The following is a 1,153,433-nucleotide window of genomic DNA, read 5'->3' on the forward strand; positions in this document are numbered from 1 at the left end:
TACAATGCACCCTGCCTTAGGGCCTGCCTTAGGGGTGGCTAACATGTAGAAAAGGGAAGGTCTAGGGACTGGTAAGTGGGTGCACTTACCAAGTCTACATGGCAGTACTAGACTGCACACAGGCTCTGCAATGGCAGTACTGAGACAAACTTTATAAGCTGCTTATTTGGGTGGCACAATCAGTGCTGCAAGCCCACTAGCAGCATTTGATCTGCAAGCCCTGGGCACACATGGTGTACTGTACTAGGGTCTGACAAGTGAATCACATAAGCTAATCATGGAGTCACTAATCCATTACAATAATTTACAATAGGGAGCACTTGCACTGTGGCACTGAATAGCAGTGGCACAGTGCCCAAAGCATCTAACCAGCAAAAACATATCAAAAACAGAGCAGATAACAGCAAGAAATAGAAGGGAGACTGACGCCAATGGTGCCGGGTCTAACAAGGAGTAAAGTGATAAATATAAAGATACATTAATACATGGAATGTATGTATTTAAAAGTACAGTAATATATCTAGATTTAAGTGGTATTCAATAAACTCAGACTTTCAAGTTTGCTGTACCTCAAGCTAATGTATTTGTGTATATATATATATGTATATCAAAGCTCCAAGGTTCCCACCTGTTGGAGACGCACACTGACATCCACTGCAGCAACCTTCAGGAGGTAAAAGCCGGCTCGGTGAGCGGATCCAGTTTACAGCATGCCTGTCGATTCACGCCGGACGCGTTTCGTGCTCATTGCACTCTTCAGCGGCGCAACAGTCATTTTGGCATAGAGGCCACACCTCCCACTTAAAAATATGAGCCCTCCAATGGGCAACTCAAATGAGTCCGCGTTGGTTTGTGGGTCTTGTAGTGAGTGCCTCAGTTATGTGCCGCTGTCTGATTCAAGCCCACCAATGGGCCACCACGCGCACATCCGGCCTCATGAAAGTTGCTGCAGTGGATGTCAGTGTGCGTCTCCAACAGGTGGGAACCTTGGAGCTTTGATATATATATATATATATATATATATATATATATATATATATATATATATATATATATATATATATATATATATATATATATATATATATATATATATATATATATATGTATATATATATATATTACCTACTGGCGGTCGCCAGTAGGTATATATAGTTAGGATTTTTTCCCTATGGGATTTTTGAAAATTCTATGTCTAATAACTTTGGCGTTTGTGGACGGAATTGGATGAAATTTTCTGGAAAATGGAACATTTTGTTTCTGAGCAGCCCCTGAAAATTTGGGGGGTGTTCGTCCAGGGGGGGCCGAGAAAAAAGGGGGGTCCCAAAACGTGTTTTTAACATTGAGTTTTCCATAGGGCGGTTGGCCTCACTTTTAGCCCGAACGGCTGAATGGATTTCCATGAAACTTGGCAAAATTGTAGGGACTGGTAGCCCGATGTGCCTTTTCTAGGTCTCAATATATGTGCTCCAGTGGATTTTGAGAAATTAACGTTTAAAAAAAGATATATATCTGTAAGCGCGCTCCGGGCAGCGCTCCGGTCCGCGGACCTTAAGCGTACCGGAACTTCGCGTAGCTAAGCTGATTGGCTCTCCGGTGTCTGTCAACATTCTAAACAGTCCGGAGCGGCCGCCATCTTGTCTCTCGGTAGGATTGAGAGACAAGAGGAGGCCAAAACAAAGGCGAAAATGACCATAAGGGGGCATACTAGATCCTCCCTGACCCCCTAGGTTTAATGTGGAGGTTTTAAAAGGGACCCGCGGGGCAAAAAAAACAAAAAAAATTTGTTGTTTTTTTTGCGTGGGGAGCGCCCGGTCCGCGAACCGGGAAGCGTTCTGGGCAGCGTACTGCAATGAAAAATGAATGATAGACTTTTCAAATGCTGTATGTTAATTGATTGTTGTTTTTGTTGATTATTTTTTATTTTCTTTAATTTTTTAAGCATTTTTTTTAATGTGATTGTGTTTCATAATTTATTTAACTTTCTAACATTTCATTGTCAGAAATTTCATAATTATCATGGAATATACATTGTAGTCTCTGAGGGTGTAAAATGTCCTCATTTGCAAGGAGGTTATCTACTGCTTGTACACATTGCAGTAGTTCATTGTCCCAAGTTTCATCGAAAAATTCAATGTCAATTTGATCAATTGTATCAATCAATTCTTGGCTGCTCTCTTGCAGGTCCATTTCAAAAGAAACTTGGTTTTCGCCTTCCATTTTGCCTGAAATTTGGATTAAAAAAATATATATTAGTAGAGATAGGGCAATGTTGGGAATAATTTTAGATAGGCATTTTTTATCAGTGAATTTATCTTTGGGCAGTGTATAGTATCAGAGTGGAAGTAGGAATATAAAAAAGTGTATGTGATTTAACGTAAGTAAATTCATAATTATACAAGAGAAGCCTAACTCCATCCATAACTATAACAGAGAAGTCTCTCTAAATCTATAACTACTACAGAGGGATAGTATATATCTATCAGAAAAAGTTTACCATATTAACTTACAGTGCACAATATACTTCAGTTTTAAAAATAAAAACTTACCTTTAGAAAGAAGTTGAAGGAATTAGTGAAAATACTATTGAAATGTACAGCAAGAAGTAGTAGTCAAAATGGCTGTGTTTTCTTCTCTTCCTTTATATATATTCAGGTATATAACCAATGAAATGTCAGGTAAAAAAAATAGAAAATGAAAGTAACATTTTCATTGGTTGTCAATTCCAACACTTCAGATGTGTTTTGTGAAGTAATTTACCTCAGGGTATTTAGAGAGGTCTACAGGCTAAATGACTAAATGGAATTCCAATCAAATTTGTGAAAATGGTAGGGATTGGTATGTAGTATGAGCTAATCTATATTTGGTGAAATTGTCTCCAGTGGCTTTTCTGTGAACTACTTTCCCACCTTTTTTGATGGTGCGCTTCCCAGAGAGCGACCCGGTACGCGAACCGTTGAGCGCCCCGGTTCGCGAACCTTAAGCGTTCCGGGAGTCCACCATTTTGTGTTTCGGTCGAATTAAGATACAAGATGGAGGGCAAATAATGTTCAGAATGGGTAGAAGGGGGCACGGTAGAGTTATCTTGACCCCCTAGGTTTTCTGAGGGTGGCTGAGGAGGCTTATATGTGCGAAAAAAAAACATTTTTAAAAAAAATTTCGCGAGGTTAGCTCCCGGTTCGCGTACCGGGTAGCGCCCCAGGGAGCGTACTTTGTTGGAAATTAGTGAAAAATGTTAGAGTAAAATAATAATTGTGAGTGATCAGATGTAGGGTAGCTCTGAGAAGAGCTTTTGGGTTTATGGTACATTTAGGTACTTATAAGTAGGTACCAATGCACATTCTTAAATTCAGAGTGAAAACTCTGTTGCCCTCATCTGAGAAGTGAACTCCATCTCCTCTGTACATATCTTGCATGTAGTAACGCAAGTTATTGTTGTACAGGGAGCCCATTCCATGGTCTCTCATGTAAGCTGAAACAGATTTGTTTACATGCTTCCTCGACTTCTCAATTTGTGGACAAAATTGGTTTGACCACCTCCATTTCTGTCTTTGGCATATATTTGAATATACCAAGGCAGTCTGAGGAAAAAGTGCCATTAATTGCTCAAAGGTGTCCTTTAAAAGCATTTCCAGACCTACACCAGTCAAAGTGCCCAAGTCATTACCTCCACAGTGCACAATTAACAGGTCAGGGTTGGGCAAATGCATAAAGGTTTTCACCAATGGTATCAATTGGTGACATTTTAATCCTCTGTGGCCAAACCACTTAATTTCCACATCTTGTAAATTGAGGTTAGGTAATTTCCTGTTTTCAACGTACCTTTGAGCCCAGTGAATATAACTATGTCCAACAATCCAGACAGAAAACATGGCGAGAGAAGGTTCTCCTGCAGTCAGATGAAGTGTGGCAATGAAATGGCAGTTGAAAAAATGAGAGTTTAAAATGAAAAAAACTGTGGAGTTTCTGTGTTCATGAAGCAGTAACAGTGATTGGTGGATTTTGATGGCTGAAAACAGAAAGTTAGGGTGCACGGATGTGTTCTTTGAAAGATGTATTTTGAATGGTCAATAAAAAATCATTAAATGAAAGAATGCACTGGATATGCAGGTGCACTGAGAGTTCAGAGTTCAATTGCAACAAAGTTGTGTGAACTTGCAAACACCAGAAGTCTTCCAAGAGGTGGTTGCCATGCAGAAAAGACAGAAAGGGCAGAGGGGGGAAGGGTTTTCATTTGAAAAAAAGTGAGGGAAGAGTTTTGATTGGGTGACATGAGAAATATGTGTGAAGAATTACAGCATTTCTGTGCTTTTGATAGCTGCAGACTCTGGAGTGCATACCTTTTGCTCTGCTGAAGACAAATTGGTGTGTTTCTGAGACTGTTTTCAAACTCAAAGTATTTGCTAAGGTGAGAAAATATTTCTTTAATTTAGATAGAGAATAGTGTGCTTTAAGGAGAAAATTATGAATTATGTGGCGCAAATTGCTTGTAAATATGCTCCCACCTGTGCATGGAAAATTTAGATTTTGAATGTTTGTGTTACATAGCCATGTTAAAAGTGACCCAACCATGCAGGAAAGGCAATCAAAAAACGCTTTTATGTGTCTTAAGGACATTTTAAGTAATTTTCCCATGTGCAGTGTTTTGAAATTATGATTTGAAAATCGTTTTTGAGGTAAAGGAATTGTTTTTAAATTTATGACAAGGACATAATGGTGTATGCTTCTTTATAAGGCAATTGACTGTCCCTGATGTTATTTTTCCCATTTTAATGTAAGACTTTTCTCTGTGGCGCAAATTGCTTGTAAATATGCTCCCACCTGTGCATGGTAAATTTAGATTTTAAATGTTTGTGTTACATAGCCATGTTAAAAGTGACCCAACCATGCTGGAAAGGCAATCTAAAAACGCTTTCATGTGTCTTAAGGACATTTTAAGTCATTTTCCCATGTGCAGTGTTTTGAAATTATGATTTGAAAATCGTTTTTGGGGAAAAGGAATTGTTTTTAAATTTATGACAAGGACATAATGGTGTATGCTTCTTTATAAGGCAATTGACTGTCCCTGATGTTATTTTTCCCATTTTAGTGTAAGACCTTTGTCTGTGGCGCAAATTGCTTGTAAATATGCTCCCACCTGTGCATGGCAAATTTAGATTTTGAATGTTTGTGTTACATAGCCATGTTAAAAGTGATACAAACATGCTGCAAAGGCAATCAAAAAACGCTTTTATGTGTCTTAAGGACATTTTAAGTAATTTTCCCATGTGCAGTGTTTTGAAATTATGATTTGAAAATCGTTTTTGAGGTAAAGGAATGTTGTTAAAATTTATGTGCGCCATATGCCCCCAAATTTCTTTTTCAGGGGTGCAGCAGGGTGTTATTGAGACACCCCTGCAGCTTTGGAAAAATTCCTAATTTGCGATGAGCAAATTGTTAATCGCAAATTGCACCTTCATTTATATGAGCCTCCTAGCCCATGGAAATGAATGGGTAATTTGCAATTAGCAATTTGCTCATCGCAAATTTGGAATGGTAAAGAATCGCTATTTATTCCTTAAAATTCGCTATTTTGGAAATGCAAAATAGTTATATGATACATATGGCGGTTGATGTCTAAGAAGATAAGAAGCTTAGGGATACATTTATCATGACTGGCGCAATGAAGTTGACATCACTTACTTCATTGGTAGAGCTTTACATGTATTATGTCCTCTGTATTCTTCATCAAGCGTAACTTTAATCTGCAATCCTGAGTAGGCCTCACCTTAAACAAACCTCTGGATAGGCCACATCTTATTGTCATCCTGAATTAATCATTTAAAATGCTAGGGACAGATTTATGATAGGTGTATGCCTCTTTTGCGCCACTTAGAAAACACTGTCCATGGGGAAATGACTTAAAATGTCCTTAAGACACATGAATGTGTTTTTTTAAAACGTTTGCAATTTTTTTGGGTCACTTTTAACATGGTTATGTGACTCAAACAGTCAAAATCTAAATTCGCCATGCTCAGGTGGGAGCATATTTACAAGGAATGTGCTCCATGGGGAAAGGTCTTATAATGTAATATGGGAAAAATGACATCAGAGACACTGAAATGCCTTATAGAGAAGCATACACCATTATGTCCTTGTCATAAATTTGCAAACCATTACTTTTCCCCCAAAACGATTTTCAAATCATAATTTCAAAACACTGCACATATGGAAATGACTTAAAATGTCCTTAATTCAAAATTTGCTATTCCTTATTTTGCGATTGCACTGAAGGATTTGCAAATTTTACGATTCCTTAAATGCAATGTATCAAACAAAAAATATGTAAAAAATGATATTAAGGATTTGGAAACTACCACCAACTTCTAGTTTGTGGTAATTTGCGAATTCTTTTCAAAAAGCATTTTTTTCAAAAAAACAAAAGGTCCCATATGACGCCCATACATGTCCTTAGGGCATGTATGTGTGCCATATGCCCCCAAATTTCTTTTTCAGGGGTGCAGCAGGGTGTTCTTGAGATACCCCTGCACGCTTGAAAAAATTCCTATTTTGTGATGAGCTAATTGCTAATCGCAAATTGCAACCTTCATTCCTATGAGCCTCCTAGCCCATGGAAATGAATGGGTAATTTGCAATTAGCAATTTGCTCATTGCAAATTAGGAATGGTAAAGAATTGCTATTTATTCCTTAAAATTTGCTATTTAGGAAATGCAAAATAGTTTGATGGTACATATGGTGGTTCATCTGTAACAAGATAAGAAGCTTAGGGATACATTTATGATGACTGGTGCAATAAAGTGGACATTACTTACTTCATTGGTAGGCCTTTACATGTATTATCTCCTCTGTATTTTTCATCAAGCGTAACTTTAATCTGCAATCCTGAGTAGGCCTCAACTTAAACAAACCTTTGGATAGGCCACACCTTATTGTCATCCTGGATTAATCATTTAAAATGCTAGGGACAGATTTATGATAGGTGTATGCCTCTTTTCTGCCACTGTGCGTCACTTTTATGATGCAGCGGCGGTGGAAAAGATTTGCTATGAGGCGACAACATTACAAATTGATGCATTTAGGCAGATATGTCATGGTGTAAAAAAAACGTACCACATGAAACCGATGCAGCAGTGATGCAAAAGATGCACCATGTCGCAAGACAGGCCTCACTTGGGGCCATATGTATCAAGCTAATTAGCATTCGCAAAGATCAAAATTCTACGAATTTCGGCCTTTGCAAATGTAAATTAGACAAATGGTATGTATCAAACAAGTTTGATGCAAAATAAGGAGTAGCAAAATTTGCTATTCCTTATTTTGCAATTGCACTGAAGGATTTGCAAATTTTGTGACTACTTAAATGCAATGTATCAAACAAAAAATATGTAAAAATGACATTAAGGATTTGGAAACTATTGTGGTAAATTGGTGGTAATTTGTGAATTCTTTTCAAAAAGCTTTTTTTAAAAAAAACAAAAGGTCCCATATGACGCCAACACATGCCCTTAGGGCATGTATGTGTGCCATATGCCCCCAAATTTATTTTTCAGGGGTGCAGCAGGGTGTTATTGAGACACCCCTGCACCCTTGGAAAAATTCCTAATTTGTGATGAGCAAATTGCTAATCGCAAATTAAACCTTCATTCCTATGAGCCTCCTAGCCCATGGAAATGAATGGGTAACTTGCAATTAGCAATTTGCTCATTGCAAATTAGGAATGGTAAAGAATCGCTATTTATTCCTTAAAATTCGCTATTTAGGAAATGCAAAATATTTTGAAGATCACTGTTATTGTTTTACTGTTTGGTAATAATGGTTAATAACATTTTTTAATATATTTTACCACAGATTCAACTGCAGATTATTTCAAGATTTCACCATGCCTACAATAGAAAGACAGAGAAAGGCTGCAAAACGTCAAAGACAGCAGGTGAAAAAAAATAAGCAGCAGTCCTCTAACAAAAAGATTTGTCAAGTCACGAAGAAAGCACCGGGTAAGAGCACAAAACAATTCATAAGAAATATGTGTAGTAAAAAAAATATTACTACAGAAAATGTTTCAGTCCATAAAACGAGAAGGAAATCAAATGGAAAGGAAAGGCCAATGAAAAATGTTACTGCTAGAGCAAGAGATAACTCTGTGCATGATAGTAGAAGGAAACAACAGTTTAGGGAGATTCGTAAACGAATGTTCCGCAACAGGATAATTGGCAATTTGTTAAAAAATATTAAGAAACGTCAACAGAAACTGGTTTTTTATAAGAGAAAAAAAAAGTTGAGAAAGTTATTGATCAGGCATTTGAAATTAAACGTAAGTTATTTATTTTGATAATCAATAGAATTAGGAAGCTAAACAAGGCAATTTATGATTTCAAAAGAAATAGTAGATGGAAGAGAATAGTTAATCGTAGTAATTTTTGTGAAGTTTTTTCTGGAGAATGGATGCATAGTTCAAGCTGTGAGGCATTTTTTAATGAGGAGAGTTATTTCCAGGATAATGATTTGGTGCATGCAGTTGACACCAGTGGTCGTGCTTATGAAGTGAAAGATGGTTGTCCAGTTGAAAAAGAAAAACTTGTGACAACAGAGGCAGAAGAGGTGTTAGGTAATGAGGTTTTAGGAAGACGTGCTAAGGGTCCTGTGTACACCTGGAAGTGTAGTAGTATTTGCAGTGTGCGACAGGATTCCATCAATTTGCTTTGTGATTTTGTAAGGTCATTTAATAAGAAAAGTTTGAAGCAGAAAATAAGGTTGTTGCAAGAATTAGATCCTTGCAGAGTGAGAGAAGTGACAGGTTTGCATGGTCATTCACTGGCTTGTCTTTCCAGGAGAGTATGCCAGAGTGTTTTTCATCATTTCAGGATGCTAGCAGTGCATCATAATAAAGTGAGGAAATTAGTTAGAATGTTGTATTATGCTAAGAGTCCAGCAATTATGCTTAAAAAATTATGCGCTGCTCTTTTGCATGGTTCTGAAATAGATGTGAAGAATATATGTGAAGAAATTGAGTTTTGTTACTTTGGAAGTAAAGAGGAGAATGTTGAAATTGAGCAAGAAGAAGAGGGTCATGTGGAAGATAGTGTACAGGTTTCCAGTACAGATAATTTCCAGAGGGAAATTGCGACATTTGAGGTGAAATCAAGTGAGAGGCCTAATTTCACTTGTGTGTGTTGTCGACGCACTTATTATAAGAATCAGACTAAGTTAGTGGATTTATATGCAAAAAGTGAAAGGGAAAATAATAGTGAATGGAAGGATTTCGCAACATACTTGATGGTAGAAAATTGTTTTGATTTGGGATTGGATCAACGTGTGTGTACTTATTGTTGTTGCAAATTAAATCAAAACCAGATGCCTGCTAGAGCAGTTCATAATAATCTGGAATTGGTTGAGATTCCTTCTGAATTGAAGGATTTAAATACTTATGAATCTATTTTGATTCAAAGTATCCATCCCTTTCAGGCTATTGTAAGAATGGAGCCAAAGACAGGGAAATTGCCTCCATCAGATTTACAGAGAGGATTAAAGGGAAGAGTTGTTTATTTGCCTCTAGATTTGAAGAAAAACATTAACACAATTGGAGTAGAAAAAGTGGAAGAGGAACCTCTGGTTATCTTAGTTAATGGGGTTCCGACAAAGAATAAGAAAATATGGCAAGATTTAGTAGATGTTAGGAAAGTTAAAAAGGCAACATTGTATTTGAAAAAAAATAATAAATACTATAAGAATGTATATGTTGCAGAAGAGGAAGTAAGTGAGGAAGAGGATAGCGATTTGTGTGCTGGTCAAATTGAGAAAGTAGAACCCTCTACTAGTGAAGAAATATATGAACATTATAGTGTTCATCCTTTGCATTCCAAGGAAGTCATGGGGAATGCTATTGAGTTGTTTCAAATGAAACAAGCCAAAGGGAGTCCCATTAGTGTTTGGGAGGAAAGTTTGGAAGCTCGGTGTTTCCCACAGCTTTTTCCAACAGGTCAGGGAGGAAGATATGATGAGCGACCTCATCAAATTCCTGCTTCTGAATACCGGACTTTGCGATTGTATGCAGGAGATGCTAGGTTTCGACAATGCATTCCCTATTTGTTTCATCTCCTGTTTGAAAGCGATCTGTCTGGACTGTCATATGCAGTGAACCACATCTTGAAAAGTGGTATACACATGCAAAACATCTCGGCAAGTGACTTTATGGATAAAGTCAATGTCCAAGACAGTATTTTGGATTCTCACCTGATTAATCTCATGGCGTGTCAGCGTGGTACTAATGAGTACTGGTACCGTCGTCATGGTGATTTAAAATGTATGCTGAGGAACTTAGGTACTCCCACATGGTTCCTCACTCTGAGCTGTGCCAAGTATGGCTGGGAAGACTTACTTGAATTTCTACGAGAGGCAAATGCTAACGTAGATAACATCGAATTCAAGACACCTGGAGAACTGTGCTCTTTGGATCCAGTCAATGTATGTAGGTACTTCAATCATAGATTTGAAGCTATGATGTCTTTCATCATGAATAAGAAGAATCCACCTCTTGGAGAGGTGTTGGATTTCTTCTGGAGAAAGGAGTACCAAGCAAGAGGTGCTCCTCATATACATATGTTGCTGTGGATCAAGGATGCACCTAAATTTGGAACGGATCCAGAAGACTCAGTGATGAGTTTCATCCAACAGTATTCTACGTGTGCTGTTCCAAACGCAAAGGAGAAGAAAAGCCTAAGAGAAAAAGTTCTGCGTTTCCAAAGCCATCGATGTGGAAAGTACTGCCGTCGTAAATTCCGAAATAAGGACAAGTTCTACACTAAATGTCGTTTCGGCTTTCCACGACCGGTGATTTCTAAAGGAAGAGTAAACAGTTTGATGTCTTCGCTGCGACACAATGTCATGAAGAAATCACCTAAAAACACTTACAATTTGAAGAGGAACCAAGAGTCCAAGTACATCAACGACTACAACCCGGTGATTTTGTCCATGTGGAATGCTAACATGGATATACAGTTTGTGGCTGATAACTGTATGGCTGTGGCTCGGTATGTGACGTCTTACATCACCAAAAAAGAGAAGACAGAATTGAAGGATATGTGAGAGGACATTTCCCATGAAAAGAGCCTCAGCAAGAAGTTGTACAGTTTCAGTCTGAAGATGTTGTCGCATCGAGAAATCGGAGCGTACGAATGTTCTGACCGTTTGTCTTCAGCAAGTCTCTATGCCAAGTCCAGGAGTATCGTTTGGGCGAGTCTTGGTCTTGCAGCAACGCGTAATCGAGTTCTCAAACCTGTGCGGGAAATTGAGTATTTGGCGGAAAAGGAGCCAAACAGTACCGACATTTTGAAGACAAACATGTTGGATACATATTATCCAAATCGAAGCAGTCACCTCGAGAATGTTTGTCTGTATGAGGTTCTGCAAAATTACATATTCAAGAGGAACATCAAAGAAGATACTGAGAAAGGAGTGTATGCTGTAATAGGAAGTGAGGGATGTCTGGTCAAGCAAAGAAAATGCCACTTGGTAAACCATCGAAAATTGAGTGGCGAATCTCCTGAAAAAAAGGAGTTTTTCTATTTAGCACTTTTGCAACTTTTCAAGCCTTGGCGTGCAGAAGAGGAACTGCTTGGAGATTTCCTCTGTTACGAAGACTCTTTCAATGCCGCCAAGGAGACCATAGAATGTCCTGCTTTTCCCAAATATGTAGAAATGTTGAATGCGGAAATTGAGCAGGAAGCAACGATTGCAGCCGAGATTGCCAGAGACAGTTCTCAGGACAGTCAGAGTTCTGCTTCATTGAGTCAGGATCCACTAGGAGGACCTGTTATCGAAAATGAAGCTGCCACTGCTATGAATGAAGTGGAAAGAGCCATGGCACATGCTCAAGAGGATGCGGTTAACTTAGAAGAGTTGGAAAGACAACTCAACGTTGAGCAGAGGAAAATATATGACGAAGTTACCATGCAAATTGATCATGGATTAAGTCATGATAAGAAAGAGTGCTCATGTACGTCGTTGAAGCCTGTCCGACTGTACGTGAGTGGAGAAGCGGGAACTGGAAAAAGTTTCCTCATTAAAGCAATTTCATGCTATTTGCAGGAAAGGACAGAGTCATCGCTGTCTTGTGTTGTCACTGCTCCAACTGGACTGGCAGCACATAATATTAAAGGGATTACTTTACATCGTTTACTGATGCTGCCAGTGGAGCATGACAACAAATTACAATATCACAAGCTATCTGGAGATGCTTGTTTTGAAGTTTCAAGAATCTTGAGGAAAATGAAACTTCTTATCATTGACGAAGTAAGCATGGTTTCCAATGTCATGCTTGCCTTTGTGCATTTGAGGATGCAAGAAGTTCTCAAAACAGAGTATGATGTGTTATTTGGTGGCAAACACATCATTGTTTTCGGAGATCTTCTGCAGCTGACACCAGTGAAGGGGCAACCTGTGTTCAAAATGCTCACGCATGAAGATACCAGGAAGTGCCTAGGCAGCATTGGCAACGTCAATATATGGTTAAATTTCAATTATGCTGAACTGCATGAAAATATGCGTCAGGCGAAGGATGAAGTTTACAAGACTATTCTACAAGATGTTAGAATTGGAAAAGTGACCGAGCATGGGAAAGAAGCTTTACATGCACGATTACTGTCAAATTTATATCCAGAACAAGATGTTGTGCCTGAGAATATTTTTCAGAAAATTACTGAGAAGAAATCTGGAATATGTTTGATGCCAACTCTTGCAGAATGTGCCAAATTTAACAACAAAATGTTGCATTTAGAAAAGCAAGAGATTGTGAAACTGGAAGCTATTGATAGAGTAGAGCATATGGGATCAACAATTATTTTGTCTGAGAATCTGAAAACAAAATTGGATTCATTAGAGAAGAGTATATCTAAAACTGCAGGTTTTGAAAAGACTCTGAATGTGTGCTTGAACTGCCGTATAATTTTAAGAAGGAATTTACGTGTTGAAAGAGGTCTGGTAAATGGATCAATGGGTAATGTTGTTGATTTTGTGAAATACAGAAATAGAGATGGAATTGAATTTTTAAAAATTAAATTTGATGGCATTGAGGAAGTACAGCTAATTGCTCGTTGTTCTGCTAGATTTTTGCTTGTAAAAGACTTATATGTTCGCCGTAAGCAGTTTCCTGTTTGCTTGGCATATGCTGTGACAATTCATAAATCGCAAGGTTTAAGTGTAGACAGTGCATTGGTGAATATTGGCAGTTCTGTGTTCAAGGAGGGTATGGCATATGTGGCATTGTCACGAGTTAGAACTTTATCGGGATTGTACTTGATTGAGTGTGATGTCACAAACATTTGTGCGGATCTAGATTGTGTTAAGGAATACAATAGGTTAAGAAGAGAGTATGCGCCACATTTGCCTCAGTATCCTTTGTTTGAGAAACGTGTGGTAGGCCGGAAACGAAGAAATGAGAACAATACTGGGGAGGTTGTAGCAAAAAGACAAAAAGTCAATGAACCTAAAATTACAAGCAGAAACAAAAAGGATTCTGTTGAAGATGTTGTTGGTTTTCAGTTTGAAAATAGTTCTGGTGTCAACTGCTATGCTAATGTAGTGGTTAATGTTTTGTTTTCTCTAAAAAATGTAAAAGAAGAGATTGTGGTCAATTCTGATCAAAGATTTTGCAGTTTGTTAAATTCTGTGTTAGAGAAATGTACCACTGATAGAAGAAACATAGAAAGTGTGTCTGAAATTCTAAATCTGTTAGACAGATGTTCAGGCCAAACACAATTCTCTCAAAATATTCAGCAAGATTGTCAGGAGTTTTTAATGTATATGCTTGATGTATTGCATGCTGAAGGTGTAGATGTAGATCAGCTGTTTGGGCTTTCTTATCAATGGCAGCATGACTGCGAGAACTGTATGGTATCAAGTACTACTAGTGTAGACTCAGAAAGATTTATATATTTAACTTTGCCAGACAGTAAATCAGTCTCCTTTAATAAGCTAGTAAAAGCAGCTGATCACAACATGGAGTGTAGCCAATGTAAATCTGAAATGATGTCCACATTATTTATACGAACATATGGCCAGTATGTCATTTTAATGTTCCAACGATGTAGGCCTGATGGAACAAAATTGACAACTTTAATTAAAAATTTTGTAGCTTCGCAGTTGTCAATATCAGGAAGGACTTTTGTAACTGCAGCAATTATATATCATGACGGCCCTTCAATAACATCAGGACATTACACAGCTTATTTAAAGTCTAGAAATGGCTGGTCATTCTGCAATGATTCTGTTTTAATTTTAAAAAAAAAATTGCCGTATGACCTTAAAAACTCTTACCTGGTGTTTTTAAAACCAAAATTTTAGGGAAATAAGCTTGGGATGTGCTCTGTGGAATTTCAAGAAGTTCTAATGGCTCCTACACAATTTGGCCTTGAGGATAAGTGTAGTTCAGAGACATAACTTCTAACCATAGGACTGGACGTCATGGAGAAATACATGCACTTTCAATGAGTTCAGAAAAACTGTTTCTTTTTATAAGCTAATTGAAGCAGCCAATCAAAACATGGAGTAGAGGGAATGTAAGTCTGCAATGCTGTCTACTGTTTTACATTGCTTTGTGATTAAAAGTGATGTAGAGAATTAAATAATTGTAGTAGTCATAGAGGTAGTGTAAGTCTGCTTCATAGTAAGCAGTATCAGTGTCATAGGAAATGTAGAACATGACTGAGCAAGAAGGGGAAGATATTACTATTCCAGGATTGTGAAAATGATCTTCAACATTTTAATTCTGAAAGTTGCGGAAATGCCAAATGACGGGATTGGCTTACAAGAAATCCAAGAGTTATAAATGGCTCTGACCAGATTTGGCCTTGTGGAAAATTGTGGTAGAGAGCAAGAAGTCATTTATTGCATGTAATGTGTTTTTAAAAACGATGGAGATTTTCTTTCAGAAAGTGGCGGGCTGAAAGTAATAACAGCACAAAAGAGTGTAAGCTGTTCATAGGACATCCTTGGACGTCATGAAAAGTAAGTTAACTTTAACGAGTTCTGAATTTTGATTTCTGATGTTGTATGGGTTTTTTAAACACAATCATTTTGATTGTGGTTTTTTTTCCCCCGCTGTTACATGATGAATACCTTCAAGTCACTGTTTTTAGTGAAATTTGATACATTCTGAGAACAGCAAAAATAAACCATTTAACATGTATAATTAATTCTGTACTGTTTGCATTTATGATGTATATGTAGAACTGTGTAGGAGGCATGGAGAAGGTGAGGCTTCTGTAAGTGTCAAAGTTGTTGCATGCAGTGCTGCACTTCTGCGTATTCTTTCATATGCTAGACTACATCTGCACAATGAGATACCTAAGCAAAGGAAACACAAGTGATGTGATTGTGAAATGAGCAAAATAAATTGCACGTATTTCAATTACATCACCTGTGTTTCCTATCATTATGAATCACATTGTGCAGATCAAGTTTAGGTCTGTCCAGGGAAACATAGGAGATTTGGACTTTGTTGAAGAGTGCAGTGGACATGACTCACTTCATTGGTAGACCTTCACATGTATTATCTCCTCTGTACTCTTCAACAAGTGTAAATCTCATCTGCAACCCTGAGTAGGCCTCACCTGAAACAAACCTCTGGATAGTAGACATCTTATTGGCATCCTGAAGCAATTATTTAAAATGTTAGTGTCTTGCGACACTTTTCTGAAACAACAGCAATGCAAAAGATGCACCATGTTTTAAGATAGGCCTCACTTCATCTGCATCAAGATACTGTTAGTTTAAAATGTATATCTTTAGGACTGTGTAGGGGGCCTGGAGAAGCAGAAGCTTCTGTAAGTGTCAAAGTTGTTGAAAAACTGTTTGACCTTCAATCTTTTCCCTTGTCTTTTCTAATTTTTAAATACATTTTTTAATATTTTTCAAATGTTTGTTCTCTCTTTCACAGATTGAAAGTATAAAAACAAAAAGTGAGTAATTTAACGACAATTATAAGGTAAATATTTTGTACTGTTTTCGTTACATTTCTATCACATTTAACTACTATTAGTTCCACTGCTTCATTTCTTTAACCCTCAGTTTCCTGCCTTTGCTACTTCCCTCATTCCTTTCTCTATTACCTACTTACTCAACTCCTTCCACTCTTTTTCTCAGTCCCTCTCTTCTCATAGTTCCTCACTCTTGTTCACTCACTGCGTCTCTATTACTCTTAGTGTCTTTGACTGATCACTCTATCACTACTTGTTCATAATGCTTTCTCTGTGTAGTTGAAGCACACTAAGGGTAAAATTATGAACACAGCCAATAAAATTATTGCTCTTTTTATTGGCAGAAAACTGGTGCAAAAGTGGTTTTAGTGGCAGTTTTCTGCCACAAAAGCAGCTTTAGCGACACATTTCTGTCAATAAAAGCTGCAAAACTTTTATTGCCTATGTTGATGATATGGCTCTATGTTAATTACATTTCTTTGCTGTTTCAATTAATCTTTTTCTGTTATTTTTTGTTTTCTGTTTTCTATTTTTTCTCTCTGTTATTCCTCATGTTTTAATCTTATTTTGAACATTCACTCACATTCTCCAAGAAACTCTTCTTTGTTAATGTTATACTCTCTTTTTTTTTTCTTTCACTTCGTTATCTATTTTGTTTTTCACAATTATACCCTCTTCTGTCTTTTCTTCGGTAAATAGATCTATTAAACAGTATCTCTTCTTTACTCCCTATAGCTGTCTTTCTTTTAACATCACTCTCTGTTTCCTTTCTTTATACTTACCCTTTTTTTTTTTTTTTTTTTGGTTAGCTCCCGGTCCGCGTACCGGGAAGCTAACCCGAAAGCGAACCAAAAGAAATAGAGCTTGCCAGAGTGCTAAACATTCTAGCAATTTTTTTGGAAAGGGAAGGTAGTTCTGAAAAGAACTTTTTTTTTTATATTTTTGTTGTTTTATATTTTTTTTTTATTTTTTGAACATTTTTTGTTTTTTTTGTATTTTTTGAATCATTTTATATTTTTTTTTGTTTTTTTGGGGGGGGGGAAACAACAAAAAACAGGCGTTGAAAAGGGCTCAACAGGAGCAAAAAAAAATTACTGGGGGCGGTTAGGGCAATCATGGTGTTCATACGCCAGGTTCAGTGCATTGATGCTCATGTTGCCACAAGCTAATAATGCACGACAGTGCATACATAAGTGGATCATGTGCCCAAAATTTTGTTGAATATTTGGCACAGTTTCCCGTGCCTCTTCTGGTGATAGAGAAACCGGTATTGTTGGTCTGGCCACAGGAGTTGGTCTGGGATTGTCGTGCATATCCCTTAATTCCGCCCGGCTGTAATTTAGGGGATGTTTCCTCGTCATGTGCCTGTGCATAGTGTGATTGCCAAAGCTATATTTTTTGTCCGTCCCTCTGGACAATTGTTCCTTGCATATCAGGCAGGTGACATACCTCGCGTTGACTTTTTTTTGCCCATGAGGTATTGAAAAAAACTGCCAGATGAAACTGGCTTTCTTTCTGGAAACCCGGGGCAACTCTTCTAAAAATTGTGGTTCTTCTCCCTCCTCATCCATTTCTTCCTCTTCCTCCTCAGTGTTGGTAAGGACCTGGGGAGGTGGTCCTTTCTTCCCATGAGGAGGTGGTGGTGGTGGTGGGGGTCCACCAGCTGAAGCTACCAATGAAGCCATTTTCCAAGAAGCAAAATAGGTCTTCCTCTCACAATGATGAAAGTCAGAGTGAGGAAAGAAGGAGGGGTTTTCATCATTTGGGAAAAAACAATACTTCTCAACCAATGAAAAGTGTTATTTTTAAGTCACCTGACCTAGCCTTCCATCATTATGAAACCAAAAGTGAAATGAACCAATGAAAAGTTTTATTAACAAGTCACATGACCTCTCACGCTCATGTTACGCGCTGCGGAACGCTCCCCGGTTAGCTTCCGGGTCGCTCCGCTTCGCGCCTCGGTACGCGCCCCGGGACACTTCCGGGTGCGCTAACGCGATACGTCACAAGACGCATTTCGCGGCAACGCGATACGTCGCGCTTTCGCGCCGCGGATCGCTTCCGGGGAGCTGCGTTTCGCGCCTCGGTCCGCGCCCCGGGGCACTTCCGGGTGCGCTAACGCAGTACGTCATAAGACGCATTACGCGGCAACGCGATACCGTCACTATGTTGATTTCTTACCGGTTCGCGGACCGGGTCGCGGAATCAAAGTGAGCTAACGGGAAGCTTCCCGGTTCGCGGACCGGGAGCGAAACAAAAAAAATATTTAAAAAAAATTATTAATAAACATATAAAATATATTTTTGGATTTAAAGAAGAATACATTTTACAGCTATAGATATTAGCTTTTAAAAAACCAATGAAATTCACTGAAAAAAACATAGGTTATAGACCATATATAGTTAGGAATTAGCATTTACAAAACCTTGAAAATTCACTGAAAAAACCATAGGTTATAGACCATATATAGTTAGGAATTAGCATTTAAAAAACCTTATTTTACTCACACAAAACCATTGAAATTCCATATATAGTTAGTTGTACTAACTATATATCGCGCACCCGCAATCCACTGCTGATCATGTCACATATTACATCATTCATGACATGGTCAGTGACATCACTGATGACATCACTGATGACATCTCAAATGACATCACTGATGACATCACTGATGACATCTCAAATGACATCACTGATGACATCACTGATGACATCTCAAATGACATCACTGATGACATCACTGATAACATCTCAAATGACATCACTGATAACATCTCAAATGACATCACTGATGACATCTCATTTGAAATCAATGGTCACATCACTGATGATATCATTCATGTGACAATACAATGCATCTCCTCACACTTTAATATAACCTCTGTTACACCCAGTGTTAAATACAGAACATATTTTTTTAAACAATTGACACACCAATACTAGTTACTACATACGCACTCACTGATTCCTACGTCTACACACACATTCACTCATTCACCCATACAATCATTCATACATACAATCACTCATCTTTACAACACTATCATATGCACTCATACACCCTATACAGACACTCACACTCTGCCACTCATCCTTGGAGTTACTCACACACCTAGTCAGTCCTGTAAAGAATCAATCACACTTCCATTTTCTAATCTATACAGTTAAACATAGAGTACCTTACATTTTCAAACATATTCTAACACATACTTACTCTCTTATAAATCATTGATACAAGAATACATTGATCTGCACAGAGTCACACATCTCCCAGCCAGCCACACACACACTCAGTCTCCCATACAAATACTTGGACAATCAATCAATAACCCATATAGTTACTCATATAGCTACTGATCAACACATGCAGCAGTTTACAGAATACCAGACATAATGATGCACAAATTAAGACAGTTTAGTCACTAACCTATGCATTCAGTGAGACACATTTAATCACTCACTCATACAGTCAGTCACGCACCTACTAAAACCTTCATTCAGACACTTATACATCCACTCATTTAGTTGTGATGTGATGTCATCAGTGATGTCATTTGAGATGTCATCAGTGATGTCATCAGTGATGTCATTTGAGATGTCATCAGTGATGTCATCAGTGATGTCACTGACCATGTCATGAATGATGTAATATGTGACATGATCAGCAGTGGATTGAGGGTGCGTGATATATAGTTAGTACAACTAACTATATATGGAATTTCAATGGTTTTGTGTGAGTAAAATAAGGTTTTTTAAATGCTAATTCCTAACTATATATGGTCTATAACCTATGGTTTTTTCAGTGAATATATATATATATTCACTGAAAAAACCATAGGTTATAGACCATATATAGTTAGGAATTAGCATTTAAAAAACCTTATTTTACTCACACAAAACCATTGAAATTCCATATATATTTAGTTGCACTAACTATATATCGCGCACCCGCAATCCACTGCTGATGATGTCACATATTACATCATTCATGACATGGTCAGTGACATCACTGATGACATCACTGATGACATCTCAAATGACATCACTGATGACATCACTGATGACATCTCATTTGACATCATTCTTGTGCTAATACGATAAACCTCTTCAGACTCTAATAAAACCTTAGATACACTCAGTGTATACAGACACTCACACACTGTCACTCATCCATGGAGTTACTCACACACCTAGTCAGTCATGCAAAGAATCAATCACACCTCCATTTCCTCAACTATACAGTTATACACACCTTACTTATTCAAACATATATTAACACATATTTGCTCTCTTATACAATCCCTGATACAAGTTAACAATGATCCATACAGCCACTCACACATTCAGTGGCTCTCATGCACAGTTATTTATATATGCCAACTCTCACATGTACTGTGTTTTACATATGTACTTACTATGAAATGTAGCATTGACATATCCATTCACTCATCAATACACTCATGCACACAGTCAACCGCCCATGTAGCTGTTTCCACATGCACTCTTGAACTCATACACCTAGTGAATCAACTGCTCACACATCTATGCACAGAGTCACACACCTCCCAGCCACCCCCACACAAACTCAATCTCCCATACAAATACTTGGGCAACCAATCAATAACATATATAGCCTCTCGTATAGCTAATGATCCACACATGCAGCAGTTTACATCACAACAGATATACTGAAGCAAACATTCAGACAGTTTAGTCACTAACCCATGCATTTAGTACGACACATTTATTCACTCACTCATACAGTCAGTCACACACCTACTAAATCCTTCATCCAGACACTTATACATCCACTCATTCTTCAATATATCTAACATATTTAAACTTTACAGAAACACACAGTCACTGGATGATGTCATCAGTGATGTCATCAGTGATGTCATCAGTGATGTCATTTGAGATGTCATCAGTGATGTCATCAGTGATGTCACTGACCATGTCATGAATGATGTAATATGTGACATCATCAGCAGTGGATTGCGGGTGCGCGATATATAGTTAGTGCAACTAACTATATATGGAATTTCAATGGTTTTGTGTGAGTAAAATAAGGTTTTTTAAATGCTAATTCCTAACTATATATGGTCTATAACCTATGGTTTTTTCAGTGAATTTTCAAGGTTTTGTAAATGCTAATTCCTAACTATATATGGTCTATAACCTATGGTTTTTTCAGTGAATTTCATTGGTTTTTTAAAAGCTAATATCTGTAGCTGTAAAATGTATTCTTCTTTAAATCCAAAAATATATTTTATATGTTTATGAATAAATTTTTTTTAAATATTTTTTTTTCTTCCCTCCCGCTTCGCGAATCGGGAAGCTTCCCGTTAGCTGGCCTTGATGCCGCGAAATAGTCCGCAAACCGGTAAACGTTCCTTTAATGCAACTGCCGCGTTAGAAAACATCGTGACGCCTCGCGTCCGCATGACGTTTCACGTTGTCGCGTGATACGTCATATGACGTGCTACGTTAGCGAACTGGTACGCGAAGCGAGGCGCGAAGCGCAGGTTCCCGGAAGCAAACCGGGAGGCGGCGCAAAGCGCGTAACGTAAACACAGCAGGTCATGTGACTTGGTAATAACACTTTTCATTGGTTCATTTCACTTTTGGTTTCCTAATGATGTAACACTAGGTCATGTAATGTAAAATTAACACTTTTCATTGGTTGAGAACTATTGTTTTTCCCAAATGATGAAAACCCCTCCTTCTTTCCTCACTCTGACTTTCATCTTTGTGAGAGAAAGACCCTTTGTTACCAGTGAGCAATGGCTTCTTTAGTAGCTTCAGCTGGTGCTTCCCCACCACCTCCACCACATCCAAGGAAGAGAGGACCACCTGCTGAAGTTATAATTCAGCAAGAAGAGGAAGAAGAGGAAGAGGAGGAAGAGCAGGAAGAGAGGCATTTTTTGCCTGAGGAGCCCAGGAGGTCTCACCGGAAAGAAAACTTCATTTGGCAATTTTTTTAATTTCCCAAAGGCGAGAAAAAAGTAAATGCAAGATACGTAACTTGCCTTATATGTCAAGATAGACTGTCCAGAGGGACCGAGAAGAAATACAGTTACGGAAACTACACAATGCATCGCCATATGACTAGGTGGCATCCTAACAACTACAGTGCTGCACAGTTTCGTAACGATCTAGATAATCCCCCTATTATGGCCAGAAGATCTGTTGTACCCGAAGTGACGGGACCAGAGGGCAGGGAGATGGTGCCAAATATACAACTGAGATTTGGGGAAGTAAAACAAGTCTGCGTACTTTGCAATGGATTCATTTGCTACAGAGAAAGTAGCATCACTCCGATCAACAGAGCTATTGACAATCATCTTCCAATTTGTCCGAAACGCCGCAAACAATAAATTCTTTTTTTTTTGTTGCTCCTGTTGAGCCCTTTACAATGAATCGTTTTCGTTTCCCCCCCCAAAAAACCCAAAAAAAATATAAAACCGTTCAGAAAAATTCAAAAAAAGTAAAAAAATGTTCAGAAAAAAATAAAAAATAAATATAAAACAACAAAAACAATTAAAAAAAAAGTTCTTTTCAGAACTACCTCCCCGTTATTAAAAAATTGGTAGAATATTTGGAACTCTGCCAACCTCTATTTCTCTTAGTTCGCTTCCCAGTTCGCTCGCCGGTACGCGAACCGGGAGCGAACCAAAATTTATTTTTTTTTTTAAAAGAACAGTAAGTATAAGGGAAGGAAACAGACAGTTATGTTAAAAGAAAGACAGCTATAGGGGAGTAAACTAGAGATACTATTACCCGTAATCCACTGCTGATGATGTCACATATTACATCATTCATGACATGGTCAGTGACATCATCAGCAGAGGATTGCGGGTAACAGTATCACTAGTTTACTCCCTATAGCTGTCTTTCTTTTAACATAACTGTCTGTTTCCTTCCCTTATACTTACTGTTCTTTTTTTAAAAAAAAATTTTAGATTTTATTTTATTTTATTTTGAGAGTTTTATACAGCGCGAACAAGATCTTTGCAGATATCAGAGCGCTTTACAAGTAAAAAATACAAAGTAGAATATACAAAGTAAAAATACAATGTAAAGAAGCGAATATACAAAGTAATATATGAGGTAGTTAGGTACAAGGTGCTAGTTACATAGGTAGGTCAACGGACATGAGGTAGGTCATAGGTGTGGTAATGTAGGTACACTGAGTATAGACCAAACAGTTGTGTCAATAGCATAAAGTGCAATAGCAAGGAGCATATACTTGCTTAAGCGTCTTTAGAGTATCTAGAGTTTAAAGGTGGGCCTAGTTGAGGTGGGTGTGTGCAGGATGTAAAGACCCACAGGTGCGAGTAGAAGGGAAGTAAGGATCGTTGAGGTGGAGAGGGTAAAGTGTGCAAAGTCAGCCAGGTGCGTCAACAATATAACAATAAACATAATCAACCAGGTGCATCAAAACATTATAACAAAATACAAGGAGTGAACGTATACAATACGTAATTCGTTAATACAGGGTACAATAGGCCATGGACGGGCAGGACTTACAGCGCAGATTCATGAGTGATACGTAGAAATAGGTCATGTGTATTTTGCCATGAGGATCGCTTTAACTTTCTTCTTAAAGATAGTGTTGGAGGTGATGAGCCTTGTTTCAGGAGGGAGTGAGTTCCAGATCCTGGGCGCCATTCCTGAAAAGGAACGTTTATACGTTTTTTCCTTCCGAAATCTTCGGGGTTTCAGCAACAGATTGCTTGTGCTCCTAGTAGTTCGGGAGCCACCCGAAATTGTCAACTTTTGAGTGAGGTAGGCGGGTGAATTCAGATGCACAGCCTTGTGTGTCATGCATGCGATTTTCAGTTGGATTCTGGCCTCAAAAGGTAGCCAGTTCAGTGATTTAAAGTCCGGGGAGATATGTGAGTGTTTTTTTGAGCCTGTGACGAGTCTCGCTGCGGCGTTAAGGGATGCTCTTAGGGGTGCTGTTGTAGTTAGGGGGAGCCCGCAGAGGGCGGTGCAGCCGTATTCTATGTGCGGGATGACTATAGATTGTACTGCAGTTTGGAAGTCTTTGGCAGGAAGGAATGGTTTAAGTTTTCTCAGGGTATTGATTTGGAAGTTCGCTCCTTTGGTTGCCTTGCTGATGTGCTGCTGCATGTTGAGATTGGTGTCAAGTGTTATGCCTAAAGATTTTGCAGAGTCTACTACGATGGGCTGTACATTTAGAGCCGTTAATTGCTTAAGCCATGTTTGAGCCGTTGATATTTTAGCGGGAGGTGAGATCAGGAGAAACTCGGTCTTCAGAGCATTGAGTTTGAGGTGATTCTCTGCAAGCCAGGATTGGGTGTTACTGATCGTGGTGTTCAGCAGCATGATGTCCTTGGGAGATTGTATTTTAAGATAAAGTTGGGTGTCGTCGGCATACATGTGAAAGTGCACATTAGAAGCCTGTAGCAACGTGGTGAGAGGTTCCATAACTAGGTTGAACAGTGTTGGGGAGAGGGAGGATCCTTGAGGGACGCCTAGCGATACTGGAGCCGGAGATGACAGCAGGTTGTTGCTTTTGATTCTTTGTGTCCGGTTGTGTAGAAATGAGGTGAACCACTTTAGCACAGTCCCTGATATGCCCATTCTTGTGTTTAACAGTTCGAGTAAGTTCTCATGTTTAACTGTATCGAATGCTGAGGAGAGATCCAGAAGGATGAGGAGACAGGTATCGTTTTGGTCTAGGATTTGGAGGGCATCGTCCACTATGTGAGTCATGGCAGTTTCGGTGCTGTGCCCTGCTCGGAAGCCTGACTGATGAGCGTTTAGGAGATCAAACTTATCTATGTGTTTAGTCAGTTGTAGTTGAACGCATTTTTCCAACAGTTTAGCGAGAGTGGGAATGTTTGTAATAGGGCGGTAGTTGTTTAGATCAGTGGGGTCTGCTGTTGGTTTTTTTAGTAGCGGTGTGACTTGGCCTACTTTGAGGGCGTTGGGGATGGATCCTTGTTGCAGAGAGCTATTGATAATCTTAGACCAGAGTGGGAGAAGCCAAGGGGAGAAGTCTTTTACAGCGCTAGCAGGAAGGGGGTCAGAGAGGTGATTGGAAGGTTTCAAGGCGCTGAGCAGTCTGCCAATTTCTTCTATGGAGTAAGTGTCAAAGGAAGACCAAGTAGCATTGTTCTTTGGTTGAGGTATTGCTGAGTGTCGGGGGTTGGAGTACAGGATAGCGTCATTGAGGAGATCGCTTCTTATTCTCTCAGTTTTTTGGGTAAAGAAGGCAGAGAAGTCTTCGCCGGAAGGAGTAGCGTCCATGGAGCTGATTGTCTGGGGATGCTCTTTGGATTGAGTTCTGACTAACTCAAACAGTTTTCTTGGACGGTTTTTAGCTTGGGCGAGCTGGAGGCTGAAGAAGTCTCTTTTTGAGCGTTTTATTTTCCTGAAATAGGCGTTTCTCTGTTTCTTTAGATTTTTTAGGTGTACTGCAGAAGGGGCTGACCTCCAGGTGCGCTCTGCCATTCGCATCGCCCGTCTATCCTCATTGAGGCTTCCGTCATACCATGGGTTGGAAGTCTTCTTGGACGAGACTCTTTTCAGTTGCATGGGCGCCACCTCATCGATTATTGTGGACATAGTATTGAGATAGTGGTCAGTCAGAAGTTGAACGTCTGTAACGCCAGGAGGGGGAAGTAGCCGATTGCAGCTGTTAGGTGGTAGGGAGTTTGGGTTGAGTTTCTTCAAGTCTCTTTTCCACACTTTGTGCTTAGGGGGTTGAACTGAATTAAGTCTGTTTTTTTCCTTGATGATGAAGGAGACAATATAGTGATCTGACCAGTCACAAGGTTGGATTGACTCCAGTTGAATAGCGCCCTCTTTGGAGATGATGAGGTCAAGGGTAGAGCCTCTCTTATGGGTCGGGCTGTTGCATATTTGGTTGAGATCAAGTGCGTTGAGAAAGCTTTTGAGGCTGTTTACCACTGTGTCGCTGTTGTCATTCCAGTGGAGATTGAAGTCACCAAGGAAAATTTGGGTGTGCTGACGTCCTGAGTTGGCTGTAATTGTGTCCATGAGTTGTTGGGAGAAGGAGAGATTGTCCCCAGGAGGGTGGTATATAATGTGTAGTGAACATACCGGTTTGCTTTCGCTGATGATATCAAGGCAGAGGTATTCACAGGAAGTAAGAGAGGAGACGGTCACTTTGGAGACTGAGAGGTTGCTTCTGTGAATGCAGGCAATTCCACCGCCTATCTTTTTGTCCCTGTCAAGTCTAATGATACAGTAATTGGGGGGGACTAGGATATCCAGTATAGGTGTGGAGGTGTCAGACAGCCATGTTTCAGTCAGGATGGCTAGGTCCAATTCCAGGGACATGATGAGTTCGGCGACCTCCGTGGAATGTCTTTGGGCCGATCTGCAGTTGAGAAGTATGCATTTAAGGCTAGGGGTGCATAGGGTGGAGGAAGATTCCACAACGAGGGGTACATTAGTGAGGTTGTTGGGCACAGCGCCTCTGTTGTTATCCTTTAGGTGCCTGAGGTCGTTAGATATAATCGTTGGGATGGACATGTTGTTGGTAGCTAGTGGCTTTTGGGGAGCCGGGTCGTAAGAGTGGAGAAGGGTGTGTACGTCAAGGTCAGAGATCGTGTTGGTGGTGCGTCTGGGGCGATTGGTGGTATTGCACAAAGGGGTAGAAGTCCAAGTTGGGGAAGGATGTGTGATGAGGCGAGAAGGAGGTGTGGAGGAAGTGTTGTTAGGTGTAGAGGAAGGAGGAATATTGCGCTTGGTAGTAAAGAGATTGCAATTGTTATTGAGATTGTTGGTGTTGCGAGGGGGGATAGAAGTCCGGTGTGTGGAGAGTTGTGTGGTAGGGCGCGAAGGCGGTGAGGGGGACGTGGTGTTAGGTGTGGGAAGGGTGGTGATGGGAGGGGGGTGTCTGATGGGGTGTGTGATGAGCAACTCTTTAATGGAGTGAAATTCCTCTTTCAGTTGGAGGAGGGTGGACATAATGATGTCCAAGGTGATGATGGGCGCGGTGTTGGGGGAGGGTACTGGTGCTGAATCGGCGAATACGTTGACAGGGGGCAGTCCGGGAGGAGAGGCGGGGCTGGTGTGGGTGTTCGGGGCGTTAGCGAGAGGATAGGTGTTGTTGGGAGGCGCATCCGCGCTAGGGGGGGAGGGGAATAAGGGGGCGATGTGAAGGCTGGCCGTTGTGGGGGAGGAGGTGGAATATTGAGGAGTGAGCGAGGGGGGTGGGAGGTTGAGGGAGGGATACAGGCTAGGCGTGGCGGGAGTGCTAAGTGTGGGGGGGGCGGAAGTCGGAGAGAGAGTCATGATGTGTGGGGTGCCATTGGGGGAGGAGGGGTGCTCTGATAAAAAATGTGCGGGGGAAGGTACGGGAGTGCAGAGTGTGGGGGGGGAGACAGGAGGATGAGCGGAGGTAGGGAGGTTAGTAGGGGGGTAGGGAACGAGAGTGGTGTGTGGAGGGACCAGGTCTAAGTCTGTGTATGAGGGGCGGGGAGGGGTAGCTGGGACGGGCAGGTGATTGATTGTGGAGCAGGGTGTGAAGGTGAGGTGCGTGTCTTCTTGCTGCTGCACTGGGTTAGGAGCGTTGAGGGTGGGAGCTGTGACGTTAGGAGAGGTAGGACAGGGGGTGATATGCGTGCAAGTCCGAGGATTGGAAAGGTGCTCTTTAAGAGAGGGGAACATGTTGTCAAGTAGTTCCAGGTTTCTGTCTGTCGCTTGAATTAAGACAATCCCGTTGTTGTATATAGTGACGGTGGTTCTGCCTGGGAGGAGTTGGGACGATGTGATGGAAAGTGTTACGCCATGTGCGGATTTCCGGGAGGTGGAGACGGTGAATAGGGTGAGGAACACTTTTTTCCATTGCGCTCTGCGTGTGGTGTGGAAAATGATGTCGGTGTTCAAGGGTCCATTGACCGATGAGAAGTAGGTGTCAGCAAAGGGTATTTCTGGGTGAGACCTAAGGAAGTCGTGTTTAAAGCGTTTAGTAGCTTTTTTGGTGAGCACGGGAGGGTAGTTTATTTTATATGTGTATTTGCCGCTGAGCTCCATGTTGGTATGGTGGCAGTATAGCGCAGGGGTTAGTGGGCCCTAGTGATATGCCGGAGCAAGATGCACATGCAGACACCGCCGGTTATCAGGATCAGGGATGGCACAGCACTAGCGGGCAGAAAGATACACTAGTGAGACGACAGGCATATGTGCAGTCGGTGCATTACATGAAGGATAGGTAAAGTGAATACTTGTGGTAGTGCAGTGCGGTTGCAGAGTTGTGTAAAGTGGTAGTGCAGAGTACAATTGGAGGAATAGTTCAGGGACACTATAGACCACCAATGGGTGCAGGTTGCAGCATTATGTAAGGTAGAGCAGGGTATACTTGGAGGAGTAGTTTTGATAAAAAATATAAACCTACATTATATGAGGTAGCAGTAGTGTAAAGTAGTGCAGAGTACAGTTGGAGGAATAGTTCTGATAAAATGCAAATCTATGGATAAAATATACAGATAAAAAATAAACAGCAGAATACACATGCAAGCAGTCGGTTACAAGACACAGATGGGTGTGCGCCAGAGTAAAGTAGTTGGGCTTAGTCTGGGGTGGTAAGTTCTTAGTGACAGTTTATAAGGTGAAGTGAATCAGTTAATAGCCCAGCGATATTGACTAGTCCAAGATGGCGGCCCGAGAGGAAGAGAATCGTCAAAATGGCCGCCACATAGAGGGGGGAAGAAAACCTTAGTCCTCTGTTTATTGTGGTTGCTTTGTGAGCCGGGAGGGCAGTTTCACTTTCCTGCTCGAGGGAGCCTTATCTCGAGGAGCCTCGTGACCACAGGCGGTGATTTATTGCCTTAACTTTTTGAAACTTGGAACCCCGCCATTTTAAGCAATGTGTTTTTAAATAGGACTGATGGCAAAAGCACAAAAACAAAGTACCTTTTCTCTGCTCCTCGTTCAGGCGGAGCTTAGCTCCCTCGACTAGTCCGCCATGACTCTCCCCTCCTCTTGTGAATATACTGCTCACACAGCATGTTGAGTTTGCCAGCAGAGTGTTGCAGTTGTTGATGATCCGTTGGTAAAATCGGTCCGGCGATCCATAAGTGTGCACAGCTGCTGTTAGTGGCAAGTTGAGGTCTGTTCTGCTTGTTGCTGTGGCTTGCTTATGTTGTAGATAAACTGGTGTTTATCAGTCAGAAACAGTGAAAGTAATAGAGACAGAGTGAGTGACCAAGAGTGAAGAAGTATGAGAAGAGAGGGACTAAGAAAATTAGTGAAGGAGTAGAGTAATTAAGTAATAGACAAAGGAATGAGCGAAGTAGCAAAGGCAGGAAAGTGATTCTTAAAGAAATAAAGCAGTGGAACTAATAGAAGTTAAATGTGATAGAAATATAACAAAAAGAGTACAAAACATTTACCTTATAATTGTCGTTAAGTTACTCATTTGTTCTTTTTATACTAAAAAATCTGTGAAAGAGAGAACAAACATTTGAAAAATATTAAAATATGTTTTTAATAAATTAGAAAAAACAAGGGAAAAGATTGAAGGACAAATAGTTTTTCAAGAACTTTGACACTTACAGAAGCCTCTGCTTCTCCATGCCCCTACACAGTCCTAAAAATATACATTTTAAACTAATAGTATCTTGATGCAGATGAAGTGAGTCCTATCTTGCAACATTGTGCATCTTTTGCATGACTGCTGCATCGGTTTCATGTGGCATTGTTTTTTTACAGCATGACACATCTGCCTAGATTCATCATTTTATAATTTTGTCGCCTCATACCAAATCTTTTCAACCGCGACTGCGTCACAAAAGTGACGCACAGTGGCGCAAAAGAGGCATACACCTATCATAAATCTGTCCCTAACATGTTAAATAATTGATTCAGGATGACAATAAGGTGTGGCCTATCCAGAGGTTTGTTTAAGGTGAGGCCTACTCAGGGTTGCAGATCAAATTTACACTTATTGAAGAATACAGAGAAGAAAATACATGTGCAGGCCTACCAACCAAGTGTGTCATGTCGACTGCACTCTTGGACAAATGTTAGACCTCCTCTGTCTCCAGGAACAGGCCTAAACCTCATCTACACAATGTGATGTGTAATGTTAAGAAACACAGGTAATATAATTGAAAAACGTGCAATTTTTTTTCCTCATTCCACAATCATATCACCTGTTTGTCCTTTGCTTAGGTATCTCATTGTGGAAATGTAGTCTATCATATGAAAGACTACGTAGAATATGAGCACTGTATGCAACAACTTTGACACTTACAGAAGCCTCACCTTCTCCATGCCTCCTACACAGTTCTACATGTACATCATAAATGCAAACAGAACAGAATTAATTATACATATTAAATGGTTTATTTTTGCTGTTCTCAGAATGTATCAAATTTCACTAAAAACAGTGACTTGAAGGTATTCATCATATAACAGCGGGGAAAAAAACCACAATCAAAATGATTGTGTTTAAAAAACCCATACAACATAACAAATCAGAATTCAGAACTCCTTAAAGTTAACTTACTTTCCATGACGGCGAAGGATGTCCTATGAACAGCTTACACTCTGTTGTGCTGTTATTACTTTCAACCCGCCACTTTCTGAAAGAAAACCTCCATTGTTTTCAAAAACATGTTACATACAATAAATGACTTCTTGCTCTCTACCACACGTTTCCACAAGGCCAAATCGTGTCTGAGCCATTTATAACTCTTAGAATTCTTGTAAGCCAATCCCGTCATGTTGTATTTCCGCAACTTTCACAATTAAAATGTTCAAGATCATTTTCACAATCCTGGACTAGTAATATCTTCCCCTTCTTGCTCAATCATGTTCTACATTTCCTATGACACTGATACTGCTTACTATGAAGCAGACTTACACTACCTTTATGACTACTACAATTATTTAATTCTCTACATCACTTTTAATCACAAAGCAATGTAAAACAGTAGACAGCATTGCAGACTTACATTCCCTCTACTCCATGTTTTGATTGGCTGCTTCAATTAGCTTATAAAAAGAAACAGTTTTTCTGAACTCATTCAAAGTGCACGTATTTCTCCGTGACGTCCAGTGTTATGGTAAGAAGTTATGTCTCTGTACTACACTTATCCTCAAGGCCAAATCGTGTAGGAGCCATTAGAACTTCTTGAAATTCCTCAGAGCACATCCCGAGATTCTTTCCCTAAAATTTTGGTTTTAAAAACACCAGGTAAGAGTTTTTAAGGTCATACGGCAATTTTTGTTTTGAAAATTAAAACAGAATCATTGCAGAATGACCAGCCATTTCTAGACTTTAAATAAGCTGTGTAATGTCCTGATGTTATTGAAGGACCGTCATTATATATAATTGCTACAGTTACAAAAGTCCTTCCTGATATTGACAACTGTGAAGCCACAAAATTTTTTATTAAAGTTGTCAATTTTGTTCCATCAGGCCTACATTGTTGGAACATTAAAATGACATACTGGCCATATGTTCGTATAAATAATGTGGACATCATTTCAGATTTACATTGGCTACACTCCATGTTGTGATCAGCTCCTTTTACTAGCTTATTAAAAGAGACTGATTTACTGTCTGGCAAAGTTAAATATATAAATCTTTCTGAGTCTACACTAGTAGTACTTGATACCCTATAGTTCTCGCAGTCATGCTGCCATTGATAAGAAAGCCCAAACAGGTGATCTACATCTACACCTTCATCATGCAATACATCAAGCATATACATTAAAAACTCCTGACAATCTTGCTGACTATTTTGAGAGAATTGTGTTTGGCCTGAACATCTGTCTAACAGATTTCGAATTTCAGACACACTTTCTATGTTTGTTCTATCAGTGCTACATTTCTCTAACACAGAATTTAACAAACTGCAAAATCTTTGATCAGAATTGACCACAATCTCTTCTTTTACATTTTCTAGAGAAAACAAAACATTAACCACTACATTAGCATAGCAGTTGACACCAGAACTGTTTTCAAATTGAAAACCAACAACATCTTCAACAGAATCCTTTTTGTTTCTGCTTATAATTTCAGGTTCATCGACTTTTCGTCTTTTTGCTACAACCTCCCGAATATTGGTCACATTTCTTCGTTTCCGGCCTACCACACGTTTCTCAAACAAAGGATACTGAGGCAAATGTGGCGCATACTCTTTTCTTAACCTATTGTATTCCTTAACACAATCTAGATCGGCACAAATGTTTGTGACATCACACTCAATCAAGTACAATCCCGATAAAGTTCTAACTCGTGACAATGCCACATATGCCATACCCTCCTTGAACACAGAACTGCCAATATTCACCAATGCACTGTCTACACTTAAACCTTGCGATTTATGGATTGTCACCGCATATGCCAATCCAACAGGAAACTGCTTACGACGAACATATAAGTCTTTTACAAGCAAAAATCTAGCAGAACAACGACCAATTAGCTGTACTTCCTCAATGCCATCAAATTTAATTTTTAAAAATTCGATTCCATCTCTATTTCTGTATTTCACAAAATCAACAACATTACCCATTGATCCATTTACCAGACCTCTTTCAACATGTAAATTCCTTCTTAAAATTATACGGCAGTTCAAGCACACATTCAGAGTCTTTTCAAAACCTGCAGTTTTAGATATACTCTTCTCTAATGAATCCAATTTTGTTTTCAGATTCTCAGACAAAATAATTGTTGATCCCATATGCTCTACTCTGTCAATAGCTTCCAGTTTCACAATCTCTTGCTTTTCTAAATGCAACATTTTGTTGTTGAATTTGGCACATTCTGCAAGAGTTGGCATCAAACATATTCCAGATTTCTTCTCAGTAATTTTCTGAAAAATATTCTCAGGCACAACATCTTGGTCTGGATATAAATTTGTCAGTAATCGTGCATGTAAAGCTTCTTTCCCATGCTCGGTCACTTTTCCAATTCTAACATCTTGTAGAATAGTCTTGTAAACTTCATCCTTCGCCTGGCGCATATTTTCATGCAGTTCAGCATAATTGAAGTTTAACCATATATTGACGTTGCCAATGCTCCCTAGGCACTTCCTGGTATCATCATGCGTGAGCATTTTGAACACAGGTTGCCCTTTCACTGGTGTCAGCTGCAGAAGATCTCCGAAAACAATGATGTGTTTGCCACCAAATAACACATCATACTCTGTTTTGAGAACTTCTTGCATTCTCAAATGCACAAAGGCAAGCATGACATTGGAAACCATGCTTACTTCGTCAATGATAAGAAGTTTCATTTTCCTCAAGACTCTTGAAACTTCAAAACAAGCATCTCCCGATAGCTTGTGATATTGTAATTTGTTGTCATGCTCCACTGGCAGCATCAGTAAACGATGTAAAGTAATCCCTTTAATGTTATGTGCTGCCAGTCCAGTTGGAGCGGTGACAACACAAGACAGCGATGACTCTGTCCTTTCCTGCAAATAACATGAAATTGCTTTAATAAGGAAACTTTTTCCAGTTCCCGCTTCTCCACTCACGTACAGTCGAACAGGCTTCAATGACGTACATGAGCACTCTTTCTTGTCATGACTTAATCCATGATCAATTTGCATGGTAACTTCGTCATGTATTTTCCTCTGCTCAACGTTGAGTTGTCTTTCCAACTCTTCTAAGTTAACCGCATCCTCCTGAGCATGTGCCATTGCTCTTTCCACTTCATTCATAGCAGTGGCAGCTTCATTTTCGATAACAGGTCCTCCTAGTGGATCCTGACTCAATGAAGCAGAACTCTGACTGTCCTGAGAACTGTCTCTGGCAATCTCCGCTGCAATCGTTGCTTCCTGCTCAATTTCCACATTCAACATTTCTACATATTTGGGAAAAGCAGGACATTCTATGGTCTCCTTGGCAGCATTGAAAGAGTCTTCATAACAGAGGAAATCTCCAAGCAGTTCCTCTTCTGCACGCCAAGGCTTAAAAAGTTGCAAAAGTGCTAAATAGAAAAACTCCTTTTTTTCAGGAGATTCGCCACTCAATTTTCGATGGTTTATCAAGTGGCATTTTCTTTGCTTCACCAGACATCCCTCACTTCCTATTACAGCATACACTCCTTTCTCAGTATCTTCTTTGATGTTCCTCTTGAATATGTAATTTTGCAGAACCTCATACAGACAAACATTCTCGAGGTGACTGCTTCGATTTGGATAATATGTATCCAACATGTTGCGCTTCAAAATGTCAGTACTGTTTGGCTCCTTTTCCGCCAAATACTCAATTTCCCGCACAGGTTTGAGAACTCGATTACGCGTTGCAGCAAGACCAAGACTCACCCAAACGATACTCCTGGACTTGGCATAGAGACTTGCTGAAGACAACCGGTCAGAACATTCGTAAGCTCCGATTTCTCGATGCGACAACATCTTCAGACTGAAACTGTACAACTTCTTGCTGAGGCTCTTTTCATGGGAAATGTCCTCCCACATATCCTTCAATTCTGTCTTCTCTTTTTTGGTGATGCAAGATGTCACATACCGAGCCACAGCCATACAGTTATCAGCCACAAACTGTATATCCATGTTAGCATTCCACATGGACAAAATCACCGGGTTGTAGTCGTTGATGTACTTAGACTCTTCGTTCCTCTTCAAATTGTATGTGTTTTTAGGTGATTTCTTCATCACATTATGTCGCAGCGAAGACATCAAACTGTTCACTCTTCCTTTAGAAATCACCGGTCGTGGAAAGCCGAAACGACATTTGGTGTAGAACTTGTCTTTGTTTCGGAATTTACGACGACAGTACTTTCCACATCGATGGCTTTGGAAACGTAGAACTTTTTCTCTTAGGCTTTTTTTCTCCTTTGCGTTTGGAACAGCACACGTAGAATACTGTTCTATGAAACTCATCACTGAGTCTTCTGGATCCGTTCCAAATTTAGGTGCATCCTTGATCCACAGCAACATATGTATATGAGGAGCACCTCTTGCTTGGTACTCCTTTCTCCAGAAGAAATCCAACACCTCTCTAAGAGGTGGATTCTTCTTATTCATGATGAAAGACATCATACCTTCAAATCTATGATTGAAGTACCTACATACATTGACTGGATCCAAAGAGCACAGTTCTCCGGGTGTCTTGAATTCGATGTTTTCTACGTTAGCATTTGCCTCTCGTAGAAATTCAAGTAAGTCTTCCCAGCCATACTCAGCACAGCTCAGAGTGAGGAACCATGTGGGAGTTCCTAAGTTCCTCAGCATACATTTTAAATCACCATGACGACGGTACCAGTACTCATTAGTACCACGCTGACACGCCATGAGATTAATCAGGTGAGAATCCAAAATACTGTCTTGGACATTGACTTTATCCATAAAGTCACTTGCCGAGATGTTTTGCATGTGTATACCACTTTTCAAGATGTGGTTCACTGCATATGACAGTCCAGACAGATCGCTTTCAAACAGGAGATGAAACAAATAAGGAATGCATTGTCGAAACCTAGCATCTCCTGCATACAATCGCAAAGTCCGGTATTCAGAAGCAGGAATTTGATGAGGTCGCTCATCATATCTTCCTCCCTGACCTGTTGGAAAAAGCTGTGGGAAACACCGAGCTTCCAAACTTTCCTCCCAAACACTAATGGGACTCCCTTTGGCTTGTTTCATTTGAAACAACTCAATAGCATTCCCCATGACTTCCTTGGAATGCAAAGGATGAACACTATAATGTTCATATATTTCTTCACTAGTACAGGGTTCTACTTTCTCAATTTGACCAGCACACAAATCGCTATCCTCTTCCTCACTTACTTCCTCTTCTGCAACATATAAATTTTTATAGTATTTATTTTTTTTTTTCAAATACAATGTTGCCCTTTTGACTTTCCTAACATCTACTAAATCTTGCCATATTTTCTTATTCTTTGTCGGAACCCCATTAACTAAGATAACCAGAGGTTCCTCTTCCACTTTTTCTACTCCAATTGTGTTAATGTTTTTCTTGAAATCTAGAGGCAAATAAACAACTCTTCCCTTTAATCCTCTCTGTAAATCTGATGGAGGCAATTTCCCTGTCTTTGGCTCCATTCTTACAATAGCCTGAAAGGGATGTATACTTTGAATCAAAATAGATTCATAAGTATTTAAATCCTTCAATTCAGAAGGAATCTCAACCAATTCCAGATTATTATGAACTGCTCTAGCAGGCATCTGGTTTTGATTTAATTTGTTACAACAATAAGTACACACACGTTGATCCAATCCCAAATCAAAACAATTTTCTACCATCAAGTATGTTGTAAAATCCTTCCATTCACTATTATTTTCCCTTTCACTTTTTGCATATAAATCCACTAACTTAGTCTGATTCTTATAATAAGTGCGTCGACAACACACACAAGTGAAATTTGGCCTCTCACTTGATTTCACCTCAAACGTCGCAATTTCCCTCTGGAAATTATCTGTACTGGAAACCTGTACACTATCTTCCACATTACTCTCTTCTTCTTGGTCAATTTCAACATTCTCCTCTTTACTTCCAAAGTAACAAAACTCAATTTCTTCACATATATTCTTCACATCTATTTCAGAACCATGCAAAAGAGCAGCGCATAATTGTTTAAGCATAATTGCTGGACTCTTAGCATAATACAACATTCTAACTAATTTCCTCACTTTATTATGATGCATTGCTAGCATCCTGAAATGATGAAAAACACTCTGGCATACTCTCCTGGAAAGACAAGCCAGTGAATGACCATGCAAACCTATCACTTCTCTCACTCTGCAAGGATCTAATTCTTGCAACAACTTCATTTTCTGCTTCAAACTTTTCTTATTAAATGACCGTATAAAATCACAAAGCAAATTGATGGAATCCTGTCGTACACTGCAAATACTACTACACTTCCAGGTGTACACAGGACCCTTAGGACGTCTCCCTAAAACCTCATTACCTAACACCTCTTCTATCTCTGTTGTCACAAGTTTTTCTTTTTCAACTGGACAACCATCTTTCACTTCATAAGCTCGACCACTGGTGTCAACTGCATGCACCAAATCATTATCCTGGAAATAACTCTCCTCATTAAAAAATGCCTCACAGCTTGAACTATGCATCCATTCTCCAGAAAAAACTTCACAAAAATTACTACGATTAACTATTCTCTTCCATCTACTATTTCTTTTGAAATCATAAATTGCCTTGTTTAGCTTCCTAATTCTATTGATTGTCAAAATAAATAACTTACGTTTAATTTCAAATGCCTGATCAATAACTTTCTCAACTATTTATTTTCTCTTATAAAAAACCACTTTCTGTTGACCTTTCTTAATATTTTTTAACAAATTGCCAATTATCCTGTTGCGGAACATTCGTTTACGAATGTCCCTAAACTGTTGTTTCCTTCTACTTTCATGCATAGAGTTATCTCTTACTCTAGCAGTAACATTTTTCATTGGCCTTTCCTTTCCGTTTGAATTGCTTCTCCTTTTCTGGACTGAAACATTTTCTGTAGTAATATTTTTTTTACCACAGATATTTCTTATGAATGTTTTTGTACTCTTACCCGGTGCTTTCTTGGTGACTTGACAAATCTTTTTGTTAGAGGACTGCTGCTTTTTTTCATTCACCTGCTGTCTTTGACGTTTTGCAGCCTTTCTCACTCTTTCTTTGGTTGGCATGCTGAAATCTTGAAATGATCTGCAGTTGAATCTGTGGTAAAATATAATAAAACATGTTATTAACCACTATTACCCAACAGTAAATCAATAACAGTCATCAAAAACTTAACACATTACTTAACATTTTTACATAGAAGATTTTTTTGTGCATGGCAAATTTAGAATACAGAAATAGCAGAAAAGAAATGCTGTTTTATATGTGAATCTGATCTAATTTTATGAGCATATTTTAATATTTTATTGAAGACACTACACATAACCTGTTTTTGAAGGTGTCTTTATTTTTAAATTAAACGGTTTACATTTTTACTTTTTATTTATTATAAATTTATAAAATAAATGTTTATAGTTCCATAGGCTCAAGCACATCAGCTTCCCATCCTATGTCATACAATTCTGACAAATCTGCATCCTCATCACGTTCTTCTTCATCCTCAGGATTTAAATCATCCAAAGGATCAACATCCACTGATGTTTCAATTACGAGTTCAATGATGAGGTCGAAATCAATTAATTGCTGATTGTCGCTCATGTTGATGTTGTCTTTATCTTTAAAGAAAGATAACAACAATGAGATGTTGCAGAGTAAGAGACAAATCTCAGAGATTATAATAGTAAAATTGTTTAACAAGAGTAACATTTTGCAGCTATTATTTAACCATGTCCAGCGATGCTGAGGAGGCAGCCGCGGGCTGTGGAGGAAGTTACGGTGGGGCAGGGAGGCGGGAAGGGGGAGGGGCAGGGTGGAGGGACCTAAAAACTGGCATATGGATAATTGCAGGTAAGTACACAATTTAATTATTCAAACGAGTTTCGTAGCGCGCACTGCATCGCAAAATGCGATGCTGTGCGCGCTACGAATTTCGTTTGAATAATTAAATTGTGTACTTACCTGCAATTATCCATATGCCAGTTTTTAGGTCCCTCCACCCTGCCCCTCCCCCTCCCCGCCTCCCTGCCCCACCGTAACTTCCTCCACGGTCCGCGGCTGTGAGGAGGTGAAGCCTATGTCCAATTTTTCAGTGAACAGGACTCATCTCTTCTTAACCTTGGATAAACCTCACCGACTCTGTGTCCCCTGCACATAATTAATAATAAAAGGGGCAGATTTGTGTTAACTAGCACATCCCCAGGGATGCACCAGTTAACGTGCACCGCTGCTCTGCCACCCATGGTGTGCCGCATTTACAATCAGATAGGACAAAGCTGCGTCAAAACCCTGCGCCTGCTTGAAGCAGGCATAGATCTTGACGCAGGTAGGCTGAAAGCTAAAGCAACAACTAAGTGTCGTGTGCAGAAGTTGCAAAAAAGGAAAAATGGCGTTTAAACCGGTAATGAGCCCATGCTAACTTAACACAGTGTAAAGATATCCAGGATCTACATCAGTTTGGGGTTCACGAACCTGGCAGGTACAAGGCACTGAGGCTTTGCACCGTGCATGTCTCATCCCAAATCATATGTTGTTTGTGAATGAAACAATTTCCCAGACCAAATGCTTTGGATTGGCTACTTCTAAAAAATTAAACACCCCTACTATCCCGGAGTTAGAGGAATATGATGGTTGGAGTCATTTTACTCGGTTGTCCATTAGTGATTTACAGGCCCTACTCCGTAATTCTTCCTTTAACATTTCCAGTATAAATCCAAAAGGTTGGCTGCTTTGGCAACGTGCCTTATCCACGGTTTAATAACGCTGCCTTTTGCTTTATATAAGTTTTCAAATTGTATGAAATATATACCAATAGGTCGTTATGAACCTTTAGGTAGTGGTTTTCTTCATGAGGTCTGATCGCTTCCATACACATACAGATGTTTCAAAGATGATCAAGAAGTTTATCTGAATGGAGAGGAATGCACTGAGACGCCAGATCATTCACTAATGTGTACGCACATACAGTTACACGGTTCATGCAACAAAGACCGACCAAATATGGCTTGCGTGTTGCAAGGCACGCCAGTTCCTGCTATCATCCCCACGTTCAAGTTGTTGGAAAATGGTAGTTATTTGATGCTCAATAATGAAGATTGTTCTGGGTTAATTAAAAGTATTCCTTTTATCGTAACAGTAAGTGAACGGGTTATTTGCTGCAGAAATGTTCTATTTCCTCCCACACATGAACATAGGGAGTTTTCAATCTGGCCACAAATACCAACCTTGGGAGCAGATTTCAACAGCATGGCAAGAATAAGGGCTCTTTTGTCTCAGACAGAGGTGGCCTTGAGTTCGGCCCGTGAAACTTTCATGCTTCACATAGCGAACACCCGTACAGAGGTGCAGACCCTTTTAAATACCGATTCGCCTTTGCATTTCAGCGAGATGGTTCGGACTACCTTTAACGCGTCCTCCACAAAGGCCCTGGCGCATTTTTTTTGAAGTTGTTAGCAGTGGTCTCGTGACTTCATTTGAGAAAATCTTTGGAGTCATCCCTGCTTTCTTTCATTCTATTTTTTCCACTTTGTTTGGTGGATTGCCAGTTTTACTTGCATTAGCACCGGACGCTCGTGTGCTTTTTTACATTTTTAAATATGGATGTACCTCCTGTGCAAGGTCCCGCCCTGCAGCTGCTAACGCTGTTCCGCAATCGCATGCTTGAATATTATGGCACAATGCCGTTGGCGATATTAAGCACGGCATATGGATTATCTTTTCGATTCTCCTACTTCACCTGTGTCCAGCCTGTATTTCACTGCCTGACCTGTGATTTCGATTGGGCCATTAATTTGTGTCTCTGCGGACCGGTTTCTCCTGACGTCGACTTTAATCAGCTGATGAGTCCTATCATTGCTCACGAGTTGGTTTGTCCTGGCGAAAGGATTATGGCTGTGGCATTGATGCATGGACTAATTGGTCCCTGGAATTTACTGGCGGCAACACAGTCTTTCTTGGAACAGAGCTTTCTTGAAAACCCACCGAGCTGTCCTCTGATGGTGATAGATGATCCGGTGCTGGGAGAGCACGTATGTTCTTTTCCGCTTTTAAATTGGATGGCTGAACTCTTTTCGGAAGAAGACGGTGACTTCCTATTGGAGGCTGTGGCAGCTTATTTTGCATACACAATTATGTCATAGACCTTTTTCATGTTTGATATGCTGAGTACTAGCATTTCATTGACAATTCATTGACTTATTTGTCAAGTTTTTATTATTTAGCTTGCCTATTGGCTTAAGCCTCGATAAACTAGTTGACTGTTTTATTTTTTCTTAGCATTAAATTTTGCTAGTTTTTAATGTTTTACCTTGCGGACCGTGCACATATAAAGTTGCAATCTGCTCTCATGAGATGGCCCTTCTATTACCTTATTTTGTTCGTTTCCGGATCATGGAGGGGTGTCATGTAGATCCTGGATATCTTTACACCGTGTTAAGTTAGCATGGGCTCATTACCGGTTTAAACGCCATTTTTCCTTTTTTTGCAACTTCTGCACATGACACTTAGTTGTTGCTTTAGCTTTCAACCTAGTAGTTCATCATGGTTTACATGAGAATAATATGTTATTGCTCTACTATCTGCTTTGCTTCTTAAACTATATCTGTACAACGAGTGCTGAAGTTTCAAGAACAACACGATACAGAATTGTTATGAGGTCTGATCTCCACGACTTCATAGTCATAACATAAGTGCAGCTTCTGCCAATTCTGGGCATGAGGCGGGTTTTATATTGCTTTGCCGAACACACACATACACAACACTTGATGCGGTTCACATGAAGAGAGAGCTGGTGTATGCTGATGTGATTCCTTCAAATCTAGGACACTAAAGTATAGGCACGCCCTAAACTAACCCAAAGAGACCTTCTTAGCAAATAATATAATATGTGTATTAGGCAGGGTGAGATATAAGTGTTGCTAACTCTTATTCATTCACAGCATGTTAACATACTGTCACCATTCGCTTTTTATGTACTAGTAACTATGCTGGTAATTTTGCTACTGATAAATGTGGTAGCGTTCTAGTGTTCCTGCACAGGAACAGGATTTGGGGAAACAGAAAGCGAAAGGCGGCCATATTGTTTGTTTGGCGCCGACCGTTGAGCAACAGCTTAGCCCCGGCGCTCCGGAATAAAGATAACTAAAAAGCATTTAAAGACGTACGTTCTCACATTATTACAATGGCGACGAAGATGTGTACTTGTATTATCTAAGATACTACGCCTGAGAAGACGGCATTAGTAAATAAACATTTCAAATACACATGTGTTCTTCTTAACTCCATGTTCTGGTTTGTAATGAATATATAACGACCGAGTGTTCATGAGTTCCACGTATCCTGAGGTACTGTAAGTTCATATTCTGGATTGTCTAAACATTGAGAGTTTGTTATATCCAATGTGACACTGTAGCTAGCTTGCTAAGGGGTTTTTGGGTACTAAGGTGAGTTTTGGGGCACCCTAATTCGCCGAGGTTCCAATCCTCTGTGCACAGTTCTGTGTGAGAACAGAAACCCTGCGACAGGGGCACCCCTGAGCCTTGCTGGAGCTTCATCACACTTGCGATACAACTCCAGCAATGCGCCACCTTTACGGCACAGATGCGTCACGCATCTATGCTGTTTTTGCCCCATGATGCGCCGCATTGTAAATGCAGCACACCATGGGTGGCGGAACAGCGGCACAGGATGACTGCAGCCGCGGGCCGTGGAGGAAGTTACGGTGGGGCAGGGAGGCGGGAAGGGGGAGGGGCAGGGTGGAGGGACCTAAAAACTGGCATATGGATAATTGCAGGTAAGTACACAATTTAATTATTCAAACGAATTTCGTAGCGCGCACTGCATCGCAAAATGGGATGCTGTGCGCGCTACGAATTTCGTTTGAATAATTAAATTGTGTACTTACCTGCAATTATCCATATGCCAGTTTTTAGGTCCCTCCACCCTGCCCCTCCCCCTCCCCGCCTCCCTGCCCCACCGTAACTCCCTCCACGGCCCGCGATTGGATGACTGGCACATCCCTGATGATACGCCAGTCATCATAAATCTATCCCTAAGCTTCTTATCTTGTTAGAGATGAACCGCCATATGTATCATCAAAGTTTTTTACATTTCCTAAATAGCGAACTTTAAGGAATAAATAGCGATTCTTTACCATTCCTAGTTTGCGATGAGCTATTTGCTAATTACAAATTACCCATTCATTTCCATGGAGCAGGAGGCCCATAGGAGTGAACGTGCAATTTGCGATTAGCAATTAGCTCATCGCAAATTACGAATTTTTCCGAGGGTGCAGGGGTGTCTCAAGAACACCCTGCTGCACCCCTGAAATAGAAATTTGGGGGCATATGGCGCACATAAATTTTGAAAACATTCCTTTACCTCAAAAACGATTTTCGACTCATAATTTGAAAACACTGCCCACGGGGAAATGACTTAAAATGTCCTCAAGACAAATGAAAATGTTTTTTTAAAGCCTTTGCAACTTTTTTGGGTCACTTTTAACATGGCTAAGTAACTCAAACAGTCAAAATCTAAATTTACCATGCACAGGTGGGAGCATATTTACAAGGAATTTGCTCCACGGAGAAAGGTCTTTTAATTTAATATTGCAAAAATAACATCAGAGACACTGAAATGCCTTATAAAGAAGCATACACCATTATGTCCTTGTCATAAATTTTAAAAGCATTCATTTTCCCCAAAAACGATTTTCAAGTCATAATTTAAAAACACTCCACATGGGGAAATGACTTAAAATGTCCTTAAGACACATGAAAGCGTTTTTTGATTGCCTTTGCAGCATGTTTCGGTCACCTTTAACATGCCTATGTAACGCAAACATTCAAAATCTAAATTTGCCATGCACAGGTGGGAGCATATTTACAAGCAATTTGCTCCACAGGGAAACGTCTTACATTAAAATGGGAAAAATAACGTCAGAGACACTCAATTGCCTTATAAAGAAGCATACACCATTATGTCCTTGTCATAAATATTAAAACCATTCCTTTTCCTCAAAAACGATTTACAAGTCATAATTTGAAAACACTCCACAGCTCCTATGCACATAAAAACCCTGTCAGTACTAATACTTCACATTTTCTCCAATTACAATTTCTCAAAGAAACAAAATCTATTTGTAAAACACTTGAGACAAAGCAACATTTGAAAAACACAACTTTCTTCATAATTTTCTCCTTAAAGCACACTATTTTCTATCTAAATTAAAGAAATCTTTTCTCACCTTAGCAAATACTTTGAGTTTCAAAACAGTCTCAGAAACACACCAATTTGTCTTCAGCAGAGCAAAAGGTATGCACTCCAGAGTCTGCAGCTATCAAAAGCACAGAAATGCTGTAATTCTTCACACATATCTCTCATGTCACCCAATCAAAACTCTTCCCTCACTTTTTTTCAAATCAAAACCCTTCCCCCCTCTGCCCTCTCTGCTTTTTTGCATAGCAACCACCTCTTGCAAGACCTCTGGTGTTTGCAAGTTCACACAACAATGTTGCAATTGAACTCTGAACTCTCAGTGCACCTGCATATCCAGTGCATTCTTCAATTTAATGATTTTTTCTTCGCCACTCAAAATACATCTTTCAACGAACTCATCCATGCACCCTAACTTTCTGTTTTCAGCAATCAAAATCCACCAATCACTGTTACTGCTTCATTAACACAGAAACTCCACAGTTTTTTTCATTTTAAACTCTTATTTTTTCAACTGCCATTTCATTGCCACACTTCATCTGACTGCAGCAGAATCTTCTCTCGCCATGTTTTCTGTCTGGATTGTTGGACATAGTTACATCTATTGGGCTCAGAGGTACGCTGAAAACAGGAATTTACCTAACCTCAATTTACAAGATATGGAAATTAAGTGGTTTGGCCACAGAGGATTAAAATGTCACCAATTGATACCATTGGTGAAAACCTTTATGCATTTGCCAAAACCTGACCTGTTAATTGTGCACTGTGGAGGTAATGACTTGGGCACTTTGACTGGGGTAGGTCTGGAAATGCTTTTAAAGGACACCTTTGAGCAATTGATGGCACTTTTTCCTCAGACTGCCTTGGTATATTCAAATATATGCCAAAGACAGAAATGGAGGTGGTCGAACCAATTTTGTCCACAAATTGAGAAGTCGAGGAAGCATGTAAACAAATCTGTTTCAGCTTACATGAGAGACCATGGAATGGGCTCCTTGTACAACAATAACTTGCGTTACTACATGCAAGATATCTACAGAGGAGATGGAGTTCACTTCTCAGATGAGGGCAACAGAATTTTCATTCTGAATTTAAGACTGTGCATTGGTACCTACTTATAAGTACCTAAATGTACCATAAACCCAAAAGCTCTTCTCAGAGCTACCCTACATCTGATCACTCACAATTATTATTTTACTCTAACTTTTTTCACTAATTTTCAAGAAAGTACGCTCCCCAGAACGCTTCCCGGTTCGCGAACCGGGCGCTCCCCACGCAAAAGAACTAAAAAAACAATATTTTTTTTTTTTGCCCTGCGAGGCCCTTTTAAAGCCTCCACATCAAACCTAGGGGGTCAGGGAGGACCTACTATGCCCCCTTATGGTCATTTGCCCCTTCGCTTTGGCCTCCTCTTCTCTCTTGATCCTACCGAGAGACAAGATGGCGGCCGCTACGGACTGTTTGGAATGTTTACAGACGCCGGAGAACCAATCAGCTTCGCTTCACAAAGCTCCGTAACGCGAAAAGTCCGCGAACCGGAGCGCTGCCCGGTCCGCTGTTACAGATATATATCTTTTTTTGAACGTTAATTTCTCAAAATCCACTGGAGCACATATATTGAGACCTACAAAAGGCACATCGGGCTACCAGTCCCTACAATTTTGCCAAGTTTCGTGCAAATCCATTCAGCCGTTCGGGCTAAAAGTGAGGCCAACCGCCCTATGGAAAACTCAATGTTAAAAACACGTTTTGGGACCCCCCTTTTTTCTCGGCCCCCCCTTGACGAAACCCCTTCAAATTTTCAGGGGCTGCTCAGAAACAGAAACAAAATGTTCCATTTTCCTGAAAATTTCAGCCAATTCCGTCCACAAACGCCAAAGTTATTAGACATAGAATTTTCAAAAATCCCATAGAGAAAAAATCCTAACTATATATACCTACTGGCGACCGCCAGTAGGTAATATATATCACAACAGAAGTGCCTCTGATCATAGGAACGCCACTCCACACGGAACAGGTTAACAAACCCTTTATTCTTTGCATCTCCCATTAACAAGCCCGTAAATTCAGTCCCCAACGCGTTTCGAAGCAACATGCTTCTTCCTCATGGGGTTGGCAGCACTTGACGAAACCGGCCACAACGTCATTTCCCCTTTTATTGTATGCTATCTCCAGTGATGCATACTGGGCGCTGTAGTCACACGATTTTGCCCTTCCAATAGGGTTCGTCACACAAGCCTTTAAATTGATTTCTGCCTTCTTATTATTGTCAATAGCCCTCCAGTGGGCCTCAGACCTTCAAAAGCAGGTGCCACAATTTGTAGAGTTCACGTGTGCTGCACACAGACTGGAAAGTCACAGCTATGTAGACCCATTAGTTCTTGGGCGGTGCATTCCCCGCGGCTGAGGCCGCCGCGTCATAAATCACAACAGAAGTGCCTCTGATCATAGGAACGCCACTCCACACGGAACAGGTTAACAAACCCTTTATTCTTTGCATCTGCCATTAACAAGCCGGTAAATTCAGTCCCCAACGCGTTTCGAAGCAACATGCTTCTTCCTCATGGGGTTGGCAGCCCTTGACGAAACCGGCCACAACGTTATTTCCCCTTTTATTGTATGCTATCTCCAGTGATGCATACTGGGCGCTGTAGTCACACGATTTTGCCCTTCCAATAGGGTTCGTCACACAAGCCTTTAAATTGATTTCTGCCTTCTTATTATTGTCAATAGCCCTCCAGTGGGCCCCAGACCTTCAAAAGCAGGTGCCACAATTTTTAGAGTTCACGTGTGCTGCACACAGACTGGAAAGTCACAGCTATGTAGACCCATTAGTTCTTGGGCGGTGCATTCCCCGCGGCTGAGGCCGCCGCGTCATAAATCACAACAGAAGTGCCTCTGATCATAGGAACGCCACTCCACACGGAACAGGTTAACAAACCTTTTATTCTTTGCATCTGCCATTAACAAGCCCGTAAATTCAGTCCCCAACGCGTTTCGAAGCAACATGCTTCTTCCTCATGGGGTTGGCAGCACTTGACGAAACCGGCCACAACGTCATTTCCCCTTTTATTGTATGCTATCTCCAGTGATGCATACTGGGCGCTGTAGTCACACGATTTTGCCCTTCCAATAGGGTTCGTCACACAAGCCTTTAAATTGATTTCTGCCTTCTTATTATTGTCAATAGCCCTCCAGTGGGCCCCAGACCTTCAAAAGCAGGTGCCACAATTTTTAGAGTTCACGTGTGCTGCACACAGACTGGAAAGTCACAGCTATGTAGACCCATTAGTTCTTGGGCGGTGCATTCCCCGCGGCTGAGGCCGCCGCGTCATAAATCACAACAGAAGTGCCTCTGATCATAGGAACGCCACTCCACACGGAACAGGTTAACAAACCCTTTATTCTTTGCATCTGCCATTAACAAGCCGGTAAATTCAGTCCCCAACGCGTTTCGAAGCAACATGCTTCTTCCTCATGGGGTTGGCAGCACTTGACGAAACCGGCCACAACGTCATTTCCCCTTTTATTGTATGCTATCTCCAGTGATGCATACTGGGCGCTGTAGTCACACGATTTTTCCCTTCCAATAGGGTTCGTCACACAAGCCTTTAAATTGATTTCTGCCTTCTTATTATTGTCAATAGCCCTCCAGTGGGCCCCAGACCTTCAAAAGCAGGTGCCACAATTTTTAGAGTGTGAGTATAGCTCTATATGCAAATAAATGGATGTTCAATAGTTTATTTGCATGTGTAAGTACATGTGTGAGTAACTTTTGGATGACTGTCGGTGTGTAACAGGATGTATAGGTGTATTACTACATATGATGAGTGAGTATATGTATGAGTGAGTATATAGAACTGTTGGTGAATGAGTGGATGTGTATATAGATGGTGGAATTACTAAATTGGTTGTTGTAAGTGGTATGGGTATCGCCATTTTTTTCAAAATGTTAGTTTCTATTTTTGAATATGTGTTTCAAGGCTAACATTACAGTGAAAGGAGGTCTATCACTCTGTCACAAGGATGGTGTCATCAGTGATGTCATGAGTGATGTCACTGACCATGTCATGAGTGATGTAATATGTGACGTCATCAGCAGTGCATTGCACGCGCAAGTTATAGTGAGTCCAACTAACTATAACGTGGAAATTTCATTGGTTTTATGCGAGTGAAATTTCCAGCTAACTATAACTGATGTGAAACCTATGGTTTTTTCAGTGAATTTAATAGTTTTTTTTAATGCTAATTCCTAACTATAACTGGTGTGAAACCTATGGTTTTTTCAGTGAATTTAATAGGTTTTTTAAATGCTAATTCCTAACTATAACTGGTGTGAAACCTATGGTTTTTTCAGTGAATTTCTTAGGTTTTTTAATAGCAAATCTTTATAGTTATAAAAAATAATAAATTTTAAAGCGAATTTTATATTGTATAATTATGTCAAATTTTTTTTTTTTTTTACCCCGGAGCGCTCCCGGTGCATCGTATTAGCACAAGAATGATGTCATCAGTGATGTGATCAATGATGTCAAATGAGATGTCATCAGTGATGTCATCAGTGATGTCATTTGAGATGTCATCAGTGATGTCATCAGTGATGTCATTTGAGATGTCATCAGTGATGTCATCAGTAATGTCTCTGACCATGTCATGAATGATGTAATACGTAACATCATCAGCAGTGGATTGCGGGTGCGCGAAATATATAGTTAGTGTAACTAACTATATATGGAAATTTCATTGGTTTTGTATGATTAAAATATTCACCTAACTATGGGGCACATTAGGATGGCGGACGGACTTGCGTCCGTCCGCCACCCTAGAGTAGGAGGGACCGTCCGCATGGCCTGCGGCGGTCCCTCCGTGCAAATTAGGATGTGACCGCCACCCTGGCGGTCACATCCTGGATATTTAACATTGCGGCGGGTGCAGCTTCAAGCTGCGCCCGCCGCAATGTTAAAAAAGCATACATTGCATATGTATGCAGCAAGCAGCAGGCACCGCGCGGTGCCTGCCGCTTGCTGCATACATATGCAGGGGGGTACCATAGGTACCCCCCATGTGCACCCCCCACCCCCCCTTCACCCAGGGGGCCCGCAACGGGCCCCCGCAGTGAAGCACCGTATGCTTTTACACGGCGGAATATCCGCCGTGTAAAAGCATTTCTTTATGCGCATCCTAATATGGTGGACGGTGTCTGAGAGACACCGTCACCATATTACAGCTTTTCCGCCGCGGTTGTAAGCCAACCGCGGCGGAAAAGCTGCGGACGGAAACCAGGACCCACCAGCCATCCTAATGTGGCGGTGGGTCTTTGGTCGGTCCGCTGCAATTTTTCCGCATCCTCAGGGCCGGCAGTGGATTCCGCCGGCCCAGAGGATGCGGAAAAAACGCAATCATAATGAGCCCCTATATATGGTCTCAAACCTATGTTTTTTTCTGTGAATTGCAATGGTTTTTAATAGAAAATATCAATAGCTGTAAAATAGATACTTCATTAAAATGAATAATGTATTTTATATTTTTTTAATACAATTAAAAAAAAAAAAAATTCTTTTAATTTTTGCCCTGGTGCGCTTCCGTTACGCGCACCGGGCAGTGCACCGGTAAGAGCAACTCTATTTAGCGCCCCGGTGCGCGTAACGGTGAGCGCCCCGTCAGCGCAATTGCCGGGAACGAAAACAACATCGTTACGCGCCGCGTAAGCGTGACGTATCGCGTAACCGCGTGATGCGTTCTTTAGGCGTGCTGCGTAAACGCACCCGGAAGCGCTCCATGGCGCGACCCGGAGAGCGAAACGTAAATGGCCGGGGCGCGTAGCGTAAGCGCGTCGGGACATGTGACCTGAAAATAACACTTTTCATTGGTTCTCAACTTTTTTTTTCTCCAAATGATGAAAGACCCCTCCTTTTTTCCTCATTCTTACTTTCTTCTTTGAGAAAGCAAGAGCTATTTGTGAGCAGAGAAATGGCTTCAGTAGTAGCTGCAGCTGGTGCACCCCCATCACCACCACCACCACCCAGAAAGGAAGGTCCACCACCCCAGATCCTTCCAGGAGTTGAAGAAGAGGAGGAAGAAGATGATGAGGAGGAACAGCCTAGGAGATTCTTTCGGGAAGAAACTAGGGAATGGCATGTGAAAGTGCATTTTATATGGAAGTACTTCTCCATCCCTGCTGGGCAAAAAAAAGTGAATGCCCCACATGTCACCTGTTTGATTTGTGACAAAGTCCTCTCCAGGGGCAATCCAAATAAAAAGTATTCCTTTGGGAATTATACAATGATCTGCCACATGGAGAGGTGGCATCCTAACAATTTGGCACAGGCTGAGGTACGGGACATGCTTCAGAAGAACAGAGATCCTCAGGCCAGCACCTCCACTGGTAAATTTTCGGTTGCAGCACCAGAAGGGCGCCAAATGATGCCAAACATACAAAAAAAATTTGGTGAATTAAAGATGGTCTGCATTTTTTGTGGAAAGACCCTCTGCTATGGGCAACTAATTATTTCCCTCATTAATGATGCTGTAGACAACCACCACTGCAGCAAGAAAAGAAAGCAGCAGCTTTTTTTTTTATTTTTTGCTCCTGTCGAGCCACTGTTAATTCCGAGTTTTTTGTTTCTTCCCTAAAAAAATATAAAATAGTTCATAAAAACCAAAAAAAACAAAAAGTGTTCAGAAAAATAAAAAAAATATAAAACAACAAAAATAAAAAAGAAAGTTCTTTTCAGAACTACCTTCCAATAATAAAAATTTGCTATCATGTTTTAAACTCTTACATACTTTTTTCACTTTCGTGCGCTTCCCGGTGCGCGCACCGGGAAGGAAGCGCTCCGTTCGCTCCCCCCGCGAAATTCGAAAAAAAATAATTAATGAAGCAGTTCGCATGAGGAAAGGACACAAACAGAGTTATGTTAAGAGAAAAAAAGCTACAAGATGACCACAGAGGGATTGTTTATTACGTAGTAAAAAATAGAGAAGGTGTAATTGGATGAAAGTGAAAAAAGTAAAATGACTAAAGGAGCGAAAGAAAGGAAGAGAGAGGAAGAACACTAAAGTAGAGATAGTGCGAGACTGTGATTGGCTGTTAAAAGAAAAAGAAAAGAGAGTAAAAAATGGAGAATGAAGGGTAGTGGCTGAATCACGATAAATAAAGAACAATGAGGAAAAGTGAGAAAAGACCAGGTAGTATAACTAATGAGGGGTGAAAGAGGGAGAAAAATTGAATTACGAAAACACATGTGGAGTGACAAAGAGAAAGGACAAAGAGAGTAAAGGAAACAGTACCTGAATGGGCTTGAGTAAAACAGCAAAAAAAGATAAGTAATGCAGTGTGTGTGACTTATAGGGAGTCAGTGGGTGTAGGTCGCAGTGTGGGTGTGTAAGGTGTGTCTGTGGGTGTGGCTGTGTGGAGTGTTTCGGTGTGGGTGGAGGTGAGGATGTGTGAAATATGTGTGAGGAGTGTATGAGTGTGGGGTGTATATGTGTTCGATGTATGTGTGTGTATGGAATGTGTGTGTGTGTTTGAGGAGTGTGTGTGGGGGGATTTTTTGTGTGTATGAGGTGTGTGTGTGGTGTGTGGGGTGTATGTTACAGGTGTGTGTATGTGTTGGAAGGGGGATGAGGTGTATGTGTAGGAGTAAGGTAAATAATTAAGAAAAAGAGAATGAGTGAAGAAGCAAAGAAAGGGATTAGAGGGTAAGTAAAGTAAAGAAAAGGGATTGAAAGAAGTTGAATATGAGATGGGAAATCGGAAAAGGGGAGTAAACATGTAGAATAAGAATAAGTGAGTGAAGCAGAGTAAAGACACTGGAGTGTGGTAGATTAAGAAAATGTTAGTGAGGTTAAAGCAAAGGGTGATCACAAACTACATTTTTTTAGTCATACTTACCATATAATAAATACATTTTTTAACTACACTTTGTATCTGTGAAAGAGAGAAGAAAAAATAAGTTATAATTAGTAAAATATGTATTTTAAATTAAAAGATCCAAATGAAGAGGTTAAAAATCATAACGCTCTATTTAGAAATAAAGTTAGAGTGAAGAACACAGAAAGGGAAATAAACTAAGGTAGAAGGACAAAAAGAGGGAAAAAGAAATAGAAGGATAGCAAATTACAAAGAGTAAGGTATATAGATTCACTGAGAAAAAGAGAGAGAAGAACATAGAAATGAAATGAAGGTAAGAAAGATACTAAAACAATGTGAGTTACCAAAACTAAATCAGCAAACAGTAGTAGGTAAAAAGATAATGACTGAGACAGAAAACAGTCTAATTAAGGATGCATTTAGAAGAATGAGGAATACAAGAGAACTGAGAGTAAATGAAGAACAGTCATAGAGTGAAAGGATAAAGGGAGACAGGATAATATACAATGATTGAGGAAAATTGACTGAGAAAGTTATAAGGTAGACACACTAAGAGAAAAACTGAGTGAGGTGGAGTACAATGAGTGAGAAAAGGAAATGAGTAAGTGAGCAAAAAGAAGGAAAGAGAGGAGAAGACGACTAAAACAGTGGTACTGAGAAAAAATAATTTGGTGATGAAAGTAAAGAGAAGGACATTGAAAGAAAGGAAATGAGGGATAGTAATGGAACCAGAGTAAAAGAAATGGGATGAAGAACGATGAGAAAGGAGCAGTGAAGTTGTTGTAAAAGAAGTGATAGAAGGTAGATAAACACAAGTGAACATAACACAAGTAGAGTGCGGCACTGAGGACATAGAAGTAGTGAACGAAAAACAGAGAGAAGAGGTCAAAAGTAAGGAGCAAACAAAGATAAGCTAAGGAGAGTGGGTGATTTATAGTGATAGAGTGCAATAATACTGCTGAGTGAGTAAACAGGAATTACTAAAAGAGCAAAGGAGGAAAATACGGAAAAGAGAAGTAAAGCAGAAAGACTGAAAGCTGAAACGTTATGCAAGGGAGAGACGGGATACACACAGTTGAAATGAAAATGAGGGGTTGTCAAAGAAGTGGAGTAAGGGAACGGGGGTTACAGAGAGTGAGAGAAAGACATTATAAGTGAGTAAAAAGAGCTGAAAGAGGATGGAAAAAGGAAAGTAAATGTCAGAGAATGGGAATACAATTTAATTTACACAATCCAAAGTATAAAATAACTTGTACAACATGTTACAAAGTTTATTTTTGCTGTTCTCAGAATATATTGAATTTCACTTAAAAGAGTGAGTTCAAATTACTCATCATATGACAGCGGGGAAAAAAAACCACAATCTAAAAGATTGAGTTTAAAAAAAAACCTTATATACTGACAAATGACAAATGTACGCTAAAGTTAGATTGACTTACTTTTCCTTGAGGCCAAATACTGTATCATGGTGGTCCTTTTCTCGTTGGAAAGTACTTTGCTGTTCACTTAAAAATCCATTTCATCGACTTTCTAGAAGAAAAGCTCCAAGAACATCTGAAATATTTTCAATATTTTCATATACTCCTTTTTTCAGTCATGACTCTTTACTCATTCCTGCACCTTTCCATTTGGCCAAATAGTGTCAGATGTATGAGTATATGCTCAAATTAATTCTAAGGCACTCTGAAATGATCTTTTTCCCGACGTTCTGAAAGAAAGGCTCGACAACATTTTCACAATATTTAAATATTTGTAAAACCATCTCTGACTCACTCATGTTCATCATTTTGTATAATACTAACTTCACCTATTATGAGATCCAATTACAGTACCTATATGACAAGTCAATTTTTTATATTGCCTGGAACACTTTTACTCAGAATATGTTTTTAAACAGCAAAATAACCTTTATGAACTACTCCCGTCTTCATATGCCAATTACTTTTACCTAAATTTTGGCTGCAAAAACACTAGGTATGAATTTATAAAGCCAAAAGGCAAACGTTGTTTGAAAGTCAAATGAGTGTCGTTACATTGGGTCCAACCTTTAAAAGTTTTTAAATAGCATGTGTAATGCCCTGATGTTGTAGAAGGACCATATTGAAAAATAATAGCTACAGTTGCAAAGGTTCTTCCTGATATCGATAACTGTGAAGCCACGAAATTTTTAATAGAAGTTGTCAATTTAGTTCCATCATGTCTACATCATTGGAACATTAAAATGACATAGTGACCATAATTTTGTAGAAATAATGTGGACAGCATTGTAGACTTACATTGGGTACACACCATATTGTGATCAGCTGCTTTAACTAGATTATTAAAAGGCACTGATTTGCAGTCTGATAAAGTCAAATATATAAATCTTTCAGTGTCTATTCTAGTAGAACTTGATGAAGCACAGTTATCACAGTCATGTTGCCATTGATAAGAAAGATTAAAAAGATTTTTTATATCTACTCCTTCAATACATCAAACATATACATTAAAAATTCCTGACAATCCTGCTGAATTATCTGTGAAAATTGATTTTTACCTGAACATATGTCTACAAGAGTCCTAATTGCTGAAACACTTTCTATTTTTCCTCTATCACTACTACATTTCTCTAACACAGAATTCAATAAACAGCACAATGTTTGTTCTCGATTTTCGACAATCTGTTTTTGTAAATTTTAAAGAAAAAAAACAACATTAACTACTACATTAGCATAGCAGTTGACACCAGAACTGTTTTCAAACTGAAATCCAACAACATCTTCAACAGAATCATTTTTCTTTCTGCTTACAATTACAGTTTCATCTATTTTTTGTCTTTTTGCTACTACCTTACTGCAATTACTCTCATTTCTTCTTTTTCGGCCTACCACACGTTTTTCAATCAGAGGATATTGAGGCAAATGTGGAGCATACTCTCTTCTTAACCTATTGTATTCTTTAACACAATCTAGATCAGCACAAATCTTTGTTTCATCACACTCAATCAAGTACAATCCTGATAAAGTTCTCACTCGTGATAATGCCACATATGCCATACCCTCTTTAAACACAGAACTTCCAATGTTCACCAAAGCACTATCTACACTTAAACCTTGAGATTTATGAATTGTCACTGCATATGCCAAACAAACAGGAAACTGTTTTCGGCGAACATAGAAGTCTTTCACAAGCAAAAATCTAGCTGAACAACGACAAATTTGTTCTATTTCGTCAATGCCATCAAATTTAATTTTTAAAATTTCAATTCCATCTCTATTTTTGTAATTCACAAAACCAACAACATGACCCATTGCTCCATTTACCAGACCTCTTTCAACATTTAAATTCCTTCTCAAAATAATATGACAATTTAAACACACATTCAGAGTCTTTTCAAAACCAGCAGTTTTAGATATAGTCTTCTCCAATGAATCCAATTTTGATTTCAAATTTTCTGACAAAATAATTGTTGCTCCCATATGCTCTATTTTATCTATAGCTTCCAGTTTCACTATCTCTTCATTTTCTAACTTCAGCATTTTGTTGTTGAACATGGAACATTCTTTCAGAGTAGGCATCAAACATATGGCAGATTTCTTCTCGTTAATTTTCTTAAAAATATTCTCTGGAAGAATGTTTTCATTTGGGTACAAATTAGAAATTAACCGTCCATGCAAAGCTTTTTCCCTTGCTGACTTATTTTTCCTACTCTTACATCTTGTAAAATATTTTTATAATCTTCATCCTTTGCCTGCCGCATATTTTGAAGCAGTTCTGCATATTTGAAGTTTAACCATATATTAACGTTTCCAATGCTTCCAAGGCACTTCCTGGTATCTTCATGTGTGAGCATTTTGAACACAGGTTGTCCTTTCACTGGAGTCAACTGCAGAAGATCTCCAAAAACAATAATATGTTTTCCTCCAAATAAAACATCATAGTCTGTTCTAAGAATTTCTTGCATTCTCAAATGCACAAAAGCAAGCATTATATTTGACACCATGCTTACTTCATCAATGATAAGAAGTTTCATTTTCTTCAGGACTCTCGAAACTTCGGAACACGCATCTCCAGATAGCTTGTGATATTGCAATTTGTTATCATGCTCCACTGGAGCGGTAACAACACAAGACAGCGGTGATTCAATCCTTTTCTGCAGATAAGATGCAATTGCTTTAATCAGAAAACTTTTTCCAGTTCCCGCTTCTCCACTCACATACAGTCGGACAGGCTTAAATGATGTACATGAGCACTCTTTCTTCTCATGACTCAATCCATGTTCAACCTGTTCTGTGACTTCGTCATATATCAGTTTCTGCTCAAGGTTGAATTGTTTCACCAAATCTTCTAAATTAATTACATCCTCTGGAGCTTGCTCCATAGCTCTTTCCACTTCATCCATGGAAGTGGCAGCTTCATTTTGGATAATTGGTCCTCCTAGTGGATCTTGACTCAATGAAGCAGAACTCTGACTGCCTTGAGAACTATCTCTCGCAATCTCTGCAGCAATTGTTGATTCTTGCTTTATTTCTTCATTCAACATTTGCAGATAATTTGGAAAAACAGGACATTCTATGGTATCCTTCGTAGCGTTAAAAGAGTCTTCATAACAGAGAAAATCTCCAAGTAGTTCCTCTTCTTCTCGCCATGGTTTAAAGAGTTGCAAAAGAGCCAAATAGTAAAATTCTCTTTTGTCTGGATTTTCACAACTCAATTTTTGATGATTAATCAAATGACCTTTTTTCTGTTTCACTAGACATCCTTCACATCCAATGATTCCATATATTCCATTATTGATATCTTCTCTGATGTTCCTCTTATAAATATATCTTTGCAGAACTTCATAGAGACAAACGTTCTCATGGTGAGGACTTCTATTTGGATAGTATGTATCCAACATATTTGTCTTCAAAATATCTGTACTTTCTGGTTCTTTCTCTGCCAAATACTCTATCTCTTGTACAGATTTCAAAACTCGATTTCGTGTTGCAGCAAGACCTAGACTCACCCAAATGATGGTTCTAGATTTGGCATAGAGACTTGCTGACGACAATCGATCAGAACATTCATATGCTCCAATTTCTCGATGCGAAAACATCTTCAGACTGTAACTGTATAATTTCTTGCTTAGGCTCTTTTCATGTGAAATGTCCTCCCACATTTCCTTCAGTTCTGTCTTTTCTTTTTTTGTGATGTAAGACGTCACATATCGAGCCACAGCAATAGAGTTGTCAGCAACGAATTGAATATCCATGTTAGCATTCCACATGGACAAAATCACTGGGTTGTAGTCGTTGATGTACTTAGACTCTTCGTTTCTTTTTAAATTGTATGTATTTTTTGGTGATTTTCTCGTCACAGTATGTCGCAGAGAAGACATCAAATTATTTACTCTTCCTTTAGAAATCACTGGTCGTGGAAAGCCGAAACGACATTTTGTGTAGAACTTGTCCTTGTTTCTGAATTTTCGACGACAGTACTTTCCACAACGATGGGATTGAAAGCGTAAAACTTGTTGCCTTAAATTGTTTTCTTCGGTAGTTTTCGGAACAGCACATGTTGAATACTTTTCAATGAAGCTCATCACTGTCTCATCTGAATCTGTTCCAAATATGGGTGCATCTTTAATCCATAACAACATATGTATGTGAGGAGCACCTCTCGCTTGATACTCCTTTCTCCAAAAGAAATCCAAAACCTCTCCAAGGGGAGGATTTTTTTTGTTGGTAATAAAAGACATCATAGCTTCAAATCTATGATTGAAATATCTGCATACATTCACTGGATCCAAAGAACACAGTTCTCCAGGTGTTTTGAATTCTATATTTTGTATATTAGCATTGGCCTCTCGTAGAAATTGAAGTAAGTCCTCCCATGCATACTCGGCACAGCTAAGAGTGAGGAACCATGTAGGAGTTCCTAAGTTTCTTAGTATACATTTCAATTCCCCATGGCGACGGTACCAATACTCGTTTGTACCACGCTGACATGCCATGAGATTGATTAGATGAGATTCTAAAATATTATCTTGCAGATTCACTTTCTCCATAAAGTCCCTCGCCAAAACATTTTGCAGATGTGCTCCACTTTTCAGAATATGGTTTACTGCATAAGAAAGCCCAGACAAGTCAGTCAGTCAGTCAAAATACTCTTTATTCGATTTTTGTTAAAATCATAAAAGACATAAAACAAACACAAATACAATATTCTATTATAACATTACACGATCTGATTACAAAACAGATTTCTGCATAGTGATTACATATCCTCAGGTTATTACTCCCAAATACAAATATATTTACAAATATTAAAAGTTTTTCTTTTAAGAACAATTTTAAGTTTAAAAAAGGTCTGTCCGGGGTAGTCTTTTTTTCCTCGATCTAAATGCAGCAGTTAAAAAACTAGCAACACTAAACATAGTGTAAGTATCCGCTAGCATTTGGAGAAAGATTAAGGCTGGCCTAACTTGAGAAAAGCCCGCCGCTTTCAACACAGGGAACAGATATTTTTTCCTTTCACTACAATAAAAGTCACAAAAGAATAAAAAATGGAGGGTATCTTGGACTGAAAATTGGTCACATCCACATGGTGGGCCATCATCAGGTTTTGACCAAACCGGAAAGTTTCCTAGAGAGTACTGGATTAAGTTCATCCTAAATTTAGTCAAGAGAAGCCTATGGAGAGGATTAGTCACAATTTTTAAATAGGGTTCCATGGTGGGCGAAATTGTTAGGGCAATATGTGCCCTCACCATAGGTTTCCTCAATTCCAATTCTTCTCTATCCATACAAGCCCTCTCCAGAAACATCTGCTTAATCAATCTGACATCCTCCCTCCTGATGCTAGTTGGGTCATTAAAAAGTGCTGGCCTCCCCAGCATAAATAATGTAGATTTAATATATTTTAGCCAGGGGATTCTCATGGCGTTATCCCTTGCAATAACGTCCTTAAGGATGGCGTGGTTTAACGTTAGCTCGGGGTTCAGCCATGTTTTGGCCCAAAAAAGGAGGGGGGCTAATTTTAATTTGTCAGCGATATATGGTAAACCTAATTCCTCATGAATAAAGAAAGTGGGTGTGGAATCAGGGACAAATAAAATTTTCCTAATGAAACCATTTTCTATCCTCTGTAACTTTGCCGTCTCTACATAGCCCCAAATAGCGGATCCATACATAGCAATTGGGACGCACTTACTGTTATATATTTTGATAAGCGCCTCCATTGGTTTGGCTCCCAATCTTTTTGCAAAAGCCAACACGGCTGATGAGGATCGTGCTAGACTAAGACTTTTTGCTTTAATCTGGGGGGCCCAAGACCCTCTTTGGTCAAAAAGGACTCCCAGATAAGGAAAGACTGGAACCCTAGAAAGAATCTCCCCTTTGCAAATAAAAGATTTTTTCTGGCACATATTCACTTTGCGACCAATAATCATAGTATGGGACTTGGAGACATTAATTTTCAAATCTAGATTTTCCATGAAAGAACCAAAACGGTCCAGAAGGATCTGTAAGCTAATCCCTGTGCGGGCTATCAGGACGGCATCGTCCGCGTATAGGAGGGCTGGGATCTGCACTCCTCCTATACGGGGAACATCCGCCAATCCTGTTTCTAAGTGTTTTCCCAGGCCATTTATATAAATAGTAAAAAGAAGGGGGGCCAAGATACAACCTTGGCGCACCCCTTTTTCAGATTTAAAACTTTCCGTGCACCTTCCATCCCTGGTGACTCTTATTTTTGCCTCAAGATCTTGGTGTAACCTTGCCATAAATGCCACCAAGGACTCCTCTATGCCTAGCTCCAAAAGAATAGTCCATAGCTTACTCCTATTCACCAGGTCGAAGGCCGAGGAAAGGTCCATAAATGCCAAGTAAACTGACCCCTCCCCGGCCACCGTATACCTGGAGACTAGAAGATGGAGATTGGAGCATTGTTCCAGTGTCCCTCTGTTCTCACGAAAGCCGTATTGAATATTCGAGAGTCCCCCATTCAAATCTAAATTGTCCCTTAGTTGAACCAATAGGACTCTACCTAAGATTTTAAAAGTAGAGTCAAAAAGGGAAATTGGGCGATAACACCCAGGGTCCTCCCGATTTCCCTTTTTAAAAATGGGAACTATTATGGATGTTGCCCATGTTTGTGGTAGGAATCCTTCGGCTGCTGCTCTAAACACTCTGGACAGAACTTTACTCCAGATTACTGGGCAGAATTTAAAAAAGTCTGCCGGGACACCGTCAGGGCCAGGGGCCTTATTCTTTGTAGTGTCCATAATGGCCTTTAGGACACGCTCTTCCGTAAATGCCACTATGATTGCACCATAGGCAGTTTCAGTAGCAGTTGGGCAAGTTGGAGGTTCACCCCCATAAATATTACTAAAATGCTGTACCCATCTCTCATCGGGAATTACACAGTCTGTGTTCAGATTGTTCTCCCCTATAAAAAAGGGGTGATTAATAATTTCCCAGAAATGTTTACTATCTTTTAAAACATCTACATTGAGTAAATCATTCCAAGCATTATTCTTAATCTCATCTTTCCTTGCCCTCACGTTGGCTTTATAAGCCCGTCTCAGGTGAGAGATTAGCTCTTTATCCCTTTCTTTAGCCTTAAGAGCCAATTTCAATTCTCTGTATGACCTTGAGCATTTATTATCAAACCATTTGTGGGGCATTGTAGGGTACTTTGATTTAGGTTTTAGAAGATCCTTGACGGTTTGTGCACAAATACTGTTAAAAGCTGTAATAACCTGAAGATTCGAGGCAGTCTGATCAAGACAAGTTTCTATTGGCTGCTCAATTTTGGGGAGTAGGGTTTCCATAAACCGTTCCTCCATAGCCCTGCCCCATCTAAGCCGTCTGCCCTGGTCACTGGGCACCGCCAAGGCACAGACCCGGGGCTGATCCACCTGTCTGCGCCATAAGTCACTCCAGTGAACTACAGTTGACAGAGGGTTATGATCACTATGGGGTGAGACAGTAGCCTTATATTCACTCGTCTTAAAGATTACGCCTATGGACATAAATATGTAATCAATGATCGTCCCCTTAGTTGTTCCTTTAAAAGTGGGGACCTTCTCATTTGAAACAGTTTTGTATGGTTCATATAAATTAAAATTAGCACACAGTAAATCAAGAGACTCCCCCATTTTAGTGTGTTCGAAGTGGGGGATGCAGGCTCCAGCCGGGGTATCTGCGTCTATTGAGTGACAAAACAAATCACATTTGTGGCTATTAAAATCGCCCATTAAGAAAATTTCAAATGGAGTATTTGAATTTTGACTGTATTTATTTACGAGGTTCTCCAAGCAGTGGACATGTTCCAATTCATTTAGTCCACCCCAGGCATTGTAAAAATTAATTACTAATATAATGCAACTAGGTGAGACTAACCATTCTATCGCTAAAATGTTTGGGGAACCTGAATTTAGTAAATTAAAAGATCCTGCTAAATCTAGAGAAAAAAGTGTGATAAGCCCTCCTTTTGCTCTCCCCGCATTACTACTGCTAGCGGGTGCTGTGAAACTTAGGAAACCATCTAAGGAAAAAGAAGGTGAAGTGTCCCATGTTTCTTGCAGACCTATCACCTTGTGTTTTGAAATATATTTTATCCAGGTAGGGTCCGACCTTTTAGTTCTTATTCCTGCAACGTTCCAGGTCATAAATGAACATGGTGAAGAGTTTACCGTCTCTGGTGTAACTATTGTAGGTGCCGTCTCTGGTGTAACTATTGTAGGTGCCGTTGGGAGAATGGGTAGTCAACCGTTAGTGTTCAGATCACATAAAGGATTAAAACGTTTAACCAAATCCATAATAGGGCCTGAGTTATAGTGCGTTGGTAAATTTTGTGGATATCCCCGTCTCAAATACCCTGCGCCACCATTAGGATCATAAACCTGATTATAACCATCATGTGGACACAAAAATGGAGCAGGGAAAGAGCTAACCTCCAGCCGTGGAGGCAAAGTAGATCTCAGTGGCTCAATCCCCCCTTGGTGGTATGACTGAGTTCTTGGGTAAAAAAAGGTCAGATCCACCACGCCAATCCCACCGAAGCTAATATTCCATCCAGGTTTTGTAATTATCCCTACTACCCTTGGATCTTGAAAATTAATTATAATACACTCACCCCCCTGCTTTTTAAAAGTGTTCCCAATCCAATTGACCCTTCTAACCCCAATGATCAATCCATCCACGTCTCCTGGCAGGGGTCTATTTACCCGCAGCCAGTGCATGGCTTTATTTTTTAACATATCGTAGGTCTCCCTTTGGCCATTTGGTAGAGGAGGAACATTGGTAAGAATGGCCACGTATGGATAAGAATCGGGGGTAAGTTGAACTGGGGGAGTCCGGGTTGGAAGTCTATTAGCGTAAGTTTTTGGTGGGCAGTGCTCTGGCACAACAACACTCACAGGAGCACTATTTCCCATAGCCATACTAGCGATATTTCCACCGATTTTTTGATTACCATTTCCTACATTTCCACCCTTATTTTCTACTTGGGGGGCAGGCGGCCCTTTTAAACCATCAGCAATTGTAACGGGGTATTTATCTATATCTATCAATGTCCCCTGGGCGCAAACCATAGCAGGAGGTAAAGGGGCGCTCTTTTTCTGAACCACAGGGGCACAGTTTATCGTACTATCCTTAATACTATTTACCATTGTGCTAGTACAGTTGGTATTTGAACACTCAGGGCCACTATTCTTAACCAGTGGTCGGAGTGCTGGGGGATTTTTTTTATTATTATTATTCAAACCCTGTTTCTGCTGGGTAGAAACCCCACTTACTTTAGTGGAAGACAACTCGGCCACTATGGCACCCAAGCTTTGCTCAACTGGATTATTATGGTGCCCATTCTCAACCGATTTATTCTGAGCCTTAATTAAAGATTTTACTGAGAAAAAGTTATCCAAACTGGTTTGTTCCAGGTGATCAAGTTGTTTTGCTAACTTCTCCAGTTTGGTCTCAAGCGGACTTAAGAGGGAACGTATAAGTTTTTCCAGGTCCAATAACTGATCCGGATAACTCCTCATTTGCCCTGGGGATGCTATAGTAGGGGGGGTTATTTCTATTGTAGCTAATGCTGGAGTCTTAGGATTTTCTAAATCTATTACAATAGCCGATTCCTCCCCCCTTATTACCCCACTTATTACCCCACTCAGTTGTTCAGCTCGAACATCGGTTAAGGGAGTTTTAATTGCCAGTTTCCTAACCTTCCTTACTGGGTTAGGGACTATGGATTTTTTTAGAGTAGTAACCCTCTTCCTCTTTGTACATGCTTTGGGCTTAACAGCGTGTACTTGAACAATTGCTTTTGGTGTCACATTGTGTCCCATACACGAAATGTTAGGGCCCTTTAAATGCTCTGAAGAAGGGGCAGTAACCACTGTATCTGTAGGAGAGGCACCCAACAGCTCATTACAAACAGATATATCGTACAGTGTTTCTTGTGTCGATGGTAATACTGTAGATGATAACGGGGTGACTAATGCAGGGTAACTTTGTCCTAAGTGTTTTTCTAGGGGGTTTTTCATCAGTTCGATCGATAACCTTCGACCAGCGCGTCTTTCCGCCAAGACAATTTCCCTATCAATATCTTGGGGCAGACGCTTAAAATACGAATCTAGGGGCCCCATCACCACAGATTCAGCATCCCCCACAGAAGTCAGTAAGGTAGAGGTATTTAGGGTATTTGCCATAATTGTTAACACCCTTATAACCTCCAGTAACTAACTAAACCTGGAAGACAAATATCAACTGAATAGTAATGATGAAAATAATAGAACACAAGCCTGAAAATGGAAAAAGGGGGGCCCAGCCCGGCCTCCTTCGGCCCCGGACGGCCACAGACGGTCCCGCCCTTGTCCCGGGCTTCTCCCGGCGCTACCGCGCGCTACCGCGCAGCGGTGATGGCAGTGTTAATTTATGTACAATGTAATGGGAGGGGGAGTAGCAGACAGGGAGAGCGGCCCAGGTGGTCACAATTTGGGCAGGCAGGCGCTCCTGGGAGCTGTAGTCCCGCTCCTGCGCCTGCTCTTCACTCGCAGCCCCGCCTGACAGTCTCCTTCTCCAAACGCCGGTCCCACGTCAAAGGCACAGAATCCACCCAAAGCGAAGCGGGACCCGCGAAGCGGGTACCGCGAGAGGTAGGCTGGTGCAGATGGGCTCTAATAGTCACTCCGTCCTCGCGCTAGCTGCCACAGAAAAAGAAAGGCGTCCCAATGCGAGTCCAGGGCACAGGAGTTTTAAGATCCAAGGGAGGGGGAGGAGCAGACAGGGAGAGCGGCCCAGGTGGTCACAATTTGGGCAGGCAGGCGCTCCTGGGAGCTGTAGTCCCGCTCCTGCGCCTGCTCTTCACTCGCAGCCCCGCCTGACAGTCTCCTTCTCCAAACGCCGGTCCCACGTCAAAGGCACAGAATCCACCCAAAGCGAAGCGGGACCCGCGAAGCGGGTACCGCGAGAGGTAGGCTGGTGCAGATGGGCTCTAATAGTCACTCCGTCCTCGCGCTAGCTGCCACAGAAAAAGAAAGGCGTCCCAATGCGAGTCCAGGGCACAGGAGTTTTAAGATCCAAGGGAGGGGGAGGAGCAGACAGGGAGAGCGGCCCAGGTGGTCACAATTTGGGCAGGCAGGCGCTCCTGGGAGCTGTAGTCCCGCTCCTGCGCCTGCTCTTCACTCGCAGCCCCGCCTGACAGTCTCCTTCTCCAAACGCCGGTCCCACGTCAAAGGCACAGAATCCACCCAAAGCGAAGCGGGACCCGCGAAGCGGGTACCGCGAGAGGTAGGCTGGTGCAGATGGGCTCTAATAGTCACTCCGTCCTCGCGCTAGCTGCCACAGAAAAAGAAAGGCGTCCCAGACAAGTCACTTTCATACAGTAGATGAAACAAATAGGGAATGCATTGACTAAACCTTGCATCTTCAGCATATAATCTTACAGTTCGATATTCAGATGCAGGAATTTGAAGTGGTCGATCGTCATATCGTCCACCTCGACCTGTTGGAAATAGCTGTGGAAAACAACGAGCTTCCAAACTTTCTTCCCATACACTAATGGGACTTCCTTTTGCTGCTTTCATTTGAAACAATTCAATTGCATTCCCCATTACTTCTTTGGAATGCAAAGGATGAACAGTATAATGTTCATATATTTCTTCACTTCTAGACACATCAACTTTTTCAATTTGGCCGCCTGAACAATCACTGTCTTCATCTGCAGCTGTTTCCTCTGCTGCAACACATACATCTTTGTAGTACTCATTGTTTTTGACTAAATACAACGTTGCCTTTTTGACTTTCCTAACATCCACTAAATCTTGCCAGATTTTTTTACTCTTTGTTGGAACCCCATTAACTAGAATAACTAAAGGTTCCTCTTCTACTTTTTCTATACCAATTGTATCAATATTTTTTTTTAAATCTAGGGGCAAATAAACAACTCTTCCCTTTAATCCTCTCTGCAAATCTGTAGGAGGCAATTTCCCTATCTTAGGCTCCATGCGAACAATTGCCTGAAAAGGATGGACACATTGAATCAAAATAGACTCATATGTATTTAAATCCATCAATTCACGGGGAATGTCTACCAACTCCAGATTATTATGAACAGCTCTAGCAGGCATTCTGTTTTGATTTAATTTATCATAACAATATTTACAAATACGCTGATCAGAACTCAAATCAAAACAATTCTCCACCCACAAATAAGTTGCTAAATCTTTCCACTCATAATTATCCATCTTTTCACTTTTTGCATATAAATCAACTAACCTAGTCTGAATCTTATAATGAGTCCGTCGACAACACACACAAGTAAAATTCGGCCTTTCACTTGATTTCACCTTACACCTGGTAATTTCCTGCTCAAACTTTTCTGTATTTAAAATCTGTACATTGTCTTCCACATTACCTTGAATTTCTGTCTCAATTTCTACACTGTCCTCTTTTTCACCAAAATAACAAATCTCAATTTCTTCACAAATCTTCTTCACATCTGATTCAGTTCCATGCAAAAGAACACTGTTTAATTGTTTAAGCTTAAGTGCGGGACTTTTTGCATAATACAACATTCTCACTAATTTCCTCATTTTGGTATGATGGACTGCTAACATCCTAAAATGATGAAAAACACTCTGACAGACTTTTCTAGAAAGACAAGCCAGTGAATGGCTAACAAACCTGTGATTTCTCTCACTCTGCAAGGATCTAAGTCTTGCAACAACTTCACTTTCTGCTTTATACTTTTCTTAGTATATGTACGTAAGAAATTACAAAACAAATCAATTGATTCCTGTCGCACACTACAAATACTACTACACTTCCAAGTGTACACTGGACCCTTAGTACGTCTCCCTAAAACTTCATAATTTAACACCTCTTCCAGTTCTCTAGGCACAAGTTTCTCTTTTTCAATCGGACAACCGTCTTTCACTTCATACGCTCGACCACTGGTGTCAACTGCATGCACTAAATCATTATCCTGGAAGTAACTCTCCTCATTAAAAAATGGCTCACAACTTGAACTGTGCATCCATTCTCCCGAAAAAACTTTACAAAAATTAGTCCGATTAATTACTCTTTTCCATCTACTGTTTGATTTGAAAACATCAATTGTCTTGTTAAGTGTCCTAATTCTATTGATTACTAAAATAAATAATTTTTTCTTAACTTCAAAAGCCTGATCAAAATCTTCTCTACACTTTTCTTTTTCTTATAAAAAGCAGCTCTCTGTTTACCTTTCCTAATGTTTTTTAACAAATTTAAAACCACCCTATTAAGAAACATTCGTTTACGAATGTCTCTAAATTGATTCTGCCTTCTATTCCTATACATATTATTCTCTCCTGCTCCAGTTGTAGGATTCTTTGAGGTTCTCTCCTTCCTTTTCAAATTTACTCTGTCATTCTCTTTTTCTACATGCTGTCCATTTTTTTTTTTAAAGTACATATGTTACGTAAGAAAGACTTAGTTGTCTTACCAGGAGCTTGGATCCTGTTTTTTGAAGTATTTGTTGTGAAAGAGTGCTGTAATTCCATTGCTGTTTTTGATTTTTGGCGGTTACATCCTTTTCTTTTCCTTTCCCTAGTGGGCATGTTTGCTTACTCTTCAAATTTGGATTTCAAACTGTGTTAAATAAAAAAATAGCACATTATAGACCACTATTATCAAACAACAAAGCAATGACAAAAAGCAAACGATCTATACAGGGTAACAGATCAGGTGAGGATTCTCCAGGGGTGCACAAAAGGTGAGGCCTGTATTGAAGAGTATAGTGGAAGACAGCTCTGTCCACAAGTACAAAGAAGATGAGACCTATGTCTAAGTCCACTGCACTCTTATACACAGGCTTCACCACCTATGCTTCCCGAGAAAGGCCTCTCTCCCACTACAGTCTTGATCATAAACCTCTCCTCCTCTTTCCCTCTGGACATGTCTCACCTCATCTACACAATCTATTTCCTAATCTCAGGTAACACAGATGACACAATTGATCCTCATTTATAAAGCCATGCATCAGTTTTGCACTACTGATGCGTCACTTTTTGTGATGCATTGGCGTCATAAAACATGTGCCTTGTTGCACCATATTTAAAAAGTGACGCATGTAGGTAGATGCGTCATTTTTTAAACCTTTTGCACCACATTATACCTCTGTCAAGTGTAATGTACAGAGAGGGGTCATTTCTCCACAAAAAGCCTCATAATAATGACACAGTGAAAAATATGAGATTTCACTGCATCATTTTTAGGACTCTATTATGTCAAAATCTTGCACCTGCCTCACAACAGGGATAAGACTGAGGCAAACGCTTTCACATGAAGCTTCACAATTTTACAAAATACAATTCCTCTATGCAAACAAACTCAATATGCTTCCTACACTGACTTAACACAGGTAACATCATTGTAAAGAGTCAAATTGACACCTGTGTCTAAGAATGCAGATGGGGATAGGCTTCATGAAGCCTAGTCCACTGCACTCTTAGATACAAGCCTCACCACCTATGCTCCCCAGGAAAGCCCAAACATGTACCTTTTTGCCCCATATTTAAAAATTGACGCATGTAGGTAGATGCGTCACTTTTTAAACCTCTGCGCCACATTATACTCAAAAATGTAAAAACCATTCATTTTCTCCAAAATCGTTTTTGACATCACATTTAGGAAACACAGCACAGATCCTATGTACAATCATCTGCCTCACAGCAGGGATAAGGCGGAGACAAAATCTTGCACCTGCCTCACAACAGGGATAAGACTGAGGCAAACGCTTTCACATGGAGCTTCACAATTTTACAAAATACAATGCCTCTATTCAAACAAACTCAATATGCTTCCTACACTGAGGTAAAACACAGGTAACATCATTGTAAAGAGTCAAATTGATACCTGTGTCTAAGAATGCAGACAGGGATATGCTTCATGAAGCCTAGTCCACTGCACTCTTAGATACAAGCCTCACCACCTAGGCTCCCCAGGAAAGCCCAAACATGTACCTTTTTTCCCCATATTTAAAAAGTGACGCATGTAGGTAGATGTGTCACTTTTTAAACCTTTGCGCCACATTATACTCAAAAATCTGAAAAACATTTATTTTCCCCAAAATCGTTTTTGACATCACATTTAGGAAACACAGCACAGATCTTATTTACAATCATCTGCCTCACAGCAGGGATAAGACTGAGGCAAAATCTTGCACCTGCCTCACAACAGGGATAAGACTGAGGCAAACGCTTTCACATGGAGCTTCACAATTTTACAAAATACAATTCCTCTATGCAAACAAACTCAATATGCTTCCTACACTGATTTAAAACACAGGTAACATCATTGTAAAGAGTCAAATTGACACCTGTGTCTAAGAATGCAGACAGGGATATGCTTCATGAAGCCTAGTCCACTGCACTCTTAGATACAAGCCTCACCACCTAGGCTCCCCAGGAAAGCCCAAACATGTACCTTTTTTCCCCATATTTAAAAAGTGACGCATGTAGGTAGATGCGTCACTTTTTAAACCTTTGCGCCACATTATACTCAAAAATGTAAAAACCATTTATTTTCCCCAAAATCGTTTTTGACATCACATTTAGGAAACACAGCACAGATCCTATTTACAATAATCTGCCTCACAGCAGGGATAAGACTGAGGCAAAATCTTGCACCTGCCTCACAACAGGGATAAGACTGAGGCAAACGCTTTCACATGGAGCTTCACAATTTTACAAAATACAATTCCTCTATGCAAACAAACTCAATATGCTACCTACACTGAGTTAAAACACAGGTAACATCATTGTAAAGAGTCAAATATATTTCTTTAAACATGCACACATTCTTTATTCCTTTTAAAAAATGTAAAAGCCATTCATTTTTCCCAAAATCGTTTTTGACATCACATTTAAAAAACACAGCACAGGTCCCAAATAAAAGCATTCCATATCACTACTAAAACTTCACAATTTTACAAAATACAATTCCTCTATGCAGTAAAAACTTTTTACCAAGCATTATCAAAAAGCATGACACAAAGCAACATTAAAAAACCACAATTTGCTTCCAAATCTTCTCCATAGAGTATACAAGTATCTATGTATAGTAAATGAATCATAACTCACCTTTACAAATACTTTAGGATATTCAGAACAGTGTCAGATACACACACCAATATTTCTTTAGCAGAGCAAAAGATATGTTCTCCAGACACTGCAACCATGAATGGCACAGAAAACCTCTAATTCTACACACATATTGCTCATGGTAACCAATCAAAACTCTTCCCTCTGTATTTTCAAACCAACACCCTTCCCCCCCTCAGCCCTTTCTACCTGTTACCATAGCAACTCCCTCCTCACTGAACTCTCAGGTTCAAAAGTTTATTCTACAATGTTGCAAATCACCTCAGCAAGGATGTTTGACCTGCAACACACCAGCTTTTCTGGTGCAAGGTTTCTTTAAATGATTTTTTTAACCATTCAAATTACTTCTTACACAGAACACAACCATGCACCCTAACTTTCAGTTTTCAACTATCTCATTCTACCAATCATTGCTTCTGATTCAAAAGCACTGAAAGTCTACATTTTCTTTTTGCAAACTCCTATTGTTCCAACTGCCATTTCTTTTCCACACTTCATCTGACTGCACCAGAATCTCCTCTCACCATGTATTCTGTCTGGATTATTGGACATAGCTATATCCACTGGGCTCAAAGGTATGCTAGTACCAGAATCTTTCACAAACTTGATTTATCAAATGTGAAGATCAAATGGATTGGCCACAGAGGATTAAAATGTCACCAATTGATTCCATTGGTGAAAACCTTTTTGCATTTGCCACACCCTGACCTGTTAATTGTGCACTGTGGAGGAAATGACTTGGGCACTTTGAGTGGGGTAGGTCTGGAAATGCTTTAAAGGACACCTATGATCAATTGATGGCACTTTTTCCACAAACTGCTTTGGTATATTCCAATATATGCCAAAGACAGAAATGGAAGTGGTCCAACCAATTTTGTCCACAATTTGAAAAAGCACGGAAACATGTGAATAAATCTGTTTCTGCTTACATGAGAGACTCTGGAATGGGTTCAATATACAACAACAACTTGCGTTACAACATGCAAGATATTTACAGAGAAGATGGTGTGCGCTTCTCAGATGAAGGGAATAGAATATTCCTCCTGAATTTAAGACTGTGCATTGGTACCTACTTGTAGGTACCTAAATCTGCCACAGAACCCAAAAGCTCTTTTCAGAGCTACCCTACCTCTGATCACTCCAAATAATTATCTTTTTGTTAGTATTTTCACTATTTTTCACCAAAGTACGCTCCCCGGTACGCTCCCCGGTACGCGTACCGAGCGCTCACCAAGCGAAAATGTTTTTTTTGTTTTTTTTGCGTATATGGGCCTCCTAACACCCCCTCAGAAAACCCAGGGGGTCAGGGAGTGCCTACCGTGCCCCCTTATACCCATTCCCAACGTTGTTTGTCCTCCATTTTCTGTCTCAAATCTACCGAAACACAAAATGGAGGACTCCCGTAGCGCAGCCGGTACGCGTACCGGGGCGCGTACCGGGTAGCGCTCTAAGAAAAATTTTAAAAGTTCATTTACATTAAAACCACTGGAGACACTTTCACCAAATATAGATTAGCTCATACTACATACCAATCCCTACCATTTTCACAAATTTGGTTGGAATTCCATTGAGCCATTTAGCCTGTAGACCTCTCTAAATACCCTGAGGTAAATTACTTCACAAAAACACATCTGAAGTGTTGGAATTGACAACCAATTAAAATGTTACTTTCATTTTCTACTTTTTTTTACCTGACATTTGATTGGTTATGTACATGAATATATATAAAGAAAGAGAGGGAAACACAGCCATTTTGACTACTACTTCCTGGTGTACATTTCACAAGGATTTTCACTAATAACTTCAACTTCTTTTTAAAGGTAAGTTGTTTTTTTGAAAACTGAACTATATTGTGCACTTTAAGTTAATATGGAAAACTTTTTCTGATAGTTATATACTATCCCTCTGTAATAGTTAGAGATTTAGATAGACTTCTCTGTTATAGTTATGGATGGATTTTTACTTGTCTTGTATAATTATGAATTTATTTAGGTTTCATCACATACACTTTTGTATATTTCTACTTCCAGTCTGATACCATACACTGCCCAAAGATAAATTCACTGTTAAAAACTACCTATCTAAACTTAAACCCAACAGTGCCCTATCTCTACTGATATATTTTTTTTTTAATGCAAATTTCAGGCAAAATGGAAGGAGAACAAAAAGTGTCATTTGAAATTGTCCTTGCAGAGAACAATCAAGAAAACATTGAACCAAATGACATTGAATTCATGGATGAATCACGGGACCATGAACTTCTACAATGTGTAGAATCTGTAGATTTCCTCCTTCAAAATGAGGACATTTCGGACACTCAAATGTTGCAAGTTATGTTCACTCAAAATAAGGAAATTTCGGACACTCAAATGTTGGAAGTTATGTTCACTCAAAATGACGACATTTCGGACAGTCAAATATTAGAAGTTCTGTTAAATTTTGAAAAACAATCACAAAAATAAATGTATATTTAATAATTCGAAAATTGTTTGAGACATTATTCATTTTTATATATAATTCTTAAACTAGTACCAAATTGATTTTATTGTAAAGTCAGACTTATAGTATACTGTGCAACTTTTTTGTGTTACACAGTAATTTTGCTCATAGATACTTCCTTTCTCCCACTATATTATCTCCAATGTGTATTTGACATCTCTTTTTCATCTCCTGCCTCCATGTTCTTTCTGCTTTCCTGACAGACTATGATATGGATTCCATATAGCACAATAACTTCTGTAACAACATGCAAGATATCTACAGAGGAAATGGTCTACATTAAATTTAAGACTCAACATTGGTACCTACATGCTGGTACTTAAAACACCCAAACAACACAACAACTCTATGCAGAGCTACCCTACCTCTAATCACTTTCAATTATTATTTTACTGTTTCACTGGGTTTTCCCCGTAGTACGCTCCCCGGTACGCTCCCCGGTATGCGTACCGGGCGCTCCCCCCGCGAAAATCGAAAAAAATATGTTTTTGCTCCGCGGGACCCTTTATTGGCCCCCACATCAAACCTAGGGGGTCAGGGGGGTGTACCCTGCCCCCTTTTGCTCATTTCCCCCTTTGATTTTTGCCACCTCTTGTGTCTCAATCCTACCGAGACAAAAGATGGCGGCCGCTGCTGACTGTTTCGAATGTTTACAGACACCCGAGAACCAATCAGCTTGCCATGCGCAAGTCGTGTGGCGCGCCCGGAGCGCTCCCCGGTACGCGTACCGGGGCGCGTCTATAGATATATACATTTTTCTTAACCTAAATTACTCAAAATCCTCTGGAGCACATATCTTGAGACATAGCAAAGGCACATTGGGCTACCAGTCCCTACAATTTTGCCAAGTTTGGTGAAAATCCATTCAGCCGTTCGAGCTAAAAGTGCGACAGACCGCCCTATGGAAATTAACATGGGGAAAACATGTTTTGGGACCCCCTTTTATCTCGGCCCCCGCTTGACGAATCCCCCCAAACTTTCAGGGAAGGAGCGGAGCGCCGCGAGGCAAAGTTGCTGAAAAATTCAGGCTGATTCCTCAACCGGCGCCAAAGTTATTCCAAATAGAATGTTGCGATTTCCCTATGGAAATCGATCCTAACTATAACTACCTACTGGCGACCGCCAGTAGGTAATATATATATATATATATATATATACATATATATATATATATATATATTGCTACGTCTTTTCTCACCCCATGTGTATCGGCTGAAGTCACGGCACAGCAACAGGTCAGTTTGTAGAAAATTTCTCTTTATTTACACACCATGTGCAAAGTTAAGCGTGCATCAAATAACGGACGGCCTACGCGTTTCGGCTACTCCTAGCCTTCCACTGGACCATATATATATATAAATATATATCTTACCTACTGGCATTCACCAATAGGTAGTCATAGTTAGGAACTAGTTACCATAGGAAAATGGCAACATTCTATTCCCAATAACTTTGGCGCCCATTGACGAATCTTCGCGAAATTTTCAAAACAAATTCTTTGTCAAGATCAGCTCCTATGTTAAAGGTTTGGGGGTGATTCGTCAAGGGGGGCCGAGAAAAAAGGGGGGTCCCTAAAGGTGTTTTTTCAATGTTAATTTCCACAGGAAACTTTAGACAAGGCTACAGGTCAAACGACTGAAAGCACGATTCTGTTTATTTGGTATGAATCCATTCAGTAGTTTTTAAGAAACACTGAAATTTACAGATATTGATATTTGGGAATTCTGCCATCTGATCGGCTGAGGCGTTACGAGCACGAGCTTGCTGCTGATTGGCTGCGAGTGGAGCGAGCTGTTGCTACTAGGAAGTATTGGCCGCCATTTTGTGATTCCGTTGAAGCGAGTAAGGGGAAAAAAGGGTGAAAAAAGTGGGAAAGAGAAGGGTAGGAGCACTGTAACCTCTGTGGGGTGTTTAGGGTGTGCTATAGAGGGGGTGCGAAGCGAAGTATTCACCCCTACCTTTTTTTTTTTTTTTTTTAAATATCTTTATTCAAGAAATTTTTTCCCCCCCCATTTTTCTGTTACAACCAATGTGTTTTTATACATTTACATATTCTTTTATAACAAATACAGATTGGTACTGCTAAATAATAGTAAAGATAATATGCATATTTAGAATACTAATATTCAAAGACATAAATGTGGCACATAATACAACATCTCTATTTAACCTTCTATCTTCAACACAATTCTCAATTATTGCCGCACACCATTTTTCCTATTCTTCCACTGATCAATGGGAAACCATATCTTGCACCCCATAGCTTTTGCCTTCCTTCCTTTCCTGTCATAAATAGCCCTCTCCAGATTATACGTAGATAATAATCTTGCAACCCATGTCTGGAATGTTGGTGCAGTTTTGTCCTTCCATGCTTTTGCGACAATTATCCTATATACTGCTGCAGCCATGAATAAGAATTCTGGGTATGTTATATTATCCTCTGAGCTTACCCCCAGGATTATTAATTCCTCAGATAATTTAATTTTTATATCCAGTGTATTCTCTAGAAACTCTTCTATTGCCAGTTTTAAAGTGTATAATTGTGGACATTGTGCGAACATATGTGTTATATTAGCTTGGGCTGAATTACACCTTGGACACGTTATTCCCGTGGAACCTCCCCAACTGGCTATTCTGGCTGGTGTATAATATAATGAATAAACTGTTTTATAGTGTTGTGTTTGCAGTGTAGCAGAGCATAAGATAGTTCTACCCAAATCTAAGGAGATCTGTAAGTCTTCAGGTCCTGCATTTACCTGCTCTCTCCATTTACTACTGAATTTCTCTCTGTCATCAGTTTTATAAGCTTGTAATTCTGCATACAGCTGTCTTATTGAGCATGAGAAGTTGCTTCCCAAATAATCCATAATCTTACATCTCGCCATCCCTCCTGCACCCCCCGTTTTGGTATAGAAGTAACTCCTCGCTTGTAAGTATTTAAAGAAGCTATGTCCAGTTATCTTATACCTATACTGTATGTTTTGGAACGTTAAGATTGCTCCCCCTTCATCCATTAAATCTCCCAGTTTCTTGATCCCTTTCTCGTCCCATTCTTTCATACCTGTATCCCAAAAGATTTCTATCGGAAGGCTATCATTTCTATAAAGCCTTAAATATCGATTGTACCTTCCCAGTCCCAATTTTTTCCTTATCGCTTTCCAAACTTTATATATCGCAGTCAATGTCTTAAATCTTGTGTGCTTAAAATATACAAAATCCACCGTGGCAACCAAGGCGTTTTCTGCCGCTTTACCTAGAAGTGCTTTATATACATTCTCCGGCCCTTTCCTCCCCATCTCCTCCTCCTGATCACTTCCGCCTAATAATCCTTTGGAATATTGTAGAGCTGCCGCCCAGTAGTAAAATCTAAAATCAGGTGCTCCCCAACCTCCTCTCTCGCGCGGTAGTGTTAAAAACCGATATGCTCTGCGTGTCTTCCCCTGTGCCCAGATTAACTTATTTACAGCCGATTCTATTCTATTAAACCAAATCCCTTCGAAAAAAAGTGGGATTGCCCTGAACAAATATAAAAACTTCGGAAAAGTAACCATTTTGATAAAATTGATTCTACCCATGAGAGTCAGATGTAAGTTATTTACTCTCTCCAAGTTGCTTTTAACTTTGGCTAGCAGTGGTTCCACATTTATCTCTACTAGTTTTTCTAGGTCTGCCGTAACCCTGACACCCAAGTACTTTGTGTCTGAGACAACTCTTGCGTCTACAAATGTAGTGTATATATTCTGAACGACCTGTGTTTTCCCCCTGTTTATTGAATATCCAGAAACCTCTCCGAATTTCCTGGCCTCCTGTTCAATTTCAGCCAGTGACTCCTCTGGTGTCGGTGTTATGACAGCCACATCATCTGCGTAGGCAAATAACTTATATTCTTTCCCGTGTAATATAACTGGGGTAATCGTCCTATTTATTGACAGTCTTCTCAGATAGGGGTCCAGATATATTGCAAATAATAGTGGTGAGACTGGACAACCCTGCCTGGTCCCTCGTCTAATCTGCACTGCGTTAGAGTATGATCTATTAATACGGATCCTTGCGCTAGGATGTTTATATAATGCCTGGACTGCCTTTATGTATCCTCGACCTATACCAGCCCACTCCATAGCCTTCCAAAGGTAAACCCAAGAGACCCTGTCGAAAGCCTTCTCGGCATCCAAAAAGATAGCCGCGACAGGATCTCCTGCGGCCGCTACAGCGTCCAGAATGGTTATCAGCTGTCTAGTATGTTCCGTGGTTCCCTTCCCTGGTATAAACCCATGTTGTATAGGGGAGACCACCTTCTCTATCACCTTGCTCAATCTGTTGGCCAGTGCCTTGCAGAATATCTTCGCATCAGCATTGAGCAGTGTGATAGGCCTATAAGAACCCGGTTCAGTGGGGGGTTTATCTTTTTTCAATAATACGATTATGTCGGCCCCCGCCCAAGAGTGAGGAACCGTTCTGCCTCCTTGTGCCAAGCAACAAATTATCCAGATATCTTTAGCTAGTACATCCCAGAAAGTTTTGTAAAATTCTACTGGGATCTGATCTTGACCCGTAGCTTTCCCAGATGGTAGACTAAATGTTGCGTCTCTTATCTCCTGTAGTGTTAATTGTATATCTAGTTTATCCCTATCCTCTATGCACAGCCCCTCCTGTTGGCCTTGCCTTAGATATTCCAAGCTCTTTGCTTCCATCTCCTCATCATTTTTATCCTGCTCGTATAGTCTCTCGTAAAACCTCCTGAACTCCTCCTGCACCTCCTCCGCTTTATTAACAATTATCCCATTACAGTCCTTAATTTCTTTGATTTCTCCTGCCGCTAGGGTTTGCCTAGTTCTAATCGCAAGCAGATGTCCCACCCTCTCGTTACACTCATAACATTTCTCTTTGTGTGCTAAGTATTTTCTTGCTGTTTTTTGTGCCAGAGTAGTCCCTGTTTCTGATCTCTGCATCTCAATGGCCACTAAAATCTGTTCAATAGGTTCTTGTTTTTCTATTGCTTCTACTAGCATTTTTTCCATCTCCAGCAGCTTTCTAATATCCTCATCCATCTTGTCTTTTTCCTTTTTACTTCTTGTCAGAGAAAAACTTAATGTCTCTCCCCTTACTCCTGCTTTAAAACTGTCCCACACCATATCTGCTGAGGTTGAGTATCTATTTATGTCCCAAAATTGTGTCAACCATTCTTGCATCCTTGCGACATAGTCCTCATCCTTCAACAAACCTCTCTCAAATGTCCATGCCGGGTTTATTTTTTCCACTTTTTGTAATGTTGCTAAGCTTAACACCAACGGATTATGATCCGACATTATCCTTGGGAGACAGTCGATTCTAGCCCTATTAACTAATGAACTAGAGATAAGGAAATAGTCCAAACGGGCAACTGTTTGATGTGGAGCTGAATAATAAGTACTACCTGATCCTAATGGATTAAGCTCCAACCATATATCCACCAGCGCGTTGTGTCTAGCGAGATTTTGTATTGCTTTATGCACCTTTTTTTTTCTTCCTTGATAACCACCTCCGCTTGCGCCTATTACTCCATACAGCCCATTAATATTAAAATCCCCGCAGCAAATCACAGGCTCTGGCCACAAAGCTAGCTCACTATCCAGGAATTCTAATAAATCTGATTCGTCTTCATTTGAACCATATAGTGAGACCAGATTACATCTTCCCGCTGTTGTTTCTAGGTCTAGCATCACCCATCTCCCTTCGGGATCCTCTTTTTTCTTTTTAATTTTAACCACCCCTTTTCTGGCCAGAACTGCCACCCCCTTGTTTCGCTCTTCTTGTCCTGTATTAGCAAGGATCTCCAACCCCATTTGACCAAGCAGGAATTTATCACCAGCTGCTACGTGCGTTTCCTGTATACAGGTTATATCAATTTTCCAAAATCGCAGCAGTGCGGAGAACTTCTGTCTTTTCTCCAAATTGTTTAAACCACAGATGTTAATTGACATTATCCTAAGTGCCATGTTTCTAGTTTAGCTTTTGCCAGCGCCTCAGATATTTTTTTGCCTTTTTCTATATGCTCTTTTACTGCACTTCTACACTCTTTACAAATCTGTATTAACTTACACCAACACCTTTTCCCCGTGAATTCTTCCCTTCCCCCCCCTTTAAGCCCCCCCGCCCCGGCTGCTGCCCCTCCCCCCCTGTGACAGGCAAATAGGTCATCCCTGACCTATGTGTGTCCGCTTGACGTTGTAGAGTCGCTCCCCCTCTCCTCCCCTCTTATCAACTACTACATTGAACTATCAGGCATTTAGTCGCCATATATGTATACTTGATATTAAATTTCTTCTACTCCCTTCCTTGCCTATTTCCTTCGAGCCCCCCCTTTTTCTTTTAACTCTGTCAAAAACTCCCCCGCTTTTATTTCAGAAAAAAACATTCTGTTACGGCCCGCTACGACAACCTTCAGCTTTGCTGGGAACAATAGGTATGCCTCTGCTCCTTGGGCCTGAAATGCATTGATCAATTGTCTTAGCCGCCATCTCCTCTCCACTGTTATATGGCAAAAGTCAGGTCTTGCGAAAAAAGTTATCCCTTCCACCGTTTTTTTGGCATCAGGTCTAGCTCTCTCCATTAGCTCCTGCCTTGCGAGAAAGTTTCCAAAGAAAACTAACATAGCCCTGGGGAGTATATTTGAACCTTCCTTGTGTGATTTTTTTACAAAAAGTGGGTATCTATGGGCTCTCTGCACTTCTTGGTCCCAGATCCATGGTGCTTCTGGGAACGCACCCTTTAACAACTTGACGACGAAGCCTCTCGGATCTTGGCCTTCAATCCCTTCCTCTATTCCGAGGAGTCTGACATTGTTTCGCCTCTGGCGATTCTCCAAGTCCTCCACTTTCCACTGCAGATCTTCCATGACCTTAGTCTGCCCCTCTCTAGCTGATTGCCACTCAGTTGCATCATCTTCTAGGCGTCCGGTTCTTTCCTCGACTCCAATAATTCTTTCCTCAACTTCTTCAAACTTTTTGTTTATCTTCCTTATTGAGGCTTGGATTTTTTTCGTGTCGTGCCTGGCCCTCCGACTTTCAGCCCTGGCTTCCATTTGCATCTGTTTCAGCATAGCAAACATTAGGTCCAGTTTCCCTCCATTATTTTGTACCTCATTCTCGTCTTCCTTATATATGCTGGAGGTGGCAGAATAATCCCATGCTAGCTTTTTATCTGTTCCCTTATGGAAGTTCTGGGGGGAGCCTGCTCTTCTAGATGATATTTTACGCTTTTTTTGTGTGCCTCTGCCCCTCGAGCTGTCGCTAGCTTCTGAACTCGATAGTGAGTCAGAAAAGTCTCTTTCTTCCTCGCTGCTTGCCAATGTTGAGTCTGATCCCTCAGGGACAGAAAAAAAATCTCCATCAGCCCCATCAGCCCCATCAGCACGAACCGTTTCTGCCAAACTAGCTTGTTTTTGCTCCTCGCGTATTTCAGCTTCTACCTCAATGAGGGCCTCAAGCATTAGCCCCGTGTTCAGCGTCTCACCCCCACAGTTGGCCTCTCTCACCTCTTTGTTTGCATCTGAGTCTTGGTTTTCGTTCTGTTCTTTCTGGTGCTGCGGCTGTTCCTGCTCTGGTACAGCGTCGTCTCGCTCAGCTGCTGCTTGACTCACCACTCGGATCTCTGCGGGCAGCGTGAGCACCGTAGCCTCCGGTTGCATAGCAACGCCTCCGCTTGCGTCCTCGAGGACGCTCTGAGCAGCTCCTGCGGGCGGCCCGGTTGTTGTGCTCTGCTGGGCTCCCGATGTTCCTGAAGCCCGTGCTGCCTCTGCGTGGATTTTGGCTCCGAAGACCTCGGATACAGAAGGTTGCCGATATCCAGTATCGGGTTTCTTTATTTCCCCCGCTGCATCCCGTGTCGTTGTTGTGATACCGGTGCTTCTCACGTCTTTTGGTTGGGTCAGCGTTTTTTCCTTATCTCCGACTCTCTCCAGTTTACGTAGCTGTGCTTTCGTGAGGGAAGAGACCGTGGGGGTTATCTTCTTGTTGCTGGGTGGCACTTTTGTTTTTGGAATAGCGCCCAGTTTACCTGAGTCCTTTTGTATAAGATCTTTGTTTGTGACGCCTGGTATGGGTACTTGTTGCTGTGATTTCTCCTTTCCTCGGGTACCCATTTCTGCCAGCAAACTTTTACGGAGCCTTAAGTACCACAATTTTGCTTTTTCCAGTAAGTCTGCGAGATTAATAGTTCCTCTGTGTTGGATTATAGCGGCGAATTGCATGCTGCTTTCAAATCCCCATTAGTGCCTGAATTTTCTGCTTAACTTCAGGAGAGGGGTCTGGTTGCGACTTACTCCCACAGCGCCTCGGCGGCCATCTTGCCCCAGTATTCACCCCTACCAGTGTAAAAGTGGTGAGCTAAGGAAATTAAGTGAGGTATTGTCTAGAGTGTGTGATGCTGCTAAGGTGAGGTGGTGCAGGATTCGGGGATTAAAGCGTGAGCCCAAAGTGTATGTCTTATGCTCTGAAGTCATGTGCCGTGGCCGTTGCACTACAGTTGTGGAAGTAGTGTCAGTATGTGTTTATAACTACTAGGAAGAACTACTGACACGTACTGGTCTGAAAGTCCTGGGGTATGGAAAATATGTGAGGTATTGTCTAGAGTCTCATGCTGCTAAGCTGAGCTGCTACCGGACTCGGGGATTAAAGCGTGAGCCCAAACTGTGTCATATGCTGTGAAGTCATGTGCTCTGGCCACTGTGCCACATCTGTGCAAGTAGTGTCAGCATGTAGTTATAGCTAATTGGATGAACTTTTGTTTTGAACATTGTAGCTTGTTTATGGTGCTTAGGGGGTTTTATAGAAGGAGTGCGAAGGTAAATTTACGCTTATCAAATCAATTCGGTATTTGTGAAGTGCTAACTACTCACTCCTACGGGTGTGATGGCGCTGGGGGTGTAAGCTGAGATGCTGATGAACTCAGGGTAAAGTCGCTGAACTACTGACCCTACTGGTCTGAAAGTGCGGGGTAGGGAAAATTAAGTGAGGTATTGCCTAGAGTGTTGTGCCATTAAATTGAGCTGCTGCTGGAGTCGGGGATGAAACCGTGAGCCTAAACTGTGTGTGGTATGCTGTGAAGTCATGTGCTCTGGGTGCTGTGCCACACATGTACAACTTGTATAAGGTGCTTAGGTGGTGTTGTATAGGGAGTGCGAAGGTAAATCAATACGGTATTTGTAAAGTGCCAAGTACTGACCCTTATGGGTGAGTGGAGCTGAGGATCAAAGCGAGAGCTTTGTGCTGCAAACAGAGATGGTCTGGCCTCTGCGCCACAGCTGTGTGGAGAATATATTTTGGCAAGGGTCCGGGAGTTGCCATTATCTGGCCCTAAAATAGGAGGCCTAAGTTGTAAGTTATAGGGTGGCTCTAAAAATAGCCCTTGTGTTCATTAGTTAGAGCTACATATAAGTGCGGATGCACAGCTTCAAGTTATTCAGGAAAATTCGGTTTCCCTGATCTGTGAAGTGTACTCCATCACTTCGGTATATATCCGCCATATCAAAACGTATATTGTTGTTGTATATGGACCCTATTTTTGGTCTCTGAGGTATGCAAAGACAGCTTTGCTTACTTTTTTGTGAGCTTTTTCAATCTGATTACAAAATTGTTTGGACCATTTCCACTTCTGTCTTTGGCATATATTGGAATATACAAAGACAGTTTGAGGCAAAAGTAACACCAATTCTCCAAAGGTGTCCTTCATAAGCATTTCCAAACCTACCCCAGTCAATGTGCCTAGGTCGTTTCCACCACAGTGCACAATCATGAGGTCAGGGTGTTGGAGATGCAAACAGGTTTTAACTAAAGGCAACAATTGGTGCCACTTTAATCCTCCCTGTCCAAACCATTTAATATCCACATTTTGTAAACCTAGGTCTAAGTCAATACGTCTCTGTTCTGAATACCTCTTGCACCAGAAAACATAGCTATGTCCTAGGATCCACACTAGCATTTTGAAGGTATGGCTGGAAGGTATGGAAAGATGTCTGTAAATCACGCAGTTCATTCGTAGAATAAGAGATATGTTTAAAGATGGGCAACTAGTTTCTTACGCATACAAAATGGTACCTGATTGGGAGATGAAAAGCATTGTTTTTTAAAGGGTGCACATTTGTTTTGTGGAAAAGCATCTTTGTGATTGGTTAAGAAAAAGCAGTTTGTACGTCGAGTACATATTATAGGATGAAATTTGCTCAACTCACCAACACATGCTACTTGCATTTGGAAGGCACTGTTCGAACTTAAAACAATAGTGAACTTTTAACCTGCACATGCTGTTAAATGTTCGAGAAAATGTTGCTAAAAAATATCGTTAAGTTTAAAAAAATTGATGAACTTGTAACCTCCATGTGTTGTAGAATGTTTTAGAGTGTGTTGATAGAATATGTTGCATTTCTGACTTCTATGTGTCCTTGAATAATAATAAAATAGTTTATATGGAAAATTAGAAAGACAGTAATAGAGGGAAGTTTTGAAAGCTAAAAGAATGAAGGAACTATTCTAATTTGTTTTTTATTACCTACTGGCGGTTGCCAGTAGGTAGTTATCACTGTTACCGGTCTGAAAGTGCGGTGTTGCTCAGAGTGGCTTGGTGGTGATATTATATGGTGCTACACTCGGGTATGAAACCGAGAGCCTTAACCATGAGGTCATTGCTGTAAAGTGATGTGGTCTGGTGTTTGTAGAATACGTGTGCAAGTAGTGTTATTTGGCGTTTATACCATAGAGGGAGTGGGAAGTGAACTACTGACCGCTACTGTGTGTTGATAGTATACCGGAAGCGGGAAGCAAATTAGTTACGCCTACTGGTGTGAAGACTTGGGGATGAAATCGACGTGATTGCTGTAAAAGGATGGGCTCTGGGCACTGTAGTATAAGTAGTGTTAGTAGGTGTTCATAACATACAGGGAGTGGGAAGCAAACTACTGACTGCTACTGTGCATTTATACTATACTGGAAGTGGGAAGCGAAGGACTCACGCCTACCGGTGTGAAAACTCTGGGATCAAACCGAGCTGATTGTTGTAAAGTGATGGGCTCTGGGTGCTATAGGATACTAGCAGCTATAGTATAAGTGTGTAAGTAGTGTTAATATGCGTTTATAGTATATAGGGAGTGGGAAGCAAACTACTCCCCCCTACTGGTGTGAAGACTCTGGGATTAAACCGTGAGCCTAAATTGTGAGCTCATTGCTGTAAAGTGATGTGCTCTGGGCATTGTTGCATAGCTGTTGAAGAAGTGTTAGTTTACGTTTATACAATATAGGGAGTGGTAAGCGTAATACTTACCCCTACCGGTCTCAAGACTCGTGGGTGAAACCATGAGCTCATTGCTGTAAAGTCATGTGCTCTGTTTAGTATTCCAATGTAAGTCATAGTAAAATGTTAGTATGTAATTCTACTAGAATCTAAGTATGTAATGTTAGAATGCAGGGCTATCATGAAGGGAACCTTGCAGAGTTTGTACACACTGCTGGACAAGACCGTTGCCTTGCTATCTGCTCCTGTTGGTGGCTGTTTCCGGTGTCTCGTTTTCCTGTAATAAATCTACTTATTGGATCCACTGATGTCTGCCTCTTCACTACATACTTTTAGGCAGCACTCACCAATATTTCAAAATTGCTTGAGTTGTGCTGAAGACCCGTTTTCTGCGTGTAGCGGTTTCTACTCATGCCAGGGTCGTCGGCTCATTGAACTGTCATCCGACTTCTGGTAGGATTTATCTTTTGCATTTCCTCTGCTTCTTCACTACATTCTGATCACTGTACTACACAAGTGTAAGTAGTGTTAGCATGCGTTTATACTAACAAATGCATCATGGTCTTAGGGAGGGCGACCTGTCAGGCGCAGGGCTTACAATGTCCTGGGGTGTGCATTCGTGGGACATTTGTGTTTGCTATTAGAGGGCTGGTGCATTGCTTCCACCCTGTGATAGAAAATACTTGTTTGACTACTTGAAGCGAGAGGAGGAAAACCTTGTATCGCTTTAATGGAGGGGATGCGGATGGTAAAAATGGAGAGAAAAAAAGAAACAAAAAAAAAGAGGGCTCTCACTGGTTCTTTTAAATGAGGCCCCTGGTGGGTAATGTTCTGTGGCCAATCCAATTATTATATTGTGGGGTCTTTGTAGGATTGGGGAATCTTAATGTCACATGTAAATTAGGTGCGGAAATGCAGAGAGATGCTTTGCAGCCTACGGGACCACCATTTTCCCGGGTATTGTTTACTAATTGTTCAGGGGGTTCGAGGCCAACTGAAGTCCGGGGATCGCCACACTCCAGGGCTTTATTTAAATATGCAGGGTGGGCCTCGGCAGTCCCTAAAGCCTCGGTGGTCCTAGGCAGTGCCTTATTTGTTCGGTAATCACACAGAAGTACTTATGGTGTTATAAAGTGATACACTCATAGAACTCTTACAGTTGTACAATTGCTTCATTTCTCTAATAGTCAGTTAGATTATGTTTGGTAGGTGCACTCTAATAGTAGATACGTTTGTCTTTAAAAATCTCCTATAAACAGATGATTTTCACAATAAATAATAGACAAGTGTTGTCAGAAAAAGAAGACCTATACACTCAGTAATTTATTTGAAAAGAAAAGTAACGTTTATTAAAACACAAATAAATAGAAACGTAACTTTAACAGAAGAAACAGTATCAGAAAAAAACATAGGTTGGACTCTAGTGGAAGCAGTGTAGGAAACCTGCAAGACAAAAATGAAACATAAGTATGTGTGCTATGTGGAAGAGGTAAAGAAAGGTAGTCAGAATGAAAGGACGAAAGTGAGAATGCTACGGAGGGGGAGGGGAGGGAAAGTCAAAAGAAGAGAGGGAGGAGGAGACAGAACGTCGGTCTACTGCACCTAGCCCTTAGTGTTTACCCTCCCGTTACCCATTTGTCTTGGATACTGGGGTCCCTACTGCACCCAGCCCTTAGTCTTTACCCTCCCTTCACCTGTTTGTGTAGGACTCTGGGGTCCGCGAGAAAGAGTATAGTTCAGTCCTTAAAATGAAACACATGAGCCACAGAATATGGGCCACATTATCAAGGAATGGCAATAACATTATCGCCACTTTAGCGGCAGGAAATTGCAGCTAAAGCAGCGATAAGGGATTGATAATATGCCATTGTGAATTCCCATTTGAACCCCAGGTTCTGGTGTGAACCTGGGCTTCTATGGGAATTCACAAGGGCATATTATCAAGCCCATTATAGCCGCTTTAGCAGCAATTTCCTGCCGCTAAAGTGGTGATAATGTTATCGCCGTTCGTTGATAATATAGTCGTACATTATTAGCTACGGGAAAATTGCTTGCATGCACCTGTGCACCCAGGGTGCTGCACCCCAGCCCTTCCCCCGCACTATGCTCAATTGTAGGTCTTGCACACCGAGACTTCACTGCTCACCTGCCACCACCGGTGTGTCCCACGACATGTTGGTGCAAGCGCCGAGTCTGGGGTACATTTGTACGGTAGACCAGGTCGCAAAGTCGGGGACGGTGTCTTGATACCGCGATGGAAGGTGTCAGAATGCCCAGGCCATCATTGCGGGGTCAGCTCCCGCTCCGCCCTTCTTCAGGCAATTAATGAAATGTCTGAAAAGGAAGAAATAATTTAAAGGTGGAAATGTCTTGAGGTAAATGAAGGTTTATTTCAAGCTTTATAGAAATTAGGAGTTGAGTGCAATTTTCGTTTTTGAAGTACGATCTACCAAGTGTTAGTGGTAATCGTGGTTCAAAGAGGAGTTGGCGTGCACGAGAATACACAAGGTTAAATAATAATATGTTATACCAAGGTTCACATATGAAGGAACAGAGTGCATGCTAGAAAGCATGATGTGCGCGTGTAATGCAGTGACGGAAACCTGTGTGCATGTACACTTAGTAACGAGCTCACTACAGTGTCCTAAAAGCCAATGCCACGTGTCTGTAGGGCAGCACTGCCCGTAGGCTCAGGCCTACAGTATGGTATAGCAGGTCTTTAAAATGAGACAGAGATGTGACTGAATGAGGTCAGAGCAATATCGCTTATTCACACATGCGCACTCTGGCTGATGCATCCTACCCCTTGCGCTCAATTGGAGCCGCTGTGCACCCAGGCCTCTGTGCTTACCTGCTATCATTGTTGTGTGAGCAAACACTACGGGCAGCAGTCCTCACAATTCAGATGGAGTGTTGATTGCAGGATAGTGGACATCTCATGGATCCCTTTCATAGACGACGGGCAGTAGGGCTCACAATTTATAGCCTGGGTTGATTGCCAGGATGGTGTACACCTCATAGATCCATTTCTTTTTTTTATTGCGCATTGTGATATGCGAGGTGGATGCGGCAAATCACCTGAGGCAGTGTGGAAGAAGAGGGAATTGTGGTGTTGTGGTTATCCTATTTATTGGTACGCAAAGCGGGATGGGCTTGCGTATGCCAGGCCAGTGTAGGTGTGTGAATAATTAATCAGGGGACCTGGGCGTTGTTCAGTTCCTGTCTGGCCAGGAAGTGTACTTATGTGTTTTCTTTTGTAGTTTTGACCTCGCAGAGTGTGCAATTTAGATTAGTATAGCGTGTGTTGGAAGGGCGGAAACTATTGTTAATGAGATGGTGTTTGAAAAGATTGAATGGTGAACATTACATGTCATTGTCAAGGTTGTGGATATGCGCAGACACGCATGTTAATGGTGTGCGGTATTATTGAAAGTGTTGCTTTCACGAAGTGTACACATGTGAATGTGCTAGAATGGAGGGAGGATGACCAGTGAGGCTACGACATACACAGTGATAACACTTATTACAGTGAAGCAATGCATGTCACCTGTGAATCTGAAAGTCTTACATATAACACACTACTATATTGGTAAAGCCTGACAACAGAGTGTACAGGAAAAGGAACCTTCACATTGCTGTTTACTGTTTGTCACATGTGATCTAGGATGTGCACTCTGCCCGTGGGTCTTGATACTTGACGGTAATCTTGTTTTTAATTCACTGGCCCCCTCCCGCCTTCCTGACTCCTCCCCCACCGCGTCACTGCCTACATAGGCTCCGCCCACTTCCCCTCGCGCGTAGTCTGAAGCCCTGTGGCAGAGGGCTGAGGCATTGCGCGCTGAGCGCTGGACATTGACTTTTTTAAAAACCCTGCTTACCTTGCTCTGCTGATCGATAGCAGCCACTCGCCTTCACCGTCCCGCTGAGTACGAGCGGCGGACGGTAATCTTGTTTTTAATTCACTGGCCCCCTCCCGCCTTCCTGACTCCTCCCCCACCGCGTCACTGCCTACATAGGCTCCGCCCACTTCCCCTCGCGCGTAGTCTGAAGCCCTGTGGCAGAGGGCTGAGGCATTGCACGCTGAGCGCTGGACATTGACTTTTTTAAAAACCCTGCTTACCTTGCTCTGCTGATCGATAGCAGCCACTCGCCTTCACCGTCCCGCTGAGTACGAGCGGCGGACGGTAATCTTGTTTTTAATTCACTGGCCCCCTACCGCCTTCCTGACTCCTCCCCCACCGCGTCACTGCCTATATAGACGTCCCTCATGCGTCAGCGCAGCGGACGAGCGCAGCGGGCGCGACGTAGGCGCGCCGGAGTCGCGCCAGAGTTAAGCCCGTCTGCGCCCGTCCGCGGCAGACCGGGGCAAGGGGCCATCTCCCCTGGTCCCCTCATCCAATATTCTTCAGCTGACTTGATATTACTTCAAGGCCATTGGCCTCTCGATCCTCGCACAATTCACCGGACTACCCTTTTGGGCTGTAATTCTCCCTGCCATACCTGCCCATTCGGTTGCCCATCTCCTCCCGTGTCTCCTTTGGTTCCCGTTTCATCTATCATCTCTGACTCTTATTCTCCCCCCTTATCCATCATTTTACTTAACACTAGGTCTGCCATCAAGCACCACCAGGAACTTTTTATTCTATTAGACACCGACAAACCAGACCTTCTTCTGCTGACGGAAACCTGGTTTTCGGATGCCTCCCTTCCATCCCTATTGGCTGCCCTCCCCTCGACTTACTACGCTATTCGCGCCGACCGTCCTGGCGAGAAAGCGGGTGGAGGTGTTGCTCTCATTGCCCGCTCTGATCTTCAGTTTCAAGCCCTCCCTTCACCCTCCTGGGGAGGAATTGACTACTTGGTGGCCCGTTCTACTTCTCTTTCCCCCCACCTAGCCATCGTGCTTGTCTACCGCCCTCCCCAATCTACCCCATCCTTCCTTCCGGCCTTTCAAGATCTTCTTGGCACCCTGGCGGTCAACTATGCCTCGGCTATAGTCCTCGGGGACTTTAACTATTGGCCCTCTGACCCCAAGGAATGCGCCTTATCAAAGGAATTTTCAGAAACCCTCCTTTCTCTTAATTTCACCTCCTTTGTTCACACTCCTACGCACATTCACGGCCACATCCTAGACCAGGTTTGGTCTCTTAACTGCTCCTTGTCTGCACTGTCTGTTGTCCCATGCACATGGTCCGATCACTTTTTAATTTCGTTTTCCCTCAGCTGTTGTTTGACCAAAACCCCTAGCCTCACTAAAAACTCATGGGCCCGCAATTGGGGTAAGGTCAATCTATCTGACCTCTCAACCTCCCTCCTGGCCTCCTCTCCCCCGCTTTCGGGACTGGATTCCGCAGCCCAAGCCAAAACCATTGATTCATGGCTCTTGGAAGGAAGTGACTGCTTGGCCCCTCTCCGGCGCACCTCGATTAGACGCCCTAAAGACGCCAACCGGTGGTTTAACAACGAGCTGAAAGAACTGAAGCTCACGGTTCGAAGGGCAGAACGCAAATGGAGACGGGATTACTCTCCCAACTCCAGGACCTGTTACGTCCATCTCCTAGGGACCTATAAGAAAAACATCATTGAGGCCAAGAAAGCCTATTTCTCGGCCAAAATTTTGGCGGCCGAGAACCAACCGAAGGAGATCTTTGCCATTACCCACGATCTGGCCTTCTCCGATAGGACTTCACCTAAGCCCCCTCCTTCCCAGAACCTTTGTGATTCACTGAATCTTTATTTTGTCGACAAAATCTCGACAATCAAATCCAACATTCCCCCCCTTCCCCTTTTTTTGTTGACCCCCTGCCTCCCCCCGCTCAAGCCTCGTTCAATTCCTTTCCTCCTCTCTTGGAAGAACTTTTCCTCTCCCTCCTTCCCAAAATTAAATCCGGTTCCCCTTCTGACATATGCCCGGCACACATCCTTCGGCAGGTTTATACCGTCTGTTCCCTGCCCCCTCTGGGTTTCCTTAATGACTCACTGGCTCGAGGGGTTGTCACTCCATCGCTAAAAGCCGCGTCAATCGTCCCCATTCTGAAAAAGCCTGGGGCCGACCCCTCTGTGATGGCCAACTATCGCCCCATCTCCCTTCTCCCCTTTCTGGCGAAGGTGCTTGAGCGACATGTGACATCTGCGCTCAGCTCCTTTGCCGAGGAGAATGGGAGGTTGGCTCCATGTCAGGCTGGGTTTCGGCCCAAGCACTCGACAGAGTCAGTGGTGGTGTCAGTATTAGACACCCTCAGAGATGGTATGGACATGGGCAGATCTCAGGCGCTGGTCCTCCTTGACTTGTCCGCCGCTTTTGACACGGTGGACCATTCCATCTTGCTTTCCCGTGTCAAGGCGGCGGGCATAGGAGGCACAGCCCTTATCTGGCTTTCTTCCTTTTTGAGGGACCGGACCCAGGCGGTCCATCTCGGGGAGTTTTCAGCTACCCCCTGTCAGGTCCAGTGCGGTGTCCCTCAGGGTTCTTCCCTCTCTCCTTTACTGTTTAATCTTTATATCGCTCCTCTTATCTTTGCTCTCCAGCAGCTGGAGGTCACGGTATATAACTATGCCGATGACCTCCAGCTCATCTTCAATCTGTCTTCTACCTCTGATTCTATCTCTAATTTCCAATCTGTCTTATCTTTCATCAGGGACTGGATGAATTTCAACTACCTGAAACTCAATCCCGATAAAACGGAACTTGTGGTGACAGGTGGTTGCTCCAGTCCCTGGAACTCTCTCTTTTGGCCCCCCTCCTTTGGTTCTCCTCCCACCCCTGCTTCCTCTGTTAAGACTCTTGGCATCAAGCTTAATGATAAACTCACCTTGCACTCCCAGATTGGTTCGGTGGTTTCTTCCTGCTTTCTTACTCTCCGTACTATCCGCTCCATTTCTCGCTTCTTTTCCTTCTCTGCACTCAAACTAATTATGTCCGCACTGGTCCTGTCCCGCCTGGACTACGGGAACATTTTGTTCAATGGCATCCCTCAGTACAGCCTGCGTAAACTGCAACTGGTGCAGAACCAGGCTGCCCGCCTGGCCTTCGGTCTTCCCAAATTCCACCATACCTCCCCCCTCCTGAAAACCCTCCACTGGCTCCCTGTGCGGGAACGTGCCTTGTTTAAATTAGGCTGCATGGCGTTCCAGGCCAGGACTGGCCTGGCCCCCCATTTCATATCCTCTGCCATCAAGGCCTATGTCCCTGGCAGAGACCTCCGCTCCTCGGCACAACTTCTTTTAGCAGTACCCCGCTACCGGAAAAAAAACAGGGTGGCTCTAAATTTTCCACTCTCGCCCCAATTTTCTGGAATTCTCTACACTTCCATCTTAGGTCCCTCACCCAGTATTCCAGTTTTCGCAAAGCTCTGAAGACCTTTTTATTTTCTCAGGCTCTTCTTTCGTAAGTCCTGCCTGCCTTCTCAGCTGACGTTCTAGCGACTGTTCTTGCTCAGCGGGCTGCCTGCTATTTTAGCGCCAAGAAACCGCCCAGGTGTACGTTGCGCTGTATAAATATTTTAAACTTAAACTTTAAACTTCTTAGAGCCACGAATACCGAGGCCGAAAGGGAGCACAATAATGTGTACGCACAGACACCAGGGGTATCGTGTAACACATATTTGTTTTTAATGGAACGTTTGAGATGCATGGCAATCAAACGTGGAAGGCTAATGTGCAGAGCATGAATATTGATCAAGTTGATCATTGCATGTTGTGTGTAGCATGAGATATGTGTATACAGGAAAACACTTTTCAAAAAAGCTTTCTAAGCAGAAGAGGTGTCTCTCATCAAACGCTGCAGAGAGAATGAGTAAAATGGGTGGGGTGGTCTAACTGTTACAATGGGAAATGTTGTGAGCCAATCAAATGCTCTAATAGTCAGTTAGATTATGTTTGGTAGGTGCACTCTAATAGTAGATACGTTTGTCTTTAAAAATCTCCTATAAACAGATGATTTTCACAATAAATAATAGACAAGTGTTGTCAGAAAAAGAAGACCTATACACTCAGTAATTTATTTGAAAAGAAAAGTAACGTTTATTAAAACACAAATAAATAGAAACGTAACTTTAACAGAAGAAACAGTATCAGAAAAAAACGTAGGTTGGACTCTAGTGGAAGCAGTGTAGGAAAACTGCAAGACAAAAATGAAACATAAGTATGTGTGCTATGTGGAAGAGGTAAAGAAAGGTAGTCAGAATGAAAGGACGATAGTGAGAATGCTACGGAGGGGGAGGGGAGGGAAAGTCAAAAGAAGAGAGGGAGGAGGAGACAGAACGTCGGTCTACTGCACCTAGCCCTTAGTGTTTACCCTCCCGTTACCCATTTGTCTTGGATACTGGGGTCCCTACTGCACCCAGCCCTTAGTCTTTACCCTCCCTTCACCCGTTTGTGTAGGACTCTGGGGTCCGCGAGAAAGAGTATAGTTCAGTCCTTAAAATGAAACACATGAGCCACAGAATATGGGCCACATTATCAAGGAATGGCAATAACATTATCGCCACTTTAGCGGCAGGAAATTGCAGCTAAAGCAGCGATAAGGGATTGATAATATGCCATTGTGAATTCCCATTTGAACCCCAGGTTCTGGTGTGAACCTGGGCTTCTATGGGAATTCACAAGGGCATATTATCAAGCCCATTATAGCCGCTTTAGCAGCAATTTCCTGCCGCTAAAGTGGTGATAATGTTATCGCCGTTCGTTGATAATATAGTCGTACATTATTAGCTACGGGAAAATTGCTTGCATGCACCTGTGCACCCAGGGTGCTGCACCCCAGCCCTTCCCCCGCACTATGCTCAATTGTAGGTCTTGCACACCGAGACTTCACTGCTCACCTGCCACCACCGGTGTGTCCCACGACATGTTGGTGCAAGCTCCGAGTCTGGGGTACATTTGTACGGTAGACCAGGTCGCAAAGTCGGGGACGGTGTCTTGATACCGCGATGGAAGGTGTCAGAATGCCCAGGCCATCATTGCGGGGTCAGCTCCCGCTCCGCCCTTCTTCAGGCAATTAATGAAATGTCTGAAAAGGAAGAAATAATTTAAAGGTGGAAATGTCTTGAGGTAAATGAAGGTTTATTTCAAGCTTTATAGAAATTAGGAGTTGAGTGCAATTTTCGTTTTTGAAGTACGATCTACCAAGTGTTAGTGGTAATCGTGGTTCAAAGAGGAGTTGGCGTGCACGAGAATACACAAGGTTAAATAATAATATGTTATACCAAGGTTCACATATGAAGGAACAGAGTGCATGCTAGAAAGCATGATGTGCGCGTGTAATGCAGTGACGGAAACCTGTGTGCATGTACACTTAGTAACAAGCTCACTACAGTGTCCTAAAAGCCAATGCCACGTGTCTGTAGGGCAGCACTGCCCGTAGGCTCAGGCCTACAGTATGGTATAGCAGGTCTTTAAAATGAGACAGAGATGTGCCTGAATGAGGTCAGAGCAATATCGCTTATTCACACATGCGCACTCTGGCTGATGCATCCTACCCCTTGCGCTCAATTGGAGCCGCTGTGCACCCAGGCCTCTGTGCTTACCTGCTATCATTGTTGTGTGAGCAAACACTACGGGCAGCAGTCCTCACAATTCAGATGGAGTGTTGATTGCAGGATAGTGGACATCTCATGGATCCCTTTCATAGACGACGGGCAGTAGGGCTCACAATTTAGAGCCTGGGTTGATTGCCAGGATGGTGTACACCTCATAGATCCATTTCTTTTTTTTATTGCGCATTGTGATATGCGAGGTGGATGCGGCAAATCACCTGAGGCAGTGTGGAAGAAGAGGGAATTGTGGTGTTGTGGTTATCCTATTTATTGGTACGCAAAGTGGGATGGGCTTGCGTATGCCAGGCCAGTGTAGGTGTGTGAATAATTAATCAGGGGACCTGGGCGTTGTTCAGTTCCTGTCTGGCCAGGAAGTGTACTTATGTGTTTTCTTTTGTAGTTTTGACCTCGCAGAGTGTGCAATTTAGATTAGTATAGCGTGTGTTGGAAGGGCGGAAACTATTGTTAATGAGATGGTGTTTGAAAAGATTGAATGGTGAACATTACATGTCATTGTCAAGGTTGTGGATATGCGCAGACACGCATGTTAATGGTGTGCGGTATTATTGAAAGTGTTGCTTTCACGAAGTGTACACATGTGAATGTGCTAGAATGGAGGGAGGATGACCAGTGAGGCTACGACATACACAGTGATAACACTTATTACAGTGAAGCAATGCATGTCACCTGTGAATCTGAAAGTCTTACATATAACACACTACTATATTGATAAAGCCTGACAACAGAGTGTACAGGAAAAGAAACCTTCACATTGCTGTTTACTGTTTGTCACATGTGATCTAGGATGTGCACTCTGCCCGTGGGTCTTGATACTTCTTAGAGCCACGAATACCGAGGCCGAAAGGGAGCACAATAATGTGTACGCACAGACACCAGGGGTATCGTGTAACACATATTTGTTTTTAATGGAACGTTTGAGATGCATGGCAATCAAACGTGGAAGGCTAATGTGCAGAGCATGAATATTGATCAAGTTGATCATTGCATGTTGTGTGTAGCATGAGATATGTGTATACAGGAAAACACTTTTCAAAAAAGCTTTCTAAGCAGAAGAGGTGTCTCTCATCAAACGCTGCAGAGAGAATGAGTAAAATGGGTGGGGTGGTCTAACTGTTACAATGGGAAATGTTGTGAGCCAATCAAATGCTTTTATTAAGGTCACATGGCAATCACGCACCTAGCGCGCAAGGAGGCCGCATCCGACATGATTTTGACAAAATATATTTATCATTATATAACTTTATTACAGTCCCATATACTGTTTAAAGTTATTTACATATACTTTTTAGACAAAAAGAAAGGGAATGGCGTACCCGGCGTGATACTACACGTCTGTGACGTAACACAGTGCCTTGCAGCGTGTACTCATCGCATACACAAAGCGCAGCGGGAGCGACCCCATATGTAAATGACGTGACACGTGGCTTGGTACTGCGTACCCATCGGATACCAAAGAAGCACCTGGGGTGACTTCATGCGTATATGATGTTATGAAGGACGCAGTGACAAGAAGTCATTGGATCTGAAATGCTCATCATTTACAAGATTAGCAATATGGCGGGTAGGATTTGCGTGGTGATGGAGCTTGGTATGCTATCGGTATGGAAGTGCAGTTTTCTCCACTTACCCATATTGCTGCAATTGTGTTGGTTCTCGTCTGAACAACATGGGAACGTCTGCTCCTAATGTGCCCCGGTGGGGAGGGACAGGCCAGGCAACATCCCCCGCAGGTTGTGCAGATCAGTTCCACAGTCCAGGGTGGGCTAATATAGGGTTTATGTTAGTTGGATGGGATGGGATGGATCAGGCACAGGGAAGAGGTAGTTTATAGGTTAAGTTGGGTACAAGACACCCTCCTTCTGCTGAATCATTCATGCCTGGTGAAAGATAGCTATCATTGGTTTGGTTCAGAAAGGGCATTAGAATGGATGATAAGTAGCCATAGGCCGGATGAAAGAGGCAAAGACGTGATTGTGGCCTGCTGTGACAATCTGATCATTCCCTGTGTCAAGAAGAAAGTGCAGGTGGGTTTAGGAAAGCCACATAGACAAGCAGCGCACAGTATAAGGGTGGCTCTATTTTTCTGTTCACCAATAAGTGGTACAGAAGTGTCGAGAGAGGAGTAAATTAGTGGGTAGCTAGGGTAGTAGACGGGGGAGTGTGGGGTTAAGTAGGGCCTCTCATGTGTACGATTGTGTCGACTTTGGTTCCTTAACCTTATGGTTGGAGTTGGCATGGTGTGCAGGTCCGTTGATGAGGCTTCTTAGAAACGGGTTATCAAGCATAATGTTCAGTGTGGTTTCATTGTGGAGAACAGAACTGCCATTGGTCCCCTGGTGGCTGAGTCCGAGTGAAAGCAAAATGATTTTGTAGGTGTGAAGTGCCTGCCAGCAGGTCAGTTCAGCACACAAGCTGACAATATTCAATGTAGCAGGAAGAAGAAGGTGAAGGGAAAAGGAGCTCAAAGACAGGTGAACTCCCTTGTGAATGTCACAGAATGTTGGCGGTCAGTGAGAGAAGCTAAAGTGTTAAAGTTGAATCAATGGTAGTGTGAATCCAAACTGAGCAGCAAAAAGAAAGAGATGGTCATGAAATTGCAAGGATCTCCAGGGAGTCAGTTTATGTTATGGAGCAAGTTATATTTATGAAGGAAAGTGAGGCTGTAGTACATGCTGATGGCAACATGGATAGACTGACGAGACATAAGTTAGGGTTTGTGAGGCAAGGGCCTTGGCCCTACATCTAAAGACAGAGGAGATGGAAAGGGGCAGTCATCTAAAGACATAGGAATGAAATGAGAGTAGTTATTCTATTCTGTTCTCGTCTGAGAAACTTATTTTCTTTTTTTAAGTTTGATTGTATTCATCAAAGAGAAGTAAAACATTTGCAACAAATACAGTATATGTCAATAAAATATATAGGAAATTCTAAAGGAGAAAAAGTATAACCAATATTCAATTGATGCTGAATAACATATAGTGCATAATTTTTAAGGGATAAAGGAAAGGGAGGGGAGGAGGGAAAAAGGTGTAGGGGGCTAAAATAATAAAAAGAAAGTATCATAACTTTACATTATAGAAACAAGAGATAACTTATGAGAAATAATCACTGTAAAACACTTGAAGAATAAAATATCATAATGTGTTAAGAAAAAACATAACTGCAAGCAGTGACACTAAACAAGAACAAGATATTTGAAACTATAAAATAAGACAGTATATTCCATTATGAAGGTATCCGAACTTCATCCGAAGTATTGATTGGTGTAGCTGTAGTAGATGCTACCCAAGTTAAGTAAGTGGTTAAAGGGAGCCACAAAAGATCTCTCTTAATAGCTAAAGATACGTGCGTAACATAATTAGTGTCAAGTCTATGATGAAAACAGACAGCATTCCACCATGCTTTAAAAGTAACTTTTTCAGCTTGCTCCAAGTTAGAGGTTATTAGATGGAGGGCCACTGCTAATAGTAAATCTACTAATTTAAAAGTAGATGGTGTTTTGGGGCAACTGAGGAGCTAAGGAACCTAAGAATATGTAGGGAATGAAAAAGTATCTTGGTATTACATTTTTTTATTTATTTGGCACCAAACTAAGTGCCAACATTGGGAAATAGGGGGACACTCAAAAAGCATATATTTTAAATCTGTATGGGTGCAGGGACAAGACCAGCATGTAGCTGAGGAATTTGGGGAGAAGGACGCAAGCTTAGTAGGGGTAAATAAAAGGCATTGATAAATAAAATAAAGGGTTTGAGAGGTGTTAGCAGCTCTAGATGTTTTATGGATCTTGTACCATAGTTTATCCCAAAAGTGAGTCGACCAGCTCTCTGTTAGATCCTTTCCCATGTCATATTGAGTCTTTGTTTTAACTCTTTCTGAAGAAAGAAATGAATGTTTATATAGAGAGGATGCTGAGGAGAAGAAATGAATAAAGGAAAAAGGGTGAGACATTTTAAGGGTGGACTGGGGATAGATGAAAAAGAAAGAAGATACTGGGTAAGAGAAGGAAGCAGGAGATTATATTGCGCCTTAGAAGATGATGGTAAAGAAAATTTTGTTTGGAGTGTGGAAAAAGATAAGGGGGTACCGAAAGACAGTAGTTGTGAAATCCAGAGGAGCCCTTTGGTTCTCCAGGACTTCCAGTAAATGGTACGATTCTTTATAAGTAATAATGTATTATGCCAAATAGGCTGTTGATCTAACACAGAAGGAGAAGGGTAGGAAGAGGGTAAGAGAGGGTTACGATTTTTACATGTGTGGGAAATAACTGGGGAATGTAAGGATGCTATATTATTAGTAAATGTAAGAGATTCTGTCCTATCAAAAGGACCTACAAAAGCCTTTTCTATAGAAATCCAAACAGGAGGATGATCACATTGATCAGGGGAAAGCCAATGAGAGTATTCCTTTAAAGAGAAAGCATAATGGTAAGATTTAAAGTCAGGAAATTTAAGCCCACCAGATGATTTTTCTACCTTCAGTGAAGCTAAGGCTATGTGCGGCGACTTATTCTTCCAAAGGAATTTAGTTATTAGAGAATCAATTTTCTTTAAATAAATTCCCGGAAAATGTATAGGGTCATTGAAAGAGCATATAAAATCAGGTGGAGAGCATAATCTTGATGGAGTCCAGTCTTCCCCACCAAGAAAGAAATAATGGATGCCAACGTTCAATACTGTCGGATAGGGTTTTGATGATGTGATCAAAATTTAGTTTCAATGTATCAGAGATATTTGAAGAAAACCTTAATCCTAGATACTTTATTTTAGACGGTTTCCAAGAGAAACCGGTAAGTGAAAAATCATGTTTGAGGTATGTCACGTTAAGAGGAAGGATTTCACATACTCTTATACTTGAAAAAAAGCATTGACTTCAGAAAGAAAGGAGGGGATAGATGTGGCCGGATTGGAACAATATAAAAGAATGGCATCTGCATGAACAGACATTTTGACGTGAGAGGTGCCTAATTGAAAGCCAGTAATTTAAGTATCTTGTCTAATCTTGGTTAAAAAAAAAATTCTAATGCTACTATAAATAAAAGAGGTGATAGTGGACATCCCTGTCTTACTCCTCTAAACAGAGGAAAATAGTCTGAAGTTTTACCATTGACAAAAATAGATGCTTTGGGACCTGAATATAGTAAGGAAATGAGGGAGATTAATTTTGGAGAAAATCCTAGAGAGTAGGCTTTACTAAGGATGTTAATAAAGACTCATGAATTATCAGAGGATAGCCGACCCTTTACAAAAACCACCTGTTCGGGGCCAATAAGATTAGGTAAAATGGGATCAATACGGAGAGCGAGAATTTTTGCAAATAATTTATCATCCAAATTAACTAGAGAGATTGGACGGTAATTTTTGCACAGAGACGGATCTTTATTGTCTTTAGGTATTAAACATATCATGGCCTCTTGGAAAGTACCAGAGGATGAACCGGTTGTAATAAAATAATTAAAAAGCAGTAAGAGATGTGGAAGAAGAAGATTGGCAAAGTGAGTGTAAAATTCAATAGTAAAGCCATCTGGGACAGGAGCTTTACCTCTTTTTAATATCGGTTTCTAAGGAGTTGAAGTCAATAGGATGAGTAGGAGGGGGTGTAATAGATTGAAAGTAAGATAAAAGATCATTAGAGGTTGATTCTTTCTCAGGAGTATATACATTTTGTAGAAGGAAACAAACTCATTTAGAATATCACTTTCTTTAAAAAATTAATTACCAGCATTATTTCGTATGGACTCTATTCTAATGCGGTCACATCTTATTTTTAAATAATTAGCCAGTAATTTCCCCATTTTATTTTGACCTCCATAATAACAAGAACCAAACTTTAAGAGATAGGACGATGCAGCTTCTGTGGATATTTTAATGAAAGTAGTCTTTGCATCAATAAGATTCTTCAAAGATGATTCAGTGTTTAAATTATAGTAAGTATATTCAAGGTCCTTGATCTTAGAGAGTAGCTGGGCAGATTGGGCTTCTAAATACCTCTTTTTTGAGAAACAAAGTTCATTATAAATCCTCTGGCTGTCGCTCTAAAGGAGTCTGATACCATTACAGGAGATGAATCTGAGGTGGAGTTGAAAGAAAATAACTCAGAAGCAAAAGAGTTGAATTGACTTGAAAAATTAGGATTAGATAACAAAGCATTGTTAAAACACCATCTGCTGGCATGGGGGGTAAAAGGTAGCAAATCAAAATCAACAGAAACTGGGGCATGATCTGATATTAAAATAGAGCCAATTTCGGTATGGAGAACCTGTTGAGATAGGGATTTACTAAGGAAGAGATAATCAATTTAGGATTGTGAATGATGAGGAGGGGAATAAAAACTATATTCTCGAAGTTCTGGTTTACAAAGCCTCCAAATGTCAACTAGAGATTTGCGACATATGGTGGAAGTGAATTGTGAGTGCATCTTAGAGTTAACAAATTTAACAGAGGAATGTCTGTCTAATATGGGTTCAAGAACTTGATTACAATCTCCGCCAAAAACAATATAATCATCATCAAAAAGAATAATTTTATCAGGAATGTGGGTCCAAAAACATTATCAACAGTAACTGGTGCATAAACATTAAAAAATACTACAGGTATTTGATTAATTATAAGTTTAACAATTACCCAATGCCCTTCTGAATCTGATTCTTGATGCACAACTAATATCTGGAATTTCTTATGACAAAGAATTGAGACTCCATTTTTCTTACCTAAAGCAGGGTAGGCAAAAACAGAGAAAAAGAGCAGGACAAAGAACAGAAAGACAAAACAAAACAAACATTTGAAATAGAAAAAGAATAATCAAAAGACATACCACAAAAAGACAAAAAAAAGTGGGGTAGTTGAGGCCAAACAGGGAGGACAACATGCCGAGCAGAGGACTCCAGGACCAAGACAGCAACGGGGGACATCCTCCAGGTGGAGCCAGACGAGTTAGAAAATTAGGGACCACAATATCGCACCTAATAAATAGGAAAAAGAAGTAATTAACCAGACAGAATAATACAACAATAGGTATAACGGGGAGTAGAAAAATACAAGTAATGAGAAACATAAATGGAACAATTAAGTCATTCATGGTCGAGGAATGTCCATGGACTCATAACTGCAGGTATCCAAGAAGCATTGAAGAAGTGCAGGGTATTCATAGGTTGTTGTTTTTCTTATTATAAGTCTCCTTGAAGAGGCAAGGATCGACTAACCCATAACGAGCACTCAAATTGCGAAGCGCTGGTCTCATATCTAAGAACTGTTTCCGACAATCTGCTGTCACTTTTGCGTAATCTTGGGCGAAGAAAAGAGAAGAACCATTCCAATTTTTTTTCCCGTTTTGCTTGCCAGCTTCAAGAACTTTAAGCAGATCATTATACTCCAAAAAGTACAAAATATCTCCCCTAGGTTTCACTGAAGAAGAAGAGCGAGAGTTCTGACCCAGAAGATGAGCTCTTTGAATATTCAGTGGTGGAGAGTCAGGAAGACCAAGAAGAGTTGGTAGAAAAGTTTTGAAAAAGGAGAGAGGGTCAGAACCCTCGAGACCCTCAACAAGTCCATAAATGTGTAGGTTGTTATGCCTGTTACGATTTTCCAAATTTTCCACCTGTTGTTTGCGGAAAATTATCTCTCTATGCATGGTGGGAACCTGATCAGTGGTTAAGTGTATAGTATCAACTCGCTTCTCTAAATCTTCAACTTTTTGCTCTGTATATGACCAATAATCTTCAAGGCTCTGTAGGCGGGTATTGGCTTCCTCCATACGGGGTCCAAGGGCTTGAATTTCGTCCAGAAGTAGCTTCCTAGAAATGGAAGAGGGAAGAGACGTAGGAGAAGGTGGATCTTTCTTAACTCTTTTACCTGACGCTGAGTTGGACGCAGATGGTATTTTGGACCCTGATTTGGAATTGGATCTAGGAGTAGCAGGAGATAAGCTACTTGTAGTAGAAGAACCAGAAATTGTATCTTCCATCTTGTCCTGCAAAACACTAAAAGTATTATATTCCTCTATAGGCGTAGGGTCTGTGAGTTGAGCGCCACTACGATTAGAACGAGGTTTTGCCATGGTATGAATAAAAGAGACCTCCGAATTGATATTGCAAAAGGTTGTAATTAACGAAAGAAATAGTCAAAATATATATTCTCCCAGTGCTCAAGTTTTCAAGTTGAAAGGCGAGAATAAATAAATAATTATTGTCCAACCTTTGGTAGCAGAAACAACAATTAAATTGGATGAGCAATGAAAAAATATATGGAGGTAACGCAAGAAAACACAAGGAGTTATGTAGAAAAAATGCACCTCAGGTCATCCGGCATAAAGTTATGTAGTAGATATAGCCAAAAGCCATATATGGTGATTAGACGCACAGTACTCGCATGTCTGTCGTGAAAAGCTAGAGTAGATGAAGCAATATTGCCAAAACGCTTATTAGCAGGAAGTATAAGTAAAAATGAGAAACGCTTTAAAAAACATGGGGAGGCATTTCTGGATATTTGACAATCTAGGAGGTAAATATGCTCCTCAGTTCGTCAGAAGGTATGCTGAAAAGACAGCCAAAAATAAAAAATGGTGGCCGCGACTACGCAGATAGCCGTGACCGGCAGATAAATTCAAATAAGCATTTGTCTGGGCTCACCCAGAGCTTCGGCGATACTCGTGTCAGATGTGGCAGGTGTTCTGACGCATCTGTGCCAAAAACAGGGTCCCTGGTGGCAGTATGTAAGGCAGGAGGACGTCCGTCAGCCTACGGTACCAAGGAGCTCTTCACTCGAGTGGCCATCACCGGCGGCTCCGTAGCCACGCCCCCGTCTGAGAAACATATAAAGCGCACCGCTACCCAAATTGGGCCTCCCAGCTCTGTTATAGTATGTTTCTCTGAGGAGCTGTCAGTATAGCGTGTAGGTAGGTTGAAGTCTGGGGTGACATTTGCAATCACCAGACATGAAAAAAAACCTGGAAGGTGAAGCATGAAAGAGCGATGGTAGTGAATCCTGGCAGAGGACAGGGATGATTTCCAGGTGCTGGTGGAGTCCATAGTGCCTCATAGACATTGGTATGAAGGGAGAGAGAGAGACATCTAGTGCAGTACTCGTGGCAATGCAGGAGCAATAGATGAGACTGGCATTGTTGGCATCAAATACCAAATCATGGTGTTAGGATGTAAATCGTGGTGGGACAAGGAGGAATGATGGGTTGAAGGACAATGCTTAGTTAGGATTTTCCTGGTGGTAGATGGGTACTGCCATTTTGGATGATTTCCTTTAAGCAGGAGAGCGACGATGAACTACTTTAATTTCAAGGTTTAATGAATGAGTTGGGATTTCCATTGACCCAAGAAGATGAAAGGTCCTAGTTCTGTTTGAATTTTTTGGGCATGGAATTGGAGACAGTTCAGATAGAATTCAGGTACCAAGGAAGAAAGTAAGAACATTTTGACAGGTGAGTACCTTGCAGGAGAGAACAAATGGTTACATTTTATGGGAACAGAAGAGTTTGGGGCACACAAATAGAAATGAAGATGGAGACTATCACCCTGGCGGGATATAGAAGTAAAGGTAGTGAGATTTAGCAAAGCAAGTTGAAAGATGGCAGTTGAAAGAGAGATTAGGTGACCGGTGAACACTGCTAAGAAGATGTTATTTGCATATTTTAGTTGAAAGGAAAAAGAAGGAAGCAAAACCATTAGCTAAAAGGTGTTTGGGGTGTTAGAGTACAGTAAGGGGAGTGGGAGTAAAGAGCTGCAGTACAAGACAGGCATTGGAGCAAAGTTAGTAAGCTGAACAATGTAGTTAAAAACAGGGTAATACGAGAGGTCAGTGGTGGGGTGGATAGTGTCATGAGGTGCTTCTCTTTATACTGAATTTGGCTGTAAAAAGATGTAAAATCACTAATGAAGTGCACTAGATTTATAGTCGGCCAGAAGCGGTGACAGTACAGAATGGAACAGCAAGAAAGGTTTGAGGTGTGATGCTGGAGAGAGGTTTTATGTTTCTTTTATTCTTATAACTTTATACTACTGAGAGCAGAAAGGCATCTGTAAAAACGTCTTACAGTGATCATGGGATCAAGTTGCCGTCTAGCGGAAAAGCTGTAAGAGTATTGTAGGAGCAACTGTCTGAGACATAACTCAAGTTGCAAAGGCGCCATTTGTACCTGCAGTTGCAGATTTTTATGCATCCTATTTATTTCATTATCAGAATGATTTTCCCAAAAACATAATTAGTAAGATCTGGCTGCATATAAAGTGTTATGTAACTGTATGGGTACAGCTTTACCAGTGATAGTGTTCAGCCATAAAGGAAGGGTTAAAAAAAACAATATTTCAAGCTGATGTGGTTGCAAATCTGTATGTCAACGCATTTCTCAAGCAATTTCACTAAAGACATGATGTTGGTGATCGGACGGAAGTTATTGGGATCAGCTAAGTCTGCATTAGGCTTCTCGGGTGTTTTGCCCCATCTTAAGGCAGTCAGGAATCCTCCCCTGTATTAGAGATTGTTGAATGATCAGGGTCCAGAGAGGGAGAATGACCATGCTGAGATCTTTGAGAAACTTAGCAGGAAGTGGACCACTGAAATTGTTGGATGGTTTAAGAGACCCCAAAGAATGTGACAGCTCCTCCCCATCCGGGAGCAGGAAGGAATTCCAAGAGGCTTTGCTTTTGGGAGTCTACTCTGTGGGGAATAAAGTACCACAAACTGCTATAGGAACTGCCGAACCCAGGGTGATCATAGAGAGCAAGTTAGTGGCTGCACGTTGTAGCTCATTCATAAAAGCAGGCTTTTAGCCTATAGCCCAGCTTGCTTGTGAAGCCCTCATTTTTAATCTGAAATGTTGTAATATGAACTCCTTTCAGGGTCTTCTTATATATTTTCCTCCTGGCCTAAGGGGTAAATGTATTCAAACTGTGCGGAACTTCATGGAATCCTGCATTGATTTCCCTAATTTCATCATTATAGGTGATTTTAATTTCCATTTAGAGTTTCTTGACAATTCAGATACTGAACATCTTGCAGACAATCTTAATAGTTTTCATTTTATTCAGATCATAAATGAACCCACTCACCAGCCCACTCATACCCTAGATGGAGTATTTACTAATTTTTTTTAATATATCCACTAGGGGCAATAATAAAGTTATCTCTGCCCACTAGTAAGATATTTTTAACCCACACCACTCCACTTACACTGCACCACACATAGTCCCCACTGACAGTGCTCCTACGTATCTCGTAAGTCGTAGCACGCCTCAACCTGCAGCGGGTTGGGAGGGCCCCTATGATGAAGCATGTCACCGTGAGGCAACTCCGGTGAGTGAGGGGACTCAAGAAAAAGGGTATCCTCCCCCTTTTCTTTCCATCCTTTTTCTGTATGAGTAACGTCCAGAGTAGACAGTGACTCATCGTAAGAGCTAGGTTCTTCTATCCGTTACTTCGGATTTTTTTGATGTACACTTTAGCTGTGGAGGGCGAACCTAGCTGAAAATTCCTCTACCTCCCCCTTCATTTGTTTTGTATTACGTATTTACTAACAATCCAGGCCTAAGTCTGGAAAAGGTCCTGCCTCTAGTATGGACAATCATAAGGCCATTTTCCTTACACTTAAAATTCCCTCTTCTAATGGTTCCAGTTCCAACTTTCCCAGTATGTTTAAAATCTGCCCTTGGAAAAACTTTAATTCTGGGGTACTGAATGAACTTCTTTCAAACTCTACTCCTGTTTTAGATAATAATGTTGAAAATACAGCAGGAAGTTATGCTAATTGTTTAGACTCTGCAGTGTTGTACTAGTCCCTGAAAAAACAATAACTTGTCACAGGAAGAGTTTTTCAGCCCCTTGGTACTCAAAGTAACTAAAAGATTTAAAACAGAAGTGTAGATATCAAGAGCGCAGTTTGTGGAAAGAATGTATTTCTGAAGAAAAAATTAAGTATAAATCAATTCTTAATGAGTATAAAACGCTAATTGTTGCAGCAAAATCTAAATAGTTTACTAATAAAATAAGCGTGGCAAAGGTCTCTACTACAGAGCTATTTAAAACAGTCAAATCTCTGTCTAACTTGTGTAATGGCAGCACTTTTAATCCTGATCAATCCTTCTGCAACAAATTGGCAAAGTATTTTCAAGCCAAGGTGAATCTTATTTTTCAGGATTTCACCTACAATCATAATACCTCTTGTGCTCATGGACATAGCTCCACCTCCAATGTGGTAGGCATTCAGGCAACCAGTACTGGTACTGATTTATTTTTGGAACGCTAGCGCCAAAACACCCTCGGGTAATCGTACTTTATACATTTATTTACATTATGTTGTCACTAATAATAAAAGGGTAAATAGGATTCAAGACCATATCACTCATTGGCTTAATAACGTGAGAGTCATAGGACGGGCATCAAGATGTTTCGCTTCATAGTTACTTAATTGTTTACTAAATTTAGTACGTACATCATTTACATTTTCAGAATCACAAATGTGTGCATTACTAACAAAGCTACTTCTCAATAACAAAGCTTCTAACCTCAAGTTAAATGGGAGGTTCTGTTAAATTGATATCTACAAAACAAGTCATTAAAACATTTTTGAAGCCACCTTTCGAAATCAACGTTTGGTAGTGTATTTGTATCTACAAAAGCAAACAACAAATCTCAGATGTTTGCTTTTTTAATACAGTGCAGGACAATTACAAGTGGTCCATTGTCCGGGATTGGTAAGGTGTTGGTTTTTTAGTGCACGTGGTAATTACCAAGTGTGATGAAGTGTACATCCTTTGTTACATTTCTGCAGACCAAATATGCCAGAATTTAATAGGGAAAAGGGGTGGTAAATACATGTGTATTTTGGCGGACTAAAGTTGGAGTAGCCAGTAATTAGCACATTCAAGTGCTGTGCACTTGGGTGTCAGATCTCATCAGATGCAATAATTATTGAGCAGGCACGGAACACTTGTAATCAAGCCCTTTGCTCTTGGGCTGGCTTCACAAGAAATGTACATAAAGGTGAAGATGTCTGAAAGTAGAGCTAGGTAACTCAAGAAGGGGCAATTTACATTCTGTCATGGTGTTAGAAAGCAAATGCTATAAGCAAGGGCAAAAGAAAGGCTATACTGGAAACATTTGTGCTCTGCTCCTGCCTTCAAGTTCTGGTTAACTGTAGCAACTTTATGGTATCAAATTGAGGATCAATGCGTATTACAAATTAAGCAAGACTGCAACTAGGTAAAATGGCTTGCTAGTTTAAAATACGGTTGCTAGTTTCTATTTTCACATTGAAGTAGTCTTCAGGCATCCCCCCATTTTTCCTGATGTCTGGAAACCTGAAAAATCAGAGCTATGTATCCTGTGATCTTTTTCCTTAACTTCAATCTTGAAGCTTGATAAATCAGTTGTGTTTTCATCAAAGATGCTAAACCTATCTTTTCTTACATTCCTTTAATTTGTTTGAGGCTGTTAGCATGGTGATAATCTTTATCATCCATTCATTGCTCACTCACCTTTGCAATTGGTACAAAAAACAGTAAAGTTCTGATGTTAAAATTGCTCTAGTTCAGCAGGAAATTAATAACACTGTTGTAATGCTTCCATTCGACATGTCACACCACACTATTGGGCTCATTACGTTGGAGGGTGGCGGCACCTCTGCGGTGCTGGCAGAAAATGTAATTTTCCGCAAGCCAGTAGCGGTCCTCAAGTTTGCCATGTTACAATGGGCAATCATAGCCCATTTCCCGTCTTCCGCTGGTGCGACGTGAACCGCCACAAAAGCGGTGGTGGGAGCCAATAGAGACCCAACGGCATGCGGAATGACGTCCCGAACGCCATACAAATCAGGATGCCCCAAACAGCCCGTCACACCGCAGCGGAGAAACCACCCAACCAGAGATGGCTGAAGTACAACAGCGGAGCGCCAAACCAGACTCCTGGTCCCCTCTACCCGGTCTGGACCGCAATGGATCCAGCTTTACACGCCTTTCCGGTGCTGTACCTGTTCCACTACTGGCAAGAAATGCACCGTCACGGACAACGCCGCAGGGACGCAATCACACAACTCTACACACAAACATAACACACAACTCCTGGGCTGAGGGGTCGCTTTTTTCCTCGTTTTTCTGATGAGTTGGTGGTGGTTGTTTGTGGCGGCTCTAAAGTTGTTGTGGTCTCCTGTGGATTTTGTGTTCCTCCTGGCCTTTTCGAGGTGGCAGCAAGTGCATCTGGACTCTCGAAGTTCGGTGGTAAACCATCTAGCTTTCTTGGTGTGGTTGTTGTTTTTCTTGAGGGGACTATGGTGTTGGCGCTGTTGGAGATCCATCTGTGCAGGGCTCGGGCTGCGGTTGGTGTCGTCATTTTCCGCAATGATTGAGGTGGAGTTGCAGTGTGATGAGGTTAGCTGGTCGTCGGTGATTCTGGTCCAGTTTCTTAGTGGGAGCAGGTGTTGGAGTCTGTGGATGGTGGGTGTTCTGAAGGTGTAGTGGAAGCTTCGATGGTCAGTCATTAGAAGTTCTGTGGTGTGGCTGAAGGTGATGGAGTTTCCTGTTGTGAAGAGGGGGCCGAGGTTGTGTTCTGCTGAGTGTGTGGGTTCGGTCACGATCTGGCGGAGTCCAATGTTGTGGAGGTTGTCCAGGAGGGATGTGGTGCTGGGGTCCAGTTCGTTGTCGAGGTGGAAGCTGAGGTCTCCCAGTAGGGTGTAGTTGGTGGACGCAATGGCATGTGGGGAGATGATGTCTGTGATGGCGTTGGCGAAAAGTCAGCGGGGTCCAGGGGGTCAGTAGAGGAGAGTTCCTCAGAGGGTGGAGGTAGGGCTGGCCAGTATCTTAAAGTGAAGGTGTTCCATCAGGTCTGTGGGCTCGCCGGGGAGTGTGCTCAGGCGAAGGGTGAATTTGTGGACAATGGCGATTCCTCCTCCCAGGCGGGTGGGGTGGTCCTACCTGAAGATCTTGAATGCTTGGGGAATGGCGATGGCGATGTCCGGTCCCGAGGTGGTGTTGGTCCAGGTTTCGGTAAAGAATGCTACGTCCGGGGTAGTGCTGTCGAGGAGGTCCAGATTTGGGTGGCATGTTTGTGGAGGGATCGGACATTGAGGAGGATGCATTGGAGGGTCTTTGGTTTGGTTGTGTTCTTGCGGGTGGATTGCGCTGGGTCAGTGGTCTTGGAGGTACTGCAGGTGTGCCGGCAGCTGTGACAGCTGAAGGGTCCATGGGTGTCGGCTGGTGATGCTAGGTTGCAGTTGTTGTTGTTTCCTGGGTTGAGAGCATGGAGTGCCGCTGGGTCGTAGCGTTGGCTGTGCAGAGATCCAGGGTTCCTGCCACTGGTCGCAGTTGGGTCGCGGACAGGCGCAGACGGGCTTGCCTTTGGCACCCCGGCAGCGCGTCAGCTATTAAGTAGGGGCCGAGGAGGGCTGGACAGCTGAGAGGCGGGAGCGGGGAGGGGAGCTGGATTGGGCCGGTCGCACTAGTCATGCTGGGGGGGAGGGGCCGTGGGGGCAGCAGCGGCAGGGAAAAACTGGCTGAAAAAGGCAAAAGGAAAAAGGCAAAAAGAGAGAGAAAAGTGCAAATAAGGCAGCAAAAGTGCGCGAAAGAGTGAAGGAAAGACACAGAGGACACAGAAGAGTAAAAGGGGTGGATTGAGATGAGGGTAAAAAATGAGTGAAAAATGGAGGAAAGACACAGAAGCAGAGTGAAGGGGGAAAACGACAGAAAAAGTACAAGAAAGACTGGACGAAAGACACAGAGGACACAGGAGATTAAAAGGGGGAGATTGAGATGAGGGTAAAAAATGAGTGAAAAACAGAGGAAAGACACAGAAGGAGAGTGAAGGGGGGAGCTTGAAATGAGGGGAAAACAACAGAAAATGGAGGAAATACCCAGAAGGAGAGTGAAGGGGTGTGATAGAAGTGAGGGGTAAAAACAAGTGAAAAAGGAGAGAAAAAGAGGAGCAAGAGAATGGAGACAGAGGTCCACTGGACAACCATGGATGAGGCGCAGGTGACACCTGCGGGTGGAGGAGGGCCTCGAACACCAACGTTCGAGAGTGCAGGGGCACTACACCTACCCTCCACTCATATCAAGCAAACTGAGTGCAATCACAAAATTAACACTCACATTGAATATGAACAACCACTTAACTGTACCCACTGCTTCTCAAGTCACCCAGACACACCCCACTCTGCCACACAGCTACATACACATACCAGATGTTAACAGCAATGGAGGACAATAAATGGGACAGCCAGAAATGAGGTGGACAGTGCTGGAAAGCCATGAAGCAAACCACAAAGCATGTGTACATCACATGCAAGAAAAAGAACATATCACAACACCCTTAGGCCATCAAATCACACATTGCTGGCACAGTGTGTGTAATTAAACGACAGTGACCTCTGTGCAACAACTGAGGGAGATAGCAAGGCAAGCCATGCATAGGCACAGGGATGATAGGAAGTGGCTGAAGTCAAACAGTGATCAGCCACACATCTGTCTCAACTTACTTGACATGAGCATGTCATCAGCACAACACACATGGCTCATTGTCACACTCCATGACTGTCAAACACAAGTTGGATCCTCCACACATACCCCTCCTCCACCCACCTTACACCTGCACCACTAAACACCATAGTCAAACACACAGAATGATGCAAATAATGTCCTGTTAGTACACTGACAAATAATCACACTCTCTGGGGTGCATCCACAAACATCACATACACACTCAGGGATGCCTGAATCAATGCTGGTACAAAAATAATAGCCAAACACAAACCTCACAAACAACATACACAGAAGTACAACAAGCCCACACATGGCCAGCCAAAGAGTGGAAAGGCAATGGGAACCCAGACAGAACAGGAGCACACAACATTGTCACTCAGGACCAATACACAGAAACCATACCCCAACACAAACTAGAAGTGCAGCATCGCAAAACAATAACACAGACATACCACACCACCCATCAAGTCAACATGGTGTCATAGTGTAACACATGCATGCACATGTACAATCCTGACAAGTGACAGGTCAAAAATAGAAGGACAAACCACCAATGTGCACTCAAAACAAGCTCAGGAACAAGGATCCACCTTGCTGCATTTGACACACACACAAGTAATGCACACCACACCTGCAACACACATCTGCATGTATCACAATGCACTAACAACTCACACACAGTGTCATGCAAATAGAACATAACACACAGAGCATCTTCCATCTGAAAGAGCCAACACAGGCCAAACACTGCATACATCCACAACAAAAACACAACATATGCACATACCAATCCATCACATTGCAAACTCAGCTGGACATCAGGGGATGCACACCAGGCAAGTACAAGGCAGCATACACTCACAGCACTGCATGCACAACAAGCAGTGTGTATACAACAAGCAAATCAGTAACACACACATCTCAGTGCCACAACATGTACTCACACAATACAAATCAGCACCGCACACAGACAACATCACACTCAGGAAGGAAAGCAGTACCTCAGCAAACATACACACAGCTAACCTAACACCCACAGATGCTCAACTCAGGGACACCCAGGTGCAAACAACATGACCAGAGGACTGTGCTGCCCAAACAGTTGCATTGCACATGAGCAACCAGGACTGGAAAACAGTACAAGAAAATCATACATGACTAATTGGGAAACTGTAATGAGTGGCACATTGATCCTCTTTACAGATCAGCACCACAAAGCATAGTATAACAAATGAAGTGATGGGGAGGCACACACACTGCCAACCCAAGGGGATAGGTGACATGAGAGTGAAGGGGTGTGTACATCAGTAGTGGACAGATCAGGAGTGTACTATACACATATACATGGAGGAGTCACTCACAATGGGTAGGCATTAGAAGCAACGCTAGGGGATGAAATAACTCCGCATCCCACATACCATACTGGATCCAGAAATGGCTCAAGTGACAGCAATGCAAGAGAAAACTCCCCCACAATGTCAGTGTGGCTGAGAAGGTCTTCACAGTGAGCACAAACAGTAACAACACACATGGCTGATTAACAAAACACGTTACAGAGACAAGGGTTATACCCAAGATAGTCATTGGGACCTGGGAGCAATAGAAGTACGGGAGAGAGGGGTCCCAGAACACTTTGATATTGTCAAACAAAAAGACTTATACATTAAGAACATGTGTAATCAAAACTTCTAAGGAAACATTGTTATTTAATCACAAGGCATCCAAAATAGTGCCCCAGAGGGAAGGATGGGAAGGGTGTCAGTGTAGGGAGTAGTGTAAGGTAGAGGTTGGTGACATAGTGAAGGCCGAACAACCATAATAAACAAATATATACACCGGGCTTTGTACGCCCAATACATGAAACATGAATGTTTGTAAAGTTCAAATCAGGTACACCATGCTTCTAGAAATACATTAATTGTCACATTTAGGATGGACGCTGGTTGAAGGACAGGTTGTGGATATTTTGACCCCACGATACGGTAGGCAGTAGTGGTGCCTTACAGGGGAGGTCTTCCTCAGGACAGGGGTGGGGCGGGGTTCCGTGAATCACGTATTAGACACGGAACATGTAGTAATGAAGACTTCAATGTAGGAACAATTTCGAGGTAAGGCATCAATTGTGAATGTACGGATGTGCTGAAGAATCCACTATTTCAAAAATGTCGCTATCGGACGATCAGCAGGTTGCAATTCTTTGGGCTTTAGACAATCCAGTTCCCATACGGGGATCGGGTCCTGAATGGCATCGGTACATTCACAATTGATGCCTTACCTCGAAATTGTTTCTACATTGAAGTCTTCATTACTACATGTTCCTTGTCTAATACGTGACTATATCATAGTGTTCTGTGGCCCCTCTCAACCCGTACTGATTAACAAAACACAACACAGACTTGGCTGTCACACACTCTTCATACTCACAACTGGCAGCAACAATAAGTAGGTGTTCCACAGGAGTGCAAGGGCACATCAACACACTGCACAGTGCACAACCTACAACTACGACATGTGCACGGATGTATGACATTACAACGCATGCTTTTACATCGCATGCCTTTACAACGCGGTTTTTACAACGCAAACCTTTACAACGCATAGCGCTTTGGGGTGCTGGATAGTGAATAGTTTAATTTACTATTCCAACTCCAGACCCCGTGGACACTAGGGAAGGTGTTGGACAGTAAATTAAACGTATTCCCTATCCCAGAGCGCCCCTCAGCGCAATGCGTTGTAATGATTTGCGTTGTAAAAGTTGCGTCGTAAAGGCACTGCGTGGTAAAAGTTGCGTTGTAAAGGATGTTTCCCCATGTGCACACAATCACAAGCATAGGGCTGACAAATCGAACTAACAGGCACTCAGCTCCTGGGTGACACATGTGTGCAGTAGCCATTGCAAGGGCACACATACATCAACACCACTGACAAAGTCACCCCTTCACACTGCACACTTCATCACCACTCAAGTGCACACATTCAAATTTACCCATGTGACTAGGAAGACAGGTCATCACTGCTGTCCACACATCAAGAAAGATCACACAGATATGATGGACCCTGGCCAGCCTGCCTGCAGTCCCGTGGAGAGAATCCCCCTGGCCAGTCGACAGTTAAAAGTAGGCACATGTGTGCATGAGAGACTGCACAGGGAATGGGCAGCCAACGTGATTAACAGCAATGCCAGTGGACAGTACAAAGTAAAACAAAGTACATGTGTGCATGAGAAACTGCACATTGAATGGGCATCCATAGTAACCAACAGCAAGGCCAATGGCCAGTCCAGAGTTAAAAGTAGGCACATGAGAACCTGCACAGTGAATGGGAAGCAACAGTGATGAACAGCAAGGCCATTGGCCCGTCCACAGTTAAAAGTAGGCACATGTGTTCATGAGAGGCTGCACAGGGAGTGGGCATCCATAGTAACCAACAGCAAGGCCAGTGGCCAGCACAAACTATAACAAAATACACGTGTGCATGAGAAACTGCACAGAGATTGTGCTTCCTAAGTGATAAACAGCAAGGCCAGTGGCCAGTACAAAGTAGAACAAAGTACATGTGTGCATGAGAAACTGCACAGGGAATGGGCATCCTAAGTGATAAACAGCAATGCCAGTGGCCAGTACAAAGTAGAGCAAAGTAGGTATATGAGAACCTGCACAGGGAATGGGCAGCAACAGTGATGAACAGCACAGCCAGTGGCCAGTCCACAGTTCAAAGTAGGGACATGAGAACCTGCACAGGGAATGGGCAGCAACAGTGATGAACACCAAGGCCACTGGCCAGTCCACAGTTCAAAGTAGGTACATGAGAACCTACACAGGGAATGGGCGGCAACAGTGATGAACAGCAAGGCCATTGGGCAGTCCACAGTTAAAATTAGGTACATGTGTGCATGAGAGACTGTACAGGGAATGACTGAGACTGTACACTGCCATGGTCAGCAACACAGTTAGGGGGATAAAAATTGACATTCCAGGCACTGCTGTGGGAGAGACAGGTATGTGAGGGGGACTTTGATCCAGACTTGGCTGTCAGTCGGACTGGGAGGTGGCTGAGTGTCGGGCTAGTTGGAGGACTGGACCTGGGAGACAGAGGACCAGCTGAGTTAGAAGCATCAGTGGCTTTGGGAGCTGGAGGGCTGTTTGGACCGGGTTATGTGGTGGCACATGGAGGTGGAGTCTTGCTGCCATGAGACACAGTGTGGGAGGGAGAATGTGGAGGGGTGCTTTTCCACTTCTTGGGGACTCGATAGCCAAGAACTATCTTGGGAGGAGTCATAAGTGGGATGGGCAGAACAGACTCAATCTCCACCACCGGTGCATCAGGTGCAAGTAGTGGCCCTCCCTCTGGGGATCTGCTTGTTTGGGTGGTATGCTTGGCCTGGCCTTGCCTTTTCCCCTCTATCCCCTATTGAAAGTGAACTCCTGACAGTGCCCTCCTTTCCCTACTTCACCCGGTGTGGATGGGAGTTGAGGTTTTGGGTGAATCTGCCTTAGAGGGCTTTTTTCTTGGACTCTTAGCAGGCACCAGCTTCACAGCAGGCATGGATACTGTCTGCTTTTCTTTGGGAGATGCTTTTGGGACGGGAGTGCCCTTGGATGGGGATGCTTTTGAGGCATGTGAGCCTGAGGCCTGCTTCTTGGCTTGATGCCCCTGAGTGTCTTCTGAAGGGCTTTTGCCTTTGAGCTCTGGGGTGACTTTGGTTTGTTTGGGGGATGGTGTCTGTGCCCTGGTCCGCTTGGAGTGCTGCTGTTGTGTGCTGCATGTGATGTATCTTCAGCCTGTGGGCTGTGGTGTGTGGTCACTCGTCACATGTAGCCACTGGCAGGGGGGTGGCCAAAGGGACTGGAGCTAGACTCTGAGCCTGTGACAGTTGAATGGCTGCCGTCACAGTGGAGGACAAAGACTGGACAGTCCTGTATAGCCCACCCACATCTTAATGAATTCCCCCCATGAAGGCAACTGCCTGTGCCAACTTCTTGTCATGGTCTAGGAAGGTATTAAGGAGACTTGTCTGACCCACACAAAGCTGGCGCAAAAGGTCCACAGCCTCAACACTGAGGGCAGCAGGGGAGACAGGGACAGGGGCGCCGGTGCCTGGGGGAAGGACACTCTTCTCTTCTTAATGATGCGAGCACGTGCAGCACTAGTGGAAGTAGCTGGGAGGGTGGGCACTAGATGATGTGTGGTGGAAGAGGAGGCAGATTTCCCACTCCCTGCGCCAGTCAACATAGAGGAGTCACCGCTGTCATCAGATGACGTTGAAGTTGGTGTCTCTGGCTCTGATTCCTCAAGTAAACTGTCCCCTTCCGAGGCGCTGGTCACATGAGTGTCAGTGTGCTCATGTGTAGCAGTTGTGCCTGATGCCTCACCACTGGTGTCTGTCCCATGTCCTTCTGTTCCCTCGGTAGATGCTGTAAGAGATAGAGATGTATGTTAAGTTTAATACAATCACACAAACATCATATGCAAGTAAAGCATGAAACAAGATGATGATACTCCCATGTTGCACACCATCCTGTGCAGTCACATTTTTCAAGCTTTATTCCAAAGTCAAATATTGCATGGTATCATGCAAACTTGGCATAATTGACCCATGTGATGTCCACACACCCAAATAGCTTGCCCGTGCCTCCGTGTTACCAGACTTACAGATCCCTCTGAGCATACCTAGGTCTATGTGGCTGTAAAAGATGTACCTCCCAACATGTAGTAACAGTCACATATGGAGTCACCATAAGGGGACAACACAGATACAGACTCATAAATAAAAGTTTGCAATGGCCATGAGCTCATGCCATCCAACATGTCGTACTTTGGGGCACAACTACAGTTGCATATTGGTGTCAGATGTGTAGTTCTCACAATTTTGAAGGTCAGGCGCTGCACACATTGATGAAAGAACACTCCGATGAGGCACACTGCCTTCACTGTCATGGGATGTCCCTGACTGCCCTAATGCAGCTGATGCCATAAGGCCACAACTCGGAATGCAATGTCAAGGGCCATTACGTCAATGACATGAGAAAGTACATGTATCGAAAATGCATAACAGCTGCACCCAACACAGAGGCCACTTACAAGCCTTTGTATCACACTAGCAATGTCACAGAGCTCAGCACTGGCTCAGGCTTGAAATGCATGCAGTCACACACAGCCAAACTTTCCCTTCCCAGAATACTCACCTCCAGCTTGCTGCTGATGGTCCTTCAAACGTGCACCCAGCTCAGGCTGTGTTACAGCAAGATGCGGGCCAATAGTGGTGTCATGCTCCTGCGTTAACCTGCCAGTCCGAGGTAGCAGCCCCAGCATCATCCCTGCCACGTTTTTGCTCATCTGGCAGATGTCACCCCACCTCTTGTGACTGTGTGTGCTGTCCGTTGGTGACACCCAGAGCCCGTACCTTATGTGGAGTGGCCCCCAATACGCCCATCCGCTGATGGACTTTGAGCTGTAGGCATTGGAGACAAGAGGAGGAAAATTCAGTGACACTGGGTTATGTACCATTGTCTCTCAGAACAGAAGCATGCATGAACTCAGCACTACTTCACAGTTATGTTTAGCAGAGGCAATACAGCATGACATGTAGTATATAAGCATGCGACAATCATACCAAAATGCATGCAGGTATGAGGATAGAGGCTTAAAAAACAGTGTAAGCACAGTCTGATTAAACTTTTTGAGCGTGCTGGTCAAATTAGGAGGGTCTACATGTTTCAGCCAATCAAGATCTTGTATTGATCGTGGCCTTCCTCAGGACCTAGATATTACTATTACTGCAATCAATCTAACGTGAGTGAATGAATTCAAAATATTTTAGAATAATACAACCTGCAATCACCTGTGTAATACTTGTGGGAAGGCACTACAGGGATATTTTTGGTTGATACCCGTGACCATTTGGGAGGACTGCTTACCGCTCCTGGTAAAAACTCAGGGTGTGAGGCAACACCTTATCTGTCGCTACCTCGGACCGACATCCGATTGTTGCAAATTCATTCACTCATGTTAGATTGATTGCAGTAGTTGTAATATCTAGGTCCTGAGGAAGGCCACAATCAATATAAGATCACGATTGGCTGAAACATGTATACCAATATCGAATGTATATATATAACGATATCAAAATATATATATTTTCTTCTGGTAGCCAAATTAAAATTTTCACCTCGTACACTGCATAACGAACATTCACTCACACTTTCTTCATGCTCCATTGATCTTAGGAGATCTAGTCCCTGGATTATAACAAAACATCTGCCAGCTCCACCAAACATGAGAAAGGAGTTGTAGCTCCTTGGCTGTACTAGGTTTGTAGCTAAGAGGAGATCCCAGATGATGAAGCATGCCACTTCGGTGGGTGATGGAATTCCGTCCTCTTAAATAAGACTTTCCTAGTTTGTTTCTTTCTCCCTGTTGCTGTGCTGTGTGCACTGTTTGTGCTTTCTACTAGACCCATGGATTCTACTCTTTCATCTCACCTAGGAGGCGACCAAATGTGCAGCGTCCCTTCACAGTGCTAGCGGGACATGGAGGATGAGGACGTCATAAGGAAATTCCATCTGGATCGACCACCCTACAAGACCTATGTGCTCAGTTGGAGCCCCACCTGCGGCCTCACAGACATATCTGACTGCTTTTACACCCACGTGTAAGGTGATGGCGGCCCTGCATTTTTTGCTACTGGTTCATTCCAGTACACGGTGTCCACTGCAGGTGGGATGTCGCAACCTATGTTCAGCATGGTGATACGTGAAGTCCTGTCCAATATGATAACCTACAAGGACTGATACATCCATTTCCCCAGGAGGCATGAATTGGCGGCTGTGAAGGATGATTTTTATGCCCTTGGGCACATCCCTAATGCTGTTGGTGCCATTGACTGCACACATGTTGACCTGGTTCCACCATAGGCACGTGAGCACATCTACAGGAAAAGGAAACATTTCCAATCCATCAATATGCAAGTGGTGTGCCAGGCGGATAAGATCATCTCACACATCTGTTCCAAATTTCATGGCTCTGCCCATTACTCGTGCATTCTGCATAACAGCATAGCATTGTGCCACAGCTGATAGCTAATCTGCCTCCAGAGTGTGCATGGATTGAGGGTGAGTATGCAGAGTCAAGGAGGACATGTTGTGTGGTGGAGCGCATCTTTGATCTCCTGAAGTTACGATTTCACTGCCTGGACAAGATCAGAGGTGTACTGATGTACTCGCCCAAAAAGGTGTGTCAGATTGTAGTTGCTTGCTGCATGCTCCACAACCTGGCCTTGAGCAAGGAGTTCCCTCTGCACCTGGACGCTGATGAGCAGCCGTGGGCCCCGCCTGCAAACCCACACATGTCCAGTGACGAGGACAGTGGAGAGGAGGAAAGTGTTGACCTGCGTCAACAGCTCATCAATTGGTACTTCCCTTAAGGTGAGCACAAACGTACAACGGGGCCATTGTCTGCTGATGTTGTTGGTGAAAAGGCCTAGGGTAGCTTTGTGACTGCTGCCTTTTGTCACTGTGTGCTGTCCGCTATTGTTTCTGGGACAGGGTAGTTATGCACAGCTATAGGATGTCTATGTCTGTACTGTTGCTCATTGTAATGTGTGCAGATAGGAGCACCTTGATGACAAGTGTTGTGTAATGGCTGTGATGCTACCGCCTGACAAGTGCATATTGTTCTGTTGTGTTTTCCTAAGTCCCTTCAGCATCTTCTTGCCTACAAACAATCTGTGCTCCTGGTACATTGTAATCATGGTCAACTTGTACATCCAATGATGAACATGGAGCAGACACAAATACATAGGTGGGTAAGGAGTGTTTATTTACAATGGGTATATGTGACAGGGACGAGAATATTTACGAAAAGGTGAATAGTGAATCAATGAGTTGTCAGTGATGGAAGATGGGACAATCGAGTAGTCACCACATTGATGTGGTGACCCAGTCCAACAGACGCCTGCCAACTATGTGGCAGTGTGGATAAGGACAGTCAACAAAGTCGATGGCAAGGTGAAGAGGGGTGCCATCATGGCTAGCTCCTTGACTGGCATTTGGCAGGTGCTTTGCCACGGGATCCTCCCTAGGATTTCTTTGGACAGCCCCTTGGTCGTTTGGCATGGGGGCCGTTGCTTCGGACCCAGAGGGGTCTGAGGACTACCCCCTCTCTGTGGCTTCAGGGGAGGTTGGGGAACTGTCATCCTGCAGGCCACTGGAGGGAGGTGGAGGTGTTGTTTGGACCGCAGGCCTTTCTCTCAGAACTGCCACTAGCTGGCCCAAGAGGTCCACGATTTGGCCCATGGGGGTATCTATGGACCTCAGCAGCAGACGGAGCTCACAGGAATCTTCCTGAGCCTAGCCTGTTTATCCCTGGGCTCTTTCATAGGCCCCAAGGATTCAGGAAATGTTGGCCAGGTCTTCGGTCCCAGTGTGTGATTGTGTTTGACTCCCACTTGCCCTTCCACCTGCCCTGCTGTCACGGACCTGTTGCCTCACCCCTCTACGCACCCGCCTACTCTCACTGCCCTCCTCAGTTGGTGGGGTGGGGTGGTCATCGTCTGGGGCAGGGAGAGTGTTGCAGGGAGAACTGGTGGTGGTGGTGGTGGAGGCCCGACAGGTCGTTACAGCAGGGGTCAGCGTAGTTGTTGCTGATGTCGTGGTGGGGGGCAGTGGGGTCCTGGGTCCTGTTGCGCCCTGGCATGCCTGATGGGCTGGCTTCTTGCTCCGAATCCTCAAAATCCAGGGAGTCATCATCAGAGAGTCCCTGTTCCGGGGGTGGAGACTGGCTCTGCAGGTTGGTGTCGTCATCCTCTGCTGTCAGTTCTTGGTCACCTGTGGGACAGAGGGGAAATGGTCATTTAAGAGCACCCCACATGCTTGGTGTTAGATGTTTGGATGTTACATGTTATACACCACACAGTTTACATTGCATCACTTTGTATGGCTGCATGGTACTGAGCATCATGACATGATGTGGAGGCACATACATTACTTGTCCATGGTGTGACATGTCAATGGGTACCATGTGCCATGTGCAGATTTTGTGATTACGAGTACATGTTGTCATTTGACAACTAGCGGCACAACAACTTTATGTGAAGCATCTTTGTTGATTGCTCTGCCTGGCAGACGTTACATCTGAGCATGAACTAGCCATTGTTATCTCATGCATACCTTTGTCATGTTATGTGCATTGCTTTATTTGTTCTACAGACCATGCTTGTTTTGTTTTCATATGGTCTTCAAGCTATGCCCCATGGAACTTACAGATGGCATTCAGTGTTGTGCATGATTGTGCCCTGAGTTTATTCAACATGTGATTTTGTGAGTCACACTTAAATTGATGTGACAGTTACATACACTTTGCTGTCTGCACACTGTAAGTGGCTTTTGGATATGTGTCACTTTTTGTGGGATGTGAGGGCTGGTGTTGTCATATGACTCTATGCTTTTTGAGAGGAATATTGGGGTGCATGCACTGTCTACTTACATATTCTGTTGTCACATTTGGTAGAATTTCTAAACCATCTCTCTGGGTGCGTGGTGGAGTGCTACATCCTGCTCAGGGGTGGGACAGGGGCCCTGGTGGGACAGGGGGCCTTGGAGGAAGTTGTTGTGCAGGCCTTCCACCCACAAACATCCCTCCCTGGGAAGATGACTTCCTACCTGTAAGTTTGGTTGGGGAGGTACAATGGCTGCCACGTGCTTCTGGGTGGGGGGTGCTCCATCTTGCTGAGCTGTAACACAAGGGGGCCTGGTGTAGTACAGGCCTCCCACCCACAAACAGCCCTCCCTTGGAAGATGGCTACCTACCTGTTAGGTGAAAGTGACCAATACAATGGCTGCCACATGCTTCTGGGTGGGGGTAGTGCTCCATCTTGCTGTGCTGTGGTACAAGGGGGCCTGGTGGGAGTTGTAGTGCAGGCCTTCCACCCACAAACAGCCCTCCCTGGGAAGATGGCTATCTACCTGTTTGGTGAAGGTGACCAATACAATGGCTGCCACATGCTTCTGGGTGGGTGTAGTGCTCCATCTTGCTGTGCTGTGGTACAAGGGGGCCTGGTGGGTGTTGTAGTGCAGGCCCCCACCCACAAACAGCCCTCCCTGGGAAGATGACTACCTACCTGTTAGGTGAAGGTGAACAATGCAATAGATGCCACATGCTTCTGGGTGGGGGGGATTGCTCCATCTTGCTATGCTGTGGCACAAGGGGCCCTGGTGGGATTTGTAGTGCAGGCCTCCCATCCACAAACAGCCCTCCCTGGGAAGATGGCTACCTACCTGTTAGGTGAAGGTGAACAATACAATGGCTACCACATGCTTCTGGGTGGGGGTAGTGCTACATCCTTCTCAGGGATGGGACAGGGGGGCCTGGTGGGAGTTGTAGTGCAGGCCCCCCACCCCTAACAGCCCTCCCTGGGAAGGTGGCTACCTACCTGTAAGTTTGGTTGTGGAGATACAATGGCTGCCACATGCTTCTGGGGGGAGTGCTACATCCTGCTCAGGGGTGGGACAGGGGGGCCTGGTGGGAGTTGTAGTGCTGGAGGCCTGTATACATGCAACCATGGGAATGTTGCTGGCTACCTTTGGGGTGATTCAGATGGAGTGAATGTTACATCTGTGAGACCTGTGTTGGGTATTGTGGTGCAGATTAATGGAATTGGACCTAGGAGGTGTAGCTTTGTGTTTGTGCAAGGCAGTATATAGTAGTGTAATTGTATTCATTTGTTGGTACTTACCAGCCTCCACTGCCCCGGGTATTCCTTTGAGACTCTCTGGATGCAGTATGGCAAGCAACTTCTCCTTCCATGCAGTGAAAGTTCTTGGTGGAATGGGAGGGCCACCAGCAGTCATCTGAGCCAGCTAATGGTTCTTGTTGTTTGTCTCTTTCACCTTGCTCTTGAGGTCATGCCACCGCTTCACAATCTCCTTCTTATCGCTCGGGACAGTCCCTACTGCATTGATCTTGTTGACTCTCCTTGTCCACATTTCTTCTCTTGTAGCTAACGGTGTCTGTTGGACCAGGGTCCCAAACAATTGAGGGTCTACTCTGATCATCTCATCTGTCATGACTGACAACTCAATGTCAGGAAATTCGGGTGTTTTCTTTTGTGCCATGGTGTGTGATGTGCAAATTGTTTGAGGTGCAGGTGTGAGAATGGTGGTGGTGATGTAAGTGGTGCATGTGTGTGTGTGTGTGTTGTTATGCTGGTGGGGGTGGTGGTTTGCCTCTCCTTTGTGCTGTAGGGTTAGTTCCTTCAGGGGTGGAGTATTGCAAAGCATTCTGGTCAGGGAAGGGGCTGATTTTATACTCAGCTATGTGGGTGTGTCAAAATGGAGTATTGCTGCCAGGTGTGGTGTGTGGGTTGTCCTGGGTTTTATATTTTTTTAGTTGCCATGGGGATGTGTCAATGGGGTGTGTTAGGTGTTTTAGGGGCTAAGCTAGTTGGATGTGTACACTTGGTGGCCTTGTTGTGTGTTTTTTTTTCTGTCAACCACCATAATTGTTCTGGAGCGACTTGCTCATGGTAGAAAAAACTGGCAGTTCTCGAGAATAAAGAATAGAAAAGAAGTTCCAGGGAAAAAATTCTACCAAATTGTATGTGGTTGTGTTATCTTTTGCACTCACTAGTAGTGTACACCAATCACTGTATATGAATCACAAATGCAAGTCAAAATCCTCACCGCTGACCAGCAATGTTAGATTTGGGGCTCTCCAGTTGGCAGAGGTAGGTACCTTTGACCAAATAGGGACTGTTGCATCTAGACAGGGTAAGGGGCTACACTCCTAAATAACCCCTGCTCACCCCCTTGGTAGCTTGGCAAGAGCAGGCAGGCTTATCTCAGAGGCAATGTGTAAAGCATTTGTAAACACACAGTAATACAGTGACAACACTACAGATGCACACCACACACGGTGTATTTATAAAAATAAGTATTTTTATATAGACCTAACACAAGACCAAATGACAAAAATCCACAATACTGTGCTCAAAAATAGACTTTAGAATGGTTGGAAATAGCTCAGTTCTCTCAAATTGTAAATGCAACTCTTTTCTCTCAATGTTCCTTGGATGCGTAACGCAGAACAAACAAAAGGGTTGCATGGAAGGTGATGCGTTGGTTTCTTACACTCAAGGCAGTGGATGCATTGGTTCTTTACTGCTGCGTAGGGGAGTTGATGCTTGCTTCCTTACTGTGTGGGGAGTTGATGCGTCGGTTTCTTACACATCTCCAGTACGATGGGACATAATGGCGCCTCGATGTGATACTCTTCTCCGGTGTGATATGACAAAATGGCTTCTTGGTTACGTTGCGACAGCGTTGATGTGATGCGTGCATTCCGACGGCCGTGAGGCGACTCGATATTCTTCTGAGCCACGACAAGCCCTGCGACACGCTTTTCTGGTGATGCAACAGCGAATCTATGACAAAATATCGACTACAAAAATATCGAAGTACAAAAATATCGCAACAAAAATATCGAGGACAGTAATATGGGGATGCTATCTCTAACAAGGTAAGAACAAAAATATCGAAAAAAATATATCGATGTCAAAAATATCGTTTTTTTAAAAATATCGTTTTTTTAAATTTAAATAAAATGTAATATTAACAAAATAATACTTATAAATATAATAAACATAGTTAAAAAATATATTATAATATTTAAAATTAATAAATAATGTAATAAAAACTAATAATAATAAAAATATAATACATAGTATATACATAATTAATATTAACTCTAAAATAATTATTTTAATAACTTATAAATAAATGAAAATATAATAAATTACAAATAAATGTATATACATAAAATAATAATATAAATTACAATTAATAACAATGTAAAACTAATCAAAAAAATTAATTACATTTTGGATAGCGTACGGGTAAAAATTACTATTCCCACTCCAGAGAGCGCAACAGTAGGGAAAGTGTTGGATAGCGTAGGGGTAATAATTACTATTCCAACTCCAGAGAGCGCAACAGTATGGAAAGCGTTGGATAGCGTAGAGGTAAAAATTACTATTTCCACTCCAGAGAGTGCAACAGTAGGGAAAGGGTTGGATAGCTTTGGGGTAGAAATTACTATTCACACTCCAGAGAGCGCAACAGTAGGGAAAGTGTTGGATAGCATAGGGGTAACAATTACTATTCCCACTCCAGAGAGCGCAACAGTAGGGAAAGTGTTGGATAGCGTAGGGGTAAAAATTACTATTCCAACTCCAAAGAGCGCAACTGTAGGGTAAGTGTTGGATAGCGTAGGGGTAAAAATTAATATTCCCACTCCAGAGAGTGCAACAGTAGGGAAAGTGTTGGATAGCGTAGGGGTAAAAAATACTATTCCGACTCCAGAGAGTGCAACAGTAGGGAAAATGTTGGATAGCGTAGAAGTAAAAATTACTATTCCCACTCCAGAGAGCGCAACAGTAGGGAAAGTGTTGGATAGAGTAGGGGTAAAAATTACTATTCCCACTCCAGAGAGTGCAACAGTAGGGAAAGTGTTGGATAATGTAGGGGTAAAAATTACTATTCCCACTCCACAGAGTGCAACAGTAGGGAAAGGGTTGGATAGCGTAGGGGTAAAAATTACTATTCCCACTCCAGAGAGCGCAACTGTAGGGAAAGGGTTGGATAGCGTACGGGTAAAAATTACTATTCCCACTCCAGAGAGTGCAAAATTAGGGAAAGTGTTGGATAGCGTAGGGGTAATAATTACTATTCCAACTCCAGAGAGCGCAACAGTAGGGAAAGTGTTGGATAGCGTAGAGGTAAAAATTACTATTCCCACTCCAGAGAGTCCAACAGTAGGGAAAGGGTTGGATAGCGTAGGGGTAAAAATTACAATTCCCACTCCAGAGAGCGCAACAGTAGGGAAAGTGTTGGATAGCGTAGGGGTAACAATTACTATTCCCACTCCAGAGAGCGCAACAGTAGGGAAAGTGTTGGATAGCGTAGGGGTAAAATTACTATTCCAACTCCAAAGAGCGCAACAGTAGGGAAAGTGTTGGATAGCATTGGGGTAAAAATTAATATTCCCACTCCAGAGAGTGCAACAGTAGGGAAAGGGTTGGATAGAGTAGGGGTAAAAATTACTATTCCCACTCCAGAGAGCGCAACAGTAGGGAAAGTGTTGGATAGCATAGGGGTAACAAGTACTATTCCCACTCCAGAGAGCGCAACAGTAGGGAAAGTGTTGGATAGCGTAGGGGTAAAAATTACTATTCCAACCCCAGAGAGCGCAACAGTAGGGAAAGTGTTGGATAGCGTAGAAGTAAAAATTACTATTCCCACTCCAGAGATTACAACATTAGGGAAAGTGTTGGATAGTGTAGGGGTAAAAATTACTATTCATACTCCAGAGAGTGCAACAGTAGGGAAAATGTTGGATAGCGTAGGTGTAAGAATTACTATTCCCACTCCAGAGAGTGCAACAGTAGGGAAAGTGTTGGATAGCGTAGAGGTAAAAATTACTATTCCCACTCCAGAGAGTGCAACAGTAGAGAAAGAGTTGGATAGCGTAGGGGTAACAATTACTATTCCAACTCCAGAGAGCGCAACAGTAGGGAAAGTGTTGGATAGCATAGAGGTAAAAATTACTATTCCCACTCCAGAGAGTGCAACAGTAGAGAAAGTGTTGGACAGCGTAGGGGTAAAAATTACTATTCCCACTCCCGAGAGTGCAATAGTAGGGAAAATGTTGGATAGCGTAGGGGTAAAAATAACATACTTATAAACAAATGTTTTATTTTAAATAATAAAAATATTAACTATTAAATAGATATAAACCATGTACAAATACCAATACATAATTATTAAAAACATGTGAACAAAATATATGTAATTTCAAAAATTAATGAAAATACCATTTAATAATATTTAATTAACAATGAATATTTAATTAGCAATTAAATAATTAACCAAACAATTAATTAAAAAACATTATTACTTAATTACATTTACATTACTTTCCACCCTGTTCCCCTATAAACCCACAACCCGCTACAGAACATATTTATCAATTAATCAATTAATAAAAATTAATTACCAATTAATTAAAAATAATTACCAATTAATTGAAAATAATTACCAATTAATAAATATTAATTTGTAATTCCTACTAATTAATAATTAATTTAACATAATTAAATTACTTCCCACCCTATTCCCCTATGGACCCACAACCCGCTACAGAACATATTTATCAATTAATCAATTAATTAAAATTATTTACCAATTAATTAAAAATAATTACCAATTAATAAATATTAATTTATAATTCCTACTAATTAATAATTAATTTAACATAATTAAATTACTCCCCACCCTATTCCCCTATAAACCCACAACCCGCTACAGAACATATTTATCAATTAATCAATTAATTAAAATGAATTACCAATTAATTTAAAATAATTACCAATTAAGAAATATTAATTTACAATTCCTACTAATTAATATTTAATTTAACATAATTAAATTACTTCCCACCCTATTCCCCTATAAACCCACAACCCGCTACAGTACTAAAATAAAAAATTTAATTAAATTACATGAAAATAAATTAAAAACATAATAAATACATAATAATATACACAAAAATAATTTAAAAATCGATATTAGTAACATCGAAATTATTAACATCGATATTACTGACATCGATATTTAAAACTTCGATATTATTAATATCGATATTAAATTTATCGATATTACTTACCTTCTATATTTTGTCCCATCGATATTTAAACTTCGATATAATTGTATATCGATATTTAAATATCGATATTTTGTCTGCATACCGCGACAGCGACCTCTGCCGCGGTGGCATGCTTCTCCGTTGATGCGAACCGCTTCGGTGATGTGATGGAGGCAGCATGCTACCTTGGCGATGCGATGGCAGGTTGTATGACATTACAACGCATGCTAATACATTGCATGCCATTACATCGCGGTTTTTACAACGCAAGTCTTTACAACGACTTGCGAGGAGGGCGCTGGACGTAGGAGTAGTATAATTTACTATTCCAACTCCAGTCTACATACAGTAGGGAAGGTGTTGGATAGTAAATTATACTATTCCTTGTCCTAGAGCTCCACTCCATCCAGCGCAAGTCGTTGTAACGATTTGCGCTCTAAAAACCGCGATGTAATGGCATCGGGATGTAACGTCTGCATTGTAAACGACGTTTCCCCGATGGCAACTGCTGTGGCGGCGACACGCTTCTCGTTGTTGAGCCACACTTTCAGCTCCCAGTGACACGCTGTCTCTCAGAAGGCCCAGCACAACAGCAGGCATTTCAATTCCCAGCAAGGGAATTCAGGGGAGAGCTGGTTGGTGAAGTCTTGTATCTCAGGCAAGCTCAAGTTCAAGCCCTTGGAGATTCGTCTTCAAGTTGATGAAAAGCACACTCAGTCTCTTCTCCTTTCTTTGGCAATGAAGCAACCACTGCAGGCCAACCCCAAAAAACACACAGCACAGGGGTAGTCTCTTCCTTCAGCTTCCTGGTTCTTCTCAGAAAAGGTTTGTCTTGATTCCCAGATATGATCTAAAGTTCTGGGGACTGGGTCTCCTCTTTTATACACCAAAACCCTTTGTCTCTGAAGGCAGAGAGTGGCTGTGCCTAGTCCAAACCAGTTCTGTGCAGTCCTGGAGCACTTTGTTTACAGGACTCCTTCTCTTCCTTTGACAGTGTAGGCCAGGGACATCAGACACACCACAGGAGGTGGAGCCAGCATTGTGGAAGGCAAGCACAGCCCTATCCAGGTCCCAGGTGCTCCCCTCTCACCACTCTACATGCTGATGGGTCTATTTCGTCCTGTGCTGACTCACCCTGTCTCCTGGAGCCCCCAAGCCCCTGTCACTCAAAAACCAGACAAGGAATACACAACCTAGCAGAGGCAGGCTGGGACAGTTAGGCAAGAAAATACCTCCTTTCTAAAAGTGGTATTTTCAAACAGAATGTTAAAACCAACTTCACTAAACGATGTATTATATCATTCTGAGTTCAGGCATACTAAACTCGAGTTTCTACCTAGTTCCCTGAGTCAGATAGGATTATAGGATGTTATAATCAAACTGCCCATTCTGGCCTATGGGGAACAGGTAGCCTTACAATAGTGAAAAACGAAAATGTCTGTAATTCACTATCAGGGAATGCCACACACATCAGGGCATGTCCTACTTTTTACCTAAAAGTCACCCTGCCCTTTGGCCTACCTTAGGGGTGACTAATATGTAGAAAAGGGAAGGTTTACGGACTGGCAAGTGGGTGCACTTGCCAAGTCAACAAGGCAGTACCAGACTGCACACAGGCTCTGCAATGGCAGGCCTGAGACACACGTTACAAGCTGCTCCAGTGGGTGGCACCCTCAGTGCTGCATTTCCACCAGCAGCATTTGATTTACAAGCCCTGGGCACACACAGTGCACTGTACTAGAGTCTGACAAGTAAACCAAAAAAGCCAATCATGGAGTCACTAATCCATACATCAATTTATTTTAGGGAACACTTGCACTGTGGCACTGAATAGCAGTTGCACAGTGCCCAAAAGCATCTAAAACCTGCAAAAACATAAGAGGCAACAGCAGAAAATGGCAGGGAGACCCACACTGATGGTGCCAGGTCTAACACCCACTATTTATGTTCAATTTCTCTTTGTTCTATTGTGGCCGAGAGGCTCTGTGCTCAGTCAAAACCAGTTCTGTCCTCTCTGGTCCAGCTTCCCAGCAGGAGGTGACAACAGCATTGGAAAAGGCAGACCTGGCCCATTCAGGAGCAAGGAAATGACCTCCCCTTACTCTATATGCTCTATATGCAGCCCAGGTCTATTCAGCCCAGCCCAGACTCATCCGGGAAAGGAAGGACACGCCTCACCCCCAGTGTCAGCCTACAGCGAGTGCCCATCCCCAGCCCCTGTCACTCCAAAGCCAGTCAATCCACAAACCAGCAGAGGCACACAGGCTGGCTAAGCAAGAAAATACCCACTTTCTAAAAGTGGTATTTTGATAAAAACAATATCAAAATCATCTTCACTAAAAGAAGCTTTTCTATATTTTGAGTTCAGGCAAACTAAACTCCATCTTACCATCTTGTCCCAATGGGAAGTTATACTCATAAGATGTTAAAAATAAACTCCCATGCCATCCTATGGGACAGATAGCCTTTCAATAGTGAACAACGAAATACACTGTATTTCACTATCAGGACATGTCATACATATCAGAACATGTCCTACCTTTCACATACACTGCAGCATGCCCACAGGGGTACCTTGGGCATACCTTAGGGGTGACTCACATGCAATAAAAGGGAAGGTTAGGGCCTGGCAAGTGGGTGCACTTTCTAGTTTGACATGGCAGTAGAGGCTGCATGCAGACACTGCAGTGGCAGGCCTGAAATCCCTTTAAAAGGCTGCTTGTGTAGGTGGCATACTCAGTGCTTCAGGCACACTAGTAGCATTTGACTTACAGGCCCTCGACAGACACTGTGCATGTTACTAGAGACTTAGTAGTAATTCAAACAAGCCAATCATGAAAACACCAATCCATATTCACAATTTACAGAGGGAGCACTTGCACTTTTGCACTGATCAGCAGTGTCAAAGTACCCAAAACATCTAGAACAGCAAAAACAAAATCCAGCATACAGCAAAGATACCGGAGGCAGAGGCCAAAAGACAGGCAAAAGCCACACCAGGTATGCCAGGTCTAACATCTCCTTCCACAGGGGTTCTGGCCTGGTATGCTTTGTAATCTGGGCAACGGAGGGAGTCAAGGAGAGGGGCATAAAGGTCCTGCAATACGAATAGCACATGTCCTGCCTCTTCAGACTCCCTAATAGCGTGGTTGAGGTCAGTCAAGAAACCATCAGCTTTTTCAATTCTGGTGTTACTGTGGCCCTTGTGTCTATGACAATGATTATACAATGCCCTTGTACCACCGTTTCATTGCATCCCATTCAATGAGCTGTGTGGCAGTGGTGGTAGTATTCTCTATGTATGTTAGGGCTTCCTGAGTGGTTGCCAGATGATTTAATCCTCCAAGGCTGGGGGTTGGAATTTTTATGGGAGCACAGGAAGTCTATAACCCCCCATGTAAGTTGTAGCATCAGGGATTTATGATCTGACATTGTCTTACCTAGGTACTCAGCAGCTGTGACAAGCCAATAGGTGACTGGGGTCAGAAAAATCTATCCAACCCAGCATGCAAGTGATGTGGGGGAAGGAGTAAAATAAATATTCTTTAGTAACGTGGTGTTGGGATCTCCAACAGTGAAGTAGGGATCATTGTGTGGCCCAGTGATAAAGAGAGATAGCAGCACAGGCAATGGGGGAGTTGCGAAGAGGTGGATAGTAGCAGTCCAGTGCAGAGACAAGGACACAATTGAAATATCCCCCGACTATCCACGGTATGTGGTCCCACAATACTAATTGGATAGAAAGGGTGGCAGGAAAAGTAAATTGCCTAGCATTTGGTGCATTTACAACCCCCCCACCCCCCAACAATACAGACATGCCATCCAGTACTTCTTCCACCAGGACAGATCGCCCTTCAGGATCTGATTTGAAGGTTATAGGTCGAAAAGGAATAGACAGATTAATCCATACAAGAGCCCCCCTTTTGTACCCTGAATAGTGGTATCTAAAGCCCCAGCCACACTAACACCTCTAAAGGTGAGAGTTCTCCCCCTTACCAAGGTGTGTTTTTTGCAAAAAGGCTTCGCGGGTCCCCCTCCATTTTATATATTGGTGTATCAAGTGCTGTGTTTTGATTGTGGTCATGCCATGGATATTCCAAATTATCATATTTAGCTAACAGCAAAAACTATACAATCTGAAGAGGTCCATGGATGCCACACAGGCCTGTGAGGAAACACTTCAGGGAAGCAGGGAGGGCATGGAAGCCACAACCAGGCTTCAGCCAGTGGCATACGCATCCGGCAAAATGTCGATGGAGAGGGTTTCATGAACAAAGTATTAACGGTGGTCCACAGACCTCTAAGGACAAGGGTCATCAAGGAGAAAGAGCTCATGATGAACAAAAAGAGCGTCCTATCGAAACTGGAGCCCCACCCGCAGTCATGTGAGTACAGCCAGAAATCACAGCTTGCGTAAATAGGAGAAGGGAGGACATGAGTAGTTCCCTTCCTGATCTTCATCATGTCTGTGATGTTATACTGACCAAGTGTAATACCCCATTATGAATTACAATCAGATGACTTCTTCAGCTGTCTGTGGAGTAACTTAAGTGGAGTGGACAGAGTGCTAAGCCAAAAGGAATCATAGTCTGTTTCCGAGGATGAGTCATTCAAACTCTTAGGCTAACAGATCCTGTCAAAGTTGTGAATATGCACTGCCACTGCAAGGGCTGTAGGTCTCCCTCCTTGTGCCTGAGCTGGTGATGAACACCAGAGACGCTAGAGGCACTTATGCACAATGGTTGAGGCTTTTCCCTGCATACTACGGCAACACTGGCCTCCAGAAAGTCCTGCCTCTGACACTCTGCCATTCAACCCAGTCTCATGCATCGGGCTCAGTGAAAAGAATATGTTTTTTGCTTTCACCATCACTTTCGGTTGCGCCGGGAATAGTAGGGACTTGATGCATACATTTTGTAGTTTACGTTTCACTCCTGCAAAGAACACATGCCTGTGCTCAACCGTAATGGTGTAGTCTGGAAAAAGGTAGATCGGTGCATTTTTGTAGGTGATCTGGCTCAAGCGCCTGACAGCCTGACAGCCTGCAGCACTCTGTCTCTGTACTGGAAATTGAGTAATTTGGCCATTACTGGTCTCAGGGGAGCAAGAGGCAGGGAGCGGCACACAGACACCCTGTGTGTACATTCCACAGTGAAATGGAGCTATTGCCCCTCAAGAGCAACCCTGGTGGAGAGTCAATTAAAATAAAAGGCAGTGAGGTTACCACCCTCCACTCCCTCTGTAATAATAATAATAATAATAAACAAATTTATAAAGCTCATGGTTACACTAGACTAGTGTGTCCCCGTGCTGAGGTACACTAGAGGCACATATTCTGAACATAGAGAGCTGAAACCAGTTAGACAGGCTAGTTAATCAGAGGGAAAGAGACGAGTTTTCAACTCTTTGCGGAAAGCAGTCTCCAAAGTTTCCAGCCGGAGCCCCCGTGGGAGTCTATTCCACTGCTGTGCTGCTAGAAAGCGAAAGGAGTGACCACCCATCCTTGCTCTCCTGATAGATGGAATGCTCACCTGCCCCGTCCCGCTAGATCTTAGTTGACGGGTTGGGGAGTAGGGGGTTAGGAGTTCATGCAGGTAGGTGGGCCCCTTCCTTTGTAAGATCCGATGTCTAACACAAAGAACCTTAAACAGAATTCGCTCCCTGACCGGAAACCAATGAAGGGAGGCTAAGGCCCTGTTAGAGGGGGCTCTCTTGGGTAACATCAGAACGAGACTCGCTGCAGCATTTTGGATGCATTGGATTTTTCTGTACACATTTAACATTAGGTCCCTGATAGAGTGTGTTCCCGTAATCCAGGCGTGATGTCACCAGGGCATGGACCATGGTTTTCCTAGCTGTAATAAGCAGCACATCTAAAGTCTTCCGGAGTCCACGCAGGACTCCAAAACATGTCCCTGCCACTCGCCTAGTGTGGTTCTCAAATGAGAGCTTAATGTCCAGCCACATCCCTACGTTCCTAACCTGTTCACAGGGTGAAGGGGTAGGTTCCAGTGTCTGAGGCCACCAAGTCAACGACCAAACCGATGGTGCTTTTCCTATCAGAAACACTTCAGTTTTGTTACCATTCAATTTAAGGCAGTTGTTAGCCATTCAGGACGCCATATCTTGTAGGCATGTCACAAAATTGATGGCTGCCTTCTCTTCTGTTTGTGTTAGGGACACCACCAGTTGAGTGTCGTCAGCATAGGACATAACACTGACCCCAAATCTTTCAGTAATCTCTGCCAAAGGAGTGACATAGAGTTTAAACAGGGTCGGGCTGAGGATGGAGCCTTGTGGGACCCCCTGTTTCAGCTTAATACTTTTGGAAAGGTAAAGTCCCTGCGCCACCTACAAACTACGGTCATGCAGAAAAGACTCCATCCATTTCAGAACACTGCCAGCCACACCTCCCTTCTTGAGACACTGGAGTAGGGTATGATGGACCACAGTGTCGAATGCGGCACTTAGGTCTAATAAAATTAAGGCCGCCGTCTGTCCCTCATCTACATGTTTCCGAATGCTCTCCATGGAGAGAAGCAGAGCCGATTTCGTGGAGTAAGATGCCCTGAAACCAGATTGAGTGGGATGAAGTAAACTATGTTTACTGATGTGGGCTGTCAGTTGGATATTAACCACCTTCTCTGCAACTTTAGCAAAGTACGGTAGCAATGAAATGGGGCGCAAATTCTCCAATTGGTTCATGCTCACATTAGGTTTCTTCTTTAATGGAAGAACAATTGCCTCCTTCGATTTTTTGGTACCGTTCCTTAGATGAAAGAGAGCTCTAGGAGATATCTAATGCACGGCTTGAGAGTCTCAATGCTTCCTCTTAGCACCTTGGAAGTAGCAGGGTCTCTGGGCAAGCCTGACTTGATCCTGAGGGCTACCTTATTGAGGGTGTCATGAGGAGGAACCGTGAATTCATTGAGACATTCTGTCTCCATTATATTGGATGGCTCGTCAATGTCCGCACACCCATTTCGTGCAGAGGCCGGGAAGGTGGAAGAAATCTTCTCTACCTTTTCCACAAAGAAGTCAGCCACCAAATTGCAGGACTCCACTGAGCCTATGTTAAGCGCTCTGGTTTTAGCCAGGGAAGATATCTCTTTAAAGACAGTAACCAACTCCTTAGCCGAGTTCTCCGCTGTCTCGATCCTTTCTTTACAATAGGAGGCACAGGCCTTCCTAATAAGAGAGTGATAATTCTTGAGACTGGCTTTATACTCACTATTGATAAGAACCAAAAAGTCTCTTCTCCACTGGCTTTCAAGGCTCTGTAAAGCCAATAATACAAATGTTATTCCGCATGGAATTGTCCTCAAGATCATCAAGCTTCCCCTCCAGTAGCTTAACCTTGATGGGAGATCTTCATCCTTCTTATTAAGGGAGTGTGTTTGTGGTTGGAGGTCGGAGCTGGCTACCTCTGTGTTCTTCACTCTGTCTGTGAGCTTTTGCTGATCATTGTGTAAAAGTACCAGTTCTAATACCACTGCATTCACCCTTCTCCCAAGATCCTTCTTGGTCTCTGTTGTAGGGTGCAAGATGAAAGCCAGTTTAGCTGCTGTCAGGCTGGCTCCGATCAGGTGTAACAATGCAGGTGAGCCATCACTTACGGGCTCCATCATAGCTACAGCAGGTGTTTTCCCAGACAACGAGGAAGCAATTGATGGTCTCCCTGTCTTAGGCGGCACCATGCTGTCTCTCAACAGCACCCATGTACTCAAACTCCTCACTGACTATGGCAAAAGCGATGTGTCAGCTCCCCTGTTGCCAGGGCCGACGCCCACTGTCCCCTAGGGTCGCACTAAAGACCCATTGGTAATGACGAGGCACAAGCAGCCCCAGCTTCATAGGCAGCAATATCTCTTTGTTGGGTGCAGAACCTTCACCCAACCGGGGGGACGGGTTCAAAGGAAGTCAGTAATCAGCTGAAGAGGCCGGCTCCATACCACATATATCCAGCACTGACTGGAGGGGGAGGCAAGCATTGAACCTCCAGTTTCTGTCCCTAGAAGAATAGGAGAAACATGCAGATGAGAAGGTGGGGCCACCCCCACAGTACCAGCACATCGCACCTCGTGAATTAACCTCCCTCACCCCTATCACTCTCCAAGCCCTGGAAAGGGGAGTTCCAGTTCGCAGGCCCTGAATGCCAGGCTCTCACTTGTCTCCTCCCCTCTCAGCAAGGCCGCTCACCCTCTCAGCCCCGTTGGCTTCCTCTGGCCAACTGTATCCAGCTGCAGTAGGGCAGTGTGTGTCAGGGGAACAGGGGAGGATCACCTTCAATTCACAGGTAGGTCTCAGTGGCCGCAGTTCTGGTCCACGTACTTCTTTATTCAGTCCCAGGGCTTTGCTCAATGGAGTGGCAGTTTCAGGAGCGTGCCCCTCTGTCTCAGGAGTCACTCCTCACCGCTTGGCTGCCTGATGGCCCCAGATTACAGGCCCTTTCCCTGGAGCTCTACCCCAGTGTGTTCACCATCTTGCAGTGCTTGTCTACGCCCCCCAAATATACTGAACTTGATATCATTGTTGCCAGCACTTCTAGATCTTGGGTTACATCTTCACATCTTCACTTGTACTATTTCTATTCAGCAGTATGTCTGCTAAATCATCCTCTACAGAGTCTATAAGTAGTACTTAAACAGTATAACAACTAGCATGGTTTGGCCATTAACAAACAAATGACACACTTAAACTGTGGCATGTTTAAAAACAGCCTCCATTAGAAGTAACCATAGAAAATGAATGAGCCAGCACTTTAACAAATGTTGCCACTTTTCTTTCCAAAGAATACATTTTCATATCAGGGAAAGGCTAGAATGCACAAAGTCCCTGTACACAAGAATATAAAATCATATTAATTTCTTAAGTATCCACTCTTATTATACTGGCACGGTCTTGTGTTTGTAATAACCATGTGACTTTTGTCATAGGGTTTGCAAACATTTGAGCTATCTGATTATATATTAACTATTTTGTTGTACATCCCCATGTTACCTAGATCAGCAACTCATTTTTAATGTTGGTCAGACTGGAAAGAACAGTCTTGGCGCCATTAATCTCAAGTATGCATTAATTCGGAAGAGCCCATGTTCTAAGAACCTATCTCAGATCTGTCCCTCTATAATTCTCAAACTTATTGTTGCTTGTTTGACCTATAAATGTTTTACATCTGCGGCCAGATGTAAGCAATTTAAGGGTTGCAATCATTTGATTTTGACATTTGCACCTGATAAAATGATTTTTCTTATGTGCTAATCTCTTTTTAGGAGTCAGAAAAGAGTTTCTGACTCCTAAAATGGGATTGTGGTTTATAATATTTCGGTATCTGGAAGGGATGTGTTATATGTGGTGTCCCTTTCATTTGCTGAATTGGTATTTAATGTATCAATGTTTTTCAACCAAACTCCTATCCCAAAACTTTGATATTTTACTGATACCAAAATTGAGATGGCAATGCATTCACAAAAGGGAATATTTCAGTTTAAATGAAAAAAGCTTATTGAAGAGTAGGCAGGGGTCCACTTCACTGTTCCTTTTAATATAGAGCCATCACTGCGACGTATCTGACACCGGAGACTGGTACTTTTTGGGCTACACACCATGTAAATAGATGCAGTGTGTTACTGTTCTTAAGGAATTCAGTATACTTCAGATGTTCTATGTACCTATTTTTGTATCCTTTCCCAGCCCTGAGGAGTCGCAAAGACACTGTTCCCACGCGACGAAACACGTGTCGGCTGGTTGTGGTACCATTATACCTTCTCAAAGCACCTCTGCGTCAAATATTGTGCTTGTTGTTCTGTTGACTTTGGCTTTTCCTGAATTGTGTGTCATAACTGTACACGACTGTGAAAGATTTCTGTTTTTGTGTGCATAGGCATTACTGTAGCAGTTGTTTTGTATGTTAGCTTCTGATAACATACTTTTGAGCGGTTAAGGGGTCTTCTCCGCTCACCAGTTGCACCTTACTTACCCAGTTCACTCGACCACCGCAGCGTCCACATCTGGTAGAGCGCCCTTTGACATTCTGATACACTAAAAACCCTTTCCTCGGCATTCAGGGGTCCATAGGAGTATTTCTATTGAAATAAGATTTTTCTCCATAGCAAAGGCATTTTTCCTGTCATGTGTCAGTGTAGTGCATTTAAACTGCATAGCCAGCACAGCGGTTCTCAAGGCAGAAATATGATTTTTTTGTCACATAGTTGGGTGGTGTAGATATTCATTTCCCAGATATGACATTTAACTTTTAATGCCATGGGTGCACTTTGACACTATTTCCTACAGACATTTAGATAAATTAAACAGGCCAAACAAGCAGCTCCAGTGCATGATGTAGATGGGAAGCACAGACATTTTATTGTTGTTTTGTTGTGGAAAAGGGCAGTGATTCCATATACTAGCAAACATAGGGTCCAGAAAAAAGGTGTAAATGTGGGGTGACCAAACAGAAAAGGCTGATTTGCTACACTAAACTGTGCACTAAACTATTGTATATAGAAAACAATATTGAAACATTACAATGTTTGGTCCCTATCTTGCTTTCAATAACAAGAAACAGCTCTGAGCAGATGTGAAGCATCTTCAACAGTGGAGTCAGAATGTTAAGTCATCACAAGCCCAAGCAGTTCCTTTTGTTGGTTCATATGTTGCAATTTTGTAGACTCCGAACATCTTTAAGGGTAATACAGACTAGAGATGAAAAATCCCTGAACACAAAGGGACGTTGTATACAATTTACAAAGCCACATTTTTAAAACCATCGATCTGGATCTTTGCCCAGCCCAGTTTTACAGAACTAAAATGTTACACTTCAGCAATGCTTAATCTGTAACATAATGAGTGCTGGTGCCCCACAGCTCTGTTCAGAGACCTGCGACTAGTCAACACACTGAATTCCAAAGCTGCATAGTCTTGAATCCATTGAGGTCTCTTTAATCCACTACTATACAAGCTAAGCCCCTTTATCTCACTCTTGAAAGTTCAGGCAGTCTCCCTTTGTGATTTGTTTACTGTTTTTCTCTTTCTGCTGCTTCACTGTTAGAACTGGGAGTCTCTAGTTGGCAGGGGTAGATACCACTGTCCAAATAGGGACCCTTGCTTCTAGTCAGGGTAAGAAGGATGCACTTTTTAGATAACCCCTGGTCACCCCCTTGGGAGCTTGGCACGAGCAGACAGGCTTATCAAAGGCAATGTGCTAAGTATTTGTACCAACCCTCACAGTAACACAGAGAAAACACCACAAACTGACTCCACAACAGTTTAGAAAAATAAAGGTATTTAATCTAAACTACACAAGACCAAAACAACAAAAATCCAATATACACAGTTCAAGAATATAGTTTCAAGAGAGTTCTTAAGGTTGCGTTAAAATAATCCACAGTTGCGTCACGTTTTAGCCAACAGTACCTTTAGATGTGACAAAAGTTCCAAGTGAAAGCTGTAGCGGTGAAAAGCAAGCGATGCGTCACTCCTGAGACCCTGGGGAGGCGATGCGACAACCCCGCTGAATGTAGAGGGCGTGTTGCGGTGACTCCTGTCTGTATGGGGAGGGATGCGATACCTTGCGTGGATTCCGGTGCACAGGTTTCGGTGGAAGCGCCTCGCAAAAGGTATGATGCGATGATCTTTGGGGCGGTGATGATCTGCAGTGCAGCGACAATGTGCGGCTCAGCATCGATCTTCTCCTCTCGTGGTCCCTCGATGCGATGGCTCTGCGACGACTCTTGCAGCAACGTGATGCGGTTCGCAAGCAAGAGGTGTGACGATCTTACCCAGTGACGACAGGCTCTGCGACGATACTTGCAGCGATGGTAATCTTCCCACACCGGACTGGCGTGTTGCGCAAGTGAAGGATGCGACGACTCTGGCAGCGATAACAGGCTCTGCGATGATCTCGGCCTTCGCGGCGGCGGGAATTTCCTCGCACTGAGGGGTTTGCACTCCGCAAGCAAGCAATGCTTTAAAACTTGCGGAAAGTCTGGTTTCCCAGCTTCCCAACACAGGTACAACTTCCAGAGGCACCAGAACTGGCCCAAGCACTCTAGGAAGGACAGAACTCTCTCAGAAGAGTTCAGGGAAGCTGGGCGGGGAGTCCTTTTGTTCCTGGGACTTCTTAACAGCGAGCCAGCTCTTCTTCAGGCCCTTGGAGATTCCTTTAAGCAAGGGGACACAGCACAAAGCAAAGTCCTTCCCCTCTCCTTGGCAGCAAAGCAACTGCAGGTCAGTCAAGCAAAGCAACAGCAGGACAGTCTTCCTTCTTCAGTCTTCCAGCTTTCTCCTTGGCAGAGGTTCCTTCTTGATTCCAGGATCTAATTTTCTGTAGTCTGGAGTCCTGTACTTATACCCCTAAAAGTCTTTGTTCCCTTTGTGCAGGAGGGCTCTGATCCCTTGTCCAAACCAATTCTGAAGCACTCTGTTTACATGACTCCTTCTTTCCTTTCACAGTGCAGAGCAGAAACAGCAGACGCCCTACAGGAGGTGGAGCCAGCATTGTGGAGGGAAAGCACAGCCCTGGAGTACTTTGTTGACATGATTCCTTCTCTCCTTTCACAGTGCAGGGCAGAGACATCAGACGCACCACAGGGGGTGGAGCCAACACTGTGGGGAGCAGGCACAGTCCTATTCAGGTCCCAGGTGCAACTCCTCCCTCCCATCTAGATACTGATCTCTCTATTCACCACTGGGCGGACTCATTCTGTCTCCTGGAATCCCCCAGCCCTGTCACTCACAAACCAGACAGTCAATTCACAAACAGCCAAAGGGACACAGAAAGGCCAGACAAGACAACAGCAGCTTTCTAAAAGTGCTGTTCTCAAACACAGGATTTAAAAACCACCTTCCCAAAAATATGTGTTATTAAATTCTGAGCTCAGGGATACCAGACTTTTATGTCCTATCTTGCTCCTTTGGGAAGGTATGCAGGTCACCACTGTACACAGCATTCCCCATGATAGCTTATGGGCTAGATAGCCTTACAATAGTGAAAAACGAAAATGGCTGTAATTCACTACCAGAGCATGTAACCTGCACTAGTACATGCTCTACCTTTCACATGCACTGCACCCTGCCCATGGGGGTACCTTGGGCCTTCCATAGGGGTGACCAATGTGCACGGAAAGGGAAGGGTTAGGCCTGGTCAGTGGGGACACTGACCAGGTTGACATGGCAGTCCACAGACTGCACACAGGCACTGCGGTGGCAGGCCTGAGACACCATTTTAGGGCTACTCATGTGGGTGGCACAATCAGTGCTGCAGGCCGCCCACTAGTAGCATTTGAATCACCAGCCCTGGCACACTCAGTGCACTTTACTAGGTACTTCTTTGTGATACAAATATGCCAATCATGGTTAACCAATTACAGTAACAATTTACACAGAGAGCATATGCACTTTAGCACTGATCAGCAGTGGTAAAGTGCCCAGAGTCCTATTGCCAACAACCACAGGTCAGGAAAAACAAGGGAGGAAGAAGCAAAAAGTTTGGGGACAACCCTGCAAAAAGCGCCAATTTCCAATATTTACCGTTTGCGTGCTTTCCCTCTCTTGCTCTTGAGAAATCTTTCAAAGGAAAAATAAGTGCCTTTGCCCAAAAACGAGTGCCAGTGAACCACAAAGGCAACCACTTTCTCAAATTAAGCAATGCTCTTAAGGTTTCTGCAGATTTTGTATCTAGTAAGGATAGAGGCCTGCACATCTGATTTCTACAAAGTACTGTGTAGAAATATCTACCCTTAGGTTAGGTTTATCCTTCTTATTCTTTTCTGTGACAGACATATGTCGAAGTATTGTATACAGAAATATCATCTGGCATGAACATTGTGCACTACAAATAATGTATAAAATATCATGGTGACACTGATTTTCTGGTACCACATCCCATAAGCATTAAAAACAGAACTTTGACCAGACAACCATCAGCTCAAACAGCTGCTTTTGATATCTATCCACCTCCAAAGAGTCCAGGAACAGCATTTCAGGCACTTTGGAATTTGGGAGACCAACTACAGGCTGGCTTTCCTAACTCTGGTAATCAAATTTAAAGGCTAAGGAGGACAATTGTTTAAGTGTGACTAGGTCTGCTGCATCTTGTCTTGGAGGTCAGGGGTTCCTTCTTCAAATCTATTACTAGGTTCATGGGCAATGCAATAGGCATAGTGGTGCATGTCTTAGATGAGGCATGCTGCCAAAGTTGGAAAAACTTGATGTTGGCGTCTGAATCCTGAGGTACATCATTTTCGTTTAAATCTGTTTATTAAACATGTTATAATTGTGTTCCTTACATACAGTGATCATGGTAGTCAAATTAGGCATACATCGTCATTAACAGCCAGCAGTAAAAAAAAAAGCAAATAACAATAGAAACAGTGTAGCAATGTGTTAGCAGATGAAATCTGGGAAGAACAGGACAGTTCGTCTAAAGAAACAGTGTGGCATACAATTCTTATGTCCAGGTGCAAATCAGGAAGACCAGTTCATATTTGTGACAAAACATAGACGAATCAAAACAGATAAACAATATATCCCATACAAACAAGAAACAGACCCACACCCATCCATGTAGTACACAGAAAATGTCTAGATAACCCAGCAGGAAGTGAAAAAAACCATTACGTTTGGGATTTGGTTAGTGCTGGGCCAGCAGGGGGCTCATAATAGGCGCATAGCGAGGGAGCCAATAACCACAACAGCTATATAGGATCAGCCTGGGAAATCTACAACTAGACGCAGAGCAGCCTGGAGGTCCGCTAAGGCAGAGTCTCAATTGGTTGCCAGGGAAAATGTATGTAGTCCCTGGGTATTGTCCCTATGAAGGGCAACACTTTCCATCTGCACCCAAACCATCAAGGAGTGTTCCCAAGCAGTAAGTAGAGCAGAGGTGGGGGACTTCCATGTGTGTGTAATGATGCACTTGCCGAGTAAATGACCTACGTGAAGGAATCTCTTAGTAGCCCTGTGTTTTTGATTGTAGCGTCATTGCCCCAATATACATATTTCCCCGGTGTGTAAATAAAGTTGCTCTGTATGTGTGGTAGAGTGAGATTGAGTGAAATGTCATGGCTTGTTGTACTCCAGATAGACAGATATCGGAATATGGATCTGTCTTTCTAGCATTTTGGCTGCAGCAGGCAGAAAGAAAATAGGCCTAAACTTTGACAGGATAAAAGGATCTGCAGTGGGTTTTTTCAGCAGCAGTAACACTTTTGATTTTTTCAAAGGGAAGGCACCACAGCTGAATCCAAAGAGTTGTCAAAGAATTTTATTATAATAGAGCAATGACCAAATTTGCAGAGGGTGTGGATTGATGGGTGATCCTGATTTACAGTGTGGTTAGGACAGTCTAGTTTGCTTCAAAGAAGTATGGTTGAAGCTTAGTAAAGAGCATGAAGGCATGTGGATTGGCAAATGACGGTGTAAGACTCTAATGGCTGCTGGACCAGCAAAGCCTGATTGTATTGTTAGTATTTTTTCCTTAAAGAAAACTAAAGCTTTTTCATAGAGCTCCCCCTGATGCTGGCACATCCGGATTGCTAGGTTTAAGAATTATTTAGTATTTTTAAATATCTCACTATTCATGTTTTAGCCAATTACATCTTCTCTGCAAAATTGGTTGATCAAGCAATCTTAATTACTTTATGATAGTTTTTAAAGCCAGTTTGTGGGCTAATTTATCATCCAGAGTGCAAAAGAGTCACCATTTATGTTCTAAATATTTGTGATTCTTCTTAATATCGTGGAGTTCTGCGGAGAACCACGAAGCCGAATTTCTTTCTTTGTCTGAAGATCGTGGATTTAAAAGGGGCAAGCAAGTTTTTACGTTTTCCAGAAATTATCCATTCCTATTGAAAGCTATGAAACTGTATACACCCTCCTACAGTGTGCACTAATTCATTGACTTCCTAATGTCAGTCTTGTTAATAAGAAATACAGACTAATAAGCTGCAAGAGCTCTGCTAGCAATGGGGTTTCTGTTTGGCTAGGGTATGCACCTAAGCCAGGCAGAACCCACCACTCTAGTCAGGGCAAGGGTGTTACACACCTTCGATAACCCCTGCTCATCCCCTTGCTAGCTTGGCAGAGCAGTCAGGCTTATCCCAGAGGCAATGTGTAAAGAGGTAGCGCAACATACACACCAGTGACACACTAGGCACACAACAAAAAGAGACCACACACAAGGGTATATAAAAAAATCCTTTTTATTATTCATAAAAACACATTAGACCACAATCACATAAACCACTATGCCACTAGGCACTTGTCATAACGTCACATAGATTACACAAATCACTTTGCCACTCGACCAATTGTCATAACATCACATGGTAGTGCAATCAAGTAAATGCTTGTAGATTGTGCACATTATTTAAAAAAAAATCATCACTGTACATAATCAGCAGTTCCTACTACCATGGTACTGGTTATTCCCACATGGGACCTACCACTGGATACATTTATATTTCAGGGCATGAAATGATTCATAGAAAATGCAGTAGTCACAAATTACCAGAAACTCTCCTGGTCGTGTCAGTATTCCCCAGGTATTCCCTTACCGGTGCAGACACTAATTTCCACCCACCGTAGGAATTGCGGCCATCCACTTGACACCCAGCACAAGGCCTTCAAATCATCCCCAAACGCAGCCAGGAATGCATTAGGCCCGTGCCAACTGCGCGAATCACAATGAGGGCAGAAACCCAGAACCCGGTAGCACTAAGCGTGATACGGTCCAGCCGGCAAATCAACAACTAAAGTTCAGCAGCTAAATCTCAGCACTCCCTCTAATCCTGGCCCCCCTTCTCGGGACCGGTGAGCTCTTGGGAAGGAAGATGTCCCCAACAAAAGCACCCGCACTGTTCAGGGCATGCGAGTTCCAGAGGACGGCTCCTCTGCCTCGGAGCACCGCCGCCGACCACGGCGTCCTCGCTCAGTCTTGTTCCTAGTGCGGGAAGTGAGAACAGCCAATGGTTAAGAGCTCCGCAGGTCTGTAGGACGAGGCGCGCTGGCTCTAGGGCACACAGAAGAGTCTCAGAGTAGATGCTGACTTGTGCCCTGGGGTACTGCGAGGTGCACACCAGGATGGAAGCACTTCAGTAGGTCCCTGCTGGTACTCTGTGGGGTACTGTAGAGGAAACTCTCCACGGGATGGACAAGGACAACCCGGCTGGATTCTACAGCCCAGTGTGATATATTGGCACCTTGGCGTTACCTCGCAAAGCTGGTATGGCAGCGCAAAAAGCCCCTCTCCCTTAGCGCTGGGTTTAAGAAAAGGCAGGGAGCAGCCCACCATGCACTCTCCTGCCAGAGAACCAGTCATAGCATGCAACACACGCTTTTGTGAACCAAAGTGAAAGGGAGATAAAGTGCTTGCCATGCACTCTAGTTTACCAGGGCAAGGGACATAACAGGACCCCTGGGAGAGCACGGGGCACACTCGCAAGGTGCAGGTTGTCATGCCAGCACAGGAGTCCTCAGGGAAGAGCGGCAGACCTTCTTTCATCCCAACAGGCAGCAGGTCAGCACCCCAGAGGAGTCAAGTCCCAAGACAGTTCCTCCTGGCAATCCAGCAGCCCTCTGGTAGTATGCAGTGTCAGCAGCCTCTGGCTACAAGTCCCACACAGTGTCTAAAAACATGGGGTCACAGCCCCTGTACCTATAGTTAGGATTAATTTTGTTCTGGGGGCCCTTCAAACACTTTATAGAAGTGTACAACACCTTCATTCACATTTCAAGCCCTGGCCCCAGACACAGAACAGGGGGGCAGAGACAGCATTGTAGAAGGCAGGCATAACCCTATTCAGGTGCAGGTGCAACTCCTCCCAACACTCTACATGCAGACCAGGCCTATTCAGATGCAAGGGAAACTCCTCCCAACCATATAAATGCAGCCAAGGTCTATTCAAGTGCATGGGAAACTTCTCCCGCTACTCTAAATGCAGCCAAGGTCTAGTCAGCCTAGCACTGAGTCACCCAGGAAGCGCTGGACACACCTCAATCCTCCTTTTGACTATTTATAGCGAATGCACATCCCCTCTCTCCTGTCGGTCAAAACCAGATGTTGAATAGACATCCAGGCAGGGCAAAAAGACACATAAGCAGTGAAGCACACAGAAACTCCCACTTCTAAAAGTGGCATTTCTAAATCAGTAATGATAAATCCGCTTTCACCAATAAGCAGGATTTATCACTACTATTCCAAACATAACGAACATGGTAACACTACCCCTCTTATGTCAGAAATTCCCACTGAACCACATATCAGGGAATCCCCAATGCAAATCTATGAGAGGGCAACCTCACAGCAGTGAGAAACCAAATAAGCTGCTTGTCACTACCAGAACATGCCACACAGTAAAGACACATGTCCTACCTTTTACCTACACAGCACCCTGCCCGTTGGCCTAACATAGGGGTGACGTATATGCAGTAAAAGGGGAGTTGCAGACGTGGTGACCCCTTTACATGCCACATCACTGCGGCAGTAAACTGTGCCTACTGGCCCTGCATGGGCCTAAGACAGGTTTAAAAGGCTACTTCAGTGGGTGGCGCAATCAGTGCTGCAAGCCCACTAGTAGCATTTAATTTACAGGCCCTGGGTATATGCAATACCCCTGTACAAGAGACTTACAGGTAAATTAAATATGCCAAACAGGTGTAGACCAATCCATCCAAGTTTACAAGAGAGAGAGCACATGCCCTTTAGCACTTATCAGCAGTGATAAAGGGCCCAGAGTCATAAAACCAACAACAACAGGTCAGAAAAATACAGGAGGAGGGCAAAAAGTTCTGAGATGACTTTGCAAAACGGGCCAAGTCGAAAAAGCTCATTTTTCTAAGCCACCATATCGAAGATCATGTGCGATCTTGGTTGCACAACAAGCATGAGAAGTTGGTCTCTTTGGAAAATTAAAAGTTGAGCCTTCACACTTCCACATTGAGAAAGAAATACTGACCCTTTTTGAGCAAGAAAATGAAACTCTAACTTCAGTAATATCATTACTTTAAAATTATTAATTTTATGGATAAAAGGTCTTAGAACTATAAGGTTAAAGAGTGTGGGAATGGCAGTGGATTGATATAGTGTTGGCGGTGAGGGAAGGCACACGTTTTTTGTCTCATTGTACACGTGATTCTCGTGAGAGTTAGAGGTTTAAAGCATGCAACACGATGATGAGAATCCTCATGAAAATCGTGACTTTTTCAATGTCCTTCTTATGAGGTACCCAATGTCCACCCTCTTATCACTAGTATATATGTTCTTTCTCTCTTGGTTGCCCACTGTGCCGTTCCTGAAAAACGTTTTTTACGCGAGCTTTCCATAAAGACAAAAACTACTCACCCCACCAAAGAAGCAGGAAAACAAGGAGTCAAGTGACCCATGATTATCCCAATAATCAAAGCCTGTGCAAATTTATGGTTGTGTAATAAAATAAAAATTCGGCACAGGTAGTTCCACTGAAGGAGAATATATCATAGCTACTTTAATGTGTGTGGTAAATGAGTCTTCTGAGCAGCAGATGTGGCAGTGCCTTATGGCACCTGGTCTGTATGAAGGTATGTTCTTGTGGAATGTTGAGAAGAGAATAAATGAGGCATCTGAAAGGTGATCTTGCTTAATATTTACATTAGCATCACTACAATAAAGAATACACTTTATTTGATATTGGATGTCTTCTACCTGCTGAGTGATACTTTATTATACTAGTGACAACTTGGAAATAGGCCCTCTGCTTTATAAACACGCCTTCACAATGCCAAAGCAACATTGAATTACCACTTTGCTGAACGTTACCACTACAAACACCACAGTCGATCACCAAACAATATAGAAGCACCAACAGCATACTCAAGGAGCTTGTCCCTGCAACATCCAAGCTGGCTGGGTGACTGAATATTTGTCAGGTACTGTGCTTTTATTTCAGTTTTCTGGCTGTCTTCTCCCATATTTTATAAGATGGTTCACAGGCTTGAGTTACCAAGGACAAATTCCTAATGGCTCAGGCTCCCTCCAGTAGGCTTTCTCAGCCTCGCTCCCTTCATGGTGAATGCAAACCTTATCTGTGGGTGCACATGCCAACCATTGCAGCTCAGGAGACTCACTTTTTCTTCAGTAGATCACCTCTGTTGTGCATGTTTCATCCTTCTGCGTCATGCTGTTACACATTTAGCTCTCTGGTGATCATGCCTACTTCGCGCATGTGGGGAGGCAAATAGAAAGCTGATTGAGAATGAGACTTGAAGTAGATGTTTGAGTTCTGCGCATTGATGCATTGATGCATTGAAGGAACAGCCTATAAACTCCTAAGGAAGAGAATTATGAGTAAATGCCAAAGCTATGAAGGGAGTTTGTTCATATTAATTTCATCATTAGTTGGCAGCTACCAGATGAAGTTAAGGACTTGGATATCCATTTCGACAGTGAGGGATTAGATTCCCGAACCTTGCCTTTATTCGAAAGCACTATGATTTCAGATATTTTTTCTTACTGTTCACTCTTTTCTGGGGCAGTTGTGGAAAAAGATGTCCAGAACCTTTCTCATTTGCATTGTATTATATATGGTTGTTATTATTTTGTGCAATGGGTCTTGTGTAAACTGTTGAGATTGCTTGGTAGTTTTGGCCTGTTTCTGATGCAGTTTTAATTTTCAGCATGCAAAATGTTACTCATGTTACAACATATTTTCTCAGATCACTAGATGAACCTACCACAAAATGAGGTGAAAGTAAAAATGTTTCATACTTTACTCTAAAATTTCGGGCACGAACTTGAATGCTAAGAGAAAGATATTTCTATTGTTGCACTGTTTGGGTCTGGAAGGTCAGGAAGTTTTTAGAGAACTTGGCAGCGAAATCTGTATAATTTGCATAACGTTACTAGACATCCACTACTTCCCCAAAACAGATACCATTTCAGAAAAAGACATCAAGAAGTGGGTGGGCTATGCAAGAACAGTGCTTTCGATCTGTTGCAGAGCCTTGGTAACTATTGGTAACTGGAACTCAACACCCTCTGAGGCGGAAAGCCGGAGGAGATACTTGCACCTATTTTTAAAAATTGTATAATCTTGTTTATTGTGTTTTTTAAACTTGGTACCTGCACAAGAAGCCTTCTCTGGGCATAACCGCCAGGCAGGCTCGTCACCTTCAGCGGAATTAGCGCTGTTTGGTGTCATTGTTTCCCACGAACGCCATCGCTTCAGACGCGAGGCCACGCCCCCTGTCAGGCCACGCCCACAATCCCAGCCTTTAAAGCAGCGCTGACCAATAGCGCGTGTAACTGGAACTCAACACCCTCTGAGGCGGAAAGCCGGAGGAGAAACTTGCACCTATTTTTAAAAATTGTATAATCTTTGTTTATTGTGTTTTTTAAACTTGGTACCTGCACAAGAAGCCTTCTCTGGGCATAACCGCCAGGCAGGCTCGTCACCTCCAGCGGAATTAGCGCTGTTTGGTGTCATTGTTTTCCACGAACGCCATCGCTTCAGACGTGAGGCCACGCCCCCTGTCAGGCCACGCCCACAATCCCAGCCTTTAAAGCAGCGCTGACCAATAGCGCGTGTAACTGGAACTCAACACCCTCTGAGGCGGAAAGCCGGAGGAGATACTTGCACCTATTTTTAAAAATTGTATAATCTTGTTTATTGTGTTTTTTAAACTTGGTACCTGCACAAGAAGCCTTCTCTGGGTAAAACCGCCAGGCAGGCTCGTCACCTTCAGCGGAATTAGCGCTGTTTGGTGTCATTGTTTCCCACGAACGCCATCGCTTCAGACGCGAGGCCACGCCCCCTGTCAGGCCACGCCCACAATCCCAGCCTTTAAAGCAGCGCTGACCAATAGCGCGTGTAACTGGAACTCAACACCCTCTGAGGCGGAAAGCCGGAGGAGATACTTGCACCTATTTTTAAAAATTGTATAATCTTTGTTTATTGTGTTTTTTAAACTTGGTACCTGCACAAGAAGCCTTCTCTGGGCATAACCGCCAGGCAGGCTCGTCACCTCCAGCGGAAGTAGCGCTGTTTGGTGTCATTGTTTCCCACGAACGCCATCGCTTCAGACGCGAGGCCACGCCCCCTGTCAGGCCACGCCCACAATCCCAGCCTTTAAAGCAGCGCTGACCAATAGCGCGTGTAACTGGAACTCAACACCCTCTGAGGCGGAAAGCCGGAGGAGATACTTGCACCTATTTTTAAAAATTGTATAATCTTGTTTATTGTGTTTTTTAAACTTGGTACCTGCACAAGAAGCCTTCTCTGGGCATAACCGCCAGGCAGGCTCGTCACCTTCAGCGGAATTAGCGCTGTTTGGTGTCATTGTTTCCCACGAACGCCATCGCTTCAGACGCGAGGCCACGCCCCCTGTCAGGCCACGCCCACAATCCCAGCCTTTAAAGCAGCGCTGACCAATAGCGCGTGTAACTGGAACTCAACACCCTCTGAGGCGGAAAGCCGGAGGAGATACTTGCACCTATTTTTAAAAATTGTATAATCTTTGTTTATTGTGTTTTTTAAACTTGGTACCTGCACAAGAAGCCTTCTCTGGGCATAACGGCCAGGCAGGCTCGTCACCTCCAGCGGAATTAGCACTGTTTGGTGTCATTGTTTCCCACGAACGCCATCGCTTCAGACGCGAGGCCACGCCCCCTGTCAGGCCACGCCCACAATCCCAGCCTTTAAAGCAGCGCTGACCAATAGCGCGTGTAACTGGAACTCAACACCCTCTGAGGCGGAAAGCCGGAGGAGATACTTGCACCTATTTTTAAAAATTGTATAATCTTGTTTATTGTGTTTTTTAAACTTGGTACCTGCACAAGAAGCCTTCTCTGGGCATAACCGCCAGGCAGGCTCGTCACCTTCAGCGGAATTAGCGCTGTTTGGTGTCATTGTTTCCCACGAACGCCATCGCTTCAGACGCGAGGCCACGCCCCCTGTCAGGCCACGCCCACAATCACCCTACCTAAATGTGCCTCCAGCGCAAGCGCAGCGGACGAGCGCAGCGGGAGCGCCGTTTGCGCGCCGAAGGCGCGCCTAGGGCAAGCCCGTCTGCGCCCGTCCGCGCCAAGACCGCGACAGGCGCAGGAAACTCTGGACTCGGGCCTCCTATGATAAGTTATCAAGCCAGCTCTCTATTAAACCTAGGCAGCGATATAAACTGTGCCTGCAGAGTTGCCATCAATACCATCAAGGGGCCTTTCAGCTGCAAGTTATGCAGATGGACCTCCTCCCCCGGCATGACGCCGGCCCCTCAAATAAATTCTAGGGATGACAATTCATCTTTTATCGGAGGGTTGATTAATGCACGATCCATGGCCTGCCACAACCAAGACATTAAAGACCTTATCCAGGAATTCAATCTTGACTGTCTTCTCGTTACGGAGACCTGGCTTACGGATAACAGTAATCCTGACTTAGCCACTGCTCTTCCACAAGGATACTCCATATTCAGGCAAGACAGATTGAAGGGGAGAGGTGGAGGAGTAGCCCTGCTGCTGCGCAACTCCTTCAAATGTCACACCTTCACCATTGACTCATTAAAAGGAGCGGAATCCCTGGGATTCACTATTAAACTCAATGAGTCCACCTCCTTTTCTGGAGGACTTGTCTACCGCCCCCCAGGTACCGCTAACAAATCTCCCAACTCTTCCACAACTGGATATTACACGAAATCAAAGTACGTGCTCCACCCAAACGCATTAGGAAAACGGACACCATAGGCAAAAGGAACGCCCCCTGGTTCACGCCAGAAGTAGCCAAGGCTCATCTGCTTTGCAAAAAAGGGGAACGCAAATGGCGAAAAACATATGATAGTATGGACAGAAACTCCTATGTCCAACTAAGGAAAAGCTATCACTCCATCATAAAAAGCGCCAAAAAAGAGTTCTACACCAAAGCCATTAATGAGGCTAAGCAAAAGCAAAAAACCCTGTTTGCAATAGCGAAGTCCTTCACTCATCCTAAAGCCTTACAGGCCGAAATACCGCCCTCTCAAGATCTCTGCAATCAAATAGCAGATTTCTTTGAAGAGAAAATCAATCTTATTCAGAAAGACTTTCCTCCATACCAAACCCCCCAGTCCCCCTTCACTCAGGAACAAGAAGGAAAAACAACTGGATACCTAAAGACCTTTTCACAGGTCACTCTAGCACAAACCAGGGAAGTCATTCTAGCATGCAACTCAGGAGCCCCTTCTGATTCCTGCCCTCCCAGAATCCTTCACCAATTGATTGATACTGTTAATCCCATCATCAACACAATAGTGAATACCTCCCTCAGCACTGGCATCGTTCCGAGTGCATGGAAACAAGGCATTGTCAAGCCTTTAATGAAAAAACCTAACAAATCCCCTTCTGACTTGACCAACCTCCGTCCAATCTCCCTTCTCCCAGTTTTGGGGAAAATCACAGAGCAAATGGTCTATAGGGAGCTCAAAAACCATCTGGAAACGAACAACATCCTCCACCCCCAACAATCAGGCTTCCGCCCCCAGCACTCGACTGAAACAGCCTTGATCGAACTGACTGACTCCATAAAACTGTTACAGGACCAAAGAAAGAACGCCGTATTGATCTTGTTGGACCTCACAGCAGCGTTCGACACCATCTCCCACCTTATACTCCTGGACAGACTTAGGGACATCGGCATCTCCGACCTGGCATTGGACTGGATAACATCGTTCCTAACAGAAAGATCCCAAACCATCACACTAGGACCTTTCAGTTCTGCAGAGAAAAAGATTCGATCGGGAGTCCCACAAGGCGCCATTCTTAGCCCCTTGCTTTTCAATATCTACCTTATTCCCCTGATCTCCCTGATCGAATCATTCGGCATCACTGTTACATCATACGCCGACGATACCCAACTTATAGTCCCGCTAGAGGATAACTCTACGACTGCCGAACAAAATCTAAAAAACTGCCTGAAAGATGTCTTTCTGTGGATGGAAACAAACCACCTCAAGTGTAACTCAAGTAAGACAGAAATCCTCCCCATGGGGAAAAATGTCAACTTCAGTCCTCATCTATGGTGGCCAGAGGATTCCACAGCCCCCCCTCAGACCGTCACAACCGCACGCAACCTTGGAGTCACCTTCGATACTGATCTTTCCTTCGACCTGCACAACAGGAAGGTGGCAGGAAGCTGTTTCGGAATCATTAAATCCCTCAAAAAAAATTTCGACTTCCTACCAACGGAAGCTAGAAAGGCGGTAGCTGTGGCACTAATCCTTTCGCGCATAGACTACTGTAACAGTCTAATGGCTGGTGTGAAAAAAGCCTCACTCAAAAAACTGCAAAGCGTTCAGCATGCGGCTGCCAGGCTGGTGCTCAAACTTCCCAGGAGGTCTTCAGCCTCTACCGCTCTGAGAAACCTCCACTGGTTGCCCTTACACAAAAGAATCTTTTTTAAGATCCTAATTGTTGCATTCCGGGCATTTAACCACACTGGCCCCAAATACCTAATCAGACGCTACCCCCACTACAACCCCCAGAGGATTCTGAGATCATCCAACAATAACCTACTAAAAGTAGCTAACTTTAACTTAAAAACTAAAGGGGGGAAAACACTTACCCACCTATCCTCCAAAGCATGGAACTCTATGCCCCAGCATTTGAGATCCCTTACCAAGGAAATCCACTTCAGGAAACAACTAAAAACATGGATCTACAGCCTATCTGACGAGTATGTGCTGCATGCCATCTAATCTTGCTTACATTCGACCTCTCACTCATTTTCCAGTTAGCGCCAGGATGCTCCTTCCGGAGCGACAGTTGCGCTCTACAAATACCAAATACAAATACAAATTGTGGAAACAAATCTGAACAGCATAATGTTCATGAGGAACGTTGGGGACATATAAGATGCGGCAGTGGGAGGGTGAACCTGCCTCTTGGTGGATGGGGTGTTTCTAAAAGAATAAAGTTAAATAGATTTTAGATTATCTTTACTTCAAAATGTGTCTTCAATGTGTCTTTATTATATCTATTAATATAGGTATGTAGATTCAAATCCTTTGCCACTGGCATTTTCGACACATTCGACACATATTCTGTCAGAGAGATATTTAACACTTTATGGAGACAACACTTTTATTTAGATCAGATTCTTACCTTGATAAGATAGTGATGCGCAGACGTATCACTTTATTTGTACATTGGCGAAATATATGCAATGTTTTCCTTTTTATTGAAAATACCTCGGATGTCCTGTGTGTGTGTCTATGCATGCAGTGGTGTTTGTGTATCGCAAACGTAGCTGGTGAGTAACATAGTTTATTCAATTGTTGCTATTCAATCTATTAGTCTGTCGATCTCTTTTGGAAGGGCTCATTTGAATATTTACCTTTTCAGCCTTTACAAAAAAGTATACTATCATTATTTAGTAAAGAACAAGTGGTATCTTTTTCTTTGTTGTCGTTTTTTTCACGGTTGACACGCATTATTTTTCGACGATGTAAAATTGTAACTTTTTTTAAAATGATCGTCAAATCATAGGAAAAAAAATCTGTTTAAAATGCTGTTCCTTGGTTACTTTACCTTGAGTAGCAGCTTTTCGGGCAGGGAATTATAATTATCTGTTCGTGAACCTTTCCCATGGAAAAGCTCAGTATAAAATTATAAAATAAGTTATTGATTCAGGTCACGACGTAATCGTTTTTTTATCCCATAAAAAACATAAAGGGAAATGTAACCTTTTCATTTGCAGACTGCTGCGAAGGTTTGCAATGCTTTGACGTCAATAAGCTCAGCTCTGCCTAGGCAGCACAATGTGGTTTGAAAATAGATATTACAGTGTACTCTCCGTGCGGAACCGGAGCTGCAAGTCCTCCGTGTGCAATGAAAAAGGAGTTGACTTTAGCCCACTAACATACGCACAAAATGGGCGTGGCAGGAAGTTAGAATGGGTTGGAATGAGAGAGAGGCAGAACATACGGAGCCTTCTTGATTCATGTTGAGATGGTGAAACGGCAGCGCCAGTCCACTAATCTGCCAGGTGATTTCAGAAAGCTCTCAAAGATTGCTGACTGAAAATGTTGTGCAATTATTGTGCTGGGTCTCATTACGTCAGTGCGCACAGGAAGGACATTTAATGATGTTATGGTATCGATATGATTTGTGAAGAGCTTTAGGGTGCCCAAAGTGCAGAGGCAGCTGGCGTCCATATCCAAAGGGAAATAGAGATTAAAGGTGGAGAAAAGATGGGGACAATGAAGACAGAGCTATGTGGATGTAGTGGTTTGCCTCAAAGCACTGCTAGTGTGGCGCCTCGGGCATCTGGTCACAGCTAAGCATGGAGAAAGTGGGAAACGTAATGGGGAAATAGAAGAGCAGGGAACAGGAGAGGCCAAGAGGCATAAGTCGGGGAGTGGTGTATGGGTACATCCGCAATGTCTTTGCAAGAGTCTCATTGCTGCTCTGATGTCTTCCATGTATGCAACCTATTTCTAATGCATGAGGCCTCCTTGACCTTTGACCTGTGATGTATAACAATGATTCAAATATATGACATATTAATTTCTAATACAGTGCATGGTCCCGTCAGCCCATTATAGTAAGTTGCACAGTAGGGTAGCCAGTGTATGCAGCCTGCCTGGATAAGTCCCAATAGGGCTCTGCAGGCAGGCGACATACAGACAGGTCTCCCTACTGGGATGTTGCTTTCAAGAGCACTGTCAGGAGTCTCTGCATTGTATTAATCTTAATGCAATTATCGTTAAGACATTTATATTTCCTGGCCTCTCACAGTGCTCTTACAAGCAGCCCTTCTTCTACTCTGCAGATGAGACAAGTATGGGCAATGTCAATAGGTATGGCTTATGATCAAAGTGCCTTTGTGTCTCTGCTGGGTTTAGGCACTCAATAGGTCATCATACATGTATTCTGTCTCTCTTCTTTGCACTCATTCATCCATCCACTAACTCATTCTTACATTCACCCTCTCATACAACTGCAAAACACCCACACAAACTCTAAAACATAAGCATGATAAAAAATAAAAGAATACTATAATAGAAATGATAAAGTGCTACTGTCTAAACATGGCAGGCATAGCCTTGCAATAACACAACTAAACATAGCAGCAGGTTTCCTTCTTGCTGAGGTATTGTAAATAATGTAACATTGTTTTAAAGTTCCAGAATGGCTAACACATTTACGTGTTGGCCAACTTGGGATAGTAAAACAATGATGCACTATAGACAATAGCATTCCATTATGGTCTCTGGTTTAGAGGAAGTGGCCACGTGAGATGTGGCTTACTGCAGATTAAATGAGCAGCAAGCAAGCACCCCATGAGCACTGCCTGGACAACTCAATTATCGCCTTATGCAATATAAAATAAAAAGAGGTGTGTTAGAGCTGACATCTTTTGACACGTTTCCCCTTTCTTTTTGCTTTCTGACCTACTGGTTTTGAATCTGTTTTTGCTGGTTTAGTGTCTCTGCACAATTTCTCACTGCTGTTCAGTGTTAATAAAGTGCAAGTGCTCCTATTTTAAATTGTTTTATGGTTTGGTGTTTCCATGATTGGCATATTTGATTTACTAGTAAGTCTCTAATAAAGTGCACTGAGGGTGCCAGGGTCTGTAAATCAAATGCTGCTAGTGCACCTTCAAACAAAAACAAGACGTGGAATCCTATTTCTTTGAAAGCAGTAACCACACTATATACTTTTTGTGGTGGGGTTATTTATTTACCATATTTTTTCAGTACTTCTGTTTCTTATTTTGATAAGGAAACTCTCTTCTTTCTAGATCAACACATATATCAAACACAATTTATACAACATTTAACATTAATGGCATTGACATTATTTAACGACATACAACATTCATATCTTTTACCATCATCATTTGTAGACAATATGTCATGGACTCAAAAACAATTATGACGCCCCACAAATATATATCACATATATTACCTACTGGCGGTCGCCAGTAGGTATATATAGTTAGGATTTTTTCCCTATGGGATTTTTGAAAATTCTATGTCTAATAACTTTGGCGTTTGTGGACGGAATTGGCTGAAATTTTCAGGAAAATGGAACATTTTGTTTCTGAGCAGCCCCTGAAAATTTGGGGGGGGGTTCGTCAAGGGGGGGCCGAGAAAAAAAGGGGGTCCCAAAACATGTTTTTCCAATGTTAATTTCCATAGGGCGGTTGGCCTCACTTTTAGCCCGAACGGCTGAATGGATTTGCACGAAACTTGGCAAAATTGTAGGGACTGTTAGCCCGATGTGCCTTTGCTAGGTCTCAATATATGTGCTCCAGTGAATTTTGAGAAATTAACGTTCAAAAAAAGATATATATCTGTAAGCGCGCTCTGGGCAGCACTCCGGTTCGCGTAACGGAACTTTGCGAAGCGAAGCTGATTGGCTCTCCGGTGTCTGTCAACATTCTAAACAGTCCGGAGCGGCCGCCATCTTGTCTCTCGGTAGGATCGAGAGACAAGAGGAGGCCAAAACAAAGGGGGAAATGACCATAAGGGGGCATAGTAGATCCTCCCTGACCCCCTAGGTTTGATGTGGAGGCTTTAAAAGGGCCCCGCAGGGGTAAAAAAAAAAATATATATTTATTTTTTTTTGCGTGGGCAGCGCCCGGTCCGCGAACCGGGAAGCGTTCTGGGGAGCGTACTATAAGGAAAAAAGAATGATAGACTTTTCAAATACTGTATGTTAATTGATTGTTGGTTTTGTTGATTATTTTTTAATTTCTTTATTTTTTAAGCAATTATTTATTATTGTGATTGTGTTTCAAAATTTAATAAACTTTCTAACATTTCACTGTCTGAAATGTCATTATTTTCCTTGAACATAGTTTGTAATCTCTGAGGGTGTAAAATGTCCTCATTTTGAAGGAGGTCATCTACTGCTTGCACACATTGCAGTAGTTCTTGGTCCCAAGTTTCATCCATAAATTCTATATAATTTGGATCAATTATTTCTTGGCTGCTCTCTTGCAGGACAATTTGAAATGAAACTTTGTGTTCGCCTTCCATGTTGCCTGAAATTTGGAAAAAAAATATATATTAGTAGAGATAGGGCAGTGTTGGGATTAATTTTAGATAGGCAGTTTTTATCAGTGAATGTATCTTTGGGCAGTGTATAGTATCAGAGTGGAAGTAGGAATATAAAAAAGTGTATGTGATTTAACGTAAGTAATTTCATAATTATACAAGAGAAACCTAACTCCATCCATAACTATAACAGAGAAGTCTATCTAAATCTATAACTACTACAGAGGGATAGTATATAACTATCAGAAAAAGTTTACCATATTAACTTTTGTTGCACAATATACTTCAGTTTTAAAAATAACAACTTACCTTTACAAAGAAGTTGAAGTGATTAGTGAAAATCCAATTGAAATATACACCAGGAAGTAGTAGTCAAAATGGCTGTGTTTCCTTCTCTTCCTTTATATATATTCAGGTATATAACCAATCAAATGTCAGGTAATAAAAGTAGAAATGAAAGTAACATTTTCATTGGTTGTCAATTCCAACACTTCAGATGTGTTTTGAGAAGTAATTTACCTCACGGTATTTAGAGAGGTCTACAGGCTAAATGGCTAAATGGAATTTCAATCAAATTTGTGAAAATGATAGGGATTGGTATGTAGTATGAGCTAATCTATATATGGTGAGAGTGTCTCCAGTCGTTTTTCTGTAAATTACTTTCCCACCTTTTTTGATGGTGCGCTTCCCGGGGAGCGCCCCGGTACGCGAACTGGCGAGCGCCCCGGTACGCGAACCTGAAGCATTACGGGAGTCCACCATTTTGTGTTTCGTCGACTTAAGATACAAGATGGAGGGCAAATAATGTTCAGAATGGGTAGAAGGGGGCACGGTAGACTTATCTTGACCCCCTAGGTTTTCTGAGGGTGGCTGAGGAGGCTTATATGTGCGGAAAAAAAACATTTTTTTTAAAAATTTCGCGAGGTTAGCTTCCGGTTCGCGTACCGGGTAGCGCCCCGGGGAGCGTACTTTGTTGAAAATCAGTGAAAAAAGTTAGAGAAAAATAATAATTGTGAGTGATCAGATGTAGGGTAGCTCTGAGAAGAGCTTTTGGGTTTATGGTACATTTAGGTACTTATAAGTAGGTACCAATGCACAGTCTTAAATTCAGAATGAAAACTCTGTTGCCCTCATCTGAGAAGTGAACTCCATCTCCTCTGTAGATATCTTGCATGTAGTAACGCAAGTTATTGTTGTACATGGAGCCCATTCCATGGTCTCTCATGTAAGCTGAAACAGATTTGTTTACATGCTTCCTCGACTTCTCAATTTGTGGTCAAAATTGGTTTGACCACCTCCATTTCTGTCTTTGGCATATATTTGAATATACCAAGGCAGTTTGAGGAAAAAGTGCCATCAATTGCTCAAAGGTGTCCTTTAAAAGCATTTCCAGACCTACCCCAGTCAAAGTGCCCAAATCATTACCTCCAAAGTGCACAATTAACAGGTCAGGTTTTGGCAAATGCATAAAGGTTTTCACCAATGGTATCAATTGGTGACATGTAATCCTCTGTGGCCAAACCACTTAATTTCCACATCTTGTAAATTGAGGTTAGGTAAATTTCTGTTCTCAGCATACCTCTGAGCCCAATAGATGTAACTATGTTCAACAATCCAGACAGAAAACATGGTGAGAGGAGGTTCTGCTGCAGTCAGATGAAGTGTGGCAATGAAATGGCACTTGAAAAAATAAGAGTTTAAAATGAAAAAAACTGTGGAGTTTCTGTGTTAATGAAGCAGTAACAGTGATTGGTGGATTTTGATTGCTGAAAACAGAAAGTTAGGGTGCATGGATGAGTTCTTTGAAAGATGTATTTTGAGTGGTCAAGAAAAAATCATTAAATGAAAGAATGCACTGGATATGCAGGTGCACTGAGAGTTCAGAGTTCAATTCAAACATTGTTGTGTGAACTTGCAAACACCAGAGGTCTTCCAAGAGGTGGTTGCTATGCAAAAAAGGCAGAGAGGGCAGAGGGGGGAAGGGTTTTGATTTGAAAAAAGTGAGGGAAGAGTTTTGATTGGGTGACATGAGAGATATGTGTGAAGAATTACAGAATTTCTGTGCTTTTGATAGCTGCAGACTCTGGAGTGCATACCTTTTGCTCTGCTGAAGACAAATTGGTGTGTTTCTGAGACTGTTTTGAAACTCATAAAGTATTTGCTAAGGTGAGAAAAGATTTCTTTAATTTAGATAGAGAATAGTGTGCTTTAAGGAGAAAATTATGAAGAAAGTTGTGTTTTTCAAATGTTGCTTTGTCTCAAGTGTTTTACAAATAGATTTTGTTTCTTTGAGAAATTGTAATTGGAGAAAATGTGAAGTATTAGTACTGACAGGGTTTTTTTGTGCATAGGAGCTGTGGAGTGTTTTCAATTTATGACTTGAAAATCGTTTTTGAGGAAAAGGAATGGTTTTAAAATTTATGACAAGGACATAATGGTGTATGCTTCTTTATAAGGCAATTGAGTGTCTCTGATGTTATTTTTCCCATTTTAATGTAAGACCTTTCCCTGTGGAGCAAATTCCTTGTAAATATGCTCCCACCTGTGCATGGTAAATTTAGATTTTGACTGTTTGAGTTACATAGCCATGTTAAAAGTGACCCAAAAAAGTTGCAAAGGCTTTAAAAAAACACTTTCATGTGTCTTAAGGACATTTTAAGTCATTTCCCCGTGGGCAGTGTTTTCAAATTATGACTTGAAAATCGTTTTTGAGGTAAAGGAATGTTTTTAAAATTTATGTGCGCCATATGCCCCCAAATTTCTTTTTCAGGGGTGCAGCAGGGTGTTCTTGAGACACCCCTGCACCCTTGGAAAAATTCCTAATTTGCGATGAGCTAATTGCTAATCGCAAATTGCACCTTCATTCCTATGGGCCTCCTGGCCCATGGAAATGAATGGGTAATTTGCAATTAGCAATTTGCTCATCGCAAATTAGGAATGGTAAAGAATCGCTATTTATTCCTTAAAATTCGCTATTTAGGAAATGCAAAATAGTTTGATGATACATATGGCGGTTCATCTCTAACAAGATAAGAAGCTTAGGGATAGATTTATGATGACTGGCGCAATGAAGTGGACATCACTTACTTCATTGGTAGGCCTTTACATGTATTATCTCCTCTGTATTCTTCATCAAGCGTAACTTTGATCTGCAACCCTGAGTAGGCCTCACCTTAAACAAACCTCTGGATAGGCCACACCTTATCGTCATCCTGAATTAATCATTTAAAATGCTAGGGACAGATTTATGATAGGTGTATGCCTCTTTTGCGCCACTGTGCGTCACTTTTGTGATGCAGCGGCGGTGCAAAAGATTTGCTATGAGGCGACAAAATTACAAATTGATGCATTTAGGCAGATGTGTCATGCTGTAAAAAAAACGTGCCACATGAAACCGATGCAGCAGTGATGCAAAAGATGCACCATGTTGCAAGACAGGCCTCACTTGGGGCCATATGTATCAAGCTAATTAGCATTCGCAAAGGCCGAAATTCTGCGAATTTCGGCCTTTGCGAATGCTAATTAGACAAATGGTATGTATCAAACAAGTTTGATGCAAAATAAGGAATAGCAAAATTTGCTATTCCTTATTTTGCGATTGCACTTAAGGATTTGCAAATTTTGCGATTCCTTAAATGCAATGTATCAAACAAAAAATATGCAAAAAATGCCATTAAGGATTTGCAAATTACCACCAACTTCTAGTTGGTGGTAATTTGCGAATTCTTTTCAAAAAGCTTTTTTTCCAAAAAACAAAAGGTGCCATATGACGCCCATACATGCCCTTAGGGCATGTATGTGCGCCATATGCCCCCAAATTTCTTTTTCAGGGGTGCAGCAGGGTGTTCTTGAGACACCCCTGCACCCTTGGAAAAATTCCTAATTTGCGATGAGCTAATTGCTAATCGCAAATTGCACCTTCATTCCTATGGGCCTCCTGGCCCATGGAAATGAATGGGTAATTTGCAATTAGCAATTTGCTCATCGCAAATTAGGAATGGTAAAGAATCGCTATTTATTCCTTAAAATTCGCTATTTAGGAAATGCAAAATAGTTTGATGATACATATGGCGGTTCATCTCTAACAAGATAAGAAGCTTAGGGATAGATTTATGATGACTGGCGCAATGAGGTGGACTTCACTTACTTCATTGGTAGGCCTTTACATGTATTATCTCCTCTGTATTCTTCAACAAGCGTAACTTTGATCTGCAACCCTGAGTAGGCCTCACCTTAAACAAACCTCTGGATAGGCCACACCTTATCGTCATCCTGAATTAATCATTTAAAATGCTAGGGACAGATTTATGATAGGTGTATGCCTCTTTTGCGCCACTGTGCGTCACTTTTCTGATGCAGCGGCGGTGCAAAAGATTTGCTATGAGGCGACAAAATTACAAATTGATGCATTTAGGCAGATGTGTCATGCTGTAAAAAAAACGTGCCACATGAAACCGATGCAGCAGTGATGCAAAAGATGCACCATGTTGCAAGACAGGCCTCACTTGGGGCCATATGTATCAAGCTAATTAGCATTCGCAAAGGCTGAAATTCTGCGAATTTCGGCCTTTGCGAATGCTAATTAGACAAATGGTATGTATCAAACAAGTTTGATGCAAAATAAGGAATAGCAAAACTTGCTATTCCTTATTTTGCGATTGCACTTAAGGATTTGCAAATTTTGCGATTCCTTAAATGCAATGTATCAAACAAAAAATATGCAAAAAATGCCATTAAGGATTTGCAAATTACCACCAACTTCTAGTTGGTGGTAATTTGCGAATTCTTTTCAAAAAGCTTTTTTTCCAAAAAACAAAAGGTGCCATATGACGCCCATACATGCCCTTATGGCATGTATGTGCGCCATATGCCCCCAAATTTCTTTTTCAGGGGTGCAGCAGGGTGTTCTTGAGACACCCCTGCACCCTTGGAAAAATTCCTAATTTGCGATGAGCTAATTGCTAATCGCAAATTGCACCTTCATTCCTATGGGCCTCCTGGCCCATGGAAATGAATGGGTAATTTGCAATTAGCAATTTGCTCATCGCAAATTAGGAATGGTAAAGAATCGCTATTTATTCCTTAAAATTCGCTATTTAGGAAATGCAAAATAGTTTGATGATACATATGGCGGTTCATCTCTAACAAGATAAGAAGCTTAGGGATAGATTTATGATGACTGGCGCATCACCAGGGATGTGCCAGTCATCCTGCGCCGCTGTTCCGCCACCCATGGTGTGCTGCATTTACAATGCGGCGCACCATGGGGCAAAAACGGCACAGATGCGTGACGCATCTGTGCCGTAAAGGTGGCGCATTGCTGGGGTTGTATCGCAAGTGCGATGCAGCTCCAGCAAGGCTCAGGGGTGCCCTATCTCCACAATGCTGCGTCAAGACCTATGCCTGCTTCAAGCAGGTGCAGGGTTTTGACGCAGCTTTGTCCTATCTGATTGTAAATGCGGCACACCATGGGTGGCAGAGCAGCGGTGCACGTTAACTGGTGCATCCCTGGGGATGTGCCAGTTAACATAAATCTGCCCCTTTATATTTAAGTATGTGCAGGGGACACAGAGTCGGTGAGGCTTATCCAAGGTTAAGAAGAGATGAGTCCTGTTCACTGATAAATTGGACATAGGCTTCACCTCCTCAGCATCGCTGGACATGGCTAAATAATAGCTGCAAAATGTTACTCTTGTTAAACAATTTTACTATTATAATCTCTGAGATTTGTCTCTTACTCTGCAACATCTCATTGTTGTTATCTTTCTTTAAAGATAAAGACAACATCAACATGAGCCACAATCAGCAATCAGTTGATTTCGACCTCATCATTGAACTCGTAATTGAAACATCAGTGGATGTTGATCCCTTGGATGATTTAAATCCTGAGGATGAAGAAGAACGTGATGAGGATGCAGATTTGTCAGAATTGTATGACATAGGATGGGAAGCTGATGTGCTTGAGCCTATGGAACTATAAACATTTATTTTAAAAATTTATAATAAATAAAAAGTAAAAATGTAAACCATTTAATTTAAAAATAAAGACACCTTCAAAAACAGGTTATGTGTAGTGTCTTCAATAAAATATTAAAATATGCTCATAAAATTAGATCAGATTCACATATAAAACAGCACAGGTAAAATGAATATAAATTCCATTTCTTTTCTGCTATTTCTGTATTCTAAATTTGCCAAGCACTAAAAAATCTTCTATGTAAAAATGTCAAGTAGTGTTTTAAGTTTTTGATTACTGTTATTGATTTACTGTTGGGTAATAGTGGTTAATAAAATTTTTTATTATATTTTACCACAGATTCAACTGCAGATCATTTCAAGATTTCAGCATGCCAACCAAAGAAAGACTGAGAAAGGCTGCAAAACGTCAAAGACAGCAGGTCAATGAAAAAAAGCAGCAGTCCTCTAACAAAAAGATTTGTCAAGTCACCTAGAAAGCACCGGGTAAGAGTACAAAAACATTCATAAGAAATATCTGTAGTAAAAAAAATATTACTACAGAAAATGTTTCAGTCCAGAAAAAGAGAAGCAATTCAAACGGAAAGGAAAGGCCAATGAAAAATTTTACTGCTAGAGCAAGAGATAACTCTGTGCATGATAGTAGAAGGAAACAACAGTTTAGGGACATTCGTAAACGAATGTTCCGCAACAGGATAATTGGCAATTTGTTAAAAAATATTAAGAAAGGTCAACAGAAAGTGGTTTTTTATAAGAGAAAAAAAATAGTTGAGAAAGTTATTGATCAGGCATTTGAAATTAAACGTAAGTTATTTATTTTGATAATCAATAGAATTAGGAAGCTAAACAAGGCAATTTATGATTTCAAAAGAAATAGTAGATGGAAGAGAATAGTTAATCGTAGTAATTTTTGTGAAGTTTTTTCTGGAGAATGGATGCATAGTTCAAGCTGTGAGGCATTTTTTAATGAGGAGAGTTATTTCCAGGATAATGATTTGGTGCATGCAGTTGACACCAGTGGTCGAGCTTATGAAGTGAAAGATGGTTGTCCAGTTGAAAAAGAAAAACTTGTGACAACAGAGATAGAAGAGGTGTTAGGTAATGAGGTTTTAGGAAGACGTCCTAAGGGTCCTGTGTACACCTGGAAGTGTAGTAGTATTTGCAGTGTGCGACAGGATTCCATCAATTTGCTTTGTGATTTTGTACGGTCATTTAATAAGAAAAGTTTGAAGCAGAAAATGAAGTTGTTGCAAGAATTAGATCCTTGCAGAGTGAGAGAAGTGACAGGTTTGCATGGTCATTCACTGGCTTGTCTTTCCTGGAGAGTATGCCAGAGTGTTTTTCATCATTTCAGGATGCTAGCAGTGCATCATAATAAAGTGAGGAAATTAGTTAGAATGTTGTATTATGCTAAGAGTCCAGCAGTTATGCTTAAACAATTATGCGCTGCTCTTTTGCATGGTTCTGAAATAGATGTGAAGAATATGTGTGAAGAAATTGAGTTTTGTTACTTTGGAAGTAAAGAGGAGAATGTTGAAATTGACCAAGAAGAAGCGGGTAATGTGGAAGATAGTGTACAGGTTTCCAGTACAGATAATTTCCAGAGGGAAATTGCGACGTTTGAGGTGAAATCAAGTGAGAGGCCAAATTTCACTTGTGTGTGTTGTCGACGCACTTATTATAAGAATCAGACTAAGTTAGTGGATTTATATGCAAAAAGTGAAAGGGAAAATAATAGTGAATGGAAGGATTTCACAACATACTTGATGGTAGAAAATTGTTTTGATTTGGGATTGGATCAACGTGTGTGTACTTATTGTTGTAACAAATTAAATCAAAACCAGATGCCTGCTAGAGCAGTTCATAATAATCTGGAATTGGTTGAGATTCCTTCTGAATTGAAGGATTTAAATACTTATGAATCTATTTTGATTCAAAGTATCCATCCCTTTCAGGCTATTGTAAGAATGGAGCCAAAGACAGGAAAATTGCCTCCATCAGATTTACAGAGAGGATTAAAGGGAAGAGTTGTTTATTTGCCTCTAGATTTGAAGAAAAACATTAACACAATTGGAGTAGAAAAAGTGGAAGAGGAACCTCTGGTTATCTTAGTTAATGGGGTTCCGACAAAGAATAAGAAAATATGGCAAGATTTAGTGGATGTTAGGAAAGTTAAAAAGGCAACATTGTATTTGAAAAAAAATAATAAATACTATAAGAATGTATATGTTGCAGAAGAGGAAGTAAGTGAGGAAGAGGATAGCGATTTGTGTGCTGGTCAAATTGAGAAAGTAGAACCCTGTACTAGTGAAGAAATATATGAACATTATAGTGTTCATCCTTTGCATTCCAAGGAAGTCATGGGGAATGCTATTGAGTTGTTTCAAATGAAACAAGCCAAAGGGAGTCCCATTAGTGTTTGGGAGGAAAGTTTGGAAGCTCGGTGTTTCCCACAGCTTTTTCCAACAGGTCAGGGAGGAAGATATGATGAGCGACCTCATCAAATTCCTGCTTCTGAATACCGGACTTTGCGATTGTATGCAGGAGATGCTAGGTTTCGACAATGCATTCCCTATTTGTTTCATCTCCTGTTTGAAAGCGATCTGTCTGGACTGTCATATGCAGTGAACCACATCTTGAAAAGTGGTATACACATGCAAAACATCTCGGCAAGTGACTTTATGGATAAAGTCAATGTCCAAGACAGTATTTTGGATTCTCACCTGATTAATCTCATGGCGTGTCAGCGTGGTACTAATGAGTACTGGTACCGTCGTCATGGTGATTTAAAATGTATGCTGAGGAACTTAGGAACTCCCACATGGTTCCTCACTCTGAGCTGTGCCGAGTATGGCTGGGAAGACTTACTTGAATTTCTACGAGAGGCAAATGGAAACATCGAAAACATCGAATTCAAGACACCCGGAGAACTGTGCTCTTTGGATCCAGTCAATGTATGCAGGTACTTCAATCATAGATTTGAAGCTATGATGTCTTTCATCATGAATAAGAAGAATCCACCTCTTGGAGAGGTGTTGGATTTCTTCTGGAGAAAGGAGTACCAAGCAAGAGGTGCTCCTCATATACATATGTTGCTGTGGATCAAGGATGCACCTAAATTTGGAACGGATCCAGAAGACTCAGTGATGAGTTTCATACAACAGTATTCTACGTGTGCTGTTCCAAACGCAAAGGAGAAGAAAAGCCTAAGAGAAAAAGTTCTACGTTTCCAAAGCCATCGATGTGGAATGTACTGTCGTCGTAAATTCCGAAACAAAGACAAGTTCTACACCAAGGGAGTACTCGCCTTGTGGTGTCCCCCAGGGTTCTTCGCTTTCTCCTCTTCTTTTCAATCTCTATCTTCGCCCCCTTCTTTTTTCTCTGAGGCAGTGGGACGTTACCGTGTTTAACTACGCGGACGACCTGCAACTCATCTTTCCTCTCAATTCCCCTTCTGCTATCCCCAATTTCCAGGCAGTCATGTCCCACATTCTCCAGTGGATGGGCCACAAGCAGCTGAAGTTGAACCCCGGGAAGACGGAGCTCCTCCTTCCCGGTAGGAGCGCCACTTCCTGGGGGCCACAATTCTGGCCGGCGGAACTCGGTCCCTCTCCCACCCCTGTGGCCACGGTGAAGAGCTTAGGGGTCACCATTGACTCCGGTCTATCCCTCGGGCCACAGGTGGGGACGGTGGTCTCGTCCTGCATCTACCAGCTACGCAGGATCAGGAAAGTGGCATCTCTTTTCACCCCTGACGCCCTCCTACAGGTCATCATGGCCCTGGTCCTCTCCCGCTTAGACTTCTCTAATGCAATCTACCACGGTCTGCCTAAAACATCGGTGGCGAGACTGCAAGTGGTGCAAAATCAAGCGGCGAGACTGGCCCTGGGGATCCCGAAGTGGCAATCTGCCAGGCCCCTTCTTGTCAAACTCCATTGGCTCCCTGTTACTGCCAGGTCTGCCTTCAAGATCGGCTGTCTGGTCTTTAAATCGCGATCCGGGCTTTGTCCCGCGTTTGTGAAATCCCTGATCACACCTTATTGCCCGTCCCGGAATCTGAGATCTTCCCATCTTCACCTTCTCACTGTCCCTTCTTATAAACTCTGTAGATCTGGAGGTCGGAGATTTGCTTACCTGGCCTCCAAGCTTTGGAATTCTTTTCCCCCTACTCTTAAAGTTGCTAATTCTTTGTTTCTTTTTCGTAAACTTCTGAAAACTTGGCTTTTCCCCCAATCTGCTTAGCCTTTCTGTACTCTCCATGCCCCCCCCCCCAGCGCCAGGAAACCCATGGTGTCAGTGCGCTCTATAAGCACCCCTTACATTACATTACATTACATTACCAAATGTCGTTTCGGCTTTCCATGACCGGTGATTTCTAAAGGAAGAGTAAACAGTTTGATGTCTTCGCTGCGACATAATGTGATGAAGAAATCACCTAAAAACACATACAATTTGAAGAGGAACGAAGAGTCTAAGTACATCAACGACTACAACCCGGTGATTTTGTCCATGTGGAATGCTAACATGGATATACAGTTTGTGGCTGATAACTGTATGGCTGTGGCTCGTTATGTGACATCTTACATCACCAAAAAAGAGAAGACAGAATTGAAGGATATGTGGGAGGACATTTCCCATGAAAAGAGCCTCAGCAAGAAGTTGTACAGTTTCAGTCTGAAGATGTTGTCGCATCGAGAAATCGGAGCTTATGAATGTTCTGACCGGTTGTCTTCAGCAAGTCTCTATGCCAAGTCCAGGAGTATCGTTTGGGCGAGTCTTGGTCTTGCTGCAACGCGTAATCGAGTTCTGAAACCTGTGCGGGAAATTGAGTATTTGGCGGAAAAGGAGCCAAACAGTACCGACATTTTGAAGACCAACATGTTGGATACATATTATCCAAATCGAAGCAGTCACCTCGAGAATGTTTGTCTGTATGAGGTTCTTCAAAATTACATATTCAAGAGGAACATCAAAGAAGATACTGAGAAAGGAGTGTATGCTGTAATAGGAAGTGAGGGATGTCTGGTCAAGCAAAGAAAATGCCACTTGGTAAACCATCGAAAATTGAGTGGCGAATCTCCTGAAAAAAAGGAGTTTTTCTATTTAGCACTTTTGCAACTTTTCAAGCCTTGGCGTGCAGAAGAGGAACTGCTTGGAGATTTCCTCTGTTACGAAGACTCTTTCAATGCTGCCAAGGAGACCATAGAATGTCCTGCTTTTCCCAAATATGTAGAAATGTTGAATGCGGAAATTGAGCAGGAAGCAACGATTGCAGCCGAGATTGCCAGAGACAGTTCTCAGGACAGTCAGAGTTCTGCTTCATTGAGTCAGGATCCACTAGGAGGACCTGTTATCGAAAATGAAGCTGCCACTGCTATGAATGAAGTGGAAAGAGCCATGGCACATGCTCAGGAGGATGCGGTTAACTTAGAAGAGTTGGAAAGACAACTCAACGTTGAGCAGAGGAAAATATATGACGAAGTTACCATGCAAATTGATCATGGATTAAGTCATGAGAAGAAAGAGTGCTCATGTACATCGTTGAAGCCTGTCCGACTGTACGTGAGTGGAGAAGCGGGAACTGGAAAAAGTTTCCTTATTAAAGCAATTTCATGTTATTTGCAGGAAAGGACAGAGTCATCGCTGTCTTGTGTTGTCACCGCTCCAACTGGACTGGCAGCACATAACATTAAAGGGATTACTTTACATCGTTTACTGATGCTGCCAGTGGAGCATGACAACAAATTACAATATCACAAGCTATCTGGAGATGCTTGTTGTGAAGTTTCAAGAATCTTGAGGAAAATGAAACTTCTTATCATTGACGAAGTAAGCATGGTTTCCAATGTCATGCTTGCCTTTGTGCATTTGAGAATGCAAGAAGTTCTCAAAACAGAGTATGATGTGTTATTTGGTGGCAAACACATCATTGTTTTCGGAGATCTTCTGCAGCTGACACCAGTGAAAGGGCAACCTGTGTTCAAAATGCTCACGCATGAAGATACCAGGAAGTGCCTAGGGAGCATTGGCAACGTCAATATATGGTTAAACTTCAATTATGCTGAACTGCATGAAAATATGCGTCAGGCGAAGGATGAAGTTTACAAGACTATTCTACAAGATGTTAGAATTGGAAAAGTGACCGAGCATGGGAAAAAAGCTTTACATGCACGATTACTGTCAAATTTATATCCAGAACAAGATGTTGTGCCTGAGAATATTTTTCAGAAAATTACTGAGAAGAAATCTGGAATATGTTTGATGCCACCTCTTGCAGAATGTGCCAAATTTAACAACAAAATGTTGCATTTAGAAAAGCAAGAGATTGTGAAACTGGAAGCTATTGACAGAGTAGAGCATATGGGATCAACAATTATTTTGTCTGAGAATTTGAAAACAAAATTGGATTCATTAGAGAAGACTATATCTAAAACTGCAGGTTTTGAAAAGACTCTGAATGTGTGCTTGAACTGCCGTATAATTTTAAGAAGGAATTTACATGTTGAAAGAGGTCTGGTAAATGGATCAATGGGTAATGTTGTTGATTTTGTAAAATACAGAAATAGAGATGGAATTGAATTTTTAAAAATTAAATTTGATGGCATTGAGGAAGTACAGCTAATTGGTCGTTGTTCTGCTAGATTTTTGCTTGTAAAAGACTTATATGTTCGCCGTAAGCAGTTTCCTGTTTGCTTGGCATATGCGGTGACAATCCATAAATCGCAAGGTTTAAGTGTAGACAGTGCATTGGTGAATATTGGCAGTTCTGTGTTCAAGGAGGGTATGGCATATGTGGCATTGTCACGAGTTAGAACTTTATCGGGATTGTACTTGATTGAGTGTGATGTCACAAACATTTGTGCGGATCTAGATTGTGTTAAGGAATACAATAGGTTAAGAAGAGAGTATGCGCCACATTTGCCTCAATATCCTTTGTTTGAGAAACGTGTGGTAGGCCGGAAACGAAGAAATGTGACCAATACTGGGGAGGTTGTAGCAAAAAGACGAAAAGTCGATGAACCTGAAATTATAAGCAGAAACAAAAAGGATTCTGTTGAAGATGTTGTTGGTTTTCAATTTGAAAACAGTTCTGGTGTCAACTGCTATGCTAATGTAGTGGTTAATGTTTTGTTTTCTCTAGAAAATGTAAAAGAAGAGATTGTGGTCAATTCTGATCAAAGATTTTGCAGTTTGTTAAATTCTGTGTTAGAGAAATGTAGCACTGATAGAACAAAAATAGAAAGTGTGTCTGAAATTCGAAATCTGTTAGACAGATGTTCAGGCCAAACACAATTCTCTCAAAATATTCAGCAAGATTGTCAGGAGTTTTTAATGTATATGCTTGATGTATTGCATGCTGAAGGTGTAGATGTAGATCACCTGTTTGGGCTTTCTTATCAATGGCAGCATGACTGCGAGAACTGTAGGGTATCAAGTACTACTAGTGTAGACTCAGAAAGATTTATATATTTAATTTTGCCAGACAGTAAATCAGTCTCTTTTCATAAACTAGTAAAAGCAGCTGATCACAACATGGAGTGTGGCCAATGTAAATCTGAAATGATGTCCACATTATTTATACGAACATATGGCCAGTATGTTATTTTAATGTTCCAACGATGTAGGCCTGATGGAACAAAATTGACAACTTTAATTAAAAATTTTGTGGCTTCACAGTTGTCAATATCAGGAAGGACTTTTGTAACTGCAGCAATTATATATCATGACGGTCCTTCAATAACATCAGGACATTACACAGCTTATTTAAAGTCTAGAAATGGCTGGTCATTCTGCAATGATTCTGTTTTCATTTTCAAAAAAAAATTGCCATATGACCTTAAAAACTCTTACCTGGTGTTTTTAAAATCAAAATTTTAGGGAAAGAATCTCGGGATGTGCTCTGAGGAATTTCAAGAAGTTCTAATGGCTCCTACACGATTTGGCCTTGAGGATAAGTGTAGTACAGAGACATAACTTCTTACCATAACACTGGACGTCATGGAGAAATAACTGCACTTTGAATGAATTCAGAAAAACTGTTTCTTTTTATAAGCAAATTGAAGCAGCCAATCAAAACATGGAGTAGAGGGAATGTAAGTCTGCAATGCTGTCTACTGTTTTACATTGCTTTGTGATTAAAAGTGATGTAGAGAATTAAATAATTGTAGTAGTCATAGAGATAGTGTAAGTCTGCTTCATAGTAAGCAGTATCAGTGTCATAGGAAATGTAGAACATGACTGAGCAAGAAGGGGAAGATATTAGTAATCCAGGATTGTGAAAATGATCTTCAACATTTTAATTCTGAAAGTTGCGGAAATACAACATGACGGGATTGGCTTACAAGAATTCCAAGAGTTATAAATGGCTCTGACACGATTTGGCCTTGTGGAAACGTGTGGTAGAGAGCGAGAAGTCATTTATTGTATGTAACATATTTTTCAAAACGATGGAGGTTTTCTTTCAGAAAGTGGCGGGCTGAAAGTAATAACAGCACAACAGAGTGTAAGCTGTTCATAGGACATCCTTCGACGTCATGGAAAGTAAGTTAACTTTAAGGAGTTCTGAATTCTGATTTGTTATGTTGTATGGGTTTTTTAAACACAATCATTTTGATTGTGTTTTTTTTTCCCCGCTGTTATATGATGAATACCTTCAAGTCACTGTTTTTAGTGAAATTTGATACATTCTGAGAACAGCAAAAATAAACATTTAACATGTATAATTAATTCTGTACTGTTTGCATTTATGATGTACATGTAGAACTGTGTAGGAGGCATGGAGAAGGTGAGGCTTCTGTAAGTGTCAAAGTTGTTGCATACAGTGCTCATATTCTACGTAGTCTTTCATATGATAGACTACATTTCCACAATGAGATACCTAAGCAAAGGAAACACAGGTGATATGATTGTGGAATGAGCAAAAAAAATTGCACGTTTTTCAATTATATTACCTGTGTTTCCTAACATTACACATCACATTGTGTAGATGAGGTTTAGGCCTGTTCCTGGAGACAGAGGAGGTCTGACATTTGTTCAAGAGTGCAGTGGACATGACACACTTGGTTGGTAGGCCTGCACATGTATTTTCTCCTCTGTATTCTTCAACAAACCTAAATTTCATCTGCAACTCTGAGTAGGACTTACCTGAAACAAATCTGTGAATAGGTTACAGCTTATCAGCATCTTGAAACAATGATTTAAAATGTTAGGGTCAGATTTATGATGGCTGTGCGCCTCTTTTGCTCCGCTGTGGGTCACTTTTGTGTAAAAGATGCACCATGTTGCAAGATAGGTTTCAGTTCATCTCCAGCAAGATACCATCAGTTTAAAATATATATAATTAGCACTGTGTAGGGGGCATGCAGAAGCTGAAGCTTTTCTAAGTGTCAAAATTGTTGTATACACTGCTCAACTTCTGTGTACTGTTTGATATGCTAGACTCCATCTGCACTATGAGATACCTAAGCAAAGGCAACACAGGTGATGTGATTGTGAAATGAGGAAAATAAACTCCACATTTTTCAATTACATCACCTGTGTTTCCTAAGTTTACGAATGACATTGTGCAGATGAAGTTTAGGTCTGTCCACGGACACAGAAGAGGTCTGGCCTTTGTTCAAGAGTGAAGTGGACATGACTTACTTCATTAGTAGGCCTTCACATGTATTATCTCCTCTGTATTCTTCAACAAGTGTAAATTTGATCTGCAACCCTGAGTAGGCCTCACCTTAAACAAACCTCTGGATAGGCCACACCTTATTGTCATCCTGAATCAATCATTTAACATGTTAGGGACAGATTTATGATAGGTGTATGCCTCTTTTGCGCCACTGTGCGTCACTTTTGTGACGCAGTGGCGGTTGAAAAGATTTGCTATGAGGCGACAAAATTATAAAATGATGCATCTAGGCAGATGTGTCATGCTGTAAAAAAACAATGCCACATGAAACCGATGCAGCAGTCATGCAAGATAGGACTCACTTCATCTGCATCAAGATACTGTTGGTTTAAAATGTATATTTTTAGGACTGTGTAGAGGCATGGAGAAGCAGAGGCTTCTGTAAGTGTCAAAGTTGTTGAAAAACTGTTTGTCCTTCTATCTTTTCCCTTGTCTTTTCTAATTTATTAAAAACATGTTTTAATATTTTTCAAATGTTTGTTCTCTCTTTCACAGATTGAAAGTATAAAAATAACAAATGACTAACTTAACAACAATTATAAGGTAAATGTTTTGTACTCTTTTCGTTATATTTCTATCACATTTAACTTCTATTAGTTCCATTGCTTCATTTCTTTAAGCATCACTTTCCTGCCTTTGCTACTTCCCTCATTCCTTTCTCTATTACTTAATTACTCTACTCCTTCCATTATTTTTCTTAGTCCCTCTCTTCTCATACTTCTTCACTCTTGGTCACTCACTCTGTCTCTATTACTGTCACTGTTTCTGACTGATCAAAATTTTTTTTTTAAAAAAGAACAGTAAGTATAAGGGAAGGAAACAGACAGTTATGTTAAAAGAAAGACAGCTATAGGGAGTAAACTAGGGATACTGTTACCCGCAATCCTCTGCTGATGATGTCACTGACCATGTCATGAATGATGTAATATGTGACATCATCAGCAGTGGATTGCGGGTAACAGTATCTCTAGTTTACTCCCCTATAGCCGTCTTTCTTTTAACATAACTGTCTGTTTCCTTCCCTTATACTTACTGTTCTTTTAAAAAAAAAAAATGTTTTTGGTTCGCTCCCGGTTCGCGTACCGGCGAGCGAACCGGGAAGCGAACCAAGAGAAATAGAGGTTGGCAGAGTTCCAAATATTCTACCAATTTTGTTATAACGGTGAGGTAGTTCTGAAAATAACTTTTTTTTAATTGTTTTTGTTGTTTTATATTTTTTTTCTGAATTTTTTTTTACTTTTTTTGAATTTTTCTGAACGGTTTTATATTTTTTTGGGGGTTTTTTGGGGGGGGGAAACGAAAACGATTCATTGTAAAGGGCTCAACAGGAGCAACAAAAAAAAAGAATTTATTGTCTGGGGCGTTTCGGACAAACATGATTCTCGATAGCTCTGTTGATCAGAGTGATGCTACTTTCTCTGTAGCAAATGAACCCATTGCAAAGTACGCAGACTTGCTTTACTTCCCCGAATCTCATTTGTATATTTGGCACCATCTCCCTCCCCTCTGGTCCCGTCACTTCCGGTACAACAGATCTTCTGGCCATAATAGGGGGATTATCTTGTTCGTTACGTAACTGTGCAGCACTGTAGTTGTTAGGATGCCACCTACTAATATGGCGATGCATTATGTAGTTTCCGTAACTGTATTTCTTCTCGGTCCCTCTGGACAGTCTATCTTGACATATAAGGCAAGTTACGTACCTTGCATTTACTTTTTTCTGGCCTTTGGGAAATTTAAAAAATTGCCAAATAAAATTTTCTTTCAGGTGAGACCTCCTGGGCTCCTCAGGCAAAAAATGCCTCTCTTCCTGCTCTTCCTCCTCTTCCTCTTCTTCCTCTTCTTGCTGAATTATAACTTCAGCAGGTGGTCCTCTCTTCCTTGGATGTGGTGGAGGTGGTGGGGAAGCACCAGATGAAGCTACTAAAGAAGCCATTGCTCACTCGTAACAAAGGGTCTTTCTCTCACAAAGATGAAAGTCAGAGTGAGGAAAGAAGGAGGGGTTTTCATCATTTGGGAAAAACAATAGTTCTAAACCAATGAAAAGTGTTAATTTTAGATCACATGACCTAGTCTTACATCATTAGGAAACCAAAAGTGAAATGAACCAATGAAAAGTGTTATTACCAAGTCACATGACCTGCTGTGTTTACGTTACGCGATTTGCGCCGCGTCCCGGTTCGCTTCCGGGAAGCTGCGCTTCGCGCCTCGCTTCGCGTACCAGTTCGCTTCCGGGTACGCTATTCATATGACGTATCACGCGACAACGCGAAACGTCATGCGGACGCGACGCGTCACGATGTTGTTTTCTAACGCGGCAGTTGCGCTAACGGAACGTTTACCGGTTCGCGGACTGGGTCGCGGCATCAAGTCATCAGTCATCAGTGATGTCATCAGTGATGTCATTTGAGATGTCATCAGTGATGTCATCAGTGATGTCATTTGAGATGTCATCAGTGATGTCATCAGTGATGTCACTGACCATGTCATGAATGATGTAATATGTGACATCATCAGCAGTGGATTGCGGGTGCGCGATATATAGTTAGTGCAACTAACTATATATGGAATTTCAATGGTTTTGTGTGAGTAAAATAAGGTTTTTTAAATGCTAATTCCTAACTATATATGGTCTATAACCTATGGTTTTTTCAGTGAATATATATTTGAGATGTCATCAGTGATGTCATCAGTGATGTCACTGACCATGTCATGAATGATGTAATATGTGACATGATCAGCAGTGGATTGCGGGTGCGCGATATATAGTTAGTGCAACTAACTATATATGGAATTTCAATGGTTTTGTGTGAGTAAAATAAGGTTTTTTAAATGCTAATTCCTAACTATATATGGTCTATAACCTATGGTTTTTTCAGTGAATATATATACCATAGGTATATAGACCATATATAGTTAGGAATTAGCATTTAAAAAACCTTATTTTACTCACACAAAACCATTGAAATTCCATATATAGTTAGTTGCACTAACTATATATCGCGCACCCGCAATCCACTGCTGATCATGTCACATATTACATCATTCATGACATGGTCAGTGACATCACTGATGACATCACTGATGACATCTCAAATATATATTCACTGAAAAAACCTATGTTTTTTTCAGTGAATATATATATATATATATATATATATATATTCACTGAAAAAACCATAGGTTATAGACCATATATAGTTAGGAATTAGCATTTAAAAAACCTTATTTTACTCACACAAAACCATTGAAATTCCATATATAGTTAGTTGCACTAACTATATATCGCGCACCCGCAATCCACTGCTGATCATGTCACATATTACATCATTCATGACATGGTCAGTGACATCACTGATGACATCACTGATGACATCTCAAATATATATTCACTGAAAAAACCATAGGTTATAGACCATATATAGTTAGGAATTAGCATTTAAAAAACCTTATTTTACTCACACAAAACCATTGAAATTCCATATATAGTTAGTTGCACTAACTATATATCGCGCACCCGCAATCCACTGCTGATGATGTCACATATTACATCATTCATGACATGGTCAGTGACATCACTGATGACATCACTGATGACATCTCAAATGACATCACTGATGACATCACTGATGACATCTCAAATGACATCACTGATGACATCTCACTTGACATCAATGATCACATCACTGATGATATCATTCATGTGATAATACAATGCATCTCCTCACACTGTAATATAACCTCCGTTACACCCAGTGTTAAATAGAGAGTATCATTTTTGAAACCATTGACACACCAATACTAGTTACTACATACGCACTCACTGATTCCTATGTCTACACACACATTCACTCATACAATCATTCATACATACAATCACTCATCTTTACAACACTATCATATGCACTCATACACCTATACAGACACTCACACTCTGCCACTCATCCATGGAGTTACTCACACACCTAGTCAGTCCTGAAAAGAATCAATCACACTTCCATTTTCTCATCTATACAGTTAAACACAGAACACCTTACATTTTTGAAACATATACTAACACATAGTTACTCTCTTATAGAATCACTGATACAAGTACACATTGATCTGCACAGAGTCACACATCTCCCAGCCAGCCATACACACACTCAGTCTCCCATACAAATACTTGTGCAACCAATCAATAACCCATATAGCTACTTATATAGCTACTGATCAACACATGCAGCAGCTTGCACAACAACAGACATACTGATGCACACTTTCAGACAGTTTAGTCACTAACCCGTGCATTCAGTAAGACGCATTTAATCACTCACTCATACAGTCAATCACGCACCTACTAAAACCTTCATTCAGACACTTATACATCCACTCATTCTTCAATATGTAAAACATATTTAAACTTTACAGAAACACATAATCACTGGATGTTGTCATCAGTGATGTCATCAGTGATGTCACTGACCATGTCATGAATGATGTAATATGTGACATCATCAGCAGTGGATTGCGGGTGCGCGATATATAGTTAGTGCAACTAACTATATATGGAATTTCAATGGTTTTGTGTGAGTAAAATAAGGTTTTTTAAATGCTAATTCCTAACTATATATGGTCTATAACCTATGGTTTTTTCAGTGAATTTTCAAGGTTTTGTAAATGCTAATTCCTAACTATATATAGTCTATAACCTATGGTTTTTTCAGTGAATTTCATTGGTTTTTTAACAGCTAATATCTGTAGCTGTAAAATGTATTCTTCTTTAAATCCAAAAATATATTTTATATGTTTATTAATAACTTTTTTTTTTAATATTTTTTTTTCTTCGTTCCCGCTTCGCGAATCGGGAAGCTTCCCGTTAGCTGACCTTGATGCCGCGAAATAGACCGCGAGCCGGTAAACGTTTCTTTACCGCAACTGCCGCGTTAGAAAACAACATCGTGACGCCTCCCGTCCGCATGACGTTTCGCGTTGTCGCGTGATACGTCATATGACGTGCTACGTTAGCGAACTCGTACGCTTACCGAGTCGCAAAGCACAGGTTTCTGGAAGCAAACCGGGAGGCCCTGCAAAGCGCGTAACATACACACAGCAGGTCATGTGACTTGGTAATAACACTTTTCATTGGTTCATTTCACTTTCGGTTTCCTAATGATGTAAGACTAGGTCATATGATCTAAAATGAACACTTTTCATTGGTTGAGAACTATTTTTTTTCCCAAATGGTGAAAATCCCTCCTTCTTTCCTCACTCTGACTTTCATCATTGTGAGAGAAAGACCCTTTGTTACCAGTGAGCAATGGCTTCTTTACTAGCTTCAGCTGGTGCTTCCCCACCACCTCCACCACATCCAAGGAAGAGTGGACCACCTGCTAAAGTTATAATTCAGCAAGAAGAGGAAGAAGAGGAACAGGACGACCTAGATAATCTCCCTATTATGGCCAGAAGATCTGTTGTACCGGAAGTAACGGGACCAGAGGGCAAGGAGATGGTGCCAAATATACAAACGAGATTTCGTGAAGTAAAACAAGTCTGCGTACATTGCAGTGGATTCATTTGCTACGCAGAAAGTAGCATCACTCTGATCAACAGAGCTATTGACAATCATGCTCATGTTTGTCCGAAACTCCCCAAACAATAAATTCTTTTTTTTTGTTTTCTTGCTCCTGTTGAGCCCTTTACAATGAATCGTTTTCGTTGCCCCCTCCGAAAAAAAAAAAATATATATAAAACTGTTCAGAAAAATTCAAAAAAAGTAAAAAAATGTTCAGAAAAATAATAAAAAAAATATAAAACAACAAAAACAATTTAAAAAAAAGTTCTTTTCAGAACTACCTCCCCGTTATTAAAAAATTGGTACAATATTTGCAACTGTGCCAACCTCTATTTCTCTTAGTTCGCTTCCCAGTTCGCTCCCCGGTACGCGAACCGGAAGCGAACCCAAAATTTTTTTTTTTAAAAAAGAACAGTAAGTATAAGGGAAGGAAACAGACACTTATGTTAAAAGAAAGACAGCTATAAGGGAGTAAACTAGAGATACTATTACCCGTAATCCACTGCTGATGATGTCACATATTACATCATTCATGACATGCTCAGTGACATCATCAGCAGAGGATTGCGGGTAACAGTATCCCTAGTTTATTCCCTATAGCTGTGTTTCTTTTAACATAACTGTCTGTTTCCTTCCCTTATACTTACTGTTCTTTTTAAAAAAAAAATTTTAGATCAGTCAGAAACAGTGAAAGTAATGAAATATAAAAGACTACGTAGAATATGAGCACTGTATGCAACAACTTTGACACTTACAGAAGCCTCACCTTCTCCATGCCTCCTACACAGTTCTACATGTACATCATAAATGCAAACAGAACAGAATTAATTATACATGTTAAATGGTTTATTTTTGCTGTTCTCAGAATGTATCAAATTTCACTAAAACAGTGACTTGAAGGTATTCATCATATAACAGCGGGGAAAAAAAACACAATCAAAATGATTGTGTTTAAAAAACCCATACAACATTAGAAATCAGAATTCAGAACTCCTTAAAGTTAACTTACTTTCCATGACGGCCAAGGATGTCCTATGAACAGCTTACACTCTGTTGTGCTGTTATTACTTTCAACCCGCCACTTTCTGAAAGACAACCTCCATCGTTTTCAAAAACATGTTACATACAATAAATGACTTCTTGCTCTCTACCACAAGATTCCACAAGGCCAAATCTTGTCAGAGCCATGTATAACTCTTGGATTTCTTGTTAGCCAATCCCGTCTTTTCGCATTTCCACAACTTTCAGAATTAAAATGTTGAAGATCATTTACACAATCCTGGACTAGTAATATCTTCCCCTTCTTGCTCAATCATGTTCTACATTTCCTATCACACTGATACTGCTTACTATGAAGCAGACTTACACTACCTTTATGACTAGTACAATTATTTAATTCTCTACATCACTTTTAATCACAAAGCAATGTAAAACAGTAGACAGCATTGCAGACTTACATTCCCTCTACTCCATGTTTTGATTCGCTGCTTCAATTAGCTTATAAAAAGAAATAGTTTTTCTGAACTCATTCAAAGTGCACATATTTCTCAATAACGTCCAGTGTTATGGTAAAAAGTTATGTCTCTGTACTACACTTATCTTCAAGGCCAAATAGTGTAGGAGCCATGAGAACTTCTTGAAATTCCTCATAGCACATCCCGAGATTCTTTCCCTAAAATTTTGGTTTTAAAAACACCAGGTAAGAGTTTTTAAGGTCATATGGCAATTTTTTTTTGAAAATGAAAACAGAATCATTGCAGAATGACCAGCCATTTCTACACTTTAAATAAGCTGTATAATGTCCTGATGTTATTGAAGAACCAACATGATATATAATTGCTACAGTTACAAAAGTCCTTCCTGATATTGACAACTGTGAAGCCACAAAATTTTTAATTAAAGTTGTCAATTTTGTTCCATCAGGCCTACATCGTTGGAACATTAAAATGACATACTGGCCATATGTTCGTATAAATAATGTGGACATCATTTCAGATTTACATTGCCTACACTCCATATTGTGATCAGCTGCTTTTACTAGCTTATTAAAAGAGACTGATTTACTGTCTGGCAAAGTTAAATATATAAATCTTTCTGAGTCTACACTAGTACTACTTGATACCCTACAGTTCTCGCAGTCATGCTGCCATTGATAAGAAAGCCCAAACAGATGATCTACATCTACACCTTCAGCATACAATACATCAAGCATATACATTAAAAACTCCTGACAATCTTGCTGACTATTTTGAGAGAATTGTGTTTGGCCTGAACATCTGTCTAACAGATTTCGAATTTCAGACACACTTTCTATGTTTGTTCTATCAGTGCTATATTTCTCTAACACAGAATTTAACAAACTGCAAAATCTTTGATCAGAATTGACCACAATCTCTTCTTTTACATTTTGTAGAGAAAACAAAACATTAATCACTACATTAGCATAGCAGTTGACACCAGAACTGTTTTCAAATTGAAAACCAACAACATCTTCAACAGAATCCTTTTTGTTTCTGCTTATAATTTCAGGTTCATCGACTTTTCGTCTTTTTGCTACAACCTCCCCAGTATTGGTCACATTTCTTCGTTTCCGGCCTACCACACGTTTCTCAAACAAAGGATACTGAGGCAAATGTGGCGCATACTCTCTTCTCAACCTATTGTATTCCTTAACACAATCTAGATCCGCACAAATGTTTGTGACATCACACTCAATCAAGTACAATCCCGATAAAGTCCTAACTCGTGACAATGCCACATATGCCATACCCTCCTTGAACACAGAACTGCCAATATTCACCAATGCACAGTCTACACTTAAACCTTGCGATTTATGGATTGTCACCGCATATGCCAAGCAAACAGGAAACTGCTTACGACGAACATATAAGTCTTTTACAAGCAAAAATCTAGCAGAACAACGAGCAATTAGCTGTACTTCCTCAATGCCATCAAATTTAATTTTTAAAAATTCAATTCCATCTCTATTTCTGTATTTCACAAAATCAACAACATTACCCATTGATCCATTTACCAGACCTCTTTCAACATGTAAATTCCTTCTTAAAATTATACGGCAGTTCAAGCACACATTCAGAGTCTTTTCAAAACCTGCAGTTTTAGATATACTCTTCTCTAATGAATCCAATTTTGTTTTCAGATTCTCAGACAAAATAATTGTTGATCCCATATGCTCTACTCTGTCAATAGCTTCCAATTTCACAATCTCTTGCTTTTCTAAATGCAACATTTTGTTGTTGAATTTGGCACATTCTGCAAGAGTTGGCATCAAACATATTCCAGATTTTTTCTCAGTAACTTTCTGAAAAATATTCTCAGGCACAACATCTTTGTCTGGATATAAATTTGTCAGTAATCGTGCATGTAAAGCTTCTTTCCCATGCTCGGTCACTTTTCCAATTCTAACATCTTGTAGAATAGTCTTGTAAACTTCATCCTTTGCCTGACGCATATTTTCATGCAGTTCAGCATAATTGAAGTTTAACCATATATTGACGTTGCCAATACTCCCTAAGCACTTCCTGGTATCTTCATGCGTGAGCATTTTGAACACAGGTTGCCCTTTCACTGGTGTCAGCTGCAGAAGATCTCCGAAAACAATGATGTGTTTGCCACCAAATAACACATCATACTCTGTTTTGAGAACTTCTTGCATTCTCAAATGCACAAAGGCAAGCATGACATTGGAAACCATGCTTACTTCGTCAATGATAAGAAGTTTCATTTTCCTCAAGACTCTTGAAACTTCAAAACAAGCATCTCCAGATAGCTTGTGATATTCTAATTTGTTGTCATGCTCCACTGGCAGCATCAGTAAACAATGTAAAGTAATCCCTTTAATGTTATGTGCTGCCAGTCCAGTTGGAGCGGTGACAACACAAGACAGCGATGACTCTGTCCTTTCCTGCAAATAACATGAAATTGCTTTAATAAGGAAACTTTTTCCAGTTCCCGCTTCTCCACTCACGTACAGTCGGACAGGCTTCAACGACGTACATGAGCACTCTTTCTTGTCATGACTTAATCCATGATCAATTTGCATGGTAAGTTCGTCATATATTTTCCTCTGCTCAACGTTGAGTTGTCTTTCCAACTCTTCTAAGTTAACCGCATCCTCCTGAGCATGTGCCATGGCTCTTTCCACTTCATTCATAGCAGTGGCAGCTTCATTTTCGATAAGAGGTCCTCCTAGTGGATCCTGACTCAATGAAGCAGAACTCTGACTGTCCTGAGAACTGTCTCTGGCAATCTCGGCTGCAATCGTTGCTTCCTGCTCAATTTCCACATTCAACATTTCTACATATTTGGGAAAAGCAGGACATTCTATGGTCTCCTTGGCAGCATTGAATGAGTCTTCGTAACAAAGGAAATCTCCAAGCAGTTCCTCTTCTGCACGCCAAGGCTTAAAAAGTTGCAAAAGTGCTAAATAGAAAAACTCCTTTTTTTCAGGAGATTCGCCACTCAATTTTCGATGGTTTATCAAGTGGCATTTTCTTTGCTTGACCAGACATCCCTCACTTCCTATTACAGCATACACTCCTTTCTCAGTATCTTCTTTGATGTTCCTCTTGAATATGTAATTTTGCAGAACCTCATACAGACAAACATTCTCGAGGTGACTGCTTCGATTTGGATAATATGTATCCAACATGTTGCTCTTCAAAATGTCGGTACTGTTTGGCTCCTTTTCCGCCAAATACTCAATTTCCCGCACAGGTTTCAGAACTCGATTACGCGTTGCAGCAAGACCAACACTCGCCCAAACGATACTCCTGGACTTGGCATAGAGACTTGCTGAAGACAACCGGTCAGAACATTCGTAAGCTCCGATTTCTCGATGCGACAACATCTTCAGACTGAAACTGTACAACTTCTTGCTGAGGCTCTTTTCATGGGAAATGTCCTCCCACATATCCTTCAATTCTGTCTTCTCTTTTTTGGTGATGTAAGATGTCACATACCGAGCCACAGCCATACAGTTATCAGCCACAAACTGTATATCCATGTTAGCATTCCACATGGACAAAATCACCGGGTTGTAGTCGTTAATGTACTTAGACTCTTCGTTCCTCTTCAAATTGTATGTGTTTTTAGGTGATTTCTTCATCACATTATGTCGCAGCGAAGACATCAAACTGTTCACTCTTCCTTTAGAAATCACCGGTCGTGGAAAGCCGAAACGGCATTTGGTGTAGAACTTGTCTTTGTTCCGGAATTTACGACGACAGTACTTTCCACATCGATGGCTTTGGAAACGTAGAACTTTTTCTCGTAGGCTTTTTTTCTCCTTTGCGTTTGGAACAGCACACGTAGAATACTGTTCTATGAAACTCATCACTGAGTCTTCTGCATCCGTTCCAAATTTAGGTGCATCCTTGATCCACAGCAACATATGTATATGAGGAGCACCTCTTGCTTGGTACTCCTTCCTCCAGAAGAAATCCAACACCTCTCCAAGAGGTGGATTCTTCTTATTCATGATGAAAGACATCATACCTTCAAATCTATGATTGAAGTACCTACATACATTGACTGGATCCAAAGAGCACAGTTCTCCGGGTGTCTTGAATTCGATGTTTTCTACGTTAGCATTTGCCTCTCGTAGAAATTCAAGTAAGTCTTCCCAGCCATACTCAGCACAGCTCAAAGTGAGGAACCATGTGGGAGTTCCTAAGTTCCTTAGCATACATTTTAAATCACCATGACGACGGTACCAGTACTCATTAGTACCACGCTGACACGCCATGAGATTAATCAGGTGAGAATCCAAAATACTGTCTTGGACATTGACTTTATCCATAAAGTCACTTGCCGAGATGTTTTGCATGTGTATACCACTTTTCAAGATGTGGTTCACTGCATATGACAGTCCAGACAGATCGCTTTCAAACAGGAGATGAAACAAATAAGGAATGCATTGTCGAAACCTAGGATCTCCTGCATACAATCGCAAAGTCCGGTATTCAGAAGCAGGAATTTGATGAGGTCGCTCATCATATCTTCCTCCCTGACCTGTTGGAAAAAGCTGTGGGAAACACCGAGCTTCCAAACTTTCCTCCCAAACACTAATGGGACTCCCTTTCGCTTGTTTCATTTGAAACAACTCAATAGCATTCCCCATGACTTCCTTGGAATGCAAAGGATGAACACTATAATGTTCATATATTTCTTCACTAGTACAGGGTTCTACTTTCTCAATTTGACCAGCACACAAATCGTTATCCTCTTCCTCACTTACTTCCTCTTCTGCAACATATACATTTTTATAGTACTTATTATATTTTTTCAAATACAATGTTGCCCTTTTGACTTTCCTAACATCTACTAAATCTTGCCATATTTTCTTATTCTTTGTCGGAACCCCATTAACTAAGATAACAAGAGGTTCCTCTTCCACTTTTTCTACTCCAATTGTGTTAATGTTTTTCTTCAAATCTAGAGGCAAATAAACAACTCTTCCCTTTAATCCTCTCTGTAAATCTGATGGAGGCAATTTCCCTGTCTTTGGCTCCATTCTTACAATAGCCTGAAAGGGATGGATACTTTGAATCAAAATAGATTCATAAGTATTTAAATCCTTCAATTCAGAAGGAATCTCAACCAATTCCAGATTATTATGAACTGCTCTAGCAGGCATCTGGTTTTGATTTAATTTGTTACAACAATAAGTACACACACGTTGATCCAATCCCAAATCAAAACAATTTTCTACCATCAAGTATGTTGTAAAATCCTTCCATTCACTATTATTTTCCCTTTCACTTTTTCCATATAAATCCACTAACTTAGTCTGATTCTTATAATAAGTGCGTCGACAACACACACAAGTGAAATTTGGCCTCTCACTTGATTTCACCTCAAACGTCGCAATTTCCCTCTGGAAATTATCTGTACTGGAAACCTGTACACTATCTTCCACATTACTCTCTTCTTCTTGGTCAATTTCAACATTCTCCTCTTTACTTCCATGGTAACAAAACTCAATTTCTTCACATATATTCTTCACATCTATTTCAGAACCATGCAAAAGAGCAGCGCATAATTGTTTAAGCATAATTGCTGGACTCTTAGCATAATACAACATTCTAACTAATTTCCTCACTTTATTATGATGCACTGCTAGCATCCTGAAATGATGAAAAACACTCTGGCATACTCTCCTGGAAAGACAAGCCAGTGAATGACCATGCAAACCTATCACTTCTCTCACTCTGCAAGGATCTAATTCTTGCAACAACTTCATTTTCTGCTTCAAACTGTTCTTACTAAATGACCGTATAAAATCACAAAGCAAATTGATGGAATCCTGTCGTACACTGCAAATACTACTACACTTCCAGGTGTACACAGGACCCTTAGGACGTCTCCCTAAAACCTCATTACCTAACACCTCTTCTATCTCTGTTGTCACAAGTTTTTCTTTTTCAACTGGACAACCATCTTTCACTTCATAAGCTCGACCACTGGTGTCAACTGCATGCACCAAATCATTATCCTGGAAATAACTCTCCTCATTAAAAAATGCCTCAGAGCTTGAACTATGCATCCATTCTCCAGAAAAAACTTCACAAAAATTACTACGATTAACTATTCTCTTCCATCTACTATTTCTTTTGAAATCATAAATTACCTTGTTTAGCTTCCGAATTCTATTGATTGTCAAAATAAATAACTTACGTTTAATTTCAAATGCCTGATCAATAACTTTCTCAACAATTTTTTTTCTCTTATAAAAAACCACTTTCTGCTGACCTTTCCTAATATTTTTTAACAAATTCCCAATTATCCTGTTGCGGAACATTCGTTTACGAATATCCCTAAACTCTTGTTTCCTTCTACTTTCATGCATAGAGTTATCTCTTACTCTAGCAGTAACATTTCTCATTGGCCTTTCCTTACCATTTGAATTCTGTCTCCTTTTCTGGACTGATACATTTTCTGTAGTAATATTTTTTTTACTACACATATTTCTTATGACTGTTTTTCCACTCTTACCCGGTGCTTTCTTGGTGACTTGACAAATCTTTTTGTTAGAGGACTGCTGCATTCTTCCATGGTCCTGCTGTCTTTGACGTTTTGCAGCCTTTCTTACTCTTTCTTTGCTAGGCATCCTAAAATCTTGAAATAATCTGCAGTTGAATCTGTGGTAAAATATAATAAAAAATGTTATTAACCACTATTACCCAACAGTAAATTAATAACAGTCATCAAAAACTTAACACACTACTTAAGTATATAATATACTGAAGCCTATCTCCAATTTTTCACTGAACAGGACTCATCTCTTCTTAACCTTGGATAAACCTCACCTACTCTGTGTCCCCTGCACATAATTAAATGTAAAGGGGCAGATTTATATTAACTAGCACATCCCCAGGGATGCACCAGTTAACGTGCACCGCTGCTCTGCCACCCACGGTGTGCCGCATTTACAATCAGATAGGACAAAGCTACATCAAAACCCTGCGCCTGCTTGAAGCAGGCATAGATCTTGACGCAGGTAGGCTGAAAGCTAAAGCAACAACTAAGTATCGTGTGCAGAAGTTACAAAAAAGGAAAAATGGCGTTTAAACCAGTAATGACCCATGCTAACGTAACACAGTGTAAAAATATCCAGGATCTACATCAGTTTGGGGTTCACGAACCTGGCAGGTACAAGGCACTGAGGCTTTCCACCGTGCATGTCTCATCCCAAATCATATGTTGTTTGTGAATGAAACAATTTCCCAGACCAAATGCTTTGGATTGGCTACTTCTAAAAAATTAAACACCCCTACTATCCCGGAGTTAGAGGAATATGATGGTTGGAGTAATTTTACTCGTTGTCCATTAAAGATTTACAGGCCCTACTCCGTAATTCTTCCTTTAACATTTCCAGTATAAATCCAAAAGGTTCACTGCTTTGGCAACGTGCCTTATCCACGGTTTAATAACGCTGCCTTTTGCTTTATATAAGTTTTCAAATTGTATGAAATATATACCAATAGGTCGTTATTAACCTTTAGGTAGTGGTTTTCTTCATGAGGTCTGGTCGCTTCCATACACATACAGATTTTCAAAGATGATCAAGACCTTTATCTGAATGGAGAGGAATGCACTGAGACGCCAGATCATTCACTAATGTGTAGGCACATACAGTTACACGGTTCATGCAACAAACACCGACCAAATATGGCTTGCGTGTTGCAAGGCACGCCAGTTCCTGCTATCATCCCCACGTTCAAGTTCTTGGAAAATGGTAGTTATTTGATGCTCAATAATGAAGATTGTTCTGGGTTAATTAAAAGTATTCATTTTATCGTAACAGTAAATGAACGGGTTATTTGCTGCAGAAATGTTCTATTTCCTCCCACACATGAACATAGGGAGTTTTCAATCTGGCCACAAATACCAACCTTGGGAGCACATTTCAACGGCATGGCAAGAATAAGAGCTCTTTTGTCTCAGAGAGAGGTGGCCTTGAGTTCGGCCCGTGAAACTTTCGTGCTTCACATAGCGAACACCCGTACAGAGGTGCAGACCCTTTTAAATACAGATTCGACTTTGCATTTCAGCAAGATTACCCATTCATTTCCATGCAGCAGGAGGCCCATAGGAATGAAGGTGCAATTTGCGATTAGCAATTACCTCATCGCAAATTACGAATTTTTCCGACGGTGCAGGGGTGTCTCAAGAACACCCTGCTGCACCCCTGAAAAAAAAATTTGGGGTCATATGGCGCACATAAATTTTGAAAACATTCCTTTACCTCAAAAACGATTTTCAACTCATAATTTGAAAACACTGCACATGGGGAAATGACTTAAAATGTCCTTAAGACACATAAAAGCATTTTTTGATTGCCTTTGCAGCATGTTTCAGTCACCTTTAACATGCCTATGTAACGGAAACATTCAAAATCTAAATTTGCCATGCACAGGTGGGAGCATATTTACAAGCAATTTGCTCCACAGACAAACTTCTTACATTGAAATGGGAAAAATAACATCAGAGACTCTCAATTACCTTATAAAGAAGCAGACACCATTATGTCCTTCTCATCAATATTAAAACCATTGCTTTTTCTCAAAAACGATTTACAAGTCATAATTTGAAAACACTCCACAGCTCCTATGCACATAAAAGCCCTGTCAGTACTAATACTTCACATTTTCTCCAATTACAATTTCTCAAAGAAACAAAATCTATTTGTGAAACACTTGAGACAAAGCAACATTTGAAAAACACAACTTTCTTCATAATTTTCTCCTTAAAGCACACTATTTTCTATCTAAATTAAAGACATTTTTTCTCACCTTAGCAAATACTTTGAGTTTCAAAACAGTCTCAGAAACACACCAATTTGTCTTCAGCAGAGCAAAAGGTATGCACTCCAGAGTCTGCAGCTATCAAAAGCACAGAAATGCTGTAATTCCTCACACAGATCTCTCATGTCACCCAATCAAAACTCTTCCCTCACTTTTTTTCAAAGCAAAACCCTTCCCCCCTCTGCCCCCTCTCTGCTTTTTCTGCATAGCAACCACCTCTTGCAAGACCTCTCACACAACAATGTTGCAATTGAACTCTGAACTCTCAGTGCACCTGCATATCCAGAGCATTCTTTCATTTAATGATTTTTTCTTCGCCACTCAAAATACATCTTTCAACGAACTCATCCATGCACACTAACTTTCTGTTTTCAGCAATCAAAATCCACCAATCACTCTTACTGCTTCATTAACACAGAAACTCCTCAGTTTTTTTCATTTTACACTCTCATTTTTTCAACTGCCATTTCATTGCCACACTTCATCTGACTGCAGGAGAACCTTCTCTCGCCATGTTTTCTGTCTGGATTGTTGGACATAGCTACATCTATTGGGCTCAAAGGTACGCTGAAAACAGGAATTTACCTAACCTCAATTTACAAAATGTGGAAATTAAGTGGTTTGGCCACAGAGGATTAAAATGTCACCAATTGATACCATTGGTGAAAACCTTTATGCATTTGCCAAAACCTGACCTGTTAATTGTGCACTGTGGAGGTAATGATTTGGGCACTTTGACTGGGGTAGGTCTGGAAATGCTTTTAAAGGACACCTTTGAGCAATTGATGGCACTTTTTCCTCAGACTGCCTTGGTATATTCAAATATATGCCAAAGACAGAAATGGAGGTGGTCGAACCAATTTTGTCTACAAATTGAGAAATCGAGGAAGCATGTAAACAAATCTGTTTCAGCTTACATGAGAGACCATGGAATGGGCTCCCTGTACAACAATAACTTGCGTTACTACATGCAAGATATCTACAGAGCAGATGGAGTTCACTTCTCAGATGAGGGCAACAGAGTTTTCACTCTGAATTTAAGAATGTGCATTGGTACCTACTTATAAGTACCTAAATGTACCATAAACCCAAAAGCTCTTCTCAGAGCTAACCTACATCTGATCACTCACAATTATTATTTTACTCTAACTTTTTTCACTAATTTTCAAGAAAGTACGCTCCCCAGACCGCTTCCCGGTTCGCGAACCGGGCGCACTCCACGCAAAAAAACTAAAAAAACGGTATATTTTTTTTTTGCCCTGCGAGACCCTTTCAAAGCCTCCACATCAAACCTAGGGGGTCAGGGAGGATCTACTATGCCCCCTTATGGTCATTTGCCCCTTCGCTTTGGCCTCCTCTTGTCTCTCGATCCTACCGAGAGACAAGATGGCGGCCGCTACGGACTGTTTGGAATGTTTACAGACGCCGAAAAACCAATCAGCTTCGCAAACCTCCGTAACGCGAAAAGTACGAGAAGCGGAGCGCTGTTACAGATATATATCTTTTTTTGAACGTTAATTTCTCAAAATCCACTAGAGCACATATATTGAGACCTAGCAAAGGCACATCGGGCTACCAGTCCCTACAATTTTGCCAAGTTTCGTGCAAATCCATTCAGCCGTTCGATTATTATTATTATTATTTTTTTTGCCCCGCGGGGCCTTTTTAAAACCTCCACATCAAACGTAGGGGGTCACCGACGATCTACTATTCCCCCTTATGGTCATTTGCCCCTTCGCTTTGGCCTCCTCTTGTCTCTTGATCCTACCGAGAGACAAGATGGCGGCCGCTACGGACTGTTTGGAATGTTTACAGACGCCGGAGAGCCAATCAGCTTCGCTTCGCAAAGCTCCGTAACGCGAAAAGTACGCGAAGCGGTGCGCTGTTACAGATATATATCTTTTTTTGAACGTTAATTTCTCAAAATCCACTGGAGCACATATATTGAGATCTAGCAAAGGCACATCGGGCTACCAGTCCCTACAATTTTGCCAACTTTCGTGCAAATCCATTCAGCTGTTCGATTATTATTATTTTTATTTTTTTTGCCCCGCGGGGCCCTTTTAAAACCTCCACATCAAACCTAGGGGGTGAGCGACAATGTACTATGCCCCCTTATGGTCATTTGCCCCTTCGCTTCGGCCTCCTCTTGTCTCTCGATCCTACCGAGAGACAAGATGGCGGCCGCTACGGACTGTTTGGAATGTTGACAGACGCCGGAGAACCAATCAGCTTCGCTTCACAAAGCTCCGTTGCGCGACAAGTACGCGTCCTGGGCCGCTGCCCGGTCCGCTGTTACAGATATATATCTTTTTTTAAACGTTAATTTCTCAAAATCCACTGGAGCACATATATTGAGACCTACAAAAGGCACATCGGGCTACCAGTCCCTACAATTTTGCCAAGTTTCGTGCAAATCCATTCAGCCGTTCGGGCTAAAAGTGAGGCCAACCGCCCTATGGAAATTAACATGGGAAAAACGCGTTTTGGGACCCCCCTTTTTTCTCGGCCCCCCCTTGACGAACCCCCCCCCAAATTTTCAGGGGCTGCTCAGAAACAAAATGTGCCATTTTCCTGAAATTTTCAGCCAATTCCGCCCACAAACGCCAAAGTTATTAGACATAGAATTTTCAAAAAACCCATAGAGAAAAAATCCTAACTATATATACCTACTGGCGACCGCCAGTAGGTAATATATATATATATATATATATACAAACATACGCCTCAACCTACTATGGCATATATGTATGTACAAAAAGTTTCTACTATCCTGGTTTAATCAATTCACTTATCCTGATTTGCATTTCAACTATTAAACATCACATGATAATGCCGACGCGTTTCTAGCCCCACTGTTTTCTTTACGGACATTCATCAGGGCTCCTTAGTGAAAACATATTGGACATATCTTATGTTTTTGTCTTTTGGGCAATCCTGTGTGACCTCACTTTCTGTGGGCTGAAACTTATGCTGCAGAGATTTTCTTGCCACGGGCGCGCTCTAACCTTAACAGTCGAATCTGAAACACTCTTTTGATAGTGGAGATTTACTGTTCTGTACTATTCGTTTCCTCTTTTAGTCCATACTGTTTGACACTGGAATTATGCAGTAATGGGGGCCAAATTATGCCAGTATTGACTAAATTATGCAGCAAAAAAAGGCTGCAGCGTAATGCAGCATATTTTCTGATACTTTATTATTTTGACATTTCTTCACATGCTAACCGTCTCTGCAAAGATTTTGCCTTATTAGTACAAGTGTAACATACAAATGCAGTAGTGGGAAAGATGACCAGTCAACCTTTGCAAAGGGCCCTCCACTTCTCAGAAACACAAGTCACATTTTTTAGCAACTTTTGATCCGTTTGAGCTACAAACAAATTATTGGTTAAAATCGTCAAATTATGAAGCAGATGATGCATTATGTGGCAAATATTGCATAGCCATAATTATATAGTAAACATTTGCAAACTAGGATATTTTGCCATTCATGTTTGAACTGCTCTTGTAGAAAAAGGGAGAAGTGCTGAAGACAGAAACTCCATGCACGGAGACAAATGGCTTGTGATTCCACTTTAAAGCGTTTTTGGGGCATTTTGTGAATGGAAACATTTTCCACTCCCTGAATGTCAATAACTCATATTATACCTTAAATAGACGTGTACTCATTGGTTGAATTAAATAGCGTAATAAGCTGTAACTGGGTAGTGAAATGCCAAACAAATACAAAAAATTAGAATGATTTGCTCTTTCTGGAAACACCTCTGACTCAGCCCACTGATCCAATCCTTGGGTTATTCCCGCCCTCTACTTCTCCGCCCACAGTTCCCCTACTTTTTTTCCTCCACTTCGACCACTGCACAGGGTGGCTGAGCAAGAAAATACCTACTTTCTAAAAGTGGTATTTTCAAAAACAGAACATAAAAATCATCATTATTTGTATACTCTGAGTTCAGGCATACTAAACCCCATTCCCTATCTTGTTCCATAATATATATATATATACAGCCTTTCTATAGTGAAAAACTAAATACAATGTAATTCACTTCTAGGACATGTCACAAACACCAGTACATGTCCTACCTTTAATATACATGGCACCCTACCCACAGGGGTTTCTTGCGGGTGACTTACATGTAAGAAAACCGGAGGTTGGGGCCTGGCAAGTGGGTGCACTTACCAGATCGACATGGCAGCTATAAACTGCTTGCAGACACTGCAGTGGCAGGTTTAGAACCCTTTACAGGGATGCTTGGGTGGGTGGCACAAACAGTGCTGCAGGTCCACTAGCTAAACCAAGATAGGGGTCAGGCACAACGGACAGGACCCAGGAATCGTATTTCTTTGAAAGCAGTAACCACACTATATACTTTTTGTGGTGGGGTTATTTATTTACCCTATTTTTTCAGTACTTTTGTTTCTTATTTATTATTTTATTATTATTAAAGGGGCTTATAAAGCGCATGGTGACGCCAGCAGGCGTGTCCCCGCGCTGTGGAGAAGAATCAGGGTGACTGAGGAAGAGAACTACAGGGTGAATAGATGGGTTTTTAGAAGTTTTCTGAAGGTGAGCTCATTACTCGATAGCCTATTGTTGGCGGGGAGAGAGTTCCATTTGTTGGCTGCCAACGAGCGGAACGAACGGCCTCCCATTCGCGCTTTTTTTATACGAGGGATCTTGAGCAAACCCATACCCATGGAGCGAAGGGATCCGTTAGGCTCATAGGGAACGGCGAGGTCAGCCAGGTAGGACGGTGCTTTATCAGAGATGATTCTATAGCACCAGAGAAGAGCTTTAAATAAGATTCTTTTCCTAATAGGCAGCCAATGCAGGGTTGCTAAGGTAGGTTTGGAGGGCACCCTTCTAGGAAGTCTCAGCACTAGTCGTGCAGCTGAGTTTTGTAGCACCTGCAGCCTCCTGATGTTATTTTCCGAGGTACCTAGAAGGAGCACGTTACCATATTCCATACGGGAGGTTACAAGGGCCTGAATCATGGTGCGCCTGGACTCCAGGGGAAGGAGATCCAGGGTACGTTTGAGGGTTTTCATGACCCCAAAACATTTCCCTACCATTTTATGTACATGGCTGTCAAACGAAAGTTTCGTATCTACCCAGACACGGGTAGATACGGATAAGGAATCTCTCTTCTTTCTAGAACAACACATATATCAAACACAATTTATACAACATTTAACATTAATGACTTTAACATTATTTAACGACATACAACATTTATAACTTTTACCATCATCATTTGTAGACAATATGTCTTGGACTCAACAACAATTAGGACGCCCCACAAATATATATCACACATATATATATATATATATATATATATATATATTACCTACTGGCGGTCGCCAGTAGGTATATATAGTTAGGATTCTTTCTCTATGGGATTTTTGAAAATTCTATGTCTAATAACTTTGGCGTTTGTGGACGGAATTGGCTGAAATGTTCAGGAAAATGGCACATTTTGTTTCTGAGCAGCCCCTGAAAATTTTGGGGGGGTTCGTCAAGGGGGGGCCGAGAAAAAAGGGGGGTCCCAAAACGCGTTTTTCCCATGTTAATTTCCATAGGGCGGTTGGCCTCACTTTTAGCCCGAACGGCTGAATGGATTTGCACGAAACTTGGCAAAATTGTAGGGACTGGTAGCCCGATGTGCCTTTTGTAGGTCTCAATATATGTGCTCCAGTGGATTTTGAGAAATTAACGTTTAAAAAAAGATATATATCTGTAACAGCGGACCGGGCAGCGTCCCAGGACGCGTACTTTTCGCGCAACGGAGCTTTGTGAAGCGAAGCTGATTGGTTCTCCGGCGTCTGTCAACATTCCAAACAGTCCGTAGCGGCCGCCATCTTGTCTCTCGGTAGGATCGAGAGACAAGAGGAGGCCAAAGCGAAGGGGCAAATGACCATAAGGGGGAATAGTAGATCCTCGCTGACCCCCTACGTTTGATGTGGAGGTTTTAAAAGGGCCCCGCGGGGCAAAAAAAAATAAAATAATAATAATCGAACGGCTGAATGGATTTGCACGAAACTTGGCAAAATTGTAGGGACTGGTAGCCCGATGTGCCTTTGCTAGGTCTCAATATATGTGCTCCAGTGGATTTTGAGAAATTAACGTTCAAAAAAAGATATATATCTGTAACAGCGCTCCGCTTCGCGTACTTTTCGCGTTACGGAGGTTTGCGAAGCTGATTGGTTTTTCGGCGTCTGTAAACATTCCAAACAGTCCGTAGCGGCCGCCATCTTGTCTCTCGGTAGGATCGAGAGACAAGAGGAGGCCAAAGCGAAGGGGCAAATGACCATAAGGGGGCATAGTAGATCGTCCCTGACCCCCTAGGTTTGATGTGGAGGCTTTGAAAGGGTCTCGCAGGGCAAAAAAAAAAATACAGTTTTTTTAGTTTTTTTGCGTGGAGTGCGCCCGGTTCGCGAACCGGGAAGCGTTCTGGGGAGCGTACTTTCTTGAAAATTAGTGAAAAAAGTTAGAGTAAAATAATAATTGTGAGTGATCAGATGTAGGGTAGCTCTGAGAAGAGCTTTTGGGTTTATGGTACATTTAGGTACTTATAAGTAGGTACCAATGCACAGTCTTAAATTCAGAGTGAAAACTCTGTTGCCCTCATCTGAGAAGTGAACTCCATCTCCTCTGTAGATATCTTGCATGTAGTAACGCAAGTTATTGTTGTACAGGGAGCCCATTCCATGGTCTCTCATGTAAGCTGAAACAGATTTGTTTACATGCTTCCTCGATTTCTCAATTTGTGGACAAAATTGGTTCGACCACCTCCATTTCTGTCTTTGGCATATATTTGAATATACCAAGGCAGTCTGAGGAAAAAGTGCCATCAATTGCTCAAAGGTGTCCTTTAAAAGCATTTCCAGACCTACCCCAGTCAAAGTGCCCAAATCATTACCTCCACAGTGCACAATTAACAGGTCAGGTTTTGGCAAATGCATAAAGGTTTTCACCAATGGTATCAATTGGTGACATTTTAATCCTCTGTGGCCAAACCACTTAATTTCCACATCTTGTAAATTGAGGTTAGGTAAATTCCTGTTTTCAGCGTACCTTTGAGCCCAATATATGTAACTATGTCCAACAATCCAGACAGAAAACATGGTGAGAGAAGGTTCTGCTGCAGTCAGATGAAGTGTGGCAATGAAATGGCAGTTGAAAAAATGAGAGTGTAAAATGAAAAAAACTGAGGAGTTTCTGTGTTAATGAAGCAGTAAGAGTGATTGGTGGATTTTGATTGCTGAAAACAGAAAGTTAGTGTGCATGGATGAGTTCGTTGAAAGATGTATTTTGAGTGGCGAAGAAAAAATCATTAAATGAAAGAATGCTCTGGATATGCAGGTGCACTGAGAGTTCAGAGTTCAATTGCAACATTGTTGTGTGAGAGGTCTTGCAAGAGGTGGTTGCTATGCAGAAAAAGCAGAGAGGGGGCAGAGGGGGAAGGGTTTTGCTTTGAAAAAAAGTGAGGGAAGAGTTTTGATTGGGTGACATGAGAGATATGTGTGAGGAATTACAGCATTTCTGTGCTTTTGATAGCTGCAGACTCTGGAGTGCATACCTTTTGCTCTGCTGAAGACAAATTGGTGTGTTTCTGAGACTGTTTTGAAACTCAAAGTATTTGCTAAGGTGAGAAAAGATTTCTTTAATTTAGATAGAAAATAGTGTGCTTTAAGGAGAAAATTATGAAGAAAGTTGTGTTTTTCAAATGTTGCTTTGTCTCAAGTGTTTCACAAATAGATTTTGTTTCTTTGAGAAATTGTAATTGGAGAAAATGTGAAGTATTAGTACTGACAGGGCTTTTATGTGCATAGGAGCTGTGGAGTGTTTTCAAATTATGACTTGTAAATCGTTTTTGAGAAAAAGCAATGGTTTTAATATTGATGAGAAGGACATAATGGTGTCTGCTTCTTTATAAGGTAATTGAGAGTCTCTGATGTTATTTTTCCCATTTCAATGTAAGAAGTTTGTCTGTGGAGCAAATTGCTTGTAAATATGCTCCCACCTGTGCATGGCAAATTTAGATTTTGAATGTTTCCGTTACATAGGCATGTTAAAGGTGACTGAAACATGCTGCAAAGGCAATAAAAAATTGCTTTTATGTGTCTTAAGGACATTTTAAGTCATTTCCCCATGTGCAGTGTTTTCAAATTATGAGTTGAAAATCGTTTTTGAGGTAAAGGAATGTTTTCAAAATTTATGTGCGCCATATGACCCCAAATTTCTTTTTCAGGGGTGCAGCAGGGTGTTCTTGAGACACCCCTGCACCGTCGGAAAAATTCGTAATTTGCGATGAGGTAATTGCTAATCGCAAATTGCACCTTCATTCCTATGGGCCTCCTGCTGCATGGAAATGAATGGGTAATTTGTAATTAGCAAATAGGTCATCGCAAACTAGGAATGGTAAAGAATCGCTATTTATTCCTTAAAGTTCGCTATTTAGGAAATGCAAAAAACTTTGATGATACATATGGCGGTTTATCTCTAACAAGATAAGAAGCATAGGGATAGATTTATGATGACTGGCGCATCACCAGGGATGTGTTAGTCATTCTGTGCCGCTGTTCCGACACCCATGGTGTGCTGCATTTACAATGCGGCGCATCATGGGGCAAAAACAGCACAGATGCGTGACGTATTTGTGCCGTAAAGTTGGCGCATTGCTGGAGTTGTATCGCAAGTGTGATGAAGCTCCAGTAAGGTTGAGGGGTGCCCCTGTCGCAGGGTTTCTGTTCTGACACAGAACTGTGGACAGAGGATTGGAACCTCGGCGAATTAGGGTGTCCCAAAACTCACCTTAGTAATCAAAACCCCTTAGCAAGCTAGGTACAGTGTCACATTGGATATAACAAACTCTCAATGTTTAGACAATCCAGAATATGAACTTATAGTACCTCAGGATACGTGGAACTCATGAACAGTCGGTCGTTATATATTTCTTAGAAACGAGAACATGGAGTTAAGAAGAACACATGTGTATTTGAAATGTTTATTTACTAATGCCGTCTTCTCAGGCGTAGTATCTTAGATTATACAAGTACACATATTATCAGTAGCAAAATTACCAGCATAGTCAATAGTACATAAAAAGCGAATGGTGACAGTATGTTAACATGCTGTAAATGAATAAGAGTTAGCAACACTTATAAGCAGCCGCGGGCCGTGGAGGGAGTTACGGTGGGGCAGGGAGGCGGGGAGGGGGAGGGGCAGGGTGGAGAGGGCTCCACCCTGCCCCTCCCCCTCCCCGCATCCCTGCCCCACCGTAACTCCCTCCACGGCCCGCGGCTGCTTATATCTCACCCTCCCTAATACACATAATATATTATTTGCTAAGAAGGTCTCTTTGTGTTGGTTTAGGGCGTGCCGATACTTTAGTGTCTTAGATTTGAAGGAATCACATCAGCATAGAAAAGATAATCCATATGCCGTGCTTAATATCGCCAACGGCATTGTGCCATAATATTCTAGCATGCGATTGCGGAACAGTGTCAGCAGCTGCAGGGCGGGAGCTTGCACAGGAGGGACATCCATATTTAAAAATGTAAAAAAGCACAAGAGCGTCCGCTGGTAATGCAAGTAAAAATGGGAATCCACGAAGCAGAGTGGAAAAAATAGAATGTAAGAAAGCAGGGATGACTCCAAAGATTTTCTCAAATGAAGTCACGAGACCACTGGTAACAACTTTAAAAAAGTGCGCCAGGCCCTTTGTGGAGGACGCGTTAGAGATAGTCCGAACCATCTTGCTGAAATGGAAAGGCGAATCTGTATTTAAAAGGGTCTGCACCTCTGTACGGGTGTTCGCTGTGTGAAGCACGAAAGTTTCACGGGCCGAACTCAAGGCCACCTCTCTCTGAGACAAAAGAGCTCTTATTCTTGCCATGCCGTTGAAATGTGCTCCCAAGGTTGGTATTTGTGGCCAGATTGAAAACTCCCTATGTTCATGTGTGGGAGGAAATAGAACATTTCTGCAGCAAATAACCCGTTCATTTACTGTTACGATAAAATGAATACTTTTAATTAACCCAGAACAATCTTCATTATTGAGCATCAAATAACTACCATTTTCCAAGAACTTGAACGTGGGGATGATAGCAGGAACTGGCGTGCCTTGCAACACGCAAGCCATATTTGGTCGGTGTTTGTTGCATGAACCGTGTAACTGTATGTGCCTACACATTAGTGAATGATCTGGCGTCTCAGTGCATTCCTCTCCATTCAGATAAAGTTCTTGATCATCTTTGAAAATCTGTATGTGTATGGAAGCGACCAGACTTCATGAAGAAAACCACTACCTAAAGGTTAATAACGACCTATTGGTATATATTTCATACAATTTGAAAACTTATATAAAGCAAAAGGCAGCGTTATTAAACCGTGGATAAGGCACGTTGCCAAAGCAGTCAACCTTTTGGATTTATACTGGAAATGTTAAAGGAAGAATTACGGAGTAGGGCCTGTAAATCTTTAATAGACAACGAGTAAAATTACTCCAACCATCATATTCCTCTAACTCCGGGATAGTAGGGGTGTTTAATTTTTTAGAAGTAGCCAATCCAAAGCATTTGGTCTGGGAAATTGTTTCATTCACAAACAACATATGTTTCGGGATGAGACATGCACGGTGGAAAGCCTCAGTGCCTTGTACCTGCCAGGTTCGTGAACCCCAAACTGATGTAGATCCTGGATATTTTTACTCTGTATTACGTTAGCATGGTCTCATTACTGGTTTAAACGCCATTTTTCCTTTTTTGTAACTTCTGCACACGACACTTAGTTGTTGCTTTAGCTTTCAGCCTACCTGCGTCAAGATCTATGCCTGCTTCAAGCAGGCGCAGGGTTTTGATGTAGCTTTGTCCTATCTGATTGTAAATGCGGCACACCGTGGGTGGCAGAGCAGCGGTGCACGTTAACTGGTGCATCCCTGGGGATGTGCTAGTTAATATAAATCTGCCCCTTTACATTTAATTATGTGCAGGGGACACAGAGTAGGTGAGGTTTATCCAAGGTTAAGAAGAGATGAGTCCTGTTCAGTGAAAAATTGGAGATAGGCTTCAGTATATTATATACTTAAGTAGTGTGTTAAGTTTTTGATGACTGTTATTAATTTACTGTTGGGTAATAGTGGTTAATAACATTTTTTATTATATTTTACCACAGATTCAACTGCAGATTATTTCAAGATTTTAGGATGCCTAGCAAAGAAAGAGTAAGAAAGGCTGCAAAACGTCAAAGACAGCAGGACCATGGAATAATGCAGCAGTCCTCTAACAAAAAGATTTGTCAAGTCACCAAGAAAGCACCGGGTAAGAGTCGAAAAACAGTCATAAGAAATATGTGTAGTAAAAAAAATATTACTACAGAAAATGTTTCAGTCCAGAAAAGGAGAAAGAATTCAAATGGTAAGGAAAGGCCAATGAGAAATGTTACTGCTAGAGTAAGAGATAACTCTATGCATGAAAGTAGAAGGAAACAACAGTTTAGGGATATTCGTAAACGAATGTTCCGCAACAGGATAATTGGGAATTTGTTAAAAAATATTAAGAAAGGTCAGCAGAAAGTGGTTTTTTATAAGAGAAAAAAAATAGTTGAGAAAGTTATTGATCAGGCATTTGAAATTAAACGTAAGTTATTTATTTTGACAATCAATAGAATTAGGAAGCTAAACAAGGTAATTTATGATTTCAAAAGAAATAGTAGATGGAAGAGAATAGTTAATCGTAGTAATTTTTGTGAAGTTTTTTCTGGAGAATGGATGCATAGTTCAAGCTCTGAGGCATTTTTTAATGAGGAGAGTTATTTCCAGGATAATGATTTGGTGCATGCAGTTGACACCAGTGGTCGAGCTTATGAAGTGAAAGATGGTTGTCCAGTTGAAAAAGAAAAACTTGTGAGAACAGAGATAGAAGAGGTGTTAGGTAATGAGGTTTTAGGGAGACGTCCTAAGGGTCCTGTGTACACCTGGAAGTGTAGTAGTATTTGCAGTATACGACAGGATTCCATCAATTTGCTTTGTGATTTTATACGGTCATTTAGTAAGAAAAGTTTGAAGCAGAAAATGAAGTTGTTGCAAGAATTAGATCCTTGCAGAGTGAGAGAAGTGATAGGTTTGCATGGTCATTCACTGGCTTGTCTTTCCAGGAGAGTATGCCAGAGTGTTTTTCATCATTTCAGGATGCTAGCAGTGCATCATAATAAAGTGAGGAAATTAGTTAGAATGTTGTATTATGCTAAGAGTCCAGCAATTATGCTTAAACAATTATGCGCTGCTCTTTTGCATGGTTCTGAAATAGATGTGAAGAATATATGTGAAGAAATTGAGTTTTGTTACTTTGGAAGTAAAGAGGAGAATGTTGAAATTGACCAAGAAGAAGAGAGTAATGTGGAAGATAGTGTACAGGTTTCCAGTACAGATAATTTCCAGAGGGAAATTGCGACGTTTGAGGTGAAATCAAGTGAGAGGCCAAATTTCACTTGTGTGTGTTGTCGACGCACTTATTATAAGAATCAGACTAAGTTAGTGGATTTATATGGAAAAAGTGAAAGGGAAAATAATAGTGAATGGAAGGATTTTACAACATACTTGATGGTAGAAAATTGTTTTGATTTGGGATTGGATCAACGTGTGTGTACTTATTGTTGTAACAAATTAAATCAAAACCAGATGCCTGCTAGAGCAGTTCATAATAATCTGGAATTGGTTGAGATTCCTTCTGAATTGAAGGATTTAAATACTTATGAATCTATTTTGATTCAAAGTATCCATCCCTTTCAGGCTATTGTAAGAATGGAGCCAAAGACAGGGAAATTGCCTCCATCAGATTTACAGAGAGGATTAAAGGGAAGAGTTGTTTATTTGCCTCTAGATTTGAAGAAAAACATTAACACAATTGGAGTAGAAAAAGTGGAAGAGGAACCTCTTGTTATCTTAGTTAATGGGGTTCCGACAAAGAATAAGAAAATATGGCAAGATTTAGTAGATGTTAGGAAAGTCAAAAGGGCAACATTGTATTTGAAAAAATATAATAAATACTATAAAAATGTATATGTTGCAGAAGAGGAAGTAAGTGAGGAAGAGGATAGCGATTTGTGTGCTGGTCAAATTGAGAAAGTAGAACCCTGTACTAGTGAAGAAATATATGAACATTATAGTGTTCATCCTTTGCATTCCAAGGAAGTCATGGGGAATGCTATTGAGTTGTTTCAAATGAAACAAGCGAAAGGGAGTCCCATTAGTGTTTGGGAGGAAAGTTTGGAAGCTCGGTGTTTCCCACAGCTTTTTACAACAGGTCAGGGAGGAAGATATGATGAGCGACCTCATCAAATTCCTGCTTCTGAATACCGGACTTTGCGATTGTATGCAGGAGATCCTAGGTTTCGACAATGCATTCCTTATTTGTTTCATCTCCTGTTTGAAAGCGATCTGTCTGGACTGTCATATGCAGTGAACCACATCTTGAAAAGTGGTATACACATGCAAAACATCTCGGCAAGTGACTTTATGGATAAAGTCAATGTCCAAGACAGTATTTTGGATTCTCACCTGATTAATCTCATGGCGTGTCAGCGTGGTACTAATGAGTACTGGTACCGTCGTCATGGTGATTTAAAATGTATGCTGAGGAACTTAGGAACTCCCACATGGTTCGTCACTTTGAGCTGTGCTGAGTATGGCTGGGAAGACTTACTTGAATTTCTACGAGAGGCAAATGCTAACGTAGAAAACATCGAATTCAAGACACCCGGAGAACTGTGCTCTTTGGATCCAGTCAATGTATGTAGGTACTTCAATCATAGATTTGAAGGTATGATGTCCTTCATCATGAATAAGAAGAATCCACCTCTTGGAGAGGTGTTGGATTTCTTCTGGAGGAAGGAGTACCAAGCAAGAGGTGCTCCTCATATACATATGTTGCTGTGGATCAAGGATGCACCTAAATTTGGAACGGATGCAGACGACTCAGTGATGAGTTTCATAGAACAGTATTCTACGTGTGCTGTTCCAAACGCAAAGGAGAAAAAAAGCCTAAGAGAAAAAGTTCTACGTTTCCAAAGCCATCGATGTGGAAAGTACTGTCGTCGTAAATTCCGGAACAAAGACAAGTTCTACACCAAATGTCGTTTCGGCTTTCCACGATCGGTGATTTCTAAAGGAAGAGTGAACAGTTTGATGTCTTCGCTGCGACATAATGTGATGAAGAAATCACCTAAAAACACATACAATTTGAAGAGGAACGAAGAGTCTAAGTACATCAACGACTACAACCCGGTGATTTTGTCCATGTGGAATGCTAACATGGATATACAGTTTGTGGCTGATAACTGTATGGCTGTGGCTCGGTATGTGACATCTTACATCACCAAAAAAGAGAAGACAGAATTGAAGGATATGTGGGAGGACATTTCCCATGAAAAGAGCCTCAGCAAGAAGTTGTACAGTTTCAGTCTGAAGATGTTGTCGCATCGAGAAATCGGAGCTTACGAATGTTCTGACCGGTTGTCTTCAGCAAGTCTCTATGCCAAGTCCAGGAGTATCGTTTGGGCGAGTGTTGGTCTTGCTGCAACGCGTAATCGAGTTCTGAAACCTGTGCGGGAAATTGAGTATTTGGCGGAAAAGGAGCCAAACAGTACCGACATTTTGAAGAGCAACATGTTGGATACATATTATCCAAATCGAAGCAGTCACCTCGAGAATGTTTGTCTGTATGAGGTTCTGCAAAATTACATATTCAAGAGGAACATCAAAGAAGATACTGAGAAAGGAGTGTATGCTGTAATAGGAAGTGAGGGATGTCTGGTCAAGCAAAGAAAATGCCACTTGATAAACCATCGAAAATTGAGTGGCGAATCTCCTGCAAAAAAGGAGTTTTTCTATTTAGCACTTTTGCAACTTTTTAAGCCTTGGCGTGCAGAAGAGGAACTGCTTGGAGATTTCCTTTGTTACGAAGACTCATTCAATGCTGCCAAGGAGACCATAGAATGTCCTGCTTTTCCCAAATATGTAGAAATGTTGAATGTGGAAATTGAGCAGGAAGCAACGATTGCAGCCGAGATTGCCAGAGACAGTTCTCAGGACAGTCAGAGTTCTGCTTCATTGAGTCAGGATCCACTAGGAGGACCTCTTATCGAAAATGAAGCTGCCACTGCTATGAATGAAGTGGAAAGAGCCATGGCACATGCTCAGGAGGATGCGGTTAACTTAGAAGAGTTGGAAAGACAACTCAACGTTGAGCAGAGGAAAATATATGACGAACTTACCATGCAAATTGATCATGGATTAAGTCATGACAAGAAAGAGTGCTCATGTACGTCGTTGAAGCCTGTCCGACTGTACGTGAGTGGAGAAGCGGGAACTGGAAAAAGTTTCCTTATTAAAGCAATTTCATGTTATTTGCTGGAAAGGACAGAGTCATCGCTGTCTTGTGTTGTCACCGCTCCAACTGGACTGGCAGCACATAACATTAAAGGAATTACTTTACATCGTTTACTGATGCTGCCAGTGGAGCATGACAACAAATTAGAATATCACAAGCTATCTGGAGATGCTTGTTTTGAAGTTTCAAGAGTCTTGAGGAAAATGAAACTTCTTATCATTGACGAAGTAAGCATGGTTTCCAATGTCATGCTTGCCTTTGTGCATTTGAGAATGCAAGAAGTTCTCAAAACAGAGTATGATGTGTTATTTGGTGGCAAACACATCATTGTTTTCGGAGATCTTCTGCAGCTGACACCAGTGAAAGGGCAACCTGTGTTCAAAATGCTCACGCATGAAGATACCAGGAAGTGCTTAGGGAGTATTGGCAACGTCAATATATGGTTAAACTTCAATTATGCTGAACTGCATGAAAATATGCGTCAGGCAAAGGATGAAGTTTACAAGACTATTCTACAAGATGTTAGAATTGGAAAAGTGACCGAGCATGGGAAAGAAGCTTTACATGCACGATTACTGACAAATTTATATCCAGACGAAGATGTTGTGCCTGAGAATATTTTTCAGAAAGTTACTGAGAAAAAATCTGGAATATGTTTGATGCCAACTCTTGCAGAATGTGCCAAATTCAACGACAAAATGTTGCATTTAGAAAAGCAAGAGATTGTGAAATTGGAAGCTATTGACAGAGTAGAGCATATGGGATCAACAATTATTTTGTCTGAGAATCTGAAAACAAAATTGGATTCATTAGAGAAGAGTATATCTAAAACTGCGGGTTTTGAAAAGACTCTGAATGTGTGCTTGAACTGCCGTATAATTTTAAGAAGGAATTTACATGTTGAAAGAGGTCTGGTAAATGGATCAATGGGTAATGTTGTTGATTTTGTGAAATACAGAAATAGAGATGGAATTGAATTTTTAAAAATTAAATTTGATGGCATTGAGGAAGTACAGCTAATTGCTCGTTGTTCTGCTAGATTTTTGCTTGTAAAAGACTTATATGTTCGTCGTAAGCAGTTTCCTGTTTGCTTGGCATATGCGGTGACAATCCATAAATCGCAAGGTTTAAGTGTAGACTGTGCATTGGTGAATATTGGCAGTTCTGTGTTCAAGGAGGGTATGGCATATGTGGCATTGTCACGAGTTAGGACTTTATCGGGATTGTACTTGATTGAGTGTGATGTCACAAACATTTGTGCGGATCTAGATTGTGTTAAGGAATACAATAGGTTGAGAAGAGAGTATGCGCCACATTTGCCTCAGTATCCTTTGTTTGAGAAACGTGTGGTAGGCCGGAAACGAAGAAATGTGACCAATACTGGGGAGGTTGTAGCAAAAAGACGAAAAGTCGATGAACCTGAAATTATAAGCAGAAACAAAAAGGATTCTGTTGAAGATGTTGTTGGTTTTCAATTTGAAAACAGTTCTGGTGTCAACTGCTATGCTAATGTAGTGGTTAATGTTTTGTTTTCTCTACAAAATGTAAAAGAAGAGATTGTGGTCAATTCTGATCAAAGATTTTGCAGTTTGTTAAATTCTGTGTTAGAGAAATGTAGCACTGATAGAACAAACATAGAAAGTGTGTCTGAAATTCGAAATCTGTTAGACAGATGTTCAGGCCAAACACAATTCTCTCAAAATAGTCAGCAAGATTGTCAGGAGTTTTTAATGTATATGCTTGATGTATTTCATGCTGAAGGTGTAGATGTAGATCACCTGTTTGGGCTTTCTTATCAATGGCAGCATGACTGCGAGAACTGTAGGGTATCAAGTAGTACTAGTGTAGACTCAGAAAGATTTATATATTTAACTTTGCCAGACAGTAAATCAGTCTCTTTTAATAAGCTAGTAAAAGCAGCTGATCACAATATGGAGTGTAGGCAATGTAAATCTGAAAGGATGTCCACATTATTTATACGAACATATGGCCAGTATGTCATTTTAATGTTCCAACGATGTAGGCCTGATGGAACAAAATTGACAACTTTAATTAAAAATGTTGTGGCTTCACAGTTGTCAATATCAGGAAGGACTTTTGTAACTGTAGCAATTATATATCATGATGGTCCTTCAATAACATCAGGACATTATACAGCTTATTTAAAGTGTAGAAATGGCTGGTCATTCTGCAATGATTCTGTTTTAATTTTTTTTTAAAAATTGCCATATGACCTTAAAAACTCTTACCTGGTGTTTTTAAAACCAAAATTTTAGGGAAAGAATCTCGGGATGTGCTCTGAGGAATTTCAAGAAGTTCTCATGGCTCCTACACTATTTGGCCTTGAGGATAAGTGTAGTACAGAGACATAACTTTTTACCATAACACTGGACGTTATTGAGAAATACGTGCACTTTGAATGAGTTCAGAAAAACTATTTCTTTTTATAAGCTAATTGAAGCAGCCAATCAAAACATGGAGTAGAGGGAATGTAAGTCTGCAATGCTGTCTACTGTTTTACATTGCTTTGTGATTAAAAGTGATGTAGAGAATTAAATAATTGTACTAGTCATAAAGGTAGTGTAAGTCTGCTTCATAGTAAGCAGTATCAGTGTGATAGGAAATGTAGAACATGATTGAGCAAGAAGGGGAAGATATTACTAGTCCAGGATTGTGTAAATGATCTTCAACATTTTAATTCTGAAAGTTGCGGAAATGCGAAAAGACGGGATTGGCTAACAAGAAATCCAAGAGTTATACATGGCTCTGACAAGATTTGGCCTTGTTGAAACTTGTGGTAGAGAGCAAGAAGTCATTTATTGTATGTAACATGTTTTTGAAAACGATGGAGGTTTTCTTTCAGAAAGTGGCGGGTTGAAAGTAATAACAGCACAACAGAGTGTAAGCTGTTCATAGGACATCCTTGGCCGTCATGGAAAGTAAGTTAACTTTAAGGAGTTCTGAATTCTGATTTGTAATGTTGTATGGGTTTTTTAAACACAATCATTTTGATTGTGTTTTTTTTTCCCCGCTGTTATATGATGAATACCTTCAAGTCACTGTTTTAGTGAAATTTGATACATTCTGAGAACAGCAAAAATAAACCATTTAACATGTATAATTAATTCTGTTCTGTTTGCATTTATGATGTACATGTAGAACTGTGTAGGAGGCATGGAGAAGGTGAGGCTTCTGTAAGTGTCAAAGTTGTTGCATACAGTGCTCATATTCTACGTAGTCTTTTATATTTCATTACTTTCACTGTTTCTGACTGATCTAAAAAAAAATTTTAAAAACAACAGTAAGTATAAGGGAAGGAAACAGACAGTTATGTTAAAAGAAACACAGCTATAGGGAATAAACTAGGGATACTGTTACCCGCAATCCTCTGCTGATGATGTCACTGAGCATGTCATGAATGATGTAATATGTGACATCATCAGCAGTGGATTACGGGTAATAGTATCTCTAGTTTACTCCCCTATAGCTGTCTTTCTTTTAACATAACTGTCTGTTTCCTTCCCTTATACTTACTGTTCTTTTTAAAAAAAAAAAATTTTTGGTTCGCTTCCGGTTCGCGTACCGGGGAGCGAACTGGGAAGCGAACTAAGAGAAATAGAGGTTGGCACAGTTGCAAATATTGTACCAATTTTTTAATAACGGGGAGGTAGTTCTGAAAAGAACTTTTTTTTAAATTGTTTTTGTTGTTTTATATTTTTTTTATTATTTTTCTGAACATTTTTTTACTTTTTTTGAATTTTTCTGAACAGTTTTATATATTTTTTGTTTTTTTTTCGGAGGGGGCAACGAAAACGATTCATTGTAAGGGGCTCAACAGGAGCAAGAAAACAAAAAAAAAGAATTTATTGTTTGGGGAGTTTCGGACAAACATGAGCATGATTGTCAATAGCTCTGTTGATCAGAGTGATGCTACTTTCTCCGTAGCAAATGAATCCACTGCAATGTACGCAGACTTGTTTTACTTCACGAAATCTCGTTTGTATATTTGGCACCATCTCCCTGCCCTCTGGTCCCGTTACTTCCGGTACAACAGATCTTCTGGCCATAATAGGGAGATTATCTAGGTCGTCCTGTTCCTCTTCTTCCTCTTCTTGCTGAATTATAACTTTAGCAGGTGGTCCACTCTTCCTTGGATGTGGTGGAGGTGGTGGGGAAGCACCAGCTGAAGCTAGTAAAGAAGCCATTGCTCACTGGTAACAAAGGGTCTTTCTCTCACAATGATGAAAGTCAGAGTGAGGAAAGAAGGAGGGATTTTCACCATTTGGGAAAAAAAATAGTTCTCAACCAATGAAAAGTGTTCATTTTAGATCATATGACCTAGTCTTACATCATTAGGAAACCGAAAGTGAAATGAACCAATGAAAAGTGTTATTACCAAGTCACATGACCTGCTGTGTTTACGTTACGTGCTTTGCAGGGCCTCCCGGTTTGCTTCCAGAAACCTGTGCTTTGCGACTCGGTAAGCGTACGAGTTCGCTAACGTAACACGTCATATGACGTATCACGCGACAACGCGAAACGTCATGCGGACGGGAGGCGTCACGATGTTGTTTTCTAACGCGGCAGTTGCGGTAAAGAAACGTTTACCGGCTCGGGGTCTATTTCGCGGCATCAAGGTCAGCTAACGGGAAGCTTCCCGATTCGCGAAGCGGGAACGAAGAAAAAAAAATATTTAAAAAAAAAATTATTCATAAACATATAAAATATATTTTTGGATTTAAAGAAGAATACATTTTACAGCTACAGATATTAGCTGTTAAAAAACCAATGAAATTCACTGAAAAAACCATAGGTTATAGACCATATATAGTTAGGAATTAGCATTTACAAAACCTTGAAAATTCACTGAAAAAACCATAGGTTATAGACCATATATAGTTAGGAATTAGCATTTACAAAACCTTATTTTACTCACACAAAACCATTGAAATTCCATATATAGTTAGTTGCACTAACTATATATCGCGCACCCGCAATCCACTGCTGATGATGTCACATATTACATCATTCATGACATGGTCAGTGACATCACTGATGACATCACTGATGACAACATCCAGTGATTATGTGTTTCTGTAAAGTTTAAATATGTTTTACATATTGAAGAATGAGTGGATGTATAAGTGTCTGAATGAAGGTTTTAGTAGGTGCGAGATTGACTGTATGAGTGAGTGATTAAATGCGTCTTACTGAATGCACGGGTTAGTGACTAAACTGTCTGAAAGTGTGCATCAGTATGTCTGTTGTTGTGCAAGCTGCTGCATGTGTTGATCAGTAGCTATATAAGTAGCTATATGGGTTATTGATTGGTTGCACAAGTATTTGTATGGGAGACTGAGTGTGTGTATGGCTGGCTGGGAGGTGTGTGACTCTGTGCAGATCAATGTGTACTTGTATCAGTGATTCTATAAGAGAGTAAGTATGTGTTAGTATATGTTTCAAAAATGTAAGGTGTTCTGTGTTTAACTGTATAGATGAGAAAATGGAAGTGTGATTGATTCTTTTCAGGACTGACTAGGTGTGTGAGTAACTCCATGGATGAGTGGCAGAGTGTGAGTGTCTGTATAGGTGTATGAGTGCATATGATACTGTTGTAAAGATGAGTGATTGTATGTATGAATGATTGTATGAGTGAATGTGTGTGTAGACATAGGAATCAGTGAGTGCGTATGTAGTAACTAGTATTGGTGTGTCAATGGTTTCAAAAATTATACTCTCTATTTAACACTGGGTGTAATAGAGGTTATATTAGAGTGTGAGGAGATGCATTGTATTATCACATGAATGATATCATCAGTGATGTGATCATTGATGTCAAGTGAGATGTCATCAGTGATGTCATTTGAGATGTCATCAGTGATGTCATCAGTGATGTCACTGACCATGTCATGAATGATGTAATATGTGACATCATCAGCAGTGGATTGCGGGTGCGCGATATATAGTTAGTGCAACTAACTATATATGGAATTTCAATGGTTTTGTGTGAGTAAAATAAGGTTTTGTAAATGCTAATTCCTAACTATATATGGTCTATAACCTATGGTTTTTTCAGTGAATTTTCAAGGTTTTGTAAATGCTAATTCCTAACTATATATGGTCTATAACCTATGGTTTTTTCAGTGAATATATATATATATATATATATATATATATATATATATATATATATATTCACTTAAAAAACCATAGGTTATAGACCATATATAGTTAGGAATTTGCATTTACAAAACCTTGAAAATTCACTGAAAAAACCATAGGTTAGAGACCATATATAGTTAGCTGGACATTTTATTGATATAAAACCAATGAAATTCCATATATAGTTAGTTGCACTAACTATATATCGCGCACCTGCAATCCACTGCTGATGATGTCACATATTACATCATTCATGACATGGTCAGTGACATCACTGATGACATCACTGATGACATCTCAAATGACATCACTGATGACATCACTGATGACATCTCAAATGACATCACTGATGACATCATCCAGTGACTGTGTGTTTCTGTAAAGTTTAAATATGTTTTACATATTGAAGAATGAGTGGATGTATAAGTGTCTGAATGAAGGTTTTAGTAGGTGCGTGATTGACTGTATGAGTGAGTGATTAATTGCGTCTTACTGAATGCATGGGTTAGTGACTAAACTTTCTGAAAGTGTGCATCAGTATGTCTGTTGTTGTGCAAGCTGCTGCATGTGTTGATCAGTAGCTATATGAGTGGCTATATGGGTTATTGATTGGTTGCCCAAGTATTTGTATGGGATTCCTAACTATATATGGTCTATAACCTATGGTTATTTAAGTGAATTTCATTGGTTTTTTAAAAGCTAATATCTATACCTGTAAAATATATTCTTTATTACGTGACGTATCACGTAGCCACGTGAGACGCCTCATGACGCGTGGCATAACCGTGACGTATCGGCTCTGCAGCGCAAACAAAACCCGTAACGTAAGCGCGCCGGAGCACGCTTACAGATATATATATTTATTTTAACCTTAATTAGACAAAATCCACACGAGGCCTTGCAAAGGCACATCAAACAAACAGTCCCTACAATTTTGCCAAGTTTGCTGGAAATCTATTCCCTTAATTTTTTTTTTACTGTTTCTCTTGGTTTCCCCTTGTTACGCTTACCGGGACGCTACCCGGTACGCAAACCGGACGCTCCAAAAAAACAAGATGGCGGACTCCCGTTACGCTGCCGGTTAGCTGCCCGGTTCGCGTACCAGGAAGCGCCTCTACCGCGAAAAATCGCAAAAAAAAATTTTTTTTTTGCCCCGCGGTGGCTTTAATATCCCCCTCATCAATCCTAGGGGGTTAGGAGGGGTTTACCTTGCCCCCTTTCCTTCATTTCCAACTTCGTTTTTCACCACATCTTGTCTCTCGAACCTACCGAGAGACAAGATGGCGGCCGCTCCAGACTGTTTACAATGTTGACAGCCAATCAGCTTCTCCTCAAACTCCTGTTACGCTGCCGGTTAGCTGCCCGGTTAGCTGCCCGGTGATCTGCCCGGTTCGCGTACCGGGACGCGTCTCTACGGAGAAAGATGGCGGCCGCTCCGGACTGTTTAGAATGTTGACAGACACCGGAGAGCCAATCAGCTTCGCTTCGCGAAGTTCCGTTACGCGCCAGGTACGCGAACCGGGGCGCTAACCGGAGCGCTGTTACAGATATATATATTTTTTTAAACGTTAATTTCTCAAAATCCACTGGAGCACATATATTGAGACATAGCAAAGGCACGTCGGGCAAACCATATCTACAATTTTGCCAAGTTTCATGTAAATCCATTCAGCCGTTCGAGCTAAAAGTGAGTCCAACCTCCCTATGGAAAAATGAATGAGTAAAACGCGTTTTGGGACCCCCTTTTTTCTCGGCCCCCCCTTGATGAAACCCCCCCAAATTTTCAGGGCCTGCTGAGAAACAATATGTGCCATTTTCCTGAAAATTTCAGCCAATTCCGTCCACAAACGCCAAAGTTATTAGACATAGAATTTTCAGAAATCCCATAGAGAAAAAATCCTAACTATATATACCTACTGGCTATCGCCAGTAGGTATATATATATATATATATATATATATATATATATATATATATATATATATATATATATATATTCACTGAAAAAACCATAGGTTATAGACCATATATAGTTAGGAATTAGCATTTACAAAACCTTGAAAATTCACTGAAAAAACCATAGGTTATAGACCATATATAGTTAGGAATTAGCATTTAAAAAACCTTATTTTACTCACACAAAACCATTGAAATTCCAGTTTTCAGAACAACAGACATAATGATGCACAAATTAAGACAGTTTAGTCACTAACCCATGCATTCAGTGAGACACATTTAATCACTCACTCATACAGTCAGTCATGCACCTACTAAATCCTTCATCCAGACACTTATACATCCACTCAAGACATATTTTAACTTTACAGAATAATACAGTCACTGGATGTTGTCATCAGTGATGTCATTTGAGATGTCATCAGTGATGTCATCAGTGATGTCATTTGAGATGTCATCAGTGATGTCACTGACCATGTCATGAATGATGTAATATGTGACATGATCAGCAGTGGATTGCGGGTGCGCGATATATAGTTAGTACAACTAACTATATATGGAATTTCAATGGTTTTGTGTGAGTAAAATAAGGTTTTTTAAATGCTAATTCCTAACTATATATGGTCTATAACCTATGGTTTTTTCAGTGAATTTTCAAGGTTTTGTAAATGCTAATTCCTAACTATATATGGTCTATAACCTATGGTTTTTTCAGTGAATTTCAATGGTTTTTTAATAGCAAATATCATAAGCTGTCGAATGTCAAGTACGTGGTAAGAAAAAACATTTTCGTGTTTATGCACACTGATCTGCTTTGAATGCTGCCCCCCCCCCTCATTTCTATTAGGAGTACTCTCTCTTTGCAGATAGTGAAAGGTAGTTAACGCAGGCCTTTGCCCCCGTTGTAATCCGTCGTGCCTGCTTCTCTCTCCATTTGATTGATTGTTATGCAAGCATTTACTGTTTTAGAATTGGTTCTCTTTGGTTCATTCTCTATTTACAAACAAGCACAGAGTCGCAATACTCTGTTTAGTCTTTGCAGATAGCGAAAAATCGTGTAAAAAAACAAAAGGAATCGAGCAAAATCAGTAGGCCACTAATGGGATCTCTTTTTGATCTCGCTAAAATAGAAACATTAGGAACAACCCCTCATGACAAACACGAAACTAGTGAGATGAACTGAACTCCACACCATGATGGCTGCAATACAGCTCGGCTCCGCCACCCACCCCGCCCAAAATAGCGATAAACTCTATTCAAATATTACAAATATATACAACACACCAGCAAAGTAACAGGGTAAAACATTTTATTAAACAACTATTTACATAACTATTTTATACTTTTTGTTGCGCGATCCGGCTAGCTCAATCGATCGAGCATGAAACTCATGCACTCTGATGGTTCAAAGTTTTGAGGAGTGCTTGTAACACTGTCTGAAGCCTATTTGCACTTGCTTCAGCTTCACTATTCTCAAAGTAAAGTGGGGGCTGTTTGAGGACGTGACTGCATTTGTGAACAATGTGATGCGGTGCCACCCTGAACCGCTTGACGGAGGCCCCCGAGGGACGGTGTGATGGCGCGGACTCGGAGGGGGCGCTTGGCTCCGGCTCCCTCCCCAAGTCGTGTTCTCCTGGTGTAGCCTGAGATCGCCCCCGACATAGGTGGCCGGCTCCCGGGATCAAGCGGAACTTTTTGCCTTTTGGTAACTCTTCCATTCTTGACCTTGTCCCACAATCCGTTCCACCTAAAGACACGCTGTAGTGGGGCGCCCCTTTACCATTTCAGTTGCCATTCCGCCCGCTTTTGCTACACTGTGCCTCTTCCGCTATTCAGCTGTTTACCGCCCGCTCTTTCGACTACAGCGTCTCGCTCACCATGTAGTTGAGTTGCTCCCGCTCTTGCGGTGCAGCGATAGGCGGCTGCCACAGTACTCTCAAAATGGCGGCCGGCTCTTCAGATTTGGGCGTGGTCCACTAAAATTGCCCTGCGACACCTTGGAACTCGGACGCTTGTCTGCTAGAGATTGGGCTCCATTCTCAAAAGCGTCCCCTCAGCCTTGAAGATTCTACAAAAGTCTCGGGGGCCCCCGACTCCCGCAGGCTTCTGGTGGGGAGCGGCTAGCATTATTGCTCGTGGAATGGCCACGACGGAGCTACGAAATGGTGGTGCTCTCATGCTAACGCCAGCTTCAGTCTGAAACATCCAGAAACACTGTAGACTACCAATTCGATCAGTTCCGGTAGCGCCCCAACGTGACCCGGTAGAGAAGAACTAGCCCTCCCCTCTTTGACTGATGGTTCTTGTTGCCTGTCCCTTCTGTTGTCATTTAACAGAACTATTTAGCCTGCTGAAAGGGGTTGTGTTCCGACCGCTGGTTGGTGGAGACATTTTGACTATATTCTGGACCTGCGTTGTCGCGTAATGCGTCATATGACGTGCCGCGTTAGCGCATCCGGAAGTGATCCGGGGCGCGACGCGCAGCGCGTAACGTAAGCATAACAGGTCATGTGACTTGTTAATAAAACTTTTCATTGGTTCATTTTACTTTTCTTATTCTAATGATGAAAGGCTTGGTCATATGACCTAAAAATTACGCTTTTTATTACTTTCGAACATTATTTTTTCTTAAATATATGTTATAATGTTCCAGGCTAATGTACTTTCCCGGAAAATTTACAACTGTCCTGCAAGTAAAATATATTCCTTTTTCGAGAAAAAGGGCGTTTCTTCGTCCCATGACGGAGCCGTTGAGCAAAAGAGGGTCGGCCTGCTGTCTTAGTCGCCGATACGCCTGAATATGAGATTCTTATCGATCACTTTATGTTGCAGGAGTAGAAAATACAACAGCCCTTGACCATTTATCTTTACTGCGTTCCTGCGTATTATACCTTTTACCCTTCATGTAATTGGTCTGCTTTATTTCACTTGCCTTTTACTGATTCTAAAACAGTGACTATTATTAAAAACTTTACCAATGTATATACTACTACCATGTTTTCTTTTAAAAACCTTTATTGTGAAAATGTCATTATACAAATACGGGCCTATAACCACGTGGGCCGGCCACGGAGCAAACTGTAATCTTATATGATGAGTAGACATTTACAATGTAGAGGAACGTAACGGGCGGGCCATTAGGTTGCAAGAACTAAGGTGTCTAACAGTTGCGGAATCGGTGGACGTACATTTTATAATTAAAATACGACAGGCCCAGTTACAATAAAATTATCTAGATATACATTTGCGGGCAAGTACCATGGGTGACGTTAATTCGAACTTTCAATAGTACAGTAATCAATAACACATCAGAACTTAATATCAATAGGGATATCGAAATATTCAATCTATTCTCGTCCCCGCCCGCCATGTGCTTCAAAACTGCATACGTATCTCGTGATATCAAGGTTGTGCAACCAGTACACAACAAGGAGTTACGAGTCCCATTTATTCCGGCGCCATTTTGGGCGAGGACGGGCAGGTCCAGGATATAGTCAAAATGTCTCCACCAACCATCGACTATGATGATGTTCATATGCTGTATTTATTAGAGTAACACTCATCTGTCCACATGAAATTAATTTGCCACAATCTAAACATGTCATTTTAATCTTTCCAAAGTTCTTCTAAATATTTGGGACCGTTTTCCTTGCCTCTGATGCTGTCAGTGCCACTTCTTTGATGAATGTACTGGCAGGTCGGGGGTTCTCCTCCAAATCTCTCTTTTATGCAGCACTATAATTAATCGGTGCCACCTCTCCATATGACGATGCATGGTATAGTTACCATAACTATATTTTTTTTCGGTTCCTCTGGAGAGTACATCGTGGCAGATGAAGCGTGTAACGTACCGGGCATTTACCTTTTTTTGCATGTAGAGGAAAGGAAAAAAAATTCGAGCGTCCGAGTTCTAAGGTGTCCCAGGGCCATTTTAGTGGACCAGGCCCAAATCCAAAGAACAGGCCGCCATTTTGAGAGTCCTGTTGCAGCCGCCTGTCGCTGTAGCATCAAGAGCGGCCGAAACTCAGCTGAATGGCAACTGAAACGGTAAAGGGGCGCCCCACTACAGCAGACGAGCCTCCACCTAGGAAGGCCCGTTCACGCCGCCTCCCCCCCCCCCTTCGGGCACCCCACGTCGTTATTCGGAGCAGGATTGTAGGATGGCCACACCAGTACGGCAACTTGCTAGACACCACCTCGGTGCCTACCGAATCTCAGCGCCTTGTGGTGTCTTCTATTCAGAAAACATTGTTGTGCTGCCTTCGACCTATTCGCCGCAAGTGCGCACGCAACTCAGCTGCATAGCTTGCTAGACACCACCTCGGTGCTAACCGAATCTCAGCGCCTTGTGGTGTCTTCTATTCAGAAAATATTGTTGCGCTGCCTTTGGCCCCATTCGCACATCGGTCCGCTACTGCCGCCATCTCACAGGCCAACGGGGCGCCCCACGCCGACTTTCAGTATTGTAGGATGGCCACACCAGTGCGACAACTTGCTGGACACCACCTCGGTGCCATCCGGATCTTGGCATCTCAGCGCCTTGTGGTGTCTTCTATTCAGAAAATATTGTTGCTCTGCCTTTGGCCCCATTCGCACATCGGTCCGCTACTGACGCCATCTCACAGGCCAACGGGGCGCCCCACGCCGACTTTCAGCATTGTAGGATGGCCACACCAGTGCGACAACTTGCTGGACACCACCTTGGTGCCATCCGGATCTTGGCATCTCAGCGCCTTGTGGTGTCTTCTATTCAGAAAATATTGTTGCGCTGCCTTTGGCCCCATTCGCACATCGGTCCGCTACTGCCGCCATCTCACAGGCCAACGGGGCGCCCCACGCCGACTTTCAGCATTGTAGGATGGCCACACCAGTGCGACAACTTGCTGGACACCACCTCGGTGCCATCCGGATCTTGGCGCGTTGTGCTGCCTTCGGCCTATTCGCACATCGGTCCGCTACTGACGCCGCCTCACGTGCCAACGGATTTTCTACGCTTTTTATACCCTATGCCGCATAACAGGTCATGTGACTTGTTTATAAAACTTTTCATTGGTTCATTTTACTTTTGGTTTCCTAATGATGGAAGGCTTGATCATATGACCTAAAAATAACACTTTTCATTGGATGAAAACTTTTTTTTTTTCCCAAACGATGAAAGCCCCACCTTGTTTCTGGATGTTTCAGACTGAAGCTGGCATCAGCATGAAAGCACCACCATCTCGTGGCTCCGTCGTGGTCATTCCGCGAGCAATCATGGCAGCCGCTCCCCACCGGAAGCCTGCAGGAGTCGGGGGCCCCCAAGACTTTTGTAGAATCCTCAAGGCGGAGGGGACGCTTTCGAGAATGGGGTCCAAGACCTAGCAGACAAGCGTCCAATTTCCAAGGTGTCCCAGGGCCATTTCAGTGGACCAGGCCCAAAAAGGAAAGAGCCTGCCGCCATTTTGAGAGTCCTGTGACAGCCGCCTATCGCTGTACCGCAAGAGTGGGCGCAACTCAGCTGAATTGCGGATTTTTACACAGTGGACCAAAAGCGGACGGAATGGCAACTGAAACGGTAAAGGGGCGCCGCACTACAGCAGACGAGGCTCCACCTGGGGAGGCCCGTTCACGCCGCCTCCCCCCCCCCGGGGCGCCCCACGCCGTTATTCGGAGGGCGGCAACTTACTGGACATCACCTTGGTGCCATCCACATTTCAGCGCGTTCTGCTGCCTTGGAACTATTCGCACAACAGACCGCTACTGACGACCCACCCCCCGGGACACCCCACGCCGGATACCCAAATCAGTGCGGCACCCAGGCAACATCACCTGGGTGCCGTCCAGAAATCTGGACGTTGTGCTGCCTTGGGACTATTCGCACAACCGACCGCTACTGACCATTGTTCCTTCTTTTTCCCTAAAAATGTTTAAATGTTTTTACTGTTTTTGTTTTGTTGTATATATTTATAAGTTATTAAAGTTTTATAATCCTACTACTTTGTTGGAGTGCTATATATTTTTAATGTGACACATAATTGTAAAAACTTTGATGTACAAAGAGTCATCCCTGGAATCTTCCGCTTCAGGCTCGGTCCCCTCCCCAATCACAATACAGGATGGTTTTCAGATAGTAGGAACGCGTGTGGTGTGACGGATCTCATCGGGTGTGGGCCTTGATCTACTATAACTCCTTTGAAGAGGGGTGATTCTTTACAGCTGGGGCCATAAACTACATCTGCAAGGCTAGCTGATAGCCTGGGACCGGCCTGGACAATCGGACACAGAGGAAGAGGAGTGTCAGAGGGTGCGGTAGTGAATAGGGCGAAAGGGAGGTGTCGGGCGGGCACAGGGTGTGATTCTCAGGGAAGAGCAGCGCAGATGGGGGGAGGTTTATTGCCCATGCATAAGACAGAGAGCGGGGGTGACCAGTGCCTGGGGGAGATGCTTGCGTGCGTGGGGAGCCATGCTAAGGATCGACAGCGTGCAGAGAGTGGGTCTGGTCAAGGCATCTAAAATGGCTGCCGTGCACGACAAAAGTGTGGCATTTGAAAAAAGGCAAGATGGCGCAGACAATGTTTTTCAACACTTCCTGATTTCCTTCGAATCGAACGTTAACAGACGTTGGGGCATATTACCAAAGTTAAGCGATATTTATCCCTAACGATGCTTAGCAACGAATTTTTTACCGCTAAGCATCGTCAGAAATTATCGCAGATAAACCTTGCTATTATCAAGGTTTATCGCAAATGCGATAAAAAACGGCCGCAATGCATTAATATCGCTGAAAAGTCAGCGATATTCATGCATTACCGACCTAATGCTCTTAGCCATGTTATCCACCTCCCATTGGATAACATGGCTAAGAACTGCTCAGGGCAGGTGTTACTTTTTGGAGATATTCGCGCTTAGCGCGAATATCTCCAAAAGTTGGTAATAGGAGATAGCGATGTTAGCGACTGTTTCCAGTCGCTAACATCTTGGCATGCCCACTTTGCATGTCATTAGTGATAAATATCACTGACATGCAAAGTGGGGCCCAAGATGGTCGCTATCTCCTACTAGCGGTCGCTAACTGGTGTTAGCGACAGCTAGGTAATACGGAGATAATTTTATCTCCGCTTTCTTGGCTTTTAAAGCCAAAAAAGCGGAGATAAACCCCCTTGATAATATGCCCCGTTATCTCTCCCACACTATCGGTCCCCCCGGGGTTAAACGCCGAGATGGTAGGGACTGCATCCCGTGGAGATAGGCCGAGACGTCACTCAGCAGAAAAAAAAGTAAAAAAAAGTCTATAAACATACAATAAGTTAAAAGTCAATAATTCTTCTTTCCTTGTAGTACGCTCCCCAGTCCGCTTCCCGTTACGCTAACCGGGCGCACCCCACCAAAAAAACAATTTTTTTTTTTTTTTTTTTTGCCCCGCGGAGCCCTTTTAAAGCCTCCACATCAAACCTATGGGGTCAGGGAGGATCTACTATGCCCCCTTATGGTCATTTGCCCCTTCGCTTTGGCCTCCTCTTGTCTCTCGATCCTACCGAGAGACAAGATGGCGGCCGCTACGGACTGTTTGGAATGTTTACAGACGCCGGAGAACCAATCAGCTTCGCTTCACAAAGCTCCGTAACGCGAAAAGTACGCGAAGTGGAGCGCTGCCCGGAGCTCTGTTACAGATATATATCTTTTTTTGAACGTTAATTTCTCAAAATCCACTGGAGCACATATATTGAGACCTAGCAAAGGCACATCGGGCTACCAGTCCCTACAATTTTGCCAAGTTTCGTGCAAATCCATTCAGCCGTTCGATTATTATTATTTTTATTTTTTTTGCCCCGCGGGGCCCTTTTAAAACCTCCACATCAAACCTAGGGGGTCAGGGAGGATCTACTATGCCCCCTTATGGTCATTTGCCCCTTCGCTTTGGCCTCCTCTTGTCTCTCGATCCTACCGAGAGACAAGATGGCGGCCGCTACGGACTGTTTGGAATGTTTACAGATGCCGGAGAACCAATCAGCTTCGCTTCACAAAGCTCCGTAACGCGAAAAGTACGCAAACTGGAGCGCTGCCCGGTCCGCTGTTACAGATATATATCTTTTTTTGAACGTTAATTTCTCAAAATCCACTGGAGCACATATATTGAGACCTAGCAAAGGCACATCGGGCTACCAGTCCCTACAATTTTGCCAAGTTTCGTGCAAATCCATTCAGCCGTTCGGGCTAAAAGTGAGGCCAACCGCCCTATGGAAATTAACATTGGAAAAACGCGTTTTGGGACCCCCCTTTTTTCTCGGCCCCCCCTTGACGAACCCCCCCCAAATTTTCAGGGGCTGCTCAGAAACAGATATAGAGAAAAAATCCCATAGAGAAAAAATCCTAACTATATATACCTACTGGCGACCGCCAGTAGGTAATATATATATTAGGTATATATAGTTAGGATTTTTTCTCTATGGGATTTTTGAAAATTCTATGTCGAATAACTTTGGCGTTTGTGGACGGAATTGGCTGAAATTTTCAGGAAAATGGAAGTTTTGTTTCTGAGCAGCCCCTGAAAATTTGGGGGGGGGTCGTCAAGGGGGGGCCGAGAAAAAAGGGGGGTCCATAAACGTGTTTTTGCCATGCAATTTTCCATAGGGCGGTTGGCCTCACTTTTAGCTCGAACGGCTGAATGGATTTCCACAAAACTTGGCAAAATTGTAGATATTGTTTGCCCGATGTGCCTTTGCTAGGTCTCAAGATATGTGGTCCTGTGAATTTTGAGTAAATTAGGTTTAAAAAAAGATATATATCTAGAGCCGCGCCCGGTACGCGTACCGGGGAGCGCTTCGGGCGCGCCACGCGACTTGCGCACGGCAAGCTGATTGGTTCTCGGGTGTCTGTAAACATTCGAAACAGTCCGCAGCGCCCGTCATCTTGTGTCTCGGTAGGATTGAGACACAAGAGGTGGCAAAAATCAAAGGGGGGAAATGAGCAAAAGGGGGCAGGGTACACCCCCCTGACCCCCTAGTTTTGATGTGGGGGCCATTAAAGGTTTCCGCGGGTAAAAAAAAATTTTTTTAAAAAATCGATTTTCGCGGGGGGGAGCGCCCGGTACGCGCACCGGGGAGCTTACGGGGGAGCGTACCAGGAGATAAAAAATGACAGACTTTTTTTAAAAAAAAATAAGCTTTTTTTATAAATTGAAGGTAGTTCTGAAAAGAACTTTTTTTTGATTTTGTTGTTTTATATATATTTTGTTTTTGTTTTTGTTGTTTTATATTTTTTTAGACTTTTTAAAACAATTTTATATTTTTTTTGGATTTTTGTCAAGGGAAAATCAAAAACAGGGATTCCAAAACTGCTCAACAGGACTGGCAGAGCAGCGGTGTTGCTGTTTCTTTAGGGCAATGAGTTCAACACTCTGCTCCCCATAGCAGAGCAGTTCGTCACACTCCGTGCACAGGAATTTGATGCCTGCAAACACCGGCTGAATGTTAGGGACCATTCTTCCACGGGGTGGTCCCGAAGGTGTTGCTCCACCAGTGGAGGTGCTGTCGCCATCTGTGGGTAAATTCCGTGCCAGCTCTCTGACACTCTCCCTGGCAAAGTTGTTAGGGTGTCTTCTTTTCACATGCCTGATTAAATTAGCATTTCCAAAACTATATTTTTTCAGAGGATTGCCTCTGGATAAACTACTACCACATATTTTGCAGGTTACTTTTGGAGCGTTGACTTTTTTTTGTCCTTCAGGGATGTCATAAAATTTCCAGATGAAATGGGTTTTTTTCTTCTGCTGAGGAGGGTCCTCATCTAAAAATCCGTCTGAATCACTGCTGGATGACTCTCTTGCAGCCATTGCTGTAGATCAGAGAAGTAGGAGATAAACACAGTACACAGAACAGCTCTTGCTCTCTCCAAGTACAAAGCAATAGTGAGAGAAATGGGTGGGTTTCACACAATTTGGAAAAAAAAAAGTTCTGAACCAATGAAAAGTGTTATTTTAAAGTCACATGGTTTGACGCGCTTACGCTACGCGCCCCGGGGCGCGTCCCGAGGCGTGTTTCGTAAGCGCATCAGGGCGTTTACGTTGCGCGATCGTATGCGCTTCCGGGTGCGCTTACGCGGTGCGTCGTAAGACGCATCTCGCGGCTACGCGATACGTGTCTTATGCGCAAGGCGTGGCGGCTACGCAATACGTCACAATGTTGTTTTCGTTCGCGGCAAAAGCGCTATCGGGACGCTCATCAGTACGCGCCCCGGGGCGCGCCGCAAGATTGCGCTTACCCGTGCGTTCACCTGTCCGCGCCCCGGGAGCGCACCAAAAAGAATTAAAAAAAAAAAATGACAGAATTATAAAATATAAAATTCGATTTAAAATGTATTATTTTTTAAAACTATAAAGATTTGCTATTAAAAAACCTATGAAATTCACTGAAAAAACCATAGGTTATAGACCATATATAGTTAGGAATTAGCATTTACAAAACCTTGAAAATTCACTGAAAAAACCATAGGTTATAGACCATATATAGTTAGGAATTTGCATTTACAAAACCTTATTTTACTCACACAAAACCATTGAAATTCCATATATAGTTAGTTGCACTAACTATATATCGCGCCCCGGCAATCCACTGCTGATGATGTCACATATTACATCATTCATGACATGGTCAGTGACATCACTGATGACATCACTGATGACATCTCAAATGACATCACTGATGACATCACTGATGACATCTCAAATGACATCACTGATCACATCACTGATGACATCATTCATGTGATGATACGATGAACCTCTTCAGACTCTAATATAACCTTAGATACACTCAGTGTAAACAGACACTCACAGACTGTCACTCATCCATGGAGTTACTCACACACCTAGCCAGTCTTGCAAAGAATCAATCACACCTCCATTTCCTCAACTATATAGTTATACACACCTTACTTATTGAAACATATAATAACACATTTACTCTGTTATACAATCCCTGATACAAGTTCACAATAATCCATACAGCCAGTCACACATTCACTGGCTCTTATGCACAGTTATTTATATATGTCAACTATCACATGTACTGTGTTTTACATATGTACTTACTTTCACATGTAGCACTGAGATATCCATTCACTCACCAATACACTCATGCACACAGTCAACCGCCCATACAGCTGTTTCCACATGCACTTTTGAACCCATACATCTAGTGAATCAACTGCTCACACATCTATGCACAGAGTCATACACCTCCCAGCCACCCACACACACACTCAGTCTCCCATACAAATACTTGGGCAACCAATCAATAACCCATATAGTTACTCATATAGCTACTGATCAACACATGCATCAGATTACAGAACAACAGACACAATAATGCACAATTTAAAACAGTTTAGTCACTGTTTGGTCACTCATTGGTTTTTTAAAAGCTAATATCTATAGCTGTAAAATATATTCTTTATTACGTGACGTATCACGTAGCCACGTGAGACGCCTCATGACGCGTCGCATAACCGTGACGTATCGGTTCTGCAGCGCAAACAAAACCCGTAACGTAAGCGTGCCGGAGCACGCTTACAGATATATATATTTTTTTTAACCTTAATTAGACAAAATCCACACGTGCACATATCTTGAGGCCTTGCAAAGGCACATCAAACAAACAGTCCCTACAATTTTGCCAAGTTTGCTGGAAATCTATTCCCTTAATTTTTTTTTTACTGTTTCTCTTGGTTTTCCCCTTGTTACGCTTACCAGGACGCTACCCGGTACGCGAACCGGACGCTCCAAAAACACAAGATGGCGGACTCCCGTTACGCTGCCGGTTAGCTGCCCGGTTCGCGTACCGGGAAGCGCCTCTACCGCGAAAAATCGCGGGGGACTTTAATATCCCCCTCATCAATCCTAGGGGGTCAGGAGGGGTTTACCTTGCCCCCTTTCCTTCATTTCCCCCTTCTTTTTTCACCACATTTTGTCTCTCGAACCTACCGAGAGACAAGATGGCGGCCGCTCCGGACTGTTTACAATGTTGACAGCTACGCTGCCGGTTAGCTGCCCGGTTAGCTGCCCGGTGAGCTGCCCGGTGAGCTGCCCGGTTCGCGTACCGGGACGCGCCTCTACGGCGTAAAATCGCAACAAAATTTTTTTTTTGATTTTTTGCCCCGCGGGGCACTTTAATATCCCCCTCATCAATCCTAGGGGGTCAGGAGTGGTCTACCTTGCCCCCTTTCCTTCATTTCCCCCTTCATTTTTCACCACATCTTGTCTCTCGATCGTACCGAGAGACAATCGTACCGAGAGACAAGATGGCGGCCGCTCCGGACTGTTTAGAATGTTGACAGACACCGGAGAGCCAATCAGCTTCGCTTCGCGAAGTTCCGTTACGCGTCAGGTACGCGAACCGGGGCGCTAACCGGAGCGCTGTCACAGATATATATATTTTTTGAAACGTTAATTTCTCAAAATCCACTGGAGCACATATATTGAGACATAGCAAAGGCACGTCGGGCAAACCATATCTACAATTTTGCCAAGTTTCATGTAAATCTATTCAGCCGTTCGAGCTAAAAGTGAGTCCAACCGCCCTATGGAAAAATGAATGGGAAAAACACGTTTTGGGACCCCCCTTTTTTCTCGGCCCCCCTTGACGAAATCCCCCCAAATTTTCAGGGGCTGCTCAGAAACAAACTGTGCCATTTTCCTGAAAATTTCAGCCAATTCCGTCCACAAACGCCAAAGTTATTAGACATAGAATTTTCAGAAATCCCATAGAGAAAAAATCCTAACTATATATACCCACTGGCTATCGCCAGTAGGTAATATACATATATAAACATATATAATCTGCATATCTATATAAATATAAATGCATGCATACATATGCATATATGCATACATATGCATGTTATTTACATGAAAGTTTTAAAAACACTAATAAAAGCAAAGCTAAAAAGACACCTCATTACAAACAGAATGGCTTTAACTTAAACGAGGGCAAGATCTATTGCATTTTCAATGCTTGTTTACTTTGGTTCTATCAAGAAGGCATTCAGATGTGTCACACATTTGCCATAAATTCTGAATGTTAGCACTCTAGTTGCTCATTAGATCACTGTAGTAAAGCTAGTGCTCACCAGGGAAGTCTGCTGCTAATCATGGTTTGCAGCCATTTTCCCGCATTTTTTATCCCGCAGACTTTCAGTCCGCATACCATTATCCCGCAAGGTCATTGACCTCGCATACCATTATCCCGCATTTTTTCAAAACGCATGTGCATTTATCGCGCATGCCTTTACAAAGAATTACGTTTTAAAGGCATGTATGGTAAATGCATTTGCGTTGTGAAAACCACGATGACGAGAGAGGTAAGTGGGTTTGTGTTAATTTTTTCGTGGGTTAGTGATTGTGTAGTGTAGTGTAGTGTTGTGTAGTGTAGTGTTGTGTTAGTGTAGTGTAGAGTTGTGGTGGTTGTTTAGTGTAGGGTCATGCTGGGGGTAGTGTTTTAGGGTTTAGGGTTGTGTTGTAGTGTTTGCGTAGTGTAGGGTCATGCTGGGGGTAGTGTTTTAGGGTTTAGGGTAGTGTTGTAGTGTTTGCGTAGTGTAGGGTCATGCTGGGGGTAGTGTTTTAGGGTTTAGGGTTGTGTTGTAGTGTTTGTGTAGTGTAGGGTCATGCTGGGGCTAGTGTTTTAGGGTTTAGGGTAGTGTTGTAGTGTTTGCGTAGTGTAGGGTCATGCTGGGCGTAGTGTTTTAGGGTTTAGGATAGTGTTGTAGTGTTTGCGTAGTGTAGGGTCATGCTGGGGGTAGTGTTTTAGGGTTTTGGGTAGTGTTGTAGTGTTTGCGTAGTGTAGGATCATGCTGGGGTGTATTATTTTAGGGTTTAGGGTAGTGTTGTAGTGTTTGCGTAGTGTAGGGTCATGCTGGGGGTAGTGTTTTAGGGTTTTGGGTAGTGTTGTAGTGTTTGCGTAGTGTAGGGTCATGCTGGGGGTAGTGTTTTAGGGTTTTGGGTAGTGTTGTAGTGTTTGCGTAGTGTAGGGTCATGCTGGGGTGTAGTGTTTTAGGGTTTTGGGTAGTGTTGTAGTGTTTGCGTAGTGTAGGGTCATGCTGGGGTGTAGTGTTTTAGGGTTTTGGGTAGTGTTGTAGTGTTTGCGTAGTGTAGGGTCATGCTGGGGGTAGTGTTTTAGGGTTTTGGGTAGTGTTGTAGTGTTTGCGTAGTGTAGGGTCATGCTGGGGGTAGTGTTTTAGGGTTTTGGGTAGTGTTGTAGTGTTTGCGTAGTGTAGGGTCATGCTGGGGGGTAGTGTTTTAGGGTTTTGGGTAGTGTTGTAGTGTTTGCGTAGTGTAGGGTCATGCTGGGGGTAGTGTTTTAGGGTTTTGGGTAGTGTTGTAGTGTTTGCGTAGTGTAGGGTCATGCTGGGGGTAGTGTTTTAGGGTTTAGGGTAGTGTTGTAGTGTTTGCGTAGTGTAGGGTCATGCTGGGGGCAGTGTTTTAGGGTTTAGGGTAGTGTTGTAGTGTTTGCGTAGTGTAGGGTCATGCTGGGGGTAGTGTTTTAGGGTTTAGGGTAGTGTTAGGTGTTTGCGTAGTGTAGGGTCATGCTGGGGGTAGTGTTTTAGGGTTTAGGGTAGTGTTGTAGTGTTTGCGTAGTGTAGGGTCATGCTGGGGGTAGTGTTTTAGGGTTTAGGGTAGTGTTGTAGTGTTTGCGTAGTGTAGGGTCATGCTGGGGTGTAGTGTTTTAGGGTTTTGGGTAGTGTTGTAGTGTTTGCGTAGTGTAGGGTCATGCTGGGGGTAGTGTTTTAGGGTTTAGGGTAGTGTTGTAGTGTTTGCGGAGTGTAGGGTCATGCTGGGGTGTAGTGTTTTAGGGTTTTGGGTAGTGTTGTAGTGTTTGCGTAGTGTAGGGTCATGCTGGGGGTAGTGTTTTAGGGTTTAGGGTAGTGTTGTAGTGTTTGCGTAGTGTAGGGTCATGCTGGGGGTAGTGTTTTAGGGTTTAGGGTTGTGTTGTAGTGTTTGCGTAGTGTAGGGTCATGCTGGGGGTAGTGTTTTAGGGTTTAGGGTTGTGTTGTAGTGTTTGTGTAGTGTAGGGTCATGCTGGGGGTAGTGTTTTAGGGTTTAGGGTAGTGTTGTAGTGTTTGCGTAGTGTAGGGTCATGCTGGGGTGTAGTGTTTTAGGGTTTTGAGTAGTGTTGTAGTGTTTGCGTAGTGTAGGGTCATGCTTGGGGTAGTGTTTTAGGGTTTAGGGTAGTGTTGTAGTGTTTGGGTAGTGTAGGGTCATGCTGGGGGTAGTGTTTTAGGGTTTAGGGTAGTGTTGTACTGTTTGTGTAGTGTAGGGTCATGCTGGGGGTAGTGTTTTAGGGTTTAGGGTAGCTTAGTTGTTTAGTGTATGCTAAAGGCATATTCGTTCTAAAAGTTTTCGTTATTTTAATTTGCGGCCTAATAGTACATGCGGGATTTTTTTTGCGGACTGATGGTATGTGGGATTTCGTCATATATTCGCTAATCATACTTTCTATGGCAAAATGAACCCCCTCATTTTGTTCCTTTTTAAATTAAATGTTTTAAGAGTTACCACTTTATTCCAATCAAGATGGCTTCAGGTGTGCCATACCTTTGTAATAAGCAGGACTGTTAGCACTCTAGTTGTTCTTTAGAACACTCTGGGACATTCTGTCATTGGGCTATAGTTGGGCTACATCTGGCTGATATTTGGGCTACATTTGTTTTTTTTTGTCTCTGGTGGCCATCTTTGGGCTACATTGGGCTACATTGGACTACATTGGGCTACATTTGGGCTCCAACATATATATAGCCCAATGTAGCCCAATATATATTTTTCAAAGTTAATTTTCGTAAAAACCACTGGAGCCTATATCTTGAGACATAGCAAAGGCACATCGGGCTACCAGTCCCTACAATTTTGCCAAGTTTGGTGTAAATCCATTCAGCCGTTCAGGCTAAAAGTGAGGCCAACCGCCCTATGGAAAATTGCATGGGAAAAAAACGTTTTGGGACCCCCCTTTTTTCTCGGCCCCCCCTTGACGAAACCCCCCCACATTTTCAGGGGCTGCTCAGAAACAAAATGTTCCATTTTCCTGAAAATTTCAGCCAATTCTGTCCTCAAACGCCAAAGTTATTCGACATAGAATTTTCAAAAATCCCATAGGAAAAAAATCCTAACTATATATACCTACTGGCTATCGCCAGTAGGTAATATATATATATATATATATATATATATATATATATATATATATATATATATATATATATATATATATATATATATATATATTACCTACTGGCGGTCGCCAGTAGGTATATATAGTTAGGATTTTTTCTCTATGGGTTTTTTGAAAATTCTATGTCTAATAACTTTGGCGTTTGTGGACGGAATCGGCTGAAATTTTCAGGAAAATGGCACATTTTGTTTCTGAGCAGCCCTTGAAAATTTGGGGGGGGTTCGTCCAGTGGGGGCCGAGAAAAAAGGGGGGTCCCAAAACGTGTTTTTAACATTGAGTTTTCCATAGGGCGGTTGGCCTCACTTTTAGCCCGAACGGCTGAATGGATTTGCACGAAACTTGGCAAAATTGTAGGGACTGGTAGCCCGATGTGCCTTTTGTAGGTCTCAATATATGTGCTCCAGTGGATTTTGAGAAATTAACGTTTAAAAAAAGATATATATCTGTAACAGCGGACCGGTTAGCGCTCTGGTTCGCGGACTTTTCGCGCAACGGAGCTTTGTGAAGCGAAGCTGATTGGTTCTCCGGCGTCTGTCAACATTCCAAACAGTCCGTAGCGGCCGCCATCTTGTCTCTCGGTAGGATCGAGAGACAAGAGGAGGTCAAAACAAAGGGGGAAATAACTATAAGGGGGCATAGTAGATCCTCGCTGACCCCCTAGGTTTGATGTGGAGGTTTTAAAAGGGCCCCGCGGGGCAAAAAAAAATAATAATAATAATAATCGAACGGCTGAATGGATTTGCACGAAACTTGGCAAAATTGTAGGGACTGGTAGCCCGATGTGCCTTTGCTAGGTCTCAATATATGTGCTTCAGTGGATTTTGAGAAATTAATGTTCAAAAAAAGATATATATCTGTAACAGCGCACCGCTTCGCGTACTTTTCGCGTTACGGAGCTTTGCGAAGCGAAGCTGATTGGCTCTCCGGTGTCTGTAAACATTCCAAACAGTACGTAGCGGCCGCCATCTTGTCTCTCGGTAGGATCGAGAGACAAGAGGAGGCCAAAGCGAAGGGGCAAATGACCATAAGGGGGCATAGTAGATCCTCGCTGACCCCCTAGGTTTGATGTGGAGGTTTTAAAAGGGCCCCGCGGGGCAAAAAAAAAAATAATAATAATAATCGAACGGCTGATGACCATAAGGGGGCATAGTAGATCCTCGCTGACCCCCTAGGTTTGATGTGGAGGTTTTAAAAGGGCCCCGCGGGGCAAAAAATAATAATAATAATAATAATCGAACGGCTGAATGGATTTGCACGAAACTTGGTAAAATATTAGGGACTGGTAGCCCGATGTGCCTTTGCTATGTCTCAATATATGTGCTTCAGTGCATTTTGAGAAATTAACGTTCAAAAACAAGATATATATCTGTAACAGCGCTCCGCTTCGCGGAGATAAAATTATATGTGTATTACCTAGCTGTTGCTAACACCAGTTAGCGACGGCTAGTAGGAGATAGCGACCATCTTGGGTCCCACTTTGCATGTGAGTGATATTTATCACTAATGACATGCAAAGTGGGCATGCCAAGATGTTAGCGACTGGAAACAGTCGCTAACATCGCTATCTCCTATTATCAACTTTTGGAAATATTCGAGATAAGCGCGAATATCTCCAAAAAGTAACAGCTGCCCTGAGCAGTTCTTATCCAATGGGAGGTGGATAACATGGCTAAGAGCATTAGCTCGGTAATGCATGAATATCGCGGAGTTTTCAGCGACATTAATGCATTGCGCTCGTTTTTTATCGTATTTGCGATAAACCTTGATAATAGCAAGGTTTATCTGCGATAATTTCTGACGGTAAAAAAATCTTTGCAATGCATCGTTAGGGATAAATATCGCTTAACTTTGGTAATATGCCCCAACGTCTGTTAACGTTCGATTCGAAGGAAATCAGGAATTGTTGAAAAACATTGTGTGCGCCATCTTGTCTTTTTTCAAATGCCACACTTTTGTCGTGCACGGCAGCCATTTTAGATGCCTTGACCAGATCCACTCTGTGAACGCTGTCGATCCTTAGCATGGCTCCCCACCCTCGCAAGCATCTCCCCCAGGCAGTGGTCACCCCCGCTCTCTGTTTTATGCATGGGTAATAAACCTCCCCCCATCTGCGCTGTTCTTCCCTGAGAATCACACCCTGTGCCCGCCCGACACCTCCCTTTCGCCTTATTCACTACCGCACCCTCTGACACTCCTTTTCCTCTGTGTCCGATTGTCCAGGCCGGTCCTAGGCTATCAGCTAGCCCTGCAGATGTAGTTTATGGCCACAGCTGTAAAGAATCACCCGTCTTCAAAGGAGTTATAGTAGATCAAGGCCCACACTCGATGAGATCCGTTACAGCAGAAGCGTTGCTATTATCTGAAAACCATTCTGTATTGTGATTGGGGAGGGGACCGAGCGTGAAGCGGAAGATTCCAGGGATGACTCTTTGTACATCAAAGTTTTTACAATTATGTGTCACATTAAAAATATATAGCACTCCGACAAAGTAGTAAGATTATAAAACTTTAATAATTTATAAATATATACAAGAAAACAAAAATAGTAATAACATATAAACATTTTTAGAGAAAAACAACGAAGTAGCGGTCGGCTGTGCGAATAGTCCCAACGCAGCACAACGTCCAGATTTCCGGCGTGGGGCGTCGCGGGGGGTGGGTGATCAGTAGCAAACTGTTGTGCGAATAGTTCCAAGGCAGCAGAACGCGCCGAAATCTAGATGACACAAAAGTGATGTCTAGTAAGTTGCCACCCAGCAAATAACGGCGTGGGGCGTCGCGGGGGGTGGGTCATCAGTAGCAAACTGTTGTGCGAATAGTTCCAAGGCAGCAGAACGATGGCACCAAGGTGATGTCCAGTAAGTTGCCGCACTGGTTTTGGTATCCTACAATGCTGCTCCGAATAACGGCGTGGAGCGCCCCGGGGGAGGCGGCGTGAACGGGCCTCTCCAGGTGGAGTCTCGTCTGTTGTAGTGGGGCGCCCCTTTACCGTTTCAGTTGCCATTCCGTCCGCTTTTGGTCCACTGTGTCAAAATCCGCCATTCAGCTGAGTTGCGCCCACTCTTGCGGTGCAGCGATAGGCGGCTGTCACAGGACTCTCAAAATGGCGGCAGGCTGTTTCCTTTTTGGGCCTGGTCCACTGAAATGGCCCTGGGACACCTTGGAAATCGGACGCTTGTCTGCTAGGTCTTGGACCCCATTCTCGAAAGCGTCCCCTCCGCCTTGAGAATTCATCAAAAGTTTTGGGGGCCCCGACTCCTGCAGGCTTCTGGTGGGGAGCGGCTGCCATGATTGCTCGCGGAATGACCACGACGGAGCTACGAGATGGTGGTGCTCTCATGGTGACGCCAGCTTCAGTCTGAAACATCCAGAAACAAGGTGGGGCTTTCATCGTTTGGGGGAAAAAAAAAGTTTTCATCCAATGAAAAGTGTTGTTTTTAGGTCATATGATCAAGCCTTCCATCATTAGGAAACCAAAAGTAAAATGAACCAATGAAAAGTTTTATAAACAAGTCACATGACCTGTTATGCGGCATAGGGTATAAAATGCGGAGAAAATACGTTGGCACGTGAGGCGGCGTCAGTAGCGGACCGATGTGCGAATAGGCCGAAGGCAATACAACGCGCCAAGATCCGGATGGCATCGAGGTGGTGTCATAGTTGAGAGTTCTGAGCAGCGGTTGTAACACTGTCTGAAGCTTATTTGCAGCTGCTGCAGCTTCACTACGCGCCAAGATCCGGATGGCACCGAGGTGGTGTGTAGGAAGTTGCCGCACTGGTGTGGCCATCCTACAATGCTGAAAGTCGGCGTGGGGCGCCCCGTTGGCCTGTGAGTTTGCGTCAGTAGCGGACCGATGTGCGAATAGGCCGAAGGCAGCACAACGCGCCAAGATCCGGATGGCACCGAGGTGGTGTCTAGTAAGTTGTCGCACTTCTGTGGCCATCCTACAATGTTGAAAGTCGGCGTGGGGCGCCCCGTTGGCCTGTGAGATGGTGTCAGTAGCGGACTGATGTGTGAATGGGGCCAAAGGCAGCGCAACAATATTTTCTACTATATTTCCGGTGTAGAAGAGACCACAAGGCGCTGAGATGCCAAGATCCGGATGGCACCGAGGTGGTGTGTAGCAAGTTGCCGCACTGGTGTGGCCATCCTACAATGCTGAAAGTCGGCGTGGGGCGCCCCGTTGGCCTGTGAGATGGCGTCAGTAGCGGACCGATGTGCGAATAGGCCGAAGGCAGCACAACAATATTTTCTGACTGACACCACAAGGCGCTGAGATGCCAAGATCCGGATGGCACCGAGGTGATGTCTAAGTTGCGGACTGATGTGCGAATGGGGCCAAAGGCAGCGTAACAATATTTTTTGTATGGAAGATACCACTAGGCGTTGAGATGCCAAGATTCGGATGGCACTGAGGTGATGTCTAGCAAGTTGGTGTGGTCATCCTACAATGCTGAAACTCGGCGTGGGTCACCCCATTAGCCTGTGAGATGGCGTCAGTAGCGGACCGATGTGCGAATAGGCCGAAGGCAGCACAACGCGCCAAGATCCGGATGTCACCGTGGTGGTTTCATAGTTGAGAGGCACTTCATCTGCAGTGGGGCGCCGAGATCCGGATGGCACCGAGGTGATGTCTAGCAAGTTGCTGTACTGGTGTGGTCATCCTACAATGCTGAAACTCGGCGTGGGTCGCCCCATTAGCCTGTGAGATGGCGTCAGTAGCGGACCGATGTGCGAATAGGCCGAAGGCAGCACAACGCGCCAAGATCCGGATGTCACCGTGGTGGTTTCATAGTTGAGAGGCACTTCATCTGCAGTGGGGCGCCGAGATCCGGATGGCACCGAGGTGATGTCTAGCAAGTTGCTGTACTGGTGTGGTCATCCTACAATGCTGAAACTCGGCGTGGGTCGCCCCATTAGCCTGTGAGATGGCGTCAGTAGCGGACCGATGTGCGAATAGGCCGAAGGCAGCACAACGCGCCAAGATCCGGATGTCACCGTGGTGGTTTCATAGTTGAGAGGCACTTCATCTGCAGTGGGGCGCCGAGATCCGGATGGCACCGAGGTGATGTCTAGCAAGTTGCTGTACTTGTGTGGTCATCCTACAATGCTGAAACTCGGCGTGGGTCGCCCCATTAGCCTGTGAGATAGCAGTTCTTTGGATTTGGGCCTGGCTCGTCTGCTGTAGTGGGGCGCCCCTTTACCGTTTCAGTTGCCATTCAGCTGAGTTTCGGCTGCTCTTGATGCTACAGCGACAGGCGGCTGCAACAGGACTCTCAAAATGGCGGCCTGTTCTTTGGATTTGGGCCTGGTCCACTAAAATGGCCCTGGGACACCTTAGAACTCGGACGCTCGATTTTTTTTTCCTTTCCTGTACATGCAAAAAAAGGTAAATGCCCGGTACGTTACACGCTTCATCTGCCACGATGAACTCTCTAGAGGAACCGAAAAAAAATATAGTTGTGGTAACTATACCATGCATCGTCATATGGAGAGGTGGCACCAATTAATTATAGTGCTGCATAAAAGAGAGATTTGGAGGAGAACCCCTGACCTGCTAGTACATTCATCAAAGAAGTGGCACTGAGAGCTTCAGAGGCAAGGGAAACGGTCCCAAATATTTAGAAGAACTTTGGAAAGATTAAAATGACATGTTTAGATTGTGGCAAATTTATTTCATGTGGACATCTGAGTGTTACTCTAATAAATACAGCATATGAACATCATCATAGTCGATGGTTGGTAGAGACATTTTGACTATATCCTGGACCTGCCCGTCCTCGCCCAAAATGGCGCCAGAATAAATGGGACTCGTAACTCCTTGTTGTGTACTGGTTGCAGAACCTTGAAATCACGAGATACGTATGCAGTTTTGAAGCACATGGCGGGCGGGGACGAGAATTGATTGAATATTTCGACATCCCTATTGATATTAAGTTCTGATGTGTTATTGATTACTGTACTGTTGAAAGTTCGAATTAACGTCACCCATGGTACTTGCCCGCAAATGTATATCTAGATAATTTTATTGTAACTGGCCCTGTCGTATTTTAATTATAAAATGTACGTCCACCGATTCCGTAACTGTTAGACACCTTAGTTCTTGCAACCTAATGGCCCGCCCGTTACGTTCCTCTACAGTGTAAATGTCTATTCATCATATACGATTACAGTTTGCTCCGTGGCCGGCCCACGTGGTTATAGGCTCGTATTTGTATAATGAAATTTTCACAATAAAGGTTTTTAAAAGAAAACATGGTAGTAGTATATACATTGGTAAAGTTTTTAATAATAGTCACTGTTTTAGAATCATTAAAAGGCAAGTGAAATAAAGCAGACCAATTACATGAAGGGTAAAAGGTATAATACGAAGGAACGCAGTAAAGATAAATGGTCAAGGGCTGTTGTGTTTTCTATTCCTGCAACATAAAGTGATCGATAAGAATCTCATATTCAGGCGTATCGGCGACTAAGACAGCAGGTCGACCCTCTTTTGCTCAACGGCTCCGTCATGGGACGAAGAAACGCTCTTTTTCTCGAAAAAAGAATATATTTTACTTGCAGGACAGTTGTAAAATTTCCGGGAAAGTACATTAGCCTGGAACATTATAACATATATTTAAGAAAAAATAATGTTCGGAAGTAATGAAAAGCGTAATTTTTAGGTCATATGACCAAGCCTTTCATCATTACAATAAGAAAAGTAAAATGAACCAATGAAAAGTTTTATTAACAAGTCACATGACTTGTTATGCTTACGTTACGCGCTGCGCGCCCCGGATGACTTCCGGATGCGCTAACGCGGCGCGTCATATGACGCATTACGCGACAACGCAGGTACAGAATATAGTCAAAATGTCTCCACCAACCAGCGGTCGGAACACAACCCCTTTCAGCAGGCTAAATAGTTCTGTTAAATGACAACAGAAGGGACAGGCAACAAGAACCATCAGTCAAAGAGGGGAGGGCTAGTTCTTCTCTACCGGGTTACATTGGGGCGCTACCGGAACTGATCGAATTGGTAGTCTACAGTGTTTCTGGATGTTTCAGACTGAAGCTGGGGTTAGCATGAGAGCAGCACCATTTCGTAGCTCCGTCGTGGTCATTCCGCAACCAATCATGGCAGCCGTTCTTTATCGTTATTTTGGGCGGGGTGGGTGGCGGAGCAGAGCTGTTTTGCAGCCATCATTGTGTGGAGTTCAGTTCATCTCACTAGTTTTGTATTTGTCATGAGGGGTTGTTCCTAATGTTTCTATTTTAGCGAGGTCAAAAAGAGATCCCATTAGTGGCCTACTGATTTTGCTCGATTCCTTTTCTTTTTTTTTACACGATTTTTCGTTATCTGCAAAGACTAAACAGAGTATTGCGACTCTGTGTTTGTTTGTAAATAGAGAATGAACCAAAGAGAACTAATTCTAAAACAGTAAATACTTGGATAACAATGAATCAAATGGAGAGAGAAGCAGGCACGACGGATTACAATGGGGGCAAAGACCTGCGTTAACTACCTTTCACTATCTGCAAAGAGAGAGTACTCCTAATAGAAATGAGGGGGGGGGGCACCATTCAAAGCAGATCAGTGTGCATAAACACGAAAATGTTTTCACTTACCACGTACTTGACATTCGACAGCTTATGATATTTGCTATTAAAAAACCATTGAAATTCACTGAAAAAACCATAGGTTATAGACCATATATAGTTAGGAATTAGCATTTACAAAACCTTGAAAATTCACTGAAAAAACCATAGGTTATAGACCATATATAGTTAGGAATTAGCATTTAAAAAACCTTATTTTACTCACACAAAACCATTGAAATTCCATATATAGTTAGTTGCACTAACTATATATTGCGCACCCGCAATCCACTGCTGATCATGTCACATATTACATCATTCATGACATGGTCAGTGACATCACTGATGACATCACTGATGACAACATCCAGTGATTATGTGTTTCTGTAAAGTTTAAATATGTTTTACATATTGAAGAATGAGTGGATGTATAAGTGTCTGAATGAAGGTTTTAGTAGGTGCGTGATTGACTGTATGAGTGAGTGATTAAATGCGTCTTACTGAATGCACGGGTTAGTGACTAAACTGTCTGAAAGTGTGCATCAGTATGTCTGTTGTTGTGCAAGCTGCTTCATGTGTTGATCAGTAGCTATATAAGTAGCTATATGGGTTATTGATTGGTTGCACAAGTATTTGTATGGGAGACTGAGTGTGTGTATGGCTGGCTGGGAGGTGTGTGACTCTGTGCAGATCAATGTGTACTTGTATCAGTGATTCTATAAGAGAGTAAGTATGTGTTAGTATATGTTTAAAAAATGTAAGGTGTTCTGTGTTTAACTGTATAGATGAGAAAATGGAAGTGTGATTGATTCTTTTCAGGACTGACTAGGTGTGTGAGTAACTCCATGGATGAGTGGCAGAGTGTGAGTGTCTGTATAGGTGTATGAGTGCATATGATAGTGTTGTCAAGATGAGTGATTGTATGTATGAATGATTGTATGAGTGAATGTGTGTGTAGACATAGGAATCAGTGAGTGCGTATGTAGTAACTAGTATTGGTGTGTCAATGGTTTCAAAAATTATACTCTGTATTTAACACTGGGTGTAACGGAGGTTATATTAGAGTGTGAGGAGATGCATTGTATTATCACATGAATGATATCATCAGTGATGTGATCATTGATGTCAAGTGAGATGTCATCAGTGATGTCATTTGAGATGTCATCAGTGATGTCATCAGTGATGTCACTGACCATGTCATGAATGATGTAATATGTGACATGATCAGCAGTGGATTGCGGGTGCGCAATATATAGTTAGTGCAACTAACTATATATGGAATTTCAATGGTTTTGTGTGAGTAAAATAAGGTTTTTTAAATGCTAATTCCTAACTATATATGGTCTATAACCTATGGTTTTTTCAGTGAATTTTCAAGGTTTTGTAAATGCTAATTCCTAACTATATATGGTCTATAACCTATGGTTTTTTCAGTGAATATATATATATATATATTTATTCAACAATAGGATATCCACAATCGTAAAAATGGAAATCATCCGGCACTCGAAGAAGGGTATTATTATTTCAGGCTTCTTTATTCAGAGTTACATCAACGCGTTTTGGGAGTCAAGCTCCCTTGATCGCGATGTTTTTGCCACCATTACGGTCTGATTAAAATACAAAAAAGTGGTAGTAAACAGTGTAGACGGACATTCAAATCATTGTCAAGCTGTCTCACAGTGCGGTGGCCATTTTAACACTTGTAAAAGAATACATCATTCAGCATTAAAAGGACGTTTCATATCACGGTAAATGCCAATAATTATGTGTTGAAACCTAATATATATATATATGCGTTCTTGTTGCTGAGGGGCACGAGGAGCTTTCATTTATACACGGCGGTCCCTGCCGTGAAGAGCGCACCATCCCTCGATCACTGGGGGCCATGCGACTGGATATTCATAGAGCCGTGATTATGGGACATCAGCTTAAGGGATCATGGGCGGGCAGACTCAGCGAGGCCCATCCAGGGTTTGTATCTCCAAACTTTGCAGCAGCCTACGCACTACATAACCCAAGAATCAATGCGGCCCTATACAGGGCGGACCTTCGAGTGGAATTTAAGTGCGTGGCAATATGGACATTCAACTTTGTCGAGCCTCTGAGGAAGCGCATCTAGCGCTGAAACGCGTCAGGCTATATCGACTTGCTGAAAACTGCAAAGAACATTGCTTTGCCTGTTCTCGCCCTTACCCATTAAAGACCTGGTTGTCAGCTGGTGCGGAGTGCGTTCTTGTTGCTGAGGGGCACGAGGAGCTTTCATATATATATATATATGGATATATATATATTACCTACTGGCGGTCGCCAGTAGGTATATATAGTTAGGATTTTTTCCCTATGGGTTTTTTGAAAATTCTATGTCTAATAACTTTGGCGTTTGTGGACGGAATTGGCTGAAATTTTCAGGAAAATGGAACATTATGTTTCTGAGCAGCCCCTGAAAATTTGGGGGGGTTTCGTCAAGGGGGGGCCGAGAAAAAAGGGGGGTCCCAAAACGTGTTTTTAACATTGATTTTTCCATAGGGCGGTTAGCCTCACTTTTAGCCCGAACGGCTGAATAGATTTGCACGAAACTTGGCAAAATTGTAGGGACTGGTAGCCCGATGTGCCTTTTGTAGGTCTCAATATATGTGCTCCAGTGGATTTTGAGAAATTAACGTTTAAAAAAAGATATATATCTGTAACAGCGGACCGGGCAGCGGCCCAGGACGCGTACTTTTCGCGCAACGGAGCTTTGTGAAGCGAAGCTGATTGGTTCTCTGGCGTCTGTCAACATTCCAAACAGTCCGTAGCGGCCGCCATCTTGTCTCTCGGTAGGATCGAGAGACAAGAGGAGGCCAAAGCGAAGGGGCAAATGACCATAAGGGGGCATAGTAGATCCTCGCTGACCCCCTAGGTTTGATGTGGAGGTTTTAAAAGGGCCCCGCGGGGCAAAAAAAAAAATAATAATAATAATCGAACGGCTGATGACCATAAGGGGGCATAGTAGATCCTCGCTGACCCCCTAGGTTTGATGTGGAGGTTTTAAAAGGGCCCCGCGGGGCAAAAAAAAATAATAATAATAATAATCGAACGGCTGAATGGATTTGCACGAAACTTGGTAAAATATTAGGGACTGGTAGCCCGATGTGCCTTTGCTATGTCTCAATATATGTGCTTCAGTGCATTTTGAGAAATTAACGTTCAAAAACAAGATATATATCTGTAACAGCGCTCCGCTTCGCGGAGATAAAATTATATGTGTATTACCTAGCTGTTGCTAACACCAGTTAGCGACGGCTAGTAGGAGATAGCGACCATCTTGGGTCCCACTTTGCATGTGAGTGATATTTATCACTAATGACATGCAAAGTGGGCATGCCAAGATGTTAGCGACTGGAAACAGTCGCTAACATCGCTATCTCCTATTATCAACTTTTGGAAATATTCGAGATAAGCGCGAATATCTCCAAAAAGTAACAGCTGCCCTGAGCAGTTCTTAGCCATGTTATCCAATGGGAGGTGGATAACATGGCTAAGAGCATTAGCTCGGTAATGCATGAATATCGCGGAGTTTTCAGCGACATTAATGCATTGCGCTCGTTTTTTATCGTATTTGCGATAAACCTTGATAATAGCAAGGTTTATCTGCGATAATTTCTGACGGTAAAAAAATCTTTGCAATGCATCGTTAGGGATAAATATCACTTAACTTTGGTAATATGCCCCAACGTCTGTTAACGTTCGATTAGAAGGAAATCAGGAATTGTTGAAAAACATTGTGTGCGCCATCTTGTCTTTTTTCAAATGCCACACTTTTGTCGTGCACGGCAGCCATTTTAGATGCCTTGACCAGATCCACTCTGTGAACGCTGTCGATCCTTAGCATGGCTCCCCACCCTCGCAAGCATCTCCCCCAGGCAGTGGTCACCCCCGCTCTCTGTTTTATGCATGGGTAATAAACCTCCCCCCATCTGCGCTGTTCTTCCCTGAGAATCACACCCTGTGCCCGCCCGACACCTCCCTTTCGCCCTATTCACTACCGCACCCTCTGACACTCCTTTTCCTCTGTGTCCGATTGTCCAGGCCGGTCCTAGGCTATCAGCTAGCCCTGCAGATGTAGTTTATGGCCACAGCTGTAAAGAATCACCCGTCTTCAAAGGAGTTATAGTAGATCAAGGCCCACACTCGATGAGATCCGTCACAGCAGAAGCGTTGCTATTATCTGAAAACCATTCTGTATTGTGATTGGGGAGGGGACCGAGCGTGAAGCGGAAGATTCCAGGGATGACTCTTTGTACATCAAAGTTTTTACAATTATGTGTCACATTAAAAATATATAGCACTCCGACAAAGTAGTAAGATTATAAAACTTTAATAATTTATAAATATATACAAGAAAACAAAAATAGTAATAACATATAAACATTTTTAGAGAAAAACAACGAAGTAGCGGTCGGCTGTGCGAATAGTCCCAACGCAGCACAACGTCCAGATTTCCGGCGTGGGGCGTGGCGGGGGGTGGGTGATCAGTAGCAAACTGTTGTGCGAATAGTTCCAAGGCAGCAGAACGCGCCGAAATCTAGATGACACAAAAGTGATGTCTAGTAAGTTGCCACCCAGCAAATAACGGCGTGGGGCGTCGCGGGGGGTGGGTCATCAGTAGCAAACTGTTGTGCGAATAGTTCCAAGGCAGCAGAACGATGGCACCAAGGTGATGTCCAGTAAGTTGCCGCACTGGTTTTGGTATCCTACAATGCTGCTCCGAATAACGGCGTGGAGCGCCCCGGGGGAGGCGGCGTGAACGGGCCTCTCCAGGTGGAGTCTCGTCTGTTGTAGTGGGGCGCCCCTTTACCGTTTCAGTTGCCATTCCGTCCGCTTTTGGTCCACTGTGTCAAAATCCGCCATTCAGCTGAGTTGCGCCCACTCTTGCGGTGCAGCGATAGGCGGCTGTCACAGGACTCTCAAAATGGCGGCAGGCTGTTTCCTTTTTGGGCCTGGTCCACTGAAATGGCCCTGGGACACCTTGGAAATCGGACGCTTGTCTGCTAGGTCTTGGACCCCATTCTCGAAAGCGTCCCCTCCGCCTTGAGAATTCATCAAAAGTTTTGGGGGCCCCGACTCCTGCAGGCTTCTGGTGGGGAGCGGCTGCCATGATTGCTCGCGGAATGACCACGACGGAGCTACGAGATGGTGGTGCTCTCATGGTGACGCCAGCTTCAGTCTGAAACATCCAGAAACAAGGTGGGGCTTTCATCGTTTGGGGGAAAAAAAAAGTTTTCATCCAATGAAAAGTGTTGTTTTTAGGTCATATGATCAAGCCTTCCATCATTAGGAAACCAAAAGTAAAATGAACCAATGAAAAGTTTTATAAACAAGTCACATGACCTGTTATGCGGCATAGGGTATAAAATGCGGAGAAAATACGTTGGCACGTGAGGCGGCGTCAGTAGCGGACCGATGTGCGAATAGGCCCAAGGCAATACAACGCGCCAAGATCCGGATGGCATCGAGGTGGTGTCATAGTTGAGAGTTCTGAGCAGCGGTTGTAACACTGTCTGAAGCTTATTTGCAGCTGCTGCAGCTTCACTACGCGCCAAGATCCGGATGGCACCGAGGTGATGTCTAGCAAGTTGCTGTACTGGTGTGGTCATCCTACAATGCTGAAACTCGGCGTGGGTCGCCCCATTAGCCTGTGAGATGGCGTCAGTAGCGGACCGATGTGCGAATAGGCCGAAGGCAGCACAACGCGCCAAGATCCGGATGTCACCGTGGTGGTTTCATAGTTGAGAGGCACTTCATCTGCAGTGGGGCGCCGAGATCCGGATGGCACCGAGGTGATGTCTAGCAAGTTGCTGTACTGGTGTGGTCATCCTACAATGCTGAAACTCGGCGTGGGTCGCCCCATTAGCCTGTGAGATGGCGTCAGTAGCGGACCGATGTGCGAATAGGCCGAAGGCAGCACAACGCGCCAAGATCCGGATGTCACCGTGGTGGTTTCATAGTTGAGAGGCACTTCATCTGCAGTGGGGCGCCGAGATCCGGATGGCACCGAGGTGATGTCTAGCAAGTTGCTGTACTGGTGTGGTCATCCTACAATGCTGAAACTCGGCGTGGGTCGCCCCATTAGCCTGTGAGATGGCGTCAGTAGCGGACCGATGTGCGAATAGGCCGAAGGCAGCACAACGCGCCAAGATCCGGATGTCACCGTGGTGGTTTCATAGTTGAGAGGCACTTCATCTGCAGTGGGGCGCCGAGATCCGGATGGCACCGAGGTGATGTCTAGCAAGTTGATGTACTTGTGTGGTCATCCTACAATGCTGAAACTCGGCGTGGGTCGCCCCATTAGCCTGTGAGATAGCTGTTCTTTGGATTTGGGCCTGGCTCGTCTGCTGTAGTGGGGCGCCCCTTTACCGTTTCAGTTGCCATTCAGCTGAGTTTCGGCTGCTCTTGATGCTACAGCGACAGGCGGCTGCAACAGGACTCTCAAAATGGCGGCCTGTTCTTTGGATTTGGGCCTGGTCCACTAAAATGGCCCTGGGACACCTTAGAACTCGGACGCTCGATTTTTTTTTCCTTTCCTGTACATGCAAAAAAAGGTAAATGCCCGGTACGTTACACGCTTCATCTGCCACGATGAACTCTCTAGAGGAACCGAAAAAAAATATAGTTGTGGTAACTATACCATGCATCGTCATATGGAGAGGTGGCACCAATTAATTATAGTGCTGCATAAAAGAGAGATTTGGAGGAGAACCCCTGACCTGCTAGTACATTCATCAAAGAAGTGGCACTGAGAGCTTCAGAGGCAAGGGAAACGGTCCCAAATATTTAGAAGAACTTTGGAAAGATTAAAATGACATGTTTAGATTGTGGCAAATTTATTTCATGTGGACATCTGAGTGTTACTCTAATAAATACAGCATATGAACATCATCATAGTCGATGGTTGGTAGAGACATTTTGACTATATCCTGGACCTGCCCGTCCTCGCCCAAAATGGCGCCAGAATAAATGGGACTCGTAACTCCTTGTTGTGTACTGGTTGCAGAACCTTGAAATCACGAGATACGTATGCAGTTTTGAAGCACATGGCGGGCGGGGACGAGAATTGATTGAATATTTCGACATCCCTATTGATATTAAGTTCTGATGTGTTATTGATTACTGTACTGTTGAAAGTTCGAATTAACGTCACCCATGGTACTTGCCCGCAAATGTATATCTAGATAATTTTATTGTAACTGGCCCTGTCGTATTTTAATTATAAAATGTACGTCCACCGATTCCGTAACTGTTAGACACCTTAGTTCTTGCAACCTAATGGCCCGCCCGTTACGTTCCTCTACAGTGTAAATGTCTATTCATCATATACGATTATAGTTTGCTCCGTGGCCGGCCCACGTGGTTATAGGCTCGTATTTCTATAATGAAATTTTCACAATAAAGGTTTTTAAAAGAAAACATGGTAGTAGTATATACATTGGTAAAGTTTTTAATAATAGTCACTGTTTTAGAATCATTAAAAGGCAAGTGAAATAAAGCAGACCAATTACATGAAGGGTAAAAGGTATAATACGAAGGAACGCAGTAAAGATAAATGGTCAAGGGCTGTTGTGTTTTCTATTCCTGCAACATAAAGTGATCGATAAGAATCTCATATTCAGGCGTATCGGCGACTAAGACAGCAGGTCGACCCTCTTTTGCTCAACGGCTCCGTCATGGGACGAAGAAACGCTCTTTTTCTCGAAAAAAGAATATATTTTACTTGCAGGACAGTTGTAAAATTTCCGGGAAAGTACATTAGCCTGGAACATTATAATATATTTAAGAAAAAATAATGTTCGGAAGTAATGAAAAGCGTAATTTTTAGGTCATATGACCAAGCCTTTCATCATTACAATAAGAAAAGTAAAATGAACCAATGAAAAGTTTTATTAACAAGTCACATGACTTGTTATGCTTACGTTACGCGCTGCGCGCCCCGGATGACTTCCGGATGCGCTAACGCGGCGCGTCATATGACGCATTACGCGACAACGCAGGTACAGAATATAGTCAAAATGTCTCCACCAACCAGCGGTCGGAACACAACCCCTTTCAGCAGGCTAAATAGTTCTGTTAAATGACAACAGAAGGGACAGGCAACAAGAACCATCAGTCAAAGAGGGGAGGGCTAGTTCTTCTCTACCGGGTTACATTGGGGCGCTACCGGAACTGATCGAATTGGTAGTCTACAGTGTTTCTGGATGTTTCAGACTGAAGCTGGGGTTAGCATGAGAGCAGCACCATTTCGTAGCTCCGTCGTGGTCATTCCGCAACCAATCATGGCAGCCGTTCTTTATCGTTATTTTGGGCGGGGTGGGTGGCGGAGCAGAGCTGTTTTGCAGCCATCATTGTGTGGAGTTCAGTTCATCTCACTAGTTTTGTATTTGTCATGAGGGGTTGTTCCTAATGTTTCTATTTTAGCGAGGTCAAAAAGAGATCCCATTAGTGGCCTACTGATTTTGCTCGATTCCTTTTCTTTTTTTTTACACGATTTTTCGTTATCTGCAAAGACTAAACAGAGTATTGCGACTCTGTGTTTGTTTGTAAATAGAGAATGAACCAAAGAGAACTAATTCTAAAACAGTAAATACTTGGATAACAATGAATCAAATGGAGAGAGAAGCAGGCACGACGGATTACAATGGGGGCAAAGACCTGCGTTAACTACCTTTCACTATCTGCAAAGAGAGAGTACTCCTAATAGAAATGAGGGGGGGGGGCACCATTCAAAGCAGATCAGTGTGCATATACACGAAAATGTTTTCACTTACCACGTACTTGACATTCGACAGCTTATGATATTTGCTATTAAAAAACCATTGAAATTCACTGAAAAAACCATAGGTTATAGACCATATATAGTTAGGAATTAGCATTTACAAAACCTTGAAAATTCACTGAAAAAACCATAGGTTATAGACCATATATAGTTAGGAATTAGCATTTAAAAAACCTTATTTTACTCACACAAAACCATTGAAATTCCATATATAGTTAGTTGCACTAACTATATATCGCGCACCTGCAATCCACTGCTGATGATGTCACATATTACATCATTCATGACATGGTCAGTGACATCACTGATGACATCACTGATGACATCTCAAATGACATCACTGATGACAACATCCAGTGACTGTATGTTTCTGTAAAGTTAAAATGTGTCTTACATATTGAAGAATGAGTGGAAGTATAAGTGTCTGGACAAAGGATTTAGTAGGTGCATGACTGAATGCATGAGTGAGTGATTAAATGTGTCTCACTGAGTGCATGGGTTAGTGACTAAAGTGTCTTAATTTGTGCATCATTATGTCTGTTGTTCTGTAAACTGCTGCATGTTTTGATCAGTAGCTATATGATTAACTATATGGGTTACTGATTGATTGTCCAAGTATTTGTATGGGAGACTGAGTGTGTGTGTGGCTGGCTGGGAGGTGTGTGACTCTGTGCAGATCAATGTGTACTTGTATCAATGATTGTATAACAAGGTAAGTATGTGTTAGTATATGTTTGAAAATGTAAGGTGCTCTATGTTTAACTGTATAGACAAGAAAATGGAAGTGTCATTGATTCTTTACAGGACTGACTAGGTGTGTGAGTAACTCCATGGATGAGTGGCAGACTGTGAGTGTCTGTATAGGTGTATGAGTGCATATGATAGTGTTGTAAAGATGAGTGATTGTATGTATGAATGATAGTATGGGTGAATGAGTGAAGGTGTGTGTAGACGTAGGAATCAGTGAGTGCGTATGTAGTAACTAGTATTGGTGTGTCAATGGTTTCAAAAATTATATTCTGTATTTAACACTGGGTGAAACAGAGGTTATATTAAAATGTGAGGAGATGCATTGTATTGTCACATGAATGATATCATCAGTGATGTGGTCATTGATGTCAAATGAGATGTCATCAGTGATGTCATCAGTGATGTCATTTGAGATGTCATCAGTGATGTCATCAGTGATGTCACTGACCATGTCATGAATGATGTAATATGTGACATCATCAGCAGTGGATTGCAGGTGCGCGATATATAGTTAGTGCAACTAACTATATATGGAATTTCAATGGTTTTGTGTGAGTAAAATAAGGTTTTTTAAATGCTAATTCCTAACTATATATGGTCTATAACCTATGGTTTTTTCAGTGAATATATATATATATATATAGTAGAGCAAATTGCGCAAGCGCTTCGGGAGGGCTCACCGCTTCATCCGACCCTCTGGTCTGTATTTGGCTCCTCTGTAATGTTCACAGGTTCCCTTGAATTAAAATTGGGTCCGACGTGTTTCGGGGCCACAAACGCCCCTTCCTCATGGACTATGCGCAGTTCAACATCAAGTTCTCTTCACGCTGGTCAAAAGCGTTTTAGTTTGAACAGCTGGCGTCGTCCTCCCTGAGTGGGTGGAGTCTGGCAACACCGGGACTCTTGGTCAACGTAGTCCTGTGAAGTGAAATAAAATAGTAACCTTAAGTAGGCTGGCGTGTCTGCACTTTTATTACTGTCATTTAAGATCCTTAAGTAGGATGGGAGGGAAGCTGCAGGCATCACGTTTTATTCAAATGGATGTTGCGCTGACAGGCGAGTGTGCTCGGTCTCGCCTCAGTCTCTTAGGACAGGATACATGTTCCGCCATCAGAGTCGAGCTCCTTCCGGGACCAAGGCTGGCCGCCTGAATATAGTAGAGCAAATTACGCAAGCGCTTCGGGAGGGCTCACCGCTTCATCCGACCCTCCAGTCTGTATTTGGCTCCTCTGTAATGTTCACATGTTCCCTTGAATTAAAATTGGGTCCGACGCGTTTCGGGGCCACAAACGCCCCTTCCTCATGGACTATGCGCAGTTCAACACCATGTTCTCTTCATGCTGGTCAAACGTGTTTTAGTTTGAACAGCTGGCTTCGTCCTCCCTGAGTGGGTGGAGTCTGGCAACACCGGGACTCTTGGTCAACGTAGTCCTGTGAAGTGAAATAAAATAGTAACCTTAAGTAGGCTGGCGTGTCTGCACTTTTATTACTGTCATTTAAGATCCTTAAGTAGGATGGGAGGGAAGCTGCGGGCATCACGTTTTATTCAAATGGATGTTGCGCTGACAGGCGAGGGTGCTCGGTCTCGCCTCAGTCTCCTAGGACAGGATACATGTTCCGCCATCAGAGTGGAGCTCCTTCCGCGACCAAGGCTGGCCGCCTGAATATAGTAGAGCAAATTGCGCAAGCGCTTCGGGAGGGCTCACCGCTTCATCCGACCCTTCGGTCTGTATTTGGCTCCTCTGTAATGTTCACAGGTTCCCTTGAATTAAAATTGGGTCCGACGGGTTTCGGGGCTACAAACGCCCCTTCCTCATGGACTATGCGCAGTTCAACATCAAGTTCTCTTCACGCTGGTCAAACGCGTTTTAGTTTGAACAGCTGGCGTCGTCCTCCCTGAGTGGGTGGAGTCTGGCAACACCGGGACTCTTGGTCAACGTAGTCCAGTGAAGTGAAATAAAATAGTAACCTTAAGTAGGCTGGCGTGTCTGCACTTTTATTACTGTCATTTAAGATCCTTAAGTAGGATGGGAGGGAAGCTGCGGGCATCACGTTTTATTCAAATGGATGTTGCGCTGACAGGCGAGTGTGCTCGGTCTCGTCTCAGTCTCTTAGGACAGGATACATGTTCCGCCATCAGAGTGGAGCTCCTTCCGCGACCAAGGCTTGCCGCCTGAATATAGTAGAGCAAATTGCGCAAGCGCTTCGGGAGGGCTCACCGCTTCATCCGACCCTCCGGTCTGTATTTGGCTCCTCTTTAATTTTCACAGGTTCCCTTGAATTAAAATTGGGTCCGACGCGTTTCGGGGCCACAAACGCCCCTTCCTCATGGACTATGCGCAGTTCAACATCAAGTTCTCTTCACGCTGGTCAAACGTGTTTTAGTTTGAACAGCTGGCGTCGTCCTCCCTGAGAGCAACATCCATCTGAATAAAACTTCCGGAGAAGCCGCGGCCTCGCGTAGTGTAGAATCCGGCCGCGCCGCAGGCAGGCCGGCCACAACGTCGCCGTCGGTCGCGGTGCGGAGCTCCGCCGCCGAGTTCCGCCAAACTCCGCCCACTGAAAAAACCATAGGTTATAGATCATATATAGTTAGGAATTAGCATTTACAAAACCTTGAAAATTCACTGAAAAAACCATAGGTTATAGACCATATATAGTTAGGAATTAGCATTTAAAAAACCTTATTTTACTCACACAAAACCATTGAAATTCCATATATAGTTAGTTGCACTAACTATATATCGCGCACCCGCAATCCACTGCTGATGATGTCACATATTACATCTTTCATGACATGGTCAGTGACATCACTGATGACATCACTGATGACATCTCAAATGACATCACTGATGACATCACTGATGACATCTCAAATGACATCACTGATGACATCATGACACACCAATACCAGTTACTACATACGCACTCACTGATTCCTACGTCTACACACACATTCACTCATTCACCCATACAATCACTCATACATACAGTCACTCATTATTACAACACTATCATATGCACTCATACACCTAGTCAGTCCTGTGAAGAATCAATCACACTTCGATTTCCTCATCTATACAGTTAAACACAGAACACCATACTTTTCACACATATACTAACACATACTTACTCTCTTATACAATCACTGATACAAGTACACATTGATATGCACAGAGTCACACACCTCCCAGCCAGCCACACACACACTCAGTCTTCCATACATCCACTCATTCTTCAATATGTAAAACATATTTAAAATTTACAAAAACACACAGACACTAGATGATGTCATTAGTGATGTCATTTGAGATGTCATCAGTGATGTCATCAGTGATGTCATTTGAGATGTCATCAGTGATGTCATCAGTGATGTCACTGACCATGTCATGAATGATGTAATATGTGACATCATCAGCAGTGGATTACGGGTGCGCGATATATAGTTAGTGCAACTAACTATATATGGAATTTCATTGGTTTTATGTCAATAAAATGTCCAGCTAACTATATATGGTCTCTAACCTATGGTTTTTTCAGTGAATATATATATATATATATATATATATATTCACTGAAAAAACCATAGGTTAGAGACCATATATAGTTAGGAATTAGCATTTAAAAAACCTTATTTTACTCACACAAAACCATTGAAATTCCATATATAGTTAGTTGCACTAACTATATATCGCGCACCCGCAATCCACTGCTGATGATGTCACATATTACATCTTTCATGACATGGTCAGTGACATCACTGATGACATCACTGATGACATCTCAAATGACATCACTGATGACATCATCCAGTGACTGTGTGTTTCTGTAAAGTTTAAATATGTTTTACATATTGAAGAATGAGTAGATGTAGAAGTGTCTGGATGAAGGATTTAGTAGGTGCGTGACTGACTGTATGAGTGAGTGATTAAATGGGTCTCACTGAGTGCATGGGTTAGTGACTAAACTGTCTTAATTTGTGCATCATTATGTCTGTTGTTCTGTAAACTGCTGCATGTGTTGGTCAGTAGCTATATGAGTAACTATATGGGTTATTGATTGATTGCCCAAGTATTTGTATGGGAGACTGAGTGTGTGTGTGGCTGGCTGGGAGGTGTGTGACTCTGTGCAGATCAATGTGTACTTGTATCAATGATTGTATAAGAGAGTAAGTATGTGTTAGTATATGTTTCAAAATGTAAGGTGCTCTATGTTTAACTGTATAGATTAGAAAATGGAAGTGTGATTGATTATTTACAGGACTGACTAGGTGTGTGAGTAACTCCATGGATGAGTGACAGAGTGTGAGAGTCTGTATAGGTGTATGAGTGCATATGATAGTGTTGTAAAGATGAGTGATTGTATGTATGAATGATTGTATGGGTAAATGAGTGAATGTGTGTGTAAACATAGGAATCACTGAGTGCGTATGTAGTAACTAGTATTGGTGTGTCAATGGTTTCAAAAATTATACTCTGTATTTAACACTGCGTGTAACAGAGGTTATATTAAAGTGTGAGGATATGCATTGTATTGTCACATGAATGATATCATCAGTGATGTGGTCATTGATGTCAAATGAGATGTCATCAGTGATGTCATCAGTGATGTCATTTGAGATGTCATCAGTGATGTCATTTGAGATGTTATCAGTGATGTCATTTCAGATGTCATCAGTGATGTCATCAGTGATGTCATTTGAGATGTCATCAGTGATGTCATCAGTGATGTCACTGACCATGTCATGAAAGATGTAATATGTGACATCATCAGCAGTGGATTGCGGGTGCGCGATATATAGTTAGTGCAACTAACTATATATGGAATTTCAATGGTTTTGTGTGAGTAAAATAAGGTTTTTTAAATGCTAATTCCTAACTATATATGGTCTATAACCTATGGTTTTTTCAGTGAATTTTCAAGGTTTTGTAAATGCTAATTCCTAACTATATATGATCTATAACCTATGGTTTTTTCAGTGAATATATATATATATATATATATATATATATATATATATTACGCTAAAAGTTTCCCTTTCGTTCCTCAGGGAAAAATATATATATATATATATACAAACATACGCCTCAACCTACCATGGCTTATATGTATGGACACAAAGTTTCTACTAACCTGGTTTTAACATCATAGATTGATAATGCCGACGCGTTTCTAGCCCCGCTGTTTTCTTTACGGGCTTTCATCAGGGCTCCTTAGTGAAAACATATTGGACATATCTTATGTTTTTGTCTTTTTGGCAATCCTGTGTGACCTCACAGCTCACAAATATAGGCAGCAAGATGAGCAGTGTGCACCCTCAATTCTGTGGGCTGAAACTTATGCTGCAGAGATTTTCGTGCCACGGGCAGGTGATGTATTGGTTTCCTACTGCGTCCCGAGCGATGCAACAGACTTGGAGCCTCGATGCGTTACGATGATCCAGTGAAGATGCATGAACTCGTGCAGCCGCACAGCAGGTCTTGCGTCGAACTCGGTGCGGTGATCTTGGATGTCAGAGATCGGTGCACTCGATGCGGCGTGCAATGATTTCTCGAGCCGCTGCAGACGCTGGGATGGTTTCTTTGGCGATGTATCAAAACAGGTGCAGATGCTTCTCACTTCTTCAAAGTTGCATCGATTCTTCAGCTCCCAGCGGAAAACAGTCTCTAGAGGTCCAGAACAGAAGCAGGCATCTCTTTGCAGATTAGAATTCCCAGCAAGTAAATTCAGGGGGAGTCTTTGTGTCCCTGAGACTTCAGAACAGTAGGAAAGCTCAGTTTCCAGCCCTTGAGATCTTTTCCTCAAGCAGGTGACAAGGCAAACAACAAAGTCCTTTTCTCCTTTCTTTGGCAGCAAGTAGCCACTGCAGGCCAACCCAGAACCCAAACAGCACAGGGGCTGTATTTCTCCTAAGGTTCCCCGGGTCTTCTACTTTGCAAAGGGTCCTCTTGATTCCCAGAAGTGATCTAAAAGTCTGGGGTCTGGGCCCCTCTTTTTATATTGCTCTCTGAAAGCAGAGAGTGTCTGTACCCAGCCAAAACTAGATCTGTCCTCACTGGTGCAGTTTCCTGGCAGGAGGTGGAGACAGCATTGTAGAAGGCATACCAGGCCCATTCAGATGAAAGAAAATCTCCTCCCCCTACTCTAAATGCAGCTCAGGTTTATTCAGCCCAGGACTGACTCATCAGACTTCTGGAGCCTCTGCCCCTATCCAGCTCCTGTCATCCAAAACCAGACATGCAATACACAAACTTAGCAGAGGCACACTGGATGGTTAGGCAAGAAAATACCTTTCTGAAAGTGGCATTTTCAAACACAGAACGTAAAAATCACCCTCACTAAAAGATGCCTTTTAACATTCTGAGTTCAGGCATTCTAAACTTTAATTTTTCGTCTTGGTTCCCAGGGCTAGTTATGTTTATGAGATGTTATAAACAAGCTCCCCATTCTGTCCTATGGATACAGGTAGCCTTGCAATGGTGAAAAACAAAATTGGCAGTATTTCATTATTAGGACATGCCACACCATTAGGGCATATCCTACTTTTCACATACAATGCACCCTGCTCACAGGGGTACCTTGGGCCTACCTTAGAGTGACTGATATGTAGTGAAGGGAAGGTTTAGGGACTGTCAAGTGTGTGCACTTGCCAAGTCGACATGGCAGTCCCAGACTGCACACAGACTCTGCAATGACAGGCCAGAGTTACATTTTACAGGCTGCTTCTGTGGGTGGCACAATCAGTGCTACAGCCTACTAGCAGTATTTGATTTACAGGCCCTGGGTACACACTCACTATACTAGTGCCTGACAAGTAAATCAAATATGCCAATCATGGAATCACTAATCCATACCAACAATTTCCAAAGGGAGCACTTGCACTTTGGCACAGAACAGCAGTGGCAAAGTGCCCAAAGCATCTAGATCAACAAAACGGAGTCCAGCACACAGCAAATACACAGGAGGCAAAGACAGAAAATACAGGGGAGACCCACGCCAATGGTGCCAGGTCTAACACATAGGGATAGGCTGGCCCCATGCATTGTTGGAGTTGCGTTATGCTTGTGACACAACTAAAGCAATGCGTGACTTCAGCGCTGACAGATACGTCAAGATTCCAGACACATCTGTCATTATTTGCCACATGGAGTGCTGTACAGTGAATACGGCGCATCCATGGTTTCGCAAGAAGGGGCAGAGAACAGAGTTGCATTGTGTTTTGTCTCAGCGATGCAACACTGTTCATCAATGAGGCCCAGGAATGTGCCCTATCTTATTGATACTGTACATTCCTGCCCTTTTGTTTTGTCTCAGGGCAGCACAGTAACGTTCCTTGCAGGGCTGTCCATCACCAAAACCTCTGAAATGGGACCCTAAGTGTTTGCACCAATTTTAAGACCCGCTATTTTCTGGTCGTAAACAACTGCCTCTAATTGGACTTAGCAGCAGTTTTGGGGGGTTATCGCAGACAGAAATTTCATTGTAAATATCGTAATGTGGGGTTAGCTGCACTTTTTGCATGGGAACACTCACCTTGCATCTTGTTTTTGTTAAGTCCTAGTAACAGAAGTGGTGAGCTTGAAAATTCATGTTTACACTGGAAAAGTGCAGCAAACTGCAGTTATCGGCAAATTGCTAATAAGGAGATAAAATAAGCAGTTGTAATATCAAAAAAATGACACTAGGGCAGTGTTGACTTCTTGTAAATATGCCCGTGAGTGTGGCCTTCAACTGTGCACACTATGTGATGGCCGCAGGGCCTCGCCCATACGTAGCAAGGCACTGTACACAAATCACCACTGGGAGTTAATGCCTGCTGTGCAGCTATGGTTAAACATACTGCAGGTTTCCAAGCATAGGTTTATGACACTGAGTTGGGACCTTGCTGGGCCTCCCATGTCCCAGTAGAAAAAGCTTGTGAACCGTGGAGCTTTCTGCCAACAAACGTGGCAAGGGGTCCTCAAACCCTTTTTGCAAAATGTCCTTTTAAAAAAAAAATCAATAACATTCCCATGAGCTAGAGATGCTGTGAGACCTCTGTGGCTCTTCTCATTTATTTACAGGACACAGGGACTGAGTACCACGTTCTCTAATGGCAGCCTAAATAGTATTTTGTGTTCAGCCAATTAGGGCCTTTGGGTCTACAGACCCAATCTTGAGGCCGCAAATCCAAAGTTAGTGACAGAAGCAAAAATATCCTTCATCCAATTCCACGTTTTATTTTTTTAAGTTGGGTCCTAAGACAAGCAGCAACGGTGGGTTGAAAGACTGTCCACAAATATTCACAGGTCAAAATATGAGTAATTTCTAACCCTTTCAAGAACACCCATCATATTTTCTTTTTTCTTTTTAAAATATTTTTATTAATCCTTGAAGCCACATCAAAAAACCATAAATACATTTCAATTATACAATCAATGGTATAAAAAAAAAACACCCACCTGGTCCTTAGAGAAAAGAAAAGAGTAAGAAAAAAAGGAAAAAAGATCCGACATTTAGTAAAAGCAGAGAAAGAAAATCAATAATATGTCCAACTCTCACATTTTATCCCCTCTATACCACAGTACTAAAGTGCATGGTGCAGATATTTCTTTTGGTCCAGAGGAAACAAAAGTGCATAGAGCAATATAAGCAGCATGTCATAGTTCCATAAAGTACAGGTGCCTATTTCCTGGCATATCATTCATCAATATAAGAGAGCACCGGCCCCCAGATGTCTCTACCTAGTTTCCTCTTCCGAGCCCCCTTTAATGCCTACAAGCTATATTCAAGATTAAAGATGGAAAAAAATCTTGCCCTCCATAGCTCGAAAGTCGGGGCATCTTTATGAAGCCACATTGACACAACACACAGTCAGGCTATAGCTGTGGCTACAAAATTCAAATATCGGTGTTTATATGCCAGCTGGTCGCAGTGCTGTGCGCTGAGGTTAGCGGACATAAGTAATCTCCCCGCCAATTCAATCGAATCTTCTACCCGTGTACCTTGACATCCAAGTCTGTTATCCCAATTGATATTTTGTCTGTCTAAATCCCCTTCCTTAGTATCTAGTAATAGTTTATATAACAAGCTGATTCGTGCCGCTTTTCTTACACCTTCAACTACGGGATTTATATCACTCTTCCATTGGCTCTTAAATAGGTAATCCCGGATCTGCAGGAATTAAAAAAATTCAGTTCGGGGGAGGTGATACTTCTCAACCAACATCTCAAACGACATCATTTCCCCGTTATCATATAGGTCCCCAATGCATTGAATACCTCTTGTCCACCATCTCTCTATAATCTGGTCCCAGAATATTGGGGACAAAAGCATAGTGGCAGAAAACGGGGTACACTTGGAGGCCCTCTCAAATCTGTACCATTTTTGCACCACTTTCCACACCTTATATGCAGCATTCAAAACCTTGAATCTGTTTTTTTTTATAGTAGCTGGTTTCCACATTAACAAACAACCGATTTTTTGCATCGTTGCCCAATAACATTTGATGTATCAAAGGTGATTCGGAAATATCAAGCGATTCTGTCCCCGTTATCAGAATATTCATACGCTGCAGCATACAAACCAGATAATGTAAAGTATAATCAGGTACTGACCATCCACCCTTTTCCCGTGGTAAAACCATATAGCGTATTGCTCTTTGTGGTTTCCTTGTGCCCATAAAAACCTAGTACACATTGACTGTAGTATAGCCAATTGGGCACAAGGAATTTCTAATGGAACAGATATAAAAAATATAAAACCTTGGGTAAAATAAGCATTTTAAGACTGTTGCACTGCCCAACAAGTGTCAGGTGTAAACATTCACAGCAGTCTAACTGCTTTCGTACCGATGTTAGAATATTGCCCCAGTTGACCTCAACTAATGATTTCAAACATGTTCTGATTGTAACCCCTAAATATGATGCTTCACTTGAAACCCGTTGATCATTAAAACAATCTTGGTATAAGCATAGTATTTTTGTTTTGGACACATTTAACTTATAACCTGGCATGGCTCTCAACTCTGCTGCTAGTTCCATCTTGGAGATAGCCCCCCTAGGATTAGGGCTGACCAGCGCCACGTCATCAGCATATGCAAGCAAACAATTGTGCTCTTGGTTTCAAATTACTGGTTCTATTCCTGCACTCTGCTCCAGCATCATTAAGAAGGGGTTAATATATAAAGAGAACAGCAAGGGAGAACAGGGGCACCCCTGCCTTGTCTCCTGTGTTATATTTACTGAATCTGACTCAAGACCCATGATACATATCTTAGCAGTAGGCAGTCTATATAAAACTTGAATAGCTTTAAGGAAATGTTGGTTGTCCCCCTCATCGGTATAAATCCATGTTGCCGTGTTGACACTAACAGGGTAATAACTTCAGCAAGCCAGGTCGAGGATTTTGGCATCAATTTTGCATTCAATTCCAATTGGCCGATACGAGCCTGGCTGCTCGGGGGGTTTATCTTTTTTTTTTAAACGGTTATGCTAGATTCATCCCAAGACAACGGGGGGCTCCTATCTGTGCATGAAGAACGGTGGTTTGCATATCCGTTTTAAGTTCCTTAAAGAATATGTTATATACTTCTAATGGTAGCTTATCGGGCCCTGCTGCTTTACCAGAGGCTAGGCTGTTAATAGCTCCTTCTAGTTCTTCCATAGTAATGGGCTCCTCAAGTCTTTCTGCATCTTATATATCTACTTTTTTACAATCAAGGCCCTGTAGCAGCTTTTCCGCGTCCTGCATATCAGAAGGCTCGCCCGTATAAAGTGCCTCATAATATCCGTGAAATACCTTTAATATCCCTTCATCCGTATCAGCCATTTTCCATCCAGCATCAATTACTGGTCCAATTCTTTGGGCCACTTCCCTTGATCGCACCTTTTGTGCCAAACAGCGGCTGGTTGCCTCCCCATATTCATAGCTTTGACTCCTATTAATAACGTGCTTCTTAGCTATTTCTAAATTCCCATTTAGGTTTATTTTAGCCTTGCACCTAGCTACATGCATCTGTAGATCAGAGATCTTAAGTCCACCCTGTGTCCCCTGCATAATTCTTTGTTCCGCTGCTGACAAATTGCCACATAATTCCTGTACAGCTGCCAGTAGCTGCTTCCGTTTATGTAGCCCAAGGCTCAGGGTTTCACCCCTGAAGCCTGCTTTTAGGGCATCTCACACTGTCCCAATCCGAGCCATGTTTCGATTTATAGCCAAGAATTGCTCAACCCACACTTTCAAATGTGCCACATATTCGCTATCTAGAAGCAACTTCTTATCAAATGAAAACATTCTAGGTCTTGTTCCAGTTTTAAACATGTTAATGGCTCAACACAATAGGGCCATGGTCCGAGGAAATCCGCAGGTGAACCTTAATGTTAGCACCTGACAATAACAGCCTGGATAAGAAAAAAGAATCCAGCCATACCAATTTCTGGTGTGGATGTGAAAAGAAGGTATACCCGAGCTTCGACCCCCTCAGTGTTGCCCATGCATCCACCAGACCATGGTCTGCTACCAGAGACTGCAGTGCCTTAAAAACTTTTGGTTTTCTCCCTTTATAAGACTTGTTACTATCATGTAGCAGCTCTGCCTCCAAATTATTATTTAAATCTCCGCATAAAATCAGAGGGGTGGGCCATGATGCAAGTTTCACATTTAACCCTTCTAGTACTACAGTCTCATCCAAGTTCGATCTATATATTGAACAGACAGTGAACATTTGATTACCCATCATCTGCCAATACTCTTCCAGTCCCCTGTATATGATTTTTAGCCAAAATAGCTACCCCCCTTATGGTAGTGTATTGCTCTGTGCATGCCAGCATATTAAACCCTAATTCCGCCAACAATTTTCGTTTGCTCCATGGGATGTGAGTTTCTTGAATGCATACAAGATCTAATTGAAGCAACCTCAACTCTGCCAAGACCCGTTGTCTCTTGTTGTGGTTATTCAATCCGCAAACATTCAGGGAGCCAAGCCGAATGCCTGCACTTTTACGCCTATCCCCCATTCCTATTCATCACAATCTTATACCTTAGGACCATACGTCTAAAACCATTGAATTTCTTGATTGATCTCATTAACTTCATTGATTCTTATTCCCCTTACCCAACCCCCCTCCCTTCCCCCGCACGGTTTCAGACGAAGCCATGCCCTCCCCCCACCTTCCCCCAAAAAAGAGACTAGGAGACCCAGGGTCTCCGCGATGGAACAAGCTTTTATCCCCCCGGAGCCCCCTGTCCCACTGCATGCAAAGCCACACTTTTTCCTTTAGCGCCTATTTTACCTAGATCATAGGAAAAATTCACCAAAACACACATAAAAAAAGAAGTGCTGATCTAGTCCATACATATCTCTGCTATTTAATAAAGTGCCACATCTAATGACCCATACCACTTTGCCTGGGTTTCTCCCATTCTCAGTTCTTCAATGAGTGAAGATACTCCTTAGCTGCTGTTTCTGTGGTAAAAAACCGCACTTGCTCATTATATATGATCTTAAGCTTGGCGGGATTCAGTAGAAAGGCTTGCAACTGTTTTTCCCTGAATGGAGTAATGAGCAGCCCTAATTGCCATCTTTTCTCTACGGTAAGGGGACAGTAATCAGGGCGCACAAAAAATTCTATCCCCCTTCCCCCTTTTCTTCCGATCTGGTCGCACCAGGCCATATACTGCCTCTCTTGCCAAGAAGTTGTTGACTGATATTAAGATAGCCCTTGGTCTACTTGCATTCTGACCTGTTCTGTTGCGCACTGTAAAGGAGAACCTATGTGCTCGAAGGATTTCCCGATCCCAATCCCATTGGGTCAGCCTAGGAAAGGCCTCAGAAAACAATTCCCTAACAAACTTTTGTACATCCTGCCCCTTCGCACCCTCTGGAATGTCCAACATGCGAAGGTTAATACGCCGTAAGCGATTCTCCAAGTCTGTAATCTTCCAAAGTGTGTCATCCTTTGCAGTGCAAAGTGCCTCAATTACTGCTTTCTGTGCAGTTAGCTCATCCTCTAGGTTCGAAATGCGTGCCTCTGCCTCATTGAACCTCCCAGCGAACTCAGAGCAGGATTTTGCCATCCTCCACACTGAATTCTGGAGCTTGCGGCACTCTCCCTGAATGCGCAAGTGCTCAGAGCGGGTCTCCTCCCTATGGGCCATGATGCTCTTATAAACGAGAGCCAGGGAGATGTCTTCAGGGTTCTCTGTCTCATTCAAATTGAATTGTGTCCCCAAGGCTGCCCCATTAACCTTAGTGTCACCCATAAATGAATAATCCCACTGGAAGGAATCTGTACTTTCCGTCATCGGAGGGCCTGCACTCTCCTCTGCAACAACCTTTTTGCAGACTGTATTTTGAAAGTCCTCCCTCTGTTTGGACTGAGTGCTCACGTCTGTCTCATCCCCCGATGTATCAGATGGCTCAGACATTGAGAAAAAGGGATAATCTCCTGAGTCACTATGCCTTACGTTGTCCTGGTTGCCAGCCTTGTTTCCACTTGCCCCGAGCCCTATGCTTTCCTCGAGTGCTTTGGCTCCTTTTCCACTTCTTTCCCTCTTTTTCCCCATTCCTCCGGGCTTGTCACCTTACTATGTTGTCCTTATCCAATATTAACTCCGGTGTTAGGTCCTCAGGGGGCTTCCCCCCAATGTGTCATTCTGTGTTTTCGTGCTCATTTTAGGTGTAGGGGTATAGCTTTCTTCATCTTTCCAGAAAGAAACAGAGCGGGAACGGATTTCTTACCACTCTCCATGTGAATTTTCTCAGTAGTAGAGTCCGATTTCTTTTTCTTGGGTTCTTGTCCTGGCCTGCTATTGGCTGACTCCACAATATTCCTCGCCTTTCTCCGTCCCACTTTCGGGGGCATTACAGCATTGCGCGGTCTAGCTTCCCAGGCGCCTTCTGATATCGTCAGCAGTCCACACGCACCTTACGCGGAAGACCGCCCAGCGAGAACCAGCAGCCTCCACATCTTCACTCGGGGAGCCCCGCAGAGGCTCCACAGCATTGCCGACATCGCGCACCAGGCCAGCAGCTGAGGTCTGCAGACTCCGTCAAAAAGGCATCGACGTCCTTGGCACAATCGGCGGGGTAAGTCGAACAGCGGGGGAAAGCTCCTGGAGCTGCGAGCTCACAAGGCTGCACTCATGGCCGCCATCTTGCCCCGGTACCCCCCATCATATTTTCATAATGTAAATTTATCAATAAATTCTGAATGGGTGTACACCAAATTAAGTAAATGCATTTGCTTGAGTACGTTCAGAGTAACTTCAGTCAAGTTTGATATAATTCCATTCACCCTTTTTTTGTACCGAAGAGTAAAAATTCCCATTAAATTTGGAAAGCTGTTATTTTTAGCTCCACCCCATACAAGTGGCTCGAAATATTTAAGAGGGAGTCATACATGGCCTGTGTCTGCCAAGAATAACGCAAATCTGTTAAATTGCCCCAGACCTATAAGCAAATTGTGATTATTTTTTCCTCTTTAACTTACCACCTTCCTTGTCAGATTTGTATAAACATGAGATTGTAATATTTGGCTTAACCTGACAACTGCCTGATGAATTTCATGCAGATTCATTAATCAACATGAAAGCTATTAGCACATGAAAATACCCCTTCCATTTTCAGCTTTGAATTCCGTTGATGGATCTGCTTGAAAATTCCAATACCCACAGAAGACTAAACAAAGCTAAAAGTCTGTCAAATTGCATGTGGATTCGCCAGATGTCACCTAAGGTATTAGCAAACTAAATTTTTTTCAATCCCTATTTTAAGGCAAACAAACATTTTTTCAATCCCTATTTTAAGGCGCGCAGACTTTACAGATCCGCATGAATATAAAAATAACAATAATAAGTGAAGTATTATAACTAGACCTCCTTTATTCTTTTAATTCTTATTTATTCCTACTCCTAAATAAGCCTAATAGTGCTGCTCTTACGCATACTGTTTACTTTCATATTTACTCCTACATATAGCAACACTTACTTCTACTTATGCCTCTTGTTACTCCTAACTAAATCTGCTCTTACCTCTATTATTCTACTTACTCCTACTCTTACTCTTGATCCTACTTGGTCCTAGTGTTTCCCTTACAATTACTCATCATCATCATCTTCATTCGATCATGTTAAGAATGACCATAAAAGCACATATAAATACATCAATAAAAAGATGTTATTACAAAATGTTATCCATTAAAATTACAAATATTTCTTCACAGTCCTGGAATAAGATGAAAATGCTTAAAAAAATATAATAAGTAAAACATTTCTTATCGCGGGTCTAGTTACAATTTGATTATTCATCATACTCAGTGGGCCACATGTCATCCCCTTCCTTTTCCTCATGCAATCCCAAAAGAATGTTGCTACAGAGTAGCAAACCAAAGGGTAGGGTAACGTTTTTATAAAAAACAGTGCTACACAGCAATGCTTAAAGCCCATTTTTAAAAAAATTGGTTTCAGATAGGCGTTCCTTCTGCTCTCATAGAGCCCACAGAATAAATTAAAGTGCAGTTCAGTTTGGGGTGATAGATTATCACACAGCCACATGCTTAGATTGAAGTGGTTATAGGTTTTTCCAGGATAGCCAAGCATTAGAGGAATCAAATTAGTGCAGAATCTTAACAGTATAAATCTATTTTGTGCACGGTTTATGTTGGCTAGGTAGGAGAAATATCCCTCCATTAGTGGTGGATTAAGGTAATAAACCTTTACTGTTTTTTTCCCTTTATAATCTTCCCTACTCTCATATTCAGCCATCAACATAAACATGGCAATAACTTTCTGCTTGGACACCTTTTTACAAACCAGAGGATCTTTAAAAGGTTTGTGGAGGCCTATCTCTTTTAAAACTGTCTCCACGTGGCTTAGCCACTTAGATCTTTTCCAATTATCCATCCCTAGGCCACTCTCAATTACCATTTGTGTCAGAGGTAGTGTGTCTCTCCTCCAAATAGAGTGCCATAGCAAGAGTGGGGCTAATTGTATATAATCTGATATGTAAGGAAGGGCAAATTCCATGTGTAAGATCCCATATGTGAAGGAAAAAGGGAGGCCCACTACAGATTTTAAAAAATAATTTTCGATAGTTTGTAGTGGTGTTGATGTGACCGTGCCGCAGACCACGGCTCCATAGGTCATGGCTGCCTTTACTCTGGCCTGGTATATGTTTTTTATTGGCAATAGGGGTTTGGCACCCAATTTCTTTGCAAAAGATTTTACGGCAGTAATACCCCTCTCCATCACCAGCTTCCTTCCTTCCATCAGTTTTGCACATGACAGATCTTTGACAAAAAGAATACCTAAATAGGGGAAAGAATCTACAACCTCAATTTTTCCTGCGTCCGCGCTAAAGGGTGGAACTTTGTCTCTTTTAGAACCCCCAGCTATAATTATAAAGGGCTTGGATTAATTTACTTTTAGCTCTAATGAGTCCATAAAAGTGACATGTGCTGTTATAAGCCTTTGTAGCCCGATCCCCGTTCTTGCAATGAAAACCACGTCATCTGCATAGGACAGTATCTGTAACATTTGGTTTTCATATAGGGGAACGTCCCTTGTAACCACTGTGAGCGCCTTCTCCACTCGTATATAGGGAGAAGAGAAATGGGGCTAATACACAGCCCTGTCTTACACCTTTGGAGATTTTAAAAAGTCGCGTGCAATCTCCCGATTTAGTGTAACGCACTGAAGCCGTGGCATTTACGTACGATTACCTAATATAACTTAAAATAGCAGGTTCAACCCCCATCATCTCCATTATGTTCCATAATTTGTCATGGACGACGCAGTCGAATGCCGCGCTCAGGTTCATGAACACCATGTATAATTTGCCATCTTTCACACTGGTATATTTATCAATGGTCCGAGCTAAATTCAAGCATTGATCCACAGTACTCCTCCCCTGCTGGAAGCCATACTGGGCCTGAATCAAGATCTTATTTCCTGTGGTCCAGCTTTCTAATCTAGAAAGGAGGAGGTGCCCTATAAGCTTTGATGTTGTATCCAGCAGGGATATTGGTCTGTAATTTTTAGGGACTGCCCTGTCCTCTTTTTTATGAATGGGTACAATGACCCCGGAAGACTAATAAGGGGGCGGGCCTATCAAAGCTATGCTATTTAGGACGTTGGTTAAGAATGGGATCCACAAGTCAGGGTTAGTTTGGAAAAAATCAATAGGTACCCCATCCGGTCCTGGGGCCTTTCCTGAACTACATGAGTTCAGCGCCACCTCTACTCCATTGAGTCTGAATGATATTGCAACATAAGACGTTTCCTAGGTAATCACATGGTGGTTATTAGTTTCAGTATTTGAAGAGAAGATGTTCTCATAATGTGGGACCCAAGACTCTTCGTCTATGTCTACATCCGTTGTGGGGTCAGTAGGAGTTTTAAAATATAGTGCATTGACTCTTTTCCAAAATTCAAAGCTATTTCCAGAACAGTCTGCCTTTTCCAAATCAGCCCATAGATCATCCCTGATTTCTTTTTCTCTTATTTTCCTTGCCAAATGATATGAAGCTCGAAGCGTTCTTATCTGATCATGATTCCTAGGCTTAACATTTAAGGAAGACAGCAGTGCCTTTCTAGCTTTTGTGCATGGGGAATTGAACCAGCCCCTATCTTTCCCACTGTTTGAGGTTTTTGTTTTAGTTAAGGCTAATTTTACTTTTTGTAAGATAAAGATATTACAAAAAGCTGGGACCACTATCCCTGCCTCTGCTTCTGGGTCTAGACATAATTGGATGTCATCCTGTGTGTTTAATATAGGTTCAGGGACAAGCTTCATTACATCAATGTGGGCCCATTTAAGCTGTATCCCATTTTTCCTTGACACGATTGATGTTTCAGCATTTCTACGAGGTTGTCTCTCAGATGTTAATACCAAGAACTCTATGGAAACCATAGCATGATCACTATATATCGTGAAGGAGTTATATATCCTTATAGCCCTCTCAGCTAGAAGAGGAGTCATAAGTATATAATCTATTGTGGACTCCACCCCATTTCATAGAAAGGAACTCAGGAGGCTATCTGTTTTAGGGTACAATTACTCATACTCTTGCTCTTACTGCTACTCCTACCTTACATCAATTTAAACCTACTGCTACTCCTATGCACACCTACTCATACTCCAACTCTTACTTTTAATTACTTTTCCTTAGTCGTACGTCTCTTTCTCCATCTTACTCCTATTCTTATTTCTGCATATATATATTTATCCCTACTCCTACCTATTCCTCATGCCATTTGCAATGCTTTTGACATCTACTCTTACACCTACTTACTCCTACATTTACTTATTCTTAGGCTTACTATTTTAGTTACGTGTTAACTTCTGCTTACTTCTAATCCTCCCCTTATTTATGCATGCTCCTACTCACCCTATTCTTGTTTCTACGTACTTCTATACCCACGCACTCCTATACCCACGCACTCCTTATCTTAAACTTATGTAAGCCTACTTTTACTCATCCTTACTTCTCCTCTAGTTACTTTTTTCTACTTATGCGTACCCACTCCTACTCCCACTTACTTACTTACTATTACTTACATCCCCATTCAGCCATCATTCACCCTCATCCAAGCATGTATTCAGCGACCCATACTCAAGTATTCATCCATGAACCACCAATCAGACATTCATCATCCAACCTCATTTGTATCCATCCAGCTATTAAGCCACACCAAATTACTGCCAAAAGGCACAGTTCTAATATTGCACAAAACCTCCTACCTGGTCCTGGGACAGGCATGTACTTTTGTCCCTCCTTTAGCATTCACGAGGGTAGGTGTAGAATATTGCACAACAGCCCATCTGACTTGCCGAAATAGTAAGGTGGGTTCATTTTACTACCCTCCAACCTTGACCTTTCCAAAGGAATTGGAGATGCTTCTGTCTGTCTCGGCCTTCCAAAGGTCAGGAGGACTTTCATTTTCGTTATTTCTCCTGATGTTTGTCAACATTAGGAGCATTTTCTAAAACAATGTGCATAGGGGGATTACATACTTCCTGTCTTGCTGATTGACAGTTGTGGCATTAAGTGCAGTAACCCCTCAGCCTTGTCTAAGGGTAGAAGGTGAAATATAAAGTGAAAACTCTGAATTTGCTCAGGGACAGATGGTTGTGTAAATGTCCTCAAACCCGCCTTCCCCAAAGCTGGAGTAGGCAATTTACACCAACGAGCTCACCTTTCGGTAGGAATGTCGGTCTAACAAGCGTGAAGCTGGACTCATATCAGAAGTGTGAAGTGGGACTCGCACAAGTGTGAGTCATATAACAGGCACCAGCTAGTATTGTGCAGTTGCTAACAGATCAGCGGAATAGCAGTGCGCTGTCACTGCTCTCCTGCACCCTCATTTTTAGGTCGAGCGTGGGTGTGGCAGCAAAGCTGCCCTGCCCTGGGTGAGATTTTGTAAGCAACAAAGGGACTCTAAGCCCCACCCCTCCTTTCCATTGGGTAGTGTCAGCGTTTATAGTAAACGCTGGTTTCCCATTAGAAAGGAGGGTTTTCCGTTGCCGCCCTGTCCACTTTTGGAGCGGCTCCTCCAGACACGGTCGTCTGCATTACGGCTGTCGTGACAAGAAACTTTGTCACACAGCCTTGCACACGCCAGTCCGGCAGTGTGTGTTAACGGGCGTCTTTTGGTAGGACTCCCACATTTTTGGGCGTCTTCCCAAGCTGTGCATTACCTAGAGCCCATCTGGTCCCACCCTCCGCCTTCGTCCTGCACTGAGAGGCACCGGGGCTGACTTCATGGCCGGTCGGGGATCAGCGCTGCCTCTCGGAAGCAAGAGGCTGAAGGCGAAAAACAAACTTTTGCGGTCTTGTTTTTCTTCTTTTGGTCGATGGTGCACAGAATATGCAAACAGATTTGGCAAAGTCAGTGGGTCTAAACGGCGTGACTTATTGCGATGAATAACCACAGGAGTGTAAATGAAGCGCAGTCAATGATGGGCTTCTTGGGGGAAGAGGCGCAAAGGAGGTGCAGTTACATGGGGGAGTTCACGAGCAACGAGGCCATGAAGTAATGGGGGGATGGATACCCCTCGCAGAGAGGGTGAGAAATGGGAAGTAAGAGCCAGTATAAATAAAGAACTGCGAAGAGTGAGATACAAGAGCAAAGACTGCAGCTTTGAATTGATCAAGTGAGATAGCTCAGTGAGCACATGTGCCTGCTCGCTGAAGGTCACATTCGGAAACACTGCAGATATCAGTTCGAGCTTTCATCCATCCTGGTTTGGTGAAGTGAGTACCATGGGGCTGTGAAATAACACCCATGTTTATAGCGCTTCATTAGTACCTATATGTCGCTGCGGTATTTATAGAGTGAATCACTTATTATTGGATACTGGTTTTGAGGAAATGGTGGTAAACGCGTCATTTGGCCGCTTCCTGAGATCAGATATCACTTGAGACTACGCCGTTGATAATAATCGGTGTGGGGCGCCCCTGCTACCACAGCTGAGGTAAAGTCTGACCGGGTCGTTGCGTACATGGCTTCAAACTTGCATTCACTATCTTTAGACAACTGACGTCTTCTGTGGTAAGATAACCTCACACACCGAAGCCGGGTTTCGAGGCACATCGTGACTAGTCTCACACAGGAGTTTTATTATTTTAAGGGAGGATGTGTTTGCGTCGAGTCAGACCAGAAGGAAATGGTGATAGAACTAAGTGGACTGACTCTCAGAGGGGTGAGGGCTTTTATCCAGGAGCAGAATTATCAATAGTGCAGCAGGTGCAGTGGCACATGGGCCGAGTGGCCATGATTGGATTGGCTTACATGCAATAGGGACACTGCCTTTCAGGGGGGGTAGGGCTGGACATTGTACATCCCCATATGGTTGCACGAGGCATTGGGCAAACATTAGCTGTTATTAGTGCAGCAGGTGCAATGACACCAGGGCCCTGGAGTTTGAACACCACACTGCTTCCAAATTATGTCTGTTTTTTATTACCCAACTGGGAGTCTGAAGGCCACATTTTCGATGCTAAACGTTAGGAACCATATGACACTGCTACATCACTGAACATGTAGCTGCTCATTCTTACTAAACTGCTTCTTAGAAGCTCTATCCTGACTGGAGACTTACTATGCCCCAGGCATCATGTCTTTCAGCATCCTCTGTCTGATAAGTAACTGACTCCAAGTTTCACTTTGTAGTTCTATCTATTTTAGGCATTCACAGACCTTTGTCATGGATACTCCTGAAACCCTATCATCGAAAGTAATTCAGGAAATGTTTTGTAATTTTTTTTTCACTTTTGTGGAGTTATTTCAACAATACTTAATTGTACGTAGTGTAAAATTAGGCATTGTGAAACGTCAACGTAATTGAGTAATTGCACCATTTTAATACTTTTTTTCACTAGTGGGGAAAATATTGTTCTTCGTGGAGAAAACCCCTTCTCCCACACATGCATGAGGTTCGGGGTGCTCTCAAATGGATTTCCTCCTGCCTTTAATATGAGTTGTACCCTGGCCATGTCGATAGTGGGAAGGGGTTGGAGTCGAGTTTGGTAACAAACTTTAAAGGCTGACAATGCCTTGGAATGAGAGGCCCCCCCGTGCCTAGGGGAGGGGGGCCTTTAGTGGCATTACGGGGAAGAGGCAGGGAGAAAGAGACTGGGCGTACCTAGGCAAGGGGAGTGGGAGGGGTTAGCAGGAAAGGCGAGAAGGTAGGAAGAGCTCGCAGGCGACCCCTCCCCAGGGAAAGGGATAAGAACATGGACCACGAGGGAGAAGCCCTCTTTGTCCTCTTGCCTCGGGTGCCGCGGGTCACAGTTAGAAGGAAGTTGCCCACCCACCCATCCCTGTTGTTAAAGGTAGAACTGGTGGGGTGGCGGGGTCCCGGCCAAGAAAAATGTTGGGGGCTCCTTTCTGGGCGAGACTGGCTCATCCTGAACAAGGAAGGCAGTCAATGAGGCTCCGTCCTGCTGGTGGTCCTGGACTCTCCGACCCTACCTGAGATGCCGGTGCTTAGAAGAAGCAATTTGGGGAAAGCTGGGGCGCAAGGAAAGGAGCAATGCAGTACCAGTCTAGGGGGTAGACGACGGGTAGTTACCTGGAATGGATTTGAAGCAATGGAGGTTGGTTGTGGCCTGCTGGTACAATCCACATCCAGGGTGGATCTGGAGATCCTGAATTGTAAATACAATTGTAACCTGTGGTGCAAACGAAAACTGCACAACCATATGTTTATCAATGTGTGTTGGATTGTTTAATAAAGTTGGTCTAATGTTGACAATGTATCAACAAATAAAGAGGGCGTTATCTGAGAGAATTAATAAAGACTACGCAGTGAAGACCAGCCACTTTGTTTGGTACCTTTTGTGGGGACAAAAGGGGGGGTAAAGTCAAAGTATGGTGAGACGAATTGCACGTTATATACCTACTATGGCCCGTCCCTGCCATAGGAGTGGAATATCTACAGCCACAGTACTGTGCTATCATGCCACAGGACTGCACATGAGTCAAGGTCACCTTTCTTGAATTCCTTTCGGTTGCACATCGAACCGTTTGCACATGTAACACATTTGGTCAAAACCTCTTGTAGAATATGATGATATTTGTGAGACACGCTGTGTTTGTTCTGCTTTGAAAAAGCCTCCTGCAGTTTGAGGAGATCTCCTTTTGGTGATGCAATGTTTATTCTAGTATGAGAACACCCTTGCTTTGAAAATGATCTTTTGTAAGGTAGGATATGTTTGATATGGGATAGGTTCGTCTTTTGTGGGCTGGTGGAAGTTGCTTGTGATGTGTGAGACTTGTGAGCAAAGTATTCTCTTTTGTTGGAGGCAAAATCTCTCTTACAGGGTTCTGCACTCTGTAATGTGAAGGACGCCTTATACCCTTGTCCTTCCCCTCCGAGGATAGCTCGCCTTACACAGTGCATGCATGGTGGGTGGTAGAGATCTGTCTTGCCTGCAAGCAGAGGATTAGTGCCACCTTTTTAGCCTCCTGTAGGTTCAAATGATTTAGGTAAAGCCAATTGCGACCAGGGTTTTTTGAGCATGGAGGGAAATACTGGGCGCACTGCTCACGGTAGTGAAAATGGAAAAAATAGGTAAGGGTGCATGCAGGTGAGGGGATACAAGGCCCTAAACCCCTCCAAGAGTGTGTGTCGAGACACACACCGTACACGACAAGCAAAACCTGTTGCACACCAATAAAGAGAGTACAGAAATGTTGTCTCAATGGACATATAAAAGTTCAGGTATCCACATTTGTAGACAAAGGAAGATGAAGGGTAGTACGACTCCTCTTTTATTACTATGGATGGCCAGCCGACACGTGTTTCGTCGCAAAGCAAATACAATACTTTGACGACTCCTCAGGGCTGTAGTAGAAGGGTACTGAACCACAGTTCGCTTAGCCGGTGATAATTCCGACCCGGCCCCGCTCGAGACCAGGTAAAGTAATTTCCAATCGTCGTAGTAACTTGTCCAATCACAGTGTATGTTCTATACGATTGGAAGGCTTGCAAGTGGAATATCTGGTGCTCTTGGTTGACTTCTCTGAAAAGGTAGTGTGAGAGGGTAAGGGTATCCACTTGTTCAAATATGTAAATGTGGAGGTTCATCGGCGAGATCCCCGAGTTGCCGGAAAAAAAGGCCGGCAGGACGGGTGCTCCTGCACAGTGGTTCCGGCAACTCGGGGATCTCGCCGATGAACCTTGGACAAGTTACTACGACGATTGGAAATTACTTTACCTGGACGAAACACGTGTCGGCTGGCCATCCATAGTTATAAAAAAGGAGTCGTACTACCCTTCATCTTCCTTTGTCTATAAATGTGGATACCTGAACTTTTATATGTCCATTGAGACATCATTTCTGTACTCTCTTTATTGGTGTGCAACAGGTTTTGCTTGTCAAATGATTTAGGTGTTTACATTTCTGTGTTAAAAAAACTCTGTTATATATCAGGGTATTGGTTTTCAGCTAAAGATAAGGCATGAATACCCAGATAGCATCAAGCTGTGTCGGTGCATTGGCATCAGTGAAGGCTTAGGCCTTCTTCAGGGTGAGAGCTGAACAGGAAGGCTGAGAGTTGGCTACTGTGGTAAGCACAAAGAAGGAACAAGCATTTGCAATGCAATAGGTCTCGCAGTTGTTAGAGTTTGAGCTATTGGCATTGTAAATGGCAATGCCTTCTATTTATGTGTTGGTTTTTAAAACATAAATCAAAGGCATTGTCATTTACAATGCCAATAGGTTAAACTCTCCCAAATGTGAGACCTATTGCATTGCAAATGCTTGTTAATGTGAAGCGACAGAGGGACTGCTGTCAGCTGCACAGTGGACATGGGGTACAGAATCATGACTGTTGGAAAGGCGGGGCTTGGAATAAAATGTACATGACTTTCCTTTGGGCATTGCCTAGGTTGGTAGGATTCAGCTCCTAAAATTCAGTGTGAGTAATACAAAATGAGTAATCGTGTCCCTCCCTTAGGCAACTTGCAAAAGCGTGTACATTTCCAATCCTCACCTTTCTGACCGGCTGGGGAAGTTAAACAGAAAGCACATTTGGACATGATGGTGGGAGTTAAAGGTAAAAAGGCAGCTGTGAGATGCCCACGCATTGTTTTGTAATCCTCTTTCCGATAGGCAAGAAGAGTACAGGTTACAAATTTTAGCCTCCTCTGCACAATGCATTGCCCGGTGGAAGTTGGGGGTGAGGGGATGGGGGGAGGTAAAATGGTCCATTTTCACCAAAATTCCAAATGCATTTTCAAAATGGACTTAGTGGTGTCCCATGCCATCTTCGATTGTGCGTACGGGCCATAATAGGGTTATGAATATTTTGGGAAATATTTGCAAGAACCAGGAAAGTACAATAAAAAAGATGGAGTTATTTTAAGTTTCATCCTCTACTGTGGCAAATGGAGAAGGCATTAAAAGCTTTTGTCCACACCACTTCTGAATATTAAAACATCTATCTTTCCCACTGTCCTGCTTTATTTTTGTACTTACTTTTTTGGTTACCCCTTAGGGAGCGCAGAGAGTACACATTTTTGTAAAATGTGCTGCTCATAGTGAATTTTCTAATTTGTACCCAGATATTGCAAGGAAAAAATGTAATATACACTCCGCTCAACCCCTACTAGATTTAAAATCACCTGGAGAATGCTGCACTAAAATACCCTGGCAATGTATTGAGGGTTGTTTCTCATGTATGAAGTGTCGGTTCCAATCATCTTTAGTCAGGGCGATTACGAAGGAAAATAAACCTAAAATTGCACCTCCAGAGGGACTGAAGAGCTTTCTTTTAAATGTTCGCTCTTTTCCAAAGCATCAACATCAGGTATGGGATCTAGTTCACACCATACAGCCTGATATTTGCTTCCTAACCGAGACTTGGATGAAACCTCTCACGGTTACAGCTATAACATTAGGGGTTCCATCAGGTTACAAGTCTCTACATTTTGATCGAGCCAATAAAACAGGTGGTGGCCTAGCCATCATATATAAAGATGCACTTAAAGTCACAATTCTAGAACAAAGGCACAGTTCACAACTTGAAATAATGGTTTTTAAAATTGCCTCGGCAGGCCACATCTCTTGGAAAGGTGCTTTAGTTTACCGTCCACCAGGATCCAATCCGGAATTTGCTCTCTCCCTTTTGGAGCTACTAGCCCCTCATTTTAAATCCAAGGAGGACTTTATCCTCCTAGGAGATTTCAATGTGCACATGGACAACCTGGTACACCCTGAAACAATCTCATTAATCGCAGATCTTTTCACTTTGGGACTAAAAGCACAAAATAGCGGTGCTACCCATATAGGTGGCCACACTCTAGACTCACTTTTTTCTAACTGCACTAAAGTAAGATGCTCACCTGCTAAAGAAATTCAATGGTCAGATCACTTTCTGATAGAGTTCATTTTAACGGGCCCGACAAAATTATTAAATAAAGTGCCACTCCCGCCAATTTGGCGTCGACAGTGGCATAAAGTATCGGTGGAGAAGCTGCTGGAAAGCTGGAAACAACCAACTTTCACAGATGAGGATTCAGCGGATACTGCACTAGCTAGATTCAATGATTCCCTTAAGCAAGCCATTGACACTCTGGCCCCACTAAAGCTACATAAGCAATATCCCTCTTCCAAGCAAAAAACCTGATATACACAGGAACTCAGAACAGAGAAGCAGAAATGCAGACGAGCGGAAAAAGTATGGAGGAAATTGAGAACTGAGGTGAACAAGAAAATATATCAAGAGGCCCTGTCAACCTACTATAAAAATATAAAACAAGCCAAGAAAAACAGTCTCACCCAACAACTCGCGGAGGCGGGTAATTGCCCAAGGGAGCTGTTTAAAATATTACAGAGCTTTGTGAAACCAACAGCCTGTGAGAGTTCTGATGAATTCTCTCAGACCCTCTGTGATGAGATCTCGGTGTTCTTTGAAAATAAAATCAATCTCATTTATGATAAAATAATGGCCTCTAGTAGCGCTGGGAATAAGAATTTTCTCCCACACAACTCATCCAAACAAAACAAAAATCAAATATTATCCTTCCCACCAATCTGCGACATAGATCTTCCCCCTCTTATCAGCCACATAAAATCTGGGTCCCCCAATGACTTCCTTCCTGCCAAAACGGTCGCCCCTCTGATCATCCTCTTAGGACCTTCCATTCAGTCTGTGATGAGCATCTCACTGACAGAAGGACAGGTCCCAATGGAATGGAAGAAAGCGGTGGTGAACCCAATAAGGAAAAAAGCGGCATCCCCATGGACAGATCTTTCGAATCTCCGGCCCATCTCCCTCCTGCCGTACATCAGTAAGATGACCGAGAAGCACGTGAACACCCATTTATCCAAACATATCGAAGCAACGGAGGGCCTGGACTACTCACAATCTGGGTTCAGGCCCAACCACAGCACCGAATCAGCCCTCCTAACAGTGACCAATAACATCAGGATGATGTTGGACGGAGGGGGGTCTATGATTCTGGTGCTGTTGGACTATCTGCTGCTTTCGATACGGTGTCACACGAGGTGCTTCTCGGTTGTCTGAGGGATATGGGACTAGGGGGTGTGGCTCTGTCCTGGATGGAGAGTTTTCCTTCAGGCCGCTCTCAAGAAGTCAGGTTGGGCTCCCACAAATCCATCTCTAGGGAGCTCACCAAGGTAGTGCCACAGGGCTCATGCCTAAGCCCCACATTATTTCATGTGTACGTGGCCCCCTTGGCTGACTTAGTGAGATCCTTTGGGTTCACCCCGGTGTCGTATGCCGACGATACCCAACTTCTGTTCCCTTTTAAGACCTTCACGCCTGCACTAAAAAATCGTTTTCAAATGGAATGAGGGCAGTGTCAGAGTGGATGGCTAAGAACTGCCTACAATGTAATGTAGGAAAAACAGAAGTAATGTTGTTCGGGGAGGCAGCGGCACTATGGTCCCCCGAGTGGTGGCCCTTGGAACTGGGACCTGTCCCCAGTCCTAAACAGACCGTTAAAAACTTGGGGGTGCTATTAGATCAAGCACTAACATTGAAAGATCATGTAAACCAAGTGGCTGGCACCTGTTTTCGTGCCATTGGACTGCTGAAAAGGGTTTTTCCATACATACCTCACAGTCATAGGAAGACACTGGTCCAGGCGTTAGTCATCAGCAGATTGGACTATTGCAATGGTCTTCTCTTATCAGCTAATAAAGAACAGCTCAACAAATTGTAAATAGTCCAAAATACTGCGGCGCGGCTTGTCCTTAACGTTCCACCTAGGACTCCCTCCCGCCCTCTGCTGACTAAACTCCACTGGCTCCCAGTGCGGCAACGCATTAAGTTCAAAATCTTATGCACTATTCACAAATGTCTGTCAGGTACCGGTCCCAAGTATCTGACAAGAGCTTTCTTACCTTATGTTCCTGGACGCTCCTTACGTTCCAGCAATCTGCAGTTAATACAGGTACCCAGAATTAAAAAATCCAGGCAGGGAGGCCGCGCCCTGGCCCACACTGGACCTGTCCTCTGGAACTCACTGCCTCGTATACTGAGACAAATCACTAACCACCTAACCTTCCGAAAGTCCCTCAAAACTCATTTATTCATAAACATCTAAACCACATAATCAAAGTCTAACTATCTCTCTGACCATGGATCAGCACGAGTTATATTCTTCCACTGGCAAAAGCGCGGAGATACCCCTTCGGGGGTCGAATCAGGCGCTATATAAGAATATAAATAAATAAATTGCTAAATTAAATAATGTCAAGTTTTAAAACCCTCCTCAAAATGTTTGACATGTTTAACCAATTTGGAGCAAGTTCGGAACCATTTAGGGTGAAATTTAATCCCTATTCTATCCAGTTATTAGTTGCAAATTCGTCATGGGTAGAAAAGATGTTAACAGAACAAAAAAGAGCATTGCTTCTGGAGAGAGGTCTCAACCTTAACCTCATTGGTACTGCTGTGGCTATGTAATACATACACATGTACTTATTTGTGCTTTCTTTCATGCATCATTACATTAGCTGCTGAGTGAATAAGTTCCTGTATAGTGTGAGCGAGGGCTTTAAATGAGATGAAAAAGTGTGTGTGTGTGGGGTGTCTCTAAACAGGGTGAGGGCTATGTAATTAACGGCATGCTTTATCACATAAACTTAATTTCTGTGATTCCCATGGTGGGTTGGCCAACCAGTATTTTGGTTTGTCTGTGCTTTGTTATTGCATCCAGAACTATAACAGCTGACATACATCTAAATCCATTACCACAGCGGAGGTGCGAGGGACAATTCAACCAGTTGCACTCTCCCGTTGACAATACTCACACACAAGAGCAACTGATATTCTTAGAGAATTTCAAAAAGGGGGGGAGAGGAAGATCCACCTCTACTTCAGGATATGAGAGTCACCCCTCGCGAGTAGGGGAGGGGTGCCTTTAGTCGGATTTAGTGCCAGAGGGAACAGTTTTGTTTCCCTGGAAGTGGGCAAGGGGAGGATCGCAAAGGAATGCGAGGAATGAGGGAGGCGCGTTGCGGTACCTCCCCGTAGGCGATAAAACTCCTGGACTCGAGGGTGTAGCCCTCTTTGTCCTCTTGCCTCTGGGGATTGCTGAAAGGCGCAGGTAGCAGTTGCCCACCCACCCATCCCTAAGTTTGAAGTAGAGTTGGCGGGGTCCCGGACAAGAGGAAAAGGCCGGGGATTTCTTTTGGCGGAATCTGGCTGACTCTGGAACAGGGAGGCAGTCATTGGGGCTCTGGGCTGGCGGGAGAGGGGGGCTGTCCTGCTGGTGGCCCTGGCCTCTCCGACCCTACCCTAGTAGCCGGTGCTTGGATGAAGCAACATGATTCCTCATATGGAAGTAATGGTAAGGGTATAGGTTGTGTCCTGCTGGTACAACACCCCTCAAGAGTGATCTAGAGATGACGAATTGTAAATACATGGTAAACGGGGGGCGCATATGTACTGCAACTCCTTATGAGGAAGTAATAGTAAGGGGTTGGGTTGTGTCCTGCTGGTACAACACCCCTCAAGAATGGATATAGAGATGACGAATTGTAACTACATGGTAACCAGGGGGTGCAAATGTATACTGCGACTCCTTATGTTCAGTAATGGGAGTATGTTACGGTTAATTAAACTGGTCAAAATGGAAGGTCTATCAACAAATAAAAGTGGTGTTATTTGACAAGTAATAAAAGCTACACAGTGAACGGCAACCACTTGTAAAGTGTCTTTTTGGTGGGGTGGTGGACGAATGGCACGTGATATCCCCACTATTAGTTTGCACCTCTGCAACAACCAAAGATATTGGAGTAGTTGCCTCACTCACTTATCGTGACATGCTTCATCACATATTTTTGTAAAGAAGCATATGTGAGAAACTATATAGGTTTCCTGAATTAGTCATCACACATAGCACAAGAAACCTATTTGTTTTGGACCCACATCCAAACACCTGGGTAACAACCAAGTCTTATAGGACACTAGAATAAAAACAAATATAACAAGCATTAGAAATGCAATCGGGCTCGGATTTATTTGAGTTTGAGCTAATGGCATTGTAAATGCCAATGTATTGTTGCTATGTGTTATGGAGTATGTTCATGTGGTGTGTACTGCCAGTGATCTCCTTGTGAGTGTAAAAAGCTTGCACAGCTGCTGCCTGTGATGTCCTTCTTGTGAGAGTGAGAAGCTTGCACCGCTGCTGCCTGTGGTCTCCTTGTGAGTGTAAGAAGCTTGCACTGCGGCTGCCTGTGATGTTGTTCTTGTGAGTGTGAGAAGCTTGCACCGCTGCTGTTTGTGATGTCCTTCTTGTGAGTGTGAGAAGCTTGCACCGCTGCTGTTTGTGATGTCCTTCTTGTGAGTGGGAGAAGCTTGCAACTCAGCTGCCTGTGGTCTCCTTGTGATTGTAAGAAGCTTGTACAGCTGCTGCCTGTGATGTCCTAATCACTACTCTACTCTACTCACTACTCACTACTCTGCACTCACTACTCACTACTCTACTCACTACTCTACTCACTATACTCACTACTCTGCACTCACTACTCACTACTCTACTCACTACTCTACTCACTACTCACTACTCTACTCACTACTCACTACTCACCACTCACTACTCACTACTCTGCACTCTCTAATCACTACTCTACTCACTACTCACTACTCTACTCACTACTCACTACTCTACTCACTACTCTACTCACTACTCACTACTCTACTCACTACTCACAACTCTACTACTCTACTCACTACTCTACTACTCTACTCACTACTCTACTCACTACTCTACTACTCTACTCACTACTCACTACTCTACTCACTACTCACTACTCTACTCACTACTCACTACTCTGCACTCACTTCTCTACTCACTACTCTACTCTACTCACTACTCTACTCACTACTCTACTCACTACTCACTACTCTACTCACTACTCAACACACTACTCACTACTCTACTCACTACTCACTACTCTACTCACTCTACTCACTACTCTACTCACTACTCACTACTCTACTCACTACTCTACTCACTACTCTACTCACTACTCACTACACTCACTACTCACTACTCACTACTCTACTCACTACTCTACTCACTATACTCACTACTCTGCACTCACTACTCACTACTCTACTCACTACTCTACTCACTACTCACTACTCACTACTCTACTCACTACTCACTACTCACTACTCACTACTCTGCACTTTCTACTCACTACTCTACTCACTACTCACTACTCTACTCACTACTCACTACTCTACTCACTACTCTGCACTCACTACTCACCACTCTACTCACTACTCTACTCACTACTCACTACTCTACTCACTACTCTGCACTCAGTACTCTACTCACTACTCTACTAACTACTCTACTACTCTACTCACTACTCTACTCACTACTCTACTCACTACTCTACTCACTACTCTACTACTCTACTCACTACTCTACTCACTACTCTACTCACTACTCTACTCACTACTCACTACTCTGCACTCACTACTCTACTCACTACTCTACTCACTACTCTACTCTACTCACTACTCTACTCACTACTCTACTCACTACTCACTACTCTACTCACTATTCAACTCACTACTCACTACTCTACTCACTACTCTACTCATTACTCACTACTCTACTCACTACTCTACTCACTACTCACTACTCTACTCACTACTCTACTCACTACTCACTACTACACTCACTACTCACTACTACACTCACTACTCTACTCACTATACTCACTACTCTGCACTCACTACTCACTACTCTACTCACTACTCTACTCACTACTCACTACTCTACTCACTACTCACTACTCACTACTCACTACTCACTACTCTGCACTCTCTACTCACTACTCTACTCACTACTCTACTCACTACTCACTACTCTACTCACTACTCTACTCACTACTCTACTCACTACTCACTACTCTACTCACTATTCAATACTCTACTCACTATACTCACTACTCTGCACTCACTACTCACTACTCTACTCACTACTCTACTCACTACTCACTGCTCACTACTAACTACTCTACTCACTACTCTACTCACTACTCTACTCACTACTCTACTCACTACTCTACTCATTACTCTACCCACTACTCACTACTCTACTCACTACTCACTATTACACTCACTACTCACTACTCTACTCACTACTCTACTCACTACTCACTACTCTACTCACTACTCACTACTCTACTCACTACTCTACTCACTACTCTACTCACTACTCTGCACTCACTATTCACCACTCTACTCACTACTCTACTCACTACTCACTACTCTGCACTCACTACTCTACTCACTACTCTACTCACTACTCTACTCACTACTCTACAATCACCACTCACTACTCACTACTCTACTCACTACTCTGCACTCACTACTCTGGGTTAAGGGAGACCCTCGAGGCCCTGGTGTCACTGCACCTGCTGCACCCCTGGACACCCACAGCCACTGGTAGTAAAATACAGCACTGTCTGGGTTAAGGGAGACCCTCGAGGCCCCGGTGTCACTGCACCTGCTGCACCCCTGGACACCCACAGCCACTGGTAGTAAAATACAGCACTGTCGGCGTTAAGGGAGACCCTCGAGGCCCCGGTGTCACTGCACCTGCTGCACCCTCACAGCCACTGGTAGTAAAATACAGCACTGTCTCGATTAAGTGAGACCCTCAAGGCCCCCGTGTCACTGCACCTGCTGCACCCTCACAGCCACTGGTAGCAAAATACAGCACTGTCAGGGTAAAGTGAGACCTGCTGCACCCCTGGACTTCCACCGCCACTCGTAGTAAAAAAACAGCACTGTCTGGGTTAAGGGAGACCCTCGAGGCCCCGGTGTCACTGCACCTGCTGCACCCCTGGACACCTAGAGCCACTGGTAGTAAAATACAGCACTGTCAGGGTTCAGTGAGGCCCTCGAGGCCCCGGTGTCACTGCACCTGCTGCACCCCTGGACACCCACAGCCACTGGTAGTAAAATACAGCACTGTCAGGGTTAAGGGAGACCCTCGAGGCCCTGGTGTCACTGCACCTGCTGCACCCTCACAGCCACTGGTAGTAAAATACAGCACTGTCTGGGTTAAGGGAGACCCTCGAGGCCCTGGTGTCACTGCACCTGCTGCACCTTCACAGCCACTGGTAGCAAAATACAGCACTGTCAGGGTAAAGTGAGGCCATGGATGCCCCGGTGTCACTGCACCTGCTGCACCCCTGGACACCCACAGCCACTGCTAGTAAAATACAGCACTGTCAGGGTTAAGGGAGACCCTCGAGGCCCCGGTGTCACTTTACCTGCTGCACCCTCACAGCCACTGGTAGTAAAATACAGCACTGTCTGGGTTAAGGGAGACCCTCGAGGCCCTGGTGTCACTGCACCTGCTGCACCCTCACAGCCACTGGTAGTAAAATACAGCACTGTCTGGGTTAAAGGAGACACTCGAGGCCCCGGTGTCACTGCACCTGCTGCACCCTCACAGCCACTGGTAGTAAAATACAGCACTGTCAGGGTTAAGTGAGGCCCTCGAGGCCCCGGTGTCACTGCACCTGCTGCACCCCTGGACACCCACAGCCACTGGTAGTAAAATACAGCACTGTCAGGGTTAAGGGAGACCCTCGAGGCCCCGGTGTCACTGCACCTGCTGCACCCTCACAGCCACTGGTAGTAAAATACAGCACTGTCTGGGTTAAGGGAGACCCTCGAGGCCCTGGTGTCACTGCACCTGCTGCACCCTCACAGCCACTGGTAGCAAAATACAGCATTGTCAGGGTAAAGTGAGGCCATGGATGCCCCGGTGTCACTGCACCTGCTGCACCCCTGGACACCCACAGCCATTGCTAGTAAAATACAGCACTGTCAGGGTTAAGGGAGACCCTCGAGGCCCCGGTGTCACTTTACCTGCTGCACCCTCACAGCCACTGGTAGTAAAATACAGCACTGTCTGGGTTAAGGGAGACCCTCAAGGCCCTGGTGTCACTGCACCTGCTGCACCCTCACAGCCACTGGTCGTAAAATACAGCACTGTCAGGGTTAAGTGAGGCCCTCGAGGCCCCGGTGTCACTGCACCTGCTGCACCCCTGGACACCCACAGCCACTGGTAGTAAAATACAGCACTGTCAGGGTTAAGGGAGACCCTTGAGGCCCCGGTGTCACTGCACCTGCTGCACCCCTGGACACCCACAGCCACTGGTAGTAAAATACAGCACTGTCAGGGTTAAGGGAGACGCTCGAGGCCCCGGTGTCACTGCACCTGCTGCACCCTCACAGCCACTGGTAGCAAAATACAGCACTGTCAGGGTAAAGTGAGGCCTGCTGCACCCCTGGACTTCCACCGCCACTCGTAGTAAAATACAGCACGGTCTGGGTTAAGGGAGACCCTCGAGGCCCCGGTGTCACTGCACCTGCTGCACCCCTGGACACCCACAGCCACTGCCAGTAAAATACAGCACTGTCAGGGTTAAGGGAGACCCTCGAGGCCCTGGTGTCACTGCACCTGCTGCACCCTCACAGCCACTGGTAGTAAAATACAGCACTGTCTGGGTTAAGGGAGACCCTCGAGGCCCTGGTGTCACTGCACCTGCTGCACCCTCACAGCCACTGGTAGTAAAATACAGGACTGTCTGGGTTAAGGGAGACCCTCGAGGCCCCGGTGTCACTGCACCTGCTGCACCCCTGGACACCCACAGCCACTGGTAGTAAAATACAGCACTGTCGGGGTTAAGGGAGACCCTCGAGGCCCCGGTGTCACTGCACCTGCTGCACCATCACAGCCACTGGTAGTAAAATACAGCACTGTCTGGATTAAGTGAGACCCTCGAGGCCCCGGTGTCACTGCACCTGCTGCACCCCTGGACATCTCTGTTAAACTCTAACATATTGAAGGGAGGAGAAAACAGCAACGGAAATCACTCCTCGCAGAGAAGAGGCAAATGCGCACTTTTATTTTAGAAGACACGCGGATTGGCGAGGCAAGGGTGCTTGTCTTAGCTTGAAGAATATGCGAGGTATCTTAAAAAGTACTGTGACTGCCCTTGAAGCTACAGGAAACTTCTTTCAATTATCTCCGCCGTGAACGCGGCACTCTGACAGCTCCTAATTAAAATGAATGGACTGCCGTGCGCGAAAGGTACATGTTACACGCGCGCATGATACATGCAATGCAATGGTGAACGCGCCCCCACCATCTGGATTGCATTACACGGGCACTCTGACAGCTCCTAATTAAGATTAATAAGTCTGCCGTGCACGTAACCACACACAATATGCCATGCAACTGAAATAAATGACGGACGAAAAGTAAATATAGCCTATCACGTCAAGGCTACTAAATATACAGCACAGCGAAGACGAATCACTAGGCAGATGCCATAAAAAACGCGGCGCGCACTAAGGAATGTGGCAGCCCGGACCCCTAAAGAATTATTATTTTTTCTAATACATAAGTAAGCATGGGCGGATTTTGCGGATTGGCAATCCGCGAACTTGCGTATTTACGTATTCGCAATCCGCGAAGATCCGCGAACTCTAGCGGACTTGCGGATTTTTCCGTTTTTTGTGTTGGCGCGTGTTCGCGCCGATTTTGGGACAAGTTCGCAATTGCGAACTTACTTTTCGGCTTGCAACGGCCGCGACTATGTTGTTTCTACGTCTGGTTTATCATCACAGGTTCACAGCACCCTCTGTTTCACCACTGCCACCCTCTGGGACACCCATGCCACCCTCTAGTACATCCTCACAGGCACCTATTAGGTTTATTTATTACTGTAGATTATGGTGGTTGAAAAAAGCTAGCACACCTGCCCTTCTTCAACTGCCATCAATTAATTTGTGTTTCATTAATGTGTCAGTAATTTTGAAAGTTCCAGTCTGGCTGGCACCTGCTTCCTTCCTTATCTGTAATTTGCTTTTTGTTGCAGTGAATTTTTTTTTTTACAGGACCTTTATGGTGCTATTCTATGAGCCTGCTGTTTGGGTCATAGCAGGGTCATAGAATTGTTGCAAACTCTGGAGGGGCCCATCAGGAAGCACTACCTTGAATGTTACTAATGTTAAGTTTGAACTTTTGCACCTGCTCATTGCTTTCATTTTAGCTAAAATCGTTTTTTTTGCAATTTCGCGCGTTATTTGGGGCGCGAATCCGTGCGAGATCGATTTCGGAAGCCGCGAATACGTGCGAATACAAAATTGTTTTTGTTGCGACGTGTATGTTCGCGTGATCTTGCGCGTGTTCGCGAGGCGCTTCTAGCTATTCGTTTGCCAAGTTACCCTATCGGTCGTACACGGGCGCGGCCATCTTGTTGGCGTGACGTAATTCCGTTTCCGCCCGCTATGTGTAATCTCGCAAAGTGTGCTGCTCGCGAGTACAATTTCGCGCGTACTCGCAAGGAAAATCTCGCGCGAACTTACCCACGCGGTCGTGAACTGGCGCGGCCATCTTGTTTCTCATTCATTGCTATGGTTCTGGGCATGCTTTCTGTATCCTCTCTCAATCTCTGCCATCCTTTGCTTGTTTGAAGTTTTTTTGATCTAATTTTACTTATTATCTAACCCTCTATTTTTCTAGCTCTATATTTTTGTGTTTTCTGCAGCTTTTATTTACTTTTAAACTACTTTTTTAAACTCTTTTCTTTTCTTTTTCACTATTCTATTTCTTCTTCATCATTTAAGTTTATTTCTGCCCAGACCATGGTAAAGGGAGCCGGGAAGCACCCTGAGAAGGGGAAGGGTCCCGCACCCCGTGCCCGGCTCCCGTGCGGGCGTTTAAGGGGGGAGCAAGTGGTCCCGAGGGAGATCTTCAGCGCGGAGGAAGTGGCGGCACTGATCTTCCATGTCCAGCGCCGCCTCCCCAAGACGATCCTGGGAGGCGGCAAGATCGCGACCGGCTATGGCATCCGGGAGCGCCGCCAGCGGTGGGAGAAGGTGTGCCGGGCCATGTACAAGATCTCTGGGGTCCGGCGCACATATAACCAGGCCACCCACCGCTGGACCGATGTCATGGACCGGGAGCGGGACTTGCTGGACGCGCTCGGCGTAGAGGTCCCCGGGCTTGGTGAGTAGTTGTAGTAGTACATTTACTACTCTGTTTTATCCTGCTCTGTTATTTGCAAATCTTTGTTCTTTACCAAGAGCAATAATGCTGCCGATTACATTGAGGTAAATTATATTTCAAAATCTTCTATGCATTTCATTTTCAGGTGCACTGCTCTCCTTCTCAGTAGCCTTGCTTGCTACTATGCTTCTTTGTTTTGTATGTTGTGTTCAGAAGCATTTCATTGGCCTGAGAAATTATGTATCAGTGTACTGTAAAGAAAAGAACTGCGTAATGCTAGACAGTAAGGGTCATATTTTCAATTACCGGCGCAGATTCCCTGCAAAGTAGCAGGGATGCGGCAGTAATTGTGTGCCATGCCACCACCACCCATTGGCCCAAAACGTCACAGAAGCCTTACGCATCTGTGCCGTAAAGGCAGCGCATTGCTGGAGTTGCGTGCCAACGATGGCGCAGCTCCAGCAATGCTCTGGGGTACCCTATCTCCCCAATGCTGCATCAAGCCGTACGTCGGCTTCAAGCGCGCAGGGTTTGAGTCATGCATCATTGTCCTAAAAATGACTGATTGACATCTTGTAGATTTCCCTCAGCCACTTTTAGGATTCGTTCCTGCGCAGGTACGCCCTCCCTTGCGCCGGAACGCCCCCTGATGGCGCAGGGCTTTACAACGTGATGCATCGCCCATATGCCCATATGTGTTTTTTTTTTTAATATATACGCCGCACCAACACCATGGCGAGTCTTTTGTTCTGCCGCTGCGTCAGAAAAGGCACGCAACAATGGAGGAAAATCAGCCGCAACTTCCGCAAGGGACTTATAAATCAGCCCCAACAGACTGAAGTCCAGTGTCCTTCCTTTAGACAGTCACATGGCTATCAGAAGAAATAGTGGCGGTGGTGGCGGGTGGATTGATAGTTTGAGTATTCACTGATCTGCAAGCAGGATGGACTTTGTCTGTCACGTGTTGCGCACTACTGCCTGCAGTGCCAGGCCTAGGCAAACCTCTTTAGTAGTCTGTTTATTGAGTTACATAGGAACTTTCTAAGTCAACGTTCCGCAAATCAGGCAATACGAATAACGTAGTATACCACATGAGATAGATCCCGTGGAATAGTTGTCTATCTATTTGCTATTTTTCCAAAATATGTTGTTATTGTTCTTTTGAAATGTTTGATTTGGTTGAAAAATCTCATCCATGTTTTATGGTTTTTCTTTCTTTCATGTTGTACATCAGCTCCCCCCAAGGGCAAGAGGACACAGGAGGAGGGTGCTGAGGATGCAGGCCAGGATCGGGCAGGCGAGGGCTCCTTTGCTGGCCCCAGTAAGTTTACATTTTACTAAACAGTACCTATTTTTTCCTAGCGTTCCTCATTCGATTTTTTCTAAATCGTCTTTGATCTTCTTGTAGACTGGATATAAATTCTTATCCTGCCTCGAATATGACTCCCTGTGGTATTACTAGACTATTCTTATTAGTCTGTCTGTGTAGCTAACTAAGATTGGACATTTGGCAATTCCATTGGACTCCCATTATATTCAGCAATACCTCTATGCACTGTCTCCTTACTGACTAGATAGTGTGGCAGAGTCGTTCAGCTCCCGAAGTCACCGATTATAGATCCCCAATGATCTCTAGATTATCGTACGCAGGACAAGAGAGTAGTACGGAGTCACAGCACAGTCAAGAAGTGTCAGAGGCACTCATGCTTGCAAAAATTCCAAAACCTTTAGCTCATCCACTCTAGTCTAGAGGAACAAAAACCACAGAGTCTATTTAAGTGTAAAAGCTTTATTAAAAGTAAACACATTTATTAAAATCTACTTTGTCATAAAACTATTTAACTGTAAACGGAAAAGTGGTTAGTGCTGACGATTAATTGGACACATTTCTTGTGGTCGAGCCGAACTCTCACCTACTTTGAACTTGATCCTGGTCGTGTTCTTAGGACTCAGGAGTCAAGCTTCTGTCTGTTAGGAGAAAAAGTGGTGCGTGTTAAAAATCAAAAGCAAGCATTCATCAGTTGTGCATAAAAGTGCAGCAAGACAACAGCCTTCCCTGGAAAATGGGACATTTTTACTATGGAGTAGACAGTCACAAATTATTACATTGTATTCTGTTTTTTTAACATTTCTCCTAGACCAAATATTATATAGTAGTGAGTGGTGTATTCTAACTTTCTTAAATGTACTTTGTAGGTGTAACATCTGGTGACGGGGCCAGCGCGGAGGTGGCTGTGTTGGACTTGGACTCGGAGGCCTCTGGGGAGGATGCGGCGTTAGAAGAGCTGGTGGCCGTTCCTGTGGGGGATCAAACGGTGGTGGCGGAAACAGGTAAGCTATATATTCCTTACTTATTGAGATTGAAGACTGCATAGTGTGCTTTCTGCACGGGTGTATTACAATTACAAATCAACCAGGTAGTAGCCTCCTCGAAATGTACTTCGACTTAGCTGTGAAGTTTTTGGTGAGAAGAATCCCAATAAGTTCTTAGACGAACGTGATGGTGGGATGAACGAAAAGCGAAAGAAGGGTGTAAGTAAGTGGGACGCGAACTTGTATGATGGCTGGCAAAGAAGAACGATATGTGTTTGCTTGGACCCAGAGGTGGCTGGGAAGGAAAGAATATGGTATGGTGCATGGCTGGGTCAATGATGAAGCAAGGATGGGTGGAAGGACAGCAGCCTGGGTGGGTGAAACAGAAACTCTATGTGTGCGTATACTTTGAATGAATGGATGCCTGGAGCATGGTATTCTCTGACTCTTACATAGCAAATGTGTATCTAGAGAGAGTAGATGGTCGCCAGGTGAAGTAAGTGTTACCTTGAAGAGCATGTACCACCGCACCCGCACGTCCGTCCCAGTGCAGGGAAGGCAAGGAAAAGAAATTGTAAATGTGTCCAATACTACCATGAATAGTAGCAGTACTTTGTATTGCGTTTGCATTCACAGCATATATCTGGTTATTACGGTGGACACTCCGTACCTCTCTTAATAACTTTAGTTTACTTGTAGTACGTCATTCATGTGTGGGTGTATCACTGTGTTCACTCAATATTAAGCAAAGCACCTAAAGTCATCTCATCTGTCATTAAATACGTCCCATGTGAAGTGATAGATAATCAAATTAGTTAGCTTCTTCAGTTTCCTTTTCTAGTACTCATTTGCACTGTAGGGTGAAAGGTAAATTAATTAAGCAGTAGCCCTTGTAACAGAGTATTCTCAGTGCCACCCGTAATAGAAAAGTAATAGCTTCACCACCTGCATGTACTGGACCGGTACAGTAACGCAAGTCTGTCTCCATCATCATGGTGTGCAACTTATTTTCTCGGGTGCAACTTCACTGTGCTGTGTCCATGTCATTCTGCCGGCTTGCATAAGATAACGTACCCATTTCCCTAAACAAGAGAGAAGAAGAAGAATAAGACTGGTGTACTGTCATAGTCGACTGTAATGGAAGTCCATAGTGGTCGTAGAATTAGTTCATTAAACTACCACTACTGTTAGAGCAAGGATGCAGAAGTGGGAGGTTACATAGATACTGTCCTCAATAGTTATGTACTGTGCTTTCAATTTGCTACTTGTACTCTGTGACCCAACTTTCGGCTCAATCACTTTGTGTTATTAATAAGGAGCATTGGTTACAGACTATGTCTTTCTTTCTTCATATAGTTGCTCCTTCCAAATCAACAACAAGGAGGGAGCAGGCTAGATTGGCCCGGCAACGGAGGCTGGAGGCCACAGTCGCCGAGTATCGGCGGCTGGTGGCCCTGGAGGAGGAGGAGGACACGCAGTCGAGCGGGGCAACATCTTCGACTGTGACCACTGCATCCTCCTCCGTGACTAAACCAGCGGGACCGAGCCGGGCTAAGAAAGCCGACCGCCACCGCCAAGCACCCGAAATACCAGCTGCCCCCCACAGGAGCTGCAAGGAACGCCAACGCCGCCTACGAGTCCGCATGTCCAACCTGGAGCAGGAGGTCCTGAGGTATAAGACCTTGGTTAAGGGCCTCCGCTCCGAGCTTGCCACCCTCCGCAAGGAGTATGATGCCCATGCCGCATCATGCACCAGCACCAGCACCCTCCAGTAGTGGAGTGTCCCTTGCCCTTTTTTTATAGACTTTTGGGGGGTGGGATTTGGGAGTTGGGATCGTTTTGGGACGTTTCAGAGACAATCGTTGGGGTTAGGGTGGGTGAGGGAGATTATTTTGTTAGGGATAAATAAATATATTTTTCAACTTTATCTGACCATACCTGTTTTTTACTGCTTTTCAGTCTGGTGGGTGGGGGGCGGGAGTGTAACAGTAACTTTGTTTTCCTGAACAGTCGTAGGACTTTAGTAGTACAACCGTCAATCTCTTGTCTACTCCGAAATAATACTCCATTATACTACCTCCCACCAAACGCTTATCTTACCTGTAATTTGTGTTAGAAATTAGGGCTAGGCCCAGGGCTGGCTCCAGGTGAAATGGGGATTAACGTTGTCATTCCTGGGCGGGTGACATTTCCTCATTGCGGTGTTACTAGTGGTGTGACACAGTGGCAGTTGCATGCCTATGGAAAAAAAGAAAACGAAACCTTGTTTGTACTCCTTACTGTAGCATTACAACGGTTACGGTACGATCGAGAAAATAGCAGGTGACAGTACACTAGAACAGTGCCATAATGTAGCCTAACAAATGGTAAAGTATTGCAAGTATAACTAGTACTTGCGTTGAATTTATTTGACATTGGCTACTACTACTAGAAGATATAGTACTGAAGCTGAGTAAGTCTAGAAGATATCCTCGTATTCCTTCACCAGCCTGTTGCTGCTATCACCTTATCCTCCCCAGCAAGTGTGTGGAATTATTGATGTCATTTTAGTCAGACATCAAGCAAAACAACACAGCCCGGGGGAAGAGGGTTAGGGTTTGTAAAATGGATGGGAATGGGGGTTTCTTTTTGGGTAGGTTTTGTTGAGAGAAGAAAAAAAAAGCAGAGCATGGACAAACAATAATTGAAGATACAGAGTTTACAGACAATCTTTGGTTACAAAGTAAAGGTAAGCACATGCAGTCACACTCATAGAATAAAAGACAACAATGGATACTGTATCTGTATTGCGTATGTTGTTGGAGTTGTCCTGTTGAAATTGGTAAGTAAGTTGCATGCAGCAAACAATTCCTCTTATTGGCGGCACTCCTCCATTCCAGCTGACGCTTCGTCCATCAATGTGGTGGTGACCACTGACAGAAGAGACACCCTGTCCACTGCCTGCCTGGCGGATGTTGACTGAAACCCGGCCTGTAATTATTGAACGGAAAACAGGAAGTGCTATTACAATACCACTGATAAATAAATAAAAGGTATGTACGCTGTGTGGTTCAAAAAGTGACACTTTGATTTCCCTAATAGACAGTACAATATTTTTGAAATTGCGTGCTCTGTCTGAGTCACCTTTTTAAGGATCAATAAGTATGGCCAAAATATTATAGCGGATCTTTCCCCTCAAGGTGGGTGTACTACTGTGTTTTAGAACAAAATTTGACCTTCCCAGCAATGCTCCCACCAAGACCCTTACTAAAGCCAGTCGCAAAAATGTAGAAGAACCCAATCATATCTCCAAAAACGATGCCTAGCAGAAAAATGGTTACAAAACGTACTTTGAAAGTAACAGTAGACCCAAATACAGACCGTGGATTGTATTCAAACCACTTGCCTGCAAGCAAAAGTATCCATAGCCAGCATCGCTCCAACAGTGCTCTACAACAACAGAACCGCGTTGCAATAGAACCCCCCTAAACACATGCAATCCTGCTGCTAGGGCTAACCCTAACGAACCCTAACTTACAAAAAGTGCAAAAACTGGTGTTTCCTTATGGATTTTGTCCAACAAACTTCTAGCCGGTATTAGACCTTCCCAGGAATGCCCCAGGCAAGACCCGCCAACCCACCCGCAAAAAAACACGCGACACAACACCACCAAACAGCGAAAAAGCTAAATCTCATACTTACAATGTCTCTCGGCCTTCGGTCCAAACGCGGCGCTGTGCAGCTAGGTCGTCATCATCATCAATCATCATAACTCCTGTTTTCCACCACGGATTTCCTGAAAAGCAAATGCAATCAAGATTAGACTGTCGCAGCAGTGCTTCGACAGAGACCCCGGCCGCAACCCACCCACGAACAGCAGGAAGCCCCCCAAAACGCTACATTGAGCAAGATGTCTGAAGAAATGGCAAAAAAAAGGCTTTTCCTTAAGGATTTTGTCCAAAACACTTCTATCCGGCATTAGACCTTCCCAGGAATGCCCCAGCCAAGACCCGCCAACCCACCCGCAAAAAAACACGCGACAACACCCCCAAACAGCGAAAAAGCTAAATCTCATACTTACAATATCTCTCGGCCTTCGGTCCAAAGTAACGCGCTGTGCAGCTAGGTCATCATCAATCATCATAACTCCTGTTTTCCACCACGGATTTCCTGAAAAGCAAATGCAATCAAGATTAGACTGTCGCAGCAGTGCTTCGACAGAGACCCCGGCCGCAACCCACCCACGAACAGCAGGAAGCCCCCCAAAACGCTACATTGAGCAAGATGTCTGAAGAAATGGCAAAAAAAAGGCTGTTCCTTATGGATTTTGTCCAAAACACTTGTATCCGGTATTAGACCTTCCCAGGAATGCCCCAGGCAAGACCCGCCGGCGCCAACCCACCCGCAAAAAAACACCCGACAACACCCCCAAACAGCGAAAAAGCTAAATCTCATACTTACAATATCTCTCGGCCTTCGTTCCAAATGCCGCGCTGTTCAGCTAGGTCATCATCATCAATCATCATAACTCCTGTTTTCCACCACGGATTTCCTGAAAAGCAAATGCAATCAAGATTAGACTGTCGCAGCAGTGCTTCGACAGACACCAAAAATTACACACAAACCCCCGGAACCCCGCCAAAGAGCACCTCAAAGGCAAGCAAGTCAGCAAAAACGGCAAGAAATTTCCACCTCATATTTGGTCCAAAACACTTTTGTCCATTATTAGAGCTTCACAGCAATGGGCCCAAAACCGTCAACTCACCCGCAAAGAAGTACAACACCCCCACAAGTGCTGAGTCTTTCTTCATTGTGCGTAATCCAGCACTCTGCTTGGAGGGAAATCGCAGTCTGGAGGAGGAGGATAGAGGAGCATGTTCTTCAGAACTTGTGAACCTGAGGAATGTAGACTGCGGCACCTTCAAATCAATAAGCAAACAAGTGAAGACAGTTCTGATGATGGTCTTGTTTTTGGGATTAGGTGATTAAAGTTTGAATTAAATTAACTGTGCAAAACAAAGAAAGAGAGACACAAAGCACACAGGAATAAAAGTGAATAAGGACGAAAAAGAAAGTTCTTGATTGATTGTCTCATTTTCAGGGCTCGGTGTCAGGGAATAAGAACAAGATTTCGTCATCATACTCTGCGAATTCAGGCTGGATGAGGTCAGTGGCACCGAACAGAGAAAAAATCCCCTCATCTACGTTGCTGTCCTCATCGTCTTCATGTGGCGTGCTTTCTCGCACTTTGTAATCTGGTGGTATGAGGTGCTGATTCATCTTGATCATTGTCAGCCGCTCCACATTTTTGGGCGATAGGCGGCTCCGTTTGGCAGTTACAATGCCACCAGCAGCACTGAAAACACGTTCAGAAGACACACTTGCGAGTGGGCAAGACAAATAGTTTATAGCCAGGTTGTAGAGCTGTGGCCACAATTGTTTTTTGCCATGCCAATACTGCAATGGCTCCTCATTAAGAAAGACCACTGTTGAGTCATTCAGATAGTCCTGCACCATCGACTCAAGGTCATCAACTGTTCCTCCACTTTGCTTACTTTTAGCTGTGCCTGTGACATTTTTTCGAGAACCATACCCCATCAAACTTAGCCAATCCTCCTCCCCAGCCACTGTTAGTGTTGTCATTGTGTGTGGTGCAGATGATCCAGTTGCCGGTGTCTTTAACGGCTGAGAGGTCACTTGTGCCCCAGCCACAGGTGCAGAAGTGGATTCTTGTGACTGCGGATGGCCTGCTGATGCTGATGCTGATGTACTGGCTTCTCCTTCAATAACCTGCCGTTCTTTTTCAAACCTCTTGGCTGACCAGGCTAACCAATGTTTGTACTTTTGAACATCTGCATCAGCGAAAGGAAAGAATGCGTTGTCTGCCAGCGCCTTTTTGTAGCGTGGATCCAGAATAGTAGCACAAATGTAATGCTGATCTGAGTTGATGTTTTTAAGACGTTCATCACCACGTAGGCGATGTAATAATTTCTCAGACAAAATGAAATGTTTTTTTTTTTTTCATCTTTTTCAAACTCAGAAGAAACCGCCATCAGTTGGTGCTCCAGTATGCACAACAATGGGATAGCTTTTCCCAAATTACAGTCCTCCTGGCTGACTGCACGCGTGAAGAACTCAAAAGGACGAAGCATGTCTGTCAGGCTTTTAACTATGGCCCATTGCGCCTTACTCATCCGCAGGTCCTCCTTCTGAGATGTAGCCTCTGTCAAGAAATAGTGATCGAGTACCGTATACTGCTCATGCAGACGCTCAAGCATGTAGAAGGTTGAGTTCCAACGTGTTGCCACCTCCTGGATGAGTGCTTTCACTGGCATTCCACGTTGAAGTAGCAGTCTCCGCAGATGCTTCCGGGCCTTAAAAGAATGGCTGAAATGGTTGCACATTTTGCGGCAGGTGGCCATTACCTCGAACGCTGGACTCTCTTTATCACTCAAGAATTTTTGAACTACCAGGTTGATACAGTGCGCCAAACACGGCACTCTAACATGGTCACCCATGAACATGGCCTTAACTACATTGGCGCCATTATCCGTGGAAACATAACCAATCTTGCGTTTTAGGGGGGATAGCATTGTCAAGACCTTTTTGTTAAACTCTTCCAAAAGGTTTTCTGCTGTGTGACTTTTCTCCAAGGCAAACATGGCTAGTGTTGCATGTTTCCGAGCAGCTTTGAAAACTTGGTCCGGGTCAACACCTGCGTTTAGCTTTGCTATAACACCTGAAAAAGAGACCCAGTGTGCAGTGATGCACATGTAATCATCGCCTGGGCCACTGGTCCACATGTCTGTTGTCAGATGTATTGTGTGAACAGCACTCTTCTGCAAAGCTGCCCCAATCGCCTGCAGCACATCTTCATGTAGTGCTGGAACCGCAACTCTGGCAAAATAGAACCGGCTCGGAACCTTCCATTTAGGGCAGAGCGTTGCAACTAATTCAAGAAAACCTACCGCTTCTACAAAAGAAAAAGGTAGAAGGTCCACAGCTAGCATTTTAGCCAGCTTAGTGTTATACAGACGCGTCAGTGGGTGGTTGCGTTCATATGGCACGTCTGAAGTAAGCATTGTTCTAATGTTGGCCTGGACCAAGCATTTACGGGCTGATAATGACTTCGTTGACCCAATTTTGCTCGCTGGTGAACTTTTGTGCGTTGGTGTCTCACTCGCTCCAACACTCTTAGTGTGCCTCACATTGGGTGTGCTGCTGACAGGGGTACTGGGTGTAAGGGAAGTGTTTGACACGTCTTCTTCCTGCTCGTCAACATCAGATGAAACATCAACGTTTCCTTGATTTTGGCCTTTCTTGATCGCAGCTAGGTGCGCAAACCATTGGACAGCGTGCTTTCTCTCAAGATGACCACTCTGGCCGCCGGTACCATAGTTGGTACCTGACTTACCACGACTAACTGCAAGCTTACAAAGGGTACAAATGGCAAACTTTGGATTTTTGGGACAAACAGTAAAGAAGTCCCAAACTGGGGACTTGAAGTGTCTGTGGGACCTGGAGGAGGCGGCGATACTGGTGGTGGTGGTCATGAAGCTAATGCCAGATGAAGTGGAGGATCTGGATTGCCCAACTTTTGTACGTTTTCCACTTTCACCGCCACTAATTAAGGTCGAGGTTGACGCAGGTCTCTTCTTGCCAGAAAGAAATATGGAAGCGGGACGAGTTGGTGTACTACTTAACTCCAATGATTGTGGTGTTTCCACTGCCTCCTCATCGACAACATCATCATCATCATCATCACGCGCAGCAGCTCTTCGGGCTAGGGTCAAAATGTCTGTTTGCTGCATGCCCGCTGGGGCTGCAGTGACCTTTATGATGACTGGGTCGTCGTTGGCAGAGTCTTCATCAGCAGCAGTATCCGCCACTTCTTGTTGAGCCTCATCACACTCCATAAGTCTGAGACTTTGGACGAGCTTCCTTTTACGCTTAAGTACCTTTGTTGGATCATGGTGTGCCTCACTCTCAGACGGCTGTGGTGCTGGTTCCCAAGTTTGATCCGTATCATCAGAAGGAGGTGTGCTTGAAGAGGATGTAGACACCACCCTTGATCTCTTCCTTGCTAGGGTTGTGGAAGACAATGAAGGATCAGCAGGAGGAGTGGCTTCCTCAAATGATACCTCGCCTTGATTGTCGATTTCCTGATGTGCCCCTACTTCGGGAGGAACAACTATTGTGGGCACTTGTGACCCTCCATGCACCTCTGCTTGCGCATCTCCTTGCGCTGCCTCTCCTTCCACATGTACTTGGGCTTGTACTTGCACATGTGATTGTTGTTGCGGCTGTGGTTGTTCAACACTCGTCAGATGAGCTACAACAACCTGTGTTGATTGAGGGACATTGCTGCTGCTTTCTTGCGATGAGCCAACATCACTGGTCGATGGTGATTGAACAACTATACTGGCTGCCTCTGCAGCACTCAAGGGCTTGGACTTAAGTTGGCGTGGTGGTGGTGGTGGCACTGAGCCCAATGGAGCGGGGGTGCTGCTGCCAGCTTGGTCCCCAGCAGATCCCGCTGCTGCTGCTGCAGGCATACTTTTTTTTTTACTCCCAAAAAAAGGGGCGGGCGGCACACCAGTCTCCTTGGTAACTTGCTTCTTCTGCTCCTTACTGGCACCTTTCTTGCTAGAGGAGCTACGGGTTACTTTTTTTGGGGCCATCCTCTTCAGAGCAGGTCAGCAGGCAGCAGTTGCACGAGTTGCAGAGGGTTCTGTGTCCAGACGTGACGTCGCGTGACGTTATGCTGCACACACCGCTGCAGGACTTCTTCCTGGCACTGGTGGTTCTCTTGAGTCTTCTTGTGCACCTAAAAGCAATGGAAGACAGAGGAACATCAGTTCAGTTATACACCCCAAAAAATCGACAAAACACAGAAAAATGAGCACAATCCCATGCCCTCCTTGATGTTTACATTGAAGACACCCCACAGAAAGACTACGGACATGCAAGTATGCAACACTCACTACCCCTGGGCATAATGGATGAAAAGTAGGCAAAATAAGTGCAGGCCTCAGACACTGCCTCTCCTCAAAATGGCCCACTTACACCCCAAGCACATGTTGCCTGTACCAGCCAGCACTCAAGATGGCCACCACCACCACCCACATGGCCAGTCCACATCAACAGTACACCCCCAAAAAACAGAAAAACAGCCAGAAATCACCACAATCCAATGCCATCCATGATGTTTACATCAAAGAGAGTGAGACCACACCACAGGCACACTCAGTCCATGCACCACCACCACCCCTGGGCAAGCAAAAGGCCACACCAGCAGCCCCCCAAAAACGACAAAAAACAATAAAATAAGCACAATCCCAGCCCATCCATGGCCTCAATTATGTTTAAATTCAAGAAGACACCACACAGAAAGACTAGGCCCATGCAACTCTCACCACCACCCCTGGGCAAAGGGCCACACCAGCAGGCCCAAAAAAACGACAAAAAACAATAAAATCTGCACAATCCCAGCCCATCCATGGCCTCAATAGAGTTTAAATTCAAGAAGACACCCCTCAGAAACACTAGGCCCATGCAACACTCACTACCCCTGGGCATAAGGGATGAAAAATAGGCAAAATAAGTGCAGGCCTCAGACACTGCCTCTCCTCAAAATGGCCCCCTTACACCCCAAGCACATGTTGCCTGTACCAGCCAGCACTCAAGATGGCCACCACCACCACCCACATGGCCAGTCCACATCAACAGTACACCCCCAAAAAACAGAAAAACAGCCAGAAATCACCACAATCCAATGCCATCCATGATGTTTACATCAAAGAGAGTGAGACCACGCCACAGGCACACTCAGTCCATGCACCACCACCACCCCTGGGCAAGCAAAAGGCCACACCAGCAGCCCCCCAAAAACGACAAAAAACAATAAAATAAGCACAATCCCAGCCCATCCATGGCCTCAATTATGTTTAAATTCAAGAAGACACCCCACAGAAAGACTAGGCCCATGCAACACTCACCACCCCTGGGCAAAGGGCCACACCAGCAGGCCCAAAAAAACGATAAAAAACAATAAAATCTGCACAATCCCAGCCCATCCATGGCCTCAATAGAGTTTAAATTCAAGAAGACACCCCTCAGAAACACTAGGCCCATGCAACACTCACTACCCCTGGGCATAAGGGATGAAAAGTAGGCAAAATAAGTGCAGGCCTCAGACACTGCCTCTCCTCAAAATGGCCCCCTTACACCCCAAGCACATGTTGCCTGTACCAGCCAGCACTCAAGATGGCCACCACCACCACCCACATGGCCAGTCCACATCAACAGTACACCCCCAAAAAACAGAAAAACAGCCAGAAATCACCACAATCCAATGCCATCCATGATGTTTACATCAAAGAGAGTGAGACCACACCACAGGCACACTCAGTCCATGCACCACCACCACCCCTGGGCAAGCAAAAGGCCACACCAGCAGCCCCCCAAAAACGACAAAAAACAATAAAATAAGCACAATCCCAGCCCATCCATGGCCTCAATTATGTTTAAATTCAAGAAGACACCCCACAGAAAGACTAGGCCCATGCAACACTCACCACCCCTGGGCAAAGGGCCACACCAGCAGGCCCAAAAAAACGACAAAAAACAATAAAATCTGCACAATCCCAGCCCATCCATGGCCTCAATGGTGTTTAAATTCAACAAAACAGTTGTATCATGCACCCATAACCAACCCTGGTCCTACTGGATACTGTGGCTACCCACAATATAATTTATTTAATTTTCTGAAAAAGTTCAAAAATTGTACTTGCAGCAACTGTAATGCCCCAAACAAACTTACTTGTGAAAGTTGATTTCTAATCCAAAAGTGATCCAAAGACAGTCAAAAAGGCCTCAAATCCAAATATCCAGCAGCACCCACAAAAAGTAATCCTTCCAGCTCCAGATCCAAATGAAAGTGACCAGGAGATGGACAAAGCACTGGGAGGAGCCTGCTGGACAGGAACAGGAAGTTGGAGACTGTGGGGCACTTCCTTACTCCCCCCCCCCAAAATGGACTCCTTGCAAAAAAAAAGGCCATGCAAATGTCAACCTGAGGAGTGATTCTGATAAAAATCATAATTTTCTGAAGGTTTATCCTGTTTGCTGGTGATTTTCTTGTGCGAAATTGCAAAATCTCTATTTCGCAAGTGCGAGATTGTTCCTTTCCGCCGCAACTACGTGTTCGCAATTGCGAACTCTCGCGAGGTGTGCTGTGCAAGGTGGCAAGCCGCGAGTACGTATTCGCGGGCGACAAACTCCCGCGGGAACACGCAGCAAGATCTAAAATGGCGCGTCACTCGCAAAGAAAAACAACTCGGCAAACGCTAATATGACGGAAAGTGAACGCCGTGCACCACGCCGCGCGCCGCAACCAAGCAAAAAATCCGCCGCGAGCGGATTCACGGATTTTCGACAAATTCGCGAGCGTTCGCGGATTGCGGATTTGCCGAAAATCCGAAAAATCCGCGAGCGGAGCGGATTTTACGCCCATGCTTAAGCTCGGAAGCTCCGCCCCACTTCGTGGTGACGTAGGCCCGAGCCCTAAAAACCACTCCACACTTCACTTGGGAGCATCACACTCACCGTTTTATAAGGATATGGTTAGTGTAAAAAGTGTTATATATAAACAGATGGGTTTTACAGTGTAACAGGAATTTCAACAAATAGATATGTTGTAGACCTTGAACGTAATTCAGGATATTCACCCAGTTAAAATTGCACATCGTGTTTGTCTTTTGAATGACCTTTCTGTCTTGCAGGAAACAACTCTGGACAAAAGACCAAGACAGATGAGAGCTGTAGGCCTATTGAGTGTGCATGGTGTGCATGCAAATAGGAGCAGGGTTACAAATAAAACACAGCCTTGACGAAGTCCCCGGACCTGATTAGGCTCTCGGAGTGGGCCGAAACATGTTGGCACAGAGGGTACAATTGAAAGATTATATTTAATAATACCCCACAACCTTTTATTCATACCCCGGGTACCCTAGAGGTATTATTAAACCACCCTTCTGGATTCCTGCTTATCCAGTTTGACTTTATCTAAGAAGTCCCATTCCCTCTATGGTTGAGTCTGCCCCGGTGGTACCATCTTACCCTGGTGTGGATAGGCACCAAGGGTGAAGAATGTCAAGATAAGTGAGTGAGGCGTCTACTCCAATATCTTTGGATACTGCAGAGGAGCAAACTAATATCCTGTAGTAGAGGTGGATCTTCATCTCCTGTCTTTTTTTAAATTCTCTAAGATTACCAGTTGCTCTTGTGTGTGAATACATATAATACCACCCAGGACTACGAGCTTTTTCAATGGGTGTTAGCTGTTTAAGATAAGTGAGTAACAAAAACAGTTTTGTCGTAAATAATATTGAAATTGTTTCAATTCTGAAATTGGGAGACTGTGAATAAAACATTACTGAGGCCTGTAGCAGGGGTCGTGGTCTTCAAAGTGTCTCAGTCACTCCCATTATGCTCACTCTGTTAGACACCTATGCCCTTGTTCTCTCCACATTGCCTTCATCTGCATATCTTACACTGCATATCTTTCCTATTCTGAAACCTCTTTCTACTCTCTCCATAAAACCTCTTTCTACTCTCTCCATAATACACTTCCTTGCATCTCTTTCATTTCACCACCCTCCAAACACACAACAAACCCACTCACCTGGAAGTACTGCATTTTCTTTTCCTTTTGCCTAGTCAATATTTTGCCAACTGTGTACCTCCTTCATCACATTTGCACAGAATCACAATTGCAACCGGATTTCAGGACTATTGTCCTGTATGCTTTTCAGAGAGGACAAGGATTGATGACCATGAATTCTGAACCCTTTCTGAACCACTGACAGGCACTGAGAGAAACTTTTCATCTTCAGCCTCAATTCAAAGGCTCTCAATTGTGGACTGTGATAAACACCTGGAGGTGACTTCGTTCAAAGTGTAGGAGCCGGGTTCCACATTCTAGATCCACTCTGGAACTCCTGGTCGATGGCTCTTTTTATCAGCATAGAAGCATGGAGGGGAGAGAAATTGTTAGCCAATCAATCATTGCACTTCCTATGAACTATGGCTTTGAAGAATCAAAGACTCCCAATTAAGTTTAGCTAGTTTATTGCAAAGACAAGAACAGTTGGATTTTCAAACACGTCAAGATGAGGGTGTAGAAATACATTGGAACTAATACAAAGCCAAACCTATGAGTGAAGCTAAGGCGGTGCAACATGCACAGAATAATCAGTTTGAGTGCCAGAATAAAGAAAATGACAGTGCAGACATTGAGATTCCCCTTCATTGGTGGTTTGTGGGTATAAAGCATTAGTCTGTCCTTACAATACAACTAGCATAACAACTCTACATAGCATTTCCCAAGGCAAGATCCATTACGATGACAGTATGTGAAGTCTTCCTAAGAAGTCTCTTCACGTTTGGATGGGTCAAGTAGCATAAAGCTACAGAGCTCGTTCTAAGATGCTGTCTCTCTCTCTCTCTCAAGGCTAGGCATAAGTCCCTGGATGCTGTCCCTAACTTCGATAATCAATCTAAGGTAGTATCCCAAGATGCATTGCACCATCACACCATCCAGTCAAGCCACCACCTTGTAAGTGATTTTCCATAAGGCAGAGGTGCTCCCTGGCCTTGGCAAGATGACCTTGATTCTCAGGCTTACTCCTTTGAGAAAGTACAACAGTTCTTTATTATCAGTATCAGCGTTCAATGTATCCTCTTCTCCCTAAACCTAACTCCTAAAACAAAGACATTATTTGAGCTAACAATGATGAATTTTTCACCTGCAACAGAAACGTGAGAAAGAGCAAATGCAATTCAGGCATACAGAAGTTTGCCAGCATAAGAAATGGCACAAAGACCTCAAGAAATTACACATAAAGTGGAGGTTATTTGCTGAGCATATCTAAGTGCTTGTCAGCAAATGTTTTCAGCTAAATAGACATAGTTGCAATGTTAATTTCTTCACGTCTATATTGAAATGATCCCTAACACGTCACCTTTCATGTTATTTAGTCCACATTCTTGTGTCCTAAGTTAATACAACAAATGATTATTTTTATGCGCGGACTACCCATGATTATAATGCACCCCTACAACTGAAAGAGCAGCATTTGCGCTACAACAAAAGTATGTACTATACACGATTAGTATGCTTCACAAAAAACATACAGAAACCAACCTTCCTGGAAATAGCTATCATTCTTATAGAAAGCAAGGTTAAGTGAAACATAAAATAAAGATAGGAATTTAATTGCAGATGTTGATTACCTTTATGTTTATGTTTCATACATTCATTGTTCAGAAATGGATCAGTGCTTTTGTCTGCAATAAAGTTATGGACATGAACAAAGAGGCCCATAGGGACCTTTTTAATGTTCATTATTAATTACGCCAGGTCTCAGACCCGGAGGGATCCGGCCCACTTGAAGCACTGAATTGAGAAAGATTAACCAAAATCACATTCATCTGCAGCTGCACATATACTCCCATATATGGGTGTAGATTTCCAAGTTTTGGGAATTTGCATACATTCCAAATAGTGTGCCTGGAAAACCTCGGCTAGTCACAGGTTTTTTATGTAAAAAATGTTCAAGATGCTCTTTCCCTAATGCAATGCGAAGTTGAACACACATCAAAACTTCTCACTGGCGGAGAACAGTCTGCAGAAGAGGAACACTTTTTCTTCCTCCAACCATTAAAAAATCTTCACCTTCCAACTCAAAAGGGGATTTAGTCCAGTCCCTTGCTGAATCAATTCTCCAACCATTTCCAATGTAGAATATGGCTGAGGGGGTGTGGCTAACCACCAAACATGACAGGAGCAGTGTGAGAGAGTTTGTGCAGCCAGCGTTTCACAGGAACGCCCAGAAATGGTGATCTTTCAAAATTCACATTTTAGTTGGAAAAGTGCCGCTAACTCCAGTTAGCGGAAACTTGTAAACACAGCAATAAAAGAAAGCTGCTGTAACGTCAATAAATTGATACAACAGCGGGGTTTAGTTCTTGTAAATATACCCCCAAGAGCTCTTAACCAAACTTTCACGCAACGCAGGGCAGAAAACAACAAATGTGCTGTGCTGCGTTGTTTGAAAGGGAGAGAGCAGAAATGCTCCATATTTGCAAAGATATGGAGCTTGGCTGCTCTCTCCTTGCCTACCGCCAAGACAGGCATCCTTGCACTTTAATGCAAGGGTGCCTACATTAACCCCTTCCATGCTGGCCAGTTTCCGCCGCTGTGCGGTAAACAAATGAACAGGGCGGGGCCGTGACGAACCCCAGCCGTCATCAGCACACGAGCGCCGCGGAGCGTGACGGCTGGGGTTCGTCACCAGCATGGAAGGGGTTAAAGGCAAGATTGTTTTCCTCCTGTTCCTGCACAAAATTAATCCTTACAGGCTTTTTCCTCTTTCGAGGAAATAATGAGGAGAAATAAAGATTTTTCTCCTTGTTACTCCTCATTTGGGAAAATATAGCATTTTGACACATTCCCAGATTTACAAGTCTTTGTAAATTGCGAATGCACCAAAAACATGGGTGGATGCTTGGGAACACCAGTGCTCCACCCATGGAACACCTTGCTTGTTAAAATATAACTTACCATAACGCAGCTGCCTTGCATTACAATTCTTTACAAGTCAGGCTTTGTGTGGCTTTGTAAATATTACTGAAGCTTTTGCGTTGTCCTTGTGTCACCTTGCATGAGGCAAGAGTAATGCAAAGGCTTCATAAATATGGGCCCTCGAGTACGGTAGCATTGATCCTGTTATCGGCGCCAAGTAATAAGTATCGCCTGGTCTCATAAGTGATTTGAATCCCATCACCGCATGATGTGACCCTTGCACCGCATCACTTCCTGCACCATTTGAGAAGGGGGGGACTCTTGGCCCCCCCGCCCGCATGGCGGTGCGGCGACCGCCCCCTCCTCCGTGCCTCTCGGTGGTGGGGCGTGTCTTCTGGGGCGCGCCCTACCACCGATTGGCTGGCGCCCTCCCTGACCCGGATGGCATTGAATGACATCCGGGTCGGGGGGGCGGGCCGCAGGAGGGGCTGGGTGGGTGGCATAGCCACCCCCCTCCGGGCCCCTCGCGAATAAAGAAGCGGGGAGCGCCCAGGTGGCCCTCTTGTGCCCTGGACGCTCCCCCACACCGGTCGTGCCCCGCGCTCGGGGCTTCTTGTTTTTTTTTCGTAATCTCCTCTGTTTCTCTCCCTGTGCAGCTCTGATGTCCGGTTTCTCGTGCTCGGACGGGGGCCTGGAGGCCGCGAGGAGGATGGAAGACCAGCTGTGCGCCGCACGGGGAGGAATGACCAGAGGCCCGAGGTTCTGCCTGGGAGAAGCGCCGGACCGCATGACGGATCGGGCCAGCCGTTGCTGGAAGGACGAAGTTAAGTGGGGGTGTCTAACCATGCTACTGTCTGCGTAGAACATCAGGGCAGGAACATAGACAATGCAGTTATTTTACAAATACCTGTTCGTATTCAGTAAATGCACCGTCACGAATGTGTGTTGACTTTCAGCTGTAAGGGAGTTTAGTTTTCCTCACGAAGTTTTTTGTCGAGGCTGGCTACGTTAAAGAAGGTGTGGGTTGACGGAAATGCTGCACAGTATGGGTAATGGAAAAATACTAATTGAACGAATGCATCCCGCGCAACCGGTTGATCTGAGGGGACGTAGCTCAGTGGTCGAGTGCCTGCCGTGCATGTATGAAGCCCCGGGTTCGCTTCCCGGTATCTTTGCTTCTTTGTTTGTCTTCTGTTCAAGGCGGGCCCAGTCGACTTTTGTATTCGCTGTAGGCAACGATGGTTTTGGGATATGGAAAGAGTCATGTTGTTAGTGTTTTTACTTAAGAAAGTTTCCGTGAGTAATGCATCCCAGCGCATTTGATGTTTCTTATAAAATTGTTCCTGAAAATGTGTCATGGGTCTTTGGATTACGTTTGTTTTACTCATACACAAGCCTAATGCTGGTGAATCTTTGCAGCAGGAGCACGAGTCCTCTAAGCTAGCCTATTGTTTATCGACTCTTACTTTGGCCGTTTTCTAATTATAAGAGGGTTTGTTTAAACTCTGGTTTCTTGAAAGGGTTTTTGGTGGATGTTGTTAAGTGGTGAGCATAACGCCTCTTTTGCAGTGTGGTTGAAGCACAAAAATCTAGTTCAATTTAAGGAAAACTGTAAAGTATTCTAATTTACACATGGATGTTTGGCATGATGCACGCCTCTGCGGGAAACTGTTAATGAGACGAACGGGGTCTGCGAAGTCATAAAAGTGGCAATCGGACTGTTCTCCTACCTAAGCGGCATCTTCCAGCACAAATGCATCGGCGTGTCCTTAATGGAGTTCCCCCTTGTCACGTGGTTTCGGTAATGCTATAATCCAGGTTGGTGATGAGAGCTGTGTGAGCACAGCCGCCACCAGCCCTACATTTGCGTGCAGGCTGAGAGGAAGCACTTCTGCTTGCCAGTTAAAAAATAGACAAAGCTGAAATTGGTAGCCAAACAAGGCATAGGATCGGCTGCCAGTCTACTTCCTACGTGTCACAGCACAGCCTGCTTCACTGTCACACACTGCTATCTGGTATTCAGTCCCAAACGAAACTTTCTCGTCGACAGCCACACATACAATCTGCTACTCTTCAGGAGACCGCCAAACAATATCGGCCCTCTGTTCTACTGTCATCGGGCTGCCTGTCCTGATGATACTATGCACCATAAAGCATGATCACTCATGCATGACCTTAGGCTGCGAAACTGACCTTCCCAGGGGGAGGAGGCCATTGGCCCCTCCTAGAACTTCAGGGGCAAGGTAATTGGTGCTTCAAAGGGGCGCGGGTTGGAGGAGTCACGCTTTCCTTAGGCTGGTAGCCACCCCGCGCGCGCATACTTATGACGTCACCGGATGACGCAGAGTAAGGGCCCTACTTAAGTGAGTAAATGGAGTTCACGGCGTGGACCGGGTAATTACCGGGCCCGGCTGCGCATGCGCACATCTCTAGGTGAGGCGCAGCTAGTAGGACCTGGCACCGGTTAGCGACCTTGCCATATGGCCAGAAATGTTAGATACAAAAATCAAGATGAGGATGTTAGATTCGGTTAGGAAACAATCTGTATTAGAGTTTCTGTTAAGGATAGTCTCTCACACCTGTCGACAATATTGTATCTAATGTCCTGCTGATTTTTGTATAAACTGATTCTCATGCAATTAACAATTTTATTATTTTTATACCTTAATAAATACGGCCGGGGGGTCTTGTGACCTCCCGCCTTCCAAAGATAACCAGGTCTCATGTTCATGTGTCCGGGGGTGGTGTGGACATAGGGAGGGGGCGGCAGCCAGTCACTGACCATGTGACGCCATCTACAGTTGCCACTGAATGGAAGCCACGGCACGCACGCGCTCGGTTTGACCTCGCACACCCTTTGATGCAGTTGTTAGAACACTGGGCACAACTCTCTCGGATCTGCTCAGTCTCTCTTGGTTCCTGTGTGATTTTTGGACAGAACTGAATGAAAACTGTGCTCGGCATGACGAAGGCCTGCTTGCAAGTACAAAGGGCAGCGCACCAAATCTAGAGGGCTGTCTGAGTCTTCTGCTGACCGGGCAGGATGAATAGTAACGGTTTTTTCCTTAAATCCGAATGTCTGACCTTGCCCAAAACCACAATTATTTGCTGACAAAAGCTTCATGTTGTAAACTTTGATTATTTTGCCTTCCACCGGAACATGTGATTTTTATTTCCTTACTTTTCCATTCTTCCTGCCACCTGTTCAAAGATCAGAGGATCCTATATGCAGAGTTTGATGACCTTTTCAGAAACACACATGCAGACCCGTGGATATTTGCACTTCGCGGTGACAATATTAACAGCCTTGGGAGACACATTTGAAAGACACTGCGCAGTCGCATTGCCCACTGCATAAAAACTTTAATTTGTCACATTTAATAATACCAGTATGAATGTGACTAGACGTTAATAATCCTTAAGGCTATTTAACAAATCACCGTCTGACCGGCACAGTTCACATTACACTGACAGACTCATTCTGAGCCCCGCAGTGAAATCGCACTCACTAACCTTCTTTTCAAATACCATCTGAGTTCCTATTGTACAGAATTGGCACTCAAAATGGTCTGCTTTGGTCTGTAAAATGGTGATTAAAATGCATCAATGAGCATGTCCCAAAGTCTGATTGGCAGTTAGATGAAAGGGGTGTTTATTTATTTTGTATATTTATTTGTTGAGTTTTATATAGCGTGAACTTGACCCGAAGGGGCTCTGCTTCATAACATTTGCATGCTGGTAAATTCTGCGGTTTACTTATGGGGCAGACATAAAGGCAAAGTGGCAGTATGAGAGAGAAATATATGAAGACATAAGGCTCAGAATCCTATACATTTGTTGGTAGATGCAGCATATACAATATAGATATTATTTTAACAGTGCATAGTAGCAGTACATATTGAGATAGGCATAAATATATAATGGCAGATGAAATATATGAAGTATAGGATTAGTAGCTGATACATTTCTGAGGTAAAAACAGCACATATCTATAAATATAGTTTTAGCAGCGGATAATTACATTTGCACATGGCTGACACGTGGAATATGTAAACATACATAGCACCCAATAATAACAGAAGGCTGCGGCATGCAGTTGACAATACGACATAGTCCTAGGGTAGCTAGTGAAGGACCTGTTGGAGGTGGGGGAGGGGTAGGGCGTAGAAGTTTACACCTTACATTGGAATTTGTGGGTGGCAGCATATGCCAGTCGTCTTGAAGTGGCAGAAGGATTGATTGTCACATACGTCTTGAAGTAGATCATTCCAGTATGGATGGGCATTTCCAAAGAAGGAGCAGGCACTGGATTTCTCTCTCTTGAATTTTGGTGGGATCAGGAGAAGGCTGTAAAGGTCTTTTTTGTACAGCCTTGTGAGTTATGTATTCAGTTTTGAATATGGCTCTTGCGTCTATTGGAAGCCATTTGAGCTGCTTGCGAGTGGGAGTGATTTGGTCATGTCGCCTCTCTCCTGATACAAGCCTGGCCGCCACGTCGAGTGATGCTTTCAGCGGGGCTAAGTATGCTTTCGAGGGCGCCCGTGATTGTAGTGTTACCATAGTCCTGCTTGGGGAGAACAACGGCTTTACCTCAGTCTTTAGGTCATTACTGGGTATGAAAGGTTTAACTTTTTTTAGGTCCTTCTGTAAGTAGAGGGTACATTTTGCAAAGGCGTTAATATGCTCCTTCATGCTTAGGTGACGGTCAAGTGTGATTTCCAGGGATTTAAACAGAGCCAGAGATGACAAGGTTGCAGTTTAGTGCAGTGATGTTGTTGAGCTAGTTAGCTACGGGAAAGGATTTTTCTTTGGTTAGGATGAGGAGGAGTCCTGTTTTGTTGGGGTTGAGTTTGAGGTGGTTGCTTGTTAGCAGAGATTAAACTTTGTATAGAGTGCTATTTAGGTGCTGGATGTCACTGACCGACACCATTTTCATGTAGAGTTGAGTGTCATCCATATAGAAGTGGAGATTCCAGATAGAGGTTGAATAAGTCATGAGACAGAATTGACCCTTCCATGACACCTTGTGAGACTGGCATTGCATTTTAGATTTCATTGTTGAATTTGATTAACTGAGTGCACGTGCTTAGGAAGGAGGCCAAACACTGACAGTTTCTTTGATGCCTGCTCTCTTCAAGACAGTGTTTCAGAGGATGTCGTGGTTCACAGTGTCGAAAGTGGCTGATATGTCCAGGAGGACAAGGAGGCATGCCTGTCCTTCATCAAGAGATTGGAGAAGATGATCAACGGCGTTCAATATGGCAGTTTCTAATGCTGCAGCCTTTCCTGAAACCCAACTGATAGGTTTCATGTAAGTTGTATTTTTCAGTGTGTTGAGTAGAGCAAGCACAATTTTTCAATCGTTTTGGCGAGGAGAGGAAGCTTAGTTATGTGCCTGTAGTTATTTAGGTCATTAGGATCCGGGTCCAATTTTTTGATGAGTGGGTTACTAGCCCGAGTTTGAGGGGAGCCCACATAGTGCCACTCGATAGGGAAGTATTGATGATTGTGAGCCATATGGGAGAGATGATGTGACTGATGATGTGCTGCCGGGAGAGGGTCTGAGACATGTGATGTTGGCTTTATGTTCACAAGTATTTTGCAGACTTCCTCACAGACAAGTTTGAGTTCAGACCAGGTTGCATTGTTTTTTATTTCGGATACAGGGAGTTGAGGTTAGTGGGCTGTTTTGATGATGAGGGGAGCTGTATAGATTGGGGGGCAGGATGCATTAGGATGAGGTGTGTCAGGAGGGTGTTTTTCACTGGGGGTATCCTTGATTTAATGTGGATGGGTGGTAGGCTCAAGAGAGAGTTTGATACTAGATGCTTTGTCACAGAAGTTGGTCGAGCTATTCATTGCGTGTTGAGGAAAGGAGGATGTTTGCTGCTTGATGATGAATAATTCTTTGGGTCTGTTCATCGACCAGTTCAGTTCTTCTCGGAAAAAGGAGGATTTTTCGCTAAAGATAATTTTTTTGCATTTTAGGCATTTGGCCCTGAGGATTGAGAGATTAGATTCAGATGGTTGATGTCTACAGGTTCTTTCTGCTAATCACAGTTGACACCTTTCATTATTAAGGTTCTTATTAAACCAGGATCTGGAGAGGATACTTCTTGGCTTCTTGAATTTTAAAGATGCAACTGCTTCAATGAGTTCTGTCATTTTTGTGTTTTAGTTGTTGGTGAGGTCGTTAGTGGAGGATAGGCCAGTCGAAGGTAGGATTTGAGAGTTGACTAGTATTTCTAACTCAGTTTGGGGGACTTGGTGGATATTCCTCACCCAGTGCTTTGGATGGCTGGGTTTGGGGCACATCTTTGGATGGAAGGTATTGAGTTGGGCAAGTATTAGATGGTGATCGGTCCAGCTGGATGGAAGGATGGAGTGCAGGGATAGTATGTTGTACTTGGAGATGAGTGCATCAAGGGTAGAGCCCTTGTTGTTAGTTTGTTCCTTGCAGTGCTATGTAACATCATTCGCTTCAAAGAGTGTGGTCAGTGTTTGCACTGGGGGATCCTAATATAATGTCAGTGCTGTCCTTTAGGGAGGCTAGCGCAATTAAGTCAGCTAGGTCTTTGAATAATCCTGTGTTATCACCTGGATGGTGGTGGATGAGATGACATTTGATGGGGATGGGGCCTTTTGAGGAGAGTTGAACTCCTAGATATTCAAAGGAGCAGTAGTTGGTTGCGTGGAAGTGTGCAAGGCAAAGATCATTTTTGTGTATAACTGCTGCTCCGCCCACCCAGCGAACCTGGCGATCGCTGCAAATGATTGAGAAGCCCTGTGGGATGAGGAGGTCGTTCTAAAGGGATTAACGATTTGTTAGCCATGTTTCAGTGAGAAAGCATGTTGTGTTGTACAATAAAGTCTGCTATATCATTGGAGTGTCTGACTGCTTATTGGCAGTTCAGGAGCAGGCCATGGGGTGCATGTGACAAATTCCACATAGGTTGACTAAGTTGGATAGTAGTTAGATGTTTGGGTGGCCTGGATGGCCAAGTGGGGTACAGGGTCCTGTTTGAGGTGAGGAGAACCGGGATCTTACCATGGCCTGGCTGGTTAGGCGCACTGTCAGAGGTGTTGCTCTGCAATTCCACAACTAGTTGCGGCAATCCCACTGTGCTGTACCCGGTGTTAGGGAGTTCAAGCATGTAGGGGTAGATTCATTGGAGTGAGCTATGGGATCAGGACAAGTGCGAGATAAATGCCGGTCATCGGCCTAGAGGCCAAGGGTAGAGGCATGGAGTGATTAGTCCAAGCATCAATGCAAACAATTACATTTCTTCTAGGATATCATGGATTTTAATTTCTATGCGGACTAGTATGGCGAGCAGTTAAGATATAGCTAAAGTTTCTGTAGGAAAGAGGGGTGTTGGTGCTCATTGGAGTCTGGGGTGGGGGCTGTGGAAAGACACGGTCAGTTGGGATTAGTAGGCTGTGGGTGGGTGTAGGGGATAGGTCTGTATGGGCAGTAGATGACCATCATGGGGAGGTTATTCTGTTGGTGGAGTCACAGCATCAGGGCCTCCGGGGATGTGGGGAGCTGTAGGGGCCAGGTCAAGGTTGCCAGTGTGATGGATAGAGGGAGTAGAGGGTTGCTCGTGCAGTGTGGGTGCATGGATCCTGTCTCTGGCTAAGGGGAGGGGTGTTGGTTCTCTATAGGAGGGGGGGTGGGGGTGGGACCAGTTGGTGATGTGGGGGTTGGTGTTCTTGAGTACTTTACAGGTAATGCACATAGATGATGATTTGAAGGATAGTTGTAGTGTCAGGCAGTCGAAGTCAGCGACCGCAAGACTTCAATTCTGCTATGATTTCTTTTTTCTTATTTTAAGGACAAATAAATTAACCATGGTGTAACCATTTACGTACCATTTAAAACAGCCATGTCAGTGTTAAACACTGTCCTTGTGGTGGTTAAGTAGCTGGTTTGGGATCACGAGGTCCAAGGATACTAATACACGTTATGTTTTTTGCCCTTAGATTTTATCGGAAGGTGAATACCGGTAAAAGTGAGTTCAGATTAATTGAAGATCTATGGAAGAGTCTTGATATTGTAGTTGTCTTTACAAGTTGTATGTTTAATCTAATGACGACTATGACTGTTTTACGTGCTGCTGAAGTAATTAGCCTAAACATCTGGCATGCGTGTGAGTACAAATTTGGTACTAATTTTGTGAATTGTTAACTGTCCTATTTCTTAGGCATTAGTGATATGAACTGGTGGAGGTTTTCCGATGTTTGAATTTTATTGTAATTAAAGCTGTACACAAGATGTGGATAAGATGTCACTCGAGGTGTGGAGTGCTATAGACTTGGTACTTGCTAATTTTGCACGAAGGTAGCACTTGGTTTGTTTATTTGGGTATAAGCAGAGGATACATATTTGGAACTCATTAGTGTTTATAAAGTTTTGAATAGTGTATATATATTCCATTATTAAATTCATGGTGCAACTTTTGTCCTGAGGATGGTCTTGTGGATTTGAGTAACCGGATGTGAGACCGAAATGTCGACGCTACGACACTACTTTTGTATATATGTTTTACAATGGATGTTTACTGAAAGGAATGAAAATTGAAGAATGTAATATTATATATGGCTGATGCTATATATGGTCCATATTTGAACAAAAGGTGTCTGTAACCACTGTACATATGAGAAGAAATTAAACAGTGGTTATTTTGGTGCCATGTATGATGATGTTTGATTAATATTGTTCTATGTTCTTTGGAAAATGATTGGATTGTGATAATTGATTAATTCTATCACATAAAGAAGTTGCCCATGCCATACCAGCATATCTCAAGATCCTTTCTGCTCTCCATTTCTTTGCCACTGGGTCACTTCAAAGGGTCTCCAGTGACCATGTGGGCATTTCCCAGGCAAGCCAGTCAAGGTACCTGCATCAGGTACTGAGATGCATCACTGCTAGAGCCCACAACCACATACAAATGCCCCATACACTGGCCAGGAGACAAAGGGCAGCACGAGAATTCTGTCTCATTGCTCACTTCCCACGTGGGCTTGGTGCAATTGATTGTACCCATGTGGTCCTTCAGCCACCCCGCCACATTGCGCACATCTTCTGCAACAGACACCAATGGTATTCCATCAATGTGCAAGCTGTCTGTGATGCCAGTGGAGATTCATTGATGTGCATGCAGTGTTCTCAGGCAGTACCCATGACAGCTCCGCATTCTGCATGTCTCCTCTTGCCCAGCGAATGGCTGTGGAAGAATTTGGCAACATGTGGCTACTGGGTAAGTACCAAGCACTAAAAATGAGGTATATGTGTTATTGAAATGTCTGAATGCCACCTAACATTAACCATTGTACAATAAGAATCATTAAGCTATATACATGGGCTCAACAGACACTGCATATACTAAAGTATAGATCGTGTCCTGTGCAAATCAGAGAGGGAAATGTAACCAACTGCCCTTTCTTCCCTCCTCAGGCGATGCTGGGTAAAGACTCTCTCCATAACTCCTCAGCCCTTAGAGGCGTGCAAACACGTTACCTCATCTTAGGTACAATAGGGCACACATATGGACTAGAGCCATCATAGAGCGCAATTTTGGTCTGTTGAAGTCGCGATTCAGATGTCTTGACCGTACAGGTGGTATGCTGCTGTACTCCCCTGAAGTCGTGTGCAAGATCATATTAGCCTGTTTTATTTTGCACATCATTGCTTTAATGCATGGCTTACACATACCTCTGGAACCTCGGCTAGCTCTGAATCTGGGAAACCGGGCCATTGCACCTAACCGAGGTCAGAGTATGCAAATCTGTGATCAGCTCGTTGCCACATTTTTCACATGCGCAACCTGTAGTGTCATGGACAAAATGTGGATTGCAGTCTGTTTTCAATGATAAAACTTGTATATACACAACTATGTCAATAACTTCCATCCTGAGACTACTTTGCAAGCCACACTAACTGCATGTATATCACAGTTATTGACAGTAGTCAAAAGGTTGAGCGTGCCTCAGGTCATGTGCCCATGTCGGCGATCCTATGTAGTAGATTTCTGTAAACAATCTATTTACTCAGATGAAAAATGATACATGCTCTGAGAAACCTACCTGGACCTTATGAGGATGGGTCACTTAATCACAAAAGGGCATATCCATTGCATTCTTGATTAGTGATTGTGGATGGATCAGCATGAATACAAAATGGCTGCCAACAATTTCCTGTGTTGTATTTCCTGTCTCCCACTTCCTGTATAACATTTCCTGTAAGAAATAATATGTTCCGGGTAAATTTCAGAGGTTATGGTCCGAAAACGTAATTTCCGATTTCGGACTGTAATGCGCGGATGTGGACCCGCCGCTGTGGAACCGGAAACTACGTTTTCAGGCCGCACTCTCCGAAAATGAACCGGAACGCATTATTCCATATAGGAAATGATATACAGGAAGTGGGAGATAGGAAATACATCACAGGAAGTTGTTGACAGCCATTTTGTGTTCATTCTGAGTCATGCTCTATCACAGATCAGAGCCTACTGCCATCCTGCTGCTCTTATTAAACGTATGTGCCCCAAGATGGCTGAGGGTTATGAGGAGAAAGCACCCCCTTTTACAGAAAGGGAATTAGACATCTTGGTACAGGGGGTGCTGTCCAAATATCCTCAGTATATGGGGGCCCTGAATACCAACTGAGCAATGCAGACCGGACCAGGCTATGGGCCAACATCAGCGAGCGCTGCAGTGCACTGGGAGTCCACACCAGGAGTGCTAGGGCATACCACACGCTCTGGGAGTACGCTGGTCCCGGCACAAGGCTGAGGAACTGGTGGGCCAGTCTTCCCAGCACCATGTGCATCGTCTTTGCTGCTCCCCACTAAAAAAGGAGGGTCCTGCGAGCAGCTTGGCCGACCCTTCATGCTCAGCTGGAGTAGCATGAGCAGCAGAGACCCGGTAAGTGCATTATATGCAAAGTGTGTCTGGGAGTATGATGTGAGTGAAGACAGTGCTGTACCATTTTGTGTTTCATGCCTCCATTCACCCATTCCGTGTCCATGCAGCAGTCATCAAGAATAAAAAGGCACACTGTGGCATATGAACTGCACAGGACAGAGTGCATTTGGGAGTTGTAGATTCTTCACGACAACTGGGTAAATGAGCCACACTTGTGCATTTGTGTTGTAATTTGCTCTACCAGCAGCACTACCAGTGAACCACGGGAATCATAACTGATGTGTGCATTGGATTCGCAATGGTACAGACTGTGTCCAGTGTGCGTATGGCAGGCCAAAGGATATTGCATTTAATGAGTTTGGGTTCTAATTGAGACAGATCATCATGTGTCATTGACTCAAAACAGACTTTGAGATCCTTGCCTCACTCTTAAGTGTTTCTAAATTCACAAAGTGTGTCCACTGACACACGTCTTACCCTCAGTGGCTTGTATGCCATTTCACATGTACAGGTAGCTGTCACAATGACCCACCAATGGTCACCGGTGTACTGCACTACCTTATCAGTCACCAAAGCCAATATGTGGCACTAGATTGCCAAATTTTGTGAGGGGATATCAAAAGGCTAGACTCACAATTTAGCAAAACAAATAGCCCAGACCCTATGTGCATGTGTGACCCACATCTGGCATTTCTCTTGTCCTATACAATGATACACAGCAGTTGACATTTGTCCAGACATGAAAGAGCTGCGACTCCATATCACTGGCCAATTTCAATTAAATCTGGACTCTCTCTTATCTCCTTTGTTGAATTGGTTTTGGAACCTGCACATGTAGCAATGACAGGACACATAGATTACAAGAATGCCAAAGTTGAGGGTTGGCCAATACAGTTGTGTAAGCCACAAATATTCATGTGAGATATCCATGTCAGACTCAATTCAGGAGATGACAGTAAACATAAACGTAATGTAAGATCATAAACTCTGTCAACTGTATAGTGTGATCAGAGGAAAACAAAGTCTGACTTTGGTACATCTATGTATGTGTCTTGTCCTGAAGCATACAACCACTACATCATGATTTTGTTTACATTTCAGCGGGCTCAGCTGGCCAAATGGCAGTAAAGCAGGATCAGGTTCGCGGCAGAACAACATCAGTGCGCCAGCAGCTAGGACCTCTTTCAACCAGTGAGGAAGAAGAGGATGAGGAGGGATCTCAACATCTGGAGGCAAGGGGATTGCTCCCACCCACGACTGACCACGAACACAACTCTGGTGCTGTGGTCCGGGCGGAGGCTGTGGATATTGAAGTGGAGGGGGGGAACCTGACACCTCTGGCCAGGGCGTAGTGGAGAGCTACTCTCCCCTACACTATTCACCTGTGGGTTCTGTCGAGGTTTCCCCGGGGCAGGCCAATGCCCAACCTGGGCCTGCCATCAGCCCCCCCCTACCTCTAGTAGCCCCCATTCTATCAGAGACTCTAGCTGCATCCCCTGCAACCAGTCCCCCTCATCGTAGCTACCAGCTCGACTACACCATTGGCTCCGGACCTGAGGCACCACATCCCTCCTGTCCCCCTTTGGCCCCTCTCTGTATTGTTCCTCCTGTGGCTGTCCCAGGGGACTTAATGTGGGTATGTGTGGGTCAGCCAGACATGACCTCTCACATCATGCTGCAGTTGTGTCCAGAGATACACTTGATGCAAGAGGTCTGACCACCATCACTACCAGTGTCAATTCCCTGGTCACAGCCATGTCGTCTGTTGTTTCCCAACTTCTTTCCCATACCATTATCAATGTCTCCCCCTGTCTGTTGGCCCACACTGTTTCCTCCCTTACTCCTCCTTTGTCCCGACCCCGTGTGGTGTCTGTTCCTGCATCGGCCAGCCGTTTGCCTGCATTGGACTCCTGTGGCTGTCCCAGAGGACTTAATATGGGTATGTGTGGGTCAGCCAGACATGTCCTCTCACATCATGCTGCAGTTGTGTCCAGAGATACACTTAATGCGAGAGGTCTGACCACCCTCACTACCAGTGTCAATTCCCTGGTCACAGCCATGTCGTCTGTTGTTTCCCAACTTCTTTCCCATACCAACATCAATGTCTCCTCCTGTCTGTTGGCCCACACTGTTTCCTCCCTTATTCCTCCTGTGTCCCGACCCCGTGTGGTGTCTGTTCCTGCATCGGCCAGCCGTTTGTCTGCATCGGACTCAGAGGATCTGGACATTGTGGTAGTAGAGGATGACCAGAAGGACTCTTGACTTTTTGACTGAATCATCTTTGTGGACAAATATTTTCTTTCCCCCTAGTAAATAGACAGGTTTCCCTGACACTCCCAGACGTGATACATTTTTGTTGCCCCACCCCAATCCAAGTTCCCTTCTCCATCTGCATTAAGATCATCATTTGCTTTCCTTTCTCCCTTCCAAAAGGATGGTTGTTTTTTTAATCATTCATAAATATCTTTAAAGAATCCTACCTACTTTAACTTGTTTGATTTCATTGTGAATGTCAGGTACAGAAAATGGACACGTATTTGGTGAGTCATCTGCTAAGCACATTATGGCTTGTTGCAATGATGGGTTACACTTGTAACTATGTCACACACACGCCTACCTCCTCACATCTCTAGTCCACCTACATCTTTATACAGGACATAATACAAAACAGCATCTTACTTTGGAAGATCTTTATGTTTTTTTTTACACATATTCACAGTGGTCAATTTGCTTTTGGGATGTTGTCAATGGCGATCGTGCTTGCGACATTGCAATTTTGGAGATGATGATCGCTGTGAGGGATCTGGTCGGGCTTGTCACCTATGTGTAGGTGTTTGTTGTCCATGTGCCTGTACAGGGTGATCTACATGTGCAGAGGCAGGGCAGATAGTGTATGTACATTTGGTGTTTGTGAAAGTACAAGGGCTGGTTGTGCAGTTTGTGGGAGTGCCTGTTCAGGGCTTGGTGGTGGTTGTGCAGGTGGTGGGAGTGCCTGTACAGGGGTTAGTGGTGGTTGTGCAGGTGGTGGGAGTGCCTGTTCAGGGCGCCGGTGTGGATGTGTACCTTTGCTTTGGTCCTGTGCAGTTGGTGGTACAGGTGTGTGGATGTGCTGTTCTGCAGGCAGATATGATGGCTCACCTCCCTGCATTGACTGTGAAGGGTGACTTTGTATCACATTTAGCATGCCCTCTATCATCTTCATGGCCAAGGCATGATGTATTGCACTCTCTTCCCTTTGAATGGATATCATGTCTCTCATATTCCTGGACATTTCCTGCCAAGTTCTATCCATCCTATTTAAAACATGGCTCAGTCTGTCCACCACCTGAGGGAATTGGACCATGTCCTTCAGGGACATGTCTGACAGGGTGCCCCTATGGCATAAATGTCCTGCCTTACATCTGTCTGCTGTTGGAAGAAGTCTGGCTCCCACTGGCTACCATAATCAGGTGTAGGCCCTCTCTGCAGGTGTCGGCCGTGGATGGGACCAGCAGGTCCAACAGCAGGGGGGTGGCAGGTGGAAGCCTGTGGGTAGGAGAATGGTGCCCAGGGGATACCTGCACCACAACAGGGTTGGTACTTCCCCCAGATGGTGGAGAGGATGCCGGGGATACACTGTATAAGGAAGAGCCTGTAGGGGAACCACCATGTCGGTCCTGGACGTGAGGGCTGTGAGGGAGTGATATCTGTGTTGGGATGCGTGAGAGCTGTGGCTGGCTAGCTCTATGCTGGGGACAGGCAATTGTTTGTTTTGGAGGAGGCTGATGAATGTTGCTGGGTGGAGGATGTGATGCCGTGAATGATTTTGGAAATGTGGTAAGATTGCTGTCAATGGCATCCGAATCATCATCCCCTGAGTGGATGGACATATAGTCACCATCGTCTTCCAAATCTTTGTCCACGGGAACTTCCTCCTCCTCTTGCACATTACTTGCTGCTGACATAACTGCCTGGAGGATGAGTGGATTTTAGCCACTGATTACCCATCGGCCCACACTGGTTGTAGGTCTGTCATCCACATTCTCATCATCCCCTGGAACACAGAGGTTGCAACTGAATTAGTAATTGACCTGGTATTACATGTGGTGCAACACAAGGGTTGGATCAACTGTACTTAGCATCAACAGATGAGGATCATGTGACCTGTTTAGGGTACCACCACAAATGACAGCTCACACCATAGCACTGAGGTGTTAAACGGAGATATACACTATACAAGAACTCACCAGCTCTAGCCACAACTTTCTGTCCCTTTGCGATCCACCCTGATGTCAACTGCTGAACCTAGCTCCTCATAGATGTCGTTGACATAGCTGACCCCAATCCAGAAGCTGTAGAGGGAAGTGACAACATTGTCAATGATCTTCTGCATTACTAATTGACAAACAGGCACATGTGACACTCATAATATGTATATCACTTTGTAAACAACAATTGCTGATTCCATACAGAAGGGGATCTTGCTTGCTGTCATATCTTAGTAATCTATGCTAGTGACACATTTGATGCCACAATAACCCGATGGACAGGTGCAAGAGGGTTTCACTGCTGAAGGCAGGATGTTATGCATTCCCCAGGATGGTGTACACTGCACTGGTGTCATCCTGTCAGCAGCTGTGATGAGACATACATGTCCATATTTCAGTACAACAGATGGTAGCTATATGCTAACATGTCATTCTCAATAACCATTGACCGGATAATCCAGGACAATGTGCGGCCTGTTTACCTCAAGGACTTTATAAGTGGGCCCCTGCTCACATGCAGCATTTGCAAGCTGTTACCTCCACACAGCACTGACATCAATAAGATGACACATCAACAGACAAACTTGTCTGTGAAGGTTACTGATATTTCAAGGAAGGGGATAAATGACCCGGACTCCTCCGCATTACACTGATTTCACCTTCGCCATTAAGACTAATAGGTTTCATGAGTGTAATGTTGTCTGTTGACAAGTCAAAAGGAGTTCATGTTTGAGATGAGCAATAGTCAGGACATAATGTTGGTCATTTGTGCTTCCCTACCCATGAAGTCACAAAGCTCATTTTTGAATGAGAGAACACAGATTTCTTATGTCCATCCTTTGCATGTCCTCTGTTTGCATACCCTATTTCCAACATCATGGTAGTACTTAGCTGACAACGGATGGTATCTTGCACAGTAGACATCCTAACATTGGATGTCAACCACTCATTTATATGTGAACACAGTAGAAGAGGAGGCAAGCAGAATGTAACATTTAGTTGTGATCCCACATTGCAGCTAAGTTGAGAAGCTTTGATGCATTCCGCCTGCACTGGATGAGTGTGTTGCTTTTCAGCCAAGTGATTTGAAAATGTAACTGCATGAAGATTCACCTTAGCAGCCCATATACCCATCTCAAAGGTACAAAACTGGCATCAGTGTGAGCCTCATCCATACAATTTCAATATGATTTTACCATAGATATTTTGCTAGGGAGTTTTCATATCATTTAATTGCAAGCCAGTTGTGTTTTGAACCCTTCATGTGACACATTGTACTGTTTCATGTCCATTCTGCACTCACTTGGCATACATTTTGTGTCATCCTTTTATTGGCCACCAAGGTCTGATCTGGTATGCGGTTAAATGCCATGTGTGAGCATATTGGGATACAGGATAACAGTGTTGTACAACACATACAACATACAGTGAAGATTAAAGGCACATTTAATGAGCATTCATGTACATTATTCTTGGGTTTACTTACCACGGCCCAGTGTCTGGTCCCTGACCAGATGTCACAGCCAATCTTGTAGCAGAAGTCAGTGTGTGTCTTTGATCCTGGGAGGATCTCATTGTACCTACAATGATAAGCGTGTTTGCAACTTTACATTTCTGCTGCCACGTGTGATGCACTCAATTTCAGGCCCAAAGGATAAGGACAAGCAGTTGTGGGCACCACAGTTGCAGAAGTGTTCAGCACTTAATATCATGAGTGATCCCACATATAACTTATTATGGGCCCACTACCTAGAAGCGACGTATATAAAAATGACATGACTACGAATCCTGAAGTAAGGTCCACTATCGTATTTTGTTCATGGCCAACAAACAAGACATCCAATGTTAGAAGTACATGACCAGCTGGGTGGACTAGGTGATTTCATGTATAGTGAAAACATTCTAAGTTGGAAAGTGGATGCATTGTCAATACTACTGACAATGGTATCTCACTTCTTGTTCATCATTGCCATATTTGGTAACATTGGATTTCTTGATTAGGTCTACAGAAACGAGTACAATATAGTGGGGACACCCTTATGACTTGTTGTGGCACTCGATTGCAGGATTGAGTTCCCAGGTCTGGGACTACATGTTATATTCCCCAATTACAAAGGTATGATGAGCCAAGACATATTATATTTTGTCTTTCACTATTCACATATGTCCTTTGCTAAAGGTGAATGTCCATTGACAACTCCAATAGTTATTAAGCTAGTTTTTCATCTCTGGTTACCTTTCATATTCGGGCACTATATGTCCCTTTGTTGTCTCCAGACAATGTATGCATTTTGACCATCTCCTGACCAATTTGACTTACCAGTTTGTAAGGGTGGTATGCCTTGCCCTGGATGATGTTGTTTCGTCAGAGAAGATACAGGGACTTCTCCTACTGCGTTGTCTGTGCTCTGGTTGAATGTGTCAATAGGTGAGAAGAGAGAAAAGTAACCAAATGGGAAATGTACATGTGGAACTTGTCAGGCATTTCTCCATATCGTCTGCATGCTAACAGTGTTGTGAAGTACTGCCGCAGACGGGGCAGGTAGGAGCAGTGGAGCATTGGGGATGTAACGGCGTGGCAGGGTGGGAAATGAACAACAGGATTTTGTGAATAACATAATTTGATCTGAGGATTCTCTCACCTTCTGCTTTGTGATTTTGGCTGGCACAGGATGAGTTACTTCTTGGTTAATCAGTGTCAGATTTGCAGGACCCTTGCAAAACCATTTACGCCGCCATTGCATCACTTCTGTGACACAGCGGTGGCGTAAACCATGTGCCACGTTGCGACTTTTGTACAATGTGACGCATCTAGGGAGATGCGTCACATTGTAAAGCCCTGCGCAACACTAAACCCGTGTCAGGTTTAATGTAAGCAGGATGGGCATTCGTTTGGGAAATGCCTCGTAAAAGTGACGCAGTGAAAACTACATGATTTCACTGAGTGACTTTTCAGAGGCCGCTGCGACAAAACCTTATGCCTGCTTGAAGCAGACGTAAGGAATGGCGCAGCACGTTAGGTATGGGCGGCCCATGAACATTGTTGGAGTTGCGTCGCACTTGCAACACAACTCCAGCAAAGCAATGCCCTTACGACATCAGATGCAACAAACATTGTAAATGTGACACACCCGTGGTGGCGCAAGGGTAGAATTGCGTGTCACATCGGTACTGGCACATCCCTGCTAATATGCAGGGATGTGCCGGTCCTTGTAAATCTGTCCCCTTGTATTTTCACAATTCATTTGTCAGTTGATTTTCATATGCTTCGCAACCCTTTACATTTTGAACGGACTCAGCCACATCTGGATGAGTGGAAAGGGCACTGTCAATTGCCAAACAAAACCAAAAATTCTTTATTTCGGCCATTTGAGACCATAAAAGATCAGTTAAAAAAACATTTAAAACACATCAGCATAGAATAAAAAAACAGGCAGGGTACATTACACAACTAGATCAATTCCCTATAGGAACTAGGCGTGAGGAGGCAATTAACTCTATTACGTTACAATTCATAACATATTTAACAGAAGATCAATCTTTTAATATTTTTCCCCTTATCTGCCACATGGCCATTAAAAACTTGGCAACTGCAAAAACTATATAGTGCAGGGTACTTGTCTTCAGAATTCTGTATGAGTGTAAATAGTTTCTAATGCCCAAATTCCTACACAATGGCACTAGTCAGTACTTCCTCAGTCTAGTGTAGGCAGGGCAAAAAAAAACACGTGTTTTTCATCCTCCTCATCTTTACTGCACCCAGGACAGATTTTATCGTCCAACGCTGTCCATTTACAAGAACAAGTTTTAAGGGGCAGGGTGCCTAGCCTCCATTGAATGAAAAGTTTCCTTGCCAGAATAGGAGATATAATATCCATAAAACCTTCAAAATAAAAATAATTTTTGGTGTCCAAAAATTGTTCAGTTAAGGTGCCGACTTTGGATGCACACACCAGGTAAACTAGACTTTTCTCCATGAATATTTCAGCGATACTTTTGCGTGGCACCCCTTGGCAACCTCTTTCAGGAGCCTCCCACAGCTCTGGAAGTCCCAAGCGATAGAATTCTCGTTTAATGTATGCCAACCACGGAATTCTGTCACAATGGTTCAGGTTCAGGACATGCTTGAGATCTTCTCTGTACTGTCAATTGCTACTTAGTAGGGTTAGGTATATACGCCAGCAGTACTGTGCCCATGTTTTCAATAGTGGGAGAGGGATTTGCAATTTCTAATACAAAGGATTCTGGGACTTGTGGTGCAACATACTTAGGGTAACACATGAGTCTCTGACTGACTATATATTTATATACACTTTAGACAACTTCCTTACTCACAACGGCTGTGCAGCACAGACAATCTTTTCATACACTTTTTCTTGTCTTCCCATTTACCTGATACCACGTTGCGGACATCACTCACAGGCAGGCCATGGACCATGTGGGGGTGGATTGTGGTGAGGAAATCCTTCAAACGTGGGGTGAGACGGAGGCGGGGTCAAGAGTGTGGGGCAGGGAGGATCCTGTTCAATTCGATCCTGGAGTACTTTTCCTTCATCCTCTTCTTTTCATCCTGCAACTTCTTCTTGATGTTCTGAACTGTGCACCTCTCCTCCCCCAATGCTATGACAGCAGTGTCTAATTGCTGCCATGGAGCTGCCTCTGTGTGCCACTGGTGCAGTAAGGTTGGAGACCATATATGCGTTTGTGGTGCCTCACTATGTACTCCATAAGCATGGTGGTCTCCTCAGTAGCAAAGTTCTTCTTCCTCCTCATCTCATATGTTCCATTTTCCGCTGACGATGTACAGCGATTGTGAACACAAACTCTCTGTGGCCAAACCTGTTCCTTCAATGTGTGCTGCTTTTATATGTTTTGTGGTGCTGGTCTTGCAGTTAGTGGTAATTGACTTCGGCTGGAGCATGGTGGGGGATGGTAGGCACTTGAAACGTTCATCAGGCCAAAATGGAGGTATTGCGGCATATAACTGGGAGTTCCGGCCCGGAAGTGGAGATTTCGGCCCGGAAGCGGAGATTCCGGCCTAGAAGTGGAGATTCCTGCTCGGGAGTGGAATTATCGTTCCGGGTGCGGGAATTCTGACCCGAGTGCAGACCTAAGGTTAGTGGTCGTAAATCCATTCTGTGAATACCATAAGTATTAAGTGCATTCTGTGAATACCAAAAGTAGTAAGTGCATTCTGTGAATACCAAAAGTAGTAAGAGCCTTCTGTAAATACCAAAAGTAGTAAGTACTTTCTGTGAATACCAAAATGGTAGTAAGTTTAGGATTTTGTCTAAAGTTAGTTCTGTGACTCGGGCCCCCTGTTATCCTTCTTGGCTTAACAACACGCTTCATCACTTTATCGTAAATATACCCCTAGGTTTCAAACCTTTGACAAGCATAAATATCCCGCTGTTCAATATTTTCAGTCAGTGTTTACCTAAGATGTAACAGGCAGCATGTATTGTCAGCGAGTGCACTTGTGGCCCAAGCGTCCCCAACCAAAGCATATAGAAATGGCAGGCCAACTACAGCAACACCTACCTTCCTTAATGGAGACTGTAGGAAGCGCTTCAACCTAGTACCACAAGAGAGACACAGTCAGTAAAATAAATATTCAGCCATGAGGGCCCAATAGCAGTTTTTAAAGAGCTAATTGGCCCTTGCAATACATTTAAAAAGAAAAGGATCCTTTGGCCTATGAGCGCCCGATACATTGTGCGAAGGCACAATGCAGACCCTCACACTGAAGAGACCCAATGGCTTAAATGGACTGCCTTGTTGTTCTATAGTGTATGCTGTGGTGGGCAGAAGCAAAATGTGAATACCACCTGAATAGACCAATAGATAAAGAGGACTGATTGAAAGCTCTTTTATGCATGTAGGATGTATTTTTTGTTAGTTTTTGAGAAAGACAAAAGGTCTTGGCTAATGCCAGACCTAAAAATAGCTTTTTAATGGAAACGCTGGTCTAGCTGTAACTAGAGTCGCTATCAGTGACTCATATATATATTAAGGCATTTGCACGGCACATACTAATAATGTTGTAATCTGCACGACAAACTTAAGTGTTTAAGCATAGTGAAATTTCTAATGTTGTATGCATGCCATGGAGTAGTGTGCTACCTGTACGCAGTGCACTTCAGCACCTCACTACAGTCGAAAACAATATATAAATACTAATACAATGCAACTAATTTATGACTTACCACCTTCAAATGTATGGAAATTTTTAGGGACAACTTTACAAAAAAGTGACCCACTTTCCCTGTGTTGCATCAAAGTGAGAGAGCAGAATAGAGTCATATCTGCTAAGGTATGCAAGGCGCTAATTCTTTCTTTCCCCGCATTGGCACACTTTTGCCATCACACACATCATTATACCATGCACCATAGAGCAGGGATGTGTGTGTGTGTGATACAAGCATGCGTTTTGTACTGGAAGTACAACTTTCCAGTGACAAAGTACTATGCTTAGACATGGGTTAGAATTTTCTATCTTTGTATGTGGACTATACTGAACAGCACACATGCAAAATTGGAAAAGTTTGTGGAAAATAAAACTTTACTACAAAGCTACTCCTGCCTCTAGCAGATGTAATTTTTGTATGCAAATTCCTGTCTACTAATGTTAGAAAATGGGAATTTGCATCACAACCCATAGGTGCTTGCACAGGTGGTATGCCCCGTTGACATAAAGTACTACAGAGAAGCCAATACCTCAAGTTTTAATTGCTTTAGGACTACTATAGAATACAAAACAAGTGTTACGCTTTAAAGCAAATCCCAATTCAACATTTTGTGCCATGATTATGTCAGTTTTGTGTTTCAAATTAAGTGCAAAGTGTTAGTAAATCTGGACCAGCGTCTGTCTCCAGCCGATTAATTCAGCAACATTGACCTGCATTAAACATAACTGGAATGAGGCGATTGTCCGGCCACTGCATTTTCACATAATTATGCATTTGCCACATTTACCACATAATCCATCATCTGTTACATACTCTGCTGATTTTAACAAAATTAAATTGTTCTAGCTCAAATGGTTAAGGCGCAGCAACGGCTGTTGCCGTGCAGTAAAAGGCCCTCTGCATAGGTTGACTTGTCACCTTTCTGTTGCTTTTTTGCATAATTTGAGTGTGAAACTACTACTAATGAGGTTCAACTTATGCCAAGTGTTAACTAGTGTCACAGGCCTTGGCAAAGCCATTAGGTATGGTGCTGGCCATCAGCTTTTTGACAATTCTTATCTTTTCTCTCATGGCTTTTGCAAAACTTTATTGTTATTGTTTGGAAAGCTGCGGAGCCCTTATTAAATCTTTTTAAAAAATGGCTAAAGGCAAAAGTGTTTTTCTTGTCTAACAAAGTGCCCATTACCCTAGTACACCCAGCAGTTAAGGGAACAACCTTGTGTGTTGATGTGATCCTTTTGAAAGGGCAGCATGCTGTAACTTATAGCGAAGTCAGTCAATGGTTTAAGTGGGCTAACATTGTCCCTTGATAAATGCCGGTGTGGGTGGATGTAAAAGGTGAACAATACAATCACAGGCTAATGGATAATGTCTGGCTGACAAACACTATAAAATACTATGGTATACATACTTTTAGTAAAAGCAAAAAGTCTTGGCTAACACAGACATAAAAAATCCATTCGTCTGGCATTGTCTGATAGCCTCGACTTTGAGAAAGAAGGCAAAAATGAAGGGAAGAAAGGAAGGAAACAAGTCAGCCAAAAAAAGACCAAATTCAGACAAAAAAGCAAGGAAGAAGGCTCAAAAAGGGAGGCAAAATGGATGGATGGAAGGAAGGGAGGGAAATAGAAAAGGAAGCAGGCAAGAAGGCAAAGAGGAAGAAAAGATGAAAGAAGGAAGAAGGAAAGAAATAAGTAAATAAATCAAGAAAGAAGGCAAGGAAAAATAAAGAAAACAGAAAAGAAGAAAAGAGGGCAAAACGAAAGCAAAAACAAAAGAAGGAAAAAAGGGAAATAAGGCAAAATAAAGAAAAAAGAAGAAAGAAAGCAGAAAAGAAAGAAGGAAAGAAAATGTAAAGAAGGTAAGAAAGAACGAATTAAACAAAGAAGGCAAAACAGAAAGAAAGAAGGGAAGAAAGAAAGAATGCAAAAAGAAAGCACAAAGGAAAATGAAGCTAAAAGGAAAAGAAGAAAAGAAAGAGGAATGAAAGAAGAAAGGAATGCAAAAAAAGACAGAAGGAAAGAAAGAAAGAAAGAAAGAAAGATAGAAGACACAAAAGTAAGATGGAAAGAAGGCAAGAACGAAAGAAGGAAAGACAAAGGGGAAAAGTTAAGAAGGCAATAAAAAATGTGCAAAAAAGGAAAGCGAAGAAGGAAAAAAAGGAATGAAATCAAAAAAGAAAGAAAAGGGGGCAAAGAGTAAGAAAAGAGAAAAGGAAAGTAGGGAACAAAGAAAGAAGGAAAGTAAAAATAAAAGAAGGCAAACATGAAAGAAAGAAGGAATAGGAAAAAGGAGGAAAAAAGAAGTAAAGAAGTAGGAAAAGAAGGAATGAAGAAAAGAAAAAAAGGAAAGAAAAGAGAAAAGAAAAGGGACAGAAGGCAAATAGAAAGCAAAATTACGAAATAAGGAAAGAAGGTAAAAAAGAAAGAAGACAAGAAAGGAAAGAAAAAAGGAAAACAGAATGAATGCAAAACAGAATGAAGACCAAGTATTGTCATAGCCAATATTTCTCGCCTTTGGGACCTTATAAGTGTTTAGTTATCCAGCGCAATATCCTTGGTGCAACAACATCAAGGGGCCGATTCTGATTCGGTAAAATCCCATACGCATAGCCGTACGAAGCATTTTTCCCATACAAATCGTATCCTCGAACATCCCCGTACGTACGATGTAGTACGATGCGTACCCAAAGCAGTTCTCCGTACGAATCGCATTCGGAACACGCAGTACGCGATAACCGTACGGATTGAAGCATCATTTTCCGACCCAGCAAGTACGATTCCTCCACTCAACACTCTGTCCGACTCTTTTTTTATGAGAGCTCAAAACATCCGGAAAAGCAAAATTCGACTCGAAATGCGTGGGAAACGGACCCCCGGTACGGTGCGTACACCCCATGATCATAGGGGTACGGTTCGTACACCCCATGATCATAGGGGTACGGTTCATACACCCCATGATCGACGGGGTACAGTTCGTACACCCCATGATCGTAGGGGTACAGTTCGTACACCTACGATCATGAGGTGTACGAACCATACACCTATGATCATGGGTTGTACGAACCGTACCCCTACGGTGGACGAACCGTACCCTATGTGATTGTGTGCTCTCTGTACGAATTGCTCTTACGTGACGTTTACCGTACGAATCGCGTACTCATTACTCGGTCCGGATCGTACTTGTCGGGTCGTACGGCATGTTTATGATTCGTACGGTTCACTTTCAGGTTCCGTATCGTACGGATTTTCCCTTGCTTTTCGTACGGTTTGTAACAATTCAGACTTATTTTTTACTACGGATTGTACTACGCGATTCGGACGGATTTGTATGATTCATACAGAAAAGGCTACGAATTAGAATCGTCATACAGATTTGTTTCCCGAATCGGAATCAACCCCCAAGTGTTGCATGGCTAAACACATAGGGTTCCAAAGGCGAGACCTATTGGCTATGCCAATGCTTATTTGATATTTCTGAACAATTGATCTCACCCACAGACAAATAAAAGATATGTTTCTTTGTGAACTGAATTGAACAGAAGGGCTACCACTCCACAAAATATGAAGTCTACTAATACATAATATGTAGCTTCTATTTTAAAATGTAAAAAACAATGCTGTTTGTACTATAGAGTTCCTTATGTGTCATACAGAAAAATAAAAAGAAAGGCAAAAAATAAAAAAAGAAGTAAAGTAGGGACAAAAGATGGAAAGAGGGCAAAAAGAAAGAAAGAATGAAAAGAAAGCAAAGAAAAAGAAGAGGGAAAGAGGGAAGGAAAGAGGGTTTGCAGTATAAAATATTGGATTATAAAACCCAGATTACACCCCATCTATGTTTAAATAATAATGTTAGAAGTGTGCTGCAAATTAAACACCATAAAGTAATTTTTTTCCTTGGAATGACAAAACATCAGACCAAAGTGTGAGGAGAGGTGGCTGAAAGCCCCTTTAACTAAGTATATTATGCATAATATTTTAGTAAAATCAAAAGGTTTTGGCTGCGCCAGACCTACAAAAGACAATTTAATGAAGTAATATTATCAAAAAAGGTGGTGCATTTTGCCGCATAAGTAGCTTTTTTGTTCTGTATAATTTTGTCAAACCTGTAGCATAATTTGGCCTAACCCTGCAGCGTGCTTCCAGTCGCCCTGAATATAAGTTGGCTCTGTGAATCTCATACCACTCCTTTTAAAGGCTGTAGCTAAAAATTTGCTTAGTAGCTTCTATTTTCAGCATTTATTTCTGATATCATGCCATGTTCCGCCTGTAGCATCCGCCTTCACCACCCATCCCTTGTCATGAGGATAATAGACAAGCATCGTCTTTATATGCATATTTTAAACTGTATTACTTTTCAAACTGACTTCTCAGAAAGTCTACAACTTGACTCAATTTTTAGGTCTCGGCTCAAGATAGTGCGAATGCCCTGTCTCGAACCGAGTCATGCTCTATCTGCTTGTGAGCTTACAGCACAGCCCATAGGTTTTCCAATTGGGTGGCATCATCATTGCTCCATTTTGCCTTCTCGCCATTTGTCAAGGGGCACTACTCTTTAATTCCATCATGAGCCAACCTCATACCATCTAGATTTTCTTATGTGCTTTCTAAATATTAGTTAATGGCCTTATTGGGCAGATAGAGGAAGGCTTTGTGCTTTCCTTCATTCTGTGACCTCATCTTGGGTTATGCCCATCATTAAGGAGAGAGTAATTAACAGTGATAACTCTTTCAACAGAGGCATGAACATCTGCTCATGTCATCTGCCAGTCAAGGGCAATATCAGTTTTTTGTTATCGTTACTATCACTAGACAACTGGGCTGCTCCTATGAGCTGCAGACAGCACTGCAAATCTCGCCTGCTGCAGGTGTGTGTGCACATACCTTCTTCAGGTATTTTGGCAGTTCTACCGCTCTGCAGAAACTTGAAAAAACCTCTCTCCATCTCGAAAAGATATGAACAGACTGCAGCTGAAGGAGCTTTCGCAGTCTGGAGGAGGAGGCTGGACAGCCCCAACAGCCTGGAACTCAACGGACGTTCTGAGGAGAGGCTGCGGTGAGTGTACACCTGGTGGACAGGTGACAGCGTCTCATGTTTCTGGCTATCCATTTTTAGGTCGAGCCTATAGTGGCAGTGCGAGGCATGCAGTAATGGAGTATGGAGTGGAAGCTCCAGCCAGTACCCCGCCCATCTTTTTCATTGGCTTGTGACTTTTTCCTTTCTAAATGCTGCTTTCCAATTGGTTTATAGGCTGTTAGTCACTCCTTATGACGGCCATGTCGTCATTTGTATCCTTCCATGGCACTGGCCCCTTTACTTCGAGTGTTGCATGGTATGTGTTATGTAGATCTTGAGCACTATTTTCTTCCTATGGCTTCACGACCCCCTACTTGCCCACACTTCCCTTATTGGTGCCTTCTCGCCCTCCCACCTGCCTGCACTCCCATTTGCAATGCAATAGGTCTCACGTTAAATGCGAGTCCCATTGCATTGCATATGCTTGTTTAAGAGTCCTGTACTTTGTAGTTCGTTTGTTAATATCGAGAACAAGACAGGGCAGTCAGACAACCCTATCACATGCATACTCTCGGTTTTCTTAAGATTCAGAATCGGACGGTATATTGTCGCTTCGGCTTCAAAAATCAAACTTGTGAATGCAGGACTTTAAGCCAATCATGGCGACTGGAGCTGGTGACTCTAACCAATCAGTGGCAGGCATGGTGGGAGGCATCGTGCTAACCAGTAACGCAACAATCTTGTAGCTAGTACTAAGCATAAATGAAGTTGTCATGTGGAAAGAAAGTTGCCCTGTTTGGAAAGCAGTGTATCTTCCCTGGGATTTGGTGTAGCAGCGCCTCCTCTCCCCAGGAGATGTCTACAGTGTTGAGAGGTTGAAAGGGGGCGAGTCCCTGGGCCCAGGGCTCCATGGCTACTGCTCTCAGCACAGATTCCCAGAGGCTGGTGCCCCTCGAACTGCCGGAAGGCACAGAGAGGCTACCTCGCTCCTACCTGCACTGCCCGCGGACGCTCTTCCATCTCCTGCATGATGTGCGGCAGGCGCAGTGCCACATACAGGAGATTAAGTCACACTGCAGGGGAAACACACTCTGGAGCTGCCTTGTGGGCTGTTGGAGGGCCTGCGCTGAGGAGTGCCCCCAGCAACCTGCTCACCTTCCAGTGCTCTGTGCATGGATTTTGAAACTCCCTTTCCAAAGCCGAGCTGGGTCAAGTCTGTGCTTCTAACCCCGGGGCGGTGATGAGAATAAAGGGAGGCTAAAGACCAGGCATGGCTTGGCAGTTCCCATGAGGCACAGGGTCAGACTGATTTGCATATGGCCATGTCTGAACTGGGGTGGCAGAGTGGGCTAAGGAACGTGATGGATTAAACCCAGAACTTTTGACTGGGTGTGAGTGTTTGATTGGTTCAGATTCTCCGTCCATCACCACCCCCTTTTGTACCGCTTTGTTCGCCATAAGTAGGCAGGGTATGCTCAGACGTGAGTCCCTTGCTCACTTTGCCACTGGATTCAAGCAAGCCTGGCTGAAGATGGCTGAAATGCCAGAAACCGGTCCTTGGAAGCTTGTTTCAGGTCCAGGGAAGGCATGGCTTGGCAGTTTGGGCTGGACTGTTCCCATGAGGCATAGGGTCAGACTGATTTGCATATGGCCATGTCTGAACTGGGGTGTCAGTGTGGGCTAAAGACCGTGATGGATTGAACCCAGATCTTTTGACTGGGTGTGAGTGTTTTATTGGTTCAGATGCTCCGTCCATCACCACCCCCTTTTGTACCGCTTTCTACCGCTGATAGGCAAAGCAAACAGTTTTTTTGTTGTTTTTTTCTCTCTGTCTTTCCTCTTTTTTTATTCCATATTCTCTGCTATAACTCCTTTATCTTTTCCCCTTACTTTTCTTTCTGATTCTTTCACTGGTCTACCTTATACTCCCCACCTCCTTCTACTCTTCCCTCTTTCTCCACCATGACATCGTTCGCAATGTCCCAAACTTTTTCATTTTTTAACGACGCAGGAGAACCACTTATCCCCTGGACAAGAAGGTTGAACCTCTTTGAATCCTACGTTATTGCAATAGGGGGTGACAGATTTTCATCCATACATAAACAACATATTTTATTGCATCATTTGGGGAAACATGCTAGAGAAACATTTGATGGTCTTCCTGATCTTATAATTGAAGGTGAAAATGTTGATGATGATGCACATGGTGAGCCACAACTGGATGTATATCAAAACACTCTTAAGAAATTAGAATTACAATTTGGAGAAAAATGTATGTGGTTCTTTAAAGACAGAAATTATTTTCGAGATCTCAAAGAAAAGATGAAAAAATATGTAATTACATTGCTGTTTTAAGCGGACGTGCATCTACTTGTGATTTTGGTATCTTAACTGAATCCCTTATCAGGAATCAATTAGTTAGATGCACCAGTGACAAGAAAATTCAAGAAAATCTCTTACCTGATGCACCTGATTTAAAACAAGCAATAGACATAGTGAAAAGCATTGAACACACTGTTTTTCGTATGAATGAGATAAAAGATGCAGTTGAGATAAAGCAAGTAATAGATAAAGGAGTGTACAAAAGGTCTACATAAGAGGCAAAAAATCGATCACTCCCTACTGAGCCCTTTAAACAAAAATCAGAGAGTAGCAAACTAAAATGCTTTAGGTGTGGTAACCCCAATCACCTAGAAAATAACATCAAATATCCTGCCAGAAATGTAACATGCAGAAAATGTAACAAAGGAAGGCATTTCGCAAAAGTTTGCAGAGATATAAGAGGTAATGTTACTCATATGGTAAGTGATGAAGTTGGTCCTAATAAAGATATTATCTTCCAAATTGCAGATATTAAGGAGCTTTCTATTAACAACTACATCAAGTGCAAAATTTTGTTGAATGATGTTCCGTATACAGTGTTTTCAGGCTCTTGCTCACAGTATACCCATATTAGTGAGTCTTCATTTAAGGAAAAATCAGGAAACAAATATTATGCAATATCGCCTCCTGATGTCAACCCTGGGGTGTTACAACCATGATACAATACCTCTGGTGGGCATGCTTCTCATGCATATTAATTTCAAAAATAGGACCTCTTTGGGAAAAGTTTATATTACATAAAATGGCTCAAACTTGTTGGGGTGGAAACACCAAAAGATTTGGGAATTAAGCTGGACCCCAATGCTCCTGAACCTCTGTATTTAGTTGAAAGATCTGTGTTTGGTAAAGAAGTATGCGAAAAGTTTCCAGAGCTATTTTCTGACAAATTAGGTTTGTTAAAAGGTATCCCGCACAAAATAAAACTAAAGAAACAACACAAACCTGCAGTTCACAAAGCCAGATCTATTCCCCTGTTTTTACAAGACCCACTCAGAAGGGAATCATACAAATTGGAAGCTAATGGTATAATTAAGAAAATTGAGAGCTTAGAATAGTTAGCCCCCATTGGGGTGGAAATGGTATTAGGCTCTGTGTTGACCTTAGAGACCTAAATGCCAACATTTGGGTCGACAGGTACCCTCTCCCGAATATCAACAAGATGATCATTGTCATACAGGGAGCAAAGTATTTTAGTGTTCTAGACTTCTCCTCAGCTTACCAGCAGATAGCTCTCCACCCTGATTCCAAAACCCTTACCTCTTTCATTACGCCTTTTTGGGTATACCAATTTTGTACAATGCCGTTTGGGTTGGCATCTGCTGCGGCAGTGTTCCAGCACATCATGCAACACATTCTTCAGGTAACCAACAAGGTGCTGTGTTTCTAAGATGACATCCTAATGTTTGTGGAGTCAAAGAAGGAACATAACAACGTTTTGGAGGAAGTTCTTGGAAAATTAAGCAAGGCTGGGTTCACTACTCAGAAAGACAAGTGCAACATAGGCTTTAAATCCGTGGTGTATCTATGTCATACCATCTCTGGCAAAGGAATTAAACCAAAACCAGTTTAGTGGTTTCTGTCAAGTTGGCTCCTGCACCTAATAAAGAGGAATTAAAATAATTCCTAGGGTTAGTAGAGTACATGTTCAAGTATCTTGAGAATGTTGCAGAGCAAGTGCATTCTCTCAGGAATTTACTAAATAAAAAGTACTCCTTTTGATTGGAACACCCAATGTCAAAAGGAATTAACACACATAAAACAGCCAATCATGGAAGCTCCCATCTTAGGTATGTTTGATCCCAATGCTAAAACCACTTTGACTACTGACGCCAGCATGAAAGGTTTGGGAGCCTCACTCACCCATAGTATGGGCAAGAAAGAGAAATTGCTTTTGCGTCTAGAACATTAAAAGGCCCAGAATGCAATTATTCTACCATAGAAAGAGAGGCTCTGGCATGCTACTAGGCTGTAAACCATTTTAAATTATTTCCGTGGGGAATTCCATGCACCCTGAGAACTGGCCGTAAACCTTTACTGCCCATATTCTCCACCAACTGTATTGAAAAGGCCATGCCACACATTTCCAAATGGGTTTTAGCTTTACAAGGCTTAAATTACACAATGTGTTATGTACCTGGTAACAAGAACCAAATTGCTGATTGCCTGTCCAGACTGCCTATAGACAATGTGAACTCCCAGTGTAACCTTCTTGATGAAACCATACTGTCTATAAATATTCCTGCCATTAGTAAGGATGAAGGGGAGGAATGGAAGAAAGATGATACCAGTTTAACTGATCTTAAAAAGTACACTTGCAATGGGTGGCCCACAAATTGTAAAGACTTACCTGAAAACCTTAGATCTTTCTGGATTGTGAAAGATGAATTGTCCATCATTAATGATCACATTTATAGAGGGAACAGAATAATTTCCCCCCAAGAACATGTATGAGCGCATCATTGATATAGCTCATGAAGGCCATCCTGGTAGGAGCATGACGAAAAGCAAGATTAGACAAGATTTTTGGTTTCCCAATATGGACTCCATGGTGGAGAGTATTGTGAACGATTGTTTAACTTGCGGATCCAGTGACAAGGCTAAAATTATTAGCAATGCCCCACTTATTCCTGTATCACTTCCTTCTAAAACATGGGACAAGTTGGGTCTCAACATTATTGGTCCTTTGAATCTACTAAACTACTCCCAAAGATTCATGTTTGTACTTATTGATTGCCATTCCCATTGGATTTTGACAAGATTTGGCTCATCCATTACCACCTATTCCCTCATTGAATTCCTTTAAGACATTTTTCTAAAGAAGGCATACAGAGTAGTTTGATTACGGATAATGGGATTCCATTTACCTCAGATGAGATGACACTATTTTTGAGTAAATTGTCCATTTTCCATCTCAAATCCCCTCTTTACTGTCCCAAAGCCAATGGGTTGGTAGAGAGAGCAAACAGGATGATAAAAACACCAATCAATTGGTCCTATCTTCTCATGGACCTGTAGAGGAGGCTATAAGGACAATGCTATGGTCATACCACATCACACCCAACACTATTTCGGGGGTCTCGCTCTTTGCTTCCCTCAAAGGAAGAAACCATGGTTCCAAACTCACTCCCAATGGGCTTAATGGGTGGGGTCCACTGTTTGGGTAGACAGGGATACAGTCATGGAAAAGGTTGGGCATCATCAACAAGATTACAAATCCAGATACGGCCAGAAATGGGGTACTGTCAATAAAGATTGTTGGGAAGGTCAATGGGTAGTTATCAAAAAACCCAACATATGTCGTTCTAAAGTTTCCTCATTCTCAAAACCCTTAAGAATTAAACGTGTAAACAATTACTCTGTTGTGCTCAAAGATGGCTGTGCCTGGAGCATGGACAATTTGGCCCACTGTCCTAAAGTGTGTCTTCCCAGGTCTTCCAGTGAGGACAATCTGGATGCATCCACCTTAAGCCCTCAGAGCATCAGGAATCGTCGACCACCATTGTGGTAAGCAGACTATGATATGTAATCCTTTTCTGTTATTCTCCCGATGTTTTGCAATCCTTCCACCTTGTTACCAGGTTATCCTCCTACTTTGTTTCTTTTGCCTCATGCAAAGGTAGATGTGTTGTAATGTTCTTGTCACATGCATAATGTTTATCACACACATATACACCCCTTTTCTTCCCTTCTTTTTTCCCTCCTTTCTTCCAGTTCACCCTTTCTTTACCTCCCCCTCCTTCCTTCTATTGGTACTTATCCATCTGTAGTATCTTCAGGTGTAGCTCACTGTAGAATGTTGAGATGCTTCATTCGTTAGCTGGTTTTTGAGGATCATGGATGAATAAACAACTTCTCCACTTCATGCTGTGTGATTCTTCTACTTTCAACAGAATGCACAAACCAGATGTTAATTCTACAGGCAGGCACAGGATGGTTGAACGTGTTTTTAAATTCTGAGCTCAGAGACCCCAAACCCCAAATCTCTAGCTGTTCCTAATTGAAAGTTACACTTATAACATGTTACAAGGAAGCTCCAATGATAGCCTATGGGAGGGCTAGAAATGACAATAGTGAAAAACGAAATTGGCAGTATTTCACTATCATGATATATAAACCATAATAGCACATGTCCTACAGTTCACATACACGTCACCCTGCCAATGGGGGTACCTTTGGCCTACCTTAGGGGAGCCTTACATGTAGTAAGAGGGATGGTCGTCCAGTTGCCAGGTCGACATGGCAGTTTAAAACTTCACTCACAGACACTGCAATGTCAGGTCTGAGACAGGTTTACAGGGCTATTCATGTCGGTGGTACAACCAGGGCTGCAGGCCCATTAGTAGCATTTGATTTACAGGCCCTGGGCACACGGTGCACTTTAGTAGGGACTTACCAGTAAATCAAATATGCCAATCATGGGGAATTAATAAGAATTACAATTTATACTGGGAGCACTTGCACTTTAGGAGGCAGAGGGAAAAAGACAAGAAAACACACCAAGGATGCCAGGTCTAACATATACTATCCAACACCATTTCATTCTTGGTCTCCGAGAGGCTCACAGTGGACACAGGCTCTCCTGGGATATAAAGCCCTATATACATTTCATAGTACACCACTACTGTGGGTTAGACTATTTCTAGTCTCTTGAGATTGTTGTACATAAATAAACTTAGTAAAATGGTGATACTGGTTTGCAGGGGATCACTCAGCTTGGTCAACAGATTATGGGAGTGGAGACTTACAGATTTGTTTCCCTGGTCTTGTTGTTCCTTAATTGACAACTATGTACATCCTAATGCAGGAGAAATGCTGGCCACAGGCGAGACCTTCCAGTGACAGACACAACGCTTGTCTGCAGTGAGTCTATGTAGGGGATTGCACAGAGATTTTTGTCTCTTAAAATCGAGTGTGTTTAGTTCAGGTGTCCATGATGCACCAGATGGTGTTCTGAAGGGTGCCCCACCACTGCAGAGCCCAGGGCAGTTAAACATGTTGCGCCGCTCTTTACACACGCCATGCATTGATACAATGAGTTGAGCAAGTTTTTTTAAAGTGCCTTGAACCCTCAGGGCTCTCACTGTGAGATCAGTCGCTGCCAAAACGTTTGCTTTTGCTGGTGACAATCACTGTCTTATTCACAAGTAATTGGATTGCACGTTTATTTTACAGTCAGTTGAGGAGCGCAAGTTTATTTTTCCAGTCCGGTGAGGCACGAAGTGCGTGAGTTTTCAACTGTTATTTAAGTCTGGCACAACCAGTGGTCGAAGTGGGTGGGATCGGCAGGGCATGGCGTGCCCCTACTTTTTTAATTTAATACAGTCCGTTCCCTTACTTTATTATTTTAGATTTGTGTCCCAGGGAGGCCGAAATAGCCTGGCCGTTCGTAGCTGTTCAAGGACGGGCGTGCACAGAAGGAAAAGGGCTGTCACTTCCTTCTTGCTCAGAGAAGTCAAGGACAGTGTCTCTTATTCTCTACCTTTTTGTCGTGCTCCAGATCACTTGTTGAAAACTTTGACTTTTCTTTCCTCTGCTTTCCTTCATTCATTCCCCTGCGAAATGGATCCAAATAAAGAGGAAACACTTTTGCTGCAAATGTCTTTTTCTGACATTTTTTCATGCAGCCTTGGTAGGAGAGAAAAAAAGGTTTACAATTTGAACAATAAATACATAACTAAATAAAGCAAGAGAGAGTGGCCGCAAATTGGCCTGATTGATTTTATTCACCCCAAGTACATTAGCAGCACTTTACAGCGTTTTCCAATGAAGCGCTACTTTTCTTTTATCATCTTTCTTTGAACAGATTGGAAAAAGTTTAATGTGATCCTTATCAGTTGTTTTCCCTATTTTAGTTCATAAAATGTGTACTGCAGCTCTGTGTTAAGGGATGTGGTCTTTTTAAACCATGCTACCTATGTTTTGTAAGGGTATCTGCAATGTACACTGAAACAGGTCCCTTCCGAGCTCTGTAGTCATGTGCTTAACTTTTCAGGCAAAAACGCTCATTGATTTCTGAATAATGAGTGTAAAAGTGTTAAGTTGTATTCCCTATGAGTGTTTGCTTTTTCTAGAATGTTGTTACTTTTTTCAGCCAGCATATTACTCTTGTCTAGTGTATAATTTGAATTGGATCTCATCTAGGTGCCTATAGAGGGGCGCAATTGGGTTGTAGCTGAAGGCAGTGCGATTTTCTCTAAGTGTGGTGGTGTGGTGTCCAGTGGGGGAGAGGATGCGGCAATTTGGCCAGAGATGCCGTATTTGGAACTGGGGAACCAGGGGCAGCCTTTATGACTAGTCCACCAGACCACTCTTCTGAGCGAGCACATACCCGTGCTAGACCTTAAAAGGCCCCGCTAGACCTTAAAAGCCCTGGTGTCTTAGCATCAGCAGGTGGACCCTAGGGGTGGCAATCTCCATGACAATCCATACTTAAGTGCACCTCCAGTCTTGTCGGCAGGCATACGAAGAAGCACATCCTAGAGCAACAGTGACTCTGTCCCTGAGGTCCCAGGATCCTTGATGCAGGTCCGCCTCACCTATTGTTACCTCCATTGGCCTTTTTTACAGCAGTAGTAGCTGCAACTCATCAGGGCTTGGCAATTCAGGATTTGCACACACACCAAAATAAGTTTACAAACATAACAGTCTCTTTGCTTCATGCACAAGCACTTTTAACATGTTCTGCCTGCTTGGAAGTCGCTGGAATTATGCAGCAATTGAGGACAAAATTACGCTACAGTGGTAACTAAATTATGCAGCAAGAAAAAGGTTGCAGCGTAATGCAGTATATTTCCTGATACTTTATTATTTTTACACATACTAACAGTCTCTGCAAATATTTTGACTCTTAGTACCAGTTCAACCTACAAATGTAGCAGTGATAAAGGTAACCACTCAACCTTTGCAAAGGGACCTTCACTTCGCAGCAACACAAGTCACATTTTTAGTAACTTTTCATCCGTTAGAGCTACAAACAATTTCTTAGTTAAAAGCGTCAGATAATGCAGCAGATGATGTATTATGTAGCAAAAAAGGCAGAGCCATATTTATGTGGAAAATGTTTGCAACATAAGGTACTTTGCCATTCATGTTTGAACTGCTTTTGTGAAAAAGGGGAGGAAAAGAGCTGATGACAGAAACTACACGACTGAGAGACAAATAGCTTCTGTTAGCACTTTGAAGTGTCTTTGAGACATTCTGTGATTGGATTAGTATCCCAATTTGTGAATGTATTTTAATGTCAATTTGAATTAAATAACATAATGAGCTGTAACTGGTCAGTGAAATGCAAAACAAATACTAATAATTGGTATTTTTTGCTCCTTCTGGCCACACGTCTGACTCCACCCACTGCCCCAATCCTCGGGTTATATTCGCCCTCTGATTCTCCGCCCACAGTTACCCTACTTTTTCCCCCCCACTTCGACCACTGGGGACAGCCGTTCTTGCTCTGTTATAGGCACACACTTGACCCGAGGTTTCATCTGTGGCTTTCTTGCAGCGCAGTGAAAGCTATAGAAAAGCTTGTATGGAACGCATGGGGCAGGTGTTAAATAGGATTTTATTTACTATTTTATCAGCCTGTTGCGTGTGGTTTACATGAGGATGAAGTCTGCGGGCTCCTCTGACAGATTGTAATCTCTTTGGGTGCGATGGACACTTGAGGGGCTGAGGGGGAGGGGGGAGTTGGAAGTGATGCACGTTTTTTTGTAGTTCTGAAGTCTGATGGAGACAGTGATTTTAAAAGTATCGAGACAGGGGGCATTGGCAATGTTAGTGCTTTTGTGTATATCAAATCAAACAACCCCAAAGCAGTACACATATGCATTTATATTGTCAACGGCTACTGCTCAGGATTGCCGAGACCTATTGGCTTTGCCAATGCTTGTTAAATCCCTGTCACTCCACGGCTCCCGCCACTTAAAAGACCCTCAATCTAGGCATGACGCAGAGGAGCTGTAGGAAGCCACAGGCTGCTTAAAGTTAACAAGCAATGTTAAGCTCTTCGCGCTCTCTCCCTGGCATTGTTTAATGAAACTCAAGTGCTGCATTACATGTGCTGGACATAATCCTATTTCCATGTGTAACAAAGACCCTCGATGACAGCTGGATACCGGGTGGAAGGAGTGACAGACAGCAGGCATACTATTCAAAATGGAAAATGTTTGTGCTGTCGAGGGGAGGGGGAAGGGGGTAGGCCGTCAGCTTACAGACGGTGCCAAATGTATTCTTACTTTCAACAATCACGTTATTTTCTCAGGTCGCTAAGCAGAGGCTTCAGAGATTTGAGTGCAAACTGCTATTTACGGGATAAAATCCCACTATGTGTACCCAGCCTTCCATCTTTCTGAAGTCGATTAATAAAAGTCCAAGTATGAGTTCCTCTATGAGGATTATGCAGCGCTGAGACACGGTGGCTCCGATTTACGCAGAAGTGGCAACTAACTGTAAAAATGTTTACTCAGTCTATTAAAAAAGAGAGTATATGGTTTGTAATTATTTCGCCTGAAAATCAAAAATATTTATGACAAACACATTCTACGTACATAACTGACAACAGCTGAACAGTTTTTCAATAATAAAATGCAGCTGTGAGTGCACATGAGTACTATCTGCACCACGGGTACCATGAAAGAACTTAAACATATCAGCTAGATGTCTATATACATTTCATTGTGTAATAGATGTTTCACAACAAAAACACAACCACTTCCACTCACAAGCACAACATCACACTTACTACAAATCACTTTTCAACGATATGCCCCAAGTGGGACGTACACGTGCAGCTGACAAGGGTAATAAACGATAAATTATTTTTTATTGTTTGATAAAGGATAGCCTAAACTGTTTTCTCGGGCACCAAGTGACATTCTATAATGCCAGTGGGCACAAATTAACTATTCTAACCATGCATTTCATATGGAAGCTTGCATCTGTTCTGGTCAACGAAACGATCTGAGAGGACCCCTGTGGCTGAGATCATGAAATGAGACTGGTGAAGAACATGCACTAAACGATACTGCTGCCACATATGTCATGGAAGTAAACAAAAAGAACTATGCAAAGTGCCCCAGTCGGATGGACACCTTAGGCCTGATTCTCGTCAAAATGTATATCCGCGCCCTCAATGTTATTTCGACCCATGGAATAAATGTATGCTTTGTTGAATTCCAAGAATTCACATTTTTGAACTAGGGCAGTCACACCTTTCCTAGAGTACTCACAAGCATGAGCATTCACCCATTCATGAAATTCAGATGTATATGGTATTAATTTTCAAATGTGTAAATGTATACAACAAGTGTATTTCTATTACAATTGCGCAATTTGCATTTCATTTTTTTCCACAGGAAAAAAAAACCTGTGAATATACCACATTTCTCTGTAACCTCGTCAATTTTAGAGGAGTTCCCTCCTCATTTCCATCCTGAATAGATTTGCTCCTGTATTTGGCAGTACATCTCTGAGATGCTCTAAGGTGGGAAGGGCCAGGGGACATGGGCAAGTTTGTGAATATTTACAACTATCTACAACTATCTCTAAATTCTCCATGAGAGGATATCTATTCCCACATATACTGCACCTGTTGTTGAATTTATGACTGCATTCTCCATATATTAATTATTGTGCGTGTAAAGTATGCCCAACAGTAACATTTGGCATGTTTGAAGACCTATTCTCACCTATCTACAACCGCAACATAATTAAAATCTACAAAAGTATCAATGTCTAAGGATACTTATCAGAGTCAGACATTCCTAGAAGGAAAGAGAAATACAGACCACCCGAGGACCACTGCTCTGTAAGGTACTCATACCATTTCCCACAATTTTCTTGAAAAATTGCCTCAGCTTTATTTTATCAAGACTTGACTTACCTGGGGAGTCATCAAAGCGCACCCTTGTACTTTATGAATTATCTCAGGAAATACAGCTTTCTTCACTTAAAACAACTGGTGAAACCATATTACACATTTTCTGTGCATTAAATCAAACTACCCCGCTAACTGCAAAACATTAATCTTCAAACAGATATACATTTCTCTCCAAATTTCACCAACATTTAACTATCATAGAAGAAGACTTATGCATGTCTGGTCATAGCTTACAACCTTTCTGCGAGGGTAAAACGTGCCTGATAGATTAATTATGTTTTCTGACCATTTTTGTGTTTGTAAATACCAACTTCTATTAGCTCATTTTGGTCTGCGTTAGATGATCTAACTTGGCCTATCTGTATTACGAGACAGGGAGAAGGCAATTGCTATATACGGTCTGAATTAAATTAAAACAAGCATACCTTCATCAATGTTCACCCAAAGTAACATATTAGCCGCTCAAAAAAGACAAACTCGTGAAAACCGTGACAGCTGGCCAAGAACGTCAATCCACATTCTCACAATTAATACTTATCACATTTCAATGTGTCAACACACCATCCAGTTATTTTCTTGCCTGAACAATTGGATGTACTAGTTGCCAGAAAGACTCTAAAGTCTTTCTATAGGGACTAGTCTCGGCAGCACTTCACATTAAAATGAGTCCTGAGCAGAGTGGGCAGAAAATGCCCATCATGCAGATAATTAGCATTGGTAGTGCGTTCCGAGCAGCAAAATCATTGCGAACCGCACGACACAGTGTGCAAGGGCACAGCCATTTTGGTTTATCTAGCTTACTATTTTCTCCTAACTCTGTCCTCCTCCAATCCCATCCAATCCACCCCATCTGATCACTTTTCTTAAATATTTCCACCCCTTCTTCACTTTATTTATTACTTTATATTTTTGCCTTTGTGCATTTACTTTTCTGTCTGTGTTTTTTGTGACCTTTAAATATTTTTTCTACTCTCCTTTCCTTTCCTGACCTATCCTCTCTGTCCTCTTGTTTCCCTTACCACTCCAGTCTGACACCCTCTCAGTCCCAAATGCAAGAAGCAGGCAGCTCCACTAACACCCCCTTTGGGCGACACCAGTGGGCCGGGATGCAGCACCACCCTGTTTTTGGCGAGGCAAAGGTGGATGTATTTCCCCTTTGGGTCTAGCGTCACATACTCTGCATGATGGCAGCAAGCAGCAGGCACAGGAAGGGTTAAGCCCTGCGGAAGCATTGGGTGGTCTGGGGGCGAGTGTGTCGCTGTATGCACTGCCCTACCAGCATCCTGCACACCCAGCAGCAACTAACACACTGTTTGACATCCTGGACTGGGAACATGACCTGCTCGGCGTCAACATTGAGGGGCTCAGAGAGTAATATTTTTGTTTTCTTAGTACTGTAATATTGATTAATTACTTTTTTTAAGCAGCATGATCACAGGTAAGATAAGTTAATACAATATATATATATATATACATATATACATATATATATATATCTATATACACACATACATACATTACCTACTGGCGGTCGCCAGTAGGTATATATAGTTAGGATTTTTTCTCTATGGGTTTTTTGAAAATTCTATGTCTAATAACTTTTGCGTTTGTGGACGGAATTGGCTGAAATTTTCAGGAAAATGGCACATTTTGTTTCTGAGCAGCCCCTGAACATTGGGGGGGGTTCGTCCAGGGGGGGTCGAGAAAAAAGGGGGGTCCCAAAACGTATTTTTAACATTGAGTTTTCCATAGGGCGGTTGGCCTCACTTTTAGCCCGAACGGCTGAATGGATTTGCACGAAACTTGGCAAAATTGTAGGGACTGGTAGCCCGATGTGCCTTTTGTAGGTCTCAATATATGTGCTACAGTGGATTTTGAGAAATTAACGTTTAAAAAAAGATATATATCTGTAACAGCGGACCGGGCAGCGCTCCAGGACGCGTACTTTTCGCGCAACGGAGCTTTGTGAAGCGAAGCTGATTGGTTCTCCGGCGTCTGTCAACATTCCAAACAGTCCGTAGCGGCCGCCATCTTGTCTCTCGGTAGGATCGAGAGACAAGAGGAGGCCAAAGCGAAGGGGCAAATGACCATAAGGGGGAATAGTAGATCCTCGCTGACCCCCTAGGTTTGATGTGGAGGTTTTAAAAGGGCCCCGCGGGAAAAAAAAAAAAAATAATAATAATAATCGAACGGCTGAATGGATTTGCACGAAACTTGGCAAAATATTAGGGACTGGTAGCCCGATGTGCCTTTGCTAGGTCTCAATATATGTGCTCCAGTGGATTTTGAGAAATTAACGTTCAAAAAAAGATATATATCTGTAACAGCGCTCCGCTTCGCGTACTTTTCGCGTTACGGAGCTTTGCGAAGCGAAGCTGATTGGCTCTCCGGTGTCTGTAAACATTCCAAACAGTACGTAGCGGCCGCCATCTTGTCTGTCGGTAGGATCGAGAGACAAGAGGAGGCCAAAGCAAAGGGGCAAATGACCATAGGGGGCATAGTAGATCCTCGCTGACCCCCTAGGTTTGATGTGGAGGTTTTAAAAGGGCCCCGCGGGGCAAAAAAAAAAAATAATAATAATAATCGAACGGCTGAATGGATTTGCACGAAACTTGGTAAAATATTAGGGACTGGTAGCCCGATGTGCCTTTGCTAGGTCTCAATATATGTGCTTCAGTGCATTTTGAGAAATTAACGTTCAAAAACAAGATATATATCTGTAACAGCGCTCCGCTTCGCGGAGATAAAATTATATCTGTATTACCTAGCTGTTGCTAACACCAGTTAGCGACGGCTAGTAGGAGATAGCGACCATCTTGGGCGCCACTTTGCATGTGAGTGATATTTATCACTAATGACATGCAAAGTGGGCATGCCAAGATGTTAGCGACTGGAAACAGTCGCTAACATCGCTATCTCCTATTATCAACTTTTGGAAATATTCGAGATAAGCGCGAATATCTCCAAAAAGTAACAGCTGCCCTGAGCAGTTCTTAGCCATGTTATCCAATGGGAGGTGGATAACATGGCTAAGAGCATTAGCTCGGTAATGCATGAATATCGCTGAGTTTTCAGCGATATTAATGCATTGCGGTCGTTTTTTATCGTATTTGCGATAAACCTTGATAATAGCAAGGTTTATCTGCGATAATTTCTGACGGTAAAAAAATCTTTGCAATGCATCGTTAGGGATAAATATCGCTTAACTTTGGTAATATGCCCCAACGTCTGTTAACGTTCGATTCGAAGGAAATCAGGAAGTGTTGAAAAACATTGTCTGCGCCATCTTGTCTTTTTTCAAATGCCACACTTTTGTCGTGCACGGCAGCCATTTTAGATGCCTTGACCAGACCCACTCTGTGCACGCTGTCGATCCTTAGCATGGCTCCCCACCCTCGCAAGCATCTCACCCAGGCAGTGGTCACCCCCGCTCTCTGTCTTATGCATGGGTAATAAACCTCCCCCCATCTGCGCTGCTCTTCCCTGAGAATCACACCCTGTGCCCGCCCGACACCTCCCTTTCGCCCTATTCACTACCGCACCCTCTGACACTCCTTTTCCTCTGTGTCCGATTGTCCAGGCCGGTCCTAGGCTATCAGCTAGCCCTGCAGATGTAGTTTATGGCCACAGCTGTAAAGAATCACCCCTCTTCAAAGGAGTTATAGTAGATCAAGGCCCACACTCGATGAGATCCGTCACAGCAGAAGCGTTGCTATTATCTGAAAACCATCCTGTATTGTGATTGGGGAGGGGACCGAGCGTGAAGCGGAAGATTCCAGGGATGACTCTTTGTACATCAAAGTTTTTACAATTATGTGTCACATTAAAAATATATAGCACTCCGACAAAGTAGTAAGATTATAAAACTTTAATAATTTATAAATATATACAAGAAAACAAAAATAGTAATAACATATAAACATTTTTAGGGAAAAACAACGAAGTAGCGGTCGGCTGTGCGAATAGTCCCAACGCAGCACAACGTCCAGATTTCCGGCGTGGGGCGTCGCGGGGGGTGGGTCATCAGTAGCAAACTGTTGTGCGAATAGTTCCAAGGCAGCAGAACGCGCCGAAATCTAGATGACACGAAAGTGATGTCTAGTAAGTTGCCACCCAGCAAATAACGGCGTGGGGCGTCGCGGGGGGTGGGTCATCAGTAGCAAACTGTTGTGCGAATAGTTCCAAGGCAGCAGAACGATGGCACCAAGGTGATGTCCAGTAAGTTGCCGCACTGGTTTTGGTATCCTACAATGCTGCTCCGAATAACGGCGTGGGGCGCCCCGGGGGAGGCGGCGTGAACGGGCCTCTCCAGGTGGAGTGTCATCTGTTGTAGTGGGGCGCCCCTTTACCGTTTCAGTTGCCATTCCGTCCGTTTTTGGTCCACTGTGTCAAAAGCCGCAATTCAGCTGAGTTGCGCCCACTCTTGCGGTGCAGCGATAGGCGGCTGTCACAGGACTCTCAAAATGGCGGCAGGCTCTTTCCTTTTTGGGCCTGGTCCACTGAAATGGCCCTGGGACACCTTGGAAATCGGACGCTTGTCTGCTAGGTCTTGGACCCCATTCTCGAAAGCGTCCCCTCCGCCTTGAGAATTCATCAAAAGTTTTGGGGGCCCCGACTCCTGCAGGCTTCTGGTGGGGAGCGGCTGCCATGATTGCTCGCGGAATGACCACGATGGAGCTACGAGATGGTGGTGCTCTCATGCTGACGCCAGTTTAGTCTGAAACATCCAGAAACAAGGTGGGGCTTTCATCGTTTGGGAAAAAAAAAAAGTTTTCATCCAATGAAAAGTGTTGTTTTTAGGTCATATGATCAAGCCTTCCATCATTAGGAAACCAAAAGTAAAATGAACCAATGAAAAGTTTTATAAACAAGTCACATGGCCTGTTATGCGGCATAGGGTATAAAATGCGGAGAAAATACGTTGGCACGTGAGGCGGCGTCAGTAGCGGACCGATGTGCGAATAGGCCGAAGGCAATACAACGCGCCAAGATCCGGATGGCACCGAGGTGGTGTCCAGCAAGTTGCAGCACTGGTGTGGCCATCCTACAATGCTGAAAGTCGGCGTGGGGCGCCCCGTTGGCCTGTGAATTTGCGTCAGTAGCGGACCGATGTGCGAATAGGCCGAAGGCAGCACAACGCGCCAAGATCCGGATGGCACTGAGGTGGTGTCTAGTAAGTTGCCGCACTGGTGTGGCCATCCAACAATGCTGAAAGTCGGCGTGGGGCGCCCCGTTGGCCTGTGAGATGGCGTCAGTAGCGGACCGATGTGCGAATAGGCCGAAGGCAGCACAACGCGCCAAGATCCGGATGGCACCGAGGTGGTGTCATAGTTGAGAGTTCTGAGCAGCGGTTGTAACACTGTCTGAAGCTTATTTGCAGCTGCTGCAGCTTCACTACGCGCCAAGATCCGGATGGCACCGAGGTGGTGTCTAGTAAGTTGCCGCACTGGTGTGGCCATCCAACAATGCTGAAAGTCGGCGTGGGGCGCCCTGTTGGCCTGTGAGATGGCGTCAGTAGCGGACCGATGTGCGAATAGGCCGAAGGCAGCACAACGCGCCAAGATCCGGATGGCACCGAGGTGGTGTCTAGTAAGTTGTCGCACTTCTGTGGCCATCCTACAATGTTGAAAGTCGGCGTGGGGCGCCCCGTTGGCCTGTGAGATGGCGTCAGTAGCGGACCGATGTGCGAATGGGGCCAAAGGCAGCGCAACAATATTTTCTGACTGACACCACAAGGCGCTGAGATGCCAAGATCCGGATGGCACCGAGGTGATGTCTAAGTTGCGGACTGATGTGCGAATGGGGCCAAAGGCAGCGTAACAATATTTTTTGTATGGAAGATACCACTAGGCGTTGAGATGCCAAGATTCGGATGGCACCGAGGTGATGTCTAGCAAGTTGCTGTACTGGTGTGGTCATCCTACAATGCTGAAACTCGGCGTGGGTCGCCCCATTAGCCTGTGAGATGGCGTCAGTAGCGGACCGATGTGCGAATAGGCCGAAGGCAGCACAACGCGCCAAGATCCGGATGTCACCGTGGTGGTTTCATAGTTGAGAGACACTTCATCTGCAGTGGGGCGCCGAGATCCGGATGGCACCGAGGTGATGTCTAGCAAGTTGCTGTACTGGTGTGGTCATTCTACAATGCTGAAAGTCGGCGTGGGTAGCCCCATTAGCCTGTGAGATGGCTGTTCTTTGGATTTGGGCCTGGTCCACTAAAATGTCCCTGGGACACCTTAGAACTCGGACGCTCGATTTTTTTTTCCTTTCCTGTCCATGCAAAAAAAGGTAAATGCCCGGTACGTTACACGCTTCATCTGCCACGATGAACTCTCCAGAGGAACCGAAAAAAAATATAGTTGTGGTAACTATACCATGCATCGTCATATGGAGAGGTGGCACCAATTAATTATAGTGCTGCATAAAAGAGAGATTTGGAGGAGAACCCCTGACCTGCTAGTACATTCATCAAAGAAGTGGCACTGAGAGCTTCAGAGGCAAGGGAAACGGTCCCAAATATTTAGAAGAACTTTGGAAAGATTAAAATGACATGTTTAGATTGTGGCAAATTAATTTCATGTGGACAGATGAGTGTTACTCTAATAAATACAGCATATGAACATCATCATAGTCGATGGTTGGTAGAGACATTTTGGCTATATCCTGGACCTGCCCGTCCTCGCCCAAAATGGCGCCGGAATAAATGGGACTCGTAACTCCTTGTTGTGTACTGGTTGCAGAACCTTGAAATCACGAGATACGTATGCAGTTTTGAAGCACATGGCGGGCGGGGACGAGAATTGATTGAATATTTCGACATCCCTATTGATATTAAGTTCTGATGTGTTATTGATTACTGTACTATTGAAAGTTCGAATTAACGTCACCCATGGTACTTGCCCGCAAATGTATATCTAGATAATTTTATTGTAACTGGCCCTGTCGTATTTTAATTATAAAATGTACGTCCACCGATTCCGTAACTGTTAGACACCTTAGTTCTTGCAACCTAATGGCCCGCCCGTTACGTTCCTCTACAGTGTAAATGTCTACTCATCATATACGATTACAGTTTGCTCTGTGGCAGGCCCACGTGGTTATAGGCTCGTATTTGTATAATGAAATTTTCACAATAAAGGTTTTTAAAAGAAAACATGGTAGTAGTATATACATTGGTAAAGTTTTTAATAATAGTGACTGTTTTAGAATCATTAAAAGGCAAGTGAAATAAAGCAGACCAATTACATGAAGGGTAAAAGGTATAATACGAAGGAACGCAGTAAAGATAAATGGTCAAGGGCTGTTGTGTTTTCTATTCCTGCAACATAAAGTGATCGATAAGAATCTCATATTCAGGCGTATCGGCGACTAAGACAGCAGGTCGACCCTCTTTTGCTCAACGGCTCCGTCATGGGACGAAGAAACGCTCTTTTTCTCGAAAAAAGAATATATTTTACTTGCAGGACAGTTGTAAAATTTCCGGGAAAGTACATTAGCCTGGAACATTATAACATATATTTAAGAAAAAATAATGTTCGGAAGTAATGAAAAGCGTAATTTTTAGGTCATATGACCAAGCCTTTCATCATTACAATAAGAAAAGTAAAATGAACCAATGAAAAGTTTTATTAACAAGTCACATGACTTGTTATGCTTACGTTACGCGCTGCGCGCCCCGGATGACTTCCGGATGCGCTAACGCGGCGCGTCATATGACGCATTACGCGACAACGCAGGTACAGAATATAGTCAAAATGTCTGCACCAACCAGCGGTCGGAACACAACCCCTTTCAGCAGGCTAAATAGTTCTGTTAAATGACAACAGAAGGGACAGGCAACAAGAACCATCAGTCAAAGAGGGGAGGGCTAGTTCTTCTCCACCGGGTTACATTGGGGCGCTACCGGAACTGATCGAATTGGTAGTCTACAGTGTTTCTGGATGTTTCAGACTGAAGCTTGGGTTAGCATGAGAGCAGCACCATTTCGTAGCTCCGTCGTGGTCATTCCGCAACCAATCATGGCAGCCGTTCTTTATCGTTATTTTGGGCGGGGTGGGTGGCGGAGCCGAGCTGTTTTGCAGCCATCATTGTGTGGAGTTCAGTTCATCTCACTAGTTTTGTATTTGTAATGAGGGGTTGTTCCTAATGTTTCTATTTTAGCGAGGTCAAAAAGAGATCCCATTAGTGGCCTACTGATTTTGCTCGATTCCTTTTCTTTTTTTTTACACGATTTTTCGTTATCTGCAAAGACTAAACAGAGTATTGCGACTCTGTGTTTGTTTGTAAATAGAGAATGAACCAAAGAGAACTAATTCTAAAACAGTAAATACTTGGATAACAATCAATCAAATGGAGAGAGAAGCAGGCGCGACGGATTACAACGGGGGCAAAGGCCTGCGTTAACTACCTTTCACTATCTGCAAAGAGAGAGTACTCCTAATAGAAATGAGGGGGGGGGCACCATTCAAAGCAGATCAGTGTGCATAAACACGAAAATGTTTTCACTTACCACGTACTTGACATTCGACAGCTTATGATATTTGCTATTAAAAAACCATTGAAATTCACTGAAAAAACCATAGGTTATAGACCATATATAGTTAGGAATTAGCATTTACAAAACCTTGAAAATTCACTGAAAAAACCATAGGTTATAGACCATATATAGTTAGGAATTAGCATTTAAAAAACCTTATTTTACTCACACAAAACCATTGAAATTCCATATATAGTTAGTTGCACTAACTATATATCGCGCACCCGCAATCCACTGCTGATCATGTCACATATTACATAATTCATGACATGGTCAGTGACATCACTGATGACATCACTGATGACATCTCAAATGACATCACTGATGACATCACTGATGACATCTCATTTGACATCATTCTTGTGCTAATACGATAAATCTCTTCAGACTCTAATATAACCTTAGATACACTCAGTGTATACAGACACTCACACACTGCCACTCATCCATGGAGTTACTCACACACCCAGTCAGTCATGCAAAGAAACAATCTCACCTCCATTTCTTCAACTATACAGTTAAACACACCTTACTTATTGAAACATATACTAACACATATTTACTCTCTTATACAATCCCTGATACAAGTTCACAATGATCGATACAACCACTCACTCATTCAGTGGCTCTCATGCACAGTTATTTATATATGCCAACTCTCACATGTACTGTGTTTTACATATGTACTTACTATGACATGTAGCATTGAGATATCCATTCACTCATCAATACACTCATGCACACAGTCAACTGCCCATGTAGCTGTTTCCACATGCACTCTTGAACTCATACACCTAGTGAATAAACTGCTCACACATCTATGCATAGAGTCACACACCTTCCAGCCACCCCCACACAAACTCAATCTCCCATAGAAATACTTGGGCAACCAATTAATAACACATATAGCCTCTCGTATAGCTAATGATCAACACATGCAGCAGTTTACAGAACAACAGACATAATGATGCACAAATTAAGACAGTTTAGTCACTAACCCATGCATTCAGTGAGACACATTTAATCACTCACTCATACAGTCAGTCACGCACCTACTAAATCCTTCATCCAGACACTTATACATCCACTCATTCTTCAATATGTAAGACATATTTTAACTTTACAGAAACATACAGTCACTGGATGTTGTCATCAGTGATGTCATCAGTGATGTCATTTGAGATGTCATCAGTGATGTCATCAGTGATGTCACTGACCATGTCATGAATGATGTAATATGTGACATGATCAGCAGTGGATTGCGGGTGCGCGATATATAGTTAGTGCAACTAACTATATATGGAATTTCAATGGTTTTGTGTGAGTAAAATAAGGTTTTTTAAATGCTAATTCCTAACTATATATGGTCTATAACCTATGGTTTTTTCAGTGAATTTTCAAGGTTTTGTAAATGCTAATTCCTAACTATATATGGTCTATAACCTATGGTTTTTTCAGTGAATATATAGTATATCTATACACACAAACATATTGTATATATTTTGCATAATAAGTTTTGTGCATTTATAAAAATAAATATATTTTATGTTTATTAAGCATGCATATTCCTTATTCATCACAATGTAAATATATATATTTAATATATAATATAAGAATAATTTTTATATATAATATGAATGTGTTCATATATTATAATATGTAATTTACATGCGTGCATTTAACTTAGTTTGTTTATGCTCGCATAAATATATGAAACTACTTCCAAACACAGCAGCCTTTAAAATGACGCACTCAGGTGCTATAATAAATCTAATGCAATCATTGTATATTTAAAACAGGTTTTTATCCAGTGCAGACATGCAGACAGTCAAACCCAATGCGTTTGGCATCTGACAAGCCTTGGTCAGGGGTGAATGAGTCTTGTTACTTGCACCAATGAAAGCATTCACATACATCGAAATAGTAAAAGGGTGAGGTGCTCACTGTTTATATCTGTAATGAGTCGGCCATATTGGAACATGTTACATTACTTATAACCATTACAAATGGATGGGGTAACCCAGTGTACCTCAGTGCCCTGGTAACAATTGATACAAACAAGCATTTGCAATGCAATCGGTCTCGCCTTTGGGACCTTATATGTATTTAACTATGCAGCGCATTAGCCTGGGTGCTAAAACATCTACTGTTCTTTAACATGAGGGAAAGTAAGAACCAAACTGGGGAACACACCAGGTATGGGAACACATGGAGAGAAATACTACCTATCAGCGGGACATTGTATTGTCCAAAGCTCCGTTTTTAATATAAAATCAGCCCCTTCCGTAGTCATATCACTGAAAATACAATATTTTAAAAAATGTTATTGTCTACGGGTGCTTGTTGAATATAAGTTTCTAGGTCCTGGAATCTAGAAAATGCTGAAGTGATTCTGGTATTTTACTGACCTCTGCTGATCGTTTTCTATCATGAAAGTTAATTAGCGGCCGTTGCCATAAAAATAAAAATAAATTCTCTAAGTAGAAAGCAATTTTGGAATTTTACTAACCTCACAGGTCGTTTTCTATCAAGACAGTTAAATAAAGGCAGTCCAACAGAAAAAAAGTCCCTAAGCAAAGACGGAAGTAGACAAGTCCTATGGCTGATCTCCATATCCCACAAACTACTTACAACAGATCTTCCAGACCGCGCAAGCGCTGTCTAAGCTGCCTAAGCTCGACCTAAAAAAAGGAGGCACTTTCGTAGACCTACATTTTTTTAAGGAACCCAAAGAGCACAGTTCAGTAACTTGTCAAACAGACAAAAACAAATAAAAAAGACACATAACTCTGATAAACGTTACTGATCACTGCATGTATTCAGTTCAAAGTACATGGAACAATCTATGAACATGTCAATGATTGGTTGCTCCAATATGTGCAAAGGTGGGACAAAAGTGCTCATGCAAGTGACTTGTGAAACAAGGAAGGTGACTGAAGGTAATAATATGGAGAACATCTAACACAGTGAGCAAGCCGCCTGTTAGCTTTCTGCCAATAAAAATATGATTCAATTCACCTGGAGCAACAAAAAGAGTTCCTACGAAGTCCCAGGGGGAAATAAGCTAATGTCCACTCCAGACCGCTTAAAGAGTGGAGACATTTCGATTCTGTGGATAGTGTGGTTGCTTAAAACCATCAAGGAGTGTCTTCACCAGGACATGGGGGAGGGAGAGATGAACTGTATGGTGAAGTAGAAGTAGATTAAAACTGTCTTTTGTAGAAGTAAAAACAAGGCGTGCTGAGAATCATGCAAATGCTCACCTTGATTTGCATGAGATTACACATTCCGATCGAGAATTAGGGGAGAGGAAAGGATGGCAGACCTGCTCGTCGTATTAATATATGCGTGTGAAATAATTGGCCTTATTAGATAATTTGTAAAAGGTTGGTGGGCCAAAGGCAAGGTGAGAGTGATAGAATCAACTCACCTATGTTGGTCACACACAATTGATAAGAGCCTTTCAGAAAGATAGAGCTGGAGGAATTGACTAAAAAGGAACAAAAATAAAATTATACTATAACCCCCATGACACCGGTGGATTCATTGTCAACAACATAATTGTCCATTTGAATCAGGTAGTGGAAACTTACCGAATAAATCATAAAAATGCCCGTCCTGATAATCCTGCCTGGCATAAACTGCAAAAACAATAAAGGACAATGGTGACTATATGTGTAAAGCAACTATTTGCTTCTGATCTCTATTCCCTAATGGATTACTTGAAGCAGTAAGGGAAATTCACCAAAAACGACTGAGGTCCGCAACTTGAATGTGGCCGATGCACACTAGAGTTCAGATGACAGCAGAGTGCGCACCGGCCCTTCTATTTATTGAAAGGCACGCTGTTGTGTTTTAGAACAGTGGCATACTCCAATATGCTGAGCTGTCAAGTGTTACAGAGCGGCGACCGCCAGCCTCAGATCGCACAACCCTTGTTAGCAACAGAAAGCTAAATGAAATACAGTACCAACAATCAAAATCAATGGATTTGCTTAACGCCTTGTTTCTGAAGGCTGTGGCTGGCCTACAAATAATGAAAAGGATTTGAAGGTTCCAATGAATGAAATACTGAGCCCGGCAAACATCAATACCAATAAAATGTCTATTGAATTAGTCATAGTCAGCGCCTTATATGTAGAGCCCTTTTCAGACCTGCAAAATATGGAAAGGCTTATAAGGATCAAATATAGGCCTGGGTGAAGCTCGTGAGTTACTGGAAAACTCTGCCAAATTCCATGGAGTTCTGCAAGTGGGCGGAGTTAGCAATACGCCTAACTATCGTTTTTGGTTAGAAAGCTGTAAAGTTTCTTCGTTGAAAATAATAGCGCTATGCTGGTTTGGGGTGTAATTTATTTGTTAGGCAAAACAACAGATTGCAGAGGAGCGCCGGCCGGCGCTTCCGATACTCTCGGGGCTTGGCGCGCACTGCGAGCTGCGCGCGCAGCTTCTGATATGGCCGTCGCACGTCACGGCTGCGTGACGTGCAACAACTAGACTGCGTACGCTACATATCTCCCCCTTTTTATTAAAAGAAAGAGTCACTTACAGTTCATTGTCCAATTCAAAATCTCGAAATCTGGAAGGTCTTACCACCTGCCTTCCACTCCTTGTGACCCTGACTGGGTCCTCCATAGTCCCTTGACTCTGCGTCTCAGGGTTCACTGTCCCTTCATTCTCAACTCTTCCTTCATGCGTGCTTCTCTCCAGCCTGTCCCATTCCACTCCTTGACTTCCATTTTCTCCTTCTTCTTCACTTTCCGTTCCAACTCTCACTCCAACTTGCTGATCCGCAGCTGCTTGATTCCTCTCCACTTCCGAGCCTTCCTTGTCTTCCCAATCGGCGCACTGTGGCTCCCAGTCCAAAACTTTATTACACCTGGCCATGCGGTCTTGGGACCACACGTTCCCGTCGCTTAGTAAGGCGGCCCGATCATACACTTCTACCACTTGCAACGGCTTGCTGTATTTGCTGTCTCCCTTCTTCTGCAGGGTGGCCAATCTTACTCTTACCCACTCTCCTTGCTCCAGGCCTGTGCCTTGGACATTCCTTCGTTTGTTGTAGTGGTTGCTGTAAATTGTTCGTGCTTTTTCCAGGTTGGCCCGCACCACTGCAGGGGACCATTCACTGGTGATGAGCTTTTCCTTCCAAATCCTGTTGTCGTGGGTAAAAGGTTCACGTCCTCTCAGTATTTGAAATGGACTATACCCCGTACCAGTGGGGGTTATTCTGTAGGCCCATACCATGTTCTCTAGTGCCTTCTCCCAGTTCTGTCCACTTGATATGGCCGCTTGTATGGCTCCCATCACTACCCTGTTAAATCTCTCCACCAAACCGTTTCCGGCCGGATGGTAGATTGCGGTGTGCTTGACAGTGATGCCATTTCTGTGCATGAACTTAGTCCATTTTTCCGACGTGAACTGGGGTCCATTATCACTCAAGATCGATTTAGGTATTCCTTCCCTCGTGAAAGTCTCAGACAGAAACTTAAGGATGTTCTCCGTGTCCATGGATTCATCTACTCTTAATTCTGGCCACTTTGAATAGCGGTCCATAAGCACATACACATATTTCTGTGTGCCTTGGTCGTCTAGGACCGGTCCCAAAATGTCTATGGAGAGTTCTTCCCACGGATTTGAAGGAGGATCAAACTTTCCTATCGCTGGTCTCAATGGTCTTAATGTCTTGTCCGCCCGTTGACATTGGGGACACTCTCTGACGTGCCTTTCAGCCCTTATGTCCATGCCTGGCCACCAGTAATTTTGTTTGGCACGTGCCTTGAGTTTCCCTATGCCCAGGTGTCCCTCGTGTAGCAAGTCCATCAGTTTTGAGGTGAGGGTCCTTGGGGGAATCACCTTATCTCCTCGGTATATGAAGATCCCTCTGTCTCCTACGACAATTCTTCCCGCACTTCGAAGTACGGCTTGAGGCCTGCTCTCATGCTTCTTTTGTCCGGCCATCCTTGTACGATGTACCCCTTCACTTCCTCTAGGTCGGTGTCCTCTTCATATGACTTTGTCCATTCTTGCAGACTAATCAGTTTCTTTTGGTCCTCTATTAGAGCTACCAATTCCCCACTGCCAACTGGATCTTCCTCTCCTGGCTCCATGGCAGCTGCCCTGCTCAGATAGTCCGCTACTCGGTTCTGGCTTCCGGGAATGTACTCAACATCATACCTGAACTCGAGCAACTTTAGAGACATCTTGGATATCTGAGGGGTGGCACTGGCATGTCCACTCGACGTTAGCACCTTCACCAACGGTTTGTGGTCTGTTCTGAGTAGGAAACGTGTTCCCCACAGAAATTGCCGGAATCTCATCATGGCCCACACGACCACCAGCATTTCTTTCTCGATCACACTGTATTTGCTCTCCGTATCTGTCAATGCTCTGGACGCAAAGCTGATGGTCTCCATTTCCCCTCTGCCTCTGTCTTGCATGAGTACCGCGCCCAGGCCCTTGTCGCTGGCATCTGTCGTCAGTACCGTGGTGCCTTGTGGGTCATACCCCTTGAGGGGAACAGCTCCAATAACATCCCTTTTGATCAATTCGAACTCTGCTTGGGCTTCTGGTGTCCACTGGAACACCGTGCTGTCTCTGGTCAGTAGCCTCAAATTGTGGGTTTTGGAAGCGAAGTGTACTACAAACTTGCTGTAGTACTCCGCCATCCCCAGGAACGACCTGACCTCTTCCTTGTTCCTGGGCGGCGGTGCTTCAGCGATGGCTTTGACATTCTCCAATTTGGGGGTAACACCCTGTCGTCCGATCTCGTGACCTAGGTACGTCACTGACTGCAGTCCCAATCTACACTTCGACCACTCCGCCGTGAGGCCTTTGTTCTCTAGTGTTTTCAACACTTTTCCCAGCTTCTGATCGTGATCCTGCTGGTCTCGCCCCATCACCAAGATGTCATCCTGAAAATACTGGACATCCTTGCAGTCTCTGAACAGTTGATGCATCATTTTCTGGAAAACAGCAGCCGCTGAGGCCAACCCAAAAGGCATCCGACAAAATTGGTAACATCCAAACGGGGTGATGAAGGATGTGAGCCGTTTGCTATCCGGGTGCAGTGCAATTTGGTGATAGGCCGAGGTCAAGTCGATAGTGGAGTACCACTGTACCCCTCTGGTCTTGGTCAACATTTCCTCAATTCTGGGGAGGGGAAATTTCTCCACAACGATATTCTTATTCAGTTCTCTCAGGTCCACGCAGAGCCGGACCTTCCCATTTGGCTTCATTACGACCACCAGGGGCGCCAACCATTCTGCACAGGTTATCGGCTCGATTATTCCTTTCTTTTCCAGCTCTTGGAGTTCCATTTGGACTGCCTCTCTCACCGCAATCGGCACATTCCTCACCTTGTGGGCTACCGGAATGGCCCCTTCCTTGAGCACAATCCTGTGTTGGAAGTTTTCCATCCGTCCCACTGTTCCACCAAATACTTTCGGGTAGTTCTCCTTCCATTTGTTCAGATCCGGCCATTCTTCTTGCTCAGTCAGTAATATTTGCTCTTTTCCTCCTGGATCCAGTTTGATCCCTAGGTCCCCCTGGTCTAGCCATCCCAGGACCGAGGGTCCCTTTTCTGCAATGTACAGCTTGCACCATGCTGACCGGCCCCTGAATTCGAACAGTAGGCGGCGGAACCCCAACATTGGGATGCGGTCTCCGTTATAAGTGACCGGTCTGATGTCTAGCTTTTCCAACTCCGGTCCCAACTTGGGTCTGAATGTTTCTTCCCATACTGCCTGTTGGATGATGGTGAAGGGGGATCCTGTGTCCGCCACTACGGTGATGGTGATTCCTCCCATTGCCATGTCCAGGATGGGTTTTGTGGATTTCTTCCCCTCTATGCTCATCACCTGGTCGTATATGCACAGGACAGTGATCACCTCTTCTTCTGCTACTTCTTCCAGATCTTCTTCACCCTGCTCAACGCATTTCACCGTTTCCTTCGATTGTTTCTTCCTACACACCTTTTCATAATGGCCCAGGATACCGCAGTGTAGGCACTTGGCTCTGAACGCGGGGCATCTTCTGTCACGGGCATCGTGGGACCAACTGCCACATCTGTAGCACGATTTCTTGCTGTCGCTCCCTGGTTGTTTCCCTTGCCACCTGCTAGTGCCTTTGGCTGCTGAGTCTTTTCCTCTCTGGTCCTTACGGTGGTCTCCTTCTTGTATCCTGTTCACCATTGTAGGGGTACCCACATCATTCTTGGTTGCTGCCGCACATCTCCTAGCCAGCTCGGCCCTTTTTACGATGACCATTACTTCTTTGAGCGTGGTGTCGCCACTCGCCCACAACTTGTCTTGTACCTGTGTACTCGTGGTGTGCATCACGATCTGGTCCTTTATGAATTCATCCTCCCACAGTGCATATTTACACGGGGCCGCTAGTTTCCTCAAGGCCCCTACATATTCCTCTATGGTTTCTCCAGCCCTTTGTTTCCTTTGCTGGAAGTTGAACCTATCCACAGACACACATATGGTGGGGCGGTACCTCTCATCTAGATCTTCTACTGCATGGGCATAGACATCCGTATCCGTGTCCTCTCTCTTCTTGGGCACCAGACTCTTGTAAATCCTGAGACCTTCCGGTCCCAGGTTCAGCAGCAGGATACTTTTTTTTCTTTGGGGGGTGAACTTCTCTTCATTTTCGTCCTCTAGGACCCCTATGAAATTATCGATATATTCCTTCCAATCCTCCCACTTCATCAGGGGTTCGCCAGGTTTAGGTAGGAACTGCACCGGCGCTATTGCATATCCTGCCGGTGTGCTCATCCTCACCTCCTTAACCTCCGTCGCCTTGCTGGTGGGGCTCCCTGGGGTACTGTCCTTCACTTCTGTAGGGGCGTCCTCCCGGGGACTCCTAGTTCTGGTCCCCTCTTCCTCCCCTTTAGTAGCCAGCGCTGTTCCTACCTTCCACGGTGTGCTGGGAAGGTATTTGTGGCAATGCGTCTCTTGTTGTGTGCAGAGCCGCCTCTCTGGCCGCTGCGCCGCCCCTCCGGTTGCTGTGGCACTGCCACGCTCCTCTGCCTGTCTTACTTGGTGGGCTCAGCTTTGCCCCCTTGTGCTCTCCACTCTCTCAGGTCCAGTAGTGCCGCTCTGCGCTATGTCTCGTGGTCAGGGTCGCCTGCTTTGCTGCAGCCCACGTGGTGGTGGGTTCGATTTTTTTCCTCTTTTTTTTCCTGGATTCTGGTTGGGTCTTCCCGTCCTCGTCGCCACTGTAAAGTTTCTTTGTTGAAAATAATAGCGCTATGCTGGTTTGGGGTGTAATTTATTTATTAGGCAAAACAACAGATTGCAGAGGAGCGCCGGCCGGCGCTTCCGATACTCTCGGGGCTCTGCGCGCACTGCGAGCTGCGCGCGCAGCTTCTGATATGGCCGTCGCACGTCACGGCTGCGTGACGTGCAACAACTAGACTGCGTACGCTACAAAAGCCACACGTGGCTATTTCTGGCAGAGTCTCAGCACTTCAGTTTGCTTAACCCTGGAGCTGCTAAAAATATTTTGGAAGTTCTGTTTGTCACATCATTGCAGCTGTTGTGGCGTGCAGTGAGGCCGGAGCTTGACTGTAAAACGATAACAGCATTCGGTTTGCAGGCTAAGGTATGAATATCTAGTCATGGTAATTAACTACGTCACCCATATGTAGCATTCTGCACCCCCCACGCTGCTCATCAGGCACGCAACACCCATTGGGCTCACGGGGCTTCAGCCCCCCCTCCCCCGTTCCCCCCGTCGTGTGTGTCAGCCCGGAAGGAGACAGCTTTGTGGGCTAACGAGCATCTAATTGCAGCCGCACCCGAGTACTTAACAGGTCTTTCAAAGATAATTTACTTGTAAATGAGGCTTTTGTTTTGTGTTCACCCCATCTTAAAGCCACTCTGTCTATGGTTGGAAGAATTAGCCCCTCCCGAAATATTTTTAAGCCCGCCCCGAAATTTGGCTCTAGTTGCCCGCCTGCTGCTCATGCGCAATAAGCTAAGAATCCACAAAGGATGACTTAGAAGGATTAGACACCATTCATTTAATTGTTCTAAACTTAACTTTAATAAAGAACGACTTGCATAAATACCTATTTGGTTAATGGACAGCACAGGCTTATCAAGTACCACCTTACAGCGAGACAATAGGAAAGGAAGGTCATTTTGTACTACTTTGATTTTAAAAGGCACTCATATTACCATGTTGACACTCTTTCTTGGCACAGTTCAATCCAGTGTTTGTCATTCACCTCCGGCTTCATTACAGTGGCCAGTGCCCGACCCGTCCATTGTAGCAGCCTCTGAGGAAAGCTCACACAAAGCTGCAATCGAACTACAAAAACAAGCAACACGGGAACTATCTATGACACAAGTAGGTTGACCTGAGGTGCCATTAATGCAAGGCTACTTTAAATTTTAGCAGTGCTTCGTACTCACAGAATCCCCCAGAACATTATAGCATGATAAACCATGGGGTTGATTGTTGTCATACAACCTGGTAGTGCTAACATGGTGGCCAAATTACATCCTTTGAAAGATCAACAACAGACGACGGACTTTAGGCTGAATGCATGAACAGATAGCAGGTACTACAGATTAACTCAGCTAGTGGATCAGTGACCTGCATTAGTAATTCACCGTTACAAGATGTTAGAAATGGAATCTCTGGTTGGCTAGGGCTTGTGCCAAAGACAGGCAGAGATCACCACTCTAGTCAGGGCAAGGGAGTTATACACCAAAGATAACCTCTGCTCACTCCCTTGGTAGCTTGGCCCGAGCAGTCAGGCTTATCCCCGAGGCAATGTGTAAAGCATTTGCGCAACACACACACACAGCAGCAACACACTAGGTGCACCACAAAAGGAACTCCACAAAAGGTATTATAAAAAATAGCCTTTGTATTATATAAACACATTAGAAAGCAATCACATACATATATACACTGTGCCCACTGGCACGGGCAATATTCACAGGGGATTATATACAGGGCCGGGCCAATCGGGCCATGGTCCGAACCATCAGAATGCAGGTAAGTAAATGCAAAACACAACAAGTAACTACTGGTACCATAATGACCTAAGCATTATACCACATTAGACATAAACCCACAGTAGGCCCAAACCGTATCAGCTTAAACACATCACGCAACTAGGTACTACCACTAATCATTATAACATGACATTAGGCATCACAAGCATAAATACATTATGCAATAATCACATTAGGCCTTACCATCATAGGCAGGTACCATACTAGGAATGAACCTATTAGGCCTAAACCCAGGACTGACCCCCAGGCCACCGGGCCTTTCACTTTGGGCGTCAATGCCCTATGTCCAGAAATGTTAGGGCTTCTACAGGGCTATCCTATTAGCCCTCTGGCTGCCAATGCAGCAACCAACAGTGTGCAATCGCTCCAGCCTAAACGTAGTGGCTCCCCACTACTTGCTGGGCAGCTGTGAACACAACTTGGAGGTACTCGCACCTCGGTGGCCTCTGGACCTCCAGTGGGGTTTTCTCACAGATGTGGCCAGAATGTTACAGCTGCCGCCTTCCTCGTGGGGCAGCTGGAAGCACCACTTAACAGACACTGGCACCAATGTGCCTCTCCATCCCACGCCTGGACTCCTAAAACAGCATTTGCCCCCTCAGTGCAGTGGCCGGCTACGGCAGCGCCACTGAGGAAATTGGCCTGACCCCAGGACACCCCCACGCCGCACGGCCCTCCAGCTGTAGGCGCGTTCTCTGCCCCAGCGCCACAGGTCCGTCCCTGACCTCGGTGCCCCCTCGCTGCCGCTCGCTCTACCTCCTCCGTTGTTCTCCGCATTTTCGTCGCAATTCCGTCATTTTGTTTTAATTGTACTTTTCTCTCTGTAAATTCTCAGTTTTGTGCCTATTTCTTTAGGATTGTACCCACTGGTGTGCCTCCCCCGCTCCTCGCTTCCCGCTTCCCGCCGCTGCTCCCTAACGGCCCCGCCGCCTTTTTCCTTCTGTTACCCCATTGGCCGCCCAGCTCCCGCCTCCTAGCTGCTCCTCCCTCCCACTTCGCCTCATATGGAGCCCGCACGTACGCGCAGGGGGCGCGCCGATTGTGCGCCGAAGGCACGTGTTAGAAACGGGACCCCCGGCCGGCCAACGCTCACGCCAAAGTCAGTCAGGGATCGCCATTTCTAAGTCAGGGCAAGGGAGTCACACACCAAGACAACCCCTGCTCACCCTCTAGGTAACGTGACGCGAGCAGCAAGGCTAATCTCGGAGGCGATGTGTAAAGCGTTTGCGCGCGCACCCCAGCGACAACACCCTAGGCCCACCACAAAGGAAACTCCACACAAGGTTATATCAAAAATAGCCTTTGTATTATAATAAAAACACATTAGATAAGACACACACTTTACAATGTGCCAACAGGCACGGGCAAGATTTACAAGGAATTATGTACAGGACAGGGCCACCTGGACCACTGTCAGGGGTATGCACTTTTTAGAAATAATACTTGTAGGTATAACACTTAGCACATAAACATATAATGAATGTAGCACACAAAATAGTTACATGTAGCACACAACCAGGACTTCCTGGTAAAGGGTAAATACCTCCTACGCCACCCTAAACACTGTAGGGAAATCACGCAGGGAACTAGGACCTTATCATCAGGACCTATGGAAGGAAAACCTATCACCTAAGCAAGTCACATTTAGCAAAGGGAAGGAAACCTAAAATAATCACCTAAGCAAGTCACATTTAGCAAAGGCAATAAAACATCAACATTCCTCTAAGCAGGTCACTTTTAGCAAAGGGAAATAAAAGCATAAGGAATCACCTAAGCAGGTCACTTTTAGCAAAGGTAACAACAAACGTTCCTCTTATCAGGTCACTTTTAGCAAAGGGGAATAACATAAAGAATCACCTGAGCAGGTCATTTTTAGCAAAGGTAATAACATAAACAATCCTCTAAGCAGGTCACTTTTAGCAAAGGGGATAAAACATAAACAATTACCTATGCAGGTCACTTTTAGCAAAGGTAACAACAAACATTCCTCTAAGCAGGTCACTTTTAGCAAAGGGGAATAAAACATAAAGAATCACCTAAGCAGGTCACTTTTAGCAAAGGTAATAACAAACAATTGCACATGAAACATTAAAACACATTCAGAGGTGCAGGTAGAACATTTGCGCAGAAATCACATAAGCAGTAAATCATAAATTGCGCAGGGTGCACGTAGCACAACACTAGAATTGTCCCCCAGGCCAACTGGCCTCGCAAGGGCTGGAAATGCCCTGAGTCTCAAAGTCAGGGGAGGCTGCGCAGGCAGCACAGAACAAAAGCCTAAACGTAGCAACTGTCCACTAAGTGCTGGACAGTTGTAAATCAAAGATGGCCAACGTTGGAGCCTCGTGGGCTCAAGAACACAGGTGAGGGCAAGTACTGCGTGGGAGCCTCGGGGCTCTGTACCAAGAACTGCCCCCTCGAGCCTCGTGTGGGCTCTAAATCAACTATGGCACTCAAAGAGCCTCTCTAGGCTCTAAAACAAATGGGGGCTGGGAGCCCTCTCTATCAATGCCCAGGGCGGTGGAGTCCCTCTCGGGGGACTCGAGAAATGAATATTGCCCAAGAGCCTCTCGTGGCTCTAAACAAATATGGCCCCGCGTTGGAGTCCTTCGTGGACTCGGAAGACTTGGCACGTGGGAGCGGCCCGCTGCCAACCGGGGCCGCTCTAAAACAACAAAAGACCCTGTCCCCGCACTCACCGGTACCTCACGGGTGCTGCGGGGGCAGGAACACTGCCGGCTCCTCTCGCGCTGCTCCTCTCTGGCCGGCGCTGCAGGGGCCGCGGGCGGGGCTCCCCTTCACTCGGGAGCCTCGCAGAGACACTGCAGGCCGCTTCCTGCGTCTCCCGCCTGACTTCGTCTCGCTGCCCTCCGCCTGACTTCCGCTGGGGCCGCCAATGGCAGCGCGGCCCTGGGGGTCAGGAGGCGGGACTTCCGGGTCGCAGTAGGCAGCGGCCCGGCAACCGTTTTCACGGCTCCGGGGCATGCGGCGGTGATCACGGGGCAATGCCGGGTGGGCACCGGCTCGTAAATATCAAAACACCACGGGGCAATGCCGGGTAGGCACCGGCCTTTAAATTAAATATAAAGCGAGGTAGGCACTCGCTATGCCGAAAATCGGCAAAAAAAACGGGCAGATGCCGGGTGGGCACCGGCTGCACAAAAAGCGCTCCCAGCGCTTCAGGGACAAAATAAAGCGCTCACAGCGCTAGAAATATAAGCAAAGCGCTCCCAGCGCTGAGGGGAGGAATAAAGCGCTTCTAGGCGCTCTGGTCAAAAGCAAAGCTTCAGCAGGGTCTGGAGGCAGGCAGGGGGGCAAGGCTGGGCCAGAGCCAGCACACTGGGTCTCCAGGCAGGGAGACAGTCCAAGTGGCGGTCATCCTGGCCCCAGCAGCAGCAACAGCCCCCTCTGGCAAGGATCCAAAAGTAGAACAACCTCTGTGGGGGCACAGCCCCATTTTTATACAGAGAAATCCTTTGTTTCAGGGTGCAGGGTGGGGGGAAACCAGTTGCAGCTGGCTTGGGAGTACTCTTGATGGCCCAACCACCCCTTTCATTCACTGGGGAGGCTTGGGTCGTTAGACAAACCTTCGCAGAAGGAAAGGAAGGGACCCTCTGCCTGGCGACGGACACTTCTTACACAGGTTCCCTACCCTTTTCTTCCCCGTATCTGGGCACAACGTAATCAGATAAGCTTTTCCATTTGACTTTTTTCATTTGCTTCAAACCAAAGTATATATGTTCCTTGTATATATAAAATAATTGTCTCATGTTCTAAGTTAGCCAGATAATATTTGCATCAGACTACACCAGATGCACACAAGGCTGTATATATATAGTCATTTTGCTGCTTATCATTCTCATTAGGCATTATGTTGTGTTATATAAAAAATCTGGGGTGTAATTCATCCTTTTTTTATATAAATTTTTCCAGGTGACCCCCTTTGTCATTATCAGTATACACTGTAATATCAATTTATGCACATACACCCGGGTATCATGAGTGGGTAACCCCTTCCATTATGGCTGCCAAATGTTTTCATATAACTGTGGAGTACCCATGTAATGTTTATGTGAAACAAAACTTTTTTATGCTTGCTAGGCACTAATATTTTGCTACACAGTAATTACCATTACATTATGAGTATAATATTATTATGGTGCAGATATCTTGAAACATTTATGTTTTATAGTTATGTTTGTATTACAATTGAAGTACTCTAAAATGGCCGCCACAGTAACACTGTGTTATTTAACACGTGTCTTTGTCTGTTTTTTGTGTGGTAATATTGTCGAGTGGCTCCCCTGACTTTTCCGCGCCACCTACCTAGGGCCAGGGATCCTAGTTGGAGCGTCTTTGTGTGCAAATATATATATCACATTGACGGAGCAACACAGAGGTAATTGAGGGTGAGGAACTACCGGAAAACATTGACCAGTATAAAGGGAGTCCTTCCCGCCGTTGTTACGCTCATGAAGCTTGATCATCAAGCGTAAAATATAGCGACTTGGTTATTTTTCTATTGAGGGGTCATTAAACCCTAATTTAACAGACTTGCCAATTTTTGCAGTCTGTATTGAGAAGAATAGGCATATCATATATATATATATATATTCACTGAAAAAACCATAGGTTATAGACCATATATAGTTAGGAACTAGCATTTAAAAAACCTTATTTTACTCACACAAAACCATTGAAATTCCATATATAGTTAGTTGCACTAACTATATATCGCGCACCCGCAATCCACTGCTGATCATGTCACATATTACATCATTCATGACATGGTCAGTGACATCACTGATGACATCACTGATGACATCTCAAATTACATCACTGATGAGATCACTGATGACATCATCCAGTGACTGTGTGTTTCTGTAAAGTTTAAATATGTTTTACATATTGAAGAATGAGTAGATGTATAAGTGTCTGGACGAAGGATTTAGTAGGTGCATGACTGAATGTATGAGTGAGTGATTAAATGTGTCTCACTGAGTGCATGGGTTAGTGACTAAACTGTCTTAATTTGTGCATCATTATGTCTGTTGTTCTGTAAACTGCTGCATGTGTTGATCAGTAGCTATATGATTAACTATATGGGTTATTGATTGATTGTCCAAGTATTTGTATAGGAGACTGAGTGTGTGTGTGGCTGGCTGGGAGGTGTGTGACTCTGTGCAGATCAATGTGTACTTGTATCAATGATTGTATAAGAAAGTAAGTATGTGTTAGTATATGTTTGAAAATGTAAGGTGCTCTATGTTTAACTGTATAGACAAGAAAATGGAAGTGTGATTGATTCTTTACAGGACTGACTAGGTGTGTGAGTAACTCCATGGATGAGTGGCAGAGTGTAAGTGTCTGTATAGGTGTATGAGTGCATATGATAGTGTTGTAAAGATGAGTGATTGTATGTATGAATGATTGTATGGGTGAATGAGTGAATGTGTGTGTAGACGTAGGAATCAGTGAGTACGTATGTAGTAACTAGTATTGGTGTGTCAATGGTTTCAAAAATTATACTCTGTATTTAACACTGGGTGAAACAGAGGTTATATTAAAACGTGAGGAGATGCATTGTATTGTCACATGAATGATATCATCAGTGATGTGGTCATTGATGTCAAATGAGATGTCATCAGTGATGTCATCAGTGATGTCACTGACCATGTCATGAATGATGTAATATGTGACATGATCAGCAGTGGATTGCGGGTGCGCGATATATAGTTAGTGCTACTAACTATATATGGAATTTCAATGGTTTTGTGTGAGTAAAATAAGGTTTTTTAAATGCTAGTTCCTAACTATATATGGTCTATAACCTATGGTTTTTTCAGTGAATTTTCAAGGTTTTGTAAATGCTAATTCCTAACTATATATGGTCTATAACCTATGGTTTTTTCAGTGAATTTCATTGGTTTTTTAACAGCTAATATCTGTAGCTGTAAAATGTATTCTTCTTTAAATCCAAAAATATATTTTATATGTTTATGAATAATTTTTTTTTAAAATATTTTTTTTTCTTCGTTCCCGCTTCGCGAATCGGGAAGCTTCCCGTTAGCTGACCTTGATGCCGCGAAATAGACCGCGAGCCGGTAAACGTTTCTTTACCGCAACTGCCGCGTTAGAAAACAACATCGTGACGCCTCCCGTCCGCATGACGTTTCGCGTTGTCGCGTGATACGTCATATGACGTGCTACGTTAGCGAACTCGTACGCTTACCGAGTCGCAAAGCACAGGTTTCTGGAAGCAAACCGGGAGGCCCTGCAAAGCGCGTAACGTAAACACAGCAGGTCATGTGACTTGGTAATAACACTTTTCATTGGTTCATTTCACTTTCGGTTTCCTAATGATGTAAGACTAGGTCATATGATCTAAAATGAACACTTTTCATTGGTTGAGAACTATTTTTTTTCCCAAATGGTGAAAATCCCTCCTTCTTTCCTCACTCTGACTTTCATCATTGTGAGAGAAAGACCCTTTGTTACCAGTGAGCAATGGCTTCTTTACTAGCTTCAGCTGGTGCTTCCCCACCACCTCCACCACATCCAAGGAAGAGTGGACCACCTGCTAAAGGTATAATTCAGCAAGAAGAGGAAGAAGAGGAACAGGACAACCTAGATAATCTCCCTATTATGGCCAGAAGATCTGTTGTACCGGAAGTAACGGGACCAGAGGGCAGGGAGATGGTGCCAAATATACAAACGAGATTTCGTGAAGTAAAACAAGTCTGCGTACATTGCAGTGGAATCATTTGCTACGCAGAAAGTAGCATCACTCTGATCAACAGAGCTATTAACAATCATGCTCATGTTTGTCCGAAACTCCCCAAACAATAAATTCTTTTTTTTGTTTTCTTCCTCCTGTTGAGCCCTTTACAATGAATCGTTTTCGTTGCCCCCTCCGAAAAAAAAACAAAAAAAATATAAAACTGTTCAGAAAAATTCAAAAAAAGTAAAAAAATGTTCAGAAAAATAATAAAAAAAATATAAAACAACAAAAACAATTTAAAAAAAAGTTCTTTTCAGAACTACCTCCCCGTTATAAAAAAATTGGTACAATATTTGCAACTGTGCCAACCTCTATTTCTCTTAGTTCGCTTCCCAGTTCGCTCCCCGGTACGCGAACCGGAAGCGAACCAAAACATTTTTTTTTTAAAAAAGAACAGTAAGTATAAGGGAAGGAAACAGACAGTTATGTTAAAAGAAAGACAGCTATAGGGGAGTAAACTAGAGATACTATTACCCGTAATCCACTGCTGATGATGTCACATATTACATCATTCATGACATGCTCAGTGACATCATCAGCAGAGGATTGCGGGTAACAGTATCCCTAGTTTATTCCCTATAGCTGTGTTTCTTTTAACATAACTGTCTGTTTCCTTCCCTTATACTTACTGTTCTTTTAAAAAAAATTTTTTTAGATCTGTCAGAAACAGTGAAAGTAATGAAATATAAAAGACTACGTAGAATATGAGCACTGTATGCAACAACTTTGACACTGACAGAAGCCTCACCTTCTCCATGCCTCCTACACAGTTCTACATGTACATCATAAATGAAAACAGAACAGAATTAATTATACATGTTAAATGGTTTATTTTTGCTGTTCTCAGAATGTATCAAATTTCACTAAAACAGTGACTTGAAGGTATTCATCATATAACAGCGGGGAAAAAAAAACACAATCAAAATGATTGTGTTTAAAAAACCCATACATTACAAATCAGAATTCAGAACTCCTTAAAGTTAACTTACTTTCCATGACGGCCAAGGATGTCCTATGAACAGCTTACACTCTGTTGTGCTGTTATTACTTTCAACCCGCCACTTTCTGAAAGAAAACCTCCATCGTTTTCAAAAACATGTTACATACAATAAATGACTTCTCGCTCTCTACCACACGATTCCACAAGGCCAAATCGTGTCAGAGCCATGTATAACTCTTGGATTTCTTGTAAGCCAATCCCGTCTTTTTTGCATTTCCGCAACTTTCAGAATTAAAATGTTGAAGATCATTTACACAATCCTGGACTAGTAATATCTTCCCCTTCTTGCTCAATCATGTTCTACATTTCCTATCACACTGATACTGCTTACTATGAAGCAGACTTACACTACCTTTATGACTAGTACAATTATTTAATTCTCTACATCACTTTTAATCACAAAGCAATGTAAAACAGTAGACAGCATTGCAGACTTACATTCCCTCTACTCCATGTTTTGATTCGCTGCTTCAATTAGCTTATAAAAAGAAATAGTTTTTCTGAACTCATTCAAAGTGCACGTATTTCTCAATAACGTCCAGTGTTATGGTAAAAAGTTATGTCTCTGTACTACACTTATCGTCAAGGCCAAATAGTGTAGGAGCCATGAGAACTTCTTGAAATTCCTCAGAGCACATCCCGAGATTCTTTCCCTAAAATTTTGGTTTTAAAAACACCAGGTAAGAGTTTTTAAGGTCATATGGCAATTTTTTTTTGAAAATTAAAACAGAATCATTGCAGAATGACCAGCCATTTCTACACTTTAAATAAGCTGTATAATGTCCTGATGTTATTGAAGGACCATCATGATATATAATTGCTACAGTTACAAAAGTCCTTCCTGATATTGACAACTGTGAAGCCACAAACTTTTTAATTAAAGTTGTCAATTTTGTTCCATCAGGCCTACATCGTTGGAACATTAAAATGACATACTGGCCATATGTTCGTATAAATAATGTGGACATCATTTCAGATTTACATTGGCTACACTCCATGTTGTGATCAGCTGCTTTTACTAGCTTATTAAAAGAGACTGATTTACTGTCTGGCAAAGTTAAATATATAAATCTTTCTGAGTCTACACTAGTAGTAGCTGATACCCTACAGTTCTCGCAGTCATGCTGCCATTGATAAGAAAGCCCAAACAGGTGATCTACATCTACACCTTCATCATGCAATACATCAAGCATATACATTAAAAACTCCTGACAATCTTGCTGACTATTTTGAGAGAATTGTGTTTGGCCTGAACATCTGTCTAACAGATTTCGAATTTCAGACACACTTTCTATGTTTGTTCTATCAGTGCTACATTTCTCTAACACAGAATTTAACAAACTGCAAAATCTTTGATCCGAATTGACCACAATCTGTTCTTTTAAAGTTTCTAGAGAAAAGACAACATTAACCACTACATTAGCATAGCAGTTGACACCAGAACTGTTTTCAAATTGAAAACCAACAACATCTTCAACAGAATCCTTTTTGTTTCTGCTTATAATTTCAGGTTCATCAACTTTTCGTCTTTTTGCTACAACCTCCCCAGTATTGGTCACATTTCTTCGTTTCCGGCCTACCACACGTTTCTCAAACAAAGGATACTGAGGCAAATGTGGCGCATACTCTCTTCTCAACCTATTGTATTCCTTAACACAATCTAGATCCGCACAAATGTTTGTGACATCACACTCAATCAAGTACAATCCCGATAAAGTCCTAACTCGTGACAATGCCACATATGCCATACCCTCCTTGAACACAGAACTGCCAATATTCACCAATGCACAGTCTACACTTAAACCTTGCGATTTATGGATTGTCACCGCATATGCCAAGCAAACAGGAAACTGCTTACGACGAACATATAAGTCTTTTACAAGCAAAAATCTAGCAGAACAACGAGCAATTAGCTGTACTTCCTCAATGCCATCAAATTTAATTTTTAAAAATTCAATTCCATCTCTATTTCTGTATTTCACAAAATCAACAACATTACCCATTGATCCATTTACCAGACCTCTTTCAACATGTAAATTCCTTCTTAAAATTATACGGCAGTTCAAGCACACATTCAGAGTCTTTTCAAAACCCGCAGTTTTAGATATACTCTTCTCTAATGAATCCAATTTTGTTTTCAGATTCTCAGACAAAATAATTGTTGATCCCATATGCTCTACTCTGTCAATAGCTTCCAATTTCACAATCTCTTGCTTTTCTAAATGCAACATTTTGTTGTTGAATTTGGCACATTCTGCAAGAGTTGGCATCAAACATATTCCAGATTTTTTCTCAGTAACTTTCTGAAAAATATTCTCAGGCACAACATCTTCGTCTGGATATAAATTTGTCAGTAATCGTGCATGTAAAGCTTCTTTCCCATGCTCGGTCACTTTTCCAATTCTAACATCTTGTAGAATAGTCTTGTAAACTTCATCCTTTGCCTGACGCATATTTTCATGCAGTTCAGCATAATTGAAGTTTAACCATATATTGACGTTGCCAATACTCCCTAAGCACTTCCTGGTATCTTCATGCGTGAGCATTTTGAACACAGGTTGCCCTTTCACTGGTGTCAGCTGCAGAAGATCTCCAAAAACAATGATGTGTTTGCCACCAAATAACACATCATACTCTGTTTTGAGAACTTCTTGCATTCTCAAATGCACAAAGGCAAGCATGACATTGGAAACCATGCTTACTTCGTCAATGATAAGAAGTTTCATTTTCCTCAAGACTCTTGAAACTTCAAAACAAGCATCTCCAGATAGCTTGTGATATTCTAATTTGTTGTCATGCTCCACTGGCAGCATCAGTAAACGATGTAAAGTAATCCCTTTAATGTTATGTGCTGCCAGTCCAGTTGGAGCGGTGACAACACAAGACAGCGATGACTCTGTCCTTTCCTGCAAATAACATGAAATTGCTTTAATAAGGAAACTTTTTCCAGTTCCCGCTTCTCCACTCACGTACAGTCGGACAGGCTTCAACGACGTACATGAGCACTCTTTCTTGTCATGACTTAATCCATGATCAATTTGCATGGTAAGTTCGTCATATATTTTCCTCTGCTCAACGTTGAGTTGTCTTTCCAACTCTTCTAAGTTAACCGCATCCTCCTGAGCATGTGCCATGGCTCTTTCCACTTCATTCATAGCAGTGGCAGCTTCATTTTCGATAAGAGGTCCTCCTAGTGGATCCTGACTCAATGAAGCAGAACTCTGACTGTCCTGAGAACTGTCTCTGGCAATCTCGGCTGCAATCGTTGCTTCCTGCTCAATTTCCACATTCAACATTTCTACATATTTGGGAAAAGCAGGACATTCTATGGTCTCCTTGGCAGCATTGAAAGAGTCTTCGTAACAGAGGAAATCTCCAAGCAGTTCCTCTTCTGCACGCCAAGGCTTAAAAAGTTGCAAAAGTGCTAAATAGAAAAACTCCTTTTTTTCAGGAGATTCGCCACTCAATTTTCGATGGTTTATCAAGTGGCATTTTCTTTGCTTGACCAGACATCCCTCACTTCCTATTACAGCATACACTCCTTTCTCAGTATCTTCTTTGATGTTCCTCTTGAATATGTAATTTTGCAGAACCTCATACAGACAAACATTCTCGAGGTGACTGCTTCGATTTGGATAATATGTATCCAACATGTTGCTCTTCAAAATGTCGGTACTGTTTGGCTCCTTTTCCGCCAAATACTCAATTTCCCGCACAGGTTTCAGAACTCGATTACGCGTTGCAGCAAGACCAACACTCGCCCAAACGATACTCCTGGACTTGGCATAGAGACTTGCTGAAGACAACCGGTCAGAACATTCGTAAGCTCCGATTTCTCGATGCGACAACATCTTCAGACTGAAACTGTACAACTTCTTGCTGAGGCTCTTTTCATGGGAAATGTCCTCCCACATATCCTTCAATTCTGTCTTCTCTTTTTTGGTGATGTAAGATGTCACATACCTAGCCACAGCCATACAGTTATCAGCCACAAACTGTATATCCATGTTAGCATTCCACATGGACAAAATCACCGGGTTGTAGTCGTTGATGTACTTAGACTCTTCGTTCCTCTTCAAATTGTATGTGTTTTTAGGTGATTTCTTCATCACATTATGTCGCAGCGAAGACATCAAACTGTTCACTCTTCCTTTAGAAATCACCGATCGTGGAAAGCCGAAACGACATTTGGTGTAGAACTTGTCTTTGTTCCGGAATTTACGACGACAGTACTTTCCACATCGATGGCTTTGGAAACGTAGAACTTTTTCTCTTAGGCTTTTTTTCTCCTTTGCGTTTGGAACAGCACACGTAGAATACTGTTCTATGAAACTCATCACTGAGTCGTCTGCATCCGTTCCAAATTTAGGTGCATCCTTGATCCACAGCAACATATGTATATGAGGAGCACCTCTTGCTTGGTACTCCTTCCTCCAGAAGAAATCCAACACCTCTCCAAGAGGTGGATTCTTCTTATTCATGATGAAAGACATCATACCTTCAAATCTATGATTGAAGTACCTACATACATTGACTGGATCCAAAGAGCACAGTTCTCCGGGTGTCTTGAATTCGATGTTTTCTACGTTAGCATTTGCCTCTCGTAGAAATTCAAGTAAGTCTTCCCAGCCATACTCAGCACAGCTCAAAGTGAGGAACCATGTGGGAGTTCCTAAGTTCCTCAGCATACATTTTAAATCACCATGACGACGGTACCAGTACTCATTAGTACCACGCTGACACGCCATGAGATTAATCAGGTGAGAATCCAAAATACTGTCTTGGACATTGACTTTATCCATAAAGTCACTTGCCGAGATGTTTTGCATGTGTATACCACTTTTCAAGATGTGGTTCACTGCATATGACAGTCCAGACAGATCGCTTTCAAACAGGAGATGAAACAAATAAGGAATGCATTGTCGAAACCTAGGATCTCCTGCATACAATCGCAAAGTCCGGTATTCAGAAGCAGGAATTTGATGAGGTCGCTCATCATATCTTCCTCCCTGACCTGTTGGAAAAAGCTGTGGGAAACACCGAGCTTCCAAACTTTCCTCCCAAACACTAATGGGACTCCCTTTCGCTTGTTTCATTTGAAACAACTCAATAGCATTCCCCATGACTTCCTTGGAATGCAAAGGATGAACACTATAATGTTCATATATTTCTTCACTAGTAGAGGGTTCTACTTTCTCAATTTGACCACCACACAAATCGCTATCCTCTTCCTCACTTACTTCCTCTTCTGCAACATATACATTTTTATAGTATTTATTATATTTTTTCAAATACAATGTTGCCCTTTTGACTTTCCTAACATCTACTAAATCTTGCCATATTTTCTTATTCTTTGTCGGAACCCCATTAACTAAGATAACCAGAGGTTCCTCTTCCACTTTTTCTACTCCAATTGTGTTAATGTTTTTCTTCAAATCTAGAGGCAAATAAACAACTCTTCCCTTTAATCCTCTCTGTAAATCTGATGGAGGCAATTTCCCTGTCTTTGGCTCCATTCTTACAATAGCCTGAAAGGGATGGATACTTTGAATCAAAATAGATTCATAAGTATTTAAATCCTTCAATTCAGAAGGAATTTCAACCAATTCCAGATTATTATGAACTGCTCTAGCAGGCATCTGGTTTTGATTTAATTTGTTACAACAATAAGTACACACACGTTGATCCAATCCCAAATCAAAACAATTTTCTACCATCAAGTATGTTGTAAAATCCTTCCATTCACTATTATTTTCCCTTTCACTTTTTCCATATAAATCCACTAACTTAGTCTGATTCTTATAATAAGTGCGTCGACAACACACACAAGTGAAATTTGGCCTCTCACTTGATTTCACCTCAAACGTCGCAATTTCCCTCTGGAAATTATCTGTACTGGAAACCTGTACACTATCTTCCACATTACTCTCTTCTTCTTGGTCAATTTCAACATTCTCCTCTTTACTTCCAAAGTAACAAAACTCAATTTCTTCACATATATTCTTCACATCTATTTCAGAACCATGCAAAAGAGCAGCGCATAATTGTTTAAGCATAATTGCTGGACTCTTAGCATAATACAACATTCTAACTAATTTCCTCACTTTATTATGATGCACTGCTAGCATCCTGAAATGATGAAAAACACTCTGGCATACTCTCCTGGAAAGACAAGCCAGTGAATGACCATGCAAACCTATCACTTTTCTCACTCTGCAAGGATCTAATTCTTGCAACAACTTCATTTTCTGCTTCAAACTTTTCTTACTAAATGACCGTATAAAATCACGAAGCAAATTGATGGAATCCTGTCGTACACTGCAAATACTACTACACTTCCAGGTGTACACAGGACCCTTAGGACGTCTCCCTAAAACCTCATTACCTAACACCTCTTCTATCTCTGTTCTCACAAGTTTTTCTTTTTCAACTGGACAACCATCTTTCACTTCATAAGCTCGACCACTGGTGTCAACTGCATGCACCAAATCATTATCCTGGAAATAACTCTCCTCATTAAAAAATGCCTCAGAGCTTGAACTATGCATCCATTCTCCAGAAAAAACTTCACAAAAATTACTACGATTAACTATTCTCTTCCATCTACTATTTCTTTTGAAATCATAAATTACCTTGTTTAGCTTCCTAATTCTATTGATTGTCAAAATAAATAACTTACGTTTAATTTCAAATGCCTGATCAATAACTTTCTCAACTATTTTTTTTCTCTTATAAAAAACCACTTTCTGCTGACCTTTCTTAATATTTTTTAACAAATTCCCAATTATCCTGTTGCGGAACATTCGTTTACGAATATCCCTAAACTGTTGTTTCCTTCTACTTTCATGCATAGAGTTATCTCTTACTCTAGCAGTAACATTTCTCATTGGCCTTTCCTTACCATTTGAATTCATTCTCCTTTTCTGGAGTGAAACATTTTCTGTAGTAATATTTTTTTTACTACACATATTTCTTATGACTGTTTTTCGACTCTTACCCGGTGCTTTCTTGGTGACTTGACAAATCTTTTTGTTAGAGGACTGCTGCAATATTCCATGCTCCTGCTGTCTTTGACGTTTTCCAGCCTTTCTTACTCTTTCTTTGCTAGGCATCCTAAAATCTTGAAATAATCTGCAGTTGAATCTGTGGTAAAATATAATAAAAAATGTTATTAACCACTATTACCCAACAGTAAATTAATAACAGTCATCAAAAACTTAACACACTACTTAAGTATATAATATACTGAAGCCTATCTCCAATTTTTCACTGAACAGGACTCATCTCTTCTTAACCTTGGATAAACCTCACCTACTCTGTGTCCCCTGCACATAATTAAATGTAAAGGGGCAGATTTATATTAACTAGCACATCCCCAGGGATGCACCAGTTAACGTGCACCGCTGCTCTGCCACCCACGGTGTGCCGCATTTACAATCAGATAGGACAAAGCTACATCAAAACCCTGCGCCTGCTTGAAGCAGGCATAGATCTTGACGCAGGTATGCTGAAAGCTAAAGCAACAACTAAGTGTCGTGTGCAGAAGTTACAAAAAAGGAAAAATGGCGTTTAAACCAGTAATGAGACCATGCTAACGTAATACAGAGTAAAAATATCCAGGATCTACATCAGTTTGGGGTTCACGAACCTGGCAGGTACAAGGCACTGAGGCTTTCCACCGTGCATGTCTCATCCCAAAACATATGTTGTTAGTGAATGAAACAATTTCCCAGACCAAATGCTTTGGATTGGCTACTTCTAAAAAATTAAACACCCCTACTATCCCAGAGTTAGAGGAATACGATGGTTGGAGTAATTTTACTCGTTGTCTATTAAAGATTTACAGGCCCTACTCCGTAATTCTTCCTTTAACATTTCCAGTATAAATCCAAAAGGTTGACTGCTTTGGCAACGTGCCTTATCCACGGTTTAATAACGCTGCCTTTTGCTTTATATAAGTTTTCAAATTGTATGAAATATATACCAATAGGTCGTTATTAACCTTTAGGTAGTGGTTTTCTTCATCAAGTCTGGTCGCTTCCATACACATACAGATTTTCAAAGATGATCAAGAACTTTATCTGAATGGAGAGGAATGCACTGAGACGCCAGATCATTCACTAATGTGTAGGCACATACAGTTACACGGTTCATGCAACAAACACCGACCAAATATGGCTTGCGTGTTGCAAGGCACACCAGTTCCTGCTATCATCCCCACGTTCAAGTTCTTGGAAAATGGTAGTTATTTGATGCTCAATAATGAAGATTGTTCTGGGTTAATTAAAAGTATTCATTTTATCGTAACAGTAAATGAACGGGTTATTTGCTGCAGAAATGTTCTATTTCCTCCCACACATGAACATAGGGAGTTTTCAATCTGGCCACAAATACCAACCTTGGCAGCACATTTCAACGGCATGGCAAGAATAAGAGCTATTTTGTCTCAGAGAGAGGTGGCCTTGAGTTCGGCCCGTGAAACTTTCGTCCTTCACACAGCGAACACCCGTACAGAGCTGCAGACCCTTTTAAATACAGATTCGCCTTTCCATTTCAGCAAGATGGTTCGGACTATCTCTAACGCATCCTCCACAAAGAGCCTGGCGCACTTTTTTAAAGTTGTTACCAGTGGTCTCGTGACTTCATTTGAGAAAATCTTTGGAGTCATCCCTGCTTTCTTACATTCTATTTTTTCCACTCTGCTTCGTGGATTCCCATTTTTACTTGCATTACCAGCGGACGCTCTTGTGCTTTTTTACATTTTTAAATATGGATGTCCCTCCTGTGCAAGCTCCCGCCCTGCAGCTGCTGACACTGTTCCGCAATCGCATGCTAGAATATTATGGCACAATGCCGTTGGCGATATTAAGCACGGCATATGGATTATCTTTTCTATGCTGATGTGATTCCTTCAAATCTAAGACACTAAAGTATCGGCACGCCCTAAACCAACACAAAGAGACCTTCTTAGCAAATAATATATTATGTGTATTAGGGAGGGTGAGATATAAGCAGCCGCGGGCCGTGGAGGGAGTTACGGTGGGGCAGGGAGGCGGGGAGGGGGAGGGGCAGGGTGAAGCCCTCTCCACCCTGCCCCTCCCCCTCCCCGCCTCCCTGCCCACCGTAACTCCCTCCACGGCCCGCGGCTGCTTATAAGTGTTGCTAACTCTTATTCATTTACAGCATGTTAACATACTGTCACCATTCGCTTTTTATGTACTATTAACTATGCTGGTAATTTTGCTACTGATAATATGTGTACTTGTATAATCTAAGATACTACGCCTGAGAAGACGGCATTAGTAAATAAACATTTCAAATACACATGTGTTCTTCTTAACTCCATGTTCTCGTTTCTAAGAAATATATAACGACCAACTGTTCATGAGTTCCACGTATCCTGAGGTACTATAAGTTCATATTCTGGATTGTCTAAACATTGAGAGTTTGTTATATCCAATGTGTCACTGTACCTAGCTTGCTAAGGGGTTTTGATTACTAAGGTGAGTTTTGGGACACCCTAATTCGCCGAGGTTCCAATCCTCTGTCCACAGTTCTGTGTCAGAACAGAAACCCTGCGACAGGGGCACCCCTCAACCTTACTGGAGCTTCATCACACTTGCGATACAACTCCAGCAATGCGCCAACTTTACGGCACAAATACGTCACGCATCTGTGCTGTTTTTGCCCCATGATGCGCCGCATTGTAAATGCAGCACACCATAGGTGACGGAACAGCGGCACAGAATGACTAACACATCCCTAATGATGCGCCAGTCATCATAAATCTATCCCTATGCTTCTTATCTTGTTAGAGATAAACCGCCATATGTATCATCAAAGTTTTTTGCATTTCCTAAATAGCGAACTTTAAGAAATAAATAGCGATTCTTTACCATTCCTAGTTTGCGATGACCTATTTGCTAATTACAAATTACCCATTCATTTCCATGCAGCAGGAGGCCCATAGGAATGAAGGTACAATTTGCGATTAGCAATTACCTCATCGCAAATTACGAATTTTTCCGACGGTGCAGGGGTGTCTCAAGAACACCCTGCTGCACCCCTGAAAAAGAAATTTGGGGTCATATGGCGCACATAAATTTTGAAAACATTCCTTTACCTCAAAAACGATTTTCAACTCATAATTTGAAAACACTGCACATGGGGAAATGACTTAAAATGTCCTTAAAACACATAAAAGCATTTTTTGATTGCCTTTGCAGCATTTTCCGTCACCTTTAACATGCCTATGTAACGGAAACATTCAAAATCTAAATTTGCCATGCACAGGTGGGAGCATATTTACAAGCAATTTGCTCCACAGACAAACTTCTTACATTGAAATGGGAAAAATAACATCACAGACTCTCAATTACCTTATAAAGAAGCAGACACCATTATGTCCTTCTCATCAATATTAAAACCATTGCTTTTTCTCAAAAACGATTTACAAGTCATAATTTGAAAACACTCCACAGCTCCTATGCACATAAAAGCCCTGTCAGTACTAATACTTCACATTTTCTCCAATTACAATTTCTCAAAGAAACAAAATCTATTTGTGAAACACTTGAGACAAAGCAACATTTGAAAAACACAACTTTCTTCATAATTTTCTCCTTAAAGCACACTATTTTCTATCTAAATTAAAGAAATCTTTTCTCACCTTAGCAAATACTTTGAGTTTCAAAACAGTCTCAGAAACACACCAATTTGTCTTCAGCAGAGCAAAAGGTATTCACTCCAGAGTCTGCAGCTATCAAAAGCACAGAAATGCTGTAATTCCTCACACATATCTCTCATGTCACCCAATCAAAACTCTTCCCTCACTTTTTTTCAAAGCAAAACCCTTCCCCCCTCTGCCCCCTCTCTGCTTTTTCTGCATAGCAACCACCACTTGCAAGACCTCTCACACAACAATGTTGCAATTGAACTCTGAACTCTCAATGCACCTGCATATCCAGAGCATTCTTTCATTTAATGATTTTTTCTTCGCCACTCAAAATACATCTTTCAACGAACTCATCCATTCACACTAACTTTCTGTTTTCAGCAATCAAAATCCACCAATCACTCTTACTGCTTCATTAACACAGAAACTCCTCAGTTTTTTTCATTTTACACTCTCATTTTTTCAACTGCCATTTCATTGCCACACTTCATCTGACTGCAGCAGAACCTTCTCTCGCCATGTTTTCTGTCTGGATTGTTGGACATAGTTACATATATTGGGCTCAAAGGTACGCTGAAAACAGGAATTTACCTAACCTCAATTTACAAGATGTGGAAATTAAGTGGTTTGGCCACAGAGGATTAAAATGTCACCAATTGATACCATTGGTGAAAACCTTTATGCATTTGCCCAAACCTGACCTGTTAATTGTGCACTGTGGAGGTAATGATTTGGGCACTTTGACTGGGGTAGGTCTGGAAATGCTTTTAAAGGACACCTTTGAGCAATTGATGGCACTTTTTCCTCAGACTGCCTTGGTATATTCAAATATATGCCAAAGACAGAAATGGAGGTGGTCAAACCAATTTTGTCCACAAATTGAGAAGTCGAGGAAGCATGTAAACAAATCTGTTTCAGCTTACATGAGAGACCATGGAATGGGCTCCCTCTACAACAATAACTTGCGTTACTACATGCAAGATATCTACAGAGGAGATGGAGTTCACTTCTCAGATGAGGGCAACAGAGTTTTCACTCTGAATTTAAGAATGTGCATTGGTACCTACTTATAAGTACCTAAATGTACCATAAACCCAAAAGCTCTTCTCAGAGCTACCCTACATCTGATCACTCACAATTATTATTGTACTCTAACTTTTTTCACTAATTTTCAAGAAAGTACGCTCCCCAGAACGCTTCCCGGTTCGCGAACCGAGCGCACTCCACGCAAAAAAACTAAAAAAACGGTATATATTTTTTTGCCCTGCGAGAACCTTTCAAAGCCTCCACATCAAACCTAGGGGGTCAGGGACGATCTACTATGCCCCCTTATGGTCATTTGCCCATTCGCTTTGGCCTCCTCTTGTCTCTCGATCCTACCGAGAGACAAGATGGCGGCCGCTACGGACTGTTTGGAATGTTTACAGACGCCGAAAAACCAATCAGCTTCGCAAACCTCCGTAACGCGAAAAGTACGCGAAGCGGAGCGCTGTTACAGATATATATCTTTTTTTGAACGTTAATTTCTCAAAATCCACTGGAGCACATATATTGAGACCTAGCAAAGGCACATCGGGCTACCAGTCCCTACAATTTTGCCAAGTTTCGTGCAAATCCATTCAGCCGTTCGATTATTATTATTATTTTTTTTTTGCCCCGCGGGGCCCTTTTAAAACCTCCACATCAAACCTAGGGGGTCAGCGAGGATCTACTATTCCCCCTTATGGTCATTTGCCCCTTCGCTTTCGCCTCCTCTTGTCTCTCGATCCTACCGAGAGACAAGATGGCGGCCGCTACGGACTGTTTGGAATGTTGACAGACGCCGGAGAACCAATCAGCTTCGCTTCACAAAGCTCCGTTGCGCGAAAAGTACGCGTCCTGGGCCGCTGCCCGGTCCGCTGTTACAGATATATATCTTTTTTTAAACGTTAATTTCTCAAAATCCACTGGAGCACATATATTGAGACCTACAAAAGGCACATCGGGCTACCAGTCCCTACAATTTTGCCAAGTTTCGTGCAAATCCATTCAGCCGTTCGGGCTAAAAGTGAGGCCAACCGCCCTATGGAAATTAACATGGGAAAAACGCGTTTTGGGACCCCCCTTTTTTCTCGGCCCCCCCTTGACGAACCCCCCCCAAATTTTCAAAGGCTGCTCAGAAACAAAATGTGCCATTTTCCTGAAAATTTCAGCCAATTCCGTCCACAAACGGCAAAGTTATTAGACATAGAATTTTCAAAAAACCCATAGAGAAAAAATCCTAACTATATATACCTACTGGCGACCGCCAGTAGGTAATATATATATTTAAAAAGAATTGATTTCAGTGTAGTAGGGATCATATTAGGTCCTGATGAGTTAAGCAGCAGGGACTGCTAACGAAACATGTCGACCAAGTAGGGAGGAATTTCTTACTCCCTACAATCATTTCCCCATTTTAACTTTTCCAGCTAGGGAAGCAGATAAAATATATTTTTTCTACTAGCCAGGAAATGTTTAAACAACCCATACTCTTATTTATTTCACACACTCCCTACCACTCCCATCACCCACACCACACATAGCCTATTCACACAATACGAAAGTGCTCCCGCGTATTCGTTGGTCGAAGTACGCCCCGCCCCGTAGAGGGACGGGAAGACCCCTATGATGAAGCATGACACTATGGGATTCGTAGTGTGTGAGGGTTATTTTAAAAACACTTAGTGCTTCTCTCTGACATTTCAAGGGACTAGCGTTATGCACTTAAACATCAGAAATAAAAATAAAAAACTTACAAATTAGATAGAATCCTTTTGTTTATACATATATACTTTGGAGGAAGATTCTACACTCCCCCTTCATTGTTATTTTTTAATATATATAAAAGACTTGGATCTATGTTACACCTTGTAGATAATTTATTAACAGCAGTTTCACAATGTTATTTAACTGAATATGACACTATGTCTATGATTTTGCCTCTGGATATTTACTATTAGAGTTGAATCTCCCTTGTGCCCCATGTTGGAAGGCTCTGCATATGTTTCTCTGCAATATACCACTTACTACGGCATATTGCATGCTCCAAGATGGCTGCCAAAGTCAGTTACACTGAAGATCTACGTGTGTAGTCCTCTTTTCACTTTTCATCATGTTAAATATTGCATTGTTTGTTGATGGAATTTGTGTGAACAAGGCAGTAGGACTGCCAAAATGCGGCACGTTAGATTTATGGAGTAATACATCTTTCTTGGTCGAATATCTGCCTGGCCATCATTCCTGAGTGTGCGTTTATGTGGTATGGTTGGATTTACATGACGGGCACTTTGCTGGCTGAATGCGCCACCCCCACGGGTCCTAGCCTCCTGGAAGGAGGTCTTGTTTCTGGTGTTTTTGACGGAGGGAAACAACTTGGTATTTCCAAGGTGGACCGTCCGCCCGCTCTTCAGAACGGATCCAGTGCGTGCATACGGGGTTAGAGACGTATTTCGACAGGTAAGCATTTATGGGGAAAGCAGGAGACAGTATCACAGGCATCAGAGGACACCAGTGGTCATACAACCGGCAGCCTTTACGGGACGCTCGAATTGTTGTTTAGACGCTCACCCGCACCTTGGAGCATACTATGTGAGCACAGAGAATTGACGGAGTCTCTACATGCAATAACACGCACAAGGCAGCAGCGATTTAGGACTTTGGCTTTTCATGTTACACAGACATTTGGCGACAGGAGGAACTTGGTATTGAACTAAGGGGAACACAAGGCAGTATTTGTACATATGGGTCTGGTTTGAGACAAAGTACAAGCCACAATATGGAGGATGATGCAGATAAGCGTGTGTTGGCACAGACATTATTCGCTAGGGCCCCAGGAAAGAGCAAATTACCAGATGTACCAGTTACACCTACATCCACTATACTGGAACTATTAAGGAAATTAGAAAAACTCCACAGAAATGTAATTTCCATATGGTGGGAGGCTACCTCCCTCCAAGATTACATCGCTAAAGAAATGGTCCCAAGGGGTTTACAAATTTATATCACCCCGTCCTACGAATCACCAAATCCGGGCATGCTGGCAGAGTGGGCAGCAAACTCAGGCCACAGTTCAAAAACAATGCTGGAAATACTGGTCAAATATGCTAAACTGGATAGGGAGATAGCCATCAATGAAATCAAATGCCAGAAGAGTTATGAACATGATTCCATCAGTAAATTTAAGACAGAATTTAAAATTAGACTAAAGAATTATGAAGAGGACATACAACGAGGGAAACAAATTTATATCACCCCGTCCTACGAATCACCAAATCCGGGCATGCTGGCAGAGTGGGCAGCAAACTCAGGTCACAGTTCAAAAACAATGCTGGAAATACTGGTCAAATATGCTAAACTGGATAGGGAGATAGCCATCAATTAAATCAAATGCCAGAAGAGTTATGAACATGATTCCATCAGTAAATTTAAGACAGAATTTAAAATTAGACTAAAGAATTATGAAGAGGACATACAACGAGGGAAACAACGTAAATTGCATCGTGACTGTATTGATTATGAGACTGGGAGAATACTGACCTACAGCAAGAAGTATGATCATATGCACGAGGATAACAGTACAGCAAGGCAGGGTGGCACTGACCATTCCCTGCAAACAAACAGGGATACCTCAAGTGAAATATAATCGACATCCCCATCACCTACCAGGCATCAGGAAACTCGACATCAGAAAGTGAAACTGATTCCAGTCCGAAGACTTTTTTTGATGAACATCGGCTCCTATATCAGGGCCAACACACAACGAGAGCAACCCCCAAACCGAAACAGAAAGCAAATTATCTCAACCAATGAGGAAGAAGAAGGGGAAGAAGACAGGGCACCAATGCAAGAGGAGGAACCGTAACAAGCAAAGGAGAAGGAAGTGGCTACAATCAGGAGCACATAGGAGATTGGCTAGCTTGCTCCAGAGAGGCTCTAAAATGGATATCAAACAGGTAAATCAGACAATTATAAACCTGACTAATAGACCCCTAAATGACCTGGAGAAAAGAACTTTATGTTTGGGTCTATCATGTTGCCCAACCTTTCCCATGGATTATGTGAATACATGTATTGACCTTTTTAAAATCTGCCGAGAATTAAATTTGCAGACTTGGCATAAACACAAACTTTGCAATAGAGTCAATTCCATGAGATCTCAAAGACCTGAAGTGATGGAAGATCTTAACATCAGTGATATTATCACTCTTATCACTATGTATGACTTACAGGGCGGGGGTGGCAATGAGAATCATAATGTACATGCTATGCTAGATGATCTAAGTATCACATATGACAAAGCAGCGACATCCACGTTTAAACCCAAATCCATGTTTCTCCCCACAATGCCACATGATAACATAGACACATTTCAGGATATGGTATCTAGCCAATTGCTTAGATTTCACCAACATAGATGGTTTAAAAAATCAGGACCACCGAAATGTAATCTGACATTAGTACAGAAAGAGATTATTAAGAATCTAGCAAGTGATGAATCTATTGTTATCCGGCCTGTGGACAAAGGTGTAAATGTGGTGCATCTCAGTCGAACCAGTAGGGACGAATATATTAACAGTGTAACCAACATCTGGAAATTGCTTGTGGATTTGAGGGACGGGGGGTTGCTAGAATTGGAGGAATATTGTTTTCTCAAACGTGATTTTCCCCAACTCCCAGTCCTGTATCTTCACCCTAAGGTACACAATGATGCCCTCAATCCACCTGGCAGACCTATAGTATCATCTAGGGACAGTGCTTTGGAGAATTTGTCTAGATATGTTGATCATTTTCTGAGAAATAAAGTGACTTCACTCCCTTCTCATGTCAGGGACACCAAGGATTTTCTTACAAAGATCGAGAACATTAAATGGCAACCAGATTATCCGCTGGCTACCTTGGATGTGAAGTCTTTGTACATGATTATTGATCATGACGGTGGTATAAGGGCCTGCGAAAAGTACTTATCGCAATGTCCTATACATTTTCGAGGGCACACCAATATGCTCCTAACTATGATTAAGTATTGTCTCACTAACAACTACTTTTTATTTGATGGTAACATCTACAGGCAAACAATTGGCACTGCCATGGGCACGTGTTTTGCCCCCAATTTTGCAAATTAATTCCTGGGGGCATGGGAGGCTGATACCAGAGAGGATCCTACCCTTAGACAAGACTTTGAGAAAGTCGTCACATGGTTATGTCTCATTGATGACTTATTCATTGTTTGGTGAGGTACCAGAGTGGAAGTTGAATCCTTCATTGACAGGCTTAGTTGCAATAACCTTAATCTTACGCTCACCAGTCATATCAGCAAAACTTGCATGGAATTTCTTGACACCAAGGTGGAGATACTTAATAGAAAAATACATACTAGACCATATAAAAAGAGAACCACTCGCAACAGTTTGTTGCACGCCATGAGTTGCCACCCCAATAACTTGAAATGGAGCATCCTTTGTGGGGAATTCTTCTGGGCTAACCGTATCTGTAGCTCAGAGCAGCACTTTCTTGCAGTGCAGAAGGTTATGTTGAGTCGGTTTATTGAAAGAGGTTACCATATGTAGGTTCTGCATAAGGCAATGGAGAAGGTTAAAGTGGTGACCAGAAAAGAGATGTTGTAAATAGGTATACATAAGACTCAATGATTGTGTGAGTGACTGTATGGATAACTGTATACTTGTAATAATGAATTTATAATTCACTAAGTATGACTTACTATCTAAATGAATAGATGAAGTGGTGTTTGTATAAGTGTGTAGCTAAGTAAATATGTAAGTATGATCCATTGTTTGTATAAGTGAGTAGGATGACTTCATATGTGAATAGGATGTGTGCTGGTGTGTAATGTCGATATAGGTGTATAAGTATTTTTGATAGTGTTCTATTGTTCATTGACAGCATGTATGAGTAAATCTACAGGTAAGGGATTAGATGTCTGTATACATCTATGAATCACTGAGTGGGTTTGTAGATACTTGTATTGCTGTGACAATGGATTCAAATATGATACTCTGTATTTTAGAAAGAGTGATGAAAGATTTTACTAGTGAATGAAAAGGTGTATGTGATTGTCACGTGGATGATGTCATCAGTGATGTCATCAGTGATGTCATTAGAGATGTCATCAGTGATGTCACTGACCATGTCATGAATGATCTAATATGTGACATCATCAGCAGTGAATTGCGGGTGCGCGAAACATAGTTAGTACAACTAACTATATAGGAGCAATTTCAATGGTTTTGTATGAGTGAAATGTCCAGCTAACTATAACACCCCTAAAACTTATAGCTTTTTGAGTGAATTTCAACGGTTTTTTAAATGCTAATTCCTAACTATATAAGGCCTGAAACCTATGGTTTTTTCAGTGAATTTCAAATGTTTTTTAAATGCTAATTCCTAACTATATAAGGCCTGAAACCTATGTTTTTTTCAGTGAATTTGCAAGGTTTTTTAAATGCTAATTCCTAACTATATAAGGCCTGAAACCTATGGTTTTTTCTGTGAATTTGCAAGGTTTTTTAAATGCTAATTCCTAACTATATAACGCCTGAAACCTATGGTTTTTTCAGTGAATTTCAAAGTTTTTTTTTAATGCTAATTCCTAACTATATAAGGCCTGAAACCTATGGTTTTTTCATTGAATTTCAATGGTTTTTTAAATGCTAATTCCTAACTATATCAGGCCTGAAACCTATGTTTTTTTTTCTTTAATATCGAAGGTTTTTTAAATGACAATTTTTAAATGTATTAATTGTTATTTTTTTCATAATGATTTACTACATGTTTGCAGGCAGGTGTTCAGAGGGCACGCCCCCTTTTTACAACACTCTGCAGCGTAGCTCCATGGCGCTTACTGGAGATACCTGTTGGACTAGTTCCCTCTAGGGGACCTCTGGATTGAACAAGAATTAATTCCCAAACTTAAACTGTGCAAACGCGCCCTGTAGAGTGTTGGTCTTGGGGGTCCTTGTGGGACCACCTGGGCAGGCCTAGGGGTCAGGGTGTTTCTACCCAGCCCCTTTTTCTGTTCTACAAGTTTGTTTTTCTGCTTTCTTGTGCCTCAATCTTGAGATGTCATCAGTCATGTCATGAGTGATGTCACTGACCATGTCATGAGTGATGTAATATGTGACGTCATCAGCAGTGCATTGCGGCCACGCAAGTTATACTTAGCTGAACTAACTATAACGGGGAATTTCAAAGGTTTTGTAATAGTGAAATATCCAGCTAACTATAACGTGTGTGAAACCTATGATTTTTTCAGTGAATTTCTAAGGTTTTTTAAATGCTAATTCCTAACTATAACGTGTGTGAAACCTATGGTTTTTTCAGTGAATTTCAAAGGTTTTTTGAAAGCTAATTCTTAACTATAACGTGTGTCAAATCTATGGTTTTTTCAGTGAATTTTTAAGATTTTTTAAATGCTAATCCCTAAATATAATGTGTGTGAAATCTTTGGTTTTTTACAAGATTATAAATACAATAGCTAAACAACACTCAAAGTTGTTTTTTGTTGTTGTTTGTTTTTTGACGTGCGCGCACCTTGAACTTTTTTTTAAAATGTTTTTTATCTCTTCGTGATCCCTCATGGACCCCCTGAGAAAGGCTAAGGGGTCAGGAAGTCTCTACCCTGCCCCCTTTTCATGTTTTCCACTTTTGTTTTTCAATCTCTTCTGCCTCGGAGGTGCGCGCACCTCGCAATTTTATTTGTAAAAAAAATTTTTTGCGGCCATCGGAGGTCCTTCACGGACCCCCTGAGAAGGCCTAGGGGGTCAGGGAGACTCTACCCTTCCAACTTTACCACGTTCTCGGCTCTCGTTTTTCACTCTCTCCTGAAACTACACAAAATAGCGGCTATAGGGTCAGAGCACCGTGCGGGCACCTCGTTATTTTAAAAAAATATATATATTTTTCTTTTGGCCTTCAGGGATCCTTCAGGGACCCCCCGAGAAGGCCTAGGGGGTCAGGGAGTCTCATAACTGCCTCCTTTACCACATTCTCCACTATTGTTTTCTTCTCACTTTTACCCCGGGTGCGAGCACCGTGCGCGCACCTCGTGATTTAAAAAAAAAAAAGTTTTTTTTGCCCTTCGGGGTCTTTCAGGGACCCCCTCAGAAGGCCTAGGGGGTCAGGGAGACTCTACCCTGACCCCCTTTTCACACTTTCCACTTTTGGCCTCTGCCTCGGACAAAAAATGGCGGCCAACACTTCCTGATTTCGTCTGAATGGAATGTTGACAGACGTCTAACAACAAATCAGAATTCTGCTCGCGCACACCTGGTGCGCGCACTAGTGCGCGCACGGGTGCATGCACGGTGCGCACTTATAGATATATAACTTTTTTTAACTTGAATATCTCAACAACTACTGGAGGGATTTACACCATTTAAACAAAAGGGCGATCTGCGAATCAGAGTCTACCATTTTGCCAAATTTCATGTAATTCCATTTAGCCGTTCGGACTGTGGCCGTGTCTAATCGTCCTATGGAAAATTGCATGGGGAAAACACGTTTTGGGACCCCCTTTTTTCTCAGCCCCCACTTCACGAATCCCCCCAAAACTTTCAGGGAAGGAGCGGAGCGGGCCATCTTCTTTGAGAAATTCGAAAAGATTACTCAACCGGCGCCAAAGTTATTCCCAATAGAATGTTGCGGATTTCCTATGGAAACTAGGAACTAACTATATATACCTACTGGCGACCGCCAGTAGGTAATATATATATATATATACATCAGAACTTTGCTTTTAACCCGCAGGGTGTACTGTCACTTCTGCAAGGGCGGAGCTGGTGAATTCAATTTTGGCATTTGGAGTCTCTCCCTGAGCCCACTGGAGGGCTAACATTGGTCCCATATTGCGTGCTACAAACAGACCCACTGGAGGGTTCAAACTGGTTGAAAAAGACTACATTTCCCAAAATGCAATGCAGACATCAAATCAATTATGCAGGCGCACCGGAAGCCTTTGAAACACATAAATGCATGGATTGGGGGTGTGGCAAACCGTAATTAACTATCTGGATGCACGGCCTCTGAAGATAAGCGCTAATGCTTTGAAACGCGTCAGGCCAGGGACAAGACACGGGGGAGAGAAGCCAAATGCTGTTTTCTAATAAAGGCTGTTACCTGCCTGCTTTGGAGTGCGGTCTCAACTCTGGGGAAACTTGTGGAATGATATTTATATATACATATAATTTTTTTTACTGTAAAATATATATATATATATATATATATATATATATATATATATATATATATATATATATATATATATATATATCCGTTTCACATTCCGTCTCTAGAGAACATAACTTAAAATCTCAAGAAAGAAGAGCTCTTATTTCTCTCATGGAGGATAAATCAATTGTTATCCGCCCTGCCGATAAGGGTGGGAACATAGTGATTCTGGACCGTGATATGTACACTAGTGAGGCTTTAAGACAATTAGGTGATACTAAATATTATACCACCACCACCTATGACCTCTATAACAACAGCATACTGACACTTTGGGAAAAACTCATTGAATGGAAAGATCGAGGTATCTTGGAATGGGAGGAATTTAGGTATCTAAAAAATGATCACCCCATACTCCCTGTGATGTATCTACTTCCCAAGCTTCATAAAAATGCAGTCAATCCACCAGGGAGACCCATAGTGTCCTCAAGAGGATGTGTATCCGAACACTTATCTAAGTATGTAGATTTTTTTCTTAGAGACTGGGTACAGGACCTTCCCAGTTATATAAAAGACACGAAAGACTTTTTGAAAAAATTTTCAGATGTACAAAGGGAAGAGAACAATCTCCTTATTACCATGGATGTACAATCATTGTATACTATTATAGATCATCAACAAGGAATGAAAGCCTGTGCGAGTTTTCTGGCAGGACGTCCTCTTCGCTTCAGAGAACACAGCAAAATGTTAGTGGACATGATGGCATATTGTCTTTGTAACAACTATTTTGTCTTTGATGGGGTTCTATATAGACAAACCACTGGGACGGCGATGGGTTCATGCTTTGCTCCCAGCTTTGCGAACCTTTTTTTGGGGCACTGGGAGCAAAGCATCCGCTCAGACCCTTGTCTCACACAATACTGGCAATATGTCAAAACTTGGTGGCGTTACATCGATGACCTTTTTCTGATCTGGAGGGGGTCTTTCGAGATGGCGCAAGAATTTGTCAAAAGACTTAATGTGAACGATTTAAATATCATACTGACCAGCAGCATCAGCAAAACCTCTGCAGAGTACTTAGACGTGAAAATTGAGGTGATTGATGGTAAAATACAGACCTGTCTTTTCAGAAAAGCTACTGCAGGCAACAGTGTGTTGCATGCCCTGAGCAGTCATCCTGAGACTCTTAAGTGGAGTATCCCCTTTGGAGAACTGCTCAGGGCCAAAAGAAATTGTAGCACCACCGCAGCATACGAACAAGCTAGCCTAGAAATGACAGCCAGATTCAGGGAAAGAGGCTATCCGGCATGGGTGATAAAGAAGGCCAAAACCAGGGCGGATGGCATCCCTAGGTCTGATACTCTTGAAGATAAGGAGATGGAGACGAGCAGTGAGGATGAACAGACACGCCTCATCCTCACGTTCAATACTGAATCCAAGCAGATTCACAAAATTGTATCTCAGAATTGGAATATCCTGACCAGTGATAATGTGATAGGCGAGGACATTTCCAGCAGGCCCCTTATAACATATAGGAAAGGGAGGTCTATACGTGACATGGTGGTGAAAAGTGACATCACCATTTATCAACCGGCACAAAATCTTGGATTGGCCAGTTTCTTTCCTTGCGGTCACTGCAAAGCATGCAGATTCAGCACACATAAGAAAACCGTAGAATACAATGGAATAAGAAAAGAACTAACTCAATTCCTTACGTGTAGTACAACTTTTGTTATCTATGTCATTGTGTGCCCATGTGGCCTGTGGTATATAGGCAGCAGTACTAAACAGGCCAAAAATCGTGTATTAGAACACTATCGGGCCATCTCCAACAATAACGAAAAATACCCGGTAGCCAGACATTTTGCTGTTAAACATTTTTCCAACCCAGCACAGATGAGTTACCATGTTCTGGAACAAATAGAAAGAAATCCCCGGCTCCTATATCAGGGCCAACACACAACGAGAGCAACCCCCAAACCGAAACAGAAAGCAAATTATCTCAACCAATGAGGAAGAAGAAGGGGAAGAGGACAGGGCACCAATGCAAGAGGAGGAACCGTAACAAGCAAAGGAGAAGGAAGTGGCTACAATCAGGAGCACATAGGAGATTGGCTAGCTTGCTCCAGAGAGGCTCTAAAATGGATATCAAACAGGTAAATCAGACAATTATAAACCTGCCTAATAGACCCCTAAATGACCTGGAGAAAAGAACTTTATGTTTGGGTCTATCATGTTGCCCAACCTTTCCCATGGATTATGTGAATACATGTATTGACCTTTTTAAAATCTGCCGAGAATTAAATTTGCAGACTTGGCACAAACACAAACTTTGCAATAGAGTCAATTCCATGAGATCTCAAAGACCTGAAGTGATGGAAGATCTTAACATCAGTGATATTATCACTCTTATCACTATGTATGACTTACAGGGCGGGGGTGGCAATGAGAATCATAATGTAAATGCTATGCTAGATGATCTAAGTATCACATATGACAAAGCAGCGACATCCACGTTTAAACCCAAATCCATGTTTCTCCCCACAATGCCACATGATAACATAGACACATTTCAGGATATGGTATCTAGCCAATTGCTTAGATTTCACCAACATAGATGGTTTAAAAAATCAGGACCACCAAAATGTAATCTGACATTAGTACAGAAAGAGATTATTAAGAATCTAGCAAGTGATGAATCTATTGTTATCCGGCCTGTGGACAAAGGTGTAAATGTGGTGCATCTCAGTCGAACCAGTAGGGACATATATATTAACAGTGTAACCAACATCTGGAAATTGCTTGTGGATTTGAGGGACGGGGGGTTGCTAGAATTGGAGGAATATTGTTTTCTCAAACGTGATTTTCCCCAACTCCCAGTCCTGTATCTTCACCCTAAGGTACACAATGATGCCCTCAATCCACCTGGCAGACCTATAGTATCATCTAGGGACAGTGCTTTGGAGAATTTCTCTAGATATGTTGATCATTTTCTGAGAAATAAAGTGACTTCACTCCCTTCTCATGTCAGGGACACCAAGGATTTTCTTACAAAGATCGAGAACATTAAATGGCAACCAGATTATCCGCTGGCTACCTTGGATGTGAAGTCTTTGTACATGATTATTGATCATGACGGTGGTATAAGGGCCTGCGAAAAGTACTTATCGCAATGTCCTATACATTTTCGAGGGCACACCAATATGCTCCTAACTATGATTAAGTATTGCCTCACTAACAACTACTTTTTATTTGATGGTAACATCTACAGGCAAACAATTGGCACTGCCATGGGCACGTGTTTTGCCCCCAATTTTGCAAATTAATTCCTGGGGGCATGGGAGGCTGATACCAGAGAGGATCCTACCCTTAGACAAGACTTTGAGAAAGTCGTCACATGGTTATGTCTCATTGATGACTTATTCATTGTTTGGTGAGGTACCAGAGTGGAAGTTGAATCCTTCATTGACAGGCTTAGTTGCAATAACCTTAATCTTACGCTCACCAGTCATATCAGCAAAACTTGCATGGAATTTCTTGACACCAAGGTGGAGATACTTAATAGAAAAATACATACTAGACCATATAAAAAGAGAACCACTCGCAACAGTTTGTTGCACGCCATGAGTTGCCACCCCAATAACTTGAAATGGAGCATCCTTTGTGGGGAATTCTTCTGGGCTAACCGTATCTGTAGCTCAGAGCAGCACTTTCTTGCAGTGCAGAAGGTTATGTTGAGTCGGTTTATTGAAAGAGGTTACCATATGTAGGTTCTGCATAAGGCAATGGAGAAGGTTAAAGTGGTGACCAGAAAAGAGATGTTGTAAATAGGTATACATAAGACTCAATGATTGTGTGAGTGACTGTATGGATAACTGTATACTTGTAATAATGAATTTATAATTCACTAAGTATGACTTACTATCTAAATGAATAGATGAAGTGGTGTTTGTATAAGTGTGTAGCTAAGTAAATATGTAAGTATGATCCATTGTTTGTATAAGTGAGTAGGATGACTTCATATGTGAATAGGATGTGTGCTGGTGTGTAATGTCGATATAGGTGTATAAGTATTTTTGATAGTGTTCTATTGTTCATTGACAGCATGTATGAGTAAATCTACAGGTAAGGGATTAGATGTCTGTATACATCTATGAATCACTGAGTGAGTTTGTAGATACTTGTATTGCTGTGACAATGGATTCAAATATGATACTCTGTATTTTAGAAAGAGTGATGAAAGATTTTACTAGTGAATGAAAAGGTGTATGTGATTGTCACGTGGATGATGTCATCAGTGATGTCATCAGTGATGTCATTAGAGATGTCATCAGTGATGTCACTGACCATGTCATGAATGATCTAATATGTGACATCATCAGCAGTGAATTGCGGGTGCGCGAAACATAGTTAGTACAACTAACTATATAGGAGCAATTTCAATGGTTTTGTATGAGTGAAATGTCCAGCTAACTATAACACCCCTAAAACTTATAGCTTTTTGAGTGAATTTCAACGGTTTTTTAAATGCTAATTCCTAACTATATAAGGCCTGAAACCTATGGTTTTTTCAGTGAATTTCAAATGTTTTTTAAATGCTAATTCCTAACTATATAAGGCCTGAAACCTATGTTTTTTTCAGTGAATTTGCAAGGTTTTTTAAATGCTAATTCCTAACTATATAAGGCCTGAAACCTATGGTTTTTTCTGTGAATTTGCAAGGTTTTTTAAATGCTAATTCCTAACTATATAACGCCTGAAACCTATGGTTTTTTCAGTGAATTTCAAAGTTTTTTTTTAATGCTAATTCCTAACTATATAAGGCCTGAAACCTATGGTTTTTTCATTGAATTTCAATGGTTTTTTAAATGCTAATTCCTAACTATATCAGGCCTGAAACCTATGGTTTTTTTTCTTTAATATCGAAGGTTTTTTAAATGACAATTTTTAAATGTATTAATTGTTATTTTTTTCATAATGATTTACTACATGTTTGCAGGCAGGTGTTCAGAGGGCACGCCCCCTTTTTACAACACTCTGCAGCGTAGCTCCATGGCGCTTACTGGAGATACCTGTTGGACTAGTTCCCTCTAGGGGACCTCTGCATTGAACAAGAATTAATTCCCAAACTTAAACTGTGCAAACGCGCCCTGTAGAGTGTTGGTCTTGGGGGTCCTTGTGGGACCACCTGGGCAGGCCTAGGGGTCAGGGTGTTTCTACCCAGCCCCTTTTTCTGTTCTACAAGTTTGTTTTTCTGCTTTCTTGTGCCTCAATCTTGAGATGTCATCAGTCATGTCATGAGTGATGTCACTGACCATGTCATGAGTGATGTAATATGTGACGTCATCAGCAGTGCATTGCGGCCACGCAAGTTATACTTAGCTGAACTAACTATAACGGGGAATTTCAAAGGTTTTGTAATAGTGAAATATCCAGCTAACTATAACGTGTGTGAAACCTATGATTTTTTCAGTGAATTTCTAAGGTTTTTTAAATGCTAATTCCTAACTATAACGTGTGTGAAACCTATGGTTTTTTCAGTGAATTTCAAAGGTTTTTTGAAAGCTAATTCTTAACTATAACGTGTGTCAAATCTATGGTTTTTTCAGTGAATTTTTAAGATTTTTTAAATGCTAATCCCTAAATATAATGTGTGTGAAATCTTTGTTTTTTTACAAGATTATAAATACAATAGCTAAACAACACTCAAAGTTGTTTTTTGTTGTTGTTTGTTTTTTGACGTGCGCGCACCTTGAACTTTTTTTTTAAATGTTTTTTATCTCTTCGTGATCCCTCATGGACCCCCTGAGAAGGGCTAAGGGGTCAGGAAGTCTCTACCCTGCCCCCTTTTCATGTTTTCCACTTTTGTTTTTCAATCTCTTCTGCCTCGGAGGTGGGCGCACCTCGCAATTTTATTTGTAAAAAAATTTTTTGCGGCCATCGGAGGTCCTTCACGGACCCCCTGAGAAGGCCTAGGGGGTCAGGGAGACTCTACCCTTCCAACTTTACCACGTTCTCGGCTCTCGTTTTTCACTCTCTCCTGAAACTACACAAAATGGCGGCTATAGGGTCAGAGCACCGTGCGGGCACCTCGTTATTTTAAAAAAATATATATATTTTTCTTTTGGCCTTCAGGGATCCTTCAGGGACCCCCCGAGAAGGCCTAGGGGGTCAGGGAGTCTCATAACTGCCTCCTTTACCACGTTCTCCACTATTGTTTTCTTCTCACTTTTACCCCGGGTGCGAGCACCGTGCGCGCACCTCGTGATTTAAAAAAAAAAGTTTTTTTTGCCCTTCGGGGTCTTTCAGGGACCCCCTCAGAAGGCCTTGGGGGGTCAGGGAGACTCTACCCTGACCCCCTTTTCACACTTTCCACTTTTGGCCTCTGCCTCGGACAAAAAATGGCGGCCAACACTTCCTGATTTCGTCTGAATGGAATGTTGACAGACGTCTAACAACAAATCAGAATTCTGCTCGCGCACACCTGGTGCGCGCACTAGTGCGCGCACGGGTGCATGCACGGTGCGCACTTATAGATATATAGCTTTTTTTAACTTGAATATCTCAACAACTACTGGAGGGATTTACACCATTTAAACAAAAGGGCGATCTGCGAATCAGAGTCTACCATTTTGCCAAATTTCATGTAATTCCATTCAGCCTTTCGGACTGTGGCCGTGTCTAATCGTCCTATGGAAAATTGCATGGGGAAAACACGTTTTGGGACCCCCTTTTTTCTCAGCCCCCACTTCACGAATCCCCCCAAAACTTTCAGGGAAGGAGCGGAGCGGGCCATCTTCTTTGAGAAATTCGAAAAGATTACTCAACCGGCGCCAAAGTTATTCCCAATAGAATGTTGCGGATTTCCTATGGAAACTAGGAACTAACTATATATACCTACTGGCGACCGCCAGTAGGTAATATATATATATATATATATACATCAGAACTTTGCTTTGAACCCGCAGGGTGTACTGTCACTTCTGCAAGGGCGGAGCTGGTGAATTCAATTTTGGCATTTGGAGTCTCTCCCTGAGCCCACTGGAGGGCTAACATTGGTCCCATATTGCGTGCTACAAACAGACCCATGGAGGGTTCAAACTGGTTGAAAAAGACTACATTTCCCAAAATGCAATGCAGACATCAAATCAATTATGCAGGCGCACCGGAAGCCTTTGAAACACATAAATGCATGGATTGGGGGTGTGGCTAACCGTAATTAACTATCTGGATGCACGGCCTCTGAAGATAAGCGCTAATGCTTTGAAACGCGTCAGGCCAGGGACAAGACACGGGGGAGAGAAGCCAAATGCTGTTTTCTAATAAAGGCTGTTACCTACCTGCTTTGGAGTGCGGTCTCAACTCTGGGGAAACTTGTGGAATGATATTTATATATACATATAATTTTTTTTACAGTAAAAAAAAAAAAAAAAATATATATATATATATATATATATATATATATATATATATCCGTTTCACATTCCGTCTCTAGAGAACATAACTTAAAATCTCAAGAAAGAAGAGCTCTTATTTCTCTCATGGAGGATAAATCAATTGTTATCCGCCCTGCCGATAAGGGTGGGAACATAGTGATTCTGGACCGTGATATGTACACTAGTGAGGCTTTAAGACAATTAGGTGATATTAAATATTATACCACCACCACCTATGACCTCTATAACAACAGCATACTGACACTTTGGGAAAAACTCATTGAATGGAAAGATCGAGGTATCTTGGAATGGGAGGAATTTAGGTATCTAAAAAATGATCACCCCATACTCCCTGTGATGTATCTACTTCCCAAGCTTCATAAAAATGCAGTCAATCCACCAGGGAGACCCATAGTGTCCTCAAGAGGATGTGTATCCGAACACTTATCTAAGTATGTAGATTTTTTTCTTAGAGACTGGGTACAGGACCTCTCAGTTATATAAAAGACACGAAAGACTTTTTGAAAAAATTTTCAGATGTACAAAGGGAAGAGAACAATCTCCTTATTACCATGGATGTACAATCATTGTATACTATTATAGATCATCAACAAGGAATGAAAGCCTGTGCGAGTTTTCTGGCAGGACGTCCTCTTCACTTCAGAGAACACAGCAAAATGTTAGTGGACATGATGGCATATTGTCTTTGTAACAACTATTTTGTCTTTGATGGGGTTCTATATAGACAAACCACTGGGACGGCGATGGGTTCATGCTTTGCTCCCAGCTTTGCGAACCTTTTTTTGGGGCACTGGGAGCAAAGCATCCGCTCAGACCCTTGTCTCACACAATACTGGCAATATGTCAAAACTTGGTGGCGTTACATCGATGACCTTTTTCTGATCTGGAGGGGGTCTTTCGAGATGGCGCAAGAATTTGTCAAAAGACTTAATGTGAACGATTTAAATATCATACTGACCAGCAGCATCAGCAAAACCTCTGCAGAGTACTTAGACGTGAAAATTGAGGTGATTGATGGTAAAATACAGACCTGTCTTTTCAGAAAAGCTACTGCAGGCAACAGTGTGTTGCATGCCCTGAGCAGTCATCCTGAGACTCTTAAGTGGAGTATCCCCTTTGGAGAACTGCTCAGGGCCAAAAGAAATTGTAGCACCACCGCAGCATACGAACAAGCTAGCCTAGAAATGACAGCCAGATTCAGGGAAAGAGGCTATCCGGCATGGGTGATAAAGAAGGCCAAAACCAGGGCGGATGGCATCCCTAGGTCTGATACTCTTGAAGATAAGGAGATGGAGACGAGCAGTGAGGATGAACAGACACGCCTCATCCTCACGTTCAATACTGAATCCAAGCAGATTCACAAAATTGTATCTCAGAAATGGAATATCCTGACCAGTGATAATGTGATAGGTGAGGACATTTCCAGCAGGCCCCTTATAACATATAGGAAAGGGAGGTCTATACGTGACATGGTGGTGAAAAGTGACATCACCATTTATCAACCGGCACAAAATCTTGGATTGGCCAGTTTCTTTCCTTGCGGTCACTGCAAAGCATGCAGATTCAGCACACATAAGAAAACCGTAGAATACAATGGAATAAGAAAAGAACTAACTCAATTCCTTACGTGTAGTACAACTTTTGTTATCTATGTCATTGTGTGCCCATGTGGCCTGTGGTATATAGGCAGCAGTACTAAACAGGCCAAAAATCGTGTATTAGAACACTATCGGGCCATCTCCAACAATAACGAAAAATACCCGGTAGCCAGACATTTTGCTGTTAAACATTTTTCCAACCCAGCACAGATGAGTTACCATGTTCTGGAACAAATAGAAAGAAATCCCTGGGGAGGAGACAGGACTTTAAAACTGAGACAATACATAATAGAGTTTCAAAGTAAGACCCCGGGTGGACTTAACCAGGATGAGGATCTAGCAATCCATCTTAGGGACTAAATTTAGTGAGTCACATGTATATACTGTCTTGCTTAACCTCAGGGCTTATTCACTTATAACTCTGAATGAACTACATGCTCTTCTCCTTTCCCTCTCTCATGCATGTGTGCACTGTTTATTTGTAATATGATGCTCTTAGTGAGTTTTTAATTTAACATGTAGAGTTTAAAAGATGTTGTTCTCTCATGTTTTTTATAGATTGGTACCCAGGATGGAATCTCATTCATCACCATAATCACTCGTCGTTGCTGACATCTGGAAATTACTTTTCACTCTTTTCACGAGCACATCACCACTTCACTTTGACATCTCGGCAGTTTTCCTTTAGTACGGTAGGCCCTGAAGTGGGGGGCAACCTTCCAATTATACATTTGGTGCTTCATAACTAGAATTTTTACAGAACTCTTGTGTACCTGGTCTTTGGCAGCATCATGGTGGTATTTTACCAACATAGGGAATTTGCTTGGGTCTACTGTGGAACAAACGGAACTTTGACCCCCCTTTCTTTTTCCTTTAATTTGATGGTTTATTAATATCATCCATAAGGAAAAGCTTTTGTGCACTTATGTCTTATTGGCTGCAATCGTACATATGCAGATAGGTTTTTCTTTCTGTATAGTGACTTAGTCTTCATATATATATGTGCACTTATGTACTCCCACTTTGTCTCTAAAATGAAACGAGCTTACTATGTGGAGTGTTTAGTAGTTCTGTTCCGTCTGTGAAACTACAAACATGGCGGGACCGTACATTTATGTATTCAGTTTTTTGCCTGCCAGACCGTAATACTTTATTCATATTCGGAACAATCACGAACAGATTTCTGTTTAGTGACTTAGGTAATTATGTTATAATTCTGACATTTGCGAATCCGGAGCCACAATGTTTATTTTATAATTTATTTATTCTTGCTTAGATTGTAATTACAATTATGCAACGAGCTGCGGTTTACATCATTGAATGTGAGAAACTAATTTGTTTTTTAAGTATTGTTTCTCCGTTGAGTTCTGTTCAAAGTAATGTGGTCATTAGTCCTGTTTCTTTGTTTATTGCACCTTTACTTCATATACTGTGGAAACATGCCGACAAACTAACGTGATCAAGGCTGTCCGCAGCCGAAACATGTTGTTAGTTCAATAAACAACCTTGGAGCAGCAGCAGCTTTGTGTTTGATTTTGCGGACTGAGAGCACTGTTAATTTTGAAACTTTGCAAAAAAAAAAATATATATATATATATGTATATATATTTTACTGTCAAAAATTGCATATAAATAAAAATACATATTAATCTATTATAAAATATTTTAAAACCTTTAAAAAACATTTATATAACTTTATTTATTAAACTTTTAGTAATTCATATCTATAATAAAAAGTAGAAACATTTTGTTACAGTTGTGATTTTTTAATATAACTCCTTTAAAAATAATCTTAATTGAATTTACATCTTTAAATAAATACATTTTTTGTTCAAAATTAAGTAAATAGTGCTACAGAATCTTCTTTGTTATGTTTCACACATAAAAGAGCTATATTGAATAACATTATATTAATATTTAACAAACAAATGTAAAATATTTTTTAAAGTTTAATAAACTTTTTAAAATGCCTTGTATTTTGCCATACAGAGACTTCTAGCACAGTGGCAGAGATCTCCACCACCGCATTGGTGATCTCCACCAAGGTGGCTGAAATTTCTCTATGCGTCAAAGTGACTAGTGGTAACTTTATATTTTTAGATTTGATTCCACCTCTGGCTTCATGGGATGGAGATATGTAAGCCTACTCTTTATTGTACATTTATGCTCACAAATGGCCAACATCTAAAAGAATTACATTTGTTGCAAAGTGTAAGAGGAAATGTACACATATATTAGCTCATGTGTAAAGTTAGCTTCAAGAATATGTCTCACAGTATCTTTTTGCTTACCAGAAAGTACGGACTGTTTGTTCTTTACTAATACATTTTTATATTAACTACACTCTGTTAACTAGTGCCTCATGATGGGCTCCCAAGATTTTGCCTCATTAAATCTCTCCACTAGAGGTATCAATGCCAGGGGCAACCGCACATCTGGAGAGCAAAGTTAGCAGACGTTATAGTGAGTGTCTTCGATTGAACTGGCCGGCATGACAAAAATTGGTGCTATGGTGTGCGAGGCATACCTTTGTTTTATAAGTGTTTTCCTCCTATCCCTGCAGTGGGATCTCCTATTTGAATTTGGGTCACCAATTATTTCCCCAAATATTTTGGATCACTTTGAAGTAGGCGTGGTGGGCCCTTAATTACCCTATGAACCCACTCTGCATATGGATGTAGTCACAGATGTCTTCCCATTGTGGAGATTTTGCTGCTGTTTCTTTAAAGACAGACCCGTCTCAGCTTCCTGGGAAACACACAGCATCAGTACATGAACTGTCTAAAGAGTATTTTTTTGGGTGCAATTGGATTCACTAGTCTGATCTGACTGGCCCAATCAGAAAAGTGTTTGTACTGACTTAAATGAGGACCTAGCTCGGCGTTTATCACATTCGGTAAATACTGAAATGTCCTACCACTATACATGGAAGGATTCTGCTTTACTTTCTCATGTGTTATTAACACAAGCCACAATTGCCCAACATATGGAAAAGATTTCCACAACCATTATGTCAACAGTAGGCACCATCATGCCATGGAGGTACAGGTTCACTATATTGCATTACATATCACCAGTATGTCATGGTCAGAATTATGCCCAGAGTGGGCACCATTCCTGCAATCAATGCTCCCAAATTGCCAAAAATGACCACCAGGTTGCCAGGTATGGGTATCAAGCTGCAGATGGAACTATAAAGTTTTGGGTACAAGAACGCCATGGATGGCCAGATATATGGTGTCAGTTCACCGTTTCTGCTGACAGAAATAATGCCAGCAAAGGAACACAAACACACTCACGCATTCCTCTCTCCCTCTTTCTCTCTCTCTCGTTCTCTCTCATACACATGCGCACACACTCACACACTTACACACTCAGGCACGATCACCTCAGACCACACCACAGCATCCATTCCTTTCTTTTTTTAACCTTTCTCTTTAGCTTTGTCCCTATCCCACACTAGTGGTGTATTACATTTCACGTTTCGCTAGATTTTCCAGGCTCAATGGGAGAGTGTGACCTGTACTCACACACCATGTTATTGGCAGTGTCAAGCATACAGAAGAGCCAAATGCCACATCACTTTTACAATGTAAAATTCGGCCTGCAATTGAGCATTCTCTGGCGTTGTCTGCCCCAGAAAAGGGGGAGTGTGGGGTTGTTCTCAAGGTGGCTGCTATGGAGCCATGGCTGTAACTCACTTTTCTTATCTGCCAAAGCAGGAAACACCCTCAAACACCTTAAAGAGACAGGACATTTTCGTACTTTCCGTAGGCATAGAGAAGCAATGTTCAGTGTATCCTACAAAGGTTCAGCATCCTGAGTGACCCGACTAGCAGGAAGGACATTACTTTGTTATGTTATGTTATGTTAAAAGTGCTTGTACCGCGCACGCTCACCAATTGGTTTCATGGCGCTCAAGACAAGTCAGGTGGGGGAAAGCACTGGGGTGAAAGGGGCTAGTCATAGGCAAGACGAAAGAGGTGAGTTTTCAAAAGTTTGCGAAAGGTGATGTAGTCCGGAGCAAGGCGGATGGGGAGAGGGAGGGAGTTCCAAGTAGAGGGGGCAAGAAAGGAAAAACAGGCGCCGCCATGTTTCTTGCGTTTAAACCTGGGGGTGATCAGAAGGTTTTGGGCAGATGACCTGAGGAGTCGTGACGGAACATAGGGGTGAAGACTGAGAGAGATGAAAGCAGGAGCTGGAGTGGACAAAGATTTGAAGACAGTGCAGCCCATTTTGAAAATGCAACGGTACGCTACCGGGAGCCAGTGAAGTCTTTCCAGCAGAGGTGTAACATGTTCGTATTTCGGCTGCTGGAAGACTAGTCTGGCAGCCTGGTTTTGTACCAGTTGGAGCCGATGAAGGTGGTATGCAGGGATCCCCACGTACAGACAGTTGGCATAATCGATACGTGAGGTGACCAGGGCCATAATGACTAGAATGAGAGCCTCCGGTGAGAGGTACCTTCGGATTTTCCCAATTCTGCGGAGATGATAAAAGCAGGCCGAGGTGACCGCGTTAATTTGGGGCCTCATTGAGAGGTCGCGGGAGATGATAACACCCAGACTTTTCACAGTATTAACGGGACAAGGGGATTTTTTGAGAGTAGTAGACAGATTTAGCCGAAATAATTGATTTCTTATAGGATTTTAATAAGTCAGTAAAGATGATTCTAAATGCAGGGTCGTAGTTTCGCCTCCAACGGCACTCAGCTTGTCTGAGAGATAGCTTATCTGCCTTGAGTTGTTCGGTGAACCAACGCTGGGCGTCGTGTGGGCGTTTGGTTTTAATGGTTTTCACCGGGGCAACCACATCGCTGGCTTGAGACAGCCATTGGTCCACTATGGTGGTTTGAAGATTTAGGTCAGAGTGGTCATTGGGGAGAGTGGTAGCTAGGGTGGAATGAAAGAGGGGGATATCAGCGCGTTTCCAGTTACGTGCCGAAAAGTTAGAAACTAGTGGAGGGCGAGGGGGTAGCGACAATTGCAACGAAAAAGAGATAAAAAAATGGTCCGACCAAGTGCACGGGTAGACCAGAGGGGGAGAGATATCCAAGTTAGTTGTCCATAACTGATCGAGGGTATGACCCTTGTTATGGGTAGCAGTGGAGATATGTTGGGAAAAATTAAGACCAAGAAGTAGATTTGTGAATTCAATAGATAAAGCAGTTTCCTGGGGGTCTAGTGGCCAATAGTTAAAATCGCCTATGATCTGGCGGAGTTAATGGCCAACTGGGAAATAATATCACCAAATAAGGAGGGAAAAGAAGGCATATTAGAGGGGGGACGGTAAACTAAGACACAAGTAAAAGAAATTTTAGGAGACATGAATTTTAAAATTAATAAATCAGAATCTAATATGGGAGTAGTAGTGAAGGAGGTGAAATGTAGTTTGGAGCGAAGAATGGCTGCAACACCACCACCTGGTCTACCAGAGGCCCTGTTAGATTGAAGTATATAGAATCCTGTGGGGATGGAAGCCAGGATATCTGGAAAGGAGTCCTCATGGAGCCAAGTTTCTGAAAGGAGCAGGATGTCAATATTGTCGTTGTCTAGTAGTTGAAATACTTCAAGCTGATGTTTAGGGAGTGAGCGGGTGTTAAGGTAGACAATCGACAGAGAACGGGCAGCTGGAGAGCTAGACCTGGTGGCAGTGGGGACAGGGCTGCAATGGGGAAGGGGAGCAGGGATAAAAGCTGAGGGAGTGTGAGAAGGATGGGAAGTCAATATACCACAAGTCTGGGCGATAGTAGCCACGTGAGGGGCGAGAGGGGCAAAGCAATGTAAAGAGTGAAGATCCTGAGAGGAGTAAATAATGCGGCGGGCAGCATGCATGGCCCCGGGCCTCGATCGGCCGCGGACGGGCGCAGACGGGCTTGACTTGTGCGCGACTTCGGCGCGAAGTCGGCGCGCCCGCTGCGCTCGTCCGCTGCGCTTACTCCAGGTCGCCATTTATGCCATACGCCGTGAGCCACTGGACCGCTCACCTGCACGGTGGAGAGGCAGGGCGGAAGTGGTGCAGAGCCAAGCAGGAAGTGTCGCTCCTAAGGAAGACCCTCCGCACAAACGGCACACAGCCGGGGCGGACCGGGGTCGAGAGCGAGATTGAGGAGGTAAGTAGGCTAATTAGTTAGCAGGTTTAATAAACGGGCGCATTAACAAAAGTAACATTACATTTTTTTTAAATACACGAAGTGCACAAAATGCGCAACACAGCTCGTAGTCAGCTGGGTTGGTGGTTTAAAAGTAACAGCGGCGCTGGAACACGACTGTAGCCTGCCCGCAACAGTTGTCTGCCAGCGATGCCAAATAGGAAGCAAGATATAGAGAAGCTTCTGCAACCACTGGACCGCTCACCTGCACGGTGGAGAGGCAGGGCGGAAGTGGTGCAGAGCCAAGCAGGAAGTGTCGCTCCTAAGGAAGACCCTCCGCACAAACGGCACACAGCCGGGGCGGACCGGGGTCGAGAGCGAGATTGAGGAGGTAAGTAGGCTAATTAGTTAGCAGGTTTAATAAACGGGCGCATTAACAAAAGTAACATTACATTTTTTTTAAATACATGAAGTGCACAAAATGCGCAACACAGCTCGTAGTCAGCTGGGTTGCTGGTTTAAAAGTAACAGCGGCGCTGGAACTTTGGAGCTTACTTTCCTGAGATACATCCCTGCTTAGCGCCACTCATCAGGTGTTAGACTTAAGTCAATGTAGGAATTTTCCTACATCCCTGTACTTGACAGAATTACGATTCATATTAATGTCTTCCTTAAAAGGACCAGCTGATTTATAAAGACAATTATGAGTGGATGCAGGCCAGCACTGGCTCCTCAAGGGTTAACTTAATCTTGTGCTAAACTTGATTATCACCTAGCTGCTGCCTGGAAGGCGGAGAGGTGGTTGCCATGGTTGCAAATTGGGACTGGGACTTGCTCAGAAGCACTCTCGAATTGAAAGCATAAGGAAAGGGGAGAGCCTGGCTGACTAGGAATTGCTCAAGTAGGAAATAACTGTTAATTTGTGTGCTTCTTTATACCATGGAGGTCTAGAGACAGTGAATGGATTAGGCCCTTGCTGCCTGCTATGTCTGTCTAACTACAGGAATTAAACTTTCACCGTCAGTTCTACTAACCTGCACGACAAATTATCAGGTTGTTAGATAGATACATTTCTTTATTCGGTTAAATAATTAATCATAAAAGATATAAAACATGATAGTCCTGCAATAAAAAACAGATGCAAAAAAATATGATACATTGCACAAAATACACAAAAACGTGTCACACCATCCTCAAATTAAATTTTACTATGTAAAATGAATAAAAACTGTTCTGATTGTCCACACATAGCAGTTAATCCGGAACAAAAAGAAATATCAGTAAAAACAAAAACATGCTTCCAGAAAGACCCTTACATCACGACCAAGCACCTTGTATCTTTACCACACAGCTTTAAAAGTGCGCTATGCATACACATGCACGGAATCTTCCAACATAGCAAGGAAGAGCATGGCCGGCCTCACTTGCCTAAATTTGGCCTCTTTAAGCATTGGAGTCAGATACTATGGGGCAGATTTACAATAGGGGATGCGCCAGTTATTGTGCGCCGCAGCTCCACCACCCATTGAGCGCCGCATTTATAATGCGGCGCACCATGGGAAAAAACGGCACAGATGCGTCACGCATCTGTGCCGTAAAGGTGGCGCATTGCTGGAGTTGCGTCGCAAGCGCGACGCAGCTCCAGCAAGGCTCGGGAGTGCCCTATCTGTCCAATGCTACGTCAAGCCTTACGCCTGCTTCAAGCAGGCGCAAGGTTTTGATGCAGCATTGGCCTAAAAGTGACTGAGTGAAATCTTGTAGATTTCACTCAGCCACTTTTAGGAGGCGTTCCTGCGCAGGAACGCCCCCCCCCTGTGCCGGAACGCCTCCTTATGGCGCAGGGCTTTACAACGTGACACATCTCCTAGATGCGTCACGTTGTAAATAGGGCGCATTGTTTGCGCCGCCGTTGCGTCAAAAAAAGTGACGCATTGCAGCGCAAAGAGGCGCAAGGGGCTCGAAAATCTGCCCCTTTTTCCTTGGTGGAGAATATTGACTTCAAAACATAACAACACGCAACAGAGTCTGCTCTGAGGAACCATCACACCCACTAGGGCCAAACAGCCACCTGTCGCCCATCCTTTGGGAAAACTAACCAATGGAAGAAATACATTCATCCTAAATCTAGACAAGAGATGTTGATGATAAATGCTATTCACACAGGTTAAATATGGTTCCAAAGAGCTAACTGTCTGTGTCAGGAAATAGGCCTGCACTGATGGTTTACGAGATTCGCTTTCCTCACGATTGGCCACTATCTGCATGAACATTTTTTGTTTAACCAATTGATGGTACTTTTTTGTAATTTCTTCTGGGTATATAAATCGACTGAGATGATCCATTATTAAAAATGCAGACTTTATATAATTTAGCGATGGGATGGCCTTGTTATGTTATGTTATGTTATGTTAATTTATTTCTTCTATAGCGCTCGGCGACTCCGAGGAGCATCCCGGCGCTTTGGTGAAGAAAGAGCAGCTAGTAAACAACAACACAACAACTTAAAAAGCAGACACAGGAGAAGGATCACATTTATTTCGTGAAAAGCCACGTTTTTAGCTCTCTTCTAAAAGTAAGGAGATTGGGAGTCTGTCTAACCTTGTGGTTATAAAGGGAAGGACAGTCATGAATAATCAACCTATTTAGGGTAAGCTGGTTCTTAAGCCAGAGGAAAATCCAGCTTAATAAAGGTCTGAGTTTGAGCAGGTCTGAGATGTAACAGAAGCCCGGTTCCTCATGTACCACAAATGTGGATGTACCCAGTGGAACGTAAGAGCCTTCTGAGGAACTTGATCTCTTCCCGCTGGATCAGGTCAAATCCTGGTACTCCAGAGCTCACTACCATAACTAACCAATGAGACACACTTGCCCTTTATATACCTTAATCAAGGCTTTGACGGGATTCCAGTCCACCTGCAAGTTAAAATCCATCACTTCTCTACACAGAAGAATTTATCGCCAAATAAAACACCCACATAATTGCTCAAGTAACTAGTGGTTCAATTTCCTGCCTGTTCTCTTACAGCCTTGGGTTAAATGGGGATGAAAGCGCTCTGTCTTCCTGCCACTCCTTCTTGTGCCAGGAAATATCACCTGGGGCCTGAATGGGCTGGGGCAGGAGCAAGTGGTTCCTGTTTGAGGCTGCTGCTGTGTCACACTGTTGTGAAGAGACAACAGAGCTTTAAAATGCTCCTGTGCTATATACCATTTTCTTCATAACTCCCTAATGGGGAGAGTGTAATTAATTCCACATATTCTCATGTAATAGTGTGTTTATGTCTTGTTAACGGTCATTACAACGTTGTTGGTAATTTATTTAGTTTACTGTGGCATTTTCTGATGTCTCGCTTAAGGCTGCTTTCACTTTTCGTTTCTCCCGGGTCTTGTCAGTAGGCACTATGTGACATGGTGAGCTCATCAGAAACCATAACGTGGCATGCTTTGCAAGGGTGCTCCAGCCCTTCAAGGTGTATGGATAAGGGAATGTGTTAGTATCCTATCCAGAAAGTGTCCCTGAACACATATTGTGGCGTTGCACGCAGGGTGTTAGCAGCATGTACAAATGGGTTTTCTGATGAGTGCACAACGTCATCCTGTTTCAACAGCAAAATAAATTCAATGTCTTCTTGTTTTTAAAGTAACTTTTATTTATCATTGCCCAATCTGTTATATCAAACATCTTCAGTGAGGTCTGGTTCTTTAGTTAACAGTAAACAGAAAGTTACACTTCAAGTCCCAGAATGCAACTTTATGTTCTTAATATTTGAAAAGAAATGTCACTACTGGTTGAAAATGTCACACATTTTAGGATTACTTTTGTAAAGCTGTTCACCTGTCTTGGTAAGATATAATGCTGCTCTAAAGCCATCAGCTCTTAGCAATTGAAGGGAGTCCTGCATGTTCTATTTGTGGGTCCAATAATGCGAAAAGTAGAAAATGACTTTGAAACGAGGAGCATGATGCATTTTGTCTGCAGGTCCAACTGTTGGTTAACATATTTTACATAAATACAAAAAGTTGTATTTGTTACATTACTTTATGCTAAGGACAGGGATATCTTTCAACGTTGATACTTTCTTTGCTTTGTGTGTGAATGGGACCTGTGATAAGCCATTGCAATGGCTGTAATGTTTCTGTGTCTTGACACCTGTGGCCACTCATGGCTTTTTAACCGAAACCAATTTGTTTTCTGCGACTCATAATTCCATTTTTGTCAAGAAAAGACTGGCCACTAAACTTCAATCAGCTGAATGAAGGCTTTAAGGAATTGTGTCTGCTGATTTCGGCCCATATCACTACACGTCATCAGATTCATGCTCATTATCATCATTAAAAGTAAACGTGTTTCTTCTCCATACCTGTATCGCTGCCGGTCCCTACCAAAAACAAGCATGGTCAATCACAAACAACTCTTCACTGTCCTGTAAAAAAAAATGTCTCCTGATGCTTTTCATTATAAGATGAAGAATAAGCTCCAATGTCCCATAGGGCAGGAGGAACGCTAATTATGTTAGAAAAGAAACGTAAGTAAGTGACTTTGTGTAACTAGTTCCAGCACCTAGCGCTATTTTAAGGACATATCTAAAACACAAGATTTCCCTTTAAGTAGCAATAGCTGAAATTAACCTAATTTTGTGGACATAACTGCCCGGGTTAAGGCATCACACATAAGGCACGGAAATGTGGAAACATCAGAACCCTAAAATATTAAAACATCACTGTTGGAAAACAAGGCAGTATCTGTGAGGCCTGCACAAATAACATGACTACATTTGTCCTTCACTGGGAACCAAACACCCCATTGTAGTACTTGAGTGAAGCGTTGCAGAGCAGTCCAAGGTTTACTCAAGGGAGGTGGTGTGGGCTAGTAATCGCCATTTGCCAGTACGCAGAAATAAAACTCAATAATTGATTGTTCAGTCTATACTTTTCTGTATAAAAAGGAAGAGTATATTACACACACTACTCAATACTATGCATCAATTTACAAATGTACATAAGAGGTTGGACTTGCTTCGTGACATTGCATAACATACCCACCCCTCCCGCAGGTGGTGGGGTCTAGTACCACCATTCCCATGTGTGCATCTTGCCCCCTAATGCAGTAGGTTGACCATAACCTGGAGTGAGGGCCTTCCCTGCTGGCACCATCCCAGTGGCGACCCAATCCATTATCTCAACAAGCATTTGAAATGGGCACACCTGCCATGGTGACACATAACCCTGACTGAGCATCTCATACTGACCATACAGTATACACCTCTACATCTTAGTGGCTAACAGTCAGGGGTTTTCTTCACCTAATGCAGTAGCAAGAATACATGTTTAGGCATCCCTTAAAAAGACAGTACTTATAGCTGATAACAGTTATAATGATTTGCAATTAAAGGCCCTAAAAAGCATTACTATTACAATCACAGCCACTATATCACTGGGTGATAGTTGCGCTCTATAAATACTACATACATACATACATAAATTAAGCATGTACAGCCAGACACCATAGCAGGAATGTCTAGCAACATAACCCCACTTTGCTTATCACTTCACATTAAACATGTGACTTTCAGTCCCTCAAAAGAAACAACATCAGGTAAATGCACCTCTCTTGCAATTGCACCTCTTCACCTCTAGGGGATGCCCTTCTCTAGACATCACCAAATCAACAAGGAAGGGAGGTAAAGTAGTAGAAGTAGGATCCTTACTCCACAAGATAATATGTATAAACAACAGGAATCCTACCAGAGGAAAAGTGCTACCCAAGGAAGGTATGGGAGCACTCAAGGTTTTGTAAAATACCCCTCACACACCAAAAGGCCCCCTGGTGTCATGCTTCATCATCGGGGTCTTCGCACCCCTCTAACGGGATGCGGCGTGCTGCGACCTACGACTACGCGGGAGCACTTGTCAAATGACTATGTGTGGTGTGTGCGGTGCAAGTGAGTGATAATGTGAGTGATGGTGGGTAGTGAAGAGTTAAAAAGTACCTGGCTTGTAGGTGAAACATTTTTTTTATTCAGAACCTCAAGCTGGCACTATTAAAAGAAGTGATGTGCGAGGTGATTCTGTCGTGATAATGAACAGCACCTCATGTGTGCGTCGACATGTTTCAGGGCTGGCGCCCCTTCTTCAGGACGGGAGCACAACTTCCCCACCTTACTCACATTTTACTATTTGTAACTTTAAAAATATGGTTAGTTAAATAAAAGTGACACATAATTTACAAGTGGTATATAGGCTATAATGTGCCTACAGCGGAATTTGGCTCAGGATACATGCATTTGCATGACCTGAAAAAGAAAAAGAAAACAAAAAGAAGGTTACCCAGAGTCTGGGAGGTTCTACAGGTGCAGTCACCTGGAACAACCTTATAAAACAGTTGCCCTGTAAAGGAAATAACTCACAAAACATACAACATAGAAAACACATAAGGTACCAAAGAAAATGTAGGTCATACTCAATAGAAAAGAGTTGGTTGCTTCATGAGCTCATAGAAGCGTCTGGGGGTTGATTGCTACTTTGTGCAATCTGAGTGGAGAAATAAAAGTAATAGGGATGAGATTTAGTTGTTAGTTCTTACTTGATATGGAAGTGAAGTCTTGTTAGCTCTGTTGAAATACTCACAAAGTAGGGACGAAATTGCCACTTCTTACCCCTCGCGCTGCTCCGCTCGTATGATTTTCAGAGCCTTAGACTCGAGGTATATATACCAGATGGAATTGGTTAATTAGCCCAGACACTAATTGCCGGATTGGGTGTGGTGTCTAAATATGGGCTTTCCGCCGGATTGATTGCCGTTTGGGGGCTGATTGTAATGCCCAAGATTGATTGGTTTGTACGGAGGTTGCAGGGACGCACCTATCTGAGCGAGCGCCACTGGCCAAAGTATGGGCACACCTGCCATGGTGACACATAACCCTGACTGAGCATCTCATACTGACCATACAGTATACACCTCTACATCTTAGTGGCTAACAGTCAGGGGTTTTCTTCACCTAATGCAGTAGCAAGAATACATGTTTAGGCATCACTTAAAAAGACAGTACTTATAGCTGATAACAGTTATAATGATTTGCAATTAAAGGCCCTAAAAAGCATTACTATTACAATCACAGCCACTATATCACTGGGTGTGTAGTGTAGCTCCTATTTTCCCAATAGGCTCTGCGCATTGGAATAGTACCTACAGCAGTAAAGGCCTAGGCCAGACGTTAACTAGGTCTACTACTGTCGATACTAGACTTAATTTTTGGGTTTGCCAGCTAAGCTCAGAGTTCGCTAGAAACTTTCTCGAATGTTCAAGGAAGGAATTAACTCCCCTGATTAGACAAGAAGGGATTTAGTTTCTGACAACCATAGAACATGACAACTTTGCTCTCCCCTAATCAAGAGTCAATCTCGAGAGTCGTGTGAGCACAAGGCAATTATTTTACTCAGTCAGTACGTGCATTCTTAGTCTCATCAGAATGTAGAGAAAAGGAAGAGACGGGCGTGTTCAATAAAAAGGTGTTATTTATTGATCAGTCTCTTTTCTCATACATGAGAAATGGATCGATATTATTGCAATACTTATAGTTAAGTAAAGTGCATACATTAAAAGCAATAGTATAAAATAATACTGTAAAAACATTGATATGGTTTCTGAGCCATATGATGTTTCAAATGATTAAAATATATTTACATACACATATACATTTTGACTAAACGTGCTCAACTGGTGTTTCTAAATACGCCTACCCCGTGTACCTGACCTAAGTCTAATGCGTGGGCGGGAATAGAAAGTTACAGTTTAAGTTAAGTTTGTTTTTGCCAAGTGAATAACTAAAGAATTCTCTGTGAGGGGTTATTCAGTTCTGTACCTGGAAGTTAGGATGAATGAGGAATGGTATCTCTTTCTCTGCTCTCGATATTCCAGGCTGCCTGCGAGGGCTGCCCAGAAGCGCCGGTGCTGGGTCTCTCGGCTTGAGATAGCAGCGCGTCTCTCAGCGCGTCAGGAAGGCGGGGCTGCGCCAGCAGGGTCTGCTTCTGCTCTCGGCTTCGGCAAGTATGGCTGCTCCGTCTTGTCACCACGCGTGTGTTTGCATAGGGCAAGATCGGCAATATTTATACCTTAAAGGTGCCGAGATTGACGTAAGGATGGACATAGATACGTCAATAAAGATGTCATACGACTTGCTCGTTAGCACATTCTTTACTAAAGTTCTCTGTGAAATCAAAACAATGGCCGCACGGATTTTCCAGGTTGTCATAGGTTTGATTTGTTATGAGAACGTCGTATGCCTTATCAGGGGCTGGAGGAATGTCGCTTGTCTAATTAGATCTCAAGCGTTATGACCTAATCAGATAACACGTTCCTGTGTCGTAGTGTGACTGCGTCAGATAACGGTATCTGCATCATGGGGGCTTGTCTTGCCTCATGGGCTGACTGTTAGTTAACTTGATAGTTAGTTTAACCAGAATAGGGTCAGGAATAGGGGGACTGATTCAGAACCTATAGGAATACACGACACCCACTCCACGCTAACTATGGTCATATCTACTAATCTATGCATAGTATAACATAGTACAACATACTATAGAGTATAGTGTATACCTTACCACCCCAAAATACATAAATGCATTTTGAAATTTTCAAATATACTGAAAAATTGCAGTCATATATATTGTATGCACTTAAGCTATGGTTTAAATGCAAAAGTAAACACGCAATAGTATGCATTATTGCTTATTGGTATATGAGAAATACACATGAAATGGCTCTTAATATGGCTATACAGAAAGGAAGTTCGAGACCATTTCATCACATAATAAAATATTTGTGAACATTCCAGCGAGCAGCTAAAGTCTATAAAAAAAATAGAAATTTTAGTTCTCTAGGAATAGTTTCTTACTTTAAGCAGAAGATCAGTGTCCCGGGGAAAAATATGTAGAAAAATATTTTAAGGGGCTTGCTGAAAAATATTGCTGTCCGTGAGCTGGAGTGAAATTGTTCATGTGACTTTATTTTTAAAGTTGAAGGCCGAATTCAGGGAACGCCGTGTGCGAGTTTACTCAAAAGTCTCTATTTCTGTTCTGGAGAGAACATCATATCATTCAGGCTTTCGAAAAAACTGTCAACAGCTTCATGGGAAAGTTCCACTAAGTCGGAAATAGGGGTAACCATGCATTCGTGCGCATGATTGTCTCCATTGACATTCTGATTCGCATTGCTGACAGAAGGTCGTACCTGTTCGATGCTGCTTTCATCTTGAACTTCACTACTCTTCAATCGCAGTGGTGAAGATTCCAGGAATGCCGTCATCAGGATTGGCAGCCTTTGAGGGCAGCACAAAGCGTGAACCTTGGTAGGAACCAACAGTGTATCTGCATCCACTGGCGCATCCGATTGTAGCGTCAGACAGGTGTCAAACACGCATTCTTCTCCGCATAGCAGACACCTTAGTACAGGTAAAACACACCTTTGTCACATTGGTCGAAATGATAGAAACCAAGTCATGTTTAGGTCTCTAAGCCGGGAGAGTCCCAGGATTTTTGATATCCGGTCCCGGTATCCAATGGCTAGGATCGTATCTTCCATTGTTGCGAGAGTTTGATCTGTGACATGGGTTGCCATAACGAAAAATAAGGACTAGGAATAGGATTCCGGCAATTAGTCCTAGGATCAGGGGAAGTCCGCCAAAAATCGAATGGACGAAATCTGGAAAAATACCCAGTATGGCTTTGAATGGTGTTAATGCCATCGAAAATACTGTCTTAAATACCCCTGAGATCCCATTGGTGTCAGAAATATTTAGGATTTCGCTCAGGATTTCCGCGAAATGTACGGGGGAATTAGTTGATAATAATGTATGTATCTCTGCAGTCGTCCTTGCGACTTGTAGATCATACGCTTCTTTTGATGACGTGAGCCTTGTAGGCGTCTGAAGAAGCACTGTTTTCATTCTGCTTAAAGTATCTATTCGAATAGAAGTAATTTTCAAACTGGGCCATGCCCTTGCCTCCCTGTCTGGAAAGGAGCTGGGGAATAAAGAACGTCCACAGCACTTGACCTTCGCCGTTGTAGTTACTAGATAAGGAGTCCCGGGCATAAGACTGCAACATCTGCGGTCTACAATAAGAATGTAACTCCCATTATAGAGTCTTTGAAAGAATGGTTCTATTTCAGTTGCAGGTGCGCCTTGCTGGTGACATGAAAGGTTGTATGAATTCCCTTCACAGGCTCCATGCAAACTAATTCCGTTACACAGAAGCGTGCCGCTTAGTGACATAGCACAATTGTTGCCACTAAGAAACACTTTCTGTCCTTTATTACTGACACATGCATGTGAATAGGGCAGATTCCAAGTTGTTTTAAGGTACCCCTTTCCCAATTTCTCGTACATGCCAGCCTGTATATATTTTTGGCAGTATTGAAACCTGAAGGTTGAGATTGGAATATTTATGATTCCGTGGATTATCCATTCACTGACAGGTCGTTCTGACATTGTCATTGGTAATCTTTCTAGTTTTTCAATGCTCAAGATTGTATAATCAGCACCCTTTTGCGCCATACCGATTTGTCTATCAGTAAGGTTAAAGATTTGGAATAGTGACGTTGTGTTGATTAAACGCCAAGGCACATAGCCTGAACGCAGATTTTGTAACGTCCAGCCAAGCTGTACAATGGAACGCAATTGTGACTGACCATGTTGTAATAACAGTAAGTCTTGCGATAATATATCGATTGCTGAAGACACAATGCTGTCCAATGAAAAAATTCTGGAGGACAGAGTCATTAACCCATTGTCCACTACAGATAGTGATTTTTCCAAATTAATACGGTCAATTTCCCGTATTCTTTCTGCTGTCTCAATTTGAGTAACCTTCCAGGCCTCATTGTATGCTGCATATACAGAGGCTGCTATGAAACGCTTTTGACGCTGTTTGCGTGGTCCCAGTATGAAATCACGCAAGTCAGCACCATCAGTAAGTAAAGTTAGGTGTTGCTTAATTTCAGGCAGTGTGGAAGTCTGTAGCCATTGAAGGCATAATTTGCCCACACTGTAGGTTGTTATTATCCCTGGGTGATGTCTTTGGGGATATCTAGGGTCTGGCCTGGTCATTTTGAAACCCTGTGTTTTATTCAGGAATCTATCTTGACAGTAATTTGTATCTGTGGGCCAGATCAACCATTGTTTCCAATCAGGATGTGTTCTGTTTTGGTTTAATATATGGTTTACGTCTATTTCTTCATCTGTATCAGAGCTATTGCTAAACATTGTTGGCTTTGGAATAGACGGTTTAATTAAATCTTTGATTTTGGCTAAGCCAAGACAGGTGGTTTGTTGAACAGTGTCATTTAAAAATATCATTTGTTCTGGGATCATGCAGGCTCTAAACAAAGCTTCTATACCCTGTACTTGCCATTCTTTTGTACCCCAAACACTTTTCAGATCAACATTTTTGTCCCAATAATCAAATCCAAAAGTATTCATTTTTTCAAAGAATGAATCTGAATATATCAATTTTGTGTTGGTTATCATGGTTTTCATCCCTGTCTTGTTTGATAATTTAAAATAAAATGTTTCAGCATTACTTATGTTAAAACCTGAAAAATATGAATATTTGTCATATACGGTTCTAGAGCTTCCTTTTGGAGGTGTAGCACAATGTTCCCATTGATTATAACTTAAAACATTTCTAGGTTGTGCAGATTTATGTAAAAAATGGTTACCATAATGGTTATAGCAATACATACTATCATAATTTGTAGAACCTTGCAAATAATCATGTTTTGTAAATTTAGCAGACATTACTAAGTCAGACATCATGTTGTTAATACTTTCGAAGTCCCAATCATCAGCAAATGAGTTTGGTTTTGCAAAGTCACTCAAGGAGATCTTGATTTGGTGTGGATATTTCAGGATCTCGACCGGACCATAAATTTCATAGTCAGTGTTGTCCCAGGCTACCCCACCAGGTATAGGATTGGCTGTGAAGTTGGCTGAAGAAAGTTCTGAAGAAAGTTCTCTTTTCTCGACGTGTGAAGATGTGTGTGGTTTGAGGACCAAGTTGATGTTCTGACTTGCTGTGTCCATTTTAGCATATTTTCCCTCAATGAAGCGTCCCAAAGTAAATACCATGATGAGCCAAAGTATGAGGATAAATGCACCAAAACCCACCCAAAATTCAATCCATGGAGAAACCAGATATGTTTCTTTCAGATGTTTCAAAAGTTCCTTAGCTTTGTCTTTAAAGGATTTTGATGATGGCTGTGTCTTTGATTCACTGAAGCCGTCAGAGGAATCATCGAAGTTGATGAAGTAACCGGATGCAGTTCTGTCAATTGTTCCAATTGGTTCAGGATTTCTGTTTTTTGCATTTTCACTTGGTACTTCAGTATAGATTGGTGTGTCTCTGCTAAATGTCTTTATTTGGGTTTTCAGAGGTCTGAGTTCTATTGCATTGTTGCATAGTCCTTCTTGTTCTTCTGTAGGCGTTTCGAATGTGATGAGCCTTTTTGTTAGGACCTCTGTGCTGGTAGCAAACCTTGGTGTTCTGCTACTTATTGGGAGTCCACTTGGCCTACTGTTTGTTATCGGCCACATGTTGTGGTTTTACCAGGTCGATGGATACAACTCGGTTCTCCTTTTTTCCAGCAAGTGGCGGTAGTACAACTGATCTTGTCCCGTTGACAGACAAGACAGGAACTGCTTTTCTGTAAGAAGGCCCAAATTCCTTCTTTACCGCGATCTTCTCCCTGACTAGATCCCCGACTTTTGGAATCCAGACAGGTCTTGCTGGGACAGGTGGTGATTCTTCAGTGGTCGTTGGCTGTTGTTTCAACTGTATGTTGCTCAGGTCTTTTCTTGTTTTGTTTAAGTCCTGCAAAATAGCCAAACGGTCTTTGACATCAAAGGTTTTTTCTATTACCACTGAAGTCTGACTATCAAGGTCAGAGATCAACATCCTAGTTCCGAATAATAATTCGTACGGACTGAATCCCTTCAGAGAATTTCTTGGCAAGTTATTTAGACTAGGTTGGACACTTATTAGATGTTTGACCCACCCAGCTCCCGAACCTAATATCCTTTCTATTATAGATTGCTTTCTGCCTTGGTTTTTTCTTTACACCATCCCGTACCCTCAGGAAGGAAGTGAGAAGATTCCCGCTGGGCTGTGCTCATTTGGCCATGTTTCCCCCCCAGGCTGGATTGCCTGAGTGAAAACAATGGTCAAACGTAACATGCTCTTAGCGTATATGCCATTTAGACTCGCAAATCTTTGTATAACAGTCCGGACGTCAGCCGAGTGCTGAGGATCTACATTATAAGTGGAAACTAGCCTGTATATGTTAATCGCAAGCCATTCTTTTTGCTGGTAATATTATCTGCCTTGATACGACGAGGTATTAAACTGTTTCTCTCCCCACTGCGATCTCTGTTGCAGTTTGGGCAGTTTTTTACAAACATGGTGTAGTGCAGGCTCATGCCTGGCCACCAGTACCGTGATTGTAATTCTTCCAGAGAATCTTTCAGTTTGAGGTGTCTGAGACCCTCGCCCATGTGTGCGTCTGCGATTAACAAGCTTCTCCTGTCCATGTTTGGAATCACTCTATCCCCCACTCCAGGGATTCGAGCAAAAGGGACGGAGTTTGCATTGATTATGTATGTATAATTGAGTGGATAGTTGATCGGTAACGCTGAGCAGTCGCCTCTTGATGACGTTTTCACCGCCAGCATTGTTTCACCGTCAATGTATTTTAATGTACGCTTTTTTCGATCTACGGGAGCCGGTTTAGTGGCTGCCGCTGCGGCTGTTTCAGCCAATGAATTCCCCACAACGTGAACGCCATCACGCTGATGACTCAGTGAGTGTGTCACGTGAGTCTTTGGTAGTTCTTTTTTCAAAAGAGCTACTTGTTCCCAGAGCAGTTTCTGCTTTATTGGTGCATCTGTGTCATCTTTGTAACCGTTCTGAATCCATGTCTGCAAATCCTTGTTATATGCTTTGACGCAGTAATATGAATCTGACACTATAAGTGTCGGGAATTCGCGATCCGCATTATCTAGCGCCATTTTCAAAGCTATTATTTCAGTTTGTAATTCTGAATTAGTTTCTACTGAGTGTGATTTTGTTAATAGAGGTCTTAGTTTACCTCCGCGCCACACTTCTTTTGTAATCTCACATGTGGGGTTGTATGCTTGTTCTCCCCAAACGGAGGGTTGAGCATGTCCGTCTGTATAGCGCCAAGACACCCTCGGGTATAAGCCGCGCTTTATAAATGCTAAACATAAACATAAACATAAACATATAGATTACACAGGCGTAATGTCGTAGAGGCAGAATGTCGATTGGCAGAGGATACGTCTTTTCATATTTTAGATTTTTTTAATTCTTCTAGTTCTTAGAAAATTGTCAACCAGGCTATACTTGATAATTCATATCCTACGTACAAGACTGTCAGATGGGCAATTCTGGATTTTTTAAAGTTGAATTTGTAACCCTCTGCGGCGAACCCAAGTATTATGGTGTTCACCCTTTTCAAGTGAGTCTCCAAGTCATCATCTGTTAAGTAAATGTCATCGACATAAGATAATGCTTCATCATCATATAGTTGTAGTAATTCTGTTACTCTCGCTGAGAATACCCCCGGGCTGTTCTTGTACCCCTGGGCTAACCGACAGAATTGTTTTTGAGTGCCATTTACTGAGAATGCAGTTAAATATCTGCTCTCTGGTGCTATGTTTTGACAAAAGAATCCATTGGAGATGTCCAAGGTTGTTTTGTATTTTTTGCGCACTATGTTATTCATTAGTGCAGCACTGTGTGAGTTTTGCACTGCAAAGGTTTTGCAACATGTGTTAAGGTGTCGGTAATCCAAAACTAGACGATATGAATTGTCTGGTTTGGAGACCGGAAACAAAGGATTGTTCATTTGTGAGGTGCAAGTTTCAATCACCCCCTGGTATTCTAGCTGATCTAGTATTTCATTTACTTGTTTTTTAGCTTCTTGCTTAATTGGGTACTGCCTTTGTGCAGTAGGTTGTGATTTTAACTGGATTTTGTGAGGAGGAGAATCCTCATCCCATCCTACATGATTTTTATATAAAGCAGGTGCTAAGGCCACTGCCCACTTTCTAGCAAGTGTGTATTTTTTATGAATCGGGATTTGATTCGAGAAGGCAGGCATAATTACTTCTTCGCCATGAGGGCACTCCCTGACAAACTCTGGTGGCCAGTCTTTTTCAGCTAGAAGGATGTCATAACCCTTTGAGAGGTTATCCCAAAATAGTCCCCTTATTTTCCTAGTCTTATCTCCCTCTATACGTAATGTTATCTCGTATATCTTGTGGGGCTTGCTAACTCTGGTGTCTGCAGTTTCCACTTGAAGGTATTCATTCGTGTCCACTGTCTCCAGATGATTCATAAGGACTTTGCGAGCTATGCTCACCTCTGCTGCGCTGTCTAGCATTGTCTGAGCCCATTCTCCGTTTTTCAGTTGTGTCCTCAGTATTCTCGGCATTTTTAACTACCTTGATACTGGCTACCTTCTTTTTTGGAAATTGTAATTTCTTTTTTAGCTGAGCAGGTTCCTTGTCTTTGGACTTGGCGTGCTCTTCTGATCGTCCTCTTCTTTCCGATTTCTGCGAGGAAGTCTGAAAAGATTGAGAGGGACGTGTATCAATGTCTTGATATCTATCAGGTTTTTTAATATTATCCCTATTTCTAAGGTTATATCTATTCCCAGAGGGGTCACTCTGCGGTGACCTCTGTCTTTGGTTTGGAGATTTCTCTCTTCGCCTGGGAGACCTCCCTCGGGACTGGAATTTCTTTTCCTTAGGATTGGATTGTTTGTTTCCATCCCAGTTCTTTTTTGGTGAATTATTATTAAAAAATATTTTTTCTGGACTTGTAGTCAGTTGCGGTTTTACTGGTATTCCACCTAGACTATCTCTGCCTAGTTCTTCATAGGATTTTTCTATGATTCTGGCAATTTCAGCTGGTTGGTCTGCTATATCTGTCTCTTTTAACCTCTGGCGGATCGCCACGTTTGCTGCTTCACCTTTTATGTTGGCTAATAATATAGCCGAGACCTGCTTGAAGTCTTTCAGTAATTTCATACCAAGAGTTAAAGCAGGTTCTGGACCGTATTCATCTTGAATTTGTTTTAGCACATCTGGTATTACCGAAATGGATGGAACACCGTGCGTTTTTGTGTAGATGGAAGCAAAGACTGTACCCCAAGTGTCACAGTCCTCAATGTGTGGTGCGATTCCCATTGGGAGACATATAGTCAGAATCCTGTGTTTTTCTAATGGGGTGGTGTCAGGAAACACCGCCTCTATTTGGGTAATTTTCTGTGCCAACCAGAATGGTATCTGTTCCCGTTTAGCTGGAACTTTACCTAGGCAGGATTGGATGTTCTGTGGTGTAATTTTATTTGTGTTCCCCTGATGAGGGGTCAGCTGTGGAAGTTTAATCGCTGGCTGAATTGTTGAAGTCCGCATTACATACTGAACTAATTGTCTATGAATTTTTAGTAGTTGTTTTAGCTGTATTAACAGCTCTGCTGCAGGCATTCTTTCGATGTCTGGATGTGGTGTGTATCCGGCTAAGACCGGCCACGTTGCTCCTGGTCTACCTAAAGGACCGAGCCTGGTAATGTGATTGTTATGTTTTAGGGCGCCATCAAATAAGAGCAAATGCTCTTGGAATTTGAGTGGTACTTCCACCTCCTCGAAAGGAGTGTACGTTTCAGGAGGTTCCTCTACTTTGTAATAGTGGAAGTACTTTGTTACAGCATTTGCTGCTGGAAAATGTATCCATGAATAGTATACCTCTGTCTGCCGATATTCGTGTGCCTCGATTACGAATATGACTGTGCCACCTCTAGGTGTCAGTCCATTTTCTATAAGTTTTAAGGTTATAGATCTCCTTTTAATGACCGGAATGAGTGTTATATTCGGGTCTGCTGCTTGCATGGTAGCATCAGCATCTGCGAGTTCAGTTGCTAATCTAACTGCCTCTCTTTCATCATCACTCTCTGCCATTTTACAGACAGGATGGTATTATGTCTATTTGCAGATCAGGTTTCTTTATGGAACAAAGATTAGATGCACAATATTTTGGAACTGTTTATCCTTCAACGTTGACTTGACCAAGAACCATACATAGGAGTTCCCTCCTGCGAGGTTTTGGAGGATATTGCCTTTCACCCACTCCAGACGTCTTTGGAGTATTTGGGAAAAGGGGTCTGAGTGAGAAAGCACGACTGAGTTACTCTAAATGTCTTACGTTAGTTTTATCGCCCTTTCCAAACGCGTTGGGCGCCATGTAGTGTAGCTCCTATTTTCCCAATAGGCTCTGCGCATTGGAATAGTACCTACAGCAGTAAAGGCCTAGGCCAGACGTTAACTAGGTCTACTACTGTCGATACTAGACTTAATTTTTGGGTTTGCCAGCTAAGCTCAGAGTTCGCTAGAAACTTTCTCGAATGTTCAAGGAAGGAATTAACTCCCCTGATTAGACAAGAAGGGATTTAGTTTCTGACAACCATAGAACATGACAACTTTGCTCTCCCCTAATCAAGAGTCAATCTCGAGAGTCGTGTGAGCACAAGGCAATTATTTTACTCAGTCAGTACGTGCATTCTTAGTCTCATCAGAATGTAGAGAAAAGGAAGAGACGGGCGTGTTCAATAAAAAGGTGTTATTTATTGATCAGTCTCTTTTCTCATACATGAGAAATGGATCGATATTATTGCAATACTTATAGTTAAGTAAAGTGCATACATTAAAAGCAATAGTATAAAATAATACTGTAAAAACATTGATATGGTTTCTGAGCCATATGATGTTTCAAATGATTAAAATATATTTACATACACATATACATTTTGACTAAACGTGCTCAACTGGTGTTTCTAAATACGCCTACCCCGTGTACCTGACCTAAGTCTAATGCGTGGGCGGGAATAGAAAGTTACAGTTTAAGTTAAGTTTGTTTTTGCCAAGTGAATAACTAAAGAATTCTCTGTGAGGGGTTATTCAGTTCTGTACCTGGAAGTTAGGATGAATGAGGAATGGTATCTCTTTCTCCTCTCGATATTCCAGGCTGCCTGCGAGGGCTGCCCAGAAGCGCCGGTGCTGGGTCTCTCGGCTTGAGATAGCAGCGCGTCTCTCAGCGCGTCAGGAAGGCGGGGCTGCGCCAGCGGGGTCTGCTTCTGCTCTCGGCTTCGGCAAGTATGGCTGCTCCGTCTTGTCACCACGCGTGTGTTTGCATAGGGCAAGATCGGCAATATTTATACCTTAAAGGTGCCGAGATTGACGTAAGGATGGACATAGATACGTCAATAAAGATGTCATACGACTTGCTCGTTAGCACATTCTTTACTAAAGTTCTCTGTGAAATCAAAACAATGGCCGCACGGATTTTCCAGGTTGTCATAGGTTTGATTTGTTATGAGAACGTCGTATGCCTTATCAGGGGCTGGAGGAATGTCGCTTGTCTAATTAGATCTCAAGCGTTATGACCTAATCAGATAACACGTTCCTGTGCCGTAGTGTGACTGCGTCAGATAACGGTATCTGCATCATGGGGGCTTGTCTTGCCTCATGGGCTGACTGTTAGTTAACTTGATAGTTAGTTTAACCAGAATAGGGTCAGGAATAGGGGGACTGATTCAGAACCTATAGGAATACACGACAGGTGATAGTTGCGCTCTATAAATACTACATACATACATACATAAATTAAGCATGTACAGCCAGACACCATAGCAGGAATGTCTAGCAACATAACCCCACTTTGCTTATCACTTCACATTAAACATGTGACTTTCAGTCCCTCAAAAGAAACAACATCAGGTAAATGCACCTCTCTTGCAATTGCACCTCTTCACCTCTAGGGGATGCCCTTCTCTAGACATCCCCAGTTCAGCCCATCACACCTTGTTGCAGTCCCAAACGCACACCCAGCCAGCTGAAAAACAAAATTTCCAGCCACAGGTTGCTGTTGAAGCATGGCTGAGCCCTAGAGGGGTCGTTTCTTGCAAATCCCCCAGAGACTTAGGGAGGGACTTTCCTCACTTCGTGCTGGGGGAGTCTGGGTGGTCCTGCAGCTCCCCCTGCAACATTTTATGCCTTTTGCGGTCACCCTGTCCTCCTGGGGCCACCACCAAGCCGGTTTCTTCTGAATGCCTCCTGGGTCCTGCAAGGCATTATGGGGCACCTTCCTTCCAGCCCATGCATATTAGCGCACCGGCCCCCTTGCTGCTTTGGGGAGAGACGCACTGCCCTGCTGTTGCCTCCTGCCACATCATGACCTCATTGGGGGCCCAGTCCCACCCGGACTCTTTATTCCTCAAGTGACCTTGTAGCAGTTTGGGGAGCCCATTCCCGGCTGCTCCTGTTTCTTCTCCTTTTATCGGGGACCCGGTTCCACCCGGGCACCCCGCATTTCTGGCTCATGGGTGAGGAATGCAGCTTGGGGAGCCCACCCCCAGCTGCTCTGGCTGGCTCCCGGCCCACACACTTGTGTGCGGCTGCGGGAGCCGCCACTTCAATTCTGGTCTGTCCACTCCTGCGGGCAGACCTGGAGACTGCTCCTCGTTAGGCAGAGCTGTGGAGGAGTGCGATGGCACTCCCCCCTTCTTCCTCCAGCCACCGGGGAGTGCGGGGGCACTCCCGCTTCCTTGAGGTCCACATCGGGGCCTAGAGTTGGGACCACGGGGAATCTTTGCGGGCAGCACAACCGCGCTCCCCAGCTTGGCTTCTTGGCTTTGGGGCCCGGAGTTGAGATCCCGGGCCCGAGGGAATTCTTCACGGGGAGCACGACTGCGCTCCCTGACTTCCTTCTTCACGGGGTGTGCAACGCCACTCTCTGACTTGTGCGGTCCCGGAGTTGAGGGTCCCGGGCCCCTCCTGCCATTCCCAGGGTGGTACGATCTTGCTCCCCTGCCTCCCTTTGGGGTGGTCTCCTGGCAGCCCTCTTGGGCAATTTTGCAGGGAGCGTGACGGCGCTCCCCGACTTTACTTCTTCTGTGGATAGCCCCAAGAGCCTGACCTACCCAAGGGGCCCATCTAAGCCCAGCAGCGGAGCCCCACATGCTTCATCGTCAGTCAGCCCAGAGGTCAAATGTCACCTACCTTCTGCAGGGCCTATCTCAGCCCCAAGGTGGCTGATTTTCACTACACTATTTTGGCCTCTACTTGCTCCTGATGGCCGGCCCGAGCCATCTGGAGCACTTTCCGCCACCCTCCTCGCCTCCAAGAGGGTGAACTCAGCAGGGGGCTGTCCTCACTGGCTCCCTGCACCAGCCCTTCACCTGACTCTCCTCCAGGGCCTCTCCTCTCCTTGAGCAGAGGCCCAGGCCTATCCTCATTTGTCCTGGACTCCCCCACAGGCTAAGTCCAGGGTCCTGGGACAGTCAGGGGGTTCCTCCTTCCAACTGCCCATGGCGTCTAGGTCCAGCACCAGCCTTTCTCAGCAGACCACACCCCAGAGAGAGCTCCTCTTACTGTGCAAAACATTTTTAAAGAATTTGGAGGGGGATGGCAGGAAGGCTCTTCTGCCCTATCCTGCAGCGGCACATCACCTCACTGCCCCTGCTCCTTCCTTCCTGCACGTGCCTCTGGGATAGTTCAAAATGGTGTCGTCCAGGGTTCTCATGCCACATGGGCTCTGAAAAGCCCCCTTCCCACCTTGCTGCTTTCATGGTCCTGAGCAGACCGGGTACCTAGCACCTGGTGACAGCTGCTGATGGATAACTGGCAGCTCTACCCCCCCCCCCCTCCCTCCTGGAGAGGAAACCCTCACCCTTGGAATGCTTGCAGCGAAGGTCTAGGCCTCTGATGCTACAGCTTGGGAAGGGAGGTCATTAATCCCGCCTGGCAGGGCCACACCCAGCCAGGCTCTGGTTATGAGCTGAGTCAGAGGAATATGACATTTCTGGATGACCCATAAGCAGTACAGATATGGCTTTGAACTCAGCTGAATACTTCTTTGTATACACCTTACAGTGTACTTTGGTGCGTGTCTGGAATCTGTAGGCCCCAGGTAAGTGAAATTACCCCATGTGGTCTCCATCTTGATAGGAGAGTACTGGAGTGTTCCTATAGTGAAAACAGTAAAGCTCACTGACTTTCCCTCACTTGTGTCTCCCCTCATTATAAAGCCTATTCCATGTCACCACCCAACTCTGCATAATTCCTGTCACACCATTTTATCTGTACCTGCTCCTGGGCTGCACACAACAGGAATCTACCCCTACACCTGTGCACAAGCATGTAAACACTTGCCTACATGTAGCCAGTCCGGTGCACCTTACCCCGGCTGCAGCTCAGCAGCCTTCTCTCAGAAGGGAGACACCGGTAACATCCACATGCAGTCTCTTTCATCATGAGTTCACGGTGGGTGCGTTTCAGCTTATGAGGATCTCCCAAAGTAAAAGCTCAGAAATTAGGTGCTCAAAAAGCGAAAAATCTGTGTGGCTCAGATGCGCAGAACCACCCTCTAACAGTCACACATAATCAGACCTAAAATTTGGCAGCTATATGATATTTATTTGTTTCCATGGACATCAGTGCTTAATTTTTCTCCCAAGAAAGTGTCATGGTAAGTGTCACATATTTGGTGTTGAATGTCACTCATAAGTACACTGAAACTGTGACAGTGTCATAAATAAGCAATATGAAACCTTGGCTGCTATGGAGATAAGGGTAATGTGCATTCCCCTTTCATAACCCCAGAGGCTTCCAAACATCCAGATTCTGTATGGAGGACTGTTTTATGGTTATACTGCTCTCACTAATGAGAGAAGGAGCTCGAGCCCTCTGAGGATATAGAAAGCCCTGACCAGCTTGTTTCTTTAGATTCCAGCTGAAAGCTGCATTGGTGTGGTTGCATCATTATGATATACCTTTGTACATAATGTGTTCTGTAGAACAGTAGAGCCACACGCCTGACGTGCTATACACGCAGTAATGTATCAGAATCCAGAACTCACTTTTCATGAATTCAGGACAGAAATTCACTGATAAACATTTGCAGTTACATGGTGAGTAAAAGCGTGCCACGTGACTGCTATTATTATTAAGTTTTTAATGAGCATGGCCCAGAGCTTGCCTTTGGAAAGTACCTTACACGGAGGAGTACCAGCGAATAATTAACTCTTCTTTGAAAAGTATTTAAGGTAAAGGTGAAAAACATGTTTGGATTCCATTCTGAAAAAAATATGACTGCTTTAGTCTCTACTTGTGTCATTACATGGGGAAAATCTTCACGTTTTACTTTCTCTGAGGCCATTTTGAGCGCAAGAATGTACTCTAGTACGTGTATATTGAATACTTGTTACCACACTTGAGAGTGACACATCATCTATTGCTTTCTCTTTTGATGCAAAAATGCCCGGAGCGTGCGGAGAAATATCTCACCTTACATCTTCTCATAATATGACATATGCCTTGAGGTGGTATCTGTTCACTTCATTTATACTTTTTGACCTGGAAACAACAGATAATAGTCTCTACTAGCTTCTTTTGTTATCGCCTGCCATTTTACACGTTCCCCTATGTGGCTCTCAGTTTACTTTTACCGTGAGAACTAGGACCACGGGCACCAATTAGTCGCCTGGCAAGATAACCTCAGGTTTACATTAGTAGCTATTATACTTAGTTATTTGATAGCCGCTGCTAGCGATTTTCTTCAAGCTTAGGACCTAAGCGTTTCAAGAAACTGCCACTTTATTTAAGCCACGTGTCACTTTAGTTTTAGCAAAAATCTAACTTTAATGAAAAATGAACATAAATGCTCAGGGTTTCGCTTTATTTTTCCATGCAGAGCCAGGCGCCAAACAAAACCATCCTATGCAGCAGGATATTAGAAATAAGGAAAGTTCAAATCGAATATGTCTTCTTAAGATAATGAGCAATCAGATGATCAATTTTGTCAGTTCAACTACCGGAGAGGAAACCACCATGTTCAACAAAGACAACTACTTCATGCTGAAATAAAAGAGAATTCATGCCTTATAAAGGGATGATTCACATCAGCCACTCCTAGCCAAGCAACTCAACTTTCCTCAGACAAAGGAGTGATGGAAATGTTGGTGTTTAGCATGCTTGACTGTGCAGAGCTTTGATCAGTAAACATCAGGCCTCGGAAAGTCCAAGTATCAGACACTATTTGGGCCAAACATCTGTCACGGCACACAGTCTTCTAATTAGGTGCCTGAACTGAGATCTTTTAAGAGCATTATATAATGGCGACTAGAAAAAATATCAGACAACAGCTTGCGAACACTGGGCAAGATTCATTCATGACCATTTAAAGGAGCGTTAATATGGTACGCCTCTGTCTCAACCCTTCAGGGAATATAAATGTATATATCAATTTTTAGTAGGCATATAACGTGCGATTCGTCCACCATACTGTGCCCCCCTTTTTGCCCACCACAAAAGGCATCATACAAAGTGTCTGGTCTTCACTGCGTATTCTATATTAATTCTCAGATAACGCCCTCTTTATTTGTTGATGCATTGTCAACATTAGACCGACTTTATTAAACCAATCCAACACACATTGATAAACATTCGGTTGTGCAGTATTCGATTGCACCACAGGTTACAAGTGTATTTAACATCCAGGATCTCCAGAGCCACCTTGGATGTGGGTTGTACCAGCAGGCCACAACCCATCTCCATTGCTTCACTTCCATTCCAGGTAACTACCCATCGTCTACCCCCTAGACGTGGCCACCTGGTACTGTTTTGCTCCTTTCCTTGCTCACCAGTTTTCAACCCGCTTTCAGCAAATTGCTTCTTCCAAGCACCGGCATCTCGGGTAGGGCCGGAGAGTCCAGGACCACCAGCAGGACGGCCCCCTCTTCCGCCAGCCCGGAGCTTTATTGACTGCCCTCCCTGTTCCAGGATGAGACAGTCCCTGCCAAAAAAGGAGTCCCCGCCATTTTCTTGCCCGCGACCCCGCCAGTTCTACCTTTAACAACAGGGATGGGTGGGTGGGCAACTTGCTTCTAGCTGTGACCCGCGGCACCCGAGGCAAGGAGACAAAGAGGGCTTCTCCCTCGTGTTCAGGGCTCTTATCCCTTTCCCTGGGGGGGCCGCCTGCGCACCTAGGTGACGCACTAAGAGCCTGCCATACTTCCTCATATTTCCTGTAGGCCCCTCCCACTACCCTGTGCATTGGCCCAGCCTCTCTTTTGCGGCCTCTCACACGAAAATGCCACTAAAGGCCCCCCTCCCCTAGACGCGGGGGGGAGGCTCTCATTTGCCGGAAGTATCGTGAGTGGAGACTAAATAGACATTCGTATTTACTAAATTAGAGTGAAACAGTATATTGAGTGGAGAATTAATGTGTGATAACAACTATGTCAGTTTTCAGCAGAGTTGGCTAGGAACGAATACCATGATTATTATAAGACTTGATTTCCTTTTTAAACTTAAAACATTGATAGATGCTCTTTGACAGGACCATATAAATATATGTTCAAAACCTTTAGAAAAAAGACATGAGGAGTCAGTAATATGCTATCAAATATTTCGAATGACTTTACTGAAAGCCATTGTGCATAGAAACATCCTGTCCCCCTCCGAGTAGACCTTTATATGCAACCACCTTCCCGATATCTTGACACATTTCTGTGGTTAACCTTCCGCAGTTTATACCATATATTTTTAGGATAAAACACTTGGTTGGCTTCAGCATAGCCCGTAATGTGAAGAAAAGGAAAAATCCTGATGTTTTTGGGCTCTTCACGACCATAAACAGGACAGCTTTCTCCAAGATCTTGCAACCCATGACAATCGCCAGCACAAAGCTCTGAAGGGCCCAACTCTTCCATTACAGCGACCAGCGAAAACTGACTATGCAAAGTCTTCACTTTGCTCTAAAGCATTGAAAGCCCACAATAGCCATCAACATGAAGCTCCAGCAGCGACTGTCTGACGCCGGATCAGATACTCCACACTCCTCACGGCCACCTCTAGAGTGAACTGGACTCTTCAACCAGACTTTGAGAAGGTAACTTTTACAGTTGGACTAACCTGGCTCCTGTATCTGGCCCATACTCTATCGTGGTCAGTCTGAACTTGTGACGTTCACTTGAATTTACACGACCACATAACTGCGAGTGGCGCTTTGTACTTTTAGGTGCTAAACCTACCTTAAATCTTTGAAAGTACACATCTCCGTTTCTACAGAATAGATTTTTTTCGATTTGGTGTCATATGATTGATTAAATATTGCCCTATTTTCTAAATTGGTATGGGATTTTGCTTATGCTGTGTTTTTACTTTATTACTGTTTGTGTCCTGCATAAATACTTCACACATTTCCACTAAGTTAAGCATGACTGTGTTATGTTCCCCAACTTAGGCCTAAGTAGCAAAGCGATCTTTTACCTACATTTGTTCTAGCTTGTTCTGTATAATGGTTCTAACATTGACCTTTTTCCCAGTTATGTGCTGAATAAATGTTGATTGGTCGCCTTGAAACTAACCTTATTTATTATGTATGAGGATTCTTAGTAAAATCCCCTGCACATGATGTACATAACAAGATTAACGTACTATGTACAAAAATCATCGCTATCTTCATCCTAGGAGGACAAGCCTACTTTGCATAATTGCAATTATTGATTTAGGCTCATTTACATAATTGTACTCACAACATACGAGTGGAGAAGTGTGGCTCAATGGTTAGAGCGGCAGATCCTGATGCAGAGGTCTAGCTTGGGACCAGGGTTCAATTCCCCGCCTCGACGGGTCTTGGGCTAAAAAATTCCACGGACCTGATAATTCTCGCCTCGGTGCCTATTCCAATCATGGAGTCCCACTCTGCAACTATGGGCAATAGCTTGCTTAATCTCCACAACAGCCCCCACAACGCTAAGGATGCCTGCCTCCACCTTGGGGGTGCCCAGGAGTGAACACCTCACAGGGAAAGCCAGGATGGGTTCCACAGCGGTATTCGTACAAACGCCTTAAGACCCTTGCGGGTGAGTAGTGCGCTATACAAGTATCAATTTACTTTTACTTAACATATTGATTGTGGTAGAAATCCTGAGGCTAACTCTTGGGTATACAAAAACCCCACCTTTACTAGGTAGCTAGAGGAGATGTTTACATGCTGACACAAGACACTGAGGTCCCTGCACGCTGAAGCGTCAACAGGCAGTGGTCTGACATCCCTTGCGGGGTGTCCAACTTGTGACCAAGATGGGGTCCTTCATTCTATCCCATCAGGTAATGGGGTTGGCTATTTCCTTGGGGATTCTTAACTTTACACCTACATACATGCTAGGTACACTTAGGTAGGGTCTGCATTGTAGGAGTACGCTTGATTACTGTCATGTTTATATGCCTGCATATATTCACTGTTTTAGCACCATGATATTATTATTATTAGGAAGATTTATAGAGCTCATGGTTACGCGCCCCGGCGTGTCCCCGCGCTATGGTAAGTGGAGTGATCAGTCCAAACAGCCATCACAATAGTTTACCTCACGTATAGATAGGTCTTAAGTTTTTTTCTGAAAATGGACTCTGAAGGCTCCAAACGTAACTCTGTAGGCAGGGTATTCCACTGCCTGGCGGCCAGATATTTAAAGGACCTGCCCCCCATGCGGGCCTTCTTTATTTTTGGAACTTTCAATAGCCCTGTACGGGAGGATCGCAGGTCCCGTAAAGGCTCATAACAAGTGACCATATTCCGCATCGGAGCAGGAGCTTTACCGCTCAAAATACGATGACACGTAGAGAGAGCCTTAAACTCCACCATTTTTCTGACAGGAAGCCAGTGTAGGGCCTGGAGCGCTGCTTTAGAGGGAGATCTCTTAGGGAGCCTCAGAACTAAACGTGCAGCTGCATTTTGCAGCACCTGAAGGCGATTAATGACCTTTCCCGTGGCCCCCAGATACAGAAAATTGCCATAATCTAGGCGCGAGGTGACGAGGGCATGCACAAGAGTCCGACGAGCTGTAATAGGTAGGAGGTCCAAGACCTTCTTCAAGGTTTTCAGAACTCCAAAGCATACCCCCACCACCCGGCTGACCTGGGGGCCAAAGGCCAGGTCAACATCAAGCCACACTCCAAGATTCTTTGCTTCCTGGCAGGGGACAGGGGTTTCTCCCAGACAGGGTGGCCATCATGCCGACGACCAGACAGATGGTCCTCCCCCCACCACGAGTACCTCGGTCTTGCTACCGTTAAGCCTCAGACAGTTGGCGGACATCCAGGTTGCTAGTTCTTGCATGCAAGCTCTGAAACTGCCCGCCGAAAGACCAGGCCTACGTGAGAGGGAGATGACCAACTGCGTGTCGTCGGCATAGGATACTAGGCACATACCGTGAGTTTCAACTATCGCCGCCAACGGGGAGACATAAAGATTATAGAAAGTTGGGCTCAGGGACGAGCCCTGTGGCACGCCCTGGCCCAAAATAATCTCCCTGGAATAGCAATCTCCTAGGCGGACTTGATAGCATCTACTTGTCAGGAAGGACTGAATCCATCCAACCAAGCACTGCCCCTGATACTCCTCTATCATTCAGACACTGTAGCAAGATGGAATGTGCTACAGTGTTGAATGCTTTACTTAGATCCAGACGTATCATGGCCATAGTCTGGCCCTCATCCACACCTTGTCGTACAGCCTCTACTGCCGTAAGAAGTGCTGACTCCGTCGAGTGTCGGGGACGGAAGCCAAACTGAGAGTCGTGAAGCAGAGAGGCCTCTTCCACAAAACTCATCAGTTGAAGGTTCACAGTTTTCTCCGCAACCGTCGCCCAATATGGCAGGAGAGAGATGGGACAGAGATTTTCTAATCTCTCATAACTAATATTCGTTTTTTTTTGCAGAGGAAGGACCACCGCCTGTTTCCAGGCACTAGGTACAGTATGGGTCTCAAAGGAGGTGTCCAGGAGATAACGGATGTACGGCTCTAATATGCACAAACTGCCCACCAAACGTTTAGGCGTGGTGGGATCCCTAGGAGAACCTGACTTGATAGACCCACAAAGTTGGATAAGTGCCTCAGTAGGCGGGGTGGTGAATGTAGTCAACATCCGTTGATCCCCCCTCATCATAGCTTTCTCCTTGAACTCAGAGCCTTTGCTAGCTTGGCCAGCTTTAGCTTGAGTGGCAAAGGCTATCCTCCACTGTCTTTCTGCGCGTTTACACGCGACCTTGGCCGCCCGCACCTCCGCGCTATACCAAGGTGCCGTTCTCTGGGCGCGTCCCCCTGTTCTAGCAAGGACGAGCGGGGCAACATGGTCCGGGGCCTCAGTGATACGATGATCTAAATTCAAGTTTGCTTCCTCCACATTCCTCCCCCCAGGGTTGCCCCCCCAAAAAAGCGCCTCATTGAACCTGGTTTGGGAAAAGGCAGCCCATCTGCGCCTTGGATATTTTGGTGCAGACTGCTCCACTGGCCTAGCTCCCTGAATGTGGATTAAAAAGGGAACCAGGTGATGGTCTGACCAAGGGATAGGTACGGGGGTCAGGGCCTCCAACTGTTCCCAGTTGGCGAATATAGGGTCCAATAAATGGCCCCGTTGGTGGGTGGGATCGTTAACTTTCTGCTCAAGCTGAAGAGCCTTCATCTCTTGACGGAAGTCCCCGGCCGTCTTGTCAGCAGAATCATCTAGGTGTAGGTTGAGGTCGCCCAACAGTAGAAACTTATCTGCGCGCAATGCGGCCTCTGTGATACCTTCTACCAAGCTTTCGCTAAATCTCGCAGCCGGGCCAGGCGGCCTGTATATTAAAAGGCCCTTTACTGTGCAGCCTCCATTCACCAAAATGGAGAAGGCGCCCGCCTCACTATCCTTAATCGTGGTCTGCTCCATCTGGCAGCAGAGCCCTTGTTTAGCTACAATAGCTATCCCACCACCTCTCCCTATCAATCTGTCTTGCCTTAGTAGAGAATAGCCTTCTGGAATGGCTTCAGTGACCTCTGGTGTACAGTCCGAGTCCAGCCATGTTTCCGTAAGGAAGACTAAATCCCATTGCTTCTCACTAAGGAGATCATATATATCTAGTTTGTGTTTGCGTAAAGACCGGACATTCAATAAGCCACAAACCAAATCACGGGACTCATTAGTTTCAGTATTCGCCCAATTAAAGGAATAGTGGCAGTGCCTACAGTCAATGTTCTCCTCAACCCTCATACTATGTAAACAAGCACGGCTGCGGCATGGATTACGGACGCACAGCAAGTCATCTCTGCTCCAGCATATATGTCCTTTCGGAGGAGCAGGGGGCAGGGCCCTGGCCGCGCCCGGCCGCGGACGGGCGCAGACGGGCTTAACTTAGGCGCAACTTCAGCGCGCCTTTGTCGCGCCCGCTGCGCTGCCGATAGCACATCCGCCTTATATCCCCCCCAGCGTGCAAACAACTAGAGCGCTGCACGTCGCTACCGGAAGTAGCTGGCTCGGACCTTCCACGCCCACTGCTCGAACGGTGCTAGTCACCGGCGTCAGAACGAGGCGGGAAGGAGAATTATACCTTCTATTTACTCTGTTTGGGCTTGTAATCTTTTACATTTGCTGCTGTCTAATGATTGTCACAGCAAACATATTTTATACTAGAATGGCACTCGTTCAATAAATGCTTATTGAAAACGTCCCCAACTTTTATTCAGTGTATCTCACTGAGACTAAATGAGCATGATTGACTGAGCAAAAAGTACTGTACTATTTCCAAGACCCCTGAAGGGTCAAGGGTTGTCGTTTTCAATGGTAGCCAGAAACTATTCGCTATTTGGAAAGATTAGGGGGCTTATGGTGGCATTGTGAGTTGGTTGGTCTATAGGCTGACATATCCTGTGGGGATGTCCGGAATCAGTCTAGACATCAATCCCTTAGTTTAAGTTACCTACAAACACACAGATCCTATGTATTTTTAGGAACTACACCACAATGGCTTTTGTGCCACGCTACAGAGGGTTAGGTACAGGTTAATATAGTGACTTTTGTGGTTCACCCTGGCAAGTATTGTGGCTGTTGCTTCAGAAGGGCTCACACTCACCTCAACCAACAGCCCAATTTCTCGAAGGAGGTTTTGAGGTTATTTATTAGTGTGAGTTGGTTGACCCTGTTGAAGACCACTGTTAGGTCAAGTTGGAGAAGTGAGCATTCTCCATTGTCTGTGATTTTGACTACATCCATGATGACTTTGAGGATAGTTGTTTCAATGCTATTTGTGCTATATTTTGCTCTGAAGTCTGATTGGTAATTGTCAAGTAGTTTGTGTTCATTGAGGTAAGTTTTAGGTTGCTCATCCACACAGTTTTCTAGAGCTTTGGCTTGGAAGCGGAGACGGTGAAGATAGGGTAGACGTTATTGATATTCTCCAGCTCTCAAACATTTTTAGTTAGGGGAAGTTACTTGCCCAATTTTGAGCAAGTCTGGGGTGTGCCTCATTCTAGTGATGCGTTTCAGGATGTAGGCAGGGATGGGATCAGAAAAGTGACGTCAAGGTTTTGTTTTGGCTATGATTTTAGTCAGGTTGTCTTTCTTGATGGATTTAAAGGCAGATCAGCTAAACTTGGAATTGGGTAGTAGTGTGGATTTGAGGGTGAGATAGTGAAGGATAGCTCAATTTTCTTAATTTTGTAAGTGAAGAAGGAGAACTCTTTTTTATGTTTCCCCAGAGCAGTCAGGTATTATATGTGCGGTGCAGAGTGGGTTATTTCACCATTTTCAATAGTGTTTTGGGTAGGTTCCTTGCTAGATTGATTTTATTTCTCATTTGTTTCCATCCGTCCTCATAAACTTTAGGGAATGGGCTGGGGAGCAGATACTGGTGCCGCATTTGTTCTGCTTCTCTGAGAGATTTCCTTTAATCACTGAGCTCTTTGGAGTGCCAGCAGGCAGACATAGATTTCATTAATCAGCATTTGGAGGACTTCAGTGCCATAGTGTCTGTGACCATGGTTAATGGATCACTATACAGATTCATGTGAATGTTGAGCTCTAAGGAAGGGAGATACTTTGGAGTGCATTCTGGTGTTTGAACCACGTTTTGATGTGTAGCTTGTGGAGTAAGGCTGAATCGGCTGCTAGGGTGTTGACGGATCTGTTAATGTAGTCTGGTTTTGCACTGGTGTTGTTGGCTTTGAGTTGGAATTGTAGTGTTCTAGCACTGGATTTACAGTGTTAAGGAGTTGACATTGTGTTGGGTATGAGATGTTCTGGTGGTGCAGCATAGGGAAGTGTGTTTTTGAGAGGGGGATCAAGAGGAGAGGGGAGGAGTGACATTGAAATAGGGAAGAAGGTAGGTGTTGGATGGGTGGTTGTGGAAATAGGGGCTCTAGGGCATGGGGGTTGGAGGGTGAGGAGTGAAGTGGTTACAAGGAGGGCGGGTATTGGGCCTGCCGGAGAATTGAGGTGATGAGAGATGGGGGATAGGGAGTTCCAAAAATGTGGTACGAATTCTTGCAGCTGGGGGTGCTGAGTATGGGCGGTCAGGTTTACCGGGAATTGGTAGGTGTGGTTGGGTGTGGATGGGTTGGTTATTGAGTGAGGACGGGTATGCCCAGATGTGGGTCCTGTGCTCCTCATGCCACTGGAGTCAAGTTATCCTGGCTGATGAGTGCTGAAAGCCCAAAACCAGTCCTAGGATGCTTGTTTCTAGTCCACGGAGGACCTGGCCTGGCAGTTCGGGCTGGACTGTTCCGATTGGGCGCAGGGTCAAGAATGATTTGCATATGACTGGGCCCAAACTGTAATGTCATGGGCAGCCAAAAAACTATGGATGTTGGCCCAGATCTCTGTACTAGGGTGAATGTATGACATTGTTCTGTATTCTGTCCATCAATTGTTCTTTATGCATTTAGGAATGCTGTTGGTTTCTGAAGGAACACAATGATTTGGGATAGCGGGTGGTGGTAATATGTTGGGATTTGTCGAGCGATTGAGGTATGTCCCTGGTGTTTGTGTAAAGTAAGACTGGGCGGTGAACTCCGCTCCGCTCGAGGAGTTTGCAGGGTTTTCTGCACTCTGCATTTCGCAGAGCTTCTATAGTTCCGAAAAACTGCTCCACGGAGCGGAGTTCTTTCCCACGCTTGCGTTCATAAACTTCAAGTTGGGGAGCGCGAGCAAGGAAAATCCACCTGCCAGTGAGATTTTTTCTTGTTCGGGATATTCAACAACAATCTGGCAAGCGCGAGCTTTAAAAATCAACCTCCTGGCGAGATTTCTCAAAGCGGGTGGGCAGATTTCTCATTGCAAGTGGTCGCCTAGGCTCGTGATAAAAAAACATCCATTGATGGTGCAAAAGCTGCAGCTCGTATAAAAATCTACTCGAGCAGCACAAAGGTAGCAGCTCCCACTTGCGCTGTGCATGGTGCAGTACGTGATGTTTGCACAGTGCGGACGAGCACCTGGCACTGAAAATCATTGCAAACAACATTTTTCTAAAGAAACTCCACTGCTTGCGGAGCTCCGCGGAGCCCGGCAGAGATTTTTTGCACTTCGTGGAATTCCACATAGCGGAACTCCGTGAAGTCCGCCCAGGCTTAGTGTAAAGGTTAATTCGGCCTGGAGTGGGGGTGGCCTGTTGAGGGATTATCCCAGGGATTTTACTTTTAGAACTGGGTTGATTGTTCCCTGGAGCCAAAGGGGTGTTGTCATGGTACTCATGGTATAAACCTGTTTCTTTTTTATTCCTTTTTATTCCTGATACTTAGCTGGAAAATAATATAGTGAATGACTTGAAATATTTGAAGTGAAGGTCATTTTCTAAATGGGTTATAACTCCATTGTATTTTACTATAAGACAATATCCTTGTTTATTTCTTTTTGTTTTATTTCCTTACTTGTTTGTTGCACAGTTATCATGCCCTTGTTCTAATAATGTTTATATTTTCATGTGTCAGCAGTTTTAGCCACGGTATGGTGGAATAGTCTGGAAGAAAACAGGTAAACGGCTCTCAGTTTGAGTGTGGTCTCAGCTTAATAAGACTGTTACAGCTGCCACTGGTCGCTCGTTATTGAAGTGATCCCGCTTTGAGTCAGCCTTGCGAAACAAGTAAATCGCATCGGTCCTGAATATTTCTAGTTCAGGTAAAAAGAGAGCGTGCAGCATTTCGCTCCGTACTCAATCTTGCTGCAGAGATTATTCGGTGGTCCGTTTATTTCGGTTATCACGCTTCAGCTCAAGCTGAGTTCCTGAGTCATCGAAGCAGGTATGAGATTTTAAAAGCTGATAAAATGGCCATTCGGAGTAATCAGAGTGCGCATAAGGAAAATACAAAATACTTCAATGCAGGAAAGCTGACTAAAGTGTATGATTTATGTTTTCCTAAGCATATCTGAGTGCGAGTTGTTAAAAGAGCCAATATTATTGATAGTCATAACAATCCAGTTGACAATTACCAAAGATCTAATCTGCGATAATCATAGCAAAAGTGGTGGACAATAGCAGGAACAGTTTCTTTGTTTTTTCTATTCAATATCAGCATTCACAATTTTCAACGTGATTAATCCTGCGCCCTAAAGTATATGACATTTGGCCAGTATATATGGATACTAATCACTGTATTACCAATCGACAGTTAATCATGTGTGATTATAATTTTCTTCACAGGTAAGGAATAGTGCTATAAATTATAAGGTGCATAAAAGTCAAAGAGAAGTTGCTGCTCACTTTAGTTAAATGTTAATCACTATCTTGTTCGAGGTCTCCCCCTCCCCCTCCCGCAGTACCCTCCCTAACACCCTTCTTGCCCATCTGGCCACTCCGACCTTCTGTTTTAGGTGCAGAAATGGTGCTGCCAGAAGGTGGGCATACTGGGGGTACTGCTCCTGAGGAATTTGTCCGTGACAGAATAACGAGCCTTTAAATTTGTATTCCTCCTGAGCAGTGCTTCCAATATGTCCTCAATGGATGATGTAAAGGACATTGTAGCAGCGCGACAGGAAATGGCTGCATTGGCAAATCAAGTAGCCACTCTTCAAGAAATACATGACGGGAGGTCATCCGCATCCTACGTTTTCTGCTACAACCCCGCCAGACAGCAACGCTTCAGCCCCCACAGTCATAGTGACTGTACCAAAGGCAGTACCTTCAGCTGCTCTCTTAAGATTTACAGTTTATCCATCTAAAGTGCAAACTTTTCTTACACAAGTGCAATTATATTTATGGTACGTCCAACTGTGTTTTCTGATGCAGAGTCTAGATTTGCGTTTCTAGTTTCATATCTTAGAGGAGATTCTGCCATGTGGGCAGGTCCCTCAGTAAATTCAGATAGTATGTTGTTATATAACTGGTAACCAAACAGAGGCAGAGGCAGTGAGAGCTGTGGATGGTACCATGTTTTAAAAAAAATAATTATATATCTTTATTGGCATTTTCAAAGGTATACATATATATATATATATTTACTCTGTACAAGCAGTTGTAAGGTATCCATATTTCACTTGGTTATACATATTCTACATCAGTTTCGTATTGTAGTACAAAGGCATCAATTCTGTAGATTTTCTTTCACACATGAAACAATACACATATCATTCCTGTATTCTTTACTTCGACTTATGTGTACTTGAGGGAGTTACTCATGCCCAGAGCTAAAGATGCATTTCTATTTTTCTCATGTACTATTAATGTTTAAAAAACGATAATAAACTTTTTGTGGTGTGTCTCCAGGTGTCTCCTCTGCCACAGGGAGTTTTCTCTTGTGTGCTTCTCAAATTAAGTGGGGCTGTCTAGGACAGTATTTTGTGCCCATTAATAATCTCTGTAATGTGTGCAGAGGGGGATTGGGGTTCCTGCGAGTGGGAGAGCCACTGACCTAGGCCCGTCTCTCCAGCTATGTAATTTTTATCACTGTACCTATTCTGAATCCTCTGGCTCTTCTGTTGTAGCTTTCCCGCTTTCCTTGTTAGTTTCATGTCTCGTTTCCCATCCTCTTAACATCTCTGTCCATAATTTTGTTAAGGGTCTTCTATAAATTCTCTGAGCATCTTATTTCTGTAGTGACCTTAGCTCTGCTGTGGTCCATATGTCCAATTTCTTTCCCATGTGGTTATCGAGGGAGTGATATGTGATTTTCAACGTTGGGCTCGCTGTCGTCTCACTCCTGGACTTAACACATGTCCCCTAAAGGAAAATAAGACCTAAATGGTGCAGCTGCCCACTACTTTCTGGCCAGCTGGGAAGTAGGGAAAATTTGGCATGGGCTCTCAATGGCCCTTTAAACAAATGTGCCCCCTTTGTTGGAGCCACGGGGCTCTGGTAAACAATCAGCAAAATGTTGAAGCCATCTAGACTCTGAAGATAAACATGTCCCCTGGAGCACACTGTCTCCTGAAATAACTATGTGCCACTAGAGCAAAGAACTTGCCCCCGAAACATGGAGCACACTGGTGCTGTTAAAATGCATTTGCTAGTTCTGGAGCCATCTAGGATCTGAAATCAAATATGCCCCCTAATAAAGCATGGGCCCCTCTGGGCCTGGGCAAAGAATTATTGCCAAATATTTGGAGCCATCTAGGCTCTCTGAAATACTTTAGGCAACGTTGGAGCCATCTGGCTCTAAAAAATAAACATGCCATCCATGGAGCCATGGGGAGCTGAAAGTAATGATGTCCCCAAGTACCGGCAATGTGCCTCAAAGGCACCGGCAACACTGGTGAAGCCCCTATTCACCGGGCTGCTCTCTCTCCGCAGGTGCCGTCTCCTCTCTGGGGATTGCAGGGGAGACTCAGCCTCCGGGGCTCCCCTCACTCATGGGAGTCCCGATATACAAAGCCTCGCTCCAGGATGGGGTGCATCTTCACCCGGTCCCCGTCTCAGGACCGGGACTTGGAATAGAGCCCGCGGGGCTCTGCTTGGCTTCTCCCCGGCCGGCAGAAAGCGGAAGTGGAGCCCACAAGGCTCCGGCTTGCATCGTCGGCCCCGCCAACAACCATGCGGCTGGCCTGACGTCTGCTTCCGGAGCTCCTCCCGGGCCGTGGCGGTAATTTTCCTTCATGTAGATGAGGGGTAGGCTCCCTCTTAATTAAAACCACCAAATAAGCGGGGTAGGCACCCGCGCATCAAAATGGAGGCAAAGTCGAGGGGTGGGCCCTCGCGCAATTTAAAAAAGGACAATCACGGCGGCCATGCGGGGTTGGTACATGCAATGGTCACAAATAAACTGCCATAATGCAGGGTGGGCACCTGCAAGTAAAGACAAATTTAAGCGGGGTGGGCACCCACAATGCGCACAAGGAGGGGGAATCCCCAGGCAGGGGGAATCCCTTCTCAGTAGCGGCGAACAGTCCAGCGCTGCAAGCAGAGGGCAAAGCCCTCCCAGGGTGGCCAAAGTAGCATAAGAAGTCCTGGAATCAAAGCAGGGTAGAAGGGTCCCAGGAGAAAAAGTCCTCCATGCATCCAGGGGCAGGGCAGAGCCCAGGGAGGCAAGCCTTCCCCAGAGCCCCAGCAGCAGCACGCCCCTGGTAGTTTCAAGTCCAAAAACAAGAACATTTACTTAGGGTCACAGCCCCTATACTTATACAGCTAAATCCTTTGTCTCAAAGGTGCAGGCAAGGGGATAACTAGATACAATAGGTTCAGGAGCTCTTTGTTTTGCCCAGCTTCTCTCTCCCTTTCACAAGACAGGCCAGGGACATCAGAGGCATCACAGGAGGTGGAGCCAGCATTGTGGAGGGAAGGCACAGCCCTATTCAGGTCCCAGGTGCAACTCCTCCCTCCCATCTACAGGCAGATCTCCCTATTCACCACTGGGCAGACTCATCCTGGCTCCTAGAGCCAACCGCACCAGCCAGCCCCTGTCACTTACAAGCCAGACAGGCAATCCACATCTCACAGAACACAGAAATGCCAACTTCTAAAAGTGGCACTTCTCCACTAGACACAATAAATATGCGCACACCATTGCGCAGTATTTATTCTCATGAGTTTGCACATACTAAACTCGACCCTGCACTCCCCACATATCAGGAACTACCATTGACACACATATCTCCCATGCAATCCTATGGGAGGGCAGGCCACTCACCACACACACTCAGAGTGTGCACGCACGTTATACTGGGCCACAGTTCTAAAGTGCGCAGAGGCCTAATATCACTACCACCATGCCAGAGGCTAAAGGCAAAAAGTCTAGGGGTGAACCTGCCAAAAAGGCCCAAGTCCAGCACGTGTCACGTACACCATGTGTATATAATTAAACTGAATCGCTTTTAAGTTAGAATTCCTCGACACTCTTTTCAAGCTCCTTAATACTCAATTCTATTCTTTATCTGTAAACCGTCCCCATACTATTGTGTGCCATTTCCCTGTGGTGTGGCCTAGCTGCTTTATAACTGCTTCATGTGGTGCCTTATGTAACCATTTGATTAGGTGCCTGGCTGCTCCCAAAGTTATCAGCACTTGCAGCACTCTGTGTCCTTTGGCTCCGCCAAACCAGTTTGCCAGAGATCACAAAATGATTGTGTCAGTAAGTGATAGGTCAGAAATTGCCCGTGTTGTAGGTTATACTGGGGCATGAGGTAATCTCTGGGTATTAATATTCCCATCTGGAAGCAGCCTCTGGCTTTTTTGATCTCGGCTGTAGTCCATTCTGCTAATTGGAGCCTTGTGCATGGAGCCAAGGGATCCCCAAAAGGGCCTCCAGTGAGGGGTATTTCAGGAGCACAAGGACAATCCTCACCTGTACATTGGAGGCATCTCCTCCAGCAGTATAAGGCTGCATGTAATTATAAATTTAATTTTGGTATAGCTACTGCCGGATGGTACAGTTTAGCCATTACCCATCTTTGACTGTATCGCAATCTCTCCTCGTCTGTCAAATCCAAATTTTGACCATCCAAGCATTGGACCATCCATTGAAGTTGGGCTGCTAAATAATACAGTTTAAAGTTGGGAAACCCTAGACTTCCCTACTCAGGTGCTCATTGCACCACTTCCAGGGATACCTTATTTCACCCCTGTCCCTAACTAACTCCTGGAGTAAACGATTTAATTCTGAGAACCAGGAAAAAGTTATTACCACTGGCAAATTCATGAAAAATATAGTAGTCTGGGTAGCATGATCATTTTTGAGAGTGCTATATGTGCCATCAAAGGTAGCTTGAGTTAGCGCCAGAACTACATTTATTTCTTTAATGACATAGTGATTGGGGTCAGGTTGTCTTCATGTAGGTCTTTTAGTTTATGGACTATTTGTATAACCAGGTATTTGAAGGTACAGGGGGACCAATGCAGTCCCACAGGGAAATCTACTTGTTGTGTGTGATCATTTCTTAGTGGGAGGGCATAGGTCTTGGCCTTATTTAGCTTTAGCCTGACTAGTGTTGCATACTCATCCCCCATACTGAGGGCTTGTTATGCACCCCTGCCTCCATCTTTTAAATGCAGTAACACATTATTGGCACAGCGAGATATTACATGCAATTGTTTTCCCATTTGTATGCCAAGAAGGTGTCCTTGTTGCCAAAAGGCTGTCATGAGTGGCTCTATTGCAATTACAAAAAACTGTGGTTGTATTGTATTGTAATTGCATTTATATAAGGCTTACCACCCCTGACGAGACGTCGAAGCACTTTTTCAGCGGGTAGCATGCTACTCCGGAACCCATAGAGGACTAGTGTTGAATTAGTATAGTGAAACATGCAAGTACATTTTAAGTGGTGGATAGGTTAGTCAGTTGGATATGGAATGATAGCAGAGGATAGAGGAGGGCAAAGGTTTGTATTTATTTATCGCTCGTTGACGCACGCTATTCAGGAAGCCTATAAAGGAATAGTGGTGAATTAATATGGTGAAATATGAGGTAATTTCAGTGGTGGATATTCGTCTGTTACTTGGAGTGAGAAGGATAGCAGAGGGATAAAAGGGGAAGAAAGATTAGCATTCATATAGCACATGTTACCCCTGATGGGTGTTGAAGCGCTTTTCTGGCAAGTAGCACGCCACTCCGGAACCCATAAAGGATTATTGTTGAAAATGAGTATAGAATAAATATAAAGTAATTTGAGTAGTAAATATGTTATTCAGTCATTTGGGCAGTATATTAGTATAGTTGAATATGGAATTTGAGAAGAGAACATGTTAGTCTGTTAATTTTGATTGAAAAGGATAGTGGAGGGATAAAAGAGTGAAGGATTTTTTTTTAGGTCTTAGCAGTAGGAAGAGGCTTTTGGATGAGTAAAAAGGAGTTTTGGAGGGGAGGAGTCAGACGGGAGAGGTTAGAAAGGTTTGTTTTAGGGGATCGTGTAGTAAAAAGAGGTGTCAGATAATGCAAGGAGGGGTAGAGCAGGAGAAAGTCTAGAAAGGGTTATTTTGGCAATCATAGTAGTGGTATGGGTTTGGGATAAATCAGAGAGTGGATGTAGAGGATATATTGATAGATGTATAGGATGAGAGATAGGGTAGTGCATTGGAAGGAGTAGTAGGAAGAAGTTTGAGATGAGTCAGAAGTTTGGGCTAGAAGATATATTGAGCAAAGTATAGGCTGAGAAATAGGCTAGTGCAGTGGAAATGCTAATTAGAAGAAAGTGATAAATATATAGATCCATAAGTACCTTGAAAGTATATAGATACATAAAGGAAGTAAGTATATTTAGATTAAATATATTGATAGAGGCACAGGATGAGAAATAGGGTAGTACATTGGATATGCTTTTTTCAGAAGAAAAGTAACAGACACACAGATCCAAGTACATGCAAGGTACATAGATGCACAATGGAAGTATGTACATGTAGACCAAAGATGATTTTTATTTATTGATTAATATTATTTTATAATATTTTTTTCTCTTAACAACATAATTATTTTACATGTTTTATAAAGTGATACATAAAGATAGGTACATATCTATAGTGAAAACAAATGCTTATATACAGAGGGATATGCTGTAAATTTCTGTTTCCATATGGTGCTTATGTGGGGAAGAGCCAAATCTTCAGTAGTTTTCTGAAGATAAGGTGGCTGTCGGTGGAGCTTATGTTGGAGGGTAAAGAGTTCTATAGTTTGGCTGCTTGAACAGAGAAGGATGTGCCACCCATGGTTTTTTCATGTATGGTGGGATTTTGAGGCGAGATGATCCTTTAGAGAGGAGGTTCCTTTGTTGAATGTATTTGGTGATTTTATTCATGATGAAGAGTGGTCCTATTCCATGTATTGCTTTGTGGGTAATACAAAGCAGCTTGAACGTGGATCTTCTGGCAACCGGTAACCATTGCAGGGCTTTCAAGGAAGTGGAGATGCGGTCTCGCAGTTTGATATGCAAGAGTAGTCTGGCAGCCGAGTTCTGAATCTGTTGTAGTCTTTTCATGGTCGTTAAAGGTGATCCGTGGTAGAGGCTATTGGCGTAATCAAGTTGGATAGAACAAAGGAGATGGTAGCTTGGACCTTGTGTGGAAATCCCAAATGAGGGAAAATTCGTTGCAGCATTTTTATAGTAGCAAAGCGTGATCTTGCTAGTTTATCCACTTGGGCATTCATCGACAGCTTGGAGTCCATGGTCATTCCGAGGTTTCTTACACCCTTCGAAACTTTAGGCAGTGATCCCAATTCATCAGGCCATGTGGCATGCGGGTTGTAATTTTTCCAATCGCCACACATGAGTATTTCAGTTTTTGAAGCAATCAATTTGAGATGGCTCCAAGTCATCCACTGATTTACGGCTCTGAGACAGCTGAAAATTGGTGATTTTTCAATGTCTTTGGGGCATTCCAGTTGAAGGAGTATTTGCGTGTCATCTGCATAGTTGTAGCACATGAGGTGAAATTTATTGATCAGTACTGGTAAAGACTTCATGTAGATGTTGAAAAGCATGGGCAAGATGATAGAACCTTGAGGGACCCCTGCTTTTGTGGAGTACGGTTTGGATGAGAAAGGTGGGGTATGGATGACATTAGTTCTGTTTCGAAGGTAGGACGCGATCCAGTCTAGAGCAGTTCCCTCTATGCCGGCTTCATAAAGTCTGTGTTTCAGAGTGTCATGGTCAACCGTGTCAAAGGCAGCTGGGAGGTCCAAGAGGAGTAGCGCAGCAACCCCGTTGCGGTCAACTGTATTCTTTATGTCATCCCAGATGGCTGGGTATTTCTAAATGAGAAAAAGGGCAGAATTTCTGGCCCTAGTCCCGACCTGTCTCGAACAGGCTCAAACAGGCAACTACCCTAGTCCTCTCCACCCTTAGCCTCTCCGCCTGGGCTGAGACGCCCTAAGCCTGGCCTTTTTTATAGCCCTAGTAATCAGGTGACCCCTTAAGCCAATGGGAACCCTAGCCCTAACACTATCCAATCACAACACTAGCCCTGAAATCTAGAACCAATAGGAGACCAGGACCTTACTGCCAATCTTAGCCCTAGTCCAAGCACTCAATCATTTGAAAAACCCTGAACTCTACGTCCAATAAAGGCCTTAGCCCTACCAGTAGTCCCAACCAAGAGTCCAAGCAGCCAATGGTACAGGTAGCCCTAGTCCCTACTTCCAATAGAAAGCCTAACCCTACTCTTAATCCCACAACTAGTCCAACAACCAATCGCACCAGAAGCCCTAAATAGCTACTTCCAATTAAAGGTCTAACCCTAGCCCTAGTCCCACCCTACTCCCAACAACCAATAACATAAGAAGCCCTAGTCCCTACTTCCAATAGAAATCCTAACCCTAGCCCTCACTGGCTTGTGAACACCAAATGGAGGCTGGGGGTGCACAGTTTTAACACACAGGTCTTAGCACAGAGCAAAGGAGAAATTTGGAGGGAAAACAGATTTGTCACCAAGGAATGAGAGGGACAAACTACAGAGGTTGGACTGCAAATCCCACAATTCAACATGTTAAATGCAAGCAATCATGGGCAGGGAAAACCACAAGTTTAAAACACTAAACAGGTGATACAGTATGCAATCACAGGCAGGTCAAAACTGAAATTTTAAACTGTAACAACCATATGCAAAGACAGTAATCACAGAAAGGGAAAATCGTTTTTTAAACAACTTTTGTTTTGGGAAGAGACAGCACTAGTCTGTCTCCTTACCACATCTTGGACTCTGCTCACTGCAATCTGGGGCACAGGTAGGCTGCAATTCACAAGATGGAGGAGAATGATTTGGGGTGCACCTGCCCAGGCCTTAAGTGGCCTGGGCAGGTGTGAGAGGAGGGCTCAGACTTGCCTGGTAGCTGAATGGCCAATGGTCTACTGGCCTGGGGGTGGGGGCTGGGGAGCTGCTTCTCCTGTTCAGAATCACCTAGGAGACAGACAGGCTCAATCCACACTTTGGACTTCTGCAGGTAAAGGCTTCACTAACTCGAAATCTAACAATACTGTTTGAATACAACTTTACTCTCCCAGCTGGCCAAAAAATAAAGTGCACATGCCCCAGTAAATACAGTTTAATCAGCTCACAGAAGCACTCTCTGATGTAGAATATCCCTGTTGCTGGGGGAGGGAGGCAGGGGGGCTGGCACGACCAGGGCATCCGTGGTCGAGGGACGTAACTCCCCCTTGTCCCAAGCTTCTTTGTATATCGTTTCTAACTTCGGTACAAGTGTGTGAGTGTTAGTAGAGTATAATTCTACTGGCATAAAAATCTAGACCATGTGTCCTCCCCAGGCCATTTCCTTAGTTGCTGCAGAGATTTCCTGCATGGTCACCGGACCCACCAGGCCCTCATGCCTGCCATGTGCTAGGGTTTCTAGGGGAAGGGGTGCTAGATATCTCATGAGGTCCTCCCGCTTCTGTGGTCTCGGTCTATTGTACAGTTCTACATAGTAGTCCATAAGTGCTTGTCAGGTCCCAGGTGTCCTCAGGATTGTACGATGCTATATGGGTTCCACCTCTCGACAACTCCTGGGTCTGAATACTAACAGACACGCAGAAGCGGTCAAGCGAGGGATAACAGGAACGGCAGGAAGGGAACGGCAGGGCGAGGAAGCTGAAACGAGAACAAGACACTATGAGCCAAGCCCACGCTGTAGAAACCATGTACACATAGCACCTTGTAATTCCACTAGAAATATGTATTCAAGCACTTTTTACCTGGAGGGAAGAAAGAGATAGGCTTTGCCTGGCAATCAGAGTGTAGAACATAAATCACAACCCTAGAATGCAAGAAACTATATGTTATCGGTTTGATACACTGTATGATATCTGTGAACACTTCAGGGTGACATACACGTACCAGTTGTGCAAAATACAGGGCTTCAACAGAGGGCAGAATGGTAAATAGCCAGCCAGGCGAAGCTCATTATACCCCTGTTGTTAGAAAGGTCAAAACAAATACGAGATATCCGTTATTTCCAAACAACCACAATGTCCAGACTTCTAGGTTAACGTCACCAGAAGAGCATGCAGTTATCTGGTGCATCTGGGATATCCCGCTGTAGAAACACTGGACCAAGCATAGACCAGCATGCAAAAATACTCAGCGTACCGAATGCTTCTTCAGTACAATTGCTAAAGACCTGTAGCATGACCTGGGATCTTCCCCGGCCGGTGTAAGCAGATCCGAAGATTCAAACAATAGGAAAACATAAATGATGCCACAGCCCGTAGCAATAACGAAAAGCAGTCAAATATGAAGGTTCAGGAATAGAACATCCCCAAACTCAGTGCGCTCCAATACGGGAGTCCAAATTGTAAACATGAAAATGTCTCCGACCAGGAACCCTTCAGGTCCGTCAAGACGAAGCCACAGAAAAAGGCTCCGCCACACACAAGGAGATCGTTCCGCTAAGGACGAGCAGGGCTCTCAGCGGGACACACAAGGAGTCACAACAGAAGCTAGGCCAAATCTCGCTAGAAAGGATACACTGGATACACGCAGGGAAATCTGTATCCTACCGTGTCTTCATTCCAGAACCAGAATAAACGGCAAGGCGTTGTTTTCACCACTCCGTCTTGAAGCTTCCGCGATGTGACGTCATCGGCCTGATGCGTCGCTCTCCTTGCAGGAATCATGGGAACTGTAGTTTCTTCCCTGTAATACAAGTCTCGAGGCAGTGTTCAAGACTCCCCACCGCCGTGGGTCGTGACAGTGCTTTAGGATTATACACTATTGTCTCATCTGCCAGTCAAATCTGAAAAATGGGGATCTCCCATTTTTGGGATGCACCAACCAAGCGAGCAATCTACCTGCCTTACCCTCCTCCATATCTACCCGACCCTTATATTCCTGCACGTCCTAACATCTTAATCTCTCTAATGCCTCATCGTATTTCTGTTTAGTATCACTTAGTCTTTTCCGAGTATTTGCATCTGAAATTAGCCTAGTCTCCTTTTTGTGTAATTGGGTTTCAAGAATTGTAAGTTCCTCTAAGATTGTCATCTTCATTCCAACCTTTCTGCCCATACGCTGCCCTCGTACTACTACCTTGATGGCTTCCTACTCCACCACCCTGGACTTGGTTGAGCCTTGGTTGATCTAAAAGTACTTTTTAATTGCTGTGTGTAGCGGTGAGCGGAAGGTAATGTCCTCTAGTAGTGCCGGAACTAGTCTCCAAGTGGGGGTCAGAGTGGGGTCCAACAGGGGACGGATATGAAGTAGCAATGTGTTGTGGTCAGATAGAGTATGCCTCAGATATTCTGTATGGGTGATAGCGGGTCCCAGTCGGGACGAGCAGGTAAACCTATCTAGTCTGGTAATCCCACTTGGTGCCATGTTGCATTCCTTAAATGTCCCCCGTATTCCATCCCTCTAATCAGGCCCCGAATCCCTTAGTTACCTTAGTTATAGAGTTACCATTCAGTGAGGAAGGCAATCTGTCTAGTTCTATGTCTGCTACACAGTAGGTAAAATCCCCTCCCAGTAGGATGGTATCCAGTGTGACAAGCTGTGTTGACATTTGTGTAAGAATTGCATCCTGGTCTTGATTTGGTGCATTAATGCTCCCTAATGAAATCACTTTACCTAGCATTTTTCCCTGTAACAAGACATACCAGCCCTCTGGGTCTATGATGGATGTGTCTATCCCTATAGGAGTACCCGCCCTGATCCACACCAAAGCCCCCCCTTGAGAATGCAGAGTATGTGGTGGCATATATATGGCGCCTATTTACAATCAAAAAGAGAGAGAGGAACTAGAGAGGCTAGTCCGTTTCCCCTGTTTATATGTTATCGATCAGTGAGAACTAGCTCTGAATTGGAGTGTTTGTATGTCTGTGTGTGTGGGGGAACCATTAGGTTTTTTAAGGCACTCACCCACCAACCTAGTTGGTGGCATGCTTCATCATTGGGCCCCACCCGAGGCACCGAGTGTACCTCAGGTGTGCTTCGACGCCAGATTACTGCAGAGCGGGATATTTTTGATTCGTGAGGGTGCTATGAGTGTGCTCTGAGTGAGGTTTAAAAAACTGTCCTTGGGGTCCCAAAGATTGCTTTAATGTTGGGCCCCAGGCAGTCAATGAAAATAAAGGCTTTCGGACGTGCACGGTAGGCTTATGGCCTCCGACGTCCTATGTGGTCAACTAGTTTCAGCCAGGCCTTTTTTCTACTGGCTTTCGTCAGGACCTTGTATGTGTAAGGGTGTTACAGGGGTTTCAAGAGTTTGTCAGTGCCTTGTGTGTGAAGCACACGCTAAGGTGCTTATATATGCAAGAGGTGTTTCCTCTCGGGTTGTACACCAAATTATGGCGAACAACTCAACATGGATCTCAGCCGGGGGCCAGGACTATATGCACTTGCGCTAGGTCGCTTGGCCCACAAAGAACATGTTGTCCCCGCCATTTACATCTCAACCGTTTGCTCTCTTCTAATGTGATATGTGTCTCTTGCAACATCGCAATGTGGATTCATCTGCATATGAGGTAACTGAATTTTATGTTGTTTGGACATCAATCCCATCCCTCTCACATTCCAGGTTATCATTTTTACTTCTTGGTGTAATAGTGACATAGGTGACATTGTCACATTTTAGAACTTTCTCCCCCCACCCTCACAGTCAGCATGTAAAATTATCAACCACCTGGAGTCCAGCAAACTTCCCCAATAAGTAACTCCCTCTCCCCAGGCAGCCTTGCAATGGCTGACAGCCCACACCAGTCAAAACCTAAAGCCATTAGTGAAAGACTGTCCCCTATATCTGTGCAGTGAAGACTATCTGGTGGGGCGAGTGCAATGTGTCAGTCCCTGCATGTATCTCCACTCCTGGCCCCAATAGTCTCTGACAGGGACATAGGTCTTCCCTGCTGTCAATGTCTTCAAAGTCTCTAACACCAGGTTCCCTGTATGTCTGTGTGTATATCTCACTTTAGATATGAAGGGGCGGAGCTGCCACTTTATTCTTACTCTTAGTAGGTCTCCACCATTTTCCAAGGTGTTGTTAAATCATCCTATCAGCTGTTTGTGGAGTTACATCTGGAAGTATTAGCTCGCTTCTGACCGAGTTTCCTGACTCTGATTCCTCTGCTTTATGCTCAGAAGTTTTCCCGGTTCTTCTATGTCTGCTGTGTCAACACCTCTGCCACCGCTGTAACGCTGCCTTTCGTTCCTGTGCCCTTTGGGATGAGGAGGGTTTCCGTAGTTGGATTCTTCTAGATGAATGCCTTGGTTGTTTCCGTTGAGGTTTTGGTATTCCTAGAGTCCCCCCATGAGACAAAGGATTACCCTTTAGATAGGTTTCTAACCTTATGTCTTCCTGTGAGTCGTATAAGTGTGTTGTCCCATCTAGTGTGACCCACAGTTTCACTGGGCACAACAGGGAGTATGTTATGCCTTCCACTCTTAATGCTTTCTTGACTTCCAGGAAGAAGGCATGTTGGCTGTATTTTTGCGGTAAAGTCTGGGAAGATTGACACTTTGCTGTTTTAGTCACTCAAGGTCCATTGTTACAAGCCTTTTGCATGAGGCTGTCTCAGTCTTTGTAGTGCAAGATGCATGCTACCATTGGGCTGGGGGGTCGCCTCAGAGCCAGTTGGTATGATGGCACACTATGCACTCCTTACATTGCAAAAAGGTTCGTGAGGAGACCTGGGGCTACCATGTTTGGCAGCCATCCCTTCAACAAAGTTACTATGTCAGTGCCTTCCTTACCCTCCGGAATTCTCACTACACCTATCTTATTGTGTCTATTACGTCCTTATGTGTCTTTGGCTCACCTTTCTAGAGTGGTTACCCTGGAGGTCAGGTCTTCCAGTTTACGGGACATAATTGTCTGTTCTGGTTGTATAACCTCTACTGTTCGTTCAGCTGTTTTCATCCTGTACACCAAACTATCGTGTTCTGCCTTTAGTAGTCCCAGGCCAATGGATACTGACCCAATATCTTTTTGCAGTGTTGTTTTCATATCTGTGATGGCTGCCAATATCTTATCTCGGTGTTTCTGTAGGGCCTGATCTGTGGGCTCTGGCTCTGGGCCCTCCATGTTTGGGTCATTGGGCGTGCTACAAGCCTTCCCCTCCTCAGAGGGTACGCCTCCCTGTTTCTGCCATGGCTTGCCCATGTTTCACTGCTTTCTAACCTCTCTGCTTCTAGTGGAACAATTCTCCTTGTCAGCGCTGGTGTCTCAGTTTCCAGGTGGCCGGGTTTTCAATGTCCACTTTGTGCACTTATGTGGAGTTATTTCTCAACTTTTACTCCACTTTTCTTATGTATTCAACCTGTTTTCCCTTGTTCTTACCGGCCAGTTGGGGCAGTCATGATCTTAGCATCACAGGCGCGTAGCTTCTTCTATCTAGCAGAACCTCTGATTGTCTCTGTGTCTTCCACACTCTTCTGGGCTTGGTTCTGCTGCGGCACTTTCAACCCTGGAGAGTGTTCGATATTTCCTTGTGGTCTTTACTAGGATCCTACCCTCTATTTTCACCTCCTCTGTACCATGTTTTGGGGTCTCTGATTTCAATTGCAGGTCACAGCCCCAGATCAAGCCTTTCTGCAGCACTAGCTGGTTACACCTTCCACTGCGAAGTTTCCCATCTTAGGCACGTTACGTTTGGTGCGCATTCACTGCCAGCTAGCGGCTTCCGGCTCGCTTTGTATCTCGGGGTGTTCTGGGGTGTTTGGTTACCCCGCCACCTTTCCACCATTGCTCCACCACCTTCCTTACATTGGGAGGTGGTTTGGGGTTATCTGGGCCTCGTTAGGAAGCTGGTATCTCAGGATTTTTAGTGGGTTGCTGCGGAGCTACACGCTCACATGGCCACCATTGTCTGCATCCTAGCCATGCCCCCGTGGATGGAGCCATGTTAATTTTAGGGCCGAATACACATGCTACAGAATCAGTGAAATTGAGCATAGATCAAAACTTAAGAACACATCAAGAACTAATAAGTTTTGATATTATCAATGCTCCTCAATTCCGCATAATATTAGGGATTCCCTGGTTAATGGAGCATAATTTGAGGATTGATTGGCTGAAAAAGGTGTTCATTTTGCAAACACCCAAACTCAATTGATGGCAAACTATAGCAACTCATACCATTGCAACAGCTGCAGAACAGAATTCAATATTACCAAAACACTATGAAGCATTTTGCAGTGTTTTTAAAGCTAGTATGGCAGGGACCTTGCTGCCACATGGAGTACATGACTGCCAGATAGACCTTATTCCAAGCTCAAAAATCAGTGAAGTCGATTTTACACTCTAACGGAGCAGAAAAAAACAGCATTTATGGAACTAATTGGACTAACACCATCTAAATCAACCATGGATTCACCGTTGTTTTTCATGCCAAAGAGTAATGGCGAACTATGCATGTGCAACGATTATAGAGCATTGAATGCCATCACTATAAAAAACAGCTACCCATTACCTCTCATCCATATAGTACTCCACCAAGTGAGATCTGCTAACATATGCACCAAATTAGATCTCCAAGGTGCTTATCACCTGGTACATGTACGTGCGGGCGATGAGTGTAAAATTGCGCTTCACACAAGATGTGGGTTGTTTGAATACAACGTCATGTTATTCGGGCTTTGTAATGCCCCCTCAGCTTTTCAATTTTTTGTAAATGATGTCCTCCAAGAATACTTGGACAGATTTGTTATTGTTTACATTAGATATATCTTATTTTTTTCTAATCCTATGGACGATCATATGAAACATGTCAAGGTCTTTTTGACTCTTCTGCGTGACAATGGATTGTATTGTAAACTCTCTAAGTGTGTCTTCCATTCAACAGAAATGTAATTTTTGGGATTTACCTTGACACCACATGGTATTACCATGGTGGAACGCAAAATTCAAGCCATCACAGAATGGCCCAGACCACAAAATATGAAAGATACACAACTATTTCTGTGCTTTGCACATTTTAATAGGAGATTTATAGATCATTTCTCAGCTACAATTAAGCCTCTTACCATAATACTCAAAAGAGTTGTATCCTTTCATTGGTCCCAAGATGCTGAAAATGCAATTTGTTGTTAAAAAAGGCATTCACATAGGCTTCAGTTTTGGAACATCCAAACACAGAGCAATGGTTTATTGTAGAATCAGAAGCCTCAGAAAGTGCTATTGGAGCTGTTTTATCTCAGAGAGATTATACTACCAACCAGTTACACCCAGTAGTCTTATTTTCAAAAACATTACAACTAGCTGAATGCAATTATACGATAGTTGAAAGAGAACTTTTGGCTATTCAGTTAGCCTTTAAAGAATGGCGTAATTATTTGTTAGGTGCAAAATATCCAGTGGTAGTATATACTGACTATACTTACAATTTTTACACTGCGTTAAATTGCTAACACCTAGGCAGTTACGTTGGACATTGTTTTTTGCGGAATTTAATTTTCAAATAGTTTTCAGACCTGGTAGTGCTAATAATAAAGCAGATGCAAATCAGATGCAGAGTCTCGCACTGATGCTAGCGTGCTTGAAAATAAAAAGGCGCCCACCCCCATGATTCCTTGTGAACAAATTGCCTAAAGAACTATTAGCTTATCCACTGAGTTTTTTTAACAAGTTTATCAAGCATTACCACTGTCCAAATCAATACAATGGTGTCAATCAGACCAAAAACATCAAATATTGGACAATCTACCATTTCAAGGAAAATCTTTGTATGTTCCTACCAAGAAATTGCAAAAACAAACCCTTCAATGATTTCATGATTATCCATTGGCTGTTCATTCTGGACATATAAAAACAGAAGAATTAGTTAGCCGCCATTTCTGTTGGCCAACGTGGAAAAGAGATGTGAAAACGTATATATACACAACAGTGTGAAACCTGCAGTAGAACAAAAACTGATAGATCTAAAAACAGAGGTATGTTACAACCTCTTCCCAATCCTATAAACGCTTAGGAAGACATTTCATTGGATTTTATGACAACATTACCAAATGATCAAAGAATAGACACAATCAAGATGGTAGTTGATAGTCTATACAAAATGTATCATTTTATTGCTTTTACTGGTCTCCCAGCAGCAGCTGAAGTAGTTAATCATTTGTTAACACAAGTCATACTTTTGCATGGTTTACCAAAACAATTGTGTCAGATCGAGATTCTCAATTTACCTCACCATTCCAGAAAGCATGGTGTGCAGCACTTAATATTAAAAGTCATACATCCTGAAAGTAATGGACAAACTGAAACAGTTAATCAAGTGTTAAAACAATATATACGCTGTTATTTAGCATCCAAGTCTGATTCATGGGTAAATCTTCTTTGTGAATTTCCTTATAATAACTTACATCAACCACGCAAATGTTTCCATTTTTTGTGAACTATGATCAGCATCCTCATTTTTTACCTTTGCCTCATCCATTACCTAGTGACCAAGTTCCGAATTTGGTACAAAAGGGGGTGGTAATGGACGGAGCATCTGAACCAATCAAACACTCACACCCAGTCAAAAGATCTGAGTTTAATCCATCACCATTCTTTAGCCCACTCTGCCACCCCAGTTGAGACATGGCTATATGCAAATCAGTCTGACCCTCTGCCTCATAGGAACAGTCCAGCCCTAACTGCCAAGCCATGCCTTCCCTGGACCGGAAACAAGCTTCCGAGAACCGGTTTCTGGCATTACAGCCGTCTTCAGCCCAGCTTGCTTGAATCCAGTGGCAAAGTGAGCAAGGGACTCACGTCTGAGCATACCCTGCCACACTCATGGCGGCCAAAAGCGGTACAAAAGGGGGTGGTAATGGACGGAGCATCTGAACCAATCAAACACTCACACCCAGTCAAAAGATCTGGGTTTAATCCATCACCGTTCTTTAGCCCACTCTGCCACCCCAGTTCAGACATGGCTATATGCTAATCAGTCTGACCCTGTGCCTCATGGGAACAGTCCAGGCCGAACTGCCAAGCCATGCCTTCCCTGGACAGGAAACAAGCTTCCGAGGACCGGTTTCTGGCATTACAGCCGTCTTCAGCCCGGCTTGCTTGAATCCAGTGGGTATACTCACGTCTGAGCATACCCTGCCACACTCATGGCGGCCAAAAGCGGTACAAAAGGGGGTGGTAATGGACGGAGCATCTGATGGATTAAACCCAGATCTTTTGACTGGGTGTGAGTGTTTGATTGGTTCAGATGCTCCGTCCATCACCACCCCCTTTTGTACCCCTTTGGCCGCCATAAGAGTGGCAGGGTATGCTCAGACGTGAGTCCCTTGCTCACTTTGCCACTGGATTCAAGCAAGCTGGGCTGAAGAAGGCTGTAATGCCAGAAACCGGTCCTCGGAAGCTTGTTTCCGGTCCAGGGAAGGCATGGTTTGGCAGTTCGGGCTGGACTGTTCCCATGAGGGACAGGGTCAGACTGATTTGCATATAGCCATGTCTGAACTGGGGTGGCAGAGTGGGCTAAACAACGGTGATGGATTAAACCCAGATCTTTTGACTGGGTGTGAGTGTTTGATTGGTTCAGATGCTCCGTCCATCACCACCCCCTTTTGTACCGCTTTGTCCGCCATAAGTGTGGCAGGGTATGCTCAGACGTGAGTCCCTTGCTCACTTTGCCACTGGATTCAAGCAAGCTGGGCTGAAGAAGGCTGTAATGCCAGAAACCGGTCCTCGGAAGCTTGTTTCCGGTCCAGGGAAGGCATGGTTTGGCAGTTCGGGCTGGACTGTTCCCATGAGGCAGAGGGTCAGACTGATTTGCATATAGCCATGTTTGAACTGGGGTGGCAGAGTGGGCTAAAGAATGGTGATGGATTAAACCCAGATCTTTTGACTGGGTGTGAGTGTTTGATTGGTTCAGATGCTCCGTCCATCACCGCCCCCTTTTGTACCAAGTTCCGAATTTGACACACTAATTGAAGAAATTGTCTGTCATGGCTCTACGCCTTTGTCGTAATATTATATGAACCAAAGTGTTGTATAAATAGTATGAAGATAAAAAACAACAAGTACGACCATTTTATCAACCTGTTGATCGTCTGTGGTTATCAACAAAGAATCTACGATTTAAACATCACAACCAATTTTAACTCAATTATATTGGACCGTTCTCAGTATCAAAACAAATCAATCCTGTTACTTTTAAGTTAGATTTACCTCTCACAATAAAAATACACCCTGTATTTCATACTTCTTTGTTAAAACCTGAAAATGCTTAATTTCGTACAAAACCAACAGCACCTCTCATGGTGAATAACAATGTGGAGTTTGAAGTTCAGGCCATTAAAGATGTCAAAAGACGTAAAGGAACACTATTGTATCGAGTGTCATGGAAAGGTTATGGTCTAGAAGAAGACTCATGGGAACCTCATCATGCCATTCATGCACCACGTCTATTTTTTGTTTTCATACAATGCACCCTCTTCTTCCTCGATGCTCAAAATTAAAAAGATGGACTTTAGGAGGGGTATGCTGTCATGGTCCCTATGGTAAACACCTGTTTATTTTTTTGTGTTTATTCCTGATACATCTGTCAAAAAGGAAAGTGTTTGACCCCTTCTTTAGGTACAAACAATCAGCTGTTAGGGTACCTATCATCCCACTATTAGAACCAACCTTAAAATAAGGTTTTTTAATCTGACGGGGAATCCAGTTATTAAAGGTTTCAGTGATACCCCCATTCAGTTGTAACTTTTTCGTCATAACACACACTTCACCTCCCCACCTAGACCTTACTTGCATTCATCATACAGCAACAAAAACAAAAGATCTCTGCCAAAATGACCCTTTGAGGTACCTGTAGGCCATTTTAGCCATCCCAACGAAAAGTATCACCCTATGATGAAGCATGACATCCCGCGGATGTGTGAGGGCAACGTGGAAAATTTCTGTTGTCATTCCATGAGTATGTCTTACCTTGATACATCTCTTTCTAATCTCCCTCTCCTTACTAGAAACAGTTACCATTAGTTTTTGCGTATTCTTGATACATAGCTGGAAAATACTATAATGACTGATTTGAACTATGTGAAGAGGATATCCTTTTGTATTTATTTGTGTTTCATTTCCTTGCTTTTATTTCCTTACGTTTTTTTTAGCACTGTTATTATGCCATTGTTCTCACCATGTTTATATTTTCATGTGCCAGCAGTTTTAGCCATGTGCAGGGGAATAGTCTTGAAGAACACAGGTAAATGGTGATCAGTTTGGGTATGGTCTCAGCTATACAAGACTGTTACAGCTGCCACCTGTCATTCGTTATTGAAGTGAACCCGCTTTGAATCAGCATCGCGAAATGAGTGATTCGCATAGGTTCAGAGGATTTCCAGTTCAGGTAAAGAGAGAGAGACTTCAGTGTTTCGCTTTGTACTCAATATCACTGCAGCGATTATTCAGCGTTTAGCCTATTTCGGTTCCCACACTGCAGCTCATGCTGAGTTACTGGGTAATAGGAGCAGGTAGGAGATTTTAAAAAGTGATAAGACGGCCATTCGGAGTAATGACTCTGCTCATTGGGGAAATACAAACTACTCCATTGCAGGAAAGCTGACTAAAGTGTAATTGTTTATGTTTTCCCAAGCATATTTCAGTGCGAGTTGTTAACAGAGACAATATTATTGATAGTCATAACAATCCAGTTGACAATTACCAGAGATCTAATCTGCGATAAACATACCAAAACTGGTTTATAATAGCAGGAACAGTTTCTTCAATGTTCTTTAAATTTATGATATTTGAAAAGTCTATTCAATATCAGGCTTCACAAATTGCAACGTGAATAATCCTGTGTGCTGAAGTATATGACTTTTGGCCATTATATATGGATACTAATCACAGTATTACCAATTGACACTTAATCACAGGTGATTATAATTTTCTTAACTGGTAAAGAATAGTGCTACAAATTATAAGGTGCCTAGGAGTAAAAGAGAAGTTGTTGATCACTTTAGTTAAGTGTTAATCACAGACTGTCTCAATCCAGGTCTTCCTACCCACAGTACCCTCCCTAACACCCTTCCCCCCTTCTGGCAACTCTAACTTTCTGTTTTATATGCAGAATTGGTGCTGCCAGAAGGTAGGCATATAAGAGGTACTGCTCCTGAGGAATTGGTCCGTGACAGAATAATGAGACCTTACATTTGCATTCCTCCTGAGCAGTGCTTCTAATATGTCTTCAATGGAGAATCTATGTGCCATGTTGGAAGCCATGCAAAAGTACATGGTAGCAGTGCAACAGGAAACCGCCTCATTGGCAAATTAAGTTGCCACTCTTCAAACACACATGACGGGAGGTCATCGGCACCCTAGGTTAACAACTACAACACTGTCAGACAGCAACGCTTCAGTCTCCACAGTGGTAGTGACTGTACCAATGCCAGTACCTTTAGCTGCTCCTGAAAGGTTTACAGGTGATCCATCTAAAGCGCAAACCTTTCTTACACAAGTGCAATTATATTTTATGGTACGTCCAATGGCGTTTCCTGTTGCGCAGTCTAAAATTGCGTTTCTAGTTTTATATCTTAGTGGAGATGTGCCCTGCGGGCAGTTCCCTTGGTGAATTTAGATGGAAAGTTTTTATATAATTGGCAATAGTTCAAAGAAGAATTTGTAAAAATATTGGATCAAAGTACCCTTACCAGATCAGCAGGCGATGAATTAATACAACTTAAACAAGGAAATAAAGATTTAGTACAATTTCACAGATTAATCTGGGAAACAAATGGGCAAGAAGGAAAGCGGGCACACTATATTACCAAGGCTTAAAAGATGAGATCAAAGGTCTGGTAGCACACATTTGATCTTCAACCTAATACTTGTGATGCCTTGATTGCTCTTATATTACGACTAGACCATAGACTCATAGATAGAGAACATAATCAAATAAATGTTGATTTTCATCAGACTATTTGTATAAGAGAAAAAACAAATTCTATTCCTACAGACTATGGAGATAGGTAGAATTTGACAGCCGGTAACACAAGAGGGAAACAAAATAAGATGTAAAAATGGTCAATGACTTTATTGTGGAAAAAAGGGGCATTTTGTATGAGAATGCTCAACTCGCCCTAAAACAGCTGCTCAAAAGACCTCTTCTCCAAGTAATCTGCAGGAAAACTAAATAGCACAAATGGCGATCAGGAGAACCTCTTGTGCAAGCCCTACATGGCTCCTGATCAGTCCATCACTAATACATTAAAGATTTTCTCTGCACATCTGACTCTTCATGCTGCTATTACTAACTATACTATTCCGCATGATGTAATAGTCATGATAGATTCTGGCGCAGGCAGTGAGAGCTGTGGATGGAACCATGTTAACTTCAGGGCCGGTTACACATCCTATAGAATCAGTGAAATGGACCATAGATCAAAACTTAAGAACACATCAAGAACTGATGGCTTTTTATATTATGAATGCTCCTCAGTACGGCATTATATTAAGGATTCCCTAGTTAATGGAGCATAATCCGAGGGTTGATTTGGCTCAAAAATCCTGCGTGCTGAAGTATATGACTTTTGGACATTATATATGGATATTAATCACAGTATAACCAATCGACACTTAATCACGTGTGAGTATAATTTTCTTCACAGGTAAGGAACAGTGCTATAAATTATACGGTGCCTAAAAGTCAAAGAGAAGTTTTTGCTCACTTTAGTTAAGTGTTAATTACAGACAGACTTGTTCCAGGTCTCCCTCGCTGCAGTACACTCCCTAACACCTTTCCCCCCATCTGGTCACTCCAACCTTCTGTTTTATGTCCAGAATCAGTGCTGCCAGAATGTGGGCATATTGGAGGTACTGCTCCTGAGGAATTGGTTTGTGACAGAGGTATTGGTGGGGGTTGCAGTGGTGGTAAGTGGGGGTTGTTGTGTGATGTGTGGAAAGAAAAGGGTGCGGGTGAGTTGTGGGGATTGAGTTCATCAATTGTGGAGGTTGGGTTTAGGAGTTCACTATATGAGATTGCTGGTTCTTTCCTTTGACATTGTTTTTGAGGAGCATCCTAAAGTAGGAAAAGAGGAGACTGAGGTTGGTGTCTGATGCTGGGATAATAATTGTATATGTTCATTTCAGCTTTAATGCATGGAAATACCGTGATAGTGAGTTACCTTCCATACGGGATGTGTATAATTTTCAATATCTTGAAATTACAGGTCTATGAACCACATCTGTGTGACATGAGTGAAGAAGATGAGATTGGTTATTAGTTTACCATTATTTGTAGGAGTGGAAATGGTCAGCTATAAGTGTCTCTGTGGTTTCTTTAAGGGCTTTGTTCCATCCATTGTGTGAGAGATTAAAGGGTTAGGAGAGTTTGTAGGAGTAATGGTCTACTATAGAGAGACAGGGGTGCATTGTGGGGATGCTGGACCTGGTCCCCTCTTGGAAAAGTAAACAGCAATCAAAGACATGTAGTCTATGTGGGTACCATACAGAAACTTTATGCCACCTAATGTGTGTCTGTGAGTCCGTAAGAGAAGAAAGAAGGAAATTGTTGAAAACAGCCTTAAATGACTAAAATATCCGTACTTGCAGACATGCAGTAACAAGTTTGATGGGTGCCTCATCAAACATTTTAATATGCTGTGGGGTAAAATTTATGACACTAGTAGATAACCTACTTGCTAAAGCGGAAAAAGATGAAATGCTTGGGGCTAGTAAGGGAATTTTATAGAAACTGTAAATATTTTAAAGTATGACTGAGAATATGTTTTTCTTTTAATTTTGTCTGTTACAAATTTCACTTTTATTGTATGCTTTACGGTTGTGACAAACTAAATAAAGTTATCTTTTGATTGATTGATTGATTGACTGCCTTGCTGACCCTTGAATTGAACAAAGAGAGGCTGCACCGTCTACTGGACTGCACCTGCTTCACCTTCGGCTAGCAAAGAGAGCATTGTGCCTATGGTTCCTGATTTGGGGAAAGGTCATGCCCCAGACCAAAGGAGTGACTCAAACTAACCGTGGACTTACCGCCCTGGAAGCCACACAGGTTCATATTAGATTTGATTTATTTGATTTGATTTATATTTGTAAAGCACAGCGAATACCCTTAGGTGGCTGGTGCTGTGTCTGCACTTCTTATTAACTGGAAAAGATCACAAAGCAATACAGGAATAGTTAAAAATACAATGCAAAAAGCCAAGTTTTTAAATCCTTTCTAAAAATCATCAGATTTGCCTGTGATCTGAAGTCAAAAGGCATTTGGTTCCAAAAAATGGAAGTAAAGTGACCAAAACTTCTTCCTCCCTTGAAGGCTTTACCAATCTTGGAAATTGCCATAGTTTTAGAGTAAGTGGAGTGCAGGTTCCTTCTAGGGGTATGCCAAGAAAGTCTTTCCCTCAGGTAGGCTGTGCTCCTACTATGCAGTGCTTTGTGCGCCATACAGAATGTTTTAAAAGCCACCCTACTCTTGATTGACAACCTGTGTTGCTCCTTGAGCATCTTAGCCACCGATACATTTTTGTTCAAATTTTTCAAGAGCTGATCAGCTGCATTTTGCAGTTTCTGAATCTTTATTATCATCCCTCGTCGCATACCTAAATAAATGGCATTTCAATAGTCTAAATGTGGGAGAATAATGGAAACCACCACTGTTGTCTAAAGGTTAGGGGGATAAAAGGTAACACCTTTTTAACAATTTCTTCAGCTAATAGAAGAAAGAAGAAATTAGCTGGTTTGTCTGCTCCTTTCAAGTGAGTTTTGAATTGAAAATCACTCCAAGTTTTCTTACTTTGGAGACAGGAGAAGGTAACGGGCCAAGATTAGCAGGCCACCATGAAGAATTCCAAAAATATGCATCAGCACAGCACAAGTAACCCACACTGGCAAGCTGCTAGCTACCACAGAAGATATGCTGCTAACTGCCGTTGGGCGCTCTAAGAGACCAATCCTCAATGGGCAAACATTGCATCCAAGTATGCTGGATTCAGAAGTGTTGACGTAGTCCAGATAGGTTGCCCAAGAGGAACACCAGTCTGCACTAAGTGATTTTGCAATGACCACTATGTACGGAGACTGGTAGTCCAGCCTCAGCTGGCCAAATCAGACTCCTCAATCCCTGTGGACTGAGGAATCACCACAAGGGTACCTCCGTCGACCGCACTGGAACCAGAGCATCGTTGAGCAACTTTTCATCCTGTATACTCAGCATCAGAACCACTCCATTGTGGTCCATGGCAATTGTGCTGCAAAGTTTAAAACTGGACAGGAAAATGCTTTTGTTGCCAGGTAACTGTTCAAATCCTCCCCATTGGCCCCAGACCTTCTCCACACAGGATATGTTTTTCAAAGTTTGCAAATATTGGTTAACCAGTGCTAGCTTGCAGTTGAAGTAAAAATTGAAAAAACGTTTAAAAATCAGTGTCACTGGAACTCTCTTGTGGATTTTGCTCATCAAGGCTCTAAAAAGCCATTAAAATATAATCTATTTTTATGAATTGTAGTTGTGTTTCTGTTGTGTTGTGTGGCTTTCTAATTTCGTTTTTTGGTACTGTTGCTTTACACTAAGTTCCTTTGCTCAAGTCTTGCTGGTCGAAGCCATAACTACCAAGTGTTGAGCTTAAGATTGTTCAGATGAGTCTGAGGGTACCCAAGACTGTTTTTGATAGTGTATTCTATGGTAAGGCTGGACATCCATACCATGTAATACATCAAAATACTCACGACAGGCTTTAAAATGGCTGATGAGAGGATGATTATTCGTCTGGAGAGAATGTGAACTTGTGTGCCAAGTTTCTTGATTTCGTTGTAGTAAATCTTGATGGCAAGCTTTGTAAATTGAGGTGGTTCATAGTGTACCCTGTAAGTGATCGTGCAGGAATAGGGTTTGTCACTGTTTCCCTGCTGTTCTGGAGCTGGAGGCCACATGTTGAAGTCAGGTCTGCTTAGCATTCACGTTTGTGGCCCGGGACTGGGTGTTAAGTGGGGAGGCGGCGTGTGGTAGGAATGTTCTTGGGTGGATGTGCATGCTCAGGAGACTGAATGTAGAATTATCTCCGGGGTATCAAACCTTGCATGATAGAACAGCATTAACCCTCACCTCTGAAAAGAATACTTTTATCTGCCATTTAGGACACTCCTCAAAACTAAACCGTTCAAACATGCCATACCTCGACATGGTAATGACTGAAAAATGTCTGAACTAGGTTGAGCCTATGCATCTCCAATTACACTACCTCTCATGTTTTCATTCTTCTCATTGACCTTGTTGACCTATCTGTTCTGTGGTCAGAAGTGGCCTAGGTGATATGTATCACTTGAGAAAACATCTAAATAAATACGCAAATACATCTGCTGTCTTTAATATCGTAAATTGTAGTCGTTCTTGTGTCACTAAGTTTAGAGGCTTGTCAATCTTTCAGTAAGCTTACTTCTTTCTATCCTACTCAGTGCATAGAGTTGCACTGTGAGTTTTTGGGTCAACGTTCCACCACACCAAGTGGGGTTTTGTAGTTCTTCCAATTATAGTCTACTTTACTTTGTTTACTTCTTGGGAAATTAATTTGTTTGAGTCAACAAATCACTGAGAGATGTAAACACAAAGAGATTAGAGACTAGTCTAAAGCAAAGTCCAGGACCTCCTTTTGTATGTGTTTTTTTTGTTCTTCATGATTATTTATCCTTATGTGCAGTAAGGCAAGGAGAGATACTTTGCACTCCAAATAGCTTTTATGGAGCATTCAAAATGCTGTATCCTGGATCATTAGAGTCTTATATATATTGTTGGCTTCACCTGTCATCTATTTGCAGTTGGCATGATAATGACTCTGTTTTAACTACAAAAAACTAGCACGTCAAGTGGCAAGGGAAATGTAAATATATTGCATGAATCCTACATGTGTGATTATACGTAAGCATCGTGTAGCTAATAGACCCTAGCGCATCTTAAGATATTCAGTGCATAACCTGCGGGGGAGGAAAGTGGAGTACATTGAAATATGCTCCTTTATGAAGCTATGGGTAATGCCAGTGCTCTACTACACAAAGAGCCCTTACCAAGCCTCCCATCATATTCCTAGTTGCTCAAGGACCTCATTCTGCAGCTTCTCGGCTGCCAACTAAAGCTGGCTCAGAACATGTATTATTCACGAAACTCAGTACTAGTAGTCTGAGTCCGCTTAAAGGGGTACCCTAATCAGTTTGTTACGAGTCCACCTGTGTGCATCTGACATCTGCGCAATGGTGGACGGAGGGTGTCACAAACCCTGCTGGAAGGAGACAGCACAAATTAAGGCTGCTTTTCTTATTCTGGAATAGTCCCCCGTGCTACACCTGAGTTCCTAGCCTTTTAGTAATATACTGCACAGTAGAGTCCAGCCTATTATTCAAATAAAGGAGTAAGTCCTATTTTGTAAAAAAATGTAATTACTTAAATAAATACATGCGTATAGATAGGATACTTGTGAGTCAACATGTATTGAAAACCAACATTTAATTGCTGTAAGCATTTTTGCAGTTCCGCACTTTGATAAAGGGTAGGTAGCTGAGCCTTTATGACTAACATCTCCTTAAAACACTTCTATTTGTAACTGCTTCATAAAATAGCAGTTTCATGACAGTCAAGATCGCAACCCAAGTGTGATCTATAGTTGAAGAGGACCACTCTTTTGCATTCAGACTGGCTGTCAGAGACGTTCTAAGGCATGGTTAGGCTTTCCTGTTTTCAGTTTCTATTTTTGATCAATTGTGGTGGTTATTTTTCAGTGATTTCAATACCTTAAAAAAACAGTGCTTAACAGTGGTTATACATTTTAGCGCCATTAAAAACAACTGATACAGTGTTTTTCCGGTGTTTATGTAATGTTTTGCTTTTATTACTGCTTGCTTTCTGCACTATTATATAGATAGTGTACGCACAGTGTATATGAGGTTCAAATACATTGTTACAAATCAAACTTATTATAGTACACCAAACAATACTTCTTCAATTAGTCTTTGGTCAAGTGCACTCGCTCTTTCCTTCCCCTGCAAACGTTTATCTGTGAAAAGGCCCTCTCAATGTTGGCACTTGAGACTGACAAAGTCAAAACAGCCAGGACACAATTTGCTAACTCTGGCCACTGACGTAGCTTTCTACGCAAATACTGGTGCACCTGAAGATTGCGATTCTCTGGGACAGGTTCTGCAGAATATGCATTGAACTGGGCGCATATACCCTCAGATTTATTAAAGCGGTGAAAAATAAAGCAATACAATTCAAAGTTTTGGGAAAATTCCCTTTTATGGAAGGGATCTAGGACTTATGTAAAGTACCACAGTGAGGCTTCATTGACTTCAAATGCCATGGTTGGTGAAGGGACATTTAAATGCATCATTGCAAGCCATTTCTCATGCATTGTAAAATAAAACTTCCTGAATTGCTCCTCAACATTTCTTTGCTTACCAAGTGGCAAACATTCTAACATGGAACATGTTGCAGTGCCAACGTCACTAAAAGTGTCACCCAGCCTACTTTGAAGGAGATGCTTCACATATACACCAATTATGCTGTACACCTGGTAGACAAGAGTGTTTTCAGATTCTAGTTTTTTCAATTATCTCAACTACAGCAGTCAAGTTGTCCTGTAAATATATAAGATTGCAGTAGTGTGTACTTTTATTCACATCACTATCAATATGCAACCGAAGATCCTCACATTACTTGCCTCTTGCATCATCACTAAGCAAACATTTTCGGCCACCACATGGATAATATAGCATTCACGGGCTATAAAATTAAGAACCACCAGCTAATGATACAGTTGGGATAACTCTTTCTTTGATGCCACACAAAATGAGAAATATTTGTGTTCCTGCGCATAACAAAACAGTGCAGCAGAATGGACTACAAAGTCAATCTCATTCTTCATTAACTCTTAAGATTGTAAAAATGCTTTCAGCATACCATCTAGCAAGTGTCAAAGATCTCTAACAGGGAAGCACTTCAGGTCAGCAATCTATTTTAACAAGTTATCACACAGCATTTTTCTATACGTAGCTGAATCACTGCAAATATAAACAATCTCACTCCAATCTTTGTTGAAATTGGTAAGTACTTTTTGCAGCAGCATTCCAAGTGACACTGAGTTCTGTTTTACAAAAGTCTGGTGTCATGTTTTCACCACTGTCCCAGATGCTTGGTGACAGCACTTTTTTCACACATACCTGTCACTACACCTTGCATTGAATGTTTAAAGTCGGGGGGTTTGGCAACTCACCAGGGGACGCTACCTGCATTTACTATTGGTCACGCTCACAGGTCAGAGGGATACCCTTGAAGCATGCTACAATGCATCAATTTGGAGAACACTCTTAAACTTGCTGTGGGTGTTCTACTGCACAATGTGAACTTTCTTCTGATCCCAGAACTGCACACAGTCCCTCACACAATAGATCTCACATCTCACCATTATAACATGATGCCCACGCTAGTGTGGCGTATTTACCACGTTACACAGTCCTATTTCTAGGCGCACCACCACCCGATATTAATCAGCGCCGAACTCCGAGTTTCACACTTGGGTTTACAACATTCGTAGACACTTGCACACGCCGTAAGAATTAAGTGCCTCTTACTAACGTTGTACCTTTTTTTGGCTCTATGATTACTGACGATAACCCCTTAGTCCACTGGTGCACAGTTACCCCTCACTTCTGTGTTATTGGACCTCTCAAGTTCACCACCGCATTTTAAATTACGGCGTACATAGCTTCTGCATGCAGCACACTCCACTCTAACACTTGGCTCGTAACCCTTTATCAAACACACAGCTTGTGACACCTCAAATGTTTTTTTTAAAACACCAGCAGACTTTGTTCGCCACTTCTGTTTTTCTTCAACTAACCGCGTTTATTTGTTTCTTTCATCTATACACGAGTGTACAGACTTGGTCTGTCATACTTTGTCATCCGATGTATTTGCATGTTTCAGATTTTGCACCTCTATTTAAATTCACAGGTTTATTGCTCTTAAACTTTTGGTTAATTGAAGCTATTCATTCAGCCATTGTAAAACATGCGCTTGTACTTTTACTTAGAAATGGACGCCAAACTAGTCTATGCTTCACATTTTTTCTTATCAGCGTTCACCATTTTGATATCTAAGTGACTGCATTTTAAATTTGGAGCTCCAACCTCCTATGCACTTCAATTTCTTACTTTTATTGTTGCACAGCTTGTCATTAAACTTTATTCATACACGTGGTGGCAGCCATTTTCATCTGTTCCCTTTCACGTATATCTTCCAGTCAGCACAACACAAGTGGAACTCGGGACAAGTCTTCAGCTATTCTTTTCACTCAGGATCATAATCTCTCACCCTGGATTGACCTTTCTTTATCAATTCATTTCATCTGTGTTGCATCACCAAGGTTCATAGGATCTTTTCTACCTTTTCCGTCTTAGATACACAGTCCATCATAGTGGCGGTTTTACCTCTTGATTGTCTCCAAAAGAGTGGTTTCTTCATGTTTTTCTTGATATGTTCATTTTCGCAGACATTTTCAACCGACGAAGGGCCTTGTTGATGCCCAAAATGCATTGGGAGACTTGTTTCAAATTATGAGAAATTTAATCATCCATCTTCTATGCATCTGTATTTGATATGAAGGATGAAATATCAATACAAGAATAAAAATCACATCATGATATAAACTCACAGAAGATTCTGTATTATTTGTTACTACAAACCAACACATTTTTTAGATGCCTCACTCAGCTAACTGAGGGTCCTTAGCTGTGCTCAAGGGGACGCCCCCTACTCCAGTACACGCTACCTGCATTTATCATCACTATGCAAACATTTTTTGAACTGTCACCACATGGATAATATAGCATTCACGGCCTATAAAACTAAGAACCACCAGCTAAGGATACAGTTGGGATAACTCTTTTTTTGATGCGACACAAAATGAGAAATATTTGTGTTTTAGTTCACGCACACAATGAAAGAATGCAGCAGAATAGACTACAAAGTCAATTGCATTCTTCATTAACTCTTAAGATTGTAAAAATGCTTTCAGCATACCATCTAGCAAGTGTCAAGGATCTCTAACAGGGAAGCACTTCAGCTCAGCTATCGATTTTAACAAGTCAACACACAACATTTTTATATACGTAACTGAATCACTGCAAATATAAACAATATCACTCCAATCTTTGTTGAAATTGGTAAGGACTTTTTGCAGCAGCATTCCAGGTGACACTGAGTTCTATGTTTTCCTAAACTCTGGTGTCATGTTTTCACCACTGTCCCAGATGCTTGGTGACAGCACTTTTTTCACATATACCTGTCACCACACCTTGCATTGCATTGAAAGTCGGGGTATTTGGCAACTCACCAGGGGACGCTACCTGCATTTACTATTGGTCACACTCACAGGTCAGAAAGTGATACCCTTGAAGCACGCTACAATGCATCAAAAACTTGCTGTGGGTGTTCTACTGCACAATGTGAACTTTCTTCTGATCCCAGAACACAGCACGCCACACACCCATGACCGCCCTCAAACACGCCACCCGCAAGCACCACCAGCTTATGCGCACCACCAAGAAGAAATCCCTGAAGGAACGACTGGACAACAACGCCCACGACAGCAAGGAACTCTTCACCATCGTCAAGGAGTTCTCCAACCCCAGCACCGGCACCGGCAACAACAACATCACTCCCTCACAAGATCTCTGCGACTCTCTCGCCTCGTTCTTCCATCGCAAGATTGACGACATCCACAACAGTTTCGGCGCACCATCCACGCACCCAACCGTCGAACCAACGCCCCCCACCACCACCCTCCGCACCTGGACCACGGTGACCACCGAAGACACAGCCCGCACGATGAACACCATCCACTCCGGATCTCCGACCGACCCCTGCCCCCACCACTTCTTCAACAAGGCCCACTCCACCATCGCACCCCAACTCCGGGACGTCATCAACACCTCCCTCAACACCGCCACCTTCCCGGAGAGCTGGAAGCATGCCGAGCTCAGCGCGCTACTGAACAAACCAACAGCGGACCCCACCGACCTCAAAAACTTCCGCCCCATCTCGCTCCTCCCTTTTCCCACCAAAGTCATTGAGAAGATCGTCAGCAGACAGCTTGCCGCCTTCCTCAAGACGAATGGATCCCTCGACCCCTCGCAGTCCGGTTTCAGAGCCAACCACAGCACAGAGACCGCCCTCATCGCAGCCACCGACGACATCCAAGCCCTGCTCGACAACGGGGAAACAGCGGCACTCATCCTCCTAGACCTCTCTGCAGCGATCGACACTGTCTGCCACCGCACCCTAGTTCAACGCCTCAGCAACATCGGCATCCAAGAGAAGGCACTGGAGTGGATCATCTCGTTCCTCGCCGGTAGAACACAAAGAGTCCGCCTCCCCCCGTTTGATCCGAGGCCACCGAAGTCATCTGCGGTGTTCCGCAAGGATCATCTCTCAGCCCCACCCTCTTCAACGTCTACATGAGACCTCTCGCTGCCATCGCACCTCAACATCATCTCCTACGCCGACGACACCCAGCTGATCCTCTCCCTCACCAGAGACCCCGACACCGCCAGAACCAGCCTGCACGAAGGGATGAAAGACGTCGCCAAATGGATGAAGAACAGCCGCCTGAAACTGAACTCAGACAAGACGGAAGTTCTCATCCTGGGACCATCGCCCTCTGCCTGGGACGACTCCTGGAGGCCCCCAGCCCTGGGCACCGCTCCCAAGCCAACAGACCATGCACGCAACCTAGGCTTCATCCTGGACTCCTCCCTCTCGATGACCAGACAAGTCAACGCCGTCTCCTCATCATGCTTTCACACCCTACTCATGCTTCGCAAGATCTTCTGATGGATCCCAGCCGAAACCAGGAAGACGGTCACCCAGGCCCTCGTCACCAGCTGATTGGACTACGGAAACACCCTCTACGCCGGAACCACAGCCAAGCTACAGAAAAGACTCCAACGCATCCAGAACGCCTCCGCCCGACTCATCCTGGACATCCCCCGACGCAGCCACATCTCTGGCCACCTGAGGGACCTGCACTGGCTCCCTGTCAACAAGAGGATCACGTTCAGGCTCCTCACCCACGCACACAAGTCTCTCCACGACCTGGGCCCCAAGTACCTCAACGACCGCCTGACCTTCTACATGCCCACCCGCCAGCTATGGTCTACTAGCCTCGCCTTCGCCGCCGTACCACGCATCCGAAGAGCCACCGCCGGAGGCAGATCCTTCTCCTACCTGGCGGCCAAGACATGGAACTCCCTCCCCATCCACCTTTGGCTGACCCAGGACCACCTCGCCTTCAGGAGACAACTCAAGACCTGGCTGTTCGAGCAGTAGCGGACCCCTTCCCCCAAGCGCCTTGAGACCCTTCCGGGTGAGTAGTGCGCTATACAAGTGTTTTGATTGATTGATTGATTGACCCTTTGCTTAAACATGGCTTACGATGAAATTTCTAATCTCACCGAACTCAGAGCGGACACCATCTTATTTGCTGAAGAGGATGCTGTTACAATTTATGCTCTGATACAAGAAGACACCACTCCATTCAGAGGACGGAGAACTTGGTGCCCGAAAGCTGAGCGGTTGCTTGCCTCTGGAGGCACTCACATCCCATTCGTTGATGAGGCAAGACTGAGACCCATAGCACCGATCTTTGAGCTCTCCTCTGCTGCCGATTTCTGCCTGAAAAGCATAAACTATGGACTGCTTTTTTCTATATCCTATCTTTTTCCCCTTTTCATGGGATGTGTTTTGGAGTCTCTCCAGACTCACCGTGCTGGTTCGCCGCCACCCTGGAGCTGAGGAAGGGCCCCAGAGCAGCCGCTCGCGGTCTCCTCCGGGCAGACATGGGTAGAGTCAGCACAAGTCAACTTTCACCAGCATTGCAAGGAAGCAAACTGTCGAAGTGGTTGAGCGCGTCTTTACTGCTGGAGGAGAAAGGACCCCTGCCAGCACTGCCAAATCCACAGCCTCAACTGCCAGGACAACGTCAGGCACTGCAGCAAAATCAGGTGCTGAGGGAGCAAGCAGGGGGGATTCTGCGTCGATTAGCACCACGTTGTATACAGAGGGGGGAAGCTTGTACTTACACCCGAATATCAGCAGCAACAGCCGCAAAGAGAACCCAACCAGGCAGAACAGGAGGCACCGAAGGGGGGGAGAAAGCTGCACTATCACTTCTAGTAAAAAGTCATCCCACACAGGGCTTCCAAATCTAAATACAGGCAGTAGGAGAGGTAGGAGGAGAGGCGGTGGGTCAATAAAGACAACGTTTTCAAGCAGAAGCAGAAGCAACAAACATCCTCCCGAAGGTGAATTGACCTTAGGTAATAGCCCAAATCAGGGAGAGGAACTAAGGGCTTGTGTAACCTCACCTAACGCTGTTGTTGAGGCGGTTGGTGGCCATTCTACTTTCGAGCACTGTGAGGTCAAAGGCAGGAGTATCAAGGCAGTTAAGTCTGCTAGGGCCAATTTCTCCTCAAATTAACTCCATCCCTGCGGTCCTATTTTAGAGTTCAGCCATTTGGGTTGGACGTGGACAAACAAGGAGAGGCTTTAAGAAAGTGCATAAAGGGGCAGGTTGAGTTGGCACCCTCCCAAAGTAGCATAGAAGAACGGAACAGTCCTTCTCCTGCACTACAGTCTTCTCTCAAAAAGGCATCTGCAGTCTCTAGTTCAGCTCAAAATAGGAACTTAGGCTTAAATAGCGATGATTTGCAAGAGAAAAATTCAGTTTGTCAAGCTAGGGAGGACAAGGACAGCGCAGAGCTGGCCTTGGTCTCTGAGGAGCAGGAAATTGCTGGGTCACCAGCAGCCTTTATGAAGGCTCTCCTTTCTTCTTTGTCTGTAGATATCAGGAAGGGGTTCTCCATCTCAGAAGCAAATCAAGGGGAGATTCGAGTGTTCTGTGAATCATTGAAGAAGAAAATCGATCTTCTACATTTCAGGACAGTGGCCTTAGAAAGTTCAGTAGGAGAAATAAGGAATGATTTGGGAGTCGCTAGAACAGAAATTACACAATTGAAGAAGGATGAAGCATCACTTCGGGACAGGCTTTAGACGCTTGAAAACAATTCACGGAGAAATAACCTACGCTTCTGAATGTCCCAGAGGGGAGAGAGGGAGATGAAATTAGAAGAAGGAACTGTCGGAAATCTTTGGAAAAATGAAGTGGGTTGAACACCTTATTTGTTCCAATCAGAGCGATAACATTAAAGGTGTATCCATACTAGTTGAAAAGCAAGCGAAGGCTCGGATATTAAATTGTATGGTAGACCCAGGAGGCAGATGGGTCTCAGATGACATTGGTAGGCTATTATGGTCTGAATCAAGATGATCCTTCTGTGTTGAAAACCATATTTTCAAATCTCTTGGAGTTTCCAGAGCCCATTATAATGGCAGGTGATTTTAATAGACAGCTAGATTCATGAAGCCAAATTGCGATCGCAATAGCTGCGAATTCGCAATTGCGCTCGCAATTGGACGGAAAGGAATTCAAGAAACAGAAAAAAACAAAAATGCGAATTTGCTAAAACAAATACGGGAATTCGCAAATAAGTTCGCAGAATCCTGGAGGATGAGCATTAGCGATTCGGAAATAGCGAAAACCCATCGATTCTGTGAATTAAATTGCGAAGTCGCAAAACAGTCGCAATCGGCATTCGTGAAAACTCGCTAATAGCGAAAAACGGGAAAATCGCTAATAGCGACGCGCAAATTATGGAGAACTCAAATCAGGTGGTAACCAGTAAGGAAAAAAAGAAATATTTTCAAAAAACGGTTACCCAACTCCCAATTGGTGCAGGGCTGGCCAAACACATTTAAGGACATGCAGCTGGAGCCTGGGGATTCCCACAATGCCTGGACTCTACATGCTGGTGAGGTGGCGAAGGCTACAGCGAGCTGCACGGAACAGACGGAGGATACAGGAGCGGATATTCCGCCAGCGGGCCACCCTTCTGGGTCAAACCAGGGAGCAAATCTATGCTAAGTACCACCTGAGTGGGGCTATGATAATCAAGCTCATCCAGGACCTAGACCTCCTGATGCAGCACCCAACAAGGAGGACCAATGCCGTGCCCACACATGTGCAGGTATTGTGCTGCCTGCACCTCCTGGCCTCCGGAAGCTTCCAGGGGATGGCCGCTGTTGCAGGGTGGATATCTCAGCCCACCATGTGTCGCTGCCTAAGGAGTTTCCTGGAGGCTATGCTGACCCAGCTACACCACTATATTTCATTCCCCACCAGCCAACAGGACCTCAATGAGACCAAGCTGCAATTTTACAATGTAGCTCAATTCCCCCACGTCATTGGATGTATTGACTGCACGCACATCCACATTTGCCCACCGGCAACAACGGAGTACATGTACCGCAACCGAAAAAGCTACCACTCCCTCAACATCCAGATGGTGTGCAATGCAAAAACAATAATCACGGACATTGTGGCACAGTACCCGGGGAGCACACATGACTCCTTCATCTTCAGGCACAGCGGCATCCACACACGACTGGCCAGGGGAGACTTTGGGGAAGGACACCTACTAGGTAAGTACAAACGCCCCAAAATTGTACACTGTGAACATGTAGTTGCGCACAACAGGCACTCAACCTCTGCTCCTTTCATTCAGGGACAGCGGCTACGCTCTCCGTGAGTACCTCCTCACCCCATACCTCAACCCTGCAACACCACAGCAACGGCGATATAATGCATCACACATTCGCACAAGGAATTGTATTGAGAGGACATTTGGCCTCTTGAAAAGCAGGTTCCGCATACTGCACAAGACAGGTGGGGCCATGAAATACAATCCTGAGGTCTGCTGCCGCATCGTGGCCGTGTGTGCAATCCTTCACAACATTGCTACCAAGCGCAGGATCCCTGTTGACATCTCTGGCAGTGAGTCTGAAGGGGACCAACGCCCACCTGCATATGCGCAGGCATTGTGGGAATCCCCAGGCTCCAGCTGCATGCCATATTATTGTTGGTTGCACAATAATATGGCATGTTTTCAAACTGTAACATTAGAGGAGTATTGCTTCATACTACTCGACGTTTTGTATTGGGAATGCTTATGTCAGCAGCATGTCCCTGCCCTATGCAGATCAATGTCATTGGCGCCTCCGGCGCGCGGCTCCCAGGCGCCTCTCTGGCTCTTCCTCTGGCTGAGCACGTGATGCCGCAGTGTGCCTGCTGCTGCGCCGTGGAACACTACCCTGTGACGAAGCCAGGCTGCTGTGAGTAGATGTCCCCTCACTTGTGTCATCCCCTCCTGCATGGCCATGGCCAGTTGGCTGCAGCGCCTGAACAGCAGTGGTTACCTGCTCCAGTACACGTGCCACGTCCTGATTGCATTGGACCATCTGGAGTTGCATGGTCAGAGACCTACGGGCCAGCTGGGAAGTGGCGTTGCCAATTACATAATTGGAGCGCGTGTACGCTGTGAGGCGTGTGAGGAGCTGGCGGTGGCGGCAGAGGTTTCGCTGCCTAACCATGGCCGCAGTGTTTTCCACCATAGCTGTGGTCATCCGGTCCATCCGGTCAGACAGATGGGCAATATTCCTGCCTGTATTGTGTAGCTGCAGGTGTATAGTTGCAAGGTGTCGTGCCTGTAATTGGTGCGTGCGCAGCATGCGGTACTCTATTGAGAGCCCTGGCACACGCTTAGTCATCCCCTCCTGGAGGTGCGAGATGTATTTTGACGCCGCTCCCTGACCTGCCTGCTGGACTGGGTGGGCACAGTAGGTGTGCGTCATGTCGCTGGTGTTGCGGCTGCTGGGATTGCCGATGCCACTGGCATGGGTATCACTGCTGACGAAGGTGGTGCGCCTGTTGTAGCTGGCCTTGCAGGTGGTGGTACGCCTGCTGGCACTGGTGCTTTGGCAGATGGAGCTGGTTGTGTGGATGTATCTTCCTCACCCTCAGGATCCTCTTGTGTCTCATCAATTTGCAGCACATCACTTTCGCTGCTGGTGTTATGAGCGCCACCTGTGATGGAAAGTGGACGTTAATTAATTACATGTATCTTTGACATGTGAGTTTGCTACATGCATGCTGGCTAACATTCCCTGACTGGCTGTTGCATTGAGTACATTAGGACATGTCTGGCTGCATGGGAATTTTTGTACATTGTGGTCAGACTACATGTCCCACAATGCTATAGGGATATTCTGGTGTGTATGTGCTGCATGACTGGGGTTTATTGTGAGTAGCTATAGGGTCATGGCCATTGTTAGGGGACAGGGCTGCAGTCGCATTGGCACTTACCTTGGCTGTCTTGGGTGGGTCGGGATGAGTCCAGGCGTGTTACCCCCACGCATGCCTCAGGTTGCAATGTGTCCTCCACACGATCCTCCAATGGGGTGTTGGGAGGGACTGTAGGCTCTCCCCCTCCTGTAGCAAGGCGCTCACCCAGCCTCTCAGCCACCCTCTCCTTGGCACGACCTCGGAGGTCGTACCACCGCTTTTTCAGATCGTCTATTGATCTCTGTGTTACTCCAACAGAGTTCATTTTTGCGCGGATGCGCAACCACAGTCGCCGTTTCTCGGCCTCTGGCACCCTACTGGAGTTCGTGCCAAAAAGTTTGTTATGGTCTTTACAGACTCCATCGATTAGATATTCCAGCTCCTGTTCAGAGAATTTCAATTTGCGCTTTCTCCCTGTGTCACTGGGCCCTGGTACTTCCTGTGACATAGCTGCAGCCTGCAGTATCCAAAAGCAAAAACTGGAGGTGGTTGGAGTGGAGCTCTGAGCTGTGCTGCTTCCAAATCTGCCTCACTATTCAGAATGTGGGTGGGAACAGCCTGCTTCCTGGTTGTGATGTCATCACAGTGCTCGAAATGCGACTTCCCGTTTTTGCGATCTCGCTGTTAGCGAGATCGTAATTTGCGATCTCACTAATAGCGAGATCGCAATTTCAACACGGAATTTGACCGTATTTGCGACTTTTCTGAGATTTCTGGATTATCGCTATCGGCTTTTGCGGCCGATTGCGAATCGCTATATTTTTACACATTTTTACATGAATCTCATTATGCGACTTCTATATTGCAATTCGGTAATAATAGCAATTTGGAATTCGCAAAATAGGGTTTTCATGAATCTGACAGAGAGTCTTTAATCCCTCACTAGACAAGTCTCCAAGTAGTTGGGCAATTACAACGCCGAAGTCCCGTGCATATTTACAAACAATGATGGCACAAACAGGACTGTGTGATGTCTGGAGAGAGAGATCGGGCTCTAGACTGGGCGTTTCTTATTATAATAATAAGTATCGCCATAAGTCAAGAATAGATTATATCCTGGTTAGCCATGATTTGAGAGGAAAAATCAAGGATGTGGGTTATTTAACTCCACATCTGTCCGACCATGCTGCTGTATGGTTAGATCTGATGGTGGAAGGCATAGAACATTTAAGAGTATGGACATTTGACCGTTCACTCTTACTTGATGAACCAGAAGTCAAGTATCCATTTCAAGAATCAGAGTTCTTCTTTAATACAAATGCGGGCTCTACTGAGATCTCAATGGTATGGGATGCCTGGAAGGCCTTTATAAGAGGTATGGTCACTATAGTAGGGTTTGTTAAAAGAATAGGAAGTATAGGGAGGAGGTGGCGCTAATAGAGTCTGAGATGAAGACAGTGGCGTTGAGTTTAAACAAGGAAACGATCCCTGCAAACTCCCAAGACAATTTGGTGAAACTAGCTAGCCTGAAGGATCGGTTAGACAGTCAAGGATTACCAAAAAATGTGAGGCAAGTAAGCTCGCCCATTTTGAATATGGAGAGGGGGCCAGCAAAGTCCTGGTATGGAAGTTCAAGGCTGACAGGACTCGAAATATAAACAGGCAAATAGACAAAGAGGATCACAGCAGCTCGGTGTCGACCAATGAAGAGATTGGTGATGCCTTTTTTAGCTTCTTCCAAGATCTCTTTGAAGAAGATACTTTAGTCGATAAAACTAGTGTGAGTGAGTGGTTAACCGGAAGCAGGCTTTCCTCCCTAGACTCGTCTCAGCAAGAAAAATTGGAGCTAGACAATTCCCAGGAAGAGGTCAGGAAGTCGATTTAAGCCTGTAAGGGAGGTAAGGCTGCGGGGCCTGATGGGCTCCCAGTCGAACTAAACCGGTCCTGGGGAGGCAGTAATTCCAATAATGATTGCACCCTTTAACAAGATTCTGTCTGAAGGTATCAAGTTGCCCGTTTCATGGGGAGAAGCTACCATCTCGCTGATCGTGAATCCAGGGAAAAATCGGGCGGAATGTGGATCTTAAAGACCCATTTCACTTTTAAACACGGACTATAAAGTCTTTGCTAGGATCCTAGCAGACAGACTGGGAGCAGTAGCCGGAGGACTACTTCATACTGATCAGAAGGGCTTTGTGAAGGGGAGGAATCTGTCTAGTCTCACTTATGACTTTGTTAGGGCCATTGATATAGCCACAACATTTTCACTACCTCTTGCAGCAATGACACTCGATGCTACCAAAGCCTTTGATAGGGCGAATTGGGTCTATCTAGTGGCAGTAATGGATAGGTTTGGCCTCGGACCAAAGTTCCGTCAAGTCATTCAACTCATTTACCACGATCCCTCGGCGAGACTACTAGTCAATGGCAAACTAACCAACTCTTTTAAAAACACTAGGGGAATTAGACAGAGCTGCCCCCTTTCCCCGCTTCTTTTCGATGTGTATAATGAGCCCTTCGTTTAGCGACTGAGGGACGAACCGAGCATTTCATCTTTTAGGTTCGGGGCATGGGACAGGAAGGTAGCTCTCTACGTAGATGATGTCCTGATCCTTTATTTCGATTTCGAGACATCTTTTCCTCAGGTTATTAAGATGGCACAAGATTTCGGGCAGGTCTCAGGTTATGAGGTCCAAGCTGGGAAGACCGAGATTATGGCATGGAATCTACCGGACAGCCAGCATCAAACAAAGAGCGAGATAAGATATTTGGGGGTCAGGATCGCACAGAACATCGACAAGATCTCAGGGATTAATTTGGCTAACGTATCCAGAGAATTCCAGAAGCTCATGAAATCTTGGGCTCATCTCCCACTGACCATCTTGGGCAGGATCAATTTGATAAAAATGGATATATTGCCGAAAATCACCTTCCTCTTTCACACTATTCCACTACACTTTGATAAACAGGGGACAGATAAGCTTCAGCAATCAATTAATTAATTTGTATGGGCTTACAAGGCTACCAGAATTGCATGGAAGAAGCTTAGGCGCAGGAGGGAATAAAGGGGACCTTACGCTCCCAGACATTCGGTATTATGCTTGGGCTTTCCAGCTATCTCATGCAAGGATGCTGTTGAAAACTCCAGATCAGTCAGGGACAGGGGCTATGTTTGCTGCTATGCTGAAAGGAGGTAATCTTCTCAACGTGGGCTTCCTGTTCAAGTATGGTGAACAGAAATGATTCAAAAAGACCAGGCTGAAAGTCTTGCTGGGGATGGCCCGTATATGGGCTAAAATCAAGCATTGTACTGGCCTAAATTACTTTTCAAGCATGGCTCCTCTTTGGGACTCTCCAGGGGCTCCAGACTGTTTGAAAGATAAATTAGCTTTACCACTCATGGCAGCGGGGATGAATGTGTAGAGGGACCTGGCTTTTGATGGCTGTTTAAAAGCATGGGTATCACTTCAAAATACAACAGAGGGAGGCATGTCCAAGTTTAAATACCTACACCTTCAGAGTTGGTCCCCGAACCTCAAGAAACATATAGGCGTAGGAAATATCCTGGAGGAGCAACTTGTAACCAGGCCAGTTGCGAAGAAGGAGGTATCCTTCTTTTACTGGTCTATAGAAGAAGCTATAGATGGAAATTTTAAACTTGCTAAAGGACTCTGGGGTACCCTTGTGCCAAATGAACAGTGGGAAGACCTGTGGCAAAACTCTTTCAATGCCTTATACGCTCCTATGTCAAACCTGCTGGCTTAAAAGAATCACTATTTTACTACCCACAGGGCTTATCTGTCTCCGGCAAAGTTGTCCAAAATATCAAAGGGTCCCTCTGTCAGTTGTAAGAAGTGCAGTTTAGCAAATGCTTCGGACATTCATATGTTTAAAGACTGCCCTGCAATAACTGAATATTGGGGGTAAATAGGGACAACTATATCGGACATTATGGGATTCCCTGTACATATACCTGTCAGAGCCCGTCCTCTCCGCCCGATCCCGCCTCCCTGCTGACCCTCCCTCGCCCCTCCCCCCCACTATCCTTTTATGATAGATGCTCTCGCACGTGCAGCGTCCACGCGCTGCGGCCGCGCCGAAGGTGCGCCAAAGGTAAGCCTGTCTGCGCCCGTCCGCGCCTGGACCGCACCCAGCGCCCGTCCCCCTGCTCTATGCCGCTCCCAACCCCCCAGAGTAACTTATGATGCCGCTACTCTCCTCGCCCTCAACGCCGGACGCTCCCCACTTTGCTGCGAAGCTACCCCAGGACGTACCCACGGCCCATTCTCCTGCCTCTCCTGTAAGTTCAACTGCTTCAGGACCCTCACCAAACACACCTCCTCCACACACAGCTCCGAACCCAACGACTTGAAATGCATCCTACTGAACACCCGCTCGGTCCACAGACATGCAACCGAACTCTGGGACCTAATCGACACTGCGTCACCTGACATCGCCTTCCTTACTGAAACATGGATGAATGCATCTTCTGCCCCCGACATCGCCATAGCCATACCGGACACTTACAAGATCATTTGAAAAGACCGCACCGATCAAACTGGAGGAGGCATCGCCATCGTCCACAGAAACACCATCAAAATTACAACCAGCTCTGACGTCAATCTTGCAACCGCCGAACACCTCCACTTTCAGATCCACACCGACCCCAGGACCACACTTAGAGGAACCCTCATTTACAGGCCCCCAGGCACCCGATCTCAATTCAGCGACGACATCACTGACTTCGTCAGCCCGCACGCCCTCGCCTCCGAGAACTACATTCTTCTAGGAGACCTCAACTACCACCTTGACAACATTCTCGACAACAACACCACCACCCTTCTGGACAACCTGTCCAATCTCGGACTCAAACAACTTGTTGACACCCCCACTCACATAGCCGGACACACGCTCGACCCTATCTTCACCTCCAGCAAGCACATCTCCTTCGATCACACTACAGCTCTCCACTGGACGGATCACAGCTGTGTTCACTTCAGCTACAAAACAACCCTGACCCACAACCGTCCACAACCCATTCCCCGAAGAAAATGGAACAAAATCACCACCGACCAACTCCTCACATCACTCAGCCAAAACACTCCCACCCTAGCAACGGACCCAGACCTAGCGGCCATCAACCTCAGGCAATGGATTACCCACAGTGCGGACGAACTAGCACCCCTGAAAAAACACCAGTCGAAATCATCCAACAAAAAAGCTCCCTGGTTCAATGATGACCTTAAAAAATCCAAGAAGACATGCCGCACCCTGGAGAAGAACTGGAGAAAAGAACCAACCTCAGACAACATGGCCTCCCTCAAGACAGCCACCCGCAAACACCACCAACTGATTCGATCCGCCAAGAAATCAGCATTTAAGGACCGTCTCGACAACAACTCTCATAACAGCAAGGAACTCTTCAATATCGTCAAAGAATTCACCAACCCTACCGCAGCATCCAACGACATCACTAACTCCCAAAACCTCTGCGATGCGCTATCCTCCTTCTTCTACAACAAAATTGCCGACATCCATAACAGCTTCAAGAATACTCCCAATGACCAACTCACCCCACCCCCTTCAGATCCCACCCCTCCAACTAACTACCTCAACTCCTGGAACCCAATCACCATTGAAGACACCATTCGCCTCATGAACTCAATCCACTCTGGCTCACCTTCTGACCCCTGTCCCCACTACATCTTCAACAAAGCTGACTCCATCATCGCTCCCCAACTCCGCGTTGTCATCAACTGCTCCTTCAACTCCGCCACCTTTCCAGAAATATGGAAACACGCCGAACTCAGCGCCCTTCTGAAAAAACCAACAGCAGACCCCTCAGATCTGAAAAACTACCGACCCATTTCCCTCCTCCCTTTCCCGGCCAAAGTCATCGAGAAAGCCGTCAATAGCCAACTTGCAGCCTTCCTTGAATCCAACAACTCCCTGGATCCCTCACAGAACGGCTTTCGAGCCAAACACAGCACCGAAACCGCCCTCATTGCGGCGACCGACGACATCCGAGCACTCCTGGATAACGGTGAAACAGTGTCCCTCATCCTACTCGACCTCTCCGCCCCCTTCGACACTGTCTGTCACAACACCCTCATACAACGCCTCAACAACATCGGCATACAAGGAAAAGCCTTGGACTGGATCATCTCGTTCCTTGCCGGGAGAACCCAGAGAGTCCGACTCCCCCCTTTCTACTCAGAGCCCACCGAAGTCATCTGCGGCGTACCTCAAGGCTCCTCACTCAGTCCCACCCTCTTCAACGTCTACATGAGTCCCCTCGCCTCCATCGCACGTCAACACAACCTCAACATCATCTCCTATGCCGACGACACCCAGCTAATCCTTTCCCTCACCAAAGACCCCAACACCGCCAAAAACAACCTTCACGAAGGTATGAAAGAAGTAGCCGAATGGATGAAACAGAGCCGCTTAAAACTCAACTCAGACAAAACGGAGGTGCTCATCCTAGGATCCTCCCCCTCAGCTTGGGACGACTCCTGGTGGCCTTCCGCTTTGGGATCTGCGCCCACACCCACAGACCATGCTCGTAACCCTGGCTTCATCCTAGACTCCTCCCTCTCAATGTCCAGACAAGTCAACGCCGTATCGTCCTCCTGCTTCAACGTCCTTCACATTCTCAAAAAGATCTTCGCGCTGGATCCCCCTCGAAACAAGAAAGACTGTCACCCATGCACTGGTCACGAGTCGACTGGACTATGGCAACACACTCTACGCCGGAATTACAACAAAATTGCAGAAAAAGCTCCAGCGCATCCAAAACGCATCAGCGAGACTCATCTTAGACATCCCGCGCCAAGAGCACATCACCGGTCACTTAAAAAACCTCCACTGGCTTCCCGTCAACAAAAGAATTACTTTCCGCCTTCTTACCCACGCACACAAGGCCCTCTATAATCTAGGACCCGAATGCCTCAACACCCGACTGTCCTTCTACTATCCCACCCGCCAACTAAGATCATCCAACCAAGCCCTCGCCGCAGTCCCGCGCATCCGAAAAACCACCATGGGTGGCAGATCTTTCTCCTTCCTGGCTGCCAAGACCTGGAACTCACTCCCCACCCACCTCCGCCTTACTCAGAATCACATCTCCTTCAGAAAAGAACTGAAAACATGGCTATTCGATAAACAATAAACCCCTCCCTCCAGCGCCTTGAGACCCTCTGGGTGAGTGGTGCGCTTTATAAATGAATGAACTTGAACTTGAACTTCCCATTGGTCATTTTTGGTATAGCCGATGAAGTAATAAGGCTGCTAGGGGGTGCCTTTTCCATGCTATATTGCTCGCTAGGAAAGAAATTAGCAGGAAATGGGTAGATGTTACATCCCCTCACACACGGACTGGCTGACTTCCCTGTATAAGACTTCCAAGACTGATCTGGTCAGACTGCAGAGTAGCAGGAAAAAAGCAATTTGGGATTGTTTATTAAAGTGGTCCTAGCTAAATTTATGGTTAATTGTCTGAAAACAACCTTCTTGGATCCTATGATTAAGCCTCTTGGATGCTCTCTGGCTGCATTGGGCCCCTCCCCCTCGAAGCTTTGAACCAAGCAGGCCAGGACAAACAGCCTTCGGTCACAGGGTACCAGAGGAGAGTGAGACCAACCCCCTAATTTATAAAGGGGTACAGCGACATCATGGGGAATTGTTGTTTACCGGTAGCCAGGTGTTTGTCCCCCGTTTCCATTCTTGATGCCTACCTATCCTTAAAACCGAGCAACGGTAGCAGACATCCTACTTTTTGTCAACTGAGGTCTGAGGCAAATGAGGATTAAAAAAATAATAAAATAAAAATAAAAATGAAAAAAAGAAGACACCACTCCATCATCTACTTCCTGCAATAAAATCAGTTGCATCAGACAAATCTTATATTTAACAAAGAGGGAAATAAATCAACGATTCCCAGAGGTTTACGTATCTCCTTAAAACCGTTGTTGTGGAAAAATAATTCCAAATTAGTGGAAAAGTGGTACGACATTTTAAATAAATGTTCTCTTGACCTCATACTTTTAATTATCGAAGAATTGTCCAAGATTTTAGAAGACTTATCAAAAGAAATTACTCACATGAAAACGGAAGTGACAAACTTCATGACAACCAACGAACTGACAAACACTCTAGAGGATATGTACATTCAACTTGAAAAATACACCCCAGAGATTAAAGACAGAAAAGTATGCAAATATAAACGGAACACAATCGATTACAAATTAGGGGTAGCGTACTCATGGGTGGAGGTATAAACCAAGTGAAGACAGAATAAACCGTACAGTCAAAACACGAAAACAGACATGTCCTCATCTGAGAGTGATACCAGATGAAAACCACTTACACCTAATTTGGAACAGCATCAATAAGCACAGATCCCTTGTAAACATCCAATGTTTCTTTTTTAGAAGAGTGCACCACAGAAAAGGAAGCCCAAGGAGGGGCAAAGGAAAAAGAAGGGGAAAAAGAAACCCGGAACCCGCCAACCTTTAGCAAACAACTCAAGAGGAAGAAGACACCAACAACTTAGTCATAAACATCTCGTCCATGCAATTAAATGCTACTGAAATCAAAACTCTTCAAAAAAGGGACCTCTTTCGTACCCACAAGTAACACCAATAGCCTAGAGTTGGAAGTCAGCCTTTTTAAACTGATGAGAAACTAACGACTCAGCCATTTCTTTGATAACATTTTGACAGTACGGCCTCTTGATGAACCAGACCAATTACGGGGCCTATGCTCTAACAGCACGTACTTGGCTCCAGGGAGCCACAAGAATCAGGACATCTTTGAAAATCTGGTCTAACTGGACATTCAAAAATTCAATTTTAAACACCGTTCTAAACATCGAAATCGAACACACAATGAATACAACATCTTAAACCGCTTGTCAGAGAACCCAGATATAATTTGTCACAATGCAGACAAGGGCGGCGCCCTAGTAATAATGGATTCTAACTTCTACCGGGAAGAATTAGAGAAACATGTTACTGACAAGGACACATACTGTGTGCTGGAATACAACCCTACAGAGCAATTTGCCATCCTACTTAAAGAGTTGATCGAAAAAGTAATGGAAGATGGAGTTATCAATGATAAGGCTTACAAGTTTCTTATGCCCAACAATCCTAAAACTCTGGTCCTATACATCATCCGTTTCGACCAATAGTATCAACAAGAGGAAGCATACATGAACATGTCGGAAAACTCCTGGACACATATATACAACCTTCTGTCATCAGCATGAATACATACATCAGAGACACCGCAGATTTTCTTTTTAAAACCAACAACATTACATTTAACAAATATGATGAAATATGGCTTTGCACGGCTGACATTAATTCTTTATACACCTCCATTCCGCACAACATCGGCATTGAAGCTATAGAAGAAGCACTATTACAAACTGATTTAGCCTCTGACTTTCAAGTATTTTTAATGGAATTAAAATTATTACAATTCACACTATATCAGAGCTATTTCAGATGGAACGATCAGTATTACCTACAGCTCTCTGGTACATCAATGGGCAATTGTGCCGCCCCCTCGTTTGCTAACATCTTTATGAATAAATTTGAGGAGAATCATATACTAAATACCACCATCTGGAAAAAACATGCCATTACATTCTACAGATGTATTGATGACATTTTCATCATTTGGAAGGGCTCACATAACAGCTTAATAAATTCATTAAAAGCACTCAACAAAATCAATGGCAGGATCCAATTCACCTATGAACTCAACCCCAAATCCATAGCTTTTTTAGATGTACTTGTAAGCAAAGTTGATAACGCTCTGGAAACCAACTTGTACAGAAAAAATACTGACAGAAATAACATCATACATTATCAAAGTTTTCATAACAACGCCCTGAATAATCATCTCCCTTACTCTCAACTCTTGAGACCTAAAAGAATCGTATCCAACCCATTTAAGTATGAACAACGAGCTGAAGACAACCATACGGCCTTAATGACCGGATGGAATTCTCCTGTTACTTATAACGTGATATAAACTGACTTGTTATCCCACTTGCAGTACACCCTTCATTTCCCTCTTTGTTATCCAACCTATATTCGTTGGAACATTATTATTTTGTACTTGTGCCATTGTTTTTTCTTTTTTTAATCACTCAGGTTATCTTCTCTCACTCACTGCATGATTAAACAATTTTTTCAGGAACTTCTTTTTCCTACATTTGTATCCCTAATATACTCTTTTTTATTCTCCAGATCACCTGGCTACAATTTAGATCATTTTTGCATTTTGTTGATAACATCCTTTACACATTGTATGTCCATTTTCCGTCTTTCTCCACCCTTTTTCTATGCTTGTTTCCATCCTTTCTTGATGTGTTCTCTTTGTAATCACACATTCAATACTTAACAGTCCCTCACACAATAGATCTCACCATTATAACAGGGTGCCCACGCTAGATTGGTGTATTTACCACTTACACAGTCCTATTTCTAGGCCACCACCACCCGATCTTAATCAGCGCCGAACTCCGAGTTTCACACTTGGGTTTACAACATTCTTAGACACCTGCACACGGCGTAAGAATTAAGTGCCTCTTACTAATGTTGTCCCTTTATTGCTGCTATGATTACTGCTGATGACCCCTGAGTCTTCACTGGTGCACCGTTATGCCTTACTTCTGTGTTATTGGACCGCTCACATTAACCACCGCATTTTAAACTATGGCATACATAACTTCTGCATGCAGCACACTCCACTCTAACACTTGGCTCGTAACCCTTCATTAAACACACAGCTTGTGACACCTCAAAAGTTTTTTTAAAAACACCGGCAGACTTTGTTCGCCACTTCTGTTTTTCTTCAACTAACCGCGTTTATTCGTTTCTTTCATCTATACACGAGTGTACAGACTTGGTCTGTCATACTTTGACATCTGATGAATTTGCATGTTTCAGATTTTGCACCTCTATTTAAATTCACAGGTTTATTGCTCTTAAACTTTTGGTTAATTGAAGCTATTCATTCAGCCATTGTAAAACACGCACTTGTACTCAATGGACGCTAAACCAGTTTATGCTTCACTTTTTTCTTATCAGCGTTCACCATTTTGATATATTGTGACTGCATTTTAACTTTGGAGCTCCAACCTCCTATGCACTTCAATTTCTTACTTTTATTGTTGCACAGCTTGTCATTAAACTTTATTCATACACGTGGTGGCAGCCATTTTCATCTGTTCACTTTCACGTATATCTTCCAGTCAGCACAACACAAATGGAACTCGGGAAAACTCTTCACTATTCTTTTCACTCAGGATCATAATCTCTCACCCTGGATTAACCTTTCTTTATCAATCCATTTGTTCATCTGTGTAGCATCACCGAGGTTCATAGGATCTTTTCTACCTTTTCGGTCTTAGAGACAGACACAGTCCATCATGGTTGCGGTTTTACCTCTTCATTTTCTCCAAAGGAGTGGTTTCTTCATGTTTTTCTTGATATGTTCATTTTCGCAGACATTTTCCACTGACGAAGGGCCTTGTTGATGTCCAAAAATGCATTGGGAGACTTGTTTCAAGTGATGAGAAATATAATCATCCATCTTCTATGCATCTGTATTTGATATGAAGGATGAAATATCAATACAAGAATAAAAATCACATCATGATATAAACTCACAGAAGATTCTGTATTATTTTTTACTACAAACCAAAACTGAAAAAAAGCAAAAGGAAGAAACAATATTTTAGTGACATCCCAAAACAACAAAACTCAAGACCCGTCTTTCTTGCTGCTAGCTTATGTAACAAGGTTACATGATCTTGGCCCCTTCAGAAAGAAATACAAAAAAAACTCTCACTCTCCTTATCCTTTCTTTGAATGGCATTTATTTTTTACTACAAACCAACACGTTTTTTAGACGCCTCCCTCAGCTAACTGAGCGTTCTTAGCTGTGCTCAAGGGGGCGCCCCCTAATCCATTAGACCTACCTGCATTTGTCATCACTAAGCAAACATTTTTTGAACGGTCAATACATGAATATTATAGCATTCACGGCCTATAAAACTAAGAACCACCAGCTACTGATACAGTTGGGATAACTCTTTCTTTGATGCCACACAAAATGAGAAATATTTGCGTTTTAGTTCCTGTGCATAACAAAACAGTGCAGCAGAATGGACTACAAAGTCAATCGCATTCGTCATTAACTCCTAAGATTGTAAAAATGCTTTCAGCATACCATCTAGCAAGTGTCAAGGATCTCTAACAGGGAAGCACTTCAGCTCAGCTATCGATTTTAACAAGTCATCACACAACATTTTTATATAAGTAGCTGAATCACTGCAAATATAAACAATATCACTCCAATCTTTGTTGAAATTGGTAAGGACTTTTTTGCTGCAACATTCCAGATGACACTGAGTTCTATGTTTTCTAAAAGTCTGGTGTAATATTTTCACCACTGTTCCAAATGCTTGGTGACAGTACTTTTTTCACATATACCTGTCAGTACTCCTTGCATTGAATGTTTAAAGTCTGGGGTGTTTGGCAATTTACCTGCTATCAATGCTGACTCGCTAGAAAGGGTGGCTAATGTATCCAAGGGTTTCACCCATTCTCTGTCTGTGGGTAAATGTGATGGTGCATAATGGGATAGATTCTTATGAAACCAGCCATTTTACCTATCAGTGAAAGAATTAAACATAGCCAAAATCTCAAAAATGATTTTGATATTTGCTGATTCTCTACAGTTTATAAAATAATTAAATAAAACCTAAAACATGCTTCTAAACCCTGCATCTTTAGACCAAAGACCACAAAACTGAAAAAAGCAAAAGGAAGAAACAATATTTTAGTGACATCCCAAAACAACAAAACTCAAGACCCATCTTTCTTGCTGCTAGCTTATGTAACAAGGTTACATGATCTTGGCCCCTTCAGAAAGAAATACAAAAAAAACTCTCACTCTCCTTATCCTTTCTTTGAATGGCATTTATTTTTTACTACAAACCAACACGTTTTTTAGACGCCTCCCTCAGCTAACTGAGCGTTCTTAGCTGTGCTCAAGGGGACGCCCCCTAATCCATTAGACCTACCTGCATTTGTCATCACTAAGCAAACATTTTTTGAACGGTCAATACATGAATATTATAGCATTCACGGCCTATAAAACTAAGAACCACCAGCTACTGATACAGTTGGGATAACTCTTTCTTTGATGCCACACAAAATGAGAAATATTTGCGTTTTAGTTCCTGTGCATAACAAAACAGTGCAGCAGAATGGACTACAAAGTCAATCGCATTCGTCATTAACTCCTAAGATTGTAAAAATGCTTTCAGCATACCATCTAGCAAGTGTCAAGGATCTCTAACAGGGAAGCACTTCAGCTCACCTATCGATTTTAACAAGTCATCACACAACATTTTTATATAAGTAGCTGAATCACTGCAAATATAAACAATATCACTCCAATCTTTGTTGAAATTGGTAAGGACTTTTTTGCTGCAACATTCCAGATGACACTGAGTTCTATGTTTTCTAAAAGTCTGGTGTAATGTTTTCACCACTGTTCCAAATGCTTGGTGACAGTACTTTTTTCACATATACCTGTCAGTACTCCTTGCATTGAATGTATAAAGTCTGGGGTGTTTGGCAATTCACCTGCTATCAATGCTGACTCGCTACAAAAGGCGGCTAATGTATCCAAGGGTTTCACCCATTCTCTGTCTGTGGGTAAATGTGATGGTGCATAATGGGATAGATTCTTATGAAACCAGCCATTTTACCTATCAGTGAAAGAATTAAACATAGCCAAAATCTCAAAAATTATTTTGATATTTGCTGATTCTCTACAGTTTATAAAATAATTAAATAAAACCTAAAACATGCTTCTAAACCCTGCATCTTTAGACCAAAGACCACAAAACTGAAAAAAGCAAAAGGAAGAAACAATATTTTAGTGACATCCCAAAACAACAAAACTCAAGACCCGTCTTTCTTGCTGCTAGCTTATGTAACAAGGTTACATGATCTTGGCCCCTTCAGAAAGAAATACAAAAAAAACTCTCACTCTCCTTATCCTTTCTTTGAATGGCATTTATTTTTTACTACAAACCAACACGTTTTTTAGACGCCTCCCTCAGCTAACTGAGCGTTCTTAGCTGTGCTCAAGGGGACGCCCCCTAATCCATTAGACCTACCTGCATTTGTCATCACTAAGCAAACATTTTTTGAACGGTCAATACATGAATATTATAGCATTCACGGCCTATAAAACTAAGAACCACCAGCTACTGATACAGTTGGGATAACTCTTTCTTTGATGCCACACAAAATGAGAAATATTTGCGTTTTAGTTCCTGTGCATAACAAAACAGTGCAGCAGAATGGACTACAAAGTCAATCGCATTCGTCATTAACTCCTAAGATTGTAAAAATGCTTTCAGCATACCATCTAGCAAGTGTCAAGGATCTCTAACAGGGAAGCACTTCAGCTCACCTATCGATTTTAACAAGTCATCACACAACATTTTTATATAAGTAGCTGAATCACTGCAAATATAAACAATATCACTCCAATCTTTGTTGAAATTGGTAAGGACTTTTTTGCTGCAACATTCCAGATGACACTGAGTTCTATGTTTTCTAAAAGTCTGGTGTAATGTTTTCACCACTGTTCCAAATGCTTGGTGACAGTACTTTTTTCACATATACCTGTCAGTACTCCTTGCATTGAATGTATAAAGTCTGGGGTGTTTGGCAATTCACCTGCTATCAATGCTGACTCGCTACAAAAGGCGGCTAATGTATCCAAGGGTTTCACCCATTCTCTGTCTGTGGGTAAATGTGATGGTGCATAATGGGATAGATTCTTATGAAACCAGCCATTTTACCTATCAGTGAAAGAATTAAACATAGCCAAAATCTCAAAAATTATTTTGATATTTGCTGATTCTCTACAGTTTATAAAATAATTAAATAAAACCTAAAACATGCTTCTAAACCCTGCATCTTTAGACCAAAGACCACAAAACTGAAAAAAGCAAAAGGAAGAAACAATATTTTAGTGACATCCCAAAACAACAAAACTCAAGACCCGTCTTTCTTGCTGCTAGCTTATGTAACAAGGTTACATGATCTTGGCCCCTTCAGAAAGAAATACAAAAAAAACTCTCACTCTCCTTATCCTTTCTTTGAATGGCATTTATTTTTTACTACAAACCAACACGTTTTTTAGACGCCTCCCTCAGCTAACTGAGCGTTCTTAGCTGTGCTCAAGGGGACGCCCCCTAATCCATTAGACCTACCTGCATTTGTCATCACTAAGCAAACATTTTTTGAACGGTCAATACATGAATATTATAGCATTCACGGCCTATAAAACTAAGAACCACCAGCTACTGATACAGTTGGGATAACTCTTTCTTTGATGCCACACAAAATGAGAAATATTTGCGTTTTAGTTCCTGTGCATAACAAAACAGTGCAGCAGAATGGACTACAAAGTCAATCGCATTCGTCATTAACTCCTAAGATTGTAAAAATGCTTTCAGCATACCATCTAGCAAGTGTCAAGGATCTCTAACAGGGAAGCACTTCAGCTCACCTATCGATTTTAACAAGTCATCACACAACATTTTTATATAAGTAGCTGAATCACTGCAAATATAAACAATATCACTCCAATCTTTGTTGAAATTGGTAAGGACTTTTTTGCTGCAACATTCCAGATGACACTGAGTTCTATGTTTTCTAAAAGTCTGGTGTAATGTTTTCACCACTGTTCCAAATGCTTGGTGACAGTACTTTTTTCACATATACCTGTCAGTACTCCTTGCATTGAATGTATAAAGTCTGGGGTGTTTGGCAATTCACCTGCTATCAATGCTGACTCGCTACAAAAGGCGGCTAATGTATCCAAGGGTTTCACCCATTCTCTGTCTGTGGGTAAATGTGATGGTGCATAATGGGATAGATTCTTATGAAACCAGCCATTTTACCTATCAGTGAAAGAATTAAACATAGCCAAAATCTCAAATATGATTTTGATATTTGCTGATTCTCTACAGTTTATAAAATAATTAAATAAAACCTAAAACATGCTTCTAAACCCTGCATCTTTAGACCAAAGACCACAAAACTGAAAAAAGCAAAAGGAAGAAACAATATTTTAGTGACATCCCAAAACAACAAACCTCAAGGCCCGTCTTTCTTGCTGCTAGCTTATGTAACAAGGTTACATGATCTTGGCCCCTTCAGAAAGAAATACAAAAAAAACTCTCACTCTCCTTATCCTTTCTTTGAATGGCATTTAGTTTGAGGTGTGCAGGTGTTTATCAGAGTTTATATGTGTACACTGATGAGGGCTATTTCTATTTTGGTGGGGTTTTATTAGTTATCAATCAATCAATCAATCAAGGGTTTATATAGCACAGTACTCACCGTGAGTGTTTCAAGGCGCTGGGGGGGGGAGCTCCGGACCAATCAAGAGCCAGGTCTTGAGTTCCTTCCCGAATGTGTGCAGGGTTGGGGAGCATCTGATGTTCATGGGGAGCTCGTTCCAGGTCTTGGCTGCGATGTGGGAGAAAGCTCTACCGCCTGTTTTATTCCTGCGGTTTCTTTTGAGTATGTGGAAGGATAGTCTCTCATTGAGGTATTTGGGTCCAATGTTTTTGAGGGATTTTTAGGTGTGGGTGAAGAGTTTGAAGGTCTTCTCGACAGTGAGCCAGTGGAGGTCTCATAGGTGTTGGGTCATGTGTTCATGGCGTGGATACCAGAGGACGATTCTGGCGGCGGCATTCTGGATGGTCTGGATCCTGTGTAGGAGATTCCAGCATATAGGGCGTTGCCGTAGTATAGTCCGCTGGTTATGAGCGCGTGGGTGACTGTCTATCTGCAGTCAGGGGGATCCATTTGAAGGTCTTGCGGAGGACGTGCAGGCAGTTGAAGATAGTGGAAGCGACTGCTTTTTCCTGGTGGTTCATGGAGAGGGAAGAGTCGAGGATGATGCTGACGTTACGTGCATGGCCTGTAGGAGTGGGTGGGTTCCCGAGGGCAGAGGGCCACCAAGAGTTGTCCCAGGCAGAGTTGCAGGGTCTGAGGATGAGGACCTCGGTTTTCTCCAAGATGAGCATAAGGCAGCTGTCTTTCTTCCAGGTTGCCACGTTCTTCATTCCTCCTGGAAGCAGAGTCTGGTGTCTTCGGGATTGTTCGTGAGTGAGAGCATGAGCTGGGTGTCATCTAGGTAGGGCACGATGCTGAGCCCATGCTGTCTGACAATGGTGGCGAGGGGGGCCATGAAGATGTTGAAAAACGTGGGGCTGAGTGATGAGCCCTGCGACACTTCGCACTTGATGTTGGAGGGTTTGTAGAGGAAGGTAGGGAGTCTGATCCTCTGGGTTCTGCCGGAGAGAAAGGATCAGATCTAGTCAAGGGCAGCTCCTTGTGTCTCAGCATCGTGAAGTCTGGCTGCAAGGGTGCGATGAGAGACGGTGTCATAGGCTTCGGAGAGGTCAAGAAGGAAGAGGGCCTCTGTGTGTCCCTGGTTGAGTAGCAGGCGGATGTCATCTGTGGCGGAGAGGAGAGCAGTCTCGGTGCTGTGGTTACTGTGGTATCCAGACTGGGAGGCGAGTTATGATAGTGTTGTGTAGTTCCTATGAATCTATATAGGATCTGCAAGTCTAGACAACTTAAACTGTGGGATTGGTGCCCAGACTGTTTCCAGACAATCGTGTATGTCTGCCTATGTACCAGTGAGCACACAGTGCCACTGTAAACCCCTCCTACCAAGGAGAGAATAGTTACTGGCAACTATTGAACATGACAACCCTGTCCCATCAGGGCTCGTGGAAATAGTACAGTACTTATCGCTTAGTCACCCGTGCTCACTTTGACTCAGAAAGATACAGAGAATAAACGGTGAGAACATTTGCAATAAGCATTTATGGAACCAGCTTCATTCTAGAGTAAAATAGGTATGCTGAAACAACCATAAGACAGAAAAAGATATAAATGATTATAAGCACCAACAGAGTAATTGGATGGTAGATTTTTACCATAGTGCTAAAACAATGAATGTCGTCAGGTATATAAAGACATGACGATAATAATGCGTACTCCTGCGATGCAACTCTAACTAGATTACCTAAGAGTACCTAGCATGTATGTAGGCATAGACCCAAGAATCCCCCTAGGATGAAGCCAACCCCATTACCTGGTGTGAGAGAATAAAGTACCCTGTCTTGGTTTTGAGATGGACGTCTCGCGAGGGATGTCAGACCACTGCATGCTGGAGTGTCTGCATGCAGAAACTTCAGACTCTCGCGTCAGTGGGTCAGCATGGAAGTCCATTTCTCCTCTGCGTGCCCCAGCAAAGATATTGTTTTTATATACCCAAAAAGGTACCCTCAGGGGTTCTACCTTGCTGTGGCATGTCGGCCGAGGATGACGAAAGGGATGACCCTTATAAATAGTTACTATGCAGAAGATGGTAATCCTCCTGTGATTCTGAGAATCTTCTTGCATAATAAATTAAGCTAGTTTTCTAGGAAAACCACACAATATTTTATGCAGCACCTAAATAGGTAAGAGGTCAATACCAAAAATCGTTATGTAGGACAATGGCAGGGAAAAGGTTTGTGAAGGATTTAGGTGACTACCCAGGAATGTATTGGGCTATATTACAAAACAAAGCAATAGGTTTTCGGGGAGGGGGGGCTGATACAGCATGATAGGTTCTGCAGATTCTTGCCCTGATGACATTGTATAATTCTTAAACAGATGGGTTTCAGTACTATTTTCCTCTAATTTATTTTTAATGTGGGCGATGTGTAAGAGTCTATTACAGATATTTTGCAGAAATGTGTTTCTGTTTCATGTAAAATTCATAAAAAGTTTTTTTAGATCAAAATAGAACCTCACATATGAGAAATGGAAGGGTGTTGTAGAGACTATTTGCAGTAAAATTAGTTAGCTGCTGCTGTGTTACAGTATTAAAAATGAATGTAACTATCCGTGAATACTAGATGTGAACACATTTAGAATTAGGACCAGTGTGCCTTTGCACTGTCAGTGACTTTGGCCAAAGAAGGCATAAAGTGCTGAAACTGGATAATAAATTCCAAGCTGTTCTGAACAGGTGCCCCCGAAATATGTTTGGCTCAAGGCCCCCAAAATCCTTAAGATGTCTCTTCTGGCTGTACGCCAAGGGGCATATTTACAAGCCCCGTTGCATCACTCTTGCACCAATCAACGTGGTGCAAGAATGAAGCAACACAAAAAACAGATTTATGAAGCAACGCAAGGCCACCACGCGTGGCCCTGAGGGGCTTCACAAATCTCAACTAAAGCAATGCACCAAAAATGGTTGCATTGCCTTACTCTGCACCAGGGAGGCATTCCATGGGCATTGCGTGGGTGTTCCAAAGCAACACCCATGACTTTTGACTCAATCCAAGATTTACCTGCACTGGTCAACCTGGGAATGCGCCAATAGGATATGCTTCCCTAGGCGAGTCATAACGAGGAAAAATATCTTTATTTCTCTTCATTCTTCCTCTTTCTATGTGTTAGGCACTATGCAGCACACTTAGAAAGAGGAATTTGCCTCTCAGGATTTGTTTTTTACAGGAAGGTGTCCCCTCAAGCGCAAAAACAATCCTGTTTATAATGCAGTTACCCTTGCACGATGGTGCAAGGGTGCCTGCGTTGGCACAGGCAGCCAAAATGGCGACAACACAGGGACAAGGACAGAAATACGTTGTAGTCTTTTAATACGCCGCATTCCTTCCATTTCCTTGTAAAGCAGCACAGCGCAGCAAGGTGTCTTGCTATGCTGCCTTGCGTTACTTTGTCATAAATCAACCCCCATATGTCTAGCTTTGGTTTGGTGTTGTGCAAGACATTCTAGGAGTCCATATTCCGTGCATATGATATTGAGATTTTTATATCTATTGCTTGACTCCATTGGACGAAAGAGCAGCAAGTTCAATTCTGCTGTCTAGTGGTTTTTGATTTTATACCTATGGTACTATATTGCTTTTTTAATTACGGAGTGTTGTAAAGTGGTTGTTTATATTTTCTGTGTGGGTTTTTCTGATAATAAATATTTGTATTCTCTGAGTCTCACATTCTTAATCCATTTGTATTTTTTGTTCCAGTATTATAATTCAGATCATTATTAATAAATAAGAAATAACATTTTATGCCAAATTAGACTTCAGCTTTTTTGACACTGGCTCCTCATCAATTCCCTTGGCATACAATTGCTCTGCCTCCAGCCACAAGAAAGCTCAAGATAATTTATTTTATTTATAAAACCTTCATCATGAGGTTTTTTCTTAAACTCTAGCATCGTATTTTCACAGACCCTTTCTTTAAATCAGAAACAAGACTAGATATCACTAGCACTGTAATTACTGCACTGGTTTCCAGCGAAGCCAGTGGTGTTTTTCACCCACCCCCTGTAACTGTTGCAAAAATATGCTTAAGGAAGCTAACAACAACAATTTACAAATCTTCGAAATAAATATTATGGATCTAATGAAAATTATTGATTTGATTGCCACAGCATTCATCCTCACCTTCCACTTCCAAAAGATTGATGATGACCTGATTGATATTTCTGCAAACAATGTTACTCTTTGAGATAACAACAGAATAATGAATTCTTCTCAACTACTGGACCACACCGGCACGAATATCTTTTCAAAAAACCTTCCACAGGTTTTCTTTGCTCACAGGGCCCTGCAGAAATCAAACTCATTAGAATTAAACAAACAGTATTCCCGCGCCCTTCATCTAATGGCTGGTCAGCATCCCCTCTTTCAGTCGAAGATTCTCAGAAAATAAAAATCCAGGAGTTACTGACCCTTCAGAAAAACACCAGAACAGACTAGTAGACATAGGCCGACAATAAACTGATCTCAAGTCTTCCGTTTGTTGCTGAGGTACTTTAAATATTTGTGAATTCACTCTACTCCTACATGATTCAAAGCATTATGAAACGCAGACAATCACTACCCAAGCACCCAGGATCCTCACCAAGAATTTGCCTCTACACAGCCGACCAGACGCTTAAGGTCAGCCCTTCCGTAAAAAACTGTCTATCAATCTGCCCTAGACAAACCTGTCTCAAATTGCAAACATCCACATTTGTTAATTTTCGCACTGTACGTGTAAATACATCGAAGCAGACAGAAGCCTCATATTGTACTGCAAATGGTTTAATGGTGGTAAACAACGAAGGTTTTACTTACCTCAAAAATTATTGTATATAATGCTAGCATTAGCACAAATTGCTTCGTATTAAGAGTAAGAACGCAAATACATTACTCCGAAGGGGATGATATTATTTTCAGAATTTTGGAATTTCATAAAGACAATGAAGGTATACAGATATTCAAAGGCAAAACTTTAGTGGTTAGTGTATTGCGGCAGGCCGCATGGGGGAAGGCCATTGCAGCTCTAAAATAAGGTACGCCACAATGTTGAATGGTTAATCGCTGGAAGACCCCGAGTGGTCTTCTGGCTGTTTATTTATTTCCTCGGGTCGATCCCGCCCCAAGCGGGTGTGGATGCGTGTATGGGCGATACATTGTTGTGGAGAGCCTGGGTCGCTCTCTAAATCCCTCCTTTCTTTAGTGACTTGCGCCCAAGCCCCTCAAGTTCACAGAGAGATGCACACAAAGTCTTTCAGTCTTTAACTCGGAGCAGGAGACCATACTTCTGGCTCAGAGAGCTGGAACTGACCACTGCGCTGGATGGGGTGTTCGGGGGTGGCTCGGTCACCTCGTCCTGGTGGGTCTGACCAGCCACGGGGGCAGCCTTTTCGCTCTCCACTTGCGAGCCCCTCAGCGACGGACTCAGCATTCTGGTGAGACAGGTGGGGAGAGACTTGGGGTGTTCTCTGGATATTCCGACATTTCTTGACCGGAATCGTTCTTGCGAATCTTTTTGAAGCTTGACACATTTCTCGTGATGGACTATTGCCCACGCTGGGCAGAGACCATGGTCCCTTGAATGCCCACCACAGTCCACCCTTCTGGCTTGTAGGGTGTCCTAAACTTCCAGACTGGATGTCTGTCCTTGACCACCACACAATCCCCTACTTTTAGCTGTGGCTCTTGTGCCCAGCGGGCCGCACTGGCCTTGATGTCGGTCATTGTCCTCCTTGCCTGGACTGCTTCATTGTCTCATTCCGGGAGTTCCCACGTTGGGTCTGTCGGGATGCTATCTCACAGAGGCAGCTTGAAGAGTAGGTGGGACAGGGCGCATTTGGTGGTGCTATGGGGTGTCTGTCGATAGGCGCCGAGGAACTCGTCCAGTGCCACTTCGGCATCTTCTCCTTGGTCTACAGCAAGGCACAGTGCTCAGTTGAGCGTTCGCATCAGACGCTCCACCTCCCCGTTGGTTTGAGGCCACAACGGGGTGATCTTTTAGTGATGAATCGCTTTATTTTCCAGGTATTCTTGGAACTCCCGGCCCTGAAATTGACGCCCATTGTCTGACCTGATTTCCCCGGGCAGACCCATCAGTAAAATAGTCTTGTCCAAGACTCTCTTCATGTGTGTGAACGCTGTTGATGCCACCACCTCCACAAAGGGAACTTCGAGAAGGAGGTGACCATTATGAGCATGTTGCGCCCATCGGGGAAACTTCTGAAGTCAAGGCTGACTTAGGCCCAGGGGCTTTAGCTGGGCTCTTTGGTGATCACCAAAGCTGGCGCTGGATCTCCCCCTGTGATGGTGCAGGCATGGCATGTCTCATAATTTCTTCCACTATGGAATCCATTGCCGGAAACCAGACTTTGTTCCTCAGCCTGGTCTTTGTCTTGGCCATCCCCTGGTGTCCAACATGTTGCAGCAGGAGGATCAGTCTTTGCAGATTTTCCGAAATCACAATTACGTGTCCTCTCAGGATGACTCCCTGCTCACCTACGCTCAGTTTGTGACACACTTTCCAGAGTTGTTGTCAAGCGTGTCTGACTTCTGCCCTGAGAGCTTGAGTCCCATCCATGAAATGTGCCCAGCCGTTGCTCACCATTGTGGTTTTCTCCCGGGACAGTGTCTCATCTTCAGCAGTGGCACTGCCGATTTCTTCAAGTGTCATGGCAGTGGGGCACGCCTCTTGTGAGATCATCCTCACAAATGCCTCTTTGTAGGATGCACAACTGAGGATCCTTGAGGCGGCATGGATTATGAGTGGCGCGATAGGTAGTCTGCCCCAGGATGAAAAATTACCTTGAAATTGTAGGACTGCAGCTGCACCGCCCATCGCTCTATCCTCGGGGGTGCCAGCCTGGACGATCCTGCAAAGAGCGGAAGCAGGGGTTTGTGGTCGGTTACAACTTGGAACTCTTGGCCGCACAGGTATAAGTGAAAATGTTGACATGCCCATTTTATCACTAGGGCCTCCCTCTCGATTTGGGCATACCTTGTTTCAGTGTCTGTAAACGCCTTACTGCTGTACGCTACCGGCATCCAGGCTTCCGGGCTGTGCGCTGGAGAAGGACCACTCCCAGGCCAACTGGGCTGGCATCGACGATTAGTTTCGTCCTCCGCCCCGGATAGAAATAAGCCATTACCGTCTTGTTCAGCAGTGCTGCCTTGATGTTGTTGAACGCTGTATTGGCGGCCACAGTCCACTCCCACTTGTGGTCATTGCGTGTGAGAGTGCAGAGCGGTTCTGACAGGGCAGCGAGGTTCGGAATGAATCTTCCACAGTATGTGGCCATGCCAAGCAAGCTTCTCACTTCTGTGGGGTTCTTCAGGGTGCTGGCTGCTCTGATGGCTGCGGCCTTCTTGGGGTCCACTTGTAGTCCCTCTCTGGTGAAAGTGTAGCCGGAGAAATTGACGGATTCCTGGAAGAATGAGCACTTCGACTTGTTAAGGATTAGCCCACGGTCTTCCAGTCTCTGCAGGGTGGCTTAAAGGTGAGTATGGTGATCTTCTAGGGTGTATTAGAATACCAGGTTGTCGTCATTGAGGTTAATCACTCCCTGCAGACCTGATAGTGCTTCCCTGATGGTGTTTTGGAAGACTTCGGCTGCCGACGACACCCCAAAGCTGAGTCTCTTGGACCTCCGAAGGCCTACGTGCCTCGACAATGTAGTGATGTACCTACTCTCACGCTCAAGCTCGAACTGGTGGTATCCTGTGTTTATATCCAGTTTTGAGAACGACTTGGCTCCGTTCAGGTCTGCCATTATGTCATCCATGGTGGGCGTAATATGGCGTTCTGTATTGACTGCCATGTTGGGCAGCCTCATGTTCACACAGAGCCGGGTGGCTCCAGGATGCTTGGGTATGGGAGCCACGACCAGCGGGGACACCCACGGGGTGGGGCCAAAGACCTTCTCAATTACGTTGAGATCCTCAAGCTCCTTCAGCTCTTCCTTCACCTGCCGGCAGAGATTGAACAGTACTCTCCGACAGCCCTAGGGCGACCGGTCTCACTGTGGGGTCGATGTGGAGTTGGAATCTCTTCTCCGTTAGTTTGCCCAGTCCAGTGAACAGCGTTGAAAACTCCTTCAGAATGGTTTCAGCATGGGAGTTATGGATCTGGTGGGCAAAGAAGACTAGCCCCAGGTCTTCTGCTGTATGGTAGCTGAGCAGTGTACCCTTTCTTCCGTCTGTGATGTGGAACCTGGTCTCTGTGGTATACTTTCCGCTGAGAACTTTGGCTTGGATGACTCCTCGGAGGGTGATTGGATCCGTCCCTCCGTATGTGTAAATCCGAGCCTTTGAGGGCGTGGCAACAGGCAGTCTTATTGCTCCAAGTCCATCACGTTGACGGAGGCACCTGTGTTGATGAGGGCCCGGACAGCCGTCCCTTCCACTGAGATGGAGCACATCGGCGGTGGCCTTTGGCGATTGTCAGCCCTGCCGACGTACTACACAACAAACACTTCGTCTCCATCATCCTCGAGAGCAAGGCAACGTTCCTGCTGCTGAATCTGCCTCAGTGAAGGCGGGTTGTCTATGGAAACCTGGCAAAAGTGTTGCGACATGCCCCATGACATTGAAGGAGCCTGCCTGGACCGACAACTGCAGCACACCTTGGCAAAGTGGTTGATCTTGCCGCTGCGGGAGCACATCTTCCCTCTCTCTCAGGTGGCCGTCACTGAGTGATCCTCACCACATTAACCACATTTCACTCTGGGCTGCATTCTCGGTGCTTGGTGAGCCGTGTTGGGGCGCCGCTGGATTGCCTTCACCCTCTCCTGCTTGATGAGCACGTGCCTGGACGCATGTGGTGCTGCGATGCACGTGTGTAGAGCTGCTTCCATTTCTTCAGCCCGGACACTCGACAGCTTGTGCGACCAGGCCAAGACGAGGATCTCGTCCAGCGAGATCCCGGGTTGATGAAGGATCAGTTTCCTCAGAAGTTTGGAACGGCATCCTAGGATGATTTGGTCTAGTATCTCTTCTCCATGATACGGGAATGTGCACGTGCTGGCCAGTCGGTGCAGCCGAGCATAAAACATGTCAACGGACTCCATGTCCGACTGCGACGCTCGTCTGAACTTGAACCTCTCAAAGTTGGGGTTAAGCTGGGGGTCAAAGTGCCTGTTAAGCCCGGCGACCACTGCTTCATAGTCATCATTACCTGTGTTGGGGAGCGTTTCAAAGAGGTCATACATTTCTGAGCCTCTGTAGTAGATGAGTAGAGACCTCTTCCCTGTTCCATTGATCTCCCTGGTGCCTTTGAAATAATGGTTGAGCCGTCTGACCCATGCTTTCCATCGTTGCTGTGGCGCAGCTGTGGCGGGGTCAGCGGTTTTGCTGAAAGGCTGCAGTGGTGCCACGGCCGTGTGACTGCACCCTGGGGGTGGTGCGTTGACACCCCCGCCTGGGTTTCCTCCCACAGCCTGCTGGCCAGCAGCGCCATTCGGAGGTGGGTCACCCATGGTGACTGTGTGGCTGCGCACAGGGGTGGTGTCGCAGTCGTGGCGCTGGTGGACCGTAAATGTACTGGCTGACTGGACTGTAGGCCTCGACATTGTGAGTGAGGCAACTTTGCACCTTTCCGTCAGACAGATGAGGTCTCCTTGGTGTGTTAGTGTCCGAGTCTGGGTGACGAAGGACCCCAGTGGGAGCAGATATGTGGCACTATTCTTTCTGTAAGCCTGTCCCCTCTGATGTACTTTCTTGGTTGTGGCTTTTCTTTATTTCCCCTTTTCTAATGATTGTGGATGCAGGCTGCAGGCAGCACACAGGGCAGCTGTGGGAAGTGGTGCCTGGTGCAAGACGAGGAGCAGATCCGAAGCAGAGACCTGCAGGAAGTTGTCCCCCTTCAAGGTTGCCGGTGTGTGGAGAAGGAGGCTGCAATACCACAATTGGCCACCGTGCTGACGACTTGAGCGAGTCGAGACACTAACCACAGAAGGCAGAGGGAGCCCGTACCGCCGGCTGAACACGCTCCCGATGCACAGGGAGACGCGTGGGCGGGCGCATAAGGAAGCGGCAGAGAGTGCTGGCTGGTCCACCTGTGCCCCAGTGGCAGCGACGGCAGCGGCGGTGAGGGGGGATACGGGGAGAATCCCCCACCTGCACAGGAACGGAGCATCAGGGAGGTGGGGTCCGCAAGCTCCCTGCAGATCTGAGGACAGGAGGCGGTGCACGCGTGCAGTGCGACATGCTTTGTCGCCAATGTAGCGCGGCAGGCCGAGTGGTTGAAGGCCGCTGCAGGGCTAAAATAAGGTACGCCACAATGCTGAATGGTTAATGGCTGGAAGACCCCAAGTGGTCTTCTGGCCGTTTATTTATCCCCTCGGGTCGAGCCCGCCCGGGGGGTATATGGATGCGTGTATGGGCGATACATTGTTTGGGAGAGCCCGGTGGCCCAGTCCTTCGTTGATGGTAAAAACAGCCCGATCCGCCCAATCCCAATGCCGCTCTCATGCTGGGTAATAGTATTACCAGCATGAGAGCGGTACCTGGATTGGGGAAGGGGAGTCTGGGAGCCTGCGATCAGCAAGATAGCAAGCGGCAAGGGGTGGGATAGTTTTAATTTAAATTGATATTTTATTGCTCAACACTTTTCCCTCCTGCCAGCCACTACTGTATGCCACCTCAGTTTGCACCCAGCAATATGATATTCAGTCTTGACACTGCTCCTCATGGGAACAGTCCAGCTCAAACTGTCAGACCAGGTCCTACCTGACCCAAAACACAAGCAACCCAGGATCGGTTTTGTCCTTGTTATGGGCTCTTCAGCCAGGTATGGCTTGGTTCTAGCCCAATCCATAATTTTTTGTCTACCATGCCACCTCAGTTTGGATACAGCAATAGGCATATCAGTCTTGACACTACTGACTGGGTCCAACCTAGGGTGACGCGGTGAGCAAAATAACAATGGATTAAACTCAGATCAGTGTTTGAAAGGTTTCAACACTCTGACCATCATGTTATTTTGTGATGTTGCTGTCTGCTGCCATAATTGGCTAATGGAATCCTCCGATGTGGGTCCTTTGCTCGCTGCGCCACTGGATTCAAACTAGCCTGGATGATGGGGGGGGGTTATACCCCTAAACCAGTCCCAGGATGCTTGTTTCTGACTATATTTAAGTTATACCCCGAGAAGGTGGTGATCCCTGGGGCTGCATGCCCCCGCACATTATAGTTAAAGCCCGGACAGGTGGCGGTGGGGAGGTGCGGGTCCCCACTATATATTTATACATTGCCCCTGGGAACTGGCCCACCTGGGGGCTTATGGATATGGTGCTTTGTTTTTTGTTTGTTTTTTGGCTGGATTTGTCAAACAGCGCAAATTCATCAGTTTAAAAAAAATGCTTTTTTGGGCCCAAGGGGTCCTTGTGGGACCCCTTGAGCATGCCTAGGAGGTCAGGGTGTTTCTACCCTGCCCCCTTTTCTTGTTTTTTATCTTTGTTTTTCTGTTTTCTTGTGACATGGTTACCAAATCACATGATGGCTACCAACACACTCTGGTTTAGAGTGTTGGCAGACAATAAGAATCAAGCTTGTGCTCTGGAGGTTTCGAGGCTCCTCCTCGGTGCTCAGATATCAATATATTTTTTTTAACTTCCTTAGGAACTACTGAACGGATTTACACCATTTAAAAATAAGAGTGCTTCCTGAACCAAGAGCTAACTTTTTGCAGAGTGGTGTAAAAAGGGGCGTGGTCTCACACCACCTCTCTGCAACGCAACTCTGTGGCGCAAACTGGAGGTACCTGGTGTGCTAGTGGGGCCCTCAGTATTCAAGGGGAATTAATTATCTAACTAACAACTCGCCAGGTGGCGCGTTTTCAGTGTGGTGGAGAAAGGGGTGTGGCCTCCAGCTAGATGCCAGCTTTTTAAAAATATTTTTTCTTACAATGGGGCTCTGTGGCCCCCCTTCTTTTACAGTTTTGTGGCCCTGGGGACCCCATCCACCAGCGCCTCACCCCTTTTTATTCTTTTTTTTAATCTGGAAGATTTAACAAAAAGAGTTCTTTCTGAAACAAGGGCTACCTTTTTACCAAATTTGGTGTAATTCCGTTCAGCAGTTCTGGCTGTGGCCTGTTCCAATTTTTCCAATGGAAATTAACAGGGGAAAACGTTTTTCGGGACACCCCTTTTTTCTTGGCCCTGCTTGACAAATCATCCCGTAACTTTCAGGACAGTAGCTGACTGGATCACCCCACTAGTTTTCCAAATTTTGGGAAGATTCGTCAAACAATGCCAAAGATATTGGCAAAAGAAAAAACGCTATTTGAATAGAAACGAGGTCCTAACTATAACTACCTACTGGCAACCGAAAGTAGGTAAGTAGGTTACCCCAGCTCCTGTGAGCATGCCCTGGTGTCACTCGCTTTCCTGGCTTTCTTCAAATTCATTCATGGTCAGACGTGTTTCAGGGCTGGCACTCCCCTTCCTCATGGACAGGCACAAGGGGAGATGACAACTCACCTCTGACTTCATTCAACTATTTATTTGATGAGGAAACGCCCTGAGTGGGTGTGGCACAATCTGACACCCAGCGGCATGCTGGTAATTGTGGTCCCAGAGAGGTGAGTTTATATCTCCTTGAGTAGGCCCAGTCCCCCCATATAAGCCTTCGTTATAGTCCTTAAGTAGGTGTAGTGACATGTTGTTGAGTATAATCACCCACTGGAAAGTGTGCTTGAAGGATAGGAGCAGTTCCCTTCTAAAAAGCCTTCTGGCCTTTATATAACCTTCGCGCTTTCAGTCTAAGTCAAGAATGGTGCTCCACTCCACGGCCAAGGGTAGCCGTGCACTTAACAGGAATTAACTAAACCCCTCGAGTTTAGAGAGGGCACACAATGCTCACCCCAACTCCTGTGATCATGCCCTGTTGTCACTCGCTTTCCTGGCACTCTTCAAATTCATTCATGGTCCGACGCTTTTCAGGGCTGGCATGCCCCTTCCACATGGACAGGCACAGGGGGAAATGACGACTCGCCTCGGACTTCATCCAACTATTTATTTGATGAGGAAATGCCCTGAGTGGGTGTGGCACAATCTGACACCCAGCGGCATGCTGGTAATTGTGGTCCCAGAGAGGTGAGTTAATATTTCCTTAAGTAGGTTCAGTCCCCCCGTAGATTAGCCTTCATTTTAGTCCTTAATTAGGGCAAGGAGTGTCATGGTGAGCCTTTCCAAAAGCGCAAGGGCACATTGTTTGATCACATTAGTTGCACGGCTGGCCTAGTTCCTGGGAAGGAGCTCCACTTCATGAAGCATTCAGGAAGGCCGCGCTTGTGAAGGCTGAGGCGAGGGCACTGTTTCTTGCCTATGTAGCGCGACACTCCGATGGAAGTTGCGACTTCGAAATCTGCCCCCAGTCCTACTTAAGGATGTAATAAAGGAAGAAAAATACGCACAACGGATGCCATCTACTCAAGGATATTAATTTACTCTCCTTCAGGACTTAAGTTACCAGCATACCTGGCGACTTGACTTTGGAAGCCCCGAAACGCGTCGGACTGTGTAATTCATTTGGATGGAGACTGTGAAGTTGATCTGGACCCGCACAGAGCCGGAAGGCAAGGAATGCCGTGGTGAGCCTTTGCATAAGCTCAAGAGCGCATTGTTTGATCACGTTAGTTGCACGGCTGGCCTAGTTCGTGGGAAGGAGCTCCACTTTATGAAGCGTTCAGGTAGGCTGCACTCGTGAAGGCTGAGGCGAGGGCACTGTTTCTTGCCTGTGCAGCGCACCACTCCGAAGGAAGTTGCGACTTCGGAGTCTGCCCCTAGTCCTACTTAAGGATGTAATAAAGGAAAAAAAATACGCACGCAGCATGCCACCTACTCAAGGATATTAATTTACTCACCTTCAGGATTTCAGTTACCTGCATCTCTGGCGACTTGACTTTGAAAGCCATACCCACTTAGGGTGGTCTAATTCAAAATAAAAAGCCTTTGAATTATGAAGGTGAGCCGTGTATGCTTACGTGCATGTGTCCATGAGGAAGGGGTTTTTTGACCCTGAAATGTGTCGGACTGTGTAATTCATTTGGAGGGAGACTGTGAAGTTGCTCGGGAGCCGCACAGAGCCGGAAGGCAAGGGGTGCCATGGTGAGCCTTTCCAAAAGCGCAAGGGCGCATTGTTTGATCATATATATATATATATATATTTTTTTTTTTCACTGAAAAAACCATAGGTTTCACACACGTTATAGTTAGGAATTAGCATTTAAAAAAACCTTAGAAATTCACTGAAAAAACCATAGGTTTCGCACATGTTATAGTTAGCTGGACATTACACTCATACAAAACCATTGAAATTCCCCCGTTATAGTTAGTTCAGCTAACTATAACTTGCGTGCATGCAATGCACTGCTGATGACGTCACATATAATAACATCACTCATGACATGGTCCGTGACATCACTGATGACATCACTGATGACATCATCCAGTGAATGTTTTTTTCTGAAATTTAAATGTTTTCTATATGTGTATCCAAGGTCGATGGAAGAATAAATGGATAAATAAATGTCTCAATGGATGTTTTTTGGAAAAATTATTGCATAACTGACCTATTAAGTGTATCTTAGTGAATACATGTATTAGCAAGTAATGTTTAAAAATATAAATATCTGTATCAGTGTCTCACTCTGTCTATAATTGGCTGCATGGGTTGGTGAGTAGCTACATGAGTGTCTATATGAGTTATTAGTTGGCTTTTTGAGTATCAGTATGAGTGTCTGTATGGTTTGGTGGGGAGTATTAATTAGCGCATAGATGCATGAATGAGTGACTCACTGTTTGTATGTGTTTTGAAGACAGCATATATGCAGGACTGTATGGGTGCATGAGTGTGTGTATGGGTGTGTTAGTGAGAGACTGACTGTCTCAATAGTATATTTATGAGTAACTACATATGTTTTAATCTAGTATATATGAGTATTGATGTATATAAGTGATTATATGTGAGAGTGAGCGATTGGAAGAGTTCCTGTATAAATAAATATGGGTTTCCGTAAGTGATTGTTTAAGAGAGTAAGTATATGTATGTTTCTGTAAAAGTCAGTGTAGTGCTGTGTGTATATCCTGTATATGCAAATAAATGGTTGTTTGATAGTTTATTTGCATGTGTGAGTATGTGTGTGAGTAAGTCTATGGATCAGTGTTGGTCTGTAACAGGATGTATAAGTGTATGAGTACATATGATCCCGTGAGTACATGTATAAGTGACTATATAGAACTGTTGGTGAATGAGTGGATGCGTATGTAGATGGTGGAATTACTGTATAGCTTGTTGGTAAGTGGTATCGGTATCTCCAATTTTTTTTAATTTTAGTTTCTATTTTTGTAGGTGTGTATCAAAGGTTATATTACGCTGAGAGGAGGTCTGCCACTCTTTCACAAGGATGATATCATCAGTGATGTCATTTGAGATGTCATCAGTGATGTCATGAGTGATGTCACTGACCATGTCATGAGTGATGTTATATGTGATGTCATCAGGAGTGCATTGCGGGCACACGCGTTATAGTTAGCTGAACTAACCATAACAGGGGAATTTCAATGGGTTTGTATGAGTGTAATGTCCAGCTAAATATAACATGTGTGAAAACTATGGTTTTTTCAATGAATTTCAAAGGTTTTTTAAATGCTAATTCCTAACTATAACGTGTGTGAAACCTATGGTTTTTCAGTCAATGTCTGAGGTTTTTTAAATGCTAATTCCTAACTATAGCGTGTGTGAAACCTATGGTTGTTTCAGTGAATTTATATATATATATATATATATATATTACCTACTGGCGGTCGCCAGTAGGTATATATAGTTAGGATTTTTTCCCTATGGGATTTTTGAAAATTCTATGTCTAATAACTTTGGCGTTTGTGGACGGAATTGGCTGAAATTTTCTGGAAAATGGAACATTTTGTTTCTGAGCAGCCCCTGAAAATTTGGGGGGGGTTCGTCCAGGGCGGGGCCGAGAAAAAAGGGGGGTCCCAAAACGTGTTTTTAACATTGAGTTTTCCATAGGGCGGTTGGCCTCACTTTTAGCCCGAACGGCTGAATGGATTTGCACGAAACTTGGCAAAATTGTAGGGACTGGTAGCCCGATGTGCCTTTTGTAGGTCTCAATATATGTGCTTCAGTGGATTTTGAGAAATTAACGTTTAAAAAAAGATATATATCTGTAACAGAGGACCGGTTAGCGCCCCGGTTCGCGTACTTTTCGCGTAACGGAACTTCGCGTAGCGAAGCTGATTGGCTCTCCGGTCTCTGTCAACATTCTAAACAGTCCGGAGCGGCCGCCATCTTGTCTCTCGGTAGGATTGAGAGACAAGAGGAGGCCAAAACAAAGGTGGAAATAACCATAAGGGGGCATAGTAGATCCTCCCTGACCCCCTAGGTTTAATGTGGAGGTTTTAAAAGGGCCCAGCGGGGCAAAAAAAACAAAAACATTTTTTTCGTTTTTTTGCGTGGGGAGCGCCCGGTCCGCGAACCGGGAAGCGTTCTGGGCAGCGTACTGCAATGAAAAATGAATGATAGACTTTTCAAATGCTGTATGTTAATTGATTGTTGGTTTTGTTGATTATTTTTTATTTTCTTTATTTTTTAAGCATTTTTTTTATTGTGATTGTGTTTCATAATTTATTAAACTTTCTAACATTTCATTGTCAGAAATTTCATAATTATCATGGAATATACATTGTAGTCTCTGAGGGTGTAAAATGTCCTCATTTGCAAGGAGGTTATCTACTGCTTGTACACATTGAAGTAGTTCATTGTCCCAAGTTTCATCGAAAAATTCAATGTCAATTTGATCAATTGTATCAATCAATTCTTGGCTGCTCTCTTGCAGGTCCATTTCAAAAGAAACTTGGTTTTCGCCTTCCATTTTGCCTGAAATTTGGATTAAAAAAATATATATTAGTAGAGATAGGGCAATGTTGGGAATAATTTTAGATAGGCATTTTTTATCAGTGAATTTATCTTTGGGCAGTGTATAGTATCAGAGTGGAAGTAGGAATATAAAAAAGTGTATGTGATTTAACGTAAGTAAATTCATAATTATACAAGAGAAGCCTAACTCCATCCATAACTATAACAGAGAAGTCTCTCTAAATCTATAACTACTACAGATGGATAGTATATATCTATCAGAAAAAGTTTACCATATTAACTTATAGTGTACAATATACTTCAGTTTTAAAAATAAAAACTTACCTTTAGAAAGAAGTTGAAGGAATTAGTGAAAATACTATTGAAATGTACAGCAAGAAGTAGTAGTCAAAATGGCTGTGTTTTCTTCTCTTCCTTTATATATATTCAGGTATATAACCAATGAAATGTCAGGTAAAAAAAGTAGAAAATGAAAGTAACATTTTCATTGGTTGTCAATTCCAACACTTCAGATGTGTTTTGTGAAGTAATTTACCTCAGGGTATTTAGAGAGGTCTACAGGCTAAATGACTAAATGGAATTACAATCAATTTTGTGAAAATGGTAGGGATTGGTATGTAGTATGAGCTAATCTATATTTGGTGAAATTGTCTCCAGTAGCTTTTCTGTGAACTACTTTCCCACCTTTTTTGATGGTGCGCTTCCCAGGGAGCGACCCGGTACGCGAACCGTTGAGCGCCTCGGTTTGCGGACCTTAAGCGTTCCGGGAGTCCACCATTTTGTGTTTCGGTCGAATTAAGATACAAGATGGAGGGCAAATAATGTTCAGAATGGGTAGAAGGGGGCACGGTAGAGTTATCTTGACCCCCTAGGTTTTGTGAGGGTGGCTGAGGAGGCTTATATGTGCGAAAAAAAAACATTTTTTTTAAAAATTTCGCGAGGTTAGCTCCCGGTACGCGTACCGGGTAGCGCCCCAGGGAGCGTACTTTGTTGAAAATTAGTGAAAAATGTTAGAGTAAAATAATAATTGTGAGTGATTAGATGTAGGGTAGCTCTGAGAAGAGCTTTTGGGTGTATGGTACATTTAGGTACTTATAAGTAGGTACCAATGCACATTCTTAAATTCAGAGTGAAAATTCTGTTGCCCTCATCTGAGAAGTGAACTCCATCTCCTCTGTAGATATCTTGCATGTAGTAACGCAAGTTATTGTTGTACAGGGAGCCCATTCCATGGTCTCTCATGTAAGCTGAAACAGATTTGTTTACATGCTTCCTCGACTTCTCAATTTGTGGACAAAATTGGTTTGACCACCTCCATTTCTGTCTTTGGCATATATTTGAATATAACAAGGCAGTCTGAGGAAAAAGTGCCATTAATTGCTCAAAGGTGTCCTTTAAAAGCATTTCCAGACCTACACCAGTCAAAGTGCCCAAGTCATTACCTCCACAGTGCACAATTAACAGGTCAGGTTTGGGCAAATGCATAAAGGTTTTCACCAATGGTATCAATTGGTGACATTTTAATCCTCTGTGGCCAAACCACTTAATTTCCACATCTTGTAAATTGAGGTTAGGTAAATTCCTGTTTTCAACGTACCTTTGAGCCCAGTGAATATAACTATGTCCAACAATCCAGACAGAAAACATGGTGAGAGAAGGTTCTCCTGCAGTCAGATGAAGTGTGGCAATGAAATGGCAGTTGAAAAAATGAGAGTGTAAAATGAAAAAAAACTGTGGAGTTTCTGTGTTCATGAAGCAGTAACAGTGATTGGTGGATTTTGATTGCTGAAAACAGAAAGTTAGGGTGCACGGATGTGTTCTTTGAAAGATGTATTTTGAGTGGTCAATAAAAAATCATTAAATGAAAGAATGCACTGGATATGCAGGTGCACTGAGAGTTCAGAGTTCAATTGCAACATTGTTGTGTGAACTTGCAAACAACAGAGGTCTTCCAAGAGGTGGTTGCCATGCAGAAAAGGCAGAAAGGGGAGAGGGGGGATGGGTTTTCATTTTAAAAAAAATGAGGGAAGAGTTTTGATTGGGTGACATGAGAGATATGTGTGAAGAATTACAGCATTTCTGTGCTTTTGATAGCTGCAGACTCTGGAGTGCATACCTTTTGCTCTGCTGAAGACAAATTGGTGTGTTTCTGAGACTGTTTTCAAACTCAAAGTATTTGCTAAGGTGAGAAAATATTTCTTTAATTTAGATAGAGAATAGTGTGCTTTAAGGAGAAAATTATGAATTATGTGGCGCAAATTGCTTGTAAATATGCTCCCACCTGTGCATGGAAAATTTAGATTTTGAATGTTTGTGTTACATAGCCATGTTAAAAGTGATACAAACATGCTGCAAAGGCAATCAAAAAACGCTTTTATGTGTCTTAAGGACATTTTAAGTAATTTTCCCATGTGCAGTGTTTTGAAATTATGATTTGAAAATCGTTTTTGGGGAAAAGGAATTGTTTTTAAATTTATGACAAGGACATAATGGTGTATGCTTCTTTATAAGGCAATTGACTGTCCCTGATGTTATTTTTCCCATTTTAATGTAAGACCTTTCTCTGTGGCGCAAATTGCTTGTAAATATTCTCCCACTTGTGCATGGTAAATTTAGATTTTAAATGTTTGTGTTACATAGCCATGTTAAAAGTGACCCAACCATGCTGGAAAGGCAATCAAAAAACGCTTTCATGTGTCTTAAGGACATTTTAAGTCATTTTCCCATGTGCAGTGTTTTGAAATTATGATTTGAAAATCGTTTTTGGGGAAAAGGAATTGTTTTTAAATTTATGACAAGGACATAATGGTGTATTCTTCTTTATAAGGCAATTGACTGTCCCTGATGTTATTTTTCCCATTTTAATGTAAGACCTTTCTCTGTGGTGCAAATTGCTTGTAAATATGCTCCCACCTGTGCATGGCAAATTTAGATTTTGAATGTTTGTGTTACATAGCCATGTTAAAAGTGATACAAACATGCTGCAAAGGCAATTAAAACACGCTTTTATGTGTCTTAAGGATATTTTAAGTAATTTTCCCATGTGCAGTGTTTTGAAATTATGATTTGAAAATCGTTTTTGAGGTAAATGAATGTTGTTAAAATTTATGTGCGCCATATGCCCCCAAATTTCTTTTTCAGGGGTGCAGCAGGGTGTTATTGAGACACCCCTGCACCTTTGGAAAAATTCCTAATTTGCGATGAGCAAATTGTTAATCGCAAATTGCACCTTCATTTATATGAGCCTCCTAGCCCATGGAAATGAATGGGTAATTTGCAATTAGCAATTTGCTCATCGCAAATTTGGAATGGTAAAGAATCGCTATTTATTCCTTAAAATTCGCTATTTTGGAAATGCAAAATAGTTATATGATACATATGGCGGTTGATGTCTAACAAGATAAGAAGCTTAGGGATACATTCATGATGACTGGCGCAATGAAGTGGACATCACTTACTTCATTGGTAGAGCTTTACATGTATTATGTCCTCTGTATTCTTCATCAAGCGTAACTTTAATCTGCAATCCTGAGTAGGCCTCACCTTAAACAAACCTCTGGATAGGCCACATCTTATTGTCATCCTGAATTAATCATTTAAAATGCTAGGGACAGATTTATGATAGGTGTATGCCTCTTTTGCGCCACTTAGAAAACACTGTCCATGGGGAAATGACTTAAAATGTCCTTAAGACACATGAATGTGTTTTTTTAAAACGTTTGCAATTTTTTTGGGTCACTTTTAACATGGCTATGTGACTCAAACAGTCAAAATCTAAATTCGCCATGCACAGGTGGGAGCATATTTACAAGGAATGTGCTCCATGGGGAAAGGTCTTATAATGTAATATGGAAAAAATGACATCAGAGACACTGAAATGCCTTATAGAGAAGCATACACCATTATGTCCTTGTCATAAATTTGCAAACCATTACTTTTCCCCAAAAACGATTTTCAAATCATAATTTGAAAACACTGCACATGTGGAAATGACTTAAAATGTCCTTAATTCAAAATTTGCTATTCCTTATTTTGCGATTGCACTGAAGGATTTGCAAATTTTGCGATTCCTTAAATGCAATGTATCAAACAAAAAATATGTAAAAAATGATATTAAGGATTTGGAAACTACCACCAACTTCTAGTTTGTGGTAATTTGCGAATTCTTTTCAAAAAGCTTTTTTTTCCAAAAAACAAAAGGTCCCATATGACGCCCATACATGCCCTTAGGGCATGTATTTGTGCCATATGCCCCCAAATTTCTTTTTCAGGGGTGCAGCAGGGTGTTCTTGAGATACCCCTGCACGCTTGAAAAAATTCCTGTTTTGTGATGAGCTAATTGCTAATCGCAAATTGCAACCTTCATTCCTATGAGCCTCCTAGCCCATGGAAATGAATGGGTAATTTGCAATTAGCAGTTTGCTCATTGCAAATTAGGAATGGTAAAGAATTGCTATTTATTCCTTAAAATTTGCTATTTAGGAAATGCAAAATAGTTTGATGGTACATATGGTGGTTCATCTGTAACAAGATAAGAAGCTTAGGGATACATTTATGATGACTGGTGCAATAAAGTGGACATTACTTACTTCATTGGTAGGCCTTTACATGTATTATCTCCTCTGTATTCTTCATCAAGCGTAACTTTAATCTGCAATCCTGAGTAGGCCTCACCTTAAACAAACCTTTGGATAGGCCACACCTTATTGTCATCCTGGATTAATCATTTAAAATGCTAGGGACAGATTTATGATAGGTGTATGCCTCTTTTGTGCCACTGTGCGTCACTTTTATGATGCAGTGGCGGTGCTAATTTGCAATTAGCAATTTGCTCATTGCAAATTAGGAATGGTAAAGAATTGCTATTTATTCCTTAAAATTTGCTATTTAGGAAATGCAAAATAGTTTGATGGTACATATGGTGGTTCATCTGTAACAAGATAAGAAGCTTAGGGATACATTTATGATGACTGGCGCAATAAAGTGCACATTACTTACTTCATTGGTAGGCCTTTACATGTATTATCTCCTCTGTATTCTTCATCAAGCGTAACTTTAATCTGCAATCCTGAGTAGGCCTCACCTTAAACAAACCTCTGGATAGGCCACACTTTATCATCATCCTGGATTAATCATTTAAAATGCTAGGGACAGATTTATGATAGGTGTATGCCTCTTTTGTGCCACTGTGCGTCACTTTTATGATGCAGCGGCGGTGCAAAAGATTTGCTATGAGGCGACAACATTACAAATTGATGCATTTAGGCAGATATGTCATGGTGTAAAAAAAACGTACCACATGAAACCGATGCAGCAGTGATGCAAAAGATGCACCATGTCGCAAGACAGGCCTCACTTGGGGCCATATGTATCAAGCTAATTAGCATTCGCAAAGATCAAAATTCTACGAATTTCGGCCTTTGCGAATGTTAATTAGACAAATGGTATGTATCAAACAAGTTTGATGCAAAATAAGGAGTAGCAAAATTTGCTATTCCTTATTTTGCAATTGCACTGAAGGATTTGCAAATTTTGTGACTACTTAAATGCAATGTATCAAACAAAAAATATGTAAAAAATGACATTAAGGATTTGGAAACTATTGTGGTAAATTGGTGGTAATTTGTGAATTCTTTTCAAAAAGCTTTTTTTCAAAAAAACAAAAGGTCCCATATGACGCCAACACATGCCCTTAGGGCATGTATGTGTGCCATATGCCCCCAAATTTCTTTTTCAGGGGTGCAGCAGGGTGTTCTTGAGACACCCCTGCACCCTTGGAAAAATTCCTAATTTGTGATGAGCAAATTGCTAATCGCAAATTAAACCTTCATTCCTATGAGCCTCCTAGCCCATGGAAATGAATGGGTAACTTGCAATTAGCAATTTGCTCATTGCAAATTAGGAATGGTAAAGAATTGCTATTTATTCCTTAAAATTCGCTATTTAGGAAATGCAAAATAATTTCATGCTACATATGGCGGTTCATCTGTAACAAGATAAGAAGCTTAGGGATAGATTTATGATGACTGGTGCATCACCAGGGATGTGTCAGTCATCCTGCGCCGCTGTTCCGCCACCCATGGTGTGCTGCATTTAGAATGCGGGGCATCATGGGGCAAAAATGGCACAGATGCGTGACGTATCTGTGCTGTAAAGGTAGTGATTGCTGGAGTTGTATCGCAAGTGCGATGCAGCTCAAGCAAGGCTCAGGGGTGCCCCATCTCCACAATGTTGCGTCAAGACCTATGCCTGCTTAAAGCAGGCGCAGGGTTTTGACGAAGCTTTCTCCTATCTGATTGTAAATACGGCACACCATGGGTGGCAGAGTAGTGGTGCACGTTAACTGGTGCATGCCTGGGGATGTGCCATTTAACATAAATCTGCCCCTTTACATTTAAGTATGTGCAGGACACACAGAGTCGGTGAGGCTTATCCAAGGTTAAGAAGAGATGAGTCCTGTTCACTGAAAATTTAGACATAGTCTTCACCTGCTCAGCATTGTTGGACATGGCTAAATAATAGCTGCAAAATATTACTCTTGTTAAACAATTTTACTATTATAATCTCTGAGATTTGTCTCTTACTCTGCAACATCTCATTGTTGTTATCTTTCTTTAAAGATAAAGACAACCTCAACATGAGCGACAATCTGCAATCAGTTGATTTAGACCTCATCATTGAACTTGTAATTGAAACATCAGTGGATGTTGATCCCTTGGATGATTTAAATCCTGAGGATGAAGAAGAGCGTGATGAGGATGCAGATTTGTCCGAATTATATGACATAGGATGGGAAGCTGACCTGCTTGAGCCTATGGAAATATAAACATTTATTTTTAAAATTTATAATTAATAAAAAGTAAAAAGGTAAACCGTTTAATTTAAAAATAAAGACACCTTCAAAAGCAGGTTATGTGTAGTGTCTTCAATAAAATATTAAAATATGCTCATAAAATTAGATCAGATTCACATATAAAATAGCATAGGTAACATAAATATAAATGTCATTTCTTTTCTGCTATTTCTGTATTGTAAATTTGCAAGGACTAAAAAATCTTCTATTAAAAATGTCAAGTAGTGTGTTAAGTTTTTGATCACTGTTATTGTTTTACTGTTTGGTAATAATGGTTAATAACATTTTTTATTATATTTTACCACAGATTCAACTGCAGATCATTTCAAGATTTCACCATGCCAACAATAGAAAGACAGAGAAAGGCTGCAAAACGTCAAAGACAGCAGGTGAAAGAAAATAAGCAGCAGTCCTCTAACAAAAAGATTTGTCAAGTCACGAAGAAAGCACCGGGTAAGAGCACAAAATATTTCATAAGAAATATGTGTAGTAAAAAAAATATTACTACAGAAAATGTTTCAGTCCATAAAACGAGAAGGAATTCAAATGGAAAGGAAAGGCCAATCAAAAATGTTACTGCTAGAGCAAGAGATAACTCTGTGCATGATAGTAGAAGGAAACAACAGTTTAGGGAGATTCGTAAACGAATGTTCCGCAACAGGATAATTGGCAATTTGTTATATTAAGAAAGGTCAACAGAAATTGGTTTTTTATAAGAGAAATAAAAAAGTTGAGAAAGTTATTGATCAGGCATTTGAAATTAAACGTAAGTTATTTATTTTGATAATCAATAGAATTAGGAAGCTAAACAAGGCAATTTATGATTTCAAAAGAAATAGTAGATGGAAGAGAATAGTTAATCGTAGTAATTTTTGTGAAGTTTTTTCTGGAGAATGGATGCATAGTTCAAGCTGTGAGGCATTTTTTAATGAGGAGAGTTATTTCCAGGATAATGATTTGGTGCATGCAGTTGACACCAGTGGTCATGCTTATGAAGTGAAAGATGGTTGTCCAGTTGAAAAAGAAAAACTTGTGACAACAGAGGCAGAAGAGGTGTTAGGTAATGAGGTTTTAGGAAGACGTGCTAAGGGTCCTGTGTACACCTGGAAGTGTAGTAGTATTTGCAGTGTGCGACAGGATTCCATCAATTTGCTTTGTGATTTTGTACGGTCATTTAATAAGAAAAGTTTGAAGCAGAAAATAAGGTTGTTGCAAGAATTAGATCCTTGCAGAGTAAGAGAAGTGACAGGTTTGCATGGTCATTCACTGGCTTGTCTTTCCAGTAGAGTATGCCAGAGTGTTTTTCATCATTTCAGGATGCTAGCAGTGCATCATAATAAAGTGAGGAAATTAGTTAGAATGTTGTATTATGCTAAGAGTCCAGCAATTATGCTTAAACAATTATGCGCTGCTCTTTTGCATGGTTCTGAAATAGATGTGAAGAATATATGTGAAGAAATTGAGTTTTGTTACTTTGGAAGTAAAGAGGAGAATGTTGAAATTGAGCAAGAAGAAGAGGGTCATGTGGAAGATAGTTTACAGGTTTCCAGTACAGATAATTTCCAGAGGGAAATTGCGACGTTTGAGGTGAAATCAAGTGAGAGGCCTAATTTCACTTGTGTGTGTTGTCGACGCACTTATTATAAGAATCAGACTAAGTTAGTGGATTTATATGCAAAAAGTGAAAGGGAAAATAATAGTGAATGGAAGGATTTCGCAACATACTTGATGGTAGAAAATTGTTTTGATTTGGGATTGGATCAACGTGTGTGTAGTTATTGTTGTTGCAAATTAAATCAAAACCAGATGCCTGCTGGAGCAGTTGATAATAATCTGGAATTGATTGAGATTCCTTCTGAATTGAATGATTTAAATACTTATGAATCTATTTTGATTCAAAGTATCCATCCTTTTCAGGCTATTGTAAGAATGGAGCCAAAGACAGGGAAATTGCCTCCATCAGATTTACAGAGAGGATTAAAGGGAAGAGTTGTTTATTTGCCTCTAGATTTGAAGAAAAACATTAACACAATTGGAGTAGAAAAAGTGGAAGAGGAACCTCTGGTTATCTTAGTTAATGGGGTTCCGACAAAGAATAAGAAAATATGGCAAGATTTAGTAGATGTTAGGAAAGTTAAAAAGGCAACATTGTATTTGAAAAAAAATAATAAATACTATAAGAATGTATATGTTGCAGAAGAGGAAGTAAGTGAGGAAGAGGATAGCGATTTGTGTGCTGGTCAAATTGAGAAAGTAGAACCCTCTACTAGTGAAGAAATATATGAACATTATAGTGTTCATCCTTTGCATTCCAAGGAAGTCATGGGGAATGCTATTGAGTTGTTTCAAATGAAACAAGCCAAAGGGAGTCCCATTAGTGTTTGGGAGGAAAGTTTGGAAGCTCGGTGTTTCCCACAGCTTTTTCCAACAGGTCAGGGAGGAAGATATGATGAGCGACCTCATCAAATTCCTGCTTCTGAATACCGGACTTTGCGATTGTATGCAGGAGATGCTAGGTTTCGACAATGCATTCCTTATTTGTTTCATCTCCTGTTTGAAAGCGATCTGTCTGGACTGTCATATGCAGTGAACCACATCTTGAAAAGTGGTATACACATGCAAAACATCTCGACAAGTGACTTTATGGATAAAGTCAATGTCCAAGACAGTATTTTGGATTCTCACCTGATTAATCTCATGGCGTGTCAGCGTGGTACTAATGAGTACTGGTACCGTCGTCATGGTGATTTAAAATGTATGCTGAGGAACTTAGGTACTCCCACATGGTTCCTCACTCTGAGCTGTGCCGAGTATGGCTGGAAAGACTTACTTGAATTTCTACGAGAGGCAAATGCTAACGTAGATAACATCGAATTCAAGACACCCGGAGAACTGTGCTCTTTGGATCCAGTCAATGTATGTAGGTACTTCAATCATAGATTTGAAGCTATGATGTCTTTCATCATGAATAAGAAGAATCCACCTCTTGGAGAGGTGTTGGATTTCTTCTGGAGAAAGGAGTACCAAGCAAGAGGTGCTCCTCATATACATATGTTGCTGTGGATCAAGGATGCACCTAAATTTGGAACGGATCCAGAAGACTCAGTGATGAGTTTCATCCAACAGTATTCTACGTGTGCTGTTCCAAACGCAAAGGAGAAGAAAAGTCTAAGAGAAAAAGTTCTGCGTTTCCAAAGCCATCGATGTGGAAAGTACTGCCGTCGTAAATTCCGAAACAAGGACAAGTTCTACACTAAATGTCGTTTCGGCTTTCCACGACCGGTGATTTCTAAAGGAAGAGTAAACAGTTTGATGTCTTCGCTGCGACACAATGTCATGAAGAAATCACCTAAAAACACTTACAATTTGAAGAGGAACGAAGAGTCCAAGTACATCAACGACTACAACCCGGTGATTTTGTCCATGTGGAATGCTAACATGGATATACAGTTTGTGGCTGATAACTGTATGGCTGTGGCTCGGTATGTGACGTCTTACATCACCAAAAAAGAGAAGACAGAATTGAAGGATATGTGGGAGGACATTTCCCATGAAAAGAGCCTCAGCAAGAAGTTGTACAGTTTCAGTCTGAAGATGTTGTCGCATCGAGAAATCGGAGCGTACGAATGTTCTGACCGGTTGTCTTCAGCAAGTCTCTATGCCAAGTCCAGGAGTATCGTTTGGGCGAGTCTTGGTCTTGCTGCAACGCGTAATCGAGTTCTCAAACCTGTGCGGGAAATTGAGTATTTGGCGGAAAAGGAGCCAAACAGTACCGACATTTTGAAGACCAACATGTTGGATACATATTATCCAAATCGAAGCATTCACCTCGAGAATGTTTGTCTGTATGAGGTTCTTCAAAATTACATATTCAAGAGGAACATCAAAGAAGATACTGAGAAAGGAGTGTATGCTGTAATAGGAAGTGAGGGATGTCTGGTCAAGCAAAGAAAATGCCACTTGGTAAACCATCGAAAATTGAGTGGCGAATCTCCTGAAAAAAAGGAGTTTTTCTATTTAGCACTTTTGCAACTTTTCAAGCCTTGGCGTGCAGAAGAGGAACTGCTTGGAGATTTCCTCTGTTACGAAGACTCTTTCAATGCCGCCAAGGAGACCATAGAATGTCCTGCTTTTCCCAAATATGTAGAAATGTTGAATGCGGAAATTGAGCAGGAAGCAACGATTGCAGCCAAGATTGCCAGAGACAGTTCTCAGGACAGTCAGAGTTCTGCTTCATTGAGTCAGGATCCACTAGGAGGACCTGTTATTGAAAATGAAGCTGCCACTGCTATGAATGAAGTGGAAAGAGCCATGGCACATGCTCAAGAGGATGCGGTTAACTTAGAAGAGTTGGAAAGACAACTCAACGTTGAGCAGAGGAAAATATATGACGAAGTTACCATGCAAATTGATCATGGATTAAGTCATGATAAGAAAGAGTGCTCATGTACGTCGTTGAAGCCTGTCCGACTGTACGTGAGTGGAGAAGCGGGAACTGGAAAAAGTTTCCTCATTAAAGCAATTTCATGCTATTTGCAGGAAAGGACAGAGTCATCGCTGTCTTGTGTTGTCACTGCTCCAACTGGGCTGGCAGCACATAATATTAAAGGGATTACTTTACATCGTTTACTGATGCTGCCAGTGGAGCATGACAACAAATTACAATATCACAAGCTATCTGGAGATGCTTGTTTTGAAGTTTCAAGAATCTTGAGGAAAATGAAACTTCTTATCATTGACGAAGTAAGCATGGTTTCCAATGTCATGCTTGCCTTTGTGCATTTGAGGATGCAAGAAGTTCTCAAAACAGAGTATGATGTGTTATTTGGTGGCAAACACATCATTGTTTTCGGAGATCTTCTGCAGCTGACACCAGTGAAAGGGCAACCTGTGTTCAAAATGCTCACGCATGAAGATACCAGGAAGTGCCTAGGCAGCATTGGCAACGTCAATATATGGTTAAACTTCAATTATGCTGAACTGCATGAAAATATGCGTCAGGCGAAGGATGAAGTTTACAAGACTATTCTACAAGATGTTAGAATTGGAAAAGTGACCGAGCATGGGAAAGAAGCTTTACATGCACGATTACTGTCAAATTTATATCCAGAACAAGATGTTGTGCCTGAGAATATTTTTCAGAAAATTACTGAGAAGAAATCTGGAATATGTTTGATGCCAACTCTTGCAGAATGTGCCAAATTTAACAACAAAATGTTGCATTTAGAAAAGCAAGGGATTGTGAAACTGGAAGCTATTGATAGAGTAGAGCATATGGGATCAACAATTATTTTGTCTGAGAATCTGAAAACAAAATTGGATTCATTAGAGAAGAGTATATCTAAAACTGAAGGTTTTGAAAAGACTCTGAATGTGTGCTTGAACTGCCGTATAATTTTAAGAAGGAATTTACATGTTGAAAGAGGTCTGGTAAATGGATCAATGGCTAATGTTGTTGATTTTGTGAAATACAGAAATAGAGATGGAATTGAATTTTTAAAAATTAAATTTGATGGCATTGAGGAAGTACAGCTAATTGGTCGTTGTTCTGCTAGATTTTTGCTTGTAAAAGACTTATATGTTCGCCGTAAGCAGTTTCCTGTTTGCTTGGCATATGCGGTGACAATTCATAAATCGCAAGGTTTAAGTGTAGACAGTGCATTGGTGAATATTGGCAGTTCTGTGTTCAAGGAGGGTATGGCATATGTGGCATTGTCACGAGTTAGAACTTTATCGGGATTGTACTTGATTGAGTGTGATGTCACAAACATTTGTGCGGATCTAGATTGTGTTAAGGAATACAATAGGTTAAGAAGAGAGTATGCGCCACATTTGCCTCAGTATCCTTTGTTTGAGAAACGTGTGGTAGGCCGGAAACGAAGAAATGAGAACAATACTGGGGAGGTTGTAGCAAAAAGACAAAAAGTCAATGAACCTAAAATTACAAGCAGAAACAAAAAGGATTCTGTTGAAGATGTTGTTGGTTTTCAGTTTGAAAACAGTTCTGGTGTCAACTGCTATGCTAATGTAGTGGTTAATGTTTTGTTTTCTCTAAAAAATGTAAAAGAAGAGATTGTGGTCAATTCTGATCAAAGATTTTGCAGTTTGTTAAATTCTGTGTTAGAGAAATGTAGCACTGATAGAAGAAACATAGAAAGTGTGTCTGAAATTCGAAATCTGTTAGACAGATGTTCAGGTCAAGCACAATTCTCTCAAAATATTCAGCAAGATTGTCAGGAGTTTTTAATGTATATGCTTGATGTATTACATGCTGAAGGTGTAGATGTAGATCAGCTGTTTGGGCTTTCTTATCAATGGCAGCATGACTGCGAGAACTGTATGGTATCAAGTACTACTAGTGTAGACTCAGAAAGATTTATATATTTAACTTTGCCAGACAGTAAATCAGTCTCCTTTAATAAGCTAGTAAAAGCAGCTGATCACAACATGGAGTGTAGCCAATGTAAATCTGAAATGATGTCCACATTATTTATACGAACATATGGCCAGTATGTCATTTTAATGTTCCAACGATGTAGGCCTGATGGAACAAAATTGACAACTTTAATTAAAAATTTTGTAGCTTCGCAGTTGTCAATATCAGGAAGGACTTTTGTAACTGCAGCAATTATATATCATGACGGCCCTTCAATAACATCAGGACATTACACAGCTTACTTAAAGTGTAGAAATGGCTGGTCATTCTGTAATGATTCTGTTTTAATTTTCAAAAAAAAATTGCCGTATGACCTTAAAAACTCTTACCTGGTGTTTTTAAAACCAAAATTTTAGGGAAATAATCTCGGGATGTGCTCTGTGGAATTTCAAGACGTTCTAATGGCTCCTACACAATTTGGCCTTGAGGATAAGTGTAGTTCAGAGACATAACTTCTAACCATAGGACTGGACGTCATGGAGAAATACGTGCACTTTGAATGAGTTCAGAAAAACTGTTTCTTTTTATAAGCTAATTGAAGCAGCCAATCAAAACATGGAGTAGAGGGAATGTAAGTCTGCAATGCTGTCTACTGTTTTACATTGCTTTGTGATTAAAAGTGATGTAGAGAATTAAATAATTGTAGTAGTCATAGAGGTAGTGTAAGTCTGCTTCATAGTAAGCAGTATCAGTGTCATAGGAAATGTAGAACATGACTGTGCAAGAAGGGGAAGATATTACTATTCCAGGATTGTGAAAATGATCTTCAACATTTTAATTCTGAAAGTTGCGGAAATGCCAAATGACGGGATTGGCTTACAAGAAATCCAAGAGTTATAAATGGCTCTGACCAGATTTGGCCTTGTGGAAAATTGTGGTAGAGAGGAAGAAGTCATTTATTGCATGTAACGTGTTTTTAAAAACGATGGAGATTTTCTTTCAGAAAGTGGCGGGCTGAAAGTAATAAGAGCACAAAAGAGTGTAAGTTGTTCATAGGACATCCTTGGACGTCATGGAAAGTAAGTTAACTTTAAGGAGTTCTGAATTTTGATTTCTGATGTTGTATGGGTTTTTTAAACACAATCATTTTGATTGTGTTTTTTTTTCCCCGCTGTTACATGATGAATACCTTCAAGTCACTGTTTTTAGTGAAATTTGATACATTCTGAGAACAGCAAAAATAAACCATTTAACATGTATAATTAATGTTCTACTTTTTGTACTTATGATATACATTTAGAAATGTGAGGTAGATATGGAGAAACTGAGGCTTCTGTAAGTGTCAAAGTTAATGCTTACAGTGCTGCACTTCTGGGTACTGTTTTTTTTTGAAAACTGAATAGGCTTCACCTTAAAGAAACCTCTTGAAAGGACACATCTTATTTGTATCCTGAAAGAATCATTTAAAATGTTAGACACAATTTTATGATGGCTTTACATCTTTTTTGCGCTGCTATTGCATCACTATTGTGAGACATCAGCAGTGCAAAAGATGCACCATGTTCCAAAATAGGCCTCACTTCATCAGCATCAAGATACTGTTTGTTTAAAATATATATCTTTAGGATTGTGTAGGGGACGTATAGCAGCAGAGGCTTCTGTAAATCTCAAAGTTTTTGAAAAACTGTTTCTTCTTGAACCTTTTCCCTTGTCTTTTCAAATTTTTAAATACATGTTTTAATATTTTTGAAATGTTTCTTCTCTCTTTTACAGATTGAAAGTATGAAAAAATATTTGAAAAAGTTAACAAGAATTATAAGGTAAATGTTTTCTACTCTTTTAACCCGCAATCCACTGCTGATGATGTCATTGACTATGTCATGAATGATGTAATAAGTGGACATGACTTACTTCATTGGTAGGCCTTCACATGTATTAATGCATACACTGCTGCACTTCTGCGTACTGTTTCATATGCTGAACTACATCTGCACTATGAGATACCTAAGCAAAGGCAACACAGGTGATGTGATTTTGAAATGAGCAAAAGAAACTCCACGTTTTTCAATTACATTACTTGTGTTTTCTAAGTTTACGGATGACATTGTGCAGATGAACTTTAGGTCTGTCTATGGACACAGAAGAGGTCTGGCCGTTGTTCAAGAGTGAAGTGGACATGTTTTACTTCAATGGTAGGCCTTCACATGTATTATCTCCTCTGTATTCTTCAACAAGCATAAATTTGATATGCAACCCTGAGTAGGCCTCATCTTAAACAAACTTTTGGAGAGGACACACCTTATCGTCATCCTGAATCAATCATTTAATCTATGACATTTAACATCTATTAGTTCTACTGCTTCATTTCTTTAATCCTTACTTTCCTGCGTTTGCTACTTCTCTCATTCCTTTCTCTATTACTTAATTATTCTACTCCTTCCAGTATTTTTCTCAGTCCCTCTCTTCTCATACTTCTTCATTATTATTCACTCATTCTGTCTCTATTAATGCTACTGTTTCTGAATGATCTCAAAAATTTTAAAAAATAAGAACAGTAAGTATAAGGATAGGAAACAGACATTTATGTTACAAGAAAGACAGCTATAGGAAGTAAACAAAAGATACTGTTACTCGCAATCCACTGCTGATGATGTCACTGACCATGTCAAGAATGATATAATATGTGACATGATCAGAAGTGGATTGCGGGTAACAGTATGTTTTCTTTACTCCCTGTAGCTGTCTTTCTTGTAACATAACTGTCTGTTTCCTTCCCTTATACTTACTGTTCTTTTTTTAAAAATTTTTTTTTGGTTCGCTCCTGATCGCGTACGGGAGTGCGAACTGGAAGCGAACTAAAAGAAATAGAGGTTGGCAGAATTTCAAAAATTCTACCAATTTTTTTTATAATGGGGAGGTAGTTCTGAAAAGAACTTTTTTTTTTGGTTTTTGTTGTTTTAAATTTTTTTTATTATTTTTCTGAACATTTTTTATATTTTTTTTGTTTTTTCTGAACATTTTGTAATTTTTTTGTTTTTTGGGGGGAGGGGGGAAACAAAAATGATTCATTGAGAAGGGCTCAACAGGAGCAACGAAAAAAAGAAGAATTTATTTTTTGGGGCGTTTCGGGCAAACATGATTTTTGATAGCTCTCATTATAAGAGTAATGCTACTTTCTCGGTAGCAAAGTGTTTGGCTGCACCACACGCACACTTGCTTTACTTCCCCCATGTCCATTTGAATGTTCGGGATCACCTCCCTCGCCTCTGGTCCCGATACTTCTTTGACAGCAGATCTTCTCACCATTGCCAGGGGATTTTGCTGTTCATCACGAAGCTGGGCAGCACTATAATTATTTGGGTGCCACCTACTCATATGCCTGTGCATCGTATAATTTCCGAAGCTGTATTTCTTGTCAGTGCCCCTTGAAAGTCGATCGTTGCAAATACGACAAAACACATATCTGGCATTGACTTTTTTTTGCCCTGCTGGAAATTTAAAAAATTGCCAGATGTAGTTTTCTTTTCTATTGTACCTCCTGGGCTCCTCTGGCAAAAACTCAGGCTCTTCCTCCTCTTCTTGATCTTCCTCTTCTTCAAATATTGGTTGAGCAGGTGGTCCTCTCTTCCCTTGAGGAGGTGGGGTTGGTGGTGGGGGAACACTAGCTGAAGCAACAATGGAAGCCATTTCTCTATAATGTAAAAGGGTCTTTCTCTCACCAAGATGAAAGTCAGAGTGAGGAAAGAAGGAGGGGTTTTCATCATTTGGGAAAAGCAAAAGTTCTCAACCAATGAAAAGTGTTATTTTTAGGTCACCTGACCTAGCCTTCCATCATTATGAAACCAAAAGTGAAATGAACCAATGAAAAGTTTTATTACCAAGTCACATGACCTCTCACGCTCATGTTACGCGCTGCGGAACGCTCCCCGGTTAGCTTCCGGGTCGCTCAGCTTCGCGCCTCGGTCCGCGCCCCGGGACACTTCCGGGTGCGCTAATGCGATACGTCACAAGACGCATTACGCGGCAACGCGGATCGCTTCCGGGTCGCTGTGCTTCGCGCCTCGGTCCGCGCCCCGGGACACTTCCGGGTGCGCTAACGCGATACGTCACAAGACGTCACTGTTGATTTCTTATCGGTTCGCGGACCGGGTCGCGGCATCTATTTGAGCTAACGGAAAGCTTTCCGGTTCGCGGACCGGGAGCGAAAACAAAAAAAATATTTAGAAAAAATTATTAATAAACATATAAAATATATTTTTGTATTTAAAGAAGAATACATTTTACAGCTATAGATATTAGCTTTTAAAAAACCAATGAAATTCATTGAAAAAACCATAGGTTATAGACCATATATAGTTAGGAATTTGCATTTACAAAACCTTGAAAATTCACTGAAAAAACCATAGGTTATACACCATATATAGTTAGGAATTAGCATTTAAAAAACCTTATTTTACTCACACAAAACCAATGAAATTCCATATATAGTTAGTTGTACTAACTATATATCACGCACCCGCAATCCACTGCTGATCATGTCACATATGACATCATTCATGACATGGTCAGTGACATCACTGATGACATCACTGATGACATCTCAAATGACATCACTGATGACATCACTGATGACATCTCAAATGACATCACTGATGACAACATCCAGTGACTGTATTTTTCTGTAAAGTTAAAATATGTCTTGCGGTGGATTGCGGGTGCGTGATATATAGTTAGTACAACTAACTATATATGGAATTTCATTGGTTTTGTGTGAGTAAAATAAGGTTTTTTAAATGCTAATTCCTAACTATATATGGTGTATAACCTATGGTTTTTTCAGTGAATTTTCAAGGTTTTGTAAATGCAAATTCCTAACTATATATGGTCTATAACCTATGGTTTTTTCAATGAATATATATATATATATATATATATATATATATATATATATATATATATATATATATATATTTTGTAGAACAAATGAGGCGGCTCAACCTGGTGATTTTTAAGCTTTTAATTCAGTGTTTCTTCACCCCACCAACGCGTTTCAGCCAAACACGGCTTTGGTCACGTGACCAAAGCCGTGTTTGGCTGAAACGCGTTGGTGGGGTGAAGAAACGCTGAATTAAAAGCTTAAAATCACCCGGTTGTGCCGCCTCATTTATTCTACAAAAATTAATACTGGGCCTGGATCCGACCCCTGGGCAGAGCACACGCTGTCGAGCGCTCTCATGAAGCAAAGGATCACATTGTGAAAAAGAAAAAAAAACATATATATATATATATATATACATATATATATATATGTATATATATATGTATATATATATATATATATATATATATATATATATATACACTGGAAAACTAAACAGCCACTTCCCTTACAAAGAAGTACAAAGTTTGCATGTCTGCAGCCTTTCTTATTTTTCACCTTATTCATCTTCCGCTCAATCAACACATCATCCACACATACACACACACCTACTTGCTGCCTTTCTTGGCTGGGTTATCCATTATTCTTCTTTAATTCAAATTCAAAGTGCAGGCCCTTTATCAAGGCTTTTTATTATAACAACTACCACGGCTGAAGGCACTATGAAATTTGCACACTTTCTCCCTTTCTTAGCTGCACTTATCAATTATTCTTCAATTTCATATTTTGATTCAAACTCAAGGCCCTTTATCAAGCTTTTTGTTGTAACTACTGTTGCAGTGATTCTGCTCCTACACACAACTGTGCATGAAGACTTACGACCTCAGTGAAATACAGTGTTCCAAACCCCACCTTAGTATCCAAACCCCCTAACAGACTAGCAATCAGTGACTCATTGGTTCTTCGTCCTATAGAAAAAACACCAATTATTAGTCAACCCAGAGCATGCGACTTAGGTTACCTCAGGTAAGGTGGATAACAAGAGCACTCTTTCGTTACAGTCTTACACCAGTCAAAAACAAGCACTAAATAAAGACACCGGCAACTTTGAAATGTTTATTTCTAACACCGTAATCTCATGCCCAGTACCTTAGATAATAAAAGCAAACATATTATCAGAAACAAAGTTGTCAGCATTGTTACTATTCCATAAAATACAAAGGGAGAAAGCATCCTATAATGCAAAAGGGAAGCAGATTTAAAATATACCTAGATTTCACCCTTCCTACCCAGCACGTTAGTTTATAACTACAGAAGATCTAATACGACTACATAGGCAGACCCATACCTCTGGTACTCAGCAGTAGTGGATCACATTGAGTTCTACACAAACTGTCAGGATACGAACGTTCTGTCTGCACAGTGCATTATTAAACGCGCCACTATCAGAGGTCCCACAGCTGCTAATGTCTTATGGCTCGAACATGCGAGGATCATTCCGAATAACAGACACAGTATCCAAGATAACCTTGATGTTTCATGCTCTCACTATACACACTAAAGTAGCGAGGCAGTCTACAAATGTAGTATAACAAATTATTCTCATATGAAGCAAAATACTTAGCCTTCTGTAAACAATATTGCAAGTGCGTGTTGTGTGCAAAGCGGAGCAGGAAAACAAAAATGGCGTTTAAGCTTCTAATAAACCCATGCTAACTTAACATGGTGTGAGTGCAAGGCACAGCCCATGACACCTTTCCTTGACCAAAGCACATAATATAAACGTGGGCAAATTACGAACGCAGAGTCCAAGCCTAAAAAGCAGAGTCAAGTTCAATTTTGCAAAAAAAATTATTCGATCTTTGATAGAAAGCAGTAACTAAATAATAAAGAATAGGTAGAAAAATCTTATTCCACCAGTGTATAAGCACAGTATGTATCAACAGCCTCCAAGAGGAAGTCATTGTTCTCATCTGAAAACATTTCAGCCATCCAGTTCAATAGTGGGAATGAACATACATGTTCCTCAACGACCGGAGCCTCTATCACCATCGGAGGAAAACTTGGGTCATCTTCAATGTAACTGCGTGCCAAGAAGTCATGCGCCGCTGCAAAAACATTCCAACGTCCCATTATTCCATGTATCTCTGCTAAGGCCATAATCCTGCCGCCAGAACAGAGAAAGTCATGAAACACTAAGGGGCTCATCAGCTGGTCATAATCCGCGTTGGGAGACACCGTACTGCAGAGGCACAAATCCAGGGCCCATTCGAAATCGCAGCTCAGGCAATGGAAGACAGGTTGAACGCATGTGAAAAAGGAGAATCGAAACGATAATCCATAAGCTGCGCTCAATGTAGCCAGAGGCAGCGCTCCGTGATAACTAAGCATTCGGTTGCGCAGCAGCAACAGCCGGGACTTATTGTTGGGTGCTGCAGGATGTGCATCCATTTTTAAGTAGACAAATTAATAGAAGCACACCGGCAACTAATGCGAGCATTAAGGAGAATCCACCAAAGATGCTGGAAATAATCAAATGAAAAAACGGCGACAAGACCCCAAATATAGTTTCTACAGAAGTCACAAGGCCACTGCTTATAACTTTAAAAAAGTAGGCTAACCCCCTACTCGAGGACGCATTAAAGATAGTCTAAATTAACTCCCTAAAATCCAGGGGCACGTCTGTATTTAATAAAGCATGCATTTCTGTGCGGGTGTTTGCTACATGAAGGACAAATGTTTCTCTAGCAGATGTAAGAGCAATCCATTTTGAGACAATAGCGCTCTTTTATGGCTCATTTGGTTGACTCTGATTTCAAGGTCGGAAACGACGGCCAGAGGGAAACATCCAGCTTCCCATGCAGAGGAGTAAACACAACTTTTTTATAGCAAACCAAACGCTCAGTAACCGTAAACATGTAAGCGATGCCTGCTAACATCGCACAACAATCTGCATGATTTCAAAGTAAATAACTCCCGTTTGCCAGTAAACTGAACATTGGTATGATAGCAGGTGTTGGAGTGCCTTTAAAAACTCAGGCCAAATTAGCCGCATCTTGATTACAAGAGCCATACAATTGTATGTGTCTACAAATTAGGGAGTGATCTGGTACTATTGTGCAATCCTCGCCATTCTGATAAACTTCTTTCCCTGCCTCAGGCACCTATATATAAATGGTAATAACCAAGCTTCATGGAGATAAGCGCTCCCTAAAGATCCTTATCTGCCTATAGCATAGTATTTCATACAAACCTCAAACTTAAACAGTCTTAAAAAGTAACATTATGATACCGTGGATAAGCCACACAGCTGAATCGGATCTTCAATGAGTGACCACTTGTAACAATACTCATAGCGCACCTTGTGCTCTGATTTGACAGTGAGAGAGTGATCGCACCATAGTTTGTCTGATAATCATTCTCAGCATACACAACGAATACGCTTTCACGTTACGCATTGCATCAAAGCTTACGTATGACGTCACGTACTGCGCCCCTTACGCGAAAGACGCAAATGTTTTTAATTGTTTAAAAACATATATTTATTTAATGAACATACTAATAGAATACATTATGTAGGATACTTATGAAAATAGTTTTTTAAAACTTTGAACAATCGTATATTACTTTTAAAAGCAATTACACAAATCGTAGTGGAACGTCATACGAACTCACATCATAAGCATACGCAAAGCCATGTGACTTTAAAAGAAGAGATTTCATTGGTTCATAACACTTCCTATTCCAACTGTTGAAAGTTCCGTCCCATTTTAATCATTCTACTTTCACTTTCTAAGAAGAAGCGTCTCTTCTGAGAATATTGTCAAATAGAAGGAAAATTACCATAATAACACCAATGGACTCATCTTCCACCCATTCTTCAGAGGAATATTTCATTCCTGAAGAACCTCCAAAGAAGAGGAAAGAAGCTCTAATTTGCATGTTTTTTACTTTCCCAGAAGGGCAAAAAAAGGTTAATGCTCCATTAGTAACCTGTAAAATTTGCCAAACAACTCTTTCAAGGGGTGATCCATCTAAAAAATACTCCTTTGGCACAGCAGACGACACCCAGCTCATTCTCTCCTGGGAAGGAGAAGACTCTATCTCTCTGACCTCCTTCCATGAGTGTCTTAGAGAAACGGCTGGATGGCTCCATAGGAACTCCCTTCAATTTAACGCCTCCAAAACAGAGGTTCTGTTTTGTGCTGGCACTACTTTACCTCGCCAGTTCCCGAATGACTTCTGGCCTCCTGAGACAAGGGAGAAACCTAAACCTGTCTCCTCGGTCCGCAACCTGGGGGTCATGCTCAACAACAAACTGAGTATGGAAACCCAGGTGGCAAAAACAGTGGGGATCTGCACGGTTTTGCTACGCTCCTTGCGAAAAATTATGCCACTTCTCCCTGCACAAGCCCGGGCCTTGGTAGTCAGGTGTACGATTCTGAGTCGCCTTGACTACTGCAACGCCCTGCTCCTTGAGTCCCCTGCTACGTTACTGGACCGGCTGCAACGAATTCAATCAGCCGCGGCCAAGCTGGCTCTGGGCTGGTCGAGAAGGTCCTCGGCCACAGTGGCACTGGCCGAACTGCACTGGCTACCCCTAAAGCAGCGGGTGGCTTTCAAGTCCCTTTGCATTGTATTCAAGGCTCTGCATGGACTCGGGCCCAGGCCCCTGCAAGCCCTGTTTCTGTGGTATACTCCTACCAGAGATCTGCGATCATCCTCTGCCTATCTGGTAAGGGTGCCCAGATACAACAAAGCCAGAATTGGGGGTAGATCCTTTAGGGTCGCAGCTGCCAAATTGTGGAACAGCCTGCCCATTGACATACGCCAGATCCCTCACCTGCTTCCATTTAGGAAGCGCATTAAGACCTGGCTTTTCCCCTAGACCTCCCCGCCTTTACATACTTCGGTCTCTTCTTCAGTAAAGTATTCTCCAGCGCCAGGAAGCCTGCAAGGTATCAGCTGCGCTATATAAATAATTAAAATAAATAAAATAAATAAATAACATGGAGCGACACGTCAAGAACTTGCACCCCAAAAACTTTCCTCGAGTTGCAACAAGGAGGTTGTAGGACAACCCACCTGCTTCTACATCAAGCACATCAACTGCTGTACCAGCATTTTCAGCAAGCAGTCCACACCCACAAATTGATCCTGATTTTGCTAAAGTTAAAATTCTATGAATTTATTGCAATAAACTTTTGTGTTATGGGGAACAGTCTATTGACCTGATAAAACGCAGGAAGCAGAAGCATCACTTTCCTCGACATTAGTTTTTTTTTTCATTCTTATGTTCCTGTTGGACATTTTTTGAGTTCAGGTTCAATTTTTTTGCTTTAAAAAAAAACTTGTTCACAAAACACACAAAAAAAAATAGAAAACTAAAAACACAAAAAAAAAACCACACGGACACAGAGATAAGAACGTGAGGATTTAATGTCCCGAGCCCCGGTAATGCTACTTCCCATTGCTAGACTCGCGGCAACTCCCGTGGCCGCCTACGTTCTCAGAATGCACTGGGCCTACGCTCTGGTAAACTAGAGCGCGTCGCCACACAAATGTTTAAGGAGCTGCAAAGAGACCCCATCCCCCGGGACTCAAAAAATAACATTTGGGACCATGTGGGGAACCCCAATACCCCCACGGTCCCATCCAGCTCCCCGCGTCATTCGAATGCTGGCATTGCTTTGTCAGAGAGATCAGTTTATATGCTCCTCTCTCTAACAAAAAGCAATCTGCTTTCCTACTTAAAAAAGACAGCATATTAATTTGCTCTCTCTTTCAAATAGGAAAGCGGTGTGCTGTACTAAAGTGGAAGCCGCGACCCTCCCGCCCTACCAAGGCAAACAGCAGGGTCCCAGGGGAAGGCACCCCGGGACACTGCACGAGCCGGCCCTGGGAGGTGTCGGACCCATCAAGTACTCCAGGAGGGAGGCCGCGCGACCCCCTCCCAACATTAAAAAGCCCCGAAAGGTGGTGGTCCCTGTGGCTGGGGGGTCCGTGCTGTCACGGACCCCCCAATTTTAAATATTACTGCCCCAGGAAGGTGGCGGTCCCCGGAGCATGTGGCAGAGCCGCGAACCCCCCCACATACTTCAAAATAAAACCCGTGGGTGGCGATCCCAGGGTCTCGGGGGACCTTTCATCAACCCCCCATTATAGAAAAAAATTGCCCCTGGGATTTGGCCCCCCCGGGGGAGCTAAATAAGAATAAAACGGACTTCTAGTTTTTTTTTTTCTTTTCCACCGCGTACGAGTACGATACGCGTACCCCGCGGTTTTTGAATTTTGAAAAAAAAAAAATTGGGGGGGGCCTAAAGATCCATGTGGGACCCCCTCATCAGGCCTAGTGGGTCAACATTTTTCTACCCTGCCCCCTTTCCTTATTTTTTTATTTTTATTTATTTTTTAAAATTTTTATTGAAAGAAACAGCCATACAAATAAACAATCAAACTTCACAAGGCAGGGACATAATAATACAGTGTCATGGGTTCGTGTGGGTGGAGCCCAAGGGTTAGACAAAGATAGTACAGTCGAATAAAACGGGGGTAGGGGCGGGCAAGGAAACAAGCGACCTCAATACAGTAGATGACGAGTGAATGCCAATTAGGGGGACAAAGACACATCAATGGTCACATCATGTGGGGGAGTACATATATTACCACGGTAAGCATTCCACTGGGACCAAATTCTACCCCATTTCTTGGGCCGTCCCCGGGAAAGGTACACAGTCCTCTCCCGGAACATGCACCAGTCTATGTTGTCTTTCCACGTGGACAGGGTAGGTGGTCTATGCGAACCCCAAAGCTGGGCAATGTCCCTCTTCGCGACCATATTACCAAGGGTCGCCCATGTAATCTGAGCTGAGCTATAGTCATTAGGCTCCCAGACATTCAACAAACAACACCTGGCCTCGAGCAGCAGGGACACACCCGTGACACTTTTCATGACATTGTGCACTCGAGACCAGAAACTGACCACCTCCGGGCATTCCCACAATATGTGGAGAAAAGAACCAGACATCCCACAGCCACGCTTACATAACCCATCCAAAGAAAAACCCATTCGAACCAGGCAAGGCCCAGTAACATACACTCGGTGAAATATCTTTAGTTGGACGAACCGCAAGCGAGCAGGAATGGCGACCTCCTTGGGAGAGGACAATGCAGATTGCCAGTCCTCATCGTCCAATTCAAGGCCGTCCGCACTCCACGCAGCCCGGAGGCGGACCAGCAAGTCAGCTCTGTTATTAATGAGTTTCTTGTAAATGAAGGAGATCGTGCTGTCGGGAACGTGACCATCCAAAATGCGGTCCTCCAGAGGGGAAGACTCAGGAATATCGGCACCCGCTGCAAACACAGACAACAGAGCATGATGGATCTGGGCATACCTAAAGAATTCAGTATCACCAAGCTCATACTCCACTCGCAGCACATCAAAGGACTTAACAGTACCCTTCGCCCACAAGTCGCCCACTCTGCTAATACCAATCATATCCCATTTATCAAAGCCTTTCGTTCTCCACAGATGGCCCAAGCATTCCGAATCATACAAAGGGGTGGCCTGAGTAAACCTGCCCCGCCAGCCCAAAGCCGCATTTGCATCACACCACACTCTCACAGCAATCTTGGTGGGACCGGTCAGTGCTCCGCGGAGACCACCAGAGTACAACGCTCTGCTAAAGGTCCCCCCTGGCAAAATAAATGTATCCATGGAAAATGCCGGGGCAGGGCCCGGTGCGTAAGTCGCATGATTAATTGCACTTAATTGAGATGCCCAATAGTAACGCCTGATGTCCGGGAGGGCTATACCGCCATCGTACCATGGAAGAGTGAGTTTAGAAAGGGCGATACGGGCACGCCCATCCCAGACCAGTTGTCTCTGTAGGTTCTCCACTTCACGAAAATAGCCCGAAGCAATCGGGTCAAAAGAATTCTGAAGAGCATACAAAAAACGGGGCAGAGACATCATTTTGAAAAGCGCCGCTCTACCGAGGGGCGACAGCAGCAACCTACGCCAGCGAGCCACATCAAGCTTGAGCTGCTGAAGGGGGGGCAATAAATTAAGCTCATAACGCCTGGGGGGGTCCAAGGAAACATAAATCCTCAAGTACTTGAAACCAGTCTCCGTCACTTGAATCGAAAATCTACGCGGCAGTGGAGGGAGATCTCCAGCCAAAACGTAGACGCAGGATTTAGTCCAATTAAGAACAAGACCGGAGTTCTTACCGAAGGAAGTAAGAACATCAAAAAGCACATTAAGGGACTTTTTAGGGGAGGTGAGATATAGGAGGATGTCGTCCGCACATAGCGAGACTCTATCCTCAAAATCAGGGGACCATCGGATGCCCCGCATAGAAGGTTCAATCACATACAAAATGGGTATATAGAGTCCACCAACATTATAACGGGAAATTCCCAAATTAGAAAAAACTGCCCTCACTCACATACCGAAGTAGAAGGTTCCCAGCGGAGCCACTCCGCCAACGGTTTGAGAGCAAAAAGCAAAGGGGACAGCGGACAGCCCTGTCGGGTGCCCCGTCCAAGTGCAGAAACGCAAGACACTCGTCCGTTAACAACTACCTGGGCCAGGGGACTCTCATAAAGAAGTTGCACCCAGGCTATAAAGCCCGGCCTAAACCCGAATTTCGAGAGGGCCGCCCAAAGGTAGGGCCACTCGATAGTATCAAAGGCCAAGGTAGCGTCAAGAGAAGCCAAGATGGCCGGTTCGGTAAGCGTCTCAGCTCTCGCGAGAACCCCGTGGAGTCTACGCAGATTCAAAGCTGTGTTGCGGTGTGGGATAAAACCAGATTGATCTGGATGGATCAGGTCCCCGATCACAGCTACTAAGCGATTAGCTAGTAATTTAGCCAAAATTTTGGGCTCGGCGTTGAGCAAAGAGATTGGTCTATACGAAGTACAACGGTCCCGAGGCTTACCCTCCTTGGGATTGACAACAATGGTAGCGAGTCGTTGGTCGAGGGGGAGGGAGCAAGATTCCAGGGCCTTGGGAAACATGTCTCGTAAATAGGGCGCCATTTTGTCGGGTCGCAGCTTGTACAATTCAATGGGCAAACCATTGGGGCCCAACACCTTGCCCGAACGGAGGGAACGGATAGCCACCGCGATTTCATCGACTGTAAGCGGAGCATCCAAGAGGTCTCTGTCAGAGTCAGAGAGGCAAGGCAAAGCAATATCCTGCAACAGTAAATGGGAGTCTTCCTCATCCCTGTCACAAACAGAGGTGTACAGTGTCTCGAAGTGATCCGCAAAACACTGAACGATCCCCACAGGGTCAGTGACACACTCACCATCAAGCTTCTCAATCACGGGTACCACACGATTCACTCTCTCCTTCTTATCCAACCACGCTAGCAATTTACCCGCCTTATCACCCACATCATACAGTCGTCCCTGCTGCTCCCTGTACATCACTTTCGCAGCATCCGTTACAAGAGCCTTGTAGTCAGCTTGTTTCAAAGCAAGGGAGTGCAACTTAGTGCTGGATACGCCCAGCCGGAGATCGTCTTCCAGAACGGATATCTCAGATTCCAAGTGCGCAACCTCCACATTTGCAGCCTTTTTAGCAGCGACAATCAGGGATAAGGACTGACCACGCACAACAGTTTTAAATGCTTCCCACAACAAAACAGCAGAAGAAACAGACCCCACATTGTCATCAAAATAATGATCGATGGTTTTAACAAGGTCTGAGCGGGTCCTGGGGTTCTGAAAGTACCACGGGTTAATAGGAGCTACTCTACCCTCATCGCCCGCCGCTACCACATACCGGAGCCACAAGGGGGAGTGATCGGAAATACCCCTAGGGAGCTGACGAATTTCTCTGATGGAGGAGGACTGGACCGCCGGCATTAAGAAATAGTCCAATCTAGAAAGACTACCGTGAACCCCAGAGTGAAAGGTGTACTGCAACTGTGTAGGGTGTAGCAGCCCCCAGGCGTCGACAAGCCCGAAGGTCTCTAACAAATCGCTCAACCACCTTTGCGCCCTGGGTAGATCTCTGGGAGGATAACGATCAGAGGTGCCGGAGACAACCGAATTCAGATCGCCACCCAAGATCAGAAGCCCCTCAGGAAGATCCAATAGGATTCTACACAGATCAGCATAGGTTGAAGCCTGCAGACCCGGGGGGACATAGACTGAAAGTATGGACACGGTCTTCCCCTCCCACCTACCAGTGAGCACCACATAGCGCCCCCTGTCGTCAAGTCGCACCTCGTCAACTGTGAAAGGGAGAGAGGACCGAATAAGAATACCAGCCCCCCTAGACCCAGAAGTAAACCCTGCGTGGGCCACCAACCGATAACCGCGTCTATTCATCGCCTGGCAAGGGTTGCCTATTAAATGCGTCTCCTGTAGGAGGACGATATCGGGGGAATTACGCCTAAGGAACCGCAAAACAATACTACGCTTAATCCTGTCCCCTAATCCATTGACATTCCAGGATAACAGTCTCAACTCGCCGCCCCCATCCCCGAAAGGTAGAAAGAGCAGGACCCACATAGAACACCACGATCAGTACAAAAAGGAAAAACAATACGATGCTTCGTGAATTAACAAAAACACACACACACACACACCCCACCCCCAAACTCGACCATGTTACTCCCCCCACCCTGCACCCCTGCATAAGACTAATAAGCCACCCCAACTTGCAGTGTGCCTGTTGCCCCATTACAAAACTAGCTACGCAAAGAACCCAGGAGGAGGAAGAGTCCCCATTCACCCCCCGCCACCCCCATGCTGATCTAGGCCTAACAAAGACCCAAGTCCAGACTCAGCTGATACAGCATGAAAGTGCAGACACTGGGATCCACAGGTGAAGTCCTCATTCAGCCACACCTCCGTCGGCTCCTCCAGGGTGCCCAGTATGTTCATTTCTCATAGGCAGGGAGTCGAGCCAGTCACTGACATTCTCAGGGCGATCAAAAAAGAAAACACGCTCCCGATATTCAATCCGAAGCCTGGTAGGGAACAGCATGGAGTACTTAAGACCCAAGTCTCGCAATCGCCTCTTAACTCCCTGAAATCCAAGTCTTTGCTTCTGGACAAGCGGCGAAAAGTCAGGATAAAAGGAAACGGAGGCATTTTCAAAGTTGACTGGGCCCTTGTCCCGTGAGACCTGTAGAACAGCGTCCCGGTCTCTAAAATGAAACAACCTGGCAATAATGGGCCTCGGGGGGGGGCGCCCGGTTTAGCCTTCCCGCCGGGAACATGATGAGCGCGCTCAACCGCAAAGAACTTGCTGAGTCCAGCGGGAGACAAATGGTTAGCAATCAAATCCTCAACCAAGAGGTCGACCCCCATAGCCTCGGAATTCTCCGGGACACCAATAAGGCGCACATTGTTGCAACGGGCCCTATTTTCGTAGTCCTCGAGGCGACGAGCCAGTAGGGCATGCGAGGAACGCAGATTGACGATCTCAGTCTGGGCCTCTGTGACATCCGCGACAAGACTAGAAGTCTTCAAGCCCAATGACTCAACCCTTTCATTAGTCTTCGACAGATCCGCTCTAATCAGCGTAATGTCGACGGCCACAGTGTCAATCTTAGAGGCCAAGGCCTCGTACTGCTGTCCCATAGAGGCCTGCATGTTGGCTATGGCTCCCATGACGTCCTGCAATTATGGGTCTGAGGACGCCGGAAAGAGGGTCTTAGAGGTATCCGAGGCACGGCCAGCAGCGCCGGGCGACCCCTTGACCTGCGAGTAGTGGTCCATGATATTAGTCTGGTTTTGGCCACCACGGAGAGGTGCCTTAGTCTTGCGTTTCTCAAGAGGCTGCCTGGTGGCCATTTTGGAAAAGGGACCCCGAAGGGGCCCTCGCAACCTGGTGAAAATGGCCGGGCGCAAAGTGTCCAGACAGTCAACAAGACCAAATCCGAGTATCGTAGGCACAAAAGAGCCAAGTCGTGGGCAAGTAGTTGGGCCAGCACCAGACGAAGAGGAGACAGCAGGCCCGCCGAAGGTGGCGAGAGGCTACACCCCTGCCAATCAGAGCCGGGAGCAGAAATCAAAACCGAAAGTCAAGAGGGGTCGGCCAGAAGGGGACCCTAGCAGCCGCTGTTGATCAACTACTCCACGGCCTTTGCAGCAACCGAGCCCCCGGTCCGCATCGGGGTGGGCCTCAAAAAGTAGAGTCGATGCAAAAGTGGACCCCAGTGTCCAAATTCGATTTTTCAAAGTGTTCGAAGATTAGCGAGGATATGCGAACAAAAGCCCGTCCTCGAAATCAGGATGTTGCCAGGATAATCGTGAGGGGCGGCATGGGTCCGGGGAGCTCTGTGCTCACGCGACCATCTTGGATGCCCGCGAAGCTCCTCCTCCCCCTTTCCTTATTTTTGAACTTTGTTTTACTGTTTTCTTGTGACTTGGTGCTACCGAGGAACAAGATGGCAGCCAACACTTCCTGGTTTCGAGTGTTGACAGACAGTTGGCAGCCAATCAGCATGCAGCTCGTGCTCGTAATTGAACGGATCTCCGTCCACATGTAGAACTCGGTCTTTAGATATCGCTATGAATTTACTTGTAATTTTCTCAGAAACTACTGAACGGATTTAGACCATTTAACAAAAAGCACAATCTGAGAGCCAAACTCTACCTCTCTGCCAAATTTGGTGTAATTCCGCTCAGCCGTTCGGGCTGTAGCCCTGGCTAAAGGTCCCTATGGAAAATTGCATAGGGAAAACACATTTTGGGACCCCCCTTTTTTCTCGGCCCCCACTTGACGAATCACCCTCAAACTTTCAGGCCTTTTTCTTGGAGAAATTTGCAAAAATTCGTCCACCGGCGCCAACGTTATTCCAAATACAATGTTGTTGATTTCCTGTGGAAACTAGGTCCTAAAGATAACTACGTACTGCCAGTAGGTAATATATATATATATATATATTCACTGAAAAAACCATAGGTTATAGACCATATATAGTTAGGAATTAGCATTTACAAAACCTTAAAAATTCACTGAAAAAACCATAGGTTATAGACCATATATAGTTAGGGATTAGAATTTAAAAAACCTTATTTTACTCACACAAAACCATTGAAATTCCATATATAGTTAGTTGTACTAACTATATATCACGCACCCGCAATCCACTGCTGATGATGTCACATATTACATCATTCATGACATGGTCAGTGACATCACTGATGACATCACTGATGACATCTCAAATGACATCACTGATGACATCACTGATGACAACATCCAGTGACTGTATTTTTCTGTAAAGTTAAAATATGTCTTACATATTTATGAATGAGTCGATGTATAAGTGTCTGGACGAAGGATTTAGTAGGTGCATGACTGAATGTATGAGTGAGTGATTAAATGTGTCTCACTGAGTGCATGGGTTAGTGACTAAACTGTCTTAATTTGTGCATCATTATGTCTGTTGTTCTGTAAAGTGCTGCATGTGTTGATCAGTAGCTATATGAGTAACTATATAGGTTATTGATTGGTTGCACAAGCATTTGTATGGGAGACTGAGTGTGTGTGTGGGTGGCTGGGAAGTGTATGACTCTGTGCATAGATGTATGGATTCAAAAGTGCATGTTGGAAACAGCTGTATGGGCGGTTGACTGTGTGCATGACTGTATTGGTGAGTGAATAGATATCTCAGTGCTACATGTCAAATTAAGTACATATGTAAAATACAGTACATGTGAGAGTTGACATATATAAATAACTGTGCATAAGAGCCAGTGAATGTGTGAGTGGCTGTATGGATCATTGTGAACTTGTATCCAGGATTGTATAAGTGAGTAAATATGTTTTAGTATATGTTTGAATAAGTAAGGTGTGTTTAACTGTATAGTTAAGGAAACGGAGGTGTGATTGATTGTTTGCATGACTGTCTAGGTGTGTGTGTAACTTCATGGATGAGTGACAATCTGTGAGTCTGTGTTTACACTGAGTGTATCTAAGGTTATATTAGAGTCTGAAGAGGTTCATCGTATTATCACATGAATGATTTTATCAGTGATGTCATCAGTAATGTCATTTGAGATGTCATCAGTGATGTCATCAGTGATGTCATTTGAGATGTCATCAGTGATGTCATCAGTGATGTCACTGACCATGTCATGAATGATGTAATATGTGACATCATCAGCAGTGGATTGCGGGTGCGTGATATATAGTTAGTACAACTAACTATATATGGAATTTCAATGGTTTTGTGTGAGTAAAATAAGGTTTTTTAAATGCTAATCCCTAACTATATATGGTCTATAACCTATGGTTTTTTCAGTGAATTTTTAAGGTTTTGTAAATGCTAATTCCTAACTATATATGGTCTATAACCTATGGTTTTTTCAGTGAATTTCATTGGTTTTTTAATAGCTAATATCAAAACCTTTACAATGTATTATTCTTTAAAAAGAAAAATATTTTTTACATGTTTTTTATACAATTTTTTTGTTTATTTTTTTTTGTTTCGCTCCCAGTACGCGTACCGGTTAGCTTCCCGTTAGCTCAATCCGGAGGCGCGACCCGGTACGCGAACTGGTAAACGTTCCTTTAGCGCACCTCTCGCGTTACAAAACAACATCGCGACGCTTCGCGTCAGCATGACGTTTCGCGTTCTCGCGTAATACGTCATATTACGTGCTACGTTCGCGTACCCGGAAGCGCAGCGGTACGCGAACCGGAAGCGATCCGCGGCGCGGCGCCGACCGCGTAATGTAAACATAGCAGGTCATGTGACTCGATAATAACACTTTTCATTGGTTCATTTCACTTTTGGTTTCCTAATGATGTAATACAAGGTCATGTGATCTAAAATGGACACTTTTCATTGGTTTAGAACTTTTGTTTTTCCCAAATGATGAAAACCCCTCCTTCTTTCATCACTCTGACTTTCATCTTGGTGAGAGAAAGACCCTTTATTGAGACTTTGTGATGGCTTCATTAGTAGCTTCAGCTGGTGCTAGCCCACCACCTCCACCAAATCCAAGAAAGAGAGGACCACCTGCAGAAGTAATTCTGCAAGAAGAGGAAGAACAGGAAGAGGAGGAAGAGGAGGAAGAGCATGAGTTTTTGCCAGAGGAGCCCAGGAGGTACAATCGACAGGAGAATTATATCTGGCAATTCTACAGAATTCCTGAGGGGCAAAAGAAAGTGAATGCTCGTTACGTGTTTTGCCGCATATGCGGTGACAGATTGTCAAGGGGCACCGATAAAAAATATAGTTATGGGAATCATACTATGCATCGGCATATGAGTAGGTGGCACCCAAATAACTATAGTGCTGCCCAGCTACGTGACCAACAACAACATCCCCTCCAAATGGCAAGAAGATCGGTGGTTCCAGAGGTGTCGGGACCAGAGGCGAGGGAGATGATTGCAAACATCCAAATGTTGTTTGGTCACGTAAAACAAGTGTGCGTGGAATGTGGCGCTTTCATCTGCTACAGAGAAAGTAGCATCACTTTGATTTTGCGAGCAATTCAAAATCATATTAATGTTTGCACAAAACGCACCAAAAAATACATTCTTTTTTTTTTTTTGCTCCTGTTGAGCCCTTTATAATGGATCGTTTTTGTTTCCCCCCCCCCAAAAAAACCAAAAAAATTTTGAAAACGTTCAGAAAATACAAAAAAAGTAAAAAAATGTTCAAAAAATACTAAAAAAAATATAAAACAACAAAAACATAAAAAAAAAGTTCTTTTCAGAACTAACTCCCCATTATAAAAAAATTGGTAGAAAATTTGGAACTCTGCCAACCTGTATTTCTCTTAGTTCGCTCCCGGAGCGCTACCCGGTACGCGTACCGGAAGCTAACCAAAAAAATATTTTTTAAAAAAGAACAGTAACTATAAGGGAAGGAAATACACAGTTATGTTAAAAGAAAGACAGCTCTAGGGAGTAAAATAAGGATACTGTTACCTACAATCCACTGTTGATGATTTCACATATTACATCATTCATGACATGGTCAGTAACATCAACAGCAGTGGATTAAAGGTAACAGTATCGTTAGTTTACTCCCTATAGCTGTCTTTCTTTTAACATAACTGTCTATTTCCTTCCCTTATAGTTACTGTTCTTTTTTAAAAAACATTTTTTTGATCAGTCATAAACAGTGACATTAATAGAAACAGAGAGAGTGAACAAGAGTGAAGAACTATGGTCCTCCTGAGCCACCCTCAGAAAACCAAGGGGGTCAAGATACATCTACCGTGCCCCCTTCTACCTATTCTGAACATTATTTGCCCTCCATCTTGTATCTTGATTCGAACGAAACACAAAATGGTGGACTGCCATAACGCTGCTGGTTTGCGAACCGGGCAACTTCCCAGGAAGCGGTCCCCAAAAAAAAAAAGTTGGGAAAGTAATTCACAGACACTAAGAGTAATAGAGATGGAGTGAGTGAACAAGACTGAGGAACTATGAGAACAGAGGGACTGAGAAAAAGAGTGGAAGGAGTTGAGTAAATAAGTAATAGAGAAAGGAATGAGGAAAGTAGCAAAGGCAGGAAACTGAGGATTAAAGAAGTGAAGCAGTGGATCTAATAGTAGGTGAATGTGATAGAAATGTAACGAAAAGAGTACAACTATTTACCTTGTAATTGCCGTTAAATTAATCACATTTTATTTCTATACTTTCAATCTGTGAAAGAGAGAACCAACATTTGAAAAAAAATTAAAATATGTATTTAAAAATTACAAAAGACAAGGGAAAATATTGAAGGACAAATAGTTTTTCAACAACTTTGACACTGACAGAAGCTTCTGCTTCTCCAGGTCCTCTACACAATGCTAAAGATATACATTTTAAAGTAACAGTATCTTGATGCAGATGAAGTGAGGCCTATCTTAAAACATGGTGCATCTTTTGCATTGCTCTTGTTTCAGAAAAGTGTCGCTTCAGTATGCCAATAACATGTCTCCTATCCAGAGATTTGTTTGAGGTGAGGCCTACTCAGAGTTCAAGATGAGATTTACACTTGTTGAAGTGTACAGAGGAGATAATATCTGTGAAAGTCTACTAATGAAGTGAGTCATGTCCACTGCACTCTTCAACAAAGTAGAAACCTCCTATGTTTCCCTGGACAGACCTAAACTTGATCTGCACAATGTGATTCGTAATGATAGGAAACTCAAGTGATGTAATTGAAATATGTGCAATTTATTTTGCTCATTTCACAATCACATCACTTGTGTTTCCTTTGCTTAGGTATCTCATTGTGCAGATGTAGTCCAGCATATGAAAGAATACGTAGAAGTGCAGCACTGCATACAATAAATTTAACACTTACAGAAAACTCACCTTCTCCATGCCTCCTACACAGTTCTACATATACATCATAAATGCAAACAGTACAGAATTAATTATACATGTTAAATGGTTTATTTTTGCTGTTCTCAGAATGTATCAAAATTCACTAAAAACAGTGACTTGAAGGTATTCATCATGTAACAGCGGGGAAAAAAAAACACAATCAAAATGATTGTGTTTAAAAAACCCATACAACATCAGAAAATAAAATTCAGAACTCCTTAAAGTTAACTTACTTTCCATGACGTCCAAGGATGTCCTATGAACAGCTTACACTCTTTTGTGCTGTTATTACTTTCAGCCCGCCACTTTCTGAAAGAAAACCTCCATCGTTTTTAAAAACACGTTACATGCAATAAATGACTTCTTGCTCTCTACCACTATTTTCCACAAGGCCAAATCTAGTCAGAGATATTTATAACTCTTGGATTTCTTGTAAGCCAATCCCATCATTTGGCATTTCCGCAACTTTCAGAATTAAAATGTTGAAGATCATTTTCACAATCCTGGAATAGTAATATCTTCCCCTTCTTGGTCAGTCATGTTCTACATTTCCTATGACACTGATACTGCTTAATATGAAGCAGACTTACACTACCTCTATGAGTACTACAATTATTTAATTCTCTACATCACTTTTAATCACAAAGCAATGTAAAACAGTAGACAGCATTGCAGACTTACATTCCCTCTACTCCATATTTTGATTGGCTGCTTCAATTAGCTTATGAAAAGAAACAATTTTTCTGAACTCATTTAAAGTGCACATACATCTCCATGATGTCCAATCCTTTGATTAGAAGTTATGTCTCTGAACTACACTTATCCTCAAGGCCAAATTGTGTAGGAGCCATTAGAACTTCTTGAAATTCCACAGATCATATCCCGAGATTATTTTCCTAAAATTTTGGTTTTAAAAACACCAGGTAAGAGTTTTTAAGGTCATACGGCAATTTTTTTTTGAAAATTACAACAGAATCATTACAGAATGACCAGCCATTTCTAGACTTTAAATAAGCTGTGTAATGTCCTGATGATATTGAAGGGCCGTCATGATATATAATTGCTGTAGTTACAAAAGTCCTTCCTGATATTGACAACTGCGAAGCTACAAATTTTTTTATTAAAGTTGTCAATTTTGTTCCATCAGGCCTACATCGTTGGAACATTAAAATGACGTACTTGCCATATGTTCGTATAAATAATGTGGACATCATTTCAGATTTACATTGGCTACACTCCATGCTGTGATTAGCAGCTTTTACTAGCTTATTAAAGGAGACTGATTTACTGTCTGGCAAAGTTAAATATATAAATCTTTCTGAGTCTACACTAGTAGTACTTGATACCATACAGTTCTCGCAGTCATGCTGCCATTGATAAGAAAGCCCAAACAGCTGATCTACATCTACACCTTCAGCATGTAATACATCAAGCATATACATTAAAAACTCCTGACAATCTTGCTGAATATTTTGAGAGAATTGTGTTTGCCCTGAACATCTGTCTAACAGGTTTCGAATTTCAGACACACTTTCTATTTTTGTTCTATCTGTGCTACATTTCTCTAACACAGAATTCAACAAACTGCAAAATCTTTGATCAGAATTGACCACAATCTCTTCTTTTACATTTTTTAGAGAAAACAAAACATTCATTACTACATTAGCATAGCAGTTGACACCAGAACTGTTTTCAAACTGAAAACCAACAACATCTTCAACAGAATCCTCTTTGTTTCTGCTTGTAATTTTAGGTTCATTCACTTTTTGTCTTTTTGCTACAACCTCCCCAGTATTGTTCTCATTTCTTCGTTTCCGGCCTACCAGACGTTTCTCAAACAAAGGAAACTGAGGCAAATGTGGCGCATACTCTCTTCTTAACCTATTGTATTCCTTAACACAATCTAGATCAGCACAAATGTTTGTGACATCACACTCAATCAAGTACAATCCCGATAAAGTCCTAACTCGTGACAATGCCACATATGCCATACCCTCCTTGAACACAGAACTGCCAATATTCACCAATGCACAGTCTACACTTAAACCTTGCGATTTATGGATTGTCACCGCATATGCCAAGCAAACAGGAAACTGCTTACGGCGAACATATAAGTCTTTTACAAGCAAAAATCTAGCAGAACAACGAGCAATTAGCTGTACTTCCTCAATGCCATCAAATTTAATTTTTAAAAATTCAATTCCATCTCTATTTCTGTATTTCACAAAATCAACAACATTACCCATTGATCCATTTACCAGACCTCTTTCAACATGTAAATTCCTTCTTAAAATTATACGGCAGTTCAAGCACACATTCAGAGTCTTTTCAAAACCTGCAGTTTTAGATATAGTCTTCTCTAATGAATCCAATTTTGATTTCAGATTCTCAGACAAAATAATTGTTGATCCCATATGCTCTACTCTATCAATAGCTTCCACTTTCACAATCTCTTGCTTTTCTAAATGCAACATTTTGTTGTTAAATTTGGCACATTCTGCAAGAGTTGGCATCAAACATATTCCAGATTTCTTATCAGTAATTTTCTGAAAAATATTCTCAGGCACAACATCTTGTTCTGGATATAAATTTGACAGTAATCGTGCATGTAAAGCTTCTTTCCCATGCTCGGTCACTTTTCCAATTCTAACATCTTGTAGAATAGTCTTGTAAACTTCATCCTTTGCCTGACGCATATTTTCATGCAGTTCAGCATAATTGAAGTTTAACCATATATTGACGTTGCCAATGCTGCCTAGGCACTTCCTGGTATCTTCATGCGTGAGCATTTTGAACACAGGTTGCCCTTTCACTGGTGTCAGCTGCAGAAGATCTCCGAAAACAATGATGTGTTTGCCACCAAATAACACATCATACTCTGTTTTGAGAACTTCTTGCATCCTCAAATGCACAAAGGCAAGCATGACATTGGAAACCATGCTTACTTCGTCAATGATAAGAAGTTTCATTTTCCTCAAGATTCTTGAAACTTCAAAACAAGCATCTCCAGATAGCTTGTGATATTCTAATTTGTTGTCATGCTCCACTGGCAGCATCAGTAAACGATGTAAAGTAATCCCTTTAATATTATGTGCTGCCAGTCCAGTTGGAGCAGTGACAACACAAGACAGCGATGACTCTGTCCTTTCCTGCAAATAGCATGAAATTGCTTTAATGAGGAAACTTTTTCCAGTTCCCGCTTCTCCACTCACGTACAGTCGGACAGGCTTCAACGACGTACATGAGCACTCTTTCTTATCATGACTTAATCCATGATCAATTTGCATGGTAACTTCGTCATATATTTTCCTCTGCTCAACGTTGAGTTGCCTTTCCAACTCTTCTAAGTTAACCGCATCCTCTTGAGCATGTGCCATGGCTCTTTCCACCTCATTCATAGCAGTGGCAGCTTCATTTTCAATAAGAGGTCCTCCTAGTGGATCCTGACTCAATGAAGCAGAACTCTGACTGTCCTGAGAACTGTCTCTGGCAATCTCGGCTGCAATCGTTGCTTCCTGCTCAATTTCCGCATTCAACATTTCTACATATTTCGGAAAAGCAGGACATTCTATGGTCTCCTTGGCGGCATTGAAAGAGTCTTCATAACAGAGGAAATCTCCAAGCAGTTCCTCTTCTGCACGCCAAGGCTTGAAAAGTTGCAAAAGTGCTAAATAGAAAAACTCCTTTTTTTCAGGAGATTCGCCACTCAATTTTCGATGGTTTATCAAGTGGCATTTTCTTTGCTTCACCAGACATCCCTCACTTCCTATTACAGCATACACTCCTTTCTCAGTATCTTCTTTGATGTTCCTCTTGAACATGTAATTTTGCAGAACCTCATACAGACAAACATTCTCTAGGTGACTGCTTCGATTTGGATAATATGTATCCAACATGTTTGTCTTCAAAATGTCGGTACTGTTTGGCTCCTTTTCCGCCAAATACTCAATTTCCCGCACAGGTTTGAGAACTCGATTACGCGTTGCAGCAAGACCAAGACTCGCCCAAACGATACTCCTGGACTTGGCATAGAGACTTGCTGAAGACAACCGGTCAGAACATTCGTACGCTCCGATTTCTCGATGCGACAACATCTTCAGACTGAAACTGTACAACTTCTTGCTGAGGCTCTTTTCATGGGAAATGTCCTCCCACATATCCTTCAATTCTGTCTTCTCTTTTTTGGTGATGTAAGACGTCACATACCGAGCCACAGCCATACAGTTATCAGCCACAAACTGTATATCCATGTTAGCATTCCACATGGACAAAATCACCGGGTTGTAGTCGTTGATGTACTTGGACTCTTCGTTCCTCTTCAAATTGTAAGTGTTTTTAGGTGATTTCTTCATGACATTGTGTCGCAGCGAAGACATCAAACTGTTTACTCTTCCTTTAGAAATCACCGGTCGTGGAAAGCCGAAACGACATTTAGTGTAGAACTTGTCCTTGTTTCGGAATTTACGACGGCAGTACTTTCCACATCGATGGCTTTGGAAACGCAGAACTTTTTCTCTTAGGCTTTTCTTCTCCTTTGCGTTTGGAACAGCACACGTAGAATACTGTTGGATGAAACTCATCACTGAGTCATCTGGATCCGTTCCAAATTTAGGTGCATCCTTGATCCACAGCAACATATGTATATGAGGAGCACCTCTTGCTTGGTACTCCTTTCTCCAGAAGAAATCCAACACCTCTCCAAGAGGTGGATTCTTCTTATTCATGATGAAAGACATCATAGCTTCAAATCTATGATTGAAGTACCTACATACATTGACTGGATCCAAAGAGCACAGTTCTCCGGGTGTCTTGAATTCGATGTTTTCTACGTTAGCATTTGCCTCTCGTAGAAATTCAAGTAAGTCTTCCCAGCCATACTCGGCACAGCTCAGAGTGAGGAACCATGTGGGAGTACCTAAGTTCCTCAGCATACATTTTAAATCACCATGACGACGGTACCAGTACTCATTAGTACCACGCTGACACGCCATGAGATTAATCAGGTGAGAATCCAAAATACTATCTTGGACATTCACTTTATCCATAAAATCACTTGCCGAGATGTTTTGCATGTGTATACCACTTTTCAAGATGTGGTTCACTGCATATGACAGTCCAGACAGATCGCTTTCAAACAGGAGATGAAACAAATATGGAATGCATTGTCGAAACCTAGCATCTCCTGCATACAATCGCAAAGTCCGGTATTCAGAAGCAGGAATTTGATGAGGTCGCTCATCATATCTTCCTCCCTGACCTGTTGGAAAAAGCTGTGGGAAACACCGAGCTTCCAAACTTTCCTCCCAAACACTAATGGGACTCCCTTTGGCTTGTTTCATTTGAAACAACTCAATAGCATTCCCCATGACTTCCTTTGAATGCAAAGGATGAACACTATAATGTTCATATATTTCCTCACTAGTAGAGGGTTCTACTTTCTCAATTTGACCAGCACACAAATCGCTATCCTCTTCCTCACTTACTTCCTCTTCTTCAACATATACATTCTTATAGTATTTATTATTTTTTTTCAAATACAATGTTGCCTTTTTAACTTTCCTAACATCTACTAAATCTTGCCATATTTTCTTATTCTTTGTCGGAACCCCATTAACTAAGATAACCAGAGGTTCCTCTTCCACTTTTTCTACTCCAATTGTGTTAATGTTTTTCTTCAAATCTAGAGGCAAATAAACAACTCTTCCCTTTAATCCTCTCTGTAAATCTGATGGAGGCAATTTCCCTGTCTTTGGCTCCATTCTTACAATAGCCTGAAAGGGATGGATACTTTGAATCAAAATAGATTCATAAGTATTTAAATCCTTCAATTCAGAAGGAATCTCAACCAATTCCAGATTATTATGAACTGCTCTAGCAGGCATCTGGTTTTGTTTTAATTTGTTACAACAATAAGTACACACACGTTGATCCAATCCCAAATCAAAACAATTTTCTACCATCAAGTATGTTGCAAAATCCTTCCATTCACTATTATTTTCCCTTTCACTTTTTGCATATAAATCCACTAACTTAGTCTGATTCTTATAATAAGTGCGTCGACAACACACACAAGTGAAATTAGGCCTCTCACTTGATTTCATGTCAAACGTCGCAATTTCCCTCTGGAAATTATCTGTACTGGAAACATGTACAGTATCTTCCAAATGACCCTCTATTTCTTGCTCAATTTCAACATTGTCCTCTTTACTTCCAAAGTAACAAAACTCAATTTCTTCACATATATTCTTCACATCTATTTCAGAACCATGCAAAAGAGCAGCACATAATTTTTTAAGCATAATTGCTGGACTCTTAGCATAATACAACATTCTAACTAATTTCCTCACTTTATTATGATGCACTGCTAGCATCCTGAAATGATGAAAAACACTCTGGCATACTCTCCTGGAAAGACAAGCCAGTGAATGACCATGCAAACCTGTCACTTCTCTCACTCTGCAAGGATCTAATTTTTGCAACAACCTCATTTTCTGCTTCAAACTTTTCTTGTTAAATGACCGTACAAAATCACAAAGCAAATTGATGGAATCCTGTCGCACACTGCAAATACTACTACACTTCCAGGTGTACACAGGACCCTTAGCACGTCTTCCTAAAACCTCATTACCTAACAACTCTTCTGCCTCTGTTGTCACAAGTTTTTCTTTTTCAACTGGACAACCATCTTTCACTTCATAAGCACGACCACTGATGTCAACTGCATGCACCAAATCATTATCCTGGAAATAACTCTCTTCATTAAAAAATGCCTCACAGCTTGAACTATGTATCCATTCTCCAGAAAAAACTTCACAAAAATTACTACGATTAACTATTCTCTTCCATCTACTATTTCTTTTGAAATCAAAAATTGCCTTGTTTAGCTTCCTAATTCTATTGATTATCAAAATAAATAACTTACGTTTAATTTCAAAAGCCTGATCAATAACTTTCTCAACTTTTTTTTTTCTCCTATAAAAAACTAATTTCTGTTGACCTTTCTTAATATTTTTTAACAAATTGCCAATTATCCTGTTACGGAACATTCGTTTACGAATCTCCGTAAACTGTTGTTTCCTTCTACTATCATGCACAGATTTATCTCTTGCTCTAGCAGTAACATTTTCATTTGTCCTTTTCTTTCCATTTGATTTACTTGTGTTGTTATGGATTGAAACATTTTCTGTACTAATATTTTTTTTATTAGAAATATTTTTTATGAAATATTTAGAGCTCTTACCCGGTGCTTTCTTCATCGCTTGAGAAATCTTTTTGTTAGAGGACTGCTGCATTTTTTTTTTCTCCTGCTGTCTTTGACGTTTTGCAGCCTTCATCTCTCTTATTTTTGTAGGCATAGTTGAATCTGAGGAAAAATATAATAAAAATGTTAATAAAAAAATATTATCAAACAGTAAATCAGTAATAGTGATCAAAAACATAACACACTACTTGACATTTTAAATAGAAGATTTTTTAGTCCTTGCAAATTTACAATACAGAAGTAGCAGAAAAGAAATGAGATTTATATTTATGTTACCTATGCTATTTTATATGTGAATCTGATCTAATTTTATGAGCATATTTTAATATTTTATTGAAGACACTACACATAACCTGTTTTTGAAGGTGTCTTTATTTTTAAATTAAACGGTTTACCTTTTTACTTTTTATTGATTATAAATTTTAAAAATAAATGTTTATAATTCCAAAGGCTCAAGCAGGTCAGCTTCCCATCCTATATCATATAATTCGGACAAATCTGCATCCTCATCACGCTCTTCTTCATCCTCAGGATTTAAATCATCCAATGGATCAACATCCACTGATGTTTCAATTACAAGTTCAATGATGAGGTCAAAATCAACTGATTGCAGATTGTCGCTCATGTTGAGGTTGTCTTTATCTTTAAAGAAAGACAACAACAATGAGATGTTGCAGAGTAAGAGACAAATCTCACAGATTATAATAGTAAAATTATTTAACAAGAGTAACATTTTGCAGCTATTATTTAGCCATGTCCAGCGATGCTGAGCAGGTGAAGCCTATGTCTAATTTTTCACTGAACAGGACTCATCTGTTCTTAACCTTGGATAAGCCTCAACGACTCTGTGTCCCCTGCACATACTCAAATGTTAAAGTGCAGATTTATATTAAATGGCACATCCCCAGGCATGCACCAGTTAATGTGCACCACTGCTTTACCACCCATGGTGTGCCGCATTTACAATCAGATAGGAGAAAGCTGCTTCAAAACCCTGCACCTGCTTGAAGCTGGCATAGGTCTTGACGCAGCATTGTATAGATGGGGCACCCCTGATCCTTGCTGGAGCTGCATCGCACTTACGATACAACTCCAGCAATGCGCCACCTTTACAGCACAGATGCGTCACGCATCTGTGCCTTTTTTGCCCCATGCTGCGCCGCATTGTAAATGCAGCACACCATGGGTGGCGGAACAGTGGCGCAGGATGACTGTCACATCCCTGGGGATGCGCCACTCATCATAAATCTATCCCTACGCTTCTTATCTTGTTACAGATGAACTGCCATATGTATCATCAAAATATTTTACATATTATAAATAGCAAATTTTAAGGAATAAATAGCGATTCTTTACTATTCCTAATTTGCAATGAGCAAATTGCTAATTGCAAATTACCCATTCATTTCCATAGGCTAGGAGGCTCATAGGAATTAATGTTGCAAGTTGTGATTAGCAATTAGCTCATCACAAAATAGGATTTTTTTCAAGCGTGCAGGGGTATCTCAAGAACAACCTGCTGCACCCCTGAAAAAGAAATTTGGGAGCACATGGCACACCTACATGCCCTAATGGCATGTATGGGCGTCATATGGGACCTTTTTTTTTTTAAAAAAAAAATTCTTTTTGAAAAGAATTCGCAAATTACCACAAACTACAAGTTGGTGGTAGTTTCCAAATCCTTAATATCATTTTTTACATATTTTTTTTTTATACATTGCATTTAAGGAATCACAATTTTTGAATTATTGACATTTTAAGTAATTTCCACATGTGCACTGTTTTCTAAATATAATTTGAAAATCGTTTTTGGGGAAAAGTAATGGTTTGCAAATTTATGACAAGGACATAATGGTGTATGCTTCTCTATAAGGCATTTCAGTATCTCTAATGTCATTTTTCCCATATTACATTATAAGACCTTTCCCCATGAAGCACATTCCTTGTAAATATGCTCCCACCAGTGCATTGCAAATTTAGATTTTGACTGTTTCAGACACATAGCCATGTTGAAAGTGACCCAAAAAAATTGCAAACGTTATTTAGCCATGTCCAGCGATGCTGAGCAGGTGAAGCCTATGTCTAATTTTTCACTGAACAGGACTCATCTGTTCTTAACCTTGGATAAGCCTCAACGACTCTGTGTCCCCTGCACATACTCAAATGTTAAAGTGCAGATTTATATTAAATGGCACATCCCCAGGCATGCACCAGTTAATGTGCACCACTGCTTTACCACCCATGGTGTGCCGCATTTACAATCAGATAGGAGAAAGCTGCTTCAAAACCCTGCACCTGCTTGAAGCTGGCATAGGTCTTGACGCAGCATTGTATAGATGGGGCACCCCTGATCCTTGCTGAAGCTGCATCGCACTTACGATACAACTCCAGCAATGCGCCACCTTTACAGCACAGATGCGTCACGCATCTGTGCCTTTTTTGCCCCATGCTGCGCCGCATTGTAAATGCAGCACACCATGGGTGGCGGAACAGTGGCGCAGGATGACTGTCACATCCCTGGGGATGCGCCACTCATCATAAATCTATCCCTACGCTTCTTATCTTGTTACAGATGAACTGCCATATGTATCATCAAAATATTTTACATATTATAAATAGCAAATTTTAAGGAATAAATAGCGATTCTTTACTATTCCTAATTTGCAATGAGCAAATTGCTAATTGCAAATTACCCATTCATTTCCATAGGCTAGGAGGCTCATAGGAATTAATGTTGCAAGTTGTGATTAGCAATTAGCTCATCACAAAATAGGATTTTTTTCAAGCGTGCAGGGGTATCTCAAGAACAACCTGCTGCACCCCTGAAAAAGAAATTTGGGAGCACATGGCACACCTACATGCCCTAATGGCATGTATGGGCGTCATATGGGACCTTTTTTTTTTTTAAAAAAAAATTCTTTTTGAAAAGAATTCGCAAATTACCACAAACTACAAGTTGGTGGTAGTTTCCAAATCCTTAATATCATTTTTTACATATTTTTTTTTTATACATTGCATTTAAGGAATCACAATTTTTGAATTATTGACATTTTAAGTAATTTCCACATGTGCACTGTTTTCTAAATATAATTTGAAAATCGTTTTTGGGGAAAAGTAATGGTTTGCAAATTTATGACAAGGACATAATGGTGTATGCTTCTCTATAAGGCATTTCAGTATCTCTAATGTCATTTTTCCCATATTACATTATAAGACCTTTCCCCATGAAGCACATTCCTTGTAAATATGCTCCCACCAGTGCATTGCAAATTTAGATTTTGACTGTTTCAGACACATAGCCATGTTGAAAGTGACCCAAAAAAATTGCAAACGTTATTTAGCCATGTCCAGCGATGCTGAGCAGGTGAAGCCTATGTCTAATTTTTCACTGAACAGGACTCATCTGTTCTTAACCTTGGATAAGCCTCAACGACTCTGTGTCCCCTGCACATACTCAAATGTTAAAGTGCAGATTTATATTAAATGGCACATCCCCAGGCATGCACCAGTTAATGTGCACCACTGCTTTACCACCCATGGTGTGCCGCATTTACAATCAGATAGGAGAAAGCTGCTTCAAAACCCTGCACCTGCTTGAAGCTGGCATAGGTCTTGACGCAGCATTGTATAGATGGGGCACCCCTGATCCTTGCTGAAGCTGCATCGCACTTACGATACAACTCCAGCAATGCGCCACCTTTACAGCACAGATGCGTCACGCATCTGTGCCTTTTTTGCCCCATGCTGCGCCGCATTGTAAATGCAGCACACCATGGGTGGCGGAACAGTGGCGCAGGATGACTGTCACATCCCTGGGGATGCGCCACTCATCATAAATCTATCCCTACGCTTCTTATCTTGTTACAGATGAACTGCCATATGTATCATCAAAATATTTTACATATTATAAATAGCAAATTTTAAGGAATAAATAGCGATTCTTTACTATTCCTAATTTGCAATGAGCAAATTGCTAATTGCAAATTACCCATTCATTTCCATAGGCTAGGAGGCTCATAGGAATTAATGTTGCAAGTTGTGATTAGCAATTAGCTCATCACAAAATAGGATTTTTTTCAAGCGTGCAGGGGTATCTCAAGAACAACCTGCTGCACCCCTGAAAAAGAAATTTGGGAGCACATGGCACACCTACATGCCCTAATGGCATGTATGGGCGTCATATGGGACCTTTTTTTTTTTTAAAAAAAAATTCTTTTTGAAAAGAATTCGCAAATTACCACAAACTACAAGTTGGTGGTAGTTTCCAAATCCTTAATATCATTTTTTACATATTTTTTTTTTATACATTGCATTTAAGGAATCACAATTTTTGAATTATTGACATTTTAAGTAATTTCCACATGTGCACTGTTTTCTAAATATAATTTGAAAATCGTTTTTGGGGAAAAGTAATGGTTTGCAAATTTATGACAAGGACATAATGGTGTATGCTTCTCTATAAGGCATTTCAGTATCTCTAATGTCATTTTTCCCATATTACATTATAAGACCTTTCCCCATGAAGCACATTCCTTGTAAATATGCTCCCACCAGTGCATTGCAAATTTAGATTTTGACTGTTTCAGACACATAGCCATGTTGAAAGTGACCCAAAAAAATTGCAAACGTTTAAAAAAAACACATTCATGTGTCTTAATGACATTTTAATTCATTTCCCCATGGACAATGTTTTCTAAGTGGCACAAAAGAGGTATACACCTATCATAAATCTGTCCCTAGAATTATAAATGATTAAATCAGGATGACAATAAGATGTGGCCTATCCAGAAGTTTGTTTAAGGTGAGGCCTACTCAGGATTGCAGATTAAAGTTATGCTTGATGAAGAATACAGAGGAGATAATTTATTGTAAAGGCCTACCAATGAAGTAAGTGATTTCTACTTCATTGCACCAGTCATCATAAATGTATCCATAAGCTTCTTATCTTGTTAGACATCAACCGCCATATGTATCATATAACTATTTTGCATTTCCAAAAAAGCGAATTTTAAGGAATAAATAGCGATTCTTTACCATTCCAAATTTGCGATGAGAAAATTGCTAATTGCAAATTACCCATTCATTTCCATGGGCTAGGAGGCTCATATAAATGAAGGTGCAATTTGCGATTAACAATTTGCTCATCACAAATTAGGAATTTATTCCAAAAGTGCAGGGGTGTCTCAAGAACACCCTGCTGCAACCCTGAGAAAGAAATTTGGGGGCATATGGCGAACATAAATTTTAACAACATTCCTTTACCTCAAAAACGATTTTCAAATCATAACTTCAAAACACTACACATGGGAAAATTACTTAAATTGTCCTTAAGACACATAAAAGCGTATTTTGATTGGCTTTCCTGCATGGTAGGGTCACTTTAAACATGGCTATGTAACATAAACATTCAAAATCAAAATTTTCAATGTACAGGTGGGAGCATATTTACAAGCAATTTGCGCCACAAAGAAAGGTCTGACATTAAAATGGGAAAAATAACATCAGGGACAGTCAATTGCCTTATAAAGAACCATACACCATTATGTCCTTCTCATGAATTTAAAAACAATTCCTTTTTCCCAAAAACGATTTTCAGATCATAATTTCAAAAAACTGCACATGAGAAAATGACTTAAAATGTCATTGAAACACATGAAAGCGTTTTTTTATTGGCTTTCCTGCATGGTTGGTTCACTTTTATCATGGCTATGTAACACAAACATTGATAATTAAAATTTTCATGCACATGTAAGAGCATATTTACAAGCAATTTGAGCCACAGAGAAAGGTCTTACAATAAAATGAGAAAAATAACATCAAGGACAGTCAATTGCCTTATAAATAACCATACACCATTATTTCCTTGTCATGATTTTAAAAACAATTCCTTTTCCACAAAAACGATTTTCAAATCATAATTTCTAAACACTGCACATCAGAAAATGACTTAAAATGTCATTAAAATACATGAAATCATTTTTTGATTGACTTTCCAGCATGGTTGAGTCACTTTTAACATGGCTATATAACAGAAACATTCAAAATCAAAAATTTCCATGCACATGTGAGAGCATATTTACTAGCAAATTGCGCCACATAAATCATAATTTTCTCCTTAAAGCACACTATTCTCTATCTAAAGTAAAGAAATATTTTCTCACCTTAGCAAATACTTTGAGTTTGAAAACAGTCTCAGAAACACACCAATTTGTCTTCAGCAGAGCAAAAGGTATGCACTCCAGAGTCTGCAGCTATCAAAAGCACAGAAATGGTGTAATTCTTCACACATATTTCTCATGTCACCCAATCAAAACTCTTCCCTCACTTTTTTTCAAATGAAAACCCTTCCCCCTCTGCCCTTTCTGCCTATTTTCCATAGCAACCACCTCTTGGAGAAACTCTGGTGTTTGCAAATTCACACAACAATGTTGCAATTGAACTCTGAACTCTCAGTGCACCTGCATATCCAGTGCTTTCTTTCATTTAATGATTTTTTATTGACCACTCAAAATACATCTTTCAAAGAACACATCTCTACACCCTAACTTTCTGTTTTCATCAATCAAAATCCACCAATCACTGTTACTACTTCATGAACACAGAAACTCCACAGTTTTTTTCATTTTAAACTCACATTTTTTCAACTGCCATTTCATTGCCACACTTCATCTGACTGCAGGAGAACCTTCTCTCACCATGTTTTCTGTCTGGATTGTTGGTCATAGTTATATTCACTGGGCTCAAAGGTACGTTGAAAGCAGGAATTTACCTAACCTCAATTTACAAGATGTGGAAATTAAGTGGTTTGGCCAGAGAGGATTAAAATGTCACCAATTGATACCATTGGTGAAAACCTTTATGCATTTGCCAAAACCTGACCTGTTAATTGTGCACTGTGGAGGTAATGACTTGGGCACTTTGACTGGTGTAGGTCTGGAAATGCTTTTAAAGGACACCTTTGAGCAATTAATGGCACTTTTTCCTCAGACTGCCTTGGTATATTCAAATATATGCCAAAGACAGAAATGGAGGTGGTCAAACCAATTTTGTCCACAAATTGAGAAGTCGAGGAAGCATGTAAACAAATCTGTTTCAGCTTACATGAGAGACCATGGAATGGGCTCCCTGTACAACAATAACTTGCGTTACTACATGCAAGATATCTACAGAGGAGATGGAGTTCACTTCTCAGATGAGGGCAACAGAGTTTTCACTCTGAATTTAAAAATGTGCATTGGTACCTACTTATAAGTACCTAAATGTACCATAAACCCAAAAGCTCTTCTCAGAGCTACCCTACATCTAATCACTCACAATTATTTTTTTACTCTAACTATTTTCACTAATTTTCAACAAAATACGCTCCCTGGTGCGCTACCCGGTACGCGTACCGGGAGCTAACCTCGCGAAATTTTTAAAAAAAATGTTTCTTTTTCCGCACATATGGGCCTCCTCAGCCACCCTCACAAAACCTAGGGGGTCAAGATAAGTCTACCGTGCCCCCTTCTACCCATTCTGAACATCATTTGCCCTCCATCTTGTATCATAATTCGACCGAAACACAAAATGGTGAACTCCCGTTACGCTTAAGGTTCGCGTACCAGGGCGCTCACCGGTTCGCGTACCGGGTCGCTTCCTGGGAAGCGCACCATCAAAAAAGGTGGGAAAGTAGTTCACAGAAAAGCCACTGGAGACAATTTCACCAAATATAGAATAACTCATACTACATACCAATCCCTACCATTTTCACAAATTTGATTGGAATTCCATTTAGCCATTTAGCCTGTAGTCCTCTCTAAATACCGTGAGGTAAATTACTTCACAAAACACATCTGAAGTGTTGGAATTGACAACCAATTAAAATGTTACTTTCATTTTCTACTTTTTTTACATGATATTTGATTGGTTATGTACCCGAATATATATAAAGGAAGAGAAGGAAACACAGCCATTTTGACTACTACTTCCTGGTGTACATTTCATTTGGATTTTCATTAATAACTTCAACTTCTTTTTAAAGGTAAGTTGTTATTTTTAAAACTGAAGTATATTGTGCACTTTAAGTTAATATGGCAAACTTTTTCTGTTAGTTATATACTATCCCTCTGTAGTACTTATAAATTTAGATACACTTTTTTATATTCCTACTTCCACTCTGATACTATACACTGCCCAAAGATAAATTCTCTGATAAAAACTGCCTATCTAAAATTAATCCCAACAGTGCCCTACCTCTACTAATATATATTTTTTTTATGCAAATTTCAGGAAAAATGGAAAGTGAACAAAACATTTCATTTGAAATTGTCCTTCCAGAGTCCAACACAGAAATCATTGATCCAAATGAGATTGAATTTATGGATGAAACATGGGACCAAGAACTACTGCAATGTGTGCAAGCAGTAGATAACCTCCTTGCAAATGAGGACATTTTACAACCTCAGAGACTACAATCTATATTCCATGATTATGAAATTTCTGACAATGAAATGTTAGAAAGTTTAATAAATTATGAAACACAATAAAAAAAATTTAAAAAAAAAAAAATAATCAACAAAACCAACAATCAATTAACATACAGCATTTGAAAAGTCTATCATTCATTTTTTATTGTGATACGCTCCCCAGTACGCTTCCCGGTTCGCGTACCGGGCGCTAACCACGAAAAAAAACAAAAATTTTTTTTTATTTTTTTTGCTTAGCGGGGCCCCTTTAAAGCCTCCACATCAAACCTAGGGGGTCAGGGAGTATCTACTATGCCCCCTTAAGGTCATTTGCCCCTTCGCTTTTGACCTCCTCTTGTCTCTCGATCCTACCGAGAGACAAGATGGCGGCCGCTCCGGACTGTTTAGAATGTTGACAGACACCACAGAGCCAATCAACTTCGCTACGCGAAGTTCCGTTACGCGTCAAGTACGCGTACCGGGGCGCTGCCTGGTCCGCGCTTACAGATATATATCTTTTTTTGAACGTTATTTTCTCAAAATCCACTGCAGCACATATATTGAGACCTACAAAAGGCACATCGGGCTACCAGTCCCTACAAATTTGCCAAGTTTCGTGCAAATCCATTCAGCCGTTCGGGCTAAAAGTGAGGCTAACCGCCCTATGGAAAACTCAATGTTAAAAACACGTTTTGGGACCCCCCTTTTTTCTCGGCCCCCCCTGGACCAACTCCCCCCAAATTTCCAGTGGCTGCTCAGAAACAAAATGTTCCATTTTCCAGAAAATTTCAGCCAATTCCGTCCACAAACGCCAAAGTTATTAGACATAGAATTTTCAAAAAACCCATAGAGAAAAAATCCTAACTATATATACCTACTGGCGACCGCCAGTAGGTAATATATATATTACCTACTGGCGGTCGCCAGTAGGTATATATAGTTAGGATTTTTTCCCTATGGGATTTTTGAAAATTCTATGTCTAATAACTTTGGCGTTTGTGGACGGAATTGGCTGAAATTTTCTGGAAAATGGAACATTTTGTTTCTGAGCAGCCCCTGAAAATTTGGGGAGGGTTCGTCCAGGGGGGGCCGAGAAAAAAGGGGGGTCCCAAAACGTGTTTTTAACATTGAGTTTTCCATAGGGCGGTTGGCCTCACTTTTAGCCCGAACGGCTGAATGGATTTGCACGAAACTTGGCAAAATTGTAGGGACTGGTAGCCCGATGTGCCTTTTGTAGGTCTCAATATATGTGCTCCAGTGGATTTTGAGAAATTAACGTTTAAAAAAAGATATATATCTGTAACAGCGGACCGGGCAGCTCCCCGGTTCGCGGACCGGGGCGTGTACCAGAACTTCGCGTAGCGAAGCTGATTGGCTCTCCGGCGTCTGTCAACATTCCAAACAGTCCGGAGCGGCCGCCATCTTGTCTCTCGGTAGGATTGAGAGACAAGAGGAGGCCAAAACAAAGGGGGAAATAACCATAAGGGGGCATAGTAGATCCTCCCTGACCCCCTAGGTTTAATGTGGAGGCTTTAAAAGGGCCCCGCGGGGCAAAAAAAACAAATTTTTTTTTTGTTTTTTTTGCGTGGGTAGCGCCCGGTCCGCGAACCGGGAAGCGTTCTGGGCAGCGTAACGTAGCACGTCATATGACGTATCACGCGACAACGCGAAACGTCATGCTGACGCGACGCGTCACGATGTTGTTTTCTAACGCGACAGTTGCGCAAACGGAACGTTTACCGGTTCGCGGACCGGGTCGCGGCTCCGAATTGAGCTAACGGGAAGCTAACCGGTTCGCGTACCGGGAGCGAAACAATAAAAATAATTTAAAAAAAATTGTATTAAAAACATGTAAAAATTTTTTTTCGATTTAAAGAAGAATAAATTGTAAAGGTTTTGATATTTGCTATTAAAAAACCATTGAAATTCACTGAAAAAACCATAGGTTATAGACCATATATAGTTAGGAATTAGCATTTACAAAACCTTGAAAATTCACTGAAAAAACCATAGGTTATAGACCATATATAGTTAGGAATTAGCATTTAAAAAACCTTATTTTATTCACACAAAACCATTGAAATTCCATATATAGTTAGTTGCACTAACTATATATCGCGCACCCGCAATCCACTGCTGATCATATCACATATTACATCATTCATGACATGGTCAGTGACATCACTGATGACATCACTGATGACATCTCAAATGACATCACTGATGAGATCACTGATGACATCTCATTTGACATCAATGACCACATCACTGATGATATCATTCATGTGACAATACAATGCATCTCCTCACATTTTAATATAACCTCTGTTTCACCCAGTGTTAAATACAGAGTATAATTTTTGAAACCATTGACACACCAATACTAGTTACTACATACGTACTCACTGATTCCTACGTCTACACACACATTCACTCATTCACCCATACAATCATTCATACATACAATCACTCATCTTTACAACACTATCATATGCACTCATACACCTATACAGACACTCACACTCTGCCACTCATCCATGGAGTTACTCACACACCTAGTCAGTCCTGTAAAGAATCAATCACACTTCCATTTTCTTGTCTATACAGTTAAACATAGAGCACCTTACATTTTCAAACATATACTAACACATACTTACTTTCTTATACAATCATTGATACAAGTACACATTGATCTGCACAGAGTCACACACCTCCCAGCCAGCCACACACACACTCAGTCTCCCATACAAATACTTAGACAATCAATCAATAACCCATATAGTTAATCATATAGCTACTGATCAACACATGCAGCAGTTTACAGAACAACAGACATAATGATGCACAAATTAAGACAGTTTAGTCACTAACCCATGCACTCAGTGAGACACATTTAATCACTCACTCATACATTCAGTCATGCACCTACTAAATCCTTCGTCCAGACACTTATACATCTACTCATTCTTCAATATGTAAAACATATTTAAACTTTACAGAAACACACAGTCACTGGATGATGTCATCAGTGATCTCATCAGTGATGTCAAATGAGATGTCATCAGTGATCTCATCAGTGATGTCATTTGAGATGTCATCAGTGATGTCATCAGTGATGTCACTGACCATGTCATGAATGATGTAATATATGACATGATCAGCAGTGGATTGCGGGTGCGCGATATATAGTTAGTGCAACTAACTATATATGGAATTTCAATGGTTTTGTGTGAATAAAATAAGGTTTTTTAAATGCTAATTCCTAACTATATATGGTCTATAACCTATGGTTTTTTCAGTGAATATATATATATATATATATATATATATATATATATATATATATATATTACCTACTGGCGGTCGCCAGTAGGTATATATAGTTAGGATTTTTTCCCTATGGGATTTTTGAAAATTCTATGTCTAATAACTTTGGCGTTTGTGGACGGAATTGGCTGAAATTTTCAGGAAAATGGAACATTTTGTTTCTGAGCAGCCCCTGAAAATTGGGCGGGGGTTCGTCCAGGGGGGGTCGAGAAAAAAGGGGGGGCCCAAAACGTGTTTTTAACATTGAGTTTTCCATAGGGCGGTTGGCCTCACTTTTAGCCCGAACGGCTGAATGGATTTGCACGAAACTTTGCAAAATTGTAGGGACTGGTAGCCCGATGTGCCTTTTGTAGGTCTCAATATATGTGCTCCAGTGGATTTTGAGAAATTAACGTTTAAAAAAAGATATATATCTGTAACAGCGGACCGGGCAGCGCCCCGGTTCGCGGACCTTACGCGTACCTGAACTTCGCGTAGCGAAGCTGATTGGCTCTCCGGTGTCTGTCAACATTCTAAACAGTCCGGAGCGGCCGCCATCTTGTCTCTCGGTAGGATTGAGAGACAAGAGGAGGCCAAAACAAAGGGGGAAATAACCATAAGGGGGCATAGTAGATCCTCCCTGACCCCCTAGGTTTAAAGTGGAGGCTTTAAAAGGGCCCCGCGGGGCAAAAAAAAATAATTATTTTTTTGTTTTTTTGCGTGGGTAGCGCCCGGTCCGCGAACCGGGAAGCGTTCTGGGCAGCGTAATGCAATGAAAAATGAATGATAGACTTTTCAAATACTGTATGTTAATTGATTGTTGGTTTTGTTGATTATTTTGTAATTTTAATTTTTTCTGTAAACTACTTTCCCACCTTTTTTGATGGTGCGCTTCCCAGGGAGCGACCCGGTACGCAAACTGGTGAGCGCCCCGGTTCGCGGACCTTAAGCGTTACGGGAGTCCACCATTTTGTGTTTCGGTCGAATTAAGATACAAGATGGAGGGCAAATAATGTTCAGAATGGGTAGAAGGGGGCACGGTAGACTTATCTTGACCCCCTAAGTTTTCTGAGGGTGGCTGAGGAGGCCCATATGTGCGAGAAAAAAAACCATTTTTTTAAAAATTTAGCGAGGTTAGCTCCCGGTTCGCGTACCGGGAAGCGCCCCGGGGAGCGTATTTTGTTGAAAATTAGTGAAAAAAGTTAGAGTAAAATAATAATTGTGAGTGAACAGATGTAGGGTAGCTCTGAGAAGAGCTTTTGGGTTTATGGTACATTTAGGTACTTATAAGTAGGTACCAATGCACAGTCTTAAATTCAGAGTGAAAATTCTGTTGCCCTCATCTGAGAAGTGAACTCCATCTCCTCTGTAGATATCTTGCATGTAGTAACGCAAGTTATTGTTGTACATGGAGCCCATTCCATGGTCTCTCATGTAAGCTGAAACAGATTTGTTTACATGCTTCCTCGACTTCTCAATTTGTGGACAAAATTGGTTTGACCACCTCCATTTCTGTCTTTGGCATATATTTGAATATACCAAGGCAGTCTGAGGAAAAAGTGCCATCAATTGCTCAAAGGTGTCCTTTAAAAGCATTTCCAGACCTACCCCAGTCAAAGTACCCAAATCATTACCTCCACAGTGCACAATTAACAGGTCAGGTTTGGGCAAATGCATAAAGGTTTTCACCAATGGTATCAATTGGTGACATTTTAATCCTCTGTGGCCAAACCATTTAATTTCCACATCTTGTAATTGAGGTTAGGTAAATTTCTGTTCTCAGCATACCTGTGAGCCCAGTGGATATAACTATGTCCAACAATCCAGACAGAAAACATAGTGAGAGAAGGTTCTGCTGCAGTCAGATGAAGTGTGGCAATGAAATGGCAGTTGAAAAAATGAGAGTTTAAAATGAAAAAAACTGTGGAGTTTCTGTGTTAATGAAGCAGTAACAGTGATTGCTGAAAACAGAAAGTTAGGGTGCATGGATGAGTTATTTGAAAGATGTATTTTGAATGGTCAATAAATAATAATTAAATGAAAGATTGCAGTGGATACGCAGGTGCACTGAGAGTTCAGAGTTCAATTGCAACATTGTTGTGTGAACTTGCAAACACCAGAGGTCTTGCAAGAGGTGGTTGCTATGCAGAAAAGGCATGAAATGGCAGAGGGGGGAAGGGTTTTCATTTGAAAAAAAGTGAGGGAAGAGTTTTGATTGGGTGACATGAGAGATATGTGTGAAGAATTACAGCATTTCTGTGCTTTTGATAGCTGCAGACTCTGGAGTGCATACCTTTTGCTCTGCTGAAGACAAATTGGTGTGTTTCTGAGACTGTTTTCAAACTCAAAGTATTTGCTAAGGTGAGAAAATATTTCTTTAATTTAGATAGAGAATAGTGTGCTTTAAGGAGAAAATTATGAAGAAAGTTGTGTTTTTCAAATGTTGCTTTGTCTCAAGTGTTTTACAAATAGATTTTGTTTCTTTGAGAAAATGTAATTGGAGAAAATGTGAAGTATTAGTACTGACAGGGTGTTTTTCTGCATAGGAGCTGTGGAGTCTTTTCAAATTATGACTTGAGAATCGTTTTTGAGGAAGATGAATGGTTATAATATTTCTGACAAGGACATAATGGTGTATGCTTCTTTATAATGCAATTGAATGTCTCTGATGTTATTTTTCCCATTTTAATGTAAGACCTTTCTCTGTGGCGCAAATTGCTTGTAAATATGCTCCCACCTGTGCATGGTAAATTTAGATTTTGAATGTTTGTGTTACATAGCCATGTTAAAAGTGATACAAACATGCTGCAAAGGCAATCAAAAAACGCTTTTATGTGTCTTAAGGACATTTTAAGTAATTTTCCCATGTGCAGTGTTTTGAAATTATGATTTGAAAATCGTTTTTGGGGAAAAGGAATTGTTTTTAAATTTATGACAAGGACATAATGGTGTATGCTTTTTTATAAGGCAATTGACTGTCTCTGATGTTATTTTTCCCATTTTAATGTAAGACCTTTCTCTTTGGCGCAAATTGCTTGTAAATATGCTCCCACCTGTGCATGGCAAATTTAGATTTTGAATGTTTGTGTTAAATAGCCATGTTAAAAGTGACCCAACCATGCTGGAAAGGCAATCAAAAAACACTTTCATGTGTCTTAAGGACATTTTAAGTCATTTCCTCATGTGCAGTGTTTTCAAATTATGATTTGAAAATCGTTTTTGGGGAAAAGGAATGGTTTGTAAATTTATGACAAGGATATAATGGTGTATGCTTCTTTATAAGGCATTTCTGTGTCTCTGATGTCATTTTTCCCATATTATATTAAAAGACCTTTCTCCGTGGAGCACATTCATTGTAAATATGGTCACACTTGTGCATGTTAATTTTGGTTTTTACTGTTTGAGTTACATAACCATGTTAAAAGTGACCCAAAAAAATTGCAAAGGCTTTCAAAAAACACTTTCATGTGTCTTAAGACCATTTTAAGTAATTTCCCTGTGGGCAGTGTTTTCAAATTATGAATTGAAAATCGTTATTGAGGTAATGGAATGTTGTTAAAATTTATGTGCGCCATATGCCCCCAAATTTCTTTTTCAGGGGTGCAGCAGGGTGTTCTTGAGACACACATGCACCCTTGGAAAAATTCCTAATTTGCGATGAGCTAATTGCTAATCGCAAATTGCACCTTCATTCCTATGAGCCTCCTAGCCCATGGAAATGAATGGGTAATTTGCAATTAGCAATTTGCTCATTGCAAATTAGGAATGGTAAAGAATTGCTATTTATTCCTTAAAATTTGCTATTTTGGAAATGCAAAATAGTTATATGATACATATGCCGGTTGATGTCTCACAAGATAAGAAGCTTAGGGATACATTTATGATGACTGGCGCAATGAAGTGGACATTACTTACTTCATTGGTAGAGCTTTACATGTATTATGTCCTCTGTATTCTTCATCAAGCGTAACTTTAATCTGCAATCCTGAGTAGGCCTCACCTTAAACAAACCTCTGGATAGGCCACACCTTATCGTCATCATGAATTAATCATTTAAAATGCTAGGGACAGATTTATGATAGGTGTATGCCTCTTTTGCGCCACTTACAAAACACTGTCCACGGGGAAATGACTTAAAATTTGCTTAAGACACATGAATGTGTTTTTTTAAAGCGTTTGCAATTTTTTTGGGTCACTTTTAACATGGCTATGTGACTCAAACAGTCAAAATCTAAATTCACCATGCACAGGTGGGAGCATATTTACAGAGAATGTGCTCCATGGGGAAAGGTCTTATAATGTAATATGGGAAAAATGACATCAGAGACAGTGAAATGCCTTATAGAGAAGCATACACCATTATGTCCTTGTCATAAATTTGCAAACCATTCCTTTTCCCCAAAAACGATTTTCAAATCATAATTTGAAAACACTGCACATGTGGAAATGACTTAAAATGTCCTTAATTCAAAATTTGCTATTCCTTATTTTGCGATTGCACTGAAGGATTTGCAAATTTTGCGATTTCTTAAATGCAATGTATCAAACAAAAAATATGTAAAAAATGACATTAAGGATTTGGAAACTACCACCAACTTCTAGTTTGTGGTAATTTGCAAATTCTTTTCAAAAAACATTTTTTTCCAAAAAACAAAAGGTGCCATATGACGCCAATACATGTCCTTAGGGCATGTATGTGCGCCATATGCCCCCAAATTTCTTTTTCAGGGGTGCAGCAGTGTGTTCTTGAGATACCCCTGCACCCTTGAAAAAATTCCTAATTTGTGATGAGCTAATTGCTAATCGCAAATTGCACCTTCATTCCTATGAGCCTCCTAGCCCATGGAAATGAATGGGTAATTTGCAATTAGCAATTTGCTCATTGCAAATTAGGAATGGTAAAGAATTGCTATTTATTCCTTAAAATTCGCTATTTAGGAAATGCAAAATAGTTTGATGGTACATATGGTGGTTCAACTGTAACAAGATAAGAAGGTTAGGGATACATTTATGATGACTGGCGCAATAAAGTGGACATTACTTACTTCATTGGTAGGCCTTTACATGTATTATCTCCTCTGTATTCTTTATCAAGCGTAACTTTAATCTGCAATCCTGAGTAGGCCTCACCATAAACAAACCTCTGGATAGGCCACACCTTATCGTCATCCTGGATTAATCATTTAAAATGGTAGAGACAGATTTATGATAGGTGTATGTCTCTTTTGCGCCACTGTGCGTCACTTTTATGATGCAGTGGCGGTGCAAAAGATTTGCTATGAGGCGAGAAAATTACAAATTGATGCATTTAGGCAGATGTGTCATGGTGTAAAAAAAACGTGCCACATGAAACCGATGCAGCAGTGATGCAAAAGATGCACCATGTTGCAAGACAGGCCTCACTTGGGGTCATATGTATCAAGCTAATTACCATTCGCAAAGATCAAAATTCTGCAAATTTCAGCCTTTGCGAATGCTAATTAGACAAATGGTATGTATCAAACAAGTTTGATGCAAAATAAGGAATAGCAAAATTTGCTATTCCTTATTTTGCGATTGCACTGAAGGATTTGCAAATTTTGCGATTCCTTAAATGCAATGTATCAAACTAAAAATATGTAAAAAATGACATTAAGGATTTGGAAACTACCACCAACTTCTAGTTGGTGGTAATTTGCGAATTCTTTTCAAAAAGAATTTTTAAAAAAAAAACAAAGGGTGCCACATGACGCCAATACATGCCCTTAGGGCATGTATGTGCGCCATATGCCCCCAAATTTCTTTTTCAGGGGTGCAGCAGGGTGTTCTTGAGACACCCATGCACCCTTGGAAAAATTCCTAATTTGCGATGAGCTAATTGCTAATCGCAAATTGCACCTTCTTTCCTATGAGCCTCCTAGCCCATGGAAATGAATGGGTAATTTGCAATTAGCAATTTGCTCATTGCAAATTAGGAATGGTAAAGAATTGCTATTTATTCCTTAAAATTCGCAATTTAGGAAATGCAAAATAGTTTGATGGTACATATGGCGGTTCATCTGTAACAAGATAAGAAGCTTAGGGATAGATTTATGATGACTGGCGCATCACCAGGGATGTGCCAGTCATCTTGCGCCGCTGTTCCGCCACCCATGGTGTGCTGCATTTACAATGCGGCGCAGCATGGGGCAAAAATGGCACAGATGCGTGACGTATCTGTGCCGTAAAGGTGGCGCATTGCTGGAATTGTATCGCAAGTGCGATGCAGCTCAAGCAAGGCTCAGGGGTGCCCCATCTCCACAATGTTGCGTCAAGACCTATGCCTGCTTAAAGCAGGCGCAGGGTTTTGACGCAGCTTTCTCCTATCTGATTGTAAATACGGCACACCATGCGTGGCAGAGCAGCGGTGCACGTTAACTGGTGCATGCCTGGGGATGTGCCATTTAACATAAATCTGCCCCTTTACATTTAAGTATGTGCAGGGGACACAGAGTCGGTGAGGCTTATCCAAGGTTAAGAAGAAATGAGTCCTGTTCACTGAAAAATTAGACATAGGCTTCACCTGCTCAGCATCGCTGGACATGGCTAAATAATAGCTACAAAATGTTACTCTTGTTAAACAATTTTACTATTATAATCTCTGAGATTTGTCTCTTACTCTGCAACATCTCATTGAACTTGTAATTGAAACATCAGTGGATGTTGATCCCTTGGATGATTTAAATCCTGAGGATGAAGAAGAGCGTGATGAGGATGCAGATTTGTCCGAATTATATGACATAGGGTGGGAAGCTGACCTGCTTGAGCCTATGGAACTATAAACATTTATTTTTAAAATTTATAATAAATAAAAAGTAAAAGTGTAAACCGTTTAATTTAAAAATAAAGACACCTTCAAAAACAGGTTATGTGTAGTGTCTTCAATAAAATATTAAAATATGCTCATAAAATTAGATCAGATTCACATATAAAATAGCACAGGTAACATGAATATAAATTCCATTTCTTTTGTGCTATTTCTGTATTGTAAATTTGCCAAGGACTAAAAAATCTTCTATTTAAAATGTCAAGTAGTGTGTTAAGTTTTTGATCACTGTTATTGATTTACTGTTTGGTAATAGTGGTTAATAAAATTTTTTAATATATTTTACCACAGATTCAACTGCAGATCATTTCAACATTTCACCATGCCAACGAAAGAAAGAGAGAGAAAGGCTGCAAAACGTCAAAGACAGCAGGCCAATCAAAAGAAGCAGCAGTCCTCTAACAAAAAGATTTGTCAAGTCACGAAGAAAGCACCGGGTAAGAGTACAAAAACATTCATAAGAAATATGTGTAGTAAAAAAAATATTACTACAGAAAATGTTTCAGTCCATAAAAAGAGAAGCAATTCAAATGGAAAGGAAAGGCCAATCAAAAATGTTACTGCTAGAGCAAGAGATAACTCTGTGCATGATAGTAGAAGGAAACAACAGTTTAGGGACATTCGTAAACGAATGTTCCGCAACAGGATAATTGGCAATTTGTTAAAAAATATTAAGAAAGGTCAACAGAAAGTGTTTTTTTATAAGAGAAAAAAAAAAGTTGAGAAAGTTATTGATCAGGCATTTGAAATTAAACGTAAGTTATTTATTTTGATAATCAATAGAATTAGGAAGCTAAACAAGGCAATTTATGATTTCAAAAGAAATAGTAGATGGAAGAGAATAGTTAATCGTAGTAATTTTTGTGAAGTTTTTTCTGGAGAATGGATGCATAGTTCAAGCTGTGAGGCATTTTTTAATGAGGAGAGTTATTTCCAGGATAATGATTTGGTGCATGCAGTTGACACCAGTGGTCGTGCTTATGAAGTGAAAGATGGTTGTCCAGTTGAAAAAGAAAAACTTGTGACAACAGAGGCAGAAGAGGTGTTAGGTAATGAGGTTTTAGGAAGACGTGCTAAGGGTCCTGTGTACACCTGGAAGTGTAGTAGTATTTGTAGTGTGCGACAGGATTCCATCAATTTGCTTTGTGATTTTGTACGGTCATTTAATAAGAAAAGTTTGAAGCAGAAAATAAGGTTGTTGCAAGAATTAGATCCTTGCAGAGTGAGAGAAGTGACAGGTTTGCATGGTCATTCACTGGCTTGTCTTTCCAGGAGAGTTTGCCAGAGTGTTTTTCATCATTTCAGGATGCTAGCAGTGCATCATAATAAAGTGAGGAAATTAGTTAGAATGTTGTATTATGCTAAGAGTCCAGCAATTATGCTTAAACAATTATGCGCTGCTCTTTTGCATGGTTCTGAAATAGATGTGAAGAATATGTGTGAAGAAATTGAGTTTTGTTACTTTGGAAGTAAAGAGGAGAATGTTGAAATTGACCAAGAAGAAGCGGGTAATGTGGAAGATAGTGTACAGGTTTCCAGTACAGATAAATTCCAGAGGGAAATTGCGACGTTTCAGGTCAAATCAAGTGAGAGGCCAAATTTCACTTGTGTGTGTTGTCGACGCACTTATTATAAGAATCAGACTAAGTTAGTGGATTTATATGCAAAAAGTGAAAGGGAAAATAATAGTGAATGGAAGGATTTCACAACATACTTGATGGTAGAAAATTGTTTTGATTTGGGATTGGATCAACGTGTGTGTACTTATTGTTGTAACAAATTAAATCAAAACCAGATGCCTGCTAGAGCAGTTCATAATAATCTGGAATTGATTGAGATTCCTTCTGAATTGAAGGATTTAAATACTTATGAATCTATTTTGATTCAAAGTATCCATCCCTTTCAGGCTATTGTAAGAATGGAGCCAAAGACAGGGAAATTGCCTCCATCAGATTTACAGAGAGGATTAAAGGGAAGAGTTGTTTATTTGCCTCTAGATTTGAAGAAAAACATTAACACAATTGGAGTAGAAAAAGTGGAAGAGGAACCTCTGGTTATCTTAGTTAATGGGGTTCCGACAAAGAATAAGAAAATATGGCAAGATTTAGTAGATGTTAGGAAAGTTAAAAAGGCAACATTGTATTTGAAAAAAAAAAAAAATACTATAAGAATGTATATGTTGCAGAAGAGGAAGTAAGTGAGGAAGAGGATAGCGATTTGTGTGCTGGTCAAATTGAGAAAGTAGAACCCTCTACTAGTGAAGAAATATATGAACATTATAGTGTTCATCCTTTGCATTCCAAGGAAGTCATGGGGAATGCTATTGAGTTGTTTCAAATGAAACAAGCCAAAGGGAGTCCCATTAGTGTTTGGGAGGAAAGTTTGGAAGCTCGGTGTTTCCCACAGCTTTTTCCAACAGGTCAGGGAGGAAGATATGATGAGCGACCTCATCAAATTCCTGCTTCTGAATACCGGACTTTGCGATTGTATGCAGTAGATGCTAGGTTTCGACAATGCATTCCTTATTTGTTTCATCTCCTGTTTGAAAGCAATCTGTCTGGACTGTCATATGCAGTGAACCACATCTTGAAAAGTGGTATACACATGCAAAACATCTCGGCAAGTGACTTTATGGATAAAGTCAATGTCCAAGACAGTATTTTGGATTCTCACCTGATTAATCTCATGGCGTGTCAGCGTGGTACTAATGAGTACTGGTACCGTCGTCATGGTGATTTAAAATGTATGCTGAGGAACTTAGGTACTCCCACATGGTTCCTCACTCTGAGCTGTGCCGAGTATGGCTGGGAAGACTTACTTGAATTTCTACGAGAGGCAAATGCTAACGTAGATAACATTGAATTCAAGACACCCGGAGAACTGTGCTCTTTGGATCCAGTCAATGTATGTAGGTACTTCAATCATAGATTTGAAGCTATGATGTCTTTCATCATGAATAAGAAGAATCCACCTCTTGGAGAGGTGTTGGATTTCTTCTGGAGAAAGGAGTACCAAGCAAGAGGTGCTCCTCATATACATATGTTGCTGTGGATCAAGGATGCACCTAAATTTGGAACGGATCCAGAAGACTCAGTGATGAGTTTCATCCAACAGTATTCTACGTGTGCTGTTCCAAACGCAAAGGAGAAGAAAAGCCTAAGAGAAAAAGTTCTGCGTTTCCAAAGCCATCGATGTGGAAAGTACTGCCGTCGTAAATTCCGAAACAAGGACAAGTTCTACACCAAATGTCGTTTCGGCTTTCCACGACCGGTGATTTCTAAAGGAAGAGTAAACAGTTTGATGTCTTCGCTGCGACATAATGTGATGAAGAAATCACCTAAAAACACATACAATTTGAAGAGGAACGAAGAGTCCAAGTACATCAACGACTACAACCCGGTGATTTTGTCCATGTGGAATGCTAACATGGATATACAGTTTGTGGCTGATAACTGTATGGCTGTGGCTCGGTATGTGACATCTTACATCACCAAAAAAGAGAAGACAGAATTGAAGGATATGTGGGAGGACATTTCCCATGAAAAGAGCCTCAGCAAGAAGTTGTACAGTTTCAGTCTGAAGATGTTGTCGCATCGAGAAATTGGAGCTTACGAATGCTCTGACCGGTTGTCTTCAGCAAGTCTCTATGCCAAGTCCAGGAGTATCGTTTGGGCGAGTCTTGGTCTTGCTGCAACGCGTAATCGAGTTCTGAAACCTGTGCGGGAAATTGAGTATTTGGCGGAAAAGGAGCCAAACAGTACCGACATTTTGAAGACCAACATGTTGGATACATATTATCCAAATAGAAGCAGTCACCTCGACAATGTTTGTCTGTATGAGGTTCTTCAAAATTACATATTCAAGAGGAACATCAAAGAAGATACTGAGAAAGGAGTGTATGCTATAATAGGAAGTTAGGGATGTCTGGTCAAGCAAAGAAAATGCCACTTGGTAAACCATCGAAAATTGAGTGGCGAATCTCCTGAAAAAAAGGAGTTTTTCTATTTAGCACTTTTGCAACTTTTCAAGCCTTGGCGTGCAGAAGAGGAACTGCTTGGAGATTTCCTCTGTTATGAAGACTCTTTCAATGCTGCAAAGGAGACCATAGAATGTCCTGCTTTTCCCAAATATGTAGAAATGTTGAATGCGGAAATTGAGCAGGAAGCAACGATTGCAGCCGAGATTGCCAGAGACAGTTCTCAGGACAGTCAGAGTTCTGCTTCATTGAGTCAGGATCCACTAGGAGGACCTGTTATCGAAAATGAAGCTGCCACTGCTATGAATGAAGTGGAAAAAGCCATGGCACATGCTCAGGAGGATGCGGTTAACTTAGAAGAGTTGGAAAGACAACTCAACGTTGAGCAGAGGAAAATATATGACGAAGTTACCATGCAAATTGATCATGGATTAAGTCATGACAAGAAAGAGTGCTCATGTACGTCGTTGAAGCCTGTCCGACTGTACGTGAGTGGAGAAGCGGGAACTGGAAAAAGTTTCCTCATTAAAGCAATTTCATGCTATTTGCAGGAAAGGACAGAGTCATCGCTGTCTTGTGTTGTCACCGCTCCAACTGGACTGGCAGCACATAACATTAAAGGGATTACTTTACATCGTTTACTGATGCTGCCAGTGGAGCATGACAACAAATTACAATATCACAAGCTATCTGGAGATGCTTGTTTTGAAGTTTCAAGAATCTTGAGGAAAATGAAACTTCTTATCATTGACGAAGTAAGCATGGTTTCCAATGTCATGCTTGCCTTTGTGCATTTGAGAATGCAAGAAGTTCTCAAAACAGAGTATGATGTGTTATTTGGTGGCAAACACATCATTGTTTTCGGAGATCTTTTGCAGCTGACACCAGTGAAAGGGCAACCTGTGTTCAAAATGCTCACGCATGAAGATACCAGGAAGTGCCTAGGCAGCATTGGCAACGTCAATATATGATTAAACTTCAATTATGCTGAACTGCATGAAAATATGCGTCAGGCGAAGGATGAAGTTTACAAGACTATTCTACAAGATGTTAGAATTGGAAAAGTGACCGAGCATGGGAAAGAAGCTTTACATGCACGATTACTGTCAAATTTATATCCAGAACAAGATGTTGTGCCTGAGAATATTTTTCAGAAAATTACTGATAAGAAATCTGGAATATGTTTGATGCCAACTCTTGCAGAATGTGCCAAATTCAACAACAAAATGTTGCATTTAGAAAAGCAAGAGATTGTGAAACTGGAAGCTATTGACAGAGTAGAGCATATGGGATCAACAATTATTTTGTCTGAGAATCTGAAAACAAAATTGGATTCATTAGAGAAGAGTATATCTAAAACTGCAGGTTTTGAAAAGACTCTGAATGTGTGCTTGAACTGCCGTATAATTTTAAGAAGGAATTTACATGTTGAAAGAGGTCTGGTAAATGGATCAATGGGTAATGTTGTTGATTTTGTAAAATACAGAAATAGAGATGGAATTGAATTTTTAAAAATTACATTTGATGGCATTGAGGAAGTACAGCTAATTGGTCGTTGCTCTGCTAGATTTTTGCTTGTAAAAGACTTATATGTTCGCCGTAAGCAGTTTCCTGTTTGCTTGGCATATGCGGTGACAATCCATAAATCGCAAGGTTTAAGTGTAGACTGTGCATTGGTGAATATTGGCAGTTCTGTGTTCAAGGAGGGTATGGCATATGTGGCATTGTCACGAGTTAGAACTTTATCGGGATTGTACTTGATTGAGTGTGATGTCACAAACATTTGTGCGGATCTAGATTGTGTTAAGGAATACAATAAGTTAAGAAGAGAGTATGCTCCACATTTGCCTCAGTATCCTTTGTTTGAGAAACGTGTGGTAGGCCGGAAACGAAGAAATGTGACCAATAATGGGGAGGTTGTAGCAAAAAGACGAAAAGTCGATGAACCTAAAATTACAAGCAGAAACAAAAAGGATTCTGTTGAAGATGTTGTTGGTTTTCAATTTGAAAACAGTTCTGGTGTCAACTGCTATGCTAATGTAGTGGTTAATGTTTTGTTTTCTCTAGAAAATGTAAAAGAAGAGATTGTGGTCAATTCTGATCAAAGATTTTGCAGTTTGTTAAATTCTGTGTTAGAGAAATGTAGCACTGATAGAACAAACATAGAAAGTGTGTCTGAAATTCGAAATCTGTTAGACAGATGTTCAGGCCAAACACAATTCTCTCAAAATATTCAGCAAGATTGTCAGGAGTTTTTAATGTATATGCTTGATGTATTGCATGCTGAAGGTGTAGATGTAGATCAGCTGTTTGGGCTTTCTTATCAATGGCAGCATGACTGCGAGAACTGTATGGTATCAAGTACTACTAGTGTAGACTCAGAAAGATTTATATATTTAACTTTGCCAGACAGTAAATCAGTCTCCTTTAATAAGCTAGTAAAAGGAGCTGATCACAACATGGAGTGTAGCCAATGTAAATCTGAAATGATTTCCACATTATTTATACGAACATATGGCCAGTATGTCATTTTAATGTTCCAACGATGTAGGCCTGATAGAACAAAATTGACAACTTTAATTAAAAATGTTGTAGCTTCGCAGTTGTCAATATCAGGAAGGACTTTTGTAACTGCAGCAATTATATATCATGACGGCCCTTCAATAACATCAGGACATTACACAGCTTATTTAAAGTCTAGAAATGGCTGGTCATTCTGCAATGATTCTGTTTTAATTTTCAAAAAAAAATTGCCGTATGACCTTAAAAACTCTTACCTGGTGTTTTTAAAACCAAAATTTTAGGGAAATAATCTCGGCATGTGCTCTGTGGAATTTCAAGAAGTTCTAATGGCTCCTACACAATTTGGCCTTGAGGATAAGTGTAGTTCAGAGACATAACTTCTAACCATAAGACTGGACGTCATGGAGAAATAAGTGCACTTTGAATGAGTTCAGAAAAACTATTTCTTTTTATAAGCTAATTGAAGCAGCCAATCAAAACATAGAGTAGAGGGAATGTAAGTCTGCAATGCTGTCTACTGTTTTACATTGCTTTGTGATTAAAAGTGATGTAGAGAATTAAATAATTGTAGTACTCATAGAGGTGGTGTAAGTCTGCTTCATAGTAAGCAGTATCAGTGTCATAGGAAATGTAGAACATGACTGAGCAAGAAGGGGAAGATATTACTATTCCAGGATTGTGAAAATGATCTTCAACATTTTAATTCTGAAAGTTGCAGAAATGCCAAATGACGGGATTGGCTTACAAGAAATCCAAGAGTTATAAATGGCTCTGACAAGATTTGGCCTTGTGGAAACTTGTGGTAGAGAGCAAGAAGTCATTTATCGCATGTAACATGTTTTTAAAAACGATGGAGATTTTCTTTCAGAAAGTGGCGGGCTGAAAGTAATAACAGCACAACAGAGTATAAGCTGTTCATAGGACATCCTTTGACGTCATGGAAAGTAAGTTAACTTTAAGGAGTTCTGAATTCTGATTTGTTATGTTGTATGGGTTTTTTAAACACAATCATTTTGATTGTGTTTTTTTTCCCCGCTGTTATATGATGAATACCTTCAAGTCACTGTTTTTAGTGAAATTTGATACATTCTGAGAACAGCAAAAATAAACCATTTAACATGTATAATTAATTCTGTACTGTTTGCATTTATGATGTATATGTAGAACTGTGTAGGAGGCATGGAGAAGGTGAGGCTTCTGTAAGTGTCAAAGTTGTTGCATGCAGTGCTGCACTTCTGCGTATTCTTTCATATGCTGGACTACATCTGCACAATGAGATACCTAAGCAAAGGAAACACAAGTGATGTGATTTTGAAATGAGCAAAATAAATTGTACGTATTTCATTTACATCACCTGTGTTTCCTATCATTACGAATCACATTGTGCAGATCAAGTTTAGGTCTGTCCAGGGAAACATAGGAGGTTTGGACTTTGTTCAAGAGTGCAGTGGACATGACTCACTTCATTGGTAGACCTTCACATGTATTATGTCCTCTATTCTCTTCAACAACTCGAAATTTCATCTGCAACCCTGAGTAGGCCTCACCTCAAACAAACCTCTGGATAGGACACATCTTATTGGCATCCTGAAGCAATTATTTAAATTTTTAGTGTCTTGCAACACTTTTCTGAGACAACAGCAATGCAAAAGATGCACCATGTTTTAAGATAGGCCTCACTTCATCTGCATCAAGATACTGTTAGTTTAAAATGTATATCTTTAGGACTGTGTAGGGGGCCTGGAGAAGCAGAAGCTTCTGTAAGTGTCAAAGTTGTTGAAAAACTGTTTGTCCTTCAATTTTTTCTCTTGTCTTTTGTAATTTTTAAATACATGTTTTAATATTTTTCAAATGTTTGTTCTCTCTTTCACAGATTGAAAGTATAAAAACAAAAAGTGAGTAATTTAACGACAATTATAAAGTAAATGTTTTGTACTCTTTTTGTTACATTTCTATCACATTTAACTTCTATTAGTTCCACTGCTTCATTTCTTTAACCCTTAGTTTCCTGCCTTTGCTACTTCCCTCATTCCTTTCTCTATTACCTACTTACTCAACTCCTTCCACTCTTTTTCTCAGTCCCTCTCTTCTCATAGTTCCTCACTCTTGTTCACTCACTCCGTCTCTATTACTCTTAGTGTCTTTGACTGATCACTGTATCACTATTTGTTCATAATGCTTTCTCTGTGTAGTTGAAGCACACTAAGGGGCATATTATGAACACAGCCAATAAAATTATTGCTCTTTTTATTGGCAGAAAACTGGTGCAAAAGTGGTTTTAGCGGCAGTTTTCTGCCGCAAAAGCGGCTTTAGCGACACATTTCTGACGATAAAAGCTGCAAAACTTTTATTGCCTATGTTGATGATATGGCTCTATGTTACTTACATTTCTTTGCTGTTTCAATTAATCTTTTTCTGTTATTTTTTGTTTTCTGTTTTCTATTGTTTCTCTCTGTTATTCCTCATGTTTTAATCTTATTTTGAACATTCACTCACATTCTCCAAGAAACTCTTCTTTGTTAATGTTATACTCTCTTTTTTTTTCTTTCACTTCGTTATCTATTTTGTTTTTCACAATTATACCCTCTTCCATCTTTTCTTCGGTAAATAGATCTATTAAACAGTATCTCTTCTTTACTCCCTATAGCTGTCTTTCTTTTAACATCACTGTCTGTTTACTTTCCTTATACTTACTCTTTTTTTTTTTTTTGGTTAGCTCCCGGTCCGCGTACCGGGAAGCTAACCGGGAAGCGAACCAAAAGAAATAGAGCTTGCCAGAGTGCTAAACATTCTAGCAATTTTTTTTGAAAGGGAAGGTAGTTCTGAAAAGAACTTTTTTTAAAAAATATTTTTGTTGTTTTATATATTTTTTTTTTTTTTGAACATTTTTTTTTTTTTTTTTTTTTGAACGATTTTATATTTTTTTTGGTTTTTTTGGGGGGGAAACAACAAAAAACAGGCATTGAAAAGGGCTCAACAGGAGCAAAAAAAAAATTACTGGGGGCGGTTAGGGCAATTATGATGTTCATAAGCCAGGTTGATAGCATTTATACTCATATTGCCACATGCTATCAACGCACCACAGTGCATACAAGTGTGTTTCATGTGGCCAAAATTCTCTTGTATGTTTGGCACAGTTTCCCGTGCCTCTGCTGGTGTCAATGAAATTGTTGATCTTGATCTGGCCACAGGAGTTGATGTTGGATTTTCCTGCAAATCCCGTATTTCCGCCCGGCTGTAATTGAGTGGATGCTTCCTGGTCATATGCCTATGCATAGTATAGTTCCCATAACTATATTTCTTATCCGTCCCTCTGGATAATTTTTCTTTACAGATGAGGCAGGTGACATACCTCGCATTCACTTTTTTTTGGCCAGGAGGGATTGAATAAAACTGCCAGATGAAACTGGCTTTCTTATGGGAAACCCGGGGCACCTCTTCTAAGAACTGTGGTTCTTCTCCCTCCTCTTCCTCCATTTCTTCCTCTTCCTCCTCTGTGTTGGTTATGACCTGGGGAGGTGGTCCTCTCTTCCCATGAGGAGGTGGAGGTGGTGGTGGGGGTGCACCAGCTGAAGCAACTACTGAAGCCATTTCTGAAGTAGTAGTAATAAAGGTCTTCCTCTCACAATGATGAAAGTCAGAGTGAGGAAAGAAGGAGGGGTTTTCATCATTTGGGAAAAACAATAGTTCTCAACCAATGAAAAGTGTTATTTTTAGGTCACCTGACCTAGCCTTACATCATTATGAAACCAAAAGTGAAATGAACCAATGAAAAGTTTTATTAACAAGTCACATGACCTCTCACGCTCATGTTACGCGCTGCGGAACGCGCCCCGGTTAGCTTCCGGGTCGCTGCGCTTCGCGCCTCGGTCCGCGCCCCGGGGCACTTCCGGGTGCGCTAACGCGGTACGTCACAAGACGCATTACGCGGCAACGCGATACGTTGCGCTTTCGCGACACGTCGCGGATCGCTTCCGGGGAGCTTCGTTTCGCGCCTCGGTCCGCGCCCCGGAGCACTTCCGGGTGCGCTAACGCGGTACGTCATAAGACGCATTACGCGGCAACGCGATACCGTCACGATGTTGATTTCTTACCGGTTCGCGGACCGGGTCGCGGCATCAATTTGAGCTAACGGAAAGCTTTCCGGTTCGCGGACCGGGAGCGAAACAAAAAAAATATTAAAAAAAAATATTAATAAACATATAAAATATATTTTTGGATTTAAAGAAGAATACATTTTACAGCTATAGATATTAGCTTTTAAAAAACCAATGAAATTCACTGAAAAAACCATAGGTTATAGACCATATATAGTTAGGAATTAGCATTTACAAAACCTTGAAAATTCACTGAAAAAACCATAGGTTATACACCATATATAGTTAGGAATTAGCATTTAAAAAACCTTATTTTACTCACACAAAACCAATGAAATTCCATATATAGTTAGTTGTACTAACTATATATCGCGCACCCGCAATCCACTGCTGATCATGTCACATATTACATCATTCATGACATGGTCAGTGACATCACTGATGACATCACTGATGACATCTCAAATGACATCACTGATGACATCACTGATGACATCTCAAATGACATCACTGATGACATCACTGATGACATCTCATTTGACATTACTGATCACATCACTGATGACATCATTCATGTGATAATACGATGAACCTCTTCAGACTCTAATAGAACCTTAGATACACTCAGTGTAAACAGACACTCACAGACTGTCACTCATCCATGGAGTTACTTACACACTTAGTCAGTCATGCAAAGAATCAATCACACCTCCATTTTCACAACTATACAGTTATACACACCTTACTTATTCAAACATATACTAAAACATATTTACTCACTTATACAATCCTGGATACAAGTTCACAATGATCCATACAGCCACTCACACATTCACTGGCTCTTATGCACAGTTATTTATATATGTCAACTCTCACATGTACTGTATTTTACATATGTACTTACTTTGACATGTAGCACTGAGATATCTATTCACTCACCAATACAGTCATGCACACAGTCAACCGCCCATACAGCTGTTTCCACATGCACTTTTGAACCCATACATCTATGCACAGAGTCATATACCTCCCAGCCACCCACACACACACTCAGTGTCCCATACAAATGCTTGGGCAACCAATCAATAACCCATATAGTTACTCATATAGCTACTGATCAACACATGCAGCAGTTTACAGAAGAACAGACATAATGATGCACAAATTAAGACAGTTTAGTCACTAACCCATGCACTCAGTGAGACTCATTTAACCACTCACTCATACAGTCAGTCATGCACCTACTAAATTCTTCATCCAGACACTTATACATCCACTCATTCTTAAATATGTAAGACATATTTTAACTTTACAGAAAAATACAGTCACTGGATGTTGTCATCAGTGATGTCATCAGTGATGTCATTTGAGATGTCATCAGTGATGTCATCAGTGATGTCATTTGAGATGTCATCAGTGATGTCACTGACCATGTCATGAATGATGTAATATGTGACATGATCAGCAGTGGATTGCGGGTGCGCGATATATAGTTAGTACAACTAACTATATATGGAATTTCATTGGTTTTGTGTGAGTAAAATAAGGTTTTTTAAATGCTAATTCCTAACTATATATGGTGTATAACCTATGGTTTTTTCAGTGAATTTTCAAGGTTTTGTAAATGCTAATTCCTAACTATATATGGCCTATAACCTATGGTTTTTTCAGTGAATATATATATATATATATATATTCACTGAAAAAACCATAGGTTATAGACCATATATAGTTAGGAATTAGCATTTACAAAACCTTGAAAATTCACTGAAAAAACCATAGGTTATAGACCATATATAGTTAGGAATTAGCATTTAAAAAACCTTATTTTACTCACACAAAACCATTGAAATTCCATATATAGTTAGTTGCACTAACTATATATCGCGCACCTGCAATCCACTGCTGATGATGTCACATATTACATCATTCATGACATGGTCAGTGACATCACTGATGACATCACTGATGACATCTCAAATGACATCACTGATGACATCACTGATGACATCTCATTTGACATCAATGACCACATCACTGATGATATCATTCATGTGACAATACAATGCATCTCCTCACATTTTAATATAACCTCTGTTTCACCCAGTGTTAAATACAGAATATAATTTTTGAAACCATTGACACACCAATACTAGTTACTACATACGCATTCACTGATTCCTACGTCTACACACACCTTCACTCATTCACCCATACTATCATTCATACATACAATCACTCATCTTTACAACACTATCATATGCACTCATACACCTATACAGACACTCACAGTCTGCCACTCATCCATGGAGTTACTCACACACCTAGTCAGTCCTGTAAAGAATCAATGACACTTCCATTTTCTTGTCTATACAGTTAAACATAGAGCACCTTACATTTTCAAACATATACTAACACATACTTACCTTGTTATACAATCATTGATACAAGTACACATTGATCTGCACAGAGTCACACACCTCCCAGCCAGCCACACACACACTCAGTCTCCCATACAAATACTTGGACAATCAATCAGTAACCCATATAGTTAATCATATAGCTACTGATCAAAACATGCAGCAGTTTACAGAACAACAGACATAATGATGCACAAATTAAGACACTTTAGTCACTAACCCATGCACTCAGTGAGACACATTTAATCACTCACTCATGCATTCAGTCATGCACCTACTAAATCCTTTGTCCAGACACTTATACTTCCACTCATTCTTCAATATGTAAGACACATTTTAACTTTACAGAAACATACAGTCACTGGATGTTGTCATCAGTGATGTCATCAGTGATGTCATTTGAGATGTCATCAGTGATGTCATCAGTGATGTCACTGACCATGTCATGAATGATGTAATATGTGACATCATCAGCAGTGGATTGCAGGTGCGCGATATATAGTTAGTGCAACTAACTATATATGGAATTTCAATGGTTTTGTGTGAGTAAAATAAGGTTTTTTAAATGCTAATTCCTAACTATATATGGTCTATAACCTATGGTTTTTTCAGTGAATTTTCAAGGTTTTGTAAATGCTAATTCCTAACTATATATGGTCTATAACCTATGGTTTTTTCAGTGAATTTCAATGGTTTTTTAATAGCAAATATCATAAGCTGTCGAATGTCAAGTACGTGGTAAGTGAAAACATTTTCGTGTTTATGCACACTGATCTGCTTTGAATGGTGCCCCCCCCCCTCATTTCTATTAGGAGTACTCTCTCTTTGCAGATAGTGAAAGGTAGTTAACGCAGGTCTTTGCCCCCATTGTAATCCGTCGTGCCTGCTTCTCTCTCCATTTGATTCATTGTTATCCAAGTATTTACTGTTTTAGAATTAGTTCTCTTTGGTTCATTCTCTATTTACAAACAAACACAGAGTCGCAATACTCTGTTTAGTCTTTGCAGATAACGAAAAATCGTGTAAAAAAAAAGAAAAGGAATCGAGCAAAATCAGTAGGCCACTAATGGGATCTCTTTTTGACCTCGCTAAAATAGAAACATTAGGAACAACCCCTCATGACAAATACAAAACTAGTGAGATGAACTGAACTCCACACAATGATGGCTGCAAAACAGCTCGGCTCCGCCACCCACCCCGCCCAAAATAACGATAAAGAACGGCTGCCATGATTGGTTGCGGAATGACCACGACGGAGCTACGAAATGGTGCTGCTCTCATGCTAACCCCAGCTTCAGTCTGAAACATCCAGAAACACTGTAGACTACCAATTCGATCAGTTCCGGTAGCGCCCCAATGTAACCCGGTAGAGAAGAACTAGCCCTCCCCTCTTTGACTGATGGTTCTTGTTGCCTGTCCCTTCTGTTGTCATTTAACAGAACTATTTAGCCTGCTGAAAGGGGTTGTGTTCCGACCGCTGGTTGGTGGAGACATTTTGACTATATTCTGTACCTGCGTTGTCGCGTAATGCGTCATATGACGCGCCGCGTTAGCGCATCCGGAAGTCATCCGGGGCGCGCAGCGCGTAACGTAAGCATAACAAGTCATGTGACTTGTTAATAAAACTTTTCATTGGTTCATTTTACTTTTCTTATTGTAATGATGAAAGGCTTGGTCATATGACCTAAAAATTACGCTTTTCATTACTTCCGAACATTATTTTTTCTTAAATATATGTTATAATGTTCCAGGCTAATGTACTTTCCCGGAAATTTTACAACTGTCCTGCAAGTAAAATATATTCTTTTTTCGAGAAAAAGAGCGTTTCTTCGTCCCATGACGGAGCCGTTGAGCAAAAGAGGGTCGACCTGCTGTCTTAGTCGCCGATACGCCTGAATATGAGATTCTTATCGATCACTTTATGTTGCAGGAATAGAAAACACAACAGCCCTTGACCATTTATCTTTACTGCGTTCCTTCGTATTATACCTTTTACCCTTCATGTAATTGGTCTGCTTTATTTCACTTGCCTTTTAATGATTCTAAAACAGTGACTATTATTAAAAACTTTACCAATGTATATACTACTACCATGTTTTCTTTTAAAAACCTTTATTGTGAAAATTTCATTATACAAATACAAGCCTATAACCACGTGGGCCGGCCACGGAGCAAACTGTAATCGTATATGATGAATAGACATTTACACTGTAGAGGAACGTAACGGGCGGGCCATTAGGTTGCAAGAACTAAGGTGTCTAACAGTTACGGAATCGGTGGACGTACATTTTATAATTAAAATACGACCGGGCCAGTTACAATAAAATTATCTAGATATACATTTGCGGGCAAGTACCATGGGTGACGTTAATTCGAACTTTCAACAGTACAGTAATCAATAACACATCAGAACTTAATATCAATAGGGATGTCGAAATATTCAATCAATTCTCGTCCCCGCCCGCCATGTGCTTCAAAACTGCATACGTATCTCGTGATTTCAAGGTTCTGCAACCAGTACACAACAAGGAGTTACGAGTCCCATTTATTCTGGCGCCATTTTGGGCGAGGACGGGCAGGTCCAGGATATAGTCAAAATGTCTCTACCAACCATCGACTATGATGATGTTCATATGCTGTATTTATTAGAGTAACACTCATCTGTCCACATGAAATTAATTTGCCACAATCTAAACATGTCATTTTAATCTTTCCAAAGTTCTTCTAAATATTTGGGACCGTTTCCCTTGCCTCTGAAGCTCTCAGTGCCACTTCTTTGATGAATGTACTAGCAGGTCAGGGGTTCTCCTCCAAATCTCTCTTTTATGCAGCACTATAATTAATTGGTGCCACCTCTCCATATGACGATGCATGGTATAGTTACCACAACTATATTTTTTTTCGGTTCCTCTGGAGAGTTCATCGTGGCAGATGAAGCGTGTAACGTACCGGGCATTTACCTTTTTTTGCATGTACAGGAAAGGAAAAAAAAATCGAGCGTCCGAGTTCTAAGGTGTCCCAGGGCCATTTTAGTGGACCAGGCCCAAATCCAAAGAACAGGCCGCCATTTTGAGAGTCCTGTTGCAGCCGCCTGTCGCTGTAGCATCAAGAGCAGCCGAAACTCAGCTGAATGGCAACTGAAACGGTAAAGGGGCGCCCCACTACAGCAGACGAGCCAGGCCCAAATCCAAAGAACAGCTATCTCACAGGCTAATGGGGCGACCCACGCCGAGTTTCAGCATTGTAGGATTACCACACAAGTACAGCAACTTGCTAGACATCACCTCGGTGCCATCCGGATCTCGGCGCCCCACTGCAGATGAAGTGCCTCTCAACTATGAAACCACCACGGTGACATCCGGATCTTGGCGCGTTGTGCTGCCTTCGGCCTATTCGCACATCGGTCCGCTACTGACGCCATCTCACAGGCTAATGGGGCGACCCACGCCGAGTTTCAGCATTGTAGGATGACCACACCAGTACAGCAACTTGCTAGACATCACCTCGGTGCCATCCGGATCTCGGCGCCCCACTGCGGATGAAGTGCCTCTCAACTATGAAACCACCACGGTGACATCCGGATCTTGGCGCGTTGTGCTGCCTTCGGCCTATTCGCACATCGGTCCGCTACTGACGCCATCTCACAGGCTAATGGGGCGACCCACGCCGAGTTTCAGCATTGTAGGATGACCACACCAGTACAGCAACTTGCTAGACATCACCTCGGTGCCATCCGGATCTCGGCGCCCCACTGCAGATGAAGTGCCTCTCAACTATGAAACCACCACGGTGACATCCGGATCTTGGCGCGTTGTGCTGCCTTCGGCCTATTCGCACATCGGTCCGCTACTGACGCCATCTCACAGGCTAATGGGGTGACCCACGCCGAGTTTCAGCATTGTAGGATGACCACACCAACTTGCTAGACATCACCTCAGTGCCATCCGAATCTTGGCATCTCAACGCCTAGTGGTATCTTCCATACAAAAAATATTGTTACGCTGCCTTTGGCCCCATTCGCACATCAGTCCGCAACTTAGACATCACCTCGGTGCCATCCGGATCTTGGCATCTCAGCGCCTTGTGGTGTCAGTCAGAAAATATTGTTGTGCTGCCTTCGGCCTATTCGCACATCGGTCCGCTACTGACGCCATCTCACAGGCCAACGGGGCGCCCCACGCCGACTTTCAGCATTGTAGGATGGCCACACCAGTGCGGCAACTTGCTACACACCACCTCGGTGCCATCCGGATCTTGGCATCTCAGCGCCTTGTGGTGTCTTCTACACCGGAAATATAGTAGAAAATATTGTTGCGCTGCCTTTGGCCCCATTCACACATCAGTCCGCTACTGACACCATCTCACAGGCCAACGGGGCGCCCCACGCCGACTTTCAACATTGTAGGATGGCCACAGAAGTGCGACAACTTACTAGACACCACCTCGGTGCCATCCGGATCTTGGCGCGTTGTGCTGCCTTCGGCCTATTCGCACATCGGTCCGCTACTGACGCAAACTCACAGGCCAACGGGGCGCCCCACGCCGACTTTCAGCATTGTAGGATGGCCACACCAGTGCGGCAACTTCCTACACACCACCTCGGTGCCATCCGGATCTTGGCGCGTAGTGAAGCTGCAGCAGCTGCAAATAAGCTTCAGACAGTGTTACAACCGCTGCTCAGAACTCTCAACTATGACACCACCTCGGTGCCATCCGGATCTTGGCGCGTTGTATTGCCTTCGGCCTATTCGCACATCGGTCCGCTACTGACGCCGCCTCACGTGCCAACGTATTTTCTCCGCATTTTATACCCTATGCCGCATAACAGGTCATGTGACTTGTTTATAAAACTTTTCATTGGTTCATTTTACTTTTGGTTTCCTAATGTTGGAAGGCTTGATCATATGACCTAAAAACAACACTTTTCATTGGATGAAAACTTTTTTTTTCCCCCAAACGATGAAAGCCCCACCTTGTTTCTGGATGTTTCAGACTGAAGCTGGCGTCAGCATGAAAGCACCACCATCTCGTAGCTCAGTCGTGGTCATTCCGCGAGCAATCATGGCAGCCGCTCCCCACCAGAAGCCTGCAGGAGTCGGAGCCCCCAAAACTTTTGATGAATTCTCAAGGCGGAGGGGACGCTTTCGAGAATGGGGTCCAAGACCTAGCAGACAAGCGTCCGATTTCCAAGGTGTCCCAGGGCCATTTCAGTGGACCAGGCCCAAAAAGGAAACAGCCTGCCGCCATTTTGAGAGTCCTGTGACAGCCGCCTATCGCTGCACCGCAAGAGTGGGCGCAACTCAGCTGAATGGCGGATTTTGACACAGTGGACCAAAAGCGGACGGAATGGCAACTGAAACGGTAAAGGGGCGCCCCACTAAAACAGATGAGACTCCACCTGGAGAGGCCCGTTCACGCCGCCTCCCCCGGGGCGCTCCACGCCGTTATTCGGAGCAGCATTGTAGGATACCAAAACCAGTGCGGCAACTTACTGGACATCACCTTGGTGCCATCGTTCTGCTGCCTTGGAACTATTCGCACAACAGTTTGCTACTGATGACCCACCCCCCGCGACGCCCCACGCCGTTATTTGCTGGGTGGCAACTTACTAGACATCACTTTCGTGTCATCTAGATTTCGGCGCGTTCTGCTGCCTTGGAACTATTCGCACAACAGTTTGCTACTGATCACCCACCCCCCGCGACGCCCCACGCCGGAAATCTGGACGTTGTGCTGCGTTGGGACTATTCGCACAGCCGACCGCTACTTCGTTGTTTTTCTCTAAAAATGTTTATATGTTATTACTATTTTTGTTTTCTTGTATATATTTATAAATTATTAAAGTTTTATAATCTTACTACTTTGTCGGAGTGCTATATATTTTTAATGTGACACATAATTGTAAAAACTTTGATGTACAAAGAGTCATCCCTGGAATCTTCCGCTTCACGCTCGGTCCCCTCCCCAATCACAATACAGGATGGTTTTCAGATAATAGCAACGCTTCTGCTGTGACGGATCTCATCGAGTGTGGGCCTTGATCTACTATAACTCCTTTGAAGACGGGTGATTCTTTACAGCTGTGGCCATAAACTACATCTGCAGGGCTAGCTGATAGCCTAGGACCGGCCTGGACAATCGGACACAGAGGAAAAGGAGTGTCAGAGGGTGCGGTAGTGAATAGGGCGAAAGGGAGGTGTCGGGCGGGCACAGGGTGTGATTCTCAGGGAAGAACAGCGCAGATGGGGGGAGGTTTATTACCCATGCATAAAACAGAGAGCGGGGGTGACCACTGCCTGGGGGAGATGCTTGCGAGGGTGGGGAGCCATGCTAAGGATCGACAGCGTGCACAGAGTGGATCTGGTCAAGGCATCTAAAATGGCTGCCGTGCACGACAAAAGTGTGGCATTTGAAAAAAGACAAGATGGCGCACACAATGTTTTTCAACAATTCCTGATTTCCTTCGAATCGAACGTTAACAGACGTTGGGGCATATTACCAAAGTTAAGCGATATTTATCCCTAACGATGCATTGCAAAGATTTTTTTACCGTCAGAAATTATCGCAGATAAACCTTGCTATTATCAAGGTTTATCGCAAATACGATAAAAAACGAGCGCAATGCATTAATATCGCTGAAAACTCCGCGATATTCATGCATTACCGAGCTAATGCTCTTAGCCATGTTATCCACCTCCCATTGGATAACATGGCTAAGAACTGCTCAGGGCAGCTGTTACTTTTTGGAGATATTCGCGCTTATCTCGAATATTTCCAAAAGTTGATAATAGGAGATAGCGATGTTAGCGACTGTTTCCAGTCGCTAACATCTTGGCATGCCCACTTTGCATGTCATTAGTGATAAATATCACTCACATGCAAAGTGGGACCCAAGATGGTCGCTATCTCCTACTAGCCGTCGCTAACTGGTGTTAGCAACAGCTAGGTAATACACATATAATTTTATTTCCGCGAAGCGGAGCGCTGTTACAGATATATATCTTGTTTTTGAACGTTAATTTCTCAAAATGCACTGAAGCACATATATTGAGACATAGCAAAGGCACATCGGGCTACCAGTCCCTAATATTTTACCAAGTTTCGTGCAAATCCATTCAGCCGTTCGATTATTATTATTATTTTTTTTTTTTGCCCCGCGGGGCCCTTTTAAAACCTCCACATCAAACCTAGGGGGTCAGCGAGGATCTACTATGCCCCCTTATGGTCATCAGCCGTTCGATTATTATTATTATTTATTTTTTTTGCCCCGCGGGGCCCTTTTAAAACCTCCACATCAAACCTAGGGGGTCAGCGAGGATCTACTATGCCCCCTTATGGTCATTTGCCCCTTCGCTTTGGCCTCCTCTTGTCTCTCGATCCTACCGAGAGACAAGATGGCGGCCGCTACGTACTGTTTGGAATGTTTACAGACACCGGAGAGCCAATCAGCTTCGCTTCGCAAAGCTCCGTAACGCGAAAAGTACGCGAAGCGGTGCGCTGTTACAGATATATATCTTTTTTTGAACGTTAATTTCTCAAAATCCACTGAAGCACATATATTGAGACCTAGCAAAGGCACATCGGGCTACCAGTCCCTACAATTTTGCCAAGTTTCGTGCAAATCCATTCAGCCGTTCGATTATTATTATTATTATTTTTTTTTGCCCCGCGGGGCCCTTTTAAAACCTCCACATCAAACCTAGGGGGTCAGCGAGGATCTACTATGCCCCCTTATAGTTATTTCCCCCTTTGTTTTGACCTCCTCTTGTCTCTCGATCCTACCGAGAGACAAGATGGCGGCCGCTACGGACTGTTTGGAATGTTGACAGACGCCGGAGAACCAATCAGCTTCGCTTCACAAAGCTCCGTTGCGCGAAAAGTCCGCGAACCAGAGCGCTAACCGGTCCGCTGTTACAGATATATATCTTTTTTTAAACGTTAATTTCTCAAAATCCACTGGAGCACATATATTGAGACCTACAAAAGGCACATCGGGCTACCAGTCCCTACAATTTTGCCAAGTTTCGTGCAAATCCATTCAGCCGTTCGGGCTAAAAGTGAGGCCAACCGCCCTATGGAAAACTCAATGATAAAAACACGTTTTGGGACACCCCTTTTTTCTCGGCCCCCACTGGACGAACCCCCCCCAAATTTTCAAGGGCTGCTCAGAAACAAAATGTGCCATTTTCCTGAAAATTTCAGCCGATTCCGTCCACAAACGCCAAAGTTATTAGACATAGAATTTTCAAAAAACCCATAGAGAAAAAATCCTAACTATATATACCTACTGGCGACCGCCAGTAGGTAATATATATATATATATATATATATATATATATATATATATATATAAACAAGCGTGACCCCTCCGGAGAAATAGAGGTCAGAGGACACCATGGGGCTTCGGAAGAGTCTTTAATACAAATTTGCTGGGCATAATGCATTTCAGCGTAAGTGTGCCTTCGTCAGATGCCCTTAACAAAAACAGGAAAACACCACGCCTCCCTTTAAAATGTTCCGGTCCTCCCCTAAGTGGGGAGTCAGCTGACTCAAAGTAAATGCAAAGCAGCTGTAGTTGAGCAATGGAAACTACAGCTACCATAATGCAGTGTTCGGTAAGTACCGTTTGATGAGCGCTGTGATACCAATGAAAGGGATCTTTGATGAAGCCAGTAAATAAAGATGAGAGCCTTCCTAGGGTCCCCACACGTTCTCCCTCATGTAGCAGGATGAAAGCGAGCAATGCAGCACAAATGCAGTGATTCTGCTGCCGAGTGAAGTCACATGCCGCTCCTGGCGGTGGCCGTTTGCTTGCCCTGGTTGATGAGGCGGGACTGCGACATCCAATATCTCGGAGAAAGAAAGCGTAGTGTTGCCACTGGATCCGGCAAGAACACAGTCCTCTTGTAGAGCGGGTCCTCTGAACGCGGCTTGCCAGCTGCCGCGGAGATGAATAAACAAGCACGACCCCTCCGGAGAAGAAGAGGTCAGAGGACACCATGGGGCTTCGGAAGAGTTTTAATACAAATTTGCTGGGCATAATGCATTTCGGCGTAAGTGTGCCTTCGTCAGACGCCCTTAACAAAAACAGGAAAACACCACGCCTCCCTTTAAAATGTTCAGGTCCTCCCCTAAGTGGGGAGTCAGCTGACTCAAAGTAAATGCAAAGCAGCTGTAGTTGAGCAATGGAAACTACAGCTACCATAATGCAGTGTTCGGTAAGTACCGTTTGATGAGCGCTGTGATACCAATGAAAGGGATCTTTGATGAAGCCAGTAAATAAAGATGAGAGCCTTCCTAGGGTCCCCACACGTTCTCCCTCATGTAGCAGGATGAATATATATATATATATATTACCTACTGCCAGTATATCTATATATATATATATATATATATATATATATATATATATATTACCTACTGGCGGTCGCCAGTAGGTATATATAGTTAGGATTTTTTCTCTATGGGATTTTTGAAAATTCTATGTCTAATAACTTTGGCGTTTGTGGACGGAATTGGCTGAAATTTTCAGGAAAATGGAACATTTTGTTTCTGAGCAGCCCCTGACAATTTGGGGGGGTTTCATCAAGGGAGGGCCGAGAAAAAAGGGGGGTCCCAAAACGCGTTTTTCCCATGTTAATTTCCATAGGGCGGTTGGCCTCACTTTTAGCTCGAACGGCTGAATGGATTTACACGAAACTTGGCAAAATTGTAGGGACTGTTAGCCCGATGTGCCTTTGCTAGGTCTCAATATATGTGCTCCAGTGGATTTTGAGTAATTTAGGTTCAAAAAAAGATATATATCTGGGCGGAGCCTAACCACACATCTGATCTGATTGGCTGTCAGCACTTCATCCAAGAAGTGTTGGCAGCCATCTTGGGACCAATATACATGATAGCACCTCATTAAAAAGCATTGTAGTTAATAGAGGGTTTTAGGACTTTAGTTACATTATAAATCATTTGTTGATGGTACCATACTCGTTTTAGGAATTGTGGTGGGTTCTAAGGTGATTTTACCATGTGAAAAAACCTTCTGCTGTGATATCATGAATATTGTTTGAAAGAAAACTAATATCTCATGATTTTCCCACAGTGGTTTGGAAGGGGATCTATAAGCTAAACTGAAAGCATATTTTCTGTAAATTCACATTATCTTTCTCAGTCATGTGAAAATGAAGTCTGACATTCTCAGTAAAACATGTACATCCAACAAGGACAGAGACTGTCAGTTGATTCCTTTGTGTTCTACTGCAGCCTCCTAGAGTGTTCTAAAGAACAACTAGAGCGCTAACAGTCCTACTTATTACAAAGGTATGGCACACCTGAAGCCATCTTGATTGGAATAAAGTGGTAACTCTTAAAACATTTAATTTAAAAAGAAACAACATGAGGGGGTATATTTTGCCATAGAAAGTAGGATTAGTGCTGCAGAATGAAAAATTAGGGCACATTTTGAGTGACTTCTCAAATCCTTTTCTATTTCATTAAAACATTCTAACATGCAGTCTCCCAAAATGGCCACCAGAGACAAAAGAGCCCAAATGTAGCCCAAATATCACCCAGATGTAGCCCAAGTATAGCCCAATGACAGAATGTCCCAGAGTGTTCTAAAGAACAACTAGAGCGCTAACAGTCCTACTTATTACAAAGGTATGGCACACCTGAAGCCATCTTGATTGGAATAAAGTGGTAACTCTTAAAACATTTAATTTAAAAAGAAACAACATGAGGGGGTATATTTTGCCATAGAAAGTATGATTAGTGCTGCAGAATGAAAAATTAGGGCACATTTTGAGTGACTTCTCAAATCCTTTTCTATTTCATTAAAACATTCTGACATGCAGTTTCCCAAAATGGCCACCAGAGACAAAAGAGCCCAAATGTAGCCCAAATATCACCCAGATGTAGCCCAAGTATAGCCCAATGACAGAATGTCCCAGAGTGTTCTAAAGAACAACTAGAGCGCTAACAGTCCTACTTATTACAAAGGTATGGCACACCTGAAGCCATCTTGATTGGAATAAAGTGGTAACTCTTAAAACATTTAATTTAAAAAGGAACAAAATGAGGGGGTATATTTTGCCATATGAATTATGATTAGTGCTGCAGAAAGAAAAATTAGGGCACATTTTGAGTGACTTCTCAAACCCTCTTCAATTTCATTAAAATAATTCTGACATGCAGACTGAAACATGCACTTTGAATACCAGCAGCAGACGTCCCTGGTGAGCAGTAGCTTTACTACAGTGATCTAATGTGCAACTAGAGTGCTAACATTCAGAATTGATGGCAAATGTGTGACACATCTGAATGCCTTCTTGATGGAACCAAAGTAAACAAGCATTGAAAATGCAATAGATCTCGCCCTCGTTTCAGTTAAAGCCATTCTGTTTGTAATGAGGTGGCTTTTTAGCTTTGCTTTTATTAGTGTTTTTTCAACTTTCATGTAAATAACATGCATCTGTATGCATATAAGTATATGTATGCATGCATTTATGTTTGTATTTATATAGATATACAGATGATATATGTTTATATATGTATGTATATATATATATATTCACTGAAAAAACCATAGGTTATAGACCATATATAGTTAGGAATTAGCATTTACAAAACCTTGAAAATTCACTGAAAAAACCATAGGTTATAGACCATATATAGTTAGGAATTAGCATCTACAAAACCTTGAAAATTCACTGAAAAAACCATAGGTTATAGACCATATATAGTTAGGAATTCGCATTTACAAAACCTTATTTTACTCACACAAAACCATTGAAATTCCATATATAGTTAGTTGCACTAACTATATATCGCGCACCCGCAATCCACTGCTGATGATGTCACATATTACATCATTCATGACATGGTCAGTGACATCACTGATGACATCACTGATGACATCTCAAATGACATCACTGATGACAACATCCAGTGACTGTATGTTTCTGTAAAGTTAAAATATGTCTTACATATTGAAGAATGAGTGGATGTATAAGTGTCTGGATGAAGGATTTAGTAGGTGCATGACTGACTGTATGAGTGAGTGATTAAATGTGTCTCACTGAGTGCATGGGTTAGTGACTAAACTGTCTTAATTTGTGCATCATTATGTCTGTTGTTCTGTAAACTGTTGCATGTGTTGATAAGTAGCTATATGAGTAACTATATGGGTTATTGATTGGTTGCACAAGTATTTGTATGGGAGACTGAGTGTGTGTGTGGGTGGCTGGGAGGTGTATGACTCTGTGCATAGATGTGTGAGCAGTTGATTCACTAGATGTATGGTTTCAAAAGTGCATGTGGAAACAGCTGTATGGGCGGTTGACTGTGTGCATGAGTGTATTGGTGAGTGAATGGATATCTCAGTGCTACATGTCAAAGTAAGTACATATGTAAAACACAGTACATGTGAGAGTTGACATATATAAATAACTGTGCATAAGAGCCAGTGAATGTGTGAGTGAGGGTATGGATCATTGTGAACTTGTATCAGGGATTGTATAAGAGAGTAAATATGTGTTAGTATATGTTTGAATAAGTAAAGTTTGTATAACTGTATAGTTGAGGAAATGGAGGTGTGATTGATTCTTTGCATGACTGACTAGGTGTGTGAGTAACTCCATGGATGAGTGACAGTCTGTGAGTGTCTGTTTACACTGATTGGGCCCGATTCACAGAACTAACTTAAGACAAAATCCTAAACTTACTACCATTTACGTATTCACAGAAGGCACTTACGCATTTTGGTATTCACAGAAGACACTTACTCATTTCGATATTCACAGAAGTTAGGACTCCTAACTTTAGGACTCCTAAATGCATTCTGTGAATACCGTAAGTCTTAAAATTAGGATTTTTCTCAATTTAGTAGTAGTAAAGTTAGGACTCCTAACTTTAGGACTCCTAAATGCCTTCTGTGAATACCGAAAGTCTTAAAATTAGGATTTTTCTCAATTTAGTAGTAGTAAAGTTAAGACTCCTAACTTTAGGACTCCTAAATGCATTCTGTGAATACCGAAAGTCTTAAAATTAGGATTTTTCTCAATTTAGTAGTAGTAAAGGTAGGACTCCTAACTTTAGGACTCCTAAATGCCTTCTGTGAATACCGAAAGTCTTAAAATTAGGATTTTTCTCAGTTTAGGAGTCCTAAAGTTAGGAGTCCTAACTTTACTACTATTAAACTGAGAAAAATCCTAATTTTAAGACTTACGGTATTCACAGAATGCATTTAGGAGTCCTAAAGTTAAGAGTCCTAACTTTACTACTACTAAATTGAGAAAAATCCTAATTTTAAGACTTTCGGTATTCGCAGAAGGCATTTAGGAGTCCTAAAGTTAGGAGTCCTAACTTCTGTGAATACCGAAATGAGTAAGTGTCTTCTGTGAATACCAAAATGAGTAAGTGCCTTCTGTGAATACGAAAATGGTAGTAAGTTTAAGATTTTGTCTTAAGTTAGTTCTGTGAATCGGGCCCATTGTATCTAAGGTTATATTAGAGTCTGAAGAGGTTCATCGTATTATCACATGAATGATATCATCAGTGATGTGATCAGTAATGTCAAATGAGATGTCATCAGTGATGTCATTTGAGATGTCATCAGTGATGTCATTTGAGATGTCATCAGTGATGTCATCAGTGATGTCACTGACCATGTCATGAATGATGTAATATGTGACATCATCAGCAGTGGATTGCGGGTGCGCGACATATAGTTAGTGCAACTAACTATATATGGAATTTCAATGGTTTTGTGTGAGTAAAATAAGGTTTTGTAAATGCGAATTCCTAACTATATATGGTCTATAACCTATGGTTTTTTCAGTGAATATATATATATATATATATTCACTGAAAAAAACATAGGTTTCACACCAGTTATAGTTAGCTGGAAATTTTACTCGCATAAAACCATTGAAATTCCCACGTTATAGTTAGTTGGACTCACTATAACTTGCGCGTGCAATGCACTGCTGATGACGTCACATATTACATCACTCATGACATGGTCAGTGACATCACTCATAACATCACTGATGACACCATCCAGTGAATGTGTGTCTTTCCGAAAAATAAATATGTGTTATATATGTGTATGTAAAAGTTGATGGAAGAATAAATGTTTAAATAGGTGTCTACATGGATGTTTTTTTAAAAAAAATTGATTGGTTAACTGGCTTATTAAGTGTATCTTAGTCAATACATATATTAGTGAGTAATGTTTAAATATTTAAATATATGGATTAGTGTTTCACTTTGTGTATAAGTGGCTGAATGGGTTGATGAGTAGCCACATGTGTATGTATATGGGTTATTAGATTTTTTTTAGTATCAGTATGAGTGTCTGTATGGTTTGTTTGGGTGTATTACTTAGCACATAGATGCATGAATGACTGACTCTCACTTTGTATGTGTTTTGAAGACAGCATATGTGCAGGACTGTATGGGTGGATGAGTGTGTATATGTGTGTGTTAGTGAGTGAATAACTGTCTCACTAGTGTCTTTATCAGTAACTACATATGTTTTAATCTAGTATATGTGAATATTGATGTATATAAGTGAGTATATGTGAGAGTAAGTGATTGTAAGAGTTCCTGTTTAAATAAGTATTTGTTTCTATAAGTGATTGTTTAAGAGAGTAAGTATGTGTAAGTTTCCTTAGAAGTAAGGTGGTAGTGTGTGCATAGCTGTATATGCAAATAAATGGATGTTCAATAGTTTATTTGCATGTGTGAGTATGTGTGTGAGTAACCTTTGGATGACTGTCGGTGTGTAACAAGATTTATAGGTGTATCACTACATATGATGAGTGAGTATATGTATGAGTGACTATGTAGAACTGTTGGTGAATGAGTGGATGTGTATATAGATGGTGGAATTACTGAATTGGTTGTTGTAACTGGTATGGTATCTCCATTTTTTTTAAAATGTTAGATTTGTATTTTTGAATATGTGTTTCAAGGGTTACATTACAGTGAAAGGAGGTCTGTCACTCTGTCACAAGGATGGTGTCATCAGTGATGTCATGAGTGATGTCACTGACCATGTCATGAGTGATGTAATATGTAACGTCATCAGCAGTGCATTGCAAGCACAAGTTATAGTGAGTCCAACTAATTATAACGTGGGAATTTCAATGGTTTTATGCGAGTAAAATTTCCAGCTAACTATAACTGGTGTCAAACCTATGTTTTTTTCAGTGAATTTAATAGGTTTTTTAAATGCTAATTCCCAACTATAACTGGTGTGAAACCTATGTTTTTTTCAGTGCATTTCCAAGGTTTTTTAATAGCAAATCTCTATAGGTATGAAATGTAATATTTTTCATAATGAATTTTATATTGTATATTTATGTAATACTATTTTTTTATGTATATATATATATATTTTTTTTGCCTCGGAGCGCTCCCGGGGCGCGTACCGATGCGCTTACCGGTAAGCGCAGTGTTACGGCGCGCCCCGATGCGCGTACCGGTGGGCGTCACGTTAGCGGTATTGCCTCGAACGAAAACATCATCGTGACGTATCGCGTAGCCGCGTGATGCATCTTATGACGCACGGAGTAAGCGCACACGGAAGCGCCCGAGCGCATACGATCGCGCAACGTAAGCACCCCCGGGCGCGCACTGGGGCGTGTAGCGTAAGCGCGTCGGGTCATGTGACTTGAAAATAACACTTTTCATTGGTTCAGAACACTTTTGGTTTCCAAATTATGAAAGCCCAGGTCATGTGACCTGAAAATAACACTTTTCATTGGTTCAGAACAGTTTTGTTTTCCAGATGATGAAAGCCCCCACCTTTTTTCCTCATTCTCACTTTGTTGTTTGAGTGAGGAAGACCTGCTTGTATTACCAGAGAAATGGCTACAGTAGCAGCAGCAGCTGGAGCATCTGCACCACCACCACCACCACCACCACAAGGACCACCACAACATCACATTGGTGGTCAAGAAGAAGAGGAGGAGGAGGAGGAGGAGGAGGAGAGAAGGCAGTTCCTGCCTGAAGACAATCCCCCATACAAACCTAGGGAGCACTTTATATGGGAGTTTTTTAAAATCCCAAGGGGTGCAAAGAAAGTGAACGCTGCAAAGGTGACCTGTCTCATCTGTGGCACTGTACTATCCAGGGGGAACCCTGCAAAAAAATATTCTTTTGGGAATCACACAATGATTCGCCACATGCAACGATTGCATCCTAATAACTATTCTGCAGCAGAGGTGAGAGAACTGTGCAGAAACCTTCCCCCATCGTCTTCCAGAACCTCAACAAGCAATGAACCCACTCCATCGGGTCCAGAGGCAAGGCAATTGGTTCCAAACATACAAACCAAGTTTGGTGGATACAAAATCGTTTGTATATTGTGTGGAAAAACAATTACATATGGTGAGCAAAGTATTACACTCATCAACCTTGCTGGTGATAACCACAAGTGCCCGAAGAAACTTTAATTTTTTCCTGATTTTTTTTTTGCTCCAGTTGAGCCATTTACAATTCCCTGTTTTTTGTTTCTCCCCATAACAAATACAAAAAATATATAAAACTGTTCAGAAAAGCAAAAAAAAGTAAAAAATGTTAAAAAAAATAAAAAAAATAAAACAACAAAAAGAATTTTAAAAAGTTATTTTTAGAACTACCTCCAATTTATAAAAAAAAAGCTACATTTAAAAAAAAACACTGTCATTCTTTTTTCTCCAGGGTACGTGTACCGGTACGTGCACCGGGCACCGAGGCGCGCACCAAAAAAAAAGAAAAAAAAAATAATGAAGGAGTGAGCATGAGGGAAGGGGACAGAGAGAGTGATGTTAAGAGAAAGAGAGCTAGAGGGAGCAACACAGAGGGACTGTTTATTACATAGTAGGACAGAGAAAAGGTGTAATAGGGTGTAAGTGAGAAAAGGAAAATGAATAAGGGAGCGAAAGAAGGGAAGAGAGAGGAAGAAGACTAAAGCAGAGGTACTGGGAGAATGTGAGTGGGTGTTGAAAGTGAAAGGAAGGACAGTAAAGGATGGGGAATGAGGGGTAGTGACGGAACCGGAGTAAATGAACAACGTGAGGGAGGGTGAGAAAAGAGCAGTGAGTGTAAGTAAAGAGGGGTGAAAGAGGGTGGATGAAAGTGAATAAGGGTAGGACATGGGGAGTGACAGAGAGAAAGGACAGAGAGAGTAAAGGAAGGAGTGACTGAAAGGGTATGAGTGAAGCAGGAAAGAAAGGTAAGTAAGGGAGTGTGGGTGAGTTGTAGGGAGTGAGTATGACGAAAGAGTAGTGACAGAGTGAGGGGACAGACACAGGGACGGTGAGAGAGACAGAGTGAGGGAACGGAAGTGAGGAACTGTGAGGACAGACGGACTGAGAGAAGGAGTGAGAGGAGTGAAGTAAATGAGTAAGGGAATAAGTGAGGGAGCGAGGGAAGGGAACAGAGGGTAAGGGAAGTAAAGCAGGGGTACTGAAAGAAGTTGATTGTGATAGGAGAGTAAGGGAAAGAAGAGTAAACATGGAGGATAAGAATAAGTGAGGGAAGCAGAGTAAGGAAACAGGAGTGAGGTAGGGTGAGAGAATAGTAGTGAGGTTAAAGCAAAGGGTGATGACAAACTACATTTTTTTAGTCACACTTACCATATATTTAAATGTAATTACATGTTTTTACTACACGTTGTATCTGTGAAAGAGAGAAAAAAAATAAGTTGTAATTAGTAAAATATATATTTTAAAATAGAAGAGACAAGTCAAGAGGTTAAAAATCATAAAAGAGTACTAAGAAATAAAGTAAGAGTGGAAGACACAGAAAGGGAAATAAAGTAATGTAGAAGGACAAAAAGAGGGAAAAAGAAATAGAAGGAAAGCAAATTACTAAGAGTAAGGCAGATACGTTCAGTGACAGAGAGGAAGAGAAGAAGAGAGAAATGAACTGAAGGTAAGAAAGATACTAAAAGAATGTGAGTTAGCAAAACTAAATCAAGAAACAGGAGTAAGTAAAAAGGGAATGACTGAGAGAGAAAGGAGTCTGATTGAGGATGCATTTAAAAGAATGACGAATGGAAGATGACTGAGAGTGAGTGAAAGGGAGTCACAGAGTGAAGGGATGAAGGGAGAGAGGATAATATAGAAGGATTGAGGGAAAAACAGTGAGGATGTTAGTAGACATAGGGACTTAGGGAAGGACTGAGTGAAGTGGAATACAATGAGTGAGGAAAGGAAAATGAGTAAGGGAGCAAAAGAAGGAAAGAGAGGGGAAGAGGAGTAAAGCAGTGGAACAGAGAGAATGTGATTCAGTGATGAAAGTAAAGAGAAGGGCACTGAATAATAGGAAATGAGAAGTAGTAATGGAACCGGAGTAAAAGAAAAGGGGATGAAGAATGATTAGAGAGGAGCAGTGAAGTTGTTGTAAGAGAAATGATAGAAGGTAGATAAACACAAGTGAGCATAACACAAGAAGAGTGAGGGACTGAGGACATAGAGGTAGTGAACGAAAAACAGAGAGAAGAGGACAAAAGAAAGGAGCAAAGAAAGATAAGTCAGGGAGAGTGGGTGAGTTATAGTAACAGACTGCAACAAAAGACGTGAGTGAGTAAAGAGGAATTACTAAAAGAGCAATGAAGGAAAAGATGGAAAAGGGAAATAAAGCTGAGAGACTGAAAGCTGAAAAGTGATGCAAGGGAGAGAGGGGATGCAGACACTTGAAATGAGAATGAGGGGTTGTGAAAGAAGTGGAGTAAAGGAACGTGGGTGAAAGAGAGTGAGAGAAAGACATTATGAGTGAGTAAAGAGAGCTGAAAGAGGGTGGAAAAAAGAAAGTGAGTGTGAGACAATGGGAATACAATTTAAATTACACAATATAAACTATAGAATAACTTGTACAACATGTTACATAGTTTATTTTTGCTGTTCTCAGAATATATTGAATTTCACTAAAAACAGTGAGTTCAAACTACTCATCATATGACAGCGGGAAAAAAAACACAATCTAAAAGATTGTGTTTTAAAAAAAAAACATATAAACTTAAAAATCACAAATGTACACTAATCTTTGATTCACTTACTTTTCTTTTAAGCCAAATAGTACATCATGAAGATCCTTTTCATTGGAAAATACTCTGCTGTTCTCTAAAACTTCAATTTCATCGACTTTCTATAAGAAAAGCTCCAAGAACACCTGAAATATTTTTCAATGTTTTCATTTCCTCCTTGTGTTCAGTCATGACTCTTTGCTCAATCCTTCACTTTTCCTTAAGGCCAAATAGTGTCAGATGCATCAGTATGTTTTTAAATTACTGTAAACAAACTCTGAAATTACCGTTTTCCCGACGTTCTGAAAGAAAAGCTCATAGAAAATGTTCACAATGTTTAAATATTCATATTTCCATCTCTGGCTTACTCATATTCAACATTTTCTATAATACTGATATCACTTACTATGAGATCCACTTACAGTACCTATATGATAACTCAATTTTTTATATTATCTTGATCACTTTTACCCAGAATATAATTTTAAACAGTAAACTAACTTTTATTAACTGCTCCCGTCTTCATAGGCCAATTACCTTTACTTAAATTTTGGTTCTAAAAACACTAGGTGTGAGTTTTTTAAGTCAAAAGGCAAACATTGTTTGAAAGTCAAATGGGTATCATTACACAGCTTCCACCCTTTTTGACATTTTAAATAGCATGTGTAATGCCCTGATGTTGTCGATGGCCCGTCATGATAAATAATAGCTACAGTTGCAAAGGTTCTTCCTGAAATTGATAACTGAGACGCCACTAAATTTTTAATAGAAGTTGTCAATTTAGTTCCATCAGGTCTACATCGTTGGAACATTAAAATGACATACTGACCATAAGTTTGTATAAATAATGTGGACAGCATTACAGACTTACATTGGGTACACACCATATTGTGATCAGCTGCTTTAACTAGATTATTGAAAGACACTGATTTGCAGTCTGGTAAATTTAAATATATAAATCTTTCAGTGTCTATTCTAGTACTACTTGATAAACTACAATTGTCACAGTCATGCTGCCATTGATAAGAAAGGCCAAATAGATTTTCTACATCTACACCTTCATCTTCTAATACACCAAACATATACATTAAAAATTCCTGACAATCCTGCTGAATATTCTGTGAAAATTGATTTTGACCAGAACTTATGTCTAAAATATTTCGAATTTCTGAAACACTTTCTATTTTTGCTCTATCACTGCTACATTTCTCAAACACAGAATTCAATAAACAGCAGAATGTTTGATCCAGATTTTCAACAATCTGTTCTTGTAAATTTTGAAGGAAAAAAACAACATTAACCACTACATTAGCATAGCAGTTGACACCAGAACTATTTTCAAACTGAAATCCAACCACATCTTCAACAGAATCCTTTTTCTTTCTGCTTACAATTACAGTTTCATCTACTTTTTGTCTTTTTGCTAGTACCTCACTGCAATTATTCTCATTTCTTCTTTTTCGGCCTACCACACGTTTTTCAAACAGAGGATATTGAGGCAAATGTGGAGCATACTCTCTTCTTAACCTATTGTATTCTTTAACACAATCTAGATCTGCACAAATCTTTGTCTCATCACACTCAATCAAGTACAATCCTGATAAAGTTCTGACTCATGATAATGCCACATATGCCATACCCTCTTTAAACACATAAGTTCCAATGTTCACCAGAGCACTATCTACACTTAAACCTTGAGATTTATGAATTGTCACCGCATATGCCAGACAAATAGGAAACTGTTTTCGGCGAACATATAAGTCTTTCACAAGCAAAAATTGAGCTGAACAACAACTGATTTGTTGTATTTCATCAATGCCATCAAATTTAATTTTTAAAAATTCAATTCCATCCCTATTTCTGTAATTCACAAAATCAACAACATGACCCATTGCTCCATTTACTAGACCTCTTTCAACATTTAAATTCCTTCTCAAAATGATACGACAATTTAAACACACATTCAGAGTCTTTTCAAAACCAGCAGTTTTAGATATACTCTTCTCTAATGAATCCAATTTTGATTTAAAATTTTCAGACAAAATAATTGTTGCTCCCATATGCTCTATTTTATCTATAGCTTCCAGTTTCACAATCTCTTCATTTTCTAACTTTAACATTTTGTTGTTGAAGATGGAACATTCTTTCACAGTTGGCATCAAACATATCCCAGATTTGTTCTCAGTAATTTTCTTAAAAATATTCTCTGGAAGAATGTTTTCATTTGGATACAAGTTTGAAATTAATCGTGCATGTAAAGCTTCCTTCCCATGCTCACTTAGTTTTCCGATTCTTACATCTTGTAGAATATTTTTATAATCTTCATCCTTTGCCTGTCGCATATTTTGAAGCAGTTCTGCATATTTGAAGTTTAACCATATATTAACGTTTCCAATGCTTCCTAGGCACTTCCTGGTATCTTCATGCGTGAGCATTTTAAACACTGGCTGTCCTTTCACTGGAGTCAACTGCAGTAGATCTCCAAAAACAATAATGTGTTTTCCTCCGAATAAGATATCATAGTCTGTTCTAAGAATTTCTTGCATTCTCAAATGCACAAAAGCAAGCATTAGATTTGAGACCATGCTTACTTCATCAATGATAAGAAGTTTCATTTTCTTCAGGACTCTCGAAACTTCAGAACACGCATCTCCAGATAGCTTGCGGTATTGCAATTTATTATCATGCTCAACTGGTAGCATCAGTAAACAATGTAAAGTAATCCCTGTAATGTTATGTTCTTTCAGCCCAGTTGGAGCGGTTACAACACAAGACAGCGGTGATTCAGTCTTTTTCTGCAAATAAGTTGCAATTGCTTTAATCAGAAAACTTTTTCCGGTTCCCGCTTCTCCACTCACGTACAGTTGGACAAGCTTAAATGATGTACATGAGCACTCTTTTTTCTCATGACTGAATCCATGTTGAATCTGTTCTGTGACTTTGTCATATATCTGTTTCTGCTCAATGTTTAGTTGTTTCACCAAATCTTCTAAGTTAATTACATCCTCTTCAGCTTGTTCTATGGCTCTTTCCACCTCATCCATGGCAGTGGTAGCTTCATTTTGAATAATTGGTCCTCCTAGTGGATCCTGACTCAATGAAGTAGAACTCTGACTGTCTTGAGAACTGTCTCTAGCAATCTCTGCAGCAATTGTGGCTTCTTGCTCTATTTCTTCGTGCAACATTTGCAGATAATTTGGAAAAACAGGACATTCTATGGTATCCTTGGTTGCATTAAAAGAATCTTCGTAACAGAGAAAATCTCCAAGTAGTTCCTCTTCTGTATGCCATGGCTTAAAGAGTTGCAAAAGAGCTAAATAGTAAAATTTCCTTTTCTCTGGATTTTCGCAACTCAATTTTCGATGATTAATCAAATGACCTTTTCTCTGTTTCACTAGACATCCTTCACACCCAATGACAGCATATATTCCAATATAGATATCTTCTCTGATGTTCCTCTTATAAATATAGTTTTGCAGAACTTCATACAAACAAGTGTTCTCAAGATGACTACTTCTATTTGGATAGTATGTATCCAACATGTTTGTCTTCAAAATATCTGTACTGTTTGGTTCTTTCTCCGCCAAATACTCAATTTCTTGTACAAATTTCAATACTCGGTTTTGTGTTGCAGCAAGACCTAGAGTCGCCCAAATTATGGTTCTCGATTTGGCATTGAGACTTGCTGATGATAACCGATCAGATCATTCATATGCTCCAATTTCTCGATGCGACAACATCTTCAGACTGTAACTGTATAATTTCTTGCTTATACTCTTTTCATGTGAAATGTCCTCCCACATTTCCTTCAGTTCTGTCTTTTCTTTTTTTGTGATGTAAGACGTCACATATCGAGCCACAGCAATAGAATTGTCAGCAACGAACTGAATATCCATGTTAGCATTCCACATGGACAAAATCACTGGGTTGTAGTCGTTGATGTACTTGGACTCTTCGTTTCTTTTTAAATTGTATGTATTTTTTGGTGATTTCCTCGTCACAGTATGTCGTAGAGAAGACATCAAATTATTTACTCTTCCTTTAGAAATCACTGGTCGTGGAAACCCGAAATGACATTTTGTGTAGAACTTTTCCTTGTTTCTGAATTTTCGACGACAGTACTTTCCACAACGATGGGATTGAAAACGTAAAACTTGTTGCCTTAAACTGTTTTCTTCGGTAGTTTTCGGAACAGCACATGTTGAAAACTCATCACTGTTTCATCCGAATCTGTTCCAAATTTGGGTGCATCTTTAATCCATAACAACATATGTCTGTGAGGAGCACCTCTCGCTTGATACTCCTTTCTCCAAAAGAAATCCAAAACCTCTCCAAGGGGAGGATTTTTTTTGTTGGTAATAAAAGACATCATAGCTTCAAATCTATGATTGAAATATCTGCATACATTCACTGGATCCAAAGAACACAGTTCTCCAGGTGTTTTGAATTCTATATTTTGTATATTTGCATTTGCCTCTCGTAGAAATTGAAGTAAGTCGTCCCATGCATACTCGGCACAGCTAAGAGTGAGGAACCATGTAGGAGTTCCTAAGTTTCTTGTAGACAAAAAATATTCCCTTGAAGAATGTGCAATAGAACGATTTAAAACTCAAAGCAAATAGCACAATACATGAAATCAACAACAGTTTTGCAAAAAATGTTTTACAATTTATTAAAATTACACAATGTATTTAAAATACCAAGTGGACAAAAGCACCACTTTACACAAATATAACCAGTTAAAAAAGTGAGACAATTAATCAAAATACATGGGGTTCAAGATTGACCAGCAAAATTGATACAAATAAAAGGGACAGACAACAGTGAGACATCCAATTGTGCAATACTGGGTGTATATTCAAGCTCTATCTAACCCCCATATGTTATGCACAGTCTGTTAATGTGTCAACACAGGTGTCCGAGTTGAAGAATTATACTTTGAAATGCGTCAACGCGTTTCGGTGGTACATGTGATTTTGGGCCACCTTTGTCAAGACACTACGTTCTGTCTGTCGAGTTTCTGGGGTCAGTGAGATCACCCTTAAAACTATCCGTTGAGTACGATCAAATGAGGGTCTATTCTGACGTTGTATTTTTCTCAAATATATGAGATTGGCTTTGTTTTTCGTTTTTCTCTCCTAATTATAAGCAGTCCGTTTCATTAGTTTGTTGGGTGTCCTGTAAGATAGGCGTGCTTTGTCTCAAACATCATTCCTTGTCTAATCACGTCTTTTCTCTTTAAAAACCTTTTAAGGAACCAGGGGCACTTTCGTCATGTCCTCCCGGTGGAAACAGTTGTTTCACTATTTTGCCGTGGAGAACTGCCTGCTTCTCTGGTTCTGTTCCTAAGTTTCTTAGCATACATTTCAATTCCCCTTGACGACGGTACCAATACTTGTTTGTACCACGCTGACATGCCATGAGATTGATTAGATGAGATTCCAAAATATTGTCTTGCAGATTGACTTTCTCCATAAAATCCCTTGCCGAAACATGTTGCAGATGTGCTCCGCTTTTCAGTATATGGTTTACTGCATAAGAAAGCCGAGACAAGTCACTTTCATACACTAGATGAAACAAATATGGAATGCATTGACGAAACCTTGGATCTTCAGCATATAATCTTAAAGTCCGGTATTCAGATGCAGGAATTTGAACTGGTCGATCGTCATATCGTCCACCTCAACCTGTTGGAAATAGCTGTGGAAAACAACGAGCTTCCAAACTTTCTTCCCATACACTAATGGGACTTCCTTTTGCTGCTTTCATTTGAAACAAGTCAATTGCATTCCCCATTACTTCTTTGGAATGCAAAGGATGAACAGTATAATGTTCATATATTTCTTCACTACTAGACACATCAACTTTTTCAATTTGGCCGGCTGAACAATCACTGTCTTCTTCTGCAGCTGTTTCCTCTGCTCCAACACATACATGTTTTTAGTACTCATTGTTTTTGACCAAATACAACGTTGCCTTTTTGACTTTCCTAACATCCACTAAATCTTGCCAGATTTTTTTACTCTTTGTCGGAACCCCATTAACTAGAATAAGCAGAGGTTCCTCTTCCACTTTCTCTACACCAATTGTATCAATATTTTTCTTGAAATCTAGAGGCATATAAACAACTCTTCCCTTTAATCCTCTCTGTAAATCTGAAGGAGGCAATTTCCCTATCTTAGGCTCCATGCGAACAATAGCCTGAAAAGGATGGACACATTGAATCAAAATAGATTCATATGTATTTAAATCCATCAATTCAGGAGGAATGTCTACCAACTCAAGATTATTATGAACAGCTCTAGCAGGCATTCTGTTTTCATTTAATTTATTATAACAATATTTACAAATACGCTGATCAGAACTCAAATCAAAAGAATTCTCCACCAACAAATAAGTTCCAAAATTCTTCCATTCACTATTATTTTCCATTTCACTTTTTGCATATAAATCAACTAACCTAGTCTGAATCCTATAATGAGTCCGTCGACAACACACACAAGTAAAATTAGGCCTTTCACTTGATTTCACCTTAAACTTGATAATTTCCTGGTCAAACTTTTCTGTACTTGAAATCTGTACATTGTCTTCCACATTACCTTCTATTACTGTGTCAATTTCTACACTGTCCTCTTTTTCACAAAAATAACAAATCTCAATTTCTTCACAAATCTTCTTCACATCTAATTCAGTTCCATGCAAAAGAGCACTGTTTAACTGTTTAAGCTTAAGTGCTGGACTTTTTGCATAATACAACCTTCTCACTAATTTCCTCATTTTGTTATGATGCACTGCTCATATCCTAAAATGATGAAAAACACTCTGACATACTTTTCTAGAAAGACAAGCCAGTGAATGCCCATGCAAAACTGTGTTTTCTCTCACTCTGCAAGGATCTAAGTCTTGCAACATCTTCATTTTCTGTTTTAGACTTTTCTTACTATATGTCCGTAAGAAATTATGAAGCAAATCGATTGAATCCTGTCGCACACTACAAATACTACTACACTTCCAAGTGTACACAGGACCCTTAGTACGTCTCCCTAAAACTTCATCAGCTAACACCTCCTCTGCATCTCTAGACACAAGTTTCTCTTTTTCAATCGGACAACCGTCTTTCACCTCATATGCTCGACCACTGGTATCAACTGCATGCACCAAATCATTGTCCTGGAAGTAACTCTCCTCATAAAAAAATGGCTCACAACTTGAACTATGCATCCATTCTCTAGAAAAAACTTTACAAAAATTTGTTCGATTAATTACTCTTTTGCATCTACTGTTTGATTTGAAAACAGCAATTGTCTTGTTAAGTGTCCTAATTCTATTGATTACTAAAATAAATAATTTTTTCTTAACTTCAAAAGCCTGATCAACAATCTTCTCTACACTTTTCTTTTTCTTGTAAAAAGCAGCTCTCTGTTTACCTTTCTTAGTATTTTTAACAAATTTAAAACCACCCTATTGCGAAACATTCGTTTACGAATGTCCCTAAATTTGTTTTGCCTTCTATTCCTATACATATTATTCTCTCCTGCTCCAGTAGTAACATTTTTTGGGGGCCTCTCCTTCCTTTTCAAATTTGCTCTCTCCTTCTGCATATTCACATTCTCATCAACATTATTTTTTTTTTTAAAAGACCTTTATTTTACTACAGAACTCTTACACAGCATCAGGCCTACAACCCGTGGGGCCGGCCGCGTCAGTTTCAGGTATGCGTATACGTTCAGAATCACACAGCCCATACGCCGACATCCCGGGGGTACGGCGGCGCCATAGATCAATACGTGTAATCAGTTATTTTTTCTTATACTAGGTTGCAGAGGTCTGTTTTGTATTTTACAACGTAACCAAGTTTAACAAGAAGATACCACATTAGGTCATAGGTCCTAGAAATGACAGGTGTAATTCCCCCAATCCAATTCACCTTGTTCGAGCGACTAACCTAAGGGAGAAGTACCTAGGCCCACTAGTTCGTCGTCATCATACTCTGTCACAATCGTGCAGGTTAGTGTGGCAGTCAGGAGTCAGAAATCATGAGTCACCCCGCCCACCCTTCTCCCCCCTTCTCATTTTACCCTTGATAAGCCCTGGTTACTTCCACTTTCCCCTTCCTGTCATGGTCCTACTTCTTCGTCCCCCTCTTCATCTGATGTCAATGCATCATCCTCCTCTAGTGGTTCGCATATGTCTCCCCTGTATACGTTCCAGTGGGTCCATAACTTATTCCATTTCCGTGGGCATGCTCTGGTGGTGTAGACTGTCCTCTCTATTATCATGACCCTGTCGATATTTGTGCACCAATGCGACAGTGTGGGGGTATCTACCGCTCCCCATTTTTGTGCTATATCGCGTTTTGCTATTATCATGCCTATCGTGGCCCACTGCTGATCGTACCTGGAAAGATCGTTGAGTCCCCAGATATTTAGCAAGCACATCCGAGGTTCAGGGACCAAGGATACCTCCAATGCTTGTGATATAGTACGCATTACTTGCCTCCAAAATTCCTGCATGTGAGGGCACTCCCAGATCGTGTGAAATAGTGGTCCCACCTCTCCGCAGCCACAAAGGCAGTACGGATGTTGCACCCTCTGTATTGTATGAAGCATCTTCCTCGTGTAATACACCCTGTGTAAAATTTTAAGCTGGACAAGCCTCAATTTAGATGATATGCCCACCTCCTTAGGGGATGCCAGTGCTGCATTCCAGTCGGACTCGTCCAGTTCTCCTATGTCCTCCCCCCACTTGTCTCTCAGTGTTACTGTCGGGTCTGGTAGATTATTCAGTAATTTACGATAAGTGAGTGATGTTGCCCTGTCCGGCATGTAATCTGTGAGGAGACGATCTTCCAGGGGAGATGCTTCTGGAAGTTTTGTGTCACGTGGAATGGCCATTAACAGAGCGTGTCGCACTTGTACATAGCGGTACAATTCCGTTTGTCGCAACTCATACCGTTGTCTCAGCTGTTCAAAGGGAATTACCGTGTCTCTTTCCCACAGATCTCCTATTGTGGATATTCCAATGGTATCCCAGAGTGCGAACCCTGTACTGTGTCTTAGATTGCCTAGCGCCCTCGCTTCCCACAATGGGGTGAGTCTAGTGAGTTTCCCCCTCCAGTCTAGTTTTGATTGTGCCGTGTGCCGTATTGATACGGTAAGTTTCGTTGGTCCAGTGAGCGTGCGTATTTTCCGCCTATTGTAAAGGGGCGCTAGCATGTTGTTTGTACCCAGTTGCGCCCTGTCCGCCCTGTAAGCCGGGTCGTCCTGCGGTACATGAAGCCATTGATTAATGGGCTTCAGTTGGGCGGCCCAGTAATACAACTGCAGGTTCGGTAGTGCTATTCCACCATCGTACCATCCCCTGTGCAGTTTCGCTTGTGCAGTGCGTGCCGGTCGATTGTTCCACATAAGGCCAGCCATCAGCGCAGCTACTCGCTTAAAATATCCCGGCGCTACAGGGTACGGCGCATTTTCTAGGATATACAAAAACCGGGGCAAGGACATCATCTTATAAAGTGCTGCCCTTCCTAACAGAGTCAGCGGCAACGCTGCCCAAAATTTAACATCCTGTTTCAGGCGTTCCAGTGGTTGTGTCAGGTTCTTCTGGAAAAACTCATTGGCATCTTTAGTGACATGGACCCCCAGGTATCGAAATGAGGACCCTGCCATCCTGAGGGGGCAGTCCTCGCATAGTGTGGGGGGCGGGCCGTGTAAGACATATATCTCCGATTTTGCCCAGTTGAGAGTGTATCCTGATATTCTACCCTGGTCATCACACAGCGCCAACAGCGCTGGTATGCTGCTCTCTGGTTCCGACAGGTACACCAGCATATCGTCCGCGTATAGAGACAGGCGGTCTTCCCATCCGTCTTTCCAGGTGATCCCTTTCAGTAATGGAGTGGAGCGTATTAGAGTCGCCAACGGTTCCAATGCGATCGCAAAGAGCAGCGGCGACAGCGGACAACCCTGTCGGGTCCCTCGCTTTAGCTGGAATGGTCGAGAAAGATGTCCATTTGCCACCACCTGCGCTACGGGTTTAGTGTACAGAAGCTGGACCCATGCGATGAATTTTGGGCCAAATCCCATGTGTGTCAGGACCTCGAATAGGTCCTACGTAGGTTGAGGGCAGTATTCCTGTGCAGCATAAAACCCGATTGATCGGGGTGTATAAGGTGCGGAAGGTGTGCTATCAGCCGGGTGGCAAGAAGCTTAGCCAAGATTTTAACCTAGGCGTTCAGCAGTGAGATAGGGCGATACGACGTGCACTCCTCCGGTGGTTTTCCGGGCTTAGGGATCGCAGCAATAGTTGCCGTTCGTTGATCTAACTGGAGTTCAGTCCTTTCCAGACTGTCAGCATACATGGCTAGTAAGGGTCCACTAAGTCTCTCCGACGCGGCCTGGTACCATTCTATCGGGATACCATTTGGTCCAGATGCCTTACCCGGTTTTAAGGCGTGTATTGCTCTTTGTATTTCCTCCCCCGTGAGGTCCACTTCCAGTTCCGCGGTCGCTTCCGGTGTAAGCGTCTGAATGGGGATGTGACCCAGGGATGCACGTGCCATCTCTGCCGACACTTCAGTAGTAGGAGTGTACACCCCCTGGAAATATTCTGCTAAGATTTCGACTATCTCCTCGGGGCTTGTGTGTTCTGTCCCTCGCCCGTCACAGATCCGCTGTATACCCTTGGTGCTACCTCCCCTCTTGTCCAGCCAGGCCAACATTTTTCCTGCCTTGTCGCCAATGTCGTAGATTCTGTGTGTCGTCTCTGTTATCTGATTGACTGACTGCACCCGCATGTGTTCCCTATACTGTTGTTGCCGCAGGGCCATGTCGTGGGCGGTATCAGGTGAAGGGTTTGTCTCGTGTGCCTCCGTTGCATCATGCAGTACCAATACTAACTCTGCCAGTTCGCTCTGTCGCTCCCTTTTGTGTCCCGTTATGGATGCTATCGCCTGTCCCCGCAACACCGTCTTATATGCCTCCCACAAGAGAGCAGAGGATTGCACTGACTCAGAGTCCTCCACAAACTAATGTGTAGTTGCCATTTTAAATGCTTTTCTCACCTTAGGAATTTTAAGGTATGTGGCGTGTATTGGGTAAATTCTTTTGCGTGACTTTCCTTGCGTGGAGAGCACAAGCGTGACTGGTGAGTGATCTGATATTCCCCTGGGGTGTATGTCGATGTTGTCTACGTGTTGCAGCCCTCCACCTAGCGCCAGGAAGTTGTCTATCCGCGATAAGCTGCTGTGCACCGTGGAGTGATATTTGTATTGCCTCGTGGAAGGATGTGTATGTCTCCAAATGTCAAGTAAGCCCATCGCATTCAGGAATTTCTGAAGTCGGGAGGGACCCCCCTTCTGAGGCCTCTCCGGGAACCTATCCAACCGGGTGTCTACTGCAGCATTGAAATCTCCACTCAATATTATGTCCCCTTCGGGTAGTTCCAATAAAAACTCTCCAAGCGCCGGCAACATTACCGAGTGCAGCGCCGGGGGAATGTATACTGACACTACATTCAGGAGCCTCCCTTCCCATTGTCCCTGAAGAGCTGCAAAGCAACCTCGTGCATCTATTTTAGTGCTAAGTATAATAAACTGTGCAGACTTCTTGACTAATATTCCCGTGCCCCTTGAACCTGTGTTAAACTCCGAATGTACCGCCATTTTGTATCCTTTTCTGTCTAAGGCCTTTGTCCCCCCCCGTGAGGTGTGTCTCCTGGAGAAGCACCAAGGTCGGTCCCTGCCTTTTTACTGCGTGCAATACCAATCCCCTCTTTATCTTATCTCCCAAGCCCCTTACATTCCACGTCATCAGCCGGAGAGAGCCCACCCGCGAGCTCCCAAATCTCCCTTCAGGTGTACTGGTAGTACAGTTGTGTATCGTCGAACCGGCGTTGAGAGTAGTGAAAACTGGGTCCTAATCTCGGGGTGTACCTGCCTTCAGTGTGGTCCATGTAGTACAATGTCAACAGTTCAAAATTCGACCTCACATGTGTATCTTCAAAAACTTTCAAACAAACTCCCCTCTCCCTGCCTCCCTGCTGATCGGGCTTTTAACCGCCCGCCTCCCCAACATAGCAGAGTGCTTGACCCAACCCCTCAACAGTTTACTTGCACGCTGGGGTGGAGTGTCCTCCAGAGTGGGCGGCCACCCTGCACTCCTCCATGCTTCCCAGGCCAGTGTCCAAGAGTGCCCAACCAGTGGTGGTTCTGCAGTGGATAAATCTTCTAATGACACCGGGAACTTAGGATTCTACACCCCCTTCCGCTCCCATGGAGCCCTGCGTTGGTGACCTAGGCAGTCCGCTTCTTTCTGACCTCTGCGATCTCGCCTGGCTGTCCTCCCGGTGATCTCGTGTGTTGTCGCGTGGGCGGCGGGAGTGACCTGTAGTTCTCCAGCCCTCCAGACAGTCTTGTGTCGCCTTCGATGTGTCAAAGAACCGGACCTTGTTTTCCGCCACCACCCGAAGTCGCGCCGGGAATAGCATAGAATAGGACAGTTCCTTGGTTCGCAGCGCCCTCTTAACTTCCAGGAAAGTTCTCCTACGTCGTGCTACATCTGCCGTGTAGTCCGGGAAGAAGGCAAGCGTAGAATTTTGGATTTGGACGGCAGGAGACACCCTCGCCGCCTGCAGAATTGCGTCACGATCGCGGAAATTTAAGGGTCTCGCAAGGATCGGTCTCAGTGGGGCTCCTGGTTTTGGTTGTCCTCCGGGCACTCTGTGGGCCCTTGGGTTTGAGGTGCGTCTTCTACATAGAGGTCCATGGCACCTTTACCTTCTGACTCCGGAACCCCCAATATTCGAACGTTGTTCCTCCTCGAGCGTCCTTCCTGATCGTCCATCTTTTCTCTTAGGGACTTGTTTTCAGCTACCATCTTCTCCATCGCCACCTGCAGATGCGATACGTCTTCCACCAGGGACTTCGTTACCACCTCCACTTGCTTCTCTCGTTCATTCATTTTCTGAAAGTCTGCTCTAATCAGCGTGCCCTCTGTGGCTGTGGTCCCCACCGTAGCTTGAACTTGAGCCAGATCACGCATAACGTCTTCCAGCGTCGCTCTTTTCGATCCTTCCCCCTCTGGCATTTTCCCCGGTGTAGTTTGAGTTTCTGTTCGGGGAGGATTGTGTCTGTCGTAAGCAAACTTGTCGAGCTTGGCCTGCGTTGAGTTATGTTTAGAGCCTCTGCCCATCATGGATCCCCCTGGGCCTGCCTCACTCTTGTGCTGTGTGTTCACCGTTTCCCGAGGGCTCTCTCGCGGCCCACCTATTCTCCTCTCTGACCGCAACCTCCGGGTCGTCTGATGTTCCCTGTATCCAGCGCTAGACTTGGAGCGTTCAAGCTCTGTGCGATGTTGTCAGTCTATACAGGGAATTGTCCGCAGGATGAGGTGTGTGCGTGCGGCTGTGACTCGCAGTCCACGTTGTCCCCCTGTCGGAGTCTCGTGCGGGGAGGAGATTCAGGGGTGAGGGGGGAGGGATGTGGCACCAGGGTCCTCAAAGTCTCGCAGTGTGAGGGGACCAGGCTTAGTCTCCCGTTTCGGCGTTGTCTACGGCCTCGGGTGTCCCGCTCAATGCCCTCCTCTACCTTTGGCGTACCTCTCACCTCCTCACAGCTTCGGCGCAGGTGTGGACGGGTGTTCGCCGGGCCGGAAGTCTACTGTGTTGGCCCTCGATAGTTCCGAGTTAACGCCACCCCAGTTGCCACTCCGTTGTCAGGGTGCGAATGCGTGCCTCCTCAGCCGTCTCTCCCCAGGGGACAGGGGTTGGTGGTAGAATTTACCCCCCCCCTGCGTTGGCAAGTTGGGTGCGGGACGCCCCCTTGGATGTCGCCGGTACCTTGTGGGCCGCCGTTTCCCTCTGTCCACTGCTGCCAGGGCGCCGCCGGCCTCCTCGTGTTCCTCCTCACGGCCGGCTTCTAGGGGGTTCAGGCGGGGGAGGGAGCCTCGGCTTCACCGCTCTCCCTTACTGTTGTTCGGACGCGTCCGGCACTCGTTGCGCAGCTCCTCTTCCGCGACCCTTGTGCCTCTTCACCGCTTCGCCGTCTCTGACCCAGCAATTGGACCCCCGCCTGTGTCTGCCACCACCTGCGCGATATTTTTACTGCCTTCTGAGACTGGGGCATCAAGCGGTTTCACTTTCGGCGCCAACTTCCGGCACCGTCGGTCCGCCGTGCCGCTACTTCCGCCCGGTCTGTCCCTGTACTAGAGTCCGGTGTCTGCGGCTTCAGGTTGGCCTTTTCTCGCCGAGCTCCACTTTTGCTGTTCCCGATGTCGTATGGCTCCCAGACTTTCACCGTTGAGCAACGCTCGGTCCTCGACCCGGGTCGCCCGGTCGGAGTTGATTTTTGCCGGATAGTTTTGCAGGATTTATGTGGGACGCCGCCTCACTACTGGAGCTCCTCCGTTAAGCGGCCGCCATGCTCGGCTGCTAGCCACGCCCCCCAAGACTTAGTTGTCTTACCAGGAGCTTTTTTCCTGTTTTTTTAAGTATTTGTTGTAGAGGAGTGCTTTAATTCCGTTGCTGTTTTTGATTTTTTCCGCTTGGCATCTTTTCTTCTCCTCTGCCTTGAGGGCATATTTCCTTACTATTGAAATCTTGATGTGTTAAAAAAAATAACACATTATAGACCACTATTACCAAACAACAAAGCAATGACAATAAGCAAACGATATAAACACTAGTTTACAACATATCTAAGTTTATATCACAACAACTATGTAACTAGGAGTAAGACAGAGAAAAAGAGCTAGAGGAACTAACACAAAAAAAGAGAGAGTCAGACAAAGAAACAGATAAGGGGAGTAAAACAAAGAGAAGGAGTAAGACAGAAAGAGTGTATAATATGTTGTAAGACAGAAAAAGGATGTAATAGGGAGAGGGAGTCAGTCAAAGAAAGGGAGAAAGGGAGTAAGTCAGAAAAAGGATGTAACAGGGTGGAAGACAGAGAGAGGGTGTAAAACAATGTAAGACAGAGAGAGGGTGTTAGAAGATGAGAGGATGTAAAATAGACTAAAACAGAGAGAGGCTGTAAAAGGTAGAGAGAGAGTAAGTTTGAGAGAGGGTGTAAGAGGAAGTAAATCAGAGAGAGGATGTAACAAGGAGTAATGAGAGAGAGGGAACAGCGTGTAAGAGAAAGTAAGTCAAACAGAAAGTGTAAGAGAGTGTAACACAGAGTCAGGATGTAAAAAGGAATATGTCAGAGAGAGGGTGTTAGAAGGGGACTGGTGGAAAAATAGAGAAAGTCAGGAAAAGAATATAAGAGAGACTTATACATTCTTGATAATACTTGGTAAAGAAATGTTGGTGCATAAAGGAATTGTATTTTGTAAATGAGCGAGGTTTCAGTACTGTAATGAAATGCTTATATTTATTACCTTTTCTCTGTTTTTTAAATGTTATTCTAAAAGAAGATTTCAGGCACATGAATTGGTTTTACATTATTGACAAGGATTAGATAATATCTACATGATTTAAAAAATATATTAGCACATTTCACAATCATGTCACGTGTGCTTTCTCAGATTAGTAAGTATATTGTGCGCATGAGGTGAAGCCTGTCCAGGGGTGCAGAGGAGGTGAGGCCTGTGTCCAACAGTGCAATGGACAGGACTCACCTCCTCTGACCTTTGGACAAGTGTCACCTCCTCCGTGCGCCTTGGACAGGCCTCAATGTATTGGGTATAATTGATGGTAACAGGATGCAGATAAAGTGAGGCCTAATCAGGAGTGCAGATGAAGTGAGGCCTGTCAAGGGGAGCAGAGGAGCTGAGGCCTGTGTCCAAGAGTGCAGTGGATAGGACTTCATAAAGCCCCCCCCCCACTGCACTCTTAGACACAGGCCTCACCTCCTCAGCAAATTTCACAATCATGAAAGCCATTTCGACTTTCCTCACCTCCTCTGTACCTTTTGCAATCATGTCAGATGTGTTTCCTCATATTAGGAATCACATTGTGTTTTTTTATTGTTGCTTTCTGTTATTTTTTTTCTTAATGCTTGGTATAAAATTTCTGATGCATAGAGGAATTGTATTTTTAAATATTATTTAAAAATCGATTTAGGGCACATGAATTGGACCCCTGGACAGGCCTCACCTCATTTACACCCCCTGGACAGGCCACACCTCATCTGCACCCTGTTAACATCAATTATACCCAATACATTTAGGCCTGTTTAAAAAATGATTTAGGGTTGCAGATGAGGTGAGGATTGTCCAGAGGTACAGAGGAGGTGAGGCCTGTGTTCAAGACTGTAGTGGGAGAGAGGCCTCTCCTGGGGAGCATAAGTGGTGAGGCCTGTGTCTAAGAGTGCAGTGGACTGGACTTCATGAAATCTATCGCCCACAGCAATCTTAGACACATGCCTCACCTCCTTTGCACCCCTGGACAGACCTCTCTTCCACTACACTCTTCAACACAGGCATCACCTCCTCTGCACCCCTGGACAATCCTCACCTCATCTGCAACCCTGAATAGACCTCAACTCATCTGCATCCCTAGACAGGCCTCAGTTCATCTACACCCCTGGACACGCCTCACCTCATCTGCACCCTGTTACCATCAATTATACCCAATACATTGAGGCCTGTCCAGGGGGCACAGAGGAGGTGAGGCTTGTCCAAGGGTCAGAGGAGGTGAGTCCTCTCCACTGCACTCATGGACACAGGCCTCCCCTCCTTTGCACCCCTGGACATGCCTCACCTCATCTACACAATCTACTGCCTAATCTGAGGAAACACAGGCGACATGATTGTAAAAGGTTCAAATATATTAATTTAATCTTGCAGACACTATTTATTCCTTCTCAAAATTGTAAAAGCCATTCATTTGCTGCAAAATCGTGTTTCCAATAACATTTATGAAACAGAGCGCAGGTCCTATGTACAAGCATTCCATTTCACTACTGAAACCTCACTATTTTTCAAAATACAATTCTTCTATCTAGGAAATGTTGATACCAAACATTATCATTAAACTTAACAAAAAGCAACAAGAAAAAAGCTCAATCTGCTCCCTAATGTAGAGTAACACAAGTGACATGATTGTGAAAACTGCAAATATATTTATTTAATCATGCACACACTATTTATTCCTAGTCAAAAATGTAAAAGCTATTCATTTGCCCAAAAATCGTTTTTCAAATAAGATTTTAGAAACAGAGCGCAGGTCCTATGTACAAGCATTCCGTTTCACTACTGAAACCATACTATTTTACAAAATAAATTTCCTCTCTCTTGCAAACATTGCTACCAAGAATTATCGAAAACCATGACACAATTCAACAAGAAAAATGCTCAATCTGCTTCCTAATTTGAGATAACAGAGGTGGCATCATTGTGAAAGGTTCAAATATATTTATTTAATCATGCAGACACTATTTATTCCTTCTGAAAAATGTAAAAGCCATTCATTTGCCCCAAAATCGTTTTTTAAATAACATTTTAGAAACAGAGCACAGGTCCTATGTACAAGCATTCAATTTCACTACTGAAACCTCACTATTTCACAAAATACAAATCCTCTAACTTGCATATGTAGATACCAAGCATTATCAAAAAACATAACACAAACCAACAAAAAAGAATTTCAATCTGCTTCCTAATCTGAGGTAACACAGGTGACATTGTGAAAGGTTCAAAATTATGTATTTAATCATACATACACTATTTATTCCTTCTCAAAAATGTAAAAGCCATTCATTTGCCCAAAAATCGTTTTTTAAATAACATTTTAGAAGCAGACCGCAGGTCCTATGTACAAGCATTCAATTTCACTACTGAAACCTCACTATTTCACAAAATACAATTCCTCTATCTTGCAAATGTTAATACCAAGCATTATCAAAAAACATGACACAAACCAACAAGAAACAAGCTCAATCTGCTTCAGAATCTGAGGTAACACAGGTGACATCATTGTGAAAGGTTCAAAAATATTTTTTTAATCATGCAGTCACTATTTATTCCTTCTCAAAAATGTAAAAGCCATTGATTTGCCCCAAAATCGTTTTTTAAATAACATTTTAGAAACAGAGCACAGGTCCTATGTACAAGCATTCAATTTCACTACTAAACCATTACTATTTTACAAAATACAATTCCTCTTTCCAGCAACAACTTTTTACCAAACATTATCAAAAAACATGACACAAAGCAACATTAAAATACCACAATTTGCTTCCAAATCTTCTCCATAGAGTATACAAGTCTCTATCTATATTAAATGAATCATTACTCACCTTTACAAATGCTTTGGGAGATTGAGAACAGTGTCAGACACACACACCAATATTTCTTTAGCAGAGCAAAAGGTATGCACTCCAGGCACTGCAACCATGAATGGCACAGAAAACCTCTAATTCTACACACATATCCCTCATGTTAACCAATCAAGACTCTTCCCTCTCTATTTTCAAACCAACACCTTTCCCCCCTCAGCCCTTTTTACCTGTTACCATAGCAACTCCCTCCTCACTGAGCTCTCAGGTTTATAAGTTTATTCTACAATGTTGAAAATGAACTCAGCAAGGATGTTTGACCTCTCAATACACCAGCTTATCCGGTGCAATGTTTCTTTAAATGACTTTTTCTTAACCATTCAAATTACTTCTTTCACAGAACAGAACCATGCACCCTAACTTTCAGTTTTCAACTATCTGAATCCACCAATCATTGCTTGTGATTCAAGAGCACTGAAACTCTACAGTTTTTTTTGTTGCAAACACCTACTCATTCCTACACTTCATCTGACTGCACCAGAACCTCCTCTCACCATGTATTCTGTCTGGATTATTGGACATAGCTACATCCACTGGGCTCAAAGGTATGCAGCTCTCAGAAATGTTCACAACCTTGATTTACCAAATGTGGACATCAAGTGGATTGGCCAAAGAGGATTGAGATGTCATCAATTGATACCATTGGTGAAAACCTTTTACCATCTGCCACACCCTGACCTCATAATTTTGCACTGTGGTGGAAATGACCTAGGCACTTTGACTGGGGTAGGCCTGGAAATGCTTTTAAAGGACACCTTTGTGCAATTGATGACTCTTTTTCCACAAACTGCCTTAGTATATTCCAATATATGCCAAAGACAGAAATGGAAGTGGTCCAACCAGATTTGTCCACAATTTGAGAAAGCACGGAAACATGTGAATAAATCTGTTTCTGCTTACATGAGAGACTATGGAGTGGGTTCAATATACAACAATAACTTGCGTTACAACATGCAAGATATCTACAGAGGAGATGGTGTGCACTTCACAGATGAGGGGAATAGAATTCCTCCTGAATTTAAGACTGTGCATTGGAACCTACTTGTAGGTACCTAAATCAGCCACAGAACCCAAAAGCTCTTTTCAGGGCTACCCTACCTCTGATCACTCAAAATGATTACTTTACTTTAACTTTTTTCACTGTTTTTCACCAAAGTACGCTCCCCGGTACGCTTCCCGGTGCGCGTACCGGGCGCTCCCCCCGCAAAAATATATTTTTTTTCTTTTTTTTACCTAGGGGTTCAGGGGGTGTCTACGGTGCCCCCTTTTACCCATTCCCAATGTTGTTTGTCCTCCATCTTGTGTCTCAATTCTTCCAAAACACAAGATGGGGGACTCCCGTTGCGCTGCCGGAAGTCAATTTACTTAAAAACCACTGGAGAGACTTTCACCAAATATAGAATAGGCCCTACTACATATCAGTCCCTACCATTTTCCCAAATTCGATGGAATTCCATTAAGCCATTTGGGCTGTAGCCCTGTCTAAATATCCTGAGGTAAATTACATGACTAAAACACATATGAAAGTGTTAACATTTGCAACCAATGAAAATGTTACTTTCATTTTCTACTTTTATTTCCTGACATTTGATTGGTTATGTACATGAATATACATGAAAAATGAGAGGGAAACACGGCCATTTTGACTACAACAACCTGAGGTACATCTTTAAAGGATTTTCTCATTTATCTTCATCATCTTTCTGTAAGGTAAGTTGTTAATTTGTAAGGGACACTTTAAGTTAATTTGTAAAAACGTTTTCTGATAGTTATTTAATGTCCCTCTGTTATAGTTATAGATTGAGATAGGCTTCTCTGTTATAGTTATGGATTGAGGTAGGCTTCTCTGGTATAATTATGAATTTACTTAGGCTTCATCACATGCACTTTTTTATATTTCTACTTCCTGCCTGATACCATACACTGCCCAAAGATAACTTGACTGTTAAAAACTCAGAAGTACCTCTCTGAACTAAAACCGAACAGTGCCCTAACTCTACTGATATAGTTATTTTTTATGCAATTTACAGCAAGAAAATGGAAGGTACACAACAGACCATCAATATTTCTTTCAAAATTACCGATGAGGAGATTCTTCAAGAAGATTTTCTTGACTTCATGGATGAGTCTCTTGACCAACAATTCATTGACTGTTTAGATAATATGGAATCATGCAATACAAATTTGGAGGAGATTCCAGATGATGTAATGTTGGAAGTTCTTTTAAATTTTGAAAAATCAGAACAATACATTTATATTTAATATTTAAAAATTGTTCGAGACATTATTAATTTTTATATGTAATTCATGAAATAGTACCAAAATTATTATAATATAAAGTGAGACTTATAGTATACTGTGCAACTTTTTTGCGTTACATAGTAATTTTGCTCATAGTTACTTCCTTTCTCCCACTATATTATCTCCAATGAGTATTTGACATCTCTTTTTCATCTCCTGCCTCCATGTTGTTTCTGCTTTCCTGACAGACTATGGTATGGATTCCATATACCACAATAACTTCTGTAACAACATGCAAATTATCTACAGTGGAGACGGTGTACATTGAATTTAAGACTCTGTTTTGGTACCTACATGCTGGTACTTAAATCACCCACACAACACAAGAACTCTATTCAAAGCTACCCTACCTCTAAGCACTTTAAATTATTATTTTACTGTTTCACTGGGTTTTCCTCATGGTACGCTCCCCGGTACGCTCCCGGTGCGAGTACCGGGCGCTCCCCCCGCGAAAATCAATTTTTTTTTTAACTTGCGAAGCCCTTTTATGGCCCCCACATCAAACCTATGGGGTCAGAGGGGGTCTACCCTGCCCCCTTTTGGTCATTTCCCCCTTTGTTTTTCCCACCTCTTGTGTCTCTATCCTACCGAGACACAAGATGGCGGCCGCTCAGGACTGTTTGGAATAGTGACAGACACCCGAGAGCCAATCAGCTTTCCTCTCGCAAATTCGCGTAGCTTATAGATATATATATTTTTTTTAACCTAAATTACTCAAAATCCACTGGAGCACATATCTTGAGACATAGCAAAGGCACATCGGGCTACCAGTCCCTACAATTTTGCCAAGTTTGGTGGAAATCCATTCAGCCGTTCGGGCTAAAAGTGAGTCCAACCGCCCTATGGAAATTAACATGGGGAAAACACGTTTTGGGACCCCCCTTTTATCTCGGCCCTCGCTTGACGAATCCCCCCCAAACTTTCAGGGAAGGAGCAGAGCGGAGCGAGCCATCTTCTTTGAGAAATTTGCGAAGATTCATCCACCCACGCCAAAGTTATTCCCAATAGAATGTTGCGGATTTCCTATGGAAAGTAGATCCTAACTATAACTACCTACTGGCGACCGCCAGTAGGTAATATATATGCATATATATATATATATATATATATATATATATATATATATATATATATATATATATATATATATATATATATTCAAAAAACAATCCTTCTTCCGAAAGAAAAATGGGGCGCACACCATTAGTTATCCACAGCATGCATGATTTATTCTTGGATCATATCAATAATACATGGTGAAAAGCGAGTGATCTACGCATTTTGGTGTCCCAGACACCTTGGTCACGATCAGGGAAAACTGCTCTTGCTTCAATGAAGCAAAACAGAATTGCTTTTCCGAAAGGGGTGCTGCATATCAGCAGCTCCCCTTGAGGAAAAGCAATGCTGGCTCCCGCTGGACGCGGGGTGCTGGCAGGAACGTGGGTTGTTGGGGACCCCCCACAGTCTCCAACAGATAGGGCTGGCCCTGGGTGTTGGGTTCCCCGGGGCCAGAAGGGGCCCGGGAGAGGGGCCATGCAGCCCTCCCTCCCCATCAAAATAAAAATAAAAAGGCAGGACGGCCCGGAGGATGGGGTCCCTGGGGCCAGAAGTGGCCCGGGAGGGGGACCAGGCGGCACGCTCCCAAAGAATACAAAAAAATATTAATAAAGGCAGTCTCCGGGGGATGGGGTCCCCGGGGCCAATAGAGGCCTTAGGAGGGGGCCACACAGCTCCCTCCATAATAAATATGGGGTCCCTGGGGCGGAATCGTCCATGGGAGGGTGGCGCACACGTCCCTCTTCCTGTTAACATTTATATTTTTAAATGGGGGTCAGGCCCTTGGGGATGCGGTCCCCAGGGCCTCAAAATGTAAAAAAAGGGGGGCCACAAAGCCCCTTCCAAAAAAAAGAAAAAACACGCGATCGTGCCAGAGGCCCCGCCCCCACCAAGCAACACTCTGCAATCGCGCCCTGTGGCGCGTTTTAAGTTGGAGTATTAATTCCCCTTTATTATTGAGGGTCCCTGGAGGCCAACTAGCCCACCAGGTACTTCCAGTAAGTGCTACAGGGCTGCGTTGCAGAGAGGTGGTCAAGGTCACGCCCCTTTTTACACCTCTCTGCATTGCAGCCCTGTGGCACCTACTGGAGGTACCTGGTGGGCTAATTGGACCCCAGGGACCCCCAGGATTCAAGGGGACTTTATCCCCCAACTTAAAATGCGCCACAGGGCATGTTTGCACAGTGGTGAAGGCAGGGGGCGGGGCCTGAGGTGACTTGTGCAAACACGCCCTGTGGTGCGTTTTAGGTTGGGGAATTAATTCCCCTTCAATCCCGAGGGCCTCTGGAGGCCAACTAGCCCACCAGGTATCTCCAGTAAGCGCCACAGGCCTGCATTGTAGAGAGGTGGTCCAAACCACACCCCTTTTTACACCTCTCTGCAACGCAGCTCTGTGGCACTTACTAGAGGTACCTGGTTCGGTAGTTGGACCCCAAAGACCCTCAGGATTCAAGGGGACTTCATCCCCCAACTTAAAACGTGCCACGGGCGCGTTTTCACAGTAGCGAAGTGAGGGCGCTGGCCTGAGGTCACATGTGTGCAAACACAACCTGTAGCATGTTTAAAGTTGGGAAATTCATTCCCTTTCAATCCTGAGGGCCCCTGGTGGCCAACTAGCCCACCAGGAGCTTCCAGTAAGCGCCACTGCGCTGCGATGCTGAGAGATAGTCCAGGCCATGCCCCTTTTTACACCTCTCTGCAACGCAGCTCTGTGGCACTTACTGGAGTTACCTCATGGGCTAGTTGGAGCCCAGGGACCCTCAGGATTCAAGGGGACTTTATCCCCCAACTTAAAATGCGCCACAGGGCATGTTTGCACAGTGGTGAAGGCAGGGGGCGGGGCCTGAGGTGACTTGTGCAAACACGCCCTGTGGTGCGTTTTAGGTTGGGGAATTAATTCCCCTTCAATCCCGAGGGCCTCTGGAGGCCAACTAGCCCACCAGGTATCTCCAGTAAGCGCCACAGGCCTGCATTGTAGAGAGGTGGTCCAAACCACACCCCTTTTTACACCTCTCTGCAACGCAGCTCTGTGGCACTTACTAGAGGTACCTGGTTCGGTAGTTGGACCCCAAAGACCCTCAGGATTCAAGGGGACTTCATCCCCCAACTTAAAACGTGCCACGGGCGCGTTTTCACAGTAGCGAAGTGAGGGCGCTGGCCTGAGGTCACATGTGTGCAAACACAACCTGTAGCATGTTTAAAGTTGGGAAATTCATTCCCTTTCAATCCTGAGGGCCCCTGGTGGCCAACTAGCCCACCAGGAGCTTCCAGTAAGCGCCACTGCGCTGCGATGCTGAGAGATAGTCCAGGCCATGCCCCTTTTTACACCTCTCTGCAACGCAGCTCTGTGGCACTTACTGGAGTTACCTCATGGGCTAGTTGGAGCCCAGGGACCCTCAGGATTCAAGTGGACTTCATTCCCCCAACTTAAAACATGCCACGGGGCACGTTTGCACAGTGGTGAAGTGAGGGAGGTGACATGTGTGCAAACTCGCTCTGTGGTGCGTTTAAAGTTGGAGAATTAATTCCCTTTTCAATCCTGAGGGCCCCTGGGAGTCAACTTGCCTACCAGGCTATATTGCGGCCGATGCCAGGTCGCAAGATGCCCCGCTGTGGAAGTTCAGCTCTTAAGCGCTGATGACCGAGCGCGCATTAGGAACGTCATGACCATTGTGGAAAAGAGAACACTGGCAGAGATTTAACATCATCCAGTTCAGTTACCTACTTTAGCAATGTAAGCCGGGATGAAGTCACAGCGGCATTGTCACATGGACTAATATGTCGCATTCCCATCTGAGGGCTATGAATGAAGTCAGCAGCAGAAACGAGTGCACCCATTCAGAGTAATATTATTGGGACATACTACGTGAACCAGAATTCCTTGCCTATTGAGGGCGTGGTATAATGCAAATTAATAGGTGCGTCCCACATCGCACACAGAATGTCGAGCCTTTGAGAAAGGAGCTACAGGCTTTGAAACGCGTCAGGCGTAATCGACTGTGAAGCTGCAAGACATCTGCACATGGAATGCGAGTGTGCCAATAAAGGATTTCCTGCCAGTTCATGTCCGAGTGCATTCCTAACTGAAGGGGCAGTTTGGAGCTGGATTTATAACGCGGCAGCCCTTGCCGCGAAGAACGCAACACCTCAATATCCTCGGGGGCCATGGGGCTCGGTATACAACCCTGTCCTGCTTATGGGACATGGACTTTAGATTTATCTTGCACCCATGTGCGGAGGCCCATCTGAGGGCTTTGAATTAAGTCAGCAGCAGAAATGAGTGCACTCATTCAGAGTAATATTATTGGGACATACTACGTGAACCAGAATTCCTTGCTAATTGAGGGCGTGGTATAATGCAAATTAATAGGTGCGTGCCACATCGCATACAGAATGTCGAGCCTTTGAGAAAGGAGCTACAGACTTTGAAACGCATCAGGCGTAATCGACTGTGAAGCTGCAAGACATCTGCACATGGAATGCGAGTGTGCCAATAAAGGATTTCCTGCCAGTTCATGTCCGAGTGCGTTCTTAATTGAAGGGGCAGTTTGGAGCTGGATTTATAACGCGGCAGCCCTTGCCGCGAAGAACGCAACACCCCATTAGCCTCGGGGGCAATGGCGCTCGGTATACAACCCTGCCCTGCTTATGGGACATGGACTTTTGATATATCATGCACCCATGTGCGGAGGCCCATCTGAGGGCTTTGAATGTAGTCAGCAGCAGAAACGAGTGCACCCATTCAGAGTAATATTATTGGGACATACTACGTGAACCAGAATTCCTTGCCTATTGAGGGCGTGGTATAATGTAAATTAATAGGTGCATCCCATATCGCACACAGAATGTCGAGCCTTTGAGAAAGGAGCTACTGGCTTTGAAACTCGTCAGGCGCAATTGACTGTGAATCTAGAAGAGATCTGCACATGGAATGCGAGTGTGCCAATAAAGAATTTCCTGCCAGTTCATGTCCCTGTGTGTTCCTAACTGAAGGGGCAGTTTGGAGCTGGATTTATAACGCGGCAGCCCTTGCCGCGAAGAACGCAACACCCCATTATCCTCGGGGGCCATGGGGCTTGGTATACAACCCTGCCCTGCTTATGGGACATGGACTTTGGATTTATCATGCACCCATGTGCGGAGGCCCATCTGAGGGCTTTGAATGAAGTCAGCAGCAGAAACGAGTGCACCCATTCAGAGTAATATTATTGGGACATACTACGTGAACCAGAATTCCTTGCCTATTGAGAGCGTGGTATAACTCAAATTAATAGGTGCGTCCCTAATCGCACACAGAATGTCGAGCCTTTGAGAAAGGAGCTACAGGCTTTGAAACGCGTCAGGCGTAATCGACCGTGAAGCTGCAAGACATCTGCACATGGAATGCGAGTCTGCCAATAAAGGATTTCCTCCCAGTTCATGTCCCCGTATATATATATATTCACTGAAAAAAACATAGGTTTCACACCAGTTATAGTTAGCTGAACATTTTACACATACAAAACCATTGAAATTCCCACATTATAGTTAGTTGGACTCACTATAACTCCCTCGCCCGCAATCACTGCTGATGATGTCACATATTGCATCATTCATGACATGGTCAGTGACATCACTGATGACATCACTGATGACATCTCAAATGACATCACTGATGACATCACTGATGACATCTCAAATGATATCACTGATGACATCACTGATGACATCATCCAATGACTGCGTGTTTCTGTAAAGTTTAAATATGTTTTACATATTCAAGAATGAGTGGGTGTATAAGTGTCTGGATGAAGGATTTAGTTGGTGCGTGATTGACTGTATGAGTGAGTGTTTACATGTTTCTTACTGAATGCATGGGTTAGTGACTAAACTGTCTGAATGTGTGCATCAGTATGTCTGTTGTTGTGTAAGCTGCTGCATGTGTTGATCAATAGCTATATAAATGGCTATATGGGTTATTGATTGGTTGCCCGGGTATTTGTATGTGAGGCTGAGTGTGTGTGGGGGTGGCTGGGAGGTGTGTGACTCTGTGCATAGATGTGTGAGCAGTTGATTCATTAGGTGTATGGGTTCAAGAGTGCTTGAGGAAACAGCTGTAAGGGCGGTTGACTTTGTGCATGGCTGTGTGGGTGAGTGATTGGATATCTCAGTGCTACATGTCCAATTAAATACATATGTAAAACACAGTGCATGTGAGAGTTGGCATATATAAATGACTATACATGAGAGCCAGTTATTGTGTGAGTGGCTGTATGGGTCAATGTGTACTTGTATCAGTGATTGTATAAGAGAGTAAGTATGTGTTAGTATATGTTTGTATATTTGAGGTGTTGTCTGTATAACTGTATAGATGAGGAAATGGGAGTGTGATTGATTCTTTGCATGACTGACTAGGCGTGTGAGTAACTCCATGGATGAGTGGCAGTGTGTGAGTGGCTGTATAGGTGTTTGAGTGCATATGATAGTGTTGTATTGATGAGTGACTGTATGTATGAGTGATTGTATGGGTAAATGAGTGGATGTGTGTGTAGACCTAAAAATCAGTGAGTGCGTATGTAGTAACTGGTAATGGTGTGTCAATGGTTTCAGGAATGGTAGTTTGCATTTAACACTGGGTGTATCAAAGGTTAGATTAGAGTTTGAGGAGGTGCATCGTATTATCACATGGATGATGTCATCAGTGATGTCATTTGAGATGTCATCAGTGATGTCATCAGTGATGTCATTTGAGATGTCATCAGTGATGTCATCAGTGATGTCACTGACCATGTCATGAATGATGTAATATGTGACATCATCAGCAGTGGATTGCGGGCGCGCGAGTTATAGTGAGTCCAACTAACTATAACGTGGGAATTTCAATGGTTTTGTATGAGTAAAATGTTCAGCTAACTATAACTGGTGTGAAACCTATAGTTTTTTCAGTGAATTTCAAAGGTTTTTCAAATGCTAATTCCTAACTATAACGATTGTGAAACCTATGTTTTTTTTAGTGAATTTCAAAGGTTTTTTAAATGCTAATTCCTAACTATAACGATTGTGAAACCTATGGTTTTTTTCAGTGAATTTCAGAAGGTTTTTTAAAGCTAATTCCTTGCTATATCGAGTTTGTAACCTACGATTTTTAAAGTGAAATATTAAGTTTTTTTAGTAGCTGTTTTTTATAACTATTAATTATTCATTTTTTTCTAAAATTAATTTTTCAACGTATTTTTCATGTGTTTTTTTTTATATCATTTTGTCTTGGAGCGCTCAGGGTGCGCGCTCCGGTAAGCGCACCCGAGAGCGCAGCGAGAACGCTATTCCTGCGTGCGGAAAAAAAACTGTAGGTATTTAAAGTAAATAATAATGCAAGACATTCAGGGGCATACTTATAAAAGTAGTATTTTTGATTTTAAATAACCGTATTTTAACTTTAAACGCATTTCCGAAAAGCTAGCAAAACGTCATTCAGGCGCGCCGCATAAGCGCCCCCGGAAGCGCCTACGTTCGTGCCGCGTAAGCGCCCCCGGAAGCGATACGGTGCGCGCAGCGTAAGCGCGTCAAGTCATGTGACCTTAAAATAACACTTTTCATTGGTTGTTAACAGTTTTTTTTACAACTAATGAAAACCCCACCCATTTCCTTCACTACCTCTTTCAATTTGGAGACAGCAAGACCTATTCCCTTCTGCTCTTCAATTCAGTGGAAAGAATGGCTGCAAGACCACCAAGCAGCAGTGATGACTCTGATGAGTTTATCCAGGAGGACCCTCCTCAGCCAAAAGTGAAGGAGCACTTCATATGGAAATTTTTTACATTTCCACCAGGGGACAAGAAGGTAAATGCTCCTAAGGTGGAGTGTAAGATTTGCCACACTGTTCTTTCTTGTGGTGACCGCACAAAAAATATAGTTTTGGCATTTCAACAATGATCAGACATGTGCAAAGGAGGCACCCCCAGAACTATGCCCGGGAGAGTGTCAGGGACCTGGCACGTAATCCCCCGAGAGATGGCGCCTCAACTTCCACCAGAGGAGCAACATCATCGGGGAGAGGAAGAGCAGTGGAGCTGATACCCAACATTCAGCCTGTTTTTACTGACATCACCATTAAATGTAAGCAGTGTGACGAACTGCTTTGTTACGGATAGCAGAGTATTCTGCTAATTGTACGTAAAAGGGAAGAACATCGCTGCCCTCCTCAGCCCTAATGTTTCCCCTTTTTTTGCTCCTGTTGAGCAGTTTGGCATTCCCTATTTTTGTTTTTGTTAAGAAAAATACCAAAAAAATGTAAAAACGTCCGGAAAAAGTAAAAAAATTAATAAAACCTAAAAAAGAAGAAAAAAAACAGTTCTTTCTAGAACTACCTCCAATTCTCCAAAAAGAGCTGTATTCTTTACAAATTCAAAAGGAGGGAGTGAAGTGGAGTACAGTGAGAGAGGAAACGAAAATGAGTGAGGGAGCAAAGAAAGTGATGAGAGGGGAAGGGAAGTGAAGTAGGGGGATTGAAAGAAGGTGAGTGTGGCAGGTGAGTGAGGGGAAGGGGAGTGAGCAAGGGGAATGAGGATAAGTGAGGAAAGCGGAGTAAGGGAACGGGGGTGAGGAAGGATAACAGAAGGGCAGTGAGGTTGAGGAAAGAGTGGATAAAGGCAAGTGAGCGTGAGACAAGGGGAGTGAGGGAGTGAGGAGACAGAGAAAGTAAAGAAAAGAGTGAGAGAAGAGGACTGAGTGTGGGAGCAAAAAAAGATAAGTGAGGGAATGTGGCTGAGTTATAGGGAGTGAGCATAACAGAAGAGGAGTGAGAGACTAAGAGGACGGAGAGAATGGGGGTAACAGAGAGAGAGTTAGGGAAGGGGAGTGAGTAAGTAAGAGGACAGAGGGATTGAGAGATGGAGTTACTGAAGTGGAGTAAGGAGAGTAACAGAAGGGAAAAGAGTGAAGGAGCGAAGGAAGGAAAGAGACAGGAAGGGAAGCAAAACAGGAGAGCTGAAAGAAAGTGAGTGTGGGCGTGTGGCTGAGTTATAGGGAGTGAGCGTGACAGAAGAGGAGTGAGAGACTAAGAGGAAAGAGAGAATGAGGCTAACAGAGAGAGAATGAGGGAAGGGAAGTGTAGAAGTAAGAGGACAGAGAGAGTAAGAGAAGGAGTTAGTGAAGTGGAGTAAGGAGAGTAAGGGAAGGGAAAAGAGTGAAGGAGAGAAGGAAGGGAAGAGAGAGGAAGGGAAGTAAAATGAGATCTGAAAGAAAGTGAGTGAGGGAGTGTGGCTGACTTATAGGGAGTGAGCGTGACAGAAGAGGAGTGAGAGACTAAGAGGACGGAGAGAATGAGGCTAACAGAGAGAAAATTAGAGAAGGGGAGTGTAGAAGTAAGAGGACAGAGGGAGTAAGAGAAGGAGTTAGTGAAGTGGAGTAAAGAGAGCAAGAGAAGGGAAAAGAGTGAAGGAGCGAAGGAAGGGAAGAGAGAGGAAGGAAAGTAAAGGAGAAGGTGAGTGTTGGAGAGAAGTGAGGAAAAGGGAAGTTAACATGGGGATTGAGAATAAGACATCAACTAAGCAAATTATTCATCCAGATACATTTAAATGTCTGTTTCTGCATGCAATATGTGTGTTTGTGCTAATACTATCTCACTGTCTCTACTGGCAAAAAACAAACCACATAACACATTACATATATAAGTTAGTTAGGCTTTAGCATATGTACTAGTAGGGAATCTTAGGCATATATGTAAGCAAGACATAACATAACACATAACATTCCTTTTTCATTTCAAAGGCACACCCTGGATCTTGATTGCACAGATTAGTACCTATTTCTGAAGTAAGAGGCCTAACACACATGCTGCCTAAGATTCCCTACTAGTACATATGCTAAAGCCTAACTGACTATTAAAAAACATGTACTTCCATATTTTTAAACACATCAAGTAAGCAAATTATTCACCCAGATCCATTTAAAATCAAGCTTGACTCACAGTGTGATCTTAGGCACATGACCAGGATGTTACATATAATCTACCATGTCTGTCTCTGCATGCAATATGTGTGTTTGTGCTAATACTATCTCACTGTCTCTACTGGCAAAAAACAGACCACATATATATATATATAAGCAAGACATAACATTCCTTTTTCATTTCAAAGGCACACCCTGGTCCTTGATTGCACAGCTTAGTACCTATTTCTGAAGTAAGAGGCCTAACACACATGCTGCCTAAGATTCCCTACTAGTACATATGCTAAAGCCTAACTGACTTTTAAAAAACATGTACTTCCATATTTTTAAACACATCAAGTAAGCAAATTATTCACCCAGATCCATTTAAAATCAAGCTTGACTCACAGCGTGATCTTAGGCACATGACCAGGATGTTACATGTAAACTACCATGTCTGTCTCTGCATGCAATATGTGTGTTTGTGCTAATACTATCTCACTACCTCTACTGGCAAAAAACAGACCACATATATATATATATATATATATATATATATATATATATATATATATATATATATGTTCTGCCATATTTTTAAACACATCAACTAAGCAAATTATTCACCCAAATCCATTTAAAATCAAGCTTGACTCACAGTGTGATCTTAGGCACATGAGACACATGTCATGACACACACACAAAGAGAGAAATGACACACAGAAAAAGAGAGATTATGCACGTGCAAAGTGACATGAGACGCAGGCACAGAGTACCTTTTAAGCTAAGAGAGGCAAACTGTTAGAAGGCACAGGTGACATTATTGAAAAATGTGAAAATATAATTCCTTATTTCACACAGACACTCAATGTGATCCTTGACCAAAATTTAAAAGCCAGACATTTTAGCAGAAAACATTTTCCATAGTAAATCGTTTTTGACACAAAGCACAGCCCATTTAAATGACCACTACAAAAACAAAGCAGAAACCTAACTCATTTCCAAAATACATTTCCAATATGCACCATTCAATTTTTAAACAGCATTACAAAAAAAATGACACACAATGCAAGAATAAAGAAGCACAATATGCTTCTTAATCTTCCCCATAGTGCATACAGCAGTCTATCTTTATTAAAAGAATCATTACTCACCTTTAAAAATGCTTTGGAAGATGTAGAACAGTGTCAGTCACACACACCAGATTTTGTTAAGCAGAATCTCTGAATAATGCGTCTGTCACTGCAGCCTCAGAACAATCGCACAGATTCCCTCTCATTTCAGACCCATATTCTTGTACATAACCAATCAAAATTATTCCCACACAAATTCAAAACCAAACTGCACATTTTAATTGGTTGTACATTTCAACACTTTGAAACCCACATTATATTCACCCATCCCCCCAGTGCTCATTCACCCTGTTACCATGGTAGCTCGCACCTAACCCAGCACACAGTTGAAAAGGTCATCATACTATGTTGCAAAAGAATCCAGCAAGGGTGTTTGACCTCTCAATGTACTAGCTAATCATGTGCAATGTTTCTTTAAATGACTTTTTCTCAACCATTAAAATAACTTTTTTTTTTTTAAAAGCATGCACCCTAATTTTCAGTGGTGAATTTTAAGAAAGCACCAATCATTTCTTGTTTTTCAAGTGCACTGAATCACAACCACTTTTTTTCATAATTCCTACTTTCAAACTGCCATTCCATTTCCACAACTCATCTGAAAAGAAGCACATCTACCTTTAAGATGCCAAAAGTCTGGTTTGTGGGTCATAGCTTTGTCTACTGGAGTGAAAAATTTGCAAGTAACAGAGGTATTTACAACCTTGATTTACCAAATGTGGACATTGTGTGGATTGGACAGAGAGGATTAAGAAGTCATCAATTGATACCATTGATAAAATCCTTTATGCATCTACCACACCCTGACCTCATAATTGTGCACTGTGGTGGAAATGACCTGGGCACTTTGACTGGGGTAGGTCTGGAAATGCTTTTAAAGGACATCTTTGGGCAATTGATGTCACTTTTTCAAAAAACTGCCTTGGTATTTTCTAATATATGCCAAAGGCAAAAATGGAACTGGTCCAACCAATTTTGTCCACAGATTGAGAAAGCAAGGAAACATGTAAATAAATCTGTTTCTGCTTTCCTGAGAGACTGCGGTATGGGTTCCATTTACCACAACAACTTGCGTTACAACATGCAAGGCATCTATAGGAGAGATGGTGTACATTTTACGGATGAGGGAATAGAGTCTTCCTCTTGAATTTGAGACTCTGCATTGGTACCTACTTGTAGGTACAAAAAACACCCATATAACACAACAGCTCTTTTCAGAGCTACCCTACCTCCAAGCACTCTAAATTATTTTTTTACTCTAATTTTTTACACTGTTTTTCCCCGTGGTGCGCTCAGGGTGCGTGTACTGGTGAGCGTACATGGGAACGCACCCATCGCTTACCCGCGAAAATGAAAAAAAAAATGTTTTGCCTTTCAGGGTCTTTCTAGGCCTCCCTCAGAAAACCTAGGGGGTCAGAGGGTGTCTACCCTGCCCCCTTTTAATCATTTCCCCCTTTTTATTTTCACCTCTTGTGTCTCGATTCTACCGAGACACAAGATGGCGGACTCTCCGGACTGTTTAGAATGTTGACAGACATCCGACAGACAATCAGCTTTCCGCTCTCGCACTCCCGTAGCGCGCCGGGTGCGCTCCCCGGTACGCGTACCGGAGAGCGCTCGGAGCGCGCCTATAGATATATATGTGTTTTTGAAGTTAATTTTCAAAAAAACCACTGGAGCAATTTTCACCGAATATAGCAAAGGCACTTCTGCGTACCAGTCCCTACAATTTTGCAAAGTTTGGCGTAATTCCGTTCAGCGGTTCAGGCTGTAGCCTTGTCAGAACGTCCTATGGAAATTAACATGGGGAAAACATGTTTTCGGACCCCCCCTTTTTTCTCGGCCCCCACTTCACGAATCCCCCCTAAACTTACAGGGAAGGATCGGAGCTGAGCTGGCCAAAACGTTGGAAAATTACACGCACATTCCTCAACCGGCGCCAAAGTTATTCCCAATAGAATGTTGCAGATTTCCTATGGTAGCTAGGTCCTAACTATAACTACCTACTGGCGACCGCCAGTAGGTAATATATATATATATATATATATATATATATATATATATATTTATATACATAACCTAATGGCGGTTGCCAGTAGGTAGTTATAGTTAGGACCTATTTTCCATAGGAACTCCGCAACATTTTATTTAGAATAACTTTGGGGCCGGTTAACGAATCTTCGCAAAATTTTCAAAACTGGTGAGGCGCTCCAGTCCGCTCCCATCCTGAAAGTTTTGGGGTGATTCGTGAAGCGGGGGCTGAGAAAAAATACATATATATGGCCCTGGTGGATTATAAGTGCACCGTCCCAATCATGCGCAGAATGCTGATTGGCCGTTAAGTGGTTGTCAACATTCAAAACCAGGAAGTGGTGGCAGCCATTTTGAGCCTTGGTAGAAGCGAGGATCTAGAAATTAGTGGAACAAGTGTTTACAACGTATGAAGGGGGCAGGTAAGACTTATTTTTACCCTGTAGACCTGCTTAGGGGGTCCCACATGGACCCCTAGGGCCAAAATAAGATGTTTTTTTTTTTTAAAAGGAGAAATGTGCAGTCGATGCATGGATCCGCCATGGAAGCTCCTGTGCTTGTTAAAAAATTAGCTACGTGGGAAGGAGAAATCTCGGGGTCTAAAATATTGCATTAGAAGCTGAGGCCGAGAAAAAAGGGGGTCCCAAAACTTATTTTCCCCATGCAATTTTCATAGGTAGCGTTCATTGCGGCTACAGCCCGATCGGCTGAATTGAATTACACCAAATTTGGCAAAGTTGTACTCCTTGGTTCAGACTCGTGCCTTTTGCTTATATGGTGTAAATCTGTTCAGTAGTTCCTGAGAAAATTACAATTAAAAGTACATGTATATCTATCGATGGATGCGTAATTGGCTGTCAAGTGGTTGTTAACATTCAAAACCAGGAATTGTTGGTAGCCATTTTGTGCCATTTTGCGAGGATCTAGAAAATAGTGGGACAAGTGTTTAAAAGGTATAAAGGGGGCATGTAATAAATATTCTGATCATCTAGACCTGCTTATGTGGTCCCACAAGGACCCATAGGGTCCCAATTCTTTTTTTGAGGGGGGGGAACGGAGAAATGTGTGTTGGGTTCTTGTTCTTGGATCCGCCGTAATAAAAATAAAAAGGAAGCAGGGTTCCTGTACTTGTTTAAGCATTAGTTACGTAGGAGGGCCAAATCCTGGGGTCTAAAAAATTACATTTGATGGGGGTCCAGAGGGGCCCTGTAGCCCGGGGACCACCATTCCTCGGTGCTACAAAATAAATGGGTGAGGTAGCTCCAAGGTCCGTCTAAGCCCCGGGGATTACCACCCTCTGGGGATTTTTATATTTTGGCAGGGGGGCCGCGTGGTCTGATTTCTGGAGCAGTCGAAAGCCTCGGGGAACACCATACCCCAGGAGCGGCTCCTGCTGTGTCTCAGGGTGTCTACCCCCGGGACACCGCTGTTTGCTATGGCAGGGCGGGAGTCAAGGTTCCTACTCTATCATAGGAAACTTGAAGGCATATTAACAAGTGCCATTTAGCCGCATTTTTTTTTTAAATGCCAAAAATGCGGTGAAAATTATATCACCCTATTTACTAGGCGACGCTAAGATGCATTCATGGATGTTAGCAGCCGGTTTCCTAAGGGCTCGCCTCGTATCTCCAATGAGTTGCAATGTAGGTGTTGTCAGTAGGAAGGTAGGTGTTTCTATGAGAATATAACAAGGAAGAGGGAGGTATGACAATAGCGTTGTATTTACAAGGCGGCCCTGGATTTGAGGACCGATAGGAAAACTATCGCTAATTGCGGTTTATGTCAGCTCTGTTCTGAAGTAGACTTAAGCATGTTTAATATTTTGCGGATTCGCAATCCGCGAATTTGCGGATTTGCGTATTCGCGGATTGCGAAAATCCACGAAATCCGCGAATTCTCGCGGATTTGCGTATTTTTTGAGGGTGTGTGTGTTCGCACGGGTTTCTGCAAGTTCGCGAGGGTTTTGTACAATTTCGCAAATTGCAAACTTACTTGTCGGGTCGCCAGTTTTGCGAACTTGTTATTTCTACGTGCCCAGCCTGTTTGCTAAGATTTCTTCATCACTGCCACCCTCTGTCACCACTGGCACTCTCTTTGGTCACCCATGCCACCCTCTGGCTCACCCATGTCACCCTCTGTGTCATCACATCACCCTCTAGTTCACCAGTGTACATTATTGGGGCAAAGCAAAGCACTGCCATCCTCTGTCAACACTGGCACTCTGGTTCACCCATGCCACCCTCTGGCTGGCACACCCATGCCACACTCAATGTCATCACAACACCCTCTGATTGACCACTGAGTGAACAAACACCTGCTAAGTGCTTTAAGTTTTGCAAACAACAATACCTGCCCTGCCCCAACTGACATTAATGAAGGCTGGCACCTGCTTGTCTGCTCCCTTTCCTTTTTGTTGCAAATGCAATGTAAATAATTTTTTTTAACAGGATGCAATGGCATACTTGTAACTATTCTGTGACTGTCAGAGCAGGGTCACACAATAGTTGCAAGTAGGCAACCGGATTCTGGAGGGCCCCTTCAGGAAGCACTACAGGTAAATGGTTACAAATGATGAGCTCGAACTTTTGCACCTGCTCGTTCGTTTTGCTTTTGCAAAACTCGTTTTTCGGTAATTTCGCCCTATTCGCGGGGCGCGTCGTAGTGCGAACTGGCCCGTGGAGGCCGCGAACTCGTGCGAGTTACCTCAAGGTTGAGTATGGGTGCCGCCATTTTGTTTGCGTGACGTATTTCCGTTTCCGCCCGCTATGTGTAATCTCGCGCGACTCGCGCCTTGCGAATACAAGTTCGCACGAGTTCGCGAGAGAAATCGCGTGCGAACTTACTTACGCGCACGTGGTCGGGCCGCCATCTTGTTTTTCATTCATTCTATGTGTCTGGGTATGGTGTTTCTATCCTCTGTATATCTCTGCCATCCTTTGCTTGTTTTAATATTTTGTTGATCTATTTAACTTATTTTCTATCCCTCTATTTTTCTAGATCTATATTTTTGTGTTTTAGGCTACTTTTGTTTACTTTTGAACTACTTTTTTAAACTTTTATTTCCTTCTTCCCTACTCTTATTCTTTTTCATTTTTTCTCTTCTCTTTACTGCTAACACCTGCCCAGAACATGGTGAAGACAGCTGTCAAGCTGCCCAAGACGGGCACCGCAGCCCGTGCCCGGCTCCCGTGTGGTCGCTTGAGGGCGGAAATGGTGGTGCCCCGGGAGATCTTCAGCCCTGAGGAGGTGGGCGCACTTGTTTTTTATGTGCAGCGCCGTCTCCCCAGGACCATCGCGGCAGGTGGCAGGATCGCTGCTGGTTACACCAACAGCCAGGAGCGACGGAAGCGGTGGGGGCAGGTGTGCCGGGCCCTTTTTAAGATCACGGGGGTCCAGCGCACCTACAATCAAGTCACCCACCGACATCCTGGACCGAGAGCGTGACCTGCTAGACGTGCTGGGAGTGGAGGTCCCCGGGCTTGGTGAGTAGTAGTAGCAATTTTTTCATTACTCACTACTCTGTTTTTTCTCCTGCTCTATGTGGCTGTGTTATATTGCAAATGTTTGCTTTAACTTTTTTACAAAGAGCAATATGCTGCTGGTGATTACATTGATAGGAGAGGTAAATTACTATTTCAAAATCTTCTGTGCATTTCAGGTGCACTGTTCTCCTTCTCTGTGCCGGTGCCACTGCTTATTTGTTTTCTATTTTGTGTTCATTTAATTGGGCTGAGTAATGTATGAGTGTATTTTACAGAACTGCGTAATGCTAGACACAAAGGGGCAGATTTACAAGCCCCTTGTTCCACGTTTACAGTGCCTTACCTGACGCACAGCGACGTAAACGTGGCGCATCCCTGCGAGTCATGTACAACGTGATGCATCTAAGGAGATGTGCCAAGTGAAGGCCTGGGCCTGCGCCACAATGGGTGCGTTCCCACGCAGGGGGGGGTGGGGGGTGGGGGGTGCCGGTCAGGCAGATGTGTGCCTCGCAAAAGTGCCTGCGTGAAATCTACAAGATTTAACGCAGGCACTTCTGCGACGCTGCTATGTCAATTCTTTATGCCTGCTTGCTTGAAGCAGGCGTAAGGACTGATGCGGTATGTTGAGTATTATTGGGCAGCCCTGAGCACTGCTATAGTTGCATCGCGCCCGCGACGCGACTCTAGAGATGCGCCCCTATTTCGTCACGAGATGCGTCACGCATCTGCCTACCCTTGCGCCAGGGTTTGCCGCATTGTAATAGCGGCGCATCTGCCGTGACGCAAGGTTAGTTTTGCGTTACGCATTTGTTCTGGTGCACATCTGGAGGTGTCCAGCTCAGAACTCGTAAGTATGCCCCTAAGTGTCAGATTAGCAATTACCTGCGCATCCCTGCAGAGGGTGCGGCACGCCAGCACCACCCATGATGCGCCGTATTTACAATGCGGCACACCATGGTCCCAAAACGTCACCGAAGCGTTACGCATCGGTGCCGTAAAGGCGGTTCATTGATGGAGTTGCGTTGCAACGATGGCGCAGCTCCAGCAATGCTGCGTCAAGCCGTAAGTCTGCTTCATGCAGGCGCAGGGTTTCAGTGACGCATCATTGTCCTAAATGACTGATTGAAATTTGATATATTCCCCATAACCACTTTTAGCATGCGTTCCTGCGCAGGAACGCCCTCCCTTGCGATGGAATGCTCCCTAATGGCGCAGGGTTTTAGAATGGGATGCATCTCCCATATGCGTCATGTTGTTAATATACGCCACACCATGGCGCCTCTCTTGTTGTGGCGCTGCGTCACAAAATTGACGCAAGAATGGAGCAAAAGAGCTGCAAGGGGCTTGTAAATCTGCCCCTAGAGTAGAGGCTCAGGTGCAGTCCTTCCTTTGTAGCCCTCTTTTTGGATGAAATAGTAGGTTCTTGTTCTTTCTAAATGTTTGATTTGGTTGACAAGGACATCGGCAAGCAGCAATCATCAATGTTTTCTGTTATTTCTTTCATGTTGTACGTCAGGTCCGCCCAGGGGCAAGCGGACCGAAAAATCTGATGCAGCAGTGGCTCCAAAGGAGGAGGATGCAGGCCAGGGCGGCAGGTGCTCCTTTGCTGGCCCCAGTAAGTTTTCATTTAAATATAGAGGACCTATTGTTGTCCAAGCATTCCTAATTTAATTGTTTCGAAATAGTGTTTAGATAGGAGCAAAATCAATAATCCTACTGTTGCAGGGACAAATCTCCACAAACCGAACTATGGACACCAAAGACCAGAGTAATAATATTTCAGAGTGGCGTGTTTGGCACACTGTATAAATAAACCTGGTAGTGTCAGCAACACAGACTCCTCCTTGCAAAAATTGCAAAACTTTTCGCTCAGTCACTCTAGTCTGGACTCTCTGGAGGACTAAAAACCACAGAGTCAATTCAAGTTTAAAAGCTTTATTAAAAGTTTAAGTAAACACATATATTAAAATAAAGTTAGTTGGAAATGGAAAAGTGCTTGGTGCTGAGTTGATGAGTACTGGATTGGTACACATTTCTTGTGGTCGAGCCGAGCTTTCACCTGGTTTGAAGTTGATGTTCCTCTTGTCCTTAGAAGTCCAGTTTCTGTCTGTTCAGAGAAAAATAGTGTGTGTTAAAATTAAGCAAGCATTCAACAATTGTGACAAAAAAATGAAGCAAGACAACAGCTTTCCCTAGAAGGAGGGACATTTTTACTTTAGACTAGAGTAGACAGTCAATTAATTTTTCTGTTGTTTTCACATTTTTTCATTCATAGACCAAATACTAGTGGAGTGGTGTAATCTAACATTCTTAAATCTACTTTGTAGGTGGAACATCTGGTGGCGGGGCCAGCTCGGATGTGGTGGTCATCAGTGACTCGGAGTCCGAGGGTCAATCTGGGGAGGAGGCGGCGCTAGAGGAGTCGGAGCAAGAGCAAGAAGTACAGACTGTGAGGAAGGAGACGGTGGCGGTGGCGAGTACAGGTAAGCTGGATCATGGAGGTACTATCTGACTCTTAGATAGGATATGATGTGTATTCAGTGGTGGCCCAGTGACAAATTACAATATGGTAATTACAGCAGGCTGGGACCGACAGACAGATAGAGGCAGAGACAGAGAGAGAGGAAGACAGAAGGAGAGAGAGAGAGGGAGGGAGCCAGAGGGAGGGTGAGGGAGGGAGACAGAGAGAGAGAGACAGCGAGGTAGAGGGAGACAAAGGGAGACAGAAAGAGGGAGACAGAGAGAGAGAGAGAGAGAGAGAGAGAGGGAGGGAAACAGACATATCGCCTGGGCCTGGTGCAGATGATACGGTTGCTGGTGTGGTTAACGGCTCAGAGGAAAAATCACTCACTTCTGCCAGATCTCTTTCATATGAAAGAGCACCAAACCAAGGATACAAGTGAGTTGTGGGAAGGGAAATGGTGATTCAAGCGCCCCTCCCTGCGGACGCCCATGATACTGGCCTGAATAGTTTTGTACTGCCCTGGCTAGTTGCTAGTTGTACTGTGACACAACTTCCTGCTGAATCATTTTGTGTTAATCATATTCTTAAAGAGCATTGGTTACAGATTATGTCTTTCTTTCTTCATATAGTTGGCAATACTAAAACCTCCAAACCAACGAGGAGTATGCTGGCTGTACTGGCCCGGCAACGGAGGCTGGAAGCAACTGTTGCGGAATATCGGCGACTGGTGGAACTGGAGGGGGACGACACGCACTCCAGTGCATCAAACCTAACAACATCTACATCCTCCTCTGTTACCCCACGTTCTGCCGGTAAGCACAGTGCTCCAGCGAACCGGAGCCGTGCCGGAAGACGCCACCGCCGAGCAGCAAAAGCTGCACCTCGCAGCACTGTTAAAGGTCGCTTGCGCCGCGCACTCCGCAGAGTGTCCGACCTAGAGGCGGAGGTCCAGAAATGGCACAAATATCAGAATGTGGTGGAGGGCCTCCGCCTAGATCAAGCCATCCTCCAAGAAAAATATGATGCCCTGGCCCTAAAGCATGATGCCCTGGAGGCCAAACTTAACAGCTTGCATCCCTAGAGTGTCCCTTGTCCCTTTTTTTGAGACTTTTGGGGGGTGGGAATTGGGAGTTGGGTTTTTTGGGGACTTTTGAGGACTATTTATTTGTTGGGGTTAGGGAGGGTCTTGCGGGAGATTATTTTGTTAGGGATATAAATATACTTTTTCAAACTTTATCTGAGCATACCTGTTTTTTTACTACTTTTGAGCTGGGTGGGTGGTGGTTTTGCAGTAATTTCATTTAACTGAACACTGTCATTGTGTTGGTTCACGTGCAATAGGCCAAATGTTTTCCAAAGTAAATGACTGTCACAGAGTTTGATAATTCTTGAGGCCTAGGACTTTGCTGCTAGTACCACTGTCACTCTCTCGCCTCTCCGAATACTCCATTATACTACCTCCCATCCAAACGCTTATCTTACCTGTAATTTGTGTTTGAGGGCTGGCTCCACCTGGAATTCACAGAGTCCCACTCCTAAAGTGTTCTGCAGCAGGGCCACAACTGGAGTTTCCCGGCGTGGATTTTCTGCAAATCAAAAGCAATCAACATTAGAAATGTGGCAGCAGTGCTCACACAACCCTAAAACCTAGAAGCCCCACAGACAGCACCCCTGAGACAGGCAAGCGAGCAATAATAACGCCTACACGTTCACGTGCAATAGGCCAAATGTTTTCCAAAGTAAATGACTGTCACAGAGTTTGATAATTCTTGAGGCCTAGGACTTTGCTGCTAGTACCACTGTCACTCTCTCGCCTCTCCGAATACTCCATTATACTACCTCCCATCCAAACGCTTATCTTACCTGTAATTTGTGTTTGAGGGCTGGCTCCACCTGGAATTCACAGAGTCCCACTCCTAAAGTGTTCTGCAGCAGGGCCACAACTGGAGTTTCCCGGCGTGGATTTTCTGCAAATCAAAAGCAATCAACATTAGAAATGTGGCAGCGGTGCTCACACAACCCTAAAACCTAGAAGCCCCACAGACAGCACCCCTGAGACAGGCAAGCGAGCAATAATAACGCCTACACGTTCACGTGCAATAGGCCAAATGTTTTCCAAAGTAAATGACTGTCACAGAGTTTGATAATTCTTGAGGCCTAGGACTTTGCTGCTAGTACCACTGTCACTCTCTTGCCTCTCCGAATACTCCATTATACTACCTCCCATCCAAACGCTTATCTTACCTGTAATTTGTGTTTGAGGGCTGGCTCCACCTGGAATTCACAGTGGGGGACTCATCAACGTTAAGTAAGTTTCTTCATTGTGCAGAATCCAGGCATCAGCATTATGGGTAATGGATAGGGTGAGTCTGGAGGAGGAGGAGGACTTAGGATAGACGACCAGGACTGAGTTCTTGTCAACTAACTGTTGTGAACCTGAGGAATGCTGCGGCATCAAAATCAAGACAGTTCTGTTGCTGGGCTTGTTGTTTTATTGGTTGATTACAGTTTTGTTGGAAAAGTGATGAAGCACTTGCTAAAGAAAGACAGACACACAGGAATAAAAGTGAATAAGGAGGACTATTTACAATTAATGAATGATTGAGTCATTTTCAGAACTCGCTGTCAGGGAAGCAGAACTTGTCCTCATACTCTGCTAAATCATCAGTCGGGGTTACTTCTGGTAACTGAGGAGAACTTTCCTCAGGTAGGGCGGTGTCCTCTTCTTCCTGCGTGCATTCTCGTACTCTGTAATCTGGTGGTATGAAGTGCTGGTTCATCTTTATCAAGGTGAGCCGCTCCACATTTGCGGGCAAGAGGCGGGACCTTTTGGAAGTCACAATGCCACCAGCAGAACTAAAAACACGTTCTGAGGACACGCTTGCGAGTGGGCAAGACAAGTAATTGATAGCCAGGTTGGTGAGCTCTCGCCATATTTTTCTTTTCCCATGCCAATACGCCAATGGGTCCTCAGTAATATTGACCTCTGTTGAGTCATCCAGATAGGCCTGCACCATTGAAAGAATGTCCTCCCGGATTCCTGTACTTTGCACTTCTGTGTCTTTTCTAGGACCAGGAAACCCTAGCTGAGTTAGCCAACTCGCTTCTGACATATCGCATGCGCCTGGTGCAGATGATACTGTTGCTGGTGTGGTTAACGGCTCAGAGGGAAAGTCACTCACTTCTGCCACAGGCACAGATGCAGAAGGGCTTTTTTGGGACGCCTGATGGCCTGCTGATTCACTAGTAGTACTGTCTTCTCCTACAGTTTCCTTCCGCTCTCTTTCAAAACGAATGGCTGACTGAGCTAGCCAACCTTTGTACTCTGTAACATCCGATGTTTCAAAAGGAATTATTACTTTGCCAAACAATGGCTTTTTGTAACGTGGATCCAGAATAGTAGCACAAATGTAGTGCTGTTGTTTCTTGATATTTACAAGCCGTTCATTGCTAACTAGGTGTTGTAATAATCTCTGCGCCAACTCATGTGCTTCGTTCTTTCCAGCATCTTTTAATTGTGAAGACACCACCTTGACTTGGTGCTCGAGCTTCAGCAACAGTGGGATAGCTTTGCTCAAAGAACAGTCCTCCCTGCTGACGTCACGCGTGAAGACCTCAAAAGGACGAAGCATGTCTGTCAGGCTTTTAACTAGCTGCCATTGCTCCACCGCTAGCATCATTTCTGTCGTATCACCACCCAGGTTGTAGAAATACTCATTGACTACTGGAAACAGCTCATGCAGACGCTCAAGCATGTAGAAGGTTGAGTTCCAACGTGTTGCCACCTCCTGGATAAGTGCTTTCACTGGCATTCTACGTTCATTTTGCTTGCGCCTCAGCTCCTTCCGGGCCTTAAAAGAATGGTTGAAATGTGTGCATATTCTTCTGCAGATTGTCAGTGTTTTGTCGACTGCAAGTTCTTTTTTCAAAAAATTTTGCACAACAAGGTTGATACAGTGCGCCAAACACGGCACTCTGAAATAGAAACCGTCTGCCATGGCCCTAACTACATTACTGCCATTATCTGTAGAAACATAACCAACCTTGCAATGTCTTGGGCGCAGCCATTGCAAGACCTTTTTGTTAAAGTCAGCCAAAATGTTGACTGCAGTATGACTTTTCTCCATGCCAAACATGGCTAATGTTGCATGTTTACGAGCACCCTTAAAAATCTCGATCAAGTCACCACCTGCATTTATCTGTTTTGTAACCCCTGAAAAAGAGACCCAGTGTGCAGTGATGCACATGTAATCAAGGGCTTGGCAACTGGTCCACATGTCTGTTGTCAGGTGTATAGTGTGAACAGCACTCTTCTGCAAAGCTGCCCCCACCAACTCAAGCACCTCTTTGTGTAGTGCTGGAACAGCAACCCTGGCAAAATAGTACCGGCTAGGAACCTTCCATTTAGGGGCCAATGTTGCCACGAGTTCAAGGAAACCCACACCTTCGACAAACGAAAAAGGGAGAAGGTCCACCGCTAGCATTTTTGCCAGCTTAGTGTTATAGAGGCGTACAGTTGGGTGGTTGCGTTGAAATTGCGCATCTGAGGAGAACATGGCTGAAATGGTGCGCTGGACAAATTTACGGGATGATGCTGATGCCTTCTTCGACCCACTTCTGATCAGTGTTGACATTTTCCGCATTGGTGTGTCTCCCAGACTCTCAGTGTGCCTGCTATGTGTTACGGAGGGTGTGGTGCTGCCAGGGGTACTGGGTGCAACCGGACACATGTCTGACGCTTCTTCTACCTCCCCATCATCTTCAGATGAAACACCTACTATGGGTATATTTTGGCCACTTGCCCTTTGGGATCGCTTTCCCTTGACGTTTGCTAGGTGCGGAAACCATTCGACAGCGTGCTTTCTTTCAAGATGACCTATCTGGCCTCCGGTTCCATAGTTGGTACCAGTCTTACAAATGCAACAAACGGCTATGTTATCATATTTTTCATGGACACTAAAAAAGTTCCAAACTGGGGACTGGAAACTTCTGGTTTTGCCGCACGAGGTGATACTGCTGCCAATGCCAGATGAAGCAGTGGTGGATGAGCCTTGCAGACATCTACTGGGTTGTGCAATTATTGCAGCAACCTTACTTGAGGGAGTCGAGCTGGATGGAGTCCCCCTCTGGGGAGAAAATATGGGAGCTGTAGGTTTTGTTGAACTTGTGGTACTACTTGACTGCGTTGGTGGTGCTACCAGTGGCACGTCGCCAGGGTCACGCTCAGCATGACGTCGGGATAGGGTGTAAATGTCTGTCTGCTGCATGGCCGGTGTGGCTGGACTGACATGTGTGATGAATAGATCATTGCTGTCATCCTCTTCAACAACATCAGAATGCACCACTTCATCAAGTCGGACGTTCGGATCCATAAGTATGAGCTTTCCGGGGCCCTTCCTTTTAACATGTGATACCTTTCGCAGCTCATGGTGTGCCTCCCTCTCAGACGTCAGAGATGGTTGCCAATCTAGATCCAGATCATCATCTGATGGAGCGGGGCTTGAAGAGGAACTTCTACACACCCTCCTTGATCTTTTCCTTGCTGGGGAGCTGGGAGAAAATGAATCATCAGGAGGAGTGGCTTCGTCTTCCTGACATGATACCCCGGCTCCAAAGTCAATTTCCTCCTGTGCCCCTACTTCTGGAAGAACAACCATTGTGGGCACTTGCACCGCTCCATGCGCCGCTACATGGGCATCTTCTCTGACCTCTACTTGCAAGTCTCCATGGACCTCTCCTTCTCGGCCTTCTCCTTCTCGGCCTTCTCCTTCTCGGCCTTCTCTTTCTCGGCCTTCTCCTTCTCGGCCTTCTCCTTCTCGGCCAGCTCCTTCTCGGCCTTCTCCTTCTCGGCCTTCTCCTTCTCGGCCTTCTCCTTCTCGGACAGCTCCTTCTCGGACAGCTCCTTCTCGGACAGCTCCTTCTCAGTTGTCTCATGCAGTTGTTGTTGCGGCTTTGGTTGTTGAATAGTACTTGTGAGATGAGTTACAACCTGTGTTGATGGTGTGCTGCTACTTTCTTGCGAGGAACCAACATCACTGGTCGTTGGTGATTCAACAACTAAACAGGCTACCTGTGCAGCACTCATGGTGGGCCTTTGTTTTTTTTGTTGTTGTTGCCCAAAAAATGTATTGGTTGAGCCACCAGTCTCCTTGGTAAGTGGTGCCACTTGCTTCTTCTTCTCCTTAGTAGAGACATCTTTATTGCAAGAGGACCTACGGGCACCTCTTTTTGGAGCCATCTTCTTCAGATGTCGGAACAACAGGCCACAGCAGCACTTCTTCCTGGCACTGATGCTCAACGATGATGCGGAGTTTTGTGCACCTAAATGCAAACGAAGACAGAGGAACATCAGTAAATATAAATGTTGCATATGTAGCGCTTGAATAAACAGTTTGCAAGTAGGCATTTATGAATACACACGTGCACACTGCACACCACCACACAATATGGAAATTTCAAAATTAGGATTTGCAAAATTTTTGGGAAACAGGAATTTAACATTGATCCAAGAGAGCAAACACACAGAGGGTTGTACTTTCATGTACCCCTGACTCCGCCTGGGCACAATGGGTGAAAGCAAGGCACAATGGGTGCAGGCCTATGTCTCAAAGCTCACTGCCTGCCTTCAAAATGGCCGCTTGACCCCCCCCCATCCACATGGCCAGGACCATGCCTCAAAATGGCCACCACCAACATAGCCAGCACCCAACCCCTACTCCAAAAAGTCAAAAAACACAACACAAATCAAATCACCACAATCCAATGCCATCCATCCATTTTCAGAAGGCTTATGCTGCCTGCTGGTGGTTTTCCGGTGCAAAATTGCAATTTTTACAATTTCGCGAGTGCGAGATTGTTGCTTCACGGTGCGAACGTGGCAAAAACCCGCAAAAACCGCGAACAGACCGATTCTGGGCCCCCCTGGGCATAATGGATGACATCAGAGCACAGTGGGTGCAGGCCTATGGCACAAAGCACACAAACTGGCTTACAAATGGCCCCTAGACCCCCACCCACACGGGACCAGACAATAAAATGGCCCCCACCCACATAGCAAGCCCCCAACACCACCCCAAAAAGTCCTAAAACACTCAAAAATCAGCACAATCCAATGCCATCCATGCCCTGGCCAGAATCATGTTAAAAAAAAATCAACAAAACAGTTGTATCATGCATGCACCCATAAATAAGCCTGGTGGTTTTCTATTCATGTGCAGCAGAATTGTAATTTTTACAATTTCGCGAGTGCGAGATTGTTGCTGCGCGGGACACGAGCAGTGCGAACACAAGCAAAAACACCCTCAGCTCGCGAACTTGCAGATTTTCCCCCCAAAAAGTCGAAAAAAGCAACACACACAAAAATCACCACAAACAAACAACATCAACTTACTTCTTTGTGAAATCAAATTTCGAATCCAAAAGTAATCCAAAAGGCCTCAAATCCAAATATCCAGCAGCAACCACAAAAAGTAATCCTTCCCAGTCAAGATCGAAATCAAAGTGGCCAGGAAATGGAGGAGCTTACTGGACAGGAACAGGAAGTTGGAGACTGGGGCACTTCCTTCACCCCACCCCTATGGGAGGAGCTTGCTGGACAGGAACAGGAAGTTGGAGACTGGGCCACTTCCTTTACTAATTTTTGTACTTTCGTTAGTGCGAGATTGTTCCTGCCCGCGCCGCGGACCGCGAGCAGCGCGAGCAGTGCGAACACAAACAAAAAATCCGCTTCGCGCGGATTTTGCGTATTCTCGCCGCATCCGCGAGAGTTCGCGGATTGCGGATTCTCCGAAAATACGAAAAATCCGCGAGCGTAACGGATTTTACGCCCATGCTTATTTAATATGCGATGTGGCAGATTCACAAGTACCTTGCATCACTACTGCATCACTTTTAACATGAGAAAAGTGACGCAAAAGTGGTGCAAGTGGCTTGTAAATCTGCTACACAGTGTTCTGTCTTAGTTTGCTTTCCTTTCTGTCATGTAGAGGATCCTGGTAAATATAACGGTTTCGGTACAGTACCTTTCAACCCTACCTCCAAACTGCTTTTAGTAACAGTTCATGGAATACTTAAGTGAGCACACAGGTTACAAGTTCACCACACAATGTTGCTAACAATTACTGTGCTGGAGTTTTTTTTTAAATTTTCCATAGGAACTGTTAATCCCAGGTACAGACTTTGTAAAGAACTGGTAAAGAGTTAGCCTCAGTATTATACTTCTAGTTATAAACATCATTTCTATTTTAATTGTTAATTGTTTTGTAAGCATATGATTATCACAATAAATAATAGTGAAATGTTGTCAGAAAAAGAAGACTTATATATATATATTTTTATTTACTTTTATTAAAGCAACAATAAATAACTAGAAATGTAACTTTAAAATAACAATATAATAAATAACTAGAAACATAACTTTAACATAACAATATGATAAACAAAATGTTCGATGGACTCCAATGCAAGGAGGGTAGGTAATCTCCAAAACAAAAATGAAAATACGTGTTTAAAATTAGATCGCTGTGACTGAATGAGGTCAACGATCACAAATTAAGGTAACACTTGACAATATTTGTTAATTTCCACGTCTGTAGTGTGCCTGATACATTCCACCTCTCTTATAGCCCAAGTTGAAGAGGTGTCTGTACGAAGTGCCTACTGCGTCAGATTTACAGAATGGACCAATAGGTCTTTAAAATGATTCAGAGATGAGACAGAATTAGCTGAGAGATCACGTCATTATGCAGGACAATATTCTTTATTTGGATCGCATTTAATCGGAGGCATTTATATCTAGGCCGCTCTGCTTACCTTGTGTAAACACTGTGGCGAACAGAGTTCACAACTTGAACTCAGCTTTGGTTCTACACTGCAGACTGTATTAAATTCAGCCTTGATTTTTTTTATCGGCAGAGTGGACAGCAGCATCCATAACTTTAAAAGAGAATGAGAAACAATGTGAGAGAGAGTGAGAGAGAGAAAAAGAGAAAAAACAACATTAAAAGTGTGAGAGAGAGAAAGTAATAGATGGAGCAGTTAATACTGGAGAAAATCTTTATAGCTCACCCTTTTTTTCTTTGTTGTGTGTTCAAACACGTGCCAGTTCACAGTGCACCCTCCAGTTTAGTGATCTGAAAGATAGTATAGCGTTAGCAATAGCATAGTACATACAACTGCATAAGTATATTTTTGCTTTATGTTTTTGTACACTCAGGATATTGTATTTCATCAACTTCCACTGCAAGAAGGTGTTTGTGCTATGTTTTTCTTCCAAAGTACTATACCACATGCACTCCCACTGCATAGCGGTGAGTTCTCATTACTGCGTACCCAGACTGTTGCATCCCATTGACTCCCAGATTACGGAGGTGAGTGCCTTTTCTAGCACACTCAGTGGCAGATTTACAAGCTCCTTGCACCACTTTTGTGTCACTTTTCCCAAGTTAAAAGTGATGGAAAAGTGGTGCAAGGGGCTTCTAAATCTGTCCCTCGGACTGTTGCAACCTATCTATTCTCACTGCTCGGAGATAATTGTACATTCCTACGCAGTCAAGCTGCACACTACCCACTCTCGCTGTCCACTGGTGACTTCTCGTTGCTTCGGAAACAAGCTTCTTTGCTCACCTTTGTGCCACTGGCGTGATTCAAAGAGGGTGTACCACATGTCGAAGCAGGCTTCACAGACGTTGTTACGATGGCCATGCATCATCGCAGAATCTTCGAACGTTGAGCTTTGGAGGTGTTGGGGGGACGCCAATTTGTGAAACACAACCTGCAAGATAAAAAGAAAGTTAATATTGTGCATCATTTCTTTATCAAATGAGAGAAGAAGTGAAAGAGTGATTGAAAAGAATATTTTTTCTGTCACAGGTGTGTCTTTCATAATGTGCCGGGACACAATGCAACCTGAAGCTTTACATCTAAAAGATAGTAAAAGAAAGATGTTATGTTTGGTAATTGTTGCTATCTTAATGTGGAGTTGAATTACATCGCCCTTTCACACACCTTCCCTCCCACATTGAAAAAACAACTATTTGTACAGTTCCAACTTGTTTAATAGGCTTCGATTTTTGTAAAATTACTATAGTAGTAATGTTTTTTATCTGGTTGAGAAAGCAAGTGGTGCGCAGTGATACACGTGCTTTCAATCATCACAAGTGACGGACATTTGACCAATCATAAAAGATTTCCTGCTATTGAAAATAAAATACAAATGCAATAAGATACGGTATATACGACTGTGTACACCTAAAACGCTGCGTCGCCTTTTTGTATCCAGTCTGCTGCACCCCATCTACTCCCTCCACTGCGCACTCAGGCTTGACTGCTTACCTTTTTGTGGACAGGGCACCTACTAAATCATGCAGTCCCACTCTGCAACCAAGAAGTGTAACATATGGTGTTGAGTCTTGAGCTATAGCTAACAACATACTTGTGCTCCCATCATCATCGCAGGTTCCTTACCCGCTCAGTCCTTGCGTTACCACTAAGTCAGTGACCAAAGAGGCCACGGACGCAGTGGTGGGCCCCCAAGCTCTGTGGTTTCGGCCTACATGAGGCTTCGGAACCACTAGGTCGGGCCATCACAATGCTTGCGATGGGAGCAACTCTAAAATGGCGAAGAGCACGTGCACCCCGTCTTTTTTATTGGTAGGGTCACGTGTGTAGTGACTCATGTGCTGGATGGGTGTGGTGTCGTTGTGTACCAGCCATGAGGGAGTGTGTGTGTGCCCTTCTGACAACTAGACCTGGAAGTAAGGAATCACTACAATGGAAATCTGGGCCATGTAGCATTGTTGTGTGGGCTGGACTGACGTATGCCAGTGCTGCGTGAGGCTGTGAACGATAACTCCGGAGCTATGGGCGTGGTTCCGTCATGAGCTATAAGAAAAATCTACTGATTTGGGTGTCCGTGTTGTAGTGCTGCCGTCACCTGGGTCTTACACGCAAATGTGTCATTATGTCGGTAAAGTTCCACAATATGGCTAACATGGAAGGTACGGGGTATCACTGACCCTATATTCATCCATAGATGCACACAGGTGGACATGACACATTTCTGTGAATATGAATGTTTGTTGTAGATCCAGTGGAGTGTTGTAGCTGTAGTAATACAGGGCTGTGAGAAGTTTAGGTTGCAGTTTTTAGCACATGAAGGACAGATAATATATATACGTATGTGGTCATTCAGGTATACTATCGAACTTGGTGCTGGAAATCATTGTTAGAGGCTCAGAGTCGCGTCCACATTCTGTTATTGTAGAGTAATGATGTAATCAACACATGCCTGAAAATGTACTGTAAATACGGTGCTCATGTAAATTGTTGATATAGTTTTAGGTCAACTTCGCTCTATATAAATATGCTAAAAAAATGAAAGAGTACACATTTATAAATTGACAATACAGATTCTTTGCAGTATTGTAATGGTCCACTTTGTATATTCGTATTTGTAGAATGTGCAAGAGAAAGTTATATAATTTAAGTTTTTGTTATTGGCAGAGGTAAGATGGTTGCATACGCTATTTACCGCACAATATAATGTGTTAGGGCACAGGAGCAGCATTTTCCAAATAAAATAAGTATACAGACACAGATAGATGGTTCAAGTGGGTACGGGCACGTGTGCTCAGCTACATTTAAACAGTTTATGACTTCTGCTGTACAAATGTAGGAGCACTGTGTGTGAAATTATACACAGAAGATTCTATTGTAAAGGGTTTATGAGTTGTGGTAGACTGAGGTAGGGGCAGTTTATGTAGAGCCTGTGATAATGCATGTCTTTTGGCAACTGAATTTTGCCTTAAGAAGGCCACGTGGCGATTATTTATGGTGCACTGAGTTAGTGGTACGTCTGGTGCTCAGTGTGTGCTCACCCTGCGTTGATGCCTGGTTCTAGCGGTCTGTACTCAAAGCATTAGCTGTTGTATACTAGACTGCATGATCTTTGTGGTGAAAAAAACTACTATCAATAGTTATCAATTACTCTGCAAACTAGGTCTAGTGATTGCTCCCCATAACAAATTAAATGATTGCATTTCACACAGTGCATTCTAACTTTCTCAAAATGGGGACGTATGTCTGGTGGTGATATTGAAGGTGATGCAATAGAGGTACTTGGTATTGCCGGTGGTGGAAGTACATTTAGGCGCAGTCTTCTACTTTCTTTGTAAGCATAGTTCACAAGATGCAGCGATTAAAGGTGCTTGTGCATACTAGCAGTGCCAGAGGAGTATTTTTTGTTTGCGCCTTAAATAAATCAAGGCTAAATTCCCTACTGTCTGTAGTGTAGATAGAAAGCTGAATTCAAGTTGTGAATTCTACTGTCCGCAGTGTACATCGAAACCACTAGTCAGCACAGTTATAGAAGAATGCTTTTTTCACTTATTTAAACAAACTCTGAATACATACAGTATAATTGTCTCTGCATCAAGTAAATCAAGGCTGAATTCTCTACTGTCTATAGTGTAGTTCCAAAGCTGAATTCAAGTTGTAAACCCTCCTGTCCGCAATGTAGATGTTAGAGTGGACTGCATCCTCTGCAATCTTGATTGAAATGACAGATAAAACATGTATACAATACATTATTAAAATATGTATGTTTCAGGGACATTTAAAAAGCACAGTAAGTCTCACCATGACATAAAACTGTTTACTCTTCTTTGCGATGATTTATGGTGCACTGAGTTAGTACTATCTTTGGCGCTGAGCTTGTACATATCCTGCGATAATGCGTAGTGCAGGGAGGCTGCACAGGGAACAATGTTTTTTGCCTAGTGAATTCTGCCTTAAGGCTACGGGGATATGTCTAAGTATGGGTGAATTTTGCAGATCTGCAATCCGCGAATTTGTGCAAAATCTCAAAAAAGTCCGCGAATTTGTGAATTTTCCAGCGAAATCGCTGTTTTTTTTAGAAATTTCCATCTACCCACCTGGAGTACTTTCAACTGGCTAATCAGTTAGTGCTACCTCGTTGGGTAAATGTATAGTGCTTTTCCTACACTGCAGCTGTGTAAAGGGCCAGAAGATTTGTGTCCACTGACCATGTGTGCCTGTAACTTTGCCACCGCGCCAAAAGGCGCCGAGGTCCCTTGAGTGAGCTGTCCATCATAGTTGGGAAAGGGCGGGAAGAAGTTTGATACCGCTAGTGTGTGGTGCGGGGCTTTTATGCGTGTTCACATGCCTCTTGTGTATAAAGGGTCAGAGAGCGAGTAGGGCAGCAGGTGAGGAGAAAGCAGCCTCCTGGTCACAGGAACGGGGATTGTGCTCGAGAAACTCAGGGATGCAAAGGCCTCCCTCGGGTATTACAGCTAATTTTCAACAGCAGATATGGGGTTAAAGCACACTTGCCCAGCCTCGACCGTGCTCACTAATGCTTTTGGGCTGATTAAAATGTTACTGAATTTGAGCTTCAACTCGGGCACCTGCTTTATTTATATCTGTAAGTGCTTCCTGTTGAGGTTTAATTTTTGAGACAGGAGCCTCGTGCCAGAATGAATCCTGCCCTGCATAGTTATCCACGAAGATGCCACCGTTTTGTGCAATACGTCTACTCAACTGGAGTACTACTGGCTAATCCAGTAAGTGCTACCTCGTTGGGTAAATGATAGTGCTTTTCCTACACTGCAGCTGCGTGGGGCCAGAAGATTTGTCTCCACTGACCATGTGTGCCTGTAACTTTGCCACCGCGCCAAAAGGCGCCGAGGTCCCTTGAGTGAGCTGTCCATCATAGTTGGGAAAGGGCGGGAAGAAGTTTGATACCGCTAGTGTGTGGTGCGGGGCTTTTATGCGTGTTCACATGCCTCTTGTGTATAAAGGGTCAGAGAGCGAGTAGGGCAGCAGGTGAGGAGAAAGCAGCCTCCTGGTCACAGGAACGGGGATTGTGCTCGAGAAACTCAGGGATGCAAAGGCCTCCCTCGGGTATTACAGCTAATTTTCAACAGCAGATATGGGGTTAAAGCACACTTGCCCAGCCTCGACCGTGCTCACTAATGCTTTTGGGCTGATTAAAATGTTACTGAATTTGAGCTTCAACTCGGGCACCTGCTTTATTTATATCTGTAAGTGCTTCCTGTTGAGGTTTAATTTTTGAGACAGGAGCCTCGTGCCAGAATGAATCCTGCCCTGCATAGTTATCCACGAAGATGCCACCGTTTTGTGCAATACGTCTACTCAACTGGAGTACTACTGTCTAATCCTGTAAGTGCTACCTCATTGGGTAAATGATAGTGCTTTTCCTACACTGCAGCTGCATAGGAGCAGAAGATTTGTCTCCACTGACCATGTGTGCCTGTAACTTTGCCACAGTGCCAAAAGGCGCCGAGGTCCCTTGAGTGAGCTGTACATTATAGTTGGGAAAGGGCGGGAAGACGTTTGATACCGCTAGTGTGTGGTGCGGGGCTTCTATGCGTGTCAACATGCCTTGTGTATAAAGGGTCAGAGAGCGAGCAGGGCAGCAGGTGAGGTGAAAGCAGCCTCCTGGTCACAGGAACGGGGATTGCGCTCGAGAAACTCAGGGATGCAAAGACCTCCCTCGGGTATTACAGCTAATTTTTGATGGCAGATATGGGGTTAAAGCACACTTGCCCAGCCTCGACCGTGCTCACTAATGTTTTGGGCTTCTTAAAATGTTACTGAATTTGAGCTTCAACTCAGGCAGCTGCTTTATTTATATCTGTAAGTGCTTCCTGTTGAGGTTTAATTTTTGGCCCACAGGAATCACTTACAGAGTTAAGGCAGGTGCCCGAGTTGAAGCTAACTTTGTAACCATTTTAGAATGGTGCCAGCAAGCACTCTGGCAGCTTGCCGAAGCCATTCTAAAATGGTTACAAAGTTAGTTTCAACTCGAGCACCTGCCTTAACTGTGCTTCTTGGGGCCCCAAAAATAAATCCACCCGCTCACAAATTCGCAAATTGTTCAGCAATTTCGCGAGATTCGCGGATCACGAAATTGCCGAAAATGTGCAAATTTCGCGAGCGGAGCGGATTTTGCGCCCATACTTAGATGCTTGTGGTACAGTGAGTTAGTGGTACCGGAAGAACTCAGCGTGTGCGCATTCTGCGATGATTCGTGGTTCGGGGGGGCGCAGTGGTATAATGTCTCTTGTCTACTGGAATGCGTCATGTACAATCACCATTCTACCTGAATCGTGAGCCCTCACAAGGTAGATCAAAGGCAGTAGTGATCACTGACATCAAGAAGTTCTTTTTGTCGTATCTTTTAACAAAATCTGAGGACATAAAGTACAGTTATCCCTACCTTAAAAAAATCAAGGCTAAATTTCATGCTGTTCATAGTATAGGTTCAAAGCTGAATTCAAGATGTGAACCCTGCTGTCCGCACTGTAGATGGAAGGCAGCAGTCAGCAGAGATATCAACGAATAATTTTTGTCACTTATTTTAACAAAATCAGAACACATACAGTAACTTTTTGTCTTTATTAAATAAATCAAGCTTGAATTCCCTACTGTCCGTAGTGTACATGCAAAGTTGACTTCAAGTTGTGAACCCTACTGTCCGCAGTGTAGATCGAAGGCAGTAGTTTGACACAGACATCGAGGAATGCTTTTATTGTCACATACTTTAACAAAATCTGAGGACACAGTGTTAAGGGTACACGTGCTCATGCAATCATAAGTACAATGTTGGTCTAATGGGAATACAAGTATTTGCTTAAAATGGTTTCTAGCCTGTACTTCCTTATTTTGTCATTTGTTGGTGCCAATGCTTGTTGGCTGGTATCAATGCTTGTTGTAAACTATGTTCCATGAAGCGAGTTTTCGGGAAGTTTAACACATGTTTGGAGAGCAGGTTGAACTCCGCGTGTGTATTATGCAAATTACTAACTGTAGCCTCTGAAACCCATAAAAGGAGCGCTTGCCGCTTTAACGATGCTTCGTGTCTTTGCATCGCGTTACGACGAACACTCCAGCCTCATTCAGTCAGCCTTCAATTCCTGAGACCCGGACTTCACCTGACCCCCTTTCTTTTCCTACCCTCCTTTTCCCTCGCTGTCTTCAGTCCGCCACCCTCGTCGTTACCTGCACTAATCTCCCGCTCCAGCCTGCCGATTCGGTGCCTCCTTTCCTTTGGGATCTTCAGATTTTCGACGGCCATTTCCACCGGAAGCCTTCTCCGTTGGCCCAACCTCCAGAAAGCGAACACTGTAAAAGAAGAAGGATAGTAAGAATTAGAGGTTGCTTAGCAACAAAGGACATATTCATTTAATACGAGTGTTATTAAAACAAACAAGCCTAAGACAGTTCCGCGCTAAAACTCATGTTGTAAATGTTACTGCTGATATTTCTGTAGCTCGGAAAGCGCTTCTGAAACAAACAAGTCTAAGACAATTCCGCGCAATATTTCTATGTTCTATGTTATTTAAAGATATTGTTGTAAAGTATTTTGGGGCACAATTTGTTTACAGAAAACTAAGAGTCTGAATAACTTATGAAACCAATGGGCTAAAATTGAACATAATGTGCTAAAGATTTCTGAACTATTATCATAAAAAAAAAACATTTTACTGCTGATAGAATCACAGTGCATTTGTAGGGCTTTTGTGCTTTTTCTCTTAATTTCTTGCAGACTCCATCTGCAGATATCAATCTGGGTCTCCAGGTATGTTCATGGAGTGATGAGTGTTTTCTGTGTCAACTAACCTGCGCTAACCTCGTTTCACTTGATCATTTATGAACATCATTTATTAAGTTTTTTCTATTGTTGTTTAAAGGAGATAGTCTAAGTGAAGGTTAATCTCCGGACCCAGTGAAGTGTGTACAAGGGCCGGTCTCTTACATGGTTGGTAATGTTTATTTCATATGTAAAGAAAGTTAAAGGCAATTTTTGAACTTCATTCAAGAGACTTAGGATTTATTATTTTTTGTGTAAACACAGAAAAGGTCGCACAAGCAATCAAGACAAGACAAGGAGTCGGCCCAGAACACTTCTGTGAGAAACAACACCTGGACGAAGACCAGTGTTTTGTTTGTTTGTTTCTCTCTCCACTCCCTTTTCCCTTGCGGACAAGTTAACTTAGCAAGAGGTTTCAATCCTTGTTGAGTTGACTGGTTCTTGAGGGAGTTGGGACCTTGCGACATCAAGAAGGAAACGACTGGAGTGCTCAGCGTGATTGCGCAACACACAGTACATTGGTCTTAGCTTAAATAAATCAACACTGAATTCAATGTTGTCTGTAGTGCTGATGCGCCACAGGTATCAAGTGGTAAACTCTGTTGATCGCAATGTACATTTGAAGGCAGTAGTTAGTATAGCTATTGAGCAATGTTTTTTGTGGCATCCTTTAACAAAATGGTCTCTGCCTTACATTAATCAAGGATAATTTGAATGCTGTCCGTAGTGTAGATGGAAAGCTGAATTTAAGTTGTGAACCCTGCTGTTCGCAGTGTAGATCTTAGGCTGCACTGCATTTTCTGTAATGTACTCCATACATTGATTGTTGCATATGGAACTCATGAACTGGTATCAAGTGGTGAACTCTGTTGATCTCAGTGTACATTTGAAGGCACTACTCAGTACAGACATTGAGGAATGTTTTTTGTCACATCATTTAACAAAATTGTCTCTGCCTTACATAAATGAAACGTAACTTGAATGCTGTCCGTAGTGTAGATGGAACGCTGAATTGAAGTTGTGAACCCTGCTGTCCGCAGTGTAGATCGAAGGCAGTAGTTGATACAGACATGGAGGAATGCTTTTTGTCACTTATTTAAACTAAATCTGAAGACATATAGTAGAATTGTTTCTGCATTAAATAAATGAAGGCTGAATTTCCTACTGTTTATACGAAATCTGAGGACATAGTACAATTGTCTCTGTTTTAAATAAATCGAGACTGAATTCAATGTTCTGTGTTGTGCTCATGCGCCACTGGTATCAAGTTGTAAACTTTACTGACCGCACTGTAGATCGAAGGCAGTAATCAGCACAGATACCGACGAAGAATTTGTATCACTTATTTTAACAAAGTCTGAGGACATAGTGTAGAATTGTCTCTGCCTTACATAAATAAAGGATAACTTCAATGCTGTGCGTAGTGTAGATCCAAAGCTGAATTCAAGTTGTGAACCCTGCTGTCCGCAGTGTAGATCGAAGGCAGTAGTCGATATAGACATAAGTCTGCGGTGCTGTGGTGCTGAGTTCACCATCAGCCTGTATCAAGGAGGCAAGTGTTCATAGCGCAGCCATGTGGCAGGGTGAGCACCTTCGCTGTGGCAGAGTCTTTTCTCTTTGCAGAAGTGAACCACGCCCAAGTCGTAGGCTAATTATTTATAGTCTTACATTGGAGTTGCGCACGTTGGATCAGCCCACTCCACTTCTGCTTCAAGGGGGGGAGACAATACAGCAATATGACTGAGATATTCCCCAGAGTCTGAGATAATATGGTTGCATCCACTGTGCAGTACACACGTATCAATGGTATATCTACACACTGAAAAGCTTTTGGTTTCTATAGTGAGTTGTGTATAGCATTTCACCGGTAGTCTTGGCAATGTGTAAATTATTGTTGATGTGCGAGTTCCTTCCCTTATACATAGTTGGTTGCCACATCTCTGAACATTGAGCTAGTGTGCTTTTGAGGGGATATATTATTTTGGGAAGGTCTGTTGTCCTGTTTTGCGCTGCCTCTGAGGTAGTAGAGAGGGAGGGGCCAGGAGGGGTGGTTGTAGTAGTGGTGGCGCTGGGTATTGTGATTTTGTTGGGTGTCGGAAGTGTATAATTAGTACCTCTATCACATATTGCTCTTTATATATGGGTGTGAGTTGGATGTAACTCACGCAGTACATATTCGACGTCCTTACACTAGTTAAATGTTGATGTTAATTTGTTAGTGGTAAGTGGAACTATTGCCTGTTTTTTTAGGTAGCATTGCAGATTTGGTTTCTTGTTGAAAATATGGGGAAGTCGTCAACATTATGATTAGGAATAGTCATTAAAAAAACCTTTGAAATTCAATGAAAAAGTCATAGGTTTCAGGCAGGTTATAGTTAGGAATTATCATTTAAAAAAAACATTTGACATTCACTGAAAAAATATTTTGGGGCAAGATGGCAGCCACTTGTACCGAGTGAGTGTCACTCCCTGTCTGGTTTGGCAGTATCGGATGGGTTTTGGATCGAGAAGGAAAAGTTTCCCGCAGTGAAGGATCAGTAATCCGCGACGCTGTAGCAGGAGTTCAAGGAAGCTGCTGAGGAGTTTTTTTTCGGAGTAAGAGGATCTATGTTGGTGGACCGGGAAGCACAGAGGCTTTGGCAGCTGTCCGTGCGGCTTGCAACAACCGCTCTCCGGAGCCAAGCATACCTGTGGACCTGGCGGGTGTGGCAAGCAGAGAGAGCGCAGAGAGTTGGCAGCAAGCCTGCCGCGCTCGGTGGTCAGCAAAGCTCTATGCCCCCCCCCGCAAGAACGGGAATGTTCCCGCAGTAATTACCAAAGCTGCGGGAGAATTGCCAGCCGTCGGTATGAAGAAAATACCGCCTGCACCGGAGAAACCAGAGAAAGCGGGGAAGCAGGACAAGCTGGAAAAACCCATACTCAGGGCAATGGCGGTGATTGTCAAAAAAGCGGGGCTGATTAAAGGGAAACTCGTGGAGAAACTTCCATCCAGCGTTAATGATAATATTAGGACAAAGGATTTTGGAAAATCGGGGACAATGGCAGTAGCTGCTGAAGGCACGGGACAGGGGAAAGTAGTAATCATCCCGGGGATGTTTTCAGGGAAAGTAACTGCAACTAGAAATCCTATACAAATTTCATCAGTTTCGCAAACCTCTCTCACCGGCATTTCTGCTATTGGTAAAAATGGGATGACCCCGGACTCGCAGAAAGACAGTGGCAGGGCAAAAAAGACTCCGGGGGTGGAAAAAGCTGAGATAGATGAAGGAGCAAAAAGCGGGACCACGCTTATGACACCACCTGAGGCCTCATGGACTATGTGCCATGAACCCAGCGGGGTTGAGGGGTTAAAGGGGTCCAACAACGTTGTGGCCAAAAAATCCCCTCAGAGTTTGCTACTGGAGCAGGAGGACAGCTTTACATTCACAACCCCTGTGGGAGAGAAACCAGAAACGGGAGCTGGCAGTATACCGGATGTCCAAGATGGTGATATCTTCTTCTCTCTTGCTGAGGAGTCTAATATTGAATCTACTGAGGACTCCATTAACGAAAACCTTACTTTAGGCAAAGAGAGTGGAAGCCCCCCAAATACAGCTGACACTCTGAAAAAGGCCACACCCCGCCATAGCAAATCCAGGTTGAGGTCCATACAGGGGCCAAGGAACGGTGATAGTGATGGCTCTGAGACTAGCAATAATCATCAGTGGGACTGTGCACAGGCCGATATTAGGCTTGCTGGCTCAGGAGGATCAAGGACCCAAGAAGAAGAGCAGAAAGGTTCCAGGGGTGAATCCAATTCACCCCCTTCTAACACTTTGATCTATGCCATGTTAAAATCCATTCTAAGCGATGCACAGCAGGAACATAAGAGAGCTCAGCTAGCGACAATGAAGATACAAGGGGCTATCCGGAAGAACACAGAGGCATGCTCAGAAGTTATAGCCAGGACCGCGGCCCTTGAGGAAAGGATCATCGAGCTTGAGACTGGGCTACAGAATACCGAAATAAAAACTACGGCTAATGATGAGAAACTTGCTGATATAATGTGGAAGCTAGAGGATTCAGAAAATAGGCTCCGCAGGAACAACCTCCGACTCTTAGGGATTGAGGAGAAGGCTGAGGGTCAAGATATCAGAGGATTTGTTCTGAAGTTATTCCAAGCTGCTTTTCCCGAGCTCTCTCATTGGTCTTGGCAAACTAAGATACAGAGAGTGCATCGATTTCCTCTCATGCTGTAAAATAACTCCGATCCTGAAGAAAAGCTAAGGGCTATTTTGATATTCTTCGGCAATTTCTTATTGAGGCAAGCCATTTTTGAAAAATCCCGTCCGGATGCTAAAAGATCTGTAGAGGGTCATACATTCTTTGTGCGCCCGGATTTTTGCCATGCAACAGTGGAACGGAGGTGGCGACTCCGTCTACTGATTACTCCTTTTCAAAAGAAGGGATGCGAGGTGTTCTTAATGAATCCTGCACGTTTAAAGGTTATTTGTCGGGGCAAGATACAGGTTTTTTCTTCAGAAATACAGGCCGAGGAGTACCTGAAAGAACTTCCTGATGGCTAATTGCTTATGGACTCTTAGTTTAAAACCTAGTTTTAATTATTGCTTGGGATCCGATTTTCTAAAATAGCTAAGATGTCTTATATATTTGCTCTGTTTTTTCACTGATTCTTCTTGGAATTTTTTTTTGTTTTGGCTTTCTTTCTCGCTCCTTCGTAAGGAGGATATATAGACAGGGAGTGACCAGGGGACACTCGGGAAGTGGGAGGCATCACTTGGGAATATAGACCTGTTTTGCCTGCTTTTGGGGTTGAGGGTTGAGGGGGGGAGGGGGAGTCAGGGTGGGGGATGCACTACGGGAGGAGGGAAGGTTAGGACCGGAGTCTGTTTTTGGAAATAAGCTAAATTAATCAGGATTGATACAAAGGGCCGGCTGTGTTTTTTTTCTTAGGAATATTTTGTTAGAGGTATGGCTAATATCCGAATAGCCTCCATAAATATTTGCGGGCTTAATGTCCCGGCTAAACGGCGTCGGATAAGAGAAGATCTGCGATTCTTGCGGGCAGATATCATCTGCCTTCAAGAAACGCACATCGAAGCTATTCGGCAAAAACTTCTGGATTTTGAGGGTTTTCAGTCGGTATCATGGACTAAATTGGAGACTAAGACCAAAGGAGTTGCTATTTTAGCACGACGGGGGAAGGTTAACATAATTCGTTCTTTTGTTGATAGCTTGGCCCGCTGGGTCATTGTGCATGGCAAATTTCAGAATAAAAATATCACACTATGTTCTATATATGGCCCAGTACTTGATGATCCAGAATTATATAAGTGGTTGAACCTGGAGCTGGTGGGTTGGCCGGCGCCGTTTATAGTCTGTGGTGATTTCAATATAAATATGGATTGTGAACTTATCAATCAACCAGGGACGGCATATGTAGGGAGAAAGCCAAAAGTCTATAGGGCCTTACGACATATGATAGATCTTCATGGTTTGATTGATGCCTGGGCTTTTTTTAACCGAAATGACCCTGGATTTACATTTTTTTCAGCACCTCACAAAATGTGTTTAAGGCTTGATTATTTTTTTATTTCACCAGTTCTCGCTCAAGGCTCTAGTATTACTAGATTCCCAAGAGTAATGTCGGATCATAATCCGCTTTTGCTTGAGGTTAATATACAATCTTTTGGTGCTAAACCAGACGTTTGGATGTTTAATTGTGGTCTGCTTAGGGTTAGCAAGTATATTGAATCTATGACCAAATGGATCATAAGATTTCTAGATGAAAATATAGACAATACCGGTATTCAAAATGTCTGGGATACACCGAAAGCCGGGATAAGGGGGTAAACAACTCGTTATGGTTGGGAAAGTCAGAAGGAAGAAAAGACAAAACTACAGAGATTGTATAAAGATCTAGAAGAGGCTGAGATGAAGCTGGCCCAGGTGATACTGCGGGGCGGGGATAGTGATGCAGCCCAAACACAGACCATTATAGCTAAGTCAGCTATAACAGAACTGTCTCAAGCTAAAGCGGCAAGCAAATTTGTAGCATGGCGATCTAAAATGTTTGAGAACAGTGAAAGAGCAGGACATATGTTAGCCGCAAGAATTAAAGAAAGAGAGTCTGCCACACGTATTAAAAGTATCTTGGCCCCGGATGTTGGCTTAGTGACTGAGGAGGGGGCCATAGCTTTAGCTTTCCAAAAATGTTATAAAAAATTATACAACGAGGGTATTAGCGATAATGAGGCACTGCAGGTCGAAATTCAGGAATATCTTAAGGAAATCAAGGTTGACGCATTATCCCCAGAAGAGCCTGATATATTAGATGCAGAAATTAGAATTGACGAGCTCTGGCAAGCTTTAGACTCTCTCCCTGCCGGTAAAGCTGTTGGCCCAGACTATCTACCGGGCGAATTTTATAAGGCTCTCAGACCTCAGCTTACTCCTGTCATGTTGGAGATGTTCCGTAGAGTTCAAAATGGGGATCTGCCTCCTGAATCATGGCGAAGAGCTAGAATTGTTACATTTTTAAAGAAAGGCAAGAGTCCATCTGATACAGGGTCTTATCGCCCAATCACGCTTATTAATAGTGACATAAAAATATATGCTAAGATTCTTGCAAACCAGCTATCTGTGGTGATTAAGAAGCTTGTGTCCTCTCAACAACATGGTTTTGTGCCTGGTCGAGAAACGATTGACCATATACGCCGCACAATCGCGTTATTTGACTTTACCAAGGTTTCAGGAGACCCTTTGGCTTTAATTCTGCTGGATGCGGAGAAAGCCTTTGATAGGGTCTCCTGGCTTTTTTTTTATGGGCTGTATTGAGGCATTATGGTCTGGGGGAAAGATTCATCCGTGCCATTCAGAGCATTTATAAACAACCTATGGCTCAAATTTCGGTTATGGGAATTCAGACAGGCACAATTAATATTTTAAGAGGTATACGGCCGGGGTGTCCCTGTTCCCCTTTATTATTTGCTATTTACATCGATCCCTTAATTAAAAACTTTCTTTCTAATGTTTTGATTCATCCGGTTAGATCCAAAGATGGAGACACTAAAATTCTCAGTTATGCCGATGACCTTGCTATCTTGACAGATTCCCCGCAGACCGCATTGCCAGAAATCCAGATTATGACATCACAGTTTGGTAGGATGTCAGGGTATCATCTAAATGACGCCAAAACTCAAATAATTTGCAATGATAAAATCACGCTGGTGGATTCACAGGTTATTGGCAAGGCAAAATATCTGGGGATAGAGATACACTCTAAACCTGAGGAGATTTTGGAGATCAATCTAAACCCTCTGTTAGGCAAAATCGAAACCAATGCGCGTTGGATTAACAATCTGCAGTTAACATTGATGGGTAGATACAATGTTGTAAAAATGATTTTTTTACCAAAGATTTTGTATTTCTTTAGCGCTATTCCTTTATTGTTTGATCAAATTTGGTTTAAAAAATAGGAACGAATAATCTCTTGATTTGTATGGGCCAGTAAACGACCTAGGCGAGCTATGAAATACATGACGCTATCCAGAGAGAGGGGGGTCTTGTCCATACCAAACTTCCAGATTTACTAGTGGGCAATAACATTGAGACATATTGCTGAATTACTAGATGGTGAGGATCTGAATGGTTCTGATATATCAATGTATCGTATAATTTATAGGGAAGTGGCTAGGGGGCTTTTATTCAGAGATATTGATTTCGCTTAGTTCAAAAGGGTGAGGGTTTACGTTTTGTTGGCGGCTTTCAAAATCTGGACGCCTGTACGGAAATTATACAATATCGGGAGTATACACTTATATATCCCTGTTACAGGAAATACTCTCCTACCGGAAATTTTTGGGGATGGATATTTTAGAGAATGGACAGTACAAGGAGTTACCGTAATAGGAGATATTGTCTCGGAAACAGGGGTACTGACCTTTGAATGTATAAGACAGAAATTTGGTATTAGTAATCAGAATTCTTTCAAATTTTTACAGATTAGAGATTTTTTTCCAAAAAAACTGTTAGCTGGACCTGTATTCCGCTAGTTGAAGCAATTAAGTGGGGCCAATCGACTATTTCCATGATTTATAAATTTGTTAATGAAAGAAGGAGTGATGATCTAGCTAAACACTTTAGCCGTTGGCAGATTGGATTACATGCTGGACAGGATGTGTGCGAAGATTCATTAAGCTTTGGTCGAACTGCTACTATATCCGCAAACCTCCAGGTTCAATGCTTTAAGACATGGCTCAATCTGTATATAACCCCACATCGTATTCAACAATGGGGCGGGGTGGTGGGAGTTAATTGCCCCAGATGTGGGGAGTTTGCGGTAGATAGTATCCACATGTTCTCATCCTGCCCTTGTTTGATTCCATCACTTAATACAATTGAACAACGGCTAGAACAAGTTTTTGGATATAGGATACAATTATCACCACAGGCTATAATGTTGGGGGTAGTGGCTTTGAATATGACCGAACTAGAGCTGAAGTTATTTTTTGTAGCTATGGCCACTTTGAGATTGTGTTTAGCAACGGCTTGGTTAGACCCTGTTCCCCCGAAAGTACATGAATGGTTCAGCAAATATATAAATGTCTGTAAGTGGGAGTTACTGGTTTTTAAGAGGAGAGGTCGAGGGCTCGTAGAGAGGGGGAATTGATATGGGAGCCTTTAACTAATTGGCTGAATCTTGAAAATTAAGGATGTGGGAAGTCTGACGAAACCCCTGATGAAATGGTTGTTCTCTTCTGACTCATGCCCTGGTCAATCTTTATTTTGTTCTTTAAAATTTCTCTTTCTTTTTCTCTTCTTTTTTCATTTTCTGTACTTTCCGATCCTCCTGTAGCAATCCCTTGGGGGGAGGGAATGGGTGGGGGAGGTAGAAAATAGTAAATTTGAGTAATGCCATAGATATTATGTACTGTGGCATTCTTTTTTTATACTTACTTTTGTTATTATGTCATTTCTCTAATAAAAAAATAAAAAAATGAAATTCACTTAAAAACCATAGGTTTCCGGGGTGTTATAGTTAGCTGGACATTTCCCTCATACAAAAACATTTAAATTCCTCCGTTATAGTTAGATGTACTAACTGTAACTCTTGCGCCCCCAATCCACTGATGATGATGTCACATATTACATCATTCATGACATGGTCAGTGACATCACTGATGACATCACTGATGACATCTCAAATGACATCATTGTTGACATAACTGATGACAACATCCAGTGAATGTGGTTTGGTTTGTTATTTAAATATATCAATGGTTTTGTATGAGTGAAATGTCGAGCTAACTATAACACCCCTGAAACCTATGCTTTTTTCAGTGAATCTCTAATATATATATCCACACAGCAAACTTGCTCCTTCCGAACCTCTGATGACCCGTGAAGGGTGGCGTGCACGCTGGCGGAGTCAACCGGCAAACAAATCCTCGATTAATGTCCAGTGGATTAAACAACACCTTGGTTGTACACTGGAGACTCTGTCCTTTTTGTCCTGAGAGCGTGCGTTATTTTGGACATTAATCGAGGATATATATATATATATATATATATATATATATATATATATATATATACATGCCATCACCTTCTTTCATCAAGAAGAAATTAGCACGCACTCACGACATCCAATATTTTCCAGGTTTTCTTTATTTGCGCCAGAGTCTCTGTTTCAGAAAATACCGGCGCGTTTCGTTACTAACAACTAACTTGATCACGGTTGGTGTGTGTTACAAATTAGCCTATAAACAGTGTCTGTTGGGGGCATGTGACTCTTTAACACATTGTTGCACAATGATGCATGGCATGTAGGTATATGTGGGTAACAAAGTGTAATATTTAAACAAATAACACATTCCGTGTTTTTGCAAAATGCTCTTCGTTTTTTTCTTTTACATCTCTTGTGAATCATTCATTTTATTACACCTATGGTTTAAATTATTCCACTCGGGCCTCAAGAGAGATGTATAATTGTTCTCGTTTTTAAATTACCCTTGTTCTCTTAACATCACCTCTGATTGATTTACCTGTCCGCTTCTTGGTTTTTTGTAAGACAAGTTTCACGGATTTTAACGTCCTGAGCAGTTAGTAATTAAATAACCGATCAATCCGGCAACTATATCCCTTGATATTGTCTCCTTGGATCGTATTATTTTTTAACTGTTTATTTGTTTATTGGAGCTCCGCTGTCATTTAATTATTTGAGACTGTCTCAATTATGATCGGTGGTTTTATATATGTATTCAGAAGAAAAGAGGCGCAGCACACTCACTGGACACCTAGAAGATTTATTCAGAGTAAATGCATTTCGGCACACTTTGCCTTCTTCAGTGCTCATTAGTTAGCACATTTGTTTGTGTGTGTTTTTAAATAACATGAGAATTGTTTCCATTGGAGAACACAAAAATGTAACCAGCAAAAAAGGACTGCCATTTAAAGTCCAAATACCAGTGTTGTTGGCCGCCATGCAGGCGTGTTAACTCTAGACTTTCTAGCCAGATAAAGAACACTTCGTTTTCATTATTTTAAAGTTCTCATAATCTCAAATGACCAAATGCAGCATTTTTTCTTGCATAGAATAAAATAAGAAAATGTTTGTTGTACCGTGCATGCAGGTAGGGTGACCAACTGGCATTGGTGCAAATTCAGGACGGTGAGTGTAAAAATTCAGGACAAAGGGTCAAAATTCAGGACACAAATTCAGGACAGGAGGTCAAAATTCAGGACAAAACTTCAGGACAATAGGTAAATTTTACAGACACGTCAGATGTCGCGCAATAGTATATAATTAAGCCCAGCCATTTCCAAACATATTCAACTATTTGCAAACCTATCCATCATGTATCCTTCCATCTATCATTTCACTCATCCATCCCTTCATCCATACCTTCATCCATCCTTTCACTCATCCATCCATTATCCATCCATCCACCCTTTCACCCTATCCATCTGTACACTTATCCATCCACTCTTCATCCCATCCCTCAATTCATTCATCCATCCAGCCATTTACCCTTTCACTAATCCAGCCATCCTTTCACTTACTAATCCTTCCACCCATCCACTCTTTTAGTCATCCATCCATCCTCCCTTTCTCTCTCCATCAACCCTTTCACTTAGCCATCCTTCCTTCCATCCATCCACCCACCCATCCATCTACTCATCCACTCATGAATCCATCCATTGACCCTATCACTCATCCATCTATCATTTCACTCCTTCACACATCTATTCATTCTTTTGTCCATCTACCCTCCCTTTCACTCACTCATCCATCCATCCTTACATCCACCCTTACATCCACCCTTTCACTCATACGTACATTCATTCGCCCTTGCACTTATCAATCCATCAATCCATCCATCATTTCACTCATCCACCCAACCACCCCTTATCCACCCAACCATCCACCCACCATCCACCCACCCACTCATCCATTTTTTCAAAAACCCACCCACCATCCAATCCACTCATCCATCCTTTCACCCACCCACCATCCACCCACCCACTCGTTCATCCTTTCACCCACCCACCCACCATCCAATCCACCCATCCATCCTTTCATCCACCCACCCACTCATCCATCCTTTCACCCACCCACTCATCATCCATCCATCCATCCATCCCTTCACCCATCCACTCATCATCCATCCATCCATCCTTTCACCCACCCACTCTCCACCCATCCTATCACCCACCCACTCATCATCCATCCATTCTTCCCCTCATCATCCATCCATCCTTCCCCTCATCATCCATCCATCCTTCCCCTCATCATCCATCCTTCCCCCTTATCATCCATCCATCCTTCCCATCATCATCCATCCATCCTTCCCCTCATCATCCATCCATTCATCCTTTCACCCACCCCCTCATCATCCATCCATCCATCCTTCCCCTCATCCATCCATCCATCCTTCCACTCATCCATCCATCCTTCCCCTCACCCATCCATCCCCTCATCCATCCATCCCCTCATCCATCCATCCCCTCATCCATCCATCCTTCCCCTCATCCATCCATCCCCTCATCCATCCATCCCCTCATCCATCCATCCTTCCCCTCATCCATCCTTCCCCACATCCATCCATCCATCCTTCCCCTCATCCATCCATCCTTCCTTCCACTCATCCATCCATCCTTCCCCTCACCCATCCATCCCCCCATCCATCCATCCTTCCCCTCATCCATCCATCCTTCCCCTCACCCATCCATCCCCTCATCCATCCATCCTTCCCCTCATCCATCCTTCCCCTCATCAATCCATCCATCCTTCCACTCATCCATCCATCCTTCCACTCATCCATCCATCCTTCCCCTCATCCATCATCCAGCTACCCTTCCACCCATACATCCAGCTATTTACATTTTCTCTCTACCCTCCTTCCCCTCACTCATCAATACATCCATCCTCTCTCATTATCCATTTATTCAATCTTTCATTCATCCATTCACCCTTTCACTAATTCATCCAGCCATCCCTTCACTTACTCACTCGCCCACCTTTCCATATTAATATTGAGCTGAGCCATTTTGAGAAGAGGCCCATCAGGAACTTCATCCTCGCTGCAGGAGCAGTTCCAGGAGTGGGACAGAAGCCACCCAGGGCGGAGACTGGATCCACCACAGGGGGGGACAAGAGCCATCACAGGTGGGGGTGGACTGGAGCCACAACATGGGGGGACAGGAGCTATCACAGGCGGGGGGGGTGGACTGGAGCCACCACATGGGGGGGACAGGAGCCATCACTGAGGGGAGGGCAGGAGCCATCACAGGAGAGGGAACAGGATCCACCAGGGTGGGCACAGGGGTGGGCATGCAGTATTCTAGTATCATCTTGGGCTCCTCACCCCCTCCTGCACAAGACAACAAGAAGACAGGCTCTCTTTCCAAAATGCCATCCCCCACTGTGATGTACAGTACTTATAGGAGATACTCTAAGAGAACTGGTTTAACTGATTGTCCTCCATACTTTGTTAATCAGGGTGGGTGCGATTGTGCCATTTCTTAATTTTATTACATTATAGACTGCATGTTTGAAGAACCGAGGTAGGTGTAATCTGGCAGAGTCTAGGATGTTTGGTGCCCTGGGTAGAAATGAATGTGTGAGGCCCCTCTAAATAGCAGAGACATGATGCATTCAGGGCTGTTTGCATGTGAATAGATGTCGCTGCTCCTGAACCTGCAGCCCCTCCCTCTCAGTCACCGTCAAGCACCTCTTAACAGCTCATCACGGGCTGAAGGTGTGAGGGTTGCCATCCCGCTGTGCCTCCAATGCTGCGGGGTGTCTGAGCTTTGGAACAGCCTCGGAGTCAAAGAGGGAGGTGGGGGCAAGCTGGGCCCGGTTAAAATTATGGACAAATGGCGTCCGTTAAAGAATCCTTCACGGACAACAGACAGATGGCCAAAATTACGGACTGTCCGTGAAATTTACGGACGGTTGGTCACCCTACATGCAGGCCAAATCACTGCAGTCCTTTTGATGATGAAAGGCCACTATTCTCACACACGGGAAGTGCCACAATATTACTGTCCCTCACCACTACTACTGTATAAATGTAGTACATCCCAGTTGGTTTTAGTCTATATGACTTCAATCCATTAATTCAATAATTTACAGCCCATCTGGTTGACAGGTTTGTATTTTCATTTCCAAGTGCACCTGTTCTGGCAGTACCTAAATTGCATGCTCAAAGGTCACACTAAACTGCCAAACTCAGGACTGGTGCTATCTCCACAGAAGTGAGGGTGAATTCACTTAAAAGTTATTCAGAAGAAAAGAGGTATGGAGCACTCACAGGACATATTCAGAGCAAATACACTTCGGCACAGTTTGCCTTCTTCAGTGCTCATTAGTTAGCACGATGGTTTGTGTGTAGTTTTGAATAACATGAGAATTGTTTTATCGGAGAACACTAAAATATAACCAGCAAAAAAGGACTGCCATTTGAAGTCCAAATACCAGCGATGTTGGCCGCCGTGCCGGTGTGTTAGTTCTTGACTTTCTAGCCAAATAAAGAACACTTCGTTTTCATTATTTTAAAGTTCTCATAGTCTCAAATGACCAAATGACACATTTTATCTTGCATAGGATAATGCAAGGAGTGTATCAACATGGAGTGCCTGTGATGCAAGGTGGTAATGGGTTTTAATAAAAAGTTAGGGGTCATGGTTAAGCCTGGGCAGAGTCGCCAGAGTTCCACTAAGCGGAAACCCTGCAGAGTCGCAAATAAACTATGCCGAGCTACGCAGATTTCAATGAGCGGAAGAGTGTGCCGTGTGCATTGATTTTTAGTGCCTGGTGTTTGTCACACACTGTGCAATCAGCGCGAACCTCATCTCACACAGTGCAAGAGGGTGTTGCTTCTTTCTGCCTCTTGAGTAGAAGCTCTACTTGAGCGGTAGCAACCATCCCTGTCCGCCCGCTTTGAGATTTCTCAAATGGAAGAGGTCTAGCATTGGATTTTTCTCACTCGTGCTCACCAACTTACCATTGGTGAGAGCAAGCAAGGTAAAAACTCTGCTCTGCATTATAGAGCACAATAGATAAAATAAATATTTTGAACTATAACAGTTACTCTGACAATTCTTCATGTCTTGCTACCGCGATTCCTAAGGGAGTCAGGAGTGTTGTGTTCTGGGTTATCTAATCATTGTAGCTTTGTGATTATGTATAAGAACGAATGAGACTCTATAGCTAGTCGGTTTTAAAATTTTGGGTACTAAGGTGGTAGGAATGTGCAAACCCTATACCCCGAGGTCCTGTTTCCTGCGCTTAGTTCTGTGTATGTGCAGAATCCCTGCAACATGGCACCGCAAACGTTTGGTCTGGTTCTTATCTGCGAGAATCTTGAGTAGTGCTTGTGCTTGTCCATAAACACCTCACTTCTGTTTCCGGAGACGGTTGTGGCAGTGTAGCCTCCAATATTGCAATATTTTATAGGTTTTTCAACCTTGAATTTTAAAAGGACTTTCTCTTTCTTATTAACCCGTTATTGCGCTGCCACGCATAGGTTGTTATTCTCTACTAATATCTATGGCGGTTGTCATTGCCCCGCCTAACCAAGCACCAGTCACAGCTTATTTGTCTCAATATGGTTCAGTGACTAAATATCGAGGGACATAATATAGAATGCCCAAAATATCGTCTCCAAAATATCGAAGTACAGAATCCCTATCTACAAACAGGTAAGTACTAAAATATCAAATCCAAAATATAGATAGTTAAAATATAGTTACCTAAAATATCATATTTTTTAAATGTATTAAAAATAATATAAGAGCAATTAAATATTAAAAACAATTAAATAAAACATACATAATATATGTAATGTAAAAAAAGTAGAGATTTTGTTGGATAGTGAGAGGGTAAAAATTACTATTCCCACTCCAGTGAGTGCAACAGTAGAGAAAACGTTGGATAGTGTAGGGGTAAAAATTACTATTCCCATTCCAAAGAGTGCAACGGTAGGGAAAGTGTTGGATAGCGGGAGGGTAAAAATTACTATTCCCACTCCAGAGAGTGCAACAGTAGGGAAAGTGTTGGATAGTGGGAGGGTAAAAATTACTATTCACACTCCAGTGAGTGCAAAACTAGGGAAAGCATTGGATAGCGTGGGGGTAAAAATTACTATTCCCACTCCAAATAGTGCAACAGTAGGGAAAGTTTTGGATAGCGGGTGGGTAAAAATTACTATTCCCACTCCAGAGAGTGCAACAGTAGGGAAAGCGTTGGATAGCGTAGGGGTAAAAATTACTATTCCCACTCCAGTGGGTGCAACAGTAGGGAAAGCGTTGGTTAGCGTAGGGGTTAAAATTACTATTCCTCTTCCAGTGAGTGCAACAGTAGGGAAAACGTTGGATAGCGTCGGGGTAAAAATTACTATTCCAACACCAAAGAGTGCAACAGTAGGGAAAGCATTGGATAGCGGGAGGTTAAAAATGAATATTCCCACTCTAGTGGGTGCAACAGTAGGGAAAGCATTGGATAGCGTAGGGGTAAAAATTACTATTCCCACTCCAGTGAGTGCAACAGTAGGGAAAACGTTGGATAGCGTAGGGGTAAAAATTACTATTCCAACTCCAAAGAGTGCAACAGTAGGGTCAGCGTTGGATAGCGGGAGGGTAAAAATTACTATTCCCACTCCAGAGAGTGCAACAGTAGGGAAAGCGTTGGATAGCTGGAGGGTAAAAATGACTCTTCCCACTCCAGAGAGTGTAACAGTAGGGAAAGCGTTGGATAGCATAGGGGTAAACATTACTATTCCCACTCCTGAGAGAGCAACAGTAGGGAAAGTAATGATTGAATATTACAATAAGATTACATTAATTATCAATACCAATAAAAAATGAATGAAAAATAATTACCAATTGATAAAAATTAATTACCAATTAAAAATGTATTACTAATTAATAAAAATTAATTACCAATTAATAATTAATTATCAATGAACTTATTATCAATATATGTAATTAAAAATTAATATTTAATTTACAATAAATAAATTACTTCCCACCCTATTTCCCTATACATCCACAACCCGCTACTGAATTAAATTACGAAAAAATTAAATTACATAACATTCATTACTTAAAAAAAATTAAACATACATTACAAAAATAATACATCATTTTAACACATATACTACCATATATAACACAAAAAAAATGGATATTATGGAAATCGATATTTTAAATTCGATATTATGGAAATCGATATTTCCTACCCCAATTTCGATATTCTGACTAACTATATTTTGGTGATTTGCTATTCTGTCCTATTTACATTTTGGAGTCAATATTCTTGCCTGTCTATATTTTGGATTCTATATTTTGGGCATTCACCGCTCAATATGGAGTCCCTAATGCTGGTGTTGCACTCGATTTTGTTGTTGAAGCGGATGCAGCTCACCGCTTCGAGGTATTTTATTTTTGTGTCACCTTTCCCCCAGTTGATGGGACAAATAATTTGTTTCATGAACATACTGCCACAGCCCTTCCTCAGAATTATCGACCTTACAGGTCTATTGAAGTTCCGCTAATGGCTTAGCAACATGCAAAATGGTTTGATGGCATCCTTCCTCACCCTATTCCACCGGTCGGTTTAGGCTCCTTATGAACAGAAAAGGCCACGTGGCCCTTTTTGACTGGGTATACCCCGCACCCAAATTAACTCAATGCTACGATTGCTACACGTATTGCCTACATTGCTGATACGTGTACATAGAGTTGTTATTCAGTTTATGTCACGCAACTTCAAGGTGGGAACACCTGGCGTTACTGCACAACCACCTGCACCTAATGGTGTAATCATTAGTCCATTAATGATTAATTCAGTGATAAGCAAGCGTCCGCCAAATAAGGATGAACAACTCGAGCCTGTTCTTCCTAATACCACGCCTGTGGAGAAACACAGGATCCTGACCATGAGATTACCTAAAGGCCTTGTTCCCGAATTGGCTGATTGTAACACTAGGGGTAGAGTGTTTGCAAGGGTATATTCTATGTGCTTTGGCACTCCCTCGAAGAACGTTCTCCCTTCCATGATAAAACGTGTTCAGGATGAACTTGGGGCCAAAGCGGCCCTGGAATTTGGAATGAGATTGGTGGGTGTGTTCGACATTGTCTGCGATATGATCCTTGCTAAAGTTAATGGTGATGCTGCGAGCTTACAAGTGGTGCAAGGCTTGGAGACTGTGGATCATCCAGACAAACAGCGCAAATTGCCATAGATTATTGCTAACGTTTATAAAACCTTAGGGCTCAATAGTCTGGGAATTAAGCTTTTGACTCAACCGCAAACTCAAGCTCAAATTCAACAAAAAGACCATGCTGATAAAGATGGGTGTCGGTTCTTTCCTAAAAAGAACTGGAGAAATAAAAAACAGGGGCAGCAACAACAGAAGCAGGGTTCACATGCTGGTTTACCGACCCCTGAGACTTCTGAGTGTACTTATGACTTGCGCGACCTCGCAAAAATTAAGACTCCTGATAAATTTCAATTCCCTGATCAGCGCTCTCCTCGTTCTTTACAGGACACATCTGACTCTCAAGTCAGTGGTGGGGAACGCCAGGATCGTGGCAAAGGCCCAACCACACAGCAAGGACGCAATCAACCTTGACAGTTTGATGTTAAAGCCAAACAAGAGGATATGCCTCATTTTAGACCACTGTATCAGAAGAAAAAAGTTGCCTCTTTAACAGCGAAGTATGCCTCAGATGGTGAGAATGCAGCTTCTAGATTGGACAAGGGCGGTGACTCAGCTCAACAGCGCAGCAGAGGTTACCATAGTGCTGGAGGCACTGCGTCCCTGTCTGGAGGCCAGAGCAACTGATACATTTATTACAGTAGAAACAGCAGATACATAAGTTGCCCTCCCAGATGGACTCTATGAAATTGACTTCCAAATTGAAGGGGATATACAGTCGTTTTCTGGGAAAATTTCACCTCTTCATATGACATTTTGTTGTCAGGGGCAGATTGACCTCCACCATTTGTGCTAGCCGCTTCTAGAGGGGGGACGTGATAGTTTTTTGTGTTACGTCCCTGAGGAACATGCAAAGGCTTACACATCTGACTGGGCCATGGCACTTGCCCACCAGTGTACCGTAATCAGGTGGGCTGGGATAGAGATTCACTGGAACTTGAGATACAGTTACGGTCTATGCCACAGCCACAGCCACAATATCCAATCAGACAAAAGGCTAAGGCTCCCGTTTGTGACGTTCTAACTCAGTTGGAGTATCAAGCAGTGATTGAATCGTGTGTATCACTGATGAATAATCCTCTTTTTCCAGTATTTAAACTTGATGGTTCGTATTTCTTTGTTATAGATTATCGAAATGTGAATAGTCATTGTCGTACATTTGCGGTACAGAACATACACAGCCCTGCGCTGGTGAGAAATACAAAACTACACTGGATATATCAGTCAGTCAATCAGTCAAATTTGCTTTATTCGAGGTAAAAAACTCATAAAAGCATGAAACATTTAAAACCATTACATTCACAATAGCAAGTTTTTAAAACATATTTACAAGCTCAAGAATTTTTTTTAAAAAAAAGATAAAGCATCATGACATCAGTTATATTAAAATTCATCAATAAAACCTCAAAATTCATACAATTATTTAACCAGTATAAGCACAAAAAGACCGGGTTCTCATTAGCTGGTTGGGAGAACAGGCAATGGCCTAGGTTCATCTCATCAGGCCTACTATTGTACAAGAGATTTCCTTCTGATAGCCCATGCCCAACCCAGGAATTTGGCAACTGCCACAGCAATAATTGGCAAAGAACTGGTGCAGATAATCCTTAGGGCCACGTCACTCTCTCTCGTGCCTAGATGTTTGCACATAGCCCTCAGCCAAACATGTCGAGGGGCTGAGTAAGCCCGGCACACAAAGAGCAAGTGGGCAATGGTCTCGGTACTGGTTTTACAGACTGGGCAAACATGAGAATTACCCTCTACCCATCTTCCGGTTAGCGATCTAATTGGGAGAGACCCCACTCTAAGCTGGAAGTATAACTTCCTGTCCTGGGGTTTGGTTATAATGTCCCAATAGGGCTCAAGGGAAGGGGAAGCTTTTACTGCCAAAAATAGTCCCTCCAAGGAAGATGGATCTGCATCATTCCAGTTCCGGCGATCTACCATTTCCCAATACTTTGATTTTATAGTTGCTTTTGTCGGGAACTGGGCATCCTCTGGTTTCTCCCATAGCTCATGCATGCCTAAAATCCCTAGTGTTCTACAAAAGTCCCCTAACCAGCCTATCTTATGGAACTTGTCGCAGTTAATTACATCCAGGAAGCCCCTTGCGTAATGAGCGAGTTCGGGGGTAACCCAGATACGCCGCCAATATAAAATGGGTCTTAATCTAGCCATGTCTGAAATGGCTTTCCTGCCTAACTCGCAACACAGAGGCTTCATGGGTGTACTTTTAGGGAGGCCAATGAGGTTTCGAAGAAATATGTTCTTAGCGAGCGTTAGTGGTGCTAAATTGCCATAGCCCCAAAGCTCTGCGCCGTAAAGCGCTGAGCTAATGGCTTTGGCCTCATATACTTGAAGTGCTGGCGCAATAGGTTTGGTCAAAGACCTTTTGTGTTCGGCACTTATAACACCAGTGTTTTGACGGAATTTAAGAGCCGCCATTTCTGTGTGTTTCCCCCACTTTGCGCCCTTAGCTATGTGGATTCCCAAATAGACAAAGTCCGAAACCATTTCTACCTTTTGGCCATCCATGAAAAAATTCCCTCTGAAGCTGGAATGGGGATTAAATGTCATGAGCTTCGTTTTGGCTACATTCACTTCAAGCCCATGATCAGTGCAAAACCCTCAAAGATATTCAAGGCATGCTGCAGGCCGCTGGGGTTTTTGGATAGTATGAGCGTGTCGTCTGCAAATAATAGGATTGGCGTTTTCACACCATCCAAAATTGGAGCATCTACAGAAGCAGTCAACATACGCTCCACTACTCCATTAATGTAAAGGGAGAAAAGCATCGGGGTCATGGCACAGCCTTGGCGTACCCCCCGTTCTACTGGGAATTCGTCAGTTACTTGCCCATGCCTCCCCCACTGAATCTTTGCAGAGTTTGACTTGTGCAGTCTCATCACTAGCGATAGAGTTTCAAGTGGCATACCCATCTCAGCTAGGACTTTCCATAGCAGGGAGCGAGGGACTAGGTCAAAAGCTGCACGTAAATCTATAAAGGCAGCATAAAGACTGCCCTTCTCCAACTGCACTGTCTTCCAATGCAGCAGTGTGAACCGAAAAATCTGGTCTATCGTGCTGGTCAGTTTGCGAAAACCTGCTTGATAAGAAGATAGAACATTATTTTCCTCCTTCCAGGTCATGATTTTTGCCAGGGTCATTTTGCCTATGACCTTCTGTACAGTGTATATGAGGCTGATGGGCCTATAGTTCCCTGGTGAGGTTTTCGCCCCTTTTTTATATACAGGGATTATTACCGCCCCCAGCCAAGATTTTGGTACCGGAGCCCCTAGCGCTACTGCATTAGCCAGATTTAAGATGTACTTGCCCCAGCATGATTTCTCATGGAGAAAGACATCTGCAGGCACCCCGTCTGGGCCCGGAGCCTTGCCCCGTGTAACTGAGTCCAAGGCCGCCGCTACATCCGCGTTATTGAAAGGAGGAGCTTGAAATGCGGCAGTGGCCATAGACTCCCTGGTCGTGTCTTCCGGGTGGCGCCTGTATTGGGGCCTAAAGTAGTCCAACCAGCTACTCTGGGAAACATGGTTGGAGGGTGGTTCTGGGAGACCCCCTTTCCCCCACTTGACAATATTCCAGAATAATCTGTAGTCTTTGGCAAAACTGGCAGCTTTAAGATCTTGCCAGTGCTGCTCGTCCCATTGCTTCTTGGCTATGGATACACTGTGCTTGTACTTCCGCCTTGCTTCCCTGATGGCGACTGGATCTTTGCTCTTAATGGCCATCCCCAGAGAAGTTCTAGCTGCCCTGCATGTCGCGTTATACCACCCCGCTACATGTGGTCGACTTTTCTTGCCCGGCTGCGAGCGTACTACCCTGTAGAAATGGCCCTTTATCGAGGTAAAAAATTTGCAGTGCAAATTAGTAATCTCTTCCACGTCTGTTCTGCTCTCCAATCCCGACTTCAAAATTACTTCCATAGCAGAAGTGATAAGATCCAGATCTTTGCTAATACTTTGTAGCGCATCATGGTTTGCCACAATTTGGGACCACTTAACCCGCCTCATATCGTTCGTTGGAACGATCTCCGCTATTGGTTCTCTTGTAATGTTTTGGCCCTCAAGGTCCCCCCCCCCACAACAGGTGAGTGATACAAAGGGGGTTGTGATCACTCTCTTGCCTACTGACCACCCTCATGTCTTTCATCAGATTCCAGATCGCCAAGCTGCAAATAACATAGTCGATCCGGCTTTGCCAACGGCCATTATCAAAGGTATTTGCCCCTTGTCCATCACTCACTGTCCTTCCATTCAAAGCTCTGAGCCCCATTTCACTACATAAGGCGTTCATCTGTATTACTTCTGTTGACCATCTACTCACAGGTTTTAGAGCCAGCGTGGGAATCCCCCATTCAGTGTCTGCGTCTTCTCCAAGTTGCCAGTCTTCTACGGAAAGGGGCTCAAAGGTCATGTTTATGTCCCCGGCAAGTAATATGTTGTTCTCGCTTGGCTGGGCACAGATCAGTTGGTCAAGTGCGGTCAAGACCTGGGATTTCCCCCCATCAGGACCTCTTCTATACAGGTTATAAATGTCTAAGCGTTCCCCCGAAGACAAACTAAGCCTAATGAGCTGGATGTCATTATTGCCTGTAGGGAGCTCTACTATATTATCAAAGAGTGCCTGCCGAGCCCAGATGGTTAGACCCCCTTTCGGTCTTCCCTTAGGGCCCTTAATGGCCGGGACAAAAAAATTAAGGAAACCCAAGAGATACAAAGGCTCGCAGGCCCACGTCTCTTGGAAGATACAGACGTCAAAGCCATTTATAAACGACGCCCGTTCTGTAGAGTGCATTCTGGAGCCCAATCCTGCAACATTCCACAAGACTATTCTTCCCCCAACCCCACTAGAATCTCCCCCCAATGGTGCGGTGGCTAGCGGCTGGACCCCTGGGCCACACACACTTCGCGAATCACAACCTCCTGCTGACTCCTTGTTAGCTACACCAAATTCATTCCCCCATCTAGGCTGGCCACATCGACTTCTGCCAAGAGAGAGCCTACCGAGCCTAGATGTTCAGCCCCCTCTACCCTACTACATATCTTTAGGTGGTTCCTACCCTTGGGCCCCTGATGGATAATTGACAGCTCTCCTGTCCCTCTGTGGGATAGTCAATCACTGGAGTTAAGTCTGGATCTATGTAGCCCATTCCCAGTCTCTCTTCGAGACATAGCTGTTACTAATGAGAAAGGTAGTGGGGGGATTTTCCTCAACTGGATGCCCGAATTGGCTGGGGGACTTGATCTATACTCCATCTTGAATAAGTTCTCTGCTAGATTGTCAGACACCAGGGTTAGTTCGATTACATCATGCGTAGCCCCGGGGTGGCTAACTCTCCTAGCTCTGGCAATGTCTTCCCTGATTATTGACCGGCACCGTCTAACATGCCTTAGCCAATGAATGGCCTTATTCGTCAAGGAATCTACCCCCTCCCTCATTCCATTAATTTTCATTTGGCACTTGGGCACATTAGTCATGTATATAGTGTTCGTTGCAAAAGTACCCGTTGCGTGCAATTGGTGCTCAGGTGGTTCAATGCTGTGACTTGTTGGTCTTTTGAAGGATGTTAAAGTGTCATTGAGCAGAGCCCCAGATGGCATTCCTGGTCCATTCCGTGGTTGCAGTCCTGAGGGGCCTCTCCTCCCTATAGGTCCCCCCTGGGTCCTCTGGGTGTTATCGTTGTACTAGCTTACCACCTTGGGTTCCCTCATGGGGAACTTCAAGGTGTTAGCAGTCAAAATCGAAGTAGGGGCAGTACCTATAATAATAGCTCCCCCTTCGATGTCAGCGGGCCGGGGCAACTTGGTGATTGTAATGCCATTTTTCCTAGTTGCTTGTTTAATACCCTGGGCTTTGGTTGGATATGCAGTAAGTATCACGGGAGAGGGCGAGTGTTGTTGACAAGTGGCACATAAATTGCCACTTGGAATGGTGGTTAAATTTAAAATTCGTTTTTTCATACCCTCTATCTCATCTCTTAATAGGGAGACCAAGTTGGCCAGGTCACTAATGGTACCGGAGTTTACAGCTTGTAGCTGAGGACCCTCAATTCCATTATTAGTGGTTTCTCCTTCTGGCTCCTACTGGATTTCAGCCAAAACTGCAAACCTATTGGCACATACTATTGGATCATTGGAAGTAGCGGATACAACCTGTGGGTTAACCACACTCCCCTCACTCCCTTCACTTAGGAGCGAGTCTACCCTTCGCCCTTTTGGCCGGCTGTCTTGGCCATTCTGATCAAGGGCAGCCGCCCTTTGCTTAACACTCGCTCTAAACATTTCAGGGATTATGATAGCTGGACCAACCACCTCTTGTGTAATAGAATTTATATCCCCTGCCACCCTTGCCACCTCATCAGTTTGTGGGAGCCCTACATCAGCAGTTAAAATGTCTTGGCAGTCCTCAATGATAGTATCAATATTATCCATAATGCAATTCAACCCCGCATGGTTGGGCGCTCTCTTTGCTTTCTTCTTTTTAATCTGTTTTTGACGTTTAGCAGCCTCTGTGGCCCCCCTCCCTCCATGGATTTACGCTTGCCCATTTCCACTTCACAACAGGCGAATGAGTCCCAAACAGCTAGGTGGTAGACAATGGTAAGACGCGCTATACCTTTAGTGTTGGGGCGCCACAACCGGGTTCTTTGTAAATTGCGGAGCAAAGGGGGCAATAGGGGTGTAAGAGTAGCGACCCGTCCCGTCCTCTTTCATCCACGGACGGCCACAGACGGCCCGCCCATTGCCTGGGCTTAGCCCGGCGCAGATCCGCGCATGGTCCCGCGCCACGGGAGGCTGGAGATTTCAAATAGTGGCAGGGGGTTGAGTGGGCGGTCCTCCGCTCAGGTGTGCAACGCACGGACTCCTGGGCAATGGAGTCCCGTGCAGTTGCCAACGAGCGCGTTCCCTTGGCTGGAGACCCCTCCTGGGGCGGCAGAGAGCTTAGATGGCAGAGAGCTCGGGGCGCCTATCTCGCGCCGGAATCGCAAAAATTGCCTGCAATGTGTCTAGAAGTGCCTTATAGACGCTCAGAGGGGAAAGCGGATGAACGAGTGTAAAGTCCCAAAGCCCTCTGGACACTGTGATCCCCCCGCTCGGCGGCTGCCTGGTGACTGTGTAGGCGGCGGCGGGGGGGACCAATTCAGCACCGGGGGTACACTGTGTAACTGGAGGGCAGTCCCGTAATATAAAACACCAGATAGTGTCCAGATAATGTCCCGATTGATAATAATAATTTGGAGTAGCAGGCAAACAGGCAAACAAAATCTCTGGCTCCTGGGTGCTCACCTCAGCTCCACAGCACTGCAGCTCCAAACTCTGCAAAGGGGGGCCAGACCAGAGTGGAGCACCAGCGTCAAAATCGCCATAGACGTGGGCGTGACACAGAAAAACAAACGGCAGTTGGCAAACAGCAGTCGGAAATCGGTGTTCCTCCATCGTCGCCGTCAGGAAAACGGAATTACTCACTCACTCTGCATAATGGGCTAAAGCGAAGCGAGTAAAAAGCCAGATTTCAGCGAGGGTTTTCAGAGAGCTCCGAGGCTCCAAGACCGACATCGAACACCGCAGCCGCGGCCGTGGTCATGGGCGGGGCTTATCAGTAAAATATATCCAATAGTTTCTATAGTCACAACCTATATGACTTGACAGCATTTACAGCTGTTGGAAATCAGAAGAAATTTACGTGTTTGCCTATGGGGGTATAAGAATAGGACCGGGGCTTTCGCTGCACGTGTTGGGTCTTTGTTACACAGCATAGACCCTTATGCATTCACGTACATTGATGATAACTATCTGACGGACGATGAACTGTTGCCGCATCTTGTCCGAGTCAACCAAATTATTCTGTTGTTTGCTGACTATGGATATCAATTCAATTTTGAAAAGTCACACATCTCATGTTTTGCACTGCTCTTTTTCTGGCTAAGAGCTCAATAATGAAGGTAGGGGCTTAGGCCCCCACTTTCTGGAGAAGTATGGACAATTGTAACCTCCGTCTACTCTGAAGAAACTTTAGTCTTTGCTGAGATTTTTGAATTTTGGGAGGACTTACATCCCCGATTATGCCCAGCATATCAAACCTCTCTATGCGCTGATACAACCAACATATTCTTCTGCCAGCTGGCTTCCGGAGCATACCACCATTCTGCAATTTTTGCAATCAGAACTGCTTGCGACTAACTTCTTGTTGGTGCGTGATAATACCACAAAACTGGTGATATGTATAGTACCAGAAACGGTGGGTTTCACTTACTTGACGTTCAATGAAGTAGACACAGTACCTATACACTGCGGCTGAAATGCAATTTTAGAATGTTAAAAAAGTTTTGAAAGTGGTCCAAAAGGGGATTCTGAAAGAACGCTCGCTGGCACAAGGAAAATGCATTCATATGGTCACGCCTCTCCCTGCTTTAGAAGCAGTAACTAAGGCAAATGTACCCAACTCTAAGGCACTACATCACCGCTGGCTACAATGGGCTACTTCATTGACATCGGCTGCAGTCCCGTTTATCTTTGAACTTGCACTTCAGACACAGGAGTTTTTACATTATGAACATGTTCATTCTCCCCCGTTGTCGTTGCTTCTTTTGGATGAGTACAAATGTATAATTTATACCGATGGCTCAGCTCAACCGGTCATCTGTTCCAAACATGCTTAGTCAGCGGCTTTCGCTATTGTGGCTAGTACAATTGTAAATGGAGAATTTAGTTCTTCCATATTGTATATGCAGGCACTTGGGGACTGTACAGAGCAATTGGCGGAACTGCGTGCTCTTGTTCTAGCTCTCGAGTTTGCTGATCCTAATTTGAATCCTCCTATTGTATGAGACTCTTACTACTGTGTCCAGTCTTATAATGACAACTTGTTCTTTTGGTCTCAGAATGACTATCAAGACTCTAAAGGCAGTGCAATAAAGCATAACATTCTTTGGGTTCAAGTGGCTGAACTTATGAACGTCTGCCACTCACACACGTTATGTATACTCTTGGCCATCAGCTTGTGGGAGCACATGCTGTTGGTAATTCATTGGTTGAAGAGGCAGGCAAATCTGCAGTAGCCACATGTTCTGTTGCAGCAGTTATGTCCCACAGCGCCTGTGTGAACTGCAACAGCTCTATCTTGGCTGTTATTTTCCTGCCTTATTGGGTTGCAACTATTAAGGTGTTTACATTGGGACATCCTTTATGCCCTGATACATTATAGGTGCAGCGGTCTTATATACTGCATGGCTCTATCCCTTATCGGGGGTGTCACTCGCCTTACCTCTAGGACATAGTGTGATAATTTGAAAGATAACTTCCCACAGGATTTACATTGAGCATCATTACTATATAAACTGGCGGAGCTGGACATCATTACAGTGGGATGTGCCTTTTTAGCTACGAATTGATTGTTGCCTCTATATAGGCGGTGCTAATTTTTGATACAATATTCGACTGGACGTGGAACAGTTCTCCTTAGGGAATCCTAGAACCAAAAAATGTATGGAGGTGTTTGACTCCACCTTCATTCAGTGCCCTGAAGAAGTTCTGCACTAGGACGAAACGTGTTGGCTGTTCTGTGTGTTGAGTCATTAAAACTGCACACTGTGTTTTATCTACAGGAAATGAAAATGAAACAATAAAAGAGAAAGAAAAATGAAAAAATTGAAGAACTCCCTTTACTGGATATGGACGCTATAAATGTCCTTCTTGATAAAGTTCTGATGTGTGGTACACCTGTGCTTTTGTTTTGAATTGTTAGGTTCCTAATGGGAACACGCACTGTGACAGTGGGTGCTATCCAGTGTGCACACAGATCCCACTTAGTATAGAAGGGACAATACTCAAGGAGTGGAAAACAGGTTAGATGCTGGAAATCAGAAGGTTCCCCTGTCAGGTCTTTTTGTTTATGCCTTCTTTTCCATCCCGTTGCATGAGGATAGTCAGTTTCTTGTTGTGGGTCATCCTTTAATTGTTTTTGTTCCCCATTCTGTAGAGGTATTGTTAACCCACACGAGAACATAGTATCTCACAAATAGCCACCTTACCAAGTATGAGCAGGTCATACTTGCTGTGGAAAATATTATGTTGAAACACTGAACTACTTTTAAACTTGGTATATTGTTGCCTGTATCTGGGAATTAAATAATTGAAGGTGAAGTTAAACATGACTGTCTTGATGTTACTGAACTATGCATCAAGCCGAGACTTGACATACAAGATGTGCCTCTACCTGGATTAGATTATGTCCTGTTTGTTGATGGCTCCTGCTTATGAACCTTGAAGGGAACCTGAGAGCTGCCTATGCACCATGTACTGTCTCAGGTGTAGTCAAAGCTTCAAGGAGTATTTTCTGTACAATTGCAAAATTGATTTCTCTAACTAGAGCATACTGGGTTTCAGACCAGCTAAGAGTGACCATTTTTACTGATAATCTATATGTTTCTGGTGCTGTTCATGACAGATATGGTCACAACATGGATTTATAACCACTTTGTAATTACCTATCCAGTTCAGTTCAATTATTCTTAATTCGATAATTCCAATCATGAAAGACACAATACAACATAAAAGTGTCATGTAAAAATATATCATCCTAAAAACGTGCAATACTCGCAAAATTTAATATCAACATTATCGAAAGTTCCTAACAATTATGAAATGAATGAATGAAATGGCATTTATCATGCGCAGCTATGCCCAGTGGGCGTCAAGGCGCCTAAATCAAATAACTAGCTGTCAGTAGTCAGGAACAGAGCTTACTGGTATGATTCAATAAAAAGCCAAGTTTTCAATGACTTCCTGAAAAGGTCAAGAGAAGGCAATGACTTGATCTCAAGGGGGAGTGAATTCCACATCTGGGGTGCCAGAATGGAAAAGGCTTTGCTCCCCCATCTAGCCTTCTTGGCTCGAGGGATTACCAGTTGATTGAGTTCACTAGAGCGAAGGCATCTATTCGGGACATATCTAGTAAGTAGGGATCCAAGGGCATCAGCCGAACCTGCACTTAACGCCTTATATGTTAGACAGAGAAGTTTGAACGTGATCCTTGAGGGAATAGGGAGCCAGTGGAGATTCTTCCTCGCCAACTATAGAAATAAATATATTATACACCCTTAAAACCATTCCATAAAATTCGACCATGGGAGCCTTCTTGCCAGGGGCATAATCAAGCAACTCATGCAATTCCCGAACCAGCCTCCAGGTTTTTCCTTCTCAGTGCCCAGGACCAGCTAAGAAATTTCACTATAGCAATAACAATGTCTGTACGGGTGTTCAATACCAGAATACGCAAGGCTGTCATACATGATCTGGTACCAAGATTGGAACACAGTGGCTTAAGCCACCTGCGATGAGGGCCCTTGTAAGCTGGGCACACAAAGAATATATGTGTTACTGACTCTTCCTTTAATGGGCACGAAGGGCAATTGATATCTAAAGCCTTATTCCGTTTTGCAGTAAAAGGTCTTAACGGAAGAGTACCTACTCTAAATTGGTGGTATAGTTTCCTATCACCACGTTTTGTAATCAAATTCCAGTAGGCTTCTACTTCCGTCACAAGCTTGTGATCCAGGAAGATGCCTGTCAGCGAACTGCTGCTCACCGTCGACAGGGTCTTTTTAGTAATCATAACCCAGTAGAGTTCTTTATACTAATTTTTACTGGGAAATAAATTCCCTATTGGATCTTCCCACAAGTGGCGGAGCACAATATCAAACAAATTACTCTTGATCTTCTGCAACCATTTAATCTTTGAGGACGGGTCAGCTTGTCTAATATGCCTAAGAGCATTGGCGTAAGACGTCAATTCAGGTGTGGTCCAAATCCTCTTCCAGTAGGCTAAGGGTCTGAATCCCGTAACCTCATCTATAGAAAGAGAGCCTAAATCTGACAAGAGGGGCTTGATGGGGGTTGATTGGGGCAGGGCGGTAAGCGATCTCAGAAACTTGTTTTGTGCAAGAAATAGGGGTGATAAATTTTCAGACCCCCATAGTTCTGCACCATATATTATAGAAGCTCTGATCTACCCGTTATAGATCGATAAAGCCGGCCCCACCGGTTTAGTATTTGAAAGTTTATATTCTTTAAGTAGGGCTCCTGCTAGCTGGTTGTGCCTGAGAACTAGAACATCTAACTGTGGGGTCCAGTTCATCTTCCTACCCATAGTCACTCCTAGATAGGTAAAGGTGTCAGTTTGTTCCAAAAGCACTTCATTCATTACTACTCTGCCTTTGATAAGTTTGTATTTATGCAGCACCATGAAATTGGTTTTGTTAACATTTACTACAAGTTCATGGTCGTTGAAAAACTCTGTAAATCTGTCAAGGCCACGTTGCAGACCGGATTGAGTTTTAGATAAAATTAGAGTGTTGTCTGCAAACATTAAAAGAGGAACCCGTGAACGGGCAAGAGTTGGAGCATCTGTTGGAAAGTTGGTATAATATGAAATAACCTTATTTATAAACAAGGAGAATAGGGTAGGGACAAGGACACACCTTTGCCGCACACCCTTATTTACTAGGAAACAATCTGTCAGTTCACCCTGCTGTCCCCACCTAACTTGGGCATAATTTGCCTCATGCAGTCTAATGACAAAGCTTAATATTTCAGGGGGCATCCCAGCCTCCTTTAGTGCGTTTCATAGCTTATGGCAGGGGACCAAGTCAAATGCTGATTTTAGGTCAACAAATGCTGTGTAAAGAGTTCCCCAGCGAGGATGACTGTACTCCAATATATCACCATAAATCTGAAGACTTCGTCATTGGTACTGACGTGGTTCTGGAAAACCTGCTTGGTATGTAGATAGTACATCCTGGTTCACTATCCATTCGTTAATTCTACCTAGCACAAGTCGAGCAACTATTTTCTGTAAGGTGTCAATTAGGCTTATTGGCCTATAGTTGCTAGGATTGGCACGGTCACCCTTTTTATATATGGGAATAATTTCAGCCCCACGCCAGATATCTGGTAACTGCGCGCCCCTGGCAATAGCATTTATAATGATAAGAATATACTCGGTCCAGTTCCTCTTGTCTTCTTTAAAGATATCAGCCGGAATACAGTCCGGGCCCGGAGCCCTCCCAGCTGAATCCCCTTCCAGGACCCTTTCTATCTCCCCTTTGTCAAATATTGAAACAACCTCAGTAGTGACCTCAGGATAAACAATTACACCCTATGCGAGGAAGCAAATTGGGCGTGGTAGTATTCCACCCAAAGTTCAGGAGGTACGTTGTTCACTGGAGTGGACCCAATCGTACCACTGCACCACTTAACTAATTGTCAAAATTTGTTCCAGTTTTTCCAGTTGCTAGCAATAGTTAAGGACACCCATCTATCCTCATCAAAATCCTTCTTTGCCTTTAGTTGTACTTTTTTATAGTTTGCCCTTGCTAGTTCGACCTCTTGGGAAGTCCCATCCCTGATTGCCATCGAAAGTTCCTTTAATGCAGCTCTACAAGCCTCATTATACCATTTGGCCACATTTTTTATGATGTGCCTAAATGGTCTCTTGTTTTTTGTGAACAGGTTTTTCAGTTTTACAAATAGCTCTTCATGCGCCTTCTTTAAGCAATAAAAAAAAATAACAGAATGATCTAATGAGCCAAATAGTAATATTGTTTCTTCCACCATTGCCTTAAACTGTGCTACGGTGGCTTCATCTTCTGAAACCACTGCCCATTTCAGCCGTCGGCAATCTTGAGACATGATCATTTCTCCTACTGCTATTTCCATGTCTGCCATTGTAGGGTCCAATCCCTTCCTAACCAAACTTAGTACCAGGAAATCGTGATCACTCTCGGGTCTTTGGTGTACCAGCATATCCACAAGTGTAGGCCAAAGCTCTAAGCTAATGAGAATGTAGTCTATTCTGCGCTTCTAGTCCCATTAGAAAAAGTATCAATGCCTTCCATATCTGAGGGGGATCTTCCGTTTACAGCCCTTAACCCCCTCCCAAGGGACATGCTTTTTAATTGTAACACCGCCCCACTCCATTTGTTAATTGGTGGCAGCGATAGGGAGGGTATCCCCCAGCTCTGATCTTCCTCCATAGTAAGGCTATAGTCATCTAAACCTAGGGGCTTGAATGTGCAATTGAGATCACCTGCAATCCCCAGGACATTTGGGCCATCTAAATCGTTAATAATTGTATCCAGGTGGACAATGGTTGGTGACGCTTTTCCTCCCACAATCCCTCTCGCATATATGTTGAAAAATATTAAATTAGGCTCTCCCTCAACACAAACTTTGATGGCAAGAATATCTGGGCTATCTATTGGCAATTCCTCTACTTGTAACAATGTCTGTTGCTTGGCCCATATAATCAGTCCCCCAATAGGTCTCCTCTTTCTATTTGCAATTGCCGCTTTGCCAAAAGCCAGATAACCTATCCACAATGGAGAGAGTGTATACAATTTATTGAAGACATTACAGCTACCTACCCAGATTTATGTTGTGTAGTGTGCTGCACACCACAATGGAACTGACTATGTGACAGTGGGCAATAAGAAAACGGATGAAACTACAAGATATTGTACTTTGAATGCTTGTACCTTCAATGGGGAGTACCTAAATGAAAGAATGGATGAGACAAATTGCAATCTGTTAATTAACCACAGTTGATACTTAGGAAGAAGTTAAAAGGTTGCAGGAGGAAATGTCAGAAGCAGAACAGCAAGTTTGATTTCATGCTGGTTGTGTCAAATGAGATGAGGACAGCATTTGGGTTTCAGGAGATGGAAGACCTGTGTTGCCAGATTCTTTATTGCCTCCAATGGTGAGACATTATCATGGACCTGCACATGTAGGTAGAGATGCCATGGTGCGGTTGTTCAGGCAAACCTTCTTCAATGCCAGGTTCAGATTGATGGCTGAAGCATTGTGTCACATTTGTGTTGTGTGCCAGCATCAGAATGTGGGCAGGAGTAACAGCCATACCACTGAGTCACATAGGGAGATCAGGAGGTCCCTTCAAGAGGATGCAAATGGACTTTATTGCGATGACTGTGTGCATTGGGCTGAGGTATCACCTAGTGACTGTGTGAACCTTCTTGCTTTGGGTTTAAGCATACCAAAACAGGAGAAATGATAGTCTCACAGTGGCTAAGTTGTTGTTGAGGGGATTAATACCATGTTTCAGGTTCTCAACTTCTCTGGAGTCAAACTATGGAACTCATTTTAATATTAAGGTCCTGAAAATGTTGTGCATAGCATTACCAGTCGAACAGAGGCTACGTTGCAGCTATCGACTGGAGGCTTCCTGGAACTGTGGAACAGATCAATGGGACTTTAAAAACCAGGTTGGCTAAAGTGTGTGCCTGTAAATCCTTGCAATGGCCTAATGCTTTGCCTCTGGTGTTGATGACCCTACACAGTACTCCAGATAGGAGTACAGGAATGCCTCCCCATGAGTTAATCATAGGCAGAGTCATGAGACTGCTAGCTGGGCCTGCACCTGTGAACATTGCAAATGATGTGACTCTTGATTGCTGCAAAGAACTGTCTGATGTGGTGTTTCTGTCTCTTATCAGGTTGGAGAGGCTACAGCCCGCCTCAACAGAAGCATTGCCATGACCTCAGTCCCGGCAACTGGGTTATGGCGAAGAAGCACATGTGCAAATCGTGCATGGAACCTCAGTGGCAAGGCCCCTCCCAAGTCATCTTGGTCACCACAAAATATGTAAAATGGGAGTATACGACCCATATTTGCAGAGTTTCTTGTCCTCTTAATTATATAACAGCACCTGCCCCTGAAGTGCTGGTGGTTACAGTAAGATGAAGGGAGCAGGTTAGTCAAGCTGTCAGGGACCTGCAAGGAGCTGGGACAGCACTTGATCAGCCTGAGGGGAGTATGTAGGGTTGACTGTGCTAAGAATCAGACCCCGACGAAGGGTCTAGTGCAGCAGTCACGTGAGTTGTGCATGGAGAATGGTGGCCTAGAAGGCAGGAGAGAGGGAGATGCAGTTTACCTGAAATGCATGTGCCAGACACTGTCTCAGACGATATTGAAGGATTTGGTCCAGTTGACGATGATGATGGAGGGGCAGAAGTAAGGAGATCAAAGAGAGCTAGAGTACCCTGTTGGAGGTACTCCTCACCTGAATGGGCATACTTGGCTGCCCATGACTGGGTGAGAGCATTTTGGGGATTTTGCTATAGCAATTTGCATTAAACTGCTCATCCTTGAACTGAGTCAATTTATCCTGGATGTGATCATTAGTGAATTTGAAATGCACGTTTATTAGAAAGGACTTAATATATTTTGCCCAGACTATTAAGAAGAGTACAGAGGCCCAAGTCTGCAGAAGGGCGTAAGGTTGCCATTTAGAAGAACATGTAGCTGGGAAACAGGAAGCCTCACGAAGATCCTTTGTACATACTATCCAGAAAAGACACTGAACTTTGTTGTTTGCGCAAGTGGAAAACTACCAAGATGACTGTGCTGCTATCTTTCACCTAAACAATCATGGAATCTAGTCCTAATACTAGTAGACATAAATGCTTGTGTGCAGCAGAATTTGTTGTTGTGTCATCAGTATTGATTGCTTGGTTGTAATCAGGGCTCCCAGTTGTATGGTATGTTCTTTTTGCCATTTCCGTCTGTCTTTATGCATATTTATTTTTTGCTAATTTAATCTGTATTTATCCATATTTATTTTGGGTTTCGTGAAAAGATTAAGCTGAAATTAGGATATTTCCACATTCATTTAACCGATAAATATGCACTCATGAACGCATGCTTGGATGTCTGCCAGGTTTCAGTGCCGTTAACACCTGCAGAAAGATAAATCCGTGCACTTATATGAAAATATGCACGTTTTAGTGTCAACCTTGTGCATATTTACTGCTGTCAAAGCCTCTTTACTAAAATCCCTTTCTTTTTTAACCGCCTTACACATCAATCCACACATCTACTGGCCTGGCAGAGATGGCAGACAGTATTTAGAATTACTCAAAAAGCTACACAATTTCCATTTTTATCCATATTTAAAAATAGATACAGACAAGAAAATTAATGTTTTGTGTCTGTATTTATCTGTAAAAATCAGTCAAAACAGAAAACAGGGAGCCTTAGTTGTAATGTTGTGCTAACCTACACTACCTCATGTATGTAAAGGAGATTAGGTCTACAAGTGCCCCTCAAATCCCATTCCCTACTGACAGTAGGTTATTACCTTCAATATATGAGAAAGATTTACATTTGATCCATCTAGATGAGACTATTCATTAAAGGTTTATTCCAAATTGCTTTATGAATAATTTGACACTATGAATGCTAGGATTGTTATGTGTTAGGAAACAACTTCCTACCTCTACATCAGAGGGTGTTACCTATCACCATATTGCCTTGACTTATGGTGTCCTGCAGTTTGTTGATGAGTCTTTTCTGTGGAAAGGGGAATCTCCAATATTGTTATTCGAATTAAGACTTTGGGGTCAATTTCAATGTTGTCCAGAAAGGCATCCGAGAGTCTTCTGGAGTCAGACCTTCTGACCGACTAGTACTGGGATTCGGTTTTCCCGAACGATGCATTACGATACCCAGAACCCATTACTTACCAAACAACTCAGTCATTCCGAATCCAACTGGATTTTCCTAATGAGAAGCCTCCAGATACGCAGAATGGAGTAGTTTGGAGGCACTTTTGAGTCTGAATCCGACCAGCCAAGTATGATGCATACTTCCGATGCGCCGAATCGGTCGGACCAACCAAAATGTTTGAGCAACCGGAAGGGGACGTTTTTCAGATCAGAATCGTGCACAACATGATTTCTTTGACCGAGACTGTCCAGCTATGCATCCCATGACACACGTCATCCCTCTACTGTACATCTATGATGAATACTACAACCCCAAACGATGCTGTCGTCACAGACGGTAAGTTAGACACCTACCCTTACATAATAACGCAATTACCCCGCGAAAGACAATACAAGAGAAAGCAGGGGTGAAACTAAAACCAGATTAAGGGGAGAAATTACTTTCAGCAATGTAGTGTCAAATTGGGGGTTGGGGGCAAATACTCACAGCAATGTTGAGCCAATTTGGAGGTTGGGAATCAAATACCCCCACCTATGTTGAGCCAACTTGGAAGTTAGGGGGAAAATACCCCCAGCAATGTTGAGCCAATTTGGGGGTTAGGGGGCAAATACCCCCTGCAATGTTGAGACAATTTGGGGGTTAGGGGCAAATACCCCCAGCAATGTTGAGCCAATTAGGGTGTTGGGGGAAATACCCCTAGCATTGTTGACCAATTTGGAGGTTGGGGGTAAATACCCCCAGCTATGTTGAGCCAACTGGGAGGTTAGGGGGCAAATACCCCCAGCAATGTTGAGCCAATTTGGGGGTTGATGGGTAAAATACCCCCAGCAGTGTTGAGACAATTTGGGGGTTGGGGGCAAATACCCCCTGCAATGTTGAGACAGTTTTGGTGTTGGGTGAAATATCCCAGCAATGTTAAACTAATTAAGGGGGAAATTACTTCCAGCAATGTAGTGTCAAATGGGGAGTTGGGGGAAATACCCCAGCAATTTTGAGCCAATTTGGGGGTTGGGGGACAAATACCCCCAGCAATGGTGAGCCAATTTGGAGTTTGGGAGGCAAATACCCCCAGCTATTTTGAGCCAACTGGGAAGTTAGGGGGCTCATACCCCCAGCAATATTGAGCCAATTTAGGGATTGGGGGGGCAAATAGCCCCTGCAATGTTGAGACAATTTGGGGGTTAGGGGCATTCAACTGCTCATTCTTGAACTGAGTCAATTTATCCTGGATGTGATCACTAGGGAATTTGAACTGCACATTTATTAGAAAGGACTTAATGTATTTTGCCCAGACTATTAAGAAAAGTACAGAGGCCCGAGTCTGCTGAAGGGCGTAAGGTTGCCATTTAGAAGGAACATGAAGCTGAGAAACAGGAAGCCTCATGAAGAACCTTTGTACATACTTTCCTGAAAAGACACTTGAACTTTGGTTTGTTGTTTGCGCAGGTGGAAAACTACCAAGATGACTGTACTGCTATCTTCCACCTAAACAAACTGCACTCAGAGAAACCATGGAATCTAGACCTAATACTAGTAGACATAAATGCTTGTGTACAGGAGTATTTGTTGTTGTGTAATCAGTATTGATTGCTTGGTTGTAATCAGGGCTCCCAGTTGTATGGTATTTTCTTTTTGCCATTTCCGTCTGTATTTATCCATATTTTTTTTTGCTGATTTTATCTGTATTTATCCATATTTATTTTGGGTTTCGTGAAAAATTAACATGAAATTAGGATATTTCCACATTCATTTAACCAATAAATATGCATTCATGCACTCATACTTGGATGTCTGCCAGGTTTCAGTGCCACTGACACCTGCAGAAAGATAAATCAGTGCACTTATATGAAAATATGCCCATTTTAGTGTCAACCTTGTGCATATTTACTGCTGTCAAAGCCTCTTTACTAAAACCCCTTTCTTTTTTTAACCCCCTTTACACATCAATCAACACATCTATTGGTCTGGCAGTCATGGCAGACAGTATTTAGAATTACTCAAAAAGCAACACAATTTCCATTTTTATCCATATTTAAAAATAGATACAGACAAGAAAATGAATGTTTTGTGTCTGTATTTATCTGTAAAAATCAGTCAAAACGGAAAACAAGGAGCCTTAGTTATAATTAACCCTGGGATAAGTACTTCGCTATGCCCACGGAGTGGGCGTAGTGTTGCCTACTTCGCCCTTTGCGCGGTAGGCGTAGCAGGCAACACTACGCCCATTTCGTAGGCGTAGCAAAGTTGCCGCCACCCGCCTCCCTCCCGCCCTCCCTAAATACTTAAATTAACTTTTAAAAATGAATAAAAACCACTTACTTTGTCCGCTGCGTCCCCGGGTATCCCTCTTGTAATCGCGCCGCCGTCTCAGATACGAATGCGCATGCGCGGCCGCCCGCGCATGCGCATTTCTCGTGACAGGTGCAGGCAGGTCGCATTGCAAGTAGGGTCCTCACAAGGAGGCAAGTTTCATTTGGCCATTCTATCCTACCCCACACCCCCTTAATCAGAAGCAGTATGCTATTTTTAAACATCCCTTGCCAGGGATATGCACAGTGGCTACAATTAAAGGGATGATCACGGAATGTGTGCCAATGACTTTGAGAGTGCCCGAGCATCATTGGGATCCCAATCCGACCCTGGTTCCATAGCATGTTGTGCCTGTCTGTCGAATCAGGAAATGTCATCATGAGGTAGGTACAGTCAAACCACTAAATACTAGGAGAAATACACATTTGACGGAACAGGAATTCCCATAGTCAAAGTTATGTATGTATCACAAAGTGAGTGCATTAGCCCACCACAACACACAACAAAACTTTGTAGGGCAACAGAACTCCAATGTACTAACAAAAGTATGTCCACAGAGACATATTCCCTGGCACTATGCCTGCAACTACATGCATCAGTTGCACAGGCAAAATCCTAAGATCTGCAATGCATACAAAGTCCACTACATCTCAGGTCATAGGAAGTCACATTGAAGGAAGTTACATCATTCATCCATGTTACCTTGCCATTTCCCAAGCACATTAGAATAAGTTAATGGTTTACTCTGGATAGCTGGCAAAGAAAGAAAACATGTGTAAATCACACAGGAAAGTGAAGTCAAAAGCAATAGCTGAACTACCAAGTAGCAGGACAATACATCCACACAATCAGATGAATAACCTAGGCCTAGCTTACTTACTATCTCACACCAAATGTTACCCAATGCACAAATTGTTGACAGATCAATACATGTCTACAAATATCAAATTGACTACTACAGTGCAACCTGGACCTCCATTCCCCATCAGACCAATCACACAGCATCACATTCTATGTCGTTGTGAGTACACCAGTGTCAGAATAGGTCATCATAGGGAGAAACTACCAAAATGGGAGAACAACATGGGAAGGACCCAGCACAGATCCAGAGCAGGGCTCAGATAGATTAATCACTTACATACAATCACAAACATGCACACAAGTCAGATAGCATGCACACCGCACTCAAGTACATAAAGAACACAACTATCATGGTGCACACTATGCTTTGCCAGGCTAGGTTGGCACACCCCTGGTGGACCCGTGCCATTCAACCACCACTATTCACTCAGGCCAACCAGCAGGGCACTGTTGTGTTTTAGCAATGTACAGTGAAGCAATTGTTACATGGATTGCGGGTGTCTCCAATCACTCAAGGTGGCCCAAGAGAGATACAGTCACCTGTGTCCAAGTAAAAGCTCATAGGCATCATCTGGACTGTGTGGGAGGCTTACCAAGGCATGAGCCGTCAAATTGGCAGTGCGCAGAATCACTCTGAGTATCTCTTTTACCAGCCAACAGGGTTTTGATGACTGCAAACGCTGTCAGATCAAGATTTGGTAGATTCTTTCCAGTCATGAATCAGGGAACATCTACCATGCATTCAGATTACGGCTGAATGCATAGGCCACAACAATACACTGGGAACAATTCATGGATGGTTGTCTGACAACCGTGCATCTGTGGAAGGTGAGCCATAATCAGCAACATCTGCTGGATTGTTATTAAGCAACAGAGGAGGCAGGACACGAGTTGCCCTGACTTATCCCACTCTGTGGTCATCTGGCAAAGTAAAATCAACCCACTTGCTTAATCAGATTGGTGTAGTTTGTTTGAGCATCTGTCAGCATGATTAACATCGCAGCCTGCAAATGAACCCCAGCCTATTGATGACATAGTAATGCCATTGTCTACAGCAAAGACCTGAGGAAATTGGCTCAGACAACATACAAATCCACAGACCCAGCCACTCAGTAATGATTTCAGTGATTACCACTCAAACAAGATAGACGTTGTTGTGTCCCAGTCGTCATTGAATTATTTGGAGACAAAATTCAGCAGGAATGTGAAATATGCATGGGCCAACAACAATATAGGCTACAGTCACCATGTGTGGACTTGGGGTGCTGCACACAACACCACATCTCTATGTGTCTAAGGTCATCTAAGAATGTCATTCACACCAATTCTGCATCTAGCTCCTCAGGCTGCAGTGTGTACTGCTAACAAATATTATATGAAAATAAACAAGGACCCCCTGATTTGGATCAATTTCCTGGGTCAGGGCAAAACAGTATATGTGAGTAAAATACCCAGGCAAATCCTCAATCGAACACTAGGACATGAGCAGTGACATTAACTCAAAAAAAAAAAATTTTGAGAAAATAATCAGAAAAACGTTTTTGCACATTAAGTAGATTTTAATTTCTATTATAAAACATGATTAAATGATAAAAAAAGATTTTAAGTACATTTGTATCGATACATGATAAAATATTCCAGCATTATACCATATGCGTGAATTTAGACATGAGTAGGTACATATATATTACAATAAAAAGATGGTTTCCTGTCTACGCGTTTCGACACAACTGTGTCTTCCTCAGGACTGTACCATCATATTTCTATAAATACCAACACTTGGTACCGGAATAAAAGCCAATATGAGGCAGATTACACCGGAATGGATCCCAGGGTAAAGTGAGAGTTGATAGGTTCTCCAAAGATGATATTCTGAGATCAGCAGCTTGTCACGTTTAAAAACAAATATTTCCTCCTGTTTTGGTGACAGTTATTGTGAGCCGGCTGCGTATGGTTCCCGGCGTCCTTAATTCATGCCGAATTTCAAGAAACCGCCGGGATCCATTTGCCACCGGTCCGTGCTCAGCCCTGCAATTCACGCACCAAAGACGCTGGAAACTACATGCAGCAAGGCTACGTAGATTAACTTCTGAAGCCGAGCCAAGCTGGCCGACTGAGAGAGAGGGTGCTAACTACGATATACAAATAAGGACGCCGGGAACCATACGCAGCCGGCTCACAATAACTGTCACCAAAACAGGAGGAAATATTTGTTTTTAAACGTGACAAGCTGCTGATCTCAGAATATCATCTTTGGAGAACCTATCAACTCTCACTTTACCCTGGGATCCATTCCGGTGTAATCTGCCTCATATTGGCTTTTATTCCGGTACCAAGTGTTGGTATTTATAGAAATATGATGGTACAGTCCTGAGGAAGACACAGCTGTGTCGAAACGCGTAGACAGGAAACCATCTTTTTATTGTAATATATATGTACCTACTCATGTCTAAATTCACGCATATGGTATAATGCTGGAATATTTTATCATGTATCGATACAAATGTACTTAAAATCTTTTTTTATCATTTAATCATGTTTTATAATAGAAATTAAAATCTACTTAATGTGCAAAAACGTTTTTCTGATTATTTTCTCAAAATTTTTTTTTGGGAGTTAATGTCACTGCTCATGTCCTAGTGTTCGATTGAGGATTTGCCTGGGTATTTTACTCACATATACTGCTAACAAATATTTACATTCTGAATGTTCAGATTGTGTACTGCAGAGTAGTAGGAGTACTCATGAGTCTCAGGACATACAGCCTGATTCATCAACGGGCCGTTTTGCGAGCCCCTAATAGCGAATCATAGCGAATCGCTATTAAGGACTCGCAAAACGGTATTCATGTAGGAATTGCTAAATAAATAGCGATTCCTACACATTCCTTATTTGCGAGTAGCAAATTGCTAATCGCAAATAAGGAATAACTCCCCATTCATTCCCTTGGGCCAAAAGGTCCATAGGAATGAATGGGGAGTATTCCTTATTTGCGAGTAGCAATTTGCTACTCGCAAATAAGATAGCGATTGAAAGGGTGCCAGGGGTGTCCAAAGGACACCCTGTAGCACCCCTGAAATGCAAATTGAAACAGGTGTTGGGCACACACATGTCCAAAGGACATGTGTGTGTGCAACATGCAACTTAGAAAAATGCTTTTAAAAGCATTTTTCTAAGTTTTTGCTATTTACCGAGAGGTCTGACCTCTCGGTAAATAGCAGCCCAAAATTGCAAATTCGCAATTTTTAAATGTGTCATGAATAGCATTTAAGGAATCTCTAATAGAGATTCCTTAAATGCTAATCCTCGCATATTTGCTAATTCTTTATTAGCGATTTTTGCATTTGGGATGATGAATCCCAAATGCAAAAATTGCACTCGCAAAGGGCCAGATTCTGAGAATCTGGCCCTTTTGCGAGCGCATTTAGCTTCATGAATCAGGCTGATAGGTTCCACTGACAGTATTTGACGGACAAGTGCACAGCACATTGTGTGCTGAGCTGACACCATTGTTGAGGATGCCCGGGGTCTCTTGTGGGGTGGGGTTTAACCTGTGACTTTCTGACACAATTGACATAGCCATCCTCAAGCCAGGGGATATGGTTACACCTTGTGAGGATGAAGGATATGTGCAGAATGTAGCTTGCTCTGTCCACATTTGGTAATGAAACAAGCACCCTAATATTTAAAAACATCAAGGAGACCCTCTACAAAGACATATTGCCCTCAGCCTCTGTGGCACTTTTCAATGTGGTAAATGTGACCTAGTATGGACCCACACAAGGGCTAGACTTGCAAAACCAGAATACAGATGGAAAAATACATTGACAATGCAAACACTTATGGAACTGGCAGTAATGTTCCGGTGTCAAATGTGTATTTTGTTACAGTGCACTGTATTCTCATCCGCACAACCAGAGATATCATTACAATGTGTCCATCTCCCTAGGTGTCCCCATACCTCTGACATTCAAAGTCTGAATGACATTAGTACCCATGTGTCTCCTGAGGAGTCTGGGGATGCGTTTCAGGAGTAGTCTGACCCCAGGTGGCCCATCAACACACATCCTTGACTTCTCACTGGGGGGGCTATAGCCCTCTAAGCAATGGACTGCCATCTAAAGTTTATGCATCATGACAGTATAATATAAGCAATCTCCACCTCCATCCCAGGGCTCTATCCAAGATGAAGATTGATCAATTGGTGATAACATCTACCTATAGAGGGTAACTCACCACTCATGTACACACACAACTCAGACAAGGCAAGGCTAGTTGGAGGCAAATTGTTTTGTGAGGACAATAGGTTTTGCATATGCCAATGTACTCAAACCGGCCATTCCAACAATCAGTCATGAACATTCATTGGCAGACAGAAAGCTGCAGCAAACACATACTACATCCTCAGATTTCATCTGCCAATTTGTTTTGCCTAGTTACATACACATATATTCTACACAAATGTACATTTCAACATACTCTCTTGGCATAATCTCTACTTGTGCGGGTATGACCCCTCTCACGTCCACCTCAAAGTACAGGCTCATCTCTCTAAACTATCAGACATACAGAAGCATGTCAAAAGCCCCCTCTGGTGCATTTCTCTGAAAACGCTTGTCTGTCCTACAAGCTCCTGCTTTGTACTCAAACTCTTCCAAACTGAATCTCAATATCTCACACTGGTGCTGCCCATCTTACATCCACATCTACATTCACAGCAACACTCTTCATCACTATGTATACAACACCTCTTACATAAATGACATATGGATCACTCTCATCACCAGTTGCACCCTCAGTAATGTCTTGGAATGCACTCATATCACAAAGTGTACCATCACAGCCCACTCTGATATGCACAGTTAACACATCACCACATGTCTCGACAAGACACTTACATTGCTCAATGAATATGTCCCCAGTCATTTGCATATCAACTTTCACACACCCTACTCTGATCAGGTTCTACAGATAGTAATTTTAAAAAGAAATGCATGCACAGATTTAAACACGGCATACATCAACTGGTTAACACCTCACATTTCACCATACAGCACCCTAAATTTCACAAATGTTGGGTACCCTTGGCATACTAATGGTAAGTGTAACCTTGTCTCACTGTGACCCTGTCACATCCACGTCTGAGTCCCATGCTCCATACCTTCATTGACTTCTGCACATCAACAACTATCCTTAGCCAATTACACTAACCTGTTTTAGTCATCTCTCACTGTAGTGCCACAAACTACAGCTCTCATCTCATGCCAGACTCCAACCTTGTCTAGCTGGTTCTACCCCATTCCATCTACCTATTCCTAGCATACCTACACCGGATTTAACCAGTCTTAGAAGCTCCCACACTCTGACTCACCTCCCAGCATTTCGAACCAAAAACCTTTCAACAATGAGTAAACTTCATATTTCCAACACAAGAACTGCCTCTGAACTATACTCCTACCTTACACTCTCTGAAAAACGCAATATTTTTCCTGCCCCCCTTACATATGAGTTTCCACTCCATTCACAAAAAGAGAACAAAAGTCTCTGTCACCTCTACCCTTGCTCAAGCTAGCTTAGCACATGCAACATGAACATTGCTAAACACATCAGCAGCTAAGCCTCACATCCCAAAATCCAGCTCCTCCCCTGTGTGGCAACTAAGAGCATGGGTGTGACATTGGCTCCTTTAGCATCTGCACAGCAGGCGGGCCAACAACACTTCTGTGAACTCACTGTCCACTCAGCTTACAACATGTACCACAGGCCAATACAATAGACATAACAGCACTCATAGTTCTGCTCAGTGTGATCTGGAACATCATCTAGCATAGCTCAAAAGGACTACATTATCAGTCATTCACAAATGACACCCTACACACAAATCATATGTTCAACTATGAATGATGTGTGTTTGAAACAAAAAAATTCCAAGCTTGGACAGACAAATCACTTGTCAGTCGAAGATTGTACAAAATACCTCACTACAACCATTCACAAATATCCACAATTGGCACTCACACCTGTCGAGCAATGCCCGAAAATCTACCACTACATCATGCATGTTAGACTTCAGTTGTGGGGTCGTAACATAGGATTTACCAAAGTCCATCCAGGCAGGTTGCAGTCACATACATAGGACTTATAGGTGATGTGGCCACATGCTGTGATGATGACAATGCATTGTGTACGCTGTGTGTGGAGTGACCACAAGTAAAGTGTGTATTTAGGAACAAGGGAACCCTATTTTAATGGTCAGGGACCTTGGGTATCTATAAGTTACAAACACAGTAGTCTTCGACAAGGAGAGTACAAGGAAGGGGAATGAATATAGACCAAAAATCAGTGCTATATTAAAGTTGTACAGCCGAACAGGGTTAGTTTAATGTTGTATAAACGTAAACACAAATACAGTGGGACACAGTCCTGCGTCCAGCAAGGTGCATATAACACAAAAACAAAACAAAGGCTCAGGCAGAACAGTTGCTTGCACAGTGTCATGAAGATGAGTCAGAATGTTTGTGCACATTGGATACAGCTCACCAGTTTAGGATGTGAACAATGGTCAACACACTTCCAAGTCCGATGACTGCATCTCCACAATGTTTCAGGTGGAACACTATGCCACTGGGCCGCCTGAGTGCATTGTGATTACAGACTATTCTTAATAAACCTCTGGGGGTAGATTTACAAGGAACTGACATATCTGCATAGATGCGTCAGTTTCCTTGCATCATTGCCGAAGGTCCTTGCTTCACTATGGATGCGATGTATTTATAATGGATGTATGACATTACAACGCATGCTTTTACCACGCATGCTTTTACATCGCAAGTTTTACAACGCATGCCTTTACAACGCATATCGCTTTGGGGTGCTGGATAGTGAATAGTTTAATTTACTATTCCAACTCCAGTCCCCGTGGATAGTAGGGAAGGTGTTGGATAGTAAATTAAATCTATTCCCTATCCTAGAGCGCCCCCCAGCGCAATGCGTTGTAATGGTTTGCGTTGTAAAAGTTGCGATGTAAAAGCATTGCGTGGTAAAAGTTGCGTTGTAAATGATGTTTCCCATTTATAATCAGTGCTCCATGGTGCAAGGATTCACGGATGTGTCAGAAATTCTGACGCATTTGTTGGCGCAAAAGTGATGCATTGCTGGAGTTGCTCATGAAAGTGATGCAACTCCAGCAATGCGCCACAATAGATGGGTGAGTCCCATTCAAAAAGCCCTGCGTCAGGATTAACAGATCTGTCAGAAATTCTGACGCATTTGTTGGCGCAAAAGTGATGCATTGCTGGAGTTGCTCATGAAAGTGATGCAGCTCCAGCAATGCACCACAATAGATGGGTGAGTCCCATTCAAAAAGCCCTGCGTCATTCCTTTCGCCTGGTCTAAGCAGGCATAGGGATTTTGATGCAGTGAAGGCGTAGAGTGACGCAGTGAAATCTTGCAGATTTCCCTGTGTCAGTTCTGCAAGGCTTTTTGCTGGGGAACGCCCACCCTGCATACATTATAACTGACGCAGGTATAATATGACGCAGGTCATTACAACATGACGCATCTCCCTAGATGCGTCACATTGTAAATGAAATGCGCTGCAACATTTACGCCGCAGCTGTGTCACAAAAGTCACACAAGGTGCTTGTAAATCTACCCCCTAGTCTTTAGGAGTCCAGTCAACACTGTGAACCAATCCTGTCTAAACTGTAGAAGTCCCCATTTGTTGGAGCCAAGTTTGAATGTCTGTCACTCCTTTTAGACATAGTGCACCCTTTGAACTGTATACATTGCTCTGGTTTACCATCTCATTTTGTAAACTTACACCAAAATGATGCACATTTCCATCTCTGAATCTGAAAGTGATGCATCAAAAACATGTTTTTCAAAGCCATTAAGTATGAAGAGTCAGGAGCTTTTATACACATGTCAACCTTTGTGACTGAATATCTAACATCATATCTTACAATTGCAGCCAGTTTTCCACCAGTGATCACCTGTGTTTGACACTGAATGGCATGTGTATTCACCGTTAAAGAGTCAGACACATGGACTCACTATTTGAATGGATAGAATAGAATCTTAGACACCACCACGTGAAAGGCCAGTGTGACAGGTGACCCAATATAGCAAACCTGTAATTGCCCCATGGGATACATTTGAATTCACTGAGCACCACGGTTGGAACCTACCATTGGCACACTGACCAAACAAAACTCACCACTGCCTCAACATAGATAACACCTGATGCTGGGAAGCATAGCATGGGCTTTACACACTTGAGTGCTCCAATGACAACATACTTCACAGATGTGTTGAAACCACACAGAGAACATGTCATACATTAGTCAATGTGCTGACACATGTCAAGCAATCACATTACTCCTGAAGGTTATCACCATGTATATGTTGTTGTTATCACCATGTATATGTTGTTGTCATGTGTGCATATCAAATTAGCATGGCACTACTGTCACTAACCTGAACATAACATCCTCAAATGTCCCTGATGCAAGGGGATTAGCCAGGTATCTCGTGTTGCCTGGGCATATGAATCGTTTGTTGTGGTTTTTGGGTGTCTTACAACCTGTAAAAGGGCCAGCAGGCTAAGATACTACAACATGCATGGTTAAAAAAGGTGTGTGACAAGGCACATACTTACCACCTCCTTGCTTTTATGTGGCTTACAGCATTCCAGCCTTGTCAGGGAAGATCATTGCTAGGATGTGAAGCATGTGAGGGGTCAGGGTTTGGCACCTGCCCCTCTTGCCAGGATCTGAGAGGCCTGGCTGGACTTCTGAGATCTTCTTAGTCCAGCCACGAAGGTCCTGCCAGCATTTGCGGCAGTGACGGACGCACCGAATTGCGGCCCCCACAGTGTGCTCCTTCTGGGCGATGGTCCTACACATCTCGACCTTCTGAAGGGAGTTGACCTGTATGGATGACATTATGACAGACCCTTAGTTTGCATGCAATATGTTTTTGTGTCAAATACTTGTACACATAGGTCATGGTCAGATTGGCAACAATGTCTAAGGGTTAGGCAAGTGGCATTATGTGCCTTTGTCCAGTATTCAATGATGACTCCATCACATGAGAACAGTGATATGATGTTTACCCCAGTACACCGACTTCTACAGCAGTGTACCTGCCCAGAACAGTTATCTACACACTATAATATTTACAAAAAACACAGTTTACATGCTTGCCTATGATATTACTAATGCTAGTAGTGCATGGTAATTGCACATGTCCAATGAAAATGCAGTATAATCATCACTCACCTGCTCCTCCGGTTTGCCATAGAGCTGGCTGTACAGTGGCAGGAGGGTGTCCAGCAGGCATGCTTCTCCTCCTCTGTGAAAGCTGGGGCCCTGCTAACTATACATGCCATAGTAGCTCACAGAGGATGTGGACAGAGCAGCAGAGAGATGGGGAGAAGCAGGAATGATGCAGGTAGTGCAGGCAAGTGAAATCTGTATGAATCAGACATATCTAATTTGCAGAGGCGGTCTTCATTCAATGCGGCCAAAGTTATTGGTTTGCGTTCGTCGCATTTTCCAAATTGGTCAAATGCATTACATTGCTTTCAGATGACACGCCTACTGCGACATTCAAAAACTCATCATCGGACAGTGATTGACTATAATACATTGGTAATGGGAGGTTACCGAGTTGGTTTCCAAGTGATGAGAACACAATCCTAAACCCATGTCTGTCACCATAACAACCAACAGCCTATAACTGTGTTCCAATCCATTAGGTTGCGGCTACTGCGTCCTTTCAATAATCAGTAGGCAAGGCAGACACTTCTGTAATTGAAGTATTTTTGTGCATCATGGGTGGATGAAGTTCTTTAATTATGAAATGGACCTTTAAATACATTGCTCACATTCCCAGGAGGAGCTCACCTTGAGGGGCACATTACACACTGATTTTGAGGCTAATACCAACATGAATCCAAACTACTCCATTTACCTTCCTAAGATTGGTCATAGTGCCAATGAGTTTTTGGGGATGTAAAAGTGAATTATTGACATATTCACTGCATTTGGGGAGTGTGTGACCCAGTGTGAAATCCGTGTGGTTTCTGACTGTAAATGTTTTGTGTCTAAGTCATGGCTAATGCATTTACCTTTGAATGAGTAGACCGTGACATTATACAGCCACATCAGCTTTTGTTTGTAATGCCATTGACTAGTGTATCTTGGTATCCAAGACTTAAGTGGATGATGACAACATATATTCAACTCCTACATAGTTAATGGTTTGAGTATGTGATGTTTGTGTATTGCAGACATGACTACTTGACAGTGTCCACCTTGTCACAGTAGTGTGCATAATTTACATTGTGAGACACTGTGTGTATTTGGGGTCCCACATATCTGGCATTGCATGATCCTATTGTGGGTACATTTGAAACATGTAATTTTACTCACAAACCTATAAATTGGCTTATTTGTTGAGGAGTTGTTTATTATGTGATACTTGATTAACATGAAATGTGACAGATACTAGTGATTTTTTCTCAATGACACTCTAATTGATGTGTCACCATACCTTGGTAACAGATCTGGCAAGAGTCATAATGCTGTGATATGCATCTAAGATCAACCGTATTAATTGAAACATGTATTTCCAATATTCCCTATTATTAGTTGTGTTCATATTTCATGTTCAGTTTGTCAAAATAAATGTTGCTTTGTACATTGTGAACTAACAACAGCAGTGTTTACACTCTACACATAGGTATCACAGGCAACCTCCAGTGTACAGGCCCTTTCCAGATATACAGACCATGGAAGAACGTGCCAACATAAGGAAATACCGTTTCACGAGGCCAATGATTGAACAGTTGTCTGAGCATTTCTCACTTCATTTACAGCCTGGTCGCAAGTATCCAACTGCACTGACCCCCAAGGTGAAGGTTATGGCAGCATTCCATTTCTTTGCCAAGGTCTTCTCCCAGTATACAGTGTCAACATCTGATTGAATGTCCCAAACAATGTTGAACCATGCTCTTCGTGATGTTTTGAAGGCATTGCTCCATTACCTGGACCAGTACATAGGGTTCCCAACACCTGAAAAGTTGTCAGACATTAAGGGGGAATTCTACACCTTGGGATAGATACTCCATGTCATTGGGTCCATTGATGGCACCCAGGTTGCATTGATCCCACCACATGCAAATGAGCAAGTCTATCAGAACAGAAAACATTACCACTCAATCAATGTCCAAGTGGTATGTTTGGCTGACATGTTCATTTCCTACGTCTGTGCATGTTTTCCTGGCTCGGCACATGATGTATATATTGTGAGAAACAGCGTCATCTCCATTTGATGTCTTACCTGCAACGTGACCGGGCTTGGCTTGTTGGTAGGCTATGTTTTATGTGTATGTTGTGATGTGTGTTGATTGCATGTCAGATAGAGCTCTGTTGTCAGACAACTGAAGTCTTTTCTGAGTTCTTTGTAGGACACTCTGGATACCCCAACCAACCCTGGTTGCTGACACCACTATGCAACCATACCCCCCCGTAGGAGTGTGGTTTAATAATGCCCATGGTAGGACCAGGCGAGTCAGGGAGCGGACTTTTGGGCTCCTGAATACCAGATTCCGGTGTCCGGATCGCACAAGAGTAGCCCTCCAATATGCCCCATTGAAGGTGTACCTGATCATCACAGCTTGCTGCATGCTCCACAACCTCACAATATGGAACGTAATAGCACTCCTACTGGACGACGGAGATCAGCAGCCACCAGCGAGGGAGGATCCAGGCTTGGGACATGATGCCAGTGGTGATAAGGATGATGGCCAGGATTTGAGACAACAACTTATCCACAACTTTTTCACATGATTGTAAGTATGCAATGAGAGGAGGTGACAAAGTCAAATTGTTTGTTAGTGTGTTTGCTGTTGTACAATGTGTATGATTGCCAGTGACTTTAGGATAAAAGTCCTGAGGTTTATGCCGAGATAGTTAAATTAAATTTGCAGGCCCACATCTACAGTGCTACCCTGAATACTAGCTTGAGTTCACACTGCGATTTGTGTGATTTAGCTGACATAGTTTTCAAAATTTAGCTACATTATTCCTGAGTTCCTGACCCTGTTCTATGTTTCTCCTTACAAGGTTACTATGCCATTTCATCTGCAGAGTTGTGACCTCACCAGACCCATGATGCTGTAACATACTGCAACAAAGAACTGTTGCGGAAACCCCTGGCACACACTTCCTTCAGACCTGATGGTCTTTTTTTTTAGCTGTGGGCATTTTGTTACTGTATGATGTGATTTGGGTTTGTGTTAATGCTCCAGGTTGGATCTGGAAAATAAACATGTGTTTCACATTGAGGTGTGCCTTGTCTGTTATCCCACATTCAAACATTGTTTGTAACCAAAATGGACCATAATGAGCTGGTTTGTTAACAATGATTGTTGATCGTGCCGGCAAATGGTGATAGTTTTGTAGACATAAGACTTCCATTGAATCAATACCATGTACTAAGGTTTGTGCGATAACCTGGTTGTGTCTATCTATCATGCTGTGACAAGGTACATTTACTTACAAGACATTACTTGACATTTTTGAAGTGATTTGCTAGCAATGTTGTTGACACTTTTTTATTTGTTATTTTGTTTATCATTTCAATCTGTACATTTGGGATGCACAGTCATGACATGAGCGATTATTTTGTGAAAAGTGATTTATTTTAGTGCATGATTTTAGGAGATCCTTCCACACAATAGTAGAGTGCTCAATAATTTTTTTTAGAAAAGGACAGGTAATAGTTGGAAGTGTTTATAGAGGAAGTCTTCAAAAGTAAATTTACAGTTATTTGAGTCCAAAGTCCAACTAAGACCAGTCAACAAAGTGAACGCTTGGCACACAATGGAGGATATTAGGGGCAGATTGTCACTTCCTAGGGGTGATGCATTGCCATCTGTCTCTCAGGAATTCTTCCTCTGATGACCTTTCCCAAGTTTTGTGGGGGGACCTTCAGGTGCAGGCAACTGGGGTGCTGGAGTCTCTTCGCCAGACTCCATGTCCCTCCGTGTGCCTGGTGCAGATGTGGAGGCACCAAATTTTGTGGACACACAAGGAGGTGTGGACATGTTGTTAGCAATCTGGCGGAGGCAGGTGACAATGTCCCGGTGCACTGCAGTCATTTCATCAGTTTTCGACATGAAAGTGTCCAGGCATTGGTTTTGACCTGCCTGCAGCTGTTCAATGTTCCTGTGGATCCCAACGACCTGGCCAAATTCTCCCTGGTATACCTCATAAGCATTGCTGATCTGGGAGAGGTTTGGGTACTCCTTATGAGCAGCACCAGCTGCTTGACGCCCCCCCTCCCCACCAGAGCAGGTCCAGCTGGTGTTGGCACAGTCAACACTGAGCCTCCTTCCTCGCTGACAGTGGTGTTGTTGTCTGCCAACTCCAGAGTGCCCTGTGTTGCTGTGCTGTCGGTGGTGCCTCAGGCTGCTGTGACTGTCAGGGTAGGGGTCAGCTGGGTGTTGTCAGCTGACATGGATGTGGTCACAGAGGAGCCTACTGTACCAGCTGCTGGTGCTGTCGGCCGACCCAAACCTGATGGGCCAGGTCAATCATCATCATCCGAGGATTGTTGAGAGACATCAATGCCAGAGAGCTCCTGGTCGACCAGAGTCTGGGGCAAGCTCTCTTGGTTGGTTCCAGGAGTGTTCCCAGCTCGCCCTGTGGGTACATAAATGACATAACGATTCATGTGAATATCCAAAGCCCCTCAAATTATACCCATTACATTGATGACTGAACATAATAATGAGTTAATGTACATAGATGGGCCTCCTTCATCCATGATGCTGGCCTACGTTTTTGGAGAACAATGCAATTCTAGCAAGATGGGGATTAATGAACATGCCCAGCTATGTGCATAGATGCGCATGTTGAGTTTAGTTGACATTATATGTCCTAAGACATTGACCGGGTTGTGACACAGGTGGGTTGGTGTTGTCCCCATCTGTACTTTCAAGGTGACATACCTACACTTTAGCTCCCAATCTTGGCATTTGTCAGGCCTGTGTACCGGGCTTAGTCCATGTCTCAGCAGTCACATAGATGTGGCTGCCTACACAATCATGGTCTATTTCTTTTCCCTGAATATTGTGGTCATGGTGTGAGTGTGGTGCTTATTGTTCTCATCTCATGACACTCAAGTGAATGCCTATATGGAGCCAAATTTGTGACTGCTTATCTTTGTGCCTGGGAAATGTACTTGCAAGGTGGTTGTCACTGGTGACTGGTGTTTGTTGCACAAAAGCACATTTGTTAGTTGTGATAGGTTTAGACAGCAGTTCCCAGTTTCAGCCATCTTGCTAGTACACATCAACTCACTTTCAGGTAGACATATGCCCGATGAAGTGGTTGTGCTGTGTGTGTGGAGGAGTGTTTGCTGTTATTCCAACTCTCATCAGTCACCGTCCAACATACACCTTCCCACCAAGCCCAACCAGCCAACCTGGAAATAGGCATTACTAACATTGAGTGTCAATGTACTTGTACATGTCTGACACTGGGGATAGGTGTCTGCCTTGAGACCACCTCACATCAGGGCCTTGTTCTCAAAAACCATGCACCAGTGTCGGACACCTTGCTGGCACATTTCCACTCACTCTCATTCACACAGGATCCCAGGGCTGGTGTTTGGGATTGGTGGGACAAATGTGTGCATGGCAATGCCTGATGGGATTTGGATTAATGGCAACCACACCTCCCCCCATGGCACAACAACTTAATTTGTGCCTATGGCTAAATGATAGTGAGTGTAGAATGGATTAGCAAGAGGTCTGACACTGGGGACTGTTCTTTGGAGCATGAAGCCATGTGGGTCCGCATTGTAGAGAGCGGTGGAATACCGCCTGGTTTCTCCCCTACATATGAGATTGATCGAGTCGTGATTGCTTATTGAAATGTTCATATAAAAAATTGTATCACGCTGGCTCCGTGATGTTAGAAGAGGCTGCTCTTGGCAGAGTGCTTCCCAGCCCGTTTACAGTATGGCAGAAGTTTGCCGTGTTATTTGTCCTTGTGTCGTACAATAATTTTGCCCAGAACAAGTTCCATATTTTTGTTTGATTTTCACTTTTCTCCACCTTCAGACGTCTTTGCACCTCCCTCACACTGCTTATTATTTCTGGGTCCATCTGGGACCTTTTGAAGCTTATCCACAGCTGGTTGATCCTTTTTTTTAGCACTTCTTATTATGTGGCAGGATCCTGGTCCTTGTGTGTCATGCAGCTCTGTCTTTACCAGTACCTGCTATGCATGCCGGTCTGCCAGTTTTTTAGTTAACATTGCCCAGCTAGTGACTGGATCTCACTTTAAGTTCTTTGATGTTGGTTTGTATTAGATTGGCTTCTGCAACCAAAGTTGGAAGAATGCTAATGGAGCATTTGATGCATTTGAGATTGATTGTATAGCTTTCAAAGCCTTGGTCCACTACAGCATCATACTCATCAAGCCTGATGTTAAAAGTAGGCTCTTGTGGGCAGTGGTCACACTCCATTTTTTCCCTGAACCCAAATGAAGTGATTTTGTTCAGTAAGGGAAGTCTGGCAAATGTGTAGTCAATTAGGGAGGCCCCAGTGTTTGTTAGATATGAGAGGGCAGGTGGCTGTCAGGGAGGAATCAACAGCAAATCTAATTTAGATACTTAATTTGTAGGTAGACGTAAAGGTGTCATACTTTCAAAACACGTGGAAATTGGGGATTATATTTGGATAGAGTAGATCCTATTGTTCTAGAAGTCTACTATATTTGTGGGATGAATATATAATGTTGGCATTTTGATGACCCAACAGTGGAAGAACATGGGAAAACTAAGGGGCAGATTTACAAGAACTGACACATCTTTGCGTATTAGCAGAGATGCATCAGTTCAAGTGCGTCACCCAAAAAAACCTTGTGCCACCATGGATGTGGTGCATTCACAATGCAGCGCACAGTGGCGCAAGGATCGATAGATGCATCACGCATCTGTTGTCGTAAAGGTAACGCATTGCTGAAGTAATGTCAAAAGCACAACCCAACTCCAGCAATGCTTAGGGATGCCTATTCCTACTGTGCTGAGTCACTCCTTACGCCTGCTTGAAGCAGGCATAAGGTTTTGACGCAGCGGCGTCATAGAAGTGACTCAGTGAAATCTTGTAAATTCCTTCCTAGATGCGTCACGTTGTTAAAATGTCGCAACAAGGCGCATTGTTTACGACACCGCTGCGTCACAAAAGTGATGCAACGACAGCGAAAAAGAGTCGCAAGGGGCTTGTAAATCTGCCCCTAAGAGAGGTGCCAGTGTTAGTAAAATTGTAGGAGATATCATTGGTGTTATAATACCATTAGTAGGAGTGATAATGAATTTGCATAAGAGCAGAAAGATTTCCACGATAGCTGATAAGTTGGCTACTAGAACAGCTGGAGGATTTTTAGTTAAAGATACTGAGATAATAGTGATTAGATCCATGGTTTTGAAGAATAGACTTGCATTGGATATCAGGGGTCTGTTGGATGTTAAAAGTTCAACAAAGCTGTTAAAATACATTAAGAACACAACTGACTTGAAGAGTGATTTGAAAGGGTTAGAAGCAACAGGTGCATGGTAAGCAATAGGGAATGGAATTTGTAGTATGAGCAGATGGTTTGAAACTTTGGGAGTGGCATTGTTGGAAGCATCTTGAACCCCCTAATGATGGCTGCTCTTATAGATTATTCTTGCTTGTAATCTTTAAGGGATAGAAACGTGCACAAGTGAGAAGGGGAATGAAGAGAAAGAAATAATATAGAGAACTAGAAAATAAATAGAGCAAGTACCATGAAGACGTGATGTTTTTGGAGGAATCTAGAAGAAACATGATGAAAACAATCAGATTGTCATTTGTCCATCTGATAAGAGATGCTTATCTTGATGGGATGGCGTGATTCACCATCAGAGGGGGGATTGGAGCAGTGTAATTTTGACTGCACCCTTAGACATCACAAATGTGCAATATATATACATTCACTGAGCACCTGATTTCTATGATTAGTACTTTTGTTTATTAGCATTTCAAATATTACAACAGTACATTATAATATTAACACTGAATCAGTTTCCTGGGTTTACAATTATTAATCCACGCTATGGAAGCAAGAGCTAGTGAACAGCCACATGAGATGGGGATATGGTCGCTCTTACTTCAGCATTAGATGCCATAGGATAATAATAATACACATTCAAAATATAAACTATAGCCATGCCCAGTCTTACCTGAAGCTCATCATAGAATGGATGATCAACATCAATTACAGAGAAGTAGGGGGTGGGGGGGGGGCAAAGGGTGCTCAATAAAAGCAAACCACTCTGCCTACAGCAGTTCCAGGACCTTTACACCCCGGGGCAATCAGGCCTCGGCTCAATTTTGCTGCCAAGACTGGAACCCACATTCGGCCCCTTCTCAGAATCAACTGCTGCGCAAGTCCCAGGGGATTCCCATTCATCAACCACTTCCCCCCAAAGCAGTTTGATGGGTCTGTGATGGACACCCCTTGCTAGCTCCCTCTGAAGCACTTTTTCCCCATCTCGTGCACAGTGTGTGACAGCAGACACACACATTTCCTTATTGGGTCTCCTGTGCGATTTCAGGCCATGGTCACTCTTTGCTTGGCCAGATCCAAGGCCAAGTCCACTAATCTGTTCTCCACCTTCTTGGGGGCCTGGCCTATGGAAGAGGTCCAGTAAATAAACAGCAGGTGTATGAGCAAGTGACTTGGACAGGGTCTTATTAAGATGCAAAATTACCTTTCCCCAGAACCCTGCAAAAACCCTGCAAGCCCACAACAAACCCAAGTCATGTGGCCAACATCAGCATCCAGTGTCAGGCAGCAAGGGCAACCTCTAGGCTCTCCGCCATAGATAGTCTGAATCATATGAGGAGTAAGGTACATTCTGTGGGTGTAATTAAATTGCATCTATTGAAGACGTGTGTTGCGAGAGGCTTTCTGTGGATATACAAGCACTCTCCCCCATTCAGTGTCTGTCATGTCCCGGCCCAACTCAGTAGTCGAGCGAGCCCAAACACCATCCAAAGGTTTCACTATCAGCCCATTTAGAGCCCTGTAGAGCCACAAGGCTAGTTGAGAGCTTGATCCTTGTGTCAGGAATAGTTAAAGGACCGCGTGCGTGGGAGGCTCTGCTCTCACATCCTCCCACAGGTCCCAAATGCCATAAGTAAGTGCTTTATATGTAAGAATATTGTCCCACTGGTAGACCTGTTTATTCCACCAGTTCTCCAAAGGAAATTAAGCCATTCGTCTGGAAGCAGACTCCCATGGTCACCAACCCCGCCACCATCCAGGAGTCCTATGCCTTGCCCTAAGAATGGTCAATGGGTCGCCATGGGGGAGGCTCACCAACGGGAGCTCAGGTGTATAAGTGGTCACCATACCAGTATGCCACAACCCACATCACCAGCAGCCCAGGGTAGTAGAAAAATGGATACCCATGCGGGGAATCCGAAATGCCGGGTGCAACAGCTTTGCCAATAGGAGTCCCTGATTGCGTTCAGTGCCCAACAGACTGAATTACGATAAGCCCACTCCATCAAGCCATTTCGTGATCCATTGAAGCTGAGCTGCAAGAAAGTACAATTCAAAATCTGATACTCCCAGGCCACACCCATGTGGGGGGCAGAGGAGGGTGGCTCTATGGTGCCCGCTATCCCAAATCAATTCCCACAGGAGTGCATCAAGCTTCTGAAATCAGAACACTGGGATTTTCATAGGGAGATTTACAAAAAAGTAAAGAAGCATTACCATTTTAGGGAATGCAATAAGTGCAATTGTTGGTAGCTTGAGGGTGTGGTGAAAAGAGACACAGGACTCCAGACACCGGATGCCCCCTCCCAGGTTCCTCTCACAGAGGTAATCCAGATTGTGGTAGACGTGGAAGCCCTAATATTTAAAGGTTTGTAGAACCCAAATTATACCAGGTAGACAAAAAATAGGGTGACTTACTCCAGCGACCACTGGAAGGACACATGTTTTACTCCAGTTTACCTAGATGACCAGGCACTTTCCAAATTCCTCAATGAGCAGCAGAGCACAGGCAATATCATTCACATCATACCGGAGGTAAATAGGTTGTTCACCTCCAAATAGTGAAATAACAGGGATCAAACCATCTAGCTTAATGCCTAAATTCATTCCCTCAGTTTGAAACCTTTCTGACAGCGGCTCCACGGCCAGAGCGAACAAGGGAGATGACAAGCAGAAATCCTGTCTAGTACCCCTAAATATATGGTAGGCTTCCAAAATCATTTGCCCTGTTTTAACCCTAGCCCTTGGGTGAGTGGAGAGCAGAGTGACCAATGGAATGGAATGGAAGTAGTTTTTATATAGCGCGATAGCTACCCGAAGGCATCCTAGCGCTTAACCAGATGCAAGTGTGTGGCCGGGTCAATGTTATTTGTTAAAGAAAAAAGTTTTTAATTTTTTCCGGAAGTGCAGAAGGTTGGGTTCTGAACGAATAGAGATTGGGAGGGAGTTCCATAGCCTTGCCGCATTTGTTGAGAACATTCTTCCTCCACTCCTTTCTCTTTTGAACCTGGGTCTGATGACTTGAAAGGTATGAGTCGACCTGAGTAATCTATTGGGTAGGGAGTAATCAAGGTATGGTTCAGGATTGCTCCTTTCCTCCAGTAGGCACGGTGAGCAATGCACATGCTTTTAAAGTTAATCCTGTCTTTTACTGGCAACCAGTGGAGGGCTTTTAGTTCATATTTCACTGATTGGCGCCGGGGAATGCGCAGGAGTGTGCGGGCAGCACAGTTTTCAATCACCTGGCGTCTTTTCAAGGTTGATTCAGGGGCGCCTAGATAGAGGGCATTTCCGAAATCCAGCCGGGAAAGGATTAGGCCCTGGACCATGATCTGTCTAGCCTTATAGGGGAGTAGCTGCAGGATTTTTCGGATGAGTCTTATGATGCCCGTGCATTTGGCGGATAATTTGGTTGCCTGGTGTCCGAAGGATAGACTGCTGTCAAGCCAAATTCCTAGACTCTTGATGGTGTTCCTGGCTGATGGAGCTGGACCTAGATCTGGTGGCCATGAAGACTCAATTGATTTTTGGGGGGAGTTACCCATTACCATTAGCTCTGTTTTGTCGCCGTTTAGTTTCAAGTACGATTGGCTCTTCCAGGTCCTTACTGCTTCCATGCAGCCTCTGAGATCGTTAGGACATGAAGAGGGATGATTTAGGGTAACCACCAGTTGCGTGTCATCCGCGTAGGACACAACTTGGACACCGAAAGGGCGGATTATTTCTGCGAGGGGGTGCATGTATATGTTGAACAGTGTGGGGCTCAGGGACGAACCCTGCGGCACCCCACAACTGAGTGGTTTACTGGGCGAGGTGGTGTCGCCCTCGCAGACTCGAAAGGAGCGTTCTGACAAAAATTATCGTAGCCAGGCCGCCGCTGTGGATGTTATCCCTAATTCTGATATTCTGTGAAGTAGTATGTCGTGATTCACAGTGTCGAAGGTGGCACTGAGGTCCAATAAAATAATGGCCGCAGTGCCGCCCTGATCCACGATCATTCTTGCTCCTTCTGTCACAGCCAGTAAAGCAGTTTCTGTTCCGTGCATGGGGCGGAACCCAGTTTGAGATGGGTCCAGTAGTTTATTTGTTTCCAGGAATTCTGTGAGGGATTGGTTGACGTGCTTTTCCGCCATTTTGGATATCCAAGGTAGCAGGGAGATTGGGCGGTAATTTCCTGGGTTCATCTGATCTAGATTTGATTTTTTTAGGAGGGCTTTGACTGTAGCCTGCTTCCATTTTGGGGGAACGACTCCTGAGGAAAGTGAGTTGTTGATTAGGCTCAGAATAGTGGGCAGGATGGTAGGGGTGATTGTTCTAAGAAACTGAGCTGGAGCAGGGTCACTGGGGGATCCGGATTTTACCTGGAGAAATAAGGTTTCCAGGCTAGTGCACTCCAGTAATGGAAAGTTTTCTAGGATGGTAAGTGGAGGTGGGCTGATGTCCTTCTGTTCTATTTTAGGATGAGGGGGCAGAGGGAAGGATGAGTAGATGGTGGCTATTTTATTGAAGAAGTAGTCTGCCTGTTCATTGCAGCGGGTTTTGAGCAGTGAGTGGATCAAGTGGTTTATCGGGAAGTTTGAGCAGGCTCTTCGCAATTTGATAGATTTCCTTGGGTTTTCATGCTGCTTCGTTAATTTTGTTTTCGTAGAAGGTGGCTTGAGCTTTTTTTATGTCATTTTTATAGATTGTTATGGCGGCCCGATATTCCTTTTTACTGATTTGTGAGTAATCAATGCGCCATTTCCGTTCCAATCTTTTGCATTCTTTTTTAAAAGTGCGCAGGTACTGTGAGTACCAAGGGGCGTTTTTGGATCCCTGTTTGGATTTGATATCGTTCAATGGGATAGTGAGATCTAAGGAAGTGATGATCCAGTTGTTGAAGTTGTCATTATCAACAATCGGATCAGGGTTGTTTACAGGGACAGAGGCTTTTAGCGTGGATGTCCACAGGTTGATGTTAAGTTGTGACCATTTGCGGTCCCTGTGGGAGGCAGTGAAGGGTTTGGGGCTTGGTCCGGACGGTGCCCAGATAAATGGGATCAGGAAATGGTCCGTCCATGGTAGGGGGATGGATGGACTAACTGTGAGATGGGTACAGTTAGTGAAGATTGGGTCCAGGAGGTGACCTTTATCGTGGGTGGGTTGCAGCACTCACTGGGAGAGTTCAAGAGCCTCCAGATTGTTGCATAGTTCGGCGGCTGCCGAATCTAAGGGGTCATCTAGGTGCACATTCAGGTCACCTAATAGGGTGTAGTTAGGTGAGGAGCAGACACGATTGGCTACTTCCAGTGCGAGTTGGTTTATGAAGGTAGTCTGAGTGCCCGGTGGCCGATAGATGAGAGTCCCTGAGAATGTGCATGTAGGGGAAAAGTCCAGCGAGAAGGAGAGGTGTTCACAGCTGGATAGAGTGGTTGGAGAAGAACGGCAGGTGTAGTAATTTTTGTAAATAATGGCTACACCGCCGCCTTTCCCAGATGGGTGGTCGACTCGAAGTATTTGGTATCCTACAGGAAGAGCTTGAATGACATCGGGGTCAGATTCCGGTTGTAGCCAAGTTTCCGTGAGATAAATGGCATCTGGATCTTTATCAGAGATTAACAGAGATATTTCTGCAGCATGTTTGGGGAGAGACCTGCAATTCAGCAGGAGCATGAGGTATGAGGGAGGAGTTATTTTTGGGCTACTTTGGTACGAACACTTAGGGCAGCAGAAAGATTTAGAGGTGGGGTTCCAGGACGCGATGCATTGATCGTGAATGGGGCCTCGTAGGTGATGTAGAGTGCTGGATGAATATTGGATAGATTTGATTTGGCCAGCGGTTGTGGCCCCTGGTCCTGGTCGGGCGCGGACGGGCGCAGACGGGCTTGCCTTTGGCGCGCCTTCGGCGCCGCGCCGGCGCGCCGCTGAGCCCGTCCGCTGCGCCTCCTGAGTAGAGTGATCATTTTATGGGGGTGAGGGCGTGAGGGTGGGAGGGGCCTAGCCCTGTTCAATGATCTGGTGTTCCTCACCCAAGATGGCGGGCCCGGAAATGCAATCTCACCCAATTAGCACTGTGTCCCATTCGATACTTAATGAAAAGCAGTGTGTCAAAGCCTTTTCAAGATCCACTGACACAATCACTATGGTAGGGTAAGATGGCTGGACATGAGCGTACAGAATTAAATAAAGTCAACTGACTTTGTGAGAGGTATTACAGGCTAATATAAAACCATTTTGGTCTCCACAAATCAGGGCCTGCATATGGGATAACAGTCGGGACGCTAATACCTTTCCTCACTGGAAAAACTGGTCATCAAGTGGGTCCGGTTGTTGTCTGTGCCAACACCACACAGAATCTGTCGAACATATCATTTGCTGCTGCCCAGCTTTGCTGTCCCCAAGGTGCATGTATTTAAGAACCGTGTTCATACATCACGGCGTAAGAACATGCGAGGCCTTAAGGCACATTTACACCACCATAGTCCCAATAGAGCTGGCACTAATTGGAAAGTTGTATGCGACTGCTGGAATGTGCTTATGATCGGCCAGAGAAGGGACAGTTGAATAAATCATGTTTCAAGGACTACTGGATCTTGCAACTACTGAGCATAGCACTTGTAATACTACTTACGTTTATACTAACTCTTACTAGGAACAGGATGCTCTCCGCAACGTACGTACCCCCGCATGTCATTTTCTAAATGAGTTGTTTCTAAACTGACCTTTTGTGGTACAAAGTTACTTATGTACAGTTACTTTATAGTACCTTTGCATTTTAACCTCTTCTTGTTTTATTTAGATTTTATGTATCTTATTTTTAACCTTTTCTAACTTGCACTTTCTCCCGCTTTTGTAAAGGATTTTTATTAATCATACAATAAAGTTGTTGTTGTTGTCGTAATACCTTACTAAGAATTTTGAAATCAGAGTTCAACATAGAAAACGGTGGAAGTCCGAGGGCGACACATCCCAGAATTTAGATTTGGGTGGGGGTACCACCAGTGCTTCCGTCGTTATTGCAGGGAGGATACCCCTAGAGGCCTCGGCATACTTTCCCTACAATTTAGGCACCAGTTCACACGCGAACACCTTGTAAAACTCCAAGTGGAGCCCTTCTGTACCAGGCATCTTGCCTATCGCCATATCTTTGATGGTGTTTCTCACCTCCACAACTGACGCTGGAGAGCCTAGTGGTTCTTGTTCTGTTTTTAAGAGAGATCGAAGTTGGAGTCTCTCCAAAGAGGATCCCAGTGATGTTGGAGGGCCTAAGTCTGGCAGAAAATAAGAGAGGGACACAAAGTAAGACCTGGATATTTCATTTAAATGTTTTGGCAGGAAGATGAGTATTCGCCGTGACAACACTAGGCAAGTGAAAGGGGCACCTCGATCTCCACTCGTTGTCATGTACTTGATTTATATAGTTTTTATAAACATAGCATCACAGCCATTTCAGAGCCAATTTATAAAATTTGCGTTTCTCCAGCAAAAGCAGAAGGTATCCTGAGCTCTCACCCAGCTCATGGAAATCAGCCTCCAACCTTAGCACCTGTTTTCTGTGTGGCCTAAATATATAAATGTAAAGTTTTGCACTTGACATCACTATTAAAGTACATTCACTGTAGAATTAGAGAATTCATATATACTGTGTGCCTTAAATCATTAAATGACATTTACTGTTTAGGTAATTGAATAAATCATCCTCACACTATTAAAAAGTATTTACTTTAGATTTTTTTTATGTATAGTGTGCACTATTTATATACGTGTATTCAAAGTTATTTTACCTTTATGAACCTTAACATTGATCTAATATACTTAGGGCCTCTTTACATGTTTTTGACGCAGGGCAGCACAGTAAGTCACTTTGCTGCACTGCCCTACATCAAAAGGAAAGGGCAGGAATGTGTTGTTTTTATGATATGCAGCACATTCCTGTCCTTTCCCACTGCGCAAGTGCTATTTTTGCTGCCGTGCAAGTGTATCTGTGTTGTAGCAATGATTGTTTTTGTGCAGGAAGGGACACCTTCCTGCACAAAAACAATCAATGGAGGAGTGTTCCTTTTTCTATGTGTACTCACATAGAAAAAGGAAACAAGCATTTGCGATGCAATAGTTCTTGCATTTGCTAGAGTTTAAGCTAGTGGCCCTGTAAATGACAATGCCTTTTATTTATCTGTTTTGATAATTTAGGAAATGAATATGCAATGTCAATAGCTCAAACTCTTGTAAATGCAAGACGTATTTCATTTCAAAGAAGCTTCCACCATTTTTCTACGCTGCTTGGAAAATGAAAGTGTGCATCACGAGCTGAATGTTGCAGGAAAGCATGTTGTGCCTGCAGTAGGAGAAACTCAGTAAAGAAAATAGTGCTTACATACTAAATAAGACATACTGTGTAACAACAAAAGTAAAAGGGCCAGTCCTCATGGGAGGTTACAAATAAAGACAAGGCGGTACTAAGGAGGGACTAACAAGCCTACTACTGAATCAGGAGCCATCATTTACAAAGGACAATGACACAAGCCAATGAGAAATAAGGGCGGAGAGTGGGCGGAGCTTCAAGTCCATACTCAAACACAGCATTCCTTGCAGAAACTGCATGCTCTTCCCAGACTCAACCAAAAAAGAAGGAGAAATAAAGTTATTTCTCCTAGTTAGGCTTTTGACACATTCCTAGGTTTACAAGTCCTTATAAATCTGGGAAAGCATCAACACCCATGTGTGTTGTGTGGCAACATCCACCCCATGACCATGGAATGCCTCTTTGATGCAGAGTAAGGCATTGCTGGGACTTATGCTCATTTGCCTTACTCCACATTAACAAGGCCATGAAAAATCACACAAAGGGGCTGTGCGGGGCCTCGTAGATATAGGTCTGCAATCTGCATCATCGCTGCATCAAAGAAATTGATGCATCGGTGGAGTAATGAGCTTGTAAATGAGCCCCCGAGTTGTCTTCATTTGAGCACACACATATTAAATAGGCACCACTGATTAAATACGCTAATTTGACATTACTAGATCTGCATTTCGTTCTGTATAGAATGCTGTTTTCTATTATCTACTTGTATGTCTTTTCCTTGCAGGTGCTATTCTCATGGTTTGTCAGGTTGAGATTAGATACAACTCTGTTCTAGTGATAGAGAGAGAGCCTGAGAAGTCGACCTTGATCAGGAACATGGAGAGCCAGACCATCAACTGAAAGCATCCTTTCATTATTGTTGCAAAGGCTCATTGGTGACAATGGACAAAACCGTTCCCATGTCTGGACTAGGAGAAAATGTTGATGTTTCAGCTTACAAGGTGAGAATGGAAAGTACAATGGAGACACTGATGATGTGAACAGACGTGTGTTATCCGGGAGATACTGATCGAAATAACTGGGGTTCACATTGTCTAAGGTTAAGCCACTTTCAATTGGACTTTGGGAGGTTTAGACCTCTATGCTTATTTATTTGATTCCTGCAGAGTGTGGCTAAGGCTAACACTCATCACCTTGAACCACAACGATTGTTGACGGAGCATCTGAAAATCTGACCCTTCTTATACCTTCCCACACTTTTATGCATTTTACTGTTCTTCTTCATTTTCATGATTTTTTAGATACTTTTAGGTGTTATAACCAATGTTCCCTCTAATCTTTTTCCTCTGTGTGCGGCAGTGTAAAGTCTCTGTGCGCTGCAGCCAAAGCTATGTTTGCCAACAACCAGACTGCCCGTGTGGGTACAGCAACAAATATCCGTGCAAAAATCACTGCAAGCGTTTGCTTAAAAAGTGAAAAGACGGTGCATTTGCACACATACAATGCAACATGATGGGTCTTATTTATATAGCGCTTGTTACCCCTGATGGGATGTTAAAGCACTTTTTTGGGCGAGTAGCACTCAACTGCAGAACCCATAAAGGATTAGTGGTGAATCTATATAGTGAAATATGAAAGTAATTTGAGTGGTGAATGATGAAGTTGGCCTTAAAAATTACACGGTCTTAGATAGGAAGCTTGTGTAGTTGGTTTCTTGACCATTATTTTACCCTCAAAAACGGAATGTGGCACAGTAATTCAGGTCAGAATGTTCCTTTGGGAGTGAGGTCACGGCTGATTTGCAAATTGTTCTTTACACGCACAGAAGAGCTAAACAGCCTTGTAAAGAAAAGCTAATTTGTATAAAGTGTTGATATATGTATTACATCCCTCTCTCTGCTTTTCTCAGCCAATATTCATAAATATGACAAAGAGAACAACTCACTTCAATATGTGAAACAAACAGGAATGACTAAGGCAGGGCCAGGCCAGCCAGTCACTCACTGGGCACCACAACATTTCAGTTCATGAGAGAATTAGCCTGATAATTCAGAGCTGCTTTAACTTTCTACCAGCAACTTCCATACTACCTTCTACCAGCAAGACAAAATCTCCATTCACGAATTGATCAGACAATTCTGATCATCTAGAGCAGTTTACATTCAGGATCGAAGACGCCACTGAATCTATGCAAACCACACATTGCCAAAGAACAATGGCTGTAGTGGAATTTTTTAAAACATTTCTCACACTCCATTACTCTCCACTCACTGGCTTGTGAAAATCATGGATTGCTCAGTACCTACCTAATCATAGGTTTTAGGAACCACAGAGTGGCTGTGAGGTTAAAGCTCTGGAATAGGCTTGTCGTTATGGAAGCCCTTTATGCAGGGTTCGGGCATGTCCCATCCACAGGAGTGAGAGGTGTAGTTTGTTAAGGGATATAACACCAGAATGTTGTCAAAAGTATGGTGAAGGTATAGATAAGGCAATTTTAGTTTGATGTCTACTTTTAGGGAAGCATATCAAATATGTCAAACTCATTTAGATAGGAGCAATCATAGCACGAGGTAAGGCTGCTGCCTTAAGATGACAGCACTAGGGCACGTGAAATTACTAGATCTGAAAACGGTCATCTCATCTCCTTTCATCTTGATGGCAGATCTCAGTGGTGTCAAATAACAAGAAAAGACCTCAAAGCGGATATTTCATCTCATCGTAGATGTCAGCACTAGATGGTGTTAAATTAGGCCAGAAAACAGCTCCTTCATCTCAACATAAGATTTTAATATTAAGTGCCAAATTACAGGCAAGAGCATGAACATGTCTATCTCATCTCATCATAGCTTAAAATGTCAGCAGTAACTGGTGTCAGATTACAAATTGTAACACATCAGCAGTTCACTAATATTAATCTCAAATTCACAGTAACGCACAAAAATACTAGTTACTGCTTTGATGTACTTGTATCAAAATGTCACTCGTTTGGCAGTAGAACGCCACTTATATTCACACTGAAACCAACAAAATTCCACACATATGTAGTATCACTCATAGTCCTGAAATGTCACTCAAACGTGCACAGAAATTATCCATAGGTTACACATAGCAATCTGAAACCTTGCCAGCTATGCCTGAAAGGCTGGGGCCCTGGCCCACTTTGGCCCTGCCTTAAAAGTCATCTTCCAACAGTAGTCTTTCAGTAACAAACCAATCACCAACCCGCACGCTCACATCCAAACAGCGAAGGAAGATGAAGAGAAAGGGGCGAAACAAAAGTTAATTCAATCAACATCTCCTTGCAGGGCCATGGTCCACCAACTGGAGAAAGACCATAAAGAGTATCTCCCTGAAATCACAACCCAGGTGGGCAATGGGACTAAGAGTCAACACCAACTTCCACAGCAGTTGCCCCAGGAAGAGGGGAAAAACGCAGAAGGAAGCAATTCCCCTAAAACAATCATAAGCGGGGGAGACGCCTCTAAGAGCGAACTCTGCAAGAAAAGAGGAATTATTTATGAGGGTACAATTGACTGTGAGCTGACAACCACATCAAGAGAATTCCCTGAGGCCGCTGATATATCTAAATTCAAACAGGCACCGCCTGTAGAAAGAAAACTACGCAACCTGACTCCACAATAATCATGTTTCACCCCGAATACAAATCAAAGGGACGGATCGACATATTGAATAGAGAAAACATCCTACGCTTGATAAACTCCATCTATAGGTTGAAGAATATTAGATCTAATGATTTAGAGTCAATAGAATTTGTGGAGTGTTCAGAACACCCGGGTGTGGAAGCAACTAAAGCAGTTTGGGCCACACCTGCGATAGCAGACAAAGTTCTAAAGGAATACACTAAGTTTAACACCTGGGGCATTAAGCTACACCCCTTTGCCAGACAAAGGTACCCTGAACCCCTAATCACAACCCCGGGAAATCAAAAAGTGCCTGGAGGGAGCCAACGAGGCAACTGAGCACACACTTGTACTCTGTGCTGCGCAGAGCCCACATCAAAACTCCAGAGGGTTCAGAAGCTAGAGAGCAGCGGCTCCACTGGTCCACTGTAACAAAAAGCATCCCCCCACAAGAGTGGAGCTGGATATTAAGGACCATAAAGACAAAAAAAATCAAAATCTTTGACGCTCCTGGTCCGCCGACTCTACACTGGTACCAAAAACTCCCTCAAACTTTGTTTGTGGAACATCAACGGGGTAGGAGACAAAACACTGGATCAGGAATTGAAACTTTACCTACAAAGCTTTGATATATTCTCATTCCAGGAAACTTGGAGCAATTCGCCACCCGCCCTGGATGGATTCAACCTGCTCTTCCTTCCTGCCATAAATAGCGCCAAATTTGGCCACAGCAAGGGAGGACTGGCCACATACTGCTCCATAAAGAGCATCTACGCTATTGAGTCAATGAAGTACAGCATAGCATCCCCAAACACAATGCAGGTGCTCAGACTAACCCTACAGGGGGAGGGAAAAGAAGAGCAGCTAATCCTCATAAACCTTTACCTACACCCCAGCGATAAAACAAAAGGCATTCCGCAGCTGAAAGAGAAGCTAGAGGAAATCCTTACGGAAGAGCAGACCAACAATCTAATCATAACTGGAGGCTTCAACACAAACATGTTCAGAAGAGGCCCTGAAGACACCAATAGAGGAGGATCCTTTCGTGTGAACTGCAACAACACAAGATAATAATGCAGGCGGTAGACACACAAAAACAGAACAGAGGCTCTTAGCAATCTTGGAGCAATTAGGCTTCCGATCTTTAAACTGAAGATTTCCAGGAGACCACCCACAGACCGCAACCTTTCATAATATAGTAGCAAGCACTACAATAGACTATACATTTGTCTCTCTCTGTATGTTCCCAAGAGTAAGGGACTATCACATCGAAAACTCTGAACACAGGGATCATTTACCACAGGACATCACAATAGGCTCAATCATCATCTCACAGACTGTGCCCGCAAACACTCATAATTCGAATTTTGAGTTAAATGAAAAACTAATAAAATGCAAAATGGATGATCAGGAAGGCCTCCTCATTCTTGCTAAAGAACTTGTGGAGGAAGCACAATCTGTAGACCCCGATAGCCTGAGAAGCTGGGACAGTTCACACTAAAACTTGGAAATCAACATGGAGTAAAAAAGGGAACCACCCTAAACAGGAACTCAGGACCCACTTGAATTAAACGCCCATGCCCCCACATTGGAAACAACGCGCAACTGAAAATCTATAAAAAGCTGATAAACCGTGCTCCTTGGAGATTCAAGAAAGATAACTCCGATTTTACAACCTTACGAGATCTGAGGGCACTGAAAGCAAAGCGGGGAAAATTAATTAAGAACCTCAAAAAAGAAGCTGAGGAACCTTTATGGGCCAAACTTTTGCATGATATTAAAAACAACAACAGTGCCCAATTCTGGCAAAAGGTGAATACTCTTGCCAGCCCATTACATCAAGGCATAAATTCTCACATATCAGAAGAGGCCTGGACAACCCACCTGCAAACTCACTTCAACAATGATTGTGCAATTGAACCGCACAAGGAAAATTACCTGTTCGAAGGTGATGTTCAAACACTTCAAATACCCTCTAATACAAATTCAGAACAGCCTCTTATCATTGCAAGGGAACAAATTTGCAAAAGAATTTCAAAGGAAAGGCGTGAAGGAGCCGCGGGACCAAATAGGATTCCCCCATACTATTTAAACAAGACCCAAATGACTAGGCATCTGTATTGAAACCAACCTTCGAATCAATCTTGCGCTCATCGACAATACCATATTCATGGAGGGGTTCAATCATCTCCCCCATCCACAAAAAAGGCAACGGGGACAACCCAAAAAACTACCCGTTGGTAGCTCTAATTGACAATGAAGCGAAATACTACACCAGATTGCTTTCACAAGAACTAACATCATGGGCGAAGGGAATCTCTGCAATCCCGATAAATCAAACAGGCTTCTGTAAGAAAATGGGGACTACCACCAATATCATGGCCCTCTCACTGCTTAATTTGTGCCGGAGCTTTCCGGGGCTCAGCACCGGTACTTTATTGTCAGGGCCGGGGCTATACATGTCTTTCAGGAGGCAGTGTTGGTGAAGGTAATTTTTCAAAAATACAGACAGAGAGTGAGACAGCTTAACTTTTTCCACGTCGTCTGTGCTGTTCAGCCTCTCGCTGTCTCCCATTCATCAAGGCATGCACTGACTCCAGGCTGGCTGGCGGCTGGATTTCAACTTTCGTGCTTTCACTAATAAAAAAAATAAACGGGCTCCCCACGAGCTGTCTTTATTTCCGTGGTTAATCTTCCCCTTCCCTTACAGCAAGTTGGAGAGCCCCTTCCCCCTCCCTTCGAGGAAGTTATAGAGCCTCTACCCTCCTCCCTTCGAGCAAGTTAGAGAGCCCCTTGAGGAGCGGAAGAAGGCTGGACTCTTACAGCCTGATTCATGAAGCGAAATAGCGCCCGCAATCGCAGCGAAAATGCAATTGCGGGTGCAATTTACGTAATTGGCATTCAAGAACTAAATAGCGAATTCGCTAACACATAATAGCGAATACGCTAACACATAATAGCGATTACGCTATAATAGTCGCAGATTCCCGGTAGTCGAGCATTAGCGATACGGAAAGAGCGACCAACCACGGAATCTGCGAAATAAATAGCGAAACGCAATATATTCTCAATCGGCATTCATGAAAAATCTACAATTGCGAAAAACCCCAAAATCGCAGTTTGCGCGGCGCAAATTAAGGACAACTCAAAGCAGGTGGTAACCATAAAAGCCATGAATAAGTAAAATTTGAAAAACCGTTGGCCAATCACCAACAGGTTCAGGCCTGACCAATCACACATAAGGACATTCAGCAGCAGCATTAGGCGTTCCACAATGCCAGGAATGTACATGGTGGTGAGGCGGCGAAGGCTACAGCGAGCAGCACGGAGGAGACGCATGAGGCAGGAAAGGATTTACCGCCAGCGGGTCACCTTGCTGGGCCAAACCAGAGAACAGATATTTGCTAAATACAGGCTGAATGGGGAAATGATCATCTGGCTGATACATGAACTTGACCCCCTCATGCAGCACCCAACAAGGCGAAACAATTCGGTGCCTACACATGTGCAGGTATTGTGTAGTCTGCACCTCCTGGCCTCCGGGAGTTTCCAGGGCATAGTAGCGGCTGCTGGGGGGATATCCCAGCCCACCATGTCACGCTGCCTCCACACTTTCATTGACGCCATGCTCACCCAGCTCCACCGTCACATCACATTTCCCACGAGCCAACAGGAATTGGACTTGACAAAACTACAATTTTACAATGTAGCCCATTTTCCCCATGTCCTCGGCTGCATAGACTGTACCCACGTCGCCATCTGCCCACCAGCTGCCACGGAGTATATGTTCCGCAACAGAAAGTCCTACCACTCCCTCAACATACAGATGGTCTGCAATGCCAAGACCATCATCACTGACATTGTCGCCCAGTACCCAGGGAGTACCCATGACTCCTTTATCTTCAGGCACAGCGGACTCCACACACGACTGCTCAGGGGAGAGTTTGGGGAAGGACACCTACTTGGTAAGTACACTTTGTCGACAATGTCACATTGCTATGAAGTAACTGCGCTGCATAGGCAATCAACATCTGCTCCTCTCATTCAGGTGACAGTGGCTACGCCCTACGGGAATACCTCCTGACCCCTTACCTCAACCCTGCCACACCTCAGCAACGCCGCTACAATGTTGCGCACATCCAGACAAGGAACTGTATAGAAAGGACATTTGGCCTGCTCAAGAGCAGGTTCCGTATACTGCACAAGACAGGTGGGGCCATGTATTACAGTCCTGCTGTGTGCTGTCGCATTGTGGCTGTCTGTGCAATGCTTCATAACATTGCAACCAAGCGCCGGATACCTGTTGACATCTCAGGCAGTGAATCAGAAGGGGACGACCGGCCACCAGCACATGCGCACCATGCACGCGGGGAGAACCCAGCTGAAGGCCACAGACGTCGCAACCACATCACAGAGAACAATTTCTAGCCCACCCTCTTCCCTCACCCCACAAATCACAATTGCATGCAAAATGTAATGATTACACAACGCTAATGTGTGCTGCAAAATAAATATATTTGTTTCATTCACAAAAAATGTAATCAGTACAACTATTTACTACTAACAGTATTCCTTCATACTGCAGTGTCAAATGACAGGGCAGGCTTATAGTCAGCCTGTGCCAGTGATTGTCTGAAAGAGTCAATTGCGCCTCCTGTGCGTTATGCCCAAGCGCCTCTGAGGCTCTTCCTCTTCCGGGGCACCTGTACCTGGCGTTGCCCTGGTGCTGCGCCTAAGTGGCGGGACTAGTGTGGCAGATTGGCTGCTGATGCTGGATGCCCCCTCACTGCCATTGTCACCCCCTACAGTGGCAGGTAGAGCAGGAGGGTGTAGTGCCGTAACCGCCGTGGTGAGGTGCTCCAGGACCCTGGTGATGTCCTCACAACACTGTACAAGTTGGTGCTGCTGTGTTAGTGACCGCCGCGACAACTGTGAAGTGGCATTTGCAGCCACATAATTGGACCTGCTGTAGGAGGCCAGCCGGCTCATGAGCTGGTGGTGGCGCCGGCTTGCTGCACTGCGCTGCTTAATCATCGCAGCAGTGTTGGCCTCCATGGCTGCAGTCATGCGGCCCATGGCCGCCGTCATGCGGTCCATGCGGTCTCCCACTCTGGCCACATTGCGCCCAATCTTGTGTAGCTGGAGCTGAATGGCACCTTGCTGCTGTGACTGGCGCTGATGAATCCTCAACATGCGTCTTTCGACGCTCAAACAGGCATGTCTCTGTCCATTGCCCCTCCTGCTGATTGCAGCAGTGGTGTGATGGCGAGACCTCCCACGCCTGCTCTGCTGGCCTGTCACTGTGGCTGGCCGCTGTGTTGGCGCTGTCGCAGGCCCAGATGTTGTAGCACCAGCTGCAGGTGGTGTCACAGCAGGCGTTGCTGGTGCGGCAGGGACTGGAGGCACATTAGTGGCGTGCCTGGCTTTGGCTGTGGGCGGTCCGCCAGATGCAGGGGGCACAACGGTGGGGGTCCTGGCTTTGGCTGTGGGTGGTCCGCCAGATGCAGGGGGCACAACGGTGGGGGTCCTGGCTTTGGCTGTGGGTGGTCCGCCAGATGCAGGGGGCACAACGGTGGGGGTCCTGGCTTTGGCTGTGGGCGGTCCGCCAGATGCAGGGGGCACAACGGTGGGGGGCCTGGCTGCTGGTGTTGTTGCAGCGGCAGGGGCTGGTGCCTGGGTTAGCGGTGGATAATCCTCCTCCTGGTCCTCCTCATCTATTTGCAGCCTTTCACTGTCGCTGCTTTCTGCGCCACCTGTGAGGGTAAGTGGATACTCATTAGTTGCATGTGACTGTCAGACGTGCTGATGTTTCATGCATGCTGGGTGACATTCCCTGGATGGCTGTGGATTTGCGTACTTTGGAACCTGTCTGGCTGCATTGTGGTACTACTACATTGTGGACAAACTACATCTCCCACAATGCTTCAGGGCATTTCCTGATGCGCAACAAAGGCATGACTAAGGGACATTATGTGAGCCTATTTGGTCAGGGACGGTCATAGGGGACAGGGTCGCAGTCGCATGCCACTTACCTTGGGTGTCTTGGGTGGGGCGGGAGGAGTCCAGAAGTGTGACGCCAACGCACGCCTCCCTCTCCAGGGTGTTCTCCACCTGGTCCTTCAAGGGTGTGTTCGGAGGGACTGTAGGTCCGCCACCTCCAGTGCCCGATGACTCTCCAAGGCGCTCCGCCACCCTCTCCTTGGCACAACCTCGGAGGTCATACCATCGTTTCTTGAGCTCCTCCAGTGACCTATCGGCCACACCCACGGAGTTCACACTGGAGGCTATTCCCAGCCAGATCCTCCTTTTGTCTTGCTCCGGGACCTTCCGGGAGTCTTTCCCAAAGAGTTTGTCGTGGTTGGCCACCACCCCTTCTATCAAATTTTCGAGCTCCTGCTCTGAAAACTTTAGCTTCCTCTTCCGCCCTGTGCTGTTGCTGGGGCCAGGAACAGGTTCCTCTGACATGGCAGCAGAGTAGTAGGAATTTCGCAATCACCAGAATAGCTGCTGCTTTCCAACTTGCTCCCTCGAGGTCTGCCTCACTGTGGTGAATGGGGGTGGGAACTGCCTGCTTCCTGGTTGTGATGTCATCACTGAGCTCGAAAAGCGACTTCCCGTTTTCCCGATCGCGCGAGATTGCGATTCGCATTCCCGATCGCACGAGATTGCGATTCGCATTCCCGATCGCACGAGATTGCGATTCGCATTCCCGACGCAGGTAGCCGGAAATAGCGATTATTCTGCGATTATCGTTAGTCGCTAACGGATTTTGCGCCCGCGTGCGAGTCGCTTTTTTTTCCCGGTAATCTTCATGATTTCTGATTTGCGAGTTCTCAATAGCGGTTCGCATTTTATCGCTATTTGAGACTCGCAAATCCCGTTTTTCATGAATCAGGCTGTATATGCCTGTTACCTGTCACGTAGGCATTCAGCAGCTCCCTATTGGTTAATGAAGGTCTAGGGAGTTGCTCAAGTTAAACAGACACTGAAATCTCAGGCCGAGATCCTTCCAGCCACGCACACATGACAATTTCTTCCAGGATGCAGAGGAGCTTGTTTATGATAATTGAACCCGCCCGGGCAGTCGAGTCAGACTCCAGCCAGGAGAAATGTGTTATGAATGGCTCTGCTCACCCCAGGTACCGATTGTTTTAAAGTGAGGCATGATGCAGGCAGTGATCCATTACCGCTTGTATTACATAGGATGCATAGCTTTATGGAGCTAACACTCAGAAAATCACAGTGCCGAGAGTATGCACATGGATTATAAGAACTCTAATTTTACCTCTTAAACACTGTGCTTGCGGGGCTAAACCTCTAAGTTATTTTTTTACCCCTTCTGATCCTCCTGCCCTTTCTTTGCTCCACCCTTGGGCCTCTCGTGCTCAACCGAGGTTGCTCCGCTCCTCTCCCCTTCCTTCACATCCGAGACTTGCAGTGAAGCGCCTTGATTCCTCTTGTCATGCAATTCTTGGGCCCTCCCTTCACAAGTTGCTTACCGTCTGTTTCATCCGGTGCCTCTCACCGCTATTCTCGGCCATTAATGTTTCATCCAGGTCTTCATTTAAGCACATTACTTTTTCTGTGGGACTCACATGCAGCCTACAGGCCCACCCCCATCACTCTCCTTTTCATGAGCCCCTATCACTTTGATTTATTCCTTCACCAGCACCTGGGAATCAGAGGCCAGAAACAGAAAACAAAACGTGCAAAACAGAGTTTGCTTTTGCAGGCAGGGTTGCAGTGATACATTTACCACAAACTTAAAGCCTAAGCCTTACTGTCATTGATACAATGTCACCAAAACCTTGCACTTAAAACTATGAGGGATTTATAAGCTGTTATGTGCAGCACCAATTGTGACTTTAAAGCAGCACTGGGGCGCTAGACTGAGGGTGATTTCTTTAAGTCAGGACAAAGGCCATCCATTGACATCTGCTATGTGATGCAACCTCAGGCTCTCAAGAGACTATTGCCAGGGCCACTGGAATTATGTGACTGAGCCACTACGGGCGATTTTCACATGATTATAGATTTGCCTCACAGTGGAAATCTTTTTGTAAAGCTGGAATAGTCAACCCTCAGGTGCTTATTGCTGTGTTTGGATGCTAAACTAGTAGTGAGTTGCAAGTAATGCCCACAGAGTGTTAGCACGTTTAAAAATTATAAAACAATAAACTAATTCTATTACAAAATGTGCTGCATTGTGACGCATAATTTTCCTTTTACTTGCCATGTAATTTACTCAACCCTGCCACATAATTTGGCTCTCTCCTGCCGCAGAGTTCCAGTGGCCCTAACTATAGCTCTGGTCTCACAACATGCATGCCCACAGGTGTTCCAAAATCCCACATTTTATCTAATTTACCACAACAGGCGAGTCTCTGAAAGCTCTTTTTGTCCCTTCTATTCCCTGCAAACACTATAAAAGTTCGGGTTAAACACAGTGCTCCTGTGTTGTTTTGCAACTTGAAGGTCAGAGGATAACTACATATCAGTTTATCATAATTTGTCTACTTTTCCTTTGGAAAAAACAGTCATTAAAAGGTGCCCTTGCGAAATCATCCACCCCTGATTTACCTCGAGTCAGCAACAGCATTCCCCCTAGAAATGCTACCCCTTCCACTTCACACAGCCCTGAATGCAGTGCTCATTGTAACCGTGTGTGGTGAGATTTTTTCGTTTACTTTACACACATCTTAATAGTTGGAATAGCCACGAATACAAAATGCTGTATTTTACTTTAGTAATAGCACTTAAGGTGCTGCATCCCTCCCTCGCCCCCAAATACATGTAAGCTGATTTGGCCATAAAGAATTTTTTTAAGTTCTGCTTTGACACTGCACTGTTTCATTCTATTTTCAAGAACAACACAGCCAGAATGCACTTAGGCCACATGTGCTGTGAGTTTCATTAATTTTCTTAAGTGTAAGACACATTTGTGTGTTTTTTAAATTCCATTCGATTTTTTTTAAGACAAATTCCAATGTATGGGTTTAGTGTGATTTTTCCTTCATTTTTCAGTTGAAAGGTTACTGTTTGGTTATTGCAAAATATATTGATTCATTAAACGTTTTAAGTGGTAAAATGACAGAATGAAAAACTAGTACTGAAATCTAGCAGAATGTATTTTGCTGTTTCAAGTGTTTTGTGCATGTGTAATATGTGTAGTGCATTTTGTACAGTTACGTTTGCTAACCTTCAAATGTTGCGTATACATGAAAACAAAACAGGATGGTATCAACATTCAAATGATTTTGGTCCATTGTCTCTTCATCTATGCACCCTGTCAAACATAGACCTCTTGATAGTCTGTTGTCAATTGTGTTCTGTGATGGTTGGGGTTTAACAGCTACATCATTGTGTATTACCTTCATGTTAGGGAGCAAAAGGTCCTGTTGTATGTTGGGAACAATATTTTAAGGGCTAAGGGGTGCCAATTGGGGTAAGATGTGTTCGGTTTATTCCCATTTACAATGCACTTGTGAGAGTAAATCCCTTTCTAGAGACTTGTCCCTCCTCCATCTCTCCTTTTACTCCACCCAAGCCTCATCTTACTACTTTGATCTCCCTAATAACCCTTTCTAGATTCTTCCCTCCTCTATCCCTCCCTCCACCCATCCCAGACCTTGTTTTACTGCTATGATCTCCTAAATAACACTTTCTAGCTGCTTCCCTTGTCCATCCACCCATTATACCATTCAATGAAACTAACAGACTCATATGTCCATCGCTCAAATTAGCATACATTTCCCTATATTTACTCACCACTAATACTTTTTGGGTTCCGGAGTAGCGTACTACTCACTGAAAAGTGCTGTGACGCCTCGTCAGGAGTGGAAGCGCTATATAAACGCTAGTTGGCCTAGGGACAGTCACAGGTGGTGACTTATGTGAGTTTGGCACAATTGTTCATTTTCTGCACCTCTGAATGTGTTTTTATGCGTCATGTGCCTTGTTCTTACACCTCTGAATGTATTGTTGATGCATCATGTGTTTTCCTTCCTTACACCTCTGAATGTATGTTATGCATTGCATCATGTGTTATGATCTTACACCCCTACAGGTATTGTAATACTTAGGTGGTTGTTTTTCTCCTAGTGCAGGTGGTGCTAGTGAGGTCCTGGTTACCAGTAGTTACTGGTTGTGTGCTACAGTGATTTTACATTCTATGTGCTAAAGTGATATTCAAAGTGTTACTTCTAAAAAGTGCTGATTCCTGACAGTGGTCCAGGTGGCCCTGTCTTGTACATATCCCCTGTAAATTCTGCCCGTGCCTCTGGCACATTGTAAAGTGTGTGTTTTATCTAATATGTTTTGGTGTAATACAAAGGCTATTTTTGCATATAACCTTGTGTGGAGTTTCCTTTGTGGTGGGCCTTTGGGTGTTGTTGCTGCGGTGCGTGCGCAAGTCCTTAACTCACATCGCCTCTGAGTTTAGCCTTGCTGCTCGCGCCACGTTACCTAGAGGGTGAGCAGGGGTTATCTTGGCGTGTAACTCCCTTGCCCTGACTTAGGAGTGGTGGTCTCTGACTGACTTTGGCGAAAGCCCTAGCCAGCCAGGGATCCCATTTCTAACATTGACTGCATTGGATCCCTCTGAAGCGGTCGCTCCCCAAGCTCCCTGACCATCCTGCTACCTGTAACGTTGTCTGGTATCGTAGCGCTTGCTGGCTGCTGTTGTAGCGCTTGATGCCATATCATTGCCTGTAACTCGGTCTGTTATCGTAGCGCTTGCTGCCTGACATCGTAGCGCTTGCCTAATTGTTGTGCCTTTCCTCTTGGGCTAATTGCCACTGTCGCACTGCTCGCATCGCCTGCTGCATTTATTGTGCCTCTTTGTGCCGATACCACTGCCCAGACCGTAGGATTGCTCCGGTGGTGCCCCAATATCGCTGTTTGTTTGTGCAGCCATTTTGTTGTTGACTTCTGGCCCGTCCCTCCTCCCCGCTCCCGCCTCCCAGCTGATCCCCCCTCCCACTGAGATATTAGGCTTGCCCCTTCTTGACTAGCGCTGTGACTGCCTTGGATCCCTCTGAAGCGGTCGCTCCCCAAGCTCCCTGACCATCCTGCTACCTGTAACGTTGTCTGGTATCGTAGCGCTTGCTGGCTGCTGTTGTAGCGCTTGATGCCATATCATTGCCTGTAACCCGGTCTGTTATCGTAGTGCTTGCTGCCTGACATCGTAGCGCTTGCCTAATTGTTGTGCCTTTCCTCTTGGGCTAATTGCCACTGTCGCACTGCTCGCATTGCCTGCTGCATTTATTGTGCCTCTCTGTGCCGCTTCCACTGCCCAGATCGTAGGATTGCTCCGGTGGTGCCCCAATATCGCTGTTTGTTTGTGCAGCCATTTTGTTGTTGACTCCTGGTCCGTCCCTCCTCCCCGCTCCCGCCTTCCAGCTGATCCCCCCTCCCACTCAGATATTAGGCTGGCCCCTTCTTGACTAGCGCTGTGACTGCCTTGGATCCCTCTGAAGCGGTCGCTCCCCAAGCTCCCTGATCATCCTGCTACCTGTAACGTTGTCTGGTATCGTAGCGCTTGCTGGCTGCTGTTGTAGCGCTTGATGCCATATCATTGCCTGTAACTCGGTCTGTTATCGTAGCGCTTGCTGCCTGACATCATAGCGCTTGCCTAATTGTTGTGCCTTTCCTCTTGGGCTAATTGCCACTGTTGCACTGCTCGCATCGCCTGCTGCATTTATTGTGCCTCTTTGTGCCGCTTCCACTGCCCAGATCGTAGGATTGCTCCGGTGGTGCCCCAATATCGCTGTTTGTTTGTGCAGCCATTTTGTTGTTGACTCCTGGCCCGTCCCTCCTCCCCGCTCCCGCCTCCCAGCTGATCCCCCCTCCCACTGAGATATTAGGCTTGCCCCTTCTTGACTAGCGCTGTGACTGCCTTGGATCCCTCTGAAGCGGTCGCTCCCCAAGCTCCCTGACCATCCTGCTACCTGTAACGTTGTCTGGTATCGTAGCGCTTGCTGGCTGCTGTTGTAGCGCTTGTTGCCATATCATTGCCTGTAACTCGGTCTGTTATCGTAGCGCTTGCTGCCTGACATCGTAGCGCTTGCCTAATTGTTGTGCCTTTCCTCTTGGGCTATTTGCCACTGTCGCACTGCTCGCATTACCTGCTGCATTTATTGTGCCTCTTTGTGCCGCTTCCACTGCCCAGATCGTAGGATTGCTCCGGTGGTGCCCCAATATCGCTGTTTGTTTGTGCAGCCATTTTGTTGTTGACTCCTGGCCCGTCCCTCCTCCCCGCTCCCGCCTCCCAGCTGATCCCCCCTCCCACTGAGATATTAGGCTTGCCCCTTCTTGACTAGCGCTGTGACTGCCTTGGATCCCTCTGAAGCGGTCGCTCCCCAAGCTCCCTGACCATCCTGCTACCTGTAACGTTGTCTGGTATCGTAGCGCTTGCTGGCTGCTGTTGTAGCGCTTGTTGCCATATCATTGCCTGTAACTCGGTCTGTTATCGTAGCGCTTGCTGCCTGACATCGTAGCGCTTGCCTAATTGTTGTGCCTTTCCTCTTGGGCTAATTGCCACTGTCGCACTGCTCGCATTACCTGCTGCATTTATTGTGCCTCTTTGTGCCGCTTCCACTGCCCAGATCGTAGGATTGCTCCGGTGGTGCCCCAATATCGCTGTTTGTTTGTGCAGCCATTTTGTTGTTGACTCCTGGCCCGTCCCTCCTCCCCGCTCCCGCCTCCCAGCTGATCCCCCCTCCCACTGAGATATTAGGCTGGCCCCTTCTTGACTAGCGCTGTGACTGCCTTGGATCCCTCTGAAGCGGTCGCTCCCCAAGCTCCCTGACCATCCTGCTACCTGTAACGTTGTCTGGTATCGTAGCGCTTGCTGGCTGCTGTTGTAGCGCTTGATGCCATATCATTGCCTGTAACTCGGTCTGTTATCGTAGCGCTTGCTGCCTGACATCGTAGCGCTTGCCTAATTGTTGTGCCTTTCCTCTTGGGCTAATTGCCACTGTCGCACTGCTCGCATCGCCTGCTGCATTTATTGTGCCTCTTTGTGCCGCTTCCACTGCCCAGATCGTAGGATTGCTCCGGTGGTGCCCCAATATCGCTGTTTGTTTGTGCAGCCATTTTGTTGTTGACTCCTGGCCCGTCCCTCCTCCCCGCTCCCGCCTCCCAGCTGATCCCCCCTCGCCCCTCCCACCCACTATCCACATATGACAGATGCTTCTGCGTGCAGCGTTCACGCGCAGCAGTCGCGCCCCATGCGCGCCGAAGGCGCGCCAAAGCTAAGCCCGTCTACGCCCGTCCACGCCAGGACCGCGCCCAGCACCAGACCCCCTGGCCCCCACATTAGCCACCCCGCCCGCATAACGTATGACGCCGATACCCTCCTTGCCCTTAACCCCGGACGCACCTCACAATGCTGCGTAGCTGCCCCAGGACGCACCCACGGACCATTCTCCTGCAACTTCTGCAAGTTCGCCTGCATCAGGACCCACACCAAATCTCCCTCCAAACACAGCTCCGACTCTAACCACCTGAAGTGCATCCTGCTGAACACCCGCTCGGTCCACAAACACGCCACTGAACTCTGGGACCTACTCGACACTACATCGCCGGACGTCGCCTTCCTTACAGAAACCTGGACATCGCCATAGCCATCCCGGACGCTTACAAGATCATCCGAAAAGACCGCTCCAACCAAACCGGAGGGGGCATCGCCATCGCCCATAAGAACTCCATCCGATTCACGACCAACTCCGACAATAACCTCGCGACCGCCGAACACCTTCACTTCAAGATCCACACCGACCCCAGGACCACTCTTAGAGGCACCCTCATCTACAGACCACCAGGAACCCGCACACAATTCATCGAAGAGATCACCGACTTCATCAGCCCACATGCCCTCACCTCCGAGAACTACATCCTACTGGGAGACCTCAACTTCCACCTGGAAAAGAATAACGACAGCAACACCACCACCCTTCTGGACAACCTGGCCAATCTCAGACTCAAACAACTTGTCGACACCCCCACCCACTTGGCAGGACACACGCTCGACCCTATCTTCACCTCCAGCAAACACATCTCCTTCAATCACACCACAGCTCTCCATTGGACGGACCACAGCTGCGTTCACTTCAACTACAAAAAGACCACGACCCACATCCCACCACAACCTATTCCCCGAGGAAACTGGAACAAAATCACCACCGACCAACTCTTCACATCGCTTCACCAAAAGCCTCCTGCAACATCATCGGACCCAAACCAAGCTGCCACCAAACTCACACAATGGATCACCCACTGCGCTGACGAATTAGCACCCCTGAAAAACCACCAGATCAAACAAGGTAACAAAAAGGCCCCCTGGTTCAACGATGACCTTAAGAAATCCAAGAAGTTATGTCGCACCCTCGAGAAAACCTGGAGAAAAAACCCAACCACTAACAACCTGACCACCTTCAAGGACGCCACCCGCAAACACCACCAACTGATCCGATCCATCAAGAAATCAGCGTTCAAGTATCGGCTCGACAACAACACCCACAACAGCAAGGAATTATTCAACATCGTCAAAGAATTCACCAACCCCACCGCCGGCACCAACGACATAACTCCCTCCCAAGAACTCTGCGACTCTCTATCGTCTTTTTTCCACAACAAAATCGCCGACATTCATAACAGCTTTGAGAACCTTTCCAAAGAAGGACACACTCCACCCACCTCCGAACCAAAACAGCACTCTCACAACCTTTGCGCCTGGAACCCAATCACGACTGAAGACACCATCCGTCTGATGAACTCCATCCACTCAGGTTCACCAACTGACCTATGCCCCCACCACATCTTCAACAAAGCAGACTCCATCATCGCACCCCATTACCGCGATGTCATTAACTGCTCCTTCAACTCCGCTACCTTCCCAGAAAGCTGGAAACATGCCGAACTCAGCGCACTTCTGAAGAAACCCACAGCAGACCCCTCTGAACTTAAGAACTACCGCCCCATCTCGCTCCTCCCCTTCCCGGCCAAAGTCATCGAGAAAGCCGTCAATAATCAGCTCGCCGCCTTCCTTGAATCCAACAATTCACTTGACCCTTCACAGTCCGGCTTTCGAACCAAACACAGCACAGAAACCGCCCTCATCGCCGCTACAGACGACATCCGAACGCTACTAGACAACGGAGAAACAGTTGCCCTCATCCTACTTGACCTCTCCGCCGCCTTCGACACAGTCTGTCATAACACCCTCATACAACGCCTCAACAACGTTGGAATACAAGGAAAAGCATTGGACTGGATCATCTCGTTCCTCACCGGAAGAACCCAGAGAGTCCACCTCCCCCCTTCAAATCAGAGGCCACCGAGGTCACCTGCGGCGTACCACAAGGATCTTCACTCAGCCCCACCCTCTTCAACGTGTACATGAGTCCCCTCGCATCCATCGCACACCAACGCAACCTCAACATCATCTCCTATGCTGACGATACCCAGCTAATCCTCTCCCTCACCAAAGACACTAACACCGCCAAAACCAACCTACACGAAGGAATGAAAAAAGTAGCCGAATGGATGAAGAACAGTGTCTTAAAAGTAAACTCGGACAAAACGGAAGTCCTCATCTTAGGATCATCCCCCTCTGCATGGGACGACTCATGGTGGCCACCAGCTCTGGGCACAGCTCCCACACCCACGGACCATGCACGTAACCTGGGCTTCATCCTGGACTCCTCCCTATCGATGACCAGACAATTCAACGCCGTCTCATCATCTTGCTTCAACATCCTACGCATGCTCAAAAAAATCTTCCGCTGGATCCCCACCGAAACAAGAAAGACAGTCACCCACGCACTAGTCACTAGCCGACTAGATTATGGAAGCACCCTTTACGCCGAAACCACAGCCAAACTACAGAAAAAACTCCAACGCATTCAAAACGCCTCAGCCAGACTCATACTCGACATACCCCGTCAAGCTCATATTTCCGGTCACCTGAAAGACTCCCCGTCACTTCCAGTCACCTGAATGGCTCCCCGTCAATAAGAGAATAACGTTCCGTCTCCTCACCCACGCACACAAGGCCCTCTACGACCTTGGACCCGAACGCCTCAACAAACGACTGTCCTTCTACACACCCACCCGCCAACTTCGCTCATCCAATCAAGCCCTCGCCGTAACTCCGCGCATCAATAGATCCACCATGGGAGGAAGATCTTTTTCCTACTTAGCGGCCAAAACCTGGAACTCTCTCCCCTCTCACCTCCGCCTCACACAGAACCACCTCTCCTTCAAAAAGCAGCTGAAAACCTGGCTATTCGATAAGTAATGCACCCACCCTCCCTCAAGCGCCTTGAGACCCTCTGGGTGAGTAGTGCGCTATACAAATTTTTGAACTTGAACTTGAACTTGAACTATAAATACAATTACAATATTGGGCTTATTACAAGACTGAATGACCTGCCACCATCATTACAAGTTGTGCATATACCAGGGGGGTGCATATTGTGCCTCTAGCAGAGTAAATATATTCTTTATGTGATAGATGCCTTCATAGTGGGCTTGTACCTCTGAGCTCTGTAATGTCATGTATGCTTTGACTAAAAAATTTACATATATCAGTGGGAAATTCCCCAAATTCTCAGAGCAAAAGAATTGAGAATTGTGTAAGGAGTGGTTCTGTCTTTTAGTAAAAGTTTGGTTCGGAGCAATTTAGTGTCATGCCTGGGGAGGCACAAAATACAACAGAAGATCATAGTCATATCAGCATTACTTTAGAGTCAGGTCTCTAAAGGTCAGAAAAAATACATTATCTGTGGTTCCAAAAGTCATGACATTCAGTTTATTTTGCTGTTTTGCCTTGATTTTATTAAGATATCCTTTCCAAGGAGCTCGAGACCAGCACGTTTAAAGTCAACGATCATATTACTAAGGTAGGAATTCAAATCGGGTATTACATGTGGCTTTCAGCCGAGCCAATTGAGGAGGTGGGTGGAGCCAGTGAAGGAAGTGGGTGGAGCCAGGAGAAGTGGGTGGGGCTTCCCACAAAAATGTGAGCACCTGCACTTCATATTTTACAAATTAAGCACTGCTCTCACTAATAATATACGCCACACTTATCACAAAACATCCCTTGTATCTATGTTTCATTGACTACTGCTCAGCATTCGAACACATAATTAGGAACCTATTGTGGCAAAAACTAAAAAAACGGAACATTCCACCACTACTACTAAAACAACTAGTGCTCTTGCACAGCAACACCTGGGTGCAAGTCTCTGTGTGAACTGGCGCAAGGAAAAGACCCAGCCTCGCTGGCATCTGGCTTCATGTAAACTGGAAGCTGCCCAAAATTACAAGTACCTGGGAATCATCATCGATGTTAAAGGAAAGTACACAGCCCAACTGGAGGCCATAAAAAAGGGGACTAACAATTGTGGTTCTCTTAAGAATCTTAAGAATAACATCTCTGGCCCAAATTTACTTCCCTTGATCAGAGTGATGCAGGCAAAGCTCATACCATAAATCAGCTATGGAAGCGAAGCCATGAGAGGGAAAGATGCTGAAACTCTGGATCGTACAATAACAAGAGCAATTCAAATTAGTTCTAGGCTCTCAGGAAATACATCTCCTGCACAACTAAGGCTTGAGCTTAGGATTTAAAGGCAAGGGATCGCCCAAAAAGGGGCATTTATTAAAAGCTGGTTCAAAATCAAAAGGGGTCCACCTGACTCATTAAACATGCATCTGTGGAAAGAACTAAACATCAAGTGGGCACACCCAGCCCGACGCTACCTGGACGACTCACTCAACCAGTTGGGTTTGCAGGAACTTTGGGGGTTCTAGAGACCATTGCCAGCTTAAAAAAAATTTAAATGATGTGATTAAGAAGGAATCACTTATACTGCACAAAGCCACCCTGAGTGAACGCGCTCACTGCTGGTTTACCCTGCAGATCTACAGAAAGGCATCACCACAAGCCTACCTCCTGACTAGCTTCTCTAGAGCCACCAAAGAGAAATTTCTGAAACACTGCCTGGGCATACTACCATCTGCATATCATATGCCACCTTGGCTCGGTCCCCCAAAATCCAGCGATTTGCCGACTCTGTGGGGGTTGAGGTTCTGAAAAACTGGATTTCGTATAATTACTCGAGAATTAAAACTTCGTCGAAACATGACGAAGTTGGTATCAAAAGACCGAGAATGACGAGTACATCATGTACATATATTTTCAGCATATTTGAGTGGCGATTTCACCTCAAAATCGTCATTTTTGTTCTGAACCTTGGCTCCATTTATATGTTGCCCTTTACATAGGCCTTAATCCAGTTGATTTCAATTCCACAAGGACACGTACTCCTTAATCGACTTTTCCATGACCTCAGTACAAGTTGGAACCATTGCCCCAGGCCGAACTCGTTAGGTCAGTTCCCTCCCAGTGGCCGAAGCAAGATAGCATCTAGGCTCAACAAACCATAAAACCATTTCAGTGCGCACACCTGCCATATCTCGCTCACATCTATCTTCACTCTTTTGCTTCACTTACTTTATGGTGGGGAGGTGCCCGGTTTTATTAGGGGTCCAGTGATATCTGATGAAATGTTGGGCCTTGCCAAATGATTTGTTGTAGGCAGCACGAAGTGAAATATGGACATGTCATCATGACTCTGCTTTCTCTTTGTACTAAAAGTATGTTAACGATTTACTTTACAACCAAGAATGTTTTGCCTGGAGCCCAAAACTGTGTATAAGAAGAGAAGCCTGACTTTGCAAAAGTGTGCAGTCTCCTGAGAATATACCTGTGTTGTACTTCTAGGACACTTGTTACCTTGGTTGCAGCCAATAAACTAATCTTTGACTTCACCTAGAAGACTCCGAGTTTCTGTAGGTCTGGATCAGGAAGAACCCGAGGTCTCTGGGTGTTGATTCCCTGGCACCGCTGGGTGACCGGTTCTGTGCCGGTTCTTAAAAACCCAGTACCTCAGTTGGCGCCCAACGTTTGGGGCGATTCCAGTGGTACAAGTCAGCCAGAAGATCGTGAGGAGCTTCGTGTGGAAATTCCGGAGGACGGCCAACCACCTCATCGACCCCTGCATGTCGACGTGGTCCGAAGGTCTTTGCTGCGAGGTTCCCCGCTTCCCGACGGCTACAATGACTGCTGCCCTGGCTATCGCCCTGATTTGGACCCTTGAAGTTTTTGGTAGAGCGAAACACTCAGACGAGTCTTCTGGTGACGTCATCGATATTTCAGTTAAGTATAAGTGGAGCGTCTCCCAGTCCTTAGTTGGACTTAGTTTTGGGTATCCTTGGGATACAAAGGTTTGTGTTGGTACTTGCAAGCACCAAAACCGAAGGACTCGTGTATTCACGAGAAATATCGTAATCGATAATCCTTTGAAGTTTGGAACTAGACTAGAGAGCGAGGATGCCTAGTCTTAGACTTGGGAATTTGTTTTGTCTTGGTAGTTATAATAGGGACTCCCGATTGGAGGACTCATGTCCGGTTCCTCCAGTTGGAACTCCGACTTACGAGCTATATGTGAAACATGGTGTAGGCCCCATCACTTACAACGAAGTATGGATTAAATACACCAGGAAAGCTGGTGTTCTAAAATGGCCCCAATATGGTAGCTTTGATTCCGAAATCTTAGACAACCTTGAAGTAAAGCTCTTTAAAAAGAAAGCCCGGCCGGCGATGTTTGACTCTTTCCGCCTATGGCGCAAAGAAGCCAAACAAAAAGAAATTAAATTAGCGAAGAAAAATAAAAGAGAAGGGGGACTTTCAGTAATGCAAGCTGCTGTGCAGTTTAAAGACAATGAAGAAGAGCAGATGAATGAGCAGTTGCACAGGCAACGTAAAATGGCAATAGATAAGTGTTATCCAGTTTTACCGTCTCTTCAGCAAGAGGCAGCAAAAGAGCGTGAAAAAGACTCATTAATGTTGCAGTTACTAAATTCACCACCCCCCTATGCGCAGAATGCCACAGCACCCCAGCAACCTTTAGTTGCACAAACTGCGCCTCCTGCTCCTCCACAGCACCCACCAGCTGTTCTTCAGCTGGCTCCTACTTCTTCGGTGCAGCCTCCTCCAGGCCCACCGACCACCTCTGTTTCACCTGTGTTTTCTACGGTTTTACCTACTGTATTCTTTTCGGCTCATAATGCTCCCTCTGCGATTTTGCCTAGTGCCCCCTCTATTTCCCCTGACGTCCCTTCTGCTATCTCAGCCCCTGCCTTATCTCACCCCGTTTTTCCATCTGTTTGTCCTTCAGTTTCACCTTCCATTCGGCAGAAAATGGCCAACACTGTTACTAACCTTCTTTTACCTCTTTTCGGGTCGCCTACTACGACCCCTAACACTGGAAGAAGACAGTTGCGAAGTCAACTGCCTGATTATCAAGAGAGAGATTCACTGAATAGTTTAGCACGGAAATGGGTCATGGACACTGTAAAATATGATGTACAGTCTGTCATGGAAGTTTTCCACCAATGGGAAACAGCTACACAGAGATATGTTTTCGAGCAGATGTGTGTTTTCCTTTGCGAGGATTTAGAAGACAATTATCAGGATTGCCTCCCACAAGAGATGTGTCGTGTGCGGTTTAAGTTTGGACAGGGTATGATTGTAGGTCCAGATGTGGAGAAAGCAGTTGAAATGTTGTTATCATATCGAAGTAAGGGAAGCAGTTCTGGGTCACCATCTGAATCTAATACATCCAGTAGGAAAAAGGCGCGACAATACCCTATGAGAGAAGTTCCCCCACAATGGAGAGAGGGTGACACGACTGCTGTCCCTCCTATTCTGCCACACTTCCAGCGTGTATGGGTACATGTCCCATGGAAGCGAGCTGAAGTTTTAGCACTCAAACAAACATTACCAGATCCGCGTAAAAATCCTGCAGGGTACTATAAAGAGTTGTCGCAAACCACTGGGTCATGTATAATGAATTTAGCCGATATCGATATGTTATTTGGGAATGTTGTTCCACAGCCTTTATGGGGAAAAATTTGTCATATAGATCATGACCAGGAATTAGGTGACACATGGGCTAATATTACTGCTGCAGATGCCCTACAAGTTGGTGGTGCCAAGCCTGAGCCTTTGATAGCAGAACTCCCTGGTAAAATAGTAGATTACATGAAAACGATAATGCCTGCAATACGCGTAAATTGGGATAAGTTGTCTGCATGCAAGCAGAAGGAAGAAGAAACAGTCTCAGATTTCTTCACCAGATTTGAAGAAACATTCGTTGACCACAGCGGTCAAGATATGACCACAGAAGGTGGTCAGAGATTGTTTGTCGATAAATTTGTGCACAATCCGCTTCCAGAATTGTGTAAAAAGTTAAAAGATTCAGAAAGTTCTTGGGCAGTCTCATCTTCAGCCCAGATATTGGCTACCGCACAATATTACGAAAATAGAGACAAAGATGAGAAAGATAAGGTAGAAAAGAAAACTAGAGAATTAAAAACGAAGGTTTTGCTACAGCAAGCCTATCCGCCACGTGGTGGTGGTAATAAAAATAATGGTCAGAATCACTACCAAAATACTTTTCAGCAGCCTCAACAGTATCAGAGAGACTCGCAAAGATTCGAGTATAATCAACCCCGTGTATTTGTGGGCCCCAACCAGTGTTTATATTGCAAACAAGAGGGTCATTACAAGTATAATTGTCCTGTCTTATCACAACGTGCAAATTGAATTTCTGGTGTTAGAGGTCGTGGCAGTCAGCAAGCACCTAGAGGTAGAGGGCGTGGAAACGCCCCACAGGACACACGCCCCCTTCCACCACAAAACTCTATGAACAGGTTTGATCAGCAAACTAACGTATCTGACAGGACAGCTCAATACTACGTTGATGATTATTACACAGAAGGTGAGCAGTGGGAGAATAATGATTGCTAGGACAGCCATAGACAAAGAGAGGGAGTTGTTTCAGTTCCAGTAGATCAGAGTGGACCTTACGTTGAGGTGATTACATCAGGTATGGCAGAACCTTTTCTGTTGGATACTGGTGCTACAAAGAGTTCTATTAGGCACTCCAAAGTCCCTGGCGCACCTTTGTCTGGCGAAATGAACGTTTCTGTAGGTTTTTCTGGCGCCCCAGTTAGAAATCCGATTTCTGACCCTTTATCTCTTTCTGTTGGTCCCTGCGAATTCGAAGCACCCCTTATTCTGACAACAGGTTGTGGTGAAAATTTGCTAGGTTTGGATTTGCTAAAAAGATTATATGCGACCTTGTACTGTTCTCCTTCAGGAGTACAACTCACTTTAGGTAAGAAAGTGGTTTCTCCAATGTATTTGTCTAGAGATGCACTTCCAGCAGAATTGTCGGTTCTCCCAGATATTCTTTGGGCTACTGGTCCTAATGATGTAGGTCTTTTAGAAATTCCACCATATGTTGTAACATTGAAATCCAATGTCAAAATGCCACGAATTCCCCAATACAAAATATCTAATGAGGGTGAAAAAGCTTTGCTAGCGATCGTTTACGAATTGATTGAGAAGGATGTGATTGAAGAAACGCGAGGCAATGTTTGCAATAGTCCTATTCTGCCTGTTTTAAAACGAACTGACCCTTCTCAGCCACCTGTGTACAGATTCGTGATTGATCTTAGAGATGTAAATAAGATAGTTGTACCACAATTCCCAGTTGTCCCCGACATTACCACATTATTGACCATGATTCCAGTTTCTGCTTCATGGTTTTCGGTGATCGACCTAAAGAATGCTTTCTTCAGCATTCCAATTGCTGAGGAGAGCAGGGATATTTTTTCCTTCAGTTTAGGAGGCCGAAGCTTCCGCTTCAAACGCGCTCCTCAAGGCTACTGTGAAAGCCCCTCAATATACAGTCAAGCCCTGAAAACACAGCTTGACACGATTGTTTTACCGAAAGGTGCCACTCCTGTACAGTATGTGGACGATTTACTCATTGCTGCAGATACTGAGAAAATCTGTAAAGAGGCCACATTGACATTATTGCGTCATCTGTGTGATCTGCATCACAAGGTGTCACTTTCCAAGCTCCAATATTGCCGACAAGAAGTGACCTACTTAGGTCACCTCTTATCGAAGGAGGGAAGGAAACTGACCCCAGAAAGAATCCAGGCAATAGCGAAATTGAATGTGCCAAGAACACAGAGAGAAGTGCGTGCTTTCTTGGGCATTACATCGTACTGTAGACAGTGGATTCCAAATTTTTCGTTATTGGCCAAACCCTTGGTGGCATTAACGTGTAAAAATACACCCAATCCCATTCCTTGGTCTGAAGAGTGTCAGAAAAGTTTTCTCGAATTACGCACAGCATTATGTTCAGCTCCAGTGTTAGGTACCCCCAACTACAGTAAACCTTTCACATTGTATGTCCACGAGAAGGAGGGCTGTGCATTGTCTGTGCTGACTCAATTATTTGGAGGTAGACAGCGGCCATGCGCCTATTTTTCGTCGACTTTGGATCCGGTAGCTAAGGCATTGCCAAGTTGTTTGAGGGCCACAGCAGCAGCAGCTGTTTCTATTCGACAGTCTGCTGGTCTAGTAATGAATAATACACTAATTGTGATGGTTCCGCATGCGTTGGACACATTGTTAAATAGGACCAAGACACAGCACTTAACTAGTGCTCGACTGTCAAGCTACGAATTGACACTGCTAGCGAGCCATGTGCACATAAAAAGGTGCAGTACCTTAAATCTAGCCACATTGTTACCAATTGCAGAGGAATCAGACGCTTTAGAACAGCACGATTGTTTTCTCACAACAGAGGAAGAAACAAAAGGGAGAATAGATTTACTTGACACTCCTCTTACTGAATGTGATGGTACATTATGGGTGGGTGGTTCATGCTTCAAGCTCCCAAATGGCAACGTGACCGCAGCATATGCTGTCACGACTTTGCACACAGTTGTTGAAACTGCACGAATACCACATGGTTCAGCTGCAGAACTAATTGCGCTCACGAGAGCATGTGTGTTGTCTAAAGGAATGAAAGTGACTGTCTATACCGACAGCCAGTATGCATTTGGAGTGGCTCACAGTTTCGGACGATTGTGGAGAGAACGTGGATTCATGACTTAGCATGGAGCTAAGATTCAGCATGGTCAGTTGGTGAATGAGCTTCTTGAATCACTGACCTTACCCCTGCAAATGGCGATTGTGAAATGTAGTGCTCACAAGAAGGTGACTGATGATGTTGGTCGTGGGAATGCATTTGCTGATGAGACCGCTAAAGAAACGGCAAAGAATGTGATGAGCCGAATGTATGTTGCAGGCCCTGAAAGATGGACTGGTGATGTTGGAATATGTGAGGACACGACAGAAAGTGTGAAGTCCATCCAAGCTGAGGCCACAGAGAAAGAGTTGAACACGTGGAGAGAGAGTACAGGAAGAATGGATGCAAATGGTTGTTGGATTGAATTGGCAGAGCATCAGAGATGGTTGTTACCCGATGCACATGTGCTTGCAGTGGTTACAATGGCTCATGGAATGGCTCATATCAGCGTGAAAGGGATTTGCGAGTGGTTGGCCCCAGTGTGGAAGAATTCAGGGATTCCCAAGTGTGCAGAGAATGTTGTCAAGAATTGCATGGTATGTCTGAAGCACAATCCTGGTAGGGGAACCCCAACTCCAGCTGGTCATTTTGCACCTCCTACGTATCCGTTCGAGGTTTTGCAGCTAGATTTCATACACATGGAGAGGTGCAACAACTTAAAATACGTGTTCGTGGTTGTTTGTGCTTTCTCAAGATGGGTAGAAGCCTATCCCCTTAAAGACAATACTGCCTTGTCCACAGCAAAAGCCCTTGTGAAAGAATACTTCCCCAGGTTCGGAATGCCTAGAATGGTCTGGTATGACAACGGAAGTGAATTTGTGGGTCGTGTGATGAAAAGTGTGTGTGAAGGGCTAGGCATTAGGCAGAAGTTCCACGCTGCAAATCACCCCCAATCAGCTGGATTAGTAGAATGTTACAATGGCACACTTAAACTTAAATTGGCCAAAATCCAAGCGAGCACAGGTCTTAAATGGCCTGACGCTCTACCCTTAGCACTCCTATCCACCAGAATGACTGTGCATTCGCGAGTGAAACTCAGCCCTTATGTCTTTGGCCGGCCAGCCAACATATGGGGAGTGCCTAGGCCCACAAAGTTCAGCGAGCTGCAACACCCTATTTTGCTTGATTACCTGTATGAATTGACGGCTAAATTGCGTGTTTTGCATCAACAGGTCCACAACACCTTGCCTCCGGTCTCTGAGACTCCGGGTCACGCCATTGACCCCGGTTCCTGGGTTCTCGTCCGCAACTTTCAAAGAACAAAGAACGACCAGCCCAGGTGGACCGGGCCTCACCTCGTCCTTCTGTCTACAAGGTCAGCCGTTCGGGTGGAGGGGAAGGCCAACTCGGTCCACGGGATCCATTGTAAAAAAATACCTTTCCCTCTGCCGTATGACCAGTGGGTCCAGAAGGGTGTCACTGACTCAGAGCTTACAACTGTGCCACGTATCATCTCCGTCAGCGATGACCATGTAAAAGGAACTAACCCTGGATGTGAAGGAGAGAACATTTTACAAAAGACTGTGCCACCATCGGAACAATTGAACTCTTTTGAACCTGAACTGCTGTTTCAGGACCAGACAATAACAGGAAAAAGACGTTACAATTTGCGACCGAGAAAAACAGACTAATAAAAGTGATTCCCTTTTACGATTTGAGATCGAGACCTATGGACAAATAAAATATTTTTTTTTCCCCCACGTACTATTTTTGAAAGTGCAGATCTCCCATCTAGGTAACTTGCTTATTTTTGTTTTTCGAACCGCCATCCGGGTTCCGCTGCTAGGGCCGCGGTTGATTAAAGTCTTTTGGGTGCAGCTGACGACGTTAGGTCGGTAGTTCTGGTCAGTCCAAGGGAGTTGCCCTAGACTGACGGAAGCATCCTTTAGCAGAGGCAACCTACCACCGCGGGCAGCACCTTAGAGAGGATGGAGCTTCCTGATGGGGAGATACCTGCCAAACAAATGAACTTTAAGCAGAGACTGTGTAACACGATGACCAAGAAAAGTTTTATAATATTGTGTATTTTTATGCTATCTAGCGTAATGATTTTTTTTATAAGTTATGTTTTATTGTCCTTCCATATAACATTTGTGCCCACTGCATCGCCCATACCTCCTCCTACTGTTTCCTCTCATTCTTTCCACCCTCTGCCTGGCCACGAATCGAATAGGAGACTAGAGTTCATTAATAACTCCTTTGTTCAGCTATTACACCAACACCAGCTTGTAATGAACACGACTAACTGTTGGGTGTGCGGTCTCATGCCTCACACAACGGATAAAGGTATCCCCTATTTGGTCCTGCCATTTAGTCACAATGGTTCAGTATGGGCATATAGGACAATGTTCATATATGCACGAGAAATCCAACCCCTACGTTCTGTAAAAGACAACCTCAAAACTAGCGCCCTAGTCAAAGGTATAGTTGACATGATCAAGGAAGTAACTTCTTATGAAGATACTCGGGATGATGAGATACTTGCATATGTAGGTTGGAACGTGACCGGGTATGGCACTACTTTAAGTGAGAAACAGCAAGCCAAAAGATCATCCCCTATCTGGATGTTACCCCATCAAGGTCACCTGTGTCTGCAAGGTATTGGCAAGAATCCCAGAGCTCAGCTAGGGAAGAGTATCTGTACAGAAACATATGTTTTTGGATCTCAGACTTCCCCTGCGTTTTTAGCCGCTAAGGGTACTTATTTCATCTGCCATGATAGAGCCTATACATGGTTGCCCCCTGACTTCTCGGGCTCATGTTTTGTTTCATTCCTGTTACCTCCCACCTACACAGCAGCGGCGGATTACCACCGGGCAAGGGTAGTTAGAGGTGTGTTGAGTAAAGAAGACACTGCAGGTCAAGAATTTGGGGACTTTGCAAAGGGTTTTCTGCCGTTCTGGGGATCCATGGCTAACAGTAGAAACATAAGGCAATTAACAAGGGTAGTTGAGTCCACCGTGACTGAAACTGCGGGTGCCCTTAGTAACTTGACTGCTGAGCTCCAGTCGGATCGACTTATGACCCTTCAGAACCGGGTCGCTTTGGATATAATACTTGCAGACCGAGGTGGAGTATGCAAATTGATCCAATCTAGTTGTTGCATTTTCATCCCAGATAATGCTCCAACCGTGTACAAGGCCATCTCCAAACTACATAAGATTTCCGAATCTATTCATGTGGATAAAGGAGATTGGTCGTTAATGGGATGGTTCTGGGAACTGATATCTGCCTGGGGATGGAAAATTCTAATGGTCATTGGGATGGTCTTAGCCATTCTTTTCCTGTTCTGTCTGTGCATACAGTGCGCTCCTGCAATATGTGGCCTCTGTGCTACATCATGTGTGAGGAAGCCTGTGTCAAGAGATGAACTTAGCACTAGAATGATGTTACAGCAACATCTCAATGACTTCACGAATATCGATCTGGACTCAGACTAACATGAGGATAGATTAATTGCCTATGTAAGGGCAAAAGGAGGGTTTGAGGTTCTGAAAAACTGGATTTCGTATAATTACTCGAGAATTAAAACTTCGTCGAAACATGACGAAGTTGGTATCAAAAGACCGAGAATGACGAGTACATCATGTACATATATTCGAGTGGCGAATTCACCTTCGAAATCGTCATTTTCGTTCTGAACCTTGGCTCCATTTATATGTTGCCCTTTACATAGGCCTTAATCCAGTTGATTTCAATTCCACAAGGACACGTACTCCTTAATCGACTTTTCCATGACCTCAGTACAAGTTGGAACCATTGCCCCAGGCCGAACTCGTTAGGTCAGTTCCCTCCCAGTGGCCGAAGCAAGATAGCATCTAGGCTAAACAAACCATAAAACCATTTCAGTGCGCACACCTGCCATATCTCGCTCACATCTATCTTCACTCTTTTGCTTCACTTACTTTATGGTGGGGAGGTGCCCGGTTTTATTAGGGGTCCAGTGATATCTGATGAAATGTTGGGCCTTGCCAAATGATTTGTTGTAGGCAGCACAAAGTGAAATATGGACATGTCATCATGACTCTGCTTTCTCTTTGTACTAAAAGTATGTTAACGATTTACTTTACAACCAAGAATGTTTTGCCTGGAGCCCAAAACTGTGTATAAGAAGAGAAGCCTGACTTTGCAAAAGTGTGCAGTCTCCTGAGAATATACCCGTGTTGTACTTCTAGGACACTTGTTACCTTGGTTGCAGCCAATAAACTAATCTTTGACTTCACCTAGAAGACTCCGAGTTTCTGTAGGTCTGGATCAGGAAGAACCCGGGGTCTCTGGTTGTTGATTCCCTGGCACCGCTGGGTTACCGGTTCTGTGCCGGTTCTTAAAAACCCAGTACCTCAGGGGGCGAGGAGGATATAGTGCACCTACTAACTATATGTGAGGCCCTAAAGCAGGAACGACAGACCCTGTTAAGCCCGTTCTTCAATAAGAAATCCATTCGAACCTGCAGGCAAGCAGTGTTAACATCATCTTCTGGTGAGGACATCCAACTGAGTTGTCACCCATCTCGCAGACTGCATTATAACGGAACGGACTACGGGGTCTGCACCGCTTTCCTAAATGAGAGCTTCAGTAGCGTTAAGACTGGTACACCATACACTTTAAGGACTGTGCAGCTGCTTCAAATGGGGAACTCAGTCACGTGAAACATGTAAACAATGCACTTTAAAAGCTTTGCACTAGGTGTTACCCTTTTCAAACTTTTTTTTTCTAAGTTAACCTTTTTTTAAATTTTTAAATTTTTTCTTTTCTCTTTTCTTTCACACATTATTGAATTTTATTGTGTTTTAACAACAATCTATTTTAAGTCACAAAAACAGTTAGAGAGAAATTTTAATGCATGAGTTTAAAGGTTTTAATTAACTGTGCAATAAATTCAACTTAACTAAACTATCTGGCTTTCTTAGTAGATCAGACTTTGCCTTAAAGCCTACGGGTGTTTGCCCTTACGCGCCCAAATAACGCCTGTGCAATCCCCACTTGGAGCAAAGCTCCATAAAAAGCTGCACAAAGCACTTTTGCGCTGAGAAAAGTTCAGCTTCCCAGCGCAAAATACATTTTGTGCTGGAAAGACAATACCAGAGTCATAGTGCGACACTTTGTAACAGCGTGACATAGTGTCACTTATCCCTGCGTTACTGTATGAGAGGCATGAGCATGCAGAAAAGAACATTTAAATTTGTTTGCTTCTTTGTTGGAAGAGAGATGCCATTAACTGCCTAGAATTTATACGTCCATTTATGACTTGACATCCAAGCATCTCTTTCTATGAACTACAGATAAAGTCAATAAAATGTATGAATACCCACTTCGATTTTAAGATACCAAAACAAGGGAAAATGTTACAAGAAATACAGTAGGTTCCCGCGGAGCACATCGGACGAGTCCTGGAAATTAATTTCCGCTCACTTCAGTGTGCACTTTAGGATCGAGGTCTGCTGGCCCTGCCAACAAAGCAAGACGCCGAGTCTTTTACTCAGAATAGGAAACTGTTAAATGCTGATGATTTTCCAACCTTGTTTCCCAGAGACGTCTTTTGCCTTGCCATTGACCCCACATGGGAGCTATTGGGATATTAAGTTTACAGGGTGAAAGAGAATGTGAATATAGCACGTGCACCTTGCCAGACTCCGACAGCCAGCCATGCGCGGCTCCAGTACGCTGGCCAGACTGAAGCAGACGCCTTCTATCAATAGTCCTTGCCTGGCAGCACACTAGCAATATACACGGATGCTAATATGAAGTGATGTTTTTTCGCAATGCTGTCTGCCTTTCCAAGTTCTAACGAAGCACTGTTCAGAAAAATGTAAGTTTTAAATGTAAGCGTTGGCTGTGGTCTGCATTGTTTCCTTCGTCTTACTTGCTGGCTATGTGTATTTGCTGGTTCTAGGCTATGCACCGAAAATAGACTACAGGGAACTGCCATTGCCACAATCAAATATGTTGATTGGTTCATGACATCATCAAAGGACTAGTGCTCGGAAAGGATGCAACAACAGTCTGAGAACCCAGCAGAAGCTGTTTGGCATTCAGCAGAAATGATTGTTTTGTAAAATACACTATTAATGTACTGATTATAGGGCAGATTTACATTAAACTAATGCAGAACGGTGCAGTAAGTCATTTTGCTGTGCCGCGCTGAGATAGTTTGGAAGCTCAGGGATGCAACATATTTACAACAATATGTCACATCTCTGTGCTCCCCCCTGCGCTGGTGCACAAACTGCTGCCATACGCAAGCACAGGCACCCTTGCAACATGATGCAAGATGTAACAGTTAGCAGTCCTGTGCTCCAGCTAGTTAGCCGGAACACTGACCACGTCATCCGCAGGCCACGCCTAGTCTGCAGATGACGTGGTCAGTGTTCCGGGATGAAATAAAAGGGAAGGGCCCGCATGTGGGTCATCTCCCGATACCACTAGCCATGAGTGTGTGTGTACACTTATTTCATAGTAGTTTAGTTTAGGCCTCACCTGGCTGTTGTTACTGCTGGATGCCACATTGGCAACGAGGGTGGTTGTGACCCTCGCTCTTCCCTGCCACCCTGTCTTGCCCTTCCAGGGCGAGTGAAGCTGCGGCTGTGCGATAAGTCCGCGACCTGCTACGCTGCATTGGGGACGCCGGAAGTAGCGTCAGTGCCCCGCGGAGGTGCGTTACCCTGCCATGGTGCCCCACACGTCCAGCTGCCCCACCGCTGTGCCTGGCGGCAGCCCAGTACTGTCCCAACCTGCGTGTGTGTCTCCCTGCAGGAATCTACTGCCACGCCTCCTACCCGCTTCAGGTGAGCGCCACAGATTAAGTGCTGATCGGCATCTGGATTACCAAGCCGGGGGGGGTGGGGGTGTCAGCAGCCCCGATCATAGCACGCGCATGAGGTGCGTGCTGCAGTGCCTCTGCGAGACACGGTGTGAGCCTGCATTCCCCAGAGGTAAGGATGAGGACCAGCCAGGGTGCCTGCATCTGTGGAAATAGGCCTGTGGGGGAGTCAGCTGCGCGTTGCAGGCGGCCGCAACCTGTATGATTAATATTGCTGGATCGGAGGTGAAAGCAATTCTCGACACTGGGGCGTCCGTCAACATTATTGGTCTTCAGCAATACCGATGCCTCCAACCTTGCCCACTCCTCACCCTTTCCTGAACCAGGATATTTGCCTCTGGGAGGCAATCCCCCCTGTTGTTGAGTGGAAAGATATCTGTCCCAGCCAAATCCGACGACCATGAAGTCACAACCATCATTCACATCATAGACCATGAAGCGGACACACTAATAAGCAGCTGTACAGAGGAGGACCTGGGCTTTGTAGTCCTTCACCAGGAGTGTCCAAGCACACCAGGTTGACAAGATATTAGATCAGTTCCTGAAACTATTCCAAGGGCTCGGACAATCAAGTGGGATCCCATCAAGCTACACATTGATAGGTCCATCACCCTGGTCGCATTTTGACACAGGCAAATGCCTTTTTACCTTAGGCCATTGGTGGAGAAGGAACTGGAAAACCTGGAAAGACTAGGAGTGTTTGAAGAAGACTCTGGACCAACACCCTGGTTGTCCTCGATGGCTATAGCGGAAAATCCGAAACAGCCAGGTGGCATCCGCCTTCGCATTGATATGAGGCTGTCCAACCGAGTGATCAAAAGGGAGCGCTACATCATGCCAACTATGGATGACATAATTGCGGATGTTAATGGCTCGAGGTGGTTTTCGAAGATTGACCTGAATGCGTCGCTACAAACGACTGAACTTCGGAATATCCTCAGCCTCAGAGGTGTTCCAAAATGCCATTCGGGAAATGTTGTCCGGGCAGCCAGGGGTGATAAACGTCAGCGGTGATATTTTGATCCAATCCGCTATGGCCGCTGACCATCACCGACACCTGAGGAATACTCTGCGCCACCTTAGTGAACACGGTGCGACACTCCACAGAGAGAAGTGTCTATTTTTCCAGCCCTCGCTGGAATTCTTTGGGTACGTGTTCAATCAGCAAGCTATCCAGGTGGACCCGAAGAAATCGCAGGCAATCCGAAACGCTACAGCCCCAACCACCCACACTGAAATTTGGAGTTTCCTTGGCATGGCTACTGACTGTGGGAGGTTCATCCCTGATCTCGCAACCCGTGCAGAGCCGCTGGTTGCGAGGGACACCTTCCTGCACATAAAAATCACCAGAGGTGATTTCCTCTTTCTATGTGTGCTGCAGAATGCAGCACGCATAGAAAGAGAAAAAACGGAGGATAAATGAATACATTTGTCCTCAGTGCACCTCCCTGCGCCTCCTCTGGGAGGCGTAGCATTCTCACGCATTTCCGCATTTTCAATTTCTTATAAATCTGGTAGTGTGTCTGGTTCCATGGGTGTTGTGTGGGAGCACCCACAGCAACACCCGTGGAACGCCTCTTTCATGCAAAGTGCTGCGTATAAAGGGGCTGCTTTTACAATGACAGGAAAAGCCACTTAGGTCGCTAGGAACTTGTAAATGTGCCCCATAGAGTGTGTGGGTCATATGGGTGATTTATCACACTCAAAGTCAGACTCCCCAGGGTTCGGAATTCATCCACTGCAATAAATAGCACCTATTCCACATTCTCTTTTTTGGGGGAGGGGTGGGAGGGTAAAATTCAGAATTTAAGGCTTGCTGCAAACAAAATCTGCATGCTATTTACATACGGTTTTCTATTCATAAATTCTAGCAAGTTTGACCTGATAAAATGTAATGAAGGGTGAGGTATTAAAGGCACACAGTAATTATCGGGTGCAGAAAATACCACATAATTGCAGAAGTTCAATGTACTCATAATCAGGGCTATTGTCACGGTGGGGGGGGGGGGTATTTTTGCTATAAGAAGCACAGTTCTTGAGATAAAACTGATGGAATTTTTTTTAACTGATCTAATTGTAAAGTCTTTAACAAGTGACACGTAGAAATAAATGAGTCCACATTAGAGAAATGTTCAGATGTTCCAGATTGATAAGCAAGTACAGCACACCCCACTAGAACAGTTGCATAGTAAACAAAAATGAAGGCAGTAAACTAAATCAACGAAATAAATCAAAACATTTTCCTTGTTGATTTCAACAATATACACAGCGCTTAATTTGTAAAATAAAACAAAAAGTGCAGGAGTGTACAGGTTTTTCTACGGACGAGCTGCTGGAGCAGCCGAATACTGGGTTTGAGGAATACAAAGGCTACCTACTTTTAATTCCACCTCTTTCTTACACTTCCAGTCTCATTATCTTACAGTTATAGGTTACTTTTCATTCTTCCTTTTTCCCTTCCTCACCAATTTTGTCCTATCTTTCTCTTCCTTCTTTTTTGTCCCTTATCTGCCGTCCTCTTTCCAGCTGTGAGTCAAAATCTGACGATAAAAATGAAGCATCAATCCAAACTAATTAGGCACTTAATAAATATGCACACATTACTCAAAGGACTTATTGAATCTCTCAATTCCGGGAAGCCCTCTCTTAAAGAGGTATGCACTAATGGGTGGTATAGTTGTGTCTGTACAAATTACATACGTACCTGTTGAAGGGTGTATTTATTTATCATTTCACAATCATCCAACATATTTTACTTGTGCAAACCAAAATATGCCTCAAATTGTGCACAATTTTACATAGGAGCACACACTTGACGGTGTCAATTAAGGAAAGTTTGACCTTCTGGTGCACCAAATACATAAATATTATTAGATGCACAAATGCTGTATATCTACTGTGTGAAGTGTATGAAATAAAAGTAGGGCTAGATGTGCTGCTACACCAATTGCAAAAAATGGTTGCACATTGCACAGTGCCTTTTCATAACCACTCTTTCATTTTGCATGCAGAATTAACTCTCTAATGAATATTACTTAGGCTGGTCTCTACTTGGGAATCTCTGTCATTGGCTACAAAGAGAGGTCAGGTGGCCTCATAGGGAACAGTCGACCAGCATCCCAGGGTTTGTGTACCCAAACGAAGTGTTTTTTAAAAGCTCTTTTAAACATTCTGACATGTACAAGGACTTACTCTATTTTAAAAGTCACTTTTGGGGTGGCAAATGTAATGTTGTGGACGGCAGGGCGAGGCCGCGCCACTTGACCCAGCAGGGGTGACTGCTGTTGTGTTGCCTTTGGTTCCCCCCCACCTCTATGTGTAAGCATAATGGGCTGGACTGGCGTTAGTCCAGCATAGGCAAGCCAATAAAGAGCCCGGGCACCCTGGAAGCCCAGGCATGCTTAGTCATGTGACCACCACCGTAACTAAGCAGGTGTCCTTCCGTGTGAGCATTCACCAGCACTGGGCCTGTCACCACGTGGCCGGGCCCCCTTACGCCCAACACAACACTGGCGACGAGGTGGTTATGTCCTGTGCCCACCTCCGCACACCCTCACCTGCAGTGACTCCTCGGTTGCCTGGAGCGTCGCCCGTCCAGCCACGGGGCCGCCACTGGGCCAAGCGCGAGTTAGAACCTCCTGTTTGCCTGCCACCCGCTCACTGCACCCGCCAATGGCTGCCACCACCGGCACGGCGGTGAGTGCCGCCTTCCTCTTGCACGCTGCAGATGCCAACGATGGCCACCACAAATACAGCAGTGAGTGCTGTCCCTGCTGCCAGTCCTGTGCTGCATACATGTGACCTGTCCATGATCCCGCGTGCACTGGTAGCATCCAGCCGCTACGCCCCCACTGGACCGTGCAAGCACCACATGCTGTAGTCAAAGCTTTCCTCCTGAGGCCTCCACGTGGCCACCACATGGCCAAGGCCCAACGCTGCCTGCAGCACCACGGCCTACACCCAGGCCCCAGCAGCATACCAGACCCACTGTCTACAGCAAAACAGCCACAACCGAGGCCCCAGCAGCATATCAGGCCTCACCCTCTGCCACACTCTGGGCCCACGGCGGACTCGTGCTGCCCCACCTCCTGGCTCATTCACCATTCCAACACACAGGCATTGCTTGGAGTCTGACACTTCTGCAGGCCCACAGGACCCCCACCTGCGATAACCCACCCCAATGGGGCATCACTTACTGCCTCAGTACTGCCTCTGTAAAATTTCACGATCACTGGCCCTCCCCATCCCAAGCTGCATGCTGGAAAGCGTGAGTGGAGCACTTCGAATCCTACTTCGACGCAGTAGACATCCCGTTGCTGTGGAGAAGGCCCATACTCCTTCATCTGGGAGGTCCGGACATACACAAAATCTCGAAAAGGGTACACGAAGCTAGGCCCCAAGGAAATGACACCTCTATGCGTGATGCCATCACAGCACACTTCGAGCCTTACGCTAACCCTGACTACAAGTGGTTCCTCCTTTGCCAAGCCCATCAGCAACCAGACAAATCAGTTGACGTCTTCTATGGTTGCCTCAAAGAACTGGCAAGCACAAGTACCCTCCCGGACAAGGACGACGAAGTCCGGGCACAGTGCATTCAGGGGTGCGCCTCCTCCAAGCTTGGCGAGCGCATCCTGCAGGAGCACAACATGCCCATGAAAGACATTCTGACATTGGGGCGCTCAAAAGAACCATCCAAGGCACGAGCCACCCACATGGACCTTACTTCATTGACGACAGTCAAGGAAGAACCAGTGAATGCACTATGCACAGACTCGCGGGACACCCGCCCTAAGCCCCCCAAGGAGGCCCCTACTCCAACCACGCACTATCCACAAGGTCACCAATGAGGATGGTGCGGCAGCCCGTACCAGCATACTGGAGTTTGCCACACCAACGGCAAGACCTGCAGTACATGCGGAAAACGGAATCATTTTTCCGCCGCCTGCCGCTCATCACAAAGGCACCGGCCCAAAAGCTCACAGAAGCAGGTGCGTGCGGTCAGGCCACACCCGGGTGACACCACAGACAGCGACATGGATGAGGACGATGCTGCCATCATCCAAGTGGTACACATGCTGAACACACTCACAGACGTCCGTCAGTCTGCACCTAAGTGCAACATAACAGTGCAGTACCGCGCCGTAGCTGTGCTTATTGTCACTGGGGCCACCATCGACCTTATGGCCTAACACGTCTACCGTGGCCTGCCAAATCCTCCGAGGCTACACAACACCAGCGTTCAAGTGTATGCTTTTGGCAACCAATCCCTGCTCATGCTGTGTGGCGTCTTCCAAGCACAACTAACTCACGATGGCACCAGGCAACGCGCGAAAGTCTACATGTCACGTGAAGGGTCAGGATTCCTCTTCAGCTGCCGGACAGCCCAAGACCTCAATTTGATCCACTACGCATTCAACGTGCATGCCCAAGGCCTCAATTATCTTCTCCATGACTTCTCACCACTGTTTGATGGAATTGGATGCTTAAAAGGACCTGCCATCAAACTGCACATCGACAAGTCAGTAGACCCGATCGCCCTCTGAGACGGGAGAGTAGCCTTTTATCGACAGCCGAAAGTGGAGGCCGAGCCTCCGTTCCTGGAGAAAGCAGGCATCATTGAATGGGTGAGAGGACCAAGGCCATGGGTATCACCCATCGTCGTAGCCAAAAAGCCAAAGCAACCCGACGCAGTGCACATCTGCGAGGACATGAGGATTCCCAACATGACTATCAAGCGGGAACGCCACTTCACACCGACGGTGGATGACATCATCGGCGAGCTAGCAGGGTCGAAGTGGTTCTCAAAGATGGACCTCTGATCTGGCTACCACCAGATACTGCCACACCCAGACTCCCAACCCATCACCGCATTCTCGACCCACGCTGGCCTCTAGAGGTATACCAGGCTCAACTTTGGCATCTCCAGGGCAGCCGAGATGTTCCAGAACATCACCAAGAACATCCTTCATGGCCTCGAAGGGGTCCTCAATGTGAGTGATGAAATCTTAGTGCATGCCCCCACACTGGAAGACCACCTCATCTGCCTCCAAGCCGTCTTCTTGCGCCTCCAAGACCGTGGGCTCACAATGCACCGTGAAAAGTGTGACTTCCTGCGGCAGAACATCAGTTTCTTTGCCTACAAGTTTTCAGATGAAGGCATCAGCCCAGACCAGGGAAAAGTGAAGGCCTTCCAGGAAGCGGCAGCTCCAACCTCTGTCTCTGGAGTCTACAGTTTTCTGGGTATGGTGGCATGCTGCAGCAGTTTCATCAAGAACCTAGCAGACCTCATAGGCTAACTCCGTGACCTGATGCAAACCACCACCTCGTGGACGTGGGAGTCAGAGCAAGAAGAAGCGTTCCAGCAGACAAAAGCAGCCCTATCCAAAACAACCACCCTTGTGTACTTCGACCCCAAACAGGAATCGGAGGGGTGCTGGCCAGTGTCAAGACTGCGAAGAATAGGCCCCAGTGGCGTATGCCAGCCGCAAACTCACACCCACGGAACAGCGGTACTCGCAAATCGAAAAAGAATCGATCACCATCTTGTGGGGCTGCCAACACTTCCATATCCACCTGTACTGCTACCCATTCACAGTCGTCACTGATCATAAGCCCCTGATTACCCTCTTCCAAGGATCATCAGCTCGTCCTCCTGCCGAGGATTGAAAAGTGGGTCCTACAGCTACAAGAATTGCAATACACAGTGGTGTACCAACCTGGCAGCAGAAACCCAGCTGATATTCTGTCCAGACATGCCCATCCTGCCACAGCACCAGAAGCAGCTGGTGCAGCCACCAAGGATGATTACAGGTGGCCGGTCATTGATCAAGCCAGACCTCTCCCAATCTCTCTCGGAGATGTAGTAGCAGCCACCAAGGATGACGGCTGCCTCCAAATGGCTATCAAAGCGGTTGCCTCAGGTAACTGGAGCCCCCTGCAGCACCCAACACCACAATGTACGGAGACCGCCCAATCAGAGCTGAAAGCCCACTATGCGGTTCGCCATGAACTGTCTGTCACCTCAGACGGCTGTCTGTTGAGAGGCCCCCGCCTTGTCCTACTGGAAACCCGGACCCACAAATCAGCCTTCCTTGCGCAGTGGCGCACCAAGGAATTGTCAAATTGAAAAGCCGACTACGAAGTAAAGTCTGATTCCCAGGCCTCGACCTGAAAGTGGAAGCAGTGGTAAGGCAATGCTCCACCTGCTCGGCAACCAGCCTGCAAGACTTGCCGGCGCCAATCATCACAGAAACAGCTCTCTGCACCCCATGGAAAAGGGTGAGCGTGGACTTTGGAAGCCTTCCAGGTGGCCTACACATGCTGGTAGTGGTGGACGACTTCTCCAGGGTACTCAGAAGTGGAGATCGTTCCCACGACATCCGCCGCCGCAGTGATCCCCAAACTAGAGAAGATCATAGGAACGCATGGACTGTTCAAAGAAATTTGCACCAACAATGGGCCCCTGTTCACCAGCACTGAACTGACTAACTACCTGTCGTGCCACAACATTAAGCACTGCCGAATAACCCCGAGATGGCCCCAAGCAAACGGCAAGGTGGAGCGCCTGATGAGGACCCTCAACAAGACAATACAAATCGCCGTCGCCAAGAACCGCAACTTGGAACAATCCCTCTACCATTTCCTCAGGGAGTACCAGCTCACCCCACATCGCTCCAAGTAAGTTGTGCTTTGGTTGAATCATGGTGGATGATATTCCACATCACCCAAAGTGGGAAGAGGCTCCAAACCCACCAAACCTATCTGACTCAAGAAGAGCATGCGCAAATGACAAACCTTCCTAGAGAAGACGTGCCCGAGAACCCTCGCTCCGAGAGGGAGACCGTGTACTGGTTGAGAGTCGCCATACCGGTGGGAAGTTCCGGCTACTGTTTGAGTTAGCTCCATGGGTGGTAGTGAACGTCAGAGTCACCCAGGTGACGGCTCAACAGGGTCAGGAGATTGTAACGTGTCAGAATTCAAGAAGGTTCCCATTGACAGCGGGGAAGACTTCCCAGAGAGTGTACCGGCGGGAGACCCCTGCTGCCCCTTCCCGCCACAAATGAGGAACAGCTGAATGCTACAGCAGAATAATCCAATTTGGTGCCGCCCCGGTCGTCAGCCCTGGTCCATGTCCCAAAAATCCAGCGGGCAGGCAGGAGAACGACGAGTCAAGCACAGGCAGCAGTTCACCGATGTTGTCACCGAGACTGCCGCTGCGAAGTAACCAGAGCCGATATGAACTGAAACCGCACCCCATGCCATCAAAAAGGTACAGAGACTTTGTGCCCGAGTAACCTGACCTGGCAAAAGCACCAGTTTGCCATGAACAAACACTGCCATCAACATGCTGCAGAAGAGCTCCTGCCCCCAGCGACCAAGTAAGACTGTTCCATATGTACTCTATCTTGCAGAATGTAAACGCCCACTCAGGCTAATGCCTCTTGTGTTCATTTTGTTTTGCATTTGTTGTTACCTGGTATATGAGGAATGTAATGTTGTGGACTGCCAGGCGAGGCCATGCCACTTGACCCAGCAGGGGTGACTGCTGTTGTGTCACCTTTGATTCCCCTCCCTCTATGCGTAAGCATAATGGGCTCGACTGGTGTACGCCAGTCCAGTGTAGGCAAGCCAATAAAGAGCCCGGGAGCCCGGGCGCGGTTAGTCATGTGACCACCACCGTAACTAATCGTGTGTCCTTGTGTGTGCGCATTCTCCAGCACTGGGCCTATCACCACGTGGCCGGGCCCCCTTAGACCCAACACAACAGCAAACTCTGTGATTTTGTGAACTGTAGCATTTATGTCTACAAACCACTCCTGTGCATCTGCCCCCTAGCTTTTTTGCTAACATTTTGCTCTATTTCTTAGCACTGGCAGTAAGGTAAAGAAAGGAAAGCAAAGCACTGCGAGATAAAGTGACAGGCTCAGGATCACAAGATTTGGTGAAGTGGGGGCAATTCTGTTACTACTTAGGTCCCCAATTTGAGAAGCTGTAAACATGACTAATGAATCAGTTTCTGCTCTCTTACCTGTTGATATTCACTGAGACTGATCACGGCTACATGGGTAGGAGTAGCTGATTTCAAAATGGTGACTGTAGCAGCACATTTATGCTTAAAAAATGTGATAGCAAGGTGAAAGCAAAATCAATCACCTTGCTCCCTACGATAAGGAAAACAACAGAACAATCATATCTCCATACCTTGCAGGACACAGACCACAGAGAAAGGACTGTGCAACTCAGTTTGTCACAAGGAAAGTGATGCCTACTTAAATTTCAGGCTGTTTCACGAACACCAAGATATTCAACATTTGGAGAAGAAGGGCAGTGTTAAAAGAATGAATTCCAGCAGTGGAGGCGGAACTGCAGATTCACTATGATCACCAGACATAATCAGAGATTCAGAAGACGTGACGCAAACTGTGGAATACAGCAGACTCTGGGGCAGGTAGATTTATAAGCTAGTCAGTGAGCGATGGAGATGGGATTTGTTGGAGGACATAGCTTTGCACCAAATAAGAGGACCACTTCCTATTGAGCTCTGCAAATTACCTTCTAAATGATGGCAGAATCATGCTAAAGTTTGCATTTAACCCCACATTAATAGGCTACCATATGCACCGCATCATAGCCAAAGGAGGTGAGATACTAAGTCAACTGGTGACAACCAAGGCACTTAGTACATTGCCAGAGCGGCCCAATAAGACTACATGAAACCATGTGGAGCAATGCAAAAGACAATCTGAGCTATCTATCTCTTGCTGATTACCGGTTAAGCATGGCGGCTATGTGAAGCATTGTGAGAGGTGTTGTGCTGCCACTCGTAATGCCCGGAGGGTATCCACCTCTCTACCTCTGAATGAGGTATCGCCCTAATTGAGCGCCACAGACTGATCAGGAGCAGGAGATGTAGACCTTCAGAGATGCAACACACTCAGGGCAAGTTTTCCCCATTCAACAACCCACAAAGTAGTCACCCTCTGGGATTGGCAGAGAATTCCCGCCCGGGACAAATTTAGCACAGAATGAGAGACAACAGATGAGAAGGTAAATATCTGCTTTAGGGCAGCCATTTTTTTTTTTACTATTTTGTTTCATAATGCAGCTTTTTTATGGAGTGTAAAATTAACTTTGGCCCAATGGTTGTATGACATTGAACAGACACCATCACAAATGGGCAACACTTTCCTGAAAAAGAAAACAGTATTTTAGCCAGTTCTCTGGAACACCTGAGCAAATGCCTGGGAATAAATCCGTTAAACAACTCCTTTTTTCAGAGGTACTGATTGGTGGGCATAAGAAACCATGCTATGACACTCCAGATTAAATAATGACGTCAATAACACAAAGGAAAAGACAAAGAAACTGAAATCTGCATTCCAATCCCCCGTGTTTTCAACTCCGAGCAAAGTCTGGATGCCCTTGAGAAGATAGTACAAGAGTTACCCAAATCAAACTCTTACCACAGCCATGGCACCTACAGAAAAAGATCACTGACCATGATGACATAACCTGAAGGGACAAAGTATGGTACGGTGTTTCAGAAATGGAAATAAGGAGGACAAAACATGATTCCAGTCTACAATTATACTGAATCTGATAACCATAGATTTCCAGCCTCCTCTTTCATTTTAGAGGGCAGAAACATTCAGCCAGAGGAGACACACTGAGGCCTATAAATGCACTTTCTTCACCACGGACATTCCAGGATAATCTTGCAGAAATCAGAAAAATAAAACAATATACATATAAGGGCAATAACATTTAGCTTGCTGCACATTTCTCACACACAGTGTCCTTAGACGAGAATTACTTGCTATACCTCTCTTGTTAAAACATAAATACATCCTCTAGGGAATTCTGGGCCCGGCCATTATGATAATTATGATACCAGGAACAACAAGAGAATTCCACACCCCAAAGAGCTTGAAACCTTTCTGGAATTGCTTAAAAACTCCTTAATCAATACTTTTACCATAGATCCAGTTGGCAATGTCCAACAGCCCGTTTCATCGTCCAACACACACCCCTCAAATTGAGACCACCATTAGATCTCCTCTGTAGAATTACCAGTGAACGGCAAAGACAAGTCCAGATTGATGCTAAAGGTGTAGCTCACACCCTTAATGCTCAAATATTGATATTAGACAACAATAAAACTACATATGACTACACTAAAATGACAGAGTAATAGCAGAAGCCCAATGTAGGAATACGCCCCCATAAAAACTTAAACACACAATAGCCTGACTCTACATCAATCTACCTACAGAAACACACTTCTTCCTACGACCTACTCACAATCAACCTATACGTTATAACCCTGCCTCTCCTATAACTAAAAGTAAAACTCTTTAGAATTTAACCCACCGTTGTTACCTCTACACCCACCCTTAACAAGATACACAAAAATAGTACTCTCTCGATGTGGTCACTGAATGTAAACAGTTTAACACTCTATATATAGGAAAAAAAAGTTCTGAATCTACTCGCTATTAAGAATGAGGCTATTGATCTCCAGCAACAGGCACACCTATCCTGATATGATCCAAGAGACTAGGTAAAGAGGGTGATCTCAGAATCAGGCTCCTTTACATGAGGTGGGGGGCTTCCCAACCAAACACTTTCCAGAAAGGTGGTGTAGCTATTCTTGTACTCAAGAACCTACTGATCAAAGTGCAAACATGTCAATTTACTTTTACCAAGATGCTAATTTAAGGCAGCCCTATCATCAATGGGCCAGTCTATGCTACCAATGTCAGAAAAACACTACTTTTTTTTCTCACAACTTCGTAGGTTATACACGGACTTTGACCTCTATAAAGGGGAGATAGGGAATGTCTGGGATCTCACAACAGACCCAGTGCTGAACCATCCAGAAACCCTAGACTTCCTTAATTCCAATGATAGCAGCATGGTTAGAGATTGTATGACAAATTACTTTCTCATCGAACCATGGAAGCTTATCGATTATACAGCTAGAGGATACATCTTCTTGTCATTCTTGTTCTGTACTGAGACATGATTAGACTATTTCCTAATGCACAGTAATGTGCTTCTGAGAATAAACAGTTGTAACATAGGTGTAAGAGGTATCTCGGATCATGGCCCAACTGTTCTCTATCTTGACCAAATCCCAGTCCATAAGACCAAAATGTGGAAGATAGCTTTCTTGCAATATCATAATCAGACACGTTAGGAAAAAATAAAACTCTTGACTCAATTCGAGGAGTACCCGGATTTGAAGTCAGTTTGTCACAAAATCTTTGTGCCGCTAGAAACGCATAACTAAGAGGTCTCAGGATGAAAGATTCTGCAACCAAATGAAAAACCACAGCAGACAAACATCTAATATTAAACTGGAAATCCAGCAAAGGATGCTATCTCAAATTAAAGATAAAAGACACACTGAGGCTCCTTGTCTCTAAGAAACTTCATAATTTTGACCGTAGCGGAAAAGGCATTATACTGTATTAAATAAAAGGAATTTGAGCATGGTAAACAGGCAAGCATGGCCCTAGCATTTAGCAATGATTCTGGCTCTATGCAATCAACATAATGAAACATTTATCTGCCCACTTGCAATTGCTAAAGAATTTTTCACCTGCTATTCTACTATACACCCATTGGAAGAGGTGTGGCGCAGCGGCCATGGTGTCTGACTCCGGAACACAGGGTTCACGGTGGGATCCCTGGTGCCAGCGGCAGGTCAGCCCAGCACCTTGTGACTCTGGGCAATAGCTTGCTTAATCTTCTAGAGGGCCCCCAGCGCTGGGAAACCACTTCGGAGGTAGCTGAGTGCTTTACAAATTCAGGGTTTTTAATTATTAAGTGCTGTGTGACGACACCCATTAAAAGATCTTTATGGACCAACTCCCTAGTCCTCAACTACTGATGTATCCAGAAGAAGAACTGAGGAAAGAGATCTCAGATGGCAAGATAGCTGAGGAATTTAGACAACATCCACGGTGCAGTCACCATGCAAAGATGGATTAACCTCAGACTTTTATAAAGTAACCAATACTATATCCGTTCAACTATTGGGTAAAGGTTTAAGAGAAGCTGAAAATACAGGAAGCTTAGACTCTGATTTCAACAAAGGCACCATCACACTAATCCTCAAACCAGGGAAAGACCCACTACAGACCTATTTATTTGATTAACAACAATATAAAGATTCAAGGCAGTGTCCTGCCAAGTAGGTTGAAAAGAGTCTTCCTATTGCTGGTGCATATAAATCAAGTAGGATTTGTGCCAGGGTGCTCCTCATAACACCTCATGTGTACCCTCCTCTGTCTGCTATGGCAAACTTAAACATGCCAAAAATGGATCCCTTTCTCTCTATACCCAAAAGGCATTTGACAGGGTTGATTGGAGCTATCTTTTTTGCAATGGCTAGAATGGAACACTTTCCAAATTCATCACCATGACAAAATGTATTTATCAAAATTCAAATGTAGTGATGAATTGCAATATGGTTTTATTAGATACATGGTAGATATACCCTTTATTGTCCCTGCCCTTTCTGTTGGAAGTAGAACTCCTTGCAATTGCCATGGGCAGCTCAAAACATTAACCATGCAATACATACATCTACTGGCATTCACAAATTAATGCTATATGCAGAAGTTATACTTCTCACCGTAGCTTCACCATGTAGGTCCATCCCATCTGTTATGAAGATCCTCTCCCAAATTGCATCCTTTTCCAGGTAAGATTAACTTGACAAAAAGTGAATGCCTTCAAACGGCGAAGCTGACAACAGTCTACTCCCAGAGGAGATGAACCATCATGTGGCTACATTCCAAAAGGAAACAGCTAGGGTTCTTCCTAAGTGGTAATATTCATGCAATGGCCCGAGAAGCATATCAGTCATAATTGGCCAAATGCAGAGGGATTTTGCAAATTGGGTGAAACTACAGTCATCCCTCTAAGCAAGGGTAAAGACAATCAAAACAGTAGTGACATGCCGGTTACTTAATTTATTCAGTCTGCTACCAGTCATGGTTCCCCAGCCTCTCTTAGGAGAAATTGACTATCAGATAAAAAAAATCATATGACATGGAAGCAGACTAAAACTGGTGTTAAAAGTAAAACGCAACACATCAGGAAGCTTAAGACCAACTGGCGTTTAAAGCAAATTAGCAAGCAGCAGAGCAAAGCAGCTAAGAAAATTGTATTTTCAACTGACCAGTGCTCTAGAAAACGATCAGCTTGAGCTAAAAACGAAAAACACAATAACTAACCTAGTATATACAGGTTTTCTTTTAATTCAAGTAGATGTCACATGACACAAACTTGTTATTCTCAGGATAAACGTATCTATTTGCAGGTGACAGGATCTTCCCCCTCAAGGAAACAAAAAACTGCCTTGGAGAGAAAATACCGTTCATATACACAATACCAGCCTTATTATTCTGACAAAATCTTGACCCGCTTCTACTGGCCAGGTTTGAAAATAAAGTTACACTGTTGGGAAATGTGCAACGTACAGCCCTGAGCCCTATGACTCCTGGGCCTACCTGAACCATGAACATTTGCCAGAATATTCAGTGTCACAGGAAACTTTGAACTAATATGAAACAAGATTCATATTTAATTAAATGGTGGGTACATTCAGGATTATATATAGGATTACTAAAACTGCCATACAATATACCATGAGACAGACAGATTGTAAGTGTTTTCACTGGCCACCTTCTTCTGTCAATTTTAGATTTACAACAGTTCAGTGGAATTCTGTCTCACCATTTCTATGTTGACATCATCATTATTACTTTCCTCACCAACCTGAGAATTAGCAATTATAAAAGTATTGTCAGGGTCTTTTTTTGCATGCATGCAAATGCCACAAGAGCAATCAATAATTCCAAACAGACAAGTGTAGTATGTTTGTTATCAACAGTGTCCATAGGTGAATGGAATAAAATATATAAAATCTAGTTTTTTAAATACAGTCAGTGTATTTGTAATAAAAATGTATGTAGAAGAAAAGAGAAAGGAGGAGATATGACAAAGAAATGACAACTATGAAAGGATTGGTTTTATGTAAATAATTGTTTATAAACAAAACATCAGTATTTGCTTGATAGTCAATAATGACAAAAAACAATGCTGATGGTGAAAGTGGCCCGAAAACAGTGATCAAACAAGGAGAGTACAACAAAAACAATGAAAGACCATATAAAATTCAGTATAGAGAGTGCTCGTCATTTATAAAGTACCCAAGAAGTATATATAGTGCTCAGCAGATAAGTATCAAATGTCTTTAATGCAGTGCTACTGGTGACAGTGTTTCAATGTTACATGAGGGAACAGGTCATCAACAGGTCTGAAGAATATTTTTCTGAGCACAGGTAGTTTATATCACTAAATGAGTAATAATCAAAAATATAATAAAATAAAAATTCTGAAAAATATATATTTTACGTGCATGGTCATGTCATTAGGTTGTACCTAAAATTCATAACAGGTAGCAAATTCCTGAAAGAATTGAGAAAGAGAAAGGAATCAAGGATGTAGAGCAAGAAGTATTAAAACATGAATGGTAATCGCACCTGGTGAATAAGCGCAAACAGTTGTACACTAAAAGGAACTCACATAGCGCGAACTTGACACGAAACGGGTATCAGAGCGATTTACATAGCACTAGTTACGTTACATGAGGACACACATTGTTATGTTATGTTATGTTAAACACTCTTGTATAGCGCTCGAATCACCCTGGGGCATCTCGGCGCTGCCTACAGAGACATCACTGGTAGCGACACCTGAGCTGGAATGGAATTTAGTACAGAAAGTCTTTTAGTTGTTTCCTGAAGGTTGTGTACAGCGTAGTGTCCCTCAGGGGTTTGGGCAGACTGTTCCAGTACTTGGGGGCAAGATAGGAGAAAGCCAACCCTCCAGTGCGTTTGAGATGGATGCGAGGAATATGAAGCAACCTCGCCGATCCAGATCTCAGCAGATGACCAGGGGTGTATCTGTTCAGTTTCTTTTGAAAGTATTGAGGGCCTCAGCCGTTTAAGGCATTAAAAGACAGACAGCAGATTTTAAAGATGGATCTTTTTTTTATCGGTAGCCAGTGTAGGGTTTTTAACAAAGGCAGTGACGGGGTGCCTGCAGGCATATTTAAGATCATTCTAGCAGCGGTGTTTTGAATGACTTGAAGTTTGTTTAGAAGTTTTACCCCTACCTCAGCCGGTAGGGCGTTCCCATAGTCCAAACAGCTGATCACCATCGCTTGGACCAATGTTCTACGGTGGTCTGTTGGTATGCATGGGAGAATCTTTCGAAGTAGTCGAAGGCTATAGTAGCAAGATCCTGTGGTGGCTGCTACATGATCCTGCATTGACAGTGAGCGGTCTAATTTTACACCCAGTTTTTTGACACACTGTTTTGGGACAGGGGGGACACCCAGCTGTGAAGGCCACCATTCATTTGACCAAACGGTAGCGGCCTTTCCCAGAAGCATTACTTCAGTTTTTCCGGGATTCAACTGGAGGCAGTTGTTAGTCATCCAGTTGGATATTGCTAGAATACCTTTGGCAAAACAGAGCCTGTCTGCCTCTGGGTTTTGGCCGATGGTAAACAGTACCTTGGTGTCATCAGCGTAGGAGATTGTTTCAAAACCTAATGCTTCTACTGCCTCCGCCAATGGCGCCATATAAATGTTAAAGAGGGTAGGGCTGAGGCAGGAGCCTTGTGGGACACCCTTATCCAGCGTTATTTTATCCGAATGGAAATGACCCATGATAACAGTTTGGGATCTGTCCGTTAGGAAGTTTTTGAGCCATTTGAGGGCTGGGCCCTGAATGCCATAGGATGTTAACCTCTCCGCGAGCCTAGTATGAGAGATGGTATCAAAGGCCGCGGAGAGGTCAAGAAGAATCAGTATGGCTGATCCTCCAGCATCTACAGTCAACCTCAGGGAGTCCGTTACGGGCAGAACCCTGATTGCGAGGGATCCAAGATGTTATTGGTTTCGAGGTAACTGCTTAATTGTCTATTGACAATGCTTTCCAGCACTTTGCCAGCAGTGGGAGCAAGGAAATGGGGCGGTAATTGCCGAGCTCTTGTGGATTTGCCAGTTTTTTTTTAGGATAGGACGGACAAACGCTTCCTTCCAAGAAGTAGGGATTATTCCCGATTGAATGGAGCGGTTGGAAAAATTTTGAATAGCCGGAGCACAGCTGTAGGTCAGGAGAGTCATAATTTTAGTAGGGCAAAGGTCAGCAGAGGAGCCTGATTTGGCCACATTTAGTGCTTTGGTTATTTCTTCAAGTGAGGCAGGGGTAAAACAATCCAGTGAGCAGGTTAACCTGTTTGTAGGGCTTTCAGGGCAGAGCAGGGCTTGCGGATGAGTCATGTCCGGTGGAGGGAAGTTGGAGTAGATAGTTGAGATTTTCTCCTGAAAGAAAGCGGCTAGGGAATCACAAAGTTCCTGGGTTTCTACGGCCATTTGTTTGCATACTTCAGGTGATACAAAGTCCCTAACAATGTCGAAGAGTGCTTTAGAGGAGTTACTAGCATTTTCAATTTGATTCAAAATATAAAGGCGACTTTAGATTCCGGTGGTAGCTGGTTAGAGCTAGTTTGAATTTCAGTCTATTTTGAGAGGACTTAGTGGCTCACCACATTCATTTTGGTTAGGCACGGGGAGATTCAGTGATTTGCCCAGGATCACAGGATGTTTGGCTCGTTACCGAGACTCAAACCCAGATCCCCAGGTCTGAGGTCGAGGGCCCTAGCCGTTAGGCCAACTCCTGTGTAGAAAAGGGTAATGATTAGTTAAATCCCTGGAAGGAGGAATTATGTATATGCATAAGGAGACAAAGGACAATACTCACAAGTGTGCCCAAGGTAGGTTGAAGCTACAAATTAAGGAAGTGTCAACAAAGATTGTCTTCTTTTTTAAACCACCAGTCAGAAAGGAATCTAAGCAGATCAAAGTGCAATCACTTTTATGATCATCCAGGTAAGAGACACATTTGTCTTAAATACACAAAGAAAATAATACAGACATTACACCATCAATTTCAATGGACCAAACAAGTCTAGACATTACAAGTTAATCTGAATTTTAGGGTAAACACCATCCCCAACTTTAACTTGTCCAATCATGTTGTGTCCACCCAATTAATTGGTCAACTTAGCAAAAGCCTCTCTTCTATTCACACTGATTGCAGTGATTTATTTGCTCTACAGGAAGATATCCATACATTTTCCAGATGCATAAGACTTCAGATCTTCTTCTCTGATGAACAGGAGGAGTAACATTTTAATACATCATCCTCAAGTAGGCCTTCAGAGATTGGTTTTGAAACAAAATAATGAATGTAAAAAAAACATATGGATATGCTCAATCTATCAAAAGTGGAAAGTGAAATAATAAACTAATTTACACACACATCTCTAATGGTTATTACATCGTCAGATAAAGGGGGATTAAATAATATTATGAATAAACCATATTATCATAACAACATTTGTGACAGATGTCAGACATTGATTATTTACATCCCCTTACATATAACCCCCTCAAACAGATCCAGACTGACATTTCAAGGATTACTAAACAAGCTCAAACTCTGGGTATACTTAGAAGAAATTTCGGTTTCTAAATAATAACATGCCACGTGCACCAATAATTTACTAACTTCCTAGGATTCCTGAAAAAACCTCAATAATCCTCCCAGAGGGAAACATCCATTACAATGCAGTCATTACATTGCATTGCTTTTACAATGCAACTGTTACAACGCAACTGCCTTTACATCGCATGCCATTACAACACATGCCATTACAACGCATGTTACTACAACGCATGCCATTACAACGCATACTGTTACAAACCATGCCATTACAACACATTATAAGGTAAGTAATGGATATTTTTTAGTTTTAAGGTGGGTATGGGTTTTGGGGTAGATGGGAATAGTAATGTTTACCCCTACACTATCCAACACTTACCCTACTGTTGCACTCGCTGGAGTGGGAATAGTATTTTTTACCCCTAGACTATCCAACACTTACCCTACTGTTGCCCTAAAAGTAGTATGCATTGTAATGGTATGCATTGTAATAGTATATGTTGTAATGGAATGTGATGTAATGGTAGTTGCGATGTAAAAACCACATTGTAAAAACATGCATTGTAATTGTTTGCATTATAATGTCATATATTCCTTCCAGGTGCTCTTCTGTTTTCGGATGTGGCTCTGTTGGGAACCTCCAGGAAAATATCTAGCCACATTCATTAAAGGGCTCATACCACTCACATATACCTATATTAGGGACAGTATGGATTTGATTCTACTGATAGAAGATCTAGGGCCAAATGTAGGTAATCTACATTTACCGATTCTAAAATACCGAATTTTACCGATTCGGTATTTTAGAATCGGTAAATGCTATGTAGGAAAAAATTCGGTACATTTTACCGAATCGGTAAAATTCGGTAATTACCGATTCGGTAATTCCCATTCATTCCTTTGTGCCTGGAGACCCATAGGAATGAATGAGAATTACTGATTCAGTAAATACAGAATCGGTAATAGGGGGAAGACTTACAAGGGTGGCAGGGTGGCACATTGACACCCTGTTGCACCCCTGAATAGTGCATGGGTGCACATGTGGCACTGTTAAAAATTGCTTTTTTAACGGTTTTCGATATTTACCACCAACATGTAGTTGGTGGTAAATAACGAATCCTGCAATGAGAAAATCACTCATTTGAGTGCTCCCTACATTAAGGATTCAGTAATTTACCGAATCGGTATTTTAAGAATTCGGTAATTTACCGATTCCTTAAATTACCGATTCGGTAAATTACTGAATCCTTCAATTTGGCCTCCTACATCTGAAAAGCCTAATACCGTTCTGTAACTTCGGTAATTTCGGCTGTTACCGACCGGTATTAGGCTGCCTACATCTGGCCCCTAGACTTTGATATCTCTGTCAACCTATTAGATGGGTTGGACAAAAAATGTGCATATACTAGCATTCTCCAAAGACAAGGCCTATTTATATTTACTCAGCTCTAGGCCATGTCCTACTAAAGAACCTATATCTTTCTTATTCATTATTTGGAATTAGCAGTTACAAAAAACTACTCATTTGATAATGCCTTTTATCTACCAAAGAAGGGAGTTTTCATCAGGGCTTGTTTTGGCTTCAATTTCAATATCCTTTATGTGACAAATTTAATTTGAAAACTAACCAGATACTTACAACCTGCAATCCATTTTATCAACATTTTTGTGTATGGAAATGGTACATAGATGCTGTTTTTCTAAACTGGGAGGGCAGTACCAAGTCCATTACTTGTTTTATCACATGCCTTAACAGTGCTCATAAACTCATGTGTATATACATATATATATATATATATATATATATATATATATATATATATATATATATACAGACAGACAGACAGACAGACAGACAGACAGACAGACAGACAGACAGATAGATAGATAGATAGATAGATAGATAGATAGATAGATAGATAGATAGATAGATAGATAGATAGATAGATAGATAGATAGATAGATAGATTGATATAGATAGATTGATATAGATATAATCTACTGGCAGTCACCAATAGGCAGTCATAGTTTAAACCAATGTTTCTATAGGAGAAGCGTTTTTTGTTTTGTGAATGAAGTTGGCGCTGCTTGACGAATCGTCACAACATTTTAAAAAAACTTCCCCTTTTTGGTTCAGCTGCTGTGTTGAAAGTTTCAGGGTGATCCGTCAAGTGGGGGCCAGGATAAAAAGGCCGATCCCCCTTTTTATGTCCATGGGGATTTTCCATTTTTTGAACACGACTACAGCCCGACCCGCTGAATGGAATTACACCAAATTTGGCAGAAAGCTAGATGTTGGTCCAGAAAGAGTACGTTTTGTGATTTGTTGAAAATATATTTAGTAGTTTCAGTGATATTTAGGTTTAAAAAAATATAGATATCTGGGAGCCCAACAGCATACTGAAATGTGATTGGCTGCTTCTCTTCAACCAGGAAATGTTGGCAGCCATCCTGGGACTCGGTTGAAGTGAATCTCACAAAAAATGTAAATAAAAAAGAAAAGGGGGCAGGGTAGAAATGCCCTGGAACCCCCAGGCCGAACAAAATCTTTTTCAAAAATATTTCTGACGGATCCTCGGATCCAGCTAAACAAAAAGAAAAAAAAATTAAGCTCGGGCTCCCATGCTTTGATTATTGTCAGCCCCGTGGTGGACCAGGTCCCTGGGTATTGTTTTAAGAAGGGAGGCGGAGTGAACGGCCCCTCCTCCTGGGGCTTACTATGCCCCAGGACCACTCCTATGTGGGGGTTCTAATCTTCTTAATGAGGGGAAGACCCCTATGGTCTCCTCGATTATTTCATTTTAAATGGGGGGGCCTCTCTGCCCGCCAGCACCAGGGACTGCAAACTCCCCAGGGCTTTTTGAAATTTTATGCGGTGCGCATGGACCTCCTCCACAGCCCGATGGCCCCCATTTCCCCGGGGCTTTAATTTATAAAAATGCGGCGGGCTGCCACCTCCCCAGGGCTCTTATTAGGGCGTGGCCTCCAAACACCTTTCAGCAATCCAGCTGTATGGGGCTTACTAGAGGTAACACAAGGGGTAGTTAGCCCCCATGGACCCTCAAGAGCCAAGGGGAATTCATCCCCCAACTATTAGAGCATCAGGATGCGCACCTGCAGAGAGGTGGAGAAAGGGGACGTGACCACTGAAAACCTCTCAGCAATACCACTGTTTGGGACTTACTGGAGGTGATAGGAGGGGTAGTTGGCCACCACACCAAGGATGTCCTTGGGGATCAACTACCCCTTCCGGTAACCCAAGTAAGTCCCATACAGTGGGATTACTAAGAGGTCTTCAAACACAACACCCACTCTCTCCACCAATCTGCAGACACAGCTCATGGTGCTCTACTGGTTGGGGAATGAAGTCCACTTTACTCCTGAGGGGCCAAGAAGCCAAGAAGTGTTGTGGAATGGAGGGGGACTGCACTGCCCCTCTCTCGAAGCCACAGGTGGCTCTGGGAACCACCACCCCCTAAGGCCAGCCCCTTCTATGTCCTGGGGTGCCCACCCCCAGGACATAGCTGTTTGCATAGCTGTTTGCTATGGCTTGGCGGGAGCTTTACCAATGCTGCAAAAGCAATAACAAACTGTGCTCGCTTTCAGTAAGCAAGAGCATTGAAATGTTAAATGATTAAGTACGATTAATAATTAATTAAAAAATTATATCATTTCAATAACATCATACCTTATTTCCCTACAAAAGCAACAACCTGTACTAAATTATAAATTACTAACAAAAATATAAAAATAAAATATACATTATAATTTACAAATTACACCTAAATAAATTAAAGAATTAAGCAATGTAAAAAAGTCAATTAAATATTTACTTTACAATAAAGAAAATTTACCATATAATTTACAACAATTTTAATGTAATTAACTTGCCACAATATTCTCCTAAAAACTCTGCAACCCACTACTAACATATACCATGTATTGCCAACATAAATTAAAAAACTAAAATATACATTATAAATAACAAATACAACTTAAATAAATAAACAAAACTGTAACTAATAAACTATTTATATAATTAATAATGAATAACTAATAGATGAACAATAACAAATAATTAACATTAAAATTAAATGCATTTTAACCTAATTTACTTACAAGCCTATTCTCTATTACTTGTTTAAAATTACAAACTATATTTTAGAATGAATACAAATTACAAATAATAACACATAAAACTGATATATTAAATATGTCATAAATGAATAAAACAAAACTAAATGTTTATTACAGCTATATTGAAGTATATTTTATTAAATACAACAGTATTCAGATTTTTTAAAAATTTTATACCAAAAACTCATATTCGTACTGTAAACTGTTTGTGTTCTGCAATATTTTGATAGTCACAATATTTTTGATACAATATTCATGACATATTGGGTCATATTTACAAGGAAATGATGCAGCGCTGCAAGCAATTTAGCAGTGCTATGCTGCATCATTTACAAAATGTAGGGATGTGCCATATTCGCATGAATACTGAGTACCCCAGTGTTTTCCCTTGCACCGGCACAAAAAAGGCTGTCTAGTGCCAATGCAGGCGCCCTTGCACCATGGTGCAAGCGTACCTGCATTGCAGGGATGATTGTTTATGTGCAGGAAGGCAAACCTTCCTACACATAAACAACCATTAAAGGTCGATTTGCTCCTGCTAGGTGTGCGGAGGAAAGCAACACACATAGAAAGAGCAAAACCCATGGAGAAATAAAAGTATTTCTCCGCGTTGCTCTACCCTAACTCCTGCTTTTCAATGGGATTAGTTTTTGACACTGCCTCAGAAATACAGATTTTTTAAATCTGAGACAGTGTCAAAAAGCAATGGGTGTTGCGCTGGAACACCAACAGCTGCACCCATTGCATTACCCTTTCACGCAAAGTGATGTGTGAAAAGGGGCCGTATTTACAAGGCAATGAAAAGCAACGCAGGGTGGCTTTGCACGGCCTTGTAAATATGGGTTAGCACATATCATTTATTAGATTTTGATTTTTTCCTGCTTCTCACAGAGTCCCCATGGGCCCTTAGTCTGGTGGGTCACTCACCAGCAATTATTTAATACATTTGCTTTATTTTTGTCTGCCTCTCATAGAGTTCCCATGGGCCCTAGGGGCTTGTGGGTCACCAGCAATTATTTAACATATTTTCTTCTATATTTCCCTGCCCCCCTCCACCTCCCATAAAGTCCCCCCAGCCCCTGGTTGGTCACTAGCATTACTTAGTGATTTTTATTTTTTTATTTTTGCCTGCCTCCTAATTCCTCCTATAGAGGCACTGGCGAGGCACTCACCAGCAACTATTCTTTGCATTTTTCCTTGCATGTCAAGGCTTCTTTAGGGTTCCACTGCCCATCATGGCTCTGGATGGACACTCACATTTCTGTGTAATGTGTTGTCTTGTGAAAACATTGTTTATGCATGTTTATGGGTAAACTACTGTTAAGCATTTGGGATGTCGATAATGACTTCCCTTGTGTTATAATAGCTAGATTTTCTTATTACCCATGTTTCACTGATTTGTTGTGTTGATTTTCTTGCAGGTGCCGTAGAAGACATCACACACAGTAATAAAGTTCCTGAAGGTATCAACTGACAGTGACACTAGAGTCCTCCAATGTTAAGTGCTTCTGCTACTGGTACTAAGTGATAATGCTAGTGAAAATCAGATGGTCACAAAGAAGGAGGATTCGTATCAAGAAAGTGTCCAGTGGCGAGGCGAAGAAGCAGAGCCCCTACTGGCATCAAGACCTCCTCCTTTTCCAAGGCAGAAAGAGGCTGAGATGCCTGCATCAATGGCACTACTACCACCAAAACCTAAGGCCATGTCTCTCAGTGCTACAGTGACTGCAGCTATGGTCAGCAATTAATCTGAATTGGAATGTTCTCAGCCACAAACTACATCATTGAAAGAAAGTGGACAACAGGAGCCACAATCAGCAACAGATCTTCTTGATGTAGCAGAAGAACAGGAGGTTGAGGTTCTTGCTGAACAAGATATTGTTCAGAAGACTGCTCTTTACCATCACCTTCACAATCTCTAGCAAGGAGAAGAAGTACTACTCCATCTTCTCCAAACCCCCCTCTGAAGATATGGCTATGGATTGGACCCGGGCCAAGTTTGAGAGGAAAGGAAAAAGGCAGCATCCTGAAAGTCTTGCAAGGGAATAAGATGGTAATGATGCAGATGAGCCAGTGATCATCAATATGGAGAGTGGTACAGAAAATGTACAGATCACCTCTATTCAACCTTCTCAGATTCATGGGGATCCAGCAACAGTATTGGTTCACATATTTGCAATAACCCAGAAACCTGCAGCCACAACTACCACCCGTATGCAGCACCCCAAACAACAACAAAAGCATAAATACCAAGCGTTACCTCCAATTCTTCAGGCTTTGGCACAATCAGAAAGCTCTCCTCCCCTGTTTGGGACTTCTTTACGTTTAGCCCACATGGGGATAATGAATGTATGAAGATGTTCTGCATGCGTTTAGCACGCATGCCATCAGAACGCCTTCATTTGAAAGAATGCGTCTTCAGTTCGAATTCGTTAAGCACGCAAGTTGTTTTAACAAGTTGCATTTGGGGGGCTCTGGATTTCAGAATAGTTTAATTTACTATTCCAACTCCAGTCTGAGCAACAGTAGGGAAGGTGTTCGACTTTAAATCCAACACCATTGCTCTTTAAATCCAACACCATTCCAATAATGTGCCCCCTCTAGAGGAAGTTGTTGTTACGACTTGCGTGCTGAAGGAATGTATGCTAAAGACATGCTTGTTATATTGACGGCACTGTGAAGGCACAGCGTGATTCTGTCTTTATCCTAAAGGGCATTTCCTGAGGATAAATTGCAATATGCTCTGTTTGCCACAAGAATGTTTGTTGTGGTAAGCCAGTTGGGCACTATGGCACCAGAGGCCAACTGTCCCATTTGAAAGAGCAGCGCACAATCATGTGGGAAGAGTACCTTGAAAGAGTAGCTGGTTGTGGTGAGCGAGAACCAGCAGCTGAAGTGATAGTTGAAAGCAGTCAGGAGGAGGAGGAAGAAAACAATGGCAGCAGCAGCATCATGCAGCATAGCCTGGGCGGAGTTCGCTGAGTATGCTATGCAGAACTCCAAGAAGAGACCAACAAACTCTGCAGCGCTAAGCAGATTTCCTCAAGCGGTGGAGTGCATTTGGTCACGTTGTTCGCTCTGATTTTTACCACCGGGTGTTTGTCCCGCGCTGGAAACTCAATCTGAACAACACCATGTCCTGTGCAAAAGGGCGCTACTTCTTTCTGCCGCTCGAGTAGATGTTCTACTTGAGCACTAGCTTCCTCAACGCGAACAGAAGGTTTCTCAACTGATTGAGAAATCTTGCTGGGAGGTGGTCTAGAATTGGATTTTCCTCACTCACGCTCGACAACTTAACGCTGGCGAGCAAGGAAAAACTGTGTGAGCTCGGAGAAGCACGAAGTGCAGAAAACTCCGCAAACTCCATGAACAGAGCAGAGTTCATTGCTAAGGCCTACATGCATCCCCCCAAGCCCGCTTATAGTATAAAATCCTCATCTGCATCAACCTCTTCCTGGCACAGGGCACAGTGGGTTACAGCAACTCCCACCCCAAAGCGCATGGGAAGTCTACCTGCTGTTGGTGTGCGTAGGACGCTTGTGGCAGTAGAAAGCTATGTTTTCCCAGAGAAGTGCCGTACCACCGGAACCATGAAAAAAACATATTTCTATAAAAAGAAGCTGGCTAAAATGTTAGCGGTTGATCTCCTACCTAAACTGAAATAGAGTGGTCCAGTGTGCTTGGCACAGATAGTCAATCAAGGAAGACTCACTAATTACTTTGCCCTTTCTTCATGAGTAGTGAGATCTGGGTAAAACCTTTGGTACAACTGTTGACTTTGAAATTAGCAAATAGCAACAGTATGTGGAAATAGAAAGTCTCAATTTCCTATCCTTCCTTTCAATACCTTACTGGACAGCTAGTAAAGATGTTTAAAACTGAGGTTGCCCTATTTGTTTATTGCTTCCATGGAGAATGCAGAGACATAAGGGTGCCACACGCTTAGAAAAGGTACCTTATTTGCACTTATACCAAATAAAATATTGATCATGCTGTTGTGGAGGGGGGGATTTGGTATAATACATTAGATAAAGTATTGTCTGAGGCATTATAATGCATCATTGCTTGCCTTTCACATAATAGGCTGTGTACTTTCATTTTCCTTTTGTTAACTTAAGGCTGTCCCTTATCTCTGAGTTCTTCTGAGACCAGCCAGTTTATTTATCAAGAAGAGTAAACAAAAGGGGCACCTTCCTGCACAAAAACAATTTTTTTGAGGCATTATCCTCTAGTTTCTATGTGTGCTGTAGAAGGCTGAACAGATAGAAAGAAAAAGCAACAAGGAGAAATGAGCAAATGTCTCCTTGTTACACCTCACTGGTGAAGGCATAGATTTTTGACTCACTCCCATGTTCATAAGGTTTGGTAAATTTGGGAATGCACCAAAATCCGTGGATGGATGCATGGGAACGCTTACGCTCCCCCCATGGATTGTTTTCCCAACAAAGAGTAACGCAAGGCAACAATTTACACTGCCGAGCATTACTCTGGATTTACTAAACAATGCAGAGCCACACAAGGTGTGTTTGCATGGCTTGGTAAATATCACTTAAGCCCTTATGACGCCAATGCAAGGCCTTTGTAAATCTTTATAAATAAGCCCATGGTGCCACCACTCACATAAATAAATGGCATTTTTGTACCTGAAAATGATAGAAAAAAGGTGCGAAAGAGGCGACACCAGCTGCTGCACTGCTAAAATTTGGACAACAGTCCTTCTCATTTAAACTGTTTTTTAACATTAACCAGAGTAATCCAATTGTATTTCCATCTTTTTAACTTGTTGAGTAATCCATGTTTTCTATTCTTCTAAAATCACTAGGGAGACAGATAAGTTGAACTGGAATGCTTTATTCCTCATTTTCAGATGCCATATGCTGTTTATCCAAACTTAAACATAGACACGTGATGCCAACTATCCTTTGAGCCAGTACAATAAAAGACCCCATGCATTTCGAATGTGATAAGTTCTTCGTCAGGGGTACTGAAATAAATCAGAAACAGCTGTTTAAACAATTTCACAGAGAAATATGCACTAAATGATGGTGAAAAATGCGTTTTGTCAATGATCCCCCCACCCTGGCAACCCTCGTTCACCTCCCCCTTCCTGACAATGTCATACTAACGAAAATAGGTAAAACAGTGCGCTCCAAACCACTCGTAATTTATAACAACCACAGAAAACAATCAGTGTTCTTTTACCTTAGGAGGCCATAGCTCACAGGATAATGTGTGCGTGTCTCCCTTCATTTTCAAAACCGAATCAACTTCTCACTTTACCGCCATGATTATATTTTAAACTTGCTCTCGCACGTTTCCCCAATCAGTTCCTAATTAATGCAACCCCGTGACCTCTTCCACCATACCTGCCCACAAAAAGAATTCTTGCCTACTAAACCCATAATATACCAACCCAGTTACCATACCTGAAGGCATGTCTGACCCATATCCTTTGCTGCAATGGAGTAGTCAAATAAATTCCTATTTAAAAAAAAAATATATATATATATATTTTTTTTTTTAAACAATGAGGAAGAGCTCTGGGTCCATATTGAATAGGAATAATAGGAACTACATGAAGACAGTATCTCCTAATTGATAGAAAGCTTGCTTAGGTGATTTTCCCTTTCATTTGCAACAGTTGAATGAATTATGAGAAAAAGATATACAAAGGATTCGGACCCACCGGAAAAAAATGTCATTCTTCATACGAATCCATGGTGATAACAGAAAACAATCCATGATAGCCCATTCAGGCTGGAATTATTGGAATATTATTAATTGTATATCTGATAATTTTCTACTATTTTAGGGGGAATTGGATACAATGGTGAGCGCGATAATTATGACTTTGCCATAAGCCCATTCAGGGCAGGGTTGATAAATTGTCATATATTTTTTAATAACAATCAATGATGTATGTATTCATTGCTACATGGAACAGGGCATATGAAATGCTCATGCATAACCGTTCACCCAGCATTGTATCATTCCCAGTAGGAAAATGGATATAACTGTATATAAAGCACTGTTTTGCACTATGCATAGTAAATGAGAATGAATTAATTCAGACATTCCATCATGGCTGCTGAAGGAACACGAATAATTATTAGTGCTGGTCCTCTTCTTTATTAATGAACTAATGAATTGCCAGTTCTCTCTCTTGGTTTATTGTTTGTTTTATGCTTTAAAATTTAAACTGTTTATTAACTGAAATGTGACATTGAGGAAGGCGTGCAGCTGAAACACGTGTGTCCATCTTTGTATGTGTGGCGATTAAAATTTACTTACTTACTTTGCCAGTGGGCGCCTCATTTCGTGACCATGGAAGAAAGGAAGGTCACTCGCTGGAATATATATCTATATATATATATATATATATATTACCTACTGGCGGTCGCCAGTAGGTATATATAGTTAGGATTTTTTCTCTATGGGATTTTTGAAAATTCTATGTCTAATAACTTTGGCGTTTGTGGACGGAATTGGCTGAAATTTTCAGGAAAATGGCACATTTTGTTTTTGAGCAGCCCTTGAAAATTTGGGGGGGGTTCGTCAAGGGGGGGCCGAGAAAAAAGGGGGGTCCCAAAACGTGTTTTTAACATTGAGTTTTCCATAGGGCGGTTGGCCTCACTTTTAGCCCGAACGGCTGAATGGATTTGCACGAAACTTGGCGAAATTGTAGGGACTGGTAGCCCGATGTGCCTTTGCTAGGTCTCAATATATGTGCTTCAGTGGATTTTGAGAAATTAACGTTCAAAAAAAGATATATATCTGTAACAGCGGACCGGGCAGCGCTCCGGTTCGCGGACTTTTCGCGGTATGGAGCTTTGCGAAGCTCGGTAGGATCGAGAGACAAGAGGAGGCCAAAACGAAGGGGCAAATGACCATAAGGGGGCATAGTAGATCCTTGGCAAAATATTAGGGACTGGTAGCCCGATGTGCCTTTGCTAGGTCTCAATATATGTGCTCCTGTGGATTTTGAGAAATTAACGTTCAAAAAAAGATATATATCTGTAACAGCGCTCCGCTTCGCGTAACGGAGGTTTGCGAAGCTGATTGGTTCTCCGGCGTCTGTAAACATTCCAAACAGTCCGTAGCGGCCGCCATCTTGTCTCTCGGTAGGATCGAGAGACAAGAGGAGGCCGAAGCGAAGGGGCAAATGACCATAAGGGGGCATAGTAGATCCTCGCTGACCCCCTAGGTTTGATGTGGAGGTTTTAAAAGGGCCCCGCGGGGCAAAAAAAAAAAAAAATAATAATAATCGAACGGCTGAATGGATTTGCACGAAACTTGGTAAAATATTAGGGACTGGTAGCCCGATGTGCCTTTGCTAGGTCTCAATATATGTGCTTCAGTGGATTTTGAGAAATTAACGTTCAAAAAAAGATATATATCTGTAACAGCGCTCCGCTTCGCGTAACGGAGGTTTGCGAAGCTGATTGGTTCTCCGGCGTCTGTAAACATTGCAAACAGTCCGTAGCGGCCGCCATCTTGTCTCTCGGTAGAATCGAGAGACAAGAGGAGGCCAAAGCGAAGGGGCAAATGACGATAAGGGGGCATAGTAGATCCTCCTTGACCTCTTAGGTTTGATGTGGAGGTTTTAAAAGGGCCCCGCGGGGCAAAAAAAAAAATAATAATAATAATCGAACGGCTGAATGGATTTGCACGAAACTTGGGAAAATTGTAGGGACTGGTAGCTCGATGTGCCTTTGCTAGGTGTCAATATATGTGCTTCAGTGGATTTTGAGAAATTAACGTTCAAAAACAAGATATATATCTGTAACAGCGCTCCGCTTCGCGGAGATAAAATTATATCTGTATTACCTAGCTGTTGCTAACACCAGTTAGCGACGGCTAGTAGGAGATAGCGACCATCTTGGGCCCCACTTTGCATGTGAGTGATATTTATCACTAATGACATGCAAAGTGGGGATGCCAAGATGTTAGCGACTGGAAACAGTCGCTAACATCGCTATCTCCTATTATCAACTTTTGGAAATATTCGCGATAAGCGCGAATATCTCCAAAAGCTAGCACCTGCCCTGAGCAGTTCTTAGCCATGTCATCCAATGGGAGGTGGATAACATGGCTAAGAGCATTAGCTCGGTAATGCATGAATATCGCTGAGTTTTCAGCGATATTAATGCATTGCGGTCGTTTTTTATCGTATTTGCGATAAACCTTGATAATAGCAAGGTTTATCTGCGATAATTTCTGACGATGCTTAGCGGTAAAAAAATCGTTGCTAAGCATCGTTAGGGATAAATATCGCTTAACTTTGGTAATATGCCCCAACGTCTGTTAACGTTCGATTCGAAGGAAATCAGGAAGTGTTGAAAAACATTGTCTGCGCCATCTTGCTTTTTTTCAAATGCCACACTTTTGTCGTGCACGGCAGTCATTTTAGATGCCTTGACCAGACCCACTCTGTGCACGCTGTCGATCCTTAGCATGGCTCCCCACCCTCGCAAGCATCTCCCCCAGGCAGTGGTCACCCCCGCTCTCTGTCTTATGCATGGGTAATAAACCACCCCCCATCTGCGCTGCTCTTCCCTGAGAATCACACCCTGTGCCCGCCCGACACCTCCCTTTCGCCCTATTCACTACCGCACCCTCTGACACTCCTTTTCCTCTGTGTCCGATTGTCCAGGCCGGTCCTAGGGTATCAGCTAGCCCTGCAGATGTAGTTTATGGTCCCAGCTGTAAAGAATCACCCCTCTTCAAAGGAGTTATAGTAGATCAAGGCCCACACTCGATGAGATCCGTCACAGCAGACGCGTTCCTATTATCTGAAAACCATCCTGTATTGTGATTGGGGAGGGGACCGAGCCTGAAGCGGAAGATTCCAGGGATGACTCTTTGTACATCAAAGTTTTTACAATTATGTGTCACATTAAAAATATATAGCACTCCAACAAAGTAGTAAGATTATAAAACTTTAATAACTTATAAATATATACAAGAAAACAAAAACAGTAATAACATATAAACATTTTTAGGGAAAAACAACGAAGTAGCGGTCGGCTGTGCGAATAGTCCCAACGCAGCACAACGTCCAGATTTCTGGCGTGGGGCGTCGCGGGGGGTGGGTCATCAGTAGCAAACTGTTGTGCGAATAGTTCCAAGGCAGCAGAACGATGGCACCAAGGTGATGTCCAGTAAGTTGCCGCACTGGTTTTGGTATCCTACAATGCTGCTCCGAATAACGGCGTGGGGCGCCCCGGGGGAGGCGGCGTGAACGGGCCTCTCCAGGTGGAGTCTCATCTGTTGTAGTGGGGCGCCCCTTTACCGTTTCAGTTGCCATTCCGTCCGCTTTTGGTCCACTGTGTCAAAAGCCGCAATTCAGCTGAGTTGCGCCCACTCTTGCGGTGCAGCGATAGGCGGCTGTGCCCACTCTTGCGGTGCAGCGATAGGCGGCTGTCACAGGACTCTCAAAATGGCGGCAGGCTGTTTCCTTTTTGGGCCTGGTCCACTGAAATGGCCCTGGGACACCTTGGAAATCGGACGCTAGTCTGCTAGGTCTTGGACCCCATTCTCGAAAGCGTCCCCTCCGCCTTGAGGATTCATCAAAAGTTTTGGGGGCCCCCGACTCCTGTAGGCTTCTGATGGGGAGCGGCTGCCATGATTGCTCGCGGAATGACCACGACGGAGCTACGAGATGGTGGTGCTCTCATGCTGACGCCAGCTTCAGTCTGAAACATCCAGAAACAAGGTGGGGCTTTCATCGTTTGGGAAAAAAAAAAAGTTTTCATCCAATGAAAAGTGTTGTTTTTAGGTCATATGATCAAGCCTTCCATCATTAGGAAACCAAAAGTAAAATGAACCAATGAAAAGTTTTATAAACAAGTCACATGACCTGTTATGCGGCATAGGGTATAAAATGCGGAGAAAATACGTTGGCACGTGAGGTGGCGTCAGTAGCGGACCGATGTGCGATTAGGCCGAAGGCAACACAACGCGCCAAGATCCGGATGGCACCGAGGTGGTGTCCAGCAAGTTGCAGCACTGGTGTGGCCATCTTACAATGCTGAAAGTCGGCGTGGGGCGCCCCGTTGGCCTGTGAGTTTGCGTCAGTAGCGGACCGATGTGCGAATAGGCCGAAGGCAGCACAACGCACCAGGATCCGGATGGCACCGAGGTGATGTCTAGCAAGTTGCAGCACTGGTGTGGCCATCTTACAATGCTGAAAGTCGGCGTGGGGCGCCCCGTTGGCCTGTGAGTTTGCGTCAGTAGCGGACCGATGTGCGAATAGGCCGAAGGCAGCACAACGCGCCAAGATCCGGATGGCTCCGAGGTGGTGTCTAGTAAGTTGCCGCACTGGTGTGGCCATCCTACAATGTTGAAAGTCGGCGTGGGGCGCCCTGTTGGCCTGTGAGATGGTGTCAGTAGCGGACCGATGTGCGAATAGGCCGAAGGCAGCGCAACAATATTTCCTGAATAGAAGACACCACAAGGCGCTGAGATGCCAAGATCCGGATGGCACCGAGGTGGTGTCTAGTAAGTTGCCGCACTGGTGGGGCAATCCTACAATGGTAAAAGTCGGCGTGGGGCGCCCCGTTGGCCTGTGAGATGGCGTCAGTAGCTGACCGATGTGCGAATGGGGCCAAAGGCAGCGCAACAATATTTTCGGAATAGAAGACACCACAAGGCGCTGAGATGCCAAGATCCGGATGGCACCGAGGTGGTGTCTAGCAAGTTGCTGTACTGGTGTGGCCATCCTACAATGTTGAAAGTCAGCGTGGGGCGCCCCGTTGGCCTGTGAGATGGCGTCAGTAGCGGACCGATGTGCGAATGGGGCCAAAGGCAGCGCAACAATAGTTTCTGACTGACACCACAAGGCGCTGAGATGCCAAGATCCGGATGGCAACGAGGTGATGTCTAGCAAGTTGCTGTACTGGTGTGGCTATCCTACAATGGTAAAAGTCGGCGTGGGGCGCCCTGTTGGCCTGTGAGATGGTGTCAGTTGCGGACCGATGTGCGAATGGGGCCAAAGGCAGCGCAACAATATTTTGTGTATGGAAGATACCACTAGGCGTTGAGATGCCAAGATCCGGATGGCACCGAGGTGATGTCTAGCAAGTTGCTGTACTGGTGTGGTCATCCTACAATGCTGAAACTCGGCGTGGGGCGCCCCATTAGCCTGTGAGATGGCGTCAGTAGCGGACCGATGTGCGAATGGGGCCAAAAGGCAGCGCAACAACATTTTCTGACTGACACCACAAGGCGCTGAGATGCCAAGATCCGGATGGCACCGAGGTGATGTCTAGCAAGTTGCAGCACTGGTGTGGCCATCCTACAATGCTGAAAGTTGGCGTGGGGCGCCCCGTTGGCCTGTGAGTTTGCGTCAGTAGCGGACCGATGTGCGAATGGGGCCAAAGGCAGCGCAACAATATTTTCTGAATAGAAGACACCAAAAGGCGCTGAGATGCCAAGATTCGGATGGCACCGAGGTGGTGTCTTGCAAGTTGTGGTACTGGTGTGGCCATCCTACAATGGTAAAAGTCGGCGTGGGGCGCCCTGTTGGCCTGTGAGATGGTGTCAGTAGCGGACCGATGTAGGCAGCGCAACAATATTTTCTGACTAGAAGACACCACAAGGCGCTGAGATGCCAAGATCCGGATGGCACCGAGGTGATGTCTAGCAAGTTGCAGCACTGGTGTGGTCATCCTACAATGCTGAAACTCGGCGTGGGGTGCCCCATTAGCCTGTGAGATGGCGTCAGTAGCGGACCGATGTGTGAATAGGCCTTAACCAGCACAAGGCGCCAAGATCCGGATGTCACCGTGGTGGTTTCATAGTTGAGAGGCACTTCATCTGCAGTGGGGCGCCGAGATCCGGATGGCACCGAGGGGATGTCTAGCAAGTTGCTGTACTGGTGTGGTCATCCTACAATGCTGAAACTCGGCGTGGGGCGCTCATTAGCCTGTGAGATGGCGTCAGTAGCGGACCGATGTGTGAATGGGGAAAGGTAGCGCAAGAATATTTTCTGAAGAGGAGATACCACAAGGCGCTGAGATTCGGTTAGCACCGAGGTGGTGTCTAGCAAGCTATGCAGCTGAGTTGCGTGCGCACTTGCAGCGAATAGGTCGAAGGCAGCAAAACAATGTTTTCTGAATAGAAGACACCACAAGGCGCTGAGATTCGGTTACCACCGAGGTGATGTCTAGCAAGTTGCCGCACTGGTGTGGCCATCCTACAATACTGCTCCGAATAACGGCGTGGGGTGCCCGAAGGGGGGGGGGGGGAGGCGGCGTGAACGGGCCTTCCTAGGTGGAGGCTCGTCTGCTGTAGTGGGGCACCCCTTTACCGTTTCAGTTGCCATTCAGCTGAGTTTCGGCTGCTCTTGATGCTACAGCGACAGGCGGCTGCAACAGGACTCTCAAAATGGCGGCTTGTTCTTTGGATTTGGGCCTGGTCTACTAAAATGGCCCTGGGACACTTTAGAACTCGGACGCTCGATTTTTTTTTTTCCTTTCCTGTACATGCAAAAAAAGGTAAATGCCCGGTACGTTACACGCTTCATCTGCCACGATGTACTCTCCAGAGGAACCGAAAAAAAATATAGTTATGGTAACTATACCATGCATCGTCATATGGAGAGGTGGCACCAATTAATTATAGTGCTGCATAAAAGAGAGATTTGGAGGAGAACCCCCGACCTGCCAGTACATTCATCAAAGAAGTGGCACTGACAGCATCAGAGGCAAGGGAAATGGTCCCAAATATTTAGAACTTTGGAAAGATTAAAATGACATGTTTAGATTGTGGCAAATTAATTTCATGTGGACAGATGAGTGTTACTCTAATAAATACAGCATATGAACATCATCATAGTCGATGGTTGGTAGAGACATTTTGACTATATCCTGGACCTGCCCGTCCTCGCCCAAAATGGCGCCGGAATAATTGGGACTCGTAACTCCTTCTTGTGTACTGGTTGCAGAACCTTGAAATCACGAGATACGTATGCAGTTTTGAAGCATATGGCGGGCGGGGACGAGAATTGATTGAATATTTCGACATCCCTATTGATATTAAGTTCTGATGTGTTATTGATTACTGTACTATTGAAAGTTCGAATTAACGTCACCCATGGTACTTGCCCGCAAATGTATATCTAGATAATTTTATTGTAACTGGCCCTGTCGTATTTTAATTATAAAATGTACGTCCACCGATTCCGCAACTGTTAGACACCTTAGTTCTTGCAACCTAATGGCCCGCCTGTTACGTTCCTCTACAGTGTAAATGTCTACTCATCATATACGATTACAGTTTGCTCCGTGGCCGGCCCACGTGGTTATAGGCTCGTATTTGTATAATGAAATTTTCACAATAAAGGTTTTTAAAAGAAAACATGGTAGTAGTATATACATTGGTAAAGTTTTTAATAATAGTCACTGTTTTAGAATCATTAAAAGGCAAGTGAAATAAAGCAGACCAATTACATGAAGGGTAAAAGGTATAATACGCAGGAACGCAGTAAAGATAAATGGTCAAGGGCTGTTGTGTTTTCTACTCCTGCAACATAAAGTGATCGATAAGAATCTCATATTCAGGCGTATCGGCGACTAAGACAGCAGGTCGACCCTCTTTTGCTCAACGGCTCCGTCATGGGACGAAGAAACGCTCTTTTTCTCGAAAAAAGAATATATTTTACTTGCAGGACAGTTGTAAATTTTCCGGGAAAGTACATTAGCCTGGAACATTATAACATATATTTAAGAAAAAATAATGTTCGGAAGTAATAAAAAGCGTAATTTTTAGGTCATATGACCAAGCCTTTCATCATTAGAATAAGAAAAGTAAAATTAACCAATGAAAAGTTTTATTAACAAGTCACATGACTTGTTATGCTTACGTTACGCGCTGCGCGTCGCGCCCCGGATGACTTCCGGATGCGCTAACGCGGCGCGTCATATGACGCATTACGCGACAACGCAGGTCCAGAATATAGTCAAAATGTCTCCACCAACCAGCGGTCGGAACACAACCCCTTTCAGCAGGCTAAATAGTTCTGTTAAATGACAACAGAAGGGACAGGCAACAAGAACCATCAGTCAAAGAGGGGAGGGCTAGTTCTTCTCTACCGGGTTACATTGGGGCGCTACCGGAACTGATCGAATTGGTAGTCTACAGTGTTTCTGGATGTTTCAGACTGAAGCTGGGGTTAGCATGAGAGCACCACCATTTCGTAGCTCCGTCGTGGCCATTCCGCAACCAATCATGGCAGCCGCTCTTTATCGTTATTTTGGGCGGGGTGGGTGGCGGAGCCGAGCTGTTTTGCAGCCATCATTGTGTGGAGTTCAGTTCATCTCACTAGTTTTGTATTTGTCATGAGGGGTTGTTCCTAATATTTCTATTTTAGCGAGGTCAAAAAGAGATCCTATTAGTGGCCTACCGATTTTGCTCGATTCCTTTTCTTTTTTTTTACTTGATTTTTCGTTATCTGCAAAGACTAAACAGAGTATTGCTACTCTGTGTCTGTTTGTAAATAGAGAATGAACCAAAGAGAACCAATTCTAAAACAGTAAATGCTTGGATAACAATCAATCAAATGGAGAGAGAAGCAGGCACGACGTATTACAACGGGGGCAAAGGCCTGCGTTAACTACCTTTCACTATCTGCAAAGAGAGAGTACTCCTAATAGAAATGAGGGGGGGGGGCACCATTCAAAGCAGATCAGTGTGCATAAACACGAAAATGTTTTCACTTACCACGTACTTGACATTCGACAGCTTATGATATTTGCTATTAAAAAACCATTGAAATTCACTGAAAAAACCATAGGTTATAGACCATATATAGTTAGGAATTAGCATTTACAAAACCTTGAAAATTCACTGAAAAAACCATAGGTTATAGACCATATATAGTTAGGAATTAGCATTTAAAAAACCTTATTTTACTCACACAAAACCATTGAAATTCCATATATAGTTAGTTGCACTAACTATATATCGCGCACCCGCAATCCACTGCTGATGATGTCACATATTACATCATTCATGACATGGTCAGTGACATCACTGATGACATCACTGATGACATCTCAAATGACATCACTGATGACATCACTGATGACATCTCATTTGACATCAATGACCACATCACTGATGATATCATTCATGTGACAATACAATGCATCTCCTCACATTTTAAATACAACCTCTGTTTCACCCAGTGTTAAATACAGAGTATAATTTTTGAAACCATTGACACACCAATACTAGTTACTACATACGCACTCACTGATTCCTACGTCTACACACACATTCACTCATTCGCCCATACAATCATTCATACATACAATCACTCATCTTTACAACACTATCATATGCACTCATACACCTATACAGACACTCACACTCTGCCACTCATCCATGGAGTTACTCACACACCTAGTCAGTCCTGTAAAGAATCAATCACACTTCCATTTTCTTGTCTATACAGTTAAACATAGAGCACCTTACATTTTCAAACATATACTAACACATACTTACTTTCTTATACAATCATTGATACAAGTACACATTGATCTGCAGAGAGTCACACACCTCCCAGCCAGCCACACACACACTCAGTCTCCCATACAAATACTTGGACAATCAATCAATAACCCATATAGTTAATCATATAGCTACTGATCAACACATGCAGCAGTTTACAGAACAACAGACATAATGATGCACAAATTAAGACAGTTTAGTCACTAACCCATGCACTCAGTGAGACACATTTAATCACTCACTCATACATTCAGTCATGCACCTACTAAATCCTTCGTCCAGACACTTATACATCTACTCATTCTTCAATATGTAAAACATATTTAAACTTTACAGAAACACACAGTCACTGGATGATGTCATTAGTGATGTAATCAGTGATGTCATTTGAGATGTCATCAGTGATGTCATCAGTGATGTCACTGACCATGTCATGAATGATGTAATATGTGACATCATCAGCAGTGGATTGCGGGTGCGCGATATATAGTTAGTGCAACTAACTATATATGGAATTTCAATGGTTTTGTGTGAGTAAAATAAGGTTTTTTAAATGCTAATTCCTAACTATATATGGTCTATAACCTATGGTTTTTTCAGTGAATTTTCAAGGTTTTGTAAATGCTAATTCCTAACTATATATGGTCTATAACCTATGGTTTTTTCAGTGAATATATATATATATATATATATATATATATATATATATTCACTCAAAAAACTAAACGTTTTAGGGGTGTTATAGTTAGCTGGACATTTCACTCATACAAAACCATTGATATTGCTCCTATATAGTTAGTTGTACTAACTATATTTTGCGCACCCGCAATCCACTGCTGATGATGTCACGTATTACATCATTCATGACATGGTCAGTGACATCACTGATGACATCTCAAATGACATCACTGATGACATCACTGATGACATCATCCACATGACAATCACATACACCTTTTCATACACTAGTACAATCTTTCATCACTCTTTGTAAAGTACAGAGTATCATATTTTAATCCATTGTTACTGCAATACATGTATCTAAAAACCCACTCAGTGATTCATAGATGTATACACACATCCAATCACTTACCTGTAGATTCACTCATACATGCTGTCAATGAACAATAGAACACTATCAAAAATACTTATACACCTAAATCGACATTACACACCAGCACAATCCTATTCACATATGAAGTCATTCTACTCACTTATGCAAACAATGGATCATACTTACATATTTACTTAGCTACACACTTATACAAACACAAGTTCATCTATTCATTTAGATAGTAAGTCATACTTAGTGAATTATAAAATCATTATTACAAGTATAAAGTTATCCATACAGTCACTCACACAATCATTGAGTCTTATGTATACTTATTTATATACAACAACTGACACATACACTGCCTTTTATTTTTCTAGTTTGTTGGACATGTACCATTGAGAAATATATTTGCTCATCACCACACCCATAAAGATATTCACTCACCCAAACAACTGTTAGAACATGTAGTTTTAACTTCATATATCTAGTGAATCAACTATTCACACATCTGTGGGCAGTCACACACCCCCACCGAACCACACATTCACTCTCCCATACAAATACTCAGTTAACTAATCAATAACTAATATAGACTTTCACATAGCTGGTAACCAACTGGAGAACCAGTTTACACAACAACTGACAACTGACAAAGTGATACAGATATTCAAACAGTTTAGTCACTATCCACTATATTTAGTGAGACACTATAAATTGGTCAAGTAAACAGTCAATTACACAGCTACTAAATCCTCCATCCAAATATTTATTTTTATATATCCACTCATTCTTCAATGCAAATTGCTATATATATTATGCATATTTAAATAACAAAGCAAACCACATTCACTGGATGATGTCATCAGTGATGTCATCAGTGATGTCATTTGAGATGTCATCAGTGATGTCACTGACCATGTCATGAATGATGTAATATGTGACATCATCAGCAGTGGATTGCGGGTGCGCAAAATATAGTTAGTACAACTAACTATATAGGAGCAATTTCAATGGTTTTGTATGAGTGAAATGTCCAGCTAACTATAACACCACTAAAACTTATAGTTTTTGAGTGAATTTTAAAGGTTTTTTAAATGCTAATTCCTAACTATATAAGGCCTGAAACCTATGGTTTTTTCAGTGAAAAAAAAAAAAAATATATATATATATATATATATAAAATACATATCTATGTATATTTCTTGCTTTATTAACCCATATATCCCTAACCAGCGGCCACCCTAAAACCTAAAGGTACCCATGCCACCCAAAAACCCATACCCACTCTAAACCCTAAAAAATACCAAGGCTATCCATAAACCCACACCCTAAACCCTAAGAATACCCTTGCCAACCAAAAACCCATACCCATCCTAGACACTATAACTACCTTTACCACCCATAAAGCCACACCCACCCTAAACCCTAAAATACACTTGCTACCCAAAAACCTTTACCCACCCTAAACCCTAAAAATACCCTTGCCACCCAAAAACCTACACCCACTCTAAACCCTAAAAAAGCCTTCCCACCCAAAAACCCACAGCCACCCCAAACCCTAAAAATGCCCTTGTCACCCAAAAACCTACACCCATCCTAAAACCTAAAAACCCCTCCCCACCCAAAATCCCACACCCTCCCTGCCACTCAAATCCCATACTCAACCTAAAAACACCCTTGTCCTTAATGAACATAAACACTCTCCAAATTAACAAAAGTGTTACTTTTGTTAATTTGGAGAGTGTTTATGTTCATTAAGCACCCAAAAGCATTTGTGTTTATGTTCATTAAGCACCCAAAAGCATTTGTGCTTATAACGATTGTGAAATTAGATCAGGGTTTAAGCATATGCTTTATAATAAGACTTACTCTCCTTTTGTGGTGCAAACTTAAATCAGTCTTTATTTGTATCGAGTATGTCAGTAGGATTGCTTTTGCCCATACAGGGCTATATCATGTCTGGATTTTTTATATATGGGATCCATGAGCGAGTAATGGCACAGTTGTAAACTGCTATTGTACAGCAACACAAGCGCATCTATTTGAATGTATATACGTTCCAAGATGGCTGCCGTTTTCGTCTTAAAATTATGCAGTCCTTCTTTGCTCTTTATGGCATTCTGGAAACTATTAAGTTCTTGTGCGTCTCTGCTTTTCTCATAACTTGACAAAGCCCTACGGCGAAACGCGTTGTTGCTGTTTGTTCCGCCACGAATAAATTGGCTTGGAACAACCCCCTGCGAGTGCTGCTTTCCTTTATGGATGTACGATCCTTGGATGTGTGTAATGAACATATATATATATATATATATATATATATATATATATATATATTCACTGAAAAAACCATAGGTTATAGACCATATATAGTTAGGAATTAGCATTTACAAAACCTTGAAAATTCACTGAAAAAACCATAGGTTATAGACCATATATAGTTAGGAATTAGCATTTAAAAAACCTTATTTTACTCACACAAAACCATTGAAATTCCATATATAGTTAGTTGTACTAACTATATATCGCGCACCCGCAATCCACTGCTGATCATGTCACATATTACATCATTCATGACATGGTCAGTGACATCACTGATGACATCACTGATGACATCTCAAATGACATCACTGATGACATCACTGATGACATCTCAAATGACATCACTGATGACATCACTGATGACATCTCAAATGACATTACTGATCACATCACTGATGACATCATTCATGTGATAATACGATGAACCTCTTCAGACTCTAATATAACCTTAGATACACTCAGTGTAAACACAGACTCACAGATTGTCACTCATCCATGAAGTTACACACACACCTAGTCAGTCATGCAAACAATCAATCACACCTCCATTTCCTCAACTATACAGTTATACACACCTTACTTATTCAAACATATACTAAAACATATTTACTCTCTTATACAATCCTGGATATAAGTTCACAATGATGCATACAGCCACTCACACATTCACTGGCTCTTATGCACAGTTATTTATATATGTCAAGTCTCACATGTACTGTGTTTTACATATGTATTTACTTTGACATGTAGCACTGAGATATCCATTCACTCACCAATACACTGATGCACACAGTCAACCGCCCATACAGCTGTTTCCACATGCACTTTTGAACCCATACATCTAGTGAATCAACTGCTCACACATCTATGCACAGAGTCATACACCTCCCAGCCACCCACACATACACTCAGTCTCCCATACAAATACTTGGGCAACCAATCAATAACCCATATAGTTACTCATATAGCTACTGAACAACACATGCAGCAGTTTTCAGAACAGACATAATGATGCACAAATTAAGACAGTTTAGTCACTAACCCATGCATTCAGTGAGACACATTTAATCACTCACTCATACAGTCAGTCATGCACCTACTAAATCCTTCATCCAGACACTTATACATCCACTCAAGACATATTTTAACTTTACAGAAAAATACAGTCACTGGATGTTGTCATCAGTGATGTCATCAGTGATGTCATTTGAGATGTCATCAGTGATGTCATCAGTGATGTCATTTGAGATGTCATCAGTGATGTCATCAGTGATGTCACTGACCATGTCATGAATGATGTAATATGTGACATGATCAGCAGTGGATTGCGGGTGCGCGATATATAGTTAGTACAACTAACCATATATGGAATTTCAATGGTTTTGTGTGAGTAAAATAAGGTTTTTTAAATGCTAATTCCTAACTATATATGGTCTATAACCTATGGTTTTTTCAGTGAATTTTCAAGGTTTTGTAAATGCTAATTCCTAACTATATATGGTCTATAACCTATGGTTTTTTCAGTGAATTTCAATGGTTTTTTAATAGCAAATATCATAAGCTGTCGATTGTCAAGTACGTGGTAAGAAAAAACATTTTCGTGTTTATGCACACTGATCTGCTTTCAATGCTGCCCCCCCCCTAATTTCTATTAGGAGTACTCTCTCTTTGCAGATAGTGAAGGGTAGTTAACGCAGGCCTTTGCCCCCGTTGTAATCCGTCGTGCCTGCTTCTCTCTCCATTTGATTGATTGTTATCCAAGCATTTACTGTTTTAGAATTGGTTCTCTTTGGTTCATTCTCTATTTACAAACAAGCACAGAGTCGCAATACTCTGTTTAGTCTTTGCAGATAGCGAAAAATCGTGTAAAAAAACAAAAGAAATCGAGCAAAATCAGTAGGCCACTAATGGGATCTCTTTTTGACCTCGCTAAAATAGAAACATTAGGAACAACCTGTTGAAAATAGCAATGTGTATGTACATAAGCGGCGTTCATTTGTGTTCACAGTACCCCTTGTTGATTGTTTGAATCGAGCATTGAATTGTTCGAAGTTGGTTCTCTTAAGGATCTTCTCTGCCTGCAAATGGGGAAGAATAGGAATATTCTCTCTCCCTTTGCAGATAGTGAAGGGTAGGTAACGCAAACCTTTAACACGTCGTGCCTATTTCATTCTTCACTGATTGATTGTTTGCCCGAACATTGACTGTTTGGGAATTGGTTCTTTTTGGAGGTATTCCCTGTTTGCAAATAAACGTAGGAAAATCTTTGCAAGTAGTGAAAGGGTAGGTAATGCGGACCTTTCTCCCCCGTTGTAATCTGTCATGCCTATCTACTCCCCACTGATTGATGCACCTGTTTCATCCGGACCATTTACTAGAGATAGGTCATCTGGCCCGACCAGAGAGCACCCCTAGTGAAAAGGACATATGCAATAATAACGAAGTGATCACTGTATCCTGTTAACAGAAACTTTAGCATGAAACAACCTGGAAAGAAAGGAAGAGGAAAACGAAAATCAGTAGGCCACTGATGAACTTTTTATTAAATAACAAACAAAGAAACGATAACAATACGTAATGATAAAACCTATTATTGTCCTAGAAACAAGAAACGTTAGAAGTAAGCCCGTAATAAGAAACCTGAAAACAGTAAGAGAAACCAAGTGTGACATAGCAACGGCCACAAGGCAACGAGGCTTCATCGCCCCTCACTGCCCCAAAACGTGTCTGTCCCACCGCCTGCCACGGCCAAATAACGGCAAACTGGGAAAGATACAAGTCAGCAGACATCTGCCCCATTCTGGAAACTTCCAAAGTGCAACAGGTTTGCGGCTACGCCCAGCCGGAAGCAACACATATAAGGCGGGTCCTGCTGCCAACCGTCGGCAGAAGATCATCACGTAGGGTGTAGCCGGAGGAAAGGCCGAGGCCAATGGGACCCGGCCACGGGGATTGCTACAACAACCCTGGAGAGTTGCAAGGGGGGGAATGTCTGTGTCCTCGACCCTCCCCTCTCTCTCCCAGTCCGGCCACCATCAACCAGAGGCCGAGGCCGACGGGATCCGGCCGCGGTGGCGGTAACCCTGGAGAATTGCAGGTTAGACCCTCTCTCTCCCAGTCTGGGCCAGCATCCATGGAGGGCCTGGGAGTGGAGAGGCCACTGCACGAAAGGCCCAGGAGAGGCACCACACGCCAAGGCCTGCCCCACCGGATGAGCCAAGGAACCCGTTCATGGGGCCAGAGCAAAGGGCGTCCGGCCGCCATCCACCGGAGGTCCGGCCCAAAGACGGACGGGACATTTCTTCTTTCTTTTATAATGGCTGCGACAACACTGGGGGGGATGTCTTGCACATGCCTCCGACCCCCCCCCTCGTCCTCATCGCCTGGTCCGGCCATAACAAATGTCAAGCGAGACGCCGTGGGGTGCACTGGGTGGGAAAGACGGTGCGAACAGGCCTCTCCCGCCTCCCCAGGTGGAGGCTTCCCAGCTGCACCCTCAGCGCTCCAGGCGCCCGGAAAAAGGTTCTTCCACTGTGGCGATGCTGCAACGTCTCGCCCGGCAGGGTGGAGCCCGTCCGCTCATTTGACCCCGCGATCGCCGGTAGCTACCGAACTCTCAAAATGGCAGTCGACCTGGCAAGAGCGGACCCAACATAAAGAAATGGCCCGGTCACTGGTTGACTCCACCACCGTAGTCCTCCACGACCTTGAAGATTCTAGAGGAGCCGCGGAAGTCCCCGACCCCCGCAGACACCCCCGATGGGGAATGACTGCCATGATCGCCCGTGGAGTGACGAAACTGTAGACGCGGGACGTCGGCGCTCCCATGCTGGCGCCAGCCTCAATTTGAATGACTAGAATCCTGCAGACCACAGTTCGGATCAGTTCCGGTGAAAGCACAGTGTGACCCGGTAGGAAAAATTGTTGCACCCCCTCCCCTTTTTGACTGATGGTTCAAACCACCGATCCTTTCCTTTGCCCTTTTAACGGAACTTTGGACTGCCTCCCCCCCCCCCCGGGGCGCCCCACGCCGTTATTCGGAGGGAGGCAACTTACTGGACATCACCTTGGTGCCATCGTTCTGCTGCCTTGGAACTATTCGCACAACAGACCGCTACTGATGACCCACCCCCCGGGACGCCCCACGCCGGATACCCAAATCAGTGCGGCACCCAGGCAACATCACCTGGGTGCCGTCCAGAAATCTGGACGTTGTGCTGCCTTGGGACTATTCGCACAACCGACCGCTAATGACCATTGTTCCTTCTTTTTCCCTAAAAATGTTTAAATGTTTTTACTGTTTTTGTTTTGTTGTATATATTTATAAGTTTTAAAGTTTTATATTCCTACTACTTTGTTGGAGTGCTATATATTTTTAATGTGACACATAATTGTAAAAACTTTGATGTACAAAGAGTCATCCCTGGAATCTTCCGCTTCAGGCTCGGTCCCCTCCCCAATCACAATACAGGATGGTTTTCAGATAGTAGGAACGCGTGTGGTGTGACGGATCTCATCGGGTGTGGGCCTTGATCTACTATAACTCCTTTGAAGAGGGGTGATTCTTTACAGCTGGGGCCATAAACTACATCTGCAGGGCTAACTGATAGCCTGGGACCGGCCTGGACAATCGGACACAGAGGAAGAGGAGTGTCAGAGGGTGCGGTAGTGAATAGGGCGAAAGGGAGGTGTCGGGCGGGCACAGGGTGTGATTCTCAGGGAAGAGCAGCGCAGATGGGGGGAGGTTTATTGCCCATGCATAAGACAGAGAGCGGGGGTGACCAGTGCCTGGGGGAGATGCTTGCGAGGGTGGGGAGCCATGCTAAGGATCGACAGCGTGCAGAGAGTGGGTCTGGTCAAGGCATCTAAAATGGCTGCCGTGCACGACAAAAGTGTGGCATTTGAAAAAAGGCAATCTTTTTCAACACTTCCTGATTTCCTCCGAATCGAACGTTAACAGACGTTGGGGCATATTACCAAAGTTAAGCGATATTTATCGCTAACGATGCTTAGCAACGAATTTTTTACCGCTAAGCATCGTCAGAAATTATCGCAGATAAACCTTGCTATTATCAAGGTTTATCGCAAATGCGATAAAAAACGGCCGCAATGCATGAATATCGCTGAAAAGTCAGCGATATTCATGCATTACCGAGCTAATGCTCTTAGCCATGTTATCCAGCTCCCATTGGATAACATGGCTAAGAACTGCTCAGGGCAGGTGTTAGTTTTTGGAGATATTCGCGCTTAGCGCGAATATCTCCAAAAGTTGGTAATAGGAGATAGATATCTTGCATGTTGTAATGCAAGTTATTGTGGTATATGGAACTCATACCATAATCTCCCAGGAAAGCAGGAACTGATCCTTTTGGGACCGCCTGAGAAGGCCTAGGGGGTGAGGGGTACTCTACTTTGCCCCCTTTTCACGATCTGAACTATTTTATTTTACTCTCTTCTGTAATTACACAAAATGGCAGCGATAGGATGCATCAGAAACAGACAGTGAGAGAAAGGAGGCCGGAGATGAAGAAGAGATGTCAAATACACATTGGAGATAATATAGTGGGAGAAGGGAAGTAAATATGAGTAAACTTACTATGTAACATAAAAATGTTGCACTCTATACTATAAGTCTAATTTTATACTACAATCACTTCGCTACAACCTCATAAATTAAAAATAAAAATGAATAATGTCTCAAACAATTTTTGATTTCTAAATATAAATTTATTCTTCTGAATTTTCATAATTTGAAAGAACTAGTAACATGTCCTCATCAGGAATTTCCTCTTCAATCATCTCATCAGGAATCTCCTCATGAAAAGTCTGCAATGATGATTCTTGTAACTCTATGGTCTCCAAACATTCGATAAATTCGCCGTCAAGAGATTGATCAAAAAAATCATTCAAGTCATCTCCTCCTTGTGAGAATATTTCATTATTGGTGCTGTCAATTTCAATAAATGTAGTGGATAATTCAAAAGAAATTGCCACGGTCTCTTCATTGTGATCCATTTTATTTCGAAATTTCTTGCTGTAAATTGCAGAAAAAAATAATCACTTTCATTTATCGTTTTTAGTAATACATAATATAAAACTAACTTTATCAAGTATTTAGTATAACAGAAGGACTGTAAATAAATAACAGAAAACATTTTTCAAATTATCTTAAAGTGTACAACATAGTTCCCCTTACAAATTAACAACTCACCTTTTTGAAAGTAGGAGAAGCGTTAGTACTGTGTAAATCAAACACCAGAAATTGAGCACCAAAAATTCCTCACAAATGTACCTCAGACAGTAGTATCACAAAATGGCTGTGGTTTCCTCTCATTTTAGATATATACATAACCAATTAACTTTCATCACACACAAATACAAAACCAAAGCAACATTTTAATTGGTTCTAAATTTGAACACTTTCAAATGTGTTTTCCCCATGCAATTTTCCATAGGACATTTAGATACGTCTACAGCCTGAATGGCTGAACGGAATTACACCAAACTTGGCAAAATGGTACATCAAACCTAAGGGGTCAGGGAGGATCTACTATGCCCCCTCATGGTCATTTGCCCCTTCGCTTTGGCCTCCTCTTGTCTCTCGATCCTACCGAGAGACAAGATGGCGGCTGCTACGGACTGTTTGGAATGTTTACAGACGCCGGAGAACCAATCAGCTTCGCTTCACAAAGCTCCGTAACGCGAAAAGTACGCGAAGTGGAGCGCTGCCCGGAGCGCTGTTACAGATATATATCTTTTTTTGAACGTTAATTTCTCAAAATCCACTGGAGCATATATATTGAGACCTAGCAAAGGCACATCGGGCTACCAGTCCCTACAATTTTGCCAAGTTTCGTGCAAATCCATTCAGCCGTTCGATTATTATTATTTTTTATTTTTTTTGCCCCGCGGGGCCCTTTTAAAACCTCCACATCAAACCTAGGGCGTCAGGGAGGATCTACTATGACCCCTTATGGTCATTTGCCCCTTCGCTTTGGCCTCCTCTTGTCTCTCGATCCTACCGAGAGACAAGATGGCGGCCGCTACGGACTGTTTGGAATGTTTACAGACGCCGGAGAACCAATCAGCTTCGCTTCACAAAGCTCCGTAACGCGAAAAGTACGCGAACTGGAGCGCTGCCCGGTCCGCTGTTACAGATATATATCTTTTATTGAACGTTAATTTCTCAAAATCCACTGGAACACATATATTGAGACCTAGCAAAGGCACATTGGGCTACCAGTCCCTACAATTTTGCCAAGTTTCGTGCAAATCCATTCAGCCGTTCGGGCTAAAAGTGAGGCCAACCGCCCTATGGAAATTAACATTGGAAAAACGCGTTTTGGGACCCCCTTTTTTCTCGGCCCCCCTTGACGAACCCCCCCAAATTTTCAGGGGCTGCTCAGAAACAAAATGTGCCATTTTCCTGAAAATTTCAGCCAATTCCGTCCACAAACGCCAAAGTTATTAGACAAAGAATTTTCAAAAATCCCATAGAGAAAAAATCCTAACTATATATACCTACTGGCGACCGCCAGTAGGTAATATATATATATATATATATATATATATTACCTACTGGCGGTCGCCAGTAGGTATATATAGTTAGGATTGGCGACCGCCAGTAGGTAATATATATATATATATATATATATATTACCTACTGGCAGTCGCCAGTAGGTATATATAGTTAGGATTTTTTCTCTATGGGTTTTTTGAAAATTCTATGTCTAATAACTTTGGCGTTTGTGGACGGAATTGGCTGAAATTTTCAGGAAAATGGCACATTTTGTTTCTGAGCAGCCCCTGAAAATTTGGGGGGGTTCGTCAAGGGGGGCCGAGAAAAAAGGGGGTCCCAAAACGCAAAGAATTTTCAAAAATCCCATAGAGAAAAAATCCTAACTATATATACCTACTGGCGACCGCCAGTAGGTAATATATATATATATATATTACCTACTGGCGGTTGCCAGTAGGTATATATAGTTAGGATTTTTTCTCTATGGGTTTTTTGAAAATTCTATGTCTAATAACTTTGGCGTTTGTGGACGGAATTGGCTGAAATTTTCAGGAAAATGGCACATTTTGTTTCTGAGCAGCCCCTGAAAATTTTGGGGGGGTTCGTCCAGTGGGGGCCGAGAAAAAAGGGGGGTCCCAAAACGTGTTTTTAACATTGAGTTTTCCATAGGGCGGTTGGCCTCACTTTTAGCCCGAACGGCTGAATGGATTTGCACGAAACTTGGCAAAATTGTAGGGACTGGTAGCCCGATGTGCCTTTTGTAGGTCTCAATATATGTGCTCCAGTGGATTTTGAGAAATTAACGTTTAAAAAAAGATATATATCTGTAACAGCGGACCGGGCAGCGCACTGGTTCGCGGACTTTTCGCGCAACGGAGCTTTGTGAAGCGAAGCTGATTGGTTCTCCGGCGTCTGTCAACATTCCAAACAGTCCGTAGCGGCCGCCATCTTGTCTCTCGGTAGGATCGAGAGACAAGAGGAGGTCAAAACAAAGGGGGAAATAACTATAAGGGGGCATAGTAGATCCTCGCTGACCCCCTAGGTTTGATGTGGAGGTTTTAAAAGGGCCCCGCGGGGCAAAAAAAAATAATAATAATAATAATTGAACGGCTGAATGGATTTGCACGAAACTTGGCAAAATATTAGGGACTGGTAGCCCGATGTGCCTTTGCTAGGTCTCAATATATGTGCTCCAGTGGATTTTGAGAAATTAACGTTCAAAAAAAGATATATATCTGTAACAGCGCTCCGCTTCGCGTAACGGAGGTTTGCGAAGCTGATTGGTCATTCTGTCACTGGGCTATAGTTGGGCTACATCTGGCTGATATTTGGGCTACATTTGTTTTTTTGTGTGTCTGGCGGCCATCTTTGGGCTACATTGGGCTACATTGGGCTTCATTGGGCTACATTCGGCTAATTAGCAAATAGCTCATCGCAAACTAGGAATGGTAAAGAATCGCTATTTATTCCTTAAAGTTCGCTATTTAGGAAATGCAAATAACTTTGATGATACATATGGCGGTTCATCTCTAACAAGATAAGAAGCATAGGGATACATTTATGATGACTGGCGCATCACCAGGGATGTGTTAGTCATTCTGTGCCGCTGTTCCGTCACCTATGGTGTGCTGCATTTACAATGCGGCGCATCATGGGGCAAAAACAGCACAGATGCGTGATGTATCTGTGCCGTAAAGGTGGCGCATTGCTGGAGTTGTATCGCAAGTGTGATGAAGCTCCAGCAAGGGTCGGGGGTGCCCCTGTCGCAGGGTTTCTGTTCTCACACAGAACTGTGGACAGAGGATTGGAACCTCGGCGAATGCATTGCTGGAGTTGTATCGCAAGTGTGATGAAGCTCCAGCAAGGGTCGGGGGTGCCCCTGTCGCAGGGTTTCTGTTCTCACACAGAACTGTGGACAGAGGATTGGAACCTCGGCGAATTAGGGTGTCCCAAAACTCACGTTAGTAATCAAAAACTCCTTAGCAAGCTAGGTACAGTGTCACATTGGATATAACAAACTCTCAATGTTTAGACAATCCAGAATATGAACTTATAGTACCTCAGGATACGTGGAACTCATGAACAGTCGGTCGTTATAGATTTCTTAGAAACCAGAACATGGAGTTAAGAAGAACAGATGTGTATTTGAAATGTTTATTTACTAATGCCGTCTTCTCAGGCGTAGTACCTTAGATAATAAAAGTACACATATTATCAGTAGCAAAATTACCAGCATAGTTACTAGTACATAAAAAGTGAATGGTGATAGTATGTTAACATGCTGTAAATGAATAAGAGTTAGCAACACTTATAAGCAGCCGCGGGCCGTGGAGGGAGTTACGGTGAGGCAGGGAGGCGGGGAGGGGGAGAAGCAGGGTGGAGAATACAAGTACACATATTATCAGTAGCAAAATTACCAGCATAGTTACTAGTACATAAAAAGCGAATGGTGACAGTATGTTAACATGCTGTAAATGAATAAGAGTTAGCAACACTTATAAGCAGCCGCGGGCCGTGGAGGGAGTTACGGTGGGGCAGGGAGGCGGGGAGGGGGAGGGGCAAGGTAGAGAGGGCTCCACCCTGCTTCTCCCCCTCCCCGCCTCCCTGCCCCATCGTAACTCCCTCCACGGCCCGCGGCTGCTTATATCTCACCCTCCCTAATACACATATTATATTATTTGCTAAGAAGGTCTCTTTGTGTTGGTTTAGGGCGTGCCCATACTTTAGTGTCTTAGATTTGAAGGAATCACATCAGCATACACCAGCTCTCTCTTCATGTGAACCGCATCAACTGTTGTGTATGTGTGTTCGGCAAAGCAATATAAAACCCGCCTCATGCCCAGAATTGGCAGAAGTTGCACTTATGTTATGAGTATGAAGTCGTGGACATCAGACCTCATAACAATTCTGTATCGTGTTGTTCTTGAAACTTTAGCACTCGCTGTACAGATATAGTTTAACAAGTAAAGCAGATAGTAGACCAATAACATATTATTCTCATGTAAACCACGATGAACTACTAGGTGGAAAGCTAAAGCAACAACTAAGTGTCGTGTGCAGAAGTTGCAAAAAAGGAAAAATGGCGTTTAAACCGGTAATGAGCCCATGCTAACTTAACACGGTGTAAAGATATCCAGGACCTAGATGACACCTCCTCATGATCCGGAAACGAACTGAATAAGATAATAGAAGTGCCATCTCATGAGAGCAGATTGCAAGTTTATATGTGGACGGTCCGCAAGGTAAAGCATTAAAAACTAGGAAAATTTAATGCTAAAGAAAAATAAAACAGCCAAGTACTTTATCGAGTCTTAAGCCAATAGGCAAGGTAAATAATAAAAACTTGACAAATAAGTCAATGAATTGTCAATGAAATGCTAGTACTCAGCATATCAAACATGAAAAAGGTCTATGACATAACTGTGTATGCAAAATAAGCTGCAACAGCCTCCAATAGGAAGTCACCGTCTTCATCCGAAAACAGTTCAGCCATCCAATTTAAAAGCGGAAAAGAACATACGTGCTCTCCCAGCACCGGATCCTCTATCACCATCAGAGGACAGCTCGGTGGGTTTTCAAGAAAGCTCTGTTCCAAGAAAGACTGTGCTGCCGCCAGTAAATTCCAGGGACCAAGTAGTCCATGCATCAATGCCACAGCCATAATCCTTTCGCCAGGACAAACCAACTCGTGAGTAATGATAGGAGTCATCAGCTGATTAAAGTCGACGTCAGGAGAAACCGGTCCGCAGAGACACAAATCAATGGCCCAATCGAAATCACAGGTCAGGCAGTGAAATACAGGCTGGACACAGGTGAAGTAGGAGAACCGAAAAGATAATCCATATGCCGTGCTTAATATCGCCAACGGCATTGTGCCATAATATTCTAGCATGCGATTGCGGAACAGTGTCAGCAGCTGCAGGGTCGGAGGTTGCATAGGAGGGACATCCATATTTAAAAATGTAAAAAAGCACAAGAGCGTCCGCTGGTAATGCAAGTAAAAATGCCAATCTACGAACCAGAGTGCAGAAAATACAATGAAAGGAAGCAGGGATGACTCCAAAGATTTTCTCAAATGAAGTCACGAGACCACTGGTAACAACTTTAAAAAAGTGTGCCAGGGACTTTGTGGAGGATGCGTTAAAGATAGTCGGAAACATGTTGCTGAAATTGAAAGGCAAATCTTAATTGAAAAGGGTGTGCACCTCTGTATGGGTGTTCGCTATGTGAAGTACGAAAGTTTCACGGGCCGAACTCAAGGCCACCTCTCTCTGAGACAAAAGAGCTCTTATTCTTGCCATGCCGTTGAAACGTGTCCCAAGGTTGGTATTTGTGGCCAGATTGAAAACTCCCTATGTTCATGTGTGGGAGGAAATAGAACATTTCTGCAGCAAATAACCCGTTCACTTACTGTTACGATAAAAGGAATACTTTTAATTAACTCAGAACAATCTTCATTATTGAGCATCAAATAACTACCATTTTCCAACAACTTGAACGTGGGGATGATAGCAGGAACTGGCGTGCCTTGCAACACGCAAGCCATATTTGGTCGGTGTTTGTTGCATGAACCGTGTAACTGTATGTGCCTACACATTAGTGAATGATCTGGCGTCTCAGTGCATTCCTCTCCATTCAGATAAACTTCTTGATCATCTTTGAAACATCTGTATGTGTATGGAAGCGACCAGACCTCATGAAGAAAAGCACTACCTAAAGGTTCATAACGACCTATTGGTATATATTTCATACAATTTGAAAACTTATATAAAGCAAAAGGCAGCGTTATTAAACCGTGGATAAGGCATGTTGCCAAAAAACCCGCAATCCTCTGCTGATGATGTCACTGAGCATGTCATGAATGATGTAATATGTGACATCATCAGCAGTGGATTACGGGTAATGGTATCTCTAGTTTACTCCCTTATAGCTGTGTTTCTTTTAACATAAGTGTCTGTTTCCTTCCCTTATACTTACTGTTTTTGGTTCGCTTCCGGTTCGCGTACCGGCGAGCGAACTAGGAAGCGAACTAAGAGAAATAGAGGTTGGCACAGTTCCAAATATTGTACCAATTTTTTAATAACGGGGAGGTAGTTCTGAAAAGAACTTTTTTTTTATTTTTCTGAACATTTTTTTACTGTTTTTGAATTTTTCGGAACAGTTTTATATTTTTTTGGGTTTTTCTTGGAGGGGGCAATGAAAACGATTCATTGTAAAGGGCTCAACAGGAGCAACAAAACAAAAAAAAGAAGTATTTATTATTTTGGGCGTTTCGGACAAACTTGCATATGATAGTCAATAGCTCTGTTGATCAGAGTGATGCTTTTTTCTCCGTAGGAAATGAATCCATCGCAAAATGCGCAGATGTGTTTTACATCACCAAATCTCATTTGTATATTTGGCACCATCTCCCTGCCCTCTGGTCCCGTTACTTCCGGTACAACAGATCTTCTGGCCATAATAGGGAGATTATCTAGGTCGTTCCGAAACTGTGCAGCACTGTAGTTGTTAGGATGCCACCTAGTCATATGGCGATGCATTGTGTAGTTTCCGAAACTGTATTTTTTGTCGGTCCCTCTGGACAGTCTATCTTGACATATAAGGCAAGTTACGTATCTTGCATTTACTTTTTTCTGACCTTTGGGAATTTTAAAAAATTGCCAAATGAAGTTTTCTTTCCGGTGAGACGTCTTGGGCTGCTCAGGCAAAAACTGCCTCTCTTCGTGCTCGTCCTCCTGTTCCTCTTCTTCTTCTTCTTGTTGAATTACAACTTGAGCAGGTGGTCCACTCTTCCTTGGATGTGGTGGAGGTGGTGGGGAAGCACCAGCTGAAGCTACTAAAGAAGCCATTGCTCAGTGATCACAAAGGGTCTTTCTCTCACAATGATGAAAGTCAGAGTGAGGAAAGAAGGAGGGATTTTCATCATTTGGGAAAAACAAGAGTTCTCAACCAATCAAAAGTGTTCATTTTAGATTATATGACCTAGTCTTACATCATTAGGAAACCAAAAGTGAAATGAACCAATGAAAAGTGTTATTACCAAGTCACATGACTTGCTGTGTTTACGTTAAGCGCTTTGCAGGGCCTCCCGGTTTGCTTCCAGAAACCTGCGCTTTGCGACTCGCTTCGCGTACCAGTTCGCTAACGTAGCACGTCATATGACGTATCACGCGACAACGTGAAACGTCATGCGGACGGGAGGCGTCACGATGTTGTTTTCTAACGCGGCACTTGCGGTAAAGAAACGTTTACCGGCTCGCGGTCTATTTCGCGGCATCAAGGTCAGCTAACGGGAAGCTTCCCGATTCGCGAAGCGGGAACGAAGAAAAAAAAATATTTAAAAAAATTTTTTTTCATAAACATATAAAATATATTTTTGGATTTAAAGAAGAATACATTTTACAGCTACAGATATTAGCTGTTAAAAAACCAATGAAATTCACAGAAAAAACCATAGGTTATAGACCATATATAGTTAGGAATTAGCATTTACAAAACCTTGAAAATTCACTGAAAAAACCATAGGTTATAGACCATATATAGTTAGGAATTAGCATTTAGAAAACCTTATTTTACTCACACAAAACCATTGAAATTCCATATATAGTTAGTTGCACTAACTATATATCGCGCACCCGCAATCCACTGCTGATGATGTCACATATTACATCATTCATGACATGGTCAGTGACATCACTGATGACATCACTGATGACATCTCAAATTACATCACGGATGACATCACTGATGACAACATCCAGTGACTGTGTGTTTCTGTAAAGTTAAAATATGTCTTACATATTGAAGAATGAGTGGAAGTATAAGTGTCTGGACGAAGGATTTAGTAGGTGCATGACTGAATGTATGAGTGAGTGATTAAATGTGTCTCACTGAGTGCATGGGTTAGTGACTAAACTGTCTTAATTTGTGCATCATTATGTCTGTTGTTCTGTAAACTGCAGCATGTGTTGATCAGTAGCTATATGAGTAACTATATGGGTTATTGATTGATTGCCCAAGTATTTGCATGGGAGACTGAGTGTGTGTGTGGCTGGCTGGGAGGTGTGTGACTCTGTGCAGATCAATGTGTACTTGTATCAATGATTGTATAAGAGACTAAGTATGTGTTAGTATATGGTTGAAAACGTAAGGTGCTCTATGTTTAACTGTATAGATTAGAAAATGGAAGTGTGATTGATTCTTTACAGGACTGACTAGGTGTGTGAGTAACTCCATGGATGAGTGGCAGAGTGTGAGTGTCTGTATAGGTGTATGAGTGCATATGATAGTGTTGTAAAGATGAGTGATTGTATGTATGAATGATTGTATGGGTGAATGAGTGAATGTGTGTGTAGACGAAGGAATCAGTGAGTGCGTATGTAGTAACTAGTATTGGTGTGTCAATGGTTTCAAAAATTATACTCTGTATTTAACACTGGGTGTAACAGAGGTTATATTAAAGTGTGAGGAGATGCATTGTATTGTCACATTAATGATATCATCATTGATGTGACCATTGATGTCAAATGAGATATCATCAGTGATGTCATTTGAGATGTCATCAGTGATGTCATCAGTGATTACACTGACCATGTCATGAATGATGTAATATGTGACATCATCAGCAGTGGATTGCGGGTGCGCGATATATAGTTAGTGCAACTAACTATATATGGAATTTCAATGGTTTTGTGTGAGTAAAATAAGGTTTTCTAAATGCTAATTCCTAACTATATATGGTCTATAACCTATGGTTTTTTTCAGTGAATATATATATATATAAAAATATATATATATATATTCACTGAAAAAAACATAGGTTTCACACCAGTTATAGTTAGCTGAACATTGTACTCATACAAAACCATTGTAATTCCCACGTTATAGTTAGTTGGACTCACTATAACTCGCGCACCCGCAATCCACTGCTGATGATGTCACATATTACATCATTCATGACATGGTCAGTGACATTACTGATGACATCACTGATGACATCTCAAATGACATCACTGATGGCATCATTGATGACATCATCCAGTGTCTGTGTGTTTCTGTAAAGTTAAAATATGTTTAACATATTGAAGAATGAGTGTATGTATGAGTGTCTGGATAAAGGACTTAGTAGGTGCGTGACTGACTGTATGAGTGGGTGATTACATGTGTCTTACTGAATGCATGGGTTAGTGAGTAAACTGTTTGAATTTGTGCATCATTATGTCTGTTGTTGTGTTAGCTACTCCATGTATTGATTAGTAGCTATATGATTGGCTATATGGGTTATTGATTGGTTGCCCAAGTATTTGTAATTGAGGCTGAGGGTGTGGGTGGGTGGCAGGGAGGTGTGTGACTCTGTGCATAGATGTGTGAGCAGGTGATTCACTTGGTGTATGGGTTCAAGAGTGCATGTGAAAACAACTGTATGGGCAGTTTATTGTGTGCATGGGTGTGTTGGTGAGTGAATGGATATCTCAGTACTACATGTCCAATTAAGAACATATGTAAAACACAGTGCATGTGAGAGTTGGCATATATCAATGACTATACATGAGACCCTGTGATTGCGTAAGTGACTGTATGGATCAATGTGTACTTGTATCAGTGATTGTAAAAGATAGTAAGTATGTGTTTGTATATGTTTGAATAAGTAAGGTTATGTATGTATAACTGTATAGATAAGGAAATGGGAGTGTGATTGATTCTTTGCATGACTGACTAGGTGTGTGAGTAACTCCATGGATGAGTGGCAGTGTGTGAGTGTCTGTATAGGTGTATGAGTGCATATGATAGTGTTGTATTCATGAGTGAATGTATGTATGAGTGATTGTATGGGTGAATGAGTGGATGTGTGTGTAGACTTAAGAAACAGTGAGTGTGTATGTAGTAACTGGTATTGCTGTGTCAATGGTTTCAGGAATGGTAGTCTGTATTCAACACTGGATGTATCAAAGGTTAGATTAGAGTGTGATGAGGTGCATTATATTATCACATGGATGATGTCATCAGTGATGTCATTTGAGTTGTCATCAGTGATGTCATTAGTGATGTCACTGACCATGTCATGAATGATGTAATATGTGACATCATCAGCAGTGGATTGCAGGCGCGCGAGTTATAGTGAGTCCAACTAACTATAACATGGGAATTTCAATGGTTTTGTATGAGTAAAATGTTCAGCTAACTATAACTGGTGTGAAACCTATGGTTTTTTCAGTGAATTTCAAAGGTTTTTTAAATGCTAATTCCTAACTATAACGATTGTGAAACCTACGGTTTTTTCAGTGAATGTCAAAGGTTTTTTAAAAGCGAATTCCTTTGTATATCGAGTTTGTAACCTACGATTTTTAAAGTTTTTTTTTTATTAGCTGTTTTTTATAACTATTAATTATTATAATTTTTTTCCAAAAATTATTTTTTCAATGTATTTTTCATGTTTTTTATCATTTTGTCCAGGGGCGCTCATGGTGTGCGCCCCGGTAAGCTTACCCGTATCATTTTGTCTTGGAGCGCTCAGGGTGCGCGCACCGGTAAGCTCTAAAGAGAGCGCAGCGAGAGCGCTATTTCTGCGTTCGTAAAAAAACATATGTATGAAAACTAAATATTAATGCAAGACATTCAGTACCATACTTATAAAAGTAGTATTTTTGATTTTCCGAATTAAAATGATTTTGCATTTCCGTAAAGCTAGCAAAACGTCATTTAGGCGCGCCGCGTAAGCGCCCACGGAAGCGCCTATGTTCGTGCTGTGTAAGCGCCCCCGGAAGCGCTCCGGTGCATGTAGCGTAAGCTCGTCAAGTCATATGACGTTAAAATAACTCTTTTCATTGGTTGTTAACAGTTTTTTTTACAAATAATGAAAACCCCACCCTTTTCCTTCACTCCTTCTTTCACTTTGGAGACAGCAAGACCTGTTTTTAGGAAGGTGGATATCTGACTATGGTTACCCCCAAACTTTTAGCCTGGTGTTTAGCTGGTTTTTGACTTTAGTTGGCCTGGGATCCTGCTATTCAGGGCCCCAGGCTAATTGCTCTCTCCTTAAAATGGACTCCATGTACCTTAGGTACATACACAATTGGAATTGGTTCACCTTATTGGTCCCTGTAACAGTGTACCCAGGTACCCAGGGCATAGGTGCTTCCAAGGCCTACCAGGGGCTGCAGCACGTATTGTGCCACCCCTGGCCTGGCCTCCATATTTGACACAACTGGCTGATCACTCAGCTGGGGTAAGTCGGTGTAACCACCCCTTACTTAGGTGTAGTATGCCTATACCTAACCTAAAATGGACACATATGTTCCTATCAGCCACTCCTATGGAAGGCCTCATCAATCCTGGAGGCAGAGTGCTTGGAAATATGTGAGATGGTGCTCTGGCATGAGCTGAGCCTGTCTGCAGCTTTCGGAACCATGTCCTTTAGCTGTTTCATGATACTGCCATACCATATACTCTTAAGTGCATTATAATCCTCGCGGTTAAATGCTATCTTGGGTTTGGCTTTATCAAAACATGTCGAGTAAGGTGTCATACGAATTGGAATACTACCCCCTCGCCAGTTCTGGTGACGGGGGTAGCATTCCACCCTTCTAGAGGGACACGACATGTACCTAACCTGAACCCCGGTTAAAGTTAAACAGAGCCTCAGCATCACAAAATGGATGCTGCCACCACAGACACAAGTCTGACCTCCTGTTGCTGGGAGTCCTTCCAGCGAGGGCAGCTTGGACAAAGGGTTTCCTGCCTTGGGAGGTGCTAGCACCACCCCAGACAGGATTTTGTGTATTGGGTAGGACAGGGCTGAATAGAATCAGACATGCCTGGGGCACACAAGGTGTCCCCGTGCATAGGCCAGTTCAAACCGGTGCTGGGGCTTTCCAGCCCCAGTCCTGGCACGAACTGGACAAAGGAAAGGGGGTGTAACGACTCCCCTTCCTGGTCCCACCCAGAGGAGGTACCTAGTAGGTGATCCGGCCCCCCAGATTCGAATAAGAGTGGGAGCTGTGTCCTGAGACTTCAGATCATCCTGAATCAACTTGAAACTAAGAAGACGACTGGACTTCGACATTCTGCTGCACAGAAGACTGAAGAGCATCTCCCTTGTGGCCTAGGAGTGGCCACCCTGTGAACACAATTGGTTCATTAGGAAACACAAAATTTCTTTTCTTATCTCATAAAATATGTAGATATTTAAGACACACAAAGCAGAATCCAAATACCATCTGAGTATTTATGCACTATTTTATCAATTTTAGTCAATCATAAACACTTGTTTCATAGGTAAATTGCAAAGAAGGCTGTACAAAAAACGTGAGTATTGCAAAGGTGACTTAAAGTGCTCGGTGCTTACGGCGCAAAAGTGGTTAAACCAGAGGAGTGAAGATATACAGTTTACAATCTCAAGTAGCTCTGTTTCATTAAATTTCCTGGATTTAACATTCAAAGTCCATGAAGGGAAGTTGTACTGTGACTTATATGGCAAACCATCAGAACGAAATACCTTGCTGATGTATAAGTCCCACCATCCACGCAATCTACGGGATAATCTCCCCCTGGGTCAATACCTCCCCATACGGAGAAATTGTAGCCAGAGAAAGGACTTCTTTCGGGAAGCAGACGAATTGACAACTCGCTTAAAAGAAAGAGGATATCCGATTAACTTATTGAAGCGTGCAAAGAAAAGGGCATGGTACAGTCCCAGATCTATCTTACTTGAAGTGAAAGAGAAAAAAGAAAACCCCAACAATATTGTGTGCGTTACGACCTATAACATCAAAAGTAATGAGCACCGTGCCACTCGATGCGCCATCCCGGCCCCTTGCCACACGGCTAGCGCCCATCTTGGCGACGAAATCTACAATCTACACTGCTGGTCTGGTTGCTCCAGACTGGCCCTTGCTCCCCTAAAAAGGATCACCCGCTCTGACCTTGCTGGTCCGAGTGAGAAGCTTGAATCACTTCCTGCTTGGCTTGCTTTAGCCAAGGCCTGTTTGCTCCAATCAAGTTGCCGACACCGCCATCAGCGAGGGCCTACGTGGAACAGCTCGTGACCAACGCCTGGATGTCCTTGACCTCTTCGTGTCCACGTGGCTGCAGAGACAATCTTCACGACATCACCTGTTTGCACCCGACATCGCCTGGTTCCTTCCTGGTTCCACGGTAGTCACTGGCTAGTGACTTTGAACATTGTCCCCTCTGCTTTCAGGTCTTCACCTCTTCAGATCCACCCTTGGATCCACCGGAACTCTTTACATCGAGCCGCCTGCAGCCTCTTCAGCTCCAAGCACCATCGACCTGCGTGACGAAACCCGACACTACTTCGACCCTGTGCACCCGCTTCCTGTGGGTGAGGTAACTCAGCAACGCCAGTGTTCCCACACTGGTACACACCTCTAGTGTCTGTGTCTAAAGTTTCATCCTCCTAGGTCACTCGGAAGGTTCCTTAATAACTAACTTTGTAACTTTTACGCACCATTGACATTGCATTGGTATTGCGTGCACTGTCCGCACTGCACCCGAGTTCCGCGGGCCTTTCCCGACTTCTTCACTGCTTGTCCCGAACAGCTCCAGCGATTCCGCAGGCCCTAGGCCTCTTCACTTTCCCCATAGTGGTTCTTATACCACTATTTTAGTATATGGTTTAGGTGGCCCCTAGGGCTCATCCATAATTGTGTAACTTTTGTATATTTAAACTGTGTTTTGTTTTAACGCATTTGCTTCTGTGCTTATAAAGAGTATCAGGGATAATTGTAGAAATAAATCTATTTATATTTTCAATATATATCTGTGTGGTGTCCTTTCATTTGGTATTCAAGGGGATTGTGTATGGTAAAACAGCTTGCTTCACATGCCTTTACAGAGTTTAGCCTAAGACTGCTTAGTCCATGCTACCCCTAGGATAGCTTGTCTATAAGGTTGACTTTACAACCTGCACCATAAGGGTTGCTTGGCATGGTACAAGGTGATCACTAGAACTAGTGAGCATCATATACCAGGCCAACTTCTCACATTGGTGAGCAGCGGATTGGGATTTGAGCTTGCTGTTGTTTTACCATTACAATCTTTGAGAGTATCATTTGAAAGATCATACAGGTACCTGATAGGTACACTAAAACAAGACTAGTATACTTAAGTTCTACTGAACTTAGTTGTTGTAGAGGATAGGGAGTAGCACACCCTGACTCAACTACTAGATAGGTTTGGTAGGAAAACACCAGTGTAGGTAGATTGCAACACATCCACCACACTAGAGCAATGTCTGGAGCAGAGGGATCCACTGTACCTATCTCTGTTGAGAGTGACCCTCCAAGGGCACCATCCAAATTTGCTATCTTTCCTTTTAAGGAACTGAGGCAGCTGTGTTCCATGAGAGGAATCAAAACAGGTCCTACTCCTACAGCAGGACACCTCAGAGAGCTGTTAGACCAGTCTGAAGCTCTAAAGAACTCCAAACCAGGCCCCTCAGAGACTGGTGAGGAAGGTTCTCCTTCTGAAGAAGAAAACACTAATGCCCCTGCCCCTGTTATCCACATAGATGAGGAAGACCAGGTCACTGGAGATACTCAGCCAGAGGATGAGGAAGAAGAGGAGGAGGAGGAGGAAAGTGGATCTGATGATGAGAGAAATAGCCAGGTGTTAGTCAGCAGGCTTAACCAGGCTAACTTAAGCTTATTTGGGACTGAAGGTGGGTCCAACCCATTCAGACCCCCAAATGCACTTAACCAGGAGCATAGGAGGAGGAGGAATCACTCAAGTGAATCCAATACTTCCCATGTTTCTAGAGGTTCTCATGGCAACTCCAGAAGGGAGTTGACTAGCCCTCAGAGAAGGGAACATGAGGCCAAAATGAGAGAGGCTGAACTTAGGATCCAGAAGCAAGAATTAGAAGTTGCCCTGGCCAAAGAGAAACTTGCTAGAGCAAGGCAGCCTAGAGAGAGTGGATTAGGATCCACTGGTGGCAGCACTATCCCTAAGGATAAAGACAGGTCCTATGACAATAGAAACCTGAGTAAGATTGTTCCCCCCTACAAAGTTGGGGATGATATCCACAAGTGGATGACTGCACCTGAGAGAGCTTGCAAAGTACAGCAGGTCCCCCAGGAGCAGTGGGCAGCAATCTTGTGGCTCTCCTTTGAAGGTAGAGGCCGAGACAGACTCCTCACAGTTAGTGATGGGGATTCTAGAAACTACCTAGTCCTGAAGAGTGCTCTGATTGATGGGTTAGGCTTAACCACTGAACAGTACAGGTTAATGTTCAGAGATACCCAGAAGACACATACTCAGGACTGGTCTGAATTTGTTGAATGTGCCACTAAGGCTCTGGAGGGCTGGTCGCTGGGAAGTAAGGTTACAGACTATATAGGATTGTATAATTTAATTATGAGAGAGCAAATCTTAAGTAATTGTCAACATCAGCTTCTACATCAGCACCTGGTGGACTCTGATCTGACCTCTCCACAAGAATTGGGTAAGAGGGCAGACAAATGGGTCAGAACCAGGATCAGGCCTAAGAACCAGGGTGGTGACCAAAAGAAAAGACTACCAAGCCTCAAGAGAAAGGTGGGGATAAAACCAAAGAGAAAACTTCCCCAGGGCCCCAAAACTCCAAGGATGGGGGTGGGTCCCAAGGCACTTCCTCTACACAGAAAAAAGCCTTACTGCCATAACTGTGAACAGGTTGGCCATTGGAAAACAGACAGCTGTTGTCCAATGAATGGTAATAAGGACAACATACCTCCAGGTAAAGCTCCAAACCCTCCTGTCACTGTTAGCAGTGGTCCCCCAGTTGGTGGGAGCACCCCCAAGAATTTGGGTGGGTTTACCTTTGGAACAGAGGTGGACTCTGGCCTAACCAGGTCCCCAACTGATCTTGTCTATGAGACTGGCAGGGGGTTTGCCAATTTCACTGATTGCCCAAATACTTTGAGCAAGTATAGACAAGAACCCCTCATCAATGGTTTGAAAGTTGAGGCCTTTAGAGACACAGGGGCTAGCATCACCATGGTGGCTGAATGTCTTGTCCCCTCAAGGCAACTTTTACCTGATGCCAGATATCAGGTGACAAACATTGATGGAGTTCAGAAACATCATCCCATAGCAGTGGTAAATCTCAGCTGGGGAGGAGTCACTGGCCCAAAGAGAGTGGCAGTGTCCCAAAAACATGCCTGTAGATTGTCTACTGGGGAATGATTTGGAAATCTCTGCCTGGGCTGAGGTTGAACAACAAACCTATTCTAGAATGGTAAATCTCCATGGAAAAGTTAGTGGGGCTGTGATGGCTACAGCCCCAATCCAAGATGTCCTTCCTGAAAAGGTTGGTAGGGCTGAGCAAACCTCAGCCCCATCTTCAGCTAACTTCCCTCCTGAAAAGATTAGCAGGGCTGTGATGGTAACAGCCCATACCCAAACTGAGTCTCCTCCTGAAAAGGTTGGTGGGGCTGTGATGGCCACAGCCCAAACTCAAACTGATACATGTGTTGTGAAGCCTGAAAAGATGGATCACTCCACACAAACAGAGAGCATTGAGGAGGAAGAGCAATCTCCCTCCCACCAGACTTTAGGAAAGGATCAGCCTCCTCAGGGAACTGATCTTACCCCTGATGAAGGAACTGCCCCAGAGGTAGTAAGGCCTAGCCTGACAGAGCCTCTGATGTCAGTGGACCCTTCTCAGGTGGGACCCAGTCTGGAGCAGGTATCCTGCCCCTCTCTACCTTGCCTTAGTCAGCCCAGGGCTGCAGAGGACAAGAAGGACAGTGAGCCCCAAAGGGCCCCCTGTCAAATAAAGCACCCACATCAACAGATTAGGGGCACCAAAGCTAGCAGCCCTAGCCAGGTGAAAACTTTAAAAACTCCTGAGGGATCCCCCTTAAAATTAGTTAGGGACCTCCCACAGATGGATTCTGTTGGGCACAGCCAAACCTGGGACCCCAAGGGCCCAAACCTGACCTGTCCCTCCAGTAAGCCAACAGAAGGGACCCAGCCTCCAGCTTTAGGTAGCCAGAGGTTGACCCTGAGAGCACAGTGCAACTCAGTCAAAGAAAGAAAGGCCTACATGGTGGAAAGTGATTGGAGGAAGCTGAGTCCTACAGAGGAATCTCACTTCAGTACTCCATCTCAACATCAGCCTTTAACTTTGCCAAGACACACCACAGGTAGAGATTCCCTATGGTGGAGACCCTCAGATACCCTTAGGGTGAGGGATTGCTTAGTGGACTATGAGACAGGGGGTAACCAAGCCAGAGCTGGTACTTCCTTAAATGGCCACTTAGGCAATATAGGCTTACCTGGTCAAGGATAGCCTTATCTCCTTTCGTTTGGGGGGGGGGTTGTGTAGGAAGGTGGATATCTGACTATGGTTACCCCCAAACTTTTTGCCTGGTGTTTAGCTGGTTTTTGACTTTAGTTGGCCTGGGATCCTGCTATTCAGGGCCCCAGGCTAATTGCTCTCTCCTTAAAATGGACTCCATGTACCTTAGGTACATACACAATTGGAATTGGTTCACCTTATTGGTCCCTGTAACAGTGTACCCAGGTACCCAGGGCATAGGTGCTTCCAAGGCCTACAAGGGGCTGCAGCACGTATTGTGCCACCCCTGGCCTGGCCTCCATATTTGACACAACTGGCTGATCACTCAGCTGGGGTAAGTCGGTGTAACCACCCCTTACTTAGGTGTAGTATGCCTATACCTAACCTAAAATGGACACATATGTTCCTATCAGCCACTCCTATGGAAAGCCTCATCAATCCTGGAGGCAGAGTGCTTGGAAATATGTGAGATGGTGCTCTGGCATGAGCTGAGCCTGTCTGCAGCTTTCGGAACCATGTCCTTTAGCTGTTTCATGATACTGCCATACCATATACTCTTAAGTGCATTATAATCCTCGCGGTTAAATGCTATCTTGGGTTTGGCTTTATCAAAACATGTCGAGTAAGGTGTCATACGAATTGGAATACTACCCCCTCGCCAGTTCTGGCGACGGGGGTAGCATTCCACCCTTCTAGAGGGACACGACATGTACCTAACCTGAACCCCGGTTAAAGTTAAACAGAGCCTCAGCATCACAAAATGGATGCTGCCACCACAGACACAAGTCTGACCTCCTGTTGCTGGGAGTCCTTCCAGCGAGGGCAGCTTGGACAAAGGGTTTCCTGCCTTGGGAGGTGCTAGCACCACCCCAGACAGGATTTTGTGTATTGGGTAGGACAGGGCTGAATAGAATCAGACATGCCTGGGGCACACAAGGTGTCCCCGTGCATAGGCCAGTTCAAACCGGTGCTGGGGCTTTCCAGCCCCAGTCCTGGCGCGAACTGGACAAAGGAAAGGGGGTGTAACCACTCCCCTTCCTGGTCCCACCCAGAGGAGGGACCTAGTAGGTGATCCGGCCCCCCAGATTCGAATAAGAGTGGGAGCTGTGTCCTGAGACTTCAGATCATCCTGAATCAACTTGAAACTAAGAAGACGACTGGACTTCGACATTCTGCTGCACAGAAGACTGAAGAGCATCTCCCTTGTGGCCTAGGAGTGGCCACCCTGTGAACACAGGCACCATCCAGCAACTCGACGTCTGCTTTGCCGCCGCCTCCCACCGGAGCCCGAGCCCAGAACCCGACAAGACCCAGACTCCCAGACATCTCACAGCCCGATCCACAGTCCCTGCAAAGAAGGGACCCGTGGAGGCACCGAGAGACGTGGGACCGGACCTCTTAGAAGACCCCTGAGAAGCTGACTGCGCAGCATCAGAGGCACCCTCGATGCTGTGCTCTGGAGTTTGAGAAGCCCCAACCTCGAGCAGCCCTTGCACCGAAGACCAGCCCCCCATCATCTCCACGATCTGCGTGGGGCCCTTTTGCACCGTGCCACTCGACGCACCATCCCGGCCCCTTGCCACGCGGCTAGCGGCCATCTTGGTGACGTAATCTACAATCTACACTGCTGGTCTGGTTGCTCCAGACTGGCCCTTGCTTCCCTAAAGAGAAGCACCCGCTCTGACCTTGCTGGTCCGAGTGAGAAGCTTGAATCACTTCCTGCGTGGCTTGCTTTAGCCAAGGCCTGTTTGCTCCAATCAAGTTGCCGACACCGCCATCAGCGAGGGCTTACGTGGGACAGCTCGTGACCAACGCCTGGACATCCTTGACCTCTTCGTGTCCACGTGGCTGCAGAGACAATCTTCACAACATCACCTGTTTGCACCCGACATCGCCTGGTTCCTTCCTGGTTCCACGTAGTCACTGGCTAGTGACTTTGAACATTGTCCCCTCTGCTTTCAGGTCTTCACCTCTTCAGATCCACCCTTGGATCCACCGGAACTCTTCACATCGAGCCGCCTGCAGCCTCTTCAGCTCCAAGCACCATCGACCTGCGTGACGAAACCCGACACTACTTCGACCCTGTGCACCCGCTTCCTGTGGGTGAGGTAACTCAGCAACGCCGGTGTTCCCACACTGGTACACACCTCTAGTGTCTGTGTCTAAAGTTTCATCCTCCTAGGTCACTCGGAAGGTTCCTTAATAACTAACTTTGTAACTTTTACGCACCATTGACATTGCATTGGTATTGCGTGCACTTTCCGCACTGCACCCGAGTCCGGCTGGCCTTTCCCGACTTCTTCACTGCTAGTCCCGAACAGCTCCAGCCATTCCCAAGGCCCTAGGCCTCTTCACTTTCCCCATAGTGGTTCTTATACCACTATTTTAGTATATGGTTTAGGTGGCCCCTAGGGCTCATCCATAATTGTGCAACTTTTGTATATTTAAACTGTGTTTTCTTTTAACGCATTTGCTTCTGTGCTCATAAAGAGTATCAGGGATAATTGTAGAAATAAATCTATATATATTTTCAATATATATCTGTGTGGTGTTCTTTCATTTGGTATTCAAGGGGATTGTGTATGGTAAAACAGCTTGCTTCACATGCCTTTACAGAGTTTAGCTTAAGACTGCTTAGTCCATGCTACCCCTAGAATAGCTCGTCTATAAGGTTGACTTTACAACCTGCACCATAAGGGTTGCTTGGCATGGTACAAGGTGATCACTAGAATTAGTGAGCATCATATACCAGGCCAACTTCTCACACTGTTCTTTTCTGTTCATTTTTGTGAAAAGAATGGCTACTAGACCACCCAGCAGCAGTGAGGACTCGGATGAGTTCATCCAGGAAGAGGCTCATCAACCCAAGGTGAAGGAGCACTTTATTTGGAAAAAAATTTCAATACCACCTGGAGAGAAGAAGGTTAATGCTCCAAAAGTGGAGTGTAGAATTTGCAAAACTGTGCTTTCACGGGGTGACCCTACAAGGAAGTATAGTTTTGGGAACTCGACGATGATTCATCATGTTCAGAGGAGGCACCCTCAGAACTATGCCCGGGAGAGTGTCAGGGCCCTGGCACGAAATACCCCAAGGGATGGTGCTTCAACTACTACTGGAGGACCAACTACATCAAACGTGAGAGGGAGACCTGAACAGCTGATTCCTAACATTCAGCCTGTTTTTGATGGCATCACTATAAAATGTAAATACCCGTGATGAACTACTTTGTTACTGTGAACAAAGTATCATGAACATTGTCCGAACAAGGGAAAACCACAGCTGCCGTCCCCAGCCCTAATTTTTACTTGTTTTTGCTCCTGTTGAGCAGTTTGACATTCCCTGTTTTTGTTTTTGTTCACAAAGAAAACCTAAAAAAGAAGAAAAAAAAGTTCTTTTGAGAACTACCTCCAATTCTCCAAAAAGAGCTGTATTCTTAACAAATTCAAAAGGAGTGAGTGAAGTGGAGTGCAGTGAGAGAGTAAAGGAAAATGAGTGAGGGAGCAACAAAAGGGACGAGAGGAGAAGGGAAGTGAAGTAGGGGGATTGAAAGAAGGTAAGTGTGGGAGTATGGCTGAGTTATAGGGTGTGAGCGTGACAGAAGAGGAGTGAGAGACTAAGGGGACGGAGAGATTGAGGCTAATAGAGAGAGAATGAGGGAAGGGGAGTGTAGAAGTAAGAAGACAGAGGGAGTAAGAGAAGGAGTTAGTGAAGTGGAGTAAAGAGAGTAAGGGAAGGGAAAACAGTGAAGGAGTGAAAGAAGGGAAGAGAGAGGAAGGAAAGTAAAGGAGAAGGTCTGAAAGAAGGTGAGTGTGGGAGTGTGGCTAAGTTATAGGGAGTGAGCGTGACAGAAGAGGAGTGAGAGACGAAGGGGACGGAGAGAATGAGGCTAACAGAGAGAGAATGAGGGAAGGGGAGTGTAGAACTAAGAGGACAGAGGGAGTAAGAGAAACAGTTAGTGTAGTGGAGTAAGGAGAGTAATAGAAGGGAAAAGAGTGAAGGAGTGAAAGAAGGGAAGAGAGAGGAAGGAAAGTAAAGGAGAATGTCTTAAAGAAATTGAGTGTGGGAGTATGGCTGAGTTATAGGGAGTGAGCGTGACAGAAGAGGAGTGAGAGATAAAGGGGACAGAGAGAATGAGGCTAACAGAGAGAGAATGAGGGAAGGGGAGTGTAGAAGTAAGAGGACAGAGGGAGTAAGAGGAGGAATTAGTGAAGTGGAGTAAGGAGAGTAAGGGAAGGGTAAACAGTGAAGGAGTGAAAGAAGGGAAGAGAGAGGAGGGAAAGTAAAGGAGAAGGTCTGAAACAAGGTGAGTGTGGGAGTATGGCTGAGTTATAGGGAGTGAGAAATGTCCAGCTAACTATAACTCCCCTGAATCCTATGTTTTTTTCTTAATTCAAAACCAAACTGCACATTTTATTTGGTTGTACATTTCAACACTTTGAAACTCACATAACATTCACCCATCCCCCCAGTGCTCATTCCCCTGTAACCATGGTAACTCCCTACTAACCCAGCACACAGTTCAGAAGTTCATCATACTATGTTGCAAAAGAATCCATCAAGGGTGTTTGACCTCTCAGTGTACTAGCTAATCAAATGCAATGTTTCTTTAAATGACTTTTTCTCAAACATTGAAATGACTTCTTTCAAAAACAAAAGCATGCACCCTAATTTTCAGTGGAGATTTTTAAGAAAGCACCAATCATTTCTGGTTTTTCAAGTGCATTGAATCTCAACCACTTTTTATCATAATCAAACTGCCATTTCATTTTCACAACTCATCTGAATACAAGCACATCTACCTTCAAGATGCCAAAAGTCTGGTTTGTGGGTCATAGCTTTGTCTTCTGGGGTGAAAAATTTGCAAGCAACAGAGGAATTTACAACCTTGATTTACCAAATGTGGACATTGTGTGGATTGGACAGAGAGGATTAAGATGCCACCAATTGATACCATTGATAAAATCCTTTATGCATCTTCCACACCCTGACCTTATAATTGTGCACTGTGGTGGAAATTACCTAGGCACTTTGACTGGGGTAGGTCTGGAAATGATTTTAAAGGACATCTTTGGGCAATTGATGTCACTTTTTCCAAAAACTGCCTTGGTATTTTCTAATATATGCCAAAGGCAAAAATGGAATTGGTCCAACCAATTTTGTCCACAGATTGAGAAAGCAAGGAAACATGTAAATAAATCTGTTTCTGCTTTCCTCAGAGACTATGGTTTGGGTTCCATTTACCACAACAACTTGCGTTACAACATGCAAGGAATCTATAGGAGAGATGGTGTACATTTTACAGATGAGGGGAATAGAGTTTTCCTCTTGAATATGAGACTCTGCATTGGTACCTACTTGTAGGTACAAAAAACACCCACATAACACAACAGCTCTTTTCAGAGCTACCCTACTTCTAAGCACTCAAAATAATTAGTTTACTCTATTTTCTCGCACTATTTTTCCCCGTGGTGCGCTCAGGGTGCGCGTACTGGAGAGCGAACCTGGGAACGCACCCAGCGCTTAACCCGCAAAAATAAAAAATAAAAAAACAACGCCGCCTCCGGGAGAGGGAACAGTTAATTTCCGATACTATGGCCAAATATACCACCATCACAAATTTATCAAAGACACCCCTCACCGAAAAGGAAGAACAGATTTTAAAACTCGGACTATCATTCTGCCCTCCTGCAGAATTTAATTACGTGGACACATATAAATTTGTAAGGGCTCTGAAATTGAAAAAAATCTTCGCAACGAACAAAAATATTAAACAAAAGTCAGCTGCACAATCAGTCCTGGGTAATCCCAATTTGATCGAGAATTTATCAGTAGCAGACATGGATTTGATGTTAGAACTCAGAGACATAGACTGTCTGCAAACAGGTGACTTTGTTGAGTTGTCCCAAGCAGTACCCGGGTCAAAGGAGTCAGAAGTGCCAATGACCAGTAGCCAAGCACGACAGATGGCAGCTGAACAGGATGTAGACATTGGGAGCAGTGTACCTACGGACTTTAAACCAAGGTCCAAATGTATCCCTGTCACTGCCCGGGACTCAGTGGATGTGTTTCATGAACTGATTACTAATGACCTAAAAAATCTAGAAAAATGCACGAGTGTACAGCATAAAATTTTCACCAAGCAAGAGAAAGAGTTAGATGCTTTGATTTCTTAATTGAAAATGGATACAAATTGTATAGTGCGTGATGCAGATAAGGGGGGCAACATCGTGTTATGGGATAGAGAGAAGTATTTGAACGAGGCACACAAACAACTGAACAATTGAACCAATTATACCAAGAGCTCAGACAAGGAGATGAAAGATAGCTTTGATGTGTATAATAGACAATTGCAGGATTGGTACAGTCAAAATCTACTATCCAGAAAAGAATTGCAATTTCTCAAAATCTCAAACCCAGTGACCCCAGTATTCTACCTTATCCCAAAGGTACATAAAAACGCAGAGAATCCACCAGGGTGCCCCATTATTTCAGCTATAGGGGGAGCACTAGAAAATGCATCCAAATATATCAACTCTTTTCTTTGCCCTTTGGTACAACATTTACCATCTTACATATAAGATTCAAGAGATTTTTTAAGGAAAATCTATGACCTCCCATGGGAGGATGATCTCTTAATGGTGACTATTGATTTCACCACATTGTACACCAGCATAAAACATGAAGATGGCCTACGAGTTATCAAACATTTCCTGAGAGGTCGTTCAATCAAGTTATGGGCACAAACACAGATGATAATAACCATGGCATCAGTGTGCTTGAAAAACAACTTTTTTTTGTTTGACAATATTCAGTACAAGCAAATATGTGGGACCGCGATGGGCACCTGCTTCGCCCCGTTATGCTAATCTGCATATGGGCTGGTCGGAGGAGCAGGTGGTCCTAGCGGATTTCCAGCAAGAGTGGGAACACAATGTGTTACACTGGAGTCGATACATAGATGATCTTTTTATTGTGTGGAGAGGAACCGAAGAATCAGCTAGAGGCTTCATTAGTAGCCTCCAACACAATGATTTAATTCTAAAGTTCACAAGCACTATAAGTCGTACATCACTGAACTTCTTAGATCTCACGATATTTGTGAAAAACTCCAAACTTCACTCCAACATGTACAGAAAGCCCACGGCAGGGAATACGCTGCTTCATGCAGCAAGTTTCCATCCGAAAAGTCTTATAAAGAGCATTCCCTATGGCGAGAGCCTTCGGGCAATAAGAAACTGCAGCGATGTAGCAGATTTGGAGTTAGAACTCGAAACCTTTAGCTCTAGATTTAGAGAGAGAGGATACTCATCAAACAACATGCGCAGTTCAATTGTAAATGCCAAGAAAAGAAGCAGGGAAGATATTTTATTCAATGACAGTAAGGCACGAAAGAAACGTAATACCCCAGACAACCAAGTCAGGATGATTACCACCTATAATCGAAGACACAAAGAGGTGAGGAATATCTTAAATAGGCATTGGCACTTGATCTACAATGACCCTATATTACAACCTCTGGTATCTAAGAAACCAGCAATAACCTACAGAAAAGCTAGATCTTTTAAACAAATGGTAGTCTCAAACACACTTACCCAGAAAACAAAGGCAGGTGGGACAGACTGGCTGAAGAGAAAATCAGGGTTTGTAAAATGTAACAAATGTAAAGCGTGCAAACAGGGCAAAAATACACAGACCTATACTCCAGGTCTCTCGAAAAGAGTAAAAAAGATCAAGGGATGCTTTATGTGCAAAACTGAATATGCTGTCTACGTGCTTCAGTGCCCATGTGGCCTGAGGTGTGTAGGCAGCACAATCAACCCTGCCTACATGAGGATCTTACAACATTTAAGGGCCATTAGGAATGCAGACCAGACATACCCTGTCGCCCGCCATTTTGAGATAGAACACAACAAGGATGACTCAGGACTGAGTTATTTTGTAATAGATCAGGTATAACAGAGTGTACGAGGTGGAGACAGGGAGAAAAAGCTGAGGTGCCTTGAATCACGCTATATTGTAGAGCTAAACAGTAAGGCACCAATGGGGTTGAATGTTGAAGAAGACCTTCTGACTCACTTGTAATACGCTGTAAGAAAATTGAGATTTAAAAAAAAAAGAATGATGGAATATCAGTAAAATGAAGGGCAGGTTCGCATAAGTTCGGTTTTTAGAGTTTTATGTAAGATATGTTTATTTTTGGTACATTGTAGCACTACACGATAAGGGTTATAGGGGATTTTTTTCACTTGAATAAGTAGACCTACTTGACAGGATAAAACTTATTGAGCCCACTGGGGCAGGATTGAAGGAACAGTAACAAGACACACAGCTCTGCATAAAATGGGGAGGAACTAATTTGGGTCTCCTGAGTAGGAGTGGACTAGGGTATAAGCGCACTATGCGCAGTATTAAGTACCACCTAGGGCACCTGGACCACACCACAAGTGAGGTATACAAGTAGTCAATGCGAGCCTAGGATTGTCTCAATAAAGTTTTTAAAAAAACACGTAATACTGCAAAATGTTCGCGATGTGAAATATCAAACCTGTATTTTAATTGTAATGCAGTTTTTCAGTTTTTTGTTGAGACCCCAAAGAAGTCCTCACTTGACAAGAATTACAATGTTCACATTGACCGTTAATGCGATGGGCTGTGGTAATGCACTGTGAACTACGAGTATTTTATCTATGTCCACTATTTTGTAGTTCTTGTGTCACGTGATGAGGTGTATGTTGCACTGCATTTATAATGGCCGCGAACAAGCATAAAACTTCGGTGAGCAAGCCTGCGGGTCAGGCGAAACGCGTCCGAGGGGCTGAATTGAAATAAAATGTTTTGGCCAGCACACGTATCGTCATTGCGTGGTAATTTACTGCGGAAGTGAGCTACATATATATATATCAAGTTGGCGCAACAAGAAATTGATCAGTGAGGATGAACATAACTACTTGAAAAATGACAATCCGGTTGTACCCACGATTTATTTCATTCCAAAAATCCATAAGGACAACAAAATACTTACCGGACGTCCTATTATTAGTGCCAGGAATAGCATTTTGGAAAAGACATCTGTATATGTTGATTATTTCCTGCAAGACTATGTTAAATCTTTGCCCTCATACGTAAGGGACACAAGTGACTTTATAAATACATTATTTACTGTTGGCATTGGATGTGTCATCATTATACACAAGTATATCTCATGTTGATGGTATCCAGGCGGTGAAGTACTATTTAATGACAAGAGAAACAATTTATAAACAACACAACAAAATGCTTTTGGCTATGATAGAATTTTGCCTCTACAATAACATCTTTATGTTTAATCATTTGCTGTACTGCCAAATTCAGGGTGTGAGCAAAAAAATTTGGAGGTACCCCTGATTTTGTGCAACAGGGAGGGGGGTTCAAACAGTAGAAATATGAAGGAAACCCTGTCTGAAAAGACAGCCAATAGCTGGTGTAAGAACTACTGGGGGTGGTCTGGGTAAGGGGGGGATCTATTATCCACCAATCCGTATATGGTACAGGCGTACCTACTAGGTAGCACAGTTACAAACCATTTAGATGAACTTGTGAACACACTCGAATATACCAAACAGAAAAGTTTTGTGTCTTTAAAAAATTAATCAAGAATGATTTATTTACCTCCCAATGGGGTTACAATCTAACATATTATCACAGTATTAAAAAGAAATAAAAACATTTAAGTATTTATCTTTTTACAAGTTCATCCTTTTGACCTAGTCATATTACTATCTATTGTTATACACCACTAGATATACCCTTAGATATACCAGACCACTTTGTTCAAGTAACAGAGAATTTGTTCTCTTTGCATATTTGGAACTTAGATTCAAGATCCTTTGGGTAACTGAACCTCGTAGATGGGACCGCGTCCCTCTACCGATTGTATCTAATTTGCTGCATCGCTGTTTTTAACATTAGGATGCTTTTTTTGTATAAAATTATATTATTTATTGTTAAACTTTTATTGAAGATGTTCGTCATACCTGTATTTTATTAAGAAATTAAGCATTTCGAAATAATCCCACATGAATTTGCAAGATGCTCAGGTTTTTCAATTTCCTTGAGCTGAACTGGTAATAAATAACAAAAGTTCGATTAAGTAATGGATATCCGGAAATCACAGTTTAGACTAAGTTACTAAACAGTTGTCAATATTACCTCTAGGTCTGAGCAACTCTGTGTTGTGTGTGCACGGAGGAGCCACCATCAATCAGGGCGGTACTTCTTATGGTATTTGTTACAAAACCTAGAAATGCATAGATAACAAGACTAAAGTATCTTTTCCACGATTATTTAACGGTTGTTCTTACTTTATGTTCAATAATCACCCGTGTTTGTGATCTTTACGATTAGAGCGCAAAATTACTAACCTTATCGTATTTTTAGCTGATTCAAAATGGGCTTCGGCGGCAAATGGATAGTGCGCGGCCTCACTGTCAGGATTTCTTTCATCAAGGATCCAAGTCTCTAAGGATATTTTTTTTTAAAAACATCCATTTGTCAAATAGATTTCACTAGGGGTTACAGATTTGCACACGGTCATACAATATTACTGATTATTTTTATTTTTATGTACCCTCTTTTTATAAACGTTAAACGTTTGTGTCTATATTATAAGCCATAAGTTTTTTGAGAGAGGGAGCAGCCACCGTATTGTTACTCAAGGGCTTATTCTATTTATCTATATATACCCTGAGTCAAAATCTTGTGCTCAAAGTGGAAACTTCTAATCCTGCTCATTCTCTTCCAGACTTCCTATTAAAAAAGTAATTTAAATAAATAACCTACCCAGAGCGTATGGGGCTAGTTCTAACCAACTGGATTAGTGCCCATGTCTCACCTTGTGTTTCGTAAGTGGCCTCCCTGCTCCTCCGTAGCGGCGTCTTCCTGAAGATTAGAAGAGTGGCGCCCATGTTTTGAAACGTCCTTTTTATATCCGGTTTCTCTAATTCGACCCGGAAGTGCTCTGATTATCAAAAGAACGCCGTTTTATCTAGAATTTTAATAGTCATAATAACGCACAAGTATACTCCACTTTCAAAGCGTTTTGACCTAAATACTAAATCGGACCTCGTATTTCTGTACCCGCCCGGGAATAGAAACTATTTTGAAAAGAAAAACGGACTTTTCGTGTTCCACTTATTTAAATAATAAAGCACTACGATGTCCCTTGCACCGATCTTTTAATTATAATTCAAGACTCACTTATGTGTCGTGACATGGTAGCAACCTACTTGGACAATATTTAATGATTTCGACGTATTTTTGACGGCCGCCATATTGGAACGGGTAGAGAGCCCATGGCGCTTAGATTATAGAACGTCCATAACGTCACTCACAATACAGAAAACACCTCTTTGTTATGTTTTTGCATTTAGATCTCTAGAATTATGCTATGACAATATCAATCATCAATCATCCTTCCCATTTTTCAGCACAATATATGTCTTAACAATGATATTATTATGTTAAGTTTTCCATACCATTATTTGCTCGTTCCACATTCTATTACATTAGCTACCGCATTGCTCTGTATGTATTAGCAAGACAACATCTTTACACCGCTATCCCAATGTCATATTTCTCAAATGCTGACAGTACATGAAATGACAATAGAATGAAAAATTATAATAGAATCAAAAAATCACATAACTATTAATCACAATGTGTGCAGCACTATCTTTCTCTGTGGAAGACATGTTACTTGAAAGAACATTTCGCTGAGAAAACTGAAAAACATTTTTACATGTTTCACTAGTAATATTGTCTATGCAGTTTTTTGGATTCGTTAACCCTATAAAACCATTTTATATATATGTCATGGTGATATTGTCTATGAAGTTTTTCTATGTGGATCCTATCTTATTTTCCCACAATGGCTTTTCTACATCTCATAGTGCCACACCTTTATTGCTATACAGTAAAAGGACAGTATGACTGAACCGTTGTCTCATGGGTATTCTGATTATCGTTATAACACCAGTCTTTCCCATTCCTCCCTGTTATTTAATCCAGTCAGTACGGAAGGTATCAAAGAGAGACATGTAGAACTGCTCTCTCTTCTTTCGTTTATTATCCATACTGCCTCCCCTAGTGTTATGAGAGATGGCTTCTATCACACACCACTTGAGATCTTCTACTTTATGGTTGTGTGTTGTCCAGTGTTCGACAAGAGGGGCAGATTTTTTGTTGGTTCTAATGGCGGATTTGTGCTCTGTTATTCTGGTCTTGATTTCTCTTGCGGTTTCCCCGATATATGCTTTGTCGCAAGGACATTTGATCATATAAATCAGGTTTTTTGTTCTACAATTTACAAAGTTTTTCATGTTGTGCTCTACATCGTTATATATTATTGATTTGCCTTTCATTAACGATGTGCAATTCGAACACATATTGCAGGTAAAATTCCCCACTGGCAATGGTGCATTATTGATGGTATTACGATTAGGTCGTGCTTTTTCTTTGAAAGTATGGACCAAACAGTTCCTAATTGTTCTGTTGCGCCGAAAACTGAACATGGGTTTCGGAATATTCTCACCTGGTTTTGTGTTCAGTAGTGACCAGTTACGATATATAATATTCTTAATTTTATTACTGGCTGCACTGTAGTTAGTTACAAAGATTAATCTATTTTTTGTGTTATCCCCTTTCATCTCGTTGTTCTCAGTGTTCTTTTTCTCAAAGATAGTCTCTCTATTGTAGTACTTTGCTCGTTTATAGGCCCGTCTGATTAAACTTTTTGGGTATCCTCTCTCTTTTAATTTATCAGATAAAACATCTGCATGTTTATTAAAATCTTGAATGTCGGTACAGTTCCTTCTTATGCGTAGATATTGTCCAAACGGTATATTGTTTTTCTGGCTGTTAGGGTGGTTACTCTTGTAGTGCAACAGAGTATTTCTGTCCGTTGGTTTAGTGTAAAGGTCCACACCTAAGATACCATTGCTTGCTCTAATCCTAATATCTAGGAATTCTATTGTATCTTTATTGATGTTAGAGGTAAATTTCAAATTACTGTCCCCCAGATTAAGCCAGAGGATAAATTTGTTAAGTAATTCTAAGGATCCGGACCAAATGAAAAAAATGTCGTCGATATATCTCGACCAGTTTGTGATGTTTTCACTGAAAGGAGCTATGTCATTAAAAATATGTGCTTCCTCGAAGGCCGCTACATATAGGCATGCTAGACTAGGGGCACAGGTGGCCCCCATGCTGGTCCCCTTGGTTTGTTTAAAAAAACTGTTGTTAAACCGAAAAATATTATTTTTTAGTATGATTTCCGCACACTCTACAATGAAAATTGCGTGTTCAGTTAGATCATCCGAACCCACTTTTAAGAGGCCCTCTAACATTCTGATGGTATCATCCTGTGGGATGTTAGTATAGAGGGCCTCTATGTCTAAGGTCACCAACCATTGTGAAGTGATGTCATATGGCATACCTTCTACTTTTTCAATCATGCATGTGGTGTCCTTTATGTAAGCTTTCTGCTTGCATACAATCGGTTGAAGAAATTTGTCGATATATTTACTTAAAGGTTCTGTAACAGAGTCAATCGGCGAAACAATAGGTCTCATAGGGGGGTCAGTGATGCTTTTGTGGACTTTGGGAAGTCCATAGAGTGCAGGAATGATGGGTGCCTCATTCTTTAAAAACTTATATTCCTCTGTACAGATTATCTCATCTTCTTTGGCATGGTCTAGAAGTGTGTTTACTTTGAGGATCAATGCATTCCACTCGGATCTGCTAGAGGAACAATAGTGTTCCTTGTTGTTGAGGAGGGACATCATCCTTTTATCATAGTCCTCAGAGTTCATTAAAACAATACTACCTCCCTTGTCACCAGGTTTAATTGTTAAGAGGTCGTTCTTTTCTAGGTTTTTTAGAGCCATTCTTTCAGTAGGGCTTAAATTATTAATGCCTCTGAGAGGGTGTGTCAGGAGTTCAGAGATGTTGTTTTCCACCACTTTTTCAAAGAGGTCAACTTGTTTATTTACCATACCAATATTGGGTGTCCATGTCGATTTGGGTTTAAGACCCGATTTATTGATAATGTTTTCTCTAGGAGGTTTATCTCTAAAAAAGTCTTGTAGCCTAATCTTTCTAAAGAAACTTTGTAGGTCTCTTTCTAAGTTATATTTATTGATTTTAGAGCTAATAGCGAAGCCTAAGCCTTTTCTCTAGGACTGCCTGTTCCGTTTCTGTTAAAGTTAAATCAGACAGATTAATAATAGCTGCTTTTCTATTTAGTCCCATTTTGGTTGGCTTCTGGTATAATACCTCCTTTGCTGTTGAGGTTGAGGGAAGAACTTCCCCCTCCCGTTTCCTCTCGATTGATGGTTGTTTTGGTAGTTCCCTCTTCCACGTTGGCCTAAAAAAGGTAGCGAATCTCTATTGGGGGTAGATGTTGATTCACCTGTCCTGTTTTTATCCACTGTTTTCTCTTGTTCGGAATCCGTACTGGTGTACGAAGAGTCCGAAAAAGTAACTCTTTTTTTGGGGTATGTGCGCCGGGGTTGTTGCCAATGATTCCTATTCTGAAAGCTTTCTTTTGGACGGTCAAAGAAGTCTTTCTGGGTATAGGGATAAACCACTTCGGTGTTATAATTGGCCACATCTTTGTTGAATTTATTTGCTTTTTTACCAAACAGATAGTCTCTATACCCTGAAACATCTCTTTGAATTTCGTCTAATTTTTTCTTGGCATCCTCCAAGATTGAGGTGTCTAGTTTGGCTTCTAATTCAGCTATTTCTTTTCTTTCTATTATTAAAATAGAGTTGGCAGTTTCGATTATCAACAGCATCCAATCCCTACTACATCTATTTGCAATTAGGGTCCAGTTTTCTATGAAACCCTCGTGTCGGATGAAGACACCGGGTTCATTTTTGACTTGAAGGCCACTGGGAATGATGCCCTTTTTCAAATAGTCAACTAAGAAATCGGCGTGTAGTTCTGTGCGGACTAGTTTCTTTTTATTGTTCCATAGTTCGCGCCATTTCTCCTCGTCATTGTTGCTACTTGTTGTTGCGGTATAGTTTTTTGAAGTGCCGTTTACAATCTTATTAAATTCTTCTTCAGAAAACCCTTTAGTTTTTAATGTATCCATTTTTGATAATTTTTGGATACTGAAGATAGGTCAATGCCTTGAACTGATATGTTCGAGAAAGCCTCCCAGCTAACAAGCTGTACAGTCAATAAGCAAAAAAAATTGGAGGTACCCATGATTTTGTGCAACAGGGAGGGGGTTCAAACAGTAGAAATATGAAGTAAACCCTGTCTGAAAAGACAGCCAATAGCTGGTGTACGAACTACTGGGGGTGGTCTGGGTAAGGGGGGGATCTATTATCCACCAATCTGTATATGGTACAGGTGTACCTACTAGGTAGCACAGTTACAAACCATTTAGATGAACTTGTGAACACACTTGAATATACCAAACAGAAAAGTTTTGTGTCTTTAAAAAATTAATCAAGAATGATTTATTCACCTCCCAATGGGGTTACAATCTAACATATTATCACAGTATTAAAAAGAAATTTTAAAAAACTCATAACATTGTTATACAGTCATGTATAAAAAGTCAAAATTTAATCAAAAACAGTCGACGCAGCGTTTCGGTGCTTTTTTCTTTTTTCACACCTTCTTCAGGACTTTACAACATTTTGACTCCATTGATTCTAAAAATAAATAAAAACATTTAAGTATTTATCTTTTTACAAGTTCATCCTTTTGACCTAGTCATATTACTATCTATTGTTATACACCACTAGATATACCCTTAGATATACCAGACCACTTTGTTCAAGTAACAGAGAATTTGTTCTCTTTGCATATTTGGAACTTAGATTCAAGATCCTTTGGGTAACTGAACCTCGTAGATGGGACCGCGTCCCTCTACCAATTGTATCTAATTTGCTGCATCGCTGTTTTTAACATTAGGATGCTTTTTTGTATAAAATTATATTATTTATTGTTAAACTTTTATTGAAGATGTTCGTCATACCTGTATTTTATTAAGAAATGAAGCATTTCGAAATAATCCCACATGAATTTGCAAGATGCTCAGGTTTTTCAATTTCCTTGAGCTGAACTGGTAATAAATAACAAAAGTTCGATTAAGTAATGGATATCCGGAAATCACAGTTTAGACTAAGTTACTAAACAGTTGTCAATATTACCTCTAGGTCTGAGCAACTCTGTGTTGTGTGTGCACGGAGGAGCCACCATCAATCAGGGCGGTACTTCTTATGGTATTTGTTACACAACCTAGAAATGCATAGATAACAAGACTAAAGTATCTTTTCCACGATTATTTAACGGTTGTTCTTACTTTATGTTCAATAATCACCCGTGTTTGTGGTCTTTACGATTAGAGCGCAAAATTACTAACCTTATCGTATTTTTAGCTGATTCAAAATGGGCTTCGGCGGCAAATGGATAGTGCGCGGCCTCACTGTCAGGATTTCTTTCATCAAGGATCCAAGTCTCTAAGGATATCTTTTTTTAAAAACATCCATTTGTCAAATAGATTTCACTAGGGGTTACAGATTTGCACACGGTCATACAATATTACTGATTATTTTTATTTTTATGTACCCTCTTTTTATAAACGTTAAACGTTTGTGTCTATATTATAAGCCATACGTTTTTTGAGAGAGGGAGCAGCCACCTTATTGTTACTCAAGGGCTTATTCTATTTATCTATATATACCCTGAGTCAAAATCTTGTGCTCAAAGTGGAAACTTCTAATCCTGCTCATTCTCTTCCAGACTTCCTATTAAAAAAGTAATTTAAAGAAATAACCTACCCAGAGCGTTAGGGGCTAGTTCTAACCAACTGGATTAGTGCCCATGTCTCACATTGTGTTTCGTAAGTGGCCTCCCTGCTCCTCCGTAGCGGCGTCTTCCTGAAGATTAGAAGAGTGGCGCCCATGTTTTGAAACGTCCTTTTTATATCCGGTTTCTCTAATTCGACCCGGAAGTGCTCTGATTATCAAAAGAACGCCGTTTTATCTAGAATTTTTAATAGTCATAATAACGCACAAGTATACTCCACTTTCAAAGCGTTTTGACCTAAATACCAAATCGGACCTCGTATTTCTGTACCCGCCCGGGAATAGAAACTATTTTGAAAAGAAAAACGGACTTTTCGTGTTCCACTTATTTAAATAATAAAGCACTACGATGTCCCTTGCACCGATCTTTTAATTATAATTCAAGACTCATTTATGTGTCGTGACATGGTAGCAACCTACTTGGACAATATTTAATGATTTCGCCGTATTTTTGACGGCCGCCATATTGGAACGGGTAGAGAGCCCATGGCGCTTAGATTATAGAACGTCCATAACGTCACTCATGGTATGGAAAACTTAACATAATAATATCATTGTTAAGACATATATTGTGCTGAAAAACGGGAAGGATGATTGATGATTGATATTGTCATAGCATAATTCTAGAGATCTAAATGCAAAAACATAACAAAGAGGTGTTTTCTGTATTGTCAGTGACGTTATGGACGTTCTATAATCTAAGCGCCATGGGCTCTCTACCCGTTCCAATATGGCGGCCGTCAAAAATACGGCGAAATCATTAAATATTGTCCAAGTAGGTTGCTACCATGTCACGACACATAAATGAGTCTTGAATTATAATTAAAAGATCGGTGCAAGGGACATTGTAGTGCTTTATTATTTAAATAAGTGGAACACGAAAAGTCCGTTTTTCTTTTCAAAATAGTTTCTATTCCCGGGCGGGTACAGAAATACGAGGTCCGATTTAGTATTTAGGTCAAAACGCTTTGAAAGTGGAGTATACTTGTGCGTTATTATGACTATTAAAAATTCTAGATAAAACGGCGTTCTTTTGATAATCAGAGCACTTCCGGGTCGAATTAGAGAAACCGGATATAAAAAGGACGTTTCAAAACATGGGCGCCACTCTTCTAATCTTCAGGAAGACGCCGCTACGGAGGAGCTGGGAGGCCACTTACGAAACACAAGGTGAGACATGGGCACTAATCCAGTTGGTTAGAACTAGCCCCTAACGCTCTGGGTAGGTTATTTCTTTAAATTACTTTTTTAATAGGAAGTCTGGAAGAGAATGAGCAGGATTAGAAGTTTCCACTTTGAGCACAAGATTTTGACTCAGGGTATATATAGATAAATAGAATAAGCCCCTGAGTAACAATACGGTGGCTGCTCCCTCTCTCAAAAAACTTATGGCTTATAATATAGACACAAATGTTTAACGTTTATAAAAAGAGGGTACATAAAAATAAAAATAATCAGTAATATTGTATGACCGTATGCAAATCTGTAACCCCTAGTGAAATCTATTTGACAAATGGATGTTTTAAAAAAAAAATATCTTTAGAGACTTGGATCCTTGATGAAAGAAATCCTGACAGTGAGGCCGCGCACTATCCATTTGCCGCCGAAGCCCATTTTGAATCAGCTAAAAATACGATAAGGTTAGTAATTTTGCGCTCTAATCGTAAAGACCACAAACACGGGTGATTATTGAACATAAAGTAAGAACAACCGTTAAATAATCGTGGAAAAGATACTTTAGTCTTGTTATCTATGCATTTCTAGGTTTTGTAACAAATACCATAAGAAGTACCGCCCTGATTGATGGTGGCTCCTCCGTGCACACACAACACAGAGTTGCTCAGACCTAGAGGTAATATTGACAACTGTTTAGTAACTTAGTCTAAACTGTGATTTCCGGATATCCATTACTTAATCGAACTTTTGTTATTTATTACCAGTTCAGCTCAAGGAAATTGAAAAACCTGAGCATCTTGCAAATTCATGTGGGATTATTTCGAAATGCTTCATTTCTTAATAAAATACAGGTATGACGAACATCTTCAATAAAAGTTTAACAATAAATAATATAATTTTATACAAAAAAAGCATCCTAATGTTAAAAACAGCGATGCAGCAAATTAGATACAATCGGTAGAGGGACGCGGTCCCATCTACGAGGTTCAGTTACCCAAAGGATCTTGAATCTAAGTTCCAAATATGCAAAGAGAACAAATTCTCTGTTACTTGAACAAAGTGGTCTGGTATATCTAAGGGTATATCTAGTGGTGTATAACAATAGATAGTAATATGACTAGGTCAAAAGGATGAACTTGTAAAAAGATAAATACTTAAATGTTTTTATTTATTTTTAGAAACAATGGAGTCAAAATGTTGTAAAGTCCTGAAGAAGGTGTGAAAAAAGAAAAAAGCACCGAAACGCTGCGTCGACTGTTTTTGATTAAATTTTGACTTTTTATACATGACTGTATAACAATGTTATGAGTTTTTTTTTAATTTCTTTTTAATACTGTGATAATATGTTAGATTGTAACCCCATTGGGAGGTAAATAAATCATTCTTGATTAATTTTTTAAAGACACAAAACTTTTCTGTTTGGTATATTCGAGTGTGTTCACAAGTTCATCTAAATGGTTTGTAACTGTGCTACCTAGTAGGTACGCCTGTACCATATACAGATTGGTGGATAATAGATCCCCCCCTTACCCAGACCACCCCCAGTAGTTCTTACACCAGCTATTGGCTGTCTTTTCAGACAGGGTTTCCTTCATATTTCTACTGTTTGAACCCCCCTCCCTGTTGCACAAAATCAGGGGTACCTCCAATTTTTTTTGCTTATTGACTGTACAGCTTGTTAGCTGGGAGGCTTTCTCGAACATATCAGTTCAAGGCATTGACCTATCTTCAGTATCCAAAAATTATCAAAAATGGATACATTAAAAACTAAAGGGTTTTCTGAAGAAGAATTTAATAAGATTGTAAACGGCACTTCAAAAAACTATACCGCAACAACAAGTAGCAACAATGACGAGGAGAAATGGCGCGAACTATGGAACAATAAAAAGAAACTAGTCCGCACAGAACTACACGCCGATTTCTTAGTTGACTATTTGAAAAAGGGCATCATTCCCAGTGGCCTTCAAGTCAAAAATGAACCCGGTGTCTTCATCCGACACGAGGGTTTCATAGAAAACTGGACCATAATTGCAAATAGATGTAGTAGGGATTGGATGCTGTTGATAATCGAAACTGCCAACTCTATTTTAATAATAGAAAGAAAAGAAATAGCTGAATTAGAAGCCAAACTAGACACCTCAATCTTGGAGGATGCCAAGAAAAAATTTGACGAAATTCAAAGAGATGTTTCAGGGTATAGAGACTATCTGTTTGGTAAAAAAGCAAATAAATTCAACAAAGATGTGGCCAATTATAACACCGAAGTGGTTTATCCCTATACCCAGAAAGACTTCTTTGACCGTCCAAAAGAAAGCTTTCAGAATAGGAATCATTGGCAACAACCCCGGCGCACATACCCCAAAAAAAGAGTTACTTTTTCGGACTCTTCGTACACCAGTACGGATTCCGAACAAGAGAAAACAGTGGATAAAAACAGGACAGGTGAATCAACATCTACCCCCAATAGAGATTCGCTACCTTTTTTAGGCCAACGTGGAAGAGGGAACTACCAAAACAACCATCAATCGAGAGGAAACGGGAGGGGGAAGTTCTTCCCTCAACCTCAACAGCAAAGGAGGTATTATACCAGAGGCCAACCAAAATGGGACTAAATAGAAAAGCAGCTATTATTAATCTGTCTGATTTAACTTTAACAGAAACGGAACAGGCAGTCCTAGAGAAAGGCTTAGGCTTCGCTATTAGCTCTAAAATCAATAAATATAACTTAGAAAGAGACCTACAAAGTTTCTTTAGAAAGATTAGGCTACAAGACTTTTTTAGAGATAAACCTCCTAGAGAAAACATTATCAATAAATCGGGTCTTAAACCCAAATCGACATGGACACCCAATATTGGTATGGTAAATAAACAAGTTGACCTCTTTGAAAAAGTGGTGGAAAACAACATCTCTGAACTCCTGACACACCCTCTCAGAGGCATTAATAATTTAAGCCCTACTGAAAGAATGGCTCTAAAAAACCTAGAAAAGAACGACCTCTTAACAATTAAACCTGGTGACAAGGGAGGTAGTATTGTTTTAATGAACTCTGAGGACTATGATAAAAGGATGATGTCCCTCCTCAACAACAAGGAACACTATTGTTCCTCTAGCAGATCCGAGTGGAATGCATTGATCCTCAAAGTAAACACACTTCTAGACCATGCCAAAGAAGATGAGATAATCTGTACAGAGGAATATAAGTTTTTAAAGAATGAGGCACCCATCATTCCTGCACTCTATGGACTTCCCAAAGTCCACAAAAGCATCACTGACCCCCCTATGAGACCTATTGTTTCGTCGATTGACTCTGTTACAGAACCTTTAAGTAAATATATCGACAAATTTCTTCAGCCGATTGTATGCAAGCAGAAAGCTTACATAAAGGACACCACATGCATGATTGAAAAAGTAGAAGGTATGCCATATGACATCACTTCACAATGGTTGGTGACCTTAGACATAGAGGCCCTCTATACTAACATCCCACAGGATGATACCATCAGAATGTTAGAGGGCCTCTTAAAAGTGGGTTCGGATGATCTAACTGAACACGCAATTTTCATTGTAGAGTGTGCGGAAATCATACTAAAAAATAATATTTTTCTGTTTATCAACAGTTTTTTTAAACAAACCAAGGGGACCAGCATGGGGGCCACCTGTGCCCCTAGTCTAGCATGCCTATATGTAGCGGCCTTCGAGGAAGCACATATTTTTAATGACATAGCTCCTTTCAGTGAAAACATCACAAACTGGTCGAGATATATCGACGACATTTTTTTCATTTGGTCCGGATCCTTAGAATTACTTAACGAATTTATCCTCTGGCTTAATCTGGGGGACAGTAATTTGAAATTTACCTCTAACATCAATAAAGATACAATAGAATTCCTAGATATTAGGATTAGAGCAAGCAATGGTATCTTAGGTGTGGACCTTTACACTAAACCAACGGACAGAAATACTCTGTTGCACTACAAGAGTAACCACCCTAACAGCCAGAAAAACAATATACCGTTTGGACAATATCTACGCATAAGAAGGAACTGTACCGACATTCAAGATTTTAATAAACATGCAGATGTTTTATCTGATAAATTAAAAGAGAGAGGATACCCAACAAGTTTAATCAGACGGGCCTATAAACGAGCAAAGTACTACAATAGAGAGACTATCTTTGAGAAAAAGAACACTGAGAACAACGAGATGAAAGGGGATAACACAAAAAATAGATTAATCTTTGTAACTAACTACAGTGCAGCCAGTAATAAAATTAAGAATATTATATATCGTAACTGGTCACTACTGAACACAAAACCAAGTGAGAATATTCCTAAACCCATGTTCAGTTTTCGGCGCAACAGAACAATTAGGAACTGTTTGGTCCATACTTTCAAAGAAAAAGCACGACCTAATCCTAATACCATCAATAATGCACCATTGCCATTGGGGAATTTTACCTGCAATATGTGTTCGAATTGCACATCGTTAATGAAAGGCAAATCAATAATATATAACGATGTAGAGCACAACATGAAAAACTTTGTAAATTGTAGAACAAAAAACCTGATTTATATGATCAAATGTCCTTGCGACAAAGCATATATCGGGGAAACCGCAAGAGAAATCAAGACCAGAATAACAGAGCACAAATCCGCCATTAGAACCAACAAAAAATCTGCCCCTCTTGTCGAACACTGGAGAACACACAACCATAAAGTAGAAGATCTCAAGTGGTGTGTGATAGAAGCCATCTCCCATAACACTAGGGGAGGCAGTATGGATAATAAACGAAAGAAGAGAGAGCAGTTCTACATGTCTCTCTTTGATACCTTCCGTACTGGATTAAATAACAGGGAGGAATGGGAAAGACTGGTGTTATAACGATAATCAGAATACCCATGAGACAACGGTTCAGTCATACTGTCCTTTTACTGTATAGCAATAAAGGTGTGGCACTATGAGATGTAGAAAAACCATTGTGGGAAAATAAGATAGGATCCACATAGAAAAACTCATAGACAATATCACCATGACATATATACAAAATGGTTTTATAGGGTTAACGAATCCAAAAAACTGCATAGACAATATTACTAGTGAAACATGTAAAAATGTTTTTCAGTTTTCTCAGCAAAATGTTCTTTCAAGTAACATGTCTTCCACAGAGAAAGATAGTGCTGCACACATTGTGATTAATAGTTATGTGATTTTTTGATTCTATTATAATTTTTCATTCTATTGTCATTTCATGTACTGTCAGCATTTGAGAAATATGACATTGGGATAGCGGTGTAAAGATGTTGTCTTGCTAATACATACAGAGCAATGCGGTAGCTAATGTAATAGAATGTGGAACGAGCAAATAATGGTATGGAAAACTTAACATAATAATATCATTGTTAAGACATATATTGTGCTGAAAAACGGGAAGGATGATTGATGATTGATATTGTCATAGCATAATTCTAGAGATCTAAATGCAAAAACATAACAAAGAGGTGTTTTCTGTATTGTGAGTGACGTTATGGATGTTCTATAATCTAAGCGCCATGGGCTCTCTACCCGTTCCAATATGGCGGCCGTCAAAAATACGGCGAAATCATTAAATATTGTCCAAGTAGGTTGTTACCATGTCACGACACATAAATGAGTCTTAAATTATAATTAAAAGATCGGTGCAAGGGACATCGTAGTGCTTTATTATTTAAATAAGTGGAACACGAAAAGTCCGTTTTTCTTTTCAAAATAGTTTCTATTCCCGGGCGGGTACAGAAATACGAGGTCCGATTTAGTATTTAGGTCAAAACGCTTTGAAAGTGGAGTATACTTGTGCGTTATTATGACTATTAAAAATTCTAGATAAAACGGCGTTCTTTTGATAATCAGAGCACTTCCGGGTCGAATTAGAGAAACCGGATATAAAAAGGACGTTTCAAAACATGGGCGCCACTCTTCTAATCTTCAGGAAGACGCCGCTACGGAGGAGCAGGGAGGCCACTTACGAAACACAAGGTGAGACATGGGCACTAATCCAGTTGGTTAGAACTAGCCCCTAACGCTCTGGGTAGGTTATTTCTTTAAATTACTTTTTTAATAGGAAGTCTGGAAGAGAATGAGCAGGATTAGAAGTTTCCACTTTGAGCACAAGATTTTGACTCAGGGTATATATAGATAAATAGAATAAGCCCTTGAGTAACAATACGGTGGCTGCTCCCTCTCTCAAAAAACTTATGGCTTATAATATAGACACAAACGTTTAACGTTTATAAAAAGAGGGTACATAAAAATAAAAATAATCAGTAATATTGTATGACCGTGTGCAAATCTGTAACCCCTAGTGAAATCTATTTGACAAATGGATGTTTTTAAAAAAAAATATCCTTAGAGACTTGGATCCTTGATGAAAGAAATCCTGACAGTGAGGCCGCGCACTATCCATTTGCCGCCGAAGCCCATTTTGAATCAGCTAAAAATACGATAAGGTTAGTAATTTTGCGCTCTAATCGTGAAGACCACAAACACGGGTGATTATTGAACATAAAGTAAGAACAACCGTTAAATAATCGTGGAAAAGATACTTTAGTCTTGTTATCTATGCATTTCTAGGTTTTGTAACAAATACCATAAGAAGTACCGCCCTGATTGATGGTGGCTCCTCCGTGCACACACAACACAGAGTTGCTCAGACCTAGAGGTAATATTGACAACTGTTTAGTAACTTAGTCTAAACTGTGATTTCCAGATATCCATTACTTAATCGAACTTTTGTTATTTATTACCAGTTCAGCTCAAGGAAATTGAAAAACCTGAGCATCTTGCAAATTCATGTGGGATTATTTCGAAATGCTTCATTTCTTAATAAAATACAGGTATGACGAACATCTTCAATAAAAGTTTAACAATAAATAATATAATTTTATACAAAAAAAGCATCCTAATGTTAAAAACAACGATGCAGCAAATTAGATACAATCGGTAGAGGGACGCGGTCCCATCTACGAGGTTCAGTTACCCAAAGGATCTTGAATCTAAGTTCCAAATATGCAAAGAGAACAAATTCTCTGTTACTTGAACAAAGTGGTCTGGTATATCTAAGGGTATATCTAGTGGTGTATAACAATAGATAGTAATATGACTAGGTCAAAAGGATGAACTTGTAAAAAGACAAATACTTAAATGTTTTTATTTATTTTTAGAAACAATGGAGTCAAAATGTTGTAAAGTCCTGAAGAAGGTGTGAAAAAAGAAAAAAGCACTGAAACGCTGCGTCGACTGTTTTTGATTAAATTTTGACTTTTTATACATGACTGTATAACAATGTTATGAGTTTTTTAAAATTTCTTTTTAATACTGTGATAATATGTTAGATTGTAACCCCATTGGGAGGTAAATAAATCATTCTTGATTAATTTTTTAAAGACACAAAACTTTTCTGTTTGGTATATTCGAGTGTGTTCACAAGTTCATCTAAATGGTTTGTAACTGTGCTACCTAGTAGGTACGCCTGTACCATATACGGATTGGTGGATAATAGATCCCCCCCTTACCCAGACCACCCCCAGTAGTTCTTACACCAGCTATTGGCTGTCTTTTCAGACAGGGTTTCCTTCATAAATTCAGGGTGTGGCCATGGGGGCTAGCTTCTCCCCAAGTTATGCTTGCCTTCATATGGGCAAATGGGAGAAGCTAGTCCTTATGGAGAAACACAGAGATATAATGTCAGCCAAGGTGAAGCTTTGGCTCAGGGTTATCAACGACCTCTTTATAATATGGCAGGGAACCAGGGAAGAAGCTGAAATGTTTGTGGCACAAATTAATATAAATGATTTAAACTTAAGGTTCACTGCAGAAATAAGTGAAACAAGTGTGAATTTACTGGATACTAAAGTGTATATATGCAATAACAAACTGGAAACCACTTTGTACCGTAAGAAAACAGCAGGAAATTCGGTGCTACATGCATCAAGTGCTCACCCTCGCCACCTGGTAAATAGCATACCATATGGCGAAATGCTTAGAATAAGGAGGGTATGCAGTATACCAGAGGAACTAAAAATGGCACAACAACAAAGCAAAGAGAGATTTTTAGAAAGAGGCTACTCTCAACAAATAGTAGATCAGGCCATTGCCAAAACAGAGATTTTAGTCAGAAATGACTTACTGGCCAAAATCAACAAAAAGTATCAGGCCATTAATCCTAGTGAAGGAGTAAAGATTGAGGACGATTGGAGTTTTCGCCTTATAATAGGTTATAGTAAACAGCACAAGGCACTTCAAAAGATCATCCAAGGAAGCTGGCCTATACTCCTCAACGACCCAGTATTAGGACCCCTGCTACCGCAGAGGGCGTCCATTACCTATAGCAGGGCTCCCTCAATGAGAGATTGCCTTGTGGTATCCGATCCAGAAATTATATCTAATCCTGTTTGGTAGCAGAATTTAAAAGGGTTCAGAAAATGCAAAACTTGTAAGGCCTGTACCCATGGGACTAACACCACGACCTATTTTAGCCCATTTAGCTCTAAACCTTACAAAATAACGAAAATGTTAACATGCAAGACTGAGTACACAGTGTACGTCTTAACTTGCCCGTGTGGGCTCACATACGTGGGCAGTACAAAGGTACAAGCACACGTTAGAATACTCCAACACCTCCGCGCAATAACTAACATGGACAACACCTATCCGGTGGCGAGACATTTTAAGGAACGCCATGGATCCAACAACAAAGGGTTGTCCTATTATTTAATTGACGCAATTTCCCCAAATAGACGCGGAGGAGACAGAGAAAGTAAATTACGCAAGTTGGAGACCAGATATATTTTATTACTTGATTCTAAACACCCACAGGGCTTGAATATAACTGAGGACATGTACATGTGCTTAGAGTAACAGCGAGCAAAATTCACAATTATAATCATACTTGTATGTCCTAGAGAGAAGAATTGAGAAGAATAAGAATTATTGTCTAAAACATCAGTTTTTCTTAAAAAATAGATATCTTGTAAATATAATGAATTTTAATATCAAGATATTAAGGATTTTTTTAATTATGTTTAACTTTGTATAATATTTATTTGAGACATAGATATATTTGAATGGGATATAAAGTATCAATGTCAACAATGTATATAGTAAACAAATGTTTAAGGCGAAGACAATAGATTATTATGAAGTCCTGTCGGAACAGGACTAGTCTCTCATTAAAGGAATTGTGGAATTGACCTAGAGTGGTCAGTTGGGAAGTAACTTTGAAAAACTTGTTACGTGAACTAAACTATGAATACACATAAAATCATATGATGAGAATGTGATTTATGAAAAGAATTGTACAAGTCAAAGCAGGCAACAATATACAGAAAGGCTAGACTGCACAATAGGTTCGTAAGAATTTATAAATGTAACGTATTGGTTTTAATTTTTCACTAGCACTTTAGGCACTTTTATAGACTACCTCAAAGATTTAAACTCACAACAAGAAAATTGTTTATGTATTTTTCTAAGATATCGATAAGTGTAATTAGCAAAATGGCTGTGACCCAACCAAATATGCCATTGCTTAAACCCGCGTTTCACTATTTAAGCATAAGAAACAGGCGGGCCAAATTAGGACGATCATGCACGTAAAGAGGTTTAATAGACATGTTATATTATATTTTGGTAAATGCACAAAATATTGTGGTTTGTAAATATTTGGCATTTCAGATGGGCTAGGAATTAGTGTTTCACTGAGTGGAATATTGATTTTGGTTTGGAAGTAGAGTAATTCCAAAACGGACTCATTCTTGGCAAAAGGCATTATGTGTTTTAGGGTCAAATGTTATATAGTATTTTACTTATATACATACATTTATTTATTGCGATTTTGCACATGAATAATGTAAAGTTTTGCACATAACATTGTGAAGGAATTACGCGATAGTATTCTTTCCATTGCGATTGAGAATGGTAATCACGTGACACACTTTAATTATGCACTGCCACTTTAAAAATGTTTCCCAAATCCACAACATTTGTCGAGTGAACAAGTGGCGTCAAGCTGCGAAACGCGTATCTGACCTTTGGGGAATAAACAATTGAAGCACCGATATTGGGTCTGTGTCCTGTTTGCTGGCGGCAGTGCGTGAGTGAAAACGTGGCGGCTGATTTGACAGGATTGTTGGATATATATATATATATATATATATATATATATATATATATATATATATATATATATATATATAAGTCGAAATGTCTTCGTTTCTGTAACAGAAGAAAGCACACAAACACCGTAATCTCCAAGTGGCCTTTTAATGAAGCAGATCAAAGGCAATCATCACTCTAATCTATATTATTACCTTGCCAGTAGGTAGTTATAGTTAGGACCTAGTTTCCATAGGAAGAACAATTTTTGTTTTGCTTATAACTTTGGCGTTGTTTATTGAATCTTCGTGACATTTTCAAAACAAATTCTTTGTTCATATCAGCTCTTATGTTGAATGTTTGGGGGTGATTTGTCAAGGGGGGCCGAGAAAAAAGGGGGGTCCCAAAAGTGTTTTCTCCATGTTAATTTCCATAGTAAACTTTAGACAAGGCTACAGGTCGAACGGGTGAACGGAATTAACCCAAATTTGGCAGGGAGAAGGGTCTTGGTCTAGAAAGCACACTTTTGTTTATTTGTTGTAAATCCGCTCAGTAGTTTTTGTGGAATATCTAAATTTACAGATATCGATATTTGGGAATTCTGCCATCTGATTGGCTGAGGCGTTACGAGCATAAGCTTGCTGTTGATTGGCTGCGAGCGGTGCAAGCGGTTGCAACTAGGAAGTGTTGGCCGCCATTTTGTGAATTCGGTCAAGCGAGTAAGGGGAGAAATGGGCAAAAAAAATGGGAAAGAGGAGGGTAGGACACTGTAACCTCTGTGGGGTGTTTAGTGTGTGCTATAGAGGGGGTGCGATGGGAAGTATTCACCCCTACCAGTGTGAAAGTGCTGTTTTGCCCACTCTGAGATGTGCTGAGGTGAGGTGCCGGTACACTCGCGGATGAAAGCGTGCGTGTAAACCGTTAGCTGAGTGCTGTAAACTGATGTGCTCTGGACGCTGTAGCATACTAGCACAAGCAAAGTATTTACCCTTACCGGTGTGAAAGTGCTGTTTTGCCTAGAGTCAGATGGTGTTGAGGTGAGGTACCTGTAAAGTCGGGGATGAAAGCTTGTGCTTAAACTGTGAGCTGAGTGCTGTAAACTGATGTGCTCTGGGCACTGTAGCATACTGGCGGAAGCGAAGTATTTACCCCTATCGGTGTGTGAGTGCTGTTTTGCCCACTGTGAGATGGAGCGGAAGTGAGGTAATGGTACACTCGGGGTTGAAAGCGTATGCCTAAACTGTGAGCTGAGTGCTCTGTAGTATACTGGCAGAAGCGAAGTATTTACCCTTACCAGTGTGAAAGTGCTGTTTTGCCTAGAGTGAGATGGTGCAGAGGTGAGATACCGGTAAACTCAGGGATGAAACTGTGCGCCTAAACTATGAGATGAGTGCTGTAACCTGATGTGCTCTGGGCACTGTAGCATACTGGCTGCTATAGCATATCTGTGCAGGTGGTGTTAGTATGCGTTTAGAGTATAGCGGGAGTGGGAAGCAAACTACTCAGTGGTATTGGTCTGAAGACTCGGGATGAAACTGTGAGTGTAAGTCGTGAGTTTATTGCTGTGAAGTGATGTGCTGTGGGCGCTGTAGGAGATTGGCCGTTGCAGTATACTTGAGTAAGTAGTGTTAGTATGCGTTTATACTATACAGGGAGTGGGAAGCGCACTACTCACCCATACCCGTCTGAAGACTGGAATGAAGTGTTTCTAGCAAGCAGGAATAAATAAATAATCGGGAAGAATATGATGCAGAATGTTGCAATGCCACAGAAGACAAATGGTGAAATCAGGTGTGTCTAAGAAAGTGGCTGTGTGTAGTAAAGGGATGGAGTTTGAAAAATATATAGAAAGTGCCTTTATTAAGTGCCATAATTGAACCCACTGGTGCAAGAGCTAAGGCATCCAGCTGATGCAAAGTTGAACCACTTCTGCTGTATTCAAACATAAGGTCCCACATCAGTGAATTCCATATTACATGTTACAGTTCCATGTGACATAAATAATAGCTATTACACTTGAATGACTAAATTCTATAAGGAAAATAAAGGTAGGATACGATTACTGCATGCATCCTTTAAGAAAAAGAAAGAAAAAAAAAGAAATTGCAAAATGTAATCATCAAACTTTGTAGGTACCCTGGCAGTGCTTTTTTGTAACACAAAATTATCAACAGTAGAACAGTCAGCAATCTTTTGTACAGTAAATTCAATGTGGTGCGTGTCAAAATTGGTACTAGTTCTACCCACATTGGAACTTTGAGGATGAATACAAACATTGCGCGTTTGATTAGCACATTCGGTATCTTTCTAGTCAAACCATACATTATTGTCTTCAGCTGTTTCAAAAAAACATTCTTGTGTAAAGAGCTAAGGCATCGAGCTGAGAAAAAAGTCATACCACTTCTGCTGTAGTCAAATCGAAGCTCCTGCATCAGTGAATTCCACATTATATGTTGCAGTTCTATGTGACATACAGAATAGCTATTAAACATGAATGACTAATTGTATAATGAAAATAAAGGTAGAATACGATTACCACACTGTGCCAAACAGTTCCTACACAAATTCATCATTTTTCATTTTTATCGGTAGGCTGTGAGCAGAGGCTGAGTATGAGTACATTTTTGTGAAAGGACTTCGTGAATAACAGGCAGGCAGAGAGGCATGTGCACAAAGAATAGACGTGGTTTCTAAATGGGTGTCAGGTTTAGGCTAATTTAGCAAGTAAATAGCGTATTTGCATAGGCCATACATCACCGATCCCTGGTTTGAGTAGAAACGTAAGGGGTAATGATAAAGATAGAGTTCAAATGTCTGAGTATACTTAGAAAGTTATTATATCAAAGTAGTAGGATTGAAGTGTATTATAAAAAATTTAACGGAAAAAATAAAACAAGATGGAATAAATCCATCCAAGAATAACATGAGCTTCTTACAAGTCTTGGAGATTGCAGTCTAGGATTTCTTCAGCGGCTTGAGATGCGTAATGTTGCAAGAGGCCATCGTTTGAGAAAAGCGAAGCGATCCAATTCATATCCTCGAAGGGACAGTAATGTTCCTCGAATGTTGGAGCGGCAATTTGAATAGGGAGGCAATCTGCGATGTTGTGAAAGGTCGCACATTGCAGGAGATCTTTAGCGGCCGCGCAGAAGACCCATTCCACCACAATACCTTTTTGCATTGCATTCGCCATTGCTCCACTGCCAGAACAATCACGTTCATGGTTTTCAATATACTGCATTACCTGCAGGATATCGGGAGCGATTGTTGGAATGTTGGCAAGGCATAGATCCATTTGCCAGTCGAATGGGCAAGTTTTGCAATCATACGATGGTTGTACGCATATTGCATAGGTGTAGATAAATGTTATATTGTAGTTGGCTTCGATAATAGATAGAGGCAGGTAGCCGAAAAGTTTTTCAATTTTTTTACAGTATTGATGTAGCTTGGAGTAGAGGTGTATTCTTTTGGACATAGTTGTTACCACAGAGAGCGTAGCCATTCCTTACAAACAGAATTAGTAGTAGTATGGCCGCAAAGAGAGCGAGAATTATGGGCACTGTTCCTGTTATTCCAGAGATGGTCGGATGAGTAAAGTGTGGTATTAAAAGAAGAACAGTGTGAAAGCGTGTTAGAAGGCCATTAGAGACCTTGTTAAAAAAGTGTGCCACACCCTGAGTGTGACATGTGTTGAAAATTGTGTAACCATTCACAAACTGTAATTGGCTGTTCGTATTTAAAAGGGAGTGTATTTTACTTGAAGTTCGTGGTATCTGCAGTCGATACATTACTTTTGCTGAAGTGAGGGAGATTTCTGTTCTGAACAAAAATGCTTTTAGTTTGGTTTGTTTCATTAAATCTGTTTTGAAACTAGGGATTGAAGCCCAAATTGAAGTTTGGGAGTTAGTTTGTGTGGGTGGGAATAGACATTGCCACGGGAAGTTACTCGGTTTGAAACAGTAAAGACATGCGGTATGCCAGCTCACATTCGGTAGGAGTGCATGTTATTGAGAAGCAGATAACTGCCGTTAGAAAGCTGTGTGAATGTTGGTCTGATTGTTGGAGTTGGCATCCTTTTAAGAAAGGATGCAAGATTGGGGGCTGTAAGCTTTGAAGCGCCGTGTAGTTGGACATTCTTTGATAGTAATGAATGACTGCCAATGTGGTCTCAGTTTTCACCTGTGAGAAAAACTTCTGAATGCTCTTTAAGACAGCGATCTGTAAATGGGAGAAACCACTGCTTGTGAATAAACATGCTACCTTATATAATCATATTCAACATGACAAACAACATGTACACCTAGCAGACACAACAACACTACATTCTGTGGGAACTGCGGCTAGCCTTGAACACAAACCAAACATGGTATGGCACCTTTGCCACACAATGCAGAATGCAGGGAGAGATGGGAGAAAAGTATGTGCAAAGGTGGCAAGTAATTCTCGATTCTAAAAGTATACAATGCAAAGTCTTGAGGGGATGTGCCAGACAGACTTGAGTATGCAGAGCACAGACATGTACATGTCAACATGCATTGATGGTCTATTGAGTGATGTGGACAGTGGGCGCAACCATTATAGTATAGTCAGTAGGGAAGATTACGGAATGGTAGTGCGTACGTGCCTCCCCCCACAAATGTTTAGGAAAGTGGGCTGGCTCGGCATACGCAAGGGTAGCATAGGGGTATGAAGAAGAGGCACATTTCTCTGGGTGTGGTTCTCTTCCGGATTGGCGAACGTGTCTGCCAGGTCTGCGCAGTTTATACCGCCACGAGGCTGACTCTGTGAACGAAGGTGGCTGCGTAAAGCGTGCTAGTACCCAGAAACTGTTATATAGGCCCCACAGTTCACCTTACGACACAGTCGTATGTGAAAGAGGGCCCACCATGTGCAGGCAGAAGCTCCTGGGCCTCGGAAGGCTCCTGAGATTAACGCTGGCTACCGCGAAACAGGCACACAGCGCCCAGCCTGAGGCCCAGGAGCGTGGAGTGCTCTGTATACTACTAACACAGTAGTCCAGCAGGTACCAACAGTGAAACGGTGTTTTGATACCATAGTGGGCGATGTTAGAACTGTATCTGAGAGTGGAGAGGAAGGTACTCCCTTCGACCAGGTGCAAACAAACTCTAGGTCCCAACAGTGGAACGGTGTCTTGATCCCACAATGGATGATGTTAGAACTGCATCTGAGAGTGGAGATGGAGGTACTCCCTTCGACAAGGTGTTACCAACTGTAGGTCCTAACAGTGGAATGCTGTCTTGATCCCACAATGGACGATGTCCAATATTACCTGCTTGTTGCTTTTCACAGAGCTTCCTCTGTTGAGGTGCATTAGGCTTTGTGCATCCGTAGTTAACTGTTGCCAATGATTAATGGACACAGGTTACTACAGTCGCTGGACTACACAGAGGTACTGCAGGTCCGAACAGTGAAACAAGATCTTAATTCTATGATTGAGGATGTCAGAAGTGTGTGATGCATTTTGTGTACCACCTCTGATGAGGCGCAACCAACTCTAGGTCCTAACAGTGGAACGGTGTCTTGATCCCACAATGGTCAATGTCCGATATTACTTGTTGCTTGGTTTTCACAGAACTCCCTTTGTTGAGGTGCATAAAACTCTGTGCTTCCGTAGTTAACTACTGCACATGATTGTTGGGCTTAGTTGACTGCTATCGCTGGAATACACCGCTGTACAGCAGGTCCAAATAGTGAAACCGGGTCTTAATTCTATGATTGAGGATGTCAGAAGTTAAAGTTTGTGATTATTTTTGTGTACCCCCTCCAATGAGGTGCAAGCAAATCTAGGTCCCAACAGTGGAACAGTGTCTTGATCCCACAATGGACAATGTCCGATATTACCTGCTGCTTGCTTTTCTCAGAATTGTGTCTGTTGAGGTGCATCACACTCTGTGCTTCCATAGCTAACTGCTGCACATGATTATTGGGCTTGATTGACACTAGTCGATGGAGTATACTGTGGTACAGCAGGTCCGAACAGTGAAATGGGGGTCTTGATTCTATTATTGAGGATGTCAAGTTAAAGTCTGTGATTATTTCTGTGTACCCGCTCCTCTGGCCTACACTCTGGTTAGCAGGGTTCACAATTCAGATCGAGTGGTGATTGTTTAATTGCAGAATCCAGTAGTTAAGTAACTACAACGTCTATTCAAATATACACAATATTGTTTTATTAGAACATTGGAATGGTGGGAGCTCGATTGAAAACAATGTAGTACCCCCGGGCTTATAATGGCTGGTATGAGCCTGGAGCTCCAACATTGCAATGTTTCTTTGTTCACAGCTCAGGCTGTGAACAAAGGCTTCAGGGAGCCTGAGGGGATTCCAATCCCCTTGCGCTCCCTTAAGGCTTTGCTTTATTTGTTAGAACATTCTACCCTCTAGTGGCAGAATGTTCTAATAGCCCTTCGTAGCTGGGCTATACCGGCTATTAAAGTCCCTCTCCCTTGTTAAAGGCCCTCGGCTTCGGTTCGGGCCTTTAATGCTGGGGAGGGCCTTTAATAGCCGGTATAGCCTGCTTTTTTTAGATGAGTTATAGGTTTAGTAAAATGACCAAATTCATCTTGCAAGTCCAAAAGAACAGTGAATAGTGTAGACTGTGGACAAATGAAATCCCAAATCGAAATGTTTTGATTTATTTATTGTAGCGTTTTCTGTGATTTATGTTGTTGTATTTTGTGAAGCGGCAGTGAGAAAAGTATTCATGGTTGTGTGTGAGAGTACTGCCTTCAATTAACAATGCAGACAGTAGTGTTCACAATTCAGAACAAGTCTCTATTGTGGATGACGCAGTCCTGTAAGAGAAGAGATTGCTGTAGTGCACTCTGTCTGCACCACTCATACGCATCATTGCAGGCTCTCCACACGGTCTTTGTGGCTTCGCGCATTGAAAAATGTGGAGCACAAGTCAATACTACGTGACTGTGGGCCATTGCTGAACGCTCTCTCTGGCCTATACTGCAGACTTCAGTGTTCACATGTGACATTGAGTCGGTATTGTAGATGATGCAGTCCTGTAGGAAAAGACATTGCTCCAGTGTGCTCTGTCTGCACCAATCATATGCATCATTGCAGGCTCCGCACACGTTGTGGTTCTTTTACGATAGAATTGTTTCTGTATTATTTCACATCTACTGTCCCTACCTTACTGTAGCACAAATTATTGATTCTGTTAATATTGAATCTCTGTGTGTAATCCAATGATTACTGTTGTAGTTGATGCTTGCAGCAACCATTCCCTGCGGGCTGGTTTACACTCACCCCACATGCATCCATCACAGACGTCACTGGATATGTGACACAGGTAATAAAAAGGAGTCGGGCGCACATACCCATACCCACTTTCACTATCTATCTGTGTTCCTGTGTTCATTATCTATGCATGATACTGTCTTTGGCTGTACTATATTTTGTTGTGCTGTGGACAGCGTCTGCAACCATGTTACCTCCGGTATTGGAGAACATTTTGGTAATGTAACTTTTAGGTGTATGGCTATCACAGGTGAAAGGCTACTTTACAGCGCAGGAATATTGATGAAGATGATGGTTGCATGTTGTGTGTAGTGTAGGATATGTGAATATCGCAAAAAGTTTAGAACAAAGCTCTAAAAGCAGAAGAGTTGTGTCTCATGAAATGCAGTACAGATATTGACTAAAGTGAGTGGCGTTTTTGAACTGATACAATGGGAAATGTTATGAACTAATGAAATGCTTTTTTAATGGTCACATGGTAATTGCGCACCCAGTGCGCAATGAGACCGCACCCAATGTGATTTTGAGAAAATATATTTGCTATAAGTTTATTACAGTTAGAAATATATGAATGTTTAAAATATTTTTAATTATCGCTTGCTCTAATATACACTACAAAGTTATTTAGATATAGTTTTGAGACAAAAAAATGAGGGAATGGCATATGCGGCGCGGCAGCGCGCATTCGTCGCATTCGGAACGCGCAGCGGGTGCCTCCCCATACGTACATGACGTAACGTACCGCTTGGTAGTGCGTACCGGTCGCATGCCACTGTAGCAGCTGGCAAGACCTCATACATACATGTTGTTACGCGGGAAGCAGAGCAACAAACCCGTCAGATATGAAATGCGCATTATTAAAATGTGGTGGATAGGATTCGCATGCTGATGGAGCTTGGTAGGCTACCGGTACGGGACTGTAGATTTCTCCCCCCCCCAAAAAAAAGATATACATTTTGTGGGGAAGATATAAAAGATTACATAATTTCTTTAAGTTTAAAAAAAGGATAATAGAGTTGCAAAAAATAAAAAACTATTTGAAAAAATATAGGTTTTATAAATATTAAAATATGAAATTAACATTTAAAAAGCCTTTGAAATTCACTGAAAAAAACATAGGTTTTCCAGATGTTATAGTTAGGAATTAGCATTTAAAAAACCTTAAAAATCCACTGAAAAAACCGTAGGTTTAAGGGACATTATAGTTAGTTGGACATTTGACTCATATAAAACCATAGAAATTCGCAAGTTATAGTTATTTGAGCTAACTATAACTCGCGTGCCCGCAATGCACTGTTGATGACATCACATACTACATCACTCATGACATGGCATGGTCAGTGACATCACTGATAACATCACTGATGACATCTCAAATGACATAACTGATGACATCAACCACGTGATAATCTGATGCACATACTGATGCTCTAATATAAACTTTGATACACCCACTCTAAAATACAGACTACTATTTTTGAAACCATACATACAACATACAACAATGCCAGATACGACATACCACCGAATATTTCCTAGGCCTATACACACATGCAGTGTCTTATACATACAGTTACTCATCAATACAGTACTATAATATGTACTCATACACCTATACATACAGTCACACTCTACCACTCATCCGTAGAGTAACTCACACACCTAGTCAGTCATGCAAAGAATGAATTACATACTCATTTACTCATGTATACAGTTATATACACCAACTGAGTTATTTATACACACACCACATCACTTATTTATGAAGATACTAACACATACTTAGTGTCTTATACAATCACTGATACAAGCAGATAGTCATTTATACACCCACTCTTCAAATAGCTTACTCTCCAGTATAGTCATTTATATACTCCAAAACTGACAGATACTGCCTTAAAACATATGTAGATACTTATACATATTCCACTGAGAAATTCATTCATTAACCAACAGACCCATACACATACTATCTCACCCATACAGCCCTTTACAGATGTACTTTTGTACTTTTGAATCCATAGAACTAGTGAATCACCCACTCAGACATCTATGCACAGAGTCACACACCCACCCACACAGACACTCAGGCACCTATACAGATACTCAGACAACAAATCAATAACCCATATAGACACTCATGTAGCTAGTTACACACAAACTGAGAGACTAATGCAGACTTTCACACAGTTTAGTCACTAACCCATGCATTCAGTAAGACATGTTCAAATACTCACTTATACAGTCAGTCACACACCTACTAAATATTACATTCAGGCAGTTGTAAATCCACTCATTCTTCAATACACCCTGGCATAGATATATATGAAAAATATTTAAACTTTACAGAAACATACATTCACTGATTGATGTCATCAGTGACGTCATTTGAGATGTCATCAGTGATGTCACTGACCATGTCATGAGTGATTTAAGATGTGATGTCATCAGCAGTGCATTTCAGGCGAATGTCTCTGGTTTTATATGAGTCAAATTTCCAACTAACTTTAAAGTCCCTTAAACCTATGGTTTTTTCAGTGAATTTTTAAGATTTTTTAAATGCTAATTCCTAACTATAATGTCTGTAAAACCTATGGTTTTTTCAGTGAATATATATATATATACGTTTCTCCAAACCACCAATGTCGCCTGCACTAATGGGCGGATGCTCGATCTCATGAGGGTGAACTCATGTAAATGAATGCCAGCTCAAAAAAGAAACAACCTGCACTTGCGGGATATCTCAAAGTACTTTAATTAAGAGCTCACAAACAACACAAGCAGATGTGTGTAAGCTTGAGGGCCTTTGTCAATGTTGGTGAGTTTAGTTTAAGGCAATCAATTATGCATATTTCCGGCAACATTTCATTGAGTAATGTAATCTTAGATGAAATCAAAAATGGACTTCGAAAACATAGTGAACTCTCTTCTTTATTTCACATGGTCATCTTAGTACTATTATAATATATTGTACAATGGTCCTATGTCTGTACTTAATTCATCATTACATTTATTGCATAACACTGCCGGCTTTGCAATAGAATCTAGTGAAATATAGTCCATGCATTTCTCAATATCTTCGAATGAATAGGTGAGGAGTATCCTTGTCTAAATGGATAATCACTAACCCATGTTCCTTCCTCCTTTGGGTTATACATCGACATGAACATTCACATTTAAATTACATATTGCATCATACACTGGATCTGCTCACCCAAATAACGCTCCGAATGGGCTAACAAAAGTAACCTCAACACATATTCTACTGTTTTTCATATTTTCTTTGCATTTGTAATTCACTCTAATGAAACATCTTCATGTACTCCATCAAATAATTCTGAAGCAAATTGCAAACAATGGTACTCTTGCCCGAAGGTAACTATAACTGGCCTCCTTGCAATGCACTGCTAATTACCTCACATATTACATCACTCATGACATGTTCTATGACATCAGTGCAACATTTACAATCAAATTATTCATGAGAAAACTGTGCATGGCAGGGGTGCGAGATCTAGTTACCTTGGGGCACGATTTATAATTACTTGAGATAACTCTACCTATAACTGCTCAATATCTCGGATTTTTTGTTTGTAAAATCTGAACCTAACTTTAGCATCCCTGAAAGATTTGTTTTTAGTGAATATATATATATTTATAGATGTATTATTTGTGTCTGTGACACTTGCTGTCTAGCACCTAGTTATGCTTATGAGTGGCAACTGTCTGGACTCCCTTTAGGTGGCCTTTATTCAACTTCACAACACTGGATAGGCACTATGCCGTCATATGTTAGGACCACTGTGCCACGTGTAATAATGTCCAGTCACTATACTCCTTTGTGTTCACTGCCTTTGGATTTCCAATATGCTCTGTAGCATGTTTGGGATGCACTATGTTAGCCTAATACCTGTTCTGACATTGTTTTTTCACCATTCCAATATGGCTGAAATGTTAGATCCTCAATGTTGCCCTTTCTCTATGTTTATCATACATTTCTAAGACACCTTAGTGGTGGTGATTTCACATGTGACCAAGGCTGCTTGGCAGCCGAAACGCTTTATGTGAATGAACAGTTTCCTGCTCATATAGTGGTGTGGATTTTGCTGTTCTGAGAGTGAGCCTAGTGAACTTTGTGGATTGATTTACAGCTGGTATGCTCTGCCGGCATGCACGCCACCTCCCACGGATCCGGGAGTTCCAAAAGGAGCAAAGTGGATATATATATATATATATTTATATATGTTTATATATGTATATATAGATATAGATAGGTAGATGTATATAGTAAGTAGCACATCATATTTATATTATATATAAAATATGTTATGAATGTAGTTATTGAGAATAACAGATACATTTGTCATATAAAATATTTTTAGAAAGAATAAATTAAATAATTATAAATGTATTTATACACACAGAAACTTAGCTGTGAACTAAAGTTACCTGAGAAGGTATACATTTAATATTAAAACATTTTGTTTGCAGAGCATCACTTACCTTGCCCTGCCACTCCCAGGTGATGCAGCAGGTAATGCTCCTGGTCCATTATGTCGGGCCCAGTGGTGCATCACTTGCTGCAGGATGCGAGAGGCCCCGTCTTATGGTGCATGCATTACAGCACTCTTCTCCCACCTAAGTCGAGGCTCCGCAGGCCATAGTCCCGACCGGGACTGCTGCCAGCATAAGGGGGAGGTGACACTGTGCAAAAAAAACTAGTGCTGCCCCATCTGCCTCACTAAAGACGTGGTGAGACATCACCTTTATCTTGCCACCAACTGCCACAGGGGTGCTGGACTCAGCAGCGCTGCCTGTCTGCTATAGCTAGGGGTTGGGCGGACGGGTACAAAAAAAGCTAACCTGGGGAAAAAATTGAAATAAACACAAAGGGGGTGAGGGTAGGAAATGAATGCAAAAGTGAAAATACATTAAAACAAAGTGTGATAGGTGGAGCAGAATGGGTTGAATTGAGTTGGGGCCGAGGGAAGCAGTAATTTGAGGGGATGGCTAGGCAGGATTTGGCATTAAAAAACAAAATGGGTGCATGCTTGTGCTGCGCGATACACTGTTCATGCTGTTTTTTTAGCGAGAAGTCATCAGCATAATTATTCTGATGCAACATGTGCATCTCGTGCAATTCTTTGTAATGTCACAGAAGTCTTGGGGAGTTACGCCCATCCCTACATTTATCCTTATTTAACTTTCAGTTCCTGCTTCTAACTTCATGCATATGAGGCTAAAGGTTGAATGTCCAGGTCCAGGGGTACCAAAGGGCAAACCTCCTGATTGGCAACCATGTCAGGAAGTGTTCAGTGGAGTAGCACAAACCCTCTGCGGAAAAGGTATAGGGGAATCGGACGTTTCTCCATCCTGAGAAGGTTGTCTACCTCACAGTTCCACTGTGTAGATGTCTGTACGTTGAAACATGTAATGGAAAAATGTAGTCTAATGTCTAACTTCACAGAGTGTAATGATATATTCATGCAAACTAATACTTTAACTAACAAATAATATCAATGCAGTTTACAATGTTTTCAAAAAGCCAAATCAAATATGTAGTTCAAAGTCCTTAGAAGGAGGAAGAGGTCATCACTTTAGGTCAAGAATAATTTTAGTACTCATTAAAGTCCATCACAAACAATACCACCTTAAAGGAAGAATTCAAAGTCCAAATGAAAGTTGATGGCAAAATTCCAACAAATAAAAAGAATCCACAGGATAGTAGAAGCATGGATCAATCTTCCCACTAAGCAAGATGCGAGCAGACAATGGTTCAGGCTTTTAGGAAGCAAGGTTCCTGATATACTGGAGTAGAGATAGGGCGGCCACACTTTGTTTCTCATTTGTTCTCATTTGTCCTCAGACATTCATTATGTGAGTGCTATCTTGGTTTGGGAAAGATGTATCAAATACTCACCATTTAGGCTTCCATATTAAAGTATAGAATATGACTAAAACCTGAATTTAATATTAACTACATGAAATCATAATTCAAGGTAATGGGCCTTATTGTGAGTTTGGCTGTCTGACCGATGAAGGACCATGACCACAAGGAGATCGCTGGGTCTATGGCCTTCCAACCGCCATATCATGAGTTTCCAGAGGTGCTGGCGGTATGGCTGTCTTGTGGTTGTGGGCAATGCATTTCTATATGTATCAGTGCCTGTGTGTATATTCTGACTGCATGTGTGTCGAATGCACACATATGCATGATATATGTGGAAAAATACCACCTACTCATTGCCGGAGTCTGACCTATTTGTGGGCAGTCCTGGTAATGGGTACCATTACCAGGACTGTATTTGGTGACTATATTTTGGCAAAGACCGGGTCGTATTCTTCGGGGTAAAGATGCTCCTGTTTAGAGGGAACCTGGAGAAAGGGATCCTCATCAAAAACTGCTGGGAAGAACTGGAAAGGGGAGACTATGCCCCAAAACCTTAGTTTCCGCTGACCATTTTGCAATGGTCCAACCATCACAGTTGGCTCGTCGGCAAGTAAACTCATAATACGGATGGCTTGTTTGCGCCTCTGTACCACCCAAAGGAGGCTGCCTTCCCCTCACATCGACCTTGGTGGTGTGCTGGTGGTGACCATGGTTCAGCCGTGGTCTTCACAAAGCCAATATGCCCAACTCATAATAATTTGGAATAATGCCCATAATGTTCTGAATAACTAAGATATGAGAAACCATAAGTGTATCTAATGTCTAGGACCATATATCTCTATTGGCCTCTGTGACAAATACTTGTCAACTCTGACCACAAATGATGCATACTATGGTGATATTCCTGGCAGGGGCTCACCTAGCCACCTCCATAGCCTGGATTCAATGTCACTGAAAACATCAAAGCATGCCACTTTATGTTTACAATCTGTAGTGCTCTTTTCCCAGATCAAAATGTAATGCATGTATGAAATAATTAACTCATTGCTGGTGGAGTGGATACCAGCAAAAGGGCACCTCCCTGCCTCTCACTATCAATAAGCATATAAACGAGGTCAGAAGTACAGCTATGGTAGTAGCAGGATATAGACAGATCAAGGATAGAAGAAAAAAAAGTGGAGAGAAAGTGGGCAGTACAGCAATACAGGTGAGAGACAGAGGGAAGAACTGAAAGAAAGATAGATATGTGTGTGAGAGAGAGTGTGGAGGTGATAAAGAGGTAGTTGAGATGAGAGAGAGTTCATAAAGGCACAGGAGGGTGAAATACACAAATAGAAAAGACAGAGGAAGGGGTGAAAGACAGAGGGTGTTACAGTGATAAATAGAGGTTAGAAAGAAACAGCTCAGTGAGAGGCAAAGAAGAGATGGGTGAGAGACAGAAAATGATAGAGAAACAGGCATGAAAGAGAAATGTGGAGACCAGTAAGAGAGCAAATAAAGAAGAATCTGAAAAAGAGGCAACTGAGAGAGAGCGTTGGAAAGGTAAACGAGAAAGGTGATAGAAAGACTAATAACTGATATTGGAATACCTGGGAGAGATAATATAACAGGACTGAGACAGGTGAGAAAGAGACACCTGATTTAGAGAAAACATGTGACAGAAAGACAAAGGGGTAATAATGACAATGGCTAGTGAGAATGAGAGAAAGTCAGAAAAAAATAACTAGAGTAGGGCCTTTTGTGAATTACCGGGTAATAAAGAAGTGCATGTTCAACAGTGAGAGGTGAGGTAGATTAGAAAGAAAGATGACAAATAAAGAAAAGAGATCTAAGAGAAAAATAGGGATACAGTTGTGAGATTTGATAAAGAGACAGACACATGTAAAAATAGAAGTTAGAGAAGAGTGGGGCATGTGAGAGTGAGAGGTGCGCAGTACGGGGGCAGCTGAGAGAGAGACGGGGTGATAACGAAATAGTAAGGTGATAAAAAAGAGAGAGGAACAAAAGTGACATAAAAAGGTGTGATTAAGAGTCAGAGACAGGTGGGAAACATATAGCTGAGTTAGAAAAGTGGAAACTGAAGAGCGAGGTAAGATAGAGACAAGCAAGTGAATATATTACCATTTAGTTGCAACCATTTATCATAACAAATGGCATAGAGTTAAGACTACACAATGATCATTGGTTAACTGGTGTGGTTTATGAAACCTCCTCAAGAAATGGAAGACAAATATTAAATATACAACCCAGCAGTCAACTGAGCACTCATGGTCATGGTCACTAGTCCCCCAAAGCAGGGTCAATCGATCTAGCGGACTCTTTCCTCTAGGTTTGCATGATCTAGCGGGTGTGGCAGGGGAACTCGGCCCATTTCAGATGCATTAGTTTGCGCACGTACACCAACAGGTTTCCTTGGCGCTGGGGAGTCTCAGGGGGGAACAGTTAAGCAGGGTAGCAGCTAATTGTAGGCCAAAGTGAACAACCAGTTCTTGAGTTGTTTCCTGAACCGTAGATAATTGTCCTCAAGCCTGAGGAAGGAGGGAGTGCGTTCCAGAGCTTAGGCCCCAAAAAAGAGAACTGGGTCCCATCAATGTGTTTAAGTCTAATTCTAGGCACCGTCAGAAGATTCTGATGCATAGATCCAGAGTGTGCTTGGGTTAGTGCTTGCTGATTAGCAAGACAATAAATCTAGGGTCGGTATCTTGTATAGCTTTTAAAAGAATACAGCCAGTTTTAAACATAGCTCGCTGCTCCACTGGGAGCCAGTGGAGATCTTTAAGCAAAGGGGTGACAAGGCATTGCCTATCTTTAAGGTAGATGATTATTGCTGCTTGATTCTAGACCATCTGAAGAAGATGTCTCTGGAATTGTGGGAGGCATACGTAAAAGGCATTACTGTAGTCAATTGTGGATAGAATAAGAGTTATTGCAATTTGGGTAATAGCCTCTTTACTAAAAAAGCGTCTGATCTTGCTGAATTTGCGAAGTTGGACAAAGCAAGCAGATGTAACTGAGCCAATTTGGGCACTCATAGAGAGATCCGCATCAATATGAAGTACCAGACTCTTTATCACTGGTAGTGCAAGAGCAACAAGGGTAACCAGAACCCTCTAAACTCAACTTATCGAAATAAGCTGCTGGAGTGTATCTGCCCCAAATGTCTCCTACGTTTCCCGTGCAACTCAACTTGTTCAACCACATCCACCCACAACCGCACCCACTAGTCATACACCAACCATGGGCCTGTGGCTTTCCTCTAGTAGTATGAGGTGAATCAGTGACCAATGAAGTGGAAGCCTAGGTTAGAGCTCAACACTACAACCTCCAGCTATGATGGGTCAAAGGGTAGGATCAGCAGCCAGCAATGAAAAGCAGCAGTTGAGAGGGGGCACAAGCACATTAGGCTGCTTCTGAAGAAGGATCAGTTTTCTTCAAGGCACTACACCAATCACGGTGCTTAACTGTGCCAGCACCTGACACGTTGATATTTTTAAAAACTGTGTTCAACTTTTAAACTGCGCACACCTCCTCTAAAATGACAGGTATTATAACTAAAAGAGCTTCTAGTTCTGCACCATTAAAGACATCAGATACAAGCTTTACAGTATATCATAAAATGCCCGTTAGGTCCCAATCCACTCGCACTCAGATAGCATTGACTCATGAATGCAACTGTGGAGGTGGCAACACCCAACACTAGTTGCCGTATAAAATAACTCTTGGCTTACTTATGTCATATGTACTCATTAGCTCTAAAATTACTAACGGAACGATGCTGAGACACTCAAGGTGTGCATCATGATTGGAATTGATCAAATGAGACAAGCAAAAACATAAAATGCCTTTTGACTTTAAATCCATTCACAAATAAGACATGGTCAGGTGGTGGTCACTTGTGGGGGTGAGTGCAGCAACTTGCTTGTTGTGCTTGGCTGAAGGCTATGGGAAGTGGTGTAGCCCGCTCAAAGAGGATTTTAAGAAATGACAGGCCTGGTCCCAGCCCCTTCAGTACATTACCATATTGACTGCTTCAGACACAACCTGCCCTTCATTGAGTAAACTGAGGAAAGGGAAGGTTTCTTAGTGGCAAAGTAAACTTCTCAGTGGACCTGACCTTAACTGTACACTACAAAAGGCCCACTTCAAACAGCCCTCGTCTGTATGCTGCCAAAAGACAATATAACACTTTTGTATTGAATATTTTCTTTTATCATAGGTTCCTTCGGTGACTAGAGGTCATTTATCATGGGCCTATAACCTAATTTGCTATTTCACTGTTAAGCTTAGTTTGTCTTTGTAGACCGTAGATATTTCTCATATCACTAGTTTTGTTGTTGAGTTCAATATTGTATGAGAAGCTTGCATATTCCTCATCATTGGTCACTCTGCTGCTGCCAACCCTGCCTACTATGAGCTGCCATAATTCCCACAAACGCCCAACACTTGGGTTCTGGAAGGAACCTCTTCTCTTGATCGGAATCTTCCTGTTTTCTTGCAGGCAAGAGACGACCACGTGGTTCACTCTACTCCACAGCAACCTTTGAACTTATCTCTGAATAATAAATAACAAGACGCCTTCTGGAGTTCAACAGCTGCCCTGAAGAGCGACATAAGGAACCAACTGCACGCACGATGTCTACGGCATCCTTCAAACAACCTGTTGAATGCCTAAGGTCATGTGGATACACATTCCATCTGTCTACACTGTGCTATTTTTGGAACTGTGTGATGCTATGCCAGCTTAGTGGAAAATGAGGGAGTGGCACATTCAACTCAGATCGAGAAGCCCGCAGTGTTCACCGCATTTTGAACTTCGGCTCTGACAGGAAATCTGGGATTTAGCAAAGTATGACATTGATTGAGAGAGTGTAGCAATTTCACTTCCTCTTCAGGGCAGGCTATTCATCATGTTAAAGCATTCTAAGAAACGAGTAAAGAATAATACTTATTACCAAAAAGATTTATTAGCCGATTTCTGAAATTCAGAACTAAACATGAATTAATATAGTTAAGAGAGTGCTGAACAATATGACATTCCAAACACATCACAGTAATCATACTACAAATGTATCTCTTGCGCAATGCTGGCATTTGAAGTAATTTAATTATGTTATTATTTTTTTAATATATTTTTCCAAGCTGTGAGGAAATAGGCTTTTCAGACATAGAAGCTGATAAAAGAATCCTTGCCCCAGGCTCGGTCAAGATCAAGAGTAAAAACCTACAGGAGCTTGTGGTGTATGGAAGACACATCATGCTTAAATCAAGACAATTACAAAACAAATCATGAAACAATGAAATGGAAGGGAATCTCCAAGGAGAATGAATGTATCGGTAACTACGGACATGTCAGGTAAGTAAAAACAAATGAAAAGCATTGCAGTAGCAGTAGGAGCTCTGTGGCAGTTGAGTGGGGAAGTACAGATTTGCACTGTACTATGATTGGCTGTGTCACTGCCTGATATAAATCTAGGGGTCTTGTCTGACCAGTGGCAAGTTGGGGGCAGGCGGACTTGGACTTACCGACTTAGAGATACATGGTTCCCGGATGTAATAGGCATGTTTTGGTTGCCTACATTGCCAGTGTGTGAGTTTTGTAAGTAGAAGAGCAGGACGTTTTATGTGTTGCAATGTTTTTCTGCCACATGTGTCGCTTGGAACAAATAGACAGTGGCAACTAACACTTTCACTCTCCACCAAATTCACCTCCACTCCCAGTCCCCCATTTTTGTACAGGAATACATATATGGATCTTGATTCATTGTTATCTAGTTGGTCCATGAAAGTCATATCGTTTTCGATTATTTGGTTCCTCTTGATTGTGGAAGTCACAACATCTTTCATTTCTTCCCGGTAGCAAGGTATCCCCTGGTGGTGTTCAAGGCAATTACCTGCAGTTAATTATTTGTGGAACTACCATCTCTGGTGCTATCCTCTGTGGCAGTCATTGACAAATATAAATGTCTCCAAGGTCTGTATGGCATGTAAAAGATAGCTTGAAATAAGTGTATATGCTGTGAGTCAGCATTCGGGGAGAAAGGTCTAGGGATATATGTTGCTTGGATTTATGCCATGCCGACCTTTAGTTGGATGTGCAGTCAAACTGGCATGGATTTTAAGTTCATCAGTCCATGCTTAGCTGTGGAAAGGCAGGAGGCGCATTGCCTGTTTCTCTTGGCATCGGGCTTCGACCAGGCTACCGGTGGCCAATATAGGTTTAGAAGGGCAATGTCCTGTTTTCCGAATATCCGTAAAATCAAAGGGGCAGATTTACAAGCCCCTTGCGACACATTCACGCCGCTGTTGCGTCACTTCTATGACATATCAGCATCGTAACAATGCGCCGTGTTGTGAAAAATTTAAGATCTTACGCATCTAGGGAGTTGCGCCACATAGTAAAGCCCTGCGCTACATTATACCTGCGTCAGGTATAATATATGCAGGGTGGGCGTTCCATCTAAAGGAAACCGCTGCGTCAAAACCTCACGCCTGCTTGTAGCAGGCGTAAGGAGTGATACATCACAGCACGTATAGGCCACCCCCGAGCAGTGCTGGAGTGGCTTCATGCTTGCGACACTACACCAGCACTGTGTCACCTTTACGCTGACAGATGCTTCCTGCATCTGTCTATCCTTGCACCACGGTGCACCACGTTGTAAATGCAACGCATCCATGGTGGTGCAAGGGTTTTTTGACGTGTTGCATTTTAACTGGCACATCCCTGCTAATATACAGGGATGCGCCAGTTCTTGTAAATCTGCCCCCAAATGTACATACAATCAATTCAAAGGGAACTCATTTGCACAGTCAAGGGTTATCCTAAACATTTACAATGGATTTAGTACGTATGGATCTACATTTTACACACCTGATCTAGGCAATTGTGTTGGATCATTTAGTGGTTGAGTGTATTGTTATAAAATTATGTTTTGGGTACTAATTTATCATGTAAATAGTAATTTGCTGTAGATCGTATTGTGGTATGATTGATAGAGCAGTTCATTGGGTACTGCTGTGATGTCCACAACGTTCCACCTGCAACCCATTTATAGGGGTGTTATGTTATGTTATGTGGTTTTATAGAGCACCCGTGTACCAGAAGGTGTCCTGGCACTGTTCTGACTGACTGGTCAGGCCTGGTTGAGGTGCTGTATGGTTATTATAGCCTAAAAAGGCATGTTTTCAGTGCTTTTCTAAAATATAGGAGGTTCTGGGATTTTTTCAGTTCAAATGGAAGGGAATTCCACAATTTGGCTCTGCATGTTGCAATGCTTTTCCCACCCCAACAGACCAGTCTAAATTTTGGTACTTCAATATTTTTCCCGCCCGAAGATCGCAGCTGTATTGAAGGCAAATACCAGCGTAAATGCTGCCTAAGGTCTGATGGTCCAATGTTGTGTAGTGCCTTAAAGGCCGTGCACAGAGCTTTAAAATCAATTCTTTTTTTTATTGGCAGCCAATGCAGTTGGCTCAAAGCCATGGAGGCTGTTTGGGTTTTGGGGAGGTCAAAAATAAGCTGGGCTGCACCATTTTGTAAGGTCTGAAGTTTGGAAAGCATTCTTTGCTGCATTCGGATATATAGTCCATTGCGTTAGTCCAGTTTAGACAAGACTAGTGCTGACATGATTATTTTTTGTAGAGTTAAAAGGTAAGATTTTTCTCAAAATCTTCAAAAGAAAGAACACTGCAGAAGCTATTTGATTGATTTGGTTCTCAAAAGAGAGTTTTCTATCAAATATGACCCCCAAAGGTCTTACTTTTTCTACTGGAGATGGGACTGGGTCCATGTCTAAAGGCTACCAGTCAGGGGACCAGAAATTAGTGTTGTTTCCAAAAAGTAAACCTCTGCTTTACCTGAGTTTAATCTCAGGCAGTTTTCAGGCATCCAGCTTCCAATTTTTTCTATGCAAATGAGGAATTAGGAGGATATATGGGTCGGATTTCTTGCGATTGACGCCACAATTTGTGTGTAGTTTGCATTGGAAACAACTGAAAAGCCAATGGCCTGATATACAAATTGAACAAGGTGGGGCTTAAAGATGCTCCCTGAGGAACACCGCATGGAAGATTCCATGTTGTAGAGGCACGATTTGTAATATGATGTATCGCTTGAAACGAGGTCAGTAAGAATAGGGCTTTGTCTTTAATACCTAACTCATGAAGACAGTTGATAAGTATACCATGATCAACCGTATCAAACGCCGTTGAGAAATCTAATAGTATCAGGGCAGCATTATCACCAAGGGTGGGCGGACTTATTAGAGTTGGACTACGTGGAATTCTGTGCAGTTGAAAAAGAACTCCCTGGAATTCCACTGAGTTCCTCTCCGCCCTGCACTCACTCACCTCGCATCCTTTTGCATGGCTCCTCCTGTCATGGTGACTCGTCGTTGTGATGATCTCGGGACAGTTTGTTAGCAGTGGCACCTGAGGGCTCTGGACATTTAATTCCCGCTCTGCACAGGAGGACGTGAAGCACACTGCTTGTCTGCTTCCTGCTGCTTTCCTGGTGCCCCAGCCGTGATGTCCTCACTTTCGCCGTCCCTGTAAACTAAGGTCACGCTGGGTTCACTTCCTTTATGCAAGCCAGAGAGCCGGAGTCTTTGGAGTAGTGCGACCCAGAGGATTTTTCTATGCGGGCAGAAATGTTTTTTACATGGCGGGCGCTCGAGCCTGGACGACAGCATTGGGGAACTTCAAAACCGCATACTAGGTTAGCGTTGGTGTCTTATATAGTGTGTTGTGGTTGTGGGCGGTCGGGTGGTGAGTGACACAGTGAGGGATCAGAGAAGCAAGGGTGCATTGGAGGTGGCAGAGCCGGGCTGCCTTCAATGGTTTGAAGGCCACACTTGGCTAGACACACCACACTACTGTCCTGCTGGAGGCCCTCCAATGCTGTTGATGGAGTGTAGGGCGGTGAGGCCGGGCCCTAAGCTTGTTAAACTCTGCTCCGCTGGCAGTAGACGGAGTTGGCTTAACTTCGTTCTCCAAGCAGAGCAAGGGAGTGGCAAAACTTTGTGAACTCTGCCAGCAGAGTGGAGTATACCGCCCATGGTTAATTATCACCTATGTCAATGATAGACCTAATGCTCTCTGTGGCGACTATGAGGGCTGATTCAGTGCTATGATGGCTCCGAAAACCAAACTGTGAGCCGTTCAGCAAACTGGTTTCATTTATAAAAGCCGAACGTTGAAGGTTAAGTGCTTTGTCTACTATTGTGGCTGGCAAAGGCAAATGAGATATAGAACAATAGTCTGTTGGGTCCGTTGTAGAAAGAGTGTCCTTTTTTATAAGAGGGAGAAAGGCTGCTTCTTTCAATGATTTGGAAAGATACCTATGCAGATAATATCATTAAAAATTAATGTGAGTTGTGCTGCAATGGTCTTGATTGCAAGCTGTAATTCTTTAGGGGGGCATGGGTCGTCTGGGGAACCTGATTTAATACTGGCCAATAGATTTATAGCTTGCTCTTGGTTCAACACAGTGAACTTAAAAAAGCAACTGGAGGTATCATTTTTTGATTTGGTGATGTCATTGTCTTTCAATTCAGCCGATTTTGAGATAGTTGTATATACATAGAGTATTTTTTATTGGGAAGTTTTGGTTAAGGTGTTACAGACATTTTTACTAACATTACTCTTTTTATTTTGAGGTTTATTAGATAAAATATTGACTATTTTAAACAATTCTTTGGTCGAATTATTTGCAGAATCTATTTTTGCTACATAATAGTACGAGTTATTTGCAAAGATCATCTTTTTGTATGTTTTAAGGGCTTGCTTATATATTATTTTGTCCTCCTAGTCATAGTTTAGTCTCCACTTCTGCTCCAACCTCCAGTAAGTCTTTTTATTCTTCTTTAAGCCTTGATGAATACCAAGGTTCCTAAGAACTTTTGCATTGTCGTGATGTAGTGGTCGCTGGGGCAAGAGTGATCATGGCTTTAGTTAGCCATGAATTATATTTTGCACCATTATATCAGGGTCTGCCCATAGGGTGGGATCGTAAGTCAATAGAGTTTTTATTAGGCTGTCAGAGTCAATTTTGTGCCAAGGGCGCGTAAAACTCAATGATGTTTTTGTGCTGCAGTTTGTGTAGCTTGCACACTGAGTGCCATTCCATGCCCTAGATGTCAGTTGTGAATGCTAGGAGGAATCTTTATCTATTCAGTAAATTCAGTTAATCATTTGATAATGTAAGTTTTGTGTGAAATGCTGTGGCTGATCTGCAATGTGTGGAAAGAGACTGACAGCTTGCAGTGAATTTCAGGACTGCAGTGTTAGTTGGAAAACTTAGGGGCATATTCGCAAGTACGTATGATAACCAACACAAAAGTTACTTAATGCAACTTCCAACATTGCAGTATATCACGGGAAAATTACGCCGTGTTAACCAAGCATTCTCAACACTGTGGTACCATGCGATAGTCTCTAGGTAATGTGTCAACTGACGCGTTAAAATCAACGCCACAGCACAAAAATGCAATACGCAAACACAAAAAAAGCTGCAATGAGGTCAATTGTGATATTAAAATCAGTGAAAACCAGCTACAGGCCTGCAATTGACACGCGTAAGGTGGGAAAAATCACCATAAAAGTAGAAGAAAAACTGACATACAAATGCCAAACAACAGCGAAGCACACTCGACGCTGCCGGAGCAAGTACGGAGGAGAACCAGAACCCCACAAGCCCCTCGGAGCACCTGCCTGGGACCTCGGGTTCATGGAAGGCCAAGGAGAAGAAGAGTAGGAAGAAGTGCTTCAGTACGCAGGACAAAAGGTTCCTGATAACGGAGGTGGTCGAACACCATCCACAACTGTTCGTCACCTCCACTGTGTCATTGGCAATCAAAAATGGACTATGGCAGTCCATCGTGGACAAGGTGAATGCAGTGGGAGTGCTACAGAGGACAATGGAAGAGGTCAAGAGGCGCTGTAATGACGTCAAGCGCAAAACCAAGCTTAAACTCACCAACAACCAGAAGGCAGCAATGCAGGCTGGAGGTGGGAGTCCTGCGCCACAGAAGGAGCTGGACAACATGGAGGAAATGGTGTCCACAGTCATCAGTGGGAAGACGGTGACTGGAGTCGGGGGACCTGACACTGCTCAACATGACCAGACACAACAGCACTAGGGTGAGTAACGACCAGGAATTCGGGGGACGGAGGAAGATGGCCACAATGGCACACATGTACAATTGAGCAGAACACATCAGTGGATAAACCATGCCCCAGACCCCAACTCCCACCAAGAGACCAATGTACCCAAGTATGCAACATCTCAGCACTGTATAAGCACAGAAGACAAAGGCACATTGCGCAAAAGGGAAAAGGGGCAGCAAAACAGAGCATCAGGGTCCACACTCCCGAAATGCAGCACATGCACATAACATGCAGAGCACAGCAACACTGACAACAATATGGCACAAACTGCAACACATTCACAACAGAACACAGGACACAACTGGTGCCGACTGGGTGTAGACATGGCCAATCACAAGTGGCATTGCAGGGAAATGTGAAGTGACTATGTACAAGTACAAAAACACACATGTCTTTTGTCAAAATGTCCACTGTCCGCCATCAAATAGGCACCTCCTTCCAAACAGCCACGATATACACAGTCATGCAGTCTGTATGTAAACATGTACAATGCGCCAACACACATGTGAACACATTGTTAAACTGCATCTCCCCTTCACCTTGCAGAGGGGGAATCAACATCTCCTGCTGAGCAGCCCAACCACACAGTGCGGCAGACATTCCACCTCTGGCCCCTGAGGTGTCACTGCCACACAGTGCTGGAGAAAGGCCAGCACCACCCACACGTAAGGAACATGGAACAGCAGAGGACGAAGATGTGGATGAAAGCGACATCATGGTAAGAAGGATGCAGTAGCATTCATCTCTGCCATATGGGCAGTTTCAGCTTGGTTCTGCCCTCTGCATCATCACCTTCCACTGTCCCTCGATGCACTCTGCGACACTCACCTTGGACCTCGCAATGGACTGCCATATTCTGTTTGATCGCCAATGACACAGCATACAGACTGGGGACTGAACTCTTCATCTTCATTTGGACTGAAGGACTCTGGATGGCCCTCCAAGGGCCAACATTGTAAAGTGGGGTTTGCATAGTCCTGTAGTGCTCCAGATGCAACACTCCACTGAATGTGCATTAAACATTCTGAATCACATTCTGAATCACACCGATGTGTCGTGTCTATAGTCTTTCATGGGTGGTAGTATTGATGAATGTAGGGTCAGTGAATTCCCCCTACGTCCATGTGGCTCATGCCGTTGTACTTGGGTCACAGGGTGACACATTGCCGATTGTTGTCTGGGTGGCGTTGACGCAACAACGGGGACACACGCATTAGTTACTTCCTTGTCCAGCCCTGTATGGAACCACGACCCGAGCCCCGGGGTCATTGTTCAAACCCTTATGCTGGACTGGCATATGCCGATCGACTTCTCGCCGATCTGGCTGGTCGTTGAGAATGTTGCGGAGTGGTGTTGTTGCGGCTCTTAGCTCGGGAATGCCTACTCTGCATCTCATTAGCGATAGTTGTGGGGATCATCTGTGGCGATGTTTTTTGCGGCTGCTATCGCAGGTAAACTGGTGCTATGGGCTGTTAGCACCAGCTTGTGAATGGGGCGATAATTTATTGTGACTTTGGCTTCAATAAAGGGCCGTTAACTCGGCGATAGCTCATTGTGAATATGCCCCCCGGAATTTTAACTTGTACGGTAACAGCAGGCCTTGTGTCTTATTTAGCACTTCTTTGGGTATGTGTGCATGCCTATGAAAGTAGTAAACATTGCATGAACGACAGTTCAGTGTGTGCAGGTATGACAGGGGGAGGGAACTCATTTTAGAATCACATTATAGCATGCATAGTGGTGATGTGTTAGTGCACTGAAGGTTGCCCTTCATAGCTGGCTGTTCCTTTTTGACAGCAATAGGTGTTGTGTGTATTCAGAGGGGTGTGTTTGGGGGTATTGGACAAGATCCTTCTGTCAGGATGCATTGCCTTTGCTCTATGGCTGTGCCCTGCAGCATCCATAAAGTAGTGGTGGTCTTTAAGAGGTTTTTTTATGATGGCGTCTTTGTTTATGATATGATATTATACGATATATGATATGATATATGCAATTTTAAACAAAAATTCCACGTAACATTTACACGTCTCCACTGACTGCTAAAACAGTGGAAATATTAAAGGTAATAGCAACTCTTCGCTCATCACTTTATCAACCCACAGTTCCTGGAATTTTACCTAGACATGTCCTAGAGAGGTAATGTGTATTGAGTGATAAATGAACAGTACACGGACAAAATAAATACAAGAATTTATCTTAAATGACGTTTATGTATGAAACGAAACTAAATGTATTCATTTCAAGGCAACAAGTACCCCTTCTGTTCCACTGCTCTAGGTTCAGTTAAAAGGCCTTCTCAGGTCGTTAGTCTTTTATTCAAAGCTGGCATGAAATGGAGTGTCCTCGGATTACCATTTGTTTTTTTTCTGAAGTGCACCTGCATGGGATCCAAATGGAGGTTTGGAACAGTAACAAATCACAGAGTCTAAACAAAAATGTTAGCCAGTAATTCTGACCAATGCATTAATATATATATATATATATATATATATATATATAGATATATATATATATATATATATATATATATATATATATATATCTATATATATATATATATATATATTACCTACTGGCGGTCGCCAGTAGGTATATATAGTTAGGATTTTTTCTCTATGGGTTTTTTGAAAATTCTATGTCTAATAACTTTGGCGTTTGTGGACGGAATTGGCTGAAATTTTCAGGAAAATTGCACATTTTGTTTCTGAGCAGCCCTTGAAAATTTGGGGGGGGTTCGTCCAGTGGGGGCCGAGAAAAAAGGGGGGTCCCAAAACGTGTTTTTAACATTGAGTTTTCCATAGGGCGGTTGGCCTCACTTTTAGCCCGAACGGCTGAATGGATTTGCACGAAACTTGGCAAAATTGTAGGGACTGGTAGCCCGATGTGCCTTTTGTAGGTCTCAATATATGTGCTCCAGTGGATTTTGAGAAATTAACGTTTAAAAAAAGATATATATCTGTAACAGCGGACCGGTTAGCGCTCTGGTTCGCGGACTTTTCGCGCAACGGAGCTTTGTGAAGCGAAGCTGATTGGTTCTCCGGCGTCTGTCAACATTCCAAACAGTCCGTAGCGGCCGCCATCTTGTCTCTCGGTAGGATCGAGAGACAAGAGGAGGTCAAAACAAAGGGGGAAATAACTATAAGGGGGCATAGTAGATCCTCGCTGACCCCCTAGGTTTGATGTGGAGGTTTTAAAAGGGCCCCGCGGGGCAAAAAAAAATAATAAAAATAATAATTGAACGGCTGAATGGATTTGCACGAAACTTGGCAAAATATTAGGGACTGGTAGCCCGATGTGCCTTTGCTAGGTCTCAATATATGTGCTCCAGTGGATTTTGAGAAATTAACGTTCAAAAAAAGATATATATCTGTAACAGCGCTCCGCTTCGCGTAACGGAGGTTTGCGAAGCTGATTGGTCATTCTGTCACTGGGCTATAGTTGGGCTACATCTGGCTGATATTTGGGCTACATTTGTTTTTTTGTGTGTCTGGCGGCCATCTTTGGGCTACATTGGGCTACATTGGGCTTCATTGGGCTACATTCGGCTAATTAGCAAATAGCTCATCGCAAACTAGGAATGGTAAAGAATCGCTATTTATTCCTTAAAGTTCGCTATTTAGGAAATGCAAATAACTTTGATGATACATATGGCGGTTCATCTCTAACAAGATAAGAAGCATAGGGATAGATTTATGATGACTGGCGCATCACCAGGGATGTGTTAGTCATTCTGTGCCGCTGTTCCGTCACCTATGGTGTGCTGCATTTACAATGCGGCGCATCATGGGGCAAAAACAGCACAGATGCGTGATGTATCTGTGCCGTAAAGGTGGCGCATTGCTGGAGTTATATCGCAAGTGTGATGAAGCTCCAGCAAGGGTCGGGGGTGCCCCTGTCGTAGGGTTTCTGTTCTCACACAGAACTGTGGACAGAGGATTGGAACCTCGGCGAATTAGGGTGTCCCAAAACTCACGTTAGTAATCAAAAACTATTTAGCAAGCTAGGTACAGTGTCACATTGGATATAACAAACTCTCAATGTTTAGACAATCCAGAATATGAACTTATAGTACCTCAGGATACGTGGAACTCATGAACAGTCGGTCGTTATAGATTTCTTAGAAACCAGAACATGGAGTTAAGAAGAACAGATGTGTATTTGAAATGTTTATTTACTAATGCCGTCTTCTCAGGCGTAGTACCTTAGATAATAAAAGTACACATATTATCAGTAGCAAAATTACCAGCATAGTTACTAGTACATAAAAAGCGAATGGTGACAGTATGTTAACATGCTGTAAATGAATAAGAGTTAGCAACACTTATAAGCAGCCGCGGGCCGTGGAGGGAGTTACGGTGGGGCAGGGAGGCGGGGAGGGGGAGGGGCAAGGTAGAGAGGGCTCCACCCTGCTTCTCCCCCTCCCCGCCTCCCTGCCCCATCGTAACTCCCTCCACGGCCCGCGGCTGCTTATATCTCACCCTCCCTAATACACATATTATATTATTTGCTAAGAAGGTCTCTTTGTGTTGGTTTAGGGCATGTCCATACTTTAGTGTCTTAGATTTGAAGAAATCACATCAGCATACACCAGCTCTCTCTTCATGTGAACCGCATCAACTGTTGTGTATGTGTGTTCGGCAAAGCAATATAAAACCCGCCTCATGCCCAGAATTGGCAGAAGTTGCACTTATGTTATGAGTATGAAGTCGTGGAGATCAGACCTCATAAAAATTCTGTATCGTGTTGTTCTTGAAACTTTAGCACTCGCTGTACAGATATAGTTTAACAAGTAAAGCAGATAGTAGACCAATAACATATTATTCTCATGTAAACCACGATGAACTACTAGGTGGAAAGCTAAAGCAACAACTAAGTGTCGTGTGCAGAAGTTGCAAAAAAGGAAAAATGGCGTTTAAACCGGTAATGAGCCCATGCTAACTTAACACGGTGTAAAGATATCCAGGACCTAGATGACACCTCCTCATGATCCGGAAACGAACTGAATAAGATAATAGAAGTGCCATCTCATGAGAGCAGATTGCAAGTTTATATGTGGACGGTCCGCAAGGTAAAGCATTAAAAACTAGGAAAATTCAATGCTAAAGAAAAATAAAACAGCCAAGTACTTTATCGAGTCTTAAGCCAATAGGCAAGGTAAATAATAAAAACTTGACAAATAAGTCAATGAATTGTCAATGAAATGCTAGTACTCAGCATATCAAACATGAAAAAGGTCTATGACATAACTGTGTATGCAAAATAAGCTGCAACAGCCTCCAATAGGAAGTCACCGTCTTCATCCGAAAACAGTTCAGCCATCCAATTTAAAAGCGGAAAAGAACATACGTGCTCTCCCAGCACCGGATCCTCTATCACCATCAGAGGACAGCTCGGTGGGTTTTCAAGAAAGCTGTGTTCCAAGAAAGACTGTGCTGCCGCCAGTAAATTCCAGGGACCAAGTAGTCCATGCATCAATGCCACAGCCATAATCCTTTCGCCAGGACAAATCAACTCGTGAGTAATGATAGGAGTCATCAGCTGATTAAAGTCGACGTCAGGAGAAACCGGTCCGCAGAGACACAAATCAATGGCCCAATCGAAATCACAGGTCAGGCAGTGAAATACAGGCTGGACACAGGTGAAGTAGGAGAACCGAAAAGATAATCCATATGCCGTGCTTAATATCGCCAACGGCATTGTGCCATAATATTCTAGCATGCGATTGCGGAACAGTGTCAGCAGCTGCAGGGTCGGAGGTTGCATAGGAGGGACATCCATATTTAAAAATGTAAAAAAGCACAAGAGCGTCCGCTGGTAATGCAAGTAAAAATGCCAATCCACGAACCAGAGTGCAGAAAATACAATGAAAGGGAGCAGGGATGACTCCAAAGATTTTCTCAAATGAAGTCACGAGACCACTGGTAACAACTTTAAAAAAGTGTGCCAGGGATTTTGTGGAGGATGCGTTAAAGATAGTCGGAAACATGTTGCTGAAATTGAAAGGCAAACCTGTGTACGGGTGTTCGCTATGTGAAGTACGAAAGTTTCACGGGCCGAACTCAAGGCCACCTCTCTCTGAGACAAAAGAGCTCTTATTCTTGTCATGCCGTTGAAACGTGTCCCAAGGTTGGTATTTTTGGCCAGATTGAAAACTCCCTATGTTCATGTGTGGGAGGAAATAGAACATTTCTGCAGCAAATAACCCGTTCACTTACTGTTACGATAAAAGGAATACTTTTAATTAACTCAGAACAATCTTCATTATTGAGCATCAAATAACTACCATTTTCCAACAACTTGAACGTGGGGATGATAGCAGGAACTGGCGTGCCTTGCAACACGCAAGCCATATTTGGTCGGTGTTTGTTGCATGAATCGTGTAACTGTATGTGCCTACACATTAGTGAATGATCTGGCGTCTCAGTGCATTCCTCTCCATTCAGATAAACTTCTTGATCATCTTTGAAGCATCTGTATGTGTATGGAAGCGACCAGACCTCATGAACAAAAGCACTACCTAAAGGTTCATAAAGACCTATTGGTATATATTTCATACAATTTGAAAACTTATATAAAGCAAAAGGCAGCGTTATTAAACCGTGGATAAGGCATGTTGCCAAAAAACCCGCAATCCTCTGCTGATGATGTCACTGAGCATGTCATGAATGATGTAATATGTGACATCATCAGTAGTGGATTATGGGTAATAGTATCTCTAGTTTACTCCCCTATAGCTGTCTTTCTTTTAACATAAGTGTGTGTTTCCTTCCCTTATACTTACTGTTTTTGGTTCGCTTCCAGTTCGCGTACCAGCGAGCGAACTAGGAAGCGAACTAAGAGAAATAGAGGTTGGCACAGTTCCAAATATTGTACCAATTTTTTATTAACGGGGAGGTAGTTCTGAAAAGAACTTTTTTTTTTATTTTTCTGAACATTTTTTTACTGTTTTTGAATTTTTCGGAACAGTTTTATATTTTTTTGGGTTTTTCTTGGAGGGGGCAATGAAAACGATTCATTGTAAAGGGCTCAACAGGAGCAACAAAACAAAAAAAAGAAGTATTTATTATTTTGGGCGTTTCGGACAAACTTGCATATGATAGTCAATAGCTCTGTTGATCAGAGTGATGCTTCTTTCTCCGTAGGAAATGAATCCATCGCAAAATACGCAGGTGTGTTTTACTTCACCAAATCTCATTTGTATATTTGGCACCATCTCCCTGCCCTCTGGTCCCGTTACTTCCGGTACAACAGATCTTCTGGCCATAATAGGGAGATTATCTAGGTCGTTCCGAAACTGTGCAGCACTGTAGTTGTTAGGATGCCACCTAGTCATATGGCGATGCATTGTGTAGTTTCCGAAACTGTATTTTTTGTCGGTCCCTCTGGACAGTCTATCTTGACATATAAGGCAAGTTACGTATCTTGCATTTACTTTTTTCTGACCTTTGGGAATTTTAAAAAATTGCCAAATGAAGTTTTCTTTCCGGTGAGACGTCTTGGGCTGCTCAGGCAAAAACTGCCTCTCTTCGTGCTCGTCCTCCTGTTCCTCTTCTTCTTCTTCTTGTTGAATTACAACTTGAGCAGGTGGTCCACTCTTCCTTGGATGTGGTGGAGGTGGTGGGGAAGCACCAGCTGAAGCTACTAAAGAAGCCATTGCTCAGTGATCACAAAGGGTCTTTCTCTCACAATGATGAAAGTCAGAGTGAGGAAAGAAGGAGGGATTTTCATCATTTGGGAAAAACAAGAGTTCTCAACCAATCAAAAGTGTTCATTTTAGATTATATGACCTAGTCTTACATCATTAGGAAACCAAAAGTGAAATGAACCAATGAAAAGTGTTATTACCAAGTCACATGACTTGCTGTGTTTACGTTAAGCGCTTTGCAGGGCCTCCCGGTTTGCTTCCAGAAACCTGCGCTTTGGCACTCGCTTCGCGTACCAGTTCGCTAACGTAGCACGTCATATGACGTATCACGCGACAACGTGGAACGTCATGCGGACGGGAGGCGTCACGATGTTGTTTTCTAACGCGGCACTTGCGGTAAAGAAACGTTTACCGGCTCGCGGTCTATTTCGCGGCATCAAGGTCAGCTAACGGGAAGCTTCCCGATTCGCGAAGCGGGAACGAAGAAAAAAAAATATTTTAAAAAAAAATTATTCATAAACATATAAAATATATTTTTGGATTTAAAGAAGAATACATTTTACAGCTACAGATATTAGCTGTTAAAAAACCAATGAAATTCACAGAAAAAACCATAGGTTATAGACCATATATAGTTAGGAATTAGCATTTACAAAACCTTGAAAATTCACTGAAAAAACCATAGGTTATAGACCATATATAGTTAGGAATTAGCATTTAGAAAACCTTATTTTACTCACACAAAACCATTGAAATTCCATATATAGTTAGTTGCACTAACTATATATCGCGCACCCGCAATCCACTGCTGATGATGTCACATATTACATCATTCATGACATGGTCAGTGACATCACTGATGACATCACTGATGACATCTCAAATGACATCACTGATGACATCACTGATGACAACATCCAGTGACTGTATGCTTCTGTAAAGTTAAAATATGTCTTACATATTGAAGAATGAGTGGATGTATAAGTGTCTGCATGAAGGATTTAGTAGGTGCATGACTGACTGTATAAGTGAGTGATTAAATGTGTCTCACTGAGTGCATGGGTTAGTGACTAAACTGTTTTAAATTGTGCATCATTGTGTCTGTTGTTTTGTAATCTGATGCATGTGTTGATCATTAGCTATATGACTAACTATATGGGTTATTGATTAGTTGCCCAAGTATTTGTATGGGAGACTGAGTGTGTGTGTGGGTGTCTGGGAGGTGTATGACTCTGTGCATAGATGTGTGAGCAGTTGATTCACTAGATGTATGGGTTCAAAAGTGCATGTGGAAACATCTGTATGGGCGGTTGACTGTGTGCATGAGTGTATTGGTGAGTGAATGGATATCTCAGTGCTACATGTCAAAGTAAGTACATATGTAAAACACAGTACATGTGATAGTTGACATATATAAATAACTGTGCATAAGAGCCAGTGAATGTGTGAGTGGCTGTATGGATTATTGTGAACTTGTATCAGGGATTGTATAACCGTGTAAATATGTGTTATTATATGTTCCAATAAGTAAGGTGTGTATAACTATATAGTTGAGGAAATCGAGGTGTGATTGATTCTTTGCAAGACTGACTAGGTGTGTGAGTAACTCCATGGATGAGTGACAGTCTGTGAGTGTCTGTTTACACTGAGTGTATCTAAGGTTATATTAGAGTCTGAAGAGGTTCATTGTATCATCACATGAATGATGTCATCAGTGATGTGATCAGTAATGTCAAATGAGATGTCATCAGTGATGTCATCAGTGATGTCATTTGAGATGTCATCAGTGATGTCATCAGTGATGTCACTGACCATGTCATGAATGATGTAATATGTGACATCATCAGCAGTGGATTGCGGGTGCGCGATATATAGTTAGTGCAACTAACTATATATGGAATTTCAATGGTTTTGTGTGAGTAAAATAAGGTTTTCTAAATGCTAATTCCTAACTATATATGGTCTATAACCTATGGTTTTTTCAGTGAATTTTCAAGGTTTTGTAAATGCTAATTCCTAACTATATATGGTCTATAACCTATGGTTTTTTCTGTGAATATATATATATATTTATATATATATATATATATATATATATGCATATATATATATGCATATATATATATATATATATTCACTGAAAAAACCATAGGTTTCAGGAGTTATATAGTTAGGAATTAGTTTTTAAAAAACCTTTGAAATTCACTCAAAAAACTATAAGTTTTAGTGGTGTTATAGTTAGCTGGACATTTTACTCATACAAAACCAATGAAATTGCTCCTATATAGTTAGTTGAACTAACTATATTTCGCGCACCCGCGATCCACTGCTGATGATGTCACATATTAGATCATTCATGACATGGTCAGTGACATCACTGATGACATCTCAAATGACATCACTGATGACATCACTGATGACATCATCCAGTGAATGTGGTTTGCTTCGTTATTTAAATATGCATTATATATATAGCAATTTACATTGAAGAATGAGTGGATATATATAAATAAATATTTGGATGGAGGATTTAGTAGCAGTGTAATTGACTGTTTACTTGACCAATTTATAATGTCTCACTAAATATAGTCGATAGTGACTAAACTGTGTGAATATCTGGATCACTTTGTCAGTTGTTGTGTAAACTGATTCTACAGTTGGTTACTAGCTATGTGAAAGTCTATATTAGTTATTGATTAGTTAACTGAGTATTTGTATGGGAGTGTGAAAGTGTGTGTGGTTCGGTGGGGGGTGTGTGACTGTCCAAAGATGTGTGAATAGTTGATTCAGTAGATATATGAAGTTAAAACTACATGTTCTAACAGATGTTTGGGTGAGTGAATCTCTTTATGGGTGTGGTTATGAGCAAATATATTTCTCAATGGTACATGTCCAACAAACTAGAAAAATAAAAGGCAGTGTATGTGTCAGTTGTTGTATATAAATAAGTATACATAAGACACAATGATTGTGTGAGTGACTGTATGGATAACTGTATACTTGTATAATGATTTTATAATTCACTAAGTATGACTTACTATCTAAATGAATAGAAGAAGTGGTGTTTGTATAAGTGTTTTGCTAAGTACATATGTAAGTATGATCCATTGTTTGCATAAGTGAGTAGGATGACTTCATATGTGAATAGGATGCGTGCTATTGTTTAATGTCGATATAGATGTATAAGTATTTTTGATAGTGTTCTATTGTTCATTGACAGCATGTATGAGTGAATCCATAGGTAAGTGATTAGATGTGTGTATACATCTATGAATCACTGAGTGGATTTTTAGATACTTGTATTGCTGTGACAATGGATTTAAATATGATACTCTGTATTTTACAAAGAGTGATGAAAAATTTTAATAGTGTATGAAAAGGTATATGTGATTGTCACGTGGATGATGTCATCAGTGATGTCATCAGTGATGTCATTTGAGATGTCATCAGTGATGTCACTGACCATGTCATGAATGATCTATTATGTGACATCATCAGCAGTGGATTGCGGGTGCGCAAAATATAGTTAGTACAACTAACTATATAGGAGCAATTTAATTGGTTTTGTATGAGTAAAATGTCCAGCTAACTTTAACACCACTAAAACTTATAGTTTTTTGAGTGAATTTCAGAGGTTTTTTAAAAACTAATTCCTAACTATATAACTCCTGAAACCTATGGTTTTTTCAGTGAATTTCAAAGGTTTTTTTAAATGCTAATTCCTAACTATATAAGGCCTGAAACCTATGGTTTTTTCAGTGAATTTCAAAGGTTTTTTAAATGCTAATTCCTAACTATATAAGGCCTGAAACCTATGGTTTTTTCAGTGAATTTCTAAGGTTTTTTAAATGCTAATTCCTAACTATATAAGGCCTGAAACCTATGGTTTTTTCAGTGTTTTAAAAAAAAAATTGATTGGTTAACTGGCTTATTAAGTGTATCTTAGTGAATACATATATTAGCGAGTAATGTTTAAATATTTAAATATATGCATGAGTGATGTAATATGTGACGTCATCAGCAGTGCATTGCAGACGTGCAAGTTATAGTGAGTCCAACTAACTATAACGTGGGAATTTCAATGGTTTTATGTGAGTAAAATTTCCAGCTAACTATAACTGGTGTGAAACCTATGGTTTTTTCAGTGAATTTCAAAGGTTTTTTAAATGCTAATTCCTAACTATAACTGGTGTGTAACCTATGTTTTTTTCAGTGAATATATATATATATATATATATAAAATTTCCATGGCAAAATGAACCCCCTCATTTTGTTCTTTTTCAAATTAAATGTATTAAGTGTTACCACTTTATTCCAATCAAGATGACTTCAGGTGTACCATACTTTTGTCATAAGTAAGACTGTTAGCGTTCTAGTTGTTCTTTAGAACACTCTGGGACATTCTGTCATTGGGCTATAGTTGGGCTACATCTGGCTGATATTTGGGCTACATTTGGGCTCTTTTGTCTCTGGTGGCCATCTTGGGAGACTGCATATCAGAATTTTTTTTAATGAAATATAAGAGGATTTGAGAAGTCACTCAAAATGTGCCCTAATTTATCTTTCTTCAGCACTAATCATAATTTCAATGGCAAAATGAACCCCCTCATTTTGTTCCTTTGCAAATTAAATGTTTTAAGTGTTAACACTTTATTCCAATCAAGATGACTTCAGGTGTGCCATACTTTTGGCATAAGTAAAACTGTTAGCGCTCTAGTTGTTCTTTAGAACACTCTGGGACATTCTGTCATTGGGCTATAGTTGAGCTACATCTGGCTGATATTTGGGCTACATTTGTTTTTTTTGTCTCTGGTGGCCATCTTTGGGCTACATTGGGCTACATTGGGCTACATTGGGCTACATTTGGGCTCTAACATATATATAGCCCAATGTAGCCCAATATATATTTTTTCAAAGTTAATTTTCGTAAAAACCACTGGAGCACATATCTTGAGACATAGCAAAGGCACATCGGGCTACCAGTCCCTACAATTTTGCCAAGTTTAGTGGAAAACCATTCTGCCGTTTGGGCTAAAAGTGAGTCCAACCGCCCTATGGAAATTAACATGGGGAAAAACACGTTTTGGGACTCCCCTTTTATCTCGGCCCCCGCTTGACGAATCCCCCCCACACTTTCAGGGAAGGAGCGGAGCGCCGCGAGGCAATGTTAAGGAAAATTTCAGGAAGATTCCTCAACCGGCGCCAAAGTTATTCCCAATAGAATGTTGCGATTTCCCTATGGAAAACAATCCTAACTATATATATCTACTGGCTATCGCCAGTAGGTAATATATATATTGTTTCAGCAAATGTCCCAATACGAGAGGAGCAACTTAATGGCTGGTGCTGGCGGCGAGGTCCGGGACGCCCTCGCAATCAATGTTTTGAGCAAAAACCTTCCAAAGGAAGACGCCGCACACCACTTCGTTTCTCAATCCTTATTTAATTTTCTGTAGGTTCCCCACCTACACGTTTCGGACAGAACCTGTCCCTGATCACGGTACAAACAATTGTCCTTCATGTCTGTTTACTATTTAACTGATGACACCACATAACGTGTTAGGATGCTTGGTGGGCTCAGTAGTTTATGTATGCGTTTAACACATTCTGGCACTTTGTATCTGCGGACTGTTGCAGTTTTTAACACAAACGAATATATGATTGTCCATGTTAGTCATGTAAAATGATTGCGCATGATGAAGACAGGTATGTATCATTTAAATGGCGCTTTATTCATACAATAGAGGACTAAGTGTCCAAGTTATAGTTACGGCTAAGTGCCTAATTTTCGAGTGTGTCGTCAGTGCCCCAATCACAGTATCAACAATGCCAAAAGGGAATTATTAGTCAATTTACATATTAGTCGCATAAGTTTCATTATTCTATTTTTCACCACTCATATCTAAACCAGTTGGCATGAATACATTACATTTCAATTGTCATTGGATTCAGTAAAAAGTTCAGAGTTAATTAATTTGACCAGAGTTTCATAAGTGAACATATAGCTCTTCGTCCGCATTTAATCCCCATGGGCTTCTTGTTTTAAATCGTATTATAAGCTTGGATTCCAAACGTCTCAAATTTCTAATTCGATCCCCTCCTCTTTCATTCTCCCTCACCATAGCAATCCCAGCATACTTCATGTCATTCCAAGTTTTGCCTGGTTGGGTTTTCAGGTGTTTAGCAGTCGCATAGCTGAAATCATTGTTCTGGATAGCTCTTATATGCTCAAGTATTCCCTTCTTGAGCGGGCAGACTGTTGAGCCTATATACCTTTTTCCACAAAAGCATTGTATCTGGTATACCACAAATTGTGAATCACAGGTTATTTTATCTTTAATTTAAAAAATCCTGCCCTTAGGATCTTTGATGGTCTTGATGTTTTGGCCGATCTTGCATGCTTTGCATGTTAAGCCTTTGGTAAATCCTCTTTGACGTTTCTCTAGCCATGTCAAAGTTCTCACTTGTTTAAAGTGACTATTTACTAGAGTATCCTGAATCGAGGGTGCTTTTCGATATGATATTAATGGTCCATCACCAATTAGTGTGCCTATTTCTGTGTCTTTTTTTAGCACATTCCAGTATTTTATCAGGATTTGTCGTATTTTATGACTTTCTTTTAAATAAGTCAAAATCAATCGTGGTTTGTCATCATCCATTTTTATTGAAGATCTATTTTTTGATATCAGAGTTTCTGCTCTTGATTTGGCTCTTGCTTTTTGTTCACCTCTTATTATGTCTGCACGTTTGTATCCTCGTTTGGAGAAACGATCTCTAGTTTCTTTAAATTTGTTTTCCATTTCATTTACTTCAGAACAATTGCGTTTCATGCGTATACATTCTCCGTATGGGATGCTTTGTTTTAATGAGACAGGATGAAAGCTTGTCCCGTGAAGTACACTGTTGGTTGATGTTTTTTTTCTAAATTCTGTAGTTTCCAATTTATTGTTCATTGTGTAGATTTTTGTATCAAGAAATTCTATCTCTTGTTTCTGAATGTTGGAGGTAAATTTCAGTCCTACCTCATTATCATTTAAGATGGGAATGTATTCGCTCAGTTTTTGTCTAGAACCCTTCCGCAAAAGGAATAGGTCATCAATAAATCTCAGCCATAACACCACGTCCGTGGTGTATGGCTCGTTTTCATCTCTCCAAGCTATGTTTTTCTCCCACCTCCCCATGGTGAGATTGGCATAGCTTGGAGAGAATGAAACACCCATAGCGCAGCCGCATGTTTGAGTATAAATAGACTTGTCAAAGGTAAAGACATTATTTTCAAGACAAAAGGTTACCATGTCCAATAGCATATTCGTATGCCGTAATGCTGATAGAGGTCTTTGACTCAAAAAGTATTTGATTGCAGTTAGACCTATATTGTGTTGAATCTAAGTATACAAAGATGCAACATCTATGGTGACTAGCCAATATTCAGGTTGCCAATCTACTCCCATGATTATTCTTAAAAAGTCGCCAGTATCTTTTATGAATGAGCTAAGGGTCGGTACTATCGGGGCCAGAAAATGGTCTACATACGAAGCGACATTCTCACACAAAGATCAGCAGCTGGATATGATTGGACGTGCGGGTGGTTTGACTAGAGTCTTATGTATTTTCGGCAGAAAATATATAGTTGGCATGATAGGATGTAATACTGTCAGATAATTTTTCTCTTCCTTGCTGAGTAATCCATTTTCATGCCATATTTCAATGCGCTTGTGTAGAATTCTGGTCATTTCTGGAGTTAGGTTTAGTTGTAACAGTTTATAATTGGTTCAGCTAACTATAACTGGTGTGAAACCTATGGTTTTTTCAGTGAATTTCAAAGGTTTTTTAAATGCTAATTCCTAACTATAACGAGTGTTAAACCCATGGTTTTTTCAGTAAGTTTCAAAGGTGTTTTAAAAGCTAATTTCTTACTATAACGAGGTTGTAACCTACAGTTGTTAAAGTGAATTATTACGTTTTTTAACAGCTATTTTTTTATATTTATTAATTATTATAATTTTTATAAAATTATTTAAATGTATATTTTTCTAAAATAATTTTTTTAATGTATTTTTCCTGTGTTTAAAAAAAAAATCATTTTACCCTGGAGCGCTCAGGGTACGCGCACCCGTAAATGCACCCGTAAACGTAGTGAGAGCGCTATTCCCGCGTGAGAAAAAAAATATAATTATGTATTTAAAGTAAATATTAATGCAAGGCATTCAGTGGCATACTCATAAAAGTAAAAATTTTCATTTTTAATATTCGTATTTCATCGATAAAATCTAGCGAAACGTCATTCTGACGCGCCGCGTAGGAGCCCCCGGAAGCGTTCCCGGAAGCGCCTACGTACGTGATGCGTAAGCGCCCCGGGACGCGTAACGTAAGGGCGCGTCAAGCCATGTGACCTTTAAACAACACTTTTGATTGGTTAATAACAGTTTTTTTTCACAAGTGGGGAAACACCCCACCCATTTCCATCACAACCTCTTTGCTTTTGCTGAGACAACACCTCTGGTCTGTTCTTGAAAAAACAAAACTTCTACTATCATGTCTGGTTCCCAGAACCCTTCACAGGACCAGTCCTCAGACTCTTCTGATGGATTCCTGCCTGAGGTCCCCCACCGAGAAAAGTGAAGGATCACTTCATTTGGAAATTTTTCTCTTTTCCAGAGGGGGAGAAGAAATGCAATGCAGCAAAAGTCACGTGTAAAATTTGTGACACTGTACTCTCTCGTGGAGATCCCACCCGGAAATATAGTTTTGGAAATGCAACATTAATAAGGCATGTGGAGAGGAGGCACCCGATTAATTTTGCACGGGAGAGCACCAGAGCCCTGGCTTGCAATCCACCACAAGAAGGCCCCTCCACTTCCACCGGAGCATCCACATCATCAGTGAGAGGAAGACCAGAACTGATGATTCCAAATATTCAACCTGTTTTTAGTGACATTACAATTGGGTGTAAGCAGTGTGACCAACTGCTCTGTTATGGGGAGCAGAGCATTCAAATAATTGTGAGAACCAGGGAACATCACCGCTGCACCCCTCGCCCCTAATTTTTCCCCTTTGTTTGCTCCTGTTGAGCAGTTTGGCATTCCCTAGCTTTATTTTTGTTCTAAAAAAAAACACAAATAAATTTAAAAATGTTCGGAAAAACTAGAAAAACTAAAAAACTAAAAAAGAAGAAAAAAAACAGTTCTTTTTAGAAGGACTCTGGATGGCCCTCAACAGGCCAACATTGTAAAGTGGGGTTTGCATAGTCCTGTAATGCTCCAGATGCAACTCCACTGAATGTGCATTAAACATTCTGAATCACACCGATGTGTCGTGTCTATAGTCTTTCATGGGTGGTAGTATTGATGAATGTAGGGTCAGTGAATTCCCCCTACGTCCATGTGGCTCATGCAGTTGGACTTGGGTCATAGGGTGACACATTGCCGATTGTTGTCTGGGTGGCGTCGACGCAACAACGGGGACACACGCATTAGTTACTTCCTTGTCCAGCCCTGTACGGAACCACGACCAGAGCCCCGGGGTCATTGTTCAAACCCTTATGCTGGACTGGCATATGCCGATCGACTTATCAGCGATCTGGCTGGTCATTGAGAATGTTGCGGAGTGGTGTTGTCGCGGCTCTTAGCTCGGGAATGCCTACTCTGCATCTCATTAGCGATAGTTGTGGAGATCATCTGTGGCGATGTTTTTTGCGGCTGCTATCGCAGGTAAACTGGTGCTATGGGCTGTTAGCACCAGCTTGTGAATGGGGCGATAATTTATTGCGACTTTGGCTACAATAAAGGGCCGTTAACTCGGCGATAGCTCATTGTGAATATGCCCCCAGGAATTTTAACTTGTACGGTAACAGCAGGCCTCGTGTCTTATTTAGCACTACTTTCGGTATGTGTGCATGCCTATGAAAGTACTAAACGTTGCATGAATGACAGATCAGTGTGTGCAGGTATGACAGGAGGAGGGAAATCATTTTAGAATCACATTATAGCATGCATAGTGGTGATGTGTTAGTGCACTGCAGGTTGCCCTTCATAGCTGGCTGTTCTTTTTTGACAGCAATAGGTGTCGTGTGTATTCAGAGGGGTGTGTTTGGGGGTATTGGACAAGATCCTTCTGTCAGGATGCATTGCCTTTGCTCTATGGCTGTGCCCTGCAGCATCCATAAAGTAGTGGTGGTCTTTAATAGGTTTTTTATGATGGCGTCTTTGTTTATGATATGATATTATACAATATATGATATGATATATGCAATTTTAAACAAAAATTCCATGTAACATTTAAAAGTCTCCACTGACTGCTAAAACAGTGGAAATATTAAAGGTAATAGCAACTCTTCGCTCATCACTTTATCAACCCACAGTTCCTGGAATTTTACCTAGAAATGTCCTAGAGAGGTAATGTGTTTTGAGTGATAAATGAACAGTACACGGACAAAATAAACACAAGAATTTATCTTAAATGACGTTTATGTATGAAACGAGACTAAATGTATTCATTTCAAGGCAACGAGTACTCCTTCTGTTCCGCTGCTCTAGGTTCAGTCAAAAGGCCTTCTCAGGTCGTTAGTCTTTTATTCAAAGCTCTCATGAAATGTAGTGTCCTCGGATGACCATTTGTTTTTTTCTGAAGTGCCCCTGCATGGGATCCAAATGGAGGTTTGGAACAGCAACAAATCACAGAGTATAAAGAAAAATGTTTGCCAGTAATTCCGACCAATGCATTAATATATATATATATATATATATATATATATATATATATATATTATATATATATATATATATATATATATATATATATATATACATATATATATTACCTACTGGCGGTCGCCAGTAGGTATATATAGTTAGGATTTTTTCTCTATGGGATTTTTGAAAATTCTATGTCTAATAACTTTGGCGTTTGTGGACGGAATTGGCTGAAATTTTCAGGAAAATTGAACATTTTGTTTCTGAGCAGCCCCTGAAAATTTGGGGGGGGTTCGTCAAGGGGGGGCCGAGAAAAAAGGGGGTCCCAAAACGCGTTTTTCCCATGTTAATTTCCATAGGGCGGTTGGCCTCACTTTTAGCCCGAACGGCTGAATGGATTTGCACGAAACTTGGCAAAATTGTAGGGACTGGTAGCCCGATGTGCCTTTGCTAGGTCTCAATATATGTGCTCCAGTGGATTTTGAGAAATTAACGTTCAAAAAAAGATATATATCTGTAACAGCGCTCCGGGCAGCGCTCCGCTTCGCGTACTTTTCGCGTTACGGAGCTTTGCGAAGCGAAGCTGATTGGTTCTCCGGCGTCTGTAAACATTCCAAACAGTCCGTAGCGGCCGCCATCTTGTCTCTCGGTAGGATCGAGAGACAAGAGGAGGCCAAAGCGAAGGGGCAAATGACCATAAGTGGGCATAGTAGATCCTCCCTGACCCCCTAGGTTTGATGTGGAGGTTTTAAAAGGGCCCCGCGGGGCAAAATAAAAAAAAAAAATCGAACGGCTGAATGGATTTGCATGAAACTTGGCAAAATTGTAGGGACCGGTAGCCCGATGTGCCTTTGCTGGGTCTCAATATATGTGCTCCAGTGGATTTTGAGAAATTAACGTTCAAAAAAAGATATATATCTGTGACAGCATCCCGGGTAGCGCTCCGTTTCGCGTACTTTTCGCGTTACGGAGCTTTGCGAAGCGAAGCTGATTGGCTCTCCGGTGTCTGTAAACATTCCAAACAGTACGGAGCGGCCGCCATCTTGTCTCTCGGTAGGATCGAGAGACAAGAGGAGGCCAAAGCGAAGGGGAAAATGACCATAAGGGGGCATAGTAGATCCTCCCTGACCCCCTAGGTTTGATGTGGAGGCTTTAAAAGGGCTCCGCGGGGCAAAAAAAAAAAAAAAAAATCGTTTTTTTTCTGGTGGGGTGCGCCCGGTTCGCGTAACGGGAAGCGGACTGGGGAGCGAACTACAAGGAAACAAGAATGATTGACTTTTAACTTATTGTATGTTTATAGACTTTTTTTTTCTTTTTTTTCTGCTGAGTGACGTCTCGGCCTATCTCCACGGGATGCAGTCCCTACCATCTCGGCGTTTAAGCCCAGGGGGACCGGTAGTGTGGGAGAGATAACGTCTGTTAACGTTCGATTCGAAGGAAATCAGGAAGTGTTGATAAACATTGTCTGCGCCATCTTGCCTTTTTTCAAATGCCACACTTTTGTCGTGCACGGCCGCCATTTTAGATGCCTTGACCAGACCCACTCTCTGCATGCTGTCGATCCTTAGCATGGCTCCCCACCCTCGCAAGCATCTCCCCCAGGCACTGGTCACCCCCGCTCTCTGTCTTATGCATGGGCAATAAACCTCCCCCCATCTGCGCTGCTCTTCCCTGAGAATCACACCCTGTGCCCGCCCGACACCTCCCTTTCGCCCTATTCACTACCGCACCCTCTGACACTCCTCTTCCTCTGTGTCCGATTGTCCAGGCCGGTCCCAGGCTATCAGCTAGCCCTGCAGATGTAGTTTATGGCCCCAGCTGTAAAGAATCACCCCTCTTCAAAGGAGTTACAGTAGATCAAGGCCCCCATCCGATGAGATCCGTCACACCACACGCGTTCCTACTATCTGAAAACCATCCTGTATTGTGATTGGTGAGGGGACCGAGCCTGAAGCGGAAGATTCCAGGGATGCCTCTTTGTACATCAAAGTTTTTACAATTATGTGTCACATTAAAAATATATAGCACTCCAACAAAGTAGTAGGATTATAAAACTTTAATAACTTATAAATATATACAACGCAACAAAAACAGTAAAAACATTTAAACATTTTTAGGAAAAAAGAAGCAACAATGGTCAGTAGCTGTGTTTTGTGCGAATAGTCCCAAGGCAGCACAACGTGCTGAGTTCTGGACGGCACCCAGGTGATGTTGCCTGGGTGCCGCACTGGTGTGGCCATCCTACAATGCTGCGCCGAAAGTCGGCGTGGGGCGCCCCGTTGGCCTGTGAGTTCGCGTCAGTAGCGGACCGATGTGCAAATAGGCCGAAGGCAGCACAACGCGCCAAGATCCGGATGGCACCGAGGTGGGGTCCAGGAAGTTGCCGCACTGGTGTGGCCATCCTACAATGCTGCGCCGAAAGTCGGCGTGGGGTGCCCCGTTGGCCTGTGAGGCGGCGTCAGTAGCGGACCGATGTGCGAATAGGCCGAAGGCAGCACAACGCGCCAAGATCCGGATGGCACCGAGGTGGGGTCCAGCAAGTTGCCGCACTGGTGTGGCCATCCTACACTGCTGCGCCGAAAGTCGGCGTGGGGCGCCCCGTTGGCCTGTGAGTTCGCGTCACTAGCGGACCGATGTGCGAATAGGCCGAAGGCAGCACAACGCGCCAAGATCCGGATGGCACCGAGGTGGTGTCCACCAAGTTGCCGCACTGGTGTGGCCATCCTACAATGCTGCGCGGAAAGTCGGCGTGGGGTGCCCCGTTGGCCTGTGAGGCGGCGTCAGTAGCGGACCGATGTGCGAATAGGCCGAAAGGCAGCACAACGCGCCAAGATCCGGATGGCACCGAGGTGGGGTCCAGCAAGTTGCCGCACTGGTGTGGCCATCCTACAATGCTGCGCCGAAAGTCGGCGTGGGGTGCCCCGTTGGCCTGTGAGGCGGCGTCAGTAGCGGACCGATGTGCAAATAGGCCGAAGGCAGCACAACGCGCCAAGATCCGGATGGCACCGAGGTGGTGTCCAGCAAGTTGCCGCACTGGTGTGGCCATCCTACAATGCTGCGCCGAAAGTCGGCGTGGGGCGCCCCGTTGGCCTGTGAGGTGGCGTCAGTAGCGGACCGATGTGCGAATAGGGCCAAAGGCAGCGCAACGCGCCAAGATCCGGATGGCACTGAGGTGGGGTCCAGCAAGTTGCCGCACTGGTGTGGCCATCCTACAATGCTGCGCCGAAAGTCGGCGTGGGGCGCTCCGTTGGCCTGTGAGTTTGCGTCAGTCAGTGGGGGTTGTGTGAGGATCTGACTGCATTGGAAAGCAATGTGATGCTGTGCGTCGCCCCCAAGATGAAGGTTCCTCGGCTGCAGTGGGGCGCCCCTTGGTGTTTCACTCGCTATGCAGCTGAGTTGCGTGCGCACTTGCGGCGAATAGGCCGAAGGCAGCACAACAATATTTTCGGAATGGAAGACACCACAAGGCGCTGAGATTCGGTTGGCACCGAGGTGGTGTCTAGCAAGTTGCCGCACTGGTGTGGCCATCCTACAATGCTGCTCCGAATAACGGCGTGGGGTGCCAGAAGGGGGGGGGAGGCGGCGTGAACGGGCCCCCCCAGGTGGAGGCTCGTCTGCTGTAGTGGGGCACCCCTTTACCGTTTCAGTTGCCATTCAGCTGAGTTTCGGCCGCTCTTGATGCTACAGCGACAGGTGGCTGCAACAGGACTCTCAAAATGGCGGCCTGTTCTTTGGATTTGGGCCTGGTCCACTAAAATGGCCCTGGGACACCTTAGAACTCGGACGCTCTAATTTTTTTTCCTTTCCTCTACATGCAAAAAAGGTAAATGCCCGGTACGTTACCTGCCTCATCTGCCACGATGTACTCTCCAGAGGAACCGAAAAAAAATATAGTTATGGTAACTATACCATGCATCGTCATATGGAGAGGTGGCACCGATTAATTATAGTGCTGCACAAAAGAGAGATTTGGAGGAGAACCCCCGACTTGCCAGTACATTCACCAAAGAAGTGGCACTGACAGCATCAGAGGCAAGGGAAACGGTCCCAAATATTTAGAAGAACTTTGGAAAGATTAAAATGACATGTTTAGATTGTGGCAAATTAATTTCATGTGGACAGATGAGTGTTACTCTAATAAATACAGCATATGAACATCATCATAGTCGATGGTTGGTGGAGACATTTTGACTATATCCGGGACCTGCCCGTCCTCGCCCAAAATGGCGCCGGAATAAATGGGACTCGTAACTCCTTGTTGTGTACTGGTTGCACAACCTTGATATCACGAGATACGTATGCAGTTTTGAAGCACATGGCGGGCGGGGACGAGAATTGATTAAATATTTCGACATCCCTATTGATATTAAGTTCTGATGTGTTATTGATTACTGTACTATTGAAAGTTCGAATTAACGTCACCCATGGTACTTGCCCGCAAATGTATATCTAGATAATTTTATTGTAACTGGCCCTGTCGTATTTTAATTATAAAATGTACGTCCACCGATTCCGCAACTGTTAGACACCTTAGTTCTTGCAACCTAATGGCCCGCCCGTTACGTTCCTCTACAGTGTAAATGTCTACTCATCATATACGATTACAGTTTGCTCCGTGGCCGGCCCACGTGGTTATAGGCCCGTATTTGTATACTGACATTTTCACAATAAAGGTTTTTAAAGAAAACATGGTAGTAGTATTTACATTGGTAAAGTTTTTAATAATAGTCACTGTTTTAGAATCAGTAAAAGGCAAGTGAAATAAAGCAGTCCAATTACATGAAGGGTAAAAGGTGTAATACGCAGGAACGCAGTAAAGATAAATGGTCAAGGGCTGTTGTGTTTTCTACTCCTGCAACATAAAGTGATCGATAAGAATCTGATATTCAGGCGTATCGGCGACTAAGACAGCAGGCCGAGCCTCTTTTGCTCAACGGCTCCGTCATGGGACGAAGAAACGCCCTTTTTCTCGAAAAAGGAATATATTTTACTTGCAGGACAGTTGTAAATTTTCCGGGAAAGTAAATTAGCCTGGAACATTATAACATATGTTCAAGAAAAAATAATGTTCGAAAGTAATAAAAAGCGTAATTTTTAGGTCATATGACCAAGCCTTTCATCATTAGAATAAGAAAAGTAAAATTAACCAGTGAAAAGTTTTATTAACAAGTCACATGACCTGTTATGCTTACGTTACGCGCTGCGCGCCGCGCCCCGGATCGCTTCCGGGGAGCTGCGCGCCGCGCACCGGAGCACTTCCGGATGCGCTAACGCGGCGCGTCATATGACGCATTACGCGACAACGCAGGTCCAGAATATAGTCAAAATGTCTCCACCAACCAGCGGTCGGAACACAACCCCTTTCAGCAGGCTAAATAGTTCTGTTAAATGACAACAGAAGGGACAGGCAACAAGAACCATCAGTCAAAGAGGGGAGGGCAAGTTCTTCTCTACCGGGTCACGTTGGGGCGCTACCGGAACTGATCGAATTGGTAGTCTACAGTGTTTCTGGATGTTTCAGACTGAAGCTGGCGTCAGCATGAGAGCACCACCATCTCGTAGCTCCGTCGTGGCCATTCCACGAGCAATCATGGCAGCCGCTCCCCACCAGAAGCCTGCGGGAGTCGGGCGCCCCCAAGACTTTTGTAGAATCTTCAAGGCTGAGGGGACGCTTTCGAGAATGGAGCCCAAGCTCTAGCAGACAAGCGTCTGAGTTCCAAGGTGTCGCAGGGCCATTTAAGTGGACCACGCCCAAATCTGAAGAGCCGGCCGCCATTTTGAGAGTCCTGTGGCAGCCGCCTATCGCTGCACCGCAAGAGCGGGAGCAACTCAACTACATGGTGAGCGAGACGCTGTAGTCGAAAGAGCGGGCGGTAAACAGCTGAATAGCGGAAGAGGCACAGTGTAGCAAAAGCGGGCGGAATGGCAACTGAAACGGTAAAGGGGTGCCCCACTACAGCGTGTCTTTAGGTGAAACGGATTGTGGGACAAGGTCAAGAATGGAAGAGTCACCAAAAGGCAAAAAGTTCCGCTTGACCCCGGGAGCCGGCCACCTATGTCGGGGGTGATCTCAGGCCACACCAGGGCAACACGACTTGGGGAGGGGGCCGTAGCCAAGCGCCCCCTCCGAGTCCGTGCCATCACACCGTCCCTCGGGGGCCTCCGTCAAGCGGTTCAGGGTGGCACCGCATCACATTGTTTTCAAATGCAGTCACGTCCTCAAACAGCCCCCACTTACATTGAGAATAGTGAAGCTGTAGCAAGTGCAAATAAGCTTCAGACAGTGTTACAAGCACTCCTCAAAACTTTGAACTATCAGAGTGCATGAGTTTCATGCTCGATCGATTGAGCTAGCCAGATCGGGCAACAAAAAGTATAAAATAGTTATGTAAATAGTTATTTAATAAAATGTTTTACCCTGTTACTTTGCTGGTGTGTTGTATATATTTGTAATATTTGCATAGAGTTTATCGTTATTTTGGGCGGGGTGGGTGGCGGAGCCGAGCTGTCTTGCAGCCATCATGGTGTGGAGCTCAGTTCATCTCACTAGTTTCGTATTTCTCATGAGGGGTTGTTCCTAATGTTTCTATTTTAGCGAGGTCAAAAAGAGATCCCATTAGTGGCCTACTGATTTTGCTCGATTCCTTTTGTTTTTTTACACGATTATTCACTATCTGCGAAGACTAAACAGAGTATTGCGACTCTGTGCTTGTTTGTAAATAGAGAATGAACCAAAGAGAACCAATTCTAAAACAGTAAATGCTTGGATAACAATCAATCAAATGGAGAGAGAAGCAGGCACGACGGATTACAACGAGGGCAAAGGCCTGCGTTAACTACCCTTCACTATCTGCAAAGAGAGAGTACTCCTAATAGAAATGAGGGGGAGGGGGGGGCAGCATTCAAAACAGATCAGTGTGCATAAACACGAAAATGTTTTTACTTACCATGTACTTGACATTCGACAGCTTATGATATTTGCTATTAAAAAAACATTGAAATTCACTGAAAAAACCATAGGTTAGAGACCATATATAGTTAGGAATTAGCATTTAAAAAACCTTGAAAATTCACTGAAAAAACCATAGGTTATAGACCATATATAGTTAGGAATTAGCATTTAAAAAACCTTATTTTACTCACACAAAACCATTGAAATTCCATATATAGTTAGTTGCACTAACTATATATCGCGCACCCGCAATCCACTGCTGATGATGTCACATATTACATCATTCATGACATGGTCAGTGACATCACTGATGACATCACTGATGACATCTCAAATGACATCACTGATGACATCACTGATGACATCTCATTTGACATCATTCTTGTGCTAATACGATAAACCTCTTCAGACTCTAATATAACCTTAGATACACTCAGTGTATACAGTATACTATAAGTCTGACTTTACATTATCATCAATTTGGTACTAGTTTATGAATTACATATAAAAATGATTAAAGACTCAAACAATTTTTTAATATTAAATATAATTTTATTTTTCAGATTCTTTTTCAAAATTTAATAGAACTTCTAACATTTGACTGTCCGATATGTCCTCTTGTTGAGTGAACATAACTTCCCACATTTGACCGTCATCATAATGAAGTAAATAATCCACAGATTCTACACATTGTAGAAGTTCATGGTCTCGTGATTCATCCATGAGTTCCAAGTCAATGGGTTCAATTATTTCCTCATTATTCATGTCTAGGACAATTTCAAAGGAAACGTTCTGTTCTCCTTGCATTTTTGTGCTGAAATTTGAATAAAAAATAAATATATCAGTAGAGATAGGGCACTGTTGGGTTTAAGTTCAGACAGGTACTTTTGAGGCATGAAGTAGTACTATTAAAAAGTGCCTGTGAGAAAGCCTATGTAAATTCATAATTATACCACAGAAACCTAAATCAATCCATAATTATAATAAACAAGCCTTTCTCAATGTCTAACTCTTACAGAGGGATAGTATATAACTATCTGAAAATGTTTTCAAATTTATGAAATAATATCTTACCTTTTAAAAACAAGTTTAAGTTGTGAGTGAAAATGATCTTGCAATGTAGTTCAGGAAGTAGTAGTCAAAATGGCTGTGTTTCTCTCTCTTATTTTATATATATTCAGGTACATAACCAATCAAATGTCAGGTAAAAAAAGTAGAATTTGAAAGTAACATTTTAATTGGTTGTCAATTCCAACACTTCAGATGTGTTTTGTGAAGTAATTTACCTCAGGGTATTTAGAGAGGTCTACAGGCTAAATGGCTAAATGGAAATACAACCAAATTTGTGAAAATGGTAGGGATTGGTATGTAGTATGAGCAAATCTATATTTGGTGAAAGTGTCTCCAGGGTTTCTTCTGTAAATTACTTTCCCACCTTTTTTAATGGAGCGCTTCCCGGTGAGCGCCCCGGTACGCGAACCGGCAGCGTTACGGGAGTCCATCATTTTGTGTTTCGGTCGAATTAAGATACAAGATGGAGGGCAAATAATGTTCAGAATGGGTAGAAGGGGGCACGGTAGACGTATTTTGACCCCCTAGGTTTTCTGAGGGTGGCTGAGGAGGCCCATATGTGCGAAAAAAAACATTTTTTTTTTTAATTTCGCGCGGTTAGCTTCCGGTTCGCGTACCGGGTAGCGCTCCGGGGAGCGTACTTTGTTGAAAATTAGGGAAAAAAGTTAGAGTAAAATAATAATTGTGAGTGATCAGATGTAGGGTAGCTCTGAGAAGAGCTTTTGGGTTTATGGTACATTTAGGTACTTATAAGTAGGTACCAATGCACAGTCTTAAATTCAGAATGAAAACTCTGTTCCCTTCATCTGAGAAGTGAACTCCATCTCCTCTGTAGATATCTTGCATGTAGTAACGTAAGTTATTGTTGTACATGGAGCCCATTCCATGGTCTCTCATGTAAGCTGAAATAGATTTGTTTACATGCTTCCTCGATTTCTCAATTTGTGGACAAAATTGGTTCGACCACCTGCATTTCTGTCTTTGGCATATATTTGAATATACCAAGGCAGTTTGAGGAAAAAGTGCCATCAATTGCTCAAAGGTGTCCTTTAAAAGCATTTCCAGACCTACCCCAGTCAAAGTGCCCAAGTCATTTCCTCCACAGTGCACAATTAACAGGTCAGGTTTAGGCAAATGCATAAAGGTTTTCACCAATGGTATCAATTGGTGACATTTTAATCCTCTGTGGCCAACCCACTTAATTTCCACATCTTGTAAATTGAGGTTAGGTAAATTTCTGTTATCAGCATACCTCTGAGCCCAGTAGATGTAACTATGTCCAACAATCCAGACAGAAAACATGGTGAGAGAAGGTTCTGCTGCAGTCAGATGAAGTGTGGCAATGAAATGGCAGTTGAAAAAATAAGAGTTTAAAATGAAAAAAACTGTGGAGTTTCTGTGTTAATGAAGCAGTAGCAGTGATTGGTGGATTTTGATTGCTGAAAACAGAAAGTTAGGGTGCATGGATGAGTTCTTTGAAAGATGTAATTGGAATGGTCAAGAAAAAATCATTTTATGAAAGATTGCACTGGATATGCAGGTGTACTGAGAGTTCAGAGTTCAATTGAAACATTGTTGTGTGAACTTGCAAACATCAGAGGTCTTTCAGGAGGTGGTTGCTATGCAAAAAAGGCAGAAAGGGCAGAGGGGGGAAGGGTGTTGATTTGAAAAAAGTGAGGGAAGAGTTTTGATTGGGTGACATGAGAGATATGTGTGATGAATTACAGCATTTCTGTGCTTTTTATGGCTGCAGACTCTGGAGTGCATACCTTTTGCTCTGCTACAGACAAATTGGTGTGTTTCTGAGACTGTTTTGAAACTCATAACTTATTTGCTAAGGTGAGAAAAGATTCATTTAATTTAGATAGAGAATAGTACGGTTTAGGGAGAAAATTTTGAAGAAAGTTGTGTATTTAAAATGTTCCTTTGTGTCAAGTGTTTTACAAATAGATTTTGTTTCTTTGTGATACATAGCCATGTTAAAAGTGACGCAAAAATAGTGCAAGGGTCTTACAAAAATGCTTTCATGTGTCTTAGGGTATTTTAACTCACTTCCCCATGAATGTATGAATATAATTGCTTTACAAGATGTGTTTAAAAACGTTTTTTCAAATCAATTAGGTTTCTTGATATGTACTGCTAGAGTTTCATAGGTTGCTTGGGGCATATTTTCAAGGCTTTTGAGTTCCTTTGATGTAATTTTTCCCATTTTAATTTAAGACCTTTCCCCGTGGTGCAAGCTCCTTGTAAATATGCCCCCATCTGTGCTTGGCAAATTTAGATTTGAATTCTTTGACTAACATAGCCATGTTAAAAGTGACCCAAAAATGTTGCAAGGGCCTTAAAAAAAACGCTTTCATGTGTCTTAGGCCATTTTAAGTCATTTCCCCTTGAATGTAGGTATATAATTGATTTAGATGATGTGTTTAAAAACGATTTATGAAAACAATTAGGTTTCTTGATATGTACTGCTAGAGCTTCATAGGTTGCTTGGGGCATATTTATAAGGCCTTTGAGTCTCTCTGATGTTATTTTTCCCATTTTAATTTAAGACCTTTCCCTGTGGTGCAAGGTCCTTGTAAATACGCCCCCATCTGTGCTTGGCAAATTTAGATCTTGATTATTTGACTTACATAGCCATGTTAAAAGTGATCTAAAAATGGAGCAAGGGCTTAAAAAAAACGCTTTCATGTGTCTTAGGGCATTTTAAGTCACTTCCCGATGAATGTAGGTATATAATTGATTTAGATGATGTGTTTAAAAACGATTTTTGAAATCAATTAGGTTTCTTGATATGTACTGCTAGAGCTTCATAGGTTGCTTGGGGCATATTTATAAGGCCTTTGAGTCTCTCTGATGTTATTTTTCCCATTTTAATTTAAGACCTTTCCCTGTGGTGCAAGGTCCTTGTAAATACGCCCCCATCTGTGCTTGGCAAATTTAGATCTTGATTATTTGACTTACATAGCCATGTTAAAAGTGATCTAAATATGGAGCAAGGGCTTAAAAAAAACGCTTTCATGTGTCTTAGGGCATTTTAAGTCACTTCCCGATGAATGTAGGTATATAATTGATTTAGATGATGTGTTTAAAAACGATTTTTGAAATCAATTAGGTTTCTTGATATGTACTGCTAGAGCTTCATAGGTTTCTTGGGGCATATTTATAAGGCCTTTGAGTCTCTCTGATGTTATTTTTCCCATTTTAATTTAAGACATTTCCCTGTGGTGCAAGGTCCTTGTAAATACGCCCCCATGTGTGCTTGGCAAATTTAGATTTAGATTATTTGACTTACATAGCCATGTTCCATACAGTTCTAACTTTCTGCGTAGTCTTTGATATGCTAGACTCCATCTGCACTATGAGATACCTAAGCAAAGGAAACACAGGTGATGTGATTGTGAAATGAGGAAAAGAAACTCCACATTTTTTAATTACATCACCTGTGTTTCCTAAGTTTACGAATGACATTGTGCAGATGAGGTTTAGGCCTGTCCACGGACACAGAAGAGGTCTGGCCTTTGTTCAAGAGTGAAGTGGACATGACTTACTTCATTGGTAGGCCTTCACATGTATTATCTCCTCTGTACTCTTCAACAAGCGTAAATTTCATCTGCAACCCTGAGTAGGCCTCACCTTAAACAAACCTCTGGATAGGCCACACCTTATCGTCATCCTGAATCAATCATTTAAAATGTTAGGGACAGATTTATGATAGGTGTATGCCTCTTTTGCGTCACTGTGCGTCATTTTTGTGACGCAGCGGCGTTGCAAAAGATTTGCTATGTGGCGACATATTTACAACTTGATGCATCTAGGCAGATGTGTCATGCTGTAAAGTCCCGTGCCACATGAAACCGATGCAGCAGTGATGCAAAAGATGCACCATGTTGCAAGACAGGCCTCACTTCATCTCCAACCAGATAAGAAGCTGAATCTTCTGTAAATGTCAAAATTGTTGTATACACTGCTGAACATATATGTACTCTTTGATATGCTAGAGTCCATCTGCACTATGAGATACCTAAGCAAAGGAAACACAGGTGATGTGATTGTGAAATGAGGAAAAGAAACTCCACATTTTTCAATTACATCACCTGTGTTTCCTACGTTTACGAATGACATTGTGCAGATGAGGTTTAGGTCTGTCCACGGACACAGAAGAGGTCTGGCCTTTGTTCAAGAGTGAAGTGGATATGACTTACTTCATTGGTAGGCCTTCACATATATTATCTCCTCTGTACTCTTCAACCAGCGTAAATCTCATCTGCAACCCTGAGTAGGCCTCACCTTAAACAAACCTCTGGATAGGCCACACCTTATCGTCATCCTGAATCAATCATTTAAAATGTTAGGGACAGATTTATGATAGGTGTGTGCCTCTTTTGTGCCGCTGTGCGTCACTTTTGTGATGCTGCGGCGGTGCAAAAGATTTGCTATGTTGTGACATATTTACAACTTGATGCATCTAGGCAGATGTGTTATGCTGTAAAGTCCTGTGCTACATGAAACCTGCGTCAGGTTTCATATAGGTGTTTTGTTGCAGGGTGGGCATTCATTTGCATGAAAGCCCTGTATAACTAACACAGTGAAATTTAGAAGATTTCACTGAGTCAGCTTTATAGCATTGCTGAATGAAATCCTTATGCCTGTTTGAAACAGGCATAAGGAGTGAAGCACCATGCAATGTGTGGCTTCCTCCTGTGCATTGAAGTAGACATGTCGTGCTTACGACGTGATTCCTGCAATGTGCTGCTTTTGTGGCACAGATGCGTGACGCATCTGTGCTGTTTTTACTCAATGGTGCTCCACATTGTAAATGCGGCACACCATGGGTGGCAGAGCAGTGGTGCATGTTAACTGGTGCATCCCTGGGGATGTGCCAGTTAACATAAATCTGCCCCTTTACATTTAAGTATGTGCAGGGGACACAGAGTCGGTGAGGCTTATCCAAGGTTAAGAAGAGATGAGTCCTGTTTACTGAAAACTTGGACATAGGCCTCACCTCTTCAGCATCGCTGGACATGGCTAAATAATAGCTGCAAAATGATACTCTTGTTAAACAATTTTACTATTATAGTCTCTGAGATTTGTGTCTTACTCTGCAACATCTCATTGTTGTTCTCTTTTTTTAAAGATAACGACAACATCAAGCATGAGTGATAATGAGCAATCAGTTGATCTCGATGTTATCATTGAATTTGTCATTGAAACGTCAGTGGAAGTAGATCCCTTGGATGATTTAAATCCTGAGGATGATGAAGAATATGATGAGGATGCCGATTTGTCAGAATTGTATGACATAGGGTGGGAAGCTGACCTGCTTGAGCCTATGGAACTATAAACATTTATTTTTAAAAATAACAAGAAATGAAAAGTAAAAATGTAAACCGTTTAATTTAAAATTAAACACACCTTCAAAAAAAGGTTACGTGTAGTGTCTTCAATAAAATATTAAAATATGCTCATAAAATTAGATCAGATTCACATATAAAACAGCACAGGTAAAATGTAGAAGCATTCCATTTCTTTGCTACTATTTGTGAATACTAAATTTGCCAATGCACTAAAAATTATTCTATGTAAAAATGACAAGTAGTGTGTTAAGTTTTTGACGACTGTTATTGATTTACTGTTTGGTAACAGTGGTTAATAACATTTTTTATTATATTTTACCACAGATTCAACTGCAGATCATTTCAAAATTTGAATATGCCATCTAAGGATAGAATCAGAAAGGCTACAAAACGTCAAAGACAGCAGGTTCATCAATTATTGCAGCAGTCCTCTACAATAAAAAATCGTCAATTCACCAAGAAAGCACCGGGTAAGAGAACAAAATCATTCATAAGAAACATTTGTAAAAAAAAAAGTAGTACTACAGAAAATGTTTCAATCCAGAAAAAGAGAAGCAATTTAAACGGAAAGGAAAGGCCAATCAAAAATGTTACTGCTAGAGCAAGAGATAACTCTGTGCATGATAGTAGAAGGAAACAACAGTTTAGGGACATTCGTAAACGAATGTTCCGCAACAGGATAATTGGCAATTTGTTAAAAAATATTAAGAAAGGTCAACAGAAAGTGTTTTTTTATAAGAGAAAAAAAAAATTGAGAAAGTTATTGATCAGGCATTTGAAATTAAATGAAAGTTATTTATTTTGATAATCAATAGAATTAGGAAGCTAAACAAGGCAATTTATGATTTCAAAAGAAATAGTAGATGGAAGAGAATAGTTAATCGTAGTAATTTTTGTGAAGTTTTTTCCGGAGAATGGATGCATAGTTCAAGTTGTGAGGCATTTTTTAATGAGGAGAGTTATTCCCAGGATAATGATTTGGTGCATGCAGTTGACACCAGTGGTCGAGCTTATGAGGTGAAAGATGGTTGTCCAGTTGAAAAAGAAAAACTTGAGACAACAGAGACAGAAGAGGTGTTACGTAATGAGGTTTTAGGAAGACGTCCTAAGGATCCTGTGTACACCTGGAAGTGTAGTAGTATTTGCAGTGTACGACAGGATTCCATCAATTTGCTTTGTGATTTTGTACGGAAATTTAATAAGAAAAGTTTGAAGCAGAAAATGATGTTGTTGCAAGAATTAGATCCTTGCAGAGTGAGAGAAGTGACAGGTTTGCATGGTCATTCACTGGCTTGTCTTTCCAGGAGAGTATGCCAGAGTGTTTTTCATCATTTCAGGATGCTAGCAGTGCATCATAATAAAGTGAGGAAATTAGTTAGAATGTTGTATTATGCTAAGAGTCCAGCAATTATGCTTAAACAATTATGCGCTGCTCTTTTGCATGGTTCTGAAATAGATGTGAAGAATATTTGTGAAGAAATTGAGTTTTGTTACTTTGGAAGTAAAGAGGAGAATGTTGAAATTGACCCAGAAGAAGAGGGTAATGTGGAAGATAGTGTACAGGTTTCCAGTACAGATAATTTTCAGAAGGAAATTGCCACGTTTCAGGTGAAATCAAGTGAGAGGCCTAATTTCACTTGTGTGTGTTGTCGACGCACTTATTATAAGAATCAGACTAAGTTAGTGGATTTATATGCAAAAAGTGAAAGGGAAAATAATAGTGAATGTAAGGATTTCGCAACATACTTGATGGTAGAAAATTGTTTTGATTTGGGATCGGATCAACGTGTGTGTACTTATTGTTGTAACAAATTAAATCAAAACCAGATGCCTGCTAGAGCGGTTCATAATAATCTGGAATTGATTGAGATTCCTTCTGAATTGAAGGATTTAAATACTTATGAATCTATTTTGATTCAAAGTATCCATCCCTTTCAGGCTATTGTAAGAATGGAGCCAAAGACAGGGAAATTGCCTCCATCAGATTTACAGAGAGGATTAAAGGGAAGAGTTGTTTATTTGCCTCTAGATTTGAAGAAAAATATTAACACAATTGGAGTAGAAAACGTGGAAGAGGAACCTCTGGTTATCTTAGTTAATGGGGTTCCGACAAAGAGTAAGAAAATATGGCAAGATTTAGTGGATGTTAGGAAAGTCAAAAAGGCAACATTGTATTTGAAAAAAAATAATAAGTACTATAAGAATGTATATGTTGCAGAAGAGGAAGTAAGTGAGGAAGAGGATAGTGATTTGTGTGCTGGTCAAATTGAGAAAGTAGAACCCTCTAAAAGTGAAGAAATATATGAACATTATAGTGTTCATCCTTTGCATTCCAAGGAAGTCATGGGGAATGCTATTGAGTTGTTTCAAATGAAACAAGCCAAAGGGAGTCCCATTAGTGTTTGGGAGGAAAGTTTGGAAGCTCGGTGTTTCCCACAGCTATTTCCAACAGGTCAAGGAGGAAGATATGATGAGCGACCTCATCAAATTCCTGCTTCTGAATACCGGACTTTACGATTGTATGCAGAAGATGCTAGGTTTCGACAATGCATTCCCTATTTGTTTCATCTCCTGTTTGAAAGCGATCTGTCTGGACTGTCATATGCAGTGAACCACATCTTGAAAAGTGGTATACAGATGCAAAACATCTCGGCAAGTGACTTTATGGATAAAGTCAATGTCCAAGACAGTATTTTGGATTGTCACCTGATTAATCTCATGGCGTGTCAGCGTGGTACTAATGAGTACTGGTACCGTCGTCATGGTGATTTAAAATGTATGCTGAGGAACTTAGGAACTCCCACATGGTTCCTCACTCTGAGCTGTGCCGAGTATGGCTGGGAAGACTTACTTGAATTTCTACGAGAGGCAAATGGAAACATTGAAAATATCGAATTCAAGACACCCGGAGAACTGTGCTCTTTGGATCCAGTGAATGTATGCAGGTACTTCAATCATAGATTTGAAGCTATGATGTCTTTCATCATGAATAAGAAGAATCCACCTCTTGGAGAGGTGGTGGATTTCTTCTGGAGAAAGGAGTACCAAGCAAGAGGTGCTCCTCATATACATATGCTGCTGTGGATCAAGGATGCACCTAAATTTGGAACAGATCCAGAAGACTTAGTGATGAGTTTCATACAACAGTATTCTACGTGTGCTGTTCCAAACGCAAAGGAGAAGAAAAGCCTAAGAGAACAAGTTCTACGTTTCCAAAGCCATCGTTGTGGAAAGTACTGTCGTCGTAAATTCAGAAACAAGGACAAGTTCTACACCAAATGTCGTTTCGGTTTTCCACGACCGGTGATTTCTAAAGGAAGAGTAAACAGTTTGATGTCTTCGCTGCGACATAATGTGATGAAGAAATCACCTAAAAACACATACAATTTAAAAAGGAACGAAGAGTCCAAGTACATCAACGACTACAACCCAGTGATTTTGAAAGTATAAAAATAACAAGTGACTAAGTTAACGACAATTATAAGGTAAATGTTTTGTACTCTTTTCATTACATTTCTATCACATTTAACTACTATTAGTTTCACTGCTTCATTTCTTTAACCCTCACTTTCCTGCCTTTGCTACTTCCCTCATTCCTTTCTCTATTACTTACTTACTCTACTCCTTCCACTATTTTTCTCAGTCCCTCTCTTCTCATACTTCCTCACTCTTGTTCACTCACTCTGTCTCTATTACTCTCACTGTTTCTGACTGATCACTCTTTCACTACTTGTTCATTATGCTTTTTCTCTGTAGTTCAAGCACAGTAAGGGGCATATTATCAACACAGGCAATAAAATTATCGGTGCTTTTATCGGCAGAAAACTGCCGCAAAAGTGGCTTTAGCAGCAGTTTTCTTCCGGAACAGCAGCTTTAGCAGCAGTTTTCTGCCGATAAAAGCAGTAATTATCGCCAGAAAACTGCCGCAAAAGCGTCTTTAGCATCAGATTTCTGCTGATAAAAGCAGCAAAATTTTTATCGCCTATGTTGATAATATGCCCCTATGTTATTTACATTTCTTTGCTGTTTCAATCATTCCTTTTCTGTTACTTCTTCTTTTCTGCATTGTGTTTTTTCTCTCTGTTATTCCAATGTTTTAATCTTAATTTGATCATTCAGTCACATTCTCTAAGAAACTCTTGTTTGTTATTCTTCTACTCTCCTTTTTTTTCTCACTTCCTTATCTATTTTGTTTTTCACAATTATACCCTCTTAAATCTTTTCTTCAGTAAATAGATCTATTAAACAGTATCTCTAGTTTACTCCCTATAGCTGTCTTTCTTTTAACATAACTGTCTGTTTCCTTCCCTTATACTTACTCTTCTTTTTTATTTTTTATTTTTTTTGGTTCGCTCCCGGTTCGCGTACCGGAGAGCGAACCGGGAAGCGAACTAAAAGAAATAGAGGTTGGCAGAGTTCCAAATATTCTACCAATTTTTTTATAACGGGGAGGTAGTTCTGAAAAGAACTTTTTTTTATTGTTTTTGTTGTTTTATATTTTTTTTATTATTTTTCTGAACATTTTTTTACTTTTTTTGTATTTTCTGAACGGTTTTATATTTTTTTGGGTTTTTTTGGGGGGGGGAACGAAAACGATTCATTGTAAAGGGCTCAACAGGAGCAACAAAAAAAAAAGAATTTATTCTCTGGGGCGTTTCGGACAAACATGATTGTCGATAGCTCTGTTGATTAGATTGATGCTACTTTCTCTGTAGCAAATGAACTGATTACAACGCACGCACACTTGTTTCACTTCCCTGAATCTCATCTGTATATTTGGGACCATCTCCCTCGCCACTGGTCCCGTCACTTCCTGTACAACTGATCTTCTGGCCATAGAAGGGGGATTATCTTGCTGGTCACGTAACTGCGCAGCACTGTAGTTGATAGGATGCCACCTCTCCATATGGCGATGCATTGTGTAATTGCCGTAACTGTACTTCTTGTCTGTCCCTCTGAACAGTCTATCTTTACATATAAGGCAAGTTACGTACCGGGCATTGACTTTTTTTTGGCCCCGGGGATATTTAAAAAATTGCCAAATATAATTTTCTTTGACATGAGACCTCCTGGGCTCCTCTCGCAAAAACTGCCTCTCTTCCTGCTCTTCCTCTTCTTCCTCTTCTTCCTCTTCTTGCTGAATGATAACTTCAGCAGGTGGTCCTCTCTTCCTTGGATGTGGTGGAGGTGGTGGGGAAGCACCAGCTGAAGCTACTAATGAAGCCATTGCTCAGTGATCACAAAGGGTCTTTCTCTCACAAAGATGAAAGTCAGAGTGAGGAAAGAAGGAGGGGTTTTCATCATTTGGGAAAAACAATAGTTCTAAACCAATGAAAAGTGTTAATTTTAGATCACATGACCTAGTCTTACATCATTAGGAAACCAAAAGTGAAATGAACCAATGAAAAGTGTTATTACCAAGTCACATGACCTGTTGTGTTTACGTTACGCGCTTTGCGCCACGTCCCGGATCGCTTCTGGGAAGCTGCGCTTCGCGCCTCGCTTCACGTACTGGTTCGCTTCCGGGTACGCTAACGTGGCGCGTCATATGACGTATTACGCGACAACGCGATACGTCACGCTGACGCGACGCGTCACGATGTTGTTTTCTAACGCGGCAGTTGCGGAAACGGAACGTTTACCGGTTCGCGGACCGGGTCGCGGCACCAAATTGAGCTAACGGGAAGCTAATCGGTTCGCGGACCGGGAGCGAAACAAAAAAAATAATAAAAAAAAAAAATTGTATTAAAAACATGTAAAATATATTTTTTGATTTAAAGAAAAATACATTTTAAAGCTTTTGTTATTTGCTATTAAAAAATCATTGAAATTCACTGAAAAAACCATAGGTTATAGACCATATATAGTTAGGAATTAGCATTTACAAAACCTTATTTTACTCACACAAAACCATTGAAATTCCATATATAGTTAGTTGTACATCTCAAATGACATCACTGATGACATCACTGATGACATCCCAAATGACATCACTGATGACATCACTGATGACAACATCCAGTGACTGTATGTTTCTGTAAAGTTAAAATATGTCTTACATATTGAAGAATGAGTGGATGTATAAGTGTCTGGACGTAGGATTTAGTAGGTGCATGACTGACTGTATGAGTGAGTGATTAAATGTGTCTCACAGAGTGCATGGGTTAGTGACTAAACTGTCTTAATTTGTGCATCATTATGTCTGTTGTTCTGTAAACTGCTGCATGTGTTGATCAGTAGCTATATGATTAACTATATGGGTTATTGATTGGTTGCCCAAGTATTTGTATGGGAGACTGAGAGTGTGTATGGGTGGCTGGGAGGTGTATGACTCTCTGCATAGATGTGTGAGCAGTTGATTCACTAGGTGTATGGGTTCAAAAGTGCATGTGGAAACATCTGTATGGGCGGTTGACTGTATGCATGAGTGCATTGGTGAGTGAATGGATATCTCAGTGCTACATGTCAAAGTAAGTACATATGTAAAACACAGTACATGTGAGAGTTGACATATATAAATAACTGTGCATAAGAGCCAGTGAATGTGTGAGTGGCTGTATGAATCATTGTGAACGTGTATCAGGGATTGTATAAGAGAGTAAATATGTGTTAGTATATGTTTGAATAAGTAAGGTGTGTATAACTGTATAGTTGAGGAAATGGAGGTGTGATTGATTCTTTGCATGACTGACTAGGTGTGTGAGTAACTCCATGGATGAGTGACAGTCTGTGAGTGTCTGTTTACACTGAGTGTATCTAAGGTTATATTAGAGTCTGAAGAGGTTCATCGTATTATCACATGAATGATGTCATCAGTAATGTGATCAGTAATGTCAAATGAGATGTCATCAGTGATGTCATCAGTGATGTCATTTGAGATGTCATCAGTGATGTCATTTGAGATGTCATCAGTGATGTCATCAGTGATGTCATCAGTGATGTCATTTGAGATGTCATCAGTGATGTCATCAGTGATGTCACTGACCATGTCATGAATGATGTAATATGTGACATGATCAGCAGTGGATTGCGGGTGCGCGATATATAGTTAGTACAACTAACTATATATGGAATTTCAATGGTTTTGTGTGAGTAAAATAAGGTTTTGTAAATGCTAATTCCTAACTATATATGGTCTATAACCTATGGGTTTTTCAGTGAATATATATATATATATATATATATATATATATATATATATATTCACTGAAAAAACCATAGGTTTCAGGAGATATATAGTTAGGAATTCGTTTTTAAAAAACCTTTGAAATTCACTCAAAAAACGTTTTAGTGGTGTTATAGTTAGCTGGACATTTTACTCATACAAAACCAATGAAATTGCTCCTATATAGTTAGTTGTACTAACTATATTTCGCGCACCCGCAATCCACTGCTGATGATGTCACATATTAGATCATTCATGACATGGTCAGTGACATCACTGATGACATCTCAAATGACATCACTGATGACATCATCCCGTGAATGTGGTTTACTTCGTTATTTAAATATGCATTATTTGTATGGGAGTGTGAAAGTGTGTGTGGTTCGGTGGGGGGTGTGTGACTGTCCAAAGATGTGTGAATAGTTGATTCAGTAGATATATGATGTTAAAAATACATGTTCTAACAGTTTGGGTGAGGGTGTTGGATTTCCCCCCCAACTCAACCCACACCACAGGAGCGAGGATGGCCCCAATCCTCTGCCCCTATTCGGAACGCAACACGCCCTTATTACCACAGCGTGACAGCGGACCGAACAAAGGGAGAAGGTGGGAAAAAACAAAAGAAAGAGAAAAGCCAAGACTCCTTCTATGTTTCAGCTTCAGCTAGACAACCCTGTCCTGGTTGCAAATATAGATCTTCTAACCTGCATCAGGGAAAGAGAAGAAACAAAGAAAACAGACTCATAACACAATTCTCAGTGTCCTCTCACCTGAAATCACCACAGTACCCACATAATTATTGCCCAACACAACCCAATTGCCCTCCTTACTTGAGTGACACAGAAGGTTCTTCGGAAAGGAGACTTGACGTAATTCCAAAGAAAAGCAAAATAAAGGGTAACAAAACACCCTCACTTCCTGGCGTTTTGTAATACAGGGGAAAAAGTCAGAAGACTGACAAAAAACCCTCTGTTTGCTATTATCAGCGAAATCGCTGTGTATACTTAGCATTTACCTCACTTGTGGCCACAAACTAAAGCGCGTTCCTCATTAAACGCGAGAAGCTTAATGCTTCGTGAAAACGTCCAAAGTTTCACACAATGATGTGAAACGGGTTATACAAAACCCGGAAATCGGCTCGTCAAAGTGTAATAAACTCCACACTCCGATTCAGCACTACGTCTCAAACGGCAAATGTCCCATTCTTCTCTTTGCACGATTCCTCCACCACTCAGCTCCCAACTCCTTACGAGCAAAGAGGAAGTAAACGTCTTCTGACGAGTCCCAAAACTCCAGGAAGCAGAACGAAGCCTCGTTCTGCTCGGCAAAGCTCCAACGCGTTTTCGTTACTCAGCCACAGGGAAACACGAACATAGGGAGAAATGCGAACTCCCAAAACATGACCTGGATAGAAACCCAACCAGGCTAGAAACCAAGCCTCGAGTACTGGTGCTGGCTCTCAGATAAAGCAAAGAGGAAAAGGAGGGGCTAGGGCAAAAGGGGAGGAGGCTACCACTGCAGGGAAACAGAGAGAGGACAGCGAGAATACAATAAACAGAGAAGGCAGAAAAGAGAGCTAAACCCGGCTACTTCCTAACCTTACCTCCCCTCAAAGGCCTCCCAACTGGATGGGGCTTCGTCAGGTGTCGCAAATGAAACAATCTAACCAGACGAGGAGCATTCACCCCAGAGGCTGGCTCCCACGTTCGTTCCTCCGGAGGATACCCCTTCCAATCAACCAGATACAATAGTCTCCCCCTTCTCATCTTTGAGTCAAGGATGGCATTGACCTCGAATTCTTCCACTCCATCAATTAAAAGGGAAGGAGGAGGGGGCAAGGTCTGATCGGTATCCTTATAGGGCTTCAATAATGAGGTATGAAACACCGGATGGATGCGATATTCATCAGGCAATTCTAACCTCATTGCCACAGGGTTTATCACCTTTTCTATAGGAAATGGACCCACGAAACGAGGCTGCAGTTTCCTTGAACCCTCCATCCTTAGATTTTTTGTAGACAACCAGACACGCTCCCCAACAACATACTGTGGAGCTGGAACCCTATGTCTATCAGCATACTTTTTCATGTCTTCTTTAGCCTTCACCAGATGTTCCTGAGCTATACCCCAAACCTTTCCCAAGACTACTCCCAACGAATCGACAGCTTGTACATGCCCCAAGGGTTGAATAGGAATGGCCTTTGGATGAAATCCCATGGAACAGTAAAAGGGGGACATTCCAACAGCGGAATGCACGCTGTTATTATATGCGAATGCGCAAGAGGAAGAGCTAACACCCAATTACAAGTCAAGGAAGTCAACAAACATCGTAGATATTGCTCCATCGTTTGGTTAATCCTCTCAGTTTGACCGTCGGACTGAGGATGATAAGCAGACCTCACACAACTCAGTTCAGAAATGGGAAACAAACTGAGCCCCCCTATCGGTTACAATGGCAGATGGTAAACCATGAAGTCTCACTATAGATGTTACAAAAGTTAAGGCCATTTCTTTAGCAGTTGGCAATTTAGATAAGGGGATAAAATGGGCCATTTTCGTGAAAGAATCAACTACTACAAGGATCACTGTACATCCTGACTCTAACGGTAAATCCGTAACAAAGTCCATGCTGATCGTGTGCCATGGAGCAGGAGGTATAGGTAAAGGCTGCAACAGACCAGACGGACTGGAATGAGATGGCTTACTCACAGCACATACTGGACAGGAAGCCACAAACTGTTGAACATCATGGGACAAGGACTCCCACCAGAACCAACGTAAACAAAATTCCCTGGTCTTATTCATTCCCGGATGACCGACTAAGGCTGATGAATGACACCACTTCAACACTGTTTCTCTCAAAGCAGGAGGAATGAACAATTGGGATTCATGATACAATAATCCATCTGTCACAGAGAACAAAGGCTGGGATTCCCAAGGTTTCAGATCTATGTCCCTCAACTTTTCCTTCACTAGTGCCAAAAAACCATCCACAGAATACTACCTACAATCTTATCTGGAGATATGAAAGACCCCAAATCCTTTTCATCCCCCCACTCAATCTGTTTCACATGGATTCGGGACAAGGCATCTGATTTCAATTGCTGTGCAGCAGGCCTGTAAGTAATTATGAAATCGTATTCATTGAAGAAAGAGACCCACCTCATCTGTCTAGGGGTCAAGGCACGAGCGGACCTAAAGAATTCAAGATTCCTATGATCAGTAAAGATGCTAATAGAATGGCGGGCTCCCCACAAATGATGTCTCCATTCTTCGAAAGACAACTTAATAGCCAATAATTCCCGTTCTGCTACCGTATAGTTTCTTTCAGCTGGCAACAATGTTTTCGAAAAGAAAGCTACTGGATGCATGAATCCAGTTTCTACATCTCTCTGAGACAATACTCCCCCCACAGCCCCCAAAGAAGCGTCCGCTTCGACAAAAAAGGGCAAGGCAGGGTTAGGATGAACAAGAACAGGGGCCGAGGTGAACCGTTCTATCAATTGATCTAACGACATTTGTGCCAGATCTGACCATACAAAAGGAACTCCTTTTCTTAACAGGACAGTCATAGGGGCAACAATCTCCGAGAAATGTGAGATAAACCGCCGATAGAAATTAGCGAATCCAAGTAATACCTGCACCTCCTTTACACATTTGGGTGAGGGCCAAGATGTTATAGCCTCGATCTTACGAGGATCCATTCTAATGCCCTCAGCAGAAACAAGGAATCCCAAAAACTCCACTCTGTCAGTATGGAAATTACATTTCTCCAGTCTTACGAATAGCTGATGGTCTTTCAATTTCTGTAAGACTTGGCAAATGTGTACTTTATGTTCAGCCACAGAATCGGAGAAAATCAAGATATCGTCTATGTACACGATGACACTCAGATCCAAATATTCCCTTAATACTTCGTTAATGAAGAACTGAAAAGCAGCCGGAGCATTACATAGTCCGAAGGGCATAACGCAATACTCATACAGACCGACCTTAGTCCGGAAGGCGGTTTTCCATTCATCGCCTTCACGGACTCGTATGAGATGGTATGCCCCTCGGAGATCCAATTTGGTAAAAACCGTCGCATGCTTCAGTTGATCAAGCAACACAGGTATTAAGGGAAGAGGATACTTGTTCTTAATAGTACCCTTATTGAGCGCCCTATAATCCACACAGGCGCGGAGGCCTCCTTCCCTTTTAGGAATGAAAAAAATAGCTGCGGAAGCAGGAGAGGAAGAAGGACGAATAAACCCCTTTGCCAACATCTCTTCTACATACTCTTTCAAATATATTTCTTCAGGCCCAGATAAGGCATAGATACGACAACAAGGCAATGGTGCCAAATCAATTCTACAATCGAAAGATCGATGGGGAGGCAAGTCCTTCGCTCTCCCTTTGTCAAACACCTCGGCAAACTCTACATAGGAATCAGGAACCTTCTCCACTGTACTACTTAACCCCTCACCTACTGCACAAGTCAACGGGGTGATCCAATCCGTGGCAACCTTATAACAACTCTGCAGACAATAGACTGAATCAAGAGTCACAGTCCGTCTGATCCAATCGATCTTGGGATTGTGTGATTGCAACCAGGGCACCCCTAACACAATACCAAAAGAGGGTGCATCAATCAAATCAAACCCGAGGTATTCTGAGTGCCCATTATCACAGATCATACACAATGGTTCTGTTTGTTTAGTAATAGTACCAGAAGACAACTCCGTACCATCTATGGCTCTCACTGGTTCGGGCTGGTCTTTCATAATCCATGGCACCTTTAATTGTTCTGCCAACTTGATATCCATGAAATTACCAGTGGCACCAGAATCTAGTAATGCAGACACAGGGGCCCGTTGACTATTGGAAATAACCAAACACACGGTAATCATGAAATGTTTAGGAACTCTCTTGACTATACCAGATATTTGGTAGGAGGGATTTTGCTTATCTCCCACTATCAAATCCTCAGATGGCTGCACACAGGCTGCCACTTTCTTAATAGGAATCGAAGACGGCTTTATGGAACATTCTCTGGCATAATGACCCCCTTTCCCGCAATAGAGACACAAATTCTGGGTACGTCTTCTACTCTTTTCTTCAGCAGACAGGGGACCCCTCACACCACCTATCTCCATGGGTTCTGGAGCTGTTCGTCCTTCTCCAGTATTCCGTACTTCACTTCTAACAGGGACCCCTCGGGATACTTGGAATCGGGTTTTCTCACCTCTCCTTTCCATTAATCTGTGATTTAACTTTACCACTAAGTCGATGAATTCTACACAATCCTCAGGCGGATTCACCACCTGTGAGACAACATCCTTCAAGTCTTCGGACAACCCTTGGTAGAATAAAGAGGTTCTCTTATCGGTGGGCCCATGAGTTTCCGAGACTAAACGATTAAAAGTGGACACATAGGTTAACAAATCCTGTTTCCCCTGTCTCAACTTTATTAGTTCGGCATCGCTGGCTTGCATAAAGGCATGCTTTGCGAAGAGACAACGCATCTGTTCTTTAAATGCCCTGTAATTATACAAGACAGGGTCATCATTGTCCACCAAAGGTACCGCCCAAGAAGCAGCTGTCCCAGCCAAGTAGGAGATGACAAACGCCACTTTAGCTGAATCGTCAGGAAACGAAGTGGGACGACACATAAAGTGGAGATGGCACTGGTTCATAAACACACTGTATTTACTTGAATCCCCAGTGAACCTTTCTGGAACTGCCAATGGAACAGGGGTAGGGGTAGTAACATTCACCGTTAAAGGGGGATTGCTTGCGCCTGAGCTCCTATCATACTGGAAAGTGGCGGGCTGGACCAAAGGCGTTTTACCGATACCCCAGCCGGGATCCTTAGTCTTTGCTGCACTCATCTCCTGTCTTAACCCTAGATTCTCTTGTTGTAATTTGTGGACTTGTGTCTGAAGGGAATTAATCGCCCCCATTAGTTCCTGCATAGTAGGGACCCTGTCTACCAAACTATTCCCATCCTCATCCATTCTCGCTCGGGTAGTGTAAATTTCGTGGGCTTTCGTGAGGAAAATTGAATTTTGCCCTGTTATGTGTCCCTACGTGTTCCCCAACATGTAATATATGTGCATGATCGCTATGCATTTCCCCTCTATGGCCGATAATCAAGACGCATTTGCAGTTGCGTCCAACGTTAATATGTTAGTTATCCAGTTCTCCGTGAAAGCAACGTGAATTAGGCTTTTAGGCCTATGTTGCCAACGTATTTACATGGTGCACGTTAAATCATCGAGATGCACCCGTTTCTAGGCCCCACAGGGCCCGGACACCAGATTCAGGCCTCAAGTCTCCTGAAATGCTCCGAGAGATACAGCCCCGCCCGCATCCCTGACCCTTCACTTACTTCCTGCCAAGCAACGCGGTGCCCGGCTCGGCCTGGCCTGCCTGCCAAGAATATGTTATGCCTACAGTTATCTGTTCAGCTCCCCGGCTTCACATTCCTAGCTAACGAACAGCATAACCATATCCATCTACAGTCTAGTCTTTCTGTCTCCATGCAAGTAATTTACTGAATTAGTATCCATAGACGATCCATAGCTCACGCATACATGAAGAAATATATGCACACACTAGCCTTTAGTGACAAGTAGCCTTTGCCCTGATGACTTTTAGAATCAAGCAACATGTACTCTAAACACAAGATATCAGATACGCTATAGGTACAGGTCGTTCTGACATCCCAGACTTCAGTCTCCTCTACTAGTGCTAGGAGTCAGCGCCCCCAGCTCTCCCCAGTTACACGTCATGACTCATTTTGCGCGCACCAGTAGGTTAAAGGTTCCAGCTGCCCATGAAACCGCCTCCATGTGTCCACCCACTTATGACACTTCCGTGACGTCTACATCACACACCTCCGTGCACGCCCTGTGCACGCCTTCTTTTCACGCCCATATGTTTTTATCTTTCGTTTGTCACTTGTTACGCCTACTGTATTCAATGCAACTGTATGGTTCTACTATATATATTGTATGATGTTAAAGAAATGTCGAATGTCCCTTCCTGAACCTTAGTAGGTGATGGAACCCGATATCCATTGGCTCGAGCCACTTAATTAAAGCCCGTATGACTCAGACACCACGGACTCTGCCTCTTATTTATTGAGCTATCCTTTTCATTTAATGCATAGAAAAATAGTACCGGTAATTTATTTATTTACCACATAAGGGCGCCCGAACAGGGACGAGCCCCTTCCCCACGCGCCGGCGATGTAACGCAGGCCCCCTGACCCTTCTACAGCCGTGACGGACCCCTTTCAGCGCACCTGCAGGTTTTCCTGCTTAAACTCCCTCAGGCCCACGGAGGAGATGGAGACTGCGGTCCGGCATCCAGACGAGGCGGTGAGGAATGCGGCGAGTCCCGACCAGAGCCCAAGCCGAGAGAGCGAGGTCCGAGGTATCCTGAGGCCCACCTGTTTCCGAAGCCCGAAGCGCATGCGTAGTGCGTAGCAGTAACCAGACGTCGTAGCAGTCCGGTCCAGTCCAGTCCAGTCCGAGGCTTTCAGTTTTGCTTCCCGGTGAGTACCGTTGCTGGGGACGCATCTAGACGGGTTCATTAATTTGTGCCCGGTCCAGACGGGTTTGGGTACACAGATCCGGTCCGACGTGTTCACCTAGGTGGATACGGTATGACGTGTCTCTTTATGAGACCGGTATGTTCTGTACTGTTTTAGCAGTGCATCCAGTAATCCTGTTTTTTAGTATAGTCTCTCGAGATTTCCAGTATTATGTTTTCGATGTATTATGTTTTCGATGTACTAGGTAGTATCTGTTCGAACTGTTTTTAATGTGTTTTGATGTCGTGGTATGAATGATTTGTTTTGCTATTCATTACTGTGTTTATTGTGTTCAAGTCCAAGTACGTTCAAATATGCCTCTGCTTTCAAAGTTACGTCAGATAAGAACCAGAAAAGGGATACTCGAAGAATCAGTTCCTGTCCCACCTAGGGACAGTCCTGGACATTTCATGTATTATAAACATGGCTTAGATGCCATACTGTACTTAGACTTATGGGTAGATTATACCAAAAATCTGGAAGAGAAATATAGATGGCCTGTTTCAGGAACCTGGGATGCCGAGTGCATCATGAGAGTAGAGGAAGCATTATGGAAAAAGAAAGCCAGACAGTCCCAGAAAGATGCCATAGAATTGTGGCGTAAAGAATCGCATAAAAGAACAGAAAAAGAATTCAGGAAAGCAGAACTAAGTAGGGAATCATCAGAAAAAGCCCAAGAACGGGAACTACTAGAAGAAGGTGAACGAGTTAAAGCAGAACAGTTAGACAGACAAAGAAATGCCCTTATTAAAGGCATGTATCCCCTTCTCGCCGAGGGCCTGCCTAAGGCGACCCCGGAAGCACCCTGTAATTTACCGCCACCATTGGTCCCGACTAAGCTACGTCATAAACCGACCGCAGCTGAAATTTTCCTTTCTTCCTATTTAGACGACACTGTCCCAGAATATGCTAATACGCGTCCTCCTCCGCCTGCTCAACCTCACAACCCTGTTATTAACGCAATTACTGTTCCTCCAGCCACTGGTCCCGGAAATCCTTTTAATCAGCCAGTAACTCAGGACCAACCCACATTACGTATACCTACTGTACCAGTCACATTACCAGCAACGTCACACACAGTATTAGTTGCCGATTCTAGTTCAGGAGGAGCAGGGGGTGGTATCCCTATCACCCCGCCTCAAGTAAAACGAATGACGCTGAGAGACGCAGCATTACAACGTACGCCAAAAATGGCTACATACGCAGCTCTCAAACAATACCTTACTGATTGTAGATATGACCCAGTGCCAGGCGAAGATCACATGATATTATATTCCGTACGTCTACGTCGAGTTGCAAGTTATTTGGCTATCATGCCAGAAATGAGGGAACATTTAGACAGAATATATAAAGTAAAGTCCACATTTGTAAAGCGCACAATCACCCGTAAGGGTCTCTAGGCGCTGGGGGGCCGTCGGGAAGATTATTGCCCAGAGTCACATGGTGCTGGGCTAACCTGCCGCCGGAGCCGGGGATCGAACCGTGGTCCCCAGATTCCAGCGTCAGTCGCCCTGGCCGCGGCGCCACACCTCTTCCACAAATCATTCCATATATCATTTCATCAGAACAGGACAAGGACCAGAAAGTATTCACGAGGCTATGGCACACAGGAAAGTCGAGACTCAAAATATGATCCTGCAGTTTTTGATAAACTGTTTAATAAGAGAACAAGACCAGCCTGGTAAAAATAAAGACGAGATGAAGGCCCTGATAAAATGGAGTGACAATATAGCAGACGGAAAACACAGTAAACAAGGTAGTATAGAAACCATGTATAGAAAGATTCGTAAAGAAATTCTAGGCATACACGAAAGGGAGAAAGCAGCAAGAGGAACCGAGAAAGAGAATGACACTTCAGACGAAGATGTAGACATAGAGAACCCAGACAGAATAGCGTATGTCGGTAGGACGAGACCTTTTGACAGACACACACGCCTAGAATGCAAGAAAACTTTTCTTCCTCCCGTACCAGAACAGTGTTCTCTTGAGCATTTATTCCAAGCTACCGACAGAGTTCTGAAACTACGAATAGGTTACAGTGAGCTTAGTACCATGCATGAACAGGAACTAGCCCGATCAGCAGTGCAATGGACTAGTGATTCTAGCATATTTTCAGACGAAGTAGTGGCCCAAACATTTCTGAAACTATCCCCAGACGAACAGCGACTGGTGGGTATGTACATGATCCAGCACCTCATTACACTGTACGAAAGTCAGCATTCTGATCCAGGTCCCCTATATAATGTATTGGACGAGTTACTCCTAAACAGATGGAAAGGTCTAGGTACCGATTTGATTAAACAACGCCACAAATACAGAACGTTCCTGACTCCACATTTTGTTCCTGTTCCACCCCCAGTAAGGAAGACATTTTACATAGACAGACAGAATCCCTTGCGAGAAGTCCACCCTGTTAAGGGAACGGGAGGTACGCTCGAACGAGTATTTGTTTACACCCCTTTAACGAAAATAGAACTACTGGAAATGAAAAAGTTAGTGCCCTGTCACGATAAAGATCCAGCAGGGTTCCATCGTGAATTAAAAGACATGCTCCGCATGGGAGAATACACGTATCCCGATATCATTAAAATGTTAAAGGTCCTGTTGCCTGCGGGCATATACGAAAAACTTAAAGAAAAGGAATGGGAGGTGGGAGAGAAAAAGATTGACTGGGCAGAATTAGAGAACGAAGATAACACACGAGTTCCTGGTACTGGTCTCGGGGAAAAAGCCAAAGCATTGCCCGAGTTGTTAATACAAGTCTTGCCAAGATTATTAACCACGAAAAAGGAAGACTGGGATGCCATCTCAGCCTGTAAGCAGAAACAAGACGAAGACACTAGTGATTTTTATTCTAGATTTGAGAAATGTTTCATTATTAACAGCGGCTTGAAAACAAGTAGTGAGTCGTGTCCACATCTTTTTGTTACCAAATTAGTAGAGAATTCTTTACCACAAGTTAAAAATCGAGTACTGAAAGTCGAGAGTACATGGCAAGCTAATACCCCGTCCCAAATGTTACAAATGTTACAGTACCACCAGAACCGAATCAGAGAAGAGCAAGAACACGAAAGGAGACGTATGAAAGACACGAAAATGAATGTACTGGTGGCACAGTCTGTTCCAGTTGATAGTCAGAAGAGGGGTACGACTCAGACCAGTCATTCTGCAGCTCCCGTTAAAGGGACATGCAATTACTGTAAACAGCCAGGTCACTATATAAACGAATGTGCAGTTCTGAAACACAACATAGCCACTGGTAAGACGAAAGAAAGACCGCGTCCTCCTAGACAGGAACATGTTCCACAAAACACGCAACCACCGCAGAACGCACAACAGACAGTAACAGTACCGCAGCCTATAGCTGCCACACAACACGTTACACAGCAGATGTACCAGTACGCACAGTCAGATTATCCAGAATATCAGCAGTATTCATGAAACAGCCTAGAGAGAGAGGTTGGCTTGCCTCTCATCGAGGTTCCTGTAGATCAAGAAGGTCCCTATGTACACAGCCAAGTATTAGGGAAAGACAGAAAGTTTCTGATTGATACAGGGGCAAGTAGGACTACCATCAGTCATGACGAGGTTCCAGGGGCCCCTCTCTCAGGCTCAAGAAATGTTTCCCTGGGATTTTCAGGAAAGCCTATTGTAAATGAAATATCGAAACCAGTTTCCCTAGAAGTCGGTCCATTGTCCCGAACTACAGACTTGTTACTTACGAAATCATGTCCAGAAAACTTACTTGGTATTAAAACATTGAAAGAACTAGGTGCCGTGATTTGTTGTTCTCCGGAAGGAGTGAGATTGTTTTTACGTGATTTTAAAGGACATTATGTGTTAAGAGATTTTGATCCAAGATTATTGAATGTACCACAGCATTTATGGGCGCAAGGTCCAACTGATGTAGGTTGTATGCACATTACACCATACCGCGTCACTCTGAAACAAGGAGTTGTACTACCACGAATCCGACAATACAAGTTGCCACCTGAGGCTGTAACAGCCTTATCAAAAATCATTGACGAGCTCATCGCTCAAGGAGTGGTTATAGAAACTGACTCCAATGTATGTAATTCTCCTATCATTCCGATTCTTAAACGCACTGACCCAAATGCACCTCCAGTTTATCGACTAGTGATTGACCTTCGAGAACTTAATAAATGTATTATACCCCAGTACCCAGTGGTTCCAGATATCTCTTCCCTATTGACTGCCATTGATTCTGAAGCAGCGTTCTTTACTGTTATCGATCTCAAGAACGCCTTCTTTAGTGTACCCATCCATCCAGACAGCCAGTTCCTTTTCGGATTCTGTTTAAATGGAAGAAGCTATAAATTTACACGTGCACCTCAAGGGTTCACAGAAAGTCCCAGTATTTACAGTCAAGCACTGAAACGACAACTAGATAGTATTCACATGCCAACTGACACTGCCCTGCTCCAGTATGTCGATGATCTATTGATCACTGCCCGTACAGAACGTGACTGCGAACGTGCGTCACTGACAGTCTTGTATTTTCTGGCAGAAATGGGGCACAAGGTGTCCCCTTCGAAACTGCAATTCTGTGTCCAGCAAGTGGTATACCTTGGACACTTGCTGTCCAAGAGGGGTAGACAGTTGACACCTGACCGCATCCAGTTAATTACACATCTTCCACAGCCCAAGACACACAAGGAGGTACGAGCTTTTATCGGCCTCACTTCTTACTGTAGACAATGGATCCCTCAGTACGCATATCTAGCCAAGCCACTGATACAGTTGACAACACAGGAGGCAGCGACATCGACTGTCCTCCCTTGGACCCAGGAACATACACTTGTTTTCGAAGAATTAAAGAAAGCTTTATGTCAAGCACCTGTTTTAGCGACACCAAACTACAGTAAACCTTTTACACTTTTTATCACTGAACGCGATGGTACAGCATTATCTGTTCTCACACAAGACCAAGCAGGACAACACAAGCCTTGTGCTTATTTTTCTAGCACATTGGATCCAGTAGCCCAGGCTTTGCCTGCGTGCCTCAAATCAGTTGCCGCCACAGCGTTAGCTATCAGACAAAGTGATTCCATAGTGTTAGGACACCCCCTGACAGAACAGGTTCCACACTCCGTGGAAGTTCTTTTAAACCGAACACAGACTCAGCACTTGACAATAGCACGATTGACAGGATATGAACTGACACTGTTTCAGCCACACATAGAGATCAGACGTTGTAACATATTAAACCCTGCTACACTGTTACCCTCGATTACCTCAAACCCTGCAACACATGACTGTGTGGAAGTTATTAACACCATGACGAAGCCAAGACAAGACTTGACCGACATTGCATTACCAGACCCAGACCTGACACTTTATGTGGACGGTTCATGTATGAGAACAAGTACAGGAGAGTTAGTAGCAGCATATGCAGTGACTACTGAAACTGAAGTTATAGAAACACATCGTGTTGACACTTTGTCTGCTCAAGCAGCAGAGCTCATCGCTCTGACCCAAGCCTGCATACGAGCCAAGAACCTGAAAGTAAACATATATACAGATTCACGTTATGCATTCGGAGTCGTTCACGACTTTGGAGTCCTGTGGCAAGAAAGAGGGTTTATGACCTCTCATGGAGCCAGGATTCAGCATGGCCCCCTCATTCAAGCTCTGTTAGAAGCAATACATTTACCTACAGCTATAGCGATTATGAAGTGCAAAGCACATACGAGAGTCACTGACACCATTTCCCAGGGTAACGACCTGGCAGATCGAACAGCCAAGCTTACAGCTCAGACTCCAGACATTCCAGCTGACACGACGAAGACAGACGTTTCAGTCCTGACGACTTGCATGACAGTCAAGGACCCTATACAAGATGTACTAGACATACAGACACATGCTACTCCAGACGAAATCAGGAAATGGACTGAACAAGGAGGGGTCCTGACAGATCAGGGATGGTTGACGAAGGGAAAAGCCACATGGTTTCTCCCCGACTCTAGGGTTCAAGTCATTATTAATACAGCACACAGTCCAGCACACTTAGGAGAAAAAGCCATGTTAGACAGCATCCAGAACCTCTGGTTTAACAAGCATTTACGAGCAGCAGCGAAGCAGAAAGTGCCTACCTGCATGATCTGTTGTCAGTTTAATCCAGGTAAAGGTGTTCCCGTGGAGCAAGGTGGATTTCATCCTCCTGACCATCCTTTTGAAGTCCTCCAGATGGATTATATCCAGATGGATCGATGTCGAGGATTCAAGTATGTCCTCGTAGTTGCATGCGCTCTGTCCAGATGGACAGAAGCATATCCAGTCCCAGATTATACTGCCGTGACCACTGCCAAGCAGTTGGTACGTGAGTTTTTCCCTCGATACGGTTTACCCCGTGTCGTGTATTCAGATAATGGACAGCCATTCTCGTCCGAACTCATGAAACAGGTATCACTTCTGTTAGGGTACCAGTGGAAATTCCACTGCGTACGACACCGCGAGGCAGCTGGCCTCGTCGAGCGACACAATCAAACTCTGAAAATACGAATAGGTAAGGTCTGTGCAGAAAAAGGTGTAGATTGGATGGTAGCCCTGCCGGTTGCCCTCTTCTATATGCGAATGGTCGCTCACTCCAGATCTGGTTTGTCACCCTATGAAGTAGTTTTCGGTCGTCCCCCAAACATGTGGGGTACACCTATGCCTCGTAAAATCACCGATGTTGACAGTAACATGCTGACAGATTACCTAGCTTCCTTGATGTCTGCACTACTCTCTTGTCGTTCACAGGTCGCGGCTGCCTTTCCAGACAACACCCAGGTGAAACCGCAGGAGATCTTGTTCTGGTTAGAAATTTTGATCGCTCAAGTCCTCTGGAGCCCCGCTGGAAGGAGCCAAAACTCGTTCTGATGACCACAAGGACCGCCGTAAAGCTAGAAGGAAGAAAAGGCTGGCTCCATTCCAGCCACATCAAGCGTTTCCATGGACTGTGTCCAAAGACTTTTTTCAAGGACTGCCCCGATACTGACTCTAAACTTCCCCTGTTAGAGAAAACTCCGCAGCAGGAGTATAAACTGAAACTAAGGTCTAGTAAGTCAGACAGCGTTTAATTGTTTAAGTCCCCCTCGGGTGAAGCGGTTAGACAGGTTTCTGACATGTATGAGATAGACCCACATAGTGAGAGAGATAGACGAAACGTCAAGAAAACGAAATATTGTAAAAGTCTACGAAGCAGATGTATCGTTACATTATTGTTTATGTTTATTCTGAGTCTTACGATCACATGTATAAGTTATATGCTACATGTATTTTTTCCTCCTCTTGGTTCACATTCACACCTTTCCTCTAATGATACTGTAGAACACACATTTAGTGAACTACCCCCTCACGAGTTGTCCTATCGACTTGCAATGCGCAACAATACTTTTATTCGTATGTTACACTATTCACATCAGACCAGCAATGCCACTAATTGCTGGGTATGTGGTCGACTTCCCCCTTTCCAGACAATGAAGGGAGTTTTGCCACTCTTTCCCTATCCGTTTTCGCACAATGGTTCGTGTGGAGCATGGTTTACATTGACGTCATCTTTAGACGACAAGTCTACAGTTTCCCTTCTGAATACAGTTATGAATGAAACCTGTTTCCCAGACAAGGACGGTCTTCCCCATAGGACAGGGATAGATCTAGAAAATGAAGTATATGATCTAGGCAATTTTTCCTCTAACCTCATGGTTTTGAATGTTCAGTCCGAGACCAATTCAGACTTGCCTTCTATAACAGTTCTACCAGTGAAAGGCGAATTATGTGTTAGAAAGAATGGTTCAGTACATCTAGGACACAGTGATTGTACTACTATGGTCGAGTACAGTGACAGTGGGAAGTCTACTTTCAAAGCTTCACGTCATTCCTATTTTATATGTGGTCAGACCGCTTATGTACGTTTGCCCCTAGATTGGGATGGAACCTGTTACATTGCATTCCTACTGCCACCAGTTTTCCTAGCCCCATCTGATTATCACCGAAATACCCATCTAGTACACGTCAGACATAGAAGGGAGATCGAGTCCCCAATTGTCGATCAGACTGAAACTGCATTGGAACAGTATACGGATTTCAATAAAGGTTTCTTTTTCTTCATAGGTCCTGTCCAGAATAGTAAATTAATACGCAGGTTAACCAGAACCCTTGAAGCAGTAGTGAATGAGACTACTTCCGCCCTAGGTAACTTAACAGAAGAGCAGTCTGCTATGAGATTTGTTGTTCTTCAGAACCGCCTTGTCCTTGACGTCATCCTGGCCGATAGGGGCGGAGCTTGTAGAGTCATCGGATCTAGTTGTTGCGTTTTCATTCCTAATAACGCACCGTCTGTGTATTCAGCAATAACTAAACTTCATAAAATAGCTCATCAGCTACACCAGAATCCAGGCACCTGGACTTGGTACGGCTGGCTCTGGAGTGTAATTTCTGCATGGGGATGGAAAGTACTGTCATTCCTGGGATTAGTAGTAATGATCATATTCAGTTGTTGTCTCTGTTTACAATGTGGCCCATCGATTTGCGGCTTGTGCGCTACAGCTTGTATTCCACGTCCACAGTCCCATGCCCAAATGAGAAAAGACGAGCAAATGATGCTGTATGAACAGATAGATGGTCTCATGAATATTGATGTTTCCTGAAGGGAACGTAGGGAACAAGGAGGGAATGAGGAAAATTGAATTTTGCCCTGTTATGTGTCCCTACGTGTTCCCCAACATGTAATATATGTGCATGATCGCTATGCATTTCCCCTCTATGGCCGATAATCAAGACGCATTTGCAGTTGCGTCCAACGTTAATATGTCAGTTATCCAGTTCTCCGTGAAAGCAACGTGAATTAGGCTTTTAGGCCTATGTTGCCAACGTATTTACATGGTGCACGTTAAATCATCGAGATGCACCCGTTTCTAGGCCCCACAGGGCCCGGACACCAGATTCAGGCCTCAAGTCTCCTGAAATGCTCTGAGAGATACAGCCCCGCCCGCATCCCTGACCCTTCACTTACTTCCTGCCAAGCAACGCGGTGCTCGGCTCGGCCTGGCCTGCCTGCCAAGAATATGTTATGCCTACAGTTATCTGTTCAGCTCCCCGGCTTCACATTCCTAGCTAACGAACAGCATAACCATATCCATCTACAGTCTAGTCTTTCTGTCTCCATGCAAGTAATTTACTGAATTAGTATCCATAGACGATCCATAGCTCACGCATACATGAAGAAATATATGCACACACTAGCCTTTAGTGACAAGTAGCCTTTGCCCTGATGACTTTTAGAATCAAGCAACATGTACTCTAAACACAAGATATCAGATACGCTATAGGTATAGGTCGTTCTGACATCCCAGACTTCAGTCTCCTCTATTAGTGCTAGGAGTCAGCGCCCCCAGCTCTCCCCAGTTACACGTCATGACTCATTTTGCGCGCACCAGTAGGTTAAAGGTTCCAGCTGCCCATGAAACCCCCTCCATGTGTCCACCCACTTATGACACTTCCGTGACGTCTACATCACACACCTCCGTGCACGCCCTGTGCACGCCTTCTTTTCACGCCCATATGTTTTTATCTTTCGTTTGTCACTTGTTACGCCTACTGTATTCAATGCAACTGTATGGTTCTACTATATATATTGTATGATGTTAAAGAAATGTCGAATGTCCCTTCCTGAACCTTAGTAGGTGATGGAACCCGATATCCATTGGCTCGAGCCACTTAATTAAAGCCCGTATGACTCAGACACCACGGACTCTGCCTCTTATTTATTGAGCTATCCTTTTCATTTAATGCATAGAAAAATAGTACCGGTAATTTATTTATTTACCACATAAGGGCGCCCGAACAGGGAAGAGCCCCTTCCCCACGCGCCGGCGATGTAACGCAGGCCCCCTGACCCTTCTACAGCCGTGACGGACCCCTTTCAGCGCACCTGCAGGTTTTCCTGCTTAAACTCCCTCAGGCCCACGGAGGAGATGGAGACTGCGGTCCGGCATCCAGACGAGGCGGTGAGGAATGCGGCGAGTCCCGACCAGAGCCCAAGCCGAGAGAGCGAGGTCCGAGGTATCCTGAGGCCCACCTGTTTCCGAAGCCCGAAGCGCATGCGTAGTGCGTAGCAGTAACCAGACGTCGTAGCAGTCCGGTCCAGTCCAGTCCAGTCCGAGGCTTTCAGTTTTGCTTCCCGGTGAGTACCGTTGCTGGGGACGCATCTAGACGGGTTCATTAATTTGTGCCCGGTCCAGACGGGTTTGGGTACACAGATCCGGTCAGACGTGTTCACCTAGGTGGATACGGTATGACGTGTCTCTTTATGAGACCGGTATGTTCTGTACTGTTTTAGCAGTGCATCCAGTAATCCTGTTTTTTAGTATAGTCTCTCGAGATTTCCAGTATTATGTTTTCGATGTATTATGTTTTCGATGTACTAGGTAGTATCTGTTCGAACTGTTTTTAATGTGTTTTGATGTCGTGGTATGAATGATTTGTTTTGCTATTCATTACTGTGTTTATTGTGTTCAAGTCCAAGTACGTTCAAATATGCCTCTGCTTTCAAAGTTACGTCAGATAAGAACCAGAAAAGGGATACTCGAAGAATCAGTTCCTGTCCCACCTAGGGACAGTCCTGGACATTTCATGTATTATAAACATGGCTTAGATGCCATACTGTACTTAGACTTATGGGTAGATTATACCAAAAATCTGGAAGAGAAATATAGATGGCCTGTTTCAGGAACCTGGGATGCCGAGTGCATCATGAGAGTAGAGGAAGCATTATGGAAAAAGAAAGCCAGACAGTCCCAGAAAGATGCCATAGAATTGTGGCGTAAAGAATCGCATAAAAGAACAGAAAAAGAATTCAGGAAAGCAGAACTAAGTAGGGAATCATCAGAAAAAGCCCAAGAACGGGAACTACTAGAAGAAGGTGAACGAGTTAAAGCAGAACAGTTAGACAGACAAAGAAATGCCCTTATTAAAGGCATGTATCCCCTTCTCGCCGAGGGCCTGCCTAAGGCGACCCTGGAAGCACCCTGTAATTTACCGCCACCATTGGTCCCGACTAAGCTACGTCATAAACCGACCGCAGCTGAAATTTTCCTTTCTTCCTATTTAGACGACACTGTCCCAGAATATGCTAATACGCGTCCTCCTCCGCCTGCTCAACCTCACAACCCTGTTATTAACGCAATTACTGTTCCTCCAGCCACTGGTCCCGGAAATCCTTTTAATCAGCCAGTAACTCAGGACCAACCCACATTACGTATACCTACTGTACCAGTCACATTACCAGCAACGTCACACACAGTATTAGTTGCCGATTCTAGTTCAGGAGGAGCAGGGGGTGGTATCCCTATCACCCCGCCTCAAGTAAAACGAATGACGCTGAGAGACGCAGCATTACAACGTACGCCAAAAATGGCTACATACGCAGCTCTCAAACAATACCTTACTGATTGTAGATATGACCCAGTGCCAGGCGAAGATCACATGATATTATATTCCGTACGTCTACGTCGAGTTGCAAGTTATTTGGCTATCATGCCAGAAATGAGGGAACATTTAGACAGAATATATCATTTCATCAGAACAGGACAAGGACCAGAAAGTATTCACGAGGCTATGGCACACAGGAAAGTCGAGACTCAAAATATGATCCTGCAGTTTTTGATAAACTGTTTAATAAGAGAACAAGACCAGCCTGGTAAAAATAAAGACGAGATGAAGGCCCTGATAAAATTGAGTGACAATATAGCAGACGGAAAACACAGTAAACAAGGTAGTATAGAAACCATGTATAGAAAGATTCGTAAAGAAATTCTAGGCATACACGAAAGGGAGAAAGCAGCAAGAGGAACCGAGAAAGAGAATGACACTTCAGACGAAGATGTAGACATAGAGAACCCAGACAGAATAGCGTATGTCGGGAGGACGAGACCTTTTGACAGACACACACGCCTAGAATGCAAGAAAACTTTTCTTCCTCCCGTACCAGAACAGTGTTCTCTTGAGCATTTATTCCAAGCTACCGACAGAGTTCTGAAACTACGAATAGGTTACAGTGAGCTTAGTACCATGCATGAACAGGAACTAGCCCGATCAGCAGTGCAATGGACTAGTGATTCTAGCACATTTTCAGACGAAGTAGTGGCCCAAACATTTCTGAAACTATCCCCAGACGAACAGCGACTGGTGGGTATGTACATGATCCAGCACCTCATTACACTGTACGAAAGTCAGCATTCTGATCCAGGTCCCCTATATAATGTATTGGACGAGTTACTCCTAAACAGATGGAAAGGTCTAGGTACCGATTTGATTAAACAACGCCACAAATACAGAACGTTCCTGACTCCACATTTTGTTCCTGTTCCACCCCCAGTAAGGAAGACATTTTACATAGACAGACAGAATCCCTTGCGAGAAGTCCACCCTGTTAAGGGAACGGGAGGTACGCTCGAACGAGTATTTGTTTACACCCCTTTAACGAAAATAGAACTACTGGAAATGAAAAAGTTAGTGCCCTGTCACGATAAAGATCCAGCAGGGTTCCATCGTGAATTAAAAGACATGCTCCGCATGGGAGAATACACGTATCCCGATATCATTAAAATGTTAAAGGTCCTGTTGCCTGCGGGCATATACGAAAAACTTAAAGAAAAGGAATGGGAGGTGGGAGAGAAAAAGATTGACTGGGCAGAATTAGAGAACGAAGATAACACACGAGTTCCTGGTACTGGTCTCGGGGAAAAAGCCAAAGCATTGCCCGAGTTGTTAATACAAGTCTTGCCAAGATTATTAACCACGAAAAAGGAAGACTGGGATGCCATCTCAGCCTGTAAGCAGAAACAAGACGAAGACACTAGTGATTTTTATTCTAGATTTGAGAAATGTTTCATTATTAACAGCGGCTTGAAAACAAGTAGTGAGTCGTGTCCACATCTTTTTGTTACCAAATTAGTAGAGAATTCTTTACCACAAGTTAAAAATCGAGTACTGAAAGTCGAGAGTACATGGCAAGCTAATACCCCGTCCCAAATGTTACAAATGTTACAGTACCACCAGAACCGAATCAGAGAAGAGCAAGAACACGAAAGGAGACGTATGAAAGACACGAAAATGAAAGTACTGGTGGCACAGTCTGTTCCAGTTGATAGTCAGAAGAGGGGTACGACTCAGACCAGTCATTCTGCAGCTCCCGTTAAAGGGACATGCAATTACTGTAAACAGCCAGGTCACTATATAAACGAATGTGCAGTTCTGAAACACAACATAGCCACTGGTAAGACGAAAGAAAGACCGCGTCCTCCTAGACAGGAACATGTTCCACAAAACACGCAACCACCGCAGAACGCACAACAGACAGTAACAGTACCGCAGCCTATAGCTGCCACACAACACGTTACACAGCAGATGTACCAGTACGCACAGTCAGATTATCCAGAATATCAGCAGTATTCATGAAACAGCCTAGAGAGAGAGGTTGGCTTGCCTCTCATCGAGGTTCCTGTAGATCAAGAAGGTCCCTATGTACACAGCCAAGTATTAGGGAAAGACAGAAAGTTTCTGATTGATACAGGGGCAAGTAGGACTACCATCAGTCATGACGAGGTTCCAGGGGCCCCTCTCTCAGGCTCAAGAAATGTTTCCCTGGGATTTTCAGGAAAGCCTATTGTAAATGAAATATCGAAACCAGTTTCCCTAGAAGTCGGTCCATTGTCCCGAACTACAGACTTGTTACTTACGAAATCATGTCCAGAAAACTTACTTGGTATTAAAACATTGAAAGAACTAGGTGCCGTGATTTGTTGTTCTCCGGAAGGAGTGAGATTGTTTTTACGTGATTTTAAAGGACATTATGTGTTAAGAGATTTTGATCCAAGATTATTGAATGTACCACAGCATTTATGGGCGCAAGGTCCAACTGATGTAGGTTGTATGCACATTACACCATACCGCGTCACTCTGAAACAAGGAGTTGTACTACCACGAATCCGACAATACAAGTTGCCACCTGAGGCTGTAACAGCCTTATCAAAAATCATTGACGAGCTCATCGCTCAAGGAGTGGTTATAGAAACTGACTCCAATGTATGTAATTCTCCTATCATTCCGATTCTTAAACGCACTGACCCAAATGCACCTCCAGTTTATCGACTAGTGATTGACCTTCGAGAACTTAATAAATGTATTATTCCCCAGTACCCAGTGGTTCCAGATATCTCTTCCCTATTGACTGCCATTGATTCCGAAGCAGCGTTCTTTACTGTTATCGATCTCAAGAACGCCTTCTTTAGTGTACCCATCCATCCAGACAGCCAGTTCCTTTTCGGATTCTGTTTAAATGGAAGAAGCTATAAATTTACACGTGCACCTCAAGGGTTCACAGAAAGTCCCAGTATTTACAGTCAAGCACTGAAACGACAACTAGATAGTATTCACATGCCAACTGACACTGCCCTGCTCCAGTATGTCGATGATCTATTGATCACTGCCCGTACAGAACGTGACTGCGAACGTGCGTCACTGACAGTCTTGTATTTTCTGGCAGAAATGGGGCACAAGGTGTCCCCTTCGAAACTGCAATTCTGTGTCCAGCAAGTGGTATACCTTGGACACTTGCTGTCCAAGAGGGGTAGACAGTTGACACCTGACCGCATCCAGTTAATTACACATCTTCCACAGCCCAAGACACACAAGGAGGTACGAGCTTTTATCGGCCTCACTTCTTACTGTAGACAATGGATCCCTCAGTACGCATATCTAGCCAAGCCACTGATACAGTTGACAACACAGGAGGCAGCGACATCGACTGTCCTCCCTTGGACCCAGGAACATACACTTGTTTTCGAAGAATTAAAGAAAGCTTTATGTCAAGCACCTGTTTTAGCGACACCAAACTACAGTAAACCTTTTACACTTTTTATCACTGAACGCGATGGTACAGCATTATCTGTTCTCACACAAGACCAAGCAGGACAACACAAGCCTTGTGCTTATTTTTCTAGCACATTGGATCCAGTAGCCCAGGCTTTGCCTGCGTGCCTCAAATCAGTTGCCGCCACAGCGTTAGCTATCAGACAAAGTGATTCCATAGTGTTAGGACACCCCCTGACAGTACAGGTTCCACACTCCGTGGAAGTTCTTTTAAACCGAACACAGACTCAGCACTTGACAATAGCACGATTGACAGGATATGAACTGACACTGTTTCAGCCACACATAGAGATCAGACGTTGTAACATATTAAACCCTGCTACACTGTTACCCTCGATTACCTCAAACCCTGCAACACATGACTGTGTGGAAGTTATTAACACCATGACGAAGCCAAGACAAGACTTGACCGACATTGCATTACCAGACCCAGACCTGACACTTTATGTGGACGGTTCATGTATGAGAACAAGTACAGGAGAGTTAGTAGCAGCATATGCAGTGACTACTGAAACTGAAGTTATAGAAACACATCGTGTTGACACTTTGTCTGCTCAAGCAGCAGAGCTCATCGCTCTGACCCAAGCCTGCATACGAGCCAAGAACCTGAAAGTAAACATATATACAGATTCACGTTATGCATTCGGAGTCGTTCACGACTTTGGAGTCCTGTGGCAAGAAAGAGGGTTTATGACCTCTCATGGAGCCAGGATTCAGCATGGCCCCCTCATTCAAGCTCTGTTAGAAGCAATACATTTACCTACAGCTATAGCGATTATGAAGTGCAAAGCACATACGAGAGTCACTGACACCATTTCCCAGGGTAACGACCTGGCAGATCGAACAGCCAAGCTTACAGCTCAGACTCCAGACATTCCAGCTGACACGACGAAGACAGACGTTTCAGTCCTGACGACTTGCATGACAGTCAAGGACCCTATACAAGATGTACTAGACATACAGACACATGCTACTCCAGACGAAATCAGGAAATGGACTGAACAAGGAGGGGTCCTGACAGATCAGGGATGGTTGACGAAGGGAAAAGCCACATGGTTTCTCCCCGACTCTAGGGTTCAAGTCATTATTAATACAGCACACAGTCCAGCACACTTAGGAGAAAAAGCCATGTTAGACAGCATCCAGAACCTCTGGTTTAACAAGCATTTACGAGCAGCAGCGAAGCAGAAAGTGCGTACCTGCATGATCTGTTGTCAGTTTAATCCAGGTAAAGGTGTTCCCGTGGAGCAAGGTGGATTTCATCCTCCTGACCATCCTTTTGAAGTCCTCCAGATGGATTATATCCAGATGGATCGATGTCGAGGATTCAAGTATGTCCTCGTAGTTGCATGCGCTCTGTCCAGATGGACAGAAGCATATCCAGTCCCAGATTATACTGCCGTGACCACTGCCAAGCAGTTGGTACGTGAGTTTTTCCCTCAATACGGTTTACCCCGTGTCGTGTATTCAGATAATGGACAGCCATTCTCGTCCGAACTCATGAAACAGGTATCACTTCTGTTAGGGTACCAGTGGAAATTCCACTGCGTACGACACCGCGAGGCAGCTGGCCTCGTCGAGCGACACAATCAAACTCTGAAAATACGAATAGCTAAGGTCTGTGCAGAAAAAGGTGTAGATTGGATGGTAGCCCTGCCGGTTGCCCTCTTCTATATGCGAATGGTCGCTCACTCCAGATCTGGTTTGTCACCCTATGAAGTAGATTTCGGTCGTCCCCCAAACATGTGGGGTACACCTATGCCTCGTAAAATCACCGATGTTGACAGTAACATGCTGACAGATTACCTAGCTTCCTTGATGTCTGCACTACTCTCTTGTCGTTCACAGGTCGCGGCTGCCTTTCCAGACAACACCCAGGTGAAACTGCACGAGGTCGTTCCAGGAGATCTTGTTCTGGTTAGAAATTTTGATCGCTCAAGTCCTCTGGAGCCCCGCTGGAAAGAGCCAAAACTCGTTCTGATGACCACAAGGACCGCCGTAAAGCTAGAAGGAAGAAAAGGCTGGCTCCATTCCAGCCACATCAAGCGTTTCCATGGACTGTGTCCAAAGACTTTTTTCAAGGACTGCCCCGATACTGACTCTAAACTTCCCCTGTTAGAGAAAACTCCGCAGCAGGAGTATAAACTGAAACTAAGGTCTAGTAAGTCAGACAGCGTTTAATTGTTTAAGTCCCCCTCGGGTGAAGCGGTTAGACAGGTTTCTGACATGTATGAGATAGACCCACATAGTGAGAGAGATAGACGAAACGTCAAGAAAACGAAATATTGTAAAAGTCTACGAAGCAGATGTATCGTTACATTATTGTTTATGTTTATTCTGAGTCTTACGATCACATGTATAAGTTATATGCTACATGTATTTTTTCCTCCTCTTGGTTCACATTCACACCTTTCCTCTAATGATACTGTAGAACACACATTTAGTGAACTACCCCCTCACGAGTTGTCCTATCGACTTGCAATGCGCAACAATACTTTTATTCGTATGTTACACTATTCACATCAGACCAGCAATGCCACTAATTGCTGGGTATGTGGTCGACTTCCCCCTTTCCAGACAATGAAGGGAGTTTTGCCACTCTTTCCCTATCCGTTTTCGCACAATGGTTCGTGTGGAGCATGGTTTACATTGACGTCATCTTTAGACGACAAGTCTACAGTTTCCCTTCTGAATACAGTTATGAATGAAACCTGTTTCCCAGACAAGGACGGTCTTCCCCATAGGACAGGGATAGATCTAGAAAATGAAGTATATGATCTAGGCAATTTTTCCTCTAACCTCATGGTTTTGAATGTTCAGTCCGAGACCAATTCAGACTTGCCTTCTATAACAGTTCTACCAGTGAAAGGCGAATTATGTGTTAGAAAGAATGGTTCAGTACATCTAGGACACAGTGATTGTACTACTATGGTCGAGTACAGTGACAGTGGGAAGTCTACTTTCAAAGCTTCACGTCATTCCTATTTTATATGTGGTCAGACCGCTTATGTACGTTTGCCCCTAGATTGGGATGGAACCTGTTACATTGCATTCCTACTGCCACCAGTTTTCCTAGCCCCATCTGATTATCACCGAAATACCCATCTAGTACACGTCAGACATAGAAGGGAGATCGAGTCCCCAATTGTCGATCAGACTGAAACTGCATTGGAACAGTATACGGATTTCAATAAAGGTTTCTTTTTCTTCATAGGTCCTGTCCAGAATAGTAAATTAATACGCAGGTTAACCAGAACCCTTGAAGCAGTAGTGAATGAGACTACTTCCGCCCTAGGTAACTTAACAGAAGAGCAGTCTGCTATGAGATTTGTTGTTCTTCAGAACCGCCTTGTCCTTGACGTCATCCTGGCCGATAGGGGCGGAGCTTGTAGAGTCATCGGATCTAGTTGTTGCGTTTTCATTCCTAATAACGCACCGTCTGTGTATTCAGCAATAACTAAACTTCATAAAATAGCTCATCAGCTACACCAGAATCCAGGCACCTGGACTTGGTACGGCTGGCTCTGGAGTGTAATTTCTGCATGGGGATGGAAAGTACTGTCATTCCTGGGATTAGTAGTAATGATCATATTCAGTTGTTGTCTCTGTTTACAATGTGGCCCATCGATTTGCGGCTTGTGCGCTACAGCTTGTATTCCACGTCCACAGTCCCATGCCCAAATGAGAAAAGACGAGCAAATGATGCTGTATGAACAGATAGATGGTCTCATGAATATTGATGTTTCCTGAAGGGAACGTAGGGAACAAGGAGGGAATGAGGAAAATTGAATTTTGCCCTGTTATGTGTCCCTACGTGTTCCCCAACATGTAATATATGTGCATGATCGCTATGCATTTCCCCTCTATGGCCGATAATCAAGACGCATTTGCAGTTGCGTCCAACGTTAATATGTCAGTTATCCAGTTCTCCGTGAAAGCAACGTGAATTAGGCTTTTAGGCCTATGTTGCCAACGTATTTACATGGTGCACGTTAAATCATCGAGATGCACCCGTTTCTAGGCCCCACAGGGCCCGGACACCAGATTCAGGCCTCAAGTCTCCTGAAATGCTCCGAGAGATACAGCCCCGCCCGCATCCCTGACCCTTCACTTACTTCCTGCCAAGCAACGCGGTGCCCGGCTCGGCCTGGCCTGCCTGCCAAGAATATGTTATGCCTACAGTTATCTGTTCAGCTCCCCTGCTTCACATTCCTAGCTAACGAACAGCATAACCATATCCATCTACAGTCTAGTCTTTCTGTCTCCATGCAAGTAATTTACTGAATTAGTATCCATAGACGATCCATAGCTCACGCATACATGAAGAAATATATGCACACACTAGCCTTTAGTGACAAGTAGCCTTTGCCCTGATGACTTTTAGAATCAAGCAACATGTACTCTAAACACAAGATATCAGATACGCTATAGGTACAGGTCGTTCTGACATCCCAGACTTCAGTCTCCTCTACTAGTGCTAGGAGTCAGCGCCCCCAGCTCTCCCCAGTTACACGTCATGACTCATTTTGCGCGCACCAGTAGGTTAAAGGTTCCAGCTGCCCATGAAACCCCCTCCATGTGTCCACCCACTTATGACACTTCCGTGACGTCTACATCACACACCTCCGTGCACGCCCTGTGCACGCCTTCTTTTCACGCCCATATGTTTTTATCTTTCGTTTGTCACTTGTTACGCCTACTGTATTCAATGCAACTGTATGGTTCTACTTTATATATTGTATGATGTTAAAGAAATGTCGAATGTCCCTTCCTGAACCTTAGTAGGTGATGGAACCCGATATCCATTGGCTCGAGCCACTTAATTAAAGCCCGTATGACTCAGACACCACGGACTCTGCCTCTTATTTATTGAGCTATCCTTTTCATTTAATGCATAGAAAAATAGTACCGGTAATTTATTTATTTACCACACTAAGTCGATGAATTCTACACAATCCTCAGGCGGATTCACCACCTGTGAGACAACATCCTTCAAGTCTTCGGACAACCCTTGGTAGAATAAAGAGGTTCTCTTATCGGTGGGCCAATGAGTTTCCGAGACTAAACGATTAAAAGTGGACACATAGGTAAACAAATCCTGTTTCCCCTGTCTCAACTTTATTAGTTCGGCATCGCTGGCTTGCATAAAGGCATGCTTTGCGAAGAGACAACGCATCTGTTCTTTAAATGCCCTGTAATTATACAAGACAGGGTCATCATTGTCCACCAAAGGTACCGCCCAAGAAGCAGCTGTCCCAGCCAAGTAGGAGATGACAAACGCCACTTTAGCTGAATCGTCAGGAAACGAAGTGGGACGACACATAAAGTGGAGATGGCACTGGTTCATAAACACACTGTATTTACTTGAATCCCCAGTGAACCTTTCTGGAACTGCCAATGGAACAGGGGTAGGGGTAGTAACATTCACCGTTAAAGGGGGATTGCTTGCGCCTGAGCTCCTATCATACTGGAAAGTGGCGGGCTGGACCAAAGGCGTTTTACCGATACCCCAGCCGGGATCCTTAGTCTTTGCTGCACTCATCTCCTGTCTTAACCCTAGATTCTCTTGTTGTAATTTGTGGACTTGTGTCTGAAGGGAATTAATCGCCCCCATTAGTTCCTGCATAGTAGGGACCCTGTCTACCAAACTATTCCCATCCTCATCCATTCTCGCTCGGGTAGTGTAAATTTCGTGGGCTTGGTTTTCTGTTGGATTTCCCCCCCAACTCAACCCACACCACAGGAGCGAGGATGGCCCCAATCCTCTGCCCCTATTCGGAACGCAACACGCCCTTATTACCACAGGGTGACAGCGGACCGAACAAAGGGAGAAGGTGGGAAAAAACAAAAGAAAGAGAAAAGCCAAGACTCCTTCTATGTTTCAGCTTCAGCTAGACAACCCTGTCCTGGTTGCAAATATAGGCCTTCTAACCTGGATCAGGGAAAGAGAAGAAACAAGGAAAACAGACTCATAACACAATTCTCAGTGTCCTCTCACCTGAAATCACCACAGTACCCACATAATTATTGCCCAACACAACCCAATTGCCCTCCTTACTTGAGTGACACAGAAGGTTCTTCGGAAAGGAGACTTGACGTAATTCCAAAGAAAAGCAAAATAAAGGGTAACAAAACACCCTCACTTCCTGGCGTTCTGTAATACAGGGGAAAAAGTCAGAAGACTGACAAAAAACCATCTGTTTGCTATTATCAGCGAAATCGCTGTGTATACATAGCATTTACCTCACTTGTGGCCACAAACTAAAGCGCGTTCCTCATTAAACGCGAGAAGCTTAATGCTTCGTGAAAACGTCCAAAGTTTCACACAATGATGTGAAACGGGTTATACAAAACCTGGAAATCGGCTCGTCAAAGTGTAATAAACTCCACACTCCGATTCAGCACTACGTCTCAAATGGCAAATGTCCCATTCTTCTCTTTGCACGATTCCTCCACCACTCAGCTCCCAACTCCGTACGAGCAAAGAGGAAGTAAACGTCTTCTGACGAGTCCCAAAACTCCAGGAAGCAGAACGAAGCCTCGTTCTGCTCGGCAAAGCTCCAACGCGTTTTCGTTACTCAACCACAGGGAAACACGAACATAGGGAGAAATGCGAACTCCCAAAACATGACCTGGATAGAAACCCAACCAGGCTAGAAACCAAGCATCGAGTACTGGTGCTGGCTCTCAGATAAAGCAAAGAGGAAAAGGAGGGGCTAGGGCAAAAGGGGAGGAGGCTACCACTGCAGGGAAACAGAGAGAGGACAGCGAGAATACAATAAACAGAGAAGGCAGAAAAGAGAGCTAAACCCGGCTACTTCCTAACAGAGGGAATCTCTTTATGGGTGTGATGATGAGCAATTATATTTCTCAAAGGTACAGGTCCAACAAACTAGAAAAATAAAAGGCAGTGTATGTGTCAATGTTGTATATAAATAAGTATACATAAGACACAATGATTGTGTGAGTGACTGTATGGATAACTGTATACTTGTAATAATGATTTTATAATTCACTAAGTATGACTTACTATCTAAATGAATAGAAGAAGTGGTGTTTGTATAAGTGTTTGCTAAGTAAATATGTAAGTATGATCCATTGTTTGCATAAGTGAGTAGGATGACTTCATATGTGAATAGGATGTGTGCTGTTGTTTAATGTCGATATAGATGTATAAGTATTTTTGATAGTGTTCTATTGTTCATTGACAGCATGGATGAGTGAATCCATAGGTAAGTAATTAGATGTGTGTATACATCTATGAATCACTGAGTGGATTTTTAGATACTTGTATTGCTGTGACAATGGATTTAAATATGATACTCTGTATTTTACAAAGAGTGATGAAAAATTGTAATAGTGTATGAAAAGGTGTATGTGATTGCCACGTGGATGATTTCATCAGTGATGTCATCAGTGATGTCATTTGAGATGTCATCAGGGATGTCACTGACCATGTCATGAATGATCTAATATGTGACATCATCAGCAGTGGATTGCAGGTGCGCTAAATATAGTTAGTACAACTAACTATATAGGAGCAATTGCATTGGTTTTGTATGAGTAAAATGTCCAGCTAACTATAACACCACTAAAACTTATAGTTTTTTGAGTTAATTTCAAAGGTTTTTTAAAAACGAATTCCTAACTATATAACTCCTGAAACCTATGGTTTTTTCAGTGAATTCGCAAGGTTTTTTAAATGCTAATTCCTAACTATATAAGGCCTGAAACCTATGGTTTTTTCAGTGAATTTCAAAGGTTTTTTAAATGCTAATTCCTAACTATATAAGGCCTGAAACCTATGGTTTTTTCAGTGAATTTCAAAGGTTTTTTAAATGCTAATTCTATTAGCGGATAACGTTTAAATACATTAATATCCTAGAGGAACCACCTGAGCATTCCTAACTATATAAGGCCTGAAACATATGTTTTTTTCAGTGAATTTCAAAGGTTTTTTAAATGCTAATTCCTAACTATATAAGGCCTGAAACCTATGGTTTTTTCAGTGAATTTCAAAGGTTTTTTAAATGCTAATTCCTAACTATATAAGGCCTGAAACCTATGGTTTTCTCAGTGAATTTCAAAGGTTTTTTAAATGCTAATTCTATTAGCGGATAAAGTTTAAATATATTAATATCCTAGTGGGACCACCTGAGCAGCCCTAAGGGGTCAGGGTGTTTCTACCCTGCCCCCTTTTTGTGTTCTACATGTTTGTTTTTCTGCTTTCTTGTGCCTCAGTCTACTAAGACCCAAGATGGATGCCAACACTTCCTGGTTAGAAGTGTTGACAGCCAATGAGCATGCAGCTTTCTCGGGAAGGCATGCTGATTGGCTTCCACTGTCTGTCAACACTCAAAACCAGGAAGTGTTGGCAGCCATCTTGTGCCTTGTTAGAACCAAGCGATACAAAAGGGGATGATGGACGGAGCGTTTGAACAAATCAAACACTCACCCCCAGTCAACTGATCTGGGTTTAATCCATCACCATTCTTTAGTTCACTCAGCCACCCCAGTTTAGACATGGCTATATGCAAATCAGTCTGACCCTGTGCCTTATGGGAACAGTCCAGCCCGAACTGCCAAGCCATGTCTTCCCTGGACCGGAAACAAGCATCCTGGGACCGGTTTCGGATTCATAATCCTCATCAGCCAGGCTATCTTGAATCCAGTGGCCAAGTGAACAAGGGACTCACGTCTGAGAATACCCTGCCACACTTAGGGCGAACAAAGCGATACAAAAGGGGATGATGGACGGAGCGTTTGAACAAATCAAACACTCACCCCCAGTCAACTGATCTGGGTTTAATCATCACCATTGTTTAGTTCACTCAGCCACCCCAGTTCAGACATGGCTATATGCAAATCAGTCTGACCCTGTGCCTTATGGGAACAGTCCAGCCCGAACTGCCAAGCCATGTCTTCCCTGGACCAGAAACAAGCATCCTGGGACCGGTTTCGGATTCATAATCCTCATCAGCCAAGCTATCTTGAATCCAGTGGCCAAGTGAACAAGGGACTTACGTCTGAGCATACCCTGCCACACTTAGGGCGAACAAAGCGATACAAAAGGGGATGATGGACGGAGCGTTTGAACAAATCAAACACTCGCCCCCAGTCAACTGATCTGGGTTTAATCCATCACCATTCTTTAGTTCACTCAGCCACCCCAGTTCAGACATGGCTATATGCAAATCAGTCTGACCCTGTGCCTTATGGGAACTGTCCAGCCCGAACTGCCAAGCCATGTCTTCCCTGGACCGGAAACAAGCATCCTGGGACCGGTTTCGGATTCATAATCCTCATCAGCCAGGCTATCTTGAATCCAGTGGCCAAGTGAACAAGGGACTCACGTCTGAGCATACCCTGCCACACTTAGGGCGAACAAAGCGATACAAAAGGGGATGATGGACGGAGCTTTGAACAAATCAAACACTCACCCCCAGTCAACTGATCTGGGTTTAATCCATCGCCATTCTTTAGTTCACTCAGCCACCCCAGTTCAGACATGGCTATATGCAAATCAGTCTGACCCTGTGCCTTATGGGAACAGTCCAGCCCGAACTGCATAGCCATGTCTTCCCTGGACCGGAAACAAGCATCCTGGGACCGGTTTCGGATTCATAATCCTCATCAGCCAGGCTATCTTGAATCCAGTGGCCAAGTGAACAAGGGAATAACGTCTGAGCATACCCTGCCACACTTAGGGCGAACAAAGCGATACAAAAGGGGATGATGGACGGAGCTTTGAACAAATCAAACACTCACCCCCAGTCAACTGATCTGGGTTTAATCCATCACCATTCTTTAGTTCACTCAGCCACCCCAGTTCAGACATGGCTATATGCAAATCAGTCTGACCCTGTGCCTTATGGGAACAGTCCAGCCCGAACTGCCAAGCCATGTCTTCCCTGGACCGGAAACAAGCATCCTGGGACCGGTTTCGGATTCATAATCCTCATCAGCCAGGCTATCTTGAATACAGTGGCCAAGTGAACAAGGGACTCACGTCTGAGCATACCCTGCCACACTTAGGGCGAACAAAGCGATACAAAAGGGGATGATGGACGGAGCGTTTGAACAAATCAAACACTCACCCCCAGTCAACTGATCTAGGTTTAATCATCACCATTCTTTAGTTCACTCAGCCACCCCAGTTCAGACATGGCTATATGTAAATCTGTCTGACCCTGTGCCTTATGGGAACAGTCCAGCCCGAACTGCCAAGCCATGTCTTCCCTGGACCGGAAACAAGCATCCTGGGACCGGTTTCGGATTCATAATCCTCATCAGCCAGGCTATCTTGAATCCAGTGGCCAAGTGAACAAGGGACTCACGTCTGAGCATACCCTGCCACACTTAGGGTGAACAAAGGGATACAAAAGGGGATGATGGACGGAGCGTTTGAACAAATCAAACACTCCCCCCCAGACAACTGATCTGGGTTTAATCCATCACCATTCTTTAGTTCACTCAGCCACCCCAGTTCAGACATGGCTATATGCAAATCAGTCTGACCCTGTGCCTTATGGGAACAGTCCAGCCCGAACTGCCAAGCCATGTCTTCCCTGGACCGGAAACAAGCATCCTGGGACCGGTTTCGGATTCATAATCCTCATCAGCCAGGCTATCTTGAATCCAGTGGCCAAGTGAACAAGGGACTCACGTCTGAGCATACCCTGCCACACTTAGGGCGAACAAAGCGATACAAAAGGGGATGATGGACGGAGCTTTGAACAAATCAAACACTCACCCCCAATCAACTGATCTGGGTTTAATCCATCGCCATTCTTTAGTTCACTCGGCCACCCCAGTTCAGACATGGCTATATGCAAATCAGTCTGACCCTGTGCCTTATGGGAACAGTCCAGCCCGAACTGCCAAGCCATGTCTTCCCTGGACCGGAAACAAGCATCCTGGGACCGGTTTCAGATTCATAATCCTCATCAGCCAGGCTATCTTGAATCCAGTGACCAAGTGAACAAGGGACTCACGTCTGAGCATACCCTGCCACACTTAGGGCGAACAAAGCGATACAAAAGGGGGTGATGGACGGAGCGTTTGAACAAATCAAACACTCACCCCCAGTCAACTGATCTGGGTTTAATCCATCACCATTCTTTAGTTCACTCAGCCACCCCAGTTCAGACATGGCTATATGCAAATCAGTCTGACCCTGTGCCTTATGGGAACAGTCCAGCCCGAACTGCCAAGCCATGTCTTCCCTGGACCAGAAACAAGCATCCTGGGACCGGTTTCGGATTCATAATCCTCATCAGCCAGGCTATCTTGAATCCAGTGGCCAAGTGAACAAGGGACTCACGTCTGAGCATACCCTGCCACACTTAGGGCGAACAAAGCGATACAAAAGGGGATGATGGACGGAGCGTTTGAACAAATCAAACACTCGCCCCCAGTCAACTGATCTGGGTTTAATCCATCACCATTCTTTAGTTCACTCAGCCACCCCAGTTCAGACATGGCTATATGCAAATCAGTCTGACCCTGTGCCTTATGGGAACTGTCCAGCCCGAACTGCCAAGCCATGTCTTCCCTGGACCGGAAACAAGCATCCTGGGACCGGTTTCGGATTCATAATCCTCATCAGCCAGGCTATCTTGAATCCAGTGGCCAAGTGAACAAGGGACTCACGTCTGAGCATACCCTGCCACACTTAGGGCGAACAAAGCGATACAAAAGGGGATGATGGACGGAGCTTTGAACAAATCAAACACTCACCCCCAGTCAACTGATCTGGGTTTAATCCATCGCCATTCTTTAGTTCACTCAGCCACCCCAGTTCAGACATGGCTATATGCAAATCAGTCTGACCCTGTGCCTTATGGGAACAGTCCAGCCCGAACTGCCAAGCCATGTCTTCCCTGGACCGGAAACAAGCATCCTGGGACCGGTTTCGGATTCATAATCCTCATCAGCCAGGCTATCTTGAATCCAGTGGCCAAGTGAACAAGGGAATAACGTCTGAGCATACCCTGCCACACTTAGGGCGAACAAAGCGATACAAAAGGGGATGATGGACGGAGCTTTGAACAAATCAAACACTCACCCCCAGTCAACTGATCTGGGTTTAATCCATCACCATTCTTTAGTTCACTCAGCCACCCCAGTTCAGACATGGCTATATGCAAATCAGTCTGACCCTGTGCCTTATGGGAACAGTCCAGCCCGAACTGCCAAGCCATGTCTTCCCTGGACCGGAAACAAGCATCCTGGGACCGGTTTCGGATTCATAATCCTCATCAGCCAGGCTATCTTGAATACAGTGGCCAAGTGAACAAGGGACTCACGTCTGAGCATACCCTGCCACACTTAGGGCGAACAAAGCGATACAAAAGGGGATGATGGACGGAGCGTTTGAACAAATCAAACACTCACCCCCAGTCAACTGATCTAGGTTTAATCATCACCATTCTTTAGTTCACTCAGCCACCCCAGTTCAGACATGGCTATATGTAAATCTGTCTGACCCTGTGCCTTATGGGAACAGTCCAGCCCGAACTGCCAAGCCATGTCTTCCCTGGACCGGAAACAAGCATCCTGGGACCGGTTTCGGATTCATAATCCTCATCAGCCAGGCTATCTTGAATCCAGTGGCCAAGTGAACAAGGGACTCACGTCTGAGCATACCCTGCCACACTTAGGGCGAACAAAGCGATACAAAAGGGGATGATGGACGGAGCTTTGAACAAATCAAACACTCCCCCCCAGACAACTGATCTGGGTTTAATCCATCACCATTCTTTAGTTCACTCAGCCACCCCAGTTCAGACATGGCTATATGCAAATCAGTCTGACCCTGTGCCTTATGGGAACAGTCCAGCCCGAACTGCCAAGCCATGTCTTCCCTGGACCGGAAACAAGCATCCTGGGACCGGTTTCGGATTCATAATCCTCATCAGCCAGGCTATCTTGAATCCAGTGGCCAAGTGAACAAGGGACTCACGTCTGAGCATACCCTGCCACACTTAGGGCGAACAAAGCGATACAAAAGGGGATGATGGACGGAGCTTTGAACAAATCAAACACTCACCCCCAATCAACTGATCTGGGTTTAATCCATCGCCATTCTTTAGTTCACTCGGCCACCCCAGTTCAGACATGGCTATATGCAAATCAGTCTGACCCTGTGCCTTATGGGAACAGTCCAGCCCGAACTGCCAAGCCATGTCTTCCCTGGACCGGAAACAAGCATCCTGGGACCGGTTTCAGATTCATAATCCTCATCAGCCAGGCTATCTTGAATCCAGTGGCCAAGTGAACAAGGGACTCACGTCTGAGCATACCCTGCCACACTTAGGGCGAACAAAGCGATACAAAAGGGGGTGATGGACGGAGCTTTGAACAAATCAAACACTCACCCCCAGTCAACTGATCTGGGTTTAATCCATCACCATTCTTTAGTTCACTCAGCCACCCCAGTTCAGACATGGCTATATGCAAATCAGTCTGACCCTGTGCCTTATGGGAACAGTCCAGCCCGAACTGCCAAGCCATGTCTTACCTGGACCGGAAACAAGAATCCTAGGACCGGTTTCGGATTCATAATCCTCATCAGCCAGGCTATCTTGAATCCAGTGGCCAAGTGAACAAGGGGCTCACGTCTGAGCATACCCTGCCACACTTAGGGCGAACAAAGCGATACAAAAGGGGATGATGGACGGAGCGCTTGAACAAATCAAACACTCACCCCCAGTCAACTGATCTGGGTTTAATCCATCACCATTCTTTAGTTCACTCAGCCACCCCAGTTCAGACATGGCTATATGCAAATCAGTCTGACCCTGTGCCTTATGGGAACAGTCCAGCCCGAACTGCCAAGCCATGTCTTCCCTGGACCAGAAACAAGCATCCTGGGACCGGTTTCGGATTCATAATCCTCATCAGCCAGGCTATCTTGAATCCAGTGGCCAAGTGAACAAGGGACTCACGTCTGAGCATACCCTGCCACACTTAGGGCGAACAAAGCGATACAAAAGGGGATGATGGACGGAGCGTTTGAACAAATCAAACACTCGCCCCCAGTCAACTGATCTGGGTTTAATCCATCACCATTCTTTAGTTCACTCAGCCACCCCAGTTCAGACATGGCTATATGCAAATCAGTCTGACCCTGTGCCTTATGGGAACTGTCCAGCCCGAACTGCCAAGCCATGTCTTCCCTGGACCGGAAACAAGCATCCTGGGACCGGTTTCGGATTCATAATCCTCATCAGCCAGGCTATCTTGAATCCAGTGGCCAAGTGAACAAGGGACTCACGTCTGAGCATACCCTGCCACACTTAGGGCGAACAAAGCGATACAAAAGGGGATGATGGACGGAGCTTTGAACAAATCAAACACTCACCCCCAGTCAACTGATCTGGGTTTAATCCATCGCCATTCTTTAGTTCACTCAGCCACCCCAGTTCAGACATGGCTATATGCAAATCAGTCTGACCCTGTGCCTTATGGGAACAGTCCAGCCCGAACTGCCAAGCCATGTCTTCCCTGGACCGGAAACAAGCATCCTGGGACCGGTTTCGGATTCATAATCCTCATCAGCCAGGCTATCTTGAATCCAGTGGCCAAGTGAACAAGGGAATAACGTCTGAGCATACCCTGCCACACTTAGGGCGAACAAAGCGATACAAAAGGGGATGATGGACGGAGCTTTGAACAAATCAAACACTCACCCCCAGTCAACTGATCTGGGTTTAATCCATCACCATTCTTTAGTTCACTCAGCCACCCCAGTTCAGACATGGCTATATGCAAATCAGTCTGACCCTGTGCCTTATGGGAACAGTCCAGCCCGAACTGCCAAGCCATGTCTTCCCTGGACCGGAAACAAGCATCCTGGGACCGGTTTCGGATTCATAATCCTCATCAGCCAGGCTATCTTGAATACAGTGGCCAAGTGAACAAGGGACTCACGTCTGAGCATACCCTGCCACACTTAGGGCGAACAAAGCGATACAAAAGGGGATGATGGACGGAGCGTTTGAACAAATCAAACACTCACCCCCAGTCAACTGATCTAGGTTTAATCATCACCATTCTTTAGTTCACTCAGCCACCCCAGTTCAGACATGGCTATATGTAAATCTGTCTGACCCTGTGCCTTATGGGAACAGTCCAGCCCGAACTGCCAAGCCATGTCTTCCCTGGACCGGAAACAAGCATCCTGGGACCGGTTTCGGATTCATAATCCTCATCAGCCAGGCTATCTTGAATCCAGTGGCCAAGTGAACAAGGGACTCACGTCTGAGCATACCCTGCCACACTTAGGGTGAACAAAGGGATACAAAAGGGGATGATGGACGGAGCGTTTGAACAAATCAAACACTCCCCCCCAGACAACTGATCTGGGTTTAATCCATCACCATTCTTTAGTTCACTCAGCCACCCCAGTTCAGACATGGCTATATGCAAATCAGTCTGACCCTGTGCCTTATGGGAACAGTCCAGCCCGAACTGCCAAGCCATGTCTTCCCTGGACCGGAAACAAGCATCCTGGGACCGGTTTCGGATTCATAATCCTCATCAGCCAGGCTATCTTGAATCCAGTGGCCAAGTGAACAAGGGACTCACGTCTGAGCATACCCTGCCACACTTAGGGCGAACAAAGCGATACAAAAGGGGATGATGGACGGAGCTTTGAACAAATCAAACACTCACCCCCAATCAACTGATCTGGGTTTAATCCATCGCCATTCTTTAGTTCACTCGGCCACCCCAGTTCAGACATGGCTATATGCAAATCAGTCTGACCCTGTGCCTTATGGGAACAGTCCAGCCCGAACTGCCAAGCCATGTCTTCCCTGGACCGGAAACAAGCATCCTGGGACCGGTTTCAGATTCATAATCCTCATCAGCCAGGCTATCTTGAATCCAGTGGCCAAGTGAACAAGGGACTCACGTCTGAGCATACCCTGCCACACTTAGGGCGAACAAAGCGATACAAAAGGGGGTGATGGACGGAGCTTTGAACAAATCAAACACTCACCCCCAGTCAACTGATCTGGGTTTAATCCATCACCATTCTTTAGTTCACTCAGCCACCCCAGTTCAGACATGGCTATATGCAAATCAGTCTGACCCTGTGCCTTATGGGAACAGTCCAGCCCGAACTGCCAAGCCATGTCTTACCTGGACCGGAAACAAGAATCCTAGGACCGGTTTCGGATTCATAATCCTCATCAGCCAGGCTATCTTGAATCCAGTGGCCAAGTGAACAAGGGGCTCACGTCTGAGCATACCCTGCCACACTTAGGGCGAACAAAGCGATACAAAAGGGGATGATGGACGGAGCGCTTGAACAAATCAAACACTCACCCCCAGTCAACTGATCTGGGTTTAATCCATCACCATTCTTTAGTTCACTCAGCCACCCCAGTTCAGACATGGCTATATGCAAATCAGTCTGACCCTGTGCCTTATGGGAACAGTCCAGCCCGAACTGCCAAGCCATGTCTTCCCTGGACCGGAAACAAGCATCCTGGGACCGGTTTCGGATTCATAATCCTCATCAGCCAGGCTATCTTGAATCCAGTGGCCAAGTGAACAAGGGACTCACGTCTGAGCATACCCTGCCACACTTAGGGCGAACAAAGCGATACAAAAGGGGATGATGGACGGAGCGTTTGAACAAATCAAACACTCACCCCCAGTCAACTGATCTAGGTTTAATCATCACCATTCTTTAGTTCACTCAGCCACCCCAGTTCAGACATGGCTATATGTAAATCTGTCTGACCCTGTGCCTTATGGGAACAGTCCAGCCCGAACTGCCAAGCCATGTCTTCCCTGGACCGGAAACAAGCATCCTGGGACCGGTTTCGGATTCATAATCCTCATCAGCCAGGCTATCTTGAATCCAGTGGCCAAGTGAACAAGGGACTCACGTCTGAGCATACCCTGCCACACTTAGGGTGAACAAAGGGATACAAAAGGGGATGATGGACGGAGCGTTTGAACAAATCAAACACTCCCCCCCAGACAACTGATCTGGGTTTAATCCATCACCATTCTTTAGTTCACTCAGCCACCCCAGTTCAGACATGGCTATATGCAAATCAGTCTGACCCTGTGCCTTATGGGAACAGTCCAGCCCGAACTGCCAAGCCATGTCTTCCCTGGACCGGAAACAAGCATCCTGGGACCGGTTTCGGATTCATAATCCTCATCAGCCAGGCTATCTTGAATCCAGTGGCCAAGTGAACAAGGGACTCACGTCTGAGCATACCCTGCCACACTTAGGGCGAACAAAGCGATACAAAAGGGGATGATGGACGGAGCTTTGAACAAATCAAACACTCACCCCCAATCAACTGATCTGGGTTTAATCCATCGCCATTCTTTAGTTCACTCGGCCACCCCAGTTCAGACATGGCTATATGCAAATCAGTCTGACCCTGTGCCTTATGGGAACAGTCCAGCCCGAACTGCCAAGCCATGTCTTCCCTGGACCGGAAACAAGCATCCTGGGACCGGTTTCAGATTCATAATCCTCATCAGCCAGGCTATCTTGAATCCAGTGGCCAAGTGAACAAGGGACTCACGTCTGAGCATACCCTGCCACACTTAGGGCGAACAAAGCGATACAAAAGGGGGTGATGGACGGAGCGTTTGAACAAATCAAACACTCACCCCCAGTCAACTGATCTGGGTTTAATCCATCACCATTCTTTAGTTCACTCAGCCACCCCAGTTCAGACATGGCTATATGCAAATCAGTCTGACCCTGTGCCTTATGGGAACAGTCCAGCCCGAACTGCCAAGCCATGTCTTACCTGGACCGGAAACAAGAATCCTAGGACCGGTTTCGGATTCATAATCCTCATCAGCCAGGCTATCTTGAATCCAGTGGCCAAGTGAACAAGGGGCTCACGTCTGAGCATACCCTGCCACACTTAGGGCGAACAAAGCGATACAAAAGGGGATGATGGACGGAGCGCTTGAACAAATCAAACACTCACCCCCAGTCAACTGATCTGGGTTTAATCCATCACCATTCTTTAGTTCACTCAGCCACCCCAGTTCAGACATGGCTATATGCAAATCAGTCTGACCCTGTGCCTTATGGGAACAGTCCAGCCCGAACTGCCAAGCCATGTCTTCCCTGGACCGGAAACAAGCATCCTGGGACCGGTTTCGGATTCATAATCCTCATCAGCCAGGCTATCTTGAATCCAGTGGCCAAGTGAACAAGGGACTCAGGTCTAAGCATACCCTGCCACACTTAGGGCGAACAAAGCGATACAAAAGGGGATGATGGACGGAGCGTTTGAACAAATCAAACACTCACCCCCAGTCAACTGATCTGGGTTTAATCCATCACCATTCTTTAGTTCACTCAGCCACCCCAGTTCAGACATGGCTATATGCAAATCAGTCTGACCCTGTGCCTTATGGGAACAGTCCAGCCCGAACTGCCAAGCCATGTCTTCCCTGGACCGGAAACAAGCATCCTGGGACCGGTTTCGGATTCATTATCCTCATCAGCCAGGCTATCTTGAATCCAGTGGCCAAGTGAACAAGGGACTCACGTCTGAGCATACCCTGCCACACTTAGGGCGAACAAAGCGATACAAAAGGGGATGATGGACGGAGCGTTGGAACAAATCAAACACTCACCCCCAGTCAACTGATCTGGGTTTAATCCATCACCATTCTTTAGTTAACTCAGCCACCCCAGTTCAGACATGGCTACATGCAAATCAGTCTGCTGTCCCTGTGCCTTATGGAAACAGTCCAGCCCGAACTGCCAAGCCAAGTCTTCCCTGGACCGGAAACAAGCATCCTGGGACCGGTTTCGGATTCATAATCCTCATCAGCCAGGCTATCTTGAATCCAGTGGACTGTTCCCATGAGGCACAGGGTCAGACTGATTTGCATATGGTCTTGTCTGAAATGGGGTGGCTGAGTGGGCTAAAGAATGGTGATGGATTAAACCCAGATCAGTTGACTGGGGGTGAGTGTTTGATTTGCTCAAACGCTCCGTCCATCATCCCCTTTTGTATCACTTTGTTAGAACCAAGGCACAAGAAAGCAGTGAAACAAATGTGTGAAACTCGCAAAGAGGCCAGAGTAGAAGCACCCTGACCCCCTAGGCCTGCTCAGGGGGTCCCACAAAGACCCCGAAGGCAAAAAAATATTTTTTTTTTTTTTTTTTTAAAGTCGGGGTACGCGTACCGCGATTTAAAAAAAATAAAAACTTTTTTTTTTGCCTTTGGGGTCTTTGTGGGACCCCCTGAGCAGACCTATGGGGTCAGGGCGCTTCTACTTTGGCCCATTTGCGAGTTTCACACATTTGTTTTTCTGCTTTCCTGTACCTCACTCTACCGAGGCACAAGATGGCTGCCCACAATTTCTGTTTTAGAGTGTTGACAGACATTGGCAGCCAATCAGAATGCAGCTCGTGCACTAGAGGTAAGCGTACGGTACGCGTACGTGCGTGTACCGTAAGCGCACGGGTAAGCTCACGGGTAAGCTGCTATAGATATATATATTTTTGAACCTAAATTACTCAAAATCCACTGGAGCACATATCTTGAGACATAGCAAAGGCACATCGGGCTACCAGTCCCTACAATTTTGCTAAGTTTGGTGGAAAACCATTCAGCCGTTCGGGCTAAAAGTGAGTCCAACCGCCCTATGGAAATTAACATGGGGAAAACACGTTTTGGGACCCCCCTTTTATCTCGGCCCCCGCTAGACGAATCCCCCCAAAACTTTTAGGGAAGGACCGGAGCTCCGCGAGGCAAAATTAAGGAAAATTTCAGGAAGATTCCTCAACCGGAGCCAAAGTTATTCCCAATAGAATGTTGCGATTTCCCTATGGAGAACAATCCTAACTATATATACCTACTGGCGACCGCGAGTAGGTAATTTATATATTCACTGAAAAAACCATAGGTTTCACACCAGTTATAGTTAACTGAACATTTTACTCATACAAAACCATTGAAATTCCCACGTTAGTTAGTTGGACTCACTATAACTCGCGCGCCTGCAATCCACTGCTGATGATGTCACATATTACATCATTCATGACATGGTCAGTGACATCACTGATGACATCACTGATGACATCTCAAATGACATCACTGATGACATCACTGATGACATCATCCAGTGACTGTTTGTTTCTGTAAAGTTTAAATATGTTTTACATATTCAAGAATGAGTGGGTGTATAAGTGTCTGGATGAAGGATTTATTTGGTGCGTAACTGACTGTATGAGTGAGTGATTAAATGTGTCTTACTGAATGCATGGGTTAGTGACTAAACTGTGTGAATGTGTGCATCAGTATGTCTGTTGTTGTGTAAGCTGCTGCATGTGTTGATCAATAGCTATATGAGTGGCTATATGGGTTATTGATTGGTTGCCAAAGTATTTGTATGTGAGTCTGAGTGTGTGTGTGTGGGTGGCTGGGAGGTGTGTGTCTCTCTGCATAGATGTGTGAGCAGTTAATTCACCAGGTGCCTGGATTCAAGAGTGCATGTGGAAACAGCTGTATGGGCGGTTGACTGTGTGCATGGCTGTGTTGGTGAGTGAATGGATATCTTAGTGCTACATGTCCAAGTAAGTACATATGTAAAACACAGTGCACATGAGAGTTGTCATATATAAATGATTATACATGAGAGCCAGTGATTGTGTGAGTGGCTGTATGGATCAATGTGTACTTGTATCAGTGATTGTATAAGAGAGTGAGTATGTGTTAGTATATGTTTGTATATTTGAGGTGTTGTCTGTATAACTGTATAGATGAGGAAATGGGAGTGTGATTGATTCTTTGCATGACTGACAAGGTATGTGAGTAACTGCATGGATGAGTGGCAGTGTGTGAGTGTCTGTATAGGTGTATGAGTGCATATGATAGTGTTGTATTGATGAGTGTCTGTATGTATGACTGATTGTATGGGTGAATGAGTGGATGTGTGTGTAGACCTAGGAATCAGTGAGTGCGTATGTAGGTACTGGTATTGGTGTGTCAATAATTTCAGGAATGGTAGTTTGTATTTAACACTGGGTGTATCAAAGGTTAGATTAGAGTGTGAGGAGGTGCATCGTATCATCACATGGATGATGTCATCAGTGATGTCATTTGAGATGTCATCAGTGATGTCATCAATGATGTCATTTGAGATGTCATCAGTGATGTCATCAGTGATGTCACTGACCATGTCATGAATGATGTAATATGTGACATCATCAGCAGTGGATTGCGGGCGCGCGAGTTATAGTGAGTCCAACTAACTATAACGTGGGAATTTCAATGGTTTTGTATGAGTAAAATGTTCAGCTAACTATAACTGGTCTGAAACCTATGGTTTTTTCAGTGAATTTCAAAGGTTTTTTAAATGCTAATTCCTAACTATAACGAGTGTTAAACCTATGGTTTTTTCAGTGAGTTTCAAAGGTTTTTTAAAAGCTAATTCCTTACTATAACGAGGTTGTAACCTACAGTTGTTAAAGTGAATTATTACGTTTTTTCAATAGCTATTTTTTATAGCTATTAATTATTATAATTTTTATAAAATTATTTAAATAATGTATATTTTTCTAAAATTAATTTTTTAATGTATTTTTCCTGTGTAATTTTTTAAAAATCATTTTACCCCGGAGCGCTCAGGGTACGCGCACCCGTAAACGTAGCGAGAGCGCTATTCCCGCGTGAGAAAAAATATCTAATTATGTAGTTAAAGTAAATAATAATGCAAGACATTCAGTGGCATACTCATAAAAGTACTAATTTTCATTTTTAATATTCTTATTTCACCTTTAAACGCATTTAATAAAATCTAGCAAAACGTAATTCTGACGCGCCGCGTAAGCGCCCCCGGAAGCGTTCCCGGAAGCGCCTATGTACGTGCCGCGTAAGTGCCCCGGGACGCTTAGCGTAAGCGCGCGTCAAGCCATGTGACCTTTAAACAACACTTTTGATTGGTTAATAACAGTTTTTTCACAAGTAGGGAAACACCCCACCCATTTCCATCACAACCTCTTTGCTTTTGCTGAGACAACACCTCTGGTCTGTTCTTGCAAAAACAAAACTTCTACTATAATGTCTGGTTCCCAGAACCCTTCACAGGACCAGTCCTCAGACTCTTCCGATGGATTCCTACCTGAGGTCCCCCCACAGAGAAAAGTGAAGGACCACTTCATTTGGAAATTTTTATCTTTTCCAGAGGGGGAGAAGAAATGCAATGCAGCAAAAGTCACGTGTAAAATTTGTGACACTGTACTCTCTCATGGAGATCCCACTCGGAAATATAGTTTTGGAAATGCAACATTAATAAGGCATGTGGAGAGGAGGCACCCGATTAATTTTGCACGGAAGAGCACCAGAGCTCTGGCTTGCAATCTACCACAAGAAGGCCCCTCCACTTCCACCGGAGCATCCACATCATCAGTGAGAGGAAGACCAGAACTGATGATTCCAAATATTCAACCTGTTTTTAGTGACATTACAATTGGGTGTAAGCAGTGTGACCAACTGCTCTGTTATGGGGAGCAGAGCATTCAAATAATTGTGAGAACCAGGGAAGATCACTGCTGGTCCCCTCGGCCCTAATTTTTCCCCTTTTTCTGCTCCTGTTGAGCAGTTTAGCATTCCCTAGTAAGAGCACTTTTAAAATGTATAGAGTTTTGATATTTCTTTCCATCAGACTTTCCTTGCGGATAGTTCATCTGCACAATGGAGTGTCATTAGACATTTCGCCAGGCCTCGATCAGTCTTCAATGGGTTGAGAGGGATAATTATGTATCTTGGAAAAGATCAGGTGTTACTGCAGGGAAAACCATTTTTGAGAAGCCTTGTTCTTAGTCCTTCCCGCTTACTGACGAGTACAGCTTGAGGGAGTGGTGACGGTGGTGGGGGAGGTGGGGTGGTTATCTGCTGCTCACTTACCCCTGTAGATTTTCTGAAAGTGGGCAAAGGGAGGTGGTAGTTTCAGTGGCAGCTACTTCGGAACAGGGGTGGTGGGGTGTATCCAGGGTTGGGCGATGGGTATTAAACAAAAGTAAAAAATGAAAAACATACGCCTCTCCTCTGCTGGAAAAATGGGAAGCAATCTGGTTTCTGGGCTCTCCTGTTGGATGCTCAGTCAGAGCCTGGGGAGACTGGGCATGTTCTCCACGTGGTAGTTTTCTTAATTTGAGCAGGTGCTTAGAACCTGCACTTCTTTCACAGGGCCAGGGCTGCAATTTCTGAACCTGCAGGTGGTGTTTCTCAATATTAATTGTTCAATTCAAAATAAAAATGACATACATTGCATGGTGACTCGCTCGTAGATGTTCATAGGCAGACTGGCATATGCCTGTCCAGGCAGGCATGATTGTGTATCACCACGTTAGTGATGATGTCATCACGCTGATCACAGTGAGGGCTCTTGAGGAAGAATACATTAAAGTAAGTGTGGACTTTTCCACTTGTTGCGTAGCCGGAGTAGCATATCCATCAGCCCTGCATTGCTGCTATCCTCAATGTGCTTGAGGCGGCTGTGGCCCAACACAACTTTTCTGCGCCATGGCGTCATCTGTAGAATCTGTGCGCAGCACCCCAGCATGGTAATTGCTGAGCGTGAGTGAGTCCAGTAGGCACCAGAGCCATAATTACGGCATTGGCAGCATTAGTGTTGGGGACAATGCCTGTGCTGCAGGAGGCAGGGTCAAAGCAAGCTGAGCAGTGGATGCCGATGCCGTTCCCATACCTGGATCTACTAATTACAGGCAGCACTAGCAGTGACATGACCTGCTGTGCTCAAGCAGTCGCCTGCTCCGCAATAAACCCAGTCATACAACACTGATTAAAATATGCAAAAAAACATTTTCATTTGGTGTACATTTTGTTTTTGCACTCGGTGTAGGTAAAAGTAAAACACGTAATCTTCGCCTTCTTTAGGAATGACAACAAGAAAACGCATAATTCAAAATATCAGGGACATGTACAGGCTGACGACAGGGGTCATAGGCAGCAGCAGTGTTAGAGATGAGAGACAGCAAAAGAAAAGAGGAGAAGAAACAACAAGAGAGGAGAGAGATAAAACTGAGCAAAGTAGAAGAAAAGGAGCAGAGCAAATCAGATACAAAGAGAAAGCAGCCATGATGTGAAGAAGAGAGCATTAAGAAGAGAGAAGAGAGAATGAAACGATGTGGAGGGCAGAACAGAGGAAAAAAAGCAGAAAAATGATAAAATGGAGATATAGCTAATCACTGCTGGAGAGTGATAGTATAGAGCCAAGATCGAAGGGAGAGAGAGCAGAGCATGGATAAAAGAGAAGAGAAAAAAGGACAGGGCAACAATTAATAGAGGTCAAATCAGAAATACAGGGTGTGACAAAGATGATAGAAAACAGAGAAGTTAGAGGATAGACTCTTAGAACAAAGACTTAGGGGACAGACAACAGATCAAGGTTAGAAGATAAAGACTGAGGCAGTGAGAGTGTTGAGAGTGGGGCTCACTGGAGGAAGACGTGAGCGGTGGCCTCTTTGGCAACATTTTCAGCACCTGCACTTCTTTTTTTACAATTTAAACACTGCCACAGGGCTGTGCAACACAGCCCAATGGAGAACATGCCAAATGTGCATGACGGTTTGGCCGACCCTAGAGGGCCAATCAAATTGTAATGTGCACTTAGAGGAGTGCAAACCACTCCTCCCCTGCTCTGGCATCAGGGACAGGCACGGCCCGTGCCGGGTGTTATACTGGGGCGGTGACGTCAGGCAGGGGAGGGTCAGAGTGGGGGGTTGTAAAATGCGGGATATGGACCGTTAGAGGTAAGTACCGATAAAAATAAATAAAACAAATTTCGTTGCCCACGCTGCATCGCCAATTTTGAAAAAGCATACAAAATTGTGCTACATTTTGACTATTTTCTCAGTTTCTCTAGTGGAATACACAAACCTTGGATACATTTAAAAATCCTTGCATATGATAAAAAAGGAAACATTTGAGGAACAAAGTTATGAAGAGTGAAGTGAGAAGTGTCCCAAACACCAAAAAAGGGACACCAGCTGAAGAATGTGCAACCATTTCAGCCATTCTTTTAAGGCCTGGAAGCATCTGAGGAGCCTGCTACATGAACGTCGAATGCCAGTGAAAGCACTCATCCAGGAGGTGCCAACACGTTGGAACTCAACCTTCTACATGCTTGAGCGTCTGTATGAGCAGTTTACGGTACTTGATCAGTATTTCTTAACACTGGGTACAGCTCAGAAGGACCTGAGGCTAGATGCTGCAGAATGGAAGTTAGTTAAAAGCCTGACAGACATGCTTCGTCCTTTTGAGGTCTTCACGCGTGCAGTCAGCAGGGAGGACTGTAATTTGGGAAAAGCTATCCCATTGTTGCGCATGCTGGAGCACAAACTGAAGGCGGTGTCTTCTAAGTTTCAAAAAGATGAAGAAAAGCAAGAAGCTTTTGTTTTGGCGGAGAAATTATTAGAGCTCCTACTTGGCGATGTACGTCTTCAAAAGATCCACTCAGAACAGCATTACATTTGTGCTACTATTCTGCAACCACGCTACAAAAAGGTGCTGGCAGGCAGAGCAATATTTCCTCTTGGTGATGAAGATGTTACAAAGTACAAACGTTGGCTAGTCTTGTCAGCCATGAGGTTTGAAAGAGAACGGCAGAAAATTGAAGGAAAAAGCCTTACATCAGCAGGCCATCCCCAGTCAAAAGAATCCACTTCTGCACCTGTGGCTGTGGCAGAAGTGACCTCTCAGCCGTTAAAGACACCGGCAACCGGATCATCTGCACCAGACACAACAGAAACATTGGGTGATGATGGTGAAGAGGATTGGCTAACTGAGCTTGGGTTTGGTTATCAAAAGGTCCCAGCAAAAAGTAAGCAAAGTGGAGGAACCGCGGAGATCCTTCAGTCGATGGTGCAGGACTATCTGAATGACTCAACAGAGGTCTATGTTAATGCTGACCCATTGGCGTATTGGCATGGGAAAAAAGAATTGTGGACAGAGATCACCAAGCTGGCTATAAATTACTTGTCTTGCCCACTCGCAAGCGTGTCTTCTGAACGTGTTTTCAGTGCTGCTGGTGGCATTGTAACTTGCAAACGGACCCGCCTCTCGCCCAAAAATGTGGAGAGGTTAACAATGATCAAGATGAATCAGCACCTCATACCACCAGATTACAAAGTACGAGAATACACGCCGGAAGAAGACGAGGAGGACAGCAACTTAGATGAGGGAATTTCTTCTCAGTCAGGTGACACTGACCTACTCGTGCCTGAATTCGCAGAGTATGAGGACATACTCTTATTCCCTGACACCGAGCCCTGAAAATTAGCCAATGAATCAATAACTTTCGTTTTCGTCCTTATTCACTTTTATTCCTGTGTGTCTGTCTTTCTTTGTTTTGCACAGTTAATATAATTAAAACTTTAACCATCTAATCACAAAAACAAGCCCATCAGCAGAACTGTCTTCACTTATTTGCTTATTGATTTGAAGGTGCCGCAGTCTGCATTCCTCAGGTTCACAAGTTCACAAGAACTTGACCCTCTATCCTCCTCCTCCAGACTCCTATTTCCCTCAAAGCAGAGGGCTGGATTACGCCCAATGAAGAAAGACTCTGCACTTGTGGGGGTGTTCTACCTCTTTGCGGGTGAGTTGGCGGGTCTTGGGACATTGCTGGGAAGGTCTAATACCGGAAAAAACTGGTTTTGACCAAATCAGACTTGAAAACGTTTTTGACTTTTTGCTCTCTAATACTATCATGTTTTCAGGGGCCTGTTTGGGGGGCTTCCTGGTGTTTGTGGGTGGGTTTTGGGGTCTGGGAGCACTGCTGGAACAGTCTAGTTTTGATTGCATTTGCTTTTCAGGAAATCCATGGTGGAAAACGGAAGTTATGACCTAGCTGCACAGCGCGTTTGGACAGAAGGCCGAAAAATATTGTAAGTAATATGAGATTTTCCATGTTGGCTTTTTGGCTGTTTGGGGGTCTTCTACTTGTTTTCGCCTGGGTTGACGGCTCTGGGGCCATTGCTGGGAAGCTCTAATACCGGATAAAACTGGTTTGGACAAAATCCATGAGGAAAAAGTTTTTGCATTTTCCGACATTTCGCTCAATGTAGCGTTTTCGGTGGCCTGTTTGGGGGGCTTCCTGGTGTTTGTGGGTGGGTTCCGGGGTCTGGGAGCACTGCTGGGTATGGATAGTTTTGATAGCAAGAGATTTGAAGGAAATCCATTGAGGCAGAGGGGAGTTAGGGCCTAGCTGCAGAGCGCGCGCTGAGTGATTTTGGAAATTTCACCAAAAGTGACAAAGTCCCCATTTTTGTACTTTTGCTTTTTGGCTGTTTGGGGGTCTTCTACTTGTTTTCGCCTGGGGTGACGGCTCTGGGGCCATTGCTGGGAAGCTCTAATACCGGATAAAAGTGGTTTGGACCAAACCGGAGACGAAATATTTTTGGGTGTTTTTGCTGACTTGCTTGTATTTGAGGTGCTCTTTGGGGGGGTTCCGGGTGTTTGTGGGTGGGTTTTGGGGTCTGGGAGCACTGCTGGCACCATCTAGTTTTGATTGCATTTGCTTTTCAGGAAATCCATGGTGGAAAACGGGAGTTATGACCTAGCTGCACAGCGCGTTTGGACAGAAGGCCGAAAAATATTGTAAGTAATATGAGATTTTCCATTTTGGCTTTTTGGCTGTTTGGAGGTGCTGTGCTTTTTTGCGGGTGGCTTGGCGGGTCTTGGGGCATTGCTGGGAAGGTCTAATACCGGATTAAACTGGTTTGGAGAAAATCCATGCGGAAAAGCCTTTTGGTACTTTTTGTAACTTAGGGTTCGTTAGGGTTAGCCCTAGCAGCAGGATTGCATGTGTTTCGGGGTGTTCTAGATTTTTGCAACTGAGTTCTGGGGTCTTAGAGCACTCGTGGGAATGTGTAATTTTGGTTGCAAGTGATTTGAAGAAAATCCATGGTGGGAAAGGGGGGATTTGGCATAGTTAAAGAAAGCGTTTGCCACTATTCTTAACTTAGGGCTCGTTAGGGTTAGCAGTATTTGTATTGCATCTGTTTGGGTGGAGGGCTGTTTGTGGGGGGGTTTGCGAGTCTTGGAGCGATGCTGGGTATGGATACTTTTGCTTGCTTGCAAGTGCTTTGAATACAATCCACAGTGGGTAAGGGGGGATTTGGGCCTACTTTTACTTTCTTTTTAAAAAAATTTTTTTTAATTTATTTAATATCATCGTTGGGTCATATGACAATACAGATAATACATTCACAGGTTTGAAGAAAAATTTACTAAACCATCTTTTACATTAATATATGATTGTAGCAGGTAGGTGGGTAAAAATGGGTTCCTGATAATACAAAAAAGTGACAAGAAAGAAAGAAAAAAGGCGATTATTGATCTAGATACTCTTTAAGTATATACCTATTAGTTTTTATCTAATTCCCTTCAAAGCATACAAATTCCATTCTAACTCGTATATATTAAACATTTTCCTTCTCCAAAATTCAAACGATGGTGCTTCATATTGTAACCATTCTGTGGCTATACATAATCTAGCGATTGACATAGCCATAAACAAAAAGTTCTTATATTTACATAGATTCTGGTTATCGTTGACAATTTTTCCTCCCCCCATTAACATAAGTGCTGGGGATATTTTAAGCGGATAGTGGATGACCATAGATATAAATTTTTCCACATTTGATATGAAGGGTGATAATTTCGAACAGTTATAAAAAACATGAATGTCATCTGCATCTTCCCCCCCACATCAAAAACATTTTCCATCATACTTAGGCCCCCATGATGCCATACATTTGGGAGTATAGTATAACCTGAATATTGTCTTGTATACCTGAGCTTTCAAATTAGCAGACAAACATATATCCTTCGCCATCAAAATATAATCCACAATATTTAAATCAGTTTCCTCTAGTTGATTCTGCCAATTAGCATTATTTTTATTCAAATCATCAGGCTTGTAATTCATCAGCAATCGATAAAGCGTACCAATCTTTTTTTTTGATTGAACAGCCTCTATTAACTTATTAGGGCTGAGTCTGTTTAGCTTCTTTAAACAAAAATCTCTGATTTGGAGATATTTATAAAACGATGACTGAGGTGTATGGAATTTGCTGGATATATTAGAGAAAGAATTAAAATTTCCATCAGTATCATATAAATCTCCAATTTTACTTATACCTTTCCTGCCCCATTCCTTTATTACATTATCCCAAAATATTGATGGTAGTAATTTATCCGCAGAAAAGGGAGTATAATATATGATTCTTTCTATCTTCAGTATCCTAGCAACCCTTCTCCACACTTTAAATCCAGATTCCAGATATAAGCACCTTGAATCGAGTATGTTTGTAGTAATGCCCCTCCAGTTCTTTTAACAAACATCCCTTCGCGTGTTCCCCTAATAGTAAATAAAATATCGATGGGGATTCTGCCGGATCCTCAATTTGTTCTCCCGTCAACAAAATTCTCATTCTCTGTAAAAAGCAGACATAATAATAGAACACAAAATCCGGAATCCCACGCCCTCCTCTCTCTATAGGCAAAGTTAGCCATTTTATTGCTCGTCTTGTTTTACCAGGTGCCCAAAAGAATTTTGTACATAGACATCGTAATTTATATATGTGGCTTAAGGGTATCTCTAGAGGAATACAGCGATAAAGATATAAAATCTTTGCTAATATGTTCATTTTAATGATGTTACCTCTCCCTATAATAGATAGTTGGAGTCTCTCCCACCTGTCTAAAGATTGCTTAATTTGTAACATTGTTTTATCCCAGTTGACCATAACTATCTCTTGTGTGTGAGATTTTATTATTATACCTAAGTATGCCACTTCATGGGTGACCCTGTGGTCGTTGAACTGGACAGAATCCGAACAGAGCACCTGTGTTTTCACAGCATTTAATTTATAACCGGAACTTTTTCCAAAATCCACTGCCAAACGTTCAATCTCTATCAAAGCGAGTCTTGGGTCTGTTGTGATAATGGCGATGTCATCCGCATATTCGAATACTGAGTGGGGTATAAATGAAACTATAAAAGGTTTAATATATGGTGATTGTGATAGTTTTAATAAGAATGGATTAATAAATAACGCGAAAAGAAGTGGGGAGCAAGGGCACCCCTGACGAGTACCTCTTGTAATGTTTATCTTTTCCGATTTTCTACCAATAGCTACGACTCTTGCGTTAGGTGAATGATATAGTATTTTTATTGCTTTTAAAAAGTGTTTGCCAAATTCCATTCTTTGCATCACTGCCCATAAGTATGCCCACTCTACTCGGTCAAACGCTTTCTCAGCGTCTAATAGTATCAACGCTAGGTCTCTTTTCTCGGTTTCTGCAATGTCTATCAAAGTTATCACTTTATTAATGTGCGATATAGTCCCTCTGTTAGGTATAAACCCATGCTGGCTCAATGATACTAGTGGTGTTATAACCTTAGAAATTCGGTTTGCTAACATCTTTGAATAGATTTTGCTGTCACAGTTTAACAGCGATATAGGTCTATACGAGGCCGGCTGGTCCGGTGGTTTCCCTTTTTTGGGAAATATTACAATTAAAGCATCCTCCCAAGACTGTGGAGCTCTCCCTAATTGTGCCTTTCTAAAAATCTCCAACAAAAAGTGTTTTAAGGGTTCAAAAAAACATTTATATACTTCCCCTGGAATATAGTCGGGTCCGGCAGCTTTCCCTTTCGGAATATTTTTTACCGCTCTTTCCAATTCCTCCATCGAGAAAGGTTGGTCTAAAAATTCTTTCTCGACATCAGTTAATTTATTAACTATAGCCTCCTGCAGAAAAGTTTCAGAAGAGGGGTTGGATTGACTTGTATATAGTTCAGTATAGAATTGGTATAGTATTTCCCAAATTTTCTCTGGATTTTCAGTTAATACCCCATTTTCAATTTGCATTTTCCTAATTTGACGGGCGGAATCCTTCATTTTTAATTTTAAAGCCAATGCCCTTCCTATAGATTCTCCATATTCATGAATATGTCTTCTATATGTTAAGTATTTCTTAGCTATTGCCTCACACCAAACTCCTGTGATATTAGCACGACATTTAGCTATAATCCCTTCACATTCCTGAATTTTAATCATATTGTCTCTCTTCTCTATTTCTTTAATCAAGTTTTCTTCCGCTTTACTCAGTTGATCATACATTTCCAACATCTTCCCCTTTTGTAGATTTTGATTACAAAGTCCGAAGCTTACCGCCTCTCCTCTAAAACCTGCTTTCCAAGTATCCCATATTATTTCAGTTTTTGCAGAACCGATATTATTCTGTAAAAACTCTGCTATCCATTTATTAATGTGTTCTCTATATTGTACATCCAAGCATAATTTTCTATCAAACGAAAAGCTCCAATTTGGTCGTATTTCCCCCGTTTTAGAGATCTTAATTATTAATGGGGAATGATCCGATGTTACCCTGGGGTATAGTTGAATCTTGGTGAATGATTGAATACTGACTGAAGTGAAGAAATAATCGAGACGGACAAACTTTCTATGTGGTGAGGAATAGTAAGTATACCCGGGTGATGTTGGATAATTTTTACTCCAGATATCAACCAGCGCGTGATCTTTAACTAAGTTATATAATGCTTTGAATACCCTGGGTTTACGCCCTTTATATTTCTCAGGGCCCGCCTCTAATTCTCCCCCTGCTAAATTAATGTTTAAGTCACCACATACGACTAGGGGAGAGCCCCAGTTAGCCAACTCAGAGTTTAAGTATTTAAATACTTCCTCCTCATCTATATTAGATCCATATATAGAACATATCGTGATCAATGTACCTCCTAAGTTTAATGTTGCTATCACCCATCTACCCCATTTATCACATAAACTACGTACAAGTGAACCGAGATTCGGTTTTATCAGCATCATAACCCCTCTTGTCAATCCTGTTTGTTTAGACGCCACTAAGACTATATATCCTAGCTCAGTAGCTAACCCCCTTTTCTCCCAGGGGAGATGAGTCTCCTGTAGACACAGGATATCTTTTTTCAGAAAACGAATTTCAGATGCAATCCTTTTCCTTTTATTTATGTTTTTGAGTCCAGAGACATTAAAAGAACATATTTTGATATTGCTACCCATTAGAGTGATTTACTACCCTCTATACTATCTACAAGGTCAACAATTGCTGTGGTACATCCCATCCCTATCTTGCATCCCCACCTACCATTTTCTAGAAATCTCTTGTTACAGCTAAGTTTCTTCATCTTCTCCATGTAATCATCTGACTCCAACGTGAATTTTTCCCCCTTTAACCCAGTGCCCCCCTCCACCAATACCCCCCGGACCCCTTCTCCCCCGCCCTCCTTAACCGAGGCTCTCGGACTCCTGGTCCTGGTGATGGAGTGAGCCACCCACCCCCCCCCCTGTACCCCACAGTTTTTTTCCTTCCTTTTTTCCTCTTTTCTTTCTTCTTTTTTCTAAATCTTACTCCAAAACTTTGAAACAGTTAAATTATACAATATTCCTAACGTATTAAACTGTTAAACAGTTCCTTATCTTTAAAAAAAAAAAAGATATACGGCATTCTGTATTGGGATTTTGATTTCATACAAAATGCTCTGTCCATTCATTAACAGATTAATGCCAGCTTAATACCAGTTTAGAACGTTCCATAATGGTCAGTTTATAATCTGTGTTCTAAGATGTTCTGTAGATATTCCTTTGCCGCAGAGACACTTGTAAAGAAGCAGGTATTCTCCTTGTGTATCACTTTAATATAAGCTTGGGCTCCCTTTGCTTGGTATTGGCTCACTAATTGTCGAAGCTGCCAGCGAGTGTCCATAGTAAATTTACTGTAGTCCGAAGTTGCAAAAAAAGTAAACCCATCGCCCTGGCCTTTACTGTTTGGACGTGTGTGCGTATATACTTCTTCTCTAGCACGGAAGTTGTTAAATGCAACTAAAAAAGGTCTCGGTTTAGTAACATTCTGTCCTGATCTTAGTTGAATATTAAAAGGATATCTATGGGCTCGCTCAATCTCTCGGTCCCAGTCCCATTTATTCAAGTCCGGAAATGCTTTTTGAAATAGTTCGACTATGAATTTACGAGGATCTTGTCCTTCTTTTCCCTCGGGAATTTGCATCAGTCTTAAATTGTTGCGCCGTGCCCGATTTTCATAATCAGCCATTTTCCATAACATATCCTCTTTATTAGCACTTAATGTTTCCGTAGTAGTTTTCTGTTTTTGCAATTCATCCTCAATATTAGATATCCTCGTTTCGACCTCCGTGAATCTTTCCCCGAAGTCCGCCTGTGACTTTGCTAATCTACTAATAGAGTTCTGGAGCTTCCGGCAGGAATTTTGTATTTTTAAGCTTTCTTGTTCAGTTTTGTCCATGTGGTTCAAGATCGTTTGATATATCATATCTAAGGTAATATCGCCACTTGGACCTTCTTGAACCCCTCCTGCAGCCCCCTCCATCGTGGATGCGTCCCCTCTCACAGTTATAGGGCTCTCCTCTGAGAAATCATCAATTTCTTCTTCATCAACCTCGCTCTCTACTTCCTCCATACGAAGTTGTTTGGAGTACTGCACCGCTAAGTCCTCACAGGAAGAGGTTGAATTTTCTGAAACTGAGTAGAAATCCAAAGAATCTGCCTGGTTGGATGCCACCACTTTTTACTTTCAAAGTACGTTTTGTCACCAGTTTTCTACTAGGCCTCGTTTTTTGAAATCTGATTGGTGGTCTTCTACATTTTTGCGACTGGCTTTAGTAAGGGTCTGGGTGGGAGCACTGCTGGGAAGGTCTAATTTTGTTCTAAAACACAGTTTACAGTACACCTAGCTTGAGGGGAAAGATCCGCTAAATTAATTTGCCCATACCTATTTATCCTTCAAAAGGAGACTCAGACAGAGTACGCACTTTCAAAAATATTGTACTGTCTATCTAAGTGTGACTTTTTGCACTACACAGCTTACATACCTTATATTTATTTGTCAGTGGTGTTCTAATATCACTTCCTGTTTTTCCATCAATAATTACAGGCCGGGTTTCAGTCTGTGCAATGGGAAAAAAAGGATGGAGTCAGGCTTCACATTAGCGAGCCGCAATTCAGCATCCGCCAGGCAGGCAGTGGACAGTGTGTCTTCTGGTCACCAACATTGATGGACGGAGCGTCAGCTGGAATGGAGGAGTCCCGCTAATAAGAGGAATGGTTTGATGCATGCAACTTACCAAATTCAACAGGACAACTACAACAACATACAGATACAGTATCAGTTCTTTTCTAATTATCTTTAAAGTAATGTTATTGCTGTGAACTTCTATGAGAGTGACTCTGCATTTCTTGGATCTCCATTCTCTGCTTCTAAATTCATCCCTACAGCCATTCTATAGGTTTTACTTCTGCTATTTTTTAAACCTAATTTAATGTAAGAAGTGTTTCTCTGAGTGCAGAGATAGGCAAGTGAAAACGCTGCAGCCCTGTACTGTCGCATTCTGTCATTCACGGTTGTGGAAAATAGTACTTACTTTTCAGTAACCATGCATGCAGTCGTGCATGCACTTCCTTTATGTCACTTAAAAGATTTATTGTTAGCTTTGTACCCAAAAATTTCTTTGTCTTCAAATATTGTATGTACATGCTGTGCTTTTTTTTCTTCTCCCAACAAAACTTACCCCAAAAAAAAAACATTCCCATCCATTTTCCAAACCCTAACCCTCTTCCACCGGGATGTGTGGTTTTGATTGATGTGTGACTAAATGACAGCAATAATTCCACACACTTGCTGGGGAGGATAAGGTCATAGCAACAGGCTGGTGAAGGAATCCGAGGATATATTCTAGACTTACTCAGCTTCAGTACTATTTCTTGTATTAGTAGGCAATGTCAAAGAAATTCAACGCAAGTACTATTTATACTTTCAATACTTTACCATTTGTTAGGCTACATTGTGGCACTGTTCAAGTGTACTGTCACCTGCTATATTCTTTATCGTACCGTTGTAATGCTCCAGTAAGGACAAAGCAGGTTTCATTTTCTTTTTTTCCATAGGCATGCAACTGCCACTGTGTCACACCACTAGTACCACCGCAATGAGGACATTTCATCTGCCCAGGATTGCCAACCTTAATCGCCATTTCCCGTGGAGCCAGCCCTGGGCCTAGCCCTACTTTCAAACACAAAATACAGGTAAGATAAGCGTTTGGTGGGAGGTAGTAAAATGGAGTATTAGGAGAGACGAGAGATTGACGGTAGTACTACTAAAGTCCTAGGACTCTTGAATTCACTTACTCTGTGAGAGGCACTTAGTGTTGAAAACATTTAGCCATTTAAACTTAAAGGAAGAAAATGACACAGACTTAAGTTTCAGGAAAACAAACTTACTGTTAAACCCCCACCCACCAGACTCAAAAGCAGTAAAAAACAGGTATGCTCAGATAAAGCTTCAAAAAGTATATTTGTGTAGCCCTAACAAAATAATCTCCCGCAAGACCCTCCCTAACCCCAACGATTGTCCTTCAAAAGTCCCAAAAACAACCCAAGTCCCAATTCCCACCCTCCAAAAGTCTCTAAAAAAGGGGCAAGGGACACTACGGCAGGATGCTGTTCACTTTAGCGGCCAGGGCATCATACTCCTTGCGGAGGGTGGCATGGTCGGAGCGGAGGCCCTCCACCAAGGTCTTATATGTTAGGACCTCCTGCTCCAGGTAGGACACTCTGAGGCATAAGCGGCGCTGGCGTGCCTTGCAACTCCTGTGGGGGGCAGCTGCTGTCGTTGCTGCTCGGCGGTGGCGGTTGGCTTTGGTAGCCCAGCTCCGTACCGCTGGAGCACTGCGCTGGGGGCACGGAGGAGGATGCAGCTGTCCCAGTGGATGTACCAGTAGACTGCATGTCCTCCTCCTCCAGGGCCAGCAGCCGCCGATATTCGGCGACAGTGGCATCCAGCCTCCGTTGCCGGGCCATTCGAGCCAGCTCCTTCCTTGTTGGTTTTTTGGATTTGGAAGGAGCAACTATATGAAGAAAGAAAGACATAGTCTGTAACCAATGCTCCTTAAGATTAACACAAAATGATTGAGCAGAAAGTTGTGTCACAGTACAACTAGCAACTTGAAAGCACAGTACATAACTATTGAGGCCAGTGTCTATCTAACCTCCCACTTCTTCATCCTTGCTCTAACATTAGTGGGAGTTTAAGGAACAAATTCTACGAGCACTATGGACTTCCATTACAGTCGACTATGACAGTACACCAGTCTTATTCTTCTTCTTCTCTCTTGTTTAGGAAAATTGGTACGTTATCTTATGCAAGCCGGCATAATGCCAGCGCAGTGAACTTGCACCTGAGAAAAACAGAAGCACACCATGATGAGTGAGACAGACTTGAGTTACTGTACCTGTCCAGTACATGCAGGTGGTGAAGCTCTTACTTTTCTATTACGGGTGGCACTGCGAATACTCTGTTAAAAGGGCTACTGCTTAATTAATTTAACTTTCACCCTACAGTGCAAATGAGTCCTAGAAAAGGAAAATGAAGAAGCTAAATAATCTGATTATCTATCACTTCACATGGGATGTATTTGATTACATATGGGATGACTTTAGGTGCTTTGCTTTTTATTGAGTGAACAGTGATACACCCACACATGAATGACGTACTACTACTAAACTAAACTTATTAAGAGAGGTAGGGAGTGTCCACCGTAATAACCGGATATATGCTGTGCTTGCAGTTGCAATACAAACTACTGCTACTGTTCATGGTAGTATTTGGACAAAATTACAACTTCTTTTCCTTGCCTTTCCTATACTGGAACGGACGTGCGGGTGCGGTGTTACATGCTCTTCAAAGTAACACTTAGTTCATCCAGTGACCGTTTACTCTCTCTAGATACACATATGCTATCTAAGAGTCAGATAGTACCATGATCCAGGCATCCATCCATTCAAAGTATATGCAGACATACAGTTTCTGTTTCACCCACCCAGGCTGTTCTCCTTCCACCCATCCTTGCTTCATCATTCACCCAGCCATGCACCATACCATATTCTTTCCTTCCCAGCCACCTCGGGGACCAAGCAAACACATATCATTCTTCTTTGCCAGTCATCATTAAATTTCTCGTCCTTCCACACTTACTTACACCCTTCTTTCGCTTTTCGTTCATCCCATCCATCAAGTTCATCTCAGACCTGATTGGGATTCTTCTCGCAAAAATCTTCACAGCTAAGTCGAAGTACATTTAGAGGAGGCTACTACCTGGTTGATTTATAATACACCCGTGCAGAAAGCACACTCTGCAGTCTTCAATCTCAATAAGTAAGGAATATATAGCTTACCTCTGCCCGCCACCACCGTGTGAACCCTCACAGGCACATTGGTGTTGTCCGGCACTTGCACCGCCTCCTCCCCAGAAGTGTTCTCCTCATCCAGCACCACCACCTCCGCGCTGGCCCCGCCACCAGATGTTCCACCTACAAAGTACATTTAATAATGTTAGAATACACCACTCACTACTATATAATATTTGATCTAGGAATAAAGAAATGTGAAAAAAACAGAAAACAATGCAATAATTTGTGACTGTCTACTCTAAAGTAAAAATGTCCCTTTTTCCAGGGAAGGCTGTTGTCTTGCTGCACTTTTTGGCACAACTGATGAATGCTTGCTTTTTATTTTTAACACGCACCACTTTTTCTCCTAACAGACCGAAGCTTGACTTCTAAGAACACGAGCAAGATCAAGTTCAAACCAGGTGAGAGCTCGGCTCGACCACAAGAAATGTGTTCAATTAATCGTCAGCACTAAGCACTTTTCCATTTTCAGTTAAACGTTTAGTTTTATGACAAACTTGATTTTAATAAATGTGTTTACTTTTAATAAAGCTTTTAAACTTAAATAGACTCTGTGGTTTTTGGTCCTCCAGACTAGAGTGGCTGAGCTAAAGGTTTTGCAATTTTTGCAAGCATGAGTCCGTGCCTCTGACACTTCTTGACTCTGACTCCGTACTCTTGTCCTGCGTTGGATAATCATCATTGGGGATCAATCATCAGTGACTTTGGGAGCTAAATGACTCTGCCACACTATCTAGTCAGTAAGATGATTGGGGGTTCAACTACAAAGTCTGTTATCACTGAGGTATGTGGAAAGTCTAACAGTGCCTATTATAATCGATAAGCTGAGCAATGCATTATTTAGTGTCCATAGTTCTGTTTGTGCAGATTTGTCCCTGCAACAGTTGCAACAGTAGTAGAATGGATTGTCCTCCTATCCAAACCAAAAGTAAAGTAGTATCTTATTCTTTCTTGGTGGTCATTCACCTTTTTATTGTTGTGTCAAAGCATAAAAATTTAGAAGACTTGAAAAGACATTATGGACAATCCCAGTGGACTGCACTCAGTGCATCGAGCTATTGCTGACTAAAAAGGGAGTCCAATGGTTTTGCCAAATGTGCAATCTTAGTTAGCTACACAGACAGACTAATAAGAATAATCTAGTAATACCACAGGGAGTCATAGTCGAGGCAGGATAAAAATATAGATACAGTCTACAAGAAGATCAAAGACGATTTAGAAAAAATCAAACGAGGAACGCTAGGAAAAAATAGATACTCTATATTAAAATTAAAACTTACCGGGGCCAGCAAAGGAGCCCTCGCCTGACCGATCCTGTTCAGCAGCAGCAGCAGCCTCCTCCAATGCCCTATAGCCCCTGGGGGGAGCTGATGTACAACATGAAAGAAAGAAAGACCAGAAAACATGGATGATATTTGTCAACCTAATCAAACATTTCAAATGAACAAAAATTAAATATTTTGGCGAAATAGCAAATAGACAACTATTCCACGGGATATATTGACCGATCTCATGTGGTCTACTACGTTATTAGTATTGCTTGATTTGCGGACCGTCAACTTGGAAAGTTCTTATGTAACTCACTAAACAAACTACTAAAAAGGTTCGCCTAGGACTGGCAGGCAGCAGTCCGCAGCACGCGAAGTGACAGACAAAGTCCATCGTGATTGCAGATCAGCGACAACACTAAAAAGTTTCCTGCTACATTAACCAGTCATTAAAATACTCAAACTATCAATCCACCACCACTATTTCTTCTTATCGCCATGTGTACAAAGAAAGGACTGGACTTGAGTCTGTAGGGGCTGATTTAGAAGCCCATTGCGGCTCTTTTGCTCCATTGTTGCGTGACTTTTGTGACGCAGGGGCAGAACAAAAGAGGCGCCATGGTGCGGCGTATATTAACAACGTGACGCATATGGGAGATGCATCACGTTGTAAAGCCCTGCGCCATCAGGGGGCGTTCCGGTGCAAGGGAGGGCGTTCCTGCGCAGGAACGCATCCTAAAAGTGGCTGAGGGACATCTACAAGATTTCAATCAGTCACTTTGAGGACAATGATGCGTGACTCAAACCCTGCGCCTGCTTGAAGCAGACGTACGGCTTGACGCAGCATTGGGGAGATAGGGCACCCCAGAGCATTGCTGGAGCTGCACCATCGTTGCGACGCAACTCCAGCAATGCGCCGCCTTTACGGCACAGAAGCGTAACGCTTCGGCAACGATTTGGGCACATGGTGCGCCGCATTGTAAATACGGCACACCATGGGTGGTGGTGGCGTGGCGCACAATTACTGACGCATCCCTGCTACTTTGCAGGGACGCGCCGGTAATTAGAAATCTGACCCTTAGTGTCTAGCATTACGCAGTTCTTTAAACTACACTCATGCATAATTTCACAGGCCAATGAAATGAACACAAAATCGAAAACAAATAAGCATAGTAGCAGCGCTACTGAGAAGGAGAGCTGTGCACCTGAAATGCACAGAAGATTTTGAAATATAATTTACCTACAATGTAATCAGCAGCATTATTGCTCTTGGTAAAAAACTAAAATTTGCAAGATAATAACACACAGAGCAGGAGAAAACAGAGTAGTAAAGAAATAGCTACTACTACTCACCAAGCCCGGGGATCTCAAGGCCGAGCAGGTCCAGCAGATCGCGTTCCCGGTCCAGGATATCCGTCCAACGGTGGGTGACCTGGTTGTAGGTGCGCCGGACCCGAGAGTGTTGGTACATGGCCCGGCACACCTTCTCCCACCGCTTCCGGCGCTCCCGGATCCCGTACCCGCTAGCGATCCTGCCGCCTGCCATGATGGTCCTGGGGAGGCGGCGCTGAACATAAAAAACTAGTGCGCCCACCTCCTCCGCCCCGGGCGTGGACATCCTCCCCCCTCAAATGCCCGCATGGGAGCCGGGCACGGGGTGCGGGACTCTTCCCCTTCTCAGGATGCTTCCCGGTTCCCTTTACCATGGTCTGGGCAGAAAGGAAGCTAAATAATAAAGAAGAAATAGAATAGGGAAGAAGAAAAGAAAGAGTTTAAAAAAGTAGTTTAAAATTAAACAAAAGTAGCAGAAAACACAAAAATATAGAGCTAGAAAAATAGAGGGATAGATAATAAGTAAAATAGATTACAAAAACTTCAAACAAGCAAAGGATGGCAGAGATTCAGAGAGGATACAGAAAGCATGCCCAGAACCATAGCAATGAATGAGAAACAAGATGGCCGCTCCCATTCACGACCGCGTGGGTAAGTTCGCGCGAGATTTTCATCGCGATCACATGCGAAATTGTACTAGCGAGCCACACACTTTGCGAGATTACACATAGCGCCCGGAAAGGGAATTACGTCATGCAAACAAGATGGCCGCGCCCATGTACGACCGCTAGGGTAACTTGGCAAACGTTGCGCTACAAGCGGCTTGCGAACACGCAAAAAATCACGCGAACAAACACGCCGCAAAAAAACTAATCGTGTATTCGCACGAATTCGCGGCTTCCGAAATCGATCTCGCACGAATTCGCGCCCCGCGAATCTCGCGAAATTGCATAAAAACGATTTTTGCAAAACTGAAAGCACTCAGCAGGTGCAAAAGTTCAATCTTAACATTAGTAACCATTCACTCTAGTGCTTCCTGAGGGGCCCCTCCAGAGTTCAGTTGCCTATTTGCAACTATTCTATGACCCTGCTCTGACCCTCACAGCAGGCTCATAGAATAGCTACAAGTAGGCCACAAAGGTCCTGTGAAAAAAAATTGCACTGCAACAGAAAGCAAATTACAGATAAGGAAGCAGGTGCCAGCCAGACTGGAAGTTTAAATTCAGTGACACATTAATCAACCCCAAATTACTTCATGTCAGTTGAAGCAGGGCAGGTGTGCTTTCTTTTTTTCACCCCCATAATCTACAGTAATGTACCAGAGGGTGGCATGGGTGTACCAGAGGGTGGCAGTGGTGAAACAGAGGGTGCTGTGAACCTGTGATGATGAACCAGACGTAGAAACAACATAGTCGCGGCCGTTGCGAGCCGACAAGTAAGTTCGCAATTGCGAACTGGTACACAAACCTCGCGAACTGGCAGAAACCCTTGCGAACACAAAAAAAAACCCGCGGATTTTGCGGATTGCGAATCCGTAAATACGCAAGTTCGCGGATTGCCAATTCGCAAAATCCGCCCATCCTTTAATTAGAAAACTTTTTTCAGTTCCTGCTTCTCCACTCACATACAGTTGGACAGGTTTAAATGACGTACATGAGCACTCTTTTTTCTCGTGATATAAACCATGCTCAATCTATTCTGTCGTATATTTGTTTTTGCTCAACATTTAGTTGTTTTTCCAATTCTTCTAAGTTTATTACATCCTCTTGAGCTTGTTGCATTGCTGTTTCCACCTCATCCATGGCAGTTGCAGCTTCATTTTGAATAATTGGATCTCCTAGTGGATCCTGACTCAATGAAGGAGAACTTTGACTGTCTTGAGAACTGTCTCTAGCAATCTCTGCTGCAATTGTAGCTTCTTGCTGTATTTCGTCGTTCAACATTTTCAGATAATTAGTAAAAACAGGACATTCTATAGTATTTTTAGTTGCGTTGAATGATTCTTCATAACTGTCAAAATCTCCAAGTAGTTCCAGTTCTGTTCGCCATGGCTTAAAGAGTTGCAAAAGAGCTAAACAGTAAAATTCCCTTTTGTCAGCAGATTCGCAACTCAATTTTCCGTGAGTAATCAAATGTCCTTTTCTTTCTTTCACTAAACATCCTTCAGATCCAATCACAGCATATACTCCTTTATTGATATCTTCTGTAATATTCCTCTTAAAAGTATAGCTTTGCAGTACTTCATAGAGACAAACGTTCTCAAGATGATTACTTCTCTTTGGATAGTATTTATCCAACATATTTGTCTTCAAAATATCTGTACTTTCTGGTTCTCTCTCTGCTAAATACTCAATTTTCTTGTACAGATTTCAAAACTTGGTTTGTGTTCTTGCAAGGCCTAAACTCACCCAAATGATTGTTCTAAATTTGGAGTATAGACTTGCAGATGATAAACGATCTGAACATTCATATGCTCTGATTTCTCAATGAGACAACATCTTCAAACTGTAGCTGTACAATTTCTTACTTAGGCTCTTTTCATGAGAAATTTCTTCCCACATTTCCTTTAGTTCCGTCTTTTCAGATTTAGTAATGTAAGATGTTACATATCGAGCCACAGCAATGGAGTTGTCTGCAACATATTGAATATCCAAGTTAGCATTCCACATGGACAAAATGACTGGGTTATAGTCATTTATGTATTGACTCTTCATTCCTTCTTAAGTTGAAGGTATTTTCTGGTGATTTTCTTGTGACAGTATGTCGCAAAGATGACATAAAATTGTTCACTCTTCCTTTTGATAATACTGGACATGGAAATGCAAATTGACATTTTGTGTAGAACTTATCCTTAGATTTGTTCTTTAGACAACAGTATTTTCCACAATGATGGGTTTGAAACCGTAAGACTTGATGTCTTCAATTCTTTTCTACTGCACTTTTGGGTACAGCACATGTAGAATATTGTTCAATGAAACTCATCACTGTGTCATCTGAATCTGTTCCAAATTTGGAGGCATCTTTGATCCATAGCAGCATATGTATGTGAGGAGCACCTCTTGCTTGATATTCCTTTCTCCAAAAGAAATCCAGAACCTCTCCAAGAGGAAGATTTTTTTTGATTGTGATAAAAGACATCATAGCCTCAAATCTATGATTGAAATACCTGCATACATTAACTGGATCCAAAGAGCACAGTTCTCCAGGTGTCTTGTATTCTATATTTTCTATGTTAGCATTTGCCTCTCGAAGAAATTGAAGTAAATCTTCCCAAGCATACTCTGCACAGCTTAGAGTAAGGAGCCATGTAGGAGTTCCTAAGTTTATTAGCATACATTTCAATTCCCCATGACGACGGTACCGATACTCATTAGTACCACGCTGACATGCCGGGAGATTAATTAGCTGAGATTCCAAAACAGTATCTTTCTGTTGGACTTATCCATAAAGTCCTTTGCCGAAACATTTTGCAAATGTACTCCACTTTTATTTATTTATTTATTTTCAACATTTATAAAAGCGCACTGTTACCAAACGGTGTCCTGGCGCTTAAGTATATGGTTCACTGCATAAGAAAGTCCAGACAAGTCACTCTCAAACAGAAGATGAAACAAATATGGAATACATTGGCAAAACCTTGGATCTTCTGCATATAATCTTGAAGTCCGGTATTCAGATGCAGGAATCTGCCTAGGTCGTTCATCATATCGTCCACCTTTGCCTGTTGGAAATAACTGAGGGAAGCAACAAGCTTCCAAGCTTTCTTCCCATACACTAATGGGACTTCCTTTTGCTTCTTTCATTTGAAATAACTCAATAGTATTTCCCATCACTTCTTCAGAGTGAAGTGGATGCACACTATAATGTTCATAAATTTCTTCAGTTCTGGACATATCCATTTTTTCAACTTGTGCAGTTGGCAAATCACTCTCCTCTTCTATAGTTGTTTCCTCTTCTCCTACATAAGCATTTTTATAGTATTGATTATTTTTTACCAAATACAACGTTGCCTTTTTCACTTTCCTAACATCCACTAATTGTTGCCAGATTTTCTTACTCTTCGTAGGAACGCCATTAACTAGAATAACTAGAGGCTCCTCTTCCACATTTTCTACACCAATTGTTTCAATATTTTTCTTTAAATTTAGAGGCAAATATACAATTCTTCTCTTTAATCCTCTCTGTAAATCTGAAGGAGGCAATTTCCCTGTCTTAGGCTCCATGCAAACAATAGCCTGAAATGGATCCACACATTGAATGAGAATAGACTCATAAGTATTTAAATCCATCAGTTCAGAAGGAATATTTACCAACTCAAGAATAGTATGAACAGCTCTAGCAGGCATCTTATTCTCATCTAATTTATTATAACAATATTTACAAATATGTTGATCAGAACCCACATCAAAACAATTCTCTACCAACAAATTAGTTGCAAATTCCTTCCACTCATTATTATTCTCCTTTTCACTTTTTCAATATAGATCAACTAACCTGGTCTGATTTTTATAATGAATTCGTCTACAACAAATACAAGAAAAGTTTGGCTTTTCACCTGAAATGACCTTAAACCTTGTAATTTCTTGCTCAAAATTTTCTATACTAAAATTCTGTACATTTTCTTCCACGTTTCCTTCTATTAATGCATCTGTTTCTGCACTGTCTTCTTCAGGACCAAAGTAACTAACCTCAATTTCTTCAGAAATGTTGATCACATCTAACACAGATCCATGCTAAAGAGCACTGTTTAACTTTTTTAACATTAGTGCTGGACTTTTGGCATAATACAACCTTCTCACTAATTTCCTCACTTCAGTATGATGCACTGCTAACATCCTAAAATGGTGAAAAACACTCTAACATACTTGTTTAGAAAGACAAGCCAAAGAATGACCTTGCAAACCCGTTTTTTCTCTCACTCTGCAGGGGTCTAATTCTTGCAACAACTTAATCTTCTGTTTAACACTTTTCTTAGTATGCTTACGTAAAGAATTGCGGAAAAACTCTATTGAATCCTGTCGTACACTACAAATACTACTACAATTCCAGTGTACACTGGAGCCTTAGGACGTCTCCCTAAAACTTCATCAGCTAACACCTCTTCTGTATTTCTAGGGACAATTTTCTTTTTTTCAATCGGAAATTATTCTGCCACATTTTTCTGAAATGAATTCTGACTCACACTGTGATCTTAGACGCATGACAGCATCCCTTGCAATTCAATAAAATGATTACTACAGTGGAAGGGGGTCTTGCTGGGAGTGCTTTTTCAGGGTTTAGAGCAGTGCAGTAGTGTTGAAAGAGTTTAGCAAATTTTGTTACATATGGTGTTTCAGATTTTAGGACAGTGCTGTGGTGTTCAGGCAGTGTAGAGGGTCAAGGTGAGACTGAGAATGTAGAAATGAGAATTCACTGAAATGATTACTACATCATACAGAGGCAGTTGCTATTCAATTTCTACAGCACACCCAGGATCTTTATTACACAGCATGGACACTATTTGGGAATTCTAAGGCCTGGCACACATGCTGCATTGGACTTTATAGCACTAAATGTCCTAAGGCCTGACTCACTTCATGACTACATGTATTGCCATATTTTTAAACACATCAACTCAGCAAATTATTCTGCCACAATTTTGTGAAATGAAGTCTGACTCACATCGTGATCTTAGACACATGACAGTATGCCTTGCAATTCCGTAAAATGATTACTACAGTGAAAGAGACCGTAAGACTTGATGTCTTAAATTCTTTTCTACTGCACTTTTGGGTACAGCACATATAGAATATTGTTCAATGAAACTTGCTGGGGGTGCTGTTTCAGATTTTAGGACAGTGCAGTGGTGTTCAGGCAGTGTAGGGGCTCAAGGTGGGACTGAGAATTTAGAAATGAGAATTCACTGAAATGATTACTACATCATACAAAGGCAGTTGCTATGCAATTTCTACAGCACACCCAGGATCTTTATTACACAGCATGGACACTATTTGGGAATTCTAAAGCCTGGCACACATGCTTCATTGGACTTCATAGCACGAAATGTCCTAAGGCCTGACTCACTCCATGACTACATGTATTGCCATATTTTTAAACACATCAACTAAGGAAATTATTCTGCCACATTTTTTTTAAATGAAGTCTGACTCACACTGTGATCTTAGACACATGACAGTATGCCTTGCAATTCAGTAAAATGATTACTACAGTGAAAGAGAGTCTTGCTGCGAGTTCTGTTTCAGATTTTAGGACAGTGCAATGATGTTCAGGCACTATAAGGGGTCAAAGTGAGACTGAGAATGTAGAAATGAGAATTCACTGAAATGATTACTACTTGCTACAGAGACAGTTGCTATGCAATTTCTACAGCACACCCAGGATCTTTATTACATAGCATGGAGACTATTTGGGAATTAAGAGGCCTGACACACATGCTTCTTTGGACTTTATAGCACTAAATGTCCTAAGGCCTGACTCACTCCATGACTATATATATTGCCATATTTTTAAACACATCAACTAAGCAAATTATTCTGCCACATTTTTCAGAAATGAATTCTGACTCACACCACACTGTGACTCACACTGTGATCTTAGACACATGACAATATGCCTTGCAATTCAGTAAAATGATTACTACAGTGAAAGAGAGTCTTGCTGGGAGTGCTGTTTCAGATTTTAGGACAGTGCAGTGATGTTCAGGCACTATAAGGAGTCAAAGTGAGACTGAGAATGTAGAAATGAGAATTCACTGAAATGATTACTACATACTACAGAGACAGTTGCTATGCAATTTCTACAGCACACCCAGGATCTTTATTACACAGCATGGAGACCATTTGGGAATTAAGAGGCCTGACACACATGCTTCTTTGGACTTTATAGCACTAAATGTCCTAAGGCCTGACTCACTCCATGACTATATATATTGCCATATTTTTAAACACATCAACTAAGCAAATTATTCTGTCACATTTTTCTGAAATGAATTCTGACTCACACTGTGATCTTAGACACATGACAGTATGCCTTGCAATTCAGTAAAATGATTACTATCTGCTACTGAAAGATTTTCTATGGCATTTGTGCAGCACACTCAGCATGTTTACAAGACTGCAAGCAGACTATCTGAGAATTCTAACCCTGATATACAAGTGTCTAAGTGGTTAGACCACTTCATGTACAAACTCTACATTTTTAACCACAGCACTGTACTGCAAAGAAATATCTCCTCAAACACGTCAGCATACCAAATGCTCCTTTCACAATGTTTTCCCCAAAGCAGACAAATTCAAAATCAGACTCTATAGAAATAAACTCCTACTTCCACTTTAGAATACATTTTTCAATTTAACTAAAACTGCACACTATAGATCCCCTTACAAATTAACAACTCACCTTTAAAAATGTTTTTGTAGTTTTAGAACAGTGTCAATCACACACCAGATTTTCTTAAGCAGAATCTCTGAATAGTGCACCAGTAACTGCAACCACACAATGGCATGGCTTCCCTCTCATTTTACACTCATATTCTTGTAGATAACCAATCAAATATCTTCCCACACAAATTCAAAACCAAACTAACATTTTAATTGGTTCTACATTGAAACACTTTCAATCTCACATAATATTCAACCTTCCCCCACTGCTCTCTCTGCCTGTTACCATGGTAACACTCCCTAGAACACCTAACTGAATACACAGGTGAAAAGTTCATCTGCAAAACAAACCATCAAGGGTGTTTGACTTTTCAATACAGCAGCGAATCCTGTGCAATGTTCCTTTCAATCACTTTCTCTCTACAATTAGCATTTCTCCTTAAAAAAACAACAGTAGCATGCACCCTAGTTTTCAATGTTGAATTTTCAGAAACCACCAATCATTTCTTTTTTTTCAAGTGCACTGAATCTCATCCACATTTTTTTCTAAACACCTAGGGGTCCATTAGGATAGCGGGCGGTGGCACCACCGCGGTGGTGGCGGGCGGTAAAACTGCTTTTTCCGCCCGCGAGCTGCGGAACTCACGTCCGCTACATTAGGATAGGTAAACACAGGTCATTTCCCGTCCGCCGCAGAGCGCCGTGCCCCGCCATCAAGGTGCGCCCGCCACTGCGGCGGCGGGAACCAATCGAGACACTCTGCCGCGCCCGATGACGTCTGCCCCGCTCAACAAATTAGGATGGCCCAAACAAGCAGACGCACCGCAGCGGAGACACCGCACAGCTGAAGCAGGCGAAAAGTCGACAGCGGAGCACGAACGCCGAAACCCGACATGAACCCCCATGGACCCAGCCCTCCACATGCATCCGGTCATGTACCTGCTGCAACACTATCGCCAGATGGGCCGGCGCGGACGCCGCCGCTGGTACGCCACTACACATATGCACCACACAACACACATGCCGACACAGGGCCCAAGCACAACACTGGCATCCTGCTGGGGGGCAAAACACATCCACATGGGCACCCACACATCACCCACCTCACAACAAGGCACCCCACGCCATCCGGAACACACAACATCCGCCAACCTGCAGCAACGTCACGGTCACGGTCACGGACACGTCACCGCGGCGGTCAACACATGCGCACTATGCAGAAGGCAGGACCACACCAAGGCATGGGCAGGGCACAAAGATCACAGGGACACACAACCCCAAACAACACTGCACGCCACCCAAGCTAGTCACAGGCCCAGTGCCTATCCCGTGCACCCCCATGCACACCAACAAGCACTGTAACAACAAGCACACTACACACACACACACTGCAACACACAACACACAACCAGGGACACAGGCACTGCAGGATTGGCTGACAAGGAACACACAACACCAGTGCACTCCCCACAGCCCACACAATAGCATACAATCATCCACACAGGGCAAGACAAAACAAACAACAGGCATACAACTCCTGGCTGACACATGTGTGTCTCACACCATACAGGGGCACACATACATACACTACAAACTAACACCCTTCACACTGCACACCTCTGCCACACCCAACACCACACATGCCATGTAAGCCATGCCACCAGGACTAAGGGCCAACACAAGATGACCATACACATACATGCCTGGGCACACAGAAAGGAAAACACACACATACCTCATGACATCACAGACAGCTACAAAACCACTGAACAGCTGCACACCCTGTGCTGCCAGTGTCCCCCAAGGTGACCTGTGAACAGTGTATGCAGCACTACCAAAACACCATCAAGAAAACTGCATGGCCTGTAAAATAGCCATCACAGAGTATAACATCAGCAGGGCCAGAATGGACTGAAGACCCTGTCACCCCTGTATATAAATCAGATGGCCACAAAGAGCCATGCAATGGTGAACTTAAAATTGGAGCATGGTACTCAGTCAAGCAAATGCATACAAGAAAAGGACTTTAATCAGCAAGGAGAGTGATAAAACACACATCAGAAGTGTCTGTATTATTCATATATTGCACAGATGTAGCAATACAACATTAGTAGACAACAGCAAGCTACAAAATCATGTACAAATGGTTGGGACTATGCACAGGTCAAACACAAACAGGAAGTGCAGAGTCCATGGCAGGGGAGATTACAGCATATCAGAGCAACAGGCCCAGAGTCCTTGGCAGGGGTGAGAACAGCACATCAGAGCAACAGGCCCAGAGTCCTTGGCAGGGCAGGGGAGAGAACAGCACATCAGAGCAACAGGCCCAGAGTCCTTGGCAGGGTTGAGAACAGCACATCAGAGCAAGAGGCCCAGAGTCCTTGGCAGGGGTGAGAACAGCACATCAGAGCAACAGGCCCAGAGTCCTTGACAGGGCAGGGGAGAGAACAGCACATCAGAGCAACAGGCCCAGAGTCCTTGGCAGGGGTGAGAACAGCACATCAGAGCAACAGGCCCAGAGTCTTTGGCAGGGCAGGGGAGAGAACAGCACATCAGAGCAACAGGCCCAGAGTCCTTGGCAGGGGTGAGAACAGCACATCAGAGCAACAGGCCCAGAGTCTTTGGCAGGGCAGGGGAGAGAACAGCACATCAGAGCAACAGGCCCCGAGTATTTGGCAGGGGTGAGTACAGCACATCAGAGCAACAGGCCCAGAGTCCTTGGCAGGGGTGAGAACAGCACATCAGAGCAACAGGCCCAGAGTCCTTGGCAGGGCAGGGGAGAGAACAGCACATCAGAGCAACAGGCCCAGAGTCCTTGGCAGGGGTGAGAACAGCACATCAGAGCAACAGGCCCAGAGTCTTTGGCAGGGCAGGGGAGAGAACAGCACATCAGAGCAACAGGCCCAGAGTCCTTGGCAGGGGTGAGAACAGCACATCAGAGCAACAGGCCCAGAGTCTTTGGCAGGGCAGGGGAGAGAACAGCACATCAGAGCAACAGGCCCCGAGTATTTGGCAGGGGTGAGTACAGCACATCAGAGCAACAGGCCCAGAGTCCTTGGCAGGGGTGAGAACAGCACATCAGAGCAACAGGCCCAGAGTCCTTGGCAGGGCAGGGGAGAGAACAGCACATCAGAGCAACAGGCCCAGAGTCCTTGGCAGGGGTGAGAACAACACATCAGAGCAACAGGCCCAGAGTCTTTGGCAGGGCATGGGAGAGAACAGCACATCAGAGCAACAGGCCCAGAGTCCTTGGCAGGGGTGAGAACAGCACATCAGAGCAACAGGCCCAGAGTCTTTGGCAGGGCAGGGGAGAGAACAGCACATCAGAGCAACAGGCCCAGAGTCTTTGGCAGGGGTGAGTACAGCACATCAGAGCAACAGGCCCAGAGTCCTTGGCAGGGGTGAGAACAGCACATCAGAGCAACAGGCCCAGAGTCCTTGGCAGGGGTGAGAACAGCACATCAGAGCAACAGGCCCAGAGTCCTTGGCAGGGCAGGGGAGAGAACAGCACATCAGAGCAACAGGCCCAGAGTCCTTGGCAGGGGTGAGAACAGCACATCAGAGCAACAGGCCCAGAGTCCTTGGCAAGGGTGAGAACAGCACATCAGAGCAACAGGCCCAGAGTCTTTGGCAGGGCAGGGAAGAGTACATCACATCAGAGCAACAGGGCCAGCAACACACCCAGATCGCAAACAATGGTCTTGACTAGCACACCTCTCTGTGGTACAGGCGTATGAGGGTGTTGGCAACTCACTCCTGGCTGTCATGTGGAGTGGGACCTGGCTGTGTGTCAGGGACAGCAGATCCACTTGACTGGTGTGACAGAGGGCCATGTGATGTGGTAATAACAGAGGGCCTGCAAGGTGGAGGGCTGTGCGGACCAGGTGGCACCGTGGCACGTGGAGGTGGAGTCATGCTCACCCTTGACACAGTGTGGGTGGGAGAGGTTGGAGGGGTGCCCTTCCACTTTTTCGGAATATGAAATTGCTTCCCTGTCGTAGGGTTGATGGGAAGTGGCGTTGACACCACCGGCACACACCCCAACTGTCCCACATCAGGGGCAGACACTGGCACTCCCTCTGGAGAAGTGCTTGATCCTGCAGAACGCTTGGGCTGGCTACGCCTCCGGACCACCTTACCCCCTCTGGAAGGTGTACCCCCTATAGTAACCACCTTCCCACTTCCCCCAGGGGTGGTGTCTACAGTGCCCCCCTCTCCCTTCTTGCCAGGGATGCTCACAACACTACCCTCCTCTACCTGAGTCACTGGCCTGGACACAACACTGCCCTCCCTTTCCTTAATCACTGGTCTGCTCACAACAGGGCTCTCCTCTGCCACAATGACTGGTCTGCTCACAATAGGGCTCTCCTCTGCCACAATGACTGGTCTTCTCACAACAGGGCTCTCCTCTGCCACAATGACTGGGCTGGTCACAACAGGGCTCTCCTCCACCTGCCTCGATGTACTTTTTTCTGGGGTTGATGTGGTGGGTGGTTGTGTCCCTGTGCTCTCCCCAGGTGTAGCCATGACATCCCACACATCCTCTGTGGGCATAGCTGAGTCAATTTCTGGTGATGCCTCTGCAGCATGTGAGCCTGATGTCTGCCACAATGATCTTCTGGCCTTGCTCTTCTGTGACTTCACCTTGTCTGTGCATATTGGGGGGCCCTGCTCTTCTTTGGGGATGGAGTCTGTGGACGGGATTGTTTACTTTGGGTCTGACCTGTGCTCCTAGTGTTTTATCGTTTAGTTGATGTAGGTCCCAAGTGGTCACTGTCATCTGATGTGGCCACGGAATGGGTGGACGTCACAGGCACCTGAGCTGCAATGGGAGCATGTGCCTGTTGGAGGGCTGACGTGACTGTTGCTGACAATGACTGGAGTGTACGGTGTAGCCCACCCACGTCAGAGTGTATGCCCTCCATGAATGCCAGAACCTGGCCTAATTGGTTATCGTGGGCACTGAAGGCATTGAGCAGGGCGGTCTGGCCCACGCAAAGTTGGCGCAGGAGCTCTACGAACTCTGCACTGAGGGCAGCAGGGGGGACAGGTGCAGGGGCAGCGGTTCCATGTGTGAATGATTATGTTACACGTCCCCTCTTAGTGACGTGGATGGGAGGCTGGACAGTGACCGCTGGTTGTCAGATGCTGCAGCAGACTCCCCATCCCCTGTGGCTGCTAACAGGGACGCATCCCCCCTGCCATCAGATGAATTGGTACTCTGTGTCTCAGCCACAGATTCCTCGTGCATACTCCAGTCACCCTCAGTAGCGCTGGTGTGGTCAGTGTCACTTGGCCCAGTCTCACTTTGCTCCGCTGCCGCTGTCGTGCTGGTCTCGCCACCACTTTCAGGATCATGTACCGCCGTGGTGTCTTGCGAATCTGCATTTGTGAGAAAAACAGGGTTGTGTAAGTGTCATCATCTGGTCACACGATATCAGATCAATGCAGCACATGAGAGGCCTAGAGCTACATGGTAACCACCACACCCTCCAATCACTGTGCAGCTACACACTATATAGACCACAACAGTGCCTGTCATGCAGACAAACAGCCATGAGTGGAGCAATGTCGATGCCACACAGCACTACACCCTACCCATGGATGGTGTTCCCCCAGCCCACATTGACCTTCCCCATGGACATGATGTAGCCACAACACACATCACCACTTACAGCCCAAAAGGGAACCAGAGGGGACCACACACACCTGTATTTACTACACATGCCACATTGCAAAATCGGCCATTCCAATCACCATGTGCCAATCAGGGTTCACATTGTCGTCAGATGTGTGGGCCTCTACCATCATGGTGCATGCAAAGTAGACAGACATAGTGTCACACTCATTAAGTGGACACAGCTGTACGGCAGAATATCGACTCCACCCACCATCCCAAAGAAGAGTGACCATGTGGAGACCACAAATCTGTCAAGGACTGAAAACTGCAGGCAGGAGCAGCACAGTAAGGCCATGGTGGCCCAATGCCTCATACAGACACACATCACAGTTGCCACTCACATCACATATCACAGCATGGCAGCACACGCACATCACATGTGTCACCGCTGCCACAGGCACTGTACACATGCATCCACTCCCAGACAAACTCTCCCTCCCCGGATACTCACCATCTCTGTCTTGCTGCTGATGCCCCTTCAGACATGCATCCAGGTCTGGATTGGTCACTGCCAGTATGCGTCCCATCAGCGGAGTCATGGTGCGCCGTCCCACACGCCCTGTGCGTGGTACCATCCCCAAGGGCATCTCTGCCACTTGCTTAGCCAGCCGGCTGATGTCGTCCCACCTCTTGTGACAGTGTGTGTGTCGTCTGTTTGATACCCCCAGGGCTCGCACCTTTGCTGCTATGGCCCTCCAGACAGCCTTACGTTGGTGTACCTTGAGCTGCAGGTATGAGAGTAAAGAAGGCCAAATGAACAATTACACAATGTCATATGTCAGCATCTATCAATACAGCAGCCAGACACTGACTCGGGACTCACAGTAACCTCCCTCCCTCCAGAACTGGGGGTACCCTCACAAGGCCACTCTGCATGGCATTAACATTAGTGAATGCATGCACACATTGAGGTTCCTAGCCTCCATGATAATCACACTAAAGCATGATGCTTCAACACTAATGCATCGACAGCACTGTGTAATTCTGAAATTGTACAGGGCACTGATGGGGCATATCCACTAATCAGTGTGAAGCAACTGTAGCATGTAAGTTGGCTGATGTCCAACGTTTGGCTGTGCAGCCACTGAACCTACTCTGTGGGTCACACTGACTATGACTACATGGGCACCCTGAAATGTCATCACAAGCGTACACTGTCCTGGCATCTACAAGGCTAACAACCGTTGGTTATGTCTGCCCCAAAAAGTAGCACAATCCACTCACACATACAAGTACAGGCCTAGGAAAGAGTCACAGTGCAACACACACACTCCCACGACCTGGAAACAGCTTGTCTGTCAGTGTTTGTCAGCACCCCACCTCCCAAAGCACATACTGCAGTATCATGACTACACGTCTGGCACCACCCTGCCCTACTGCTCCCTTCATGGTGACTTACCACGACATTGGGGCCACCAAACAGGCGTGGGTACTGTGCCAGCACCTCGTTCACAAGGACATCCAGCTCCTCACTCGTGAATGGACTGGCACGGATCTTATCTGTTCTTGACATCCCTGTGGATATGGCAGACCTGTGGCTGAGGTGAGTTGTGAGGGGTCCCAGGCAGCAGGCTCTTGAAGCAGCAGCAGGACAGGGTCCCAGGCAGCAGGCTCTTGAAGCAGCAGCAGGACAGGGTCCCAGGCAGCAGGCTCTTGAAGCAGCAGCAGGACAGGGTCCCAGGCAGCAGGCACTTGAAGCAGCAGCAGGACAGGGTCCCAGGCAGCAGGCACTTGAAGCAGCAGCAGGACAAGGTCCCAGGCAGCAGGCACTTGAAGCAGCAGCAGGACAGGGTCCCAGGCAGCAGGCTCTTGAAGCAGCAGCAGGACAGGGTCCCAGGCAGCAGGTTCTGTGAGCAGTGAAAATGTGAGGCTCACTCCCACAGATTTATAGCCCCCTGGGGTCGTCCAGAAGCTGAAAAGATGCAACAATTGGTTGTCCGGGTCTGCCTTATTCAAAAGCACCCAATGACCGCCTCCGCGGTAGCAGAGCACAGCTTCCGCGATTTTCAAATCTGCATCATGCCACCGCGATCATCGATGCCATTGGCTGTATGCAATGCTCCACGGCGGTGACGCACCGCGGGTGCCCGGGGTACGCTACCACGATGGTGCATCATTCAAAAGCCCCCAATGACCGCCACCACGGTGGCGGAGCACACGTTCCATGATTTTCAAATCTGCATCATGCCACCGCGATCATCGATGTCATTGGCTGTATGCAATGCTCCACGGCGGTGACGCACCGCCGGGGCCAGGCAGTAGGTACTGCGACTCATGCGGCGGAGCATACCCACCGGCATGTACACAAGTCCATGGGCCAATGGCTACCTTGGCTGGGTAGATGGTGGTGCTGGGCTCACACCGCCGGGGACCCGTGGTAGGTACCGCGACTCATGCGGCGGAGCATACCCACCGGCATGTACACAAGTCCATGGGCCAATGGCTACCTTGGCTGGGTAGATGGTGGTGCTGGGCTCACACCGCCGGGGACCCGCGGTAGGTACTGCCATTTTCATACACATTGCTGTGTATGTCAATCCTGGACAATGTATCAGCAACCTGCAGCTACATGGTGTAGGGCACATCATTGTACACACGATGCCACACAGCCATGTCATCCACAGGAGGACGCACGTTCAGTGTGAGCCACTTTTGCCTGTGTTTCTGCCATTTTAGTAAGGGTTTTGATGGCTGATGATGATTGACAGACGTCAGGTGCTCTACATTGATGTCGTGACGTTTAATGTGTTGTTGGTCAGTGCAGACCTTGACCGGGCTGGTGTCACTGCATTGTATCGTACCTGACTTGTGCATTCACAACTGATCATGCACACAACCGGAAGTGTCCCTGCTACTGTGATGATTGTGTTAATGAATGTGTGCCGAATGTACATGATGCATTGAGGTGTGGCAGGTACATCAGATGGGTATGACAGACATGTTAAGTCACATTACATTGGCGGGTCTTGTTGCACCATGTCTGCACATGTCAAATGTTCTACCATTATATCCGCATTCACATTCCCCGATGTGTTACTGTCACTTGGGTATTGTCACTGGAGAGGCCTGCCCTCTGTGTGTAGCTATTGGCCAGCCATGTAGCCAGATGTGCCATGCATCTCTCTGGCCCTTGTTTTTTTCCCATTACATCATTGATGCTTTGTGCTATGGCCATCTCATGATGCTTGTCACTGACATATTCATTTTACTCCTCAACTAGGAGGAGGCCGAATCTCCTACGTCACTTGACTGTGCTTGAGGACATGGAGAATGAGGCAATCATCAGGAAATTCAGGCTGGACAGACCAACATTGAAGATCGTGTGTGATCTATTGGAGCCCCACCTGCAGCCTCGCCGTCACTATCCTACTGCATTCACACCCACCTACAAGGTGTTGGCAGCACTCCACTTCTTTGCGACTGGTTCCTTCCAAGAGACCGTGGCTAACGCTGGGGGGATGTCGCAGCCCATGTTCAGCATGGTGCTGAGGGATGTACTTGAGGCCATGATGATATATCGCAATCACTACATACATTTCCCCAGGGGACGTGAATTGGCTGCCGTTAAGGGGGACTTCTATCCACTTGGGCGCATCCCACATGTAGTCGGTGCCATAGATTGCACCCATGTAGCTCTGGTGGCACCCCAGGCGACGGAGCACATTTATCGGAACCGCAAACACTACCACTCCATGAATGTACAGGTGGTGTGCCTTGCGGACATGACAATATCACATGTGTGTGCAAAGTATCCCGGTTCCGCCCATGATTCGTACATTATGAGGAACAGCATGGTGCCACGGATGATGGAGAATCTGCATCCCGAACGTGCCTGGATTGTGGGTGAGTATCACTACTGCTATCACGTGCTATGTGTCACTGGCTTTACTGTGGCCGTACAACATTGCAATGGGTGTTTATCATTCACAGGTGACTCTGCATATCCCAGTAGGCCATGGCTGTTGAGCCCACTCCGGAATCCCCGGACACCAGCAGACATCCGCTACAATGAGGCCCATGGCAGGACACGACGGGTAATCGAACGGACTTTCGGCCTGCTGAAGTCAAGGTTCCGGTGCCTTGACAGGACCGGAGGCGCACTGGCATACTCGCCTGGGAAGGTGTGCAAGATCGTTGTGGCATGCTGTATGCTGCACAACCTGGCCATCCACAAGGGGGTCCCCCTGCTCCTGGACGATGGTGAGGAACCAAGGCCACAACCTGCTCAGGGACCAGAATCCAGTGATGAGGACAGTGGAGAGGAGGAAGGAGTTGACCTACGCCAGCAGCTAATCCAACGCTACTTCACTTGAAGGTGGGTGACGAGTCACAACGTGTACATAGTCTGGTGTGGTTGCATTTGTAGTAAATGTATATGCGCAGATGTTCCCGACAGGCACATGTTCTGTCATCTATGTATGGTATAGGTGGAATTGACGATACGTACGGAGATGTATGCTGCACCGTATTTGTGCGTATCTGCTAGACATTGTGTAGTATGCCTGTGATATTTTGGATATTTTTGGAGCAGTGATCTGTGTGTGTTGCCACAATGAGGCCAGTGACTGTAGTTCTGTTGTGTCTCCCTAGGTGCTACAGAGTGTTCCTACCCTGCATACTGTACATCATGTTTACACATCATGGACATTATCAACAATGTCAATATTGCACTAAAGAATTCACTACACAAAATCTGGAGTGTCAGGTATTTTATTTTGGGAGTGAACATGTGAATTGTGCGGGAATATTTACAGGAAGGTGGGGAATGAGCAGTGAGTTGACAGTCATGGTCGCAGAGATGCGAGAGTAGACACCACATGGATGTGGTGACCCAGTCCAACAGAGAGAGGTGCCATTGCCAAGGCAATGTGGGGAAAGACAGTCCAAACAGTGAATGCAGTTGGGGAGAGGGTTGTCTTCACGGCTGGCTCCGTGACTGGCGTGTGGCAGATGCTTTGCCTCCAGAGACTCCCAGGCTCTTCTTTGGGCGCCCCCTAGATCTTTTTGGCAGTGGGGGGCCTGCTGAATGGCCAGCGGCATCAGAGGACTCGCCCCTCTCTGTTGGCGCAGGGGAGGATGGTGGACTGTCATCCTGCTGCACAACAGGAGGGGACGGTGGTGATGGTTGGGACACAGGCCTGTCCCTCTGCAACGCCACTTGCTGGCCCATGAGGTCCACCATCTGTCCCAGGCGGTTATCGATGGACCTCATCAGCAGGATGAGCTCCCTTAATAGTTCATCCGACCGGCCACTTTGTCCCTGGACCTCTTGGTAGGCCTCCACGACTCTGGTGAAGTGGTCCAGGGATGGTGTCCACTCCTCCCGAGGTCTAGTGTTTACCCTGGCCCTCCCACCTGCTCTGCTGCCACAGACCTCTTTCCTCGCCACTGGTGCGCCACGCACTCTCTCCCTGCCCTCCACAGGTGTTGCTGTGGGCTGGTCATCCCTAAGGACAGGAAGGGTGCTGCAGGTGGTACTGGTGGTAGTGGTGGTGTCGGTGGCAGTGGCGGGGGTGGTGGTGGTGGTTGCGGTGGAGGCAGAGGCCGGGACAGCAGGGGTCTGCTGTGTTGTTGTTGCAGCAGAGGTGGTGTTGGCGAGGATGGGGGCCTGGGACCTCTGGGTCTGTGGCACACCAGATGGGCCGGGCTGGAGCTCATCATCCAAACTGTCCTGGGAGTCCGCATCTGTGAGGCCATGTGCCGGAGGTGGAGACTGGCTCTGCTGGTCGTTGGTGTGGTCCTCAGCAGTGAGTTCTTCATCACCTGTGGAGTAGATGGGGAGTGGTCAGTGTTTCCGTCATCTACGTATCATCATCTGTCTGTACACTAGTTATATATGCTGTCATCAGTTGGACAATTAATAGGAACACCGTGTAACATTTCATAGTGCTGAGTGACATCATGGAGTCATACATGTTGGATGTCAATGCATTGCGTCCAATAGTTATCTATTTTCTACACACACATTTCATCAACAATTACGGTTGGTACGTACCTGTAAGGTGAGTGTGCAGGGTGCAATGTCTGACACTTGCTCCTGGGAGGGGGTGGCCTCCATGCTGCTGGGCTGTGGGCCAGGGGGCATGCTGGGAGTAGTGGTACAGGCCTCCCTCCCTGCCTCCCATCACACACCCTCCAAGTGAAGATGGCTACCTACCTGTAAGTTTGTTTGTTAAACAGTGCACTGGCTGACACTTGCTCCTGGGTGGGGGAGGCCTCCATGCTGCTGGGCTGTGGGCCAGGGGGCATGCTGGGAGTAGTGGTACAGGCCTCCCTCCCTGCCTCCCATCACACACCTCCAAGTGAAGATGGCTACTAAGCATGGGCGTATTTTGCGGATCCACGATTCGCGGATTTGCGTATTCACGGATCGTGGATCCGCAAAATCCGCGGATTTTGCGGATTGGCGGATTTGGGGCGGGGCTTCCATGCGAGTGCACATGCCTCTTGTGTGTAGAAAAGGTCAGAGACCGATCAGTGTCAGAAAGTACCCTGCCCTTGATATTTATTCAAGAAGACGCCACCGTTTTGTGCCATACCTCTACTCAACTGGAGTACTTTCTACTGGATAATCAGTAAGTGCTACCTCGTTGGGTAAATGTATAGTGCTTTTACTACACTACAGCTGCCTAAAGTGCCAGAGAGTTGTCTACAGCGACCAGGTGTGTGTTACTATGCAATCGAGCCGAAGGGCGCAGGGGTCCCTTGAGTGAGCTATTATAGTGGGTAAATGGCGGGAAGACGGTGCACACCACGAGTGTGTGGGCGGGGCCAAACGGACGAGGCTTCCATGCGAGTGCACATGCCTCTTGTGTGTAGAAAAGGTCAGAGACCGATCAGTGCCAGAAAGTACCCTGCCCTTGATATTTATTCAAGAAGACGCCACCGTTTTGTGCCATACCTCTACTCAACTGGAGTACTTTCTACTGGATAATCAGTAAGTTCTACCTCGTTGGGTAAATGTATAGTGCTTTTACTACACTACAGCTGCCTAAAGTGCCAGAGAGTTGTCTACAGCGACCAGGTGTGTGTTACTATGCAATCGAGCCGAAGGGCGCAGGGGTCCCTTGAGTGAGCTATTATAGTGGGTAAATGGCGGGAAGACGGTGCACACCACGAGTGTGTGGGCGGGGCCAAACGGACGAGGCTTCCATGCGAGTGCACATGCCTCTTGTGTGTAGAAAAGGTCAGAGACCGATCAGTGCCAGAATGAACCCTGCCCTTCATATTTATTCAAGAAGACGGGGATAATCTCCTTTGCCTGATTTTCGATGGTATATTTGGGAAGAGGGCACAGCTGCCTGGCCTGTGAACTATTTTACGATGGCGCCGGCAAGCTGCCAGCGCCATCCTAAAATAGTAACTAAATTAGCTTCAACAGGAAGCTCGAATAGATAAAATAAAGCAGATGCACGAGTGCCTGCTTGATTTTATCTATTAGTGCTTCCTGTTGAAGCTAATTTAGTTACTATTTTACGATGGCGCTGGCAGCTTGCCGGCGCCATCGTAAATCACTTACAACAACAGGCCAGGAAGGCTTGAACTTTTGGCCTCGAAATCCGCCGCTCGCGGATTGCGAATTTTCGGTAAATTCGCGAGAGTTCGCGGATCGCGGATTTACCGAAAATTCGCAAAATCCGCGAGCGTAGCGGATTTTGCGCTCATGCTCAATTGATACCTACCTGTAAGTTTGTTTGTTAAACAGTGCAATGGCTGACACTTGCTCCTGGGTGGGGGAGGCCTCCATGCTTCTGGGCTGTGGGCGAGGGGGCATGCTGGGAGTAGTGGTACAGGTCTCCCTCCCATCACACACCCTCCAAGTGAAGATGGCTACCTACCTGTAAGTTTGCTTGTTAAACAGTGCAATGGCTGACACTTGCTCCTGGGTGGGGGAGGTCTCCATGCTGCTGGGCTGTGGGCCAGGGGATATGCTGGGAGTTGTTGTACTGACCTTCCTCCCCCATACAGGCCTCCTCAGCAAAATGGCTGGCTACATTTTGGCTGGGGATGGACAGTGTATTGGTGGTTGGGTATTGCAAGGAGGTTAATCTCAATGTGATGTTCAACATTTGTGTGTACTTACCAGCCTCCGCTCCCCCGGCTACTTCTGTGAGACTCTCAGGTAGCAGGATGGCAAGCACCTTCTCCTCCCATGGTGTGAATGTCTTCTGTGGAATGGGAGGGCCACTGCCAGTCACGTTTGCCAGAGTCCAGTTCTTGCTCCTCTTCTCCTTGACAACCCCTTGAGATCATTCCACCGCTTCTGGATCTCCTTCTTGGATCTTGAGGTGGCCCCAACTGCATTCACCCTTTGGACTATCCTTTCCCACATTTGTGTCCTGGTGGCTAATGGTGTCTGTTGGACCAGGTTACCAAATAGTTGTGGCTCTACTCTCACAATCTCGTTGACCATGACTGTCAACTCACTCTCGGTGAATTTTGGCATTTTATGTGAGGTCATGGTGTGTGGGGGTTGAGGTGTTTGTGGGTGCAGGGGTGTGGTAATGAGGTGTGTTGTGTGCTGGGGGGTTGTTTGTGATGGTGTGATGGTGGTGTTGATGGTGGTGGTGGGTGGGTGGGTGTGGTGTGCTCTTTTGCCTCTCCTGTCAGATGTGGTGTATGGCCTTCTGTTCTGGAAAGATGCAAAGGATTGTGGTGAGTGGAGGGGGTGGCTTTGTACTCAGCTGTGTGGGTGTGTCCAATTGGATTGTGAGTGTCAGGTGTGTTGTGGGTGTGGTTCTGTGGTTTAGTATATTTGTTTTGTTAATTTATGTATCTGTGTATGTGTGTTGTATATTTTGGGGGCAGGGCTACTTTGTTTATGCAATGTTAGGCATCACTGCATTGCTTTCACATCGACCGCCATGTATTTAATGTTCGTCCGCTGCGGTGGCTTTGCAGCTGCTTGACCGCCATTTCTCCCATTCAATCCTGGCTGCGACCGCGGCGGTCGTTGTCGGCGGTTCCGCCCGCGACGCCCTCGGGATATTGTAATTTTCTGTGCGGTGTCTCCGCTTTCCCTGTGGACGGTTTTGTCATTTCCGCTGCTTTTCCGACCGCCGCGGTCGGAGTTTTGGCATCACCGCACACGTCGGGCGGTTTCATTTTCACCGCTACCGCCGCGGTCGGTCTGTAGTGGCGGTGGATCCTGATTTGAACGCCGGTTTATCCGCAGTCATGGCGGGCGGTTGTTTTCCGCCTCCATGGCGGGCGGGGTGATTTTCCGCCCGCTATCCTAATGGACCCCCTACTTTTGAAACTGCCATTTAATTTCCAGAGCCCATCTGAGTACAACCAGATCTCCCTTCAAGATGCTTAGAGTGTAGATTGTAGGACACAGCTATATTTTCTGGAGTGAACCGTATGCAGCAAATAGATCCTTTCTCAACCTTGCTTTACCAAATGTGGATATTATGTGGATTGGCCAGAGAGGATTGAGATGTCACCAATTGATGCCATTGGTAAAATCCTTTTTGCATCTCCCACACCCTGACCTCATAATTGTGCACTGTGGTGGCAATGACCTAGGCACTTTAACTGGGGTAGGTCTGCAAAATGCTTTTAAAGAACACCTTTGGGCAATGGATGACACTTTTTCCACAAACTGCCTTTGTATATTCTTATATATGCCAAAGGCAAACATGGAACTGGTCCAACCAATATTTTCCACAGATTGAGAAAGCAAGGAAACATGTGAATAAGTCTGTTTCTGCTTTCCTCAGAGACTATGGTAAAGGTTCTATATACCACAACAACTTGCGTTACAACATGCAAGGCATTTATAGAAGAGACGGTGTACATTTCACAGATGAGGGAAACAGAGTCTTCCTCTTGAATTTTAGAATCTGCATCGGTACTTACTTGTAGGTACAAAAAACACTCAATAAACACAACGGCTCTTTTTAGAGCCAACCGATCTAAACACTCAAACTTGTTATTTAACTGTATTTTTTTTGTTTTTTGTTTTTCTGACGTGCGCGCAAAGTGCACGCACCTCGCGATTTTTGCCTCAAGGGTGCGTGCAACGTGCGCACACCTCGTGATTTTTTTTCTCCAAAAAAAAGGTTATTTTGACCTTCGGGGTCCTTCAGGGACCCCCTGGGACAACTTAGAGGGTCAGGGAGCCTCTACCCTGCCCCCTTTTCACGTTCTCCACTTTTGTTTTTGACTCACTTCTGCCTCGTGGTGCGTGCAATGTGCGCGCAACGCTCGATTTAAAAAAATATATATATTTTTTGGGGGGGCCTTCAGGGTCCTTCAGGGACCCCCTGAGAAGACCTAGGGGGTCAGGGAGTCTCTACCCTGCCCCCTTTTCACGTTCTCCACTTTTGTTTTTGACTCACTTCTGCCTCCGGGTGCGTGCAACTTGCGTGCACCCCGCGATTTTTTCTAAAATAAAAAATATTTTTGGGGGCCTTCGGGGTCCTTCAGGGACCCCCTGAGAATACCTAGGGGGTCAGGGAGTCTCTACCCTGCCCCCTTTTCACGTTCTCCACTTTTGTATGGGCTCTATTCTGCCTCGGAGTGACAAAATGGCGGCCAGCACTTTCTGGTTTCCACCGATTAGAATGTTGACAGATGTCAAACAGCAAATCAGAATTCCGCTCGCGCACACCCGATTCGCGCACCGTGCGCTCACGGGTGCGCGCTTATAGATATATATATTTTTTTCTTTTGATTTTCTCAGAAACTACTGAAAGGATTTACACCATTTCAGCAAAAGCGTGATCTGCGAATCAAACTCCACTATTTTGCCAAATTTCTTGTAATTCCGTTCAGCAGTTCGGGCTGTAGCCGTGTCTAATCATCCTATGGAAAATAACATGGGGAAAACACATTTTGGGACCCCCCTTTTTTCTCAGCCCCCACTTGACGAATCCCCCCAAAACTTTCAGAGAAGGAGCGGAGCAGAGCGGGCCATCTTCTTTGAGAAATTCGCGAAGATTCATCAACCGGCGCCAAAGGTATTCCCAATAGAATGTTGCGGATTTCCTATGGAAACTAGGTCCTAACTATAAAAATAAATATATAATATATGTGCAACAATAGGGAAAGTGTTGGATAGCAGAGGGGTAAAAATTACTATTCCCACTCCAGTGAGTGTAACCGTAGGAAAAGGGATGGATAGTGGAAGGGTAAACATTAGTAGTCCCACTCCAGTGAGTGCAACATCAGGGAAAATGTTGGATAGCGTACGGGTAAAAATTACTATTCCCTCCCCAATGAGTGCAACGGTAGGGAAAGTGTTGGATAGCGGACGGGTAAAAATTACTATTCCCACTCCAGTGAGGAAAACAGTAGGGAAAGTGTTTGATAGCGGAGGGATAAAATGTACTTTTCCCACTCCAGTCAGGGCAACAGTAGGGAAAGTGTTGTATAGCGGAGGGGTAAAAATTACTATTCCCACCCCAGTGAGTTTAACAATAGGGAAAGTGTTGTATAGGGGAGAGGAAAAAATTACTATTCCCATTCAAATAAGTGTAACAGTAGGGAAAGTGTTGGAGAGCGATGGAGTAAAATTACGATTCCCGCTCTAGTGAGTGCAACAGTAGGAAAAGTGTTTGATAGTGGCGGGATAAAATGTACTATTCCCACTCCAATCAGTGCAACAGTAGGGAATCTGTTGGATTGCGGAAGGGTAACAATTACTATTCTCACTACAATCAGTTCGAAATAAAAACAAATTAATAACAACAACCAAAATATTTTAAAACAAAATAAATAAAAAATATATATTAATATGTTAAATATTAAAAATACAAATAAATTTAACATTAACGATTAAACATATTATAATGTTAAATACAAATGAAAAACACCTATAAATATTATATTAAATAAAATAAGAAATAATTTTCAAATAAATACTTATTTTTAATTACAAATTATTTATAAACAAACATTAATTAGTACATAGATTTACTTTTTTATATTTCCTACCCTATAACACCACAGAATTCACAACCCACATCTCACATATACATTTTTTTTAAATGTACTTCCATAATTAACATAATTAATTACCAGTAAAGAAATATTATTAATTAAAAAACAAATAAAACTCCTAAAAATGTATAAGCATCTCACAGGTTACCCCTATAATCCTCACAGCCCACAACTAAAATTAAACTGTGTTAAAATGAATTACACAATTAAAACTTTTTTTCAATAAAAAAACTTATAATATTTAACAACTAATTATAAAGTAAAATTAATTTACTCCCCACCCTTTACCCCCATAAAAGTAAAACCCACACACAAAAATATAAACAATTACCCTAATTAAATATCAATCAACTAAATATGATTAATGAGCAACTGTGTATTAATTAATTAAACATAAATTACTTCACAGCCTTTATCACTATAAACCCCAATACCTGCACCTAAAATTAATTACACAATTTCCATAATTAAATTACAATCAATTAATTAGTATAAATTAACAACTAATTTATAATGAATCAAAAATATTAGTCCCCACCCTTTACCCATGTAAATCCCACAACACATCTAAAAAAAGACACAATCACCATAATAAATTATCAATAAATTAACAACCAATTAATAATTAATTACACATAAATTACTTCCCACAATTAACACTATAAAATCTCAATAAAATAAAAATAATAAATAAAAAATAGTCAGTAATTTATTATAATTACATTACTTCCCACCCTATTCCCCTATAAACCCCCAACCCGCTACAGAACTAATGAATGCAAAGTTTAATTAAAATAAAATTGATAACTACTAAAACATATATTAAAAAACATAAACAATACTTATACAAAAAAATACATCACATATATTTAAAAAATAAACTAAAATACATAACATTAATTAAAAATCAATGTTTTAGACAACTATATTTTTGTAAACAATATCAACAACTTCTATATTTTTAAAAAAGATATTTCTTCACTTAAATTCTATATTCTTGACCACAGTATTCTTGCTGTCGATATGTCTGTGTCATGATATTTCTAACTTGATATTTGTTTAAGCCGACATTTCCAACTGTCTGAATCCCCTCCATGTAATGAAACATCTTTGCATAGTAGAGATCCACTCAAAGTGTTCTCGCAGTTAGTACCGGTGAGAAAAACTTCAGTGTCCTTATTCTGACATCGGAACTTTAAAGGAAGCTCCAAATGTTCATGTACATACCCTTCACCTAATGCTTCTTATCTGCCCACTTGATGTTGTTACCAACAGTACTGAAAGTGGAAAGTCAAAATTGGTAGTGTGATATAACCATGGCCTATCCAATCGGAGGATGCTATTACATCAACTGTGAAAGGTGTTTTCTCCAGCTTCTATATATGTAGCATAATGTATTTTGCATTGTTATGTGCCATAATTATCTGTTATTCTGTAAAAACAGATTTGTGAAGTTAATGAGTCGCCAGAACGTAGTGTCTGTAATGTCCAGCTCAAAAGTAGATTAGACTTAAGTTGCCACTGTCCTTGCCTCACTAGGCAAATAGAGGCAGAAGAATGGAGTGCCATATTGAAAGAGATAAACAACAAACTTGACAGATATGGAAAAGATACCCAAGATCGCAAACTCAGGAAGTACAAAAGAGACACCATTGATTATAAATTAAATGAGGTGTACACTTGGGCAGAGGTCTACGCCCAGCGTAGACCTCCACCGAGAATGGCAACATCTTTACAAGAAAGTGTCGTCTCTGATCAAGAGTTAACTACTGCTAGACAACCACCAAAGTTGGTAATTTCATCTGTGCCTAATGAAGGAGATGAAACACAAGCTTCAGGTAGTGCAACCAACACACAACAACAGCCTGTTTTTTTAGCCAAGGGACCAGCTACAGGCAAACCTCCAGAAACATTGGACACAAGAAATCTCGCCGTGGGAAAAGAACCAGTGAGCTCAAACTTGCGGAGCAAGAACAGACATTAGTGATTAACATTTTGTCAAAAACTTTAAGTAAACAACAACTTCAGGTCTTGGAAAGAGGCATGAGTTGTGTACCCACAAGCAAAAGTACTTGTTTTGACACAGAAATTAGTTTATTTAGATTTATGCGACACTATGTCTTAGACATTTTTTCAGCAACATAGTACCAACCATGCCGGAGCTTGCACAAAAGGAGATTTCTGAATACAAGGAATTTAAACTTCCAAGCACCTTTATGCCGCCAGTATCACACAAACTACCTGATACTTTTGAAATATTGGTTAAGCAAGATTTACAAAAAATCAAATGGAACAAAAACATCAGAAAAAACATCAATAAACATGATGAGCATATCATTAAGGAATTAGCCAATGACACATCAATTACAATGCAAACGGCGGATAAGGGCGGAGCCCTAGTTATCATGGACACATAATTTTATGATGCAAAAGTCACAGAACACATCAGAGATGAAACAGCATATCTCAAACTAACACATGATCCTACAAAGGAAATTAAGGACACACTAACACTACTTTTGGACAAAGCAGTGGAAATGGGATGGATCAATACCAAAACAAAAAAATTTTTAACCACAGTTTTTTCAAGATGCCCACACATTTACATGCTGCCAAAAATTCACAAAAGACTTCAAAACCCACCTTTCAGACCTATTGTCAATGGCTGTGGATCAGTCTTGGAGCCTTTGGGGAAGTACATAGATGAATTTTTACCACCTTTTGTCCAAAACTGGACGACATACCTGAAAGATACAACTCATTACCTACAGCTCTTACAAGAAGTAACATTAGGTTCTTTGCAGGTTATCTTATGTACCATCGATGTAACTTCTTTATATACATCTATACCTGTAAACAAAGGACTTGAAGCATGTGAATGGGCGTTACTACAAACAACAGACATAGGAGCACACAAGGTTGTTGTACTTGAATTATTACAGTTCTGTCTACGGCACTCATACTTTTGCTGGAAAGAGGAGTACTTTTACAAACCAGTGGAACGTCCATGGGATTTGCAGGAGCTCCTGTATTTGCAAATACATACATGGCCAAGTTCGAAAATTACTTCATTTTAGTAGACAGAACCTGACAAAGGCACACAATTTTTTTCAAAAGGTTTATCGATGATATTTTCTTACTATGGAATGGACCGGAGTCAATACTGAGAGATTTAATTGAACAATTAAACACAAAAAACAGTAGAATCAAGTTCACTTTTCATATCGACCATTTGAAAATTCCATTCTTGAATGTAATGGTAGCCATAGTAGATCAAAAATTGGAAACTGAAGTATATCATAAACCTACCGACCGAAATAACACTTTGATCTTCACCAGTTTTCATCCAAGGGCGCTACTCCAAAATTTACCATACTCGCAATTGCTACGGGCCAGACGCATTTCATCTACTGAATCAGCATCTCGCAATAAAGTGAACAACCAGAAACAGAGGTTCACCAAACAAGGATACCCCTTAAACATCATTGAACGGGCTGAGACCAGGATGCCAGCAATACCCAGAAAAGAGCTGTTACGCACCAAAACACATGCCAAACAAAACAGAATGGTCTTCGTAACAAAATATTCAACTGCGTCTACACAAATTAAAGCCATTGTGAATACATGCTGGGAATTACTTCAATCAGAAGAAGACTTTAAAGGTCTGTTCAATGATCGACCATTGTTTGCATAAACTAGAAGCAGAAACCTTAAAGAGATGGTGAAATAAAAAAAAAACATAGGTGATTCAGCAAGCAAACACCCTGGGATGAGGAGGTGCATGAATTGCATCCATTGCAATAAAGTGATTATTGGAGCTTCTGTCTTACATCCGCAAACAGGCAAAACAATTAAAATTCGAGATCAAGCAGATTGTAATTCTACCTGTGTAGTCTACAGCATCAAATGCCCATGTGGAAAACTGTACATAGGTGAAACAGAGAGAAAAATAAAAGTGCGTATTTCTGAACACAAGAGCCTCATTCGTAACAAATCCACCACGTCCAGCTTAGCTACTCATAGGATTGAACTCAACCATACCATACCACAATTACGTTTTCAAATATTGGAGATAGTTAAGCAAACACCAGATCGAGATAATGCCAAATGGCTCTCGCAACAAGAGATTTGGTGGATCAAATTCCTGGATACTTTGATTCCGAAAGGTCTTAATGACAAATTGGATATGATTTGCTTTCTTTAATCAGCTATGAATTCCAGTTTCCAGTTAACCTATTCTCGAATAGGATAATCAATCACACTTATCAGCTAGCTGCCTATAACAAGATCTAAAACTAACATGGAACATATTAGCATCAATAAGACAATTATAGTCATCAGGTTAAACATGTTTGGTAACAATGGTTCTTTCAATTTATTTTTTCAATTTTGATTGTGTATATAACCATGCATAGTTATAATTATTTTATATGTCTGGTGGACACTATCTTTTCTTTCTTTTCATCTTTTTATCACCCCTTATTATATTCTGAATTGGATTACTAGGGCAATTACCAGGTTGTGGCAGGACTTTATTCATTAGGACTCATTTGAACAACGCTAACATTCCCCTCGATTTGTTGGGGCACAACGATCCACAATTGGTTGTGGCCATGGTTGATAGAATTGAGTTTTGGTGAATAACATGTTTTATACACTTTGATAATATGGCTGCCACCACTACAGAGTATTAGTACAGACGCCGCTAGTCCTACGTTTATGTTTTGATTTTTCAACAGGGAAGAAGTAGTATTTGGCAGTACAGGCACCGCCAGTCCTTTGTTTATGTTTGGTTCTTGTACGCTGAAGTATTTCTAGCAGGAATCGTTTTACAGAGTTGCGTGGTACGGCAACCAGCGTGAGGCATAGTCGTCGCATTTAACCCGAAACCAAGGTAAAAAGAGTGAATTAGCCCATACTTCTAAATATTTTGATATTCCACTGATGGTACTATTGTTTAAAGGACTTTTTTTGACAGGACGGTTTGAACGTGATTAGCGGCTTGGATTAAGGTCACGACATTGCGAGCATTGTATCGTGACCCCAGGTATTTGTTCAAGGCACGGATCAGTGTTATCTACTTAAACGTTTACATAGATGATCTTGGTTTGAATACAAATGATATCTCTTTTCAGAAATTACACATGAGCCTACGATTGTCACAGAATAACTTGCTTCGACGGAGGTTATCCAGTTACAGTGAAGGTAACAATCACAAGGTGCTAGACACAGGTTTTTTTTCACCGCGCTACCATCCGCATTGCAGGTTTTTTATTGCATGTTCTCGTAGGTGTTGTCAGCTATTTCTGTTGGATTATCCTTGCATACCAGTTGCAACGCCTCAGTTTGCAGGTAACAAAGTGATATTTTTAAGGAACTACCTGTCTGTTCATACGCTCACAGCGTTAGTATTTAGCAGACACAAACTTATAGTGACCTGCATTTGTATTCATAGGCCTTGCAGATCGTATCCTTTAACTGTGTGACTTTAGGGGGTCGATTCCGATTCGGGAAAAAAAACGTCCGTACGGTTTGTATCCGGAGCCCTCTCTGTACGAATCGTACCCGTCCTTCTGAGTCGCGAAGTACGATCCGTATTCCGTGAATTTGTCCGAATCGTCGCGATCCGTACGTATGCAAGGCTGAAACCGTGAACTGTACGACTCGTACACATACCGTACGACTCATACACATGCCGTACGACCCGACGAGTACGATCCGGACCGGGGTATGAGGACGCGATTTGTACAATCCATGTCAGGTAAGGGCGAGTCGTACGGAAAAGCACACAAACACATACACACCGTACGGTCCGTACACCCCATGATCGCAGGGGTACACACCGTACCCCTGCGATCATGGAGTGTACGAGCCGCACCCCCATTGTACGATGGGTGTACGAGCCGTACCCCCATTTCACGATGGGTGTACGAGCCGTACCCCTATGGGGTACGGCTAGTACACCCATCGTACATGGGGTACGGCTCATACACCCATTGTACAATGGGGGTACGGCTCATACACCCATCGAACAATGGGGGTACGGCTCGTACACCCATCATACATGGGGTACGGCTCGTACACCCATCGCGCAATGGGGGTATGGCTCGTACACCCATCGTACATGGGGTACGGCTCGTACACCCATTGTACAATGGGGCTATGGCTCATACACCCATCGTACATGGGGTACGGCTCGTGGGGTACGGCTCGTACACCCATTGTACAATAGGGGTACGGCTCGTACACCCGTCGTACAATGGGGTACGGCTCGTACACCCCATGATCGCAGGTGTACGGTGCGTACCCCTGCGATCATGGGGGTACGCACCGTACCCGGGGGGCCGTTCCGTACCTGTTTCTGCGCGAACTCTGCTTTTACGGCTGTTTTCAGCTCCCGTAGAAAAAGGGTCGTACGGTGCGTACTAGACACGTATCGTACTTGCTGGGTCGTAAAAACCAGCCGCGAACCGTACAGATGTCGCGTACAGCGGGTTCCGAGGGAGAATCGTACGGAGATCAGAGTCATTCGGTCTCAGTACGACTCGTACGGAGTACGGCTCCTGGTACGAATCGTACTTCGTTGTACGTACGGGGACGTTGCAGGGTACGATTCGTACAGGAAAAACGCTCCGAACGGCTATTCGGAGCGGTTTTTCCCGAATCGGAATCGACCCCCTGATGTTCTTAGTCAATCAACAAGATTAGTTTGTTGGTAAGCTATTTCCAGTGTTTTTGTTCCTCTATGCTTATCTCATAATTTCACATTCGCATATCATTCAGGTGGAGGTTTACTCATAACACATAATATTGTGATTATAATTGACATTATTTCTAACCATGGTTTTCCCAAAAATGGCAATTTGTCATTTTCTTGAACCACTTTGTGCACATTAGGCAATATTGACAAAGATTTTGTATTAATTCTTTTTAGTTCCCCTGAAGAAGGGATCTTTTCGATCCCGAAATGCATTGGGAGTCTCAACAAATTCAATATGTAAAAAATATATATTTGTAATGTATGTTTTGTATACTTTTGTTTTGAACTGAATTTTGATTATTCATGAACCACTGTATTCATGAAGAATTGAATGAGCACAAAGATATATAGCAATAAATATGGTCAACTCCAAAGAAATATAATTTTCTTTTGATAAAGTATGGTTTAAACACTGTTAATTAATTGTCAAAGCGTAAGAAAATGTTTTAAAAAAAGCTGAGCAAACCAAGAGTTTGCAACCGCAGTGCAGGAAGGGCCAGGTGATCAGTTTGGCACTTGTTTCCAATTTATTCATTTCAGGAGGGTAGCTTCCTCCTTCCAACCTAGCATGCCCCGTTCAAAAATTGGTCAAGAATTGAAATAGAATATTGAACTTTCTTTAAAATAAATAAGCTAAGAGTGCTGAGGATACAATGTTACCCAAGGAGTAGATTATAGATAACAGGGTAGTCATACCATTGTCGACTACTTCAAAAGCCTGTTCTAAATTGGCCTCATCCATTTTGCACAATCTTTCCATATTTCATTATAGATGGCATACAATAAGCGTTTTTAATGCGATTTTTGAGGACCAAATAAGGTCTTTAATCAATCAAGGATCAACTTCCCAACACTGTAAGTTGTCACCAGCCCCAAATGTTCAGACTGCACGTACTAAATGGCTGGCATGTTTTCTCAAATTGTGCAGGCATGGGAACTTGTGATGTGTTCAACTCTTTTATCTTGGCGAAGCAAAGACACAATATTTGCTGCAAAGGAAAATCATTTGTTGGTGTATTAAGCAAGCTCTAAATAAAGCGTTGGTACCCTGAACCTGCCAATCTTTAGTCTGCCAAATAGACTTCACATCAATTGTGTCCCTCCAGAGGTCTATATCTTGTACAGAGAGTTGGGAAAGAAAAGAAACAGAGCAAATCAGCTTAGTGTCTGTTGAAATATTTTTCTTTGCAGGTGACGGTGCAAGCTATAATAGAAAGAGGTCCGGTCAGCGATGTCATATACAGAAAAATAATCAAACTTCTGTGCAAATGCCTTTTAACTTCCCCGTGACGTAGGGCAATGTGTCCATTGTGTGCAGTTAAACACTGTATGAGGAATACTATCTTTGTATAGGAAATGATGTCCTCACATCCCATCATAGTTAGCTGTACCATCATATAACTCATCAGAAGAGAATACTGGAGAATGCTCTAGATTGTCTAGAAATGCATGCACTGTATCAATGTCCCAATAATCAGAAACAGTACTAGGGGTGATCATTTGATTTAAGGAAACTTTAAACAAATGTTGAATTTGTCAAAGTTCGATAGGACCATACTCATCAAATGATACCCTATTCCATACAATCCCATTCAGAACTGGAGCAGTTGAACTGTTTGCCAGTGTAGTGATGCATGTGGTTTCAGAACCAAGTATACTATTTGTACTGCAGAGTGTTCTAGGATAAAATGCCCATTCAGAAGCATAAAGAACACTGTCACAAAACCAATCCAAAGGACCAGGAAAACGAATGCAATTGTAATCCAAATGTGTAGCCATGGAGAAAAAACCTATGTTCTTTTCAGCCAAAAATAGAAAACACACACCTTCAGTCCGAGAGGGAGAGGCAGTGGAGGCAGATGTTGCTCTGATGTATCAGAGGAGAAGTCATCAAAATTGATGAAGTACCCAGAAGCCATCCGGTCCATCCTTCGTAGCTCAGTAGGTTGTGTTGAACTTGATGAAGGCCCGATCTGTGGTACGTTGACATAGACCTTGTTCTTTTCAGGATTTCAAATTCATATTTGTGCTGCTGTACTCATTGACTGTACAGTTGTTGTAGTTTTTGCAACATGTAGAAGACATACTTTGTTGTTGTTTAGTATTGTCTCTTACTGAAGAGACCATGCTTCATTTAAAATTAAAGTTTCCATCTGAACTTCCTGTATGGTAGCGAGAGGAGAATGGTAGCCATCCAGAAGTCCACATGGCTTACAGTTGGGAATCAGCCACATAGTGTGGGTTTATCAGATCAATGGAGGCAAATGTTTTACAGGTCTCTTACTTTCAACAGCCATGACAGGTACAGGTACTCTGTAGGATGGCCCAAACGCTTTGTTGTCCACAATTTTCTCTCTGACCAGATCCCCAACCTTGGGTATCCAGCCAGGCCTTGCTGGATCTACCTTCACTTCTCCAGTGGCATTGCGTTTTACTTGGACATTACTTTGCTCGTCCCAAAATGTGTTCATTTCCTAAAAATAGCGAAACGCTCATTGATGTCACATGGTGTTTCTGCCACCACAGTGCTGGGGTCTGGGATCCCCAAAAGATTTCAGAGGGGGTCCAAATACCCAGAGATTTTCTAGGCATGTTATTCACAGCACTCTGGATCCCATATAGGTGATGTACCCAACTGCGACCTGAGCCTAGGACCCTTGCTGCCAAAGACTGCTTTAAGTCATAGATTTTCCTCTCCATAACCACATTTGCCTCAGGATGTCATGTATGCTCTAGAGCTAAACGCCAGACCTTGGCCGGAATGTAATGTGCCAACTGCATATGTCCAGATAAAGACTTGCAAATCCTTTATGACAGTTTGGGCCTCGGCTGATCGCTGTGGCTGCACCCACAGGAATCAAAAGCAGGAATCCACTGTCACCGAGATATACTTGCAAGTCCCGTCTGACAATGGGGGTTGCAATGGTCCAAGTAAATACAAGCCAATGGCTTGTTTGAAATCAGTAGAGGCATCTGTGGTGGACGCACAATGGTGGAACCCTTAGCTGCTGGCAGATGTTGCATCTAAGGACAAAGTCATTGGTCTGTTTGTAAAGACCTGGCCACTAGTAGCCTTGCTGCAATAATGAAATTGTAGCAGCCACCCCTACATGTGCAGTAACCAGACCCTCATAGGCAGCTAGAATTAACCCCAGTATAAGATCACTGTTTGGTATTACTCTATGCCCCACTTCTGGAATCTGAGCATACAGTATGTTTTGTGCAATTAGTATTTGTGTAAAAATCAATTCAGCAGGTGTGTGTCAGTGTGAGATGCATTGACGGCCACAATGATGTCTCTGTCTATCCTCATACTAGAATGAGTGATTGCAACAACCACAGCAGTGCAAACTGCTGCTTTTGCAGCTTCATCAACAATGGAATTCCCTGCAAGTGAATGTCAACACTTTGATGGCTCAGTGTATGTATGACATGAGCCCGTTGTGCAAAATAACTTTCGGGGCATTCTTGACTTCACCTGTGGGTCCTGCTGGTTCCTGGAGGGTCTCGACCCGACGCTGCTGCCCGGCTCTGTCTTTGTCCTCCCGCCGCCGCACATGCCATTGCGGCCACAGTGAGGAGGACTACGGTATCCAGACTCCTCCGCGACTGACGCCGCCCTTGCCAATTACCGCGCCCGGAGGCGCTTTAAATTCCGCTTGCCTCCGGTGGAGCGGGTTGTGCAAAATAACTTTCGGGGCATTCTTGACTTCACTTGTGGGTCCTGCTGGTTCCTGGAGGGTCTCGACCCGATGCTGCTTCCCGGCACTGTCTTTGTCCTCCCACCGCCGCACATGCCATCGCGGCCACAGTGAGGAGGACTACGGTATCCAGACTCCTCAGCGGCTGACGCCGCCCTTGCCAATTACCGCGCCCGGAGGTGCTTTAAATTCCGCTTGCCTCCGGTGGAGCGGGTTGTGCAAAATAACTTTCGGGGCATTCTTGACTTCACCTGTGGGTCCTGCTGGTTCCTGGAGGGTCTCGACCCGATTCTGCTGCCCTGCTCTGTCTTTGTCCTCCCGCCACCGCACATGCCATCGCACCCGCAGTGAGGAGGACTACGGAATCCAGACTCATCAGCGGCTGACGCCGCCCTTGCCAATTACCGCGCCTGGAGGCACTTTAAATTCCGCTTGCCTCCGGTGGAGCGGGTTGTGCAAAATAACTTTCGGGGCATTCTTGACTTCACCTGTGGGTCCTGCTGGTTCCTGGAGGGTCTCGACCCGACGCTGCTGCCTGGCACTGTCTTTGTCCTCCCGCCGCCGCACATGCCATCGCGGCCGCAGTGAGGAGGACTACGGCATTCAGACTCCTCAGTGGCTGACGCTGCCCTTGCCAATTACCGCGCCTGGAGGGCCTTTAAATTCCGCTCGCCTCCCGCGTCACGGGAACGCGCGCGGGATGAGCCGGGCGAAGCCCGGACAAAGGGCGGGCAGCCTGTGGCCGTCCGTGGACAATCGAGGCCGGGCAGGGCCACCCCCCTTTGAGTTGGGTCCTGCATATCGTCGTAAATATTATTATCATTGTACCTTTTATGTATATTGATTTGTGTTAGCAGCTGTTTTAGGCATAATGGCTCAACGCCTTAGGAAGGGCCGTAATGTCACCATATCTACAACGGGGGGGTGGTCACAGGTACTATTGACCAATTTATCACACGGGCTACAGTGGTTTTAGAAAAAAAGATAGTCCTTGCTGAGAAACGTTTGTCAATAGACCTCCTAACAGGGAAACGTTCCTCTCTGGGTAAAATTGGGTCAGCTGTTACCCTGAACGTCCCAAACAAAAAGATACATCAGCCACTTTGAGCCCAAAATCTAGTCTTATGGGGCTTGTTCTATTCTAAGTTCAACACCAATTAGCATGGTTTCTAGTACATCACGGGGTAGTGTTTCACTACCCCTCTCGCCACTTACACCGCCACCGCCATCGAAATCTGCTAACCCTGTGCCACAAATACTAAAATTACTGGCTTACCTGGCAAAAGAAAAAGATGGGGTAGTCCACAAAAGGGTGCTGAGGCTAAAATTATGAAAAAACCCAAGTTACATCAGGCACCCCAGCAGTCTGTGCAGTCCCCCTGTCCACACTTGGCCATTATAGACAAATCTCAACCAGTCGCCCAATGTAGCATTAATGAGGGGTTCCTAGAGAGAATGGAAACGTTAATTAAATCATTGATCCTGCCGTTAATCGAGAGAACGAAAATTATTAATTTTATATAGGACCATTTAGAAAAACTAGTTATTGGAAATATGAGATCATTGGATAGTATAACAAAATTATGAAGAATATAAAGGCTTCACCCTCTGCCCCTGTTTCTCAAGTCACTGGCTTTAGTAGTAGCAGTGGGGCGACGCAAACAAATACCACTGCATATCCAGTCACCCAGCCTGCTCAAATCTGTGCGGAAAATTGCCCAGTAGAGAGTAATATATCAGGATCTGCTGGGGACAAGGTTGTGGGGACAGGTGCGACGGCTAGAAAGCAACCCGCACTGTGTGCACAAACAGTAGAAAGTCAGCCTAATGGGCATGTTTCCACGGGTAACAAGTGTACTCCCCAACGACTCCCTTGTATAAATCTTCCCCCTGAAGCAGTACCTTATACGATCATTTTGGTGGGAGTCCGAGGGATTGGGACTGAGAAAGTTGAAACACACAGGGAACTGAAAAATAAAGTCACCTTCTGGCTTAACAAGAATAGAAAGCTCCCCCCCTTTTCTAATACAGAGATATTAAATGTTAGGAGGGTGTTGGGTGGGGAGTAGTGTCAAGGACTTAGAAGGTGAGTGCGTTATCGTGAATTTCAAAGATCCTTGGGTAGTTGATTTTATTCGCAGGGGACCAAGTTTTGGGAGAGAGGGAGATATACAAACACTAGATTTAAACTAATTCTATCCTGGTGCAAAATGTCGTCCATCATTCCCCCCGCACTATGCATATAGAAGGAAACCATGTGGTGTAAGTCCTTTTGATAGGGTGGTGTACCATCTTCCCCTGTCTAATCGATTTGAGCCTTTTACAGATTTAGAGGGGGTAGACTGACTTCTACATCCCATTGGCGATACTATCAAGCCTCAGATGATAGGCAGTGATGAAAATGGAAACATATCTGATAGGAAACGGGACTTTTTTGTGGTTGGTATACCGGTAGGTGATGAAATTGCTGAAAAGGGCATGATGCTTGGTGTCCCTTTAGAGGTGGACACAGTAGATCATGTTCTGAATGTTTTGGATAAGGCAAGGGTTAGTCAGTAGGACGGCCAGGAGGATGGGCATGATGTGGATATGCCACACTTCGGCGCCTTGGTCGAAATAATAAAAAAGGGAAGAAATAATACAAAAGACATCGTTCGGAATGCAGACCCCTGTAATAAACTGGGCTGTAAACAATCTGGGACGGCCACAGATAATGATACTTTAGAGGCTGAAACTTTGATACAATATAATAATATACCAATAACTGACATTAATCTAATACCACCACCCTCATACCAAACAATGCATGACATGGGAGATGGACTGAATATCACTACCAGGAACATAGCGGATATAAATGGTAAACTTACTACCCCTTTTTGGAAGGATTTTACTACACAAGGGTACGATATAATATGTCTTCAAGAGACATGGTATAGAGACCAAATACATGTTGAAGGTTATACGTCCTTTTGTGTAGATGCCGTAAATTCTGTTGCAGGTGGGGCTAAGGGTGGTCTGTTGACCCTGATATCCACTGGGCTAACAGAAATTAAAATAGGAAAATGTCTTGAGGTTGGGCCTTATGCACAAATAATATGCCTGGAGCATCATAAAGTCAATGATTTAGTCATTGTTAATTTTTATAATAACATCTTTGATGCTAGCTGAGGATCTGTGGTACAAGATATAGGAAGAGCAATAGATGAAATTCTTGTAGAACATTAAGATTCCCCGGTTATCCTCTGGGCAGGAGATTTTAGCTTACAAGTTTGTAAAGATGCCCAGAAGGGGATCTGCGGCACTACATATGATCATGATGATAGAGGTAATATTATATATAACCACTTCCCCCACAATACATATGGACTGGCGTTGAACAGTTTAGCCGCCAAATTAGATCTAGAATTATTGGATTGCTCAAAAAAAAGGGGTAACATTAGGTGCCCAACCTTTAAAGGTAGGGACTCTAATTCTAATATTGATCACATATTAGTTTCCTGTGGCACGGTCTATTGTGATTTATGGATAGTTGAGCAAGCAGTGAGTGATCATAATAGTATTATTTTGACATTATTAGGTTGGGGCTGTAAAACTCATGTTTATAGTAAACCAACCCAGGATATCACGGCTGTAAGACCAAATGGACCAAGAATAAAGTGGGCCAAAATTAATCCCAATAAGCTCCTAGCGGACGTTAATGCTAAATGTGGAGTAGAAATAAGTTATTGTTTAAGAGATGAGATTAGCCCGGAAACTGTGCTATCTATGATTAGCAAGATAAATATAACAATAGAGGGATTATTGACTGGTAAGACTCGTAAGCAGAGGGCAACACAAATTGGATGGTTCAATAAAGACTGTATACAAGCCTTGTCCTCACTAAAACTTGCTCTGGCAACAAAACCAAGAGATGTGGAACATATCAGGGAAAAGCGCCATATATAAAATTACTCTAGGGGTACGAAAAAACAGCTACAAGATGAGGCATGGTATAGTCTAGACATGGCTGTAATTACAAAAAATAGTAAACTTCTGTGGGAGACCATTAACTGCCCTTTTTTAAAGAATGACAACACACCTGTAATATCTTCCAACGTTAACTGCAATGCATGGATAGACCATTTTTCTAAGGCTTTTAACTCAGATGGGCTGATTTTAGATTGTGAAATAGACACTCATGGTAAATGGCCGACTATCCCGTTATCTATTAGTTTGGATGAGGTCCAGGCAGGACTTGAGAAGAGTAATGGCGGCAAGGCCCCGGGGCCGGATGGTGTGCCGGTGGATCTATATAAACATGAGATGGACTTATGGGCACCCATCTTAACACGTTTTTTTAATGCTGCAATTGAATATGACCTTACACAGACTTGGGGCCAATCAATTATCGTCCCCTCTTGAAAAAGGGTTCAAGGTCAGAGGCATGCAACTATCATCCCATCTCCCTTCTGGACTCATCGATTAAAGTACTAAGTAGAGTCCTCCTAGATAGATTAGAAACATGGGCGGAGGAGGAATCTATTTTATCACCAGTACAGTGCAGATTCAGGAGGGGGATGGGTACGATGGAGCAATGCATAAACCTTGACCTTATTATTAACAAATTTACAACAGTTAAGGAAGGAAATCTTTTTTTATGTTTTGCCGATTTAAGCTCTGCTTTTGATTTGGTTGAACACTCACTTTTATGGCCTGTCTTATTAGAAATGGGTGCACCAAAAGAGGTCATATATTTCCTGGCCAGACTGTATGAAAGATTGACATGTAAGGTGCGCTTCGGGCTTGCCGGCGAGTGCACGCCGTTTTTTAAAGTCAATAGAGGCATAAGGCAAGGCTGCGTTTTAGCACCACTTTTGTTTTCTTTATTTATTAATCAGATAGATTCAATACTTAGAATGACCGCTGTGGATGCCCCCCTAATTGATGGTAAGCATATTCCAATTCTGCTATATGCAGATGATGCGGTTCTTTTATCACACACTCAAAATGGCCTTCAATGCCTCATTGACAAATTTCAGACATTCATAGCCAAACGGAAATTGTTAATTAATAAAGATAAAACTTTTATAATGACATTTGTGCCATGTATACAAAATGAAATACAGAGTAGGTATTCACAGTAAGAATTAGATACTTTCAAGCTTGAACCAGCAACACCAATACATAGGATACACCTACACAGCTGAGGAGGATATTCCCTACCACTGCAGGTGTTTAGGGGTGTCTGAGAAGGCACGAATAAACTACTCAAATGATTCATACAAAATAAGAACCCAATCAATGTTGGCTGCGCAATGTCATGAAGTTTCCACTAATCAGTAAGAACTGTGCGTTTCTGGACAGCCTAAACGTTGGGATAGTGCCAGACTGATTCTGTGCACCCATCAGGATATGTTGACCCATAGACCAGCTAGCTCACAGTGCCACCATAAGCACCCCTAAAACAGACAGGGAATAAATAGTTCTGGCAACCATTAAACGTGACAACCCTGGTCCCTCATGAATCATGGTGATGGCTCTAGAACCTATTGCTCAGGCACTCGTGCTCTCTTTTGCACTGAGAAATTTACTCAGAATACACAGAGGGACATTTTAAATGTTTACTGAACCAACGTGATTCTTGTATAGAATATGTGTGCTTCAATAATCAATAGACATGGCATGAATAAAATAAAAAGTTCCACCATCTTGCTGAAACAACGTATATATGCAAGCATATGAAACAATATAACAATCTGGCATACTCCTGCCATGACTCCCTCAACGTACATGTCTAGGGTGTATGTTCTGCCAAGATTCCCCGTGCTGGATGATCCAACCCCATTACCTGTAGGAAAAGAGTGTAGGACCCCATCTTGGTCACAAGCTGGACACCTCTCATGGAGCCATCAGTCAGTTGCTGGGCGAAAGCATCAGAATGTAGAGACCTCTCGATGGCAGCTGACTTGCTCCTCCGCCAACACACAGAAACAGATGTTTATTTAAAGAAAAAGGCACCTTTGCCTTTGCTGATATTGGTATCAGGCTGTCATTGTTTGTGTGCTATAGATAGCTGTGTCACCATTTGGATGAAAATAGCAAGCAAATTTGTTTAGTGTATGTGTAGGCCTTGTATATAGTGTCAAGGCAATACAATAGTATTCTTGCAAAGCTGACTCACGTGAGCAATGTTATTGTTTCTAGGAAACTAACCCAAAGTGTCACGAATGCAAATGGGTGTCAAAGGTTGATGTGAAAAAGTGAAGGCAACTTTGGAAAAGACCTGTGTTTATGTAAAATGGCAATATTTCCTTCTAGGCTTAATTGGGACACATGACACTCTGTAGTCTGAGTCTATGCACCTGCCCCCTCCCTCCTGCCTTGCATGGTCCGATGTGATGCCAATGCCCTCTAATTAGCTTGCTGTCTCTGCCCACTCCTCCTGCCCTTTATTGCCCAAGTCTATGCCCCTATCACTGCCTTGCTGCTTAGCCTATGTGCTTAGCTTGCTGCCCTTGCCCTGCTTCCCCCGCCCTCTGATGTCTGTGTGTATGCCCCTTCACCCTAGCTTTTGCCCACCATGTTCCATGTAGATGCAACTGCCCCTCTTATCTACTATGAGTATTCTGTACTCTACGTATTCTGTACGCTGCCATTTCCCCTCTTGCCTGCCCAGCATGATCAGATGGCTTGTGCTTGTCCCTGCCCCCGCTCCTCTCCCTTTCATGGTCTGAGATCCAAGCTCCTATATCCTCCCTCCTAACCTACCGGGTCCATTTTGCTTCCACATTCCTCTGCCCTCCATGCTCTGTTGTCTTGCAACTGCTCCTCCTGCCCCCCTTGCATGGTCTGTTCTGAAGCCCTTCCTGAGCCAGCATGATCAGATGGCTCGTGCTTGTCCCTGCCTCCGCTCCTCTCCCTTTCATGGTCTGAGATCCAAGCTCCTATATCCTCCCTCCTAACCTACCGGTTCCATTTTGCTTCCACATTCCTCTGCCCTCCATGCTCTGTTGTCTTGCAACTGCTCCTCCTGCCCCCCTTGCATGGTCTGTTCTGAAGCCCTTCCTAATTCCCCTACCCGCTTTTGTCTGGGTCCAGCACCTACCCCTTCATGCCATCCATGGTCATTTGTGCCTGCCCCTGCCCCCTCCCTCTTTTCCTCCATGGCCGTTGGCCTGCCATTAACCCTCTCCCCTGCCATGCATGCTCTTTTGTTCTGCTACTGCCCCTCCCACCTGCCCTCTATGGACAGCTTGCTGCCCCTGACACGTCCCACCTTCCCTCTGTTGCCCATTTGTATTCCTTTATAGGCTCTCTGTTGTCCTCCATGGTGTGTTGCACTTCCAGTGCCCATCGTGCCTGCCTTGCATGGTCAACATGCCTCTCCCGACCTACTCTCTTGCCTTTTACCCTCTATTGTCCATGTGCGTGGCCCTTTTTCCTCCCCCTACTTTCTATGGTCCCTTGGCTTGCCCCTGCCCCTCTCCTCTTACCCTCTATGCATTTTTCACAGGATAAAATCTCCTTAGAACACACCACAATTCCTCTGTAGCGCCCTTTCCTCAGCCCAAGCCCAGCCCAGTCAGTCACCCATGTTTCCACACGAGGTCTCTTGTGTGATTTCCAGGACATGGCCACTCGTCGCCTGTCGAGAGCCAGGGTCAAGTTCACAAATCTGTTCCCAACCTTCTTGGGGCCACGCCTATGGAAGATGCCTAATAAACAACATGCAGACATATTAGCCAGTGTCCAAGGGGTCTTATTGAGATGCAAAATTACCCTCCCCCCGAAACCTGTGAGCCCAGGGCAACCCCAAGTCATGTAACCAGAATCAGCATCAAGTGTCGCCCAGTTAGGGCAACCTCTAGTCTTCCCGCAAAAGATACTTTGAATCCTATGAGGAGTAAGGTACGTCCTGTGAATGTAATTGAATTGTATGTATTTAAGATGATGCAAATTGCGAAAAGACTTTATGTGGATATGCGAGCACTCTCCCCCAATCAGAGTCAGTCATGTCCCAGCCACTGAGCCTGAAAGATGTCCAATGGTTTCTTACCCAGCCCATTTAGTGCCTTATAGAACCATGAGACTAAGCGAGGGCCCAATTCCAACATCAGGAGTAGCTGAAGGACCGCATGTGAGGGAGGTTCTGTTCTCACAACATCCCACAGGTCCAGTAGGGCATGGGTAAATGCTTCATAGGTAAGAAATTGTCCCACTGGCAGGTCTGTATGCTCCACCAGGTCTCCAAAGGACATTAAGACATTTAACTGAAAGCAGACACCAAGGGTCATCAACCCACCCTCCTTCCAGGAGTCAATTTGCCCTCCAGTAAAGAAAGTCAATGGGTCGCCGTGAGTGAATGGAAGTTCAGGGGCTTTGGGGATCACTATACCAGTAAATCTCAGCCCACATCTCTAGCAGGCCAGGGCAGTGGACAAAGATGCCCAGGTGGGGAATCGGAAGAGCCGGCCGCAACAGCTTTGCCAGCAGGAGTCAATGGTTGGGCTCAGCACCCAACTGACCATGTTCCTGTAAGCCTGCGTATCTAGCCATTTTGTGATCCACTGAAGCTGAGCTGCGAGAAAATATAATTCAAAGTCTTGTACTCCTTATATTATCCTTTATACCTGCACATTTTTGTGACCCTCAAAGTCAAACCATTCACTACAGTGTATTTCAATGGGGACCATGTCCAAGAGGCCTGTAAGTTAATCCACATCAAGCTGTCCATGTTGTGGCAAGAAATATGCCTACATGCCCTTTAAGGTCAGAGTGTGCCCCCCACACCCTAACATATTTTTTTAATTCGTTTCTAGGACACAAGGACCAAGTCCCTGAGTCTTGTAATGGCTGCCAAAACATATCATTGAGTGCCATCAACCAATCAGGATAGAATAGGCCCCTTTAATATGGCTAATCAGATCATATCTCAACATCAACTGCCCAGATATACAATTAATTTTTAACCTTATTGTCAAAAAACTGCAGAACGGATTGACACCAAATCAGAAAAATCTCAATCTGTGGACCAAGATTTAGCTTCCTGCTAAATTTGGTGCAATTCCATTTGGCAGTTTTTGTTGTAATGCTTCTTAAAAAAGTCTTGGAAAATTACAAGGGAATTTTTTGCTTTGGGACACCCACAACCCTTTTCTCGGCTTCTTCTTGACAGATCACCCCAAAACATTCCATGCACAAACTAGGCAAAAAAATTGACTTTATGGAAAGCTTCATGAAGATTCATCAAATGGCGCAAATGTTATCAGCCAAACAAAAAAGGCTTTTCCTATGGAAACGCTGACCTAACTATAACTGCACACTGGTGACTATACACACACACACATATATATATTCACTGAAAAAACAAACTTTAAAGTAATGTTATAGGTAGGTGTGATAAAAAGATCCTTTTTTGTTGTTTAAAACACCTTAGAAAGCCACTGCAAAACACAAAGGTTACGGTAATATTATCATTAGGAAACTATATCAGCGATAAATTAACGTTTTGAACAAAAACAAACACAGAAATTCACCAGTTATAGTTAGCTGAGCTAACTTAAATGTGCACCCCAGCCATGCAGTTCTTATGACCTCACATATTACATCACTCATGACATGTTCTATTGCATCATTTATGACATCACTGAAGACATAGCAAATTAGATCATAGATGATATCACTGATGACAATTTCCAAGCTTCATTTTTGCACATATTGCTTGATAAATTAGCATTGCTTTATAAATTAGCATGGCATTAGAGGCCTCAAAGTAAGTACGAAATAGCTCTGAAGAATATGAGGCTTCATTAATGTCATCACATATACAACTCCCTTAGGTGTAGAAAGAATGGTTTTTGTGAAACATTGACCCTAAACCATACGCTTCAGAGGTAGCTTTGTTCACAGTAACAATCAGCCACAGATACATGGGAAACCATCATTGCATACCGTGTTCAACTCCATCCCCCTGGCCCTATTGTTTTTTAAAGGGGAGGGGGACTTAGAGGGCACCCCGCAAGGACATATTAGTGCCTTATTAGGCCCAGGGCTGTTTTTGTTTAAAGGGAGGAGGGCTGCTCTGCCCCACCCAAGCCTTTAAAAGGTCCTGGGGATCTCATCCCCCAGGGTCATATTTTTTTAAGTGGATTGAAGCGACGCAGCCTCCCTCCCTGGGCCATTAAAAGGCACTGGGGACCCCATTTCCCAGGGCCATATCTCTTTTAAAGGGAAGGGAGCCACATCCCCCCCCCTCTCTAAGACTCATTAGGGCCTGGGGACCCATCCCAAACGACCCTAAGTATTTTCAAGGGGAGGGGGTCAAGTGGCTCCTGTACTCGAGCATTATTAGGCATTGGGGACCTCCACCCTGTGGGCCATTTTTATATTTAAAGGGACGGGCCACATGGCCATCCTCCCTGAGCCTTTTCAAGCCCTGGGGATCTTATCCACAAGACCCGCACCATACACTGATTGGGGGCCACAGAGGGAGCCCCAGTGCCCTCACGCCTCACCGGCTTCCCGCACGCAAGTCTAGCATTGTTCCCACCCACAGGGAGCAGCTAATTATGCCGCTCCTTCCAGGTCAGTGAGGGCAGGGAAACAGATCAAAGTCTGATACCAACTGGTGGAAGCACTTTCACAACTCCCCACTAGGAGCAGACTGTAGGAGAGTAGGGTCTGCTATCCTATGGTCACCCCAAATTTTTGCTTTTTGCTTCACTGGTTTCTGACTTAATGTGGCTGTGGGCCTGCTAATCAGACCCACAGCCTGCTGTTCTCTCTCTAAATTGTAACCCATGCACTTTAGGTGCATAACGACATTGGAACTGGTTCACCTTATTGGCCCCTGTAACAGTGTACCCAGGTACCCAGGGCATAGGTGCTTCCAAGACCTACCAGGGGCTGCAGCACGTATTGTGCCACCCCTGGCCTGGCCTCCATATTTGACACAACTGGCTGATCACTCAGCTGGGGTAAGTCGGTGTAACCACCCCTTACTTAGGTGTAGTATGCCTATACCTAACCCAAAATGGACACATATATTCCTATCAGTCACTCCTATGGAAGGCCTCATCAATCCTGGAGGCAGAGTGCTTGGAAATATGTGAGATGGTGCTCTGGCATGAGCTGAGCCCGTCTGCAGCTTTCGGAACCATGTCCTTTAGCTGTTTCATGATACTGCCATACCATATACTCTTAAGTGCATTATAATCCTCGCGGTTAAATGCTATCTTAGGTTTGGCTTTATCAAAACATGTCGAGTAAGGTGTCATACGAATTGGAATACTACCCCCTCGCCAGTTCTGGCGACGGGGGTAGCATTCCACCCTTCTAGAGGGACACGACATGTACCTAGCCTGAACCCCGGTTAAAGTTAAACAGAGCCTTAGCATCTCAAAATGGATGCTGCCACCACAGACACAAGTCTGACCTCCTGCTGCTGGGAGTCCTTCCAGCGAGGGCAGCTTGGACAAAGGGTTTCCTGCCTTGGGAGGTGCTAGCACCACCCCAGACAGGATTTTGTGTATTGGGTAGGACAGGGCTGAATAGAATCAGACATGCCTGGGGCACACAAGGTGTCCCTGTGCATAGGCCAGTTCAAACCGGTGCTGGGGCTTTCCTGCCCCAGTCCTGGCGCGAAACTGGACAAAGGAAAGGGGGTGTAACCACTCCCCTTCCTTGTTCCACCCAGAGGAGGGACCTAGTAGGTGATCCAGCCCCCCAGATTCGAATAAGAGTGGGAGCTGTGTCCTGAGACTTCAGATCATCCTGAATCAACTTGAAATAAAGAAGAAGACTGGACTTCGACATTCTGCTGCTCAGAAGACGGAAGAGAATCTCCCTTGTGGCCAAGGAGTGACCACCCTGTGAACACAGGCACCAACCAGCAACTCGACGTCTGCTTTGCCGCCGCCTCCCGCCGGAGCCCGAGCCCAGAGCCTGACAAGACCCAGACTCCCAGACTTCTCACCGCCTGATCCACAGTCCCTGCAAAGAAGGGACCCGTGGAGGCACCGAGAGACGTGGGACCGGACATCTTGGAAGACCCCCGAAAAGCTGACTGCGCAGCACCAGAGGCACCCTCGACCCTGTGCTTTGGGGTTTGAGAAGCCCCAACCTCAAGCAGCCCTTGCACCGAAGATCAGCCCCCCAGCATCTCCACGATCTGCGTGGGGCCCTTTTGCACTGTGCCACTTGACGCGCCATCCCGTCCACTTGCCACGCGGCTAGTGGCCATCTTGGTGACGAAATCTACAACTTTCACTTCAGGTCTGGTTGCTCCAGATTTGCCCTTGCTCCTGTGAAAAGGAGCACCCGCTCTGACCTTGCTGGTCTGAGTGACAAGCCTTTCTTGAATCCTGCGTGGCTTGCATTAGCCAAGGCCTGTTTGCTTCCATCCAGTTGCCGACACCGCCAACAGAGAGAAGCCTGCGTGGGACAGCTCGTGACCGACTCCTGGACGTCTTCGACCCCTTGTGTCCACGTGGCTGCAGAGAGAAGCTACACCTCGACGCCTGTTTGCACCCGACATCGCCTGGTTCCACTCTGGTTCCACGGTAGTCACTGGCTAGTGACTTTGAACATTGTCCCCTCTGCTTTCGGGTCTTCACGACTTCAGATCCACCCTTGGATCCACCGGAACTCTTCACCTCGAGTCGCCTGCAGCATCTTCAGCTCCAAGCACCATCGACCAGCGTGACGAAACCCGACACTACTTCGACCCTGTGCACCCGCTTCCTGTGGGTGAGGTAACTCAGCTCCGCCGGTGTTCCCACACTGGTACACACCTTTAGGGCCTGTGTCTTAAGTTTCATCCTTCTAGGTCACTCGGAAGGTTCCTTTTTAACTAACTTTGTACTTTTTACGCACCATTGACACTGCATTGGTATTGCGTGCACTTTCCGCACTGCACCCGAGTCCTGCGGGCCTTTCCCGACTTCATCACTGTTAGTCCTGAACAGCTCCAGCGATTCCCCAGGCCCTAGGCCTCTTCACTTTCCTCATAGTGGTTCTTATACCACTATTTTAGTATATGGTTTAGGTGGCCCCTAGGGCTCATCCATATTCGTGCAACTTTTGTGTATTTAAACTGTGTTTTGTTTTAACGCTTGTGCTTCTGTGCTCATAAAGAGTATAGGGTATCTTTTGAGAAATAAATCTATATATATTTTCAATATATATCTGTGTGGTGTCCTTTCATTTGGTATTCAAGGGATTGTGTATTGTAAAACAGCTTGCTTCACATGCCTTTACAGAGTTTAGCCTAAGACTGCTTAGTCCATGCTACCCCTAGGATAGCTTGTCTATAAGGTTGACTTTACAACCTGTACCATAAGGGTTGCTTGGCATGGTACAAGGTGATCACTAGAACTAGTGAGCATCATATACCAGGCCAACTTCTCACATTGGTGGCAGCGGTGGGATTTGAGCGTGCTGTTGTTTTACCATTACAATCTTTGAAAATATCATTTGAAAGATCATACAGGTACCTGATAGGTACACTAAAACAAGACTAGAAATACTTAAGTTCTACTGAACTTAGTTGTTGTAGAGGATAGGGAGTAGCACACCCTGACTACAACTACTAGATAGGTTTAGTAGGAAAACACAAGTGTAGGTAGATTGCAACACATCCACCACACTAGAGCAATGTCTGGAGCAGAGGGATCCACTGGACCCATCTCTGTTGAGAGTGACCCTCCGAAGGCACCATCCAAATTTGCTATCTTTCCATTTAAGGAACTGAGGCAACTGTGTTCCATGAGAGGAATCAAAACAGGTCCTACTCCTACAGCAGGACACCTCAGAGAGCTATTAGACCAGTCTGAAGCTCTAAAGAACCCCAAACCAGGCACCTCAGGGACTGGTGAGGAAGTTTCTCCTTCTGAAGATGATGCCCCTGATGCCCCTGTCCCTGTCATCCAGATAGATGAGGAAGACCAGACCCCTGGGAATTCTCAGCCTGAGGAAGAAGAGGGAGAGGAGGTAGAAGAATGTGATTCTGATGATGATAGAGATAGCCAGGTGTTAGTCAGCAGGCTTAACCAGGCTAACTTAAGCTTATTTGGGACTGAAGGTGGGTCCAACCCATTCAGACCCCCAAATGGACTTAACCAGGAGCATAGGAGGAGGAGGAATCACTCAGGTGAATCCAATACCTCCCATGTTTCTAGAGGCTCTCATGGCAACTCCAGAAGGGAGTTGACTAGCCCTCAGAGAAGGGAACATGAGGCCAAAATGAGAGAGGCTGAACTTAGGATCCAGAGACAAGAATTAGAAGTTGCCCTGGCCAAAGAGAAACTTGCTAGAGCAAGGCAGCCTAGAGAGAGTGGGTTAGAACCCACTGGTGGCAGCAATATCCTTAAGGATAAAGACAGGTCCTATGACAATAGAAACCTGAGTAAGATTGTGCCCCCCTACAAAGTTGGGGATGATATCCACAAGTGGATGACTGCACTTGAGAGAGCTTGCAAAGTACAGCAGGTTCCTCAGGAGCAGTGGGCAGCAATCTTGTGGCTCTCCTTTGAAGGTAGAGGCCGAGACAGACTCCTCACAGTTAGTGATGGGGATTCTAGAAACTACCTAGTCCTGAAGAATGCTCTGATTGATGGGTTAGGCTTAACCACTGAACAGTACAGGTTAATGTTCAGAGATACCCAGAAGACACAGACTCAGGACTGGTCTGAATTTGTTGAATGTGCCACTAAGGCTCTGGAGGGCTGGTTGCTGGGAAGTAAGGTTACAGACTATGAAGGATTGTACAATTTGCTTATGAGAGAACAGATTTTAAATAACTGTCAGAACCAGCAGTTGCATCAACATTTGGTTGACTCAGATCTAACCTCTTCCCAAGAATTGGGAAAGAGGGCAGACAAATGGGTTAGAACCAGAGTTAAGCAAAAGAACCAGAACTAGAACCAGGGTGGTGACCAAAAGAAAACAGACCAGAAGGGTGGGGAGCAGAAAGCTAAAGACCAGAAGTCTTCAACAGGGCCCCAAACTAATACTGAGGGTGGGTCCCAAACTTCCAAGAAGAAGAAGAAAGAAGGTCAAAGAAAACCCTGGTGTAGCTTTTGCAAAAACACCACTCACTGGACAAGTGATTGTAAAAAGGGTGGAGCCCCCAACACTGCAGCCCCTAAGGCACCTGCACCCACTAGTACAGCTGGCAGTGTTGGACCACAGACTAAGGGGGTAGTGGGTATCACCTTGGGAACTGATGGAGATTCTGACCTAGTCAGAGTCCCCACACAGGCTGTTCTGATCTGTGATGGGGAGATTGATTTCTCCCCTACTGTCAGTCTCAATAATTTGGGCAAGTACAGGCAGACGCCTTTAATTAATGAAAAAGTGGCTCAAGCATACAGGGACACATGTGCCAGTGTCACCATGGTGACGCCTAGCTTTGTGGACCCTGGACAATACATACCAGGTGATAATTACCTGGTGACCAACGCCAGCAATGTCACTACTACCCATAGTGTGGCAATTGTTAACTTTTCCTGGGGAGGGGTAACTGGCCTAAAAAGAGTTGTGGTTAGTGCTGATCTCCCAGTAGAGTGTTTGTTGGGCAATGACCTGGAGAGCTCTCTATGGTCAGAAGTTGAGTACAGGACTCATGCAGAGATGTTAGGGATATCATCACATGTCCTTGCTGTGACCAGAATAATTTCAAAAAGGGGGTGGTGATGGACAGAGTATCTGAGTTAATCAGAACACTCCTACCCAGTCAACAGATCAGGGCTTGATCCATCACCGTTTTTTAGCTCACTGCACCATCCCAGTTCAGAACCTGGCTCTATGCAAATTAGTCTGTCCCTGGCCCAGTGCATCATGGGAACAGGGCAGACCAAACTACCAAGCCAATTCTTCACTGCAAAGGAAACAAGCTTCCGGGGACCGGTTTCTGGCATTACAGCCGTCTTCGGCCCGGCTTGCTTGAATCCTGATGGTGCAGTGAGCAAGGGACTCATGTCTGAGCATACCCTTCCTCACTCATGGTGGCCAAAATAATTTCAAAAAGGGGGTGGTGATGGACAGAGTATCTGAGTTAATCAGAACACTCCTACCCAGTCAACAGATCAGGGCTTGATCCATCACCGTTTTTTAGCTCACTGCACCATCCCAGTTCAGAACCTGGCTCTATGCAAATTAGTCTGTCCCTGGCCCAGTGCATCATGGGAACAGGGCAGACCAAACTACCAAGCCAATTCTTCACTGGAAAGGAAACAAGCTTCCGGGGACCGGTTTCTGGCATTACAGCCGTCTTCGGCCCGGCTTGCTTGAATCCTGATGGTGCAGTGAGCAAGGGACTCATGTCTGAGCATACCCTTCCTCACTCATGGTGGCCAAAATAATTTCAAAAAGGGGGTGGTGATGGACAGAGTATCTGAGTTAATCAGAACACTCCTACCCAGTCAACAGATCAGGGCTTGATCCATCACCGTTTTTTAGCTCACTGCACCATCCCAGTTCAGAACCTGGCTCTATGCAAATTAGTCTGTCCCTGGCCCAGTGCATCATGGGAACAGGGCAGACCAAACTACCAAGCCAATTCTTCACTGGAAAGGAAACAAGCTTCCGGGGACCGGTTTCTGGCATTACAGCCGTCTTCGGCCCGGCTTGCTTGAATCCTGATGGTGCAGTGAGCAAGGGACTCATGTCTGAGCATACCCTTCCTCACTCATGGTGGCCAAAATAATTTCAAAAAGGGGGTGGTGATGGACAGAGTATCTGAGTTAATCAGAACACTCCTACCCAGTCAACAGATCAGGGCTTGATCCATCACCGTTTTTTAGCTCACTGCACCATCCCAGTTCAGAACCTGGCTCTATGCAAATTAGTCTGTCCCTGGCCCAGTGCATCATGGGAACAGGGCAGACCAAACTACCAAGCCAATTCTTCACTGGAAAGGAAACAAGCTTCCGGGGACCGGTTTCTGGCATTACAGACGTCTTCGGCCCGGCTTGCTTGAATCCTGATGGTGCAGTGAGCAAGGGACTCATGTCTGAGCATACCCTTCCTCACTCATGGTGGCCAAAATAATTTCAAAAAGGGGGTGGTGATGGACAGAGTATCTGAGTTAATCAGAACACTCCTACCCAGTCAACTGATCAGGGCTTGATCCATCACCGTTTTTTAGCTCACTGCACCATCCCAGTTCAGAACCTGGCTCTATGCAAATAAGTCTGTCCCTGGCCCAGTGCATCATGGGAACAGGGCAGACCAAACTACCAAGCCAATTCTTCACTGGAAAGGAAACAAGCTTCCGGGGACCGGTTTCTGGCATTACAGCCGTCTTCGGCCCGGCTTGCTTGAATCCTGATGGTGCAGTGAGCAAGGGACTCATGTCTGAGCATACCCTTCCTCACTCATGGTGGCCAAAATAATTTCAAAAAGGGGGTGGTGATGGACAGAGTATCTGAGTTAATCAGAACACTCCTACCCAGTCAACAGATCAGGGCTTGATCCATCACCGTTTTTTAGCTCACTGCACCATCCCAGTTCAGAACCTGGCTCTATGCAAATTAGTCTGTCCCTGGCCCAGTGCATCATGGGAACAGGGCAGACCATACTACCAAGCCAATTCTTCACTGGAAAGGAAACAAGCTTCCGGGGACCGGTTTCTGGCATTACAGCCGTCTTCGGCCCGGCTTGCTTGAATCCTGATGGTGCAGTGAGCAAGGGACTCATGTCTGAGCATACCCTTCCTCACTCATGGTGGTCAAAATAATTTCAAAAAGGGGGTGGTGATGGACAGAGTATCTGAGTTAATCAGAACACTCCTACCCAGTCAACAGATCAGGGCTTGATCATCACCGTTTTTTAGCTCACTGCACCATCCCAGTTCAGAACCTGGCTCTATGCAAATTAGTCTGTCCCTGGCCCAGTGCATCATGGGAACAGGGCAGACCAAACTACCAAGCCAATTCTTCACTGGAAAGGAAACAAGCTTCCGGGGACCGGTTTCTGGTATTACAGCCGTCTTCGGCCCGGCTTGCTTGAATCCTGATGGTGCAGTGAGCAAGGGACTCATGTCTGAGCATACCCTTCCTCACTCATAGTGGCCAAAATAATTTCAAAAAGGGGGTGGTGATGGACAGAGTATCTGAGTTAATCAGAACACTCCTACCCAGTCAACAGATCAGGGCTTGATCCATCCCAGTTCAGAACCTGGCTCTGCAAATTAGTCTGTCCCTGGCCCAGTGCATCATGGGAACAGGGCAGACCAAACTACCAAGCCAATTCTTCACTGGAAAGGAAACAAGCTTCCGGGGACCGGTTTCTGGCATTACAGCCGTCTTCGGCCCGGCTTGCTTGAATCCTGATGGTGCAGTGAGCAAGGGACTCATGTCTGAGCATACCCTTCCTCACTCATGGTGGCCAAAATAATTTCAAAAAGGGGGTGGTGATGGACAGAGTATCTGAGTTAATCAGAACACTCCTACCCAGTCAACAGATCAGGGCTTGATCCATCACCGTTTTTAGCTCACTGCACCATCCCAGTTCAGAACCTGGCTCTATGCAAATTAGTCTGTCCCTGGCCCAGTGCATCATGGGAACAGGACAGACCAAACTACCAAGACAATTCTTCACTGGAAAGGAAACAAGCTTCCGGGGACCGGTTTCTGGCATTACAGCCGTCTTCGGCCCGGCTTGCTTGAATCCTGATGGTGCAGTGAGCAAGGGACTCATGTCTGAGCATACCCTTCCTCACTCATGGTGGCCAAAATAATTTCAAAAAGGGGGTGGTGATGGACAGAGTATCTGAGTTAATCAGAACACTCCTACCCAGTCAACAGATCAGGGCTTGATCCTTCACCGTTTTTTAGCTCACTGCACCATCCCAGTTCAGAACCTGGCTCTATGCAAATTAGTCTGTCCCTGGCCCAGTGCATCATGGGAACAGGGCAGACCAAACTACCAAGCCAATTCTTCACTGGAAAGGAAACAAGCTTCCGGGGACCGGTTTCTGGCATTACAGCCGTCTTCGGCCCGGCTTGCTTGAATCCTGATGGTGCAGTGAGCAAGGGACTCATGTCTGAGCATACCCTTCCTCACTCATGGTGGCCAAAATAATTTCAAAAAGGGGGTGGTGATGGACAGAGTATCTGAGTTAATCAGAACACTCCTACCCAGTCAACAGATCAGGGCTTGATCCATCACCGTTTTTTAGCTCACTGCACCATCCCAGTTCAGAACCTGGCTCTATGCAAATTAGTCTGTCCCTGGCCCAGTGCATCATGGGAACAGGGCAGACCAAACTACCAAGCCAATTCTTCACTGGAAAGGAAACAAGCTTCCGGGGACCGGTTTCTGGCATTACAGCCGTCTTCGGCCCGGCTTGCTTGAATCCTGATGGTGCAGTGAGCAAGGGACTCATGTCTGAGCATACCCTTCCTCACTCATGGTGGCCAAAATAATTTCAAAAAGGGGGTGGTGATGGACAGAGTATCTGAGTTAATCAGAACACTCCTACCCAGTCAACAGATCAGGGCTTGATCCATCACCGTTTTTTAGCTCACTGCACCATCCCAGTTCAGAACCTGGCTCTATGCAAATTAGTCTGTCCCTGGCCCAGTGCATCATGGGAACAGGGCAGACCAAACTACCAAGCCAATTCTTCACTGGAAAGGAAACAAGCTTCCGGGGACCGGTTTCTGGCATTACAGCCGTCTTCGGCCCGGCTTGCTTGAATCCTGATGGTGCAGTGAGCAAGGGACTCATGTCTGAGCATACCAGGTCACAGGCCAAAAAGTGCCTCTCTGAACCTCAGGTCTTGGATCCTGGAACAATGGACCAAGTACCTTCCAAGACAAGGAACAGGAGGGTAAAGGCTGTGCCTTCCCAACTGCCTACAAGTGAGGATCAGCCTTCACAGGAAGATGATTCTGAGACCCCTGAAGGAACTGTCCCTATAGAGCTTGAACCTGATCAGGTTGAGTTTCTGGGGACAGGGGGACCTTCTAGGGCAGACTTGGGGCAGGCTCAGTTATCCTGTCCTTCGCTTGAACCCCTCAGACAGCAGGCTGCTGCTGAGGCTGCTGGGAATGCTCAAGGTACCTATAAGGTCTATTGGGATGATGGGCTCCTTTATTCAGAGGGTCGAGACCCCAAGCCTGGTGCAACCAGGAGGTTGGTCATACCTCTGCAATTTAGGGGCTTCCTTCTTACCTTGACACACGATATTCCCTTAGCAGGACACCTAGGCCAGGACAAAACATGGGACAGACTTGTCTGTCACTTTCACTGGCCTCACATGTCAGAAGATACAAAGGAGTTTTGTCGCTCCTGTGTAACCTGCCAAGCAAGTGGCAAAGCAGGTGGTTCCACAAAGGCCCCCCTGATACCACTACCTGTGGTGGGGGTGCCCTTTGAGAGGGTAGGGATTGACATTGTTGGACCAATGGATCCTCCCACAGCATCTGGGCACAGATTCATACTGGTGGTTGTGGACCATGCCACCAGGTACCCAGAGGCAATTCCACTTAGGACCACAACAGCTCCTGTTGTGGCCAGGGCCTTACTTGGAGTTTTCTCCAGAGTGGGGTTCCCTAAGGAGGTAGTATCTGACCGAGGTGCAAACTTCATGTCAGGATACTTGACAGCAATGTGGAAGGAGTGTGGTGTCAACTATAAATTCACCACTCCCTACCATCCGCAGTGCAATGGGCTTGTTGAGAGATTTAACAAGACCCTAAAGGGCATGATCAAAGGATTACCTGAAAAGCTCAGGCGAAGATGGGATATCCTTCTGCCCTGCCTTCTGTTTGCTTACAGAGAGGTCCCACAAAAAGGGGTTGGCTTCAGCCCCTTTGAATTGTTGTTTGGGCACCCTGTAAGAGGACCCCTATGTCTGGTGAGGGAAGGATGGGAGTTACCTCTCAAAAAGCCCAAGCAAGACATAGTGGACTATGTACTTGGTCTCCGCTCCAGGATGGCTGAATACATGGAGAAGGCCTCCAAAAACCTTGAGGCTAGCCAGGCCTTACAGAAAGCCTGGCATGACCAAAAGGCTGTCCTGACTGAGTACCAGCCTGGACAGAAGGTATGGGTGCTGGAGCCAGTGGCCCCAGCAGCACTCCAAGACAGATGGTCTGGACCCCATACAATCATGGAGAAAAAGGGAGAGGTTACCTACTTGGTGGACCTTGGTACTCCCAGAAGCCCCCACAGGGTGCTCCATGTTAACAGGCTGAAAGCATATGTTGACAGGGCAGACATGTGCTTGCTCATGGCTACAGATGAGGGGCAGGAGGAAGAGAGTGACCCTCTCCCAGACCTGCTGACTCAGAACCCTGAGGATGGCTCAGTTGATGGTGTGGCCTTAGATGGCAGCCTCACTGAACATCAGCAACATGACTGTAGACAGGTTTTGCAGTCATTTCGACATATGTTCTCCCTGACACCCAGCCAGACTAACTGGTGTACCCATGTGGTGGACGCTGGTGATAGTCTTCCTGTGAAGAACAAAATTTACAGGCAGCCTGACCATGTCAGAGACTGTATCAAGGCTGAGGTACAAAAGATGCTGGAATTAGGTGTCATTGAGCCATCAGAGAGCCCCTGGGCTAGCCCAGTGGTTCTGGTCCCCAAACCTCACACCAAAGATGGGAAGAGAGAGATGAGGTTCTGTGTGGATTACAGAGGACTCAATGCTGTCACTAGGACAGATGCACACCCTATTCCAAGGGCGGATGAGCTCATAGACAAATTGGCTTCTGCCAAGTATTTGAGCACATTTGACTTGACAGCTGGCTACTGGCAAATCAGGTTAGCTGAGGAGTCTAAGGCCAAGACAGCATTTTCTACCCCCAGTGGGCATTATCAGTTTGTGGTGATGCCCTTTGGTTTGAAAAATGCACCTGCCACCTTCCAAAGGTTGGTGAATCAAGTCCTTACTGGGTTGGATAACTTTTGTGCAGCATATCTGGACGATATTGCTGTCTTTAGTTCCACCTGGGAGGATCACCTGGTCCACCTGAAGGAAGTGCTAGAGGCTCTGCAAAAGGCAGGCCTCACTATCAAGGCAACCAAGTGCCAGATAGGGCAGAGTAAGGTTGTGTACTTGGGCCACCTTGTGGGTGGAGGCCAAGTTCAACCTCTGGAGAGTAAGATTCAGACGATAAAGGACTGGACTCCTCCAACTACCCAGACTCAGGTCAGAGCTTTCTTGGGCCTGACTGGGTACTACAGGAAGTTTGTTAAGAACTATGGGTCCATTGTGACTCCTCTTAATGATCTGACATCCAAGAAGATGCCCAAAAAGGTTCAGTGGACAGAATACTGTCAAAAGGCATTTGATGACCTGAAGAAGGCCATGTGCTCTGCACCTATCCTGAAGAGTCCTGACTACTCAAGAGAGTTTATTGTCCAAACAGATGCTTCTGTGTTGGGAGTGGGAGCTGTGCTTTCACAACTTAATGTAGATGGTCAAGACCAGCCCATTGCTTTCATTAGCAGAAGGCTGACCCCCAGAGAGAAACGTTGGTCAGCCATTGAGAGGGAGGCCTTTGCTGTGGTGTGGGCCCTGAAGAAGTTGAGACCATACTTGTTTGGCACTCACTTCAAGATTCAGACCGACCATAAGCCCCTCTTATGGCTTAATCAGATGAAGGGTGAAAACCCCAAACTGCTCAGGTGGTCCATTTCCCTACAGGGGATGGACTTTACAGTGGAGCACCGCCCAGGGACTGACCATGGCAACGCAGATGGTCTCTCCAGGTACTTCCACTTAGAACATGAAGACACAACTGGTCAAGGTTAGTCTAATGTCCCTGCGTTTGGGGGGGGTTGTGTAGGAGAGTAGGGTCTGCTATCCTATGGTCACCCCAAATTTTTGCTTTTTGCTTCACTGGTTTCTGACTTAATGTGGCTGTGGGCCTGCTAATCAGACCCACAGCCTGCTGTTCTCTCTCTAAATTGTAACCCATGCACTTTAGGTGCATAACGACATTGGAACTGGTTCACCTTATTGGCCCCTGTAACACTGTACCCAGGTACCCAGGGCATAGGTGCTTCCAAGGCCTACCAGGGGCTGCAGCACGTATTGTGCCACCCCTGGCCTGGCCTCCATATTTGACACAACTGGTTGATCACTCAGCTGGGGTAAGTCGGTGTAACCACCCCTTACTTAGGTGTAGTATACCTATACCTAACCCAAAATGGACACATATATTCCTATCAGTCACTCCTATGGAAGGCCTCATCAATCCTGGAGGCAGAGTGCTTGGAAATATGTGAGATGGTGCTCTGGCATGAGCTGAGCCCGTCTGCAGCTTTCGGAACCATGTCCTTTAGCTGTTTCATGATACTGCCATACCATATACTCTTAAGTGCATAATAATCCTCGCGGTTAAATGCTATCTTAGGTTTGGCTTTATCAAAACATGTCGAGTAAGGTGTCATACGAATTGGAATACTACCCCCTCGCCAGTTCTGGCGACGGGGGTAGCATTCCACCCTTCTAGAGGGACACGACATGTACCTAGCCTGAACCCCGGTTAAAGTTAAACAGAGCCTTAGCATCTCAAAATGGATGCTGCCACCACAGACACAAGTCTGACCTCCTGCTGCTGGGAGTCCTTCCAGCGAGGGCAGCTTGGACAAAGGGTTTCCTGCCTTGGGAGGTGCTAGCACCACCCCAGACAGGATTTTGTGTATTGGGTAGGACAGGGCTGAATAGAATCAGACATGCCTGGGGCACACAAGGTGTCCCTGTGCATAGGCCAGTTCAAACCGGTGCTGGGGCTTTCCTGCCCCAGTCCTGGCGCAAAACTGGACAAAGGAAAGGGGGTGTAACCACTCCCCTTCCTGGTTCCACCCAGAGGAGGGACCTAGTAGGTGATCCGGCCCCCCAGATTCGAATAAGAGTGGGAGCTGTGTCCTGAGACTTCAGATCATCCTGAATCAACTTGAAATAAAGAAGAAGACTGGACTTCGACATTCTGCTGCTCAGAAGACGAAAGAGAATCTCCCTTGTGGCCAAGGAGTGACCACCCTGTGAACACAGGCACCAACCAGCAACTCGACTTCTGCTTTGCCGCCGCCTCCCGCCGGAGTCCGAGCCCAGAGCCTGACAAGACCCAGACTCCCAGACTTCTCACCGCCCGATTCACAGTCCCTGCAAAGAAGGGACCCGTGGAGGAACCGAGAGACGTGGGACCGGACATCTTGGAAGACCTCTGAAAAGCTGACTGCGCAGCGCCAGAGGCACCCTCGACGCTGTGCTTTGGGGTTTGAGAAGCCCCAACCTCGAGCAGCCCTTGCACCGAAGATCAGCCCCCCAGCATCTCCACGATCTGCGTGGGGCCCTTTTGCACTGTGCCACTCGATGCGCCATCCCGTCCACTTGCCACGCGGCTAGTGGCCATCTTGGCGACGAAATCTACAACTTTCACTGCAGGTCTGGTTGCTCCAGACTTGCCCTTGCTCCTGTGAAAAGGAGCACCCGCTCTGACCTTGCTGGTCTGAGTGACAAGCCTTTCTTGATTCCTGCGTGGCTTGCATTAGCCAAGGCCTGTTTGCTTTCATCCGGTTGCCGACACTGCCAACAGCGAGAAGCCTGCGTGGGACAGCTCGTGACCGACTCCTGGACGTCTTCGACCCCTTGTGTCCACGTGGCTGCGGAGAGAAGCTACACCTCGACGCCTGTTTGCACCCGACATCGCCTGGTTCCACTCTGGTTCCACGGTAGTCACTGGCTAGTGACTTTGAACATTGTCCCCTCTGCTTTCAGGTCTTCACGACTTCAGATCCACCCTTGGATCCACCGGAATTCTTCACCTCGAGTCGCCTGCAGCATCTTCAGCTCCAAGCACCATCGACCAGCGTGACGAAACCCGACACTACTTCGACCCTGTGCACCCGCTTCCTGTGGGTGAGGTAACTCAGCTCCGCCGGTGTTCCCACACTGGTACACACCTCTAGGGCCTGTGTCTTAAGTTTCATCCTTCTAGGTCACTCGGAAGGTTCCTTTTTAACTAACTTTGTACTTTTTACGCACCATTGACACTGCATTGGTATTGCGTGCACTTTCCGCACTGCACCCGAGTCCTGCGGGCCTTTCCCGACTTCATCACTGTTAGTCCTGAACAGCTCCAGCGATTCCCCAGGCCCTAGGCCTCTTCACTTTCCTCATAGTGGTTCTTATACCACTATTTTAGTATATGGTTTAGGTGGCCCCTAGGGCTCATCCATATTCGTGCAACTTTTGTGTATTTAAACTGTGTTTTGTTTTAACGCTTGTGCTTCTGTGCTCATAAAGAGTATAGGGTATCTTTTGAGAAATAAATCTATATATATTTTCAATATATATCTGTGTGGTGTCCTTTCATTTGGTATTCAAGGGATTGTGTATGGTAAAACAGCTTGCTTCACATGCCTTTACAGAGTTTAGCCTAAGACTGCTTAGTCCATGCTACCCCTAGGATAGCTTGTCTATAAGGTTGACTTTACAACCTGCACCATAAGGGTTGCTTGGCATGGCACAAGGTGATCACTAGAACTAGTGAGCATCATATACCAGGCCAACTTCTCACACAGACTTTGTGTTGGCTTCCCCATGGAGGGAGATTAAAAAATGCTCCCGCCAAGAGGAAGCAAACACAGGTTTCTGTGACAGCGACAGTACGGGCAAGGAAACCTCTATGTCTGAGAGTGGGCTCCTTGGGACATAAATAGTGAGCCGGCCCCGGGAGATGGGGTCTCTGGGGCCATTAATGGTAATTAATATATAATTTAAAAGTATAAAACATAAAGTTAAACAAAATGCACTACATATTAAATATATATATACCATTAAGATGAAATAAAAATTTTAGCAAGAGTTTGACTTTAAATTTTTGTATAAAGATTCTTATTTATTCTTATTTATCAATTGCATTAATACATTTAATCAGTTACTTAATAAATATATAAATGCACATGAATTAATATTTATTGATCACGATTGATGAATATTATTTAATAGTAATAGATATTTAAGTTATTGAAACAAATTTGATGGGGTGAGATAATGGGCCAGAAGTACAAAGGGTTTTAGTGTTTGCAAGATCAGAGGTTTTGTGAATAGTAAAACCCTTTTCTCTATGTAAGAAATTCAGAGAAGAGTTTCTGAGTAGCTAAATATGCTCAGGATTTAGAATGGGTGTGATGTAGGTGTCTCTTCCAAATACCAATCAATATCATACGTATCAATATTTTGGATCGAGATTATTTCGCAAAGAGATAAATATTTTACCGACACCTCAAGGGAGATGGGAAGCCTTTCACAAAACAAAAGAGGGAGGCAATTTGCTAAATGAATGCAATTTTTTTCAAGGGACAGTGATGAACCAGCAAACCTCTGCCTTGTTTTAAGCAAACAAAAAAAGTGCGTTTTTTCTTTTTTTGTTTTTTAAAGCAGTCCTGCTCCTGTTAAGGAAAAGCCGCTGCATTAAAAAAAAATTGAAATGCAATCCCATACATTGAGGTCTACATATCCCAGCAGCCCATCATCACTGTGACGGCTGCAAATCATAGAGGGTCTTGATTTGCAGCTTACCTTATTAATATTTCTGAGGTAGGTCAAGTTGCTATCCACCACATTTCGGTTTTTTTATGAACTGACCTATTAGTACATAGGTCGTTTAAAAAAATACAATAGTGGTCCCAAACATATTGGTTGCAAATTGTGATGCATATTCGCAACCAGTGTTCAGCACATCTGGCCCATTATGTACCATTTCATTATGTTATTTCTAAGGTATAATTACATATTTTACATAACATTTTAAATATTCTTTAATGAATAATAAACTTAGATAATTTTCTGTATGTTTTACCTTAAGAGAGACGGCCCCCTTTGGTGGTTGAAATTTCCACCTACAGGTACAAAGTTATAAGTAGTAACTTTGTACTTGTAAACAGTAAATAGGATGCTCCACTCCCTGATTTGAGGGGTGGATAATTCTAAGTCTACACCTAAATGTACATCTGCATATAGAAAAGAAGAGCAGCAAAAAAAATAGATATACACCTAGTTATAATAGTAATTATTATTGTGAACAGCCCCCAGTATGTCTTCATAAAAGGACCAATGTATAAGCATCAAAAGCAGTGGCAAAATGCGTACTGGAGAAACGTTCACAAAAAAACAGGCGAGCTTTGATTGCAGGCCTATTCAAAGTATTATTTCATCAATTTCTCAAAGAGACTGTGCTTAGTAAATCTTTCATCCATTCAGGAAACTAGTATATTTAAATATATTTAAACTGGGGAAAAAAGGACAGGCTGATAACTCTGAAAGCTTAGTGTGACAGGACTGGTATCTGTTTCTCCTGACACATGACTGACAGCTGTTGTGAGGCACAATTTAACCGTAGATTCTGAGAGAAGTTGCCCTATACAAAAAAACTACTTAAAGTGAAAGCAGTTACATAACCTGTCTCAACACCCAACTGCCCTATAGTCCCTCCTTGGCCCTCTTGCCCTCCCTCCCCTCGTTGCTCTGCTTCCCTCATGCCCCTTGAGAGCTTCTTGCCTCTGCTCCACATCCCTACCAGAAAGGACATCAATTAGGTGTAGCCAGGATTAGCAATTGTTACTCTTGACCTGCCTTTGGTACCCCTGGCACTGCCCTTTGTAACCTCAGTGTCAGCCAGTAACAATAACAGAAAGTAAATATAGAACTAGTCTATTGTTTCCATGTATGCCCTTTCTGTAGCCCATCAGCAGTAAATAGTAAACTACAGGTGTTCCAAGGGGTCCCTTCTGCGTCATCATAGAGCTACAATGGGCGTGTTTTCACTTCTACTACCTTTGTCAATATTGTGAATCGACAGCCAACATCACCTGCGTTATGTTCTCTCCACTTGTTGATATGTACCTTATAAGTCTCAGGTCTCTGATGCTATCGAGCTAGGCATGCACTTTATAAATCCACTACATACACTGAGCAGTTTTGGCACCTGTCCATTTATATGCATACGATAAGAAATGATGACATCGTGGAAAATTTTGAGCATCAGTAAGAAAATAGCGCCACATCATAGCAGGGTGCAATTAGTGCAAGACAACATGCAGTGTCAATGTGGGGGCGTCTATTTCTCTAAAATGCCAGGACTACAGAAAATCAGATTGTACCTCCATTGATGAAAACACAGGGTTCATTTAAGTTTTTGTCTAAAACAGGATTACAATGTCTGTACAAATCATACTTGTTTGTTCCTGTGATTTGCAGCAGTGAAAACTTGTGCAAATATCTGCAGCAAATAGGACATAACAGCTGTTTGTCCACATTAGAATGGGGAATAATGTATTCTAATAGGCCCTCTTACAAATTAAGAGCTAAATTCTGATGCCGCAAGAGTTTCAACAGGGATCAGAACGAAGGGATGAGGGATAATTATCACATCTTCAGAGTTTTTCCATGATACGTTCAGTCACTTCAAACCTGACAAAATGTATGTGGGTGGAGGGTGAACACCTGGACAAAAGGCAAACTATGTGGAATATGTTGTGTTAACAATTGTCAAATGTGTAATTTGGTGCTGCTTTGTGAAACCTGTGCAATTGCAAAATGGCAGGTACTCAATTCGCACCTGGCTTTTGCTTGCCAGTCATGGGGGGTTTATCGTGTCTTGTTTACTTTCTCTGTTGCCAGCAGTAAGAAGTTAAAGGTTAAGCAAGGTGTAATCAGGTGTACAAGCACTAATTTAAGTCCATTGTTGTATGCGGCTCATTTCTTCTGTTTTCATATATTTGAAAAGCGGCACATTTGATCACTTCTCGATGCAAGGAAGTATTTCAAGCGGTTGACAACACAAGTCGGTGGTAAACCGCTTCTAACACTGCTGCAAGGTACACAAATCATGCCTCTGTAATGACTTCTTGATGTGTGTGAAACATAAACACATATATTCCACAATAAAGGCAAATTCAATCTACATTTGCAGAGCGAGTAGTGGGCAGATGCCACCTGCCTAAAATGCCCACCTGTGTTCAAAGAAAATGCCACAAGGGATTTACATTTTTTTTGCCCCTTAAAAAATATCAGGAATGCAGCATTTCAACTGAATATACCACAAAAGAGCAATAGTTCCAACGGAAATGTAACAAAGAGTAGGTTGCCAGTGGAAATACCACAAGAGAAGTGTTTCCATTGAATAGAAACCCACACGAACAGTGTGTTTCCATTGAAGGCAACCCAAAGCGTCAGTTCTGTGGTAAGCGAAAAAGGGAAAAAAATTACAAAACTCTGGCGTGACCTCGGAGTGCTCAGCTCGAATTAATTATACAGTAAAACGAGACAATACAAAAGCAGCAACTCACAGCGACAAGATATTGTTAACTTCATTGAAACAATAGGCGAATTAACACAACCTAGCACCCCGACGCACCCAGGGTTGGACTGGAACAGAAAAGAGGCATGGGCACCAAAACAACAGTTACACCTATTTGTGAATTAGATAGATAAAAATGCGGCACACATTTGTAAATTGGTGCACAATGGCAAGTAAATAAAACAATAAGGCCTGAGGTACATACAATCAGGTCTCCTCAAATAACTAATGCACATTGTACAGTGTCTTTTTGTGACCTGACAGTCATTTTGTAATAGGACCAATGTCCTAAAGGTCTAGTCACAAAGGGTCACACACTGACCTTCCAAATGAATATTAATTAGGAATGTCAGTATTTGCAACTGTTTGTAAACGGCTGCAACTTTAGAGTGGGGTGCCCACAAGGGTTTGCAGACCTATGTCCATGCATTTGCATTCCCAAATTGTACATTTTTTAAAAATAACGTCTGTCAATTAAAGGAGCCTGTGCTACTTTAAAATACGTTTCATGTTTGGAAAGACACTTCAGGGAGCAGGCAGTGGTCCCTAAGTAATTGTCCACTCCTTCGAGGCCACTGGACACAATTATCAAAGTGGAAGCTGTCCCTCAAAAGAGAATGACCCTTGATTTATAGTAGTGGTTATTTAGCTGGACTCTTGGTAAATAGGAACTTTTCTCTGCTATTTACTTGCCAGCTTTCTGAATAGTACAACCTATTTACTAGTAATACGTAATAGTAAGTAATAATTCCTTTATTTAGATATAAAACATATCTTTAAAAGATTACCCAAATCACATTATATACAATTTTGTGAATAAAAAAATAATTTAAAGAGTAGAAAGATAAAATATGACCGTGAGCATGCTTGTTAAAACATTTCGATTTGTAGATTGGCCCTCCCGGTCGTTACAAGTTCTATTAAAATACATGTTCAATCTAGACAGTGAGCAATGAGGCCTTAGCAGTGTCCATTTTATTTAAATTGCGGTATGCTTGCTGAATGAATTTGGCCAAATTTATATTTAGGACAATGTTATCTAGAGACAAAGCAGCAATAATGGCATGCCTACAAGTCCGAACTCCCAACCTGTTCCATTCTGGCTTAAGCAAACACCTGCGTTGAGAATTGAATGAAGGACAGATACAGAGCACATGCAAAATTGTTTCTGTTGCTAACCCGCATCCTCTACATGTTGTGTCCTCCTTCTTGCGACGCCAGGTGGGTTTGTTTTGAAGAAAGCGCCAATCTCCCATTCTTAGGGCAATCAGGCAGCGCTTTAGATAAAGTGAAAATGTCGTGGACAGGTAGGCGGCAGGGGTTAAACGTTTGTAGGAGTTAACTACTGCCCAGGAATGACTACGTTTCATGACAAGAGCTTTATCTGAAGCCAGAGATTACAGTCTTACACATTTTTTAATTGTATTTTTAAAAACAGTCTGACTGGAGTTAAGAGCCCAAAGGTCGGCAGCTGACATTTGATGGATATAGTCATTCAAAAGGCAGCCGAATGTTCCCCCTTGATTAATCTCGTTGATTTCTTTCCAGCCTAGAGATTCTAGTGTACCTGGCTCAGCCTGTCTTAATTTATGACAGAGCTTGAGATAGGTACCAACATTAGAGGCTTCATAGTTGGTTAATCCCAGCTCTAATCTAATCTGGGCCGGGGAAGCGGTGCTCGGCAAATGAAGTGCCTTTCTATAGATTTTAGTTGTGTATTTATTTAGGACTGTGTTCATTTTGCCTTTAAAGATCTCTATGCCATATGAAAGTGTAGGCCCGATCTTTGCTCTAAGGACTTCTAATAGAGGAAAAAAGGTTGGACCTGAAAGTTTCTTCGATAGCTTGGCCAAGGATACCACTAGGGCCGTGGTTTTAGCTGCGATCACATTACTTTGCTTTGAGAAGCTGCCCCTCGAGTCCAAGTGGACACATAAATATTTGTGCGATTGGCCAATCGAAAGACTTATTTTATTAATTGACCAGCCTCCGCTACTGTAAGTTTCTTACCGAATGGAACTATCAGGGTTTTTTCCATATTAATTTCTAGTTGATTACCAATCGTATATTGCGATAGTGCATCAAGGAGCCTTTGTAACCCTACACTAGTAAGGCTAAACAGGGCCAGGTCATCGGCATATAAAAGATTACATAATGCCATACCTCCTATTTTGGGTGGATGACTATTTACCTTGTCTAGAGTGCTTGACAGGTCGGCTACAAATAGGTTAAAGAGAAGAGGGGCCAGCACGCATCCCTGCTTGACACCACGTGAGGTCATGATTTTTCGCGAGAGATGCGAGCCGGACCTAAGCTTCACTCGAACCCATGTGTCAGAATAGAGTTGAAGGATTTTATCTGGAATTCCCCACTGGGTCAGTTTTTTCCAGAGAGCCGCCCTAGGCACTCTATCAAACGCTGCTTTGAAATCGACAAAGCAGCAAAAGGCCATCCTGCGTGCTGATAAAGCTTTGTCGATGATGGTGGAAACTGCTAATAAGTTTGTCGAAGTTCCTGAATTGGCAACAAACCCTGTTTGATTCAGAGGAATCAGATCATGGTCCTTTGCCCATTGCCTGAGGTCTTCCAAAATGAGTCCTGCATAATGTTTCGCCTCTATGTCTAGTAGGGCGATTAATCTGTAGTTATTCGGCATGGCTCGTGATCCAGCTTTGTGAATGGGATGAATTATTGTACCCCGCCATGAGTCTGGGATTGTCAGTGTCCTCAAGGTGTAGTTAAAGAGATTTAGTAACACCGTGGACCAGAAAGGGATGTCCTCTGTGGCAGGCCATTTGGGCCTGGAGTTCCATCTTGTCTTCCTTTTGTCACTGCTTTGACAACTCGTTCTTCAGTTAATACATATGCTGAGGTGAGCCCCCGAATTATGTCGAGGGAAGTATTCAATGATACGTCAGCGCCAATCCCATATGCCCTGGATGATCTGGTGCAGTCATGGTGATCTTGTGCCTGAAAATGATCTGTTAGGTATGATACCCATTCTGCTTCCTGGATATTTGCTGAGCCAGAGATTGTTAGGTTCAGGTTGGTGCGGTTGACAAGGGACCCGAATTTCCTTGAGTTTTTTTGCTTGCTTTCCCACACCAATTTTACCCAATATTGGTTTTCCTGAACCTGTTTCTCTTGGGAGACTGCCCTCCTGAATGCTTTTTGGGCATGGTGATATGTGGCAAAAAAGGCACTGTTGCCCGGAAATTTTGAGAGCAATTTCAATGCATTGTTCCTCGCTCTCTTTAATAGTTTTATAACGGTAGAAGTTGCGGCCCCCGCTGGTGGTAAGCTGTTTGATCTCTGCGCAGTCGCTGGATATGAGCTGATCAGGTGAAGGCACAACTGCGACCATTTCCATATTGGGTTGACATCTTTATCAAGACTGCCTGTTGTAAAGTCCTTGCTGGCTTTTAACACACTCTGACTGTTGGATTCATTCCATTTGAGGTGCTTTAGGTTTTCAGTGTGAATTCCCTTATAGGTTATAGGAGCCATTTTATGGAATTCAGGGTTTGTAATGAAGGTGATGACCTGGGGCCTGTGATCGCTTTCAGACCGTGGGTGGATGCAAAAATTGTTCAAATTAAACAGTAGTTCTGAATTGCAGATAGTAAAATCTAAGTAAGACTTTTTTCTTCCGTTCGACCAGGTCCAGTTTGGAGGTGAATCGTTGGTTGACCTTCCGTTCACTACCAGGTAGCCTGCGTTATAGAATCTCATCACAGAGAGCTCGCCTAATATATTTGGGGCTTGCCTCAGGGGTTTAGATTGAGTCATAGCCTCGATGATGTTAGTCAGGTCGGGCCCTTCCATGTCTGCTGCATTCCCCTGGAATAGATTTGTGTTGAAATCACCCGTAATAATACGGTCCGAATTGGGATATTCAGTGGCGATGTCATTCATGATTTCACAGAGTCGGACCAGGTGGTCTTTTTTTGTACGGGTGCTGGGGTTGATGTACACGTTTACGAGGAGGAGCAAACCCTGCCTCCTCCGGGGGTTGATTTTGACCCCTAGTAACCAATCTTCTTTGAAATGAAATTAGTTAAATGCACCTTTTAGATTATTTGAGATGCATATGGACAGACCACCTTTGGGATGGCCAAATCTGCTGTCCCTGAGTGCTGGTTTCCGAAATTCAATGTATCCTTCTATGGGGCGGCCCTCTGTCGCCCAGGTTTCCTGTAGGGCGATTGCTGCATGTTTGCACAAGAAAGCCATAGTGTCATTGTTTGAAGTTTTTTGATGAAGTCCACTGATATTCCTTGAACACAATGAAAAGGGCAACCGCCCTTGCTTGTTGTCTCTTTTGTGCTGTGTGTCCGCCGCTGAGAGAGGTTTTCTGGAAGGATTATGTGTTTCTACAAGTGTTTCACCCACAGGCGGTCAATTTGAGTGTTTTGAAAACAGGATTGCTGGCAGCCACCCCCAGCTGTGGTTAAGTTCTGCATTGTCTCTGGCTTTTTTGGGGCCTTTTGATTCGACGTCAGACCCTGAGGCATTTTTTAAGACCGAGTAGGGTCTTGCGCGTCCTGTTGTTTTGATTGTTGCCAGATGACTGGGTGAAGTCGATCTTGTTAACAGGGAAGTAGGATACCCAGGGGTGGAATAAGGGTACACTCTAATTCCCCAATTCCGCTGAGTAGACTTCTGTTCAAGAAAAGCTCCTACCCAGCTGGCCGATGAAAAAGTCGCCACAGTGACCTCAGAGGGTTGGTTTCCTCGAGGGGAGAGGAATTCGATGGACTCTATGTTGTTCGAAGCCAGTCCAGCTAGTCCCGGAATTCCTTCTGCTAGTTTTAACAGATTGGATCTGTTGAGAATGTCGTGCCGCTCTTTAGATTTATATTCGGGGGCCAGTAAAATCTGATGACACGATGGGTCATTGTTAATTGCCTCCGGTACACTTGTGGGCTTAATGTTGGAATTTTCGACTATCCTGTCTGGTTTGATTTCGTATAACTGTTGTGACAGTCGTTGCGAAGCCCTCTTTGAATATAGACTGTGACTGGTCGGGTCTATAGGATCGTTACAGATAGTTTTGGAGTCTTAACAATGCGTTTTATTTTTCCAGGAGAAATAAGAGCCATCGGTGGCCGGGGTTTTTCTGGTGTCGTCTTAGGCCCGGATTCGCTTGCCGTCTCTGAGCTCACCCTAATGTTTTCTGTGTGGGCACTGCCCTCAGCTGTTTCTGGGGCCATAGTTTGTTTGCTTTGGTCCTGTGGGCTCCTCACTGGTTCTTAGGTGAGTTTTTCCAGGATAACTCCGTTGAGGTTTGTCCTTTGCTCTGCAGCACTGTTTTTGACAGGGGATTTTTTATTTTCAGCTTTTTTGAAAATAGGAAAAAGTTCCTGATGAACCATGTTGGAGTTTGCCCTAAGTTTATTTCTGGCTTTGCGCTAACGTGTACGCTCTCTCTTACTGCGTGGCAAAAGAGGCCCTGGGAGGGCCGCCACTGTTGATTCGTTCTGAGGGACAGGGCTATTTATTCACACAGGCTCAAGTTGATCATGCCTGGTTGTAAGTCCAGTTGGTAACAATGGGGGACCGTTTTTAACCATCAGATTTGGTTGTGGTCGAGCGCTCTGGGAATGAGCGTTCATCTTCGTTAAGCCAGTGATTATTCCTGTGATTGGCGCCTCTCCTTCATTTGTGTTTGTGTTCTGAATAACAGGAACCTCAGTAGGTATTGGATGTTCTTGCTGTGTGGGGGGTGGCGGTTTACTAAAAACGTTTCCTCCCCTCAGCAACTTAACTTCCCTTATGACAGTGGTTAGGCATTCTGGGAGCAGAGAAAGAGAATCTATAATTGGGGAACAACAGCAAGTTGATTGGGCAAGCTTCGTGGAGGCTTGCGCCCTTAAAATTAAGGAATTGAGTTTGTCTAGTTTGTTGTCGATCCCAGACGTAAATAGTGCCAGGGTGTTTACTAGGTCAACCTGGACCTCCAGTTTCATCGAATGATAATTAAGTGCATTAACTGTTTGCTGAAGGGTCTGTAGAAGTTGTGGCCAAGCACTGGTCCCAGTGTTTTCTTCAATGTTTAGTTTTTCGTTTGGAGTAGGGCTGGACCTAGGGGAACTTTGAGTCGTCTTGAAAAAAAGAGACAGGTCCGTCATAAGCTGATCATTCTGGGCAGGCAGAACTGGCTGGATTTGCGATATGTCCTTTGTATGACCAGATGGTGAAAATAACATGTACGGGGGACTCAAAGCTGGTGGTGCTGTTGAGGAGATTATTGATTGTGGGGATGAGGATTGTTGACTGCTATTGGAGTGCTCGAGGTTGGCTTGCCCATGAATTTGCGCCATCGTTGTTTGATGGAAAGAGGCCACAGGAGGCTTGGTCGGGGTCGCTACACAAATAACAGTAGGTTGTGACAGCATTGAATGGACCTCTGTTGAGCATGTAGTGTTCTCCAACTGGGTTTGCGGTGCTTGACAAGACCCGTGGTCCTCTGCTTGAGACACAAGAAACTTGTCCGATTGGAGGTGGACAAATTGAGAATTTTTACTCTTATGGTTTGTGCCGGAAGACCCAAAAATGTAGACCTCTGATGGCTCAATTGCCCTCGTGGTTTCAGGTGCCCAATATTGCATCAGGGCCAGGTTAATCGACCCTGATTGCGCCAGGGTAGTAATGGTGGTTGCCTCCGAAGATTGTGCTCGTGGTTGTGGCGATTCCATGGACTGATGACGTTTTTCTAAAGAAATCCCGTATGCTTAAGGGTTTTTGGAGTTTTAAACTGTGATTGGCGTTGGCATTAGCTGAGACCTCAGTGACGTCAAGTTGTTTGGCTTTCCTTCTTTTGGGCGCTGTGTACTTCCTTTCTTTTCCGGATCTCATTATTCCACAGGGCTTGGGCTTGGGCTCTTCTGGTTGCTCTCGAGTCCAACACCGATGGTACTTTGTTGCACCTTTTTACAGCAGCGAGTTGTTGAGATTTTGTTAAGATTTTGGCTTCTGGGACTGTGTGCAGGCTGTGCGTTGCATGGCTATATTGTTATATAGCAAGTGGCACCCCCCTGCTCACCCCGTCCCTCCCGCACTGGGCCCCCCAACCCTAACCTCTCCCGCTGACACCACCTCACCACCTCACCACCTCACCTCTCCAGGTCGGACCGAAGTCCGAGGGCAACTGGGGCTACGTGCTACGCAAACTCTGAGAGGCGCGTGCAAGCACCTCACGACCTGGGGGGTGAAATGGAGCCAGCAGGATCTGGGTGGGCTAGTCAGGACCCGGGCAGGCTCTGGGATGGAGAGCAAGGGGAGCAGCCCCAGAGCTGGTGAGTTCCCGTGACCAGCCAGGCGACGAGCAGCGAGTGAGGGGTGACTAAGGGCCGCAGGCGCTAGGAGGCTAAGGCACCCGCCAAGAGCCCTAACGTGAGCAGCAGGAGCACAGCGAGCCGCGAGGGCTACAGGAGCTTAGCCGATAGGGAGAACTCGGGGAGGAGCTTAAGAACTCAGTAGCTCTGGACGTGTAGGGCTGCAAGCGCAAATGCCAAGAAATCAACACGTCAAGGGGGGGGGCGGGACAAGGGAGGAAGTGAACGGCGGTGGTGGTACGAGAGATTGCCTCTCAGATTGCCTCTCAGTCAACCCCAGTCGATCCCTGTACCCCCCTCGCGTGTGGTAAATGCTGCCTTACCGCGAGTCTCCCGGTCTCAGCCGTTCTCAGCCACGGCTACAGGGGCGTCCGTCCGTCCGTCTCACTGTGCCCTCGCCTAGCTCACAGCCCGCTCCCCGCTCGTTTCTGGCTCTCAGCGCGGCAGCCCCCGCGCACCGCGCACCCACTGCCGGCAGCCTCTCCACTCCCTACGTTGCCACGCCTACCTGACTGGCCTCGGTAGTCACGCTTGTGGGACGCGGCCAATCTCAGAGCAGCACCTTATTTACTAATTTGCAGAGAGCCTTGAAAATAGTTAGAAACTTTGCTATTTACACGGCCGCTGGCTATGTTATAGAGATTCTGCACTGTAAAGATGGCAGTCATGCAAGTAACAGAAAAACATCACTGTTCACCCGGCCCCTGGTTAAATAGTAGAGATTCTGCACTGTTTGGCTGGCAGTTGAGCAAATAACAAGAAATCTTCACTATTTACCTGGCCCCTGGTTAAACAGCAGACGTTATGTACTATTTAGCCAGCAGTCAAGAAAACTGCAAAGAAACTTCACTTGTTACCTGACAACTGGCAAAACTTCGGACATTATTTATGTTTTGGCCAGCAACATGGCAAAAAGTAATAATATTTACCCAGCTGTTGGGTAAATAGCAGATATAATGCACTGTTTGGCCTTTCAAATAGAAAAGAAACGTCACTAGTCACATGGTGGCTCTCTAAATAGCAGTCTACAAAGGTACTGCATCTTAACTATATGAAATAAGTGTTTTTTTTGGTGAAACTGTCCTCATATTCCTCTGCATTAGAACACATCACCAAACATATTGGGAGACATGCTTGGGGGGGCACTTTTGGTAAGCTGTTCCTAAAAATGGGAAGAGGCTGGAAGACCTTTGCCTATTACTGGGGTGGACGGTGCAGGGTCATTAGCAATTTGGCCAGAAGCCATGCAAAAAAATAGCAGAGGAACTTCACTATTTATCCTGCTGCTGTCTAATTCAGGGGTAGGGAACATATTTTTGGCCCTGAAGAAACGCTAGGGATCTGCATTGGACCAACATAGCATGAAACATGTCGACCAGAATAGTGAACCCACAATAGGTCACTACAACATACTCACTGAGAAGTGGCTTATCATAACCTTGCGCACACGACCGCATCTTAGTTTTTAAACTTACCAAAGGGTCCCTAAATAAAATTTGATCTCCTTTCAGTAATTTTAAGATCTATACTGTCGACTCAAGAATATGGCCTCGTTGCAAGCTCCCGTCATGCTTTGTGGTTGACACGACTGGCGGCACTCGTCGGTGTTCGAGCACAACCTCTGCAGTTTCTCGGCGTCTGACCAATGCCTGGGAGACCAGCAGACCGGCAATGAGCACAGTAATCGGATGGCAGCTGCCCTTTATGTTGGCCTGTTGAGACAGATCGAGGAGTTTGGGCGGCATGGAGGATTAATCCCTGCAGGTTGTGGATACTGGATGGAGCAGCTGAGCTGGCTTGCCTGGATGGGGGTTGGATTGACTTCTCTCTAAATGACAGGGACTCACCTTGCCTCTTTTCTATTTTCCCACGTCGGGTAAAGGTGAGTGAGTGACATATAAGGGGCCCTGGGAGAAGCTTTTTATGAGTACAGCAGGAGGTGAATAGTACACTAAAAATGTGGTGGACTGCTTTCAATTACTTTGAATCGCCTTAACAGCACTGAGGGGGAGCTCTGATCAACTGAAAACCGTGTGAAAACGTTTTGGGCCCTTATTTCTTTTTTTTTTTAAGAAAGAAAGGATTGTTGGGACTGCGGATGCGCCCCATGTAGCTATGGGTGTGGCTTGTGGCCATTAAATGTACTACCAGTGACTGATTGGTAGGTGAACATGGATAATGAAATCTATTTCTAGGGACTCCACAAGTAAGCCTCCCTTTGTTAAAGCTTCAGCAAAAACAACTCGCAAGCAGCTTTAAGGTTCAAGAGAAAATGACAGCCGGATCCCCTTATGTTTGTGAGCCCTGAGCAGACTGTAGGAGAGCGTTCAAGTACTCCACAAGGATTTGTAAACGATAAGGATACGGCACCCCTCTTGTCAGCTTCTAAACTGTTTAGCTCGATTCTGGACTCTGCAGTTAAAGCTGCAGGTGCGGATTCATCAATAGAGGCAAGGGGAAAGAAAGTTTCGGATAGAGCACAGGGGAGCATGAAATCACAGACCTATCCTCTATTTGCGGTATCCAGACTGAAAGAACCCCATAATGATAATACCTCCCACATTGCTGTCCAGGAGTTGGATCAGAGTAAAGATAATTTCACACCCTGGGTATCAGATAGTGCCACTAATTCAATGTCTTCTAGCTTTGCTTCATCTATACCGACTTTCAAAGCAGGAGAGCTACTGCAAGGGGCAATAAATAAGACATGCCCTCTGTCTGAATGCGCTGGTCTACAGCTAACTGAAGATTCTGATATCGTAGGTATTGGAGACGAGAACCTTTCCACCACCGAGTTACTGCTACACTGACTCTTGAATAAACTCAAATGAACAAAAATTTCCCAGGGTGAAGCGAGCAAAAAAGACAGATCTACACCTAAATTCAATAAATCAGAACATGCTGAATTTAACCACAAGACTTTGAGAGATTGAACAGTGGGTTTCTGATATAGAAGATGCAAGACCTGGACAGGATTCTTTAATTTCTAAATTTCAGACCTAGTTTGAAGACTTACAAGTAAAAATTGATGACGCTTTAAATCGGTCACGTTGGAAAGACCTGAGGTTCACTGGGATTCCTGAGGGTCAGTAAAATGGCCAACCTATGGCCAGCTTCATTTCTGAACTTACAAGAAAATATGTGTATTCAGAGACAGCGCCTCGTGATCAGGATTTAACCCTTACAAGAACTCATTGTGTACCAACGTTTGTATGACGTTACAACGCATACTTTTACAATGCATGCCTTTACAATGCATTTTTTACAACGCAACATCCTTTACAACGCATTCCATTACAACGCATGCCATTACAAGGAATTGCCTAAAAACTACCTTTACAGCGCATTTCATTACAACGCATACTACCTTTACAACGCATACCATTACAACGCATACCATTATATTGCATGTATGGTAAGTATTGGATAGTATAGGGGTAAAATTTACTATTCTAACTCCAGGGGGTGCAACAGTAGGGTAAGTGTTGGATAGTGTTGGGGTTAACATTACTATTCTAACTCCAGGGGGTGCAACAGTAGGGTAAGTGTTGGATAGTGTAGGGGTAAAAATTACTATTCTAACGCCAGGGGGTGCAACAGTAGGGTAAGTGTTGGATAGTGTAAGGGTACTGTGTGTTGTAATGGTATGCGTTGTAATGGTATGCATTGTAATGACTGCGTTGTAATGATATGCGTTGTAATTGTATGCGTTGTAGTGTCATGCGTTGTAATGGTTGCGTTGTGATGGCATGCGATGTAAGGGATGTTGTGTTGTAATGACTGCGTTGTAATGGTAGTGCGTTGTAAAAGTTGCATTGTAAAGGTTGTTTCCCGTACCGAACATTCAATCTTTGGGTGCCAAGTATCCCTGGACAGTAATCGTGAACTTTGGAGACTATCAGATTAAAGAGGAGATACTTACAAATGCAATTAAGAATAAGGCTTTCCAGGTACCAGGATATTACACTTTTAGGATTTTGTCCGATATCTCTGCTATGTCAGCCCATCGTAGAAAAGAATTTAAGAATTTAATCAGTAATTTCCAGAAAGCTGGGGCCCCTGCAGGCATTATACAGCAATCAAAACTAAAAGTTATTTTTATGGGTCCGGTTCAAATCTTCCATTCTATAGAACAAGCGCGTGATTTTTTGCAGTCAATCCTGAGGGCAGCTGTGAAACTTCTTTTGTTTTGTTTTGAATTTATTTAGCACTCTCGAAGCATAGAGTCGCCTCAGTCATTCTTCAGGTGCCATGTCAAGGCGCCACCTTAAGGTTAAAGATGGAGGGGGGTAGATGGGAAGGTAAACATGGAGATAAAAGCAATTGATGAGATGTAAGAAATATAATGTCACACATGTGAAAATTATTTCATGCCGTGTGAATGGGCTTAATAATAGATTAAAGACCCAGGCAATGCCAGCCTGGTTTAGATCATTACTGTCAGATATAATAATGTTACAGGAGACACATTTAAAGAATCAGGGCATACAACCTCGGCTTCACTCACTGATTAAATATGCATTTTCTGCTTCAACACAGGCATCAATTAGGGGGTGGCTATATTGATAATGCAATCAGTTCAAGCAGATGTTTTGAAAATAGTTCGAGATCCACTCGCTAGGTGGATTTTTGTTAAATTACAAATTAAAAGGTAGATTTATAATTTAATAAGCTACTACGGCGCTATTGAGATTCTCCGGCAGTCCTACAGGAATTACATTTAGTTTTGCAAAATGAGACAGGATATATTATAATGGGTGGGGATTTTAATTTAGTTAAACATTTAGCAATGGATACAACACACCTGAATAATCTACAAAACAAACCTGAATCTATAAGGGCTTTGCAGATTTTAACCCAAGGTTTCGCACTTATAGATCCCTGGTGGACGCAGAAGGATGCCATATGAGATTATACCTGTTATTCGAAATGCTATGGTACCGCATCCCGCATTGATTATTTTCTGACATCATACATTTTAGGGTGCGAGGGGGCAAGCGTTGTTAATAAAGTATTTTCAGATCATGCGTTGATTAGTCTATTTATTCCATTAAAACCATCTGGATCTCTCAGCGTCAGATGGAGTTTTAATACGGCATTATTATTAGAAGATTGCTGGGTTAAACGGATGAAACTTTATCTGGAGGAAATTTTAAAGCACAATATAGTCTCAGCAACAGACTTTACGGTTTGGTAAGCACTTAAAGCATTTTTAGGGGGCTAGCAATTCCATTTTCTGCCGCTATTAAACAGAAGGAGAAAATGCAACAGGATATTTTGAGCAAAGTCATAGATAAGGCCATAATGGCATATACTATCTCTCAATCTGAAAGAACCATGTAATTAATGAAAGAAGCAAAGTAGAATCTTTAGGAATTATTTTATTTGAAGCTCACATTGAATCATGCTTCATACCTACAGCAAAGAAACAAAGAAAGTGCATTTGTGGGTAGGTTTCTCATTTGGTCTGCAATATCGAAGCACATTAATAGCTTAAGCAATATTGCAGGTTGTAGCACTGGAAAGCCATATTTGGGTTATTATAATTGTTTTAGTAAAACAGCTATTCGAGCAGCCAATTTAAGCGTATGAGCTTTTATTGTAAAAATTAAAAACATGTAACCATACTGTAGATCCCTCTTGTTTTAGATGTAGATCTCAGTCTGGTGATTTTCTTCATATGATATTTATCTGTATTAAATTGAATGAGTTATGGACGGGGATATTTCTGAAATAAGTAATTGGGTGGGAAGAGTGATTCTACCAGATGGGAGCCCTTTTGGCGTCCTGTCAACTGCTCATAATTTGACCACCAAATTAAGGCAGCTTTGTTTTATAGCATTTTTGATAGCCAAATAATTCGTCTTGGCGGATTGGAAGTCTATTAAAATATGAATCACGAATCATTGGCGCAACAAGATGGACAAAGTGTTTTGCCACGAGTTTCTCTATGCAAAGTGAGTAGGTGCTATTCAGCGTTTTAACAAAATATGGTCAAGTTGGCAGAGGGTATTGGGCTTAGAGTAAGGAATTAAGTCTCCCTGTAGATAATATTTTAGCAATCCATTAGCTTAGCTTATATAGCATGGCCAATCGGTTATATTGGGATATCTTATGAATATTATTTGTGATTATTTGACAGTCGGTTATGCTTTAGTATGAAGTATTTTATTATCTTTTTAATTATTCAGAAGAAAATTTAGCATGGATTATTTATGGTATGATGTTCGAGAGAAAGTAATTAATTAAGATGTTTTAGGAATAATTTGTATGAACCAGAAATATGAGTTTGATTTTGAGATTCAATTGATTTTTTTTTTTTTAAAGACCTTTATTGTCCAACATGTACGTTACACAGCATTCAGCTTACAACCCAGCCGGGCCAGCTGCGAGTAATGAGTATTGCATCAAGCGTAGCAATGGAACACAGCTTTAAGGCCGACAACCCTGGGGTTCGGCAGCGTATATCGACGTGTCACGATATTTCACAATCATACAATCATTCGGTGTTATAAAAGTATGGGTCTGTGGGGTTTTTCTCATTCTATCTGCGAACTCAGAGTTATAGCGTTAGGTTGGCACTCATCAGCATCTTCAGATTAGGCAGAGCTCACTATGACACCTGTGCATCGTTAGAAAGGGTATCAGTTGAGTCCGTCCTTCAAGCGGGCATGGTGCTACATAAATGAGGGATGAGGCTGCTCAGTATCCAAGTGTGTTGGTGAGCGTGTATCTACATAGCTCACCCACCTTGACGAGAGTGTCTGATATTTGTGTTGGCACTCAGGTGAAATGCCTAGGCCATGGCTGCCATTCCCGAATGCCTCGTAGTGTATGAAGTGCAATGTTCTATCTGCAAGGGCTTGGTCCAAAAGGAGATAAGATCAGAATATCAATAAACCATAAAACAGTAACACAAGTAATACAAAAGATAGGTAGGGGTGGATGGGGGCAGAGATAGCCACGTGTTCGGGGTGGGTAGTGCGGTGCTAGTGTGTTGGTTGCAGTCCAGTGGGTGGGTAGGTAGGAGACCGGAGGAGGGCAGTTTGCCCGTATGTCAAGTGCACCAGGGGGGGACCCCACTATAAGGGCTCGTCGGGTGTAGCGTTTCAATGCCTTGTGGGAAGCATTCGGTGGCTGGACCCATTGTTACAGCGCTGTGCGCGGGGATGTAGGCGTGGGAGGGGCAAAGCACCCGCTATTGTGGAACAGTCAAGTATGTAATACACGGCGGGCAAGGCATGGTGGCCGTGTAGGCAACGATCGGTGCATTGTATCTATCTCGTAGTAACCATTACAGGGATGGGAAGAGGGGGCAGCATACAGTTCTTCACGTAATCCCCTGTTCCACACATTTCTGCTGAAAGGAGTCATCCCAGTGTTGTGCGATAGGAAATTTCCTGAGTCCCGCTGTCTCTTCTCGCCGCAGGACAGTGCCCTCCGCCCGCGCCCAGTTCACTAGCGACAGGCTCCAGTGTCAGATGTGTGGGGGTGTGTCAGCCTTCCACCGCTTGGTAAGCAGTCTCTTGGCCGTGATCAGTCCGAGATCCCAGTAACGGGCCTGGACTTTGTTTAGTCGTGTACGTTTGTACAATCCCAGTACGCAGGCCTCCCATGTTTTCGGCACGTGTTCCTTTGTGCAATGTCGGAGTAACGTAGTCACCCCATCCCAATACTGCTGGAGGGCAGGACAGAGCCAGAGCATGTGGAGGAGGTCCGCTCCCAGTAGGGAACAGCGACCGCAGGCAGTATCAGTGACTGAAAAATATCTGTTTATCTTGTCCGGGGTGAGATATGCGCGATGTAGTATGTAAAGTTGTATGATTTTGAAGCGAGGGTTGTGGGGGATGTTCACTGGGCCAGCCAGGATCATAGCCCACTCTTTGTCCGTCCAGTCCCTTCCCCTGTCTGTCGCCCACTTCTCCCTTAGTTGCATGGTTGTGGGATGAGTATGGAGAAGGAGTGCTTGTGCTATCCAATGAATTATGTGTGTGCCATTGCTCATGACATGAAGGTATTGTATAAAGTGATGTGTGGGTAGCTCACCAGACATGTCCCCCCAAGCGGCAGTCAGCGTATGGATGAGGGATGCGTGTGATAGGAACTGTCCAGCCGGAAGAGATGTGTCTCTCACGAGATCCGCAAAGGGTAGGAGGGCGCCATCAGAGTATAGATCTCCCAGTGTTTCCACCCCCGCGGTGGTCCAGTTGTCCAGCTTTACAGCTGTCAAGGTCCCCGCCGTGGTCGGGGTGCCCAGTAGTGGTAATATCGGGGCATATGGTACTGTCGCCCGGGTCAGACGCAAACAACGGAGGAAGCATCTGCGCGCCACCGCGAGCAGTAGTTGCGGTGGTCGGGGAGTCCGGGTCAGTGGATGAAACAACACGTGGATCTGCAACAGGGACCAGACAGCGGTGTCTGTGGCTGTGTCTCCCAGGTTCTTGCCACCTAGCCTACCTGACACCCACTGCATTTGCACCGCTAGATAATATAACTCCATGTTGGGAACAGCTAGTCCGCCCGCCTCAGTGGGCATATATAGTTTTGTCAATGCAACTCGTGGCCGGCCCTTATTCCAAATCACGTCACGTAGCAGGACTCGAAACACCCGAGTAGGAACATAGGATGGAATATTTGCAAAGTAGTACAGTAGCCTCGGTAGGACTATCATCTTTGTTAGGGCTATGTGGCTAGGAACGTTCAGTGGTAGCGTCTTCCAGAACCCAGCCTGTGCTCGGGTAGATGCGATCGCTCGCATCAGGTTCCCTTCCAAAAAATCGGTAGGGTCTCGGTAGATGTGTATCCCAAGGTACGTGAACGTCGTGGGGCACCACTGTAATCTCTCACCCCCGATGCGTATCTCGCTCTTGGGAACGTTCAGGTTAAAGGAGTAGGCCCCTGATTTGGCCCAGTTCACCTTCAATCCCGACATTTCCTCGAAAGTGCTGAAGATACCAGTTAGGGACGCCGGAACATTACTTAGGTCGTTGACATACAAAAGGAGGTCATCAGCATACAATGACACCACATGTAGTCCATCCGCCATCGGTATACCCCAATCCGCCCCTTGGGACCGGAGTTTCGCAGCCAGGGGTTCCACAGCTAAGGAGAACAACAAGGGCGATAGGGGGCAGCCTTGCCTGGTGCCTCTCCGCACACAGATAGGGTCAGAGAGCAGTGCTCCAGTACGGACGTGGACTGTGGGTCTACGGTATAAGAGTCCAACCATAGTCTGATAGTCGTCCCCAGCTCGAATTTGTCCATGACCGCTCGCAGGTAAGGCCATTCCACCGAGTCAAACGCCTTCTCTAGGTCTAGCACCAGGCACCCGGCTATTGGCCACTGTCGTGTGGCGTATTCTTGTAAGCGGAATAGGCGGCGGATGTTGTGGGACGTGTGTCGTGTCGGTACAAACCCGTTTTGGTCGTGATGTACCAGCGCGGGAACCATAGGGGCTAATCTGCGAGCAAGTGCGGAGGCAAGGATTTTGTGATCCGTGTTGAGGAGTGCTAAAGGGCGGTAGGATCCCATCTGCTCGCTATCCCTGCCAGGTTTGAATAGAGATACGAGAGTGGCCTCATTAAGTGTCGGGGGCAAACAGAAGTCATCTGTAGCCGCAGAGTACAACCTCACCAGATGAGGAATTAGGACGTCCGAGGCGGCCATATAGAATTCAGCTGGCAAGCCATCCGGTCCCAGAGACTTGCCATTCAAGAGGTTAAAGATGGTATCACGAAGTTCCTCGGAGTCCAGCGGTGCTCCGAGGTCATTCTGCTGTGCCGCCGTTAGGGCGGGCAATTGTATGGCAGAGAGATATTCAGTGATGGCAGCCAGTGGGACACGCAGTCGGGAACAGTACACTCCCGAGTAGTGACCCGTGAATGCCTCGTGTATTTGGTGTTGGGAGTAGAGTAATCCACCGTCTTCCGCCTGTATTGCCGAAATGGGGGTCGAGCGATCCTCCCGCGCGATCAGCCAGGTTAACAGTTTGCCAGGTCTATCACCCTGTCTGTGGACTCGGGCGGAGTGTGCTGCGAAGTTGACGTTACTCAAACGGTCTAGTAGGCGGACATGTTCCGCCTTGGCTTCCGTCAGCCGAGTGATCGCATCCCCCCCCCACAGCACGCTCAAGGTCCAGTAGTTCGGTCTCTAGTCGCGTCAGGTCTTGCTCAAGTTGTCGTCACATGTGCCCCTGTGCAACGCTACATGAAATTTGTGACGCCGTAAATAAGAATAGATTTGGTAACGTCTCGACGGTGTGTGCATGCCTCTTACATTCCACGTGCATATCCTGATCTCAGCCATACTCGCTGTCGTGGTAAGAAATACCCGCTTCACCCACCACCCATCCCTCAGGCGAGTGCCTCCACAAGACCCTCGGCCCCCCCCTCCCACTCATATCAGACACAGAAATCCGCACAGAAATAAAGGGTATAGGCATTTCTCTGAGGTTGAGGGTGGGAAAAGGAACAGGGTGTGCAAACAGTGCTAAACAGTAATAGATACCAAAAGGTCGGCTACGCAACATGTCGCCGTCCAAACACACCAAAGAGGCAATAGAACAGTATTCAAGTCTAGGGGGTAACGTGTGCTAGTTACAGTTCTGGCAGTTCACCAATTCAAATCAAGAAAGGGGGTCATTGGCCCTTCCCCGGGCCATATGTCATGTGCACCATGTAGCCAAAATCAGTGTTCAGGAAGGCAGTGCCGTCTCACGTCGTGGGGTTGCTATTTTGACTAAGCACGCACAGGGGAGAGAGGTAAGTTCCACTCCCCAAGTTACCGGAGTAGGAAGGTCCCCAGGCGATATGGGCAGCTGGCATGGGGGAGAGAAGGGGAAGCACTGCAGTGTGGCCCCACCACTGTATCACCCTCTCAGTGTCTATATGTCTGGGTGGGTACTCACTGCGTCAAGGTCTCTCCCTCTGTCTCCAGGGCGGCAGGGGACATCTCAGGCAACAGCCCATAGTCACGGCATCCCAGCAACTGTCTGGTCTCTGGTTCCGTCCCCACCGCCCCGGCAGGGTCTGTTAGGTTGGCATGAGTGGTTTCAATGGAGCATGTCAGCCATTTGCGGCGTAACATCCGGCAGATCTACGGACAGTTGGGAGTCTGGTATCCCGTAAATAGCATCGTCATCGCTCGGAACCATCCGTGGGCTGGCGACGTGAATGACATCCGAAGTTGGTGAGGCGCTCAGTTGGGAGACTCTTCGGAGTGCATCTCGTTGCTCCTGGATCATTTGGTCCGTCGGCGGGGAGTGGCGCGTCGCTTCCTCCGGTCGGCCGGCCCTTCGGTCCCTGTTCCTGCGGCGACGTCATGGCCCACGGGCCCGAGGTCTTGTCTCAGAGCTCTGTGGCTGCCTGGGTGCTGTGTCTGTACCGCTATCAAGCCATTCGCTTACCTCTTCAGGAGTGCTAGAGAAGTAGGTCTTGTCTTGCGCCACCACTCTTAGTTTTGCAGGAAAGAGTAGGGAGTATTTAAGGCCTGCTGTGCGGAGACGTCGCTTCACGTCCAAGAAGTCGTGTCTCTGACGTTGCACCTGAATGGTGTAGTCCGGGAAGGACATCACGGTAGCATTGTCAATGCGAACTTCCCCGAGCCGTCTAGTTTCTCTCAGTATAGTGTCCCTGTCCCGATAGTTCAGGACCTTGAACAGTAGCGGCCTCGGGTTGGAGCCAGTGGTGTGAGGTCTCGTGGGTATGCGATGTGCCCGTTCCACCCCAAAATGGGGCGATAGCGTGTCTTCAGGTAACATATCTCTTAGCCAGTCTTCCACTCGTTGAGCAGGACGATTGCCCTCCCATTTTTCCGGGACCCCCACGAGTCTGATGTTGTTGCGTCTCGCCCTCCCTTCCGCATCCTCAGCACGGTCTTCGAGGAACTCCACTCTGTTCAGAAGGTTTGGGACTTGTTTATCAGTTTGTGTGACCTTGGGGCCAAGCTCCGCCACCGTCCCCTCCAGTGTTTTGGTCCGGTCAGCCAGTTTCCTGTGGTCGTCTCGTAGGTGGGTGAGATCTACGGCAACACTGTCTATTTTGGATTCTAAGGATGTCCTGGTCAGTTGGAGCGACTGTTCCATGCGTTCCATGGCGGCGAGCACGCTGTCCAACATCGCGGTTACCTGATCAGCAGCCATCTTGTGTAGTGACTTATCGGTTTTTCCCTTCGGCGGGGCCTCTCCGGTTCCAGTGCGAGTTCTCACCCCTCCGGACATGTGCAAGGCGACCCGGCCAACAGTGTAGTCCAATTTAGCCGGGGGATGAGGCGTTGCCTGGTGCGCAGCTCCGGCAGTGCTCGTGGTCCGCGGCGCGTTGCCACTTGTGCCGGGTGTTGTGTAGTTGTTTAGCCGGCCCCTCGCGTGTCCTCCGTGCCGGTTCGCGGGGTAGGCCTGCGTAGTAGTGCGCCGGAGCAGGCGTCTGACAACAGTATCGAGGGCGTTGCGCTCACCGCAGACAGCCCACCGCGTGGCAGCAAAGTGTCTTGTGTTTGTGAGAGCCGCAGATTTCCCCTAGGCAGACGGGGTAGGCTGAGTGTCGCCATGTGCTTGCTGGAGAGTCTAGAGGCACTGGATCACAGCCTCAATGCACCTCCATGCGTTGTAGGGAAGTCAGGCCCATGCGATGGTGGGCGTCTGTGTCACAGTGTCTCTCAATGCATGCGTGGCCCTTCCCTCCACACTGGGCCGAGAGCCCCTGCACCGCGCCTCCTGCGTCCCCGATGGGGTCGGATTTTCGGTGGAGGCGCTGTCAGTCAGCCGCCACCAGGGCCCTGCAGGCCTGCCAATCTCAGGGAGCCCAGGGGGGGGAGTCCGTAGTACACAGAACCAGGTATCGTCTCTACCAGCAGAGAGTGTCTCTGAATGGGCGAGGGACGTCGATGTGGTCTCAGCGTCGCTGACGCATGGGCTATGGTGTTTAATTCAGGCCTCTGTTCGCATCCGCCCCCCACAGAATCGCCGCACCTGCGTGGGGAGGGGGCCTCTTCAGGTGGCCACGGCCGTCCAGCAATGTCCAGAGCATAGGGCCCTCCCACTTGGCTCTCCGGTTCCGCTTGTGTGTTGCTAGCCGTATCTCCGGGGTCGCGTCACCCTCGGGCGCACAAACAGGCAGTCGGGCAGCCGCGCCCCTGGTATGGCCCGCCGTCAGCGCAACGGCCGTGCCACACCAGCCAGGCCTCCGCACCTCCCCGGCGTGGGCCTCCCGTAGTCTCCCAGGAGCAGGGGGGGGCAGGGGTCAGAGTGTTGAGATGGCCCCCAAATCACGGTCCCGATGCGTGGGGAGGTCGCGGAGGCCAGGCCGCGGGCCGCGCGGTGGGGCCCAGATGTTAGGCCCAAGCCGCGGTCTCCCGTAGTCTCCCTCGCCGTCGGGGTGGTGGCGAGTCCCGCCAGAAGCTCTCAGGAAAGGCCGGTGCTGCTGGGTCGGGTCTCCGATTCGAAAATCGGCCAGAATGCTGAGTATGGCCCTATGATGGTCCACCTGCAATTTCAGGCGGCTCCGAGGATAATTGGCAGAGAATCGGCCCGGGGAAGGGGAGCTCGGCTTGGAGCTCTACCCGGTTGCGACCTCCGCCATTGCGCGCCTAGCCACGCCCCCTTGAGATTCAATTGATGATGCTGTTAATTTATAACACTATAGCGCATAGTCAATGGATTGTGAGAAGCTAGCCTGTCAGTGATAGCAGGACTTCCCAATTAGGTATGCCTGTCTGGAAAAGAAAATTCTTTTCTTTAGTCCCCTCACTCACCAGAGGTTGCCCTTAGGTGACATGCTTCATCATTGGGGCTTCCAAGCATCTACTGCTTGGGGCGTGCTGCTACTTGCGAAGGATACGTAGGAGGTCTTTTGTTTGAAACTATGTATGGTGCAGTGTATGGTGGAGTAGTGATTAGTGTGAGTTAAAAATACCTAGCTAGTAAGCCAACACATTTATTCTTGCCTCTAGTTGGTATGCTAAAAAGGGGTTAGATATAGGATTTAGATCATTAATGTGGTCAAAAACCTAGTTATCATGTTTCAAGGTGTCCCCTACACCTTTTCTTCAGGACCACATGGGGAACATCCCCATGTATGCCACTCCGGTTGTGAACCTCGAAATGAGGTTAACAAATTAATGGAAGGACACACCTAATGTGTGTATCTATCTTGTATACATACGGTTTAGTGATGATTCCGTAGTATCTGTATTTAGGAAAGAAAAATTAAATTAGTACAAGGAGCCTGCCCACATGGGCAGGCCAAATCCGAATACAATAGCTGATCCTCATGGACTGTGCCTATGGAGTGAAATATTACATTAGGTGATCAGTATGGTGCCCCTAAAAAAGAAAGAAAGAAAGGAATATAGAACAAATGGTGGTGGTCCTCCATTAACATCTATGCATAGTATTCCTGTTCAGAAAAAGTAAAATATATCTGTATTCCTATTGGAACGGACATCTATATATGTAGACTATTTCCTCCAAACTTTTGTACAAGGATTGAAATCCTATGTCAAGGATACGGGGGATTTCCTGTCGAAAATCAGCAACATACAGGTACGAGAGGGTGATTGGCTAATTGCCCTCGATGTTACATCCCTCTACACGAGTATTCACCACTCGGATGGTGTGGCGGCTGCACAGCACTACTTGGGGAGGAGGGATGACAGGTTTCATCAACATAATGTTATGCTGATTTTAATGTTGAACTTTTGCCTCAAACATAACATATTTATGTACAACAGTCTGATTTACAGGCAACTGCAGGGTGTAGCTATGGGGGCCAGTTTCTCCCCAAGCTTCGCGTGTCTTCACATGGGAGCTTGGGAGGAACTGGTCCTCCATTCTCGTTACCAACATGAAATGGAGAACCATGTCATTAGTTGGCATAGGTTCATAGATGATTTGTTTGTTGTATGGAGGGGGGAAAAGGAGAAGGCATTAGAATGTATTGATTGCCTGAATGATAATGAATTCAATATTCATTTTACTGCTGAATTAAGTCAACAACAAGTACCCTTCTTAGACACACTGGTGTACATACGAAACAACAATCTAGAAACTAAGATGTACAGAAGAAGTACTGCGGGTAACACTACACTCTATGCAGGCAGCACACACCGAGGTCATCTTATCATGAGTATTACGTATGGAGGGATGCTGCGTTTAGGTAGATTGTGCAGCAATGATGATGATTTAATGGTAGCTCAAGCAGTAAGCGCTATGAGATTCAGAGAAAGGGGATATAGTCAGAAAATCATTGACGAGGCTATAAACAAATCCAAAAATCTTGATCGCCAATCCCTACTGACTAAAAGCAATACATCCACCAGCATTACTACTAAGAAAACAACTACTGAGTCTAGTACCAATTCAGGCGATGGTACATTTAGGATTATAACTGGCTACAGTTCCCACCACAAGGAGGTGAGGAAAATCATTAATAAAAGCTGGCCTATAGTCTTACAAGACCCCATAATTGGACATAACCTTCCCAAACGGGTTAATATCACTTACAGTAGGGCTCCCAATATGAGAGACAGACTAGTGGATACTGGACCGGAGGTCATTGCCAAAACAGTAAGGTTTCAGAACAAGGGAAGATTCCATAAGTGCAAATCTTGCAAAGCTTGCACACATGGTATCAACCGTACAGGCTATCATGACCGCTTTTGTAATAATTTACAACAAGGGGTGGTGAGGGACAGAGCCTCTGAATTAAGCAGAATACTCTCACCCAGTCAAGAGATCAGGGCTAGATCCAACACCGTTTTTTAGCTCACTGCACCATCCCAGTTTCAGAACCTGGCTGTATGCAAATTAGTCTGTTCCTGTCCCAGTGCATGATGGGAACAGGGCAAACAAAACTACAAAAGCCAATTCTTACACTGGGAAGGAAACAAGCTTCCGGGGACCGGTTTCTGGCATTACAGCCGTCTTCGGCCCGGCTTGCTTGAATCCTGATGGTGCAATGAGCAAGGGACTCATGTCTGAGTATACCCTTCCACGCTTAGGGTGGACAAAATTATTTACAACAAGGGGTGGTGAGGGACAGAGTCTCTGAATTAAGCAGAATACTCTCACCCAGTCAAGAGATCAGGGCTAGATCCAACACCGTTTTTTAGCTCACTGCACCATCCCAGTTTCAGAACCTGGCTGTATGCAAATTAGTCTGTTCCTGTCCCAGTGCATGATGGGAACAGGGCAAACCAAACTACAAAAGCCAATTCTTACACTGGGAAGGATACAAGCTTCCGGGGACCGGTTTCTGGCATTACAGCCGTCTTCGGCCCGGCTTGCTTGAATCCTGATGGTGCAATGAGCAAGGGACTCATGTCTGAGTATACCCTTCCACGCTTAGGGTGGACAAAATTATTTACAACAAGGGGTGGTGAGGGACAGAGTCTCTGAATTAAGCAGAATACTCTCACCCAGTCAAGAGATCAGGGCTAGATCCAATACCGTTTTTTAGCTCACTGCACCATCCCAGTTTCAGAACCTGGCTGTATGCAAATTAGTCTGTTCCTGTCCCAGTGCATGATGGGAACAGGGCAAACCAAACTACAAAAGCCAATTCTTACACTGGGAAGGAAACAAGCTTCCGGGGACCGGTTTCTGGCATTACAGCCGTCTTCGGCCCGGCTTGCTTGAATCCTGATGGTGCAATGAGCAAGGGACTCATGTCTGAGTATACCCTTCCACGCTTAGGGTGGACAAAATTATTTACAACAAGGGGTGGTGAGGGACAGAGTCTCTGAATTAAGCAGAATACTCTCACCCAGTCAAGAGATCAGGGCTAGATCCAACACCGTTTTTTAGCTCACTGCACCATCCCAGTTTCAGAACCTGGCTGTATGCAAATTAGTCTGTTCCTGTCCCAGTGCATGATGGGAACAGGGCAAACAAAACTACAAAAGCCAATTCTTACACTGGGAAGGAAACAAGCTTCCGGGGACCGGTTTCTGGCATTACAGCCGTCTTCGGCCCGGCTTGCTTGAATCCTGATGGTGCAATGAGCAAGGGACTCATGTCTGAGTATACCCTTCCACGCTTAGGGTGGACAAAATTATTTACAACAAGGGGTGGTGAGGGACAGAGTCTCTGAATTAAGCAGAATACTCTCACCCAGTCAAGAGATCAGGGCTAGATCCAACACCGTTTTTTAGCTCACTGCACCATCCCAGTTTCAGAACCTGGTTGTATGCAAATTAGTCTGTTCCTGTCCCAGTGCATGATGGGAACAGGGCAAACCAAACTACAAAAGCCAATTCTTACACTGGGAAGGATACAAGCTTCCGGGGACCGGTTTCTGGCATTACAGCCGTCTTCGGCCCGGCTTGCTTGAATCCTGATGGTGCAATGAGCAAGGGACTCATGTCTGAGTATACCCTTCCACGCTTAGGGTGGACAAAATTATTTACAACAAGGGGTGGTGAGGGACAGAGTCTCTGAATTAAGCAGAATACTCTCACCCAGTCAAGAGATCAGGGCTAGATCCAATACCGTTTTTTAGCTCACTGCACCATCCCAGTTTCAGAACCTGGCTGTATGCAAATTAGTCTGTTCCTGTCCCAGTGCATGATGGGAACAGGGCAAACCAAACTACAAAAGCCAATTCTTACACTGGGAAGGAAACAAGCTTCCGGGGACCGGTTTCTGGCATTACAGCCGTCTTCGGCCCGGCTTGCTTGAATCCTGATGGTGCAATGAGCAAGGGACTCATGTCTGAGTATACCCTTCCACGCTTAGGGTGGACAAAATTATTTACAACAAGGGGTGGTGAGGGACAGAGTCTCTGAATTAAGCAGAATACTCTCACCCAGTCAAGAGATCAGGGCTAGATCCAACACCGTTTTTTAGCTCACTGCACCATCCCAGTTTCAGAACCTGGCTGTATGCAAATTAGTCTGTTCCTGTCCCAGTGCATGATGGGAACAGGGCAAACCAAACTACAAAAGCCAATTCTTACACTGGGAAGGAAACAAGCTTCCGGGGACCGGTTTCTGGCATTACAGCCGTCTTCGGCCCGGCTTGCTTGAATCCTGATGGTGCAATGAGCAAGGGACTCATGTCTGAGTATACCCTTCCACGCTTAGGGTGGACAAAATTATTTACAACAAGGGGTGGTGAGGGTCAGAGTCTCTGAATTAAGCAGAATACTCTCACCCAGTCAAGAGATCAGGGCTAGATCCAACACCGTTTTTTAGCTCACTGCACCATCCCAGTTTCAGAACCTGGCTGTATGCAAATTAGTCTGTTCCTGTCCCAGTGCATGATGGGAACAGGGCAAACCAAACTACAAAAGCCAATTCTTACACTGGGAAGGAAACAAGCTTCCGGGGACCGGTTTCTGGCATTACAGCCGTCTTCGGCCCGGCTTGCTTTAATCCTGATGGTGCAATGAGCAAGGGACTCATGTCTGAGTATACCCTTCCACGCTTAGGGTGGACAAAATTATTTACAACAAGGGGTGGTGAGGGACAGAGTCTCTGAATTAAGCAGAATACTCTCACCCAGTCAAGAGATCAGGGCTAGATCCAACACCGTTTTTTAGCTCACTGCACCATCCCAGTTTCAGAACCTGGCTGTATGCAAATTAGTCTGTTCCTGTCCCAGTGCATAATGGGAACAGGGCAAACCAAACTACAAAAGCCCATTCTTACACTGGGAAGGAAACAAGCTTCCGGGGACCGGTTTCTGGCATTACAGCCGTCTTCGGCCTGGCTTGCTTGAATCCTGATGGTGCAATGAGCAAGGGACTCATGTCTGAGTATACCCTTCCACGCTTAGGGTGGACAAAATTATTTACAACAAGGGGTGGTGAGGGACAGAGTCTCTGAATTAAGCAGAATACTCTCACCCAGTCAAGAGATCAGGGCTAGATCCAACACCGTTTTTTAGCTCACTGCACCATCCCAGTTTCAGAACCTGGCTGTATGCAAATTAGTCTGTTCCTGTCCCAGTGCATGATGGGAACAGGGCAAACCAAACTACAAAAGCCAATTCTTACACTGGGAAGGAAACAAGCTTCCGGGGACCGGTTTCTGGCATTACAGCCGTCTTCGGCCCGGCTTGCTTGAATCCTGATGGTGCAATGAGCAAGGGACTCATGTCTGAGTATACCCTTCCACGCTTAGGGTGGACAAAATTATTTACAACAAGGGGTGGTGAGGGACAGAGTCTCTGAATTAAGCAGAATACTCTCACCCAGTCAAGAGATCAGGGCTAGATCCAACACCGTTTTTTAGCTCACTGCACCATCCCAGTTTCAGAACCTGGCTGTATGCAAATTAGTCTGTTCCTGTCCCAGTGCATGATGGGAACAGGGCAAACCAAACTACAAAAGCCAATTCTTATACTGGGAAGGGAACAAGCTTCCGGGGACCGGTTTCTGGCATTACAGCCGTCTTCGGCCCGGCTTGCTTGAATCCTGATGGTGCAATGAGCAAGGGACTCATGTCTGAGTATACCCTTCCACGCTTAGGGTGGACAAAATTATTTACAACAAGGGGTGGTGAGGGACAGAGTCTCTGAATTAAGCAGAATACTCTCACCCAGTCAAGAGATCAGGGCTAGATCCAACACCGTTTTTTAGCTCACTGCACCATCCCAGTTTCAGAACCTGGCTGTATGCAAATTAGTCTGTTCCTGTCCCAGTGCATGATGGGAACAGGGCAAACCAAACTACAAAAGCCAATTCTTACACTGGGAAGGAAACAAGCTTCCGGGGACCGGTTTCTGGCATTACAGCCGTCTTCGGCCCGGCTTGCTTGAATCCTGATGGTGCAATGAGCAAGGGACTCATGTCTGAGTATACCCTTCCACGCTTAGGGTGGACAAAATTATTTACAACAAGGGGTGGTGAGGGACAGAGTCTCTGAATTAAGCAGAATACTCTCACCCAGTCAAGAGATCAGGGCTAGATCCAACACCGTTTTTTTAGCTCACTGCACCATCCCAGTTTCAGAACCTGGCTGTATGCAAATTAGTCTGTTCCTGTCCCAGTGCATGATGGGAACAGGGCAAACCAAACTACAAAAGCCAATTCTTACACTGGGAAGGAAACAAGCTTCCGGGGACCGGTTTCTGGCATTACAGCCGTCTTCGGCCCGGCTTGCTTGAATCCTGATGGTGCAATGAGCAAGGGACTCATGTCTGAGTATACCCTTCCACACTTAGGGTGGACAAAATTATTTACAACAAGGGGTGGTGAGGGACAGAGTCTCTGAATTAAGCAGAATACTCTCACCCAGTCAAGAGATCAGGGCTAGATCCAACACCGTTTTTTAGCTCACTGCACCATCCCAGTTTCAGAACCTGGCTGTATGCAAATTAGTCTGTTCCTGTCCCAGTGCATGATGGGAACAGGGCAAACCAAACTACAAAAGCCAATTCTTACACTGGGAAGGAAACAAGCTTCCGGGAACCGGTTTCTGGCATTACAGCCGTCTTCGGCCCGGCTTGCTTGAATCCTGATGGTGCAATGAGCAAGGGACTCATGTCTGAGTATACCCTTCCATGCTTAGGGTGGACAAAATTATTTACAACAAGGGGTGGTGAGGGACAGAGTCTCTGAATTAAGCAGAATACTCTCACCCAGTCAAGAGATCAGGGCTAGATCCAACACCGTTTTTTAGCTCACTGCACCATCTCTTGACTGGGTGAGACTGGGTGAGAGTACTCTGCTTAATTCAGAGACTCTGTCCATCACCACCCCTTGTTGTAAATAATTTTGTCCACCCTAAGCGTGGAAGGGTATACTCAGAAGTGAGTCCCTTGCTCATTGCACCATCAGGATTCAAGCAAGCCGGGCCGAAGACGCCTGAAATGGCAGAAACCGGTCCCCGGAAGCTTGTTTCCTTCCCAGTGTAAGAATTGGCTTTTGTAGTCTGGTCTGCCCTGTTCCCATGATGCACTGGGCCAGGGACAGACTAATTTGCATACAGCCAGGTTCTGAAACTGGGATGGTGCAATGAGCTAAAAAACGGTGTTGGATCTAGCCCTGATCTCTTGACTGGGTGAGAGTACTCTGCTTAATTCAGAGACTCTGTCCATCACCACCCCTTGTTGTAAATAATTTTGTCCACCCTAAGCGTGGAAGGGTATACTCAGATGTGAGTCCCTTGCTCATTGCACCATCAAGATTCAAGCAAGCCGGGCCGAAGACGCCTGAAATGGCAGAAACCGGTCCCCGAAAGCTTGTTTCCTTCCCAGTGTAAGAATTGGCTTTTGTAGTCTGGTCTGCCCTGTTCCCATGATGCACTGGGCCAGGGACAGACTAATTTGCATACAGCCAGGTTCTGAAACTGGGATGGTGCAATGAGCTAAAAAACGGTGTTGGATCTAGCCCTGATCTCTTGACTGGGTGAGAGTACTCTGCTTAATTCAGAGACTCTGTCCATCACCACCCCTTGTTGTTAATAATTTTGTCCACCCTAAGCGTGGAAGGGTATACTCAGATGTGAGTCCCTTGCTCATTGCACCATCAGGATTCAAGCAAGCCGGGCCGAAGACGCCTGAAATGGCAGAAACCGGTCCCCGGAAGCTTGTTTCCTTCCCAGTGTAAGAATTGGCTTTTGTAGTCTGGTCTGCCCTGTTCCCATGATGCACTGGGCCAGGGACAGACTAATTTGCATACAGCCAGGTTCTGAAACTGGGATGGTGCAATGAGCTAAAAAACGGTGTTGGATCTAGCCCTGATCTCTTGACTGGGTGAGAGTACTCTGCTTAATTCAGAGACTCTGTCCATCACCACCCCTTGTTGTAAATAATTTTGTCCACCCTAAGCGTGGAAGGGTATACTCAGATGTGAGTCCCTTACTCATTGCACCATCAGGATTCAAGCAAGCCGGGCCGAAGACGCCTGAAATGGCAGAAACCGGTCCCCGGAAGCTTGTTTCCTTCCCAGTGTAAGAATTGGCTTTTGTAGTCTGGTCTGCCCTGTTCCCATGATGCACTGGGCCAGGGACAGACTAATTTGCATACAGCCAGGTTCTGAAACTGGGATGGTGCAATGAGCTAAAAAACGGTGTTGGATCTAGCCCTGATCTCTTGACTGGGTGAGAGTACTCTGCTTAATTCAGAGACTCTGTCCATCACCACCCCTTGTTGTAAATAATTTTGTCCACCCTAAGCGTGGAAGGGTATACTCAGATGTGAGTCCCTTGCTCATTGCACCATCAGGATTCAAGCAAGCCGGGCCGAAGACGCCTGAAATGGCAGAAACCGGTCCCCGGAAGCTTGTTTCCTTCCCAGTGTAAGAATTGGCTTTTGTAGTCTGGTCTGCCCTGTTCCCATGATGCACTGGGCCAGGGACAGACTAATTTGCATACAGCCAGGTTCTGAAACTGGGATGGTGCAATGAGCTAAAAAACGGTGTTGGATCTAGCCCTGATCTCTTGACTGGGTGAGAGTACTCTGCTTAATTCAGAGACTCTGTCCATCACCACCCCTTGTTGTAAATAATTTTGTCCACCCTAAGCGTGGAAGGGTATACTCAGATGTGAGTCCCTTGCTCATTGCACCATCAGGATTCAAGCAAGCCGGGCCGAAGACGCCTGAAATGGCAGAAACCGGTCCCCGGAAGCTTGTTTCCTTCCCAGTGTAAGAATTGGCTTTTGTAGCCTGGTCTGCCCTGTTCCCATGATGCACTGGGCCAGGGACAGACTAATTTGCATACAGCCAGGTTCTGAAACTGGGATGGTGCAATGAGCTAAAAAACGGTGTTGGATCTAGCCCTGATCTCTTGACTGGGTGAGAGTACTCTGCTTATTTCAGAGACTCTGTCCATCACCACCCCTTGTTGTAAATAATTTTGTCCACCCTAAGCGTGGAAGGGTATACTCAGATGTGAGTCCCTTGCTCATTGCACCATCAGGATTCAAGCAAGCCGGGCCGAAGACGCCTGAAATGGCAGAAACCGGTCCCCGGAAGCTTGTTTCCTTCCCAGTGTAAGAATTGGCTTTTGTAGTCTGGTCTGCCCTGTTCCCATGATGCACTGGGCCAGGGACAGACTAATTTGCATACAGCCAGGTTCTGAAACTGGGATGGTGCAATGAGCTAAAAAACGGTGTTGGATCTAGCCCTGATCTCTTGACTGGGTGAGAGTACTCTGCTAAATTCAGAGACTCTGTCCATCACCACCCCTTGTTGTAAATAATTTTGTCCACCCTAAGCGTGGAAGGGTATACTCAGATGTGAGTCCCTTGCTCATTGCACCATCAGGATTCAAGCAAGCCGGGCCGAAGACGCCTGAAATGGCAGAAACCGGTCCCCGGAAGCTTGTTTCCTTCCCAGTGTAAGAATTGGCTTTTGTAGTCTGGTCTGCCCTGTTCCCATGATGCACTGGGCCAGGGACAGACTAATTTGCATACAGCCAGGTTCTGAAACTGGGATGGTGCAATGAGCTAAAAAACGGTGTTGGATCTAGCCCTGATCTCTTGACTGGGTGAGAGTACTCTGCTTAATTCAGAGACTCTGTCCATCACCACCCCTTGTTGTAAATAATTTTGTCCACCCTAAGTGTGGAAGGGTATACTCAGATGTGAGTCCCTTGCTCATTGCACCATCAGGATTCAAGCAAGCCGGGCCGAAGACGCCTGAAATGGCAGAAACCGGTCCCCGGAAGCTTGTTTCCTTCCCAGTGTAAGAATTGGCTTTTGTAGTCTGGTCTCCCCTGTTCCCATGATGCACTGGGCCAGGGACAGACTAATTTGCATACAGCCAGGTTCTGAAACTGGGATGGTGCAATGAGCTAAAAAACGGTGTTGGATCTAGCCCTGATCTCTTGACTGGGTGAGAGTACTCTGCTTAATTCAGAGACTCTGTCCATCACCACCCCTTGTTGTAAACGCTTTTGTAATAAAGCACATAAAATCACCAAAACCCTTACGTGCAAAACTGATTTTGCCGTATATGTTCTGGAATGCTCGTGCCCACTGCAATATGTGGGCAGTACTAAGCTACCTGTACATAAACGTATACTCCAACATTTACGGGCTATTACAACACAGGATAATACTTATCCCGTTGCACGTCATTTCAAAACCCACCACAACAGTGACAACAAAGACCTTAGATACTTTGTGGTGGATTCTGTTCTGGCCAGTAGGAGGGGCGGCAACAGAGAGGCAAAATTAAGAAAACTTGAAACTAGATATATACTAGAACTCAACAGTAAATACCCGGTAGGTTTAAATGTGACGGAAGACCTTTATACCTGTTTACATTAAGAGAACCGAGTTTTAAACTATGTAGGGGTATATGAAAGTTTAATATATTCTATGTTTTGTGACAGTTGTTGGTATATCAACAGTTCTAATGACAACTTTTTGTTGTTTCACTCAAACCTTTACTAGGGACTAATCCCCGATGTATCAACTGTTAAACGCCAAAACTCAGAAATTGAACATTGGAAAAGTGTGGGCGGTCAGCGTTTTGCAACATTTGGGCTCCTTTGGATTTTGGATATTGGAGATTACTACCCATTGGAATATCGAAATGTAGGGTCTAAATGTATGGTCTGATGCCTTTTCAATGACATTTTAACTGGGCTCAGTTAAATCTGTGGTTGTTTATATGATGAATTGAAGTATAGGATTATGTCCTACTTTTAGGTGACACAAGGGACAATTTGAGATGGAATGAATTAACAAAGCTATGGGGTTATTCAACTCTTTCCAATTGTATATATATGAAATATTTATAATATTGTATTTTTAACAATAGGTATTTAACTATGATAATTCCTCCTATTTTGTACTCATTAATTTTGCAATATTTTGCACAAAGTGACCAACTATATATTTGATAATTATTACTTTTTGGTATATCAGCACATCAATGTGGTTTAATAATGTGTTGTTGGATATGCCTTTGTATTATACAACCAATATCCCCCTTACAAACCTGTTTTCCATGTCTATTTGAATTTGTCCAATCAAAATTGAGCACTTTCACTTTAAATATTTTACCCTCACTCACTATCGCTGTCATGTGAGCAAAGCACAGGGGTGCCGAAACGTTATGAAACCGACAAGCGAATAAAAAGACTGAACACCGTGAAATCTGGTCCGTACTTTGTGTATCTGTGCCAGCTGGGAGTGTGTGGCGACGCGCAGGAATACTTTGGTCAGTAATATATATATGTATACACACACACATTTCTATGTACCCTTTAAGCACACTCATTATGGACACACACTCACAAAAGAGACAGACATGACATGAAACATAAATCATTTTCCAGTGAGGGTACTGGACAGTTGGTAAATGTACTTGGGTATTAGCAGTAATATGCCCCATGGTCCGCTTGGGTGGAGGGGCCTGTAGACCCTGTATGATCACAAAAGAGTAGTATGCAACATTGACAATATTGAATCATTATTGTAGCATAGGATTTCGAGTGCTTTTAATTCCTTTAGGGTTGTAATGAAAGCTTTTTATGTACAAATATGAGTCCATTTTTTCTGTGTACTCCTGTCTCTACAATCATAGGAGATTTTGAATGATCGAAGAACGTTATCTTTATATTCAGCCAGAGATGTTCACACTAACTATGCCGTGTGTGTGCTCGTTGCGGTTATCATATCGTCAATGAATGCTTCATTTTTTATAGTGAGCACCCCATTGAAAAGAAGGACCCGTTGTGTCTTTTAGCCCTGGTAAAAGTCTGTGCTAATTACTACTATATAGTTAGTTCTCAAATATAAACCCTCTGTTGCGGCGTTCCCGAGTAGAGTGTTTCTAAAATCGAGTGAATTGAATTAGATCGAGTGAATTTAAAAGGTGCGCATTATAGGCGGTAGAGATTGCCATGGTTAGCCTTTGCGTTCTTTGTTTTACCGCCTGTAAAGGAGTGTAGATTACTTACATTGGCTCGTCAGCCCTCCGTCTTTTCAGAACCTAGTTGTCTCACAGCGGCCGTATCTTACTGAGTCGCGGGGCTGCTTATACGTATTTCCAGGTCGTTTTTCCCATGGCCACGTGGTTGGACAACAAAAGACTAGTGCGTCTACCTTATTACTAATGGCATGATGTAGTCGCCAGTACTTGCTAGAAAAACTCGAGCCGGATTTCTTAGTTACTGCGATCTCCTTTATATTAAAAAATACTAATTGGAAAAAGGCCTTATCTTTCTGGGGCAATATTTGATAATTAGCACAGGATTGGTACTTTGTTGTGTTGTGGCGGCCATTTTGGGTTGGGCCAAATTTTTCAAGGTTTTCCAAAGTGGGCTCGGAGGATAGGGACTCGAGTCCCCACAAGTGGAAGAATTAAATCAATGCCAATTGAATAATGATTGTGAATAAAATTAAACAAAAATTAAATTAAAATTAAAACTGAAAACAATAAATTCTAATTAGAGGGCAAACTACATCCAAGATCATTTTGTTTATGGCAGCTGTACTTAGTTACATGCCACAGGTAGTAGTGAAAAATTGTTGTAGAAATTCAAGGTTCTCCTTACTTAAAGTTTTTTTGGGGGGATTGTAATCATCTCGAGAACTGCCCCCAAGGTATATTCTCATTAAGTCCCATACTGTCTGTGTGCAATTTGAACACCCATCTTTGTTCTTTTTCTAGTAATGCCTGTTCAAGGTTATCACATTCTTTTATGTGTTCAAGGATTACCCATCGTAAATCATTCGGGTGTGTTGTTTCTCATTGGAATGGGCCGCCATCTTAGTGCTTGCTCTGTTGCATCTAATGTTGCTGCGATGTTCGCAAATCCTGGTGCTTGCTTTCCTTGTCGTCATTCCCACATAGTGTAAGTTGCAGACACAGGTGATGAGGTATACAACTCCCACTGTATTACAATGTGTGAATATGCATAGTTCCCATGTTTGGCCTGTGTTGAAGACCACTTTTTTTGTGGTGTTGGTGAGGTGGCAGATACTACAGTTGCCACATGGGTGGTGGCCGGTTGGTAGAGTGCTGATGGCTTGCCACCTAAAAGAAAACCTCCCCTTTGGCCAGTTCTTTAGATTGAGAAGGAACTGTTCGGACACCAAGGATTACGACACACAAGCCAGTGAGCTTGCTGGAAAACTAAAAATACGTCAATACCCAACCAGAACCATTATGAGGGCTAAGAAAAGAGCAAGGAACAACCAGAGACTCCCTGCTTGAATGCTATGAAAAGGAAGATACAGGAAAGGAAACCAAACCAATATGTATCACTACATTCAACATCGCATCAACCCAAGTCGCTAAATTTGTCAAGAAACATTGGCAAATAGTGAACAGTGGCTAACTGAACATACCCACTCCTATGTTTTCCTACAGGCAAGCAAAAAACCTACGAGATTTATTGGTGCACACCCGCCCAAAACCAAATGACAGAGGCACCCAACAAGCCATAAGCACTCTACCAACCGGCCACCACCCATGTGGCAACTGCAGTGTCTGCCACCTCACCAACACCACAAAAAAAGTGGTCTTCAACATAGGCCAAACATGGGAACTACGCAAATTCACAAATTGTATTACAGTGGGAGTTGTATACCTCATCACCTCTGTCTGCAACTTACACGATGTGGGAATGATGACAAGGAAAGCAAGCACCAGGATTTGCAAACATCGCAGCAACATTAGATGCCACAAAGCAAGCACTAAGATGGCGGCCCATTTCAAAGAGAAACAACATACCCCGAACAATTTACGATGGGTAATCCATGAACACATAAAACAATGTGATAACCTTGAGCAAGCACTACTAGAAAAAGAACAAAGATGGATATTCAAATTGCACACAGACAGTATGGGACTTAATGAGAATATACCTTGGGGGCAGTTCTCGAGATGATTACAATCCCCCCCAAAAAACTTTAGGTAAGGAGAACTGTGAATTTCTACAACAATTTTTCACTACTACCTGCGGCATTTAACTAAGTACAGCTGCCATAAACAAAATGATCTCGGATGTAGTTTACCCTCTAATTAGAATTTATTGTTTTCAGTTTTAATTTTTATTTTATTTTTGTTTAATTTTATTCACAATCATTATCCAATTGGCATTGATTTAATTTTTCCACTTGTGGGACCTCCAGTCCTTTTCCTCCGAGCCCACTTTGGAAAACCTTGAAAAATTTGGCCCCACCCAAAATGGCCACCACCACACAACGAAGGACGAGGTTCGAGACTCCCCTTTCCAATCCTGTGCTAATTATCAAATATTGCCCCAGAAATATAAGGCCTTTTTCCAATTAGTATTTTTCAATATAAAAGAGATCGCAGTAACTAAGAAATCCGGCTCGAGTTTTTCTAGCAAGGAATGGCGACTACATCATGCCATTAGTAATAAGGTAGATGCACTAGTCTTTTGTTGTCCAACCACGTGGCCATGGGAAAAACGACCCGGAAATACGTATAAGCGGCCCCCAGACTCAGTAACAGTAACATACGGCCGCTGTGGGACAACTAGGTTCTGAAAAGACGGAGGGATGCCGAGCCAATGTAAGTAATCTACACTCCTTTACAGGCGGTAAAACATTGAAAGCAAAGGCTAACCACGGCATTCTGTATCGCCTATTATGCGCACCTTTTAAATTCACTTGATCTACTTCAATTCACTCGACTTTAGAAACACAACTCGGGAACCCCAGAACAGAGGGTTTATATTTGAGAACTAACTATATAGTAGTAATTAGCACAGACTTTTACCAGGGCTAAGAGACACAACGTGTCCTTCTTTTCAATTGGGTGCTCACTACAAACGGAACGTTCATTGACGATATGATTACTGCAACGAGCACAAACACAGCATAGTTAGTGTGAACATCTCTGGCTGAATATAAAGATAACGTTCTTCAATCATTCAAAATATCCTATGATTGTAGAGACAGGAGTACACATTGAAAAAACTGACTATTATTTGTACATAAAAAGCTTTCATTACAACCCTTAAGGAATTAAAATCACTTGAAATCTTATGCTACAATAATGGTTCAATATTGTCAATATTGCATACTACTGTTTTGTGATCCTACAGGGTCTACAGGCCCCTCCCCCCAGGCAGACCATGGGGCATATATTGCTAATACCCAAGTACGTTTACCAACTGTCCAGTACCCTCACTGGAACATGATTTATGTTTCATGTCATGTCTGTCTCTTTTGTGAGTGTGCTTCCATAATGAGTGTGCTTAAAGGGTACATAGAAATGTGTGTATATATATATATATATATATATACAGATATATTTTATTTTTTCTGAACAGGAATACTATGCATAGACGTTAATGGAGGACCATCACCATTTGTTCTGTATTCCTTTCTTTCTTTCTTTTTTAGGGGCACCATACTGATTACCTAATGTAACATTTCACTCCATAGGCACAGTCCATGAGGAACAGCTATTGTATTGGGATTTGGCCTGCCCATGTGGGCAGGCTCCTTGTACTAATTTTATTATTTCTTTCCTAAATACAGATACTACGGATTCATCACTAAACCGTATGTATACAAGATAGATACACACACTAGGTGTGTCTTTCCATTTATTTGTTAACCTCATTTCTAGGATCACAACCGGAGTGGCATACATGGGGCTGGTCCCCATGTGGTCCTGAAGAAAAGGTGTAGGGGACACCTTGAAACATGTCGACAAGATAACTAGGTTTTTGACCACATTAATGATCTAAATCCTATATCTAACCCTTTTTAGCATACCAACTAGAGGCAAGAATAAATGTGTTGGCTTACTAGCTAGGTATTTTTAACTCACACTAATCACCACTCCACCATACACCCCACCACACATAGTTTCAAACAAAAGTGCTCCTACGTATCCTTCGCAAGTCACAGCACGCCCCAAGCAGTAGATGCTTGCAAAGCCCCAATGATGAAGCATGTCACCTAAGGACAACCTCTGGTGAGTGAGGGGACTAAAGAAAAGAATTTTCTTTTCCAAACAGGCATTCCTAATTAGGAAGACCTGCTATCACTGACAGGCTAGCTTCACACAATCCATTGATTATGGGTATAGTGTTATACTTTAGAATCAAGAGGCAGAACCTTGCCTTAGCCTCTTTTTCCCTCCTTTTTTGATGATTGCTGTTAATTGACCCCAAAAAGATTCTAGGTATCTATGTCATACTCACCCCAGGACGAATCCATAAATCAACCCCCACTGCTAGGCCATAATATGCCCTAGGTCAAGGCAGGCGACCATAAGATTATTGTGGTTTAGTTCCATGCACTGTCAGCAGCCTGTCACCTACCCCTCGTCCTGTCTGCCTGCAGATGACTCTAGATACCCACCCTAATTCAGGGCTGGAAACATAGTTTTTGGTCCTGAATAAATATGCTAGGGATCCAGTACTGGCCCAACACAGCGTTAAACATGTCGACCTGAATAGTGAAACCACGATAGTTCACTGCAGCACACTCACTGAGTAGTGGCATATCATAAACTTGCGCACACTCCGGCATATTCGTTTTTAACCTCACTGAAGGGTCTCTGAATACATTTTGACCTCTTTTAGGTAATGTTAATATCACTCTCTCCATCTTACACATTATACCCGACACACCAGCATACACCAAAACGGCTGATACAAGAAAAGATCTCCGACAAAGATCCCTGGGGCATTGCAGCACTAGCCCCTCGAGGAGCAAAACCCGATGATGAAGCATGGCCTGCTACTAACACTACACTATCATTCCTATTACTGCAGTGCAAAATGGAAACATTGTTTTAAAGCACCCCATATTCCTTAAATGAAGCAGAGCGTCTCTTGAAAAACAAATTTCTATTTCAGAAAATGTCTCCCCGTGCCTGCCAACATGATTCACAAAGGGAAAGGCCTTCTAAGGTGACTGGTTTTCCTTTGTAAATTAGCTACCACCCCAAGATGAGGGTCGTTAGTTCATAAATTAATTATGACAGCAATTGCAGTAGTAAACTATCTGGATGATGTAATCAGTGATGTCATCAGTCATCTAATTTGTGATGTCATCGGTGAAATCACTGATCATGTCATGAGTTATGTAATTTGTGAGGTCATTCACAGTGCATTACTGGGGGTAAATTATAGTTAGCTCAGGTAGCTATAAATGCTAAATTTCTATGATTTTGTGTGTGTGAAATCTAAGCCTTGCTATAATGTCCCTGTGATCTTTGGTTCTTCGGTGAATTTCTGAGCTTTACATGTTATATCCTAACTGCAGCCTAAACCTTTGGGGAGTGGGTGTGCGAGTGGCTGTACAGGTCAGTGAATGGGTGTGTGAGTGGTTGTATGGGTCGATGAGTGGGTGTGTGAGTGGTGGATGGGTCTGTGAGTGGATGTATAAATCCTTGAGTGGTTATGTGAGTAGAATTTGTGCACATGTGAGTGGGTGTATTTGTGGCTGTATGGGTTGCTGAGTGGGTGTGTGAGTGGCTGTATGGGTTTCTAAGAGGGTGTGTAAGTGGCTGTATGGTCAGTGAGTGGGTATATGAGTGGCTGTAGGGATCTTTGAGTGGGTGTGTGAGTGCCTGCATGGGTATATGAGTGGGTCTGTGAATAGTTTTGAGCATGTGTGAGTGGGTGCGTGAGTGGTTTTGTGGGTCAGTGAGTGAGTTGTGTTCCTGGCTGTATGGATAGCTGTGTGAGATACTGGGCCAGAACGGAATCTCACCTCCCCCTTTATCCAACAAGAGTCCACAGTTTTGCCATGTCAACCCAGCAGGAGTACTTTCTACTTGTGCTACCTTGTAGTGTAAATTATATTGCAAACTTTAAACTACAGCTGTGTAATGGACCAGGAGCAATTGTCTCCAGTGACCTCGTGTGGGTTTAGTTTCAGAAATGTGATTGTTCCTCAAGCGTCTTCTTCCAGAAATCTGTGACAACATGAATCCTCCTATAGAGGTGACGAGGTACAAAGTGGTGAACGTCTACCAAACAAAGGTGCTTCTTCTTAACTAAGTGAAGTAAGTGTTTTTTTTGTGGAGATGTCCTCACATTCCTCTTCATGAGAACACAATACCCAATTCATTGGGAAATACAGTGGGGGGGGGGGCTTTTGGTAAGCTGTAAAAATGGGAAGAGCAGGGAAGATCTTTGCCTACTACTAAGGTGGACGGTGTAGGGCCAAATGGGTGTGAGCTTACAATTGATTTTGCTCATTTGCATTGTCGGAGTAATTTAAAGAGAAAACTGTGTACTCTGCTCTCACCAGGAGGTAAAAAGAAACAGCCTATTTGTCAAAGTCTCTACAGTAGAGATTGCGCTCTAACAGATCAACGATGTATTTACCTGCATCAAGCATTTCACATCTTTTGAAAAGTGGAATTTCTGAGTAAACACACTTGCTCTGCCAATCCCAAGAAACTAGGATCATTTGTTATTTACAGACGGAGAGAAAGGCCGCACAGCCCCCCCAGGCCAATTTGTGCCCCATGACTCCAACCCATGGGCTCACCATGAATTAATGGGGGTGGGTGGCTGAGCGGGCCACCCTCCCTTGGCTGATTATGGCCCCAGAGATTCCATCCGCCAGTGCCAGATGGTAAAGGGTGGGTGCTCTGAAGTTCACCTAGGGAATCCACTGCATAATTGTTGGGAACCACAAACGGAGCCCCAACGGAGCCCCAATACTCAGGTGGTCCCTGCTGGCTCACCGCCTCCATTGGGCGGCAGCATTGCCATCCTACACAGGGATCAGCAAAAAATGCTTATCCCTGCATGTGGGACCTGTATCTGTTTTGCCACCCACTCCACTGCACTGTAGGCAGGGAAACGGATAAAAAGTACACTCCCAGTACACTCCCAGTACACTCCCAGGGGTCTGGTGCATTTTTAATATTCCCTCACTCTGGGAGCAGATTTACTGTTTAAACTCGCTTGGCGGGAGCTTCAAATGGCTCCCACCAAGTGAGAGTAAACAGAGGTTTCCCTGTCTGCACTAGTTCAGGCAGGGAAACCGTTATGTCCTGGAGGTGGGCACCCTGGGCCACAGCTGAGCCAGACCTTGGGATTGTGTCCAAAGGGTCATTAATGGCTCTGGTAGGGGAGGTTGCATTTAGATTGCATGGCTAGGCCCTGGGGGATGGGATCCCCAGGGCCGAAAACAGCCCTGAGAGGGGGGCTGCGTATCCTCCTCATATTTCTGTATGGCCGGGCCCTCAGGATCTGGGACCACAGGGCTGATATTAGTTTGGAAGGGTGCCATGCAGCCCCCTCCTTGCATTTCTGTATGTCTGGGTGGTCTCCAGGGCTGAAATTGTCATGTGTGCCCCTGCTCCCTAATATTGTAATGAATTCACACCCCGGGACTTCACTCACCCAGTGGGAATTGAAAAAAACAAGAGTGGGAACCACGACTTAGTTTTCTTTTTCAATTTTGCTGCAGATTTGTGGATCCTACTTACACTTGCAGCAAAACTAGAGAAATAAAATGATTTGGCCCCCAGCTGGGTCCTTTTCGGATCTGACCACCATGCCTAGGGGTCAGGATATTCCTACACTGCCCTTCTTTTTTTACCTTTTTTCTTGTAACTCTGATAAGTCTGAGTCCCAAGATGGATGTCAGCACTTCCTGGTTAAAGTGTTGGCAGTCAATCAGATGGTAGTTTGGTCTGCCCTGTTCCCATGATGCACTGGGCCAGGGACAGACTAATTTGCATATAGCCAGGTTCTGAACTGGGATGGTGCAGTGAGCTAAAAAACGGTGATGGATCAAGCCCTGATCTGTTGACTGGGTAGGAGTGTTCTGATTAACTCAGATACTCTGTCCATCACCACCCCCTTTTTGTAATTAGTCAATCAGATTTCAGCATAAGATCTAGCGGATCTGTGTGTGCTCTGCATCCCTAGATATCTATAAAGGTTCTTTCTTTGCTAACTCTAAAACTACATGACGGATTTACAACAAACTGCAAAAATGCCTCTTGCTGGACCAAAATATAGCTTTCTGACAAATTTGGTGTAATTCAGTTCAGCAGTTTGGGCTGTAGTCGTGTCTAAAATCTCTATAAAAAATTGCATTGAAAAAGCATGTTTTTTGACACTCCCTTTTTCTCAGCCCCTGCTTGATAGACCCACCTCAAACTTCCCATGCAAAACTAGGTAAATCAGGGCACTTTTTGGGAGTATTTTGAGAAGATTTGCCAACTGTGCAAAACTTATTAACAAACCAAAAAATCCTTTGTCTATGGAAACTGGATTCTAACTATTACTACTTACTTACATGTGACCGTTAGTAAGTAATATGTATATAAGTAAACAACTGGTGTCCCATGTAATCATCGGTAAACAAGAGGCAGTCAACCATTTGAGGTAATTCCATCCTTTAAGCATGCTCAGTCCCTACGCATTTCAACTTCACAAAAGGCTTTCTCAGAGTAATTTCAGTGTACCCGATTTCCTCTAGAAATACAGTTCTAAAACCATGAAGAGCGACAACATTCTATGAGATCATGCCTGATTCCATTAATACATGAATATAGAACAAAAATTCAACATAATTTCACTTCACAAATGTATACAGAAAATGTATTCTCCACTATCAAGTTATTCTTAATAAAAATGCAATTAATTAATTTGTGTTGTAAATATTATTGACGCAGTTGTGCAGCTCAATTGAGCAGAGAATTTAGAGTCTTTTTTTTTCTTTAAGTCCTCATTGTGCAACAAATTAAAGTATGGAGATTCTCAGGGTCCTTCTCTTTATACGACCTTTCCTTGTTTACAAGAGGAAGAGCGCCTTACTTCCATATACTTTAAAAAGAAGGTTTCTTATCCGGAGGGGGCGAGCTAGCCATTATGGCTACTCTTTCAGGCCTTCGTCTGAAGTTATGTTGCCCGCACATAATCATTGGACTTATTGACTAAAACAGATCTGAATATAAACTGATGTTTTTAAATATAATTTTCAGATCCCTGTGTACGAGAACTTAAGCCTTATTGAACGTTTCCCAGATTTCCCAAAATGTATACTTCTTAGAAAACTATTTATTTTTTCTATCCAAATTATAGACCTTTAAAACTGAAGCTAGCCATTCGCTATGTACAGGCGGGGCTGGACTTATCCACTTTACACAGACCTCCCTCCTTGCCAAGAGGATCAACATGAACATTAAGTTTTCTTGAGCTTTAGTTAGTTTACTTAATGCATTTAAGCCCATAACCCCAAAAATAACTAAGTCAGTACTTACAGTTAGTTGTCTTCCCATTACCTCCTCTAAAGTCTTACCCACATCCTTCCAGAAACCATCGAGACTGGGGCACTGCCGGAACATATGCAGGTCGTTGGCTTTCTGTAATCCGCATTTTGGACAACTCTTGACTGTAGACCCGCTCAATTTGGACAGTCTTTTCCGTGTCCAATACGCTCTATGGGTAGTAAGTAAGTGATTTCTTTTAAGCGCAGCAGAAGTTACAATCGACCAGCATTTGCTCATAGATACTTGCCATATATTATTTGTATCCAGCGTCGGCAGGTCTTTCCCTCATATAGTCTCTGGAATTCGGAAGCCTTCCTCCCCCGCTGAGATTAGGGCCCAATACCAAAAAGATATTTCTTTCCTAAAAGGTTTATTATCCAGTATCTTTACTTCTAGAGGTGTGTTTCCTTTTCTAGTTTCTTTGAGTGACTTTGTCCAGCTTAGAAGTTGGTAATATTTGAATTTCGATAATGTGAAAATCGTGCTTTCCGATAATATTTCCCAATCAAGAAGTTTGTTCTGATACAGGAGTTGCCCCCACTCAGTTATTTCTGCAGATCTTAGTGGTGCCGCCAGGCTGTCTTAGAGGCAGTCTGGCGTACTCGGGGAATCCCAGATCGGAGCCTTGTCACTATAGAGAGGGATATCCAACGTAGATCTTATGCAGAACCACAGCTTAGTGGCTGATTTCAAGATCTTCAATTTTATTTATTTTTAAATTTCGGGTGACCGAATTTATATAAAAAATGGCTAGTATTATTTGTCAATTTCTGTAGAAAAACTGGGTAGTCTTGGTAAAAGCCCAACAACGTCCTACTAAATTTGAATTGGAAGGCTCTGCAATATTCCAGGAGGTCTGGGCTGGCCAGGCCTCCCTGTTCTTTCCTTCTTCTTATTTTACACCAGGCAATTCTTGGTCTTTTTGAGGACCAGATAAAACTCGATAATGAGAGAATTTAGAGTCTACACTTTTACACAAGGAATATGTAAAATAATACTACCATAGAAAATCCACAGTGTAAGGAAAAAGAAGAAAAAGAAAAAATGCAAATAGTGCAATAACCATAACACCAATCCCATTTTTTGTCAACAAAGCCTGGCTTGACAATGCTGTAGTTTCACAGTTCAAATATGTATAAAGGAATTGGGACAAGTGTCCACTATAATTTGACATATACTGATAAAGGAGCACACGAGATCTTCACTGTAATATGCTATCAACAATAAAGTGTTGACATATAATCCTGTATTCATGTTAGTACAGTAAATTTCAATGACCTTGCCACACACCAGACCCAATAATGAATGTGCTAATACAGCTACTGTGATCACTAATCACATCATCATCTGTACAAATCTCTTAGAGGAACATTTTAAAAAATACTAAATAATAGAGTTAAAATCAATGAATGTATAAGAGACTTATCATCTTCCTATTCAACAATGTGTGAATTATAAAAATGTAAACAGTTTCATTCATGATACAAAATTACATATATCAAGAAACAAAAGTTATTTATTTATTTATTTATTATGCATCTTGTATTGCGCAAAACTAAACCCGAAGGTGTCAAGGCGCCTAACAAAAAAGATCAAAATGCAGGGCACAGCTACTCATAAGCTTGAACAAAGAGACGAGTTTTAAGGGCAGATCTAAAACTCTTTAGGGAGGGAAGGGACCTTAGTTCTATCGGGAGATCATTCCACCATTTGGGGGCCAGATGGGAGAAAGCCCTACCACCCCATCTGGTTTTCCGGATACGCGGGACACGGAGAAAAAGATGATGGGAGGAGCAGAGGTGTCTGCCCGGATGATAATAGGACAGGATGGATCCAATCCCTGTAGGGCAATTTCTCGCCAAAGCCTTATAGACCATGCACATGGACTTAAAAACTATCCGCTCCTTGATCGGAAGCCAGTGAAGCTGCTTCCTAGCCAGCGTGGCCCAAGACCGGCTGGGGAGATCCAGGACAAATCTGGCTGCCGCGTTCTGGACTACCTGCAAGCGCTGCAGCTGACTCTTATTCAGTCCAGCATACAGCGCATTGCAGTAGTCCAAGCGGGAACCCAGAAGGGCGACAGCAAGTTGCCTTCTTGCCTGCGGGGAAAGGTAGTGCCTAATTTTCCTTATTATGTGGATTATACCCCAACAGGTGGAAACAGTCCTATTGACCTGTTGGCACATATCAAGGTTGGGATCTATCATGACCCCTAGATTTTTGGCCAAAGATGTGGGTTTGGGGCAGGCACCCAACGAGTCGGGCCACCACTCCATAGACCAGATCTCCTCCTTTCCACTGAACACCATTACCTCGGTCTTCTCCCCATTCAGTTTCAGTGAATTGTAGATCATCCACTGACTGACAGCCTCCATACAAGATCTAAAATTGGAGGCTGTCAGCTCGGTAGACTGGGAGAGAGACACGAGGATCTGGGTGTCATCCGCATAGGAGACTACCTCCATCCCAAAAGATCTAATAAGTCTGGCAAGGGGGGTCACATAGATGTTAAAAAGGGTGGGGCTAAGCGCCGACCCCTGAGGGACCCCACATTGCACAGACAGGGATGGAGATAGAAATTTTCCCAGCATTACCCTCTGCTCTCTGTGGTCCAGAAAGGAGGAGAGCAGCTCCATGGCTGCCCCCCGGACCCCAATCTCACCCAGTCGAGATGTAAGAACGCGGGGAGAAAGGGTATCGAAGGCAGCCGTGAGGTCCAGAAGGATCAGGAGGGACGTCCGACCCCCATCCACACTCTTACGGATGGAATCGAGCACCAGGGTGAGGGCAGACTCGGTGCTATGTTCCCTCCTGAACCCATGCTGGGAAGGATCCAAGCAGCCCGAATTCTCCACAAAAACAGCAAGATGCCTGTTCAAATGGGCCTCCAGCATCTTTGCGGGCGCCGGGAGCAGTGAGATGGGGCGAAAGTTCTTCAGTACCCCTGGATCGAGGGAGGGTTTCTTAAGCAGTGGTTTTACCACAGCATTTTTCCACTGCTGTGGAAAGACACCCTCCCTCATTGCCCCATTCATGATGTCAAGCAGAGGGGGCAAAAGAGATCCTCTACACTGCTTCAAGATCTTTAGAGGGCAAGCATCCAGCGGAGACCCTGACTTAGTTTTATCAAGCAGCGTCTCCAGTTCTTGTAAGGAGAGCGGAGGAAATGAGTCCAGACAGCCGGTCGAAGTAGGCTCTACCGAAAAAGTGTCCAAGACCGCTGTACCCGGTGACTCAGCCGTAAGAAGTCTCTGTGACTCCAAGGAGGTGTAGATGTCCGATATTTTGGACTGAAAGAAGAGCGCTATGTCATTGTTACCAATTGTTAAACTTAATTAGGCCTTTGTTGCTATAGGGCTTTGTTAATATCCAAAAGCAAAAGAGAATGGTTGGCAACATTTAGTATGTATTGAATGTGTCTAGGTAAAGACAATGATGAAATTCCAAAAGACGATAAAACATGCATACAAATTAGTGCAAATGTTTGAAAAAACTAACAAAAGTGGTCCTTACTGAGAGATGTCATCTTAACCTAGGAATGAATAAGACAGATCTTGTTAATAACCAGAAACCAGTAGATCGAGTGTAGAATACATCTATCTATAAACCTCTCATCAGAAGCACTTCTGATGAAACTATTCTGGGGTTTACCAAAGCTAAATACCATCAGGCTTCGGACAGCAACACCTTTACGGGCAGGTTTTTGACCAAAAAGCCATATCTGTAGTTTGAGGCATACCTTGATGAGGTTAATCCTTATTGGGCCAGAACCCTTTTATATTAAGTCTCAAGTTGGTTACTTGGTGCTCAAGAGTTATACACCTAAATGGAGTGGGGAGTGCCCAGGCAACAACTTTTGTACTACAGGAATGATGGGGTGGAAACTATTGAGTATGTTCAGTTCAGTTGCCTGCTGTACAAATGTGCTAGAAGAAAGTGGCTGAAACCCTAATGTTGGAATCTAGGGATCTGGCATTATTCCCATGTCCTCTGTTTACTCAGCTCAAATACGAGCAGGCCAACGGTTTCATGCTGAAGCAGATTCCTACTAGCAGTGAAAGTAAAAAGGAAGTATAGGGGTCTCCTACTCTAGAAGATGCATGTCTTGGCAATATGGCATTGAGTCAGTGGCGGCTAACAGCGGTAACCCTGTGAGTCGGTGGGGCATGGTAGGGGCGGGGCTCAGTGGGTAGAAGTGGAGTCTGACATACAACGGTAGATATTTATTTATTTATTTACGCTCACCTTTGCCGTCGTATGTCGGACTCCACTAACCCCCCACCAAGTCCCGATCCCACCCCACCTCACCGCCCTACGGCGTTACCTCTCTGCGAGCCGCCACTGCATTAAGTGAACCTACATCCTTTTACCACCTTGGGCTGTAAGGTCTTGGCAAAGCCAGAATAACTGGTTTTAGCATGCTTGTACGTCTCCTGATTGTTTTAAACTGCTGAGACTATATCTTCCTGGTCCCATGTTTTTATGCTGTTTTTAATGTAGAATTGTTTACTGCCCTTGCACTTTATTAATGTGGTTGACTAGTGATACCTCGCTGGGTATGCACTTTTCAATGCATGCGGAAGTATGCAAATAATTCTCAGTTTGCAGCCTTGAGCAGGGTTATGCCATGGCTTTTATTTCCATTTTTATCCTTGCTGTTTTAACTTTATAGACTTTGAGCATATGGCCGTTTTCTAAAGATGCATTTTATGTATCTGCTTTTATGGCCCTAGTGACTGAAATAAGTGACAGAAATAAATTGTTTGACTGATACCATTGATGTACAATATGTATTTCTAACTCCTCATTGCTGTTCAGGTCAGTCAACCATTTCATATTAAGTTCAATAATAGACTGTGATTCCAAGATTCTTAGATGTTTCTCCATATCATCTGCGCTTATGTGTTTTTCAACTCTCTATATCAGAAAATAAGTGATTCATTGTCACTTAGGTGAGTTCTCGCAAAATGGTGTGCCCCAGCTATTTTATTCTACTGCGAAATTACATGAGTTACGACCAGTATCTGGAAGCAACTGTATGATGTATGACCCTGAGTATGCTTTAAATACAACTACCATGAGCTGCCCCCATTGTAAGTCCTCTATACCTTTTATTAGTAAAATTGCCGACCCTAGAAAGACAAAGAATAGAAAATCCACAAACACCTCAGTAGCGCTCATTAATGCTCGTTCGCTAGGTAGGCACAGACAGGATATAGCTGACCTCATCAGCGACAGGAAAATAGATATACTTTTCATAATAGAGACCTGGATGGACAACGCATCCGACCCAGATCTTGTGATTGCCGTCCCTCAAGGATACAAGGCCTACCGCCAGGACAGACAAGGAAAGAAAGGGGGTGAGTTAGCAATAATTGCTCGGGACAATTTCATGGTGAGGACATCTTTCATTCCCTCACCAACCTGTGAAGCCATGCAATTTGCCATTATTCTGACCCCCTCGCACAATTTTAAAGGAGTTCTTCTATACAAACCCCCAGGAGCACGCTCTGGGTTCCTTTCAAATTTAAATACAATCTTGGAATCTTTAGCAATAGAAGATTCCCTAACGGTTCTAGGTGATCTTAACTTTCATCTAGAAAAGTTAGATAACATCGAAACTCAATTTTTATTATCAGATAAGGAAACCCTAGGGCTCCCTCAATTGGTCACATCCCCCAATCATGATGCCGGTCATACGCTGGACGGTATTTTTTCTAATTTAGACGGTATCCATATACAAGATATCCTCCCGCTCCCATGGTCGGACCATCATGCTATTTTGTGCACAATTACCTCTAAGGATGCCCCCACATATAGTACAGTAGTTCCTAGTCGCACACCTTTTAACGCTTGGAAGGATATAAACAACGAAATCTTAAAAGCATTATTGGATAGCACTCGTCCCATTATATCCTCAGATTCGAATACAGCTACTAATCAATACCTGGAATGGCTCGGTCATGCAACGAATTTACTGGTCCCACTGAAAACAGTAACTAGAAATAGGATAGCGCCCTCTGCGCTCTGGTTTACAGACAACCTTAGGAAACAGAAGCAACTCTGTAGGAATAGTGAGAGACACTGGCGGAAATCCTATGACCCAGAAAACAAATCCTGTTACAAGGAGATGCTTGTTACATATAAAAAGATGTTTACGGAGGCTAAGAGGAAGTTCTTTAGTGAACAAATTGAGAACGCCAAGAACTCCAATAAACAACTTTATGATATAACAAAGCAATTAGCAGGGAAAGCCCCCGACCTGGCCCCTCCTCCCTCTCAACCCCTTTGTGACGCACTGGCAAATTTCTTTTTCACAAAAGTTAATGACATCTATCAAGCCTTTTCGTCCAAGATAGGCGTCTCTACACATTCCACCTGTACCATTCCACTGGACTTTTCGCTAACTCAATTTAAAGAACTCACTGAGTCACAAATAATGGATATTATTACATCCATAAAAACAGGATCAGCCCTGGACCCTTGTCCTTTCAAAATTCTTCCCCCGGTCATGGACTCCCTAATAACTGTAATTACACAAGTATGTAACACCATGTTCAGATCAGGGATTTATCCAGACACACTAAAAAACACCCTTTTAAAAACATTGTTAAAAAAATCGCATCTGGATAAAAATGATTTAAAAAACTATAGACCAATAACCAGCCTTCCATTCTTGGCAAAGGTGGCAGAGAAAGCGATGAACCAGCAGTTGTCTGAATTCATCGAGGAACATCGCCAGTTGGATAATACCCAATTCGGGACCCGTAAATTTCACGGCACAGAGACAGCCCTGATTAAAGCCGCCGAGGATATTAGAGTCATCCGAGATCAGGGAGGAACAGCAGTGCTCGTGTTACTGGACCTATCTGCGACTTTCGACACGGTCGATCACTCTATTCTGATCAACCGTGTCGAGAAAATGGGCATCCAACCTACTTACCTCTTTTCTATCTGCAAGAACACAGGCTGTCACGCAAGGACCGTTCCAATCGGCTAACCTGTCTCTGCCTTGTGGGGTTCTTCAATGCTCATCCCTGAGTCTGACACTTTTTAACATCTATGTGTCGGACCTAGCCACAGTCATCAAATCGCATGGGATGAGCCTAACCTCCTACGCAGATGACACTCAGTTAGTGCTGTTCATCAACAATGATGGAGAAAAGGTGGCCGAATGTTTCCAAAAAGGCATGCTAGCAATTGGAGACTGGATGGCCTCCAATTGCCTTAAGCTAAACTCTGAGAAGATGGAGGTTGTCATTTTTGGAAAACCTATTGATCTGTTAATTCTTCTAATCCCTGCATTCTCCTATTTATTACTTATTTTCTATATTTCAAATTTCTGTTCTTGCATTCAAACTATCTGTGCTAGTCTGTATCTCACCATTCTCCTGCATTGTCAGTAAGCTTTCCCTCTCCCCTTATAGACATGTGGTAAAGTAAGACTCTGAGAACCCATTTTAGGCAAGGTTGGTACTCTACTGTGAAGATTGCATGCTCAGTTAAGGTATTCTATGCATATTTGTTAAGCAGGCTTTCTTTTTCTTGCTCCTGCTCAAACAGTAAAACGAGAGAGTGGCCATGGTCATGGTGGACACCCCAGAGTTGTGTATATATTATTATTTTAATAGTATACCAGCAGTTAATGACTGTGTATCATGGCTGGAAGTATGAGGAGGACAGCCCTATTTATCCAATTATTGCACCCCTTCATTGCTCTTCAAAAACTCGGATTCAATATAGCGCTGCCCCCCCCCCCCCATTACAAAAAGTTTTTGTATGGCTTGACTACCTGGCTTTTCAAAGATTTCCAACCAACAAAATCCCTAATGTGACATTTTGAATTTTCGATAAGAGATTAAGATACCGTAACTAAACTGCAGTGATGTTTTGTTTCATGGTTGAATTATGCTATAAAACAAAATAGGGGGAGGCGTATCTGGCATCTAAAATTATAAATGTGCAATGTTTTTTCTAGCCGCACAGACACCAGCGTCAGGGCTGGTGCCAGTGGAAGCGGTGTGGCAGCAGCAGTCACTGAGGGTGGAGCCCCAGCGGCAGCCGGGGCGGGTAGTGGTAAGTCACATTGCTTAGTTATTAACGTATAGTACTATACTCACTGCAAGGGCGCTGACTGACTTGTGAACACCCTGCTTTACCAGATGCAGTGGGAGTTGAGTGGGTATGTCCTCTTCTATCTAAAACTCAGCAGACAATGGTTCATAAATGAATTATAAAAATACCGGTTTGGTGGGAAATGCAAAACAGGACAACAGGAGAAAGCATAGGTAAAATGTATGTAATATATGAGTGAAAGGATGCACGGGTGACAGGATGCATAAAGGTTGGTGATGATGGTAGGATTCTGCATTGCTGGGTGAATGATGGATGAATGGGTATATATGGGTGAAACTGGAATGATGCCTAGGGGGGTGAAAGGAATGCTTGGGTGGATTAAGGCAAAGCAGGATGGGTGAATGGAATGGGTAAAAGCAAGGATGAATTGGTGGGTAAATGGATGTTTGTGAAAGGTTTATGCAGAGCTATGTTTGGCTGGATGGATTGATTGGATAATGATGACTGGTTTTCTATGGTGAAAGAGTAGATAAGAGAATGTAAAGCTTAAATGGTGCATACCTATCAAAGCCAAGGGTGAAGATTAGGAATACTAAAAGAACAATGCAATTATGAATGGATAATATAATTTGCTTGAGATTTGTGGATGAGATAATCTGTGACAAATGGACCAAAGCTTGATCATCTCACTGACTGTACTTCAGTACATCACCTTTCCCATCGTCTACTTGTGGCAGATAGGATATCTGCATGATTGATTTAATTTATATGTGACGTGTATCATTCATATTATTCATCTACCTTATTGTCAGGGTAACATTGTCTATTAAAGCTGCCATCGCTGCAGACTGCAGAGACTATGAGTAGAAATCTCGGGCTCTAGCTTAGGCATAACACCATTATTTAATTGTTCACAGCAATAGACAGAATACTTAGACTTCATAGTGCATAAAGCCTTTCTCATTAGCAAGAGAAATGTTGTTTTTATTTCTCAGTTTCCACACGGGGCCGATTATAATGGCGGACGGACTTGAGTCCGTCCGCCACCATAGAGTGGGAGGGACCGTCCGCAGGGGCAGCGGCGGTACCTCCATACACATCCTCTATTTTTAACATTGCGGCGGGTGGAGCTTCAAGCTGCACCCGCCGCAATGTTAAAAATGCATGACCAGCATTTGCGTGCACAAAGCGGCAGACACCGCGCGGTGCCTGCCGCTTTGTTCACGCAAATGCAGGGGGGTACCATAGGTACCCCCCATGTGCATTCCCCACCCCCCTTTACCCAGGGGGCCCGCAACGGGCCCCCGAAGTGAAGGTCCGTATGCTTTTCCACGGCGGAAAAGCCGCCGTGGAAAAGCATACTTTTTACTCCATCCTAATATGGCTGGCGGTGTCTGATAGACACCGCCAGCCATGTTACAGCTTATCCGCCGCGGTTGTAAGTCAACCGCGGCGGAAAAGCGGCGGACTGAAACCAGGACCCACCAGCCATCCTAATGTGGCGGTGGGTCTTTGGTGGGTCCGCCGAGGATTTTCCGCATCCTCCGGGCCAGCGGTGGCGTCCGCCGGCCCGGAGGATGCGGAAAATCCTCCATCATAATGAGCCCCAAAGTGTCTATTCTTTTGTTTAGTTAATAAGCAAGTACACAATACGTGTGCATCACATAAGTAGAACATGGGCACTCTGTTGTAAACAACATTGGAAAATAATAATGCCTAGACATAGCAATTCAACATCCTGCAGGGCATTTTATCAAAAGGAAATAGATTATATCTGAGGGAGTTAAAGGTTAAATAGGCCTGAGGTGATAAAAAAAGTAACATGCACATGGCAACACAAGGATTCTTGTTTGGCAATCCCTGTTAAGAGCGTGTATAACCAGCTATTTAAGACAACAAAAAAATCTTGATCCAAGACCAACAGGCTTTCCAAACCTTGCAGAGCAAAGGGCCGATCACTTTGCACAGTTTGTAGTGGACTAATCACATCAAATTGAATGGCCCTAGTGTACCTTCAATGTTCAGCTACTGTGCCACCTACTACATCATTTTAAACAAGTTTTATTCTGCAGAGCATTGTTTAAAATTCACCTTGATTCTTTTTAGCTACTCATGGTCACCATCGTCCATCTTGCCAGGGTGCAGCAGCCCGGATGCAGTAGCAGATCCTGGAGGCAATACAGGCTGAGTACCATCATCTGGTGGATCTGGAGGAAGATGAGGGGGAGGCAGATGTCCAGAGTCTCAGCCAGATCCCAGAACCAGCACCTCCAGCTTTTTCCCATGCAGAACATTGTGCCGCAGACTGCTGGTAGCTACCTGTCAGCAATCACTCACTGCTGCCCCCCTTTCAGACCGCACTTTATTATCCCTCTGGTACGGATCGAAGGGTATACACCCATTACAACGCATTTTTTACAACGCACTACCATTACAACGGAACTTTTACAACGCAAATACTATTACAACGCATTTATTTACAACGCATGTTTTTACAACGCAGGTACTTTTACAACGCATACCATTACAACGTAAGTATTGGTAAGTATATAATTATATTTAAAATGTTATATGTTAGGTTTTTGTTAAAGGGGTATTTTTAGGGTTCAGGGTCAGTTTTGGGTTTTTGGGTAAAGGGGTATTTTTAGGGTTCAGGGTCAGTTTTAGGTTTTTGGGTGAAGGGGTATTTTTAGGGTTCAGGGTCAGTTTTGGGTTTTTGGGTAAAGGGGTATTTTTAGGGTTCAGGGTCAGTTTTGGGTTTTTGGGTAAAGGGGTATTTTTAGGGTTCAGGGTCAGTTTTCAGTTTTTGGGTAAAGGGGTATTTTTAGGGTTCAGGGTCAGTTTTCAGTTTTTGGGTAAAGGGGTATTTTTAGGGTTCAGGGTCAGTTTTCAGTTTTTTGGTAAAGGGGTATTTTTAGGGTTCAGGGTCAGTTTTCAGTTTTTGGGTAAAGGGGTATTTTTAGGGTTTAGGGTCAGTTTTGGGTTTTTGGGTAAAGGGGTATTTTTAGGGTTCAGGGTCAGTTTTGGGTTTTTTGGTAAAGGGGTATTTTTAGGGTTCAGGGTCAGTTTTCAGTTTTTGGGTAAAGGGGTATTTTTAGGGTTCAGGTTCAGTTTTCAGTTTTTGGGTAAAGGGGTATTTTTAGGGTTCAGGGTCAGTTTTCAGTTTTTGGGTAAAGGGGTATTTTTAGGGTTCAGGGTCAGTTTTCAGTTTTTGGATAAAGGGGTATTTTTAGGGTTCAGGGTCAGTTTTCAGTTTTTGGGTAAAGGGGTATTTTTAGGGTTTAGGGTCAGTTTTGGGTTTTTGGGTAAAGGGGTATTTTTAGGGTTCAGGGTCAGTTTTGGGTTTTTGGGTAAAGGGGTATTTTTAGGGTTCAGGGTCAGTTTTGGGTTTTTGGGTAAAGGGGTACAGGGTAAAAATAAAATAAAATTAAATTTTAATTAAATTAATTAAATGAAATTAAATTAAATTAAATTAAATTAAATACAATTACATTACATTATATTAATTTTAAATAATATACAATTAAAAAAAATATATATACTTACCAATACTTACGTTGTAATGGTATGCGTTGTAAAGGTACCTGCGTTGTAAAAAAATGCGTTGTAAATACATGCGTTGTAATAGTATTTGCGTTGTAAAAGTCCCGTTGTAACGGTATGCGTTGTAAAAATATGCGTTTTAACGTCATATATCCGGATCGAAGCCCATCAACAACAAAAATAATTAAGGGGGACCCAAGGGCAGTTTATTGACCAGCTCTTAATACACGCCCCAATTACATGAACCACAAAAGTATTAGAGGGTCAGAATCTCAAAGGTGATTACCAAGAACAGAGGTGGTTACCAGAAAGCCAAACAAAAAGAACTATAGCAACCAAATAAGGTTTGTGTCTAGTCTCTGACACCCATCAGTCACCACTCGGAACCGCCCTTCATCATTTGGGGCTCCGAGGACAAACACCAAACCTGTTGTTTACTCCGACAGAGAAGGACTAGCCCTCCTGTGGGATGAGGATGGTTGATGTGAGTTAGGTATATACTCACGAATGTGACTGTGGGGTAAAAAAAGAGAGTGCAGTGCTGGGGATAAGTAATACCAAGAGTGATAAAAGTGAGTAAAATTGGTTTAAAGAGCAAAAAATATATTTTATTAAAGTACAGCTCTTGACACCAAGGTTAAAAAATAGCCAAGACAGGGGAATAAATAAGCTGTCTAGCTGTGGAACGTGGTCGACATGTTTCAGCAAATATTGGCCATGTGGCCTTGCTTTCTTCAGGACCTCAATTTAAACGCTACTGCAAACAAAAAAAAACCCAAATGTGAGATAATATGTTCTATACATAAAAAATACTAGAAAAATACTGGAACGAATTCATTATTAATTTAGTATGTCACCTGAACCTTCTAGGTGTACTCGTTCCGTTACTCCTTACCAATTCAGTAAATCACTGAAAAAGAAAGACATGGCATAAACACCGCAACCACCACCTGTCCACCACAGTAAACTACCTTATACACCATTGTACATTCTTAGCTTAGGTGAGATCCATATCCAGGATATTTAATCATCGAATCGGATCGGATCGAAGCCCAGCATGGACAAATGAAGAGGCACCTCAATTAGCTCCTGAGCCTGGCCACTGTGCCTAGTGCCCCGTGCCCCTTTTCTAAATGCTGTTTTGGGGTGTGGAACTTGTTTGTTATTGTGGGGGGGAGGGTGGGGATGTCGAATTCGGGATTGGGGTTTATACAATTTGGACTTTGGAGTGACTACTTTTTTTTGCAGACATTGGACATTTTGATTTTTGTTGGACAATGTTTGGGGACGGGGAGATTTCATTTAATTGGGGAGAGCTGTGGGCCATTTGTTGGAAGTGGGATGAACAGGTGGGTTTTTAAATATTTGGGTGATTAATAAACATTTGTGTTGCATTATTTATGCCTGAAATCTAGGTTTTTGCGGAAGTTTTACTTCTCACTGCTGCTTTTTAGCACAAGCTACTTTAAAAAATGTGCTGATAGTGTATAACAACAATTAGGTATGTGCTATGCCTATGTGGTACCTCTCCCACTACTCTCCTAGTCTCTGCAGTCTGCAACTACATTGAGCACTAAGGGGTAAGGGGTTGCCATTGCCTTCCTTACTACAACTTAGTAAAACAATGAACCATAGTTCTCTTACCGAATAGAAGAAGCGAGGGATGCAGAGTTTCCCAAGGTGCCATGGTGGTGATAGTAGTACCTGACTAGTGCACTAACAACAGGGAAGGAACCAGAGGTCAGGTCTCACTCCCACCAAGGCGAACTCCAACAGTAGGATTTTAATAGGAACGAGTATTCTTCGTAGGCATCTACATTGAGTTATTGGGTTATATGATCTTTTATCATAGCTTTACAAACATTTAAGTCCAGACTACTACACAACAAAGAATACCTGATAATGAATAACAAACCATGCAAAATTTTTGGGAGCAATGGTGAGCTAGTATTTTGATTAAATAAAAGTGACATTAGAATCATGATTTGGAAGAGAACTTAAAGTCTGTGGTGGACATGGTTATTGGTTACGCATTTACGTAATGCAACACGCATTGTCTGAATGATGATGGTGACAAATAATGTTCTTCTATATCTAAAATATTGATCACTTGTATGCGTTGGTTAGTAAATGGGGACAGTGTGGACTATTGTTTCAGTAACAGGGGTAGAACTGAAGTACATGCACTGATTTGATTTTGCTTTCACCACATCCATCCCACCAAGTGTGTGATAAATTAATGGTATAAATTATTACGTCACACCTCAATAAATCATGCAGTTTGGGGGAAGAGGGTTAGGGATTTGATGAATGGATGGAAAAGGGGGTTTGTGGAACGTTGTGACAAAGACAAACAACGTACAAGGACAATATTCAATTGGGCAATGAGTAGTCAGCCATCAAATTGTTGTGGGAGGAAAAGACAATGAAGGAATGACTACAGGTAACTTAAATGCAATGGAAACTAAAAGGTCTGTCATCTCCAGAGAGCTCCAAGTAGCATTATTTTATATCTAAATGTTCTGTCACCTAGGTTTAAAAAATATCAAATATATTACAAATTACTTAGGAGTAAAGCGAACATCACACACAGTTCCAAAAAAACGAATATTAAAAGAAAAGTAATGTTTTGACAAATTGGGAGGTGCATCTACATTCTTCTTGGATTAGCCATCAATCTTAGGTGCCTTGTTGATGCAGTCTGGCAGCGTAAGCATGAGTGTTATGGTGCTTTTCCCTTTTTTTTGCAGGAGAAGAGAAGACCTGCAGATTGAAAAAAAAATATATATTGTAGATTCATGAGAAGGACAGAGCTAAACTTCATAAGGAGTGCACAACAAAGACTCATAGGCAGTGCAACAGAGAAGAATAATCCTTTTTGCAATCATTAATTTTATGACTGATATGCGATCAATTAGATGAGAGCAATTACAGCAACCAACAATCACACACAAGTGGCCGCATGCATCAGGCTGATCAAAATTTCAACTGTCATGACCATCATCATTATAATATGTAGCCCAGCAGCACCTGCATAATGTGATAATTACCACATGTCTGTCTCCATTTACCTTCAACAGGCACACCACCCAACCACCACATAGCTTCAAATTTAAGCCAGCCTGCATACACACTTAGGAACATTCCATTTTCCAAATCAAGTAAAATCAACGCACCTCTATCACCACCAACCCGCAGAGTTGGGTAGACCTCTTTAGAGTCATCACCAAATCTGTTGGGTTCTGTGAAGTTAATAACTTCTTTCTTCTGGTGGCAGTTGTTGAAGTAGTCACACCCTGAGTCCTTCCATCAACCTCCTGACTCCGAGTAATATGTCCACCTGAAACAAGACCATCTCGAAACAAAGACTTACAAGAAAAGCACTGCCTGCAATAGCCTCCTCTCTTTTGAGACCCATCACCCAAAGGCCCTTTGGCAAAATCTTCCATATGGCTGGTTCCTCCGCCTTCGACGCAACTGCAGCGATTTGACCAATTACCGCATCCAAGCCAAGGAACTCAGCAGGTATCTCCTTGAGAGAAAATACCCTCTGAAGGTAGTGAGACTGGCAGAAAAGAGGGCACACAACAACAAGAGAGAGACCCTTTTGGAAAATAACACACGCACTAAGGACGATGTCATGACATGTGTCACTTCCGTTACTCCTCTCTCTAAAAAGCTTAAATCCATCATATTAAAACATTGAAGAATCTTGAATTCTGCGACCTGAACCTAGACCGCCCCCATTTTGCTTTTAGGAGGACACCCAATTTAAGAGACAGCTGGTACACACTAGACCACGCATCCATAAAACAAATACACAGACCACCCTTTGGAATCTTCTTCGGGTCACTGGACACTTCCCAAGCGGCAACTGTACCGTGTGCAACTCTACCACTCACTCGACCACTCTGCAAATGGGTGCTTTCTGATGGACACAAAGGCAGCATACCAACTGCAACACAAGGAACTCTATTTACCTGATTACATCCCCTGCACAATGTACTTTCTAGGGATGATACCAAGACCGGTGAAGATCAGGATAGGGGAGAACAGGAGTACAATCAGATGTGGACGGAATGCACCCAAAATAAGTAACCACTTCAAGGAGGCAAACCACTTCACTGATGACCTGAAATGGACATTCTCTGAAGCAAACTCGTCCTGGAGTGCAACTACCATCTTCAGAAGGGAATAACGGTTGGTGTTTTGCCTCCAGACCAACCGGAGCAGACTCAATGATGAGATTCCATGGACAGAGTTATAGGTATATAGACCTCACTGTAGTAGAGGCAATAATACAGCTCAATTCCTATGCAAAATAAGCCCCTATGTCCTTTAACATTTATTATTTATTGCGATCTCCAGTCCAGTAACCTAATCACTGAAGGCACGCGGGAGGAGAGGTGTGGCGCCGCGGCCAGGGCGACTGACGCTGGAATCTGGGGATCACGGTTCGATCCCCGGCTCCGGCGGCAGGTTAGCCCAGCACCATGTGACTCTGGGCAATAGCTCGCTTAATCTCCCCGACGGCCCCCAGCGCCTAGAGACCCTTACGGGTGATTGTGCGCTTTACAAATGTGGACTTTACTTTACTTTACTTACGCGCATCAGCTCTATGCAGGGTATATCTAGTCCCCAACCCCCTTCCCACTCACCACCAGATTTTAGGGCAGACATCACCATCTCCAGGATATGGGCAGACGTGGAAGTATACCTCTAATACATATCCCCTGGCACACCAAGAAAATATATCTAACATCTATCCCATTTGATGTCAAAGTTAACAATTGCCCAAAAATTGATATGTCACATTTTATGTCTTTTAAATACCCACATAATTTGCTATACTTCTTTGACTAGGAACAACCTCCATTTCACATGATAAAGGCCACCATAGCCCCACCCGAGCGCAATTCACATGTGATCATCTGCTTAACCACTCCGGTTGGGCTACACTACTATGGTAGGACTACAAGACATACATCACAATGGTGAGATACATCTTTTTCTTACCCCTTATACAACTCGCTATTCAATCCTGTATGATCAGTTGCCCACCTACATTCTGTCAAAAGCCCCTCATTTTTTTTTTTTGAAATATATTTTTATTGCAGAATCAGGAATAAACACATCCAACAAGCCAACCCATACACCAACGGCACCCAGCATACAGTGCGATAGTAATACAATACACAGCCGATTAGCCCACATCCCGGAGGCTGGGCGGCGCGTCAATAGTCAGTTCACTGGAAGTACCTCGGTGCATGCCCCATTCGGGGCACAGGTCAAGTGTAACACTTCGTTTCTGCTTTTAACCCAGAACAACCAACCCACCCTCTCCATCTAAACCTAGGCCACTCCAATATCATGTCACTAATCATCACGACTACCATCCTGGGCCATCCGGTTCCGGGAGGTTGCCGCTTGCCGGCCAACCACCCCCTCCTCCGACTCCTTCCCAATGCCCTCCCCCTCAACTGCTGCTAATGCGGGTTCCACCATCCCTCTCCTGCTCCAGGGTGACAACTATCAGGAAGTTTGACAAGCAAGTAGCCACACGGAATCCCTGCCTATAACTGATCAGTTTCTTCGCCTTCAGTCAGGTAGTCCCTTAATGCCTGCACCACCAGCTCCCAGGACCGTGCCAGTTCCAAGCTCTTCTCGTTACCAGTTCTAGTCGCCTGGCGCATTCGTAACACACTCTCACAGCTCGACCACTTCACCAATTCATTCCTCCACCTCCGTACAGACGGCCCCTCTTTAGACTTCCAATGCCAAGTGATTTCCCGCTGTGCCAGTATCAGTCCCAACCCAATGAATTTGCTCGTAACCTTGGTCTTTTTGGTATGCGGGAACCAAAGAAGCAGGCATGCGGCCATGTCAAAGTCTACCTCCCGATCCGTGACAGCATTCAAGAGGTCCCCTACCTCAGACCAATAGTCCCCTAATTTCGAACAACCCCACAGCATGTGGTCAAGATCCACCTCAGGTTCTAGACATCGCGGGCACACGGCATCAATCACCTGGAAGTGTCGACGTAACCTCTCCGGGGTCAAATATGCCCTATGGAGCACAAAATAATGCACCTGTTGGAATCTCGCATTCCTCGTCCCTTTCCAGGTCCTGTGTAGCACCTGACCCCATACGGAGTCCGGGATTTGTCTACCGACGCTGGTCTCCCAACGCGACTTCAACTCAACCAACGGGGCCAGACCTTCATTTAACATCCTATTGTGGAGGCAGGTCACCGCCTTGACGGTGCCCGCCGCCATCACCACATATTGGCACACCGCCGTCACCTCCGGTTCAGCCAATCCACCCCCCCAATGCCTCTGCAGAGCCGCGACAACCGCCGCGTGCAACAGGAAGGTACCACTCGGCAGGCCGAATTGTTCATGTAAGGTCTGGAACGGGGCCAGCATCCCGTCCACATAGAGGTCTCCTACCATCTGCAAGCCCAGGTCCTCCCACTCTAATAATCGGGACCAATCACCTCCGTGCGGTAAGGCAGTGAGCATCCCCAGCGGAATCTCCGGTGCGTATGGCCGGCGCATCCCAGCCCTCTTCAGGTACCTATTCCAACACAATCTGAGTGTCCATTCCTCCATCGTGAGGTCCCTACTGGCCAGTCTCTGTTGCATCACGATAGACGACAAGACATGCCTCTGAATGCCGACCCCTCGGCTACCGTCAGGCCCCCTGAATTCCCTGGCCACGTTCTGCGTCAGGACCTGGAGCTGCGCCGCCAGATAGTATAACTCATAGTCGGGGACGGCCATCCCTCCTTCACACTTGGGTCTCATCAGGGTGGTCAATGCCACCCGTCTGCGACCGTGGCCCCAGAGAAAGCCAGTCACCAACATCTTCAGCTCCCTAAAGATACCCTGCGGGATCCACACCGGCAGCGTTCTAAAATAATAGAGGAGCCTCGGGAGTGCCACCATTTTCAACAGCGCCACACGGCCCAGTACAGACAGCGGAAGAGAGGCCCAGAAGTCCATACTGCCTCTCAGCGCCCTAATACAGCGCCCCACTTTCCCCTCAAGGAGGGCCGCCGCGTCATGGTAGATGCGCACCCCTAAGTAAACAAAACAAGAGGGTTCCCACACTACCGGCCTCGTAAGCTGCGGGCAGAGCGTGGTCTTCCGCAGCGGAAACACACAAGTCTTAGTCCAGTTCACCCTGAGGCCCGAAAGCCTCCCGAACCTGCCCAACATGTCCACCGCGCCTTCTAGAGCCCTACCAGAGTCCGCCAGGTACAGTAACAAGTCGTCGGCATACAACGAGATATAATGCGAGTCAAGTCCCTGCGCAATCCCGTCGAAAACGACTCCCGTTCTCGCCTGCGCCGCTAGTGGTTCCATCGCTAGGGCAAAGAGCAGAGGGGATAGCGAGCAGCCTTGCCTTGTGCCCCTACAGACCGGATAAACCGAGGAGACCAAGGTCCCCAGCCGCACCCGCGCCTTAGCCGAGGAATAGAGCACTCTCGTCCAGCCCCGGAACCCCTCCCCAACCCCGAACTTCAACAGCACGCCATCTAAAAAATCCCATTCCAAGCTATCAAACGCCTTTTCAATATCAACCGTCAGCACTACCGGGCCTGGATCCGCCATGGCAGCACTATCAATGACCCCAATCAGCCGACGGATATTCATCGAAGTGCTCCTAGAGGGGATGAATCCCGCTTGATCCCTATGCACCAAAGAGGTCATCAGTGGTAGGAGCCGGGTGGCTAGGATTCGGCTCAAGATCTTGTAATCCACAGTCAGCATAGACAACGGACGAAAAGAAGAGACATCCAAAGCATCTCTGCCCGGCTTCAGCAGGGGCACAACCAGCGCCTCCGTCATAGAGTCAGGCAACCGCCCCAATTGTTTCGCCTCCGCATACACAACCTGCAGTCTGGGTGCTAGCACTTCCATAAATTTGGCGTAGAACTCAATCGGCAACCCATCCACCCCAGGGGTTTTGTTCCGCGCCATATGACTAATCGCCCCTCTGATTTCCGCTAGGGTGACCGGGCCCCCCAGATCCCGGGCTTCCTCCTCATCCAATACCGGCAAAGGGATCTGATTTAAATAATCGCCAATGTCCGCGGTGTCCACTTCGAGGTGGCTGGTGTACAGGCCCGTGTAGTAGGATTGAAAGCGCCCCAGGACCGCTGACTGCGAATACACCACCTCCCCATCCTCCTGTCGCACACTCATAACCGGACATCCTCTAGGGTTCGGATCAGCCAACTTCGCAAGGAGCGTGCCCACTTTATCTCGCTCCTCATGCACTTTCACCGCATACAACTTATAATCATAGCACCGCAATCTCTCCATCTCAGTCGCCACCGCCTCCTTAGCACGCAACAAGCTGTCTTGCAGCTCCGGCTTCTCGGGTCGCTGCCGTTCCCCCCCTCTCAGCACTTCCTCCGCCTTCGCGAGGTCATTCAGCACTGTTCCTCTCACAGTCAGAAACCGTCCCATACACACCCCCCTCACCACCACTTTCATCGCATCCCATTCAGTCGCTCTAGTCACTGTCGACCCAGCATTGACCGTGAAGTAGTCGTCTATGCCCTGTCGGACCGTGGCACAGAACGCCGGGTCATCCAGCGTCTCCGGACGAAGTCTCCATGTAGGGACCGCCGATCTCGCCAGCTGCCACTGCACAGAAATCAGCAGTGGGTTATGGTCCGAGATGGTTCTAGACAAATACTCTGAGTGAATCACCACCTTCGCTAGAGACTCGCAACATAGCACCGAATCCAGTCTAACATGCAGATCATGCAGTGCTGAGAAGTAGGAGTAATCTCGAGTTTCGGGGTGCTGCGCCCTCCATACATCCACCAAGCCCCACCTCTCCTGCCAGTCCCGCCTATGGGTCGCAAGTCTGCGCACCGGGGAGTCTACCAAAGGCGGGTGTGACCTGTCCAACAGCACATCTGAAATGGAGTTAAAATCCCCTGCTAGCAATATAGGGCCCGCCAAATAATACGCCAGTGAGCGCGACAAACCCTCAAAGAAACGTTCTTGATCAGCATTGGGGGCATAGATGTTACACAGCACCACTTCCCTACCACACAGCCGTCCTTCCACCACCACATAACGACCCTCCGGATCTATCCTCTGGCTCGTGACTTGGAATGGCGTGCCCGCTCTGATCCATATTAACACCCCTCTGGCAAACGCTGAGTAAGTCGTGCCAAACACCTGACCCCGCCACCTCCTCTGTAACGCCCCACATTCCTGCCGTGTCAAGTGAGTCTCCTGAAGCATCGCTATCTGAACGCCCCTCCTCACCAAGTAGGCATGTACCCTGTGGCGCTTAACCATAGTCCGAATACCCCGGACATTCCACGTGACCCATTTCAAATTAGGTAACGTCCCCATAGAGCATCAATCCCAACAGTGGCGCACGCCAATAAATGTGACCCGCATCGCAGCAATTGTACAACCCCTTCAAAACATACCCCGTAACTCCCATCCACCCCCTCCCCAGGACAGGGCCTAATAACCCAGCTTCAGCCCCGTTCCAAACCTCAAACACCCAACACATCACACTTATCTGTGGTCGACACCACAGAAGACCTTAAGGGTCTAATGAGGACTATGGAGCCCCGAACCAGGACGACAGAGCAACCACCCCGCGCCCACAGCCCCATACTGCTAATGCAGCCCCATACCTGGCAGTCCAATAGAAATCAGGAGCGTCCAGGCCTTACAGCAAGTTCAGCGGCCTCGAGCTTCACCCATTAAAGATACCATCTGATGTTTGTGGGGTAACCTCCGGCCCCTGCGCTCCCCCCACCTCCGAGTCGTCATCACCGGTCTTCACACCTTCACCCTCCGAAGCCGAATCTCTGGAGGCGTCGTCTCGCTGCGAGCCCGTGATGTTCGCCGTGGCCTCCAACGCACTCTGTCTATCAGCCAGCATTTGCGCCTCTCGCTCGGCCCGTTGGCGCCTATTCCGGGAGCGGATGCGCTGCGACTTCCTGACCCTGACCGGCTGCTCACGATCCCTGGCGGGCCTGTGTGCTCGATCCGTCCCAGCACGATACAGTTCCAGCCAGTTTGTAGTGGACTAATCACATCAAATTGAATGGCCCTAGTGTACCTTCAATGTTCAGCTACTGTGCCACCTACTACATCATTTTAAACAAGTTTTATTCTGCAGAGCATTGTTTAAAATTCACCTTGATTCTTTTTAGCTACTCATGGTCACCATCGTCCATCTTGCCAGGGTGCAGCAGCCCGGATGCAGTAGCAGATCCTGGAGGCAATACAGGCTGAGTACCATCATCTGGTGGATCTGGAGGAAGATGAGGGGGAGGCAGATGTCCAGAGTCTCAGCCAGATCCCAGAACCAGCACCTCCAGCTTTTTCCCATGCAGAACATTGTGCCGCAGACTGCTGGTAGCTACCTGTCAGCAATCACTCACTGCTGCCCCCCTTTCAGACCGCACTTTATTATCCCTCTGGTACGGATCGAAGCCCATCAACAACAAAAATAATTAAGGGGGACCCAAGGGCAGTTTATTGACCAGCTCTTAATACACGCCCCAATTACATGAACCACAAAAGTATTAGAGGGTCAGAATCTCAAAGGTGATTACCAAGAACAGAGGTGGTTACCAGAAAGCCAAACAAAAAGAACTATAGCAACCAAATAAGGTTTGTGTCTAGTCTCTGACACCCATCAGTCACCACTCGGAACCGCCCTTCATCATTTGGGGCTCCGAGGACAAACACCAAACCTGTTGTTTACTCCGACAGAGAAGGACTAGCCCTCCTGTGGGATGAGGATGGTTGATGTGAGTTAGGTATATACTCACGAATGTGACTGTGGGGTAAAAAAAGAGAGTGCAGTGCTGGGGATAAGTAATACCAAGAGTGATAAAAGTGAGTAAAATTGGTTTAAAGAGCAAAAAATATATTTTATTAAAGTACAGCTCTTGACACCAAGGTTAAAAAATAGCCAAGACAGGGGAATAAATAAGCTGTCTAGCTGTGGAACGTGGTCGACATGTTTCAGCAAATATTGGCCATGTGGCCTTGCTTTCTTCAGGACCTCAATTTAAACGCTACTGCAAACAAAAAAAACCCCAAATGTGAGATAATATGTTCTATACATAAAAAAGACTAGAAAAATACTGGAACGAATTCATTATTAATTTAGTATGTCACCTGAACCTTCTAGGTGTACTCGTTCCGTTACTCCTTACCAATTCAGTAAATCACTGAAAAAGAAAGACATGGCATAAACACCGCAACCACCACCTGTCCACCACAGTAAACTACCTTATACACCATTGTACATTCTTAGCTTAGGTGAGATCCATATCCAGGATATTTAATCATCGAATCGGATCGGATCGAAGCCCAGCATGGACAAATGAAGAGGCACCTCAATTAGCTCCTGAGCCTGGCCACTGTGCCTAGTGCCCCGTGCCCCTTTTCTAAATGCTGTTTTGGGGTGTGGAACTTGTTTGTTATTGTGGGGGGGAGGGTGGGGATGTCGAATTCGGGATTGGGGTTTATACAATTTGGACTTTGGAGTGACTACTTTTTTTTGCAGACATTGGACATTTTGATTTTTGTTGGACAATGTTTGGGGACGGGGAGATTTCATTTAATTGGGGAGAGCTGTGGGCCATTTGTTGGAAGTGGGATGAACAGGTGGGTTTTAAATATTTGGGTGATTAATAAACATTTGTGTTGCATTATTTATGCCTGAAATCTAGGTTTTTGCGGAAGTTTTACTTCTCACTGCTGCTTTTTAGCACAAGCTACTTTAAAAAATGTGCTGATAGTGTATAACAACAATTAGGTATGTGCTATGCCTATGTGGTACCTCTCCCACTACTCTCCTAGTCTCTGCAGTCTGCAACTACATTGAGCACTAAGGGGTAAGGGGTTGCCATTGCCTTCCTTACTACAACTTAGTAAAACAATGAACCATAGTTCTCTTACCGAATAGAAGAAGCGAGGGATGCAGAGTTTCCCAAGGTGCCATGGTGGTGATAGTAGTACCTGACTAGTGCACTAACAACAGGGAAGGAACCAGAGGTCAGGTCTCACTCCCACCAAGGCGAACTCCAACAGTAGGATTTTAATAGGAACGAGTATTCTTCGTAGGCATCTACATTGAGTTATTGGGTTATATGATCTTTTATCATAGCTTTACAAACATTTAAGTCCAGACTACTACACAACAAAGAATACCTGATAATGAATAACAAACCATGCAAAATTTTTGGGAGCAATGGTGAGCTAGTATTTTGATTAAATAAAAGTGACATTAGAATCATGATTTGGAAGAGAACTTAAGGTCTGTGGTGGACATGGTTATTGGTTACGCATTTACGTAATGCAACACGCATTGTCTGAATGATAATGGTGACAAATAATGTTCTTCTATATCTAAAATATTGATCACTTGTATGCGTTGGTTAGTAAATGGGGACAGTGTGGACTATTGTTTCAGTAACAGGGGTAGAACTGAAGTACATGCACTGATTTGATTTTGCTTTCACCACATCCATCCCACCAAGTGTGTGATAAATTAATGGTATAAATTATTACGTCACACCTCAATAAATCATGCAGTTTGGGGGAAGAGGGTTAGGGATTTGATGAATGGATGGAAAAGGGGGTTTGTGGAACGTTGTGACAAAGACAAACAACGTACAAGGACAATATTCAATTGGGCAATGAGTAGTCAGCCATCAAATTGTTGTGGGAGGAAAAGACAATGAAGGAATGACTACAGGTAACTTAAATGCAATGGAAACTAAAAGGTCTGTCATCTCCAGAGAGCTCCAAGTAGCATTATTTTATATCTAAATGTTCTGTCACCTAGGTTTAAAAAATATCAAATATATTACAAATTACTTAGGAGTAAAGCGAACATCACACACAGTTCCAAAAAAACGAATATTAAAAGAAAAGTAATGTTTTGACAAATTGGGAGGTGCATCTACATTCTTCTTGGATTAGCCATCAATCTTAGGTGCCTTGTTGATGCAGTCTGGCAGCGTAAGCATGAGTGTTATGGTGCTTTTCCCTTTTTTTTGCAGGAGAAGAGAAGACCTGCAGATTGAAAAAAATATATATATTGTAGATTCATGAGAAGGACAGAGCTAAACTTCATAAGGAGTGCACAACAAAGACTCATAGGCAGTGCAACAGAGAAGAATAATCCTTTTTGCAATCATTAATTTTATGACTGATATGCGATCAATTAGATGAGAGCAATTACAGCAACCAACAATCACACACAAGTGGCCGCATGCATCAGGCTGATCAAAATTTCAACTGTCATGACCATCATCATTATAATATGTAGCCCAGCAGCACCTGCATAATGTGATAATTACCACATGTCTGTCTCCATTTACCTTCAACAGGCACACCACCCAACCACCACATAGCTTCAAATTTAAGCCAGCCTGCATACACACTTAGGAACATTCCATTTTCCAAATCAAGTAAAATCAACGCACCTCTATCACCACCAACCCGCAGAGTTGGGTAGACCTCTTTAGAGTCATCACCAAATCTGTTGGGTTCTGTGAAGTTAATAACTTCTTTCTTCTGGTGGCAGTTGTTGAAGTAGTCACACCCTGAGTCCTTCCATCAACCTCCTGACTCCGAGTAATATGTCCACCTGAAACAAGACCATCTCGAAACAAAGACTTACAAGAAAAGCACTGCCTGCAATAGCCTCCTCTCTTTTGAGACCCATCACCCAAAGGCCCTTTGGCAAAATCTTCCATATGGCTGGTTCCTCCGCCTTCGACGCAACTGCAGCGATTTGACCAATTACCGCATCCAAGCCAAGGAACTCAGCAGGTATCTCCTTGAGAGAAAATACCCTCTGAAGGTAGTGAGACTGGCAGAAAAGAGGGCACACAACAACAAGAGAGAGACCCTTTTGGAAAATAACACACGCACTAAGGACGATGTCATGACATGTGTCACTTCCGTTACTCCTCTCTCTAAAAAGCTTAAATCCATCATATTAAAACATTGAAGAATCTTGAATTCTGCGACCTGAACCTAGACCGCCCCCATTTTGCTTTTAGGAGGACACCCAATTTAAGAGACAGCTGGTACACACTAGACCACGCATCCATAAAACAAATACACAGACCACCCTTTGGAATCTTCTTCGGGTCACTGGACACTTCCCAAGCGGCAACTGTACCGTGTGCAACTCTACCACTCACTCGACCACTCTGCAAATGGGTGCTTTCTGATGGACACAAAGGCAGCATACCAACTGCAACACAAGGAACTCTATTTACCTGATTACATCCCCTGCACAATGTACTTTCTAGGGATGATACCAAGACCGGTGAAGATCAGGATAGGGGAGAACAGGAGTACAATCAGATGTGGACGGAATGCACCCAAAATAAGTAACCACTTCAAGGAGGCAAACCACTTCACTGATGACCTGAAATGGACATTCTCTGAAGCAAACTCGTCCTGGAGTGCAACTACCATCTTCAGAAGGGAATAACGGTTGGTGTTTTGCCTCCAGACCAACCGGAGCAGACTCAATGATGAGATTCCATGGACAGAGTTATAGGTATATAGACCTCACTGTAGTAGAGGCAATAATACAGCTCAATTCCTATGCAAAATAAGCCCCTATGTCCTTTAACATTTATTATTTATTGCGATCTCCAGTCCAGTAACCTAATCACTGAAGGCACGCGCATCAGCTCTATGCAGGGTATATCTAGTCCCCAACCCCCTTCCCACTCACCACCAGATTTTAGGGCAGACATCACCATCTCCAGGATATGGGCAGACGTGGAAGTATACCTCTAATACATATCCCCTGGCACACCAAGAAAATATATCTAACATCTATCCCATTTGATGTCAAAGTTAACAATTGCCCAAAAATTGATATGTCACATTTTATGTCTTTTAAATACCCACATAATTTGCTATACTTCTTTGACTAGGAACAACCTCCATTTCACATGATAAAGGCCACCATAGCCCCACCCGAGCGCAATTCACATGTGATCATCTGCTTAACCACTCCGGTTGGGCTACACTACTATGGTAGGACTACAAGACATACATCACAATGGTGAGATACATCTTTTTCTTACCCCTTATACAACTCGCTATTCAATCCTGTATGATCAGTTGCCCACCTACATTCTGTCAAAAGCCCCTCATTTTTTTTTTTTGAAATATATTTTTATTGCAGAATCAGGAATAAACACATCCAACAAGCCAACCCATACACAAACGGCACCCAGCATACAGTGCGATAGTAATACAATACACATCCCGGAGGCTGGGCGGCGCGTCAATAGTCAGTTCACTGGAAGTACCTCGGTGCATGCCCCATTCGGGGCACAGGTCAAGTGTAACACTTCGTTTCTGCTTTTAACCCAGAACAACCAACCCACCCTCTCCATCTAAACCTAGGCCACTCCAATATCATGTCACTAATCATCACGACTACCATCCTGGGCCATCCGGTTCCGGGAGGTTGCCGCTTGCCGGCCAACCACCCCCTCCTCCGACTCCTTCCCAATGCCCTCCCCCTCAACTGCTGCTAATGCGGGTTCCACCATCCCTCTCCTGCTCCAGGGTGACAACTATCAGGAAGTTTGACAAGCAAGTAGCCACACGGAATCCCTGCCTATAACTGATCAGTTTCTTCGCCTTCAGTCAGGTAGTCCCTTAATGCCTGCACCACCAGCTCCCAGGACCGTGCCAGTTCCAAGCTCTTCTCGTTACCAGTTCTAGTCGCCTGGCGCATTCGTAACACACTCTCACAGCTCGACCACTTCACCAATTCATTCCTCCACCTCCGTACAGACGGCCCCTCTTTAGACTTCCAATGCCAAGTGATTTCACGCTGTGCCAGTATCAGTCCCAACCCAATGAATTTGCTCGTAACCTTGGTCTTTTTGGTATGCGGGAACCAAAGAAGCAGGCATGCGGCCATGTCAAAGTCTACCTCCCGATCCGTGACAGCATTCAAGAGGTCCCCTACCTCAGACCAATAGTCCCCTAATTTCGAACAACCCCACAGCATGTGGTCAAGATCCACCTCAGGTTCTAGACATCGCGGGCACACGGCATCAATCACCTGGAAGTGTTGACGTAACCTCTCCGGGGTCAAATATGCCCTATGGAGCACAAAATAATGCACCTGTTGGAATCTCGCATTCCTCGTCCCTTTCCAGGTCCTGTGTAGCACCTGACCCCATACGGAGTCCGGGATTTGTCTACCGACGCTGGTCTCCCAACGCGACTTCAACTCAACCAACGGGGCCAGACCTTCATTTAACATCCTATTGTGGAGGCAGGTCACCGCCTTGACGGTGCCCGCCGCCATCACCACATATTGGCACACCGCCGTCACCTCCGGTTCAGCCAATCCACCCCCCCAATGCCTCTGCAGAGCCGCGACAACCGCCGCGTGCAACAGGAAGGTACCACTCGGCAGGCCGAATTGCTCATGTAAGGTCTGGAACGGGGCCAGCATCCCGTCCACATAGAGGTCTCCTACCATCTGCAAGCCCAGGTCCTCCCACTCTAATAATCGGGACCAATCACCTCCGTGCGGTAAGGCAGTGAGCATCCCCAGCGGAATCTCCGGTGCGTATGGCCGGCGCATCCCAGCCCTCTTCAGGTACCTATTCCAACACAATCTGAGTGTCCATTCCTCCATCGTGAGGTCCCTACTGGCCAGTCTCTGTTGCATCACGATAGACGACAAGACATGCCTCTGAATGCCGACCCCCTCGGCTACCGTCAGGCCCCCTGAATTCCCTGGCCACGTTCTGCGTCAGGACCTGGAGCTGCGCCGCCAGATAGTATAACTCATAGTCGGGGACGGCCTTCCCTCCTTCACACTTGGGTCTCATCAGGGTGGTCAATGCCACCCGTCTGCGACCGTGGCCCCAGAGAAAGCCAGTCACCAACATCTTCAGCTCCCTAAAGATACCCTGCGGGATCCACACCGGCAGCGTTCTAAAATAATAGAGGAGCCTCGGGAGTGCCACCATTTTCAACAGCGCCACACGGCCCAGTACAGACAGCGGAAGAGAGGCCCAGAAGTCCATACTGCCTCTCAGCGCCCTAATACAGCGCCCCACTTTCCCCTCAAGGAGGGCCGCCGCGTCATGGTAGATGCGCACCCCTAAGTAAACAAAACAAGAGGGTTCCCACACTACCGGCCTCGTAAGCTGCGGGCAGAGCGTGGTCTTCCGCAGCGGAAACACACAAGTCTTAGTCCAGTTCACCCTGAGGCCCGAAAGCCTCCCGAACCTGCCCAACATGTCCACCGCGCCTTCTAGAGCCCTACCAGAGTCCCCCAGGTACAGTAACAAGTCGTCGGCATACAACGAGATATAATGCGAGTCAAGTCCCTGCGCAATCCCGTCGAAAACGACTCCCGCATAGACAACGGACGAAAAGAAGAGACATCCAAAGCATCTCTGCCCGGCTTCAGCAGGGGCACAACCAGCGCCTCCGTCATAGAATCAGGCAACCGCCCCAATTGTTTCGCCTCCGCATACACAACCTGCAGTCTGGGTGCTAGCACTTCCATAAATTTGGCGTAGAACTCAATCGGCAACCCATCCACCCCAGGGGTTTTGTTCCGCGCCATATGACTAATCGCCCCTCTGATTTCCGCTAGGGTGACCGGGCCCCCCAGATCCTGGGCTTCCTCCTCATCCAATACCGGCAAAGGGATCTGATTTAAATAATCGCCAATGTCCGCGGTGTCCACTTCGAGGTGGCTGGTGTACAGGCCCGTGTAGTAGGATTGAAAGCGCCCCAGGACCGCTGACTGCGAATACACCACCTCCCCATCCTCCTGTCGCACACTCATAACCGGACATCCTCTAGGGTTCGGATCAGCCAACTTCGCAAGGAGCGTGCCCACTTTATCTCGCTCCTCATGCACTTTCACCGCATACAACTTATAATCATAGCACCGCAATCTCTCCATTTCAGTCGCCACCGCCTCCTTAGCACGCAACAAGCTGTCTTGCAGCTCCGGCTTCTCGGGTCGCTGCCGTTCCACCCCTCTCAGCACTTCCTCCGCCTTCGCGAGGTCATTCAGCACTGTTCCTCTCACAGTCAGAAACCGTCCCATACACACCCCCCTCACCACCACTTTCATCGCATCCCATTCAGTCGCTCTAGTCACTGTCGACCCAGCATTGACCGTGAAGTAGTCGTCTATGCCCTGTCGGACCGTGGCACAGAACGCCGGGTCATCCAGCGTCTCCGGACGAAGTCTCCATGTAGGGACTGCCGATCTCGCCAGCTGCCACTGCACAGAAATCAGCAGTGGGTTATGGTCCGAGATGGTTCTAGACAAATACTCTGAGTGAATCACCACCTTCGCTAGAGACTCGCAACATAGCACCGAATCCAGTCTAACATGCAGATCATGCAGTGCTGAGAAGTAGGAGTAATCTCGAGTTTCGGGGTGCTGGGCCCTCCATACATCCACCAAGCCCCACCTCTCCTGCCAGTCCCGCCTATGGGTCGCAAGTCTGCGCACCGGGGAGTCTACCAAAGGCGGGTGTGACCTGTCCAACAGCACATCTGAAATGGAGTTAAAATCCCCTGCTAGCAATATAGGGCCCGCCAAATAATACGCCAGTGAGCGCGACAAACCCTCAAAGAAACGTTCTTGATCAGCATTGGGGGCATAGATGTTACACAGCACCACTTCCCTACCACACAGCCGTCCTTCCACCACCACATAACGACCCTCCGGATCTATCCTCTGGCTCGTGACTTGGAATGGCGTGCCCGCTCTGATCCATATTAACACCCCTCTGGCAAACGCTGAGTAAGTCGTGCCAAACACCTGACCCCGCCACCTCCTCTGTAACGCCCCACATTCCTGCCGTGTCAAGTGAGTCTCCTGAAGCATCGCTATCTGAACGCCCCTCCTCACCAAGTAGGCATGTACCCTGTGGCGCTTAACCATAGTCCGAATACCCCGGACATTCCACGTGACCCATTTCAAATTAGGTAACGTCCCCATAGAGCATCAATCCCAACAGTGGCGCACGCCAATAAATGTGACCCGCATCGCAGCAATTGTACAACCCCTTCAAAACATACCCCGTAACTCCCATCCACCCCCTCCCCAGGACAGGGCCTAATAACCCAGCTTCAGCCCCGTTCCAAACCTCAAACACCCAACACATCACACTTATCTGTGGTCGACACCACAGAAGACCTTAAGGGTCTAATGAGGACTATGGAGCCCCGAACCAGGACGACAGAGCAACCACCCCGCGCCCACAGCCCCATACTGCTAATGCAGCCCCATACCTGGCAGTCCAATAGAAATCAGGAGCGTCCAGGCCTTACAGCAAGTTCAGCGGCCTCGAGCTTCACCCATTAAAGATACCATCTGATGTTTGTGGGGTAACCTCCGGCCCCTGCGCTCCCCCCACCTCCGAGTCGTCATCACCGGTCTTCACACCTTCACCCTCCGAAGCCGAATCTCTGGAGGCGTCGTCTCGCTGCGAGCCCGTGATGTTCGCCGTGGCCTCCAACGCACTCTGTCTATCAGCCAGCATTTGCGCCTCTCGCTCGGCCCGTTGGCGCCTATTCCGGGAGCGGATGCGCTGCGACTTCCTGACCCTGACCGGCTGCTCACGATCCCTGGCGGGCCTGTGTGCTCGATCCGTCCCAGCACGATACAGTTCCAGCCAGGACCATGCTTCATCGGGCGTTTGGAAAAAGTGAGTCCTGTCATCAACGATGATCCGCAGCTTGGCTGGAAAAAGCAAGGAGTATTGAATCCCTTCCTCTCTCAGCTCTTTCTTCACCGACAGAAAGGACGCCCTGCTCCGCTGCACCTCCTGCGTATAGTCCGGAAATATCGTCACCTTGCTGTTGTCCACTTGGAAGGGCCCACGATCTCTCGCCCTTTGGATCAGCAGATCCCGATCCTTATAGTGCAGCAGTCTGGCCACCATCGGTCGGGGCGGTCGGCCCTCCAGAGGAGGCTTCGCGGGCACCCTGTGCGCTCTTTCCAGGGAGAAGAAGGGGGAGAGGCCCTCCGGCGCTACCACTGTGCGGAACCAGTCCTCCAAGTAGGCCACCGCATCACCCTTCTCAATTTTCTCTGGAAGCCCCACTACCCTCACGTTGTTCCGGCGGTTGCGTCCTTCCGCGTCCTCTGCTCGACGCTCCAGAATCGCCAGTCGATGGATAACGTCATCAAGTTTATGCTCCGCCGTGATCACCGCCGGTTTCAGCTCCTGGAGCAGTTGCTCGTTGGATTTCACACCGGTCAGAGAGCTTGGCATGGTCCGCTCTCAGCAGGCCAAGCCCGGACGCCACCTGCGCAATATCCTGATGCAGCTCATCCTTGGTGGTGGTGATCGTGGCCAAAATGGCATCAAGACGGAGGTTCAGCCGCAGCTCTTGCGGCGAGGGCCCCGTTGGGAGATCGCCATCCGCGGCCTCGGACTGCCCGTCACCTCGCTCAGGAGGCGCAGCGAGGTCAGCCCCCTGCGCGGCCATCTTGTCAACGGGAAACGTGCCACCTCAGCCGTCTCTTTCAATGGAGGCCGGCGGCTGCAGTCCTTCCGTCCTTCCCGTCTCCAGGGCCACCTGGCGAGCCCAATGGCAGATCACAAGGTGCGCAGCTCCCCGGTCTCCCGGCGGTGCCAATTGTCCTTCCTCTGCGCCCCGTCGCTAACCTCCAGCCCAGAAATGGCGTCCGTGCAGCCCCACCGATATCCTCAGTGCGTCACCAAAGTGCGGAGGCCAGGGGTGTGAGCCCCCTCAGAAGACAGGTAGTCAGGCGTTGCCCCACTGGGCAGTTTGAGCCCACCGCCCCCGGCGGCACCGATCTGCGCGGCCTCAGCGCACTGCGGGGTCCACACACTGCTTTATCGGCCTCATCCCCACCTGCCTCCAACCGGGCGTCCAATCGCCCTGGGCAACCGCCCCCCCAGCACACGGCCAACTCGCCGGTCTCCTCAGTGTCCCGGTTGCCTCTGCTTCAGCGCCCTCAGGGATGGGTCGGCCACAGACGCCAGCAGCGCCGCCACCGGTGCAGCGCGAGTGATGGCTGCGCTCTCCTACCGTCCGGGCGAGCAGGTGGGGGAGGGGCGCCGCTCGCGCCAGGGCAGCGCCGGCGCTCTTCTCCGTTGCTCCGGTCCCGCTCTCCTGAATCCCCCACCAGTGCACCGCTTCGCTAGGGCCCCCAGGCGCCTCAGACCGCGCAGCACCCCACATCGCTCCGCTCTCCGGACTCTCGCTCTGTTGGCGCCGCCATCTTGCCTTTGTTCCCCAGCTTCATCAAGCGGGGCTCCAGGTCCGTCTGCCTGCAGCGCCCAGGGTCCCGACGGGGGTCAGATGCTCCCTGCTGGTCCAGCGACCCCACCGGAGCCCAGTTCCAGCCGCCAGGTATTGTGGGGCTAGTTACTGCAGGATAAAGACGGGACTCGGCGCGGAGCAACTCGCTCACGCAGCCATCCCGGTCGGCGCTTAAACCACGCCCCGTCAAAAGCCCCTCATGCTTGAACGATCAAACAAAACCCTTCCGGAAAATCGTTTAGCCCCTCCAGGATGGCCGCCAGACATGCACAGAGCCGCCGATACGGCGGGTAACATTGCAGCATCCCACATACTTGACACATCAAAATGAGACCCTTTGCTCATAACAATCACCTTCCCGGGGACGCGGACATTGGAGGGTAGGTGCAGACATGCTGTCTGCACTCCAAAGTGGTAAATACTTATATCGGCCCTGTGGCAGATTGACATGCCCGATGTCTGACCCGACGTGCCATTTTTATCTTGAAACTTTTTACTGCTTGTGCTCATTTTCCAGCTCAGCACGATTGAGCTCGGCACCTAAACACCACCTGATGCGGTCTTAAGTTTCTTTTACTTAAGTAAAGATCTCCACAACCCAATCCCCTACTTTTCAGTATGCCCCGATTACATTTTTAAAAACCTCTAGGGAAGAACCATCCCCTTCACCTGATGGTTGAGAATGAAGGACCTCGTCTCTGCTTCGAGGATGACACCAAGCAAGGGATGTCAGACTGCTGCGTGTGAACAATTCAGCATGCAGGACCCATGTCAGCTTGGAAGGAATTCTCCTCTGATTTGCAGGGGGGAAAGGGGTCTTAAATACTAGAGCGGTCAGTCCATGGTTTCTTTTAGAATCAATATGTTTTGAAAACAATAATAAATGTTTCTATAAACAAATGTGATCATGCACAGCGGGCATGCAAAAAATTGTGACTCTTATACAGAATGAATATGCCGTGCCTAAGGACATGTTTATATAGGTCAGATACAGGGTTTATGATAGAATACTAAGAGCCTGGTGTTGAAGAGACAGGAGCATGCTAATAGGTGAAAGGTCACCTGTTTGGAATCGTTATTGTCTTGTGGATAGGACAATGTATGAAAATAGGGATATACATGACAGGAATAGCCTAAAGGACATGACTCCCACTCCTTACCAAAAGGTCATCAGGGTCAGCTAGATAGTGATAAAACTACGACCATTAAAAAAGCATTTATCATTAAAATTACTAAAAACATAAAAGTCTGGAAAAATGTCCACATCAGAAAAGTAATTTATCCCTAAAAGCAATCAAAAGGTCCTCTAAATTTTGTATTTGTGGTTAATATTACACTGAGCACCTTTAAAGCCACCACGCTCATTTAGAGCAGATAAGGATAAAATAAAGTCAGTTATGACCTTCAATTTGGTAAATGTTTAAATAATGCAGAATAGTTCCCAGCAAAGGATATGCCAGATTGTCTATGCATCCTGTGCCAAAGACTGAACATCGCTGAACATTGCATCCGCAGGTGGCAATCCCTCCAGTACTTCTAATATAATGTAGAATGAGAAAAGAATAACTTTGGTTCCCACCGCAGCCGCCGGGGAAGAATTAGATGCCTGCACTCCTGGAACTTATGCCTGTGCCTCTGGAGAAGATCCAATTTTGCTTCTAACAGGAGTGGAATCATCCCTTGGAGGCTCTAAAAATGCTGTCGTCAACATGGAAATATGCTGTGGATAATTGTACACCTGGGCCTGCAAGGGCTCCTGAAGCACGTCTATGTCCAGTGGCGCAACTGATGGAAGTGTCAGACACAGATCCGACACTCATCCGAATCCGCAGAAGAGGCTGTGGAACACAGGCAGGACACAATCTAGACAGACTGGTCTAAAAGACAGGGACCAATGCTCACTCAGATCTCGAAGCTGAGGAGTATTCATGTAGAACACCATACACTCCAGACAACTTGTTCCAGCAGTGTTCGCTCCATGTCTTGAGGGATTGAGACGTACATTGTGAAACAATAGGATTAAAATCAGGATGCCTGCCACTGATAGCAGGACCAAAAGTAAGCCCTCCAATACGGAGAGTATGAAAGCTGGAATTACTCCAAAGATTGTCTGAAAGGTGATTAAAATACCTGATCCAAGGAGTATCAGACATGTTAAAGATACGATGAACCATTTTTCCTAAATGGATCAGGAATTTCATACGGGCAAGGGCCTGTATCTCTGAAGAAGACCTTGTAACCTGGAGATCAAAAGTCCTTGGGCTGAAGTTAAGGCTACATTTTGTTGAAACTATTACAAAAAACAAGGGAACCCAAAAGGTATGCCATAGGAACCTTGGGCAGTATCATATTCTAGAGAACAGTGGTCCCTATTTTGGAAGGGAGAATCGAAAAAAACGGTAATCATACGCTGGATAGTTAGTATGTCTTTTGTCCAGCCGGACAAGAATTTATTTTTCAAATAGGTTCAGTTACAAGTAGTTGTTTTTTTAAAAAACAAAACAAAACATTTGATGACAAGTGGGCACAGCCGTGACCCACGGAACACAAGACAAACCAACGAAAGCAGAATGGCCAAAAGGCAGGGCAAAATACGTCTGTATGCTTGTACTCAGTTTAACAGACTTAGATCAGTATTTTCACACCATTGCACATTACAATATTGCTTATTCATATTGCATATGGCGTTTAGGTGGTGACGACGTTTCGATGCCAACGTTACATACAGTTGCAAAAAGAAGTGGTCGGTTACAAAACAATGTTCATTGCATTTGTGTTCTCAGTAAATAGTTAAAAGGTACACATTAGCCGTGTCAAAATGAAACTGAATTTAATTCAGCTATAAGCAGTGGTATTCAAACACAGTTATTTAGTATTTAATTCATACATTGCATAACGGTGAATTTGATCATTATTCAAAATAGTGCTCAGTGGGTGACAAAAGGAGGGATTCCAGATTCAGTAGGGTAGGGGGTGGTTGGAATAGATGAAGGGACAAAGAAAAGGAATTGTGTCCTGTAGACAATTCAAAATTAATCTCGAAACATTTCCTGTCTATAAACAGATCAAATTGTTCCCTATACAATCAATACACGAAAACCATTTATGGCAAATCCTAGCGTAACGTGTATGTTGGAGAGTAATGATGTCGACGTTTCGACCCCGGTAGGTAAGGGCGGGTGGTTCCTCAGTTTAGGGTCTTCATCAGGACAGTGAAGATAGTGTTAGTGAGCACCTACGGAAAAAGATACGCATATCACTCAGTAGGGTGAAATTAAAAACCTTTAAAATCAATGAATGGTTTCTAGACTCGTGTACCTACATTGACTCAGGCGTATCAGGTAGTCCCACCTCAGTTGGAGACTTGCGCCGTTGTTGATGTTCTGTGAAAGAACAATTGACATTAAGGAAGGTACGAAAAGGGGCAGGTCAGGAAGGAAACATCCCACACATGAGATGGCCCTACTTACTAAGTTCTTTCGGATCATCCGCCTTGGAATGATGATTGAAGTCCCAGATCGAATGGGAATTGGCGTAAAATCTGTGGATACAAACGTTATATCCTTGTATCTCTATGCCATTGCAGGGGTGCACAGTTTTAAAGAAATCCAGGTGAAAACCAAAGAGTACAGAAAGGATGAACTTACTTGAAAGTGTCTTGATTTTGTGTTAGTTGGTGAGGAATCAGTCAAACACCAACTCAAAGGATTAGTCTTCCAAAAGTTGTTCTCACATCATCTGTAAAGACCCAATGCACACAGACATTCTTAAATTGAGTCAATGTGTGGGGTTCCTAATAAAACGGTATTCAGAGCACTAATTAAGTTAAATAACCCCCTCTATCTCGCCAAAGACAAATCCCAGTTGTAAATACATTCCACTCACCACCTGGGACCGATCGGGACTTTTACATACACTCGAGGAACTCGATTGCGGGGGCATAATATCAGCGCTACAATGAGCGCCGGGGTTGCTAGGATGCCAGGCACGCTGTGCATCTGTGGATGGATCGGGATTTTGAATAATAAATAATAAAAGGCCACGGGTGCGGGGAAAATTATGGTAGAGTTCCTGGTTGCGCTATTGAGAAATCGAGTATTGCAGCATGAAAGGGGCAGCCTCCCTGTATCACGTACCTGTGCTGTGCTGCAATTACTCCAAAGCAGGTCCAGTCAGCGCCCGCACGGGATCGCTACTGAAAGACTAGACGCTGGAGGCGTGGCTCACGGGGCGTGTCAGAGTACCTCGCGGTGCCGGCGCTGGATGCTGCTGCCGCCGAAGTGGCTAGACTGCGCATGGGCGCTGCTGGAAATACTTCCCCTCCCGTGTGCGCGGCTGTGTGGACGTGAGTGACGGCATCCACGAGAAGACTAATGACAGTCTGGATACATCGGGTTGCTGAAATTCAAGCGAACCCATATGCTTCCTATTGTTAACACAATGTAGACCATGCTGCTGCATTATACCGATGGGGGAGGTTGCATGACCTACATGTTATTACTGTGGAAGACAGACGCATAATTAATGAATTATTGGTCGGTCTCACTGTCCTTTGTGAAATAAAGGGAAGATGAGAGCGATTGTCAAGTCAAATGTTTATACACCTGCATATACAACAGGAAGCTAGTCCAAAGGCCCTATGTAAATAGATGGAATTTCATGACCAATATCAGTTCGACTGTATCTACTTAGGCATCAACCAATATTGTGGGTGAATATCTAAATATACAATTAGACAAAAGTCAAGCTGATTACATAGTTGAGCACTAAGGCAAAGAGAGATAAATCAAAATATCTACATCATAATTAATGAATTATTGGTCGGTCTCACTGTCCTTTGTGAAATAAAGGGAAGATGAGAGCGATTGTCAAGTCAAATGTTTATACACCTGCATATACAACAGGAAGCTAGTCCAAAGGCCCTATGTAAATAGATGGAATTTCATGACCAATATCAGTTCGACTGTATGTACTTAGGCATCAACCAATATTGTGGGTGAATATCTAAATATACAATTAGACAAAAGTCAAGCTGATTACATAGTTGAGCACTAAGGCAAAGAGAGATAAATCAAAATTTCTACATCATCTATGCCTAGAGCATGCACAACACACATATATAGAACAGTCCCACTAGTTGAGCGTAGGTCACATACCCACAGTATCAAACATATCGTTCGCAGGTGGTATTGTTAAACATTTTCTAAGTGTTAAACCATACTAAGCACAGTGTTCTTGTTAAACATTAACCAAGTGGATTGTGAGTCCTTTGCCCGAAAGAAGCACTAATTCATAAATTCTGTATATTGCAACATTTCCTAGTATACTCTTTCCATACATAACGCATTAACCAAAGTCAGGGATCAGATAATAATCCCGCTAGCTGGGAGTAGGTAGCGTCAAGTTCATTCAGACCATTGTCCACAGTGTCCAGAGTGTACATCCATTTGCATTCTCGTAAGTTAAGAAGCGAATCCAAATCGCCCCCTCTAGAACCAATCTCAATTTTCTCAACCACCAGCCATTTGAAGGATTCAGGAGTGTGGGCTTTAGACACAAAGTGTTCGACCAAAGGGGAGCCCGGTGTTTGACACCTTATCCGACTGCAGTGTTGGAGAATGCGCTTCTTTACATGTTGTTTTGTTTTGTTTTGTCTGTCCAATATATACAAGGTCACATGGACATATAATGGCATAGATAACCCCACTTGTATTACAATTAGTCATTGTTTTAAGATTCACCTTATGGTTCCGATATTCCCAAACCTTGGTCTCTAAGGTGAGTGGGCAGGCTTTACACTTGGTACATTTAAAATGACCCACTACTTGGGGCAGATTCCAGATACTTTGTAAAGTCGGAGGGGCAGGTGTTTCTAGAAGTGAACAAACCACTTTATCTCTGATATTTTTCGCCTTTTTGAAAGCGTGCATCGGAAGTTCTTTGTGGTCAATGACATCTGCTACCATCCCCTTTGGTCGAACACTTTGTGTCTAAAGCCCACACTCCTGAATCCTTCAAATGGCTGGTGGTTGAGAAAATTGAGATTGGTTCTAGAGGGGGCGATTTGGTAATGCAGAATAGTTCCCAGCAAAGGATATGCCAGATTGTCTATGCATCCTGTGCCAAAGACTGAACATCGCTGAACATTGCATCCGCAGGTGGCAATCCCTCCAGTACTTCTAATATAATGTAGAATGAGAAAAGAATAACTTTGGTTCCCACCGCAGCCGCCGGGGAAGAATTAGATGCCTGCACTCCTGGAACTTATGCCTGTGCCTCTGGAGAAGATCCAATTTTGCTTCTAACAGGAGTGGAATCATCCCTTGGAGGCTCTAAAAATGCTGTCGTCAACATGGAAATATGCTGTGGATAATTGTACACCTGGGCCTGCAAGGGCTCCTGAAGCACGTCTATGTCCAGTGGCGCAACTGATGGAAGTGTCAGACACAGATCCGACACTCATCCGAATCCGCAGAAGAGGCTGTGGAACACAGGCAGGACACAATCTAGACAGACTGGTCTAAAAGACAGGGACCAATGCTCACTCAGATCTCGAAGCTGAGGAGTATTCATGTAGAACACCATACACTCCAGACAACTTGTTCCAGCAGTGTTCGCTCCATGTCTTGAGGGATTGAGACGTACATTGTGAAACAATAGGATTAAAATCAGGATGCCTGCCACTGATAGCAGGACCAAAAGTAAGCCCTCCAATACGGAGAGTATGAAAGCTGGAATTACTCCAAAGATTGTCTGAAAGGTGATTAAAATACCTGATCCAAGGAGTATCAGACATGTTAAAGATACGATGAACCATTTTTCCTAAATGGATCAGGAATTTCATACGGGCAAGGGCCTGTATCTCTGAAGAAGACCTTGTAACCTGGAGATCAAAAGTCCTTGGGCTGAAGTTAAGGCTACATTTTGTTGAAACTATTACAAAAAACAAGGGAACCCAAAAGGTATGCCATAGGAACCTTGGGCAGTATCATATTCTAGAGAACAGTGGTCCCTATTTTGGAAGGGAGAATCGAAAAAAACGGTAATCATACGCTGGATAGTTAGTATGTCTTTTGTCCAGCCGGACAAGAATTTATTTTTCAAATAGGTTCAGTTACAAGTAGTTGTTTTTTTAAAAAACAAAACAAAACATTTGATGACAAGTGGGCACAGCCGTGACCCACGGAACACAAGACAAACCAACGAAAGCAGAATGGCCAAAAGGCAGGGCAAAATACGTCTGTATGCTTGTACTCAGTTTAACAGACTTAGATCAGTATTTTCACACCATTGCACATTACAATATTGCTTATTCATATTGCATATGGCGTTTAGGTGGTGACGACGTTTCGATGCCAACGTTACATACAGTTGCAAAAAGAAGTGGTCGGTTACAAAACAATGTTCATTGCATTTGTGTTCTCAGTAAATAGTTAAAAGGTACACATTAGCCGTGTCAAAATGAAACTGAATTTAATTCAGCTATAAGCAGTGGTATTCAAACACAGTTATTTAGTATTTAATTCATACATTGCATAACGGTGAATTTGATCATTATTCAAAATAGTGCTCAGTGGGTGACAAAAGGAGGGATTCCAGATTCAGTAGGGTAGGGGGTGGTTGGAATAGATGAAGGGACAAAGAAAAGGAATTGTGTCCTGTAGACAATTCAAAATTAATCTCGAAACATTTCCTGTCTATAAACAGATCAAATTGTTCCCTATACAATCAATACACGAAAACCATTTATGGCAAATCCTAGCGTAACGTGTATGTTGGAGAGTAATGATGTCGACGTTTCGACCCCGGTAGGTAAGGGCGGGTGGTTCCTCAGTTTAGGGTCTTCATCAGGACAGTGAAGATAGTGTTAGTGAGCACCTACGGAAAAAGATACGCATATCACTCAGTAGGGTGAAATTAAAAACCTTTAAAATCAATGAATGGTTTCTAGACTCGTGTACCTACATTGACTCAGGCGTATCAGGTAGTCCCACCTCAGTTGGAGACTTGCGCCGTTGTTGATGTTCTGTGAAAGAACAATTGACATTAAGGAAGGTACGAAAAGGGGCAGGTCAGGAAGGAAACATCCCACACATGAGATGGCCCTACTTACTAAGTTCTTTCGGATCATCCGCCTTGGAATGATGATTGAAGTCCCAGATCGAATGGGAATTGGCGTAAAATCTGTGGATACAAACGTTATATCCTTGTATCTCTATGCCATTGCAGGGGTGCACAGTTTTAAAGAAATCCAGGTGAAAACCGAAGAGTACAGAAAGGATGAACTTACTTGAAAGTGTCTTGATTTTGTGTTAGTTGGTGAGGAATCAGTCAAACACCAACTCAAAGGATTAGTCTTCCAAAAGTTGTTCTCACATCATCTGTAAAGACCCAATGCACACAGACATTCTTAAATTGAGTCAATGTGTGGGGTTCCTAATAAAACGGTATTCAGAGCACTAATTAAGTTAAATAACCCCCTCTATCTCGCCAAAGACAAATCCCAGTTGTAAATACATTCCACTCGCCACCTGGGACCGATCGGGACTTTTACATACACTCGAGGAACTCGATTGCGGGGGCATAATATCAGCGCTACAATGAGCGCCGGGGTTGCTAGGATGCCAGGCACGCTGTGCATCTGTGGATGGATCGGGATTTTGAATAATAAATAATAAAAGGCCACGGGTGCGGGGAAAATTATGGTAGAGTTCCTGGTTGCGCTATTGAGAAATCGAGTATTGCAGCATGAAAGGGGCAGCCTCCCTGTATCACGTACCTGTGCTGTGCTGCAATTACTCCAAAGCAGGTCCAGTCAGCGCCCGCACGGGATCGCTACTGAAAGACTAGACGCTGGAGGCGTGGCTCACGGGGCGTGTCAGAGTACCTCGCGGTGCCGGCGCTGGATGCTGCTGCCGCCGAAGTGGCTAGACTGCGCATGGGCGCTGCTGGAAATACTTCCCCTCCCGTGTGCGCGGCTGTGTGGACGTGAGTGACGGCATCCACGAGAAGACTAATGACAGTCTGGATACATCGGGTTGCTGAAATTCAAGCGAACCCATATGCTTCCTATTGTTAACACAATGTAGACCATGCTGCTGCATTATACCGATGGGGGAGGTTGCATGACCTACATGTTATTACTGTGGAAGACAGACGCATAATTAATGAATTATTGGTCGGTCTCACTGTCCTTTGTGAAATAAAGGGAAGATGAGAGCGATTGTCAAGTCAAATGTTTATACACCTGCATATACAACAGGAAGCTAGTCCAAAGGCCCTATGTAAATAGATGGAATTTCATGACCAATATCAGTTCGACTGTATCTACTTAGGCATCAACCAATATTGTGGGTGAATATCTAAATATACAATTAGACAAAAGTCAAGCTGATTACATAGTTGAGCACTAAGGCAAAGAGAGATAAATCAAAATATCTACATCATAATTAATGAATTATTGGTCGGTCTCACTGTCCTTTGTGAAATAAAGGGAAGATGAGAGCGATTGTCAAGTCAAATGTTTATACACCTGCATATACAACAGGAAGCTAGTCCAAAGGCCCTATGTAAATAGATGGAATTTCATGACCAATATCAGTTCGACTGTATGTACTTAGGCATCAACCAATATTGTGGGTGAATATCTAAATATACAATTAGACAAAAGTCAAGCTGATTACATAGTTGAGCACTAAGGCAAAGAGAGATAAATCAAAATTTCTACATCATCTATGCCTAGAGCATGCACAACACACATATATAGAACAGTCCCACTAGTTGAGCGTAGGTCACATACCCACAGTATCAAACATATCGTTCGCAGGTGGTATTGTTAAACATTTTCTAAGTGTTAAACCATACTAAGCACAGTGTTCTTGTTAAACATTAACCAAGTGGATTGTGAGTCCTTTGCCCGAAAGAAGCACTAATTCATAAATTCTGTATATTGCAACATTTCCTAGTATACTCTTTCCATACATAACGCATTAACCAAAGTCAGGGATCAGATAATAATCCCGCTAGCTGGGAGTAGGTAGCGTCAAGTTCATTCAGACCATTGTCCACAGTGTCCAGAGTGTACATCCATTTGCATTCTCGTAAGTTAAGAAGCGAATCCAAATCGCCCCCTCTAGAACCAATCTCAATTTTCTCAACCACCAGCCATTTGAAGGATTCAGGAGTGTGGGCTTTAGACACAAAGTGTTCGACCAAAGGGGAGCCCGGTGTTTGACACCTTATCCGACTGCAGTGTTGGAGAATGCGCTTCTTTACATGTTGTTTTGTTTTGTTTTGTCTGTCCAATATATACAAGGTCACATGGACATATAATGGCATAGATAACCCCACTTGTATTACAATTAGTCATTGTTTTAAGATTCACCTTATGGTTCCGATATTCCCAAACCTTGGTCTCTAAGGTGAGTGGGCAGGCTTTACACTTGGTACATTTAAAATGACCCACTACTTGGGGCAGATTCCAGATACTTTGTAAAGTCGGAGGGGCAGGTGTTTCTAGAAGTGAACAAACCACTTTATCTCTGATATTTTTCGCCTTTTTGAAAGCGTGCATCGGAAGTTCTTTGTGGTCAATGACATCTGCTACCATCCCCTTTGGTCGAACACTTTGTGTCTAAAGCCCACACTCCTGAATCCTTCAAATGGCTGGTGGTTGAGAAAATTGAGATTGGTTCTAGAGGGGGCGATTTGGATTCGCTTCTTAACTTACGAGAATGCAAATGGATGTACACTCTGGACACTGTGGACAATGGTCTGAATGAACTTGATGCTACCTACTCCCAGCTAGCGGGATTATTATCTGATCCCTGACTTTGGTTAATGCGTTATGTATGGAAAGAGTATACTAGGAAATGTTGCAATATACAGAATTTATGAATTAGTGCTTCTTTCGGGCAAAGGATTCACAATCCACTTGGTTAATGTTTAACAAGAACACTGTGCTTAGTATGGTTTAACACTTAGAAAATGTTTAACAATACCACCTGCAAACGATATGTTTGATACTGTGGGTATGTGACCTACGCTCAACTAGTGGGACTGTTCTATATATGTGTGTTGTGCATGCTCTAGGCATAGATGATGTAGAAATTTTGATTTATCTCTCTTTGCCTTAGTGCTCAACTATGTAATCAGCTTGACTTTTGTCTAATTGTATATTTAGATATTCACCCACAATATTGGTTGATGCCTAAGTACATACAGTCGAACTGATATTGGTCATGAAATTCCATCTATTTACATAGGGCCTTTGGACTAGCTTCCTGTTGTATATGCAGGTGTATAAACATTTGACTTGACAATCGCTCTCATCTTCCCTTTATTTCACAAAGGACAGTGAGACCGACCAATAATTCATTAATTATGATGTAGATATTTTGATTTATCTCTCTTTGCCTTAGTGCTCAACTATGTAATCAGCTTGACTTTTGTCTAATTGTATATTTAGATATTCACCCACAATATTGGTTGATGCCTAAGTAGATACAGTCGAACTGATATTGGTCATGAAATTCCATCTATTTACATAGGGCCTTTGGACTAGCTTCCTGTTGTATATGCAGGTGTATAAACATTTGACTTGACAATCGCTCTCATCTTCCCTTTATTTCACAAAGGACAGTGAGACCGACCAATAATTCATTAATTATGCGTCTGTCTTCCACAGTAATAACATGTAGGTCATGCAACCTCCCCCATCGGTATAATGCAGCAGCATGGTCTACATTGTGTTAACAATAGGAAGCATATGGGTTCGCTTGAATTTCAGCAACCCGATGTATCCAGACTGTCATTAGTCTTCTCGTGGATGCCGTCACTCACGTCCACACAGCCGCGCACACGGGAGGGGAAGTATTTCCAGCAGCGCCCATGCGCAGTCTAGCCACTTCGGCGGCAGCAGCATCCAGCGCCGGCACCGCGAGGTACTCTGACACGCCCCGTGAGCCACGCCTCCAGCGTCTAGTCTTTCAGTAGCGATCCCGTGCGGGCGCTGACTGGACCTGCTTTGGAGTAATTGCAGCACAGCACAGGTACGTGATACAGGGAGGCTGCCCCTTTCATGCTGCAATACTCGATTTCTCAATAGCGCAACCAGGAACTCTACCATAATTTTCCCCGCACCCGTGGCCTTTTATTATTTATTATTCAAAATCCCGATCCATCCACAGATGCACAGCGTGCCTGGCATCCTAGCAACCCCGGCGCTCATTGTAGCGCTGATATTATGCCCCCGCAATCGAGTTCCTCGAGTGTATGTAAAAGTCCCGATCGGTCCCAGGTGGTGAGTGGAATGTATTTACAACTGGGATTTGTCTTTGGCGAGATAGAGGGGGTTATTTAACTTAATTAGTGCTCTGAATACCGTTTTATTAGGAACCCCACACATTGACTCAATTTAAGAATGTCTGTGTGCATTGGGTCTTTACAGATGATGTGAGAACAACTTTTGGAAGACTAATCCTTTGAGTTGGTGTTTGACTGATTCCTCACCAACTAACACAAAATCAAGACACTTTCAAGTAAGTTCATCCTTTCTGTACTCTTTGGTTTTCACCTGGATTTCTTTAAAACTGTGCACCCCTGCAATGGCATAGAGATACAAGGATATAACGTTTGTATCCACAGATTTTACGCCAATTCCCATTCGATCTGGGACTTCAATCATCATTCCAAGGCGGATGATCCGAAAGAACTTAGTAAGTAGGGCCATCTCATGTGTGGGATGTTTCCTTCCTGACCTGCCCCTTTTCGTACCTTCCTTAATGTCAATTGTTCTTTCACAGAACATCAACAACGGCGCAAGTCTCCAACTGAGGTGGGACTACCTGATACGCCTGAGTCAATGTAGGTACACGAGTCTAGAAACCATTCATTGATTTTAAAGGTTTTTAATTTCACCCTACTGAGTGATATGCGTATCTATTTCCGTAGGTGCTCACTAACACTATCTTCACTGTCCTGATGAAGACCCTAAACTGAGGAACCACCCGCCCTTACCTACCGGGGTCGAAACATCGACATCTTTACTCTCCAACATACACGTTACGCTAGGATTTGCCATAAATGGTTTTCGTGTATTGATTGTATAGGGAACAATTTGATCTGTTTATAGACAGGAAATGTTTCGAGATTAATTTTGAATTGTCTACAGGACACAATTCCTTTTCTTTGTCCCTTCATCTATTCCAACCACCCCCTACCCTACTGAATCTGGAATCCCTCCTTTTGTCACCCACTGAGCACTATTTTGAATAATGATCAAATTCACCGTTATGCAATGTATGAATTAAATACTAAATAACTGTGTTTGAATACCACTGCTTATAGCTGAATTAAATTCAGTTTCATTTTGACACGGCTGATGTGTACCTTTTAACTATTTACTGAGAACACAAATGCAATGAACATTGTTTTGTAACCGACCACTTCTTTTTGCAACTACATGCTGACCCAGGTTGGTGAACTAAGGGTTTACCCCATTATCACCTACCAAACGTTACATACAGGGCATCATCCTCAGGACAGTTAAATGAATCATTGTTTGTCTTTAGAAAGTTAAATACACTATGCCTTTTTCGCATTACTGAACATATAATACATATAGGGAGAAAAAGGGGGAAAAAATAAAACATATAATAGGTGAACACAGGGTCTGCTAGGCAAATTAAATCATCATCAGTGACTTAAGTGAATTTAAAATTACGTTGAGCGTTGTGAGTCGAAGGGGTCGTTAGAGTAGAAAACCGGCGAGTGGTCTGTGGCGGCGTCAATCATGGGTGCTCACTCCTATACCAACAATTACACTCTCTAAAATTAAAGAGTGATGGAAGACCGATGCTAGACTAGATAGTGACACACTAAATGCATTTTCTGGGTGGACGCAATTGGTTAGGTGACTCAGTGGTCCTCAGGTGAAAATGACGCTTCTGGGATGGTGAAGAGGACTCTCGGTATGATGTTTGTAGTGTCTGGGTGAGTTAAAAACGCCGCAGTGGTACATTCGTCCGGTAGAACAGTTAGGGCGGGTCATGATGGTTATATGTATTTGTGCCAAGACGTGACGGCGGAGTGGTGAGGGGTAACAAGTCACGGAGAGCCATGGTTCCTTACGTTTAAAGTTTCAAGACCGGAATAGGTGCGGTGGCTCACATTTGGTGCAGAGGAGCGGTCGGTCAGCTAGTAGGACCTGGTGGGAAAGCAGGTGGGGGGAGTTAGGGTTTCGGTGCCTACGAACAGCACAAGGAGGACGGTAAATAAGATGGATAAAAATTACCGTAACGGTTGGGGCATCCGACTCAAGGGGAGTGCTGGTGCATCCAAGGAAGTGCACGATCGCACCGTCTGGGAAGTAATGGGTTTGAGTTAGTGATGGGTAACAAGGTTAGGGCAGCGGGGGTCTGTGTGGAACCTGGTTGTGACTCACTTGGAAGACGGGAGCTCGGTGGCTAGTCCTGCTGCATGGTGGCAGTGAATGTGAGCGTGTTGGTGAGGTCCATGTTTATGGCTGCCCGACCATAGAGAGCGAGGACGGACTCGGGCGCCTCAGGTGGAGTGGTTGGGGCCGGAAAAGTGGCGGCCATCTTGAGACGGGGTTCAGTGACCTGAAAGATTGTGCGATTGTGAGGTGAGTGGGAACGGCGCATGTGACTTAAAAATACCATGCATAGGAGCAATTCTGAGGCAGTGAGATGGTGGTGTGGTGAGAACGGCGCATGTGACTTAAATTAACAGTACATAGGAGCAGAGATGCCATACTCAATACATGAACATCATTAGAGCAGGGAGGACCAGTCCTCAAGCCGGTTTAGACCGCTTCGAATACTGTTAGTCCTTAGAATCCAGTGCAGTTCTTCTTTGTTTAGTACCAGAGATACATCTGCTCCCCTGGGAGGGGGTTTGATCAATGTTATTATAGTCGAGACCAGATCCTTCTCACTATGTCCTTTTTCTGTGAAGTGATCCACGAGGGGGGCGTTGGCCGTTTTGCAGCGAATCCTGCTGCGGTGTTGTCCAATCCGGAGTTTTATCTTCTGGCTGGTTTGACCTACATAAATCAGCATGCAGGGACAGAAAATAGCGTACACCACGTTTGACGAGTTGCAATTTGAGAAATATTTTCTATCAAATTTAATGGTGCCATATTCAAAACTTTTCCCTTCGATTGTTCAATCACAACAGACACATCTGCCACATTTGGCATGACCTGTGAGGGTGGGCAGGCCCCATGTGTCATTGAGTGTGGTTTTGAGTGGTTGTTGGGGGAGAGATGCACGCACCAAGTGGTCCTATATATTTTTAGCCCTTTTAAATGCGAACATTGGGCGTTCGAGATTGAGTGGGCCAGCGTTGAGTACAGGCCAGTGTTTTAACACACTTTTCCTGATAGCATTGGATGCTGGGGAGAAAATAGTCACACAAATAAGCCTATCCTGGGCTTTTTTTGGATTTAGGAGGGTCTCTCTAGGACAATACCAGGCCCGTTTTAATGAGCGGCGCACAAGTGTGCATGGATACCCCCTGCTTCTAAGTTTGTGGCTAAGGGTTTTGGCCTCAGTGAAGTAGTCCTCCTTAAAATAACAATTTCTCCTGATGCGTAAGAACTGCGAAAAGGAGATGGAATATCTCAGTGCACGTGGGTGGTGACTATTGTAGTTGAGCAAGGTGTTTCTCTCGGTGGGTTTGCGATGTAAACTAGTAGTGAGGCGGCCTTCCGTGTGTTTTATTTCAAGGTCTAGAAAGGGCAGGGATTGTTTCTTGGTGGATAGTGTGTATTTAAGGCCTGCACTTTTATTGTTGAGCCAATGATGAAACTGCGTTAGGCTGTCAGGGGATTCGGTCCAGAGAAGGAAAATATCGTCTATGTACCGTTTCCACAAGGCAATGCCATTGTGGAAAGGGTTAGACGTTTCCAGGATACAGGTTGTCTCTAAATGGTCCATATAGAGAACAGCCAGATTAGGGGCAAAAATAGCTCCCATTGAGGTGCCGCGTACCTGGCCATAAAATTGTCCTTCAAAAAGACAAAAGTTTTTTGTCAGACATATCTCAAGTAATTGAAGAATAAAGACTGATGGGACATTGTGAGGGCGCAGGCGTGTCTCCAGGACTTTCTCAATTACACGGAGGGATTCATACTGGGGAATGTTGGTGTAGAGTGATTCCACATCCAGCGTGCACATGGAGCTGGATGTGGGATCAAACAGGAGGTCCTCGATGAGGTTGATCATATCCATGGTATCTTTTATATAGCATGAAGTGACAGGGACAAATGGTTTTATGAAAAAGTCTATGTAGTGTCCCATGGGTTCTAATACAGAATCACACCCTGAGACGATGGGACGGCCCGGAGGGGATTCGGAGTCTTTGTGAATTTTGGGGAGACAGTAAATGACTGGTATGCGGGGTGATTTGGTATTGAGAAATTCATATTCCTTCTTGGTAATAAACCCAGAATCATGTGCCTCTGTAGTTACTTGTACAATCAATTTCTGGATCTCACCGGTGGGATTGCGTGGTAATTTACAATAGTGCTCAGTATTACTGAGTTGGTGTAGTATTTCTCTTTTGTACTGGTCACAATTTTGGATTACTATGCCTCCCCCTTTGTCTGCTGGTTTTACAACTAGGGACTGATTGTTTTTGAGGGTGGATATGGCATTTTTCTCATGAATCGTGATATTGTAGGGCACAAAGGACCTCTTGCTCTTAAGGTCGGTCAGGTCATAAAGGACCAATTTTTCAAAGGTTGGAATTTCCGGGGGTATCATCCCTGTAGTGGGGGAGAATTTGGATGGAGGTTTAAAAGGCGTGTTGGAATGCTTAGGTGGGAAAGGAAAAAAACAATAGGAGGGAGGTAGAGTATAGGGGTAGGATTCTTACTCCACGGGCACTGTTACATAAACAAAAGGAATCCTACTCACAGGGGAAGGGGTGTCTTCCACATGTGTGGGGACACTCAGTGTTGTGTAAAATACCCCTCAAACACCAACAGGCCCCTTGGTGTCATGCTTCATCATTGGGGTCTTCGCACCCCTCGAACGGGATGCGGAGTGCTGCGACCTATGACTACGCGGGAGCACTGTAAGATGGACTATGTGTGGTGTATGTGATGTAAGTGAGGGGGTATGGAATGTGAGTGGTGGGGTTTGGTGAGGGTTAAAAAGTACCTGGCTCGTGGGTGTATGGAAAAAACTTTATTCTAAACCCCGGGCTGGTACTAATAAAAGAGTGCAGAGTGAGGTATTTACCTGTCGTAATTATGGACAGTACCTCTGGTGTGCGTCTTTTTTTTTTATCATTGGGGTCTTCGCACCCCTCTAACGGGATGCGGCGTGCTGCGACCTATGACTACGCGGGAGCACTGTAAGATGGACTATGTGTGGTGTGTGTGATGTAAGTGAGGGGGTATGGAATGTGAGTGGTGGGGTTTGGTGAGGGTTAAAAAGTACCTGGCTCGTGGGTGTATGGAAACAACTTTATTCTAAACCCCGGGCTGGTACTAATAAAAGAGTGCAGAGTGAGGTATTTACCTGTCGTAATTATGGACCGTACCTCTGGTGTGCGTCGACATGTTTCGGAGCGTGTGCTCCTTCTTCAGGACGGGGGCACAACTTCCCACCTTACTCACGTATTTCTATTGTTTGTGTAAATTACAAAAAAGTGCAAGACTATATACAGTGAATTAATATAAAATTAAGGCTATAATGTGCCTACAGCGGTTTGTGACCATGCATTTGAATGACCTACAAAGAAAAAGAAAAAGAAAATGAGTGTGGTTGCCCCAATAAGGGTGGCTCAAACAGGTGCAGTCACCTGGAGCACCACATGGCATATTCGCCCTGTAAAGGAAAGAAGACAAACTAAAACACACAACATATAAGCACACACAGATGGTAATTTTCAAATATATGGTCATACTCATTGTGAGTTGATGTCTTGCTTCATGAGCATTCTCGGACGTCTGGGGATGATTGCTAAATTTGCAATCTAAAGGAACAAAGGATTATGTATATATGGGCATCAGGCATGTCCGACAATAAGCCAATGAGGATAGCACTGTACTTAGGCATTCAGAGTATAAAAGGCACGTAGTACCCATCGCTAGTCAAAACCAGCGGAGCAGCGGTTGGGGAAACACGGAGGCGCACTTTGTCCCGAGTTAGTGAGTATTGATAAATAAGACAACACCACTTCCCAAACGAAAAGTGAGTAAAAAACTGAAAACAATCCTTTGTTCCTTTAGATTGCAAATTTAGCAATCATCCCCAGACGTCCGAGAATGCTCATGAAGCAAGACATCAACTCACAATGAGTATGACCATATATTTGAAAATTACCATCTGTGTGTGCTTATATGTTGTGTGTTTTAGTTTGTCTTCTTTCCTTTACAGGGCGAATATGCCATGTGGTGCTCCAGGTGACTGCACCTGTTTGAGCCACCCTTATTGGGGCAACCACACTCATTTTCTTTTTCTTTTTCTTTGTAGGTCATGCAAATGCATGGTCACAAACCGCTGTAGGCACATTATAGCCTTAATTTTATATTAATTCACTGTATATAGTCTTGCACTTTTTTGTAATTTACACAAACAATAGAAATACGTGAGTAAGGTGGGAAGTTGTACCCCCGTCCTGAAGAAGGAGCACACGCTCCGAAACATGTCGACGCACACCAGAGGTACTGTCCATAATTACGACAGGTAAATACCTCACTCTGCACTCTTTTATTAGTACCAGCCCGGGGTTTAGAATAAAGTTTTTTCCATACACCCACGAGCCAGGTACTTTTTAACCCTCACCAAACCCCACCACTCACATTCCATACCCCCTCACTTACATCACACACACCACACATAGTCCATCTTACAGTGCTCCCCCGTAGTCATAGGTCGCAGCACGCCGCATCCCGTTAGAGGGGTGCGAAGACCCCAATGATAAAAAAAAAAAAAAGACGCACACCAGAGGTACTGTCCATAATTACGACAGGTAAATACCTCACTCTGCACTCTTTTATTAGTACCAGCCCGGGGTTTAGAATAAAGTTTTTTCCATACACCCACGAGCCAGGTACTTTTTAACCCTCACCAAACCCCACCACTCACATTCCATACCCCCTCACTTACATCACACACACCACACATAGTCCATCTTACAGCGCTCCCGCGTAGTCATAGGTCGCAGCACGCCGCATCCCGTTAGAGGGGTGCGAAGACCCCAATGATGAAGCATGACACCAAGGGGCCTGTTGGTGTGTGAGGGGTATTTTACACAACACTGAGTGTCCCCACACATGTGGAAGACACCCCTTCCCCTGTGAGTAGGTGGGAAAGGATTCAGAAGGAAAAAACTGTATAAGCGTATTTTTCTAAAGACTCTTAGAAGTTCAGTTTGGGCGTCCAAGAAGTTTGGGCGTATTGTGGGAACAATGGATAATCCTTTGTTGAGGAGTGACACTTCGTCGGCCGACAGAGTGTGCTGGGTAAGGTTTAAGATGGGTAGGAGACCTTTCTCCAGTTCCATACCTGTTCCTGTAGGGTCAGGGGAGGTTACCAGCGATAATGTTGGCGACGGGTGAACCGTTCGCCTGAAGGATTCGGGGGGTTGCGCCATCTCTGTGGTTGTTTTCCTTTTCCTGGTCCCTGGGACTCCGGTTGGCCCCGGCCCCTTCCTAAAAAATTCCTGTGTGAGGGACCTGGGCTGTCACTTTGGTCCGAATGTTCCGATGAGTCAGCCAAACTATCGGTAAAACCTACAAAGTGTTGTCTTCTATTGTACCTACATGTTTTTTTTACTGCTCAGTGAATCAAACCTTATACTGGAAACATTCAATGAAGGCCACAATGGACCCTCACTCACTGTGCGAGCAGGGGGACACAATTCTTGCTTACAAAAAACAACCCTGAGGTTTACTGTGACTAGATTGCGATGCCTGGCACCATTCCACAAAAGCCTTGATCCTTCAGCATTAAATAACTCCCATTCAAACGTAACTCGAAAACTGGATGATTCACGGCAGCTGGGGAGCCTTTCAAGTAGCAAGAAAAGTTTGCCTTTGAAGAATTATACCCGCCGTGAAGCGAGACCTCCTTACACACTAAAGATCCACCTAAAGCCTTTTCACAGTCTGTTCCACTTAAGAAAACTTCAGTGTCCCTATTTCTACACCTGTATCTCTATGGTGACTACAAGGTTTCCTGTATGTACCCTTCACCCACCGCTTCATATCTGCCTGCTTGGATGTATCTAAGGCAGTATTGGAACTGGAATATCATGATTGGCAGTATGATATAGCTATGAATTGACCATTCCTTAGACGGTGACTCTGCTAGGTAAGTTCTCTAATTTTTAAAGAGCAGCATGCTGTACTTTACAACTCTGCATGCCATGGTCAACTGCCTGTAAGTCAGATTATGAGCCGAAAACAGATTTGAGCCATTAATGTACTGCCATGGCATGTGGCCAGAATGCATTGATTGTAGCGTCCATCTCAAAAGCAAAATGGAGCGCAATTGAGATTGCCCATGTTGTAAAATAGACACATCCTGTTCCATTATGTCAATTGCAGAGGACGCAATGTTGCGCAGTGAATAAATATGTGAAGAAAGTGTGATCAAACCATTGTCTACCACAGCCAAAGATTTTTCTAGGTTAATCCTATCAATCTCACGTAATCTCTTAGCATCATGAAATGAAATTAAATGAAACATTTGTATAGCGCGATAGCTACCTTGAGGCGTCCTAGTGCTGTGGACAAACGCGTGTGGAAGAGGGGTGGGGACCTAGTCTGTTTTGTGGAACAGCAGGGTTTTTACCTTTTTTCAGAAGGGCAGAAGATTGGGCTCTGAACGCAGGTGGAGGGGAAGAGAGTTCCAGAGTTTGGCCGAGTTGAGGGAGAACGCACGGCCCCCACATCTGGCTCTCTTGATCCAGGGTTCTGTGACAAGAAAGGAGGAGGCTGATCTAAGCTGTCTATTGAGGTGGTAGGGGGTGATCCGAGAAAGTTTGATGATGGCGCCCATTTTCCAGAAAGCTCGGTGAGCGATGCACAGGCCCTTAAATACAATTCTTTCCCTGACCGGAAGCCAATGAGGTTTCTAAGTTCGGTTTTGACAGGGAGGCGACAAGGGATCTGGAGGAGGGTTCGTGCTGCGCAGTTCTGGATGACCTGGAGCTTGTTTAGGGTGGCATGGGGGGCCCCTAGGTAAAGGGCATTCCCAAAGTCCAAACGAGACAAAATGAGACCCTGGATCATGATTTGTCTGGCTTTAAAGGGTATTAGGGGACGGATTTTCCGGATAAGCCTGAGTATACCAAAGCAGGTAGCTGAGAGTTTGGTTGCTTAGTGGTTAAAATTGAAAGACTTATCCAGCCAGATGCCCAGGCTCTTAATTGTGTCTTTGGGTATGGGGAGGTCCAAGGCATGTGTAGTAATTGTTAATCACACAGGAGTTAGGTTCAGAATGAATTTATTCTAGAAGAAAGGCAGCTTAACAACCACAAGAGGAAATAGACGTTTCTCTCCGTAGATCCTTTCCCAACTGATACAGAAAACCAGTCTCAACATTCCACGTGACATCAAGTCATTCTAAATTACATCAAGACATGGAATACCACACACCTCCCCCCTTTTAATAAAAAAAAGAAAACATAAAAAAACAAAAAGAAAATAAATAACAAAAAGAGATAGAACAAAGCATAGTCATCAAACTTTAAAATAGTCTTTAAACTTTAAAGGAACACTTTTTACACGTTCACTACGTCTTAAAGAGATTCCATGACAATCCCCATACAGTGAATGATCGTCCAATTCAACATTAGCATCTGATCTCACATTGGAATTGATTACTCCGTCAGAATTATTTACATCCTTGCTTCCTAAATTGTCATAGACTTCATGTGTGCCAGGAAAACCATCAGAATTGTGATCAAATACATTCTTTTCTGGCAAAGAAATCCTTTGAGTGAAAGGGATAACAGTGGTCTTACATAAAGAAATTCTTCTCAAATTCCATATTTTACCTCCATCCACTCTAACAGCTTTGCTAAAAACTTCAATTACTTTAACAGGATCAGACCATTTTGATACTCTTCTGTGCAATAATCCACCCAATTTCACGCGTACAAAATCACCAACTTTCAACTTGCAAACATTATACTTCCTCTTAGAAAGGTTTTGGACCATCTTTTCCTGGTATTTACCAATCCTACTTTCCAATTCTTTAAAATCCACTTCATAAGAAGAATTACTTTTTAACCACCAAGGCAAAAGTCGAGAACCTGGTTTCCTGCCACGAAGTAACTTGAAAGGAGACAAACCAGTTACAGAGTTGGGAGATAGACGGTAAGTCAATAAAGTCGACTGGAGAGCTTTTTTCCACTTCAAACCACTCTTCACAGCTAGTTGACAAGATTCCTTGATAACCCTATTAAACCTCTCGACTTGGCCATTAGCTTGTGGAAAATAATTTGAGGTCCTCTTATGTATAATTCCACATTTACTAAGAAAATCTTCAAATTCTTTATTGATGAACTGTGGACCATTGTCCGAAATAAGTTCCTCTGGCAAACCTACCCTTGAAAATATTTCATCAAGAAATTCAATCACGTTCTTAGAGGAAATTCTCTCCACAATCTTCAATTCCGGCCATTTCGAAAAGTAGTCAACTAAAACCAAACCAAACAACTCTTTACCGGATTGATAATTGAAAGGTCCAATGATGTCAATAGCTACTCTCCGCCAAGGACCTTTGGCGTATTCAATAGGGGTCCTTGCAGCTCACCTGCCACACGGAGCAACCAGGGAAAACCTTGCCGCCAGATACCACACCTCGCACCTGGGGCCCTGACGTTGTGGTCTCGCCGCTCCACGCCATCGCAGCGGCTGGAGACTACAGCTCCCAGAGGGCAGTGCGAGAACTTCCGGCTGGCCACTTCCTGACGCTGCGCGCCCGGAGGCACTACTTAACCAGGGAGTCACCTCGGCAGAGCGGGGAGATACCTTGCAGCTCACCTGCCACACGGAGCAACCAGGGAAAACCTTGCCGCCAGATACCACACCTCGCACTTGGGGTCCTGACGCTGTGGTCTCGCCGCTCCACGCCATCGCAGCGGCTGGAGACTACAGCTCCCAGAGGGCAGTGCGAGAACTTCCGGCTGGCCACTTCGTGACGCTGCGCGCCCGGAGGCGCTACTTAACCAGGGAGTCACCTCCGCGTCGCGGACGCGCGCGGATGGCGCCGGGCGAAGCCCGGGCAAAGGGCGGGCCGTCTGTGGCCGTCAGTGGTCAGCAGTGGTCGGGCGGGCCTCCCCTCTACCTTTGCCTTATTGCCATCCTGTCACTGGTGAGTCTAATTCTCTGTCTCCCATTATGGAATCTGCTGATATTGTTGATATACAGGATGACTTTCCGTTTCCCCCTCCCACTTTTGAGTCTCTACTTGAAAATGCATTGACCTTGGTATCTAATGAGATAGCTGATACGGAAAGAAGAATGTCCATAAGCTGCACTAGCAATATCACACAACCATCATCACTATCATTGCCAAACAGTCCTGGTCTTCCATTATCACCAGCTGTTGTCATTACAAAACCGGCATTGATACCAACACTGCCTGTACCCCAGATGACTGAGATTGAAACTGTCCCTACCATTACAATTACCTCCCAGGATGATGTCATTACCTTGTGAACTATCGAATCAACTAATAAACAGGGAGGGGAAAAACGCAAAAGAGGCACCGCCAAACCGAGTGCCAATAAAAGGAGACAACCTCTATCTAATAAGAATCAACCCACGCCTCAGAGCATGTGGAATAAACCAAAACCAAAACCTACTGGTGTACAAAATGTTCATGATGTGGATAAAGATTTAGTGGATGCAAATGATATTTCGACCACTATCACTATTGACTCAAGTGGGACTACTAATACGATATGGACCCAAACATCAATTATGGGAGATAATCATAACCTCTCGAAACAAAATGGGAACCTTATCGAAACGATAGTGGACACTATTTTTAATCGTTTAGAGAAGCAAATGATCAACCAATTTAATAACGTTTTTAAAAGACTTGATAGATTAGATAACTTGGTTAAAAATGAAGAAGCGAAAAGAAAGGCGTCTGCCATTTTAGATCAAATCAGAATCGATCGTCTCTTAAAGGAATTTGAATCCGTGAGTAACACTATGTCACAAAAGAAACAGGAGGCCTACACCCCATCAGGTGAGGGCACAAGTAACACCAGAATATCACCACCTTCTACTGTATTACCCACAACACAATCTCGATCCGTTAATGGAGGGAAGAACCTGGCCAAATCTACTCAACCTCTTGAATCCATACCAACGCCTGCACCCAGAAAGACTGCCCCCGCTGTTACTACTAACAAAAATGATACCAATCATAATCACGACATGACTCAATCTACATTAGCAACAAAATCCATCGCTGCTAATAATAATAAAAGTACTGGGCAAGCAGAACTAAGCAGGCCTTCTAAACATCAAGGGCATCCCTTACATTTACCACCGGATGTCTGTCCCTTTGTCTTTGTCCTTGCAGGAGTACCACCGCTGAGGGAGGAACAGGGTGAATCATGGGTGCAATTGCGAAATAAAAGCATAGACTGGTTATCCAAGCATAAAGGTGTTGGATATGATATCTCGAGTGAGATCCTATCGACTCGCATGGTGTCATGGGTAGGGCCCTTATTTAAAGATAAGGAAGGTGATTGTATAGTTCTCAATTTTAAAAACCCTGGCACTGTGAGACATCTACTCAGTAGAAATGGCAATTGCTCTGCTATTTCTACTGTTGTAACTATGTTACCTCTGAGTTACTTCTACAGACAACCACCAATGCAACTTCGACCACCCCTAATGCAATTCCAACCACCACCAATGCATTTTCAGCCGCCCCCCTTGCAATGCCAGCCAGCTTTATTCCCATTTAAGATGTTTAATAGATTTGCACCTTTGTCGGATCTTGATATGTTGGACTGACCGTCTTTGCCTGATTCGGGTGAATCAACATTACCATCAAACACAGAATCCCATGAAGTACCACAACCATCACCACGGATTGTTGTGAGGCAAAAATCCCCGAGCCAAAAACCGTTGTTCCAGGGTTCAGACCTATCTCTTGTAAGCTGGAACATTGCGGGTCTCAATTCCAAATTGAAAATCAAAGAATGGTCAGAGTGGGTCAATAATAATTGTGACATACTGATGCTACAAGAGACTTGGTGCACCACTACACCCATTCTGGAGGGATTCTGTTGCTATAATTTAATGGCTTCCCCCTCACCTATGGGTCGCGCCAGTGAAGGTCTATCTATCTGGACTAAAATTAAACCCGGAGTACAAACTAAATTGATTCCTACACCGGATAAATGTTTTATGGCTATGATGTACATTAACAGAATGAAATTATGTTTTATTAACTTTTATAATAATGATTTTGTTACCCGACCGAATGGAAATTTTATGTTATTGTTTAACTTTATTGATGAAATTATGGAAGGGCAGAAGTACGGGCCCTTTGATGGCATTTGCATTGGAGGAGACTTTAACGCCCATATATATCGCAATAGCCCATTGTGTAGAAATGGAGAGGAGTTAAAAAACCATCTAGCCTCCCATGATCTAACAAATGCTATGGAAATTGCTGGTTCCAGTGCAAACAATATATTAACGCCTACATACATAGGTCAGGGCTGTGCTTCCACGATAGATTATATATTTATCTGCCCGACAATAAGTGACATAATTTCAAAAGCAGAAGTCATCTGCTCCGCTTATAGTGACCACTACCCGCTTAGAATATTTTTACATAATCTGCAGATCACAAAAGCCGCTTTGAGAGTAGAGAGTGGGGCTCAAAACTTGGAGTTATCTACTGATAAATTAAGATTAATATGGAAAGGGGTGGATAATAAAGACATTTTAGCTAGAGTAATTCGAAAACACCCTAAGATAGTAGAGACCTGTCTGTCGCTTACTAGTTTTGGCGACGATGTGGTTGTGTCTTTTGATAATCTCTGTGGGGCTATTAAGAGAGAATCCTCAAAACCAGTTAGGCCTAACATTGATCATGGCCCCCGTTGGTTTGACTCCTCCTGCTCTAAGGCCAATAGGTACCTGAGGGCGGCCTTAAAAATTAATCCCAGGGACGCCCCACTCGTGAGAGAATTAAGATCAAAATACAAAATTACGCTACGTATCAGATCTGAGGCCCTAGTGATTAATCATTGGGAATCTCTCACGCGTACTGCCACATTAAAGGATACGGCAGGTTTCTGGAGAGAAGTAAAGTCCCTTAGATCCTTTGGTTCCAATATCAAACCAATTAACTGTAATATAACTGGTGAGGCATGGGTAGAGCATTTTTCAAAAATTTATGCTATATCAGCCTTCTCTCTAGATACTGCCCCCCCATCTAATACTGTTGAACCACTGAACATTTTATTTTCCGAGGTCGAGGATGCTATAATTGAGAGTGCTAGCAATAAAGCCCCCGGCCCGGATGGTCTCTCTATTGACCAGATTAAATCGGAAATCAACTTTTGGGCCCCTTTACTTTGCAATTTATTTAATAATTTGACTGACAGCTCTATTCCCGAGTCCTGGTCAAACAGTGTCATCGTACCGATATTTAAGAAAGGTGACAGGATGGACCCTGCCTGTTACCGTCCGATTTCACTTATTGATAATACGTTAAAAGTCCTCGGAAGGGTAATTTTTAAAAGGATAAGGAATTGGGCTGAGGATAACAACATTTTACATTGCAGTCAATTGGGATTCAGAAGCCATGTGGGCACTGTTGAACAATGTCTTAATTTGAATTTGATTATGACCAAATACACTATTGTTAAAAAGTCCCCGCTTTATTTGGGTTTCATGGATCTGAGTTCCGCTTTTGATTTTGTTAATCGTTCTAGGTTGTGGTCACTTTTGCTTGAATATGGTTTGGATGACTCACTGGTATATTTTCTTTCTTATTTGCATAGGGATTTAAAGGCAAGAGTACGTATAAATAATGATGGTGATCTATCCAATGATATTTTTATTAGCAGAGGTGTTAGACAGGGCTGCGTACTCGCCCCACTGCTTTTTATCTTGTATATTAATGGATTGAGCAGCACTTTAAGTAAAATCACTAAGGATGTACCAACTATAAAAGGTTCCCCCGTTACTACATTACTTTATGCGGATGACGCAGTATTAATAGGGCGCACCCCGAATGCTTTACGTATTTTAATTACTGGGTTTGTTGCTTTTATGTCTGATCTGGGTCTAAATACCAATTTTAAAAAATCTTTTATTATGAACTGCGGACCTAAAAAATACAATATTACCTCAATTAAATCAGGTGACAACATTCTCAAATGCACCAGCACTTTTCCCTATTTAGGGCTAATATTTTCAAATACAAGCTCATGGCAGCTACATGCTGCCCATGCGAGAAATAAAATTGGTAAATCAATCAATTCAATTTTATCTCTCCGACAACCTAAACTGGCTGATGTTATTACCCCCCTGCTCAATATTTATCGTACCCAATGTCAACCCACGGGGACATATGGAGCAGAAGTGTGGGGTTACAGTAACAGCATGTCTCTTCAGCTGGAGGAAAATAGATTTTGTAGGAGGGTGCTGGGGGGTGTTCCCAGTGCCCCCACACTTATTTGTCATAATGAACTTAGGTTGCCTTACATTACTGATTTTATTAGGTCGAGGCCCGCGCTCTTTTGGATAAAAATATGGTTAAACCCATCGGCATCTTTAACACGTAGCATAATATCCGATTGTTTATCATGTGAAAGATCCCAATGTATACCCTGGTTAAAAGCTGTTAAGAATAGCCTGGTGAGCGTGGGACATGGTGTTTTGTTTAGTTCTCCTAACACCATTGTACCTGCTCATAAGAATAGTGTAAAACGGGCATTGTTTGACTTATATAAGGAAGAAAGAATGAGATGCGAATTCTCCAAACCAGTTGTAAGTAAATACCGGTCCCTTATCGACTCAGGCAATGAGGAAGCAAACAAACTTTGCAGATACTTGTCAATTCCCATAGGAAGATGGAACCGGAGTCTTCTGTTCAGGTTTCGGGATGGAAGCATTGTTAATTTATTAAGCTTCCCCCTGGGTTTTAACAAAAACTTAGAAGAGATGAATTGCTCCTGCTCCGAAGGTGGGAAACAAAGTTTGTTGCATTTCTTCTTTTTCTGTGGCTATTATAAACTGTATATTCGCCAATATTTAATGCCGATTCTCCGTAAATATAACCTAAGGGACTTTAATCTGGCAATGAGATTTCTTCAAACACTGTCAACAAACGAAGTTATATACACTGTAAGCTGCTTTTTAAAAGTCTGTGTGAGATCAAGGGCAAGTATGGAACATGCATAATGAACAACAGTATTGTACTAGCAAATGCACACCGCACTTCAATTATCTGAACGCACTTTGCACTTTATTGTTTTTGCATAAATTTGCACAAAGTTTTACCAATATGTGTGTCTGAATATGTACGATTATTTTGGGAGTGGACTAACTGAAACCTATTTATATTAATAGGACAAATGTTTCCCCTTCACTATGTATTATGTGTCCTATGTACATATGCTGCTAAAACCCAAATATAACTCGTTTCTATTTTTATATGTTTTTAAATGTTTTTAAATGTTTCACTCTGTATGTACTTTTATGGATGCATTTAACTCCGAATAAAGATCATTTGAATTGAATTGAATCAATAGGGGTCATCTCAATAATGACATTTTTAACAGACTTGTCACTTGACAAACAAGGAGAACAATTCCTTACCCAACTATCCACCATGGAATCAACTCCAGGCCACCAGTAATGTTCCCTGATCCTTCTTTTAGTTGTGGACATACCCATGAGTCCTTCATGCGCCAACTTACAAATAGTTTCCCTGAGCTTTAGTGGAGGAACGATTTTATCAGATCTCATGATAATATCTTGATTCAACATTAATTCATCTCTGACTTTATAAAATGACGCTAACTCGCCAGAGAGTTTCCTCTCCTCAGGCCAGCCATTAGTCAAAAATTGCTTAACAAAGTTCAAAACTTCATCATTATTCGTGGCTTGTAACCAATCCTTCTCTGACAAAACCAAAGAACCTTCTCGGCTCAAGATCACATTCACATCTGCAATGGAGTATGCAACATCACATTCAACACTTCCACCAACAGCTACGCTCGCAGGAAAACGTGACATACAATCTGCATGGACATTTAAGCGTCCTGGCACATACACAACTTCACAACGGTATTCCTGTAATTTAGCGGCCAGCCTTGCTAAACGAACGGTAAGTACCCTTCCGCCACCTGCAGACAACATAGTAATTAAGGGTTTGTGGTCAGTTCTTAAGGAAAGCTTAGTCCCCCACAAAAATTGTCTGAAATGTTGAGATGACCATGTACAGGCAAGCAATTCTCTTTCAATAGTTGAATAATTCTTTTCAGCGTCACGTAAAGCTCTAGAGGCATACGACACCACAAACTCACCAGAATTATATTTCTGCATCAATACTGCGCCTAAACCAACATTACTAGCTTCAACAATTTTGCTTTTCAAAATTTCGATAGATTCCTGTTGTTCTTTACCCCATTCAAATTTAGCATTTTTTTTTAGCAAAATCCTCAGTGGATGTACAATGTCTGAATAATTACGTACAAACTTCCCATAAAATTCAGTCAGACCTAAAAAGGAAAGTAACTGTTCTTTAGATTTAGGTGTAGGTGCAATACATTGTACATGGTTACGGCTTAATGCCATCCTTTGAAATTTCATGGCCTAAATACTCCACTTTCTCCTGCCTGAATTTGCATTTATTAAGTTTCAAGGTAAGACCTTTAGACCTTACATTTTCTAGAACAGAAATTAAATTCTCATCATGTTCATAGCTATCCTTCCCAAAAATCAATATATCATCCTGGAAGGCTATAGCCCCTCTACATTCCACCAATAACTCTTTCATTAAACGTTGGAACACGGAAGCTGCACTCGCTAAACCAAAAGGCATACGCAGATATTGAAACATGCCTTCTGGAGTAACGAATGCAGTTAATTTCCTGGAGTTATCGTGCAACTCCACCTGGTGGTAGGCACTAGCTAGGTCGATAGTGGAAAATACAGTGGCCCCAGATAATGCAGCAATTAACTCATGGATATTAGGCAAAGGATGTTTATCTATCCAAATCTCTTTGTTAAGGCTGCGAAGATCCGCACACAAACGAAGATCACCTGAACTTTTAAGTGATAGTACTATAGGCGAAGCCCAAGGGGATGATTCAATTGGCTCAATTATGTTTCTTTTGATCAAGTCATCCAACATTTCCTTTAATTTTGGTCTATATGATAGGGGAACGTTTCTCACTCTGTGCCTAACAGGGACAGCATGATCATTCACTATGATTTTGTGTTTTAAATTAACATATTTCCCCAATTTTTCATTAAAGATTTCTGGAAACTTTTCTAAAACCTTCTCAGTAAATTTGGTATTGCTAGATGAATTGTGGGTTAAATTCACCATAGAGTCAATTTTTGGTTCCACACAAGAAGACTCATCAACGTAGACCGGGGGATTAGCATTTGGGTCTAATTTTATTCCTAGATCACGTTGATGAGGCCAACTAAGAATAGATACCCCTTTGGTAGCGACATAAACTTTAGCTCTGGTGTCCCTATTCTTAAAAGATATTTTCGCCCAGAAAAATCCTTCTAGAGCAATCTTTTGTCCGGTGTACCCGCCAGGATATATGTCCGGGCTTAATAATTCTCTTTGACACCATAATTGTTCAAAGATGTTCTTGCCAATAATGGTGTACCACGCACATGAATCGACAAAAATTTCAACAGGTTTGTCTTCCATTAAAATTGTACAAGAAGGAAATTTCTTTTGGGCACACTCATTCACAGAAAGTATACAGTTCAAACTGTTTAGAAATTCCTCTTCTTCAGGTGATATATAATTAATTTTCTGCCCTGACTTACATACGTTACCAAAATGCCTTTTTCTTTTGCATTTTACACAAATTTTGTCCCAAGCAGGGCAACCTCTGTAATTGCCTACGTGGTTGGAACTTCCGCATCTGTAACAAAGTATTGTACCTCTTTTCATAAACCTCTATTTTCATTAGCATTCCTTACATATTCTTTCTTGAAGTTACTTTTACCACTAGAAACACTCGAGGTGGGTTGACTTTTAACAACAGCTACTTCAGTTTCAGGTACATGTGTCTTCAGATTCTTCCCTCTAATTTGAGACACGAAAAACTCAGAGTGTTCTATGCCCTTTGCTATATTAACGACTGCAGCTAAAGTAGTTTCTGTACCTAACCAGAGTCTTTCCTGGATTTTTTTACTCTTGGTCTTCATCATAATTTGATCTCTTAGGACTTGTTCGTAAGATATAGTCTCAAAAGAACAAGAACAAGCAAGAGAACGTAATGCTGCGACATAATCCTCAATTGTTTCGTCAGCTTTCTGTTCACGAGAATAAAATTTGAACCTTTCCATTGCTATATTTATTCTTCTACCAAAATGAATTTTCATTTGTTTTGCGGCTTTGTCAAACACATTTAAATCACCAGCTTCCTCCAAAGGTGGTAAATTGTCAAATTCTTTGATCCCAGCACCCCCTAGACAATGTCTCAAAAGGGCTAATTTCCTTTTGGCAGAACAATCATCCTTTTCCAAAACATCTACGTATGCAATAAACATGGGATACCAAAGATCCCATTCTATATTAGGTTCGCCGGCAACTTGAAGGAAATGTGGAGGTGCAGCTATATTTGACATTTTGTTATAAGATTGACAGAAGTGAAAATAAATTTAAAATAACAATACCACCAAAATCGTACATTTTGAAATAGAATAACAATATTAGTGTGCAAATCACTGTTGATATTGACTTGCCTACGCGAGATTTCCGATATAAGGTCTTGAATGTGGTGTGCAAATCACCGTAGGTACTGACTTGCTGAAGAATAAATCAAAAGAAGTTTTAACGATGTATGAAGGACGAATGTGCTTGTTCTTTCGTTAAGTTTTCTTTATTTTTTTGAAGTAAAACGAAGATCCTCCAGTTCACGCTAATTAAACTTCAAGTTTGACCAAGATGGCGGCCGTAGACGTGTGTGATGACGTCAGGTTTCCCAGCATGCACTTTGAGAAATTCGGAGCTCGGAGAATCAAGCGGATTCTAAATACGGAGCCTGAAGACTCGAGGTAATCTTCCACATTTAAATGTTAACTGTTCCTTTTGAACGTACGTTTTGTTTCCTTAGATTCACTCACTTTAGACAAATAATACTCAATTTTGTCAGGGTCGAATGAAATATGGCAAGCACCGCTCGATATATGCGGTCGAAACAATCGCAATTTAATTTTAGCGCTAATTCAAAGAAAGGGAAAGTCTTAACTCACGTTTTAAGAGTCGCGGATTCTTGACAGTATTACCGCTGGCAACCTTTCCTGTAGATCTTCATGAATAGCAATCTAAAAATGCGATTTAGTTGAATTGTACAAGGATTGTAGGTTTCTCCTCGTATAAGAACGTGTGAGCGCTGTCTTCCTTGAATCTTGGTACTCCCAATCGTCGCCAGTAATTGTGTAGTAATTGTTAACCACACAGGAGTTAGGTTCAGAATGAATTTATTCTAGAAGAAAGGCAGCTTAACAACCACAAGAGGAAATAGACGTTTCTCTCCGTAGATCCTTTCCCAACTGATACTGAAAACCAGTCTCAACATTCCACGTGACATCAAGTCATTCTAAATGACATCAAGACATGGAATACCACACACCTCCCCCCTTTTAATATAAAAAAACATAAAAAAACAAAAAGAAAATATATAACAAAAAGAGATAGAACAAAGCATAGTCATCAAACTTTAAAATAGTCTTTAAACTTTAAAGGAACACTTTTTACACGTTCACTACGTCTTAAAGAGATTCCATGACAATCCCCATACAGTGAATGATCGTCCAATTCAACATTAGCATCTGATCTGACATTGGAATTGATTACTCCGTCAGAATTATTTACATCCTTGCTTCCTAAATTGTCATAGACTTCATGTGTGCCAGGAAAACCATCAGAATTGTGATCAAATACATTCTTTTCTGGCAAAGAAATCCTTTGAGTGAAAGGGATAACAGTGGACTTACATAAAGAAATTCTTCTCAAATTCCATATTTTACCTCCATCCACTCTAACAGCTTTGCCAAAAACTTCAATTACTTTAACAGGATCAGACCATTTTGATACTCTTCTGTGCAATAATCCACCCAATTTCACGCGTACAAAATCACCAACTTTCAACTTGCAAACATTATACTTCCTCTTAGAAAGGTTTTGGACCATCTTTTCCTGGTATTTACCAATCCTACTTTCCAATTCTTCAAAATCCACTTCATAAGAAGAATTACTTTTTAACCACCAAGGCAAAAGTCGAGAACCTGGTTTCCTGCCACGAAGTAACTCGAAAGGAGACAAACCAGTTACAGAGTTGGGAGATAGACGGTAAGTCAATAAAGTCGACTGGAGAGCTTTTTTCCACTTCAAACCACTCTTCACAGCTAGTTGACAAGATTCCTTGATAACCCTATTAAACCTCTCGACTTGGCCATTAGCTTGTGGAAAATAATTTGAGGTCCTCTTATGTATAATTCCACATTTACTAAGAAAATCTTCAAATTCTTTATTGATGAACTGTGGACCATTGTCCGAAATAAGTTCCTCTGGCAAACCTACCCTTGAAAATATTTCATCAAGAAATTCAATCACGTTCTCAGAGGAAATTCTCTCCACAATCTTCAATTCCCACCATTTCGAAAAGTAGTCAACTAAAACCAAACCAAACAACTCTTTACCGGATTGATAATTGAAAGGTCCAATGATGTCAACAGCTACTCTCCGCCAAGGACCTTTGGCGTATTCAATAGGGGTCATCTCAATAGTGACATTTTTAACAGACTTGTCACTTGACAAACAAGGAGAACAATTCCTTACCCAACTATCCACCATGGAATCAACTCCAGGCCACCAGTAATGTTCCCTGATCCTTCTTTAAGTTGTGGGCATACCCATGTGTCCTTCATGCGCCAACTTACAAATAGTTTCCCTGAGATTTAGTGGAGGAACGATTTTATCAGATCTCACGATAATATCTTGATTCAACATTAATTCATCTCTGACTTTATAAAATGACGCTAACTCGCCAGAGAGTTTCCTCTCCTCAGGCCAGCCATTAGTCAAAAATTGCTTAACTAAGTTCAAAACTTCATCATTATTCGTGGCTTGTAACCAATCCTTCTCTGACAAAACCAAAGAACCTTCTCGGCTCAAGATCACATTCACATCTGCAATGGAGTATGAAACATCACATTCAACACTTCCACCAACAGCTACGCTCGCAGGAAAACGTGACATACAATCTGCATGGACATTTAAGCGTCCTGGCACATACACAACTTCACAACGGTATTCCTGTAATTTAGCGGCCAGCCTTGCTAAACGAGCGGTAAGTACCCTTCCGCCACCTGCAGACAACATAGTAATTAAGGGTTTGTGGTCAGTTCTTAAGGAAAACTTAGTCCCCCACAAAAATTGTCTGAAATGTTGAGATGCCCATGTACAGGCACGCAATTCTCTTTCAATAGATGAATAATTCTTTTCAGCGTCACGTAAAGCTCTAGAGGCATACGACACCACAAACTCACCAGAATTATCTTTCTGCATCAATACTGCGCCTAAACCAACATTACTAGCGTCAACATAAACAATGCATTCTTTACCAACCGAGTATGGTCTCAAAAATGGAGCTTCAACAATTTTGCTTTTCAAAATTTCGATAGATTCCTGTTGTTCTTTACCCCATTCAAATTTTGCATTTTTTTTTAGCAAAATCCTCAGTGGATGTACAATGTCTGAATAATTACGTACAAACTTCCCATAAAATTCAGTCAGACCTAAAAAGGAAAGTAACTGTTCTTTAGATTTAGGTGTAGGTGCATTGACAATACATTGTACATGGTTAACCTTAGGCTTAATGCCATCCTTTGAAATTTCATGGCCTAAATACTCCACTTTCTCCTGCCTGAATTTGCATTTATTAAGTTTCAAGGTAAGACCTTTAGACCTTACATTTTCTAGAACAGAAATTAAATTCTCATCATGTTCATAGCTATCCTTCTTAAAAATCAATATATCATCCTGGAAGGCTATAGCCCCTATACATTCCACCAATAACTCTTTCATTAAACGTTGGAACACGGAAGCTGCACTCGCTAAACCAAAAGGCATACGCAGATATTGAAACATGCCTTCTGGAGTAACGAATGCAGTTAATTTCCTGGAGTCATCGTGCAACTCCACCTGGTGGTAGGCACTAGCTAGGTCGATAGTGGAAAATACAGTGGCCCCAGATAATGCGGCAATTAACTCATGGATATTAGGCAAAGGATGTTTATCTATCCAAATCTCTTTGTTAAGGCTGCGAAGATCCGCACACAGACGAAGATCACCTGAACTTTTAAATGATAGTACTATAGGCGAAACCCAAGGGGATGATTCAATTGGCTCAATTATGTTTCTTTTGACCAAGTCATCCAACATTTCCTTTAATTTTGGTCTATATGCTAGGGGAACGTTTCTCATTCTGTCCCTAACAGGGACAGCATGATCATTCACTATGATTTTGTGTTTTAAATTAACATATTTCCCCAATTTTTCATTAAAGATTTCTGGAAACTTTTCTAAAACCTTCTCAGTAAATTTGGTATTGCTAGATGAATTGTGGGTTAAATTCACCATAGAGTCAATTTTTGGTTCCACACAAGAAGACTCATCAACGTAGACCGGGGGATTAGCATTTGAGTCAAATTTTATTCCTAGATCACGTTGATGAGGCCAACTAAGAATAGATACCCCTTTGGTAGCGACATAAACTTTAGCTCTGGTGTCCCTATTCTTAAAAGATATTTTCGCCCTGAAAAATCCTTCTAGAGCAATCTTTTGTCCAGTGTACCCGCCAGGATATATGTCCGGGCTTAATAATTCTCTTTGACACCATAAATGTTCAAAGATGTTCTTGCCAATAATGGTGTACCACGCACATGAATCGACAAAAATTTCAACAGGTTTGTCATCCATTAAAATTGTACACGAAGGAAATTTCTTTTGGGTACACTCATCCACAGAAAGTATACAATTCAAACTGTTTAGAACTTTCTCTTCTTCAGGTGATATATAATTAATTTTCTGCCCTGACTTACATACGTTACCAAAATGCCCTTTTCTTTTGCATTTTACACAAATTTTGTCCCAAGCAGGGCAACCTCTGTAATTGCCTACGTGGTTGGAACTTCCGCATCTGTAACAAAGTATTGTACCTCTTTTCATAAAACCTCTATTTTCATTAGCATTCCTTACATATTCTTTCTTGAAGTTACTTTTACCACTAGAAACACTCGAGGTGGGTTGACTTTTAACAACAGCTACTTCAGTTTCAGGTACATGTGTCTTCAGATTCTTCCCTCTAATTTCAGACACGAATAACTCAGAGTGTTCTATGCCCTTTGCTATATTAACGACTGCAGCTAAAGTAGTTTCTGTACCTAACCAGAGTCTTTCCTGGATTTTTTTACTCTTGGTCTTCATCATAATTTGATCTCTTAGGACTTGTTTGTAAGATATAGTCTCAAAAGAACAAGAACAAGCAAGAGAACGTAATGCTGCGACATAATCCTCAATTGTTTCGTCAGCTTTCTGTTCACGAGAATAAAATTTGAACCTTTCCATTGCTATATTTATTCTTCTACCAAAACGAATTTTCATTTGTTTTGCGGCTTTGTCAAACACATTTAAATCACCAGCTTCCTCCAAAGGTGGTAAATTGTCAAATTCTTTGATCCCAGCACCCCCTAGACAATGTCTCAAAAGGGCTAATTTCCTTTTGGCAGAACAACCATCCTTTTCCAAAACATCTACGTATGCAATAAACATGGTACACTAAAGATCCCATTCTATATTAGGTTCGCCGGCAACTTGAAGGAAATGTGGAGGTGCTGCTATATTTGACATTTTGTTATAAGATTGACAGAAGTGAAAATAAATTTAAAATAACAATACCACCAAAATCGTAAATTTTGAAAAAGAATAACAATATTAGTGTGCAAATCACTGTTGATATTGACTTGCCTACGCGAGATTTCCGATATAAGGTCTTGAATGTGGTGTGCAAATCACCGTAGGTACTGACTTGCTGAAGAATAAATCAAAAGAAGTTTTAACGATGTAAGAAGGACGAATGTGCTTGTTCCTTCGTTAAGTTTTCTTTATTTTTTTGAAGTAAAACGAAGATTCTCCAGTTCACTCTAATTAAACTTCAAGTTTGACCAAGATGGCGGCCGTAGACGTGTGTGATGACGTCAGGTTTCCCAGCATGCACTGTGAGAAATTCGGAGCTCGGAGAATCAAGCGGATTCTAAATACGGAGCCTGAAGACTCGAGGTAATCTTCCACATTTAAATGTTAACTGTTCCTTTTGAACGTACGTTTTGTTTCCTTAGATTCACTCACTTTAGACAAATAATACTCAATTTTGTCAGGGTCGAATGAAATATGGCAAGCACCGCTCGATATATGCGGTCGAAACAATCGCAATTTAATTTTAGCGCTAATTCAAAGAAAGGGAAAGTCTTAACTCACATTTTAAGAGTCGCGGATTCTTGACAGTATTACCGCTGGCAACCTTTCCTGTAGATCTTCATGAATAGCAATCTAAAAATGCGATTTAGTTGAATTGTACAAGGATTGTAGGTTTCTCCTCGTATAAGAACGTGTGAGCGCTGTCTTCCTTGAATCTTGGTACTCCCAATCGTCGCCAGTAATTGTGTAGTAATTGTTAACCACACAGGAGTTAGGTTCAGAATGAATTTATTCTAGAAGAAAGGCAGCTTAACAACCACAAGAGGAAATAGACGTTTCTCTCCGTAGATCCTTTCCCAACTGATACTGAAAACCAGTCTCAACATTCCACGTGACATCAAGTCATTCTAAATGACATCAAGACATGGAATACCACACACCTCCCCCCTTTTAATATAAAAAAACATAAAAAAACAAAAAGAAAATATATAACAAAAAGAGATAGAACAAAGCATAGTCATCAAACTTTAAAATAGTCTTTAAACTTTAAAGGAACACTTTTTACACGTTCACTACGTCTTAAAGAGATTCCATGACAATCCCCATACAGTGAATGATCGTCCAATTCAACATTAGCATCTGATCTGACATTGGAATTGATTACTCCGTCAGAATTATTTACATCCTTGCTTCCTAAATTGTCATAGACTTCATGTGTGCCAGGAAAACCATCAGAATTGTGATCAAATACATTCTTTTCTGGCAAAGAAATCCTTTGAGTGAAAGGGATAACAGTGGACTTACATAAAGAAATTCTTCTCAAATTCCATATTTTACCTCCATCCACTCTAACAGCTTTGCTAAAAACTTCAATTACTTTAACAGGATCAGACCATTTTGATACTCTTCTGTGCAATAATCCACCCAATTTCACGCGTACAAAATCACCAACTTTCAACTTGCAAACATTATACTTCCTCTTAGAAAGGTTTTGGACCATCTTTTCCTGGTATTTACCAATCCTACTTTCCAATTCTTCAAAATCCACTTCATAAGAAGAATTACTTTTTAACCACCAAGGCAAAAGTCGAGAACCTGGTTTCCTGCCACGAAGTAACTCGAAAGGAGACAAACCAGTTACAGAGTTGGGAGATAGACGGTAAGTCAATAAAGTCGACTGGAGAGCTTTTTTCCACTTCAAACCAGTCTTCACAGCTAGTTGACAAGATTCCTTGATAACCCTACTAAACCTCTCGACTTGGCCATTAGCTTGTGGAAAATAATTTGAGGTCCTCTTATGTATAATTCCACATTTACTAAGAAAATCTTCAAATTCTTTATTGATGAACTGTGGACCATTGTCCGAAATAAGTTCCTCTGGCAAACCTACCCTTGAAAATATTTCATCAAGAAATTCAATCACGTTCTCAGAGGAAATTCTCTCCACAATCTTCAATTCCCGCCATTTCGAAAAGTAGTCAACTAAAACCAAACCAAACAACTCTTTACCGGATTGATAATTGAAAGGTCCAATGATGTCAACAGCTACTCTCCGCCAAGGACCTTTGGCGTATTCAATAGGGGTCATCTCAATAGTGACATTTTTAACAGACTTGTCACTTGACAAACAAGGAGAACAATTCCTTACCCAACTATCCACCATGGAATCAACTCCAGGCCACCAGTAATGTTCCCTGATCCTTCTTTAAGTTGTGGACATACCCATGTGTCCTTCATGCGCCAACTTACAAATAGTTTCCCTGAGATTTAGTGGAGGAACGATTTTATCAGATCTCACGATAATATCTTGATTCAACATTAATTCATCTCTGACTTTATAAAATGACGCTAACTCGCCAGAGAGTTTCCTCTCCTCAGGCCAGCCATTAGTCAAAAATTGCTTAACTAAGTTCAAAACTTCATCATTATTCGTGGCTTGTAACCAATCCTTCTCTGACAAAACCAAAGAACCTTCTCGGCTCAAGATCACATTCACATCTGCAATGGAGTATGAAACATCACATTCAACACTTCCACCAACAGCTACGCTCGCAGGAAAACGTGACATACAATCTGCATGGACATTTAAGCGTCCTGGCACATACACAACTTCACAACGGTATTCCTGTAATTTAGCGGCCAGCCTTGCTAAACGAGCGGTAAGTACCCTTCCGCCACCTGCAGACAACATAGTAATTAAGGGTTTGTGGTCAGTTCTTAAGGAAAACTTAGTCCCCCACAAAAATTGTCTGAAATGTTGGGATGCCCATGTACAGGCAAGCAATTCTCTTTCAATAGATGAATAATTCTTTTCAGCGTCACGTAAAGCTCTAGAGGCATACGACACCACAAACTCACCAGAATTATCTTTCTGCATCAATACTGCGCCTAAACCAACATTACTAGCGTCAACATAAACAATGCATTCTTTACCAACCGAGTATGGTCTCAAAAATGGAGCTTCAACAATTTTGCTTTTCAAAATTTCGATAGATTCCTGTTGTTCTTTACCCCATTCAAATTTTGCATTTTTTTTTAGCAAAATCCTCAGTGGATGTACAATGTCTGAATAATTACGTACAAACTTCCCATAAAATTCAGTCAGACCTAAAAAGGAAAGTAACTGTTCTTTAGATTTAGGTGTAGGTGCATTGACAATACATTGTACATGGTTAACCTTAGGCTTAATGCCATCCTTTGAAATTTCATGGCCTAAATACTCCACTTTCTCCTGCCTGAATTTGCATTTATTAAGTTTCAAGGTAAGACCTTTAGACCTTACATTTTCTAGAACAGAAATTAAATTCTCATCATGTTCATAGCTATCCTTCTTAAAAATCAATATATCATCCTGGAAGGCTATAGCCCCTATACATTCCACCAATAACTCTTTCATTAAACGTTGGAACACGGAAGCTGCACTCGCTAAACCAAAAGGCATACGCAGATATTGAAACATGCCTTCTGGAGTAACAAATGCAGTTAATTTCCTGGAGTCATCGTGCAACTCCACCTGGTGGTAGGCACTAGCTAGGTCGATAGTGGAAAATACAGTGGCCCCAGATAATGCGGCAATTAACTCATGGATATTAGGCAAAGGATGTTTATCTATCCAAATCTC

This window comes from Lissotriton helveticus, chromosome 7 (assembly GCF_964261635.1).
Source record: "Lissotriton helveticus chromosome 7, aLisHel1.1, whole genome shotgun sequence".
Classification (NCBI taxonomy): domain Eukaryota; kingdom Metazoa; phylum Chordata; class Amphibia; order Caudata; family Salamandridae; genus Lissotriton; species Lissotriton helveticus.